The following is a 1,153,433-nucleotide window of genomic DNA, read 5'->3' as shown; positions in this document are numbered from 1 at the left end:
GACCTGTCTCTTACTGGATATTCAAGCAACTTCCCTCCAGTACAGGTGGAGGCACGATCCAGGGGGCAGTTCCTCCAGAGCTGGAGTCTGCCTTCTGCAGTTGTCACCACGAGGGCCCAGTGGGGAGAAGCCATGGCTACCCCATCTGGCCAAGAGTTGAATCTTCACTTGGGGAGCAGGTGGGTAAGAAGAACACCTTAAATGGAAAGCCACAGGACAGGACCTCCAGAGTCATTTCACATTATCAAGAAACTCAAAGAAGCATCCTGTCAACAGGAGTGAACTCACTCTGGGTTGCCCCCTGGAGGTCAGAGGATTTCTTATAACTCAGCTCCAAAGCACCTAGAACTGGAGGAAGATGTGTTGGATGTTTATCAGGAACAGACAGTGAGCCATTTAACAGTTTGGACATTCTTTTAGGTTTAGATTTTTTTTTCCCTTTTCCATTTTTAAAAATAGGCCTTTTATCATGTCATGCTCAATACCGAGTGGGAGCTGGCTCCGTTCTCTGGAGTCTCACTTTAAAACGTCTGGTATTTTGAATCTCAGGGCCCATTATTCATTTTCATTGGTTTTCCTCTGGCCGAGTTCTTACGATCCAGCTCTGACTGCCTTCATATTTCCCTCTCCTTCTTATAAAGCTCCTGAGGTCCTGGTAGGAGAGGCTCCTGTTTCCATGAGTGGGCATTTTCAGGCCTGTCTGAGGAGATTGATGGGTGGACATGGGTCCTGTGTCTTCCCAGGGTCCCTGAGGTCGCAGCCAGTAACTGCTTCACTGAGGAACTTCTGCGGGAGGTATTAAGTTTCCACAAGACTAAATGAGGGAAGAAAATGAGTTTCCTTAACTTGAACCTACCTTTAAAATCTCACAACCTGGATAGGTCATGGTTATTCATAATAGTCAGCTCCAAAGGTACATTTTAAAAGTTTTAAAATCTTGTCAGACGATCCCAGATAGAAAAGAAAGGAAATTACGTGGAATATTCTACAAGAGAACACAGCTATTTTATTTATAATATTTGGCTTGTGGCATGAGTTTTCAATGATAATTGTCTATACCGGCTACACAAAGCAAAATATTGGTAATGCTGTTAAATTTTTTTTAAAAAAATACACCATGGGAGTGTGAATTGAAATTCAAAGTGAAAATCACACACTAGAAAGATGAAAACTAACTGACCCAAAATTTAAGTGAATATTAGATTTAGTGTAGACCTATCAGCAATTAAAACAAAAGGAAATTTTAATCAGTTGTACATTTCTGAATATTTTAAACTTTTATTTTTAACTAATACATGAAGCATCAGTTTTACCTATTAACAGAGGACCATACCTGTACATATCCCTCAATATTTAAATCAAGTTAAATATATTTATCTCCTCAAATATTTACCATTTCTTTAGGGTGAAAACTCTCAAAATGCTTTTTTCTAGTTCTTTGAAATGTACAATACACTATTCTTTCTTTATAGACACCATACTATGCAATAGCACACCAGAACATTTTGCTCCTATCTAACTAGAACCTAATACTTCTCAATCAACCTTTCCTCATCTCTCATATTTGCTTCTATGGCCACTCTCTGGTAACCACTATTCTACTATCAACTTCAATGACATCAAACTTTTTAGATTCCACATATGAGTGAGACCACATGCTACTTGGCCTTCTGTGCCTGACTTATTTCACTTAGCATGATGACGTCTAGTTCCATGCATGTTATTGCAAATGAAAGGATTTTGTTCTTTTTTCATGGTTGAATAGTATTCAATTTTCTATAGGTTCCACATTGTTTTTATTTGTTCATCAGTTGAGGGACTTTTAAGTTGTTTCAATTTCTTGGTTTTTGTGAATAGTGCTGTGGTGAACATGAGGGTGGGGGGAGTTGATCCTCTTTGACATAATGATTTCATTTTCTTTTGCTATATACCCAGTGGTGGGATTGCTGGATCATAGAATAGTTCTAATTTTAATTTTTTGAGGAATCTCCATATAGTTCTCCATAATGGTTATATTAATTTATGCCGCAGTCCGGCTGCAGCAAAATAGCCGGGGGGGGGGGGGGGGTGACGAATAACTTGTGTACGTTGATACAGCAGGAATAGGAGCCATTTATTGTAGGACAACAGAGCTATTTATACATTTTGTACAGCTTATCTTAGATACATCAGTCAACCAATAATGAATCTCCACACTTAATGGCTCACTTTTGTTACTTTTCAAACCACTCCCTCTGGCATTTTGCCAGGCACCATCCAGACTTGTTTACGAACTCTAACATTCCCCTGGCAAAATACCAGGTGTTATTTTGACTTGTTTACAGACCTTAACAAATTTACATACCCATCAACATTAATTTTTTTCTACACCTCACCAGCCCTTGTTATCTTTTGTCTTTTTGAAGCTACTCATTCTCACTGGGATGAAGTAATATCCCATTGTGGTTTTGATTTGTATTTCCCTGATGATTAGTAATGTCGAGTATTTTTTAAAAGTACCTGTTGACCATTTGAATGTTTTATTGTGAGAAATGTCTCTTTCAGACATTTGCCCAGTTTTTAATCAGATTTTTTTATGAGTTTTTGCTATTGAGTTTTGTAGTTCCTTATATAGTCTGTGTATCAACCCCTTTTTTAAAGTATAGTTTGCAAATATTTTGTTCTAGTTCTGTAGATGGTCTTTTCATTCTGTTGATTGCTTCATTTGCTATACATAGGCTTTTTAGTTTTTTGCAATCCCATTTGTCTATTTTCACTTTGGATTTTTTTGTGCTTTGGGAGATTGTCCCCAAAAATATGTGCCCACACCAATGTCCTGAAGAATTTGCCCGATGTTCTCTTCTAGTGGTTTCATAATTCCAGGTCTTACATGTAAGTTTTCAATCAATCCATTTTGAGTTAATTTTTGTAACTGCTGAGAGGTAAAGGTGTAGCTTCATTTTTCTGTATATGGATATCCAATTTGCATAGTACATCTTTACTGGACTCATTGATTATTTTTAGTTGCTGTTTTCTTTGGTGTCACTTTTGTGATTTTCTATATATAAGATATGTTATCTGCAAACAGTGACAATTTGACCTTTCCTGTCCCCCTCCCCCAATTTAGATGTCCTCTTGCTTAATTAGTCTGGCTGGGACTTCCAGCTCTTTGGTGAATAAAAGTTATGAAAGTGGGTATCATTGTCCTGTTCTAAATCTTAGAAAGCTTTCAGGATTTTTCTCATTTCATATACTGTTAGCTGTTGGCTTATCATAGATGGCCCTTATGTTGAGGTACATTCCTTCTGTGCCTTGTTGTTCAGTGTTTTCATCATGAAGGATGCTAAATTTTATCAAATGCTTTTTCTCCATCAATGGAGACAACCTTCATTTTTGTCCTTCATGCTGCTGATATGGTGCATCATGTTCATTGATTAGCATATATTGAACCGTCCTTGCATTCCTGAGACGAATCCCACTTTATTAGGGTAAATAATATTTTTTATTGTGCTGTTGGATTCAGCTTGATAGGATTTTGTTAAGCACGTTTGCCTTTTTGCATTTGTGTTCATCAGGAAAGGCTTGCAGTTTTCTTTTTGTGGGTGTGGTCTTGTCTGGTTTGGATAGCAGGGTAATGCTGGCCTAAGAGAATGTGTTTGGAACAATTCCTTCTTCTTATATTTTCTGGAATAATTAACAAGAATTGGTATTAGTTCTTCTTTAAATATTTGATAGAATACAGGGAGGCCAGCTGGTCCTGGGATTTTCTTTGATGGAAATCTCTTTATCACTGATTTAACCATGTTCTTGTCATTTATCCATTTGGACTTTCTATTTCTTTGTGATTCAATCTTTGTAAGGTATATGTGTTTAGAAATTTTTCTATTTCTTCTAGATTATCAAATTCATTGGCATATAGTTGCTCATAATAATCTCTAATGGTCTTTTGCATTGTGTAGTATCAGTTGTAATGTTTCCTTTTTCATCTCCAATTTTTTAGTCTTCCTATCCTTTTCTTAGTCTAGTAAGAGTGTGTCAATTTTGCTTATCTTTTTGAAGATGTTATTTCTACTCTGATATTTATTATTTCTTTCCTTCTACTAATCTTTCATTTAGTTTGTTCTGGTTTTTCCAGTTCCTTGAGATGCAGCAGTAGGTTATTTATTTGAGTTATTTCTACTTTTGTGATGAGGGCATTAATTGCTATAACTTCCCTCTTAGAACCACTTTTGCTTTATCTCATAGGTTTTAATATGTTGTGTATAAATTTTCATTTGTCTTAAAACTTTTTAAATTTACTTCTTGATTTCCTCTTTGATTCATTGGTTGTTCAAAAGTCAGTTGTTTAATTTCCATGTATTTTTATATTGTAAAAACTTTTACTTATTATTGATTTCTAGCTTAATTGCTTTGTGCTCAGAAAAGATACCTAATGTGATTTCAATTTTTTAATTTATTGAAACTTATTTTGTGGCCTGTCATGTTAGTATCCTAAAGAACATTCCATGTACTGATGAGCAGCTGTGTGTGGAATGTTCTGTTGATATCTGTTAGGTCTATTTGGTCAAAGATACAATTTAACTTTGATGTTTCTTTATTGACTTTCTATCTGGATTATCAGTCCATTGCCAAAAGTGGGGTGTTATAGTGTCAAATTTTTATTGGATTGGAGTCTATCTCTCCCTTTAGGTCTATTAATACTTGTTTTATATAATCAGGTGCTCGAATTTTGGGTGCCTGTATATTTAGAATTATTATTTCCTCTTGCTGAATTTATCACTTTATCATCTTGTAATGACCTTCTTTGTCTCTTTTTCACTGCTTTAAAAGTCTATATTATCTGACATTAGTATGAAAACTCCCATTATTTTTTACCTTCCATTTTAATGAAATATTTGTTTCATCTCTTAGCTTTCAGACTATGTGTGTCCTTAGAGTGAAGTGGTTTTCTTGTAAGGAACAAATGGGTTTTGTTGTTGTTGTTGTTGTTGTTGTTGTTGTTTTAATCCAGTCCATAACTCTGTCATTTAATTAGATAATTTAATCCATTTACATTCAAGGTAATTATTGGTAGGTAAGATTACTACATCCATTATGTAATTCATTTTCTAGTTTTGTTGTAGTTTCTTTCTCCTTCTCTTATACTTTTTTAAATGGTTAAGTGAATTATTCTAATAGTATGTCTTGCTTGTGTTTTGGGTTTTTCTGTTATAGATTTTTGCTTTGTAGTTACGATGAGGCTTACAAAAAAAATCCTTTGATTATAACAAGCTACTTTGAAAGGATGACAAGTTAACGTGATCATAAAGGCATGAACAGAAAGAAGTGAACAAAAGAATAAGAGAAAGTATACTAAAAAGAAAACTCTCCAGTGATCTCCCATTCCTTCCTACATTTTGAATTTTTGATATTCCAGTTTACATCTTTCCCTCTATCACTTAACATTACAGTAGTTTTTATTTTGATTGTTTTGCTTCTTAGTGTTCCCACTAAAGATATGAATGGTTTATGCATCGCCCTTACAATATTAGCACATTCTGAATTAGTATACTTAGTCTTATCAGTAAGTTTTATGCCTTCCTATGTTTTCTTCTTACTCACTAATGTCTCTTTCAGTTTGAAGAACTTTTAATGGCATCTTTGTAGAACAGGTCTAGTGAAGATATATTCTCTAAGCTTTTGTTTGTCTGAGAAAGTCTTTATCACTCTTTTTTTTTATTTTTTTTATTGTTGGTCCTTCAAAACATTACATAGTTCTTAATACATCATATTTCACAGTTTGATTCAAGTGGGTTATGAACTCCCAATTTTACCCCGTATACAGATTGCTGTATCACATCAGTTACCCTTCCATTGATTGACATATTGCCTTTCCCGTGTCTGATGTATTCTACTGTCTGTCCTATTCTCTACTATCCCCCCTCCCCTCCCCTCCCCTTTTCTCTCTCTACCCCTTCTACTGTAAATCATTTCTTCCATTTGTATTATCTTGTCTTACCCCTCCTTTCCTCTTATATGTCATTTTGTATAACCCTGAGGATCGCCTTCCATTAAACAGGGATGAGAGGTGGGAGGGAAAGGGAGTGAGAAGGGAAATCGCATGGAAATGGAAGGCGATCCTCAGGGTCTTTATCACTCTTTTCATTTCTAAAGGATAGTTTAGAAATGGGTTGACTGGCCAAGCGTGGTGGTGCATGCCTGTAATCCCAGTGGCTCCAGAGACTGAGGCAAGGAGGATGACGAGTTCAAAGCCAGCCCCAGCAAAAGTGAGGTGCTAAGCAACTCAGTGAGACCCTGTCTCTAAATAAACTACAAAATACAGCTGGAGATGTGGCTCAGTGGCCCAGTGCCCAAGTTTAATCCCTGGTACCCCCGTAAAAAGAAATGGGTTGACTCTCTTTGGTTTTTTCCTTCAGAATTATGAAAATCTCATGCCTCTTTCTTCTGGCCTGTGAGGTTTCTGAGAAGTCTGCTGTCAAGTGAATTTGGCACCCTTTCCCATGCAACCTTGAGAATCTTTTTTTTTTTTTTTAACCTTTCACATGTGAATGCCTGATTATATCTTGGGATTGACTTGGTTGAGTTAAATGTGACCTTTGACCTTCCTATACTTGAATATTTATATTCTCCTCTACTTTGGGGAAGTTTGTTGTTGTTATTTCTTTGAAAAGGCTTTCTACTTCATTAATTCTCAAGTCCTTCTTAAATACTTGCTTTTTTAACACTATCCAAAAATTATTGTAAGTTTTCTTCATTTATTTTCATTCTTTTGCTCATTCAACTGTGTATTTTCAAATAGGCTATGTTGAGATAATTCTTTCATCTGGGTGATCTATCCTGCTATTGATACCTTCTATCACATTTCACTGAGTCTATTTTTCAGCTCAAAAATTTGTTCACTTTTTTTAAAATTGCTTCCATCTCTTTCTCTGTTAGAGTATTGAAATGTTTCTCTGTGTTTTCTTCAAACACACTGAGTTTTCTCAAAGCAGCTCTATTAAAAGTATTCTCTGTCTGATAGCTATCTTCCATACTGATAGCTGCCTGGTCAGTTTTTGACTTCTTATTTTGAGTATTAAGCAAGGTCATGGTTTTCCAAAAGTTGACAATGCTTATTAGCATGAGATATCATCTGAGCATTTAAGGATCAGGTTTTTATTTCAACCTTCCTAATCTGGCTTTGTTTATACTGGTCTTTCCAGAAATTCTAAGCAGATTCCCTCTTTTCCTTGTAGTAGCTTCCACTATTTCAGCACTAAATGGTGCCCAGGGTCCAGATTTACCAGAAATCTGTTGGTGGTATATTATCACTATTTTAGTAGTAGAGGGCAATCCAAGCCCAAGTTTGACCCAAATACACTGCTGATATAGTGCTCAGAAAGGAACAGGAGAATACCTAAAGAGAGCATCCTATATCCATAAGCCTCCCTCTGAGGCCAGGTTAGGCCCAGATACTGCATTCAGAGTTACCAGCCTATGGTCAGACACTGCAGATTCACCTGTAGCCATCATAACCATCAAGCTGTGTTGTACTCTGAGCCCATAGCCCACAAAGACCAGCGCAACACTAGGTGAGAACCAAAGTTCATGGTGCTATGGGTTGCCTATTTCTGAGGTGGATTATAGCCCAAGACCATTGCAACCAGCCATAGGCAATGCTAACACAGAAGTCTGAGAAACTGGGGCCACATGGCTCCCCCTGACACAAGAATAGTTACAGATGTTCCATTCCCATGCAGGCCTGAGGATGAGAGCCTCTGTGATCTGCCCAGTGTTAGGTTTCACCAGACTAGCACTAAGTTCCAGGACAAAATCTTATGCTTAATGCTCTGTCCTATTCCCAGAAAATGGGGTTTTGCACCACACTGTGCTGCATGAGGTTTAGAGCAGTATTGGTGTCGATAAACCCTTAGCCATATGGACTGATGCCACACTGGGTTATGACTGAGTCTCACAGCCATAGGACATGCTTGCTCAGTTTCAGGAGTAGACAGAGACCCATGTTGCAACTGGCAGTGATGCAGGCTGAAACATAAGTCTGTCCCAGTGGGGCACTGGTCTTTGCCTGGTGCCGGGGCAGTTCTAGAACCCCATTCGTGAGTACTGGTCTGGTGGTATCTCTTCTTCCTGAGATTAGAAGATGGGTGGTGGAGATAGTCATTTGGCCATCAAGGCTGATGTTAGGTTGAATTATACCTGAGTCTAACAGCCACAGAGGACCGTGGTCTTGGGAGAACAGCAGGGGTGGCCTAGATCCACTGCAAGGCTCAAACCAATGCAGCTCAGGTCTGTCCCTCTGGTGTCCAGGTCTCCACCTGATGCTGGAGCTGGACTGGACATTCTCTCTGTGAGCTCTGGCTGAAGAGCTTCTATTGGGTTCTTGGTCTCATCATAGCAAGCCTGACACAGGGATTAGAGACAATCCTCAGTGCTTACCTTTCCTATCCTTGCTCCACAGCAGGTGGCATCCTTCTTCCTGCTGTGCCACCTGTGGTTGGGGTATGGGTGGTGGAGGCCATCAGTGCCTGGGCTAATGCAGCTCTAGAGGTTCAGTCCACAGGTATTGTCCTGGTAGTCGAAGGCATGGGGCTTTGCCCAGCACTGGGTTTTGCCATGGCAGGCCTGGTACTGGGTTTCACGTCTAAAGCTTGGACTTAATTCTCTCTCTGTTTCCCAATCAGGAGGTACTGCTCCATTCTGGGCTTCTTGGAGTGGGGGAAGGGGTGATGCAAGCAACTTTCCTTCTTGGGTACATTTATATATAGTATAGTGTGTATATATATATACATACTAAAAGCAGACACTATGGTCTCTCAACTGATTTTCTTAGCTCTTGTGCCGGTAGTTTGATGTGAGAATAGCTGTCCAACTTGGTATGTCTGTGGGAAAAGATTGCCAGAGGATCTTAGCCACCATCTTGCTCCCCTGCCTCTAGAAAGCTCTGAATTTGATGACATCATCTGCCAGGGAAAGAGAATATTTTCACTTTGTTTTTCATGCAAAATTTCTTCATTGTTTTGTGTTTCTCCAAACACATACATAATAGAGATTTTGAGATATTCGGGGATTTCCTCTTATTTCTTACTATGCAAACACCAATATCATCCCAGGGGTATTTCCCGGTACCAGTGGAGTTCAACATGTTTGGATTTTCTGATTTTGATTAAAATACACATCTGAGAGGTTCATGAATCGAATGTGCTTCCTTCCCATCATTCCCAAATGCCTTAGTTGGCCATTACCCACACGCACAGTTATTTAATTACATCCAGAGGAGATGAGGCAAGCAGAGTGTAAAGTGATAGTTTTGAAGAATAAGGGTTCAAAGACTGCATCTGGCCAGGGAGTCATGTCCTAACACAGACCCCAAATTCCAAAGCACAGTCATCTAGCAATCTAAGAGTCAGCCTTCTCCAAGTATGGGCACTTCAATAGCATACCTGGAGAGGACACAAACCACTGTTCGTGCCTCCTTCATGCATCACTATCAAGCTTTCATGAATGACATACTTTGGGTCCTTCCCTAACTGTTTTTAATAGCTTTAAAACTCTGAGGCTGCTGATATGTGATTATGTAAGCAAATGTATTTTTTTTCAAGATATACATTTTCTCAGGTCTGAATAAATAGCATATATTCAGCCTTTAATTGACTTTCATCAGATATCATTCCTCCTCTCACTTAAAAACAATGTGGTATTTGTGCTTCTCAAACAAAGTTCTTTTTAAAGAAGAGAGATATATATGTATTCAAGGTACAGTAAGCTTTGGTGTCTTACCACTGATGGTTCTCTGCCAAGAATTCTTATTTCAAATATTTTCTGCCCCAACCTCACAAAGTTGTGTAAAGGAACAAAGTGGATATTATTCTTTAAATCTGAGTTTAATGAGAGTGGGAACAATTGAAGCGCATCTTAATTTCTAAACAGGATTCAGTTTATAACAGCCTTGCAAAAATCTGCAGGAAAAACGCAACACAAAAATAGACCCAGACAACAGCAGTGCATTTGTATGTATCTGCCGCTCCTCAACTCCTTTCTCTAGAGTGTCTATGTCATGAAGCAGTGAGTGTAGAATAGTCACCTCCGTGGTCTTGCATTTGCCCTTGATACACATTATTTATGTTCTACTTCTATTTTGGAACTGGCAAACATTTTCAAATAGTAAGACTCACGTGCCACCAACAGTGATGTACAATCAGACTGAATTGCTTTCTCCTGCATTAGTAAATTAGGGCAATCCCACCCAGTCCTACTTGCCTTTTGTACTGCACAATTTGTCTTCAAACTAATGGATCTTAACGCAGGTGATCAAAAGTTGTAGGGTTACTTCTCAATTCAATTAGCTAAATTATTTCTTACCATTTCAAATCATAGCCTAAGGCTCCATAAGGCAGCAATTTTTAAAAAATTTTAAAGTGAGGCCATTCATGCTCAGATATCAGAGCTATAGTAAAAAGAAGAAGAAAAAAATCTGTGCAAACTCTGGTAAGAGATCTAGTCCAAAAAAAAAAAGGACAAAAGGCAGGCGAATTGAAACTGTTGCCTGACTGCGATTTTTATAAGCCCTCTTCCCTCAGTCCCCAACTATTTCACTATTAACTTGTACTCACTCTTGAGTTTTTTTTTTTTTTTTTGGTGGTGTTGTTGTTTATATGTGTATGTGTATTTGTATCAGGGATTGAACCCAGTGGCTCTTAACCACTGAACCACATTTCCAGCCCAGTTTCCTCTCGGTTTTTAATAAGGCCCTGAGTTAGAGCAAACAATTTGGAGCAATATTTCTCAACAAACCTTTGTCAGAACACTATTCCTGCCAAAGCCTCTGGAAAAACGGGTTCCATGGTGTAATAAGTTTGGGAAATGTTGTATTTCACAAGGCTTATTAGCACATTAGAAGCTTCTAGAAGCCATACATAAACTTTCAATTCAACTAAGTTAATTTAGCGGACCCCGCCTTTTTCCCCAAATGGTGAGGCCACAGAATCTTATTCTAAACATGACTTTCTAATGGAACCAGTGTTCTGCCACGATTCAGATTGGAAAACTCCATTTTAATGTGCCCAGCTAGTGTTCTGCTTGCATTGTCTTTACCCTTAAACTGGACGACATATGTGAATAATCCATTTGTGCGGTGAGGCTGGGGGAGATGGCAGAAGGGATCTGGGCAGTGAGTCCCCGTCTCCTCACAACACAGAAAGGAGGTAGTGAAGGAAAAGCAGAATTGAGAGGTGGGTGATAAAACATAAAGGCTCTAAGACTCAATGCTACAAAGTCTGTGACCTGGAGAGGCTTGAAGATTGATGAGCAGAGTAGAAGATATGTGCAGCCTCCCCTAATTCCAAACCCAGACCAGAGTGGGAGACAGAGAGAAGCACAGCAGGGAAAGGGAGCAGAAAGACTCTTAACCCCACCCACTTCAAAACATTTGGAAAGGCAGACAAAATGAAAGCGTGATGTGAACAGCAGTGTCGCTGAAGCAGATCAAACAGTGTAAAACCAAATCGTGCATAAAAAGTTACTCAGGGGTCCCCAGCCATTTTGTAGAGCCCTCTGTGGACCAGTCACCCACTTGAATCTTTCTATGTCCAGACAGCTGCAAATTAAACCACCCGGAAGTCCCCTGCAATGGAATCTCTTAAGAATCCACCCAGAAAGAACCTCTAGATGGTCTGATACTTGACTGAAACCCATTCCCCCTCACTTCAAGCAAGGGGAGAGGGGTGGAGCAGACCTGGGCCAGGCAGTGTGCCTAACCCAGCGCTCTGCTCAATCTTCTCAAATCCAGACAGAGGCTGGATACTCTAATCAGCCTCTGCACAACACAGTTATAGATTTAGCAGATTCAAATGTATGATATGTCTGGAATAGGTAGAAAAAATAATTATTAAATTTAGTAAAATTGCTGTCAGTTTAAAAGAGGGCTAAAAGTGGGATAAAAGAAAGATTTGGCAAAAATAGAAAAAGAGACAGAAAGAGGAAGGACAGCAGAATAAAACAGACATTATTATTGCTGTATGTATATACGTGATTGCATGACCAATGTGATTCTGCAACCTGTACACTCAGAAAAATGAGAAATTATTCTCCATCTGATTTATTACAAGTTTATACCTGGATTTGAGGGACCATTGAGAATATTCATAGTTAAAATGTTTGATGAACTAAAAGAAGATGTAAAGAATGAAATTAGAGAGAAAATACAGGAAGTAAAAAGTCACTTCAGTAAAGAGATATTCTGAAAAAGAACCAAATAGAAATTCTAGAAATGAAAGTATCAATAAACCAAATTAAAAATTCAATGGAAAGCATTACCAACAGATTAGACCACTTTGAATAAACATTTTCAGACCATGAATACAAAGTATATAATCTTGAACATAAAGTTGACCATAAAGAAAAGATGTTAAAAGACCACAACCAGAATATTCAATAAATCAGAGATAACATCAAGAAACCAAATCTAAGAATCATGGGGGTAGATGAAGGATCTGAAATACAAACTGAATCTTTTCAATGAAATAATATTAGAAAATTTTTCCAACCTAAGGAATGAGATGGAAATTCAAATACCAGAGGTATATAGAACTCCAAATAGACAGTCAAAGCAGACCTACTCCAAGACACATTATAATGAAAATGCCGAATATAAAGTACAAGGATAGATATTTAAAAACTGCAACAGAAAAACAACTGGTCATATTTAGAGATAAACCATTTCAGATTTCAATTAATTTCTCAACCCAGACTCTAAGAGCCAAGAGAGTTTTGAATAATATATACCAAGCTCTAAAAGAAAAAGGATGCCAACCAAGATTACTATACCCAGCAAAATTATGTTTCAAATTGAATATGAAATAAAAAACCTTCCATGATAAACAGAAACTAAAAGAATTCATAACCAGAAAAACCTGAACTATAAAACATACTCAATGAAATATTTCATGAAGAAACAAAAAATAAAGATGAAAATGAGGATAGGGATGAATTAAACTAAAAAAATAGTCAATTAAAGGAAAATTAAGTCCAATTTATACATTAGAAATATATCAAAATGGCATAAAATAAAAAGAATCTCTTTATAATAACATTGAATGCAAATGGTCTACATTCTTCAGTCAAAAAAGTAGGCTGGCAGATTGGATAAAAAACAAGACCCAAAAATATGCTGTCTTCAAGAGACTCAACTCACAGACAAAGACATCCATTATTGAAAGTAATGAATAAGACATATCATGCAAATAGTATTCACAAACAAGTAGAGGTAGCAATGATCCTATCAGACAAATGTTAAAAGACCACAACCAGAATATTCAATAAATCAGAGATAACATAAAGAAAACAAATCTAAGAATCATGGGGGTAGATGAAGGATCTGAGATATTATTTAATCTTCAGGTGTTAAGAGTGGTTTCTGTTTTTTATCTTACCCTTGAAAGTGGATTTCAAGCCAAAATTAACCAGAAGAGACAAAAATGTCTCTTCATACTGTTTAAGGGAATCATACAACAAAATATAATGATTGTACATAATTATGCCCCAAACAATGATACATCAACATTACATAAAACAAACCTTGATCAATATTAAGAATTATAGACCACAATTCAATAATACTGGGTATTTTTAACACACCTCTCACTAATAAATAGATCATCCAGACATAAACTAAGTAAAGATTTTATAGAACTAAAAAATACAATTAATAATACCAAACTAACAGATATGTATAGAATATTTCATCATCAATGATGGACTTCACTTTCCTCCCAGTAGCACATGGAACATTTTCTAAAATAGACCATATTTTAAGTCACAAAGTAAATCTTAGCAAATACAAAAAGAAAGAGAAGAAAAAAAAGAAAGAGAAATAATACCTTGCATTCTGTCAGATCATAATAGAATGAAATTAGAAATCAATGGTAAGATAAAAAAGAGAAACCACTCTTAACACTTGGAGATTAAATAATACAGTTTTGAATGATGTATGGGTAACAGAAGAAATCAGGGAAGAAATTAAAAAAAAAAACTTCTCAGAAACAAATGAGAATAGAAATACAATGTATCAAAATCTCTGGGACAGTATGCAGGCAGTTCTATAGGAACATTTATAGCCCTTCCTAAAGAAATAGAAAGATAATAAATAAATCGTCTAACATTACAATTCAAGGACCAATGGAAAAAAAGAACAAAACAACATCAAATAAGTAGAAGACAGGAAATAATTAAAGTTAGGGTCAAAATCAATGAAACTGAGAATAAATTTAAAAAAAAAAACAGAGAAGAGCACAAAACAAAGAGTTCGTTTTTTGAAAGGATAACAAAATTGATAAACCTTTAGCCAAACTAACCAAAAGAAAGAGAGAGAACACTCAGGTTAACAAAATTAGAGATTAAAAAGGAAATATTACCACAGATACTACTACTGAAATTCAGAGGATCATCGGAAACTATTTTGAAAACTTAGATCCAATATGCTATAAAATCTTGGTATATTAACAAATTCCTAGAGACTTATGACCTACCCAAATTGAAACATAAGGATATAGAAAACTTAAATAGATCAAAATCAAGTAATGAAATTGAAGCAGCTCTCAAAAGCTAAAGAAAAGCCCATGACAAGATGTTTTCTCAGCTGAGTTGTACCAGACCTTTAAAGAAGGTCAATTGGAGAGAAATAAAAAAATAATTCCTCAAATTATTCCATGAAATAGAAATGGAGGGAACACTGACGAATTCATTCTCTGAAGCCTGTATCACCTTCATATCAAAACTAGACAAAGACACATCAAGGAAAGAAAATTTCAGGCCCATATCCTTGATGAACATAGATGCAAAAATTCTCAATAAAATGTTGGCAAAGTGCATATAAAAACACATTAAAAAGATAGTGCACCATGATCAAGTGGGTTTCATCCCAGAGATGCAAGGTTGGTTCAACATTCGGAAACCAATAAATGTAATTTACCACACACATAGAGTTAAGGACAAGAATCACACAATTAGCTCAGTAGATGAAGAAAAGCATTTGACAAAGCACAGCACTTATTCATGTTTAAAACACTAGAAAAACTAGGGATAGAAGGAACTTAGTTGAACCTTGTAAAGGCTATATATGACAAACCTAAGCCAAACATCATCTTAATGGAGAAAATTGAAAGCATTTCCTCTAAAGATAAGAACAAGACAATAATGCCCACGTTCACTACTCCTATTCTACATAGTCTTTAAAACTCTAGCCAGAGCAATCAGGCAAGAGAACAAAATTAAAGGGATATGAATAAGAAAAGAAAAGCTCAAATTATCTCTGTCCATTGACAACATGTTCCTATATTTAGAAGACCTAAAAAACTCTGCCAGAAGACTTCTATAGCTCATAAATGAATTCAGCAGAGTAGCAGCACACAAGATCAACATACAATATGCAATCATGTTCCTGTACTCCAATAAAGAATCTGGTTAAAAAGAAATTTGACAAAAACCTCAAAAAAAAAAAAAACCTTGGGAATAAATCTAACAAAAGAGGTGAAGGACCTCCACAATGAAAACTATAGAACAATAAAGAAATAAATTTAAGAAGACCTTAGAAGTTGGAAAGACCTTCCAAGTTCTTGGATAGGCAGAATATTAATATTTTCAAAATGGCCATACTACCAAAAGCATTATACAGATTCAATGCAATCCCCATTAAAATACCAATGACATTTTTCACAGAACTAGAAAAGACAGTTCTGAAATTCATTTGGAAAAATAAGAGGCTCAGAATAGCCAAAACAATCTTTAGTGAGAAAAGTAAAGCAGGAAGCATCTTAATACCAGACCTCAAATTATAATACAGAGCTAGAGTAACAAAAACAGCATGGTATTGGCACCAAAACAGGCATGAAAACAGATGGAATAAAATAGAAGACACATAGACAAACCCACATAAATACCGTTATCTCATAGAAGGCAAGATACCAAAAATATCCATTGGAAAAAAGATAGCATCTTCAACAAATGGTGCTGGGAAAACTGGAAATCCATATGTGGTAGTGAAATTTAACCCCTATCTCTCACCCTGCACCAAACCCAGCTCAAAGTGGATCACAGAGCTGGGAATCAGACCAGAGACCCTGTGCCTAATAGAGGAAAAAGCAGACCCAAATCTTCATCACACCAGATTAGGCCCTGACTTCCTTAACAAGATTCCTAAAGCTCAAGAAATAAAATCAAGAATTAATAAAATGTGATGGATTCAAACTGAAAAGCTTCTTCTCAGCAAAAGAAACAAATCAATGAGGTGAATAGAGAGCCTACATTTTGGGCGCAAATTTTTGCCACATCCACATCAGATAGAGCACTAATCTCCAGGATATATAAAGAAAAAAATTAACACTAAAAAAACAACCCAATCAATAAATGGGATAAGGAGGGGAACAGACACTTCTCAGAAGAAAATATACAATTGATCAACAAATATATGAAAAAATGTTCAACATCTCTAGTAATTACATAATTGCAAATTAAAACTACCCTAAGATTTTATCTCACTTCGGCCAGAATAGCAGTTACAGGAATACATACAACAATAAATGCGGGCGAGGATGTGAGGGGAAAGGCACACTCAGATATTGCTGCTAGGACTACAAATTGGTGCAACCACTATGGAAAGCAGTATGGAGATTCTTTAGAAAAGTTGGAATGGAACCACCATTTGACCCAGCTAGCCCACTCCTCAGTTTGTACCCAAAGGACTTAAAATCACCATACTATAGTGATGCAGCCACATCAATGTTCATATCAGCTCAATTCACAATAGCTAAACTGTGGAAGCAACCTGGATGCCCTTCAATAGACAAATAAAGAATATATATATATATATATATATATATATATATATATATATATAGAGAGAGAGAGAGAGAGAGAGAGAGAGAGAGAGAGAGAGCGCCTGGAGGCCCCCCGCTGTCTGTCAGGCCTATTGTGGACGTCCTGCAGTACAGCCAGAGGGACCTGGATACAGTGGTAAGCGCAACACAGGAAGAGAACCTGGAGCTGAAGAGCAGGTGTGAGGAACTCCGCGTAAGAACCTGGAGATGGGGAAAGTCAAAGTCATGGACGGGTTTGAAGGGCTTGTGTGCCAGGCTCAGAAACAGAAGGAGCTTGCTGAAGCCGAAATCCAGAAGGTTCTGAAAGAAAGAGACCAACTCACTATGGATCTGAACTCCATGGAAAAGTCTTTCTCTGACCTCTTCAAGCAGTTCGAGAAACAGAAGGAGGTACTTGAAGGTTACCGCAAGAATGAAGAGTCACTGAAGAAGTGCGTAGAGGATTACATAGTGAGGATGGAGAAAGAGGGCCAGAGGTACCAGGCACTGAAGGCCCATGGAGGAGAAGCTCAGGCTGGCAAACCAGGAGATCACCCAGGTCCGGAGCAAGGCCCAGGCGGAGGCCTTGGCCTACCAGGCGAGCCTGAGGAAGGCACAGATGCAGATCCACTCTCTGGAGAAGACTGTGGAGCAGAAGACTAAAGAAAACGATGAGCTGACCAGGATCTGTGATGACCTCATCTCTAAGATGGAAAAGATCTGATGAGGGCCATGGCCACACCTGCCTTTTCCTGTCTGTCTGTCCATCTGATTTGTCTTAGTTTTGTGTTCTTCTCTCTTAACCTCAACTTGGTTTCAAAATAGGTTGCTTTTAAAAGAAGACTAAAGTTTCCCTTAAGCTCAAAAAAAAAAAAATGGTGCTGGGAAAACTGGAAATCCATATCTAACAAAAGAGGTGAAGGACCTCCACAATGAAAACTATAGAACAATAAAGAAATAAATTTAAGAAGACCTTAGAAGTTGGAAAGACCTTCCAAGTTCTTGGATAGGCAGAATTAATATTATCAAAATGGCCATACTACCAAAAGCATTATACAGATTCAATGCAATCCCCATTAAAATACCAATGACATTTTTCACAGAACTAGAAAAGACATGTAGATAGATAGATAGATAGATAGATAGATAGATAGATAGATAGATAGATCCCCAACGGAATATTATTCAGCCACAAAAGAGAATGAAATTATGGCATTTGCCAGTAAATGGATGGAATTGGAGGCTATCATGATAAGTGAAATAAACCAGTTCCAAAAAGTCAAAGGTCAATTGTTTTCTTTGATATGTGGAAGCTAATCCAAAATAAGGGGGAGAGGGAGAATTTCATCAAAACAGAGGAAAGATCAGTGGAGTAGACCAAGAGGATTGAGAGGGAGGAAAGAGAAACAGGATAAGAGAAGAATAGTGGCATGAATCTGACCAAATATTCATATGTACATACATGAATAACCCCAGTGAATCTCAACATCAAGTATGTCCAGAAGACACTAATTAAAAATAAAATCTGTAAGTAAATTGTAGAAAGAACAGCAGTAGAGGGAGGGAGTGGGAGTGGGGAGAAGAAGTTCTGGGACTGAATTAGAACAAATTCCATTCCATGCTTTTGTGATTATGTCAAAATGTATCCTAATATTATATATAACTAAAAAGAACCAATAAAAATAATAATCTGGGCTGGGGTTGTGGCTCAGTGGTAGAGAGCTTGCCTAGCACATGGGAGCCACAGGATTTGATTCTCAGCACCACATATAAATAAATAAATAAAATAAAGGTCCATCAACATCTAAAATAAAAATAAAAATTTTATTTTTTTTTTTTTTTTTTTTTGTCTTCTTTTTTTTTTTTTTTTTTTTTTTTTTTTATTTTATTTTTTTTTATTGGTCGTTCATAACACTACATGGTTCTTAATACATCATATTACACGGTTTGATTCAAGTGGATTATGAACTCCCGCTTTTACCCCATATACAGATTGCTGTATCACACCAGTTTCCCTTCCATTAATTGACATATTGCCTTTCTAGTGTCTGATGTATTCTGCTGTCTGTCCTATTCTCTACTGTCCCCCCTCCCCTCCCCTCCCCTCCCCTCCCCTCCCCTTTTCTCTCTCTACCCCTTCTACTGTACATCCTTTCTTCCATTTGTATTATCTTGTCTTACCCCTCCTTTCCTCTTATATGACATTTTGTATAACCCTGAGGATCGCCTTCCATTTCCATGCAATTTCCCTTCTCACTCCCTTTCCCTCCCACCTCTTATCCCTGTTTAATGTAAATCTTCTTCTCAAGCTCTTCGTCCCTACCCTGTCCTTGTTTACTCCCCTTATATCAAAGGAGTCATTTGGTATTTGTTTTTTAAAGATTGACTAGCTTCACTTAGCATAATCTGCTCTAATGCCATCCATTTCCCTCCAAACTCTATGATTTTGTCATTTTTTAATGCAGAATAATACTCCATAGTATATAAATGCCACATTTTTTTAATCCATTCATCTATTGAAGGGCATCTAGGCTGGTTCCACAGTCTTGCTATCGTGAATTGAGCTGCTATGAACATCGATGTAGCAGTGTCCCTGTAGCATGCTCTTGTTAGGGCTTTAGGGAATAGACCGAGAAGGGGAATAGCTGGGTCGAATGGCGGTTCCATTCCCAGCTTTCCGAGAAATCTCCATACTGCTTTCCAAATTGGCTGCACCAATTTGCAGTCCCACCAGCAATGAACAAGAGTGCCCTTTTCCCCGCATCCTCTCCAGCACTTACTGTTGTTTGACTTCCTAATGGCTGCCAGTCTTACTGGAGTGAGATGGTATCTTAGGGTAGTTTTGATTTGCATTTCTCTGACTGCTAGTGATGGTGAGCATTTTTTCATGTACTTGTTGATTGATTGTATGTCCTCCTCTGAGAAGTGTCTGTTCAGGTCCTTGGCCCATTTATTGATTGGGTTATTTGTTATCTTATTGTCTAATTTTTTGAGTTCTTTGTATATTCTGGTAATTAGGGCTCTATCTGAAGTGTGTGGAGTAAAGATTTGTTCCCAGGATGTAGGCTCCCTGTTTATCTCTCTTATTGTTTCTTTTGCTGAGAAAAAACTTTTTAGTTTGAGTAAGTCCCATTTGTTGATTCTGTTTGTTAACTCTAGCGCTATGGGTGTCCTATTGAGGAATTTGGAGCCCGATCCCACAGCGTGCAGATCATAACCAACTTTTTCTTCTATCAGATGCCATGTCTCTGGTTTAATATCAAGCTCCTTGATCCATTTTGAGTTAACTTTTGTGCATGGCGAGAGATAGGGATTCAGATTCATTTTGGTGCAAATGCATTTCCAGTTTTCCCAGCACCATTTGTTGAAGATGCTATCCTTCCTCCATTGCATGCTTTTAGCCCCTTTATCAAAAATAAGATAGTTGTAGTTTTGTGGATTGGTTACTGTGTCCTCTATTCTGTACCATTGGTCCACCCGCCTGTTTTGGTACCAGTACCATGCTGTTTTAGTTACTATTGCTCTGTAGTATAGTTTGAAGTCTGGTATCGCTATACCGCCTGATTCACACTTCCTGCTTAGTATTGTTTTTGCTATTCTGGGTCTTTTATTATTCCATATGAATTTCCTGATTCTTTTATCGATTTCTACAAGATATGCTGTTGGGATTTTGATTGGCATTGCATTGAACTTATATAGGACTTTTGGTAATATCGCCATTTTGATGATGTTGGTTCTGCCTATCCATGAGCAGGGTATATTTTTCCATCTTCTAAGGTCTTCTTCTATGTCTTTCTTTAGGGTTCTGTAATTTTCATTGTATAAATCTTTTACCTCTTTTGTTAGGCTGATTCCCAAGTATTTTATTTTTTGGGGGGATATTGTGAATGGAGTAGTTGTCCTCATTTCCGTTTCAGAGGATTTGTCGCTGATATACAGGAATGCCTTGCCTAGCACATGGGAGCCACAGGATTTGATTCTCAGCACCACATATAAATAAATAAATAAAATAAAGGTCCATCAACATCTAAAATAAAAATAAAAATTTTAAAAAAATAATTCATTGTGTACTTGTAGTGAGAGCTATAATCTCTTAGAGTTTTGTGGAGGGTCTGAGTTTTATGTAAATCAACATCTTTTAGATGCTTAAACTGCTTGCTGATTTTGAGTTTAAACCATACATGCACTGTGACTTTCCACCCTGGTGCACAGAGTGACAGGTGTGTGGAGTACGTCCAGTTGACCTGTCATGGTAACTTGCACAGTTGCTCAATTCTTCCCAACTTGCAGGCTCACAGAGTCTCCACTTGACTAGTACTAAGGTAGCCAAATCAGATTGTTCAATATTGACTTCACTCTTTGGAATCTAGTTCCTCCACAGCCAAGACACATGTTTGATTACTTTAAGCCTCACAGATCAGATCTCCCTCTCCATAGTCAGTACACATGCTCAGAGTCCAACATTCCATCTAATCCTGGTGCCTCAGTGTCATAGATCCTCAGTTCCTGGGTTCAGATAGCTGCAAAGGATGCCTCCATCCTCAATGCGATTCAGCACGGACCTAGCAGAATGCAGCCTCTGCACCAAAATGCTAAGTTTTGCCAGAGCATATGGGATTATAAAAGCAAATGTGTATTATGCATAATATTATGTCACATTATCGGGCACATTTTTTTTAAAAGGCAACACCCACAGGTCTGAACAACTTCAATTTTATGCAAATTTCACAAGCACTAAAGCATGCTTACTTGTCACTTTTTCATCGAGTCAGCAGAGCGCCCCAGGGAGGAATGGGGTCTCACTTTGCAGAGCCGTTCATTGTTTGTGGATACCTTTGCAAACTCTCATCCCTTGCTAAAGGTTTTCTGGCTCTACCGAAGAAGAGTTCTTGGTTCACATTCTTCTTTTCTGACTGGCAGAAAGGAGCTTGTGTGAGCACAATGAGGCGACTCAATCCTCTTTGGGAATTCAATATGCTGTACCATGGATGCCCAACCCCGCACGATTTTTATAATCATAGCCATCATCTTTTTATTATGTCTTGGACTTGAGGAGGCCTGAAAGCAGATGTAACTCATGATGACCTGACTTCAATGGGAGAATGAACCAGGTGGCTAATTGTCTCTAAAACAAATACACTGATAATTAGCAGGAGAGCACAATGCAACAGAAGCCTAACCACCAACCTTTATTTAAGTTAAGCAAATGGGTGAGCAAATGATGCAGCTGCACCGCACTTTGACAAGTTAATAAGGGAGCCATACTTCATCTCGTCAGCCACACTAGCCAAAGCATGCCCTCAGGACTCAGTATCAATGATGCTAAAACTGTGGACTTGGGAAATTGTCAATGCTCACCGTGAAAACCCCTAGTCTGAGTACTTTGCGGTTTGAGGTGCTAGATTTTCTCATTCATGAAATGCTGGGGTCAAGGTCAAGACAGTAGCAGGTTGGCAAGATCTCACCCGTACACTCTGGAAGTGCTCATGATTGCAAGTCTCTAAAAATGGTAATGTGGTGACTGTCATGGCAAATTTCATTTTTCTAGAGTTTAGAATTATTCCACTTGGACTGCCTAATGTCTAGCTCAGAATTCAGCAAACCCTTTTCTGGAAAAAGCCAAATAGTAAATATTTCAGGTTTTGCGAGCCTTATAGTCTCTGTTGCAAGTACTGAAGTGTCATCTAATGCAAAAGCAGTCATAGACCGGATGGGAATAAGAGATTGCATTCCAATAAGGCTTTAAGGACACTAGAATTAAATTTCATATAATTTTCACATATAAAAATATTATTATTCTTTTGCTTTCTTTTCTTTTTTTAATTTTTAAAAATATTTTATTAATTTTTTAAAAAAATTTTATTAATTTTTAGTTTGGGGTGGACACAATATCTTTTATTTGTATGTGGTGCTGAGAATCGAACCCATTGCCTCATGCATACCAGGAGAGCGCACTACCACTTGAGCCAAATCCCTAGCCCCTGCTTTTTATTCAATGTTTTCTTACAAATGTAGGAAAGATTCTTGATTTGCAGGTCATACAAAAACAGGCTGGGTTTAACCCTTAGGCTGTAGTTTACTACTCACGGCCTAGATTAATTATTTGAGCTTGAATTTAGAATTCAAGGATAATATGGGTTATTCTCTCTGGTTTCCTGCTTATTTGTTTCTCTATTTTACAAGGGAATTTGGTTAATTCAGGAGCTAGAATCAAAGCCACAAGAAAGAGGTATTCAAATAAATTGATTCAATTCATACCATATTGAAATCTGCTCTCTAAATCATAGGTGATTTGTCAATAGGTGTTAAAATACACATATTCTTTGGCCCAAATACTTCACTTCCAGGAATTTATCCTAAGGAAATTATTAGGATTGTATTCAAAAACTGAACAACAATATCTAGTTTATTTATTACAGCATTATTTACAATAGCAAAAAAAAATATATATGTCCAGCAATAGAAACGTCAAATTGTGACATTGTCAATTTAATTAATGTCATTGTCATTAATTAAACAATTCGTGGTCATATTCTATAAAACAGATTATTATGTAGCCATTAAAAGTATGATGCATAAGACTATGTATTGTCATGGAAGGATGTTCAGGGGCTGAGGAAACAGTTAAATAACAAAAGAGTAAAGACAAAGTGATTCATTTTTTTTGTTTGTTTGTTTATAGAATTGCAGAAAATATTTAGGAGGAAAACTAAGGTGTTATTGTTCATCTCTGCAAGGTAAATTTGTGACCAGTTCTTAATTTCTTCTTTTGTGTTATATTTTCTAATTATTTTCATTCATTCGTTCACTCAACACATATTTATTAAGCAATCAGTATGTTCTAGGACCCAGTTTTTTTTTTTTTTTTTACATTGGAAATGGTATCCTTGGCCACTTTTAAAAATGTAAACATTTAAAAGAAGAAAAGACAATCTTCAGAAGTTAGTGTAAGAATGTACAAGCAGTTGGGGGTGAGTTGTGTGGAGGCCCAAATCATAGAAGAGACACTGCAGAAGATGAAGACCAGGGAGAATAAGGGCAGAGGCAACTGGGAACCAGGTTCTGAGATCTCTAAAGCTATTGGGTAGTAATTATCAGCAATGCAGCATCTGTCGCTCTATCATACTCTGCCACTCTGTCTTACCATTTTTCAAAACCAACTTTCACAACTATCTCCCACCCTATCAAGCAGCCAATGGACAAGTGCTAAAACAAGGATAAGATTTAGCTTAATAACCCAGGCCTTCTTTTTTTTTTTTTTTTTTTTTAAAAAGAAAGACATATTAGGTTGGGCGGGGGGCTCCTTATTCAATTCAGGTTTTCTTTTTTTTAAATTAGTGACTTAACATGTATCCTCATCCTTAACTAGTATCCTCATTATAGCAGAGTCTAGACTGCACTGAATGGTTTGGCCTAATTTCGACATATTTTTCAAGCACAGTATATTTTAAAACACTATGCACCTTAAAATACCAGAAGGGTGTTTTTAGAGAAATAGAAAAGCAAACATTTCCATGCTTTTTCCTATTGGCCCAATTGTTCTTGCTGGTTTCACTGAAATATTTAATCTTCTCGGGTGCTGAGTCTCAATACTGTTCCTCTGACGTTCACGCACATCAAGCACGTTTCTACGGCACTCGAGGTGATACCTGGTATGTGGTTCAGAAAAACCACAGGGATAAGAAGAATTTACAGGAATTATTTGGAGATAGAGACTTACAATCCCAAGACTACTGTGTGTTCTGCGTTATTTCAGCTATGAGAGTTCTTATGATTAAAACACTTGGATAATTAGAATAGAATTTATTATGGTGACAATTATACCCAAATATTCAAAGACATTGCTTTTGGGGAGCACTGGAGTGAATTCAGACAGTTTGATGTGGCTTCAGACACACAGGTGCTTTATTGAAAGCCATTGATACCAGGAGTAAAGTGATGGTCTTTCTACGAAGAGGAATTAGAAGTCCCAGAGAACTTGAAATCTTCTTACGTAGAATTGATATGGTATCCCACTTTGTTTCCTTTGCTGCATCCCCCAAGCACACAGAGTGTCTGTTTTATTTCCTGCATCTCTCTTTCTCTTCCCATTGATATTGGATAATTCTCTTCCAGCCTTCTAAAATAATAGTTCTGGTGTGTAGCTGGCCAGCAACCCAACATACAATCAAAACCATGCTGGCCAGATATGTGTCACTGCTTCTCAGCCATTGCTGATCCATCTGTCACTTTCCAAACACTGGGTTGGAAAAGCATCCAGTGAGCAGACAATGTCTACCAGGCTTGCATGCTTGTACACGTCACACACAGAGACACACACAAACACACTCACTTGCCCTGTATGGGATTCTGTGGACGTGTGCATTTTATCTAGAGTGTAAACCAGTATTTTTCAACAACAGGTTTGCCTCCATGTATAAAAGCTTGTGACTGTGGATTTTTATTTTTGTTTATTTGTTTTGTTTTTGGGGTTTTCTTTTGTTTTGTTTTGTTTACTTTTAAAATAAACTATTCCCTCCCTCAAGGAGGAATTTTAAAAATCTGCAGTGTTGTTATCATCACTGCCATTTTCCAAAAGATCCTCATCTGTAGCACAGAGAGAACCAAGTTGGGGCACAAATATTTGTATCTGCCTGTACAAACACTCAAAGGAGCAGCAATGGTTAGAAACAAAGAGAAACCTAGAAATAGGTATTTCAATTTTTTATATTACATATTATTTTCCCATTAATATATGAAAATCCTCCAGAGACTGGTTATGAGCTTGCATTGCTACTTTTATTTTTATCAATAATAATTGTGGGTTTTATTGGGCACTTCTTTTCCAGGGAGCTCTAAGTTTATGCAAAGCACTTTTCTTTTTCTCCTCACACCATCTTTGAGGCATAGCCAAGGGGTAGATCATTTTATCCCCATTGAAAAGATAAAAAAGAAATTCGTAGAGATGTCAGCACAAAGGAAAGTAAGTGTCCCTGGATTTGATTCAAGATTTTTCTCTTGCCCTCCTCCAACCAATTCTCTCCCCCAACATAGCCTCTCTGTCAAACAGAGTGATTTTTTTTTTTTAAAAGAAAGTCAGGCTATGTCTTTCCAGTGCTTGTGCTCTGGCCTATGAAATCTTCCTGGTTTGTCTGTCCCTGCAACCTTATCTCATGCCTCCTTCTTCTTAGTAGGCTCCACTGTCACTATCTGCCTAGGGTCAGGAACCCCAGAGACAAGAGTTCATGTGAGAGCCATGCATTAGGAAGGATTCTAGGGAAAATCAGTAGGAAAGTGAGGAAGTGGGACACAGAAGGAAAGGAAACTGAAAGATCAAGCAAAGTTTCAATTATATCATCTTTAACCCACTTCCACAGGTGAGATCTGAGGAGGTGCCTTCAGTCAGGGGCAAGGGAGCTGGAGAATTTACATCCCCAAGCACATCAATCATTGGCACATCGGGGTGTACGTTTCTGGAATTTCTAGCTCTCAGGACTTGCATGCAAATGAATTTTGGAAGTCTGATGTTATCCCTCCAATAAAGATAAACACATACTGCTACTGAGAGGGAAAGTATCCAGAAGGAAATAGATCTAAAAGGACAGGACAGAGAAGTGGCAGTGCCTGTGACACTGGGCTTCCATTCCTAAAACACTCCAAGGAGGAGTCTTGAGGTCCCATGAAATTCTGCACTCCTCTGAAACTCTTCCTCTAGCCCTTTGCAGGGATAGCCTTCTTGCCTTTAAAATAGTCTCTGCTCAATTTTCACCTTCTCTGCACTCCTATAAATGGAGGTGGAACTGTCTGTATAAAGGAAGCTCTCCTTCAACCTATTTCTCCAATGTCCTGTTATAATCCTTAGCTTTTCTCATGCCCAGCCTCCTGCTGCTAGAATGCAAGCTCTATGAGGGCAGGAATTCTGCTTTCTCTCCACTGTATCCTGAGCACACAGCCCAGCTTCTGAAGCTCAGGAGGTTTCACTCCATCAGTATTCATTGAAGAAATGACTAACTGGGAATCACGGTCTTCCTTTTCAGGAAAGAATTTCAAGTACTCCAATATAAATAGCAATTCATTTAAAGGTACTTGAAAGGAATAGAAACTATTCCCATAGTATGAAAAAATCAAAACCCCCCCCCCCTTAGTAATTTATTTACAAAGGTCAAAAAATTCAAGTATCATCAAAATTTAACAATAAGTTAAATATGAAAGTTTCTCTCTACCATGATTGGAAAAGTCAACGAATGGTAGAAATCAGAAAACTAAAAAAAGGATTTTTTTTTTTTTGGTGGGGGGCGGGAATGTTTCTATTTTAATAAACCAGATTGTTTCTAAATTGGGTATGGGAACTTCTTTCACACATAATGTTTATTTTAATATCACTCTTCCCCCCTAAAAATAAGATGTTTATCATGTGAGTTGAGCTAAGTCAAGTTTCTTGAGGTAGATAAATATAAAAACGGTCCCAATTATATTCCTCCTGTGTCCACGGGGAGTTTTCAGTGCCTTCTCACCACCTCTATCAGGAGGAATTATCAAATTCTCCATCTCTCGAATCTGGATTGCTTTTGCTGAGAGAACAACATCAAACTGATAATGTTCCAGTTCAGATCTTCTCAAGACCTTCTAGGTTTCCATGCTCTATTGGAGGAGACCCTACCTTTGCCATGTGAAGAATTCCAACTCCTGGGAAGGAAAGGGAAACACATGGAGCTAAGTTGCTTCATCCCAGCCCCTGGTCATCCTAGACCAGCCAGCCCCAGCCAACCTTCTAGCTAACCATGGGGGCACGAGGGAGCCCAGCTGAGGTCAGTGTCCAGCCCAGATCCGTGGATCTACTATGCAGAGGCATCGGTTATAAAGGATAATAATTGGTTGTTGGTTTTAACCAACTCATTTTGAGATATTTAGCTGATTAAAACATTTCCCCCCCAATCATGCTAGAGAACAAAGTTGGACATCAGTTTCATTATAGCTCTGTTTTCTGTATTCTATTGTTATTTCTATGGTGGTTTCCAAGTTGATTTTAGAAACAAGCCATCCAAGTAGAGGATCCAAGTAGAGGATAGGAAAGCCATCCAAGTAGAGGATAGGAAAGGTAGCAGAATACAACAGTTACTAATATGGCATTATGTAAAAATGGGGATGTGTAACCGATGTGATTCTGCAATCTTTGTAATGTTTTGAACAACCATTAAAAAAAAAAAGACAAAAAAAAGAAACAAGCCATCCCAAAATTATTTAGTTTAATTGATTAGCATTAAAAAAAATCTTAACAGCAAGCTCTTCAGAACAATAGCTCCTTCAAATATCCAAAAGTCTACTGAGGTTTTTTTAAAAAAAAAATGAAGAGTTTACTTTGGAAATAAATAAATAAATTAAAAAAAAAACCACACACATGCCAAAATAGAATAGAATTCTGTCTAGTCCCACTCCTATTAAACCAATCAACCATATTCACTAAGACTTACATATTTTCTTCTTAACTTATAATAATTAACTATGATTTAATAGTAAGAATAGCATTAAGTGAATCACTGTTCACTTCATTTTATTTTAAGCTACAGTTGTACATGGGATTTTGTTCTCATTGTTGCTTTTACCAGATCATCTGCTGTTTCATTGTCCTGTGCAAAGATAAAAATCTAGGCACCTGCCAAACCAAAAGGAAAAAAATGAGAGAAATAGGAATGGGGGCAAAGGAAGCTTTGTTCAATGGAACTGCTCATTGGCCTATATGAAAAAGAATAACAGATAAACAACCTGCCTCAAATTGAGGTGTATACAGAGGTATAGACCTTTACAGCATATTCAGTTGCCACAGTTACCATTTTGCAAAATGTAGTGATGAAATTTTGGCTGAATTTCTCATGGGGGTTCAATACATTTTTTTTAATTGACAACATTTTCCTCCAAATTTGGGTGTGATCATTTCAGTTCTAATTGTGCATTGTTTTAGGGAATGGCTCATTTTCTGATGTGTTTTTTACTATGTCAAAAGCTGACATAGTAAGCTTTTGTCTTTGTCTTCTCCTTCCAAGCATATATGCCTGTACATGTATTGTCAATTGATTTATAATTGAAGAAAGAATAGTTTTACTGCTGCATTAAGTAAACTAAGTAAAACCAAGAATGGTTTTATTGGAAATGCAGAGTTTACTTCTTTATGTTATATAGAATCCATTTCTTTACTTACCAAATTTTGGAGCTGTAATTTTTTAATATGCCCACTCCCATTCTGTCCAGCTCTATATTTGCTTACACCAATCAGTGTGTCCCATCTACTCTGTATGTTTTTAGGCTTATCAATGTATTGTATTGACTTAGCCACAGCAATTAATTCAGGAATGGGAGTGGGACCCACCACAGGCCAATCAGGGCTGAGAACATAACCTAACATATGAATGATGGAACATAAGCCAATCAGTACCAAGGACACTCCATTCCAACATTTGTTTCTTCACCATTAGGTGGAAAGGAAAGAGTACTTAGACCTTGGGACTGCCTAGACCTGACTTTAGACCATGCATGGAAACTTCCTTAGGATGGAAACAACTCTGAGTAAGATGTGCTAAGAAAGATGGAGATGGAGGGGGGAAAAGAAAAAAAAATGATTATAGACAAATCATTTGAGCCCAGGGTAAGACCTTATCTTAATCATTATTTGTGGATTGGCCAATTGAAGAATCAATAAGTTTTATTTTCTTATTCAGCCAGTTTGATTTGGATTTTACATGAAGTGTCATAATCAAAAAATAAAAATCTAACAAGAACTATTAAGCGTAAAATAAAGAACAGAACTATTAAAGGTAAGTTTTGGAAATTAATGAATATTTCCATATGAGATATCCAGGCAGGATGGATATAGCAGAAAAGACTTTCAAGCATCAAAGTTCAAAGGAGTTGTTTTCTATCTTTCTTTCTTTCTTTTTTCAACCACTGAGCCACATCCCCAGCCCTATTTTATATTTTATTTAGAGACAGGGTCTCACTGAGTTGCTTAGTGCCTCGCTTTGCTGAGGCTGACTTTGAACTCATGATCCTCCTGCCTCAGCCTCTCAAGCCACTACAGGAGGAGTCATTTTCTTTTAAGATTATTGTCAATCCTTTTGTTCCTAAGTAGTAAATCAAAATGCATAAAGGCCAGATTAACATTAGACCCCCAGCCCAACTCAATCTGATGGATGAGAAGGTCACAGACTCGGCAAATACAAAGATGAACTCAAGTCAAACACTGGGATTCCCTTGAAATGAATGGTATACACAAAAATATTGTCTCAGATTCCATTCCTTACTACAGGAATCTTGGTTTGTGGGATCCAATTGAGAAAACAGAAACAGCTCTAAACACCAAACTGAGAAGCCAAGCAGATGGCATGAAGCTGCAGACCCTGTGGGTCAGAGAGTCCAAGAACAAAGGTAATACTTCTGGAGGTGAGGAGTGAGGAGAAAGACCAGAATCACAGAGAGTCTGTCCAGTGGGATGCAGAGCCACAGAGGATGTTTCAGCATGGCTATCGATGTTGCACGAGATAGAGAAGGAACAGGAGAAACATTCTGGCTTCCCTCCCTTCCACCCTCTAGTCTCCTGTGAGGCTCTCCACAGGGACCCTAGAAAACACAGCCTGCAATTATCCACCCTTCTGTGATACAGAGCAGAAAGGAGAAGGTCAAGGAAGGAATGTGAGCCAAGAACAAGCAGAGATCTCAGTCCATACCGAGCAATGATCTCCTGCAAATGAAAGCACATCTGCCTTAGTTAGAACACACTCGTGAGGGACAAAATCTTAGAGTGTTCTTTGTCTCCATCCACAGTCATACTGAAGTCAGCATTTGAAACTGTAAAATTCCCTAAGGTATTAGTTAAACTTGATGTTTGTTTCATCGAATCCTGATGGTGATATATAATGGAAGTGTCTCAGACTTCCCAGATGCCCCCTTCTTCTTGAACCAGTGTTCCTTACCTCACTAGATGGCAACCCCATCCTACCAGGGCCACAGGCTAAAAATCCTGACTTCTTCTCTCTCCAGCACTCCAGATCACATCTGTGAGCAAAGCCTAACAGCTCTACTTTCAAAATGTATCTGGAAGCTGAATACACCTGTACTTGTGGTGCCCTTGCCCTCATCACAACCAATATGATCTTTACCTGGATCCCTGTATGTCCAACAGGTGTTCTGGTCTTCACCCTGTCTCTCCTCACTCTGTTCCCCAGAAACCAGGGTGACCCTTGCAAAATGTAAGTTTGTCCCTGCCACACCTCTGTTCAAACTTCCAATGACTCCTGAAAGTCTGGGGAAGTCTTTCAGGAACAAGACCACTTCAAGTCTAGCAAAGTTTTATTGGATAATTGCCCCCACTTTCATTATATCCATAAGATTAGGCTACAGTTTGCTATTAAAAAAGAAGTCTGGCCAAATGTACCTGCCATGGCATATACTACTATTGTAAGCCCTGTTCATAACACAGAGTACATATTTGGTACAATGTGTAAATAGATGGGTGGATGAATAGGTGGATATATCAAAAATATGAGATTAACACAGCTGATTAAGTGGTTTGAGCTGAACAATAGCATGTGTGTTCTTTGTTAGATGTAGCTAGCACTTTGAAAGTAATTCATATAAACTGTGTTTTAAGTTATTTATAAAGTGGAACAGTTATGTAACATATTTGTATAAATCAGCAACTTTGTAAGCATAGATAAAAACTACTATAAAGGGTGAGAATTAACCCCTATAATATAGATATTTGCAAACTAGAATTAATTATTGCCCAGAGCCAAACTTTTAATCAAGCTGACTTGAGCAAAATTGACCATTGAATGTACATCCCAGCCAACCATCTTCTTATGCATTGTTTGAGACCCAAATGGTTCATTCAGTGTATTTTAAAAAGTAATTATTCACATTAATTGCAATAATTGCAATAATTATTGCACTCTAGGTCAGACAACAGATAGAGTGGGAGTGATTCAAACACCTAAAATTGACATAGATGCTGGGCTTTTAGAATGCCAGGAGAAACCAATTTTTATCAAATAAGTACAGGTCATACACACACTGGAAGTACAGAGACAGAGGTGTGGGAGACTAACAAAGAAAACAAACGAAATCTAAGTTTGCTGATGCCTATAATCCCAGCGCTCCAGAGGCTAAGGAAGGAGGATGGTGAGTTCAAAGACAGCCTCAGCAATTTAGTGAGGTCCTGAGTAACTTAGCGAGACCCTGTGTCTAAATAAAAATATATTAGAAGGTCTGGGGATGTGGCTCGGTGGTTAAGCACCCCTGGGTTCAATCCCTGGTTAAAAAGGAAGAGAGAGAGGGCAGGAGGAGAGGGAGAGGGTAAAGATGAGGGAGAAGGAGAAGGAGAAGAAGGAGAAGGAGAGGGAGAAGGAGAGGGAGAAGGAGAGGGAGAGGGAGAAGGAGAGGGAGAGGGAGAGGGAGAGGGAGAGGGAGAGGGAGAGGGAGAGGGAGAGGGAGAGGGAGAAGGAAAGAAAGAAAGAAAGAAAGAAAGAAGGAAAGAAAGAAAGAAAGAAAGAAAGAAAGAAAGAAAGAAAGAAAGAAAGAAAGGAAGGAAGGAAGGAAGGAAGGAAGGAAGGAAGGAAGGAAGGAAAAGAAAAGAAAAGAAAAGAAAAGAAAAGAAATCTAACAGTTTAAGCTGGGTCTTAAAAGAGAAGACAGTAGTCCAAGTTCCTTCAGTGGTTCTCAGACTTCAAGTTGCCTCAGAATCTCCTGGAGAGCTTATTCAAACCCAGAGGGCTGGGCCCAGTCTCAGAGTTTCTGATTCTGGGATAGGGCCTGAGAATTTGCAATTCCAACAGGTGCCCAAGTTGATATTGATGCTCCAGGAACCATACTTTGAAATCTATTGAACTAGGTAATAGTGGAGACCAGGGACCAGGCAATAGCATGTGGGAAGGCCCTGTATGAAATTAAGGAATTCAAACAATGCCTTGTATTATTCATGGTACCAGCAAGAAATAATGATATGCTTCAACAGGGTAACTTTGGAGAATTTAATGAAGTGATTATTAATAAAGTCTTGGACAGGATTAAGGGAAGTGAATAAGGGGAGGGATAGTGAAGCATCAAGGATAGCAACAAAGGACACTTTACCACCCAAAAACTGAGGGTCATGCAAAGGGATCAGTAAGAGAAGGCAAAGAGGGAACTGGAGCCTAAGATAAAGCCACCTGATGGGAGCCCTGTCCCTTGGTAGCAAAACATAGATATTTCCAACCTACAGCTTGGCAAGGGAGAGAGCCAGGATTGATCTTCTTTGCCACCGTTCTTCTTCCTAATCTCACTTTAGTGCCAATCAAAAGCCAGAAAGCAAGGAAGCTCAGTTGATGTAGTCCCCAGAAGTCAGTATCCTGGGGCCCAGAGCAGGAGGGAAGAGCATGCAGAATGGATCTGGAAGGACAAAGAGAACACTTGTACTAACCATGGACCAGAAGACAGAGGGAATCAGAATAGCATGGAGATTTTGTAACAGTTTCCCAGTGCTGTGTAACAAATCACCACAAATTTAGTTTCTTAAAAATCACACACATTTATTATCTTACCATTCTATGGGCCAGGAGCCCAGGCATGGCTTAGCTGGGTCCCTGCTCCAGGGTCTCACCAGGCTGCAACCTAGGTGTTGGCCAGGCTGCATTCTCATCTGCAGGTTTGACTCGGGGAAAGTTCTGCTTCATTCAGATTGTCAGCAGAATGTGGTGTCTATTGTGATAGCAGGACCATAGCCCTCAGCTCCCAAAGGCTGCCTGTGTTTCCTTGACAGGTGTTCTTTCCATAGATAGTTCATGACATGTTGTCAGGCCAGGAAGAGAGCAAGAGGGACTTGAGAGCCAGAGCCATAGATAACACCAACATTAGCACCAGGGTGGCATCCCAAGCTCATAGCAGCATTTTTTTTTTTTTTTTTTTTTTTTTGCTAGAAGCCAGTCGTTGGTCCCCCACTACACACAGAGGAGGGATTAGACAGGGGTGTAATCAACAGAAGGTGAGCCCATTGGAAGTAACCTTAGCATTTGTCTGGCATACCATATAACAGTGAAGCGTATTGAGAATTTGAGATTTCATCCAAAGGCAATAATGAAAAACCATTCAAAAAAGATATTGAGTGGAGAATAAGCAGCAGAATTAAGTCTCCACACAGAGAACCAACAGAAAATGCAGGGGTCTATTTAAGGTCACAGAGTTAGTTAGGGGCTGAGCCACAGCTAGGGTCTTTGAGAATCACCATGTTCCAAAATACCGCAAGGTATTTTGTTCCACGATGCCATATTTCTTGCACATACAAGATGATTAACTGTCAAATTTAATAGCCCAGCATCAATGTGAAGGATAGAGATATAACAGAGAGACTATTTTGGTGAGCAAATATTTGGACTTGGTCTTACATAAAATCTAAAACAAATTCTGAGTTTAATTTTTTCCCTTTACAACGTTTACGTGTATGGGATAGTTCTTTAGAAAGAGTTATTCTCGGCAATTTAGCAAGACCCTCAGCAACATAGCAAGATCCTGTTTCAAAATGAAAAATAAAAAGGGTTTGGGGATGTCGATCAATGGTAGAGCACCCCTGGGTTCAATCCCCCATACCACTCAAAAAAGAAAAGAAAAGGAAAAAATATTTCAATGCAACAGATACTTCATTCAGAAAGAAGAACTTGGAATTTACTTACTTTTCACCTCAGTTGCTAGAATGTCTGGGTCTACAACATCTTTCATGCTGTGAGAAAAATGCAATTAGGTACAAAGTTTCTGGAGTGAAACAACAAATGTTTTTGCTGTATTTTAAGACTTGCAGTGTTCTGCTGGTGCACTAGAACCATTTTTTAAATTTTTAGGAATTTTAGAAACCAAGTTATTAAGCCATTGGCAGCTTGAAATCAACTATGGTCAGAATATTTACACTGCAAAAATTAGCAAGTGCTACAAATCAAACCTTTCCTTTTTCTTTAAGCTTATTGTTAAACTTTGCTAGTATATTACTGCCTTGAGAAATTCAAACTTTCAACCCTAACATCTCTACACTAAAATATAGTCAGAGAATCGCACAAATATTTACATATAAGCAAGTTCTCAGTAAAAAGGAAAAAAAAAAAAAACCAAGAAAGGTGGAAATAATATAAGTATCCAAAAAGAAGCACATTAAATGAACTCTTATGAGGCCACTAAAATCATATTTTTAAATATATTTGATGACATGAAAAAAAATTTCAGGATATAAAGAAATGTCAGAATATAAAACCCCATGCATATTATAAAAGGAATATTTGTGGTTAAGTAATTCGTATACAAAGAGAAAATTTAAAAACTAAATGGAGTCAGGTGTGGTAGTGCACGACTGTAATCCCAGATGCTGGGGAGGCCGAGGCAGGAGGATCGCAAGTTCAAAGCCAGTCTCAGCAAAAGCAAGGCACCAAGCAACTCAATGAGACCCTGTCTCCAAATAAAAATACAAAATAGGGGTGGGGATGTGGCTCAGTGGTCAAGTGCACCTTTATTCAATCTCTGGTACAAAAAAGGAAGGAAGGAAGGAAGGAAGGAAGGAAGGAAGGAAGGAAGGAAGGAAGGAAGGAAGGAAGGAAGGAAAAGAAAAAACTAAATGGTATTGGTGTTATCTTTGAATGATAACAGGTGGCTTTTATTTTCTTCATTATATCTTTGTGTATCTTCCAAATATTCCATAGTAAACATGCCATTTATAGCCAGGCAAAAGTATTTATATATTCTATAAAGAAGGAAATAAGAAAAATCAGAAGAAACTAGAAAGACACCCCCCCACCTGCTGTACCAAATTGACACTTAACAATCAGGGGCAGGCTACACACTTTCTACATCGCAGGCATAAGAAGATAGTTCCTCTGGGGTGGATTGGTTCTGTGCATTGTTAGTTCCCTGGACTGTTCAGGATATGGCCTGTTTTCAGAACAGTGGATAGATAGAATTGCACTTCTGAACCCAAATCCACAAAAGCAGTGAATTAAGCACCTAATTTAGTCTCCACTTAACATCTCTTTCCAGGCCTCTCCCTCAGGGAGGAACCTCATGTTTTCAAGCAGAGGGACTTTCACTGGGATGACACTCTGGCCCTTACCTCCCACTCCGGTCCACAGCAGCCATGACTTATCTGATCAGTTAAGGAGGCTTCTTGGGAACCAGCCTGACCAGAGGATACTGCCTTCTCGTGTGCTCTCTGCCATAGTGGACGGCCACTCCCCACTCCTGTATCATAGAGGATGCCTGCAGTTGACTAGCTGTGCCATTGACTGGAGGTAACTGCAGATCTCCCTGCTAAAAAGACAAACCCATTTGGCCCCAGATCTAACCCACAGGCTCCAATCAACTTTATTAGTAACCAGGGTCATCTGATTTCCCCTCTCCAGCATCTAACACATCACCCCAAATTTGGAAGGAAAAGTATTTCTATATACCCGTCAGTTTGCCGTGGCTGTTGTATTGTTTTGTTTTTACAGAATGGAAATGGTCAAAGATAACGGTCAGGTCTTATACTCCCATTTCCATATCACTAGCCCTCAGAAGTGCTGCTCAGAAAGTTAGGAGTAGAAGGCAGAGAAAGCTGGAAAACTGATACAGAATGGAATCTCTTTACCTGTGTCCTCTTCCTCTTATTTCTTACTGAATGCAGCAAGAGAGGGACCTTTCCTCAGGCAGATTTGGCCAATTCTCCCCATCCTTGGTTTAATGGATGGCACAGCATTTGTGGCTTAAATAATTTATAGTGATCCATGAGAACTAACACAAGGTGAAATGGGGTCTCATCTGAGAAAAATCCCTAGTAATGGCAGACAGGGGAGAGGTATGGTCATCAGCTCTTAATTACATTCTGTCTTCTCTTGGCTCTCTCTTGCCTTCTCTCTCTCTCTCTCTCTCTCTCTCTCTCTCTCTCTCTCTCTCTCTCCCTCTCCCTCTCCTTTAACACACATTTTAATAAAGTGAGCATTTTTAAACTGGGGCCATCTCTCAGTACTCAGTGTTAACTTTCCGTTGCCTTGGCTGGAGCCCCCTGACTCACTCCTGAATGGCATCACACCATTTCTTCCTTCCCATCAATTGGCACCAATTAGACACCTTCTAGGTAGAGAAATAATTTGCTTAACTGCATAAGAAAATGGCCACTTCAAGCCCTTTAAGAATTTTGGTTCTCAATTACCCAGCCTCACTTCTCCTGTGAAGCGATAATTAGAGTCTAGATGATAACTGGATTACCAAGGACATCTCTCCTGACAGTCGTTTAACACCTAATCAAGTGTTAAGGTCGTAAATTATGCATTTCTCAACAGCATTCAGACCCATTTGAAAACAATTTGAAACAGTTCAAGAGTTCCTAGATGGTCTTCAGTTTTCCAGGGCTGTGAAGGGTCCTGCTTAAAGGAATTACCCGCTTAGAAGAATTACCCGGTTAAAGGAATCACCCACTTAACAGACTCCAAGCGTAAGGCTCTCTCGGCTCTTTAATTGGCTACAGATCATTATTTTTTAAAACTGACAATTGAGTACCCTCCCACTACCTAAGAGAAACTGGAGTGTTTCTCACAGTGTCCAGGTGCCTCCCCAGGGAGCTCGAATAAAAAAATTCTAGAGAGAATTTGAAAGAGAGAAGAATGGGGGGTGGGAGGGGGTTAAAAAAAGAGACTTTGTTTTTCTAAAAACTTGTTCAAAACTCAAATCCAAAAGTTTGATATTGAGGATACAGACTGTGTTTCTTATTTCTGGTTCAAGGGGAGATGATATTTGTCAAGTACATAGGGATGGAGGATGTGGGGAAAGGATGAATGGGAGCGAGAGGATGCATGCCTTGTTCTGCTGCCATCGCTCTTCTGATGACATGGTCCCTCTTAGCACAGTTAAACCTCCACTATCACCACCTCCAGTCTCATGTCTGCAGCTCCACCAGTGACCTGAGCAAAAACCCATGTTCAAGAAAAAGCAGCAGTCACCATAGTCCTAAGAGTTTGCAATAAAACTTGCCTATTAATGAGTCTGTTGGTCCTTCTGCCTTCCCTTCTGGTCCTCCTGGGCAGGAGTGGGATGTTTTAATGGACTAGGCATCATACACATGTAGGATAACACATCGCTTACTCCCCTTTGATAACAACAGCCTCGGTTCTATCCACGTCTGAGAATCTGTTTACATGCTTCATCTTCTTGGAGGAAGAAATGATAAATTTGGAAGCATAGATTATATAATTGTACCAAGATGAAGCTCAATCTTCAGTTCAGCACAACTCAATTAGAATTTTTTTTTTGTAGTTGTAGATGGACAAAATGCCTTTATTTTATTTGTTTATTTTTACGTGGTGCTGAGGATTGAACCCAGTGCCTCACGCATGCTAGGCCAGCGCTCTGCCACTGAGCTACAGTCCCACAACTCAATTAGAATATTTTTACTGCTTAATTAGATCTAAAGAGACTTGCAGGGGAAAAAAATGAAAAGAAAAGGATCTGTCTTCTTGGAGAAATAGGCAAAGTCTGACACACATGACTTCCTCTCTCTTCTTCCCTACTTGCCTTTCAAAAATGTCCCACAATTCCAAGCAAAGATGACACTCTTCCATCCCTTCTGCTGGACTTCATTCATTGGAACCACCTGAGTTGTTTGTGGGGCAAATGCATTGAATCCCTGGAAAAGAAATATCTTTTATTTTAGTATCCTACTTAGGAAAAGAGAGAGAGAAAACACACACATGCACGCACACACACACACACACAATTGATGTATGATATATGGAAGACCGTTTTACCTGGGCCAATGTAAAAAGTCTCCTTGTCTAGCTTCCTAACTCAAAATATCCATCACCAGCACTCTCCTGATTAAGGTCCTGCCAGGGCAGCCAGTGACTGACTCAGTGAAATCCAAGCACCATTTAAAGACCTTCACAATGAAGCTCCTGCCACCTTTCCAACTTAGGCTCCATCTCCCCTCAAATAAACCTGCCGCTCCTTCCTCTGCTTACCTTCTGCTGACAGATCTGGCCATTGTATCTCCGTCCCTGTTCTCATGTTCCCTCTGCCTCTAGTCTCCCTTTCCTTCTCCTCACAAAATTCTTGGTCACCCCTCAAGAACGTGCTTAGTTTTCACCTCCTCCGAAGATCTTCCCTCTGCAACTAAAGAAAAAAGTTAAAAATTTAAAACAAAAAAAAAGAGTTGTCTAGCACTTAGATTCACCTCTCACTTTTCGGTTCCTTTTTGTCATAGTTTTGGATATATTTCCTTGGGGGATTAAAAGTTTCTGTATATAAGTATCTCTAGCATTTTGCCTGGAACAATGTGTATTTTCTAGAAAGATATTCTAGAAAGAATTTGGGTGGTTGTTTCTTTGTTTTGTTTTGTTTGTTTGTTTGTTTTTATTTTTAATGAGATTTTAAAACATGCTTCGGAAAACACTTACAGAGGCATTTTTATTTTGTTCAGACCCAAACTTTAAACAATGGACCTCATGGAAAACCACTGTGCTAAAATTCAGAGAAATTCAACACTTGGTCTTACTATCAATTTTCCTCTTCCATTAGTCTTTCACGTGGATTTGTGTACGTCTAGATATGTTTTCACTCGCACTCATGTTTGACAGGGGGTCTTTTGCTCTCTGTAATCCCCAGTGGTGTTACCTACACAAAAGGCTTCCCCTTTCCCTGGAGTGTTGACAGAAATAAATCACTTGCAAAGCAGGCGCAGGTGATAATGCCCTGAATTTTGAAAGGATTTCTTTTATCAGGATGCTAAAAAGTATATGATAAATCATGATCATTATAGTAGAGTAGTTAACAAAAAATCATTTGTTTCAAATAGGAGCAAGGTCCCAGCTGACATGCAAGTTAGCTATATGCAGAGCTGGGTGAGTAGATTCCTCACTTAGATTGATAACATTAGAATGGACAGGCAAAGTCAGGCACTGCGGCACGGGCCTGTAATCTCAGCAGCTCAGGAGGCTGAGGCAGGAGGATCGCAAGTTCAAAGCCAGCCTCAGCAACAGCAAGGTACTAAGCAATTCAGTGAGACCCTGCCTTAAATAAAATACAGAATAGGACTGGAGATGTGGCTCAGTGGCCAAGCAAGGGGCCCTGAGTTCAATCCTCAGTACCAAAAAAATAAAAAATAAAAAAAAAGAATGTCCAGGCAAAAGTTTACTCTCAAGGTCTGAGGTTTCCCCACAGACTCTGTCCTGCTTATTTGGAGGCAGGTTTTGCCTGACTCAGGGATGCTCTCCAACCACAATTTGGTCATCTCTATGAATGGCCAGTCACCTAGTTTACAGATGTCCTATGGACAGGCAGACTAAGCTCCCCTGGCCGACTTCCACCATGACCTCAGTTCCCCAGGCTGTAAGATTCTGTGGCATCTCAAAAGACCCTTTTTCTGTACGTCCTAAACGTTATCAAGTTGGGTAACAATATGAAGATATCATGACGCATCATGAACAAAGTGTGCCAAGAAATAGAGACATGAAGCAGTAGGGGCCTCATGGAAGGAGGGAAAGAGAATAGCCGATACTAAGGGCAAATCCAAGTATCTATCTAACAGCCACTGGTTATCACAGGAGGATTGTCGTTGGATATTAAGATCCTATTTTCTCAAGACTGAGACCCCGTTGGCTCCCTCAGCACCCCATGTTCCTGCTCTGGAGGTATAATCCTGTTTACCCACCTAGAAGGAATATCTCCCAGCCACCTCCTGGGAAGGGGATTGGAGATCTGGAAACTGAACAGAGTCTGCCCCATGGATGGTGTGTGTGCTATCTGAGTGGTAGATGATACCATTAAATAAGACTAAATCCCATAGAAAGACTCCCATAAGGCTCCATCTCCTTCAGAGCCATGTGAGGAGTCCAAGCTGTGTCAGGTTAGTGCTACAGGGTCTCTAACCCCTCTTCACACTTGCAAGTTTCCCTTTTGAACAGAGAGAGCAGACCTCCATCAGGCTACTATATATGCAACTAGATTTTGAACACCATTGTTTTTGAACATCTCTGATGCCACAGTTATTTCCTACTTGAAACAAGCACTATTTCCTATTCATTATCGTCCTATGAATTTCTTTTCAAAAAAAAACGTTTAACATGAAAAGAAAAGTAAAAATAAAGTAAATGATATTTCAGGCTTATACAGAACATGACAAAACCCAGAAAGGATGCCCAAAGGTTGGGAAACATCAGTACAAAGATCAGAATATGAAGTGATGAGACTAGACGAGTAAAATGCCCATTTCTGCTCCTTTTCCAGCCCTGTGATCAGAGCAAATGGCACAACTTCTCCGATCTGTTCTCTCATCTATAAAATCAAAGGGGATAAAGATAATATTGCCACACCAGACTTCAGGCCAGAGGTGCCAAGTAGAAAGGGTGAGGCTAAAAAAATACAGTGGCCTGGCACTCATCACAGAAAGTGGGCATGGCTAGAGCAGGCCAGGCATTTGCCAACTACAATATCTGTACTCTACACCATGAAAGGTACTCATGCATCTCCCCTGCCAAGGTTATAAAGGAAGCCAGTGAGAAGGAGAGGGGACACTCCAGGCTCACGTGTATCTAGACACCTCATAGATTGTGGCTAGGTGGGGCTGCCTAGCTGTGGCTGTGAGCATGGCCAGGTGACAACAACAATAAGGAGCCTGGGAGAAGGAGAGGCTGGGAGGGGTGCGATCCAAGGGGGGCTACTGTCGATAAACAGCAATGAGCACAAAATGTTGTCTCTTCTAGCTGTCTCCCCGACTGTTCCCTTTCTCTCTATGGTGCTCCTACCGGTTCTCCTCCCCCCTCCTCCCTTCCTTCTTTGCATAAATTCGCTGCCCACTTACACTATGTCCAGAGCTTTCCTAGGCGTGGGAATGAAATCTATGCATAAAATTTTGTTTCTGAGTTTTTCTTTCACAGGAAAGCTGTTTTCATGTGAAAACAGCCATAGGGACTTTTATCGATTTTTATTTAGAAGGAAGTTTGACAAGGCCAGCTCTGTCTCATCCGATTCCATGTGCATAATGAGACTAAACATCTTTAAAATTTGAGAGACGTGAAGGATTGCCTTAGGAGTGAAATCCCAATCAGACAGACCATAGACACACAACAGCATTTGAAAATGCTCAAAGTTGTTACCAATATTTCAAATGTAAGAGTTTTTTTTTTTTTTTAATGGATTTCCTGTTTCCAAAATTGGAAAATCTGGCAACCCGCATTGGTTGAGTCTGAGTAGAACAGGGTTCTGTTTCTAGTCAGTCCAGTCCTCACCCCTCCTTGTCATGCCCAGTACCGAAAGCAAGCACAGGTTGCCATGTGTTGTCTTTATCGCGTTTTACTGGAACAATGCTGGCCTTACACTTGACCCTGTGTGCCCATTAGCCTTACCTGCCAGACACCAGAGGCCCTGAGCATGCCCTCTGCAGACCAGATGCTCTCAGCACACTCACAGAGCAAAGGGCCTCCCAGACAGTGCTCATTGCTTTACTTTAAAACATGAGCCTGCACTCTTGTTTGCTGCTGGTAATGCTTGCCCACAGAGAAACAGGGGAGCCAAGTTCTCCTTCAACCCCAGTTTTCCAAACATGTTTGTCCTTTTTCCTGACTACAGGCATTAGCCTTTGCTAACATCATTATTACCTCTTCTCCCTACCTATCAAGTGCTTTATCTCCTGACCTAGTATTTGCCCACAAGGTAAACCTGCTGCCCTCCCAAGAGATAATAATACTTATCAGAATCTTCTGTCGAGTTCCTGGACCTTTAGGGATTGAATCGAACTTTCCACACACGAAGCCCTCCATTATCACCACTATTGTTGTCATTATTATTATTATTTGGGATTAGGCAGCCCTCTCAGAAGTCTTGCCAGCCACAGGCAGGTGCCATCTCAGAGTCTCACCTGGCTCTGTGTGGAGACTCAGGCCGGACGCACCTGGCTGTAGCACTCTGGTTCAGGCTGCTGCATCCTGGGCCTTTGCCAGAGCAGAAACCGGCCCTGAAACAGTCACTCCTCCTTTGTGCATGGACAGAAGCTGGGGCTCCAGGGTTGGGGTGAGCAGGAGGCCTTCCCCAAGGAACCCAGTCCTTGAACATGCTACTACTTTAGCATCTTCCACACCACACAAATGAAGGCTTCGGGTCCCCCTCCCATGACAAGAACCAAACAGAAGTTTCAAAAGTACTATAAGATTCACTTTGGCACCAATGTGTGTAAATTCTCCCTCCCTAATTAAATAATAATAATAATAATAATAATGAAAGCCGGGTTCAAGGAACATTCTAGTGGTTGATTTAAAGATGCTTTGAGAATTAACACGTTGAACCTGTCCTGACACCTCAGCAATGGGGACAGTCAGAAGTTCCTGGTAGTCCTTAGCTGTACAGATAGGAACCCCAAATTCAGTACAAGCCCAAGTCAGCTCCTTCCTCAGCCAAAACAAAGCCACACAATACAAGAGACCTTAGAGATAGAGGGATCTGGTATTGGGGCTGAGCTCTTGCCTAACATGTGGAAGGCACTAGGTTCAATCCTCAGCACCACATATAAATAAAATAAAGGTATTGTGTCCATCTATAACCAAAAAAAAAAACTTAAAAAAAGGGGGGGGGGAATCTGAAGCCCATTTGGAAAACATGCTACAGACTCAGGAGAGGCCTGTTGAAACTGAATTATAGAATTTTTCTGCTCTTTAAATACAGAAGGATAATAGGCCTTGGGGGGACTGAGGAAATGGGGCACACAGATATCCCAGGATGTTACTTCAGATCCCTTTCTAATCACAGCATTGCATTGTCCAATTTCCAAACCATGCCGAAGCTTAGACCAAAGCTCTCTGAATGACTTTGAGAACATGTGGTTACAAACCTGAGGCAGCAGTTCAGTGACTTGAGGGGTCGTCCATCCATCTCAACCCACACCTGTACAAGATGTCACCTGGAACTTGTACATGAATTAGCAGAAAAGATAAAGCAGGGCATAATTCATAACTAAATAACATTACATAATTAAAGAATGCATTCCCAATGCCTAGCAAGTTCAAGATACTCAGTAGGAGAAATCTGCAGATTGGAAGGTAGTTGAGATTGGGTTTAGAGTTGTGGTTGTTGTTGTGGTAGGGACTGAAATTGCAGGTGGCCTAGGGGCTGGCATAGGTGAAAAATTTGGAATTCTGTCATTTTCTTTTTTTAAAATTTTTAATTGATTTATAAAAACATAAATGACAGCAGAATGCATTACAATTCTTATTACACATATACAGCACCATTTTTCATATCTCTGGTTGTGTATAAAGTATGTTCACACCAATTTGTGTCTTCATACATGTACTTTGGATAATGATGTCCATCACATTCCACCATCCTTGCTAACCCCTGCCCCCTTCCTTCCCCTCCTATCCCTCTGTCCTATCCAGAGTTCATCTATTCCTCTCATGCTCCCCCTCCCTACCACACTATGAATCAGCCTCCTTATATCAGAGAAAACATTCAACATTTGTTTTTTTGGGATTGGTTAACTTCACTTAGCATTATCTTCTCTACCTGCTTCCGTTTACCTGCAAATGCCATGATTTTATTCTCTTTTATTGCTGAGTAGAAGAAAATGTAGGTCTTAATCTCCATCATGTGGGATTAGGCCCCAACTTCCTTAATAAGACTCGTATAGCGCGAGAATTAAAATCAAGAATAATAAATGGGATGGACTCAAACTAAAAAAATTTCTTCTCAGCAAAAGAAACAATCTGTGAGGTGAATAGCAAGCCTACATCTTGGGAGCAATTTTTTACCCCTCACACATTAGGTAGAGCACTAATCTCTAGTGTACATAAAGAACTCAAAAAGATAAGCACCAAAAAAATAAATAACCCAAACAATAAATGGGCCAAGGAACTGAACAGACACTTCTCAGAAGAGGATATACAATCAATCAACAAATATATGAAAAAATGTTCAACATTTCTAGCAATTAGAGAAATGTAAATCAAAACTATTCTAAGATATCATCTCACTTCAGTCAGAATGGCAGCTATTATGAAGACAAACAACAACAAGTGTTGGCGAGGATGTGGGGGGAAAGGTACACTCATACACTGCTAGTGGGATTGCAAACTGGTGCAGCCAATATGGAAAACAGTATGGAGCTTCCTTGAAAAACTGGGAATGGAACCACCATTTGACCCAGCTATCCCTCTCCTTGGTCTATACTCAAAGGACTTAAAAACAGCATACTAAGGGACATAGCCACATTCATGTTTACAGCAGCACAATTCACAATAGCTAAACTGTGGAACCAACCTAGATGCCCTTCAATAGATGAATAGATTTTTTAAAATGTGGCATATATACACAATGGGATATTATGGAATTCTGCCATTTTCTATCAAATTACATTCATGTGTTGAATGCCCAGCCACTGATGTCTAAGATGTACTTGACATTAACTCTCAAACTAGACTATGGATTTCTTTAAGGATTAAGTCCTACTCCTAAAGTTCCTTTACTTTGCACTGACCAACTCTGTAGTGTCTACACACAGAAAGTGCTTGGTACATCTTTAACTTCCCCAATTTGTTAACAATGCAACCTACAGTCAAAGTCCTCTCTGGTGATTTTGTGAATTAGAGAAAATGGAGGAGCCTTGGGACCCAGCACCCCAAGGACTCTCTGACTCCTCCAACTACCAAGGTCATATGTTTGATTTTAATCTACATGAGAAGTTGCCCTTTGTGCAAATCTGAAGGCCAGGGATTTCAAGTAAAATATGAAATATCTAGTAGGGCTGCCATCTTGGAAGCCCTCATTGTTCTTATACTTTAGGATCAAACTCATTGGGTATTGCAGCTAAAGAGCATGCCCAGTAAAAAGGCATCTCCCCACAGCTAGTGGAGGTGTTGTATGGAGTTTTTCCTATTTGTTGGATTAAGATAATAAGAAAACATAACTCTGAAAAGTTTAGCTATCCAAAATCCAGTCCCAATCTGTGCAATGTGTGCCTGACTGTGAGCACTCTGATGTCAACTTCTCCAAGGTGAAAAGACTCAAGCAATGTTGATTCCTACTCTTCCTTAATGCTGAAAGTCATCCCCAGTGCAAGGGAAAACTTCAGCCAATGTCCTTCAAAAACAACTGCAACTCTTCCCAGTACCAACTAGCATGAGAAAATGAGGAAGGGGACAGTGATGTTCTGGAAGATGAGATGCTTAATGGGTCTTTCCTGCTTCTAAGGTATTGTTTATGCCATTCAATTAAGCCATACAGGGTGCCCACAAGGTGTGTCCTGATACTTGGTGATAATTGCAGGGTGGCTGGAGGCCAGAACCTCAACCTCAGATAAGAGCCAAAATTATACAGCCAAGCACCTATTAATCAGGATTAACCTCCAAGGATGCCAGCTCAGGAATCCTCTTCATAAATAAGCATCTTCATGTACACTTTTAAAAGAAAACAAAACACTCATTTTCTCAGATAGAGTCAACTGGCCTGGTAGCTCCGGAAAAGATATTTTAGCCCAATCATAAAAAGAAACCAGCCAACACTCTAAAAGAAGTTAGGGTGGGTTGTATGAGGCACTGAAGCCTGTCTTTCCTATCTGAGTTTCGTTTTTCTCAGAAATCTCCGATAGGAAGCTGTCTCTGGGGAAAATAGAGGATGGAGGTTATTTGACAATATATTTAGGGCAACGAGATGCTTTTTTTTTTTTTAAAGTATCAATTACTTATTTCCAGAAAAGCAAAATATTTTCAGACACTATTAGATAATAAATTTTGTTTTCCATATCTCAAAATGTTCCATTCAATTCATTTGCTCCTTTTCTTACTTGCAGAGGATAGGGGGCTGGCTGAGGCCAGGAACAAGGAAAATCCCTCCCTTGAGAGATCTTCAGAGAGTGTAGCAACCTTGAACTTCAGAATGTCTGCCATCTGGAGGAACTTAAAATACAGGGGATGGGTCCCTGTCCCTCGCAAACATTGGGAAGATTTTCTCTGGTTTATAACTTATATGTCTGGCCCATTAGAGTGTTGGGGGAGAAGAGGCAGGCAGCAGGAAATTTTCAGGGGTTTGAAAGTCCCAAGTTTCTTCAGGATTTTAATTTGTTTCCCTGCGTTTTGGTAGCTAAATCGTTAATAATGAAATGAGTGCTTAAATATTTGGATCTTTTGGAGGTAAAAATCATCCTGAAAGGAATATCATTGACCTTTGGATAGGCAATTGGCAGCCTGTAGTTCAATACTTTGGGGATATTCTCTGAAATATATAGGCTGCTGCCTATAAAGACATTGCTTAGAGTTTGTTGTCATATAAAGGAAGCACCATGAATCAATTTGCAAATATAGAAACTGGCTAGTTCAAGAGAGTCTGTTCTTAGTTTCAAAGTACTTAGGTCATTGCCTTTTTTTTTTGAAAGAATACTCATAGATGATCATGAAGACAAAAATCTTACTTATAGAATGCACCTATAGCATAAAATGCAAAATATGCCCTCTAGTCATAGGGAGATATCTGTAAGTCCCCAAATATATAAGAACCTGCTTCATCAAAGTTATTCTTCCAACATATTTTCAGGTCTAACTTACATAAAACACATTTTTATGGACACCTGAATTTTATTTTAATCTTTCATCCAAAGTTTAAATGGATTCTTACTGAGCTCCGTGTTTTAAAATTATAACTCTTCATTTTGATCAGACTTTGTAGTATACATAAATTAGCAAACATACACAGCATCTTGCTGTTAAAGACAAGTTGTTTTAATGAAAACATAACCTGAAAATCAAGCAGTATTTTTTGGAGGGAAAAGACATTGGTTGAAACAGCACTGTCTTATTGACATTAAAAATAGTTGACATAACTCAGCAAGGATGCTGAAATTTAACTTTTGTATGTTTTTATTATACCCAGAGTATCAAAGATAACAGAATTTATTCATAGAATGGCAGTCATTGAATTCAGTTTTCTGGTACAATTTTCTTCCCATATAAACTCATAAAAAATGTGATGGGTGAACCATTAGGAATGCTTAAAGCAGCCCCTGATGTATGCCCACACAGAAAGAACAGATAGATTGCAAAATGTTTATGCCTTTTACATTTTTTACAGTATTAATAAGGAAACACTGTGATTACCAATCAGAAAAGACTCCAGAGTGCTGCTTGTAAAGTGTACCATTATAAAGATTTACATCTGTATCTGGGGAGTAATATGTAGCATTGATATTTTAAGGAGCTCAGTTCAAAAATCTCTTGATTCAATGAAACCTGAGAGAGTGAAATACCACCACCGCCCCCCGCAGTGTGTGCATTATGGTTACTTTATGATTTATATGGTTAAAAAAATAGACTTGGTCCCCCAAATATTCACCAAACACTTGAAGATGGATTGCAAAGTATCTATGCAGATTTTCAGCAAAATTGTCTATATCACAATTGGAAGTGAAGTGGTTGTGGGATTATCTGTTAAAGTCAAGTCCTGCAATGGCTCTCTAGGAGCCCAGGTCCCATTCCATGTTGAGTACATAGTGCATTAGCCCTCCGGAGGTCCCCAGCCCCATCAGTGCAAATCTATCTTTCACTCTCTGAGAGCATTTTCAGTCATCTAGAGACATCTAATAAATCCTTAGAAGGATCCTGAGGTGCTTCCACTATCACCTAATAGTTGGTATTTTGAGAGTAAATGGCCAGAAAGGACACATTTTCTAGTTTATAGCTGTAGCCTATATTCATTTTCCAAGTTTCCCAAGCAATGCCTATGCAGAGTTTTATAATCAGTTCCACCACCTCTCAATCCAATATGAAAGCTTAACACAGCAGCGTTCACCTGCCTTCAACCAGAACTTGTCTAAAATAATCTATGCCAGTCATGACACATTCTGCTGCAACTATCAGGGGTTAGAATTTTCTTTGTCTCACTTATTACAAAGTTCAGAAATAGAGAGGCCCAGGTTGGAACAGCAAAACAAAGAAAGCATCAGAACCCATTAACTCTACCTAATTATTTTCCACCATTCTTAATATGTAGCTGTCTTTTTGCTCATGGTAAGACAACTACTGTACCTATAAACATTATAGATGATCATATAGGAAGAAAAGAGACCTGGCAAGAGCCCAGAGCAAGACGCCCTCTCTGCCCAAGGGCATTACCTTTGGTATGGGATGGGAAGCTCCAAGGATGACCCATAGCCGCAAGGAAGTCTGGGAAATCAGGGTTTGCTTGTGTTTTTTAAACTAGATCTAATAAACCAAATAAAATCACGATTCTGCTAGGGAAAAAAAAAACAGAACAGATGTTAGGTAATGAACTAGTAGTATCAACCACAATATTCATATTGTAAACTGTTGGAAGATTTTTCTTTAATATCTTGAGTTGTGCTATCCATTACAGTGGCCACTAACCACATGTACCTATTCCAGTTAATTAAATTACATTATAAATTCAGCTTCCCAATCACATTAGCCACATTCAGTGCTCAATAACCACTTGTGCCAACCGGTTGCCATATTGGATGGTGGTGGTAAGTTGTCTTACCATTTCAGGAAACAAATTCCTGTCTTCTCAGTCCCACATGTTTTAGTTCAAGGCCATCTTCTTTGCCTTCATCTTCAATGGGGAAAAAAATAGCAAGTGAACACTATTTCTGTAAAAGTGCTTTAAGATTATTGCATCGCCTACTACACATACCCCTTATCTTAGTTGAGGTTCTTCCAAAAACTGAGGCGAAGAAAAGACTTGAGCATCAGAAGTTTATGTGGGAGGTATCCTACAATCACCAAAAAACATCCCAAACAAAAACAGGAGTCAAGGAATAGAGTGATACTTGGAAAGGGAAATTCTATAAATGTAGGTTATTGAGGTCACTGCTGCAGGCAGTGAGGGCTCAGATCCACTGGGATCTCGGAGAACACAAAATGCCTCCCCAGAACCATCTGTTCAAAGTCCAGAATGCTGGAGCAGGTGTCCACTGGCTCCCATACCCTGCTGGCTAAAGTTTGCCCCTGGGTGTTAGCTTGCTTCCCCTTCCTCTGTCTCTGGAAGAATGAGCTCCCACAGCTCTGAAGGAATCTCCCAGGCACAAAAGTGGGTAGATACCTGCCTGGAGCTCAGGAGGGCTCTATCAGGAGGTGCAGCCCTATTCATTAAAGCAAGTCTAATATCATGGCTGGGTCTAGGCGATGGCATGTGACACACCAAGATCTTCTGCCACACTCCTTCTGGCCTCTTTGTCTCCTTTTTAAGTTGATTTCTCTTTGTAAAGGACCGTGACACTGCACAGTCACAGTCAGTTGCAGATTATAGATTGGCCAACAGATATCTATGTGGCCATTGTTAGCATCATTATTGTTTCTAATATTCTCTCCACCATAAGAATTAAGACTTGAAATCATTAGTTTCAAAATAAAAAGAGGAAGCTACTGAATTGGTGTTTCTTACAAAATGCTTTTTTTTTTTTTTGTATCAGAGATTGAACCCAGGGGCACTGAACCACTGAACCATATCCCCAACGCTTTTAAAAACTATTTTATTTAGAGACAGGGTCTCCCTGAGTTACATTGGGCCCCACTAAGTTGCTGAGGCTGGCTTTGGACTCACAATCCTCCTGTCTCAGCTTCTGGAGCCACTGGAATTACAGGCATGCACCATTGTGCCCGGCTACAAAAACATTTTATATCAGTATATTTGGGGAATTGGAGTTTTCCATTAGAACAATGAATGCCTCTCTCATACCCAAACATTTGCCCCAATGTTACCTCACAGCAGACAGACAGCCCTGGTGGGCAATTTAAAAGATTACTGGCTGGACTGTCTTCAGAAATGTATCCCACCCACACAGCTACCTCAGCCCAGAAGTCTACCATTAGAGAGTTTGCACTCTGGCTTTGCATCCCAAGAATATTCTATTAAAATGAACTATTCCTAGAGTCAAAGGTATACACGAAGCCCATGTTTCATTGGTGGAACTGGTTTGACATTTGGCTTTACAATACAGCAGCTGAGAGAGAGCAATGAAGAGCTAAGTTTTTTGGGGGAGGAGGCTCGATCATGACCTGGTAGAAGATACAGAACTTCATTCGAAAGAGGCAGGCCACTTCTACTCTGCCACCTCCTCACCTCTACCTAAAGATAGGGGCGAAAGAAGGCAAAGGCAAAGTTTCACTTTTTTTTTTTTTTTTTTTTTGCTTTAAGCCAAGAAAGGCTTTGGGTAAAATTGTTTATTCACTCATTAAATATTTATTGAGCATCTGCTAAGTGCCTGCTCAGTACTAACTCCAGATACACAATGATCACCCAAACAGACATGGTCCAGGCCTCAGGGAGACTACAGTTCTAATGGGAACACACAAAAAAAAAAAAAATCAAGGAAATAAATACATACAAACTCTAATAAATGACATAAGAGAAAATAACATGGTCCTGTGTGACCTACTCTCTGAGGAAATGACACTCAAGAGGCCTGAGAAAGGAGGTGAGGGAGAAAAAGAACATTCTAGGGAAACGGGAGTATTATCAGCAGATCATTCATAGGTAGGAGGAGACCAGGTGTCAGTGTATAGTTAACATAATGAATTGGGAAAGAAAGACAGTGGCTAGGACATAGAGGGCCTTATAAAGCATTCATCCCTCTTATTTCACAATTCTAGAACAAAACGCCACATTCCAGTTCTTCCTTTGTATTTGGGTAATTCCCACGTACCTTCTCTTCTTAGCAATAATAACAACAACTAATATTATGTGAGTCACATCCTGTGTGACTCATCAAGGGCTTTTTACCCTCGCATTTACTATTGCTAATATTTAATATCAAGATAATAGCATATAAAGCAATGCTGAGAACTCATGGCAGATTATCTCGGTTAATTCCCATCACATTTTTACAGCAAGACCCATGACACACCTTTTTACAAGTGAGTAAAACAAAGTTGAAAGAGGTGAAGGGTCCACCCCAAGGTTGCACAGCTCATGACCTAGACATAACTGATCCTAAAATACATGCTCTAGTCCAGGAGTAGGCATGCTCTAGTCCAGGAGTAGGCAAACGACAGCAGAACACTAGATAGCCCCTACTTCTGGCAATCAAGTTTCTTGGAATACAACCTTTCTGCCCATTCCTTTTAGGTATTGTCTATATGTGTTTCCAGTTACCATGGTAAAGTTGGAGATTTGCAGCAGAGACCTGGTGGTCCACAAAGCTGTACATTTATAAAAACAAATGTTGTTGACCCCTTTAGACAAAATAGAGATTTTGTCAGTGATTCTTGGAATCTCCTAGAGGTAAAACCTCTGAAATCACAGGTATCCATGTTTACCTGTGGATTTTTTCTGAGGAACAGTTCTCAGATTCTCCAAAGAATTTATGATTTAATAAAATTAAGAGCTCAATTGGTCCAGAAGATATTTTAGAACAAGATTCTTCAAAAGGTGTGTGGACTCCATTGGCCAGGGGCATCACCCAGAAACTTGTTAGAAATTTATATTTCTAGTAAATTAGAAGTCCTAGGGCTGGGGTTGTGGCTCAGCAGTAGAGTGTTTGCCTAGCATGTGTGAGACACTGGGTTTGATCCTTAGCACTGCATAAAAATAAATAAAAATAAAAGTATTGTGTCCATCTACACATAAAATAAATTTAAAAAGTAAAGAAAAAAGAAAAAGAGAAGTCCTGGGGGTGGATCTGAACAAGCCCCGGGTGGTTATGAGACTCTCTCCAATCTGAGAACCTCTCAACTTGCAAAGTCAAAACTCACAAAGCCAAAGTCAAAATTGTTGAAGATCAACCCATCAGAACTCTCTAGTTTAACCATAATTTATTTCCCTTTATATAGAGGGGGGGAAACTGGCTTATTTAAACAGATACTTGAAGTTGTCATCTTAACCACTGCCTACAACCGACAACTGTGGCTTTTAAAACTGAACATCTAAGTTCATCTGAGATTCGAAATTAAAGGGCATTTCACATTTGGCTTCCTTGCCTTTCAACATTGGACTCTCGTTTAAGCTGTTCAGACTGATTGTTAATGGCCAACTAGGGTAAACCCCTCTGCAGACGCCACACTGTGAAAAACATACTAGAGACCACCATCTGGCCCGTTCTTTTTTAGTGACACAAGTGACAAAATGGTCAAACATAAAAATTCACTGCCTCGGAACTAGAATTTCCCTCCAATAAACGAGCTATCATGTGTCTGCCTAGCCCTGCCTGTCCACAAACACATTTTTGGTCCAGACCTGAGATGGCTGTCCCTCACAGCCCTCCTTCAGACCCTTCCTCAGGCTCTTCCCGCAACCATTTGTTCATTTCAGAGCCATGGTATTCTGTCCCTGGAATCATCATCACATGACAGGTGGACGTGAGACTGTAGTTGTTTTTAAGGTTGTGGTTTTAAATGAAAGTGTCATTACTTGAGGGGGGAGATTCTGCACATTCTCCATTTCTATCATTTTCTTCCAGGTCTGAGGACTGCCTGGTAAGAGTGGCTTTCTCCTCTCTGTTTGCAGGGAAGCCTCACCCTTGGTTTGGAGGATCTCATCCAGAGAGAGATGCAAGTTAATCAGCTGCCCAGTTCACCCATAACTTCCCAGCATTGTCTTCCAGCTCCGAGCCCCATGCAGGGTTTTTCATTGTCTACACCATTCCTGCAGCGATTCCAGAAGTTTCACATAAACCTATCCTACACCTGCATAATTTAATAATTATTATATCAATATTTAATTACCCTCCACCTGCATAATTTAAATCAATTTTTTTGCTTGTTTTCTCCATTTGGAGCTCAGGGTGTATGAAGCAGGTGTGCTGATGTCGAATGTGGCGTTTTCTGGAAGATTCCCTCTGTAGCATTAACGAGACCTCACTGCCTGGAAGCAAAAAGGAAACGTTGTGTTTGGGTAATTAGTGCAGGTAACCCTGGTCTGGGAAGGACCCTTCCAGTGGTTAAGTGGAATTTAGTCTGTACTTGCCCACAGCCAGCTGAAGAAAGTAGAGTGCTCTAATTACTTTCATTTTTCACTGGCTTCCTGTGTTTTATTTCGCTTGCTCCTACGGCACTGTTTTCTTCAGAAATCCACTAAAATCAGTATTTCTGAAGAAACTCCACAGTCACCAAAGTCCTGCTCATTTAAGGAATAACCACAACAACAAATAATGGCTGCAAATAGCGCCAGGTGCTGTTCAAAGTGCTTGACCCAGATTAACTCATGTGATCCTCAGAACAGCCCTGTGAGAATTCCAGCACCATCTCCATTAGACAGAGGAGAAAGCTACGGTTATCGGGGTTAGGTAACTTGCCCAAGGTTAGCTAGAAAACAGTAGAATGGGGATTTGAACCTGAGCAGCCTGGGCACAAACTTCGTGTTCTTAACCAACAGGCCTTATCACAATTGGGGTCCCCAGATTTAAGCTTGTCTAGAAGCTTACTAACTCCAAAAAAGACTTGCTAACTCCAAAAAAGACTCTCCTGTCCTCCTTAAGAATTTTTTTTTTTAAGCTATAAGCAACATCTTCCTTTGAACATAAACGTGAGCTCTCCCCTGGGTGGCATGAATCATCTGCAACAGGGAGTGAAGAGACAGCTAAACCCATCGTTTCTTGGTCCACTCTCCAAAAACCTACTAAATCAGAATTTCCATGGTGAAGACCAAAGAATAGGGGTGATTAACAAGCTTCAGGGTGATCTGGTGCCCATCAGGACTAGAATCGCCAATCAATCACCACCAACTGATTTAGAACCACTGATGGAAACTCAAAACCTTCTGAGTTTTGCTAGTCACCATGTGGCCCCATATCACCTGTGTGTCTTTGTGGTATTGACAATTTCTTTTCTGGGATTAAATCTGTCTTCTAGACAAGCTTAAATCCACAATGTTGGGACCCCCAATTGTGGTAAGAATTGAGGAATACCCCAAAAATGTTTCACCTCACCTAATCAAGCCACAGAATTCAGCATATCATGACTTGAGACCTCAGAAGATTTGCCCATTCCCTGAAGTATTCCTGGGAGGAACCTTGGGCCATTATGAGAGAGTTTAGAGTTGTAGGCTTTTGAAGTGGGACGGAAGAAAGGGCATCAGAAAGAAAGCAAGAGTCGCTGGGCGTGGTGGCGCACTTCTGTAATCCCAGTGCCTCAGAAGGCTGAAGCAGGAGGATGGAGAGTTCAAAGCCAGCCTTAGTAAAAGCAAGGTGCTAAGCAACTCAGTGAGATCCTGTCTCTATCTAAAATACAAAATAGTGCTGGGGGTGTGGCTCAGGGGTCAAGTGCCCCTGAGTTGAATCCCCAATTACCTCCCTCCAAAAAAAAAAAAACAAAGCAACAGTCAAAGACAGAGATGAGGGGACCACAAAAATATACGAGGCCCACTCTAACCATGACTGGCATGCCGTCCAGGATCCCTGTGGGTGACATCTCAAGCAGAAGCAGCTTTACATTTCTGGGAGACGCCAATTCCAGAAAATAATTTCCTCGTTTATGACAAGATGGAAAAACAAAAGCAGGTGTCCCCCGTATTTTTATACAAATTAGAATAAAATATGGATTATTCTGATCTGCGGACCCACCTCTAACATTTGAAGTGCCTCAAATTAGAGTGCAAATGAAGGCCCACATACCAAATGCCCGATTATTTAAAAGTTATAAATCAAGTGAACCACGCATTCAATCAAATATGTTTTATTTTCTTCCCTTGGCAAATATATCTGCATAATAACCTGGAAGAAACTTAGAATTCTCCAGATTCCCAGAGATTTGTTAGAATATGAAGATGGGGGAAGCATGGCCTCTGGATTCTGCCCCATGACTTATTTCTTCCTCCCCTGGAGAGGGAGGCAGCATGCACAGGTGTGGGCAATAGGCCTACAGGTCAAGTTCTGTCCACATTTAAAGCAAACAGCCATTTTGCTCACGGCCACCCCTCAGGCCTCAGGTGCACACATTAGTGAGACGGTTCGTCTTTGGAAGAGAAAACCAGGGAGATCCACTATGTCTTAGTGATGACTGTGGACTACTCAGGGGTGTATGGCCTCAGATTCTCCCTAAGGGTAGTCTAAAAGGCCGGTGATGGATTTTATATGGACACCACAAAATGGGCCCTACGGATCCTTATCCTGCAGGGAGGGGGAAGGCCAATTGAGGCCCTCAAGAGCAGCACTACTCACAGCATGGTGCACAGGCCAGCAGTACCAGCACCACATGGAAGACTGTTCAAAATGCAGCTCTACAGACCCCAGAACAGACCTCTGACTCAGACACTCAGGGAGTGGAGCCTAAGAATCTGAATTTTAGCAAGCCCTGTTTACTTCTGATGCATGTTAAAGTTGGAGACTCACCACTCTGATAAAGCACATGGCCCATGCCAGCAGCATGTCCCCTTCCCATTCTGTCCCGGGTCTAAGGACACGGCTTACATGCATTTTTTTTCCACCTTTCCTTTGGGCTCATGGTGCAGGTTCTGTGCACATCTTTCCTAGTTACCTTGACCCTGCTGAAAAATGATCTAAGTCCCTACCACAAGTCACTTTTAACACTTACCTCCAGCTGACCCCTGCCTCAGAGCTCTACCTATCTCTCTGTTGTCCGATGTCTAGTTATTTTGCTTCCACTTTTAAAATACAAGAATCTGCCTTCTTCATTCTCAGGTGCCTGTCCCAAGGCCTTGCAGACCACAATTCCATAAACACATCAACTGGAATCTCAGAAAGAAAAGAAAGGCATCTGGGAAGGAAAAGGGAAAGTAGGTTGAGTGAAATGAAAAGAACTTTCCCTTTTAATCCAGAATCCTGTTTTCCCTCCCCTAGCTCTGCTTATTCACATACGATAGGTTCCTGTCCTGTCTAGGCCATGTTTCACCAGGTTACCAGACCTCCCGAACCTGTTCCACCACTTTGTAAAAAGTAAGATGTGGTAAGTCTGAATTCAGATTGTATTATCTGAAAGCATTAGTTACAAAACAAGAACCCAGAGAAGCTGAGCTTTCTTCCTCAAGGCCAAGAATTGCAACTGTGTGCTAAGGACACAGAGCAGATGCATCCTTTTAGCATATTAAGGCAGGACAGGTCCACTTATTAGAGGAGTGGTTCCCTGGGGCACAGAAGCTGTGGCTGGGGGGTGGGGGGGGCAGGAAAAGATTCAGATTCTATGAGGCCTAAAGCTTATGCAATCTGAGAGAGCCTCATTAAGAAAAGAGTATCTTACTTTTATAAATTTTTATAAGATATCAATGTGAACACACATGAACCCATCGTGAGGGCCCTCCCAGGACTTGGAAGGGGTTGGAAACGTAAGCTTCGTGAGGCTCATGATATATCTATCTCTGTCCCTGTCTCCAGGCAAAGTTGGTAGATCTGAAATAGATAAATATGGTTTGGTGGTTAGGATTGGATCCCAACAAATGGAGTTCAAGGTGGCCTGTATCCTATTTTTTTTAAATCTTCTCTTTGGTCTTTCCTAAATGGAGCTTTCTCTTTTCTTTGTTCTAGAAAAGACTCCAGGAGGATAAATCCTCTTTCCTTCACCTGTTTCCAGTCAGATCACATGGCTGCACTCACTCATCACCTGCCTAAATACCCAGGGGCAGCACCCTCTCTTGGCTGCATCAGAATCAATTTGCCTCTTAGGATTCTGCTCAAACTTGTCCCCATGCCTGTGGTTACAGAAGGGGCCAAGAACCTCATGTTTTGCTCCCCTGCTGGCCAAGGACTCATTGAACCCCTAGGGCAAATCGCTGCAGGCTCAGAGTCTTGCTTTCTCACTCTCCAAAATGGGATGGCTTCGTGGGCTTTCCCGTACACCCCCTCCCCAGAAGCTAATAGGAGGTGAGAGATGAATGAGATCATGCTTTTGAAAGACTTGGCACTCTCCAGTGGAAATGCCCTGTTTAATACAAGAAAAATGTATTGCCAGGACTAAGAGTTCACTCCTTTTTTTTTTTTTTTTTTTTTAATAAAAGATTCTAGGAGCAATGCAGACTGAGGCTTGCGTGTGTGCTCGGCACTCCTGGCATGAGAGATGTTTATCTAAGGAGAACACGCTCAAGTGTGGTTAGAACAAGGGAAGGAATAAAAGGAAAGTGAGATCTTTATCAGGCTTACAGGGGAAAGAAAGGAGAAAGAGAGTGAGATCCCAATAAGAGAACAGAAAAACAAGGGTCAAGGTTTAAACTCAGTCGGTATTTTCAGAAATGTGCCTCCCTGCCCCCACATTGCCCCCTCTTTCTACTAATTCAAGCAGGGATTCATTCTGAAGTTCTCTGAAATCCACAGCTGGAAGACACGGAGTCTCAGGCAAACAGGTTCACTGTGAGACACCAGAGCCAGTTTCTGGCAGACTTGAGATTAGAACTCAGTCTCTAGTCGCCCCCTGGAGAGGTGTCCCTGTCACACTACCCTGATTCTCTTTGACAATCAGCCGTGGAGAAAAGCCTTCTGATATGCTAGGATATTAGTTTCAAGAATACCTAATGCTGATGTTATTGGACTTTTCAAGTGTGAGACCTTCAATGTCTACTCTCAATAAAATTTGTGTGTAATTAACAGCATTCCTCATACACAATAGGCCTAGCATTCTTCATAATAAAAGCTAGTAATTCATTGACCTACAGAATTTGGGGCTGTAGGAAAAAAAATATCATCCCTGCCCTCTAAGAGTTTGCAGTCTTATTTGAGGAAACAGAACCTAGACACATGGAAAGTTAATAAATAATACAGAGAAGGTTAAGAGTCAATAATGGTGGGTCCTTGGAGATGCTGGGGGAGTGTGAGAGGGGAGCCATCCTGGGGGCTGGAGGAGGTGGGGCTCATGCTAGACTTGAAGAGCTAGTGAATTCAGAGAGGAGAAATGAGAACCCCCAGGAAGCATACAGAAGGAAGTGGGCAAAGACCTAGAGACAGGACTTGCAGGTTACAGGGACAGTGAGTTCACCCATCTATCTAGATTAGAGAACTTATGTGCAGAAAATAGGATGCAAGGATTAAAAGAATGAGGTGAGGGGCATGTTGGAGAAGATGAAGTTAAATTTGAGCAAAAGGAGAAGAGAATTCATTCTAGAGCTGAAAGAGTTCATGGAGATTTGGGTAACACCATGATAAAAATATGAGAGTTATGCTAGTCATGGTGTGCGGTAAGGAGTCCAGGGTAACACAGCAGAGGAAGGAGATCAGAGAACTTCTCAGGTGTGGAGTGATCAAGAAGAGATTAAACCTCTTTGGTGTCATCCATGGAGGCTGAACTTCTCTTGATACAGTTGGGGAGAAAGAAACTTCAGATATGTCCCTAAGGCAGAAATAGTAGCACCTTCCTCCATCAGGAGTCACTCGTTGAAAAGTTAGGTGATAGCCAGATGGGAAGGATTGTTCTCCAAAATTCCCTTGGACAGTATCTGTGTCAAGGGAGAAGCTAAAATTGTCACAACAATGATGAAAAATGGGGAGGAGAGGGCTGGAGTCAGAATTAGCACCAAAGCCTGGCCCCAGCCTCCACCCTCCCCCAACTCCCCCAACACCAACTGCTGCCTCCAAGCAGAGCCAAGAGGAAATCCACAGCCACAAGTGGCTGTTTGTTTGAGCCTGTCTGGCAGTTCACCAGGGCCAGCCCTAGTCCTTGCACAACCACAATTGTCAGTTGAAAAGAGCAGGAAGGACACCTGGGGGCTCCGACCTTAAAATAAGATCTGTGAACCCTTGCAACAAAACCACCCCCTATGCAAGTTGACTGTTAATAGGTTTTTATTATTCTTGGCTTTGGGCTTCTACACCACTGCAGCTTGTGAAGCAAATACATGAGTGGAATGTGTCTTAAAGAAATGTTTTATCTTCATTAAAAACCATGGTGTGTGTGTGTGTGTGTGTGTGTGTGTGTGTGTGTGTACACACATGCACGTAAGTGTAAGGTGCCCACGACTTACACAGAAAGACTAAATAAAATGCCAAGTTGTAACTTGGCAGCTCAAGTTTAGTTTATTTGAACAAGCCAATACATTCTTTGCTTCTTTCCCTAAAATGTGGGTCTTTTCACCCACCAAACTTTTGCTTATTTAAGTGCCCCTCTCTGTAAGCAATCTCCTCTTCATCTGTTGAAATCTCCACCATTAAAATTCTTTGTCTGTGAGCCTCCTCCTCCAAAACTTCAGTCCACAAGACATGCTCCCGTAGTATGGTAAATAAGCCTCTATAATATCACTAAGTTCCTACTATGTGTCCAACACTTTGCCGGATATCAGAGGGTTCCTGCCCTCAAGGATTCCTAATCCATTAGAAGAAATAAATGCACAAACAGCCCAGTAAAATGGGGCCAGCAACTTAATGGGACATTAGCCTTGGTGCTTGCTACAGCCTTCACCTAGGAGGCAGTCTTAGACAGTAGGTTGGCACTATATGACCACATTGTTCCCCACCTTGTAGCTGATTGTCCAGTGAAGGACAACAAAGCTAAAATATAACCATTCAGCAAGTTGGTCAGCAGCTCATGAAGCAGTTGGGTCTAAAGAAGTAAACCTGTCCCAGGCTGAACCAATCAGATTCTTATTTGGGGGAATTTAAAAAAGAAAATATATCGATAATATGGCAGCCATCAGCAAGAGTAAAAGATGAAAAACTGTGAAGGAGGAGGAGGCAGGACAATAAGAAATGGGTCCAGGTGCACCAACAAGAATCTCAATAATAGTTCATATTTATTCAGTGCCTACTATGTGCCAGATGTAATTATTATTCTTGTTTTGTAATAGAGAAAATTGGGACACGGATGAAGTAATCTCACATTCCCCAGACCTCAAGCCCTCACACAGGCCATTCTGTCTAAAGTAGCTTTCCTCTCCCACCAGCTGACCCCTATTTATGACCTTTATAACTTTGTTGTTCAAAGTGGGGTCCATGAACCAGCAGCATCGGTATCCCCTGAGAGCTTGATAGAAAGGCGGGCTCTCAGGCTCCACCCCAGACCTGCTGGATCAGAATCTGCCTTCTAACAAGATTCCCAGAGGATCTGTTGCCACATTTAAGTTGAATAGATTTATATTATTTACATTACTTATGAAAGTCTATAATTATTTTATTATTAGTTTTTAATTTGTTATCTGTCTCTTTGAATGAGATTATAAAACACATGGTAAGCATTTTAAAAATATTAGTTGAGTTAATGAATGAGTGAGTTATTTTGCCTAAGTTTTCACAGTTAGTAAATAGTAGAGTCAAAATCACTATCCAGGACTCCAAAACCCAGTGGGTTGGAAGTACTCATTTTCCTGGCTAGAATACTCAACTCTGTCAGCTCTCAGCTGAAGCCCTCCATGGACATTGCCCTCAGCAGCTTCCCTCATCCTCACGTTCCTTCTCAGAGACAACCTGATAAGGGAATAGGGACATAGGAAGAGTCTGTTGCAGCGCCCAAGCTCCCTGTGCAATCAGCTGAGGTCTGTGCTACTCCATTGCAGCCCAGTTTCTCTCTCTGCCCAGTCCTGTGTCTTCTCCTCCCCCTCTGTAATTGATCCCAGAGCAGCTCCCTCAAAATTGTCTATATCCAAATCTTCATTTCAGAATATGTTCCTAGGAATCCCAGCCTGAGACCAAGTGACACATAGAAACAGTCAGGGTCCCATGGATAGTGGACCCCTCAGAAGAGATTACAGGACCAGAGAGCTGTCTTGAATCACTTCTAGATTCCATGAGGTCATTGTTTTCCCTTGGGAGTTCCATGATCCCTGTCACCCTGCAATTAATGCAGCCATGTCAGAGAAGTATGAAGCAGGGTCCTCAGAAGTTCCAAGGAAGTACAAATGATCTTAATGTAAGGCATAAGGCAAAAATTGGGTAAGTACTGCCTCCAATTAAAGAGTTTAAAGTCAGGCTGCAGGGTAATTTAAAAAACACCAGCACATAATATACATGTAACAAATACTTAACAGAGCAGAAGGCACCAGAAACAAATGTCTAAATATCAAAATTGAAATATAAATAAAAGAAAAAGGAATGTTTTCTCTTACTGAAGACATGAAGTAGCATTTGCATGTTAAGCATCAAGTGTACAACACACTCTATATAATCCAGTGTTGTAATCTCCGCATTGGAAAGGGTGCAAATTGTCCTCAAATAATATCCAAGAGGGCTTCTGGTGACTGAAGTATTTAAAGCACCTATAAATTGATCCCATTCAACAATCCCAAAGGCAGAGTTCCAGAGAGAAAGAAAACAGTTAAAAACAAGACTAAATCTCTCAACAGTGGTCCAATTTCAACCATCTGTCAATGGATGTGTTTATCCCATGGGTCCCTGGGATACACAGGATTTCTAGTTACACTCTTACCTATATTAACTAAACTTGGGAAAAAATACATAAATAACAGCTCTGGAGATATTAGGCATCAGGCAACAAAGGACAGAGATGCCTGAGAGGCCAAAATAAGTGAGGTGAATCCTACAATTGCCCCCAGTTGATTGCCTGGAGAAAATGCCTAGACTATATGTAATTCCAGGAGGATAAGGAACTTCAAGCTGAGCCCAGTGGTCTCCCTGAGTGGAGGGGGCAGAGCAGGGGGTCTAAGGAGCCTCTGCAATCAGTGTTCAAAGGCTAGGCCATCTGAAAGGAAAGCTGTACAAGGAGGTCTGCAGAGGGCCCCTTCATGTATTCTGCTGCATATCCAGTCACGAGAGGAAATGGTCCCTGGAACCTCAATAGCGGATCAAAAAATTACATAACAACTACATGCAGTGCAGATCTGGTCTCAACTAACCAAGCTTGAAAGACAGACTCAAGGACAGACCTGGTTCTCAGTAACTTAACCATGTCTCGGAACAAAGCTCAAAAATATAGGAGTTAAACTATCTGCCACCCAGCAAGGTAATAGTCATGATAGCTGGCATCAAATTAAAATCTACCAGCCATACAAAGAAGCAGGAAAATGCAACCTGGTCAATTGCAACTGCTCCAGAATGATGTAGATGATGGAGTTAGCAGACACAGAGATTAAATCCGATAGTATAACTATGCAAGAACTTTGAGGAAAGACTGAGCATGCTAAGCAGAGACATGGGAGATAGTTTTAAAAAGTCAAGCTTCTAGAATCAAAGCCTAAGAGACTGAGGCATGAAGTTTGCACTAAGAATCTTCAGAAGCCTTTCCATACTCTTCCCAGAGAAATGAAAAGCTCACAGCTGCTCCTCCCTTTCACTTTGCCTCCCTGAAGACAGAACTCGAAGGCTGCTATTTTGGCACTTTTCAGCAAAGGGGACCCTTCTGGTTCCTTACAAAGCCTGGAGCTCTGGACAGTACAAAGCAAGACCAGCCACCACAGAGGGGCAGTGGTTTCCTTCCTGAGATAAATGATGCCTTGCAGAGCAAGGAATGGCAGGCTCAGGGTCATGGATTCTGGTCCCTGCCCCCCAGCAACTGAGTGACTTGGGCAATATAGCAAACCTTTCCAAATAGAGTTTTTTACTCAGTAAAATAAGGATGATAATGACCATAATAACACTTGGTAAGATTGTTGTGACCACTCAATTTCGTTAAATAAGGAAATGCACTGGGCACGATGGTGCACGCCTGTAATCCCAGCAGCTCAGGAGGCTGAGGCAGGAGGATTGGAGTTCAAAGCCAGCCTCAGCAAAACCAAGGTGCTAAGCAAATCAGTGAGACCCTGTCTCTAAATAAAATACAAAATAGAGCTGGGGATGTGGCTCAGTGTTTCAGTGCCCCTGAGTTTAATCCCCATATCCCCCAAAAAAATAAAAATAAAAAAAAACAATGAGATGGACATCATTACCCTAAGTACATGTATGAAGACACGAATGGTGTGACTCTACTTTATGAACAACCATGAAAAATTGTGCTCTATATGTGTACTATGAATTGAAATGCATTCTTCTGTCCTGTATAACAAATTAGGATAAATAAATAATGTTTTTAAAAAATAAAGAAATGCACCTTGGTAAAGTCCAAGTATTTGTAGTTATTTTGCATTCCACAAAAGCTGAGAGATGCGTATCAGCATCTGTGGGCACATCCCATATTCTTCTTCCTCAACCCCCAGCTCCAACCCAAAAAACTCTTATCTTTATCTTTTTATGGACATGCTGCTAACATTCCTTGAGGTTTCTCAGTTAATAGGAAATACAAGCAATTAGGAAATTATTTGAACAACTAAGAATGGGAGACAAAAAAAGAAAACTTAAAAGCTTGCTAATCTAGTTCTCTATGTGTGTAACAACCACTCCAAACTTAATGCTCTAAGAAAACAACCAGTCTGTCATGCCCACTGATTCTGAGGGTTGGCAATTGGATAGTGCTCTGGGGACTAGCTTGTCACTGCTTCATCATGTCTGGAGGCCCAGCTGGGAAGGGTTGAACTGCTGTGGGCTGAAACTAACTGCAAGCTTCTTCTCTGACATGTATGCCCCTGTACTAAGGTGAACAGAAATCTAGGCTCAGTTGGGACTATCATCCAGCACTTATACAGGGCACTTTATTTGTGCTTAGGCTTTGCAAAGCATGGCAACTGGATTCTAGAGAAAGTGTCTAGAGAGGGATGTCCTAAGAAAGCCAGGTGAAAGGTATGGCCTTTTGCTCTGAGTGACAAGCCCACGGAGATTCAAGGGGAAGGGACATAGAAGCTCTCTTCTGGCCAGGTACAGTGGCCCACGCCTATAATCCTAGTGGCTAGAGAGGCTGAGGCAGAAGAATCGTGGGTTCAAAGCCAGCCTCAGCAACTTAGGGAGACCTAAGCAACTGAGACCCTGTCTCTAAATAAAATATTTTAAAAGGGCTGGGGATGTGGTTCAGTGAGTAAGCGCCCCTGGGTTCAACTCCCGTACCAAAAAAGAAGTTCTCTTCTGAAAGAAGTTCAAAATATTTGGGGTGGTGTTTTAAAAGTGCCACACCTGCTATCTAAATTCTTTACAGGAAAGAAGTAATATTGAGGCTCATTCAAGTTTCCAGGATAAATTATGGTTAATGGTATCACCTTCTCCTAAATTGTCCTGTCCTGGAGAAACATAACTTCAACAGTCCATCTCTCTAGATGATCACAGTCATCACTTACACTCACGGTTTGGCACTGTCACGGAATACTACCCGAATGCAGAGTGGTGGCCCGGCTTGTCAGAAGTAAAACATTCAAACCCTCCTGCAAAATCACCAACAGGATGGAATCAATTACAGAGTTGCCCTCTGAGCTTTCTTCAGATGTCCCTAAGACACCAAAAAAGAAAATGCTTTTTCCTGAAGCAAAATGAAAATCTAAAAAAAATAAATAAATAAAATTTAACTGACAACGTGTTTATATCAGAATCCCGAGTCTTCGGGAGCTACTCCAAAGAAAGCCAAAGTTAATAAAAGCATGCATCTAAGTGAAATAAGTAGAAACAGGCCTATTTCTGTGGGTATTAGGTTTGATGCTTTTCAAATTTTATGAAAAGAACAGCAAACCTGGTCTGAATTAGGACTCCAGTTCATGTGGGATAGTGTGGGGTGTGTTCAGTTGCAAATGTCCCCAAAAGAGTTAGAGCAAGAACTTGGGAAAGCTCTGCCCTCAGGAACATGCCAAAATTACCTCTAAAAGCAAATGGCTGGAGCTGCCCCAAGCTGGGAACCCAGGGTTGACCAGCACTGATCATTTGGTTAGGTATGAATAAAACTATATTTAGCGGTGAATAGAGTCATTTAGAGAGGAAGGTCGAGTCATTGAAAGTGGTAGCCCTTGTGAAAAGAAGAGACAGTACCAGGCCCCTGCCTGGTGAGAAACCACTACAGGATTGCCTCTTTTAAGAATCCTTGAGAGCTCTCAATGTTTTTTAAACATAAAATACACATGAGTACCAGGGACAAAGAGAAGTCCCAACATGTCATGGCTGGAAACACAGACACTGAGATGAATTGCATCTAGATTTGGATTTCTAACTGCTACTCACTGTGTAACTTTTAGCAACTACTTTGTCCCCCTGAAATCTACTATTTATAATAAGGGGGGAATAATATTAGTTCTCTCTTAGTGTTGTTAAGTAAAAACTTAACATAGTATGATTGATTAAAAATTCACTCTAAAGCCTGATCTTTATCATTTCATTTCCCTATATTAGCTATCAGTTTCATTCTATAGTCTGTGCATATTACAGGAAGTTTGAAAAGACTTTTAGAAAACACAAGTCATCTATAATCCTGACACCAAGAGCAATTTTGATTAACATTTTACATTATTCCAGTTAGCCTATCTGCAAGACACTTTCTCTGAGATCTCACTGGGGATATATATTTTTTTCTTTTATCGAGATAGAATCAGTATGTTCCATACAATTAAAATCCCTCCCAAATATCCCTTGGAATGGTTGCATAGTCTTCCATTTATATTCACATGACTCTTCTAACTGTGGCACAAAGATTTCTCCTGGGGGGGGGGAAGAATTCCATTCTTTGTGAGGGCTTATTGTGTGGTCTAGATGCTGAAGACCATGAATAGGAGAGCCAGATCTAAGGTACAAAAGCATCCAATAGCATAGCCCTAGGTCTGCCCATAGAAGGAACATGAGCTCAGCCACTAGTCCAGTTTTCTAGACTTCTAAGTGTGAATTTCTTCAAAATTTCCTCAAGACCCATGACTTTCACAAGAAAGCAACTTTAATTGTCTGATTTTCACATTATTCTTCAGGCACTATTTTTTTTTTTTTTTTGTACCAGGGATTGAACACAGTGGGCTTCAACCACTGAGCCACATCCCCAACCCTTTTTTTTTGTATTTTATTTAGAGATAGTATCTCACTGAATTGCTTAGGGCCTCCCTAAGTTGTTGATGCTGGCTTTGAACTAGTGGTCCTCCTGCCTCAGCCTTCTGAAGCCACTGAGATTACAGACATGTGCCATTGAGCCCAGATCTCTGCTACTTCTCAAGTGTGTCTTTTTAAAACATTGAAGAATGCATGGTGTTGTGGTTAAACATGGCCTTCCTGCCCATCCCAAACAAAGCTATTTTCTTCTCTTTCTTAAGTGTTCTGAGAAATCAGCAGCAATTAAGGGACATACATGAATGAAGCTGGAAAGCCACACAGATTTATTTCTGCTCACACAACATAGTCATTGGTTGGACTGGCTTCGCACTTAACGGTTTTAAAATCTTAATTTGTGCGTGTTTGTTTTAGTCATCCTTGCCTAAACATTTAATGCTCCGAAGAAGTGCTTCCTGTGTTTGTTATTAAAGCTTCTCATGCTCTGGTTTGGGGGTCTGTCTCCTTCCACAGGCCACCAAGACCAAACAGAAAATGCCTCGAAATGCAAACAGTCCCTGAATTATGATGCCTATTACTTTTTATTAGTAGTCAAAACGAAAAGAAGCAAGGAACAGTTCTATTTATGCAGAGCCGTCAGAACATAAATAATAATAAAATGCTAAAACTATAAAACTACTTATAGGATTATTAATTTAATTCTAAATAAAAAGTAGGTTTAGGTATCGTCTCCGTGATAGCAAATGTGGGTTGCACTTTGCTTTCATTAAATATTTATACCCAAAAAACATTTTGGTTTAGGAAATAAAGTAGTGATAAAAAATTACAGTCTTTGAATATTGAGCTTTGACTAGTCCCCTGCTGCCCTTTATTGTATGTTTCAGTAAAATACAGTACATCTTGCTGTTTTATTTCATTGTTTGTGGCCCGTGCAAAATCCTATCGTCCAGCTGCCCAGCATAAATGAACAACAAATCGCAAGAACCAGAGAGACACTTTAACTGATTAAACCGGGTCTGGAATTTTCCTTTTACTGCTAAATTATCATCTTATTGCAATTATTTTTACACATTGTGATAATTTTCACACATTGTGATAATTTCTGCAAAATTCTAGGGGAGATGCTCATCAGATAGCTGAGGCTCTCTGATTCCTTCTTCCGACCTCAGCAGAGTAAGGAGTTTAGTTTTCATGTTCTAGGGGGCTGCCTTTTTCTCCCTCAAATTATTTAAATCTTCGGATTAGTGGAGCTTAGATAATGGGTCTTTTTGTTTTTATTTTGCTCAAGGCTCATCACTTTCTCTCTTCTCGTAAAAGTTCTTTGCCTAAGGAACTGAATCATAAGTTGAAGGAGAGGAACATTATTTTGTCCCAGAACAAAAATGAAAGACAAAATAGAATCCAGACACAATTCACATTTCACCCATGGAGTGATTTTTGAGCTAGGGAAACAGGTTATGAGGGCATATGACAAATTGCAGAAAATATTAGCACAATCAGGTTTGTGTGACCAAAACTAAGACATGAAAATACACTTGCTACAATTAAAGACCTCCTTTAGAGATACCTGATAAAGCAGAATAAGCCAATTGAAGATGAGGGAAATAGAATGCTTCCTCCAAAATTGTAGACATGTCTTTATCAAAGTCAGGTATGTAGAGACACAGGAAAAGCAAAGCCACTGAGTATAGATGCATAAGTTGTACACTGCACAACTCCAAGGGAAGCCATTCACAAAGAGTACAATGTGGATGGTTCCTTAATTAAATCTCATTAATTTTGTGCCTTCTTTCCAGGAAGGTGTGATTGCAAAGAAGCTAGGACAAAATGTAGTTTTTTAGGGCCTAACATAAAAAAAAACATTGTTGCTGAGTCAAAGTAAAAAGATAGATCTGTATTAAGTCTACTGTGATGAATTTTATTGACTACACAAGCAAAAAATAATAAAATTTTTACATTGGAGGAGTCTACCTACACTTGAATTACAGGGAGAATTTTTAAGTTATATAAGAGAACAATTTTCAAATGCTTCAGGAACATTAATTACTAACAGAAAATGTAATGTCACATGTTGTCATTTTTCATACTTAAAAGTGAAAACTAACCAGAGCTCCCTCTGCCTGGTTACATTGTAGTAGCCGTTCTTGTACTTGAGAGTAATAAAATGACATTTTTCAAAAATTATTCTCCTCACCTTGTCTCCAATTTAGACTCACTATTTTTTTTTTTTAACCTCACATCTGACTTAATAAGGTTGAAATGCCTCTGGGGGAGGGGGAAGGGCCCACATATTTACAGCTCTGTCCTAATTCTAACCTGAATAACAGAAGAAGAAAAATAAATGTGCAAGTTTTGATTTGCAAATGCCATCTTTACTGAATTTGTCCAGTTCTTTTATTAAAAAAAAAAAAGAAAACAATCTAATCTTGTCACTTGCTACCTATAGGCAAATATTAAATCCCTCTGCATTATTAAATCTCAAGCCATGGACGTAGTTGTCCTATAGGCCCCAGAAGGACTTAGGACACCACTCTGCTCTCCTTTCCTTGAACAAACTTGCCTTGACTATCTATGGCTGACACCAATTGTTCAATAACTGCATTAGGAACCACCCAAGAAGTATTTCATAAGAGCAAAGCCACTCTGTTCACCATAATTGGGAGGCCAAAATCTTTCCTCATATCTCCTCACCCAGGCTTACTGGTGAGAACATCCTTGTACATACACAGCCAGGAAAAGCCAGTCCCCAACTTGTGTGCACACAAACAGGCACTCAGATATTTGATCTCTCAGCCTGCATTGAAGGTAAGAATTCCTCTGCAGCAGAGAGGAACCCCTCCACTGGCATATTTGTGGCATGGGAAATTGCTGGAATTCTCAGAGTGCTAAGGTGCAGGCAAATGATTAACACGTCTCCATAAATCACTGCCGATCTAAGATTTAAATACGGTACTAAAAATGGCTGGGACGCTTGGGTCTTCTATTTATAAATGCGGTCCTTCTTTTTCCTTTTGCTTCCCTCCCTCCCCCCACCCCCCTTTGGATCCAGAGAGAGAATTCCAAGCAGACTGAAAAACAATGGTAAATGTTTGCATTGCTGAAATTCACGCTGGTGCCATAAGTGGATTTAAGGCGGACTGGGCTCTATAAACAAAATAAAAAGATGGCATCCAAATGAAAATATGTAAAAAAGATACTGGGGGAAAAAATGCTTCAGAGAAGCAGTCTGGTTAGTTGTAAAATGACTTTAAATTAGGCTTTAAAAAGGATTGCTAAATCTTGACACATATATGAGCAGCTTATTATCATGCAATTGTGCAGTAGTTGCTTGATCTTGTTACTGATTCGTCACATATGAATAAATGATTAATTACCAGAAAGGCTAAAACAGAGTAGAGCTAGAGTGCCGAAGCTCACCCTGCAAGAGGGGCTTAAACACGTTTATTGCCCTTTAAGTGCATTTCATTAAGGCCAATTAAGGACTTTCATGTCTTATTAGAAAAATGAAGTAGATTTATGAGGTTTTCATAGGTTGTAAATGCTGGGGCTAGCAGATACAAAACCGAGCAGAAATGTGGTAGTTAAGAGCTAAGAAAATATATACAAATGCTCCCAGAAAGCAAATATTTAATGGCAGTAAAAAGCCAGTTCAACACGAACACTGGTGATCTTTAAATAAAAGAAAGGGCATAATTTTTATTTCCTCTCGTCTACTCACTATAAACTTGAGGATCTGTGCAGGAGGAAGGTTTGTCTCTGCAGTTCAGGAACCGACTTGAGGGTGGGGGAAAAAACAAAGCTAACCCTAAAATGGTCCTACAGCCACCGAGTGAGTCCCTTGTCAAAGATCGTACGTAGTGTACACCCATAAAAAAAAAAAATACCCTTTTAATTTCAGGAGGAGACACACATTCTCGCAAGAGAGGAAGCTGGAAAGTAAATCCAGCCTGACACAGTTGTTCATAAACAGAGCAAAATTCACTGGCGACAGGGAAGAGCCACGCGCCCAACTTCCCACTTTTCCCGTCCCGTCAGATGGTGTCAGAACATTAGCCCGACCAAATGGTTATTATTCACCCTGGATTTCATTGATTCGTATTCCAGGAAAATTATCATGACAGGTTAGCAAGCATTTTCTGTGGCCCTTTGGGAATGATTATCACCCTCTACACCATTCTAACCAGGGGGTTTATCTATTCATTCAACATTCAAACCACTCCTTTACACCCTGCCCCCCAACACACACACTTAATAATATTTCCTCCAGAAATCATGCAGCTTTGTCAAATGTGGAAACATGCATTTATGCAGTTTGGCAAAAAGCATACATATATACATATATATATTTTTTTACCTTCTACATCATCATGAGAAGCCGAAACTGTTTATCCTATGTCCCCTTGGATAAATAATTTAAAACCATATGAAACTTCAAGAAAATATCACCTAAAAATTACAGTCACAACTTTTTAAATTCAAGTCTCTCCTTCTTTAAAATATATATATATATATATATATATATATATATATATATATATATATATGCAAGTCAGTCTTCTTGTTTAAAAAAAATATTCAAGAGAAGTGCTATACAGCATGGGAAAGATGTCCAAAGCTCGCCAACAGTTTTGCAAGACACATATTACTTTAAAATGAACGCCTCATTTCTGCTTGTTGAAAACCTATTTACTGCCACAAAAAGACTGAACATAGAATTTCAGTAACTTCTGCAAGAGCACTGGCAAATTTTTCTGCTGAGCACCTTTAAAATGGTATTACTGGAAGGTCTAACAGTAGGAAATCAGATTAACTGTGCTGTTTCAGAAGAAAAGATGAAAAGGTGGTCGATGATATCTATGAAGGAAGAAGTGGGCAAAATCAGAGGTTAAGTCCTGCAGACACATCTCCGACCAAAGATAAAGACAAATTCACAAAACGGCAAACGAAATATTAATTTCAGTGTCCTTAGTGGCAACTCTATTTTGTTCTGTGAATTTGATTTTCCAAACAAATAATGGCCTGGACAGAGACCTAAAGCAACTAGCCATGTATCTGTTCAGACTCTGCAAAGAATTTTATTGAACCAAAATGTGATGAGCATCTGTCCTTAGTGATTTATTCCAAACAGCGGAGATGTTATAAAATGAACACATTGCATCTCCTGCTATAAAAGAGAAACAAAATGATCTTTTAGTTAATATCCAATCAAACTTCAAGACACCTTATGGAGCACCAGGATTTCATGGGATCATTTCATTCCGTGGCACCTTTTTCTAGAACGCTAAAATGGGATTACCTTAAGAATTTCTAAAATGCAGAGCTAAATGTGTATAACTGGTTTTGTGTTTTTCCAGATCAACAGATGCCACTTGGTTTTTATTTTTATTTTGTCAACCACAAATGCAGGCCCAGGTTTGGGTGCTAATTACCAGTAAGTTCTTATTAAAGAACCAAGAGTGCTTTTTCAGAAAGTTCAATACCAATTCAAGCCTCGGGGGTCACTGAGTTACAGATAGGAGTGGAACCTTTTCAAGTACAGGATTGGGTACATTTTGTCAGGCACAATAAACTATTTTGTGAGACTTGCTGTTAAAAAAGAAAAAGGAAAAAAAGCGGGGGGGGGGGTGTTAAAAGCCTCCAAGGACTTATAGCATACGAGTTTTGTTCCATAAAAGAATATTCAGATGAATCTCAAATAGATTAATGCCCACGGGATAAATACATGGACATTAAAATTACAACTTACACCCCAAATATTTCCACAATAATGCAGTTTGAGATTGTCATATTAAAATAATACAAGTTTTTTTTTCTAATCTAACCAATTCATTTTTAAGGAGGTCATTAAAAGTAGGGAATTAAATTTGCAAGTGATGAAATGGTAATTTCTGTTATACTCAGGGAAAAAAAGTCTCAAATTATTAGAGTTTAGAGAAAAATGATGTTTTAATATTAAGAAAAAGGCAGAGTTTCTATTGAGTAGTAGAGTTAAATCTGCTCAACACAGGGAGCGGAGATAAGATAAGAAAGGAGTTAGCATATTCAAGCAGAGCTGGACAATTGCAAACTCAACATGGACTTCTTTGTCCCTGAATTTTCAAGGTTGGTCATCCATAAATCTTAATTGTAATAAGCAAGCTGCCAAGTCCTGCCCTTTTCTTCAGGCTGTTCAAATTCTAATGGAATTCTATAGATGAAATCTCACTGGGTCTGAGCTCAGGGCAGGTAGAGCTTGGTGGTGCCACCCTGGGGTATTTGAGGAGGAGGGGCAACTTAAGGAAGTGGGTATAAATCTGATCAGTCCTTGTAACTCAGACTAGTTTTGAAACATCCTCCAGCTCTCTTTAAAGGCAAGGAGCAGATTTCACAGGTGCAAAGATGTGGGCTTGAAAGAAAAGATCAGAAACTACCAGCCTGCACGCTAGATTTCAAGGCTGAAATATACCTTGATAGGACAGTGTTTTTAAAACTAGTAAGGTGATATTGAAAAACCAGGAGGCTTTTACCAGATTTCTGGCTTCTTTTGAAAATATTCCCTACAGCAATAATTTTGGCTAGAATGGAGTACAAGCTCTTTCATTAGCACCCGATGCAACCTTCTTGTCCCTGATATCTTATTACTGCCTCATCTCACTTGCATGAGTCTACAACTATATTCTGGTGGGAGAAGTGGCCAAATTTAGTCTGAACCTTAGACCTATAGTCTCTTGGCCATTTTTTCATGTCGCTTAAAATCTTCATGCATCTCAGTTGAATGAGTTGTTTGTGGAACCACAAGGAAATAAGAAAAAGAGACGACTTATTTAGAGACTATGTAGCCTACTTGAAAGTTGATTATACAATAAAATTTTGAATATTGACTTATCACAATTTTAACCCATTTTTCTAGAAAACAGCAAACTATGACTCATGGATAAGCCAAATCCTGCCAGGGTCTGGTTTCATAAATAAAGTTTTATTGGGACATGGACACATTCATTTGTTTACATATTGCTTGTGGCTGCTTCACATTCCAACCCTGAAAGGTTCCATGTCACCTGCAAAGTGCATTTACTATTTACTAAATATTTACTATTGGGTCCTTTACAGAAAAAAGTGTACCAGGCCCTGCCTTATCATCTAGATTGAGAGATAGGCTCCCATTTCTAGAGCCCATGAATAATGTTAAAGCACCATACAATAACCTTTGCTCCTTTTGTGATTTGCATCTGCTAAGGCCACCTGCATGAGTCTACAACTGTATTCTGGTGGGAGGAGTGGGCAAATTTGGAAAGTATACATTTAATAGAATTATTTCTCCAGTACCTATCCACTGTGGGCTTGAAGTTTCCCTTGTTGGCCACCTCAGGAGATACCTATTTTGACAGTAATTTATGCACAGGCTATTGATCAGCTTAATTTTCTAAAATAATACATTTCAGGAAATAAACTTGAAGTCTCTCCTGCCTGCTACTTTACTGAGCAGACTTCTAATCATCATACCCTGTCTGGTTCCATCTCATATGTAATCCCAAGAGTCTCAAGAACACTATTTTGCCTCATTAGAAGCAATAAAGTCAGTAAATTTGAGGGTCAACCAATGACACATGTCTACAGATTGACGGGTAATGTTCTTCTTGCCCCAGCCTATAGAAAATCTTAACACTCACCAACATCTACTTAGATCTTATTTTATGTCATACAGTTAATGATGCAATTTGTCATCTAACACTTGCAATGACCCTAAGATATACGTACAGTCATCCTTCCACTTTACAGAGGAGCTAACTGAGGTTTAAAGACATGCAGGAATTTGCTCAAAGTCGTGAAGCTAAAAAACAGCAGGACTGAGACTGGAATTTAGATCCCTCTCACTTCAAAGACTTGATTTTTCATTGAGATATCATGAAGCTGGAGAGCTTGCCCTTGGAACACATCCCTTTCTCAGCTGTAGAAACTGAGTGTTAAATAGTCATTCATCTTGATGGGATGACAAACTTGGGGGATATTGGTCAAATTCCCAATAGGTCATTTAGACACTGTGTTGTGTAAAGCAAAGCACCTTCTATTTAGCTGTGATCCATCTTTTCCTTTGAACTATATCTGTATATCTAACAAATAATTGCCAGTCGGGGCAAATACCTACTGAAGATTCCAGAGTATAAAAGAATTATAACAAAGTGTGGTGGTGCACACCTGTCATCCCAGCAACTCCGGGATCAAAAGTTCAAGGTCAGCTTCAGCAACTTAGCAAGACCCTTAGCAACATAAGATATGATTCAGGTGTAGAGTGCACCTGGGTTCAATCCCTAGTACAAAAAATAAATAAATAAAAAAAGAAGAAGCCTCTCAAATGTACAAAGATATCCCAAAGGTGGGTAGTTCTTAATTGCATATTTATATTTAATATATATTATATATTTATATTAAATAATATATTACATAAAAATAATATATATTATATATTTATGTTAAATATAAATATACAATTAATTTGCATGTTCTAGTTGGTTTATTTTTCAAGTTGATTTTCATTTCTTAGCTATCCCTGAGTTTCCCCGTTTCATCTGGGCTATCTCTGAGGTCCATGAAAGGATGGTCGAAAGTATTGGCTGACCTCCTCCTACCCTCGTCTTCACCAGCGGCATGTGGTCCAACGTTCCTCACCCAGTGAGAACTCAACTCACCCTGAGTAGATATTCTATGTGACCGGAGGAACCTACCCTCTCTTTTTTAAGTCAAAAGGCTCTACATAAGATGTGAGGCAGAAAATCTAAGGAATTAAAAAAGAAAGAAGAGCCTCCTGGCATTTCTCATTGGTGGGGATTTTTTGTTTTGTTTTTGTTTGTTTAACTCAATTCAGAACATTTTTTCTAGCTAAGAGAAAAAAAAATAAAGATTTGCATTTGAAATACAAGCTTTTGTATTTGATTTTACATCTTCCTACCTGAAGAAGAATGTCCCCACTCCACCAGCTTTCTTACTAACAATGACTGGTAATTAGAGAGAAAACTCCCCCCGCCTTTCCGTGGTGAAGGCACAATATCTGAGCAGACACCCAGGGAGGAATGTGTCATAAGGCACATTCCTCATAATCAAGGATAATTCAAAAGGGAAACAGTGACCGAACATCCATGGGAGCCAACAGAAGCCTAATCCTGAGCCCAGCTCTGCAGACGGGGCACAGGCTGCTGCAAAGCCAGGGCAGATGCCAGGGAAGGGACCAGCCACAAACCGAACAGAAGTCCAGTCCAGAGCTTGGCATCTGGGTTCTTCAGCTGCCAGCCTTGCTTCGAGAGTGGCCACAGTGTTTGGCTCCTGTGCAGAAAACAACAGAGGATGAGGCTAAAGAGGTCCATGCTCCGTCCTGCCAGCAACAGGATGAGGCGGTGCCAAGAGGCTGCAGTGCCACACGGGTGCCAATGTGCCTTGGAACGGCTTTTATATTTTCTAAAGGGACAACAGAATTCCTGCAAAAAGAAAAGGCTGGATCCAATACTCAGAACCATTTCTCCCATTTCCCTTTTTTTTTTTTTTTAATAGCTATTCCTGCCGATAATCCATTTTTTTTAAACAAGGCTAACATGGCCAGGTCTTTTTCTGCTTCACTCCTTACATTTTGATAGCCTCACATCAAAATCAAACCAACAGTTTGTTTCATATGTGTTACTAAACTTGTATTTTTTTTTTTTACTTGCACATTATGATTGACCTTTATCCAGTTTCCAGAATAAATTACCAATAGGATGAGTGGAGTAGGGGATGGGAGCGCAGAGGGTCATGGGATGACCTGAGACAGCATCTTGGTCATGAGTTGAGTAGGCCTGGGGATTTTCAATATGTGTTCAAAGATCCAGTGTTGTATTTGTAAGGAAATCATGTCATTGTTCAACTAGGAAAACTGTGAGAAAATTGATGAGGTAAAATGATGTAATAAGATAAATGTACTATATTTAGATATCATGATTTCTTAAAACATCATAAATTAAGGGGTAGAGTCTCTTCATCCATTCACATTAGATGAAGGAAGAAGGAAATAAAGAGGCCAGTGGAAGACATAGAGACCCTTCGTTATTGAAGCTCCTCTTACCTAACCCAAATGAATGTTCAGATTTGTCAACCAGAAAAACTCAAGCATAGCATGTATTCAGTAAGAAAATACGTAGAGGTCTTGGCTCTGTCAATTCCTATCAGGACTTTAGAAGATGTGGGAGCTTGAGACTATTTTACATAAGGCTTTCACTATAAAAATAAAAGATGTTTTATTTGCTAATGTTATGAGGTCCTCATTTTCCTATTCAAACATCCAAATCAGCAGATATTAAGGTTAAGTATCTTCTTAATTATTCTTACATGACTGCCTCTGTTTTGATGCAATTCTCACATAATTCTTGGGGAATAAATAAAACTTCTCAGGGTAATGGTGAATATCTCCATATTCCTGTTTTAGTCATCTTTTTCTCCTCTGTGATCAAAATACCTGACAAGAACAACTTGGAGGAAAAAAAAAAGTTTATTAATTTGGGGCTCACGGTTTCAGAGGTCTTAGTTTATAGACAGCCGGCTCCATTGTACCAGAGGTGAGGCAGCATATCAGGGAGGAAGGGCCAGCAGAGGACAGCTGCTCAGCTCAAGGATGGACCAGGAAACAGGGAGAGATGGAGAGGGGAAAGAGTTACAGGGCAGCAGCACTCTTCCGGGGCACATCCCCAAATGACCCACCTCCTCCAGCCATGCCAGGCCTACTATGGTTACCAGCCATTCAGTCCATTCACACTGAGATAGATCAACTAGATAACAGCTCTCATCATCTAATCATTTCACTTCTGAGTATTCCTGCATTCACAGGAGATTTTGAGAGACACTTCATATCCAAGCCAATTTTCTACCATGGACCAAATACCACACTCCACTCAGGATTCCCATTTTACTATTTTCCTTCCCATCATGGTGCTTTTGCTTGATTTGTGGTCCCATCTTCTCTTGTTCTGAGGTTCAGCTTAAGTAAGTTATGAAACTTTTTCAACAAAGTTTCTTTTTCTCCAGTGGATCATGTGTGATCTCCACCACAGAGCTGGGCCTTGGATTGTACTGCCTGGTGATCTGTTAGTTCTCAAGTAAGCATTATTTGTACAGTCGTGGTCTCCTTGGAGGAAGGGGTCATCGTTGTCATGACCAATTTTCTTTTATCTTCCATAAGCTCAGGTTGGGCCCTTGATTACAGCTTCAAATTTCAGAAAAGATGACTTGCTATTCAAATTTAAATTTATCTCAATATAAATTTCGTCTAGAGGTGGGTAATAAGAAATAAAGCTTTGGACAAATTTTCTACCTCTGCCAAAAACTAATATTCTATGCTGTGTTAGTTTTATTTATGGGATGTCAGCTATGTATAAGAAGGCTAGGCTTCAAAAAAGAGTAGCCCTGTGTTCAAAGAAACTTACTCTAGGGCAAAGAGCACAGTAACTCTTGTGACTTGGTCCCATATGCTTACTATAAAGAAAAGGCACAACATCTCATTGGATTAGATACAATTACAGTCTCTGGAATCTCCCCCAAATATTACTTCATAGTTTACTCACAGAATTTTTAATTTTTTAGTGGCATACTAAATCTATTTAAACAGCATGTTTGAGGAAAAATGCTTTCAGATGGTTTTCTGAGGATTTTCCAGAGCCATAGCTCAGCTGAAAGTGTTACTTTGCTATCAAGAAAAAAGAAATAAGAATTCATCATTAAATGTTCATTTAATACCTGTGTGATCTGAGCTCTATACCTCTTAAATATTAAGGAGACTTTATGTTTTAATTTATCTTAATAACAGCATCATATTAAAAGCTGAAAGCAGTCTGCAAACTTAAGGAACAATTGGAACAAAGAGAATAAAAGGGAAAACCAATGGAAATTGGTTTATGGACTTTTAGCAAGACAACTGAAAGAAGATTGATTCAGAGATAATGCATCAATGTCATTTTATGTCAGATGTTGACAATGTCAAAAATAATTGTGTTTTGTTGCAATAATAAAATAAAATCCCTTATTTTCCTTGAAAAATGCATATGCCCCATAAAGCAAGCACTTCCAAAATGTGCCATTCTGCTTAGAAACAATATTTACTCTCCTGGTATAGGTTGAGTTCCTAGTATTCAAAAAGATGTTAAAAATCAGAGTTGAGGCCTTGGGGTGTGGCTCAGTGTAGAGAGCTTGCCTAGCATGTGTGAGGCTCTGAGTTCAATCCTCAGCACCACATAAAAATAAATAAATGAAATAAAACTATTGTTTATTAATAAATAAAATAGAGGTATTGTCCATCTCTAACTAAAAAAGAATTTTAAATCAGACTTGAATAGCCCATGTGGAGACTTTTCACTGAATAGTTCTCTCTCTTCTTCCATAACCCCAGTTGCTTCCTAATCCCAATCCTAACCCTAGCTCTAAGCCACATTTTACTAGTACAGACACTTATTTGACCACAATGAGAAGATGATTCTTTTTAGAGAGCACAGTTCATTCACTGCAAAGGTGTGGCCACTCCTCTTTTCTGCACTGTCTTGTTCAGGAACAAGGCATTGGTTTGAGGTGGCATCGTCACAGCCAAAATGGCAGCTGAAAGGACTAGAGGGAGAATCTCCTTCAATGTAGTCTAAACAGGACACTTGTATCTTCTTCACAAGTTCTCTCTTTTTTCATTCCAGTCCTTTGTAAGGGCCTTCCTAGTGACTGGAAATAAAATTCGTATATGTACTTTCACCAAGAAACAAAATGGGGATTTAATAAACAAAAAGTTTACTTGCTTTTCCAATTGGCCCAGTGTGGATCTTAGCTTTCTAAGTATCAAGGGAAATAAAGCTGTAGGCAAGACAAGGATATTCACACCTCTGCCAAAAATTAATATATTTTTTAATGGTAAATTAACATCAAAAGTTTTATACATATTAGTGATGGTCTGACCTCCAACTGTTCACAGTCATGTCCAATCCACACACACAGAAGGAGAAAATCTGTCTGCTGAGAATGTTCGATTTGTTCAATTCCCTGCCATGTCTTTTCAGCGGCTAATGCGGCTCCGTAAACAGATGATGATTTTGCAGGGAAAGGAAAACCAACAGGGATAAACTATGTTAAGTTTTTTGAGATGATAATTTGTCATTTAGGTATGCTTTACCATTATGTTTACTGAAGAACATATATGTGTATATAATTTTAAAGCAATAGCCCACTTGCACAAATAGAGAAGAGTTTTCAATTAAAAATTTCTGCTGTTTTGAAAGCTTGATGTCTGCCATATTCAAGAAGGAATCTTCGGACTCAACTGAACAAACATTCACTGAAGATTACTGCTATGTGCCAAGTTAGGGGGTGAGGTGCAAAAAAATGACACGGTTTGTTTGATAAATTCAGTAGAGAACCTAGAAACAGACCACCTAACTCAGGTCCCTACCCACAATATATAAGGCGCTTAGAAATCATCTTGAAACCTACCAAACTCTAAGTCCAGGCTAACTAGTCAAGGAGAAGCTGATCTTTTTCTGCTTGTTCTTTCTCTAGAAAATTCCTTGGATGGCAACAGAAATAGCAAAATGACTTCAGATGGGAAAAAGATGGAGGAATGAAACCATGTTAGTGGCCCATGACCATGGTAGGCCCAGAAAAGAACAGGAAGCACAGAAAATTAAACAAGTGACCACCTCCCCAGGGAGAATTAAAGAGATACAGAAGGGAGAGCCTCTTGATAATGGAGATGATGGCTGAGATAAGATCTCATGGAAGATCACATTGTATTCTCCGCTCTTCTGGCTTTGCATGAGAGCATTTCAAGCAAGACTTAGTATAAGTACAGCAAAGTCTATTTAGAGGGAAAAGAAGGGTGAAATGACAAGAGAGAGAGCCGGTCCTCTCAGACAGGAGGGTGATCACTCACTTCTTTGTGTCCCATTTTTTATTGAAGTAAGAAGGAAGATTTCTGGAGCATCCTACCCAAGCACTGCTCCTTAACTTGTGACTGACAGTAGGATTGTGATTTCTAAAGTCTCTACAGCACATGTTTTTACCTAAAGGCAACTCTCAGTCATCCTGGTTTATGTAAAGGTCACAAAAGTCCTCTGGGTCTGCTGGCCTGGATCTGGGTAACTTGTGTTCTTATCTGAAGAGGATTTTTCTCTTTTTTTTTTTTTTTTTGGACCTGCACTTTTCAACCTTGAGAGGGAGGAACAACCCTGAAAATAACAAACTCTTAAACTAAGAATTGCAATATACTAGTTATCTTTTTAAACCACTAGATCAGAATGGCCTTGCGTGAGCTGCTTCAAAGAAAGACATCTTGAGAGTTAGGCCGCAGGCTCCAACTACAGAATGAACCCTTCAAACCCCACATTCCCAGCACTTACATCTACCTGCTCCCAACACTCATTAGAATATTCCATTTCAGTCAGGTAGACTCTCAGCTGACACATTATTTGGTCTTGGAAATCGTGAACTTCTTCTCTTCTGAGCAGATTTTTATTATAAAATGTATGCATTAGGGAACTAATGTAATCACCATCTTTATTTACTATTATTATGGACATTTCAAAAATTAATCATTTTAAAGAGTGTATTAAACTTTCATCAGCAGGTGACAACTCCATCTTCCTAGTCGCTGATGTCATCACTAATGCCTCTCTTTCTCTTAATAGCCCACACTGATAGCAAATCTTATTGGCTCAACCTTCAAAATATTTCTAGATTCCAGCCACTTCTCACTTCCTCCCCTGCTAGCACCTAGCCTCAGCCACCATCACGTCTTGCCTGGGGTATTAAAACTGCCCCTGCATGGGCCCCTCTGCCTCTATCCTTGCTCTGTCTCTTGTTAACACAACATCTGGAGCAATCCTTTTAGAAATAAACTCAGATTTTCTCATCTCCTCTCAGAACTCCTCAGCAGCTACTATTTCACTCAGAGAAAAAAAAACCAAACTCCTCATAAAAGCCTTCCAGGCCCTATACTCTGGCCTTTAGGTCCTCCCTAAATTCATCTCCTCCCACCCTCCTCACTCCTCTCCCACCATTCTGACTTCTTAGGACCTGCGCATCTGCTGCTCCTGTGCCTGGAAAGTTCTTCAGTTCATTTTTGTTCTCATATCACTTTCTCCATAAGACCTACCCTGTCCTATTTAAAAGCGCACACTCTCCCTCCTACTTTTCTTTTTCTACTGCACATGACTTTCTAGCATGCTCTATTATTTACCTATGTGTTCTGCTTATTAACATCTAATGTCTTTCTACACCTTTAGAATGTGAACTCCACAAGGCCCGGCCTGCCACGTGTTCACTTCACTTATGTGAAGAGTCCTGAGCACCTAGAGCGGTGTCTGGATCATAGCAAGTATATAATAAATGTTGTTGTAATAAATTTTATAGAGAGAAAATACTTAAATCTAGGCTTTGGGCATATATAAATGAGTCATGCTCCTGTCCTCATGGAGTTAATATTATAGTGAAGGGAAGAGTGAATATTAACAAGTAAACTAATAACCAGGTACTTTCAGGTGACAATAAATGCTGAATAAAAACAGGGTGATGAGAGAAAATTTTAGACGGGATGGTCAAAAAAGTCTTCTCTGAAGAAGTGACAGTTGAGTTGAAATCTGAAGGATAATAAAAAACCAAGTAACGAATTCTTAGAAGAGAACATTTTAGGCAGAGGAGCTATCCCAAGAAAAGATCTAAGGCAAGTGTAGGATTAGCCTGTCAAAGAGCAGAAAGAACAAGGAGGCCGGTGAGTCAGTTGGAGGTAGAAGATGAGTTCAAAGAGGTAGGTGGGGCCGGATCCCATAGACTTCACAGGCCAAGGGAAAGAGTCAGAATCTTAGTCTTTGTAACATTATCTGATTGGTATAAAAACATTATCCTGGTTACTTTGTGGAGAACAGATGGAAGAAAGAAAAGAATTCAGAATCTATTGCAAGATGGGAAGATTTCACTTTTGGCAACATGATGGGTTACATATTTAGGGGAAAATATGATTCATCACAAAATACCTTCTGCTGGACAAATTGCAATCAACATGCCTTAAAATGCATTGATGAGCTCATGAGAAAATAAGGGGCAACCACAGAGACAAACAAACAAACAGGGAACTAGAACTAGAGTACTAACAAAGCTTAGAAATCAGGACAATTCTGCAATTCTGAGGAGAAACGTCAAGACATGAACCTAGAGATGTGGGAAGTAATTGGCACTTACAAAATGAAGGACTAGGCTTCAGGCCTGCACAATGCAGGTCAGGTCTGAGATCAGACCTTGACAGGTGATGGGACTCTCAATGAGGCCACTCATGCCATGAAAAGCTGAGGTTGAAAAGAGCCACTTGCCTTCCCCAAAAGGAGTCATCAGAAAAAACCCATCTGATCCAATTTTGGTTCTGAATATAAGAATAATTACAGTATAAATAATAGTCTCCTTGGAATTTGTTAGCAAACTACCTTGATGTCAGCCTGGGATTGAAATTTATATTAACTGCACCATTAAGAAATCCCAAACTAAGAACACAAAGTCAATACAATGACCTATACATTTAGAAATATTGAAGTAAAATTACAAAATGACAAGATAAAATATCCTAAAACCTGTCACAGAGAATGAAAACATCGTACAGGTCATTGCAATGTTCAGAATCATGGTAAAGATACTAATTAAATTTATACTTTAAGGAGTTGGATAATATTTAAAAAATGATCACTAACAAAAAAGAAATGAAATATAACTTCTAGGCTAGTAGAGAGGAAAATAACAGATTAAAATTTTTTTTGATTTAAGAAGAAAAGGGAAAAATCAAATGGGGGAAGGAAATAGTAAAAGTAGAATAAGAAAAAAATGACAATGAAAATTAACATTTTCACCATTTTTTTTAAAGAGAGAGAGAGAGAATATTTTTAAATATTGATTTATTTATTTTAGTTTTCTGTGGACACAACATCTTTATTTTATTTTTATGTGGTGCTGAGGATCGAACCCAGTGCCCCGCACATGCCAGGCAATTGCGCTACTGCTTGAGCCACATCCCCAGCCTGAGAATGAAAATTAAGATGAAAAAGATATTAGCAATAAATCAAAATATCATAAGTCAACTAGGATTTTTTCTTTTAAACTCAGTTCTATAGTATTCACAGAGATATAACTATATGCACCGAAATAAGAAAGTGAAAAATAGAAGTATGTAGAAAGATAACGGCATAAAAATGTGAACCAAAAGAAATAATTGCCATATTAACTTCAAATTATTCCTAAAAGCAAAAAGCATTATTCAGGATAAAAATTTATACCATATAGGTAGGTAGATAGAAAGATAGGTAGATAGATAGATAGATAGATAGATAGATAGATAGATAGATATACTAGAAAGGAAAAACAATTTAAAATTGGTGCTGCCAATTGAAATACCTTTAAAATATATAAAATTATGAGAAGAAATTAATAAATTCACCATTCTAGTGGGAGACTTAACAAATTTACCCTAGTAATTCAAAAGTCAAAATTAGTAAGGACATGGATTTTAATAACAAACTTAGCTTGATTTAAAAGACATATAACCTGCTCCAAGCAATTGGAAAATATACTATTATTTCAAATGCATAAAGCATTTACAGAAATTGATCAAGTATCAGGGCACAAAATATCAATGAAATTTTTAAAATGTGCATTATATATTCCATATGGACTCACTAAAGTACAACTTAGCTTGAAATAGAACAAAAGATAGTGTTTTTTTAAATTATGCCTTAACATTTAAAATGTACTTCTCTTCTAAACTCCTCAGAGACCAAAGAATAAATGAATAAACCATAAATTTAAAAATACAAGTCAAAATAATGAGGTACATTACCATCTTTTAAAGTTTATAATAAAAACGAAAAATGCTAAAATTTAAAGAGCAACCTGTCCAAATTAAAAGTTAAAAAAATAAAAATAGAATGTCTAGAATATCAATAATGTAGACAGAAGAAAAGTCATTAAAGTTAATTAACTAATTTTAGAAGAGGTAAAACAGCAAACAACAAAATAAGAGGATTTTTTAAAAATAGACAAATTTATGCTATTACTGATTAAAAAATGAGGAACAAATAAACAATATTACAAATGAAAATGTAGTTATAAATTTGGATAGAGAAAATAAAAAGATAATCAGGATACCCAGGACAATATGAAGCCAACAATTTCAAACAAACAAGATGAAAAAAAAACTCATTAAAAATGAACAACCTGATAAAACTTACTCAAGAAGAAATAGAGAACATGAAAAATCTTATTTACATTTTGAAACATTGTAGATAAAAATCTTTCTCCAAAAAAAATCATGAGGTTCAAATAACTTTAAAGTTAGATTGTTCAATCAGACATGAAAGCACACACCTGTAATCCCATTCCATAATAAAAAAAAAATGTTTTAAAGATAACATTTACGGATACAAGTATTAGAAAAAAACAGGGGTTAAACTATAAACCTGGAGCTAGAAAAAAATTCCTATTTATTGTATGCTATTTTAAAAATTTTGCTCACAAAAAAAATCTTTCACAATGAAAACAAAAAACATAAAACACCATAAAAGTAAAGACAAAATACAAATATCAAACTGGAAAAAAAGAATCTGTGACAGGTTGCAGGCAAAGGGCAAATCCCTACACAGCAAAGAGCCCCTAAACATTAGGACCAATAATCCAATAGAAAAGTTAAGTTAAAAAATATATACAGGTATCATAGAAATGAAAAGATCTTTAAACTTGCTTATAAAAAAAGAAATGCAAATTAAACTACTCTGAAATCCATTATCCACCTGTCCAGTTAGATAAAAGCCCAGATCATGGCAACTTGATCTGTGTAGCAAAGCTATGGGAAAATAGGCAGTCTACCATAAGGGTGGTAAGAATGCAAAAATGGTGGGAACCCAGGGAAGATAAAGTCAGCAATATTTAGCAAGATTTCTCATATATATATTTGATGCAGCAATGCCACTTATAGGACTATAACCCAAAGAGGCATTGGCAAAGTGAAAATAATGTAGGCAAAAAGATATTCACTGTGGTATTATTTTCAATAGCAAAAGCCTGGAAACAACCCAAATATCCATTATTGGGGCATAGTTGGATAAAATATGGTAAATCTACAAGTACAATTTAATGTAGCTATAAAAAGGATTAAGATTTAAGCTGTAAATAAAAAAAAAGAAAAGTCATCTTTCTTTTTTTTTTAATATTTATTTTGTAGTTTTCGGCGGACACAACATTTTGTTTGTTTGCAGTGCTGAGGATTGAACCCAGGCCCAATGCATGCCAGGCAAGAGCGCTACCGATTGAGCCACATCCCCAGCCCCAAAAAGTCATCTTTCAATATCAAGATGTAGTCATCTCCCAATTGACATTGCTAAACAATAGAAGCAACGTGCAAAAAACTATTTGTGGTTTATTATATGCTATTTTAAACATTTTTTTGGTTACTTTATGCTAACTATAATACCAGGTGCAAAAGAGAGTAAGGTACAAAATATTTTTATGCAGCTATGTATTTATATTTTTGAAAGGAAACAACAAAAAGACAAATTTAAAACTTTTTAAAGCTGGGTAGGGTGGTGTATTCCTGTAATCCCAGTGACTAGGGAGGCTAAGGCAGGAAGATCACAAGTTTAAGGTCAGCCTAAACAATTGAGCGAGACCCTGCCTCAAAAACAAAAACAGAAAGATGTAGGTCAGTGGTAGAGCACCCTGGGTTCAATTCCCATTACCAGAAAAAAAGGAAAATAAATAATAAAACTTTTACCTATGAGGGAGACAGTGGGCAAACAGGAGCAAGGAACAAATATTTTAAGGGTTTAATACACTGAAATTTTTAAGTTTATTTATTGCTCCAGCATACCCTAATCTTTTTTGATCAATATAACATATTTTGTTCATTTTAAAATTTTTAGTGATGAATAAGAATTCTTTATTTTGATACTGATCCTTTTCTGTTTTCTGTATGAGACAAATATCTCCTTCAGATTAGTAGGTTGGTTGTATTTTATTCTCATTGATATCATTAGATAACAGAAGTTCTTCATTTTAAAAATATTATTTTTTAGTTGTAGATGAACACACAGTATCTTTATTTATTTTTATGTGGTACTGGGGATAGAACCCATTACCTCACAAATGAAAGGCAAGTGCTTTACCACTGAGCTACAGCTCTAGCCCCAGAAGTTCTTCATTTTAATGGGGTCAAGTGAATTAGTCTTTGATTTATGACTCATTACTTTTCAGTGTTGCATAATATTCTATTGTGTGACAACCACAATAAATATCTACAATTGCCTGTTGGTAGCACCTGACTTTGTTTCTGGATCTTTGGTGCCACAATACATTGTGTTCATCAGCATTCTCACACAGTCCTCTGGGACTAAACACAAGGAAATAAAGAAATGCTCTTTAATTTATTAAAGATGTATTTCTGTTGCAGAGAAATAAATGCTTTTCATACATAATAGGAATTAAATTAGGATAAAGCTCAAGGAGTTAAAGGAACAATGCAAAAATTTGTAACTTTGAAGATGTATTTTAAATGGATGATGGAGTTCATAAAAATTATTAGGGTGTTTAGAATCCTTTGGATATATTTATGAGTGATATAAACATTTTGATATTTATTATGTCAGAAACAACATACTCTGTGACTAATGATAAAAATTTAGATAACTTAAAACTTTGCAATAAGGCATACAATTTAAACAAAATTCGAGATGTCATGGCTGAATCATCATTTATGTGCAGGTTCAACTTTTCAAAATAGGGCTAATTATTTTTTTCAAAATTGTTGTTCTGATTTGCCCTTCTTCCAACACTTTATGATAATTTGATTTATAAAAAGAGAGAGAAGATTCTTTATCAGACTTTTAAATCTTTGCCTGTTTTGTATCTAACACTATCTAATTAGGATATTGTTGTTTGCTTCCCTGTATCATATTAAACAGAATAGATTAAGATACGCTGGAGCAACAAATAAATCTCAAAATCTCAGTGGATTAAACTCCTCAAAGATTTACCTCTTGTTCCTGTATTGTCCACCATCAGGTCAAGGGAATCTTCGATGCAGCTGTTTTTTATGCAATCTGAGCTTTGTCCAGTAATCTGAGGTATTTCAGATCCAATGATCTAGGGAAAAGATAAGAGCTGAGAAGTCATGAACCAATTCTTAAATGGTCAGAGCCAATTGACCAGAAAAGCTCATATGATCCCACCTAATAATGAGGAGGTTGGGAGTTCAGGAGATCATATAGGTTTATAGTTCTTCCAAAGATAAGCAAAACAGACAAATCCTAATAGTAAATATACAAATAGACAAATTCTTAGCCAGACTAAGAAAAAGAGAGAGAAGACGCAAATAAAGTCAGAGTTGAAAAGGGAAATAATTGACACTACAGAAATACAAAGGATCATTAGAGATTATTATGAACAACACCAACAGATTTTATAAATCTAGAAGAAATGGACAAATTCCCCGACACATATACCTTATCAAGATTGAATCGTTAAGAAATTGAAAATGTGAACAGACCAATAACAGATATCAAGACTGAATGAATAACAAAAATTCTCACATCAAAGGAAAGTCCAGAACCAGATGGCTCTACTTCCGGATTCTACCCACCACTTAAAGAAGAACTACTACAAATTCTCCTTACATTATTCCATACCATAGAAGAGGAAGGAATTCTTCTGAACACATTCTATGATGTCAGCATTACCCTGCTATAAAAACCAGGCAAGGACCCCCCCCCCACCAAAAAAAGAAAACTATGAACCATTCCTCAATAAACAGATGTAAAAATCCTCGATGCCATGCTAGTAAGCTGAATCCAATAGTTGAATAGAAAATACTTTTCACAATGATAAAGTGAGACATCCCACTGATGCAAGGATGTCTCAACATCTGTAAATTGATCAACATGACATATCATGTTAACAGAATGAAGGACAAAAAACATAATCTTAATTGATGCAGAAAGCATTTCATAAAATTCACCATCCTTACAGGATAAAAAAAACACTGAACAGATTAGATATAGAAGGAACATATTCTGATATAATAAAGGTTCTTTGAAAGAAGCCAACAGCTAATGTTATGTTGAATGGGGGAAAGCTGAAAGTTTCTTTCTAAGATATGGAACAAGACAAAGAGGCCACTTTCACTACTTCCATTCAACACAGCACTGGAAACCTTAGCCAGAGTAGTTAGACAAGAAAAAAAAAGAAAAAATAGAGGGCGTCCAAAGTGGTGCGGAGGAAGAAGTCAAATTATCCGTATTTTCAGACGACAAGATCTTATATATAAATGCCACCAAAAAACCATTAGAACTAACACAAATTGTGCAAAGCTGCAGGAAACAAAAATCAACATATGAAAATCAGTAACATTACTATATGCCAATAGTTCAGTTAATCTGAACTAGAAATCAACAAAGTCATCCCATATACAATAGCTACAAGAAAAATTAAATACCTGAGTACATGTAACCAAAATATGAACGATTTATACAATGAAAACAATAAAACACTGACAAAAGAAATGGAAGAGAACTCAGGAAAAAAAGACATCTCATGCTCATGGATTGGAAGAATCGATGTTTTTGAAGTTCATACTATCAAAGCAATCAACAGATTCAATACATTTCTAATCAATATACCAATGATATTCTTCATAGACAAAAACAATCCTAAAATTTATATGGAACCACAAAATCTCTGAATAGTTAAAGTCATCAAGTTCTTTTTATTTCCCCGAACAAAAAATTAAAGTAAAAAATAAAGGCTGGGGATGTGGCTCAATCGGTAATGCACTCGCCTGGCATGCGCAGGGCGCTGGGTTCGATCCTTAGCACCACATAAAAATAAAATAAAGATGTTGTATCCACTGAAAAATAAATATTAAAATAAATAAATAAAATAAAATATAATCAGGATTCTTACACTACCTGACTTCAAAGTATACTCCAAAGCTATAGTAATCACAGGGGCATGGTATTGGCCTAGAAACAGACATACAGACCAATGAAACAGAAGTAAACTCACATCTATAGCTTACTTGTTTTGACAAAAGTGTTAAGAACTGGATAAAGAAACATCTTTTCAATAAATAGTACTAGGAAAATTGAATATCCTTTGCAAAAGGATGAAACTAGATCCCTATCTCTCACTAGTTAGAAAAATTAGCTCAAAATAGATCAAATACTTAAATATAATACCTGAAACTATGAAAGTCCTAGAGGAAAACATCGGGGAAAGACTTCAGGAGATTGGAATGCACTAGTGTTTTTTGAACAAGACCCACAAAGTGTAAGAAACAAAAGCAAAATAGACAAATGCGATTATATCAAACTGACAATCTTCTGAACTGCAAAAAAAAAAAAAAATGAAACAGAATGCAGAGACAATCTACAGATTAGGAGGAAATATTGGCCAACTAGACGTTAGACAAAGGAATAATGCCCAAGGAACTTCAAAAACTCTATAGCAAATAAACAACCCAATCTTAAAATGGGCAACAGATCTAAACATATTTCTTTTAAAAAATGACATAAAAATGGCAAACAGGTATATGAAAAAAAAAATGCTCAACATCACTTATCATCAGGGAAATGCAAACGAAACCACAGTGAGACCTGATTGCAGTAAGAATGGTTAATATCAAAAGGACAAAGATGATAAGTATTGGTGAGGATATGGAGAAAAGGGAACCCTGAAGACTGTTACAGGGAATATGTAATTAATACTGCCATAATGGAAAAAGTATGGAGGTTCCTCAAGAAAATGAAAAGAGAACTACCATAGGATCCAGTCATCTCGCTAGTGGGGATATAGCCAAAGCACATGAAATCAGTATGACAGAGAGACATCGGCACCCTCACATTCACTGCAGCTCTATTCACAAGAGCCAAGAAATGCCAACAACCTAAGTATCCATCAACTCACAAATGGATAAATAAAATGTGCTACAAATACATAATGCAGTCCTTTGGTTCTTTTTTATGACCATCCAGTCATAAAAAAGAACAAAATCCCATCTTTTGCAACAACATAGATTGAACTAGAGATTGTTATGTGAAGTGAAATAAGCCAGAGACAGACAAGTACCACATGATCTCACTCATATATTGAATCTAAAAGACTTGACCTCATATGAGTAGAACAGTGGTTACCAGAAACTGGAGGGAGTAGGAAACAGGGAGGAATGAAGGAAGGTTGATCAATGGTACTAAATCGTAGAAGTTCTGATGTACCTTTGCACAGGAGGGTGACTACAGATAAAAATAATGGACGGTGCGTTTTGAGATAGAGGTTTATCCTAATTTAACACTACACAACGAATACATGTATGAAAACATCACATGGTACCCCACTAATGGGAATAATTTTTATGTTTTTATGTATCCGTGAAAAGAAATTTAATTCTAAAAATGGTTTTAAAATAATATAAAAAGAAAGAACAGAAGAAGAGAGGGAAAGGCAGGGTAGGGGGCTGAAGGCAAGCTTCCTAAGAAAAGTTGAGTCATAAGGATTTCACTTATTTATTCCTAAATGTCACCCTGTTAAACACAGTTCCCCTGACAGTCCCTCAGCTTAACAGGGTCCTCAGCACTTAAGACATTTCTGATTTGGGGAGGCAGTAAGTAAAGAGGAGATAACTTAATACCTGCCACTCAACTCTGGGTGTGTTTTTGAAAGAATACGCTTCAAGGTTTGGTTGGTTTGTTCCTCAGGGGTCTTTCAGGTCTACCTGTTCAGCCTTTGCAGAGCCATGAATTCCTAATGGAGCATTTGGACACGCCCCCTACTCTACAACCCAATACTGGGAATGGAACCTATGGGTGCTTTTGAGACAGGCTCAGTTGCAGAGGTTGACCTTGGTAATTCCCCTGCCCAAATCACAGGGATTACAGTTGTGCCTGGGCCCCTATAATGTTTTCAAATGCATGAAATAAAAATACATATAGGATTACAAAGAAACCAGTTGCATGGAAATGCAGTCTTAACTCCAGGCCTCCCTGAGACAGGGCGGGCTAAGGTAATAAAACAAAACTGGGAAAGCAAAGCCCACTCTTCCAACTAGCCAGGGTACAGTGGTTTCATTAAAGATAAACCTCTTTGCCTCACCAACAGGAATAAACTTACTCAAGAAAACTTGATTTGAAAGTGAAGTGGCTGATTGTCTATTTCCTAATAAAGTACTGTAATCAAAAATACTCAGTGTTGTACTTCAACAGAGTGTTTCATTTATCAAATGTTTCCAGAACATCCAATCCATTTCTTAATTTCTGTTTACTCTTTCATCATCTCCCCCCACGCACCCCTGCTTTATTCCAATCTTTCATCTAAGTCTTCGATGTTGACAAAGGATTTGGTTTATCCTGCCTCGCTGCACAAGATTCCACCACCTCCCTATTAATGAAGCAAATAGCACTAGAAGGGGATCTAATGTAAGTAATTCTCCACGTGAACAGTAACTGTGGCATCGGGAGCGTCGTAGATTGCTTGATTGCATGCCTAATCACTGATGGTAATTCATCCACTGGGCTTGATTTCGGGGGCAATGCTTTTTGGCATGCCAGATCTGACACCCATCACGACTTAGCATCTTCACGGAAAGTATTAGACAGAGAACTATATTCACCCATGTGATGAAATGTGTTCCTGGCACCATCTCTCCAGTTGGTAGACACCCCAAGCACCGCGTTAGTAAAAGACAAGGATTTCAATATCTCCAGACCCAGGAGACAGAAATACATGGCTGTCTATTTTCTCATCTTGGTAATGATATATTTTTTTCCAAAAGCACTCCATCATCTACATATACCACATAGTAGAGTTTCAGACAATGCTATTGTATTCCTTGTATCGTTATATCCTTTCTGATCCTTAATATCAGTTCACATAAATATTAAAATGCATTACCCTTAGTCTGCTAGGTGAGGACTCGGTTAATCTTCTTTTTCTCTAATGTGTGCGCATGCGCATATGACATGCACCTTTTCCTAGCACCTCTCCCCACTTTACATCTCAGAGTAGAAAGAGGAATAAAAAATTAAAAAAATATTAGATACTGCCTTTTGACTTGACTGCTAACACAATAAAGCAACGTTGTAAACTGAATCATGGGAGTCTGCTGTTCTTATTGCTCTCTTTGCTGGTATTACTTCATGGATATTAGAACCCTTAGGGATATTGGAATATGAATAAAGATTTTTTTTTAAATCAGCTGGGTTTTTTTTCTTGGTTCTGTTTCTAAAAATAATGCAGTTTGCAAAAACAGAAGGTTTGGTTTATAACACAAACAAAATTGTTACATTCTGAATGGGTTGTAAGTACCTGATTCTTTGCCTTTTTACTCATCCCTGCAAAAAAAAAAAAAAAATTAAAAAAAATCTGCAAATCCATTTGCTAACCAGCTGTACCTCTGTGCGAAATAGATAACAACCTGTGCAAGCCAGGGTTTGCTGTGAATCGGTGCTGATAGGCCTGAATCTCATAGCTTTTTTTAAATGCTAATGACAAGAAACATTTCCGAAGCCAAAACGCTCTTGTAGATCTGTCTTCCTCTATTATGACTGATATTTGCTTGTAAGTACATAGAACACTTGTTCCCTGTCCCTTATCTGCGGTGCTGCAGCATGCTGACCTACATACCATTCAGCACAATATGATGCACAAACATCTTCTATATAATTTTTCATTTTCGACTTAAAAACAGTAGCGGCAAAATAGGATTGCTGCAAATCTAACAAAGAGATGGCATTATTTCCAAATAAAAATGTGCATTTTTTTCCCAAAGAATTTATTTGTCTAGCAGCATGAAGTTCATACATAGCAATGCCGGGGAAGGGTGTTGCATTGCGATTAGGAAGGAGAAGCTCAGGGAGAGAAACAAAACCCATCTTTTCTACTACCAGAGAATAATTCAACGAACTTATTTCTCACCACAATTAAAAGTTCAGCTTTTCTGAACCGTGTTTTTTTTTCCAGGGTCACCCAATGAGGCAGATAGAATAATGCCAAAATACGTACAATGATAACAAAGGAATAAAGGTAGAAAGTGACCCGGGTAGCTGTAGGGAAGGAAGAAATAATCTGTTCTCACACCTGCCATTATCACAACCCTCCAAACCACGCTCTCTTTTGAATTTCTTGCCACCACAGCTGCCACTCTGTAGGTCTTCTCCACCATTGATATGATACTTGGGTTACCAGCAAAACTGTTAATAGCTGCAGTTGAAACCTTAAGCTGGTGGTTATCTGATGACCTGGCCTTCTTAATGCTCTGCAGGACCATTGTAATTGCAAATACAGTCCAGCCACGGAAAAAGGGAGATTGTATTTCTAGGACAGGGCACAAAGGAGACTAGCAGAGATGCCTACGAGGTCAAAGGGCAAACAAGGTGACCCGCCAAATTGAAAACCCCTCATTAACTTGGAACACAGCTGAAAGTCTTTAAGTCACACTGCCTTCCCTTGCCCAGCAGAAGAGGTGGCTTTGGAATGCACCTAGGTTTAATTTTTAATGATCAGCTGTCTTTGTTTTCCAAGTTTGATGTGTCTAAAACAGTTGGAAAATCCCCAAGAAAGATAAAAATGGCTTGGGTTGTGGCCCAAAAGACCTTTCCTTGCACTTTAAGTCACTTATTTTGTTCCCTAATTATTTTGAGGAGTCTTAAGTTAAAAAAAAAAAAAGCTGCAACAATTCTTTGCCACCATTGTTGGATGTTAGAATAATAAGTTTTAAGCATGAATCATGTTTCTGAATTCTTATTTTATGGTTCTCTGCAAGTAGAACAACTCTTGACAAAGAGTTAGCAATTATTTAACTTTGACCAGATAGAAGCCTATTTTCCCAAAACCCAGATCAGAGATAAGACAAATTTTCACACTTTTTGCAGTTTTACAGTTATTCTTCCTAATTCTTGGCACCAAATTTATCCATCAGCTTCCAGATCGCGGCTTATTTGGGAGCAGTGTTAACCCAGCATTTTACAATTGCTATGTGATATGGTAAACAGAGAGTCTGGAGACTCAGGGTCTCGTCTCAACTCTACTGTGAGCTAACTGTGTGACTTTGAGCAAGTCACTTGACCTCTCTGAACCTGTTTATCTGGGCTTTAAAGTACTTAAATGATAAGAGCTCTTCTGGCTATAAAACTCTACAATTGGCTACAATTGGCTCCCCATATCCTTTCCACAAGGGACCACTTATTCACCGCTGTTGGCTCGTGTTAACTGCTAAATACCATGCAATAGTTTTTTAAGTGCTTATTTCAAATGATACTGAAAGCTCTTTGAAAACCTTGTCTTTCAGCATTACCACAGATATGCTTATGTGATAACCAGTTTCCACTTTGCTGTATACATCGCTAATGGCAACGTTACACTCCCACACGAGCTCCATAGGTCTAACTTATTAATGGTCTATGCTAATGCAATTTCCAGAAAGTATGTTGTTATTAAATTTTCTGGAATTTCAACACAGCAAAACAACATATAACTGCTTGATAAATTACTCTGAATAGATTTAGTAATTTGTGTAAGGGTGGCTCTCATTTATGTAAGAAGCCTAAATCCATTTAAAGTTAATTTCTAATTTTCTTATATTTATGTCATTCAGAAATACACTGCTGGTCCAGGAGCAATCTTTCCAAAACCCAAGTGAACTATTAATTTTGTTTGGGTTAAAGCATAAAATGTTAACAGCATACAGTATCCATAATTTGCCAGTTACTCAATTCCTTCCAAATGCAGTCTCTGCCTTTTTGTTTTTTCTTATTTGAGATTTTGTATAGCATCTCCGCTTTAAAAAAAAAATCTCAAATACAGGAGAAAAGATAGATGGCTTTATTAAGCCACAGTTCCTAGTAAATATCAAATCAACATTAAAATTTTCATAGACTAAGCAATCTGCATTTTATACTGCTTTTAAGGGCTTGGGTGAAAATATAATCGTCAAACACTCTAGGTCCCTTTCTTTGAGCTGCTATTTATAAAAGACACCCAAATGAAGGTTCTACTTCCTCATTGTCATCCTGATTTAAAAATAATTACCAGGTGGTTAGATTCAGTGTGATACTATGCTAGGCACTATAGGTAAGGCCATTTGTATAGTTATGATGGCTGCCCGGTAGAAGATGAAAAGATAACAGTAAGATGGATTCACCCACACAGAACACAGAGATTATGAAATATAAGCTTCAGGTAGAATTTCCACAAGGAATGCAGAAAAGCGGAGCATTTTAAATGCTATGCTCAGGTAACACCTTGTGCTTTAGGCTTCAGCTGACAGTTAATTAAATAGGCACACACCAAGGTACTGTACATCAAACACAGCAGTTTTGTAAGCAACCTAAAAAAAAAAAAATTGTCCACAAATACAAATGGATGTTTCTGTCAGGAGAAAATTTCTTCAAGAATTTCCAAAGTCCACAAATAAGTCAAACAGGAAATGAGATAACTGATTTCTATTGTGTTTTAACCAAATTCATGTATTAATTTACGTAACACGTATTGAGTTTGTCCTGTATGCCATATTCTCCTGAGTTCAACAGAATTCGTGAGAGAAATAAAATGTTTGAAAAAAAAAATCACACTGATTCTAAAGCACTTTCCCTCACAAAATTGGCACACTGTTGTTAATCAAATATTTCAAATCTGATTTTTTAAAATCAAAGAAAAATTAGAGATATTACCTTAACTATCTTTTCATGCTATCACTAGAACTATTTCAGAATTTTCTTCCAGGCATTCTTTTGTAGTTAAACAGAATATAGGATCCATTGCATTTAACTTTGAAGATGCCACTAATCTGGTAACTTTAGATTATCTGAAGATAGACGATCCAAATCATTGTCACGTTTAATCCCCAACTTGACATTGAGTTAGTGGAAAGGTAGCTGGGCAGGGCATGATTCAAGGAAGGCATGGCAAAAGGGATGCTGTCGCCTCAACTGCTAACGTGGTATTTCCACCTTCAATCTGGTGTCCTGGGTAGGGAGCTATCACACAAGACGTGATCTCCCTGTTCCCACAGGTATGCCTGGGAAGCTTCATCCTAGGGTCGTATCATCTATAAGTAGAGGAGCCATATATTCCCATTTGCTTGGGACATCACAGTTTACTCCTCTTGTTCTGGCATAGTATCAAGAGCTTCCATTTAGAAATGGACTTTCCTTTCAGAAAGGCCTGTTTAGGGATGGTTAATTACACAGGTCTAACCATAACACCATCTATGACACATACCCCCCAATCTCTGCATTAGAACAATTTTGAATCCTGAGACAGTACCAGAAATGGGCTTTTAAACTTACAAATTTTGCTGGAATTTATAATCTTCTACTTCCATGCAATGAACACTTAAAAAAAAAATTTATTTATTTCTATGTGGTGCTGAGGATCGAACCCAGTGCCTCACACATGTGAGGCAGGCACTGTACCACTGAGCTATAGCCCCAGCCCTTTTTTTCTTTTCTTTTCTGTTTTAAGTAACAGACTGAACTGGCCACTCTGTGTGATTCATGGACCCAGCCTGCCTGCATAAGACCTGTCAAACTCATACCTTCCCACCATTTGTACCCACTGAACTTTCTAAAAATGCCCAGGATCCAGCTGAGATCTGTTGGATTCTGCACATAAACAAAGAAGTTTCTGCTACAAACTTCTTCAGAACAGAAAATTTATCTTATTTCACTTTGGTGTCTCCCAATGCCTTTTGTACCCAGTCTTGTTTATAAGAACCACTCAACAAATGTTTGTTGAAAGGCATAGGACATCTGGTCAAAACACCTGGATGGTTGGCCTAATTCTTTACCTTTGATACAGCTATTTATCATGCTGTAGATCTAGAGAAGTCCAGAAAACAGACACACATCAGCAAGGCCATGTTGGTGGGGAGAACTGCACAGGTGCACATGGAAGTCAGCAGCAGCCACACGAAAGCCATTGCTTCCCCTATTGGTAACTTCTCAATCCGTCTTCATGTTCTTTTCTAAAGAAACTAGTTGGTTCCTTCTACAGACTAGATATTCTAAAGGTAGGAGGACCCAGGTCTTACCCTTCCAAATCATCCACCAAGATCTTCTGAACAAATAAAGTCAGGTTGACAGACAGAATCTTGCTAAAGGAAATGCACATCGGGCTCCATGAAAAGGCCATGACCATCATGGTGACCTGAGAATTGTGACCGGTGAAATAGGAGATAATGGCAGAGATGTGTCCACAAGTTATTAGCAAGAATGACAATGTTGAAATAAACTCTCCTAAGTTGTACCAAAGCATCTTGCCTCTGTTTTCACATTTCCAAATTTTAATTTGCAATTTTTCAAGTCACAACTTACTTTAACACACTTGCAATTTTTTTTTTTTCAGATCATCCAAGCAGACTAAATAAATGCTGTGGCTATACCTCATGAGATGACTCCTATGAGTCTGCCACATGGGGTGGTATCAAAACTGTCAATATAATTTTGCAATGTCTGGTAAAGAAAAGGTTGTCTGCAACATTTGTGTATCTTTGAAAAACAACCAGAAAACAAAACAGACTTCAAACTGGAAAGAAGGACTATGCAGAATGGGGCCCCGCGAGACACACTCTACAGCTACGCATGTTCCTTGGGAAGGCTCGAGTTTGGGAGCTTTCTCCTTTCACTGGCCAACATAAAAGTTGTTTCAAGCAACACATAGGAAACAAAGGAAGTCTTTCATTTACAAAAGAAAGTTTAATGGTGTCGAGTCTGCAGGAATTTTTATTTATGCTACACCTGGCATTATTTTTAACTATCCGTGGAATGGAGTTGCCTTTGCCAATACTCAAAAGGAAATAGTGTGTTTCTGCATCCAACATGTAAGCCCTTGTCATGTAGAGCTGAATCCCAGCTCCCATCAGTGATGTCGGTTCCTATGCGAGGACTCTGATGGAAAGAAGGTGTGCTTGCATTCTTTGTAGGGATGGATCTGCCCCACACCACCCCTGCCCCCCACCAGCTTCTTTTTTTTTAAGAATTTTTAATATTTATTTTTAGTTTTCGGCGGACACAACATCTTTGTATTGGTGCTGAGGATCGAACCCGGGCCGCACGCATGCCGGGCAAGCACGCTACCGCTTGAGCCACATCAGCAGCCCCTACCCCCCACCAGCTTCTACATGTAGAGGACAGTCCCCACGAGTTCTGCTCTGACCTACAATGATTACAAATCCCAGTGCTTCCCCACTTGGGGCAGAATAGCCTTTGAAACAGCCTTGCCAAGAGCAGATGGATAAAGCTGAGTTGAGGAAATCTATTCATTTATTGCATAGTTTTTCCTGGTCAGGACAAGATTTTGGAGTTTTAGTTGTTCAATCTCCAACTTAATCTAAAAGTATTATCTATCTTTCTTTCTCTTTTTCTTTCTTTTTAGTTGTTTATGTACTCTTATTTTATTCATTTTTTTATAGGAGGTGCTGAGAATCGAACCCAGTGCCTCGCACTTGCAAGGTAAGCGTTCTTCCACTGAGCCACAATCCCAGCCCCATAAACTCTTTGAAAATATTTTATTTAGAGACAGGGTCTCACTGAATAGCTTAGGACCTCACTAAGTTGCTGAGGCTGGCTTTGAACTTGCTGTCCTCCTGCCTCAGCCTCCTGAGCCACTGGGATTATAGGTGTGCACCACAGCACCCACCATCCTTTTCTCTTATTAACCAAAGAAAGTATGGTCTGTGCCTATCGTTGTCTCTTGTTCTGCACTAAAGAGAACAAGTCCCATCATGGAGTTGACTGGCTCAGCATAGAAGGACACATACTGGACTGGGAGTCCAGAAACTTGGTTCCAGGGCTAACTCTGTCACATCCTGGCTGCTGTGTTTCTTTGGGCATTATCACTTCATCACAACTTCTTCATTGACACAAGAATTTTGGCCAAACTAGTCCCAGTAATTCCAGTGATTGGGAAGGCTGAGGCAGGAGGATTGCAAGTTCAGGGCTAGCCTCAGCAATTTAGGAGGCCCTCAGCAACTCAGCAAGACTCTGTCTCAAAAAATAAAAAGGGCTGGGGATGTGGCTCAGTGGTTAAGTGCCCCGGGTTTGATCTCCAATACTGAATGAATATATATATATATATATATATATATATATATATGGTAAAATCTTCCTCAAATTCCCATTCCAATTCTAAAACGAGTCTCTGGTTCTCTAACAGGGGCCTAGCTTTACTATTGTGACCATTTATTTGGAGATGAAATTTTTTTTTTTCTGAGATTTAAAAACTGATCATTAAGGAAAAGAGAGTTTTGAGCTCTAAAACCTGCAGATCCTGACCATCAACCCCAGTAAATTAGTAGGGCCAATATTATATTCTCTCATGATCAGAAACATCCAGGTAGAAAGCCAAACCAATATTCAGGTCAAGTCTGACAAAGACTTTCAGTGGCAAATTCTGGGTTTAATTTGCTCTCAAAGAAAAGAAGAAGCTGCCAATAATCAACACTATAGCCTCCAATGTTTCAAAATTGGGGATAAGAATTAACCCCTATCCAATTTTAACTTAAGAAAAAAAATATATGAAATCTTAAGAAGGAATCACTTCTGATTAAATATACCATTACCAAAAAAAAAAAAAGTCCAGAATCTAATCATAATATTTGAGAACCCAAATAGTAAAAGCATATCTTTGTCTTGTGGATTTTTTAAACATTTAAAATTCAGCTTCATCTCCCATGCCAGCAAGCCTCTAATTTTAAAAGTTGAAATTACAAATTTGCCCCTCTTCCCTAAAATCCTAAACTCTCTCTCTCCTTCCACCCATCTTCCATTTTACCATAGAATGACAGCAAACTGCCTGGGTTTTCCAATTGCTGGGGCCCCCAACAGGTCAGCCAAGAGCAAAACAGAATTTACCACCGGGCACTAAATTGCCAGGGCGACCATAAAAGCTGGTTGCAGAGGGCAGTGAAGGAAGGAGTTCCCAGTTCCAGGAATCCTTCTCTACCCACAAAGAGGAAGCTTGCAGGGAGCAGCCCACACATCCACCTTGGAGTTAGTTACACATTAACTCATGCCCTGGGTCGTTCACTCCCAGTGGAGCCCAAGCAAATTTCGTAGGTAGTGTGGTCACCATCTGAGCATGTCCCAGCTTTTCTTTGTCACTGGAGCTGTGAGCGGTGTTCTGAGTTTTCACGCACCACACACTGAGTTGAAACCGGGAGGGGTTGGGACAAAAAAAAAAAAAAAAAAAAAGAGGTACACAGATGTATAGTTAGTTTTTATGTCCTGTAGGGATACCCTTGAAACATGTTAAAAAATGTCAGTCAAGACATCTGGTCAGCTGTCCTAATCCATATTGGGGTTTTTAGGCTACTGTTATGCCCCAATATGCTTTGAACATTGCCAATATGCTTTCTCCACAGAAGCAGCAGTGTGTCCCCTTTGGTTTCTCGGTTCATCCCCAGCACTAGCATTTATGGTGTCACGTATGGAGCAAAATGAAAAACCACATACTGTATCTCATGTGTCTGGCTAATGAAACGGGTCGGACAAACCTTGTGCAATCAGTGATGGGGGCCGATTGGCTGAGGTCGGGTCCATCTTGCAGACTGCAAAAGAATCAGCTGTCGCCAGTGCCATGCGGCAGATGGACAGTTTGCATCCGATTTCCACTCAGGCGCCAAGCCCTTTAGAAGCTTTGGCAGCCCGTGCACCATCAGGCAGCAGCCTTTGATGTCCTGCAGATGGCTGAGGCGGCCATCTTGCCTCTGCATCCTGAGAGGCCCACGTCTTACTCTCAGGCAGCGTTCACTCTGGCCTGGGCCCACGGTGGGCCTGAGAGGGGCCACTGCTCTAAGAGCATCGCCAGTGGCCAGAAGCTTCCGCCAGCTTCCACTTCTACATGGGCAGCAGCTAAAATGTTCTTTCTTTTAAAAAAAGAAACACACACACACACACACACACACACACACACACACACCCCTGAGGTAGGACCTTCTACCTTAGATTCAGATTTCTGGAGGTAAACATGTCTTCCTACCTTTTCCCAGGTCACTAGTCCAACCCCCTAGACAGTAATCTTTTTTTTTCCCCCCTAGAAAATGTGAGACTTTTTTGATAATGCCCAACCTTCTGCCTGCATCAATTTCTGTGTAGTCAGCAAGGAAGTCTAGATGTTTCTTTAAAACCAAAAAAAAAAAAAAAAAAAAAAAAAAAGAAGAAGAAGAAGAAGAAGAAAGAAACAAAGCTAAAACCTGGGCTGCTTCCTCCTACCCCTAGATGTCTAGAGGCAAATCGTGTCTGCTTTCTCCCTCCTGGGTGACCAGGTTAGCCCCCAGACCATCTTTAGACTCTTCTTCCCCCAACATGGCCACCCAAAGTGGCAGCAAGTGGTCATTTCAGAATAATCCGGATTGCAAATTGGAAGGTTTCAAATTTGGTGTCCCTTGTAAGACCCCCCTCGGAGCTCTGCTTCATCTGGGTTTGACTTGCCCGGAGCCCTAAAGCAGAACAAAGCATCGTCTTCATGGTGGTAAGACTAATCTCGGGCTGTGAATAGCCAGAGAAATCTGTAAAAAAGCTGAGCCTGGAGGCCTTCCAAATAGAGCCCTCGCACATTTGGTAGGCGCAGTTAGGAATTCTGACTGGCACGATTAGTTAGAAGTCATGTCACTGCAGCATTGAAGCAGGAGTGGGTCTCTCCCCACCCAGAAGATCCACCAAGAAACGACTACTTCACTGCACACCCCCTTGACAGAGTGGGGGCAGGCAGGGAGGAATTCAGAGCAAATGACTGACAAAAATTTAAAAAAAAAATCAACTCAGTGAAAATAAATTCAATAATGTGTGATTTCCAGCCACTCAAAAGTAATAGAAATATTTGGTAAAAATATATAGATATAAATTGCCGATTAATGCAAACTGGTTAAAGCCAGTAAATGGAAAAAAATAAAAAGTTAATTAGAGCTTTTTGAAGCTTTGTTATATATACATCATTTGCAGGTGCTACAAAAGTGAAAAATAACCATTATAATTACTAGTATTCAAAGATTCATATTTTTCCCGTGTAATTTATTTAGGATTATCAGTTTCCTTGTAGTTATACAAAAGGCCTGTCAAGGTGTTTCCCACGTGTTTGGCTCGTGTATGTTCCAAAAACAAGCCAAAATGCTGTTGTATTTCACCCAGTAAAGGGAAGCTACTGAGGGGGGAAAAACAAATAGGCCAAGTTTTACCTGGATCTCTATCTTGGTTAAATTATCTTACATATGTTTTAATTTTTTTCCTTGTTCTTTCTGTCTTTATCTTTCTCTCTCTCTCTCTTTGTTAAAATACATCTGTGTTTGTTGACTGCCCCAGATTATATCTAAGTGAGGAGTGGGTGTACCAGCACCTGGTATGGTATATGTAGCTTAACAATACATATCATTACATTATTTACAGCTCATTTTATGTTATTCAATAGTAAACTGCAAATTAACCCTTCAAGAACCAGCCAGGGAAAATGCTCCATTAGGCATGAGATATCCAATGAAGGATCCTTCCCCCAGCACAATTGTTAAGGGTACATCTATAACTGTATTCATAAACACGGAAGTGTGTTCATTACAGCAGGGATGCCCACCAGAGCCGGCTAATTCCTCTCTCAGGAAATCTGTTTCATAATGATATTCCTTACTACACCACACTTGTACTTGTGCTGATAACACAGGTTATAAAAGGGACTTCGGACGGGAGTCAATTAATGTACTGGCTCTTTAACCTCCTTTATTAGAGCACACTAGGCACCAAAGGGACTCACCGTTATGCTGCTGGCAACAGAAAGACCCAAGCGATGCCATTTCATGCCATCTCAGCCCTGTCTTTGGTTTGCGGCAATGCACATCATGATCTGACCTCGTTAGGCACTGATTCAGCTGTAGGCGGGGAACAGAGGTGAGCTGGAGAAAGTGGGTGCCCAGAGACAACCTTCCTGACACGGGAGAAATCATCAGCACCAAAGGCAACCTCAGGGCCCCTGGTACTTTTCACTGATCTTCAAGGCCCTCAAGTTCTACTGACTTGGGGGAACTGAAGCCCAGAGAGGCAAAACAACTAGCCTCAAGTCACCCAGCATGTTAGAAGCAGAACTAGAAATGAGGAATTCAGAGTTCCTGATTCCTAGAAGGGGGCCTCCACCCCATCTCCTGAAGCTTTTTCAATATGAAAGGCAATCATTAATCAGAAATGACTAAAGATTGGACCCACGGAAGATAAAGGTATAGAAATATATAAATAAATTTAAATAAGTGGGAAAGAAAGAATGGAATTTTAAACTGAATTGCAAGAGAGAAATTCAAAGTTTCAAACAAGCTCTTAGCTAATAAGAAAGCTGGCTTTTCTTTTTCTCCTCTAATTCTCATTAATAGGGAAATAATCGTATGGGTAGGACCAAAAGCTAACACGTTCTTAATAGTGTGCAGTTTTCTACAAAAAAAAAAAATACAATATAACTTGAGGTGAGAAAGAATCCTTTGCTTTTTCACTACCCAAACACTACTGTAACCTTTAAAGAACCCAACAATGTCTTGTTGCTGAATTAATCAGTCTCAAGATTATCAGCAATTTAGCTACATTTTGTTGGTAATTAGCTTGATAAATTAAGATCTGCAATAGAAAACATGACATCTTATTGTTCCTGAGGTTTTATGGGATTTTTCTAAAAAACAGCAGCTTTCTTTTAAAACATGCCTTTCTAGTGCAATGAGACAAACAACAAAACCCAAAGTTTGCCGAGTCTGGCTCGAGACACCGACAGCCGGCCCCAGATCCACCGGGCAAAATATCAAAGACTAGCCATTCATAATGTAAACTTCAAACGTGTGGTTTAAAATAATATTCAAATCCTAGGACTGTGGGCAGTGCCTTCTAGATAGTGAGGAACTATCATTTAATTCCTTCATGTTCTCTTTTCTTTTCTATAATCATGCCACAAATGGGCTGGTGGGGAAAAATTATGAAAAATGGTGAGACACAGGGAGACGTTTCTGTGTTTGCCCGAATGGCTCTGTGTGTGCAAAGAGTGCAAAAAATGGCAAATTAGAAGCCAAGCTCTTTTTCATCAAAACTGTCCACAAACAAGATGATTTCTTGGGCTAATTTCCATTCAGGGGCAGTGAAAGTTATTTGAAGTGACCAAAGCCATTTCAGAAGGGTAAGAAGCATAGAACCATGTCCATGGGGGTAGGAACTGCTTGCTCTCAGAGGTCTGAAATACTCCAGAAGCACTAGAGATACAGTCCCCTCCCTTTCACAATGAATGGAAATGAGAAAAGGTATCTTCCTCCGAAACATGCTAAAAATATAGCAATTACCCGATACAGATGTGGTGTTATAAACTCCTATTCCAACGCATTCTGTTTCAGCCATGATTTCCGTTGCAGAAAACTGTACTAATAGAAACATCCCTATTAATCTGAATTTGAGATATTTCATACAATGTATATTACCTTTCTGCTGCCTGCAACCTTCTGCCAGGTTTTTTTTTTTTTTCTCTCTCTTTTTAGGAGGTGCTTTGAGGGGACCATACCATGAGAACAATACACAGCTGCTGCTGTATAGAGATATCTAATTGTCAATATTGTGGAAATTCTACAGCTTATTACGTGCATTCAGTCTAATTCTGGGCAAATTGCCAGTCACTTCAGGGACAATCAAGTGAGCCACATTACACGTGGTACAGCATCACAGCTTTAAGATACCCGGCTGTTTTGCCTCTGGCCAGAGAATGTTTGTACCAGTGCTACCGAGTGAAGGGGGGTAACTACAAATAAAATAAAATTTGTATTTTTTCAAGTGGGCTGCATTTCAAGCCCAGATGTTAGTAATGAAAGATTCAATTTAAGGATTTAAATTACAAATAAATAAAGTATGAAACAGATGTGATTTTTAAGGAAGTTCAAATTATCCAGGAAGAAAAATATCTCTGTGCATGACAAAGTAATAGGGATTGTCTTGAAGAGTCTGTTGAAAACAATCTGCTAAGCGCAATTCACCCTTAGGACAGGATTGGTTTGGAATGGGAAGGACTGGTGGAGCTTGTCATTAAACAAAAATTGTGTTTAATAAAACTTTATAACCGTGATTAATCCTATGAGGCCCTAAAGGAGTTTGCAGTTTCTGATAAACACATTTTCCTTGTTTGCAATGGTAATGATATTTTGAAGTGAATGGAATAAGAACAAAAAAACTCTAAGGGTAGAAAAAGGAGGGTTTGGCAGGTACCACCTAGGCAGAAATGACAGGGACACGAAAGAACACGGACCACCCATTAGGACACAGCCTTGATGTGTGCTAGACATGTGTGCTAGAGATGGGTATAAATATTACTGAGAAAGCTATTGAGCAGGCAGTAATGGAGCACATCTTTATTTATACAGACAAGCTAATAAGGCTTTTTTTTTTTTTATTCTAAGCTGATCATTAGGTTTGCCTATCAAAAGGATGACAGTGATGTAAGACATGGTGTCTCATATTTGGAGACTATTCCATGAAAATGAAATCAGAAGGGACCGTTCAGAAGCTTCACTGTTCAATACAGTGACCATTAGTCATATGTAGCTATTTAAATTTAAATTTTAATTAATTAAAATCAAATAAAATTTGAAATTATATTTTCCATCATGTGAGTCCCATTTCAAGTTTTTAATAGCCACACGTGGCTAGTGGCTACCATATTGAACAGTGCATACAAGCATATTCCATCTCCACAGAAAGTTCATCGCCTGACACTGCTCTAAAAGCAACACGAGGAAGGTTAGATTTGGACATCAGGAGATAGGCCTGGTTCTTCTTTCTAGTCGTGGGCCTTGTGCCATGTGGTTTTCCCTTATCTTCCCAAGTGTTGTGTGCAGACACACGCCTCCAGACTCTGAAACTCAAACAAGGCTGACAAAAATAAACATTATAGTCAAAACCTTCAGAAGCCCCAAGGCAAAACCAACCTACAAGACTAGCTCTGTAGATCAGACCTCTCACCTGCTAGTCCACTATCCCCAACAGGTGACTGAGGACAAATCCCTCCAGAATCTCATGCTCCACGCCTCAGCATCATGTGGACACCATAGTACCAATAGCCAAACCACCAATAGCCAAACCTCAGCTAATCAAGGTCTACAAACTAAATCATTTTGGGGCAGCTTAGAGGTGGGGAAAACACAAAACTGCAAAGCAACAGTCCTTTAATAGGGGAACCAGCTTAGGAAAAAAAAAATCGTTCCTCTTTAGACATACAGACACTAACAATGGCACCACGCTGCGGTGGAAATCTTATCTCCTGGGCATCTCTCCTAGTGCCAGCTGAGCGCCACACAGACCCACCCTGGAAGAGCAGCACAGCTTCTCTGTGTGCAGGGCATCACCCGTGTGCCACATGAACTTTTCCTGACTCCTTGGAACTGCCAGCAGCCATTCCCCATGGATTCTGGCTGTGACAAAAGCGACACTGCCTCCCTGGCATCAGATGGAAAATGTCACTTTACGAAAACTCGAAAAGTCAACATCTCTCAAAAGTCAAAACCTTCGATGTGTGCGGGAGTCGTTATCGGAAAAACTTTCAGAGGGTCTTCAAATCCCAAGAGCGCTTTCCAAAGTAGACATTCTTCTCTGTGGTAAAATAGGTGTCTTTCTGTCGTTTCCCACGGAGGCTCCCCCTGATTCTCTGTTTATCAAAGGGTTTTTGTTTCACAAGTCACACAGGGTTCTCTCTTGAATATCCTAAAAGAATCCTAGGACATTGGAACCAGATGGGACTTTAGAGATGGTCTAGTCCCAGGCTTATAACGTGGAGACCACAAACAATTCAGGGAGCAGCAGGAAACAAGTCCGTCCTGCTGAACCTCAAACTGTACCTGGGCATTTTTCTGATAAGAAGGCCCAAAGCTAGTCTCAAATCATCGAAGACCAAAGAAAGTTAAGAACCACTGACCTAGCTCATTTCAAACATGAAAAATAAAGCCCGAAGAAATGAAACAAACTTCCAAAAACAAAACAACAACAACAACAAAAAATCACAGTAGCTCTTCTGTGATTCAAGTCAGACTAGAAACTCTTCTCCTGAATCACAATCCTCTGCAGTTTCCACCATAACAAGCTGCAGAGGGCATTTTCCTTCTTGTTTTTGGGAAATCCACATGTCAACTTGAATTTGAAATCCTTGAATTGTTTTAAGTCAAGAAAGCAGAAAAAAAAAAAAACACAAATGAGGATTTGGGATATGAAGGAAATATTGAGTTGTAAGTGTGTAATATTCTTTTTTACTGCTACACAAACTCAAGTAGCTACCTACATTCTTGGAGAATTCAATGCTATTTAGTAAAACTTAGCTTTTTGTTTTTCGCCAAATTTCATAACTGTTTTAGAAAGACGATCTCACCACTTGTTATCACCTAGACATGTGTTTGTTTCATTTTTAATTAAGCTCCTTTACTAGGTTCTGCTATATGTCTTGGATTTGGGATATAGGTAAGTACATGGAGTATTAGGAAATGTGTATGTTTTCACATAACTTGTTCACCAGCAATTTTTAAGAGGTCCAAGAAAAAAATTGTTTTTTAATTGAAGTTTTTAAGACATTTAATATGAATTTATTTTTTCCATATCACAATGGTTAAGAGCCCAGACTTAAAACAGATGGATTTGGATTTAATCTTAGCCTCACCCCTGCCCATTACACCAGCTCTATGACCTTCAACAAACCACTTCATCTCTCTGAACTTCAACTTTCTTATCAATGCCATGGAGCTAGTAATAGGAACTAACTCATAGAATTGTTATAAAACATGAAACTCAAGGACTTTGAGAAGCATGTGGCACAGAGACAGCGCTCCATAAGGGTCAGCTCATAATTAGAACAAATTTTAGTTTCCAAAGATGAGACATTTTAAAATACATAAGAAAACTAACAAATCCATTTCAGTGGATTGTGTGGGGCCTCCTCCAATCATGTATCTTAATCCTAGCCCTTGCAACCTGTGAATGTGATCTTATTTGTAAAAAGAGTCTTTGCAAATGTAAGAATCTTTCAATCAAATGATCCTGGATTATCTGAATGGCCCCTAAATCCAGTGAGAAATGTCCTCAGAGAGAAGAGACACACAGAGAAGAGATCCATGAAGGAAGATGAAAGGACCATGTAAAGACAGAGTCAGAGACTAGAATTATCCTGCCACAAGCCAAGGAAAACCTAGAGCCACCAAAAGCTCTAAGAGTCAAAAAAGGACCCTCCCCTATAACCTTCAGAGGAAGAGTAGACCAAGCCAGGAATGGTAGCACATGCCTGTAATCCCAGAGGCTCAGGAGGCTGAGGCAGGAGGATTGTGAGTCCAAAGCCAGCCTCAGCAAAAGTAAGGTGCTAAACAACTCAGTGAGACCCTGTCTCTAAATAAAATACAAAACAGGGCTGGGGATGTGGCTCAGTGGTTGAGTGCTCCTGAGTTCAATCCCCAGTACCCCACTCCACCACCCCCAAAAAGAGGGAGAGCAGACCAAAAACAATTTGATTTTGAACTTCTGGCCTCCAGTTCTGTAAACAAATAAGTTATTTTGTCATAAGCCACCAAGTTGGTGTTAATTTGTTACAGCAGCCACAAGAAACTAATACATTCACTGTGCCTGAAGTGAGATCATATATGTATTGGTAAACACTTACATAATCTATCACAATATAAAATTGGAATAATTTTTAATCAGGCCTCACAAATAATAAAATATTTGATCCATATTTAACAAAACTGACAAAAAGATAATCAAAGGACTTCAGTCTCCTTTGTTTATCCTGAATTTTAGGCCTACCTTTCTCTGTAATGTAGTCCACAGAAAAGATGGGATTACTTCAGAACTTACCCTCTTCTCTGCTCCCCTGGTTCCTGTTATTCTTCCTCAAAGAAAACAAACTTACATGAAGTGTCTCATTTGTTTTCACAACAAAGGGTCACCACTGTAGGGAGCCAAATCCAGCATGAGTCCACTAACCAAATTAAAGTGGCAAAATGAAGAAAGGGTACTCCAAGAGAGACACAAACAGATTAATTCCTACAAATGCAGTACTCTATTCCTCCTTTTGGGGGTTCAGAATAATCAAAGACTTGTGTGCAGAAGAAAAAAGTAAAAATATATATGTGTATAATAATTACATAGCAATTCTAATTCACTCTATTGCAAATAGGTTATTATTAATAATTTCCTTAGAAATATTTAAAAAGCTACAAAATTGCATTGCCCAATCAGTATTCAGCAATGTTGATCCAAATCTTTTTCAGCTGTTCTTCAACTAAGACCAAAATCATAAATTTCCTCTCAGATTCGTATACTCAGATAGAGTCTTTTCGGTGAAGATGGTCAAACCTGTTTTGTCAACTGCCCTAATGACTAAAGTGATCAGTATGGCCAATCCCATCAGATTCACCCAGATCCCCTTGATGGGCTCCATGTGCTCATTTCCCAGCTTCTGTATAATTCACTCCTGGGTTCTAATTACAACTGTCACCATCTCCAGAGGAGGACCACCATTTTGATACTGCTTCTCCCTACATGGTGCAGCTGGAAGCTTCTGGGAGTTTACGGCAGCTACTCCCCTTACCGTGGTCTCCCACCCAGTAGCCAACCACTGTTCATTGTCACAGAGCATCCTTCAGCTTGGGCCTGTCTTAATAATGCTGAACATCACACAACCACAAACTAATGTTCCTGAATCAGCATATCTACTCATTCCAGGATGGTCTTGGCTATTTATAAGCAATAGAAAGAAAGATGATAGGGAGACCAGCATTTGTCTTTGATAAAGCCAAATACTTTTCCTCCAGGAGTAAATTCCATTCTTGGAAACAGATAAAATCCCAGTGAGTAAGGCATTGGACTAAACCAAGCCCTGTCTTGGTCTTCAAAGGGCACAATTGTTTTGTTTTGTTTTTACTTTTTTAAGTTGTTCAGGACCTTTATGTTTATTTATTTATTTGTTTGTTTATTTGTTTATATGTGGTGCTGAGACTCTATCTCAGTGCCTCACACATGCTAGGCAAGCCTTCTACTACTGAGCCACTACCCCAGTCCCAAAGTGCACAAATTTTTTTTTAAAAAATGAATTCTCTTATGTAGCTTATAAGCTAACTTTGAGAAACATTCCAAAAGAAGCATTCAGAACATTCTGGATAATAAGAATAGCCCCCTGCCTTGGATGTTCTATTTGCTGAGTATTGGTTGAAAAATCTTATTCCTTAATTCCCAGACACATTTTGCAAAGGAGACATGATATGAATTTGCAGACCAAACATATGTGTCATTCTAAAGAAAAATAGATTTGATGAACTCTCTTTAAAAGTTTTCTTTTAGAATAGGGGGAGGAGGAGGAAGAAGAAGAAGAGGAGGAGGAGGAGGAGGAAAAAGGGAAGCACTGAAATTTCTCAGTCTTTGTTGTTTCTTGGTCAATAAGAACCATGTGGTTTTTAAATGAGGAAGGAAATTGCCAGTATAGCCAAAATAGTAAAAGTGTCAGATAAGAGGGAGATAAAGAGAAGAAAAACATTATTCTCTGAGGCAACAGCAGGCAAAGAGAATGAAGTAGATATCACAGAACTAGGCCAAGTCAGGAATCCAGGGTTCAAATTCTGAAATTGTGATCTATTAATTTATTCAAGTCACTTCTCTTCCCTGAGCTAATTTTTCTCACCATACAGTAGGCATACTAACATTCCTTCTCAGGGTCTTGAGGGTCAATTGGGATAATGTATGTAAGAATGTTTATGTGAACCGTAAGCACCAGGAAATAAATGTTAATTCTTTTCATTGATATTAAACAAAAATGAGCAACATTTGAGTCTTTGTGGTTGCTCCAGTCTCTCCATCAAAACCAGCACCTCCCTGACACAAAGAATCCCCCCTGCTGCTGTTCCCCTTCTCATGCTCTGCACGACATCTCTGCAGCATCCTCCATGGAGATTTCTTCTTCTCAAATGGTTCTTTGGGATTTTTCCATGCAGAATTGAGAAATTTAGGAAAAAGACAAAAGAAGCAAAAATAATCTGGGTGCAGTGGTGCACTCCAGTGTAATCCCAGCAGATCAGGAGGCTAAAGCAGGAGGGTCGCAAGTTCAAAGCCAGCCTCAGAAACTTAGAGAGGTCCTAAGCAACCCAGTGAAACCCTGTCTCTAAATAAAATATCAAAAGGGCTGTGTGGTTCAATGGTTAAGCGCCCCCAGGATCAATCCCCAGTACCCAAAAAAAAAAAAAGCAAGAAGAAAAGAAACAATGCTAAAAACAATTTCTGTAATAAAAAGCTGAAGAAGAAGGCGATGGGGGCGGAGGGAGGGAAGTACATGTGCCTTTTGGAGATGAGGAATTCCTCACTGATCCAAGGAGACAGACACTGAAATCAATGCAAAGTGTGAGAAGGTTGATTGGAAAAAGCTTCTGTGGACAGTTGTGTTTAGATCCTATGGCCAATTACCAAAACTCAAATAGAGAATTCCTTTCTTATTATTTTTAGGCTTTGAAAATATGATTCTCGAACAAATGTGGCTTGCAGACCCAGCCAGATGGAATCCTGGGTTTATAAGGGTTATAAAGTATAGCTGGCTGGACTGAGGAGTTTGAACTTACCGAGGTATAAGCATGATTTTTTAAAAATTTTCTAGTAACGTACCACCAACTGTGTTATGCCAAACCACCCGATTTTCTGTAGATCGGTGGATATCTGTAGTGATACCCCAGCCTAATTTCATAACTTTTCAGTCACTCTACAATTGAGTTAGAAAGAGATATTCCTTACTTTCATTCAATTCTTGGCCCAAACTATGGTTCCATTACATAAACACCTTTCTACTGGGGCTGTTCCTGGGATAGGTGCCAGATTTATCTCATGGTCCATATGTCCATGTGCCTCAGTGAGGCATTCAGAGGTCTTCACAAGCCCCACTAATAAGTGAGTCCATCTCTATTCTCCCTGCCATCCCCCCTAACTTGGTACCTTGGTATCTTCTACTGATGCCCTGCAGTTGCTCTGTAATGCATGAGTCTTTCTGCCCCATACATATGAGGTCCTCCAAACACCAAAAGCCTTTACTCTCCCCTGTCTTCTTTATTTCCAATTCTAGAACCCATAAGCATGATGATCCCTTCTCAGTCTCACCCAGAAATTAGGAACTTAAGGAAGCAACTCTCTCCTCCATTTTCCCGCCAGTTCCACCATGTGGCATCTCCCCTGTGTTTTCTCCCCACTCGGATGGCACTGGGGCACATCAGCACGTGTCCAACTCAGGAACAGGAGGCTCGTGTCCCTCTCTGTGTTTTAACTTCTTTTCAGCTTCTGAAAAGAAGACTAGGTAAGTCCTTGCCCACAGGAGAGGAAAGGTGGGTGTTTCATTTGTACTGCTACAACAAAAATTCTGTAGGCTGGGTCATTTACAGACAATAGAAATCTATTACTGGAATCGGTGAAGTTTAAGATCAAGGCTCCAGCAGGATTGGTGTTTGAGGATGGTTACTATTCTCTTCCAAAATAGCATCCTATTGCTCCAGCAAAGAGGAATGTTGCATCCTAACATGGCAGAAGGGACCCAAGGGCGAAAGGAGCTGAAATGAGTTCCCTCCAGCCCTTTAAGGAGGCATTCATCCATTTTTTAAGCCATAGCCCTCACGACAATCACTTCCCTAAAAGACCCACCTCTTAGTATCACCCCAGTGGGTATTAAATTTCAATATGAATTGTGGAGGGGACATAAACATTAAGCCATAGCAATGAGCTCTAACAAAGTGGGGTGGTTAGCATGAATGCTGAAGGAAGACCACCTGAGTTCAATCCCATTTTTACCATTTACTAGCAGGATGTGCGGGTGATTGTCTATTGCTCACCGCACTAAAGGCATCCTTCTATGGGGGTACCACAAAGTCAGGGCTAGTCATCTTTAAACTACATGTTTCCAACTTCTGAATTTTTTTGACACTCAGGCATCAACCTCAGCAGCCATGCAAGTGGCTCCATTTCACCCCTGTGATTTCAGTACCACTGGATTTGCCTTTTTTGGTATCACCTAAGGCTTTCTGCTTGCATGATTCTGTCTACCTAAAACTGAGAGCAACAAATAGTTGTGCCTCCCCCAGAGATATGAACAGCAGGTCCCCAAAACTCTCTTCCAAAAATTAACCACTTGGTCCAGCATTTCGGGAGGCTGAGGCAGGAGGATTGCAAGTTCAAAGCCAGCCTCAGCAAGAGTAAGGCACTGAGCAACTCAGTGAGACCCTGTCTCTAAATAAAATACAAAAAAGGGACGAGGATGTAGCTCAGTAGTTGAGTGTCCTTGAGTTCTATCCCCAGTACCAAAAAAAAATTTTTTTTTTTTAAATTAACCACTTGGCCTGAAGAGGTTTTCTCTCCAAGCTCCCAGCTACTGGTAATATTCCCTCTCTTTTCCCCCAGCAATTTTGGAGTCTCATCCTCAGAACATCTTAATTAGTAGGTCTTGGGTATGGCTTGAGCATCAGGATTTTTCAGCACACTTTTGTGCAGCCAAAGTGAAAACTCGTTGCAATGAGGCATTCGACAAATAATCAGAAAAGTTTTATGCAGATGCATCCACATCTTATCCTACTGGCTCTGTAAGCCCATCAGCACATTTGCAAAAATGTTGATCACAAGTAAGGTGGAAGCAAGGGTGGCTGTGTAATCAATCCTTGAAATCAGAAGGTAGCTATCAAAATTCCACCAGCACAGCACTAAGTTCAGTACAATGCAGGACACAAAGAAGTAGAAGATATGGTCCCTGGTCATTAGATCACTTTAATTTCGTAAGGGGAATCAAGGTTAATACTCATGAGAAAAAATTAAGGAACTATGCAGAGACAATAAGGGGATAATTGGCATAAAAACACAAAATGCAACAAGATAATTTGATTTAGAGTTAAAAACAGTTCTCTCTGCTCTTCAGACCTCTCTGCAACAGGTGAACACATCTGTCTCCACCTACAGGTCTCAAATTAGACTGCAGATACTCTGCAAACAATCACCAGGTTCATTTTTTACCTTGGGATTCTCAAGCCCACCCCTGAGTCAGGGGGACCCAGCCACCCATACTTCAACACACTCTCCAGGCAATGACACAGGTAGTTTTCAATAATACATAAGGCGGGGGGTGGGGGGGAGTCTTAAAAATTTACTCCAACCCATTTTTTCTTTAGCAAGCAGTACCCTGTAATCTGGGGTCCAGGCATTGTGGACTCATTTCATTATCCCACAGCTCCTTGCCTGAGCTCCTTGGGTCCTGGTCACAAACTATCATAATGACTTTAGCACAAAATTGCTCCTTCAGGATTGACCAAGAACACTGCATCAATCTGGGCCCTAATGTGTGCCCTCACTTGATTATTGCTGGCCCTGGATTCTACCACGCCTCCTTCAGGCCTCTTACCTGTCTACACTCAGCCTGGCCTGTGTGTACTAGTCTTGCCTCTGAAGCTCACAGCAAGTCTCCCTAGTGACATATGGGCTAATGTCATCTGAGCTGGCCTGAGAAGTGGGCTTTGTGTGTAACTTGCAATGAAGCTACCCCCCCCCCCCGGAAAACAAACCCTTTAGGCTTAGACTCATCAGTCTAGAGTTCTGAGATAAGAAGCTAAAGGCAGGAAGGTACCCTAAATCATAAAAATGACCAAGTTTTTATGCCTTCTCCCTGTTGGGAAGGAAAGTTCAAGTAGCTCACGGGCTTCATGCCATTCTAAATAACATCACACAGGTGTGGCCGTCAGTGCTTCACCAAACCTCTCATGAGTCTTACCTCTGTTGTAAGGGATGCTATGCAGCTATTAGGGAAACTGAGACTCCAAAGGTAAGTTTGGAAGATTTAAGACCCTCCAGAGCACTGTGGTCATCAACTAGCATCCATCTGTTTCCACACAGCCCTGCAGCAGGAATAAGAGTACCAAGCATGTGCAGGGCATTTTAATCATAGTATCCTTCTCCTACCTTCTCAATGCTTTCCTGCCAGCCACGTTGACGTCCCTGCTGTTCCTCTGATGCAGCAGGCACCTGCCCCTGCAGGACTGTTCCTGTTGCAGGTCTCCATGTTTGAGATGCTCTTCCACTAGCTATCTGCAAGGCTGGCTTCCTCCCTCCCTTCCTTCTTCCTTTCCCTCTTTCCTCTCTGTCAAGTCAAATATCATGTCTTCCCTGCTATCTTCCCCCCTCTGTAGTATGCATCACCATTTGGCACACTTACCTATGTTCCTTATTGCCTATCTCCTCCACAATGACCTATAAACTTCATGAGCACAGATTTTTGTCTATTTTGTTCACTGCACAAAGTAGGTAATCAATAACGTGTTGAATCGATTATATCCTCTAGGTCCTCAGTGTCCCTGCAAGGTAAGTGTCATTGTTTCACTTTAGAGACAAAGGAAACTAAGAAGAAGAGAGTTTAAGTAACTTCACCACACATCTAGAGATGTCAGACTAAGCAAATGAATTTACAGGATGCTCAACCAAATTTGAATATCAGATCAACAACAAAGAAAAATATTTAGTAATAATGATATCTGATGCAGTATTGGGGATATAACTTTTACTAAGAAAACTATTTTGTCATTTCCTTGAAACTCAAATTTAACTGGGCAATCTTATATTTGATCGGGCAGCCCTACTTAAACCACACTACAAGTAAGAGACAGAGCTGAGACTGTAATCCAGGTTTCTAGGATGCCAAAGCCCTGCCACAGTCTCTCATTCTGTAAAAAGAGGTCATTCAAGACAGGTCCGTGCATTGTCAAAAAAAAAAAAAAAAACACCAATGAAGAAATTGGCTTGACAGGCCTTGCCAAAAGTTTGGGTAGCAGTCTCTGATACACAGTACCATGCCATCAGAGGCGGGGGGAAAAGCCCACTTTTTCCTCCTAGGCTGTCAGTCTTATAGCTTTCATAGGCATTAAATTAATTTAAAAATCTAGAGCCTCTCAATAGAATTACAGTCCTCTAATTCAGTTGCCAGTTACTTATTCTGTATTAATAATCCCATTCTATGACCGGCCATTGGATATAGAGGAGTTGATCTCATAAAATTTTAAAGTAAACCTGTTTCATTCCCAGGAGGGCTCACTGTGACAGAACGTATTACAGAAGATTGACAAGAAAATATTTGGGTAGCCAGGACATTCTCTGGAGCAGCATAAGATATTTAAATGATTTATTGGAGTGAGTTGATACTTCTAAGAAAAGAATAGGCTGACATAAAGGAACTTTTTTTCTGTGAATAAGATATTCCTCAACCAATCATGTAGGGAAACTAACCAAATCTAATGGTGTTTAGCTTCATCATCCCTCATTTAGATTTTCATTAGTGAATATTTTTCCTCACCATTACCAGATAGCATCATTTCCTAAGGATGAAGCTTATTATAAACGTGAGGCCAAATCTTAGAAACAGCAGAGTTTAGATTTCATAATTTTTTTTTTTTTTTTTAGGAATTCCAGGGCCTCAGAGTTTCTGGGTCTTTCCTATGTAGAGTTGCTCTCACCAGCGTGTTTAATAAATCACCAAGCTCTGCACAGACCCAACTGAGCTAGAAATGATGCACAGAGGACCTTGGGAAGTCATTCTGCTAGTGAAGCAGAGGGTGGGGGACCCATAAGGCACCTCCTGTAGAATTAATCACATCTTGCTCTTTTTATGAGCCCAAGAATTAGTTCCACAGATGCTGGTTTACTGTGAAGACATTTGAGTTATTCCTCAAGGTAAATTGCAAGTTCAGAACCTCTTCTGAACTATATTTTATTAATTCTTAGAATATTCCCATAGCATATAGTAAATGCAGAAGCCTTCATTGTCTTCCTCAGTTTTACTCAAGTTCTAAAAGCACTTGTACACATGCACACACACACATACCACATGGTTATGCACAAAACCCAGACTGACCCATCGAAGCTCCCATCCCACTTGTTCAGAGATAAGCATGTGACCAGAGACAGACCAATCAGAGACTCTCCCTGAGATAATTCTAACTGAAGCTAGTGGGGAGATCTTTTATCTCTTATTTCTCAGAGCTGAAAGGGGATGAATGCAAAGCTAATGGAAACCATAATTTTTTGCCATGTGAAGATAGCTGACTGCCACCGGAGATAATGAAACCAAGCAAAGACAAGCTGGAGAGAGACAGAGAAAAAGAAAGAGAGAGAAAAAAAAAAAAACCTTCCAGAACTGTGCCTCCTGGTCTAGTCCCAGACTCTATAGCAGCCACCCCTACCCCAATCTCTTGCTTCAGACTATGAACTGACCCATATATCCCTCTAATACTAATACCTGGACCACGCTTCTCCTATAGCAGTGACTTTCAGATACTTTTACAATTCACTGCAAGAAATGCATTTTTACACTGCAAACTGGTCTATGTGTGTATGTATGAAACAAAAATTTCACATAATATTTGCCCTTATTAAGTGTGATGCACTCTTTTATTCTCTATTCTATTTCATTCCTTTAAATCCTGTTTGTGACCCACTAAATTGATTTCACATCTCACTAAACCGATTTCATAACCCACTAGTGGGTTAAGAATTGTAACTGTTTAAAAAATTGTACTATAGCCCTTTTCACAATATATTGCTAATTAAATAATCTTTCTCCCCACTATAAATTTCCCTTAGGTGAAACTCGAGAATATGTAGATTTACTTCTGTATTCATTTTGGCTGGGACATATGTAAATTCCAAGTTGTTACTACTAGGAGTGGTTAGAAAAGGAGAGAAATGAGAGATAGAGAAGAGGGAGAGTAGTAAAATCCAAGAGCAGGATTTTCCCATCAAACTATCAAAAAGATAAATTGAATATGTTTCTGTAGCACTGACTTGGTCTGACCTCACCTCCCGGGTCTATCCATTTCTACTCATGGGCCTAAATTTAACTTAGATATTATGTTAAAACAGATATTAAGTTAAAACACTTAGGTATTAAGTTTAAAAGGCACACAAGTTTAACATGTTGAAATCAACATTTTTGGTTTTCCCTCCTTCTCCTTCTCCTCTTCTCATCTTCTGAACTCCATCATGGAACAGAATATTCAGCCCAAAAGACCATTCTCCAAACCAAGTTCTGACTTCAAAACATATCTCATGCTAATTCACAACAAGGCGGCAGGGAGAGGGGGGTGCTAGGGAAGAACAGCGTTACCTTAGATTAGGTAGAAGGAGGTGATGGGAGGGGAGGGGAGGGATGTGGGGATAGGAAAGACAGTAGAATGAAACAGACATTATTACTGTATGTATATATGTGACAACAGGACCAATATGATTCTATAACATGTACACTCAGAAAAATGAGAAATTATATCCCATCTATGTATGAAAATGAATAAATGCATTCTACTGTCAGGTATAACTAATTAAAGCAAATAAAATAATTAGAAAAAAAACATATCTCTACTCTTACTGGCACTTCCACAGAGCACACCCACGTTGACCAGCATCGTCTCCCTCTGACTTCTATGGTAGACTCCTATGCTGATCCCAACTCCAGTTAGGCTCCTCCCATCTAGTCTTTAAGGAGCTTCCAGAGTAATCGTTTAAAAATCCAAATCAAAGTGTGTCACCCCCACCCCCACCTTGAATTCCTCTAAAGTCTTCCCCTTCACATTTGGAACAAAATCCAGCCATCTCACCACAGCCCTCTCCGGTGTCTTCCAAATGGCTTTCCTCAGTTCTTCTCCTCATCATGCTCCAACCTTCTTGCTCTCTCTGGAGTGAACCGCAGTCGTTCCTACCTCCCACATTTTACCTGTGCTGTTCCTTTCAGTTAGAACATCCTTTCCCCAGATCTTCCCCGTTGGCAAAGATCTTGGCTCAAATGTCCTGTCCCTCTGTGAAGCCATTCTGAGGGCCTAACCTAAAGAAGCCCCTTACCACTCAGAGTTCTCTTCCCCCTGTTTTATCATCCTTCATTGTATTTACCACCATCTTAAACTATGTATGTTTTGCTTATGGTCTGTCTTCCTCAGTAGAATGGAACTTCCATGAACATAGGCATTGACTGTAACTCCCTGAAGAGGTCATCCAATTTTGTTGTTGATCAACCAAGGCCAAGCTTATTGCTTATTACAGCAAAAGAGTCCAGGGTCTTGGCAAAGTCCCAGTAGCATCTCAGAAGGGAGAGGTGAGAACAGGATATTTTAAGACTTGGGGGTTCAACTTACAATAGGTATTTTTTTTTAATTCTAATTTGTTATAACCACAGATATTTTGACTAATTGGAATTGAATCAAGTTGGTGATAGAATAGTTTAGAATTAGTGGACACAATAGATGAAAGTATTGAAGTGAGCCTTGGGGAGTAAATAGTCATTCTACAATCTAGTCAAATATTGTTCCAAAAAGGTGTAACACTGCTCTGGTCAGATGTAGTTTACTAGCTTATTTTGAGGGGTAAGGCAGATTTTGAGATTTTCCAGAAACAAATTGACTTGAAAATTTACCTATCTAGAAAAAAAAAAATCTCGAATAACAAAGTCATACTAATGCAGTCTTAGTTGTTAATACTGTTAACTGTGTGACTATATAGGGTATCAAGTCTTAGCTGAGCCTTGTTTGTCTGAGCTAATAAAGTGCTTTGAGTCATTCCTGTCACATAGTGGGCCCTCAATTGACATTTGCTATTTCTCTGTAGTTGTTATTTCGAATACCTTAGTAGAAAGTGCCTGTCGGGCACACAATAAATGTTTGGTGAATTAGTTAATTAATTATTATAGTCAAAAGGACAGAAGGCAGCTAAATCAAACATGAGAGAGAGAACTTTGCTCTTAGTGTCCTACTGTCTCCCTACATGTTCTGACCTGGAGTCATTATGAGCAGGGATGATAAGAAGAATGTCAGATAAATCCTTCTCAACCAAAGCAAGCTGAGTGGATTAATGGAAAGCTCCCCAGCACTTTATGGAATATGAGGGGGCTGCATGAAGGAATCAAAAGTTAAAAATATAAAAAGGTGAACTGAAGATGTAGCTCAGTGTTAAAGCACTTATGTAGTTTGTGTGAGTCCTGGGTTTGATTCTCCAGTACCAAAAAAAGAAAACCACAACCTTTTAAAAAACAGTAATACAAAAAAGTCAAAAGTGCTCAACTTCATGGACTATGAGACAGCAGATAACTGGGCCCTTGGTTGTCTCTACCACAAAGCAAACAACTTTCTACATGTCTCATTAAAACTGCAGGACAGTGAGATCCTGGAAGTTTGCTATTAAGCAAGGATGGTGAATGGAAATTGATTTTGTCCTGATAATAATGTAAGATGTGTAAAATGTTATACATACTGTCAAAGTATAATTTTTATACTTGAAAACATGACTCTCATACAAATATAAAGTGAGTGCCTGTCAAAGATTTATTAACTCATTAATGAGGGAGGCAGTAAGGAAAATCTAGTTCAGAAAGCATTTTGAGGAACGGAGTATTTATAGGCATTTAAAGAGAAATGTTAGAATTATATTGCAAGGTTAGATACAAAACTGATTAATGTTCCACAGGGCAATAAAAGCCATAACCTTTGGAGTTATCTTTGCTACTGGACAGAAATTATTTGCATCTCTATTGTACAAGATCGACAAGTTAACGTGGAACGTCACAGAATTTGAGCTCTTAATTAATAGTAAATACCAAAGTCAAGCCAAGGTACATTTCCCAAGATAATTAATTGTCCCTCAGTGGCCTTGTTAAGCAATGACTTTGACACTGAAAGGACATACCATATTTCCAACCTTTGGAGAATTTTTTTTAAACAATACTCTTTTTAAATGTGTGCTCTCTTTTTTCTTTGGGAATGTACTGTGAGATGGTTTTATTGATCCTCTCTCTTTGATCCCATGCTCTGTAATTCCCATATGTTTGTCCACCACAAATTCTATCATGAGAGAGAAGGATTTTTTTTTTTTTTGCTTTGTTTTATTTTTGGTTTGGTTTCATTGTCATTTTTCATTTGGTGTTCTTTTCCAGAAGTGTCCCCCTTGAGACTGAAAAGGACTGCATGCTTATATGTGCTGGACTCCTTCCCCAGAGTGCCAGCTCCTCAAGGTTAAGCCCAGGTCAGTTCCTAAACCTCAATGTTTACTTTCTCGGCTACATATTTGAACTATCTAGAGATGCCTGCTGCATACTTGGAGCATGATAATCATACCTAAATAAGTACATGAATATAAATAATTTTTTAAAATGTTATTCATAAGCAGGAAAGAGTTTTGAACTAGAGACCTAGGTACAGACCATGGCAGTGACACAGCAAACCTGGTGTAGCCCCAGGGCTGCAGGAGAACACCATCATTCTAGAATGAACTGAAATCAGCCTGTGAGGAGCAGGCTTTATGGTAAGGCAAAGACTGCTCCAATTAGCTCTTAGCCCAGAAGACCCTTTCTTCTTCTACCTAAAATAACTGAGGTTTATAAAATCCAAACCACTAACTTACCAAAGGATCTGAAAGAGAGCGGCCCTGAAGAGTGGATCTCCCTAAGGTTTAGTTTTTTTATCATGAAAGAATTAGCCCAGTAACCGTGAGGAAGTAAAATTATTACAGACTCTATTAGTTTGTTCATCTTACTTTGCCAAGGCTTTTTAGAAGGATTGAAGTTGGCACCTGTATCATAAACCTAGCCCTGAGCATCCGGGTAGCCAATGCTAGAAAGAAAATTTTTACAGCTTACCCAAATCCCATTTACTAATACAAAAATTACCAGAAGAGGGAAATTTTCACTAGCATTAAATTTTATGAAGAATTTATTTTACAAACTCTTTTATAGGGACACTAGATATTACAGTGAAAGCCTTCAACACGAGTATTACAAAAGTTGAAATTACACTCTTTCTATTTCTATGATTTTAATATTACTGCTTGCTAAAAGCTAAGGCCATTCTATTATATAATGCTATATTCAGACATCTAGCATATGAGTGGTCGTACCATATACCTTAGAGAATCTACAGACACGAAATTAGCAAATCATTTGGTTTATCTACTTTAAACATTGATTTTTTTATCTGTACTTTGAGTAAAGAGGTGAATTCAAGACAGATATGTTTTTATGTCACTAATATTTTGTTTTCTCTGAGTGAGAAACACACTCTGCTTTGCCTCCTCCTACCCCACCTTTTTCTCATGGTGCCTGGGACATAATAGATGCCTAGTAACTATGTGACAAAGCACCAGTTCTTAGTAATAGAGTGGCCAGAGAACCATGGTGTAACAACTGGATAAGAGGAGTGTCGCTCTCCTTAGCCTGCAGCTGGTGTATCTAGGATATCAATGTAACTTCTCTTCTGGTTCAAACTTAGCACAATCATACAATGAAACTTCATCCAACTTGTAGCACTATAAGGAAGCTAACAGTTCAAAATCCACTTGCAGTCTATTCTTTAACTGGGGTTTAGTTCTTGCCTCCCCAGGTCCTCAACACCGAGGGCTTGAGACCCAACTCAGGGACCTGCGTGTGCTAGGAAAGTGCTCTGCCACTGAGCTAAATCCCCAATCCCAAAATCATTATTGTTGACTGTATCTGGGCGACCAGGGGATGCTCCTCAAGTACCTGTCACCCTCATTGGTGGAACAGGGAATGAGGGCTGACAGCACTGGGGTCCTCATGCAGGCACCCGGATGACACCAAGATCCAAGTGAAACACATGATCTACTGGATGGTTAAAACAGCAAGCACGGGCATCTCTCGTGCTTCACTAGTTGATCCATTTTTTACATGGTGCACAAGACTGAACCTCCAAAATATCACTTTGGGCACACTCTCCCTTTGTTCCAAAACATTCCACAAGGGGGAGATGCAAAACAAACAAAACAAGAGAGTTGGACCATAGGGCAATGAGGAGGATATCCTTTAGGGATCAGTCCTTGTGACTGCCTATGCCCAGGTGAAGTGTCCACCAAACCCCTGGACTGCAGATGGGTCAGAGCCCTTTGGGATTGGAATGGGGACTTTGAAAACACACACTCTGCTTTGCCTCCTCCTGCCCCACCTTTTTCTCAAACAATCTGGAGGGCAGAAAAGGAAGGGTCTTCCCAGAAGTGTAGCAGCATGATAAATGCACCAACAGCAAGACCACTTCTATTTGTAGAACAATTTATAGTATCATATATAATTACCTCTTGATTCTCACAGCAAATCTCAGATCTCATGGGTCAGAAGGCACTAATCAAAGCAGTGCTTCCAAAACTGTTTTGATGACAGACCACTTTATTTTTCTGTTTCTAATATATTGCAATCAATACTTTGGTAAAATAGCATCAGAATGAATTTTTAATTTTTATTTTTATGATAAAGACATACAAAATGTAAGCCCACATTTTCATTACTACATTCAACAGAGAAAAATATGCTCTTTTTTTTTTTTTTTTTTTAGTTTCTGAATGTTTACTGGCAGTTTCTAGACTTGTCACACATCAGTAACATTCAAGGACTGGCACTGGTCAGGGAACAATACTTTGAATAGCACTGGTCTAAAACAGTGTGCAGGAAACTCCCTTACAAAAGTTCCTCTTTTTCTCAAGATAAGAGACAAGCATCAGCAGATGTCTTTTACTGGCTTTGAAGAAACAGTCACTCTGTACAGAGGGCACAATGGCAAAGGATGGTGGGCAGTCTCTAGTCCCTCTACACTGCAGGGAACTCAATTCTTCTAACAACTACAGAGCTAGGAAGATGACTTTGAATCTCAGGTGGAATTTTATCCTTGGCCAACAGCCTGATTACGACCTAGGAGATCCCCAAAAAAAGAACTCAACCAAACAGTTCCCAAGCTTCCCACCCATATAAATTATTAAATAATAAATGCATTTGTAAGCTGCTAAAAAAAAAGAAGAAAAAAAACAAACTCCCTCCTCTCCCTTTCTCTCCTGGCACTTGGCTGGAAAACAAGTTTTACATGGAGAAAACATAAATTGCTTATTTGTCTATTGTGTGAGATTCATTGACAATCTCGTGTGTGTGTGTGTGTGTGTGTGTATGTGTGTGTGTGTGTGTGTGTGTGTGTGTGTGTGTGTAAAATCAAGAAAAGGTCAGTCTTGGGATATAGACACTTTTGTTTCTTGGGATATATTAACAGATAATTCCAACTACTGCATTATTGATCATCATAGAGAGTGTGAGCTTATATAAAATTTATTTAAAGCATCACCTGCTTAGGTCCAAGGCAAGTCCCAAAACAAAAGCAACACCCCCCACCCCACCCCCAGCCAATTCCAAAAGAGCTCTCACCCTCCAGTGCTCCCTCATATTTTGAATCTGAGGCACTGTGGTCATTTCCAACTTCATACCATCAACAAAAAAGATTTTATGTTACCATCTATAACAAACAGTTTAGCATGTTTTACTTCAGTAGGTAGAAGAACCAGGGCCTGCTTCCTAAACCGACAGTTATTTGTAACCCATATTTGAACAATTCTTTTTTTTTTTTTTTATATCATTTTTTTTTTATTGTTCGTTCATAACATTACATAGTTCTTAATACATCATATTACACGGTTTGATTCAAGTGGATTATGAACTCCCGCTTTTACCCCGTATACAAATTGCTGTATCACATCAGTTACCCTTCCATTGATTGACATATTGCCTTTCTAGTGTCTGATGTATTCTGCTGTCTGTCCTATTCTCTACTATCCCCCCTCCCCTCCCCTCCCCTCCCCTCCCCTTTTCTCTCTCTACCCCTTCTACTGTAAATCATGTCTTCCATTTGTATTCTCTTGACTTACCCCTCCTTACCTCTTATATGACATTTTGTATAACCCTGAGGATCGCCTTCCATTTCCATGCAATTTCCCTTCTCACTCCCTTTCCCTCCCACCTCTCATCCCTGTTTACTGTAAATATTCTTCTCAAGCTCTTCGTCCCTACCCTGTCCTTGTTTACACCCCTTATATCAAAGGAGTCATTTGGTATTTGTTTTTTAAAGATTGACTAGCTTCACTTAGCATAATCTGCTCTAATGCCATCCATTTCCCTCCAAATTCTATAATTTTGTCATTTTTTAATGCAGAGTAATACTCCATAGTGTATAAATGCCACATTTTTTTTATCCATTCATCTATTGAAGGGCATCTAGGCTGGTTCCACAGTCTTGCTATCGTGAATTGAGCTGCTATGAACATCGATGTAGCAGTGTCCCTGTAGCATGCTCTTGTTAGGGCTTTAGGGAATAGACCGAGAAGGGGAATAGCTGGGTCAAATGGTGGTTCCATTCCCAGCTTTCCGAGAAATCTCCATACTGCTTTCCAAATTGGCTGCACCAATTTGCAGTCCCACGAGCAATGAACAAGAGTGCCCTTTTCCCCGCATCCTCTCCAGCACTTATTGTTGTTTGACTTCCTAATGGCTGCCAGTCTTACTGGAGTGAGATGGTATCTTAGGGTAGTTTTGATTTGCATTTCTCTGACTGCTAGCGATGGTGAGCATTTTTTCATGTACTTGTTGATTGATTGTATGTCCTCCTCTGAGAAGTGTCTGTTCAGGTCCTTGGCCCATTTATTGATTGGGTTATTTGTTATCTTATTGTCTAATTTTTTGAGTTCTTTGTATATTCTGGTTATTAGGGCTCTATCTGAAGTGTGTGGAGTAAAGATTTGTTCCCAGGATGTAGGCTCCCTATTTATCTCTCTTATTGTTTCTTTTGCTGAGAAAAAACTTTTTAGTTTGAGTAAGTCCCATTTGTTGATTCTATTTGTTAACTCTAGCGCTATGGGTGTCCTATTGAGGAATTTGGAGCCCGATCCCACAGCGTGTAGATCATAACCAACTTTTTCTTCTATCAGATGCCGTGTCTCTGATTTAATATCAAGCTCCTTGATCCATTTTGAGTTAACTTTTGTGCACGGCGAGAGATAGGGATTCAGATTCATTTTGGTGCAAATGGATTTCCAGTTTTCCCAGCACCATTTGTTGAAGATGCTATCCTTCCTCCATTGCATGCTTTTAGCCCCTTTATCAAAAATAAGATAGTTGTAGTTTTGTGGATTAGTTACTGTGTCCTCTATTCTGTACCATTGGTCCACCCACCTGTTTTGGTACCAGTACCATGCTGTTTTTGTTACTATTGCTCTGTAGTATAGTTTGAAGTCTGGTATCGCTATACCGCCTGATTCACACTTCCTGCTTAGTATTGTTTTTGCTATTCTGGGTCTTTTATTATTCCATATGAATTTCATGATTCTTTTATCTATTTCTACAAGATATGCTGTTGGGATTTTGATTGGCATTGCATTGAACTTATAGAGAACTTTTGGTAATATCGCCATTTTGATGATGTTAGTTCTGCCTATCCATGAGCAGGGTATGTTTTTCCATCTTCTAAGGTCTTCTTCTATGTCTTTCTTTAGGGTTCTGTAATTTTCATTGTATAAATCTTTCACCTCTTTTGTTAGGTTGATTCCCAAGTATTTTATTTTTTGGGGGGATATTGTGAATGGAGTAGTTGTCCTCATTTCCGTTTCAGAGGATTTGTCGCTCATATACAGGAACGCCTTTGATTTATGCGTGTTGATCTTATATCCTGCCACTTTGCTGAATTCATTTATTAGCTCTAATAGCTTCTTTGTAGACCCTTTTGGGTCTGCTAGGTATAGAATCATATCATCTGCAAATAGTGATAATTTAAGTTCTTCTTTTCCTATTTTTATGCCTTTAATTTCTTTTGACTGTCTAATTGCTCTGGCCAGTGTTTCGAGGACTATGTTGAACAGAAGTGGTGAGAGAGGGCATCCCTGTCTTGTACCAGATCTTAGAGGGAATGCCTTCAATTTTTCTCCATTCAGAATGATGCTGGCCTGTGGCTTATCATAGATTGCTTTTACAATGTTGAGGTATGATCCTGTTATCCCTAATTTTTCTAGCGTTTTGAACATAAAGGGATGCTGTACTTTGTCGAATGCTTTTTCTGCATCTATTGAGATGATCATATGGTTCTTATTTTTAAGTCTATTGATGTGGTGAATAACATTTATTGATTTCCGTATATTAAACCAGCCTTGCATCCCAGGGATGAATCCTACTTGATCATGATGTATAATTTTTTTGATATGTATTTGAATCCGATTCGCCAGAATTTTATTGAGGATTTTTGCGTCAAGGTTCATTAGAGATATTGGTCTGTAGTTTTCCTTCTTTGATGTGTCTTTGTCTGGTTTCGGAATCAGGGTGATGTTGGCGTCGTAGAATGAATTTGGAAGTTCTCCCTCTTTTTCTATTTCCTGAAATAGCTTGAAAAGTATTGGTGTTAGTTCCTCTTTAAAGGTTTTGTAAAACTCTGCTGTATACCCATCCGGTCCTGGGCTTTTCTTAGTTGGTAGTCTTTTGATGGTTTCTTCTATTTCCTCTATTGTTATTGGTCTGTTTAGGTTGTCTATATCCTCCTGGCTCAATCTGGGCAGATCATAGGACTCAAGGAATTTATCTATGCCTTCAGTATCTTCTATTTTATTGGAGTATAAGGATTCAAAGTAATTTCTGATTATCTTCTGTATTTCTGAAGTGTCTGTTGTGATATTGCCTTTTTCATCCCGTATGCTAGTAATTTGGGTTCTCTCTCTTCTTCTCTTCGTTAGCATGGCTAAGGGTCTGTCAATTTTATTTATTTTTTCAAAGAACCAGCTTTTAGTTTTGTCAATTTTTTCAATTGTTTCTTTTGTTTCAATTTCATTAATTTCAGCTCTGATTTTAATTATTTCTTGCCTTCTACTTCTTTTGCTGTTGTTTTGCTCTTCTTTTTCTAGGATTTTGAGATGAAGTATGAGATCATTTATTTGTTGGTTTTTTCTTTTTTTGAGGAATGAACTCCAAGCAATGAATTTTCCTCTTAGAACTGCTTTCAATGTGTCCCATAGATTCCGATATGTTGTGTCTGTGTTTTCATTTAACTCTAGGAATTTTTTAATTTCCTCCTTGATGTCTTCTAAAACCCATTGATCACTCAGCAACCTATTGTTCATTCTCCAGGTGATGCTTGCTTTTTCCTTTCTTCTTTTATCATTGATTTTCAGTTTCATTCCATTATGATCAGATAAGATGCATGGTATTATCTCTACCCCTTTGTATTGTCTAAGAGTTGCCCTGTGACATAGTATATGGTCTATTTTTGAGAAGGTTCCATGTGCTGCTGAGAAAAAAGTGTAGCTACTTGATGTTGGGTGGTATAGTCTATATATGTCAATTAAGTCTAGGTTGTTAATTGTGTTATTGAGTTCTATAGTTTCCTTATTTAACTTTTGTTTGGAAGATCTGTCCAGTGGTGAGAGAGGTGTGTTGAAGTCTCCCATGATTATTGTATGTTGGTCTATTAGACTCTTGAACTTGAGAAGAGTTTGCTTGATGAATACAGCTGCACCATTATTTGGGGCATATATATTTATGATTGTTATGTCTTGTTGGTGTATGGTTCCCTTGAGCAGTATGAAGTGTCCTTCTATATCCCTTTTGATTAGCTTTGGCTTGAAATCTATTTTATTAGATATGAGTATGGACACTCCTGCTTGTTTCCGCGGTCCATATGAGTGATATGATTTTTCCCAACCTTTCACCTTCAGTCTATGTATATCTTTTCCTATCAAATGCGTCTCCTGTAGACAGCATATTGTTGGGTCTTGTTTTTTGATCCATTCTACTAGCCTGTGTCTCTTAATTGGTGAGTTTAAGCCATTAACATTTAGGGTTATTATTGAGATATGGTTTGTTCTTCTATCCATATTTGTTTATTGATGTTACTAAACCTGATTTGTTATCCTCTATGACTACTTTCCCCCCTTTACTGTCCTACCTCCCATTGTTGGTTTTCAATGTTGTTTTCCATTTCCTCTTCCTGTAATGTTTTGCCAAGGATTTTTTGAAGAGATGGTTTTCTAGCTGCGAATTCTTTTAACTTTTGTTTATTGTGGAAGGTTTTAATTTCATCTTCTAACCTGAAGCTTAATTTCGCCGGATACACGATTCTTGGTTGGAGCCCATTGTCTTTCAGTGTTTGAAATATGTTATTCCAGGATCTTCTAGCTTTCAGAGTCTGTGTTGAGAGATCAGCTGTTATCCTGATTGGTTTACCCCTAAATGTAATCTGCTTTCTTTCTCTTGCAGCTTTTAAAATTCTCTCCTTATTCTGTATGTTGGACATCTTCATTATAATGTGTCTAGGTGTGGATCTCTTATGATTTTGCACATTCGGCGTCCTGTAGGCTTCTAGGATTTGGGATTCTGTCTCAATCTTCAATTCTGGGAAGTTTTCTCGTATTATTTCACTGAATAGACTGTTTATTCCTTTGGAATGGAGCTCTGTGCCTTCCTGTATCCCAATGACTCTTAAATTTGGTCTTTTGATATTGTCCCATAATTCTTGGATGTTCTGCTCATGGTTTCTTAGCAGACTTGCTGAGCTGTCTATGTTCTTTTCCAGTTGAAATACTTTGTCTTCATTGTCTGATGTTCTCTCTTCTAAGTGATCTACTCTGCTGGTAGTATTCTCAATTGAGTTTTTAAGTTGGTTTATTGTTTCCTGCATTTCTAGAATTTCAATTTGTTTGTTTTTTATTACCTCTATCTCCCTGTGAAATTGATCTTTGACTTCCTGGATTTGTTTGTCAATGTGATCTTTCATTGTCTGATTTTGCTGTCTCATGTCTTCCTTGAGACTCCAGATCATCTGAAGCATATATATCCTGAACTCTTTATCTGATATTCCATCTGTTGCAGCTATTACCTCTTCTAAAGTTGAGTTGACCTGCATTGCTTGTGGTCCTTTCTTTCCTTGTCTTTTCATACTGCCCGCGTTTCTTTCTGCTTGGTGCAACTGTTGTGTTTTGAAATTTACCCCCTATTTATTTATGTTGCTCTTGTATACTTGAAAAGTCTCCCTTGCAGGTGCGGGCGGCGGCTGTGCCCCTACTCCAATTGGGGTGACGTGTCTATCACGCTGGCGGCTCTCTGGGCCTGTTCCGGGAGTGGAAGGCGGCTCTGCTCTGTCCCTATTCCAATTGGGGTGTCGTGACTACAATGCTGGCAGATCGCTGGGCCTCTTCCGGGCGTGGGCGGTGGGCTTGGCTGGTGGGATTCCACCTAATGGCAGTCCCTAACCTCCCTGCTTGCTAATTAATGGCTTCTCTGAGGCGCCACGCCTTCTGTAGCTGCGGGGCAGGCCGCGCGAATCAGTTGGCCTGGATCTCCGGGGTCCTGCTGCTGGCTGTTTTGATGCTACAAGCTGTTGGAGAGTGGTGGTGTATTCTTCAGCTTTCCCGGATGGTGGCCACTGACTGCCTGGATGGAGTGTCCGCTGTTTTGATGTTGCACTCTGAAGGAGAGTGGCGGTGTATCCTTCAGCATTCCCGGATGGTGGCCGCTGACTGCCTCGGTGGAGTGTCCGCTGTGGGGGATGGGACTGTACCGCTTTCTTCCCCTTCTGAGAACCCGAGCTCGGCCCAAGGGTCCGTGTGGGCTTGGCTGGTGGGATTCCACCTAATGGCCTTCCCTAACCTCCCTGCTTGCCAATTAATGGCTTCACTGAGGCGCCACGCCTTCTGTAGCCGCAGGGCAGGCCACGCGAATCAGTTGGCCTGGCTCTCCGGGCCCTGCTGCAGGCTGCTGGGATCCCTGGCACTCTATCACTTTGATTTTTTCTGCTTGCCCCTCCCCCAGCGCTGGCTAGCCAGGTTTCCTTTTGGCTGCTACTGGGAGGAGGGGTTGGAGGTCAGGTGTCTCTGGTTTCCCCCTAGCCTGTATGGAGGCTCAGCTTGATACTCCCTCTCCCGGCAAGCCTAGGAGAGATTTTATGCGAATTCCCGCTGTCTGGGGGGTGAGCTGAATGACACCGACCTGTTTTGATGTCGCACTCTGAAGGAGAGTGGCGGTGTATCCTTCAGCTTTCCCGGATGGTGGCCGCTGACTGGCTCGGCGGAGTGTCCGCTGTGGGGGATGGGACTGTACCGCTTCCTTCCCCTTCTGAGAACCCGTGCTCGGCCCAAGGGTCCGTGTGGGCTTGGCTGGTGGGATTCCACCTAATGGCCTTCCCTAACCTCCCTGCTTGCCAATTAATGGCTTCACTGAGGCGCCACGCCTTCTGTAGCCGCAGGGCAGGCCACGCGAATCAGTTGGCCTGGCTCTCCGGGCCCTGCTGCAGGCTGCTGGGATCTTGAACAATTCTTTATTCACCAAAATTGTTAAAGTGGTTTATATTCCTGGCTTCTGGACTCCTCCTATGCCTGGTCATAAATTCTATCTCCCCTCCTCAAAGCAACCTTGGATACTATGAGTTAAAGATAAGAGAATTGGAAGACCCAGAGACCCTGAATCAGCACTTAGAAGTGTCTCTCCCCAATCAGGAACACTCATTCTAGACATTGAGATTGAAATCTGTTATGGAAAATTCTGGAGAGGCTGTGGAGAGAAAGGAACAATTTTACACTGTTGGTGGAACAATCAATTAGTACTACCACTGCTAGGAAATCGGTATGGAGTTTCCACAAAAGACTAAGTATGGAACCACCATATATATGACCCAGCTATTCCACTCCTCAGTGTTTACCCTGAAGAACTAAAGTTAGCATACTACATTGATAAATGCATACCCATGTTTATTTATAGCAACACAATTCACAACAGCCAAACTATGGAACCAGCCTAGGTGTCCATCAATATATGAATAGATAAAGAAAATGTGGTCTATATATACAATGGAGTTTTATTCAGCCATAAAGAAAAATGAAATTATGTCATTAGGATAGAACTTGAGAATATTGTGTTAAGCAAAATAAGCCAAACTCAGAAGGTCAAGGGTCATATGTTTTCTCTCATATGTGGAAGCTAGAGAGGAAACAGGAGAAGAAACGTATGGCATGATACATGAAAACCAAAGGAAAATCAGTAGAAGAAAGGGACCAGGGGTGCAAGAAGGGAAGGGAGGAAGGCAGTGTTAGGGAGTAATGTTGACCAAATTATAGTATTATATTGCGTGCATATACTAATATTTAAAAACAAATTCCACTATTATATAAAAATATAATGCACCAATAAAAAATGTAGAGGAACAAAAAAAAATTTAAAGGTTAAAAAAATGTGATATGAGTTAGGACATTGAGTTTCGGGGTTTGCCTGTTATAGCTAGCAGCTAATGTTATTTTATCTACTAAAGTTATGGAACTACTCTACCTTCCTGATCAAGGATGTTACTTACTTTTCCCCATCATTGTGTAAGTTTGGCCAGTGAATCAGATCTTCTTCATGTATGAACTCTCCTCCGGATGCATTCTGTGGTCTCGCTCTATATCTCTATTCACTCATTCAAAAATTAAATATTAAGCTCCCACCATGTATCTTCACCGGGCACAAGTATAATATATCAGAGTCCCTGAAAAAGGATCTCAATAGGGACAATTCTTGCTTCAAATTTGAGTCTAGTCAGGTTTACAGTTATCATTATAAAACAGAATACACCTGCTGCCTCTCTACTGCCCGCCCCGTCCCTCTATTCTCCCTACCACTTAAGGATCTCTATATCCCTAAGCAACAAAGTAGAGAAGCTGTTTCGGGCTGCATGCTTTTGAAGAAAGAAAAAAAAAAAGAAAGAAAGAAAAAAGGTTTTCCTGCTCCTCCTCGGTTCAGATCCACGGTTTTACAGGGACTGCAATCAGGAAGGACACCATTGTCATGATGCTGGTAACAATAGAGTCATCGAGAAGGGAAATGGTTGGCCCTTCTAAAATTAGATATTTAGATTCTTTTATTATTTTTTTTAATGTGATACACCACGTAACCCCCTCCTCTCATTTCTCAAAAGCATTTCACTAAACACCAGAATTATTTTTTTAAGGCTTTTCAAAATCTGGTTTATTTCTCAACTCTCGTGTCATAGCACTGAGATAGGACTTGGTGGAGGGGAGCAAATGAGCCCAGGCTCTTACAATATATCTGAACATCTTAAATACGAAATTGACCTGTGCACCTTACTCAAGATCCAACCCCTGAGGAGGCCTGCTCTGCTTCTGTCAAGCTTCTTAGCTGGGTGTTTTGCAATCTTTGCAGAAAGTTACCGTCTCACATGAACCTTCCCACACAGCCCAGGCAGCTCCCTGGTGCACTATCAGATTTGTTTACTTGAAAAGGAAAGTTGGGATTTGCAAACCTATTTTGATTTGATTTTTTTTTGTAAGTTAAAAAAAATGAAGCTTAGATGAACATAACCCTATATATTTTATTCTTTCCTGCTCCTCAAATCCAACCTGTGGTCCTATTTCTCTAAGGAAAGATTCTTTTATGATCCCTTTGTCCCTCCCGTACTTCTCCCTTCTTCACTGTTTATAAAAACACTGCTGGGAAATTAAAACAAGAAATGCTATTTTCCAAAGAAACTAAAACATATCTGAGATTAGGCAAACAACGCTGTTTTAAATGATATTAGAAACTCAGAACCTAGTACAGAGCTTTGCAAACATTGTGCAAATGGTTAATTATGATGATGGAGATGGATAAATCCACCTAACCCGTCAGAAAAAATATGCAAACGAAAGAAAACCATCGGTTTACAGACCGCAGACCCAGCTCAGCGAGCAGTGCTCTGTGAATTCGGATTTGAGGAAACTTCAAATCACCCTTCATCTGCAGGATTTAGGCCCCCAAGGCTAGGAACATCTATTTTTCACATTGATTTGGGCTGGGACCCGGGGCTGACATCAGGTATCATTACCCCTGCTCCTCACCACACTCCCCTGCGCCTCTGCAACACTGTTATTTCTCCTATTAATATCTCATCAGCATCGGGCAGGTGCTTCCTGTAGGGAGGTTCTTCATTAACAAGTTGTCAGTGGGACAAAGAGGCAGATTCCCACTGCCGAAGAAAACTGGCATGAGACCCGGCAGGAGAAGGCAGAAGAGCATTCAGCAAAATGATTGCCCTTTCTATTGGGTCTGTTTTCCTCTCAAAACTTAAATTTGGACTCACCTATCTGACTTCCGAAAACTTTCCTGTAACTTCCTCCTTAAGCAAACATTTGTTCTCAAATTAAATCTATTTTTATGCTCAATGTAATATCTGAATCAGCAGTTTTTAAATACTCAATATATCTTTAAATGCCAACAGACAACAAGTATAGCAGGTGTTTAATTGTGGTTTAAAGATCCACATTGTTCACATTTTACAATCACAATTAAAATTAAGCAATAACACCAAAGGAGTTCCGGTATACAGCAATAATACTTACCCGTATAGTGAAATTGATAAGGATCCAGATATAATGATGCCCATTGTAGTAACCCTGTGGTGACTGATTGCTATTCTGCTGTTAGCAAACAACCAAGAAATACTTTATTTTTTCAGAATTATCAATTTGTTTCTAGGGTATGTGAACAATGGAAACCTTAAGGGAGAATGCAATAGTTAGTGAGGTATTAAAACAGTTATATAACTAATAAAAACACTAAATCAACTTAGATATGCAGCAGTGTGTCATTTCCATTTTAATAAAAAAGTACATTATTCTCTTCCCGAAATTACAAAATTTTATTTTTTTTTAACTCCGTGCCAACATATTTGGAAACTAAAAAAGTCATAAATCTACGGTTTCTGGAATTGTCATTTATGTGATTCTCTAGTCCTTAAAAAAGATAGAATAAAAACAGGCATTTTCATAAAACGATAGATTTGAAAAATTATTTGAATTCGCTGCTCGCAATTTTTTTTCTTTGGGAGGTTGTGGGGTGGGAGCACAGGGACTTATAAATAAAACACATTTGATTTTCATAGCATCCCTGTATGCTGAGCGTTAAGATCTCTGAATGTGCCTGCTCAGAAAGGCAGTGTGCGGGAGGGATGCTTTGTTGAGGGAAGCTCTCCATCCTTTGCTGTGCAGGCTGCATGGTAACAAAAGCCCAGGCAGAGGGTCAGACTCCTGTTCAATTAAATCCAGGCATGGGCCAGATGGGAGAGTGTTGGGAAATGGAGCCAAAGGGCTGCAGCAGGCTCTCATGTCTGTGGGCCTGAGCTGCCTTGGAACTTGTGTTTCCAAATCTGGGCAGAGCTACCCAGATCTTGCATCAAGAAATTGAGATGCACACATTTTTCTTCTCTTAATACATGGCAACGGGTTTATTGACAGAGGCCATGGGCTGGTTCCCAGGCCTCCTTGACAATTCTTACAGGTTTATCGCCTGGATTGCTAGTGAAAGTCCTCCCATGGGAAAGAGCCAAAAGTAACTCTTGAAAGACCTAGACCTAGAATTTTAGAACTGCTAGAATGAACATGAATAAAGAGTCAAGAGGAAGGTCAGAGCTAGATAAGACCTGTGAATTCATCCATGGAACTGAGTCTAATTCTTCCACCCAAATATCCCAGAACGTTAATGTCCCATGGAGAGATTTTAAATACCTACATGTATTGATGCTCTGCTCCAGGATAGTTGAAACCAACTTCCTGGAGACAGTACTTAGTCCCCTCTGGGTGATGCTGACATATGAATGCATACCACGAAGAAACTTGGAGGTGGGCTCCCTATTTGTCAAATTTGTGCACATTTTATAATTTGGTTCAATAAAACATTTTGCTTTATTAATGATATGGGTTGAGATGGGTTTCCTTCCCCACCAAATATTCAAGTAAAAAAAAAATCAATAAACCAGGATAAGACGCCACTCACCCTGTGGTTTACCTGATTCCTAAGGGTGTTATGAATGCCAGGGAAGCAAGAAACTAACTCGGTGTAAATGAAGAAACTGAGGCTAAGAGAAGTAAAGTCCCTTGGGACTTCTGCCTACACCCCACCATCTGCTCCTTTGTAGCATATGTAAAGGGCAACTTAATGATGAAATACTCTGGATTCTTTTCAAGGGAACATAAGGAAATATGAAATGGCTGGAAAGTCTGATAAGAGAATGCTACAGCAATGGCAACAGCCACCGCTTAGTAAGCCCCTGCTAAATATCAGAGATTTGCATATTCATGCATTCATTCATCAAATTTCATTGAATAATAGTATAGAAAAAAATGCTGATTGAGCCACCTGGGGGTGAAACAGATACCAACCAAGACATGATCCCTGATTTCTTAAAATACTATTACTGGGAGTGAACAACATTAATGAAAAATTGTACTAAGAAAAAAAATAATCAGGCCCAGTGATGAATGTTCTGAAGGGATTGTGGTTATAAGAAGCAACAAAGAAAGCTGATCTGTGCAATGGACTCAGGAAAGGAAGAGATACCTGATCTGAGAGCTTTGCAGGATGAATAGGAGTTTACCAAATGGTAGAAGAATCGAAAAAGAACATGTGCAGAAAGAAGAGCAGGTGCCAAAGTGCTGTGGTGAGAGAAGACCAAGTACTTTGGAAGAATTGAGAGAAAGAGTTCGAGTGACTGGAATACAGAGCCAGCGCAGCAAGAGCAGACCGAATAACAAGCAAAAGCCAGATATTTATTAGATCTAATCTTTATTCATCTTATAGGGAGGATGTTTGGTTCCCATTTTATAGATGAAAAACCAAGGCCTGGAGATTAAATAACATAACCCAAGATCATATCACTATTAAGTAGAAATCAAGCAGATCGGCTTCCCTAGGTTATCCCTCTTTATGCCCACTCACAAATACTCAGTGTGAACAGAGGAGCTTTAGAGTTTGTCTAGTTTTACCTCCACATAGGTCATGTGTCCCCTCTGCATTGCGCCAATGCATCATGCCCAGGGGCTTGGATTGTGAAGTCTACCAGTGCTGAATGGAGTGCAAGGGAAGATCATTCAACAAGAATGAATTGGCCTCTCAATGGCCAAATATAAAAGAGCAGCAAAACTAGAAGGGAAGGAAAAGAGGAACTATAGAACGGACAGGGCATCCCTAAAATATGCATAGAATTTTCATATTCTTATAAACAACTTTTAATTGCACCATGACGTTTTTATTTACACTTAACAGAAAACTCAACTCAAAATGGTTTTTGAGCAGCTGGGTGCAATGGCACGTGCCTGTTATCCCAGTGGCTCAGGAGGCTGAGGCAGGTCGATCGAAAGTTCAAAACCAGCCTCAGCAACTTAATGTGACCCTAGGTAACTTAACAAGACTCTGTCTTCAACATAAAAAAGTCAAAAGGGCTGGGGATGTGACTCATTTGTTAAGCTCCCCTGGGTTCAATTCCCAGTACCCTAAAAAAGAGTTTGAGCAATGAAGATATTTTATGTTTTCAAATAGCACAAGTTACCCAGGAGAATTAACTCCAGAGCTGGTTCATGCAGAAGCTCTGTGAAATTTCTGAAGACCATGTTTTTCTATTCCATCATCCTTAGCTGGTTTGCTTTGTCCTCAATGAGCTTCCATCAGGGTCATAAGAAAGACATTGCCACATTTAGGTGCCACATGCAGACAGGACAACAAAAACCAAAGGAGAAGGGGCTATTTCTTCCTTGTGTTTCTTTCTTTCTATCTTTCTTTCTTTTTTTTAAGAGCAAGGATACTTTTACTCATACATCTCTGCACCAGTAGACTTATCCTCAGATCCTGGTAGCTATAACTGGGTTGCATGCCCACCCAACCCCAATAACTGCCTATGGCAATGAGAAGACCACACTTGGCTTAAACTAATCAGGACTTACCACTGAGCCAGGGCCAATGTCCCCTGAATGGTGTTTATCTGAACACAGTTGGACTTCTGTCAGCAAGGATTTAGAGGGATTTATCTGAGGGAAGTAATCAATAGCATTGTTTCTCTCTTATTCAATTTGCTCAGAAAAAGTCTCACTTTCTGGGCAGCAGGAATTGAGCGGCATGAGTTTCATTGATGATGTTCCTGATAAGCTCAAAGTGGTGTAAATAAAGCAAAGAACAACTGATAGAAAGAAGACAGTCTAACTTTGTGTACTGATTTCTTCATGCTGGGAGGAAGAAAAGAGGACCATATCTTAGGCAAGCCCTAGTGACAACCGGGAAGAAGTTCTCAGACCTTTATGCACATCCCTGCCCTTCAGTGCCTGAGTCAATGTGCCCACCAAAGGGTCACCAGCCCTTCCAGGCTGGCCAGCCCTAAACCCAAGATTGGAATTTAGATTATGCTGAGCCCATTATCAATCAGCGGGATGAAAATCACAATGCAATTGTTTGGCACATCTCCCCCTGTTTCCATCTCAGGGGACCAGGGTAAGCTATAAACATTAATTAGGAAAGACCCGTGACAGTCCTGATAGGATGGCAGCACTGGAATCACATCTGCCCATTTCAATTAGCTCAGAGGACAAACAGGCAAACCACCTAGCATCTTTCCTGGGCTTGGTAATAAATGTCATTGAGACTCAACACGAGTGGGCAAACAGGACCAGCCTCCAACCTGTGGTCAGGGCTTTTTGGTAGCATTGCAAACCGTGTCTCTAGAAATGATATCCTTCTGCTCAAGATCCCTTCATAATTCCTAGAGAATAACTGCAAGTTTTTTTTCTATAAACATTTAATAAAAAGCTACAGTATAGTATGAAATAGAGGTTGAAAGTGAAGCTTTAGGAGTCCGTTGTGGGCTAGAATATCAGCTCTGCTACTTGCCAGCTGTGCGACCTACTTATATCTCCAAGTTCCCATTTTTTAATCTGTAAAATGTAAATGTTAATGGGGTTGTAAAAATTGAATGAGAAAATGACACAGAGTGTCTGACACATAGTAAGTACTCAATGGCCACCAGGTCTTAAGATAGAGTAGTCATGACAGATAATACCACATAGGCCATGTGGGAAGAAATAAATTCTCAGGAAACAAGGATCCAAGAGCCAGCAGACTATGGGATCACAGCGGTGAAAAGGGTCTCAGAGAAAATGTACAGCCCCTTCCTCATACTACACTCTAGGCAGAGCAGAATCTTCCAGCTCCATGGAAATTCAGAGAGGTTCACATCCCTAGAAAACTTATAAAGGTCCAATCCACAGTTACAATTTTGGAAATTAGTTCTTAAATCTCAAAATGTGACATATCTCACCAGACTCCATTCACACACCCAACACACAGTTATCTAGTACTTGCTGAGGACCAACAATGTAGAGAGGACTTTAAGACCCCATTCTCAGCATTCTACATATATAATTGCTTGTCTTGACGATGTTACAGACTACTGACCCCATTTTAAATGTGAGAAAACTATCCCAAAGGATCAATGTAGGTCAGAAACACAGGTGGTGAGTTTTAGAGATCAGATGTGAACCCTAGTCAGCCTTTGTATCAAAATGAAAAACACCAACGAGCACCTATCAGTGGATTAAACCTATATTCATCTATTCCCTGTGATCTGCAGATCAGTTCATGGCCATTCAATCTACATTGGGCTTGATTAAGAGTGACTTCACTTCAAATGTCCTTATCTTTATGGGAGCATCAGGCTCTCCTAGGCAAGCTATTCCATCTTGACTAAATAATAAAATTCTATCTGTGCAAGCACCTTTCAAATTTTCAGTCACATCATTTGTGCTAACTGACAAAACAGGCCAAAAAGCAGTTACATGGACAAATAGCTCAGATAGGGAGACTGTGCTCCATCACTCTTAGTTGAGGAACATCAAAGTCATGGAATAAAGAGACAAAGAATTGGTACATTCAGGCAATCCACTACAGTGTGACTTCAAAGCATGCATACCTTCTTCTAACACAGCAGCCTCCAAGAAAAATAAAGAAATACAATGTCCTGTACAGATTTAATAGAAATATAATCTCAGATGTCAGGAAAATATGGTGGAAGGAATCCAAAGAGTAAGGGAATATAAATTATAAAGAAATGTCTCCTGATTGAAAGCAAGGAGAGGAACAGGCAGGTAAAACCAGAAGTCAAGCAACAATTGGAATTGAAACTCTATGTGGTTTGCCTAACTTGGGCATTAGCTCGCTGAAGAGAAGAATGTTGTAACAGTTAAACAATTTCACCAAACTTCACCTTTGGGCAAAGCTAGGCGTAATAATTCACTGGTAGGACTTTAGCAGAGAGAGGTGGACAAAGAAAAACTGACAGAAGAGTGGCATCCAGTGGCCAGGGGTTCAGTTGCAAGGAGTCACAGCTGCAGGCACCCAGATACAGCCGTTGCTGGCTAACCACATGCCAGGGGAGCTTCAGTAGACCACAAGAAAGGGTGGAAACCAGCCTGGGGCCTGCAGAGGGAGAGAACTCAGCCAAAAGGGAAAGGAACCGATATTGCCATGTTCCTCCTGGAAAAACCCAGGGTCCTCCTGAGTCTGCCTCATTCCTGGTCCTCCCTTCTGATCAGTTCTACCAGGTTGTTAGTAGTTCTGTGCCAATAACTCTGAGAGAAGTCCAGGGCCTCCGTTGTTAGGTTGGAGAGACACACATCTAATTAATGTGACACAATTAAGGAATGACAAGAGCACTCTATAAAGAGTTGTGTGATACTGATGGAACTGCTTGCTGTGAGGCTTCAGAGTGGTGGTTCTCAAAGTAGAACAGCCCATCAGCATCCCCTGGGAACTTAGAAATGCAAATCCTCAGGCCTCACTCCAGACCTCTGGAATCAGAAACTCTGAGGATAGAGCCCAGCTGTCTGTTTCCACAAATCCTCCAGGTGATTCTGAGACCCACTGTTCCAGAAGTCACTGAGAACAGAGCGGTCCAGTGGGTCCCTAGAGGAAGTATGCCTTCAGCAGGGACTTCAGAAGGACTGGAGAATGGGAGAGGCCTGGTCCACTGTCCTCTCTGGAGGCAGAAAAGCAGGGAAGAAATTTCCTCAAGTCAGGATCAGGGAGAGGAGCTCCTGGAGGGAGGAAAGGCTAGATAGAAATAAGGTCAGCTAGGCTAGGAGCCTTGAAAATTAGGCACACACACACACACACACACACACACACACACACACAAAAAAATATCTGGACTGGTTACAATACAAGACTGGCAATTTTTACCCGGGAGAATGAAAAGAGCAAGGGGATAGGAGAAATAAGGGGAACAACAACTGCCCCAAATGTGTCTTCAAAAAAAAGTATGAAAGTGAGAGCCAGCTGTCCAATAAGCAGTTGAAACAACAGAGGTCAGATGATGGGAACCAAAAGGATCAAGGGTGCCATTTTGCTAAGCACCTAAGTACTTCCCTCAGCCCCTGGCCCCACCCCATGCTCTGTCCCAAGACACACCCAACCACAGTAGAAAAATATAGGTAAAAGGTCAAAGAAAATTAGGAAAGCAGTAATATGAAGCCTGGACTGAAAACATGAGAGACTTTCAGTTCTGGGGGAAGCTTCTAAACTCCCCTTTGAGAAACTGCTGGAAGTAGCCAAAGAGAAGAAATAATAAATTTTAAATTAAACCAAACCAAAAACTAGATTTATGGGTGTCGATAGATTAAATTCCTGTTCCCTGCCCAAACTCAAAAACAATTGAAAAATAGATACAAACGTCAGATAGACAGAAAAAAAAATCTACCTTATTAGTAACATAATATTCATATAATATACATAGAGTCATATATTCAACATTAAATTATGGAATAGAAGAGTGTGGTAGGATAGGGTATCAGAGAAGAATAGAGGGAAGAGAAAGAGGAAAGAGAGAGGAAGAGGAGAGTCTGAGATGCTCCTATCAAGATCTGTGATCACAGCAATCTCCTGTCTTCCCTTCTCTCCTCTTCCTGAACAGTTTGGACCTAGAGCCACTAGGATCAGGTTGGCAGGGCAAAGTAGGTTCCCACATTAGGGACAGGATTATTGGTTCACAGCAGGGTATTAGAGGCCAAGCAGAGTGAGTTAGTAATCATGTGCAAGTGCTGCCCAGCACAGGGGGTCAGAACCTACTGGGGGTGGGAAGGTAGCCTAATGTGCTGCCAGACCTCACAGAGAATGAAAAAAAGCAAGCACACAGAGAGTGGCTGTAATAGTCAGGGTTCTCTAGAGGAACAGAGTCAACAGGAAGTATCATTATAAAAAGTAGATTTATTAGGTTGGCCTAGCAACCACAATGGCCATCTGCAGGCTGGAGAGCTAGAAGAACCAGTAGCTGTGCTGTCCAAGAGGTCAAAGCCCCAGAACAAGAGGGATCAATGGTGCTAACCTAGTCTGAGACTGAAGGCTTCTGGAGCATCATTGAATCCACTGGGGAAGAGTGAAGAAGCGAGAGTCCAATATCCTCAGACAATCGCAGCAGCAATCAAAAACCCCGTTCAAGAAGAATGCACCTTGCATCTGCTGCTGCTTCCTTGTTCTTCCAACTTTTATTCCATAAAAATCTTAATCCTATTGGGCCGGGCTGCCCATGCCTGGAGAGGGTCTCTACTTCAGTTGGTTATCCCACATGCCAATCATCCCTAGACACACCCTCATTGACACAGCCAGAAGCCTCTTAATCATCAGACCTCTTAATTCAATCAAGTTGACAATTCAAACTAACCATTTTTGCCAAGCAGGAGAAGTCAGAGCCCAAGCAAGGTGAGGAGGGCATCACCAAGAAGGGTGTCCTGGTGCAAAGTGTCTGAGCCATGCTGGCAGAAGGGGAGAAGAGACAAACTGAAATGAGAGACAGAGCCCAAGTGGTCCCACATGGGGAAAGAGGTGGCATTAGAGTGGGAGATTGGTTATATACCAAAGATGCATAACTGAATCAAATCAAAGGGAAACATCACACAAGTCCAAAATGAGGAACAGTTCACATAATAACTCCCCCTCCATCTTCAAAAGTTTTAAGGTCAAGAGAGTTCAAGAAAGACTGCAAAACTGTAGGAGGCCAACCTTACACGTGACTGAGTTACACTCCCCAGCTGGGGGCTGAGGCTCTCAGTCACAGAAATGTGGCACCCTTTGTGGGTGCGAGGGTCAGTGTCTCGTGCCTGGGTGTGTCTTGCTACAGCCCCATGGGTGAAGCTATGCTCACGTGTTCCTTTGTGATATAACCCCTTGCCCTGTTTAGGATAGAATCTTCCATGGAAGTGCCTTGTGTGTGTCCCCTCCTCTTACTGTGCCCTTGGGTGTGGCCTACCCAGGTGTCAGTCAACCTGCTGACAGTGGACATCATGAAGACAGACTCAGCCCCCTGAAACCTGACCCCTCGCCTCATTTGAATAGCTTCTCCTCAATAAAAGGGGTCAGCGCGTGCTCTCACTCCCTCTCTCTTTCTGCGGACCCTTAAGGTCAGAGGAGCCGTCACAGCAACCCCAAAGAAAAAGGTATTTGTGTCTCTTGTGTGGTTATTTTGTGCAGCCCAGTTAGCTCAGTTTAACTAGAGTGACCCCTGAGCCTTTTAGTGGAGAGAACAGAAACCCGACACAAAATTATCCTAGTTTACAGGATACTTTACAAGACATGTCATTTAAATGCAGCTATATAAAGTACAAGAATCTGAACTAAATCATTTTGCAAAAAAAAAAAAAAGACATTATTGCCACAACTAATGAAACTTGGACAGAGTCTTGAGGATTAGCTGGTAGTAATATATTAGTATTAACTTTGGATGATTATATTGTGGTTAAGTTGGAAAATGTCCTTGCTAGTAGGTAAAACACTAAAATATCTGTTAGTGTTGGGGCATTAGGTGACTAACTTACTGTAATGAGTTTAAATTTTTTTAAAATGTCATTTGAAATTATACCTTCATTTTTTCTACCAGTTAGTAATTGTTTCAAAAAATTTAAATCCAACTATGTTGTACTAATATTAAGTAATGGTATTATATGTTTGGAATAGATTAAATAGCTTTGGATAAAGGAATTTTTATAGAAATCTCTAGGGTATAAAGCACTGTTTTCTTCATTTAAAAGGTTTACATTTTATTCAAGGACAAAGATAGTGAAGGAAGTCCACCAGCATATCTAACTACTTCCCCTTCACAGTTCTACTGCCCTCATGTGCAGATTGGATGATAAAATGGTATTATAGCTTTTAGTAAAAATATATAAATTATATAAATATATAATAAATATATAATATATAATTATATATATAATAAATATATAATTTATTTGCTACTTTAAATATTCTTGAGCAGCACTATCTAGTAGAACTTTCTGCAGTGATAGAAATATTCAATATTTCTTGTATCCAATATGGTAGCCACTAGCCACATATAGCTATTGAACTCTTGAAAAACAACTAGTGCAACTTAGCAACTGTTTTAGTCAGCTCTTCTGCCAATGTGACTAAAAGATCTGACCAGAACAATTTTAGGGAAAGAAAAGTTTATTTAAGGGCTCTTGGTTTCAGAGGTCTCAGTCCATAGATAGCAGGCTCCATTCCTCCAGGCTCAAGGTGAGACAGAACATCATGGTGGAAGGATGTGGCAGAAAGAAGCAGCTCACATAATGATCAGAGAGGGGAGAGAGAGAGAAAGAGAAAGAGAGAAAGAGAGAGAGAGAGAGAGAGAGAGAGAGAGAGAGAGAGAGATCTCCACTTGCCAAATATAAATATATACCCCAAAGCTATGCCCCTAATGCCCCACCTCCTCTAGCCAAACCCTACCTGCCTTCAGTTACCACTCAATTAATCCCATCAGGTGATTAATTCACTGATTAATCATAATTTATAGAATCCAGATGGTTAAGGCTCTTGTAGCCCAATCATTTCTTCTCTGAACTTTCTTGCATTATCTCACATGTAAGCTTTTGGGAGACATCTCACATACAAACCATAACAGCAACTGAATTTTTAATTTTAAGTGTAAACTAAGTAGTCATGTGAGGCTACAATACTGGACAGTTACAGTTGTAAATTACAAAGAAATCGTGAAAGTTTCCTAATTCCCATTTTAAGGTTAACGTATCCTTGACACCAAAACCTAATAATTTGAACCCAAAAAGTTTAGAAGCCAATCTCACTTATGATGTAAGTTTAAAAATCATAAATGTAATTTTAGTTTATAGAATCCAGATGGTTATTTTAAACACATACACACACACACAAAATGTGACTAACTTGAAATTATTCCATTTGCAGAAAAGTTTTTTAATGTGACCTATTACATTAATAAGAAAACAGAAAGCATATCTTGATAAATGCCAATAAGATATGTGATAAAGGGGCTAGGATTGTGGCTCAGTGGTAGAGTGCTTGCCTAACATGCTTGAGGTACTGGGTTCGATCCTTAGCACCACATAAAATGTAAAATAAAGATATTGTGTCCACCTAAAACTAAAAAATAATTATTAAAAAAAGATATGTGATAAAATTCAAGATTAATGCCTGATTTTAAAAAAAAAAAAAACTCTTAATAAATCAAAAATTTAAGACTTTTCCTATGTAGTACTATTAGCTATCAAAAATAAACCATAAGCCATTTATACCTAATGATGAAACACTAGAAGTGGCCCATTAAAGAACAAGAAAAACACAATTGTTCTGGCAGTGTTTGCCAATGTTATATAACAAGAAAATAAAATTATGTAGATATTAAAAAGGAGCAAATAAAATGATCATCATTTGCAGATTTTATTGATACTCAGGAAACCCAAGAAAATTGACCACTAGAAATAACATGAAACATCAGCATAATTTCCAAATAGGACAGATATAGAATTACCCATCTGTCACCAATCTGAGTCTTCAGAGCCTGAAAGATAAGGCCAGGCCTGTTTCATTTGTAGTTTTATTTTTAGCACCTAATAAAATCCCTAGAATATAGAAAATACAAGTATTTGTTGAATTAACTAGTTAATTTGTTGACTAAAAAATATCCACAAATTCTATTAGTTGAGCTTTATCATTTCCCCCAAATAACCAGTTTTCAAAATTTTTATCAATATATGCAGAAAAAAAAATTACAAAATTTAACACTATTCACAAATTTTAGTGAACTAGGAATAAAAGGAAAGCTTCCCAAAACTATAAAGGACATTTGTAAAAAACAAATTGGGTTAACATCAAACTTAATAAAACTGAATGCCTGGCTTTAAGTCCACAGGATATGTTATGTTCCTCCGCAAACTACCTGTTATCTATAGGAGAAATGCAGGCCCAAAAAGGCCAATAAGAAAAACACAACTTACCCTGAATGGGAACTTTTGTGACCCTTACACAGACCAAATCCCAGAACTCAGGGAAATGAGGATGATTCCTCTTAACTATAAAATCTGTAAGAACAGGTTCTAATTAAAACCAGTCAACATGGGCCAAAGTAACCTAGAGTTTTTGTGGCAATGGGAACTTGAGAGTCTAATTTCATCTTGCTGTTGGTCAAAAAAATGTAGACCTGGGTGGGATTTTCTGGAATCTTCCCCAGGAATCCCTAGTAAAACTGGAGGCCAGTGGAAGCAATGCTGCTCCTCTCCTCCTTGAGGGGACCCATTCTCTCCCTTGAGAGTGATCTCTTTTCCCTTTTGAGCAGCATGTCAGAAATCTTTTCTGGAGTGATTGCAAGAATTGGGGTGAAAAGGGCCTTCATGCTGCCTCAGTTTTGCAGAAAGCTTGTGTTCTATAACATCACTACACCTACTCAATATTGTCCTGAAAATCTGTGTAACCGATGTGATTCTGCAATCTGTATACGGGGTAAAAATGGGAGTTCATAACCCACTTGAATCAAATATATGAAATATGATATGTCAAGAACTATGTAATGTTTTGAACAACCAATAATAAACATTAAAAAAAAATCCTATCCAGGGCAATAAGGATAGAAACATAAACAAAAAACAAATTGGACAGGAAAGAAACGGTCCCATTTGCCAACAACATGATCATGTACAAAATGCCAAGAAACCTAATAAATTTTTTTTAAAGCTCCTAGAATTAATGTGAACTCAGGAGGATTAAGTTATGTAAGGTCAACATAAGAAAATTATACTTCTTTTTCTGTAAGCCTCAGCTTCCTCATCTGTAACAAAGGGAAAGTAATTGAATTTTCCCAAAGAGTTTACTATAAGAGATCCACAGTGATTGTGTGCAACCTGTTCAGCCGAGTTCCTTGCAAGTGTAAGTCAGTCCTTGGTGAAAGTAGTCACTTCACTCGTTAAGTATCGAAAGCTGATGTGAAGCTAGGCTTGGTGGTACACAACTGTAATCCCAGCACTTGGGAGGCTGAGGCAGGAGGATCATGAATTCAAAGCCAGCTTTAGCAACAGGAAGGCGCTAAGCAACTCGGTGAGACCTTGTCCCTAATAAAATACAATAGGGCTGGGGATGTGGCTCAGTGGTCGAGTGCCCCTAAATTCAATCCCGGGTACCCGCCTCCAGCTAAAAAAGAAAGCTGATGTGGATGCATATGAAGTTGATGTAAAAGAGAACTATGAATTTTATGAACTAAAATCATGGTATGAGGTCAGTGGATCTAGATGCCAAAAATAGCTAGCTAAGGCCAGCTTGGGACTAACTTCTGAAGTCTACAGAAAAAGGATCTATTAGATGTGTATCCAACCCCCAATTTGAGTTCTGTGTTTAGTTTTGAATGCCATGTCTCAACAGGTACATTGAGAAATCCAGCCACCTCTAAGAAGATATGAAGCAGAAGGATAACAGTTTGGAAAAGGGTGACAGCAGAGTTTCCATTGTAATCATGCCAGAGTCACATGACAGCAGTCCACAAATATGCAGAGGTCTGTCATGTGATATGGAGATAGATGTGCTCCAGGGGACAAATGAAAGACCAGAAGCTAGGAAGTATATATTTATTTAAACTTCATATTAGAAATAGCAATGAAAGTTTCTCTCAAATGGGGTTCTTATCTTGTGGAATACATAAGGCTTCAAATATGAGTCCCCTTTTTATAGATAAGAAAAACAAAGGCTAAAATTAAAGTCCTTGACCAAGATTTCATAGTTAGCCAATTCAGAATCATGATTTAGATCTTGGTATTTTGACTCTGCATGATGAGCTGCCATGGTTCTTTAGCAAGTCAGAAAGAGGCTAGGACTAGGGTCCACAGCCTTTGGCTTAGTAATTTGGTCAAGCAGGCTGGGCCTCAGGAGCGAGGCTGAAGCCTTTTGGCCACTATTTTGAAGTGATTCTGCTGGAGTTAGTCTACAGGGCTGAGTTGATGTACAAAAACGTGCAGAAATCTAACCATCCAGTCAGCTAGAGCTATCAGCTGAAAGTGGGGTAGGGTGACAGGGTGTGAGCAGATGCTATTGATGTTTTCTGCCGTGTGTTTGAAAACCCAGTATGAATACTGATGCCAAGAGCTTGTTGGTAGCTCTTAGAAACAAACAGAAGATGGAACAGCCATTTCCCCCTCCATTCAGGATACTGTTAGCCAAATACAGAATTTCAGTTCGGTTAAGAAATGAGTCCATCACACACTTGCTCCTATTGTTCAAATGTGGTTGTTGATGCTTCGGAGAGTGGACGCTCCCAAAAGGGTGACACTAACCACAACATATAGCACTCCAGGCATCCAGACCACATGTGTGAGGATCCTTGTCCTGACAGCCAGTGGATGGATTTTTAAATGATTATTTAATCTCTTGCAACAGAACCTCATTAGCTAACGGCCATTGTCACCTTCTATCCTGCCAGTGAATTGGGTTTTCAGTTCAGTAGAAGCTTAGAATTTTCCTACTCATGCGAGCAGATTAAAGTGCTCAACTAACTCAGGTGTAACCTATTTAATTCACCACCCAACTAATTACTGCAGATGCAGATAAACCAGGCTAACAGGAAAGAATCCACTTCCCAAAACAAAACAAAGAGCAAATAAGCATGTTTTTCAATACCCAGCAAAGGATGTGTCAGATGGCAGACATCTTAAAAAAGCAAACAAATGCTCCAATGACTCTGAAAATCAGTGAGTTTCAAGAGGAAGAAAAATTAAAGCGAGTTCTTTGTGTATGTGGGGTCTACTTGGTTCGACTTTGAATGCCATTTAACAACAGAAGTAGAATCAACTGTTTCAGTCATGTGAAATTCGAATTTAGCAGGTTCTCACACAATTTCACTTTAAATACTAAGGGTTTTTTTTTTTATTAGAACTGAATAAACTATGGAGACTGGAATTAAGGACATTGTTGTAAAGTGAACTCTCTGTTCTTCAAAGAGGTTAACTTTGAAATATGAACTTAATTGCAAGTCTTTTGCTCTAAAGAACATTAATTGGATGTATCTTATTGTGGTAAAAATTTATGTTTCAAAGGGAAATAACTAAAAAATATCAGATTTTTGTTTTGACAGGTCATTTTCTCAAAAGGCATATTCAGGAAATCAGTTATTTGAGCATATAGCTTGAAAAGAATAAAGAATTAATCTTAAACATCCTCTTAATTCATTTTTTTCATTTACAAAATTATGAACTAAATAAAAGTTTTTTTATATTAGCAGAAAATATATATTTACCTATGGAAGGAAACCTCCATACAATATTTTTCTAAGTGACTATTACATTATAATATCAAGTATTCAATACTCCTACTAACCCATTATCGTGAGATATTTTTGGAAATATTTCATGGCCTCATCATGCAATCATTGCAACCCACGTTGAGAAGTATGACCTAAGAGGATGAGCCTGGGCATTAGAGAAAAAAGTTCAAGTACTGGCACCCCATTCACTCTCTGTAACCTAAGTAAATCCCTCACTCTCAGGTACCCTCATCTAGAAACTGAACAGAAATTAGCCTTGACAAGCTAATTCCACAAAAATGACCAGAGTGTAGGAGCAAGACTTGCCATGAGAATCTTGATTCATTATCAGTAGCCCATTCCATCTGGATGTCTATGCAATGTGTAACAAAACACAAGGGCATGCTTGAAATTAGAATTTTGTGATGCTCACAAGAAGAAAGATGTTTAACTGAGTTTTCTTTTGTTTCTGTGGGGAGAACTATAGATTGCATCACACACAATGAACCAGTTGACCTTCAATTCTTCCCCTCCACCCCCCACCCCGTCCACACACCCCCGTCTGCCCCCCATCTGCCCCCCCCCCCCGTTCCTCCTCACCCCTGTCCCTCCCATCTGCCCCCCATCTGCTCCCCCACTCCATGCCCCCCCTCCCCCCTTGTCCCCCTCTCCCTCTCATAAAATCTATAAGTTTCCTACTCACAAAAGAGAGGAATAAATGTTTTAAAACTCTTTGGTACAAATTTACAGCCAGCTTGAAGAAGAAATCAACCATCAAAAATCTGTTGGCCTGGAACACAGATGCCATGAAAATTTTCCTGAGCAACCCTAACTCAGGACATTTCCTGAAATTTATTCTTCAGAACCAAATCCTAACAGGTTCATGAAGAAAAAGAAAAAAAAAATAGGCAATGGGCTGTACAGTTCAATATCTGGGAAATTTTACATACTTTATACTCCTTTTGGAAATTCTTAATTCCTCTTAGTTTAAAGGAACTTATATTTGCTGGAAATAACTGTTTAACTTTGAAATAACCTGGCATTTCACAAGCATGTGTGACCTTGTGTTCATAGTAGCTATTTTTAAAATCTCACCTTAGTATTCCTCTTAACACACCTGGGAAATTATTGTTCCATCGATTGGTGCCCAGTATCACACGGGCCACCTTTACGTAGACTTTAAAGAGATCAAATGAGAGATTCTAAGGGAAACATTTTTTTTCAAAGTTGTAGTCCTTATTCATTTTACCTATGTTGTGTTTTTGTGATGGTTCATAGCAATTTAAAAAAGGAAAGACAAGCAAAAAGAAAAGAAATCTATACCAAAATACGAAGACTCTTAACCATTGTATATGTTGGAATTTTTTCCATTACAAGCAATAGTGAAACCAGAGTTTCAACATGAAACCCTCAGTTCACTGCTTCTGCTGGCAGGTGGGGTCTGCACAAGCTGTGGCAGCTCTCAATGGCTGTATGCCCTCCAGTGTTGCAGCTGACCCCAGGAGCTCACCATCAATTTCTTCTTCCTTCAGTGTTCTTGTCTCATGAATTTGAAGAATGAAATTCATGAATCAGGATGAATAAATATGAGTAGGATTTAACAAATATTTTTTGAGTACCTAAAAAGTACTCAGGTTAAGTGATAGGGAGTGATATTTGCCAAATTATATTGTTATATTGTGTGCATGTAAGAATATGTAACAACAGATCCCTTATTAGATACAATTATAATGCACCAACAAAAATGCATAAAAAAGGGGGCTGGGGTGATGGCTCAGTGATAGAGCACTTGTCTTGCACATGTGAGGCACTGGGTTTGATCCTCAGCACCACATAAAAATAAATAAATAAAGGTATTGTGTTCATCTACAACTAAAATAAATGTTTTTTTTAAAAATGCATAAAAAAGAGGCACCAGGTATTATTCCATGTGCTAAACATATGTCAGTAGACAAAATACAAAAGTCCCTGCCCTCGTTTAGCTTACACTCCAGCACAATTTGCATTCAACTTTTAGGTCAACAATTTACTAGCTGCATAAACTCGAATTTTTGTCATCTGTAAGGAGATGACAACCCTTTCCTTAGAGGCATGCAGACATGGGATGAAATGTGGCATCTAGGACACAGCTGACAGGCACTAAAGGCTGTTGTTGTTGCTATTATTCCTGTTCATACAAATGTTTGAATATCCACAAAAGAAATAATGTGTTTGCAATAAAATAGTAAGTGTAAAATTAGATATAAGAAATTATAAATGGCCTGCATCGTGGCCCACCCCTGTAATCCCAGCAGTTCAGGAGGCTACAGTAGGAGGATTGCAAGTTTGAAGTCAGCATCAGCAATTTAGTGAGGCCCTAAGCAACTTAGCAAGACCCTGTCTCAAAATTTAAAAAATAAAATAAAAAGGGCTGGGGAAGTGGCTCGGTGGTTGAGCAACTCTGGGTTCAATTCCCAGTACCAAAAAGAGAAAAGAAAGAAAGGAATTCTCCCAGTAGAACAACAACAACAAAAAGCCATTATGTTTCCTTATATTAGCAAGAATCATTATCTGATGGTGACATCCACTCTTGAGGACAGTTCTCAAACCTGTACCCAGTCCCATCACTGTGCTCTGCAATTTCCAGATAATAAATACTGTGCTATTTTGGTTCTAAGTTGCTGTTCAAGAGTAAATTACCAGAGAACTCTAACTTCAAAAAAGGTATCTACTCAAAAAAAAAAAAAAAAAAAAAAAAAAAGGAGAAATGATATTCTAAGGAAACTGTTTTTCACGGCCGCATAACCCTAGCAATAGAGCAGTAATAGCGGTTAAATACTAGCCTAATCCTACAAGTGAACAGATTATTGAAAATTTCAAAGTGGCAGCTTTGATTTGAAGATTCACCTCATTGACTATCTAATTCATTCCTAATGACATAATCATTGGTGAACAGTAAACGCAATTCAGAGGGTCAGAGCTCTCCTATTAGTCATTAGCTTTTATATCCAGAGTGCTGTTTTACTACTGAGCCTCGTATTTTATTATTTAAAAGGAGAAGAAAGTATCCCTATTTCCAAGGTGATGATTATTAACGTGCTACCACAAACAGCACGTGGTTATTACAGCACAAATAGAGAGCCTTTTGAAACACTCACAAAATATATTTAAATTTGTATCACCCCAAAAAAATTCACAAATAAAACTCAGCTAGAGATAAATTAATTACCTTATTATGTTCCACAAGGAAAACAAGTGTTAGGTACCCTTCTGCATTGTTTGTGGTATGCAATCAATATTTTACTGTCTAACCATATTTAACTTTACGTGTATATCTAAATCTCTTTACTACTAGGAATTCTAATACAATACTCTAAGCATAACTCATGGCCATATTCAGGTGAATTAAAGATTCCCTGAAATACACCACACTAAGGAAGTCGTATTTCATCTGCATCTGTTTCCCTTATTCATTACCTAATCCTTCAACCCCCAATTCTCTCTACAGTTCTTTATTAATTTAAACAAAATATGTTCAATTTGGACTTTTCTAGTAAGGTATAAATCTGTACATTTACCCTATCACAGTCCATTAATAAATACCAAAATTTTTGATAGAATGTGTACTTATATCAAAATAAATTTCTAAAATCGTATATTATTAATTAAAGAATTGTTCTTGCTTTTACTAGACTCCTTTGAAAGGTTTGCCTGGAGCTCATATATTGATCTGCTTCCTATATTCTGAAGATAGATGAGACAGGACTCTAGTGTTCGGGTTTGCAATAGTTAACCTGAAAGCCTTTTAAAAATGTGCCTGAGAAATTGTTGAGTGGTAAATTCAAGACCTCTTTAACCATGGGGCGAGGAATCTCCATGCCTACTATGTGTGGGTTGCTTTTTTTTTTTTTTATGCTATCAATGCCTCTATATTTCAAGTCTCAGCAAAGGGGCTCATACTTAAGAAAGGATACTGATGAATGAAGGAAAACTACATAATGATGATAGATTTATTTCTGTATGTATACTAATGTAATGCATACTAGGGAAAAAATATGGTAAGGAACCCTAACTTTTGGGGGTTATCCTGAAATACTGGACTTGATTTATTTTGTTTTACAGTTCACAGGATTAAAGAGTAATCCTCACTTTATGTGACACCTAAGGTTTAAACTTAAAAAACATTTTCATCTCCATGTCCATATGACTACTATTCCCTTTCTCAAAATTTCAAAGTTGAATATTCTCTTAGAGCTTAATTCTCAGTAAACTCTAAAACCTGTACCAATTTTGGGCATTCTCAGGAGTCACTAACAAAGTCTCAGAGAAAATCAGTGAGTTAATATCCTTTGCTACATCCATCCAAACTATGCACAGAACTCCTCCCCATCTCATCTGGAGAGATGCCAAAGAAGTAAAAGGCAGTGTTTCCATCTAATGGAACCAAGTGGACTTGGTACCCCAATATAAATGCATCTATTAACCCAGACAGATTAGTAAAAACAAACAAGTTATTTGATAGGTAAGATATAATATTAATGATACTATTTTGTAACCCTCAGAAACAAGGACTGGTCCATTTATCAATGGGAAACTTTTTTTCAGGTTTTCACCAAAGGCATAACATTCTCAATCTACTGTTTTAAAAAACATTTTATATCAAGATGCTTTTATTGGAGAGGTTAGGGACAAATGCAGAAAATTGCCAGAGCAGGAAATCACTGCTTCTTTTTACCCATTTCTAAAAAAAAAAAAAAAATACAAGTACAGATTATGCAAAAAAAAAAAAGCCTTCAGGAATAATTCACCCTCAATCCAACTAAGGGAATATCAGATTTCATAATTGAAAAATAATTGTAACATGTGAAACTGAATTCTTCTGAAATATCAACTGTTGAAAGTTCTTAGAAGAGAAGTGACTTACCAGCACTATCTCATGCCATTGGAGATGAGTATTTGGCCCTTTATCTATTGTGTGTGTGTGTGTGCGCGTGCGTGCACACACACATATACAGCTGCATACTTGTGCACACGTGTGGTGTTGGGAGTCTAGCACATGCTAGGCAAGTGGTCTACCACTGAACCACACCCCCAGTCACATCTTCATCTTTTATTTATAGAAAGCAATTGTTTAGTCACTTTGGCAATGAAGATCATAAATAAGGGGAAATGCATGGGTTAAATTGAAGCCTTTCCTCATTCTCTTCCAAAAAGTCTCGAAAGCTGACCATATTCTATGGACTTCTCATACAAACCACAAATACCACCATAACTCTACTTTTTTCTTTAGGCTCCTACTCCATGTATAGCAGTATTTCCTAGTATTTCCTTACTGCCCAATATAATGGCAATTAACTTCATCCCTTTGTTCTGCCCTGTCTGGTTTCATCCCACCTTGCCATTAAGTAAGGCCCAGAGAATGCCTTTGAGAAGTCACAATGAACTCCCCAAAAATGTCCAGGTAAAATCAGATGCATCTCATTTTAATCATTTTCACAGGGCTCAATAAAATAATGTTACACCACTGACAAAATTATATCTCTGAGATACAACTTTGGTGCTCCATCCATATTCCCACAGATCTCTCAGGATTTTTCTTGAAGAAAAAATGTCCTCAAGCTACTAATACACATTTGTGTATTCTAATGGTTGGGAGGTTCAGGAGTAGGAAAGTCCAGCTCCTTGGTCAAAGGTTGTATAAAAGGTGCTTTTGTAAAGCAAGAATGAATTATCATAAAAAGGAACAGAGAGAAAGAGATTTGGGCTATTAAAAGTATGATTGCCAGGCTGGGTGCAGTGGGGCACACCTAATCCCAGTAACTTGGGAGGCTGAGGCAGGAGGATCACAACTGAGGTCAGTCTTGGCAATTCAGCTCAATCCTGTCTCAAAAAAATAAAAATGAATCGGAATGTAGATCAATGGTAAAGTGCTCCTGGTACCAAATGTTAGAATATGTATGACTGCCATAAAAACACTGAGAAAAATTACAAAGAAATGGAAAATACACAGAGAACTAATTGAAAAGTTCCACGAATGCAATATAAGAAGAAATTAAGAAAAGGGAGGAAAGAAAACAATTGGAGACAAATTTTCAGAGCTGAAAAGAGACAGAAGCCTTTGAGATTGAAAGCAATCACAAAGTACCTAATAGAATGATCTTAAGAAGACTCATCCCTAGTGATGACTTAATGAAATTTGAGATCATTGAGGATCCAAAAATGGTGTCCAAGAAACAACAGGTTACCTTCCCTACACAGGAAGAAGAATCACAAAGCCATCAGGCTTCGAATCTGCAACATTAGCTGCTAGAAAACAATGGGGTAATTCCTCAAAATTATGAGTAGAAACTATTTTTAACTTAGATTTTTATTTCATGCCAAAATAGTAAAGGAATGAATACATTTTTAGACCAAAAAAAAGTATCTCCATTAATCTTTTGTGTGTGTGTGTGTGTGAGAGAGAGAGAGAGAGAGAGAGAGAAAAGAAGGAAGGGAGGGAGGGAGGGAGAGAGGAAGGGAGGAAGGAAGGGAGGAAGAGGAAAGAAAAGAAAGACTAACTTAAGGGCTGTAAGTTGACTTTTTACCAAGAAACAAGGCATGAAATCCTAGAAATATTATTTCTTCTTTTTTTATTAATTTATTTTTTTATTAGTTACACATGACAGTACAATGATCTTGACATATCATACATTTGAATCAAATGGGGTATAATTTCTCATTTTTCTGAGTGTACAGGTTGCAGAATCACATTGGTTATACAGACAGGTATATACATACAGCAATACTAGTGTACTAAGGCAGGAATTCAATGAACACATATCCCAGCAGGACAACTATGTAATATAACTCAACACAGTAATTCCAGAATAGAACAGAAGGTCAGGAGGATCTAAGTAAAATATCTCCAAGAAGAGAGTATTTCCTATTGCATTCATTTCAAAACAAAGAAGCAGGCCGAGCTTAACAATTCAATTCAAACATAGATTTATTTTTTCATGATAGGGAGGGGGGAGGAACGTCAATTAGAAACTCCAAGAAAAAAAAAATGGTTGTATAAAGAAAAATGATTCAAATATAAAACAAGTGAAATATGGCACAATTTTGAGCAATTAAGCTAGGTGAGAACATTAAGATGGAAGGAAAATGTGAATGGTAGATATTCTGGTATTTCAACCAGTCACTGTCTTCAGGGCTGACTCGCTGACTCACCCACACCCTAGCTTCTGGAAATGTCAGATATTGGCCATTCACATCTTTGCTCTTGACTTCCATCTTGAGAACCCCCAGACTCCAGCAACTGTCTTGCCCAAGATCCTGTCTCCTGGAGGATTGTCTGAAGCCTCAGATGCAACCAACCCCAACCAGTACATCAACTTCTCCCTTCTCATACTGATTCTGCTTTTCTCACTTCGTTACAACATCTCCTTCCTCAATTCCTCTCCATCTTTCTTTTCTCACTTCTTTGTGAGTAAATCTCCCAAAAGCATTCCCCATGCAATTCTCCATCACAGACTCTGTTTTCAGGGAACCCAATTGAAGAGACATGTATAAGGGGCATTGAGCATTCAGAAAACTGCACTCAGTTCTCTCTCTGTTCCTGAGCTTAGGATTCATGCAGAGAGATAGGAAGAGAAGAAACTAAAAAACAGGTGTGGAGGCCAGGAAGTGAATAGATCTGAATACCCCAGGATGGAATCAACATACAAAGTAAGCAGTATGCTCCTCATCCAACCAGTAACCTCTCCAATCTCATGTCCAATTCCTAAAATGGGAAGGAAAAAAACAAAAAAACAAAACTCTGGCTTCTATGAGAAAAATGGAAATAGTGTTCATGAAAATGCTTTGTGATGAGATTCAAATGTAAATATTAATAGACTTCAGTCTGTGATTTCTGTGCATAGCAGCAGGCCTGGTAAAGTAGGCAGGTGGGGCTCTATTTACAACAAGAACTAAGAGAACTCCATTCTGTGGGCAAAGGAAATCAGGTACACAAGCCAGGCAAAGAACAGTGATTACTGGGAAAAGGGGTGGTTCTGAGTTAAGAACTGCCATGTGGATTTGTCCATCCTACCCTTATTTCCACCCCCCCACTCCCAGCCCCATAGACTTTGAGTTTATGATGCTGAGCATGAGAAATGGGGTGAGAAGGCAGAAGAATCAGGAAAGAAAATCTGTGAGTGAGAGAAGATCTGACTCTGTGGATGCTCTTTAAGTCAGTGGCACAATTAGCCCTGCTTTATGGTGTCACCCAAATTTGGGAAAGATGTTCTATCTACTTCTGCCAGGAATATAATGTGTCGCTGGCTCCCTGAGAAAACTCCAGAAGTGTGACACATAGCTTCCACCTAAGGAATTCCACAGAGCAACATTAGTGATGCTCAGCAAAAGAGGTGGAACCCATGGGGAACAGCTCCGCTATGGGCCCTGGAGGCAATGCACTATCAGAGAAGGAGGCCTAAACAGAAAGAAGCCAGATAGCTGGGTAAGAGAATGGGGGCTTAGGTTCTTCCCATCAGAAACCACATGGGACTCCAAAAGACAAGTACAGGACCTTTTTCCATAATTAGGAGGGTTTTAATCAGCTTTTTCACTACTGGGACTAAAAGACCCAACCAGAACAATTATAAAGGAAGAAAAGTTTATTTGAGGGCTCACAGCTTCAGAGGTCTCAGTCCACAGACAGCAGACTCCATTCCTTGGGGATCAAGGTGAGACAGAACATCATGGCAGAAGAATATGGTGGAGGGAAGAAGCTCACATGAAGATCAGAAGCAAAGGTAGAGACTCCATTCTCCAGATACAAATATATATCCAAAAGGCATAGCCCCAATACCCCACCTCCCCCAGCCCACCCTACCTACTTCCAGTTACCACTCAATTAATCCCATCAGGTATCAATTCACTGATTGTTTTAAGGCCCTCGCAACCTAATCATTTCCCCTCTGAACTCTCTCAAATTGTCTCACATGTGAGCTTTTGGGGAATACCTCACATACAAACCATAACAAGGGGTCTTGCAATTATAGACAAGATGTGAATAAAGAAATGTGTATGGTTACAATTAATGTCATACCACTTAACCAGGATTTATGGAACCTGGGGAAGTAAATAGTAATAACTATTATTGTTTACCAGATAATAGCAATCTTAATAAGAAAAGTGTCTTTGTTTCTCCTTCATCATTGCCTAGGCTAATTCCCTGTGAATTGATGCTGAATAAATGTTGACTAACTAAATGATTAAATAAATATATGACTCCTTCATTTCCTGAAATTTGAACATAAAAGATATTATGTTAATGGCACATCAGATTCATTATCCAAGGATGGCTAGTGAATAAAATGAAAGTCTAAAGATTCTGGAATGTTCCAAAAGCACTCACAACTTTTATGGGTATCGTCTGTATGTGTATCTAAAAACTCCTCTGGAATTGATAATATTTTCCATCTGCAACAGCTCCTTGGGGTGGCAAATGTCATATGTTACTATCCTCTGGGTAAGAAGCATTTCCTCTCCCTGGGCCTGCCTGTCGAAAACTCTAAAGAGTGTTATTTGTCATCAAGTGTGTCTTTCCACAAGGCATAAACTGGGTATTCACATTTGCTAATGATTCAGAGCATGCCCTGAGCTGTACTAAAACTTGAATCACTTTCTCCTGCTCAGCTGTAGTGAGTTACAGATAAGGTACTTTCTTCTAACTGACCTTGCTGATAACAATGTGCTTTGAACCCAGTCTTTAAGGATATAAATCACAATAAGTAAAATCTTACAGTCTAACCATATTCCCTCTGGAGTCAGAGGGCACATCAAATTATGTCTTTTATTGTAATTAAAGTCTTTGTCCCAAGTAGAACCTCTGCCAACTAGCTCTCGTCCATATTCTTTTGGCTAGACCCCAGGATTCCTTTGGGTTTGAGCCCCCTCTGTTTAAAAAAAAAAAAAAAAACAGGGTGATAAAGATTTGGAGGTTTTTGGGGGTTGTTTTGTTTTGTTTTGTTTTGTTTGTTTTTTGAGGGGGTGGGGGAAGTTTTAAAATAATCCTATGAACCAAGGATGTTTTTAAAATAAAACTTTGTACATCTTTTCTTTTTTTTAACTGAGAGAAATCTTATTCATTCCCTCCCTTTGCCACACCTTGGCAAGAATATTCTAACTGATTTTATCCAATAAACAGAGCTCAACCCATTTTTCTTATCAGATTTTTTTTTTTCCTCCAGCTAGATTTCCTTAAGTGTGGAACAATATTAGCGTCCTCAACTGTAACATGATCTATTTCTTTGGTCTTCAGTAGGCTGTTTATCATTTGCTTCTCTATTTCAGGTGGAATTAATCTTCTAAAAACAGATTACACTCTAAGATGTTTTACAGCTAAAAGCTCCATCAAGACTTTTTCACCACTTGTTAATGGAACAAAAAGCAGCCAGGTAACCGTGTTCCAGGTGCTGTAATAAATGCTTGCCACTACATTCGTTGAAGCCATCAATGTTGTTTCCCAGGCATCTAGGAAGCCTTTTTGTTTCATAAATCACTGAAATATTTCAAGACCTTTTGCATGAGCCAGAGATATTCTTAGAACGTTTAGCATCAATAACAATGAAAACCGGCATGACAACATCTTAGGCAATCTCTGTTGTGTGGGGAGTTCCAGCCTGCCTGTCACTGAGGGCCTACAACGTTTTACCACCTCTGCCCAACACAGGCACCACCACCACCACTACGGCCACTTATTACCTTTAGGGCTCATTTCTGCCTTTTGCTTTGACAAAGATGCTATCACTGGACTTGATGCCTAATGGAAATTTTAACTCTCAATCTAATTATACCCAATGGACATAAAACATAAATTAGTTGAACATATTATGTATTATGGGTCAATTCAATTTGGACTATTTGATGGTGGGAGATCCTACTCAGTGACAGCTTTTTATTGGCAAAAATGGTAAGTTCCTATCAAAAGGAAGTCATTTGGCCTTATTAAGACTCATTTCTCTTCTTCCAGTTGCTGGGGCCAAACCTCTTGGAATCATCCTTGATTTCCCTCTTGCACATCCCACATCCAACCATTAGCAAACCCTGACAGCCCTCGTTTAATATAACCAGAATTCAGCACCTCTCTCTACTTCAACAGCCAGATCCTACAGTCTCAAAGCTGGTCTCCCAGTTTTCTTCTTTCCTTCTCGATTATCTGTTCTCCACCCAAAAGGCCAAATGATGCTGTAGAAACATCACCGTATCACCTCACTCCTCTATCTCCAGCTCTTTAATGGTTTTCACCCCTCTAAAAGTCAAAGACCTTGTCATGGTCTAGAAAAACCCTGGCTGGCCTAGGTCCCTACAACCTTTCTGGCCTAATCTTCTTCTATCTTTTTCCTCATTTATTCTATTCTAACCACCCTGGCTTTCTTCCTACTCTTCAGATACTCCAGGCTTCCACCTCCTGTTCTTGCCTTAAGGTCTTTGCACTTACTATAATTTTTGTCTAGAATAAAGTTCCATAGGGTAGCCACATAGTGGTTCTCTCACTTTACATTTCTGCTCAAATGGCACCTGAGCTGACCTCATATAAAAAATGCATATTTACGGGACTGGGGTTGTAGCTCAGTGGTGGAGCGTTTGCCTCACACGTGTGAGGCACTGGGTTCAATCCTCAGCACCCCATAAAAACAATAAATAAAATAAAGGTATTTTGTCCATCTATAACTAAAAAAAAAAATTAAACACATATACTAGATCCAGTTTAAGTGTCTCCTCAGTTTCCATTCTGTCCTATCTGTCTTCAGGCATCAAGCACTTTACTTCCCAGATGCAGTAGCAATTAAAGCCCTGCAGTTCTTAGGATCAGGCCCTGGTAGTCACCATCATTTGCTCATCTCTTACCTTTGTTGGCTGAGTTGACTTTCCTGGCAGGGAAAGGGCCATCCCTCTTCACCCCAAAGTCTAGATCCACCCTAGGTGTATCTGAGAAGCTTCTGGCCCAGTAGCTATCCAGAGAGACCAGAAGTGGAAAACCCTGTTAGATGAACTTTGGCCAGTGAGAAACAAGAGATGGCAAGAAACCAATACAAATTGTTCTCCTTTCCTCCTCCAACACAGTTTTGAAGTACAAATTCCATATGGTCCCTCTGGAAATGTACTTAGTGACCAAGAATTATGGTTTGTTAAAGTTCTGGTTGCTAGCCTATGGTGTTGTGGGGAAGGGGTAGAAATTTTAGGATGTGGGATCTAGTGCAAGGAAGTTAGGCCATTGGGTCGTGTCCCTGAAAAAGATATTTGGGATCCCAGCCCGTCCCCCACCTCATCTCTTTGCTTCTGGGCCACACAGGGTGCAGTTTCCTGCATCCCACATTCCACACCAGGATGTACTACCTTGCCACAGACCCAAAGACAATGGAGCCAACTGAAAATGGACTGAATCCTCTGAAACCTTGAGCCAAAATAAATCTTTTCTCCTTTTCAGTTGTTTAGCACACAGTAATGGAAAACTAACACACCAAGCAAATGCCTGTTTTTTTTCGTAGGCTATGACCAGTTCAAAACTGTATCACCTTTTCTTTGCTTTCTTGATTTCCCTTCTTTATAGTCTTTATAAAGACTTTATACCTCTTTATAGTCTTGATAAAGTCTTTAGACTTCTTTATAGTCCCTTTTCCTTCCCTTTTGATGATCTGGAATTGCATCTTCCAAAATGTATTAGAATGTAAACTGTCTCTGGGCTCTGTGTTCTAGGGAATCTAATGCTTACACACACACACACACACACACACACACACACACACACACACAAATACTTCAAACCCTGATCCTACTTTCTCTTCTTTATCACTTATTATTTTTTGTAGCTGTATATAGGCAGAGTGCCTTTATTTTATTTGTTTATTTCTATGTGGTACTGAGGATCAAACCCAGTGCCTCACATATGCGAGACAAGCGCTTGACCACTAAGCTTTAGCCCCAGCCCTTATTTTAACCTTTTAAATTTAAATTTATCTTTAACTGATACATAAAAAAATGTACATGTTTATGTGTAAGACATGATGTTTTGATTCTGGCATCTACATTGTGTATTGTATCTTTGTGTCTATCACCAACCATAGAACATAAACCCCATAAACCAGTAATGATTTCTTTTGTTTGTTGCTGTTTCTCAATGCCTGGAAAACTTACCAACATGTATTAGGTCTTTAATAAATATATGTCTAGAAAAATGAATAAATGAGAAGTTTCTATGCAAATATAGAGTTAAATACCATTTATGGTTTGGATGTGAGGTATCCCCCAAAAGCTCATGTGTGAGACAATGCAAAAAGGTTTAGAGGAGAAATGATTGGGTTATTAGAGTCTTAACCCAATCATTGAATTAATCTCCTGATGGGATTGACTGGGAACTGAAGGTAGGTAGGGTGTGGCTGGAGGAGGTGGGTACCTGAGGATATGCCTTTGGGGCATATATTTTTTATTTGGTTAGTAGAGTCTCTCTCTCCCTCCTTTCTGATGATCATGTGAGCTACTTTCTTACCCCTATACTCTTCCACTATGATATTCTGCCTCACCTTGAACCCCAAGGAATGGAGCCTGCTGTCTATGGATTGAGACCTCTGAAGCTGTGAGTCCCCAAATAAACCTTTCCTCCTCTAAAATTGTTCTTGTCAGATCTTTTAGTCACAGCAGAGAAAAATCTAACTAAAACATAACCATTTTATGTTTGAAAAAGAAACACAGAAACTAGAGAAGCTTAGGTCTTCATGCATTACCTGTCTTTTGATATCCATGTTTCCACCTGGAATTTTTCCTGTTCTCACTCTCCTTAATTTAACCAAATTCATATCTCTTAACTCAAATTCAAAACCCAAACCTTCAACTCTTCTCAAAATCCCCTTCTCCTGGTTATGCTTACTAGGATATAACTATTTCTTACCATTCCAATCATTTTCCTCCAATTCCCCTAGACAGGACCCATACATACTGAGAATATATTTTATGCATTTTGTTCATTGTCATAGAATTACACAACATCCTAAAATAGGTTCAGGATGTCATTAGCCCTTATCCCACCACAGATGTTTTATAGCTACACACAGGAGGAATGGCATGTAGCTCAATAGTAGAGCACTTGCCTAATACTTGCAAGGTCCTGAGTTCAATCCACAGTACCGGAAAAAAAAATTAAAAAATAAAAATAAAAAACAAGATACAACAGGGATGTTCCTTCCCCTCATCCAAACTTGTTCTGCTAATCCTCTCATTAATACTAGTCACTGATTGCTGAACAAATACAATGTGCCTGGCACTGTGTTATGCATTTAATTCTCACAATCCTGAAAAGAGTAAAACCCTCTTAAGACCCATCCATACTAAAGTGCTTGGGACTCACCATATTCTCCTCAGAGTTATTTGCCTGGATGAAGCTGACTTCATCAATAGAAATGAATCACTCTGGCACAACTTCATGCATCAAGGAGCAAGAGATTCCATGGGGAAGGCAAGGCTACTTCCTTCCTCGTGCTCCTCAATTTACAGTCCTGCCCAAATCATTGATTCATGGCTTTATAAGTATCCTGGAATTGCTTCATGAGAATATGTTCTATCTCTGTGTAATTTAAAGCTCCTTGAAATCAGGCTGGTCTTTTATTTCTTGGATATTCCCGGAAAACTGATTGTTTCTTAACTTGATTCCAGGCTCCAATCTCTCTCCCCTCTAACCTGTCTGTACCTCTACAGACCTGGTCTCTCAGAGCAGTGGTATTCAAAGCAGGGATGCACGTGACCAAGAAAAGTGCAAGACGATTTCTTGGGGGTGAAGAAAAAGATGAAAGTTCAATTACATTTAATATATGGATTCATACTGGCATCAAAACTTGCTTTTAAGTAAGAAGGTCAATGGTGGCATCCAAACACAGAGATGGCAGGATCCCTTCACCTCCTCTTTTAGTCAGCTTTTTCATTGCTGCAACTAAAAGATCCAAACAGAACAATTTTAGAGGAGGAAAAGTTTTTTGGGGGGCTCACGGTTTCAGAGGTCTCAATCCATAAACAGCAGGCTCCATTCCTCCAGGCTCAAGATGAGGCTGAACATTATGGCAGAAGAGTGTGGCAGAGGGAAGCAGCTCACATGATGATCAGAGAGCAGAGAGAGACTCCACTGGCCAGGTACAAATATAAACCCCAAAGCCATACCCTCAATGCTCACTTCTTCCAGCCACACCCAATCTGCCTTCAGTTACCACTCAATTAATCCCTTTAGGTGATTAATTCACTGATTAGGCTAAGGCTCTGGTAACCCAATGATTTCCTCTCTGAACCTTCTTGCATTGTCTCACATGTAAGCTTATGGGGACACCTTACATTGAAACCTTAACACCTCTCTTGCACAGTCAGTGAATTGCAGTTTAGAATATCCAGGTAAAAGCGAAATTACAAACTGTAGAACTGAGTTTTAACTAAACTAACCCTGGCAAAGGGACTCCTGGCTTAAAGATTTCTGCAAAAAAAAAAAAAAAAAAAAAAAAAAACATTAATGCAAGATAATAGCAATTTTGCAAGCTCAAGTAAAAAAGAAAATGAACACCTTTGTCAGCAAATAAAGATTTTTTAACCAGTTTAAAACTCTTCCAAAGAAATTCAGTAGAATTTGAACCCATTTTCTTAAGATACCTAGAAAACACTCATGAAGTTTTGGAAAAACATCAATAATTGTGACTTTTATCTGATGAAAACTGGGCTGCCATATGTAGCATGCTACCTCTCAAGTATTTTTTAAATAAAAATAATGTGAATAAATACAATCTGTCCTTTCAAGGTGAAAGCAATATTTCAATAGTGAATAAGAAGGAAACGCATATGAGAGAAAGAGCATTTTGAAAAGATAACTTAAGAGATTTTCATTGTTATATGATTTAGATGCCAAAATAAGATAAGTGTGTCCATCATCTATTGAAATAGATTTTTTAAAAAATCTCATATCAGCACACTCCGTTTTTTAAAAAACAGGTTTAAAACTCTTCCAAAGGATTTTAGTGGAATTTGAACTCATTTTGATAACAATGAAAAATAGTAACAATGAAAAATAGTAACATTGCTTATTTGGTTTGCAAGAAATATTGATTGACATCAGAAAAGATGGAAATCTACAAGTCAATTTTTAACAAAAGACTTTCCATATGTAGAAGAGGGACCTCAAGGGAAGGAGAAGGGAACTGGGGATATGGGGGAGTGGGCAAGAAAAAGCAGAAGAGAAGATGAATATGATCAAGGCATGATACGTGCATATATATATATATATATATATATATATATATGTCAAAATGAAACCCATTAATTTGTAAAATTAATATAATAATTATAAATTATTAACACATAATATTAAACCATTTATTGATTAATTATATTAATAATTATAATTTGTAAAAATTCTAAAGATAATAATTACAATAATTATTATTCCTAAAAATAATGATAATAATTTTAAAATAAATAAATAAGTTTTAGAACCTTTCCATAATTAGTTCAGGTATCCAGTAAGAAAATTCTTCTATCTGGATCTCTATGTCTTTGTGGGATATATTTTTTTCAGTTGTGAAAGCCATTACACCAAAGTATTAAGAAACAAGTAGTTAAATGACTATATTACAAATTTTTAAACCAAAGTTTCCAAAATCAGTGAAGCATAGTCTAATGTAAAAATAATTTTAATGAGAACACAAAGAATTTTGTACTATTAATAATTAAAACAAAACAGTGATTGTTTATTTCATCATTAGCTCAGTCTTTGGGGGGTTATGATTGGTTTTATTTAGGTTTATGATACATGTAATATATTGACATGGTAGTTTATCTATAATTTGCAAATAAATGGATATATGTAGAGTGAGGGTGTGCATGAAAAATATTTTCGCTAATAGGATCATGCACACAAAACATTTTGGAAAGCCATGTGCCACAAGACTGCTAAACAGAGTGTATTCTGTGAACACACACCATCAGTGTGACATGTGGGATCCTTGGTTCTAGGGCTCCACCCCACACCTTGTAAATCAAATTATCTCAGAGAAGGGAACAGGCCTGATAGTTAGCTGCAGAACTGAAATAGACCAAGCTTGCCCACTTGGTCTATTTCACCCTATTGAAGATGTTACCTTGTCATGGAAAACCTGAATTCCCCTTGGACCTTTCACACACTTCTCTGCACATTGCATTTCTGTATAAACTCTGCTGCTTACTTAGTCATGGATAAAGTGTTCAGCATTAGAAAACAAATGATCAAAAATAAATAGCTCCTATATCTGAGGGCTTACCAGTGCCAGACTCTGTGCAAAGTGCTATATATGATTATTCTACTCAATCCTAACCAAAGTTTTAAGAATGTGGTGGGCATATTACTATTTGCCTCTTACCAGATGAGGAAACTAAGGCACAGAAAGGGCTAGAGTGGTAGAAGAAGATTAGAATTCAGGCTGGCTGACTACAGAGCCTGTAGGACTTGCTAATGACACAAGATAATAATACTCCAGAACCAGCTTTATATTAAATCCAAGTTACTAGCTCTCATACGCCCATGAAAAAGCACATGCATTAGAGTCCGTCTTGATGGCAATATAAAACTATGCTTTTACTCTGTATGCTCAGTTTAAATCTAGATCAAAGAAATCTAAATTACTCTTCATTTGGACTATAATCTTATATTCCAAAGCTTAAATGCTTATAAGAAAGCTTTATCTAATTTAAGATTACTAGCTCAAATATAAGCACACAGTTAATACTACTTTTCCTCTAAAGTAATCAGTACAAAGGGTTCTATTCTCCCATAGTAAAATGTCATAGAACTTGAGCTAGTAAGCAATCACTATCTTTTCTTTATAAGAAAAAAAGCCTTTAAAATATGTACCATAACCTCTGAAAAATACAATTATCCTCCCCAAGAAATGAGGCACATTTTTCTGACAAAAAAAAAGATGGGCAATTGATCTATAGTTCTTTCCTTTCTCAAAAAAATTATTGTATATTGTGTAATGATCATTATAATTAAAAATTAAGATGGCTTGCAATAATTCCACCATTATTTGATTCAAAATCTTTATAAAATATTGGCATTTTCCAACATTTATTTTTCCTGTCTATGTTCCATTTAAGGCCAAATTTTCAAACCCAGCTGCCAAATTACACATATAATTACTGCATTTGCGCACAAAAATGTGATAATTGCTTACACAATTTCAGAGGCCAGCTTGAGGCTCCTTTCCAAATTTGTTTTACATGTACAGTGCGGTGTATGTAGTTTTATATAAAAATGGGGGGAGTAGAATTCATGGTTCATCTGGGTGATGTGTGAGAATGGGTACAAAATAAAGTCTTTCCGTAAATGCTTGTCTCAATATTTTCTCCCAATAGACCTTTATCAAAGTCTTATAGAACAGCTCAAACTTCAGCTCATGTTGCAGTAACAGCCATGGAAAGGATCATACCTGGCCCAATGCCTTAAATAATATAGGTGGTGATCTTGTTGGTGGACAGGCTATGAGTCTTTCTCCTGTCCATGAACTGCTTCTGTCAACCTGGGTAAGAAAGGACAAATGTTACAGAAGGCCCACTATCATACATCAGCCAATGTGACACAAGCCTCGGTGGGGTAGAGTAGCTGAGCACTAGGTAGCTGGGAATTTACCTTTCCAACCTTGCCTGACAGTAGTAACACAATTTGGCAAATATCCACCATGGACATAGCTCACAATGGTATTCCTGATTAAAGGTTTGGTTCCCAAAAGAGACAAATAAACAGGAACTATCATTCACAGTAGTGACACAATCTAAGGTAATCTTATTTCTGCACAGTAAGGATAGAAAACTGTGGCCAGTTCCACATAAGCCAATACCTATTCTGTTCCTTAAAATCAAGGACTTTAGAGCCCATCTCTGATTGTGGCCAGATATTGGACTATGGAACTGACTAGAAGCAATTAGGTTAGAAGCCCATTAAATATTAAAGGAAGCTCTATTAAAGAATGTTCTGTGCATACAAGTGAAAACATGTCACTTAAACTAGGTTCTTAGGTGATATCACTCAACTAGATTAACCAATAACTAGCTCACCCAACCCGTGGACTTCCAACCACATGAACCAGTAAGTCTCCTTTTACACTTAAGACAATCTGAGTTTTGCTTTTTGTGAATTAATATACCATCTAGGGTATTTATAATAATAGGTATTTTGTTTTGTTTTATTATATATTGGGAATTAATAACTTGGGAAAGCTTTGATTTCTATAAAGTCTCCCAAGAACTTCGAGTTGGTACAAAGAATACTCGTCCCCATTCCAGCCATGGGTGCTTCTTGTGCTATAAAATCCAGCTCTAACTGACTTGGGAGGCTCTAAGGCAGCATGGACTAGTTGGAAGCATGAAGGATTTGGCCAAGCTCAATCCCCAGCTCTTTCACTAACTAGTTGGATAAGGTGACCATATAATGTATTGTCTAAATCAGGATATTTATGAGTCAAAGGAAGGTTATAAATACTCTTCCCAGGACAATTGTCATAAACTGTAACAGTGCCAGGAAAATCAGCATATATCTATAGTTGGATTGCTTTGGACACATCTTTGAGTGCTAGTTCACATATGAATAAAATGGAGCTTACAGGGCTTGTTTCAGTTGGTGAATTCAAGTAGATAGTCAATGCATAGCAAGACACATAATAGGAGCTCAGTGCAGGAAGCATTGGTTTTATGAAGGAAAGCCCTCTCACTTCTTTAATCTAAATGCTTCTATACTGATAATTCTTAGTAATACTTTCACATATTTAAATGATTTTTCTTTTAAATATAAATTAATTAAATTAAATAAATAAAAACAAGAAACTACTTAAAACCCACACATTTTAATAATCTATTAAAACAGCATGTGTATATGGTAGACCACCACCAACAGGCAATTTTCAAGGGTGAAGGAAATGTTTCTTTCTTCCCCATAAACTGCCTTCTTGATGTACGAATTCAGTTTGACATGACTGCAGCCATCTTGGGTTATAGCCAAGATTATGCCAAGTGACCCTGGTCAGGTTTTCCTACACAGATTACATAGGGGAAAAAAAAAAAACATTAGAGTGCTATGTGAAGATTTAAGACTGGACCTTAGCACCAGGACTGTGCCTGACTCTTTGATGTTAGCTTGAAATAAACCAGGTACATTCTAGCTCAAAGCATAAATGCGGTTTGCAGCATCTCCATCTCAGTATCTTTGTCCTAACCACTTTATAAGACCCCATCTTCTGACCAAAATCATGAGTCTCCAACTGGTCTTGCTGCCATTGGTTACCATATCCTGTCAGTAAGTCCCCAGTACATTGCATTCTATACATTCAGATCCACCTGCCTATATTCTTTAGTCTCACAGAACCTGGGAGCTGGTTCTGATGTACAGGGATATTTGGTGATACCTAAAATTCTCCAACTCTTGAAAGTAGTTGCCATTGACATTTCTATAGCACTTTAGAGTTTATTACAGCATAAATTTGAAATATCATGGACCATGCTCAGAGCAGTGACCTTTGAGCTGGAGGAAACTTCAGGTCATGCTGCCTTGAGTTCTTCTACTCCCCTCCCAACATGCCCAACCTTGAACTTGGTAGCCCTGTAGACCTCTCAGAAGATTTTGTCATTCTTATCACCAAACTCTCTCTTCCCAGCATGTGATTGGATCTTGTAATGTCAAAAGAATTCTTTCTCAGCCCTCACATTTGATCTTTACAACATAAGTTTGAAATCACATCAATACTATCAAGCACTTCTCTGGCACAGGAATATGGAACATCTATCAGTCAGGGTCCACTCAGGAGATAAAAATGCATTGCTAGGGTGTCCTTCACAGGAACAGACAGCAAAACTAGAAGAGGATGAAGCAAGTCCCTTTTTCATTCTCCAACCTTGCAGTCACCCTTTAGTCCCCTTAATTGGCAAAATATAACTGGGATCGGTCGCAAAGCAGAAATGTGGTTTGCAGAGTCTCCATCCCAGTACCAAAAGCAAAGGGCAGGTTTGGAGCTTAGAGATGATAATAACTGTCCCAGAGAAGTACATCTTTACTGTAGGGAGGAGGAACTCACAGTCCCACTCTTGGAGAGGATAAAAATAATCCAGTTCCTACAAGACATCTCTAATGCTTCCTACACCACCACCAATAAAAGTATTTTGAAAAATGTGATGTATCCATTTAAGGAAAGGTTCTATGAATATTATATCTTCTGGAAGACAGACTTAAATATGCAAGCCCTCTTGGCTGTGATATTAAGAGCTGACTTGCTGACATCCTAGCAGCCATATTTGTAGATAGTTACCTGCCAGAAACATCGTAGTATTTCTGTTTCTACAAAAAAAAAAAAAAATGTGAATATGCTTTTTCCTCAAGAAATATCTTAGGCATTGTGATTTTTCCCTCATGGTTATTTATAGAACCATCATTTGAATATCTCTATCTCCTCAGTGTGCTGAAGGAGAAAATATTGATTATGGGATATTCTGAAAATCATCTAGTGTGTATAAAGCTAATAAAAAGGCATACTGTGGTCATGGTAGAATTTTCAAAGAGGTAATGATCGTGGCTTCACGGTGCCTATGTGTTTGGCAGTTTTTCTTTTGTATAAAATGTCTATTCATTATATTACCCACATCTTTGTTGACTGAGTTTGCACAGATTTAGCGAAAGAATCTATATTCATGTCCCATTAAAAAATTTTTTTTTAGTTGTGGATGGACACAATGCCTTTATTTAGTATTTTTTATGTGATGCTGGAGATCAAACCCACGTGCCAGGTGAGCACTCTACCACAGAGCCACAACCCCAGCCCCCACAGCCCATTTGTGATAACCCTAATATATGTACAAGTCTTTCTGATGTCTTTCCTGAGGCCGGTAAATGCAGTGGTCAACCACAATCAGTGTTCAGAAACTTCCTTAAATTGCCAGGTTGAAAGATCAGCCTTAGGCCATTGCTTTAAACTCCAGTTAAAATGAGACCTAATGGATGCATACAACCTGACACATTTAGCTCTGAGAAACTTCTTCAGGATATGGGGATGCAGCAGACCAAAGAAGAAGGGTAACAACATCTTCCAAGGCCTGCAAATGACATTAGAGTTAGGAAAAAAATTAAAAACAAGGAGTCAAGATTATTTCTAGACCTCGGGGTCACTCTAAACCTCACCTCAAACAGGAGGTAAAATGTAATATTATGAATGCAACAAGTCATATCAATTCCATTCTGTTTCCTTTGTATGATTAGTTCAAAGACTAGAAACATAATAGTTCCTGAGAATTTAAAATTCCTATATCACATCTACTGTCCTAATGGCCCATGTTAAATGAAAAGGTCACAAAAGACGTCATAATTAAAAGCACAAACTCTGGGATAAATTGCGCAAATGCAAAATTGGGCACATCTTATTAAGTTGTATTATCTTGGGCTAGTTTCTTGCCCACCTAAGCCTCAGTTTCTCATTTATAAAATGAGGATAATAATATAACTGTTTAAAATTACCTGGCACAGATATAGTGTCAAAAGAACACAGTGGCTTCAGAATTATACAAGTGTATTTCTCGTGTAATAAGAAAGCAGCCCCCGCTGTGTGGTCCAGTGAGTGGAGCAATTCTGCTGCCTTCATTCATTCACAGGCTCAGATCATCAGCATCTTGTTATTTTACCCTCCCCAGGTCATTGTCCTCATCTGCTTTGTCAAAGCTGGGATGTGGAATGCTAGCTCACAAGAGTGAAAATACAGCACTGACCCAGAGAAAGGAGATTTTCTTTTAAAGAAATGATCTATAAAGGTACCTATCAGTTACACTCACATATGGACCCTAACATATACACATTTCAAAGGAATATAGGATCAAGCTGGAAGACCATATGCTTGCTTATTTGGGGGTGGTGGGTTTTAATGGGAAAGAAGAATCTACATCATAAGGTTGCTATGGAATAAATGAGGTGACGTGCTTAGAAGAACATCTGTCATTTATTGAGTGTTCTGAATGAAAAACTATGGTATAGCTAAATTATAAGCTCCCTTATTTTCAATGTTAGTCATTTAGACTTTGAAAGTATAAGGGAGCTTATAATTTAGCTATACCATAGTTTATCATTTAGAACACTCAATATATGACAGATATTCTTCTAAGCACATCACCTCATTTATTCCATAGTTAGTCATTGGACTTTCTTTGGCCAATGAAAATGTGCATGTCAGTGATGAATGCTCCTTCTGGTCCAAAGGATTAAAAGCCATTCAGCCTGTTTTGTTTGTTTGTTTTGTTTTGTTTTGTTTTGTTTTGTTTTGTTTTTCCCCTCAGTCATGGTAATCATGGAAAGCAATTGCCAGTCTGAATCCCCTGGTAAATACAGTGAGCAGAGACCTATGCCTACACCCTCAAAAACAAAACAAAACAAAACAAAAACCATGGGCATTTAATAGAGGCAAGAAGAAAGAAATAAACATCTGTTTTATTAAGCCATTGAGGCTTTGGGATTGTTTGTTATTGAAGCACAACCTAGCTTATCTTGTCTGATACATGAAAATTTCAGGACATTTGGCCAACAGGAATTTTAGGAGGCTCTTTCATGTTCTATGTTTGGAATTTCAATTAAAATCACTAAAAATAAACTTGAAATTGACTGACAAGTTTATGCATCCTTTAGCTCCTATTTGATCATAACTGATTATACTGAGACATCACAGATATTAATGATTATGCATGCTAGACAAACCAATCTACCTGGGTAGATTAGATATGAGGTGTCCCCCAAAAGCTCATATGTAAGACAATGTAAGAAAAGTACAGAATGAAATGATTATGAGATTTTTAACCTAATCAGTGCGTTAATCCACTGATATGGATTAACTGGGTGGTAACTGTAGGCAGGTGGGGAGTGGCTAGAAGAGGTGGGTTATAAGAGGCCCTTGAAGTTTATATTTTGTCCCCGATGAGTGGTGCTTTCTCTGCTTCCTGGTTGCCATGCCCCTAGCTGCTTTACTCCTCCACACCCTTCCACCATGATGTTCTGCCTCACCTCAGGCCCAGAGCAACGGAGTCAGCTGTCTATGAACTGAGACCTCTGAAACCATGAGCCCAAATAATTTTTCTTCCTCAAAATTGTTTTTATCACATTTTGGGGGTCATGATAGCAAAAGAAACTGACTAAAATACTGGGTTTGATATTACATTATAAAAACACATTCACTGATTGCTAAGATCTTCCTTCCATGTCTGCATCTGAGAGCAAAACTGACATTTGGAATGTTCTGATTCACCTCCCCTGAAATAGGAAGGGTTGCCATCTAGCCACAGCTGTGGAAATACCAATATCAAGGATGGGCCATGAATAAAAATGGAGATCCAGCAAAAGTTTTTACATTTCCTCCATTTAGGATTTCAGATGTATTGGCAAATCAGAATATCACATGGCTATAAAAGGTTGTATTCTCTTGTTAAAATCTAGAGAACCAGAAGTCTGAGTAGCTTATTAGGATAATAGACATAAAACAGCTGTAGCTATTACTTACAATCACTTACCATGTGAAATGACAGTACATTAACTGCTTTGCCCACATAATTCACCTAATCCTTACTTCAGACTTTTTGAAAGTAGGTATTTAGTAGTATTCCCGTTTTACAATAGAGGAAACAGAAGCTTAGAAAGTGACATGGATATTTATTCCACCTTTTACATGCTGGTGGGGTTATGTGAAATGCCTAAGGCTGGCAGTTCTTGAATGACATAACAGAATTTAAACTCAGGCAAGTGACTCCAAAGTCCATTTGTTTAACTGATAAGCTACACCTTCAATTCAGCATAACAACTATTAGAAGAACTGAGATGTACAAACATCCAAACACCTGCAGGAGCAAAGAAACAGTAAAGTACCTAGAGGAATCAAGGAAGGATTTGTTGAGTCTTGGATTGGTAGAAATTGGTCATAAGCAAAGGGGGAAGAACATTTGAATAAAAGGAAATTTATGTTTCTCCTGAAAAATTGACATTATTAATATTATATTCACTGTGACTCTTACAACTCACCATATTTCTACCTTTATATTGGCTTCCAGGGAATTCAGAGTCCCATGTATAACATCCCTTCAGCAACCATCTACAACCTAATGATAAAAGCACTTGTGTAGTAATCAAAACTTTATCAACATCCCATTTTCACTTTTCCTTTTGACCCAATAATTCAGTTTCTTTAGGTTTTTATTGTATTATTATTTTCTTAAAGATATTCTCAGATTCTTCTGGGAACATCAAGGTATATACATGTTATTAACAAGAAATACAATTTTTTTTATTTTTCTAAAATAAAATAACTCATTTCCTCAGAATCATTTTATAACAGTAAAGCAAAAATGTGAATAATTAAAGGATAGTATCTTCCGCCATGATAGAACTATGGATTCCTCAAACATAAAGAGTTCCACTACGGTGGGCTTGGTGGTGCACTCCTGTAATCTCAGTGGCTCAGGAGGATCACAAGTTCAAAGCCAGCCTCAGTAAATGTAAGGCACTAAGCAATTCAGTGAGACCCTGTCTCTAAATAAAATACAGACTAGGGCTGGGGATATGGCTGAGTGATCAAGTGCTCCTGAGTTCAATCCCCAGTAAACACCCCCCACCAAAGAAAAAGGAGTCCATCTATCTGGTTAGCAAAAATTCAAAAGTTTGATAACACCCTCTGATGGTAAGACTGGGGACAGAGGGACAGACAACGTCAAATAGAGCTAATAGGATTATAAGTTAATAAACTCTCATGGAAGACAATTTGACAATAGTTATCAAAAATTACAAAATCATAAAACCACGGATCCAATATGGTATCTACATACTGGTTTCCCAATGACCAACATACAATGCTATTCATTTCAGCCTCATTTCTAACAAAATAGATTGGAAATAAAATTAATGTCCATTAATAAAGGACTGGTCAAATGAATTATTTATTTCCACTCTCAAACATTTTTTAGATCTCTAAAATGCTCAGTCTATGGACACTGGGATCATGATGATTTGTGATTAAATTGACCCCAACAGAATCTATCAGCATCAGTGTCCATTCCACTTTACCACAATGCTTACTCACACTGCCAGGTCAGTTTTCTCCTACCTGTGAGGGTCATTGAGAGCAAATGGTTTGCTAGTAAACAAATATCTGCACTGTTTTCATTTATTCATTGAAATCATTCATACCTAATCTATCAAATCATCACAGCATTTACTTTGTGTCATGTTCTATGCCAGGCATATTTTAGGGCAGAGACGTAAAATGCATATATTTACAGACCACAGATATTCCTCACAGATAAGTGATGAGTCAGAAAATCCATGTTCCACATACAACCGTTAGGCATAAGAATCAGATGCAAGTCGAGCAAAGGCAGAGATTTAATTCAAACCTTCATTCCTTTCATGAGTTTAATGATGTAATTTGAGTGGAATTCAATCTGAACAGTTAGAAATTATGCAATTAATTACATTTGTCTTCTATTTCAATTACTAAGCGACCCAATGCCATTATTATAGCATTTGGAAGACATGACAATGGTGGTTGTCAAAAGCTAAGGTCTTAATGTTCTGCCAGCTCATGGGCCTCGTATAAATTCCACTGATATTAGGCAGGAGGTGACTAAATGGAATGTCCCCAGTCTACCACTCCCTGGGGGATGTTTGACAGTGTCACAGGAGAAGTGTCATTATGCTTTCCAAATGGAAACTATTTGAATTCAGTTTATACTCCAATCAGGAATGGTTTCCCCTGCACTGAAGATTGCTCTAATTGCGGAGAGTATAACCACCCAAAGCACTGTTTGTCCTAGGGACAGCAGCTAAGTTTCTCCAACATTCTGCTGTGTATGTGTACCATGTTTTCTTTACTCATTCATCTCTTAATGGGCACTTAGGCTGATTTCATATTTTAGCTATTGTGAACAGTGGGGTTTCAACAACATTTTAGTGGATTTAACACCTGAAATTCTGTCACTGATTTTTTTGATCAATTTTTATTTATTTCCTACTCTCAGGTACTGTGCTGGGTAATGGAACATAGAGGAGTGAACTAAACAAGCTCTGTCCTTGCCTTCAAGAATTCTGGAGTCTATAGAAGAGGAAGGGAAAGAAAGGGAGAGTGTTGGGGAATGAAATTGAGCAAATTATGTTGTGTCCATGTACAAAAAGTGTCACAATAAATTCTACTATTATGTATAATTTTAATGCACCAATAAAAACATTAAAAATGTTTTATATTTTTTTTAAAAAAAGAATCCTGGAGTGTAATAGTCTGAATCTTTCCCTGCCAGGTGCTCTCTCTATTCTGTGATATGCCTGTATCAGCTACACAAAAAGCCATCTGTTATTAGCCCTTATTGGTGCCTTACACCCTGTGCAGAGCTTCATAAATGTAGCTTGGAAGGCTCATATTAGACCAGATGCTAATGTTCTGTCCAGCTTCCAATATGTCAAACCATTTTACATAACACAATTGAAAATAATAATGACCGCTGCGATACTTTGTACCCTGTGATAAACCAAAAACGACAGGCTCCTAGTATTAGTTATCTATTGCTTCATAACAAATTACTCCCAAATTTGGAGGCGGATGGTGGCAGGTACTGGGGATTGAACTCAAGGGGCACTTGACCACTGAGCCACATCCCCAGCCCTATTTTGTATTTTATTTAGAGACAGGGTCTCACTGAGTTGTTCAGCACCTTGCTTTTGCTGAAGCTGGCTTTGAACTCCAATCCTCCTGCCTCAGCCTCCCAAACTGCTGGGATTACAGGCATGCACCTCCTCAGCCGGCAAACTTAGCATCTTAACTATAAACATTTTATTATCTCACGCAGTTTCCTGCTGGCTGTTGGAGGAGGTCTGTTTCTCACCACAGGGATCTTCCCTTAGGGGTGCTCGAGTGCCCCTATGACATGACATGACAGCTAACTTCCCCCTCGGGAAATGATCCACTTGCCAGCAAGGTAGAAGCTGCAATGTCTTCAATGACCTAATCTTAAAAGACACACACTATCTCTTCTGCCACATAGTATTCTTTAGAAGCAGTTCATAAAATTTGGCCCACAATCAAGTGAAGATGAAGTAGGCTTCACCTTTTGAAATGATGTTTTCAAAGAATTTTCAGATATATGCTTAAAACTATGATCATCTGGTACACTTCTAGGCCCCCAAAAAATAAATCTTGCATAATTTTGGTAAACCTAGAATTCTCTAACAAAAATAATTGTATCTCCAACTTTGGCTATGCTGGTGTCTAAAAGTGCATCGTGATATTTTGTGGATATGATAATCATATGAGCAAGTTGCTATTTTCACCATGGATAGATTAATGAGTTCTTGGGAACTGAGGATTTTGTAGTTTTTCATTTAAATACTGATTATCTTTTACATTGCCCAGTGAGTCCTTCTGAAGTCTGACCCCCTTGCACTCTTTGCAAGTGAACTTCTCTTTTTCTTTTCTAGATACCTCATCTTGAGCATTCCTTCGGCAATGTTCGGATAGGGCTTTCCACCCTCCAGTTCTTTCAGCCAGCCACACAGGAGGAAGTTGTACAGAAATGGGGAATGAGATGGCCCTCGCAAGATCACAGAGCAGCAGGAGTACACAAAGCACCATCTAGTTCAGAGACTCTTCTCCTTATCACCTCATTTATCTTAGCAAAGGGAAAGTGGGAATTGGAATCGGAACCCACAGCAGATTATTTATCATTCACTGGGCAAAATGTAATGAGAAAGCCTTCCAAGTTCTCATGACAAAGTTCTCAACAACTTTTGCTGACTTCAAAGTCAGGAAACTTTCCAAGAGTTACTATCTATTGTTATATATCCCCGGTAATTCTTCCCTGATTTTGGTAGTGGGGGGGGAGGGGACAACTAAGGATTAACAGATATGTGACATATATATTCATATGCATCTCTCCTCCTTTAATAGCTTCTCTACATTTGGGGGAATCCCAAATATGAGTCAATGGAGTCAGAATTCAAATTCCAAGCATCCTAGCAACTAAGCTGAGGCAAATGATCCAGATCCCCCTCAAGAGTCCACTCAACAGACACAACAGTCTTAGGTTCCAACCACGAAGTAGACAGGAGGAAAGAGGCTCTGCGTAGAGCTTCGATTTCTGCTGGTACGGTGGTGCTGGAAGCCTCTGTTTCTCAGTGATGGCAGCAACAGCAGGTGCTGAGTGTTTGCACAGTTGAGTGCCTGGCGCAGAAATGACGCCATGGAATGGCATCCGTGACAAAGAGCCAGGTCCCTCGATTGCTGGATGAAGCAGCAGCAGTGGAAGCAGTTTCCTTTTCTGGCCCTTCCTGCAGCACTGTTTTTGTCACTATTCAACACTGGTCCAGCAATCCTCACAGTTCCCCAGCAACTCAGTCACCTTTTGTAAGTCAACCTGCACTTGCTTGCAGCTAAGGATCCTAAAGAGCATGCTGAAGGTATCCTCTGGGTTCATCGCTGCCATTTTTCACAAGGGTTCTATCCTGCAATAAGGTAAGCACCCAGGCTGCATCAGAGCTGCTCACTTAATTTCCATAGGCCATTTACAAGACTGACTAAAGAACTCCAAATTCTCTGGGTCAATGTGACATCCTCTATAGCAACATCACAAATGGCACTTTCTAATACTTTAATAAGTCCTAAAACAATGCCCCAAAGCCTTGACTAAGAGCATGAAAGGAGTGGCCAGGTGCTTTTTCTTCCCCAAAAAGAAGACAAGCCCTACCTTCAGGGCCAGAATACACAAGCCTACAGTCCTACCAACAAAGAGAAGACTCTAAATGTTACGAGAGACAAAGTGGGTCTGCCAGCACATCCATGCAAGCAGATTTTCAAAATACTTATACACTGGTATAACTTGGGCACATTCCATTCATGCACACCAGCAGTTATAACCCCTACAGTCACTCACTCCATCTTACTTTATGTTTATGCTCTATTCCTCTCTAGATTGTAAACATTACAGACATATTTTAAAAGATATATTTAAAAAGGCAAGAATCATGTCCATTTTATGCACCTCTAATCCTTGACATAAAATCTGACATATTTAGACAATACATCACTGTTGAACATAAGAATAAATGATTCCTTTGTGTAGCATAATGTTTAATGATATACAAAATATCTTCACATCTCTTGTATTCTTTAATTCTCACAGCCCCTCTATGAGGTCAGTGTGATTTTGTTTTTTTTTCCTAATATGCGGAGCTCAAGTAGAGGCTCTGGCAAGGTTTAAGTCCAGCCTAAGTGACACTTAGTGACAGCCCAGCTCTTCTGATTCCCAGCCCCAATCTCTTTCCATTACCATCTCTGCATTTCATTTTAGTTCCCTTTTGGATTGCTTTTTCCACCCAAAAGTTCACTGAAGTAATCATCTAAATCCTTCCAGCTGCTGGCCTGGGCTCTCCCAACTAAACAGCTTTAGAATACAAGATGTTGTAGGAAGATAAGAGGATGCTCAACTGTAAAACATGTGTACAGGAGTCATGTGGATTTGTAATAGAAATCAGTATATTCTAAAACCAACTCTTTTCATGTCTAATTGCTATGGAGACTCAGAGTGTGTGTATTAATTAGGACACATTTTGTCTACAAGTAGTAGAAGTTTAATCAAACTAAAAATATTTTTGGAAGGACATGGAACAGTTCACATGATTCATAAAGCAATTGACCAACCAAGCACAGCTGAACAGGTAACTGGTCTCTTTCTGTGTCTGCTGCTTTCCGTGGACCATCCTATTCTCTGTTATTGTAAAATGCTTCCTCAGCACGGCGAGAAAGATGGCAATAAAACTTCCTGTGCTTTATATCTAAACTTTAAGACATTTCATAAACCCTCTTTTCCTTTGACCCAATGTGAAACAATTGGGAACAACTCAGAGTGATAGATTGAATTTGTTGGCTTCAGTACTTCTTACCATGGTCTGAAAGAGGGAGAGCATACTATTCCCCTTCCTCAAGTGACTCAGCCAGGTGGTTTATAGTGTTCAGTGAAATGCAGGTGAAAGTGAAGTTATATGATTTCCAAACCTAAACCTTAGGTACCAGCATATGTTACTACTTCTCCTCTTGCCCTTCTGCTATAGTTTTGAGAGATGCTGTCCCCAGTGTCTCTTCCTTCAGCCTGGACTCTGGGAAAAAATATGCGTAGAACAGAGACCACCGCCCCCCCCCCGCCCTCAGCCATCTTCAAAATTGTAGCACAAAGTGGAGCCACCCCCAACTGTCCCTCAGACCAACAATCGAGAACAATTGATGATTCTTTTAAGTCACCCAAGCTCTGGTATAGTATAATATGTGAAACTGTAAAAGCTAACTGATGAACCCCATTTTATTAATTGATCACCACCACACCAAAAATCTGTGACCAGAGTTGTGATCATGAAAGAAAACTCTTTCTTCTGCACAAATATTACATTTGAAAAAAGGAGGAAGAAATGGTTCTCAGAAGAAAGTCTTGGCAGGAGTCAAAAGGATGCTAGGCACAAAAGTCAGCCGGAATATACCAGAGTCCGGAATTCCCTAACTTCCATCTGTATTTTTATTATCTTATTCAATAAACACTTCACTCAATGAATTCTTTGTTTTTCTCACCTTGAACTCCTCTGTTACAATTTAATATGATGTTTTTCTGACTTGGCAATATTCAAAAAAGACCTCGAGAAAGAGGAAGACCACATGTTTCAAGCTAAGTGCTTATTACTGTGAGTAGGAAAATAGAAAACAAAATGAGATGGAGTTGGAGAGGACAGAGAGCAAAGAAACTGGGGTGAAACCATGAATCATAAGTAAACCCCTGATCTGGAGCGGTACCACAGATGGCTGGTCTAATCCTGGTCACCTTTGCTGCACCCTACACTGGTGGAGTACTTTGAGGAAGAATGTGGGAGACACCATTGTAAACTACACCAAGGGAAAGCAAGAAGAGGGGGGAGCCCAGAATAGCAGCTGTATTGGTATTTCTTTCCTTTCCCTGATGTCTTCATGTCTTTCCTTCCCTCTCACTCCACACATCACCACCAACAGAACCGAATGGAAATGACAAAACGGGTACTTGGAGGTTACATGCATTCTATCCCGGAGTTGCTGTCATAGCTGGCTCATTACACCAGAACTTTTCTATAACATATTACTAAATCATTTGTGGGATTGAATCCTCCATGTGAAGTGCACCACATGTCCTGTCAAAATAACTTCTTATAGCTGTGTAACAATTGTGGGTGGCCTGTGATCACCTTGTCAGAGTGTCTTTTACACCCAGAGCTCAATGCCAGATTCCACATTACTTGCTACCCGGCCCCTCCCGCCACATAACTTATGCTCCCTATATCTTTTTTTTTTTTTCCTTTTGCTGGCAGTTGCTAGCCAAATAGCAATTTGCAGTTATTTATGCAGCTTAAACCCTATTGTCAACATCCTTATCCTCAATACACAACCATTCCAGTGGTGTGAGTTGAGCTTTCTGGGAGGGAGATGGGCTGAGGTTAACAGAAGCAAGGCTTCCTGGGGTCTTCAGCCAAAGCACACATTGTTGCTGAGCTGCTTTTTCTCCTTCTCGCCTCTATTTGGGGGTGGATTTTCATTTGGAATTAAAAACAGATCACAGCTTGTTGTTTGTTTGCTATTGTCAGGTCAGACCCAGTACTCAGGGAGAGGGTGGTATCGCTGTGTGCATAGAATTTTCTTGGCAGTTTAATAGGGATGATGGAATTTGTCTGCGTTTGTATAGCACCTTCCCTCCCTCCCGGCCTCTCAAAGGCCTCCCAAAAGGGAACTTAATCCTCCCTGCAGCTGGAGAGGAAGTCAGGTGTGGTGTGGGACGTTGTGCCCCTCACAACCTCAAGCCCATTTTAGAGGGTATAGTTCAAGGAGAACGGAAAGCAGCATGGAACGACAGAGAGGAGTGCACGGACCACAGACGGAGCCTCTGTGCCATTCCTAAAACAAGAATCCCCCGTGGGGAGATAAACTTCAAAAAGATACTCCTTCCTCTGAGCTGACTTAGCCCCATGCCAAGTCACACAATTCCACAAGTGGAATAGAGACAGGATTTAAGTACCCACTTGTCCCATCAGACAGGGACTTTTAAACATGGCACAGTTGTACACCAAAGGAAGCAAACTAGATCAGAATCTCCATTCCACTGCTGACCAGTTGAGGAGACCATCGATGCCTTAATATCTAAGTCAACAATTACAGTTCAGAAACCTCTAACAGTCTTTGCAAACTTCACCTCGCTTCTTCAACAAGTATTTATGAAGCACTTATGTTCCAAGCGTAGTAGCCTGCATCTTCCCTTTGATAACAAAAATCGTAATAAATATCCAGAGTTGGAGTAGGCAGTCTGAAAAAGTACCCAGTGATTCTTACCTCCTGGTGGTAGTGCTAATGTGTAATCTCCTCTCCTTCATTGTGAATTGAGCCTAGTAACCAAAGAATTATAACACATTTTAACAGGTGGGATGGCAACATAAGTCGTGATATCACTTCAGTGAGCAGATCACAAAAGCCTGTGGCTTCCATCCTGCTAGTACCCTCTCCTACATTGCCATTTGCTCCCTTAGATGTGTGAATCTGCCATATTGTGAGAGACTCTATGGAGATGCCCACATGGCAAAGAACTAAGGGAAGCCTCCAGCCAATGGCTTGTGAGAAACTGAGACCTCAAACCAACAACTCATGAAGAATTAAATTCTGCCAACAACCACATGAGGAAACTGAAAGTATATCCTTCCCAGAGTAGCTTTGACTAACCCCTGTGAAAGACCCTGAGCCAGAAGGTTCAGCTAAGCCTCACCTGGATTCCTCAACTGCAGAATCTTGTGAAGTAATAAATGTATGTTACCACTCTTGGGGGTGATATGTTACGCAGTGCAAGGCTGTAATCACAAGGTTATCATCAAGGCATTGGCCAGGACTGCAGTCATCTCAAGGCTCATTTCTCTGAGAAGGGAGAGATCCACTTCCAAGTTCATGCACGGAGTTATGGAAAGAATTCATTTCTTCAAAGGTTGTTGAACCGAAGACGCAAATCCACAAGGATTCCACAATTCCACAATTCTGCCTTTCAGTCCTTTACCACATGGGCCTCTCTGTAGGCACAGCCCCGCAGCATGACAGCTGTCTTCGATAACAGTGAGCAAGTCAGAGAGCAAAGTGGTTGAGAAAGACAAAAGCCAGGGTGTTTTTGTAATCTAACCTCAAAAGTAATATCCCAACACTTTTTCTGTTTTCTATTGATTAGAAGCAAGTAACTAGATCCAGCCCATACAAAAGGGGAGGGGATTCCACAAAGACATGAATACCAGGAGGTGGGGATCCTCATCATCAGAAGCCATCTTAGAAGCTGCCTACCACATCTTTTCCATCAGTCCATCCCCCATCCATTCTCCAGGGCCTCATGAGGCCTCAGAGATTCTCTCTGCCCTATCCTCTATTTATTTGTTCATGGTCTTTACATCTCAAATCTGAATGCAGGAGAGTTTCTTGATGAGGGCTAGCATCTTTCTATCCTCCCAGCTGATACTCAGAACGCTAACTGATATTTCTAATCACATTGTATGGTATCGTATACCTATTTTAAAATGTCCACTTGCCCCCAAATTATTCTTCTACCACTCAAGACTTTTCTTAGTCTAACCCCACATATCTCTCCAGTAATACTTTCCTTCCCTCCCATGTCCAGCCAGATAAATATGAGAGCTAGTGGCCCTCTCCATGTTCTTGATACCTGGAATATTCTTCTCTATCTGGCATATTCTTCCCTTTCTCCCCGTGTATCAGAATTTTCCCCAAATTTCATGGCTCAGCGTAATACCTTTTTCCTTCTTAAAGCCTTAAAACTTATGACAGAATACCCTGGACATGGCTGGTCAAGGAATCTGTATGATAGTCTGGTTTGGTCACCATGGACCCAAGTGGTGGCTTCTTCCTCTTCCCAATTCTTGAACCACCCTTTACTCACTGAATCCCTGCTGACAGTTATCACAGAGCGCTATCAGGGTGCAGTCTCAATTAAAAACTAATATGTTACCCATACATATATATGGATAAAATATGTGAAACACATTAAAATTGAAGAGCCAAGCCGGGATGTCCAATTTGAGGAGGGTATAATCTCCCATTGACTGTGGTCACAGTATGTTCTAGAGCTGTTCTATCAACTTTCCCAGGATTTCATTTTTATTATTTCACCTTCAGTAACTCATCATCATGAGCTGAATGAAATTATTGTGATTTACATTCAGAAGCATGCAATTCTTTCTTCGACATTATTCCTTAGCTTCATTTATAATATAAGGAAAAAGAGAGCTCATCTTGAAGTTTAAAAAAGGGAGGAAGAGATATTCTAATGCTATCATGATTCCTTGAAATTAAAAAGAGGGATATAAGAATGGCCATAGATATACATATTTGTGTGGGTGAAGTGTTATGGCATCCAGTGAAGGTGCTGACGGTCTAAATATTCTCTGAGATACATATTACACCAGGGATACCCTAAGAATAAAATAAAAGCTTGAGAAAAGGGAAAATGTTTTTTGGTAAATTGAATTGGTACGTAATTAAGAAAATTTAGGAGAGTTAAAGTTTCACTCACATACTAACAGGAAACAAAAAATAACAATTATTGATCACCTACTAAGTACCTTACTGTCCAATCTATCATCACAAAAATACTCATTTTACAAAGGAAGGAGGGAAGGAAGGAAGGAATGGATTGAGGAAGAAAGAAAGGGGGGAGGGAGAGAGAGAAAAGGAAAGTCTATAGAGGTTATGTAATTTTCCCAAACGTCATACAACCAGTAGTTGATGAGACCAAGATTCCAACTCCACCCTGGCTGGTTCCAAATCCCATGCAGCATCGTATTCAGGGCATCATAGCTGGAGACATGGCTTCACTCAAGTTTAGGTGGTGTCATTCTACTATTTTGCATTGTTGGTTGTTACCAGAGATAAGGCAGCCTATTTCTTTCTCTCAGGTGTTTTAGCAGCTATGCCAACCCCACCTGTGCTTATAGGAAAATCATCCTTCTCTACATCTACAAATGAAATGAAGTACAGACTAACTAACTAAGAAAATTAACTATTAAAGAGAGATGCAGGTGGTAAAATTTGATGGCATCATCTTACCCAACACCAAGTATTTTGTGGTTGCATTCTTACTAGCCTTGGAAAAAGTCTTCAAATAGATCTTTTTTTTTTTTTTTTCATACACAGGGTATCTTCTGATCCTAAAAGATATCTCCTCTCTGGAGAGATATCAGCATGTTGTATATGTTTTTTTTTTTTAAAAAAAGGCTACCTCAAAATGCAAAGGCATATAAAGTACAGATTTATTTCAAAATTTGCAGACCTTGTCCCTAAGAAGTCTCAGGGTAACTAACTGCTTGATTAGTACTCTTTCTTAGGTTCTCAATAACCATCCAAAGAATGTCAAATGCCCGTGCCTAATTCAGGCAATATTTTTACATCAGCCAAGTTCACACCTCTCACAAATCTGTGCTTACAGAAGTTCAAAGATGCTGAAACTGGGCCAGTCAAGATCTGGAAATTGTGGACCAGAGAAATCTTGGAGCAGCCGATGAACAGAGGGGGGCAGCAGAGAGCTATTAGAGAGCTGCGCTAGTCAGGCAGCTTCCCAGGGGTCAGGTGGTTCTGGTCAGCTTGTGGACATTGGCAGGAAGCACCAGCCTCTAGATCAGTAACCCAGCTGAAGAATTAGCCCTGCTGAGATCCCTGACTAGAATGCACTGAGCACTCCATTTTCCTCACTTTGGCTAGAGATCTTTATAAACCTAATTCTGAGCATGTCAACCTTCTAAAGCCTAAAAATGGCACAATGGTGCCCCATTGCTTAAGCACTGGTTCCCAAATTTTAGTGTGCATCCACATCACTTGAAGTCCTATAAAACACCGGTCATTGGGTTTACCCTCCGAGTTTCTGGTAGATATTAGGTCTTTGAGGGGCCTGAAATTTTGCATTTTCTGACGAGTTCCCAAGTGATAATGATGTTGATGTTCCAGTTCCTACTGGTCCAGGAACCACACCTGGTGAACAACTAAATGAGCACATACTTGGGCTGCCCACCCAGCTCCTCTGCAGCCTCTCTTCTAACTACTTGCTACTATAGCATCCCTCACACCCCCATCTAGGTGACTCCACCTTGGAACTTTCTTCAGCTCTAAGGGAGCCATGAGCCATGTTTTCCCAACCTCCGGACTATTCTCATTTGCCCTGTCTGCTAATACTCTTCCTCCATCTCTTCACGTGGCTCATGCTTTCTTTTTTTTTAATATTTATTTTTTAGTTCTCGGTGGACACAACATCTTTGTTGGTATGTGGTGCTGAGGATCGAACCCGGGCCGCACGCATGCCAGGCAAGCGCGCTACCGCTTGAGCCACATCCCCAGCCCATCATGCTTTCTTATCTTTAGGTCCCAAGTAAGAATCTTCCTGCTGATGAACTATCATCATGCCCTGTATTTCATTTCCTACACTGTGTTGTAAATAACCTTGTGTGTTTATGTCTCAACTAATCTATCAGCCTTGTGAGCAGCAGCTCACAGCCACATACACTATGACAAACTCATGGTCACTGATCTCATCTGGATACATTTCTCTGATCGCCTCCCTCTTCTGTTCTCAATGACTATTTCTAACAATCTTTGCTTCCCTCAAATCTCTAACCTTTCCCGCCTCCTCTATCACACTCAACAGATGGCCTTGCCTACTCCTTCACAGAGAAAATAGAAGCCACCAGACAGAAATCTCTCAGCTTCCTGCCACTGAACCTACAAATCCAACAGCATCTGTACCCACCCATTCCCCTGACCTCCTGCTACAATAGAGGAGCTGCCTGCACATTCTAAGACTGTATAAAGCCCAGCACATGCTGAGGTTCTCCCTCCCCCTACCAAAAAAGAAAAAAATGAACCCACCGATCAACAATTGACATGCCCTCTTTATGTGTCTTCCTATTTCTGCCTCTCCCCTGATTTTCTCCATTTGATTTAAAAAATATTTTCAGCCAGGCATGGTGGTACATGCCTGTAATCCCAGCAGCTTGGGAAGCCGAGGCAGGAGGATCGCGAGTTCTAAGCCAGCCTCAGCAAAAGCAAGGCGCTTAGCAACTCAGTGAGACCCTGTCTCTAAATAAAATACAAAATAGGGCTGGGGATGTGTGGCTCAGTGGTCGAGCCTTGAATTCAATCCCTGGTACTAACAAAAAAAAAAAAATCAGGTCTTTTCTATAAGGAATTATCTTCCTTCCACCCAAAGTCACTCTATAACTCCTCTTATTCCTGTCTGTTGTTGCCTAGCCAAGCAAGTATTACTTCATGATTTCCCTTTCCTCGTTTCCCATTCACTCCACAAGCCACTCTTCCTCAAAAACTTCTCTCACAAGAGTCCTAATCACTTTTCTTTAACTAAATACCCTAGACACTTATCAGTTCCCACATGCTTGACCCAGGTGACCCCTTGACCTAAGTGACCACTTCCTCCAGCTTAAGGCTCTCTCTTCCCTTACCTTCTGGGACAACCAGCCTCATCTCCCCCTATCTGGTTGCTCTTCCTTTAATGCCTGGTCCTCATCTATCTGACTTGTAAATGCTGCTATTTCTGTGGGGTTCAATCTTAGACCATCTTGGCTAAAGTTGTACTGGATAACCTTGTCCTTTTCTGTCAGTTCATTTACTATACACACATCAAACACTCCCTAAAGAGGAAAGCTCTCCAGCCCTCTGCTCTCCAGATCCACATAACCAACTGCCCACTCTGGGGATTAATAATCTTCCTGCCAGATCTCTGTCTCCCTCCAATCTATTCCCTCTCCCTTTTCCAGAGGGATCTTAAAAAATGAAAAAGTCACTCTTGCTTACCCACCATGGCAATAATCTATCACTACAGGAATAAATTTTAATCTTGTCTTGCCTCCTCATCCACATTGGCCTTTCAGCTACTCTAAAACACCAAGCCTCTACCCAGCTCAAGGTCTTGTCTTAACACATGCTGTTCTTTCTCCTGGAATGTTTGCTCACCCCTTCTACGCCTGGCAAACCTCCAGGGACCACAGTCTGAGAAGCACTGCAGTATATAAAGGATTTTTTTGCAAGTTCTCTCAATCTTTAAAAATACATCAGACCCTTTCTCTGCAATCTGCTCTTTTATAATAAATAATAGAAAAGTCCTTCAAGAGAAAAAATTTTAAATGCAAACAAAATGGAGCAGAGTTAAAGTAGTGATTCTCCTCTTTGCTTCAACCCCACTTTGTACAGGTTGTGGTATGTACATCTCCTTTCAAAGAAATAAAAGTTTTTGCCTCTCATGAGATAATGTGTTACTGCTTATCCTGCTCATCTCTTAACAACTCTAAGATCAATGTTATTATCCCCAAGTTAGAAATGAAGAAACTGAGACCCTAAGAAGTTAAATCACTTATCTAAGATCATGAATGTAAAGAGTAGATGAGCCTCAACTCTAATTCAGGATGGGGGGGTCTCTAAATACTTTAACCTTTCTATTAATGGACCCTGCCTTTCATATTTCCATTTACCCTTTTGATTCTCCTAAATGTAAAATGTAACACAAAGTCATTTCTCCCACACTCGTATAGAAATGTCAACTGAAAAACAGATCTAAATCCATCTCTCCCAAAAATATGCTTTTAGTGTCTCTTCTGTTGTTTATTCCTTCTTTGAAGCTGGTTGCTATTCATTTTGGATGTATAATGAAAAAGCCTCAGGATAATAAAGGATCATTAGAATCTCTCTGAAAAGAAGATAGCACCCCAAAATGACCAGGGTATGGTTTGTCTTTCTTGGACCACCCAACAGGACTGAATTTTATCACCTTGCTGATGTGGTTGAAGAAGCCTTTTAAAATTCCACTGCAGTGCTGTGAGACCATACATCCCCCAGGATTAATCACAAATATTTTATAAAGATGAAGTTTCGTTATATCTTTGTTCTTTGTATCTTGGCTTTTGTTAGCGCATTTTAATTAGGATCTGGTATCTGCAATAAACAGTAAACATAAAGAGCTTTGCAAAAATGTATTAGACTGTTTGTTTTCACACTCTAATGCATATTTGCACAATTTTACCATGAAAAAAGGAAAACATGCTAAGCTCTTGGGCTCTATCCCAAATGTCCTGGAATAGAATCCGGAAATTACTAAAAATGCAACCAAACCTCATCATATTCCAGCAATTAACCTAAGAAACAAGGGTCCATTCTCTGTATGAAAAAAACATTTTTGAGGGGAGAAGTCTGTAGAGGAGAATGCTTCTCGATAACACATGTATCACACTCACCAAACCTGTTTTAAAATTTGGACTATTTCCCTTTCATGCTAAAAGAGCTTAATAAACAAATTAAGTTGGGCAATGTTTTATTTTCCTCTTTCTGCATGTTAAGAAAGCCTCTCCTACAAAATGAAGACTAGCAGGGCTGCTAAGCTTAAAACAAGGCAGAAAATAATCGCATATGGTCTCATTTTTTAAAAGTAGCTGGGGATTAATAATCTTCCTGCTAGATAGGGATACACTGAAATGAATTATTATTAAAAACAGTAGTGTTATGGAGAATACTGATGACAAAGGACAGTATGGGATTTTTATTTGAATATATATTGATCAAAAATCAACAAAAACTTTAAAAATCTCCAATGTGGCTCTTGTGTATGATCATTTTTAATACGACACCTTGATAGTATTCAGATGCAAAGCAGAATCATAAATGTGTGAGCAATCTGTAGACATAAAGTGATTTTTTCCTTCTATATCTATCCCTTAATATGTTTTCAAATAAAACACAGGATTAAGTAATTTATTTTGTTGCATGATTTATTTATGGACTGAAACACAGTAAACAACAGATAAAAGCAGTAGTCCCGGGCATCAACTTTAAAGATAAAAATCATTACATTTTATTAGAGGGAGATACATAAAAATGCCAATATGAGCTGTAAAGAAAAGAAAACTGTTAGCTTAGAGGTCCCAAGTCTAAGTTATACTTGGTGTTTTTGACTCTCCTTTGGGGGAATAATATGCCTGAATTTAATTAGAAATCTGTTTTTTTAAGATTAAAGTTGTGAAAAAGTTAAAAGGTTGAAATCACACAAAAATAAAAATGGTTCTGAGGATCTTAGGGAATTTGAAATGGTAAACTTAGATTTTATTTCCTGTCAACTGTTTGCAAGAGGATTAAGAGATGTACAGGAATTATTAGTTTTAGATAAAAGCCAGCATTTTATAAAGCAATTAATTTTTCATTAGTTTCACATAATTTTGGAAAAAAGTAGTTTTGTTCCAATAAAACTATTACATTCCAAGAGGTTACTCTAAAATATAGCCATTAACTTCACATTAATTTAACCAGATTTATAATAGGCTAAAACTAGAGGCAGGAAAGCAGTAATAGTTTTTTACAGAATATATTAGAATTAAAAGGAAAAAATTAAGATGAAATATAATTTTAAAAAACAGGTCATAAAACTTCTAAATTTCTAAGTATGGTTATGCATTTATTTAAAAGACATTTTCTCATAATGTTTCTTAATCTTACAAAATGAATAACATGAAGTCCACCTTAAGTTTTTGCATGGTGTAATCTTGGAAATATAGGAAATAGCTATTTTATTACAATAAACAAAATATACTTAAAAGGTTCAAAGCAGACTTATTAGCTCTGAAAACTTGATTCACAGAGCAATTAAACTATCCTTCCCAATGCTAAAACTACCTTCAATACATCCACAGAATGCATTACACCCAAATGGTCCATTCACTTCAATTTGGGGTCTTTAATCCTTACCAGAATGACAAAGAAATCCAGAATAAGGGATCTCAAAATTATGCCCAGAGAATATTTTTTGTTTATTCCACTTCCAAATATGCCCGATGAATACCACTCTCATCTCTACCACCATCAACTTGCTCCAGCCCTGAACTACCTCTCTCCAGCTCTCTGCAGTATTCTTCTACCAATTCTCTCAAACTCCATTCTTGTCCCACCCATCTCTACTCAGATGCTACTATGTGAACCAGAAGGACTTGTTTAAAACGTAAATCAAGTCATGTCACCCCTAAGCTGACATCTCTCATTGGTTTTATTTGCACCTCAAATAAAATCTAGCTCCTTATGTGGCCTACAGAATCATGACCTCTATTTCTCACCCGAGTTACACTTTGCCTTGAAATCTACTCAGCCCACGCCTGTGAGGTTCCTTCAGGCATTCTCCCACCCACAGTCAGGCATCAGGTAAGTGCTGAATTCCAGATCACCATCATTTTGGTTAAGACATTTGCCTCAAAGCATTCTGGACAAAACTTTCTGTCCTTCCAATTTTCATATTTGTTGATTGGTTTTGTTCATATCTTTTGTACTTTGGGTGAAGCCCATAGTTTTCTCCTTCAAATAAGATCCTGAATTCCCACCCCCAAACACCACATTGTTCTATACCTTGTCCGACTTAATGTACACCAGAATCCTCTACATGAGCACTGTTCAAAAGGGAGGTTTATTTGCCTAATTTATGTAGCACATAGGTTAGCATTAATCTCTTCTCTAATGATTACTTGTGAACCTATAATCTCCCAATAGGCCATGATCCTTTAGGGCAAGTAATGCACTTATTTAAATCACATTAAAGGAATGTTGAGGGCTTAGCAGATGTCATATATATGGGCTCAGTTCAGGACATAGTAGAACCTCATTATTAGCTAGCTCAGAGTGGGACATTAAAGTGGAACTAAGGAAACCAAACTAGGGGGACAAAAGGTCATTTGTTCATTCATTCATTCAATCACCACCTCATAAAAACTTCTCTATTCTAGGAACTATGCAATGAGAACAATTATTAAAACATAGCTTTTTTTTTTTTTTCCAAATTCTCAGCTCTACATCCTTATCTCTTTGTGTATGGTATATGTGCATGGGGTATACACAAGCACGTGCACACTGTTTGATTCTCTGCTCCAGTATCTTTACATTTTTTAAATGTTTATTTTTTAGGTTTAGATGGACACAACACAATGCCTTTATTTTTTAGGTGGTGCTGAGGATTGAACCCGAGTCCCACCTGTGCTAGGCGAGCACTCTACCGCTGAGCCACAATCACAGCCCCTACATTTTTTTTAATATTTATTTTTTAGTTATAAGTGGACACAATATATTTATTTTTTTATGTGTTGCTGAGGATTGAACCCAGGGCCTCACACATGCTAGGCGAGTGCTCTACCTCTGGGCCAGAATCCCAGGCCTCTTTATTTTTAAGAGAATAGTGGATCATTGTCTCTATAGAAAACCTAAGAGACACAATGGAAAACAATGAGAACTAATAATAAAATTCAATTAAGTGGTAGGCTACTGAGAAAATGTACAAAATTCAATTAATTTCTTACATAAAAACAATAATCAAGTAGAAATTATTCCCATTCATAGTACCAATGAAAAGTACAAAATAGCTAAGAATAAACCTATAAGTAATATGTATAAAGAAAACTCAAATTTTTTGAGGCACATAAAAGAAGTCTTACGTACTTTGAATGGAACACTGTGTTGTAATATCAGAAACCTCATTGTAGATGTATCAACTGACCTCACAATGATTCACAAATATTATGTAAGGCCAGTTAAATTTTTCTTTAAGTTTTTGGAATAAAATAAAATCACACTCATGTGAAAGTATAAAGAGAGAATAACATCCAAAAAAAGCATTGAAAAGAATAATTGTATTAGTTATTTATTGCTGTGTAACAAATTAGCCCAAAATTCAGCAGTTTAAAACAACACATTTTACAATTTCAGCTTCTGTGAATCAGGAATGCAAGCTTTAGGTTGACACTTCTGGCTTACATTCTCTCCCAAGGCTTCCGTCAAGGTCTCGGCTTGGGGCTGTGGTCTCATGTGAAGGCTTCACTGGGATAGGATCCACTTCCAGGCAAATATGCTTATTGTAAAGATTCAGTTCTTCCCAAGCTGTCAGACTTGGTTCTTTGGTGGCTGTTTCCTGTTCTTGCTTTCTGTTCCTGGTCACAGGAAGCTCTCCAAAGGTCAGCTCACAACATATTTCTCTCAAAGCAAGGAAACAAGAGAGAGAGAGAAGCCGCAATCTTCTTGTAAACTAGTCTCAGAAGTGATATACCATCACATTTTATTTTACCACATTTTATTCACTAGAGAGTCAGTAATCCAGCCCACACTTTAGGGAAAGAAATTACCCAAGGACATGAATTCCAAGAGGCAGGGATGATAGGAGGCCATTTGAGAGACTTTCTACCTCAAGAAGGAAGGAGAATGTGTTTATCAGCATCAGAATATACTGTGAGGTGAAAATAATTGAAAAGGCAGGTGTCTGATGGCAAAACATCCAAAACAAATAAAAGTACATGTAGGTAATTAATACATTAAAATAGTGATCTTAAAATCAATGGGGATGGATTAGTAATCAAATTATGCTGAGAATATTGTTTATCTTCCTGGTGGGAAATTCTACTGAATTCTTATCTCATTCCATGATCAAAATAAGGTCTAACTGTAAACAGTTAATTATATACATATGAGAAGGGATGTCATAGATCTTCAAGTCTATCAAGAACATTATATTTCATGTTTGTGTAGGTGTGTTCTTATGTGGGGTGGGGGAGAAAAAGATAGAGACAGACTGGGAACAGAACTCAGGGGTACTCTACCTCTGAGCTACATCCCCAGCCCTTTTAATTTTTCCTTCTTTGACAGGGTCTTACTAAGTTGCTGAGGCTGGCCTTGAGCTTGCAATACTCCTACCTCAGCCTCCCAGGCTTCTGGGATTACAGGCATGCACCATACACCCAGCAACATTTTATTTCTGAACATGAATGGGAGTAGATTAGGTATTTGCAGTCCAATAGTAAAACTTTTAGCTCATCACATACCAGGCATTGCTTTAAGTACTACATATATGTTAATTTACTTGAATTTCACAGCTATCTTATAAAGACACTTTCATTATTTCCTCATTTTTAAATAAGAAAACAAAGGCATAGGAACATACAACCTCATATTTTGAAGATTTATGCCTATTGTAGTAGTCATCTAATGCTATCCTACAAATAACCTTCAGAATTAGCAGGTTTAAACAACAATCACGTATCATCTAATACAGCTTATGAGAATCAGGAATCCAAAAGTAGCTTAGACATGTGGTTCTGCTTCATGTTGTCTCAAGATATTTCAACCAACATGTCAGCCACGGCTCCAGGCATCTGAAGGTGTGGTGGGGCTGGGGGTTTCACCACCACACTAGTTGATTCAGGTATTGGTGTAAAGTCTCCACTGGTTTCTTGCTGGCTGCTGCTATGAGGCCTCAGTTTCTCATCATGTGGATCCCTCTTTAGAGATTGAGTGGCCTCACAGTATAGTAGCTAGCAATCCCCAGAGTCAGAAGTTCAGGTCGGAGGGACCCAATGCCTTTTATGACGTAGCATTAGGAAGAACACTCCATCATTTCCAGAATATTCTACTCATTGAAAGCAAATCACAAAGGTAAGCCCATATTTAAGGGAACAAAAAATTGTGTACTTATTTTAAAACCACCCTACCCCTAGAAATCTGGCTCCAAATCTGTGGTCTTAACCATGGCATATACTGCCTCTTATACTACCCCTCATACCAGTTTCTGTGTGTGAAATATCTCTTAATTTAAAGGTTAAATATAAGAATCTAAACCATTAGATGAATCACAGGAAAATATTTTTAAATGATAGTATGGGTAAGTTCTTTCTAAACATAACACCAAAAGTAAAAAAGCAAAAGAGAAAAAACTGAAAAGTATGACTACATTAAGAAATAAAAATGTTGGAGCTGAGTGTGGTGGCAAACACCTGTAATCCTGGCAGCTTGGGAGGCTGAGGCAGGAGGATCATGAGTTCAAAGCCAGCTTTAGCCATTTAGCGAATCCCTAAGCAACTAAGTGAGACCCAGTTTCTGAATAAATTACAAAAAGGGCTGGGGATGTGGCTCAGGGGTTAAGTTCAATCCCCAGTACCACAAATAAGCAAGTAAGTAAATAAGTAAGTAAATACACATCAAATAATACCATCAGATCAGGTGCAGTGAGACTGTAATTCCAGCAGAGCAGCTTAGAAGGCTGAAGCAGGAGAATCACAAGTTCAAGGCCAGCCTCAGCAACTTAGTGAGGCCCTAAGCAACTTAGTGAGATTCTGTCTCAAAATGAAAAAATAAATAAATAAAATAAAATAAAATAAAAAGGTCTGGGGATGTAGATTAGAGGTCAATTGCCCTGAGTTAAATCTCCAGCATCTCCCACACCTCCCCCCAAAAAAATCATTAGCAAAGGTAAAATTCAAATGGAAAACTTGGGGGGAATACTTGCAGTGCCTATGACAGATGTAGAGTTCTTGCTTTCAACATCAGAGAGTGCCTTAAGATCACAAAGAAAAAGATAGATGTATTAATTTACCCAATTTTAATTTTTTTTAAATGGCAATTAAAAATGAAATCTGTATTTCTTTCAAGTTTGCAAAGATTGGAAAAAGTATAGTATCTTCAAGATCTGGAGGGGAAAGAACTTTCATATGTCCCATGGGCGTATAAGTTGGCACAAATTCTGCAAGGACATTTTCGATACAGACCCCCAAACCTAAAGAGATGCTGTCACATAGCAGCTTTACTTCTAGCAATTCGTCTTAAGAACTAATTGGACAAAGATGTATCTATAAAGATGCTCATCGCAGCATTTTTTTATGATACTCAAAAAATTCGAAACAACCTAAGTGTCCAAAAACTGAAGGTTTTGTTAAATAAATGATGGTGGAGCAGCGCATGATGGAATGTGATGCCATTAATGTTTCAGAGGTGTATTTACTGTCACAGAGGAAATTCATGAGGTTAAATGAATAAAAGGTATATTTAAAATGGCATAGATAACATTATCCAATTTTTTTTGAAAGAAAAAAAAACTGTAGACCATCTCTGCACAGAGCATATGTTAATAGTGTTAAAATGCTATGTGCAGCAAAATGTTAATAGTGTCATCTTTAGATGATACAATTTGGGGCAAGTTTTATTTCCTTCTTTCTTTTCATTTTATTTATTCCTGCTTTTAAAATAAGCCCAAGTCATAAATCCTACGTTCATCTCTTCGGTGACCCCTCAGTCTTTTTCCTTTCTCCCTTACTAAGTGAATAAAGATCATAGAGGCTGGAACCTGCTATCAACAGTTTGTACTCATTAATCCTCTCACCCCTAGCACAGCCTCTGTAATTTGCATAATAAAGAAATGAGTCTGAAATCCCCTGTCCAGGGATCTACAGCCACTTTAATGAATATACCAGTGTTCTGATTTTAATCTCGAAGAACATTCATTCAGCAGCACATCTAAAATGAAGATATGTCCACATTTAAGGACAGAGATCAAAAACTCCATGAGTCATGAGACCTTGTCTCATGCACCTAAAAAGCTCATGGAAGCTTTTGCCAGTGTAGTCTATCATTACTCAAAACTGCATCTATGTCATTTTCCGCTGTCATTTTCAAGATGGTTGAAATTTTAATTTTGAATATGAAAAATTCTTAGGCTGTATACACAAGCCTATAATTAACAGTTAATTATTCATATTGAAAGTTAGCCAGGGACAAATAGACAATCCATTTATTTCTCTATGTTCTAATGGATTAATGTTTTTAATTAAATTAGCCAAATTCTGGCAAAATTTCTATCAAGAAAAACAGAGTCCAAGAAAACAGGTAACCATTTTCTTTTAATATTAAAAAAGCAGCTCATCTTAATATCAATATTTTTTAAAAAGTCAAAACAACTATATAAATTATATAAAAATAATAAAATACATTTGAAAGGCAATGGCCAACATAAAATAATCACTTTTTAAAAATAGAGTATTCCTGCATTTAAAAAGGAAAAAAAAAAAGCATTGCAATGCATAACACTTAAAAGAAAGTGCTATGGTTTTGATATTGAATGTACCCAAAGGCCCATGTACTAAAAGTTTAGTCTCCAGTTTGGCCTATTGGGAAGTGGTGGTGGAAGACTTTAAGAGGTGAGGCTTAGTGAAAAGTCTAGGTCATTGAGGCCATGCCCTCAAAGAGATATTGGGACCCCAGCCTCTTCTTTTTTTCCCCCTCTCTTTTTGCTTCCTGGCCACCATGAGGTGAGCAGCTTTTTCCACCACATGCTCCCACCGCAGTACCACAGTCCACCATGATGGACTTCATAATACAAGAAAGCAAGAAAGCCAACTGATCATGGATTGAAAACCCAAAACTTAGCCAAAATAAACTTCTCATTTTTGTGTGTGGTACGATAAACTTTTCTTCTTTTTACGTGCATTGTCTCAATATTTTGTTATAGTAATGAAAAGATGACTACCACAAAAAGAAATTGTAAATTTTAATTGGTAAGAAAGGAGAAGTGATTTTTGTTTTCTTTTCTTTCTGATCTAATAAAAATCCCACAAATTACTTTACCCTCATGAGGTAGCACATGTCAGATCAAAGCAATAAAAATTTACACAGATTTTAGAACTTATTTGCTTGATTTATTCATTTGGGAGAATTTAGATAGGTGACTTACTAATATTTTCCTATATTACTATTGATTAGCTTTGGAAGAGAAGTATTAGATGAAAGGTATTCGTCCTTGTGGAACATTAAAGATTTCATCCTTTTAAAGTTATCAATTCCCACTGAGAACTAACTCCTTCAGTGGTACTAAATAAATAATAAGAATAAAGTTATAATTTCCAATGTCTGATTCAGCACCCGGCTTAATGAGTTTTAAGGTAATGTTAAGTGCTTTGAAATCTTCAGAGAGTAGAAAGGACAATACACTATATCACAACAAGTGTCCTATTACAGATTAAAATTACAAATCTGTATTTTATTTCAGTATTAGCACTTTGACATCTCTTGCTTTGCCTACTTATATTTGATTGGAATAACTAGGTTTAAGGAAATACACAGAAACAATCAAATATTCTGTAGGGCTCAGACATAGCTTGGAGGTGGTCTATCATTGATGTTTAATACAGGCTTACTGAATTGCATTGAATAATATAGAACTAGTATCTGAAAGAGGCTTGTATTAGGTAATAGAAATAAGTTAATCATCAGGAGACTGGGGTTCTCACTGGGCCCTCTTTTCACTATCTGTGAGGCCACTGGTAAGTCATGTACCCTATCTGGTCCTCAGTCCTCTTGCTCCTAAAATTATAGCTAATGAAACAATCTCTAGCTCTGATTTTCTTAGAGTATGTTAAAGTACATTAGACAATAAAAGCATGCTGAGAAAGACCTGTACCTAAAAAATGTCTAATTACAATGGCTTGTGCTATAATAGAGGGGTATGTCCTTAGAAATCCCAACCTATGGGCCCTCGGTCTATGAGAACTCCAAGCTCATACACTGAGAAAACCAACTTTTCTTCCCAGGGAAGATAAAACAATCACGTTTAAATATTAATTCATCTTAGCTAATGTCATAAAGTTGTTCACGGTGCTTTTAGAAGCATCGATTTAGTCCAGAGCCTCCCCTATCCTGAGCAAAGAAACTTATTCTTTTTTAAGTGAACTTACATGTCCTCAATTTCAGACTATACCTTAATCTCAAAAAAAAGTATGTGGGAAAACAAAATAAGCAAAAGGTTTCAGAAATGACTTAAGACTAGCAGCCCCTTCCCTTTTCAACAACATGGAGAATTCATTTAGCAAAACTGAAGTTGGAGATATTATTCAAATCCATTCTGATTTCATGCCCAGTAGGTTCTGCTCCCCTGAGATGAAAAATTTGAGGACCATTTCTTTGGGACTTGGTAACTGCACAAATCTTTGCCTCCCCTGAGGCATGAGTACACTTCCTCCTTCCTGAGGGTTGATGTGTAATTTATCATACATCCCTCTTATCCAGCCTGCCAAAAAGCTTAGACCCAAGTGGAAACTCAGTCACAGCAACCATGAGAACAATTACAGTTAGCATGTTTCCCTCCTCTCTTTTTATTTATCCTGTTCTTCGATTTTATTAATATTGTCGCTAAGTTGTTTTTTAATAAATCATAGCAAATTCCTTTGGAAAGAGGTGAAATACAAATAAATACAACTGGAAAATAAGCATAACATATAAAAATTACAGTCTATATCCAAAGAACAACATCCTTCACCTCTATTCAAGGATATTCAAATTAAAAGTGAAGTTATTTGGAAGTGAACAGCATGATATCAGCAAAATTTAGACAAGTAGTAATTTGTTTATTAGATGCTTCATCAAGTGTTTCAATCCATTTTGCTTTATTAATCTCTTAGGGAAAATTGAGACCTCTCTGAACACTTAGAATGCTCAATTAAATTAAATATTTTGTAAAAATACATGTTAGTAATTCTTAGGTGAGTATCTACCTTCAAAGTGGAACCAATTTTATTTTTGGAACTGGGAGCTCTGTGTTGTTACTTAAAGGGATGTTGGCTGCTGTATCCAACCAAAAATGTGTGAAGATTCAAATACAATGGAAGTTTACTTTTTGTTCGCCAAGTCTGAAAGAGTCTCTTCCTAGTTAGCAGGCCCATTGCCACTAGAGGGTATTTCAGGTGCCTGGGTTCCTTCCATCTTTGGCTTCACCATCCCTTAAGGCATCCAGCTACCAAAAAGAAAAAGAGAAAATAAAGCCCTTACCTGAAAATGATATATCACTCCCACACAGGTTCTATTACTAAGGACTAGTCTGATGGCCACGCCTAGAGGCAAAGAGAAGAGTGAGGGCCAGGAGGTTAGGAAGTTAGTGGGAGTTCGTGGCTGGATGTCCATTTTCCAACAATGATTCCACATAAGTCAAAGAAAAAAGGTGCTGAGAAAAGGCGGGTGAGCAGAACGAAGAAATAACAGAGTCAAGCAGCCTGAGATCCTCATGCAATACCTTCTCCTTCTATGCTGTGGAATCCATGGGACCCAGGTAAACTAGATATTCCAATTCAGACTCAATCTCATTTTCTTTGCATCAGGGAAGGCTCTCTGTTCAATATGTTACAAAATATGATACATACCTCCGATGAGACTTTTTTTTTTAGGAATAAATCTACAAATCAGAAGATTGCCTTTGTCAAGCCATAGATTCTGATGTTTATTCAGGAAATGTGGTTATCAGCTGGGTTCCGGGCCCAGCTTAGCCAATAAATAGCTGTGGTTTTAGATAACCCAGTTTACCTCTATGGCACTCAGACTCTTCATGGGAAAAAAATAAATAAAGACCCAAGGGACTGGACCAGATGGTTGCTAATATTCAACTAAGATCCAGTGGAAAAACTCAGCAATTTGACTGGCAATATAAAGCTAATTTAACCCGAATACATTTTTAACTTAATAAATTATATTCTGGCATCAACAGTAAACCAAGTTATTGTAATAAACACATTCGTTGATTGAATTTTAAGTAAGAAATGGCTTGTTCAATCCAAGTATTGCCTACAGTGGAGGGCTATCCTTTCCATATATCAGACTTCATTTAACCAAATGCCTAATTTGCTGCTGCAGAATGAGTTAAGAGTTTAAATAGGCCTTTACCTTTTTAGAACCGTGACATTGCATTTAATCGAATCACATGAAACTTCATATGCAGCTTCTTAACCTAGTTATCTGAAAGGAAAGTGCACCGAGGTTAATTAATCAAAATGTTGTGTGGTAAAAGTAAATACTAGTCTTCACCCAGTGGGTGTTTTTCTGGCCAGTTAGAATGCCATTCAGTAAACAACTGAATGCCCAGTTCAGTTAAGTGAATCGTAATGAGGTTACCCAAATGGTAACTTCCCCAGGGGCTGTCCTTAAGCAGTACCTGAGCCAGGAAGAGGGAAATGAGTCCCCTCCACCCAGTCTCCTAGCAGAACCACTTAGTAGAGTTTCTGCATGGGGGACTATCCCAGGCATCTCTCCAGAACTCCATCAGCACTCATAATGTCTCCCTGCAAGTAACTCATAAGAGAATTACCCAACACTGAAATCTCAGCTTGACCACTGAATAGCTAATTATCTGGATCTTGCTTAATTTCATTTCCAAAGCTCAATAAAGAAGTCTGATGTGGTTCCAGAAAATAAGATGGCAGCACAAATAAGGGAGAACTCCATTCTACCTATGCAGAGAGGAGTGGAGGAAGTTCAGAAAATGCTTCATAGACCAGGTGACAATAGAACAGGTTCTTCAAAGACAGGAAGGTCTAGGAAGTTGGCAAGGAGGGATAATCTTTCTAAAATGCATGGACTAGAGATATAAACCAGGACCAGGTCATTAAGGACTGAGCATAGAAGGCTAAAGAGTTTGACCTTCATCCTGTGGGGGACAGAGGATTCTAAGCATCAGAGTAACATAAATAAAACTTCACATTTTGCTAAGATTGTTATTCTGGCAACAATGTGGAAGAAAATGGCCAGAATGGAAACAGGGAATGGTCAGGAAAGAACCATGATGGTCATTACCATGCTTCCCACTATAACAAATTCTCAACGAGAAAACAGAATACCCCCACACCAATCCTTCAAAGGGTTCACAAGCAATGGTAAATTTCACACAAATGTTCCTAATCTGCACATGGAGGAGGCTTCTAGGCAGTAATGTTTGCCAAGATGTATTTACAAAATATGTAGAGCTAGGTGAGAATGCCTTCCTTTTTACTGATTACCTTCAATTTCACATTACCCGAAATAATCTTTTTGTCAGACGCACCTGATAATTTAGATAAGTGCTTCTCTGTCTATGGGTAAGGATAAGGTGTTCTGTACTTTCCCCAATCTGTAACAGACTTATTGAACAAAATAATAATGAATTATTGGGAAAATAAAGTGAAAAGGCAAATACAAGACCTTTTTCTCATTTTATTCAACAAACATCAAGCAACTCCATTGAACTGCCATCCAAGTTTCTGAACACTCACTGTTGATGGCCATCACAGCCCAGCAAGGTTGGCAGACTGAAACACATCTGGAACACATCCTCGTGCCATATCATGAGTAGCACTGTTCCAGAAGGATATAACAGAAAGCATGAGAGCACAGGAAAATAGACAACCTCTAAGGACGTCCCACACTCTCCTCATTCCTACCACTGAAAAAACTAAAATCACTAGGTAAAACTGGTCAGATCCAAGTTCTGTATCATGAAACATTTTTTTTAAACAAAGCAGCATTTCTATGAGATTTGGGTCATTGGATGTTTCCTTCCTACATCATTTTGCTTTCAGCAACCACTGAGACTCATATTTGGAAAAGTTAGCATTGATGAGCAATGCCCCAAAAAGAATATCATCAAACAAAGTGACTAAATTAATAATTTATAGACATATAAGGCATGTGGAATTAAAGTAGAAAAAAACCACGGAATCCAAATTAGAGAGTGCTCAATTAAATTAGGTTCCCCAACAGTGTTATAACTTCAGTTAAATCCAGTGGCACTACAGTGACGTAAACATCCCTAATGGGTAACTTGACTTGGAGCATATGTGGTATATTTGAAATACTTTATAAATTCTTAGGTGCATGCTTTCCTTAAACTTTATATGGTAGAAAGACTTCTTCCCAGGTTTCTCTTTAGAGTATAATTATAGGTATATATTGAGCATCTGTTACACCTCAGAGACTATCTCTTTAAATATATCCCTCAACAACCCTATAAAAGAAGCAATACATTTTCCTGTTTTGAAGATGAGAACATTGAGGTTCAGAGAGGGTATGGACATGTTTTACTGTATCCTGCCTGGATCATCAACTTTAATCAAGCTGGTCCAAAGACTGAAGATCACCTGGCTCAGGTTCTTTTTTCAACCTTGAATGGAAGAGAGATACACTAATCCTTGACCTTCACAGGGCAACTAAAACCCTAGCAAGGGACTGGGGTCTTAGCTTAGTGGTAGAGGACTTGCCTAGCACGTGTGAGGCATTGGATTTGATTCTCAGCACTGCATATGAATAAATAAAATAAAGGCCCATTAACAACAAAAAAAAATTTTTTTAAACACTAGCAAGAGCACAATACAAGACAGTCCTATTAGTGTACCTTTAGCCCTTTTAAAAACATTTCATTTTTCTGAATATGACTTATTTTATTTGAAATTATGAGAAAATTATTGTTTTCTCTCATGTGTGGATGCCAGAGGGGAAGAAAAGGGAAGCCATGAAAATAGAAGGGAGACCATTACATAGAAGGGGATGAGGGAGGGCAGAACAGAGGGTGGGGAGGTACTGGGGAGTGAAATTGATCGAATTACATTTTATGTGCATATGAATATTCCATAATCAAATCCACTATTCTGTATACATACTATGCATCAATAAAAAGCATAAACAAATAATACATTTTTAGAAAAATGTTTTATTTTGAAATAATTTTATACTGGAAAAAAAGTTGCAAAAATGGTACAGGGATTTGCATATACCCTTTACAGTTTTCTTACTTTTGACATCTTATAAAACCATGGTATCCCTATCAAAACCAGCAAGGGCTACAATACTATTTACTTATTTATTTATTTATTATATTTTTAGTTATTGATAGACCTTTATTTTATTTATTTATTTGCGATACTGAGAAACGAACCCAGTGCCTCACACATGCCAGGCAAGTGTGCTACTGCTGAGCCACAGCCACAGCCCTACAATACTATTTATTAAGCTGCAGATCTTGTTTAAATTTTGCCAGCTTTCCCATTAGTGTCATTTTTTTTCCTGTTCCAGAATCCAATCCAGGATCCCACATTTGCATTTAGTTTCCATGTCTCCTTAGGCCCCTCCAATTTGTGACAGGTCTTCAATTTGTATTTGTTAGATGTTTTCTCATGATTAGATCAAGGATATGGTTTGGAAGAAAAACACCACAGAGATGGTGTGCCCTTCTCATTAGGGGACATGTGTAGATAGCATGTCTTTCTCCTGGTGATACTAACATTGACTACTGGCTTAAGGTGCTGTCTGTGGGTTTCTCCACCATCAAGTTACTGAGTTTTTTTCTTCATAATAGTATTTATTTATAATAAATATTTACTATAGGGGGAGATGTTTGGAGCCTTCTAGCTCTGCCTTGGGATCTCATTAATTTTGGCATTTGGGACACTGCCTGAGGAGTTGGCACCTATGTAACTGCCCAGAAGAGGAGGGGCGTCAGTGTCATCAGAGAATGAACCTGCTCATCCAGGGGCCAAGGAAAGACAGCCTCTAGAGGCCCAGACGAGGAGCAGAAAGGAAAAGTGAGAATAGCTCAAATAGCTCATCTGAGAAGAAACCAAGCCCTGCAGGACCCAGAAAAGAGATGATGATGAGTGCAGCAGCGAGGGTCTCCGGGGCGGAGTAGTGTATGCCTGTAATCCCAACGGCTTCCGAGGCTGAGGCAGGAGGATGGAGAGTTCAAAAATAGCCTCAGCAATTTAGCAAGGACCTAAGCAACTCAGTGAGACCTTATCTCTAAATAAAATATTAAAAAGGGTTGGGGATATAGCTCAACTTTTAAACGCTCCAGGATTCAAACCCAAATATGGTGCAATATTCCCTCATTCCCCCACTTTCCCTCAAGCTTGGACAAGGCATGTGGCCCTCTAGCTAGAAACCACACTTTCCAGCCAGACATGGCCTGATGACCAAGTTCTTTACGTGACATGTAAGCACAAGGGGCTGGGCACACTTCATTAAGAGCAAGTTTCTTACTCTCCACGCTGTTTCCATTTTTGCCTATGACCCTAGAATTGTGATCCTTATATCACATTTGTACCCTTCTGACATTCTAGCTAATCTTCCTCAGAGGTGTTAGCAGAATGATGTTTTAAATGTATACAGGTACAATGAATTATAAAGGACACCAATCAAAGTGAAATACAATAATAAAAAATATTTTAAAAACAAACATATGCCAGTACTCTATGTACATTTTAATTAATATATTTCATAGGGAAATCTAGTAAGGGGTTTTAACAAAACATTTTTAAATTAGTAATGGATATAAACAGAATCTTGAGATAATAATTAATGTTGAGATAATAACTTTCATTGTTGAGAATATCATTATTTCTACTAACACTGCTGTGGTTTACTGCCTGTAATTGAAGGAAATGCTACCCAAGTTCATTGACATTCTGAACTCATGGACCCCATATTAAGAACCCATGACCTAGAAGATGTCAGAGCAACACAACAGGAGGATCTAAGACCCTGAATGACTCATAGAACAGAATCACCTGCCTGCCTTGCACTCCCACACTGTTGACCTCTGAAATGTTACTGAATAAAGAGAAAATTTCCATATTGTTGGAACCACTTTTTCTGTATAAGTCTCTTGGTTACCATAGCCAAACTGTATTCTAACTCAGTGGCTCTCAAACTTTTTGCTCTTAGGACTCCTTTATAATCTTGAAAATGATTGAGGACCTTAAAGAACTTTGGTGTAGGTAATGTGTATCAATATTTGCCCCATTATAATTTAAATTTGAGACATTTTTATTTTTTAATTCATTAAAAATAACAACAATAAAACTATTACATGTTAACATAAATAACATTTTATGAAAAATTGCTCTGTTTTCGGAAACAAAAAAAATTAGTGAGAAGAATAGGCATTGTTTTACATTTGTGAAAGTCTCTTTAGTGTCTGGTTTAATAGAGGACAGCTGGATTCCCAGATCTGCTTCTGCATTCAGTATGTTTTGCTATGTTCTTTTGGTGGGAGCATATGAAGAAAATCTAGCCTCACACAGATATGTAGCTGAAAAAGGGTAGAGTATTTTAATAGCCATTTTAGGTGATTTTGGATATTCTTTTTTATATTATACTAAAACTCAACATGTGGCAGTTAGCTGTAATGTAGACTATGAAACCATATCAATTAATTTTCAATACTAATGCTAACATTAAAATTCATTATTTTATCTTGGAGTCTGAATGGGCCTTTTATCCATGCACAATTTTGTACTGTTGTGAATTGGTCATTTTGAAAATCTTAGCTCACTAAGTTATGCAGAACTTTGAAATATTGACACATTTCATTATATAATGCAAGAAATTCATATTGGTTAATAGCACCATAGATCTCATTAAAAAGTTTCTAGTATTGGGAAACTGTCAATCTCATGGTGGATACAAGTCTTCCAAAATTATAATTTTCTCTTGAAAGCTCAAATGTTATCATTGGAAACAAATACTGTCAGTTTTGTCTTCCTTGAAGTGACAGGCTTGCTTTCTTCATTTTTGAGGAAATGTCTGCCAAGTGCTGTAGCCTGTCTATCAGTTGTTCTTTCAAGTAAAAATGGTTTTCCATGAAAAAGTGGCTAATTCAGTTCTCAGCTCAAACAATTGCACAAATAGTTTTTTAAAAATTTTTTTAGGCATTGATAGACATCTTATTTATTTATGTGTGGTGCTGAGAATGAAACCTAGTGCCTCACACATGCTAGACAAGCGCTCTACCACTGAGCTACAACCCCAGCCCACACAAATACTTTTTATTGAGACAACCACTGTACTTTGCTATGCAGCAGCAGAACCTTCTGTGCACTTCCTGTTTTGTCATCGTAACACTAAATGTACTCAAGATTGAAATTTAATTAATAATTCCTATTGCTTTATCAAGGACTTACAAATGAAACAAGCTTTCTGTTCCCCTTGTGTGTCATGGCCATGAAGAACACAAACACTACTAGTACTTAGGTATTCACTGCCTTGATTTGTGCTTTTACCTACTGTCATTTTTTGCACCATTTGTTGCAAATGTCAATACACGGGAAAGGACAAATGAAGTCATAGAGTTACACAGAAATAATCGTACCTGCGAAACACCTGAAAGATCCTCAGAGACACATAAGGGCCCAAGGGCCTCACTTTGAAAACCTCTGTCTACCCAATCCAACCCAACCCAACCCATAGGGCCTAAAGCAGGCAATCAACTGGTTGTTGAGACCACTCCAGTAAAAGGACCACGAAGTAACAAGAAATAAGACAGTGTGAGTGTGAAAGCCCTAAACCATGACCGCAGGGCTAGGTCAGTTCCTAACAGAGAAAGAAGCTTGATCCTACTGGCTGCCCCTCAGCAGATTGCCACCTGGGACTCACTAACCTCTCTGGCTTCTTGTGTCAAGGCCTCACCACACTGGTAACTGCTTTCAGGTTCATGGTGTGGAAAATTTGCCCTCATTTTTCTTATTGTTTTGTCCACATAACATTCCCATCATACCCCACTCCTTCCCAAACTGACTATACTTTCTGAAACTATTCTCCTTGCCAATTCCATCTGGGTGGTCTGCAATGGGATGGGTAAGATTATAGCATGTGAGGACACAGCATTTGTCCTCTTCAGAAGATCAGCAGCACATATTCGAGCAAAAGCCAGGCCATCCCTAGATACTGAGATTGCCAGCACCCTGATCTTGGACTTCCCAGCCTTCAGAACTGTGAGGAAGTAATTTTTGTTGCTCATAAATTACCCAGTCTTATTTTGTTAAGGCAGCAGAAACAGGCTAAGTCAATTCCCTGTGACCATCAAATGAGTTCTGCAGAGCAGCGTAGCACAATAAGTGGCACATGGTGAACACTTGGTAAACGGTGATCATGGTTCTTATTTCTTGTTCCTGGTATGTTCACACGGTGATACTCTGTAGAACCAAAGTCATGATTCTGGACCCTTGTCTGTATTGTTTCTTTTCCTCTGGATTTGGCTTTTGGCCTTGATTTGTCCAGGTATAGTATCTCATACACAAATAACTCCTCACCCCAGTTCAGGCTTTAAGGGACCTAGCTGATAGTTTCACCAGGAGTAATTCAAATGTCCAACCATAGTTGCTGACTCCATCAAGGGTTGAGATTACATTATAAGGTAATCTCATAATCTGATCATTTTTCCTCTGAAGAGTCTTATATTGCCTTACATGTGAGCTTTTGGGGGACACCTCATATCTAAACCATAACACCACCAAATCTTTATCTCTGGACTTTTTCACCAGACTCATGCATGGCATGAGTTGTTCTATAAGCACCTGGAAATGAAATGCTCCAAATGGAACTCCCTGTTCTTACCGTGCAAATTTATTTTTCCTCTTATGTTCAGTATTTCGATACATAACCATGTAAAAAAGAACTGTCATGGAAGTGGATCCTCCAGGCCCTATCAGGACTGTAGTTGACACTGCACCAGCCAGCATCTTGAGTGCAACCTATTTGAGACCCTGAGCCAGGGTCCCTTAGTACCTAACCCACAGAAACTGTGTGCTAATGAATGTTCATTGTTTTAAGCCATTAATTTTTTAGGGACTTTGCTATGTAGCAAGACACTGTGGCAGGCCCTGTGATAAGATGGTTAAGATGAGAAATAGAATCCCTGACTTCACTGGGATTGCAGGCAACCTATGCCCTAGTAATTTCCCCCCTTTCATCAAAACATTGGCATCTGATTCCAGTCTCCTCCTCCACACCAAATCTTGCATTGCCCCAAAATATCACTGAAGTGGGATCAGTCAATATTCCAGCCTCACACTTCTTTAACCTCCTTAATTCCTATGACCTATATCCTCTCTGTTTTATCAGCTTGTTCCTGTGATCATGCTGTGCTCTTGTCCTAATGCATACCTGGGTCACCTATAAAAATTTCAACTCGAATATACAACTTTTTTTTTAAACCACAATGACTGGTTTCTCCCATTTTGTTATTTCCCTATTATAACATTCTTAAAAGATCCAAATCTAAGGAGTCTCATTTTTCCCCTCAGTCTATCAATACCTTCCTGATTTTCTCTCTTTCTTTATGTAAGTTAGACCTTATAGTTCACCACCTCAACCATCTTTCACTCTCACCCTTCCTTTATGTCCCAGACTTGGATATTTCTCCCCCAATGCACATGGCTAAGAACACCTATCTGCCCCGCCCATCCTTCCAGCATTTGCCTCCATCCTCCAGAGATTGCCATACTTCTTCTCTCTTAGAGAAATCTCACCTATCACATTTGACAATCCCATCTGACTTTCTAACCCAGCAGCAACCGAATTAGGCTTTTATCTTAATATCTTGTTCACCTCGAAGACCTGAGCCTGCACGTCAGCTGCCCCTTTCTGGAACTACTACCCCAAGACTGGTAGTTAGCATTGTGATAGCAATGCAACTAGGAATCATATGCTAGCACACAAAAATAAGTGCAAAAATAATAATAATAAAAGTTTATGTTTTCATTTTGACTTCAGCCACCAGGAATCTCAAAATTAAATTTGTGTTTCAATTTAGTAACTGCCGAAACTCCTTATCCTTAATGTCTATAAAACTTTGCTCTTATTTTCCATTTATAGAAAGTCTTTTTTGGACTTTCCTCCTGGTATATTAATTTTCGATTGCTGCTGATCAAATTACCCCAAGCTTTGTAACTTAAAACAGCATACATTTATTTCTTCCATTTCTATGGGTCAGGAGTGTAAGCACAATTTAAATGGCTCTGATAGGGGTCTCACAAATTTTCAATGTAGGTATCAGCTGGATTGAGTTTCTGGAGCTTTTTGGAGCAGGGGGTCAAGCAGTTGTTGACAGAATTCAGTTCTGTGCAGTTGTAGAGCTGAGGACTCCACTTTCTTGCTGGCTGCCAACAAGGGGTGGATCTCAGTTCCATGGAGACCCCCATGGCTCCTTGCCATTTGCACCTCAAAATCTGGAAGCCACTTCTTCAAAGCCAGAAGGAGAGTCTCTCCAGTCTGCAAAGACAGAACCTAAGTTAATATAATGTGATTATGTTATCATTATTCTATCACTTTCGCCATACAATATAAACAAATCCGGAGAGTAACTATTCCATTATATTCACCGATTCTTCTTGTAGTCAAAGGGAGGGAATTATAATATGATATAATATACAATGAGGGGCAGAAATCTTGGGCCTACCTTAGAATTCTGCCAATTATGTATAACCTAAAGTTTTTTATTTATTATGTAAAAAATCTACGATTTATGAAAAAATGCATATTTTCATAAATGTATCAAATAATTTGGAGAACAAATTATATAGAAAATTAAGAGAACATCATACATCATAGAGTATATTTATTCTAAAAGCAGTCCACCCCAATTATTTTCTTCCCTGTCATCACATTATGCAATGTGACTTTGCTTCTCATGCTAAGGAGTCTCAGATGGTCTATGTCTTGCTTTGGCCCATAGAATGCATCTAAGTTAATAGTGCGAGAGTTCCTTGCTTAAGCCTGAAGAAAGCTTGTGTGTTTCTGTTCTCTTTGTCTTGGAGCCATACCATTGCCTTGGTAATGAACTCAAGTGTGCCTGCTAGAGTATGAGCAAAGATACTTGTGTGGTGCAAAGACATGCTACTAGGCCAATCAGCCCCCAGCTGACTCAGGCCCATGAATAAACCAAACCAAGTTCAGCAAAACCTGTTCCATGTCAGAAAAGCCTCTCTGTCAATCAATAAACTTATAAGAAATAATAGATGATCGTTGTTTTAAGCTATTAAAATTGGGGTGGGGTTGTTACATAGCAACTTCTAACTCATATAGGTAGGAAAGTGGAAGTAAAACAATGAATAGAGCAATAAAGAAAGGAACCAATAGCAAAACAAAAAATTCTGCTGTGCTGATCCAGACACAGCTGCTCTACTAGAGAAATGTGTAGCTTCTACTTTCTTTGCAGTTTTGCAGTACAGAATTACTTTAAACTAAATCCCAATGAAAGCAGTAATCAATTATGTCAAGAAGAAAACCAAAGTTTGATCTGTAAAATACTAACAGAATCTAACATTTTGGAAATAAATTACTGCGTCAGTCCTGTGGCAATATTATATCAAATTGCTTAAAGATAAATTGTACAATCAACTCTAGGGTCTCTGCGTGTACATTATCAAAGGCAAACATTTATTTCTCTGTTATTGACCCTCTTTCTATTCACCTTTTTTTCTCCTATATACTTCTCTACCACTTTTCTGTCTACGATCTGTCACAGTATGCTGAGAGAACAGAAATTTAGTGTATAACCCACTTATTCTGCATCAAACTAGTATCAGGTATTTGATCTAAACAAATTTCCAAGGCAGGTATCTTTGCTTTACAAAAAGAAATTGTAGGGCTGGGGTTGTGGCTCAGCGGTAGAGTGCTCGCCTAGCACATGCAAAGCCCTGGATTCAATCCTCAGCACCACATAAAAATAAATAAAATAAAGGTATTGTGTCCAACTGCAACTAAAAAAAATATTTTAAAAGAAAGAAAGAAATCGTAACCATTCTGGTGTAACTCTTCCTAAAAATATATTTCACCTTTTTGTTCCTTATGAGATAGTGTGTTATTTATCCCTTAAATACATGTTTATTGTACAAGGAGCTTTGACAGATGTTTAAAGGGTGTCAAGTTGAATCAAAGCTGGATTCCAACCTGAAGTGGCTTACAGGAGAAGGAGGTAGCAAGGATAAGTAAACATACAGAGTAGTAAGGATCATGAGAATAGCAAGGAAAAAGTCACATATGAATCTGAAGAAAACACTGAATTCACTTAGAGATATAAGAGATGGTAGACTAGGGCTGAATCTTGAAGATAAGAATTTTAGGTCTAGGAAGAAGCAGGGGAGTAGTAATCAAGAAGCAAGAGCTCAGTAATCAAGATTTGTAAGACTTGGATGCATTACTCTTAAAACTCAAAATTTTTGCAAAAATATCCTTGAAGAACAAGATGGCAAAATTTTAAATGAAGACTGGATCAGTAATGGTACCATTCTAAGCCATATTAAAGCCTGAGGCAAGATGGGGGAAAAAATCAGTAAGAGGCTATTTGGATTGTTGACTATGGGAGTCTGCTACCTGGGAAGTTCACCATTTCTTAAAAATTACAGTTTATTGTGAAAACAATAATGCTCTACTGCAAGGAATGATCATTTTTGTCATTGCTTGACTTTTCATAATCTTGTATGCCACACACACACCAGAAGAGGTAGATTACACATCTTTTGATGCCTAATAGGAACAAATATTGGCCTCAAACACTTTTTCTCCTAACCAGTTAGAATTTAGTGGAATCTGAATCCTGATACCAACCTTTGTAAATCAGAACGTTGGGCCAGAATCATACTGCTCTAATAATAACATTAATGTGTTTTTCTCTACAGCTCTCTCTAGGCAGCCTGAGGCATCCATCTGCCTTGGGGGGAATTAGGATTGTTAAATAGAAATGCAAAGAGGGAAAGCTATAATTTGGCCTCTGACTTGGAAAATAGGATTTTTAAATATGCAGCAAGACTTAAAAGCTGGATTTTGTCAAAGGAAAAGGGATTTCTAAATTCCTTTATCCTCCTTTTCAATTTATCCAGAGAGAAACAGACTCAGTCACAGAGCGTGTCCAACAGTGAAAGTTAATATCCACCCACCTTTGGCCAAGCACAGGGGGGAAGGATGCCCTAGGCAGAGAGGGCCTGATATATAGGAAGGGAAATGCCCAACACTTCCTGCTTCTGATATGAAGGGATTTAGGGAGGAGAAAAACAAAAGAAGAAGGAGATGAGCTCCTCTAGGGGCAAGTTGGAGAGTTGAAGGAAAAGATCAGAAAAGAGTTTCCCAGTCCAGGAGGGGCACTGCCTCACATGCTCCCCCAGGTCGAACTTCAGGGAGACAAGAAAGTCAAAAAAAAAACTGGGTGGGCAGAGTGAGAGACTGAGTTTAACTTTCCCTAGACCAAATATGTATGGAGAGAACCCCAAAGTTCTCGCATCCCATCAAGAGGAGAGGGAAAAGGTCACTGAGATGAGAGACTGAGGGGTTGACAAGTTCCATAGCAGAGACCATGTGGTAGACTGCCCAAGCCATGACACATAGACAGCGTGGTAGAGAATTGAAATGCCAATGTGAATCATGGTAAGGCCAAGTAAAGAGGTGTGCATATAATTACACTGATGGCACAATGCCGAGTCACATGTGGAAGACCCTCCAACTCAACCAAGCCAGGAAAGATAGGATTCTAAGTTACACCAGCTGCCATCCCTCAGTAACTTGTGTAATTCAGTGTATTCTCTTGGCCGACGTGGTAAGAGGGGACCATGTAGTCAAGGGAAAATGCTGCAAAGACCAGGAGAGCCAGAAGACATCACAAGGTGGACACTGTCAACGCTCTGCCCAGATTCCTTGGATCATTTTCCCAGGTTCTCTGTACACCAGTCTACCCCCCCACCTTCAAGTGTGCTTTTGCCTTCAATGCTTACACCTGAAACTACTTTGGAGATGTGCCTTCAATCTACTGGGGCAGCTTTAATCCATCTGCCACCTGGAGTTATAAGGGTCCCAGGAGTGGCCCTTAAGCAATGGGTGATAGGGAGTAAGTTGTGTGGAACATAAAGGAAAACACAATCTCTCACCTCAAGTCCTCAGTCAGATCTATTTGGGGGTAGTAGGACCACAGCATTTCCCTGCAGGGTCAGATTGAAGCTACCATTACCCCTGTCTTTGCCTAACACTGTTGCTAGCCTGCCTCCCTTTTTATTCTGTTACTGGTTCCTCCTGTTTGTTATTGTTGCTCTTGTTCTTTCTGGGCTTCTTGAGATGAATGCTTCATTCATTTATTTTTATTCTTTTCAATGCAATGACATTTAAGTCTATGAATTTTCCTCTGAGTGCAGTTATGATGTAACACTATGAGTTTTAATATAATGTTCACATAGTCATATGTTTCTAAATATTCTATAATACTGTCTTGAGTCCCTCTTTGAACTAAGAGGTAAATTGGAAGACTATCTTATAATGGCCAAGTGTTGAAATTTCTATTTGGCTAAGTATAAATTGATAGGAAAACAAATATCCACATAAAAACCTGTACATGAATGTTTGTAGCAGCATTACTCATAATAGTCCAAAAGTAGAAACAATACAACTATCCACCAACTGAAGAATGGATAAACATGATATATCCATAGAATGGGAAATCATTCAGCAATACAAAGGAATGAAATAGTGATACATGATACAACATGGATGAACCTTGAAAACAATAACCTAAGCAAAAGACACCTAGCAGAAATGATCACATATTTTATGATTCAATTTATATAAAATGTCAAGAATAGACAAATCCATAAATACAGAAAGTATATTAATAATTGCCAGAGCTGGAGGGAGGAGGGAGTGGGGGAGTGACTGGTAATAGTTATGGGATTTCTTCTGGGAATGATGAAAGTGTTATGAAATTATATAGAGGGGATTATACAATTCCCACTATATTATTCTATGACTATATAATTCTATGCTTATAATAAAAATTCCTGAATTTTACACTTTGACAGTGAAGTTTATACTAGATGAAATGTATCTCAATAAACTGTTAGTAAAAAACAAAAGATACTGTTGTAGCACCAAAGAGTTTTGAAATTGCTCCTCATATCTTTATGATTTGAATGAAGGAATAACCAGCAGGAAAAAGGTAGATTTTTTTAAAAAAGACATGTGTAGTTAAAAGTACACAAGTGATATGTGCAACTTGATGAATTTTCACATGATGAATGCACCAGTAAGCAACTAACTAGATCAAGATATAGACTTTTCCATTACCAGCACTCTAGAAGTCTCCTGAGAACTCCCTTCCAGGCACTGCCTGAGAAGATTTCTTTAAAGAAGTTTCCTCTCAAACACTATGAATAGAAGGATCCCTTCACCCTGCCCCCACCCCAAACCTCCAAAACCATTTTTGAAAGAGGAAGAGAAGGAAATTCACAAGGCCATGCTTTTACCCAAGAGAAGTATAATCAGAAGTTAAACTCTGAATATCTTCAAGGATTAAACTGAAAGGAGATGACTGGAACTGAAATTAGTGTGTGGACATTGTCACAGCTATCCTCAGTGCAGGGGGACCACAGGAAAGGTCAAAGCAGTTATAGTGAAATAAAGCAGCTACCAGTTCCCTGCATCTCTGATACCACGTGAGTTCAGGCAATCTCACCAGAGAGACACTCTGTATGAGTAAGGAACTCCGTGACTGCCAAATAGCCTTGCCCACTGAGGGGTGGTTATTCACCACCATCTTACACTGTACTCCCAGAGAAGCAATTGAACCTCTGCTAGCCTTTGAGTCTCCAACTATAAAGGAGGAAAATGCTGAATTGCATGTGGGTTTCACATCAATGGTAATCTTATTGTAACTGATATGAAGAACTTCCACTCTCACATCAGTAAAGGCAAATGGACATCCCTATACATAACCAGCACGCACATACTCTGGCCCTAGAGGGGCTGTGATGAAGTCCCCTGTCACAGGTTTCCAGAGGGCAGAGAAAGGGGTCAAGTTCCCCTGAGGCCATCAGTTGCTTAGGAATATCAAGATGATCTCTGAGGAGGTATATCCTATGTCTATGGAAGACTATGCTCAGCTGTCCCTTTGACAATAAACTAAACCCCCCATCCCATGAACAAAACTTGGACATTGTCAGCTACAAGCCTGCTTGAAAAATCTGATAATCAAGCCAGATGCAGTGGTGCACACCTGTGATCCCAGCTATCTGGGAGTGAGCCAGGAGGACTGCAAGTTTGAGCCCAATGTGGACAACATAGGAAGACTCCATCGCAAGAAAGAAAGAAAAGTTTAAAAAATTGTTAAAAATCTGATAATGGAAGATGCTACAGAGAAAGGGATAGATAGGGTACTGAGATGTTTTCTACAGTCTAGTATTCAGTCTTGACATTGTCAAATTTCATGGGACCGACCTCAATAGAAGGATGCAGTCAGAGCTCCCTTGCCTAGTAGTCAAGATCATTCCTTCTCTGGTTCTTAATTATCATTCCAAATCATTTCCCACCATTTCTGTTGGCTATCAGGTCATAGAATATTGCTTTTCTATTTCTCAAAAAGACCTCCTTGTTTTTACACCTGCTATTCTCTATTCCAGACTTTATATTGACTGTATACAAGAATTCCTATAAGAATAGGAACAACTTTTAAAAGTTAAAAGTCAGATTTGCTTAATAGCCAAGTGAATTGGATCTTGTTTTTTTTTTTTTATTAAATACAACTATAAAAGACAGTTTGAGGGACGAGTGAGGTATTTGAATATGGCCTGGATATTAGATGATAGTAGGGAAGTATTGTTAATGGTATTACACTCACATAGGATAACGTCCTTACTTTTAGGAAATGCACATGCATGAATTATTTATGATAGAATGCCTGATGTCTGTAACTCACTTCCAAATGGATCAGAAAAAAAATATAGGGACAAGATAAAGCAAATATAGGGAAGTATTAACAATAGTTGAGTCAGAACAATAGGTGCTTGGGTGTCCGTTGGGTTTTTCCAAACTCTTTTTATGTTTGAAAAGTTCTGTAATAAAATTTGAGGGGGTAGTGGAACTAAAGTAACTCCCTAGTATTATCCTAAACCAAATAGAAAGTAATAAGCAGATTTTTTTTTTCCAAAAGCAGTTTCCTCAGCGGCCGCACCCTGTAGCAGTGCAGGGCATTCTTGACTCATATGCAGCAGGATAATTTGTCAACTTATTGCTCAAGCTTGGTTTTCACTAATTTTTCTCTCCTTTGCTTCCCAGAACCAAAGAGGACCCAGGGGAGCTTGACTCAAAGTGCTAACCTTTGGGGAAAATGGCTTGTTGAATGTTTCTTAGAAATGTATTTCATCAAGTTACTGGTACATAAAATGACTTCTGTTGGAGTTCAAAACCTAAAAGTAGTGGAACTTTGGATGATTATGGCTTTACATCAAAAGTGGAGAACAGGAGTTGGGGTTGTGGCTCAGCGGTGGAGCACTCACCTGGCGTGTACAAGGCCCTGGGTTCGATCCTCAGCACCACATAAAAATAAATAAATAAAAATAAAGGCATTGTGTACAACTAAAAGAAATAAATATTTTTTAAAAAAGTGGAGAACAGAAGTACTGTCCAGTGAAATGCAGTTTTTGGATTGGAGAGAGGGTATTCCTGGTAGGATAGATGGTTTGAATGAATATGGGAAAGTCAGAATGGCCAACGTCCACTTGCACAGCAATGAATAGAATTCATTCATTCAGTCAACAACTATTTTTTGATACCCACTGTGAATAAAACAAGTGCCAAGAACTGAGGTTATAACAGAAAGCCACATAAACAACATCTGATGTCCTAGATCAGTCATTGCCAACCCTCAGGGCCATGGGCCAAATACAGCCTACCACTTATTTTTTAATAAAGTCTTATTAAAACACAGCTGCACTCATTCTTTTACATCTTGTTATGGCAGCTTTTGTTTATGGGAGGGTTGAGTCATTTCGAGCGTCTAAAATATTTATTATTTGATCCTTTGTAAAGAAAGTTGCTGACCCTTGCTCCAGAGCATAAAGCATTGTGGGGATCTTAGTTAAATAATCATAAATAAATTAAAAGAGCAATGTGAAAAAGAGATGCCTGCACTCCAATGTTTATTGTAGCCATAGTCACATCAGCCAGGATATAGAATTGAACTAAATGTTCATCAATGGACGAACGGATGAATGTGTGTGTGTGTGTGTGTGTGTGTTTATACATATGTATTGCACTTTCTTTATATGTGTGTGCATAATACTATGCAGTCATAAAAAATGATGAGATCCTTTTTTATTTGTAACCATATTTGTGGACCTGGAGGACATCATCATTAGTGAATAAGTCAGGCAAAGAAAGACAAGCACTCTATGTTCTCATTCATATGTGTAATCTAAAAACTTTATCTCATGCAAGGTGAGAGCAGAATGGTGGCTACCAGATACTGAAGAGAGTAGCAGGATAAAGAATGGAAGACATTGGTCAAAAGGTAAGCGCTACAGTTAGGAGGAATAAGTTCTGGTGTTCTATGGCTTAGTAGGGTGAATAAAGTTTACAGTAAGGCATAGTTTATCTCAAAATAGCTAGAAGAGAAGATTTTTTTTGCAGCAAATACTCTGTAAATGTTTATTATTATTGTTATTATTGCATATTGGAGTAACTTTTTTATTAGTGTATTGTAGTTATACATAGTTGTTGAATTCATTTTGACAAAATTATTTACGCATGGAATCTGATTTACTCCATTTCAGTCCCCATTACTCTCCACTTTCCCTCCCCTCCTCACTCCCCCCATTCTCCTTCCTATACTCTACTGATCTTCCTTTGGCTCCTTTATTTATTTATTTTTGATTGGTGCTTTCTGCATATACATAAAGGTGGAATTCCCTGTGGTAGATTTATGTGTGTGACTTTATTTGTGTGACTTTGTTAAAGTTATTCCTCATTTCCTCCTCTTTCCCATCTCTTTTCCCTCCCTTTCAATCTCCTTCTACTCCACTGATCCTCCCTTTATATCTTTAGGATATCTTATCTACCCTACTTTTCCCACTTTCTTTGCTCTGGTTTTGATGTATGACAGAAAACAATTGATCCTTGATTTTTTTTTCTGAGTCTAGTTTATTTCACTTAGCATGATATTCCCCATTTCTGTCCATTTAACAGTAAATGTCATAATTCCATTCTTCTTTATGGTTGAGTTAAACTCCATTTTGCACCTATCCCACATATTCTTAACCCATTCATCTACTGACAGGTATCTGAGCTGCTTCCATAGCTTGGCTATTGTAAATTGTGCTGCTATGAACATTGATGTGGCTGGATCACTACAGTATGCTAATTTTCGTTCTTTTAAATAAGTACCAAGGAATGGGATAGTTAGGTCAGATGGTGGTTCCATTCTTAGTTATTTTTGTAAGAACTATGAAAGAGAAATTAACAATGGATGAATGAGTGGTAAGGAAGAGAACCAATGTGCAGATTGTTCTGAGCTCCATTGAAAACTGCACTGTAGTATCTGGATACCTTACTAACTTTAAGTTATAATTACATTTCCCAACACTCTCCTCCCTCTATAATTTCAAGTTAGCAATGACCACAAGAGATATTTTGTGTGGAATTAGAAAGGCCCCAGAGTGTGTGGTGGACACTGGCAACTCATGTACATTGTCACTGATCTGCCAGGGGCAGCACCTGATTCCTAGCTCCCCCAGCTGCCACCAACATCTTCCATCAGCTTCTCTAAGTCCTGGCCCAGGGCAGTGTAGCTTCATGGCAAAGAGCACCAGCATCCCCCGCAGGTCACCCATAGCAGAGCCAAAGTTGGAACTGGTGAGATAGACACAGGTTCTTGTTTATTTTCATAGATTTCCAGTTGTCCATATCTGTTTCCTCTCCTCACTGCTGCTCTGGTTAACTATAACTAACTGCAGGCTCAACTCCATACTTAGAACATCAGTTTCCTGGCACATCAAATCCTACAGCTGCGTAAGGATGAACACCTTACTAAGTCACACACAGAGGTGGTTTCTCCCATGGATCCTGATAGACCATGCATCTTAAAGCCTTTTATGTGATGACACAGCACAGCTTTAATGTGTAAGGTTTTCTCTGCCATTTTAAGAAATGTTCTTCATTACAAAAGAAAGATATTCCCAAGTATATTTAATTTTTGGAAATTCACAGCTATGATTAGGAAATCATGCCCATCCACTATTGTGTGTGTGTGTGTGTGTGTGTATGCATATATGTGTGTGCGCGCATGTGAGTATTCTTTATGGTTGAGTCAAATATATATATTTGCTTAACTTTTCTCCTATGAGTCACAAAAATAGTTCCAGAAGAAATGTCTAAGGCCTCACAATGAGTCTAACCAAAAGCATAAAAAGTGTAATGAGGGGCTGGGGTTATGGCTCAGCGGTAGAGCATTCGCCTAGCGTGTGCAAGGTTCTGGGTTTGATCCTCGGCACCACATAAAAATAAAATAATAAATAAAAAATGTAATGAACTCCTGTTTCCTAGTCAGGTTTGTCTCTCACTGCAATCATAGTCCTCTAGATTTCTCTTTGGAATGCTGCCCCAACCCTGAATTTCCAGCCTTCAATTAGAAACAGAAGAAAGATGATTTGTACTTCTTTTCCAGAAAGCTCCTATTTTACTTCACTCTCTGGATGCCCAGTGTCTCCAGGTTGTTCCAGTTCCCTATCATCAACACCAGTGTCTCACACACTTTTTGTTTTTCCCAATAAAAGGTACAACGAGCATGGTTAACATGCCGCTTATTCACCAACTTGGCATACAATACCATCCTACCACCTTCACATTGGTACCTTGAAGTTTTCATCTGCCAAATTGGAAGAATCTAATTATTTCCAGTTATTTCCTGATATGGGCAAGGATTTATTCATATTCTGGGTAGAGTCCTGTGGGGTCTCTGATCACTTATTAATGGGGAATAAATCCAAGTACCTTATTAAGAAGTCTAATGAAATGATTTTGACCAAGATGTGGAGAACAGGAACACTCCAGACATGTTCAGTGAGATGGCATTCTGGGACCTCTATCTTGGGCAAGCACGAAGAGGAGAGGAGGGAGGTCGTCCACAGCTAGGGCTGTTGGGAACAAGCCAGCTCCAGACTCCAGTACTGGTATTTCAAAGAGAGTACTCTGAAGCTGAATCCCAGTTTTAAAAAGCCAGTCTTGGGCCCATGATGGTATTCAGGGAATCCAGCTGAGCAGGTAAAGATGCATTAATAGGTTGATGTCAATAAGACTCAGTCCGAGTCCTATCCATTGTTGAGTATGGTCTTCCAAAAAAATATCACTAAGTTCGATTCAGTTTGCTTTAGGAATAGTGCTGGCTCGACCCCGCAGACTGAAGGCCTTTAGTGTCTTCTGCTAAGTAGGCATACTGAAGGCAATACATGAGGCTACAGATAATGATTTTTCTGTGATGGTTTAGGCTATAGTTAGTTCTCTTGTGAAGGAGATCAATGTTCCAAAGCCAATCATTAGGGAAAGTACAGGTTCTCAGATAGGGAAGTAAAAATGTGAAGTTTTCTCTAACTTTTCTGCCACCAGACATTAAAGAGGGAAGGTTTGTGAGCATGTGATTCTGAGTGTTTTATGCTAAAATGAATGTTTTTTGTCACCTGGAGAAGGGCTAGAGGAAGCCTAGCTTAGAGGAAGTCTGCAAGTTCCAAAGAATAGGCCATGTTTCAGAGATCAGTTATCTGGTCTCATAGTTATCTTTGCTTGTCTTCTATTGTGATAACTGAATACCACAGACTAGGCAATTTAAATAAATAAAATAGGGGCTAGGGTTGTAGCTCAGCGGTAGAGCACTTGCCTAGCATGTATAAGGCACTGGGTTCGATCCTCAGCACCACATGAAAGTAAATAAATAAAACAAAGATATTATGTCCAACTACAACTAAAAAAAAACTGGAAAGTTTAAAATAAATAAATAATATTTATTGATTACAGTTCTGGAGACTGGGAGTTCAAGGGAAAGCTGCCTATGGTGAGAGCCATCTTGTTGGTAGGGACTCTCTGCAGAGTCCTGAGCCTTCCTAGGACATCGCATGGTGATACAAAGCAAGCTAACTGGAAATAATTCACTTTTATAACAAAGCCACTATCCTGCAAAAAGGCTTAGACCCTAGAGAAAAGGTTCAGGATTCTGGAAGTTGAATAAAGATGTGAAGCACAGTTGGGATTGTAGAATGTTTTATTTGAAGGAAGCAGCAGCCTTCTGAGTCCTTCCAATAAGCACTTTTAATATAGAGGCCAAACAAAGAAGGCACAGTGCCAATAGATTACATAAGTGAGCGCATGCACATGGACAGATATTTATAACCTTGAGTACATATGCTGAATTGGCATTCATGACCTTGACTATATACTAAAAAGTAGCAGGCTATAAGTCTCAGTGAGGGAGCCTAACTATAGTTGTCTTGGGCCTATCACACAGCCACTCCCATAAGAACTCTTTAATCCATGAACAGATTTATTCATTTATGAGGGCAGAGCTCTCATGACCTATCCCAAAAGGCTCACTTCTCAAATACCATTAACATAGGACTTTGAGGGTTAATTTTTCCAACACATGAAATTTGGAGAATACAATTGTATTTTTAGCATTTACTTTTACTATTTGTTCCCCAAGTCTTTCTTTTATCTGGAACAATAACTCTCAGCCCTGGTTTCACATTAGGATCACCTTCCTACCTTTTCCCTGAGCTGTAATAGTATTAATTTAATCAGCACATCTGAGGGTGGTGTCCAACTATGATATATTCACTATATATCTGTTTTAGTTAGCTTTTTCACCATCATGACCAACAGATTGGACAAGAATAATTTTAAAGGAGGAAAAGTTTATCTGGGGTTTGTAGTTTCAAAAGTCTTGGTCCATAGATGGCTGATTCTATTGCTCTGGGCTCAAGGTGAGGCAGAACATCATGGTGGAAGCTTGTGGCAGAGTAAAGCGGCTCAGGACATGGCCATGAGGAAACAGAGAGAAAAAAAGAGAAAGAGAGAGAGACACTCCCCTCACCACAGACAAAATGTATACCCTAAAGGCATGCCCCCAATGAACCACCTCCTCCAGTTATATCCTACCCATCTACAGTATTTACAGCTACCACCCAGTGGATTAATGTACTGATTAGGTTAAGGCTTTTCTAACCCAATCATTTCACCTCTAAACCTTCTTGCATTTTTTCACACATGAACTTTTGTGGACACTTTGCATTTAAACCATAATACTATCTACCTATCTATCTATCAATGTATGCAATATATACATATGTATGCATGTAAAATTAATAAATATGTAATCAGTATATATGTGATCTCCTAATTACCATTGTGTGGATACATGTGATCAAAATATATATGTTCATTAAATATAAATATGAATAGACTCAGTGTACATGTGTGTGATAAATATATGAGATTATATTTAATCAGTATATGACCATAGGTATTTATATAAACATATATATACATACATGTATATGTGTGTGTTCTCATTAACTCCACAAATATATAATTCTTTTTAAATTATATATTTTTTAAATTTTATCTGATCAAGAACCATGGTTTTAAATAAATTTTCTATAAAATATTCTGTACTATTTCAGTTTTGCTACTGAGACTATGTGAAACAAATACACAGTTTAAGATGGGCATGGCATGTGATGTACACACAGTTTTATTGAGGTGGAGTTCTTGTTCATTTATTTGTTTTGGGTACTGGGGATTGAACCCAGGGGCATTTTTCCATTGAGCCACAACCCCAGCCCTTTTTATGTTTTATTTTGAGACAGGGTCTCACTAAGTTGCTATTTTAGTCAGCTACTCCACCACTGTGACTAAAAGATCTGACCAGAAACACAGTAGAGGAGAAAAGTTTATTTGAGGGCTCATGGTTTCAGAGGTCTCAGTCAATTGACAGCTTTATTCCTCAGATTTCCAGGTAAGGCGGAACAACATGGTGGAAGAATGTGGCAGAGGGAAGCAGCTCACATGATAATCTGAAAGGAGAGAGAGGTCTCTACTTGCCTGATACAAATATATACCCCAAAGCCACACCTCCAATTCCCACTTCCTCCAGCCACACCTTACCACTTTAATTACCACTCAATTAATCTCTATTAGGGGATTAATTCACTGATTGGGTTAAGACTCTCACAACCCAATCATTTCTCCTCTGAACCTTCCTGCACTGTCTCACACATGAGATTTTGGGGACACCTCACATCCAAACCATAACAGTTGCCCAGGCTTACCTTGAACTCACCATCCTCCTGCATCAGCCAACTGAGTCACTGGAATTACAAGTGTGCACCACCACATCCAATTTGAAGTGGTTTTATTGAGACAATTAAATGAGGGTTTGGTGGATAAATATTTGAGAGTCCCCCCTTCCCAGATGAACATTTTCCCTTCATTGTTAGTTTTTGAACCTATCAATTAGTAGACAGAAATTTTCTTAAAATAACACTCCAGGAAAACAACTAAATTTGTCTTAGTAACCCTATGCTAATATATTTTTGAAAATTATTTCCACCTAGAGTTGTCAATATATTAGTGGAAATATATCTAAGGTTTGTTTTCCCGAAAAGCCAGAAATGCTATTTAGAGATCGGGGAGTAGGTACCTCTTCAAACCATGCCACCTAGATAGTTTGTGTAGTTATGTAAGACCAGCTCTATTCTTCTACATTTTCCCTCTGAAATAGGGGCTTATTTGTAAATTATTCATTCATAAGCAGCAATTCTCACTTTAAAAATTCATATTGGCTATAGTTCATGAAATGAAAGATTATGACATAGAGAGATTGATGCTTTGTTTCATTTTTAAAATCTTTGTGTGCTTCCAAGTATCTCCTGATATGAGCTGCTAGGAAAATAGTTAGGGATTTCCCTGTTGTCTTTGAAGACCTTTAACAAATAAAATATTTATTCAAGAACCCACTGAAACAAAAAGAAGCAAAAAATTTAGAGACAAGTAGTTCTAATGATTCATGATAAAAAAAATATATTTTAGCCAGATGTGGTGGTGCGTGCCTGTAATCCCAGTGGCTTGGGAGGCTGAGGCAGGAGGAATGCAAGTTCAAAGCCAGCATGAGCAACTCAGTGAAACCTTGTCTCTAAATGAAATATAAAAAGGGCTGGGGATGTGACTCAGTGGTTAAGCATCCCTGGGTTCAACCTGTGGTATCAAATAAATAAATAAATAAATGTGTAAGTGTGTGTGTGTGTGTGTGTGTGTGTGTGTGTGTGTGTGTTCAGTGCATATGTTTAAGATTCATAACAGCATGTTTTAATATACTTTACCTTGCTGTATGAAAAATCTTAAGAGTTGTATTTTATAGATGGAGTCCATAAATCAATTAGATTCTTTTAAAATTATATATTTTGGAAATATTTATCTGATCATAGCAATGGTGCTTTAAAACATTTTAAAAATCAACTTCTTTATTGATTTAAAGAAACATGAAAACTCTTACACTGTATACAAAAAGAAACACAGGAATGGATTTTTTTTTATTTATTTATTTTTTTTAAAGAGAGAGAGAGAGAGAGAGAGAGAGAGAATTTTCAATATTTATTTTTTTTTAGTTCTTGGCGTACACAACATCTTTGTTGGTATGTGGTGCTGGGGATCGAACCCGGGCCGCACGCATGCCAGGCGAGCGCGCTACCGCTTGAGCCACATCCCCAGCCCAGGAATGGATTTTTTTTAAAGCCTAAATTTAAGAACTCCAATTATAAATTTTTTTTTAAAGAGAGAGAGAGAGAGAGAATTTTTTAATATTTATTTTTTAGTTCTCGGCAGACACAACATCTTTGTTGGTATGTGGTGCTGAGGATCGAACCTGGGCCGCACGCATGCCAGGCCAGCGTGCTACCGCTTGAGCCACATCCCCAGCCCAATTATAAAATTCTTAGAAGAAAACAAAGGGGCAACTCGTCATGATTTCAGATTTAGCAATGGTTTCTTACATGTGACAACAAAAATACAGTGAGCAAAAGAAAAATTAGATAAACTGGACTTTGTTAAAATTAAAACTTCTGTGTTTCTTCAGGATACTATCAAGAAAGCAAAATGAGAGTCCTCAGAATGAGAGAAAATACTTGCAAATCACACATCTGACAAGGGTTTAACATCCAGAATATCTAATAACTCTAGTAACTTAATAAAAAGACCAATAATCCAGTTTGAATATGGGCAAAGAATTTGAACAGACATTTCTCCAAAGAAGATTTTAAAATGACCAATAAGCACATGAAAAGAGGCTCAATATCATTAGTTATCAGGAAAATTCAAATCAAAATGACAGCAAGATACTACTTTACACTTATTAGGATGGCAACAAATAAAAAAACCACAGACAACAGAAACTATCAAATGTTATCAAGAGTTCGAGAAATTGGACCCTTGAATATGGATAATGGAAATGTAAAATGTAGAGCCACTGTGGAAAACAAAAGACTAAACATGGAATTATCATGTGACCTAGCATTTCCATGCTTGCAGTTCAAAAGAACTAAAAACAAATTCAAACAGATCTTTGTGTGAAAGCATTCATTGTAGCATCATTCGAAATACCCAAAACATGGAAACAACCCAAGGGCCTATTGACAGACAAATGGGTAAACAAAAGTAGTATATCTATACAATAGAATATTATTCACCCATAATAAGGTATGAAATTATGCCACATGTTACAACATAAATGAAACTTGAAAAAAATTATGCTAAGTGAAATGAACCAGATGCAAAAGTAGATATTGTTTTATTCTACTTACCTGCAATCTCTAGAATAGGCAAGAGAGAGAGGGTTGAAAGAGCAAGTTTTTTCTTAGTGGGTTTAGAGTTTCTCTTCAGGCTGATGAAAAATTGGGGAAATAAGAAGTGGTGATTGTTGAACAACAATGTAAATGTAATTGCTACCACACATTTAACATAAAATTGGTAAAAATGGCAGGTTTTGTGCTTTTTTCTGAAAGGAATATATATTTTTTTAAAGATCCATGAAACCAACTCCTTCATTTACTATCTCTTCTCAAAATTCTGTCAGATAATGTCACAGAAATTAATGGGGGGAGGTCCTTTAGTTAAACACAATGAATTATTAACTAGAAAACAAGTACAGATGTTGTTAGAGTATAAATATTACCAACATGTGGCATTAGTTTCCTTGACACTCAGGAGAACACAGTGAATCCAGAGCCAGGCTTTATAAATCAGTGCTCTAGAAGAAAATGTATTAAGGAACTTACATGCACAGATTCTAGAAAAAAAAAAAGATTTCCTTTCCCTTCTGATTTAATTAAGATCCTCTTTAAGATAATCCTATTTTGTGTGAATTTATTAGAGTCAAGATTTGTTTTTTAAAAGAAAATAAATATTAAAGGTAATGTGATCTTTGAATAAAAAATCAACTTAATTTGTCCTTATAAGAACTGTTGTTTTAAAGGAAAATCACATAAATTCTTGCTCTTTCATGTTTCTGTATTATGAACCAGGTCATGAAAATACAGATTATTGCTGGGCACAATGGTGTATGCCTATAATTCCAGGGGTTTGCAAGGCTGAAGCAGGAGGATCACAAGTTCAAGGACAGCCTCAACAATTTAGTGAGGCCCTGTCTCAAAACAGAAGAAAGAGAAAGGGCTGGGAGTGTGGATCAGTTGGTAAAATATTACTGGATTAAATCCCCAGTACCCCAAACAATAAATAAATATTATTTAAATACTGCCAGTAGACTGGTAAAATTCTAAAACATAAGAATGCAGGTAACATTTTTTTTGAATCACTAGTCTTTCTTTATATTGAATATATATTTGAACATGTGAAAAAATATATTTAGGAGCCCATTAGAAATTCAGATGCAGAAATTCTTTTTATCTGATCTTGTAGGAGTAGATTAATATGGATAATATGAACAGAGAAAGATAAAAAGACATCATGTTGGATATTCAATAATCCATTACTCTAAGATAAAAGTTTTCTAATAGCCATTAAAAGGGAAATCAAAGAATATATAAATTTTAATTTAGCATAACATTGCATCACATCACAGCTTATGAGAGACTTCCACAGCATCTAGTAACAGATGGATTACTGGTCATTTACTAGGAATTTGAAAATGCCAAAAGTAAAGAAAATTACAAAGCCCCAAAGATTTTAAGTAGAAAGAAGTTAAATTCCTTATAATAAAAACCTTATGGAGAAATGTTATGAATTTAGGCACTACTGAATAAAACTGCAGTTAAGAAAGCCAATTATTTTTATAGGGAAAATAAATTTTTCTATGATAATTCAGATAAAGCTGATAAATGGTTAACTGCCTTAATAAAAGAGAAAGAGAAGGCTCAACATAACAGCAATTTATCCAAAACAAGGAGTAATGATTAGGAAAGAGATAAGGAATCTTTTTAAAGCATATTAGGAATGAATATAAATCTGAGAACCTGATAAGAGTGGTTTAGATTTAGAAAGTTTAGAGGAAAGGAATTGAAATCTAAATTTCTCTTAAATAAAAAAAAAATTTAAAGAGCAAATTGACATCAGCACATAGTATAATAGGAGTTTCCAATGTAGTCTTCTCATAGAAACTTCAATTTGAACAACTATCCACACAAAAAATAATACATTCACAATTAGTAAAGAATCCCAGTGAGAGACTATAGAACCTGGGTACAGCAGAGAAGTAAGAATGATGCATTGAAATGAGAAGAAAGAACAGTTTCACATTACCCATGTCACCCCTCCCCTAAGGCCACACAGCACAGTGTAGAGAAAGATACCCTCTGTGTGAGAGGAGAGTGAAGCCAGCACCAGACTTTGCTGCAAATGAAAGCAGCAGGACCTCCCCAGAGAATTCTGTCCCCAGGCCAGACCTGCAGCTCTAGATTCCAGGTCCACCCCAGCAACAACTCATTCTCAAAAGCCTCAGATTTCAAGACAATTTCAGCACCAAGCTAGCATGGCCCTAGCCTGCAGGTTCACCTCTGTAAGCCCTGACATCAAGCTTGCCTCAAATCCAGGCCGCACCCATATTCCAGGTCCCAGGCTGGTCCTCATGGACCCAGGCTCCAATGGAGCTAGGCTCCAGGACTACTTCATGGACTCAAAAGTCTAGAACTTCCCCTCAAAAAAAACCCTAGGTCAGACCACCCCTGTGAACACAGGATCAGCCTCATCCTCATGAACTCAGACCCAAAACTGGCTTCAGAGACAGGTCCTCCCCTATGGACTAAGACTTCAGTCCATACCAGTGGACTCTGGAACTAGGCCAGCTGCCATGGATCCAGGCCCTATCCATAGACCCAGGCATCTGGATGGTCTTTATGGAGCCAAGTCTGCCTTTCCACTAACTCGGGTATCAGGCCAACCTGAAAATTCCTGAAATGCTGATAGATCACACCAGATAACCCTCTCAGAATCTCTCCATGGATTGATTAATAATATTTTCCCCACCAAAGCTTGTCTATAAAGACTAGAAGAGATGCCTAATTCTTCAAATGGGCAGGCACCAATATAAGGACACAGGGTCATTAATAATCAGGCTAGGGCCACAGTAGCTTGGTACTGGGATTATCTTGAAACCTGAGGCTTTTGGGGATGGCTTGATGCTGGGGTGGACCTGGAATCTAGAGCTGCAGGTTCTGGCCTGGGGACAGAATTCTCTGGGGAAGTCCTGCTGCTTTCATTTGCATCAAAGTCTGGTGCTGGCTTCACTCTCTTCTCACACAGAGATTACCTCTCTCTACACTGTGCTGTGTGGCCTTAGGGGAAGGGTGACATGGGTAATGTGAAACTGTTCTTTCTTCCCTTTCAATGCATCATTCTTATTTCTCTGCTATACCCAGGTCCTGTAGTCACTTATGGGTTTCTTTACTTCTTGTGAATGTATTTTTTTTTTTTGTGTGTGTGTGTGTGTGTGTGTGTGGATAGTTGTGTAAATTGATGTTTTTGTGAGAAGACTATATTGGAAACTCCTATCATTCCATGTGCAGATGTTACTTTCATTTTTCAGCTTTAATTTATTTTAATTTAACAATCAGACATGACTAAAGGACAAAGTATCAGCAATCAACCCTAAAGAAATGAAGATCTACAACTTCCCTGACAAAAATTTAAAATAATAATTTTAAACAACCATTTAAAGTAATCATTTAACTATAAGAGAAAACAGACAACTAAATGAAATCATAAAAACAATGCATGACCAAATTTAGAAGTTCAACAGAGAGAGATAGAAACCATAATACACACACACATACACACACACACAAGTGAGAGAGAGTGAAAAAAAATGCTGGAACTAAAGAACAAAAAAATTCTACAGAGAACTTCAATGATCAGATTCAATCAATCAGGAAAAAAAATAAGTTCAAGGGCAAGTAATTTGAAATTACCCAATTAAAGGAAAAAAATGATAAAAGAATGAAGAAATCATATGGGACTTATTAGATACATCAACTGAAACAATTTTTGCATTGTGAAAGTCTAAGAAATAGTAGAGAAAGAAAGAGAGTCAGAAAATTTTTAAAAAAAGAAAAAGAAAAAGAAAGAAAGAAAAAGACTGAAAAATTCCATAATCAGAGACTCGTGAAGCCCAAAGAATCCCAGATACATTAAATATAAAGAGGACCTCACTTAGATTATGATAAACTCTCAAAAATGATAGTAGTGCAAATATGTGAACAGAATATAGTCTGATTAATAAAACAATAATTGGAGGGACTGACACTAGAAGAGAGGGATCTCAGGGCAGGTCTCAGAGGTCTACTAAAACAGTCTAAATGAAAAGTCATGAGTAAATCACTTGAGAAGTCACTGAGAAGATAGGCAAATAAGAACAGTTGTGGAAAATATTAAGAAGCAGGACAGGGGCTGAGGTGGTAGCTCAGTGGTAGAGCACTTGCCTAGCAGGTGAGAGGCACTGGGTTTGATCCTCAGTACCACATAATAAATAAATAAATTAATTAATTAAATAAAGGTATTGTGTCTATCTACAACTAAAAAAAATATATATTTTTTTAAAAAGAAAGTAGGACAGGTCTTGGCAACTGGCCAAGGAAAGATGCTACCTGAGTTATAGGGACAGGTGCTAAAAGGAAAACAAGACTACTAACTGAATCAGGAAAGGGAAGAAATAAAAGCAGATTTTATAGGAAAAGAACAGCTTGGTATATCTAAGTTTGAGTTTTCAAATAGAAAATCTTAGGGTAGAAGACCAGGAGAGAAGTTGGAAACACAGGTATTAACTTATAAATAGTCTTCAGAGAAGGTGTAGTAAAGTCAAGAAAGTTTACCACAGATAGGAAGTAAGGAAATAAGGGAAGAATGAACAGGGCAAAGGACATAAAAAGCACTGGCAAATAGAAAACACTGCTCTCTTGTTTCCTTGATCTGTCCTCATCAGTCAAATGAGGAATAACCATAGTACTTACATCATAGGGCAAAATAGGATGGCAAATGCAAAGAACTCTGAGTACTGCCTGGAACGTGGTGAGGATACAGTGACTGTTGTTGTCCTGGAGAATCAACAGAATGACTGTGAGCAGCTAAATAAATAATTGTACATTCATATGACAAGATATGATGCAGCTATTTAAAATTAGGTTTTTGAAGAATAGTGAAATGACTCAGGGAAATGCCTTTATTTTAATAATATGAGGCACATTTAAAAAAAAAAAAACATGGCAGGGCTGTGGTTGTAGCTCAGTGGTAGAGCACTTGCCTATCATGTATGAGGCACTGGATTTGATCCTCAGCATCACATAAAAATAAATAAAATTAAGATATTGTGTTCATCTACAGCTAAAAAAATGGCAATTTTACAAGGTAGAAATATGCATACACACCGAAATATTTGCAGTGAAAAAAAGTGTTCAAAGTGTTTTTCTCTAGATCACAAGCATAAAGAATGTGGATTCAACTTTTTTTCTTTATTCTCCGCTGCATTGTCTTTATTTTATAATATGCATATAGTTGGAAAGCCATTTCAAACAAGGAACATTTAACCAACAGCATTAAATAGTGGAACGTTTCAGTGGGGGGACATTGATCTTGGCAACTAGATGATCATGGATGACAGTCATAGTACAATAATGATGACGGGATCTACTTTTTAAAATGTTATAAAACAGTTCATACGTATGAAGATACTTAGAACTATAAAAGTGCCAATATGGTTGAAACACCTATGTATCCCTAGTAACATTTTCCTTCCCTGCAGGAGATAGAGATTATTCAGAATGCTTGTACTTAAGGCCACCTTTTGGAGAGATGTGTAAACAAGTGGTGAAAGAATGGAGGCTAGGACTCTGCGAAGCACTTCATGATTTAGTGATAGGGTGGAGGAGTACAGTAGGAAGATAGACTGAGAGGGAAGCTTCCAATTTAGAAAAGAGCAGAAGTGAGTGTGTTTCTGGAAGAAGTGAAGGAGGCTTAATTCTGGGAGAGATTAAAAATGCAAGAGATGGGAAGCTGTGACAAAGACAAGTCACTCTCAAAAGGCAGGAATGGTGGAAATAGGCACTTTGGGGTGAAGTTCAGCTACATCCCTGAATGATCCATTCCAGTCATTAAAGCCATTCCATTACTCAATTTAATGTGTTTATTTTCCTTGTCCTTTAGATATTCCTTCAGGGTAATATATATGTTACATTAGCATAAACCTTGTTTAAGCAGACAAATCCCATTGGAAATTTTACAAAAGAAAAAAATGGTTAAAACTCAACAGAAATTTGTAGAATATACAGAGAAAAGAATGCTGCTACAATCCCTTAAAGAATTGGACCTTGTAAAAGAGATTTCTTCATTTTTATTTCAAATAGTGCCACATGCGTAAATCAATTTATGGTTCCATTTTTACATTATTACTGAAAATGAATAAAAAGAGCTACTTGGCTGTTCAAAATGTCACTCTATTTTCCTCAACAAGATTATGCAATAATACTCAAAATTTTTACCAACAGAATGAGTTGGATTAGGGAATAAATTATTCATAGAGATGGGACTCGCTTCATAAAAGGTAGATTCTCGTGAAACAATGTGAGCAAGGTCTGAATATTATTAGTTGCGCCCCAAATATTTCATTCCCAGTTCTGATGATAGTGAAATATGCTGAACAAGTATTTGATAATCTTAAAATAGCTATTTGCCATGTATAACTAAAAAGAACGAATAAATTTTTTTAAATGGCTATTTACTTTTGAAAGATATAAAGTATCTGATTTTAAAAAACATTTACAATATTCGATTGGTATCCTTTCCTTATATACATCTTTGAAAGAATTTATTAAAATTAATCAGCATTCGCTTGAATTCTTATTTAAAGGCTAGGTTGGTCCAGGAAAGCCTCTCTGTAACTTTGTTTGCTGATGTTAAGTTGCTTTTGTACATGTTTTAGGCAAAATAATAATAAAGTATTATAAAATTAGGCATTATTTATCACTGAAAATTATTTGCAAGTGAAAATTATTTTTAATTTTCTTTCATCTAAAACCCATGAGCAGTAAGTATATTATGTTTTGTTTCTAAGAGAGATCCCATTATCACATAGACATATATTTGAGTCTAAATATTTTATGATCAAAAAAATAAGATTAAAGGGCTAGGGATGTAGCTCTGTGGTGGTCCAGCCTAGCATGCACAAGGCCCTGGATTTGATGCAAGCACTGGAAAAAAAATGTGTAAGAAAAATAAAGTCACAGAACAGGTCTCTAAAACTGTTTGCAAAATGTCCCATTTAATAAACAGCTAATATTATTGATATATAATTTTCATAGGACTGTGTATCATTAAAAATGAAGTAATACCCTCGTTCTCAAATTGGGAACATATATTAGTGTTTTTACCTATGAATAACATTTGTTCTTGGGTAAGTTATTTAACAGCAGAACTGTCACCCACACAGAATTCTTATCCATGCTATCTGTCATATATGAGTAGGTCCCAGAGTCCTGCTAGTAGATCATCACACCCATAGGAAAAAAACTTAGTTATCATTGGCATGAAGGACTGCGTAAATCTACACTGAAGGCCAGAAATCATTAAACTCTATTATTCTTAACCCATAGGATTACCTAAAAGATTAGAAAATATAGATTACTTTCACCAATCTCAGAATTTCTGGTTCCAGCATGTCTGGGGTAGGACCCAAGAATCTGCATTTCTAAGAAGTTCCCAGATGATGCTGATGTTGCTGGTGTGAGACCACACTTGGAGAACTACTGATGTGAACCATATATTTAAATATACACAGCTCTGGCCTGTATATGTAATGCCAAAAACATTCCTTCCTTCCATGACGTTGCCTTTTGATTATTTCTCACCTTTAATTGTAATCACTTTTCCTTTGAGTATCTTGTCTTCTTGGATATGTGTGTTTTGTTTATTTGTTTGTTTTGCTTCTTTTTTTTTTTTTTTTTTTTTTTTTTGCTTTGTTTTTTTTTTGGTACTGGAAATTGAACCCAGGGGCTCTTAACCAATGAGCTATATCCCCAATCCTTTTTATTTTTTGAGACAAGTTCTTGCTAAGTCGCTTAGGGCCTCGCTAAGTTTCTGAGGCTGCCCTTGAACTTGGATCCTCCTGTCTCAGCCTCCTGACTCACTGAGATTACAGGTGTGTGCCACTGTGACTGGCTTGGGTATGTTCTAATGTTCATCTCATCCAGGATCAACGACATCTTAGGGATGCCCTGAAGAACTTAACAATTTAAGGTAGGGTACCTGTTGTCTCATTCTCTTCTCTGCAATTGATCCAAGTCTCTGAATAAAGCCAAATGTGACCCAGCCTCTGAGCACAGGGTCATCCTGAATGGGGTAAGTTTGTCTCTCTCTCTCTTTTATAGGTAAAAATTCATGTTCATTGAATGTGAACTTAACAGCATTTCCCACAAGGGGATTCTTTTACTATCTTAATATGAAAGAAAATTGTGAGCCATTATTTAAACAAAAAGAATGACAGTGAAATCACAGATACAGTGAAATCAACGGGCTGGGCAAAACTTTTGTGAAATGTGATCTTCTTATCAATCAGTATCCTGAAGGAAACACAAATCATCCTAGGTATTTTACATAGAAATGAATTTAATATAGGAAACTAGATAGTTGCAAAATCACTGAAAAAGTTGTAGTATCTAGCACCAGGAAGCCTGACCTAGAAATCAGAAAGCCATTACTAGGACTGTCTCTCAGCACCCACAAATCTAGCGATCAGACACTAAAACACCACATCTGGCCTCCTCAACTCCCAAGTTGCAGCACTGGAAGAGACATCAAAGATCACCCACTACTAGTAAGTGGCTGAGTGCAGAGTAAAATCCAGTTCCACCATCCCTCACCTTCATACTCTTCCATAAAGCATGCAAAGTTGCCACTGAGCTCGGTATACTGTTCCTTTTAGGTTCTTTACTGTTATCCCTTCTTTTCTACCTGTACTTTTTTACCATGTTATCTCTTCAGGTCTCCCTCATCTTAAATTTAGATTCAAGCGAGACTCTAAGATATTTGCCCATCTCCTGCATCTCTCTCTTTCAATCCACTCCATATTCTGTGGCCCTCTTTATTCTCCTGAAAATACTTCACTACAGACAGCATCCCTTACTCGGATCACTCATATAGCTTGATGTTGTTGATAGACTAGAATTCAGCACCCTAGTCTGGCCCATAAACAGCCAACCCCCATTGTCTTATTCAATTTTTTTTGTCTTATATGAGAGAATTGGGAAACTCTTAAACACACACACACACACACACACACACAAACACAAGCACATACATATGTTGTATTTGGACACAATACCTTCCTTTTATTTATTTATTTTTATGTGGTGCTGAGGATCAAACCCAGAGCCCCACACGTGCTAGGAGAGGGCCCCACACGTGCCCACTGAACCACAACCCCAGCCTGACTGGGAGACTCTTAATGATAGGGTGTGTCTTTCAAATTACTAGGATGAACCCAGAATAAGAAGTGGTTGAGTTTTAAACTAAAAATATAATTTGGGACAGATTTAAGCTTCCGTTTGATCAAGAAAGTCTGCCAATCAAGGTATGTGCAAACTTGGATTAAGGTACAAATTATTCCAAATCTTTCTTAGCAGAGTCAAAAAAATGAATAATAACAAAAATTCCAACATTTTTTATGAAAAAGCCTAATTTTTCTTTCAAATCTCAATAACACTTTGGACTTTGAAGCCTATTATTTAACATCATGAAGACAATTTTCATCTACATGAGTTCAGGAATAACTATTTGGTAAAAATGTTGTTAAAAATAAATAACATGCAGGTATTAAGCATTCATTCTTTTTATTATCCTTCATTCTGCAAATATTTATTGAATATCTATAATGGGCCAGGTACTGGTCAAAGTGCTTTTCAGGTGTGGTGTTTTTCAAGAGTATTGTGAGAAAGCTGAGCATGGTGGCACATGCCTGTTATTCCAGTGACTCGGGAGGCTGAAGCAGGAGAATCTCAAGTTCTTGGTCAGCCTGGGGTAACTTAGTGAAAGCCTGTCTCAAAAAATAAAAAAAAATAAATAAAAAGGGGATGTAGCTCAGTGGTAAAATACCCCAGGGTTCAATCCCAGTATTACAAAAAAAAAAAAAAAAAAGCACAAGAATACAGTGCAAACCAAAATATATCAAGTCTTGACCTTATGGAGCTTACAAACTAGTGGAAGAGGCAAACAATAAATAAATGAGCATAAGTATAATTAGATAATTACAAACTGGGATGTGTGCCATGAAATTAAAGGATAAAGTGGCATGAGAAGGACCAGCAGGTGGAACCTAATTTAAATTGAGGCGGTCAGGGAAGACCTCTCTCAGGAAATACCATTAAAACTGAGGCATGAAGGAGATGAAATTAACTAATTGAAGAGTAAACAAAGAGTGTGACCAGTAAATGCTAATTATTTCTGCATCTGCACTGGGAATGCATGGTATTGCCTTTAGTTATAATTAGATGGAAATACAGAAGACAATACCAGAAATGCTGGCTGAAAGAGTTAATGATGGTTGGCCTGAAAATGAAGAATGGGAAAGACAGTGATGTTCTGGAGCTGGCCCACACTGGCTTGCAAAAGTTGGCAGTACACAGCTCTTCCCAAATGTGTATAGTGACATCATGGTGGTAGCTTGATTACAACATGCAAGTCAACATTCATTACAAATGGAGGCCGTTTTCTCCAGAAAGCTGCTTATTGAACATTGACCAGCATGCCACCATGCAGGAGCCTGTTATGCTATTTGATAGTTTGTTTTATGTCCTTTAATAAGGATAAAAATTTTAAAATAACATGAAAATTTAGACAATGAATTAGAACATGAAATCATTTCTAACTATAGGCAGTGGAGCAGTCAAGAAAACCAAAACAATGCTAAGTATTTCAAACAGAGAGTATTTCATACAGAGAATTGTTACACAGGAATTGGAAGGTTGAAAGTGGGATGCTGAATAATGTGGAGATTGAAAATGCCAGAAAAAAAAATATTACCATCAGAACTAAGAAAAAAATAGGAATAGATAGTGTTCCCAGAACCTAAAAGTTCTGCAAGGTTGTAAGACGGGGAAAGCCACATTCATGCAACTGAGGTGTATATCTCTGAGGTGGGGTGTAGAAAGGTGGGTACTGGAGGGTCAAGGAGACAGGGGAATACAATGGGGATAGTGTGACTGATGTTAGGGTAGCTGATGCAGGATGATTGTGGTGGGGCTGCTAATCCAACAGCATGGCCCTATATGCACTTCTAGGGGTGGCCACAGAGGGACTTTGGAAGTACCAAGCGATACCTGAAATAATAGTCATATCTGTCCTCTTCTGCTGGAGAGAGGCAAACCTGAGATAGAATCCAGGAGAGGACCCACTATCCTCTCTTCCTGCCTTTCAATCTCCCACCAATGCATCCTGGAATATCTCTGAGAGTGACCTTCATAAGGTCAAGACTTCATATATTTTGCAGTTTTGGAGTCCCAGGCCCAACACCACAGAGCAACAGCCTATGGGTAGTGGAGCTGAAAAAATAGGCTAATAGCTGGAAAAGTAAGTATATAAATTTTACAATTTATAACTGAAATTATATGGGAAAATAAGGACTTGTTCTCTAGGCATGATGATGCCAGCCTGTCATCCCAGCAGCTCAGGAGGCTGAGGCAGGAAGATCGTGAGTTCAAAGCCAGCCTCAACAACTTAGTAAGGCCCTCAGAAACTCAGTGAGACCCTGTCTCTAAATAATACACACACACACACACACACACACACACACACAAACACACACAAACACACACACATATGTGTATGTATATATATATATATATATATATATATAATTTTTTTAAAGGGCTGGGATGTGGCTCAGTGGTAAAGTGCTCCTGGGTTCAAGCCCTGGTGCTCAAAATAAATAAATAAATAAGGACTTGTTCATATGTGGTTCACAGGATAAAGTGATCAAGTATGTTTTTGCTGTCAGAATAGTAAGAAAAATCTCGTGAGACTGTTAGGGAAAAGGTTGGGAGACAATTCTCTATGGATCTCATGTAATTCTGTGTTTCTTATGAGCAGAGGCACTGGTAGCTTTTGTTATCCATTATTTTTTCAAGGATCTTTACATAACAAATAGCTCTGGAAGACCGAACTAGTGTCTCTCTCTGGAATAGATGAGAGGTTTATATGCTGTCCAATATAATAGATTCTTTTTTCTTACAGAACAAAATTTGAACAAGTTTGCTTGCATAAGGCATGAAGGGAAATATTATAAAAGATCAGAGTTTCCTAAGCTATAATTTCTTAGCTATAATGCAAACCCACTTTATGCAGTCATTTGAGGTCTTCAGCATCATTCTCATGGGACTTGGGGGGAAGCTACTCATGTTGCTGTTTTCTCATGAGTAATACAATCCTTTGTCTGACCCAGGAGTCTCATGTCTTCTGTCAACATCCATGTGGTAAGGGAACTTGTTTGCTTGCAAGGCAGAGGGGTTAATTTCAGATCTTTCACAGTTCTTGTGAAAGTATTCTATTCAATTCACCAGACATTTTTTGCTGTGAAACTACCACTTAACTTGCCTCTGTGGGTATGTCCAGTGTACACAAAGTAAGTTTTCTCAGCATTCAAGTAGTGTAAAAGGAAAGGGTTGTTATGTTAGTCAACTTGGGTCACTGTGATCTAAAATGCCCAAGAAGAACAACTTGAAGGAGGAAAAGTTTCTTTTGTGTTCACAGTTTCAGAGGTTCAGTCCATGGTCAGCCAACATCATTGCTGGAGGTCTTAGGTGAGGCAGAACATCATGGTGGAAGGGTGTGGCATCCAGGAATAAAAGAGAGAAGAGCCAGAAATAAGACATATAGTCCAAGATCACAACAGTGACCTACTTCCTCCTGCTATTCCCTACCTGTCTACAGTTACCACCCAGTAATAATTCAAATTATTAATCCATCAAATGGAATAACCCACCAGTGAGATCATAGCTCTCATCATTTTGCCTCTGAACATTTCTGCACTGTGAACATGAATTTATTGAGATCCACCTCATACCCAAACCATAGCAGTTGTGTTCTACCACCATCTTCACCACCACCACAACCACAATCACCACCACCATTCCCACTCTCTCACAAGAACTTGGCAGAGTAGAGAATGCTGAGGAAGTCAGCTACCATATGCCTTTCTCTGGTCAGTCTTCTAAAAATATAATCAGCAACTTTTCACCTGCCATAGTCTTTTTATGGCTTTTGACATTTGAGTTTATTTTGTTGTGTGTCTGGTGAGGTTTTTAGCAAGGGTAACTGCTAGAGGTCGTCAACCTGCTGTGTTTTAACAGAAGTGCCTGAACTTTCATTTTCTACCCAATGTGCTGATGTATATTTTATTGTTGTTGTTTCCATATATATTATTGAACTCTGAATTTCAGCCTTCTGCCTTGCAAAAGGATAGTTACCAGGATGTCATTTGAAGGGTGGAAATGGTGTCTTAACCTTCACCAATAAAACCTTTCTTGGAGAATTTTATTCTCCATGGGGTGTGGGAAATGCTTCAGCCTGTTTGCCATCATCAACACGGACATGAAAAAGAGTTTTAGGTCTCTTTATACAGAGAAAAAATGAGAAGTTTTTATTTGGGACTTTGAATGATGATTTGTGAGAGTCCTCTTGGATGAAAGGGTTGAAGCTGAGACCTGAAGAAACAACTGGAGTACTTCACAATTTTACATGGCTGACAGAAAGCTTTTCAGTGAGCTAAGGTGTGTCTCTACAAGTCTCTTCCTTTCCAGGAAATAAATAATGTATTGTACCCAGTAATCATCCCTAATCTATCCCTTGCAATGAAAAGAGAAAGCAGAACTTCTGTATCTTCTTCCCATTAAGCGAGATTAGTTTACCTTTCCACCAGCTTAAACAAAATAGCAATGCAATGGTCCTCCTAGGACTAACTAAATAAGAAAATAGTGCTCTAATCAATGTTACTGCTAGGCTTAATAGTTTTCTGATATTTGGTCTAAATTTTATTGCTATCAGTTGAGTATCTCTTTTTAAGCAATTTTATTTGCCTCTCAATTATGTGCATATGTTTCATATAATACATCTCCTTGTGGTAGAAGAATAAGGGGACCCTGAGAATGACATTGGTTATTTAGTTTTTCTTGTTAATACAATCAATGGTTTCTTTATGATCATTTTGTTAAACTAAGCATTTATTAGGGTTTTTTATTTTGTTTTCCATGAAGTCAGTGCTGTTGGCCTCTGATTCCCATGTTCAGAATTCTCCTCCCATCTGATGAGAAAGTTGATAACAGTGTCTTTTCATCAAGGTGCTTTTAAGGTAATTTTTATGTTTTTGTTTAACATGGCTCAAAGAGCAACCAAAAAAAAATCAAGATACAGATGCTGATTAAAACACATGGTTGTCTGCTTCCCTGAATGTTGGCCCAGTGCCTGGAAGGCTCATGCACCAGCAGGTGGGTAGGATTGTGGCTGATACACCTGACGTGAGAATGGACTGTAATGAAACCCAGGCTGCACTCCAGTAAAAATCCGGATCTTCATGTCTTTGACTAAATCACTTCAGATCAAGCCTCTATTATGAAAGAACTAACTAGTGATTTCGAAATTAAAATCATGAGGGACTTTAGTACATTATGCTGTTTCCGCATATTGTAGGAATTTTAGACTTGGAGAATGATATCATAAAGATGGGGCTGAAAGAAAAATCACTTTGGTAGATTGGTTGCAAAAAAAATGACTTGAAATTCTTTACCTCTTCTTTGCTACATCAGTTTTGTAGTAACTCTGGCTTGAACATGCACATTCACCCCATCACTTGGCCAGTGACCATCTGACCTGACATGCCACTGAGTCCAGTCTGGATCAGAGGAACTACCACACTATACCCAATCTAAATTGTTGATCTACTGATTGGTTTACTAAATAAATGCCAATTATTTTTATTTGTCTATTTTTTCAATGCTGAGGATCAAATATAAGGTCTTCTGCATGCTAGGCAAGTGCTCTACTCCACCCCTGCATGCTATTTTAAGCCACTGAGATTGGAGGCGGCACTACTGAGAATTAACATGTTATTAATAATTCTTATGGCCATTATTCAATCCAAAAAACATTCACTGAGTACCTTCTAGGCTCTTAGATAATGTAAGGATAGTCCTAAGCCTCAAAGTGTATATATACTAGTAAATAGGTCAGGCTTGTAACTAAACACTTTTAATGTAAAATAGTTCCAACTACAAGCACAAATATCACATTACAGAAACATTCCCCAGTTTAAATGATTACAAAAGAATACTTACAATGTGAAAATTTATTACAAGTAGATACACATACATGCATGTATATGTGTGTGTGTTACCTGCACATTATGAGACACTGAATCAGCGATACCTACTCAAACTACCATAGCAAAGTGAATGTTACTAATATGATGCCTAACGTTTATAATGTTCACAGAACTGCCCATTAGGGATGGACAGGAGGATTCCTTGTCATGTAGAGCCCCAGTCAGGAGGTCGCTTATCTTTCCAATGGGAAGGAAGCAAAATACTGTTTCTCTTGTCAGAGTTTATTCAAGATGGTAAATAACAAAGAGAAAAAGCACAAAAACAGCTGACCAGAGGATAGAGAAGGAGCTGAACAGAAAGGAAAGCTGAAGCATCTTCGTCTGGTACCTTACTACTCAAAGTGTGGTTCATGGACCAGCATCGTTGGCTTTGTTTGGGAACTCATTAGAAATGCTGATCTCAAACCCCATCCCAGTCATCCTGGATCAGAATCTTCCTTATAACAAGGATGGCAGGTAATTCCCATCCATATCAAAATTTGAGATGAAAGTTTGAGAAGCATAGGTCTAGTCAACATATTTCAAGTGAGCTTATCAAAGTCTGAAAGTACAGAACCAAGTGTAAGCCTCAGTCTTTTGTGGGGTGCATTTGAATACATAATAAAGAGAAAGTTGTTGTTAAAAGTAATAAAATAAAACTAATATGAACTTCTAAGAATCACTACAGCATCGAACAATAATCAAAGAGAACATTTTAAACAGTGTTTCAAATTGGGGGATGACACCTAAGAGGGGATTGTGCAATCAATTTAAATCTGTGGTTCTCATCACTGGCTGCACCTTAGAATTTCTAGGGTTGCTTTATAGCATCCCAATGCCCATGTTTTCTTTTTTTCCAACCAATTAAATCAGAGACTTTGATGGTGGGAAGGGACAGGAGCTGAAGGATAGACTCAGTTATCTATATTTTTAAAGCATTATAAGTGATTTTAATGTGTAGGTAATTTTGAGATTCAGAAGGTCATGACTAGTAATTATTTTCATAAATAAAGCAAATAGAAAGGAATAGGATAGAATATATCAGAGTGCACCATATGCTATCAGGATATTATTTTGTGAGATTTTTATTTATATACATCTATGTTAGAGAATTTTATAATGGGTAATACTATAAAGAATATTTTAAACTGTGGATCACTGCTAAGACAAATTAAAACTAACATTCTAAAGCCACTGTTGAACAAGCACCTAATCAAAGATGAGGGAAATAGTCACAAATGAAAGTCTTGTTATTTTTTTTTTAAAAAAAGGTTACATTCTAGCACAAATCCAAGCAAGACAAGAATAGTTTCGAATACACACAGAAAAAAAATATGTATCAATAGATCTAGAATAGCAGAAACCAGAAGAATCTGTATTGGATTGGATTAAAACAGATAATTCCTGTTTGTTCTATGTATTCAAGCACGGGTAAAGATGGAGGAAAATATACATCATGAACTTTCAGCAGTGAAGGATCAATCACTCTTAATCTTCTATGTCCATAAAATCCTGAGGTAGAAAACCTTTTTAGATGTTCTTAGAAAGCTATCTGAAATATGTGGGCACCATATATAAATTGCAGTGGAAGTTACTAGGCCAATCACAAATGGAACGCTCCTCCTGATGGTGGCTCTCAAGTTAGGGGTCCCTTTGGAAATCTGCTAATAGCAAAGGGACATGTTCACTACACATGGAAATTTTCAGTAAAATAAAAATGCCCCCTACACACACACACACTCACACACACACACTCTCACACACAGCCATTCAGGAACCACTTCTTCACAGTGCTGATCTCCAAATTAAGAGCCCCCAAAAGAATGTGGCTTTAAGAAAGCGTATTTCCTTGTGGGTTTGTACATGTTATTCAAGTATCCATTAGTTGGTGACAACTTGATATGCAGTGTTTTCATCTCACGGAATTAATAAAGCAGGGAACAAATTTAGTAAATGAAGATTTGCAGTAATCAAAGGTAAGGTCCCACTGGCCCAGTTCTAAGGTTCTGCTAGTGGTGCAATATGTACCAACTTGGCTGTGCTAGATGCAGCCTTTTGTTCTTGCTTTCTGTCCTCTTTGTCTCTCTGTTTTAATCTTTTCTTTAAAAAATCATGGTAAAATCTACATAACATAAAATGTACAATTCAGTAGTGTCAAGTACATTCATGCTGTGCAACCCAACTCCAGAACTCTTTAGTGTCAAAATCAGAACTGGACCTGTCAGACCTCAATTCCCTGGCCAGGCCCCCCCAACCCTTCCCTGGCAATTACCTTTCTACCTTCTCTCTCTATGAATCTGACTACTCAGGAACCTCATGTAAGTGCAATCTGTAGTATTTTTGTGACTGACTTATTTCATTTAGCATTTTGTCCTCAAGATCCATCCATGTTATATTTGCCAATTTTTCTTTCCTTTTTAAGATGGGTGTGTCTATATCATGTTTTGTTTTGTTTTATTTACTCATCTGTAGATGGACCCTTAAGTTGGTTACATCTTTTGGCTCTTGTGAATAATGCCACTGTTTTAATCTTTTTAAAGCTGGAATTCTTAAAAACTAACTAAATAAAAGCTCTTCTGAAACAACAACAACAACAAAAGTTTGCCCCAGAAAATAGTCAGAAGAAATTTTAACTTGGGAGTATTTAGTAACCTTAAAATTAAAGAAGACACTTTTTATTAGCCATTATCAAGGATGAAAATGCAAGCTGAAGAGTTTAACTTGCTGCACAATAATCGACAAGTGGAATGGTTTGTTCTTACAGACCAATAAAAAATCACTTTTTTTCTGATTATAAAAATAATATATGTTCACTGTAGAAAAATTGGAAACTAGCTGGGTGTGGTAGCACTCACCTGTAATCCCAGCTGCTCTGGAGGCTGAGGCAGGAGGATCATGAGTTCAAAATGTGCCTCAATAACTTAGCAAGATCCCAAGGAACTTAGCAACACCCTGTCTCAAAATAAAAAATAAAAAGGGCTGGTGATGTGGCTTAGTGGTTAAGTGCCCCTGGTTTCAGGCCTGAGTACAAAGAAAAAAAAATTGGAAACCAGAAAAGAATAATGTTGTTGAAATTGTCTGTCTCTAACCCATCACTCAGACATATCCACTGTAAAGATTTTGTTAGTTGTTTCCTAGATTTTCCTACTATGTTTTATATATATATATATATATATATATATATATATATATATATATATATTAAAATTTTATGCAGTATATAATCTATATAATTCTTTGTAATGTACACATAGTATTCCATTTCATAGATATATAATATCTAATTAATCATTTCCCTATGATTTGACATTTATTTCCAATTATTTGTTTATTATAATCCTCTGATGAATAACTTTCTACAAAATCTTTATCTATGTTGCCAATTACTTCTTCTGGATAGATAACTAGAAATAAAATTACTGAGTCCAAAAGTGTGAATTTTTATAAATTCCTTAATATACATCATTTGTAACCAATTTATAGTGTCTTTTAGCACATATTTACCAGCAATGAGTATTATCTTTGATTAATCTTTGCTTATTTGTGAGACAAAAAAGGGTATTTATATTTTGCTTTAATTTACATTTTCATAAGTTTAAGGATTCTTTATAATTCTTCTGTGAGTTGTTTCATTCCTATTTCTTATTTTTCCTACTGGAATATCAGTATTTCTTTTATTGCTTTGTAAGAGCTCTTTGTTGACTAAGTAGATAAACCCTTTGTTATTTTGTTGGAAATATGGTCCTGAATTTGCATTTGCCCTTATTTTTTTTAACTGTCCTGTTATCTAAATTTCAATTTTAATGGAATTGAATCCATTAATCTTTTGTGATTTCTTAAGCTGATTTTATGCTTAAAGTGCCCTTACCCAGGATTAATTAATTAATTAATTCTTCTAATCTTTTAATGTTTCTTTTTTCCTTTTAATTTTTTAATCTACCTAAAAGTTATTATAGTGCTCTGTGAAATGACAACCTAATTTAATCTCCCTACCTCACTCTCACTTTGCACTGACCATAGCTAAATTTAAATAATTTTTCCAAAAGGAACAAATGTTCAATTATGTTTTGGGAAACAGAATTATAGCATTTGTTACTTAGAATAATTTGGGCTATCATTTAATTTAATTATTAAGGAAATATAATTTTATTCATGATTCACTCAGAGCTTCTATCAGGAGTGAATTTTCATTTAATTTAATTTATTTACTTATTATTTATTCTAATTTGTTATATATGACAGCAAAATGCATTATAATTCATATTACAGGGGTTGTGGTTGTGGCTTAGCACATGCGAGGCCCTGGCTTCGATCCTCGGCACCACATAAAAATAAATAAAGATATTGTGTCCAACTAAAAAATAAATATAAAAAAATTCATATTACACATATAGAGCACAATTTTTAAAATTTTTTTAGTTGTCAGTGGACCTTTATTTATTTTTTAATTTATTGATACATGGTGTTGAGAATCGAACCCAGTGCCTCACACATGCTAGGCAAGCGCTCTGCCACTGAGTAACAACCCCAGCCCTAGAGCACAATTTTTCATATCTCTGGTTGTATATAAAGTATATTCACACCATTCATGTCTTCATACATGTACTTAGGGTAATGATATCCATCTCATTCCACCATCTTTTTTACCCCCATGAAATTTTTATTTTATTAAGTAAATTTTTCTGCCTCTACTAATGTTATAATGAATTCTTTTGGTTTCTCCTAATAACATCATACATATATACACATGCATATATAAATATACAATTTTCTAATATTATAGCACTTTTGCATTATGAGGCTAAATACAACTAAATCATGGCAGGTAATTGTTTTAATATAGCTTTAATATAATTTATTAGCATATTATATATGATTTTTATATTATGTCATAAGTAAAATTGTGTTTTGATATAGGTTTGGTATCAAAGTTATGTTTGTTTTATAAAATTGGATAGTTTATTTATTTATTATTTATTTGGTACCAGGGATTGAACTCGGGGCACTCGACCCTTGAGCCACATCCCCAGCCCTATTTTGTATTTTATTTAGAGACAGGGTCTCACTGAGTTGCTTAGTGCCTCACTATTCCTCAGCCTCCCAAACCACTGGGATTACAGGCATGCACCATAGTAGTTTTTTACATAAAACATTTCCATCTGATTTGATCCTATCAACACTAACATTTATTTATATTCTAGCTCTTTTCAAAGAAATATCTTATGAATTTCTCAATCCTTTTATTAATTAATCTTTGTTTTTATCTTAATTAAGTCCTTATTTCTATCCTTCCCAGCTTCTAGGGTTGAGTATTTTCTTTTTCTCTTTTAAGGGGGAGGGTGAGTTTTTTACAGTAAAGTATAATATATTTACACAAAAATGCATAAACATATATAGAAGGATCAAATGGCAATGATCAGAGTCAGTAAATTTATTCTGCTTCTTATGAAAAGAAAAATTAGTTAAATGTAACATTATTCCATAGTCACTTGAAAAGGTACCATTTCTGCTTCTGGAGCACAAATTCTGACATCATATTTACTAAATCATCCTTAATAATTATGGTATTCAAATTATCAACACTCTTGGATGTAAGTGGAAGACCACACTTGAATAGTCTTAGATCAAAGGAGGATTCATTGACCAGAATAAATAGAGTTCCTGATACGTGCAACCAAAAAATTTCTTAATTCTTAATGTATTCTTCATAATACATTTTAGGATAGTTTCTCAATTGTGTCATCTACATTACTGGTCTATTATTTTTGCTGTACCAAATACCACTCTTTATTCCTTTCTATGCAGATTTCAACTTGACTTTCATATATTTTGGGTTTTCCTACTACTTTTGCTCATTTCAATCAGTTTCTTTTCATAGTTATCTTTATGTCAGTCTTATCATATCTGTTCTGTTCACAAAGAAGCCATGTCCTTGGGCATATTTTCATGATTTCAAGCAGACATATTATAAAACTTTAATGTGTTTCTTAGAGACATTTTTCCAGAGCCATGATCTTTCTTTGAATATAAAAATGTAGTATTTCTTTTTCCATATGCTACAGTGTTGTTTCATACACCCCCAAGCTGAATTTTTTTTTTCTGTTTTCCTTTTGGAATTTGGAGAACTTATTGTTTGAGCCAGAGTTTGCCAACAGACAGGGTGAATTAAGTGTCATTGACTATTCTCAGATCTAAACCCAAACCCTAAGTCAATATACAAAATCTCTGATACAGTGCATATCAACCAGGGATAGAATTGTTACCAGAAGAATTTTAAAATGTGGGTAGAGAGAATAGGTTGTATAATACACAGGCAAGCTGAAAAATGTTCCTCCTGCCCCTGCAGAGATGACCATACTAATTCTTGCAACTTGTGATTATGTTAGTTTGTGATTATGTTACTTTGCTGTGGTCAAAGAAAGACATGATCACAAAAGAAGGATCAGAGAGATTTTGTAGGAGAATGACTCAAACTGCTGTTGTTGGCTTTGAGGAATGAGGAAGATGACCACAAGCCAATAAATGTGCTTGGCCTTTAAAATCTGGTATCAGCCTTTAGCTGACAACTAGCAAGAAAATGAAGACCTTGGTTCTACAACTGCAAGGACTTGGATTCTGCCCAAAATCCCAATGAGCAGGAGGCAGATTATGCCCTAGTGCCTCAACAAGGAAAGCAGATGCCAACACCTGGATTTTAATCTAGAAAAATATGTGCCCAGTTTTTGACCTACTTTACTACTTGTCTAAGTGGTCAAATCTGTGGTAAATTTATGGCATAGAAATTGAATACAAATTGTCCCAGTGACAGGTTATGGCAGTTATAATTTTCTAAACATGGACCAATACTGCCCTTGATAGTCTTCCCATTGAAAAATAGATTTGCCACTAACCTCAAGTCTAAGCATGCTTAGATCCACCTTTAGGCTAGAGTGATGCTGCATAATTTTCAGGTAGGGTCAGAAAAGGTCATGAAGCTTTTACCTTGTTGCCTGGAACACTTGTACTCAGAGCTCTGTAGCTGCCATGCTGTGATAGAGCAAAGTCACATGCTGAGGACCCATGTAGATGCACTGATGGACAGTTCCAGTCTTTGACTTCTCCTTGCCAAACTGCAAATATGTGACTGAAGGAGCATTTAGATGATTCTAGCCTCCAGAAATGGATTACCCCCAGCCTTTATGTTTTTCCAGCTGAGTCCCAGAAGGAGGCAAGAAGGGACAAATTATCTTTAACGTGTGCTGTCCAATTCCTGATCCATAAAATTTATGAGCAAAGCAAAATCATCGTTCTTCTATGCCAGAGTTCTTTGTTACCTACATTAATAACTGGAACACAAGGGTACTACCTGAATTAGATGCCCAAGGGCAAGTGAAGCTAACTGTCTCACACAAGAAAGAAGACTATTTTTCCTTCAAGGCTTAACAGTGCCCCCATCCAGAAATGTTGCCCTATAATAATAATATATATCTATTGGGATTTGGGGGTATAGTGGTAGATAGTGTGCTTGGCATACAGGAAGCTGGGGATTCAATTCCAGTATATATCTGATATTTATACATGTATATGTATATCTATACAGATATACAGCTGAATACATATAGACATATAGCTGTTTCTTCTGGTCTAATGTTGCATTTTCCTCTTGCTATCAACATTGATTTCCCTAAGCAGTTTGTAATTCTTTGAACGAAATCTATTCATCTAGCAGTTAGTCTTCCTCATTCCCTTCCCATCTCCCATTTTAGCACTTAGGAAACTAAGATTCCTAAAATTTAACTCATCTCTGTTGACTTACCACTCTTTCTGATGTGCTTCTGAATGTATCAAGAGATAGATATTAATGAGATTAGAGGGAGGAAAGACAAAGTGAGTGAAAGAACTTTAGCCCCTGTTGGGTCAGTTGCTGTGTTTATTATTTGAAAAGTACCTGCACACCGGAGTTCAAGATAGACAATGAGGATATAGCAAAATTTTCTTGAATTTTTTTTGAAGGGGGCAGGTACCAGGGATTGAACTCAGGGGCACTCAATCGCTGAGCCACAGCCTCTGTCCCATTTTGTATTTTGTTTAGAGACAGGGTCTCACTGAGTTTCTTAGTGCCTCATGGTTGCTGAGGCTGTCTTTGAACTTGTGATCCTCTTGTCTCAGCCTCCTGAGCTGCTGGGATTACAGGCGTGTGCCACCGCGCCCGGTTGGATTTTTTTAAAAAATATTTTTCTTTGTTGTATATGGACACAGTCCCTTTATTTCATTTGTTGATTTTTATGTAATGCTGAGGATTGAACCCAGTGTTTCACATGTGTTAGGCAAGTGCTCTACCACTAAGCTACAACCCCAGCCCTTTTCTTGGATTTTTATATCATCTGTTTTGCATTGTTTCAGCGGGAGAAACTCATGGAAGGTAGCTTAAGTATGTTTTCAGTCCATCATTAATAAGGCAGTTTGTGGAGAGCAGTGACAGAGAATGGGAGAGTGGTGTCTGCAATTGGGGTCTTGCTCACTCATGGCTGTGGCAAGCCTAGTGCCTAGGAATGTTCCTGTGCAGGATGCCTAGCTGCTGTGGCAATGGTCTGCATGAGAAGGCCCTGCACAAGAATCTTATCAGCTTTGACCTTGATTTCAGGCACATAGTTTCTGGAAATAGAGGAGCTCTCCTGCTAGACAGCCACAATGTTACACCAGCTCCACTACTTCTGAAGCTGCCTGCTTAACAATAACTTTAAACAATCAACTTTCTTGAGAGCTACACAAAGCTCCTACAATTGTGGAAAAGCTACATAAATGTTTCTAGCCCTATAACTTTCTGAGTACAAAGAATAAGGCTTGTATAGAATTTAACCTGATAATGAGACATATATAAATAAAGATTTCTGGTGTAGCTCTTTAGATAGATCTGCTTCTCCATCAGAGAGCAGCACTCCACCTGATCCCAGCTATTTTATCTTCCAAATCTGCATCTGTGAGTCTTTATTTTTCTAATCCCCCATATTCCCTTGCTGGAACCTGCTTGATTGGCCTTTCTGGCTGCAGCAGCAGTTAGTTAAAATTCCACCTTTAGTAACTTGTCTTTCTTCACTTAGGTTCACAGTTCCATATGCCAGTTTTTTCCTTTTCTGTATCCTTGTGTGCATTTTAATAGGAAGTCATAGACAGCCTCTCAGACATCTCTAGACTGCCCGGTTGTGACCCCAAATTGTAGATATGCTTTTAAAAGCTTTTGCCATAGGACTTTACCTTCAATATTTTAATACAAGATATGAAAGTTAAATTAGAGAATAGTTTGATATATGGAATTTAGCTCTACTCCAGTTTTTCAGGAATGCATCTGTTCATGTCTTAAGGCATACATAAATGAATTGATAATTTGATATCAGGGGGAGTTGGCTACATATGTGACACTTATTATGACACTACAGAATTTGGAAGGAATAGCATTATATTTGAAGGAATAGCATTATGTTCTCTAAGTATTTTTGATAGAATAGTGTTTCAACTTCTGGTGTTTCAATGTGCAAATTAAATGTTAAATTCAATTAATTAATTAATTAATTATCATGTACTATTTAATGCCCTACAAATAGCTGAATTGAGAGGCAAGCTGTAAGTAACTTCATATAAATCCATTTTAACTGTACAGGTAAACAATTATTAAATAATTGAAAACAGATGATAATTGGAGGATTTGATGAATTAAAAAGTAAACAGAGAAAAAAATGTCAGTTTGCCATGTCCTCAGGCCGACTCATTTATAAGGAAATGGGTTCCAACAAAGAGTCATAAATTAAAGAAAACTATTGAAATCTAAAACAAAAACACGAGAATAAAATATCAGTATTGTCCATAATAAATCTAAGGAAATAAGTAAATGTGTTTCTTTTTATTTGGATTACAACATTGCAGCCTTTTTAAATAGAAGAAAATTACTTTACCCAGGCACCTATTAAAACGTTCACTGTATTATGCTGTATATTACTTGAGGCTTTGTCCATAAGATAAAATTCCCCAAGTAATTTTTCTAACTGAGCTCATAACTCTTTCACCACCTTCATCTCTGAATATGCATGATTTCCCATTACTGTTTATAGTTAGGACTTCTTCTGTCTTTATAGTACATGGGTGCAAAAGCCTATGTTATATTTGCTGTGGGAACCATAATTTTTAAGGCCCCTGTGCTTGTAAAATCTTTACCTTTATTATATTACTATAAAGTAGATTTTATATTTTATAGAAGATTGCATATCAGAGTAGCACAGTGCTGCACCAATGCATGGCCTGCGTTTTGAGTTTCATGGTGTTGTGGCTTATTCTTTTAAAGCAGCAATCAAGGAGTTCCTTGATCAGCATCTTGACCAGCGTCTATGGTTGGTTATCTCTGCTTGCTATCTTTGCTTATTATTCCCTTTCGGCAGTCCCTTCATATATTGGAATTATTAACAATGTCCTCTGTCATGAGACTTCTCATTGTCTCCCACTAAATTCAGCAGAATATATTTCCACATCATATTGATATTGGTGGAGTGACTTGCTTAAGCCAACAGAATGTGGGCAAAAGTGACAGAGTGCCAATTTTGAGCCAAAGCCTTAGGAGACCAAATGTTTCTACTTGGTCATCTGTACTTCTGTCATCTGCTATGAGCAGATCACAAATGTGCCATGTGCAGTTGCTGGTCCCAAAATAAAGAATACATGTGGAACAAAACTGAACCCAACCCAAAGTCTGGAGTCCAGCCTAGCTTAATTTGGCCCAGCCAGGCCTAAGCAAGACCATGTGAACTACAGCCAACCTATAATTTCTGAATGAGAAAAATAAATGTTTGTTTTTGCAAGTCATTGGGATATTGGGTTTTTTGTTATGCAGCATTGTTGCAACAATAGCTAATTAATATCTTTCCCATTGTTAGTGTTTATGCATTTGTCTTCTTTTGTGCATGCTTAGTGTTTTTGGCTGAGTATTCCAATGGATGGAATCAACCAGAACATGCCAAGGACCAATTGAGACATTTTTGCTGTAAATTTTCCAGGGTATCAGACAGATGTTGCATACCTTTGATGTTCATATTTCAGTCACCTCTTTAAAGGATTTCTAGATGGGCATTCAGCTTAACAAAACTGGCTGGTGGTTTGGGGGGTTCAACTATTTCAGTTAACGAGTTGTAACATCCACTCATATTGAAAGGACTCTGTTGATGCCCTCTTCCTCTTATGTTTTGAAGCATTACACATTTGAATAAGCATCTAGTTATTCTCTTCAATCAGCATATGAATCTAATCAAGTTTCTTCATCCTAGTGGACTATGCATTCATATCTTATTTATAAATACTCATATCTGTGGCAGAAAGGCTCTAAGACAGCCCCCATTTATCCCTGCCTCTTGGTACATATGCCCTATGTAATAATCTCCTTTTAAGGTGGAAGGGACCAGTGACTTACTTCTATATTGTAATGGTGATTGGGATGTCACTTCCATAATTACATTATGTAATATATATTGTCTGTCTTTCTACAAATCTCTCTTTCTCACTCTGCTTTGATGAAGCAAGCTTCTGTGTGGTGAGGCTCAGGTGGTAAGAAACTGTGGGCAGCTTCCAGCCAAGAGACTGTAAGAAACTGAGGCCCTCAGTTCTGTAACTAGAAGAACTTCTGCTCTCAACCATGTGAGCCTGGAAACAAATCATTCCCCAATCAAGACCTGAGCTAGGCTCTAACCTCAGATGACAGCTTGATTGCAAACACAAGGAGAGATCCCAGGCAACGAACCTTGTTAAGCCTCGTGCAGACTTTTGACCTGCAGAAACTGTGAATTATAATTGTATGTTGTTGTTTTAAGCAGGTAAATGTGTGGTGATTTGTTACATTGCAATAGATAAATCACACACTGTTCAACAATTGAGTTGATGATTTCCACAGTGATACTTATTTATTTTATTTATTCCAAACATTTATTGACTACCTACCAGTGCAAAGCACTTCTTAAAACACTAAGTATTCAGAGGTAAATAAGACACATTGCTTGCCCTTTAGGAGCTCATGGTCTATGGGATGTTAGACATTAAAGTAGCTGCTCAAAACACAATGAGATGAACACTTTAATAGAGATATGAACTAAATGATATAATCCACATTGTTTACATATGCTTGTCTTAGCATATTTTAATCCTGTACCTGAAAAAGACTTAGGGGTCTCATATGGTATAAAGACACTATAAAATCAACATTAAAATTGTTTATTAAGGAACCATCTATACAGCTGATGAAGGAAAATTTAATTCAGTAGGAAATAATTGCAATCATAGAGAACAAAAATTTCAAGGAAATGATTTTACATACTTAATTGTGTTCATGAGTCCTATGTCCTTCCATAAAACTGTTGAAAACCAATGCTGATAATGTCCCTCCTAAGAGTTCTTTCTCCTTCTAGGGTAAAGCTTTGAGATATGGTACTTTTGGAACATAAGTGAAGACATTCCTTTTACTACCATTTAGGCATATTATTGGGTATATCATAATAAATGTTTGGGCAATACAGCAAAAATATCTTTGTTTTTTTGATGTTCAAAATCAAGTCCAGAATTTGCTATTTCAAGTGTCTAAACATTGATTTTTCAATCATTATTGTTATACGAAGAATAATTTGCTCTTCATGCAGATTTTCTTTTCTGATCAAGACTCCAAGATGATAATAATATCTATTTTTTAATTGAATGGTTACCATATGTTAAATGTGTTATAGGAGACTGTCTCATATAATGCTTACAACAACCTAACACCTTAGGGACTATTATTACCCCCATCTCACAGACAAATCTGAAACCACAAAGGATAAGTAATGTAAGTGCCTTAGTTCAGGTTTTATCATAAGCAAATAAAGACAGCTAGGATTGAACTCGGGCAATTCTACTACTGAGTCTGTGCATTTATCCTGCCTTTTAATGACTTCAAGAGCAACTGAGCATGTTTCCCTGGTGATAATTAAAAGCATGATGGCATGAAAAAAGGAGCTGGTAGTATCAAGGCATTTGGCATTCCTCAGGTATCTAAAATGTTGACATCATTTCTTTTAAGGACAAATGGATTTATGTTTCAAAAACTGATCTAGTTTCTCATGATATTTCCACATATTAGTTAACAGAATACAATGCCTCATATATTGTGTTAAGTAGGGTAAAGTTTAAAATTTTAGTGGCTTAAATAAAGCATAAGTTATTCCTCTCTAATTAAAGGTGTAATGGAGCAGTCTAGTTCCGGTAGGCAGTTTTCCACAGAGCAATCCAGAAATCCAGTTTCTTTCCATCTGGTTACTCTGTCAGGCTGTGCACATTGGGAGCTGGGTCACCACCATGTCTATTTCAGGGGGCAGGAATGGAGAAGGAGAGGTAGCATAGGGTGAGCAATTTTCTTTTATGCAAGCGATGCTGAAAATGTACACGTTGCTTTCTCTTATGCTCCATGGATGAAAATGGAGTTGCGTGGCCACACCCAGCCATGAGGGGAAATGGAAAATGTAGCCTCCAGATGGATGGCCGTGTGCCCAGCTAAAACTCAATTCCAATGGAAGAAGAGAAAAATAGATTTGGAAGGGAGGAGAAGCCAGCAGTCTATCACACATAGGTATGCAGACACTACATACAAATCAATTTCTGGTTTTAGTGTAATTTTTGGTAGACTTTCTAAATAATATCATTTTATTTTCCATGACTAGTATTTGTTAAAATGACTTTAAAGCCAAAAACCTAATGATTAATGTTGGAATGATTGAGTATTATTAATAGTCATTCTTCAATTACAGGATTGGTAAATAGTTACTTTATATTAGGTGAGATTGTTTTGAAATTATATATTAGAAGAAAGGTATATACATGCTCTGGGTATCTAGCAGAAGGAACATAGCAAACATATATTGTTTTTCCTGCCAAACACCTCTTCTCCATTTGCCAGATAACTGTGACTCTTATTTAGGAAACTGACTTTCTTCTATTCCTTAAGATTGGTGGTAAAGGGTGGGTAAACCTTACAAGTGCTTGCTGTGCTAAAAGTTAGCTTCTGAGGATTACTACCTTAAATAGTTTTCTCTGAATAAAACCAGACTCTGTATTTATTGCCTTGGAGGACCCCATTCCAGGACCACCAGTAACGTGGTATCTTCTTGTATCTTGTCAGCAAAGGGGTGATACGGTTCCCTCCTGCTGTTACTAATCTCTAAAAACCCCCATTGCTTCTTTGGGTCCATCACCTGTGTAACTCATTCCCTGTATTAAATTCCCTGTATAATAAACAAATGGTTTCTCTTGGTTAGACCTTGCTGATAATGTGGTCTACTCTCTTGGGTTTTACAGTTCCAACAACATACAAAGATTGACTAGCTGCCTTTTAATCCCATTTCTCAACTTTTTCAGAAAGAGAAGTTGATTGGCCTGGTTTGTTTCAAGTCCTTCATGGAAGATTAGGAGTGGGGAGAAAAAAGAGGTAATTAAGGATGATGGTTAATAGTTTTTATGACAAACTGGAAAAAAAGTTTCCAAAAGCATCTTCTACAAGAACACAGAATAGGGAATACCCTAAAAATGTAGTAATTTTATTATCATAATCACAATCTTTATTATAATCTTAATCAAATTTATAGTTAAAATAAGTTTTAAACAATCTTATTTTCTTAATGGTGAAAGGCTTTAGTTTGTTCTCTCTACCTGGGATTAGCTGCATTTTAATGGATGACTCTGGGAGATCTGAGTGGGCTAAATCCATGGGTGCCATAATGGATAGCAAAGGAGATGATCCTTGATCCCAGTCCCACACATAACCCATTCTTACCACAACCCTCTCGGTTCACACTGGCAATGCCATACTGCAGGATGTACATCTGATTATTATGTTAGTCCAGGCAACTGTGGTAATTCCAGGATCTGAAAATGGCTAAATTGTCTGAGCAAATCCAGTGGCATAGGGGAGAAAAGAGCTGGGAGAAGGGATATGGATGGTGGCCTAGCCTGGGTGAGGCAGGCTGTGTTCACTTAGGTAGAGTTCTAGAGGAAAGCCAGTCTTGTCAAGGGCTGTCCCCTCAGCTTTCACCTTTCCTAGAGAACATTTCATTTTTTTGTGTTTCACTTTGTGCCATACCCCAAGACAAAGAATACACTTAGATGTTGAAGCCGAGAATCAATGAGCACACAAATAGCTGTAAAAACAAGTGCAACAATTTTCATTTTTCTAAGAATGCTGATGTTGCTTCAAATTTAATTCTTCTACCTTAAGTACCTGAACTGTATTATAAGTAGCATAACTTGAGATGAATTTTATACAATATTTATATTTTATAGGATTACTAATTATCAGCTGTATTGTTTTGGTGTCTTTTTCCAAGATTAAATTGCTGGCCACCCTCTGCCTCATGGGGTGCTCTGTATCAACTGGGATCTAATAGACCCTTCAGTTTGTTTCTTGGGGAATAAGAAGTAGGAAGCCAGAGAGAAGATAGGTGTCTAGAGCTATTGTTGTGGTCAAAGGGTCACTGTAGTTGCACTCTATGAGGTCTAACTGGGCTTCCCAGTCTGAGAAGCACCAGGATAGAGGTAATGGGGGATGACTGGGCTGGTTCCCCACATCTCACTTTTTGCCTAATAAACTGATAAGGTAACCTGGGTGGGTGCTTGAGTGACTGACTTTTCCTTGTGACCTAGAACCGGCTCAATCCTTAGTAGTTCAGGAAAGAGGTGATGAGGATCTGGGGTGAGAAAAGTTTTGGAGGTCAGAGAAGAAAGTCCACTAGGTACACTATAGAACATTGGTTGTTTACCTTCATGATCATATGGTTGACAGAACTACAGCTGGCTGTTGCTGTCCAGTACCAAGATAATCATATCACTTATCATTAGTCTGGTGAAGACTGAAATTCAAACTAGTTTCTACAGAATGCAAGTAGATTTTGCACCATCAAAAATAAATAAATAAATAAATAAATTGGGGCTGTCTGTGCCTGTTTTTTCCTAAGCATACATCCCAACATTTCCTAGGGTTTTGTTGCTAGTCTCTTTTCTTGAACATCATCAGGTTAGTATCCACCAGTCTAATGATAACAATGACTAGTCTAGCCAGAACACCCAATTAGGAAGTTTAGACATTTTATTTATTAGCTCTGATTAAATCCAGCCAGAGGCTCTAACTTAACCTGCTTGGTTTTTGTAATGGAAAGAAAGGTGACAGAAAAAGAGGAAATCCCTATGTGAAGTGGAGCCTTTGTGTATGAAGGAAGGTCTCCCACACAGGCATCTTCCTCTCAAGGCAGCTAACTTTTGGAAATCTGAACTTTCTCTGCCTTAGTTTCCTTTTTCGGGAACTAACAGAATCAATTTCCTTTGGAGCTCTTTGTAAAGATAGCCTAATAAAAGATCATAAATCTTTTTTACTAGGTGAAGCATTTACCACTCTAATTAGCATTACCACTCAAAGGCTTTTCATATTGGGGAAATAAACACCAGGGTCCCACGTGCTCCAGCTGAAGGGAATCTTAAATCATGATTAACCAGAGGTCGAGGGCAACAAGGCAAGGGGTTAGACATTGATTGTTTTCAGGTGACCTGTCATCATTCCTTCAGGGAGATACTACTGGGCTGAAGATTCATTCAGTTCTAGGTTGTGAGGAAAAGATAAAACCTGAGTTTAGCACTGTGGGCTTGTAAAAAATAACTTTTATGACATTTATACTTCTATGGGTTTTATAACAAAGTAGGTTTCCACAGAGTGCTAGTGAGTCCGGCAGCTTTGGATAAATTTCAGAATGACAGACGACCTGGGTCACAGGACTACTCAGCTACAGAAAAACGTCAAATGGGAAGGTCCTTAACATGGGACAAGAAGATGTAAATTTTTCGGCAGGAGCGCCAAGTCTTAGGGGTCCCACGGGCTGACTTCTTTCCTCCTCAGTCCCAACCTATGAAGGTTCTGGTGGGTGCAAACTTGGAAAGAAGACACAGTTGCGGACTCAACCTCCAGCAGCTGGAAGGCGGGAGCGGAAGCGCCGCGCGCATGCGCCCTAGCAGCCGGCCACGGGAGGAGGGCCGGCCCCAGGCTCACTCCCCACCTACTCCGGCCTCTTGGGCCCCTGACACCTGGCCCCGAGAGCGAGCGCGTCCGGTGCTCGCGCAGGCGCCTGCGCACGAGCGTTCCGGGCGCGCGGGCCGCGGGGTTATTAGAGGTGGAGCGCGGGGAGGGCGCGCTACAGGAGACGGCCGCCGTTACGGCGCGAGCGTGGTCACGTGGCCGCTGGTCACCGCCGCCACCCCCTCCCGCCCTGTTCTCTTTCAGGTCGGGCCGGGCCCGGCAGGTTCCGCGAGCTCCCGGCAGACTAAGGGAGAGAGAGAGAGAAAGAGACAGAGAGAAAGAGGAGGGGAGGAGGAGGATTCAGGGAATAGGAGCTGGGGAACCCATCTGCGCCACAGGTAAAACAAAATAATGATGATGATGATAATCGTAAAAAAGCCCAAGCCCTCCGCCTTCTCCAGTGCAGCCCCTCACATGCAGTCGCTCCCGCCCCGGCTTCTCAGGACTGGTCCTGCCTCCCCTCGCGCCGCCGCCGTCTTGGGAAGGCCCCAGGCGGCTGCCGCCCGCCCCGCGTCTGTGCGCCTCCCGCAGGCAGCTGGGGGGCGGGCGGGGGCTCTCACGGCTCCGGGGCGGGCGGGGTGCTGCCTCCAGCCAGCCTGCCTTTCCTCCCGCGGGAGGTCGGGGGCTAGTCTGGAAGGCCAGCCTGCTAGAGGGCAGAGCTTGGTGGCTGCAGTAGGGCTTCCCTTCCTACTTGGTCATTTTCCTTGTTCATTTCAGCCCTGGGCGGCACGCTTCCTTCGCAGGCCGGAAGCGAAGTGGGCCCGGAGTCCTTCAGCCTTCTAAAATGCAGCTTTTAGAACAGAGAAACCTTGCCTTAACTTTTCCTTGGTTTGTTGTAATACGACCTCAGCTTATTCACCTGTAAGAACGTGCAAGTTTGAGGCCTATCCATTGGGACATGTGGAAAAACTTTGCGGAGGGTGAAAGTTGATTTTTTTTTTTTTTTCCCCTTCTGGCAACAGACTTCCCAAACAAGATTCTTTTCTTACACGTGACCTAAGGTTACGGTTAGTACTAGTTACTAAATAGTTGTAGTTCTGGGAATATGAACTGTTCCAAGTTTGCATCTCTCAGATGTTATCTTCCTTGTAGAATGACTTTCTGGACAGAGTTGTATTTATCAACTCTGAATTGTAGTAAATCCCGAAATTTTAACTTACGAGTGCTGTGAAATTTCTATCACTTTGTAGTAGTCTTCCTACATCAAAATGTAGTCCCCCCCCACCCCTCCAAACTGTACATTATTAGTGTTGGGCTATTGCACAAAATAAAAGCAGGAGTCATTAAACGTAGCGTTGCTGAAAAATCAGTGAACACCTTTGACAGTGTCAAATTTATAACCAATTCAGATTGGTTATTTGTTTTTGGACTTTTCAGATGTATTGGTGATTTTTTTCATACCAAATTTTTGAATTCACATGTAGTCGAACACTTAATTATCACAATGATCTGCAGCAGTGTCAGAACAGTACTCAAACCTGAATGTTCATAGGAATCACTTGGAGCTCTTGTTAAAAATGCAGATTCTAATTTAGTAGATCGTTGATGCAGCTTAATATTCTACATTTCAAAGGTAATGCTGGGGGAGACAACTATTCTTGAATACTAGGAATGTCTAAGAAATATAGTGATGTGGTATTTAAGTAAATAATCCACCCTGGGTGTAGACATGGCTTGGAAGAAGGGTCAGATGACAGGGTGAACTAAGAAAACTTGCTTAAGAAAATCCCTTTTGCAGAGTAAGCCAGGTCCGGATCCCAGGGGAGGAATTGAAGGAGTGCTAATGCCTATTCTGTGTGCTCAGGTGTTTGCTTCTTCTCTATAGAAGCTTGGTGTGCTGTCTGAAAACTTGGTCAGATATGAATAACTAAGTTTGGTCAGTGTATAGGCAAGGAATCATGTGTCTGATTTATTGCTGATATGAAAATTTCTTTTATTGGTAGAAGTAATTTCTGCTTTCTCTCAAATGCAGTAGTGTACTCAATTGGGGTAGTGTATTTCTGAGCTTTGGAAGCATATAATGTAAACAGTCATTGAGGGTATTGTAACTGGATTCAGATTTTTTTTCTAATTTTAATAATATAAAATAAAAAGTATAAGGTCACACAGATCCTTATATATTTTATGTATATAAAAATGGTTCATTTTTTTAATGGTGCTGGGATTGAACCCAGGGCCTTACACTTGCTAAGTACTTTGTAAGAACGTTATGAAAGTATAATAGCCACTACTTTTAGTCCCATAATATTTATCATCTTCATTCTAGTCATTACTTTGCCTTTGTTGCTTCACATTTTTAATATATGTAACGTACTTTTAAAGCACTTACTAAGTGCCAACCACTGCTCTAAGCACTTTGCATATTTTAACTCATTTAACACAACAACCTTTAAGGAAATGGAAACAGGGTAAAGTAGCATACCTAGGTTTACATTGCTAATATACAGCTGGGCTCTGTTTGACTTCAGAATCTTTGTTTCTAACAATCTTCTCTATGATGCCTTATTATTTAGTAAAGTAATGATATTGTTTTAAATTATTTTTCTAGTATTGTTGAGAATTATGAGCTTCACTTTCATTTTTTATTTTGTTATAAAATTTTTTTAGTTGTCAAGGGACCTTTATTTAGATGAGGTGCTGAGAATCAAACCCAGTGCCTGATACATGCTAGGCAAGCACTCTACCACTGAGCTCCTTCACTTTCATTTTAAAAGTAAAAGTTATCATTGTTTTATTTCCTGTTTTATCCCACCAAAAATGAAAATCATCAGTGCTTACAATCTTTTCTGAATAAGAAACTGAAATTTGTAAAGTTGTATTCTGCTTTTTCTTTGCTAATCAGTGTCAATTGGTTTTTACCTCATTGCTAAATGTAAAATATGTACTTCCTTTTGACTTTGCAAGTTTTTAATCCTTTATGCTCCTCCACACAGGCACACATACATGCAATTTATTCTATATTATTTATCCTAATATTTAGGTTTTAGTGGTTGACTGAGTTTCTTTGTATTAACATTTAGATACAGGGATTGACTTGGTCACTGGCTTTTTGGCCAGTAAGAACAATAAAAAGTAAGCAATGGTTAATACACACACACACACACACACACACACACACACACACACACACGGGAGGGGAAAAGGGGCTTAACCACTGAGCCAAATCCATGTTTTATTTTTTTGAGACCCCATCTTGCTAAGTTGCTTAGGCCCTCCCTAAGTTGCTGAGACTGGCTTTTAACTTGCAGTCCTCCTGCCTCAATCTCCTGAGTCGCTGGGATTACAGGTGTGTGCCACCATGCCCGGCTATTATTATATTTTAATACTGAAAAAGTAAGGACAACCTCAGAATGAAATATTATCTTTTAAGTCGAATAATTTGTACTTCATAAAAATGTTAACATACTATCCTTTCTTCAACTTCCTTGTTTTTACACCTGAGTTAAGGCATTTTGTTCAGCTTGGATAGATCACTAGGATAGCAGTGCCTACTGTGTGTGTATTGAACTTGAGAAATGTTAAGTTTTTTGATGGGTGTGGGATGGGAGGCAATGGGAGAGTAGGAAGAGAGGAACTGTGGGCTGCTTTTAGTAGCACCATTTTCTCTATTAATGGGGCAATTGTGAATTTGGGAAGGAAGTTAGTATAAACAAATCTCAGGTGTAAAATGCTTTCTCAAAAACACATTAAATGTTTAGGAAAATGTTTATCTTTCTACAGATGTCATACAAACATTTAAAAACAATGCCTGTGCAATGGTTTAGTAACATTAAACATTATACAAATTGAATAATAAAAAGAGGCTGAGAAGTAAGGTGGCAGCTTGGGAGGCCAAGGTAGGAGGAGCACCAAATTCAAAGCCAGTCCATCAGCAACTTAGCAGGATTAAAAAAAAAAAAAAAAAAAAAAAAAATTAAAAGGACTGTAATGTATATCAGTGGTTGAATGCTCCTGAATCCCACAAAGAAAACAAACTAATTGTTGGTCACAGTTGTCCAAATTCTTTCTTTGAAAATTAGAGTAGCTTTGTCCTTGCTGCACTGTCACTTGCTGGCTTTTTCATTTCTTACCCTGATGCTGTGCATGGCCATACCTGGTCTGCAGTACTTCCTGGACTTCACAGCTGAATGGCCACATCATTACTTGTAAACTCAAGGGAGCATTTGTTGCCTGTCTAAATAATGGAAGACTTCTAATTTATACTTTTAGTTATTAATTATGTAAATATTTTCACAATTTCTCTTGTTGTGTCTGTATTAATGCCATGCTATCCAGTTACTTAGCCTCACAGTGCCTCAATTTCTCATCTTTAAAATGGTCTTAATGATAGTAACTACCTCCCAGGATTGTTTGGAGAATTAAATGAATGAGTGTGTATGTATAATATTGTGTGCATGTATGAAATGCTTAATGCTATCATGTAAGTGCTAAATATTGTGGATCTTTAGTGTCATTGAGTATATCTACATAAGGCTATTTTTGAATAGAAAGTTTTGAATGGAAGTTGTACATTTTTAAAAAAAAATTTTACTTTTTAGTTGTAGTTGGACATAATACCTTTATTTATTTATTTTTTATGTGGTGCAGAGGATCGAATCAGGGTCTTGCACGTGTTAGGCCAGCGCTCTATCGCTGAGCTACAACCCCAGCCCCGGAAGGTGTACATTTATCTGAGATAAACCTGTATGGACCAGCCAAGAAAAAAGCTTATAATTTTTGGGTGAAAATACAAAATTGGTATATTTTTATTCTTTTGGGAATTTAAATATAAATATGGTTTGACAGGTCAGATCTTTAAAAAAAAAAAAAAGTTGTAGAAAAAGATGTTTTTGTCAGGCACAGTGGTACATGCCTGTAATCCTAGTGACTCAGGAGGCTGAGATGGGAGGATTGCAAATTCAAAGCCAGCCTCGGCAATTGAGACCCTGGCTCAAAATAGCTGGGGATATGGCTCAGTGGTTAAGTACTCCTGGGTTCAACCCTCAAATATCCCCCATCTCCTCAGAAAAAATGTCTTTGATATTAAAGAATTGAAGTATTCAAGTATAATGTGAAGCCTAGAACAGGATCACTTTTTTTTCCTATAACTTTTACCTATCTTACCCAGTTCTTCTGCTCCTTGAAATGATTCCTCTTTCTCTTCATCCTCCAGACCTGATCTGTAGGCCGTTATATGAAACCATGGTGGCATATGTGTCTCAGATGTAAAAAGATTTTTGGAATTCAGAAAGTTGGGATGGCTCGTATACTATCTGTCATGAAAACTGGTACATAGGAACAATCATCCCATAATTGTACACATGAATTTTCCTAAGAAATTCTATATATTTACATTAACTAGAATAACAAAGAATACAAAAAGCCTTACATTAGTTCAGACCAGTTTTTGGTTTTCAGAGTTTTTTTCAGTCTTTGGAAATAAGGGATCAGGTCTTTGTGTGTGTATGTGTGTGTGTGTGTGTGTGTGTGTGTATGCGTATGCGTGAGCGCGCTCATGCGTGTACACACAGATACACACACGTTTGTGTTTTAAAATTTTATGTATAAAACATAAAACATATGCCTCTATCCTCAACTAGCTCTTGGAGCATAGGGCTTGGTAAATAGTAGATGCTCATTAAATGTTCATTAGTTTGGGTGAAAAACATCTAATGACATCATTCAGCTATTGTTCAATGCTACAGTTTCTGTGGTTGACTCCGTGAGAATATTTAGTGGTTGCAGATTTATCATTTTTAACTCATCCAGAAAATTAACTCACTTTTACCCAGAAAAGGTAATTACTGGGTTACTTTTATGAAACAAAATCCTCCTAAAAGATTTGAAATAGGCATAATAGATAATTACAAGTTTCCGTGAATTTTTAAGAATCCTTGCTTTTAACTACATTGCTGGTATTGAAGCTTACTTTGGAAGAATGATTTAATTTGAATTTGGTTGAATTTAATTTCTATATGATAACTTATAGTGGGCTAGCCATTGTACTTTCTGTTAAGAAAAATTCTATCATGGGTGTACATATTAGGTCAAATAATCAGAGTGTGATAGTTAAAACTTTTTTCTTATTATAAAAAGTAATGTGGAAATTTTATGAAAATAAATTATAAAAATCTAGTCGTGTACTATATAATGATTCTGTTTATGACATGCCACACCACATGTACATTACAGTTCCATAACATAATGGACTGAAAAAATTGTATTGCTTAATGAATGGGGGCCATTGTAACATTATAGAGCAACATATAATGTGTTTATGATGATGCTACAGGCTTATCGAACTGCCAGTCTTATAGAAGTATAACATATAATTATGTGCAGTATAAAGTACTTGATGATAGCTGTTTGAGGTTTATGTATTATTATTGTAGAGTGTACATGTATTTACCAAAAACAAAACCAAAATTGGGGCATTATAAAGCTATATGCTTTGTTACTCCAGCAGCAGCTTCATACATCAATTTAACCCCTCTTTTTAGTATCAAGAAGCACATGGAGTGATTGACCTACCTGTATATCTAGGCTTGTGTAAGTAAGTACATTCTGATAGTCTCACAATAATTGTCCAATAACATATTTCTCAGAGTATTACTCTGCCTGAGCATGACTAGTAGATTGAGAGTGCCCCAGGAACAAGCATTCCTAGAGGCAGAAAGTGGAAACACCCTTATGGATAGGCTTGGAACTGACTGATCATTATTTCTGCTGTATTCTATTGGTTAAGAAGACAGACTTGGCCCCGATTCAAGGAGAGAATTAAGATCATCTCTTGATGGAGAAAATGACAAAGAACTTACATATATACACACATACACGTGTGTGTGTGTGTGTGTGTGTATATATATATATATTTTAAACTTTATTTTATTTATTTTTGTGTGGTACTGAGAATTGAACCCAGGGCCTTGCACATGCAAGGTGAGCGCTCTACTGTTGAGCCATAATCCTAGCCCCTGCAGCTATATGTAATCACACAGACCTAAAAAACAAAAACTACAAAAAGTTCTTGGATAAATTAATTCCTGTCTATAATTTTATCTGCCCAAGAATCATAACAATATATTAATAAAAAATCAAAGCAGGGCTGAGATTGCGGCTCAGTGGTAGAGTGCTTGCCTAGCATGTGTGAGGCACTGGATTTGATCCCCAGCACCATATAAAAATAAACAAAATACAGATATTAAAAAATGAAACTATGTTAAAAAAACCCAAAGCAATATAAGCAAAAATTTAAAAAAAGAACTCTCATCCTAGAACTGTATATTCTATTTTTTTGGCTATTATTCATATGGTTTTTTAATTTTTAAATTTTAATTGTGCTTTTTTTTTTTTTTAAAGAATTTAACCTTTATTTGTTTTTATGTGGTGCTGAGGATCAAACCCAGGGTCTCATGTGTGCTAGGCAAGTGCTCTACCACTGAGCTACAACCCCAACCCTGTGCTTCTAATTTGTAATCAGTGTTCTTTTAATTTTGTCTTTCATAAATTCTCATGCATTGATATTGCTACTTCAAATATATTTCTAGAATTGGGATTATTGTATTACAGGTTATGGATAATTTAGATTTTGATACTTACAGTCAAACTGCCTTATAGAAAGGTAATTTATACTATAGCTTTTAGTACAGGAGAGGACTCATTTGCCCATAACCTTGCTACCAGTTGGTATTAAATCATTATTTTTGGTCATTGTGGCAGCAAAGACTGATAAAATTCTTTTATTCTTATTTCTTTAATACCTAAACTTAAGTTTTGGGGATGTTCACTTTTTTTCCCTACTGATTTTCAAGAGTTCTTCATATATTGGAAATTTTAAAAAAGTCTTTGCTTATTATATATTATAAATATTTCTAACTTTATTTTAAAGTTTCTCTTATACTTTTTAAAATCCTTATGAATAGCTGTCACACTTTATTATGGTTTTTGGTGTTGGGATAATGTTGGAAAGATTTCTCTATCCCAAGATTATAAAACTTAACACTTGATCGATACCACTGCAATTGGGAAAATTTTTAGTTTCATGTTTTTACATGTAAATCTTTGACCCATCTGGAAATATTTGTGTGTGTGTGTGTGTGTGTGTGTGTGTGTGTGTGTACACACACAGGATGTAGAGATCCAAATTTATTCATTTCAAATTGTGAAAAAAGCATTGTTTATTGAACAGTTTGTATTTTTACCACAGATTTGAAACACTAATTTTATTATAAATGCTCAAATCTTCTTGGGTCTATTTTTGGAATTTTGGTGTTATTCCATTGAGCTGTCTCTTTACCAGCAGTAACAATTTCCTTTAGCTTTAAATGCATTATCATATCTGGGTAGAGCCAGACTTTACTCATTCTTTCTAATTTTTTTTTTGGGGGGGGCTGCTCTATATTTATTCTCCTGATTTCTGATAGTCTTTCTGGTTCTCTTTGGTTTTCCAAGTAGAAAATAGCTGTAAACATTGGTGGCTGATTACCCCTTCCTTTCTAGTATTTATACCTTTTATTTTGTTTGCTTATATAATTTTTTTTGGCTTACCACTTTCAGAATAGTTTTAATTAATAGTGATGGCAGCCAGGCCTCTTGTTTTGTGCCTGATTTTAATGGTAGGAAATGTTGTTTACTGTTATAAAATGCCTCTTTTGCCTTCTCTTGATAGAACATTTTTGTCTTGCTATCATGGCAAATTAATAGTTTTCTAGTTTCAAATTCTTATGTTCTGTAGTAAACCATGTTTGTAATATATTTTCTAATAAGGATTTTTACTTGTTATTACTTTCTTGTGGATGATTGTAGCCATATTTGTAAGTATAATTGGCATGCATTTTACCTATGTGTTCTAGGTTCTAGAGTTAGTATTATACTAGTTTCATCAAAGAACAGGGAAACTTTCTTTTTGCTGTGCTCTGAAACAATTTAAAGAATATGAATTGAAATTATTAGCCTATTTGACTAAAGCAGTTTCTTAGCTTTTTCTTTAGTTATTGTAATTTTCATTCCTTGGATCAATTTCAGTAATTCAGATTTTCTAGCAAAATAATTCATGTCATCTAGATTTGTTTAGTACAGTTTAATAAATATTGGGGTTATTTCTTTGTGTGTGATTCTTGGTATTTTGATTATTCCTTACAATTTTGTTTCTTGGCAGAAATAAAACTGAACTCAGTTCTTTGTCATCTTTTCCCACTCTGCCTAAGCTTCCAGTGGTTGCAAATATGGGATTTTTGTATAGTTTACATATTGCTAGGGAAGTAGTAGACCAGTAAATTCCATAGCAATTATACATGGCTCTATTAATTTCAGAACAGAATCTTATCCAGTTTTCTAAATAATTTTGTAATAGGATCTGTTAGGATTGGCAAGATTCTATCCTTGATAGTGAATCAAACTGGATAAAGATAGACTGTCCCTTGTAGTTTCATTTGTACAGATTTCTACAAAATGAAATTTAGGCTTGACCTATAGAATTGTGAAGCTTTTTTTTTTTTTTTTTTTCCGTTCCAGGGATTGAACCTAGGGATGCTTTACCATTGAGCTACATCCCCAAGTCGTCTTATTTTTTATTCTGAGAGTTTCACTCTTTGCTTAGGGCCCTCCTTAGTTGTTGAGGCTGCCTTTGAACTTGCCATTCTCTTGCCCCAGCAGGATCAGTCTCTGGGATTACAGGTGTGCACCACCAAACCTAGTCTGTGAAGCCTTTTGAAATTGCAGACAGAGTATGTGGTGAGCCAGGATATGTGGGCAGAAAAATTTTCTGAAAACAATTAGAAATGCTGGATAAAATGTTTTTCTTAAGAAATAACATGACAGAAATGGCCAAACAAAATCTGTGAAAGCAGGAATTCAGAACAGTAAGCAGCATATTAAAACATTTTCCCCTCAAGGGCAATTTTCCTTTGGATGTGAAGGTCTCACATGGCTTAGGAGATACAACTTAAAGCCCATTTTGGCCCAAAGAGAGAAGTCTAATAGGAAATTCCTATAACACTGGAACTCTCAAGAATTTATGCTCTTGCCCACAGGAGACTGCACCAACAGTTGCTTAGAACCTGAAAAAAATATTATTCATTCCTAAGTAGTTATAACCACAGGCCTTCCTTTCCTGGATTTGCACAAATTGTCAAAGCTTGAATTTAAAGCGGTAGTAGGTGCCTGGCAGAAGGAAATCAAAATCCTGAGGTTAAAAAGTTTTTATCATGGGCCACAGGAAATTCCTACAAATAACTTTCTAAAGACTTAGCTCATGATAAAATATATCCAGTTGCACAAGGAAAAAAGGAACCATGATTAAGAAGCAGCAGAAATACTATTAGAAATATATCCTCAAAACTTCAGATATTGTCATTATCACATTTTATAAAACAACTATGTTTAAAAAGATGAAAAATATCTTTAAGGAAGAAGCAACCTAATACATTTGAAAAGACCTGAATACTTCTAGAAATGAAAAATAAAACTTAATAATTGAAATGAAAAAAACTTGGTGTGGTTAAAAGCTTTAAAAAACAAGTAAGACTTAATAAACTAAATACAGGAGAGAAGACAATATCACAGACAAGGGAATGGGCCAAAGTAAGAGGTTAAGATATGTAAACTCATGCTGGAGTTGTGGCTCAGTGGTAGAGCACTTGCCTAGTGTATGTGAGGTACTGGGTTCAATACGCAGCAACACATTAAAAAAAAATAATAAAGGCATGTGTCCACCTACAACTAAAAAAAAATTGCAAATCTCTATTTTTAAAAAAAATGTGTCCTCTTTCATAGAAAACATAGTTTGAGAATTTAACAATACTTCATCAGTTTTTCAAGAGCAGAAGGGCAAAATAGTAGGAAAGGTAGAGGCAGTATTTGAAGAGATAATTGAGAATTTTTCAGAGCTGATGAAAATAGAAGAATGTAAATTTGAGAAACTTAGACTTGTAAGCAGAATAGCTTAAAGTAAATACAGACACTTCTTAGTAAAATGGAGAACACCAGAAGCAAAGACGGTGTTAAAAAGTTGTGGGAGAGCAACAGATTATGCTCAGAGTAGCTGAGCAGTTATACTGACAACTGACTGCTGAAGATTAGAAATGAAAGCCAGAAAACAGTGGAGTTATATTGCTGTGAAAAATTAGCCAACCTAGAATTCTATACACAACAAAAATGCCTATCAGGATTGATTGAAATAAGAATGGTTGCAGACAGAAGTGTAAAATAATATTCTCTGTAAAGAAAACACTTATATTAGAGTCATTATAAATCATTTATTATAAATAAAAATGAGAGTATAACTAAGCAGTTTTGAGTGTCACATAATTTTGTTCTTAGAAAATTGTTTTTTTTTTTTTTTGCATGAATCCAGGGCTGTGTGCATGCTGAGTAAATGCTCTACCACTGAGCCTCATCCTTAGTTGTGAATTTACTCTTGGTGAACAGATTGTTTGACAGTGCTTTTTGCAAATATATTACTCAACTTTTGGATTTTTGGTCAGCTTACAGATTATATATATATATAATTTTTTTTTTTTTGGTACCAGAGATTGAATCCAAGGGCACTTAATCACTGAGCTACATCCCCAGCCCATTTTTATTTTTTGAGACAGGGTCTCACATAGTTGCTTAGGGCCTTGCTAAGTTGCTGAGGCTGGCTTTGAACTCTTGATCCTCTTGCCCTTACCTCTTGAGCTGCTAGGATTATAGGCGTGTGCCACCATACCTGGCGTGTTCACAAATGTTTTGTGGTGATTAATTAATATCATTAAATCTTGCTATGTCAATGATGTAATTATTTTTATTCATCTTTGAAATATTAAAAGTCAAACCAAGAAGAACTTTTTAAAAATCATGCCCTAGTATTTGCATTCCTAGAAATGAATTTTTTCCTCCAAGTACCGAACACTTTGGGGGAAATAATAGTTGGTAATATGTTGTTAACCTATGAACAAGGTTTGTATAAGGGAGAGCATAAAATAGTGGGAAGAGCAAACACATGTTAAAGTTAGGTGGACCTGGACTGGTCTTGAGCAAATGTCTGTCTCCTTTCTCATACTTAGTTTTCTCATTAGTAAAATGGTAAATCTACCTTGCAGGTATATCATAGGGAGGAGGGGACATAGTTATGTTTATAAAAGCACTGCATATAGTCTTTGACTCTTAGGTTCCTAGTATATGGCAGCTTAAAAATTTTTCCTGAGTAAAATAGAATTTAATCTGGTAAGAATTTGAAATTGTTTATTATACAACTTACATAAAATATTGTTAATATATAATTATAATATATAATTATATAAATATAAATAAACTATATAGCATATGAATATAATATTTATATGATATATAATTATAAAATATATAATTTATATAAAATATATTTTATATAATTGATATTTTTTAACTATTGAAGAATTAAGAATACTGAATAATGATACATTTTTATTTGAAGGCAAGCTAATGTCAGAATATGGCTTTACCTGTTGATTTGGAGATTAGTTTTGGGTAAAGTAGGCTGCCCACAGTTTGGGCAGCTTCCCATTCTTCATGGTGTATAAGAGAGGCAGTTGCTAAGAAAGCAAGAAGCAATCAGTGACTTAACCTTTTTATGCATGTGTGTGTGTGTGTATATATGTTAAAAGCATTGCCAAGTGCAATGTGTACACATTTTTGAGGTTTAAGTCATGACAGTTGTTGTCAAGTTGAATTTTTTAGGAATTTCATCCAAAAGTGGTTATTGCATATGTACTTAAAGGTTTATACTTTAGTTTTCAGAAGTTAAATTCTTTAACCTCCAATAATTTAGAGAAATAGTCATCAGATCACTTCAATGAATTGGGCACTATGTGAATTGATAATACCAATTTCTGTAAAATGTTTCATAGACCCTTTTCTTGTTTATAGTGAAGATATAAAATTAGAAGGTTTATGATGTGGAATTATTTGTATATTTTGCACATTATTTTCTAGTTTTTCTTCACTCAATACCTATACATTTTCCCACAGTGAGTGATAACTTGTGGAAGCTACTAGCAGGTTACATTTTAAAACTGCATTCTAAAAACATAGTAAAATTATAAAAATAATGAAGACAATTCAGAGGTTATTTTTGGAAGATGTCATGTTTGGAATGTTGGTTCACAGAAATGTTATTGTAGCTTTTGAGTTTTTCAGGTTACAGAGACATTAAAATAAGGGGGGCCTTTCTTTCAGGAAGTTCTTATATCTTCAGTCAAATATTTTGGAAGTGATTTGGATAAAAATAGTGACAGCTTTGTCTAAGCACACATACACAAATGCTTCCTATTAAACATCTTAAATGTTTCTAATTCTCTTTATACACTTATGAAGCAGAACTTGAGCAGCAGCAAATTTTTGTACTATTATATCATGTGATATTAGTATTCATACAGTGCTGCTTTTGATCTTGGAGGTAATCCCTTGTAATCACAAAATTTAAAGAACATTAAGATTATACTTTCTAAATTGATATATTTTGCATTAGTAAAAATATCCAGGATTAGAAAAGACACTTAAAGATATTGTAGGTTTTTTCTTGTTTACATTTGGCTTTGTATTTCATATTTTGAGCTTTGGTTGTTTATATACCACAGGCTGGTAATTTCTTTTTAACTCATGTGCTATGTGTAACATTAGAGGTTTAATTTGAATGAACCTCTGTTTTATCTTTTATGTCCTCTAATCTTTTATATTTTGAAATGGTATTTTTCATCTTGTATGGAATCTCTAGGTATCAAAGTGAGTCCTCATAGGAGTAGAAATTACTGTTGTCAAGTAAAGATTATTCATCTATCTCTTGCATGCTCTAGTTTGACTTTTTTTGGAAAAGAAACAATTTTTAGGTGAAATTGTATCTCCACAGTCTGTAAATTGTTATAAAAACTTATAGGTTAAACAAAAGAAATCTAGATTTCTTTCCAGTTCAGTTAGTAATCCATTTTAAAATGTAACACTAAATAGACTTTTCTAATTAGTCATGATTATGTAGTTAAAATAATGATGCTAGTGGTTTTGCTAGGTTACTTTTATGATGCTTTGCTGAGAAAATATTCCACTTTTGACATAAGAAATAAGATGCTAGTTTTTCAGTGGGAAAAGCAAAGTATTCTCTCAGTGGCTTAGTGATGTAAATGACAGGGTAGAAGTCAGTAGAAAGCTTTTATATGAAACTATTGTCTTGAGTAATAATTATCCTTCATAAATCACTTAATGTAAGAAATTTAGGAATTATTGCCAAATTGAGATAATCAGTGAAATTTTAAAACAAATTGATTTTTAAAATTTTAGTATTTGAATATATCAAATTATTGTCAGTATTATAATGACTTTGTGGTTATGTGAGAAAATCTAAACTGTTCATTTGTTCTAAATATATGGAGTGAAATGAAAAGGACAGGTGAATAATTATTATAGCAGAATTTGACAGTCCTGTCTATTGGGGTTCATTTTTCTATTTTCACTTATTTTGTGTATGTTTACAAAATAGTATAAAATCAATGAGAAGTTATCAGGGATAGAGGAGGAGCATTGGAAGATTTATTAATTAGTACAATTTCTGTTAAAGATGATATAAATTCTGAATAATGGTAATGATGGTACATTGTAAATATACTTAATGCCACTGAATTATACAAAAAAATGATTAAATGGTACATTTTATTCATGTTTAAAGCAATAAAAAAGCAATAAAAATAATTCACTAATTCCCCAAAACTATAATTTCAGGGAATACCTCTGATGACATGGTAATGGGTAGGAGGAGAAAAAAAAGGAGGAGGAAGAACAGGCTAGATGTTACAAGCTTGTGGCTCCTATCGAACCATTGAGATTTTTAGGGGCTTGGGAGAGTTGATAAACTAGCTGTTCACATGTTTGGAGAGCACCTTTCCCCCCACCCGCCTCTCCTTATTAACTTTTTCCTCCTCCAATTTCATGTCATGTTAATGCTCATGACATGTTAATATTCCTTTTGAGTGGTTAGGTTCTAGAGCAGTGTTTTTCTAATTGTAGGCCAGTGATTTGTGAATAGTTTAGTGGGTTGCTATTAGCATTTTTAAAAAGTTAGAAAATGTAAAGTGCTTTGTGCCTAGTAATTGTGGTATTTATAGAAAGCTTGTTTTATATTACAACCCCATACACATGTATATGTGTATGGGGTTGTAATATAAAATTTTATTCTTTAGAGTTGGGCATTGATTTGAGTAATAGTGTGGAGGATATTGGTGGCAAATAATGTCCAGAAAGCATATATCAAAATTGCACAAAGATTTAGACAATGATTCAGCATTTCATCCTGTTTTCACACATGAGACAACTAAGCAGCACCTGACCTAGAAGATCTGATGAGTTCATTCTATCAACATATGATTTACAAAGTGAAGGGAGTAGGTAGGATGATGGGTTGGATATGCCAATCTCATATTTGAGTAACAGTATTCATGAACATATGTATTTACTTAGAAATTGTTGGAGGTAGGTCCTTAATCGTATCTGTTTATTTGCAGATGCTGAACGTAGTAGATGCTGTAAAGCTCTTTATACAAGTATTTGCTAAAAATGTGTGAACATTTGATAATATTAAAGATTACTTAAAATGTTAGCCTAGGGACTGTCTTGTTGCTTTAACTTTTTCTTAAAAAAATGAATTTACTGATTCAAAAATCACCTTCAAGGCATATCATTACAGAGAAAGCAAGGTATAGTAGTTAGTAGAATATAATCTAGGGGCTGGGGTTGTGGCTCAGTGGTAGAGTACTCACCTAGCATGTGTGAGGCACTGGGTTTGATCCTTAGCACCACATAAATAATAAACAAAATATAGGTATTGTGTCCATTTACAACTAAAAAAGAAATTCTTAAAAAAATGCAGATCGAGATACTACTGAACTAAATTGTAAGTTTAATGTTTTCTGATTATGTAGCTTGGAAAGATTTTGTAATCTTTTTGGGGTTTATTTTCTCATTGTGAAATTGTCTCTTAGGGTTTTGAGTAAAATGGTTTATGTAAGTTTCTAGAATTTTAGGAATACTTGTTATTAATGTCAGGCCCATCTTTCTTTATATCTCTTATTCTTCCAAAGTCTGTAATCTTAAATTGATTTTTTTTGCTTTAGTTTGGAGATCACTGGGAAAAATATATATATACACACACATATGTACATATACATACATATATATTTGTAGAGATCAATAATATATGTTCAGAGATTAAGAAATATTATAAAATAAAAACAAAGAATAGTGTTCTTTCCTCTAGATGTGTTTCATTTCCTGAAATTTGTCTGGGCAGTAAGTAAAATTTTATCAGTTTTGCTCTTCTAAAGGAATTTCAGATAATGAATACACGGAAGGGAAGAGTTGAAGTCCTATAATAAGTAGCTGTTAACATTTCTTTACAAATTGTGCATTTATTCCTTATGTTCAAGGTGATTCCTTTCAAGTTTACTACTTTATAATCTTAAAATATGAAATATGTTTGGATAAACATAGATCTTTTTAACTGATTAGTTGGATTTGTCTTTAAAAAAAAAAAAAGACTGAGTTTTGTGGATTTGAATGATAAGTCACTGACAGGAGGTCTTTAACATTTTTTCCCCTCCGAACAGATGTCTTGGCCTGCAGTGACTCCAAATTCCATAATCCTTCCAATTTCCCCCTCTACTAAATAAGTTTCAAAAAAGTGACATTTTTATTATAAGTGATTGACTTAATTCAGGCAAATATTGCAACTGACTAGACTTCATCCCAATAAGGATTACTTCGGTATGAATAAAATGTTAGATTCTTTATTTTTACTCTTAAGAATTTAATGCATGATGTTCTCTCCCTCTGTGTCTGTATTCTGAATAATGTTTTTGTGTAATAAGCTTTCTTCAGTTGAAACTTTTTATGCTGTACTTTTTATGTTGAAGTGTTACATTTTTGATATATTCTTTTTAAAATGGCATATGAAACCAGTCAAGACTCATGTAGGAAATAGTGACCACAGTAGGTCCTTCAACATCTAGTAAAGTAAACCAGAACTAGTTCCGTAGATAATGGAATTGCTCAGGAGCCAAATGGAGAACTGTGATATAACCTAGAAAATAACTACAGAAGAAAGCCTCCAGTGTCTCAAACCGAGAGGGAAGATGAGAATAGGTGGTGTTTCTAGACTATAAAAACCAGACTGTGCGGGGAAACCAGAACTTAATGGTTGCATGATGGGAGCTGGGCCATCAGAGGGGAACTGGAGTTATAGAGGACATAGCTTCTGTCAGGGATGTTACAGGAAGTAGAGAGAAAGGGAGAAAATTTGACTTCTCGTCTTTCAGTTACCCATCAGTGCTTCTCCATTGGTCAGATCCTTCTGGACAAATCTTTCCAGATCCCAAGATTGCTTGGGAAATACATTTGTATATTATACAGAGCAGCAGGGTAATTCTGGGGAATGGATCCGAAATGAGTTTAGTTGACTGGCTCAACAACTACATTGCTAGTGTGTAATATTCATCAATATGCCCATGAGTCTTTGCAGCACTAGCTCCTAAAAAGATTTTGGGAGCAGGGACAACTAAAATTTTTAAGCAATGTAATACCTTAAAAAGTAATACCTTAAAAAGTATTAAGATTAGCATTTCAGTTAGAGATAGGCACATGTTTTGTAGGAACTCAAGGGAGCTGCAGTTGGCCCAGTTTTTGTCATTTGTGGAACACTTTTAGCAGGTCAGAAAAGTTGAGCCAAGTTTTGAAAGATTGATCAGACCTGGTAAAGAAGGGACATTGCTGGGAGAAGGTATGAACAAGGACACAAAGCCTCAAAGAGTTTAAAGCATATATATAAAACTTGGATTGAATAGTTGTTGCTGGAGCATTGAGTTTGTGGCATCCAAGACCATAAAACAATTTTGGAAAGCCAGGCAGAGATCAGGTTAGTTTTATTTTTAAGTCGACAGGAAGCTACTTGAAAAGGTAGGAATGTGTTGATTTATTCTAGCTGAACGTAGCCATGGTATGGAAGATAAGTTGAGGAGTATGCTGTACTGCAGGTGAGAACTATGAAGAGGTTATTCTAGTAGTTTAGGTAGTAGAGATGTGATGGACATGAACACTCAAAGTTTTCTTCATTTTATGTCTTTAGTTATTCTTTTTTATTGAAGTGTTTCCCAGTGCCATGCTCCTCAGCTGGTGTCCCACTTTGATATGCCCTTTTATGTTACTTGAACATTCAGTGTATTTAAATAATACAAATAAAAGGTGGGAGAGTGCTATTTTGTTTTCAGATTGCACTTCCCTCCTTGGATATTTTGATACTCTTTGAAAAATCCTTGCTTATGGGACTAGAAATGGGAGTGAGTCATAGACCTGCTCTCTGGAATCAATAATAGGAATTGCTAATCATGATCTAGTGATTATCTAGAGTGTTGGAAGGGTTCTTTGCTCTCCTGAATCCTGGTAACTATTATGTCATTGAAGTATGATGAGATGTAGTAATTTTATAGGAACTTGAAAAAAAAATTTCCTGTATTCCCTCATGTAGCTTTTGATATTGAAGAGTGACAGATTTGCAGTGTGACATTTAAGTTTAGTAAATATCTTTTAAAATACCAAAATCCTGCATTTGAATAAGATCCACTTTACAAATTGATTTTAATGTATATTCACTAATTTATTCTGATAATACATGTGAGATAAGTGTTATAGTGTTATTTTCTTTTTTCTTAACACATTCAAGTCCAGGTTGTCTTACTGAAACTCCATAGTGAGATTTCTACAGTATTATAGATAAGTAAGACAGAATTTTTGTCCTCAAGAGTCTGTGATCTAATAGAGATTGACAGTATTAAGTCATAATACAAAGAAGCCTAAGAAGTTAAATAAGAAATATAAATGCTGTACTGAGGGAATTTAGAGGAATAAATTTATTATATGCTGTTTATTTTCTTTTCCACATAACACCTTCAAAATTGGCAAATATCTTAAAAATTTATTGGCATCTTATATTTGAGGAAAGTTAGTTTGGAAAATAACAAGAGCCTATAGGTCCTGGAGGGTGGATGACGAATTTTGTTAAGTGGGTAAAGTCTTAAGAAAAACTGTCCAGGTGTGAAAGACATGACATTCTAAAAGAATTGAGAGATTGACTTATAGGGCTCGAGGATAACTTACGAGTTGACATTAGGTATGTGAGTTGAATCCATTTCATGGGAGACTTTGAAGATCAGGCTGTAGAGAGGTGGAATTTTATTCTGTAGTGAAGGGGAAGCTAGTTAATTGATTTGAAATTTTATTTATAATGTAGTCATTTACACCTATAAAAAATTCTTCTACCTAGATGCCTTTCAGTAGATGAATGCTTAAAAAAGAAATGTGGCATATATACACAATGGAATTTTACTTAGCAATAAAAGAGAATAAAATCATGGTATTTGCAGGTAAATGGATTGCATTGGAGAAGATAATCCTAAGTGAAGTTAGCCAATTCCCAAACAAATGCTGAATGTTTTCTCTGATACAAGGAGGCTGATTCTTAGTGGGGTAGGGAGGGAGCTGGGGGGAAGAGGAACTCCAGCTAGGGCAGGGGGGTGGGAGGGAAAGAGAGGGGCAGGGGATTAGCAAGGATGATGGAATGTGCTAGACATCATTATCCAAAGTTCATGTATGAAGACACGAATTGGTGTCAACCCACTTTATATACAACCAGAGATATGAAAAATTGTGCTATATATGTGTAATAAGAATTGTAATGCATTCCGCTGTCATTTATTTTAAAAAATCAATAAAATTCTTCTGAACAATGCTTTCACTGCATCTGATAAGTTTTGTTGTTTTCTATTTTTTTGACTCATTGGTTATCTAAGACTAGTATTTAATTTTTACCTGTTTGTGCTTTATTTCTTTGTAGTTATAAGAAATGCCTATGTTTTTGGACTTTTTAAAAAAAAATTATTGAGACTTGCTTTGTGGTTAAATAGTCTTTTCTAGAATAGTCTTTCTGGAAAATGTTCTGTGTGCACCTGCGACAAATGTATATTTTTCTGTAACATGGCGTGTTCTATATATGTTAGATCTAGTTTGTATTGTTTTTCAAGTCTTTTTTTCTTACTGTTTTTTCATGATATTCAGTCTATTATTCTAAGGGGGCATGTTAATGTATTATGAAGTAACTACAGATACTTTGAGACAGGGTTTCACTGTGTTGCCTAGTCTTGTCCCCAATTTGTGGGGCAAAAGTGTTCCTCCCATCTTAGCCTCCCAAGTACTTGGCACTATAGTTGTATGCCTCCATACTTGGCTTCGCTATTGATACTTGAAATCATACTTGCTCCATTTTTGTTATTTGTTTTCTCTGAGTTATGCCTTTTTTGTTCCTTGTTTTTTCCCATTACTATTTTCATACTTGATTTTTGTAGTGAATCATTTTTATTCCCTTTCATTTCCTTTTGTGTAAGTTTTAATATATGCAAAATATTTTCTTTGTGGTTACCATAAAGATGACTATTAATATCCTAAATTTACAACAGCCAATTTCAAATTGATACCATCCTAACTGTAGAGGTAGATAAATCTTTGTACTTGTGTATCTCCATCCTCCCCCTCTTTATTTTGTTCTTATTACAAAATACATCTTTATGTATTATGTCCAGTAACAGATTTATCACTATTTTTATGTATTTGTTTTTAAAATCTATAGGAATAGAACAAGAAGGTTACAAACCAATATACAATAATAGTGGTCTTTATGTTTGCCCATATATTGACCTTCACTGGAATATTAATTTCTTTACAAGGCCTAGAGTTGCTTTCCAGTGCCTTTTCCCTTAGACTTATGGTCTCCCTTTAGTCCTACTTATAGGATAAATCTAACGCTAATGACTGTAAGGTTTTTTTTATCTGAAAAGGTCTTTCTTTGTCCCTAATTTTTTTGGAAGACAGTTTTGCCAGATATAGAGAATTTTTTTAAGTAATTTTTTTTTATTGATAGCTATATTAGGAGTATCCAGAGAAACAGACTCAGAAAAATATGGATGGAGAACATGCACATACACACACATGCACATACATACACACAGCACACCCACACCCACGCATGCACGCGCACACACATTTTTCTTTGGTGCTAGGTCCTATGCATGCTACAGAGATGCTGTACCACATAGCTGCACCCTCAGATGCCGGGTCTTATAAATAATTGGTTCACAAGATTATGGAAGCTGGGAAGTACCAAGATCTGCAGTTTTGTAGCTCCAGAATGAAGGCCTGAAAATCAGGAGAAACAATAGCTTAAGTTCTAGTATGAAAACTGGAAGACAGAAGAATATCCAACATTTCAGTTGAATCTGAAGGCAGGAAAAGACCAATGTCCTGATTTGGGGTAGTCAGAATGAGTTCTATCTTTCTCAATCCTTTTATTAGAGTCTTTGATTGAATGAAGCATTCCCACCATGCTTTACTTGGTCTGTCAATGCAAATGTAATCTAATCCTAAACATTCTGAGATAACACTTGAATACTATTTGACCAGGAGTTTGGACATCCCATGGCCCAACCAAGTGGACACATAACAATTAGCCAAGTTTTTTTTCTTTATGTGCTTGATCATAACATGCTACTGCTTCCTGGTCCCCATGGTTTCTGATGAGAGGCTGGTGTTAATCTTATTGAGGATCCTTTGTACACGATGAGTCACTTCTGTCTTGCTTTCCTAGGGCCTCTTTGTATTAACAGTTCTGTTATCATGCATCTCTGTGGATCTCTGAATTTATCTTACCTGGAGCTCATTGAGCTTCTTGAGTATGTCGATTTGTTTCTTTCATCAGCTTTGGGGCTGGGGCCTTTAAAATTATCAAAAAGTAGGTTTAGAGTTGCCTTTTTCTTCAGTATGTGCTTTGTTGTAAAACTTTGCTCTGTAGTTTTGGGAAAGTTGATTCTGATAGTTACTGTTACTTTGTTTCTGTGGGGAGGAGGAAGTTGGAGCTTTTAGCTTTACCATTTTGCTAACTTCCTGTTGTGTTTAGGATTTGCATTTCCTTGATGATTAATGATGCTGAACATCTTTTATATGCTTATTGGCCATTTGTATATTCTCTTGAGTATTTTTCTATTCAAATCCTTTACCTTGTTTTTATTTGAATTTTATTTTCTTTCCATTTATTGAATTTTAAGTTTTTTTTTTTATATGTAGGTAAAAATGCCATATACATGATTTGGACACATTTTGTCCCATTCTTTGGGAGATTCTTCTTACTTTGTTAAAGTGAAATTTTAAGTTTTCCTTGGAAAAACAGAAAAATTAAGAAAATCTGATACCTAGTTTATCTTTCTTTTGCTGCATGTGCTTTTGGTATCATTTCTAAAAACTAAGAGGTCAAACAGAGGAAAAATGAACAAGGGAAGAAAACTTGAGATGTCAGAAAAGAACCAGGAGAGGACTTCTCCAGATAAATCAAGAGGTTGAAGTTGGATTAATTGCATGATAGTTCTGCAAAGAGAATTTGAATAAGAATAGCAATAGGAAAAGCATAAAAGGTAGAATGTGAGAAATAGTCAGAAATGGCTTTTGGCATTAGAAATGGAGGGGGTTGTATGTAGCTTTTTAAAAAAATTTTTAATATTTATCTTTTAGTTATTGGCGGACACAACATCTTTGTTTGTATGTGGTGCTGAGAATCGAACCCGGGCTGCATGCATGCCAGCCCCTGTTGTATGTAGCTTTAGATAAACTGAAAACTATCAGAATGACTAGTGAGTACTGTAGTGAGTTGCATAATTATGGTTTGGTTTCTCAGTTGCACTTCATTACACTTTTCACTATAATTTTCTGGTTGCTTTAGATGTCTGCTAACGTTAGGCTCTTGTTTGAGAAGTGATATCTCTGGCCAAGGGTGAGCCATTGCAGATTTGTCAGTGGGACCCTTATATTATTACCATTACATAGCTGTTAGGATCTTGGGTTGACCTCTGTGCTAAATTGGGCTAAGCTGTGTTTCAGTAATTTAAAAAATGTTAGATGACAAAGATACAAGTTAGAGTTTACTAGGCTTTTCTTATGGAAAGATAGGTAAAAGATAGGTAAAAAACTGGGCCTGAGACAACCTATATAAGACAAGCCTATAGTTATGGAGAAGCAGAAGGGCCTGGGGTGTGGAAAGAAAAATGAATCCTATTACCAGTGAGGACCCTGACAGATTAGAATAGCCTTAATTTTTGGCAGCATTTGTAATTCCTATTCATCAGTTCTGTGTGATACCTTTATTTCTTTTTTTGTGTTTTTCATTTGGATAAGCAACTTTGTATGAGTTTCTGTTATTGGTACACAGAGAACCTCGTCTAAGACTGTGGCACATTGAAATAATGGTTTCACTGAGAGAAGTGAAATGAGTGCAGAGCCAGTTTCCTGAGATATTTATATAATTTTAACTATGATACTGGGTAGTGACATTAAAAACGGTGATGATTATTTTCCAAGTAGATTTGTGTGCTTGCATGTGATATAAATTTAATTGGGCATGTGCTTTACATGGTGGTTGTTGGTATTGGCTTCTTATTTCTATTATGTGTCTTTGTAAATAACAAAATGACAACTTGGCATTATTTGTAAAATGGAACATGCCCATAACCTATCACACAATTTTCCTTCTGGTTATTGAGAGAGACTCTTGGACATGTGTACCAGGTGATGTGTTCAGAATATTGTGTGGAAGTATTATTTGTAACAACAAAAACCTGAGAATACTTAAGTAACATCAGTAGGAGATAGGGTGAACAAGTTGTGGCATTTTTATACATTTGAAATATGTTATAGGCCATTGTACACGAATGACCTCCGGTCATGTGTCCACATTTTCTTAGAAATACTCTTAACATTTAGTGAAGAAATAGTATCACTTCACTGAAAAATACATCTAGTATGGTATTGTTTTAGATGGGCAACTTCAAGATAAATTAACAAGTATATTGTTAATATGTAAATATTGAGCAAAAAATTAAGATAAAGTAAGGTAGAGTTAAGAAAACATTCAGGATAGTGGTAATCTATGTGGATGAAGGGCAAAAGGTTAGATATGGGGAAGAATACTCCAGGATCTTGAAGATAGTGGTATTGTTCTTTCTCTTAGGTTCAGCGATGAGTTTTACCGTGTTTATCGTGTGTTTTATAACATCTTCTGTATCTTATTCTTCATGTTATCAAGTACTTCATAATATAAATTTAAAAAGGTTTATAAATATACTTGGTATAAAAGTGTCTTTTTAACATTAATGAAATTCTTAGGACAAAAACCTCAGCATTTCTAAAGCCGAGAGTCATTTATCTTTAAATTCAGTACTCTTTCCAGATTTCTTTTCATCTCATCCCACATTGTGAGGTCCAGAACCTCGCTGTTAATTTTGACTTCTTTATTCTCATATTAATTTAATAATGTTTAGTGCTAGAAATATTATAAAGTTTTTCATAACTATTGTCTAATAGAATAAATGATTAAAGGCAATCTTTACCCTGTTTTCCTTTCCTACAATACTAAGCCATCCAACAAATGGATTTTTTTTTTTCCTTACCCAGTTTAATCTTTTTGTAGGGTCTGTATCAGGATTTCAGGACCTGCATGCTTTTTTTTGTTTGTTTTCAGACTGACATTCCTGGGCTGTATTCTTCCTTCTCTTTAGTTCTTTCTTATTGATGCTGTATTAATCTTTCTAGGACACTGCTTTGATTAGTCTACACAACTCCTCAGAACGTCTAAGGATTCCTTATTATAGAATGTTGAGATACCTATTCTTTAGATTGGGTACCAGGCTTTGATAGTTTGGTTTTAATCAAGGGCCCATACTTATTGCTTTTTCCTTGAGGAGAGAGATAGGTTAACTCTCCTACTAGCCACCTTGTCCAGGGCTTGGCACTGTGATGAGAGGTGGGAAAGGGAAGTATGCCTGGATAGTCTTAATAATCATACTGTTGATGGTCTTCAGGCTTCCTCTAGCTTCAAATACATGTCTTTTTGTTTTTGAATTGCTATTGGAATACTCCTATATTTTGTGGCAGTGTGTGTGTGTGTGTGTGTGTGTGTGTGTGTGTGTGTGTATTTTAATTTCAATCAGGTCTTGTTTTTTTATCTTCTGGGTATTCTTCTGAGTTTCTGGCCTGCCTTGGTTTTCTAGTCTGGTTATAGTTGGATTCATTATCAGTTAAGTCATCAATCGTTTCATGTGCCATAGCCTTAGACAAGTTCTTTAGGTGCCAATAACAGAAACTCATACAAGATTGCTTATACAAAGTGAGGATCTATATTTAATAAACAGAATAGGCATCTTATAGGAACAGGAATTAAAATTGAGTTTTTCAGAGGACTGGAAATTAGGAACTACAAATTTTGGGTCTAATTTCTATGGATTTGGTATGGAATGGGGAAGGCAGAATGTATGGTTACTCCACCATTTTTATTCCATCTGAGTTCATTTATAGAGCCAGTTTGCTTATTAAATAGGTTCTTTGGATAGGGAGTTGGGAATAGGTATTTGCATTGTGAATGAATAGTTATATATGTCTAGTATATTTCTATATTTACAAACCAGCAATTAAAAGTATAATTTTCACCATAAGTGATGTCTGTCAAAATATTTCAAGTGAGTTATTTAAAAATCTTTGGCCTTGAAAGTTTTATTAGGAAATATAAATCAAATATAATGATTTTTGAAGCTTCCAGGCAAAATGAGTTTAAAAAGTTAGGAGTATTTCAGTATATTAATCGCATGCATGCTAAGGTAAAGGGGCCTAGAAGAAAAGGGAGAAGAATAATGTAGATATTTTTCTTTGTTGAAGTTTAAGGTTTTTATGTTTCTTAAAAAGTGGCATATGTTTACCACTTGTTCTTAACTAGTTCCAATGGCAGTCCTCCCTTTGGAAAATTAATGATTTGTTTTATTGGAAAAGCTTAAATCATCACACATTATCAAATTTTGGCAAGAGTCTTTGGAAACCCGAGATACTATATGCTGATGGGAATGTGAGTTGATAGAGCTATTTGGTCAGTATCCAGTAAAATGGAAAATATGCATATAACCCATCAATTTTATTTTTATATAAACTTCAAGCAGTGGTTTTCAGCAGGGGTGATCTTATCACCAGAGGACATTTGGCAATTCCTGGAGATATTTTTGGTTGTCAGGCCTGGGGATTATAATTGGCATCTAATTGGTGGAGGCTAGGTATTTTGCTAAATGTCCTAAAATTTATAGGACAGACCCTAACAATAGAGAATGATACACCCCAAAATATCTGTAGTGCCAAAGTTGAGAAACAGTGCTTTAGATAAACTTTTATATGGACAAAGACTTGTTTAAGAATATTTGTTAAAGTATTATAATAATGAAAAATAAGAAATAACCTAAATATTCATTAATGGGAAAATGGATAACTAAAATGCATATGCATGTATGTTCCAGTACAATTGTTAAGAGGAAGAAAGTATATTGATATCAATACATTTGAAAATTAATGTTGAATTAAAAGCAAGTACTTTTAGTATGATACCATTTGTCAACTGAAAAATATAAAAAACACAACTGCTATTTAGATATGTAAATTAGAAGATGGAAAATAGATTATGAAGACATATCAAAATCATGATAGTGGTTGCTAATAAGGAGGAGACAGTGATTTTGGGGATGGTACACAGCAGGCTTCAACTTTTTAAAAATATATGTAATGCAAATATGATTTCATATTTGTGTGAATTTAAATGTATAATTTGAACATTATGTTTTGGTGGGAATATGGATACTTATAATACTGCTATTTTTAAAAAAATATTTATTTTTTAGTTTTAGGTGGACACTATCTTTTTTTTTAAATGTGGTGCCGAGGATCTAACTCGGTGCTTCTCGCATGCCAGACGAGCGAGCTACCATTTGAGCCACATCCCGAGCCCCTGCTATTTTTTAATAGTTTAAAAAATTTCAGCCTGAAAGCTCATCCATGAATTTTCTATAGTACTTAGTATAGCATGTTACACGTGTGTATTTTTTTAATTTCTTCCCACATAGGAAGTTAATTTGGCTTTCTGTGAGAAGTATGAAGATTTTTGTTTATTTAACTTGTGTAAATATAAAGGAACTATATTGAATGGAATTAACCAGTAAATTTGTGCTAAATTCACATAGGTGAAAAACCATCATAAACTTTAAAAAAATGATTTGGTTTTTGGGTATTAGAATATATAGAAATAATTGAGTTTTCAGCAAGCACCTGAAGTATTTCTCCTGTTTAGCTATTTTGTTGCATTGATGTTTTTTGTTATAAAAAAATCTCATTGCAGTAGTTTAAAATCTTTTCAGTTAACTATCCAGGAAATTCAAGTGATTCTAGGAACTTATAAAATATACTTAAAATTCTTAACTTGGATTTTTCTGAATAAGTTACACTTCACTGTGAAAATTTTATAAATGATGTTGAAGAGAGGAAGTGGATTTAATGTCATAGCCAGTAGACTTTAAAATTTTTTTTAGAATAGAAAGATTAATTTTTATGAGATAAGATATCTTGACATTAAAATAAAGTGGAGAATAGTATATGACCTGTAATTTTTTCTAATAGTGATATAAAATTAGGTATCTCAAATACAGTGTAATTAAGTTATAATAACTAGTCATGATATCTTTGAATTTAATTATCTCAAATTAAGCAATAGATTAAAATTGCATTTGTAATTATATGGCAGTTGATAGTTTTTAAACAAAAAGCATTTACCAAAAATTATCCCAAAGTTTAGGAAACCCACTATTTAATTTTAAAAACTTTAAATAACCTTTAGTTAATGATTTTTATTTATCCTTGTTAAACAGAACTTAAATGCAAAAGTAATAACCTATATCTTTTTACATGTAAATGTCAATCCAATCAAAAGATGACTGAAAATTAATGACTTTTTAAAAAAGTCTTAAAATTTTAGATTAGGCCATTTTTAAAGAATTTGATACAAATTACAAGAATGCCATAATTATAAAATTTATAAAGATAATTTAAATTCAGAATATTTAATTTAAAATAATTTAAGTTCAAATATGTAATTATGAATGTTATGGCTTTAACTGTATAGAGTTTGAAATAAGTCACGTAACCTTTTAAGATAATTTTTATAATTAGGTGAGAATAAGGCATGAACTATTTCTACTTAATTTTCTTGCTAATATTTGCAACTTAATACTAGTTAGTCCTTAATTGCTGAAAAAGTTGTGTACAACATGGTTACCAAGTATTTCAAGGATTCACAGTTCAAGAAATGTTACTTAAAAAGTTTTAAAATGATATATCTAACTGTGGGGTGTCTGTGTGAGTGTGTGTGTGTTTGTATGTATGTTTAAAGTCAAGGTAGACTTGTTTCTTTGGATTCAATGTTTATGGACAAGAGCTTATTAACCTTAGAAACTTAACTATACTCACTTTCCTTCTAGTATAAAATATGGGATCTTTCAATGGAGGCATCAGATTCTGGTTTGAGCAAAAGGATGAGGCCCCTCTAGGTCATCTCATTTTAGAGCTAAATACATGAAGTGTGAATGCAGAGCATTATTTTCAGGTGTGAATCTTAGATATTCTAGAGTGGGGAAATGAATTAGCAATTATTTTAAGATAATATACTCAAAGTGGAAGAAAATTGATTACTATACAAAATTGGGCTTCTATTCCCAGACCCTTGTAGATAGGAGTTAGGTGCCTATTTGGGCACTTATGGCAAGAGAGCTTGTAGTTCTCTGACTTGGGATATTAGATTTCAGATATTGGTGATTGGGAGAGTGGGCTAGCTGCTAGCCTTTTTCTTCCCCCTGAAATTTTAAACCAGTGCAAATGTTATGATAAAGAATTTTGGGTTTGTGGCTTTTTTTTTTTTAAAGATGAAATTAAAAACAAATCTGTGTTGTTTGCTTTTACAATTTAAATGTTTTTGAAGTACATTGACTTTTAGTTTATCTCATTAAAAATTCGATTACTGAACTTTCATATTTTAAGTAGGGATCAGGGCGTGTAAGTGAAAACATCACAGTAGATGTTCTTATATATTTAGGTTTGTTTTTGAATGCCTGCCTTTTTCTTTCCACAGAAATGACTTGTAGTAGCTAAGAACACATACAAACATGATTATAACTTTGGTGTGGGCTTTCAAAGTTTAAAATTATTATAAAGCCAAATACTCTCCTATATGGAACATTGTATCTGGCTTAAACAATAACAATGTATATTCTTTTTTAATGTCACCATAAATTTCAAGTTTAAATCCAACTTCATTCTAAGCCACCAGAGTGTCTTATTATATGTTCAGGTTTTACCTTTGTATCAGTATAACTACAAAATATTTTGGAGAAGAATTCTTATGTAAGGTTCTTGTCCCTGGGCTTTTCAGAATGACTTTATGGATGACAATTTTTTGCCTCACTTTATACCAGATAGAAGTTATAATCCTTCAGCCAAGTTTTTTCCCTTTAAATTCATTTTCCATACCATTGAAAGTGGCACCATATGATTCTTATTAACCTCAGTAAGCAATTAAATGAAAAAAATCTTGCTAAACTGTTTGAATTTGGTGGTACTGAAATCAAATAGATTAATGCATCATATCATTTAGTTTATTTGCTGTGTATGCCTAATGATTGTCCTTTCAGTTTCCTGTGATGGGAGTGATGTGAAGAAACAGCGGGTGATTAGATTTTTTGGGTATCTTTTTCTCTGTTACATTCAATGTACATATCTTATACCTTTTTTAACATGTTTCTTCATTCTGTTTTTTTTTTTAATTGTAGTTGGATACAATATCTCTTATTTTTATGTGGTGCTGAGGATCAAACTCGGGGTCTTGCACATGCTAAGCAATCTCCCTGCCACTGAGCCACAACCCAGCCCTCATTCTCTAAATTTTTAAACCATTATTTTATCTATTCTGTAAAGCCATAATCCTATGGGGTTATTGCGATGCTTCAGTTAGATGTGTTAACATTGTAAAAAGTGACCAAACATTTACATTTATATAGGTATTAGTCATGACTCTTTCTTAGGAGATGTGGTGCCATAATTTTAAGTTTTTTTTTTTTTTCCCCTCTGAGTGGATTTGGATTTACATTTGATTTTTTCTGGAAGTCTGAGCAGGGTCTTTAAATGACTGCATGTAAAAGTAAAATAATATATTGTGCTTGGAGAGTTTGATGTGTAAAGTATGCTAAAGTATTATGTAACTCATTCATACTCTAGAGTATAGTTAATGGAAATTGGAATCCTGTTCATTCAGTATAACTGAAAATGAAAACATATTCAACCTCTGTTAATATGTGGTTGTAAATTTTTTCTGTTTCATAGGGTATTTTTAAATGTATAACCTTAACTTAATAAGCTACCCACAGTTTTGGCATTAGCGACAGGATATTTCCATTAGGACAGGAAACCTTTAGCTCTTGATATTTGAAATTTGTTCTCTAAATCTTGAAATTTGGTCTCTAAATAACTTTCTATACTAAGTTGTCTTCATTTTGCTCATCTAGAATCTATCCAGCCCATGTCCTTAGTTTAAAAAGAATGCTATTTTGGGACTGTGTTGTTGTAATTGTGCTAGGATGTAGCATCTAAACTGATGAAGTGTTACATACATTTTCTTTTTTTTTTTAAAGAGAGAATTTTAATATATATATATATATATATATTTTTTTTTTTTAGTTTTCGGCGGACACAACATCTTTGTTTGTATGTGGTGCTGAGGATCGAACCTAGGGCCTCACACATGCAAGGAAAGCACTCTGTCACTGAGCCACAACTCCAGCCCATGTTTTCATTATTATTTTTTTCTTATCTCTTTGGTCTGTCAGACTTCTTTTGTAGGCCATTACAATTTACTCCGTTTTGCTTTCTAATCTTGTTTCCCACTGTTCTTCCACTAGTGCTATTATGGTTTCTTAAGGGACATGTATTATAGCTATCAGTTTTACTTATTCAATCCTGTTTAAATGCTGTCTCTCTTTAATTCCCACTAGTCCTTCTAGTACTATTGACATTTTTGGGAGGCTGACCTGTTCATTGTAGGATGTTTGGCAGTATCCTTAGACTTTACATACTAGATGCAGATATTTCCCATTTGTGACAAGCAAAAGTTTCTCCAAATATTGCCACACGTCCCTTTGAAAGCACTGTCTTTCTTGATTGACAATCACTGTTCTAGCCATATGTGATTTTGGTCTTAGTTGAGGATTTTTACCTGACTGTTCCTGACTACTGTGACTTGTTACCTTGTGGATTTTCTGAATTATGTATTCTTGATTATGTATTTTATTGTTTTTGTGTGTAAATTTCTATTTTTGTATGCAGGTGTCTTATTTTCCAAGTTCTAAAGGACTGGGATGATGTATTTCACTTTTTTGTTTGCTATTTTGGTCAATTCCATGCACTTTAATAATCTTAAATATATTACTTTTTAATTTTTTTCTTACGGGGTGGCAATAGCATTAAGTTGAATTACACTAGAAAATGTGGAGAACTTTAAAGTGCTCTAAATTATGAAACTCTATTAATGGTAATTATGAAACTTTTAGAAAGCAATACTCTCATTACAATTTTGTAATTATCAGTAGTACTTGAAAAATTTAAAACAATGCAAGATAGTCATAAAAATATGAGAGATTTAATTTGTTAGGTATGTCCTTATACAAGCAACCAGAAATATATATGATAGGGCAAAAATTAAAAACAAATCAGAAATACAGAAAGTAGAAGGATTTGTAGAAGCATGAAGGACAAATGATTAGTTCCACAGAGTGAGAAGAGCAAAGCAGTCAATATGTCTGGGTAGATTGTTAGGAATGATGGAGTTAGCATCTGGTTAGAAATGATTTGTGCAAAGCTGACAGTTGTGATATGTAAATGTTGGTAAGCTGAATACAAGTTGGGCATTGAGAGGTTGACTTTTTACTGCCTGCTAGAAAAATGTGTATGATTTGCCCCAGGGGGGAAAGATAGAGCCCAGTTACAGATTCTTCACACCATTGTGTTTACAAATTGGCAAATTCTAAGTAATGAAATAAATTGAATCCTGAATTAAACTACTTTTATAGAGTACATGATGACTTTTGGATCTAGGTCAAAGCATATAGTTGTAAATATAGTATATATCTTTGTAGAAAAATTAAAGTAATGAAATGTGTGGAGAAAATAAATTTAGTTACGCTTCCAAAAGTCACAGTGAAACCACTATAATCATTTAGTTAATTCAGTTGTATTAAATTTTGTAAGATCGCAGTTTTTATCTACTAGCATATTGATGGATCTATATTTATAGATATATGCTAAGTCTGTATGTTAGTTGGAATTCCCACAGCATTGAACCCAGTGGTGCTTAATCACTGAGCCACATTCCTAGCCCTATTTATTTTGAGACGGAGTCTCACTGAGTTGCTTAGGGACTCACTTAAGTGGCTGAGGCTGGCTTTGAATTTGCAACTTTCCTGTCTTAGCCTCCTGAGCTGCTAGGATTACAGGCATGCATCTAGGTGCTGGGCCCCACAACCTTCTTGGAACATGAGGTCACTATATATAGAAACAGTATATGTCAGAGCAAAAAGATGGCAGAAACTTGGGCCATCAGTACTTGATACTTTCAGGTAAAATACAAAACAAAACACTGACAATTACATATTTTATGGCATTGGAATAATACATCCCTGTAAGTTTTTAATATTAAATATCTTGGATACTCACTTTGAGGACAGTTCATAAATGTAACTTGTAATCTTATATTAACTTTGCTGACAAAATTTTGATATGAAAATTAAAGTTTTTTAAAATAACTGTAGACATTATTTTAGTATTGCTTCTAAGATAGTTAATTACAAATAAGTGAGGAATACACATTTTAAAAAGACGTGTGCAGTTTCACGTTTATAGAAAATCGAGCAGAAAGTACAAAGAGTTTCCATATATCTGTTCTTCCATGGATACATTTTTTTCTAAGATATCTCAGTATATATAGTACTATATATATATAAAAAAAGACTCTACATCCTCAAACCAAATATGTATTATTTTGGAAAAACTGCTTTTCTGAAAAATGATTTTATTCAAATCCACAGTTTCCTGAGGGGCAGATGTATGAGCCACCACTTCTACCATTGTGGGTCAGATAAATCTTTGAGATGGGGAGATGTCTTGTATATTGTACAGCATCCCTTACTTGTAAGCATTAGATGTCAACAATACTTCCCAGTAGCAACATCCAAGAATGTTTCCAGACACTGCCAAATTTCCATTGGGGGACAAAATGGCCATTACTCTAACCAGTATACCATATACTATGTGGTAGAATTTCCTCCATTTTAAAATTGAGCCTAAATTTAAGGACTCTGTGGTTAAATGAACCTGCATACTGAGATCAAATCTTCCTTGCTACTTGGGCACTGTATGCAGTATACACAATCTTCCTGAGTTTTCATTTCCTTGACTGTAAAACGGGTAAAATATTAACCTAACTTGAAAGGTGATTGTGAGAGTCGTTAAAATGAGCTATATAAAACACATGGATTCGTTTTCTTCTCATCAAATATTGTATTACATTGTTTGAATTTATTCCCTTAAATGTGTCCAAAATCATCACAAAGTTCATACATCTATGGGAAAGACTGTAATAGTTTTTGAGAGCTTCTTCTGTTCATGGATTTCATGAATACTATACTTTGGATAGATGAACTTTAAGTATTTAATGTAGACTGATTAGGAGGTCAATAGTGTTTTAGACACCTTGTGATACCTTATATTGTAATTTTGTTCAGATTGTAGCAGTTAAGTGATCTTGTTGTGTTCTTTGAAGGACTTTGAGTTTTCCAAATTGAAGGTCGCTTTAGATGTCAACCAATCACTTTGTCCTTCTAACTTTTGGTGTTCACGTCTGAAATCCTGCCAGTTTTAACAGCTTGTATGTCAGCTCCTATAGAGAAAGTTGGACTCTGTGAGGTTGAACTTAGTCCACCAAGAAATCTGCTGTCATTTATTCTAAAAAATCAATAAAATAAAAAACAGATCCTAAATTTCTTCACATTTTAAAAAACAAAAACGGTCCAATTACTGTTATTGGACCATTATTGGAGTTATAAAACGTTATCCATTAACAAATGGAATACCATCTATAATAATTAAGATTAATTCTTTTTTAAAAATTTACTTTATTTTTTTATTTTTATATGGTGCTGAGGATTGAACCCAGTGCCTCACACGTGCTAGGCGAGTGCTCTACTGCTGAGCCAGAACCCCAGCCCCAAGATTAATTCTTACTCTCCCACTTCAGAGCATTTTTGATGCCTTAAAGATAGGAGAACCATCAGAAAGTCTGTTGGATTGTTATACTATAAATATCTCTTTGATAAAAGAAGTTTAAGTTAAGAATATTTCAGGTGTCCAGCTGTTTGAGGGGAAAATGTGTTAAAGATCTTACATGTAAAAAATAGGAGGATATATTATATTCATGTTAATAATTTATGAGAACTAATTCTGTGCAGTCTTTTAAAAATTGAAAATGTGTTCTTATATATATTAAGATGAGGATTTTACTAGTAGCATTGAAAAATATTTCTAACAAGGATTGATCTAGTATATGTACATTTGCTTATTTAAAACTATCAGAATCCAGAAAATCATTGTAGTTTTTATAGGTTGTGATTTGTTTGGATGGCTTATTGTTTAGGTTATTTTGCAGAATTATTTATTTGCTGATTTATTTATGTATTTCATTATTTATTTATTTGATTATTTAGTAAATTATTTATCTGATGAATTATTAATATATCTTCATGACATGCTTTAAATTATTTATAACTTAATTTTGAGTTTATTGCTTTTAGATGCTGCATTGTTACTGACTAGTTTTGATTTTTTTTTTTCTTTGTGGTTCTTGAAAAGTATTAGCTCTAAGGCAAAAGTATATTCATTGCAATGCTCATGGAGTTTTTGTTTCCTTTTTTTTTAACTATATGGTAGTGATAACATTTTAGTTATGTTTTGTTTAGCTTTAAATTTACCAATTTAGGGTTACTAGTAGGTGATTAAAATGTCAGTGTATTGTGTGCATGGTCATTGTAGATTCGGGGATTTATAATATAGCTTGTCATCTGTAAGCCGAGATTGAACTTGTAAACATCAGTCCACATTATCCTTTGTATCTCAAAAAGGGCAGGTCTGTATTTCTTACTTGCTTTAGGATAAATAATGGAGTCTTTATTTTATTTTAGTGGAAAATCTGTTTAGTTTACTAAAGTGTTTTTAGGAAAGTTCAGAGAAATGAAGTCCAACTTAGATTTGGACCCTTGAGGTGTAAATTTAACTGATAGTCTTTGTTGTTTAAATCTCCATTATATGTGTATTTGGAAAGTAGCATGTTTATATAGATTTTTATGTCAGTCATAATGACATTTCATATCATACTTCTTATGGACAGTTTCATATCATTTTAACGAATTAGATTGGACAGATTTTTATAAATGTGAGAGATAGTTTCTTTGACTTTAGTAATTCTTTTGTGAAGATTTTTTTAACCAAAGAATGTAATATTGTTTTTTTTTTTTTGACTCTTTCATGATATAGTGTAGTAATTAGGTCTTTCTTGTTGAATGGTTTAATGAATAGGTTAAGGTAGTCATTTGGGTAAAGAGTGCCATGTGTGCACTGTGGTCTTTATTTTGTATTTGCATGCAGTGAATTACCACGTACAGCTTTAACACTTCAGAGAGAAACTGCATTGTACATTTCAAGTTAAGATGGTTTTGAAATATAGCAAAAATGGCCTCTATAGACAGGTTTCACTATAGAATTGTAAATTATGCACACATGTATCCAAATTCCTATTTTGAAGTATTGAATATATAAATATTTAATTGGAACATTGCTTTAATATCTTCATATGCTTGCTTTAGAGGAAGTGTTTTCCTTTGATTTATATACATGAATTTGGAAATGTGTGTATCATACATATCTGTGACTTTTTGGGAGATGAACAACCAGATATTGTTAAATATGGAATTTTATTTTTCAATGTGCTTGTGTGTGTGTGTATTTATGTGTGTGTTAAGAAAAAGCTGCCTTCTCCAGTGGTGAATAAACCATTGTATACATGCATGCACATGTAACATTTTCTTCTGGACTTGTCTTTGAAAAAGAGACATTAATGTAGGCTATTGCAATCATAGTTAACATTATTGAGTTCTTGCATGTAGACACAGCACTGAGATCTTGGATTATTGATTTTCTTGGTGAGATAAGTATAATTTTCAGGATAAAAAATAGAGATGTGAAGTAACTTGCTCATTGTCATATTCCTGAGAGTTGGTGGTGGCTCTGGGATAGGACTTGTGCAGTCTGACTCAAGGCCTTTCTTCTAAACTTGTTGTAGTTTGGTATGTGTAGATTTCTTTTTAAATGTCGGAGAATGTAGATATTTCTGATAGATACATTTACTTTGTGTTATATTTAGTCATCTTTCTTAAACAGTAGGTAAGTACTTGAGCTTCTTGATTTTTCTTCCCGTAATCTTATGCTGTTGACCAAAACTTCATATAGAAGGAAAAAACTTGTGTTTCAGGGAGATCATGTTTGCCTGGTGGAGGACCAACACTTAGGTCTTTAGACTCCTATGCTCAGGACTCCAATAGATCCAATCGGATTTTCTTATAAAAATAATGCTGTTATCAGAGTCAAATAGACACATTCTGTTGAAAGAATGATGTGTTGGCTAATCAGCCTTTATAGAAATAATCCCAAATATGCTATTAATCCTAAAAACGGCATTAAAGCATTTTAACATGTACATTAAAGAACAAGAAAGTAACTAGCTGTAGTTTTAAATAGATCTAGTTATTTAAAAGTTCTGGGGACCCTTGGAGAGTAATAAAAGATGTGAATTTGGTGTGAAGCTAAGAGGAAAACATCTTTCAAACACTATTTGCTAATCTGAAGACCCGGAAGTCTCCATCCTAGGTCTTTAATAATATACAGAGTGCATTTAAAAACGAGATGAATTGAACAGTTATAGAGTGTGGGTGATGTTGGTATGAACCATAAGGCAGAGTACTGTTTAAATCACCCAAAGATTTTAAGTTAGATTTTTCATAAATACTAATGCTAATTGCAAAATCAACAAGATGATTTGGTAATATGAAATATTATAATAGCTAGGTCAACCCTACTGTATCTTATAAATCCACAATTTATATTTAATACATATCACACACATTGATAAACTTGGCAGTTTGAAAGCAAAATGGTGTACTATAATTTGTCATGATAGTAGGTTGTAAACTGGGACCTTCCTGGGCAGATTCAGACCTATGGTCACCCTAGTAATATCTCAGCTTTTTAAATTGAGTAATTCCTAATAGTTTTGTATAATATGTATTGAACAGGAATCTTAATTCACATGCAGAATCTTTAAGAATTTTTTAAATATTAAGTTCTGTTATGGTCAGTGTTTATTTTTTGTTAGCCAACCAAGGCATTTTGTGGTTATGACTTTTAATAAAGGCCAACTGATATTTCATAGCTTTTGAAAAAATGTTTTCAAGGTGAATTTTAAGGATCCCATGAATGGGATCAGAAAAATAAGTAGACCAAGTTGATAAACTTGCTTCCAGTTAGTACTATAGGGGCTTACTCTGATTTCTTTGATATTTTATAAATGAAAACTGTATAAGAAGAATACATAATGTGTTGAAAGAATTTATTATGTTCAAAAGGCAACCATGTAGGATGTGCAGGTTTTCAACTAACATTTGAAAAATAACTAATGCTAACTAATCAGTTTTGGGAGGAGACTGACATTGAGAACTGATATATCATTGACAATGTTTATGAAATGTTATTTTACATATCTAAAACATTTTCTTCATATAAACCATGCTGCTATGTTTAGACAGTATTAAAATAACCCAATTAAACCATAGCATGAATGAAGACTACCCTCCCACTCATATATATATATACATGCATATACACATTTATTATAGATGCATGGTTTGGTTCGTCTTCAAATTGATGTTTATACTGTATGTGAGTAAAACTTTTAGAAGTCTTCTAAAACTTCTTAAAGAGCAAAACGTTTAGAAGAATGCTTGCTTATAATTACTTCCTCTGGTATTACTTTATTACAGCTACTATTTCTCAAACTGCTAGTGCTATTTTCATTTAGTTATGCTGTGCTATGGTAAAAAGATCTTGAAGAAGGTCAAAAATTTGATTATCCTCCCAGATTAGATAGCTTTACTTTGTTCTTATTCATGAATTCCAGCTCATTCTCCTTTTTTTCTTTTACTACATGATATGGAAATAAATACTACAAAAGGTTGAAATATCTTTATTTTACTCTTGATTGCTAGTTTAGTTGGGTATGGAACTCTAGGTTGCAGATCATTCTTTCAGATACTGAAGACTTTGTTTTATAGTGCTCAGTGTTACTATTAGGAAGTCCATGTTGCTTCCTCCCCCTTTGTTTTGTTTTCCACTGTGGATCCCCAGGTTTTAGAATCTTTATGTCAGATTTTATTTTGATGAGTCTTGAAATGGGTTTTATTTCATTTTTACTGGATCTTCATTCTGAAAGCAAGTGTTCTTTGGTTTGGGAATATTGTCTTGAATTATTTCTTCCTGTTCTTCCCCACCCCCATCCCTTTCTTTTTCCTTCAGTTGGAGATTCACCACTGGGGTTGTGGAGGTGGAATATGTGAGATTCAGTCATTGCCTGACTTTGGGCTAAAAGTTTGCTTCTCTTTGTCTTTTACAGATTCTGTTACAAGTAACTTTCTTTGACAAGTTATTCATCTCTTTCCTCCAAATTTGTGATCTCTTTCCTCCTTTATGCCACCTCTATTTGTTTTGTTCATGTGAAAGAAAAATTATTAATTGTAGAATAGTTTTGAGAGGGAGAAGAAATAAGCCCATGTAGTCATTTTATACACTGTTATTCCTTACCTCTTTTCCTGGTTAACCCATCTTGCTGGATGCATCTCTTAAGCTTTTCCTGATTTTTTTTTTTTAAATAATCTTACTACACTTCCACATATTCTACACTTCCACATATTCTAGAGCACTTATACAACATTAAATTGTAGTTTATTGCTATAAGAACAGAAATTATCTTATTTTTATGAATTCCCCCCATAGTATTTATTAAATGAATTAAAAAATGCAAAAGTGAGGTAGATTAATAGATAGCAATAATATACATTAGTCAGAAGGCTTAAACTTATTTCTTAATTCTATTTTAATTAGTGTTTGATAGATAAACTTAACAGATTTATGTCTTTTAGTAAAATATTAATATTCTAGGTTAATCAAAAACATGTCTTTATAGGTAAGCCATATTCCATAGTAGTCATGAGAGTTGCAACATAAAGGAGTGCCATGGTTTGAAAGTATCCCACAAAGTTCATGTGTTAGAAATTTAATCCTCAATATAGGGCTGGGGTTGTGGCTCAGTGGTAGAGCACTCACTTAGCATGCATGAGGCACTGGGTTCGATCCTCAGCACCACATAAAAATAAAAAATATTGTGTCCACCTGAAACTAAAAAAAATCCTCTTTTTTTTTTAAAAAAAATTTAATCCCCAATATAATGGTGTTGGAAGGTCGGGCCAAATGATAGGTGTTTAGGTCATGAGGACTTTGCCCTCTTAGTTGGATTAATATATATATTGTGGAAATGGGTTCATTCCATAGGAATGGGTTTCTTATAAAACCAAATTCTATCTCTTGTCTTTCTGCATGCCACTATGGGAACTAAGAAGTAAGAATGTCCTCACCAATGGTGGTCCATGGATCTTGAACTTTCTAGGCTCCAGAACCATGAGCCAGATAAAGTTCTGTTACTGTGAATTGTCCAGACTCAGTATTCTGTTATAGATGTATAAAATAGAATGAGAGCCATTTTTCCTGTTGCATTTAATTAGAAATTACACTAGAAGATATGAATAAAATCAAGTAAGGAAAACTATTAGATGTTTTTATGAATTAAGGAGAGTACAATAAGATTATAGAAAAAGGAAAAGATCTTATCTTTCATCAACACAGCATTCCAATCATTCCAAATAGTGTTAAAAAAAAGTCTGACAAAATGTAATCTTTTCATTTTGTAAAAATTTGTTATGTTTGTAGATATAAGGAAAATATCTGAGATAAGCGCTAGATTTTATTAAAAGGTCTTTGTTGTCCTCTTGAGTTGAAGTTTCACCACCATGATAACACATAGTCTTTCTTTGAAGGTTTTCCTTTTATCAGGTTTTTTAGTTTTATTGATTTAAAACTTAATGGTAGGAAATATAATTGCTTTAAATTCAAACTATTGTATGTAAAGAATGGCAGGTAAAAGGTATATCTCAGACTTTATATAGTAAAAGATCTCAAAATTATATATAACATATGTATTTGGCAAATAGCCACATATTTTTGTTTAAATTAAGCATTCATACTTTTTCAGAGTAGTTTTAGTAATGAAATTAGATACTCTATTTTTTGTTCAAACTTATTTATTCTCCTCTATTGTGAGAGCAAGTTCTTCATATAGAGCTTGTTACTTTTTTAAATGTACCAGATTCACACTGGGTATTTATACTCATTTATAAATGGGGTTTATACTCATTTATTTGTCTTTCCTAGAATATTCACCTTATCTTCAGGCATGTTTTAGGGGTAATGTATATACAAATATAGTAAGCATTGAGAACTTGAAGTTACTTAACAGCTTAAAGTTTTTTTTTTTAATGTTTATTTCTCTTTAGCCATAGTTTTTCAATATCTTTAAGGCCTACTCATTCTTATGTTTTGGTTTGCTTGCTTATTTAAAATGTTCTTAAAATTGTATACAGTTAATTTAGGGGATACTCTAGTTTTGGGGATATTGCGTTTTTCACTTATTGATTCATATACATAATATGTTTTCATTAAATAATTCAAGTTTTGAAAAGTAGAGATTTTATTACCTAAAACGGGTAGTGATTTAAAATTTTATTTATATACTATTTTTTTTGCTCAGTGTTTTTTTCCTGTGTACTAATCTTTTTGTCCTTTACCCACATTTTTTTGTTTAAATTAAGCATTCATACTTTTTCAAAAGTAGTTTCAGTCATGAAATTAGATACTTATTTATTCTCCCCTGCTGTGAGAGCAAGTTCTTCATATAGAGCTTGTTACTTTTTTGAATATACCAAATTCACACTTATCTGTCTTCCCCAATTCCTCCATCTCCTTGTTTTGTACCATATTTCCTATTTTAGGTTACACTGAACCCAGTATACATAAAAAAAATTATGTAAAGCTCTAGTGTAAGAGGGTCTTAGAGAGGAAGAAAAGTATAATTATGTTATTGTGTAAACTTTTAAAATGTTGTCTAGCAAGCTACAACTGCTTAAACAGATGTGATTGCTTTATTGTTTCAAATTTATGCCAATCAGAGTTGATAGGATTTGATCACACTCTGGTAGATTTATGAGATAAATTATAATATTGCATGACATACTTCAGATAGAAAACATCAATATGAGTTGGATATCATTTCTTGTTTAAGATAACAAGCCCGTAATTCTTTAAATCAGATGGCTGCTACTTTTGAGAGAATATTTATCAGTTTTTGTGAAAATTAACAGCATCTTTGATATTTTCTTCATGGTGACAAAAAGTATATAGTAAACTTCTGTTCTCATATGCAGATGTAATTGTTAATCGAAAGCATCTTGTTTCTATGTAGCTATAGTTTAATATTGAAGTTTAATATTTTTCATGCAAAGAAAATAGAAAAAAACATACCCACTTAGAAAGCGACAGGTTCTCCCAAGGATGCTAGAGCCAAGGAATTGGGAATCGGGCTCTGGTTCCTGTTTGTTCTCACAGCAGATGATAGAACTATATTTAAAAGTCTCTGCTGAGAATGATTGTAACTTTGAGGATGTCATATAGTGGAAACTGTACTACTTCAACTTTGAAATACAGGTATGGGGTCTCCTGAGAACTTGATGTGAAATTGTTATCCAATCAAATAACTTGTGAAAAGAAGGTTAAGAGTTTTAAGTTTCTTACACTGGTAAATTTAATTTTTAGATTATGGGTACTAGGCAAACGAGTGATTTTTTTTTTTTTTTTTTTTAAAGGCGGTTCCTCATGTTTCAGGTATGGATATTGGAAACTCTTTTTAGGAGAAAATTGTTTAAATTGTAACAGGTTTTTTAAAAATTAGAAAGTATAGAGGATACAAAGAATAGGTAACATTGTATTTACCATGCAAGATTACTATGTTAACAAACGCTATATATTTTTAAAAAATATTTTGAAAGTCTTTCCCTTTCCAGAGATGATCACCATCCTGAAATCTGCTTATATTCTTTTGTTTTTATATTATCATTGCATTCTTATATCCATTATTCTTAGTTCATCTAATGTTTTATTAGTCTTTATGCCGTTCTTTTCCCCCTTTTAACTCAACATTATTCCTGACTTTGTTAATTTGCTACTGTTTGTACATCTGGTTTATTCATTTTCACAGTTCTATAATATTTCATAATCTGACAACCTAAATACTATAATTTATCTGTTCCTCTTTTGACAGACACTGAATGACCAGGATACGTTACACAGACTTCTTCCATAGATGTTTATGGGGCTCTGTAGGCCTAGTGTGTTGAACACATAGGACCAGGTGCCATCAACTCTCAATTGAGCACTGTATCAAAGTCCTGGCAAAAGTCGGCACCCTCAGGCAGTTTGGTGCCAGTAGATTGCTCTTTTCTTGTTGAACTTCTTCTGTCTTGAAAGCCATTCTACTGTTACCATTTGTGGTAGGAAAAAAGCCTGCAGACAACATTGTCAGGCTGCTCTTTTTTGTTTTAAAGGCTTCTGTTCTTCTCACCTCATTTAAAAACAAATAAATAAAATAAAAAGTAAAATCTTCATTTAAAAGTATTTTTGAAACAGATGCATTCAAAAAATGTTATCTAGGTTTCCATTTTTGCTTTATTTTAACCTGTGTTAGACTAGAACCTATGCTTTTTGATTTATTTTTCCATAGCAACACATGAGCCGGATGTTTATATAAATAAAACATAGTTTAGTTTTGCTTACTATGAACAATGATTTGTGCCAAGATAGTTATGTAATGCTGATATAATAATAAAACATTGTTGAAAATTATATTTTATGAATAGTTTGAAATTTAAAAGATTATTTGAAGATACTATAATCTCAATTACATTTCTTAGGTTTGAATTTATATATATTTTTTTAGTTCAACTCACTTTAGTGCATTTTGTATTTTGGAAGAAATCATGTACTTGGTAGAAGTCGTGTGTATCTGAAAATATACTTAAACACACACTTATAGTATCTCACATTCATACACACACACACACACTCTCCTGTCTCTTTCTTAAGATTTGGGTTTTGGTGTGCTCTCGAAAGAGAAACTGTCCATTTATGAAATTCTTTGTGTCTAACAGCTTGAAATTTCCTCCTAGAATGTCACATATTAGACTATTATTGTTATTAATCATTTTATTGAAAGTACTTCTTGAAATAAAAGATTAAATGAATTTGTAGGTCTGGACCATTTCTTGCATAAGTGTAATTTCAGAAAGCTGAAAAATGTTTACACTGTGTAATAAACAGATGCTGCTCTAACAATGCAATACATTATGTACCAAAAATGATTTCAGTTTTAATCATAGATGCTGATTTAATGAGACAAGACTAGCTCACATCAAAATGGATTTAGGGTGTGATTTTTGCTTTCTGTTTTTTCTCTACATAATTAATATACATACCTTTTAACAGTATCATTTGGGGGAGTATATCTGGTTTTCATACCTATTTTCTTTTTAGAATTCACAGGAGTTTAGTAATTGTGTCATAAACTCATTTAATATCAAGTCTGCTTTGCATGAAGAAAGCTCCTATACATTCAGGTTTTAAAGTTTCTACCTTTTTTGACAGGCAACAAGGAATATGTTCTGTAATTTGTAGGATAGTTTTATGGGCTATATTCATTCAATGAATGTGGCTTCCGTGAGACAGTGACACTTGGGGTTTAAAGTCTCCCTTTTTTAAAAAATATTTTTTAGTTTTAGGTGGACACAACATCTTTATTTTTATGTGGTGCTGAGAATCAAACCCAGTGCTTCATGCATGCTAGGCGAGTGCGCTACCACTTGAGCCACATCCCCAGCCCTAAAGTCTCTTTTGTGTACTGTGTTTAGGTTGCCCCTTTGGTTTGGTCTGCATGGAGGCACTAGAACCTTTACTTACCTATGAAAGAAATCTAGCTAGGCTCTATATTTCTTTCGTTTTCACTTAATTTATTCCACAAGCATCTTCAAACTCGACTATAGTTACTGACTGTGAACCCTTAACTTCTTCATCTGAATTGTATATCTTGATTGACAAATTTGCTTTTACATACGGTCAGATAATTCTGTATTTGCAAAAATATTCCTATTGTGGGTTTTATTCCACTGAACCTATCAGAGTTAAATGTAGTTTGGATGCATAGGGAAGAATTAATGATTGGAAGATAGAGAGTTGGTAAATTATTTATTCTGGCCCTGAGGAAGCTGAGAAGCTGAGTGAAAGACTAATAAATCATTTGTGGTAGTGCTGGTTGTCACTTCCAATTATTTTAGACGGTTTTGTGATAAACTGCAGCACCTGCTAGATATCCGCACACCCTCCCTTGATGCTGGTGGTGCAGCTTGTTTAGTCGATTATCAAAGGCAAGTTTGTGTAAAGTTTATTTAGGTTGGAAAGGAAATTACTCTTTTTAAGTCAATTTTGTTGCTTTTTTTCTCATTGTTTTGAGTGCTGTGAAAGGATTTCCATGACATGGCAGAGAATCTGGGAGATGTATACTATTATAGCCAGGAGAGACTATCTTTTGTTAAATTAAATACTTAAAGAATCAAGCTTTATTTTCAGACTAATTAAAAATGACTGTAATGGAGATAATTAGTATGCTAAAGTCAAATTATCTTTTTGGTACCATTTAATAGAGTCCACTGCTGCTGCTAGACCAGACGTTCTTCACTCTTTATAATTTTTTTCCCTAGTGTGGGGAATTAAACCCAGGGGTGCTTTACCACAGAGTGACTTCCCTAGCCCTTTTTCTTGTTTTCACTTGATTTGGGGTTTCGGTAAGTTGCTCATGCTGGTCTTGAATTTAGGATCCTCCTGCTTTAGCCTCTAAGTACCTGGAATTACAGATATGTGTGTCACCATGCCTGGCTCATTCTTTATTTTTGATGGCTGACCTTTGGAACCAATAGTCCTAGAAGGTATCTCTTTGCACTGGTCCTAACTCAGCTGCTGAGTTTCTTGACAAAGCAGAAAGGAATTGGAAAGAAAGTACAACCAGACTGGTCTGTGATTCTATTGGTCATAAAGCTAAAACTCCTTAGGAATTAAATTATGAGCACCATATAATGTGCCTGCTTTATACTTGGAATTAACTCTTCTGTTTCTGTCAGAGTTTAATTTGTGTACAAGCCCAGAACACGAGGTTTGTTTCTATACTTTCATAGTGACTTGTTTTCACAGAGACTCAGATTTTTAACATAAAAATGTGGGATAGTTGAAGACTTTTAAGATTATATACAGTGAGGGCTGAGGTGGTGGCTCAGCGGTAGAATGTTTGCCTGGCACATTCGAGGCTCTGGGATTGATCCACAGCACCACATATAAAATAATTAAAATAAAGGTAGTATGTCCAACTACAACTATTGGATTCCAGAGCTCATGTCCACTAGTTCTCTGGGAACAACTACTACTGCTACTCTTTGTAATAACAACTCTTTTTAGAGGCTAGCATGTACCTTACTATTGTAAGGACTTCACAAGTTTCAATTCATTTTAATACAAAAATCCAGTTTTATCCTCATTTTACAATGGAGCCTTATACAGTGATTTAGTTTTTTCTTTAGCATATGTCGTATTCAGCTTTTCTTGCTTCTGTGGCTAAAAGGATCCAACCAGAACAACTGTAGAGGAAAAAAGGTTTATTTAGGGGCTCATGGTTTCAGAGTTCTTAGTCCATAGAAGGCAGGTTCTAATCCTTGGGGCTCCAGGTAAGGCAGGACATCATGGCAGAAGAGTGTAGCAGAGGGAACCAGCTCACATGATGATCAGAAAGCAGAGAGAGAAACAGGCTCCACTCTCCAGATACAAAATATATACCCCATAGCTATGCCCTCAATGAACCACTTCCTCCAGCCACACCCCACCTGCCTCCAGTTACCACTCAGTTAATCTCATCAGATTGGTTCACTGGTAGGTTAAGGCTAAAACCCAATCATTTCTCCTCAATCTTCTTGCATTGTCTCACATGTGAACTTTTGGGGAGACACCTCACATCCAAACCATAACAGCATATATAGAAGGAAGGAAATGTAACTTTTAGTTAAATAGGTTTAGGAATTGCAACCTCAGTAGTTTAATAATTTATTTATTGAACATGTAATTTTTTATTTGGTACTCTGTTGTTTTAACCCCTTGACAATAAATAACATTTTGTCATGACAAAGAAATTGAATGTTAAAGAGGTCAGATTACTTGCTTAGGGTTTATGCAGTTTGGTGGTGGTGGAGTTGGATTTGAATCAAGGTCTAACTGCCTGCTCTGTTTAAGGGTTATAAACCCTGGTCCCAGTGAAACTTGATAAGCAACAGAAAGGGGATAAAAGTGGGTTAGTGGGAAGTTGAATAAGTGAAGAACTTTGCTGGAAGTGGTCTCAGAATTGAATTTAGTGTAGGGTTTTTTTTTTTTTTTTTTTTTTTTTTTTTTTTTTTTGGTGGTGCTGGGGATTGAACCCAGGGCTTTGTGCATGCAAGGCAGACACTCTACCAACTGAGCTATATTCCTAGCCCTTGTCTTGTTTTTGAATGAAGTTAAAAACCTAGATTTTTGTGTGGAATGTCCAGGTTTTTTGAATCTTTGCAATTTTTTCAGGGTGAATTATTTGCCCAATGGAGGTGACCTGTGGATGCCAGTTTGAAACATCTGCATATTGCCTTTCTTTAGGAGAGAATTTCAGACGATATGAAGCATACTATTTTTAGTCTTATTATAATTTATATATATGTTTATACATACATCACAAGAGATTTAGCTGAGCTTGTGTTTCAGGAGTCTACTAATTCAAGTATAGTCTATTGCATAGAACATAGGAATAAAACTAGAATTTTTATTGGTTCTTTTTTAGTTATACATAACATCAGGATTCATTTTGGCATAATTATAAAAGCAAGGATATGATTTGCTCTAATTCAGTCCCCAGTACTTTTCCCTCTGTTCCCTTTCTCCAGGAAGAGAGGGAAGAGCCTTATGGACATATATAAAGGTGAGATTTACTGTAATATATATGTACATAGGAAAGTTAGGTCAGATTCATTCCACTGTTCTTCGCTTATCCCATCTTCTGTATCTCAATCAATCCCCTCCTTCTACTACACTGATCTCAAACTAAAATTTTGAAAATTGAATCAGACATTAAGTTGTTTAAGTGTTCATTGAAACACTCACACTTCCAGTGTTGTACCTCTGATGAATCCTTGTATTTCCTCCTTTGCCTACTCATACACATTTTCTTTCCCTTAATCTCTGCATCCATGGGAAGTTTAAGCAATGTCCAGTTGTTTCAACTGAAATGTCTTTATTAGATTACAGGTAAGATGAAATCATTTGTAGGATGTTAAAAATATCAAAGTTCTATTGAATGGGGAACTGTTTTGAAATAAAAATAGTTATTTTATTAAATGCTTTCTTTTTACTTAACATACAAAATACAAATAAAATCTCTCTGGAGAGAACAAATAGTGACATTTCAAAAGTGTTTGAGGTGGGGAGAAGTTGATTAATCAGTTATAAAGGTTTTCTACAAACCTAGAGGAAAGATGTGACCTAATCATCTCATCATTCTAGAATTAACTTGGAATAGTTTTAATGTATTTTTAAATCCTGCCTTTCAATTTATGTCATCCCAAATCAGTCGTCCTTTGAAGAAAAAAAGGTGGGAGGTTTAATATATGATTAATTCTTTAGAGTATCCTTTAGATCCTTCATATGTTATCTGATGTATAAGTTCTTATTGACTTTTCTGTTAAAAGTTATAGATTTTTGGCCTGTAATATTTCATGTAATAGTATTCAGTTGGTCATTGTATACCTTTAAAAATAAATAGAAGAAACCCTTTTCTTTCTTGAATATGATTTTTTTTTTACAGAAGCACACGATTCTACCACACAGAAATAATCAGCAAATCCATCTTTCTTTGATTTACTTTTTCAGTTTGCTTACTATTTTATATTTCTTTTCTATGATAATATTGATAGTTTAGTGGATTTTTTTTTTTTGTGGATTTGTTTTGTTTGTTTGGGTGTTGTGGATTGAACTCCGGGACACTCAACCACTGAGCCACATCCCCAGCCCTATTTTGTATTTTTATCCAGAGACGGGGTCTCACTCGGTTGCTTAGTGCCTCGCTTTTGCTATGGTTGGCTTTGAACTCACAATTCTTCTGCCTCAGCCTCCCAAGCCACTGGGATTACAGGCTTGTGCTGCTATGCCTGGTTCTGCATTTTTTTAATTTTTTTTTTTTTTTTTTTTTTTTAGTTTTAGGTGGACACAAGATCTTTATTTTTTATTTTTATGTGGTGTTGAGGATCGAATCCAACACCCTGCCCATGCCAGGCGAGTGCGCTACCCCTTGAGCTACATCCCCAGCCTCTGCATTTGTTTTTAAAAGACAATATTTGATAGAGTTCAAGTATACATCTTCCACAAAGCTTCTCATTTACTAGCCATAGGTAAATTCTTCCTTTTCCTTACTTCCATTTAATTGTATCTCTATTATAATAGTTTGTTTCCACTTGTATACATCTTACCCTCAGCTTTTTGAGGGTAAGTATTCATTTTTGTCTTTGTAACATCCACTGACTGAGTGAATAAATCAAAGTCGATCTTAAATTCAGTTTGTTGTCCTCATCTACCACTTGAAATAACAAAATTGTTGAAATACATCAATTTTGATAATTTTAAGAAGTTAAATAAGGTTTTTGTGGAGATGTGTGGTTATACTACAAGGAATCATTGAAGGTTACAGTTTTTTCTTACATCTAAAGATGTACCTGGTCCCCTTCATCATACTTAAGTAACAAAGATTTGTAATGTTCAGATATGCTAAATTAATTTGGATGGTGAATTATGCTTAAATAAGTGTATACAACATTTCACTTTTAAGGTACTTCAAAATAAAAAGTGAATTATAGAAGGGTTTATAATTAGGTGGAGCCTGGAAAATCTGAAGTAGCAAAATTTGAGAAGTAGACTTATATTTAAAATGTAATTTAGAATGCTAATGGTGGATGGGTTCTGAGAAGTTATCTTCTAAAATCTCCTTTGTTAGTAAGAAACTGAAGTTTTAGGGATCAGCACTTGGAGCAAGGTCATAAGATAACAGTGCATCTAATTCCAATTACTGATGAGTGCTTGATATATATATATATATATATTTTAAATCAGTAAAATGACATGTAGGAATTTTGTACTCTACTTCAGGAAATTTATTACAACACAAAATTGCCATGAATATATGTATAAGAATAACAGAATTTTTATATTCCTTAAAAATTATACTGTGGAGAGAACTTAGACATAATACTTTTAAACACATGGTAACATCAAGAGCAATGAAACAGAATGGTTTCTACTTAAATTTGTTTCTAGAAACACTTTGTATAATTGGAAGGTATCTTTGGATAAGCTTTATGGAAACTTTTCAAGTTAGAAGATTTCAGCTGGTGTGACTAAAGGGTCACTTTTAAAAAACATCCCTCTATATTAAAATGAAATGTGTCCAATCTTTAAAGAAAAGATCTTGGAGTTTGCAGATGATCCTAAAATTGGAGCTAGGGGAAATAATGAGGAACAATGCAATCAGATTCAAAAAGATTTGGATTGTTTAGGTGATTGGGCCAGCAGATGGCAAATGCAGTTCAGTGTAGACAAATGTAAAATAATTATCTTAGGAACAAAGAACCAATCATACAGCACACTGATCAGGAAAAAATTTGTGAGTTATTGTAGGAAAACCATTGAAACAGTTAACCCGGTGCACAGCTGCAGCAAAAAAGGCAAGCAAGAAACCAAATTAGCAGACGGATAGAATATAAAGCAAGAGGCAATACTTATAGTGTATTAAGAAACTTGCTAGACCCCATCCGAATTACTCAGTCTAGTATCGGTTGATAGAACCACTGTAGGAAGAGTGAATTTTTGCCTTGTAAATAGACTAGAAATTGCACCAAACAAATCTAATAAATAATGTTAGAGTATGCACTAATTTTTAAGAACTTTCAGTTTGCAAACTTTCACAGACACGAGTAGTCACTGAATTAAAGATGCTACAATTTTGTCCACTACCAAAAATGGGCCTTAGTAGAGGATATTTCTGGTGACCACTGCCTAGGGCCTTACCAAACCCTCTTTCTTGTTAGATGGGAGGCTGCCTCTCACTTTTCCAGGCCAAGGAAGCCCAAATGCTGTCATGAGGTCCTTCTGAAGATTGAGCACTGCATTGTGGTAGCTAGAGGGAATGTGGACTTCTTGAGAGCTGCTGATGGTGTTCCTTCCTGGCCTGTGACCCTTGTTGTTGTAACTTAAGTTGCAGGCTTCCTTCCAAACTATGGAAGCAGGAATTTTTCTCTAATTTTATCATCACTTGTTCTTGACCAAGTTGACCAAGCCTGATTCTCCAGCCTTGTGTGTTTTTTTAAATTTTTTTGAACTATTCAGTGTCTAGCCAATAAATTCCCTTTTGATTTATATTAACCAGAATATGTGTCTGCTGTTTATAATCAAGAGACTTACCTGGCATAGTGGTGGTGGTCTGATATTTTAGTCTTGGCCCTTACATTGTCTGTCGTATAGTGTGTGTGTTTTGTGTAGAGTAATGTCTTAATATAAATAAGTTGAAAAGCAAGAAGAATTTGTACCAGTACTATCAACATTTATAATTATAAAATCTAACTTTATACATACAACTGAAGTGTCACTGTTTAAAAAAATCTCCTATGGTATCAAGCACGTTTGTGAGAAGAGTACTTAAATTTCTTTGTTATATATTTGATATCTCTTAACTTTTTCATTTGAAGGAAACAAATTCAAGTTGCATGATTTTCTTTGTCACTGAAGTAGTAGATAATAGAATTAGGAATACTGTCTCAAGGTTTGATTCCTTCATTATTTTTATATTAATTTTTTTTTATGTTGGATATTGAATGGAATTTTTGGAAAAACAATACTTGTGAATTAGTAATTGTGGATTATGCTTTAGGTTTGTGGTGAGTTGATTGGTTAATATGTAGAATTGATTTTTATCACACAAGCAGTGTTTTAAATAGTTTTCCATTTTCTATTTATCACTCATTATATTGACTCATTTGTATTGTTCATTATTCAGATGCTTGAAGCACAGTCACATGCAGAGTAAAGAGGAAAGGAAAAAAATTATTTTGGGGAGTAGCGTGCAGGCCCATTTCCTGGAAAGAATTTGAGACTCTGAGACCTTTTTATCTTTGTAAAAGTGATATAGAACTCTACCCTTAGATAGGTGTCCTTGAGCCTATTAACTCCTATGTCTGTAGGTTGCCAGACCTCTTATCCTGTCCTAAGACCTTCATGTATGGTGGCATTCATGGCATGTCCTGCTTTCCAAAATAGGTGTTCCAAGATTCAAATTTGATATTCTCTCCCATTCTGTCCTATGATGTATTATGCACATTGTTAGGGAAAACTGTAAGACTGAATTGTTTTCAACATCTGTACAAATACTTGATTGGCTTTTACTTTTTTTAGATATTATTCTAAGGAAGACAATACTTGTGAACATAAATTGTTCTTTCTATTTATTAATGGTACTTGAAATTTTAGTATGTCTTACTGAAGGTAAAAAGTGTGTAGCATTCAGGACAATGTCTTTGATCCTGTTGCACAGTTAGGGACAGCCCATATCACATGACTTTATGGTAAGGAAAATCAGTATATTTGGGAAATTAACTATTTTAAGTGTATGAGTGTTAAGGTCAGTTGAAGTCTTAAATTCTAAACTTTAGATTATTTTTCTTTGTAAAAACAGAATAAATACCTTATTTTTTGATACACGCTTCCATACACACACATAAAGAGTATGGGACACAGGGCTGAAATACTACGTGGAAAATTAAATTCTGCAGTTCATAAGTCAGACTGTTGACTAATATCTAAGTCTGCAAGGTAGCATGATGCTCCATTTAGGAGAAGACTTAAGACCTGGTAATCTAACTTCTTTGCTCTTCCAGGAGGAGGTTTTTACTTTCCTTGTCTACATGCAGGTTTACCTCTATGGCAATAGAGTTTGCAGTTAGCCTTTTCTGTTGGCATTTGCAGTTGAGTTTCCTGGCTGCTGCTGATGCCCTTAGTACCTCGTGTAGGAGGCTGCTACCCTTGGCTGTTTCTGGCCAATTCCTAGATAAAAGATGCAGGCTTTTTGTTAATCACACCTTCACTTTCATGTAGTGCATATGGGTAGAAATGAGGTCTGTGGCTAAGGCCTGCTTTTTTACCTGTTGTGGATATTCAGAGGCTATGTTTTCCTTGTCAAAAAACTTTATTTTAAATAATTTCAAAGACCAGTTTCTCTAGGTTGCTTAATTTTATCTTGAGATTTCCCTATGTTTAATTCTACGTTTCTGCCTGCTTCCTTTCCTCCCTCTATTCCTTCCTTCTCTTTTTTCTTAAAATTTTGGCTATTTTTTTAAATTTTTTAAAATTGTTGAAGGACCTTTATTTTATTCATTTTCATATGTGGTGCTGAGAATTAAACCCAATGTCTCTCACATTCTAGACAAAGTGCTCTATCTCTGAGCCACACCCCTAGCCCAATTTTGGCTATTCTTGCTGAAAGAAAACAATAATGTTAGAGAATTCTATGTAAAAATGCATTTTTGTCAGTTTATTCTAAAATTATTGGGTTGTTTACTAGTGAAGGATTAAATCTGTTTTAACAGTTTTAATATAAAAATGGGATCTTAAACATGTATTTTTTTAAATAGCATTTTATGGGCAGGAAAGATAAATATACATTTCTTTTTTTAGTTGTAAGGATGCACCATAATTTAAAAATTCCCTATTGAGGGAGTTAGAATTTTCACTATTATATATACAATACTGCATTCAAAATTACTTGTGATAATATTTGTATGCCCTCTTATTGTTTCCATAAGATAAATTCCAGAAGTGGATTTACTGGATAAAAGGGTAATTGGAAGTCCTTTGGTAATTGCCAAAAGCTACCAGTTTTCTTTCCCAGCAACAAATTTTGAGATTCCTGGATTTTTCACATCAATAGCAACATTAATACTTAAAAAGAAATATTTGTGCTAATTTTATAGGAGAAAAGTAGTATCATTTTAATGTACTATTTGTACTTATTTTATAATTTACCTTGTAATATTATTTACTTGTTATTCAGGTATTTTCCTCATGTTTATTTAAGTAATAAATTATATATTAAGAAACTTTTTCCTGGCATGCTGCCAGTGTTTTTTATAAGAATATTTTTATAAAATACTTAAATATATTTATCAAAATTTTAGAAATTTTATATTATTTGTATATTGGTCTTTAAACTATTGGACTTTTGTATTCTGTTTGGGGACTTATAGCCATTTTTAATTTCTGTATAATCAAACGAACTACATAAAAATTCATCTCTAGTATTTAAGATACAAAAACATTTTAGTTGGTCTAGGACTTTTAAATATTAGTTTAGGTACATATATTCTTACTGGCTTTGTAGACCACGATGTCCAAACAAACCTTATAATCATGAATATAGGAAAAGGGCCACTGGAACTGGTCCTGCTAACTGTGACAAGTGCCAGCTTCTGCATCTTTGAAGGTACTCATCTGGTACAGTGTTGTTCATTCACAGTGTTATGTCCATGAATAATAAGAAATAAAATTTAAGACACAACCCATATACAAAGAAAGGTGGAGTATCCCTTATCTGAAATGCTTGGGACCAGAAGTGTTTCAAGTTTGGAAGTTTTCTGGACTTTGGAATATTCACATAAGAAATATATTGAGGATAGAACTCAAATCAAAACACAAAATTTGTTTGTTTTATATACACTTTATACACAACTTAGAAGTGATTTTTATACAATTGTTTTTTTTTTGGTGGTTTTGTTTTTAAATTGTGCATCTGCCTCTACACTGCAACTTAGTACATGAGAACAGCTGTGAAATTTTACAATTCTGGATTATGTTGGTGCTCAAAAAGTTTTAACTTTTGGAAGATTTTGGATTTAGGATTTTAGAATTAGGGATGCTGATCTTCCACATGTGTATGTATTCTTGTATTCTTTTTGTGGGTTATACAATGGCAAGTCATTTTAAAAAATGTTATATTCAATTCACTGAAGTTGCTTTTATTTTTCACCAATGGTGTTAGTAGAGTTTGAGAAACATTGGCCTAGTGGATCTTTAATTGACCACTTCAGATGCCTTCTGGGGCTAACCTGATAATGATGTAAATACCTTACTACTTTAGCTAATCAGAAAGTCTGGGTTCTATCTAAAGGCATTCAAAATGAAACAAAACACCTTGTTAGGCCAACAAACACTTTCAGGTGAAATTCAGTGTTCTAACTGGGCCCAAGTCTTAGTCCAGAGACAGAAACAAACCCAAAGATGTATATTATTCCAAAGACTTGAAGATATATAAAACATAAGCTCATTACTATGTCAAATTGCTATAAAATGTTTTAAGCAGATAGTGCATGTCAGGCAGTGGAACTTTGAGGAATGTTAATTTTAGATGTGGATCTTTTAGTACTTTCCAGGTTCTCTCCTGCTCTTAAATCCTTTGGCTTTGCAACAATTTATAGCCATGAAAATTAGGAGATAAAATAGCCTTATCCAGTTTTTCTGTTTTGATAAGAAATGCCTGTGATAGGATCTAAGAGAAATGTGAAAGATTATTCTAGGTATCTGGGTTACTCTGTAGATAGATTAAAGGGAAAGTGAACTTTGTCCTTGATATGTCAAGGTAAGGTGATGATGTAGTATCCCAGCATCTGTTTCTAAGCAGATATGCTGATGAAAAGTCACATAGGAAAAGTTCAGTGTCATTGAAAAAATGCAATAGCATTTGGATACCTACTAAATCTTCTGCATCTGAGTATGCATACACAAAATTATGATCTTATTTTCTGGTCTTAGGGGCAAGACTATATGTACCTTCAAGAGAGATCGTGATATACAGCTATTAAGGCTTACTTTGGTGACTTGGGTAATTGTAATAGAACCATGGAGCCATTAGGCTCCAGATGGAACTTTAATCTGGCTTCTGATTGAGCGGAGTGTCTTTGCAGAGTCTCTGAGCATCTGTTAACGAAATATATATGACATTATTCAAGATTTGTACAAATTAACTCACCCTTGGGTTATAATTCAATTTTTCTTTATTGAGAAATGTACTGTAAACAGTTTTGTGCAATTAAGTAAAAGTAACCTAAACTCATTGTCTGTTAACTGGTCACATATTTTTGTGATTGAATTCCATGGATTAATGAATTTATGTACACTTTTAAAGATTGTAATTTATTTATAAAATATGAAGTGTTGTTTCCTAATTTGAAGTAGCTTTCATGAAGTTATCTACTTTAGAGAAACCATTTAAAAATAATTATGGTGGATCCATCTCTGAATGACAGAAACCCCCAAATAATTTACCTTATTCCAGAAGGAAGTTTATTTTTCTCTCATATTGCAAATTTTGTAAGTAGAGGAGACTCTAGGGCTTGATCTTTAAGCACGGTATGAACCAAATACTAACTTGGTTTATCTGTGTTTCCTATTTATACTCAGGCTAGTTTCCTTCTTGTTTTAGTGTGGTTATAATCGGCAGTTGGAACAACAAACATCCGTTAGTTTCAGCACAGAAATAGAAGTTTCATAATCACATACTAAAAGTTCTTTTCATTTGCCCTGTTTAGACCCCATGGTCACCTTTAGACCAGTAATAATCACTGTATGCTGTTTGGTTTAAATAAGTCTGGGTTTCTGAACCAGCCCTGGAGCTAGGATATGATCTGGGGAAGTCAGTGTCTCTGAATCACTGGGGAGGTAGGTAAGAATGGATGTTGCATCTACAATTACTGGAATCTCTACTGTAAACATTGAAAACTTTCTAATCCTTTCTATGATTTGAGGTTTTAGGTTCTTTCTCTTCAAATTTATTAATATTGCTTTTATTAATCTATTTATAGGAAACAGAAATTAAAATTGTACACTGGACAGTAATATTAGATACTTTGTAGTTCCTTTTGTTAGGTAGGAGATATAGGGTGTGGGGAAGGGATAAAAAGGGCAGACCACCACTTAGGGCCCTCAGTCACAACTCAAACTTCACTTGTCTGTCACTCTACCTGTGAAGGAAAACTGGACATCTTGCTGTTAAAGGGAGGAAGCTAGAAGACCACAAGGAAGGCCCTGAAGGGAAAGTCCCTGATCTTGGGCATGTGCTATAGTCAGAGGGACTGACCTAAAGTTAACTTGTTACTAGTTAGCATTGAGATTTACTCCCTCAGTGCATTTTCTGAGATGGGGCAGGGGACTGTAGAGAAGAAATTGTCAAATTCAGCTGTCAATCACGGTGACAGACTCAGATCTATCCAGGGGAAAAGGGGAAGAACTAGCACATCCCAATAAAACCAAGCTCCACTATGTAGACAGGGCCTTGAGCTTCTTCACAGCTCTGCCACTCTGCTTTCCCAGAGTGAACTTCATTTTCAGTACACCTTTGCTTTGCTTGCCAACCTCTTCCTTCGCTCAGATCCTTTTGGTGGGATGCCAAAAACCTGGACCTGAGACCCCCTAGGAACCCATGCCTTGGTAATACTTTGGCTTTTCTTATTATGTAGATCCTGGAAAAATTATAAACATTACCTGGTAGATGTGAAGTATAAGGAGATTGTACTGTTAAATAAATGTTAGTGACATTTTCTGAGGAAACGGTCATATATCACCACTACATTTTATTCCTTTCTCAGAAGAAAGCAAACAGTTCTGTGAACCTACAGTCCTCAGCAGGCTTCCTTTTCATGTATAGCTAAGCCTCTTTTTATTTTTTTCTTATAAATTGAAGTATAATTTACGTGCAGCAGAATGATTTATTTTTAATTTTTTAATTTTCTTTTTGTTTTAGTTGTAGATGGACACAATACCTTTATCTTTGTCGTGCTGAGGATCGAACCCAGTGCCTCACACATGCGAGACGAGTTTTTTTTATTATTGATCCAAACATTACAGAGCTCTTGATAAATCATCTTTCATACATTTGACTCCATTGGGTTTTGAACTCCCATTTCTACCCCAAATACAGATAGCAGAATCACATCTGTTACATACTCACATTTTTACATAATGGCATATTAGTGACTGTTGTATTCTGCTACCTTTCCTATCCCCTACTATCCCCCCTCCTCTCCCCTCCCACCTTCCCTCTCTGCCTCCTCTGCTGTTGTTCAATTGCGAGACGAGTTTTCCACAAACCCAGCCCTCAGTTAAGTTTTAATGACTGAGAATAAGGGTTGGAAATGAGTTATAAATCCATAGCAGAAAGTTCTTATCCTGAATCTAAGTTAGCAAATATTGAAAAAGTAGCCTGTAAGAGAAAAATTTTCAAGGAGTACTAGAGCAAATGTAAATTTTTGGGTATGTCTATCCCTGATAGTTTTTATATGTAGGTTTTCTTGGAAAGTTGCAAGGTGGTTTTTCTGCCAGTTTATCCCCTGTTCTTAAATTTCCTTTGCTCCTTCATATGTCAGATATGCAGTGTTGCAAATATTGGTAATTTGGAATTTGTGATAAATCGATGGAAGGTAGTTTTAAATCATCATTAAACATCTTGATAAATAGCCAGATAAACAAGAATTCTGATTACCTTTGTAAGGGTTAAGAAAACAAGGCATTCCTAGATGCTTTCTTTTCCCTTCTCCCTATATCTAACAGGTCTTATTGATTCTCCATGATCCCTGTCTCTAGAATCAGTTCTGCATATTTTGGTTTGGACTTCACTTATCTTTATATTGACTCCCTATCTCTGTACCAAGATATTCATATGATACACATTATTCTATACCTTGGCCTTTTCTCTTTGAAGTTTTTTTTCCACTTTCCAATCTATTTGAACCCATAGATTCACTCATTCTATTTTTAGAGCTTTGTAGTATTCCAAAGTAGGAATGCGTAGTGTATAATTAAAATCTTTTTCAATGGTAGAGCTTACTGTGTTGTTCTTGTTAAAGGGTCCCAACCCCTCCTCTCTAATAGCTGTTCTTGGTCATGGCATGGAATATATATACTTCCCAGGGATAAGTTGAGTCTGAGCCTGAATCTTGCATGAGCCTTTGAAAATCCTGTTCCCCAAGTTTTGATGTACCTTCCTGGTTGAGGGTTTCTTTGTGGCAGGAACTTAAGTGCTTCAGATATCAAAGTAGACAAAGATTATAAACTCTCTAATGGTCTGACTTCCTTTCTTCTAGTGATTTAATAATTTTCAGCAGCTTGCTTTTTCTTGGCTGGGAATCCTGTTTTTCTTGTGCTTTCACTTTTCTTCATTGACATGTTACATGTTTTTTTTTTTTTTTCCTTAAACTGTGTTTTAGTACCCTTCTCCTTTTGTTTTATTCATTGTGAAGCTTTATTCCATGAGATTTTTCCTGTTCTGGACTGCTGGGCTGTTTACTTAAGCGTGCTTGTAATTTCTTCTGAACTTAATTCCCTTGTACTAGATTTTTGAGTTGTTTGAGGATGCAGTGGCATTATGATTTGTGTTTTTTTTTTTTTTAGCTTATAGACAGTGTACATAGAACTACACATAGTAGGAAATCAAATATCCAACTAAATGGACTTTAGTGGAATAACTGTAGATATCTAATAATGTTTTTGTTTGCAAAAAATAATTGAAATTTTTATTAATAAATTGGAGTTTCAAAATGGCTTTATAGGAATTAATATTTTGAGAGTTTAAAATCTACCCAGAAGAACAGATGCAGAGAGTTGCAAAGTTTCTAAAGAGATGGAATCACCGGTGGGCTTGCAAATCTAGGCCATTTACCTGACTGTATCAATGAAGCTAAAGAAAGATTATGCCCATTGAGGGCAGGGAGTAGTCTGCTATCTTTGCTAAAGGAGAGGTTCAGATCTTGAAGTTGGTACTACTCAATTCAGACTTTACTAGAAGATTTTTAATATTATGTTTTTTAGTCTCTCTATATAGACATATTCAGGGAGTTGAAGGTGGATAGTCCAGATTTTCTTTGCAGATGGAATAGTGATCAAGAGGTAGATTTGAGCTGGGCATGGTGGGGTATGCTTATAATCCCAGCAGCTTCAGAGGCTGAGGCAGGAGGATCCAGAGTTCAAAGCCAGCAACTTAGTGAGACCTTAAGCATTTCACTGAGAGCCTGTCTCTAAATAAAATATAAGAAGGGCTTGGGGATGTGACTCAGTGGCCAATGGTTAAGCATAACTGGGTTCAATCCCCAAAAGAAAAAGGTAGATTTGAGCAGACATGATTCAAATTCTGGCCATGTTACTTGCTTGTTGTGTGTCCTCCTTTGGCAAGCTTCTATCAGAATTTAATTTTTGATCAGTGTGACTGAAGGTCAGACCTGGAGTCATTAAATCCTTGGGGTAATGACTACCTTCCCATGAAGAGCCGGCCATCCTGTCTCCCCTTAAGCCTATACCTCATTTCAGCAGCATTGTGGGCCCATGTGCTCAAACTATTCCCCCTATTTGAACATGTATTTCTATATGTATATATGTGTATGTTTGGTAACTAAATATTCAGTTCATTGATCTATGTTGGAAAAAATATCTGAAAACATATGAAATGCATTCAGCACACTACTAGCCTTCTATTTAAAAAGAAAAAATAGTATTTGATATATCCTAGAATGTGCTTCTGGGTCATCTTTATTTTTGTTTTACTGAGTTGTGTTTGAGGGGAGCATCTGAAGTTATTTTAGGTTTAAAAGATTGTGTGCAGCAGGAAGATTATTGTGGGCTCTGATAGGATTCTGAAAACAGGACTTTGTTTTAAGATTATAGGAAGAACTTTTGGTTTTAAGGCAATTTATCAGAACAAACCTTACCTTTACTTCCCAGCTACTGTTTGTTTCCATATTATTTTGGCTTGCGTTGTTACTTTCTTGCCGTAGCAACTAAAGCAGAAGGCCATTTTCTCCAGAGATTATTAATTGAAATTGTTTGAGGGGCACAAAGAATCTGAAGCAGCCTGTCCTTTTAAGCTAAGTGGTGAAGTTTGCTGATCAGAGCTTGAACTGGTTCCTACCCAAAGCCTGTCTCATTGTTGCTGGCATGGCATAGAAGAGGCTGGGTTCAAGGCAACATGTTTTAGAACGTGATTGTGACTGCCAGTTTCAGTAAAATAGACCATAGGGGCTGAGAAAATGGCTCCCTTCAAATCTGAATGCTGTTCCAGGGGAAGGATGTTGTGTGAATACAGGAATATGCTGTTTGATTTGCTGAATAATAACAGTGTCAGTTTCCTAGAGTTGCTGTTACAAAGTACCACAGACTGGTGGCTTAAACACAGAAATACATTATTTTATAATTCTGGGAGCTAGAAGTCTGAAATCAAAGTGTTAGTGGGCTTGATTCTTGGAGAGTGAGAACCTGTGGTCTTAAACCTTGATTATTTAAATGTCTTAGTCTTTTAAATAATGAGTTGATTTAATAAAGATGATGTCTTATCAGTATTCTATTTATATAGTTATTTACAGTATTTGGATGTCAGTTTGTTACATATGATTAATAAAATTGGAAAGTTTACAGAATTCATGTTGGTGGGTTTTGTTTTGAAAATTGATCCTTTTGGTTAGCATATACATTTTTAAGACAATTCAGTAGGATGAAATCTGTTTCATAATATCATGATAGCAGAGTTTTATGTCTAGTGACAATGATTAATTATATGTCAATCTCTTTTTAATCTTTGTTTTAATGTATCTAAAAGGTTACAGCTTTAAATTTGATTAAACTGGTTTTTCAGTGTTATTTTAGTCTGCTAAGATGTGTTTTCCTCATTTTAATGTTAAATATATTAGTAGCTTAAACTTATAGTTGTAGTAGTAACTTAAAGGAATTCTAAGTGTTTTAATTTTTCCTTTTGACTTTGCATTTTAATTTTGAAGTCTTCTTTTGAAAATTTCAATACTTGCTTAAATTCTACTTAACCTGATTTCTAAAATTTAATTACCCCTACATAACTGTTTAAGGAATCTACCACCTCATCACAAAATGAATGTATATATCTTAAGCAGATGCAAATTTTACAAATGAATTATTGCCATTAGAATAACCCGTCTACTTCTTACTCAATTTATTTTAACGTTTTCCTAATATATGTGTTCATGAAACAAATTAAAATTGCTTGCTTAGGCCTCATTTATTCCTCCCTTCTTTTTTTCCTTTTTATTTTGAAATAATTTTAGAGTCATGGAAATAGAACCTTTCACCCAGCTTCCATTGATGTTAACATCATATATAAACATAGTATAATTAAAAAAATTGTTATGGAACTATGAGCTAAATTAGATATTATTCATATTTTACCAGTTTTCCTACTGCTTCCTTTTTCCTTTTCCAAGATCCATTCTAAGAACTCACATTGCATTTAGTTGTCATTTTAGTCTTTGCCTGTGTGATAGTTCTTCAGTCTTGTTTTTTATGACTTTGAGACTTTAGAAGAATACTGGTTAGTTACATTGTAGAATATTTCTAAACATGGGCTTTTCTGATATTTTCTTGTGATCAAATAGGGATTATACATTATTGGGGAAGGATATTACAAAGGATATATCTGTGTACTCACAATATCAGATCAGTGGTCCACGGTGTCTTATTATTGGTCATATGATGACTTTTAAACATATTGTTGTTTTTGATACATTCATAATGTTGTGGAACTCAGCACTTCTCTTTAGTACCAAAATATTTTCATCAACCAAAAGAAAACTTGTGTTAATCACTGACCTCCCCATACTTGACCCAATCTATGTTTTTACTGTATGGTTTTGTTTATTTTGGATATTTCAAGTAAGTGTAATCATACAATAAGTGACCTTTGAATCTGGCTTCTTTCATGTTGAAATGCTTTTAAGGTTCACAGTTCAGCATATACCAGCACTTCTTTTCTTTTTATATATACATTTTTTTTTAGTTGTAGTTGATCACAATACCTTTATTTAATTTATTTATTTTTATGTGGTGCTAAGGATCAAACCCCAGGGCGCCTCGTATGTGCTAGGTGAGCGCTCTACCACTGAGACACAACCCCAGCCCAGCACTTCATTTCTTTTTATGACTGAATAACAGGTCATTGGGTGTATACACTAAGTTTTCCATTTATTCCTCTTGGATATCTGAGCTCTTTCTGTCTTTTGAATGGTGCTATTAGGAACATGTATGTTTATTTGTTAAATTGTGAGGTTCATATGGTAATTCTAATAAACTTTTGGGTTGATATTTAATTCTTCTGGTTTTCATTTTCATTTGAGTAAAGAGACTAATTTTGTTACAGAATGATTAGGGTACCACAAAACTCAGAGTAAAAAATATTCTTTGTAGATTTCAAATGTCAAAGTAAGTTATGTTTTAAAAGTTGAAAATATTTGTCATTTTGATGGAGCTGTTTTTTTCTGGACTTAAGTGTTGACAGACTGTACCTCCTTTTCCATTTATAATGATAACAAGATACAATGCTAGAGTACACCAATTTGTTGTCTTTTGCTCTATCAGTTGATGTTGTATTGCTTTGTCCTTATTTTGAACAGTTTATCTCCTAACATACAGGAAACTTACCAGTATAAGGAAAAATCTAAAATAAATACTGAATTATACTTGAAGGAAGCTTTTTATAATTTTAACTATTTTTTAAATTTAATATTTGAGATTCTTGATAGTTTTTAACCTTTCTCTATAATGATTTATTTCCACATGATAAGCTGATGTATTGATTTTTAAAAATGCTCTATACTTCTCCATGTAGCAGGTAGAGAAAGGAGAGGAAATAATTTTGTGAGAAACTTGTGATAATTATATGGCAAATGAGAATAGAAAGTCCTCTATTACGAAAAATAAGGACTATAAAGGGTATTTTTAAATCTGGTTTTTCTTGTGAGACTAGGAAGTTTTGTTCGTGGTCTTGTCTGTTCAGCAAATAGAAATTTGTGTTGGTTCTTAAACAGATTAAAATCAAGTCTCATGTTATTACAAAAAATTTAGTTTCTAATATGCCGAAAATTTGTTGCCCTAGGAAATCTCCTTTCCCCCATGAGTAAGAAGATCTTTGCAGGCCTGCTGTCCCTCTCATGGTTTTCATTCTCATTTTGGGGTTTTCATACAGAGTTCTTGGGATCTTGACCCTCTGGTTTGTTAAGAGTTTCAACTCTTTCATTTTTTTTTTGATACTGGGGATTGAACTAGGGCACTCGGCTACCGAGCTACATCCCCAGACCTATTTTGTATTTTTATTTAGAGACAGAGTCTTACTGAGTTGCTTGGCACCTCAGTTTTGCTGAGGCTGGCTTTGAACTTGTGATCCTTCTGCCTCAGCCTCCTGAGCCCCTGGGATTATAGACACGTGCCACCATGCTCAACTCTTGCATTTTTACCTGCTTGGGCTTTAAGTTCTGAAACAAAGCTTTTGGACTTTTTGTGACCTAACAGTAGATATTTGGTATTGACACTGATCCTGTACCCCGATGAACTCTACTGGAATGGGGAGGAAAATTTGGACTTCTTTGACAAGGAGTAAATGGACACAGTATTGGATAACAATTTGAAACTGAAGAACTTTATTTCTGCTAACAATCTGAAGAATCGAGCGTTACTGTGAGGACCTAGTCTAATACAGTTTTGATAATGTGACTTACATTAGATACTTCTGAAGAATAAATGGTAGTCTGTCTTAGACTAGTATCATTGCATTTCTAGTATGGCGACTTGGAAATCTCATTAACTTCTTGGAGTTCAGTGTTTGTTTGTTTTTTTTTTTTTTTTTTTCCTGTCTTTCTCACTGCTAAGTTCTTCTGGTGGTTAGTTATCTAACAGTTATCAGGGTCATTGTTTCAGACAGTTGCTGAGATTTTGGTAGCCAGGCTTACTGACAATTGAATATTGGACCTTGTATGCAAGATTTAGAATACATGTATATTCTTGAAAGCTTATTGATTGTAAAGCCATATATGTGTTATAAAAATTCTGTTTTTGGAAACTTGTTTTTCTTACTTTCCTTAAAGGTGGAAGTGTGACTCTTCTTGAGTGTTTAATTTTTAAATAAAAATATTATATTTTAAAGATACTGTTTAAGAACTCCTTTTTAAAAAAATATCTTTTTAGATGTTGATGGACCTTTTATTTACTTATTTATATATGGTGCTGAGATTTGAACCCAGTGCTTCACACATGCAAGGCAAGTGCTCAACCACTAAGCTACAACCCCCGCCTTCAGTGTGAATTTCTAAAAAGGAATAATGTTCCTTCAACAGCTTTAAATCGGGTGTAGGGAAGGTAGTTTTATAAATTCAAAGCCACTGTGTGAAAGGCCTGCATTGGAGGGATGGTACTAAATTAAAAAGGGGATGTATTTTGTGTGTGTTTAAGGTAATCTGTTTGGCTTATAGAATTTTCTCTTTTCCTTTTGGATTTTTTTCAAAATCATTGCTTTTTTATATTGTTATTTATGAAACTAAGTAAAAAAGATATTTTGATCATAAGCATATGTACATATATTCATCATCATTACTAGAATCCAGCTACTTTTCACCACCTCTTCTCCATTCCAAGCCACCATTGTTTCTCACCTGGGCTTTGTAGCATCATCTTAGCTGAGTTCTATTTGTACTAGCTTCCTTTCCCCATAGGTTTATTCTGTATAAAATATTAATTTTTTTAATGACACTGGTGTCCCATTTTTCATTTATTATTTCCTAAAAGCTTTCTTTGGGCATCAAGACATTCTATTGGACTCCTCTAAAACATCAGCTGCACTCACTCTCCTCATACCTGCTACTGGCACAGCACCTTACTGGTAGTCTTCTTGCACTTCTGGTCTCTTCCACCTCAGGGTCTTTGCACTTGTTCTTTCCTTTATATGGGAACCCTTCCCTCAGATATTGACAGGGCTTTCTTTCCCCCTCAATATCTTTAGGTCTCTCTCTTTTTAAATACCTTTATTTTGTTTTATTTATTTTTATGTGGTGCTGAGGATCAAACCCATGGCCTCGCATGTGCTGGACAAGCGCTCTACTGATGAGTTACAACCCCAGCCTTTTAGTTCTCTTTTTAAATGCCCCTTGTCAGAGAGGTTTTTTTTTGAGCATTTAATAATAATAATAATAAAAAATCATAACCTTGCTCCTTTTCCCACCCACATCCTCTTTTTTTCCCCTTATATTGCTTTACTTTTCACTAAGTACTTAATCTGAGTTAGTATATATTTCTGTTTGTCATCTGTTTACTTCTTTAAAATGTTTCATGAGGAACTTTGTTTTGTATGGTTGAACTCCTGAAATGTCTTGGCACATGATAATCACATACTGTTTGTTTTTTAATGAATAAATGGCTAAGGGGAAGAGAATTCTAGGAAGATGTGAAAAGTGTTGGTGTATTTGAGGTGGGGGTGGTTGTGGTCTTTCTCTCATGATAGTCTTAGAGGTCATGACACATAGTTAGGTCAGTCATGATAAAAAATTAGGATTTTTGTCCTAAGGGACTATGGATAGTACTAATTGTTTGAATCACTGAAAGGATGATTAACAATTTAGGAAGAGAGGAGCAATACTATAGACACATTGACTTGTCCACAGATAATGTGGTGATTACTTGAATTAGACCAGTGGTAGATAGAAAGATGCATGGATTAAAGAGATACACAACATTTAGGAAGCAGGCCTGTCTAATTGAATGTGGAATAAGAATGCTGCAGAAGAAATTGCCACAGCCAAATGGGCGGGTGGATGGGATGGTATTCAGAGATAAAGAGCAGGTTAGTTGGTTAGTTGGTATGGAAAATTGAGTCCAAAATGACTTTGAGGTATTGTTTTCTTTTTAGCGATATACTATGATTGGAATATGTTTCCCAGAGTGCATGTGTTGGGAAAATTAATCCCCAATGTAACAGTGTTGAGAAATGAGATGAGAGGTGATTGGGTCATGAGAGCTCTGCTTTTAAAATGGATTAATACTGTTGTTGGAAAAATGGGTTAGTTACTGTGGGAGTGGGTTCTGATAAGGGTGAATTTGACCCTCTCCCATCCTCTCTCCCTTTCATGTACAGACATGTTTTCTCTTACCCATGTTTTGACACAGCAAGAACGTGCTCAGCGGATGCTGGAACCATGTTCTTAGACTTTTCAACCTCCAGAACTGAGAACCAAATAAATTTCATTTGTTGGTAAATGACCCAATCTTTGTTATTCTGATGTAGCAATACAAAACAGTGTTGTTACAGCTATAACCAAGTAGTATATGCTGAACAGCTTAAAACAGGAGAAATTTATCCTATTAGTTTTAGATGGTAGAACCCTAAACTGGCATGTTGCTGAAAGCTCTACAGGAGAAGTCTAGCTTCTGTTTGCAGAACCTAGCTTGTGTTTGCCGGTAAACCTCGGTGTTCCTTGGTTTGTTAGTTACATGGTCTCCTTTTCCCTGTGTGTCTTCACATATTCTTCCTCTGAGTGTCTGTCCGGATTTCCTTTTTATGTTGGTTTTATGTCTTCGTGTTGAACTAAATCACATACTTTTCATTTGATTACCTCTGTAAAGACCATTTCCAAATAGTCATATTCTATGATCCTGGAATTTAGGGCTTCATCATATCTTTCATCCATGAATGACAAAAGTTTAAGGAAGAAGTAATAGGATTTGATGGTTTGAATTAATACAGAATTGGAGGTCAGGAGGTAGAAAGAACAAAGGTAAGTCTTGAATTTCCAAGCTGAACTAGGAAAATGCTGGCACGATTGGAAGGAACAGGAATGTAGAAGGGAAGGGGAAAGACAGTTTTGAGATAAGGTAAAGGTATAGAGGAGTAAGTTTTGTTGTAAGGATGCTCAATTTGGAATTATATATTACAGTTAAATGATTCATATTCTAGTTGGAATTCATGAAAGAGGTGTTTTATGTGAGAATCTTTGGGTTCTCTGAGACAGTGGAAAGCTAAGTCTAGAAAAGAAACTAAAGAGAAGAATATGTTGTTGAAATGTATGTCTTCATCCATTATGGAGGAAAAATGTTTTGTGAGAAGATCTGTCTCTTTACTCTGTCAGTTCAGTTCTAGTGATGTCTGGATAGTGGATTTAGTTGCCGAAGTAGCCGTTGCATGAACAGAAGTAGAGTTACCAGTTCCTGACAGCTGCGAGTCAGCCTCTGGGCATCTTGCTAAATTTTCAAATATAATTATACAGTAGACTTCCTTTAACAAATTCCGTGTTCCCATCTATAATTATAACTGCTTTTCTTGCCTGTAGTCTGTTCTTTGTCTTACTACTCTTTCCTATCTCCCCCTGCTGGTTAGAATTATCCTCTTGTCATTTGGGATCTGTGAAATAAGGAAGCTGTTCACTGTGGTTTTCCTTCTTAAGCATAGATTTATCATTGAATACTATTTCCCTTCTTTCTGCTGTACTAGAAAATACATTTCAATAATAAGCAATGTGTTAAAGCATAGTCTATTTTATATTAAAGTAATTTCTGCTTTTAAAGAATATGCAAATATATATTAGGCACATTGTAAACTTTTATGCAACTGTCAGGAAATGACCACCTCAACTTATCCAATGACCTCATGTCTTTAAGACTCTAAAAGAAAATCTTGCTTATGGCCATTCACATTAAATACTTCAATCTTACAATAAAGACAAAGAGTGTCAACCTAATATTATGTGAGAGAAGTCCTACTTCTTAATATATAAAGCTACCCAGAAAACAGTTATTTTAATAGGCAACCTAAATACATTACAGTTTATTCACAAATATATTTCAAACATCAGGAGCAAAACTTTTGTGACCTAATCAAGTGTTTTTTTGATTAATAAATTAAAAGATTTGCAATAAAAAATGAAGTTGTCATAAATTCTACAGCCACAATCCTGCAATAGTTTCCAGGCCTTATCATGACAGTAACTTATAAGATCAGAAATACGAGTAGAATTTCTTGTTTTCTCATCTATTTTTATCACCCACGTACCTTTTATGAAAATAACTCACTTTAAAAAATGACATGCTGTCCTTTACAAAAATATTGTAACTTTGGGATGATAAATTTTAAGAATATATTTCCATGTCATTTGGATTATATTCTAAGTCATTTTAATGTCTTTCTTAAGAAATAATTAAAATGTATACATTTCTGAATGTGCAGAAGAAAAATTGAACACTTACTCCACAGTGGAAGTAGTCAGAAGAAATTATTGCATATGTATTATTTCTCACTTGTTCATTAATAAATATTCTGAATATTTGTTTTGTCCCAGACTCTATTAGTTGCTAGTTGACTGGGGTTTCAGTTTGAAGAATGAGATTAGGTCACAAAAGTTTTGCTTCTGATGTTTGAAATATATTTGGGAATAAACTGTAGTGTATTTAGTTTGCCTATTAAAATAATTGTGTTTTCTGGGTAGCTTTAAATATTAAGAAGTAGGACTTCTCTCACATAATATTAGGTTGACACTCTTTGTCTTTATTGTAAGACTGAAGTATTTAATGTACAAAAAATAGTTTGATAAATAAGGTGTTTTCTTGAAACCTTTAGAAATAAACTTGAAGTCTTTTGGCATTGGATTGGTAGGCTTTCCTTTGTGGAAGAGTAAGTGAATAATTTAAGGTTATATTTCATGTTTGCAGGTCCTCATCCTGTCAGAAGAATAAGAGTCTTAAAAAGCAGAACTCTGAAATTGACTGTCCTCTAAGAGATTGCCCTTTCTATTATTAGTATAATTTTATGCTCCTGTGGCAAGGTTTGAGGGTGAGGAATGATATTAGATTTACAGGGGTAGAATATTTGCTTTCCTTGTTTTTGTTTCCTGAGGAATGCTTACCCCTTAGCCTCAAATGTGCTGTGGTATTAGCTGCTTTAAAATAGATTGCTTAAGACTCTTTATTTGGAAAACTTTAAATATGCATTGTAATGCATTACTTACAATAAAAAAAAAGTTGGGCTACGATTATATATAAAATGAAACATTACAGCTGCTGACAGATGTCATTAGCAACTTACTCAAACACAGATCCTTCAAAAATGAACTGCTAGACATCTGATTCAGGGACTTAAGTTATGATAGCTCAAGATAAAATACTGTTGTTCAGTACGTGTATTTTTTTGTTGTTGTCGGTGAACCTTAATTTATTTATAGGCAGTGCAGAGAATTGAACCCAGGGTCTCTCACATGCTAGGCAAGCACTGGACCACTGAGCTACAACCCCAGCCCCCACATGTATTGTTTCTTAGGCACTTTTTTTTGAACCTTTAATTATTTTTATGTGGTTCTGAGGATCAAACCCAGCGCCTCACATATGCTAGGCAAGTGCACTACCACTGAGCCACAACTCCAGCCCCTAGAAACTTTTTGAAAATGTTTGGATTTTGGTATTTGGTATAGTTTAAAAGACATTCTTCTTTATTCCAAGTAAGTTTTAAATGTAGGAAATAGAAAATCACCTTGATGCAAACATGACAGTTAAAATTGTTGCAGGCAAGATTCATCATTGGATGCGAAAAATGGGGTAAAAATTCAGAAAGAAATGGAATATTTACATGGTATATAAATGTTTCCCCAAGCTTTTTAGATATTTATAAAGAGAGAAGCAGTGACTTTAGAAAGCTTATAAGCACCAAGAGTCAAGGTTAGTATTACCTGTAATAAAAGACATATTAATATCTGATATAATGTAATACACTGAAAAGGGCACAGCATCACCTATGTGATCTTGCCAAAAATGTCAAACCTCAGTTTCATCATGAGAAAATGGATAGACCCCTATTGAGACACATTCTGTGAAGTAACTAATCAGTACTTTTAAAAAGTGCCAGGGTCATTAAAGAAAGTACTTGGCCACAGGTTTGAGCAGACTAAGGAGACATTACAGTAAAAGGTAACATGGCTTGAAAAAAAAAAAAAAAGTTGGTAGTGGTACAAATGATAATATAAGATTTGCAGTTATAGTGGAAAGCAAGGTTAACTTTGTGGTTTTAGTAAATCTGTAACAGTTAAATATGGTGTTAATATTAGAGGAACTAGTTGAGAAGGGTATGTGGGAATTATATAGTATATTACCATTCTCTTAGAAATATAAAATTTCAAAATAAAAAGTTAGGCCTTGTGGTTCTGGAAATCTAATGTTCTCACACTTTATCCTGTATTACTATGAAAGTGCTCTGCTATTAAAATGAAGTATGTGGTATCTTGTATGAAGTCCAGGATAGACTCCTCTTTCAGTAAAAAATTTCCCAGTATTTGTTGTTGACCACTGTTATCTTATTCCCCCAATTATCTTTTAGAGATACCCAAGTTTTATAATTTATATAGAGATGTTAATTGGCTTCTATTGTAGTTGGTACTCTAGCATATGGAAGAATTTAAAGATCATAGATGATGTTCCAATTAAAATGAGAAGATCTGTTACAGAATGATTTTACAAAAACAAGGCGATGTTGTCCCAAGATGTTTGATACAAATTATACAGTGTTCCTAAAGTTTGTCCTTTTTTCATATACACTATATTTCAGATGGGTTTTAGCTATTAAGGAATCTCTAGTTGCAAGTGAACCACAGAACCAACTTTATATTTTATTAAATAACAAGTCACCTGCCATTCATTTGAAGGTAAAACCACATGTAGCCTTTCTAAATCTCTGCAATGCCATTGTCCATATGTGGAAACCATTATTATACTTAAAAGTGAAGATATTTGTCTACAGTGGCAAGCACCACATCCAAACTAAGCTTATTGACATCAATAGTTCTCCTTAATTTTTGGAATAGTGCCTGGTGATAAATATTTTTTGAATGAATGATAAATACTGAAGACTATGTAAGCTGGATTTATATATGAAATGTAAAATTGCATTAAAATAATGCAAACTTAGAAAGGGTAAATTTGAGTAGCCTGTAAGTAACTCTTTGGAGAAGTGCCCCTGTACAGTTGGTTGGAATGAGGGGAAGGTTACCTTTTCCTCCCACGTTTAAGTGCTTAAGAAATAGTAAGTATTTAAGAATGCCCATGGGTAACTAAAATCACTAAAAATTTTTACTTAATATTTGCAGGTTTTTGTTTCTAAAGGAATCATTAATGCTGAGTAGAAGAAAGTATTTTTGATTTTACATGAGGAATGTAGGCTTTATATTAAAAGGTATTGTATAAGACACAAAAATTCATTTTGGTTTAAACTTGAAGCAGATTGGAACACTGAGATTTGTCTTAGCACTGCCAGTTACTAACTCTATGATCTTGAGCAACTCATTTGTTTTAATATCTTTTTCTCATCTATAAATTATTGGCAGTAAGAATTACTCTTTACTTTATGTGGTCTGTGAGGATAATGTCATAAACTTGACAATATATACTATCTCACATAGTGCTATTGATTAAACTGCATGTTGCTTCACTTCAAATCTGTTGTGAATAGTGCCTCCTGGAGGTCTGAGGAACACCATGCCTAGAATACAGTGGTCACCTTAAGGTACTTGGCTCTAATTAAATGAGAAAATACCTTTGAAAGAGTGTTGTGAGCCTAAGTACTGGGAAAATAGAAGTTTAAAAGGTTTTTAAGACTTGGTTAACAAAATTGATGTAGTTTGTGGGATTTTCACAAACCCCACATCTGTACATACTCATTCAGATCTTGGTCAATAATTAGTATTACCTGATTTTTAAAGGAATAAAAAAAGAAATATCATGTAATACTATGGGAAGTAACAGATTTGGGGCTTTTTCAAATCATTTCTTTTTATTCTTTTTGTGTAGGGGAAAAGCCATTAGTCTGCATTTATAATCAGGACTGGCTTCCTGTAAAATTATTTATTTTAACTTTTTATTTATAGATTTTGAAATTTACAATTCTAAATACAGCAATAGTAAGGCACTGCATTTTTGCAGGAAACAAAAAGCACAATTAACATAAAGTCAGAGCCAGCCGCAAATAAAATATTCCAGCAAACTGTGTAGGGAAGAAAAGATGCTCTGGGAAGCAGATGCCAAGAAATGTTATATAGGTGGCCTTGCTACATCAGAGAGAAGATGAGGAGGTGGAGAAAAGTAGGTAGCAACTAATACTGAAAGAGGGAGCACTTCCTAAGTGTCTGGCATTCTTCTGAGCACTTTTTGCAGATATAATTTAATCTTCCCAATTACATTTTAAGTTGGCACTCCTTTAACAGATTAAGTAGCTGAGGCTCAGGAGGTCAAATTTTCCTAAAACCCTGAAGCCAAGATCAAACACAGGATTTTGACTCTAGAACGCATATTCTTAACCACTGTGCAAACTGCCTCCATGAAGCCAATAGCCACCATCTACAGGTGCACAGAATGTGGTTTGTGGATTTTTTTTGTGAATACTTTTTGGGATTGTCTTGAATCAATGATATGATTTTGCATTCTTAAAAAGTAATGGGCAGTTGGGTGCAGTGGCACATGCCTGTAGTCCCAGCTGCTTGGGAGGCTGAGGCAAGAGGACCGCCAGTTCAAAGTCAACTTCAGGAACTTGGCTAGGCCCTAAGCAACTTGGCGAGACCCTGTCTCTAAATAAAATACAAAATAGGGCTGGGGATATGGCTAGATGGTCAAGTCCATCTGAGTTCAATCCCCAGTACCAAAAAAGTAATGGGCTAATTCACTGGACCCCTGGAGTCCTGAATAATAACCTATTCCAGAAAAACTTGGCTTTAAAGCACACTGTCTTCCTAGATGGATTTTTTTAAAACAATACATATTTGTGTGAAGTTTATTATTGCATATATGATGATTTTCATATACATGCTTCTGAAAATTTTTAATAAGGTAGTTGAGTAGATGAAAGGGTAAGGATGAAAAAGTATGGACATGGGATTGCATCATTGATTCTTAGGTCAGGGATTGATTCAAAATTTTAAAATTCCTGGCAGAATACTCTGGCTAACAGGAGTATTTTATTTAATAGAATCTCACTAGTATGGGCTTAATACCTAATTAATTGAATTAGCATTATTTCAAGTATAGAAATAGTAGAACTCTATTGTCCACCCCCCTCCCCCAGCTTGGCAAGGGAAACTTCCTCAGAAGGGTGTGCTGCCAAAGAAAGTCTGGTAAATAAGCATCCTATAGTTTGTTCTTTATGAAAATATTCTACCTAAGATATGCTCTTTCTGCTTGACAAAAGGATGTTGGATCAATGCTTTAAAGAAAGACTTATGATACCCCACCCCCCAGGTTGGAATGACAGAATCAAATGAGCACTAGTCTTTGATAACTAATAGCTGTTAATTTTTTTTCCAATGGGAAAATCTTACAGTGCCTAGTGATTAAATTGTTTTATTCTTAGGCATTGTTTTCTTGTCTTTTGCAGTGTTTTTTTTTTTTTTTTTTCCATAGCATTGTCCATCTCCAACCCAAGGCCTCACTTTAAGAGAGGTCCACTTTAAAGTGGAATTGATATATTTTGATATTTTTGGTGGAATAATTGGCTGAATTTGAGATTCCTATCATTAGTTCATTCTTTAAAAATATCTTTGCAGCAGGTTTTTAAATTTTTTTTTTTTAATGTTCTAGAGATTGAGCCCAGGGTACTATATCACTGAGCTATATCCCAACCCTTTTTACTTTTCATTTTGAGCAAGGTTCTCACTGAGTTACCCAGGCAGGCCTGGAGTTTGTGATTTTCCTCCCTCCCCAGTAGCTGGGATTAGAGGTGTATACCATTGCACCTGCATGGAGCAGTTTTGATAGTTACCTTAATCCCAATAAACCAATTCTGGCTTATTTTTTCTTGAATTGATTTTGTTTTAAACGATAGCTTGTCTACCTTATCTGCACCAAATGCCTCCTGATTTGATAACAAGTTTGGACTGTATGAAGTCCAAGGGGGTCAGGAGAGACTTGCCTATGGAAATGTCGAGTTTAATATTTATTATTATAATGGATGCAATCCTTATACCCTGGGCCCTCTCTGAAACTACATCACCTTTGCTTTTCTCTGTTGTGGTAAAGAAGAGTGTTGTGGTAAAGAAGAGAGCTGTTATCTAAACTGTGCTTTCAGCTGAGTGTAGAAGAAGATAAGTAGCTCATATGTATCCCTTTCTCTGATAGTTGTAGATATCAGGTCATGGTGTGCTTTCTTGCTTAGCCATAAGGTGGTTTCATAATTTCCTCAATTTAAGATTACCAGAAGTTTTAGTGTAAAACCTACTTGCCATTTCTGAAACAGAGTTTGTGATTATTACCAAGTGTTCTATACTGTTTTCCCTAATGTCTAAGATTTGATGTAGCCCATATCAAGAGATGGTACCTATCTTAGGTAGGTAAATGTGCCAATAGTTTGGCCTTCTTAATGTACCCAGATGCTCTTATCATGAAAAAATTATGATCCCTACTCCTTTTTTGGATATATTCTGATAGAAAACTTTACAACTCACCACAGTTCATTTTTTGACAAACCTCCTGTAAATTTATATTTAGAAAGTTAAAGTTTTCTTTGAGGGATGGGGAATACATTATATCTTTCACTGAGGTATAATTCACCTTTTCACATGTATGATTCTTTTTTTTTGGACTAATAAGTTGTACAGCCATCATGAATCAGTTGTAGAATATTTTCATCATTATGATCTCTTAAGCAAAATTAGATTAATTCATTCCCACCACCTACCCAAGGTGACCATTAATTTTTTTCTGTTCTTAACGTTGCCTTTTCATTTATATTTCATATAAATGAAATAGTACAATATTTGGTTTGTTTTGTGTGGCTTTTTTTTCTGAGCACAATGGATCTAGAATTAATTTTTTGTTGGTAAACATCATTATAGTTTTAGTACATTTTGTCAATGCATTCATCATTTGTCAGTTAATTCCATAGTTACTTAGGTTTTTTCCAATGTGGGGCTATTATGATTGAATCTATCAAGAATGTTTGTAATCAGGTCTTTGTAATATCTCTTCATTTCCTGTGGTTAAATACCTAGGAGTGGGATTTCTAGATCATTTGATTAAAAAGTCATGGTTCACTTTTTTAAGAAACTGCCAAATTGTCTTCCACACTGGCTGCATCATATTATATGCTGCATCCAGCAATGTATGAGGGTTCCTGTTATTCTACATTCTTGCTAACATTTGTTAATTTTTTTATTAGTATAGATATCCTTTCATAACTGAGATTTTTCTTCAGAGTTCTGTTTTGTGACTTAGTCATGTTGATACTGCTATAGTATCATTGTATAAGTAATTAGTAAAAATCCAATCATAATGTGAAAATGGCTCTCCAGAATTAAGATGTGTAAAATGAAATATTGTTACTATATATAGTTATTTGAAAATACTACTTCTAGTTATCTATACTATCACAAAAGGTACAAAAGTAAAGATGGTGAAATTTATACTTAACACCACTGCCTGCACTCTAATCTGATAGTTTCAAGTGGTTATGAGTCAGTCTTTTCCTAAGTCTTTCACACCTGCTTCCACAGAGAATAAGGATTTTAACTTTGAGAAATGGCCAGTAAAAATACAGTTATAGAAGCCAGTCACAAAATCCACATATTGTATTATTTCTTTTATATGAAGTGTTTAGTATAGGAAAATTTATAGATATAGAAGATAGATTAAAGGTTGCTAGGGCATGGGGACTTGTGATAATTTTAGGGGTGAGGTATTTAAATGTTCAAAAATTTATTGTGGTTATGCTTGAGCAACTATATAATGTAAATATCAAATTCTACACTTCAAATGGATGGTACTGTATTGTATTATATCTCAGTAGAGCTGTTAAAAACATGATCCATAAGCCTTTGTAGAAAATATCAGTAGTATAAAGTATTAAAAAAAAAAGTAAAAGGGGGCTAAAAAAATAAAAGGGGGCTAGGGCTGTAGCACTGGGTTCGATTCTCAGCACCACATAAAGATAAATAAGTAAAATAAAGGTATTGTGTCCATCTACAAGTAAAAATATTAAAAAAAGGTATTGCATATCCTAGATGTTCCTGTGTCAGCAATTATAGAGTATGGGGAATTATTCTGAGTGATAGCTTAATAATTTGTTAAATTAGTTTCCTAAAAATGAATTATGTAGGTTGTTTCCAATAAGCGATGTTGCTAGTAGGATCACTGTTCTTTTTTTTTGTGCAGTTAGCTTTTCAAGGTAAATTCTAAAAGTAAAATCATTTGTTAAAGATTAAATGCATTTATAGTTTTCAGTCATATTTCTTTTTAGTTTTTTTTTTGGTAGTAGGGATTGAACTCAAGTGTGCTTAACCACTGAACCACATCCCCAGCCCTTTTAATTTTTTTTTTTTTTTAAGACAGGGTTTCAATAGGTTGCTTACAGTTTTGCTAAATTGATGAGGCTACCTTCTCTGATCCTTCTGCCTCAGCCTCCCAAGCTGCTGGGATTACAGGTGTATGCCATCACAGCCAGCTTTCAATCATATTTCTAAATCGCCTTGCAATAAGATGCTCTAGTTTGTCCTTCCTGAGTGCTACATGATAACATTCAAATCACCAGACTCGGGCATCTGCTGGATATTGTCATATTTTGTACTGGGGATTTAACCCAGTTGTACTTTATCACTGAATTACATCCTCAGTCTTTTTTGTTTTTTGAGACAGGGTTTCACTAAGTTGGTAAGGATCTCACTAATTTGCATCAGCTAGCCTTGCACTTGCAAAATTCCTTTCTCAGCTGGGATTACAGATGTCTGCCACTTTGCCTGGCTCCCTATTGTCAGTGTTTTTGAACTTTGACAATTAGGGGAATATTAACTCATTTGTATTTCTTTGTGCAACTTGTCAAGTATCTTTCAGAATTTTGGTGGTTGTTTATGTAGTTTGTCCCCACCTCCAATAGGGTAATGATCTATTTTTAAAATTTTTGTATTAATATGTAGAAAGTGTTTTTGTAGAGAGTATTTACTTTTGGTGTAGTACATGGGGTATAGATAGTCTTTCAGTTTTTTTTAATATTTATTTTTGTAACCTTCATCATGTTATTCAACCTTTTAGTCTCTCCCTCAGTTCAAGGGGGATAAAAATAAAAAAAAGCATCTCATAGGGGAGTTACAACATTTCTTTCCTGCTTCATTAATTATCCCCTAATCACTTGATCTTTATCATAAGTACACACATAGTATTTTTTGCCATTTAAAAAAAAATCTGTTGTCTTTAACCCAGTTCTCTCTCCTTTTTGGTATTAAGATGTTCTCGGAGGAATTGACTCTCCTTGATATTTCTGATTGTTTTTGTGGTCTCTCTTAAGTTCACCACTGTAGGGGTAAAAGTCTCTACCACTACCCTGAATACACTCTTGTCATAGTCACCAGTGACTTCTACATTGTTAAATTTAATGGCCTTAATTTGATGTCCTCAAGTTCCATTCATTTTCCCAGAAATTATAGGATTCCATTCTTCTTTATGCTGAATAATACACTGTGTGTGTGTGTGTGTGTGTGTGTGTGTGTGTGATTTTTTTTTTAAAAATCCATTCATCTGTTAATGGGCAGCTAGGCTAATCCCATATTTTAGCTATGGTGAATAGTGCCATAGTGAACATGGGTATGCAGGTGACTCTTTGGTATGCTAGCTTTGTTTCTTTCAGATTTATATCCAGGAGAGGGATAACTGAATCATATGGTAGTTCTATTTTTAATTTTTTGAGAAACCTCCATACTATTTTCAGTATTGCCTGTATTAATTGAAATTCTTACCAACAGTGTACAAGGGTTCCTTTTTCTCTACATTCACAAGAGCAGTTATTATTATATTTTGATAATAGCCATTCAAATTGGGATGAGATGGAAATCTCAATGTAGTTTTGATTTGCCTTTCCCAGATGGCTAAGGATATTGAGCATGTTTTCATATATTAACTGTTTTCATTTATTTTGAGAAATGTCTGTCCATGTTATATGTTCATTTTAAAACTAGTTTACTATTTTCCTGAAGTCTTAGGTTTTTTTTTTTTTTTTTTTTTTTTTTGTGTGTGTGTGTGTGTGTGTGTGTATATTGCTGGGTATCAGACTCAGGGCCTCATACAAGCTGAACTGTACCCTCAATCTACAATTCTTTGTGTATTCTGGGTGTTAATCCTCTGTCAGATGGATAGCTGGCAAAGATTTTTCTCCCATTCTTTAGGTTTAGTCTTCATTCTGTTGATTGTTTCCTTTGCTGTTGCAGAAGCTTTTTAAGTTTGTGTAATACATTTGTCAATTCTTGCTTTGTTTCCTGTGTTTTTGGAGTCTTCTCTAGGAAATTGTTGCCTGCACATTGGTATTTTCTTGAAGTATTTCCCCTATTTTCCTCTAGAATTTTCAAGAGTTTTAGGATGTACCTTGAATGTACCCTGAGATCTTTGATCTAGGTTGAGTTGTCTTTTGTAAAGGGGGAGAGATAGGGGTTGAGTTTCAGTCCTCTGCATGTGGATATTCAGTTTTCCAGCACCATTTGAAGAGGCTGTCCTTTCTCCAGTGAATATTTTTGGCACCTTTATTGAGAATCAGTTGGCTGAAGATGTGTTTCTGGGTCCTGTGTTCTGTTTCATTAGTCTGTGTCTGTTTTTAATGCCAATACCATGAAGTTTTTGTTAATATGGTTCTGAAGTATGTGTTGAAATCGGGTATTATGATATTTCCCACTTCATTTTTTCTTGCTTAGGATTGTTTTGTCTATTCAAGGACTTTTATGCTTACATATGAATTCTAGGTTTTGTTTTTCTACTTTTATAAGGAATGTTATTGATATTTCAGCGGGGATTGCATTGAATCTGTAGATTGCTTTGGATTGTATGGACACTTTAACAATTTTCTCTCTCCCAATCCATGAACATGGGAGGTCGTTCTACCTTTTAGTATTTCTTCTTCAACTTCTTTAGGGTTTTATAATTTTGACTGTAGAGATCTTTTACATCCTTATTTAGGTTTATTCTTAGTTTTTTTTTTTGTGTGTGTGTGATTCCTGTATTATTTTCCTTATTTCTTTCTCAGTTCATTATTGGTGTATAGAAAAACTATTGGTTTTTGAGTGTTGTTTTTATATCCTCTTATTTTACTGAACTTGTTTATCAGTTCTATTAGTCTCTTGTTGGAGTCTGTTTTTCCATGTATAGAATCATATGTTCTACAAACAGGGATAATTTGACTTCGTCTTTTCCCATTTCCATACCTTTTATTTCTTCAATTGCTTAAACTTCTAGTACTATATTGAATGGGAGTGGTGGGAGTGAGAACCCTTTTCTTACTCCTGATTTCAAAGAAAATGCTTTCTGTTTTTCCCCATCAAGTATGATGTTGGCTATGGGTTTGTCATATATAGCCTTTATTATGTTGAGACATGGTCCTTTTGTGCCTGATTTATTATGGCTTTTATCATATGGGAATGTTGAATTTTACCAAATGCCTTTTCTGCATCTATCAAGGTGATTGTTTGATTTTTATCCTTGGTTCTATTTATGTGCTGTATTTTGTTTATTGAATTATGTATGTTGAACCATTCTTGCATCCCTGGAATGAAAACCCACTTGATCATGGTATACTGTCTTTTTAATGTGCTGTTGAATTCTATTTGATAGTATTTTGTTGTTTTTTTTTTTGGTATTAGGTTATAGTTTTCTTTTTTATGTGTGTATGTCATCTTTGTCAGGTTCTGGTAGCAGGGTAATACTGGCTTCATAGAATGAGTTTGGATGAGTTCTCTCTTTTCAGGTTTTTGGTACAGTTTGAGAAGCATTGATATTATTCTTTAAAAGCTTGGTAAAATTCAGAAGTGAAGACCTGGGATTTTTCTTTATTGGGAGATCATTTACTTAGTACTGATTAAGCCCCATTACTTGTTATTTATTGGTGTAGTTAGGTTTTCTGTATCCTTTTGGTTCAATTTTGGTAGGTCATATGAGTCTGGAAATTCATCCATTTCTTGTTGATTTTTTTCCAGCTTATTAGCATGCCATTTTTCAGCATATCCCTTCATGATCTTTTGAATTTCTGTGGTTTCAGTTATAAATTCTTCTTTTTCGTCTCGAATTTCAAGTCTTTAAATTGTTCTTTTAGTCCCTATTCCATTTATTTCGGCTTATTTCTTTCTGTGTACTGATTTTGGGGTTTCTTATTCTTGCTTTTCTAAGACCTTAAAATGCATTGTTATGTGAGATTAATTTTTTCATGTAGGCACTCATTGCTTTAAACTTTGCTTTTAGTATTGCTTTTGCTGTAGACCATAGGTTTTGTTATATTGTTTACATTTTCATTTGATTTGAGAAATTTTAAAAAAGTTTGATTTTTTTTTTTTTTTAATGACCCACCAATCGTTCAAAAGTGCGTTCTTCAATATCCATGTGTTTCTACATTTCTCTTGTTTTCTGGTTTCATTCCATTGTGATCAGAAAAGATGAAGGATGTCATTTCATTTGTTTCTTGACTTTAAGACTTGATGTGTGGGCTAACATATGGTGTATTGTAGAAAAAGTTTTCTACACTGAAGAAAAGAATGTATATTCTGCTTGCAGATATGGAATGGAATACTCACTGTATTTGGTTTGAAGTGTAATTTAATTTTTGTTTTTAATAGAAGATCTATCTTGGTGAGAGTGGGATATTGTTTACATTTTCATTTGATTTGAGAAATTGAAGTCTTTCACTGTTATTGTATTAGGACCTGTCTCTTTATGTTTAGTAGAGTGTGATTCACAAAATTGAATACTCTGATATTTAGTGCATATAAATTTGTAATCATATCTTTTTTAAAAAATATTTTTAGTTATAGATGGACACAATACTTTTAATTATTATTATTTTTTAATGTGGTGCTAAGGATTGAACCCAGCGCCCCGCGCATGCCAGGTGAGTACGTTACTGCCTGAGCCACATCCCCAGCCCTCATTATATCTTCTTAATGCAGTATTCTGTTTATCAATGTACAGTGACCTTCTTTGTCTCTCCTTGCAGTTTTTGTCTTTAATTAATTTTGTTGCGTGTAAATATAGCTACTCCTGCTTGCTTTGGAATATCATTGGCTTAGAATATAATGTTTCATGTTTTCCTTTTCAGTATGTGTATGTTTTTACAGGTAAGATGAGTTTCTTGTAACAGCATATGTTTTGGATCTTGTTTTAAAAATCCATTCTGCAGACCATTTCGTTTGTGGGTTTTTTTTTTGTTTTTTGTTTTTTGATGTACGGACTTGTTCCTGTCATTCTGTTGATTTTTCTTATTGTTTTAAATACTCTTATTTCCTCTTCTCTTAGGGGTTTGATAGTTTATTGTATTGATGATGGCTTGATTTTTTTTTCTATTTTTTGTGTAGTTGTACTTATTCTTTCTTGTGCTTTCATGATGGTAAATATCTTTCTATTCTGAGTGTAGTATTCATTTAAGCATCTTTTGTAATACTGATCTAGTGAACATGAATTCCTAAAGTTTATACCTATCTTTGAAGGTCTTTATTTTTTCTTTGTTTATGTATGATACCTTTGGTAGGTAATCATGGTTAATGTTTGTTGACATTTATTTTCCTTCAGGAATTGAAATACACCATGTCTACCTGGTCTGTACTGTTTCGCTTAAAAAATCTGATAGGTTAATAGGTTTTGCTTGGAAATGTGACTTGCTGGCATTTCTTTCTTGCAAATTTCAGGGTTTTTTTTTTTTTTTTTTTTTTGTCCTACATATTTTTTGACAGTTTAAATTATGGAGAGAATCTTTTGTAGACACATCTGTTTGTGGTTCTAAATGCCTTTTACTCTTGAATGTCCATATCTTTCCCAAGGTTTTGGATTTTTTTCTGCTATTATTTCATTGAATAAGTTATCTATACCCTTAATTTTTATTTCTTCTCCCTTTGGTGTACTTATGAGATGGATGTTTAATATTTTAATGCTGTCCCAGATATTTTGAATACTCTCTTCATTTTCTTTATGTAATATTTCAAAATAGCTGTCTTCAGGCTCTGATAGTCTTTCTTCCACTTGATCTCATTTGTTGTTGAGGTCTTCAACTGAATTTTTAAAGTCTGACTTACTGCACTTTTCATTTCCAAGATTTCTGTTTGGTTTTATTTGAGAATCTCTCTATTGAATTTCTTGTTCAGATACCATTTTGCGTATTTCATTCAGCTTTCTCTGTGTAATCTCTTAGATTGCATTGAGCTTCTTTAAAACTTATTATTTTAACATTTTTATCTGACATTTTATCCACTTCAATGTCTTTGGAATCTAGTCCTAGAGAGTTTAACTTTAGTAGTTGTCATATTACTTGTTTTTTTCCCTATTTCTGTGTTTCTAAGTTATATGCACATCTGTTTGGATGGGTGTTTGCTTTTATGTGATAACCTTCTTGGAAATTGGCTTTCTCCTAATGTGTGTTGGGGTACCAGTCTGTTATGTAATGTTGTTTATTTCCCACTAGACACCATAACGTAATCTCCTTGTAGCTTCTTTGGCTGTAATTCATTTTTTGGGGCGGGTACAGAACATACTGTATTGTGATTGGAGAGAACCACTGTTGTGGTAGGTCTTGGAAGTAGCAATGCAGGCAGATATGACATAGACAGCAGGGTATGTGGAGTGCATCCTCTCTGATTAGTCTGACAATAGGAGTGGTAGCCCCATCAGGGTCTCAGAGTTTCCACAGGCACTGTTGATACTGGCTTAAGTTACTTAAGAGTGATACTGATGTTGTTTGCTCTTGTCATGAGGAAGGGCTCTTGTTCTCTAATTGGATATTGCTGCAGATCCAGTTGCTTCATGGATAGTGGTGGGAACCAGGGAATCACAGTTCCTCCTCTGTAACACTCATCTGTAGTCTTCACAATAATGTATGATCTGACAATGTGTGTATATGAACTGTGTAGAGGCTCCACGTAGGTGCTGTATTAGCAATTATTTGTCCCTCTCTCTTCTCCTACTGTAAAGGTGACCGCTTGGTTGTGGGACCCACACCAGGTGCCACATAATTTATAGAATGACAGCTTTCATCATTCTTTTACTCTTTTCTCATCAACTTGTTCTTCAGTTTTTAGTGACCAGGTAACAGGTGAGTCCTGAAGTTGTAGTGTCAATATTTCTTCTGCTTTTCTTTACTGTCTTTAGACAGTTACATGTGAAAAAGATAATTAAGTCAGGCTTTTACTCTTCCTCCTTTACATTTTATTTTGTATAAGAAAATTAAGCAGTACATTTATTTTAGCATCTGTGATAGAAACAAATAATTTAACTAATACAGCTATCTTTTAATAAAGTGCTTGAATGTTTCATGTTTTTGAAATTTTTTACTGAGGAGATTGTTAAATCTCTTAATTGAAGAAAACATGTATTTTATGTGTATTTGAAAATCAAATAACTGTATTGTCTTCAACTTAAATTTATAATATGGAATTTTCCCCAAAGCACAGAATGTACTTTGTGTTAAAATGGATTAGCCTATTCCTTGGACAGTCTAAAAAGACTAATGTATGCTTTTTAAATACTATTATTTCAATAAGCCAAATGGATATTTGATACTTGCTAATTTTTAATGTACTTTTGTTCTTAATTTAATGATGAATCTAGAAGAGTTTAGATTTAGTAAGTGATCTATAACATAAAACCATTGCTACATACCTCTAACGTGAATTTCTTTCTAATCATTTCCAGTGCCAGTTTTACACTCCATTTGCCGTCAGTGAAAATGTGGGCGGCAGATACACCACGTACTTATCATCACCGGAGTTCACCATATCATACAGGAAAAGTACATTAGTATGCCTCACAGAAAATCTTAACACACATAAACAACCACTTAGCATTTTTAAGAACATATTCGACTTATTGATTAGCTTAAATATCTTTAGTTGAGTGAGACACCCATGTAGGTTGCATACATTCACTGGCTTTTCAGAACAAGTGCTGCTTATACTGATGAATGAGCCTTCTCTTTATATGTCAGACCTTATACAGTTTTCCCTTTTCCATTGGAATCCCTAAATTTTGACACAATTAAATTATTCTCGGGGTTCTTCAGATAAAGTGCACTCTGGAAAACAATTTTTAAAGCCTTGTTTGCATTTACTTATGTTTGGTGTTCTGAGTCTCTTTTCCTGAAGTTTATGGTGCTCTTCTTAGTGCCAGGCCCATGCTAGAGTTGGGGGAGGGAGCATGTCACTTTTCCTGATTTATCTCTATCTTCTTCTGTAGGTACTTTCCTTTTTATTTTGCTCAAATCAGATTTTCAAATGTATATTCTTTTTGTCACTGGAATAGTTTACTAAAACTAGGAAATATCAAAATAATGTTTAGTTTACATACATACTGACCTAACCTTGAGAAAGTGGTACTGAGAGGTAATATAGATAAGAAAATGAGGCAAGTAAATGTTTTCAATATACAGGATAAAAACATGTGAATTCAGTTTTTCTTTTAGTCCTTTATGAGCATTAACTTTGGATGCAGTCCAGAATCGGTATATTTTAAAAGAAAAATGTTCTAGCTACCTCTGAATAATATAGAGCTAGGAGCTTAAAAGTCTGATAGTTCCCCCCTCTCATTTGTATCCTAACAAATCCTAATCTCTTTGAAAAATCTTGGGGGGAACCCAACAACACAAAAACAAACCCACGAAACCAAAAACCCAATAATTTAAAGTTATGATTCCTTTAGACACTTAAGACCCTGCTTGTTTAACAACCTTAGGTAAAATTTTTTAAAGCGTGCTGCTCCTCTCTGGGCATTGTGTCTGTCTTAAGTCATTCCTTCTGGAATGCAACTATCTTAAGACAGTCATTCCTGTTTATTTAATTTTAATTAATTTCCACAAGTGTATTTGTGGAATTTGTTAAATAGTATAGCATATCCTTCAGTCTCTATTATCGGTTTAAGTTTTTTAATGATTACATCTTCATAGAGCACACTAAAATCTGTACCTCTAGTATCATGTTAACATTTCTCCTTTTCCTACCATTTCAGGGTATCTTGATTCTCCTCACAGTGAATGTCTGGAACCAAAGGCATCATCTTTTACCTAACCTGTTTTCACCAGCCTCTTTTCTATTATCCTTTAGGGTCTTCATCTGACAGGTAGGAATTTACTTTTTCCTTTTCCCTCACCCATTATATCTGATTTGTCAGTATATGATTTTAGCTTTTGCCATTGACAGTTCTGTACCATTTCCAAAAGCCTGCTCCTTTGACAACCCTGTTCCTGAAATACTTCAGAAATCTTTGTAAGATATCAAATATGTTCCATATATCGCTGTCAGTTTAATCTGCCTAAAAGCATTGCTTTTACCCCCTCACTCTCCTCTTTAGGAACTCTCAGTGGTCCCACTTTGTCCATAGATAAAAATTTGTAATATCCAACTTTGTATTTAAGGTTCTCACATAAATTTATCCTAATGTACTTCTGTTATGGTTTGGATATGGAATGTTTCCCAAAGGCTCGTATGTTGGAGGCTTTATCTCAATGCAGCAGTGTTCAGAGGTGGGGCTCTTGGGAAGTGATTGGATCATGAGGGCTCTGACCTCATCAGTGGATTAATTCATTCATAGATTTATAGAAGGTTGATGGGAATTTTAAGATGCAGACCTAGTTGGAAGGAGCAGGTTACTGGTAGCATACCCTGAAAGGATATATCTCAACTCGGCACCTCCCTACCTTGATTCCTGGCTGCTGTGAGGTGAACAGCTCTACTTCACCATGCCCTGTCTGCCATGATGCTCTGTTTTGCCAAAGGCTCACAGATTGAAATCAAGAGCCAAGATAAATCTTTGCTCCTTTGTTTTTCTTTCATATTTTGTCAGTGATGAAAAACTTACAACTGTGTAGGCTTCCCCCCCCTTTTTTAGTTTAAAAAAAGAAAAGAAAAACAAACCAAAAATTGTTCTCATTTTTGTCAAGATGGTCCCAATATACTGAGCACATTTCTGTATTTCTATATTCTTCCTCACTTACATCTTTTTTTGCTCCTTTTATTTCTTTTTTTTTTCCTCATCCATTGGTCATATACTTTTTATTTCTAACTCCTCTGAAATTTCTGAGTGGTGTGCACCACTATGAATTTTCTGAATTCCTGTTTCCTTTTTTTGTTACTCAGAAGGTACTTTATTATTTTTATTTTCACTTGAGTTGAGGTCCTGCACTGCTAACTAGATTTTAAGGGACAAGAGGAGGTACCATGTTATATTCCTTTGAATCTCTTTCAGGCTAAGTACAATTCATTACAAATGCTAACTCACTTTTTCCATAAATATTGATTGTCTGCACTCAGGCAGCGTTGATAAAGACCTAAGAGAGCTATGGACTCTGCTTTCATGAACTTTATATTCTGGAAGGGAGAGAGAGAGGTCCTATACCTACTTTCATTTACCTGTTTAGTGACAATTGAGGAACATTTTTTTAATTAACTTTTTTGATGAGCAAAACCCAGTAAATAACTTCCCTTTTTTTTTTGTGCTGTCATTGGAATATATAGTTTTTCTTGTTTTAAATAAATTTCAATAGGGTAAATTATTTTTAAAATTACAGTTTTTCAGTGGTCAAATTATTCTCTTCTCCTAAATATATGTAATACTGATATATTCTATGCTTAGATGAATTCAGTGGGAAAAATAATGGAATGATTAGTATATTCTTCACATTTACACAGTGGTAGTAAATGAATATTGTTTGTGTTATATAAATCTGTATGAAATAACTAAAAAATGATGACAGTATTTTAAAAGGAAGATTCCTTGAACTCAAATGATTAGCACTTCATTAATATACTAAAACTCTTTCATAGTAGAATAAGACTAAAAGTACATACATTATTAGATACTTTATTTTTTAAAATATTTTTTAGTAGTAGTTGGACACGGTACCTTTATTTTATTTTTATGTGGTGCTGAGGATTGAACCCAGGGCCTCGCATGTGCTAGACGAGTACTCTGCCAGTGAGCCACAATCCCAGCCCCAGATACCTTATTATTTTAGATTTAATATTTATTTTAGTAGCTAGAATAGCATCACATATTTCATAGGTACGATTTTTTTTGAGGTTGTTAGAACTATAGAAAGTTAATGTTAAAAGAAGGGCAAAGTATGCAGTAAAACTAAAAATTATTGTATTTGCAAATGTAAAATCATAATTTACATAAATGTTACAGTTAGGAACATTATGAATGTAAATATGCCTTCTCTATTCTCAGTCCTGTAATGCCATTCTTTGTCCAGTGGGAGATGAAGAGTGATGTTGAGACTGCTGTTTAACCTATTATAACAGCTTTAAAAAAATTAAATAGCATTGATGTAAATCTGAGAGGGAAAAGAGTATTTATCTCCATTAAATGACATGAAAAGCAATGGTAAGAATAACAGGCTGGTGGGTGTGCATTAAAGAGTGAAATCCCTAAATTCACATGCTAATTATAAGCACAAGGACAATTGCCTCCCACATACTTAAATGTTGTATATTTTCTTTAGTCAGAGTGTAATTTAGAGTTCCTGTCTTTCTGAATATGGCTTTTAGTTTTTCATTTCATCTTTGCATATATATTTACAAAAACACAATTGCTGGACCCTGGTTTTGATGCATATTGGTGGGATATTAACCCAAATGCTACAGAAATAATTCACATGATTGTTCCTGGATTATTGTTACTGTGTGCCTTACCTGCTTGCTTCCTTTTATTAAAAAAAGTTTAGTGGTAAAATTAAAATTATTTCAACATATTTGATCCCATTTTACTTGTTGTGGTGTACCAATGACTTTAAAGCTTAGATGGTGGAAAGATGCATTGGTGGTAGTATTAAGAGTATGTTTGTTTAGATTATTAGTTTTAAAAACTGATTTTGGTCATGGTCACTGTAGTTTTGTCATAAAAGTACTATATTATGCTTTATTTTACAGTTTTGACAATTTCAAGTATTTGAGAAAGTTTTCTGTGAAGCTTATATAGTGCCTTTTGATGCCAGTTTTGTAGTATGTTTTTTTGATTGTTAAAAGGTATGTAGTACAGATAACCTGTATGTAGAAGGTTTCTGGCTTTTACATTATAGAATATTAGGAAAAGCATAATAGTACTGAATTATTTTTAAAACTTTGTTTTTAGAAATAAAAATACAAGAACCCCACCCTTTTTTAATCTTGGCATTTTAAAATTCTTAGGTTTGTTTTTTTTATTTAGCTTTTAGTAACTTGTAATTTAAGATCACAGTTATTAGGTGTATTTCTGCATTTTATATATCGCTCCCAGATGCTACAGTATTAGTTTTTATCACTGCATATTTTATGAAATGTCAGCCTTCTGTTGGCTGTTCACACAGCATTGTTAGTGATCAAAGACACAACATAAAGAAGAGGAATCTAAACAGTTGGCTTATCTTTGTCCTTCATTGTGACAAAAATACTATAGCATTACTTCGTTATGAAAAGTCAAATATTGCCTTCATATACATGCAAAGAAATGTCTTTCTTAGTGAAATAAAATATTAAAATATTTAATGCAAGAAACCCAGTTAATAAGAAATAGTTTCTAATTTTACAAAGTTTTCCTTGATAAGGAATGAGGATGATGTATCATGTACAATATTTAATACTTTGCTAAATGACAGTGTGGTGCCAAAAAGCCACATAGTGTTTGACATCAAAAGAAGTTAGTTCAAACTCCTAATTTTGTTACACAAATACATTCTAGAAAAGTGGTTATTAGTTTTAGTGTATGCATTGTTGAGTTGTATGTGATCTAATTTATTAGTTTTTTTTCTTAAATTGGCTTACTTTTGTACTTTAAACCTTTATTGACTTAAAGGTCTGTGTTTATTTCAGTGATTTCATTATCAAGATAAAAGTATAGAATGGGAGAAAATTTTCAAAGCTTGAAAAGAAATCTGTAAGAATAAAAATCTTGAATGATTTTAATCAGCTGTTGTGTATGCCCAACACAGCAGTTGGTTCAGTCAATTTTATGTTTTGGGATGGTTTTATTAAAATGAGCTGCTGCTTTCAGTAAATCATTGAGAAAGATGCTGGCTTTATACATGTCCTTTGGCTTGGGGGCAGGGTTTACAATTGCAGCTTTGTAAGTCAGTAAAATTGCAGACAGTGCCCGAGTGTCATGAAAGTTTCTGTGTTGTCAGTGTTGTCAGTGTGGGCATTTGGAAATAAAAGTAGAATGAGAATTTAGACAAAAATCTGACTCATATAAATGTACTTTTATCATACTTACAGGAAACTTCCTTTTCTAATTAAAAAGTGTTAACAGATAATAGTGATTGAAGTACCTTTAATTTAACACAGTTTTATATTTTTTCAAATGATTGAAAGTTCTTTTTTTTTGATTGGCGAATTAGATCTCTGGCAAGCTTTTTGAAAGATAGTCTCTGGATGAGTTAGAGACCTCAACTTTTTGTCCTGATGTGTGCTATACTTCAGCTATCCAAAGTATCATCTGAAGATCAACATTACTGGTGTTGGGTGTACCTGAGAGCTTGCAAAAAAATAGAGAATATTGGGTTCAGTCCCACACCTTCCTGTATCAGAATCTGCATTTTATCAAAATTTCCAGATAATTTTTACAAACATTAAAATTTTTGAAGCACTGCCACGTGCTTCTCATTTGGACCTCTCATTTGCTTTTTGTGTATATGTTTTAATTGGTTTTTTTTGCTGATATTGGATTTGGTCCTTTATAGTTCGGATATTACAAGAAGCACTGGAAACTCCCACCAGAACTTTAGTAGCACCCAAGAGTAGGCAGGTATTTAATATAGAATTCATAGGCATTTTATCATTAAGCAATTGCAATTATAATAAAAAGTAGATACTGATTCTTTGTGGAAAGCTTCATGTTACCCTGGTACTGTTAAGCAGGTGTTTGCTTTTTTATTTCTCCTGCCAACACTAGTGTAGTAAGCATTTGCATAGTGTGTTCTATGTGTATTGTCCCTAGAAGATGCCCTAAAAAGCATCCCATAATAAAATAGGCTTGTAAAGTACTGAATACTTGGCTCTCCTGAGGGGAAATCACAGTATACATTGACATATTGAAAGATCTGAAAACCTGGTGTAACTTATTTCAAATTCAGTATTTTTGATATTTACTTGACCTTAGGATCTATAAAAATACAAAGCAAAAACAAACTTTATTGTTTATTTCTTTAGCATGGACATAAACTGGCTTCTCTTTAAATTTATTTTTATTTTTTATCAAAATAAGGTATGGGAACAAGTTTTGAAATTGTCACATGAAACATACTAATATTGTTAAGGGTGAAAGGTACCAGTACATTCATTAAAAGAAAAGAAAGTTACCAAATAAATAAGCTAACATTAATCTCAAAGCCCTAGAGAAAAAACAAATCAATACCAAAGACAATAGGTACAGGAAAAATAATTAAAATCAGAGCTGGTATCAATGAAATTGAAACAAAGTTTAAAAATAAATGAAACAGTATAACTTATTAGAACAAATAAAAAAGAATTTAAAATCAACGAAACAAAAAGTTGGTTCTTCGAAAAATAAACAAAATTGATAAACTCTTAGCCAAGCCAATGAAGAGACAAAGGGAAATAAATTCCAAGTACTAAATTTGTGATTAAAAAGAAAATAAAACCACAGGCACTATTGAAATAAAGAGGATAATCAGAAGTTATCTTGAAAATTTATATTCCAATAAAATGGAAAATCTTGAAGACATCAATAGATTTCTAGAGACATATAACCTACCCAAATTGAATCAGGAGGACAGAGAAAATTTAAACAGATCAATTTCAAGCAATGAAATTATACTACAAAAGTCTGCCAACAGGGACTGGGGCTGCAGCTCAGCGGCAGAGCACTTGCCTGACAAGTGTGAGGCACTGGGTTCGATCCTTAGCACCCACATAAAATAAATAGACATGCTGTCCATCTACAACTCCCCCCCCCCCCCAAAAAAAAAAAAAAGCCTGCCAACAAAGAAAAGCACAGGAGCAGATGGATTCTGAGCTGATTATTTTACCAGACCTATGATGAAGAACTAACACCAATCTTTTCAAATTATTCCATGAAACAGAAAAGGAGGGAACCTTTCCAAACTCACTCTGTGAAACTAGTATCACCTTGATACCAAAACCAAAGGCACATCAAGGAAGGAAAACTTCAGACTAATAATCCTGGTGAATATTAGATGAACATTGATGCAAAAAATCTTAATATCCTGGTAAATCATATACAAAAACATATTTAAAAGACAGTGCACTACAATCTAGTGGGGTTTATCCCAGGGATGCAAGCTTGGTTCAACATATGGAAATTGGTATAAACGAAATTCACCGCATCAGTAAATGTAAAGACAAAAATCCATGTAATCATCTCAACAGATGTAGAAAAAGCATTTGACATAATTAAGCATTCATTCATGTTCAAAACACTAGCACAACTAGGGATAGTAGGAACATACCTCAACATTGTAGACACTATATATGTTAAACCCAAGGCCAACATCATTCTAAACAAAGAAAAACTGAAAGCGTTCCCTCTAAAAAACTGGAACAAGACAGGGATGCCCTCTTTTATCACATCTATTCAACATGGTCATTGAAACTCTAGCCAAAGCAATTAGGCAAAAGAAAAGAGGTACAAATAGGAAAAGAGCTCAAACTATCCCTATTTACTGATATGATTGTACATTTAGAGACCCCCAAAAAAACTCCACCAGAAAACTTCTAGAACTGATAAGCAAATTCAGCAAAGTAGCAGGATATAAAATTCACACCCATAAATTAATTATGTTCCTATACACCAATGATGAATCATCTGAAAGAGAAATTAGGACAAGTATCCTATTCTCAGTAGCCAAAAAAAAAAAAAAAAAAAACCCCAAAAAAAAACCAAAAAACCAAAAACAAACCTCTACAGTTAAAACTGCAGAACACTAAAGAAATTGAAGGGGACCTTAGAAGATGGAAAGTTCTCCTATGTTCTTAGAGAGGCAGAATTAATATTGTCAAAATGGCTATACTACCAAAAGTGTTCTACAGATTTGATGCAATTCCTGTTAAAATGCCAATGATGTTCTTGATAGAAATAGAAAAAAGCAGCCATGAAATTCATTTGGAAAAATAAGAGGCTCAGAATAGCCAGAGAAATCATTAACAAGAAAAGTGAAGCAGGAGGCATCAAGATCTCAGGCCTTAAACTATACTACAGAGCTATTGTAACAAAAATGGCATGGTATTGGTACCAAAACAGACACGGAAGACCAATGGAACAGAAGATAGAGAAACCCACACACATATAGTTATCTGATACTTGACAAAGGTACCATAAACATATTCAACAAATAGTGCTGGGAAAACTGGAATCCATATGTAGCAGAATGAAATTTAAATCCAGTTTTTTACCCTGTACAAAACTCAAAGTGGATCAAGGACCTGGGCATAAGACCAGAGACCCTATGCCTATTAGAAGAAAATGTGGGTCCAACTTTCCCTCATATTGACCCAGGAACTGAATTCCTCAGTAAGACTCCTAAAGTGCAAGAAATAAAATTAAGAATAAATCAATGGGATGGTATCAAACTATAAAGCTTCTTCATGCCAAAGGAAATAATCCAGAATGTGAAGAGAGTCTACACAGTGGGAAAAAGTCTTTGCTACCTGCACCTCAGATAGAGCATTAATCTTCAGGATATATAAAAGAATTCAAAAACTTTAACACCAAAGAAACAACTCAGTGAATAAATGGGCAAAGGAACTAATCAGATGCTTCACAGAAGAAATAAAAGTGGTCAACAAATATATGAAAAAATGTTCAACATCAGTAGCAATTCGAGAAATGCAGATTAAAACTATACTGATATTCTGTCTCCAGTCAGAATGGCAATTTTCAAGAATGCAAGTAATGATAGATGTTAGTGAGGATGTGGGGGAAAAGGTACACTCTCACATTGCTGGTGGGACTGCAAATTGGTGCAACCATTATGGAAAGAAGTATGGAAATTCCTCAGAAAACTTAGCATGGAACCACCATTTGACCCACTTATCCCACTTGCCAGTATATAACCAAAGGCCTTAAAATTGGCATTCTACAGTAATACAGCCACATTGATATTTATAGCAGCTCAGTTCACAATAGCTAAGTTGTGGAACCAATTTAGGTGTCCTTCAATAGATGAATGAATAAAGAGAATGTGCTATATATACCCAATGGAATATTACTCAGCCATAAAAAACAATGACTTTAAGACTTTTACCAGTAAATGGATGGATCTGGAGACTATCAAGCTATGTGAAATAAGCCAGTTCCCCCCAAAACAAATGTTCTCTCTGATATGTGGATGGTTACACACAATAAGGGGGGTGGAGAGGGAAGAATTAAAGTATATTAGATTAGAGAAAGGGGAATCAAGGGAAGTAGGGGAGATGGGAATAGGGACCAGAGTAGAATAAATTGGACATAACTTTCCTTTGTTCATGTATGATCACACAACCAGTGAAACTCCACATTATGTACAACCACAGGAATGGGATCCTAAGTAGAATAAGTTATACTCCCTGTATGTATAATATGTCAAAATATACTCTAATGTATATCTAAAAACAAATTTAAAAAGGAAGCTTTGCATTCTGGTGTACAAGAAAAAAAATAATAGTATAGCCTTTGTGTGCTTATGGGATTAAATATGCAGATATTGTCGAGTTAGAAAGTATTTAAAGAAAGCACTATTAAACTGTTTTTAGTTAGATATGGTGGATAAATGGATGGAATAAACTGGGTGAGTTCCTAGTTTTCTGCAACGAGGAAGACCATGAGCAATAGAACAAGGTGCACATTTTAGTTGAATAAATGTTTCCTGAATCTCTGCTAGTGTAGGCTTTGTCATTGGCCTTTGGCAAAAAACAGTGAAAAATATATAGTTCTTTCCTTTAGTTGCTCATTGGGTTGAGTATACTATATATCTATAAATATATGAAAGCCAGAATCTAGAACACAGGATTTTCCTTGAGGATTTGTTGTACATAAAGTTGCCAGAATACCATATTCTGGAGTGCCACAGATGGGATATAGCTATAGAGATAGGGATCTCTGATTAGAGGAAATGGAGGAAAAAGTATTTATGTGAGAGAATTTCAAAAGGAAAGATTGAGAAGATAAATATTCTCAGAAATCTTATAGCTGAAAAAGAAGACTCATTAAAAATGCAGAATACTTAAAACTAGTGCTAGTCTCTGGAGTAAGACATATTGGGCTCACCTCCTGGTTGCTTCATCTTGCCAGGCCTCATGTGTTCTTCAACTGTAACATGGGAATTATAGCATAGGAAAAAACAGTAGATGTCTGGCTTAAAAAGAACCTTTTAATTAGAAGTAATTTAAAATTTATGGAAGAGTTGTAAGAATAAGAGTTACATAGACTTTGCCCAGATTTACCTACAGTTAACATTCTACTTTATTATTTGGCATTAGGTTACTTTGTCCTCCCTTCCTCCCTCTACATACACGTGCACACTTTTCCTAAAACATTTGAGCAGAGATTACATACATCATAGCCTTTTATTCCTAAAAATACTTCAGTGTGTATTTCCTAAGAATAAGGGTATTCTCTGATAAATATTGTTTCATGATTAAGAGTAAATTAAAACATTGATAACAGTACTTACATTTTAACTATCGCCTATATTTCAGTTTATTTTTTCAGGTGACCCCGTGATATTCTTCAGAACATTTCCCCCTTCACTTATCCTATCTAGGGTCTGTGTTTGTCATTTCTGTTTAGTCTTTAATATTTGGGATGGTTCTTACCCAACATTGACATTTTTCACTAACACAACCCTCTATTTTCTGAATGTCTACCTACCAACCTACTAGTCTTCATTTGGGAATGTCTGTTGTGTCCCTGTGATTAGATTTGGATTATGCACTCCAGCCACATAACTACATAAATGATGTCACATTGGGAGGCACAATGTTGATGTTAATTGTGACCACTGGGTCAGGGTGTTATTGATATCTAGTTACCATTTTTTTTTCTCTTGCAACTGATAAATAGCCTATGAGGAAATGCTTTAATACCATGCATATATGCCCCTCACCAAAATTTCCTTCTAGATTTAGCCTACAGTGATGGTTTTCGCCTAACCCAGTTTTCTCTTCAATGGTTGCAAACTGTATTTTCCATTTTCAGACGTCTTTTCACATTCATCAGTTTGCATGAGCATTTTATTGTAGATAAAAATGATTCTGATTGATTTACTTACTTAATATTTATCATTGATGTGAGCTCATTGCCCCTCTCCCTTGGTGTATAGGTCATTTCTGTACTTACTTTGGTGCCCTAATTGTCTAGGTTTGGTGAGGTGAAGTGAAACACTGTGAAGGACTGTCTATTTGTTTACTTTCTTTCTGGCAAAACAGTTTGTTGCAGGATTATTTTTTATTTATTCTCTCCCAGCTCTGGAAACATTCATTTTTCTGGAGAGCCCCGATTGTCTTTAAGGAGGGATGATGTTAGGAGATGAAGATCTTGGTATGAGTGTGCTTTTAGGTAATTTTTAGAGGACAGGGCTAGGAATTGCAGGCTGTGTGTTTGTGTATGTATGTGTGTGTGTACGTATGTACGTACATGTATACATCCATACTGAAAAACATGCATAGGCACATGAATATTTTAGGAATCAGTTTACACCAGTGTTTCTAATTCCAGTTCATCTCTATGGGATTATTTCTTGCCTTCTCCCTTTTCATATTTGTCCCTTCTTTCACAGTAAGAAGGTTGGCTTTCAAAAACATCAGTCCATATATTTATTTGCTCAACTCAATTATATATCTAAAATAGTTTTGGGATTGTCTGTTGTGTTCCCATGATTAGATTTAGATATCTAATCATGGAATTTGAAATTGGTGTATCATACCATTATTAAGAAACATCTCTACCAAAAATAGTTCAAGATTTGTTTGAAGTTCTTCCTCATTACCACATTCCATTCTATGGGTACAAATAATCAAATGCTGTACTCATATTACTTGGTTTAATTATTTCTTTCTTATCCCTTGAGTAAGGATATGGTATTAATTTGAAATGCAGTTGGGTTGCTTTAGTTTTTCACCTTTTGTGCCTTCATCTCACATCCTAGTTTCAGTTTTTCAATATGTAGAAAGTTATTTTTCTTGAACTTTTCTGTTCTACTTTAACTTCAGTATCAATTAGTCTTACTCCATAAAAGCTCATTAATTTTTTTTGTTTTCAAATTATATTTTTTAAATGTATTATATTACTTTTGATATGTCCTAGCCCAAAACAGGATACTTTTTTTCAGTTGCTCACCTTCCTTTGTGTCTTAAGAATGTTTGTTTTCCTTTATGTACGGTTTGAATATTTTTTTATTCCCAAGTATCTTATTTTTTCATTTATACTTTCAATCAGACTTATCCATTATATGCTATACTTCATTATTATTTGTGATCGGACTATTACTGATTTTTGTATGTTCATTTCCTATTCTACCTTGCTGAATTCTTTTGCTACTTAAATTTTATCACTGATTTTCTTGGATTTTTCAGGTATTCCATCAGCTCATCTGCATATAGTATTATTTCTTTCCTAGTTTCTTTTGCCAGTAATTTTTTTCTTCTAGTGGTTTTATTTCTTATAAGGTCTTATTTTTGATGTTTCTAATGCATTCTCTAATTCAGTTTCATCAAGGAGTATGTCCAGAATAAGGTAATATTAGGCATCATGGGCATTCTTGCCTTGTTTTTGAACTTGCTGGGAATGAGTAATGGTATACTGAGAGCTATCAATGGAAGAAGAGACAGCGGGAAACTGCTTGAGATAATGCAGTGTTCTAAGTGCTTCATGGGCATCACAGGTATTGTCATACATAATCATCTGGATTAATCTTTTCATTTTGAAGCCAAATTTATTGAAGGAGTTGTTTACATCAATTTTCACCTTCATTTCCTTACCTCCCAAACAAGCACCAATAATGTTACTTTTGAGGTGACAGATAATGTCACCATTGCTGAGTCTAATGAACTTTTTCTTATGTTCATTTTACTTTTACTCTTAATAACATTCAATATGGTAGACTATACCTTCTTCTAAGTATTTTTTCCAAAACTCATTATAATGTCTACAAAATTGCATTTTGTGCTTTTTCCTTCTTAGTCTTCTTCACTGGTTCTTGCTTCTTGCATTAATATGTTATAGGCTTCTTCTTTTCAAATTCTGGTCTGTCTTTTTAAGCTCCATATTTCTAAGCAAACCTGTGGCTAAAATTACCATCTATGTTAGTTTTTCTGAGTGATATCTCTAGTCTATACCTATATTCTGAGGTAAAAACCTACGTGTTCACCTGCCTGTTTGCTGTCAGTTTTTACTTAGAGGTGACTGAGTCACTTCACAACATGAATTCTAATCCCTAGATTTAAGCAAATAGTATCATAATATGTCCCATTGTATAAGGAGAAAATCTGAGTGTTTTTGTTTTTTTGTTTTTTGTTACCAGGGAGTGAACTCAGAGGCTCTTAACCACCAAGCTACATTCCTAGTCCCTTCTTTTTATTTTTTGAGATAGGATCTCACTCAGTTGCTGAGTCTGGCTTTGAACTAGCAATCCTCCTGCCTCATCCTCTCATGTCCCTGGGATTATAGGCACTCACTCAGCTGAAGTTCATTCTTGAAGTCCATTCTTGATTCTTCTTTATTTCACTTATCACCTTATCTACTTTATTATCAAGACAGCTCTACTAAGTTTTCTCTTCACTTTTTCCAGTTTTCTCTAGCTTGAAGGAAAGTCAGAATAATCATCACGAGTAGAGAATAGAGATGACTATTTAGTAGAAAATACAAACTAGAGACATACAGGTAAACTTAGTTGTAATATTACAACCATATTATTAAGGATATTTGTAAGAATAAGGGTGGCTGTTGGGTGTTAAAAGTGAGAAGATCAAATTGCTTTTATAGCACTTAGTAAGATTGAAAAAATGGGAAGAGACTGTAGATGGGAAACTAGTTAGGAAGCTAGCAGATAAATAGCAGCTTAGTTTTAAGAGGTATTAAGTGCTTAATATTAGGTAGGGTATGGTATTGGAGAATGTTTTAGTCAGCTTTTTACACTGCTGTGACCATTGTGGAGGAAGAAAGATTTATTTAGGGCTCACGATTTCAGAGGTCTTTGTCCATAAAAGGCCATCTCCATTCCCAAGGGCTTGAGTTGAGGCAGAATATCATGATGGAAAAGTGTGGCAGCTCAGATGGTAATCGGGAAGCAGAGAGAGACTCCACTCACCAGATACAAATATATACTCATAGCCACGCCCCAATTCCCACTTCCTCAAGCCGCACCCTACCACTTGAGTTACCACTCAGTTAATCCCTACCTGGGGATTAAATCACTGATTGGGTTAAGACTCTTACAACCCTATCATTTCTCCTCTGAACCTTCTTGCATTTTTTCATATGTGAGCTTTTCAGGGACACCTCACATCCAAACAATAACAGAGAATAAAGATAGAGAAATTTGAGATACACCATATTGTTGTTCAGTAGAATATAGAGTAGAAGGTTTTTGGGGAAATGTAATGAGTCCTGTATTTGATATATTGAGTATAATGTGTTGGTTTGGGCAATCTGATGTAGATATTTAGGGAATGATTGGAGATGGTGAATAGGTTTCTTCAGTGATGGTATCAGAGAGCATACTGATGTTCAGAGGAGCACTGAGAAGTCCCTTGAACCAACATACAACTCACTGGTGAATTCTGTTTGTGTATTATGTGTTTGTCAGTCATGATCTGGATCTTTGAATACAGGTTAGAGCTAGAGATATAAATTTGGGAAACTTTCACAATGGGAACTGATAGTTGGATGAGACTGTTAAATAAAACAACAGCCTCGACCAAAAAAAAAATTAGAATGGGGGTGGGTAACATAAGAAAGCAAGTACCCAGGGAGTGGGGTTGTGGCTCAGTAGTATAGCGCTTACCTAGCAAGTGTGAGGCATGGGGTTCGATCCTTAGCACCACATGAAATAAATAAATAAAGGTATTGCATCCATCTACTAAATGTTGATCATTGTAGTGCTAGTATTTTGCTAGATTTTGAAGAAGTTTATGAAATGAAAGTAAATGATGATTTAAAAAAATTAGGATTGTAAAGTGAATTAAAGATAGGAAATAAAAATATGCTCAGCTGCTTTTGACAATAAACTTTAGGAATCCTCTGGAATCATAGTAAAACCACTCCTGATTTTCAGATAACACTCAGATACAAGAAACAAAATACTGGTAAAACATGGTAAGAAGTCAGTGCAGAAATGTCACTGGAGGCTGTATAGCTGGACATGGAGCTGTCATAGGACTCTCATTTTTGCCACCAGCAAAGTGGTACTTTTAAGTTGGGCTATGGTTTCACTAAGAATAATGAACTGGGACCATTTTATTCTAATATCAGAAAAAAAATTATATATACTATTGATGTTATAGAGTATACCTCACCTGTTAGAATCTGGCCAAAATAGCAACTAATAGTATAGCATGATTGAATGACTGAATCAATTTGGTAAAAGAATTAAAAATGTGAAAATGTCACAGATCTTCTGAGAAGGGGTAGAGGAATGTTTTTCTCTTTTTATCAAAGCTTAGTGCTTAATGCATTGTGTAGTGTTGGTGCCTTTCAATAAAGACTTAACCCACTGAAGAAGACACAGAAATACAAAGAGATAATCATGGATTAGGAAAGTGAACATATGAAAACAAAATCAGAGACCTTTTTTGTGTATATCCAGTGAACTTTTTGAGTTTTTTCGTAAAATCTAATGAAATGTTCATAGATGCACTTGGATGTCCTACATAGATTGTTCTATATGAAAAACAACAATTTTGCCCCCTTCTGTTTCTTTCCTTTTTACTCAATGTTTTTTTCCTCCTCTGTCTTGATCTTTTAGTACAGTCTTGAGTATAGTGGGAATAATGGACATCTGCATTTTTATATATATATATATATATATATATATATATATATATTTTTTTTTTTTTTTTAAAGGAGCTTCTAATGTGATGTTTACTGTAGATTTTTTTGGACAGATACATTTTGTTCACTTCATCACATTTCCAGTTAATAATTGTTTTAGCATTTAATCTCGTGTGATGTTGAATGTTATCAAAATAATTTTTGATCTATTGAGATGATGCTATAGCTTGGCTCATAATGGCTCACCTACTATGCAGTATTAACAGATAATCCCCAATAAACAGAGGATTATAAAGTGAGATGACAGAGATGATTGTTAGCCTGTTTGCCAAGACCACTTATTTTTCTCCTTGATTACTGTAGGTCCTGTCTGGATTTTGTAGGCTATGAGAGAACTGTTGCTATCAAAGTGAGCAGAAATCAAGCTGAATAGAGGGTCTGGGAGGGGCCTGTCAAAATGGCAAATGTAATCTAGCTCTTTGTTTTGTCCTTTAAACTCACCTTGGTTTCTTTTCCTTCATAATCTCTGAAAACTGTAGGTTTCAAATAAAAACAAACATAGTTAGATACAGTTGTGTCAAGTTGTTAGATTGCTAATGTGGATTTACATAATGTAGAGTTGGAAGTAAAGATTGAAGAGAGACTGTAAGCCACTGGAGGTCATTATGTAAAGCTTTAAAGTAGATTTAATTTTATTCCATTTTTATTCAGTACCATATATGGAAATTAAAATTTTTTTTCGGTAGTGCACACTAGTTATTGAGAAAATATTTTAAATTGCAGTTTGTATTGATGGATGGTGATTACATCCATCTTAATGCTATTCTTTGAAATCTCCTGCCAATAATGAAGGTTTAAAACTTATTTTCTTCTGTAAGTAGTTACCTGACTTTTTAGATTATTTCTATGGGAAAATATCTGTATATTACTATCCAAAGAGGTATTCTGGAAAATAGCTGATTTTTGATCTAATAAGTTCTAGTAGCTTTTGCATAGTTAATCATTCTCTTCAGTAAAATTGAATTAACTTTTGAAGGGGAATTTGATTAAGCTACTTCTTTTTCAGTTTTCCTCTTTTTTATTATATTGCCCAGAATATCCAGAGCTGGAACTTTGTTTTATCTGAAACTATTGGTATCTGCCAGGATCGTTCTTTGGGAATGTAACATAGTTCACTAGGTTTTGGTTATTTGTGGTTATGGTTGTTTTTGTTCAATATGGAAATGACCTCTCTGTCAAAGTGTATGTTTTGATCTAAAGATTTTGAAAACCTGAACTGAACCCTAAAAAGATTTATGATAAATAGCCATATTACCTTTTTTTTCTTGAAGGACATTGTCATATTTAACTACACTAAACCTTTCTTAGGCTTATTTTTATTTCAATTATATATATCTCCATTAGTATAATAAAAATTTCCTTGTAAATTAATAATCACTACTCATAATTTTAATTATTAAAATACTGTACTGTCATCCTTTTATAATTGATTACAATATCCTTATGTTTCAGATATTGGGGATAACCAAAGGTTTGAGTGAAGAATAAAGTAAAAATGCCCCATGAGAGAACACTTTGGTAAAAATTAGACTCTTTTAAGGAGTCTCTGGTTGATATATTGGGAGGGAAAGAGGATCAGTATGATAGTGATGGCATGAGAGATCTGTTTTACTTCTGTTCTATTCAGTTTGGAAGAGGGAGATGAGTAAGATAAATGTACTAAAAATCAGAGAGCATGTTCATATGGTTTATCTTTTTTTTTTTCCCCAAGAGCATTCTACAGAAGATGCAATAATTTGGTCAGTTGTCTACATCTTAAATTAAAAGGTTCATTCAATATTATGAAAAAGTCTGATTTCTATGTTGCATTATTGGATGTTAAGTACAGGTGTTCGTCAGTGCACCCCCCACTAGGATCATAGGCAGGAAGATTGCAAGTTCAAAGCCAGTCCGAGCAACTTAGCTGAGTTCCTTAGGGCCTTGCTAGATCATGTCTCTAAATAAAATATTAAAAGGGGTGGGGATGGGGCTCAGTTGTTAAAAGCCCCCTGAGTTCAATCCCTGTTAACCCCCTCCTAAAAAGTCCCCCTCCCTCCTTTCTGCTTAGAAGCCTCATGAGATTTGTTGGATAGAATTGAGTTAATATAGGGCTGGGGATGTGGCTCAAGCAGTAGCATGCTCGCCTGGCATGTGTGCGGCCTGGGTTCCATCCTCAGCACCACATACAAACAAAGATGTTATGTCCGCCAAATACTAAAAAATAAATATTAAAAAAAAAGAATTGAGTTAATATATACATGACAATATTTACTGGTATGCTTCCCAAAATGAAGCATACTTTTCTCATCTTTAATTATGGAGGTTGATCAAATGAATCACATAGATATGGTGAACTTTGTTTTCCTGCATGATAAAATTTTCTAGTTGCTAAAAAGACTATCCTTTCCCTGGTTTAAAATATTTGTACCCAGTACACAAACTGTTCAGGATGTAATTTAACCTTTCTGGTATGATTAAAATGGTACTTTTAAGTTCTAAACGTCAGAATTGCTATAGAGCAGAATTCTAGTTGCTAAAAATTCCAGCTAAACTAGACATTTTTATTACATGTAGTTCAGCACATTCCTTATAATTGAGTTCTACTAAGACTTGACATCCTGAAAAAGTTCTGCAGTTTTCTGATGTGCATGGTCCTTAGGATGCTATAAATTTGCTGTGGGTATTTGAATTATGTGGTTTTTGTAAAAATATTTAATACTATATGACTAATACTTGTTAAGGTTAAAGAGCCTACCTCCTTTAGAAAGAAACCATGTTGATGAGTCACTTAATGCAAAGATAATCTGAGAGGGGATAATATTGTGGCTCAGTGATAGAGTGCTTCCCTAGCATGTGTGAGGCACCTGGTTAAATTCTCAGCACCACGTGTAAATGAATAAAATCAAGGTTCATTGACAAATGTTTTAAATGTTTTCTTTTTAAATTAAAAAAAATATTCACATATATACATATATATTTTAAGTAAAATTTAAAAAAAGATGACCTGAGATTGTTAATCATATGAAGCATGGGAAGGCTGACCCTGTTAAAAAAAAAAAAAATTGCTGGTCAACTGCTTTAAAAAATTTGTGCTTCAAAGAAAGGTCTTTGTTTAGGAAGACTAGCCTAGAAGAGAAATGTAGCAATCTAAAGATGGGTTTTGGGGATGTGATAGCCTGGCTCTAAGTGAATTCAAAATATGGCTTTCAGCCAATTGATAGTGACTAAAGTTACGTTAAGTGATTGGGTACCAAATCTTGGTTTTATTCAACTGGAAATATATTAATCTACTTAGGGTCAAAATAGAGTAATCATAGTCCAAAGAAAATATGTATAATACTTTTTTTTCCTGTATGTTTTCTTTTTTCAAAATCTAATTATTCATACATGACAGTAAAATGAGCTTTGACACATCATATATAAATGGAGTATAACTTCTCATTCTTCTGGTTGTACATGATGTAGAATCATACTGGTCCTGTAGTCATGTATGTACGTAGGGTAATAATGACCAATTCATTTTGCCATCCTTCCTATCCCTAAGCCCCTTCCACTCCCTTCACTCCCCCCTGCCTAATCCAAAGTAACTCTATTCTTCCCCAATTCTATTGTGAAGTAGCATCTGCATATCAGAGAAAATATTCAGTGTTTGGTTTTTTGGGATTGGCATATTTTGTTTAGCATGATATTCTCTAGCTCCATCCATTTACCAGTAAATGCCATTATTTCATTCTTCTTTAAGGCTGAGTAATACTGTGTGTGTGTGTGTGTGTGTGTGTGTGTGTGTGTGTGTGTGTTACATTTTCTTTATTCATCTATTGAAGGACACCTAGATCTGGTTCTATTATGAGTTGAGCTGCTGTAAGCATTGATGTGGCTGAATCACTACTTAAAATCAGTAGTATGCTGAATAGTAGTATGCTGAATCACTACTTAAAATCAGTAGTATGCTGATTTTAAGTGCTTTGTGTATAAACCGAGGAGTGGCATAGCTGGGTCAACTGGTGGTTCTGTTTTAAGTTTTCTGAAGAATCTCTATACTGCTTTCCAGAATGGTTGTACCAATTTGCAGTCCCACCAGCAATGTATGAGTATACCTTTTTTCCCCCACATCCTCACCAGCATTCATCATTACTTGTATTCTTGATAATTGCCATTCTAAATGGAGTGAGAAGAAATCTTAGAACTGAGTTTTAATTTGCATTTCTCAAATTGCTAGAGGTTGAATTTTTTCATATATTTGTTGATGGATTATATTTATTTGAAGTGTCTGTCCCATTCTTTAGCCCATTTATTGATTGGGTTATATTTATTTATTTTTTTGGTGTTAAGTTTTTTGAGTTCCTTATATATCCTAGAGATTAATGCTCAGATGCTCAGTCAGAGGTACATGTGGTAAAGATTTTCTCCCATTCTGTAGGCTCTCTCTTCACGTTATTGATTTTTTTTTCCTTTGCTGAGAAGAAGCTTTTCAATTTGAATCCATCCCATTTACTGATTCTTCATTTTACTACTTGCGCTTTAGGAGCCTTTTTAAGGAAGTCAGATCCTAACTGAAATGGTGAAGAGTTGGGCCTGATTTTTCTTCTATTAGGCTCAAGGTCTCTGTTCTAGTGCCTAAGTCTTTGATCCATTTTGAGTTGAGTTTTTGCATGGTGAAAGAGAGGGGTTTAATTTCATTTTGTTACATAAGGATTTCCAATTTTCCCAGAAGCGTTTGTTGAATAGGCTGTTTTTCTTCAGTGAATATTATTGGCACCTTTGTCTAGTATGAGATAGCTGTATTTATCTGGGTTTGTGTCTTCTTTTCTGTGCAATTGGTCTACATGTTTGTTTTGGTGCCAATACCATGCCTTTTTTGTTATTATGCTCTGTAGTATAGTTTAAGGTCTGGTATTGTGATGTTCCTGCTTAACTCTTCTTGGTAAGGATTGCTTTGGCTATTTTATTTTTCTAAATGAATTCCATGATTGCATTTTCTATTTCTATCAAGAATGTCATTGGGATTTTAATAGGAATGACATTAAATCTGTATAATGCTTTTGGTAGTATGGTCATTTTGATAATATTAATTCTGTCTTTCCAGGAGCATGGGAGGTCTTTCCTTCTTCTAAGGTTATCTTCAATTTCCTTCTTTAGTGTTCTGTAGTTTTCATTGCAGAGGACTTTCACCTGTTTTGTTAGATTGATTTCCCAAGTATTTTATTTTTTTGAGGCTATTGTGAATGAAGTTGTTTTCCTAATTTCTCTATCAGTGAATTTATCACTGATATATAGGAATGCGTTTGATTCATGGGTGTGAATTTTATATCCCAATACTTTGCTGAATTCATTTATTAATTCTAGAAGTTTTCTGATGGGACTTTTTGAATCTTCTGAATATAGAATCCTGTCATCTGCAAATAGGGATAGTTTGAGTGCCTTTTTTCCTATTCATAATCCTTTAATTTCTTCAAATTGCTATATGAACGTTTCAAGGATTTGTTTTATAGAAATGGTAAAAGAGGGCCTCTTTGTCTTGTTCTAGTTTTTAGAGGGAATGCTTTAGATTTTTCTCCATTTAGAATGATGTTGGCCTTGAGTTTAGATATATAGCTTTTACTATGTTGAAGTATGTTCCTACTACCCCTAGTTTTGCTAGTGCTTTGAACATGAAGGGGTGCTGTATTTTGTCAAATGCTTTTTCTGCATCTATTGAGATGGTTATCTGATTCTTGTGGTTAAGTCTGTTGATGTGATGAATTACATTTAGTGATTTCTGTATGTCTAACCAACCTTGCATCCCTGGGATGAACTCCACGAGAGTATGGTGCACTATCTTTTAAATATATTTTTGTATGTGATTTGTCTGGATTTTATTGAGAATTTTTGCATCTATGTTCATCAGGGATATTGGTCTTAAGTTTTTTTTCCTTGATGTGTCTTTTTCTGATTTTGGTATCAGGTGATATTAGGCTCATAGAATAAGTTTGGAAATGTTTGAAATATGTCTGCTCTTGCTTTTGATTGGTAGGCTTTTGATGGTATCTTCCATTTCATTGCTTTAAATTGATTTGTTTAAATGTTGTATGTCCTCCTGATTCTGTTTGGGTAGGTCATATGTCTCTAGAAATTTATTGACACCTTCAAAATTTTCTACTTTTTATTGTCTTATTGGAGTATAGATTTTCAAAATAGTTTCTAATTATCTTCTGTATTTCAGTAGTGCACATCATGATAGCTACTTTTTCCTCAAGTATTTAATCATGTGAATTTTCTGTTTCTCTTCATTAGTGTGGATAGGTGTTTATCAATTTTATTTTTTTCAAAGAACCAATTTTTGTTTTGTCAATGTTTTTAATTGTTCCTTTTGTTTTCAATTTCATGGATTTCAGCTTATATTTTAATTATTTGCTGTTTTCTGCTTTTGGTGTTGATTTGTTCCTCTTTTTCTAGGGCTTTGAGATGTAATGTTGGGTCATTTATTTGTTGACTTTTTTTCTTTTAAAGAATGACTTCAATGCAGTGAACTTTCCTGTTAGTATTGCCTTTATAGTATCCCGGAGATTTTGATTTGTTGTATTTCTATTCTCGTTTACCTCGAAGTATTTTTAAAATTTCATCCATGATTTCTTCTGCTATCCATTTATCATTCAATAGTATATTATTTGCCTCTAGGTATTAGATTAACTTCTATTTTTTATTTTATCATTGAATCCTAATTTCATTTCATTATGGTACAATAAAATGAAGGACATTCTATTTTTTTCTTATTTGCTAAGACTTGCTTTGTGGACTATTTTTGAGAAGGATTCCTGTGCTGCTGAAAAGAAAGTGTATTCCCTCATTGATGAATGGAATATTCTCTATATATCTGTTAAGTCTAAATTACTGATTGTATTATTTAGTTCTTCATATGTCATGGTAGTCATGATAGTTTTTGTTTGGGTGATCTGCCAAGTAGAGAGCTGTGTTAAAGTGGCTCAGGGGTTAAGTAAACCTGGGTTCAATCTCTAGTACTACCACCCCCCCCTCCAAAAAAACAAAACAAAACAAAAAATGTCTTTAGGTGTCCCTTTCCTAGCCTTCCATGTCCTAACAGCTGAATGTTTTATTTGGGCTTCCACCCTTGGAGAATAATAACCAGTTGCCTCAGAGCCTTTTTTGAATTTTCAGTATCACAAATGGAAAACGTTAAAAATTTAAAACAACATCATGATCCTTTGGTTTTAGAACCAAAAGGCTTGGCATACTATATTTCTCATTTTTGTGATTTTTCTCCTGTTTCATTTCACTAATTTATAATAGTTTAACATAGATTATTTGTTATAAGATTTTTGAATATTCTTAATTTAAACATTTGATACACTGAGACCATAGTAGTAATTTTTCTTGGAAACTTTAAATATGTTGAAAAATTTTTTTGAAGAATAAATTTAAAAAGTTATCCTGAGGGGCTGGGGGTGTGGCTCAAGCGGTAGCGCGCTCGCCTGGCATGCGTGCGGCCCGGGTTCAATCCTCAGCACCACATACAAAGATGTGTCTGCCAAAAACTAAAAAAAATAAATATTAAAATTCTTTTCTCTCTCTCTCAAAAAAAAAAAAATCCCGAGAACCAAAAATTACATTAGATATGTAAATTAATTCACGGCTGTTTTATTGAGTTATTAGACACTAGCAACAGTACATGTATGATACTCTTATTTATCTTATCAGAGTGTTTATTGGAAATCTACTAAAAAAGTAACCTAAATTGCAAATCTGAGAATTCAGTTGGATTGTTCATATTTAAAATCAGTACCAAAGTGAGACATTATTTGAATCATAAAACCACTTTTTGCGACTTTTTAAAGATTCAATTGGAGATTTTTCTAGGTTTGTAATACTGTTGTTTAGAACTAAGGAGACTTTAAAATAAAATCCTAAATACCTGTGAAATAAATGCTGACATCTGTTTTCCAAACTTCAGTCAGTGAATTCAAATTACTTTATGCTATAAAAGTTAGCAAAAATAAAATTTAGATAATACTCTTATTCCTTCTTTTATCCTCAACATACCTGTTTTAGGGATCAAGATACCGAAGGAAGATATTGGGAAAAGAGTATCTTGTTTTTCTCCAACTTAGTCTTTTTTGTCTCTCCCCTCTTTTTGTACCTTCCATGCCACAAAAATTAGAAATCTTGGGAATGTAATAAACTTACTTTTCTTCTGCATTCTGTGTAGGCACCACCATTTCTCTCATTCTTTTGCCTCTAAGTCCTATAGTTCTGTACCCACAATGCTAGTTTATTACTCTATCTCCCTTAGAGCTGTCTTTCTCACTAAGTACTTGGTAATTGATTCTAAACCATTTTTCTGTATTGCTGCTGATTAACAACATTATCCTGTTAAGATTTCCTTTATTTCTCTGTGAGAAAGAGATAACAGAGATATAAAAGTCAGTGAGATCAATAAAGGAACAGTAGTTTGGTAGTAAAATGAGTGGTGGAAAAATTATGAGCCACAAGCTAGGGGAAAAAAAAATCTAAATGATTGAGTCCTTTATTGAGCATACTCAACTCTTCTGCCTCTGTCTTTTTCTAGTTTTAATCAGTGTTGCCTTTCATTTTCTGAGAACCAAAGCTCCCTCAGAGTTTAAGACTAACCTGGGATGGTCCTTTTCTTTGGCTTTCCTCTAGTGCAACCAAATACAATTCGGACTTTTCCTTTTGAACAATTTGATCATGTAGATAGTATTTATTGCATAAAAGGTGACACCAGATGATATCACAAAATGGCATTGGATTTTCTTTTTAAGGAACTTTGAAACAAATGGGGTAATATAAGGAGTAGTTAATGAGATGCAGAAATAGAAGGCTAGAATTGAAAATGTAGAATATGAAACAGAATTATAGACAATGCTTGTCTTCTTATTATATTGTGAAAGATACCTGTTTTGAAAAGTCCCATGGCCTATTTATTTATTTATTTATTTTGGCCACAGGAAATGAACAAAGACTGAAATTAGCTTAAGGGATTCTTTTTTTTTTTAATCAGAGTTAGATTAATCTGCTGTTTTCTTAGTGAAAAATAATAGTTCCTGGAATTTTCTGACTTTCCATGGGTTCATTTTGACTGGTGTTCTTCAAGATTTCATTGAATCCTGTGTCTCTGGATTGACCCAGCCTCTTTTGGTTCATTTGAAAAGAATGATAGGAACAAATATATTTGTTTTTCTTAAGCTAAATTGAACTTGATATCTGCTTGATCCTATGTGGAACCAGTTTATTCAGTACAAAAACTGTATTTTTGGCATCAAGAGCAATATTGAATGTATAACATTGGAATTTCAAAAAATTCTCTTCTTGAATTTCATGTGCATTGGTTTCTGTTCTGCTTTGAGCTTAATGTAATCTGGGATCTAGTTTGATACCAACTATGGTTAGTGAAAAATAAGCACGAATATTTGGGAGAAAAATGTTCTATACTAATATGAGATGAAGAGTCATTTTGGTAAGTGAAGATAGATTCTATTAGGACGTCTTGAAAGCATTTCATTTAATAAAGCTAAAGGGACAGAGCCAGATCTCAAAAACAGTGATATAAATCTATCAAGGTTTATGAAGTTGAAGGAAATTCATGAGCAGAGTACATTATGGTCAGGTAAACTTAACTATGTTATACTAAGAATTCATTTTAAATCAATGTGGCTTGGTTAAGACCAAATGGACAGGAATCATATTGCTTGGGTTCAACTCCCAGTCATACCATTTGCTACCTATATGGAGTTAGTGTTAATTTCCTCCTTTTTTTTTTTTTTTTGGTGGCGAGGAGGAGGCATTGAATAAGATAACTTCATATTGTTAATAATGTTCATTTTTCAAGGAGACTTTATTATGTTTGACATTATTTCCTAACATGGTTCTGGCATGTATGTAAATGTCAAGGGGTAAAAAATCGCTTGAATATTTTCATTGATTTAGAAGAATACAGGGAGAACTATGTAAAAAACTAAATTTCAGTGAACTATATTCATCTTCATAGATAGGCCTTGAAAGAAAAATATTCATGTTGAAATTTCAAAATTAAAAAACTAGTAGTTATCCTTGGGGGAAAGTTGAGAGTTTTGTTGGAGTTAGAATCTCTATGCCACCAGAACAATGCTGATAGCCCTAACTTGGTGTGCCAGCAGATCAGATTATTGAGTGCAGTTTGTTCAACAGTACTCAGTATAGACAGTTTCATGGAAACGAGAAGACTGACACAAACGTTTTAAGTATGGGAAACATGTTCTGTCCTGAATGCTCCTTTGGTATCAGTGTATGTTAATGTCCATTAGTGTCATTAAGCAAGGTTAGATGTAAGCTCTTACTCCTTTTTGTCCTTTTTTGTTAGCTGTTATTGTATCCTTTTACATATAAATTTTGCAACAAAATTTTCCGTATTCATCATCGTTAAACAATTCCTATGTCTTCTACCAAAAATATCAGTAAATGACTTAATTTTTAACCAGAAGATTAAATTTTATATTAAGGAAAATCATGCAGTTATTTTTTTTGTATAGTTGAAACTTTTTATTTAGTCATCTCTTGTTTTTTACTGAAAAGACACATTGTGATAGTAATCATAAAATTTTAAATTAAGTTGGATATGATTTAATTAGGTTGAATAAAATATGTATGTTCAAAAATTTTAAAATTTTGTGCCTAAAGAATGGAAAGTGGTTATAGTTGGTAGATACATTCTGAGAAGGCTTGAAAAGTCATCTATTGTATCAAAATATTTGGAGGATCTTGATATAGGATTGGGGACTTCTGGGAAACTGAGGCACTGTGAAGTTCTCCCCAAATGTCAATTCTTGTGATCAAGTTGGAAAGACATTTCAGAGCTGTCACTCAAGAGTAACAGAGTTGAGTTTATTAGAAAGGATGGAAAAAGGGGGCACTCTAAGGAGAGAATGGGTCCTCTCAGAGGAGAAGGACAGCATGCCTCTCCTGGATTCCACATTGATTGATTGATTGATTTTACTGAAAAGACACATTGATAGTAATCATTAAAAAAATCTGAAAATTTTATATTAAGCTTCCCAGGGAAGCTTCCAAGAGTCCCACCCAGGTCCACCTCTTGACTTTTGACTGACAGCAGGATGACATCAGATTTTCAAGTTCCCACTTCCATGAGCACTGTAGGTCACTTTGGCCCATGATGACAAGTTCTAATCATAATCTCTTCTTATAGTTTATGGTTAGGGGGAATTATCCTTCTCTTCCTGAGTTCCAGCATCTAGTTTGTGAAAATCTCACAAAAGTCTTCCCCTTTAGGGTAACTTGGGTGCCTCTTATTGGAATTATTTTGTGTCTGCATTTCTCCTGTAGAGAAATGGTAGTTTGCTGAGGAATATAACATATCCTGTTACATCATTTTAGTGAGGGAGGGCTGCAGGTAAATTGCTTCTTGGAAAAGAAGCATGTAGGGGTCAGCATAGTGGACCCAGTTGGTAGAATTATTCCCTTAACTTTATGTTCCCACCATTCACATCTATTTGTCCTGCCAGTCTGATTCTGAATCACCACTTTGATAAGCTTCTTCAATGGTTTTTATACACACTAAAGGTTTTGAAGCACTGCTGAATTCTTCACTGGCAGTTTTTAGAATTTTGGCTTCTGTCTTTTCTCATGGATGTCCTTTTTTGCCACTTGGGAGAAGAGCAAAGGAGAACTGATTAGCTGTTCCCAATGACCTGCCTGCCATTCCACATACTGTTTAGTTTTCAAAGCTTTCATGGTCAGTGTTTGTTAGTTGAAGGACAATAAGATCAGTGAATAGCCTCTAAGTCTTCCCTCCATTGGCACCTCTCACCCCGTTGGTAGGAGGAACATGTGTTGGTATGGGGATGTCAGTTCAGATGTTTGACTTACATTTCCTAAAATGTCAGTAGGTTTTACTAAGAATTTCAGGTGAGGAAACATAGAGTACTTACGTGGTGTTCTGTGGTCAGGGTTGCAACTGAAATTGATCTATTTTTACAGTTCAAGACCCCTGATACTACATATACTAACTACCCTTTATTTTAGGTGGACATGCCATGGACCATGAGTACGGATAACCTGAGTTGGAAGCTTTATCATTTAGTGACTTACTAGTAACTTTACACTTCCCTAAACTTGACTGTCCTCATCTGAAAAGTGGATGTGATAATTAAGATTATTGTGAGGATTAATGACTTTTAATGCATATTTTTAGAGTACTAAATGCAATTCTATTTCAAAGTAAATAATTTCCGTAAATGATAACTATTATTAAGCAGTTCAAAATAAGACATAAAATACAAATATGCTGTGTGGATTAACCAATAATAGCCTAAATGAGTTTGTCAAGATATGAAATACTTCTCTATTCTGATATAGTGTAATAGCTACAAACTAGGAAGGCATTGGATTTTTGAAGATTTTTCTGATGGGAAAAGAATATAGGTTTTCATTTTTTATAAATGCTCATATTCTGGCAAATTCTAAATTTGATCCTAGCCCAGACATTTCTTATAACTGCAGACATTTAAATTGAAATGCCTATGAGACATCAGCAGCAGGTAAACTGTTTAACATACCTAAATCTAAATTTAAGCTCTTTCCCTCTGTGCCTTATCTTCTTTCAGAGTTCAGTACATCAGTGAAAGGAATTGCTAGCCATACTCATCCTCTACATAATCTAATCTCCCACCAAGATCAGCTGATTGTAATCACAGAAGTCTCTTCTGCCTTCTCTATCACCTTTGTTTAGGTTATTCTTATCTCACATCTGACTCTTCCCCTGCCACCTTTTGGCCCTCACTGTGAGTTAGCCAAATGTGGTATTTTTCAAAGAAGAGTTGATTGTCATAACTTATTTTAAGCCCTTTAGTGTCTTTGCTTTTTCTGCCTCATTTTGGTTCTCATGTGTTCCCTTTCCAGTTGCAACTGGTCTTTCTTGACATAAAATGTGCTGGTCTTACTTATTTTTTGGACCTTTGCACTTGCTGTGCCCTAGGTTGGAATACATCCTATAACACTAAGACCTCATCTTAAAACTGTTTCTTAGGCCTTTGCTGGTCCCTGAACTAGATCCTGTTTCCTGGTATAAAAATCTCACAGTTATGTATTTGCATAATTATATGCCGTTTCCCCAAGTAAAAATGTAAGCTCCTTGAAGGCTGACACAATTTTAGTGTTTACGAAGGCCCAGAATAGTCTTGACAGTAGATGACAAATAGCAAATGACTGACTAAAGTCTATAAATAAGCAATTAATATACAAAGTGATTAATTCTGGAGTAAAGTTCAGATAGAGCTACATTGTTGTCATCCTAAGCATTGTTATTTGAGAATACTTAAGTTGTGGTTGCATTGATTTGATCTGCCTTTAGTTTTACTTTTTCTATTAAAAGTGAATATAAGTAATATTTTGATTTAAGAGCTTTCCAGAACTTGGATTGAACTTTCATAAGCTTTAGACTAAAACTTTGTCCTTTTGTTGAATCTGCATTGTATTTGAGGTTTACAATTTAAAAAGGAGATGGTTGGTCACATACATCTTGATATTTACTATGTGGGATTTGTCAATTTATTTTAGTTGTTTGAGGCATAAACATTTAAAAATTGTACCACCCTGTCGAGACAAGAAATCATAGCTATTTTAATAAGTTTCTTAGTTCTTTGGAAAGCTAGAATTCAGTTAAGACAATATTAGAATTTTACTTTTATGTAGGTTTTTTGTTTGTTTTTGTTTCATTTGGGCCTTTATTTAGTACATGACTATTGCTGACAGATTGACATGTACTTGTGAAAACTCTAAGACTTCAGTGTTCTCTTGAAAATTAGTTTAGTACTGTTTACATTTTAAAATTAGTACTTTCAATAAACTTTTGGTTTCCATGTATTCTAAATTCTACCTAGGAGTACACAACTTCAGGGGGAAAAATGGGCACAGTCAGCAGAAAAAAGGTGGTCTGAGCATTTATGCGTTAAATATGCATGCTAATTAGGGAAAAAATTAGAAAAATATGAAAACAGATGTTACATAAATTATTGCAGTCCCAGGGCAGCAGTAACTTACATACTGACAATAATTTTTTATATGTGCATGTGTATATCTATTTCTAGATTTCTCAATATTTATGTCATTCCTAAGAGAATAACTAGAAAAAGAGCCAGTATAGTCTTCATGGAGAGCCTGGTAAATAGTTCTGCATATGAATTGCTGAGGAAGTGTAGTTGTTTGCTGTGGTCTTACTGAGTGTACAGGGGATCATATGTGTTTCCTAATTTTGCCTATAATGGCCTCTCTTTTTCTCCCATCTTGGTTTCCTTCTCTGTATATCAATTTGACATGATATATTCAATATATTTGGCATGATATATTCAATATATCATGTCAAAATAAGGTTAATTAATGACCCTAGCAGTGTAAGAAATGGAAAGTTGGCCCCTAATTGGTTTAAAGTATGTATTTAGAAATAAAATAAATTACAATTACTCTGGACATTGATTGTAGTGTCACTTTTTCTTTTGGTTACAGTCATACTTCTTGAGGTAAATAGCCATCATTCTTTAAATAATGGTAAGACAGTGGTATGACAATATATATTCAGTGTTACTTAAATGCACATTAATCATAAAACAGATAACATTAAAGTAGTCGAATGATATTTGAATACTTTCACTCTAAAGAGACAAAAATGGTCTGTTTTTACAAAGCAAAGATGAGAAAGACACATTTTATTTTAATGGTCAGAAATTTTTGGTTCAACCATAGAAGAAAAGTTATGTGAATATATTGCTGTGCAAAGATCCAGTGACAACATTAAGATATTCTCTGTATGTGTATTATAATTTAGAAGAGTATCATTTGAAACTTTTCATATAAGATTGAAAGTGTAAAATAAGGAAATGCTAAGCCAGGTGTTGGTGTGCACCTATAATCCCAGCTACTCAGAAGGCTGAGAGAGGAGTATCAAAAGTTCAGGGCTACCTGGGCAACTTTACTGAGACTGTCTCAAAAATAAAAAAAAATAAGAGCTAGGGCTATATCATGCCAAAATCATGTCAAAATAAGAAGAGCACCCCTGGATTCAATTTCCAGCACCAATTAATTATATAAATAAATAGGAAGTTCTGCATTTTTAAAAAAATATTTATTTTTTAGTTGTAGTTGAACAGAATACCTTATTCATTTTTATGTGGCACTGAGGATCAAACCTAGGACCTCGTGCGTGCTAGGCAAGTGCTCTACCGCTGAGCCACATCCTGAGCCCAGAAGTTCTGCATTTTAATATAATAAATTATTGCAAACAAGAATACAAACACAGATGAAACATGAATTATATTTAATAAAATAGAAATATCTAAAATGCCATAAGACAGTTTATGGAAATCCTTTTTCCAGTGGGTTACTTCTGTTATTTGGTTTAAGGAGCACATGATACTACAATGTGTTTGGTCTAATTAATTCCTTTCAACTCTCAGTAATTTTAAGGTCGATTTGCTATCATATTTTTTATTTGTCTGCCACTGACATTTTACATCATATTACCTGAAGGCTGCTATATTTTTGCACATATAGTGTGCCACCAATACTTCTTAACAGGTTGTTGAATGTTAAGAAACTAAGAATGAAATCTAGAAGTGGATGATAATGTTTAGTAATTTATTATATTAAGAGGTTTTTACTTAAATTGGATAGTCTATTTAAGAACTTTAGTTATTTTGAATTTTGTATAGAAATATGATTACATCATATGATTTATGGAAATACATTACTAAATGAAGTAATGTGTTTTTTCTTTTGCTCTAGGAAAAAGCTATGTAAATTAATTTTTCACTCACAAATAATATTCACTTGTCATCACAGATGTAATCATACTCTAATTTTATATTTTATTAATGCTTTGAAATCCATTTTTAATGGAATTTTTACATGTTTTCAAAATGTCAAATTTCCATTTTTTTATATCATTTTAAAATATATTATTTTACTGTATGTTAGAAGAGTAGATTCGTATGTCATTTCAGGAGAAAGTTAAATGAAGTTATAACAAGTGATTTGTTTTATAGTGAGGTCTGACTGTGTGTGTGTGTGTGTGTGTGTGTGTGTGTGTGAGAGAGTGAGAGAGAGAGAGAGAGAGAATGTCTTTTATTATTGGTATTATAAAATGATACTTTCCTCCTGGAGTTAAAATAGATAATGGAAAGTGATTAGTGAGTAGGGTAATGTTTGTCCTCCAGGAGCCTAAAATATTTTGACATGAATTTTTATTTGGCCTGCTATTTTGCATTGTTTGGTTTAGTTTAGGGTTCCCTACTGGAATAGGAACATTTTAGTTTGCTACTGGAATTGGAGTATTGAAGTTATTTTTATTTATTTATTTTTTTAGGTAGATGTTTTTCCAACAGTCAAGGGAGAAGTCAGTTGGTCTCTAGATCTTGATTCCTCTTCAATTCCTGTTTACCAGTCAAGACTTCTATTTGGTGAAATCTGTTGTATTGAGCTGGTGTCATCTTTGAACCATAACAAAAACATGCATTTTCAAGTATCAAACAGATTTGTGGATTAGTAAAGTTCTTCTGAAAGGTAAGCATCTATTTATTCATAATATACATTTAAACATTGAATACTGTGAATACCCTTTACCATAGTAATTGTATAGATTTTTTTGTCCATGAAATATGTGGGGGAAGCTTTAAGAAACATTTCTCACCAGCAGTCTTAGCAATTTTCAGGGCTATACTTTTTCTATCCATAGATATTTTTTCCCCAAATATTTTCATATCATTTAAGCCTCCACTTAATTTTTTTTAGAGGAATAGGAAATTAGGATAAATGTAGAGTTGAAAATGTCTCAGGTCATGTTCACAATTTTTTCCTACCACAGCCAATAATAAGAAAAATTTTACATTTGTAAGCCAGTTCCTATAGGTATAAATGAAACTGAAAAAAAGTTGAAGCAATTTTTATACTAATTACATAGGATGTACTTTGTGCTCTTGTTCTTTTATATTCTTTTATATTTCATGTAATACATGCTGAAGCCAATAACTAAATTTATTTTCCTATTTAATAATATGTCGAGTTTACAATTTCAAAAATCCTGCTTTAGATTACTCGTAAGTTTGTTCATGACTGACTTGTTTGGAAAGTAAGGGGAATGAGACAGTTTTTCTGCCTCAGCCAAGCTGCTTTTTCTTGTCTGTCTTCTCTTCACTGTCCCCATTCACTATAAGCTATCAAGTGACTTGATGGAAGGGTAACTATTGAGGAAGGCTAGAGCCCTTATTGGGGTTCGAGTGTAGGGGGGAGCACAGACACAAATAGTGATATCTCAGAATTTTAAAGGAGAATAAGTCTCTGGATACAATCAAGACTTTATGGTAAGGTACATATTTCTGTATTCTTTTCCTTTTATCTGCATTAATTGGATGTGTATTCTGATACCTTCAAATCATTCTTGGTCTGAAACATTGTTATCTTTGTAGATTCTGTGTATTATCATTGGATAACCCAGATCTTTTCCCCAATAGTCTCTTCTAAGTACTCATTCATGTTTTATCCTTTTAATAAATTGCATTTTTTTCTGATTATAAAAGTAATATTTTATGTTAAAAAATTTGGTAATTATTGAAATGTTATAAGTAAGATAAAAATTATCCCTAATCCTAATATACAGAGATGAACTAATGTAATACTTTGAAAATAAAATCTATTATTTTTACTTGAATTTAACAAAAGAAACTGAAATGAAGCCTAAATGATTAGTGAATTCCAAATAAATGTTTTTTCCCCAAACTCATAAATGTTAGTTTCCAAGAGTCTTTGAAAGAAAATTATGGAAATCTTCTAAGTACTTTGCAAATATGAGACTAGAAAAGGGTGAATTAAAAGCAAAATATCTTTTTATTTTAAGATAGTTTGTTTAAATTTATAAAATATAAAAATCAACCTTTAAAGTAATTAGTTACCTGGCATTTAATACATTCACAATATTTTACTACTTACTACCTCTATCTAGTTCTAAAAACATTTATATAATATCAAGGTAAAATACTCAATAAGCAGTTTCTCTTTATAAAGTCTGCCTTACCTAAACTTGTGGTATCTATTAGTCTGTATTCTGTCTCCATGGTTTAGCTTTACTTCATATTTCATATGAATGTAATCATATGTGGCATTTTGTGTTTGGCTTCTTTCACTTAGCATAATATTTTCCTTTTTTTTTATCCATGTTGTAGCACTTACTGGTACTGAATTATTTTTCTTAGCTGAATACTAATACTCCATTGTATGTATATACTTCAGTTTGTTTATTCAGTTTACCTTTCAACTATTGTGAGTTAGTGCTGCCATTAACATGTGTACACATGTACCTATTTGAATATCTGTCTCAGTTCTTTTGGGTATATACCTATGAGTAGAATTGCTCAGTCATATTTTAATATTGTGTATAACTTTTTGAGGAGTTATCAAGACTATTTTATATAGTGGCTGCACTATTTTATATTCACATTAACAATGTATGAGGGCTGCAGGTTCTCCATATTTTGTCAACACCTTTTTTCCCCGTTTTTTGATTGTTGGAATACCTTATGATAGTAATAAATGACTTTCATCTAAGAACATTATAGAGAAATGATTCTACTTTTATTATTTTATTATATGTAATTGTTATTTCTTACATAGTGATAGTTTTTCTCATACAGCAATTATGTATCAATCCAGAATATCACTTAGTTCTGTTTTTTCTTCAGAGCTAGCTGACCAGTGGACATTTTTTTTCCCCTCAGAATTGAAGATTTTTTTAACTTTTTTCATTGGCTTAAAATCATACTACATTATGCTTCACATTTGTACCATGGTTTGCCTTGCATATAGTTTTTGTTTGTTTTTATTAGACTTTTAAACTGCCATTATTTTCATTTATTGCTCACAAGAGAGAGATACTTCTATTTTTATTGATAGCATTTCACAGTTGTCTTTTCAGGCTCCTAAATCACAAAATGACATTTTGTTGGCTATACTGTTTTTTAAGAAATCTCGAGTTTCCTTGGCCTTTCAATGAAGTGCCATTCTCAGATTTCTTTTATTGTATTACTGGGTTAGTTATTGTTTCTTTTATCCCATTGCCATCCTCATTCTTAGATTCACTTGAATAAAATTTTAGAAAGGTTTAGTGGAAGATGAATTTTTTGAGTTGTGCATATTAGAAAATCTACTTATTTATTCTCTCAGTTGATTGATGATTTAGTTCAATATTTAAGCTTAAAATAATTTTCCTCAGAACATTGAGGGCTTTACTCCCAAAACTTTTCTGCTATCCTATTATTCCTAAGGAGAAATTTGAAATCAGTCTGAACCCCTTGAAGACTGTTACAGAATCTGTCACAGTGAAAACAAAATAGACAAAAATCCTTAACTTGATTAAGGTTATGTTTGAGGTCAGAGAGGTTGATAGGTAGCTAGATAAGTAAATGTGTAGTAGGTTAGATAGTGATTCTATGATGGAGAATAATACAAGAAGTGGGACCTAGGGAGTTTATAATATAGGGAGAGGGGTAGAGATTTTAAAGTAGCATGTACAGGGAAAGCCTCATTGAGAAGGGAACATTAAAGACCTGGAGAACATGAGGGAATGAGTGTCTAGGCATAGAGAATAAGATATACAAAGGCTGTGAGGCAAAAATATTGCTGAATTGTTCAAGGAAAGCCTAAAGGTCAGTTACTGCAGTTACTCTCTACTAATGGATATTAAATTAAGAAAGTAACTCGGAATTTATATCTTTTAAATGCCTGCATTTGGCGTTTATTCTGAATGAGATAGAGAGCTATTGGGGAGTTTCCTTAGTAGATTTGTAGTTTAAAAAAATTATTGATTGCCAGTTTGAGAACAGATTTTAAGGTAGCAAGGGCAGATGCAGAGACACCACGTAGAAGCGAGAGAAAATTGTCATTTGAACAACAGGGTTTGCTGATTTGTTGGATTTGAGTTATGAGAAAGCAATAAGTGGAGAATGAATTTATTGTTTTTGGTTTGAGTAACAGGAGAGAAACTTTCATTTAATGAAGAAGGGGAAGATTATAAAAGGAATATAGTTGGGAGAAGGTCAGAAGGTTGATTTTGAACATGGAAAATTGTATATTTGAGTGGAGAGGTTAAGGAGATGCTGACCTGGGTTCAGGGAGAGTTCAAAGTTCGGACAGGGTAAATGGGTAAGGGAGATGTTTTGGATGAAGGAAAAATTGTCAGTTGTAGATTGTATAAAAGTTAACTTTTAAATACAGTCTGGTAGATATAACTACTATGTCCTATAATTGGGGAACCTTAAGTAAAAGGATTAAGAGAGGGAGTGTGAAGGAGGTTAGGAATGGAAAACCCAGTGAGATGAGAGAAAAACTCCCATGTCTCTGAATATCTGAAAGGGGGATGTAAGCACTTCAAGGAAGGAGAAGTGATTATTTAATGGTAAATTCTACTGGTCAGTGAAGTTGGACTTGTGAATTCTGTTGAATTTTCTAATGGGGAGTTATTGGTGACTTTTAGCAGAACAGCTTCGTAGAGAACAAAAGGTGAAGGCATTCAGGTGACAGACGGAAGAGAAACACATATGGCAGATGAAGGGGAAAGTTAGGGTCAAGCTAGGCTTATTTTTAAGAGTGATTATGCAAAAACAAGTGGAAGATTATTAAAGTAATGTGTACAATGTTAGACTGCCTCATAAAGGAAATGGTTTATCCTTAAACAGGAGAAAGGATGATTTATCTTTAAAAGGAAGAAGGCAGAGAATATGGGCACAGATGCATTTTTAAAAAGCTTTTGGTCAAACTTCATGCTGTGTTTAGCTTGGGTGACATACAAGAAGCATCATGATTAGCTGCTTCTCATGTCTTTTAAGCTTATTCTGTAATTCTTACTTCTTAGTGATTTTTTTTTTAACTTTAGCCATATAAATTAGTGATTTCATTTCCAGTTTAGGATTTTTGTGGTTAAATGTTTCTGTTAATGGAATTAATGGAATTAAGACATACAGCAGGCATTTATGTATGACTTATCTCTTGATGTTTTTAAAGAATATCAAGTTTGTGAATATTTCCACAGAATGCTGGAGAATCACCAAGCTATGTTAAGATGGGATGCAGGGCCATCCTCTTCTCTTCTCTTCTCTTCTCTTCTCTTCTCTTCTCTTCTCTTCTCTTCTCTTCTCTTCTCTTCTCTTCTCTTCTCTTCTCTTCTCTCTTCTCAAGATGGGATGCAGGGCCATCAGCTTCCCTCACCTCCCCTCCCCTCCCCTCCCCTCCCCTCCCTCCTTTCTCTCCCTTTTTCTTTCTTTCTTTTCGAGAGAGAGAATTTTTTAGTATTTATTTTTCAGTTTTCAGTGGACACAACATCTTTATTTTTATGTGGTGCTGAGGATCGAACCCAGCGCCCTGCGCATGCCAGGCACATCCCCAGCCATCAGCTTCTTTCTTATACCAGTCTTAGGTAGGTCATTGTTCAAATGCACTTGGCAAAAAATGAAGTACTTCATGTCTTAGATTCCTTGAACTAGGTAAAATTGTAATTGTAAAAATCTACAAATGCAAAGGGTTTGTAGTGTTCATTACGATACATATTCCTCCTAGCTGCCTTAGCCCAGAAGCATAGTTAATAAACATGGGATAGGATAATGGCATCAGAAGTCTACTGGTATAATATGGAGTGGGCATATGCTTTTGAGTTGTAATAGTGTTATTCTTTTTACCCATTCTTGTCAAGCTCCCTGTACTCTTTAGTGATTCAGCTGCCCCTGTGGCTCTAGATACTGATTATGGTGTCCTGTGACATGATTCAAATTGCTTGTTCACTATGACCCATACTGTAGTACCTAAGTGAGAATAGTAGGTGGTATGGGATCAGTTAAAAGACCAAAAAAATTGAGGAGCCTGTGAAGAGTATTCCCCATAGCACTTCTAGTGACTCACTCATTCCTCTGATTTAAATGCCCCCTCCCCCACCCTGCCTCGTGTACTGGAGATTGAACCCTGGGGCAACCTACCATTGAGCTACTGTCCCAGCTGTCTTTTTTTGTTGTTGTTGCTGTTTTGTTTTATTTTCAATTTTTTTATTTTGAGACTGGGTTTCAATAGGTTGCCAAGGCTGACCTGGAACTTGGATTCCTCCTGCCTCAGCCTCCCTGAGTAGCTGAGATTTCCACAAGTATGCACCAAGATGCCCAGCAACAAATTTCAATTCTTTACAATTCCCCCTTTCCCTATAATCTGAAACAATGTCCTTTTTACTGAGCTGAAAGACATTGGAATGATATCTCCTATACATCTATATATTCACTTGTCTTCTGCGGCAAGTGAGAGTGTGTACTCAGTATCCTTTCAACTTTCTTAAGTACTCTGCTTTTAGAAAGAGGGCTCTTATGGAAGGAATAATAGAAATAAGATATCTTGTGCATCTAGTTTCCCTCTAAATGCAGGGTGTAGCTTATCAAATTGCCCTTTAAGCAACAATGAAAGATCTCTTTCAATTTCTTTAGGGATATATTTATATCATTGTGTAGCATGTGAAACATGTACTATTTGTGGAGAGGCTGCCTGGCATTTCATGGGCTAACTCTGAGAAGAGTCCTTAGGGAATTCTCTTTCACAAGTGAAAAGTTCACTTGTTAACCGCCAACTCTTTTAACCTCTTCTTACCTGATTCCCAGTTAAATACTTCATTATTTAACATCATCATTTGTCTCTCTTCCATGCACTTCACACACCTTTCTCCTATACATTGCAATTTTTTTTTATCTGTTTCTCCGTTTAACTTACTAGTCTAAATAAACCATCTGTGGTGACGTTTCCTTTATAAGTGCAAACTTGTTTGCAAAAATCTTAGTGCAGAAATACCAACTATGTTATTCTCATGCACTCGTGTTTCTCTGTAAGCTGTGTTTATCCTTGAACTTCCAATCTTTGTAAATTAAACAAGAGAAACTTGTCTCTATGGGGTTTTATACCAGTGGTGTGTTTTGAGCAATACACATAAGGATGACTCTTAACTATTTTTCATTTGAATTGAAAAATTTTGAGTGGAGAAGATGTTTGGAAATGTAGCAAAAAGGTAATGACTTGCTTTAAGTTCTATAATGTTTTTAGCTTTGAAATTATTTTAATATGAATTAATTTGATCCACAAATATTTATTAATTATTTACTCTATGGCAGATACTGAACTATCTGGAGATATACTTCTTAAATAATATATCCTTTTAGGATCTTTTACTTTTTAAATTAGGTAATGTGAGCATTTTTTTTCAAAGTTCACTGAGAAGCTTTTTAGGTTTTCACTGTATGTGTACTCTTTTGTGATAATAGAGAGCCAATCCTAAATAATAGTAAAATGTAGAAAATAGAGACTCTGGTTCATCTTCTCTTCCTCTCATTCACTCTTTCAAGGGCTTAATGAACAGTGAAATGAACCAACAACTTCCCTTTCTCTTCTTTGCAGTTATAGTTGTCTTCTGTGGTACTTAGCAGATCCGAAAGAAGCAGGAAAGTTGATGAATTGGATGGGAGAAGATATATAAACTTATAATGAGACAAATAGAAAAACAACCAGTTATAATTGAGAGGTGGCTGTTTCTTCTAAGTAAAATATATTCACCAAACATTTATATTTGTCATAGAAATTTGAAGTTTTACTTTAGAGTATTCCCAACTTTAGTATTCCTTTGTAGTCTATGAACAGCTGACCCATTTAAAGGAAATTTCTGTTAGTCTTTAATTTGTAATGATTTGACAGGAAAGTCACTAACATTGCATTTATTATTGAGACGGAATAAGGTTTCAGTTATTAAAAATATGTGCTCAAAGTTTTGTAAATGATATGAACAATAACTTTTCTTCAACTTAAGAGTTGCAGTGTATTCAGTATGCTACTGAATATGTGTTGAAGATATTTTGAAAGCCTAAATTATTTGAATATGTTTGAGACTTTTGTTCTTCTGTATTTATGTTGAAAACATTACATGTTTTTGGATCATTCATGTTATAGTCTTAGAAGTTTGGTGTTTTATACTTTCAGTTGTATGTACCCTTGATAAGGCATTTGTTATTAATATTGGAACTAAGTAGTTTTGCCCAAATTCCATTCAGCTGTTGCTGTCTAAAATAAAATATTTTCAAATAAGTAGCCATTTCATATGAGAAATCTATTGAAAGTGGTTTTCATCTGATAGTGTGTATTTTAATTTTTATAAATGAAACAGGAATTTAATTATTGATATAGCTAAGGAAGGTTTTCTGTTCACATTTAATAGTATGTAATTTGATATTATTTGGACAGGATCTTTCATAAACTAAAAAATATTTCTTACCCATTTTAAAACATGTTATATCTTACATGTTAATCTAATTTCTCACTGAAGTCACTAAAGAGAATTGTGTACCAGTAGGTTTCTAAAACTTTGACATTATTTTAATCTGATAACAAATGGGTTTAAGTTCATGTTCTTTCTGTTGTTGGCAACAAATCTAAACCTGTATATTTTGGATTTATGAGGATAAGTCCTGCTTTGGCAATCTTGTAGATTCTCAAGAGAATAGTTAAACAGTGATTAATCATTGTTTCTTCACTGAGTGTGCAGAAAAGAATGGAAAAGCTGCATTTCACACTTCTGAAGCAATTAATCCCCATGATCTTAGCCAGGTTTGTCTTGTAGATAAGTCGGGATACAAAACGGTACCTAATTTATCAATGTATGCATGCCATAAAGTATAAAACACACAATTTATTTCATATCATTTATAGTCAAATGTAAAAAAAAGAGTGACTTTGCCATATCCAAGAGTGTTTCCTACATTACCTTCATATAAACTAAGTACCAGAGATTACAATGGGATTCCTGTTTATTGTGCACATCTGGTGCAGTCACTATGCATTTTCTCATTCACTTGCTGGCATTTTAGTGATTGTGGCATAAATCACCTTGCTAATCAGAAACATAAGTGACGGGAAGTCATCTCCTTTTTTTGAACAATGGGAAAAAACATATGGCTTCTTAGACAGTACTTGGCTGTTATACTATTTATGTGGCATTATATTCGGTATTCAGAATTTCATATTAATTGCAGTAGTTTGGTTTAAGGCATCTAACACGTACAGTTTGTGGTCAAAATTTTCATTTTACACAACTTTCATAAAAAATAAAAAAGGTAACTTACAGGCCTTGTATTTTAAAAACTTAAAACTACTTTTGGGAAGAGTTTTGATGAAGATGAATTGAATAAAATTTATATTTTAAATGTCTAGATGTTTTTATATGCATTGAGTGATTTCAGACTAGTTTTTAATTATTCCTATTCCAAAACACCACACAAATCAGAAAAAATGTTATTGTCCTTAAAAGTGTTAGAATGTGATTGATAGCAGTTTTTCTAGAGCAGTGGTATTATTTTAAGAAGAGCTGCATTTTTAATGAATTGTTGTTTATAATTTGGAACTATTTCTGCATAGACTACAACTAAAACTAATGGATGAGTAAAGCTTTATAAAACTTAAGAAATTTATATGTGCAGGCTTTAAAGATTTAAAGATTGCCCTTATTGTAGACTGCTTGCTACAGGTTTTTTTTCTTTACTTTCAATAATTATTCAATTCTCAAATGGTAATTAATATAAGGGCCCTTTGTTATTGTTTGACTTTATAATATTTATCTGCTTTTCCTTTATTTATTTTAAGTGTGTAAATTTCAAATGAAAATTAATATTTTTTGGATAAATATGTCTTTCATTTTTTCCCCTCATTTCATGTGACTATTGATTAGTTAGGCTAATCAAGATGTAACAGATACAAAGTTTATTTGTTAAAATAATGCCTTCATTTGAAGTAGCCCTCTTGGGATGAATACATAATTCATCAATCAAAGTATTTTAGAATGCCTTTTTTTGAATTTTCTTGAGTAGAATTGATGTACAACTATTCAAAATGATACTTTGAATGGAGATAACATTCAATTTGTGGGTATGCATATGCTAGTAATTAAAAAAAAAATCAATCATATTAACTTAGATTGGAGACCATGTGTACCTTGTAGATAATTAGGCATTGAGAATAGAAATAGTTTTGAAAAAGTGCCCAAGTTTTAAATAAATAGCCTTATTTATTAATATTTTTAATAATCTTTTATGATATTGTCTGAAGGACCACCTGCAGTAGGAATTTACAAATTAAATAAAAACAACAAAAGGAGGGGTATTTTTTTCCTGTTATCATTGCTTGTTTTAAAATCACTACTATCCAGATTCTCTATTAAGGTATAATATGCTATTTTAAAAATTATAGTTATGACTGAATTGATGTCTTCTTTCTAGATTAAAGTTATCTAGTGCTTAAAATTGAGTGAAATCTATACCAGAGTTCTTTCTTGACTGTTTTTATTTTTTCTGTTAAAGTCTCTGTGTATCCTATCTTATTTTTTTTAAGGTTGGAGGTCTATTTCTTATGTGTCAACTTAAAAGTATTACAATTAAACATATAAATTTCTTTTTCTTCATGAAAATTTAATAGTTCCAGGAGAACATGGTGTTAAAATCCATAAAAGTGGTGATTGAAAGGATGGCAAAAGTATCAAAATGGCAAAAATGAAGGTTTAATTTTTCATAATTGAATATTTTGAACATCCTCAGAGATGATACTTTGAAGAAAAATTTCTTTTTCTTTTTTTTTTTTTTATAATTCTTACCTCACCCCTTGCTCTGTACCATTTTCAAGTCACTTGGACCTTAATTGTTCATGGCACTCTTAATGTTGGGTTTTGTTTTTTTTATTGTTTGAAACAGCATCTCTGGTAGAATTAATATGACGAAATTCTGAGATGTTACTTTCAGGCTTAGAATTTTTTTTTTAATATTTTTTTATTTTTTAGTTTTCGGCAGACACAACATCTTTGTTTGTATGTGGTGCTGAGGATCGAACCCAGGCCGCACGCACGCCAGGCGAGCGCGCTACCGCTTGAGCCACATCCCCAGCCCTGAAGAAAAATTTCTTAAAGTGCTTGATGGAAAATATATTAACCTAAATTATTTGCTTATTTATGACCATAAAGGCAGGCTGTCATTTCTTAAATGTATTTCAATTATTAATTGAAATTGAACATTCATCAATGTTAATATTCATTGCACACTTTGTTTAATTTTGATTTTTTTCCCCCCCTTGATTCTATTTCTCGTCTTTATGGTTACATTTTGTTGGTACACATTACTTTCCTAAGTAGGTTTGGAACTGAGTAGAATTGAGGAAAAGTTATTTTTCTTAAGTTCTAATGACATAAAGAATGAACCTTCTAGTTGTAGGAATAACATTAATGATAGTTCATTACTGCCCTGTAGGTGACAGTAGCCACTGAAACCAACAGTACAATGACCTTAACCTGCTCCCCCAGTCGGGAAGATTATTACCTACTGTCCATCTTTCCAGCTATCCTTTCCTCAGCTTGTCTTTGCCTGGAAATAGCTTTTGGAATACTGACTGAGGTGATGTGCCTACCACTGCTTGAAGTGCTATGATACAGACGGTATTTACACTGTTGGCCTAATCATACTGATATTCAGATAACAATGTTAGTTTGTGAAATATTTTCAAGAATGGGAGACTTCTATTTGTGAATGTGAATGTAGCAAAAAGCATATTGCATGTTTTGATATTTCTGGTTTCTGTTTTCATGTTTAAGCTGTTTTTGGTGGTAGGTTTTACCAGTGTGGTCTTCACCTGTGTTTACTCTGGGGTTCAGGCATACCTGGGATATGGAGACTAGCAGAATTGACCTGCACATAGTCTTTGATGCAAGGGCACATGAATTGTTTTTTTTCTAAGAAAAATAAAATACAAAGACCTAAATCTGGTGATATTTTTGTATGCTTTCCATGCTAAACAAAATTCCTGAGGCTTGCTGAGGACTCAGGTCTTTGGAAGGTCTAAACAGCATGAAGCTAAGATCCTGGCAAGAGTCCCTGGCTGCATTATAACATGGCTGAGAAACAGAAATGGGACTGGCTTCATTGCAGAATGGACCAAACATGTTGAATGGTCTTGCTTTAAGACAACCTGCTCTCTTTAAGAACTCTCTCACTCTGAGACAAGCCTTAATTTCTTCCTAGACAATGCTCCCATGACCTAATTACTTTGTACTATGTTTTATTTCTTAGAGTCTACCACCTGAACACTGCCACACTGGGGACCAAGCTTCCAGAACATGAACCTTTGGGGGACACTCTCCAACTATGTCACTGGGTCACACAGCTTTAGTTGTTAAAAGAACAGCATTTCTAAAATCAACCTGGGTTCTGTTTGTTTTCTGGTCCAGACCTCCCTCCATCAAGGGAGGTAGGTGGGTGGGCTGTAGGAAAAAAACAATCGGAACAAGACAGGAGGCAAATAGCATGGCTCTTGTAATCTGTGGAAGACTAGATGAAAGATACTTTTTTTTTTTTTTCCTGTCAGTTTATTGAGTAACATTTTGCACTTTCCACTTGCCTTCAGTGTTGTGAAAGATGTAGTCACCATGGTTGAGAGCAGTCCTATTTAACAAAGCAGCGGTTAGAGCAGAGAGGAAGTGGGCCTCAGTGGGAGTCAGAGTACTGAAAGAAGCTGCATTGGTGCCCTGTAGGTGACAGTAGCCATTGTAACCAACAGTATAAAACCCAGGAAACAGATTTCTGAATGGGGAGAACAGAAGAGGCTTTCTCATCTTACTTTGGAGGTAGCGGAATTATCAGACCTAAAATACCACATAGAGACACAAAGAGGGGGGATGAAATGACATATGTGCCATGGTAGGTGTTATGGTTTGGATCTGGAGTGTCCTCAAAGGCTCTTTTGTTGAGGACTTTGTCTCTAATTCAGTAGTGTTCAAAGATAGAGCTTTTGGAAGTGATTTGATCTAGAGGATTCTGACCTGTCAGTGGATTAATCTGTTTTATACCTCAGTGGACTACTAGGAGGTAGTAGAAGCTATAAGAGTGGGACCCCGTTGAAGATTGTGAGTCCTTGGGAGCTTGCCTTTGGGACTGTATTTTAACTCCAATACCCCCACCCCCCTTTGGCTGCCAAGAGCAGAACAGCTTTCCACTGCCATGCCCTTCCACCATAATGTTCTGCCTCATGTCAGGTCCAAAGCAATGGAGCCAGCCAACCTCAGGCTGAAACCTCTGAAAATATGAGCCAGAACAAAACTTTCTTCCTTTAAGTTGTTTTTCTTATAATTTTGTCACAGTATCTCAAAGCTGACTGACTTAATAGGTGACTGTTAGCTGACTGGTCTTGTTCTGAACATGTATGATGGACTTAAGGATGATTCCCAGAAAGGACAGCTTGTAGAGGTCTAGTATCCTGCTTCAGGGTGAAGGTGAGAAGCAGCAAGCACGGCTTATATTTGTTTTGTAAAATAATTATCAGTTTTACTGACATACTAAAGTAGCTCTTTTTTAAACTTTTTTCTTCAAAACACTTTTTGCTTATTACTTAACCAAACAGTTCTAGTGGCTAGAGAAACAAAGTAAGATATGATTCTTTATTTAAGCACCTTTAAGCTTATGGGGGAGTTGTTAAAAAAAATTAAACAGTTAAAGAGTCAGCATCTCATGTGAAGAATAAGGTGATAGAATCATGCAGGGCAGACAGTTGGTCCTAGAAGAAGGGCTTTTAAACCAATTTGGACTTAGACTTGAAAAATGGTTCCGAGATAACTTCCTAGAGTGGGTGAAGGCTGAGTGTGAAGAATGTTGAAGAAAAGCCAGTGCATATAGAAGAAAATATTGCCTGTACCAGCCCCAAAATAACTGTAAACCCAAAGTGTATTTGAAGAACGGCAAGTTGATAGATTTGCACCATGAGAAATACTGAGATCTGAGGCTCTTTCTGAAGAGTTTTGTGGATCATTCTAAGTGACTGCACTCTTTTTTCCTGGGAGGCAAAAGGAGAAGGGAAAGGAAGACATTTTATAGAAAGAGTTGCAGTATGCAGTGCTAGGCATTGTGCTCTATTGAATTTAAGCCAAGGAGAGATGTGATCAGATTTGGTTGTTAGAAGGAATAGTTAAGTGACATTTAGCCATCAGATTTGGAGCAAGAACTCAAGAGCCCAGGTACCAGTTAGGAGACAATTGCAGATCAGGAGAGAAATTGAGACACTGAATTAAGTTAGAATCAGAGTAAGGGAAAAGGAGGTAGATTTGGCCAAATCTAGTTGATTGCATATAAGAAGGTCAAGAAAGGAATGCAAGTATTAGACTCAAGTGACTGTTGATTGGTAGCACCATTCATTGAATGGAGAATACAAGAGCAACAGTTTGAAGGGGAAGAGGATGACTTGTGTTTAGGCATCTTATTGATTGAAGACTTTCAAGGGATAGTTGAATATATTGATCTCTCAAACCAGGGAGACCAGCTAGAGTAAGAGATGTATGTATGCTTGGAGTCATTAACATAAATATTGGCATGAACTTCTTTGTTTAGCATTTTCAAGCATTGTGTCAGGCATTGGCAAAACAAAGGTAAATAAATGTATTTGACAGGTAGAAGACTTCCCAGGGATTATATATAGAGGAGAGGTAAACTTGGACCAAAGGGACTACTATCAAACAGTGTAATGATAAAAAAGGAACTTGTTGAGGAGATGAAGGAGGGAAACAGTGATGGTGTCACTGAAGACAAAGTGAGAGATAAGGCGAGTGTATTGAATAGACGGGTTAGAAAAATGTGCTGGAAAACACTCATGAATTTGACATTTCTAACGTCTTTAATAAGCATTTGGCATGGAATGCTGTAAAACATATGTAAGCTCAAAGAGTAGTTGATGGATAAACAAATGAGATGAAACATTATAGATGACCTCTGAAAGGTACTATCTTACCATTGTCTCTGAAGAGCTGGTCAATGGAGGATGATGCAAGGCTGAAAGAGGTTTGTTCTTAATTTCGCAGAGACTTCATAGTTGATGAAAAAGGGCTAGGAGGAGGAGAGGTTGTGATATAGGAGAGAAAACAATTTAAAATAGTTAAATTTGGAGTAACGTATATGGAGTGATATAACAGATTTGGCTCAAGACTAATGAAGGAATGAATTTCCACAAGAGGTGGGCTAATTATTATTTTTTAAAATTGAGAATGCTAGAAATAGAAGTGTGACATGAAAGTTCGGGTCCTCCAGAAATAGTTTTTAAGATGTAATTAGAAGATTAAGAGCTTTAGTGTGGGAAAGTCTTCAGAAGTAAGAGAGGAACAGGACCAAGCAGGGAAAGCCTTTAGACTGTAATGCAGGCCTGGCACCTGTAAGAGAGGGGAAGGGAAGACAGAAGACTTTCCACTGAATACAGTGCAGCTTAGTAAAAGTCTCAGCTAGGCAGGTAATCAGGGAATGTTGGCCTTGAGAACAGACAACTTTGGCTATTAGAGATGTCCTATTTTGGGCAGCAGTGGCCTTCCTCTAGCTACCTTGTCATTAGATGAGCAAGTCTGGGGAGTGTGTGGCCCAAGCATGAAAACTACAATGGATCCTGAAGTTATAATGGCTGGAGATTGTCAGTTGACTGCAACTCTTCAGAGCAGTTTCTCCTTGAATGGTGTCTCCTAGGCTACCATAATGGATGTGGCTGTTTCAGTTCGGTGAGAGGGAGGAATTGCTGTTGTTTCATTAATTCCTATGATTTCAACAAATTGGATGTCCAGTCAGTGAGTGTTGGAAGGTTTTTGGGAAAGTACAGTTAATAAATACAGCAAGATAAGGCAGTGTGCTAGTAAGACATAAGTTAAAATCGTATCTCATAGGCTCTAGGATTGAAGGGAAAGAAAGTGAAAGTAGACAGGGAGTAAGAGACTGAAATGAAATGAGTTGACAAACTGGAAGTTCCAGTGAGTTTGAAAGTACTTGTGCTAAAAGTGAAGGAGTAAGAGAACATAAGGGTAGATGGAGTTAATGATGATAAAGTGATACAGCAATTCAAAAATTATAGCTGAACCCCAGGAAATACTGATATTTAGAAGTCCCTTCATGTAAAATGAGAAGAAAATTTTACCAGCAGAAAATGTGTTATATGTATACATTATAGAATCATGACAATAAATACCACAAAAATGTAAAAGGTATCATAATCTCTTGTTTTTTAGGTTTTTTTTTTTTGCAAAGTAGTTTCAGAGATATTATCAAATTTCTTGACAAAATCTATTTAGTCATCAGGAAGTGTAATTAAAAAAAAATGAGTTCTTTTCATTTTCTCTGATACCCTAAGGGATTTTTTTTTAATTTCTCAAAAAAATCAAGTGAGTTCCCATCAACTAGTGCATCTATTTTTGTCTCTAAAGGTTTCCTGATAGAAAAGGTAGAGAAATGGAGAAAAAATTTAAAGTCTACAAGGCTATATATTAATTGAACAGAAAGTAATTAAGGTAAGATAATAGCTGTAAACACAAACAGCTTTTCACATCTCTCTTTTTGGCAAAGGGAATTGGATTGTGACATATTTTAGGTAATTAAAATAAGATGGATTAGTGGAAGGGTGGACAAATAGATAGACATAATAAAACAATAAACTCAAATGTGATTGAAGATTCTGGGTGATACATGGGTATTCACTGTATAGTTTGTTCACTTTTTCTGTATATTTGAAAGTAATTGTAATGTTGAAAAATGGTATGGCATTTACAATTTTGAAATATATTGAAAATGATTGGTGAACAGATAGGTAAGTAATAAAATAAATGTAGTAAAATGTCATAAGATCCTAGGTAGTAGGCATATGGATGGTCACTGTAACATTCTTATAAATTTTTTGATAGTTTGAAAATTTTTAGAATGAATTATTAGAAAAAATAGTGTTATCAGATAGCGTTTGGGGGTAAGAAATTTGAGTTCCAGTTTTGTGACTTTGGGCAAGTTATATCATGGATTTTTATCTGTATAGTGGAGATAAAATGGGTTTGCAATTATTTTCAGTACTAGAAAAGGATACTTGTAAAGCAACTGGTATATGATAAGTATTTGTCAATGCTTCTGATGATAATATTGCAAACATAAACCTCAAATTGATAGATTGTATCTTGGATCCTGCTTATTATTTTTTTGAATTTTTTGAATATATGGGTCATTTAATTTATTTCATGAATTAGAGTAAAGACCCTAATAGTGAGATGAGGTCAAGACCCCTTCTTCAGTGCCTATATGTTTCAAGGTGGTTTAGTTTTGTAGAGCTTGGAATGGTAGAACCATTCTCAAATCAAGGATGGAACCTCTGATAGTATTGTATTTATCAAAAACACTTCATGTACCTTTTTTTTTTTTTTTTTTTGTATATTTTACAAAGTGCTGAAATTTCCCAAAGTGGTCTTACCGGTCTTATTTAGTAGTTCTTCTGAACATATGTATACTATATATCAGGATTTTATTACATCAGTGTTTTTGAAAATATAGTCAATAAAAAATCCTACTTGCTAAATATGTATTAATAAATTATACTTATGTATATATAAATATCAACTGTTTAATTTTCATTATTACTCAATGACATTCTTTTTTTGGACAGAAGTCAGTCATTCTTTGTTTTTTAAGAAGTAAACTCATTTTTCTGGTGTTCAAGCTTCAGCCTCAAGTGTGTTTATAAAGTACACTCTGCTTGTTTTTTATTTGCTCTGTTTCATATGCAGGGTGGATATAAATTACTGAACTTTTTATATTTATGTAAATTTATTTAAAATTAAATTCAAATTTACTACCATATGCCTTCAAAGACTAAACATAATATAGACTATTATAATCATTTATATAAATTGGTTTAAAAACCAGTTCAATATGTTTAATCAATATGTCATGAATATCTATATAGTTGTCATCCTAGTAAAGTCTATGACATGTACTTTTACAGCATACAGATTTTAAATAAAATTGAATAGACTTTTCTAGCCCACATTATGGAGGAACTTCTGTTATCATCCAGTTGACTGATTTAATATGAGAAGAATCGTGATGTTTGAATGTGAACCAGCCAGATTTTGTATATCCATCAAATATTTAGGACAGGGTTTTTATCTTCATGTAACATTTTACTGATTGTCCTCTATTTACAAATCATTATATGACATAGAATAAATGAAAATAGGGCTGGGGTTGTAGCTCAGTGGTAGAGCGTCTGCTTCACATACGGGAGGCACTGGGTTTGATCCTCACTACCACATAAAAAATAAGCAAATAAAGATATTGTGTCCATCTACAACCAAAAAAATTTTTTAAAATGTAAACTTTGTTTAAAAGAGAAAATAAATAGTAACTTCAAAGAGTTAATCAAAGAGTACCCTTTTATCTTTCTGTGGATGTTTGCTAGTCTGTGGCTGTAAATCTTTTTGAAACTTTAGGGTAATTACTAGGCATCTTTGAACCTATATGGTAAATTTTGTCAATTAATGATGAGTATTTTGCACACCAGCTTGTGGGTGTTGGGAGTGGGTCTGGGTTTTTTTAATTAGAGAACATCATTATGGGATCACAAATATACTAGGCATATGAAATGCTTTATAGAATGAGTAAAAATTTAAGCATGAGTAAAACTGTGGCAGTTTTAAGATAGAATAGATAAAAGGAAATGTTGGGAGAAAATAATGGCAATAATTTTGTCCTTGAGCGAAAACCTAAATGGAGTAATTAATTGCAGTATACTAAATAAATTTTCTATTGCCAAAACAGAAAAAAAAATCAAAACTCCTTTTTATTCTTAAGTACAGGTCTTATTATAATTTCAATTTTAATTAAGTTCTGGTAAAAAAAAAATTTCAAACACTGCATCTTTACTACAAATAAGTATTATGTATATGTCTTTGACCTTGACTGTTAAACAGTGTAATATACTACTTCTCCCTAGGTAATTATAAAAATTGTGTTTTTTTTTTTTTTTTTTTTTTTTTTTTTAGTAAAACCTAACGGTTAATCTACTTATTGTGTAACAAAAGAATTTGAAATATAAACAAACGTAGTTTTTATTATACCCCTTTGACAGTGTTCTCTTTTTGTAACTGAACTCTTATACTATCCACCTGCTATTATTAGTCTGTTAAGCTTTTAAGGAATTAGAATAGCTTATTTTTTAAAAAGTGATGTATATCTTTCTTAAGCAGTACCAGTTCAACTTTCTCTCTTATCTCCCTTATTCTGTTTACTAAAACTAAAATAGCAAATGAAAAAAGATATTTTTTATATTCTTAGAGAATTTATTTCATTAAACGGTTGCCTGTCATTTGTTCTGAAATCTTATGTCTTCTGCATTAAAAAATGAAGGAAAATTGATCATACCTTTCCTAGCCTTATATTTATATACACGACCAGGGTAACTCCACATCATGTACAACCACAAGAATGGGATCCTAAGTAGAATAAGTTATATTCTCTGTATGTGCATTTTGCCAAAATACATTCTGCTGTCTTGTATAAATAAAAAGAACAAATTAAAACATGAATAAAAAGTGTAGAAATAAGTTTCTGTTTAAGTGGTCATCTTTTGAAATCTTTCTAGAATGTTATTTTCAAGGCCTGTTATGTTCCATGAAGAGAAGAGTTAGAATGGAAAAGAGAATTGATAAACTCTCTTAAGTTACTATTTTAATGCAGTAAGTCAGAGTGTGTTTATTTGGTATAATCTGAGGAATTTATACCTCTTTTTTTTCTTTGAATATATTTTGCTCTTTTATATTTATACCTTATCATGTACTTATAGGGACTATTTTGTTTATTTAGACCAAATTCTATTTATCTTCAGAAAGCATTGAAATCTGAAGACTAATTTGTTTTCAATGTGTAGTATTAACTGCTGTGATGTATATACGTTTTATATTTATGCCTGGAAAGGGTTGCAGAGGGGTGCTTTAGAACCACCTTTTCAGCTCTAAATAGCTATTGTGTACATATGGTAAGGTACTGCTGCTTAACAATTAGTAACTGCTTTGATGAAACTAAATTACATGTTTAAGTTCCCATCAGGAAGTCGCTTCACATATCTGTATTAATGTATTCAAGGCTCGAGAAGGAAAGTTAATTTTCCAGCTTAAATATTTAATTCAAGCTTAAAATTTAGTCTGTAATTAGAGCTCCCAAATGGCAGGAACATGGAGTATTTGTCCATTTTAATTAGATTGTTGTTTACCTATTAATTATATATCATATCTTGTCATATAGTTTTGATGGTAACAGATGGTGCTAGGAGTTAGTAAGGGTTTCAACAAAATAAGATTCCACATGATTTATTAAGTTGCACTTTATTAGTGAGTGGTCTGCTTTAGTCAGATTATTCTCACAAAGAAGGAATGTGAAACATTTCACTAATTTTAGTAATTATTCTTTTGTGGACCCTTAAGAAATATTGATCATAAAAAAGTCTGCGATGAGTGATGTTTATTTAGAATCAAATGGATCACTTTAGGCTTATTTTTGAGTAGCATATATTGTCAAACTGGATAATTAGTATGAAGTTTAGTGCATTTTGCTAGGTTAATATAGAGAATCAGAGTTTTATTTATTAGTAAACTGTAGGCATAGAGAATGTTTTATATATAATTATGATTTGGAATAAAAAATAATAGAATGATGATTAAGTTGTTTATTTCAAAGATATTCTCTCTGACTTTTTAATCTGACAAGAAACAAAGTTCCTTATTTACCAAAATATCTATAGGCAATCTTTTGAGCCTAGTGAACTTGATCAACAGAATTTCCATATTCAGAAAGTAAATGTCAACTAAATAGAAAAGCTTTCTGACTTTGTTTATGGAAGATTTTATTAATTGTTTTGGTTACCAACTTCTGCAAATGAATAAATTTTACTTGTCCATACATGCATGGAAAGAGACTGATAAACAGAAGGGAGTAAGAAAGAGGGAAAGGAAGGCGGCTTTAAATTTTTTAGCCTTCATAGTTTATTAGAAATTTATTATAATCCACAATATGATCACCTTAAAAGTAAATTTATATTACTGATTCTTAGCTCCTAAGATTATTTTGAAATAATTGTCAGTTTCTAAGAATAAGAGTAAACAAAAGGTTTCATTGTTTCTGATTTTAAGATTTGCTCCACAGGGACACCTTAATCTTCAAAACAGTGGCCTTCTGTTCCCTATGTTACCTACAGTATACAGCTTTGCTTTTTCTTGTGTTTCATCTTTTTTTTTGTGTGTTTTAATTTGTCTCCGCTTGTATTAGGTTTTTGTTATAACCAATACCTGAGGTAATGTACTTGGAGAAAGGAATTATTTGGCTTCTGGTTTCACAGGTTCCAGTATATGATTGGTTGGTCTCATTGCTTCAGGTCTGTGGCAAAGCAGTATCATCACAGGAGTGTGTGCTGAAATAAACCACTCACCACACAGGTAGGAATCAGGGTACAAAAAGACAAAAGGATTGGGCTGGGGATGTGGCTCAAGCGGTAGCGCGCTCGCCTGGCATGCGTTCTGCCCGGGTTCGATCCTCAGCACCACATACAAAGAAAGATGTTGTGTCTGCCAAATACTAAAAAGTAAATATTAAAATTCTCTCTCTCTCTCACTCTCTCTTAAAAAAAAAAAAAAAAAAAAAAGAAAGGGCCAGAGCCAGGGTCTCTTAATCCTTTCAAGGGCAGGCTATCAAGGACCTCATAAAGTCACCACCACTTCTCAATAGTGTACCCTGGGAAGCAAGCCTTCACTACATGAACCTTAGGAGACTCTTAAGATTCTTGATTTATGTCAGTTTTCAGAAATATTTGTCTTTTGGTACCATAATTCTTTATAGTGGAATGGTATGTTAGCATACCAGTAGATTGATGTATAATACAGGACCCTTCATTTGTATGAATTGCTCATGTAAGTGAATATGAATATTCACTTAAGCTTATTTTACATGTTACTGATTTGAAATCTTATTACCTGTATTTACATTGTCTTTAGAACTGTTTCATTGTTCAGGGAAAAATAACTAAATGATTTTTTCCCCTCATACTGTAGGGGAAATTGTTACTTCAATGTGGCCTTAGTGTAATGTACTCTGCCCCCAGAATGTTGAATGACTAAAAGGTGATCTCAAATATTGTGCTGTAATGTTATGCTATAGGAGGGATGCTGCATTATATTTATACCAATTAACATGAATTTTAAAGGAAAGAAAGTATGTCTAGAATAGAAATAGCCTTAGTTTAAAAGTTTAAATTTTTAACATCTCTGCCCTTGGTGAAAATATGGGACTGTATTTTCTTTGGCAGAATTTATCAACTATAACATGCAGCATTTCCACAAAAAGAAGGAAAACTAAATTGAAGCATGTAAATTACTATAATTTGGAAAGTTATCCTTTGTAAGAAATGACAAGATGACTTCCTTTCTGTTTTTTTAAGTGTGTAAAATATATTATTCATTTATTGTCTGATGTCATTTTATCTGGGGCAGTAAATTTATATAAACATAAAAGGATAATTGGTGATTGTTAACAAAAACAACAAATGAAAATATAAATGAGGTCTTTGTTAGGACTGTGTTTCTCAATTCCTGGTCTACTATTTTATACCATGTGAGGACTCTTATTTGAGCAGCCAGCCATATAGTGTATTTAACTTTAACAAAGCAAATGATGATACTGATTTCTCTTTTTGTAATTAAGATGATCTTTCTTTCCTTCAAAATAAGTGTTTGAAACATTTTGGAAAATATGGTAGTTGATAATAAAATCTTATTACTTGATACTAACTGAACCAAGGTAACACATTAACTGATATTTCTTGTGGACTTTAAACACAGGATTCAAAAAAATGTGACTGAATGAAAAACTAATGGCATTTTGAGAATTCTTACTCAGTAGTGACCATTTGGGAATAGGTGATTGTCAGATTAAGCTTCTAGTCATCTACAGTTAAATGTTTTCAGACAGTATCTTAAAAAAAATTACATATTTCTTTAAGTCTGTAGTGTTTCAGACATATAAGTTTTCCTAAGAACAGGCCTTAGGATATCTTTCTGTCTTTCCTCAATTTCTCTTTTAAATGTTAATATGTAACCTCTTTCTAAACATACCATTTTGAAATCTGGATTCTTCCCTTGTTACTTTATATAGTGAATCTCTTTTTATAGCCTTATATCAGGCAGAATGTATTTTGATAATTCCAGTGGACATTTTCAGACCTTAAGTTTTAATTTATCTCCATTTTGAGATGTGTTTTTGCTCTTCTTGCTATAATGATGCCTCACATTCCTGGTTTTTCCATTTCTTGATTGATTGTATTTATATTCCTCAAAGTGGGTGCTTTTCTCTCTGTGCCTTCCTCTTGGCAGTCTTGTTTGTGTCCCCAATTTCAGTTTGATCCAGCTAGCCATTATTATGGCCTTCAGATCCATATATCTTATTTACTTGACATTTCTCTACTTGAAGTTCATATGGATTCCTTAAACTTGACAAGTTTAAAATTTATTATATTACTTTATTTGCTAGTAATTTGTTTCGTTTTCCCAATTTTAGTAAATAATCTTTCTGCCCACCTGTGTAACCAGAAACTTTTTCATAACCAATCCATTAACAAATATCCCTTTATCATGTTCTCATTTTTTTTTGTAGTTACAGATGTGTTTTGGACTTAGTTTTAATCTGTTGATCTCTTATACCTTAAAACAGTACTGTAAATTTATTGTTTTTCTATCTTACGGAACTATTCCCTTCATATCTTTTAAAAGTTTTTCGGTGTTCCTGGACAATCCACTGTTTATCAGTTTGTGTGATTCTGTGTTCTCATAGTTGCTTTGAAATATTTATTAGCATTGCATTAGATGTACCAATTACTTTGGCGAAAATCTTTATCTTCTCAATAGTAAATATTCCCATCTAGGAATATGTTGCGCATCTGGATTAAATCTAGTGCCATTTAAATCTTTTTTTCAAACAAGGCACATATCTTTTCCATCTAGGTTTTTCACAGTACACTGTTTGTTTTTTGAAATTGTGCTGGTTTATTTTCCTTATGTTTGTTTTTAGTTTGTCTAAGTGTTTAGCACAGTTTCTGACACGTAACACAATAAATACTGAATTTTGAGCAATTTTTAGTGTAGAAAATAATTTTTTAAAGTCATGCAATCTTATTCAGTTTATGATTTAAGTTTTTAAATTATTTTGGTTTTTTTGTAGGTAATATTAGCTGCAGATTATAGTTTTGTTGTCTTTTTAAAAGTTTATACTTTGTGTATGTTGTTAGGGATCAAACCCAGGAACTCTCATACACTAGGCAAGTACTCCATCACTGGTCTCATTTCTTTTACTTGACCTGTTTGTTTAAAATCTCTCCAGTGATGCCGAACTAATAGCGCTGGCATTGATACTCAATGTTTTTGACTGGTTTTGATGAGGGAAAAAATTCCATTGCCATTATAAATGCTACTTGTGTATAATTTTTTGCCTATCATAATAAATCCTCCGTTGAGGAATGGAAGTTGTATTTTTTGTCTTGGTTAGTTTATTAGGAATGACTGTTAAATCAGTTTTGCCACGTTTAATGAAATGTTTTTATAGTCTTTTATATTAGGACCATGCTAAAGTAAAATGAATTGGTATAGGTTTTTAAAAAATTATAAAATAGTCTAAACATAATAAGAATGATTAGTACCTTGTTAAAAAATTACCCATACTGTAATCTTGGCATGTGCCTTTGGTTGAGGGAAGGGTGTTCCTGGACAACCTGCAGTGTTAGAGGAAAATTCTTTGTATGTCTGATATCTTATAAGGCTGTTACTGTATTCAGATTCTTTGTAGCTTTGAATTGATTGTAGAAATTTTAAATAAAACTATCCTTTTTTTTTTTTTTGGTATCAGCATTATAGTTATACATAGTAGTTGGGTTGATCCTGACAAATTTATACAAGCATGGAATTTGATTTCAGTTGTTGCCCCCCTTGCCCCCCTCCCTCCCCCCCCATTGTCTTTCCTCTACTGATTTTCCTTTCTCACATCCATTTATTTATTTTTATTGTTGCTTTGTACTTAAGGGTAGAATTCCCTATAGGGGGTGGGTGTGGTGTGTGTGTGTGTGTGTGCTCCAACGTGTGTGCATGTGCACATAGTATGATTTTAAAAAAATTTCACATTTCCTCCCCTTTCATATCCCTCCTTTTAATCTCCTATTTACTATCTTCCCTATATATTTATGATGTCCAATCCTTCCCTCTTTCTTTTTTATTTTGCTGTAGCTTTCACACATGAAAGAAAACATTTGATCCTTGATTTTCTAAGATAGGCTTATCTCACTTGGCATGATGTTTTCTATTTCTGTTTACCAGCCTATGCCTTAATGCCATTCTTTTTCATGATTCAGTAAAACCCCATTGTGTGTGTATACCACAATGAATATTTTCATATTTTTTGGCATAAAGTTGTATATAATAACTCCCTAACTCCTGTGTTTAAAAAAAAAATCTTATTTTGGTTTGCTGTTATAAACTTTTGTTTCTAGTAGTATTTTTTTTATCCTTTTCCTTGAAATTTAGTCAGTTTTTATTGGACTTTTCAAAGAAGGAAATAATTAGCTTGTTTGCTTCCCCCTTTACTAATTTATTTGGCTTATTGTCATTATTTGTGTTTTAATTTTTTAATTATTTTTTTGTGGTGCTGGGATATTGGACCTGGGGCCTAGGGTATGCAGAAGACTTGCTGTACTGCTGATTTACATCCTTAACCCTTGGTTTATTTTGTTTTTATGATATTCTTAAGTAATAGTTCATTTATTTGTTAAATTTTCTTCATTTTACTTCTAACAATGTTAAATTATGACTTTTCCTTTTACTGTAGTTTTGCTATTTTTACATATATGTAAAAGGATGTGACATGTATAACATGTTGCTTTTATTTAATTTTCAACTTTTTCATTATCAAATTGAACTCAAATACAGGAAATTACTCAAACCAATAAGTGTTTATTATTATTATTATTATTACTATTACTATTCTTATTATAGATTAAGTATGCTTGTAAATGCCACTCAGGTCAAGAAATACAACTTTACTAGCCACTGCAGAAGTTCTTGCAGGTGCTCTGTGCTAATCACAGACCAGTTTTTCCCTCCACAGTAACCATTCTTTTGACTTTTATAGTAGTAATTCATTTCAGCTTAATGCTGTTATTACTCAAATGTACATCTCTAGACATTACAGTTTAGTGTTATTCTTTTTAAAAGCTATGTTTGCCTGTCAAGTCTTTTATCTGTGGTGCTTCCCTCCAGATTCCCTTTCCCCCCCTCCCCTCTTCTTCCCTCTGCTTTACTCCCCTTCCCTCCTGTTCCATCTACTGAAGAACTTGGGTTGTTTGACCTATAGAGTTTCCTGCAGTCAGGATTTTGTTGATATTATACTCATGGTGCAATTAAACATTTTCTTCTATGTTTTCTCCTAGTTGCTGGGTAAGTTAGAGTTTAGTTGGATTTAGACTTCATTCCTGGGGAAGACTAGAGGTGCTATTTGTGTCCTCATTAGGAGGTGCACACTGTCTTTTTCATTTCAAATGCTTATAGCCATCTTTGCTCCAAAGCCTGGAACCATTAGCATATGTTATACAGTGCTTTTGTTATATAAATTAGCTAGAAATGAGCTTTTCGTTTTTTTCAGTTTCTGATTAATGTGAGTTTTTTGGCATTAAACAACTGTAGATTTGTATTGTGGTCAGGGAATGTAGACTTCACATTTTTGTGATGCATTAGATTATTTTGGGGTTGTGACTGAATGGTAGAGCGCTTGCCTTGAATGTGTGAGGCACTGGGTTTGATCCTCAGCACCACATAAAAATAAACAAAATAAAAGTACTGTGTTCATATACAATTAAAAACAAATTAACAAATAAAAAATATTTTCTTTGTCTCATATAGTCAACTTTGCAAATGTCCCATTGGTATTTGTTAAAGATATTTATGTTCTTTTGCTTATTATTTAAGTTCTTATATAGCTACTAAATATTAGATCAAACTTACCACATTCTTCAAATGGTTCCTGTTCTTGTGTATCTTTACTGGATCAGTCAACTCTTAGGTTTGAAGGTGCAAACATCACTGATGGTGAGAAGGTCAAACAGATTTTTTGTTTTGCTTTTTGGGAACTATTCAGGTGAGAAATAACTCTTCAGAGTGGAACACTGAGAACAGCAGGAGATCCAAAAGTATTTTGAAAATAGATGTGGAAATATGAGAGTTGAAAGAGAAGTTTCTATTTTGTGATTAAGGGTACAGCGTGATTAAGTGTATGATTTAGAATAGGGATTGACAAAATCTGGTCCATGGGCTAAAACTGGCCTTCTGTCCATTTTTATATAGTTCACAAACCAAGAAGTATTGTATGTTTTTAAATGTTTAAAAAGATGAAAAGAGGAGTGCTATTTCTTGACATATGAATGTTACATAAAAATTCAAATTTGTTTCCATAAATGAAGTTTTATTGTAACAGCCATGCTCACTAGTTTTTAGTCGAGTTGAGTAGTTTGAACAGAGACTGTGTGGTCCACAAAGGCCAATATTCTTACTGTTGGACTTTTTGGAGAATAAATTTGCAAAACTATGCTGCAGATAACTTTATCTTCATCTTCCTCATTTCCATAACAAAACATTTCTTATGGAACTGGTTTTTTAAAACACCTCCATCTATATTGTATGAATGAAACCCTGCTCATGATTATTAATTTCTGACAACATTGAAATTCATTTTCCATGAATTCTTTTTAATTCATTTCTCATTTCTTTTTAGTCTTTTACATATAATTATTGAATGCTTTTAAAATAGAAGTAATTAATAAAATAGTTAATATTAACTACTTGATATTGACTGTGCTTGCTACATTAGAGTCTTTTTCTAAATACTATACAGAGTCTTGACCATTATTACTATTAAATTTTATGGTGATAATTTTATATTTGTACAGTCATGCTTGTGCTTTCCATAAAGATTCTCTTATTTCTGTCAACTCATATTGCAATTTCACTAAACAAATCGATTGTTAGTTCATGCTTAAAGTAAGTCCTCTTAGGTTTGGGGACAAGACTATGGTTTATTATAGATGGAATTTTAGAGGTGACTTTCTTTGCTTATAAAGTCATTTTTTTTAATGTTTCTAAAGGCTGTATAAAATTGAACAAATGAGTCTTGAAAAAAATTGAATTTGATAATATATATTATGTATATATAGAAAGTTAACAGAGTTTTAGTTATCAGTATGAGTGACTCTTTAATCCACAAAAGGGTAGATTTTGCATCATGGGAATATCCAGTTGTTGTTTTTTCCACAACATAGTTATGCTGGATAATCAGAAAGCCAAGACTGACCCATCCATACAAATTCAAAATAACCTGTGTGTTTGAGATGGGGCTATTTCTCTGTGTATCCTATCTTTCTTACTTAAGTTCCTGATATTTATAAAATGTTGCTTTTTAACATTTCAATTTCTTTCATCTTCATGTGATTATGTTCAAGTACAAAGAATGCTAGAAGGTGGAGCACTATCAGAAGTTGTCAAGAAAGCAAACAAAATATATTATTAGTTTTAATCTGGTAGCAGCAGAGCACATTGTTAAACATGATAACCAATAAAGGTATGATTCATAAGGAAAGCATAAGTTACACTAGTATAGAAAGATTTTTATGGAGAAAGTAGATGTGTGTTTTAATACCCAAATCCTATGTGTCCATTAGTATCCAGGACAAATCCCATCTGCGCCAAGTTTTACTTAGCACTCAAGTGTAGAAAACTGTTATGTGATGGGAGAGAATAAATAACCTATCAATTTTTCATTGCCGACTAACTACCTTTATTGGTTTTGTAGAATGTGTTTCCGAATATCCCATAACACAAGAATAATATAAGCACTGTTTTCTTTTGCCTTTTCCCCATCATTTAAGAGCATATTGTAGCTCCACCCCATGAGAGCCTCCACAATGATTACATTAGCCTTGAGTAGCCTGTAGAATTCTGATTAGTTTCCCAGATTACCCAAATATGATTCTTTACAAGATTCTTTTCAAAAGATTTTTCTGAGTTAGTTCCCTTTAAAAGAATGGATGAATACATAATGGATCTTGGGTAAGGATTATTTGTATTGACTATCAATTTCCTTACTGAGTCATCTTTCTTATTTTAATATTTGAGGTTATTTTATGAAATCTTTTCTCACCAAATAGACTATGATGATGTAAAGGAGGAATCCTGTCTTGTATGTCTTTGTAGTCGTTCCTTTATAAGACTTTCATTTTATGAAATGAAGTACAAATTTATAAAAATAGTACATTATACTAACAGCAGATGTTAAACCATTGCCTGCTAAGTGTTTAGGAAATACATGTTGATACTATTTTCTCCTTCCTTTAAATTCTATTCCATAAGTTCCCTATTGGATGAACATTTTGATGGTTTTTTGCATTTTGCTTTTATAATGTTATGAATAAACGGATGCAAGGCCTCAGTCCTTTAGCTAAAATCCATTGGGAGACTGGATGGTTTGAAAGTCAGAATTCTTTTATTTTTCCTACTTTAGTGGTGTAAATGTGATACATGTTTAAAAATTACCAGACAGTCCAGTGGATGCAGCATTTGGTAAGCTAATTGCTATTTCTGATGAAAAAAATGTGCAATTGTTGATTTTGTTGGCTAACTAAAGTCTACAAATACCTTTTTTTTTTTGTCAATTCAAGTCAAATTTTATATCCAAATGACTATATTTAAAGTTAGGATAGTGCTTTTGGTGTTGAGATTGTGAATTCATACACATATATGTGGGTAACATTTGGGGAATAATTAGCAGTGCAAATTTCTGGAACAAGAGAAGATTCATTCATGGTTCTTTCAAATATTGACAGATTGTCCTCCCTGATATTATACCATTTTCCACTCTTACCATTAGTTAATCTATGGAGGGAGAGTTGGTCTTACACAGTCTTACCACTAATATGTGCTGCTAGACTTTTGTATTTTGCTAGTGTACTATGTAAAAAAAAAAATGGACCTCATTTTAGTTTTAAGATTATAAGAATGCTAGTGATTATGGCTTTGGTTGAGGACTTTTTATATTGATAACCTCTTTACATTTACTATGAAGAATTCCTTGAATAGCAGCAGGGACACATGACACTATTCCCTCTCCCTTGTTACCCCTCTCTCTTGTTTCAAATATGGTGGCCTAGGGGCTGGGGTTGAGGCTCAAAGTAGTGCTCATTTTGCATGTGTGACACACTGGGTTTGATCCTCAGTACCACATAAAGAAATAAATAAAATAAAGGCATTGTGTCCATCTACAACTAAAAAAAAAAAAAAAAATGGTGGCCAAAGGTTATATGTGTACACAATCTGTTGATAGTAGGCTGTTACCATATAGTCAGTTTCATATTTGGCACAGAGTTTTATAATTTAAGTATATTTTCTGTGTCTCACACAGAATTTGGAGGTAGAACATTAGTAGTAACAAAAGCAGTGATAAATGGAAAAATTCCACATTGCATATTAGGACACACAGTTTCTCTAGTCCAAGAACTCTGGAGTTATCCAAGTTCTGCTTTCTGCCTTTGGGCTTCTGTATTAGCTGTTTTTTTTCTCACTGAAATAACCTTCTAGACTCCCATGACAGTTTTTTTTTTTTTTGCCACTCAACTCTGTTTAAAGTATTACCTCCTCAAACATGTGAATACCCAGTCTAAAATAGCCCCAATCTCTCCATTCCATCAACTTTTAAAATTTTCATCATAGCTATTAGCACCACCTTGTGTTTTAACAGTGTTTTATTGTTCATCTTCCACCATTGCATTTAAGCTCCATTTGATCAGGGCCTTGTGTCTTGTTTAGTGCTGTGTCCTAGGGCATGATACAGAGCTGGGCATGTGCTACTTTTTTAATAGTTACATTTAGAATGAAGGTCATTTTCTTTGATTTGCTTTTCTGCTTGTTCCTGTCTCTAGAATTCTCTTCCCTTTAGCCTTTCCTTGTTTAGCTCACAAAGTCCTGCTCATCCTTCAATGTACTGTTTGATGTAGGAAAGAAGATATGTACAGATTAATTTCATTAGAAACTATAGTGATTATTTTAATTTTCCTTAGAAAAATTCCAGAATTGTTGAATTCCAGTTTTGAAACTTGATTAAGATCAGGAGGGAGCTTTCTGCAGCCATGTTGCTTTCTTTTCTTTAAAAGAACTTGCTTCTTTGATTGCCATTACCTCCCCCCTTTAATATCATAGGTCCTTGTGTTATTGATTTGGAAGCATTTGTATTCAGTGTACTCAAATTTTACTTGTTGAGTAATAGTTTTTATATTAGAGACCATAAGTGGGGAAAAAGTAAGATAAAAATCACGAATCTATACTGCTCAGAAACAAAGCTTCTCATGCCATTGCTCAGGTGCTGCAGATGTTGAAGATAATATCAATACATACCATATGTGATAGAAAATAATAGGAGCAAGAGCAGTAAAGCTATATTTACGGAATCAGAAAAACCTCATATCTGAATTTCTTCTTGTTATAAGTTTAAACTAGACATTATGCCTCATTTTAATATGCAGTTATTTTTGGTGTTTATATGTTTTATGTTTTGATCACTGTTCAGTATTTAAACTCTTTCAAATGTGTAAAGATTAAATGTTTAATAAAAATTGCTTGTTGTTTTCAACATCTGTGTTCAGAGAACAATGGCCCACTGGAGTGCAGAAAGCTTGTAAAGTTTTCAAATGTATTGAGAATGACAGAAAGTTCAGTGAAGAGTTTGCTTCCCTCATTACAGAACTACTTCTGTGGCTGCGATTACACTAAGAGCATCTTTAATTGCTTTAAAATCTGAATGCATGATAAGAATGGATTAATTTGATTTTTCTGTTACTACAAGTAGCAGATGGTTTATGTCTTAGGAATGCTCATGTTGTAAAATGAGATCCCCAGCTCATCCGTGATTGGTCACTGTTAATGAAGCATGCTGTGCTGATTATTGATTTAGAAAATGAGGATGACATGAGTATTGTGCGTGTTGCTGTAATAAATTAAAGAGGAGTATTTTAATAGCCAGCAGACATACACCTTAAATAACATGAAATATTTGATTTTCTATTCAGGTGGTCTCTGCCCTGTCAAACTAATTTTATTGTTTATTAAAAAGATATACTTTTATAGTTTCAGCTAACAAGCAGATGGTCGTCTTTACTTATTTCTGTTTTGTATTGCTGTATGACCGATCAGATGCATGATAGGAACCCAAATTAGCTTGTTGTCTGCAAAGCAATGGTGTAGCCATGGGAGGAAATCTTTTGCTCTGTGTGCATGTGTATGTGCGTGTGTTAAGTTAAGTGCATGCTTAGAAATTGTGTTTGTGTATTCATACACATATAGGTCACTGTTTTCTTACTGTTTTACCCTCATTCGTTTTTGAAGTAAAGCTATATACTTAAGGTTCTTTTTAATAATTTAATTGTTTTTCAAACAGTTTTTAAAATGATATTTGGATGGGATATTGCTTGTTTGTTGTTTTTTGATAGTTTCATGTGAACAATGTTGTGAATTTATAGTCACACCTTATTTCAAGTACATTGTAAAAGTCAGGTTGATAGTTTACTGGTATTCAAAGCTTTTATATGTGGCATTTGGTGATGTTCAGATATGTAAGTACACTGTCTCTATGGCAAAACGCCATCTTGTGAATCATAGTGGGTAGGTTGCCACAAGTACTAGGTCTATGAATATTGAATTTTTTATATTATGATTTTGTTTTACTTCACTCTGAATTGTGGCCATGATATCTTAATTGTGGCCATGATATACACACTACAGATTAAAGCCTGACTTACCCTGCTGAAGAAGACAATTTGTATATTTTTTAAAAAGGATTTTGTATGTACAACTTGCATATTTAATTTGATTTTCTGTTTTGTAGATATGTTTCCAAGTTTATAGCATGCTTGTTTTTAGCAATTTTGTGTTAGTTTAGAGAGATTTAAAAGTTTAAAATAATTGTCAGTGGAATCCTAAAAGTAAACTTTCATTGCACCTAGCAATCAGCAAGATAATAGAGAAATTAGTATTCATAAATGACCTAATTTTATAGTGAACATCAGTTAACTTAAAATATATTCACAATAGTCAGTATTTTCCTAATATATACTTTAACATTTCCAGAGTCTCTAGAAGGGGAGAGACTTAGTGATTTAAGAGATTAGATTTTATAATGACATATCATTTACCTAATAAACAAAATATTTATGTATCGGTACTTATGAAGTCACTGTCTTTCATGTTAGAACTTTTTCTGGGGAAGCTTAGGAAAATGAGTAGTGGGTGAAAGTAAAATTAAAAGATAAATTGTCACATTAAAAAATACAATTTTGCAAAAGGATGTTAGAAGAACCATTTGTTATTAAAATGCTATTGAAATCTGAGTGGAGGCACAACCTGTTGCATATTTGTGGAATGAGTATATTGTATGATTTTTCCTTTGTAACTTGTTATAAAATTATATGATAAGCTATTTCCCTAATTACCTGTTAATGTCTCTATTTTCTCTCATTGTGTATATTGTGGGGAAATCCATTAAAATTAGCAAAGACTAGTTTTTAGTCCTTTATTTTAAAATGTCTTATGACTAGTCACAGAGAGTATTCATAGAACAGAAAAGTGATTACAAATGCCTTCCTCCCTCACAAATTAGTACAAATTGGGTATGGAAAAGAAATTACCACTTGATAATAATAAAAACTCCATTCTTTGAAGTAGTTTAAAGAATTAATAACCAAAGTTATATTGTTACTGTCCAAAGAAAGTTTCAGTAGAATGATTTAAAAGCATTCGGAGAGCCTTATTAGATTTCCCTATGAATTTATATTTCAATAGGCTGAGGTGATTATTTTAAATGTGTATTTTGTAACTTGACTGATATATGTACACACATGTACATATTCCCTTTTCATTATATTACCTTAGAAAAACCGCATCATTTTTCAGTGTAAATTGTTTTTATATTCAGAGCTTTAAAATCATAAGGTGACTTTTTTGTTATGTGAAGAGACAAAGTGATGACAACTTATTTTTCCTGCAGTGTTTGTTTAATGCATTTTCTTCCCTTACCAATAATACAAGGTGTCCAGAAATGTTCTTATGAAAAGCATCTTGTAAGCAAATGTTAGTTTGTACATAGATAATATTTTTATTAACACTTAATAATTACAAGATGCACAATGATTTTGTTTTTTTTTTTCTCTATTTTTAAATAATGTAGGCTTGTTGCTGAATAACTTTGGAAGTGTTTCAGACATAGAAATAAATGATTGCCACCAGGTACATTTGTTTTCTACCAGTGTGTGAAATTCTAATTCTCCAGGTTGGAATATGTCAAATACAGAATTCTATAACTAGATATTTTTATTTTTAGCCAAAAATAATAGGCTAAAAATAAAAATATCTAGTTATATAATTTTTTAATTCTGCCTTTTTAATTTTCTTTTTTTTGGGGGGTTGTACAATTTAAGAAGCAAAATAATTTAACAAGGATGTAAACTTGTGAACTGCATTCCTCACATTTTGTTCTTCTAAGCAGAGTGAGGAAATGGGAGAATTGTGGTTTTGTAGATATCACACTTATTACAGTAAACATTTATAGAATTATATCATGAAATCAGCTATCCTCATGTGCAGTGTGATCAGGTTGTTACTATGGTAACATTTCCATTTGTGAATTTTTGTGTAGTTAAAATATGTAGTCATCACATCAAATTACCATTGGCTTTTGCTTTCTCCCGTAAATAAATCACTGTGTTACCTGAATGCTATTGAGTGGCACCAGATATAGCACTTAACTACCACCCATACATTCTAAGCTAGGGATTCAAAAATTGGAAAATGGAAAAGAAAAAGGAACAGTTTACTAAACTACATTTTAAGAATGTCCTGATGTTGCTGGTAAAATTTTAAATGTTTTTTAAGAGGAGTAGGAATATTGCCAGTTATTCTCCGAGATGCTTTAATTTCTATAAATATATGATAATGAAATTGGTTTGGTATGGTAGCAGTAGGAGGTAAGGAGGGCTTTAATTTGTCAGCTAAATGGGTGCTAACTAACCAAAACAGAAGTAATGACCCTTCTGAGACTGAAAGGATTCATTTTGAGAACAGTACCTTTTAATTTTAACCTTACTAAATAAAAATTTATTTTGTTTCAAATTTATCCTGTCTTCAGATATTTAAAAGTTGCCCTCTTTATTTCACTTCTGATTATAAAAAACAGCCAATAATATCTTAGGCTAATTTGGATTAAAATAGCCTATAATGTTTCCTTGTATCAATTACTGTATTCTAGTAAAGATTCCTACTGTTTTTGTTTTGTTTTGCTTCCTAAAGCCCCCTGCTGCTGTTGATTACACCTAGATCTGCTACTGATTGGAACTGTTAAAAGGCAAAGATAGTGTGGTTGGCTGCTGAATCATTTAATTGTAGGATTAATAAAAGATGTTCTCTCTGGGACCTAATAGAAACAGTGACACTGGAATATTATGGATAAGGTGACCAAGAAATTTTATTTTGTACTTAAATAATATTTGAAGATGTGAAATATTGTAGAAGAATGCCAGCAGTCTGTTTATCATTCCTTAACCATGCAACTGGACCCTGTTGAAAGGAAAGGGAAAGGGAGGAGAAGTCTTAGAGAAAGTTTAACATTAACAATTGTTTAATTTCTATAGTATATGATAATGGTACCTAGCAGTTGAATACTGTTTTTTAATAAAGATGAAAAAATAATCATATTTACAAAAGTGTTAATTCAGTAGTTGAGAACTTGAATAATAAAAATGACAGGAAATTCAAGTTATGGGTAGTTTTATGAGGCATTTACAAATCAAGAATAATTGTTAATTGTTTTGCATACTATTTAAGAAATTGAGATTATTGGTCTTGTTGAATTTAATGAGAAATTGTTTGAGGGGTTATGGTTATCTCATCGCAAAGCCCCAGTTTTAAAACAAAATTTTAGGGCTGGGCTTATATAGGTGCTTTTAGTAGGTGGAAGGCCCTGGGTTTAATCCCTAGCACAAAAGCAAACTTGACTCATACAACTAAAAATACAAAATGTTGCTGGAAGAATAATTAAAGAATGCATAAATAAATAGAAACACATCCCATTATCACAAATTGGAAAAATTAAAGTCAGTACTACCCAAATCAATTTTAGTTCGATTTCCCTATGAAAATCTCAATGATGATTTTGCAGAAATAGAAAAGCCTATTCTAAAATTCATATGGATTCTTAAAGGACCCTGAATAGCCAAGCTAATCTTGACAATAAACAAGATAGAAGAGTCACACTTCCTCATTTCAAAACATATTTGAAAGCTATGATACATAATCAAAACATAAGGACAAACATAGACCAATGGACTTGATAGTCCAGAAATAAACTCTCACATAAAATTCTAGTGATTTTTGACAAGGATGTGGGGACCATTCAGTGGAGAAAGAGTCTCTTCAAGAATTTGGGTTGGAAAAATGGATATCCAAATACAAAGTAAAGCAGTTGAATCCTTAACCTAATACTATATGCAAAAATTATTTCCAAATGGACCATTAACCTAAATGTAAGATTTAAAGCTATAAACTGTTAGAATAAACACAGGATAGAAGATTCATGACATTATATTTGGCTTTGTTCTCGAGTATGATACGAAAGTCTTAGGCTGCAACAAGAAGACAAATAGGACTACTTGGAAATCCAAAAATTTTATTCATCAAAAAGAAACTGGGAAGATAGCTCACAAGATGGAGAAAATCTTTGAAAAATTATCTGATAAGGATTGATATTCATAGTACATACAAGACTCCTAATTTTCTCAAAGTATACAAATGGAAATAAACACATGAAGGCTTATCATCATTGATCTTTAGGGAAAGGTGAATCAAAACTTCACTGAGTTACCTCTCACACATTAGCTACTATCCAAAAAACTTTAAAAAAAAAAGATTAACAAGTTTTACAAGGTTGTGGAAAAGTTGGAACCCACCTTTGTGCACTTTTAGTGGGAATGTAAAATGGTACTGTTACAATGGAAAAGAGTATGATTCCTTAACAAAACCGAAAGTAGTATTTTCCTATGATGTCAGCGATTAGCCAGTTCTGTTGCTATAATAGAAGACTGGATATTGGGTGATTTATATTGAATAGAAGATTATTTTGGCTTATTGCTCTGGAGGCTAGAAAGTAGTTCAAACTCGGGCACTCACATATGGTGAGATGAAAGAAGAGATAAAACACAAGAGGTAGCTCTAGTCCAAAAAGGCAAAACCTCATTTTGGAGAGAGGGTATTAGTTTTTCTCGACCCGAACACCTCCCATTATACCCTACTTCCCAACCCTGCTACAGTGGCGGTCAAATTTCAGCCTGAGCTTTGGAAGGAATAAACCATATTCAAATCATGGCATGTAACAATTCCACTTCTGAGTATACAAGAAGATTGAAAATGGGGTCTCAAAGAGATAATTGTGTACACATGTTCATATCAGCATTTTTCACAATAGCTAAAATGTTGAAGAAAGCCCAAGTGTTCATTGATGGATAAATAGATAAGCAAAGCATAAATCCTTACAATGGAACATTATTCAACCTTAAAGAAAATTCTGACATGTGCTACAGCATGAATGAACATTGATTCATTAAATGAAGTAAGCCAATAAAATAAATTCTATATAATTCCACTGGTATATGGCACTCAGAGTATAGTAAAAATTCATACAGACATAAAGTGGAAGAAGGGTAATAGGGAATTGAGTACAGAGTTTGATTTACAGAATAAAAATAATAGGTGGATGGTGGTGATGTTTGCACAACATTATGGATGCATTTGGGTGCTACTGAGCTATATTGTTAGATAAAACATAGATTTTATGTCTTTTATTTTACCACAATAGAAAAAACAATTTTAACACGGTACAGTTATCTATTGGTATCCATAGGGAATTCATTCCAGGACTTTAGGTAGATACCAAAATGTGTATATTTTCAAATACCTTCTATGAAATGGTGTATTATTTTCATAAGATCGACAAACATCTTCCTTTATACTTTAGGTAATATTTAAACCCATCTAAATGTTATCTAAACAGTTTGTTATATTGTTTAGGGAATAATGACAAGAAAAAAAGGACTTTAATGTTTAATAAAGGTACAATGTTTTTCTTCTCAAATATCCTCTATTCATAGAGTAGAGTTTATGGATGCAGAACCCACTGATGGAGGGCCAGCAGTGTATACATACATTGCACCTTTGCAGATTTTATAGTTTTTATTACTTTTAACAGAAGTTTCTTGGAAAATATATAGTTTTTTGAAGATACAGCAGTGTTTTAGTGTTATTTTTAAAGAAAACATTTGTGATAAGCTAGAAAAATAAACAAAGAACATCACTTTGTGTTTCATGAGCAGTTTGTAAAGGTCTCCTTCGCAGTTTCAAATTGTAGTATGTCTGAGAAATTTCTTGAATTCATTGAAAATAGCATCGAAGATTGTCTCCGATAATCTGAAGTATATCTACATATAGTCATTAATTTAAAAATACACTTTTACATGTATACAAAGTTAACTCTGGAATGACTTTGATTTATTATGTTAATGGTTATGTGGACAACCCTTAAACATGGGAATTATTGAGATACAACTTAAATAGTTGTTTAAAAATTTATGACTTTTTTAAAGTAACCGCAATAATGTCTTCAATTTAAGCTATTTTAAGGTTTTTCATTTACACAGTATCATTGGTTTATTTTGTGTTAATCATCCGAAAATTTAAAATGAAGCAGTAGTGAGACAGTATTGGGTTTTTGGGGTGTGTTTTTAAAAACACTCTCTATCTACTGCCCCCCCCTTCAGTTTTTTTTACACCCTGTTAACTTAAAACTACTAAACAGATTTTTATTTTAATCTTTGGAACAAAAAATGTTCCCTTGGGCTGATACCAGTACTTAGGATGCCAAGTTACAGACCGGAGTCTATTTTTATAGGCCAGGATAGAAACCTCTGAAAACCAGAGTTTATAATGGAAACATTGACAGGCCCTTAACTATCACAGAACACATGGCACTGCTGAAATTGTAAGGTACAAGGCACATAATTTCACATTCAAGTGAACATTGAATTTTTTAGCTATTGTCAGATGCCTTTCAACCAGGATTTAATAAGCTATGATGATGCCATAGAAGTCCATAGTGAGCCTGCTCCATGCCCTCTGAATTTTTGTACCCAAGCACTCTGACACTGAGGAACAGTTGAATAAACTTGTTGGTTTTGGTTGGAGAGAAGTATGCAACCTTCTTTCTCTCCATATTTCATTTCTTACACAATCCTCTGAAAATCTTGCATGTTTTTGTGGATAAGTAACTACCCACATATTCTGGGCATTTTTATGAAGCAGGTAAGCTAAATAATTGCATCTTCATTTTAATGAAAGTCCTGAGCAAAGTTTAAATTTTTTTAACACAGGGAAATTTGATATTGAATACTTGGGTGATTTAAAAACTTGACATTTAATGGTTTATCTTTGAGAAATCCCATCTAGGTAAAAAATAGAAATAACCTTCAAAGACAACATTTTATTACTCAGCTTTAATTAATTAACAAAATTTGAAACAATAAGCTTGAACTACTTGAGCTTTGAATTACTATGCTTTGTTTTAGTTATATTTTAACTTAAGTAGTATTAGTACTCTATCATTCATTGATTGACCCTATAGCAAGGGTATTAATTTCTTTTTTTAAATTTTTATATGACAGCAGAATGCATTACAATTCTTATTACACATATAGAGCACAATTTTTCATATCTCTGGTTGTATACACAGTATTTTCACACCAATTCGTGTCTTCATACCTGTACTTTGGGTAATAATGATCATCACATTCCACCATCATTAATAACCCCATGCCCCCTCCCCTCCCCTCCTACCTCTGAGATGAATAGAGGGACTCTAGAGTATTCATTTCTTTAAAGAGAAGCAGGAACTTAGATTGTGTGAGTTGCCAATGTGGGAAAATGTTAAAATGATTTACAGTATGTAGTTAATTTGAATGTTCATAAGGGTTGGATTGTTGCACTTGTGACACATTGTCTCTTCTCTTTCTGCCTTTTCTTATTAAATGCTGGAGAGAAGCAGAGGTGTTATGTCAGATATGCTATCTCAGAAGCATTGTGAAGTGTTAGAGAAAATCCAGTATCTTGTGGGAAGATAATGAAGTGATAGTTTGTTGCTACAGATTTTGCAAGTACTGCCAAAAGGAATAGGTAAAAAGAAGATGTTAATTTGAATCTAAATCAGATTTTCTGTTCTGGTTTAAATGTTCTTATCCTTTGATTTATACACATATACATTTCATAAGATTTAGGTAGCAAAGGCATGAAATAATATCCTTTTATGTATCTGTTTTTTAATGAAAAAAATTTGGACCTTTTTCAGTAATTTAAAATTTTCGGCTCTGATTAAATTTGTCTTTATTTTTGGGTTAGAAACAATATTTTTGCATCCTGAATGATAGAAATTTCCAAATGCAAGCTATTTAATTATGTGTTATTGTACTAATTCTAGAATAGTACAACTATTGGATATTAATAGGAACCATATTTCTGTAGTCAAACAAGTGATTTTTTGGTTTCTTGGCTCCTTTTAGGGAGGAGAGACTACAATATGTTTATTGTCCCATCTGTCTCCCCTTGCTTTTGCTGTAGGAAACCCCATCACAGGTTTCAGGAAATAGTGTTGATCCTACTTATATAGGTTAAAGGGAAAATCACCTTATATTTTAGAAGGACCATTTTTTTTGAAGATTTAATATAAAGGAAAATGAGGACATGTAGACATTATATGTGTAGGTAGAGAAAGAAACAGGCAGACTTCCTAGGGAAACGGATTTGTCTGTTTTTGAATTATTCTAGAAACAAAAGTACAAAAATGTAAGCATAATACTACAGAGAAACCAAAATCCAGAAGGATTAATATCTCAATAAACTTAATGTTCATAGGTGAGCAGGCTGTTAAGCACTAAAGGCCTGTGGACATATCAAAATGTATTCCATGTTAGTAAATTTGTTCAATCTAATTTATCATCAGTAGTTTCTTACTAAAATGTTTTTCAGAAAGGGAAGTGGTTTTAATCATGGCAGAAGAGACTTGGATTCCCGCCCACCACCCCAAGACACTTGGATTTTGCTTTGTTCCTTAAAAATCAGAGATTGAGTTGGTTTCCCTATTGCTTCACCAGTTTATCATCCTCCCCTTCCAGTCTCCCTTGTTAGTAGTTGATATGCCAGACCCTGGGATAGAAGTTCTTTAACTTAAGTAGCTGTCAGTTAATCAGGAAACAATTTAAGATTTTGAATTTAATTAATGATATTGACTTTTCACTTAGGTTCCAGGCAGGTGTTTTTGCCTTCTTTATATGTCGGCATTAACAGGTCAAGTAAGCTAGTACTCAATCTTAAATGTTTTATCTCTTGATTGTAGAGAAAAACACATTTAGAAAAGGAATAAACTCCTGAATTAAAAACAAAATATATATACTCAAATTTTATATATATAAAATTTGAGAATGCTTAAGAACTTGGGAAATAATTGTGGGAATTTTTTTCCCCACTTATTTTCTAAAGAAATATATTTTGTGCCTAATTTTAATACATAACAGGAATGCCTTGGGGAAATGAGAGAATGAAGAGAGTTTAAGAGAAAGGGTTAATTCTTCCCAGATTTACTCCTTTTAAAATATTATATTTTCATCCTGTCACTTAAGTATGATCATGGTTACTGCTTCTGCCGAGAAATGAACTCTAGTTATTTTTCCTTTGCTGATGAATTCAGTTGTAAGTCTCCACTCCCTCCCTCATACCTCCCCCGTGGTTGGTATTTTAGTATCTTTGTACACTCATTCCTATCAAATTATGCTTTTTAGGATGGATCAATTTTTATCCATATTTAAAGCAAACTAGATTTGTTAAAAGTAGGAATGCATAATTTTTCGTCTGATTCATGCTCATTTGGGAAGCATCTTTGTGGCATTCTGACCTGCTGAGAATAATTCTGTTTAACTTTTCTCCCCCACAAATGATATTAAGTGTCATCTGTGTGCAAGTGTGGTGTTAGGCATATTCCTTGTACTCATAAATTGAGAGGTGGCAGTAAACCATATATATTTATACTTTTTTTATATGTAAACACCCTCTTTTTCCCTTTTTTCTTTCTACCCACCCTCTCCTCTCACCCACATAAATAGAATGATGGAAAGACAGGACCCACTACAAGTAATTTAACCAAAGTAATGGTTGGTGGGGGAGAGTAGTATCAAGAAAGGTTTCAAAAAAGAAGTGAAATTTTTATTTTGTTCTTCAAGAAGAATAGAAGACATTGCAGGCTGAGAACAAAACTTTTGTAAAAGCCCTGAAGACTCCTTTGTTGCAAATTACAAATAGTGTGGTTGGAGCCCAGGGACCCTGGTGAGAGAAGCCACACCTGTGGCCAAGGGCCACATAGGATCTTGTAGATTTCATTAGAAATTTAAACCCTTGAGTGGTAACTCATTGAAGAATTTTTCAGTATGGATATTCATATATTTCGATTCATTGTTTCAAAAATTAAATAACTATCTATAGTGATCTTTTTTTTGAAGAGATTGAAGGGACTAAGAGAAGAGTGCTGAGGCATCTTGTCATGTTTCAAGAGTGATCCAGATGATATTGACTTAAATTAAGGGATGTCCAAGAAGGATAGATATATGGATGAAAATGTCCAGTATATTTAAAAATTGGAGGCCAAAAGATATATAAGCTGATGATGGGGCAGCTCTTTGTGTCTAACATTTTGAACTAGCACTGTCTTATTTGAAGTTTAATGTATTATTAAATATTTTTCCCCTTGTTATCATAGAGGCTTGAGTAACTACTTGGCTTTTCCACAAAATATTGCAGTGCTTACTTACATCTTTTTCTGACTTTGGGTGCTTATTGATATGTATATTAAGAAGATGGAGGAAAAACAAGACTCTTTTCTTTACATGTTACTAGAGAAAAAAGACATGAAAGAAATTAGAAAGGTAGGTGTGAGCAAATCATAAAAGGTACTGAGAAGCTATGGGAGGACTTACACTTCAGTAGTTGTTATAGAACCATAGACATTATTATATTTAATAACCAAAATTGATTTTTGAGTAGTAGTAAGCTTTCTAAAGTAATAAGAAACAATGGATTTTTAGCCAAAATAATATAATTTTATCCAATTCTGCTTCCCAAGTGTATGAACTTAAGTCATTTTAATGGATTTGTAGTTTAAAGTTTTGAGGACTATATCATGATTTTCTCTGAAGCATCCTGATATGTAAAAAGACACTTTCTTCATGATTTGTTGGTTTCTTGAATGTCCAGAAATTCTACCGTGTAGCAAACTTAAATTTACATATTTTTAGAAAACGATGGGGTTACACTATATGTATTCTGTTACTTGCAGATTTCATATGCTGTGTACATTGTGGTCTATGTGCATTTAGATTTTTATGTTTACTTACTATTCCATTTTTAGATCACCATAATTTATAAAACCAATCCTTTATTGAACATTTAGATTGCCTATAGTTTTTTTTTTAACTATTATAGTCAACCTTTTTCTGCATAGATTTGGCTAGAAGTTACATCAGTGCGATAAATTCCTAGCAATAAAATTGCTGTATTCTCCTTCCCCCACTCTCACCCCACTATGTTACCCAGGCTGACCTACCTCAAACTTTCGGGTACCACCAGTCATCCTGACTTAGTTTACTGAGTACTGATGCCACAGGCATGTGCTACTGTACAGGGCCTTGCATTTTTAATTCTGATCATTATTATGCCTTGAAAATGTGTATGTCTGGGAGTTAATTATCTGGTTTTATGCACATTCTTTGTTATCTTCCTTTTTCGTTTTGCAAATGTGATGGAGAAAATTCTTGTTTTTGTTAACATTTCTTTATTAGTGAAGCTGCACATTATTTTATTGGTCTTATATATATTTGTCATATATTCATTATATAGCCTTTATATATCTATATCTATCAATCTGACTATATTTGTGTAGAATGTGTGCTTCTGTGAACTGTTTTCCCCGCCTCTATTTGTCCGCTTAACTCTTCCAGTTCTGCCTTACATGCTTTCTAAAAATGGGAAAGACACCCTGCTTTACCCTCTAGATAGATGGGATGATTTAATGAGGTGTAGGATATGTTAATATTTCTAAACCTTTTTTGTTTTATTTTTTAAATCATTGCTTCCCTAAACTGCCCTTTTAGAAAAAATTTCCTGAATCCTTCTCCCTCCCTCCCTCCCTCATGAAATTTTTATACTATGGATATATTATGTATCTGTTTTTTTTTTGTATTTTAATCTATTTGAGGGCCATAAACTATTGTATTATCCAAGATTCCCCACCCCTACTCCATGTACCAATTTTTGTCCCTTCAGGAACAATATAACACCCATTGAGAATGCAGGATATACGTGAAAGTTTTTGTAAACTGCAAAGTGCTATTTAGATGTAAAGCTTTATTGTTAATAATTTGCATTTCATATGATATGATATGACTGTTTTGCAGCTGCCTTTTTTTCACTGCAGATTTTCCAGTTGCTAACAGAGACATTTACTATTTTGTTGTCCATTTTGCTGCCTTTGGTACAATCTTTCTTCAGTTGACCTCTGATGAGCTCTCTGCCCATCTGTGCTTGTCAGAACTTTACTTTCTTCAAAGCCTGTGGTAGATACTCCCTTTCTCTGGGAAGTCTTTCTATTCCCCTGTGTTTATCCCTTGACCTCTTAAGAGTTAGCATTATAGCAAATGTCGCTCCTCTGCTGTGACATTATGCCTTTCATTGTGTAGTCTGTATATTTTCTATATTCCACCTTCCAAAAATTGTGTCAAGCCAGCTAGAATGTTGCCTCTGTCCTTCTCTCTATTTTCTAATGTTTCTCAATGCCATTGTACACAGTAAGAATCTAGGAAAAGTGTCTCAAAATAAACTTTAAAATAAGTAGCCAGTCTGACCTTGGGGCCAGGTGCTTAACTGGCTAGCTTGTTTCCACCCAGGTAAAGTGGAGGTAAAAGTTATCCATGGTTGATAGGATTGCTGAGAACATTAAATATGCTAATAGTCATTAAACCCAGAGTATAGCATTTAGCAAGCATTCAGTAAATTAGTAATCATCAATACTCTAAAAGGTTCTTAGCACAGAAACAAGCGATGATAGTTTATTCAATAGATTCCACTGACTTAATAATATTTTTTGAGCAAAATTTCACCAGAATTCTTTCTTGTTGAAGAATATAATCTAGCAGTCATTGCACCAGAATTTCAAAGGGAAAATTTGTTTTTCTTTAGATAATTTTCAGAATGTACCCTGGAATATAATTTGCTATAACTGTGGGGGCCATTTAAAGTGGGCATGACTGATAATTTAGTGTACATTTTACTTTTGATTTTTTAAAACTACATTTAAATCATTACATATCCTTTTCCTTTCTTTCTTTCTTTCTTTCTTTCTTTCTTTCTTTCTTTCTTTCTTTCTTTCTTTCTCTCTCTCTCTCTCTCTCTCTCTCTCTCTCTCTCTCTCTCTCTCTCTCTCTCTCTCTTTCTTCTTTCTTTATATTTCTCTGCTTTTAGTTGTCAATAAATCTTTTGTTTTATTTATTTATATGTGGTGCTGAGGATCGAAACCCAGGGCCTCACACATGCCAGGCAAGCACTCTACCACTGAGCCAGGACTCACCCACCTTGATTTATTTTTTTAAAAAAACCCTCTGTACTCTCAGATTTCTCTAGCTTTGGGTGGCACATTAAGCAATTCAAACTTTGGCTGTTGGACATAAGATTGATAGGTCCTTGACTACAACCCTTTTCAGACAAAGCTTCCTATCTTGAAGAATAGCTGGTCTTTCCAAGGGGACATTTGAATTTCTCTTGGAATGAAAGGTTATATCAATTTACTGACAAGAATAATGTACATTCAGGAGGCCAGCTCTGCTCAGTTGACCTCAGAGCCTGTGCTGCCACTGCCATGTCTTCTGGGGTTGTATGAGCAACCTGCAGTGCATGGTGGAGCAGCTTAAGCTGGAGGCTGACATGGAGAAAATCAGTCTCTTAGACAGCTTCAGCAGTAGTATTGCATGCAGAATGCCTACAAGTATCCTCTGCTGGTTGGTGCTCCAACTGGAAGCAACCCCTTCTGTGAGCCCAGATCCTGTCCTTTTACTCTGAAGACTGTAGTAAAGAAATTTGTTGAGGAATGCCTTCAAGCACAAAGTGATAATGACTGCCATGAAGTCTCAAGAAAACACTATTCTTTGGCCAAATGACTTTGAAATGTTTCAGAACTTTCCTGTGACCTGGCCTTATAGCCAAAATTCTACAAAAATTAATGATTTTCTACTCAAATAAGAAAACTGAATGAAGGAATAGTATTTTTTTTAAGTAATAATGGGTTGGTTCTTTCTCCTGGTGAAGTACTTTGTATTAAGATAAACAAAAACTTTAAATATACCAAAAATATACCTCTTAAATATGTGAGTTACTGGTGTTGCTATACCTAAAATAATAATGTATGTTTTATTTACTGGATGGTTACATTTTAGGAAGGAAAACACTTATTTATTTTAAAACTGGAATATTTATAATTTGTTCCTAAGAGTTTTATACTATAATAAATTTGTTCTTATATCATGAATTTCCAATTACTAAGTGAAGACAAGAAAGTATAAAATTGGGAATAATGGACTTAACTACTCAAATAATACCTTGATTTTTCAAATGAGAAGATTGTTTTATTTTTAACACTAAACATGGGAGATGTTTCTTAGTAAACTTATTTGGAAAGATTTCTGTTACAATGTATGTTAGGACACCTCCTGTATTGAGCAGATCTGATTTCTTTTTCAATTCCTTTAGTATTGTGGCACTTTAAAAAAGATGCATAATTTCTTGTCTTTAAAAACAGTGTTTAAAATGTGTATGACCTATGTACAGAACATTGCAGATGGTTCAAAACAAAGTAATAACCTAAACGAATTCTTCCTGTTACAAGTTTATTTTTGTTTAATTTCCTCATTTTTTTTTATTGGTGCATCATACTTGTATATATTAATGGGATTTGTTGTTACACATTTGTACATACACACAATTTGGCCAACTCACAAGTGTTTTACTTTGTGCTTTTGATTTAATGTGGGTTATTTTTAGGATACTTTGTGTTTATAATAATCTTTGAAGAGCTTAAAAATAAGTTCTGCTTAATTAAAAAAAAAGTATATCATTAAGTAAAAGACGGCTTAGTTGAAAATTAAGCAGTTGGGGGCTGGGGCTGTAGCTCAGTGGTAGAGCACTTGCCTTCCACTTGTGAGGCACTGGGTTCAATCCTCAGCACCACATAAAAATGAATAAAGATATTGTCTATCCTCACCTAAAAAAAAACTTAAATGCTCAGTAAATAAATGTGATGATAATTTTGTGTGTCATCTTTACTGAGCCTTAGGGTGCTAGTTATTTAGTCAAACATTATTCTGGGTATATCTATGAGTGTGTTCGATTTAGGCCTTCATCTGATTGGTTGAGACCTTGCAAATTACAGATTGCCCATGTAGATGGGCATGGTGGCACGTGCCTGTAATCCCAGCAACTCTGAAGGCTGAGGCAGGAGGATTATAGGTTGATGGTCAACCTGGGCACCATTGCACACTGCTGTCTCAAAATCTAAAACACCACCCCCCCAAAAAAAAAGAGCTAAGGATGTAGCTCAATGGTAAAGCACCCCTGAGTTTTATTTCCAGTATAGCAGGAGTGAGCCTCATCCAATCAGCTGAAGGCCTGAATTGAACAACAACAAAACATCTTTCCTACAACAATAATAATTTTGAAACATAATGCTTTGATTTTATCTATATCTGCTCTTTTTGTGTGATAACCTTTGAACTGTACCATTGAGTCTCCAGCCTGCCTTTCATCTCTGCATTTTGGACTTGCCAGTCTCTGTAACTGTGTGAACCAATTCTGTATAATAAATCTCTTGATACCAAGTATCTGTCTATTCATCTGTCAGTTATGTCTCTGTGGAGAATCTTGACTGATACAAAAGATGAAAGTATTTTGAAGAGTCATCAGGAAGATGCTAATGAAAACCACTATGAGATACCATTTTATACTGTTCCAACTGGGAAAAACTAAAATAGCTCATGCCACTAAGAGCTAGAGAAGATATGGAGAAATAGGGAGTCTCCCATAATGCTAAATAAATTGCTACAATCACTTTGTAGGGAGTGGGTTGTCAATATTTTATCAGAGATAAAGATGAGCAGACAGTATAAACAAGCCACCTTATGTCCGTATTAAAACTATGAGATGTTTTACCAGAATAAAATTATATTGAATATTGAATATTTTGAAATTTAGTTTTCTATGAACTTGATTTTCATGAATTTTTTTCACCTATTTGTATTATTCTATATCCCTAAAATATAGAATAATAGAAAAATTTTGTTTTCTTCTATTCATTGATATCTTGAAAATGCTTGTTTTTTTTTTTTTTAATATGTGCTATTTATTTCTTATTTGTGCTCTGTGTGTGTCCTGCCAGATGGGCTCCCAGTTGCTCCTTTACACAAAGACTTTTATAAGGTACTTAATAAAATTATTTTTGAAATGAGATCATGTAAATAAATCAAGAATTTTAGTTGCATTATTCTAATAGTAAAGAATATAGATTCATTTTAATTCTTTTTTTCGGTGCTAAGTCTCTTCTGCCAATACAATAACTCTCTAGAATAGTTGTCTAAGGAATAATACTTGTGTTCTAGGAACTGTTTGTAAATAATATTCCATGTTGTATTAAAAGACAATTTATTGGTTTCTCAAATATGAAGAAGACAGTATATCATACTAACATTTTATAATTAAAATTAAGTTTATTGCTTAATTTTATCACTTATTATCATATTTAAACAAATAGTGACCTTTCTCAGCAAAACCCTAGAACTTCATATTAATTGGACAGGGTCCTGTACTATACTAAAAATAAGTGACTGTCTTCATCTTTCACTTGATTTTTCTAGGTGGAGCTCCTATACATTTAATCTATTCTGTATTTATAGTTTAAAGTTACAGTTTTAAAATTAATTATCACTGTTCATTGATCCTGATTATTCCTATAATATGAGACAAAATCTCCTGTCCTTTTAATTTTTAAAACCTTCAGATGTCTACTTCTCTGTAATGTATAAGTAACACATTGGAATCACAAATGGTTGTGTCATCGTTCTCCAAATAACAAAGTTTGGTATGACATGTCATCTACTTTAAATTGTTTACTGAGATTTAGGCTTAGATGATCACAATTCTAAAAGTTATGTAAAGATTTAATTTAAATGAGTAGGGCAAGAATCATTGTACTATTTAATGTACTTTCTTTTAACATTTTTTAGGGTTTTTGGTGAAATTTAGGGGATAGTATGCTGCTCTCTTTTACCTAAATGTACCCAGGGAAATACAATGTTGGTAGTTAAATTTTCTGGGAGTCAGGATTTATGTAGCTCTTTTTTGTCCTTGTTTATATATTTATTCCCTTTTAATTGTATCCTCTTAAAAACATTCTTAGACCTGCATCTGTACTAATTTAGGTTTATAGAACTATTCAATTTTTGTATTTATTGATGTCTTGTAGAATTCTTTGGTAGTTTTGATAGAGCCCTTATGTTTTGTGACTTCAAGATATTCTGAAAGTCATATGTATTGTGTTCCATCTTTTATAATTAGCCCTTTGTTCAGTATCCTTCTCTCATTTTTCTGTTTTGTAATCTTTCTGTGTCATAAACATTAAAACTTTTTAAATTCTCATTTTGAGGGATTATGATGTTTGATTTAAAGCTGTACATATATATTCACAACTTTGTCAGTTTTCTTTCATGGATACCTAAATGGTTTTGGTGTTAGAAAATGTATGGAAGTAATAAGTACATAACTCTCTTTGGGAAAACGTAGACCTATTTACAGTCAACATGGATATCAAAGATTCTAAGAGAAACCTCCAACTCAGACCACTTCTTAGTAAAACTCAGGTCTTTTTTTTTTTTTTAAACTATTCTTTAGTTGTAGATGGACATAATACCTTTATGTATTTATCAGCGGTGCTAAGGATCGAACCCCGTGCCTCACACCTGCAAGCGAGTGTTCTACCACTGAGACCCAGCCCCAGCCCCAGCTCTCAGGTCATTTTAATTTTTTTTTTAAGATAGAATTTTTTTAATATTTATTTTTCAATTTTTTAAAATATTTTTTAAATATTTATTTTTATGTTGTGCTGAGGATCGAACCCAGCGCCCTGCACATGCCAGGCGAGCATGTTACCACTTGAGCCACATCCCCAGCCCCTCTCAGGTCATTTTTAATAACATCTTAATATTGTAAGTGACATTTTCCATTATCACTTATATATAGGTGTTGTGTATTTATATGCTGTTAAATTTGGTCAATTGGAGTTTTTCTTGTTACTATAAATAATGGTGGTCTTTCACTGTAATTGGAAGATTTGCACATTTGTACTGAGGTTTCTTTATTCTCATGTCCAAGTATATAGAAGCTTCTACCACATGAACAAATAACCTAGTCATTTTTGCAGATGCTAATCAACTAAAGTGGCCATTTTGAGAAGGAGTTTAATATGTCTTCTTTACATTATGCATTATTAAACTTTTTAAAAAAAGTTTCTACTCAGTTTGTCATAGCTTAGATTCTTGTACAGTAGTGTGTATATTTAACATTAATATAAGCATGAAAATCTTACATTCATATTATCTTATTCTTCATAATCACTGCTTTATGATATTCTCATCATTGGACAGTATGTATTCCTTTTATTTATTTTTGGAAGGTTAACTTTGTAAAGCGTGCATATTTAAGTCATAACATTTATTATCTTCTCAGGAATTTTTTTTTTTTAAGAGAGTGTGTGTGAGAGAGAGAATTTTTTATTTATTTTTTAGTTTATGGTGCACACAACATCTTTGTTTGTATGTGGTGCTGAGGATCGAACCCGGGCCGCATGCATGCCAAGCTAGATGCTACCACTTGAGCCACATCCCCAGCCCCCTCAGGAATTTCTTTACATTTAAATTTTTAAAGTTGAAACAAAAGGGCTTGTGACAGTTCTCACCCAATGTACAGGTATGAGATTAGTCTCAATAAATTAACAAAGTTCATTTTTTTTTTATTCTAAATGTGCCTGTGTTCTTCAGAGGTAAAAATAATAATCTCAGTATAAGGTGGTCTTTTTATTTGTTTCCAGATAACAGGGGCCTCTTTGGCTCTTGTATTTTTGTCAGGATGTTTTTTTTTTTTCCCCCCACATTTGATAGCCAGTGGTTTCATCTAAGAAGTTGGTTTCTTCCTTTATCTACTATATTTTTGCTGATTCTTTTCTCAAGGTAGGTGAATACAAGTTTCTGTAGGGCTGGGTCAGTACTGTAGTAATTATGATCTTTTCTAGTAGCAATCAGCAGCTCTGGAAAACAATTCTTTCCTGTTTTGGGGTAAGTTTTTGAGGATCTTGCCCTTTTAAAAGTTTTGATGTCCTCTAATCCCAGAGTTTCTGCAATGGGAAACCTATATATTTTCCCATGATTACTTATCTGTGTACTGGTAGGGTTTTCAGATGAAATAGATAATGCTCAGTTGAATTTAACTTTGAGATGAACAATGAAAACTTTTTAGAATGTCTCAATATTGTTTTTTTCCCTGAAATTTCAATTTAATTTGACATCTGTTTTTATTTTGTTATTTTTACTATGTGTGGTATCCCTCTTCCTCTTATTAAACATTGAGCACCCCGAGAGAAGGGGATCTGATTGTACCCAAATACTTCTATACTTGGTTTCCTGTTCCCATGGTAGTGAGGTTACTTTTTACTACTGAAAGAATGAACTGTTCAATCAGCTTTAATGTTTTTTTAATTTTAATATTTATTTTTTAATTGTTTGGCGGACACAACATCTTTGTATGTGGTGCTGAGGATCAAACCTGGGCCGCACGCATGCCAGGCAAGCGCACTATCACTTGAGCCACATCCCCAGCCCCAGCTTTAATGTTTTTTTATCTGAGAATTTATCAAGCAACTTTGTTGGGTTTGCCCTTTTCTGTGAATTGAATTCATTGAAAAAAAATCATGTTTCAATGAATAGTTGCAGATCTCAACTTTAATAAAAAACAATTTCATCTTCCTTTCTCATTCTCTTCGTCATTTCTCTTCCCCTTATCTTTCAGCCTCTTACTATAATTAGCTAGCATTAACAGCAAATGTTTGCTTTAGTTAAATTATTCAGAACATTTATTTTACTTGTCAAAGGTTAGATCAGGTTGTTGTTTGAACCGGTAATTAAATGCAGCCTAATATACTCTCATATTTATATGCACTATAAGCATGTTTCCTCATCATTCTGTATAATTTTATGATCTTCAAGGCTGACATTTCAAAGAATTTTGATTTTGTGGAAAAGAAATCTAGTTAATCTAGTTTGTCATCTAATGTGAGAATGTCCAGAATTTTGATTAAAGACGAATACTATATTTCAATATAACATGCTATATTGTAGTGATGATTTTCACCAAGTATTATATAAAATTAAGCTCACTGCCTGTTGGATTTGCATTGATATAAAGAGCAGTGCTATAGAATTTGGTCCTTATATGTCCTCAGTGTGTATTTGTTAATGAGTGTTTTAGGTCATATTTACGGTATAGCTTTTAAAAATATGATAGATAAATCATGTAGCCTGACCAGTGTAACCTAAAGTTTTGTTATCTGTTCTGACGGTGTACAAAAGGGTCTTTGAAATCATTTAAATTTGTGTGCTTCTGTAGAACAAGTATGTCTCAATTACTACTCATATGTTGGAATTACACTGAAGTATATCTTTTGGATTTTTATTGATTGATTGACTAGTATACTGGTAACTTGAAGAGTATAGGCGAATAAAAATATGTCCACTACCCTTAGGAAGAAGTACAGATTAGAAGAAAACCAATTGTTTTACTCAGCAATGGTTCATGTCAAGGTGTTAAGTATGAAAGTGGGCATCTGAAACAAAATTTGGGAAAGGAATTTGGGGAGAGGTGATTTTGCATTGAAATTTAAGGGCAAGTGGCAATTGAGTAATAAAAGTAGTGCCTGCCAGAGGAGTTACATGTATGAAAGTGCTGAGATTTATAGTTTGGTTTAGCTGAAGAAAGGTTAAATATAGAAAAGCAGCAGCAGAAATTCCGTCCTTTTTTAAATTTAAAATGTGCTCAGTTGTTTCCATTGCCGAATCTTGGGCATGTTCTATAAGCTGTGCCTTGAATCCTTTCTGCTGCTTGAACCTGATTGTCCACCAAGCTGAACCTGATTCCTTTTACATTTTGATTGGAAGTTTCCTGCACTGTCTTCTCTGAGCCCTTGCACATGATGTTTTCCCTACCCAGAGGGATATTCTCCTCTCTTCTTCTAGTGATTTCCTAATCTCTCTTTACAGTCTACACTACTTTTACTTAATTGAGATCCATATAACCTTAAACAAAATGTAGCTACTCATACATCTGCTGTCTTATGAAGAATTTTTTGTTTATTATTGTGAGAAAACCACAAGATGCTGCAGTTTTTGATATATGTTCCCATACATGATTTATTTATTCTTTGTGTCAGTCATAAGCAGTATATGAAATTAAAAAGTAGATATAATTTGTCTTACAGAGTGTCATCTTTTATCTAGAATTTAATTCATCTGAAGAAAAAATAATTGCAACAAAAGTAAAATCATCTTTCAAAACAAGAAAAGTAGAATTAGTTATAACATACCTTATTTATGTTTAGATGTGTGGATTTTTAATAAAATTGATTTAAAAGATTAGCCACACAAGATTGTCTACTTTATATCAAATCTGAACCAGATGTTATTCTGAAGGCCTTTCAAGCTTATCTTTCTTATTGAAATATTACCCTTTTTGTAAATGCATAAGGATACTTGGAAACTCCAGTGGTGGTTCCTTTTTCATGAACTTTATTTGATTCTTCATAATCACTGCTTTATGACATTTTCATCATTGGATACTATGTATTTCTTTTATTTATTTTTGGAAGTTTAACTTTATAAAGCATCCATATTTAAGTTATAACATTACCTTTTCAGGAATTTCTTTATTCTTCTTCCCTCCCTCCTTTCCTCCCTTCCTTCCTTCCTTTCTTTCTGCATTACAATTCATAATACACCATTATATCATAATTTATCATATCTCTGATTATATATAGGGTATGTTGACACCAAATTCACATCTTCATACTTTACATTTAAATTTTCAAAGTTGAAACAAAAAGGCTTGTGACAGTTCTAACCCGCTGTACAGGTATATCTACCAGCTAATCTCATTTCAGTCCAAATAAGAGTAAAGAGCACACATTGAGTAAAATGCACAGATTTCATGCACTCTTTTGTTTTCTTTGGTTTTAGTGTAAAACAGAGGGTTTTTTGGCTGAAGGGCAGTGTTAAAGATAACAGCTTTCTACCTTATGCAGGAAATAGTATGAATAAGCACAGGTAAGTGTAGGTGGCAAAGTATGCATGCTCAGACACACTCTCACACACAAGTGCACACACCTGCTCTGCAAGAGTGGCCTTAGAAATCTATTGGTCCTTAGGGAACTCAGGTTCTCCTTTTCTTCCTATGGTTCTGAGCATGTACTCCGAACAGCAGCACAGACCAGGTGTCTGCTGGACTCCTTAGCCTAGAGAGGACCCTATCTGGGACTAACTCTTTCCTCCTTTAATTATTATTTGACGATCTTACTCACCTAGTTTTTTAGTCTGTTTCATTTTACTTTTTGTGGTGCTGGAGATCATACCAGTGCCTTGTGCATGGTAGACAAATGCTCCACTACTGAGCTGCTATTTCCCAGCCTTCTATTCGGTTTCATGGGATCTATCTCCTCAAATATCAAGTCTAATTTATTTTAGAAATTTTATTTTGTGCTAATATATGTCCCTCACATACACCTAAGAACTTTTTAAAAGTTAATTTAAATTAGTATTTAACTCAGAGTTAGTTAAATTTCTTCTCATTGTGTTTTATTATGACTCTTTAAAACTTTATCCAGAATGCCATAATAAAAAAAAATAAGGTTACATTCCCTGGGTGATAACTTTGCTTTACCAGAATTTAGAGGAATTGTCCATAGTAAACAAAATAGAAACAAATGTGTAATATATTAGATATTGATAAATGTTTTAAGAAAAATAAAGCTGTTAAGGGGATTGGAGGGGTATAAAGTTGTATATCTGGGAGTGTGGTCCTCAGTGAACTCACAGACAAAGCAACTGTTGAGCCAGGACCTAAAAGCAATTGGGGTGAGAATCCTCTGGATATTTGTTTTTGGAAAGAAGAAAGGACAACCCTCGCCCCTCTTCCTTTGCTAAAAACTTGCTCAGCACATTTGAAGAACTATCAACAGACCTTGAAGACTGGAGGATTGGAGTGAAAAGTGGAGAGAGTTGTGGATCAAAGTTCAAAGCAGTAGCATGGAGCAAAATTGTATAGAGCTTTGTGGAAATTTTTTATTTTATTCTGAGAAGAGAAGCCATTAGCTTGTGAGCAAAAGAGAAATATGGATGGCAGCTGAGTTAAATTTTAAATGGATCAGTTAGGTAACTGTAGAAAGCATGGCTGGGAACAGGAAGCTTACTGAAGAGTTTTATATAGACCACAATGTGGGTGGCAATGACTTGGATGACTTGAGTGTGGTACACAGTGATCTGCTTCTGGAGTTTGTTTTGAGGTTGTAATGGACAAGATATGCCAATGGATTAGATAGGATCCAGGAAAAGCTGTTTATGCTGGCCTCAATTTGAGCAGATATCTGAATAATATGAAGGAGAAAGTATTCCCAGAGGAATAACAGGAGATGCAAAGACGTAAAGTGGCAATGAGCAGTATTTATATTTGAAGGGTAAGAAAAAACGATCCTATGGGTAGAGCATATTGAGGGAAAAGGGAGAGTAGAATCAAAGGGTTATTCATGGGCATGAATTTAGGGCTTCTTAAAGAGTTTGGACTTCATGCTAAAAGTGTTGGGAAACTATAATGGTAAAAAAAAAATCACATTGACTATTGTGTGGTAAGATTTAGGAAGCTGGTTTATTAGGCTGATTTCATGTAGAAGTTTTAGAAAATTTCAATGTAGTGATGATTCTAATATTATAGCAAGAATTATATATTGTAACATATATTATAACAAGAATGCCAGAGGTAGAGTCAAGCTAGGATTGGCTAATGCACTATAATTAATAGTCTACACCTTTGTAATTGAGAGAAAAGTCTCTTGAAGCCTCTCACATTGAGTGACTTGTCCCAGCCAAACTGACAAAAGGAACAAGATTGTTATGATTGACTTTATAACAACAGTGAAGAATAGAAGCAGGAAGACCAGTTGGGAGGGCATTAGAAGAATTCAGTGAGAGAGATGAAACTAGGACTCTAGTGTCAGGAGAGGTGTTTTTCCAGAAAGAAAACAAAAAACTTTTGAAAAAGTTTTTAAGAATTTTTTTTACTTAAGTCTTATATTACATACTTACTATGGACTGAATGTTGTCACCCCACACCCCCAGTTCATATGTTGAAAAAGCCCCAATATCTAATGTGAAGATGTTTGGAAGTGGGGCCTTTGGGAAATAATTAGGTCACTGGAGGAAAGCCTTCATTAATGAGATTAATCCCCTTATGGAAGGTATGGGGGAGAGAAATGACCTCTCTCTCCTCTATATAAGGACACAGCAAAAATATATCCATTTGTAAATGAGGAACTGAACCTACCCCCACTTTGAATTTGGATTTCTTAGTCTTCAGGTCTGTGAAAAACAAATAGCTTAAGCCACCCAGTCAATAGTATTTTTATTATAGCCGTTTTAACTGATCAAGTCTAACTTGAAACTTTCATGTATTCTGCCTAGTTTTCATTGTGTACATTATTAGTGTAGTATGTTAATTTTCAGTGGCCAGTTAACCCTAAACCTTTGTTCTAACAGCATAAAATTATAAGGATTAAGTACCTTTTTTAAAAAAAAATCATTATTCTTGTATGAAGAACTTTATTGTGTAGTCCTGTACCTGTTTATTAAACAGCACTTTATATTACAACTTTATGACTGGTAAAAATGAGTTGGGGTTTTAGGGTTTTACCAGTGGGTGATACTTAATATTGAATGACATGTATTAAGACAAATGCTGTTATATATGATTTATTTGGCATTGTAAATGCATTTATCTTGTGAGAAACAGAACCCCTGTTGTCAAATGAAGTATTCTGGAAAGGTTTGGAGTAAATAAATAATAAAACTACTTTGATATACAATCTAACAATATTAAATATTAAGACTTTCAAATGATTGATTTTAACAATTAATCTGTTTAAAGTCCAGTGTAACACTTTTGCATTAAAGATTGACAGAATTTAAAAATTGAACACTGTTCTTTTTTCTTTTTTCTTCTTCCTCCCTTCTTCCCTTGTAATTAAGACTTCAGAGAACATCATTAATTCCAACTGTCAACTGTACCTTTAGCTACTAACACTTAAAGGTGTTTTTTCCTAATTTTATAGATAATGTTAATTACCTCATCTCCTATTATAAAAATAGAGCTTCTATTAATAAAAACTTGCTTTTATAGCCAAGACGTCATATTTTAGGTTAAATATTCATCATAGTAAATACATGCTATCTGTAACACACATTTATGCTGTATCCCTTCCTTTTATAATCATATTCTGGAAGTAGCCTATTTAAGCTCTTTGATATGTTTTTATTATTGAAGAAATCTTTGTGTGAAATAATATTACTTTGTCATTTCAGTGTTTGACTTTTTAAGTTTACCATCAGTGAATTTAAATGAATGTAGTATGCTTATGAGCTTTTTTGAATATGGATGTCTTTAGAATGACACAACTCAGAATGCTAATTCAATACCTAAGTATTAGAAACAGTGAAATAATGGATATAAACTGAAATACACAAAACCTAGAGGTTCTGTTATAATCATTTTAAAAGAGAAAGTATTATTCAGTCTATCATTTTATCTGTACAGTGGTAATAATTTGAAGTTTTTGAGACGCTTATGCATGTGAAAGAAGTTTTAAAACGTTTTCATGTACTTTAAAACTGTCTTCCAAACTTCAGTGCTAAACTTCCACCATTTTGTTAATCAGTAGCACAGGACTTCCCTCTTTTTAGACAGATCAGTTTTACATTTAATGCTATAAGAATCAGATTTGTGAAACTAGTGCAGGTATCTTTAAGATTGTCCTTAGAAGGTAACTTAATTTAAGATGAGATGGAAATTTCCACCTAATTTGTCAGTTTCTGTGACCAGGATAGTACTAAAACCAGTTTTGAGTTTTCTGAATTTCAAATTAATGTAAACAGGGAAACTTGTTATTTATAAAAATTATAAGAAAGTAAAGACAGTCCCTTTTCCATAAAAATTGGGTATCATTTTTATCAAGAAGTCTAGACATAGCTGTGTAGCATTTGAGAGACCTGAAATGTATCTCTCATGGATTTGAGTAGTCATTTACAAAGAGGCCTACTTCTGGTCTTTCTGTGTTTTTTTTCTCTATGCAGAAACTAGATGGTAGAGATCATGTATAGAAGTGAAAGTTTGTAATACGAATTTAAGATGTAATGGATCATTAAAACTCAAAGTTTTTGTTAATTTTAGAGTGATTATTTTTAAAACTAAAGACAAAACTACCTTCATTTTTGTATGAATTGTTATCAAATATTTTCATATAGTGTGATAAAGGTATTGAATTTATATGTAAGAAATATCAAAATAAGTACAGAGACATATTTTCTTGTGGTATATTTATGAAAGAAACTGAGAATTTCTTAAGTATTTCACAATTTAAAGCCATGTTTTATTCTGATTTTTATAAGGTAATCAGCATAGCAATACCTGACACATTTGAGTATTTTTGTGTATTCTAAAATGCCAAAATATCCCTTTATATTAAAATAAAACAACAAAAAGTGCCAACTTTTTAATAAGTTACCTTTGAGTTAGATCATTATTTAAGATTATAATTAAAAGAAAACTAAGGATATTTTTCACACTTTTTCTCTTCCACAGATTGCTTGAAATAACTCATTATTAATAGTCATTAGGTTTACTTTTATTAGTTATAAAAGCATTTCAGTATCTCAGTCAAAACTATAGGCATAATAAATTTGGAGATAGTGGATTCCTGATTATATAGAATGATTATAGATTAATGTATTCCAGTTTGGGGGGTGGGGTTACCATATACTTGCCAAGTACTGAAGATTTATAATTATAACTAAATCCATTGAAACATTAGTGAGCTTAATTTCCTTTAAGTTGTTGAAAAGATCTTTAAGTATCTTGTAATACGTTGAATGAATATATAAACGTCATCCTATTGTAGTATATCTTAATTTAATAATAAAATATAAAAAGACATTTTTCTTTCTCTCTCTCTCTCTTAAAAAAAAGAGAGAGAGAGAATTTTTAATACTTATTTTTTTAGTTTTCGGTGGACACAACATCTTTGTTTGTATGTGGTGATGAGGATCGAACCCAGGCCGCACGCATGCCAGGTGAGCGCGCTACCGCTTGAGCCACATCCCCAGCCCCAAAAGACATTTTTCTTTGTTTTCAGGGACTGGGGCTTGAACCACAGCCCCTGCAAAGCAAGCACTCTACCTCTGAGCTGCAAGTCTTTTTTTTTTTTTTTTTAATTTGATATAAGGTCTTTCTGCTTTGTCCTAGCTGGCCTCAAACTTTTGTATTCCTCTTCCACTAGCCTTTCAAGTAGCTGAGATTACAGGCATTTGTCACTAAATGTGGTAACAATTTTTTTTAATCCCCCCCCCCCCCCCCGCCCCCAATGCCTCCTTGAGTAGGGGATCTTCTATGTTGCCTATACTGGTCTTAAACCCCTGAGCTCCAGAGAGCCTCCTGTCTCAGCTTCTGAATAGTTTGAACTATAGGCACATGCCACAACACCTGGCTTGTTGTTCCTTTTTAAAATAGACTTTGATATCAATTTGCTTGTCAGTTGTCTGTTATTTATAAAGTTTAAAATTCATACAAATCATTTTAGGTATGTGAAATCTATAATACAAAGAAATTTAGGTGACAAAGTTATAAAAACATGGTTTAGGATATTAAAGAAATTTTAAGGTAAATCTAACCTGTTAACTTGGAATAAGTCATTTAAAAATTTTTAATTTCATATTTTTAAGATGTAGCAACATGGAAGAGGATATGAATATTACATTAAAAAATAGTTGCCCAGATACAATTTCAGAATCTGTTTAATCTGTTCTGCACAGTATTTCTAAATTTGAATTATTTGCCACAATTACAAGTAAGGGGAGTTCACAGAAAATTCTGTATATCTATTTTGTCTTGAAAGAGCTGAAGCAGAATTAAGGGTGTTTCATTATTCACAGACTCATCATCTTACGCCTTGTTTTATACTTGGTCTGTGTGCCTCACTGACTTATTGAGATCCCCTTGTAGTATATGAGAAAAAATATAAGCTCTGGATCTAGACAGAATGTGTTCAAATTCTGGCTTCAGTACTTTCTAATTGTGTTACTCTAGACAAATTTAATTAGTTTTCTCTGAAACTAATTTGAAAACAAAGATAATGAAGACACATCATCACCAAGTTGTAAGAAAGATGAAATGATAAGTGTACATGAAGAATTTAGAGTGTTTTCACAACAGTATTCGTTGTTTGCAAATGTACACTGTAATTAATAATGCTTTTTGCCTGAATATAATAGGCATTTAAATTTGGTTAGCCTTATTGTTGTAGAAGACTTTCTTTTCATTAATTTGTTCAACAGGATTATCAGATTTTTTAATAACTTCTATATTATCTGATTATCTACTACAGGATAGCAAAATATAGATAATTTCCCAGAGTTCCTTTTATAGATGTGTATTGATTTGCATACATATGAAGCAAATAGTGACAACTATTTTAAATGTATGGATTTAGGGTTTTCTGGCTTTAGAAATTTTTTATTTTATCTCTACAATATAAGTTTTCTATTTTCCTTAAGCCTTTGATTCTGTTGTTTTAGCCACAATCCCAGGGCATAGGACTTGTTGACATCACACTGTGATTTGTGGGTGGGTGAGGAGTTGGAGGATTCTAATAAAAATGGAGGAAGTGAACAGGAAAGGTGTGTTTTACAAGGTGAGGTTTTTAGAGAAAAAGTGAATGGAACGAAGGAACATTTTGTATTGAGGAAAGTTGATCAAGGATTTGTGTATTCGTGAGTATCACTGAGACCTTTTCTCCATAGCTAAGGACTATATCTTATAAAATTAAGTATTCATTTTTTTGGACTTGCTTTTCCCATTTATTTTTTCTCATTTTTTTCTTTCATGTCTTCTCTGACATAGAAATTTAAAATATTATTTTACTTGCATTATTTTGGATAAAATTGATGAGCCTCCTTTAATTTTTGTTAGAATTCTGATTTGAAAAGTTAATTTGTACCCTATGGCTATAGAAAAATTACAAGAAGTTAACATGTGAGTTTTCCATTGTTGTGTCAAAGTACCTGTGAAATCAACTTAAAGGAGGTAAGGTTTATATTGGCTCACAGTTCTAGAGGTTTTGGTGCATAATTAGTTGGTTCAGTTGCTTTTGGGTGGGTAGAATATTATGGTAGGAGTTGCATGGGGAAGGGAGCAAATCTGCCTACCTTATGTCTACTGGGAGGTAAAGACAGAGAAGAAGGGGCCAGGGCCACTATAGCCTTCCAGGGCATGCCCTCCAATGACCTAACTTCCTTCAACTATAGCTGTTCTCAAGTTACTGCCCCTTTCCAATAGTGCCATCAGCTGGGGACCAAGCCTTTTACACATGAGCTTTCGGGGGGGTCATTTAGGATCTTAACCACAATAGTTAAGGTACCTTAGAAACTCGAGATATTTTTTTTTAATGTTTTCAATTTGGAATAATGTAGAACAAGAATATTTGGAATAAGAATTGAGGGGAAGCTCTGTCAAAATCATAAAATATATAGGTGGTTACTTATGTAATTGTGCCTTTGTAAGATAACACAAGAAATAAACCCATGATGGAGATACAGTCATATTTTGATGCATAAAAATGAAAAATGTATACTTGCTGTCACAAAATACCCTTATGTCATAACAACTTAAAGATGGACACCCTTTGAGAAAAATGTGTCATATGCCAGAGACTTAATATACTTAATATTTAAAGCATGTTTTCAAATCGTAACAATAAATAATTGTCAAAGAAACAGAAAATCTGTAGTAATCACATTGCATTTTCTTGATACTCAATGAATCTCTGTTGTGTCAGTTCAAAAAGATCCACACAAGCCTAAGGGAAATGAACTTTTTTATTATATTTAAATCTTGCTAAAGCACAACAATTTACCAAAAATCTTAATTTACAAATATATTTTACAATCCAGCAAGTATACTTACAGGACTGTATCTTAAGATAATGGTCATGGGTTTGACACAGAGATATTTACTATGAGGTTGTTCATGGTATTGAACAACTGAGAGCATCCTAATTGTTTACTAATAAGATATTGGTTGCATAAATTGTGATAGCTACATGATGGGATGCTAGGGATCCATTAGAAATGGTATTTTTATTGTACTGGGAAGGAAGACACTCATGATAAATCATTGTGTTTATCATGATGGATCACATTAAAAACATATGTGTTTTAAATATCTACAACAAAGACAAGAAAAGTATGTATGGTACATGGAAATTGTAACAATGCTGTTTCTAGCTAGTATAGTTGTATAAATGATTATCATTTGCTGAATTTTTTGTACTTTGAAGCTTTCTATTGTGAATGTATTGTTTTTGTAGTAAAAGATGCCATAAATGTAAAAACAGGGTTTGTTTTTTAACTTCCAGTTCAGCTGTTTGTGCAAAATTTTACTGAAAATGAATGTGATTCAACATTGAAATAAAGGATATAAGTGAAGTTCAAATTTTGGGAGAATGTGTTTAAATGGAAATTTTTTGCCACCTTTTTTTGCTTTTTTGCATAAGCCTACTAAGGTGTAGTAACAGTCCCTGGAGCCTGTGGAAAACTTGTTAATGTCTGTAATGCTCATTTAATCATTTCAGTCTTATATTTCTTCCTTGTCATAGGTGAAAGAAAGAAAAAAATATTTTTTGTTTATTTTTATTTCCTAGGAAGTTCCTTTTGGTGATACTGTCCAGTTTCTACAATGTATCATTCCTTATCTGACACTAGACATCCTCTGCAGCCAGAAGAACAAGAAGTCGGCATTGACCCCTTGTCCAGTTATTCAAACAAGTCTGGAGGTGAGTTTTGTATGCAATTGCTGTCTAGGAATGCTAGGAAACCTAGCATAGGGGTTCCAGTTAGCTTGGTCCTCCTTGTGGGTGCAGTTTTCACCAGGAAACTTCAAGAACTTTAAGAACTTTTCCCTGGATATTTACAGAACACTATTGACACTAATAAATGCTACAAAAAGTCTACTTTGAATTACAGACAGAAGCATTAGTCAAATGTTTAATACACTGTCATTTTCAGGGCGGGGCAGGAAAGAGAATAAACTATGATGTCAGCATACAAATACAGAGTCCTTTCTCAAACATATTTTAAAGGTATTGATTTTTACAGGGATTTTTCACTGCTTTAGCAAGTTTATTTCAGGATTAAAAAATAATTGCCTGAGTTTTTTTTTTTTTTTTTTGGTTTTTCTCTTCCTTTTGCAAATAATTGAAAATTTGACATACTTCTAAAGATCTATACTCAAATTATTCAGTTGTAAACTGTTAAAAAGTACAGTATAGTCAGTGTCTGCCCTATTAAAACCTAACAAATGTGTCTATGTCAAAAATCTTTCTTAGTGTTTACTCAATGATAGTAATAACATACTTAAAAGGAAGGAATGAATGTGTGAGAATTTTTGAAGCTTTATCCTTAGTTTTAGGTAGATCATTAAATATTTGATTAAACTCATTGACTCAGTGACTACTTGTAATTTTAAACTCATGAAATGTATATATCAGGTTTAAAAAAATTTAATGTTTTTTTTTTTTTTTACACAAATGGAGCACAACTTTTCATTCTCTGGTACATGCTGTAGAGTTGCAACATTCTGGCAATCATACCCGTTATATCAGGTTTTGAGGTCTATTTTAAAATATCTTAAATTAGTAAAAGTAATTAATATGTGTTTTATGCTTAAAATAAAATTGTTTTGTGTGTGTTCATATTAATGTCAAGGGCTGTCATTAGCTCGTGTTTTGAGAATTTGAAGAATTGGTTGACTACTAAATTGGCTATATCTTTAGAATGTAAGCCTTTTTATGGAGTTTATTATTATTTTTGTGTGTGTATATCTTTAATATCTGCATCATGCAAATGCCATTGATGTTTTGAATGAAAATAGTAGAATTTCAAAATGACTTTGATATTTTTATTTTCATATTTTCTTACATAAAGACTCAACAGCCTGATGTTTAAGAATTTGATAATATGAAAATGTGACCATTTTATTTTCAGTATTTTAATAGTAAGCATGAAAGCTTTCCCAGTAGTAAGGATGAAAGTAAGCATGAAAGCTTTTCAAGTGAGGATTTGTCTTAAATGTAATTAATACCTATAAGCAGTACTCACCATTAAATAAGTTAAATAAATTTGCTCATACTTCTATAAGTATTTTACATGTACATAAAATACTTCAATACAGTTTTCATACTATTTCTGGCTTTTATGCCTAGTGGAGAATATAGTTTTCTGTTTTTTAAGTGCATATTTTTCTCTAGTCTATTTCATTAAATATTAAAAAAAATTTAAATTAATTTTATCCTTTATTGTTTACAGAATGAGTAGTTACCTTTACTGAAAAGGCTTTTCATTTATATCCTAGCCTAACATTTCTATGACATACTGAGTTATTAGGAGTGAATTGATGTTTAAAAGTGCCATTAATTCATTTACCCCAAATGTTCATTAACAATGTAAATGTATGCTGATGTTCTATGAGACAAGGAAGTGACTAATGACTCTTCCAACTAACAACACTTAAAATGAATAGAAACTTTAGATAGCTAATCTTGAAGTAATCAAGACCCTCATTCAGCTTGGCATCTCTGTATGCTCTAAAACAGCTGTCAACTGTTAAAAATATATACAAAACACACATACACACATACACACACACATGCAGAAAGAGAGATATGGAAATATCTAGTTCTTCAAATCCATAAAGGCTACTAACCATAGTGGATTTTTTGCATTGTATATGTAAATATTTTATATAAAGTATCTATTTCATCTTCTTAGATTTACTTTTTGAAGAAAAACATATATTGATTTTAATAAGATTGTCATGTTTACTTGAAGAATCATCACCTTTCTAGTATGTTTGTTTATTTTAATTTGTCTTCCATGGGATTTTTTTCAAGTATTTTGAAGCCTTTTACACATTTCTGCTACAATCTTTAGGGAATTTGTGGCTACCAGATAACTTGTTTTCTAAGTAAACACTGGACTTCAGTCAGTGGTTTGCCTGCGTATGAGTCATGTATAATTGAAAAAAATTTGTTATATACACTATTAGTAAACAAAAGTCTTTATTTTCTTAGTTCTGAATTTTAACATTCATATGGAAAGAGTATAGGTGAATGTTTCTGAGAATTTATGAAGTGATTAGTAAAAATTACCAGGTAATGGGGTATGGGGAGGAGGGAGGGAAGGAGGGAGGGAGGGAGAGAACTGCGAATTACTGTTTATTTTCATGGCTAGTTGAGGAAAAAATGTAAGAGCAGAAGAAAGTACTATTTATACCTACATATAAATATTAGGGGGTATGTTCCAAGTGAATTAAATTTTTTCTTGGCATCCTTTTTCAAATAAGGAACAGCACAGAAAATATGATATTTTCTCTGTACCCTGTTAGAATTGGTTATATATATATAAATTGCTACCTTAAATGCTAAGATCTTTTTTTTTTTTTATTGGTCGTTCATAACATTACATAGTTCTTAATACATCATATTACACGGTTTGATTCAAGTGGATTATGAACTCCCGCTTTTACCCCATATACAAATTGCTGTATCACATCAGTTACCCTTCCATTGATTGACATATTGCCTTTCTAGTGTCTGATGTATTCTGCTGTCTGTCCTATTGTCTACTATCCCCCCTCCCCTCCCCTCCCTTCCCCTTTTCTCTCTCTACCCCTTCTACTGTAAATCATTTCTTCCATTAGTATTCTCTTGTCTTACCCCTCCTTTCCTCTTATATGACATTTTGTATAACCCTGAGGATCGCCTTCCATTTCCATGCAATTTCCCTTCTCACTCCCTTTCCCTCCCACCTCTCATCCCTGTTTACTGTAAATATTCTTCTCAAGCTCTTCGTCCCTACCCTGTCCTTGTTTACACCCCTTATATCAAAGGAGTCATTTGGTATTTGTTTTTTAAAGATTGACTAGCTTCACTTAGCATAATCTGCTCTAATGCCATCCATTTCCCTCCATTCTATGATTTTGTCATTTTTTAATGCAGAGTAATACTCCATAGTGTATAAATGCCACATTTTTTTTATCCATTCATCTATTGAAGGGCATCTAGGCTGGTTCCACAGTCTTGCTATCGTGAATTGAGCTGCTATGAACATCGATGTAGCAGTGTCCCTGTAGCATGCTCTTGTTAGGTCTTTAGGGAATAGACCGAGAAGGGGAATAGCTGGGTCAAATGGTGGTTCCATTCCCAGCTTTCCGAGAAATCTCCATACTGCTTTCCAAATTGGCTGCACCAATTTGCAGTCCCACCAGCAATGAACAAGAGTGCCCTTTTCCCCACATCCTCGCCAGCACTTATTGTTGTCTGACTTCCTAATGGCTGCCAGTCTTACTGGAGTGAGATGGTATCTTAGGGTAGTTTTGATTGGCATTTCTCTGACTGCTAGCGATGGTGAGCATTTTTTCATGTACTTGTTGATTAATTGTATGTCCTCCTCTGAGAAGTGTCTGTTCAGGTCCTTGGCCCATTTATTGATTGGGTTATTTGTTATCTTATTGTCTAATTTTTTGAGTTCTTTGTATATTCTGGTTATTAGGGCTCTATCTGAAGTGTGTGGAGTAAAGATTTGTTCCCAGGATGTAGGCTCCCTGTTTATCTCTCTTATTGTTTCTTTTGCTGAGAAAAAACTTTTTAGTTTGAGTAAGTCCCATTTGTTGATTCTATTTGTTAACTCTAGTGCTATGGGTGTCCTATTGAGGAATTTGGAGCCCGATCCCACAGCGTGTAGATCATAACCAACTTTTTCTTCTATCAGATGCCGTGTCTCTGATTTAATATCAAGCTCCTTGATCCATTTTGAGTTAACTTTTGTGCACGGCGAGAGATAGGGATTCAGATTCATTTTGGTGCAAATGGATTTCCAGTTTTCCCAGCACCATTTGTTGAAGATGCTATCCTTCCTCCATTGCATGCTTTTAGCCCCTTTATCAAATATAAGATAGTTGTAGTTTTGTGGATTGGTTACTGTGTCCTCTATTCTGTACCATTGGTCCACCCGCCTGTTTTGGTACCAGTACCATGCTGTTTTTGTTACTATTGCTCTATAGTATAGTTTGAAGTCTGGTATCGCTATACCGCCTGATTCACACTTCCTGCTTAGTATTGTTTTTGCTATTCTGGGTCTTTTATTATTCCATATGAATTTCATGATTCTTTTATCTATTTCTACAAGATATGCTGTTGGGATTTTGATTGGCATTGCATTGAACTTATAGAGAACTTTTGGTAATATCGCCATTTTGATGATGTTAGTTCTGCCTATCCATGAGCAGGGTATGTTTTTCCATCTTCTAAGGTCTTCTTCTATGTCTTTCTTTAGGGTTCTGTAATTTTCATTGTATAAATCTTTCACCTCTTTTGTTAGGTTGATTCCCAAGTATTTTATTTTTTTGGGGGATATTGTGAATGGAGTAGTTGTCCTCATTTCCGTTTCAGAGGATTTGTCGCTGATATACAGGAATGCCTTTGATTTATGCGTGTTGATCTTATATCCTGCCACTTTGCTGAATTCATTTATTAGTTCTAATAGCTTCTTTGTAGACCCTTTTGGGTCTGCTAGGTATAGAATCATATCATCTGCAAATAGTGATAATTTAAGTTCTTCTTTTCCTATTTTTATGCCTTTAATTTCTTTTGACTGTCTAATTGCTCTGGCCAGTGTTTCGAGGACTATGTTGAACAGAAGTGGTGAGAGAGGGCATCCCTGTCTTGTACCAGATCTTAGAGGGAATGCCTTCAATTTTTCTCCATTCAGAATGATGCTGGCCTGTGGCTTATCATAGATTGCTTTTACAATGTTGAGGTATGATCCTGTTATCCCTAATTTTTCTAGCGTTTTGAACATAAAGGGATGCTGTACTTTGTCGAATGCTTTTTCTGCATCTATTGAGATGATCATATGGTTCTTATTTTTAAGTCTATTGATGTGGTGAATAACATTTATTGATTTCCGTATATTAAATCAGCCTTGCATCCCAGGGATGAATCCTACTTGATCATGATGTATAATTTTTTTGATACGTATTTGAATCCGATTCGCCAGAATTTTATTGAGGATTTTTGCGTCAAGGTTCATTAGAGATATTCGTCTGTAGTTTTCCTTCTTTGATGTGTCTTTGTCTGGTTTCGGAATCAGGGTGATGTTGGCCTCGTAGAATGAATTTGGAAGTTCTCCCTCTTTTTCTATTTCCTGAAATAGCTTGAAAAGTATTGGTGTTAGTTCCTCTTTAAAGGTTTTGTAAAACTCTGCTGTATACCCATCCGGTCCTGGGCTTTTCTTAGTTGGTAGTCTTTTGATGGTTTCTTCTATTTCCTCTATTGTTATTGGTCTGTTTAGGTTGTCTATATCCTCCTGGCTCAATCTGGGCAGATCATAAGACTCAAGGAATTTATCTATGCCTTCACTATCTTCTATTTTATTGGAGTATAAGGATTCAAAGTAATTTCTGATTATCTTCTGTATTTCTGAAGTGTCTGCTGTGATATTGCCTTTTTCATCCCGTATGCTAGTAATTTGGGTTCTCTCTCTTCTTCTCTTTGTTAGCATGGCTAAGGGTCTGTCAATTTTATTTATTTTTTCAAAGAACCAGCTTTTAGTTTTGTCAATTTTTTCAATTGTTTCTTTTGTTTCAATTTCATTAATTTCAGCTCTGATTTTAATTATTTCTTGCCTTCTACTTCTTTTGCTGTTGTTTTGCTCCTCTTTTTCTAGGATTTTGAGATGAAGTATGAGATCATTTATTTGTTGGTTTTTTCTTTTTTTGAGGAATGAACTCCAAGCAATGAATTTTCCTCTTAGAACTGCTTTCGATGTGTCCCATAGATTCCGATATGTTGTGTCTGTGTTTTCATTTAACTCTAGGAATTTTTTAATTTTCTCCTTGATGTCTTCTAAAACCCATTGATCACTCAGCAACCTATTGTTCATTCTCCAGGTGATGCTTGATTTTTCCTTTCTTCTTTTATCATTGATTTTCAGTTTCATTCCATTATGATCAGATAAGATGCATGGTATTATCTCTACCCCTTTGTATTGTCTAAGAGTTGCCCTGTGACATAGTATATGGTCTATTTTTGAGAAGGTTCCATGTGCTGCTGAGAAAAAAGTGTAGCTACTTGATGTTGGGTGGTATAGTCTATATATGTCAATTAAGTCTAGGTTGTTAATTGTGTTATTGAGTTCTATAGTTTCCTTATTTAACTTTTGTTTGGAAGATCTGTCCAGTGGTGAGAGAGGTTTGTTGAAGTCTCCCATGATTATTGTATGTTGGTCTATTAGACTCTTGAACTTGAGAAGAGTTTGCTTGATGAACACAGCTGCACCATTATTTGGGGCATATATATTTATGATTGTTATGTCTTGTTGGTGTATGGTTCCCTTGAGCAGTATGAAGTGTCCTTCTATATCCCTTTTGATTAGCTTTGGCTTGAAATCTATTTTATTAGATATGAGTATGGACACTCCTGCTTGTTTCCGCGGTCCATATGAGTGATATGATTTTTCCCAGCTTTTCACCTTCAGTCTATGTATATCTTTTCCTATCAAATGCGTCTCCTGTAGACAGCATATTGTTGGGTCTTGTTTTTTGATCCATTCTACTAGCCTGTGTCTCTTAATTGGTGAGTTTAAGCCATTAACATTTAGGGTTATTATTGAGATATGGTTTGTTCTTCTATCCATATTTGTTTATTGATGTTACTAAACCTGATTTGTTATCCTCTTTGACTACTTTCCCCCCTTTACTGTCCTACCTCCCATTGTTGGTTTTCAATGTTGTTTTCCATTTCCTCTTCCTGTAATGTTTTGCCAAGGATTTTTTGAAGAGATGGTTTTCTAGCTGCGAATTCTTTTAACTTTTGTTTATTGTGGAAGGTTTTAATTTCATCTTCTAACCTGAAGCTTAATTTCGCCGGATACACGATTCTTGGTTGGAGCCCATTGTCTTTCAGTGTTTGAAATATGTTATTCCAGGATCTTCTAGCTTTCAGAGTCTGTGTTGAGAGATCAGCTGTTATCCTGATTGGTTTACCCCTAAATGTAATCTGCTTTCTTTCTCTTGCAGCTTTTAAAATTCTCTCCTTATTCTGTATGTTGGACATCTTCATTATAATGTGTCTAGGTGTGGATCTCTTATGATTTTGCACATTCGGCGTCCTGTAGGCTTCTAGGATTTGGGATTCTGGCTCAATCTTCAATTCTGGGAAGTTTTCTCGTATTATTTCACTGAATAGACTGTTTATTCCTTTGGAATGGAGCTCTGTGCCTTCCTGTATCCCAATGACTCTTAAATTTGGTCTTTTGATATTGTCCCATAATTCTTGGATGTTCTGCTCATGGTTTCTTAGCAGACTTGCTGAGCTGTCTATGTTCTTTTCCAGTTGAAATACTTTGTCTTCATTGTCTGATGTTCTCTCTTCTAAGTGATCTACTCTGCTGGTAGTATTCTCAATTGAGTTTTTAAGTTGGTTTATTGTTTCCTGCATTTCTAGAATTTCAATTTGTTTGTTTTTTTATTACCTCTATCTCCCTGTGAAATTGATCTTTTACTTCCTGGATTTGTTTGTCAATGTGATCTTTCATTGTCTGATTTTGCTGTCTCATGTCTTCCTTGAGACTCCAGATCATCTGAAGCATATATATCCTGAACTCTTTATCTGATATTCCATCTGTTGCAGCTATTACCTCTTCTAAAGTTGAGTTGACCTGCATTGCTTGTGGTCCTTTCTTTCCTTGTCTTTTCATACTGCTCGCGTTTCTTTCTGCTTGGTGCAACTGTTGTGTTTTGAAATTTACCCCCTATTTATTTATGTTGCTCTTGTATACTTGAAAAGTCTCCCTTGCAGGTGCGGGCGGCGGCTGTGCCCCTACTCCAATTGGGGTGACGTGTCTACCACGCTGGTGGCTCTCTGGGCCTGTTCCGGGCGTGGAAGGCGGCTCTGCTCTGTCCCTATTCCAATTGGGGTGTCGTGACTACAATGCTGGCAGGTCGCTGGGCCTGTTCCGGGCGTGGGCGGTGGGCTTGGCTGGCGGTATTCCACCTAATGGCAGTCCCTAACCTCCCTGCTTGCTAATTAATGGCTTCTCTGAGGCGCCACGCCTTCTGTAGCTGCGGGGCAGGCCGCGCGAATCAGTTGGCCTGGATCTCCGGGGTCCTGCTGCTGGCTGTTTTGATGTTGCAAGCTGTTGGAGAGTGGTGGTGTATTCTTCAGCTTTCCCGGATGGTGGCCGCTGACTGCCTGGATGGAGTGTCCGCTGTTTTGATGTTGCACTCTGAAGGAGAGTGGCGGTGTATCCTTCAGCTTTCCCGGATGGTGGCCGCTGACTGCCTCGGTGGAGTGTCCGCTGTGGGGGATGGGACTGTACCGCTTTCTTCCCCTTCTGAGATCCCGTGCTCAGCCCAAGGGTCCGTGTGGGCTTGGCTGGTGGGATTCCACCTAATGGCCTTCCCTAACCTCCCTGCTTGCTAATTAATGGCTTCACTGAGGCGCCACGCCTTCTGTGGCCGCAGGGCAGGCCACGCGAATCAGTTGGCCTGGATCTCCGGGGCCCTGCTGCAGGCTGCTGGGATCCCTGGCACTCTATCACTTTGATTTTTTCTGCTTGCCAAATGCTAAGATCTTTGATGATAGGTATCTGATCAGTTATTATTTCCCTATAATTCAAAGATTTTTTTTTAAAAAGGAAAATATTTGTTATATGTCATGATTGTTTTTGGCATGTGACTTTTAATCATTAATTAAATGGAAAAGTAATTTATTTTTAACTTAAAATATTAATATCAAGATTTAGTGCAGTTTAAACTATTTAAATAATATTATTGGAATAAATACTTGTTTTCCCAAGTTTATAAGTTGTTGGAATGTTCCTTATGAAAAAAGGACATTTTCCTTCATTAGATTCCTTTGAATATAGCCTTTGTTACATACTACCAAAATTTTTAACTTCAGTTCTAAATGCCACAGTACTCACCTTCTTACAGCTTGTATAATAATTACTTGACATCTTTGCCTTTTTTATAATCTGTCTCAAAGTTTCCTACCTTTATGTATAAAATATTTATTAACCTACTTTTAAAAATACAAGATATTCACAATTCTGCCACTCCATTTTTTGTCTCCTTTAAAATGTTGTCCTAAATTTACTTTTTTTTTTTCATTACAGTGCCATAGTTTTAGAACTAAAAGGGAATGTCCTGAATTTATTGATGAAGAAATTGGTAGTAATTAAAATATGTTGATATGGTAAAATGATGTTGTTATGTCATGGCCTTTAGTTTAAAATCTTTGTCCTTGGTACTCTTCTTGTACTCCATACTACACTCCACCCCACAATCCAGTAGTGCTGGATTTAGATTTGAGTGAAAGATGAATTTGTTCTGCCAAGGATAGATATCTGACCAAGGTACCTACCTGTCTGAGGCAGTTTTTATTTCTGTCCTGCTCTATCTAATTAGCTGGAGTCATTTTTAGGAAGGAGAAAAATTCTTTCAATTTCTTTACTGATTTACAGCTCTTTAGTAAGTATACCATTTTACTAAAGATGAAATCCATACTCAACTATGATGTGTATGGCTGTTTGTTTTCCTTTTCTTGCTCGGTTCAGATGTGATGAGCCAGTTCTAGGCTATGGGCCTCCTCTCATACCATTGTTCTTCCGCATTTTTCTTGTTTTCTTCATATTACTCCACAGAATATGTAATCTTACGTTAATTTGTTTTCTTGATTATTATTTTGTCTCAAATGTAGCCTTTATGAAGGCAGGAACCATGCTGGAATTGTTTGTATATCTAGCCCCGGCACATGAGCTTCATTGAATAATTTGTCGAATGAAGTTGTTGTTACTAGTTTGAGCAGTATATTAATCAATAATTGCTTAATATCTATATTCCATCTACTTTTCTCCTTTATTTTCTAAATTATAATGTATGAAATCTGTTTTATTGTCCCTGGTTATTCTAGTACTTGAATTTTTCTTAAAGTTTAAGAAGTCAGTGTACTCTCCTCTTTGGTCTTTTTGACCTCTCTTCCTTTCAAGTCCTTCTTAAAAATCACTTTTTTGGGCTGGGGATATAGCTCAGTTGGTAGAGTACTTGCCTTGCGTGCACAAGATACTGGGTTCAATCCTCAGCTCCATAATAATAATAACAATAATAAATAATAATAATCACTTTTCCATGTTTTCCTTTAATGATGTCATATATCTAAATTTCCACAAGGACAAGGTAGAGTTTTCTGCTTAGTAAATGTCAATTTATGACACCCTAATTAACCCACAGCAGTAATTACTTTGCAAAAGAAAGCTAAGGAAATAAATGATGACTTTTTCCAACTTTTTGGGTGTACAGAATATGTTTAGTATGCTTACATAAATTTAATATGTACTTTTACAGCTTTTTTTTTTTTTTTGGATGGTGCTGGGGATTGAACCCAGGGCTTTGTGCATGCCAAGCAAATGTTCTGCCACTGAGCTACACTCCCATCCCATACATAGCTCTTAATGAAATTTTTGTAAACATAATGCTACAAATTGTCCTATGGAGCAAATGTACTTTATTTTGCGAATGAAATACTGTAGAATCAACAGACTGTATGTGATGGCAGCTTTTAAGTTTACAATACTTTTTGTAAGGGTCCGGCGAACGTCAGAGGAAGAGACCACCAAGAGACCGACTCATGCAACAGCAAAAGGGGTTTATTGAAGATCCAGCATGCTGTGGCTCCACGCTCACTCAAGAAGGGAGAGCAGCCCAGAGCCCCGAGCAGGGGTTGAGCAGTGCTTAAGTACACTTTTTTAGGGAGGGCAGGGACTTTGCATACATCAGAGCAAATCATCATGAGGCACGGGAAAATCAAACAACAATTCCTGAACATGATTAGTACATTCATTGGCGGGAACAGGTCGGGCGGGAGTGATAGGTCAATCCTAAGGAGGGGATACATTTAAACTGATTGGTTTGGGCCCTGAATGCCTACGTGCCAAGCTGCACAGGGTCCTAGGTTATTAAACAACTAAATGGTCAGGGGGAATATCTACTGGGCAGTCCTGTGAATTGTCCTAACAGCTACAGGAATTTCAGGTTTTGAGTGTAGCATAGGAACTTAATAATACCTGGTCCTTTACATTTTTAACTCGGGCTTTGCAGCTTAGAAGCAGCTTTATAATGCCTGGTCCTTTACATTTTAATTCAGGCTTTGCAGCTTAGAAACTTTACCCTTTCATTTTAATGTGTTTTATTATTCAGTAAATACTTGAGTGCCTTCTGTGTCAGCCTAGGGAATGGTGTAATCATTCCATAACAGCATGTAGTGCAAGAAGAGTACCAAGATTTTTAAAAAGCCACTTGATGGTCTTGTAGCAAATGGCCTTTTGCAGGCTCCTGCAGAGGAGACTAAGAAGTAGTGATTGAGGAGCAGAAAGAAAACCAGGCGAGGCTGGAGTCATACAAGTCAAGGTGTCAGAAAAGAATGAGCAAAAACTTTCAGATGTTTGTTGAAAGTTAAGAAATAGAGGCATTCAATGGACTAAGTCATTGTGACTGTGATAAATGCAGTGGTTTTTGTAATCTTAAGATTCCATAGTCTAGTACTCTTTCATATAAATCAATCATTTTCTATTCTAAGCTGGCATGAGGAATAGATAAAGAAGGTATAATAATACTTGAAAAATTAAAAAAGGAAGAGGATTTCTGGGAGCTTGGAAGTCTGGAGGAGATGTAATGTAGAGCAAAGATGGAAGAGCATATAGAAAGGAAGAAGGATGTTATTTTTGGTAGAAAATGGGAAGGAAGAAGATGATAATGGTGTTTAGGTACTGTAAGTTCATCAGGTTGGCAGAGAATTCAATGAAGTATCACTGATACTTTAATCTATTTGGATAAGTTAGGACTACCTTATTTGCTGAGAGTGAATAACAGTTATGGAGCAGTTGAAGATTTGTGAAGAGGAAAAAAGATTAGAATGAGTTGATAAAGAAGGTAGAACCTTAGGCATCATTTTAACAGGTGATAATAGCTTATAAACTTGTGTGATTATGTCCAGATTTCAGTAGCTAGGATTTGGTGACAAAAGCAGGCAGGGATTTTATGTCAGATAACAGGTAGACAGTAGTTAAGAAAATCAGTGGTCGGGGCTGGGGATGTGGCTCAAGCGGTAGCATGCTCGCCTGGCATGCGTGCGGCCCGGGTTCGATCCTCAGCACCACATACAAAGATGTTGTGTCCACCGAAAACTAAAAAATAAATATTAAAAAATTCTCTCTGTCTCTCACTGTCTTTAAAAAAGAAAAAGAAAATCAGTGGTCGAAGATTTCATTGATGGATTGAGAATATAAGGAAGTATAAGGAAGTTTGCTCAAAAGAAGGGATTCTTAGGGGCTGGGGATGTGGCTCAAGCGATAGCACGCTCGCCTGGCATGCGTGCGGCCCGGGTTCGATCCTCAGCACCACATACAAACAAAGACGTTTTGTCCGCCAAATACTAAAAATAAATAAATAAATATTAAAAAAAAAAGAAGAAGGGATTCTTAGAAGGCAGAGTAGAAAATTTTAAGGGATAGAGTCAGGGGGAACGAAACAGTAGTGGTGATGGGAGTCCGACAGGGGACATGGAAGCAGTAGGGCTAAAGTTTTGCTTGATGACTAAGAGTCAGTGATGGTTAGAGAGTAGCAAGCTTTTCACAGTGATTTTTAATAATCTAAAATGTTGTATATTATATTTTATGCCTTGCTATTTAATGTTTGCTCACAATTTCCCCAAATTAGTAATATGGTCTCAAATCACTTCTTTTTATTATTATGTGTTAGATAAATACATGAATTCAGTGAAACATTGCTTAGTGTTAGTAAACTAGCTTAACATTATGTTGACTGTTTATAATACTTTAGATCTATATTAATCTGAATACGTCTTGGTTTGAATTTTATTTTCAATGAAAAACAATTCTCCCTAGATATTAAGGAAAAAGGCAGTGTGGTTAGATGAAAGTTGTTAGGATAGAAAGTCATCAAGGAAAATAGCTTTATTGAAGGTAAAGATTGTGATATAAATGGAAGAGTATTTAAATGTGGTAACAAGGATTTTAAAAGAGTGGATTATTTTAAAAGATCTGTTTAATTCCTAGTAACAAAACTAAAAATCAACCAAAAGAATAAGAAAACCAGGTATGTCAAGTGGAATGCCAATAAGAAGTGACATCAGAGAGTGATAAACATGCCATGCTATTTCCTCTAAATTAAAGTGCTCCAAAAAAAAAAAAAAGTTGAAAATGAGAGAATGAGAGACCTCAGTTGAAAGACCATGAATTGGAAATCTGCCAGTCATCCCCCAGAGATGTTAGTTTTATGTTTAAGCATAATAAAAAGTACAAGAAAAAAGAAAGTTTAAGAGCAGAGCAATTCCCCATGATTAAACATATTTTAGAAGAAATAGAACCTGTATTTAAAAAAAAAAATTGGAAAAATAATTAGGGGAAACATAGAAAAGCAGCATAATACAATTCTTATAGGTACAAGAACTTGCAAAGAAGCTCCAAAGTGAGTAGTGTTTAAAAACATTGTGTTTGATAAAGATATTATAAAGCGAAATATATAATTTTGTTATTGGAAGTGTATTTATCATATGTAGTTAGTGGTTAAGGTCTTTTCACGATACTACTAATTGACTTGAGTGGATGAAGGCAAAGATAGTAAACCAAAATGGAACTAAAAATTAACATTTAAAGGTAAGGGTCAAATATTGATAGCACTACGATAGCAAAGAATGTTCGACTTATTCTTTAATATTTGAATTGGCTGATTATATGTGGATTTTTAAGTTTGTTCTCAAAGTGAGTTGATATTTAGGAAGTTTGGCATTTTAATAACAATAGTGAAGTTCACTCTTGGTAAAAGTGTATTTTTTTAATAAAAAGGTCTTCCAGTCTGATTTTTTTTCATCAAGTTGTTCATTCCTCAGTAATTGGATCTGCTTTTTCGTTTTATTTCAAATATTTTGTTGGTGTGGCATTTCCTTTTGTTTCCTTGAGGAGAGAAGGGCTTCTTGGAAGTTGGATGTGACCAACCTTGCAAATACCTTGATATTATGTTTTTTTTTTTTAGGGTTCTGGGAGCAAAGGACATCTCCCTGCTTGTCAATGAACAGAAAAACAACCCTCAGCCATCCTCTCCTTGGGCAAAGATATTTTCCCTGCAATGCTTAGACAAGCAGAAAGGCGTATTGAACTCCCAAGCATGGAAGGTTGTGTGATGGTATCTTGTGGGTTAATCTAGGTGTCACTAGAACAAACAGAGCAGAAGATTCAGGTGAAGTGACCAATAATGGAGTTATTATCAAAGAATTATGTTAGTAGTTTTGTAGCTGATTCCGTAGTGGTGCCAGGAAAGACAGTAAATTGAGACTTTGGGAGTATTTAATGAAATAACCAGCTCTGAACTCACATAGTTAAGGAAAGTATATCAGAGTTTTCACCTGGCTTTTCACATGTTATAGCTTCTTTTCATTTATTTACATGTGAAAACAGATTCCCCTCTCCCCCATGGCTTAATAGTGAAAAGGATAATTAGTTCCTTTTAAGTATAATTCTCCACTTCTCCCATGCTTTTCCTGACTCCTTTCATAGTATGCACCAATTTTTACAACTGTATGTACATCAACTATTAGTTTTAAAGATATAGGCTTTCTTACTTTGATCTTACCCAGTGAGAGAGAAGGAATGGATATCAAAGGAAGATGAGGAGAATGCAAGAAAAAAAAATTAAACCTGACTTTAGGAAAACACTCTAAGACCATTCAGACATCTATTATGTCTACATCCACCCCACTGCCCAAATAGAAATTCCCAGATACCTTCAAAGTTCAAATCTTAAAATTATCTGCTACCTTGCTGTATCATGGTCAGCTATGTAATAAAATATCTAGGAGTATTTTTAAATATCTCTGATATATTTTGGTAAATTTCTCTCTGCATGTAGTTGGGAGTTTAAAAAAATGTTTTACTCTCATTGTATTGGGATATTGATGAATTTTTTTTGTAGGTGGAATCCAGAGCCCTTGTACTTCTCTTTCAGAGAGGTAAGAGAATTGATATTTTGAATTCCAATAACTTTTTTTTTTTTTGGGTGGTGGTGCTGGGGATTGAACCCATGGCCTGTGCATATGAGGCAAGCACTCTACCAACTGAGCTATATCCCCAGCCCAATAATCATTTTTAACACAGTAGTCAATTTACTGTGTGGAGTTTTTAATTTGTGTTATATTTGTGGGTGTTTACATCTACTTTAGTGTTTTATAGCAATTTAGGAAGTATACATGCTATTTATATAAGAAGGAGACGTGTTTTATTGTGGTATTCGTATTTATATTTGAATTATTTTCTTTAAGTATTTAAATGTAGGTTCCCCCCATTACTATTTACTTACATTGATGTTATTAAGTGATGTCTTTGCCAAAAACTTTGATAACCTCTTGGCCCTATTAATTTGTCATTTATCTAAAGTTCACATTTTTATTTTTCACTTGCATTCTATAGGTATTAAAAATAAGTTAGTTTGCTATCACTATACTTTTGCTGGAAGAAGGACTTTCTTGTCACTCAAATAGTGGTTTTGAAATCTTTTTCTCAAGAAATACTTGTATTGAGCCAGGCATGGTGGCACACACCTGTAATCCCAGCTGCTTGGGAGGCTGAGGCAGGATTTCGAGTTCAAAGCCAACCTCAGCAATGGCGAGATGCTGAGCAACTCAGTGAGACCCTGTCTCTAAATAAAATACAAATAGGAATGGGGATGTGGCTCAATGGTTGAGTACTCCTGAGTTGAGTCCTCAGTACCAAAACCAAAACAAAACTTGTATTGTTTTGGAATTCATACTATGTAAAATTTCCTGAGAAAGAGTCTCATTTGAAGAATATAGGAAAACACAAAGGAAAAGAAAAAATGTTAGTTTCAAGCTGTTGTATTTTCCTATTTTAGGAAACTCTTAAGTATTTTAAATAGAGGAAATAAAGATAATAATAATAATAATAATAATAAAAATTACAAAATTTAATTACATGATCATTTTATTATGTGCCCAGTACCAAGAATATAATTTACTTGAGTCTTTAGACAACTATCTGATGTTCTTTTGCTGACATATATTGTATTTCTCTAAATCCTGCCAAAATTTAAACTTTAATTTTAGTCAGAAAAACCCAACTAGCTTTGATTGAGATATATTGTGACAATTTATCTGAAGTCAGAATTGAGGCAGTTCATGAACCAACTAATCTTTTATATTATGGGATCAAAATAATTCTTGTATTTCACTTACTGCCTTCTTTCTTCTCCCAAATGTAGAGAGATTTTAACAGCAGTTGATTTCATAGGATTTTAGTTTAGGGAAAATTTTAATAGAATGTGAGTGATTTGACCAAGTTTAGAACACAATCATTAATCTGTATCTATAACTGAACTTATAAATAAATTTGTTTTATTGATCTGATTAATAGATTTTCAATCAGACATGCTTACAACAATGCTTAGGTGAGTGGAAATCAGAGAGGCACACATGTTTTTTCAAATAGAAAGGGCTGTGGGCCGCAGATCTGATATTCATTGATTTGTACAAAAATATTTATTGAGCACCTAGTATCTGGGGAGATAATTTTTTTCTTTTTAATTTACTTTTTTTACATGAGCTCTCTTATTATTATTATTATTTTTGCCTTACAATTCTTAATACACCTTTATGCCACAATTTGTCATATTTCTGTACACAAGATATGTTGACACCAAATTCACATCTTCATACATGTATTTTATATAACGATGAGGGTCTCCTTCCACCATCCATGCTATTCCCCTTCTCCCTCCCTTTCCCTCCCACTCTTCTTCCCTATCTAGAGGTAATCCTCTTCCCCTGCTCTTCTTCCCTATCCCATTTTGAGTCACCCCCCTTATAGCAGAGAAGACATTTGACATTTGTTTTTGGGGGATTGGCTAACTTCACTTAGCATAATCTGCTCTAATGCCATCCATTTCCCTGCAAATGCCACGATCTTATTATTTTTTAGTGCTGAGTAATATTCCATTGTGTATAAATGCCACATTTTAATCCATTCATCCATTGAAGGACATCTAGGTTGGTTCCACAGTCTAGCTATTGTGAATTGTGCTGCTATAAACATTGATGTGGCTGTGTCTGTAGTATGCTGTTTTTAGGTCTTTTGGGTATAGTCCGAGAAGAGGAATAGCTGGGTCAAATGGTGGTCCCATTCCCAGCTTTCCAAGGAATCTCCATACTGCTTTCCAAATTGGCTGTACCAATTTGCAGTCCCACCAGCAATGTGTGAGTGTACCTTTTTTCTGAATCCTCGCTAGCACTTGTTGTTGTTTGTTTTCATAATGGCTGCTACTCTTACTGGAGTGAGGTGATATCTTAGAGTAGTTTTAATTTGCATTTCTCTGATTGCTAGAAATGATGAGCATTTTTTCCTATATTTGATTGATTGATTGTATATCCTCTTCTGAGAAGTGTCTGTTCAGGTCCTTGGCCCATTTGTTGATTGGGTTATTTGTTTTTGGTTTTTTTTTTTTTTTTTTGGTGTTTAACTTTTTGAGTTCTTTGTATACCCTAGAGATTAGAGCTCTATCTGATGTGTGAGGGGTGAAAATTTGTTCCCAGGATGTAGGCTCCCTATTTATCTCACTTAGTATTTCTCTTGCTGAGAAAAAAACTTTTAGTTTGAATTCATCCCATTTGTTGATTCTTGATTTTAATTCTTGTGCTATAGACATCTTATTAAGGAAATTGGGGCCTAGCCCCACGTGATGGAGATTAGGGCCTACTTTTTCTTCTATTAGACATAGAGTCTCTGGTTTAATTCCTAGATCCTTGATCCATTTTGAGTTAGCTTTTGTGCATGGTGAGAGATAGGGATTCAATTTCATTTTGTTGCATATGGATTTTCAGTTTTCCCAGCACCATTTGTTGAAGATGCTACTCTTTCCTGGGGAGAGAATATTGAACAAGTAGACTGCTTGCTTTCCATGGATTTCACATTTAAGCATGAGAGAGAGATAGTAAAACGGTGAAAGAGTAAGTACAGAAATAAAAAATCAGTTATAAATACTAGACAAAGAGTTAAAATAGAGTGTAATCATCAAGTGACTGGGTGAGTGATGCAGATTCTCAGGAAAGACTTTTGAGAAAGCGATGCTCTGGCTAGATGTGAATGACAGACAAGGAGCAGCCAGGTGTGTAAAGATGCTGTTTGTGTGTATGGTGGGGGGATATATTTTAGTATATATCCTTTGACTTGACAGTAGGCATTTAATAAGAGTTGTAGTATCTTCAGAATTTGTTTTTATGTTGTGGTCCTACATATCAGTTGGTTTATGTTCTCTCATTCTTAACAGCAGTTTAATGAAGTACTTTTTACTTAACTACTTTTTACTTAACTTGAGATAAAAGGATGCCCTGAAATTTTCCATTTACCTAAAGCTCATTTGTTTCCATGTGGTCCATTTTTTACTATGCTACTCGTATTACGGTAGTGACAGTGTATGCATTCTAGTGACACCTTTTCTTTGACCCATTGAGTATGCACATGTGTGCACCCACACATATGAACATACATACATAGGAGTTTTATTTGGGGTGAGCAGGCCATGTAATCATTATTTTCCCTCTGCTGATGTAATGGAGAATTTGTTCCTTTAGGGCATATTAGAACAATGTGTTTAATGCTCTTCAATTTAATTTGCTAGTATCACAATTAATACAATTAGGGTCACTTGAAATGAAACTATTAACAAATTGACTAATTTACTTTAACAATGTCAATGTGTTCTCACAATTACATTTGCTTTAATTAGTGTACAAGCTATTATTTAATAGCATATTTCACATAGGAAAATGTAATACTCCATGTTTCTTTCTTTATAAAAGAAAGAAACTTTTAATGGATTCTGATTTTGTGGAAGAGCTGCTAGTTATAAACCGATGGGGGAGAAAGTAGAAAGTTAGACAGCAAAGCTTTCAAAAATGTAAAACATTTCTTGGTATTTACAAATACATATCATATTTATCATTGTGTAAGTAGTATTTGAAACTTTTAGTGGTAGTTAGAAAAAGGAGCATAGATCCTGAAAATTTTCAATTGTGTTCAGTTTTATCTTGTTTTGACTTAATACTGCAGTAATATTCCTACTTATTGCAGTAGTTATTCCTAATATTCCTAATATTAGATCATTTCTAATTGCTTGTCTTGATGGAGGTGTATGTAGTGATTGTAGACTATTTAAAAAATGTAGGAAGCAAAAGTAAATTGATTATCAAATGAGTTTTTGTTTTATCTTTTAATATGAGTATTCCTGACCTAAGAAGTACCTCTATTAGCCAGTGAAAACACTCCAGGACATAGTGAGAAAGTTTTTCCACTCCTGTGATCACTTTCACCCAGCCTGCTTTTGCTGTGATCAGAAACCTAGGAGGAATACATGATTACAGTGCTACTTGTATATGTGTAAAGTAAGCAGAAGTAGATGAATTGCCAACCAAGCCATGCTTAATAAAATCTGCTTTTCTTTTTAAACACAGAAAGAATTATTATCATGTAATGAAGTTGGTGATTTTGTGTGGAAGGGAAATGAATGCAATCCAGATAAGATAAAATTTAAAAATTGTAGATGGGCATGGTGATGCATGCCTGTAATCCCAGCAGTTTGGGAGGCTGAGGCAAGAGGATGGTGAGTTTAAAGCCAGTCTCAGTAAAAAGCTAGGCACTAAGTAACTCAGTGAGACCCAGTCTCTAAATAAAATACAAAATAGGGCTGGGGATGTGGCTCAGTGGTCCAGTGTCCCCAAGTTCAATCCCTGGTAGAAAAAAACAAAGTGAATCTTTGTGCCTAATTTGATTGATTTTAATAAGTTTCTGTTACTTTTATATTCTTTCCTTTTTAGGCATTGGTCATAAGTATTGGTCAATGACAAATAAAATTGCAAATAACAAAAAGCAGGCATAAGTAATTAGGCAATAAATATTTAAATGTTAACTGCAAGAAGTTTAATCTACAGACTTTATAAATTAGTTTTATCTTTCATTTCAGGAAGACTCAGGAATAAATTTACTTTTTCAACACTTGTGAATGTTTATGCAACAGTTCCACACTGTATTTATTGTTTATTCCAGATTCTAAGTTCGGTTTACCTAGTTGCACATTGATGAGTCAAGATATATTTATTACTGGAAGAACAATCTACTGAACAACTGCAGGAAATTAGGTAATTCTTTAAATAGCACTTTGATTTTAGCCTCAGTAAAGTACCACTTAGTTAGTTGTTATATGTACTACAATAAACATTCTCATTTGTTCCTTAATTGACTTTCATTGTACTTGATTTCAAAATTTCTCTTTAATTTAAAAATGATATATCTAATGACTTCTAAACACCATTGTTAGACTAATAGAATAAATTGAATCTGATTCTATAAATAACCCATCTTTAAAACATAAAATATATACAATAGAGACATTGATTCATTTTATTAAGAATGTCACATGTAAGAAGTTAATTGGCTTTCTTCCAAAACTGGCTTACGTAGTCTTTATTCTTAATGCTTTGTCTTGTGAGTTAGAAATCACCTAAATGTTCTTTTTTTTTTTTAAATAAAATGCCCTTAAAGTGCTTGATGCATTTTAGGACTGAGGATTGATTCAGTTCATGTCAGTGTTAACAGCATTTCAGAAATATCTTCCCTAGCCTATAGAGCAGCCCTTTTTTGCTGCATTAATTGAAGTTTAAAAGAAAGCTCATGAAGGCCTTAACATCTTGTTTTACACATTTGTTCAATCACTTTTCACTGTAACTAGACAAGATTTTCTCTTTGAAAAATCTAACATCCTCCTAGAATAGCTATCACAACATCAAAGGAGAACAAAATTGGAGAACTGACCTTAACTGACTTCAGAATAGAGAGCCTAGAAATAGATGCACACAGTCAATGTATTTTTTTTGTAGTTGTAGATGGACAGTATGCCTTTATTTTATTTATTTTTATGTCTAGTTAGTTGATTTTGAAAAAGATCAAAGACAATGTATTGGAGAAAGGATAAGCTTCAGAACAATTGGACGCTGGAACATTTGGGCATTCACATGCACATATGCTTATGCAAAAATGAAATTTAAAATAGAAAAGTTATGTCAATAGATTATAAATCTAAATGTAAACTGAAGAATGATAAACTCTTGAGAAGATGACATGAGAGAAAATGTTAGGAGACCATGGATTTGATGATAACTTTTGAGATTAGGAAAAAAAAATTCCCCAAAACATGGTGTGCATGAAAGAAACGAAAGGTAAGTTGGACTTCACTGACATTAAAACCTTTTTTTAACAAAGCTGTTATTAAGAGTATGAACAGACAAGTCGTAGAGTGGGAGAAAACATTTTTAGAACATATCTGATAAAATAATAATACGCAAATAATATAAAGGACTCCTAAAACTAAACCTTAAGAAAACAATATAGTTTAAAAATTGGGTAAAGATATGGAAAGAAGCCTCATTAATGTTATATAGATATAGATTGCAGATAAAGATACATATTTCTAGAAAATTGCAGATTAAAACAGTAAAGGGGCTGGGGTTGTGGCTCAGTGGTAGAGCGCTTGCCTAACATGTGTGAGGCCCTGGGTTCGATCCTCAGCACCACATACCATAAAGTTAAAAATCTATTGATAACTAAAAAATATTTTAAAAAAACCCCACTACACACCTATTAGAAATTCTAAGATTCAAAACATTGACAACACAAATGCAGGCAAGAATGTATTGCAACACCATTGTTGTGAGAATGCCATGTAACACCAATGTGTTGAGATTACCTCTTATTTTCTTAAACCAGTTTAGGCCGTTTGTATATTTCTAGGAATCTGTCCATTTCATCTACATGATCAAATTCCTTGGTTTTTGATTGCTCTAAACATTTTATATAATTCTTTTTATTTCTCTAAAGTCTGTAGTAAAGTCTTCATATTTATTGCTGATTTTAGTAATTTGATTTTTTTTCCTTATGTCTAGTTAAAGGTTTGTCAAATTCCTCATCTTTTTTTCCCTTATATTATTCTGTTTTATCTCTGCTGTAATCTTTTCCTTGATCTTTTTTCTGTCTACTCTGTAGATTGGATAATCTTAATTGATTAATGTTCAAATTTGTTGATTCCTCTTATACTCAAATTTGTTGTTGAACTCATCTAGAGAAATTTTATTTCAGCTATTATACTCCTGATTTTTTGGGTCTCTTTCTGTATCTTTTATTGGTATTTTCTATTTGTTGAGACTGTTCTACTTGTGTTGTTCAGTTCTTTGCCCATGGTTTTCTCTAGTTTGAACATATTTGTGACAGTTAATTTTATTGTCCTCCCCGACCCCCAATAAAACTAATGCCTGGGTTTCCTCAAGGCCATTTACTGTTCATTTTATTTTTTTCTATGCATTTTTGACTATGCGTTATTTCTTTATGTACTCCTTATTTATTCTTTTGAAAACTGTGTATTTTGAGGATTATAATGTGGCTCCCCTGGAAATCAGATTCTACTCTCTCCTCTGGGTTTGCTATTAATTTTGGTTTTTGAGTAATTGTTGTTTTAGCTACTTTTGTAATCTGGGTTTGCAAACTCTTTTTGTCAAGTGTGAACATTGTAGTCTGTTCTATTAGCTTACTGGTCATCTAATGCTTTGATAGAATTTTCATAAATGCCTGAAGCAAAAAAAAAAAAAAAAAAAAACTCCCTTCAGTAGCTCCTAGTTGAGGCAGGCACTCATTCACTGCTTAGACCAGACTTTTACAACACAGTTTTGACTTAACTTTCACTTCCTGTTTGCCTTGAGCCAGAGTTGTATGTTCATAGCTTTTTCAGGCCTTTTTTGGGCAGGAATCCAGCACAGGGTATGAGTGTGATGCTCACAATTCCTTGTTGACATGGAAGCTTTTAAAAGTCTTCATTTCCCAGCATTCTCCTTTCACAACCCCTTCCTTCCAAGGTGATTTCCTTTGTCTATTGCTTGTCTGATCCTTATTTCTAGTCCTAGTCTGCTGAGGTCAGTACTTTTTGGACTTGCAGTGCTTTCAGGAAACACCAGTAGGGAAGCTTCAGCTCTGAAAACACTCTGAGTTGGGCAAAACACATACACTGCATCACCGTCCTTTGATAATAAGATGTGTATAGCTGTCTCTGGCACCATGAGTATGAGCTGGCCTCATCATGCTGCCTTACACCCAGGGGTTGGAGAATGCTGTGGGGGCAAATTAAAATGTCACAGTGTGTGGTCACCTCAGAACAGCACCTTCTGTCTTTACTAATCTTTCCTATGTAAGTGTAGACTAGATCTTTAGAGTTCTACAGTAGTTGATTCTGATAGTTTTGACCAATTTATTAGTCATTTTAGTGGACAGCAGAACCTTGGAGTTCCCTGCTTTGTCATTTGGGTGTTACTCCTACTGATAAACTGATTTTTTAAGAAAAAGACTTTTAAAATTACACTTAAAAAACAAAAACAAAAACCTTGGGGCTAGTGTTGTGGCCCAGTGGTAGAGTGCCTGCCTAGCACGTACGAGGTGCTAGGTTTGATCCTCAGCACTGCATAAAAATAAATAAATAAAATAAAGGTATTGTGTCCATCTACAACCAATAAATAAATAAATAAATAAATAAAAAATAACTCTTACCTTTTGAAATAATTGAATATAAAGAGCAGAAAAACTGACAGTAACGTTTTCAGACATATGTATAGAGGTTTCCCAAGTCTCAGTACCTTAAAAACAAACAAAAATCAAACATACTTCTTCAGCACCAAAAGCACTTAGTAAATCCCAAATACATGTTTTTCTTTCCCTTCATTATTAAAAGGTGGTAAGGATAATATAACACTTTAATAAAATTGCTCAGTGTTGATGTTGTATTCTCTAATATAAATTTCATTTCTTAATGTTGATCACATTTCTGTTAAGTAATTTGGTATTATTCAAAGACACTTTAAAAATATAAGGGACTGAATATATTACTGTCTTTGATATTGTTAAGAAGATACAGATTTTGAGGTATGTCTTGGGGGCAATGGCTCCTTTTTTTTCTTCCTCATTTCTCATGGAAGTATACACACCTTATTCTTGGGCCCTGGAAGTTCACTGAAGAGAGGGCAGGTTTAGCCTAGCAGAGTTTTTATATCAGGTACAAGTTACCTCAGAGCGATTTTGATGATGGTCATTATTTAAACCCAGGGTTCAAAACTGTCAGTTTTCAAGTTTCTGATTATTTTATTCCTGAAGTTTTGTTTTTACCCACATCGTAGAAACTGTTTCGTTATTTTTTAATAAAATCTTAATCATAAGGTATCTTATGATGTTTATGATATCAGGAATGTGACCTGTTTTATTGTGAGAAACAATACTGCACATGATTTTGTGTTAAAGTAGTATTGCATGTCATTTTCTGTTCAATGTTTTTGAGGATAAACCATGAAATATTCACAATTTAGGAATGGATAGAAGACCCTTTGGTGGGATTCTTTGATTGCTTTATATCCAGTGAATGATGGTATAGATGAGATCTTAATGAAGCATTTTTTTAATCAGTTGTCTAGTGGTTTTCACAAGCTTTTGAAGATAAAATTATGATTTTTTCTTAACATATTTAGGCTCCTGTATTTAATATAGCTAATGTGATTTTATCTTAAAAATATTATTTTGTGGTAAAAACTAATCTATAGACTGCATTTTAGTCATTGAAGATTAAATCATTTATTGCGTTTGCCAGGCATGATATTTTAAGTTCTTTATAGACATTTCATTGATTGCATGTTAAAATTAGCATCATAAGTAACTTAGTAAGAAGAAAAAATAAATCTTGGTCTTGTTAATAAAATTCACACAACAATCCAGTAAATATTTGACATGTTTCTCTACCATCTACTTTTTTTTTATCCTTGGTACTAGGGATTGAACCCAAGGACACTTATCCACTGAGCCACATCCCGGGGGTGGAGGTGGGGCTCCCTCTTTTCTTTTTTTTTCCTTTTAGTTTTTATTTTTCTTTTGAGTTAGGGTCTTGCTAAGTTGTTCTATTTGAACTTGTGATCCTCCTGCTTCATCTTCCCAAACCCTGGGATTGCAGGCGTGTGCCACTCCACCCTGCTCTACCATCTACATTTAATGATTTGATAAATACTAACACTGCTAATACTTACACAATTGTATAACTTTTATAATTGTTTGCATATGCATCAAGACCTATTTTCACATTAAATTTTAAAACTTAATAAAGTTTGCTTATAACATGACAAAATCAAGCAGAAAGGTTGGTTGTGACTCCTTCATGTAAATGTAAAGTTTTGCTCCAGCCAGCAGTAACTGATTTGAGCCTTTTGATGTTATTGTCAAGGCAAATATAAGTAGGTTTCATTTAAACCTCCTATATAGTTTAATTTATAGAAGTGATTGGGATCGAAAATTTAGAGCCTACCAGGAATTTTTGGGAAAAGGACGGTGGAGGGGTTTGGGTTCTCTAAGGAATTCTATATAATTCATTTTTAAAAAGTATAATTACTATAAGGTATATCTAATTTTACAGATGCTGTTAAACCTTTCTGCAAAGACCAAGAGTTGCTATTCTATGAACATCTAGGCAAGGGACTAAGTTAGTTCAGATGCCAGGTTTGAGAGGAAGTGATGAAAATACCAAGCAGCATTTACAGACTTTGTAATTTCTTGCCATTTAAACACGAATGCACATACACACAGAGAGAGAGATTAGGTGTATATTTATGCACAATCTGGCCTTTTAACAAAGAAAAATAAGCCTATATTTAGGCTGCCACTGATACAAACAAAACAGCTGAGACTTTAATGAACACCATACTGAGGGCATGTAGGACATAAGGCGAATTAAGCAGGTTACACACTGCACATCTTCTGTTTAGTTATAGGAGATCTCCCCAATTCTGACAGTTAGTTGTTCTGACAAGGCAAGCAGATAGACAGAAACAGAAGGAGATCATTTGTATCAATTTGAGAAACAGAGCAAGTAATGAAACAAAATAGCCACACCAAATAGTCTTTTATTTTAAAATTCTTTTCTCTAGATAGATATAGGCTGTGAAACAAATGTTTCTTTTATTTTGTTTGCAAATAAAGACCATGCATTTTTTTTTTTTTTTTTAAGGAAAGACTTTCTGGACACTCAAACGAATTTTAATCTTGATAACTTGCCAGCTTTTTAAAAACACTGTATATAGAGTTTTCTTTCATGAAAAACCTTTACAAAGTATAGCAGTTCAGCTTTGAAAACTTGAATACATCAATAATGACAAAAAGCTCCAGAATGAGCCAACATTTGTTTTTTAAAATAATATTTCTTGATAAATTGCATACACAAAGTGTTGTAGGATTATTTTAATTTCTCAGTTGCTAATGAACATCTCTATTTACTGTTATAGATAAAATGTCTTATTATTAATCGCTTTATTTAAAAATGACTTTAAGAAGTTCTTTTAAAAATATGCATTAAAGATACCTATCACAGTGAATATTTAAATGTTGCCTTTGATGTATGTAACAAATATCCAAATATATTACTTATGTTTAGTTTTTGGATAATTTTCTTCAAAAGCAAGCCTTTTTCGGCTCTCAGGCAATGTGCTCTGAAGGTATGTAGTTAAGAATCATTTTCTTTCTTTCTTTTTTTCATTTTTTTTAGATGTTAATGAACCTTTATTTTATTCATTTATTTATATGTAGTGCTGAGAATCCAACACAGTGCCTCACACATGCTAGGCAAGTGCTCTGCCACTTGAGCTACAACCCCAGCCCAAGAAATGATTTTCTTTATATCCTAAGTTATAAATAAGATGAATTACTTGTCAAAAAAGGGAATATTGAAATATTTTAATGTCATAATATTTTGAAGGTCACAGTATATGTATTCTCATAATTATGAAAAATGACAGTGTTAATTTTTCTGAACAAACTGTTTTGTGAAAAATTTTAATTTTTAAATATTTTCGTATACATGCCATGCCTTATTTCCATAAGATTAGAGTCATAATTTGATTAGTCTCAAATTAGCTTTTCTTTTTTGATTTCTGGAAAAAATAATTTTTTTTCTAGTCTGCTTATGAAATACTGTTAAAAGTGTGTCATTAAACTCTTGCAATTTTAATATTACTTTCTGAATGGAGGCTGGGGTTGAAGCTCAGTGGTAGATCACTTGCTTAGCATGTATGTGGCACTGGGTTTGATCCCTGGCACCACATAAAAATAAAAACAAAGTCTGAAGATGTTTTCAAATGGTATGTACCAGCTCATTGACTAAAATGAGCAGTGTTGGCTGATTACATGTGTTACATACCAAATGATGATATTTTGTGCTGTTTAAAAGTAGTATGTTAGTTAATTTTGTTTGCATAACAAACCTTCCCTAAATTCAGTAATATAAAATATTAAGCACCTATTATGACCCCTGGTAAAGTGGGTAACCTGGGCAATTGTCTTACTATTGGCTGGGTTTGTTTATGTGTCTGGAGAATGGTTGACTGTTGAGTGAAGAGGTAGTGACTGAGCCACATTTCTCATCCTTCCCCAGGCCAGCCACCATGAATTTACATAATAGTATCAGTACTCTATGTGAGCAAACATAAGTTGCAGGTCTTCAACTTTGTATTGTCACATTGTCATATTTGCTCTATTTTTTGGACACAGCGAATATCAAAGATAGCCGGAGTCAAGAGCTAGAAAAATTGTATTTCTGGGTACTGGTAGTAAACAATCCTACAATAATTGTATGTCAAAAAGTCTATTTGTGCTCCGAGTGCTGAAGCCCAGGAGGAAAGGTGCTTATTCTGCTTTCGGTGGTGCAGGGCCTGGTTTCAGCTGTATGATGAAGTGTGGAAAACAGTCCCTGTTCCTGCCTGGCATACATAAAGAGCTTTAGGTGCTGCTGAGTCAGGGAAAACACCAGGTGTCTGTGTGTGTAGGGAACAGGGGCCATATAGTCTCTGAGGATGTGGCCATTATATTTCTCCCAGGAAGAGTGGGAACTCCTTAATGAGGCTCAAAGATACCTGTACCATGATGAAATGCTGCAGAACTTTGCACATTTATCCTCACTAGGTTGTTGTCATGGAGCTGTAGATGAGGAAGCTCCCTCTGAGCAAGGTGTATTTGTAGGAATATCCACTCAGAAGCCCTGTGAGATGTGCAGCTCACCTTTGGAAGACATTCTGTATCTGACTGAGTACAGTGGAACACATCCTGAGCATGAGTTTGGTAGAGCTTTACCAGCACCAATAGCAGCTGCTGAGAGCAAATCATTCCAGAAGTGAGCAGAGGCCTTTCTTTCTGAAGAGCATTGGAATTCACATAGCAGAGAGGACCTTCATAAACAGGGAGGATGGGAATGACTTTACTGCAGATTCATATCTTTTTCAGCAAAAATCCCTCACAATGTTTGGAAGCCACATGGGTATACACAGGATAAGGAGGCCATTCAAAGGGGACAAAATGATTATGGTTGCAGATTATGTGAGAAAGACTTTTGCCACTAATATGTTTTTTCAGCACCAAAAAATCAATACTGGGGAAAGGCCTTATTTTAGGTCCAATCCTAACTTATTAAATATCAGTGAAATCACACTGGAGAAAAGCCTTACAAGTGTAGTAGATGTGGGAAAGCCTTCAGTCTCAAATATAATGTTGTTGAGCAACAGAAAATTTCCTGGAGAAAGGCCTTATGAATGCACCTAATGTGGGAAAGCCTTCATTAGAAAGTTCTACCTTATTCTGCACCAGAAAATCTGCAATGAAGGATTCTTTATGAAAAGATCTGACCTCATGGAACACCAGAGAATTTCCAGGCTAAGGCCTTTTGAATACAATCATTGTAGGAAGGCTTTTTAAACACAGTTTTACCTTATTGGTCACCAGAAAATCCATACTGGAGAAAGGCCTTATGAGTACAGTGCAGTCAGTGTGGGAAATTCTTTGTTATATTCTACACTTAATAGGCATCAGAAAGTTCACACTGGAGAAAAGCCTTATTGTTGTATTGAATGTGGGAATTTTTTTTATGTTTTACTCCATACTTACTATTCATCAGAGAATACACACTGGAGAAAGGCCTTATGAGTGCAACAAATGTGGGAAATTCTTTATGAACAGCTCCCCACTTATTATTCATCAGAAAGTTCTCACCAGGGAAAAACTTTATGAATGCAGTGAATGTAGGAAATTCTTTAGGCACAACTAAAATCAAGTTAGACACCAGAGAAATCACATTGGAGAAAAGTCTGAGTGCACCAAATGTGGGAAAGGTTTTAGCTAAAATTCCCATCTCATTCAGCATCAATAAGTTCACACTAGACAAAGAAATTATGACTGCAGTAAATGTGGGAAATTCTTCATGGCCGGTTCCACACTTGTTAGTCATCAGAGAGTTCACCCTGGAGAAAAGCCTCATGAGTGCAGTGAATGTCTGAAAGTCTTTAGATACAACTTGAGCCTCATTAAACATAGGAGAATTCACTGGAGATAGCATTGAGTGCAGTGAATTTGGGAAGGTCTTAAACCAAAACTTCTACCTCATTCAGCACCAAAAAGTTCACAATCAGAAATATGCTCTGATTTATCATTGGGAACTATTTTTTTAAAAAAATATAAAATGCCAATAACAAAATTTATCATCATTACAGTGTTATTGTGTACAATTTAGTAAATGTTCACGTTGTGCTATGAATGTCTAGAAGTCTTTTCATCTTACAAGATGAAAACTACACCCTTTTAACAACTCATTTTCTAGTACACACAGCCCCTGACAATCACAACTCTGAACTTCATTAGTACTCTCTATAAGGAAAATTATTTTTATCTTATTTTGTACTTCACTTATGTCTTCAAAATGATTAGAATTCCCTTTTTAAAGCTGAATAAAATCCCATTATAGATTTATAACATGATTTTATGTGTATAACATCTGTACATTAAAAATGTCTACTTGTAGTAGCATTAAAAAGAATTAAATGCTTAGAAACATTTAACAAAAAAGACATTGAAAAGTATAGAAATTACTGTCAAACATTAAGACAGATTATAAATGAGTCATTTCATGTTCATGGATTAGAATTCTCTGTATTATTTCAATGACATTATCCCTTGTTGAAAGGAGATAGAAAACCACATGATATGTGTTCAGAATAGGATTAATTTGGCCATTAATACCATTAATTTGTTAGATACTAAACTAAAACATAAATAAACATGATAAATATTTTATAAGATTGGTTAAAAAGATGGCATGACTGGAGAACACAAGAGAGACAACTGAAAAAGACAATTGACTTCAAAATTTATGGAAAAAAACTAAAATTGCAAATACAAGGTGACTGGTGAAAAATATAGGTTTCCTGTATTTCCCAAATTACCAGCTTAAAAATATTTACAAAATGACTTACGTTATATTCTTTAGATAAGGTCTTTTATCAAGTTTAGTATAATTTCCAGCAAGTTTCTAGAAAGATCCTTTGAACTTGGAAAATAGTAAAATTCATTTAGAAATTATAAACTGGCTAAGATGATGATAGTATTGTGAACATTTTCATTAATACAGATTTGAAAACTTAAGGTGAAATGGATACGTTTCTATAAGGAAAAGAATTGTTAATATTGATTCAAGAAATCCCTTACATTTAAAGTAAAGTATTAAGTATTCAAAGACTGGAGTATGTGTACTGGTTTCTAGGTCACATTTTACTAATCAAAAACTACGATACATGAACCATTATGTAGGCATATACATATGTTTATAAAGATGTGTACATATACATATAACACACAATATATGGAAATAGTTTCTTTATGAGAAAAGTTTGTCATTTGACAAAGTGAGTTTTGTAAAGGACAAACAACTATATATAAAGTTAGAGCTGAGATAATATAAAAGAAGAAATAAGTCTGTGGTCTTTTAACAAAGAAAAACAATAGTAAGAAAATGTCACAGAATTGAAAAATAGGGAATTTATATTACATGGCTAATATAACCCTCATAGTTGTATCAAAGAACTTATGAGAAAGATAATTCTTGCCCATAAATATAGGTGCAAGGAACATTTTAGTAAACTGAATTCAGCATAAAAAGATGATATTTTATCAAGAATTTGTTTATTCTGGGAATACATGATTAGAAGAATGTTACTGTAATTCACCTTATTAACAAATAAACGGAAGATCATTTCGGTAGATGTAGGGGAAACAGCTAAAAAATTTATATAACTTTGTGATAAAATTACTGGCAACAAATGTGAATAGAAGATACCTGAGATTGTCCTTAATGTAAAAAAAGGGTATCTAGAAAAGAACTACAATAAAATCATCCTCAGTGGTTAAATCTTAAAATTGTTCTCTTTAGAATTAGATACAAGAAAAGAACATGTAGGTAGTTATTAGAATGAATATTTAGTTTACCTATATTTGCTATTACAAAGTCAATATGCAAGAAAAGTTGTACTTGCAAGAACACCAAAAATCAGAATTCAGCAAGACCTCAATATGTGCATAGAGCACACTGAGATCAAGAATGGAGTCTTTAGGTTTTTCCCCCAACTAATATATAGATTCAGAGTGCTTTTCAGTTAAAATACTTGAAGGTTTTTTTTTTTTTTTAATTTACTTTACAGGTTGATTAAAGTTTTTACATAAAAAAAGTTTATTAGTCTCTCCAGTGCTTTTTGATTTAAAATCTATTTTATATCAGTATGGCTATGATTAGAAAAAGATGAGGAAGGTCATTCTATAATTTTAAAGACATTGGTACAGTATGAGGACATATTTCTAAATATCAGTGCACCCAGTATCACACTACTGAAATATATAAATATTAATTACATAAAGGGAGGGAATGAAATAGAGTAATGGTGGAGGACTTTAACACCACACTTTCAGCAATGGACAAATCATCCAAACAAAATCAGCAAAGAAATGGCAGAGTTAGTTAAATTGTACTCTAGAACCAATGGACCTCACCAACATCTACAGAATATTCCGTCTAGAAAATACATTCTTCTGAATAGTATGAGGAACATTTTCCAGAATAGACCATATATGGTATAAGTCTCATTTTTTTTAAAAAAAAATGGAAATCGCATCAAGTATCTTTTCAAACCACAGTGCATTAAAATTAGAAAATAATACTAAGAAAACTTGGGAAATTATATGGATACATCAAAAGTAAACAGCTTAATCCTGAGCAACCAATGGATCAAAAAGGAAATTTAAAAATTCTTTGAAACATGAAAATAAACTATACCAAAACCTGTGAAATACAGCAAAAACAGTACGAGGAGGGAAGTTTATACCAAAAAATGCCTACCAAAAAGCCAAGGGTCTATGGGTATATCTCAGTGGTATAGTGTGTGCTTAGCAATTCTGAGACCCTGAGTTTTGTGCCCAGCACTTTCCAGAGGAAGGCAGACAGCTGTCAACAACCTTGTTGCTATATTTCAAGGACTAGAAAAACAAGAACAAGCCAAACTTCAAATTAGTAGAAGGAAAGAACCAGTAAATACCAAAGCAGAAATAAATGAAATAGTTAAAAAATACGAAAAGATCAATAAAAATTTTCTTTGAAAGTATAAATGAAATTGTCAATCCCTTAGCTCATCTAAGTAAAGGAAGACTAGTAATCAGATTTAAAGGGAAATGTTACAACTGAAACCACAGAAAGATGAAAGGATCCTTGGAGGTTTTCATGAACTACATGCCAGTATATTGAAGAAATTGTTAAGTTCCTGGACACAAACATCATAACAAGAGTGAATCATGAAGAAACAAAAAACTGAATAGATAAGTAACAATGAGATAAATCAATAACAACAAAAGTCTTCCCTCAAAGAAAACCTAGGGACCATATGGCTTCATAGCTGAGCTCTACCAGACATTTAAAGAAGAGCTAATACAAACTCTTTGAATTATTCGAAAAAAATACGAGAGGAGTCACTTGCCATTATGCACATCTGTAATCCCAGAGATTTGTGAGGCTGAAGCTGGAGGATTGCAAGTTCAAGGCTAGCCTTAGCAACTTAGCAAGAGTCTGTTTGAAAATGAAATTAATTAATAAAAAGGTCTGGGAATGTAGCTCAGTGTTAAAGCCCTTCTGGGTTTAATCCCCAATATTAAAAGAGAAAAAAAGAATTTTACCAAACTTTATATGAAGCTAGCATTATTACCCTGATACCAAAACCAGACAAGGAGGTAACAAAAAGAAAACTCTAATTCAGTATCCTTGATGAACATAGATGCAAAACTCCTTTGCTATTCAAATCGTAGCAAACTGAATCTAGCAATATTTTAGGTGGATTATTCACCAGGGTCAACTGGGATTCATCTGAGATATATGGACGATTCAATATGAAAATTAACAGAATGAAGTACAAAAGAACATGATCATCCCAGTAGATTAGGTTTTTGTGGATAGGGAGCAATTATGAGAAGAATGATCTAAAAATATTCCTTAAGGAGATAATGAAAACATTGAGAAACACTCCTCTACTAGATCTTAAAGTCAGGTAGTAAATGGCCTCTAATTTTATTCTTCCTTTTAAAAAAAAATTTGGCTACTCCAGTACCTTTGCCATTTCATATAAATATTAGAATTATTTTCTCTGTATCCTCAAAAATCCTGTTGGAATTTTAATAGGAAATGTGTTTCAATTTTTTTTTTTTTTTTTTTTTTTTTTTAGCAGAGCATTCTGGCTGTTTTGTAGATACTTTGTAGGTGGCAGTAGAAATGGGGAGAGCAGTTAGGAGGGAATACTGTCCTTAGGGGATAGGTAATGGGTTTAGATTAGGAGTAATGGTACTGAAAATGAAGAGAATTAAATAACTATGGAATATATTTTTATAGTGAGCCAAGAATACCTTTTGTGAACTATTTGCAGGATGGCAAGAAAACAGATATAATCGGAAAGAGTCCTGGACATCAGTATTGAGCAACTAACAAGAGAAGTGAAACTGTTTACTAGAATGTTTGATATAAATGTATAATTCTATAAAGTAAATAAATATAAAATTAGAATTGGAGCAGGGAAAAGAGATCTAGTTTGTTTTGTGGTAATATCTTGGATGTGTGATAGACATTTTTGAGGAGATGTTTACTGAACAGATACATATGTGAGTTTTGAATTCTGGGAATATGTAAAGCCTTGAGATATGGTTATGGTTGGCACTGGATTTAGGAACATTATGTAAATAGAGCAGGTAAGGCAGAACTGAACCCCAAGATGCAATATTTAGAGATTAGTTCATAAGGGTTTGTCCTTAGTATGAGAATTGAGAATTTAGTCAAATTTGGGAAAAAAAGGTTTAATTGTGGATAGGTGCTTGAATGTAGAAGCCTTAATCTTTTGACACTCTGTCAAAATATGTCTTCTGAAGATTGGAGTAGTTCTTTATATTTCCATACTTAACTATTTGTTACTATTTGTTTCTTTTAGCGTTCAGTTTTCTTTTTTCTTATGGACAGAAAATTGATTCCAGTTTTCAGATGTCAATATATCTTAATCCATACTTACTTCAGATACCTGTATAAGAAATTACATATTGTTCATTTTAAAAAAAATTAATAGGAAACAGGATATATTTCCCCATTTTGTCCACAGAAAAACAAAAGATATGACATTTCTCTGAGAAAAATAAACTAACATTATGATGAAGGCTTTTAGTTACAATATTATAACTCAAATCTGTCTTGATGAACAAGTATTAACTATTTTGTATTATCAAATGGTAAATCAAAAATAGCAAATTTTACAAAATGTGGGTATATGTGCATTTCACAGATTAACAGGTATTTTCTATTTTTCTCTACCATGTCAGTTTACCCATTGTTAAGTTACTTTAGCAGAAATCTTTACTTTTGTAAGTTACATTTCTGGCATAAAAATGAAGTTTAAAAAGTCATTATCTTACTAATTAGAGTAAATAAATAAGTAAAATTTTAAAAATGTTATCAGCTTCTCCCTTGTGGAACATTAGTACAATGTTTGTTCCAACATTATTATGATTTTTTATTTATGTACTTTTTAGTTATACATGACAGTAGAGTATAATTTGACATACGTATACAAAGATGGAATATGTCTTATTCTAATTAGGATCCTAATCTTGTGGTTGTACATGATGTAGAGATTCACTGTGGTATATTCATATATGTATTTAGGAAAGTTATGTCAGAACCATTCCACTGTTTTTCCTCAAGCATTACTCTAAATGGGTAAAAAGTGGACCTTTATTTATTTATTTTGTTTTTAGGAGAATGAAATAAAATATAAGAGGGAATTCGGCTAGAACATTTATTTTGTGTTAAAATAAGAAATAGAAAAACCTCGATGTCTGTCCATTAGCAGGCATTTCTATCTTATACATAAGCAAATTCTCATCAAATTTGGTTTGTTGACTTATGGCCAGAACATAAGTTTAGCTTAAGAGAGAAGAAAATGAAGTATGTGGATCTGCAGAGTCACTTCCAAATTTTACTTTTGGTAGACATATAAGAAAGGTTCAAACCTTCCATGCTACCTTTGGCAATTATTGTACCTAAGCTTCATTGTCTTTATTTTTGCATTTTAGAAATAAAGTCCAAATAAATACATAAAGAATTCTGCAGCATTCAGGGATTCTAGTTCTACAAGTTTGTGTATGAATTCATGTTGCCTTAGTGTGCTTAATTATTTTAATACTCAATCCAAAGCAAACATTTTTTGATGGTATATTAACATGAAGTTGCTCAAATAACTGTTTTTTTCCATTTTATTTCTTATTATTCAAATACACTTTCAAGATAGTGACCCTTAATGTTAACCAATGTGATGGTCTTCTTTTATTCTGTATTTTAATTGAAATAGTTTTTTTGTTCTTATTTTTCCACATTCTAGTTTTTTATCAAAAACATATGCAGTCTGAATTTTTTTTCGCTTTATTGTAGGGATTAAATAGCCCAGCTATGATGACTAAGTCGATGGATTATGATGCTCTGGTGACTCAGCCCACATATATTATGATATTAATATTTAGAATTTAATTTAGCTATCAGGCATCCAGTCCTAGCTCTCTTAAGGTTCTTGTTTTTCTAGAGATTATTTTTCCTCATATTTGAGTACCTTTCTCTATTTAACAAGCTCCTTTTAAGTTCTGGGAATACAGACAATAATCTCTACTCCAAAGAAGCTTACAATTTTAGGGAAGACTGATAATAAGCAAGATTAACATGATAAGGAAAATATGTTCTATGATGATAAGTACTGTGGAGAAAAGTAAAGCATGGAGGAAGGGTAGGAAGTGAACAAGCGGTCATGAACAATTTTAGTTAGAATAGGTGGAAAAGTTTGTATAGTAAAAATCTTTCATAAACTTCAATGTATTTTAAGAACATACAAGATTAGTATTGAATTTTAATTTCCAATTACATAATATGAGTATGGAAAACGATGTCCTGCAACTGACATCATCATTTATTGGTGTGTTCTGTTGGTCTGACTTACTTTAGTATATACTTTAAAGGGTGAATTTCTTGCTCCATGTGAAATTATTAATGTTCTAACCTCCTTCAGCAGCAAGTATGTACTTTGATTGCTTTTAATCTCTGTACTAGAAAGGAGGAAATCAACTTAATTTTATTAGCACATATAGATTCTAGTGCTCTAAAATACAATTAAAATCCCATGTATTGTGGCTATATGTACTGAATATCAATTTACTTATTCTTCGTTTTAAAAAATGCTTTTAATATAGTACTATTACTTGTCAACTTTCCTAGATCTTGCTAGAAAACAGGGAAAGCTAGATAGTTTCTTTCACAGTGTTTTGTACGTATAATTGTTTCTTTAAAATCTGTTTCTTTCACTTACTGCTTAGTCAAACTTTTTAAAAATTATTTTATCCTAAGAACAAAAGAAAATTGATAAGAATATCATTTTCTTATGCTCTTAGATTTTAATCCCACTATTAAAATACTTTCAAGTACATTTTAAGAGTATGATTCATTTTTACAATACAGGTCCACCGAAGAGAGAGTGACTACTGTGCTCCATTTATCTATATGCCCAGTATAACCTGTCTCTTAATACTTAATTTTCTGGGTTGTGATTCCATCCAGCTGTCATGTGAATGGCACCATCGCAGAGTAGAAAGCAGCAGTTCCAGGCATTGTGCATTCTCCTTTTGGCATGATGGTGCCTGTTGAATCCAGCATGGTGATCCCTTACAAGGGGACCCATATTTTACTAGCATGATCATACCCAAAATGTGCCATGTAGAGGAAACCATAGACCATTTCCCTTAGAGAAGTTTGTGTTGCAAAAATCAATTTTTAAAACATTCACGTTTTCCACAGTAGTGCAGAAGATGTTGTTTCAAGGCCTTTGTGATACTATTGCATGTGGTTTGTAATAATTTATCTAAGTCATTCTATTATTGTAAAGCTTATTACAATACCGATTTAGATTTATATTTAGAAACATAGGTACATTTCAGCATATTCAATTTCTATTTCTCATTAGCAAAAATCTTAGCCTATGCTATTTTAATACCAATGTTAAATTTTATTCTGCTATACTTTGCATATAATATTTTTACTTTTTTAAAAATTGGAAATAATGTGAAATAGTGATTTTTATGACTCATAAATGTTTTCTAAGGGAGAATATGATTGCACAAATAGTTGTCATTACCCAATTTTCTTATATTAGAAAGGCTTCCTGCCTCAAATAATATTTTGAGTCAGTTGAGGAAAAATAGCTTCGCTAGTCATGCTTTTGTAAGAAAACCTAAGAAAGTCACTAACTCTTTAATGAGAGGGAAAAACAAAATGACAGAAAAGGAACAAATAGGAGTGAATGAATGAACATGAATTTTAGTGTGAACTGAAAGAAGGTCTGCAAAGTTAGACTAAAGTGAAAGATTCTGAAGCTAAGGCTCACTCTACTGCATGAGGGACATAGCTCATTTTATAGCTATATTTCAGATTGCATGGATCAACAAATGAGATGATTAACTAAATTCTTTATTTAAAACATTTATTCTTTTGTTTAGTGTACTTCTTTCCCATGGACAATAAGTTATGTATCCTAATAAAAATTACAGAGCAAGTTGCATTTGGAAGATCAGGTCATTGTAACTCATTGACATTAGGCCACATAACTGAATAATGTCTTCCTTCAGTGAAATACATCAAATGAGATCAACAATTATGACTCATAAACATGCCTTGCAGGCATAAAACAGCAGGGAATTAGCATGTGAGGCTGATAAATATGCATGTAAATAAGCTCCCAAAGGAATAACATGGGTTTGATTGATAGGTTTAGAATTGGAACATATGTAAACCCCTTTATTCCTCATTCTGGTGTAGCTAAGTAAGGATGCGTTTTACTTGTTAAAAAGTTTCAATAACTTTGTAAATCTTAATGCCACATCTGTTTTTTTTTTTTCCTTGTGCATGTCACTTGTAAGATTAATTGAATTGTCTACAGGCTGGATGGCCTGCACATAAAGGAAATAGGAACATGTGAATGAGTGGCTGTGCATGTGGGGCTAGAAAGGTGGTAAGGATCTTTGGGAAATTTGTTTTTACATTGTAAAATGATGTACGATTATACGAATTTCTTTTGGAATGAAGATGTGACATAGCAGATGACTGATTCTCTAATTGTGTCCTCTGTCTATATTTTACTATTAATAATGCAATTTCTATTTCCTAAATTCTTATTGCACCTATGATAGGCCGTAATGAAAATGTATCATTTAAATAATATTTTTGTTTATTCTGGCTCTTCAAACTCAGTATTCATAAACTTTTATGAAAATGTATTAGGAAATGCACGTTCAAATGATATTCAGGTATCAGGGAGATTCTGGTTCTGTGTTCATGCCTCTCAGCTACCAAATGATTTGTGTAACTAATAATTCATTCCATTAGGTTCAAGTAATTTCAGGTAGATGGAAGAATATATGTGACTTTTGATTTCATGGTGCAAAGTCTTGAGTATGCTGTGGAAAGTCTAGAGACTCACTATTGGCATGGTGGGACCATTAGTGCTTGCTTCTGTAAGGGAAGCATTTTCCTGTCTCTTTAGTAATAAACTAGTGAATAAGAAGCAGCATTAACTTGATCCAATATGTTGCTTATCTGCAGTTTCACTTTTGGCTGTTTTAGTTATCCATGGTTAACTATGGTGTGAAAATAATAAGTGAAAAATTCCATGATAAACAATTTATAAATTTTAAATTGTGTGGATCTGAGCAGTGTGATGAAGCCTCAAGCTCCCTGGGACTTGGATCATCTCTATCAAGCATGTCCACTCTATATATGTTGCTGCCTGTTATTGACTTCATTGTCATCTTGGTTATCTGATTGTCAAAGATAACAGTGTTTGCAGTGTTTCTATTAGGGTAACTCTTATTTTGCTTAATAGTTGCCCAAAGCATAAAAGTAATGACACTCACACTTTGAATATGCCAAGGAGGAACTTCTACAAGTGAAAAGGTGACAGTGTTTGCAGTGTTTCTATTAGGGTAACTCTTATTTTGCTTAATAGTTGCCCAAAGCATAAAAGTAATGACACTCACACTTTGAATATGCCAAGGAGGAACTTCTACAAGTGAAAAGGTGAATGTTCTTGACTTAAAAAAATAAAATGTATGCTGAAATTGCCAAAATCTATGGTAAGGTTGAGTCTCCTGTCTGTGAAAATGTGAAGAAGGAAAAAGAAATCACAATTGTTGCTCTTCTTCCTCTACCTGTGAAAGTGATTACCATAGTGTTACAAGTGCTTAGTTAAGATGGAAAAGGCATTACAATTGTGGGTGGACAGTATGAATGGAAAAAGTATTGATAGATGGCAGTGTTTTGTGTCAGAAAGCATAGAGTTCATATAAAGATTCCAGTAATCAATCCCCTGACACAAGTAACATCAATCCATTTTTGCAAGTAAGAGATGGTCACACAGATTCAAGAATGGTTTTAGACTGAAAAACATAAAATCTACTGGACAAGCTGTGTCCTAGCAGACCCAAAAGGGTCTTCAAAGAAACTACTAGATCTAATAAAGGAATTCAGTAAAGTGGCAGGATATAAAATCAATACGCATAAATCAAAGGCATTCCTGTATATCAGCGACAAATCTTCTGAAATGGAAATGAGGACAACCACCCCATTCACAATATCCTCAAAAAAGATAAAATACTTGAGAATCAACCTAACAAAAGAGGTGAAAGACTTATACAATGAAAACTACAGAACCCTAAAGAGAGAAATAGAAGAAGATCTTAGAAGATGGAAAAATACACCCTGTTCATGGATAGGCAGAACTAACATCATCAAAATGGCGATATTACCAAAAGTTCTCTCTAGGTTTAATGCAATGCCAATCAAAATCCCAACGGCATTTCTTGTAGAAATAGATAAAGGAATCATGAAATTCATATGGAAAAATAAAAGACCCAGAATAGCAAAAACAATTCTAAGCAGGAAGTGTGAATCAGGCAGTATTGCGATACCAGACTTCAAACTATACTACAGAGCAATAGTAACAAAAACAGCATGGTACTGGTACCAAAACAGGTGGGTGGACCAATGGTACAGAATAGAGGAGATAGATCTGGATTCTCTGTAAAAACCTGTATCCATCATGGTGCAGGTCAGAATTATTGATCTCTGAATGTTAGGTTTTCTGAGGTCTGTAGCTATATGCCAGGTTCGTGGGATATATGAGTGGAAAATAGCAGATTTTTCTCTTCTAATGAGCTTACATTCTAACAGGCAGAAATAATGTAGTAAAGAATTAAAATAAATTGTGTCAAAAATTGATAATTGCTTTGGAAAGAAGAAACATATTTCAGTTGAAGGGGATTGATAGTACATGTATAAGTGGGGGAAGCTGCAAAATTAAATATCAGGGTAGATTTTACTAGAAGAAAAAACTGAGCCAGCAATTCAAGGAGATGAAAGAATGAGGCTTTTGAACATCAGGACAAGGACATTCCAAGCTGAGGAAATAACTAGTGCCAAATTCCTAGAGAAGAAGCTGCCAAACATGTTCTACAGGTCAAGTGAAGTGAGGCCACATAAGTTAATTGAATAGTTTTCTCCTTATTATTTTCTCAGTTGATCTTGGACTCCTTTGAGTGTACCTGAATGTCTGAACACTTGGTCTGGGTTGACCGAATTGGCATCTGCAGTGGTCTTGCTTCTGGGTACCTCTGACCTTTAGACTTTTTGATTATTCTTTCCTTTAAACCTTCTTCATTTGACACTTTGAAATTGTACTTTTTATCATTGTATTTTCTTTATTTTCAATCTCTACTTTTAGGTATTCTGATTAAGTTAGAGCCCAGGGTAGATTTATCTAAATATATAGGAAAGATCTATAAGACAGAGTAGATTCAGCTAAAGAGTGAAGAATTTAGATTTTGGAAATACTGATTATTGGGCAGATAGGTTTTTGAGATAAGATCTATAAAGTATATCTTTTAGTAACCAGCTGAGAGCAGTACTCCATTCCTCCTCCTTCCACTATCCCTCAAAGCATTTGGAAGTACATGATGTGTATGGATTTTTTTGGTTTTTTTTGGGGGGGCAGTTTGTCATGGTAACTAGGACATTCCATTGATATTTATTTGGTTAAGTATTAAATGCTCTGTTGCACACCTAGTAATTTCACATAATGAAGAACTATCTTGACCTACATTCACATAGTTACACCACTGAAATGCATTAAAGATACCACCAGAATGGTGTGAGTCAGCAAGAGAGAGTTCTGTACAACTTGGGAAGGCATTTTCCTGGAAGAGTGGTTTACTATGTCAACACAGGCAATAAAGCAAATTTCCTGCCTGCCTTCATGAGGCAGAAACACTGGCTTAGTTTCCATTACTTGCTGTTGTAGGGAAAAGAGGCTTCCAGATAAGGCTGTGCATTGTTTTTGGCTTAAATGGAGAAAGCTTCTAAAAAGATAATGAATTTATGTGGAATGAATGTTACAATGGTAATACATGTGAGTATGTCCAAAGGGGATGTTACAGGAAGGAAATTGGAGAAGGTAGGAGAGCAGTTCATAAGGACATTTGATTATTTGGTTTCAGAGTTTAGATTTGAGTTAGTAATGAGGTGGTGCAAAACACACAACCCTGCAATCCCTTGATCTGTATTTTACCATGATAGATACAATTATTTATATGAAGATTGTATTGGTGGTTATTTTTATCAATATTGAGAAAATGAAAGCAAATACTAACTTTCTAAGATTCGTAGAGGTAACACTGTCATGAGTTGTGAAGACAGTGAATAGAGTAGGGGCTTGCTTTGCAACTAAAGAGCCATGTAAGTAGCCTAAAGCATTGTGGACCATAAGGCGGCTCACTCAGTAATCTAGAAATCTTCCAAGTATTGGACTTTAGAGAAGCCCTTACCAAGTAAATACATAGGACATATTAACAAAATACATCGAAAATTTATGGAAAGGATACTTCCAGATAGATGAGTATTTGTAAAGAAAACATGAACAGTTATCTTAACTGAAAATGAATTTGAACTGTGCTTGCATTATTGCATTGGTATTGACATGTCAGAGACTAAGATATTCTGTTAGCTACATAGACTTCTAATTATACTGCTTTATCTTGTACTGCACTTGAATCAACTTATAGTAGAGTGCTATTTTCTGTGCTTTATTTGCAAGTTAACATTTTAGTAATTATCATAAATAGTTACCTTATTTGAATATTGTGGTTTATAATCCAACTGTTATGTGAATCAACCATAGTTCTGCCAAAACTTCTATTAGTCTGAATAACCTATTTCAGACTGCATTTGTTTCCATTTTTCTGATTGTTTCATTACTCAAAACATAGTGCTGCTTTAGTCAGAAGATTGGAGTTATACATGTGCTAGTATAATAATCTCTCACCATAATTATATTGAAGCTAATATTGTGTTATTACCAATATTTTTTCAGTCTATTTTTAAACCTGTTTAACCCTATGAGTTTTATATTCAATAACATTGAAAAGAATGAAATATTTAAACAGTTGAAAAATCAGAAAAGTTTACCTTTTGAGTCAAATTATAAATGTGTATAAATATATATAATGTAATAGAAATGATCACGGGAGCAAAAGTTCTGAGAGACCAACTACATAAAAAACTGACTATAGTGTAACTATATAGTTATGCTAACCTATGTAGAAAAAAAAAACTGTCATGGATAAGGAGGATTGTCTAGAAATGGTAAGGAGTAAATACTGGCAGTAACCATTTGAACATTAGCTACAGAAGGGGCAGATACTTTAGAAAGCCATAGTGTTCTCAGCATTATATCTCCAAGGATGTGGAAGGATGAATGTATCATGTTAGAATACTTAGAAGCCATTGAAATTAGTGTTTTCTAATGCTGCCTTTCTTTTGTATTTTCCATGTCAATTTAACTTCTCAACTTCTGAAGTGGTTTTTCTTATATATAGTGATGATGGAGTTTAGAGTCTCAAATGTTTCCTTTCACAAATTTTTTGGGGCCCCTTATACTACATTCATTAATTGGCATGTATACTTTAATTTCATTCATGTACAGAACTGGCTTGAACTACATTGAAAAAATCAACTTTTAGTACATTAATAGTAGAGTACTCAGCATCAGAATGCAGAAATACTTAACAAATCACATTCTATGAAAGCTTCCCTGTGTAATGTACTTTTGACATAAAATCAGTCTTCTGTTCCTCCATTTCTGCTTTGAGGTTAACGATGAAGAAGGTGCATGCTGAAGTTTTTTATCTTTACTGCAGTTGGAATGAAGTTGATGGTTTCATTTTCTGCTTGATATTTGGTGCAGTAACATACTTTACTAACAAATAGATGGTAGATGCAGTTCTTCGAACTAGCAAACAAAAAGTAGAAGCTCAGAAATAAGAGCTCCTAAATATACACATAGACAAATATAGAAATCCAAATATAGATATTAAGTACAACATAAATGAATCATAATCATTAAATCTTTATTAAACTATATGTATAGAAATATTCTAAATATTAGGCAGGAAAAAATAATGAAACAAAGAGTCACAAAAATGTGAAGCTTTCAGAAATATGAAAGGCATATTGCTGCTCATGTATTAGACCCTCTTAACATGTATGGTACTTGGAGTGGTTTAGCAGTTTTAGGTGATGTCATTTATTGATCTGAAAAACAGTCATATTATCTATAGAAGAAGTATTTGAGAATTTCAGGCTTCTTGCAGCCTCCAATAATATAGTCTTTATGATCCTCTAGCCTCTGGTAAAACATTGATTGTCAAGGCTACAGCCAAGAAAGCAAGTCATCAATTTATTAACCTTCAGCCTTATAAGTATTATACAGAATCTCAAAATTTGGCTGCTGCTGTTTCCTCCCTTGTCATAAAGCCACAACTTTCCATCCTCTGAGTAGATGAAATATATTCCTTCCTATGAAACTGCTCACATTCTAACTATGAAGTTACAGCTTTGGCTAAGCTCAGTTTATGAGTCTCTAGGATTATTTTGAATACTGACCACAACTGCCACATCATAGTAATGGGAGCTACTAAGTGTCCTTAGGACCTTGACTTGACTATAACAAGGATGATTCTTATAGTATTCCACATTTACCTGCTTGCTCTAAAATAGAGAGAAACAATACACTTGGTATTATTTCCTGAACTTTAGAAATCTTATTGAGGGTAGTTGGTGCCTACAACTGTATGTCCTAGTGTTGACCCTACATTTTCTCCTCATTTGCAAAGTTTCTGGTCTGATTCCTAGGTCATTGATCCATTTGTGTTGACTTTTGTTCAGGGTGAGAGATAGGGATCTAGTTTCATTCTTCTACATATGTATCTAGTGGTCTTAGTAGCACTTGTTAAAAAGGCTGCCTTCTCCAACATATGTTTTTGATGCCTTTGCCAAAGATCAGATGACTGTATCTGTCTCCAGTTCTGTTCCATCAGTCTGTTTGCCTGTTTTTATGCCAAGACCATGCAGTTTTTGTTATTATGAATCTGTAGTATAATTTGAAATTGGATTTTGTGTCCTTTATTACATATGATTTTTAGAACTTTTTTCCTAGTTCTGTGAAGAATGTCATTGGTGTTCTGATGAGAATTGAATTGAATCTGTAAATTGCTTTTGGTAATATGGCCATTTAAACAATATTAATTCTGCCAGTCTGTGAACATGATAGGTCATCTTATGGTGTCTTCAATTTCTTTCTTCATTGTTCTATAATTTTCACTGCAGGGTGTCTTTTACCTCCTCAGTTAGATTTATACATAGGTCTTTAATTTTTTGAGGTTGTTGTATACAATTTTTTTCTGATTCTTTCTCAAATTCATTGTTGGTGTTGAATATTTGATTTTCATAAACTGATTTTGAATCTTGGCACTTTGCTGAATTTATTTATTACCCGTAGAAGTCTTCTGGTGGAACTCTTTGGATCATCATCAGCAAAGGGAGATAATTTGACTTCTTTTCCTGTTTGTATTCTTTTTATTTCCACCTCCTTCCTACATGATCTGGCTAAAATATCAAGTACTAAGTTGAATAGGAGGGATGAGGGTGGACATTCTTTTGTTGTTCATGGTTTTAGAAGGAATACTTTGTATTTCCCCATTAAGTATGATATTGGCTTTGGGTTTATTGTAGGTAGCCTTTATGATGTTGAGACAAGTTTCTTCTATCCTTGTTTCTTCACTGTTGTTTTGAATGGATGCTGAATATTTTGAAGGCTTTCTCTGTGTCTAATGAGATAATTGTGATTTTTTTCCAGAATTCGTCATGTGGTGAATATAATTTATTACTTTTTGTATGTTAAACCATCCTTGCATCCCTGTAATGAAACCAATTAGGTCATGTTGTTAATTTAATTGGATTCTATTTCATATAAAATTTTTTGTATGTACATTTATTAGGGATATTGGTCTATAGTTTGCATTTCTTGACTTTTCATTGTCTGGTTTTTATATCAGGATGATACTGGTTTCATACAATGCATTTGGAAATGCACTACACCTTTCTATTTGGGGAAATAATTTGAGAAGCATTGGCATTAGTTCTTCTTTAGGGATCTGGTAGAATTCAGCTGAGAATCTGGTCCCTGGATTTCCTTTGTTGCAAGGTGTTATTTTATTTTATTTTATTATTTTTCTATTTCATCTAGACTTTTCCATTTATTGAAGTGTGTTTTCAAAAGAGTCCCCAATGATCTTCTGAAATTCCATGATGTCTGTGGTGATATCTCCTTTTTCATCTCTACTTTTATTAATTTAGATCTTTTCACTATTTTGGTTACTTTGACTAAGTGTTTATCAGTCTTTTTATTCTTTTAAAGAAACAACTTTTTGTTTCAGATAGTTCTATTATAATCATGTTTTTTCAAATTTTATTTTTAGGGGCTGGTGTTTTGGCTCAGTGGTAGAATGCTTCTTACCTCACATTTGTGAGGCACTGAGTTCAATCCTCAGCACTACATAAAAAATAAAGGTATTGTGTGCATCTACAACTAAAAAACAATATTAAACATATTTTAATGTATGCATTTTTAAATTGTAGTCACATACGATTTAATCAGCAAATGAATGATAGTCTAAAATAAATAATGGTTAGTTTATGTGCTAACATACACATTTTGTAGTTTCAGTTTTTCTTAGATATTATAAATTGTTACTCCAGTTAAGTTCAAATATGCATAACAAAATTCTCCTGTAGTATTTATAGTCATTTGATGCTACGTGGAGTATATATGAAACTTTTTTGTTCAAAATTTGTCTAACCAGAATTAGGTTTAGTCAGGTACCTAAACAAAACATGAAAAAAATTACACAACACAATATTAAGGTTCCTCAGAATTATCTGAAAGATTAAATTATGTTTCACAGACTTTTGTTTTTATTATAATTCTTTGGAAGCTGTGCATCATTACTCATGAGTTTCTGTATATAATTTCTTCAGCAGTGTTGCTCATAAGATCTTATTGGATAGTTTATTCATTGAATTATGCTCTGAATTGTGAGGTGAACATTGCAGGAGTATATTTTGGATAATTAAAAGCAAGTTATAGAATCATATTGGTCTTGCAGTCACATATATACATAAAGTAATAATGTCTGTTTCATTCTAATGTCTTTCATGTCCCCACATGCCCTCCCCTCCACTCCCTTTACTTCCTTCTTCCTAATCTATCATAATGCTATTTTTCTCTAGTGCCTCCCTGCCTTATTGTTAATTAGCATCCAAATATTAGAGAAAACATTTGGCCTTTGGTTTTTTGGGATTGGCTTATTTCACTTAGCATGATATTCTCCAACTTCATCCATTTACTGGCAAATACCATAATTTCACTCTTCTTTAGAGCTGAGTAATAGTCCATTAAGTATATATACCACATTTTCTTTGTCCATTTATCTACTGAAGGACACCTAGGTTGGTTCCACAATTTAGCTATTGTGAATTGAGCTGCTATAAATATTGACGTGGTTGCATTACTGTAGTATGCTGACTGAAAAATGAGAAATTATATCCCATATATGTATGATATATCAGAGTGCATAAATGCAACCTACTGTCATGTATAACTAATTAAAAAATAAAAATTAGTAAAAATTATACATGATTTTTATTATACATAAAATGTATGTTAAATATATTTATATAGCAAGAGTAAGTCACAGGAAAAGAATTCAAAAGAGATTGAACATACTGAAGAGTTTGAACACACTGAATTAGAAGAATATGTGAAAAGTTGAACAGTATAGAGTATAGATCTCTGCTATCCAATATGGTAGACACTAACCACATGGGGTACTGAATACTTGATACATGGCTGGTCCAAATTGAGATGTGGTATGAATGCAAAATGTATTTCAAAGATTCATTGTTAAAAATGATTACAAAATACTTTGTGAATAGTATTTATATTGATTATATGTTTAAATTATTTCCAAATATATTGAGTTGAATGATTAAAAAAAAAAAAAGCAAGTTATGGATGCTGGGTTGTAGCTCAGTGGTAGAGCATTTGCCTAGCATACATGAGACACTGGGTTCAATCCCTGGCACCACATACAAATAGACAAAGAAAATAAAGGTATTGTGTCCATCTACAATTTAAAAAAAATTAAAGTTATAAAAGATTGTGAAGATGATGTAAAAGGCAAATGCAAAATATAAGATATCAAAGTTAAAATCCCATTTTTAATAACTATCCTAACATTTATAAAGGTGTAATAAAGGGGTTTCTCATTATTTTTCTCTGCTTATTAAGCCATACATAATATATTCGTATATATATTTTGCTGTATTTTGCTTTCTTCCTGTCCTTTCCTGCTATTTTCTGGAAACTAAATAGGGTCAAATTTTCAAGGAATACTTCATTTTTACCCATAAAGCATTGTATTTTCAATCTACCTATTTATTACCAGTTAATAGTGATTCTTTTTCATTAATACAGGCCTGAGGCTCTCTTGAAATACATGTAACTATGGGATATTGATTAAGTGTTCTCTGTGGTATTGTTTTTTGGGGCTTGAAATATTTTCTGTAAGAAAGTATGATTGAAATATCAAATAGTTGGTATCTTACTCAAGTATTTCACTATGTTTTAAGATGTTAAGTTACAGACAGGGCTGGGGTTGTGGCTCAGTGATAGAGTGCTTGACTGGCATGCGTGAGGCATTGGGTTCAAGCCTTAGCACTACAGAAAATACAAATAAATAAAGTAAATGTACTGTGTCCATCTACAACTAAAGGAAAAAATATTTTAAAAAAGATGTTAAGGTACAATAGAAATTTAAACCTAACTACACATAAATGTAAATATTCAATATTATTCTCTGACCTAAACACAGGAAATTATTAGATGTTGGGCTAGCTTTTCTTGGTGAAGTTTTGTATGACTGGACATTAGGTGCTTAACTTTCAGAAAAGAAGATATCTGCTCCTGGTCCAGTATGTATAGAGTGTTTAGGTTTAGCAGGATCATTACTGAATGAGTGAGTTTAACTGAAAAGTCATGATGGTAAGCTCTGAAAACCATAATAGAGTTAAGTTTACATACTTGCGATGGCTTGTATTTTCTGATTAGAGATGTAAAGACCTGGAAAGAACATTAGTTCCAATCCTACAACAATTAAAAAATAAATTCTGATACTAAATTTATAACTTTTATTGAACTCCCTGAGGCCTAATGTTGCAATGAATTAACCCAGAATCTATTTTTTACTCATTTGTTTATTTTTTATTTTATTGGTTCTTTTTAGTTATATCTCACATTAGAATTCATTTTGATATAACAGCATGGAATATATCTTCTACTAAGTACTCCATTTTTATGGATGTACATGATGGTGGCACTCATTGATAGTGTATTCATATAAGTACATAGAAAATTTATTTTGGATTCATTCTGCTGTCTTTGCTTTTCCTATTCATTCCCTAATCTACTGAATGTTTATTCTTTCCCCTTTCCTCTTTATTATGGATTATTTATGAAATAAAACAATTGACCTTTGATTTTTTTTGAAAGTAGTTTATTTCGCTTAGCATGGTATTCTCCATTTTAACCCATTTACTGGTAAATGCCATAATTTTATTCTTCTGTATGGTTGAGTAATACTCTGAGTAATACTCTATTGTGCATATATACTACTTTTCTTTATCTGTTCATCTGTTGAAGGGCACTGAGGTTGGTTCCCTAGCTTGGCTATTGGGAATTGTGCTGCTGGAAACATTGATGTGGCTGTGTCCCTGTAGTATGCAGATATTAGTTAAGTCTTTATATAATGAGGAGTTGAGTCATGTGGTGATTTGAGTCTTATGGGATAGTTGAGTCATATGGTGGTTTCATTCCCTAATTTTTTTTTGAGGAGTATCTGTACTGCTTTTCAGATTGTTTGCACTAATTCACAGTTCCACCAATAGTATGAGTTCCACATCTTCGTCACAATATTTTGCCTACATCCTCACCAACATTTATTAATTTATATTATTATTATTAATTTATATTCTCTCTCTTTTTTTCTTTTTTCACTTTTTCTTAGTTATAGATGGATATAACATTTTATTTATTTTTATGTGGTGCTGAGGATTGAACCCAGTGTCTTACATGTCAAGCAATCTACCACTGAACCACAACCCCGGCTCTATTTGTATTCTTTGTAATTTCCATTCTGACTGGAGTGAGATGAAATCTCAGTGTAGTTTTGATTTGCATTTCCCTAATTGTCAGATAGTGAACATTTTTTTCATATTTTTTAACCATTTAGATTTCTTCTTAGAAGTGTCTTTACAGTTTCTTCATCCATTTATTGATTTTTTTTAGTGTTAAGTTTTTTGAACTATTCATATATAGTAGAAATAAGTGCTCTATTCATAGTGCAGGTGGCAAAGATTTTCTCCCATTCTGCAGGCTTTCGTCACATTCTCAGTTGTTTCCTTTGCTGAAAAGAAGCCTTTTAGTTTCATGTTATCCCATTTATTGAATATTGATTTTACTTTTTGCATTTCAGGAGTCTTATTAAGGAAGTCAAATTTCAGAGCCCATATGTTGAAGTGTTGGGACTACATTTCCTTGTAGCAGGTGCAGGGTTTCTAATCTAATTCCTAGGTCTTTGATTCACTTTGAGTTTTGTGCAGGATGAGAGATAGGAGTTAAACTTCATTCTACTAAATATGGATTTCCCCTGCCCTATTTGTATTCTTGATAATTGTCATTCCAGTTTTCCCATCACCATTTGTTGAAGAGGATATTTCTCCAATGTATGTTTTTGGCACCTTTGCCTAGTATGAGGTAACTGAATTTTGGGGGTTTGTCTCTGTGTCTTCTGTTCTGTTCCCATTGGTGGTCTTTTCTGTTTGGTGCCAATACCATGCTGTTTTTGTTACTATAGATCTGTAGTATAATTTAAGGTCTGGGATTGTAATGCCTCCTGCTTCGTATTTCTTGCTAAGGATTGCTTTGGCTGTTCTGGGCATCTTATTGTTGAGATGAATCCATGACTGAATTTTTTAATTCTATGAAGAATGTCTTTGAAATTTTGATGGGAATTGCATTGAATCTGTATAGTGTTTTGGGTAGTATGGCCATTTTGACAATATTAATTCTGCCTATCTAAGAATATGGGAGATCTTTCCATCTTCTTAGGTCTTCCTCAATTGTTTTCTTTAGAGTTCTGCAGTTTTTCTTGTAGAGGTCCTTCAACCCTTTTGTTTGGTTGATTCCCCAAGATTTTTTTTAAAGCTATTGTAAATGGGATTTTCCCTCCTAATTTCCCTTTTAGCTGCTTTGTTTTTGAAGTATAGGAATGTGATTGATTTCTGGGTGTCAATTTATATCCTGCTACTTAGTTGAATTTTGTTATAAGTTCTAGAAGTCTCCTAAATATAGAATCATGTCATGTGCAAACAGAGATAGTTTGAGCTCTTTTTGTATGTCTTTAAAATTCTTGCCTAATTGCTTTGGCTAGAATTTTAAGGACTGTGTTGAATAGAAGTGTTGGAAGTGAACATGACTGTGGTATTCCAGTTTTTAGAGGTAAAGCTTTAAGTTTATGTTTGTTTAGAATGATGTTGGCCTTGGATTTGTCATCTGTAGCTTTCACAATGTTTAGGTATGTTCCTTCTATCCCTATTTTTTCTAGTATTTTAAGCATGAGTTGATGCTATATTTTGTCAGATATTTTTTCTGCATCTATTGAGATAACCTTGTGATTCATGTCTTTCAAGTCTAATGATGTGATTAATTGTGTTTATTGATTACTGTATGCTGACTCAAACTTGCATCCCTGGAATGAAACCTACTTCATCATGGGGTACTATCTTTATAAATATGTTTTTGTATGTGGCTTGTCAATATTTTATGAAGAATTTTTGCCTCTGTGTTCATCAAGTATATTGTTTTGAAGTTGTCTTTATTTAATGTTTTTGTTTGGTTTTGGTATCATTGTGATAATAGCTTTATTATAGAATGTGTTTGGAAGATTTTTCTCTTCTATTTCATGGAATATTTTGAGATGAATTTCTATTAGTTCTTCTCTAAAGGTCTGGTAGAACTCCTCTGAGAATCCACTCAGTTGTGCGCTTTTCTTTGATGAGAGACTTTTGATGGTTGCTTCAATTTCCTTACTTTGAAATTTTTTCTGTTTAAATTATCTGTATCCTTCTGGTTCAATTTGGATAGGTCATATGTCTCTAGGAATTTTTCAACATCTTCAGGATTTTCTAGCCTATTGGTATATAAATTTTCAAAATATTTTCTGATTATCTTCTGTATTTCAGTATTGTCTATGGTGATACTTCCTTTTTTCTTACAGATTTTAACAATTTGAGTTTTTCCTCTCTTCATTTTGGTTAGCTTGGCTAAGGGTTTATCAATTTTGGTAATTCTTTCAATATACCAACTTTTTTTTCAATTTTTAAAAAAATCTCAATGTCATTGATTTCAGCTCTGATTTTTATTGTCTTCTGATTTTGGTGTTGGTATATTTTTCAAAGACCTTGAGATGTAATGTTTGATTATTTGGTATCTTTGTATTTTTTTAGTGAATTAGCTCAGTGCTGTGATCTTTTCTCTTAGAACTGCCTTCATAGTGTCCCAGAGATTTTAATATATTGTATCTCTATTCTCATTTGCTTCTAAATTATTTCTTAATTTCACTCCTGATTTCTTCTGCTATCCAGTCATATTCAGTAATAAATTACTTAGTCTCCAGGTGTTAGAGTAGTTTTTGTTTGTTATCATTAATTTCTAATTTTATTCCTATTATGATCTGATAGAATGCAGAGTATTTTCTGTATTTTTTGTATTTGATAAGAGTTGCTTTGTGGCCTATGATATGGTGTATTTTAGAAAATGTTCCATGTGCTGATGAGAAGAAAGTGTATTTAATCATTGACAGATGAAATATTCTCTGTATACCTGTTAAGTCTAAATTATTAATTGTATTTTTCTGTTCTATACCTTCTTAAATTTTTGTTTAGAAGATCTATCTTATCCATTGATGAAAGGGGCATGTTAAATTCACCATGACCTATTTGATTCTTGATATGGAGAAGGGTTTGTTTGATGTACATAGATGCTCTATTGTTTGGGGCATTAATATTTTGTTATTTTCTGTTGTTGTATGATTGTCTTAAGCAGTTTGAAGTGAACTTCTTTATTTCTTCTAATTAACTTTGGCTTGAAGTCTGTTTACCTGATATGAGAATAGACAATTCTGCTTGTTCCAGGAATGGTGGTGGGAGCCTGTAATCCCAGTGGATCAGGAGGCTGAGGTAAGAGGATTATAGCCTCAGCAATTTAGTGTGGCCCTAAGCAACTTAGTGAGACCCTGTTTCAAAATTAAAAACATATAAAAGTCATAAAAAAACTTCATATGCTTAGAAATTAGGAAACAACCTCAAGATAACACAAGTCAAAGAAGATATCACAATGGGAATTGGAAAAGACTTTGATTTGAATAATAATAAAAAATGTTATATACTAAAAAAAAAAAGAGAGAGAAAAACATATAAAAGGGCTCAGGATGTGGCTCAGTGATTAAGCACCCTTGGGTTCAATCCTGGGTAATGAGGAGCAAAAACCGATACCCCTGTTTTTTTAGGAGATACATATGAGTGATATTTTTTCCCATCTTATCACCTTTAGTCTTTGCATGTCTTTGCTTATGAGCTGAGTCACTTGGAGACAGCATATTGTTGGGTCTTGTTTTTTAATCCAGTTTGCCAGCCTATGTCTTTTGATTAACAAGTTTAGTCATTAACATACAGTGTTATTATTCAGAGATGATTTTCATTTACTGTCATTTTGATTTATTTTTAGTTTTTAAGTTGAATTAGATTTCACTTTGCTTGACTGTTATTCTAATTTGGTTTCTCCCTCTGCTGTTTCGTATTTTAATTTTTTCCTTATGAAATATTCTATTGTGTGTTTTGTAGTGTGGGCTTTCTACTTGTTAATTCTTTTAACTTTTGTTTATTGTGGAAGGATTTTATTTCATCTTCAATTCTGTAGCGTAATTTTGCAGGATATCTATTCTTTGTTGGTATCAATTTTCTTTCAGTGTTTAGTGTATATTATTCTATCATTCTAATACATTCCAGCTTTTAGGGTCTTGCTTGAAAAACTACCTGAGATCTGGATTGGTTTACTTCTAAGTTTGACCTGTGATTTTTTTTCTAGCAACTTTCAAAATCCTATCCTTATTTTGTTAGGTCTTTTCATAATGATGTGCCTTTGTTTGGGTCTGTTGTAATTTTTATACTTGGAGTGCTGTATGCCTGCATTTCATTTATCAGGTTTTGGAAGATTTTCTGATATCCTGTCAATGAAAAGATTATGCATTCCTTTAATGTATACTTCAGAGGCTTATCTATCCCTATGAATCTTAGATTTGTCCTTTTCATATTATCCCATATTTCTTGAAAATTTTGTTCTGGTCTCTTAACATCTTTTCTCCATAATCTATTTTATTTTTAACATCATATACTTTGCCTTTGTTGCCTAAACTCTTTCAAGTGATCTAGTCTATTGGTGATGGTTTCAATTGAATCTTTAATTTGGTTTAACAATTCCTTTATTTCAGATTGATTCTTCTTCAGGATCTCTATCTACTATTGAAGTGATCTTTCACCTCTTGTATTTTTCTCTCTGATATTACTCCTAATATCACTTTTACTTTGTAGATCAGTTTAACTGTGAACTTTCAAAATTCCCTGTCTTGACATTTCCTCCACTGTGGTGTTCCTGGAGTCTGTTGTTGAGGCATCATGGAGTTTTGGGGGATGGTTTGTTCTCTTTATTGTTTGTGTCTACCCATCTATCTGAATGGATCTGAAGCAACAGGTGTGTGTTTTTTTAAGTTGTAGATGGGCACAATATCTTTATTTTTATTTGGTACTGAGGATTGAACCCAGTACCTCACACATGTGAGGCAAGTGCTCTACCACTGAGCCACAACTCCAATTGCACAGCAGAGTTTTTATCCTATGAATTTATAGTGTTTATAGGAATCTTGATGAAAAATTAAGGAGTCATTTCTATTGCAGTGGGCAAAAATGTCAATGATAATATATGCTCACTGTCTGTACTCAACTTTCTTTCCATTTACATTTTTTCTTGAGATATGCACAGGACAAAAGAGTAGGGCCGTCCATTGTCAACTCCTTTCTTTTTTTGTGTTGCTCACCAAGATTCTAGTTGGAGTTCAAAAACGTCTGCTTTTCTTCTCGGTAGTAAGATGAAGTTTGGCATGGGAAACACTGTCGACTACTGTCCAGGGTGAAGCTGCAGCTGGATTCTGTGAGATGAGTTTGTGTAGATGGAGGTCTTGTATTTAGTGAGGTCCCACGTACTTTATTGCACAGCTAGTCATCTGAAGATATTAAATCAGTGTACCTTTAGAGCTCATCAGATGCCTAACTCTCCTGGGAGCATGTACCCCAGGAGTCTTCCCAGGCATCCACTAGTAACACAGGGGAGCCAGTCCCCTGTTGCTTCTATTACTTGCAAGTACCCCTCTTCATGGCTTCTCAGCATCTTTTCCCAGGGGCAGTCACATCTGCCAATTCAGTTTCCACTCCCACCACAGCTGGTCTTGTATCCTTCCTAGCTTCTTGGGGTTGGTCTACCATTCAAATTTCCAGTCTACTGCAATTGGTCCTGCGAGATACTGAACTGAAAGGGGGAAAGGAGTCAGATTCTCCCTGGCTTCCTCAACTTGTATTCCCCCAGAGCAATATACTCTCCATGACAAAATTTCTCTGGATTTTGCCAGACTCATACTAGGTCTTGTGGATGATATCTGCCTGTCCTCTGTATGGGAGCTGTTACTGTTTTCTTGGATCTGAGTTTTTGATTTCTGTGTTTGCTGGCCCTATGGTTGGCTCCAAATGGCTCCTGCCTTGGGTCTACCTGACTAATTGTTCATCACAGGGAATCATTTATGTACCAATTTATTGTGTCCAACAGCCTCTGGATCAGCCTAGGGCAGGGTGCCCCTCTGATCTGAAAGTTGTATTTCTCAATTTTTTCCATTTAGTTTTCCACAGTTCCACTGTGCTTGACAGCAGCCCAGTACTATTTTTGTCCCATTTTCTTGTTTAATATACCCCAAAATTTTAAGTCTCTAAGGTACTCTGGATGTCTTAGTATTGAGTGTTAGTGAAATCTCTCTTTTACACACCTCACAGAGAAGCAGTATTCCTGCTGGTTGGATGTTTGGTTGCTGAGCTATAAGAAAAGCTATTTCTTCTTGTTCTAACTCAATATTTAAGGAGAGATAGATATCTGGAGTTAGAGACATCGTGCAAGTATTAACTGGATAAAATAAAACAGGATACCTGTAGAAGAAAGGAGATGACTTTCTTGCATTGGTAGAACCTCAAATGTGTATTGATGCAAGAATATGAAGGCCTTCGAAGCCTCAAATGTAGGGGGAATGCATACTCTCTTACAGCTCCTTCCTCCCTCCCTCCCTCCCTCCCTCCCTCCCTCCCTCCCTTCCTTCCTTCCTTCCTATTCCCTATAGTGAGAAATTAGGGGAACAATATAGCAGCCTTAGCAAAAGAGATAATATACTTCCTATCAAGGCTTTCACTGCTTTTTTTCTTTTCAAACAAAGCCATTGTTGGTTAGGAGAGTTGCTGCAATTACCAGGTCACTTGTCAAACCCCTTTGCAGCTGGGAAATGAGAACAGGAAAAACGAGCACACACTCAGTCTTTGAGGAAGGAGCAGGACTATATACCAAGATCAGACTATGTCGGAGAGGGGAGAATGACCACTGAGAAGGCCAGAACACATGAGGCTCAGGGTCATAATGCTGACCTAAGATAATATGAATCAGATGATCAAAGAAAAACCTCCCCTATGGCTTATTCCTTTGTTGCCAACATAACAACTGTTTAGTAATAAGCACATTGCAAAAGAGACCTTCTCTGAGTACAAATGGAAAACTGAGTGTGGAGCTGTTATGAGGACAAAAAAGATATTTGACAGCTACCCACCCCAAAGAACAAGTGTCATTATATAATTTGAAGCCTGAGCTATACCTAGCTCACCTTTTTAATACATCAATTCAAATCTTGTGCTAAAGTCATATCAGAAGGAAATCTGTGTCAATTTCCAAGCAACAAAGAATACCTTTTATCATATACCTCATGATTATAATATACAAGAACTTCAACCAAAAGTTTCAAAGCACAGTAATCAAGAGACAATTAGAACTCGAAACAAACAGAATTGAATCAACTGAGGAACTGTTTCATAATGATTCCTAAATAAAATAAGTTCAATAAAGGGCTCTAATGTAAAAGCTGGCAACATAAAAAATGGCATGCTTAATTTCAGCAGGGAGGTGAATACTGTCTCTGAACCAAAGGGAAGTCCTTGAAATGGAAAACATAGTAAAGGAAATGGTAAATGCTAGCAATAAAAAGATTGTGGGAAGCCTTTGTTTGATCCTTGATTTCTTAGGGTTGAAGAGTCATAGTTTAGAAATACCTTTTGAATGTGAGGAATGTGGGAAATTCTTTAGGTATTCTTCTGTATCTTTGTCCACAGAGAGGAACACATACTGGGTTAGACCTTATATATCTAATAAACGTGAGCAGACCATCACTTGTCCAAATGAATTCATGATATTCCCTTACAAACTCTGTTCTGCCTGCTCTATCTCAATGAATGTACCAAACTGTACCTAGTTATGTAAGCTGGAAATTTAGAAATTATTATTGACATCTATTCATAACCCCTCATACCTGGTTAGACACCAGATTTATCTCCTAAATATCTGAACATCTTTCTTTCACTTTCCTTTCTTTTTTACCATTATTGCGTTAAAGCTCCTTTAATTCTTTTCATAGGTGGGATTTGTTTTTTATCATATTATATATAGAAAGCTCAGTGGGTTTTAATTAACTTTGGAGATATATTTTGGTAGACTATTTAAAATAGAAAGCATGTCTTTGGAGGAGGAATGAGGATTGGGGATAAAGAGTTTAAAGAGAGAGGATATCTCAAAGAGTTGGCAATCATCCTCCAGTGAACTGAGAGGCTTCCCCAACAGACAATATTAGCCATTTCATTATGAATGGTTTATTATTTTGAACAATAGCTAAGACCCAAAATATAGTGGCTTTAAAAAGAAGGAAGCATATTAACCTTACCTAACAGTCCTGAGTGCTGATGAAGCTACTCAAGATATCCTTTGTCTCTTCTCTGTTATTCCTCTACTATTTCCTACAGTTATGCTACCTTGTCTGGAATATGGGTGTAACTGGTCCTCAACTATGTCAATATAGAAAGTGAAAGTAAACATATGCAGCAGATTAACTATGATTTTTGAATCTAATAATAAAATATTGGGGCTTGTGTTTTTAGTATTTCTCTTTTCATTTTTATAGGAACATTTTAATTGTCTTACAAAAGTATTGGTCTGTGACTGGAAATTTTTAAAAAATTATCCTTCACCAAAGACCTTCCTAGTTTCCTATCCCTCCTCCTCTTCCTATGATTGTAAAGAACTTAAGAGTGTAAAAGCCATTTGTAGCCTATAGGCCAAAGAAAAAGAGATCATTGACCTGATTTAGCTGTTACTATTGACTGCTATTCTAGTCCATGGAAAAGAAACCTAATGGAAGGATTCAAGGATTTTGTTCGTTTGTTTTGAGTTTTTATTGTTTCTTTAAACTCATATATGCAGGGCTACTTGTAGTCACAAAGGACCTGTAAAATATAGTCTGTAGCTGGGTTGCCATATGCCCAGCATGAAGGAGGAAATAGATTTGGAGCCACAGTATTGTGAAATACTTAAGGTTCACAAAATACAGATGCTTATATTTAGGTATCCACTGTCAATCAAGTTAGTTCTTACATGGACAATGCTAGCCAGGACGTTCTAGGGTGAGTAAACAGCAGGAATATATTTTTATGCTTATGGAGTATGATATTTATCTGTCTTCTAAAAAATCAATTATTGGGGTTGGGGTTGTGGCTCAGTGGTAGAGCACTTGCCCAGCATATGTGAAGCACTGGGTTTGATTATCAGCACAGCATATAAATAAATGAATAAAATAAAGGTGCATCAACACCTTAAAAAATATTTAAAAAATAAAAAAATCAGTTATTGCATAAAATCCGATGGAGTCATTGAAAGTTGTTTTACAAAACAGTATTAAAACATATTTAATTCAAGTTATAAAATATATATCAAATATGTTAAAATGTTTGTAGAAATCTATCAGAATACTGGCAATAGTAGAATTATATCTGCCTTTTTATTTTTCACACAAATATTTGAAAATTTCTACAATGTTTCATAATTTTATCACTTTATATTTGTTTCATAATGTTGTTAATAACTTTTAATTAGTCAATTTTCTTTCTTTACCATAAACAGCTATGTACAGATTTATGCATGGATATTTTTACTATAGAGTTATTTAGAACAGCTAAATGTTTTAAGTAAAGGAAATATCCACTGATAGAAGATGGTTAATAATTATAGAATGTTCATCAATTACTATGTTAGGTAGCCATTTAAAATTTCATTACATTTTTTTAAATAATAAAAGAAATGCTTCTATGTATAATAATGAGGAAATGGAACACAAAAATTGTTTATATATATAATATATATATGAATGATACATGATTTATATTTTGTAAGAAAATAACAAAAGGGAAGTATTTTCCCCCTTGTAATTATATGATGAATTGTTTTTCCTGTCTCTTTTATTTTTCAGTGTAGTTTTTGTCTTAATAATTTATGTTAATTTGATGCAATTCTTAATAAAGTTCCACTGACATTCTTCATAGAAATAGGAAAAGCAATAGTGAAATTCATTTGGAAAAATAAGAAGCCCAGAATAGCCAAAGCAACCCTTAGTGAGAATAGTAAAGCAGGAGGCTTCACAGTACCAGACCTTAAATTACACCAGAGAGCTATAGTAACAAAAAAGGCATGGTATTATCACCAAAACAGACATGAAGACCAGTGGTACAGAATAGAAGACACAGAGACAAATGCACATGAATACAGTTATCTTATGCTAGACAAAGACAACATAAACATACATGGGAGAAAAGATGGCGTGTTCAACAAATGGTGCTGGCAAAACTGGAAATCCTTATATAGCAAAATTAAATTAAACCCCTCAATTCAGAGAGGATCAGGGATCCAGGCATTAGACCCTGCACATACTAGAAGAAAAAGTAGCCCTAAATCTATATTATGTCTGCTCAAGAACTGAATTTCTCAACCAGACTCCTAAAGCACAAAAACTAAAATAAAAAATCAACAAATAGGGTGTTATCAAACTACACCACTTCTTCACAGCAAAGGAAGCAATCAAGAACGTGAAGAGAGAGCCTAAAAAAGGACCAAATCTTTGCCATCTGCCCCTTAGAGCATTGATCTCCAGGATATATAAAGAACTCAAAACTTCACTAAAAAAACAAATAACCCAATCAATAAATGGGCAATGGAACTATCAGGCACTTCACAGAAGAAGAAATATGATCAGTTAACAAATATATGAAAAAATGTTCAACACCTCTAGCAATTAGAGAAATGCAAATTAAAACTACAATGAGAATTCTATCTCAACTTCAGTCAGAATGGCAATTATGAAGAATACAAGTAACAATAAATGTTGGCGAGGATGTAGGTTAAAAGGTACATTCATTTATTGTTGGTGTGACTGCAAATTGGTGCAACCACTCTGTAAAGCAGTAAGGAGATTTCTCAGAAAAATTAGAATGGAACCACCATTTGACCCAGTCATCTCACTCCTCAGCATATACTGAAAGGACTTAAAATCAGCATGCTACAGTGACATGGCCACATTAATGTTTATAAGCAGCTTAACTTATGATAGCTAAACTCTGGAACCAACCTACATGGGCAACCGAGGTGCCCTTCCACATAATGAATGGATAAAGAAACTGGTACATAGATAGAATGGAATTTTCTTCGACCATTCAGAAGAATGAAATTATGGCATTTGCTGGTTGGTAAATGGATGAAACTGGAGAATATGCTAACTGAAATAATCCAAAACCAAAAGCCAAATGTTATCCAAATGATATACAGTGGTAATTCACAATAACTGGAGGGTGGGGGGAAATAGAAATTCACTAAATTAGAGAAAGGGGAATGAGGGGAATGGTGGGGGTATATGAATAGGGAAAACGGTAGAATGAATTGAACATAACTTTCCTATGTTCATATATGAATTCATGATCAGTGTAACTTCACATTATGTACAACCCGAAGAATGGAAAGTTATAGTCCATGTATGTATGTCAAAATATACTGTTATGTGTATCTAAAAAGAACAAATTTTTAAAATAATAATTTATCATGTACATAGATATTTTTTCCTTTTTTTTATTATTTAGACATGAAGTATCCTCAACAAGCTCATCTATGAGACCATGCAAGAATTTTTAGAGGTGAAATGATTATGAGAGCCTTTATCTAAACAATTAATTAATACACTGATATTGATTAACCTGGCTGTAACATTAGGTAGGAGCAATGTGCCTCGAGGAGGAAGACACTGGGAGTGTGACTTTGGGTTATATACTTTGTCCCTGGTGAGTGTGCACATGCACACATACACACACACACACACACACACACACACACACACACACACACACACTCTTCCTCTTGTCTTTTAGAGCCCTAAAGTAGCTTTCTTTAAATTTTGTTTTTGTGTTTTACCCAGAATTTTTAATTATATTCAGTGGAAGAGATAGACTATAGCTGTGCTTCACTGAATATGGAGCTACAATTCCTATTACTAATGAACGATGTGCTATTTTATCCCTAACTTTTATTTATTTTTTGTAGTTTAGGGTCATTCTTATTCAAAAACCAACTTAATTTCTCACATGTATAGAGTGCTGTTTATTGAAATAAATAAAATTAATATCGTGTTTATTGTGTATGGGAATAATATATTAGAAACACAAATATTTTTCCCACCATAGAGATAATTTCACACTCTATCCTATTTAAAATATCCTAGACAGAAGAAAGCAGTTGTCTCACCCTTTGATTCAGCTGTGCTTTCCTCCTGCCCACTTCAATCTAGTCTTCATATAGCAGCCAGAATGGCTTTTTCTAAACATAAATTAGTTCATCATTTTAATATTTTCTGGTGGCTTTTCATTTTACTTAGAAAACCCAGTCTTCCTCCCTTATAAAACCTTGAATCTGTAACTATGCCTGTCTGGCAGCCCTCATCTACTCCTGTACCTCCATCCTTCAGACACCATGACTTTATTTTCTAAATGCCATCCTCTATTGTAAAACTTTTGCATGTTATGTCCTTTACCCTACACATTCAAATGACTTGTTTTCTTATCACTAGAATCGAAAATCAGATATTACTATTTGTGAATACCCTTCCTTAGATACTGAATGTCACATTATTATGCTATATTTTTATAACAGATAATTATCTGACTCTATCCTATTGTTTAGGAATTTATTTTCTTATGATTTTTTTCAACCTGTCCTTTCTCTTCATTCTGTTTTCTTCATTGTGGTACTTCCAATTCCTAGAACTGGCACTGTTTGCCAGGCATAGAGTGGAGAGTAAATATTCATTGAACAAAGGAATGAAATTTTAACAGTGGACCCTCCACCTTCTAAGAAGTATTTAAAAAAATTTTTTTTTTCTCTCTTTTCTCCTCTCCCTTCCCTTAAAAGTTAGGGAGACTGTATTATCTTTTCTTCCTCTAGTTAATTGCCCTTGAACACACCCTCTACAGGAAGGAGATGCCTGGTGAGGATCTGGGAAGTGAACATCTCCCAAATTAACAAGTGAATCTTAAACATGCCATCAGGGCTCCCAGAGCATACTTGGAATGTAACCCTTGAAGAGTTCCTTTAAAACCTCCTGTCCTTCCTGATGTAGAGAGTCACAGGCTTTAGGATAGGAGTCCCTGTGTTTCTCCTTTGCTAGCAAAGCAATAAACTTTCCTCGTCCTTTCTCTCAAAAAATCATATCCTCATTATTAAATTTGCATTGAGGATAAGGACCAAGAGCATTCGGTTGCAAATTGTGATTGAAATATTAGGGTTTTTAAAGTGGCTAATTCCCATACTGCACACAGTATGATAATCAGTATCAATATCCATAGCTGTTTTGTCATCAATACTTACTTAGTCTCTCTCAGTCTACTCCTGTCAATTATTTCACCCTGAAGTTCAAGTGGTCATTTAAAAACTGCAAATCTTTGGTAGTACTTTTGCTTAAAACCCCTCTGTCACAGACATCTTGTTCATCCTGAAATAAAGGCCAAGATTTTTAATAGACATTCACAGAATCTTGGCCCATACTGATCACTAGTGGAATTCTCTTTATGCTTTTTGTGGCAAGTGACCCCTTCTTCAAACTTGGATGTCAGGGATAAGTTTTGAGCTTTTGCTTATTGTAACACCAGCACTAGAATATTGTAAAGAATTCTAGAAAAGTTGTCACATGTTCCAGGTACATGACTAAAAGCTGGAAATAAAAAAAAGTATGTTAATTATGGCCCATATACAATTTGTTTACATAACTAATAATTTCCTGGTTTGGAGAAAGTGCTCAATAAATGATAACTACTTTGATATTTTTATACTCCACAAAGAATGTTTAGTTTTGTGCAGCTTGCCCATTTCCTAGCAGGTTTAACAGTGTAGCCATTATTTCTTACGTTTTCTATTTAGGTTAAAAGATCATCTCTTAATAATTATGAATTATCATAAAATGGAAAATACCAGCCAGTTTATGAAATTAAAATTCTTTCTTTGAAAACCATACCTTAATACAATAGTTTTTAAATGTGATTGCAAATATAATTTGCAAAATAAAACATTTTTGTATGAATCAAAATACTTCTGGAGTGTTCTTAAAGGAATTGATTTTTTTAAATTCTTATTTTGTATTTAAGGATTTTTGATTATTTTAATGTGATTTTTATTAGTAAACTTTTTTTAAGACTAAAGATATGTTTAAAAATACTTACTTTTTGTTGTTTATCTAAGCTTTAGAATTGTATTATTGAATTGCTTGTTATCCCTTTAAATAAATCTTTGGAGACCATCCTGGGCAACACAACGGAAACACCCTGTTCAAAACAAAGAAGCCAACAAAACACCCAAAAGAAGTTATTCACTGTGCTCCCATTTAAAAGACATAGATTGGATAAATTACCATGGTTCATGAATGGTAATTTATAACCTACAAATAGTTCCCAGTTGAATTTTCAAGCACCACATAAGGGAGATACCTAATATTAATTGTAAGGTAAGTACTTCAATTAATCAATGCCTTTACATTTTATGAAGTAAAATGATGTGCTGCTGAGCATGGATAAAACCCTGTGTTCTATCCCAGTACTGCATAAAAAATAAATTCTAACCCTACCATTAAATTACCTGTTCAGTAACTTAAAAGATGAATGCTCTTTGTGGAGTATAAAAAATATCAAAGTAGTTATCATTCATTGTGCACTTTACCCAAATGAAGAAATTATTAGTTATGTAGACAAACTGAATGTGGGTCATAATTTTGTGAGCTAATTGTGATCCAACAATTTCACCTCTTTATGTAATAAATGTGGATGATATGACTCAGATTACTTTTGTCTTGGAATTCTGTTTTCTTGATTGATGGTTGGTCTTTGGTATTTTTTGAGACAATAAGCTGCTTTAATTCCATCAAGGACCTAGAAGAGTGCCAGTCATAACAAAAATACACATTTCATTTGTGTGCCATTACATGTTAAATTAAATAACATAGTTCTACTTGTGTCTTTGAATTTAGTTCTTGTTTTTATTTAGTTACAGAATCATTAATGAATTCTTAGTTTGGTTTATTCTGTTATTCTGATGTATGTATAATGTTGTCAATCTTTTTCATTTTTATGAAAAAAATACCTGAGGTCAGATGCTTTATAAAGAAAAAAGGCTCAGTTTAGTTCAGTTTTGGAAAATGAAAAACTAAGACTGAGTGTCTACATTGACTAGGCCTGTAGTGACAGCATCAATGTAATGCAAGTATGAAAGGGAGACATCCTGTGCAACAGGAAGCCAGGGAATGGAAAGTTTGTGGTCTTGCACTTTTATAGCAAGCAACTCCTCTCATGAGAACTAACTTGGATCCCACAAGAGACCCTAGTCTGTTAATCCCTTCTGAGGCCTAACAATCTCCCACTACGTTCCACCTCTTAAGGATCCTATAACCTCTTAACATTGCCCCATTGATGACTAGGTTTCCAACACCTGGAACTTTAGGAGGGACAAGCAATTTCCAAATAATAAATCTTGTTGCATGTGTTAGTTTAAGTTCATTACTAGATTAACTTTATATACATTTTATAAATCCCAAGAAACATTTACATAAATTAAATATATTAAAGTTATTGATGGCTTTATTTTTCAAGCCTATGATTTTGTTTAAATTTATTGCCTCTCCCTTTTTCTTTATATCACATTTAATGTTTAGTGTGATCAATGTCAGGAAGGATGCAGAAATCTATGTACTGCATTTGTATAATTTATAATATATTTTGTTCAATTAAAATGTTTATTAGAAATAATGCTTTTTAATTAGTAAGAAAAAAGTTGCATTTTTTTTACTTTTTAAGTTATTGTTAGTATATTCTCTTTATAGAGAATAATCTTTTATTCTGTTGGAATTAACAATTTAATTGGTATATGTATAGTGTTAAAAATGATAGCTAAATTTTACTCAGGATTTACATTTTGCATGTAAGACACTAAGCACTTCATATATACTTTAAACTTATAACTATATGATATGTTAAAGAGTTATTGTCTATATTTTATAGATGAGGAAATTTGAGATATTGAGCATTTAAGTAATAGAATGAGTAGCATATATCAAAGTCCCTTTAGCCTTATCTGAATAGTGATGCTATTTTCATGACTCCCTTTTATAATTTCATTAAATGAATGTGACTGGTTAGTTTCAACAATTAAGTAAAACTTTCTCCCGGGGGAGGGGGGGGGAATTAGTTTAACCAAAGATCAGCAGCAAAATATTTATTCTTAAAAGCTGTGAGAAATAAAAAGTTAATTTGTTTTCAGAGTATAGTATTTACCCTTAATTGCATCCAATTGTAGCCATTTTAATTACAGCCCTTCCCTTTGCCCACCCCAGTTTTTAAATTGGCTAATTACATAGATGGTAACTTTGAACTCCACCATTCAGGGCAAGGGGAGCTCTGTGTTATGGATAAAAACAGACACACTGCTCAGGTGTTCTTGCTAGCCAGATTAGGTAGATGCCCTTCTGGCAGAAGGAAAGTTTGCCTTGCCCACTCATTTCTGAGCTTTGTTTGATTTCTTGTGGCATCTTGGTATTTCTAACAAAGCTAAAACCAATTTGTGTTTATATAGACCCCTGTCCCGTCCCCATAGCCCTTTATATGGCTGTTCATCAGTTTAGTCATCTGTCTCCAGATAAATTTTTGAATTATCCACTTTTCTTCTATTTCCTATGGTTCAGTGAAGATAATTAGTAGTATTTCAGTTCTTTAAAATATATCAACATTTATTTTAAGCCTGATATGTGTTCTGTTGTGGAGAATCTTCCATGTTTCGTGGAGACATTTGTGTCTTCTACTGTATAGAGTGTTCTGCATATGTGTCTTAGGTCTGATTTGGTTCATAATGTTTTTCAGTTCTTTTATCTCCTTTATTGTTCTGCCTATATGTCTTAATCATTATTGAAAATTGAATTTTGAAGTCTCCAATTTGTCTTTTGAATTCTATCAGTATTTGCTTCGTGTATCTAGTTGTTTGGTGAGTATATTTATAATTACTGTATCTTCTTGATGAACTAGCACTTTTGTCAACATTAAATTGTTTTCTTTGTCTTTTAATACAGGTCTTGACTTAGCTTCCATGTTGACCAATATTAGCTGAGTCATCTCATCTTTTTTGGCTTTTGGCTATTTTTGCATGGAATATGTGGGTTCTCTTTGTTTATTTGTGTCTTTGAATCTTAAGTGAGTCTTTCTTAGACCACATGTATGAGATTTTTTTTAAATCCAGTCTTCCCATGGTTGCCTTTTGATTGAAAAGTTTAATTCTCATAAATTTCATTACTGATAAGACAGAATTCTTCCTGCTATTTTACTATTTTATTTCCTGTAGGTTTTATTGATTTTTTCCCCTTTTGTTTCCTCCAGTACTACTTTTTTGTGTGTGCTTTTATGTTTTATAGTGATGATTTTGGTTTCCTATTGTCTAATTATTTTAGGCAAATTTTTTTTATTATCATACAGATTCCTTTAACATCATATATTTATACCAAGGTAGTTCAGATTGATACCAGCTTAATTTTGTAGTGTACAAAATATTTTCTTTTGTACAGCTCTGTTCTCATACTCTTATTTCCATTTTTCACAAATTGCATTTATTTATACATTGTTGACCAGTAACAGATTTAGAATTCCTCTTTTATGCATTTGTCTTTGAAATTTCATTTGAAATAAGAGGATTTATAAGCCTTAAAAGTACAATAACATTCCTTTTTTGTTTACTCTTTTCTAGAAATTTTTCTTTCCAAAGCAGTTAGTTATGTCTGTTGTCTTTGTAACCTAAAGAATAGCTCTTGAAAGACACCTTTAAATTTTCTTCTTAGGTGTATCTAGTATTGTTGAACTCTGCTTTTGTTTCTAGGAATATCTTAATTTTCCCCTCATTTTTGAAGAACTGTATAACAGGATAAAAAATCCTTCGTTGACAGGCTTTTTCTTCATCTCGCTGTCTTTTATCCTGTAGCCTTTCTGCTGAGAAATTGTTAATCTTGTCAAGAATACTTTGTACTGAGTGGTTACTGCTCTTTTGCTTTTTTCACAATTCTTTGCTTTTAATGAATCTTGATGAGTCTATTCTACTTGGAGTTCATCAAATTTAGGAAGTTGTTAGCCATTTTCATTTCAACTATTACTTTGGGGAAGGGTACCAGGGATTGAACTCCAGGGCACTCAACCCCTGAGTCACATCCTCAGCCTATTTTGTATTTAGAGAGTGTCTCACTGAGCTGCTTAGTGCCTGACTTTTTCTTAGGCTGGCTTGGAACTCATAATCTTCCTGAGCTGCTGGGACTACAGGCATGTGATGTGCACAGCATTTCAAATATTCTTTTACCCCTTTCTCTCTACCATTTCTGGGACTCATATCATTTATTGGTTGGTCTGTTTGTTATCACTCAAGTTTCGTAGTCTCTGATCAGTTTTTGTCTTGATTTTTTTTTCTGTTCCTCATACATAATTAGTTGTTCTATGTTCAAATCTGCCAACAATGTGATCTGTCTCCTAACCCCTTTTTTGACACCTCTTGTGAATGTTCATTTCAATTATTTTTTAACTCCAGAATTTGTTTTCCTTTCTAATTTCTGCTTCTTTATCTATGTTGTTATTTTATTCATATTGTTTTTCTTGTTTCTGTTCATTGCCTGTGTTTTTAAAAAATATTTATTTTGTACGTATAGGTGGACACAGTGTCTTTATTTTATATTTATGTGATGTGGAGGATCAAACCCAGCGCCCCACGCATGCTAGGCGAGGGCTGTACCTCTGAGCCACAACCCCAGCCCTGTGTTTTCTTTTTGAACATCCTTGAGATAGTTGTGTTCAAATTGTTGTCTTGTAAATTCCATTTCTAGAGTTCCCTGGGGATGATTTCAGTCAGGTTGTTTTGTTTCTCTGAATTGTTCATAGTCTTTTTTTCTTTGTATACCTTGTGGGGTTTTATTGAAAAGTTGATATTTGAATATTATAATTTGGTAACTTAGAAATCAGATTTTTTCCTTCCCCAGGTTTTGCTATTTTTGATATTTTAGAAGACTAATTGTTTAATGAATTTCCCAATCCTTGGGCAAATATTTATTTTGTGTCATATGCAGTCACTGAAGTCTTTGTTTCCTAGCTTATACTCAGATAAGATTTTGACAGAGATATCCTTAATGTCAGGGGTTATACAAAGTAACAAAGACAAACCCTAAATCTCTTCCTATCTTTGCAAATCAGCCCTTCAACATTTGGTCAAGCTTGCACTGATCCAGAGTTTTGACAAAGTTGGTTTGATGCTTACTTTTTATTTCTGTTGGAAGAATGAGTAACTGGAATTCCATAATCTGTCATTTTGCTTTTCTTCTTCTTGAATTTTATTTTATTCTGCTTCTTCTGGTTAAGAGTTCTATTAAGGATTTGATAGGAATAAAAATGTTTTCTTGGTGTTGGTTGTAGCTCAGTGATAGATTACTTTCCTGGCACATGTAAGGCACTGAGTTTGATGATCCGCACCACATCACAATAAATAACAAAATAAAACAAAGGTATGGTATACATCTACAACTTAAAAAATTTTTTCTTAAAGTTTTCTTAAAAATGGTCAACTTGAAAATTGTTTGTTTACAGTAGTTCCTATGTATTTCTGTTTTATATCTGAGTTTTCACTATTACAAAAGTAATTTGTATTATTTAGAATACTAAATATGGCCACTAAATCATTAGGATGCTATAATTAACAACAGAAGAAAGAAAATTATAAAAGTCACAAATTTCTGGTATTGACTTTAGCACTAATTCTTAGATCTCATGGGCATTCCTGTATTTTTAGCACAAATAATTAGCATAAGGAAGCTGATAATTACCCTGATATATGAAATGATGTAATAATCTTTAATGGCTCCTGTGTATATGGATGATAAGACACTATCCTTTGTCTTTACTATATCAACATGTGAATATACTTTATTTATAGATTTTTTTAAAAAATGTACCTTTTAAGGGGTTTTAAATTGAATGAAAACATTTCAGTAGTGTATTGTAATTCATTTAAAAGGCACAAATATTTCAAGTGCTTACTAAACCCATAGATTTGTTTTCATCTTGGTTTGAACCAAGTCATTCTCTCCCCAACCCCATTGCTACTAAATATCATACAACTGTGTTGTCGATTGAATAATAATTCAGAGACTAAGACTTTTTATATGTATGCCTTTCAGAATTCATACCTAGTGTGATGTGATACTTTCATTCAGTGTTTTCAGATGTAAATTGAAGGCACATTTGAGTAGGTGTGCTTATTCAGAGTGTTATTCTGCCTCTTTTTAACTTAACCTAGTTTAAAATCACTGGTTCTCCTTTCATGAAGCAGACAGATGTTTGTGCATAAAAAAGTACTACAGAAATCTATTATAAACCTACCTTCATTTAGCATGACTTCAACAATGCATAGATAGAACTGATTTAGCTAAACATAACTGCAGTTAAAGCTAAGAGTTCAGATTCCATTATACTTTTTTGAAATTTAAGTCACAATTGTACACTATAGATTTAATAAATTAGATACATATGCTACAAATTACTGTTGATAAATACTAGCCTTTTGTATCTTAATTTAATGCAAGTAACAGTATTTTTTTAAATCGGCCAACTTATTTTAGTAAGTGTGAATGTTACGCATTCATTTTGCGAAGTTTTGTGCTAATTAGTGAAATATTGATGTTATATCAATTTCAAACTTCAAATTTTGTTCACAAGTAATGCTGAGTTGTTTTTGTAGATATAGAATTATTGTACATTGTTATATAGTAACAGATCTAATGCATGTTATATATTGCATATAATTTATGTATATATTTAAAATGCATAAGTTAAATAAATATGTCCAAATTATTTTACTCATTAGTTTACAGTAGGTATTGAAATACCTTTAAAAACCAAATTGTATTATAAAAATTTACTCGATTGTTAAATTACTTTTCAAGCAAGTGCAAGAAAATCTATTATTGTAAAACACACTTAGGTATTTGTGCTTTCTGATCATTTAAAGGTCTTTGTGTAAGATTACTTTAATAACGTATTTATGTGTGTGTGTATGGCTGGAAAACAGCCTGTACATTCTTGTTGCTGTTATGGCTACCTGACAACTTAGTTCAGGAATTAGAATAGCAACTGAAAACATCATATCAAACTCTCTTGCACCCTCTGTTGTTATTTTTGGGAAACACTGCACATACATTCTTTTGGTTGTATTGTTATTACACTTATCTAAGTCCCTGATAAAATCAATAGTTTATTATACTTACCTCCAAACTAGATTCAACAGTAAAGGAAAATTTGTTTATAAGTCTTAATTTTTTTATGTTGCAGCCCCCTTTTTTCATATAATTTAAATGAAAAAGGAGTCTTGTCTGTTTCTTTGATTTCTCCTTGTTACCAGTTTTTAACTCCATGTTTCATACAAATGAAAGTCTTTACCTTATTTGTACAGTTTTCCAGAATTACAGATTCTGTCTGTTCTTTTGTAAACCTTTCAATAGTGAGTTTGCTTCCAAAAGAAGAGTCTGAAATCGTCCATACTAAAATTAAGAATTTATAACTGTACGGAACAGATGTTTTCATAAACATTTGCTATAATTAATTTCAACTAGAGGATTGAAGGAACAAAGCAGTTTTTCCCTCTTCAAAACTTTATTGCCTTTTTCCCATATAACAAACTCTGAAATCTTTTCTCTAATATTGTTAGTGAGTGAAATGACTGTGCTCCTTATTTGGTATGTTTTTGAGAACAAAAACTGCTTGTTTTTTTTTTAATTAGTGTCTTTTGTACCTGGAAAGTTACGTTTAATGTGGCATTTTATTTGATTTACAGTTATAAACTGAAAGAAACCTTTGTACTATCTTATGGTAATAAAACCTGTTTAAAAAAAAAGCTTCTTATTTGAATGATTTTATATGTGATCTGATAAATCAGCTTAAAGGAAAAATATTCTGTCAGTAGGATTTTATGTATTTAAATAATCTAAACCTTTAGTTTTAAGGAGAAAGAAAGCTCATATTTTAAGTGTATAATAAAGTTCTTATTCTGTTCTGGTATGGAACATTTCACAGGAAACGTCTGCAAGCTGTTAAATAACGTGTTAAAGGAAATTTTCATTTAGCAATGCAGACAAATTTTCTTTAAATCTTATTTATTATAATAGTAGTAAATTTCTAAAAGAATTACATATGTGAGTTTATCTTACACTTGTTTTCGAAGAATTAACAACAAATACACATCTTGACTAATCTTAAAACATATAAATTTTTGGATTATTTTCTCCTATAAATTATCATTTTTGAGTGATATGATCCACCTTAGCACATTTTCATTTAAAGAAAAAAATATCTGGAAATATATTTTGAAAAAAGAGTAGAATTAAAAGTTTAGTAAACAGGCTCAGTCCATTTCTGATCTTTTTGAACTATTTGGCATAGCAGCAAAATACCTTGAAAAAACCCAACATTCTTGACTAATCTGTCAAATATAAAATGTGTAAAAAAAAAAATAGGTAGCTGTCATTAAAATTACATTTCAGTTTTCAGTAACTATTTAATGAGCAGCATAATTATAGAAGTATGGTACCTTAAGTACTATACTCAATAATTAAAAATAATCTCTTTAAACTGAAAGCTCCATAATTACTATTTGACTTAACTAGGACCACTGTGATGATCTCCAGTGGCACCTAAGTTTGTTCAAAGTGAATTAAAAGTATAAATTAATATTGTATAAACCATGGAATTATTAACCTTTAAATATTCTAAAAACAAATATAACCTGATGTTTGAAAGCTATATTATAGGAATTAGGAATATGAAAGTTAATCAGATTCTAGTCTTTTAAATTAATTTTTAAGAACAAATGATGTGCTTAATTGTAGTATACTATGATTTTAGAAAAATCTATAAAGCATATGTTTTAAAAATTAAACTATTAAATTTTTGTCAATAAGAATGCATATTTTACATTGGAGCATTGCTAAGCTGCTTTTTCCCAAAAAAAAAAAAATTTAGTAAATTTATTTGTGTTCAGTAGTGTTTAAACTGACATGAATTTGTTCTAAATTTGATTTTATAAATATGCTGGTTTCTTAAGTGAAAATGTTTTTCTAAATGCTATAATTGACATACTTTTTGGTGATTTTTTTATGTTTTAAATGGCTAACTTTCTAAGTTCAACGATACTTTTGACATAAAAAGGCATATTATAAAGTTCATATTATAAATTTACTGATGACTACCTCTGAAGCTTTTGTTTTACCTCTCTGCTTAGAAAATTCCTAGATAGCAGCAAAATATGAACAAGAAAATCTTGTAGGCCTGCCCTCTGCTCACTCTCATTTTTGGCTTTACCAGTGGTCAGAATGGGTGACCTAGATACTAACAAAATAACAAAAGCATTGCCATTGCTTATAAACATTAGCTTAAAATGAAATGGTTTACAAGTTTTGATTTTGTCTGTGATTCATAAAATGAAATGAGCTATGCTTCATTTGTTCTTGTTAGCAATGACTTTGGTAGTATTACTAACCAAATCAAGAATGGTGATGTTTATATATGGCAATCAAATGAATTTTTTGCCTCAATGGCTCGAAATACAAAAGGTAATTGGAGAGGGATAAAGAAATATATGTTTTGTTGAGTATTATATATCATAGAGCTGTCACACAGTAGTTTTTCAGTTGAAATATTCAATTTTGTAATCTCCATTATTTCTGTTTTTAAATTTTTTTTCTAGGGGATTCAAATAAAAATGGAAGAAGAACAAGTTCTACCTTAGACTCTGAGGGGACTTTTCATTCATATAGGTAGGTGGTGAATACATGGATGCGTAGTTTTATAAGATAATTTATAATTTTATAGGATTATAACCTTAGAATAGGGAGGAACTAGTACTATCTGTGCTTTAAAAGTATTATTGACAAGTAAATAACATTGCAGTCTGTATCTTAGACAACAGAAAACATTCTGAATTCTTGAATAAATGAACATTGCTAATATCTGTTGTTATCCTATAGGAGAAAAATTGAAATGAATATAGAGTGTAGTTCTAAGCTTCATTATAATCCATTTTTAGTTATGTTTTTCTGGTATTTCTGTTATAGTACTAAAGGCTTTCGTTTGTTTAAATTTCTCGATAAAAGAGAATGTACTGCTCATGAGTGCCTAAGGGAGCTTAAAATGTAATTTGTGATTGAATTAAGTGCTGTTTGTTAATATCCTGTTTGGGATCTTTAGCAAACAGGACAGTTACATCTCAATTAGTTTTTTTAATCTTGTTTTTTAACTTTTTCTCCATAATTTGGTTTTACTGAAGTCAATCTTTATGAATTTTATTCCTTATAACAGAGAAACCCAGGAAAAAGAAAGATGAATGTTATATTCAGTAATATTTAAAAATCCATACACTAAACCAAAATGGTGTCATAACTTGATTGTTTTCTTTTAGGAAATAAAAGTACAGATTTATTATTAGTATATTTAAGCATTGTAGATGGCAGTGCACATTTTTGAAGAGATAACTTCAATTGAAATTAAGTGTCCTTATGATTAATTAGTTCTAATAATGTGTAACAACACTATAAAATATATTTTAAAAACCACTGTACTCTTGGAAACCCATTTGAATATTAAACTATCTCCTTTTCTATAATAAATATGGAATATATGCTTAGTTTATATTTTTGTTTTTATGCATATTATGATTCCTTAATTGGAACCATGTCATTTGTTTCTTAAGATTCCAGGCAGGCTTTTAACATTTAGAAAAGAGCCTTATTACATAGTAGGTATTTAATAATAATGTAGTGAATGAAAAGTTTTTACAATTTGTTTATGAATTCTAGAAATGAGATGATAATTGAAACACTTGACATCTTTATTTTATGCCAATTGGGGTCTGTACAAATAATCAGTCATTTAAGTGTCAGTGATACTAGATAAAGCTTATGTTCCCATAGTGTTCTAGAAGGGTATTATCACAGCAGTAAAGCTCATATGTTGTCATTATATTTTCACTGTACCCATCCTACCTTAAAACTATTGCAATTCTCCCAATCATTCTTTTAGTTTGAAAATTGACATATGAAATAATAGGTAGATTCCACTCTCTTAATATGTCACAACTATTCACAACCACCACCAAGAAAGCTAAATATAAAAAAAAATTAGTTAAGCAAGTATTAATGATTTGGCATGTAACTGGGGAATGTGAATATGATAATCATGGTAATGTTATTACGTGTAAATACAGTAAAAACAAAGGGGGGAAAGTAAATATTTTAAAGGAAGGAAGACTTCTCAACATGTTATACATTTTTTGGCTATTTATGTTCTACAATTACATTTGTAGTTTAATCACATTAAATAATGGACATAACATAATGGTAAAGTTTTAATGTGAAGATATAGCATTATCTTGTAGTTCCTTTTGTCCTCGAGTAGCTTGGGGATTACTGTATTTTAGTATTATTGAATGTTAACTTTATTTTGAAAATGAACTCTTAGTGCAACTTGGAACAATAAATGATGATGCTGTTAACTAAATATTTTTAATCAATGCCTGTCACTTGTAATGCCATGATATTAATGTATTATTATAATTAAAATGGCAAGATAAAAGCTTTGGTAGTACAGTATGTAAAAATGGGCTTTTAATAGTTAATAGGCCAGTGCTGCTATTAGATGGCATTATAGTATTTAAGGTATGAAATGAATATTTTTCTAGTCAGTAGGCAATAACTGTTTAATAAGCTTACTTGTGAATTTAACACTTGGGTTAAATGTACAATTCTTAGCACAGCTCTAGGGTATATTTTCATTGTAAGGTTAACTGACAAAACCTCAAAATAGTTTCTGAATCATATTAAAATAGTGTCACAATTGTCAAATTTACTTTGTAAATGAAAATTATTTTTCTGATATCATTGTAGTTCTTCAAACTATCTAGAAATAGGTTACCAGAAAAACATATTTTACAGCCCTGAAACATGTTTTGGTGTAACAGTCTACCTTTGTATTATTTAACCTGCCTCAGAATCATAACCTTCCTTTATAAACAACTTGGACTTTTATACTAGCACCAGCTCACTCAGGATATGTATCCTTGTATCTAGGATAAATACTAGTAGCTTTCGTCTCTCATCCATAAAAGAGGCAATATAATTTCTAATCTGCCTTAGTTTGCATAACTGTTTTAAAGACTGAGGTAAAATGTGTAAAACAAAGGTATTTGAAAATCGAAATGCAAAGCCATAGTAGTAATATTTGGGCCTCATGTGTACATTACATTGCCTCACTATTTACACCCTTTTATAACATGCACTGATGTTTTATTAACTTTGTCTTATTGGTCACTTAAGTCTGTTTTTCTTAACATTCGTGTTCTTGTAGTATTACGTTGTCAAGATTTGAGGGGTCATAGTCTCAGGATATTTGTTTTTAAAAATATCTGTACAGAATGTTTTGGTTGAAATCCTTTGAAGTGAGGATAATAAAATTCAGTTGATATAAGGAATTTAATAGGATAATGTCACATGGTAAATGCTGAATAAATATTAGTTGCTTTTATGTTCCAGTCAGTGTCATCATCATCACTGTCATCATCATTAACCTTTTGGTTTTGTAGCAAGTTTTATAGTTCTCTAATATAGAAACAGCAAAAGGAGGAGAGAAAAGAATTCTTACAGGAAAATAACTTGTCTTTTAGCAGAAAAGGAGCTTAAAGCTTGTGAATCAGATTAACCTGAGGCTCTGTGCCAGGCACAATATTCTTCATTACCTTCCTGCAGTGTATTTGTACACCTAGTAAAGGTGAAGGGAAGATATTTTACTAATGAATTCAAAGATGGATATCTAGAACTTTATTAACAAGTTAAGTTTTGAAATTTAAAATCAGTGGGTCCTAACTATAGCTTTATGTGCCTAAAGTTCATAGAGATTGTGTTTTTTTATTTGTTTGTTTTTTAAATAGGCTAGGAGGCTTTACTTTAGATTTGTATTTTCTCATGGTTTTACCTTATTGAGTCAGGTATGTTGGGTACAGCTGTATTTAACTCCTAAACCAGTATGATTAAATTATGGTGTTTGAGTGTTAGAGCTGATCTTGTTTTAAACGTTTAGGTTAAAAATCTGATTTATGTCTCCAACTAATTTGCAGATGATGATAAAGTGGAAAATTTGTAAGAATTAAGAAGACATTGGTTTTATGAATGATATCTTGTGCTTTTAAAAGACCAATGTTAATGTTTATGGTCAGACTATAGGCTTTCTTTATTTCTTACTTAACCATTAAAGTGGAGAGTCTGGCTTGCTGGGTGTGAAAGAAGAGCAGCAGTTTTCTGATTACTGGTTTGCAGTGGCCATTTAACTTAATGAATCCATCCAACACAGGGCTATATGGTAGAAGGAATATTCTTTCTCTTCCACCCCTCCTCCTCCCAAGGGCAGCTGACCTTCCTCTCGCCAAAAGAGGCAAGCCCCTTGCCAGCACATATGACTGTAGACTATTACATTAATCTGTTTAGCTGTAGTACCAGCTGCTTGCATGTTTTTAATTATCTTATTAGATGTTATAACAGTGACCTATGAAATAAATTGAAGGTGAACATTTTTAAACTTTTATTACTGTTTCTTAACATCTTTTTGATCAAATTATAACTTTTTACAAAAGTTCGTAGGAAATCTATGTAGTGCTTTTTTCCCAGATATAATGTCATGATTCCCAATATAGAAAATATCTTCATTTTTTGCTTTATTTGTTGATAAGAATTAGATTGTGTTTTTAGTCAAAAAATTCGTGGTAAATTTTCTTACTAGTCAATTTATAGAAAACTCAGACCAGTTATTTGCTTGGGAACTCAAAATATTGCTTAATTTTCACACATCATCTTGGCATTATATAAACTGCCTATGATAGAATGAAAATCATTGTGGCTTATTTTAAAATAAATTAGTACATTATACTTAACTCTTGATTTTCTAGATTCTTGTATATACAGTAGGAAATCATCTGGTTTACTCTATTTTTCTCAATTTAATTTCACATGGTACTATGTATGTGTGTATTTTCTCAAACTATCCTGTAAGGAAAATGTACTATCTTCTGTTTTTTGACAATTGGAAGACTTTCGGATAATAAATTGTAAATGCAAAGTTGACTTCAAGATACACACAGAATAACCAAAACTGATGATGATTCAATTACAAGTCATAGCCACTAAGCTAAAGATTATAAGAATTTAGTAAGGAATCATGGTGTTGAATTAAAAGTAAGTTGTATGTAAAAACGATTGCAGAAATACTAATGTGTGTCTTTTTAGTTAACAAATCCCTGAACTGGGACAGTGGTGTGACTTTGGCAATTAACATTTTTTGAAGGCTTGCCTACTTGTTTTGTTTTTTAGAAAAATATACATACTTCTTCAATCTTTCTTCTAAAGAGGTGCTATATTTTGTATTCCAAAAGGACATTTGTTGAAGAATATGGTGTATTCTGTAGCTCAATCAAATGGTGTTTTACGTTGGGAAAAGTGTTTTAAAACTTACAAGTAGGTTTAGCTTTTGCATCTAAAAGTTAAATCTTTTCCTGAACAAGGATATATACATTCATTTGAACATTCTTTAATCACTAAATCATATAATAGTTTTCTTTAAATCATTTTAAAAATAGGTGAAAAGGTTTATTACAAAGATATTTCTGTCCCTTGTTTACATGTAATCAGTACCTTCAGAGCATTTATTTTTACTTAATACCTTTTACATTTGTATGTAAGAAGTAATGTATCATTAAAATAAAAATGGAGAAATGGTTATAAATATTAAAGGAGAAATAACAGAGCGAAGGCGTACTTTGAATTAAAAATTTTAAATTCAGAAAATTCCTATTAATACTCCTAGAATGATATATTTTTGCTGATCTTGTTGTTTTTAAGAATCCAGACTTCCTAGCACACCTGAGTCCCTGGGTTTTAATCCCCAGCAACATGCTCACATGTGCATGCACACAACACACAGGTTCTCCCTCACATACAAAAATATTGGCTCACTAGAATCTATGTATTTGCTGAAAGTTATAGTAAAGAGACCAATCTGCATTATCCATCCCTGCTCCCCACCACCCAATCATCTTAAATTCTTAAGACCTTGTCATTTTAATTGCTTTTTCATCATTTCATAGCTTAGTAGTAAGTAGAAGAGGAGGAAAGAGGGCCTAGAATTAAGATTCTTTGCTGATTCTTTTCTGAATTTGTTGTATTGTTTATATTTTGTTGTGAATCTATATAATTATATGACAAACTATAAATTCTTAAGAATAAGTTTGTGATTTGGGGAATTGATTTAGAAAAAGAGCACAGATGTAAATAAGACATATCAATTAAAGTATATATCTTACACTCTACCACTTGTTGGCTGTATTAGCTTAGGCAAGATATTTAATCTTTCTGGTTCCTAATTACCTCATCTATAAAATTGTTAACAGCAGCTATAACATAGGATTGTAGGGAGCATACCTATGGAAAGTATGGAAACCTGGCCTAGTCATTTGAGACATAGTGGATAACAGTGTTTCTTCATCTTTCTTTCTCCAATTTCCTTTATATTTTTATCTACTCTTTCATTTGACAAAGTTGGCCTTTATACCAGAAAAGTTTTTAAAACTTTTTACATTTCTACAGTGACAATAAATGAGTACTTTAAGCATCAGATTTATCTATAGTTACTTACACATTACATAGGAAGAATTTTTATATAAACTGTTCTAATATTTAACCTCACAATCTCATTATCACATTTTCTTATTTCATATTTCCATATTTGTTCGATGCTCCACACCTTTACAATTAAGTGAATAATTTCAGAGAGCACTTTTGATTTTCCAGAAACCAAGGTGAAAATATTACCTTTTGTTTTTATCTCCCTAATGACGCCACCTTTGAAGAAAGTGGGGGAAAAATCACATTGTAATGATAAAGATATCTTCTTGAAATAATGTTATTTTTTTATGATAGTGGAACCATTCAGTATCTGTGCCTCTCTTTTTTATCACTAGCTTTCATTGCACTTTTTCAACATTTCTTTAAATAATTTTTTTGGTATTGTAATTCAGGAGAGCTAACTATCTTCAACCATTATGGAAGTCTTTATGGGGATGCACCTCATACAGACAGGCCCATAAGGGATACCTTTGATCCCTAAAGAGGAATAAAACTTAGATCCTGTCCTCTTCATCTAGCAAGGGAGACAAAACATGGAAACAACTAACATAGATACTGAGTAGTATCTATGAACACAGTTTTGAAGAACCTGGGAAAGACCAAATGTGGTTAACTAAAATTAAGGGGTGGTAGTAGGGTGGTGGATGATAGTTACAAGAAAGATTTGTTGCTAGACCTTCTAAAGGAACAGGAATTTTCAGGGAGGTGAACAATATGAACAAAACCAGTCTTCACTTTCTACTTTTTAGCAATGCATTCTTTTAGTTTCTTTTGCAGTATTAGAATGAGTAGATTTGGTTAAATTTAGTGCTGAGTCTAACATAGTTGATAGTGATGCAACTGAGATGAGTATGATATGCCCAGAAGTTTGAAGGAAATTAATAAAACAGGTATGGAATAAAAAATAGCCTGCGAGAATGAGAGAAAATCTGAAATTTTAAAGATGACCTAGTATCATGAAAACATAGTTATAATTTTAATTCCATGGTTATAGAGGTAGTATTCAGAGATGTAAAGTAGGTTTAGTCTGGTTGACATATTCTTAAAAAGAGTGTGAAGGATTGTGTTCCATTCTACTGTGCTCAGATTAGAAACTAATTCCACTGACAAGTCTTTCAACCCATCAGAAACAATATGGAATAGTAGAACATTCTTCTCTCATTCCAATTTTTTAAAAAGATAAACTTTTAGGTAAAGTCTTTTGAACACCATAGTTCTACTATATTAATCTAGACTTAGACTTTCTTTTTTGATTTTGTTTAGTTCACAGTAATAAGTTTACAGTCTTTAAGGTAACTTCTAAATTAAGTTTGCTTGTCACTTCCCCTACCTTACTGACCACATGTAGTCTAATACTCTCCTTTATATTCTGTATAGGCTGAGCATGGACCATTTTTTTTCATGTGAGATTTGAAAAAGGCTGGAAGGGAATAGAATAGATAAATACAAAGTAGTCTGGCATTTTAGCCCTTTTGTCATACTTTCTCCAATGCCTCCTGATGTACCCTAGAAAAGGAGTATGGTGTCCCACTTCTTTTAACCATAATATCTTTAAAAAGTTCTGTTCTAAAAATGGGAATTTTCTTTTGGTGCTAATTTTCAGTTTCATAGTAGCATTTCCTGTAACATGGGACCATCTCTTTGGTTCATTTAAAGATATCTGTGGTTATATAATTAAATTTCTGTGGCATTCATTTAGGGATATTTGAATTATTGTGTCTGTGGATAAAAATACCAAATATAAAATACCAAAAGACCTCTTTACTAGATTTGGGTTCTTATAGGTAAAAATTTCAAATAATAATAAATTTCAGCTATGGAGAATGTTTATGCTCAACACAGGACGTTTTATAAACAACATAATTTAAGCAATGAAAAAATGGAGCTAATGCTTTTTTTTTAATCAGTAATAAAAATTCTACTCCTTTGGTATTATAGCCTACATGGCAAATAAAGCAGGGATCCAAATTAGTTTTCTATACCCTCGATTCCTTGATGAAAACTTCTGTACCTCTTGTGCCTAGCAACAGATCTTTCGTGATAGATCAAGTGATTTTAGTATCTCCCGCAACTCTCTAACACAACAAGATCCAGTTCTTTGGTTATGTATTAACATATCAGTTTCTTAAAGGTCCATGTTCTAATAGTGTCAACCAACTAGAATAAAATCAGAAACTTAGAAATGAAAAGGCAATATTAGAATGACAAAAAGGTCAGTTCATTTATGAGTATTTAGTATGAGGAGAATCCTACCATTTCTTTTATTCTAATTAGTCTTATTTCTCAGCACACTTTTAATTGAAAAGATAAAAGATTATGAAATTGAAGTAGGCTTAAGTGCGAAGTTGAGTTTGTTGTCTTATTTTTAATGATAGTCTGAGGAAATGACAATTTAAAAGCTAATGTACACGGCTGGAGTTGTGGTTCAGTGGTGGAGTGCTTGCCTTGTATGTGTTAACACTGGGTTTAATAATACTCAGCTCTACATAAAAATAAATAAAATAAAGATATTGTGTCCATCTACATCTACAAGTATTTTCAAAACTAATGTACAGTAGAACCCCTTGATCTCTTTATTTTTTTACTTTCTAAGACTCCCCCCCACATTCATTCCTAAAACTGCAGATAGTACTGAACCCTATATGTAATGTCTTTTCCATCTTTACTAAGTACTTATTACACATTGTGGCCAGAATTTCTTCAGTTTGAGATACCACAGCAAACTATCCTGCATTTAATTTTTTAATTTTTCTTTCACAAATTCACAGATTAAAGATTCATTGTAGACCAATCTCAGCATATGATTTTTTCCCCATTTTCCCCTTTAATTAAAGGAAGCATTTTATAGTTTCTGGGCATATCCAGATTGCCAGAATTATTACTCTTTCGCTTTGTGGCTAATATTAGGTAAATTAAGTGTTTCTTGCACATAAGCATCTTGATACCAAGACATTTGTTTTGATAACGGAAGTAACTACTACATGACTTATGAGTGTGCAGCATATTCAGCATATTTGCTGGACAGAGGGATGACCCATATCTGGGGCACAATGGAGTAGGATTACCTGAGACAACATTACCTTACTCATAATGTTATACAATTTAAAACATGAATTTTTTTCAGAGTTTTCAATTTAACATTTTCAGACTGACAGTGGACTGGGATTATTGAAACCATGGAAAGCAAAATTACAAATGGTAAGAGGGATATATAACCTTAAATATGATAGCTTGGCCAAAATAGGCATGAGAGAAATGTCACTAAAAATAGAATGGGGAACTATAAAAACAATGTAGTTTGTTATTTAATATAAGTGGAAATGGCTTTGCATTTTTCAAATGTATACCACAGGTAGAAAACAGTTACTTTTAAGTCTTGGGAATATTTTGGTACTTTCAATATCACATGTGACATACATTTCGTCACACCAGGTAATTGAGGTATTATTGTTTTTAAGCATGGTTTTGAAAATAAATCACTTTTTTTGTTCTAAAAAAAAAAAGTTGAGTTCTTTATTCCCAAAACCCAAAGTCTGAAATACTCCAAAATCTGAAACTTGTTGGAGCAGTGATCACACCAAAAATTTCCGATTTTGCAGCATTTTGAATTTTTTTTTTCCAGGTTGAAGTACTTAACTGGTAAAGTCTACACAAATAGTCCAAAATCAAAAACAGCAGCAGCAACAAAAACAAACCCTCCAAAATCTGAGATCTGTTCTCAAGCATTTCAGTTATCAACCTACAATTGAAAGAGATTTTCTAATAGCATTTGGGTAGGGATGTTTCCTTACCTTTTCAGAGGTCTATATGAAATTGTTCCCACTAGTACATTAATCCAAATAAATTTAAAGTTTATCATTGGCTTTAAACTTAACTTAATTTTATCTCCTGACCCATGTATCTTTATTTTAAGTTATCGTTTCTTGGTTCTTTTAGCCAGTGTGTTACTGAGAATGGTTATATTTGACTTATGATATGAATCTTAGTTCTAGTTGTTTCCTGCATTGACCATTTTTAGTAACTACTAAAAGTTACACTGTCACATATAAAGATCTGTTTTCCTAACTTTCACATGTTTATATATGAGAAGAGGGAGGTGGAAGAGGCAGAAGGCAGAGGATTGTGATGGTGTCAGAAACACCCACAGGAAAGGCATTGAGACAAGAAAGATCAAGTATTTCATTTATATCCAATACTTCTTTTATTAGCACTATTTATTTAGAGTAATTATATACTGTGTTACAACATCTTTTATAGACTTACCTTGACTTATTTAACCACATGTATTAATTTTTAATGTTTGTTTTAATTCCCCAATTATACCATATATGAGCATGTGTCATTTCATCCCTTGAATCTTTATAGATATTGCCTTAACAATTGAATGCACATATGAGTGATATCCTTAAAATATTTTGAGCTTTGCTATTTCAAACAGGAACCATTGGCTACATAAGGCTATTTAAATTTAGACAAATTAATTAAAATATGTAGTTCTTTGTGCTAGCCATATTTCAATAGCTTAATAGCTAGCTATATATGATTCCTGCTTTACTATATCAATCAGATATAAAACATTTCTGGCACCTCATAAAGTTCTACTGGATGTTGCTGCTCTAGAGATTGTATTTTTGCTGAATCTTTTATTCATTTAACAATCAATTTTAATCTTTTCAAGAGAAAATACTTATTCTACCATACACATATTTCTATTTATATAATGCCCTATAAATCAACTCACTCTTGGAAAACGTGCTTGAAGAGAGAGGTTTGGGTTTTAATTAGTATATCAGATTTTACTAAATAAATGCCTATTTTTAAAATTCCTGGAAAATAATTTGTTATTGATTCTGAAGAGTTTTCTTTATTGTATTGTTTATATTCCAGATAGTGTAGCAAATTCCTTATAATGTTTTAAAAGTTAGGTATCAATCCATTTCCAATTGTCACAAATATCATGGTAAATGTGGGTTGGGATTGGGAAGAAGATAAAGAAGGTATGGTGGGAGAAGTCTCAAAAGAAGGGCATTTTTTCCCTACTTATTAATTACACAAGAAACACCACTAAACCAGGGAGTATAAGATTATTCCCTACAGACCATTTCATAGAGAGATTCTGATATAGGATCCTTTTCTCACCTCATTTCTAAATGCTGATTCTTGATTAATAATATAATGACCTTTATTATGAGTTTAATATTTTATAAATTTAAAAAGTTTTTATGAAATTAAAAAGCTTATGATACAGCTTTCCTTGATTCCTTTTCTGAAAGCATTGTTGAGTTTACCTGTTTTATATGATCTTCAATTTAGAGGCTCTTAAACACTGTATTTTGAAGAAAATAATATATTTCTTAAGAATATTATATCTAACCATCTTGAGCTGTTTCTAACTAAGTTCTTTGTGCAGTGTAGATATTAAGATGGAAGCTCAAGATTTCCCAATTCAAAATCTAATTCAAACCCAAATGAAAACATCATCTTAAATCCATTTTAGCAAACTTCCATGCAGTGAACTGTTCTTTGCCTTTGTTTCAGTGGAGCCTTACCATGTGAGAACATATTTTACTTAGATGTATGAAGAAATCCAAATTAAGCTTGTGGGTAATTGTGCATTCTGTTTTATATGTACTTATGTATGTATAAGTGATATGCCCGATGTTTCTTTATGAAGAGGAAAAAAAGCTTTAAATAAAAGTAAGTTTTTAAAAATTCCTGATACAGGAAGCAAAAAAGCCAGTACAGTTTCTAATTGCCTTTTAGAGACTCTGAGTTCCCTCATTACCTGTGATTTAAGCTAAAAATGAGGTAATTATAGATAACATCAGTGTTTATCTGGTTGATCTTGGCACCTGCAGTCCTAATGTTGTAGCTTACCCATATCTAGTGCCACACTTTACAGTCTGATGCTGACATACCTAATTTACACTGCTCATATTTTCATTGATTTTAAGCTAGATGTTCCTTGTTCCATTTGAATAGTATTTTCAAAATCATAGCTTTAAAATGATATCAGATGGAATACTGGAATTAAGGTACAGTCCTTTCACAGATGGAAATGTTTCACTAATATATTTCTGTATTGATTGGAAATATTCTAAAAGTCTGTCTCCTATTCCTTTGCATTTGATAAAACAAATGTGATCAAAATTCTTGTGGCAATTCTTGAAATATTGGCATGTATTTTAGGGTTACAATTATAATTGTATAAACCTTTTTGTATCAAGTTTAGCTGTTTTACCTTTTGTTTCCTCAACTTCACATATTCTACACATTTAATTGTGATCTAATTCTGCTTGTAAATAGTAATCTGCATCTTGCTCTGGCCGCTGCTGCTTGTTATTCTGTCATTTCTCTATTCAGATCTCAGTAAGGAGGTCAGGGTTGGCTGGCAGATCTTGTAATCTATATCTCTGAGGGATCCTTCTGCCAAATGCCCTCTCTCCATACCTCTCAGAAGTATGGAGAGAAGCGTGTTTCCTCTCCTCCTTTTTTTCTTCTACACTCTGTGACTTGGGCTTTCTCTTAGTGATCATCCTTGTTCAATCAGCAAATTCATTATCAGAAGCCAAAATAGCTCTCCTTCACCAAGTACTGGAGACCTTCATTCCTAAATTATGTTTAGTGTCTCAACTCTTTACCATTATTGTAGTTGTTTGGTTTCTTAAGTTACCCACATAGAGTTGTTATTCTGTATCTAAATGATGTCTAGAAATAGGATAGAAATTATCAAAGTATAGAATGTAATTTTCTATAGTGTATCAACATGTGGGACAATAATTAAGTTTTCTAGACCTAAATTAGTACATAGTTTTATAATTTATGCATCATTTAGGTTAAAAACTATTTAAACACATAAACTTAGAAGGTACTAACTAGTTTCTTATTAATTTTATGTGCAAATTTTAGGAAAATACTACATTAAAATATATAATTGGAAATATCTCTTATAATCATCAGCTGTATTCAGTGCATATTAAAATTGATTTACTTTTTTTTTAAAAAAAGTCCATATTGCAAGAGGCTTAAATGGCTAAATAAATTATATTAGAGGGAAAGCATCAATTGCCACTGCAAAAGTTGATCTCATTTTTGAGAATGATTGCTACACTCATGGCTGTTTTCCAGTCATAACATTTTTCTTCCTGAGGAGCACAAGCATAGGCTCAAAGAACTTCTCAACACAGTGCTTCTGAACTACTAATCCATTGACCCTGACATGAGAAATAAAATTTACCCATCCCTGCCCCTCCTTGATTAAATGCTGATTGTTGTCAGGGACACAGTACCTGCATGCAAGAGTAATTGCCACCAGATGGCACTAGTGTTGCTTTTAAAAAGGAGTCCTTAAAGGCCTTAAAGGTCTAATCACTTAGGCTTTTGTACACTAAGTGTATGTTTTTAACTGCTCTCTGTAGCAGTTATTGACTTATCTTCTCAGTCCAGCAGTTGAAAACTTATCTCTTGCCCTCAGACTTAATATTCAAAAACTTAAAATGGGCGGGGGGAGAAAACATTTCTACCCCAACTTACTGCCAAGAGGTCGTTTTGGGGTGCTTTAAAAAAATCTCATTTCTTTTTTGTCTTGAGAGTAATTTAATTTTTATGAGCCTTAGTTTCTTCATTCATAAAGTAGTAAAACCAAAACTCTAAGAGGGTTATTGTAGTGGTTAGAAGTGGTTTACCCAAAATATATCATAAGTTGACTTTTTAGCATTTTAATGACATCATCATCAGAAATATATATATATATATATACACACACACGTATAATTGTAATATACACTTATATATAATATATAAGACAAAGTGTAGCAACTATGTTTCCTTTATTTTTGCTAATTAAACTGAAAAATTCTGCCACCAAATCTTCACTATTCCCTGTTCTTTTCCCATTGTTTTCCTCCAGGTTTAGGAGCAAACCCATCATTCATATTTCTGATTGTAAAAGAAAGTTTCATTTTGATCCAGCTCCCCTTGAAGCACCTTTCAACACTTTGAGTCTTTCTAACCTCTCATAACTTAATTCTTGGGAGTAGAGTTTCATCACCTGTGGTGCTACAATTATTTTTATATCTTGAGTTTTAATTTTTAAGTCTAAAGATATTTCTTCTTTCATTTACTAGTAATGTGCTTTGTGTGAATCTTCATACAATTTTTTGCACGTCTATCTGTCCATGCACCTAGTTTAAGGTTTTAAATGTCTATAAGTGTTAAACACATAGTAGGAGCTTAATATTTTACTTACTTTGTATCAGTTTTGGATGAAACACTATTCCATTGAAGAGAAGGACAATTAATACATTATCTTGTGGACTTTGTGGGCCTGATTGTTAGGGCTCTTCTTCAGTTTTTGATGTTATGACTTAATTAGAGAACTCTTAAGTACCCATGAATAAATTTAAATGATTGTGAATTTTAGAGATAATATAAATTGATATATCTCAGTGTCCTTTTCCCTATACCAACACTGTAATCAAGTTACAGGGTCTTATTTAAGCTAACAAATAATTATATTTCATTACATAAGTAATATGTAACATGACCTTAAAAGCCTGTTTCATTTGACAAAATGGAGATAAATCTAGTGACCAGCTGTGCCTGTACTTTTACAATTTCTTGGTACCTGTGAATAGAAGCTGATTTTAAAAGAAGCTAGAAGAGTCATTGCTTTATATTTCTTTCTCTTACTTGGAATTATTGGTGTTTTCAGGCCATGGAAGTGCCTAGTTCCTTTTAGGTTCAGAATACATTTGAAATTTGTGGTGTTTTTTGTTTTAAGAAAGCACAAACTACTTACACAAGCATAAGATTTCTGAAATGTACTCTTAATGTTCTTAGTTACTTGTTGCTTATCTCATTTTGAATAAAAGTAAAAACTGGATTTAAAAAAAACAAACTTTAATAATAGGAGATGTGGGTGTGTGTGTATATATATATATGTGAAATTATAGAAAATATTTAAAACATCATAGATAATATAAATGGTTTAAAGTTTTTTAAAAAAACACAAAATTCAGTAAATAGTTTTTTGATCTGTGCATGATCAAGAATTCAGAAAACAACTGGACCAATCAACAAGAGAAAGCAATTTTAGATCTAAATTTTATATAAATTAAAAAGCCTTATTGTGTTGAAAATCAAGCCAACTGGGTTAAAATATATATGCCTGATAATGTCTTACATGTATGAAAAAGCTTCTCTCTTGGATCAACAATAAAGCATCTAAAATAAAATCAATATTATAATTATTCTAACAATTTTTTAAAATGATGTGTACTATGTACACTTCTGAGGGTGTTTCATGTGTTCTTTTAATCTTCATAATAATTCTTTGAGGGGGATGCTATTATTATTTCATTGGTAAAGAAACTAAGACACAATGAGGTTAAGTAAATTTTTTATGTGTGCTGACAATAAGTAGAGTGTAAATAGTTTACTATTTCTGACTACATGGCTGGCTTTTCCATCCCAGGATTGTGATTCTCATGCCCATGCTCTAAACTACTATCCTATTCTGCTTATCATGGGCAAAGTTTTAATAAATAAGAAACCAGATGACCCAAAAGTTTGAAAATGTTTCAGTTTCACTAATAACACAAATGCAAATTAATACTTTTTTTCATATTAATAGAGTAAGAAAAGACATTTTTTTGGAATGGAGATAGAGATGCCTTTCTTCTAGCATTGTATTGGAGCTTGTGCACCATTTGGCGTAGTTAGCTACAAGCCTCTATTGGAAGAAGAAATGGTGTAATGGGATCCGTTCTACAGGCTGGACGTTCTGATGGCAGTAGGGAATGTGGTATTGTTTTTGATCATTCTTGTGGAACTTTGTGGAGAAGGTGTGTCTGGCTTGTCATATTTTTTTTTTTTATTTATTTTTTAGTTCTCGGCAGACACAACATCTTTGTTGGTATGTGGTGCTGAGGATGGAACCCGGGCCTCACGCATGCCAGGCGAGCGCGCTACCGCTTGAGCCACATCCCCAGCCCTGGCTTGTCATATTTTTGAACTCTGGTTGTACAGGTAGTTGAGGTCATGGTGGTCAGCATAGTATGCAAGGCCATCCTTTCTCAAAAGGAGTAGGATCTAGTCAGTGACAACTGTGCACATAAACAACACTGACAGAGTGACAGAGTTTTAGTGACTTTCTTTTTAGGAAATCTCTCTTAACAGATTGCCCCCAGGGTTTCAGCTTTGATAATAAATTTTAAATTATAAGTTAATTTTATTGTGCAATCATGGAATTCAAGAGTAATTTCATGAAACTGATCTCAGTAGCCTCAACTGTTGACAAATGATTCTTAATGTTTAGTTTGGTGCAAGATGCTGGAAATATAGGTCTAATTCCTTTATTCAAACTCAGTAAATGGTTTGGGACAATTAATTTCCAATTGTTTCCCAGTAGAGCAGATTTACTTGTATATTAATGAGGCACAGGTGTTAGGCCCCTGGTGTCTGCATGCCTGGGAGGCATATTTCAGTTGTTTATCTACTCAGCCATAGGTACTGCAAGGTACTCAAGCTTGCCTTTAACAGTTTTTACAGTGAGGCTTCTTAATTTTTTGATGTTTTCTTCAAATTTGCCTGCACCTGGTAAAATTTTAAAACCGATCATGTAGAAAGAAGTTGCAGAGATTTCAATAGTAAATACCACCAACAGTTAAAGAAAGTAGTCTTCTATTATACTTAAATGCCCAGCTTAACATTAAGGAGAAAGCAGTTTATTCAAATAGATATTTCATGCGAGAAGCCAGTGTAATCAACAATACCTTTTTTAAAAGTCTATTTTCAGAGTAGATACATCTGTCAATGGCTCAAGCAGTCATGTATTGTTATTAATATTCTTTTTTTTTCTTGTTTAGTCACTGAATTGCACTACCAACATTTTAGATGGAATGGAATAGCCTCCATAGACATTATGAATTTCAGTAACTGGCATAATTATAGCTATCTACATATTCATTAAATCTACAGAAGAACTGTGTCCAAAAAGACAGCCATGCGTTCAGAAACAGAAACTAAATATATACATTTTAAAAGTTGCATTTCTTAGACTTATTTAAAATTATTTTTCTGTAGCATTCCTCTTGAAGCAGAAGAATTGTAACAAAAGGATTCCCATGCTTTGCTTTCTTTCATATAGGAAAGAATGGGAAGAACTATTTGTAAACAACAATTACTTGGCAACAATAAGGCAGAAAGGGATTAATGGGCAGCTGAGAAGCAGCAGGTTCCGAAGTATTTGCTGGAAGGTAAGAAGAAAATATTTATTTACAGTTTGTGGTTGCAATATATCAACACAGTACCTGATGCCCTGGAAGATTACCCATGCAGAGGATCGCTGAATTTTTCCAAGGGACTTCACTGCAGTTTTTTGGCCATCCGTGTTTATTTTTCATAGGACATTTACTAGTAAGCTTGAACCATGTTAGTCCTGAATAATTTTAAGGGAATCATTCAAAACAACTATCTTTTCATTTGTCTGTATGGTACAAATTTCAGAGCAACACCTTTGTATTGCTTAGAGGCTTTTGTAGAAATTCTTGAAGCTGGGCAGAAGTGGGGGAGGTGGATAATCTTCCTGTTTGTGTTGTATCAAGCACCCTCATTTGGTTACCCTCCCTTCTTTCTTCATAAGCAGATGGAAAAGATTTTTTCTGTTTCTTTTGCTAGAAACACAAACTGAAGGGCAGCAAGGAGAATTGGAAGGTAATTGGGTCATTCTCCTTCAGTGGAAAGGTCATTAGTTACCAAAAGTAGTAATCATAACTCACAGTTATCTTTTTAATTGCTTTGAAAAAGTGTTTCTTTTTGTTATCCAAAATGAATTAATTTAGGTTTAGATGTGACTTAAAAGTGATTTTTATCAAAAGTTTTTAGAGTTATCTACCTATATTAAGCATAATGAGTCTGTGCAAGCAAAGACAGTAAGAAACATGATATATTAGACAGTTTTAGATTTAATAATTTAGATTTAATAATTAAAATACATTTTTCTTCTGTTAGATGAAGGCAGTAAAGACAGGAGACCTGCTGCTAGAATATTTGTATACAAATATTTGTGCCTCACCCCCATTCCCTGTTGTTTAACTTTTAGTATCCTTTGTCTGCTAAAAATAAACCTAAGTCCAGATTTATTTTAATGTTGCATTAAACTAAATTAAATCAAATTTGTCTTTTTAAAAATGCTTATTTTCATAAGCCGATTGCCAATTGTAAATTACATTTTTGCTTTGAATGAGTTTGCTTCATAGACAATATTCTCCTTTCTCAGACTATTCTTACTGTTCTTCTCTGTTCTTTATCTGCTTTGCTTTAAAATAAACCTTAAATCTAAAAATTACTAATCAGAACTTGTACCTTGTAATATCTCCCTGCTAATATCTCCCTGCTACTTCCTATAAGATTAGAATATAGAATGGGAATTTTTTTCATTTTTAATATGAATCTGGAGGGAGGCTTGATTCTATTTTATGGTGCAGCTTCTGAGATCTTACTTTTGCTTTTGATTACTCAATTTTTAAATTTCTAACTAACTATATGTTTCTTAAATATCCACAAATATAAATTACTGGAAATTAAAGTAATGATATGAATATAAAATAGCATGAATGGAATATCGATTTTGATTTGCAGATTATTCTTTTGGCTTGGTTTCACATTGTATTTATGATTCTTACAATTTTTTTTCCCTTGACAGCTGTTTCTTTGTGTTATTCCTCAAGATAAAAGTCAATGGATAAGTAGAATTAAAGAGTTAAGAGCATGGTACAGCAACATTAAAGAAGTAGTAAGTAAATAGTAAATGTAATTAATGTAATTGTCTTTTATTTATAAAGTCCAGTAGCCTCTGATCTTTCTGTGTGTTTTCATTCTTTACCAGCATATCACAAACCCAAGGAAGGTTGTTGGCCAACAAGATTTGATGATCAACAATCCCCTTTCACAGGATGAAGGGGTAAAGTTCTCCTTTATTTATATCTCAACTATTTTTACCCATAAGAGTTTAAAAGTCACCATGATAACAGTGTATTTCATGACAAGCATTTTCTTTACTCCACATACTGTACTACCTAAAATCTGGTGGAAATAAATCTATGGTATATACATAAAATGTTAGAGGAAGTTCATGATTTACTTCAGTGGAATGGCACTATAGAGAAGTCCCAGCAGTCTATATGAAGGATAAAATAGAAGAGCATATGCTTAAGAACTGGACTATTCTATCAAGATGGGAGTGCAGAGAGGCTAGGAAAGTCTGCCTTCCTATACAGAGAAGTGTCCACTTAGCAGGACTAACTTCCAGGAAGGAGGAAGTATCTCTTTGTAGTAAATCTCTGAAGAAGTTTTCAAAAGACCAGGAAAAGGAATTAGGCTGACCTCTAGTATTCCAGTAAAAACCAAGAATGATCATTATTTTAAAGACATTTTATAACTTCTTCAATTATTGCTGCTCTCATTTCTGTCTAGTTAGGTAAGAATAGAAAAAAAAAATCCCATTCACTACATAATGTTAGCATTTGTTTTTCCTGATATATGTAGTTAGTCTTTGGTATTACACCATAAAATATTCCGTATTTTTAAAATTTTCTCTAAGTTCACATTTTAAACCTTGATAAAAGCCTATTAGATTATAAAACCTGGCTTTGTAGAAAACATTGCATATCTCTCTCAGTGCATTGGAAATTCAGGTCAGGTACAAGTTGGGACCAGTTGGCCTGTGGATATTGCTCTAATCCAAGTACTTTATTATTATTTATAGGGAGAGTAGTAGAATAGTGTACAGCAGTGAAAATGTTCATTCAATTTATAGAAATAAAGAATTTTTAAAACATGTAAAATAATATTAGACTGGAAAAATTGATGTTAGGATAAGGGTGTGTTTTTGAGATTGAACTAGATTTTAATAGAAAACCTGGGATTGGGGTAATTTTTATCTGAGAAACCTGAAATAAGAATTTGGAGAAGAAAAAATTTAATCACTTAAATTATTAAATTGAAGTCATAGAAGTCAAGCAAAAGTATGGGATTATTTTAATTAGGTTGTTCTCCTTGTTTCAGAGTCTTTGGAATAAATTTTTCCAAGACAAAGAACTACGATCAATGATTGAACAAGATGTCAGAAGAACGTACGTAAAACTATATTACTTTCAATAATTCAAATTGGTATTACCAGTTTTAGCAAAATGTAAATCCATAGAGGAGCCAAAATTGAATGCAGTATTTTACTTGAATGAAAAGCAAAGCCTTTGATCAAATTTTAATAGGGATTATTCCCTATGTTACTTTTTAAAAAATGTTTCTAACATTGATCTTAAAATTATAATTTTTTTTCAGATTTACATGACTTCAAATGAATTGTTGGTAATTGATACAACTGGTTAAATTATTTTAATATGGTTATATTATGTAGTGATTTATATTTGTATTATTTGCCTTTTGCATTATACATTCAAATCCCTTTCTTACCAAATTGCTTTTTAAATGACCACTATTCTTATCTATTTTACTTCTCTTTCTCTTGAAGCTATTGAGGTTTGCAAGCCTCTTAATTTACTTAGTATTTACAATGTGAAAGAGCAGTCTCTTGTTTACTACATAATAAATGTTCACAACTATTATATATTAGACCTTGTCTTTCTTAGTCATGTGGTGGGAAGTACATGGAATTTGTGACTTGGACCCTAGGGTGAGTTCTAGCTATCTTTGCTATACAATTGTAGGCAGATTATTTTCAACATATTTCCCCTCAGTTTCCTTTTCTGTAAAATGGGAATAGTCTTGTAATCATAAGACTTCTGTAGATTCATGAGTACAGGTTGAGTATCCCTTATCTGAAATGCTTGAGACCAACAGAGTTTCAGATTTCTGATTTTTTTCAGGTTTGAAGTAAATATTTGCATAGCATTTACTAATTGATCGCCACTCATCTGAAAATTGAAAATCCAGCATTCTCCAAAATCTGAAATTTCTTGAGCATCGTATTGTTATCCAAAAAATTTGGATCTTGAAACAATTTGGATTTTGGATTTTTAAATTAAGGATGCTCAACTGTTACATGTAGTAACAGCAGTAATTTATATAAATGTTCCCAAATAAAATCATTGGTATTTGGGATCAGCCAGGTATGTGAAGAGCTATAAGTATCTCTAATGGCTTAAGTCCTTCTGCAGTTTTGCCTGTGTACTCCACTGCTAGTTCAACTCCCACTAAATCTATTATAATGTCAAATTCTCTCTGGCTTTTTAAGATTCATCTTTTTCCTGTTCCCAAACACTGAATAACAAGATGACATGGACTGCCTTTAAGTTATACTACATATTGAATGGACAAAAGTTTCTATTTTAAAATTAAAATAATTTCATTTTAAAATGGAGGAATCATGGATTCACAATTCATCAAAACCATATCTAACTATGGGGTGCAGGATGAGAAATATGGGGTCATTTTGATGAGCTTGTGTTGTGAAGTTAACTTGGGAATCACCCATTTGTATAGTGAAATTACTGTCAAAGGTGTTAGGTAACAGTGCTTGATTTCTCTAGGAATTAAAGCACCCTTGTATTGACACACGAGGCATTATATTAATATTTGAATAAAACAAAGGAATTTCTTAATGAATCAAGAATTTGTATGATCAATGGCAATAAAACAGGCCTCAAAATGTGCAGTAAATATTGCTAACCAAGCAGTAGAGGTATCCCTTAAAAAGTGCCAAGCAGTTATATTAAAAAAATTGATAGCTTCAAATCTATCTGTCTACTGAGAAGGATTATAATTCATATCTCCACAGTTATGGAATGGAAATGGTGGGAGTGTGGCGTTTACGCAGCCACCCACTCAGAGGCCACAGGGACCAGATTAGTTAAGACAAGAGAGGGAGAAAATAAAAACCGGATAGTCAAACCAAATAGGAGCTTTTTCATCATTTTGGTTGGCTACTTTAAATATTTCTGCTTTGCTGTGTAAAAGAGTATTAGGTCTTTAAAGCCATATTCTTTTAACTATTTGCTTCATTTTCTGGGTATTTTTCTTGTTAAAGTACACACACACATAGACATACATATAGTACTAATTTTTTTAAAAAAATTATCTATACTACTATATCTTAATTAACATTGTAAGCTCAAAATTCAAGAAAGGCAACTAGGAGCACCTATAGTTCATAGTATAAATGAGCGAAATTCCATCTCCCCTCCACTTGAAGGCTTTGCCATGTCTCTTTCTACATTTAGAGGAGATTTCCATACCCTCTCTTAATATGGTGCCTATAAGGTAATTAGTTAGTGTCATTTAAAGCCTAATGAATTGCTTAATCACAAAACCTAAATAACTTGAATAATTTTACTACTTTGTACCTTTACAAGACATTCTGTGGTCTAAAGTCCATTCCCTCTGCCCCCATCCAGTCTGTAAAGCAACAAGAAAAAAGTACACAGCTCAGAAAAGGATACAGCATTACTTATTCACTAACATCTTTCCACTTCCAGTCTAGTCCATGTGCTTTAGACTCTTCTCAAAGCAAATGAATAATTGTGCTACTTGCCTAATCCAAAGGTGTCTATGACTCCCTGTGGACTGCAGAGAAAATGGATTTACACAGTTTCCCTGACACACACCCAGTGACCTTTTAGACTACTTCTTCTGGCATTACTTTGTGAACAAGTTTTGTACTTTGATTTTCCATGCTCTCCTCTGCTTGAGTGCTGTTTCCCTCTACTTCTCCCTGTTGGATTTCTGAGAGCTTGCCCTTTAAGGCCTAAGTTGATTAACACCATGTCTCTGAGTTTCTAGTCTTTTCAGTTTGATAGAATTTGTGCCTATTCTATGTTCTATATAATTTTCTTTAAACTTTTTAATGACATTATTTAATTGTTGGGTCTAACATTTACTTAGGTCCACTTGCCAGTGCATTCAGTATATTTATCTTAATAGCTCAGGGCACCAGGGACTGGAAATGCCAAGATAAATATTTATATACCCATAAGAAGTTTAAAGTATAATAGAGGAAGAGGGGGCACAGGGATAGTGCAGTATAGCTGGTGTCCTAGTAGCAGTACTATGTAGAAGAGCTCTGGGGTTAACCCAGGTCTTACTTTTCTACCTAATGACAAATCCCTGAAGGTTTTGGCCCTACTCTTATTTTTGTCTTAATGTATGTAGTCAAGTTGATGCTTAATAAATGATCTGTAGTTGTGAAACTTATCAATGACAATTGGTGTTGTTCAATTCTAGTTACACTAACATCTTTTCAGTCTTTAGAGACATAAGAACCCTTTAAAAATACTTCTGTGGTCAACTTTCTAGTTTAAACAAGAAAATTTGATCTTCTGAGCTGTGTTTTTTTCCATCATTATTGAATTTATTTGATCTGGATATATCACTGTATTAAATATTACCTTCCTCTTCAACTAATTTTAATATTCTTTTATGTCACTAACCCTGTTTTACCTCAAAGGACTTTTCATTTATTTCAGTTAATTGCTTCTTAACTAATGAAGTTGTTACTATTCCCATTTTTGTTACTGAAAAAAAAAAAAAACACTGATAATCAAAAGGTAACTCTAGGAGCTTCAAGTTTATAGCACTTCTAAATTAGAAACTACATTGTCCATTCTGGACAAATCTTGCCATATTTCAAAAGCTGTAGCATTAATACTGAGTTTTAGTATTATTTAAAATGAAGGGAAATAATGAGGTTAGGGTAAAATATCATTTTCATAGTAGATGCTAAAGAAGTGTTATTTGGTCTATCAAGGTCTATTCTAAAAATATAATACAGCATCTATACCATCATTTGCCAATTAACATATTTATAACTATTGCCAAATAGTCTCATCTTTAAATGTGTCCTTTCTCTCAAGTAAATGATTAGCATTCTTTAACTTGTCTTTATCCTTGTAACTTAACTTTGACTATACTTAAAAATTTATCTAATTGTCAAATGGATGTGCTAGTCATTTTCTTCAATTTTTAGTCTTTTGTATTTCTAGATAGTGTAAATATTTCCAGTAGATCATGTTTTCCTTGACTCTTCATGTTGTAGATTGTTTTTTTTTCTCTTACAAAAATGGAAACTCATTTTAATGCTTCTTTTTGTTCATAGTTTATATGTTGGTTAAGCTTCAAACATGATTTAAACAAACTTTGTGCTCACTTATCATTTGCTATTTTGTGTATTTATTAGTAATTGCTAAAATTATTTTTAAAGCAACAGATTTGTGCTATCCAGTTTGTTAGGCCCTAGGTATGTTGTCTATTTAAGCTTAAGATTAAATAAAATAAAATATTCAGTATTCATACACAGTAGTGACATTCAAGTGCTAAAAGCTGCTGTACTTGACAATACATGTATAGAATATTTCTATCATTACAGAATGTTCTGCTGAACAGCAACATACACATTTTTATATTTTATATAATATATGATGTGAGTATCTAAATTTTATTTTTTATTGATGCTGAACATTTAGATGTGGCATATACTAAATGTTTATTTTTATTTCCTTTCTTTCCCCTTGAGAAAAATCTATTCTTATAGTATATGTGTCTTACCTAAAGATTTTGGTAAAACGTAGTTTTTTTAATTTTTTTTAACTTGTAGATGGACACAATACTTTTATTTATTTTTATGTGGTGCTGAGGATTGAATCCAGTGCCTTACATGTGCCAGGTAAGCAGTCTACTGTTGAGCTACAACCCCAGCACCTAAAATGTAGTTCTTACCTTACATTGTAGTCTGCGGCTAATAACTAGGCCATTTCTGGAAAACAAACAAACCAGTATACAGAAGTGTTTTTACAGTCAATTTTTTAAAAATATTAATATAAATACCATCTCTCCCTCCTCTTCAATTCCCATTTTGGCAAAAAATACTGCTAGTACATTGGTCCATTGACTCTCTCACTTTACAGAGTTAAGATGTCCTAAATGTTGGTATCTTTTACACAGTTTCTTCCAAACCCATATTTTATTTAAATAAAAAGCTAATTCCTCAGGGAAGAGGATTTTTACAAGCAATTTTAGAGCAGAATTGATTTTGGTGTGTGTTAATGCAGACAATCTGCCCAGTGTTAAAATGTTAAGGAGAAAAAAAAAATACAAGCTGCCATATTCGTGTGATCACACCAAAATAGCAGCTTGTATTTATATTTTCAGTCTCCTTGAGGTGGACTGCAGGCACACATGAATGAGTGGATGTACTTGGTGTTGTGTTGTGATTTTATTTAATGCAGGCAACGTACATGCTTGTGCATGCACGACCAGCCCTCACATATGCACTTGTTCACAGCCGAGAAAGTGAAAACTACAACACAAGCCGCTCTCTAAGAGTTGTCGGCAACCTATGTGTGTGTTTCTTAAATATTAAAGAGGGGGAAAACAGATTTTCAGAAATACGAGAAGCAGTTCTGTCCAATGGCCTACAGTCCTTCCTCATTTCATATTTAAGATAAAAGCAAAAGAATTATGACTGTTGTATGTTTGTACACACACACACACACACACACACACACACATCTGGAAATATGTGTTTTCCCATACTGCTCTTGTGTTAAAGTATTTATTTCCTATTTGTTTCATATATGCATGCAAATTCTTAGCTTACATTCATTCTAATTTATGAGTTTTTAAAAACCATATACACACATATGTATATTTAGTATTTGAATGAAAATATCGGTTTATTTGCTAAAGAACATTTAGTTACAGTGTTTAGATTAGTACCCTGATGCTCTTAGTCTTTGGCATGTAGGAGCAGTAGTACATGGAGCATAGCACATGTAACCATAGCTGGTGACCTGCAAATTTTTTGCTTTTGAGATCCTCTTCATTTTAAATAAGCCAGGTGGTGGTGGTTGTTATTTTGTGGTGCTGAGGATTGAACCCAGGAACTTGTGCATGCAAGGCAAGCACTCTACCAACTGATCTTTATCCCCAGCCCAAGCCAGGTTATTTAAAGCAGCACTTATGGTTAAGTTCATATGATTATAAGTAGGTTAAAAAGTAAAGTCTGGTGAGTGAAATATTAAGAGGTGGAGACTGAGTACATAGGTTTCTGCCCTCTGGGTTCATATGTTTTACTGCAGTGTTTTTTCAGTTTGGGGAGTATTAACATTTGGGACCAGTGAATTCTTTGATATGAGAGGCTCTTATGTGCAGTGTAGGCCTGACCTCTTCCTGTTAGAGGTTCTCTGAGGCACACTTTTTAAATCTTTCTCAAAGCCTTTGTTTGACTGAAGGGCCCTGAGGCATTATCTCAGAGCTTCTGGAGATACTAATGAAGGGTTTTATAGTGTAACAAGATTAAAGGTTTCATCTTTCATGTTGTCTTTCTGTCTGTATCCTAGATTTGAGATTGTCCAAAAGCATTGTTTTAATATTAGCAACCATTTGATGACTGGAAAGACTGAGAATGAGAAAAACTTTTATTTTCAGATATAGCAAGTTTCAGCTAATTTATGCTTATTAGTTCTTCCTTTTGCTTTTCTTTCATTTTACTCTAAGTAACAAGAATAAACCTGGTGGTACCTTCAACACTCTACGTGAATATCTCCTTAGCTAGATCACCCAACTTGTTAGGTACATTTTCTGTTTTTCATAAAACCAGAGACTGCCATAGTGTCAGACTTTTCTCTACTATATAATAAGGGACCTTTTTCTTCCATTTCTCCTGTTTTCCTAATTTTCATTGAAACCCTCATTGGCGGCCCACTCCAGGACCTTACCTAACTGTCTGTTTTGTACCCTTTTGCCCTTCAGTGACAATCTCTTGAAGGTGCTTCTGGCTTCTATCCAAGTCCCATATACATCTCTACTATGTATTTTAGTTGTTTTGAATATTACCTGGATTTCAGATTTCAAGACCTCTATTAATTATCTTTTACTACATGAAAATCAACCAGAACAGTGGCTTAGAACAATAATCATTTATTTCATAGTTGCTGCAAATCAGTAGTTTGCAAGTAGCTTAGCTAGGAGTCTCTTATGAGAATTCAGTCAGGTTTCTCCTACTGCTGCAGACCATTGATGTCTTGATTAAGACTAGAGGATTCAGACTGATTCCTGTTCGTGTGTATCTATCTCTCCATGGGACTGCCAAAGTGTCCTTCTCCAGAGGAGGCTTTCTCCAGAACAAGGGATTCAAGAGAGAAAGGGAATCAGATAGAAATTGTGTGCTTTTCATGCTATATGTTAGCACAGAAGGGAGGTGTATCAAAAAATTTGCAAGTGTATTTTAAAACCACATTCTACCTATAGCTTCTCTGGTCTTCCCAGTGATCTTCTCCATTCTGACCAGCTGGAATGGGAGAAGTATACAGGAACCTGCCAGGAGTAAGGCAGAAGAGATTTGTTTTCACACATACTTTCCACTTTTATTCCATTTGATTAGCACTCAGTCATATGGCCACAACTAACTGAAAAGGAAGCTGGGAAACTAAATCTTATGTCTGAACCTGGAAAACACACAAACCATGCCTGGTTGAATAAAGAAACTGATGAAATTTTCCACACAGGAAGAAAAATAATTTGATGTGTCTGCTTTTATTCTATATCAAATTATTGTTCTTATGGTTTGGCTTAATTTTTCAGTTTTTTTAATAAAACAAACTATAGTAAGGTATTATAGTTACTTTGGTGTTTGATAGTATACTAGGGAGTTTTCATCAGCTCATTTTAAATTTTGGATGAGTGCTTGTTTTGTTTTTCTGGTTTTGAAATGCAGACATGGCATCAGTTATTGTTACTTCAAGTCTCTCTGTGCTTCTTTGTCCCACTGCATGATTATAAACCCTCACCAAGGGCTTCATTTTTTTCCCTTGGGGCATCTTATTGAATACTAGCATCTTCAGTAATTCATCTGGGCCCAATGCTTTGTCTGTTTTAATACTTCTAATTACCTAATTATGTACCATAATGCAGTGACAAAGCCCTTTATCATTTCACTCTTTTCTTAACCCTTTTCTTGCTTAGAAATATTCTTTCTTGCTCTTTGTTTTCTGTGAAACTCTCCATTACAGATAGCCCAAATATTTCCCTGGCTTCCCTTTATTTTCTGTATTATAAGACCATTAGCTGGATGTTTTTTCAATTAACTTCCAACAGGCATCTGAGTTCCTGAGTTGGGGGCTCTAAAGTTGGTGTTTAGTTGCTCTCTGTCCCACTCTTCCTCATTCTTTCTACCATACTCCAGTCATATGAGAAGATATCCAAAAGACAAGTAGATTAATCTATTTGTCATAAACTACTTTTGTGTGAGAACTAGTGGCCATTCCTATCATTAATAGATCTTAGTGTAATCAGATGTCCACAAGCATCTGTGAACCAAATGTAATGAAAATGAACAAGAATTTTTAAACTATGGTGAATTGTATTTCAGAATAGCTAAAACTTAATGAAAAGAATGTTTCTTTTTAAAAGTGTTTTAGATATTAAAGGAAGAAAAATAATTATAGTCTTACCATTTTATGACCTCTAATGAATTAATAAGTCTAGGCAATATTCATCAGTGGTTGCTAGCATCACATAGAAAGCTACTGTTAGATACCTCCTGATGGAAGCATATAGCACTAACTGCTCTGGTTATCTATCGCTACATTATTTACCAACTAAAACATTAAACAATAGCAGACTTTGTGTTGCTGAATATATAACTTGGACCAAGTTCAGCAGGAATGCTCATTGCTCTCCCCCATCTGGAGCAGCCTTAAACTCAGAAGCTCCAGTCATCTGGAGGCTGCTCATGACCATGACTGGCTGTTGAAGCTGACTTTGAATTTAGACCTCTGAAGCTGTGGCTGAAGCACTCCACTTATCCTTCCCACAAGCTATATGTGACAAGGCTTGGCTTCCTCACAACATGGTGGTTTGGTTCAGAGAGACAGCCAGATAAAACCTATGTCACAGCATCACTTTAGCTGTATTTAGTTTGTGAGAAACTGGTCACTAAGAAGGGAGGTTAGATTCCTCTACCTTCACAGGGAAGGAGAGTCAAAGAATTGGTGAACCTATTTTCAACCATCTTATCTCTCTATGAAGAATCTCTTTGAATTAAACCTGAATCTGATTAACTGTCTAGACTTAATCATCAACTTATAGGAAATACAGGGGAAGGGTGACACATTAAATACCCCAATGGAGATATGATAAATAAAAGTCAGAACATGGGAAGTTTCTACAGGTTAAAGTACCTGGTTTCTTTAATAAATTCATTGCAAGAAAAAGAAAAGGACAAATCTATCAAGTAAAGGAATTTTAAGTGACATTAATAAATTGCAGTGCATTGATAGATATTTCTCAGATCTTGAATAAAGTGTTAAAATGTCTTGGGAAATCACAGAAATTTGAACATTGGATGTTTGAGTTAATCTATTATTTTTGTTAGTGTTATAATACTGTGGTTTAAAAACTGTTTATCTTTTAGAAATAAACATAATATTATAGATATGGTGATGTTGTCTGGATTATCTTCAAAATAATGGAGTACTAGGGAGGTGATATATACACACATATATTGTTTTCATATATATATATATATATAAAATCAGTTTCATATAATCAGTTTATATATATATATAAACTGATTAGGTAGTAGGTAGATTCAGATTAATTATGCTCTTTTCTCTGTTTACATTGGAAGATTTTTAAAACCTATATTGAAAACACTACTGTCTAACACTTGGTTTAAGATAGAAAGCCAAGATTATACACAGTACTTTTATGATATCTCATTTTTCCATACAGCAGAATTTTTAATAGATTAAATAATTATATTTTAATACATTTGTGGTCCTAATTGTAATTCCTATCTCCTTAATGTTAAGCGATATGGAACATTTTCCATTTATCTGTTAACCATTATATCATCTTTTGATAAATGTCTTGTTCTTAACTGGATTATTTTCTTTCATAGAGATGTTAGAATTCCTTAAACATTTTGGATATTAATCCATTTTCAGATGTATGGCTTTCACATATTTTCTCCCACTCCACAGTGGGAGAAAATTCTCTTATTTCATTTGTTGAGCAGAGGTTTTAAGAAATTAAATTTTTTATTTTTTAAATTTTTATTTGTTCATTTAGTAAGCAACTACTGGGATTAGACTCAGGGCCTTGTGCATGCTAAGTGTGTACTCTACTACCAAGTTATACTCCCAACCTCAGAAGGGTTTTATTTTAATGTAATCCCCTATGACTATTTTTGCTTTTGTTGCTTGTGCTCCTTAGTTCAAAGTAAGAAAGTCAGTGTCCAGACCAATGTAGTTTTTCCCCTGTATTTTCCTTCTAGTAGTTTCACAGTTTCTGGTTTTATATTTAAGTCTAATTCATTTTTAGTTGATTTTTTTTTCCTATATGGTTGGTGTAAATAAGTTAAGGGTCCCAGTTAATTCTTCTGCATATGGATATTCAGTTTTTGCAACAACATTATTGAGGAGACTGTCATTTTCACATTGTGTATTCTTGGAACTTTAGTAAAAAATCAATTGACTGTAGATGAATTGGCTCATTTCTGTGCTTTCTACTCTGTTCCATTGGTTGATGTGTGTGTTTTTATGCCAGTGCCATGCTGCTTTAATTATCATTGTTTTGTATACAGTTTGAAGTCAGTATGATACATCCAGCTTTATTTTTTTGGCTCTTTGGGTTGTAATCCTTGATGATCTTTGCTATTTGGGTTATTTCATGTTTCCATAGGAATTTTAGTATTTTACTTTCTAAACATCATTGGGAATTTGATATGGATTTCATTGAGTCTGTGTAGTGCTTTGGGTGGTATGGGCATTTTAACAATGTTAAGTCCTCTGATCCAGGAACACAGGATATTTTTTATTTTTACCTTCTTCAGTTTCTTTCATAATGGTTTCATAGTTTTCAATTTATAAATCTTTTATCTCCTTATTATTTCTAAGTATTTTTGTTAACTAATATAAATCACATTGTTCTCTTGATTTTTTAAAATTCATTGTTAGCATAGAAAAGCACTACTGATTTTTGTGTGTTGATTTTATATTTTTTCTATGTCAGATTTATTCAATCAAATTCCCTATTATGTCTAAGAGAAACTCTGCAATTTCAAATGTTGATCAACAGAGTTAAAGCTGAAATAATCACGTTTTCCACCAAATATATATCTTAGATTTTTTTGTATAAATTTCTTGATGAAAAACTTACTTTCTCATTGTTTTTCTGTAATTTCAGAGTTTTACCCTCACCTGTTTCACATTTCCATTTTCATTTTCCAGGCAAATGCAAAAAATGACTTCTCTTGGACTTTCATTGTCTGATAACCACAAAATTTGTCTTCAATTCCTATGTAGTGTGAATTTTTCCCTTTTATTGTCCTGCTAATATTTTGGGCTGAAAGAATCATGAGCCTTTACAGTTTCAATTCTCATTTTTATGCTTTAACCTCATTTTTTCTGAAGTTACTGTTCTTTCTTTTTTGTATGAAATTGTAGTCATTGATGGTTTTTCAAAATCTTAGCAATTGTCTAATCCAGACTGGGTTAATATTCTTTGTTATTGTTGTTTCAAAAACAAATTCGCCTTTCAAATGAAATAGCTGGGTTAGCCTAATGTCAAAATTAATTATCCTGAATCAGCACAAACTGGCATGGGGTAAAAGGAAAGTCTAGAGGTCAAATGGGGAGGGGAGGCTATTCTGAAACTTGAAGTATATCATCCAAAACCAATTACTATTCCTAGAAATGTTACTAACTTTCTCTTCTTAGCTGATGCCTATAAATGCAGTGCCTTCTGTTTTGCACCTTGAAAATAGGACCATTGAGTACTTTTATGTAGGAAGTATGTTATTGTTAAACGTGTTCATCCACCTTCTGAGCCATGTTCTTCTGTGTCATTCTGAAGTCATGGATTTTACGTAAATTGATTTCTCTGACATTTCTAACTGGTAAGGGAAGGAGTTAGAAAGTACTGCTGTCTGCTGACTGCTCAGATGCATTGGCACAGGTATCGGTTTCTCTGTGGCAGTTTCATTGCTAATTAGTTTCTGAGTTTGGATAATCTCCCAGCTCTTTCAGCTAAACCTTCTCTGAATTTCAGTTCTTGTTCTAACTTCTGTACTAACATAGACTTTGATTTCTCTTTCAGTACTTTTGTCAATCTTTGTACCTTATGCCTATTTGATGCTATGGATTCTTCATCAGAATTTAGAGAACAAGTTGTAGCTTCTCTTAAAAAGAAGATCTTGAAATTTCATAAATTGGCACTTTTGCATTGTAGAGCATTGTAGATGTTGTACTTTGGCGTAGATGTGCTGTCTGCCTAATATGCATTTTCAGTTGATTGGGTGTTTGCTAAAAGTGGGCAATTTAAATTATCTACCTGTAATTTAATTCTTCTAGATTTTAAGTTTTTAATCTTGCAAGAGGTTTGTATGCATTTAAATGAAACCACGATTTGGTATACAATATAATTTATACATTTTTATATTTTAGATGTTGAACTCTTATTATATAGTTTGTGGATGTTTGTTACAGAGTAGCAGTTTGGTAATTTCTTCCATGTTCCATTCAGATTGCAATAGTGAAACGGTGTTTATTTGGGCCAGTGTGCATAGAAAGTTTGCAAATACTATGGAAGGAAAGGAACACACAAAATTATTAAGCCAGTTAATCCAAATCTTTGGTCATGAACCAGAGGGCTAACTTTCAGTCATTTAATGAGGAAGAAAGAGAGAAACTCCATATCTGAGAGGCATTATTCTGTTCTTAAAGAAGGCAGGAAACCATTATAATATGAAGGAAAAGGGGTATTATTGCTCTTTAAAAGACTCCATTGAGGATTATTTTTCTATTTCAGTAATTGCCACTTCTCTGTGTTCTACGTAGTCTTCCTGTTAATTTTCTAACATTGTCTCTTATTTTCTAGTTCTAGTATCACCCAATTCACTTTTCAGTTCCATTACTCAAAGACTAATTAATGATCTTTGTTCCTGAGTGGTTACAGCTTCTCAGGTGCTGTTCTTGGTGTTTTCACATGATCTCATCTCAATCTACAAGATCAATTTTCTCCCTACTTAGTAGATGAGGTAGTTAGGCAATTATTTGCTCAAGATTACATAACTAGAACTTATGGAGCATATTTGAATAAGGGCTTTTGTTATGTTTGTAAAGTTTTCATTTCCCTTCATTATAACATACTTAGCCTTCCTAGAAACTCTTCTCTTTCTGACTTATTTTTACTTAGTTAACCACAGACTCTTCTTTTTTTATTTCCCTATTCAAAAATGTAGTCACTGAATTTTAGTTTTAAATTCGGCATTGAAAGCTCTTCCCAGAAAGACATGTCCGATATTTTTTCCCCATGCTCTTTCTCCCTGCTGGTAGTAATTCATTCCTCCTGATTACTAGTTACAGTTTTGTCCTGCACCCTTGAAATCCCCACTGCCTTCTGTACCTTCATCACTTTCCTTCTGATTTACTTACTGATCCCACTGATCTTTCATGCCATTCCTCTCCCAAAAATTCTGTTCAGAATTCCCTGTTTATTCCAAGATGACATACCTTCAGTCTTCAACAGATAGTTGTGTATTGCATTGTTGTGTGTTTGCATTTGGGTTCTTCGAACTGTATATTCTTGGATTATAAACAACTATTTGAACTCCTTTTAAGAAGATTCTCTACCCTTTTTCTATTTTGCATTACTTCAAAGCACCTGATAGAGTTTTTGATCCAGAGAGCATTTAACTAGTGTATACTAACTTTTGTTCCAATTGAAATCTACATTTTAATCAGATGAAACTGATAATGTGGTCATATGTACTTGAAATTCTGAAATTTACAAAAAACAATGACAATGTATTTCTTGAAAAGGTACTGTCACAAACTCACATTCTAATTTTAAAAACCAAATGGGCTAAAACAAACCTATGTAGGCTATAATTATTTTTCAAAATTTGTATTCACACATGCAGTGACTTTTAATATGTGAAGAGTTTTGAAATGTTTAGATGTTGAAGGATGTCATTAACCCCTGGGATATAATCATTTTCCTTTTATTATTCCTTTTTTAATCCCACCAATGGTGTAAGTTGCAAGGCAAATACAGAGTTGTAAACCTGAAGCAGCCCTTAACACCTCTTTGAGATGAGAGTTTCAGGGTGATTCTTGAAATTGTGCTAGTCAGTTTCAATCCTGTGTTTTCTTTTTTCAGGTTTCCCGAAATGCAGTTTTTCCAACAAGAAAATGTGAGAAAGATTCTTACAGATGTTCTTTTCTGTTATGCTAGAGAAAACGAGCAGTTGCTTTATAAACAGGTAATGAAAATATCTTACAGGTGGCATCCGTTGACTCAAAATTTTCTATACACCTTGACAAGTGATAGAGCAATAATGCAACCTTTATTGTATACAGAGTTGTATCATAATGCTAAAGCAATCTAAGAGCTGCTTGTCAGCTGCATGGCAAGAAAAGTAAGCTCATTGAAGCACATATGCTTGTTTCTCATTATAAGACATTCTACCAAATTGTCTTCTATAAGATGTTCAATCTTTTCTCTCAACTTTTGATAGTTTGTTTATAAACAGCATCTTTGAAGCCAGTCTAGTAATAGAAGTTTTTCCAGTTGAATGTATAAATATTGTTCCTAAGTACAGCACTTATAAATATGTGATGTGGCATGTAAAAAATAAATAAATAAATAAATAAATGTACTATTAGTCTTTAAAACTTAACAGATATAGAGCTTCAGAATGGTTTTTTAAAATTTGTTCAAGTTGATTTATTTATGTTCCTGTTATTTGACTCTTTACTAAAGCAAACAAGATTATTTTTACTTTTATTGAAAAATGAATCATTTAATTATATCAAGATATCTAGGTTTCCTGTTAAAGTTTATTGTGTTCCAGTGAAGATACATATTTTTGAATATTTTTGCTTATTTTTCCAAATATACATTTACAGGCAATCCAGATGAAATTCATAAATCCAAAACAATCAAATTATAACTTACATCTAGTTGATGACTGCCAAACTTCAGTTTAATGTAACGGAAAACACCTGTGGTAAAAGCAATATACTTAACTCAAACTTACAAAGTTTAAGATAGTAAAGATTACCATTATAATAAATAACGTGTTTGTTATTGTATATACAGAACATCCAAGCGAATAATTTTATTCTTAATCTAGTACTGTCTTTATATTAATTCTTATGCTAGTAATGTCTTTTTATTAATTGCATGCTGACTGTGTCTCCTTAGAATGTATCATCATTTTCAGTGATAATCTGTTTCATTAAAACTGGATCTGGTTACTTTGAATAGTTCCTAAAAGCATTATAGTTATTTTAATGGAGAATAACATAGTTTAGTGCTTAAAAGCCTTGAGTTTAGACTCATATCCTGTTTATTTGAATAAAAATTTCCCCATGTGCTGGCTGCTCATCATCAGCAGTTCCCTTACTTCTAATCTTCACTTTTGTCATCTGTGAGAGGAGGACAATAATAGTATTTACTTTGGAGTTAAGAACATGGAGTGCTCTTTAAAAATTTCTGTCAGTAGTTATGGTCCTTATTGTTGTTGTTAGCATGTTTATAATTATGTTGGAGTTGTCACAGAACACGGAAGTACAAAAAAAAAGACAGGGAAATATTAAAACTACTTTTTTTTGCTTTTTTTGCATTTGGAAAGTATTTATTTATTTGACATGTAATAAGTATGAATATTTTTTGGGTACCAGGTAATGTTTAGTCTTCCTACTATAAAATAGAATACCAGAGCATAGCTCTCCTATTTAAATGGTACTTAGTGCCCACTGACCAACCTTTTTCTCTGTCCTTTTTACCCTACTACTCTCCCTAGCCTTTGGTTACCACCATTCGTTCTCAACTTCTATGAGACTAACTTTTTTGGTTCTACATAAGTAAGATTACGTGGTACTTATATTTCTGTACCTGAAATATTTCATTTAACATAGTGACTTTATTTCTATGTTGTTGCAATGACAGATTTTCATCATTTTAATAGCCAAATAGTATTCCACTTTGTATATGGACCTGACATTTTCTTTCTTCATTCATCCCTTAATGGACACTTAAATTGTTTCCATTTATTGTGATTAGTGCTGCAATGAACATGGAAGTGCTGATGTAGCTTTAATATACTGAGTTCATTTCTTTTGGATATATATCCAGCAGTGGGATCAGTGTATCATATGATAGATCCGTTTTTTTTTTTTAATGTTTATTTTTTACTTGTAGTTGGACACAATACCTATGTTTTATTTATTTATTTTTATGTAGTGTTAAGGATTGAACCTAAGGTCTCGCATGTGTGAGGTGAGCACTCTGCCCCTGAGCTACAACCCCAGCCCCTGATAGATTCATTTTTAATTGAGGAACCTCCACACAGTTTTCCATAATTGTTGTACTCATTTACATTTCTACCAAAAATATGTAAGGAGTTCCTTTCTTCACATTTTCTCCAAAATTTCTATAAAACTGGCTAGAGACTGGAGAATATTTCTGTGGTAATTGTACATGCTCAGGGTTCAATCTGCTGCACTTTAATCAATCTAATTCTGTGATATTACAAAAATCAACCAACAAATGAGTGGAACAACCTAGGAGCCAACTAGATATATTATATATGAGATTTCAATTAAGGAAAAGGAAACAGATTTGCTGTATTTAGCTTTCCATCTAGGACAAAAAAGTTTAGATTATACCTTTATTGAATAATAAGTTTTTGATAGAATATATAAATATAAAAACTAAAAGTATGTGAAAATAGTAGGAAAAGATTTAGAAAACTTTTATATAATCTCAGGGAAGGAAATGTCTTTGAAAGGTGGTAGGCTTTCCATGCAATTTCCCTTCTCTCTCCCTTTCCCTCCCACTAATTTGGAAGGAGACCCTCACTGTTACACAAAATTACATATAAGAGGTTGTGAGGGGAAAGGGGAAAAAAGAAACAAGGGAGAGAACTGAATTACAGCAGATGGGGTAGAGAGAGAAGATGGGAGGGGAGGCGAGGGGGGATAGTAGGGGATAGGAAAGGTAGCAGAATACAACAGTCACTAATATGGCATTATGTAAAAAATGTGGATGTGTAACTGATGTGATTCTGCAATCTGTATTTGGTAAAAATGGGAGTTCATAACCCACTTGAATCAAATGTATGAAAGATGATATGTCAAGAGCTTTGTAATGTTTTGAACAACCAAGAAAAATAAATAAAACCAAAAAAAAAGGAAGGTGGTAGGCTATCTAAAGTTAAGTACAAAGTCAAAAGGAGAAAAAATTAAAACAGAAAAGGACTCCCCCTCACCCCCCAAAAAAGAATGGGAATTGAAAAATAACAGAAGCCCTATTCAAAATGGCTTAATCCATAAGGGTATTGTTGACACACATTAGCCCAAAGTCCAAAGTCTTCAAGGCTTCAGAATTTTTCTGTTTTTCTGCTCTTATTGTGCTGGCTTTTGTTGTCAAACCTATTTCCTCATTGTTCTGGCTTCTCTTTCCAATTCAAAAATATCTCACAGTAATAGATGTATTGATAGTGTATCAAGTTAGGATTAAATTATCCCAGGTTACACATTTGTTTCCTGTTTTTCTTTAAAGAAAGAATAAAAGTAGATTAAGAAAATCTAATAAAATAGAAATAAGTTTCATGGATAAGGAAAAAAATACACAACATCACATTCCACCATTTGTGATATATGTAGACCACTACATTTGTGTGAAGACTACAGGAATATGGAGATCAAATTCTTGGTAACAGGTAAAGTCTATCAGTTACTGATTAAGAGAAAGTATTATTAGCTCACTCTTGGGTCTCACTTTAAAAGACTTAATTACTCAATGTACATGTTTAAAATCCTATAGATTCTTTACAGAGAAATAATACCTTGCTGTAGAAGGACTGAACATTTAGCCAGATCAAATTTAAGAAAAAACCTTGACTTTCATCACAAGCTGTTAAAGCTATTATTTTGTACTAGGTGACACCCCGTTTAACATCGACCATATTGTTAATAGTTATGGGATTTTATTGAATTAATGAGACTGTTATCATGTAGTAGAATGTCTTGCTGAGTTAATTGAAACTGCGGAGATTATATAAATGGTATTAATGAACTTTGACTGCCTGATGCCTCAGCTTTAATAAAGACTGCTTGGTGGGCTAAATGAACACAGGCAGATAAAAGAACAGGTTTAATTTTGTGAGCCTACGGGCTGTTGATGAAGAAAACTTTGTTACCTTTATTTTCAGCTAGCATTGAGTTTGAAGTGCAGTGACTGCTAACGAGCTAACAGGGATAAAGGCTTTAAGCAAGGAGAAATGCTGATAATGTAGATAGAAGTAGAACTTTGGGAACCAAAGTATACTGAGAATACATTTTTAATTGTGCTTTGTCAAATTTATAAAATGTTGAATTCATGATTATGCCTTTTGATTATCTATTCTTTTAAAGATATATATGTATATCTCTGTGTGTGTGTGTATGTATGTATATATATACACATACATACACACACAAAATAAAACACACTTGCCACGTGTAAATTTTTTATTTTTTCCAATGCTGGAGATTGAACTCAGATCCTTGCACATGCTGGCTAAGTGCTGAACCTCAGTGCTACTTTGCTAGCCCACTTGAAATTACTATTCAGGCTTTACTAGTCTAAATTGAGAACAAAATTAATAGTCTTCCAGTTATTTTTAGCCCCCTAATTTAGGTAAAATTCAAATCTGAACTTAAAAACATTGAATAATATTCAGAGGAGTCAGTCATTTTCATTTCGCCAAGGACTGCCTTTTTATTGATTTGAGCTATGGTTTGCTACTATTTTCTATTTTCATATTGTATTTTAGCTTTTTTAATGCATTGATACATTAAGTGATGGGTATTTCATTTGGTCAAAGTATAATGAACACCTTGTTCGTGCTGAACTTGTGGTGGGATCTAGGTTTATGTATATAGTCTTCCTCCAGTGTCCTTGGAGAAATGGTCCCAGGACCCTTCAATGGGTACCAAAATCCAGGAATGCTCATGTTCCTTATATAAAATGTTGTAGTATTTGCACACAACCTAACACACATCCTCCCATGTACTTTAAATCATCTCTAGATCACATATTGTTTCTTATACAATGTAAGAACCATGTAAATGGTTGTTAAACTGTGTAGTTTAAGGAATAATGAGAAGAAAGTCTATATGAATAATATAAATGTAGTGTGATTTTTTTTCCTATTTTTCTAATATTTTCTATCACCAGTTAGTTGAATTCACAGATGCAGGGCCCCTGGATACAGAGGGCCAACTGTATGTATTAATACATACACACATCTTTGAATACACACACAAACATACATCACTTCTTATTCTTTATAACTGTGCAGTCTTTTCTTTAGACTGCAAGCTCTATTAAGTTTAGAAACTGTCCCACTTTATTCACTTTGTTTCCATAGCACATGTAGGCATTTACTAGTTACTGGGATAAGTGAATGATGAATGATGAATGATAGTTGAACAACGGAGCATCTAGAGAGAGTACTGTCACAGAAACTAGAGGAAAGAGAACATCTTAAAAAGGCAGGAATATTCAATTATATAAAAGTAATTCCTCCTTAACCCAGCCACATCAGTTAGAAAACATACTGAAAGATCTATTTGAAGATTACCACCCAAAACAAAGAAAGATAGCTAGTAGTAAACCTATGAAATATGAAGTTTAATCATGAGTTTTATACAATTTTGAATTGGAAAATCTGGTGTTCTTAAAAATATCTCTTTCAAGTTAATTCTACACGTAATGTAAAAAAAAAAAAAATCTCAGTCTTTGTTTTAGCATTTTATGTGTCTAAGTGATACAATGAACCTGGAAGAAAAAGTGAAGTTAGAATTAGCAAGATAATGTTAACCAAAGAAAAGGTGGGGGGAGAAGAAAAACAAAGAAAACGGATGGACTCAAGTATTTTTGATAATACTACAGTTTTTTCAGGAGTATACAAGCCATTGAAATACAAGTTAAAAAAATATCCAGAAAAATTGTGAACTAACATTCAGATTAGGGTAAAGATGGCATTTTGGAAAGCATAGAGAAGATGGGCTGTTCAACTTATTGAATAGATTAAATTTATTGAAGATGTTAATTATTCAGTAAATTTTACTTCTTTTAAAGAAGTAAGTTATATTTTTTATGGCAGAAATTATACTAATATCAGGTGAGTGGAGAATTTACTGGGGTTGGGGGAAAACTATATTCTTACCTAATCTCAATATGAGGGAAGTCTTTTTAGGCATTAAAAAAAAAACGAAAAACACAACCCATGATGGATGATTTATTGTATTAACTACTAAAATGTATAACTTCAATATGACATAAGATATCAAAATTAAAAGACAAATGATAAACATGGGAAACATTTCTAACAAAATTGACAAGCATTAATAGGTCTAATTGGTAAAGAACTGTTACAAATCATTAGGGAAAAGGAAACAATAATTAGGACAAAATAATTAATTAAAAATGGTAGTAAAATGTTTAGTCTCACTGGCTTTCACATATATAATTACAACAAGTCTTGAAATTTCACACAATTTTTAAAAAAGAATGTAGTTGGTGACTTTAATATTGTGCAGTGAGGGAATTCTTTGTGGAGAGCTGTCTAATAGTATACATCAGGGATTTTAATAAATGTTTCTACCCAGAAATTGTACTTCTGAAAACTATATTCTAAGGAAAACATCAGAAATATGCTAAAATATTACCATAAGGCTATCCATTAAAGTTTGTAGTTTCTTTGTTTCCTCCTGCCTGACTTCATTCTTGTTTTGCTTTTCTGTAGTTTTCTACTTTGAATGCTATTACTTTGATTATTAAAATTATGACACATAAACTATGTGCAATGACACACATCTGTATCCCTGCTACTCAGGAGGTTGAGGCAGGAGAATCATAAGTTCAAGGCCAGCTTTGGCAACTTAGGGAGACCTGGCCTCAAAAACTAAAAAGGACCAGGGATGTAGTTCAGTGGTAGAGCAGCCCTAAGTTTAATCCCCAGTATTGCCAAAATTTGGGCACTTTCTTTTTGAAGTAATAATATAATTTCAAGAAAATTAACTCCTTATGATGACTTTTAAAGCCCAATTAGCTCACTTGATTTCATCTCTTGTCATCTACCATGTTCTTTGAGAGCACATTCATTCCAAGGTTTGTTAAAGGAATAAATGTTGACCAAGAAAGATTGAAGTGTCATGTGGTAATTTAAATGAAACATAAATTGTCAATGGATTATAAGTTATACTGTCAAAATATTCATTAAATAATTGTAATTCAAGACTACTGGCAAGTTAGAAATGAAATTCAATAAAATCTACTGTCATCTTTGATAACAACTGACTTCCTAAGACCAGCACAATACTAGTGACTGCACAGTTATCTGTGTGACTCTGTCATTCCTTCCAGGAAGCTACCTCTAATTCTAGCAAAGTTGTTCTCTCCTCTTTGCTCTCTTATATTTTACTTATTTTTCCTCTAAAGGTGATATTTTGTCTTGTCTTTTTATAGAAGAGCATCCTTGTTACTAAGCAAAAGGAAAGTAGAAATATGCTTCAATTAAGAGGCAGGAAGGACAATAATCTGTTTTAGCTTGCTAGAATATGGTATTTTGTGCTTAAAAAGGAATAATCTAAATGAACAAAGCTTGTCACTAATGCTTAATACCTTATGTCCCTAAGTAATGAACAAATAGTGGAATTTCAGAGTATCTTTTAAAAGACGGTTTAGTAACTAACACTATGCCTTTTTGTTTCTTTGCCTATTTGTGTAATTGTCAGTTGAACCTCCCATACAAGGGAAAATACTATGTTAGTGAACTCATTAAATAATTTGAAAATGACCCTAGTTTAAGTAGAAAAGAAACCTATAATAGTTTTCTGATTAAATATGTTGAAAATCATATTTGAAAAACTTTTTCTATCATACTTTCTAAAGTTTTGTTGTTGTTTTTAAATTTTCTATCACTTTTAGCTAGCTGACTTTAGCTCTTCCTAAGTCTACAGACATCCTAATTTTGAGCCATTATATAATGAAAACATTGGATGTAATTTTCTTAGGTCTACAGTTCTTAGTTGCCCTTCTTACTGCAGATCTTTACACTGTAGCTCATGATTATAATTTGCATAAATGAAATTCAAATTTATGAGTACAGATCTTGAAGCAACTGACAGGTGCAAGGTTGTCTACCATGCCAATTTATTGTTTGTCATGTTATTTTAAAAGAGAACTGCTATCCATGTTTTAAGGAAGAATAGGTACTGTGGTTGAATTGGGATCAAATTCTAAATGTAGGTAAAAATCTCATTTTGTACTTTGCATTTTTATGCTTTTCTGTATAATATGAAGATCTTTAACATTACTCAGCTTATACTGTCCACTGATGGCCTTTCACTATCCTCATTCATTTCTCTTGATCTTGTGTCTCAGGGTATGCACGAGCTATTAGCCCCCATAGTCTTCATCCTTCATTGTGACCACCAAGCTTTTCTACATGCCAGTGAGTCTGCACAGCCAAGGCAAGTTTTTAATGAGTTCCTTACTCATACTTACTATAGCCTTTACTTTTTTAGCTTCAAAATCTTTTAAATTAAAGGTACTTGTAAATTTTGTTAAGTTGTGAACATTTGTATTTTTATATGGCTAGTTGTAATTCCAGTTAATAGTTGTAATGCCAGGTTAGCTGTGGGGCAGATTTGCAGTTGTGTCTTTGAAAATTTTGGTATGTTTCAAAGGAAGACATATAAATGATGGGTCAAGAAAAAATGTTTGTTTTACTGACAAAAGTGCTAATGATTGATAATACTCATATGTATTCTGATGACTCATTTTTCACTGTGAACTGAATGATATCTTTATTACATACTTTCTCCTTACCAGCCTTGACTCAGCTTAATTCATAAATAAAAGAACAGTACTTTTAAGAATCTCAGTCTGTAAATAAATCAAATGGGTTCTCAGGTTGGTGAGAGAGACTACTTTGTATGTGTGTATGTGCTGGGGATTGAACTCAGTGGGGTGGTCCATCACTGAGCTACATTCCCAGCCCTTTTTTATTTCATGTTTTGAGACAAGGTTTCACTTTGTTGTTGAGGCTGGCCTTGAACTTGCCACCATCCTGCTTTAGCCTCCCAAGTAGCTGGGATTACAGGTGTGTGCTGCCATGCCCAGCTGCAGATGATGTTTGTAATTGGATTTAACTAAGGTAATTATTAAAATTCATTTTTTTAAAATAAGCTACCCCAACTGATGGGCCAGAAAAGCAACCAAGAAGCATTTTGGGAACAGAGAGCTGTATGATTGTAAGGCCTTGTCAGACAATCCATGAGCTAGCCCACCAATATGCAGGAGACAAAATACTGGCAGATAACATCTCATATATCTTAATTGTGTAATGTTTAATGTTCAGATGTAAGCTGTCCAATTTATTAAGAATATGTACAGCCCTGTGAATTAACTTTTGTCTACTATGTTATAAAATTAGCATTTTCAAATTTCCTCTAAATTTTTCTGATTTTATTGAGTTTATTGGATCTTGACAAGAGTAAGATATCTTAACTACCTTCACTTCAATTATTCTAAAATATCAGGTTGCAGTTTGTGTTGTAAACCAGTTTTCATGCCACTTTTATTTTTGAAAATGTGCACAGAGAATATAAAGGAAAGTAGAGATGATTGAATGTAGCTTTAAAATTAGTAGAACATGGTTCTTCAGTCTTTTGAATTCATTACTAAGTAAAGCAATACTGAAGTAAATTTGTAAAAGATGTTATCACTGATTAATTGATGTTCAAATAATATGGCCATTAAAAGAAAATAAATGAATGTCTTGATATTGCATATTGAATCAGTAACTATATGTTTTGTTTGGTTTTAGATGACAAGTGATATATCATAGAGTTATAAATTATTCTAGATCAAACATAGTCAAAGAAAATATTGTCACTTTCTGCATTTGTTGCTTAGAAAAATTAGATAGCTACTTTATTGTGGCACCAACAAGGCAGCTTATTTGTTTTTGATCTTTATAGAAAGAAAGGATTTTATTTGTTAATGGAGTTGCTCTTTTTATTAAAAAGGCTAATTTTTCTCATTTATTCATTATATGAGTGTTGTCTTATAAATGTCAAATAAGACAAACTCTGTATCCTCTTCAGTTATTGGAAAAAATGCACATTGTGATTGCTTGTATTACTTTTTAAAGCGAGGAAATGAAAACCCTCTTGAACCCCGAGTATCTGGAACATGATGCCTAGTAAGTATAAAAACTATTATTTTTCTTCTTTTATGCTATTATTACTTTATTGAGGATAAACCATAACATTTTATTTTTCTACTTTTAGTGCAATGTTCTCACAACTGATGGAAACTGCTGAGCCTTGGTTTTCCACTTTTGAGCATGATGGTCAAAAGGTAAATATTATAAGGGGTGTGGGTTATGGCTCAGTGGTTGAGTGCATGCTTATTATGTGTGAGGCACTGGGTTCAATTCTCAGCACTGCATATAAATAAATAAAAAAGTAAAGGTTCATCCACAACTAAAAAATGTGTGTATTTAAAAAAAAAAAAAAAGGTAAACATAATAGAACAGATCTTTTCAGTATATTTGAGTGAAGAAATGATTTCACTAACAACATATAGCAGGGAATAGTACATAATGTCATTTTTATTACAATATATAAAATATGAACATATATTAAAAAATGAACATACTTACAAAATAAGATTGGACCTGGGAATCTAAAACATACCCTTAATAAAATTGACAGACATACAAAGGCAATTTAAACATTTCATATATATAAAATAGAATCTCTCTCTACCTTATTTTATATAGCTTTGAGAGCTCAAAGTAAAAGAGTTTTCATTTACTGTTTTTTATGTTTGAATATCATGTCTCACACAAAAATGGGTTTCCATCTCATTCCATTTACATTCTGTAGCATCACATAAACTGGCCATAGATACTTTGTAGTGGCTATCACCACTTCTAGACAAACTTATCTTGTAAAACTTTGTCACAAGAGAAACTGGGCAAGGAAATATATGCAACAAATATTTTAGAAGGCATTTCCTGGCCAGTGTTTAATGAGCAAAATCATCTGAATGTCATCATATGGTTCCATATTTTAGCATTTGTCAAGAGATAATTATAGCAGTTTTTATTTCTTATTTAAACTCTCTTTGGTAAAGAAATTGAAGAATGATATTCTTTTCATATTGAAATAATATATGTCCCATTATTCCTATCTAGGGGAAAGAAACTCTGATGCCTCCCATCCCCTTTGCCCGGCCACAGGATTTAGGACCAACAGTTGCTATTGTTACTAAAGTCAATCAGATCCAGGATCATCTACTGAAGAAGCATGATATTGAGCTCTATATGCACTTGAACAGACTGGAAATTGCACCACAGATATATGGATTGTAAGTATTAAAGTTTTAGTTTTAGCTACAAATAATTATGATTTGTGGTAATTTCTATGTCTCAGATCCCTAGAAGTAGAAGCAAGAACTGTTCCATCTCTGTTTTATTTCATTTCCCCTCGTTCTTATGTGCTTTATGCCCATTACTTTCACGTATGGTGTATCATCTAATATTCTCACAAACCTTGTGAATTGAGTATCTCCCTATTCTTACAGATGAAGAAGCTAAGACTTAGTCTAACTTTACATAGTAAACAATGAAGTTATAATTCAGACCTAGGCAGGATTGACTACGTAATTTGCTACAGAGCCCTAGGCAAAAGAAGAATGTCAAAATGCTTTTGAGAAATAAGAATTTCAAGATGGATATAGTAGATCATTAAATGAAGCATTCTTAAGAAGTACAGGATTGTGCAGGTCATACACACACAAAGCTAATCCCTGAACCAAACAGTCCTATAAGATGTTCGTACTCTTTCCATTTTATCCTGTGGTCATCTTTTGCTCTACCTTCAGAAGTGATGTTAATAAAATAGATTTCCTTTTCATTGAACATAATGTATTAATTTTCTTTAGCCACATAACTTCATAACATACTATAGCAGAAGAATAGGGAACCACTTCAAAGAAAGGGTGTTTGTATTTTTTAAGTAGCTTGTAAAGTATATAGTTAAATTTGCAAATATGGTTTGGGGCTGTGGTTGTAGCTCAGTGTTTGAGTGCTTGCCTAGCATGCGTGAGGCGCTGGGTTTGATCCTTAGCACATAAAAATAAATAAAATAAATGCATAAAAATACAATAAGATTGTTTTTTAAAAAATAAGAGTGGTTTTAATAAATCTGAGTTATATGATGCTACAGACAAGAGTCCACTTTATTGAAATAATAGAACATTTATATGTAGTGCTGAGTAGTCTCTTGACAGTTATTTTTATAAAGTCTAACTCTCCAATAGTAGAATATCAAAAAATTAAGAAGATATTATTGAGATGTACATAATAGAGGTTTAATAAATATGGATTTTTTTATTTGTATTATAAAGAATCTCAAATGAGTCAAAAGTTTAGAATTAGAGGGGGCTGTTTGGGTTTTTTTTTTTTTTTAGCCCAGAGAAAAGAATTGGTGAGTTGTTAATATGTTGTCATGTTGCATGGAATCTTTCACTAAGAATAATTCTCAGCTGTTTTTCTTCTCTGGAAGCCATGAACTGTGATCGAAGAAGTCTTCTTTCCTGTTTTAATCATGCTCATATTTGTGTGTGTGTTAACCTCATCATTAAGAGCAGCATTCCCACTAGAAATGAGAAAGCTGTGTGTGACATAGGTGTTAGGCAACATTTTAGGCTATTAATGAGTTGCTACTTAAACATATAGGTCTAACGTAAAAAATGTATTAGCATATAGATCTAGCTTAATGCATTTTTGATCATGGACCTAAAACTGTATTTTGAAATAGCTAGTGACAAGGATTCAAATTCTATATTCCATTGTGCACTCAAAGAATTAACATATTCAAATATAAATCCCACTTGACATCCTCAAAATGCTGTTTGCTGCAATCTAAAAACTGGTCTTTAAATTGGGGAAAGAAATTGGTGATATACATGTTTCTCCTTTCTTTGAAATTCTTTCTAATTTCCTGCCTCTTTTCCTGTGCTAGTGCTTTATGTTGCAGTGGAGATGAAGTGGGCTTCAGGACAATAATTTATAACCAGGGTGTTCCACTTTCCTTCAGCAGACATTAATCTCCTTCAGTTTCCTCTTCAACATAATAATTCACAGAGCTTCTTCAACATCCTGAATAGTATTTTCCCAGTAAAATCCTGTGGTCCATGACATAATTTCTCTGAATTTTTTCAACATTATTAGCGATAATAACAATATAAAGGCTTGTAATAACCATAGCTTCCTCATTTATTCCATTATTTATAGACCCTTATCTATATTACCTTTAAATATTTATATAGAAGAGATCACTCATTGTTTGAATTTGATGAGTACTTCATTTTATAGTTCAAGAATTTCACTGATCCATTTCACTTATTAATTTGATTTTATTACTAATATTTGTGAGGTACATGAAAGGTCAAAGTGCTTGAATAATCTTATATCCCTGCATGCTCCCCTAAAATGTCCTTCCCACCTGTGTATGTTTATTGATGACTGTTAGTAACTTTGGGGTCAAAAAATAGTACAAAATAACAGTTGGAAACACAGACTTTGAAATGAAACACTCCTATTTAACCACTTTGAGCCTTTGTTTTTCATCTGTGGAGATTCAGAATAATGGTATTTACTTCATAATGTGCTATGAGAATAAAGGCATATACAAAAGGCTTAGTTCTCAGTATGTACTAAACATTCAATATATGTGTGAAAGTACCTTTTAAGCATTATCTGTCATTACCATTCCTTAATTAGGATATTATGTCTATGTAAATATGACATAGTGGGATTCATGCACCCTTCAAACTCTTAGACTTCTCTATACTTTCTTCACTAAAACATGTGAGTTCCCACTTACTAGAAATATGTAATAGGTGTCTTTTAGAGCTTTTTAAAGAGGTAGTACAGAAGTTGAGAGTAAACTTCTGGTAATGATCATAACAATTTGTACAATAATTTTATGTCCTTGAAATTAATAAATATTGTAGTTTTGCATCATGAAAATGAAGTGAGACTGTTTTGTTCTATTGTCTTATAGGTGTTATTACTGTAAACAATTGCTCATTCTACTGACTATTCCTGTTGGAAGAAAGTTGATTTAGTTTTACATTCAAAATCGGCACCGAAAATTCAATCTATGATCTGAGAAAAATAAAATAATCAGTTTTCAGTTAATAAAAACAGCTCATCTCAAGATGATACCATAATTTATATTGGGTCGTCTAAAATGTATTTTTGCTTGACAGTTCTTTTACAGAACTTTTATTTTCAAACAAAATAGTTTCCTATAAAATGTTTCAGCATTTTACAAAGAATAAAATTTCTCTTGATTTAATTCAAAATTAGAAAATAATTTGGTAAAACTGTCAATGATGAATGAGCCAATGCAAAATGTTACCAGTACCAATAAACTTTATAGAATGAGGAGTAAGTCATACATATGTTTATGATGGGATAATGGTGATACAAAGACACCAATATATTTGTGCACTTATCTAATTTTACTCAGTCCTTAGCAATTATATGATACAATAAAAATCATTTGTATCGTAATAGTTATAATTGTCATTAAGGAAATATGTAATTACTTCATTTTTAAAAATAATTTTTGTTAGAGAATATATTGTAAGTCTCCTTAAATGGGCAACATACGATATCTAAACATATCTGCAGCTTTAAGCAAATGAACTTACCAAAATTAATTAATGATTAGTGTAAAAATACTAATTCCACTGACACTGGCTAACACTCTTTTAAATTAACTTAATTCTAGTTCAATTGATGATATTTATCTTCAAACATAGGAAAAAAGTACCCATGAAATCCTGTGTTACCTAAAATCTTGCTTATTAATGCTGTTATTTATTATCTTCTGAATAGTTTTAATTTTGTTGTTGTTAGCCAATGATAAATCGAATTTCTATTTTAGGTTAAGCAGAATAAATCTGAAATTAAATGTTAAGCATAGTGATATTGTCAAATAATACATTCTAAAAGTAATTTGCACCATGTATGTCATTAATTTTATGAAAGATTACTCCTGCTGCACTTGGAATGCAGTTTCTTTTTTTTTTAATTCAAGAAATTAGCATCTGAGTTGGCTTTTGTTTGCCAATTATTGATTTGTATTTGACATTTTTTAAAATTAAGTGCCTGTCAATGCATAGTAATTTCCAAAGAAAAACATTGACCTATTTTTTATGACTTTCCAAGGTAATTTTAAGAGTTGTTTTTGTGGTATTTTTATTTTTATTGTGAAAATAAGGTCCTGTGATATCATCACTTGTGGGTTGTTTGTGCAAAAGCATCCAAAATATTTGCATAACAGTTCTATCATGTAAATCCCAAAGGCAGCACATTCATAGGAAGATTCAGTACTATTTGCACTAATACAATTACAATATTCTTTAATAATGAAACTAAAAATTGAAGTTTAAGTTAACAATTTTTGCTAGGCCTGAATGACTCTTTTATTATCACCTTTAAATATATTCAATCTGTAAACTTTTGACTGCTTTTACACTTTGGTATAAATAGAATACATAATAAGCATTTGTGGGGTATGTAATTAATGTCACTTTTGAGGAGGTCCTCATAACACACTTGGGCTTTGGCACTATGAAATTATGAGATCCTTACAACACTCAGGGGATAAATTCCATATCCCCCAAAGACTTATTATACATTCTCCATATCTGTTTTCTATTTTCTGGGTTAGCAGTTGTTTTGCCATGTGGTTTATAATAATTTAATTGGGTAAGATTGTTAGTTATTGATTAATTTGCTAAATTTTGCAATACAACTTAAAGTATACCATAGTATATGGGTTCCAGTACATATCACACTATAATTACATGTGAATACGAACTGCTTTTTTTACCCTATACTTTAAATATAAATATATGGCTACAATTATATAAATCTCAATCATCAGAAATCACTATAATTATTTATCTCAAAAATTCTATCATTCAGTAGTTTAAGTAAGTAGTTGCCTAGAGATAGTTAATAAATGAGAGGCTGCTTTTTTTCTTTTCCAGTGAGCTTTATATTACACATTAAACCTAAGAAAACAATATCAGGGATTCGATGAAAACAGTTTCTGATAGCTTGTTTTCATATACAACCTAACATTTCCCAACAATTACTTCTTTCAAGAAAGTTGGACTTTTTCTCTTTGTACATGAAAAAAAAAATCACAGATTAGAATTATAAGGAGGAATATTAAATATTTGAAATAATGACTGATACTTCACAATATTTATTGTTTCTCATGAACTAAACAATGTTCATTATATTTTACATCCTCACAACATACTCTAATTTTTTACCATTTTTAAAAATTCATTTGTTAAGTATGACAGCAGAATGCATTTCAATTCATAGTACACATAAAGAGCACAATTTTTATGTCTCTGGTTGTACACGAAGTAGTCACACTTTTTGTGTTTACATACATGTCCTGGGGATAATGATGTCCATCTCATTCCACCATCTGTCCTACCTGCCTGCTCTCTCCCTCCCCCTCCCTCCACTTTTCCCTATCTAAAGTTCCTCCATTCCTCCCATGCTCCTCCCTCCACCATCCCCATTATGGATCAGCATCCTCATATCAGAGAAAACATTCAGCTTTTGTTTTCTGGGATTGGCTTACTTCACTTCGCACTATATTCTCCAACTCCATCCATTTACCTGCAAATGCCATGATATTGTTCTCTTTTAATGCTGAGTAGTATTACATTGTGGGTGTGTGTGTGTGTGTGTATATATATATATATATATATATATATATATATATATATATACACACACACACACACACCACAGTTTCTTTATCCATTTATTCATCTACTGAAGGACATCTAGGTTGGTTCTACAATATAGCTATTGTGAATGGTGCTGCTATAAACATTGATGTGGCTGCGTTGCTATAGTATGCTTTTTTGAAGTCCTTTGGGTATAGACAGAGGAGTGGGATAGCTGGGTCAAATGGTGGTTCCATTCCAAGTTTTCCAAGGAATCTCAATACTGCTTTCCATATTTTGGTTGCACCAATTTGCAGTCCCACCAGCAGTATAGGAGTGTGCCTTTCTTCCCACATCCTCACCAGCACTTATTGTTGTTTGTATTCTTAATAGCTGCCATTCTGACTGGAGTGAGATGAAATCTTAAGAGTAGTTTTGATTTGCATTTCTCTAATTGCTAGAGATGTTGAACATTTTTTCATATATTTGTTGATTGATTATATATCATTTTCTGAGAAGTGTCTGTTCAATTCCTTGGCCCATTTATCGATTGGGTTATTTGTGGTTTGGGTGTTAAGATTTTTGAGTTCTTTATGTATCCTGGGGATTAGTGTTCTATCTGATGTGCATGTGGTGAAAATTTGCTCCCATTCTGAGGCTGTCTGTTCACCTCACTGATTGTTTCTTTTGCTGAGAGAAAGCTTTTTAGTTTGAATCCATCCCATTAATTGAGTCTTGTTTTTATTTCTTGTGCTATAGGAGTCTTACTAAGGAAGTCAGGGCCTAATCTGATATGATGAAGATTTGGGCCTACTGTTTCTTCTATTAGGTGCAGGGTCTCTGGTTTAATTCCTAGGTCATTGGACCACTTAGTGTTGAGTTTTGTGCATGATGAGAAATAGGGGCTTAATTTCATTTTGTTGCATTTGGATTTCCAGTTTTCCCAGCACCATTTGTGGAAGAGGCTATCCTTTCTCCATTGTATGTGTTTGGCACCTTTGTCTAATATGAGGTAACTGTATTTATGTGGGTTGGTCTCTGTGTCCTGTATTCTGTACCATTGGTGTACAAGTGCCATTGTTTTGGTGCCAATATTATGCCGTATTTGTTACTATTGCTCTGTAGTGTAGTTTATGGTCTAGTATAGAGTTGCCACCTGCTTCACTCTTCTTGCTAAGTATTGCTTTAGCTATTCTGGGTCCCTTGTTTTTCCAGATGAACTTCATGGCTGATTTTTCTATTTCTATGAGGAATGCCATTTGGATTTTGATTGGAATTGCATGAAATCTGTATAGTGCTTTTGGTAGTACGGTCATTTTGACAGTATTAATTCTGCCTATCCAAGAACAAGGGAATTCGTTCCATCTTCCAAGGTCTTCTTTAATTTCTGTTCTTTAGCTTTCTGTAATTTTCATTGTAGAGGTCTTTCACCTCTTTCATTAAGTTGATTCCCACGTATTTTATGTTTTATTTACTTATTTTTTAAGGCTATTGTAAAAGGGGAAGTTTTCCTAGTTTCTCTTTCAGAAGTATTGATGTACAGAAATGCCTTTGATGTACAGGTGTTGATTTTATGACCTGCTACTTTGCCAAATTCATTTATTAGTTCTAGGAGTCTTCTGGTGGAATTTTTTGGATCTTCTAAGTATAGAATCATATCATTGGCAAATAGTGATAATTTGAGTTCTTCTTTTCCTATCCATATCCCTTTAATTTCTTTTGTTTGTCTAATTGCACTGGCTAGAGTTTCAAGAACTATGTTAAATAGTAGTGGTGAAAGAGGGCATCCCTGTCTTGTTCCAGTTTTGAGGGAATGCTTTCAAGTTTTCTCCACGTAGAATGATGTTGCCTGGGGCTTAGCATAGATAGCTTTTACAATGTTGAGATATGTTCCTGTTATCCCTAGTTTTTCTAGTGTTTTGAACATGAAGAGGTGCTTTATTTTGTCAAATGCTTTTTCTGCATCTGTTGATCTGCATCTTCTTATCTTAAAGTCTATTGATGTGATGAATTACATTTATTGATTTCCATACGTTGAACCAACCTTTGCATCCCTGGGATGAACCCCAGTTGGTCGTGGGGCACTAGCTATTTGATATGTTTTTGTATTAGATTTGCCAGGATTTTATTAAGAATTTTTGCATCTATGTTCATTAGAGATATTGGTCTGAAATTTCTTTCTTTGATGTGCCTTTGCCTGGTTTTGGAATCAGAGTGATATTGACCTCGTAGAATGAGTTTGGAAGTGCTCCCTCTTTTTCTATTTCATGAAATAAACTGAAGAGTACTGGTATTAGTTCTTTAAAGATCTTGTAGAACTCGGCTGTGCATCCATCTGGTCCTGAGCTTTTTTTGGTTGGTTGGCTTCTTCTATTTCATCACTTGAAATTGATCTGTTTAAATTGTGTATATCATCCTGATTCAATTTGGGCAAATCATATGACTCTAGAAATTTGTAGATGCCTTTGATATTGTCTATTTTATTGGAGTACAAGTTTTCAATTTATAATTATCTTCTATATTTCTGTAGTGTCCTTCGTGATAATTTCTTTTTTATGGCATATGTTAGTAATTTGACCTTTCTCTCTCCTTCTCTTCATTAGGCTCAGGTTTTTATCAATTTTATTTGTTTTTCAAAGAACCAACTTTTTGTTTTGTCTATTGTTTCAGTTGTTTCTTCTGTATCACTTTCATGGATTTAAGCTCTGATTTTAGTTATTTTCTGTCTTCTCTACTGCTTTTGGTGTTGATCTGTTTTTCTTTTTTCTAGGCTTTGAGATGCAATGTTAGGTCATTTATTGGTTTTAAGGAATGAACTCCATGCAGTGAACTTTCTTCTTAGTACTGCCTTCATAGTGTCCCAGAGATTTTGATATGTTGTATCGGTGTCCTCATTCACATCTCAGAATTCTTTAATCTCCTCTGGATGTCTTTTTTGCAACCCATTGTTCATTCAATAGCATATTATTTAGTCTCCAGGTGTTGGAGTAGTTTTTATTTTTTATTTTATCATTGATTTCTAATTTCATTCCAATATGATCTGATAGAATGCAGGTTAGTATCTCTACTTTTTTATATTTGCTAAGAGTTGCTTTGTGGCACAATATATGGTCTATTTTAGAGAAGATTCCATGTGATGCTGCGAAGAAAGTGTATTTGCTCGTTGAGAGATGCATCATGCTGTACATTTCTGTTACAACTCAATATATATTTTATATATATATATGTGAATTAAATAAAATTGCTTAGTGTATTTGCTCATTGAGGGATGAATTATTCTATATATGTCAGTTAAGTCTAAGTTATTAATTGTATATTGAGTACTTTCTTTTTTTTTTTTTAGCTTTGTATGGAAAATCTATCCAGTGGTGAAAGAGGGGTGTTAAAGTCACCCAGAATTATTATGTTGTGCTCTATTTGACCTTTGAACTCGAGAAGAATTTGTTTGATGAATGTAGATGCTCCATTTTGGGGGCATATATATTTATAATTGTTAAGTCTTGTTGGTGTATGTTTCCCTTGAGCAGTATGTAGTGTCCTTCTTTATCCCTTTTGATTAACTTTCACTTAAAGTCTACTTTATTTGATATGAGAATGGAAACCCCTGCTTGCTTCCGTAGGCCATGTGAGTGGTATGATTTTTCCCAAACTTTGACCTTCAATTTGTGGATGTCTTTTCCTATGAGTTGAGTCTCTTGGAGGTAGCATTTTTTTTTAATCAGTCTGCCAGTCTGTCTTTTGATTGGTGAGGTTAGACCATGAACATTCACGTTTATTATTGAGACATGATTTGTATTCTCAGCCATTTTTGTTGATGTTTGGTATTTAACTTGGTTTCTCCTTTGATTAGTTTATTTTTTAGTGTAATACCTTCCTTTGCTGATTTTCATTGCTTTTCAATTCCTTATTATGGGATTTTTTGCCCAGGATGTTCTTGTAGTACAGGCTTTCTAGTTGTAAATTCTCTTAACTTTTGTTTATCATTGAAAGTTTTTATTTCAGCATCAAATCTAAAGCTTAATTTCCTGGATATAAGATTTTTGGTTGGCATCTATTTTCTTTCAGCACTTGGTATATGTTGTTTCATGATCTCCTGGCTTTGAGGTTCTGTGTTGAAAAATCTGCTGATCTATGTGATCTGATTCCTCTCTCTTGTAGTCTAAAGATTCTATACTTAATCTTTATGTTAGGCATTTTAGTTAAATGTACCTTGGTGTAGATCTGTTGTAATTTTGTATGTTTGGTGTCCTATAAGCCTATTGTGTTTGATTTTCCAATTCATTCTGCATGTTTGGGAAATTTTCTGATATTACCTCATTGAAGAGATTGTGCATTCCTTTGGTTTGAAACTCTGTGCCATCCTCTGTCCCAATAACTCTTCGATTTGGTCTTTTGATGTTATCCCATAATTCTTGGATGTTCTGCTGATGGGTTCTTGTCACCTTCAATCATATCAATTTTGTGTTCAACTTTATTTTCCAGATTGTATAATTTGTCTTCATTATCTGACTTTCTGTCTTCCAAGTGATCTAGACTGTTTGTGATGCTTTCTAGTGAGTTTTTTATTTGGTTTATTTTTTTCTTCATTTCAAGGATTTCTGATTTTTTTTTTTAGAATCTCTCTTTCTTGAATTAATCTTTTGCTACTATATATGCTTCCTTTTTCCTTTGTTGGTGTGATCAGTTGATGCATATATTTCCTCCCCTGTTTATTAGTGTCGTTAGTAGTTGTCTATATTTGCTCATTGGAGTGTTCCATTTTTGCCTGTATTTGCTCATTTAGGTCATTCTTCAATTCTCAAATCATTTTAACTTTGAATATTCTGAACTCCTTCTCTGACATTTTATCAACTGCACTGCCCTTGGGTTCTAGTATTGTAGTATCCTGGTTTGTTTGGGGTAGTCCCTTGAGTTTTCATGTTGTCTATGAGATTTCCTTTCTTGCATTTTGGATCTGATGTTTTACAGTTTTTACCCTATAATCTTGTAGTATCTGTGCAGATTCCTCTTATCTCACCTTGGTGTTGGGCTTCCAGACCCTTCCAGTATCCCAGGATGGATGCTGCTGCAACTATATTTGTTGGTGGCAGTAGCAGAAGGTAAGTTGGAGGATAGCAGTGGAGGTGCCCCAGGATGGATACAATGTCTTTCAGAGATGGGACTGAAAGGGTGGGCCTTACACTGGCTTTGAGATGCCTGCTCCAAGATGCAGCCGCTTCTAGGCCCTATCTCTTGTCCACGGTGGAGGTTAGTGCATGGGGCTATGAGGATGGTTTCAGTGACTCAAGATGGAAGTGGGTTAGACTTGGGCTCCCAGGTGGTGTGTGGGGGAGGGCAGATCCGGGCCTACCCTGCACCCTGGCTCCCATGCTGGTCAGCGAGATGGGTCTGAGCCAGGCCTGACCTCCAGCGGGGGTCTGCCAGTTGGTGGAGGCCATCCTTGGCCGAGCCTGAGCTTTCATGTGTGTCTGCCAATGGCAGGATAGACCCCGGTCTACCTTGAGCCCTGGCCCTGGTTCCTATGAAGGTCTGCAAGGCAGATCTCCATATTCTCATTTTTTAGATGAGGAAATGAAGGCTTACCATAGTTTGTTTATATTAAACAGCTGCTGAGGAGCTGAGTGGGGCTTTGAACTCATGCTTACATTCACATTCTATTTTGAGTAGGACTAAGTGTGGTAGAAAACTAAGGCAATTGAATGCACTGTGTGTTAGACTGGATCAAATTCAGCTTCATCAGATTAGCTTCAAAGACTAGGAAGGTAAATTAGAGGATTTTTGTTAACTAATCTGGTTTATGGTTTAGATTTGAAATGTACCCCCAAAAGCTCATATGTTGAATGAATACTTAGTTCCCAATAGAGCAGTGTTCAGAGTTAGGATTTGGGGAAGCAACTGGATCATGAGGGCTCTAACTTCATGAGGGGATTAATCCATTAGGGAGTCATAGCTGATGGACTCTTGGGAAATTGTGGAAACTGTAGAAGGTGGAACCTAGTTGGAGCAAATAGGACCTTGTGGGCATACCCTTGAGAATATCTTGTCCCCAGTCCCTTCCACATGCTTGCTCTCTGCTTCTCAGCTGCCATAATATGAGCAGCTTTGTTCTACTAAGCCTTTCCACCATGATGTACTGCCTTTTCTTGAATGTAAGCAATAGAACCAGCCAACCATGGACTGAATCTCTGAACCCCTGAGCTAAAATAAATTTTTCCTCCTTTAAATTGTATTTCTCAGGTATTTGTCACAGTGATATAAGCCGACTTAACATGCCTGTTAAGGAAGTAATAGAAAAATCAAGGTCACTGCAGAGCCTAAGGCCCCCAGATCTCAAAAAACTAGGATTAAGCTCAGAATATTCTATATAGAATGTGCCAACAGCACATGCATAGCTAAAATAATAAGCTATAGCTTTAAGCTTAAATCTTCCTGTCCAAGTCCAATGGTGGCCTCATAGAAGTCAGACTGCTGGATACAAAATAAGAAAAAGAGAAATATCTGTTATGTGAATCTTAACATTGACCTACTAAAAGAAAAAGCTTATTAGTAATCTGGCAAAAAGAGGATCTTTACTAATCAAAAGCCAAGTAGGAAAAGTTAGTCACATCTGTATAAATTTAGGTAAGGTACCATCCACATGCCTTCTAGGTAAATCATGGTTTTACCAATGAGAGGTAAATAAAAATTAATAATTGAGCAAGGGGAAAGCAAATGTAAGAGGACTGCTAAAAAGAAATAAAACTAGTTTAAAATAATTAAGTCTATATGAAGGAATGCAATTGTCAAAGAAGAGCTGAAAACTGAAGAGGAGTAAAAACTATTTTAAATATTGTTATATTAGATCTGTTGATCCTAGTAAGTAATTTAAAGTAAAAATGGTGTATAAAAGTTTATGTCATTCTGGTGGGTGCATTGGTGCACACCTGTAATCTCAGGGCTTGGGAGGCTGAGGCAGGAGGATTGCACGTTCAAGGCCAACCTCATCAACTCATTGAGACCCTTTTTCTAAATAAAATAGAAAAAAAAGGGCTGGTGATGTGGCTCAGTGGTTAAGTGCCCCAGAGTTTATTAATCCATTCTACCAAAAAAAAAAGTCTGTGTAATTCAGCAGTACACATGGAAGAATTCAGATATACTATGTTATTTCTAATCACTTTCATTGTTATTTGTAATCACTAAGTTTATGGTTTTAAAATTCCTTGTAAAATAGTATCAGTGCAATAGGATTGTGAACACTATATGAGAAAAATCATCCAGAGTATAATACATGGCACATTGTAAATACTCAATTATGTTTATTGTTAATAATTTTTAAGGTGCTTAGTGGAAAATGCCTTGCTTCCAATAGGAGTGGTGAAGTACTAGTATAAGAATAACAAAATAACAAGAATCCTTACAAACAGGGATAAAAGATGACAAACTCAATAGGTATAATACTATAAATAAATGTTTTAAGTTCACATAATAAAAGGCCGAGTGTCTAAACTTTATAGACAATATACTGCTTGAGACAGCTCAAGTAAATTACTTAGCTTGTTAAAAGGAACACAGAAGTGACAATAATAATATAAAAAATATACTTGAAAACAAAAGTATTGAAAGAAATTAATAAAACATTTAACCCTTTTTCTTAATATTTATTTTCTTAGTTGTAGTTCAACACAATACCTTTATTTCACTTATTTATTTTTTTATGTGGTGCTGAGGATCGAACCCAGGGTCTCACACGTGTGAGGCGAGCGATCTACCACTGAGCCACAATCCGAGCCCCAACATTTAACTCTTAACTGACGTAAAATTATTTTGGATTTTGGTGTGTAAGGTCCGTGATGGCAAGAAGTTTGTTTGTTTTGTTTATTAATGTATCTTAGATTATTCCCTAACAGAATCTGGCAGGTGGTAAGCATTAAGTAAATAATTTTTGCATAGAACAATGGATGGAAATGAAGTAAAAACAAATGAAAGATCACAAATCAATGCAAGGATATAGTGATTCAAAATATAGTGCACTGAAAATTTATTACTTTGAGGAATTCTGAGTTGTAAGAACAGAAAATAATTAATAGAAAACATGAGTGAATAACCTGTCTCCTCATGATCATAGATTTTCTATGATTGTTAGTAAAAGATAACTGAGAGAATAAATTTGAAATTTGACTGCTCCAAAATTTCAATTTAGTAAAATTCAGTGCAAATACAAACTAGTTTTAAAAAATCAACATATACAAAGAAAATATATAACAGAATGAACACCAAATTTTTTATTAGTTCTGATTATTTATACGTGACAGTAGAAAGCATTTTGACACATTATATATAATGGAGTATAATTTCTCATTCTTCTGATTGTACATGATGTAGAATTACACTGGTCATGTACTCATATATGATATTAGGTAATAATGTCCAATTCATCCTACTATCCTTCTTGCCCTCACCGCCCCACTTCACTCCCCTCAGTATAATCCAAAGTACCTCTATTCTTCCCTAGTCATGCCCCTTATTGTGAATTAGTGTCTGCATATCAGAGGAAACATTTGGCCTTTGGTTCTGTGGGATTCACTTACTTCACTTAGCATAACATTTTCCAGCTCTATCTATTTACCAGCAAATGTCATAATTTCATTCTTTTAAGGCTGAGTAATATTCCATCATGTATATGTACCACATTTTCTTCATATATTCATCTGTTGAAGGGCACTTAGGTTAATTTCATAAATCAGCTATCATGAGTTGAGCTGCTATAAACATTGATGTAGTCACTGTAGTATGCTGATTATAAGATCTTTGGGTATAAACCAAGGAGTGGGAAAGCTGAATCAAATGATAGTTCCATTCAGAGTTTTCTGAGGAATTTCCATACCAATTTCCATAATGATTGCACCAGTTTACATTCCCACCAGCAATGTATGAGTGTACCTTTCCCCTATGTCCTTGCCAATGTTTATTGTTGCTTGTATTCTTGTTAATTGCCATTCTGACTGGAGTGAAATAGAATTCTCAGTGTAGTTTTAATTTGCATTTCTCTAATTTCTAGAGATAGTATTTTGTCTTTTAAAAAATTTTATAGTTGTAGATGGACAGCATGCCTTTATTTGTTTAGTTTTTATGTGGTGCTAAGGATCAAACCCAGTGCCTCACACATGCTAGCCAAGTGCTCTGCTATTGAGCTACAGCCCTAGCTCTGTATATCTTCTTGTGTGAAGTGTCTGTTTAGTTCCTTAACCCATTTATTTATTGGGTCATCTGTTTTTTTGTTTTTGTTTTGTTTTTGTTGTTGGCACTAAGTTTTTTTTGAATTCTTTATATATCCTGGAGATTAATGCTGTATCTGAGGTGTGTGGGGCAAAGATTTTCTCCTATTCTTTGTAGGCTGTTTCTCCATGTTCTTGGTTGTTTCTTTTACTCAAAAGAAGCTTTTTAGTTTGAATCCATCCCATTTATTGATTCTTGATTTTACTTCTTGACTTTGGGAGTCATCTTAAGGAAGTCAGTTCCTAAGCCAACATGGTGAAGATTTCGGCCTACTTTTTCTTCTGTTAGACACAGAGTCTCTGTTCTTGTGCCTAAGTCTTTGATCCACTTTGAGTTGATTTTTGTGTAGGGTGAGACATGGGGTTTAATTTCATTTTGCTGCATATGAGTTAAAACCAAATTCTTATTCTTTTAATACAAAGAATCTCTTAAATTAGGAAAAAGCCACTAACCCATTAATAGAAATATAAAGTGAGCTGACAAATCATAGGGAATAATTAACAATGGACATTAAATATAGTGGGTAGCTGTTAAAATATTTAAAGAAATAACAAATTTTAAAAAATTATTTTCATTGAGATTAATAAGGATTAGATAAAAATTTTACTCACTGTTAATCAATTGTGGAGGCAATTGGAAAAGTGAGTCAGAACCTGATAAATTGACTTCTTTGATCCATGATTCCACTAAGAATTTAAATATCTTAAATGAAGGCTGTGAGAGAGATTTTTTCCAGGATTGTTAATGATATGAAATGAGAATTAATATATTTCCAATAATAGGGAATATAATAATAGAGGAAATAATATTAAAATGAAATAATTTAAAATATGACACCAAAATTATGAGCTAATTTGAAGACTAACCACATGAGAGAATGCTTATATTTTAAAAGATAAATCAGAATCAAAACTCACATATGCTGTATTTATTTTCATTCTTTCAGAAATATTTGCTTCATATAAAACTTAGACTAGAAATCATTTTAACATTGTTATCACCAAATATATCTTTTTAAATACTTTTTTTAAAATTTTCTCATTTGGAATGTATATTGATTTTATAAGGCCAAAAAATGTGAGGGCAAAATTACAATGTATGTAATTGCTATTAATGAATACATATGTTAACATTCAAAAAACTTAAACACTTTGAAGGCATTTTAAACACTGTCAGTAATATCTGGGGAATTAAGGAAAATGTAGGGATTGAAAGAATATTTAATATGAGGCGCTGTCTCTATTTCAACATCCACAATCAAATGTATTCACCTCAAATCTGACAATATTTTTGGATCTTTTTAAAAGTAGAATTTAATTCTTTTGAAATGGAAATCATTATTATGAAGAACTATCATATTTTCACCAATCAGTTGGGGAAAACAAAACTGCATTTTCCACCAGACTAGAGAAGAACTTTGAACAGAATATTTTTATTTCAATACTATCTTCTAATATTCTTTTGCTCAAAGTGGGTATTTGTGGACTGGATGGTATTACATTTAGTTATTAATGTTTCTTTATGAAACAACCATGCTTAATGAGTATGAATGAGCACATACATTGTTGCCTTATGTGATATAAGACCTTTGACAGCATATCATACAGCTTTGTTATTTGCCTGTCCAAAATCCTAGGATATTCTTGGAAGGTCACCTCTTTTAGCTAATCATGAGCTGCTTCAATCCCAAACGTAGCATCCATATGTAACAACTGAATATCTCAACTTGCTGGGAAATTTGATACAATCATAGATAACTTATTCAATGGCAGATCTCATTCACTTCTCTAGCATAACTCCCAGGGTAAAATAATAAATATTCCCATTCCTCCACAGCACGACAGAAGGAGAAAAGAAGTGAGCCTTGAAATAATGCAGGCTTATATTATGTCTTTGATATTTACTCTATTTCCTATTCAAGTTACTATAGATACTCAGGATAGCTTCTGTAGTGACTAATGTTTTCATATATATTATTGTGTTCACATATAAATATGTAAACTTAGTTTTGGACAGTGTAATATTGCTAGAATACTGTGCAGCTTGTGGGGGCATTAAGTTGGACATGATAATAGGAGTGGATTTGGCCATAAATAACAGAAATTTAACTAGCAGTGGCCTAAACAAATCAGATTTATTTTTCTTAAAGTAATAAGTCTAGAGTTAAGCAGCTGCTGACAGTGACTTGGTAGTATTAAGGCCTCTATATTTCTTATCCTTTCTTCATGTTTATGGCAAAATATTCTCAAGGTGGTGGTTATGGCTAGTGTGCTGTTCAGTTCTTTAGTAGATAGTTTAAGGCAGGAAATGTACGCAAGCAACTGGTGCAAACTATACCTGTCCTTTTGGATAAAGCATGGTAGAAACTCTGCCTGCAGCTCCCTCTAGCAGACATAGGCTCAAATTGCTTTAGTAGAATTCTGTCATGTCCAAACTTAACTGCAAAGAAGGGTAGGAAAGCAGGGAGTTATGGTTACTTTAGACCCATGCGCTCCCCGAGTCTGGGCACATTTTGTGGGTAGAGCACTGCATGTTAGACAACTGATAGTTTTTTTTACATGAAATTGAAGTTTTAGAGAAAACTCCCTAAAAGACATGATACCTAGCCTTTGTATTAAAATGTAAGTAAGAATAATAGAATAAAAAAGTGAAAGATACATGTCTATAAGTAGATACTTCATTGAATTTCAAGAGATGAAAACTCTAATATTTAAAATATAAATTAAATTGGATGGAAATAACAGCAGGTTGAACATTATGGTAGAAAAGATGAATGAACTTGAAGACACAATAGTAGAAACTATCATTGAATGCATGATAGGTACCTCAGCTTTTTAAAAAATTCCTGGGTACTTTTGATACACAGAGAAAATATCATTCTGTCATGTATATAGTTATAGACTTTATTGTGAAGTTTCTAAATAAAATGGTTTTAAATGAGTGATTTTTCAATATACTTTTGTAATGCTATAGCTTAAGAACTATAACTCATAAATCTGGAAATGCAATGTTTACTGTAGAACAGAATATCTTTGTTTGCTCCTTCCTAAAATTTTACCTATAGTTTGAAATTTCTTCTTAAATGACTTGTTCCACTGGTGTTTAAAAACCTAGCAAATATATTGGACTAATGAAAACAACCAAAAAACTGATGTTGGTATATTTAGGTAACATGTTTATAGTTTGAAATGTATCCAAATGTCTAGATTTTAAGTAGTGTTTTACAGTGAGCTATGAAATACTTCTAATGTATGTAACATATAAGAAAAAAATTTTATCATGAGTTTTCACCCCTGCAAATAAGACCTCATTTTAAAAATTATATATCATAAAACAGTTCATTTATTAAAAATCACTGTTTAGCACAGCATGATGGCACATGCCTGTAATGCCAGCAGCTCAGGAGGCTGAGGCAGTAGAATGGAGAGTTCAAAGCCAGCCTGCCTCAGCAACAGTGAGGCACTAAGCAACTCAATGAGACTCTGTCTCTAAATAAAATATAAAGTAGGTGCTGGACATGTGGCTCAGTGGTTAACACTCCGTGAGTTCAATCCCTGGTACCAAAAACAAACAAACAAACAAAAAAAACACTGTTTATTATATTCTCTAAATTTTCCTGCAAGTATGTGATTATATTCATGAGTTTAAAATTTATATATCTCAATAAGGTGATTGAAACATAAAATAATGCTAGATACCTGAGAAATGCTGATACACTGAAAACTGACAGGCCATAACATGATAGAAATATCCCTAAACTGAACATAATTCCAGATATATGTACAAAGGTATTAAAAGTTCTTTCAATTTTGTATCTTTAACAGAATAACACTTTAGCAATCCCAGTATTAAAATCACTAACCTGGGCCACTTCAGGTTATACCACCATTCTTTACAGAGAGCCTAGCAAAACTGTGAATTCCAAACCATTCTGTCTTTAACTGCTGCACATAAAACAAATATTGCTCTTCATTATACAAAATACATGTATGAAGATGTGAGGAAAAAAAGAATTGCATCACCTTAGATTGGGTAGAAAGAAGTGATGAGAAGCGTGGGAAAGGAAGGACAGTAGAATGAAATAGACATTATTATTGCTGTGTATATATACATGACTGGATGTCCAATGTAATTCTGCAACCTGTACATTCAGAATAATGAGAAATTATATCCCTTCTGATTCAAATGTATGATATGTCAAGGTCATTGTACTGTCATGTGTAACTAATTAAAACAAAAACAAACAACAACAAAAAACAAATATTGCCCCCAAATCTTACACAAAATACAAGGCTGAGAAAAAAATAAAATTTCAACAGAAATATATTATGTCAGTGTTGTCTTAAATCACAGTGGGACAAAGGAATATCATCTTTAACCTGCATGATTTGATAACATTATGATATAACTGACATTGTATTTGAGTCTATTAGCTATCAGTACATTTAGACTAGAAGGGAATTAACTTTTACTCTCGAATAAAAACTGGTTTCTAAAGCTTGGGGGAAATTTTTTTAGGACTCCCTAGGAAATAATAGTTAAGTGTAGGCAAAAATCCTAGAATTAATCAGGTTTTCATATTCAGTTTCTCTTACTCACTTCTCATCATTAGCTTTTTTATTTCATAAGTCTCTGTTTTTCTACTCTCTATCACCAAGTAGACCAGAGGCAAATTGAATATCTACTGTTAATTGCCCTAATAAGCTCTTTCCTTTTGCCATATGGTAATTAATGTGTGATATCATACTCCATGATTAAGTGTACTTTGTAATTACTCAAACCTTTGTCACTTATGCTAGTGATTACATTGTGTGTCCTTGATAAGTGTCTAGCCAGGCATGAGGTTCTGCCTTTATTTTTGGCATTCTGTTTAAAATGTATAAAACCATTTGAGAATCAGGAGTGCTTCAAATAAATGTCTGTAAGTTCAAGGTTTGTAGAAAAGTGTTCCCTGTCTAGTTTTTAATAAATTTTAGATCACTAATGTGTGTCTTGTATGAAAATTAGAAGTTATAGGTAGACATGGTGGCGCATTCCTGCAATCCCAATGACTAAGGAAGCTGAGGTGGGAGAATCACAAGTTTACAACCAGCATCAGCAACTTATCAAGGCCCTAAGCAATTTAGCAAGAACCTGTCTCAGTAAAATATAAAAAGGCTGGGGATGTGGCTCAGTGGTTAAGCACCCCTGGGTTCAATCCCCAGTCCAAAAAAAAAAAAAAAGTAATTTTTCCATGAGATGTGATCTCATCTGACCCGGAATCCTGCCTTTCGGCTAATAGTTCTTCCTTGACCTGATTGTTTGAAAATGATGAACTTGCTTAATGAAGGGAACCTCTCTTCCAAGCTCATAATTTCATAGGATGATATTTGATAAAAGGCTGATGAATTAAGACAATTTGTCATTTATTTCACTGTTAGAAAGGATGAAAGGCAAAAGTGCTTCAACCACAAATCTTTCTTTCACGAATCAGGGATACAGGTAAAACACTGGTAAAGGCATGTTGCCCTTTTTTTCCTCCTTTCTTCTCTTTTTGACCACTTTGGGTTCTTTGTCTTGTATTCATTTGTCCCCACAGATCACTCATTTTGGTCATTTATTTTATAGATCTGTCCAGAATAGCTGCAGAAAGACATATTTATTAGTAATATTTTAAAATAATAATATAGTTCTGTTTAGCATGTCTTCTAAAAACTTTTCATTGAAATTTGCTTTCTTAATAACAATACTTTATTTTCTGTACCTCAATTATTATTTGTTCTTATTATAACTTAAATAGTTTGTGGGGTTAAAAAAAACCTCATTTCTAAAAATGTTTAGTCTTTTATTGCAGTAAATATTGTAATACATGGAATTTGTTGGAGAAGAGATGTATGCCTTTTAAAAGAGCTTAGTTTATAAGCTGTGGTTGTTGCTCAGCAGTAGTGCGCTCACCTATCATGTGAGAGAGAGGCACTGGGTGGTTCGATCCTCAGCACCACATAAAAAGAAATAAAATAAAGGTATAAAAATATATTTTAAAAATAACTTAGTTTATAATATGTAATAATTTATATAAGCTCTAAGAGGCATAAAAGAGTAACAGTGACTGAGTATAACAAGTTATTGACTGAGATTCACACTTAATACTAATTAGGTTCAGCTTTTATTAAAGAGAACCTCTGATCTAATGGATTCAATGGATCTAAACAATTAAAAATTGTTTTAGTGAGAAAAGTGAACATTATGAACTATGTGAGAATTCAGCCAAGGTAGTTTACTCTAAAGAGAACAAGAGATCTAGGTTCCTCTAGCTGGGCCCTCCACTTGGAGAGAAGAGAAGAAGGGTCCAGAACTACAAATTTATTTTAATGGGTAGAATTTTATCTCATCATTGCTTGGTGTATGTTGTAGGTTTAGTTCATTTGAATTGCCAGTTGATAATTAATAGGGTTTTACTATTTTCAACAAGAAATATCCATAGAAATATATTTATATTGTTTATACCTGTTGTTTTGAAAATTCTTCATTCACTGCAACCCAGAATCTATTCTTGTGTTAGTAAACAGAACCATTAAGTCTAATTAAGAGTATGTCCTTTTTATGGTTATCACAGGAAGTTTCTACTTACAAAGCACTTAAAACAGTGCCTAACATATAGGAAACACTTTCTAAGTGTTTAGTAAAATAATGTGAGGTCACAAAATTCTGGTTAAACCTCATTGTTGTAACTAATAATAAAATTATAAAAAGTATCACTCCCTCAAATTGAAAACTCAGAAGTTGATTGTTTCTAGAGCTATCAGTACCTATATTACAAGTGCCTTTTGCTCTGGTTTAGCCCATCAATCAGTTACTGTCTTTCCTGTAGCTTCATCAGTTTCAAGCAGGAGGAGTGCCTCTCTCTACCTCTTAGTATGTCCAATTATAGTGCCAACTCAGGCTAGACTGCCTTCTTATGTTGTTTTTGTTCCTTTTCAACTTTTCACTCCTACTTTTTTCTTTTGTGAAAAATGCGGTTTTTAAACTATAATAAATGGGACGGGGGAGAGTGATCAGTTGTCTTTCTGTAGTGTGTTACTAGTGGTGGAGAGGGAGGGAGTACCTCCTTCCTGCACAGTGCTGCCTACAGTTAGGCTGAGAAGCTTTCTTCTGGCTTCTCTTCATCACCTTGGCTTTCTGCCTGTGTAGTCTTTTATTCTTTTCCACCCTCTTCTCACAGCTGCTTCCTTCCCTGCACCTTACCAATGCTCTCTGCTAGTTAAGACAGAGACAGGAAGAAAAAGAAAAGGAAGGAATGCAAAATGCAATATGGGCACAGTTTTTCAGTTTGATAGCAATGCATTTTAATCACTTAAATTATAGTCTATTCTTTTTTATCACACAACACTGACAGTCCCTCCTTTGTCCCTTTTTTAAAACTAGAGATCTATGGGGCTGGGGTTGTGGCTTGGCGAAAGAGCACTTACCTAGCACATGCAAGCCCCTGGATTCGATCCTTAGCACCACATAAAAATAAATAAATAAAACAAAGATATTGTGTCCAACTACAACTAAAAACTAAATATTAGAGAGGGAGGGGAGAGAGAGAAAGAGAGAGATCTATGAAGAAAGTTTTGACCAATTTGCCTGTACCAAGTCTCTAGTACCAACTCTATAGTAATAGGTGCTCTTGGGAGCTCTGACCTCCCAACTCTTCATTCTGGAAGAAAGTCCTAGACAATGGGAGACTCCACATCCAGGATTAGCACTTCAGAACTAGAGTGTGTCCCACAGCTACCTAGCTAATCCCAGCCAGCTTCTGACCCACATACATTTAGCATCTTTGCTTCTGGTTGCTGCTTACTTGTTCTAGTTGGTTAAAAGTTTGTCTCTTTACTTAGATGTTCTTAGATTTATAAATTGTTCCATTAATGGAATTTAAGTAAACTGTAATTTAAATAAACGCCATTTTTTTCTTAGTTTCTTCAGTTTATGCCTTTTACTTGAGTTATTAATTTTATGATAATGTTCTTCCAGTTTAAACACCTACTACTATCAAACATTATGCTTAGCATTAGGACCATTTGGGTATTTAAAGAATTATTAGTTAGAAAAGGAAACAGCTTCTCTCATTGATCACATAAGAACAAGTAGAAAGAATTGGGGCACATTAGATGAGTCAGTAAATGAAGAATCTTCTTTCAAGAGGATTTTTTAAATAGATGATTTATAATTGGGGGAGCATATGTTCACCCTGATTTTTCAGCAAAAGTTTCATAGTCCTCAACCATTAGAAATTTTATATCTAGAGTTCCTGATGAATGAGAAATTGGACTAGATGGTAAATAAAGTCCGTTGCAATTTTTAAGTTACACATCTATGAAAACATGACTAGTTTTTGTTACCATTAAAAAAATTTAATCAATAATTCTTTTAAACCAGTGTACTAGTGCTTTTAATATTGAAAGTAACTGTGGTCCTACCAAACCTATTCATTGATATATTTTGGATCTTCACTGGCCCCAAAAGCTCATGTGTTGAAGGCTTGGTCCCTAGTGTAGCTGTGTCAGAGGTGGACCTTTCGAAGATGATTATATCATGAGGGCTCTGACTTCATGAATGAATTAATCCATTTATGGACTCAGAGGTTAATTCACCAAGAGGTGAGCTCTCTTTGCTTCCTGTGCCTATGCTTTGCCACATGCTTCCTGTCATGATGTTCTGACTCACCACAAGCCCAGAAACAATGGAGGCAAATAACCATGGACTGAAACCATAAGCTAGAATAAACCTTTGATTCCTCTCAGGTATTTTATCACAGTGACAAAAAGTTGACAAATGCAATCACATTAGCAAGTTACACATTTGTTTTAGTGAATAATCATTACTCAAAATACTCCAGGAGCTAGGTGCAATAGTACATGCCTATAATCCCAGTGACTTGGAAGACTTGAGGTAGGAAGATTGCAAGTTCAAGGCCTGCCACAATAACTTAGACTTTAGCAACTTAGTGAGACCCTGTCTCAAATAAATAAAAACGATTGGAGATATAGCTCATTTTAAAGTACTCCTGGGTTCAAATTCCCAGTACAAACAAAAAAACACCAAACTGCAGGAGATCTCTTTCTGGAATCATCTTCATTACTATGATAGGAGCTATTAGAAACTTATTTCATAGCTGTATCATCAAATAATCAAAAACATTTTGAGTTCCAAATATCACATAACCCTATTTTTTATAATGTTCATCACCACATTTGACTCTAATTAGAAGTATTAGTTACTTGTATAAATAAAACTCACCTTAAAACATAACACTCTTGTTAGAAGTAAGTAAAGAAATATCATAACTTTCTAGTCACATGTTATATGTGTATTTCTAAATGGACTGTGATGAAAATTGAAATTAAATATCACATAGCAAAATCAAAATAATGCACTAAGTATTGCTTGATGATGAACATGATGTTCTTAAATATCACCTTAAAGTAAAATGTGGATTACCAAAAGAGGAAATCCAGTCTGATACGGCCATCTTTTTCTGCAAGATACTAATTTTGTGTTCACACAATCACATATGTAAATGAATTTTGCAAATTTTGTTTTTTACTTGAGCTATTTTCTAGTCTCCTGAGAGGTGGCGTTCATTCTTCGAAACATTTGGGAGCATATGAGAGTCTTGGGAGTGTCGTGAATATAATAATACATTTGAGGGTCTATGATACTGATATATTGGGTAATGAGATGTTATCACATCCATAAAAATAGCTACCTCCTTTTTAATATAAGTTAAAAGTTAGGAAATCTGGGAGACAATTTGGTAGAGTTCTGTGAAAACCTTGGCTTATAAGAAAAACTACTAAAGGAAAATGGTAAAAAGGAGTGAGATGATACCATCTCTTGGATTGTAAACCACAGTCCAGTTGGCCAGATTCATATTTTCAGCTATTGCCCAGCTGGTGAACAGTTCAAAACTATTTTAAGTCATGTGATCCCATTGTAGCCAATTGTGTGGTTTGGCAGACAACAAATAACTGCCACACAAATTGTGTGCATACTGCATTAGTCTCTGTGCATTCTCTGCTGCCCTGTATTTACAACAATACATCCACAGAGATGGATGGATAAATTATGTGTATAGGATCATACCTGTATATTTATATACACTAATTATATAGTTTGATTCCTTCTAGGAAACAGAATGATAGGAATAATCCAGTTAAAGCAGTTTCTATGAGGATTTTTTTTACTCCTTTTTTAACATTTCCTCTAGTTGTAAAAATTACAGTGATTACACATCATAAAGCCTATCTGTAATAAAACGCATCAGCTGGCCAAGGTTTTCATCGCTCACTCAATAATCCATTAATACAGCAACGCTGCCCAGGCATCTTTATAATACCAACTCGGAGGTAATTTTAATCAGCTAGACCAGCTGGTATTTAACAGCAGCTGCTGGAGACGCCACAAATATACTCAATAGCTGACATCTTTATTTGCAGTTTTTCAAGGGGAGAAGAGATTCTCCTGTGGTTACTTGTATTAAGCATTTAAAGGAAGGTATAAAGTATATAGGGGTTTGTACCTGAGAAGTGGAAGGGGATTAATGATGAAACATGTTGATAAATTCTGTTAGAAGTGGAGGATTATAAATGAAGAAATGCTGAAATATGAAATACATTGGCTTAGGGTGGACCTCAGATCTTCTTCCTGAATATATTTACACTAAACTTGAGTATCAATAGCAATAAAAATGTAGTCATCTGTGTAGCATCCTTATATCCCCTTACACTACATTTGTAGTATCCTTTTCTATATGAAGCTATGAAAAATAATTTGATTCTGTGAAACAGTAATCTGCTCATGTGTATGTGTTCTGTCTCAACTACTGCATGCCATATCCTTTTTTGTTTTGTTTTACGAATATATTTTGTTAATGTTCAATTTGGATATTTTATGTGAAGAGAGTCATCATCAATATGTGCTATCTAGTAGTAAATGTGGAATGCCATTTTGCCTTGGTGTGTATGAGCATGTGTTGGGGGAAACATGCAAAGGCAACACGAAGTTAACAGTCACAAACCCATTATAAATAAAAATTTAATTACACTTGGGGGAGCTTGGCTTACAAAGCTCAGAAATCCATAATGGGGGTGGCTGGTAATAAATGCCTGATCTGTTTTTTAAACTCTGTGGTTTCCAATCCTTTTCTTATAAAATACTTTGGCATCTACTCAGATTAGAAATTGTAACAGAGCTCTGATTTGTAAAACACATTCCTTTTTTTTTTTTTTTCCTCTTTGAATGAGAATTTGACTTTTGGATCTAGTAAGACTAAGAGAAATAGTTAGAAGATATGGTAAGAATAAAACAGGTCTTTCAAGATATTACCAAGTCCATATCTATAATGATGACTTTGCATACAGATAGCTGTGCATTGAAATGTGATGGTGATATAAATGTCTGATACTTTTATAAGCAAAAGTTAGGTAGTTTCTGTTTTCAGAAGATAATTTCTTGTATCAGTTTCTCTTAAGACTGATTTTGAAACTAAGCAGTAAATTGATTTTTTAACAGTAAACAAATGGATTTGTGGAGTTCGTATAGTTGCTGTAGAATTAGGTCTGTTGTTTCTGACTGTTGTAGAGCAATCATACCCCTTTCTTATACTAGTAGTTTTGACTGGGAAATGAAGCATTGCCAGTCTCTAAAAAAGCAAAATGTATTACATGTTCAAGTGTACAACTATACTAAGTTATCAGAGGTTAACCAACTCCATTGTAGTATCAATTCTCTTGCAGGTAACTTTATTTATCAGTGCCACTGATTTTCTTTTCCCAGAGACAACTAGTGATCTGTCTGTATTAGACTATGATTGAATACTTAAAATGAAAGTATAGTGACAAAGTGGATTACTGAGATAGCAATATGAATTTTAAAATTACTTAGCTAGCATTTTTTCTTGTTGTTATTTGTAATGAAAACAGCCTATTAAAGTTTGTTTAGTGTGTTTGACAACAGACAGTTTGATATATTGCTGGGCACAGCAGTAGGTTGGACTTGAGTGGTATTAGCTCTCAGTGTTTTGATTAATGGTAATTGTTTCCATGAAAAGGCATGTTTTACGTACAACTCATAGTTCTGGAAAACAGAAGTCAACTTGCAGGATCCATAATTACTGTTCTGAGTTAGCATATAAAAAGGGCAAGAAGAACCCTCTAGATTATACAGTATGGTTGCCCCCCCCAGCCCTGCTTTCTTTCTGCTTTGTATTGTACTTAGAGACTGTTCTTTATGTCAGAATATAAATCTTCTGTTATTTATCTTTTGTTCAATATTTGAAGGTGATTTATGACACATTTCTGCATCCCATAATTTGTTTGAATTCTGTACCAAGGTGAAATTTCACCTGTCTCTACAACTGACTATAAAAGAATCCAAAGCAATCTAGTGTGATATGGATTAAAGAAGAAAAAATATTTTTTCTTTTATTTTCTCATGTCTTCTCTTCTTTTGGTCTCCTGTTTGTTTTGTTTTGTCTTTGTGATATGGAAAACAATTAGGATTTTTTTAAAAAATAAATATTGGAGGTTTACCTTTTTAGAGCATTTTATATATAATTAATTAATAGGAAGCTAAGAGGAAATTAAAGATGTATTTTTATAAAAATACATTTAAAGGCTGAATTCTTGTCAGCTTAGAAGGTCAACCCCTGCTAACATCTTTCATTCTACACATAGGTCATGTTTTTACATGAAATACATATATATGTGCATATCTATCCACAAACTAATGATTTTTGTGTAATTTATTAAACTGTAGAAATCGATTTTAAATGAGCATTCTTAGCTTTAGCATGTGTAAAGAAAAGCCAGTTTTTTAGATTGGGTTCATGGAGGGGAGTATTTCATATACATTCTAGATTTTCCTTTGACATCTTTCTCTTTAGATATTAAGGGAAATGTTAAACTAAATAAATGTGAATGGGGTTGTTTTGTCCTGATTTGTTTTTAAGGAAAACAAAAAGACTTGGGAAGTTGGTGGAAGAAAGTGCAGTTACCATATTTAACAGTCCTTGTTTTAAGATGATAAAAAATTTTTGTAAGAAATTGGTATTACTAAGGGATTTGCTTTTGTTCCTCTTTTCCTTTTTCTCTAATAAAGAAAAGAACTGGTAATATAGTTAAACATACTCAGAATATTCTTAAAAATGACCTGAGTGGTAACTACACTTGTGACTCCGGGGTTGAGGATCAGTATTTGTAAAACAGCCCTTTCCTACTCATTTTTCCAAAAAGAAACAAATTTTGAATCTACTGGGTTTTGCCTAAGAAACTTTGTGTGGTGTTTTAAAAAGAATAATCCTTCCTGATAATAGCAGAATTTTAGGGGTATATAAGAGCTTTAGCATAAATATTAGCATTTGTCTTCTGTATAGCTATTCAATTAGCCATGTTCTCTAATACTTGGAGGGGGGGGTGAAATCGCTGAAGCAAAAACTTAAAATGTTACTGAATAATTTTATCTGAAAGTGAATGATCCTGTTTCATAGCAGCCTGGATTGAAGATATTTGTCAGGTTGTTTATTTCAAGCAAAATTAAAATTAATAAATGGTTGTATGATGCATACCTAAGCCTTTGACATAAAATAAATATAATTTTTAAAAATTTTACTCATAGTTAGCAACCATGTGTCATTGTGGCATCTTTTATTGAAAGGAACTTTATTTAAGTAGCATAAACTTGTTGGATGGGCTTCAATTAAATGATGATTTGTTAATGCAAATGTGTAGCGAATGACTGGTAGTACATCTGTCTCTTCATCCATAGGCCATTACTGTGCAATGTTAGCACATGATTGTAAAAAACGAGAAATCATTATATGCAGGTAGTACATATTCAATCAATTCTGACCTTATGTCTCTAGTGAAATGTTTTTAAAAAAGTATATAATGTAAATGACATTTAATCTGAATAACAAAAAAGTGGCTCCTTGACTCCTGGCTCAAGCTGTTAGGTGATAGTGTGGTTACTGCTATTTAGGATTGATGGTTATTGTGGCCCAGTGGGGAAAGGCCATCACTTTAATCCTTTGTCATTCCTCCCATTTACTCCTCCAACTCATATTTTAAGTCTTCTGGTTTTTTTTGTTGTTGTTTTGTTTTCTTTTCTTTTTATTATTTTGGAGAGTGGTTTATGGGACAGTGGTGAAAACTGGGTGGTGATGCCCACCAGTGTTAACATGTTAAATAGTGACAATAAGAAAAAAATTATACAATTAACTTCAGTTTCATAAGTGTCCAAGGAGCCATTTGTCAGTCTTTTAGTGAAATAAACTACTCTATCTTAATTCTCCACTCTTGCAGCAAATAAATAAAAATTATGAAACACTTGGCTCCAGTAAAATATAATTTATTTCATAGGGCATGACAGAACTTTTTACATATCTAAAATGAACATGTTATTTACAAATGACTTGTGATACTCATATAAACCATGGATCTGTGTGCTAACTGCTTTCATTATAGAGATACATTTTTTTTTTCTGATTGTTTAATCATTTAAACATATCATTACTCCTAAAGGGATGTGAGTTAAAGTGACTTCTCCTGGTGTGATTAACTCATGAGGCCAAAAAGAACCTCAGAAATGAGCTATTCTGCAGCTGAAGACATTAAGAATTTACTGTAAAGGACAAAACAATAATTTTCATTTGGGAACCTCTCAGCTCTCTGTTGATTATCTTCCTGCCTTCATTTATTTTTAGGAACCCCAATCCCTCCAAACTGTTTCATCATCACTATACACCAGTCATTCAAAACAATTCATTTGTATTTTGTACTAGGTAAAAAGTTGTGTAATCACCATACTGATTTAAAATGCACTGAAAATGTGAAGTATCATTCAAATGAAAGCCCAGATATATTTAAAAATAGTATTAGTTGTTTTAAGCAGAAGCAGCATACACAAATACTGTTTTTCAGAATAGCATAGACCAGCCAGGCGCAGTGGCACTCACATGTAATCTCAGCTACTTGAAAGGCTGAGGCTATAAGTTTAAGGTCAATTTTTGCAACTTAAGGAGATCCTATGTCAAAATACAAAATAAAAAGAACTGGGTATGTAGCTAAGGAATAAAGTGCCTCTGCATTCAATCTGTGCTGGTAGGGAGACTAGTGTAGACAACTGGTTGTCAAGTGTATCCCAAAACCACAGCATCAGCACCATCTGAAAGCTTGTTGGAAATCCTGCTGAATCAAACTGAGAAAGGGCAAGGACTATTTTCTAACAAACCCCAACTCATTCTGATGTAAAGTTACTGAACCAGTGAGATATATAGATAGAGTAATTGAGGCAAAACAAAATATTGTGGGACATTTATGAATCTCTGTATGTATGTATAGAATACAAAAGAAAGCAGACAGCTTGCAACTTGAAATAATTTCCATCAGATCCATTTCATCTAATATTCAGTTTCTCCTGATTGATTCACTGCTACTTTTTTTTACCTTTTTTAGTTTTTCAAAGCTATTCATGGAAAGAGGCATGTGAAAAGAGCAACTGGAAAATGACAACCAAGAGGAATTTTATGCAAGGTGAATTAGGGCCAGTAATAACTACAGACAATTTTGTATAAAAGGCATTCCTTAATTTTTTTTTTTGTTGCTCAAAGTGGGGTGCATAGATCAGCCTCTTTGCATTACCTGGAAGTGTGGTAGGAGTGTAGAATTCCAGATCTCAGTCCAAGTTAATAAACCGACAAAAGAATTCCCATTTTATCAAGATTGTCAGATTTGCAAGCACATTAAAATAGAAAGTTGCTTATTTAGTATGTCATTAGGCAAGGGATTTGGTCAAAAGTTGATGGTGAGTGCATCTATTTAATTAATGCCACCCTTTATATGGAGAAAAATTCAAGGAAACTGGATAGTTCCAAAGGGATTTTTCAACAAATGCACAGTGATCTTCCACTTATAAAAGAAAAAAAAATATTAGGGGCTGGGGAATGGGGACTGAACCCAGATGTACTTTACCACTGAGCTACATCCCCATCCATTTATTAGTTTATTATTATTTTTTATTATGTATATATTTTTATTCTAATTAGTTATACATGACAATAGAATACATTTTGACACATCATAAATAAATGAAGTATAACTTGTCATCTGATTGTACATGGTGTAGAATTATACAGGTCATATAATCATATAATAAACAATAGGGTAATAATGTGTAATTCATTCCACTATCATTCTTACGTCCATGCCCCCTCCCCACCCTTAAATCCCCTCTGTCTAGTCCAGATTTTCTCTGCCCCCCCCCATTGTGAATTAGAGAACTCATGAGAGAGAACTTTCAGCCTTTGGTTCTTCAAGATTGTCTTATTTTGCTTAGCATTTATTGGCAAAAGCCATAATTTGATTCTTCTTTAAGGCTGAGTAATATTGCATTGTGTATATATACCACAGTTTCTTTATCCATTCATCTATTGAAGGGTACCTAGGTTGGTTCCATAGTTTAGCTATCATGAGTTGAGCTTCTGTAAACATTGATGTGGCTACGTCACTGTAGTATGCCTATTTTAAGTCCTTTGGTTATAAACCTAGGAATGGGATGACTGGGTCAAATGGTAGTTCCATTCCAAGTTTTCTAAGGAACTGCTGTACTGCTTTCCATTGTGGAAATACCAAATTGTCTTAGCAATGTATGAGAGTATCTTTTCCCCCATATCCTTGTCAATATTTATTATTGTTTGTGTTAATGATTATTGCCATTCTGGCTGGTGTGAGTTAGAATTCTCAGCATAGTTTTAATTTGCATTTCTGTAATTGCTAGAGATGTTGAACATTTTTTTCATAATTGATGTTATATTTCTTCTGTGACATGTCTGTTCAGTTCCTTTGTCCATTTATTGATTGGATTATTGGGGGTTTTTTTTTGGTGTTATGTTTTTTGAGTTCTTTATATATCCTAGAGATTAGTGCTGAATCTGAGGTACATGTGGCAAAGATTTTCTCCCATTCTGTAGACTCCTTCTTCATGTTCCTAATTGTTTCCTTTGCTCAGAAGAAGCTTTTTAGTTTGAATTAATTCCATTTATTGATTCTTCATTTGACTTTTTGCACTTTAGGAGTCTTATTGAGGAAGTCAGTTCCTAAGCCAACAGGGTAAGGATTTGGGTCTACTTTTTCTTCTGTTAAGCACAGGATCTCTGTTCTTGTGCCCAAGTCTTTGATCCACTTTGAGTTGATTTTTGTGCAAGAGTGAGAAAGAGGAATTCTTTTCATTTTTCTACATATATATTCTCAATTTTCTCAGCACCACTTGTTGAAGAGGCTATCTTTTCTTCAGTTATGTTTTTGGAGCCTTAGGAATCATATGATCATCTCAGTAGATGCAGAGAAAGCATTTGACAAAACACAGTACTCCTTAATGTTCAAAACACTTGATAAACTAGGGATAGTAGGAAGATACATCAACATTGTAAAAGCTGCTATCCTAAACTCAAGGCCAACCTCATCCTAAATGGAGAAAAATTGAAAGTGTTCTCCCTAAGAACGGGAACAAGACAAGCGTACCTTCTTTCACCACTTTTCTTCAACATCATCCTTGAAACTGTAGCCAAAGCAATTAGAAGAAAGAAATTAAAGGGATACAAATAGGAAAAGAAGAACTCAAAACTACCACTATTTGCTGATGACATGATTCTATATTTAGATGATCCAAAAAATTCCACCAGAAAATAGCAGGATATAAAATTAACTCCCATAAATCAAATGTGTTCATATACATCAGTGATTAATCCACTAAAAGAGAAATGAGGAAAACTACCCCATTCGCAGTAGCCTAAAAAAAAAAAAAACCCTGGGAAATCAATCTAATAAAAGAGGGTAAAGATGTCTACAATGAAAACTACAGAACACTAAAGAAAGAAACTGACGAAGACCTTAGAAGATTAAAAAGATCTCCCTTGCTCTTAGATAGGCAGAACTAACATTTTTAAAATGGCCATACTACCAAAAGCTTTATACAGATTTAATGCAATTTCTATTAAAATCTCAATGACATTCTTCATAGAAAAAGCAATCATGAAATTCATTTGGGAAAGTAAGAGACCCAGAATTGCCAAAGCAATCCTTAGCAAAAAAAATTAAACCGGAGACATCACAATCCCAGACTTTAGATTATACTACAGAGCCATAGTAACAAAAATGGCATGATATTGGCACCAAAACAGATAAGTAGACCAGAGGTACAGGACTGAAGACACAGAGACAAATCCACTTAAATACAGTTATCTCATACTAGAGAGAGGTGCCATTTTTTTTTTTTAAGACATGGTTTCACTGTTTCTTAGGGCCACACTAAGTTGCTGAGACTAGCTATCATCTTACAGTCCTCCTGCTTTTCAGCCTTCTGAGCTTCTGGGATTACAGGCTTGTGCCACCATGCACCACCATGCCTAAAAAGAGAAATTATTTTATTGACTCAACTTGATTTTTGAATAAATTATGTAAATTTGAAACTTTTTTTTTTAAATTTTAAAATTTACTTTATCTCTCCCCAGAGAAAATGAAAGTTCTGAGAGGTTATAATAAAAATGTGAAGAGGGTTTCATCCTGGGGATAATTTTGGCTTAAATGAAAACTCAAATTCTGAGCTCTTACTTTTTTTGATTGTTAAAAACGTTGAGCCAAGTGTGGTTGCATACAGTTGCAGTTCCAGCAAACTCAGAAAACTGAGGCAGGAGGATTGCAAGTTCCAAGCCAGTTTCAGCAATGTAGCATGACCTCAGAAACTTAAAGAGACCCTGGGCCAAATACTATCCTCTTTGAAAATTATTCTACATAAATAAAGAACTTTTACACATATTTTGATCCAGAAATGTTTGTGAAATGTATAAAAGTATATCATATTTTAAAAGGTATTTTAATTTGTGGTAAAATTACATACACTGTCACTCTAGTACAGAAGTTAAAGTCCATGGAAAAATTAAAGTAGATATAAAATTAATGTATACTAATAGTGAATAGGTAGTAAGCATCTCTGTGTGCCTGTATGTATTATATATGTGACTTAATATGTATGGAGAAGGATAAAAGTATTCGGTAAATAATGTAACATCAGCTTATCTGTTGGGGATAATAGACAACAAATCTATTACCCTGACCCCCTCCATATGTTGAATTTAATTCTATTATACAGATGAAAGGTGAAAAACAAAAATATAAAAAGTCAAGAAAATGATGGCTCAGTCTGAATGTATTTGTGGATATGAGTAGCCCTATATAAGTGAGATTTCAAATAAATAAAACCATGAAAGAGAAGAACTATATATTTTACTAATTGAAAATGTTCAGGAAGAAGATCTTAGAAGATGGAAAAATATGCCCTGTTCATGGATAGGCAGAACTAACATCATCAAAATGGCGATATTACCAAAAGTTCTCTATAGGTTTAATGCAATGCCAGTCAAAATCCCAATGGCATTTCTTGTAGAAATAGAGAAAGCAATCATGAAATTCATGTGGAAAAATAAAAGACCCAGAATAGCAAAAACAACTCTAAGCAAGAAGTGTGAATCAGGCGGTATAGCGATACCAGACTTCAAACTATACTACAGAGCAATAGTAACAAAAACAGCATGGTACTGGTACCAAAACAGGCGGGTGGACCAATGGTACAGAATAGAGGACACAGAAACCAATCTACAAAATTACAACTATCTTATATTTGATAAAGGGGCTGAAAGCATGCAATGGAGGAAGGATAGCATCTTCAACAAATGGTGCTGGGAAAACTGGAAATCCATATGCAACAAAATGAAACTGAATCCCTTTCTCTCGCCATGCACAAAAGTTAACTCAAAATGGATCAAGGAGCTTGATATCAAATCAGAGACTCTGTGTCTGATAGAAGAAAAAGTTGGTTACGATCTACATACTGTGGGGTCGGGCTCCCGATTCCTCAATAGGACACCCATAGCACAAGAGTTAACATCTAGAATCAACAAATGGGACTTACTCAAACTAAAAAGTTTTTTCTCAGCAAAAGAAACAATAAGAGAGGTAAATAGGGAGCCTACATCCTGGGAACAAATCTTTACTCCTCACACTTCAGATAGAGCCCTAATATCCAGAATATACAAAGAACTCATAAAATTAAACAATGAGAAAACAAATAACCCAATCAACAAATGGGCCAAGGACCTGAACAAACACTTCTCAGAGGAGGACATACAAGCAATCAACAAGTACATGAAAAAATGCTTACCATCTCTAGCAGTCAGAGAAATGCAAATCAAAACCACCTTAAGATACCATCTCACTCCAGTAAGATTGGCAGCCATTATGAAGTCAAACAACAACAAGTGCTGGCGAGGATGTGGGGAAAAGGGTACACTTGTACATTGCTGGTGGGACTGCAAATTGGTTCAGCCAATTTGGAAAGCAGTATGGATATTTCTTGGAAAGCTGGGAATGGAACCACCATTTGACCCAGCTATTCCCCTTCTTGGTCTATTTCCTAAAGACCTCAAAAGAGCATACTACAGGGACACTGCTACATCCATGTTCATAGCAGCACAATTCACAATAGCTAGACTGTGGAACCAACCTAGATGCCCTTCAATAGAAAAATGGATAAAAAAAAAAGTGGCATTTATACACAATGGAGTATTACTCTGCATTAAAAAATGACAAAATCATGGCATTTGCAGGGAAATGGATGGCATTAAAGCAGATTATGCTAAGTGAAGCTAGCCAATCCTTAAAAAACAAATGCCAAATGTCTTCTTTGATATAAGGAGAGTAACTAAGAACAGAGTAGGGAGGAAGAGCATGAGAAGATTAACATTAAACAGGGATGAGAGGTGGGAGGGAAATGGAGAGAGGGGAAATTGCATGGAAATGGAAGGAGACCCTCATGGTTATACAAAATTACATACAAGAGGAAGTGAGGGGAAAGGGGAAAAAAAACAAGGGGGAGAAATGAATTACAGTAGATGGGGTAGAGAAAGAAGATGGGAGGGGAGGGGAGGGGGGAGAGTATAGAGGATAGGAAAGGCAGCAGAATAGAACAGACACTAGTATGGCAATATGTAAATCAGTGGATGTGTAACCAATGTGATTCTGCAATCTGTATACGGGGTAAAATGGGAGTTCATAACCCACTTGAATCAAAGTGTGAAATATGATATGTCAAGAACTATGTAATGTTTTGAACAACCAACAATAAAAAATTAAAAAAAAAAAAAGAAAATGTTCAGGGCTGCGGATGTGGCTCAAGCGGTAATGCACTCGCCTGGCATGTGCGGGGTGCTAGGTTCGATCCTCACCACCACATAAAAATAAAGATGTTGTGTCCACCAAAAACTAAAAAATAAATATTAAAAAAAATTCTCTCTCTCAAAAAAAAAAAATGTTCAATATATGGGGTAAACCACCATCAGTTGAAAGCCAGATAAACTAGGAAAAGTATTTGCAACTATATGCCAAAGGATTAATAACCTTAATATTTTGAAATTTATTACAACTAAATAGGAAAAGGATTAACAGCTTAATAGGAAAAAGGGCCAGTTCTACAGACATTTTAAGGTGTGTGTGTGTGTGTGTGCGCGCGCGCTAATAATTTGAAATTTAACTCTGTAATCAAAGTCAAGCTAATTAAACCAATAACCTGTTATATTTTCCTATTGGATTACTGAAGATGAAACCCAAATTATATAAATAATATAGCTCATGCTGGGAAGGTTTCACAGAAAAGATCAATTTGATAGTTTGTCTCAAAAATTCATAAAACCATGTATGCGTAACCTTTACCCTCCTTTTCATTACCTGTAATTTATTAAAAGGAAATAATATATGGAGTTTCAAAGATTATTTTTAGTAATATTGTTTGTTACTCTGAAAAGTTCTACAAATTTAAATGCCTAAAAATAGAGAAATAGACAATAGTATATACATATAAGGGAATACTATGCAGCCACTTTAATAACTCTTTAAAGGTCATTAATTGGAAGGGGCTGGCGTTGTGGCTCAGTGGTAGAGCAATTGCCTAACACGTGCAAGGAGCTGGGATTGATCCTCAGCACTGCATAAAAATAAATAAATAAAATAAAGGTATTGTGTTTAACTACTTCTAAAAATAATTTTAAAAAAGAAAATTAATTGGGAAGCCTAATCCAAAATTATTTCTGGGAAATGCTTATGCTTTTATTTTCTACCTTTTCTGCAATGAATACAGATTTTTATAAGAAAACATTTATCTGAGTGGTCAGCCTTGACATTAGCTAATATGTAAAAGAACAAATGAAACCAGTTAATTTAAGTATAGATTAAAATAAAGGTATTGTATACCTTTAATTTGCCACTATTATTACAGCCCCATGAATTCATCATCTTGCATAAAAGTTGGTCCTAGAAATAAAAGGCAGGGAATTCTGTAAGTGTTGTGTGTTTAGGAAGGTGGATATAGCTCTGAAGAATGATCATCAGCAAGTAGTTGAAACACAGAGATGGCTGAGTAAGGTTTAAACAAAGGCCCCCAAATCCATGGAAGAGGCAGAGCATTTCTAACACTGACTTTAAAGCACTGAAGAGAAGATGACACTGTAGTCTGCAATAGGGACAAACTAAAATGGTGATGACATATGTGGAAGTAGCCCATGATGAGTCTCCGCAGATAGGATTTTATGCCATGCTAAGGGTCGAGTACATGAACCACACAGGACAGGTTTAATCGTATTTTATTTTTAGAACAATTTGTCTGCCAGCATACTGGCCCTAAATGAGATGGCAGATACATTAGAAAGCTGAGAGAACATTTATTAGGAAATAAGGTCAGTGGCATTGGAGGTGGAAACGGGAGATAATTACAGAATCAGAGAATGCTGTCTTGGTCTTCATGGATGAGAGAGAGCAAAAGGAAGGACTTCAGGGCCAGGAGCCATTCTACTCCAAGACAGGAGAAGAAGAGAGAAGTTGGGTTTCTGTGTCAAATAAATTGCTTAAGTGTATTGCTGCTATTTGCTGCAGTTTTCAATTTGAATATTTGTTCTGAGGTTCCTTGTAATATTCTATTAATATCTCCCCCAAAACTTCTTTTCATTTAAATGTTGTAGTTTAAAAGTTTTGTTACATTTATATCATTTCTTGGAAGGCACATAGAACAGTGATTAAGAATAAGAGTTAAGGGGTTGGGGTTGTGGCTCAATGGCAGAGCACATGCCTAGCATGTGTAAACATGTGTGAGGCACTGGGTTCAATCCTTAGTACCACATATAAATAAATAAAAATAAAAGCCCATCAACAACTAAAAAATTTTAAAGGCTATAAGTTAAGTGGCTGCACTGGGATAGGCCTATAATCCCAGCTGATTGAGAGGCTGAGGCAGAAAGCTTCCAAGTTCAAGGCCAGCCTGGGCAATTGAGGGAGACCCTGTCTCAAACTAAAAAAGACCAGGGATGTGTGGGGATATACTTCAGTGGAAGAATGTCCCCCTAGGTTCAGTCCTCAGTACTTCAAAAGAAAATAAAGTGTGTGTATATATGTTTGTATATATTTATATATTTTGATTAATCCATCTACCTATCTATATATATTTATATGTATGTGTGTATGTATTGTATGTATGTCAGCCTACCTGAAAATGAAGGCTAACTCTACACTTCCACTGTGGAATCTCAGAAAAGTAATTTGCATCTCTAAATTCTAAGTTCTCATTTGCAAAATGAGGACAATCCCTTTTAAGAGTTTAGAATCAAATAAAGTGCTACATGCACAGCACTTGACATAAAATTACTCAAATGTTAGCCACTGTTATTTATTATAAAAAAATTGTAATAACTTAACACATAATTTTATATAAAAATATAATGTTATAATAGAATAATGCAGAAAATAATTACTTGCACTTTTCTCTAAAAGCAATTTCTGCAGTGTATTCATGATGCAAAATTAAGATATTTCTATAAATATTGATATGGCATTTTCAGAGTTGTAAATTACAAAAGCCAGTGTCTACATTTCAGTGTACCTACAAGGTAATCCAGTGGCTGCTGATTAAATTAGCAAATTAGCAAGGGAGTACCAGAGACATGGGTGACTGATAGAAGACGAAATATACTCCTATATACACAACTTACACAAATCAACATATATATTTTTATTTTATTTATTTATTCTAATTCGTTATATATGACAGCAGAATGCATTTCAATTCATAGTACACATAAAGAGCACAATTTTTATGTCTCTGGTTGTACACGAAGTAGTCACACTTTTTGTGTTTACATACATGTCCTGGGGATAATGATGTCCATCTCATTCCACCATCTGTCCTACCTGCCTGCTCTCTCCCTCCCCCTCCCTCCACTTTTCCCTATCTAAAGTTCCTCCATTCCTCCCATGCTCCTCCCTCCACCATCCCCATTATGGATCAGCATCCTCATATCAGAGAAAACATTCAGCTTTTGTTTTCTGGGATTGGCTTACTTCACTTCGCACTATATTCTCCAACTCCATCCATTTACCTGCAAATGCCATGATATTGTTCTCTTTTAATGCTGAGTAGTATTACATTGTGGGTGTGTGTGTGTGTGTGTATATATATATATATATATATATATATATATATATATATATACACACACACACACACACCACAGTTTCTTTATCCATTTATTCATCTACTGAAGGACATCTAGGTTGGTTCTACAATATAGCTATTGTGAATGGTGCTGCTATAAACATTGATGTGGCTGCGTTGCTATAGTATGCTTTTTTGAAGTCCTTTGGGTATAGACAGAGGAGTGGGATAGCTGGGTCAAATGGTGGTTCCATTCCAAGTTTTCCAAGGAATCTCAATACTGCTTTCCATATTTTGGTTGCACCAATTTGCAGTCCCACCAGCAGTATAGGAGTGTGCCTTTCTTCCCACATCCTCACCAGCACTTATTGTTGTTTGTATTCTTAATAGCTGCCATTCTGACTGGAGTGAGATGAAATCTTAAGAGTAGTTTTGATTTGCATTTCTCTAATTGCTAGAGATGTTGAACATTTTTTCATATATTTGTTGATTGATTATATATCATTTTCTGAGAAGTGTCTGTTCAATTCCTTGGCCCATTTATCGATTGGGTTATTTGTGGTTTGGGTGTTAAGATTTTTGAGTTCTTTATGTATCCTGGGGATTAGTGTTCTATCTGATGTGCATGTGGTGAAAATTTGCTCCCATTCTGAGGCTGTCTGTTCACCTCACTGATTGTTTCTTTTGCTGAGAGAAAGCTTTTTAGTTTGAATCCATCCCATTAATTGAGTCTTGTTTTTATTTCTTGTGCTATAGGAGTCTTACTAAGGAAGTCAGGGCCTAATCTGATATGATGAAGATTTGGGCCTACTGTTTCTTCTATTAGGTGCAGGGTCTCTGGTTTAATTCCTAGGTCATTGGACCACTTAGTGTTGAGTTTTGTGCATGATGAGAAATAGGGGCTTAATTTCATTTTGTTGCATTTGGATTTCCAGTTTTCCCAGCACCATTTGTGGAAGAGGCTATCCTTTCTCCATTGTATGTGTTTGGCACCTTTGTCTAATATGAGGTAACTGTATTTATGTGGGTTGGTCTCTGTGTCCTGTATTCTGTACCATTGGTGTACAAGTGCCATTGTTTTGGTGCCAATATTATGCCGTATTTGTTACTATTGCTCTGTAGTGTAGTTTATGGTCTAGTATAGAGTTGCCACCTGCTTCACTCTTCTTGCTAAGTATTGCTTTAGCTATTCTGGGTCCCTTGTTTTTCCAGATGAACTTCATGGCTGATTTTTCTATTTCTATGAGGAATGCCATTTGGATTTTGATTGGAATTGCATGAAATCTGTATAGTGCTTTTGGTAGTACGGTCATTTTGACAGTATTAATTCTGCCTATCCAAGAACAAGGGAATTCGTTCCATCTTCCAAGGTCTTCTTTAATTTCTGTTCTTTAGCTTTCTGTAATTTTCATTGTAGAGGTCTTTCACCTCTTTCATTAAGTTGATTCCCACGTATTTTATGTTTTATTTACTTATTTTTTAAGGCTATTGTAAAAGGGGAAGTTTTCCTAGTTTCTCTTTCAGAAGTATTGATGTACAGAAATGCCTTTGATGTACAGGTGTTGATTTTATGACCTGCTACTTTGCCAAATTCATTTATTAGTTCTAGGAGTCTTCTGGTGGAATTTTTTGGATCTTCTAAGTATAGAATCATATCATTGGCAAATAGTGATAATTTGAGTTCTTCTTTTCCTATCCATATCCCTTTAATTTCTTTTGTTTGTCTAATTGCACTGGCTAGAGTTTCAAGAACTATGTTAAATAGTAGTGGTGAAAGAGGGCATCCCTGTCTTGTTCCAGTTTTGAGGGAATGCTTTCAAGTTTTCTCCACGTAGAATGATGTTGCCTGGGGCTTAGCATAGATAGCTTTTACAATGTTGAGATATGTTCCTGTTATCCCTAGTTTTTCTAGTGTTTTGAACATGAAGAGGTGCTTTATTTTGTCAAATGCTTTTTCTGCATCTGTTGATCTGCATCTTCTTATCTTAAAGTCTATTGATGTGATGAATTACATTTATTGATTTCCATACGTTGAACCAACCTTTGCATCCCTGGGATGAACCCCAGTTGGTCGTGGGGCACTAGCTATTTGATATGTTTTTGTATTAGATTTGCCAGGATTTTATTAAGAATTTTTGCATCTATGTTCATTAGAGATATTGGTCTGAAATTTCTTTCTTTGATGTGCCTTTGCCTGGTTTTGGAATCAGAGTGATATTGACCTCGTAGAATGAGTTTGGAAGTGCTCCCTCTTTTTCTATTTCATGAAATAAACTGAAGAGTACTGGTATTAGTTCTTTAAAGATCTTGTAGAACTCGGCTGTGCATCCATCTGGTCCTGAGCTTTTTTTGGTTGGTTGGCTTCTTCTATTTCATCACTTGAAATTGATCTGTTTAAATTGTGTATATCATCCTGATTCAATTTGGGCAAATCATATGACTCTAGAAATTTGTAGATGCCTTTGATATTGTCTATTTTATTGGAGTACAAGTTTTCAATTTATAATTATCTTCTATATTTCTGTAGTGTCCTTCGTGATAATTTCTTTTTTATGGCATATGTTAGTAATTTGACCTTTCTCTCTCCTTCTCTTCATTAGGCTCAGGTTTTTATCAATTTTATTTGTTTTTCAAAGAACCAACTTTTTGTTTTGTCTATTGTTTCAGTTGTTTCTTCTGTATCACTTTCATGGATTTAAGCTCTGATTTTAGTTATTTTCTGTCTTCTCTACTGCTTTTGGTGTTGATCTGTTTTTCTTTTTTCTAGGCTTTGAGATGCAATGTTAGGTCATTTATTGGTTTTAAGGAATGAACTCCATGCAGTGAACTTTCTTCTTAGTACTGCCTTCATAGTGTCCCAGAGATTTTGATATGTTGTATCGGTGTCCTCATTCACATCTCAGAATTCTTTAATCTCCTCTGGATGTCTTTTTTGCAACCCATTGTTCATTCAATAGCATATTATTTAGTCTCCAGGTGTTGGAGTAGTTTTTATTTTTTATTTTATCATTGATTTCTAATTTCATTCCAATATGATCTGATAGAATGCAGGTTAGTATCTCTACTTTTTTATATTTGCTAAGAGTTGCTTTGTGGCACAATATATGGTCCATTTTAGAGAAGGTTCTATGTGCTGCTGAGAAGAAAGTGTATTTGCTCGTTGAGAGATGAATCATGCTATATATTTCTGTTATAACTCAATATATATTTTATATATATATATGTGTGTGTGTGTGTGTGTGTGTGTGTGTGTGTGTGTGTGTGTGAATTAAATAAAATTGTTTAATTCATCAGGCGGAAGTTGATTACCCCACCCCTGTTCCTTCAATGACTCCAAACTTCTTAATGGTGATATGTCTGTCTTTCAAATCCCACTACTCCAGTCTCTGACTGGACTTAAAATTCCCAGAGACCACACACATAAGTCCAGGATGTTGTGAAACTTGTTCTTGGTTTCCTAACATGAAAGAAGAGCCACTTTTGTAAAGTTTCAGTGACAGCTCTAGCCTATATCTTCTGTTTTGCTAGACATGTACTTTTTCCATATACTTAGACAAAATGGGGTATTGTTGTTATGGCCAGTGACATCTTAAATCTCACTGAGAGGCCCTGAGTAATATCTAGCCTCTCAGCCATGGCTACAGTCCAGCAATGCTGCTGCCATTTTTTCTGCGTATAGTGGCAGCTGGAATTAGATCGAGTTTGCTACTTTAGGGGTTTTAGAATCTTGGTTTTCTTAAGGTCCACCCAGTTTTCTCTTATGTATAAATCATATTATAGGAACATAGATGACTTTTTTGTTTGTTTCTTATTGTGAACTTCTTAAACTGAAAATTTGCAGTCAAACCTTGGGTTGCTTCCCTGGTCTTTTCATGTTTTGTCCCATTCTATAGATAGGACCCAAGCATGAAATGGAACTCCTCCTACTCCCCCCTTTTGTTGTCACACCCCTACACAATCACACATACATCACTTCTGTTGCTCTGGGCAGCCTTAAGGTTTGTAAATACACAGTAGGAACTGTTTACTCTTCTACCAACTTCTAAGAAAAACCTCTAGTAAATCTGCCTACTACAAGCAAGTTTTTCAAAGATTTATCTTTTAAAAATTAATTAGCTAATTATGCAAATGACTATATTTCTTACATTAATGTTTATTCAATTTTTTAAAATAAACTTATTTTTTCTTTATTAATGTTTTTAAATTTTCTACTGCAAGGCCCTTAATTCCTTACTCCCTGACTTATTTTAGGAATTGACCAACATCTTTACTGTTTGTTTTCCCTTAAAGGGATCTCTTCATTCATGCAAATTAACTCCTCAGTTCTCTTGGATATGTTAATTGCAGACATCACTTAAAAATTCTATTGGCAGTAAATTTTGGCTAAATGATATATCAGTGTGTACCCATATATCCTTTATAATGCCATATTTTCAGACTTCTGTATTTCACTATATAAAATCAGTTTCTCTGAATTACCATGACATCACTTGGGGCAACATAGGTGACCAGTTATTACTGGTCAAATTCTTTTCTTTAAGTACTTTGTTTTGATGCACAAATTACTAAGTGGTTTTTCAGAGAAAGCTTAGCTTGATGGGTCGTCACATAAGCTATTTGACATTTGTCCCCAGTCAGACCGGATGCCACATGAAAAATTTACTCAGGCAAGAGGCTCCTAGGAATAAACAGTTCTCTAGTGTTGCTCACAGGGGACTCGGCAAGGTGAGCGGAACTTCAACTTGTCACGGATGCACTGTTCTGACAAACATAAGTAGATGCTAATGGCTAAATCGTGACAGAATAAAGTCCCACAACCATATGGCTAATTGCCACAACAATATCTTCAGTGTTATTAATCAAGTTTTCATAGTGTGCCATGATAATTGGAATAATTAGAAACAGCATAGGCATTGCTTGTCTCCACCACACATCTTGCAGACAGGGACCTCAAACAACCACAATTGTACTTTCAGTATTGTGTTGTTTAATGCTGTCTTTTCCTCGAAAATAATGTGGTTGATTAATGAATTAACTGCTTGCCATCAGTATTGTGTATTAACTTCTTTAGGGGCACAAGTATCTAAATGAGACCACCAAAACTTCCATGTGTCTTTTTAAATAGTCAAGAATAGAAATTTTCCCATCTTGGATCTTATACTTTTAAAGATGAATTCATTGTACACTTATTTGGATGAGGGACATTCATTTTTGGTCATTTATTTCCCCTTTTAGCTAATTTACTTAAGAAAATAAGGAGTTAGAAAGCAGTTGAATAAATTGCAAAATGTAAGTATTTACATAATTTGTTTCAGGCAACTACTATATAGTAGTATTTCCACAATGCATTATTTTCAGCTTGTCTTTTAAGTATGGATGAAGTAAATGTTATCATCTTTAATATTAATCAAAACATATTTTTATATTGCTAATATTAAGGTACACTAACTTAGAGCCCACTCCCTCATCTTGACAGTAGAGCAGAAATCTCATGCTGGGACTGTGCTCTGATAAAGAGGGTTTTTTGCAATGCCTTGCTATCTGAGGAGATGACTGGACAAAATGTAGGATTGATGATGTCCAACACCTGGATGCTATGGAGCACTTAGACAAGTGAGGGAAATAGTTGCTGTAGATGTCTGTCATTAATTTTTAATATACTAGTAGTCATGGTTTTGAATTCCATAGCACATGAAATCTTGTTTGCCTTGCCTTTTTCTGTACTACTGTATTTCTTAAGTCATGCTATGGTTCTAAAGCTTTAGATTCCATAATGTCTTCATTTTAAAAAGTCTCCCCAAAATTACTCAAATAAAAATAACTTTAGAAACACTACTACTCCTAACCTTAGGATTTTCTAAGCCAGAAATTATTTCTTCAGTGACCCATGAATTCTACAAAATTTAAAATCACTGTGTCACCCAGTTACTGTGTTACTCAGTTTTTTTATTTAAATGAGTTCCTATTTTTTCCTCCTCCCCTTCCTCTCTGTGGATGGAGTGAGAGGCACAGTGTAGACATTCTATTAGGAAAATTGGAAGTTGGAGATAAGAAAGCAACAAAATCTGACTCTTTCCTTCATCAACTTAATTGGTAATTATTCACCCTGAATAAAATGATTTAGACTTTTACTTTCTCCTGTTTTCTTTTTATTCACTACAGGCTGGGATTGGGTAGGTTTTAGACTATTCTTTTTGTTACTAATTAACAATTACCAAAAAAATGGTGTAGAAATTTTAATGTCTAAAATGAGGCTTAGGTTATATGTAGATTTTATTTACTTATGTCCTGCTTTTTTAAAAAATGCAGTTGTCCTCTTTATTTAAACTTCAAGTATATTCTTTTTATCAGTCACTGTGCTTTTGACTGCAAGCTTTAGAAAATCTTGCTTCAAAATGTCTGAAGCATTAAAGAACTATTATTTCATATATCTGAAGTCTAAAGGGACTGCAACACAAGGGGTCAATTAAGAATTCCAATTTTTTTCATATCTCTACTGTGCTAACCTCATCATCAGTTTCTTCGTAAGGCTCGTTCATTCTCTAGTAATTATGGAGTTACTGACAAGTGATTTGGGAGCTATATGCTTCCTTGTTCTGACCAAACAGAGTGAATTAAAGATTTCACCAAGTACAAAATAAGAATTTATGTCAGTTTCATTGAGCCAAATTGCATGGTGCTCCTACCCCAGACCAAGAACAGTGTCCAACAAGACTATCTTCCACTGTTTTCCTTAGACTGATGGGAGTCTATCTTTAAGGCAGTGGTTCTCAAAATGTGGTCCCTAGACCAGCATTATCAGTATACCTTGGGAGTTTGTAGTAATGTCAGTTACTGGGTTCTACTCCAGACCCACTAATCAGAAACTTAGAATAGGACCCTGTCTTCTGTGTTCATAGAAATTCTCCATATAACTTTGGTGTGTGGTATGTTTGAGAACCATTGACCTCTAGAGTAAGGGATACCATTGACTTTTTGACTAATGGTGGGGAAATAACGCCTAGATGAATGAAATCTAGTTAGTTTAGGAAGGAATAAGGCCTGAATAGACTGTTGGTAGACAGTTAATCTCTCTATACTTTAAAATAATTGAATTTATTTTTTTCTTTTGCAAAATAATTATGATGCATTGCATATCACTGGCAATAAAATTCAAAACACACCAAGTTTCTCTCCTGTTAAGTAAAATGTGGCACACAGTGATGTTTGCCCACCTACTATTTATTCTCCTTTTCTTCCTTGCAAAATAATTGTTTTGAAGGGTGTTTTTGTTTTTTTTTTTTTTTTTTCATTTTCAACTTTGTAATAATATATCCAGTCTCTGGTGTGCACTGTGACACAATTCTGGACAAAAAATATTTAATTTTTTCTAAGAATTTATGACAAAGGTTTGCTTCTAAAATAGGCCACACTCTTTCCCTTTATCATTTTCTCTCTCATTGCTCTACTATGGCTGGAGATGTATCAGCCATTTTATAGTGATGAGTTAATGCCCAAGGGAATTGCAAAGAAGTTAGCCCTGGCTTCTTTAAGCTACAGAATCAAAGCCAGCAATCATATTCTTCATACGTCTTCACACAAGACCTTATAAACTTTATATTTTAAAATACTCTTTTTGTTTTTTGGGTTTTTTTACTTACTTGCAAACAAATGCAATCCTAATTAACATAGTGCAGTTGTTCTCCTAACTAAAGAAACACACAGCTTTCCTGTTGATAAGTTCTTTCCTCTATTTTCTAGACCTTATTTCTGCCCATTCGGGGGGAAAAAAAATCATTACAAAGCACTTGGCATAGTGGCTTACACACTTTTGTCTTGAGTGTTCCTTCTCCGTGTCTTACCAGCTATCATTGGCGTGTTATATTAACATGTATGAGCCATAGTTTCTTCCAGTGTAAAATCAAGAAGAATAATACTTCATTGGACTATTAAAGGTACTAAATGTGAGCCTTATGCCTTTGAAAAGTAGTGGCTATGTACTTTTCAAGTTTAGCAAAGATGAAGGTGATCTTATCTATAGATATTATGATTTCAGCAACATACAGGAATGAGGGTATATAAGACTAAGAAGGAACAGCATTAGCTTTATTTTGTTGTAATACTAACTTGGGCATTGTAAAACTCTTAGAAGCTCACAGTACCAAAGTAAGACCTCCAGCTATTATGAATATGCATTTTGTTTCTTGTATCCAGATAACACCTTAACTCTGTTTTTTGAGAGAATCCAGCACTTAATTTCTACAACATAATAGCTGCAGAATTTGATATTCTATAAAATTAAAGTTGGAATCTGTATAAACTTCTTAAAGTGCAGACCACTATTTAGATTCTTTTCTCTCTCTCTTTTTTTTTACTGGTTGTTCAAAACATTACAAAGCTCATGACATATCATCTTTCATACATTTGACTCAAGTGGGTTATGAACTCCCGTTTTTACCCCAAATACAAATTGCAGAATCACATCAGTTACACATTCACATTTTTACATAATGGCATATTAGTGACTGTTGTATTCTGCTACCTTTCCTATCCCCTACTGTTCCTCCTCCCCTCCCCTCCCATCTTCCCTCTCTACCTCATCTGCTGATTCTTAGCTATAGAGGGTAAGAACCATGCCTGTTTGTGTTCTGTAATATATCTAAAGTACTCAAATGTGTAGACAGACATTGGTGAATCTGATATTGATGGAAAGTAGAGCAGTTATCACCAAGGAATTTTTTGAGTTTTTTCAGTCTGGGTATTGTGACTGTTCTGGGAGGAGTCAGAGATGGGTCCTTCTCGCCATGGTCTAGAGTCTTTGCTTGCTTCGCTGCCTGGACCACCACCACAGAGACCTATTCAGGTGCAGGATGGGGCAGGGCCAAAATTCTTACCATTATGGAAATATTAACTCAAAGACCCCGCTTATAAAATATTCGTATTGTGATCCTCCACCCTTAAATAATAATTTGGTATTTTTTTGAATTTCTAATAAACAGCCATTTGATTCTTTCCTTTTTTGGTGGAGGTAGAACTTAATAAGAGATCCATGTCAGATAAAACAAAAATTTGCCAAGTTATATTTAGTAATACCAGTTCATTAAGAAATCAAGTTAATACTTACCAATATTGGGGCTGGGGATGTGGCTCAAGCGGTAGCGCGCTCGTCTGGCATGCGTGCAGCCCGGCTTCGATCCTCAGCACCACATACCAACAAAGATGTTGTGTCTGCTGAGAACTAAAAAATAAATATTAAAATCTCTCTCTCTCTCTCTCTCTCTCTCTCTCTCTCTCTCTCTCTCTCTCTCTCTCTCTCTCCCTCCCTCCCTCCCCCCCCCCTCACTCTCTCTTTAAAAAAAAATACTTACCAATATTAAATAAATACTTTTTAAGATGCTCTTATAGAAGTATTGGTTTTCTTATTTGGGGTTTAAATTTTTTTAAAGAGAGGATTTTTTAATATTTATTTTTAGTTTTCGGTGGACACAACATCTTTATTTATATGTGGTGCTGAGGATGGAACCCAGGCGGCACGCATGCCAGGCGGGCACACTACCGCTTGAGCCACATCCCCAGCCCTTAATACTTAGATTTTAACAGCTAGAACAAATAGAAATCTCTGTCATTTTGACTAAATTGTATAAATTGATTTATACATATTTTATACAAATACATAAATTAATTTTATACATATTTTAGCATTATTTCTAAATTACTGACTTATCATTGCATTATCTATAGGTTCTCCCCCCTCAGTTGAATGTAGTGTTTATTTTGAAATGTGCAAAGGCAGATCTCTTTGGAAGGGAAAAAACATTCTCAGCTCCAATTGCTTTATTCTAAATCCTTTGATCCAGTTCTGTGGAGACACAAAAACCATTTGTCCAGAGAATATATGAAAAGCTGACTGATTTACATCTCAGTATCTGGATTTAGCTAAGTCTTTTTCCCCCTTTAGCAGAATTTAGGATTGAACCCAGATCTTCATACATGCTAACAGGTATTCTATTACTGTGATACAACCCCAACTAAAATCTACTAGGTCTTCAAGTGAAAGACCAGATCCCACATTGCTGAGAAAGGTGTATTTTCTCTTGTCTGTAAGGTTATATTTAAGAGGAGATAGGCTTTCTTCAAAGAAATAGAAAGACTCTTCAGTTTTATGGATATGTAGTTCTAACAAGGTTTTATTCCTGACTCCCATTTTTCATACCTCTGCAAACTTGGGCAAGGTTTTGAGCTGCAACTGCTTCATCTATAAAATAGGGGCATATTTATCCCCCAAGATTGATATAAGTATGAAAGAACTTATATAAAGTATCCACATCAAGTGTCTTCAATTAATAATTGTTCTCTTGTGAATCATCACAGTTCAATATATACTCTAATTATTAATATCAATTTGAGTTTCTGAAGTAAATTTAGATGATAAGTAGAAAACATCCCTTTTATCATTCAAGTTGCTCCTAAAATCAGTATTTCTTCTAGAATAAATAGCATCTGTCTCTGCTCTCAGTTGCTCCTTGACCTCCTCACACAGCCTCACTGTCATGGTCCTTTGGAATCTTTGTATTTCCAGGAAATAAACTACCTCAGAAACCTCCAATGTAAGCCATGCTATTTCTTTGACTTGTCAAGCCACCTTACTCCTTTTATTATATTATCTCTAACCCCAGTCTTACTTCATCTCATTTACTCCACTGCTCTTTTTATTTAGTGTCATTAATTCCACTAATGTCCTGAATTCCCCCAGATTGTCCCTGCTCCTTCATTTTAATCATTCCCTTGCATTAATATTTGGTGACTTGGCCCCTTCTTCTTCTGTTTTTTTTTTTTCTAGTAAAACCCAAACCCTACTTATGCTTGGAAGTGATGAAAGAAAAATATAACTGTGGTTATGGAACTTGCTTTTTGTAGCATCAAGTGGACATCAGCATTTTCTAGCCATCTTACTATATTTTACACTTCTTAAATACCTAAAACATCTCTCCAAACAACTCCCCCCTCATGATTCTCTTGCCATTTGTTTCACTAAGAACATATAATAGAACTTCCCTACTCTTCCCCAAAGCAGATCTTAACAACTTCTTGCATCTCTTCCAACTCTTCTCCAACACTGACCTTTAATTTTCTGCTTAGATGTTGCATCCTGTCCTTTCATCCTCAAAAAATTTATTTTTACAGTTATATCCATTTCTCCCTACGTCACTAATTTCCCCTTCTCTACTCTTATTTTTTAATTATATAAAACATTTAATTTATTGGTCTTGGGGGGGGATTTGATAAATTGTGACTGTATTACAGTTGCGCCATTAAGCTTGTAACTTCATCAACATTAACTGGTTCATTTTCATGGTGCTGCTGAGAGTGTAGCTGTTTCTTCAGAGGTCCAAGGAGAGGCTCTTTTAAGAAGGGTGCAAGTTCCTTTAGTATTTCTAAAAAACTTTATTCACTGTACTGACTTATTTATCACTTAACAATGTTTATTTTAAGGTTAGTGGTAGCTGGTTTTGTTTTGGTTTTTATCTATAAAGTATTTTTTAAAAAACTGGTTATAGGAAATAAATTCTTGGACTTCTTTCCTCTTTGTTCTTGGCTGTTGTTTTTCATAACTTGCACAGCTGCTTAAATGCAGAAGACACCATCTGCACCTGATTGAACTATTCACAGCATATAAACACACCATAATCTCTCTCCTCTGAAGGAATAAGAAACAAACATTACAATACCCCAACCTGACCACACCCCCTCACTAGCTATTTTCTGTTTTTTTACTACCCTGAAGGGTGAAACTCTTACAAGAAATGTAGAAAAGCAGCACAGTGTTCACTTCTTCCAACTTCTTTAAAAGCAGTATTCTCAGTTTGTCACCTCCCAGTCTCAGCCCCACTTCATCTAACCACATTTATTTCATATCTATTTGATGGTCAGAGTCAGAAAGTCAGTGCAGACAAATGGGTAAGTTGACTATGGCCTGGCTTAGATGCGGAGAAGTAGTATTAGTCAGAAAACTTAAGACTGCAAGACTGCTAATTTTTGACTGAGGAAGGAAGAAGTCAGTTGAGATAGAAGAGTGTATAGTATTCAGATTTTTGCTTCGCCAGTGGAGGAGAATACAACAGGAGCAGGTTGGATGGGAGAGTAGTGCACCATTGAAAATGTTGAGTGTCATGCCAGGTGCTTTTGGGGTATCCACATGATGAATTCCAGTGATTGGACAACTATGTATATGAGTCTGAAAATTGTAGAAGAAATATGTGTTGTCAGAGGAGATTTATCAGATAGGAGAGTACTGTCTGAATACTGCTGAGTAGACATCGTTGAGAATGAGGGTGGGAAATGGCAGATTGACAGGTCTGAAGATAACAAAGAAAATCTGAAATAGACATTGTGAAGAAACTAATAATGAGCAGACTAAGACAGCTGAAGAGAATGCTAAATAGAGTCGAGGGTACCAGTTGAGATGTGGAGGAGTAACTTAATTTATACTTGTGCTAGGGTGATTAACCTGAGCAACCACTAGCTATCAACATATAGATGCTAGGTTTGGAGTTTTGTCACACAGATGGACAGTGAGTTAAGGTAATCGAGTCTTTCCCATAATGGACAATAGTCTCTGAATTAGACAGAGGAGAAAATTGGGACAGAAAGAAGGCCTGGTAGATGAAGAGGAAGTTGAGGTAAAGGGATCAGAGCTTGTAATGAAATCTGAAGGAATGGCAGTTAGGAGAGTGGCTGAAGTCAAGCTGTGGAGAACTATGGGGCTACCACACATTGTTCATAGCCCTGTTCCCAGTGCCACTGCATTGCTTCACAAGTGAAAGGTCTTACTGAGTTTGAGGAGAAGTAATTTGTATTTGAAATATCCTTCTGGTTTTCTAAGTTTCTCCTAAAACGATACATGTCTGTACCCATGACTAAGAATAAGGGAAATAAATGTTGTGTTTTATCAAAGATTGGGAATTGGGAAGGTAGGAAAATGAAGAGTGGTAGAATCCAAAGTACTTGTTCTCATCATGGAATAAATCTAAGATAAACATTGTGGTTCATCCCCTAAAAATTGAATTTACAATCACTTGGATGATGATGTTGATGATGAGTGTGAAAAATGTTCCATGAGGTCAAGGGTCTTCTTTATTGCTTGTTTGTGTTTCCACACTCAACAAATGGTTATTGATGAAAAATGAAACTTAGCACCCAAATGCCCATAAAATTAACTGAGAATCACTTACTTAGCAATTTTCAATTTTGTTACTCATCCTGTTAACAAATAGCTTTTTAATTTGCCCCTCATCATTGGAATTGCATAAGGCCTCTTCCTTCTTTATGCCCAGAATAGTACTGAAAAAAAGTGCACTTTTTTATATAAGCCTATCTAATGCTGATGGATGGCTTAGCAAAGACTTAGAACAATGATTTTTAAAGTTATCTCTACAAATGTTATAAAGGACCTATGTGAGGTATCTCCCATAATTAGTATACTTTAATTCTAGCAGCAGAAGCCTGTGCCGTCCCCCTGGTTCCACAGAAAAGATAACCTATCAGTGACATGGGGTGGTATTGAGGGAGTTTTTTCCATTCCCGTGTGGCAAGTCTATTGGGAAGCATTTCTTTAGTACCTGCCTCCAGATGCTGATTTCCCCTTTCCTCAGTGTTAGGCACTAAAAATTTCTTTGGTGAAATTGCTGTTAACTTGAACTTAATGATAATAAACATTTCATACCAATTTTTTGTACCAATGGCTGATGGACATAATATCAGTAATTGTGGAGTCACATACATAAATCCAGAGAATTTTATGAATTACATGTGGTGTTTCAAGATTTTTGAATTGGAGAACTTTATCAGTGTATCTTTCTTATTCTGGATCTCCACTTAAAAATTTTCAAAGATCTTTTCTCACACCATAGGAAATAGCTAATATTTTCAAAATTAATGCAAGTTAACATCTCAGCCCTGAAAAATTTTGAGGAGCAGTGTATCATAAAGAAAGGTGATTGTAATGCATTCCACTGTTATTGTGTATTTAAAATAAAGAAATAAATAAAATTCAAAAATCATTTAATATTTTTTTTTAAAAAAAAAGGTTGTACTATATTCCAAGTCAGGAGATTAAAAATGAGCCCAGGTTCTGCCACTGTCTTACTGATGACCTGATAAATAATTTATCTCACAATTTCTCATTTGTCCATTTGCCACTGATTGGCCAGATGATCCCAAATGAACAATCTATAGCAGGTTAAATCAGTAGGAAGAGAGCAGAACACACTGACTAGAGACCATGGAAATGGAAAATAAATCTTGTCAATAGTTGGAAAAAAAATAAATAAATTATCTCACCCAGATTATCTCTAGAGGGTGCTACAAAGACAAGACTAGAGGATTAATAAGTTGCATCCAACTCTAACATACCATGGTTTTTCACTGGATTTTATAATGACAGCTAAAAAGATTCACTCAATAAAGATGTGTTGAGCATACATTATATGCCAGCACTGTTGTAGGCACTGACTTTGCAGTAATGGAAAAACAACAACATAAAGAAAACCCCTCACCCTATGAAGCTTCTGTTACAATGGAGGAGATAGACATAGAAGCATAGATTAAATATTATGGAGAAAATTAGATGGATCTAAGGAGTACACGGGACCCAAGAGTTCTAATTTTTTAATTCAGTTATCAGAGAAGGTCTCACCAAGATGGTAATGATTGAGTAAATACCTAAAGTAGCTGTGGGATGTAAATATACATTTCTAAGGAAAAGGCCTCCAAACAAATGGCACTGCAAGTACAAAGAACTTATAGTAGGAGTACACTTGACATTCTGAAACCCAGTGGGACTAAAGCAAAGCAAGCAGGACAGCAGTGAGAAATGAGGTCAAAAGGTACAATCCGATCTTGAAATCCGTTCATTGTAAGGACATAGACCAGCTCTGAAATGAGAAGCCATTAGAGAAAGTTGAGCAGAGACATGACATCTGACTGACTCTTTGAAAGGACTACTCTGGAATCAGTGATGAGGATGGGCTACAGGAATACAAGGGTAGAAGCATGGAAATCAGTGAGGAAGCTAGTTCAATCATAATTGTTTCTCGGTAGTAAATTTCTATTAGCATCAGGCTTCATGAGCACAGAAATGTTTGTCTATTTTGATAACTACCATAATCTCATTATTTATATATTTTAGATCCTCAGATATTCTTTAATAAAATGAAAATTTAATTTTAAAAGTTAATTGGTTAATCAAAATAACATGAGGATGTTATCTATAAAATTGGTAAAAAGTGGTAAATTGCAAATATGTTCTGAAGGCACATCTCACAGGATTTGCTGATGGACTAAATATGAGGTATGAAAGAATGAGAAAACAGGCAGATCCTAAGGTTTTTGGAGCATCTGGAGTGTTGAGTTACTCCTTCCTAAGTAGGAAAAGAGTGAAAGCAGCAAGAGGTAGGCACTAGACATTTTGGGTTTGAGATGACTCCTTCAAACAAAGTACAGAGGTTCAGGTTCCAGAGAATATAGAACAGGCACATTTCACACTGAATCTCCAACTGAAGGTAGTCATAAAATTTTATCAGATGACTGAAATAAACATTAGAGGACTGTGGGAAATAAACAGTGGCATACACATTGGGTTATTTCAGCTTTTCTCTTATCAGAAATATTTTGAAAATACAAACAGTTTTTCCCCTGGGCTTTATATGGTGTTCTTTGTGAATGGTATCTCTTTATAGAAGATTATTGAGTCTTTCTGATTTTTCCTTACATGCTGCATTCCTAATGCTCTAGGAGATAAGTACAGTCACTGAGAATTTATCCATTCCATCATTTTCACTCACTTGGCTTTAATATTAATTTAGTTTTTTAAAAAATTATTTACCATGTTTATTTGTGATGGTTTAAGTTTTTGTGACGGACTTCGTAGATTATGTTTTGTTAGTCAAATTTTATTACAGTTTGACATACACATCCATTTGTATCACAGCCAATACATAGAAGTGTTCCTTCACGTTAAAAATTTCCCCCTGGCTATCACTCATCTATTCAATTGGTGTCTATAGCTTTGCCTTTTCCAGAGTATCATATAAATAGAGCAGTGTGGTTTGTAGCTTTTTAAGTCTGATTTCTTTCACTTAGCATAATGCATTCAAGCTTCATCATATTAGTAGCTCATTACTTTTTATTGCTGAGTAGTACTCTAACACTTGGGTATACCATTTTTTAAAAAATCTCCCTACCATTTGAAAGACATTCAGGTTTTTGTAGTTAGGGATAGTTATGAATAAAAACATAAATACTCACATGCAGGTGTTTTTGTAAACAAATTTCTTCTGGATAAATTCCAAGGAGACAGATTGCTGGACTGTTTGGTAAATATATTTTTTTAACTTTGTGAGAAACAATTAAAGGGTTTTCAGACTCCTTTCCAAAATGGCTAATACTGTTTTATATTATCATCAACAGTGTATGAGAGGTTCAGTTACTTTATAGCCTTGTCACCACTCTGTTCTGTCATTTTTAGAAGCCATTTTTAAGTCAGGCATGGTTGAGCCACCCACAGTCCCAGCTACTGGGAAGGTTAAGGTAAGAGGATCATTGCAGCCCAAGAGTTTGAGGCCAGCCTGAGCAACCTAGCAAGACTTGCCTCACCACAGGTGAGGGGGAAGCCATTCCAGTGAATTATATAATATCTCATTGTGGTTTTAATTTGCATTTCCCTAATAATTAATCATAATTCAGCATCTTTTCATATGTTATTCACTATTCATACCTCTTTTTTGGTGATGGGTCTGTTCACACATCTTGTCCATTGGATTAAATTGGGGTATTTGTTTATTATGATTGAGTTATGAGAGTTCTGTGTATATTGAAGAAATAAGTCCTTTTTCATGTTTTTTTTGTAAATATTTTCTCTCAATGTGTTGCTTGTGTTTTCATTTGCTTAACAGTGTCAAAGAGAAATTTTTAGCTTTGATAAAGTCTGACTTACCAGTTTTTTTACTAGAATTTTCTGTGTCCTAAGAAACCTTTGTATATATCAATATCACAAGGTTCTCTACTTATTTTCAGACATTTTATAATTATTGCCTTTAGGCCTATTAAAAATTGTAAGTAAAGTTTTGTATATAGTGTGAAATGTAGGTACAAGGTTAATCATTCTGTAGTGAATATACATTTATTCCAACATCCTTTGTGAAAAAAGATCATCCTTTCATGACTGAATTACCTTGACATCATTATCAAGAATCAGTTGGTCATATATATGTTGGTCTATTTCAAACTCTATTCTGTTTCCTTGATCTATATAATGGATTCCCTTAACTTTATAGTATTTCTGCATATCAGTAGTACGAATCCTACAGCTTTTTTTGGTTTGTGAAATTGTTTAGGTTTCCTAAGTCCTTTACTTTTCCATTGGTATTTTAGAATCGACCTATGACCTATTGCTTTTGCCAAAAATGTTGCTGTGATTTCGATTAAGATTGCATCAAAGCCATTAAGTCTATTTTTTAATCATAGGCATCTTTACGGTATTTTTCTAGGCAATTTAAAATGGTATATCTTTTAATATCTTTTAATTTATTTGAGTCTGTTCATCATTTTTGTTGTTTTCAGCATAAAAATATTTATTTCTTCTATTCATCCCTAAGTATTTTATGGCTTATTTGTTTTTTGATGCTACCATAAGATGCTATTTTTTGCTGAGTGTAGTCGAACACACCTGTAATCCCAGTGGCTCAGGAGGCTGAGGCAGGAGGATTGCAAGTTTGAGGTATTTTTTATTTTAATTTCTACTCATTTATTTCGGTATAATATATAATTGACTTTTGTATGTTGACCTTTCATCTTCTATCTTTTCTAAAGTCAGTGATTAATTTTAAGTAGTTTTTTTTAGATTGTTTGGGATTTTGTAGACAGTTATTTCATCTCTTTACCTTTCTTTCTTTCTTTCTTTCTTTCTTTCTTTCTTTCTTTCTTTCTTTCTGGTGTCAGTGATTATTATACATAATTGGTTGTAGATAGTCTCCTATTATTTTGTTAGGGATTTTTGTGCTTAATTTCATGGTGAATTTTGGTCTGCAGTTTTCTCATAGCTTCTTTGTTAGGTTTTGAGATCTTGATAATTATGGCTTCATTATATGATTTTCTGCATCTCATATTTTCAGAAAGAATATGGAAAATAAGGTTATCACTCATTTCTAAAATGTTTAATTGATAGTCAACTTTCTATTTCTTCACGTATTGTTATTTTTTATTATTGATTGCTGCACATTTGATGTTATAACTATTGGATTTCTTAATTCTCTAGGCTTCCTTTAAAGGAATATTGATTTAACTTTGGACAGTCTGTTTATTAAATTACTTTGGGATCGTTGAAACTTTTTTTGTTGTTTTTTAAGGATAAAGTAAAGCATATTTATTGGGGGTTAATTAGGATTTCTATCTAGGTAAACACAAATTCAAGTAGTCTTGAAAATATCTTTCCTCTTGATCTTTAGTATTTTTTTTCAAAATTTTTAAGGATATAATTTTAATGTAACTTCTATCCAAGGGCTGATTTAGCCTTACTATTAAGTACTAAGGCATGATGCTTAGGAGGTTTCTTTTGAAATCTCCATGCATACCATCCTCTCCTGAATCTGATTGGTCAAAACATAAATGTTTCTCAGCATTGTAAAATTTTGCAATTTTTTCCCATTCATAGTAATAATAATTCTTTTTCTGATAGTTTTTCTTAGCTTGGCCTCCTAGAGGCTTACCCTTCATGTGCACAGCAGTATTAGCTAGCACTTAGGAGATACCCTACACAGATTTCTGAAATGGTTCTCTGTAGAGTTTACTCTTTAAAGGTAATATGTCCTTCAGACTTTCCTTAGCTTCTGATCTCTGTCTTCTCATCTCAGCAAGGCCAATGCCTTCCTTGTACTCTGACTTCTCTTTCCTGCTCTGTAGTCTCAAAAGTGCTTACAGGTAGAAAGCCACTTATCATAGGTTTCTCAGTTGAGTTTTTGCTCTTTCCTCCTCGTGTCAGTGATAACAGTTCTGTGCTGCTTATCTTCTAATGTCTGAATGTTTCACATTTTGTGTTCAGTTTTTTTTTTATAGTGTTAACATATACAGTATCAGTTATTTCATCATGGCCCAGACGAGTCAGATTTGTTTAGTTGTTGTTGTTGTTGTTGTTGTTTTTAAAATAAAATTAAACCAACTGTATTCTATTGTGAAAAATTATCCCTTAAGCAAAGAAGATTGAAAAAAGTTGAAGATTTAAAAAAAAATCTTTGCACAGGCCTATCAGAAAAAGCCAGCAGAAATGAAGACATGTGTAATGATGTTCATATAAACAAAGTGAATTTAAAGCAAATAGTATTGAATGAGAGAAATGAGAAAATTTTATGGTCTAAAATGTTTACAATTCACAGTAAAGATCTTTCTTTAATCATTAATCATTGTATACACATGCTCTCAATAACAGCAGAGCTTATTGTTTAATAGCTAAAGGAAATATAAGGAGAATTACACAGAAATGAAATACTAGTAAGTGACTTATACATCTTCTAATTCATGGTAAACCAGGGAGACTCACTATAAAATAGAGTACTTAATTTATTCACACTACTAGGTTAGACATAGCTGATATATATTAACTCTTTGCACAATAAGGAGAATAGAATTAATGTCCACAAAATATTTATTTTTAAAATAGCTACAAAAGATAAACAAGCTTCAGTAATTTTTTGTAGTATTATAGTATTTAGTAAATCATGAAACTATCTTTTTTTTTGTACCAAAATGAATTCCACAAGTATCAATGATATACACAAAACCAGTTATTTTGTTTTTAAGTGGGGAATTCATAAACTCATAAACCATAAAGAAAATACAGTAAATTTAACATTACATTAAAATTTCTTTCTGCAAAAGGGACCTCCCTGTAGCTGAAAAGAGCCTGAAGGCATTAGGAGTCACTGAAACTTCCTTGGTCCATGGTAGCTCTCAGGCCCAAGATTGTATCTTTTTACATCCTCTTGAAAGTAGTGGTTCTGAAACTTGAGCTTATATCAGAATCACCTAAAGGGCTTGTTGAAATGCTGCTTGTTGGGCCCTGCCCAGAATTTCTTAGTAGATACAGGATAAGTGGATAAGTGAGGTTCAAGAATATGCATTTTGAACAGATTTCCAGATTATGCTGATGTCTAGAGACCATATTTTGAAAACCACTGTTTTATATGTTCCTAACCCTCCTTTTTTGTGTTCATGAGATTATTCAATACTATTTTTGCAAAAAAAAAAAAAATCCTACATTAAACTAAAGTGTTGAAGTGACATGAAATAAGCAGTTTTGTATCTTCCCAACATCTTACAAGAACAAAGACTTGTACAAGATAATTGTGTAATAAAGAAGGAAATAATCTAAATGTTTCCAAAATTAAAGAACTGCTAAATAATGACCTGAATACTCGAGGAATACTGTGTAACTATTAAAAACAAAGTATTTCTATATATGCTGATTTGGAATAATATCAATTTTAACAATCATATTGTTAAATATAAAAATGCTTGGCAAGATATACACCCATTTATGTTTTGCATATATGCATTAAAATGGCTCCATTATGAAAGCGTGTTGACTGCTCTTGGGAAAGTTGGTTTGTTGTCAGGGAAGGGATAAGAAGGAAAATTGCTTCATATTGTATGTCCTGTTGTACTTTAAAATTCATTTTTGACGTTTGCCAATAAGCAAGTACTCTAAACTAGAAGTAACCTCACCTAGTTTTCATTTTAATTCACAGGGAATGAAATAGTTAAGGAAGTGAGAAAGATGGTAGCTAGGAAGCCACCTCAGAGAGCAATGCTTAAGAGCTTGGGTCCTGGATTTAAAGCACTTTGACTCCAGGACTTAGCCACGGTAACTGGTAGCTAATATGGAAAGAAAATGTGTTGATGAAAATAAATTTTAAAGTCTTTTATGTTTTTGTTGCTTCATATTTGCACTGACTTATAAGAAGATTAATTTATGAACATGCATATTATGATGCCTTTAGTAAACTAAACTTCCCTGAATTTTCCTGTTCTCTCCGTTAGTCTAATATCCAATACTAGACCTCATAAATCTTTCTAAAATCAGCTGACCAAAAGTAGCAATTAATTTTTCTTTGTAAGTTTAAGGTCCTTTATAGTTTCCTTAATGAGTTTCCCTGAAAGGAAGCACTCTAAATCTTGTAGGGTCCTGTAGCTGTAATTACTACTGTATTGTAGCAGTGGCACTTATTAAATAGCGAAGTGTGGTTTGTCAAAATAATTCCTTCAGAAAACTCCATTTCTTCACTCAGAAATAATCGTTACCATGGACGACCTAGCAGTAGTAAATACTGTAAATTCTGAATCCTGTGACCCTCCACATTAATGTGAAGCATGCTTTTCCTTATACATATCTGAATTAGATACCTTTGGAATTAAAGAAAATTAAAGACAAGTGTAAAAGTCAGGAGAAAAATAGGTCTTTTACAATGTTCAGGAGTTACAGTATCATACTATAACAAGTAGTCAGCTTTTAAATGAGAGTGATTCAGGCTATGCCATGTTCCTCTGTCAATCCTGTAAACCTATCCCTGCCCTCCTTGTTTGACCTAGTAACTATGAAATAGGGTGGGGAGGTAGGTGATCAAAAAATCATCTCTGTATCTCTGAAATTAGCAGGAGTTTTTTCCTCAGATGCATATCTTCCACAGACCACTTGCAGTAATTCTGCTTTTAAAGAATTGAAGCTTATTTGATCAAATAAAGTAGTACTTTCAGAAATCAAAAGTCTTATAAATGCATGATATTTGGCACTGTCATCAGAAATTGTGATTGTTTTAAAACACTGAGTTGTAATATTCCATGCATAAGAAAGAATTTTCCTTGGTTAGTACATATTTGTCCTTTAAAAAAATAATAGACACACACACATAGTTGATTATAAAATTGTTTGGACACTAAACTTGGACACTAAACTTCAACTATCAGCCAGGGATAAAGTGGAGCCTCCAACTCCTCTTTAACACTTTTGTTTCCATTTAACTCCCACTTAGAGGGAGAACTACTTTGTGATGTTTGTGTTGGACTTCTAAATTTGTAAAGAAACCTATATTCCTTAAATAATGAATGCAGTGGAGTTGACTGCCCTTCATCTCTACTGGTGCCTTCCAGGTTTCCTGGTTTTTCTCTCTCCCCCTCCCTCCCTCCCTCCCTCCCTCTTTCTATCTCTCTCCCCTCTCCCTTCTCCTGCATCTCCTCTCTCTCCCCCCTTCTCCCCCCTCCCTTCCTCTATCCCACCTTCTGTCCCCCTCCTCTTTTCCCTCTACCACCCTCCTCTTTTCCCCTGCCTCAGTCCCTCCTCGCCACCCCATTCACTCTCTCTTTACCCCTTGTAAGTCACTTGGGCCCCATGCAGATATGTTCAGCTCTTTTTATTTTTTGCAGTGCTGGGAATTATATCCAGGACCTTGCACATACTAGGCAAGTACTCTACCACTGAGCTGTATCCCCAGCCCACATTCAGTTCTTGATTATCTGCATTAATGGATGGGAACTAGGGCATATATAATCCCAAATGGTGGATAATCCAAAAACCATTAATACTTGGCTTTGAAATGTATTCAGTAATGTCTTAAATTATTTTTACCTTCCTAATTATTTTTAGCTAATGCTGCCATTAGTTTGCATTCCCTGAACATACCCGGGTTCTTTGGAGGACTTAGTGGGGTGGGGGCATAGAAAAATGTCTGTAGGAAGGCAGATTGATAGGATTATTATTGAATTAAAATTTACTTTGGATAATTTCCATGTTACTGATTGAGAGTTGTCATTGTAACATCTAGTCTTGGCTTAACACAGTATTTGCCTATGATCAGGAAATATTTGTTAAATGAAAATTCTCATTGTTTTTCATACCATTCTTAATAATGGTCATATCAGAGGTAGCATAAGACAGGAGAGGAAGTCAGTGAAGAATGTTCACTTCATCCTACCACAAGCCACTTTAGCTCCAGCTCAGGAAAGATGAGCATTGCCAAGTCATGGTCATTTTCCAATATAGTGCTGATTTGCAGGCTGTTTAGATAACTGAGCCATACTGATCAGCCCCTCACAGACAAGGACTTAACCCAAGAACCCTTTAGAAATGAAGATATACTGTTCTTTCAAAATGCAAGGACTTGTATTTCTATTACTAGAATATAACTTTCCATGATAATGCAAATATCTAAATTAATATGTAGAGTGTATTTTCTCAAAATTCCCTGTAATAAACTCTCCATCATAGTAAATCTGTGTTTAAAATCATTGACTGGTAAATGTTAACATTTAAAATATATCATCATTTTTGTAACTTTGTTTTGAATTTCTTCATTTTTTATCTTGTGCTGGGAGTTATAAAAAAATCTGAACGGCCCATCATTGCTTTTGGGAGGCCTCCATTACCCCATAGCTATATCTGTTATCATTCATTAGCTTTATTTGAATTTACTAGTAAATTAGTCTTTGAAATGTCATACTTATAATAGCAGACATAGATCTAGAAAGAGGTTGGTGCATGTATAAAAACGTTCAAGGGTTATATATACAGCCTTAAAATATCATGGTCATCTTTATCCAACATCTTCATGAGCTTTTTGTTTCTCTACAAAAACAAGATACACAAGGCTATACTTTCTATTCAGACTATTTTTGCAAAGGGTGTATTACATTTGTTCTGACAAAACAGCTTCAAACACTTGCCAAGGAGAATAAATTACAGTAGGGATGGGTGATAATTATTAGGAACTTATTTTTGGAATAAGAAACCTTCCTTAATAAAGGGCTATGTATTGCCCTCTGAAAGGAACTGAGAATTTTCCTCAAAGTCAAAAATATACTTTTAGAAGTACAAGTACATATGCTTTGGGGGTTAAATTAGGTTTAACATGTCTTTCCTTAATGCCAAATCCAAGCTGGGTTCAACCCATAAATTACCAGGAACATTAAGAAAGTATATCTGAATTGTTTAAACACAAATCACTTGACATTTCTGATCTTCCTATTTTGTTTTAAGCAGAGTTTGATGGGCTTAAGGGATTCAAATCTTTCCAAGTCATGCAAATCCCAAATATTTTTAGAAGGACCTACTTGAAATAGTTGATAAAAACTTTATTAAGCGAGTCAAGCATCTTCTAGGAATGTACTGTGTAGTACCCTTCCAGGAATAAGATATGCAAAATTAGAACTAAGTTACTTTATTTGTCCTTCCATCTTTTTGTAAAGTTGCTCTCTAAAGTTAGAATTAAAGTTGAATTAAAGTTGTGACCTTAATTATAATAAATGCAATATTAAATTCTAATTTTGACTGTTCTCACAGAGTTAGTTTAAAGGAATACTCAGGATTAATTAGTTTGAAAACAGGAAAGACAAAGAAACCCAACATAAGAAGAGCCTAAATTTAGTCCGGGTGGTAGATGCTCAACCTCACAAAAACATTTTTGACTTGCTTTTGTTTTTTCCTGATAATAACAGCATTTGGATTCTGTGTTTATTCCATACCAGGCATTGATTATTTAAAATTCGTTAGCTCTGAAAAGAAGTGATCAGAAAGCAAAACCTAAAATTAATTTAATTGAGCAAAAATATAACACTGCTCTGTTGTGTTTGAACATGCTTACCAAGTGCTATCATTTCATGATCACAGGTTACTTGACATGCCCTTGTGAAGTTTGTTGAATTAAGTCAAATGTAGCTTTCCTACATTACTTGTTCTTGTAAGATAGATATATCAATATGACACTAAAGGGTCATTAAAAGAAAAGGTAAATGAAGATCAAGGATTTAAATTTCTTTCTCCTTATATAACCCACTACAGCCATGTTGGACCAAGGCTATTGAAACATAAATGGATCGTTTTTATAAACTGATTGTTAAAAATGGACTTCTCATGGTGTTTCTATGGCTCATTCACCACACAATAACACTATCAGTAGTTACTGATTCCTGAGAATAGCAGTTTAGTTACACAGAAATTTAAAATAGAGAATAACAGTATAGGTGCAAACATAAACTGCCCTGTCTTTGAGTGGCTTATTAGTAACTGTAATACTTCAGATAATCTTTTTTTGTTTGTACAGATTTTAATTACTAAGTAGGTCTGATAAAATAGGAATTATTGTGTTATCACAAGTGATAAAATATATGAGCATCGCAGTCTGCAAGTGTAATATACATAAAGCAAGATTAATAGTATCAAGCAATTAAACTGTAGCTATCTTTAAGGGAAAAAGAAAGGTTTAATGCTACCCTTAAGTGTAACTTCAGCTCTCACTAAATATTTTTAACTGCAATAAAAGCATGTTAATTGTAGAAGTGACTTTTTTATAAGACCTCATTTCTTAGAGTAAGTTTTCCTTTCTAAGAATACAAAAGCTTCCTGAAATAATTTCTATTTGTAACTCATTCCATAATAGGCTGAATTTTCCTTGGCTTTTAAGCTCAATGAAGTAAAGCCCAAAAATAGCACAGGAAATTTTTTGTGCTGTGAATATATATATGAACTAAATCCAGTTGAGATTTAAATGATTAAATTATTGATGTCATTGTTGGTCCCACAGCATTCTGTTAGTCATATGGTGGTTCTTAAATATTTTGAGAATTAGACCTTAGTTTGGGCATAAGAGCATATAAAATAGAGGAAAGAGTATTTTACTTTAAAATATCCTAGTATATACAAATTACAAATACTAATATAAAATAAAATAGTAGGCATCTAATAATAAATTATTTTTAATGTGTTTCTGGTTTTCCCCCTACTTCCTGAATTATTTTTGTGACACCATTAGGAAGATCAATGCCTGTGCTTCCAATTTAGCTACACCTTTGCTTCTCAGTAATGTGACAGGTGGCTTTACAGTGTATTTAACAGGACCTTAGTAAACAACAGATAGAGCACTTAGTGAAGTATATAGAGCTCTTTACAAAGAGCTTTGTAGATCTGCCCCCTTTCTCTTACTACTGCTATCTTCCCTCCCTCCCTCCATCCATCCATCCCTCCTTCTCTCTCTCTTTCCTCCACTCTCCTCCCTTCTCTTCCTCCCACTTCCCCTCCCCTCCCCGCTTCTTCCTCCCTCCCTCCCTCCCTTCCACCCCCCTCTCATGCAGATTTAGTTTTTGTCCCAGAATTATTTAGTCCTGTGGCAACTTAAAACTTTGAAGCAATGTGAAGCAATTACAAAGCAGCACATAACAGATTACACAAAATTACTAGAGACCTGCATTTTGTGTAGTTTTGAAAATATTAAACATATAAACTGTTGGACACAGATAAAAATCAGAAGTGTTGTATTCAGTGTAAATTACCAGCCTTTGCAGTTGCCCTCCTGACAGTACTGCAGTAGAATTTGCTGCATGCATGTATCTGTGGGCTTGTTTTTTGAAGCTAAGCTAATACAACTCTAACCAGCAGGAAGATTGCAAGAGAAGTTTGAGCAATAACTGGCATTTAGTTATAAAAATCATAGGTATAAAAATTATTTTTAAAAAATAAGCTACTTTGTTTATTTTGCTCTTGAAGCACTGTCTGTGATGAAACCAAAAAGGTTACTGCCTATAGGAAAATTACAGGCATTTGAGCTGTAAGGAAGACTGGGAAGGATAGCAACACTCAACTGTGGTTGTGTACCAACCTTCGTTTGTTTTATTTTTGTTGGAATTTTCTTTCATTTGTATCAATTGAATAATTTTGAGTAGCTTCATTCTAAATATTTTAGTCATTTAAGAATGCACTTATGTATGTCAGTTAAAAATTCTTTTCAGGAGTACTCAAAATGGTTTAATCCACATACTATTTTGCTTTGCCCATATCTATTTCCCCTGATATTCTTTGCTCTGGTTAATTCTTTGTAATTCAGAAGAACAACCCATTTAACTTAGAAATATTTTTCTTCTTTTTGGCATACTAAATATTAGCATTTGTAATTTAAAAGAATTAGAAGTGTGGGAGAAGTAATTTTTTTCTTAAGGCACACAAACACAAGCATATTTGACAAAATATATAAATTTTAACTTAGTCACTCATCATTTTAGCATGGAATATAATTTTAAAGATAAAGGAAAATGACAGAAGATGTAAGCATTTTTAAAAAAATGTCACCTGGGCATTTTCCCCCCTGAAAAATGCAGTAATTGATGTAGTTAAAAAAAATACAGTCTAATTATTCTGATTAATTTGGTAATAATAATTAATAAAACTTAAGTAGTTGATGTCATAGTTTTCAATAATTATGCTGGGATATATAGGGGTGGTTATATACTTTTTTCCCCACAACTTTAATTCCTCCTTAAATATAATACTCCCAGAGAAAAGTATTTAAATATTTTCTTTTTCCTCACTGTAACTTCACAGATGGTTATATTTGGTTTCAAATTTTACAAAGAAGTAATATTTCCTAGCTAAATTATGAGCAGTTTTTTCTATTCTCCATTACTTGATAGCACTAGCAACTTAGAACAATTAAGTCTTTGCTATGTGCCAGAATCACAAAATACTCACTGAAGTATTTAAGCAAAAGGCTTGTTAAGAAAAGTGTAGCAATATTATATAAAATTAGAAGTATAAATGGATAAAAGTATACCAAATTGAATTATTCCTATTTGTGTTGTAAGCATTAGATATAAATTGATTAATTAGCATTTGCTGAAAGTATAAAATGTCACTATTTATGTAATACAATTACACACAAAGTTACTATTACTGTTCATGTCTATTCTGTGATACTCATTTACCTGGCCATAGAAATCAACTTTAAAAGCTTCCCTAGAAAGAAAATATATCTATTCTAAAGCTAAATTATAAAGTAATTTATAATTACTAAAGTATAATTATATTTTCATTTAAAATAACTATATACAGTTTACCAAAAAAAAAAATATGTACAAGAGTACTAATTTTCCCCTACATATAATGTTAAATGAATATTTTAAATAAGAATACCATGCGAGAATGCAGTTTTATAGGTTTGGCTATATTAATTTGTTATCATATAAATGCTTGCAAAAGGTTAAGTTAACAAAAAAATTGTAAAGATTATGAAATTTGGGAAAATTGTATTTTTAATTCAGATCTTTACAAATGAGGTAACTACTAGACCACTACATATTCATTTTTTCTTTTTTCCTTTTGAGGATTTGTGGTTTTTATTAAATATGAAAAATTTCTACACTTTTTAAACATGTACACTTAGAGAAATAAAAGTTTAATCATCTTAGCCTAGTATAGAATTTTAAAATTAGTTTAAATGCCTAAAACTTATATTTTACTGTATTTTATATATGTTTGCTCAAAACTTAAATTTTGCTGTAATGTGTCTTTGACATATAATGTTTGCTCACTGTATTCAGTTAATAAATCAAATTTTTTCACAATTACATGAGAAAATGATAACTTGTTCATAATTCCTCTCAAAAGTACCATTTTCTAAATTTTTGTTTTGTTTCTCTACAGACGGTGGGTGCGGCTGCTGTTTGGCAGAGAGTTCCCTCTGCAGGACCTCCTGGTGGTCTGGGATGCCTTGTTTGCAGATGGCCTCAGCCTGAGTTTAGTGGACTATATCTTCATAGCCATGTTACTCTACATTCGAGATGCTTGTAAGTATTAGGACTTTGCTTGTATTCGACTAGGGAGCCCTGATTTTCAAAAGTGTTTTTTTGCCTTTAAAATATATTTTAAACTTTATTTTTCGATTTACATATACCTAAATTTTTATAGTAGATGATATAGCAATGATTCTATGGAAAATTGTAAGCATCTCTTTTATCAGTAGCCATTATGTTTTTGGAGATGTGGAGGATGATTTTTATCATGAAAGAATTGAAGTATTTTTTAGAACCATTTTTCTCAAGATACTCCTGCTTTAATCTTCTTGTTACACACATTTGTGAAATTCATATATAAAAGCCAGTATTTCAGATATGTGTAGAGCTCCACCTTCTGACATATAGTAGTATTCAACAATGTTTATCTGAAAGTTGGAGCTGTTTGTATAGTATCATCAACTTATTAATTTAAAAAAAAAAAAGAGTATTTGACTTCTTCCCAGTTAAATTTTATCAAAATTCATTCCCCAGTGTAGTGTCTAATGGTAGAGGCATTCCCATAACCTCAGATCTACCTAAGGCATCTTACCATAGCCAGAACGCCAGTGCCTACCCCCTTTCAATACTCTGATAATCCTTGTCATGAAGAAAATATCAGAGCATGTTTTAAATTTCAAAGTAATCCAAATTATTTTTCTTTTCAAAAATAATCACAGTTCACAAACAAGATTTATAAGCCAAAATTAGTAAAGATTGCACTAAGTACTGTTGTTGAATTAGGAAGTAAAAAACTATTGTTAAGATTAAGCAGCACTTTGTCAAAAGAACATATACCATTTGGAGTTGTTATTTATCATGACTGTTAACTTGCTATATAGCTTTCTTTATTTCTTAATAGAATACCAGTTGTGCCAGATGCTCTTGTTATGCCTCTGGTAACACTAATATTCTTTAAAATTTTTAGATTATACTTTTTTAATTCCCTCAAAATTACTTAAATTAAATAAGTGACAGGAACACCACATTTTATCCAAAAATTGAGCTTTTTCCTGTGCCTTCAAGGTCAAACAGTTTGGGCTTTGACAGACAAAGTGAGAATTCCTTCTTTTGGAGCTGGAGCTAATCATATAAGAACATGGAAATCACCATAGAAGACATCTGGAAAGTAGCTGAGGCTGTTTGGATAGATGTGGTGGATACTTGATTTTTGGGTATTGCATATTTAGCTCCCTTTGAAAGTTGTATGTTTTTAAAATTGTAAGTAATGAAAAACAAAAAGAATGAGAAAACTGTTAGAAAAAAAAAAAAAAAAACTCTTGGATCATATTTTCACAGAACTTTCCACATCAAACAACTTCTGAAATGTATTCTGATTTTCTGTAATCTTAGACAATTAACAGTTGGTCTCTTCATGACTCTGACACATTACACACACACACACACACACCTATATATTTGTAAATTGAATTTAATTGTCTCCTGAACTAAAATCTATTTTTTTAAATTTCATAAAACATGGCAAATTTGGGGCAGCTGAAGCCCTTATACATTTTTAATCTTTCTACTGATTGTTTTATAAAACATGGGCACACGTGGAAAAGTGCAGAAAAGAAGTTGCTTTTTCATATGAATATTTAGTCAAGCTTATTTTAATTTTGTGGCTAAATCCATATAATAGATGTTGTCTTTTAAAGATAGAGTGAATTTTTTTTTAGTTATTTATGGCTACTATTGTCTTGAAGAAGTTTTTCAAACTATTAGGGAATAATGACATAAACAATTTCAAATAGACACATCTGATATTGCAATTGAGAGGGAATGTAGTATGAAAATTTATGAAGAGACAGTGTGCCTCCTCTGGGCCAGCTGTGGGTGAGTAGAGAAAATGGTATATATACTGGTAAATCCAGTAAGGTGATCTGTGTTCAGGCTGAAGGAAGAGCATTCATAAGGGACTGGAAGTGAGAAGCCACTTTGTGAGTGTGGTGTTTGTGTTTGTGTTTCTACAAGCTCTTTGGGATTATTTGAGTAAAAGGAGTTAGTGAGATTATGAGACTAAAGATGTAAATAGGAGGAATCATGATAAAAGTCTTCAGCCTAAAATGAGTTATCAAAAGGTTCAAAGTAGAAGTATGATCACTTTTAGATCACTCTTGCAACAACATGGAAAATGAACTTGAAAAAGACAGAATAAGGTCAGATAAAAAGTTATAAGAATAGGGAAAAACAGTGAATGCAGAAATGTTAGGAGATAGGTAAGGGAGAATGGGAAATCTAGAGCAATCCCCTGCTTTAGAGGCTTCAGTGGCTGGGTCATTGGGGAGAAAATACAAGGATCCACAGGTTTTAGGAATATAAATGATTGAGTTTTGGTCATGCTGAGTTTGAGATGCCTATGAGAAACCATCGCCTGAAGATTTGGAAAATAATGTTCAATGTCATTATCAAGGCTACTGGTTGAGGTTTTCAAATAATTACAGCTGTTTGTCAGTCAAGATTATAATAATAGATGCTGTCAATCTCCTAAGAAGAGAGTGACCATATATCCTAGTTTGGGGTAATCTTGGTTTGCATCTGCTACCCCAGAGTAATAATTATTAAAAGTATCCTCCTTTACTCCCAAAGGCATCCCATTAGGATCATGAAACTTATATGCCATCCTAAGTAAATTGGGTACATAGAGAAAGAGAACGTGGACAAAGGTGGAACTTTGCCTTTAGCATCAGTATTTAAGGAGAACTGGAAGAGAAAGAGCAACAAGTATTTGTACTGCAGTAAAGTAAGGAAGGGAAAAGTCCACCCAGATTTGGCACTCTGAAGTGGCACTGGGTACGTTTTCCAGAGTGGAATGAATGAAGTGATAGAACAGAAGGTTCTGGACAACTGAGAAGTACATGATCTATTCTTCAGCTTTTTGTTGTTGTTTTAGATATGAATTATTTTTATTGTTTTTTTTAAATAAATGACAGTAGAATGCATTACAATTCTTATTACACATATACAGCACAATTTTTCATATCTATGGTTGTCTATAAAGTATGTTGACACCAATTCGTGTCTTCATACATCTACTTTGGATAATGATGTCTATCACATTCCACCATCCTTGGTAAGCCCCTGCCTGCTCCCTTTCCCTCCCAACCCTCTTCCCTATCTAGAGTTCATCTAAAATGATGACCAAGAAAGTAAGACTTTAGAGATGGTTTATACAGGGTGATCTTTAAAGAAGAGAAGAATTAGACATTAAAGATGCAGTAAGAAGACAATTCAGGAGCCAAGGAAGTTGTCCTTAGACTGAAAGAGTGCACTAGAGTTGGGGGTGCTGGTAGAGAGGTTTACTTCTCAACATAGAGTATCTCCTTCAAGAGTCAGTGTTTCCCTCTTTTTTTTTTAAATGTTTTATTTTAAAATTTTTTGTGATACTATGGATCAAACCCAGGTCCTGGTACATGCTAGACAAGTGCTCTACCACTGAGCTACATCCCCATCCCTTTGTATTTTGAGACAGAATCTGGCTATATTGCCCAGATTGGCCTCTAATTTATCATCCTCCTCATCCTCAGTAGGTGGGACCACCACACCTGGTTTTCTTCTCCTGTGGCATGGATGAGATCTATGAAAACAGAAATTACCTCTTTTGTTTTTAACTTTCTATTTGTTTATTTTTTCTTCTTTTACACCTGCCCCACCCTCCTCTATTCCCCAGTGAGAGACAGGATTTTGTCCATTTTGGTTTTCCTACTGTGCACTAACATCTATAACAGAGCCCAGTACATAGTTAACCTTCAGACAAATATTTTTTTAAATAAAATAATTTAAACAAGGGCCCAGAGGCAATAAAAGAGAATTGGAAGACTGACTATAGAACAGGAATGAAAAACTGGTGCAGATACATGAAGGAAATACTAGGCTGGATTCAGAAACGGACCAGTTTATATGTGGAGAAGACCAAAAATGGGGGAATCCCATGCCATCTGCTGGGAATGAGTTAGAGTAGGGCAAGGGCTTTGAGGGGACTGATTAAAAGGCATGGTAAATATGGCTGACAAGGACTAGGACGAGTAGCTGGTGAAGATCCTCCAGTGATGAGCAAAGGGCAGTGGCACTAGACCTCAAGGTTGTAGTTTTTCCAGCTGTACTGAGGAGTTAGAGTGAGGTAAAAAAAAAAATAAACTGTAATGTAGGTTTCAGGTTGGGTTTACTTTCAAATGAATTAGGCAGAACTGAGGAAAAGAAGGATAGAGGGTGTTGGGTACATTTTCAGACAGTACTTTAGGATGTATAAGAAGGGAAGCACAGTCAGGAGACCACTGAGAAGAAATGAAAGTATCAAGGAGTTGGAAACAGGGTAGAAGAGACGTGAAAGCATAAATATTGTGGTCACACAAAAGGACAGGAAATGGTTCTAGATGTGGTCAATATGGTTGAAGTGAGTGAAGGGTGAAGTAAGTCACTCAAGATCAAGGGATTTTGAGGAAGGTAAAATTTTTGTGCCACATATAAACTGGTCTATTTCTGAAACTATGGTTCTCCATGAACACTTCATCAAGAATCAAGATTTGAAAAGAAGATATAGAAAAAATTTTTAAAGAATCAGATACCAAAACCTCAAACAAATGCTGAAAGCATGACCAAGAAAACAACTCTTATTCAGTCATTTATTCAAAGAACCAACAGTTTAACCAGTACTTATTGAGTTCTTGCTATTTGCCAGCTATTGTAGTACATGGATGAAGTGATACATAGATGTGTGATGGATGTATAGAAGTATGGCATGAACTTCAGTGGAAGAAGGATTTTTATGGGAAGATAGGAAGCAAAGTTTGGAAGCAGCATTGGAGCAAGGTGATCCCCCACCTCACCTATAGAGGTTGCAGGGAAACCAGTGAGTACAGAAGAGCCAGGCTTCCATGGAAAGACTTTGTTCCTCTGAGGGAGGATCATGAGGGAGGGGAGCAGCAGGAGAAAAAGAGGATACAAAACAGGATTGGGTAAAGTATAGGAGAGGGCAGTGCTAATTAGATGAATTTACATTTTAGGCCATGGTCAAGAACCAAGGGAAAAGAAGAAAAGTTTTTAGCCTCATCATTAAAACAAACAAAAAACATCAGTTTCAAGGTTTTATTTCATGTCAGTATATTCTGACTCATGATGCCCAGCTATGACATCCAGAGTGGTATTCAGTTATACTCAGTATTTTCAGGATCATTCATTAAAATATTCTTCACTGATATTATGTGGCTAAGGGCACTGTGTGTTCTTTTGGAGCTCTTCATAACCCAGGGAATGTTTCACTTGAGGAAAGTGGAAGAGCCTACTTCAGTGATGGCATTCCTTGCTTCAGCCCCATACCTCCTAGGGATTCAATGGGTGGGCTTCAAAAATCTTTCATCATTCTGATGTTGTACAAAATGTTGTACATTTCTCTGGTGCAAGGGGCTATAGTTTCATCAGTTTTTCAAGTGAATATATATCACCAATAAAATGAAATACAGTTAAGCTAAAGTTCTAATTTTACATGCACAGATAATTAGACCTTTTATGGGTTGAATTGTATCCCCCAAATGATACATTGGAGTCCTAACTCCTAGTACTTCAGAATATTATCTAATTCCCAATAGATTATTGGGGATGTAATTAGTCAAGATGAAGTCCTATTGGAGGTAGAGCAGGCCTCTTAATCTAATATAACTGGTGTCCTTATAAGGAGGAGAAAGTTTGGATACAGGCATGCAAAGGAGGAAGATGTGAAAACAGACAGGGAGAAGAACAACTCATGAAGACAGAGGCAGAGATTGGAATGATATATCCGCAAGTCAAGGAATGGCAAGGATATTCAGTTGTTATAGAAGCCAGGAGAAAGGTATGGCATGGATTGTCCCTCAGGTCCCTGAGAAAGAACCAACCCTGCCATAACAGAAGCCAGAAGAGGCAGGGAAGGGTTTTCCCCTATAAGTTTCTGAGGGTGGATAGTCCTGTCAGTTTCTTGATTCCAGACTTTTATCCTCCAGAATGATGAGAAATAATGTGTTTTTTTTTTAAACACCCTGTTTTTAGTCAGTACTTAGCTGAATTCTGTGGATTAAAGTTATATACAAAAAAAAAATCAAGAATAAAGATATGTCAGTAATCATGACATAATCCTGAGCTGTTATCCTGTAAAAGTTTATGAACGTCTATCCTCTCATCACAGGATTTTTCAACCAGTTAGTCTAGACCGTAAGTCATTCCTGTGATTCCTTCCTTCCCTCTCCTCTCTTCATCTACCTAAATCAGGCCTAAGGTAAAGAACCTTTTTCCAAAACCTTTCCCCATGGTTCTAGCCCTCATTGATCTCTCACTTTTGTGGTCCTGCAAGGTTTCAGTTAATGTAGCACTCAATTTCACTCTATTCCACATGGTTTCTTAGTTACTGTGGTTGTTGGTCCTATCTTCTAAGCAGATTGCAAGCTTCCTTAGTACCAGAACCACTTGTTGTCATTCTTCCATGTCCCTCAGAGCATCTGAAGCTCTTTATCTGCCCAGATAATCTTGAAGTAGCATCAGGTCAAAAGTACTGTGGAGACTGGGGAGTGGATTTGTGAGAAGACAGGTGCCCATTCTAATTTATGGAATAACAACTCAAATAAATAATGATTTTTTTAAATGTTCTTTTGACATGACTTTTTGAAAACAATTGTTTACCTTTTAAATTAACTACCAACAATTTTTTATTTCAGTTGAAATCATTTTTTAAAATATTTTTTAGTTGTTGATAGACCTTTATTTTATTTATTCATATGCTGTGCTGAGAATCAAATCCAGTACCTCATACATGCTAGGCAAGCACACTTCCGATGAGCTACAACTCCAGCCCAATTTAAATTTTTAATTGATGTTTGACTAGTATCAAAATAAAACATTTTCTAATTTGTAATATAATACACCTTTGTCTTATAAACTGTATTAATAGCTAAAATGCTATAATCCATTTAACTGTCAATTTTCTTAATCACAAAGCACCTCTCAAATGTTTATTGTCTTTTTAAATTTTCTCTCTAAACATTTTGTGGCTGGAAAAGTTTCCTTCTTGGCATTTCTATCCACTTCTTACTTTGTTTCACTTTGTCAATTAAATTTTATTTTTTTATTTAATTAGTACATAATAATTGTACATATCTACAGGATACAATGTGATTTCATATCAAGTACTTGTGTTTCCCCTTCCTTTTCATGTCTTTGTGTTGGATGCCTTCAGGCTCCTCTCCCTGTCCTGATTTTTCAGCCAGCATAAACATGTTACTACATGTTACTGTGCTGTAGCTCCCTCTGTTTCTCTGTTTTCTGTAGGGGTCTTTAGTTGTTTCCTGCCCTGGCATGTTGTGGCACTTGTGTCCTCTTCCTGATTTATGTGTTGTTCCTTTTGATTTCATTTTGGATCTCTGCAACCTCTTCAGCCACTAGCTATCTGTAGGCCAGTGTTTCTGTCTGCCCTATCCCAGAATTTCTATTATCTATTTTATAATTAAGAGCATGTTTGACATTATACTGATGTCAGAATATAGTTTATTTAAACTGCAAGTTGAATTTCTCATTTCTAGAAAAGCCAGCCTCAGTAACTAAAAATAAAGACTCTCTTAAACCACATGGTAATGTGTCACCAAGTTTTACCAAAGCCCAAATTGGTGGTTTTATTTTTAAAGGAGGGTTTAAGCACTTACTGACTGCCAACTCTCTTTTCTCTAATGTAAAATATTGCCTGTTGGTTTTATGACCACATCAGATAAGGATATTAATATACCCTTTAAGTTACAAATGCCATTTACATTACTTTGTATTTTAGTTTAATAATCTTTTAAAATTTCCTTTACAAAGGCTGGTACTCCACTACTAGTTCATTGTCTTGGTTTTCTGTTTCTGTTTTTTTTTTTTTTAATAGCTTTTATGTTGAAAGAGAAGTTTTAGGTTCATGGCAAAATGGAGCAGAAAGTATAGCTCCCATATATTCTCTCCCATCACATACCACAGCCTCTTCCACTGTAAACATCCTATACCAGAATGACACATTTGTTAAAGTCCTTGAACCTGCATATCATTATCATCATTATCATTATCATCCCGGAACCTGCAAGTCTATAGTTTGCATTAGCATTCACTCTTGTGTTTGTGTCAATCATTGATGTAACAAAATACCACACACTACTTGTGAAATAAATTGTAGTTTATTTTGGCACATAGTCCTGGAGGTTCAAGTGGAAGATCAGGCAGCCCCATGGGTTTAGTCCTATAGTGATGTCAGCCCAATATGACTGGACATCATGGCAGGAGCACATAAGAGCAAATATCACATCATGAGCCAGGAATAAAAAAAAAGATGGGCTAGGTCCCATAAGCCTTTTTGAGAACACACACTCCAACACACACAAACTGACCTAAAGATCTGCCACCAAGACCCTACCTCCTCAAGGTCAACAGTTCCTCTACTGCCTTCATACCAGGTACCAAGCCTTTATATATGGAACTTTGGGTGACACTCAAATTACATTGAGAACATAGCAGTATTATATCTCTGTGGATCTGGACAAATGTCTAATGAAATGCATTTACCATTATAGTACGCAGAATAATTTCACTGCCCTAAAATTTCTGTGTGTGCTACGGATTAGTAAAAAGGAGAGAGAGAGAGAGACTAATCGGTAGCACATTAGTCTTTTCCAGAATGTCATATAGTTAAGATAATAGTGTATATCCTTTTCAGAATGCCTTTTTCATTTAGTAATGTGCATTTAAGTTTCCTTCATGTCTTCTTCTCATGGCTTGATAGCTTATTTATTTTTAGTGTTGAATAATACTCTGTTTGGATATACCACAGTGTCTTTATTCATTATCTACTACAGGACGTCTTGGAGTTCCCTACATAGAAGTAAGATCTTCACATCCCTGTTTGTCCTCACCACCCCTGCTATTGCAACCACTCAGTATCTTGCCTCCATTTGCTTCCCCATGTTGTTGGCTGACACTCCCACCAACCTCAGAGTCTTCCATTTTAGGAGCATAGCTTGAGGATGTGCCACTATTATCAGCCTAGTATTCTGTTGTAGTTAGTGCTGTGCTTCTCTTCTGCTGGAATATGAAAAAAAGAAAAGCGGAAACTGTGTCTTAATTCTTTTCATGTCATTAGAACTCAGTATTTGGAACAAAACAGGTGATCAGTGCATATTTGTTGAATGAGTGAGTACACAAATCTAACAATAGGAGGATATTGTCAATAATTTTTAAATTCCTTCAGAACTTGAACCATTTCTATTGACAATTGAAATTCCTAAGTAAGGCATTAGAACCCAGTGGGCACAATGACATAAAATATAACCATTTATGTCTGTATTCAGATTTAACTAATACCTGAGATGTGGTTTTCTTTTCTTGGATGAATAATTAAGAAAGGCAAATCTATGAATCAGGTTTACTATCCCTTTTCTAAATCTTAAAAGTCACCAAAGTTTTTCAGGTTTCATTTCCATGACATTTTACAAATATGGAAATAATAGAACTTGGGGCTTTGATTCTGACTATATCCCTATAATTATTACCTTAGTGTTAATAATTTGTGTTTAAAGATTTTGCTTTTACACTATATCATCTCATTTTATTTTCTCAATGGGTAAGGAGATAGAGAAGATAGAGAAAACTGAAGCTTGTTCATAACTGCTCCCAGTGGCACTCTTGGAGCTACATGCAGTCATTCTGATTTTCCTAGTACAGTGTTTATTATGGTTTAGATATTAGATGTCCCCCAAAAGCTTATGTGTAAGACAATGCAAGAATTTTCAGAGGTAAAATGATTAGGTTATAAGAGATTTAATCTAATCTGTGGATTGATCCACTGACATGGATTAAATGGTTGGTAACTATAGGTAGATAGGGTATGGCTGGAGGAGGTAGGGCACTGGAGGTGTGCCTTAGAGGTATATATATTTTCCCTGGTGAGCGTAGTGTATGCACACAAGCTCTCTACAAGCTGTCTCCCTCCCTCTAGGCCCACCCTCTGCTTCATTGTTGTTGTGTCCTAACTGCTTTCCTCTACAATGCCTCTCTTCCTTTGTGTAATGTCTCACCTTAGGTCTAGAGCCAGAGAGTCAGCTGACCATGAATTGAACCTCTGAAACCTTGCACCAAATTAACTTTTTCTTCTACTATGCTCTTTCCAGGTCATTTGGTCACAGTGACCAAAAAAAAAAAAACCTAACTAATACAGCATTCATTTTCCTGTGCTCAGTTCCTAGTCATTGGAAATTCTGCACTTGATCCTTCTTTGCTTCAGCCTTAAGTATAATATACAGCATCAGCAACACTGTACATTTAAAGATGTAATTTCTTGAGTAGTTTTCTTATTGTTTGATCTCTGATTAAACTATATTTCTGTATAAAGTGTATTAAGCTTGAGCAGTAAAAATAAAAAAATTTTAAAGTCTTTTTTGAACCAGGAGAATGTGCCACTCTGAATATGAATTGTCCTCTTTCCTGAAAATGAATTTTGAAATCCCATATTATTATATACTAAATCTACCAGAAAAATAAGGAATTACCCAATACTTATCCAAGCGTTTACTATGGGTGGGTCTTGGGTTTCAGTGTTTTAATGATTGGTGATGCTACAAGAGGCAAGTGTCACAAAGGCACAAAAGAGAGAAAACCCAGAAGGATAAAAATCCTACAAGGGTCTTAAATGCTAGAATAAAATCAGTTTTTGTGGAAGAAAAGACTGTTTCATACTTGGCACTAAGACTGAGCTGAATCGAAAGTTTTTGCTTTTAATAATGATTTATTTTCGGTTTTCCTCCACCTTGTTTTCTAGTCCATTTGAAATCCCATTTTTTATATTGTCATTTTATACTAGGAAAGTCAAAATAGTAAAGATCTTTAAATGGTTGAAGACATTTCTGGTGTTAATTCTGGTGCTTATTATTTTTTCCTGTGTGTAATAGCTCTCAAACTTTTTTTTTTTTAAATAAACAGAATTGAACTCAGAGGTGCTTTACCACTAAACTATGTTCTCAGTTCTTTTTATTTTGAAACAGGGTTTCATTGCTGAGGCTGACCTCAAATTTGTGATTCTTGTACCTCAGCCTCCCACTGGGATTACAGGCTTGCGCCACCATGCCCAGCTTCACAAATATCTTTTCAGATCCTGCAATAGTCTTTAAATGTGTTTGCATGCCAGATACCTTACAAAGTACTTACACATTGGCACTATTTTCAGTGAAGTATGATGAATTATGAGAAAGCCTAAAGGTTTCTTTTTTCATGAGCTAATTATTTTTAATCTGATTATCCTGTATGACGATTTATACCTAAATGTAAGAATCTATGCTTATTTCTAAATATTGGTTACATCTGAGGACCTCTTCTGTTTATTTGAACTTCTCTGTGGCTCAGAACATAGTTGGTGTTTAGAAGCCATCTGCATTGTGTGTGTCTTCACTTATGTGTGCAGATCATCTTCTTGTGACTCTTCTAGGAATGCAGCAAAGTATAAGATAGAGCAATGAAGGGCAAAGCTTTCAGTTACACAGACTTATGTTAATTCCTGTTCCTACCCCTTCAGAGCTCTATGGCCTTGGCCATGTTGTTTATCCACTCTGTACTCCCATGTCCTCATGTGTTATAGAGGGTTGATGATAATGGTTTTCCTCGAGGAGGTTGGTAGGACTTGTGAGATGTTTGTTACATAAATGGCAAGTCACCAGACATACTATATAGTTGCTTAGTAAGTGATAGCTAAATTAAAAGAAGTATGTATTTAGTGTCATGGTTTGTAGTAGTTGTTCTCAGTTTGTTTTGTTACTTTGAGAAAATATATCTCCATATAAAATTAAATAATTTGGAAAAATGTATTTGTAAATGTTATAAGTATAGTTAGCTGTGAGTTATAGATAAGTTATGGATTCATGTTGCTTTAAACTTTCTCAAAACAATCACATTCCCTATTTAGTTTTACTGATTGCACTATTTTTTCTGTTTTCACTGGGGAAAACTATATAAACCAACTCTCTCCAACTACATCACAGTAGTTGTGGGGCATTTAAAGTGGAGAAAGAGAAGTCAGCTCTGCTTCCATGTGGAGTAGCACTATTCATCAAATAAAAATTCGGTGAGTATGGAAATCTCGGTGTGGCATCTTGGTCACCCTTAGAGAAACCCTGCAGATAGAGAAAGCATTTCTGTCTTGTTGACCAAAAATGAATGGCAGAGATACAGACTTTCAGTAAACAAAGCGTTTATTCAGGAATAGCAAGGGATTGCAATTTGGCATATGCCTGGTATGGTAGACTGAAAGTACAGACAAGGGGGTAGGACAAAGGGAAGCTTTTAAAGGCAAAAGGAGAAGTCCATATAAGCCATTTTGAAATGAGGCTCATTGGTTATAAGGGACTTGTCCCAGGTAGTGACACTTGTTCTTTGGTGGTATTGACTGTTGCTTGAAGAGAGTCTTAATAGAAGTGACTTAACTGGAAAGTTCTGGTTAGGAAAGTCCTTTATGGCATTCCTGTTGCAGCATGCCCTCAAGAAGGCCCTTCTTTAATGGTCTCCCAGCTTCATTATTAGTTTGACAAGAGTGATTCCATGTTAGTACTGACAGCTTTCATAGTCCCTGTTTGATAAATGGGGGAAAATAAAGTTTGAGTGAAGATGAGCAGCTTGCCTAACACATTTAATAAGTAACTGGGGCCAACATTCTAATAGATCTTCTGATTCCAAATACAGTATATTTTCCCAGGTGCCTTCACCTTTGTTTTACCTTCCCTGCATCAACTCTTCAGAGTATGCTTCAGTACTTTGGTTTTAAAACATAAACTTCTCATTTCAAATGTAGGAAGACATTAAAACTCAGGATTTTTTAAACTTTTCACTTTTTTCCCCCTGCCGTATAACTACCCTTCTCTGATAGAATAAACATTGAATAAGGAATATTATTACAGACCAGTTTTTCATGTTCAACAAAAATGTACTATGAAGAAAAAAACTGAATTTTTATTCTGTCAGATCTGTGCTTTTTTATTTGTAAACCAACATATAATCCTTTTACCTACTCTAAATTGGGCTTAGTTATTCAAAAAAGGATTTGATAGTTAGCATATGTAATTGCAAGTTAGAGATGTTCTTTGTTATTCAACTTTTTGTTGCTGTGATGCAAATACCATAAACAACTTAATGGATGAAAAGTTTATTTTGGTTCATAGTTTTAGAGGTTTCAATCCAGGGTCAGTCAGCTCTGGCCTGAGGTGAAATAGAATATGAAGACAGAAGGATGCAGCAGGAGAAAGCTGTTCAGCCTCTGGAAGCTGGGAAGCAGAGAGAGGACAGGAAGTGGCCTGGAACATGATCAGCCTTTCTAGGTCACACCCTTCAGTGTCCAACATTCTCTAAATAATACCACCTCCCAGTAGTACATGCAGCCATCCATGGATGAATCCACTGAGAGGTCAGAGTCCTCATGATCCACCTACTTCCCCAAATCCCTACCTCTGTACATTGCTGTTTTGGCACCAAGCCATCAAGTACATGAGCCTTTGGGAAACATCCCAGATCCAAACCATAATACTATTACTGTTAAAATACAGATTTTCAGTAGTAAATTGAAGATAGTATTAATCTGAAGGCAGCGGACTCACTATTTGCTGTTATTCCTTAGTGCCAATGCCTAACGTAGTCTTTGAATATCTAGCATTTAATTGATGTTTTGAAAGTGTCCATTGCATGCAGTTATTGGATGGATGGAAAGATGGAATGAAGGGAGGGAGAGAAGGAGGACAAATATTAGTTCCTTCATTTGTTCTGCCAATAAAATATTAACACATTATTTTGCTTCCCTTATGTACTTTTTTTTTAAAGAGAGAGTGAGAGAGGAGAGAGAGAGAGAGAGAGAGAGAATTTTTTTTTAATATTTATTTTTTAGTTCTCGGCGAACACAACATCTTTGTTGGTATGTGGTGCTGAGGATCGAACCCGGGCCTCACGCATGCCAGGCAAGCGTGCTACCGCTTGAGCCACATCCCCAGCCCCCCTTATGTACTTTGAAACCTCTAATAACTTCAAAAGTTCTTAAACTTGCAATGAAATAGGATCATTATTCTGGTCCCTCCCAATTAAATGTTGTCTATATCAGGCTATTCTCGACATTGGTTTATATTGACGTTCTAGGTTATTTAAAACTACTACAAAAGAGTAATAATATAGACTTCACTGTTTACATTTGCATCTGTTTTGACATGATTTTCAAAGCAATGTCCTTTCAAAACAGAGTTTTGTATTATATAGAGTATAAACCCTGAAGTTAGACCTCTGTATTTTAGATCCTTCTCCAACAAGGAATCACTGTGTCCTTTAAGTGATTTAACCTTTACAAGTATCAGTTTTTTCATATGTCAAACATGGATTAATAACTGTACCTTTATATAAAGTTGTCATCACAATTAAATGCAAAGGAGTAAAGTTCTTAGTTTGGGTCCTGTTTGCAGAAGCCTTGAGTGATTCATTGTCATCTTAATAGTAAGTATTAGTAACAGCTGCTAATATTATACTTCTCCCCTTCTGTAATTTTGAGAGCAAAGACTTCTTTTTGTTTATTTCCACATCCTGTCTTAGCATAGGGCTTGTCATGAAGTTGGTACTCAACAAATAATTATTGAATTGCATGAAGTAGATAATTTTTAAAAATCAGGAGGTTGTTTTCCAGAATACTAAATTTAAGCTCACAGAAGGTAGCCAAACAGATTTTGAACAGGGTGCTTTAAGTCAGTCCCATTACTTATACCATTTTAGGCAACTTAATGAAAAATTCCAATGGGGCCCTAGGATTCAGACCCACATCTTTTGAGCACTGAGCTTTTAAAACCCTTTTTACAGAATTCTCTCTTCTCTCATGCAAAATAATTAGAATTCTTTGTTGGCCAGCTACTAATATATATTATCATTTTAGCATTTGAGAAAATAACTTATTGAGTTGTAAGATGTGTTGGTTTATCTAGGTTTATTTACTTATTAGTTCTCAAAGAGAACTGTACAAGAAAACATACTATTCTGCCCTCATTCTGTCTTTATTTAATTTTTGAGAAAAAAAGGACAAGTAACTGTAAATATGGAAAAGTGAACAAAAGAGTCTGAACAGATATAGATAGGGTAGATAAGTGAGTGCTATTCAAATGAAAACAGATGTATGAAATTATAAGCTGTCAGATCAGCGACAGAAATGAAGATGATAAAGTGGTTCCTTACATAGGTTCTAATTATTCATTTTGCCCAGTTCTGTCTCTTCTCCCCATAGCACTCATGGGACAGGAGAGGAAGAGGAAGCTATAGCAAGAAGTGGCTTTTCCAACAGCAGCAGAAAAAAGGAAACTAAGAATCAAGTATATTTCTGATTAGAAATAATTATTTTTTATTTGCATTTTTTTCTGTTGAATCAGTTATTTCCCTATGGAATATTTTTCAAGTGACAAGTTCATGAAAAAGATTCAGATACAACTACAGGAAGTAATTGTAAAGTTGTTCACAGTCAATGCTATATGGTGGCAGTCGATATGCCTCACAAACAAGTATAGCTAACGGGCCCAACTATGACAGCAGTGGCAGATAGATTACAAAGAAGCAAAGTAGTTTACATAGACCTGCCTGAAAAGATGTGTTTAATAATTGCACCTATAATTAGGTTGATTTGAAAAAAAATTAAATGACAGTCTGCAGAACACAATTAGACTCATCTATGAAGATTTTGTCACTTTTTTCTCCAATGAAATGCTCATAGATATTCTCTATAAATTTCATTTTACCTTCAGAAAAACAAAGAATTGGGAGATTACTTTTTTAATTTTAAATTTTATAATATTTACATAAGAGAGTAACTATAACTTATAAATTATCAAACATAATTATCAAGGCAAATATTGTTTTATGAGAATTTTTAACTGGTTCTTCCCCATTCATATGGTTCTTGTTACTAATTTCTAAGCAGAAAAGCAAAATTCATTCAAGCACAGTCCTATAAATGGTAGTAAGTATGCATGTTTCTAAGAATTTATATTGCAAACATACACACATAACTGTATCTAAAGCTTTTTTCTCCCAGCACCCCCTGAGGGTAAGCACTAGTGTATTAGATTGCTGCTAACAATGCAGTGTGTTGCTTCAAAGGCCATTTGATAAGGATATCTTCTCCTTACTTTTATCAAATCAGTTGAATTATTGGTTGGTTTTCTTGGCTCTAAGTTGTTATGTTTTATATTTTCAGTAATATAATATAAAATATCTCAATCAATATTGTATTTGAATTCTTCTTTTTCTTTTCTTTTTTTTTTCTTTTTTTTTTTTTTTAGTGATCTCTAGTAACTACCAGACCTGTCTTGGCCTTCTGATGCATTATCCACTCATCGGGGATGTGCACTCACTGATTCTTAAAGCTCTGTTTCTTAGAGACCCAAAGGTAAGTTTTCACAGTAGGATATGCACAATTTTAAGTTGGGTGAAAAATAGGCTTCTCTGAATATGTTTGATCAAAAATTTCCCATAACAGATGGTTTGCCTAGCAATCGAATTTGTCAAACAGTCATAGGCCAAAACTCACATACCTCAATAGCCAGTAATTCAGTGACAATGCAATTTAGAATCAGAGCACACATCTCTTGTATCTCCTAAAATTGTTTGGTCCTCCTGCCTTCCTCATCACTCAAGGAAGTAGTTGAGCAACTACCTCTCCTTGCAGCCACACTTCATTATCCTTGGTGCCCCTCATAGGGGATGACTTTTATTCAAATAGTACCTCTGGGGCCATATAAAAGTCGGAGAAGTAGATCTGTTAAAAGGACAAGGTCTGTAAGAATTAATGATATAATGAATCACTGAATTATTTCATGTTGTGAGTATGTATTTTTTACTCTGTGGACTAAGAGTAATCTAATAAAGATTTAAATAGACTTTAACACTGATTTCTCCATTTGAGCTTAAAGCAGTTCATCAAAATTTTCTTTACACTGCAGAGAAAATGTGTGCTCTTTTACAACTAATGTTATATTTCTTGAAAATAAGAACATTAAATGATCTAAAAAAATCTGTGAATCCTTACTACTTTGGAGCCAAACAAAAATATTGGATGCAGTATAAGAGAGAAAGCTTCAAATCCGAGTCTGAGAATGCCAGGTGCTGGATGGTAGTCCCAGCCTTTGGCTTTTTGGCAGCCCTCCCACCACTCATGTTGGCAATTGTCGAACTGTCTGTGAGTCAGTCAGTCTGTCTGTGCATTCCACTGCCAAAGCTCTGTCTGGTCCTTCAAATTTAATATAAATTTTGATTCTAAAGGATTTCTGCCCTTTCCTTGGTTGCTGACTTCAACCTGTGTATATTTCCCCAGTGTATTCTTTGACAGACAATTTTTTTTTCTTTATGCTAGTACGTTTTCTTTAGAAATATGAATTTTTTATATCATTTCTATTTCACCAAGAATTTCACTAAGCATCAGAAATCTATCATTTCTCTGAAACATAAGGAAGCATATTTTTTTCTGGTAAAACTTAAGAGTATGACTATGAAAATATAAAGTTCTTTGCTTATGTTTTTATGTACATATGTATATGTAAGTTGTGAGAGTATGTACTTTTTGTTTACAAAAAAAAACAAGATAATGAAATAGCTTTAAAAAAGAGGTTGCTGGTCAGTTCAGTATGAATTTTGATCTACAAACTTAAGTCCAATGCTTTTCCGTTCAGAATTAGAAATTCTTAGAGTGGAAGGAAAAAAAAAAGCTAAAAGCAGTTTTAATTCCCTACTTAACGAGATTTATTTGATTTAACTAAAGGAAGAAATGAATATGTTGTCAAAAATCTATAGGTCTTGGCAATTTTTTTCCTAGCTAAATATGATTGATCTTCTTAGGAATCTCTCATATAATTTCAGAATCTTTATGCCCAGTCCATCACTGTTGACTAATAGAATCTAAGTGCCCTTTCATATTAGTGTGATTTTTATGGAGTAATTTTATCTCAATAAATAGTGCCCAAATTATAATAGTTTAATGAATAAAATTCTACAGACATTAAAACTATAGGTTCGTTAGAGTTTGAGAGAAAAAATAATAGCATTATTATCTTAAAAAAAGGAATTTCCCACCAAGTAAAAACGTAGTCGAAATATTGGTGCAAAATATGAAGCCCTAAACTGATATTTCTGAGACATAAGAAATTGGACAGGGTGAGGGAGTCATAATAACAAGACTCATGAGAAGACAAGTTCATGGAATGATGATATCTACAGGAAAAGTAAAAAAGTTGTATATCTTCAAAGGATTTCTAGCCCATCAAAGTGGTAGTTATAGTCAAATGGTAGTGTAGTGTGAGTATAGACTCTTTGAAATGAGGAAATTTCAAATGAGAACTCCTGTCCTTGACACAGGTGTTAATGTAAGTCTGTAGCACTGTAGTGTTCTGCAAGGAACCTGAGTTAGGAATTGGGGATCTAGGTCAAGCCTTGGCTCAGCTTTTGACCATTCTCATTATTTTGGAAAACTCATGCTTGCTGAGCCATTATCTTTTTTGTAATATTTGGAGGTTGAGTGAAGTTGTCTACGATAACCCACTCTTCCAGAGCTTCTTTCTCTATAAAGAACTGACTTCAAATGAGCTAATACAATCCAATCCAGTGCTACAAAAGTGCAAGTGAAAAAAAAAGAAAAAGTTTGCCTATACTATAGAAATCTATAAGTACAATTTTCATTGTAATTGTTGTTAATGATAGTCATAAAAGAGGCCATTTATGCTAAGGAGAATAAAAGAGAGAGAAAGTTAATACTAAGACCCCTACCCATATCTTATAAAAAATCCTGATCCTGTTCCTACTCTTTGCCTCCTTAGGTTTCTATCATCCATCTTATCTTTTCCAAAAAATCATTTCCAGGTTCCTTTAGGATATTTCCTTCCCTTCAAGTTTGCACAGCACCTGTGTTTTATCTTTGTTCATATTTGTTCTACCAATCATTTCTCCTTAAGACACCTGCTCGGTTTTTAGCACTTAGCTTTGCATATCCTACATGTGCTGGGTATTAAGAAAATAACAATAGAATTGATTTCTGCTTCAGATACTGTGCTTCTTTCTAGTATACCACACTGACTTGAATCTAGGTAAACTTCACTCACCCCTGGCATATTTCTGGAACCCACATCCATAGTCCACAAAAGCCATAGCTTCCATATTTATCAAGATGGTGAATTAGCCCTACAATTTTAACTTAAAAGAGTATCAATAGTTTCTTAATTTCCTTTGTGTTAGAATTATCTGGAAATCTGTTATCACCTTCAGATATTGTGGGACAAGGAAGATATAGCAATGATATACCTCACTTAATTAATATACCTCACTTGGGTTATCACAATTTCAGAAGTATAAAGAGCCTAGACAGTCTAATGTTGTCTTCTCCTTTCATAGTTAAATAAGATAATCAGAGTGAAGCTCAGGAGAGTTATTAGGTCACAGAGTCAGCAATTGAACTCAGATCTTAGGCCATTTTTCTACACAAGAACTATAGTAGCTTTGTTGTGTTACAACTAGTGGTATCTTGCTTATCTATTTCTCATATAAAGTATTTGTGATAAACATTTATTTGTAGCTATAGTAAGTGAAACTTTTTGTATATAAAGTGGTCCAAGAACTATTTGAAATATGTACTTTATGACAACACTGGATGTCAAATGTCTATTTGTACCATTCTCTACCCTGCACGACATAAATACAGATTCTATACTTAGTTCTTCAGGCCACAATTCTAATTTTCACTTTCTTTTCTTTATCATATTAGAACTACTGAGCAGATTTCCAGAAACAATCAACTAAATGAAGTTAGAGGGATAGAAGGAGGACAGTCTGAAAAAATATGAAGTGATTAAAAAACATTGTTCTAGCTAGTTGTTCAAATTCAAAAAAAAAATTCTAAAGCCCAATTAGAAACAAAAGTCATAGAAAATGTGAACATATTGTGTTCCTTAAATAACCAGATGTTCTCTCCTTCCTGAAGGCAGTAAGGACTAGGAATAAAGGTTTAAAACTATTGTTTTAAGTTAACTGTGAATTTTGCAAATCTGTTTTTACCCTTTAGCAAATAAAATTCTAATACAGAAACAGAAGCAAAGTAATTTTCATTTTTTGGAGCTCTCTTTATTTGTATTGTGTGTTGAAGTGTTAACCTTACTACAAAGACTTATTACAAGTGAAATACAGTACTTGGATTACCATTCTAGATTATGCAGTAAGAATTTGACAACCAACATTTGTTTTGAAGATTAGAATATTTAGAAAAAAATATTTCTGCTAAGTTTTCAAGCATCCATTCTAGCAGTGACTGTTGCTGTTTATAGAAGAAAATTACTAGAAATGACAATTTCATAGTCATTCCTATACATAGAAACACATTATAGAAACATAATGTGCAATGTTCCTATACTTGACCAGTTTCTAATCTTGCTTGTGTTTGGAGTTGTATTAAATTTTTCTTTTTTAAGCTATAAAATGTCTGAAGTTTTTCAGATTTTATACGTTTTTACTCGTTTCATCCCCCAAATAACCCTGCTAATACATGCAACATTTTTGTCATTGTCTAATAACTTTGGTAAAATATCATATCAGAATTGAAAAGTAGCAAGTATTCAAACCTACTACCAGTGAGGTGACATTGTTAAGAGAATGTTTCTTTCTAGCTATTTTGTATAATCTTTTCTGATCTGAGCAATAAAGGACAAACTATCAAGACTGACTCTTTGAGGAGAATACACTGAATTCACTTACTTACTTTCCCTAACATTTCTATTTCTAGTATTTTTCCAATCAACTTTTCATCATGATTTCAGGTTATAGATAGATTGCTTTATTATTCCTGTTTATTCATCTTTCTTTTCTCCCAGAATGGAGTATATTTTTTTAAATGACATTCTTGGAGAATCATTTATTTTCATGTTTGTTATTGACATGAAGAAAGCTGATTTTTCTTTGTTTTTGAGCTGTATGGATGTCATTCTTTTGTGTCATAGAAAATCACAAAGTGATTGTTTATTATTTTTGATATTAGTTATTAGTGACTAAACAGGTATGTTTCCACATCCAACCAGAAATAGTCTTATTGACAATAGATTAGCACTTTTTAAAAATCTTAAATTTTATTTCTTAAAAAAATGGTGGCTATATAATAATGATCTTCAAGGAGTAATATAACAGTATTTATTAAGACAGTATTTGAGGTTTATTTATTGTCTTCAAACATTTTTTAATCTAGAATCATGTGTTTCTTAAAACATACTTACAGTTTCTTAGGGTCATTCAACAATTTTAAATTAGTTTTATGGCATTTAGAATTCATTAATTTATTTAACCAGTTCTTACTGTGTGTCTTCTGTGTACCAGGTACTGTTTAGATGGTGTTGATATACAGGTGAACGAAAAAAAGAGATATGGTCTTTATTATAATAAACAAATTAAAAAAATGATTTGACATGTTATATAGAATGCTAATAAAGTATCATTTTGGAAATAGCAAGTGGGGTTTGAATTTGGACTCCATGAAGACTTGATTTGTGTAGTTGGTTCAAAGTTTCTCTCTGAGGAGAAGGCATTTCCGGTGGAAACTAATGGAGGAAAAGGAACCAGCCAAGCAAAGGATAGAGGGGAACAATGAAGCAAAGTTTCCAAAGTTGAAATGAACTTGGGCTATTGGTGGAACTGAAAGAAGACCAGTACAATTGGAGTCATGAACCTGTCTGAGATAGGTTGGTGAGCCAGGAAAGGCAGATTATTACTTTGCATCATTACATGGTGATACAGAGTTAAACTCATTCTTAATAACCCATTCAGAAACTCTGAAAATTTTGCTGAATTCGTGTTTATTCCTGATGGTTAAAACATTCTCTTTTAAAGTACTCTTTCCCTCAGAGTTCTCAGAGGTCATCTTAAATAAGTTCTTCACTTGGCAAGCACACTCACTGATTCAGACCTCTATTAGCTATCACACAGGTTCCTTCAGTAACCTTATTTTTGACTTTAGGAGACCGTGGCCAGGAATCTGAACTCTCATTTTACTTTACTGAACATAGTTTACTTTATCTATTAAGAGACAATCTTGACTGTCTCTTATGAACATCAGTCTCAGACTCTTTTGCTTCCATTTTTGTCAACATCATGCTGTACTGTGTAATGACAAAAGAACCGATCAGGAGTCTTTCTCAACTACAGAAAGGAGAGCTCTCCTTGACCAAGGACTAGATCTCCAGCAGCTCTAGCTTAGTGTCTGCCACTTGAGGAAGCCTTAACTTCTGTGTTGATTGGGCAAGCCACTTTTCTTGAACTGTAGAATAAGGAAGCTGGACCAAATAAGTTCAGGATCCTCCTAGTTATATTTTAGCAAGATTTAGTTTAATTCAAAAGGTATCTTTTTCTAGTACTTTCTATAAGCAAATTCATGTGATGAGGACACTGTATCCTACCTATAAAAGTAAATAACAAGTTGTTATGAAAAAAGGAGTAAGAATATTTCAGGAAGAAGAGCTAATTCAGACTTAGAGAGCTTCCTAAGGGAAGAGAGATTCCTACAAGGCTTTGAAGAATTTTCTTTGGCCTTGTTACTCCAGCTTGAGAAAATAGGAAGCAGAGCTCTTGGGGATTGCTGAAGGACACAGCTAGGCAGGGCCTGGCAGTACCCTATCCAGATTCATTCAGTAACCCCCTCAGGGATTTAAAGAATTATTCTATCTCCCCTCAGTATCTCAAGTGTTTGCAAAAATTAATTATTGAAAGTTCATGAAATATGCAGGAAGTTTTACTAATATTTTACTTGGCATTATTTGTATAATGTTCCAATTTGTGTGTTATTATTCAACATCAATAAATGTTTCCTGTAGCAGTGAAAACTCAATGTTTAGAAAGTCAGTATAACAAAAAGGGTCTCATTTTAATGGTTGGTGTTTTGTTTTGTTTTTTAGATTTAGTGGCTATAAGTAGTTGCTCACAGTAACAATATTTGCTGGAAATAAGCATGTCATTGTTTAGCTTTTTAGTCACTCTGGGAAAGTTTAGTGGGTTTTTTGTTTGTTTGCTTGTTTGTTTTTTAATTCTGAGCAACTAAAGAGAGCTATGAAACTTTGTGGAAATTGTTGTCTGTATGTTTAAAGGAACAGGTTCCCTTACTGATAAACAACTCATTACAGTGGTGGTTATTTTTCCTCAAATAATTTTAAAAGACTTTAAAATGCATGGATTAATTCTTTTCTGATTAACAGTAAGGAAACCAAAAGCTACAAATTCATCTCCTGTTTTGTTTTGCTTTGTGTCCTCCCACCCTCCAATATATTAGAAGTAAGGAAAAATCTAGATGTTTAGGGAGAAATGTTTATTATAAAGAAAGTACTAAAGCTTTTTTAGCTATCAATCTTATGGATATGTATTCAGAAAGTCAGTATAAGCCTCATGTGAAAGTATTAAAGGTATTATAGGGAAATGATCATGATGTGTCCCTGAGGTCAAGGAATGAAGTAGCCTTTCAAGTGTGAGTGTGGTGTTCATATGCTAATGATGAATTTTCCAAGTGTCTCAATAAGTGTCTTAATTGGAAGAATTCTTTATTTACTTAGTTGTTTTACCTGGTTTTGAAGAGGTGCTTTATACTTCATTTCTTCACATTATTTCTTTCTCCAAAATGCAATTTTAATTAATTTAGCTAATTTTTTAAAGAGAGAGAAAGAGAATTTTTTAATATTTATTTTTCAGTTTTCGGTGGACACACATCTTTATTTTCTTTTTATGTGGTACTGAGGATAGAACCCAGCGCCCAGCGCATGCCAGGCGAGCGTGTTACCACTTGAGCCACATCCTCAGCCCAGCTAAATTTTTTTTAAAACTCCTATATTGATAGCATGTAAAATCTCTCAGATGTCTTGATTAAAGCATGTAAAGAAAGATGAAAGAATTTGTAGCAAGGGAAAGGAACATGTTTTCTTTTTTAGTTTTCACTCAGATCTGGGATTTTCATAGGGTTTGAAGCAAATACTAACCCTACAGACCCCCATTGCATCTATCTCTATAGTAAAAACTCTCCAAGAACACCTAAAATTTATGAAAACAGAATTTAACTCTGTCATTAATCTTCCATATGAAAAGATAAAACAAGATTTGAATCCTTTTTTAAAATATACAAATGCAGCTTCTTTCAATTAGATTTTTAAGAAGAGCTGATTAACATTAAAGAAGCTAGAAATTTTATTAAACCTTGGCAGAATTAGTTTTGAAATGAATACCATACTTTAGCAAGGCCACTAACTGTCTCCTCCTTCCACTCAGTTGTATGTCTCTTTACATACATGTATGTCTCACATTCACAAAATATTTAATGAAGATTTCTAAACATGAGAGAAACATAGCCAACCACATTATTGTTGGTAAAAAAAAATGTTTTAGGAAGAACAAAAATGCCATTATAAGCATCAAATATATCTTATTTCATTTCTCATTTTAAAATTCTGTTGTTTAGCTGGGCACAATGGTGTATGCCTATAATCCCAGCAACTTGAAAGACAGAGGTAGGTGGATTGCAAGGTCAAGGCCAGACTCAGGAATTTAGGAAGACCCTGTCTCAAAATTCAAAGGGCTGGGGATGTAGCTCAGTGAAAAAATGACTCTGGGTTAATTCACAGTACCAAAAAAAAAAAAAAAAAGGTTGTGCATATGTTATTTGTATAAAATAGATTATTACAAGTGGTACAGACAGGTGATTTTTAAATAAATGAATATACATTTATATCAAAGATGCAAGCCCCCCAAATTTTTAGTAGCAAAAGAATAATCATAAAAAGTTGAGAGACCCTCTGCTCTGATCAGTGGCTCCTGAAACTGATCCAGGTGATGCTAATGCTTAGCTAGAATAAGAATCCTAAGACTGGCCCCCTAGTACACACACAGCTGTTCCTTGGTCACAGCCATTACCAAGGCTAGCTAGGAAAGACCCAGAACTTACCCTCTCGTGTGATAAGGGAATTCACCTGAATTCCTCAGATAAAACAGGTCTTTTATGCCCTGGGATCTTGAGTTTTACTGAGAAGTCTACCTATGCCACCCCAGTTTTTTAACAGTGTTTTTGTAACCTGGATCCATTACATACTTCTTGGTTTTCTGATGCTAAAAATAAATATTTTTAGAAATTTAAAGGTACTTTAAACATTCTGTTTTAGGAATATTGTATATATTTTTTTAATTTCTTTCAGGTTGGTTAAGACTCTAGAGATCATGTAATTATGCTTTATTTTCTCCTGAGGCCTGATGAGAGTGAGGTGAAAAATTCAAAGGCAGAGCCAAGACCCATCCCCCTGGCTCCTGCTCCCATCTGGAGCTAATTGTCTTCTTCCTTGGCCTCCTTCTGATTCCTAGTGTATGGTGTTCTGATTACTCCTACACTCACCACTTCCCCTAATCTCAAATGGCCACAGAGAGTTGGGTAAGCTCTTTGGTTTTATGCAGGGAACATAATACAGTACACTTCAACTTGATTGTCCTACAGCCGGTTGTTTACTTCTGCTTCTTATTTGCTCATGGTTGAAATACTGAATTTGAAAATTGGTATCTTATCACCATAACCACTTTGCCAAGTCTGGCCTTGAGGTTCCTGAGGAGGACCACTCAGTAAGATTGATGGGGAAAACATAATTTTTATTCTCTAATAAAATTGTTCTTCGAGTTTTTTCTTTAACTATGTGGCTACAGGTGGTTGCCACCCATGTGTGAGGCAAGAAGACAAAAGTAATAAAATAAAAAATGAGAGGAAACCAGTCAAGAGAGCCAATTCAGAGGTTAAGAGCAATAGTGCAAACTGAAAGGGAAGAGGGGAATAATATGGATATATGCAAATTAGGTAACCCAAAGGGGAAAAAGTCACCTTGGACAACTTTTCTTCCAGAAGTTAAAATGTGTGTGTTTATTACAATGATTGTTCTGTTTTCTTGTTTTGGTGGATTAGTGAAGTTGACCAAATGCTATAGCAAATGAAAATATTTGGTTCCCATGGCTTAATGCAGTGGATGTTTAGTTTTTACACAAGTGACAATTTGTAATTTGGGGTGAAAGTCTTAGAGTAACACAATATTTTAGGCTTCTTCCTGCTGTTAACTTCAACCTCAGCTTTACAGGTTGCTCTGTACATGGACATCCCCAACTGGATGAGAAACTAGCATGAAGGATCATGCACGGGAAGGTTTTATGGTCAGGCCTGCAGGTGTCACGCACCACTCTCATTCACATTCCATAGGTCAGAACTCAATCTTATGGCTACACCTACCCAAACAAGCCTTTCAAATTGTAGTTAACTATGTGTTCAGAAAGAAGAGGAAGCAGGTTTGGTGAGATCCAGTGGCTATCCTTAAAAATGGAAATGTTTTGTCCCTTGATTGTTGCTCATCAAGAGAGATTTGTCAAAGGGAAAAGCTAAAATCACAGAGAAAACTTGTGACCTCTAGCCTCATGATCTGAAAAATCTGATTTTGTCAGTACTCTCCAAAAACTAAGCCATCATGAAGAGACAGACCACAGAGTGAACTTATAAAGTCAGTCTATCTTTGTTAGTCTTCAGTGGTGAAACAGCCACAAGATTGACATTCTCATTTCTCTATGACCACCCCATTTACTTCCTGGTGGCAGACTGCTGTGGTCTGAATGTTCATGTCCCCTCAATTCATATATTGAAATTCCTAACCCATAATGGATTATATTAGGAAGTAGAGCTTTTGGAAGATGGTAGTTAAGATTCATGCACTCATAAAAAACACCCCAGACAAGTAGCTCACCTTTTCTACCATGTGAGCAGGTATAGCAAGAAGATACCAAATAGGAATCAACTGTCCAGTGTCTTAATCTTAGAATATCCAGCCTTCAGAATTGTGAGAAGCAAATTTCTACTGTTTATAAGCCACCCCATTTATAGTATTTTATTATAGCATTCCAAACACACTAAGACACAGACCTACATTGGAGGCCACATCATTATCAAATCATTTACAGTAAGGGAAAGAACCTTGATTCATCTGACCAGTATGTTTACTGATGTATGTGAAAAACTCAAATCAGAATCACACATCATCTTGGAAAACTTGGTATCAAGTGGATGCTGATAGGCAGGCACATTTAGTAAAAGCAGACTGAAACCTTTACATAACTGCTTCACATAAAGGTAGTATGGAAAAGTTCCATCTGTTAGCCACTGAATTAGGCTCTGTCCCAGTGACTCTACTCGTATGTCTTACTCTTTGACTCTGCTTTTCTCTGCTTCCTTGGCAACTTTCTTTTGATGGCTCTCTCCTTTCTTTAGATACATATTAAATATATGAGGGATGTAGTCAAGTCTTGCTAATCTGGAAACCACTTGGTTTCTTGAGGAAGGCTTTGTATTTCTCTAGTACTGTAATTAATTTCATAGTTTGATTGTCCCACAGTTCTGGGCACACTTCATATTTATCCCCAATCATTAATAAAATTGATTTCTGAAGAGACAACTGGAAATAACTGTCCCCTCTCCCCCACTCACCTCTTGTAGGGATACCCACACTTCAACATATTTTTACTATTTGGTTGCTTCAGTAAATCAAGAAAAATTTCAATTTTCAGGTTTTTCTCTACATCCTATCACTGTCATTCCTTTTTTTTTTTGGGGGGGGGGGACAGTTCCTTCAAGTTTATCCTTTGTTGTGTTTATTGCAAATGTGTTGAGGAGATCTAAACTGATGAAGTTTAGACTCACGTTTCACAAAATTATCAGCCCTCAGCCTTTCCATCATCATGTTAGATATAGGAGCTGTTAGTGATTTGGTTCTTTCTGGTTTTTTATTCAGGTTCCCACTGCAGTGAAGTGCCTTATTTATCACTTCTCTATTTTTTTTCTACAACAACAGTGATAAAAATAGAGTATTTCAAAGCTATTCCATTAAAGAGGACATTGTCTGGTGCTTATGTGGTTTGAACTGTCTTTGAGGAAAAGTACCAACTGGGAAAATTTGAGAAAGGCAGTGAAATGACAGAAATAGTTGTAATTATCTTCATAAACATAGGAAAGAGATAAACCCTTTACCAACTAGTATCTGGAGAAACCCAGCCAGCTTGTTTTATAAAAAATTCTTATAAAGTGTACCTATTATATATCCCATTTATAAAATGACCCACTGACAAAAAAAATCAGCTATTAACTTGAGATAACTACTTAATACTTAATTGATAATATCTTACTTGAACTCTTATTTGAATGTCTTTTCATTTGAATCCTAGAGAGAAGCCAATTATAGAGGAAACAGGATTAGGAAAAAAAACCTAAAATTTCAGCTAATTTTGAATATTTAAGTATATATCTTTGATTAAACTAATAGGAGATGTCATTATCAAGAGGTAATAGTTTGGTGCCCCAAAGGATTTCATCATATTTCATGTGTATTTGTATATGTACACATTTTTATTGAAATTAATATAATATTCCAGCAGCCATTCTTTTGGTGTGGGAAAACACAAAGGTAAAATATAAATAATATGAGCATTTTGTTTTCGTCTTCACTTCTTTTGTTTCCTTCCTTCATTCTTCCTTTTTTTAAAAAAGGGCTTCTTAAAAGTATAAATGTAGGTGACAACTTCAAGGAATATTTAACAAAGATTGTCAACATGGCTTGGTAAATAATTAGCTGTGGACAGTGAACTATCAGTTGCATTTCTCAGGTATCCAACTATTGTCTGAGTTTGTGGGAAAATGTACAGGTGAGCAAGTTTGCCCATAGAAGAAGGATGTTGGGTAATGAGTTGATTTGAGAAAGTTATGGGATAACCAATTAGATATATCCAGAGGGCAACTGGGAATGTGTGTCTAGCACTCAAAGGAGGGATCTGGACCAGATATAGAGTTAGGAGTCTTAGAATATGAATTTTAGTTGTAATTTCTAGTGGCATTATATGTGTAGATTTGAGAGAAAATAAGAGACTTGTAATAGTCAAGGCAAAAATTAAGAGGAGGTCTGAATTCAGTGAGGTCATAAACTAAATGGAAAGTGCGCTCACCATATGAGTCTATTAAAGAGACAGGTAACAGAAATCTCTCAGAACAAGGCTTTACTTTTCCATGTCCTAGGCTTGGGATTCTGTCCAGAAGGAAGTCTGAACTGTTGATGCCAAAGACAGAGGTTGGTTTTTGTGTAGAGGTGGTAGTGTAGAGATGAATAGGGGGAGAATTGGACAAGAAGAATTGAAGATTGAGCATATATTTAGACTACCACAAAGAATCACTACCAGATCTGGAAGATTGTGTGTGTGTGCTTGCACTTGAATGTGTGTGTAATGCATTTAGTGCCATTTAAAGTTTCTAGGTGACCTTCAAGCATCAGCCTTGTGGCATCTGAACTCTCAGCTCTTCAAAGGCCTGTGAGAAAAGAGTCAGTCTTACAAGAAGTCCAAAGTTTGGCTAAACAAAGTATAACACTTTGGAGTCCTGGGGTATGTTGTGGGGGTTATGTGTGTGTGTGTGTGTGTGTGTACATTTACATGTTTCTTTTTAATGACTTGATTGAGATGTACTTTATACACTAATAAAATACTTTCATTTAAAACATACAATCCAATGGATTTTATTATATTCCCAAAGTTGTACAAGCATCAACATAATCTAATTTTAGAACACATTCTTTGCCCCCCTAAAAGAAACCATTTACCTATTAGCAATCATTGCTCACTCATCTGCCTCCAACTAAAATTCCTTCCTACCCCTCTACCCACAACCCCAGGTAACCACTGTCCTACTTTCTGTCTCTATAGATTTGACTAATCTGAATATATTGTGTAAATGAGATACAATATGGGATCTTTTGTGACTGACTTCTTCAGTTTAGCATAGTGTTTTTGAATATATGCATCTTGTAGCATGTCTCAGAACTTAATTCCTTTTCAATGCCAAATATCCCATTATAGATAAACCACATTTCATTTATCTACTATCAGTTGATAGACATTTGAATTGTTTCTGCTCTAGCTATCATGAATGGTTCTGCTATGAACATTTTCTGTGCAGGATTTTGAGTGGACATATATTTTCATTTCTCTGGAGTTCTTACCTAGGCACGGAATTGCTCTGTCATGTGGTAACTCTATATTTAACAATTTGAAGAACTGCCAAACTATTTCAAAGTAGATCCATATCTTACATTCTTACCAGCAATGTATGAGGGTGCCAATTTCTGCACATTCCTGCCAACCTTGGTTATATCTGTCTTTATGTACATGCGCGTGCACGCACACACACACACAGTTTCTGTGCATGAAACAGTATCTCATAGTAGTTTAGATTTCCATTTTCCTAATGACGAACAACGTTCCATATGTTTATTAACCATTTATAGATCTTTACTGAAGAAATCTGTTTTTCGGTTCTTTGCCCATTTTAATTTTTTTATTTATTATTAAGCTGTGTTCTTTGCACTGGGTATAAGATGTTTACTAGATACAAGATTTGCAGATATTTTCATCTTTGAGTTATCTTTTCAATTTCTTTTTTCTTTTTTTTTTTTTACTTATAGCTTTGTTTTTAATTAGTATATTTTGGATATATATAAAAGTGAATTCACTGTGTAATGTTCATATATGTTCATAGGAAAGTTTGGTCAGATTCATTCTGCTGTCCTTCCTTTCCCTGTCCCTACTCCCTCCCCCTCTACTCCTTTCTCTACTCTACTGATCCTCTTTTCTTTTTCTTTTTCTTTTTTTAGAGAGAGAGAGATAGAGAAGAAAGAGAGAATTTTTTAATATTTATTTTTCAGTTTTCGGGGGACACATCATCTTTATTTTTATGTGGTGCTGAGTATCGAACCCAGTGCCACGCACATGCCAGGCAAGTGCGTTACCACTTGAGCCACATCCCCAGCCCCATACTGATCCTCTTGTCTATATTCATGGAGTCTTCCACCATCTGCTTTTTTGTTTTCTTTGTTCTTATTTTCCTCTAGCTTCCACATATGACAGAAAATTTCAACCCTTGACTTTATGGGTCTGGTGTATTTCACTTAGCATGATATTCTCCATTTCAGTCCATTTTAACAGCAAATGCCATAATTTATTCTTCTTTATGAATGACTAACACTTCATTGTGTATATATACCATTTTTTCCTTAACCATTCATCTATTAACAGGCACATCTATTAACAGTTCCATAGTTTGGCTATTGTGAATTGTGTTTCTATAAACATGGATGTGCCTGTATCCGGATTGTATGCTGATTTTATCTCTTGTGGATGTATACCAAGGAATGGGATAGCTGGATCGTATGGTGGTTCCATTCCTAGCTTTTTGAGGGATCTCCGTATTACTTTCCAAACAGGCTGTATTAATTTACAGTCCTACCAACAATGCGTAAGTGTATCTTCTTCCTTACATTCTTACCAATGTATATTATTATTTGTGTTTTTGACATTTGCCTTTCTGACTGGAGTGAGATGAATTCTCAATTTACTTTTGATTTTCATTTCCCTGATTGCTAGAGATGTTGAACATTTTTTCATATATTTATTTGTTGTTTTTTGTTTCTGCTTTTCAGGAGTGTCTATATAATGATTTCGCCCATTTGTTAATTGGTTTATTTGTGGGGGGGGCTGTTGTTTTGTTTGGGGGGGTTGGTGTTAAGTTGGGGGTTTTTTGTTTGTTTGTTTGTTTTTTAGTTCTTTATATATTCTGGCTGTTAATCCCTTATCTGAGAAGCAAGTGGCAAAGATCTTCTCCAATTCTGTAGGCTCTCTCTTCATGCTCTTGTTTCCTTTGCTGTGCAGAAGGTTTTTAATTTGATATTGTCCCAGTTAGTGATTCTTGGTTTTATTTCTTGTGCTTTAGAATTTTTGTTAAAGAAGTCAGTGCTTGTGCCAATATGTTGGAGTGTTAAATTTACATTTTCTTCTAGCAGTGGTAGAGACTCTGGGATAATTCCTGTGAATTTGATCCACTTTGATTTTTTGTGGAGGATGAGATAGAGGCTGTAGTTTCATTCTTCCACATATAGATATCCAGTTTTCCCAGTGTCATTTGTTAAAAGGCTGTCTTTTTTCCAAGGTATGTTTTTAGCATCTTGGTCAAGTAACAGATGACTGTTATCTATGTGGATTTGTCTCTGTCTTTTCTGTTCCACAGGTCTGTGTGTCTATTTTAGTGCCAATGCCATGCTGGTTTTGTTACTATAGCTCTGTACTATCATGTGAGTTCCTGTGTTGTAGTGCCTCCAGCATTGCTGTTCTTGCTCAGGATTTATTTGTCTATTGTGGGTCTCTTATTTTTCCAAATGAATTGAAGGATAGTTCTTTCTAGATCTCTGAAGAATTTATTGGTATTTTAATTGGGATTGCATTGAATCTTTATAACACTTTTGTAGTATGACCCTTCTGATAATGTTAATTCTGCCCATCCACAAACATGAATAGTCTTCTAAAGTCTTCTTCAATAGTTATCTTCAGTATTCTGTAGGTTTCATTGGAGATGAGAGGTCTTTTACCTCCTTGGTTACATTTATTCCTAAGTTTTGTTTTGTTAGATTATTAGGATGGAATGCTTTTTCTAATTTCTTTTTCAGCAGATTTATTATTGTGGTATTGGAAAGCAATTGATTTGTGTGTGTTTATCTTGTATCCTGCTACTTTACTAAATTTGTGTATCAGTTCCAGAAGCCCCTGGTGGAGTATTTTGGGTCTTCCAAATATAGAAAAATGTCACCAGCAAACAGAGATAATTTGACTTGTTTGTTTGTTTGTTTCTGTTTGTACCTCTTTAATTTCCTTCTCTCACCAAATTTCTCTAGCTTGAGTTTCAACAACTATGTTGAATAGAAGTGGTGAGAGTGGACATCCTTGTTTTGTTCCTGATTTTTAGCGGAAATACTTTGTTTTCCTTCATTTGGTTATGATGTTGGCCTTGGGTTTCTCATGTATAGCCTTTAAAATGTTGGGGTAAGTTCCCTCTATTCCTAGTTTCTCTAGTATTTTAAACATGAATGGCTGTGGATTTTGTCAAATGCTTTTTGCTTCAGTTGAGACAATCATGCAATTCTTATCCTTAATCCTGTTTATGTGTCAAAGTACATTTTTTGATTTGCATATGTTAAACCACTCTTACATCCCTGGAATAAAACCCACTTGATAATGTTTCACTATCTTCTTAATGTGTTTTTGAATTTGACTTGCCAATATTTTAGAATTTTTTTCATCTATGTTCATCAAGGATATTGGTCTGAAGTTGGTGTTTTTGTTTTGTTTGGGTTTTTTTTTTGGGGGGGGGTTCTTTTTACTTATACATGACAGAAGAATCTATTTTGACATATTTTTACAAGCATGGACTAGATCTCTGAAATTTTCTTTATTTCTAAATTTGGTATCAGGGTAACACTGGCTTCATAGAATGAATTTGGTTAATGTTTCCTCCCTTTTTATGGATTAATTTGAGGAGGATTGACATTAGTTCTTTAAAGGTCTGTTACAACTTGGCTGAGAATCCATCAGGTCTTATTAGAAAGCTTTTAATAGCTTTTTCAGTTTCATTACTTGATATATACTGTGTACATTTTCTATATCCTCATGGTTCAATTTTGGGTAGGTCGTGTGTCTAGGAATTGTTAATATCTTCAAGATTTTCTAACCTTTTGGAGTATAAATTTTCAAAATACTTTTTAATGATCCACTGGATTTCAGTAGTGTCTATGGTTATATATCCTTTTTCACCTCTAATTTTGTAGTTTGTATTTTTGCTCGCTTCTCTTTTGGTTAGTTTGGCTAAGGATTTATCTATCTTTTTTATCCTTTCAAAGAACCAATTCTTTGTTTCAATTGTCCTTTGTATTGTTTTTCTTTTCATTCTCAATTTTATTAATTTGAGCTTTGTTTTAATTATTTTCTCTTTTCTACTGATTTTTGGTTTTAGTTCTTCTTTTTCCTCAGGTCTTAAGGTGTAACATTTAGATTATTTATTTGATATCATTTAAGTTTTTAATGGAGGAACTTGGTGCTATAAACTTTACCCTTAGACCTATCTTCATACTGTCCCAGAGATTTTGATGTTATATCTCTGTTCTCATTTGTTTCTGAGTATATTTTTATTTTTCCCCTGATTTCTTCTGTTATCCAATCCTCATTCAGAAGTGTATTACTTATTATGCAAGTGTTGGAATGAATGGTTTCAGTTTTTTGTCTTGTCATTGATTACTTATCTCTATTTTTTTATGTTTGCTAAAATTTGTTTCATGACCAAAAGTACAATCTGTTTTAGAGAATATTCTGTGTGCTACTGAGATGAAAGTAAATTCAGTTGTCCATGGATGAAATATTCTATAGATGTCTGTTAGGTCCATTTGATTAGTAGTATTTGTTAGTTTTAAAGAATCTGAGTTTTATGTCTAAATGACGTATATCTACCAGTGAGAGACGTATGTCAAAATCACCCAGTAGTATTGTATTGTGATCTGTTTGGTTCTTAATATTGAACAGTGTTTGTTTTATATACATAGATATGACATTGTTTGTGGTATAAATAATTAAAATCATTATGTCTTGTTTTTCCTTGTCTCTTCTGATTAATTTTGGCTTGAAGTCTACTTTATCTGATGAAAATAGTTACTCCTGCTGGCTTTCAGTTTCCATTTGCTTGGAATATCATTTCTTTTCCTTTCATCTTCAGTCTGGATGTCTTTGTCTATAAAGTGTTTGACACATGGTTGGGTCTTGTTTTTTAACAAGTCTGTCACTCTGTGTCTTTTGATGGAAATGTTTAGAAGGTTTATGTTCAGTGTTATTATAAAGAGATTATTTTTCATTTCCTGCCATTTTGATTTATTTCTAGAGCTTAATTCAGACTTGATTTTCCTTTGACTAGTCTACTATAATTCATCCCTATGCTGGTTTTCATTTGATTTTTTTCATTTCTTCTGTATGAAATATTTCATTGAGTGTGTTTTGTAATGCAGGCTTAGTGGTTATGAATTCTTTCAGATTCTGCTTATCATGGAAGGTCTTTAGTTTGTCTTCAACTGTGAAAGATAATTTTGCGATGTGTAGCAATCTTTGTTGGTACTCATTTTCTTTCATGGAATGGTATGTATTGTTCTAAGCCATTCTGGTTTTGGGGGTCTGGGTCAGTAAATCAGTTGAAATCCAATTGGTTTACCTCTAAATGTGACCTGCTATTTTTCTCTTGCAGCGTTTAAAATTCTATATTTATGTATTAGGCATTTTCATTATAATATGTCTTGGAGAAGATCTTTTTTCATTCTGTTTGGAATTCCATATGCCTCATTTACTTGTATTTTAATCTTCAAAAATTTGGAATTTTTTAAAAGATTTCATTGAAAATATGCATCCCTTTAGTTTTAGTTTTGGAGCCTTTATCTACACCAGTGATTCTTAAATTTGGTTTCTTGATTTCTTGGATATTTTGCTTATGGTCTTCTAACATCTTTTCTTTATAGTTGGCTTTATTTTCAAGATTATATACTTTGTCTTTGAGGCCTGAAAGTCTTATTTTTAAAGTTGTCTACTCTATGGATGATGCTTTGTATTGAATTTTAAATTATTTATTGAATCTTTCATTTCCAGAGTTTTCATTTGTTTCTTTTCCAAAATCTCTCTATTGAAATGATCTTTCACTTCCTGTATTTTCTTTCTAATTTCACTCTTTATATTTTATTTTAGCACATTGAACCTTTTAACTATGAACTTTCTAAATTCTTTCTCCAATATTCCTACACTGTGGTGTTAAGTCAGTTATTGAAGTGTTAGAGACTGTTTGGGGTAGTTACTGCTTATTTGTGTGCCCATCCATTGGGATGATTATTCCTGCTTCTTTTATGTAAGGGATTATTTCATGAGCGTTTTTCTTCTAGAATCCTGGCCGTGTGAATATCCAGGTATCTATACTTTCACTCAGTTTATGTCCTCTGCTATTCCCAGTATCACTCCACTTTGAGAGAATATACTGTACCCTATTTATAACAATCACTTCAGAGCAAAGCCATGTTTGACCTCATGAAAAACAAAAAACTTGTTAATCCTTCCCTCCATAGTACCTCTAATGAAGGTATAAACTTGTTAAAGTTCTGGAATTGGTTGAAAAATTAGTTATTAATAAAGTAAAATTGCTATAACATTATATAGGAACTGAAAGGGAGAAGAAATAACAAATGGACAAAAGAAGAGAGAAAAAAGAATAATAAACAGCAAAGTAAAAAGAAGAAAAAGATGGAGGGTAGGATTTGGGGCAGTATCAAGTAATGTAAGAGGGAAAGAGGAGTAAGAGGACCAAATTTAAACCTGAGCTAGGAAAAAAAAAGGATAGAATGATTATAATTAATTTTCTAAAACATTGTAAGAAATACAATCAAATAAGTTGGAAGTGCGATATTAGGTACTAGGGTAACAGCTATCAAATTAAAATGAAGACTAATATAGATATATAAGATAGGATATGATCAAAGTTGATGTTAGACCTATTTATAGTGAACCATGCCAAGGTGAACAAAATTCTTATTGAGTCTTAGTTTGGATTTCATCAGAATTTGGGATTTTTAGAAGATGTCCATCACTCTTTGACTTTGGTTTCCCTCCAGAGATATTGGGTCACAGGAACCACTCCCTAGATGCTATGGACCATCTACCAAGCCAGTTCTCAGTTGCCAGCCCAGAGGCTGACTGCTTGGAGGGTATGATGTTGTATCTATTGGCTGGATGCAAGGGTCTGTGTCACTGCTCTAATTGCTGTGCATCACCATGTACCCACTCCTCTCCACAGGGTCCTCTTCAAACTGGATTTGATCCTTAGCACCACATAAAGGACTTTAATTCCTTAAGTCAGTTTCTCAAACCATGATATTTAGGAATATTTCCTTTTGACTTTGAATAATGAAGGTTGGAGAATAAAGAAATAAAGATGATTGAGAACAACTCTTAAGTACACATAAATGGGTTTACAAATTTCTTTAAACCATTGTGGTAAGCCCCTGCCTGCTGCGTTGATGGCAGTGAAGGAAATAAAAAGGTAGAGTTGAGCACTACTGAAAGAGCTAACCAACTACCTAAAAGGAATGTTTTGAGGCCTAGTATTAGTAACAAAGAAATATTGTAGACCTAAGCTCCTACTTTCCATATATAAAAATAGCAAAGTGGGGGTGGTGGAGTGTATTACTCTGGCATCTTTCTGCATGCTAAATTCAAAAATGTAAATATATTAGAAAAAGGAAAAATTTTTATTTCTCTTTTGGTGTCTATTTATTGTGTGAAGCTAGAGTCGAGCATAACGCACAGGTGGTTTAAAACGCTTCTCTGCCATCTGAGATCTCGGCTTGCCAGGGTATAGATGGGGATGTCACTTTAGGGAATTGGGCTTATTCAGTATGTAAAATGAGGCTGGCATTGGTTCAGAGGTTTTGTCTGTGTCTTTACCCAATTAACCATGTTTTTGCTTCCTTTTTTTTTTAACTTCTAAATTTTCTTTTTTGAAGTTTTAATCTATATAGATACATAGATGAGAATTACCTAAATTTTTCTGCCAATTGCTCTAAGATTTTAACACTTGGTATTCATAACATAATGTATATTTTCTATCAAAATACATAGGAATTATTAGTTTATGCCAGAGATGATTTCAATCCTGGTACTAAAATAATATTCTACTTTACAATCAAATTACAAAGATTTATATTCTTTTTTTTTTGTTTTGATAAAGAATCTTTATTAACTTGGTGAGTACGTTATATTCACATCTTTTGGATTTTGTAACACTGTTTAAAGATATTACAGATTTTGGTTTTCTAAATCGGATGCTGATTTTATACTAAGTATTTAAAATTAACTCATAGTACAGGTTTAAAAAGAAAATAGTGACTTATGGCCCAATGTTATTATATGTAACTATTATACCAATGTACATTTTATGTAAACTGAATATTGTCCTCTATCACAAGTAATATAAGAAAACCAACTCTTGGATAAATAACAAAGAAGAAAATAAGATACAAAGTCTGGATTTGATAGTAATATCCAAACAGTACCACTTATTGGGGTGTGTGTATGTGTGTGTGTGTTTTAATCAGAAGAATTTTGTGAGCCTGTAGGATTTTGTTTTAATGTCTGCCTTTTTGATGCACTGTGTCACTGTATCTATATTTAATGAAGAGGGCAGTGTGTGTCAATAAGAGACAGAAATGGGGAGACCTTTGTGAACCCTCTAGCAATCAATGAATATCAGACCACCAATTTCTCCAGCTTTAATTACAGGCAAAAGAAAAGACAAAATTAGCATTTTAATATAGAAATATCTTAGGCTTTAGGAGAATTATGATAAATCTAATGTTGCCTAGTGAACCAAAGAGGAGATATTATAACAAACTGTCTCCTTAGGAATATTTGTTTAAATAAAGGCAACAATACTTCATCCTTATCTTTTTTGGATAATTATCACTATTTCAGGCTGTTCTTTGTTCCAGGTTTAAAATACCTTTAGTTTTTTTATTTTTTTAAGTAATTGGCAGTGTTTGTTTCCTATAAAACTATAAGAAGAGGAAAATTCTGTTTGCTTGGCACTAACAAGATAATTATTTTAGGGAGAGTTTTTCTCTCCAGCTCTAGTTCACTCATGCCATGGCATCTCTGCACTTGGACGCATTTGGGTTATCTCATTTCAGTTACAGCGTATTAAACTAACTCCTCTTCCATGGCTGAGGTTTGCCCACCTGTCTCCCCTAAAACACCTGCAACATATGTTTGCATAACCCTGTAATGCTTTGCCTTTCGGGTCCTAAGAAATTCCCCCAGAGCTTTTTGCTTATAAACAGCTGAGCAATTCGTTTTTCTAATGACGGTTGCTTTTCCCCCAGCTTAGAGGCAATAACATATTTACTAAAATAAGGGCCTCATTTTTCATCAAAGAGAAATATTCGACATATTTTTACAGTGCTGTTTCTCCTTTTTGAGCATTATTATTTCCCCTTTCTCATCTGGCATGCTATAAAAGTTAAGGACTGATAGCAAGATATTAGAGGAAAGAAAACTAAGTAATTTATTTGTCAGATATTTTCTTCGTGCTAAACACATTATACTGCAACTAAAAATAGTCTTTTAAGTACTCAAAGAACTTTGTCAGTTTAATTCAAAGTAAAATTAATGTCCAATAAATTATAAAATGATAATTTGGGCATATTTCAGGAAATCCCTGATTATTATAATCTCATAAGCTGGCAAATATTGCATTATTAGCATGGTATGATTGTATACATTTTTAAAAATTTGTAAATGTATGTGCTCCTAATTCAGAGAAATGTGACAGCCTTTCTCCCCATATATGAGATCCAGTGTGCGTGATATGTTTTCCTAAGTGTGTGTTTTTGTTTTGAAAATATAGATATAATATTTGGCAAATTTACAATTATCAGAAGTGTAAAACATCACTTTCTCTACCCTTTTAGTGTCCTGGATTTTAGGTTGTCAAATTTAAATCTGCTCTCAAGTCGAGGTCTGTTTGTCAGTGCTCACTGATATCAGTATGATTATACCTTCTTTTTCATGTGGTTTTATCAAGTGCCTGACACTGTGCTGTGCTCTTCGTTCTTATTCTGTCATTTAATCCTTGGTACAGTTTTGCAGATGATAAAACTAGACCTAAGAATGTAATTAACTCCTCACAGTCACTCAGCTGATAATAGGTGGAACAGGAGTCTCCTGATCCTTTGCACCAGGCACCCTGTCCCTCTAGAGCAGATGAGCATTGTTATGTCTACATTAGTGCTGTTGTTTTCAATATATAACATTCATATGACATCATCTCCTACTAGTCCATTAATACATGAAAATCACTATCACTGGAATTGCTTTTCCTCTCCTCTTTTTAGTTCCACATGTATGCATAAATAGCCAAGTCTTTGAACAGTCCTGTGCTGTTCAAAGAAGGATGAGTATTTCAGAGTCCTTTCTTCTGTGTGTTGATTTAAATGGAGATTATCTTCAAATGAGATACAGGAGTCGGGGGTTCAAGCTAGGAAGAACTGTTTGTAATGACCTTTTGGGTAAGTTTGATTTCACCAGTCTCAGAACAAGGAATATTGTTTTGGACAATCTTGTAGTTAATTTTACTTCTTACAGCATCCTGTAGTTAGTTTTTCTTAGTATGAATTAACACTTGAATATTTTTACAATACTATAACAAAGTGAGTTTGAACTTAAAATATTGAAATGTTGTTGCCCACAGGACTTTAAGATGCCTCTCCAAGATCCAGCCTGTTTATGCCAGGAGTGGGGTTTTGCAGCATTCTTCTTTTATTGTCATAAAATAAAATGCTGGAGAGAAGCCAAGATTGATGGCTAACTTCCATGCTCCCAGATACTCAGGTGGCTGAGGCAGGAAGACCACAAGTTCCAAGCCAGCCTCAGCAACTTAGTAAGGCCCTTTCTCAAAAACAATATTTTTAAAAAGGGCTGAAGATTTAACTCAGTGGTAGAGTGTTTGCTCAGCATGTTTGAAGCTCTAGGTTCAATCCCCAGTACCACAAATACTACTAAAAAAATAAAATACCAAAGAGAAAGCTTGTAACTTGTAACAACTTTAATGGAAAAGAGTTGAATGATTATTTGGGAAGTTACTAGATGAAGTCTATGTAGAAGACCTGTCTCAAGCCTATCATGTTTGGTCTAGGAAAGACACAGTAACCTTCAGTGGGGTCTGAAGTTATGATTTTTGCAATTGTATGTATGATAGTATAGACTTCCCATGTTGTATCATATAATTGCTATTCTTCTTAGACCAATACAAACCCAGTAAGCTAACCATTACCATTTTGTCATCTTTCTTCCAAAGGAAAATTTACCAAAACAAAAACATTCTTTAAAAACATGCATTGGGGAAAAAAAAGTACATTAGTTTAGAAGTGCTTATTTTGGTCAGAAATTCTGATTATGTGGAAATGGGTTTACAAAGACATGATATTAAAGATATGTGAATGTGTTCTGCACAATGAGAAATTACTACACCTGTGGGATCTGGTCTTCCTAACTTATACAATTTTTTGTATGTAGAACTCTAGTGACTCATATATTTTAGAGGAAATTTTCAGATATTTAAAAATTAGAAGAAACCTTAAATGTCTATAAAATTTTGAGAAAATCCTTTAAAATAAAAAAGTTAAGATCTCTTTACATATATATATATATATATATATATATATATATATATATAAACAGTCTCAGAACAAGGAATATTGTTATGTACAATCTTGTAGTTAATTGTACTTCTTACAGCATCCTGTAGTTAGTTATTCTTAGTGTGAATTAGCACTTGAATATTTTACACTACCATAACAAAATGAGTTTGAACTTAAAATACTGAAATGTTGTTGCCCATAGGACTTTAAAGGTAAAACTTTGTTCATGTAATCTCATTGCCCTAAGGAAATATTTTCATTTTGGTGCACATTCCCATTTGTCTATCCATTTACCTACATGTGTACATTTATACAAATATTCTTAACAATTATTTGAACTTATTAGTTTTAATTTTTTGTTCATATAAGAAAGTATTCCAAAATTTCTGGACTTTTTAAAACCTTATTCATAAAAGATAGCCATCAATTTTAAAAAATTGTAGGTAATCTGAAGAACCATCAGTGATGAATCTCAATGTTTAAAGTATTCACACCCTATTCATTGTTCATGTCCATGTGTTGACTTTTACAGCTGTGCATGGTTTATTGATACTTCAGCATTTAGCTCTGTGCTGACCAATACAGTAGCCACAAGCCACATGTGGCTTTCGATATTTGAAGTGTGTGTATAGTCCAAATTGAGATCCGCTGTAAGTGTAAAATACACGTTAGATTTCAAAGCCTTGTACAAACAAAAGAATGTAAAGTATCACATTAATAAATTTTATAGTGATTACATGTTAAAATGATAAAGTTTATTATATAACTAATGCTGCATTCAATTTCATCTGTTCCCTTTTTCTTTTTTTAGTGTGGTTGCTAAAAAAATTTAAATTACAGATGAAGTTTGCATTTTTAACATACATAATATTTCTGTTAAATAGTGCTTGTCTAGATTATCTATATGTATTTTTATGTTTTAGATATAACATTTTCTTCATATTTCATATGCTGTTTTCAGCATCATCTTTTGATTCTTTTTGTTGTTGTTTCCAGTACAGTGGTGCTTTACCTCTCTCCCTTTGCTACCAGTAGTCTCCTAGGAATTTAAATAGGTCTCAGTGAAAGCAATACTTGAGCTTTATACATATGTTCAAGTTAAATCATTTTTCCTAATAATGGCTTTAAGTGCTTAGGTGGATCAGCACATCCTGTCTTGAATTGCATGTTATTTCTTCATAAAGATGTTTTCAAAAGAACTACTCCATGCGATCCCTTCTTTCATTATTTTCTTGCAAAAAGTAGCATAATTCTTTACTAGTTTGTTGGACATTAGAGAACAAAAGCTTTTGAGATTAGTAAAAATAAAATGTGTTTCTAGGTACTGAGAATAAAGAGCAGAATTAGTCATGAGTGATAGTCCTCATAAGTTAATTTTTAAAATAAATCATGAATGTACTGTCAGTCTGCCAGGAGCTTTAACCTCTGTTTTATTTTCACATTATACTTGGGTCCAGGTTGTCATCAGCTACCATGAGGAAACCTATGAAATTCTTAGAGAGAAGTTGCACTGTTAGACTTAATAGTATGGTAGTCATGGAAGCATCAGTTATCTTCATCAAGGCAATTCAGATTTGATTATCATAGAACTGTGTTGAATACCAAACCAGTGGAGTAGTAGCTGGAGCTAAATCAAGGGATTGTCGTTTTTGTCAGATGATTAGGGCTGGCATGGAAGAGATATGAAAGGGTTGAGCTGTGTAAATATTCTCTTTTCAGCAGAAAAAGAAAAGGTCCATCATGGCCATTAAGATGCAGCTTGTTAGCTTGATGAATTTCAAACTATTTAACCTTAGCAATTACATCCCCCTCTTTTCCCCATGCCTACATACAAGTATATCAGTGCTTTTGGATTATGTCTCCAAGGATTAATATCTAAGTATATCAGTAATTTCAATGAATATAAAATACAGCCTTTCTGTGTCTAGATAGATCTCTCAAAGACAGATTATGCTGTGGTTCAAATACCCAATTACTACTTGAATTATATATTCAGGTAAACATTAGAACACTTTTTTCTAAGTTTTTAAAAAAATTTAAGGAAACTGTATGTGATTTTATATTTTAGAGATGATAGTATTTGTTTAAATTATGCTGTAAATATGTTGTTTTTGTAAAGTAGACATATTTAATTTTTATTTACCTGTAAGGGGCTTGGTACATTTAAATAATTAACACAATTAAGCAATAGCAACACATTTAAATAGGCACACCCAACCTAATGATTCAAGGACATTTCTATGGTGTTATAAATAATATTAAATGCCAGACAGGGCACTATTCTTGCTGCTTTTAAAATGTGCATTGGTCAATTTGCATCAGTCATTTTATTTTTGTCTTTTTATTATTTCCAGTACCTGGCATATTTTAGGCACTTATTAAACTCAAAAATAAGAAGAGATGACATAGAAATTGCCATCTTTAAAAGAATCCTTGAGTTTTGAAATAACTTATTTATTCTGGATGAAGAAGGACTCAGTGTGCCATCTAGTGGACATACTTAGCATTCTGGCCAACAAAAACTAATGATTTTTTTGCTCTTCCTCCACAATGAGCATTCTCAAGACTTTTAAACATAGTTTGTACTTGCGTTACTTCTCATAGTTTCTCAGTTTTTATATCATTTTATGTCATAATAAAAGTCATATTTGAAAATGATCAAAATCATTGAAAATAAATGGAAGAAGTAAATCTATTTGAACTATAAGACAGGCAAAAATAAAAATATGTCAAAAAATGTCAGTTTTAATCAGGAATAAGAGGAGTTATGGAAGAACTTAATTAAACAATAAAAGCAAAACTCAAGCACACTAATTATTAAACTTCATTATTATATGTATTTTTCTTAAGGAATGTAAAAATGATCATTTCTGTCCTTTTACATGTTAATGAATAATTTAAATAGCATTATACATTTTAATTTATTGCTTTTTTTCCCCTTTTAGAAAAATCCAAGACCAGTGACTTATCAATTCCATCCCAATCTAGATTATTACAAAGCACGGGGAGCAGACCTTATGAACAAAAGCCGGTAAGTCTCTTTCTCCTGATGACAGCTAAAAATTACAAACATAATCTCAGATGTCATCAGGAAATTTTACACATTTGCAGAAATTTATTTTCCAGACTTTAGCATATCAGTGGTTAATGTGCATAATGATTCTTTGTTAAATAAATTATGTAAGCTTATTTCAGGCATAAGAAAATGGTGTTTTTGTGACAGTAGTAAGATGAAAAATTAAATAAATATAAGAGTACTTTTTACAATTTGAAGTTAGGCAACTTCGTTTTTTGAACACTAATAAACCTGAATAAATTGTGCCTACTTGGTATAATCTCTTTCTAGATTCTTGCTGTTGATTGAAAAGAAGCTGTTGTATAATATATTTTTAAATTATTTCAGTAACAAAATTAAAATTGGGTTTCCCAACTGTCTTTAGAACTACCCAATAAGCTTATAAATGCATCTTGTATGTGCATTTGTGATTGCATACATAGAAATTTTAAGGGTCACTGTAGGAATAAAAAACATTAAAATCCTACTTTTTAAAGAAATTTACATTGGCATAAAGGGTTGATGAACAGTTTTGTTCTTTCATAATACTCTACTCAGATGTCTCAAGAGTTAACTTGTCAAACCAGAACCATTTCAAATTAGAAGATAATTTTGAAGTTTACTCTGAATGACTAAAATGTTAGTAATGATAAATGCTGTCAAGTTGTCCGAATTTTCTTCCTTAAACATTTTCTGTGTTTGCTAGCTTTTCTTCAGTAGACCAGCAGTCTAAGTTTACATTTATGGGGTGTGTATGCACAATGTGTTCTGCTATGTGGAGGGTTGAAATACCTGCCTCATAAGAACTCATAGTTCAAGGGCGAGACGTTTACAACAGAGTGGCTAAATATTATTGTAACAATAAAAGCAGTGTAATTTTAATATAAAATTACCCAGCCTTGATTGAAATCTGTCCCATATTTTGACACACTTCACAACCCATGAGACTTCTCTGAAGCTCTCTTCTGTTTATTTCATTTGAGTCTTGTTTCACAAATAAAAAAAAAACTGTTTCCTGTAGTAATTTGCTCATTTAATACAGCAAATTTTTATCGAGTGCCAGATTTTGATCATTTTAGGCATTGGAGATGCCTATAAACAAATCAGACACAAGTCCATACCTTCAGGAATCTTACAGTCTGTTCTCTTGTATTTTCCCTCCATTATGTCAAACATTTACCTTTCATATATTTAAAAGAAAATGTATTTTAGGTTCTTTTCTTATGTGAGATCTTCCTGGCTGGAGTCCCTTCTTGACCACTCTCTGCCAAATTAATTTGCACTGAACAAAGGAATCTCTGTTTACAGTAGATCATGTCACACCTCCAGGTGAACCCCTCCAAAGGTTTCCTATTGCCATTAATGATCCAGTCTTCAGGTGGCCCTTCCCAGTCTTCCTACATTATCTCCTAGTTTCCCTTTTCTTCTTTCCTGTGCCACAGCCTTATTGACCCTCTGTTTTTTGCGCTTTTTCGGGACCTTTGCACTTAACTCTTGCCTCTTGCTAGAACTGTTCTTTCACCCCCATCTTCTCATGCCTCTTCCGAAGTAGAGCTATATCCAAATATCTTCTCAAAGAGGCCACTACTATCCTGACCTCCCTGCCTGTCTTCTCTCCTATTCACTATCCTATTGCCCAGTTTTATTTTCTTCATAGCATTCATCACTAGCAGAAGTTACGTAATTCATTTGTGCTTCTAGCAGTGCCTAGTAGAGGGAATACACTGAGCAAATACTTACTGGATGTATTTTTTTTTTTAATTTTAACATCTTTTTCTCCTAGAGGAAATGGACTATACCTTTCCTTTCCCTCACTTCTTGGTTTTATTTTCTTCTGTTTAGCCTGCTCTCCCTGCATTTTTCTTTCACAAAATGTTGTTTCTTTTTTTATATATTTCCAAGTAAGCACATTTTCTCATTACCACGTTATTTGTATAAAGTTCATTTGATGGTTGGGAGAAAGGTTTTTCATCATATCTTTTGTAATTTTGAAGCTTAAAATTGAAATTGAGACAAATGAAATTAATTTGTGAAGTAGAAGACATCACAGATCAGTGAGCAAAAAAATAGAGTTAATAGATGGGAAAACTGGCAAATCTATCTGCTGGTTGGGGAATAGTCCTGGGCCTAACTTTGGCCTAGGTATTACTCAGCATTTAAAGAGAATAAAATTATGGCATTTGCAGGAAAATGGATGGAGTTGGAGAGTATCATGCTAAGCAAAGTAAGCCAATCCCCCCCTCAAAAAAAAGGCCAAGTGGTTCTCTCTGATAAGTGGATGCTGACCCATTGGGGGTGGGGAGGCAGGGAATGGATGAACTTTGGGCAAAGGGGAGGGAGAGGTGGGGCTTGGGGGGCAGGAAAGATGGTGGAATGAGATGGACATTATTACACTAGGTACATGTATGATTGCACATATGGTGTGACACTATTGTGTACAACTAGAGAAATGAAAAGTTGTGCTGAGGTTGTATACAATGAATCAAAATGCATTCTGCTATCATATATACCTAATTAAAACTAATTTCTCAAAACTGGCTAATCTTTGAAAAGTTGTCGATTTTTACCACAAACCAAAATAAATCCCAAAGTGCACTCAAGCCAACTTAGAAATAAAATACAAGTGCCTCAAAGGAACTGAACAGGCATTTCATTGAAGAAAAAATAAAATTAGTCAACAAATATATGAAAAATGTACAACATCTTTAGCAGTTAGAGAAATGCAAATTAAAACTCTGCCAATATTTAATCTCATTCTAGTCAGAATGGCAGTTATCAAGAATACAAGTAACAATAAATATTGTGGAGGATATGGGGAAAAGTTACACTCATACATTGCTGGTGAGACTGCAAATTGGTGCAACCACTCTGGAAAGCAGTATGGAGATTCCTCAAAAAACCTGAAATGGAGCCACCATTTGACCCAGTTATTCCACTCCTCAGCATATACCCAGAGGACTCAAAATCAGCATACTACAGTATCGCAGCCACATCAATGTTTATAGCAACTCAATTCGAAGTATCTAAGCTATGGAACCAACCTAGGTGCCCTTCAACAGATAATGGATAAAGAAAATGTATATATACACAGTAGAATATTACTCAGCCATAAAGTAGAATGAAATTATGGCATTTGCCAGTAAATGGATAGAACTGGAAACTATCATGCTAAATGAAATAAGCCAATCCCAAAAAACCAAAGGCTGAATGTTTTGTTCTCACTGATATACAGATGCTAACATAAAATAAGAAGTGGGGTAAGAATAGAACTTTATTGGATTAGACAAAGGAGAATGAAGAGAATGGAGAGGATGGGAATAGGAAAGACAGTAGAATGAATTGGACATAACTTTTCTATTTTTGTATAAGAATATTTGACCAGTGTAACTCCACATCATGTACAACCACAAGAATGGAAAATTATACTCCATATATGTATAATGTGTCAAAATACACTATCAAGTATATCTAAAAAGAATACAGTACTTTCACTGACAGTTACTTGGAGACTTTTTAACCTTAATAGTAATAAGGGAAATTATAAAGGAAATGACTGGGGGATTTTACTATACAACAAATATTTTTAAATACATGAAAAATAATCTGAACCAGATGAAAAATGGAAAATATTTGTAGTGGTTGTAACTGACAAAGTATAAAATCATGAATATAAGAAAAATATACACAATTCAGTAACAAACACAAGGTCCTGCATTAGTTTCCCTTCCATCTCATGCTGTGCTTTATTGGATCCTCCTTCTGTTCCTCTAAATAGGTAGAGGACCTCCTGCCCCAGGCCTCTTTTTCTCTCTACCTATACTCATTCCCTAGAGGACCTTACCCCAGTTCCTGACTTTATATTCTACTTGTGACTGAAGGCTCCTTAATTTATGTCTTCAGTTTAACCCTTCCCTTTCAACTCAAGACTCACATAGCCCACTACTTGTTTCTCTTGGATGTCCCAAGCTTTTGAGCTCAGAATGATAATTTAACACTCAAATCTTGTTCTAGTTTTGTCCTTAAATAACCATAAATTGCTGCTATAAAAAATTACACTGAAATTGTGACCAGTCTTCAGAAAGATCCATCTAATTTACTTAATACTTTATATTACTTTAATACTTTCTAGAGTGAACTCTTGATTTTACCCTCACACCCATAAACCTGTTATTCCCTCAGTGTTTCCTGTCACAGTAAATAGCACCACCCACTTGCCTTAGAATTGTCCTTGACTCCTTTTTCTCCAACATCACACATCAAATCCATCAGCAGATCTGCTTCATAATAAATCCTGAAAAATTATTTTTCTCTCTTTGCACTGTTACTCCAGAGTCATCATATCATTGCTCATCTCACTTCTAGTCTCCTTGCTAGTTTGCTGCTTCCTCTTATAGACCCTACAGCCAAATTGAGGTAAATGAGATTGTACCACTCCACTGCTCAGGGCCCTTTTATGACTTCCCAAAACACTGAGGAAAAAATCCCCAAAAAAAAGCCTTTATGAGGGCCTGCAAGACAGACCTTTGCTGCTGTAGCTTCCTGCTCTCTCTCCAACCTCATTTGCTACCACCACTCTCTTCAGTTGTTCTCTGGGCAAATGTGGCCGGGCATCAGAAGCTTTATACATGCTTTTTCATATCCAAGAATCCACATGGCGCAGTGGATTCCCTATTCAAATTCCATCTCTTCTGAGAGGCTCATTCTATTTTGCCTACAACACTAGACCCCTTCACTGTGTGTCCCTTGGTTTCACTTTGTTACTATTTGCATTTTTTGTTTTGCATAGAAATACTCATTTCTTAAGTGGTTTTAAACTTTTTATTGCTGTTGGGAAATTTTTGGTTTTTGCACTAGATATAAACTCCATGTTTGTTGACTATACTGAGTATAGCAGACATTCAGTGAAAGAATTGCACTCAGCAAATGTTTAAAAGGTGGTTCAAACTCATAATTAGTAAAAGAAATTAAAAATAAATGACAGTAGAGTGCCATTTTCACCTTTCATTGAAAATCAGTGAACCTGCACTGGTGAAAGTGCATGTGTCCCATTAGTCACCAGTCAAGAGAGTATAGATAGAGGCAGATTTGATCATCTTGCCAAACATTTCTTCCAGCTTTATATATAGGCCTTATAATTACCATATTATCCCCTTGCTTGCCGTGGTTTACTCCTTTATCTGAATGAAAAACCATTACCACTGTGCAACCTTTGGTAAAGTTCCTTTTTAACTATTTAAGGCCTAAGTTGTTTTTACCAGTTACCAGCGACACCTGGAGAGCTGGATCTGATACCTGCTACATCTATGGCAATGGACATCTATTTGTGTTGCATATCCAAATAAGGAACATGGATGCAAAGATGACATGTGATTTCATGGATAAGAATATCTCTAAAAATCAAGAAGCCTGATTTCTCTGCTTTACCATGGATTGCTATAATTAAGCCTTTAAAAGCATGTGCCTAGGTATTTTAGTGATACATTTTCCATTACGTGTGTGGATAATATTCACTGTGCTCTGATTTCACTGACTTGCATATTTCTTTTTTAAAATGGGAATTGACATTTTCATATTCATTCAACTTTTGAGCTCAGAATGACAATTTAACACTCAAATCTTGTTCTAGTTTTGTCCTTAAATAACCATAAATTACTGCTATAAAAAAGTACACTGAAATTGTGACCAGTCTTCAGAAAGACCCATCTAATTTCCTTAAGAATCTGTGACTACTAAAATGCCCAATTGAGTGGTCACTGAACAGAATTTTATATTTTTTAAAGACTGCATTCTCCTGCATTTAGTAGAATAGCATCTTCCTTATTCCAAACACTCATGGATTTTCTCTTTTGAAAATGACACAGATTTTCAAACTCTAACTTTTTTATTCTATGTACACTTGATGAAATAAACAGTAGCTATCAGTAGTGGCTGAAGAGCACCTGTCACTAGTATTATACAGGTAGTATAACTATAGGTCTTTTAACTTACCTGAGCAATTGCCTATCACAAAAATTAGGTGTTTCATTTGAGTAAATTAGGCCTTAGAGATGTAAGAAACTAATCTTGGCCCCCTTATCTCTTAACACACCAGATCAGCAATAGCACTCCTTATGCTAACCTACCCAGCATTCCTCTGCCCCCTGTCAATTCTAATTTCAGCAGGAATATCTTCTACAAAATGAGATCTAAGAGGAAGCCAGGTTCCAGAGACAGGATGTCCTAAATCCCTCAGCTAGAATCCTTGTCTCTTTGGAGTGATAGCATCTATTCTTACCCCAGCAATACCTAGAGGCTCTTAATTGTCCCATCTGTGCTAGGTATCAGGATCTGACTACACTCATGAATGTGCCTCCCTGGTCCTGCCTTATCAGAATGTCCTGAAAACCGGCAAGTTCCCAGGAAGCGTGAAGATTCTTCCAGTCCTTGTAGTCTTATAATAGAATAGGAGCTCCAGGAGAGCAGGGACCACCTTTTTTTACTAGTATTTTTCTAGTACTTGGCACAGAAAAAATAATTCAAGCATCTGGAAAAAATGAATGAGTGCTTTTGAGCTTCAATTATAGAGCAACTCATATGCCTGACAGTGTGACTTGTGTAAGTCTGAACATATTTGATATCAGGGTCTGGTCCTTAAAATATAGATCTTAAATATTCAATCTGATTTTTTGATATTTGCATATGTTTGTGTAATAATTACCATCCAAATCATACATCTGGAATGGACATTTATTTTGCCCCATACATTTCCTTCATATTCCCTGTGTTTAGCTTAGTACCTCACACTGTGTTGGAGTAAATAGATATTTTTACTTAACAACTAGATAAATAAATACTCTCTTGAATCCTCAAAGGTATTATAATATTCTGCAGTACAATTTCCATTTTCTGCAGTCATCAAAATTTTTAAATTAGGCTTTATTATACTTCCATAATGACTGCATTTTTCAAAGAAATTCTATTGCTAATTTATGATTAAAAAATAATATGCTAATGTTCACAAAGCATTGGAGTCCATGGTTTTCAGTATTAGTAATTAATGGACTAATCAGAATTTTAGGGGACACAGATGACTATATTATTTTGTGATATTTTTATGTTCAAATATCTAAGCATTTGTGCTACATATAAGCACATCTATACTGAAATGCTCTTCAATATTATAGCAAAGAGAATTGTTAATTCTTAATCAATTTAGGTAAATTCTAAAATTATCTCATGTCTAGTCTAGGGTAAATAGATCTTTTTTCTTAAAAAAATAGGTATAACTTGCACATAATATACAGATCTTAAACATTCAGTCTAATGAGCATTGATATTTATATATACCTATGTAACTACCATCCAAAATAATACATCTGAAATGAATCTCTCTTTTTTGGCTGCAAAATTACTTCATATCCATTTATAGACAATTCCAATCCTTCATCCTAAGGCAGCTACTTTCTGATTTCTATCATTATATGTTAGTTTTGCCTATTCTTGAGCTTCACTTAAATGGAACCATACAGGAGCTACTCTTTGGTGCCTGCTTTTTATTTTCCTCACTCTGCATAATGTTTTTGTACATATCCGTAGTTAATTCCTTTATTGCACATATCAGTAGTTAATTCCTTTAGAGTAATTAGTCAGTTTTCCATCCCTGTGACAAACTACCAGATAAAATCAATTTAAAGGAGAGATTTATTTTGGATCATAGTCTCAGTGATTTCAGTTCATGGTCACTTGGCTCTATTGTTTTGGGGCCTGAGGTGAGGCAGAACATCATGGCAGAGAGGACATGGTGGAACAAAGCTGTTTGCCTCATGGAAGCCAGGAAGCACAGAGAGAAAAAGGAAGGAGCTGGGAAAAAATATACCTTTTGAAGGCATGCTCCTAGAGACCAACTTCTTCTAACCACCTCCAACAGTTTTCACCATCTCCCAGTAGTACCACCAGATGGGGACCAAGCCTTCAGCACATGAGCCTTTGGGGGACATTTCAGATCTAAACTATAATAAGAGTGTTGAGTAGTATTCTAATATATTAATATGCTACTGTTTATCAGATCTCTTGAGAGATGTTGGGTTATTCTTGATTTGGAGTACTATGAATGAGGCTGCTGTGAACATTTCATGGAGATATTTTGATGTTCGGTTTTTTTTTTAAATTTATGACAGTGGAATACATTACAATTCTTATTACACATACAGAACACAATTTTTCATATCTCTGGTTTTATACAAAGTATATTCACACCAATTCGTGTCTTCATACATGTACTTTGGATAATAATGATCATCACATTCCACCTCATGCCCTCTCCCTTCCCCTCCAACCCCCCTGCCATATCTAGAATTCATCTATTCCTCCCATGCTCCTTCTCCCTATCCCACTATGAATCAGCCTCCTTATATCAAAGAAAACATTCAGCATTTGGTTTTTGCTAATCTCCATCATATGGGATTAGGCTCCAAGTTCCTTAATAAGACTCCTTTGGTGCAAGAATTAAAATCGAGAATCAATAAATGGGATGCACTTAAATTAAAAAGTTTCTTCTCAGCAAAAGAAACAATCTGTGAGGTGAGTAGAGAGCCTACATCTTGGGAGCAAATCTTTACACCTCATACATCAGATAGAGCACTAATCTCTAGGGTATATAAAGAACTCAAAAAGTTAAATGCCAAAAAAATCCAAATAACCCAATCAATAAATGGGCCAAGGACCTGAACAGTTATTCGTTTTTTATATATATTTTTAATTTCTCTTAGATTAAATTGCTATATTTTTGGATAGCTGTATTTTTGCCTTACAAGAAACTAGCAAACTGTTTTACAGAATAAATATACCTTTTTCCACTTACATCAGGAATGCATGAGGGTTTCAGTTACTCCAGTTATCTTTGCCAGCATTTGCTGTGGTCAGTCATCTTTATTTTGTCCATTCAATTTGGCATGAAATGGTATCTTGTTGTGGTTTAATTTGCATTTTCCTAGTTACTAAGGATGTTGATCATCTTTTTACAGCAAATTGATGATTTTTTTATATATTCTTTTATGAAGTTATCTGTTCAAACAGTGTGCCCATTTTAAAATGGGTTATCTTTTTCTTACAGAAATTCTATTTTTGGATAGAAATCTTTGTGAAATGTATGCATTACAGATATCATCCCTCCCCCCAGTGTAAAAGGTTTCCCTGTTCACTTCTTTGATCAATGGAAATTTTTTATTTTTTTGATAAAGTTTATTTCATGTTTCTTTCATTTCATGTTTCCTACCCCTAGCCTCCATTGTATGGATTCCCCAAGACCACAGTCAGGCTCAGTGATTTAGTAGAACTCAGAGAAGCTGTTATTTTCATGGTTATAGTAGATTACAGTGAAAAGATATAGATTAAAACCAGGAGAAAGAAGTTTGGAGTTTTGGAGAAACAAATACAAGCTTTCAATTTTACTGTTCCAGTGGAGTGATTAATTCTTCTAACAACCACCTATGATAGCATATGGAAAGTGCTGCCAGCTAAGAAAACTCACCCACCCTTTGGAGTCGCCCGTTTTTATTGGGGTGTCAATCATGTAGGCATGGAGTACTCAGGTAACTAACTCCATCCCTTCAGAGGTCAAATCAATATGAAGTGTGTCAAGGCCCAAGTGAACAAAAACAGATGCTCACCATAAATCCCAATGTTGGCAAAAAACATTTGTGTAGCCCAAGGACCAGGTATTCAAAGACACTCTTGTCAGGCAGGAAGCTTAGAAGTTATCTTCCAAGAATCAGTCAGAGGCTAGTCCCAAACCACTTTGGCATGTGTAGGATTTGGGCAGCGCAGATAATCCTTTATTACAAAAATTCCCATTTCCTTCTTGAAACTGTGTGGTTCTAGATTTGTGTTCAAATCTGTGATAAACCTCAAAATAATTTGTGTGTATGTGAAGTGAAGTAAGGGTGAGGTTCATCTTTTTACATATAGGTATCCAACTATTCCGTAACATTTGTTAAAAAAGTCTTTCCTTTCTCCATTGGATTCTTGTTTGAAATCCATCGGAGGTGTGTGGTTTGTGTGTGTGTGTGTGTGTGTGTGTGTGTGTGTGTGCGCGCGCGCGCACGTATCTCCATTTCTGAATTATTTATCCTTTGTCTAATAACAGACTGGCTTATTTATGTAGATTTTTAGCAAGTCTTTATTTTAGATAGGCTAAGTACTCCAACTGTGTTCTTTTTAATTATTTTGGCTATTCTAGATTATTTGCATTTCCAGATAAAATTTATAGTTAGCATTAATTTTTGTAAAAATTAATGTTTGGAATTTCATGATAAGAATTTTAATTATAATTACACTGAACATCTACAGATCAATTTGGAAAGAACTGATATCTTAACATGATTGAATTATCTAGGAAGATGGACTATCTCTTCATTTAGTTAGATCTTCTTCAACATCTAAGCAATATTTTATATTTGTCAGTCTAAAAGTTTTATAAATTTTATTTTTTAATTAAGAGAAAGTAAACTCTCCCATTTTTCTATACCTAATCTGTTCGTTCCTGTGTCTTCATTTTAAAAACATGACTTTTTTATGGATTCACCTTGTTTCTTTATATCTTATTGGCTTTTATACTCCTGCCTTAAAACCCTAACAGTTAATTATTGATGTATGTTTAACTACAACTGTTAATTTTTTTCTATTGTGAATATTTGTAGTGACTCCGAAAGTAGAAAAAGAGAAGTAAAAAGGGAAAATCTCCCTGCCCCCACAAAAGTAAATGCCTCAGAAGGTCCTCATTTCTGCTGTGTCCTAGGCCAAAGAATCCCTGACTCTGTGAAATCTCTGCTGGTTTGAACCATGGTTACTCATTGGAATGATTCTTACTTCTCAGGTACATCAGTCTAGAAGACAAATTCATTGAAATAGAAACCTCAATATTTATTCCTATAGTTGTCTTGAGAAGTTTACAAACCATAATTTAAATTGTGTTCAGATCCAATTAGGTAAGCTCCACAGTCTGACTTATATCCTCCCACTTATCACTGCCAATCTTTTTTTATTCCCAATAGGCACTACTCCTTTTGGTTTGTATCACATTGAGAAAATTGGTCCTGCCATACATAAAAGAATTGTAGTCTAACTGAAAGGAAAGTTTCCTTTGAAACTCAAACTAGTAAGGAATAAATGAGCTCTGTAATGTTTTGAACAATCAATTTTAAAAAATGAAAAAAAAAATAGCAAGTTAATTTTTATCATTTAGTGTTTTTTTAAAGAGAGAGAGAAAATTTTTTAATATTTATTTTTTAGTTTTCGGTGGATACAACATCTTTATTTTATTTTTATGTGGTACTGAGGATTGAACCCAGCACCCCACACATGCCAGGCGAGCGCGCTACAACTTGAGCCACATCCCCAGCCCTATCATTTAGTTTTAATAGAAGCCTATAAAATCTAGAGTTCTTTGAGATGTGGAGTGAATTCATTTTCTAAGATAACAAACCTCACATTATGGTAAGCAAATCAGAATTGGATATAGATTTCTTTGGTTGAGGTAAATTTATTGCACCCATCTTCAAAGTTACAGAATTAAGAAAATTAGAAAATAATTCATTTCATGGAGTCCAAAAACTTTAACTTATAGAATTTTTTAAAACTCTATAAGTTAAAAATTTAAAACTTCTATAAAGTTAAAGTTTAATAACATCAGCTTGGATGTTAGAATCATATTGAAATGTATAAAGAATATAAACTTAGAATCACCTGGAAAAGTATTAGGCTGCAATTCTGACAATTCTTACAAATTTCCAAACAGATTGTTATCTAGAAGAATGGAAGAAATAAATATGAGCCATTATCCATTCAAAGTAGATCAATGATGACAGAATGGGAATACATAGGAGTGCAAAGAGGATATCATTTCTGTCCCAAAATCAAGTTGTGTGTGTGTACTTTTTCCATGTATTCTACTCTTTTCACATAAGAAAATAACTTTAAAATAAATTGCTTTTATGGTAGAAAAAACTATAGGTAGAATGATATGGGAAAATAATAGAAATGGATAAGAAGAAGAATGATCCTGGAAGATAAAGGAGGGGGAGGGAAAGGAACAGAATAGAAACTGATAGTGCAAATAAAGAGACAAGGCAAGCAAGTAGGCCCTAAGTTTGGAGATAGGGTTTGGCCACATTCTTCAAGGTCCAAGACTTGTGTTATTTTGTCTTGCAGATCATAAACTCTTATATGGAGCTTTTACTCATGCCAGAACTAGAAGTCTGTGTGTCTGAAGGTGATTTCCCAATCTCTACTTATACAGTTTCAGGATTAGGACACTTGCTTTTTTAAATGGAACCAATTCCATCACTAGAATTTCTTATATCATTGCTTTGGAAGTCTCTTCTCTAACTTTTGTGACTTATATCGTTTTTCAAAGCCACACCCATATAGCAGCCCTTATAATATTGGAGGACCTGACCCCCAGTGTTCTCAGCCATTCCTCTTCCAACTTAATTTTCAACCTCTCTGCTATTCTCTCTTTTTAGACCTCACTTCTCCCAGAAGTTAACACATCATCAAAAGCTGACTGTCACAGCCATATCTTATCTTATACTCTGTGGGTACTCACCTAAGTATTAATGCAGCCCAAGAATCCTAATTTTCTTAATAATCACGATAGGTTTGTAATCTTGTCAGCCGAACCAAAATATTGATGTTTGAGAGTTATAATATCTTAAAATTTGGGCTCATGTTCAGTTTATGCTATCCCATTGTATATGTGATATGTAGGCATGGTGTCAACATAATTACATGAGCTTTTTATTGTCTTTGTTAATTTTTTTCTGCTAAATTTATATTTCATTCTAACCTTTATTTTAAATTTTGATTCTTTTATCTAATGCACTGGGGTTGTCTGCAGCCTTTAGTCTGAAATTAAATTAGCATCCAGGTGTGATGGCACATAGTCCTTTGTCCCTGCTACTTGAAAGATTGAGGTGGGAGAATCATGAGTTTAAGGCCTACTTGGGCAACATAGCAAGACACTGTCTTTAAGGGAAAAAAAAAAAGTTGATTACTACGTGTCCTACTTTTTCAAGCCACAAAATTGTGGGATTTTCTATCTTAAAGGCATCTAAAGTGTCATAAAAGTTCCCTTGTTTTAGGGATAAGAGAACTTAGGTCCTGACAGGATAAATAACTCTTCTATAGTTACACAACTTATTAACAGAAATTATGATCTAAAAATGAACTGGTGAACAAGTCTGTGAACCAAGTCTAAAACACATATCATTACCAAGAGCTTTTATTGAATTGTGGGGTTCAGTTGTTCAATGTAAACAAGCATGCATTTTTCTCCATTATATCCATATATACTGTGTTACCTTGACACAGTCTAACAGACCTTAAGCACTATCAGACAGGAAGTAAAGTAGCCTTGGAATGACTTGTTTCTAGTGAACTCTACTAGTCCCTTATAACAAACTACATTTATTTCCAAATAATTGATTAAAATATTTGTATTTAATATTTTCTAATTTGTGATTTTTACAATCATTTTGAAAAATTTGAATGTTTTCCAAATTCCATTCTTTTGACATGTCTTTTTACTTAATAAAACAAAATGAGTAATGTATTTAAACACAAACCTAACTAACCATTTGAAATTTTATGATGTGCCCGAATAATAATGTGTCAACCTATTAAGGAAACCAGGGAGAAAAACCTTTTATTTTAACACTAGATTATGGTGCAAATATGTAACTTTGAATGCTTTTATTGGAAAAAAGAGAAAATGAATAATGAATGAGGGAGTGAATGAATGAACGAACCAAGTCCTTGGAGAACACAAGGAAAAAAATAACAAGAAAAATATAAATTAGAATACTGAGAAAAAATAATTTAAAATAAGCTGAAAACTGATTATTTGACAAAAATACAGATAAGCACCTAACAAAATTGTATTACAGAAAGTGAAATAAATATTGGCTATATAATATATCTAAAAAATAAGTCTCTAAGTAGAAAGGAGATAAACCAGGATGATGTCAAGATTTGGATAGCAGAAGATAAGAGGTTGTGGCAAGATGGTAATTTTTTTTTAAGTTTCAGAGGTTTTAAAAGTTAAAACATGTCATGACTCTGGCATTTACAAAGATACTAGAGACCTGAGAGTCATGTGAGTTGAGTGAGGGTCAGAAAGCTACACTATATGAAACTAAGAGGGTAGTGAGAGGCTGGGAAGAGGAAGCCTCTTTTCATAGTATCATAGTGTTCCATTTTCGTAGATTCAGAAACTGAACAAAAAGAGCCCAACAATGAAGTTAATTTTGAGCTGGGGTATGGTACAGGTATTTTGAAGAGATTCTTGGGTCTTCAGAAAATGCCTCTGTTGCTATTGACTTGACCTGCTAAATGAGGTGGCGCCAAAACTAAGTTCTTGGTACAATTTTAAAACAATTGCTTCTATGTTGCGCTGTTTTTAATAACAGTAAGTAAACAATAGTAATGAAAGATCTGATTACACAGAATGACTCAACAGATTCAATACTTAATGTCTTGTTAACTCCAAGTTCCCCTGACTATTTGTACCACTGTATATTGCACTCTGTCTTTAATCCAGTCTAATCCCTATTATCCCATCAAATCATCAACAGCTGCATTAATTATCACATGATTTAATGGTACACATCACAGCCACAGTACTTGTTGGAAGTTGTTCAGTATTTTATGTGAAGAATACTTCTACTTGTATTTCAGATCTAAATTAGTTAACTTTGACATTAAAAACTTGCATGAAAAAAGAAACCATTGACAGCATACTTTCCCTAGAAGTACATAATTTTCAGTTTTTTTATATCTAGAAAATACAGAGTAACCTTTAATAGTCATTTTGAAAAGAAAACTGCTTCTGGAAGCTCTGGGTATTGGATAATGGGGAGAAGAGTTAAAAACAACAACAGAAAAATGTTCAAAAAAAGGAAAACGGCACTCATCTCCTTCTAAGAGCCATTCAGATGAAAAATTACTTGGTATGAGCTTGATCTATATGTTTTCCATGGTTATTAGTAGTAATGAAGATGCATTAACCATATTCTCTTGATAATGCTCTAGCTGTTTCTTAGTACTTTTATCAACATATAAATTTTACAACTGGCAATATGGGAATTTGACTAGTACATTTTTGTTTATAAAAAAGGGTAACAACATTATAACTTCTTCATATCTGTGAATTATGAATCTTGACTTGCAAACAAGTAAAACTGAAATGCAACAGAACTTCAGTATCATGAGAGCTCCTCTTTCTACTACCACTCACAAAAAATAGGAGTACATAATGCCAGGTGAATGCCTACTTAATCTAGAATGTATGTGTTCTTTTTATTTTGTTCATTCTTTTTTCTCAGGAAACATGTATTGAAAGCTTTCCCTGTTGCCAATCTGTAGTATCTGTAAATCGACAGTGGTCTACTTCATTAGGAAGCAACCAAAAACTGGAAAATAAGTGGTGCCTAAGCAATGTGTATCCTTATCTCTATAAGGAAGCATTATTTTTCATAGTTTTCAGAAGACCATTAAATAACTCAATTCTCTAAAGACGAAACGTGGTACAAAAAGAAACCATTTTAGTTTTCTGCAATTCACTGAGTTATAAATGAATAGTTTTTTTTTATTCAGAAAGCTGAATCCCAAGTTTTAAATTTGATTTCTCCTATCTCCAAAGTAGTGTAAGCCTCCGGTACCTAGCCCATAACATTAACTAATACCATTAGAGAAAACTTACAGTTCTCTTTGTTGTGAATATATGGATCCATTCAGATCCAGAGTGATATGTAGTCATGTTCATGTTATAGCTGACATATAAAAAAGTAGAATTACTATGTGTGTGCTGCCAGATATATCTAAGAGAAGGAAATGATAGTAAAATTCAACTTGAACTGAAATCACATGGATTGTTTTGCACTTTTATGAAAAGAAAACACTTTTCTATTAATGACTTGAGCAGTAAAAATATAAACTTTTGCTGAGCACAGTGGCACACATCTATAATCCAGCTACTTAGGAGGCAGAGGCAAGAGACTCTCAAGTTTCAGCAACTTGACCTGTCTCAAAAAATAGAAAGGGCTGGAGTTGGAGTTCAGTGGTAGAATGTCCTTGGTTCAATTCCTAGTACTGGGGTGGGGTATAGGAAGTGGAGGGCGTATTGTCATGAATTTGGGCTACTTCCTACAACTAAAATAATTTGTAATCATAACTAGTCTTCGAGAGTATTACTATGAGGCATACTGCAAGATCATGAATCAATGGGGAAGTAATTGTTCATTTAATAATTATTTGTTCAGTGCCTTCTATTTGGCCAGATAGTTATAACACAGATGCTGGCAAACCATAGGACCCAAGAAAGTAAGTTGGAGGAGAGTGGTTAGGAAGTTGATAGCTGCTGAGTGGTAGAGTAAAACAAGAATGAATCTTCAAATCTGCAATACAGAAGTCATTGGTGACCTTGAATGGTTTTAGGAAGGTAGCAAAGAGGCCACCACAAAAGCTTAATGGACCAAAGACTTCAGAAGTAGCATATGAAGATACCTTGAAAAAACATAATTAGAGAAAGAAATGGAATGGTAACTGGATAGGAATGGGGCATGAAAGGAGAAATTGTATACACCCATACACACTCACTATGTTGGCTTGCTAATGGAAATGATAGAGTAGAGAAGGGGAAATGATGGTACAGGACAGGAGGCTGTGGAGTAACAATATTAAAAGAGGAGAGGAGATGGAATTCAGCACAAATGGAGAAGTTGGTCATTGCAAAGAACAGAGACTTTTCTTCCTCTGTTACAGGAAAGATTTCAACCATGGGTAGATGCAGCTACCATTTAACAAACACTTAAAGCACCTACAGTGTTCTAGGCCGTGGCAATATAGAAGTATTAACAAATACAAAAATCTTTAATTGGGGGTTGAAGGAGGTAGACAAATGATAGCAAAATAAATACATAGTATGTCAGATAAGGAAAAGTGCTGTTAAGAAGTGAAGTTAGAGGATATGGAATGCTGGGGCAGGTGGGTAATTGCAGTTTTAAAGAACTAGATGCGTGGCATAACTTTTATGAATTTACTTCATGACACTCAGAAACATTTGTTTTTAAAATCAGATTAAATGTGGCCTATTACCCATGTGCCTAGATTTGTGGGATATCCACTCTTAGGCTTATTTCACAGGTGCCCCCTTTTGTAAGCACCCCAGAACATGCCAAGCCCTGCACCTCTCTTTTCTAGTGTGTAGTACAGGTTTCAAATATATACTTATTTATGTGATTTTTATTAATACATTTCTTTTCTACTAGACTAGAAGCTGTATCCTCAAAACCTAATAGTGTTGGCACATAATAAGCCCTATTTGTTGAGTGAGTAATGAATGAAAAGTAGTAAGATTGTTTGACATAAGCAATGTTTTTAAGAATCTCAGTATTTCATTATTCTATGATCACTTTAAGTTTTTACTTTATGTAGCTCATCTAGTAAATGGCCTTTTTCAAAGCATGGCAAGTTATGTTTTCATACCAACAGTATTGGTAAAATAAAGTCATCCTCTCATTTATATCACTTTGCTTCATTTTTCTTTTTTAGGACCAATGCCAAAGGTGCTCCCCTGAATATAAATAAAGTTTCTAATAGCCTGATTAATTTTGGAAGAAAGCTGATTTCCCCAGCAATGGCCCCAGGCAGTACAGGTGGTCCTGTACCTGGGAGTAACAGTGGCAACTCCTCCTCTGCTGCTTTCCCCACCAGGACCTCAGCAGAAGCCTTGAGGCATCATTTGCAACCACAGCAGCAGCAGCAGCAGCAGCAGCGGCTGATGAAATCCGAAAGCATGCCAGTGCAATTGAACAAAGGTAGGAAAAAAATTACTAGTAAATCCACAGAAAACACAGGGTAGCCTAGGTTTTCCTCACCAGCCTATGAGGAACCAACCTCCCAGAAGGAGAAAGTAATGCAAAACACTTATTTTTTAAAATCTGTTGCATTTGATCTTTTTCAAGCTGAAATATCAGATACTCTATTTTTCTTAATTGAGAACATTTTATCAGGTAATTTACTAAGATTTTTTTAAACTTGTATATCCTAGTATACTTGCATTTTTGGCCTGTGGATCCCCATAATATGTGATGGTATGAAATGTCACAAGACAGGACTTTAAATCAGTTGACTGTGTTCTCTGCAACTTTCTATAGTAATGCTGGCAAAGAGAGTAATGCTGTCTTTCAGAAGAGAGTCTGAAATGAGAAGGTCTAAAACCTTTTCCAGTCATAGCATTGATCAGTGCATTGCAATGGTTTGGAGGAAGCAGTCCACTCAGCTTCTTGCTTCTCATGCAGCTGCTTCACCTCTAAAGAATAAAAACTAGAATCTTAAGGGAAAAAAATATCTAAAAAAAAATCTCATGTAACCAAGATAAGCATTTGAATCCATGAACCAAATGTTAGCACCATGGGCTGTAAGAGCAGAGGAAAGCTGGGAGACCATCCAGCCCACAACTCCCATTTGATGAGTGAAGACTCTATGTGCTACTGGCTCTCAACTAAGCTTGCTTCTGTTTCAGGGCCTTTTCTCAGAGCTCCACCTGCCTCTTGCACTTTACTCCTAAGAGATCCCTTCAGGGTCTTTCTTGGGATCTTTATATTCTTGTTTTCTACTTATTTTTAAAGAGATATGTTAGGATCCTGTATTTGTAGCAGATTAGAAACAGCTACCTTTATTTTTAGTGGTGGAACTCTGCTAAAACTGTAATACAAAAATAGTGAAATCATGGCAGAAAATATACCAAAAAATTAATTCTAATACCTGAGAAAGTATAACAGTCTGGAGCCATCTAGTGTCAGAAAAAATGCCTTAACCCAAGCCCCATTCGTGTCATAAAAGGGATCCCAGGGCTACATCAGTGTTCAGCACTTAGTGTTGACAGTAAAAGGAGGAATATTGTCAGTACAAGACCTTTAATTTTGTTCTGTCTACTCTGTTTAAGATTACATTTGAAATTATTAAAAATTTTACATATTGGCATTTAAGTTGGAACACTAAAGTTAAATAGACTTTATTCCCCAGTGATGCAAATTAATGAATGTATTAATACTCACATATGGGCATGCTTATCTGTATTCATCCATGGCTTATACGATGTTATCTGTCTTTTCTATATGTCTTTGCCTATATGAAACATTAGACTTGATATAATTAGTATTTACACTTTTTGTTAGCACATTCAGTTTACCTTACATGAGATTATCTCATTTAAAATTGCACTGTTTTCTTTTAATGTAGAGCTGTCACACATGATTTAAAGAAAAGGGGACTTTGAATCATGTTATAGATGTATTTAATGCCAGGAGATGTGCCCACTTCCAGAATGGAAATGAATGTTATTTTATATATGGAAATGAATGTTATTTTGTATATTTCTTAATTGTACATTTTATTGTTCTAAACAAATATGATTTCAATATTGCTTTGATAACAAGCTTTAGTCAGTTGTAATTCTAACTGATGGCAGGCAAATGAGTCAGAGAATCTGTTAATGCTGTAGCTTAAATTTTCTGAGGAACCAAGCCAAATGATTATAGAAATATAAAGTTGTGTCTCTAAGGAAATGTCAAGTATTAATATCACCGTAAGTGAGAAAGGAAGTGCATGGAGATGGAACAATTGGTGAAAACTAATCCCCAGTTATGAAGAGAAAACAGAGCACTTAAATAAAGTATTTGGAACACGAGTATCACTGGGGCATTTTGTAACTGATCCCTGTCCTGAAAGAAACTGGCTTTATTTTAACTCTTCCATATTTTTACTTATGGTTCATTCTTCTCATGTCATTCTACCAAAAAAGCTTATCTGCCTTCATATTAAATACAAATAAGTATTCCTGCTAATTCTCCTCCCTGCATAAAGGTTTGAATAAAATAAAGGATAAAAAGACAGTTTATAGAAGTACAAAAGTGTACTTGGATGTTGCTCCTGACTTCACTCCTGGAGAACCTTAGACTACAATGGAAGCCCTCTGTTTCCTCATCCTGAAACAAGGTTTGGACTGATTCCTAGGTGTCCCCCAGCTCTAAAAATCTGTGGTTCTTTTAGTAAAAAAATGTATTTGTTAACTCTACAATGAAAAATACTTCAATATTAATTCTTTATGCTGATAAGTCCCACAAATATTCTTCTATGCTGTCTCTCTGACACATCTGCAAGTGTATCACCTGAAATCAGTGAACATAGTAGCCTTCCAGGAGGCTTGTGTTAGGGTATGATTTCTGACTTTCTAGAGCAAAGTTGTCTACTCAGTGCCCTTGAGAGAAGATAATTTAGTGTACTTTCCTGGAAATTTTGAAAATTGTTTTGAAAAATTATTGTTTATAAAGATGAAAATGGTTTTGTTTTTCATAAGTTAACAAATATTTGTGTTTATAGGGGGGACAGTTGTGTTTGTAATCCAAATTCACACATGTTGTTTGAAATGCATTATGTAATACATGTATGTGTTGTGATCGAATAGTGAGGAAGGAAGAGTTAGCACAGATGTTCTCCATAATTTTATTAATGATATTTATGTTAAAATGAGTTTTCAACCTCTACATATAGATCAATAGATGATCTAGAATTAGCCAACTAAATCTCCTCCAAGTATACAGAAAGCAGACCTACCATTGTTCAGTGAATTTAGAATTAACTATATTATGAAAATTCAGGACCTGACCATTTCCACTAGAAGCTGTTTGCCACAGTTTCAGGTATATTCTTTTTTAGAAATTTTATTTCAGTTATAGGGGAATGTAAATGTGTGTACTGTTAATTACTTGGTGATGATAATATAATTACAACCCAACAATTTCCAGATGAATTGACCATGTTATAAATCATAATTGCAGCAAGAAGCCAGTGACGCTGAGGGCATGTTACTTAATTCAAAATTTGATTTTTTTTTACCTACTGTATATATTTTATATAAAAGCTGAAGGAGAAGCAAGTCCATTAATCATAAATTATCATACATGGAAAATATATGCCTTTTTAAAAGTCTCTGTTGCTCATTAATCTCAAAATACCATAGGTGATGATATATCCAGAGGAGCATTCTGTTGACAGTGACTGTGCTCCTTATTGAACTTTGTTATCCAGGAAGGAAATCAAAGAACCACAGAGTCTTCCTTCTAAATATTAGTGAACCTTAGGTTCTTCACAGAATTTTCTGTTGGTGCTCCCTTTCCTTTCTTTTGTGTGTTCTTAAAATGCACTCTTTTTTTCTTTTCCTTCCTCTTTCCTTTGTCTGTATTTGTACTTGGTTTTTTGAATTTGAGCACTACTTTATTTTAAGCATTTACTACAGGTCCAATTTGTAAATGAAATCTTGCCTATAATTATATCAAGTGAAGGGTATGCAGTTCACAGATTTATTTTTAAACATTGACATTTGTAAGTACATGTGGCAACTCTTTTCATTACCTAATATGAAGTTAGAACTTATTTAGACTTTATCACTGAAGAAGTTGTTTTCAAGTTAAGTTAAAAATAAATTTTGTCTGATATAGAAAAAAATCAATTTCAAAAAAAAGGTCTGTGAATAAATGACATATAAACTTTCAGATTCAAAGTTTTTTAAAAAAAAAAAGAATGTATAAATAATCGCAATGAACTCTGCTTAGCAAAATCTTTTGATTGTGAAAGTTTCCTGTATTATAGTCTATTATAATAGACTTGTTCACTTTTCTTTTGGGAAATACAAACAAAAACTTATTAGGAAACACTCTTTTAAAAATTTGTTTCCTGTCGGGCATGGTGACACATGCCTGTAATTCCAACAATTTGGGAGCTAAGGCAGGAGGATCCAGAGTTCAAAGCCAGCCTCAGCAACTTAATGAGGCCTGAGCAATTCAGCGAGACCCTGTCTCTAAATAAAATATTTTTCTTAGAAAGGACCGGTGATGTGGCTCAATGGTTAAGTGCCCCTGGGTTCAATCCCTGGTACCAAAACAAAACAAAAAAATGTATTTCCTTAAACTGGGCATGGTTGGTGCACACCCTGATTCCAGGTACTCTGGAAGCTGATGCAGGAGGGTTCTGAATTCAGGACCTCTCTGGGCAACTTAGTTAAATCCTGTCTCAAGATAAAAATAAAAAACACTGGAATGAATCTCAGTGAAAAAGCACTCTTGGATTTAGTCCCTAGTACTATTTTTTCCTTGAAAATATTTTATATTAATTTTTCTAAGCTTGTGCTATATTTTTAGTAATTGATAAAATATTACAACATTGAGTATGAAAGAAAAGTTTCTTATTTCTTCTCTATGGAATCTAATTATTTTTTCTTATGAAATCCAGGCGATATAGTTACAGGAAGCGATGCTCAGGTTTCTGTTCCTGTCCAGACTCTAACTGACCTCCAAGGTACAGTTACCATAGCAACTTTTTGTGTGTGTCTGTCTGTCTCTGTCTCTCTCTCTCTCTTTCTCTCTCCCTCCCTTTCTCTATCTCTCTCTCTCCCTTCCTCCCCCTACACTATTATCATTCCCTACTCCAAAACTCAATTTTTCCTCTTGTCCACAGTTCGTTCATGTTTATCGGTCCACTATCATTGTTTAACCACTGAGTGGCACTGTTGTGTAGAACAAAAGTCCCCTTTCCTGTCCCATAGCTTGTTGATGTTGAAACAGACTCTGATGTGAGTTTTCTATTGAAGTGTACTCAAGCCTCTTTATTTGAAAAATATGATTCCATCTGTATGTTTTGGTTATTTTAACATTATACTTTGTAGAGAAGCTGATATCAAGGTGCTCTTATTGCTGCAAAGGTACTTGGTGACAGTATTTGACATACTAGTTTTGAGATGTTCTATGATTAGCCTGAGATACTTATATTTTACATAAAAGAATTACAACGTGTTTTTGTAAATGTTTTTAAGTATAGCCTTTATATAATGAATTGTATTAACACAAAATATGGTATGGCAAATTTTTTATATACACTACTTAGCCACAGTTTAACATAAAAAAAGAACATTTGCCATCATATCCATTTGTGCAATATGAAGAAAAAACAGTTGAAGAAATAAATGAAATTGGTAATCCCATTTTCAGCACTTCCTGTGAGATTTTAAAACATAAAAATATTTAAAGTTGCTGCATTAATCTTTTATTATGTAGTCTTGTAGATGAAATATGTCATAGAGAGGGTTTCTTTGTTAAGTGGATACCTATACTAACTAAAAGAATCTTCCCTTCAAATTCAGACTAAGATAATAGCAATACAGTATTAATAGTTTTATGTTTTGCTTAATTTAAAACATTCACATGAAATAGTCATGCTAATAGTATTAAAATACTGTTCTGGTAGTGATATGTCCTCATAATAGTCATTTTAATAAATTAACAGCAAAGAATGGATTGGGATTAAGAAATAATTGATGTATTGGCTTGGATTTAAAAAAAAACTATACTGTGGCAATAAAATAGTATGCTTTCACTTCTATATATAGTTCTCTGATTGACAGATAGTTTCTGGCTGTATTTTGGTAATTGAACCAGATGACCTTTAAGAGCTAGCTCAGGGATTCCATGAAGAGCTGTTGACTCTTCTTGGTGTCTGCTAAAGTGAATTTTTTTTATAATGTAAAATTTTTTATTTATATGACAGCAGAATGCATTACAAGTTTTATTACAAATATACAGCACTATTTTTGATATATCTTGGTGTATATATAGTATATTCACACCAATTCATGTCTTCATACATGTACTTTGGATAGTAATGTCCATCACATTCCACCATCATTAATTACTCCATGCCCCCTCCCTTCCCCTCAAACGCCTCTGCCCTATCTAGAGTTCATCTATTCTTCCCATGCTTCTGCTCCTATCCCATTATGAATCAACCTCCTTATATCGGAGAAAACATTCAGCATTTGGTTTTTTGGGATTGGCTATCTGCTACTAGGTTACTAGCATGGACAGTAGAAAAGAGAGATAATGTCCATATGATTTATCTTTAGCCTTGTCAATTATGGTTCTTGGGTAGATATTAAATTGATCATCTGATATGGAGAAAATTCACAGGAGTTAAATTCATTTCCTAAAATTAAATTCTGAACCCCCAAAGACAACTTTTTTATCACGTGTTTTATTATCCCACAGTTAATTGCTACAGAGAAGGTTTTTGGTTTCTCTACAAGATGTGGGCTTTGAAGTCAGTTTATACCTGTGGACAGAGGAAGCTGAGGGTTGGCTTGCTTATTCTGATTTCTGCTTCTATGCTATTGTTCATTTCATTTTTTCCTGCAGACCAGAGCCACATGAGCAATATTATGTTTTAAAAACAATATATTGAAGAAGAATGTTATATCATTTTGTTCAAATAACTTGTGTTATATAAGTAGAATCATTTCATGCATATATCCAACAAGTATTTTCTAAGTACCTACTACATGCCAAGCTCTGTTTTCATTAGCCCCTTGGCTTCCTACAGCTTCAACCAGCTGTCTTGGGCTATTACCTTTGCTTTAGATGACCCCTGTTAAGCCTACAGGCAAAAACCATCTCTTTTTTGCTGAATACCTTATTCAGAATCCCCTCTGCCTGCACACTCTGACAGAGATCATATCAGCATGATAGGGACAATTCCAGCTACTTTATGAGTCCCAAATAAAGAGTTCTCAGTCTGTGATGATGAGTGACAGAACTGAGTGAGGTGACACCCATCCTGATTTGGATGCATATTTCCTTATGCTCAATATACTTCCTGAAGAGTGCCAAAAAGTGAGAGGAAATAGAAACCAAAACAGTTTATGGCCCCAACAAAAATCAACTATCTATACTGAATAGCATCAATAATATTAGAAGTTGGAAAATTTCATCAGGAATGCCAAACCTGTTACATAGTCCCTTATGTGTAGAGTAGATACTTTTTTTACTATAATTTCAGGGAAATTTAGCCTAAATAATAGGCTTTCCCAAACTGTCTTTTTTCAAAGTAATAAAATAAATTTGAAGAAATAAGTATCAATACTTAACAGAGGTTCTTTGATTGTAGTCTTTTTTTTTTCTTTTTTTTTTTTTTTTTTTTTTTTGGCAGGGTGGGGGGTAGTTTACCAGGGATTGAACTCAGGGCACTTGACCACTGAGCCACATCTCTAGCCCTATTTTGTGTTTTACTAGAGACAGGGTCTCACTGAGTTGCTTAGTACCTTCCTAAATTGCTGAGGCTGGCTTTGAACTTTCGATCCTCTGGCCTCTGCCTCACAAGCCACTGGGATTACAAGCATGCACCATCACGCCTGGTCTGATTATAGTCTTAATGAAATTTGATATTGGGACCTTTGCCTTTTAATATACAATGGTTATTGGGTTATAATTTTTTAGGGAAAAAGTGTGAAGTGAGATTTCACAGTGTAGGTCAATAAGTAATTTTTAGAAAAGTATTGGAAAATTTCATTTTATATCCTGAAATGTAAGTTATAGTTTTACACACACACACACACACACACACACACACACACACGTGACCATGACAGAATTTGTTTGATACTTAACTACTTGGGGTTTTATTAAAATTAGTTTAAATTTCTTAAGTAATTACCATAGCAATGTTATGTTTTTAAAAATAATTTTGAATTTATACTTATATGTATGTATTTATGTTATGGGTGTGATGCACAGAGAGGTATCAATATTGTTCTTGTCACATTGTTTTTTAATACAAAAAACGGGGGAAGGGTTGGGGTTGTGGGTCAGTGGTAGAGCACTCACCTAGAGCGTGGGAGGCGCTGGGTTTGATCCTCAGCATCAGATAAAAATAACTAAATAAAATAAAAGTATTGTGTCCAACTACAACTAAAAAAATGTGGGAGGTCGGGGGGTCAGTCTCCCTCTTCAGGTAACCACTGTTGATATTCTTAAGGTAAAACTAAAAATGCATACAACATTAAGTAAGCCCAATTAATTGAAGATATTAAAGAAGGGGAAGGGCCCTCCACTTTCTCCTCTTTCTGCCAGCCCACTTCCCCAAGGGTAACCATTGCTAAGTTTCTTATGATTCCTTCCAGTGGGGGGCGGTGACTGAAATTGAGGAGTAACATGGGAGTCACATTAATTTGGTAAGAGCTCACTTGCCTGAATATGACTTCCTCTTTGATAAGATCTCACTTGCCTGAATATGACTTCCCCTTTGGAGTATCAAGATAAAATGTAATAGAAATGTTCCAATATAGATAATAAGCAGAAATTTGATAGGACAAGAAAAGGGAGGCCAAGTCAACAGGAATAGGACATAGTAAGACAAGAAAGAGACAGTTCTGTTCACAGGAGTGAAGCAAGAGAACAGCAACAGCAACAGCAACATTCCTTCTGGGGGACACTCTGCTAGCTACTCTGATAGGTATGACAAGTAATGGTCCTGAAGCAGAACGTATGGTTCCATTGTGTTTGGTATAATCACTTTAAGGCAGAGGAATGTGTTATATATAAAATGACTTCTAGGAAGCATGAATTAGCTAGAAAATGCATTTTTATGGAATATCTATTCCAAATACATGGAATAGTGAGTTGCTTTTGGACTGAGAACAAGGTCAGAATTTGGTCTGTACTTTCAAAAGTCCTCATTCCATTCTTTAATTTTAGATCATATTTGCCACAGCCCACTTGGCACTGTCCTTTCTAGGGTAGTGTAGCTTTGCCTAGATGGGTTTGAGTTTGAATCCTGGCTCCATCACTGCCTTGTCAAGCATCCTGGGAAGGTTGCTTAACCTCTTACTGGTAAAGAGGGAATAAGAGCAACTACTTAAGGTTTGTTGCGGGACCTTATTCCCAGCACTTATCCCATAATAAGGGTTCTAGGCTGCTACCTGCTTAGGTAGTAGGTGTAATGGTAGCACCATTATGTGTTTTATGTTTTCTCTGGTTTTGGGAATTAAATTATGAAGGAACCCAACCAACACCTCTGTCTTTTCTTAATTATTGTTTCTGATATTCTAAAAATACATGTTTGCTTATGAGTCCCCTTAATTTTAGAAAATATCCAAGGCAACTAAAATTTTTTTAAGATTTGTTAGATATAATTACTTACATCATTTTGGAAGAAAATGAAAAAAAAAGTTATAATAGTTCACAAAATTGAAACTTTTTCCAAGGGTAAACAAAATTTAAATGAATCTACCTGGAATTTTAGATTAACTCAGTACTTGAATTATAATGTCAAATATTGAGAGTATAGAGATTATGAGTAGAGTACGGTAGTCAAAGGAGTAATGAAGAGAATTTCCCAGAGCTGAAGGAAGATATTGGCATAGAGTTAAAAAAAAAAATCTGACAAGTAAGATAAAAGTTAAAAAGACCCTTCTCTAGGAGCTCCACAGAAAACTTATAGAACTTCAGGATGAGGAGAAGACTTAAGGTTTCCAGAGAGAACCAAAAAGAGTCTTGTTTCCAAGACAACATCAGATAGACATCAAATTTCTCTTCAGCAATGCTGAGGGCCTGGAGACATTTGAGTTTATTTCCAAAGTTTTGCAAGAAAATTGTCTTGAGCTAGAATCTTATTTTCAGCCAAACTAGCATTCAAACAGGAATATAAAGCAGACATCTTGGGGACCTGAAAGAATTCAGGTCTACCAACAAACCAAATTCCCACCTGCCCCCAGATGATTACTTTATACACATATCCCACCACTATAGATGTAAAATTGTTATTCTAACTCTTTAATTAATAAATAAATCAAAAACAAAAATTTCAAATGTTTTAGAAGTCAGTGGTAACAAGAAAACCAAAAACAAAAGTCCTGAAAGATTGAGATAAAATAATAGAGGAAATGCAATTTTTTGAAAATAAGAAAGACAGTGAAATAATTTTCAAAGTATATGATTCAGTAAAATAGAACAAGAACATCAAAATACATCTGATAAAAAAGTAAAGGGATGAGTAAGGATGAGAGATTTAACAACACTTAAAACATGTTACATCAATGAAACCAAAAGGTGATACTTTTTAAATTACAGTAACATTCAGTAAGTCTGATCAGAAATGAATGAGATAGCCAGGTGTGGTAGCATACTTTTAATCCCAACGATTTGGGAAGCTGAGGCAGAATGATTGCAAGTTTGAGGCCAGCCTGGGCAACTTAGACCTTGTCTCCAAAAAGAGAGAGAAATGTTAAAATATACAAAATCAGAATTATGATGTAATTAAAAATACAGAGGAAGGGTGTTTTATTATGAAAGTACTGCATACAACATAACAAGCTGAAAATCTGTACAGTTTTCTCTTGCTGACAAAAATTAACACAAATTTAGGTAATTTGGTAATAGATTCACTGTTTATTTAATAGAGATGTAGGTCAGAAGTCTGACAAAGGTCTCACCAGGCTAAAACCCAGGTATCAGAAGGCTCTAGAGGAGAATCTGTTCTCTGGTTTATTTGCAGTGTTGGCAGAATTCAATTTCTTCTAAGTATGCAACCCATTTCCTTGCTGACTGTCAACTGAGGACCATCTCCAGCTTCCAGAGGATGCCATGTTTCTTGGCTTGTGGCCCTTTTTCTCCATCTACAAAGCCAGTAATGCCAAGTCCGATTCTTTTCATGGTTGAGCTGTCTCCTGTTTCTTCTTCAGTACATCTCTTTGAGTTATTCTTCTGTCCTTATTCTCCCTTTTTATGGATTCATGGATTAAACTGACAATCATGATAACCCAAGATTTTCTCTCCATCTCAAGATCCTGAATCAGACCTGCAAAGACTCTTGCTGTACAAAGTTACATATTCAGAGGCTTTGAAAATTAAGGGCATAAGCATTATTCTGTCATGTACGTGGCTTTTTAAAGGAAGACATGATCCAGTAAAATTGACCCTGGAAAACCTTAACAGAGGAACAGACAGAAAAATCCAAAATAAGATCATCATTGTAATGCCTTTAAAAAGTCACTAATTTCAGGAAGTTTTGTAGATATCTTACCCAAACTTCACAAGAATAGATGAATTTAGTTAAAGTAACTTAGAAAAATAAGGAATTTTTTCCTTTTGTGAAAAAGTCATGTTCTTATGATTCAAAATGCTCTGGCTTCTTAGGTTTATCTTTTGTTCTGTGGACTTTTAAAAGTAATTTGGCATTCAGAGCTGAGCAAACTTTCCTGTTAGTTTAGCTCTATCTTCCACCACCTCTAGAGGCAGTAAAACCATTGGCTTAAGGAAGAGAGGAGCAATGAGAAATTTATAAAAGAAAAAAAAATAATTTATATAAAGTACCTAAATTTTATCTCAATATTCATCTTAGGGAAAGACTTGCCTTCTTAAGCAGGACTTTAAAAACAGAAGCCATGAGAGGAAACACACACGCACACGCACGCACGCACGCACGCACGCATGCACGCACTCATTTCCAAATTTTAGAAGGAAACTCCAAACTATTTTTGAAAAGTAAAATAAGCAGAGACAATTCACATAGGGCCTTGAAACAGTCTATAAGTAATTGTAAAGGGTACCCAGCCTCACTGGTTATCTGAAAACTTCAAGCTAGCACAGTAAAGTCCCCCCTCAATCCACTTAGCCAAATAAATAAGTAGATGAATAGATAATATATAATTATATATAATTATCATGTCATGTTATATTTACACATATACACACACACATACTCACATAAAATATCATATTCAGTCTGCAAAGATGATGGACATTAAGATTTCTTAGCTGGCTTATAATTTGTCAAAATCCTAGGAGATGACAATCCAGAATCATTTAAAATGCACATATACTTAGGTATAGCATTCACACTCATATAAACTTACCTTTTAGAAATAAGCAACTGCCTAAAGATGTACCTCTCTTGCCAAGTGTGGTGACACACATATGTATAATTCCAGCAACTCAGGAAAGTAAGGCAGGAGGATTGCAAGTTCAAGGCCAGCCTGGACATCTTAGTGAGACCCTGTCTTAAAATGAAACATAAAGAATGTTGGGGATACAGCTCAGTGGTAGAGTGCCCCTGGGTTCAATCCCCAGTATTGAAAACAGACAAATTAGGATAGTCACAGATAAATAAAAGCTTAGAGCATTCATTATTAGCAAATCTGCCATAGTGAAGGAAATCCTTCAACTAAAACAACAGGATGCTAGATGTAAATTAAAATTTGCATGAAGATAAAGAATATTAATAAAAGTAACTAGGTAATTATAAAAGACAATTTTAAAAGTTTTTTACTTATCTGATATTGTTAATATCACAACACTAACCAAATTAATAAATATTTATCATAATTCTTTTCAAAATCCCAGTACTTTGGGGGCAAAATAAAAAAAAACTCATCCTAAAATTCATAGGAAATGCAAAGCATCCCCCCAAACAATCTTGAAAAAGAACAGAGATCAAGAATTCCCATATCTTGATTTCAAAATTGATTATATAATTATAGTAATCCATATCGTGTGATACTAGCATAAATGTATATGTATATAGTATAGAAATAAATGTGTATTTTTTGTGGTAAACTGGTTTTCAGCCAGGGTTCTCAAACCATCCAAACTTCAATCTGTTTTTCAAATGGTGCTGGGGAAACTGGAAATGCACACATGAAAGAACAAAGTTCCAAATACCATATACAAAAATGGACTGTAGACTTAAACGTAAGAATTATAACTAGAACTAGAAGAAAACTTAGGAGTAAATCTTCATGATCTTGGACTAGGCAGTGGTATCTTAGGTGTAAACACAAGCAAGGAAAGAAAAAAAAGCAGGTAAATGGGATTTCATCCAATTGAAACTTAGGATTCAAAGGACAATATTAACAAAGTAAAAACGCACAGAATGGGAGAATTTTTTAAAATCACATATTTGATAAGGAACTTAAACCTCAGTGATAAAGACAAATACCTCAATTTCTAAAATGGATAAAAGATTGGAATAAATATTTCTCCAAAGAACATAAGCCAGTGTCTAATAAGCACATCATTAGTAATTGGGAAATTGCAAATCAAATCACAATGAGATACTATTTCACACCCACTGGGATGGCTAAATTAAAAAGACAACTGGTAATGAGTGTTGACAAAGATGTGAAAAAGTTAGAATCCTTATACAATGCTGATGAAAATATTAAAAGGTGTAGCCAGATTTTAAAGAGTTTGGCAGTTTCTCGTAGAGTTGCCATATTGATTTAGCAGTTTCACTCCTAGGTGTCTTCCTCGGAGAAGTGATAACATAGCTCCACACAAAAACTTACATACCAATGTTCATAGCAGTACTATGCATTATAGCCAAGAAACAGATATAAGCAGTCCATCAGCTGATTAATGAATAACCAAATATGGTGTATTATTTGGCAATAAAAAGGAAAGTGAAGTCCTGATACGTGCCATTACATGAGTGAACCTCGAAAATATATGTGGTCACAGAGGGCAATATATTATATTATTCAATTTTATGACATGTTCAGAAAAGGCAAAAAAGAGATAGGAAGTAGATTAATGGTTTCCAAGGATTATGGGAAGGGGGAATAATTGCTAATGAGCATGGAGTTTAATTTTGGGGTTATGAAATTGTTCTAAAATTAGTGGTAATGGTCATGCATCTCTATACTAAAAATTATTGAAATATACACTTTTTAAAATGCAGATGTAAATCTGTTATTTCTTAAAAGGTAGCTTTCATATTTAACCTATTTGCAGTGAGAATATGTTTGTGTGTTAGTGGTATAAATTATTAGGTGGTTCCTGAGAGCTTTTTGGGGGGGGGGGTGTCGGGGGGGTGCTGGGGATTGAACTCAGAGCTTTGTGCATTCAACCGAGCTATATCCCCAGCCCTCCTGACATACTTTTTATCTCGGTGTTCTCAGACCCTAGGCTGTAGAGATTATTGCAATGAACATGTAACACAGAGAAGTTAAGGCCTGTAGCCCTGGAAGTAGGTGGGAGACATGGAGTCAGAGTAAGGAAGGGAAAAAGTGAAGGCCATGGTAGAATTTTCATATTCTAGGCTCTGACATAAGAATAAAATGCTTCTAGACAATGGGCCCTGTTCTTCCCTGTCCTTTCCTAACCCCAAAGGTCCTCCACTATCTTTGAAGGCTCAGCTCTGGTATCACTTATTAACAGTTTTGATTCTTCAGGAAGCTGCCCCTGAGATGGAGTTAGGAGTACAAAGAGTGTAATTGGGAATAAGAAAAGAGGAGAAAACAGGACTGGGCAGAGGGAGTGTCAGTCTATAATGCAGACTTACCACATGTCTCCATCAACTGGATAGGGAAATCTGCAGCTAAGGTTTCCTACCAGAAGAATTCTGTGTTGGATGGAACTGGGTGGTCCTAGCTTCCAGTCACTAGCTAGGAGCCACACTGAGAAGAGCATGGATTTGGTTCAAAATCTGAAGTAGGTCCTAGACAACCTAACAGCTAGAGGCAGTCGGCTAACTGTATTTCTTGAGGCAGCAAGTGTTTCCTTAAAGGGGACATAGTAGCACTTCCAAGTCTGTCACCTCTCTGTGTGAAATGTGTCTTGACTCTCTCCTCTCAGCCAAGGGAGAGGCAGTTGCTCTCTCCTGAGAAAGAACATTCTTTCATCATTCCTGGTTTATCATTTGTCCCCTTGTCCCTAAATTCTGAACTCTTGGTAGATAGAAACTCAGTCTGAACCCCTAGTATCTAATACAGAGGAGGCTTCCATGGGCTCCTTGAGACCAGGTACAGAAAACTAGGAGTACATAATTATTTGCCACTTTCTGTCCCTTACTTTTAAACCTCCACATTCCCGAGGGGACCTGTTTTTGTTTTGTTTTGTTTTGTTTTTTTATCATGATGAATTTTATTTTTTTAATATATTTCATTTTTATTTTGTTTTTGTTTTAATTAGTTACACATGACAGTATGATGACCTTGACATATCATACATTTGAATCAGATGGGATATAATTTCTCATTTTTCTGAGTGTACAGGTTGCAGAATCATATTGGTCATGCAGTCACATATATACACACAGTAATAGTAATGTCTGTTTCATTCTACTATCCTTCCTATCCTCCCAACCCCTCCCCTCCCATCACTTCTCTCTACCTAATCTAAGGTAACGCTATTCTTTTTTTTTTCTTTCTTTCTTTCTCACATCTTTATGCATGTGTTTTGTATAATGATGAGGGTCTTCTTCCACCATCTATGTAATTCCCCTTCTCCCTCCCTTTATTTCCCACCCCTCTTCCCTATGCAAAGGTACTCTTCTTCCCCTGCCCTTCCTCCCTACCCCATTTTGAGTCACCCAAAGGGACCCATTTGGGGTTCTAACCCCTTTTTCTCTGTGCCCTTCACATCTGTTGAGGACCTCATGGCTTAAATACAGTCTATATGTCATATGCCAGACTTTCAAATTTATCTCACTAGCTCATCCTTCTCCCCTAAAAGCCAAATTCATTCCTTACTCATAAGGAATTTCTTACTCTTTATTTTGAATATATGATTAGGTATCATAGCTCAACAGGTCTACAACTGAACTACTGATTTTATTGCTAAAACCTTCCTCTTCCATTAATAAGTAGCAACTCTACTATACTTCTTGCTTAGATCAAAAATTTGAAGTTAAACTTGCCTCCTTTCTTCCTCTTGTACCCCTAACAAATCCAGTCAGTTTTGTCCCGAATCTGAACACTTCTTTCCACCAAGCTGTGATTAGTGTTGGTACCTGAAGTAGCAAAAATTGGTTTCCCTGATTTTTGCCTTTGTCTCCCTTTCCCTTGTCTCCCCAATTCTATTCTCAACACGTCAGCCAAAATGATTCTTTTAAAATATAAGTCAAGTCATGTCACTCCTCTCCTAAATCCTACAGTGATGTTCCATGGCTTCCATTCTCATAGTAAAAGTGGTTGCATTGTCCACAAATCCACACCTATTCTGATCCCCTACTTCCTCCCAACCCTTACCTCCTATCTATCCCTGTCACTCTTAGCTTTAGCCACACTGGCCACTTTGTTGTTCCTTGCACAAAGTTCTGCCTTGGGGCCTTTGCTGTTATTTCATATGTTATACAAAGCTGGTACTTGACTTTTCTTCAAGTTTCTGTCCAGATGTCGTTGTACCTCAATTCTTAGTGACACCTTCCTTGATTGACCATTCTATTTAAAATTGCATCACCTTCCTCTAGCACTCACATCTCCTTTGATTTGTTTCTGAGAGCACTTACTACCATATAAAATTATATCTGTTTTACTAATATATTTGACCATGTCCCCTCACTTAAAAAGTAAACTCTATAAGGGGTAAGATTTTTGAAAGTTGTAGTTTCTCCTCTATTCCAGTAGCCATTAAGCATCTGACACTTACTAGGCCTTCAGTTGCTAATGGGCTAGGTCATTAATAAGTTCCTTTAATGTCCTATGAGAGTATTCCCATTGTGAAATTATGGTGGCCTTCTACACCAACCCACAATCTCAGTGGGACATACTAGAGCCATTGTTCATGTCTGTGGGAGCTCTCTGGGTCCAGGTTCTCTCAGTGAAGAAAGGCATTGCAGGGGATCACAGACACATTTATACTAACAAGGGCACAATCTAGAAAGAGCTCCTATGAACCAGACTGTCCCATTTCCTGTAGTACATAACCAGTAGTCCATATATATGTTCTGCAATCAAGAAAAGGAAAAGAGTCTCTTCTAAAAAAAACTTTGGTGAAAATTGTGTATTTTTTTAATCTTACTAATGTACAGTATAATAGGTTCTGTTTCTATAGTTAAGGAATTATTCCATTAGTGAGGAGAAAATTAATTTAACCATTGATCTATAGTTTTTCAATTTTTAAGTTTTAAAAAATATTATATGCATGAGCTGTGTAGCACAGATTACATACAGGAAACTATACTGGTACTTCATTGTTTTAAAAATGGGTAGTTATGCCAGTCACAGTGGTCCACGCCTATAATCCCAGCAGCTCTGGAGGTTGAGACAGGAGGATCTCAAGTTCAAAGCCAGCCTCAGCAAAAGTGAGGTGCTAAACTATTCAGTGAGACACCCTGCCTCTAAATAAAATACAAAATAGGGCTAAGGGTGTGTCTCAGTGATCAAGTGCCCCTGAGTTCAATCCCCAGTACCAAAAAAGAAAAATTGGCAGTTACACTGATACATAAAAATGCCATTTGAAAATTCCACAGCATCTTTATGTTGAGTTTGTGGTGTCATAATTGACCATATATCAAAAGTGGTAGATTCAATAGTTTACTGAAAGAGTCGAGTTTCATTATTGCTACTTAATTTCTTTTACAGGGCAAAATTCTAAAAACATCAGTTCATCTCCAAGCATTGAGAGTTTGCCTGGAGGAAGAGAATTCACTGGCTCCCCACCTTCATCTGCTACTAAAAAAGATTCCTTTTTTAGCAACATCTCCCGGTCCCGCTCACACAGCAAAACTATGGGCAGAAAAGAATCTGTAAGTATTTAAAGACCCTTTATTTGGTTTTTATTCTTCATTTTCCTCTAGATTGCTGCATTTACAAAAGCTCCCCTGGTGCCCATTTTTATAAAGCTCTTATAACTTTCATGAACTAAAACAAATTATTTTATCAAAAGTATCTTAGTTTTAGTAGTATAATTTAGTAATATTTTAAGGCTATGTGCTTTATTAGCGGGGGGAAAAGTAGCATTATTAAAAATGAATTTAATCTTTCCCAAATCCCTGGACTATCCTTCTGTCCTCTGCAAAATGCATTTTTGTCAAAACCCATTTTTTTCCTGAAATTTAACAAATAACATTATATCAGAGATTATGACATTTGAAATAAACCAAGCTAATTTTTCCATTTTAAGTATTTCTTAAAAACTAAAAATAATTATCTTACCATTTGTTTTTAAAAAGCTATAAACTACATTTAAGTTATAGTGTTTTGATAGTTTCTCTGTAAGATCCATTGTATACATTTCCCAATAGGACATACCTAAAGCATATCAACTGCTTTAAAAATTTTGTTTTGTAGGCAGGGGCTGGGGCTCAGCGGTAGCACACCTGCCTGGCAAGTGTGAAGCACTTGGTTGGATTCTCAGCACCACATATTAATAAATAAAATAAAGTTTTATCAACAACTAAAAAATATTTTTAAAAAATCTGGTAGTATCTGAAATCTTTATAAAATAACTTTATAAAACTTTGTTTAACCACATTTTATGGCTAGTTCAACACCTGATATACTAATATGAACTCATATGCTCACTTTAAGATGAGACATTGTAATAGTAATACAGGATCTAGCTATAATGGGAACGGACCTAAATTTGGGGGAAAAATGAACTACAAAACCTTACAGGGATGATAATTCAAAGTATATAGAATAAATAATATGGTATCTATCTATGTGATTTTCAATGTCCTTGAGTAAGATAATCAGCTTCCTGGTATTTCAACTACTACATCTGCAAATTAAATAATATATAGTTATACATTACATAATGATGGGGCTGTTCTGAGAAATACATTATTAGGCCATTCTGTTGTTCTGTGAACATCATTGAATGTACTTATATCATCTAAATAGCTATGATATCACTGACATAATCCTATGGGATCACTGGGGTTCCTCATTGACCAAAACATCATTTTGCAGCACATGACTGTACTTTGCTCTCTGAAGGGAAGAGTTCACTGCATGCTGTCTTCAGATCCCTTTTATTTAGAAACTGTAATTCTATAATTTAAAAAACAGCACAATAGAACAGTTTTGTTTAAAGATGGCACCTTTAGTGTGACCAATTTAACTCTGCTCCCTTGTAAAACTCCAGCCTAAGGAAAATAAGGGTAAAGATTAACCCTGAAAGAATAAGAAAACAAAAGAAAAGACAGCAGAAAAAAAAAAAAGTTTGTTTAAAGCAGATAGTAGTTGGTAACCAAGTACTAAGTCAGTAAGTAAAACCCAAGAAGCAAGTGCATTTAGGTTGTGAAATCCTCCAGGAACTCAGGAACTGAGAATGAGGATGAAAAGAGAACTGAAGGGATGATAATTCATGGAAGTATTTAAAGAATCCAGTTTCTTTTCCCCACTTAAGTAGAAGACCAGAAGTTTCATTTCCAGAGAAGCATAAAACAGAGCATCAGGCACCTTCCACTATGAAACTACCCTACTGGAAAAGGGGTGATGAATATACTTGAGTCCTAAAGTTTGAGGATATCACGCCACCACCCACACACACATGCACACACAGGCTCCTCCTGTTGCTTCCCTGAGCACCAATATGCTCAACTCTTCAAGCAGGAGATTGGAAGAGTTTTCTTTAGGCACACACACAGATGTGGTGTGTACAAACTGTATGTTTACATGAGAAGAGGAGAGAGCAGGAAGGTGGTGGTCAGTAGAACTAAATCTCCTTCCATAGTGGGAAAACAGTGGAGAAAAATTAAAAAGTAACAATACAAACTAACAAAAAAAAAACCCAAACAAAAAAATTTGAAAGAGGTTGCTTCTGGGAACAGGAAGTGGAAGGTAGTGTTGTGGGAACTGTCTTTCATAACAGGCCCTGTAGAACCATTTGACTCTTCATTGTTACACAGGTGACTGAGATTTAAAATAATAACTAAAAATTACAACAAAAATAGAATGCATTGGCATAATAAATTAGAAGAGCTGTCTGTATGAAGAATCATGTATGTGAAGAGCCAGAATAAAGGAATAACAAATGAGAAAGGCATATGGAGACATGTTTCATTTGCATTCTATTATATTTTTGGTAGCATATGGATTAGTCTACAACATAAATTAATTACATCTCTTGATGGTGATATTTTAACATAAAACTGAGAAGTTGAACAAAAATAGAAATAGGGTAAGTCTAACTCCCTACATAGATGTGCTGTGAACCAAGAGACAGAATGGAAGTGATCATTCAAAATTTAATGTTTCCTAACCTGTGGGGAGAAAGTAGGCAGAAATTTTTAAGAGAAAGTTCATGGTTTTTTAAGTAATACAGTAGTTTTATTATTTTATGAAATAGCGTGTGGTAGTCAGTTCTCTTTGCCATCTCTTGCTAGGATTATACCTCCTTGTCCCCTGTGATCTGTCAAAGTCATGTGACTAGTTCTGTCCAGTGAATTGTGAGTGGAAGTGATACACATGTATTGCCACTGCAAAAGCCTCCACTACACAAATTTTCTCAAGCACAAAGAGCAGAGTCTTCCTGTCAGCCCAGGAAGTACATACATGAAATATGCATGAAATATGCTTTGATTGACGTAAGATTTGATTGATGGTTATCACAGCCTAACAGTGCATAGTTGGAAAATGCTCAGGCCCACAGCTGGCAATCATTCTCCCATGGGAGTGATGAGCTACTTAACTGACATAGGAGTAGTCTCAGTGTCACCAAGCCTGATTAGGTACCCACCATCCTTGCACCCACTTTGCTTTTATTTCCAGCTCAGTTTGGTGTGAAGAAGGGGTAGTGTCCTTGAAAAAGCTCAAGATCGTTTTTTATTAAGTCATTATCATCAGTTTTTCACACCAGCAACTGGTCAGAAATTGAAACAAGATACCTGGAATTAAACTATATGATGCTTTTCAGATTTCAAGATTCCATTAATCTTTTAAAGCAGTCTAGCATCAAGAGTGTTGATGTCAATTATCAAAAAGTTACAATAGCAGTTGAAAACTGGCATACAACCAAAGATAACCTAGTAATAGCTATCATCCCAAGTGTGGTGAAATCTGCTTATAAAGGTATTTTGAGAAATGATTTTCAAAATCAATACAGGTGCAACATATCCTGGATGAGCATCATGTTATGTCGAAGAACTTTTTCCCTCTTGGTATCGCCTGCATGTGTACCATGTAAAGCCCTTTTGTAATCTGCAGGCTATCTTCTTTAGATAAAGATACATCTGGCCATATGAGAGGGCCATATTTAACTAAAATTCTAAAGAGGTAACAGATTAACCCTTGTGCAGGTGTTTATAAAAGACATCATTAAACTTCTTTACTGAACTGTGAACAAAGTAGAAAGTTTTAAAAATTGGCCTCACTTCACTACCCATCATACCATGGTTTTGAAGATTGGTATTTATTCATGAAGTCAGTTTTCTTTTTGTCTTGAGGAAAAATGGAAAAATTTGATACTTTTAATATTTTATGCTTTATTTTACATGACAAGTGTCATCCAGTACTTAAGTTTCCTAGAAATGTGCTTTTTAGTTGGTCGTTTATGTATTAAATAAATTTTTAGTCATGTTCTGTGATTGTTGCTAAATTATTTTCTAATGGTATCTTTGCTATGGTTAAAAGATAGGGAAGATAATGAATATAAGGAAAACTCTAAAAGTGACTTATGTGAATAAATTCTAATATTTTTTAAAAAGGATTATATTTTTTTAGTTCCTGAAGAACTGCAAGACATTTTGCTATGTTTATGATAATTATATATCAATCTCCAAAAACCTGAAAATATCCATGATTCAGAATTCTCGAGAAAGGACAGAAAAATCAAAAGCTTCCTGAGCTAGATATCCCTACCTAAGACAGGATGCATAATGATAAACCCACCACCAAGGGTTCATAGTGCTTCTGAGGGGCTCACCCCTTGTGTTTATAACCCCTGCATTCACACCTCTTTGCCCCTTAGTAGTCTGAACATACACCATGGTCATACTAATAGGACTTAATCTTATAATATTCTTTGGTCTATTCTTTATCATGACAGAATAACAAAAAGTATCAGGTGAATGAAAAGAAAGTGGATTCTTATTTACCTATGGAAGTAGAGACAACTTGAACATTACCTAATCTACTTCTGGCCTTATTTTAGAAACTGTAATTTAAAACATTATATCTGTATAAGGAATATAAGATAAAATGCTTATAGTGAAACTGGAGAAGGGGGAGTTAAGTAATTAAACTAAATTTTTTTAAAAAACTCATTTACTGAAGAGACATGGTTATGAGCAGTAAAGATACACACACACCCTTTCTAGAGACAGTATTTGGGAAATCCTCATGAGGCTTATTTTCTCATCCCATGGGCAGAATTAAATTCCATGCCCACTCCTAAGCCAACCTCTGTTTAAGGGGAAAGGTTAAGAGAAACCCATGACTGTGTGTGTGAAAAGGCTGTAGGCAGATATGATAAGGCAGCCAACAACTTAGTAGGCAATTAACTGACAGAATAATCTATCTTATCCTCCCCTGAAACATTTGCTTTTTCAAAGAGCCAGTTTTGTTGTAATAAGTTATGTTTTAGCAGTGGATTTTCAGGCCACTTGAGTTAAATTGGTGGTTGGAAAAGAATGGAACAGAGTGCCTTTCCCAGGACACCAGAATTTTCCTAGTTACCTGATTTTCTTTCAAGTCAGTGATGTATATACTACCCAGGAACACATGGGAAGTTTCAATCACAGTGGATTTTTTTATGGACTTCTGGGTGGAATTGAATGCTGGCCTCTAGAATTTGTCTTGTTATATAGGATCTTTTAATACTTAAAGCTACATTGGTAATCTCTCATCATTTATTCAATAATGTTAATGATAACTGGATTAAAATACAGTATTGTTTGCAGCACATTCCCACTTACCAAGTTAACTGAAATGAACAGATATAAGTTCAGAAATCTGTTTTTCTAGCTGCTTTTAAATATCATGAGAGAAATTTTAATCTAATCCCAATTTATGATAGCTAGTCATTTAAACCTTGTGCATGGTCTGCTGATGAATCAGCTTAAGGTCAGGGAGGGTAGACCTTGTATCTTTGTGGGAGAGTTCCATCTCCATCTAGTCACCTCACCTAGCTCATGTAAAATAACATGAACAGCAAAGGGAACATCATCAAAAGCTCTCAGTTTTCCACAGTTTATAGCATGACATTTCAATTTAGCTTTTATAAACATTTTTTTACAACCAACCTTTTTGCTTCTTTATGCTTCAGTAAATTCATTTTAAACCAAAACCTCCGAGGAGCCCATGAAAGCAGAATCCCAGGCAGTGGAGTACTGCGCCTTCACTGTAATGCTTTTTGTAGGACAGTGCCCTTTGAAGCAAATGAGACACCCATCCTTCTCATGCTGGGCCTTCTTCCTCCATCATTTGTCTTCATCTTCATCATCTCCATAAAATGCAAAGATGCCAGATTGTACCCATGCTGAACACTGCCCAGGAGGCATAGCGGATGGCTTGGGGAGAACTTAAGTGAAGCAATTAGATATATTTACAATGCCTGGCCAGAAATTCCTGTGGTTTTGAATCATGCTGAATTAAATGTGTTATTGATAACATTTGTTTCCTCCAGTGACCTTTCTGAAAACTTCACATTATGTCTTCTTTCAATGCCACATTACCTTGGGGACAAGTTACTTGTGCCCTAAAATGCACATGTGTGTGGCCTAGAGGGAAATGAGAGCTTTGATTTAATCCTGTGCAGGTGGTGAAAATCAGCCAAGGCCATAGGCTAGATTGTGCCTTCTGTAATGCTGTCTCCCTGCTCCCACAATGGTATAACCACCCTCCCTACAATGTCTGCCTGCTTTCAGAACTTTAATTCCTAGCATCCCATCATTTATTCTTTTTTTTCCATTTTTTGTGTTTTATTTTTTTTATTGGTCGTTCATAACATTACATAGTTCTTAATACATCATATTACACGGTTTGATTCAAGTGGATTATGAACTCCCGCTTTTACCCCGTATACAGATTGCTGTATCACATCAGTTACCCTTCCATTGATTGACATATTGCCTTTCTAGTGTCTGATGTATTCTGCTGTCCTATTCTCTACTATCCCCCCTCCCTTCCCCTCCCCTTTTCTCTCTCTACCCCTTCTACTGTAAATCATTTCTTCCATTTGTATTATCTTGTCTTACCCCTCCTTTCCTCTTATATGACATTTTGTATAACCCTGAGGATCGCCTTCCATTTCCATGCAATTTCCCTTCTCACTCCCTTTCCCTCCCACCTCTCATCCCTGTTTAATGTAAATCTTCTTCTCAAGCTCTTCGTCCCTACCCTGTCCTTGTTTACCCATCATTTATTCTTTAAACCACCTATAATAGCTTTCTGAAGAGATTATAGTTTTAATCCAGAAGAACTCTAGGCCTGTCAAAGGACATCTAGACTTACTGAATAGTAAGGGAGGAGACGTGTATCAGCCTTCACTCTACCCCTGAAACTTTAAGACTAAGGAACTCCTTTAGGTTTCTTCCTCATAACTAAACTGAATCTTATGCCCAGAGAGTCAGTAGGAGGCTGGGCACCTTTACCAGAGCTTTCTCTCTTTCTCTGCTTTTATTTCTCCTTATTTCCTGTCCCAAGATCCATGTGATAGGAATTCATACACCTGGAAGTACTGCAGTCTGAGGGAAACCTCACACCTGATGCATGGGAGAAAGGGGCAGGTTATGGGGGCAAAACCCAGCCATGCTCTACTCACTGGGCAACATACCCTGTTCCAGGGGCCATATTTGCTTTTTTTTCCCTTCTGCACAAAGGAAATACTCCATAAGTCCTGCTATGAAAGGGAAAGATTTTCCCTAATTCCATGCTTTAGGCTAATGAATGCCTTAGGTTAGTGAAAAGGGAACTGCAGTTTGGAAAATTCATCACTTTTCTGTCTTGTGGCAGTGATGATGAAATAAATTTGGATACTAAGCAAGAAAGGAATCTTTAATCAGTCTGGCCATATTGGGAAGAGAGAGTGAGATCTAGCATTTCACCCCTGTCTTTGGAGTCCTTACAGGAGCTTTAGTTTTAAATAGAGGAAGATTGATGCAGGGAGTAATGCATAATTAACAATCCTGGTTAAACTGTCTCCTGGTTGAACGTTATTTTCCAGTCTGGTGTTGCAAGGTAGCTCCAGAGAGATCATCATTGCTCAAAGGAGCAATTTCTACCTGATGCTCGGGATGTCTGTGTCTTGGATATGTGGTCCTGGAAGGGCACGATGACTGGAGACTTCTAGGCAACACTGCAGATGTCTGATGTTATAAACGCTCACAGTCTAATGTCCTTACAAATCTGACCTCCGTCTGGAAGGGGATGAGTTGGAATAGGTTCATTTAGAGCTCATAATCTTTGAACTACCAATTTTTAGTCAACATTCCTTAAATGATTAACATGCCTATATGCAGAGCTGAACAAGGTTGTGACCCAAAGTTTTAGGTAGTAAAGGAGATAGATGGAAAATGAAGGCAGAGATGCCAAACTTCATCCTGTTTTTAGCTACCCATAGGGCATCTGCAGGCCTAAGAGTCACTGCTTTAGCAAAAGCAGCCTGAGATCCTGTTATAATGCCTCATTAATCCTTTACATAAACATGTCATTTGTTACAAATGCATCTAATTAATTTTCTTATAGTTGAGTTTGATTAGACTAGTGGATTTCACTAACATAAGCTTCACCTTGATATGGGGTGTTGGTCTGATTATAAAATGCAGTTCATCACAATTTTTTTAAATATATAGGGGAGGAAAAGAGTCTTTTTAGCCCTGACATTGTAGTATGACTAACAGATTTCTTTTTATTTATATATGACAGTGGAATGCATTACAATGGTTATTACACATATGGAGTATAATTTTTCATATCTCTGGTTGTATACAAAGTATATTCACACCAATTTGTGTCTTTATACATGTACTTTGGATAATAATGATCATCACATTCCACCATCATTTCTTCTTTCCCTTCTCCTCCAACACCTCTGCCCTATCTAGAGTTTCTCTATTCCTCCTATGCTCTTCTCCCTTTCTCACTATGAATCAGCCTCCTTATATCAAAAAAAAAAAAACATTCGGCACTTGTTTATTTGGGATTGGCTAACTTCTCTTAGCATTGTCTTTTCTAACTCCATCCATTTACCTGCAAATGCCATGATTTTATTCTCTCTCATTGCTGAGTAATATTCCACTGTGTATATATGCCACATTTTTTTTATCCATTCATCTATTGAAGGGCATCTAGGTTGGTTCCAAGTTTAGCTATTGTGAATTGTGCTGCTATAAACATTGATGTGGCTGTGTCCTGTAGTATGCTATTTTTAAGTCCTTTGAGTATAGACCAAGGAGAGGGATAGCTGGGTCAAATGATGCTTCCATTCCCAATTTTTGAAGAAATCTCCATACTGCTTTCCATATTGGCTGCACCAGTTTGCAGTCCTACCAGCAGTGTATGAGTGTACCTTTTTCCCCACATCCTTGCCAACACTTATTGTTAGGATGGTTTTGATTTGCATTTCTCTAATTGCTAGTGATGATGAACATTTTTTCATATATTTGTTGATTGATTGTATCTCATCATCTGAGAAGTGTCTGTTCAAGTCGTTGGCCCATTTATTGATTGGGTTACTTTTTGTTTTGTTTTTTTTTTTTTTTTTGGTGTTTAACTTTTTGAGTTTTTATATACCTGAGAGATTAGTGCTCTCTCTGATGTGTGAGGGTTAAAAATTTGCTCCCAAATGTAGGCACTCTATTCACCTCACAGATTGTTTCTTTTGCTGAGAAGAAACTTTATAGATTGAGTTCATCCCATTTATTATTCTTGATTTTAATTCTTGCACCAAAGGAGTCTTATTAAGGAAGTTGGGGCCTAATCCCACATGATGGAGATAAAAGCCTACTTTTTCTTTTATTAGACACAGCGTCTCTGGTTTTATTCCTAAATCTGATCCATTTTGAGTTGAGTTTTGTACACGGTGAGAGATAGGGGCTTAATTTCATTTTGTTGCATATGGATTTCCAGTTTTCCCAGTACCATTTGTTGAAGAAGCTATCTTTCCTCCAATGCATGGTTTTGATGCCTATGTCTTATATAAGATAATTGTAATTTTGTGGGTTATGCTCTGTGTCCTCTATTCTGTACAATTGGTCTACCAGTCTGTTTTGGTGCCAATACTATGCTGTTTTTGTTACTATTGCTCTGTATTATAGTTTAAGGTCTGGTATAGTGATGCCACCTGCTTCACTCTTCCTGCTAAGGGTCTCTTATTTTTCCAGATGAATTTCATGATTGCTTTTTTTCTGTCAATTTTTTCATTTGTTTCAATTTCATTCATTTCAGTTCCGATTTTAATTGTTTTCTGTCTTCTGCTGCTTCTGGTGTTGATTTGTTCTTCTTTTCCTAGGGCTTTGAGGTGTAATGTTAAGTCATTTTTTGTTGACTTTTTCTTGTTTTAAGGAATGAACTACATGCAATGAACTTTCCTCTTAGAATTGCTTTCATAGTGTCATAGAGATTTCCATATGTTGTATCTGTGTTCTCATTCACCTCTAAACACCTTTTAATCTCCTCCTTGATGTCTTCTGTAACCCATTGTTCATTCAGTAGCATATTATTTAGTCTCCAGGTGTTAGAGTGGATTTTATTTCTTATTTTACCATTGATTTCTAATTTCATCCCATTATGATCTTATAGAATGTAGGATAGTATCTCTACTTTTTTATATTTGGTAAGAGTTGCTTTGTGGTGCAGGTTCCATGTGCTACTGAGAAGAAAGTGTATTCTCTTGTTGAAGGATGTAATATTCTATATATGTCAGTTAAGTCTAAGTTATTCATTGTATTATTGAGTTCTATAGTTTCTTTATTCAGCTTTTGTTTGGAAGGTCTATCTAGTGATGAAAGAGGTGTGTTAAAGTCACCCACAATTATTGTGTTATGCTCTATTTGACTCTTGAACTTGAGTTTGTTTGATGATTGTAGATGCTCCATTGTTTGGGGCATATATATTTATAATTGTTAAGTTTTGTTGGTGTATGGTTCCCTTGAGCAGTATGTAGTGTCCATCTTTATCCTTTTTGATTGACTTTAGTTTGAAGTCTACTTTATTTGATATGAGGATGGAAACCCCTGCTTGCTTCCACAGCCAATGTGAGTGAAGTGATTTTTCCCAACCCTTCACCTTCAGTCTGTAGATGTCTTTTCCTATGAGATGAGTCTCTTGGAGGCTCCATATTGTTGGCTCTTTTTTTTTTTTTTTAAATGCAATCTGCTAGTCTATGTCTTTTGATTAGTGAGTTTAGGCCATTAACATTCAGGGTTACTATTGAGACATGATTTGTATTCCCAGACATTTTTGTTTATTTTTGGTCTTTAACATGACTTGGTTTCTCCTCTGATTAGATTTTCCTTTAGTGTAATATCTCCCTCTGCTGGTTTTCGTTATTGTTTTTCATTTCCTCTTCTTGGAATATTTTGCTGAGGATGTTCTGTAGTGCAGGTTTCTCGTTGTAAACTTTTTAAACTTCTGTTTATCATGGAAGGTTTTTATTTCATCATCATATATCTAAAGCTTAGTTTTTCTGGATATAAGATTCTTGGTTGGCATCCATTTTCTTTCAGAGCTTGGTATATGTTGTTCCACAATTTCCTGGCTTTGAGGGTCTGGGTTGAAAAATCTGCTGAAATACGAACTGGTCTCCCCCTATATGTGATCTGATTCCTCTCTCTTGTGGCTTTTAAGATTCTATCCTTATGTGTATGCTAGGCATTTTCATTTTAATGTGCCTTGGTATAGATCTGTTGTAATTTTGTACATTTGGTGTCCTGTAAGCCTCTTGTATTTGGTTTTCCAATTCGTTCTTCATGCTTGGGAAATTTTCTGATATTATCTCATTGAAGAGATTGTGCATTTCTTTGGTTTGAAACTCTGTGCCTTCCTCTATCCCAATAACTCTTACATTTGGTCTTTTGATGCTGTCCCATAATTCTTGTATGTTCTGTTCATGGTTTCTTACTGTCTTCACTGTGTGATCAACTTTGTTTTCCAAATTGTATACTCTGTCTTCATTATCTGACATTCTTTCTTCTAAGTGATATAGTCTGTTGGTTATGCTTTCTATTGAGTTTTTTATTTGATTTATTGTATCCTTCATTTCAAGGATTTCTGACTTTTTTTTTTTCATAGTCTCTCTCTAGAAATAATCTTTTGCTACCTGGATTTGTTCTCTTATCTCTTTTTTGGAGTGATCAATTTTTGTCTGTATTTGCTCATTTAGGACATTCTTTAACTCACAGATCATTTTAATTAAGAACCTCCTGAACTCCTCTGACATTTCATAAACTTCACTGTCCATAGGTTCTGTTATTATAGTATCCTGGTTTGTTTGGGGTACTTTCCTCCCCCCACCTTTTTTTTTTTCCCATGATGTCTATGTGTCTTCCTTTCTTGAAGTGTAGATCTGAGATACTACAGTTTCTTCTCTATATTCTTGTAGTACCATGCAGATTGTCTGTACCTCACCTTGATGTTGGGCTTCTAGACCCTGCTGGTGTCCCTCAGTGTATGCTACTGCATCTAAGGTTGATGGTGACAATAGCAGAGGTAACTCAAAATAATAGTTAAGGTGCCCCAAGATGGAAGCAATGTCTTACAGAGATGGGGCTGCAAGAGTGGGCCTCACACTGTTTTGGGGATGCCTGCTCTGAGATGCAGCTGCTTGTATTCCCTGTTATCAAAAAGTTAGAGGCTACTGAGTAGAGAAGGCTATGGCAATGACTGCCCAAGATGGAAGTGTCCCAAGATGGAAGGGGTTAGGTTTAGGCTCCCAGGCTAGAGAGTGGGGGGTGGTGGGGGTTTTGGACCTACCCTGGACCTGGGTCCTGCACAAGTCAGTGTGGAGAGATCTGGGCCCGGTCTGACTCCTGCGGTAGTCTGCTGGACCGAAGTGGCGATCCTGTGCCAGAGGTTAGGCACTGGCAGGTTTCTGCCTCACCGGTGGAGGGGTGGACCAGGGCCTACTGTGAGCCTGGGTCCCTTGCGGGCTGGTGTGGGATAACTAATAGATTTTTAACATCTTAAATATATGGGTCACCAAAAGATAAATCAAGTTTCCAAAGCATCCTTTTTATTTGAGATGATGTTTTCCCTCAGAATTCTTATCAGCTGTGGTATCTATAGCCTCTCATTCCAGTCAGAATGTCATTTTCCAAATTATTTTTGGTCAGTAAATAGGAATTTTAATATCAGTAACTCAAATTATGATGTTTGTAATAAGCCAAGAATAAATTGGCTTTATATTAAATTCCTAGAACGTTATAGGCTATATATGAAAATGAGAGAAGAGAATTCAAAAAAAAATGTTTTGACTTGAAAAGCAGTTGTAAAAAGGGAGGCTTCCTTCTCTCCCAACTACACCCATCATTCATTTATAGACCCAATACTAGACTCTTTAATTCCTGGCTTTTGTGGTCTTATTTCCCAGTTTTATGTCACCTTTAATATTCTTATTGTTCTGCTTTAATCTCCTTTCTTATTTTGCATCTGTGATGAACTCTTAAACATGGCCTGATCTCATTAAATAAACCAAATCCTTATCCCTGCTGTTGAAAGGGCCTTTCAGTACAGCATTTAGGATCACCTCCAGGTTATCATTCTTACCTCTTGAATTGCATCACCTTTGTATTCCTGGAAGCCATTCCAAAGGGAAGACAGTTAACATTTGCCTGCATCCTTCCCTCTGTGCCTTCAGATACTTCAAGAGTTCCCCTGACAAGGAAAGGTCTTGTAAAATATATCAGTAACCTGCCCATGTACTTATGTGTACCCACTACTGCAAGGTCCAAAAATTGAAGGAGGCCTTGAATACACAATAATACCCCATCAGTTTAGAGCAAGAAATGCTGCCAAATTGCTCACTTGTAGGACATTCTCAGTCTGGGTTCTAGGTGATCTCTTGGGTTTGAAGCACATTTGTGCACTCTGCATGCAACTCTAATTCAATCCTCATGATACCAAAATGAGTACTCCATAAAATATCAAGAAAAATGAAAAAGAATGAAATCAGGCTGGTTAGCACAATATGATGATTTATAATTATGGAAATGTTAAATTTAACCTAGACAACAAACTTTAATACAGTCCATTGTTGAAACTAATCTGTTTGCTGCCAAGGGTAAACACCTTTGATAAAGGGCTTTAGAACTGAGTTTGGGGGGTGAAGCTCACTAACAGTGCACTTGCCTAACATGCACAAGGTCTTGTAAAATAGATCAGTAATATCAGTAAAATATATTAGATTTTGCATCCCCATCTCTGCAAAAAAAAGAAAAATTATGTTTGAAGGTTAGGCAGACACATGATCGTATTTTCTCAAATGAATGAGCAGGCCTAATACTTTTGCTGGGAATTAGGATTTAAATTTCAATGCTGGACCTTGTATTTCACTCCAGAGAGATTGTTCTTATTTAGGATTCTTTAAGCTACATATAACAGGAATTCTGTTATATGATTCCAATAACAGGGAAAGTCATTAATATAAATAAATCCAAAGGGATTCTCATTTCTCACTGCACATTAGAATCACTTGGGGAATTTTAAAGCAATGCAGGCAACAGAAGAACTGAATCAGAATTTCAAGATGGGGCCCAGACATTATTAATTGTTCAGTTTCATCAGGTTATTTAAATGTGTTATTGAGATTTAAAACCGCTGATTTAGAAGCTCATCAATATCTTCAAGGAACCATGTTCTTGCTGTTTTTCTGCCCTGCTCTGCACAGATCAGGCCTTTCCCCAAGTTGTATACAAGACACCTACAACAACTGTAAGCACCATATACATTCACCAACATCCAGAGGAGAAAGGTCCCTTTTCTCCCTACGTCTTCCCTGGGCGTCCTCTTAAAATAGGGTTGCCAGGTAGAATACAAGATACCCAGTTACATTTCAGGTAAAAAGGTACTTTTAGTACCATGGAACATTTGAGACATACTTAACACTAAAAAATTATTGTTTATCTCAAATTTAAATGTATGTCCTATGTTTTTTATTCCTAAATATAGCAACCTTATATTAAAGACAAAAGATGTTTAAGAACCATTCAAAGTCTTTCCTTTGTCTCATTGGCCAAGATTCCTAAAACTATCGATGGAAGACTTAATGCTATTACCCTTAAATCCATCGAGCTCTAGCCCTTGCCCTACAGCTGTGGATTGGATGAGGTTCACCCCAAGAGGAGATATATGGCTGCAGGGCCTCTTTGGGATGGAAGACACAGGGAACATTACCATTAACTGCTAGAGAGCCAGAATTCATGTGGCCACTTTTGTTCAGGTAACTCTGAGAGCTACTATGGGTCTAGACTAAAGCTTGTCTGCAGTTACCTTTGTGGAAAAAATATAAATCTGGTTGTCAGGTATGTATTCATCTTGAGATGAACAGTCATCTTCAGAATAGTCAGTTTTAAGCATGGTTATAAAACCACAGGGCTCATGGGATTAGGGCACAACACTCAGTGAACATCATCAGTGGCACATGAAACAAGGTAAGAATTTAATAATAGCTTGTGAATTACTGTGAAGTGGTGGAAAGAGTTATTTTGAATCTGATGGATTGGGGTTGGGGTTCCAGCCCATAAGACCCATCATGAGCTAAGACAGCTGGCATATATCTAGGGTATGTGCCTGTAAGCATGTAGGAATTTTTTGTATTCCTGTGTTCAATTACATGCAGTTTTCTGTGGTCCCCTAGCATTTCTTAAGGATAAAATGGCACATAAAGCAAACATGAAGTTCAAGTTATCTCAGTTTTTCCTAATACATCATTCTCATTGTCCAAACTAGCATTGCAACAGAATTGACTATACTGAGTTGCATGCAGCTTCTGAATTTGGTATGTTGGAGGTGTGAGAATATAGAAATAGTGTATGTTGTATAATTGTTTGTCCTCATTTCAGTAAACAGTAGGCTCATGTTAATTAAGAATTTTAGAGGAAACCCATTTTATAATGGCCACATCCATCCAAGGTATTTGCTCACTGAGTATGTCTGCCTCCATTTCTCACTCCCCATCAGAATTCTGCAAGGTCCCTTTTCTCCCTAGAATAAACTCTTCAGTTTTGAAGTGTGGCCATAGGACCCTGGGTGATCTTTTCCTGTCAAGCCTCATTATCATCCTCCCTCTAGCTACTCCCAGCACTTCAGGAATATGCAGCTGATTAGTTCCCTCAAACCAAATGTGCTCTCATAGTTGTGTGTTGTTTTCCTCCACTGTCTCTCCTGATCCAAATGATTCTTGTGGCTACAAAACTCAAGGGTTCCTTCCAGTCTCAGCCCAACCACCTTCCCATCTCCCATCTGAAAGCTTTCAGTGCTGTCAGTAGGTAGTAGGGGCTCTAGATAGGCTGCAGATTCCAGATCCTTCCCAACCTAGAGAGACAGCATCTGGAGGTGGAGGGTGCTCTGCTTAACCTGCAAATGCTACAGATGCTACCCCTGCTGCCCCTGCTGCCCCTGCTTCCAGTGGCAGAGATTTCTTGTACTCACCCATGAAGCTCTTGCATGCTCTGGTCTCTCTCACTGGTGTTCATTGAACATTTAGGAATAAATAAGTAACGTTTCAAGTTTATGTGTTGTGCACATGTCCAGCTGTATCAGGCCTTACTCTGGTGTTCTCTAGGGCAAGTGGCATTTCCAACCATTTATAAAATCTGGAATTGTTGCTACTTAGTGAGAGATGGGGTTTCTATATATTAGTTTAAGGGATGAACTAAGAAAAGTATGATTGGCATGTGAATAAGCCAGATAATTCTCCTTCTCACCTGATTTTTTTTTCTTTCAAGAAGTCTCAGAATTGGTATTTATGTTAAAAATAAGAACTATTAAGGCTATTTCAGCACTTGTTTCCTATACCAAATTGTAAAGTACGTCTTAAACCTTGCTTGATTCTCCACTTGGATTTGCTGCAAGATATGTTTTTTTGTTTACCTTTATTATATTATGGGGGGATGTTATGGGGTTATTTAGTTCGGAGAACAATGGTACAAGTGTCACATGTCAACCTCACATAAATCAATTAGCTTGGCCAAGGCCCTACTATCAGGGTCTGGTATTGTGCAGACACCTACTTTTGGTGGCAGGAACAGCAAAGGAGAATTCACAAATGGTTTTGCTCAGCCAGCAACATATGAGAAACTTAACCAGAGGCCCTGGAGCTGGCTATGTGGGTTTCATCCAGTGGTCTGATTATGTGTGAGTGGTGAGGAGGAAAGGGCCTAGTGAATAGAGTCACATCTGTGCTAATTGGCTTATGGAGGATAGATACGTAGATCTATAAGCTTGATCAGGTCACCGAGTTATAAAAATACAACACAGATGACAACCTGACAGTCCAAAAGATTTCTCCACCATTGCCATTTAGACTCTGATATAAGGGTCTTCCTTGGAGAGCCCTTTTTTCCCAGATAAAATGTTCAAAAGACAGGAAATTGCCTTAACAACTGTGCTTAACATTTTCATACCTCTTAATTTTTATAGGACAAAGAATACCAAGATATACCATGTGCATATAATTATTTATTTTAAACCAGTTTTAGGGCTTTTACAAATAATAACATTTGTAATTATGTAAGTGAGGTGTGATTCTTTCATCATACTCATGTAAGATTGATCCTAGTTAAAGATTTAATTTCAATTTCTAGTATGTTTATTATAGGATTGTAAGTTTATTCAGTTTACTTTTGAATTTGTAGCCCATGATTCTATTTTCTGGCACTTATTTTGTCTTCTCTGTTTATTCTGTTTTTTTGTTAAGCAACTTTTGTAAAGGCAAAGTTAGATTAAAATAGCTCACAATGTTGAATGGCAAGGGATATAAAAGCATATGTTTTTAAAGCTAAAAGTTCTTACACTTTTTTTTTATAAAAATATCTTCAGAATCCAAGCATGGTGGTGTATGCCTGTAATCCCAAGGCTGAGGCAGGAGGATCACAAGTTCAAAGCCAGCTTCAGCAGTTTACCAAGTCCCTGAACAACTTAGCAAGATCCTATCTCAAAATAAAATAAATAAAAGGGCTAGGGATGTAGCTCAGTGTTAAAGTGCCTAAAAATCAAGAATGAATTTACCATAAATTATGGACATGCTGTACAATTTACTTTTCTTTGCATTCATGTTTGAGAAGCGTCTTTTATTCTCTGATACTTACAGCCTCTGTTTATCAAAAATTACAAAAGATATTTTGTATTTCACTTGTGTTTTATAATAATTTATAAGTACTTGTGCCTACAGTAGAGTAAGTTGAGGCCTAATGATCCAAGAATTAGCTCTGAATTGTGTTCTATGAACTAACTCTGTTGCATCCACAGAGATCTTGTTAGAAATGCAGAATCCCAGGCCTACCCAAGATCTACTAAAATAGACCCCGCATTTTAACACCCAGGCAATTTTTTTTAACACCCAGGCATATTAAAGATTGAAAAGAATTAGTCCAAGATCAATTGACTATCAAATCAGAAATGAGATTTTCTCATATAAAGCAAGCATGTTTTTGTAGATGACAGCTAAGTGCTGAGGGTTTATAGAGTACTTTCCTTGTGTTCTTTTCATTCTGAGAATTTAATATGCATTGGTTTCTTTAATCCTCCAAGGACATTGTAAGGTAAGTCTGTAATTACTGCCCATCTTACGGATGAGAGAACAGAGGCACAGAGAGACTATGTTAAGTTCTGTCTATAAAAAAAAAAAAAATGTCACTAGTCATAATTGGGCAGTAGGAAGTTTGTGCTTTATCAGGTAGAGCCAAAGAATAAAGTAAGTTAAGAAACTAGGATTTTCATTTTTTTTTTACTGTCTCAAGAAAAATTATGAGAGGCAGCTGAATAAAAAAGGAATTTTTTGTCAATTTTGTAAACCTAACATTCTATTTTTAAAATACTTAGAATCCATCTCTGTTGGGGGACTGGAGTCTATTTTCCCTCTTCTTTCATGCTACAGTCAACACAACAGACTTCTGTGTCCTCAAAAGGTGTGACAAGTCCTCTCCATTGGCAGGCAAGCCAGCAGTTCTGCAGCAGCACACACCAGCTGGGTGTTCTCCAGCTCAGTTCTGATACTATTTACCTGGGGACAGCATCAGATCCCACAGGTGAGGGCTCATTCCCCAAGGCTGCCCATCCCAGATGCCAGTTTTATATAGCTCATATTTCCTGAACCCCTCTCCTTGGTTTAATTAAGTTGGTCAAGCAGCCTGCTGAACTTATTTTCCTAATTTATTACAAAGGATGTTGTAAAGGACACAGATGAAGAGATGCAAAGAGCAAAGTATAGAAGAAAGGGCATGGAGCTCCTAGAGATCCTGCATGTGTTCATCTTCCTGGAAGCTCTCTGAATCCTGCCCTTTTGGGTTTGAGTGGAGATTTCATTGCATACCTAATGCTAATAGACTGGGAACCCCAGGAAAACCTGCAAGCTTCAGCATTCTTGTTGGCCCCTGTGCAGCAGAACTTTAGTGTTGCTGTGACCTGCACTGAAAAAGAGAAATTCTGATTTCCATGGCCTACCTTGGGGAGGGAGTTGCGAGCCGTAAACCATGTATGAAAAACCAAAATACATATATCAGAATATAAAAATATCCCCTGTGTTCAACCCATGGCAAGCATGTGATATGCATTAATTATTTTAACCTGCCAATACCTGGCTTCAAAAAGAGATTTGGAACTCTTTCACGTGTAAACCAATGAAGAGAATGTAGATTTGATTTATATAATTGGCCAACTCCAGGGATATGCCCTAAATCAGGTTGTAGTTTGATAGACAAATTTAGAAACCTTAGAGGTTTCTCCACATACTTCTCATTGTGGACCTGCCCTGCCATTTTTGTTGCACCATAGTAGAGAGGGAGTGAGAATGGTCACCATCCTCTGTGGCCAGCTGAAGCAACAGGATCAGAGAGGTGCTGGACTGGCAAAATCCTTAACCAGGCCTTACCTAACCACCCCAGTTTCTAAGGCAGGCACTTTTAACCTTTACCTGTTGTGAGGCAATATTCTTTTTGTATGATGTACATTTTAATTATACAAAGTAGTGAATTTCACATGGCATATTTCTACATGAAAATAACATACTTTGGTCATATGCACCCCTATAGCTCTCCCCTTGTCTCCCCTTCTTCTCTAATAGTCCCCCTCAACTTTTGGGGGTTTTTTTCTTCCTAGATTCCACAAGAGGGAAAACATGTGATGCTTAATCTTTTTGAGTCTGTTTTTTTTTTATTTTGTTTAACATTAGATCTCTACTTCCATCTATTTTCAGGCAGATAACATAATTTCAGTCTTCTTTATGGCTGAATAATACTCCACTGTGTATATATACCATGCTTTCTTTATCTATTGATCTATCAACAGGCACCCATTCCATGACTTAGCTCTCATGAATTATGAAGGAGACAGTACTCTTCAGTAGTTTGTTTTCAGTTTGCTGAAAGAAACTAAAAGAGTGAAAAGTCATAAAAGATACTGTTATATTTGGTTTTGGTGTCTTTGCTGTGGGCCAGCATGGGCAGGAAGGAGCAGCACGATTATTACAGCAGATCACAGGTGGAAAGAGAGCCTCAATGGCTGTGGCGAAAACCCATCCTCTTCAGACAATTCCAGTATCCCTGGCAGTGCTTGTCTCAGGGTGGACTCCACAGTGCTTCAGTGGTTGGGAAAAAAAAAAAAAAAAGAAGGAAGCCTACTAGAGTGAGTTCTGCTGTTTACCAGCTGCCTGACCATATATATGTTTGTGTGTGTGTGTGTGTATGGGTGTACATACATACATATATGTATATGTTTTATATATATATATTTTATATGCTTTCTATATTTTCGATGCATTTGTTATTTTGTTTGAAATGGGGTCTCGTTCTGTTGCCTGGGCTGGCCTTGAACTCCTAGTCTCAGTTGATCCTCCTACCTCAGCCTCCTGAACAGCTGGAACCAAAGACACTGCATCACCACACCCACTTACCTAGCCACATTAAAGGTGCTCTATTAATTAAAATAAGTTGAAATAAATGATCTCTAAAGGTATTTCCAACTTTGAAATGATGGTTTGACAGCATAAATTTCACATTTGAGCTTAGAATTTCAGTTCTAAATTCCTAAGGCCATTTTCATTCGTATTTAACATGTTTGTTTTCATCCTTATGAAAACGGGAACTTTTATTTGAAATTTTGGTAAGCATCTGTTTTTTAAGTACATTAAAGAATCACACTAGACAGCCTATAAAGAATAATGTCCGTTTACACCTGTGCTTCAGTTGTGTAGAAAGAATCCCTTTACCCAAAAAGTGTTACTTAAGGTTTACACATTGCACAAAACATTATAAATATTTACTTTTTTCACAAGTTACTTCACTTATGTTTTCTTGCTATTTAGTGTTGTTTAGAGAATAGAGTTGTTTAGAGTTTGACTTGGAGTTGATTTTGGTCATTTTAAAATATAAACATCTTTTTTTTCTGATTGATTATCACCTTTTACTTTAAAGTTTTTTCTCTATTATGTTATTTGCATACTAATTTGGTTTTTTATAAAATATCCAATTTCATTGTGGAAAATCCAGGGGGAGAAAAGCAAAAAAGAAGGGAAAAATACACCTGTAATCCTACCGTTTGACAAATAATCAGTAATTGATATTTTTTGTACACTTTTTTTTTTCAAAATCAGAATACTCTTTACTACTACTTTGCACCCTGTTTTCCCAATTAGTATATATTATTGTTAAATGTTCTACAAGAACATTTTTAAAGGTTACATAGCATTCTATTTATGGATTTACCACAGTTTACCCAAGTTACTCTTATTAGACACTTAGGATTTATATGGGGTCCATATGTGTGTGTGTGCTACCCTTGCATGCGTGATGAATATCCTAGGAGTTATGTTTTTACATGCATCTGTAATTCATTAGAATAACTTTCTAGTATTATATTCCTAATCTGACAACAAAAAAAAATTAACCTTTATAAAGTATTTACTGTGTGTAGTACTGTGCACAGCCTTTCAGCTGGAAAAGTTCATGTCATTCAATCCCCCAACAATCATATAAAGCAGAAACAATTATTATCACTATCTCATAGGCAAGCTTAAAGAGCTTTGCTGTCTGGTCTAGGTTGCAGAGATGGTAAATAGCAGGCCTGGTATACTGATTCTAGGGCATGTGATTCATGTAACAGCTTGTTCTTCAGCCCTGCTGTGCTGCTTTACACACCTATGCCACTTATTTTTATATTCCTTAAAAAGTCTTATTTGTGCTCCTCTTCCGTTTTTTGGATGGTGCCTTCCTCTGCCGTTACCATATGCTTCTGGCTTGGGTTTCATTCACTCCGTGTGTGTGTTTTGCCCTTGTGTACACCACAGCTTCCTCAGAACATCCGTGGCCTTCCTCCTTCTCCTCAAGACTTTCCATTTCCTTCACTTCCCACTTCTTGTTCACCCATCTGCTCAAGAAAGACTGGGTGTCTTTCCTGTCTTCTGGCTGCTATTCTTAGCCTGCTCCTGCCGCCTGTATCAATGTTGGTTCCCTCGTCTGCTTCTCCTGTGATCTGAGGACACTCACTTAAGAAGCTGAGCAGAACTGCACTCCAAAAGAGAAATTCTGATTTCTGTGTCCCCACCCTATCCATAGAGTTAGAATTAGCCTAGAGACAGAGACATTGCTACTGCAAGAATAATCATCTGTAAGCATGGTGTATGTGTTTACACACCAACCCCCACTGCATGTCAAACCCTGACCCCTAAAATGTAATCATCTGAAGGAAAAAATGCAGTAGGGAAGGGAGGCCTTTCTGCCAAACCTCAGCTCCTGCTGATCCGTGTGTGCCAGCTCAGCTCCATACTTGTCTTTGCCCACATACCACACTTTGCTGCCTATATTCTTTTATGTACCAGGCAGCTTCTTCCTACAATATCCTTTCTTATTATTTCTTCTAACATAAGTTCTCCTGTTATCAGAGTCCAAGGCCAGAGGCCTGACTCCAGGGGGCCCCAACCAATGAGGTCTAGCCGTTTGTCCCAAAAATCAACCAGAAAGAACATGGTGAAAAGTAGGAAAAGAACTTTAATCAGTATAGCTACTTTGGGAAGGCAAAGTGAGATCTAACATCCCAGCCCTATCTTCAGGTTGCTGATTGGAGCTTTAGTTTTAAATAGAGAAAAAACTGGAGTAAATTAGCAGTCTTGGTCAAACTGTGTTCTGGTTGATCATTGCCTCAGATCTGGTTCTTCAAGGTGGCTCCAGAGAGGTCCTTATTGCTTGAGGGGGCAATTTCCAATTTCTGCTCAAAATGTTTATCTGTCAGACCAGTGGCCCTGGAAAGGGACAGTTCAGTTTCCATGAGATGGTTACTCTTCATGGGGTGGTATGTCTGCCACCTGCTCCTCCTAGAAGGTGTAGAACAAGGGCTAAAGATTTCTAGGCACCACTCCAGGTGTCTGAAACACAATGCTGCAAATCTTGCCTCAAACTTAAACGGGGACAAGATAAGCTAAGTAAATTTAGGACTAAAAACCTTGTATTCCTAGACTGCAGACAAACTCTCCTGAAATTATTAACCTGCTTACATGCAGAGCTGAGTGGAGACCTGACCCAAAGTTTAAGGTAATAAAGGAGACAGAAAGTGAAGGCAGAGATGCCAAGCTTTATCCTGCTTTCACTTATCCCTCAGGCATCTGCAGACCTAACTGAAGAGTCACTGCTTTTAGCAAAGGCAACTACTCCTGTGATACTCTCCTTTAAGACCCCTCAAAAAGGTGGCCTCTTCCAGAAAAAATGTGCTCTTCATTTCCACATCTAGAATTGGAAGTTGTCTTCTCTTCCCAGACTTAAGAAGGGCCTTCTCTTCATCTCTTACATAGAATGGTCTTTTTTGTTTGTTTGTTCTAATTAGTATATATGTTAGTAGAATGTATTTTGACATATATATAAGGAGTATAACTTCTCACTTTTCTGGTTGTACATGATGTAGAATTGCATTGGTCATGTAATCACATATGCCTGTAGGACAGTAATGTCTGAGTCATTCAACTCTCTTTCCTCCCTTCTTGGCTTTATTTACAGACCATACCTTCCTCTAAACTTGTAGAAGTCAGAGTACCATGTCTCATTCATTATTGTATTTTCCACAAGGCCTAACACAATGCAAATGAATACATTTGTTGAATAAATTGATGAATAAGTGAACAAGTAATAAAATACAAAAACTTACTCTATTTTAACCAAAAAATAGCAGAAAGATGTTAAAGCATTTAATAAAATCAACATATACAATCTATATAATAAACAACTGAGTTGTATAATAATTTAAGAAGTATATGGCACATCATCTGTTTGGGAGGAAATGGTAGAAACACTACTTTTTAAAAGCAAATTTGAAAAGCCATTTCTTCCAATTATTTAGTCAAAATTAAAATCATTCTATAAACAACAAAACCGTAGAGCCAATTATACTGAATGATTTTGAAGGAAAACAATTTAGTACGAAATTTGAGGTTAGTACTCTCCATTACAATTCGTGAATCTCTGTTAAAGAAAACTGAGATATGTAGTCATTCATTGGGAGGCCCATGCTGAGATAAGAAAGAGTGTGTATACTGGGAAGTGGTAGGAGTAGTGGGCCATGTGACTTGGTTCTCAAATAGCTGTCTAAACCTTACCATACACTTCCAGAGAATATGACGGAGAAGCAGGCCATGTTTCATGGAAGAGATAAAAAACCTACCTCATAGGTTTGTTGTGAGGATTGAATGTATTAGAACATGCAAACCCAGTGCCTGGCCATTAAAATCACTACAGCAGGGCTGGGGGCCAGCTGTTCTCTCCATGGTACAGGAGCCCTCATGCTCTGATCCTTTCATACAGGGCTTCCAAGTTGGTGATGTTGCACAGCACAGTCTGCTTGTGGCCTGACTTCCTAAGTCTGTCGGTTTCTTGCCTCACATGTTAATTTGCTATTATTCAGAACCCAGACAGTACTTGCTCTTAAGCCCTTATTGATCTTCTGGACTAAACAATGTAAAAGGCTTCAAACCAGAAACCAATGTTTTCCAACAGTGAATCATAAAACTTTGTACTTAGTCCATTTCACTGTTTTAACCTAACTTTAAAAAAATTTACAGAATTATTTTATAGAGTGCTTCCTCTGTGCTAGACACTATATTCTCCTTTCACTTTCCTTCCAATCCTGCCAGATAGGAGTGAAGGGACCAAGAAACTAAGGAATTTAGCCAAAATTGTGCAGCTAATAATTGGCAAAAATTAAGATTGGAGCCAAGTATGTCTACTCAGAATTCCCTCATGCCCTACCACTCCCCTGCCTGAGATAGAAGCAGAACATGGGTGCAGAAGGAATATAATAAACATCTCTCAAGTCTCTTATTTACTCATAAGCAAGTAAAACTAGTACAACATTAACTAGTTGATTTCATAAAACCTCAAGGCAGTTAGCCAGACATTTATTTTTGATGACAGAGGATCAGCTTAACAGAAACAAATTACTAAAGTGTCCACCGTTAAGTATTAGTTGGAAGGAGTGTGGAGCCTAAGAAGTTAAGATAGAAAGGTAAACCTGTTTCCCAAGATTTTAGAAGCTTGATTCTTGGCTCTTTCTTTTATCTGTAATCATATAATATAGCCAAGAATAAATGACAAGCCACTCTTTTGCCTACAAAGTGGTTCCATTTCTATTAATAAAGTTTGAGTGATAGTGGAAGGACTGAGTAATGTTCTAAGATTAAGCAACGCCTAGAGGGATAACACTGGATTCCAAACTTCCAGAAGAGGTTCCTGGCTCCTCCACCTGCTTCAACCAGAGTAGCTGTCTTCTCTCAGCTATAATATCAGGCTTTTTGCATAAACTTTCCTTTGAAAAAGAAGATGTAAATGAATAAAAGACCCCTTTTTCTACCATATTCATATCAAGCCAAATATTTTGTCTATGTTTGAGTCATTTGGATTTTTAGGAGTGCAAGCTGCTCTTCATTTGCTGCCACCAGAGAGCTAAGCAAAAATGGAGACTTGGAAATTTATGTTTCTATATCCCCACGTCTTCCAAGTACCATGGGCTGTCTCAGGACTTCTATACACATGTGTAAATCCTGCATTGCCCAATTTAGAGGGCCCTGTTCTTGTCAAAGTCTTTATTACAATGGTGCTCCTGCTCAAGCAACAAAGTATTTTTAGGAAGAGGCCCCTGGAGCTACAGACTTCCTCTAGCTAGCCAGTGCCTCTCACAGCAGGCTTGGCCCATCTCCTCTAAAATGTGTCCTCTGAAATTCTTTCCTCCCCACTATGGAGAAGAAAGCCAACAAAACAGAATCGATCTCTTCAGGTAGGAATGACTCCTGGGAATTCCAGCTCCCAAGGGCTTTCTATCTTGAAAGAAATACTTGTGAAACCAAATTAAACTAATGCCTAGACTAAACAGAGTTCAGTCAGGAAGCATTGCATTCTTAGTGACCCTTCTCCACTCTGGGCTGTCAGCACCCAGTTGCTACTCACCAGATAAAAGGAGAAACTCAGGCTGCATCTGGGCCCTCTTTTAAAAGATTGCCAAACCCTATCCTTCATACAGTTCTAGACTCATCCAGTTGAGTTTGTATCTGTAACAAACAAAGGTGACTTATTCTGCAGAAAGGACAAGAGACTGGGATCAGGATTCCCAAAGTGATATTTCTTATTTCAGTGTAAGACCTTCATACACTCTCTCTCACCCTCCAGTAGTTTATATAACTTTATTTTTCCAACTACCAGTTGGTAAGATCCTTGGGAGCAAATCCCCTCTGATTTGCACATCTTCCAGAGCACTGAATTTTGGCCACAGCAAGGAGAGGGTTACTGAAGATCACATGTCTCGTTGATGGCAGGATCAGGAATAGAACTTAAATTTCTTCATGCCATGTCCCAATTTAGTGTCTTTCTATTCTACCACTGTTTCGATTATCTATTTCTGCATAATAAGCTGTTCCAAAATGTAGTACCTAAAAACAACACTACCCTTGCTTCTCATAGACCTGTTGGTCAGGAATTTGGACCAGGTTCTGGTAGGCCAATCATCTGTTCCATGTGATATTGACTGGGGCACTCACCTGCCTGGCTTTGGCTGGGTTGAGCTAAAAGGCCCAAAAAAACTTCATTCACAGTCTAGAGCCTTAGTGCTTCTCTTGTAGCCCCTTTCTCTCCAAGTAATCTCTTTTCTCTTTTGTATTCTCTTCTGAACTTCTTTACAGCATGGTAGCTATCTTCTCTAGGAAAAGCAGAAGTTATCAGTCCTCTTAAACTTGCCCAGAATTGGCACAGTTTGACTTCTTCTGCAGTCTCTTGATCAAGCAAAGTCACAAGACCAATCCCACATTCAAGGGGGAAAGGGTGTGAAGGGAGCTTCATACCACCTCCCAATGATGGAGCCTCCACACTCAGGGAAGGAATTGATGGTTACCTTCTGCCATTAGGTACAACCATAGTTAACCAGTAGACATAACCTTCTTTTTCTAATTCTCATAGTTCCTGATAGAACAGGGAAATTCAAGCCTATACAAAAACATTTTCTCTGTATGACCCAGCTGAAGAGTTAGGAGGGTGGTACTACCCACCCCATCCACAGTCCCCTTTGGCTGATCTGCTTCTGGTGGCATTTGTCCTTATTTAAGGACAGGAGGAGAGACTGCTGCACTTTGTAGAATATATAAAAAAACATGGTTAGTGCTTTCTTGCATAATCCTACAGTGGACAGTTCACACAAGGTTTTTTTTTGGGTTTTTTTGTTTTTTTGTTTTGGTTTTGTTTTTTTGGTTTTTTTTTGTTTTGTTTTGTTTTTTTTTTTTTTTTTTTTTTTTGAAGCTACTGTTAGGTCTGTTTTTTGTGTCAGGCATTTCAGTGCATACTCCTGAGGGCTGATTCTTCAGGCAGCAGTTAAAAACAGTACTTTTCAGTGCTGCATATGTATATTGTTAAAATGGAATACACCTACAAGTAACCTTTTCAACTATTAATTTCCATGTACAAATCAGATTAGTTTAAAAAAATATATACTGCCATGGATATTTTCTTCCGTTCTTATTAACAACACAAAGGATTTTTATGTGAAAGGACAAGCATCCAAGACTGGAAAATCAATTTTCTAGCCTGTTCCAGCCCTGGCAACATCCTTTCTTTGTATTCTAGATAACTTGGCTTAGAATATCCCAAATGATGAGGATTATACTCTGTTTCTGAGGAAAAACTCCCATAATCTTTAAATTTCCTTGGGAAATTTTTTGCATGTGTTATTTTTTCTTAAAAAAAAAAAAGACTATTCTTTTGTTACAGTTAAACTGTCCTTTACCACTTAGATAATTACTTGCCCCAGAATACTTCTTCCTAGAAACCAACAAATAAAATGCTCTTGTGTGGTGTCAAGAGAGGAAACAAGAACAGCTATTTATGGGTTGTTGGGGCAACTTTTCAAGTGCTTTGGGAAATTTCAAATTTTTAAGATTATCATTGTCTAGAAAATTATGAGATTCATCTTATAAAATGGAAATCTTGGTTTCCCAAATGTATGTGAGGAAAAAAATGGACTGTTTCTGTACCATCTGTATAGGAACTGTGGTTCAATGAAAATCTAAGTTACCCTCTTAATGTGTGTTGCTAAATATTTATTGAAGATATTTTGTGTACTTTTTTTACACAAAGATGTATGTGTAAACATTTGCACTTGGCACAAAACTAGAATCAATTAGGGATAGCCTAGATTTTTTTATTTTTCATTATTTCATGGATGCATTATTGTTATACATATTGATGGCCTAGATTTTTTAAAATCTCCATTTTGCAGTTTCTGATTTGATGATGGCAGTGGTGAGTTTTCATTTGCTCTTTTATTTTGTTCTGTGTTTGAAAGGAGATTGGGTCTCTTTAAAATGGTCCAGATCATTTAGAAAACCTTGGAGATTTTATTTGAATGTCTTTAAATTTCCATATCTCTACTCCTTTCATTTTAGGAAGAAGAATTAGAAGCCCAGATTTCCTTCCTTCAAGGGCAGTTGAATGACCTGGATGCCATGTGCAAATACTGTGCAAAGGTGATGGACACTCATCTTGGTGAGTGAACTGTTGGCCAAGGGAACAATGACAGTTGTAACAATAGTAGCTACTTGCATTACTATGTATTAGGTACTATATTAAGTTCTTGACATTGAATTTTTTCGTTTAATCCTTATAACAGCCCATAGTAGTACTGCTACTATCTACATTATACAGAAGCACCAAAAGTAAAGAAATGTCACAAGATTAAAGTGAAATGAAGATTTTGAAATGAAATCAAAATCAATATCAAGCAATATGACTGTAGATTTCAACTCTTTTTTTTCACATCTTTAGATTTCAACTCTTGACTTTGTCTATCTCAAACCAAAGTCAAATATTGAGGTTTCAAAATCAATCAGCTGTATTGCTGTGGTAGTCTGTCTGCTATAATCAATAACATCGTTTTGATGATGCCTCTTTTTTTTGTTTGTTATTTTTGTGGTACTGAGAATTGAACTCGGGCTTCGGGCATGCCAATTATAGCATTGAGCTACATTCCCAGACATTATTATTTTTATCTTGAAACAGGTATCACTAAGTTATCCAGGCTGGCCTTGAATTTGCCATCCTCCTGCCTCAGCCTCCAGGGTAGGCTAGGATTATAGGTGTGCACCTCTGAAGACTCAGCTGTTTGTTTGGTTTTTTAAATACAGGTTTTTTTACCACCTGCCATAAGAACAATAAGACCTTTTCTTCCTTCTCTCCGCTTATACTCCAAGAAATGTCCAAGTTTTAAGTTCAGTTTATGGGTTAGTCATACATATGTCACATTAGAAAGTCTTCAGGCACTACTTTAGCTCTCTAAATGTTCTGTGTTTTGTATTAGAAATGGTCTCTGCTGAATTGTGTTTATACTGCTTTGAAAATTCCTTGCTGCTTGCAAAAACTTTTGTCATGCCCATTATTATGATTTCTCAGTACACTGTGGGCATCCGTTTTTCTTCTCCCAGTGTAATGCATTCTCTAGTGTAATGCATCTATAGTTTGGCAACAAATTAGAAAGATAAGACATGTACTCTTATGAGCAGGCCATTGTGCATTTCATTTCATGGCAGTTCCAGGTACTATAAGAAATCAAGATGCATCCCTCCTCTGAGGAGAAACTAAAGAGAATCCAGCAAGACCTTTAATAGTGGTGGGATGCTGAAATTGACCTATCTTTGCTAGGGATGAACCCTCTGTCCTCAGACTCCATGAAGTAATCTCTATGCCCATTAGGTCATGAGTTCATTGCAAGTGACAAAAAATAGTTATCATTTCGGTGTAACCTTTTAAACCATATTTGTGTTAAGCAAGTAATAAACATACTCTTACAGGTTTGAAAAGGCACTGCTCTAAGTGGCTGGCTGGACCCTATTCTACCTTCAGCCTTATTTGAGCTCTATCAACCACTCCTTCAAGGATAGAGGGCCCAAGAGGTGAAAACAGGAAAAACCTAGTGGATGATTAACAGAGAAGAATCTCTAATCTCAGCAAGAAGTGATTCCTCTGTCACATGTGACTCCACTCCCTTCTGAATTGTTTATATAATGCTTAATGATCATTCTAAAAATTCATACAGAGCTACATTTATATAAGTCTCATATTCTTTAGTAGGACCACATTTTAAAATGCCTAAAAAAGAGGTAATTTTAAAGAGATAGTTTACATATAAATAATATATTTTATATCATCATTTGGGCTAAATGTAATTTTAATATTAAAGTGTGTGTGTTTTCTGCTTTTTTGGCTGTTTGAGTGAACTTTGCTTTACTTAATTTTGGTTTTCTGAAGTAGAAAAACAAAGAAATGATTGGGAGAAAGATTTACTGAAACTCGAGAAAATCCTGTTGTTTGGTGTACACAGCAGCTTTTAAAGCAGCTTTACTTAAGCTCAGAATTTTCAAGCAGCTTTTGCTCTGATTTTGGTCTTTCAGCACTAAAAGAGCAGGTTCTCATTGCCTGGGGAGGGGAAACACTTTAATTAAGAAAAGGCCATACCAGCTATAAATTTTCAATTAACCTTAAAACTAGGTTTGTTTTTGTGCGGATGTTTGAATCCCTTCAAATAGCTAACAATATCTTTTCCCCCATATGAATAGCATGGTTGCATTTTTAAAGTGGCATTGTGGGGTGCCAGAAAGAATTCCTGATCTTGATACCCACATATGCATTTCAGTTTATCTGTAAATGTAGTAATGATTTATTAAAGGATGCTTCTGTGTTGTGGGCAACTTTGATTCTAAAGAAAACTTTGATGGAAACAAGAAGATTGACTCAGGTAAGCTAATTTCAACAACTGAGATGTCCATCAGTAGGGATTGAATATAACAAAGTAATTCAATCGTTATAAAGATTAAAGTACTTTTTTATCATTAACATAAGGAGCTGTTCATGATAGATTAAGTCAAAAAAGCAGGTGGCCAAATAGAATATATTTGATATGAAAATAACTTAACAGCAGTTGACTAGATGAAAGGAAGCTTACAGGACATTCCTTGGAACCTAATCTTCTGTGCCTAGGAGAAATGTAAGACGTTCATGAAAATCTTTGGACAGCTTAAGTGCATGTAACCAGCACTCAGTATTTGAAGCATGCAGGAGGCAGTTGTAAAAATGGTAGAATGGTGTCTGAGGAGAGACAACCTCATGTGGGATCAGTCAGATCTAGGGTTACTCCAGGCTCTGTCAGTTAGCTCAGCCTGCTTACAAGTATGTCCTCATACATGAAATTGAGAAAAGAATATCTGTCTTGCTAGTTTATTGCCCAAATATATTTTTAGACCATAGCACAGGACATGGCCCATAGGGGATATTCCACAGGAATCAACTCTTTCCCCCAACTGACTCTTCACAAGGAAGAACCTGAGAGTCCTTCAGCCATAGAGCTGAGCAGTGACCCATCCAAGGCCTCACAACTAGTTAGTTGAAGAGCTTGGACCAGTACTATAGTTCTCAATACCCAACTGAACATTTCCTTAGCAAATGATTGTTTTTAAAGGCTGGAATTGAGATATGTTGCTCTAATATTAGGTGTGTGAGCAGTAGCTTAATCAGAACTTAATGATGCATCTGCACTTTGTCTTGAGGACTGCTGTGCTAGGCTACCAAGTTGGCTGTGAGAACTGTCTCAGAGATATTTCTCTGGATCCTTTGCTAATATTAATTAATTTTCTCTTAAGTTGTTCATCTCAAGAGAATTCCTTATCCTTTGTTTGTATCAGACATGCAATAAATATCTTAAAATGTCAAGTACTATTCAAGGCTGTTTTTGTAACTGATAGCAGAACAAATGTAAAGAAAAGCCACTCAGAAAAATTACATGATGGCATTTGTTCAAATGGCCTTCTGGCTGTTGGGGCAATACAGTTGACAGGTTAGTGGTATTTCCTCTTGATTCTGGAACCCAAAACTCAAAAAGAGTATTTGTTTTGTCAAAACTCTAATAAAATTATTTCTATATAATTGAAATAATCCAAAGATTAGAGACAGGAATTAAAAATGAGTTTTACTAAATCTAAACTTTTCCTGTCAACTTCAGAATACTTTTTTTAATGTGTTCATTTTTCTGTTGCCATAGTTACTCCCCTTCTTGTCATCCTGACAGTTGAGTTGAAAGCCATTGACAGTATTAACCTCTGCACTGAGCTCACACTATTTTTAGATTTGCTGAACTTCACACATAATTGCACGTGGGTGAGCAGCCTACACTAGTCTGATCCATGAGCAGCTGGGCCCAGCTACCAACTGTTTACAGTGAATATATAAGCAGCTCACCCTGCTGGGCTCCAAAGCCCACACCACCCCCTTCCCTGCTCCTGCTCTACATAGAGGTGTTTCCATTCAGTTGTTTGGTATTTAGACATTGGTTTCCAGCAGCTTCTTTTTTCATTGTTGGTTCATACATACAATAGAAGGATTAAATGCAGTGATTTAATTAAAGGAAATTAAATTTCCCATGCTTTCCTTGGGAGTACTGCAGCTCAGAGGACATTAGAACATCCTAGAGGCCATATCAGTTGCTCTTTATTTCACAGATGAGGAAACTAAGGCCAGGGAAAGATGACTGACCCATCTAGCTAGCAGGAAGAGTCCAACCCAAGCCCACTGATGCTTCTGCTGAGGCCACACTTGAATCAGTAATTGGATTTTAGATCCTCTCCTATTTTATTACACACATCTTTACTGATTTTGTACATGTCATAATATTGATGCAAGAATTACTAAAAGAGAGGAGGCCAGTTTTGAAAATTGGTTTATTTGCCTCTCTTTCAGAACTTTAAGTCTTATAGTTTTCAATGAATGTTTTTGGAAATGTTCAGTAAGGCAATTAACTAAATGACATTTGAAAAAGTGAGAAGGAAAACATGATCACCAGACAGCTCTTTGTCAATTACACTCTGATAAAAGCTTTTCATAATCATTTTAAGAATTCTAAACACTGCATTTAATTGTGGGTAGCAGAGTACTCTAGAAGAGAAAGACACACTCCTCCTGAGGATCTCATTAAACATGCTATCCTGATTCATTAGTTCTGATGTAGGGCCTGAACTTCTACATTTCTAATAGGCTCCCAGGTCACCTGATATTACTGCTCATGGTAGATGTTGAGAAGTAAGAAACAAGAGAACTTAAAATTATTTGGGCACAGTTCAGTTAACATATTCATAACCTTGTTAATATATTCATGACCCCACACTTCAGGCTTATATGCAACTAAACTCTGTAGGCAGAGGGCCCACTGCCTCCTCTGGCATTCCAATGCATGTAGCCTGCAATTCTTGGAAAGTCATAAGTTCATTTTCAACCTCTCTGAACTTGTTCTATCCTAATTGAAGTTTTCCCCCCATAAGACATGAAAATAGTTGGTCAACAATTTCCTTATACCAACCTAAAACCTACTTAGAAAAACTTGCCAAACTATACTCCTGCAGATAGATCCCTCCCTAGGTCAGGATGCCTCCACTCCAGTAACGGTGCCTCAATATACTGTTTTTGAAAAATGACAGAGACATTTTTCCACATGCTTTCCCATAGAAAGGATCCAAACTAAATATCATATACTTTCATTTAAAAAAAATAAAGTATCCAACTCATTCATTAAACTTACCTGTGTTCAGAGTGTATCAGCCTTTTTGTCCCGCACTCCACCTTCCAGAAGTGGTTATTACAAGCTGTCTTGCATGGTGACCACAGGGCCTCATTGTGGCTCCTTGGCATGGTAGCATTCCTACTCAGGAAGCATCCCCAACAGGAGCTGTCCTCACTGAGACTCCAGCCATTTTAGTGATGTCTTTATCCTTCCAGTTAGTAAAGAAGAGACTTCTCTGGTGGGTAGTGATCTTACTGGGTTTAATAACTAAATAGATTTTAAGAAGATATATGAAGTCTCTTTCCTCGGTTGACTTTAAGGGGGCAGCTATATCTTATATATTTGCCTAGTTTCACCACAGGATTTTCTCAAGTAATTTTCCTCTCTCAGTGCTGAGATTAGGGTCTTCAGTCATTCTAGCAGCAGGACACAAAATAGGATCCTTGATTGTATTTTCTGCACAATCTGCTTTTTACTTTTTTTAGAAATTTCTGAATGTGAAGTGTCCGACTCTTTCTGTGAAGTATCCGACTCTTTCTGTGAAGTATTTGACTCCTATTAGACCATCAGTGAATGTTATTTCTCCTCTCTTGCCCTTACCACTTGTCAGCTCAGGGTCTGTTTAACCATATTAATATCCCTTAATTTTGATCTGGGAAACATCTCACCTACATTGTTGATCAGAAAATGAGAATGGGCCTTCATGCTAGCAGAAAAGCCCATAGCTCACATTGCTCATGCCACCAATGTTCTATTTGATGACAAATAGATTGGGGGAAAAGTGATGTGAGGGAGTTTAAGCTAAACTTGAGTTCAGAATGTATGGAAGAAGGACTTCAGAGAGAACAGGAGAGAATATATACCTTTTCAGAAATACCTGTTGTGACATACAGCTTCACATGGAGCAAACCACAGTCCGCCCCAGAGCATCAGTGATCTTAGCAAACTGGCAAAGAGAGCTAGGGCTCTTCAGAACCAGGAGACATGAGCCTAGAATTTTCCTTGTAGAACGGTGCAATTTCTAGAAACTTCCATCATCAAATTCTGAGAGAGAGAGAGAGAGAGAGAGATGAAGTAGGGAGAGCCCCACAACTGGGTGCTTTCAGAGGGAAGACTAATAATAAGGAACCAGTGCCTGGACATGGTGAATTTTGAGGTGGACTTTGAAAAAAAAGGCAGGATGCAGTGTTATACAGAGGATGGGAGGACCTTCTAGAAAAGGGAAGGGCATTCACAGGGATGCACAGTATACATACCAAGTGTTGGAACTCTGTGATGAAATGGATGCCTACATCTTCTCCAAGTCCCAGTTTCTCTCAAAGTCTGGACAACTGTGGCATATACTCAATGCACAAAAATCCCTTTGCCAATGTGCAGTCAAAGCCAGCAGTGACCATTTGATTATCTCGTCTAAGCCCCACAATAACTCTGTAAAAGTTATTACTTCAATCTTAATGAAAGGATTAGTGATATGCAGGTCACAGTTCAGGTCTTCAAAGTTCAAGATGTTTGGTGCCATTGTCGGTGTTCGAAAAAGGGGTCTCTAGTAAAAATGATCATGTGGTCTGTTTTGCATGTAGGCGACTTCCTGTTGCTGGCTGGCCTCACTTAAGTCAGTTCACTTTGAAAAAATGGCACTACATCTAGGTCAGTTGAGTCAGTGGCCAAATCCTAGCTTCTACCTCTTCATATCTTTGGTCCCAACATCAGTTCCATTGTGATAGGGCTCAGAGTTTGAAAGATCTGAAATCTAGCCCTACCTCCATCATTTTTCTGTTGTGAGACTTCAAGATACAGAATTGGCACTTGTAGGTCTGTCTCCCTTTTCTGAAACGTGATGGTTCTCATCTGGAGGGTTGTTGAGATAGTCAGTGAGGCACGTAGCCATGAAGAAATGAAAGCAGCCAGGCTATGAGCTTCTGCAGCAGATAGGTGCTGGGCCAGCATTCAACCTGGGCTGTCTCATTTATTCTTCACAGCCCTCATGTGAGGAGGGCACTTGTAACTAGGCAGGCATGAGGAAGCTCAGTATCTTCCCAGTTTCACCCCCATCATTGGTGGATTTAAGTTCTGCTTTTGTCCACTTTCCACTACCCCTGAGAAGGCTTATGTTACCTTTTGCACCAGCCACTTAAAACATTTAGATGAAAACAAGTTTATTCTAGCATTGAAAACAGTAAAGTTTTTAAGAAATTGAAGAAGTAGTTTGTGTGCAATTTCTAAAACCCTTAGAGTTAGAAATCTATTTTTATGGTATTGACATTTCATTAAAAATGGATTGTTATGTGATGAGATTTCTGTAATTTCTACAGAAGTAGCTAGTTATGTGGCATTTTTCCCTTGGTTTCAGTGCCCCAACAATTATAAGATATAATACTTTAATATATATTGATAATGAAGAATGTAATCTTTCTTCTCCACATTATAACATATTCTGCCTTTTGCCATGAGGAAAATTACGCATTACATTGGAAATTTTAACATTTTCACATTTCTCCTTTAATATTTTAAGGCATGAAAAGACATTGTTACAGCTTAGATCTGGAAAGTCTCCCAAGAACTCATATGTTGAAGTCTTCATCCCAATGCAGAAATGTCCAGAAGTGGGGCTTTGAGGAAATAAATTGATCATGAGGGCTTTAACCTCATTAGTGGATTAATCCATTAAGTAGATTAATAATTTGAATGAACTATTGGAGGTCATGGAAACTTTAGGCAGATGGGGCACAATTGGAGGAGGCCAGTCCCAGGGGAACATGCCCTTAGGAACTATATCTTGTCCTTGGCCCTGTCTCTCTCACCCTCTCCCCTCTCTGCTTCCTGGCTGCCATGAGCGAGCAGCTTTCCTCAGACATACCCTTCTGCTTGGATGTTCTGCCTCACCTCAGGCCCAAAGGGAGACTACCAACTATAGACTGAAACCATGAGCCAAAATAAGCTTTTCCTCCTCTAAGTTGTTCTTGTCAGGTATTTTGATCATGGTGATGAAGAGCTGACACAGACATCATGGTGCTCTTCTGTTTTTACATGCAGGTTCAACTTACTTGAAACTGAATACTTGTTTACTAGGAGGTTTTATGTTAGTAGAATGTTCATAAGTGCTACCTTAATATATAATAGAAATGGCTAAGGAAAGGATTTACATGGTTAGTACTCTCAGCAAAATAAAAATTCTTGTATTCAAAATATTAGCAGCCTCTATAAAGGGGCTCTACTGTTTTAATTTGGATTTCTATAACCTGGATTTCTTAAAGTAAGCCTAGACAGCTTATTTGATTCAAACAAAGAGTTCATGCTTGAAACTAAATGAAGGTTTCATGTATATTTGGGTTTTCAGGGGGAAAGACAGGTCATGCTATCACTAAGATCCTAAAGGGAGATCCTTAACCTCATCAAAAAAAAATAAGTCTAAAGAATTTGGGAGTGATGGTTCACTACTGATAAAACTAAGGCCCTGTACCTTTTTCCCTCCCTGGTGCACCCATTCTGCATTGGATCCTGGCCAGCTACGCTGCACATTAGGACAGAGTCAGAATGATTCTTCCCTAGAATCTTCTGAAAGACCACGGCCCTCTTGCACTTCTACCCTCTAGAACTAAGAGAATACATTTCTGTTGTTTTAAGCCTCCCAGTGTGAGGTACTTTGTTCCAGAGCCTTAGGAAACTAATGCAGCTGCTAATAATATAAGCCTGAAAAAGTAAATAAATCAGGTTGCTTTGTTTTTGTTTGTCTGTTTGCCCCTCAAGTAATTAAGAAGCCCAGAGATTGGCAGTCCATGCAGGTATGGCAGCTCCATGAGTTACCCTAGGATCCTCCTCAAACTGTGATCTTCAACCAAATGCTTGGAAGGCAACTTTTGTAGCTCCTACAAGCATTTCTGGCAGGCAAACTGCAGGGGAAGTAAAAGTCCAAAAGGCCTGAGCTGAGTCAGTCAGTTGCCAGGAGCAGCTTTCCCAGAAACTCCACCCAGGAACTTCTCTACATTTCATTGGTCAGAGTTGTGTCACATGACCAACCTCAGCTGAAGGACAGGTGCCCAGTGCTGCCCTTTAAAATCAGTTGTACTGGTGCAAATGGAGTGGAGGGTGGAGTTGGGCCAGCCTTCTGACAACTCTACCACCTCCTCAGGCCTCCAGGCTCCCTGGCTGCTTGTGCTCTTGCCAAGAGAGCTTTACAACAAGGATCACTCAGACCTGCCATGAAAGACAAAAAGATTTCTATCATTTTATCTTCCCAACCTACCCCTATAAGTGTCACTATTGCCAATCTTGAGTATATGATTTGTGGGAGGTTCACAGCAAAACAGAGCATTCAAGAGAGGCTGGCTAGGACCTTCTGATTCATAGTCCCAGGCAATATGACCAGTATGGTCAGGCAATGTAACCAATAAGATTTTAGAAGGTCTCACGTAGATACTTCTATAATGAGATTGTAAATCTGTGTAAACTCAGGTGTACAAAATCTTGCCATAAAGTTCCATTCTCACCAATGGCAGTCCAAGGGCTTAAACTTGCCAGTTGAAGACAATTCAGTCTTTTACAAGTTAGGCGTTTCATCTAAGCCAGTGCCCACTGTTAATTTTTTCTTCTCCCTGCCACGATAGTGCCAGGGTTCTGGGCTCACATGTTTCCTTGGTGTTTAAGGAATGGCCTCTGAATGCCTAGAAGGTCTTTGCTGGCCTCTAAGGAGAGCTCTGTCCCTGCATATTTTGGGGCTCTATTAAAGCAAAAGTAGCCTTTTCAATCTTCTAAAAGGCCTGCAGAACTGTTCTTGTCAATTTTTTGCAGTTGGTTGCTGTTAATATCTTGTGGATTGTTTTGTTTTTTATTGAGAGAACAATTTGTTACAGGCTTTTAAGAAAACCAAAAACATTTGCTCTCTAATTATATCTATTATTTCATTCAACTTGCTTTCTTGTAGAGCAAGACTTTCTATTAGCCAAGAACTACAGTCAAGTTTTCCCAATAAATAAAAGCTGCTTTTCTCTGGAGTATGTAAGAGGACTTGTCAGTATGTTATAGATTCATTCTTACTGAAGATTCTAGTAAATTGTCAGGCTGGAAGCATGTTGATGGAATCAGTTTGCTTTGCCCCTTACTGGGAATATTTTTTGGAAATATTTAGAATACCAGTGGGTTTTTTTAATGTTTCTATTAGTGCATTACAATTATACGTAATAGTGGGATTCATTGTGACATATTCATATATGCACAAGATTTGTTCCAGTTCATTCTCTGGTACTTTCCTTTTCCCTTTACTTCTCCTTTCCCCTGCTCCTCCCTTCTTCTGTTCTTCCAGTCGTTCTTCTATTTATTTATATGTATTTTTTCCTTGGCTCATTGTAAAACTGGTACATTGTGGTACATTCATGCATGCACATAGCATAATTTAGTCTACTTTATGCCCTAGTTCCTCCCCTTTCCCTCTTTTCTCCCCTTCCTCGATCCCCTATCTCTACAGCTCGCTCGCTCTCCTGTTTTCATGAGGTTATCCCCACCAGTGTTTTTTAATTTTTTTTTCTCTCTGGCTCCTAAATATGAGGAAAAACATTCAACCCTTGAATCTGGCTTACTTCACTTAGAAGACTGTTCTAATAATCTTATAAGAATTTATAATAATTTTCAAATAGTGTCTTGAAATGTATGTTCCAAGAGTGTTCATTCTCTCATCCATTCAGTGAATTCTTATTGTGTACCTGTAATGCCTCAGGCATCATTTTGTGCTTGCCCTGAGCAAGCATGTCTTGGAAGTTCTGTCCTCTTGGGGGAGAAGGAAAACAAATAAGGCAGCACCTACAGGCAATGATGCCAGAGAGGACTAAATAGGTGGTGTGGCAGAACTAGACTGGGACTTGGGTCAACTTTGGTTTGCTCCGAGGATGCAGTGCCAAAGCAGAAAGTTGAACAATAAGAGGGGGCTAGTCTGCACAGACTTGGAGGCAGAGTCTTCAGTACAAGTGTGCTGGCTCTGCCTCTGGGCACTGAGCAAGCAAGAGTAATATATTAGCTATGGTGGCTGTAGGGATAGGCTGGAACCTAGGAGTTTCAAGTAGAGAATGGGACAGCATTGTTGAATAAGAGTATATCATGTAAGACTTTGTAACTGGGGCTGTTTTTTAAGGCCACAGGAAATACAAAAGCAGTATGAATGTGAATCTTAGTGTAGCGATTTTCAAATTGGTGTCCTTATTGGTCTCTTTATTACACTGTTTTAATTGTGCCTTCCAGCCCCCACCACATTCTCCTGTGCATTCCCAGAAGGAGGGGGCTTTCACTCAACCTACTGAGCTCCCCTAAGAATCCCACCTCATTAAGTCACAGTCTCTCAAAGGGCTGTGTGCATCCTTCAGGGGTGTGGAGCACCAGGGCCACTGCATGTGTGGGTAACTGGGTGTGATGCTGATTCTGAGGATCAGAAGCTGGCTGGATGTGTCCCTCAGGTCAGGTCTGGGAAAAAGTCTCTTCATGTGGCTCTGAACCTCCTAGAGGATGAAGAAACAGCTCCTGTGAAGATGCTGGCTGAAGGCGTGCTGACTTTGTAAGCATCGCCACCTAAGCACAGCCCCTAGTGCCATGAGTTTGTCCTCTTATTTTTGAAATGAAATGGCAACGAGGTTAATAAATCCTTAGAGACAATGTATTAATTTTAGTCACCTGGGGATAACTCCTCTTTAGTGAGAAAGGTAATACCAAGGAACTCCAGCAGCCTAGGAAACTAAAGCTAAAATGTTTCCTCTTAGAGACTGGATGAATGCTTCAGGCCGCTGGCCATGTAGTACATCAAGAAATGCCCTGGACTTTTAGGAAGTAAAGATAACAGCTGCCATTATCAGAGCACATTGATGGAACACTGGAGGGAAGGCTCCATACCAGGCTGTGCATGCAGGCCTAGTGCTGTCCTCTCTGCTCCCCACCTACAGTATGCAGAGCATCCCTGGTGGGAACAATTGCTCTGAAAGTTGGCAGAAAAACTCCCAGGCTTGTCTAAAGTTACAAGGTAGCAATATGTAAATTATACTCAAAGCATTAGTCATAAAATGTCATTCTTCTATTTTCAGTAAATATTCAAGATGTGATATTACAAGAAAATTTGGAAAAAGAAGATCAAATTCTGGTTTCCCTGGCAGGATTAAAACAGGTATTTGCAGTACTCTGATACTATTTGTGTCACACAGGCCACCCATTTGGTGCCTGCTCTGGGGAGAGCACCTTAGAATATGGAATGCCATGATATTAGAGCCAATATCTCCCTACCCCCAATATCCACCCCTTACTCCTTCTAGTGATTATGTCTGACAAGCTGGCAGCTCAGAGGTGGTTCACTGGAGCTAGGTGTGCAGGCAAATGGTGCTTCCTGCTTAGGATGTGACATACATATCTGACCCTGTGAGAATCTGACCATTAACACCACAAAATTTTCCTTGGTCATTGCTAAGTTTAAAGGGTTGATACAGTTGAATTTTTCCCCTATTTCTTTTAGTAAAACATTAACATTCATACTATAGTAGTCACCCCTTAACCTCCAGGGCAATACTGTGATCCCAGGGGATGTCTGAAACTATAGATGTGCTGCATGTAAGGTTCAGCACTATGTTTTCCTAAATTCAGAATACCTAGAATGAGATTTAATTTATAAAATAGGATAATTTATACTATAATCCCAGTAATTTGCAAGTGTTCTCTCAAAATATTTTATTTGCCCTTCTTGTGAGAAGAGACAGCACCTATGTGAATGAGTAGGCATGCTGGATACTGCTACATAAGGGTGACTTGAACACAGGTGCTCTAATACTGCGACAGCTGATGTGATAGGACCGTGCATGATTTTGCTGTACAGATGACTTACATTCTAGGTTGTTTGAAGGGGCAGCAAAAGACTTCACCACACTGCTCAGAACAGTCAACAATGTTTATTTTTCTAGAATTTTCCCTTTAATATTTTCTGACTCCTGTTGACCACAGGTAACTGAAGTCACAGATGAGGGGGCACTGCTGTATAAAAAGGTCAATGACAAGTCTAAACATAGGAGATGTAACCAGCACTCTAAATATAGACTCATTCATCTTTTTTATTTTATTCTTTGAAAATAGATCAAAGACATTCTAAAAGGTTCCCTGCGTTTCAACCAGAGCCAACTGGAAGCTGAAGAAAATGAGCAGATTACCATCGCAGATGACCACTACTGCTCCAGTGGCCAGGGCCAGAACCAACAAGTTCCTGGATCCACCAAGCAGGTACAATGCTGTTATGTGAATGGGCTGACATTGAGTAGAAATTTTTCAACGTTATGAATAAGAAAAACCCTACCAAAGTGTTTCAGATTACCACATGTGAAGTTTAAATAAGGCACCACACGTAGCCTGAGCCAGGGATGTTGTGTACTGTTGTGCAGGTTGTACACTCCAGAGGTGGTGCCATTAACAACGGTAATGATGAACTAGAGTTCTGCAGTGCTCAACCTGAAAAAACCCACATGTGGCAGCAAGAGCTGCTCTTATTCTGTGAGAATAGAAGACAGCTATCTTAATTGCCTCCATTCTGTTAGCACAGGAAGTACTATCCCTGCTTTCCTAACGCTTTCACTTGGCTAGAACTTGTTCTGCCAAAATTACTTCATCTGTCTTCATGGGGAAGAACTTCATTAAGACAAGAGTCAGCAAACTTTTTTTTGGAAAGGGCCAGACAGTAAAACATTAGGATTGGCCTACCACATATTCTAACAACCCTTTAAAAATGCATTCTGTGGATGAGGCCTGGAAGCCAGACGTGACAATAGTTTGCTGCTCTTGGGTCTCAGTATTATGTAGATTTGTTCTAACATAGAATCCAGTTAGAGAGGATCTTAGCACTTGCATGCTTTATCCCGCCTCTTCCTCCTTGCAATGAGAAGGCCCCCAGCTCACCAGGTATTGTTTTCAGATTCCCTGCCCGCATCAGTAAGCTCACTGTACTTTATTTCCCTCCTATACTTGAAATAACAGTTTAGATATCTCATCCTGAATGTAAGCAAAAGACTTATCTGAAACTGGCATCCAGAAGCTTAGGAGATATGCCTTAAGACAGAACTCTGCATAACCTTATAAAAGCTATTTGTCATGGAGCATTTCTAACTACTTAGTGCAGGTTTCAATTTGATTAGTTCCTTCAAAGTCTCCTTCCCTGCACAGCTCTTTTACTTTTCAAATAGAGCACAGACCCACCATTCATAATAGGAAATTTGGGGATTTTTGAGACAAGGTCTCAATGAACTGGCTATGATTATGGGAATGTACCACCATGCCAAACTTAACATATTATTTTTAGGTGGATGTGTAAAAATACTATAGACCCTCACCTCTCCCCCCCCCCCAAAAAAAAAAAACCTTTACAAACACCAATGAATTTACTAAATTTAAAATGTCTTTATTATATTAAACCAAGAACGGTCATTCCTGGTTCTGGTATTTATAAAGACCTGTAATGGACACAATGAGTTCCCCCGTTGGTAAATGCAGAGCCCAAAAGCATAAACAGGAGATAAGGAGAGTATCAGGGGTGACTCCCACAACAGAGGCTCTCCTAACAAAGGAAGCAAGGGAATTTTATTGTGGAGATTATGCCTATTCATACCAGAGAGACTTGTAGAGGCGGGCATATTCCTGTGCATGTGCAATTAGAGATCATACTTCTTCATAGAGTCCATGTTTAAATGGCAGGCAGGAACCCCTCCAGGGATGAGAATTTAGCATTATAAGGAACAAAGTTTACTTTGGCTGGTTTAAGCCAATTCCTTGTGGACTCAGTGGAAAGCCTTGTTGGGAGAGACACTCTGAAGGGTATTAGGAGCTGTCATTTTTGGACTCTCCTGCAAACACAGGTGCTGGACTTTAAAATTTCTGTGTAACAGCTAACAAAACTTCCCCACCCATATCTTTTACTCCTTGTTCATGAAGAGTTTGGAGAGGGAAATCATTTTGTTTAACACCTTCCTCCTGAGTTAGATGAGTGAACTTCACTTGATGTCAAAGGAAGGAACAAAATCAGTAAAACCATAGCTGAAGTATCCTGTGCAATTGTTTTACTGCAGCATTTTGAAGCATATCTGACATAAATAAGATCAGTAAAATGGACATTCCTAATTTGATTAGCCCAGAAAATACAGACTTAACACCCTGCAGGATCCAGGAAAGCAATTCTGAGAACCAGTCATTTATTCCTTGTGCTTCTGGGGATATTTGTTGAAGCCAGGATGCCTGTTTCACAGTGTTCTCAAGGTACGTTTCAAGAAAGTACCCATGCTCGTACAAACTCCTTTCTCAGATACAGTTCAAAGCTAAGGTAGTGCCTGGTAACCAGATTACTAAAGATTCTCTTCCTTTTTGCTATGTGGAGATGGCCCAGACATGATTAACACCCTGGAAAGAATATCTAATAAGTTTATGGGCTCCTACCTCCACCAGGGCAAGAAGATTCTACTGAATGTATACCAGAATCCATCTTCCTGGTTGTGTTAGTTTTTAGTACCTGAGGAGAGGAAAGATTTGTTTTGGTTCGTGATTTCAATCCAAGGTAGAGAAAAATTGCTCCCTTCAGCCATGTATATGCTCACTGGGGCTCCTTCAGATCCCCCACAAACAAGCAGGTATCCTGTCAGCATATGGGATTCCCAATCAATTGTTTAAACTGAGCTCTGAGTCCCAGGGCAAGGTCTCCAGAATTGGCTTCAACCAGGGTTATGTAACTGGTGGCCTTTGGTCAGTGTTCTGTTTGTTGGGAGCCAAGGTAAGAGTCTGGAGTTATTGAACAAACCTCTAGAGATTTATGTTAGGAGGTTGTGGACTCTGAGTGTTCCAGATATTGAGTCTCAGGTAGTCCATACAAAGGGAAAGGTTTCTGTTACTTCCTTGGCAGGCTCAATTCCAGGTATTCCCAGAAATCCAGAGCCTCATATTGTTGGCTTTCCCTTACAGAGAATCTAACTGAGCTGTTATTGGGGAATATATTAAATAATTCAGTGACTACAGCAGTATTGATGGGCTCAGGACAATTTATAGCCTCAGGGTATATGGCAGAACTCAAAACCAAGGGAGGATATGTGGAGTTTCGGGTGGTTACCCTTACTTGGTGCATTACTTTACTGTGTACTATGATGAAAGACCCATTAAAGTTAAGAACCATGGAAAAGTTGGTCACAGTTAAAACAGAGGAGTCAGGGTGGTCAAAAGGGTTTTGGGTAACATATCCAAGAGTCCATTAAATTCCTGCCTTATCCAGGGTTGGGGAGATTGTTTTTCTGCCCTTGTGTTCACATGGAAAGAACTATACACTGAAATCATAACAGTTAGTTTGCTGGGGTTCGGCAAAATGTAGCCAAGAACAGACAATTATGTCAATAATAACATGAAGGAAATCATGTATAGAGTGTCTGCCTAACTATTTTAGAAGACAAACTCTCCAACAAGTAGAAAGATCATTTGTTGTTAGGCTTTACTTATTTGTTTGATCTTGAGGGACATTTCCAGGATGCTCTTTAGTCTCGTGTGATGAATCCAGGGAATTACACCTTACAATTAAAGAGAAGAGTGAGTAGTGAATAAAATTAACACCCAGTAGAAGTTGTGTTCACTGGGTCTTCAGGGAATCCTGACTTATATCCAACCCCCTAATTCATAGGGATGGAAGTATATTTTGGTAAGAGGAAGATTGAGGTTTATCTATCTATGAAAGGTAGCCATCACCTGCCCCAAGTTCATTGTATCTTATTGCCAATTCTGGTTCCACATCAGAACCACTGGCTCCTGGAAAGGATTTCCATTCCACATCTCAAAGAGGCTGAGCTTCCCTTTGGGAATAGCTTCAGTGCAGGTCAAAGAAACAGCTTCCAGGAACTTTACTCGTTTTGGCGTTTTGGGGGGTTTTTTGTTAGTGGTGTTTTGGTACCAGGGATTGAACTCAGGGACACTCAACCACTGAGCCACATTCCTAGCCGTGTTTTGTATTTCATTTAGAGACAGGGTCTCATTGAGTTGCTTAACACCTCATTGTTGCTGAGGCTGACTTTGAACTCACAATCCTCCTGCCTCTGCCTCCCAAGCCACTGGGATTACAGGTGTACACCTGGCTTTTACTCAGTTTTCTTGCGATTGGTCCTTTCCATGCTATCTCCATTGTATTCCAAGCATCTGGGAAACACCAGCACTATCTTTGAAGGAAATCTATCCAGCTGTGACAGTGGGCCTATTTTTGCTTCAAGGTCATTTTCTAAATTTTGCTTTTTCTGTTACACAGGGGAAGGCTTCCATCTAAAATACACCTCGGACCTCCCAGGGTGGCTGGCATTGCAGGTCCTCTCCAGGCAGCATCCCTGGCTTGTACCATCTTAGCCAATGAGAATACAGGCAGCCTTGTTCTCATTTAAGTTTGGGGTCCTTGTTACTCCAGGTAGCCAGTCGTATAATCACCTACACCACCTTTATTAGCGACCTTGCTTGCCTGTCATCCACCCTCCTAAGCAGGAGACATTTTGAAGCTTGCTTTGTTTCCTCTGTATAAGGGGAGCTCTGTCTGGCAGTACTGTTGTTTTGCTTTCCCATGAGGGGATCCAGAGAGGTCAAACAACTCCTGGGTCCCAGAATCCAGCAGGATACAAAAGAAAATGTCTTTTAAATCTAGAACGATGTCCTTGAACATTAGCTAATAAGGTAAAGGGACTGGGAACGACAAGGGTGCATGTCTGCACAGCTTCACTAATTACCAGTCAGTCCTGCATAACCTGTGCTCTCCTTTCCTTGGTTTTTAACCAGCAGGATGGGAGAAATAGAGGGCAACCTGTGCGGGCTCTCTTTAAACCCTGTTTAACAAGAAGACTATCACCTGGTGCAGCCCCTTAACCTTGCCTCCACAACTGAGAGCCATGAAAAAAATCCTGCCTGAGTATTCAGCACAGGCTTGATTCTAGCCATGGCCAGAGGGGATTGTTTTACTCAGGCCAGCTGTTGGTTTGTTTAAGATAAACTTTACTGGTTTGGCTGATAGTTCTTCCCACTCATCCTTGCAGACCTAGGTTTGATTCGAGTCAGGACATTTTCAGGGACAGTTTTGGGTATTATTGGTGTTTTACAAAGCAGCGCTGTAAGCTCAATGCTAGGACTCTTGGGGACCTGTACTTCCATCCTATCTTGCTGAAGATGAGTTGTTGGCCCCAGTTTGGCTAACCAACCTCTTTCTCAAAGGGAAATGGGACACTCAGGAACACGCAGGAATGAGTGCTTTAAAACCTTGCAACCGCCCCACCTCACAGGCTCAAGAAACCCTTTTATGTGCCTTTTTTGGTAGCCAATCAAGGAGCTCTTTGACTTCATCAATCTTCATTTTCTGTGAGGGGAGGTAATAGCAGTTGGGTTTGTCCCCTACCCTCGTAAGACAGTTTGGGTATTCCCTCTTCAATATCCCTCCAATTTGCAAAATGCACACTACTTCAGTCCCAGCTTCGCTGGTGGACAGCGTGTCCCATGTTGGAGGAAAGGGAGACTTACCCACAGTGACTTCTTTCTTCCCTCAGGGTTACCTGGAGGGCACCTGTTAAAAGGGCAGCCTGCTTCTTCATCTTCTTCAGCCTTATTTGTTGTTGAAAACCTTGAAGGCAATATTCACAAGTTGAGGAGAGTTAGTTTCTGGACCCACATTCGATTTTGGGAGTTTTCTCCAGACATCAGGAATACCCTGAGATATGAAGTAGGTTCCAAGCACTGACTGGCTACTGTCCCCCCTCAGAAATCCATGGGATGTGTCTCTGAAGACATTCTTTCCACCCTCCGCATGAAAGCCTTTCATCTGGCCTCTGCTGAATTTCCCTCAATTTCTCTAATTAACTAGGCATCAGCCAGCTTCTGGCACCCCTAGTACTCCACTCTGACTCGCTCTGCAACTGTGTTGGGGTTAGGAGGGACTCCAGAACTGGCTGTCCAGCCCCCTAGCTTGCTGCTTACTGGCTTGCTTTCTTGCCTCTGCTAGCACAGCCAACTTTTCTTCTCCAGTTAGATTTGAATATCCACCCATAAGAGGTTGTGAAGATACCCCTTATGAGAGTGACAAACCTTCCTGGGTCAGCCTCAGACCTTGGCCATGTGCCTTCCAGTTATAAAGGCTAGTGATGAAAGGCACTTGTACATACATTAGAGGGAAGAACTCCATTTCCTGGTTTGTAATTGGTCCCATGTCCAATGTTGCCATCAGGAAGAGGTGGGTTTATAGGTTTGAGGATGAGCTAGGTGCAGAGGCCCTGGGAGAGTCCTCCAAACAAGGGGGTTGAGGCTCAGGAGGGTAGAGGACTATTCTCTTCTTAGTCAAAGAAGACTGATTAACTTATATTTCTTTTGGAGTCCCTGATTGTGGTATAAGGCCATAAAGCACTGTCCATAGGGAACTTCATACCACTTTTCTTTCCTCTTACAGATCTAGTTGCAAAATACTATTGCAATTTAGGAACCCATCCTCAAGACCTTTCTCCTGGCCACACAAGAGAAATGTATTGTGGCCAAAGACCATGTTTCTTAGTCACTGACAAATAACCAGACATCCATCAGTGATGGAAACACCCTCATGGGCTGTCTGAAATGGTTGTTCTGAATGCAGATCCCACAAATCTTTACCTGGAATAATTTTTTAACTTAGTCCACTGTCAAAGGATTTCAGAGCATTGAAACTGTAAAATTATAAAACTGGGAGCAGGTGTTTCAGGATATCAAAAAGCCATAGCTCCCTCTGGAGCTCTAGGATTTGATTTCTTTTTGCCTTGCTGTAGATCTTCCAAGGATTCTGTACTGAAGCTTTCTGTATTCAGGCATCCCCTACCAACCTCCCCTTCAGCCTGGACTGAGCTCTAGCTGACCTTTGTGTGAGCTTGCCTGACTAAGGGTCTCCTGAACTCTATTACTACAAATTTGTTAGCCAACTCAAGAGTCTGGCACTACTGACCAAGCTGGGGAGAACTTGCAAACAAAAGGTTCAGAGATGCTGAGTCAGCCAGGATGGCAGCAGGTAAGGAGAACACTGGGTGGATCCCAGAGCAGTAGCTCTCTAGCCAAAGGAAGTAGGGTATTTTACTGGGGAGACAGAAACCTGCACTTGTCATCACATGTGTACACACACAGACCATGCTTCTTCCTGTGTTGCACATTTAATATGGCAGGCAAGAACCCCTCAGGGTAGAGAATTTAGCAAGATTGTAATGGGCAAGGTTATATTAGGTCACCTCTAAAGAGGGACTGGGCAGTTTGGGCTAGTTCCTCATGGTCCTCTCCAAAGGGCAACAAAGAATTTGGAAGATGGTGACAGTCATCAGGGGAAGGTAGCAACTTCACCGTCGTAAGCACAGGTGCTGGACCCCACATGAATCCCCAAGATGAGCCAGCTGAGATATATGAGAGGAAGTGCCCTGCACCCTCGCTCTGGCAGGGCCTCACCTGGGTGCAGCATCCAAGAGATACTTCTCGTCTGCACCTGCTGCTGAGATGGCCCTTCCTGGACCTAAAGATACCCCAAGTGAAAGAGAAGAGCTTCTCTACCTAGTCCCCTTGTGGCCCCTTCCCTGTGATATTTAGCAGCTTATTAAGAACTAGTGCTCCTGAAAAGATTTGACCAGAGAAAGGAGAACAGGGAAGCATTCTCCTTAGACATAATTTTGACCAAGACAACAAAGTCATTCCATCTTTGGTACAGCCCATCACCAATCTAACATGTGAATGCATCACCAGAAAATATCTCAAGACCCTAACACTGCTCCCTGGCTCCTGGCCTCCTATAACTGAAAACTTGTAGGATCAGGAAGAGAGGCAAGAAAATCCTAGACACAAGCAAATCATGGGAAAAAAAAAAGTCCATGGGGCCTTCTGCAGCAAAGCACAAGGATCTGGAGAAGACGGATCAGGGGTCAGTTTTTTTTTCCAGGCAGGAAACCTTGACCCACCTTCTTCCTGCATGAGCCTGCACTGTAAGCTAAGAGTCATCTGTACTTTCCTTCTCAGGGCTTGTGAGTAGAGGCAGGGAATGCTGGCTATAGTCAGGAACATGCCATCTCAAGGGTAACGGGTAGGTACTATACAATTAGAAAAGTTCTTCAACCTGTTGGTCCTACCTATAACTGGCCAGGACCACAACACATGGTTCCCTATTCCCTTGATCCTTTTTATTTTATAGTGTGAAATCAGGATTAGGATAGAAGCCTATAGGATGTCTCCTAATGATGGAATGTTGCCTATCTGTGCTATACAAAATAGCAGCTCCTAGCCACATGTGGGCACTGAACTCCAAATGTCTATAACATTAAGATTAAAAACTTGGGCTTCACGAACCAGCTCCCAAGTAGGAACTTTGAAGGCTTGCTCTGCCAAGTTACTAAGTGTCCAGGGTACCTGCTGTAGTAAAGACCACTATGGAAAGCCATGAGGAATCCATCTTGGTGTTTAGATTTAAAAAAAAAAAAAAAAAAAAAAAAAAACTGGAAGTAATGCAATGGAGTGGAGGCCTTTAAGTTGCTTTGTGATATTGGCCAAGCCAAGGCCCCCTCTCTGAGGCTCCTTTCTTGATCTGTAATATTAAGGGCAGAAAGAAGGATTAAAAAAAAACACAATTAAAAGACTAGGGATTATCAAGGCCCTGTCAGACAACTTGCATTGTGTAAGCCAGTCTACAACCTGTATCTGGGACCTGGGAAGAAACAAGCCAAATAATCAGAAGAATGGGAAGAACCATCTTTACTTCCAAGGAAGGGCTTTGAAAAGTATCCCCCCTCTTCAAAGCCTTTCCACTGTCTCCACTGTAGGTGATCATGCTATCCCTGTAATAGCAGTACCACTTGAGAAGTAGGATGTACTGTACATGCTCTTTCATTTCCACCCTAAGACAAGCTCTACCAAATAGCATTCCAGCCAGAAACCCATTTTATAAGAATTCAAGGTTCTCGTGATGTACGCGCAGGACCCAGTCATACAAAGTGTCCGCTGTGAGAGTAGGAGGCTAGACCTGCGGCCTCGCGCTGATTCCCGTGGCCTTGGGTGCTTAGAGTAAGATGTATGCAGGAGGAATGCCACTCTAGGGCAGCAACGTTCTCGCCAATGCCCCATACACAGGATAGTAAATGGGGATGAGATTTGATGTCCTTCCCTCTAACTCAGGAAAAAGAACAGTCTTTATCAAACATTTCTATGCTAGTGTCATTTTCAATCATGTCCCTTTCTCCCATTATATCACAGGCTTCTTCTCTTTATAGGAATGGATGTGTTTGCAGAATGTCATTAGCCTGAGAGTTAGAAGTGGGGAACGGGAGGGCCTGCTGCGATTTTAAGGCAGATTGCTCAAGCTCCTGAGCTGACTGCCTCACAGGACGATGAGTGTCAGAGATGGGAGACCCCTGGCTCATTATCTAACCACTCGCCCCCTACATTACTGAGGAAGACATGAAATTTGAAAAGAGACCTGACAGTAAGTGCTGCTAACTCCAGGCTCTGCACAACTCAGGGTTGGCCTAGGCTGCAGCAATCAGGAGGCCCCGAGGGCACCTCCAGCCAAGGGGCTCCATGTATCTCTTTAGACCCTGCACTAATTTCCACCCATGCTGTGGGTGAGTAGGCAGGCGCTTTTTCTGCTAGCTAGCATTGGACAACCTTGGTCAAATTATAGCTTCGCTAACCCAAAACCTCTATCTGTGTTCATGGATTAGTTCAGCAATTATGAGTGGCTTTTTTTTTAATCTTAAGGAGGAAGATAATTGTAGACTAAAGTGATTCTCTGTACCTTTGGCATTTCACCTGGCACTTGCTTGCCATTCTTGGGTTTTCCTATTTATAGAACCTACCGCCATCGCCTCAGGAGTCACTGACATGCATACCCTCAAGGAGCTACCACTGAGGAATGTATGAGGAAAGAAGCAGCAGGTGGTAGTCAAGCCACTCCAAATGTGGCAGCTCCCATTAAGGAGCAGTCTTGGTAGGTTTGCATCTGCAAACATCACCTTGCTTCACTGTGACCCCATACACACACTTCGTCCTTATCAGCATTTCACAGATGAGAGAATTGAAGTTTAAGGAGGACCAAGAGATTTGCACTCAGGTCCCACATGATATGGTAGGGCTGCCCTGGATCCCAGGCAGCCTATCGAGGAGAAAGTTGGGTTTTTTTTTGTTTTTGAACCCAGGAAAGCCAGCACTCTGCTTCGGAGGCTCTGCAGCATGCTCATGACCCTGTATTGCTGCTAAGTGCCCAGGCTCCAGAGCAGAGAACCAGGGGCAAGGTAGCCTGGCTTTTCATGAAGGCCTGCTGCCCTGTTCTTGGCTAGTTTCTCTTTTCATCCACCTGTTCTCTATTTCACAGGCTTCTGCAGAAACTCCTGGGCTCACAGACAGAGGGGGCTCTGATGACTTCATCCTGGTTTCAAAAGAAGATGAGGGGGGCAGTGCCAAGGGGCACTTCTCAGGTCAGGCTCAGCCTCTTCGCACCCTCAAAAGCACATCTGGGAAAAGCCGGACCCTGGCCTGCTCTCCTCTGGTGTTCTCAGATCCCCTGATGGGCCCAGCCTCAGCATCCTCCAGCAACCCCAGCTCCAGCCCTGATGACGACAGCAGCAAGGACTCTGGCTTCACCATCGTGAGCCCCCTGGACATCTGACCACAGGGACCCAGTCTCCCCCTCAGGGGCCTCCCTAGGGGAGACCCCTCTGAAACCAGTGCTGCTTCCCCAGCATGCATTTGGCATTGGTACAGCCCATTGGAACCCTTTAGAAAGAAGCAAATACACCTATGTTCACAAAAATGCAGACAGGACTTTCTGGGCCCTTAACCTGACCCTACCCCAATTCTTGCTCTGAATTAGAGCCAGACTAAGTACCCAGAACCATACTCTGAGAAAAGACCAAGCCACAATCAGAACCACTTTTCCCCATCTTCTCCTCCCCAACTGAGAGTGCTGACAGTGCCATCAGTTACCTTTAGGTGAAGGTGGACAGTTTCCCTCCCTCAAAGCGTCAGCCACCGGGAAAGTAGTTGATATCGAGAGTGCTTTCTCTGTAGAAATCTGTCTCATATTACTTAGTTCCTACCTAGGGAAGCCATGTAGCAGAGCCAAGTGCAATAGAATGAACTAGAACAAGGGATTCCAGGACATGGAAAAACCCATTACTCAATTACTGACCTCTCAAAATTATGATTTCTAGAAACTGGGTCTAAAGTTAAAAGTTGTTTGGAGGTATGGTGTGATTTAAGATTCGTTAAAGAAGACATTTAAAATCCTCAGGCTAAATAGATTTTGGCCTTATAGTTCCTCCTTAAACAATTGTATTTCACTTTTTAGAATCTTTTACAGAAAACAAGGTCACTTTAAGCTATCTTTACTATACTGACTTCATAAGTTGCAAGAGTATTACTATCCTTGAATTGAAAAAAAAAAAAAAAAAAGTGACCCTGACTCTAAGGGTTATACATCTTTCAGTCAAAGTGTCTCTGGTTTCAGAGCTGTATTTTACTGAGAAGTAGAGGGGGAAAGCCTTGTTTATTCCTATCTAGAGTCAGAACCCCTTAGTGGCCTTATGGTAGCAGTGACAGGGAATTGGACCTGGAGTCCTTTCTCTAGGGAGCAGGGCTTCCTAGAGAACATTCCAGGTGCTGGGATGTTCCCTCCCTGGGAGGGAGGAAGGAATTGCAGGGCCTGTGCTCAGCTATAAACTCCTGTGTCCTGGGCACCACCACCAAGACCAGGTCTGACATACTGGTACTTTCCTGGGCTTCACAACAGATTGGAGACCACCTCCCTCAGCTGGCAGTTTAGGAACACACAGCATCACCTAAGCTGTTTCTCTCTGTAAACGAAAAGGACCCAAGAAGGACACCTCTCCCCTGCACCTGAGCAGGTACTCTGCCAGGGACAAGTAGGGACTGCAGATGGACATGGGACCTGTTTTGCTTCCCAGAGTAAAGAGCAGCCCTTGCGGGGAGGCCTGGCTCTCCTCAGCAGATGGTAGGGGCAGCGGCAGCCTTCATGGTAACTTTAAATGAAAAGTTAAGTCTAAAAGAAGACTCCATTTATGTCCCTCCCACTGATAACCATATATTTCTCTACAGACAAATGTGATAATGACATGATTTCCCACTCGATCTCTAAGAAAATGGTGATGACTCTCAAGTCAGCTACTGCAGAGGTGGTTCTAATTAGCTCTACAATTTGCTCTTAATTAACAGAAATCCCCTCTCACCAGCAATGTGAGGTTAATGACTGGTTTGGCCAGATGGTGGGGTGTCTTTCCTTCCATGACTGGGCAACTGCTCAACAGTTGCACCAGTTAGCTCCCTGGTACCTGAGTCTGGTCCTCTCAGCACCTCTGAGTAAACTGTTCTGGGGCACGTCCCTGTGGCGACACTTTGTAAGCTCTAGGTCTTTGTGCAGTGGGCAGCCTCATACCTGTGCAGGGGTCACTTTCTCAGAAAGGACTTGGGAAGGTGTCAGAAGTTCAGTTCTAGGAAGTACAGAATTGTCCTCTGCTCACTCCCACATCTCCTTTGCCCTGGGAAATAGAGGGATAGCTGTGTGTCACTGGCCACACAAGAGCCACTGCCACCCACCAAGCCAAGAAGGTTCCCTGCCATTGGCTGGGCATTTAATCATCACCAGAAACTCTCAGCCCTGTACATATGCTGAGGGAGGGTCCTCTCCATCCTGTACTTCTGTGCTGGTGCCACACGAGCACTCGGAGGTGCTGCCTCTGTGAGCCCACTCCCTTCTCAAAGGAAACGTAGGAGGGGAGCCTGTAATGCAGCACCAGCCTCAGACCCCACCCCACAGGTTCAGAGGTAGAGCAATGTAGGAGTAGTGTTTTTTTCTAAGTGACTCTTTTTTTAATTATTCTTTGGTGAATATCATTTGCATTTTTTATTAGTTACAGTGCTAAAGAATGTGTTCCTTTTTATTATTTTATCAGGTACTTACATTTATATATTTTTTTAATCTTGGACATATGAGACCTTTTTGTTTTTCTTTAACAATTGTGGTAATCCGTGGAATTCCTCGCATGTTGTGATTATTAGCAGTATATAATTTTATATACATTAAGCTTAGATTAATTCCCGCTGTCATCCACTTTTTTTATACATGTCCCCATGTGTTTCATGCATTCCTCTCTAATGAGAAATGAATTAAAATTATCTGTGCATTACAGACTAGAGGAAGAAAATCAGCTTACTTTGCCTTATATTGTATGTATGCCAAGGTCATATAACACTTTAAACATTCAGCTATACTCGATTATGAACTCCTGCTTATGTTCAGTGCCAACTGCAATCTGTAAAGAAGGACAGCACTGCAGAATGAATGTGCTCTGCCCTCTCACGTGTGACTGGGCTGACTCTAGGGCACTGTCCTTTGCAGCACTGAGGAAGCTGCCACGGAGCTGGGTGCCTGCCACTAGCAGGAACACTGCCTTTACTTTGTCAGAGATGCTGAGTAGACATAAAGCTCTGACAGTTATAGTTGATCCAAATTTATCAGGAGACAGCATGACAGGTTATCATTTTTGTTTTTTAAGAATCACCCGTACAGGTCATTCAGAACAAGAGAATGTATGAAGGACTTAAGTCTCCAGCTCGCTGAATGGCTATCCTGTGAGTGCAGGGCTGGTTCCATTGCTCCTCCCCAGCAGACACACGCCTGGCCCTGCCCTGTGTGTTCAGTGCAGGAGCAGCAGGGAGCCTTGGGGCAGGGAGAAGCGGCTGCAGGAACAGGGACAGCAACTGGCCAGCCAGGCTCCTCCTCACTGGCCAAATCACTTTGTTAGTGTTAACTTTCAGTAGCTTCTTCTAGTGGTAGTAGTTCATGTAAGCAGGCTGGAGACCACGTTGATATAAAAAGTTGTCATGATAACTTTTCTCACAGTGGCATAATTCACTTGATTTATAGAATTCCCAGTAGTGCCCTCTACAGCATACATACCATTTTTCTCATCCATCTTTATGCTGTAACTCATACTGATATAAGAAACGATTTATCCTTTTGGCAAAGTGATCCCACTCAATACGGTTATAATAAAAGACTAATGTGAAACTGACAGTGTAGCTTGACTTTTTCCAGGTGGGGTGAACACACATTGAGGTCAAGTGCAGGTATGGACATGGTCCAGCCCCCAGGCAGAGGTCACACAGCCTCAGCACTGTCTTGGTCTCACCTACCCCCTGGAGAAGACCCAGGACTCTCACTAGTTGCCATCCTCTCCAACTCTGGCAAGTTGCTTAACCTCCTGGGCCTCGGATTCCTTATCTACAAACTGAAAATTCTAGTAGTCACCCATTTCATGGGGTGATAAGGATCACAGGGGATAACTGATTTAAAGCATGTAGCACAGAGAAAAGCAGGACAGCTAAGGATGATTCTGGACAGGGTAGAGACCGACCCCTTCCATTGACAGCCATCCCTCCCCCACCCTCCAGAGGCCTGGCTACTCTTCAGACAATCCTCCTGCTTTGCCTGCTGATTCAAGAGGCCATTTGGGGGCCGCCCCAAAGGCCTACCACCCCTTCCCACTCCAACAGCACCAAGTTTGTCCTACTAGCCCAACATTCAGCACAGGGCAACGACACAGGAATGGTGCTGAGAGCATGCTTAAGGGTCAGCCAGGAAAGGTGGAGGCTGGGGGAGGAAACTTTGTAGAGCCAGGAAGCCAGTGGCTCCTAAGAATGGGTGCTTGGGCCCAGCCCCAGACTGCAGGACACTTTCCCTGCCTGTGTGCCACAGCTCCCTGCAGGCTCTGTGGAGGGTCTGGTCCACCTCTCAGAAGGCTCCTGCTAGTGAGGGTTACCCCAACTTCCTCAGGCCAGTGATAACCACATTTGCTCCCCGAATGGGACCTGGGGTGCCTTGCCCACGTTCCTCAAGACTGATGTGCTACAGTTCATCCTGCCCTCTCTGCACCCCCCTCTGGAGACTTGGCTGGAGTCCCAGGAAACTGCTGCTCCTGGTGTGAAATGAGAAAACCAATCACCCGGCACAGCTCTAGACAGAAAGCTGGGGGTCAGTTGTGAGTGCAGCTGCCCTAACCCCTGGTTGGGACTGACCGCCTGAGGCCAGTGCTGGTGTTTTCCCACAGCTCCCCTGCAAGGTTAAGCTCAGGTTGCTGGCTGCCTTCCCTCTGAGTCTTCTCTCAGGATCTGCTTCTGGGAAACTCAAACTAACATTCCTTCCCTCCTGAGACATGCCTGGCTCACCCCAGCAGGGTGGGGAAAACAGGAAGCAGCCAAGGTGTCAGGTTGGCTGAGCTTAGAATCCTGGCAGAAGAGGGGTTGCTTAGATGCTCCTTCCCTCCACTGTGGTCAGGAGACTGCACAGAGACTGCTCAAGTCCCATCTAAGGGCCAGGACAGCCCCTCTGTGTTCCAGAACCACCTAGTTGCCAACTCCCATAAATGAGCAGTACCCATGGCCAACAGTGCCCTGCTAGGAAGAGCTACTGACAGTTCCACCTTTATTTTGTAACTTATCTCTGCCACAGCCAGCATCCATAGCCTTTTGAGGATGTATATGTGCCATCAGAAACTTTTGCACTGAGAGCCACATCTGTTTGTGAGAAGAGATGCTAGTTCTCACAGGAAGGGAAAGGGCCCTGGACACAGTGACAGCTCCACAACCCAGAGGATCCACTCAACATCCATTATCTCACTCCTCAGAGTGTGAGGTTACATGAGTGTTCAGACACAAAATACCCCTCAAGTTGCCAGGAAAGGGTGGAAGAGACATGTTTCTATATAAGGAAAAAGCACTGGGGAGAAAAATCCCTTCCAGCCTGGAGGGAGTCCCAAGGCTTCAGGTGGAAGGGCTAGGCTAGCCCGAGTCAGCTGTTGCTCTATAGGGATGACAGGGACTCCCACTTAAAAAAAAAAAAAAAAAAAAAAACACAATAAATGCTACAAAGTAGTTAAAGTGTGGAATTATGACTGCCAAATAAGTTGCACTTGCCCACCAGCATCTGCTGTAATGGGGGCTGGCCCCCCATGGAGGACTTGATGAATCAAACCCCTGGTGACTCAGTGGAGTGCACTCATGGGCTGTAGTTCAGGAAGTAGCCTGGAAACCCTCCCATGTCTCTCAGACTCATAGAAATGAAGGGATATTGAACAAGGTATAACTGAACGGAGGATGGGGCTACAGGGTTGCCCCTCATAATGCTCCCAAGGGAGTCACAGCCAGCAAAGGCCATGATGTAAAGAGGAACTGTCAATGACATTCTTGGCCCTTAATGCAGGCAGTGCCACCTCCTGCCTCCTCAGCTTTGTCCCATTCATCTGTTCAAGCCAGCTGTTCAAGCTCCACATGCAGCCTCCCTGTCCTTGGTCCACCCTACAGCTTGGTCAGATCCCACCCCCATCCCACTGCAGAGGAGGCCTGGTCCCACTTGTCAGGTCTGGCCAGTAACCTTGTTCTTCTAATTATCCAGCTCAACTAACCTAAAAGCAGATCAGAAGATCAGACCAAGAGTTTTCTCTCAGCCCTCAGGAGAAAAGACTGCTCCTTGCTCCAGCCCCACTGGCCCTCCTGCCAAAGATGCACACAAACTCTTTCCTCCGCCCATGTGCCCTCTCACTGATCCTGTTGATACTTGGCAAGTAGCAAGCTCAGTGGCCACACTCCTCCCTAGTGAGGCTCCACCAGACACGTCCTGCCCATGGGACTGAGTTGTGGAGGTCCCAATATTATGTTTCATTTTGCAAGCACAGTAAACTATTCCATGCACTAATGCAACCATTCATTATGCTTTGGGTCAAGGTCTCAGGCAGGTAACAGGAGGATGATTGGCCCCCGGGTATCCTGCTCTGTGAGGCCTTGGAAGACTCAAAAACTGAGATGTAGTTTATTCACTTAGATATCTAAGCTGTGTATAGAGGGGGAGAAAAGAGCAGCACACACCTGAGTGCTAGGTGGAAGCAATTTGCACTTTTTATGACCTACCCCCAGAAGAAACATGGAATCAGTCCTTCCACATTCTATTCATTCAGGTAGTCCCAAGCTCACCCAGTTTCAAGGGAAGGGAGAACAAATTCCACTTCTTTATGGGAAGGGCAATGGCCCAGAAACACATACTAGACTGAAGTGCTGCTGGGGCCACTTCTGGCACTAACTGGGACTTCTCCAGGGTGGGCAGGAGGCAGCTTCAGTGGTCCTGAGATGGACTAAGGCTACTCTAGCCACAGTGCAGAGCTTACAGACTTCATCCAAACCTGAGCAGTAACTGCCCACTCCTCACCTCCAGGTAGCCTTCTGTAATGGTTTTAAAAAATAATCTGAAAACTTTTGACACCTTCCTCCTATCAAGAACCCCTGGAATCTCAGCTCTGAGACTCCTTAATCAGTAGAATAATATGGAGGAAGAAGTGATGCAATACCAATTTCCAGTACCCTGCCTCAAGAGACTGTCAGCTTTTACTCCCTGTCTCTTGGCTCCTGGCCACCAAGCTGCAAGGAAGCCCAATGCAGCTCTGTGGGCAGGCCTACATGAAAACAGCCAACAGACTACAACAACCTAGTGTACCACTTTGAAAGTGAATCCCTTTACCTCAACTGACACTGGGCAGAACAGAAAAAGCTGTACCCCCTGCAGCCTTCCCAAATTGCAGAATCACAAGCAAACATATGAGATGTTAAGCCATTAAGTTTTGGGTTGGATGGTTGTGCAGCAAGGTACAACTTTCCTAATAGCAGGATTCATCTCAAAATTCTCTCATTTGGGGACCATACATCTTTCCTGGCCCTTTCCTCCCTCTCCCTTTCCCTCGCTCGCTAATAAATATATTCATATCTAAGTCCATAGTTTACATGTCCCTTCTTGAAAAGAGGTCTGAATCTCTGTCACTCACTGTAAGGGTTCTGTCCTCTGGAGTTTCAGTCCAATGGGGAAGAAAGGCAGGGCCCAGAAAATGCACAGGTGCGAATTTTTAGATGGGAACTATTGTGGCAGAGGATAGCCAGGAAGCCCAGATAAAAATTAAATTCCTAGGCAGAGAGACAGTTTCTCAGCCTCCCTCAGGTGCCGAGCTGGGACACTGGAATATGGGCAGAGGCAGGGGTAGAGAGAAGATGAGACGATGACCCCAGGGGCCCAGGAGTGGAAGCCCTTTTTCTCCCCAGATTTCAAAGACCAGCCTTTCCTAAGCCTCTTTGTCATCTTTGCTTCCACTCTCAAACCTCATCCTAGGGAAGAGTCAGGCCAGCTTGGATCCAATCCCAGGGCTGATCACAAATTGAAGGAAGACAGAGCCCAGAGTGACCTGGCATCTGAAGAGATGTTAGCGTCCAGACATGTGGGCCCTGCTATCCTGCCTCACCCTACAGATGCCAGAGCACTGTCCAGCCACTCTCCCAATTAAGAGGGGACGCTGAGCAAGACAGTCATCTCTGGGAACCTCCATTTCCCCCATCTGTGAAATGAGGTGGGGAAAGGCTGACAGAAAAGAAGATCCAACTATATTGTTGTTTGCAAGAGATGCCCCTTAAAGGCAAAGACAGCCACAGGCTATAAGTGAAAGGGCAGAAATTAAAATACCATGCAAATGGAGCCCCAAAACAAGCAGGAGTAACTAGCCTCATATCTAACAAAGCAAATTTCAAATCAAAATAAATCAGAAGAGACAAAGATCACTTTATATTCATAAATGGAACAATCCAACAAGATACAATAGTTATGCCCCAAAAGGCAGGTGGAACTAATTATATAAGAGACTACCCAAATTGAAGCCTCAAATAGACTCCAGTACAATAATACTGGGTGATTTCAACACACCTCTCTCACATTAGATAGGTCATCCAGACGTAGACTTGGTAGAGATTCTTTGGATCTGAAAATATTATAAATCAAATGGACATAACAGATATGTATAGAGTATTTCCACCAACAACTGCTGAATACACTTTCTTCTCAGCCACTCATGGAAACTTCTCAAAAATAGATCATATTTTAGGGCACAAAGCAACTCTTAGTAAAAAACAAAGTATAATTTTTTGCATCTTATCAAATAATGGGATGAAATTAGAAATCAACACAATGAAACCCTACAGAAACTATATGATCACATGGAGATTAAATAATACACTTTTGAATTGTGAATGGGTGATAGAAGAAATCAAGGAAGAAATTTGAAACTCCTTAGAATAGCGATACACTATACCAGAACCTCTGGGACACTATGAAGGCAGGTCTAAGAGGAAAGTTTATAGCTGTGAGTGCCTACATAAAATCAGAAAGATCCCAAATAAACAACCTAATGATGCATCTCAATGCCCTTGAAAAGAACAAACCATCCCAGCAGGCACCTAATGAGGTACCAAGTGGTGTCTGGAATAATGTGAGATACATGGGCATGGAGTGATTCTACTTCGAGTTGGAACAGCAAAGGACGTGGGTGAATACACTAAGGAACTACACCTGGGAAGCTGACTCAGCAAAAAAAAAAAAAAAAATTGTGCAGAATTGGCCACCCCGCCCTATAATGGGATTTCTTGGGAGGCACCTGAGAACCACACCCACAGAAGTGATCAGCCAAAGTCTATCTCTAAGGGCAGACCAATCTAATGTCTCCAAAGAAGGTACTTTCAACCTAGCATAACTAGACCTGAGGCCCAAATAGATCCCAGCACCACCTGCCAGATTACCCCCTCACAGAATACACTGCAGAAGTGGTACCCTGGGAGTGCACGGATCTGGTATGAAGGTCAAACCACAAACTGGCTGTACATCTTAACCTAACCCGCTCCATGTTGGCAGAAAGGGAAACTGAGTCTTCTATAAAATAGCTTCAATCTTAGGCCACTCCATTGGGCAACTCTGCAATATAATAACAGAAAGATTAACATACCCTACCTCTTATTCTATCAATTTATTCAAGAATAATTGATAAGAAAGACAATTGAATGTAGACAATGACCACCCATTCTGGTCAAATATGTTGACCACTTATATCAGCAGAGAAGGTCCCTTCAGTCTACACCAAGATAACAGATTTTTTTTGACATATTTTTTTCCTTATTTCAAGGTGGGCGGGGGTGGACATTCTTGCTGTCCCAATTTTTTCAGGGAGATATCTATAGAGAGATATATAAATATAGATAGCATATATATGTGCTTATTGGCCTTGTGTTCTCTCATATTTAGCATTTTTTAATGTAGTTATCTGTTTCTAGCATTGTCTTGTGAGGGTTCAGGTTCATTGAACTGTACATTTTAGTTTGAACTGTACATTTTAGTTTGATCTTGTTTTATTTTCATGTATTTCTCTTATTTGTCTTTTTTATCTTCTCTTGCTATCAGCCTAATTCTATTGTTCTTTCTCCTTCTCTCCCAATACTATGCTTCTTCTATTTTTCCCCTCCCTCTGTATAAACATCACCTGCTACTGCACTTCTGCATTCTCTGTTCACTTTTGAAATTGCAAAGTGTTTTCTAACTTCCTAACACACCTCCTCCCCCACCCAATTAACTGTATATTTACCATCAGTCAGAACTAAATGGTTTATATAACCCTGCCCCCACCACTAATGGCTAATACAGTCCTTATGGCTGTGGATGATACAGCTGACACTGGCTACTTGCTTTAAATCCAGAGCTAGCTTGTGGTTATTGTTTTCACTGTTAATAATTGCTGAACCCACCATTCCTGTTTATTGATGGCACATAATATTGAAGATGTCATAGAAGGATCTGGGTATTTACTGTAATACTGTTTAGTGTTTATTATTTGCAACAGTTGTTACAATTGTTTATTTTCCCCCATTCTATGAGGTGTTGGGAACCTACTACAGGGACATGAGAAGTTCACAGTTTAGAGATTCTGCTGCAGAACTAAACATCCCTTCATATTACTCCTACCTAAAGGGAGGAGACAAAAAGCCCCAAACCACCAACAAGGAGGAACAACCAGAGAGGGAACTCAGGTCCCACCCCTCGGCATCTATTCATACATCAAAAACAGACAGAAGTCCCAGAACAAATAAGATAACTACATACAAAAGAACATGAACCAAACAAGAGGTAAAGGAATCCACTTCAATTGATGCACAAGACTAGGATCTCTGAAAACATGGGAAAACAGGCAAACAAATCTCTGCCACCCTATCCACAATCCCCCAACAGAGGAACCCACCGATAGTGAAGCAGACAAAATCCCAGAGAAAGATCATTTTTTTTAAACCCAATTATTATAATGTTCAATGAACTAAAAGAAGACCTAAGGAAGGAAATAAGAGCACAATTACAGGACATGAAAGACCATTTTAATAAAGAAATAGAATTAGTGAAAAGAAACCAAACAAAACTCCCAGAAATGAAAGATAATATCAATCAAATTACCAACTCACTTTAAGGCATCAATAACAGACTAGATGGTATAGAAAAAAGAACCTCATCCCTTGAAGACAGAACTTCAGGCATTGACAACAGGCTAAATGATTTTGAATACACAGAAGGTAGGGAAAGGAAAAATTATAGAACATGACTGAAATATATATGAACTCTCAGATAACCTTAAAAGACCAAACCTGAGAGTCATAGGGATAGAAGAGAACACAGAGATATAAACTAAAGGCATGAAGAACAATAGACAGTTACAGAAAACTTCTCCCATATCAGAAATGAGATAGATAGCCACATACAGGAGGCTTATAGGATCCCAAGTAGACCCAGCCAGATGAAAAGCTCACCAAGACATATCATAATCAAAATGCCTAACAAAGGAAACAATATTGAAAGCCACAAGAAAGAAATATCAGGTCACATGTAGAGACAAACCAATAAAGCTCACTTCTGGTTTCTCTACCCAGACCCTAAAATCAAGGAGGGCCTGGAATGATATATTCCTAACCCTAAAAGAAAGCAACTGTCGGCAAAGATTACTATGCCCAGCAGAATTCAAGTTTCAAATTTGAAGGGAAAATAAAAGTATTCCATGACAAGAATAAACAAAGAATTCATGAGCACCAAACCAGCACAAAGAAAACTCAAACTTCACAGAAAGAAACTAAAAAATAGTTCCCAAACAGAGGAAGTTCAACAGAAGAATAATATACTAAATGAGAATCAAGACAGAATAAAATAGAGCAAAAAAATGGCAAGAAACCACAAAAAATCCATATTAATACAGAATGTTAATGGTCTCAACTCCCCAATTAAAAGACACAAATTAGTAGAATGGATCAAAAAGACAAAATCCAACTACATGCTCTTTATAAGAGTCCATATTATGGGCAAAGATACCCACAGGTTGAAGGTAAAAGGATGGCAAAAAATATTCCAGGCACATGGTACAAGAAAACAGGCAGAAGTAGCTATTCTCCTATCTGACAAAGTTAATTTCAAGCCAAAGGAAAAAAAATCCAAAGTGACAAAGAAGGTCATTACATCCTAGTAAAGGTAATAATCCAAAAAGAAGATAAAACCATAGTAAACATGCCCCAAATGTCAATGCCCCAAATTACATGAAAACAAAATACTCCATGAAATTAAATCCCACATAATAATACTGGGGGATTTCAATATACCCTTATTAGCATAGAAAGGTTATCAAAATAAAAAAATTAACAAGGATATCTCCAACCTAAATACCACCATAAATCAGATGAACCTAATGGACATGTATTGAATAGCCCACCTCAAAATAGCTGAATTTACCTTCTCAGCTGTGCATGAAACTTTTCCAAAATACACCATATTCTAGGACACAAAGCAAATATTAGCAAATATTTTAAAAATTGGTATAATCCCATGTATCCTATCATCAGATCACAATGGAATGAAGCTAAAAATCAACAGCAAGAAAAACAGTAGAAACTACATAAACTTATGGAGATTGAACAATACTCCTAAATGAAAAACAGACCAGAGAAAAAAAATGAGAACAGAAGTCAAATTCCTAGAAATAAACAAAATCAAAACAAAGCATATCAAAATCTCTAGGACAGTATGAAAGCAGTTCCAAGAGGCAAATTTAGAGCACTGAGTGCCTACATTAAAAATTAGATACCAGGGGCTGGGGGTTGTGGCTCAGTGGTAGAGTGCTTGCCTAGCACACATGAGCACTGGGTTCCATCCCTAGCACCACATAAAAAATAAACAAAATAAAGGTATTATGTCCATCTATAACTAAAAATATTTTTTAAAAAATATTAGATCCCAAATAAGTTTATGCTAAATCTCAAGGCCTTTAGAAAAAGAATAATAAGCCCCCAAACCAGTAGAGGACAGGAAATAAGATCAGAGCTAAAAATCAAAGAAATTGAAAGTTAGAAAATACACAGGATCAATGTAATGAAGAGTTGGTTCTTCAAAGAGAAAGAAAACTGATAAATATTTACCCAAACTAACCAAAAGAAAGAGAAGAAGCAAATCAACAATATTAGGAATGAAAAAGGAGAGATTCACCCCTCTGAAATCCAAAGGATTATCAGACCCTATTTTTAAAAGTTATACTCCAATTAGCTAGAAAATCTTGAAGATTATGGACAACTCTGTAGTATAATTTCAGATCAGGTATTTTATGCCTCCTGTTTCACTTTTCTTGCTTAGTATTGCTTTGGCTATTCTGGGTCTTTTATTCTTTCAAATGAATTAAGAGTTGTTATTTCCAATTCTGTGAAGAATGTCGTTAGTATTTTGACGGGGATTGCACTGGATATGTATATTGCTTTTGGTAGTAGGGCCATTTTGACAATACTAATTCTGCCTTTCCAAGAACATGGAATTCATCTTCTAAGGACTTCAACTTCTTTCTTCAATGTTCTATCATTTTCATGTTAGAGTTCTTTTACTTCCTTGGTTAGATTAATTCCCAAGTATTTTATTTTCTGAGGTTATTGTGAATGGGATGGTTTTCCTGATTTCTTCCTCAACTGAATCACTGTTGGGAGTATAGGAAAGCTATTGATTTATGGGTGTTGATATTGTATCCTGCTACTTTGCTAAATTCATTTATAAGTTCTAGAAGTCTTCTGGTGGATTTTTTTCATCTTCTAGGTGAAAAACAGAGATAGTTTGACTTCTTTTCCTATTTTGTATCCCTTTGATTTCCTTTTCTTACTTGATTGCTCTGATATATGTTTCAGGCACTATATTAAATAGGAGTGGTGAGAGTGGACAGCCTGTCTTCTTCCTGAATTTAGTGGAAATGCTTTTAGCTTTTCTCCATTTAGTATGATGTTGGCTTTGGGTTTGTCATAAATGGCCTTTACAATGTTGGGGTGACTTCCTTTGATCTCTAGCTTCTCCAACGTTTTTTAACATGAATGGGTGCTAGATTTTAGCAAAGGCATTTTTTACATCTATTGAGATGATCATGTGATTTTTGTTCTTAATTCTGTGTAAGTAATGAATCACATTTATTGATTTGCATATGTTGAACCAAACTTCCATCCCTGGAATGAAACCCACTTGATCATTGGAATAGAAAACACAAGACAAAGCTACCAACCTATTGCCATCTGATATTTGACAAGGGTGCCAATAATATATTTTGGAGAAAAGACAGCCACTGTTTCAAATGATGCTGAGAAAACTGAATAGCTCTATGTATAAAAATAAAATTACACCCCTATTTTTCACCCTGCACAAAACTCAAAACAAAAATGGATAAAAGACTTAGGATCTAGACCAGAAACCTTACAAGTGCTTGAAGAAAACATAGGGTCAACACTCCATCACACAAGTGACAGCACAGACTTCCTTAACAAGACCCCCAAAGCACAAGAAACAAAACCAACAGTCAGTAAGTGAGACACCATTAAACTAAAAGCCTTCCGCACAGCTAAGGGAACAATTATGCACATGAAGAGAGAGCCCATAGAATAGGAGAAAACCTTGGCCAGCTACTTGTCTGATGGGGTTAACATCCAGAACATATAAAGATCACAAAAAAATTTAACACCAAAAAACAACCCAACCAATAAATGGGCAAAAAACCTAAACAGAAACCTTTCAATAGAACACAAAAGGCTAATAATAAACACATGAAAAAAATGTTCAAGATCTCTAGAAATAAGGGAAATGCAAATCAAAACTATACTAAGATTTCATCTCACTCCAGTCAGAATGGTAATGATCAAAAACACAAATAACAATAAATGCCGGCAAAGTTGTGAGGAGAAAGGAAAACCTATACATTGTTGGTGGGACTGCAGACTAGTACGATTACTCCAGAAAGCAATTTGGAGGTTCCTCAAAAAATTACTGATAGAACCACCACATGACCCAGCTATCCCACTCCTGGGCATTTCCCCCAAAGGACTAAAATTGGCATACTACAGCAACACAGCCACATCAGTGTTTTATGGCAGCACAATTCACAATATCTAAATTATGGAATCAACCCAGATGTCAATGGATGAATAGATTAAGAAACTGGGGTCTATATACACCATTAAAAAGAGCTAAATTATGGCATTTGCTGCTAATGGATGGAAATGGAGAATATCATGCAAAGTAAAATTAGCCAAACTCAGAAACACAAAGGTCAAATGGTTTTTTTCCTCATATGCAGAAGCTAGGGTAAAATAAAGAAAGTGGGAGGGAAGGTTAAGATTACATAAAGAACCAATCGAATATAAATTAATGGGTAAGTGAAAGGAAGTCTAGTAGGCTAGAGGAAGAAGTGGGGAGGATGAGAAGGAAAACAGGGGATCTTGAAAGAAATTGATTTCCATGCATCAATGAGTGTGTTGGGATGAAGCCAACCACTATGTAAAAATCCTAAAGCTCTAATATTTTTCAAACTTCCAAAACTCAGTAGAAGGAAAGAAATAATTGAGAGGAGAGCCAAAAATCAATGAACATGAGAGTAAACAATACAAGGATCAACGAAACAAAGAGTTGGTTCTTTAAAAAGAGAAACAAGATTGATAAGCCCTTAGCCAAACTTAAAAAAAAAAATAAGAAAGACGAAGAAAGGAGACCAAAATTAATAAAATTAGAGATGAGAATGGAGAAATTTCCACAGACATCACAGAAACCCAAAGGATCATTTGGGACTATTTCAAAAACTTAAACTACAATAAACTGGAAAATCTAGAAGAAATTAATACATTGTAGACAGATCTGACCTGCAGAAACTGGATCAAGACGACACAGCAAACCTTAACAGAACAGTAACTGGCAATGAGATGGAAAGCTTTTTATTACTGCTTCTAACAAAGATAAGCCCAGGTCAGATGAATTTTCAGCTGAATTTTACAAAAACCTTTCAAGAAGAATGCCAATAATTCTAGATTTTTTTCCATGAAACGTAAGGGGATGAAAGACTTCCAAAGTTATTCTATGAAACTAGTATCACCCACTCATACCAAAACCAGATGAGAACACATCAAGGAAAGAAAACTACAGACCAGTATCCTGTTGAACTTAGATACAAAAATATACAATAAATATCAGCAAATCATGTTCAACAACATACTAAGAAGATTGCACATCATGGCCAAGTTGGTTTTGTTCTAGATGCAAGGATGGCTTAACATATGCAAATCAATAAATTTAGTTCATCATGTAAGTAGAATTAAGGGCAAAAATCCCTTAAATCATCTCAATCGATGCAGAGAAGGCTTTTAAGAAAATCCACATCCATTCATGATAAAAACACTGAAGAAACTAGATACAGATGGAACCTACCTCAATATCATAAAGACTATGAAAACCCCAAATCCAAGCTCATAGTAAATGGGGAAAAAATTAAAGCATTTCCTTTAAAATCTGGAACAAGACAAGGATGTCCATGCTCTTACTCCTATTTAATACAGTGCTAGAAATTCTACTCAGAGCAATTAAGAGAAGGAAATAAAAGATTAAAAATTGGAAAGAAAGAAGTCATTTTATCACTGTTTGCAGATGATATGATCCTATACATAGAAGATTTAAAAAAAAAAAAAGCCTCCACCAAAAGACTGTTATAGCTAATACACAAATTAGAGTAGCAGGTCACAGGTCACAAAATCAGCATACAAAAATCAATAGCTTTCCTATACACCAAAAAATGTATCTGCTGAGAAAGAAATCAGGAAAACAAAGCCATTCACAATAGCCTCAAATAAATAAATAAAATTCCTAGGAATACATCTAACCAAGGAGATGAAAGACCTCTACAATGAAAATTATAGAACACTGAAGAAAGAAACTGAAGATTTCAGAAGATGGAAAGACCTCCCATGTTCAGAGATAGACAGAATTAATATTAAGCAATATACAGATTCAGTGCAATCTCCATCAAAAGACCAATGACATTCTTCACAGAACTAGAATTTTTAAAAAGTCCTAAAATTAATTTGAAACAAAAAAATACCTAGAATAGCCAAAGCAATTCTAAGCCATAAAAAAAGCAATGCTGCAGGCATCACAAAACCTGATTTCAAATTATACTACAGAGCTATAGTAATAAAAACTGCAAGGTACTGGCATAAAAACAGACACATAGGGCTAGAGCTGTGGCTTAGTGGTCAAGCACTTGCCTGGCACATGTGAGGCAATAGGTTTGATCCTCAGCACCCCATAAAGGTAAAGATAAACATATCATGTTCATTTAAACACACACACCAAAAAAAAAAAAAAAAAACCCAGACACATAGACCAATGGTACAGAAGACATGGACAAACCCACACATCTATAGTCATCTGATCCTTGACAAAGGTTCCAAAAGCATACATTGGAGAAATGCCTTTTTTAAAAGGAAAACTGGTTATTCATATGTAGAAGAATAAAACTAGACTCTAATCTCTCTCTCTGCATGAAAATTAACTCAAAAGGGATCAAAGACTTAGGAATTGGACCAGAGACCAACAATGTAGGGCCAACACTCTAGTATATAGGCACACAGGCAGCTACTTTCTTAATAAGATCCCTCATCTCAGGAAATAATGTCAAGAATTAATAAACAAGATGATATCAAAATGAAAAGCTTCCTCACAGCAAAGGAAACAATTAGAAATGTGAAGAGAGGACCTATAGAATGGAAGAGACTTTGACAGCTATTCTTTTGACAGAGGATTAATATACAGGATATATAGAGAGGTCAAAAAGCTTTATACCAAAAAAAAAATCAAATAACCCAATTAATAAGTGGGCAAGTAAATTAAACAGACACTTCTCAAAAGAAATACAAATGGTTAATAAATACATGAAAAAATGTTCAACATCATTAACAATTAGGGAAATACAAATCAAAACTACACCAAGATTACGAATTACACCATCAAGAATATGAAAAATAATAAATGCTGGAGAGGATATGGAGAAGAAGGAACTATCTGCTACAGTATTGATGGGATTGTAAATTAGTACAACCACTATGGAAATGTGTATGGAATTTCCTCAGAAGACCAGGCATATGACCCAGGTACACCACTCCTTAGCATTTAACCTAAAGAATTAAAGTCATCTCAGATACGTAGAGTGATACGTACATACCCAATTCACAACGGGCAAACTATGGAACCACCGTAGGTGTGCATCAATGGATGAATGAATAAAGAAAATGTGGTGTATATAAACACTGGAGTTTTATTCAACCAGAAAGAAAAAGGAAATTACATCATTTGCAGGAAAATGAACGGAACTCAGAAAGTCAAAGGTCATATGTTTTCTCTCATATGTGGAAGCTAGAGAGGAAAAGGGGGGGAAAGGGGGGGGGTAGCAGGGATTTCATGAAAATCAAGGGAGATCAGTAGAGGAAAGAGACCAGGGGGTGAGAAGTGGAGAGGGAAGGGGAAGCGCTGGGGAGTGATGGTGGCCAAATTATACTGCTATATTGTGTGCGTGTGCAGACATGTAACAACAAATCCCACCACTGTGTACAACTATAATACATCAATTTCAAAAGGGGGGGAGATGGGGGGAAGGGCTGGGCAAGCTCGACCATCTGCTGCAGTGTTGCGAGCGGGTCTGGTCTGTTAAATGCCAGGCATTGTGCCTGGCTGTCACCCACATTAACTCAAATGCCCAGTCAACCCAGGGAGCAGGCGATGGGGAAGGTTCAACAGTGCACTGATCTGGACAGAGTGAGAGCAGCCCAATGCCTGCCCCCTCAGGACTGCCCCCACCCACAGCAGCTGAGGAGCAGGACCCAGGTTCCTGGGAGTGGCAGGCTCTGCATGATCACAGCACCTATGGTTTCTAGCCACTGTGGCCAGCCACAGGTCCCAGACCCACTGTGTGGCTACACATGGAGGCACCTCTTGCAACGTGCATACAGGTGACTCACCCCATGCTGTGACAGTGGTGGGTGGCAAGGCTGCTACTGGGTTTCTCAGAATCCTGAGCCTCAGAGATTCAGAGAAAGTCCACTGGTCCGTGTGCAGCTAGAGATGTTAACCACAGAACTGGTGCAGGAAGCCAGGTGAGAGCTGGTTCAGTCAGGCAGAGATGGCCCTCTCTGCTCTGGGAAGGACAGGCCACAGGCAGGACGCAAATGTCAGACCATCCCCCCACATGGAGGAGGCTTAGGGAGGGGAGGCACAATGCGCTGGGAGGGCGTCCAGAACCCAGGTCAGCTCTGCTGGGTTCCCTGGGAACAAACCAGCCCTGGCTTCATGGCATCTCCCCTCCTGCTCACCCAGGAGCCATGGGTAGACACTCCCCACCCCAACACTGTTTCTCCATCTGAAAAATAAAGGGACTGAGAGGAGAACTGTTCTTTTTTTCAAACTTTTTTTTTTTTTTAACCACAACCCACAGTAGGAAGTAATCCCAGTGGCTTAGGAGGCTGAGGCAAGAGGATCAGGAGTTCAAAGTCAGCCCCAGCAACTTAGTAAGGCCCTAAACAACTCAAAAAGACCCTGTTTCTAAATAGAATATTTAAAAAAGGGCTGCGATGTATCTCAGTGGTTAAGCACCTCTGAGTTCAATGCCCAGCACCCCAAAAAAATATGATGTATACATAGGACAGGATTACTCTTGCTACTATATGATACATGAGTCCCTAAATGTCAGTGCCTTACAACAAATGCTCATTTCTCACGAATGTCCATGTGATGTTTGCTTGGTTTTCCTGGCTCCCCTCCACACAGTGATTCAGGGACCCAGCCAATGTGAGGCTCCATCATCCTCTAGGACTCAGAGGATGTCGGACTCAAACTAACCCAGAAGCAAAATGTCAAGTTCAATCTTATTCTACTGGTGACAACAAGTCCCCCAGGGGTCTGGGTATGGTCATCCTGGCAGGATGGCACCTCCCTATAGACAAAGGACCACAGATGTGGCCACTGGTCAATAGCCATACTACACCCTGAGCTCCAAACACACACACACACACACACACCCACCCCTGAAGTAGGTTCATGAGACTTCCTCATGCTACAGAGTTGCCTTGTGATTCTGATGCCTTCTACTGTTTTCCTCTGTTCTATCCTATTTTATTCTATTCTATTTTTGTAAGTGCTGATGTGACCCAATGAGTTAGTCTTATGACCCATCAATGCCTGTAGTTTAAAAATGCAGATGATTCTGTAAGGAAACGACCAGAATATTATACAACTGTAGAATGTACAGAGCTCAGTGGCCACACATCTTGAAGGAGACTTTCATCCAAGAAAAGAGTTGTCACTCAGAGGAAGAAGTGAACCAGTAAAGGTGAATTTTATCCCAAGAGAGATCAGGATGTGCCCTAATCCAGCCAAAGAAGGGAGGTGGAGTCAGAAGTCCAGAGGCAGAAGGCATCATAGAGGCCCAGAAAGGGAATTTCTGGGACACCTCAAACTACTGACTGACAGAAGTCAAAATGATTCAAATAGTAAGTTTAACAAATTGACTTGAAGAATCCCAGATTCCAGAGGTCTGGGGGTATAGCTCAGTGGTAAAAATCTTGCCTGACATACATGAAGCCCTAGGTTTAGTCCTCAGCACCATCAAAAACATTAAAAAAAAAAGAAAGAAAGAAAAATTCCACATTTCCTGATGCCAAGTAAACACAGCACCATTTTTCAAATTTATTTATTTATTTTGGTGCTGGGGAGTAAACCAAGGAGCACTCAACCTCGGAGCCACATCCCCAGCCCTTTTTATATTTCATTTTGAGACAGGGTCTTGCTAAGTTGCTTAGAGCCTCACTAAGTTGCTGAGGCTGGCCGTGAACTCAGGACCATCCTGCCTCAGCCTCCTGAGCTGCTGGGATTACAGGTATGTACCACCACACCTGGCTTCATTTTATTAATTTCAAGCCACACATCCCAGCTGCAAATGAGCCAGGGCTACTTATGTTTTATGTCTACACAGCAGGTAGAAACAAGTCTGGAATCAAACTTTCCCCAAGAGCCTGGCTCTGAAGTCACACATGTCCAGGTGTGATTCTTAGCAGACTGTCTTGGTCAAGTTTAATCTCTCTGAGCCTCAGTTCCCCTATCAGCTAACAGGAGTTGCAATACATCCCTGCAGGGGTCACAGTGAGGACGGAATAGGAGGCAGGTCTGTGACACATCAGAGATTCAGTCAACTTTCATGTGAGAAACCACTTTCCCCTAAGCAGCTGCAGTTTTCCTACCCTCCTCGATGTGGGTATGTGACAGGCCAGTTCTTAGTCACTTCCTGCCTCCATGCGCCCTCTGTTCCTTCCACCTGTATAAATCTCACCCCCACCACATTGCCAACCCCAGAGTCTGGGAGTTTGATTGACCTTCTGTGCACTAGGGACAGGTCCGCTGTTGAGGACTTGGCGCAGGGCCTCTGAGACTCTCCCACCCCGGGATTCCTCACCCACCCGATCACCATCTGCACCAGCAAACAGGCTCCTCTGGAGAGCTGAGGGCGTGGGAGCTGTATCTGTGAAGTGCAGCCTCTTTCAATGAAGTTATCTTCTATCAAGTGTCAATCTCTAAACCTCCTGTGACAATCAGGAGCTGTTCATTCTACTCCAGACAAAAACCACTTAATTAAACTCATTGGGGTCAGTGCTTGCTTTCCAAGTCTGACTCACTGCCCCAGTTTGCCCAAGCAGGAAAGTGTGGGCGCCCAGTTTGCCGTGCCTTAACACAGAGCTGGGAACCCCTTGTGTCTACTGGAGAGGATGTGGTTTTTGTAAGGAGAAAGTCCTGCTGGGGCACCTCAGATCCAGCCTCAGACCCAAGGCCATGAGGCCAGTCAGGTGCAGGTCGTGCCACCAGACAGGAGTGACGGAGGTCGAAGTCCTGCACCCCCAGTGAGCCTTCAGTTTCCTCATCTGCAAAATGGGATGACAAGCCCCTCTCCTTGGAGAGTCATAGAATCCAATGAGATGGTTGAGGAAAGAACTCTCCAGGTCAGTGTCCTGGGACCAGCAGCCGTGGGGGAGGGGGAAGGGGCACATTCTCAGTGGCCAGGGCAGCTTTGCCAGAGAGGGAAGCACGTATCTCAGATCCCTGCCAGCTGCAAAACCAAAACAAGCCCTACAGCCCCGCCCAAGGCAGGGTGGGACACCAGCCCTGAGGGGGAGAACGGCAGAGCTCTGATCCTTCGAGGAGCAAGGGAGGGAGCCAAAAGCAAGCCCAGGACTGCAGGTGGCCAAGGACGGTGTGGAGCCGATCTGGGATGAAATGTCTCCTCTGAGGACAGAGCCCATACTGTCCCACCTCCACGCTATCAACCTAAGGTGACTCAAACTGAGAGTGGGTACTCATTTTTATTCGGGGAGAGGTGTTGTTTTTTCATTAACTTCCATCTATATTTAGCATATTTCCCCAGCAGGGAGAGGCCTATGCAGCCAAGGTTTCTGGGCTGGGGCTGTGAGCGCTTTCCAGGGCTGAGCTCATCTGGTCATCACAACAACTCCGTGAGGTAGGAACTATTATTCCATTTTAGGGAAGAGACAACGGAGGCATGGAGGGGTGAAGTTACTGGTCTAGGGTCTCATGGTAAGTTGGCAGAGATAAGTTGTCAACCCCGGCTGGCTCCCTCCACCTTGGGACTTCCTGTCAGAGAGGCTGAAACAAGGGCAGCAGGAAAGGCCACCTCACTCCCTCCATGACCACAGTGGCCATGTCTCTACAAGGGGCCCAGCTTTCCACATGGGGAGTCCTGCTGGGGTTCTGGCATCCAAACCAGAGACCTGCCAGTTCTCCCAATACACAGCGAAAGGATCACATGAGAAATGCTCTGAAAGGAGGTTCTCTCTGAAGCCCCTCTCACAGGACCTCTTATGGCAACGCACCCACCACCCCTCATGACTGGCCCGAGAGGGCTGCCTCCACTCAGCCCCAGTTAGGTCGGTTATAAAATCAATATAAAATCAAAGCACATCAAGACTTAGTGGTGTCTCTCAAATACATGGAAACCCCCTGCAACCCTGACATCATCTGACACGATCCAAAGACAAACTTTTAAGGAAGGGATGGCAAACTTGCAATGAGACCTAATGTGATTTGTGAGGTTCACTCAGTCTTGAAATTTAGGTGATAGTTGTCAATCCTTAAAAAAAAAAAATCATTTGAAAATCAGGACTTCCAGTGGCTTAACTCCTGGGAAGCTTGGTCCCTGGGGTTAAGCCAGACACCAACATGGATGAGCCAGGGGACCTCAGGCTCCACTCCCAGGCTCTCAACCCACTGATACTGCCGATGACCAGTCCTGCTGTTGAAGTATAACATTAAAGAAGCACACCAAGGGCTAGGTTAGTGGCTCAGAGATAGAGCACTTGCCTAGCATGCATGAAGCACTGGGTTCGATCCTCAGCACCACATAAAATAAAAAATATTGTGTCCACCTGTATCTAAAAAATAAATATTAAAAAAAAAGAAGCATGCCAAGGCAAGCATATAAGGCAGAGTTTACTTAGAAGGGGTAGCAGACTTCTCCTGGGAGGGAGAAGAAGCCCATAGCTGGTATCCCGGTATCAGAAGAAGTGAGATGTTCTGCCCTTTTTATATGTCCTAGGCTTCCTTTGTTCTCCTGCTCTCTTACCCTTATTTCTCTTCTTCCTTGGGACATGGAGAGGCCCAAGAGATGCTCCTGTGGGATGGCCAAAAGCAGCTGATGGATGGAAGGGGGAAGGGCAGGATGGAGCAGCCCAGGACACATTAACATCTTTATAACTCCCTGCAGGGAGGGCAATTCCTGGGACAGGTGACTTTAGCAACAGGTCAGAAAAAGGGCAGGTTATCTTGCTAGGGTGCAGGAAGAGCTCTGAAGGAATTAACATTTCAAGGCCTCCATTCTCTAGATCTGACCCTAGCCTGTCTGCCTAATTATGGCTTCACCACCACCACTGCACTGAGCAGAGAAGCCATGTTGGCCAGGCCCATTCTAGGTTTCCTGGAGGCCTCCATTTACCTACATGCTATTTCTGCTCCTGTAGTTTAAAAAAAATATATACACACACACACACACACACACACACATATATATATGTATGTATATATACATATGTATATGTATATGTATGTAGTTGGACACAATACCTTTATTTTATTTATTTATTTTTATGTGGTGCTGAGGATAGAACCCAGCACCTCACACGTGCTAGGCAAGTGCTCTACTGCTGAGCCACAACCCCAGCCCCTCTGCTCCTGTATGTTTTCTTTCTTTTTTTTTTTTTTTAATTAATTGGCAGCCTATTTTTTTTAACTGAGTAAGAATTTAAAGATCTTGAGGACCACCCCTTCTGACCAGTGGACTACAGAGGGAGCTGAGATCCAGCCAGACCACCCACACCAGCCCACATGGGATCCAGGTTCTCAGTAAGCCCCGTCCAACCCTCCCCTGGCAGGGCAGACACCTGCAGAGCCTAGCCTCTGGTGCAGGACCGCCCCTTCCAACCAGCAGACTATCCCTGGAGGTCAACCCAGTGGCTCAGATCGATCCATTCCTGCTTGTGATGGTCCCAGGCACACAGCAGGCCTGGCCTACCCTGCCCCCAGGTGGAGGTGGGTGTCAGACACCCACCAGAGCCTAGCCTCTGGTGCAGGACCACCCCTTCCCATCAGTAGGTCCAGCCCAGCAACCCAGATCCACCCACTCCAACTTACACAAGAGGATGCAGCAGCATTCATTGAGAGTCACCAGCAGGGTCTGGAGGCCCAACATCAAGCTGAGGTATAGACAATCTGCACGTACTACAAGAATATAGGGAAGAAACTGTAATATCTCAGATCCACAACACAAGAAAGGAAGACGCATAGACAACATGAAAAAACAAGGGAGGAAAGTACCCAATTAAACCAGATCCCATGAACAGTGAATTTGATGAAATGTCAGAGAAGGAGTTCGGGAGGTTCATAATTAAAATGATCTGTGAGTTAAAGAATGAGCTAAGGGAGCAAACACAGGCAAAAACTGATCACTCCAACAATGAGATAAGAGAGCAAATACGGATAGCAAAAGATTACTTCAAGAGATAGACTCTGAAAAAAAATTAATGAAATGAAGGATAATAAATCAAATAAAAAACTCAATAGAAAGCATAACCAAGAGTCTAGATCACTTGGAAGAAAGAACCTCAGATAATGAAGACAAAGTATACAATCTGGAAAATAAAGCTGATCACACAATGAAAAAAGTTAGAAACCATAAACAGAAAATCCAAGAATTATGGACAGCATCAAAAGTCCAAATATAAGAGTTATTGGTATAGAGGAAGGCACAGAGTTTCAAACCACAGGAATGCACAATCTCTCCAATGAGATAATATCAGAAAATTTCCCAAGCATGAAGAACGAATTGGAAAACCAAATACATGAGGCTTACAGGACACCAAATTACAATAGATGTACACCAAGGCACATTAAAATGAAAATGCCTAGCATACAGAATAAGGATAGAATCTTAAAAGCCACAAGAGAGAGGAATCAGATCACATAGGGGGAGACCAGTTCGTATCTCAGATTTTTTAACCCAGACCCTCAAAGCCAGGAGATCGTGGAACAACATATACCAAGCTCTGAAAGAAAATAGATGCCAACCAAGAATCTTATATCCAGAAAAACTAAACTTTAGATATATGATGATGAAATAAAAACCTTTTCGATAAACAAAAGTTAAAAGAATTTACAAGTAGAAAGCCTGCATTACAGAACATCCTCAGCAAAATATTCCAAGAAGAGGAAATGAAAAACAATGATGAAAATCAGCAGAGAGAGAGATTACACTAAGGAAAATCTAATCAAAGGAGAAAGGAACTCACATTAAATATCAAAAATAAACAAAAATGGCTGGGAATACAAATCATGTCTCAATAGTAACCCTGAATGTTAATGGCATAAACTCACCAATCAAAAGACACAGACTAGCAGACTTGATCAAAAAAAAAAAAAAGGGACCCAACAATATGGAGCCTCCAAGAGACTCATCTCCTAGAAAAAGACATCCACAGACTGAAGGTGAAGGGTTGGGAAAAATCATTCCACTCACATGGACTATGGAAGAAAGCAGGGGTTTCCATCCTCATATCAAATAAGGTAGACTTAAAAAAAATCAATCAAAAAGGATAAAGACGAACATTACATACTGCTCAAGGGAACCATACACCAAAAACACTTAACAATTATAAATATATATGCCCCAAACAATGGAGCATCTACAATCAAACTCTTCTCAAGTTCAAGAGTCAAATAGAGGTGTGGGTGACTTTAACACACCTCTTTCCTCACTAGATAGACCTTCCAAACAAAAGCTGAATAAAGAAACTATAGAACTCAATAATACAATGAATAACTTAGACTTAACTGACATATATAGAATATTACATCCTTCAACAAGAGAATACACTTTCTTCTCAATAGCACATGGAACCTTCTCTAAAATAGACCATATACTATACCACAAAGAAACTCTTAGCAAATGTAAAAAAAGTAGAGATACTACCCTGTATTCTATCAGATCATAATGGAATGAAATTAGAAATCAATAATAAAATAAGAAATAAGATCTACTCCAACACCTGGAGACTAAATAAATGCTACTGAATGAACAATGGGTTACAGAAGACATCAAGGAGGAGATTAAAAGGTGTTTAGAGGTGAATGAGAACACAGATACAACATATCGAAATCTCTGGGACACTATGAAAGCAGTTTAAAGAGGACAGCTCATTGCATGGAGTTCATTCCTTAAAAGAATAAAAAGTCAACAAATAAATGACTTAACATTACATCTCAAAGCCCTAGACAAAGAACAACAAATCAACACCAAAAGCAATAGAAGACAGAAAATAATTAAAATCAGAGCTGAAATCAATGAAATTGAAGTAAACAATTGAAAAAATTGATAGAATAAAAAGTTGGTTCTTTGAAAAATTAAATAAAATTGACAAACCCTTAGCCATGCTAACGAAGAGAAGGAGAGAGAAAACTCAAATCACTAACATATGTGATGAAAAAAGAAATGTCACAACAGTCACTGCAGAAATAAAGATAATTAGAAATTATTTTGAAAACTTGTACTCCAATAAAATAGAAAATATCGAAGGCATCAACAAATCTCTAGAGTCATATAATTCGCCCAAATTGAATCAGGATGATATACACAATTTAAACAGATCAATTTCAAGTGACTAAATAGAAGACAAAATCAAAAGTCTACCAACCAAGAAAAGCCCAGGACCGGATGGATACACAGACGAGTTCTACAAGATGTTTAAAGAAGAACTAATATGAATACTGTGATTTATTTCATGAAATAGAAAAAGAGGAAGCACTTCCAAACTCATTCGACAAGGCCAATATCACTCTGATTCCAAAACCAGGCAAAGACATATCAAAAAAAGAAAATTTCAGATCAATATCTCTAATGAAGACAGATGCAAAAATTCTCAATAAAATTATGGCAAATCAAATACAAAAACATATCAAAAAGATTGTGCACCATGATCAAGTGGTATTCATCCCAAGGATGCAAGGTTGGTTCAACATACAAAAATATAAATGTAATTCATCACATCAATAGATTTATACATAAGAATCATTATCATCTCAATAGATGCAGAAAAAGCATTTGACAAAATACAGCACCCCTTTATGATCAAAACACTAGAAAAACTAGGGATAACAGGATCATATCTCAACATCATAAAGGTTATCTATGCTAAGCCCCAAGTCAACCGCATTCTAAATGGAGAAAAATTGAAGGCATTCACTCTAAAAACTGGAACAAGACAGGGATGCCCTCTTTCACCATTTCTAATTAACATAGTTCTTGAAACACTGGCCAGAGCAATTAGACAAAAGAAATCAAAGGGATACACATAGGAAAAGAAGAACTCAAATTGGCACTGTTTGCCGATGATAGGATTCTATACCTAGAAGACCCTAAAAGTTACACCAGAAAACTTCTAGAACTAGTAAGTGAATTCAGCAAAGTAGCAGGATATAAAATTGACACCCATAAATCAAAGGCATTTCTGTGTATCAGTGACAAATCCTCAGAAAGGGAAATGAGAAAAAACTACCCCATTTACAATAACCTCAAAAATAATACTTGGGAATCAACTTAACGAAAGAGGTGAAAGATCTATATAATTAAAATTACAGAACCATAAAGAAAGAAGTCAAAGAAGACCTTAGAAGATGAAAAGATCTACCTTGCTCTTAGATAGGCAGAATTAATATTATCAAAATGACCATACTTCCAAAAGCACTACGTAGATTAATGCAATTCTCATCAAAATCTCAATGACATTCCTCATAGAAATAGAAAAAGCAATCATGAAATTCATCTGGAAAAATAAGAGACCCAGAATAGCTAAAGCAATCCTTCGCAGGAAGAATGAAGCAGGTGGCATCACTGTACCAGACCTTAAACTATACTATAGAGCAATAGTAACAAAAACAGCATGGTATTGGCACCAAAACAGGCTAGTAGACCAATGGTACAGAATAGAGGACACAAAGACTAACCCACAAAATTACAATTATCTTTTGTTAGACAAAGTCACCAAAACATGCACTGGAGAAAAGATAGCATCTTCAACAAATGGTGCTGGGAAAACTGAAAATCCATATGCAACAAAATGAAACTAAACCCCTCTCTCTCACCATGCACAAAACTCAACTCAAAATGGATCAAGGACTGTTTATAAAATCAACACCCATGAATGTCCGTGGGTTCTGTTATTATAGTGTCCTGGTTTACTTGAGGCACTTTCCTCCCTTATTTTCTCATGTTGTCTGTGTGTCTTCCTATCTTGTGGTGTGGAGCTGAGCTACTACAGTTTCTTCATAGGAATAAAACCAGAGACCTTGTGTCTAACAAAAGTAAAAGTAGGCCTTAATCTCCATCATGTGGGATTAGGCCCCAACTTCCTTAATGAGGCTCCTGTGGCACAAGAATTAAATTCAAGAATCAATAAGTGAGATGGACTCAAACTAAAATTTTCTCCTCAGCAAAAGAAACAATCTGTTGAGGTGAACAGAGAGCCTACATCTTGGGAGCAAATCTTTACCCCTCACACATCAGATACAGCACTAATCTCAAGGGTATATAAAGAACTCAAAAAGCTAAGCACCAAAAAAACAAATAACCCAATCAATAAATAGGCCAAGGACCTGAACAAACACTTCTCAGTAGATGATGTACAATCAATAAATATATGAAAAAAATGTTCCTCATCACTAGCAATTAGAGAAATGCAAATCAAAACCACTCTGAGATTTCATCTCACTTCAGTCAGAATGGCAGCTATTATGAAGACAAACAACAATAAATGTTGGCGAGGATGTGGGGGAAAAGGTACACTCATACACTGCTGGTGGGACTGCAAATTGGTGCAGCCAATATGGAAAGCAGTATGGAGATTTCTTCAAAAATTGGGAATGGAAGCATCATTTGACCTAGCTATCCCTCTCCTTGGTCAATACTCAAAGGACTTAAAAATAGCATACTACAGGGACACAGCCACATCAATGTTTATAGCAGCACAATTCACAATAGCTAAACTGTGGAACCAACCTAGATGCCCTTCAATAGATGCATGGATAAAAAAAAAATGTGGCATATATACACAGTGGAATATTACTCAGCAATAAAAGAGAATAAAATCATGGCATCTGCAGGTAAATGGATGGAGTTAGAGAAGATAATGCTAAGTGAAGTTAGCCAATAACAAAAAACCAAATTATGAATGTTTTCTTTGATATAAGGAGGCTGATTCAGAGTGGGATAGGGAGAAGGAGCATGGGAGGAATAGACAAACTCTAGATAAGGCAGAGGGGTTGGAGGGGACGGTATGGGGCATAGGGTTAGAAATGATGGTGGAATGTGATGATCATTACTATCCAAAGTACATGTGTAAAGACACAAATTGGTGTGAATATACTTCATAGACAACCAGCGATATGAAAAATTGGGCTCTATATGTGTAATAACAATTTTAATGCATCCTACTGACATATAAAATTTAAAAAATAAATAAATAAATAAAGATCTTAAAAGTTTCAACTCAATGAGGTTTGACAGATATTTACATCTGTGTAGCCACAGAAATAAAGAATATTTCTATCACCCCCAAATTTCATTCATGTCCCCAGGTCACGTCCTCCCAGCACCTCACCTGAGGCAATCACTGATCTCTGTTCTGCATCAGGAGTCATGAAGAGAATTTCGCAGGTGTTATTTTGCCTGTCCTCTCCCTCCATGTCCCTTCTGTGAGACCAGCCCACCACTGCAGTCTGCAGCCCTTCCTTACGATGCTAATGGAAAGGTACTGCAAGCACCTATCTGGTTCTTCTCCATTCTCCTTTTGAGGGTACCTGGCAGGATTCGCAGCTGTGGTGAATAAAGCTGAGGGGTAAACCAGCCCCTCAGGGCATCTGCTGAGCTTTCTGCAGCCTCCCCTTCAGGGGTGGAAGAACCCTGACCCTCTCCCAGAGTTCAAAGATCCAGCTGCCCTGGTGAATCCAAGATGGCTGAATAAAGGTGCCCTGTGGGTGACTCTGCCAACGGAAAAATCCCAGGCGCCGAAGGAAAAACTATTTAGAGAAGATGGTGGAGGGAGAACACTGGAAATCAGCCAGGAAGGATGGGAACCCTAAATAGTATGAAGGGCCGAGATGGAAAGCCAACCTAGAGAAGAGAACAAAGCAAACTGCAACTTCGCCCAGCCTCCCTGGCGGGGAAGGGTGCAGGGATGGCATGCTGCCAGGAAAAGGTCAGCAGGAAACACCAAGAACCCCGGCACAGCCGCAGACCATCAGCCCCAACTGCAGAAGAGCTCCAGTCCTCACAGGCTTTAAGTCCAGTTTGAGGGACCAACTGCTATTAAAGCAGCTGCTTTGATCCAAAGAAGGAACACAATTTGGGCCTCCCTTAACCCCCAGAACCCAGCTGTCACCTTCAAGGCTGCAGGGGCTAGCAACCAGGCCACTGAGGACCCCAGAAGCCTTGGGCAAATGCACACCTCACAGGAAGAGGACAGACTCCCCAGCGTCCTGCAGCTCCAGGGAACTAGAAGATGAATTCAGTGAGATGCAAGAGAATACAGAGAGACAATACCAAGAAAGGAAGACAATTAAGGACATGAGTGAGAAAACCACCAAAGAGATAGTATTAAAAATAATAAGAACCACCAATCAAGGAATCCTGGAGCTAATAACTTCAATCAATGAAATAAAATATAACTGAAAGATTCCACCACAGACTAGAGCAAACAGAATAAATAAATTCTGAACTTGAGGACAGGTCTTTTGAATTAAATCAGTCAGATAAAAAAAGAAGAATTAGAAATAATGAAGAAAACCTACAAGACATGTGGCACACCATTAAGCAAACAAATTTTTTGCATAATGGAAATTTCAAAAGGAGGGAAAAAAAAAGAGAAAAGCACTGAAAATATATTTCATGAAAAAAATAGCTGTAAACTTCCCACACCTTCAAAAAGATATGGACATCCACCTACAAGAAGCTCAAAGGACTCCAACTAGACTCGACCAAAATAGACCTTCAAAGTATATTTTATCAGTATGTCAAAAGTATAAAGCAAAGAGAATTCTACAGAGAAGGGTCCAGATACGTGTAAGGAAATACCCAGATTTCTCAGAAGAAACCCTGCAGGCCAGAAGAAAATGGAATAATATATTTAATGTCCTGGAAGGGGGAAAAAAAAAAGACTGCCATCCAAAATATCTTACCCAGCAAAACTGCCCTTCACGAATTAATAATAAAGCATATACCAAATAAGTAGGAACTGAAGGAATTCATCCCCATCTGAACATCCCTACAAGAATTACTTAAGGGAGTCCTACACTAGAAACAAAATATTATAGCTACCATCATGAAAACACATACATATATAGAACTCACCAGGAATAACAGACAACAAACGTAGCATGACAAAAAATGACTGAATCACAAAGATAATAAAAGTAGTGGAAAGGACCAAAAAATATACATAACAGGAGAAAACAACAAAATTGCAGGAGTCAGTTCATACCTAGCAAAAATAATCATAATGCAAATGGATTAAATTCACCAATCAAAAGACATAGACTGGCTGAATGGATTAAAAAATCAAATGCAAATTATATGCTGTGTACACAAAACTCACTTCACTGGTAAAGATACACATAGATTGAAAGTAAAGGGTTGGAAAAAGATATACAATGCGAATGGAAACCAAAAGCAAGCAGAGGTAGTGATATATCAGATAAAACAGACCTTAAGTCAAAAACGGTTTTTAAAAAAAAGACAAAGACGTCATTATATATTGCTAAAAAGGTCAATCCTGCAAGAATATAGAACAATTGTAAACATGTGCACACAGCACAGTTGGGAATTTCAACACCCCCTTTTCCTCAAGGGACAGATCATCCAGACAGAAATTCAATAAAGAAATGTTTGTTTGAACCGTATTCTAGAGCAAATGGACCTAACACACATTGACAGAATATTTCATCTAACACATCTGATTACACATTCTTCTCATCAACACATGGAACATTTTCCAGGGTAGATAACATGTTGAGCAACAAATCAAGTCTCAATACATTTTTAAAAAATGAAATCATATTATATATCTTCTCAGAACACAATGGAATAAAACTGCCTAAGAATAGTGGAAAATATACAAATATATGGAAATTGAATAACATGTTCCTAAATAAGCAACAGATAACTGAAGAAATTAAAAGGGAAATTAAAAATTCTTGAAACAAATGAATGGTGACAACATGTCACCAGAAACAGGATTCAGAGGGAAATTTATGCCAGAAAATGCAAACATCAAAAAAAAAACAACATAAAAATGTTTTAAATAAGCAAACTAACAATGCACTTCAAAGACTTAGAAAAGAACTAAATCTAAAATTGGCAGAATAAAAATAAGAGTAGAAATAAAATCAAAGTTTTAAAAATACAAAAGATGAATGAAGCAAAGTGTTGATTTTTCTCAAAGGAAAAGTGACAACCAAGAAAAAGAGTGAAGATTCAGTGATTTCGGTGGCTAAGGCAAGAAGATTCCAAGTTCAAGGCCATCCTCCACAACTCAGTGAGACCCTAAGCAATTTGTCAAGACCACCTGTCTCAAAATTTAAAAAAAATAATGATAATAAAAAGGGCTGGGGATGTGGCTCAGTGGTTAAGCACCTGTGGGTTCAATCCCTGGTCCTCCAAAATTAAATAAATAAATAAATAAATAAAATCAGGTGAAAATGGAGACAACTAATAAGTACAAAGGATCATAAGAAACAAAGTAATTATATGCTAAAAAATGGAAAACCTAGAGGAAATGGATAAATTTATGAATACATACAACCTACTAAAATTGAACAAAAATGGAATATAAAACATGCACCTATCAATAATGAATATGATATTGAGGTAAAGACACTGAAGCAGTAATTAAAAGTCCCATCTTAAAAAAAAAGTCTGGAAACTGATAACTTTACTGCTGAATTTTACAAAACATTTAAAGAAAAACTAATTCCAATTCTTCCTAAACTAGTTCACAAAATTAAAATGGAATTTCATCAAACTCTTCTTACAAGGCCATTATTGCCCTGGTAACAAAACCAGACAAAGGTGCCAAAAAATCCAAAACAAAAAAACAAATAGCAGACCCACATGCTGTTGAACACAGATGTAAAAATTCTCAATAAAATACTAGCAAACTGAATCCAAAGTACATCAAAAAATATCATACCCCACCATCAAAGTGGGATTCATTGCAGGATGCAAGAATGATTCAACATACACAAATCAACAAATGGGACACCAACAGAATGAAGGTCAAAACCTAACATGAGCATCTCAATAGATGCAGAAGAAACAATCAGTAAAACTCAACATCCCTTATTTATAAAAAGCTCTCAGCAAATCAGATATAAAAGAAACATACCTCGAAAATATTAATCACGAAAAACTCACAGACAATATCATCCTGAATGAGGAAAAACTGAAAGCACTTCCTCTTAAGATCTGGAATAAGACCAGATGTCCACTTTCACTGCTAGTATTTAATTTGGAAGTCTTGGCAAGTGAAAGAGAAGACATCCAAATTGGAAAGAAGTTAACTTATCCCATATTCATGATCATAAGAATTGTGAAAATGACCAAACTACCCAAAGATTGGATACAAAATACCAATGACTTTATTCACACACAAAAAAAGAAATCTTAAAATTCAGATGGAACCACAGAAGACCCAGAATAGCTAAAGCAATTCTAAATAAAATAAGACTGGAGGCATCATAATATCAGACCTCATAACATGCCACAAGGTATAGTAACTAAAACAGCATGATACTGACATAAAAACAGACATAGACCAATGAAACAGAATCGAGAGCCCAGAAATTAATCCACACATGCTCAGGCAATGATTTTTGTCATGGTACCAAGAATGTCAGTTTCTTCAAGAAATGGTGGTGGCAAAATTGTACATACATATGCAGAAGAACGAAACCAGATTCCTTCCTCTAACCAGACACAGAAAACAACTTGAAATGAATCAAAGGCTTACACGGAAGACCTGAAAATTTGAAGCTACCAGAAGAAAACATAGGGGAAATGCTTTGGAATATTGGTATAAACAATGATTTTATTTTTAAATCAGACCCCAAGAACACACAAAGCAAAGTGAAAATGGACAGATGGGATTATATCAGACTAAGAAGGTCCTGCACAGCAAAGGAAGCAATCAACAGAGACAACCTGAAAGCCAATCACAGTGGCTCACGTCTGTAATCCCAACTACTTGAGAGGCCAATTTAGAGAAATCACAAGTTCGAGGCCAACCTCCATCAAAATTAAAAGATAATTTTAAAAGCAAAAACAGCCCAATCAATAAATGGGGGGGGGGGGAAGAACCAAACAGAAATTTCTCAAAAAAAAAAAAAAAGAAAGAAACACAATGACCAAGAAATTCATGAAAAATGTTCAACATCACCAGCACTCGAGGATATGCAAATCAAAATTATACTAAGATTTCATTTCACTCCAGTCAGAGTGGCAATTATCAAGAACACAAATAATAAATGCTGGCCAGGATGTGGGGGCAAAGGTATACTTATACATTGTGGGTGGGACTGCAATTTAGTATAACCACTATGGAAATGGAGTGTGGAGACTGCTTAAAAAACTAGGAGTGGAACCACTCCTCATATTTATCCAAAAGGTCTAAAATCAGCAAACTATAGTGATACAGCCACTTCAATGTTTATACCAGCATAATCACAGTAGTCAAATAATGGAATCAACTCAGATGCCCATCAATAGATGACAGGATCAAGAAAATGTGGTATATATAAACAAAGGAGTTTTACTCAGCCATAAAATAAAAAATAACAGCATTTGCCAGTAAATTAATGGAAATGGATAAAATCATGCTAAGTGAAATACACTAGACTCAGAAAATCAAAGTTAGAAAGTTTTCTCTCATATGTGAAAGCTAGAGCAAAATAAGGGAAAAAAGGCTTTGAGGGATATCATAAAAATATAGGAAAGATCAGTAGAGTAGATTTAGGAGGGAGGGAAGGAAAGGAGAAGATAATTGGAATGAATTTATGAAATCATGTTATGTTGGGCTGGGGATGTGGCTCAAGCGGTAGCGCGCTCGCCTGGCATGCGTGTGGCCCGGGTTCGATCCTCAGCACCACATACAAAGATGTTGTGTCCACCGAAAACTAAAAAAAATAAACATTAAAATTCTCTCTCTCTCTCTCTCTCTCTCTCTCTCTCTCTCTCTCTCAAAAAAAAAAAAATCATGTTATGTTCACATATAAGGATACCAAAGGGAATTTCACTTTTAAGAAGTGAAGAAAGAAAGTTAAATAAAGCAGGGAGATTTGGGGAGGGACCACTGGAGAGGAAGAATAGGGAGGGATGAGGCTTAAAATCAAATTCCTTGCATGTGTGATTTTGTCAAAATGAACCCAAGTACTATGTATAATTATGATGCTCTAATAAAAATGTAAGATAAAAAATCTGGGGATGTAGCTCAGTAATAGAGCATCCCCGAGTTCAATACCCAGTATGCTCCCTATTCCCCCACAAAGAGACTGAAGCAGGGGAGAAGATATTTACAAATCATTCACCTGACAAGGGATTAATACCCATAATAAGTAAGGAACTTGAATGCCAAAAAAAATCATCATCGTCTAAGTAAAAACCAGGCTACAGATCTGACCAGACACTTCTCTAAAGATATACAAATGGCCAACCAGTATGAAAAAAAAATTTTCAATATCACTAATCATGAGGGAAATGCCAATCAAAACCACTATGAGATATCATCTCTCCCCAGGTAGAATGGCTATCACCAGAAAGATTAAAAAAAGACAAAGTACACATGTCTCAATTTTTTTTTAAAAAAATCCAGCTGTTTTATGTGCTTTCCTTTTCTGTGGGGTCTCCCGGGGAAGGATTCGGAGTGGGGCTGAGGAGGGGAGCAGCCAGAGATGGGAAGATGCAGAGAAAGGGGGATTCTCCCACACTGTTGGAACAAATGTAATTAGCACAGCCATTATGGAAAACAGTATGGAGATTCCTTAAGAAACTAAAAACAGAACTATCATATGGTCCAGCAATCCCACTACTGGGCATACGCCTGAAGAAAAAAAAACCTTTATACCAAAGAGATACCTGCACTCCCGTGTTCACTGAGGCATTATTCACAATAGCCAAGATATGGAGCCAACCTAGGTGCCCATCAAGAGATGAATGGATAAAGGAAATGTGGTGCTTACACACAATAAAATATTATTCAGTCATATACAGGAATGAAATCCTGTCATTTGCAGAAACATGGATGGAACTGGAGGCCGTGATGTAAAGTGAAATAAGCCAGACAGGGAAAGACAAATAACATGTTTTCACTCATTGGTGAAACTAAAAGATGGATTTCAAAGAAGAATGGAGTGGAGCAGCAGTCACTAGAGCTTGGCCAGGGGGAATGGACAGAAGTTAGAAAAGCAAACAAAAACACAGGTGAAGGGGAGGGTCGTCCTGGCTTTCTAGGGCACAATACCATAACCATTGGTTGAAACCATCTATGATGTGTTCAAAATGACTAGAAGCATATGAAATTCCCAACACATAAAAATGACTAATGTTTGAAGAGATGGAAGAGCTTATCACTGCAATTTGACTTGCACATGATAGGCAGGTATTGAACTTTTGGTAACGTATCCCATACGGATGTTCAAAGGTGTCTCAATTTTTAAAAACAAACCCATCCATTTGATGGGCCCATCTTTTCTAGAGGCTCTCTGAGGGAAGGACTGCAAGAAGGGGTAGGAGGGGGAGACAGCCAGAGTGGGGAGCTCAGTGGAAGATCCCCTAAGGCACAGACCAACATGCAGACACATAGGCACACACACGGCCAGCCACTGGGTCACAGGGTCAGGTGGCAACCTCTTAGGTATGTGCAAGCTCGTGCAGGCTACAGTTCATGGTTGAGTCTGTCTTCTAGCTGCCCATCCTGCCTCTGACCTCCCTGCACCCCAGGCCAGAGCTGCCAGGCTTGTTTTCCAACCTAAGGCACTATTTTGCTCCTTTCACCCACTGCTCAGCACCCTTCACAGACCCTCTTAACCCCCAGTCTGAACTCGGCAGGCCAAGCTGCCACTCTACCTCACAGCCTCACTGCATGCTTGTGCTCACCCCAGTACCTTTGCGAGTGCTGGGCCTTCAGCAGGGAGAGCCAGGTATCATGAAGTAACTGGTTTCCCTCTGCTTTCATTGCTTTTGTGAGTACCCCAGGCAGGGTCAGATGGCAGAAAAGTCCTGGATTGGGCCCCGAGGCCAGACCTAACCCTGGCAAGGTGTTGTGAACTAGTTGAGAACAGAGCATGGTGGAGCCTGACAGGGTCCTCAGCCTCCTTTGGCTATGTGGGGCCCTCAGTCTCTGAGGCACCAGAGCTGCTTCCAAGTGGGCAGGTCAGTCCCCGTGCCACTGAATGCATAAGCAACCGTGAATGTCTTTGACCCCTTAGTTAGATTCCCAATAAGATCTCTCAGGTTGCTTTGTGGGCACTAGTCAGGGATTGAAATAAACTAGCAAAATGCCCCATACAGTATTTTCTTTATTAACTATTTGCACATAAATCCTAAATCTCTCTTGAAACTAAAATGCCCTGTGCTCCTCTTCTTCCCCCTTAGGTCCAACCCAGCCTGACAGCACAGATGCAGTGTTGCACAAGGACAGCCCCGTAATGGGGAGAGTGGCAGGGTGGGTGGTTGGGTGGCTGGAGCTCCCCAAGGGGCCCCCTGGGGTACATGAGACAGAGGGGTCTAGGACAGAATGGATGGCCAGATTCTTCCCCTAGAAGTACAGGGATGTCTCATCAGAACACAACCGGCCGGCCTTCCTAAGGAGCCCTGGCTCACCCATGACCCCATGCCAAGTTGTCTGGACTGGGCCAGAGAGACTGAGATCGGAAGAGAGAGAGAGAAAGAGAGACAGAAAGGGGAGAGAATAATACAGCGATTCAGACACTGAAACTGAGATAGTTAGGGACAGGGACAGAGCTATGTAGAGAGATACACAGCGATGAGAAAGACACAGCGAGAGTGAGTGACTCCTAACATCCACAGAGCAAAACAGAAAACTCCTTGGCAGCTAAACAGGGAAATCACTGGGCCTCCATGTCTGGCAAGCCTCTTGAACTGCTGGAAGGATTGAATGCACACAGCTCCTCGTGTGCCCATAACCTTCCCCTCAACCTCAGATCCTACCCCAGACACTGCTCAGAAGGGGCTTTGAGAAATTAAAGGCCCCAGAGTGGAAGCCGGAACAGACTCCCCAAGTAAGTGCACAGAGGGGGCAGCACTGGGAGGCCCCGTGAGGACACAGCACATGACTAAAAGCTGCCCACAGGCACGACGTCTCCAGAGAGGTGCCAAGATCCCACCCACTTCTCAGCACCCAGCAATCCCCACCCAGCAGCCCAGAGCCCTGGGCTCAACAATGCAGTGGAGAAAACAGGGCAGGATGGAGGTGGAGCTCACGAATCCATCAGGGGATGACTTGAGCTTCCGTCTCAACAGATCGCCACCTTCAAGAAGCCAGGAAAAGGGTGGCGCCGCAGGCTCAGACACACAGCACCAAAGACAGCAGGCACCACTTGAGGGTTAGAAATAACCCCCAGCCCCATGCCACAGAAGTCGCATGGCCAGCACCCGGCCCTTCCCTAAGCCTGGAACGAAGTGCTCTCCTTCCTGTCCCAGGCGGGCTGCTCTAGCTGCTGGTGTGTGGACAGGCACCCATGGTACAGGTCACTCAGGACCACGCAGGTGTATTTCCAGCTCCGTGGCCAGGGAGACATTGGGGGGGGCTGCCATGTAAATAGACTTACCAACAGCCAAGAAAAATAAATCACAGTTGCGGTGCCCTCTTCCCAAGGATAAAAATGCAAAAACTTAAAATGAGAAAATGCTGCACAATGATGTGGATGTATTTAATACAACTGTATACTTCAAAATGGTTAAAATTGTACATTTTAAGCCATGTATGTTTCTCCACAATAAGAATTCAAATATATTTTTTAAATGAGCTGTTCAATCAATGCCACCATAATCTTTCTGCTCGATTTCCTGAGTCGACTTCATGAAAAAGCACCCACTTCTAATAGGGTGCCAGATGGCTGGGCCACTCCCTCCAGGTGAGCAGGTCAGTAAATAGGCCCTTCCCTCCCCCAAAGGAACCAGCCAAATTCCTGGTCTCCCTCAGTGACCAGCTCTAGGTCCTCTGGCTGCCCAGACCCAGGGTCACAGAACATGCTAGTTGTTCGGCTCACAGACATCACCTCTCCAGGCAGAAGGGTGTTCCTTGCTGCACTGGGACACCTCTGCCTCAGGGCTTTCCCCTGCAGGAATGAGTGAATAGGGCCAGCAGACATGCTGGGTTACACCCAGCCTTGCAATCTCTGCTGAGGTGACAAGAGTGTTGGACACCAGCTGCTGGAGCTCCCCAGGGGATCAACTGCAGGTGCAAAGGCTTGCAAACACATCCTTCCCTTCCCTATCTTCCCCCTTCACTCCCTCTGAAGTTTCCAGGTCACTTTCTAAGTGAAACCTGGTCTCAGAGTCTGCTTATGGAGAAACCCAAGCCAAAGAGTCTCCAGAGGAGCTGGGACACTACTGGGGAGGAAAGAATGGACTGCTGCAGGCAAAACCCATCTGTGGGCACAGCCCTCCCCTCCCTGTCCCCATCCTGCCCTCAGATACAATCTCTGTGGTTCTCCTCAAGACTGGGAAAACAGTGGCCCAAGCCAACGTGGTCCTCGCCTCCCATTCTGTGCCCCAGGGTAAAAACACCACTGAAAGAATTCCTACTTTAAAAACCAGGAAGAGGGGCTGGGATTGCCTCAGCGGTAGAGCGCTCACTTAGGGAGGGATAGATCCTTCCAGGCCTTGGGTTTGATCCTCAGCACCACATAAAATAAATAAAAATAAAAGGTATTGTGTCCAACGACAATTAAAAAATAAACCAGGATGATGTTTCCTATGCCAAGATGTCAGCATTGCCTACAAGACAACAATAGACTTAAGCAGAATAATTAAAAATAAAAAAAGATTAGAGACAGAGACCTGCACAGCAGACAGGACCCTGGAAGGGGCGGCAGCTCCGCAAGACACTTCCTTGAGGAGGGTCTGCTGCTTGAGGGCCTGAGACTCTGTCCCAAGGAAACTTCCTAAGAACCCAATTCACAGGGAAAGCTAATTAAGGGATCCGTGGCTCTTGAAAAACAGAATTCCCTTTGTTTTTATGGAATTAAGGGAACTTTACCAAAAAAGGGGTTCCTGACCACTCACTCTACCCTCCTGGCTGCCGGCACCCAGCCTGCAAAAGCTGCAGGCACAACTGTCCTCTTGGTGGCAGAGCCCTGCCCTACTCTGCCTCAAGGTCTAGGGCCAGTTCTGATCTTGGCCACTGGCCTGGTTGACCACCATGTTTACTAAATTCTTTTCACCTGATAATCAAAGGGCCTGACTTGAACTGACTCCTGGCCAGCTCTCCTCCTGCCAGTGGATGTGGCCCAAATGACCATAGACCACGGTGTCTAATTTTACCTGAAGCTCCTCTGCGGCCCCATAAGTGGCCCATGGCATTCAGAAGACAGAGCCAGAAGTTTAAGATGGAAAGAGAGTCTCTGGCAAGTATCTGCTGTGCACCAGCAAACCACACGCCAACTCCTGGGGCTCCTCACAGGAGCCCCAATCTATGCACGGCTCGAGGGTTTCCTGAGAGTGGAGTGTGGGTCACCTGGGTAGGGCCGATTTGGTAATATCAAAGCCAGCCACCATGACTTACTGAGGCCCTGAAGAGGGCTCTATGGGGCTCGCTTGATTCCCATAACAACCCTATGATCTCCACTACAGAGGGAAAGTTATGACATAGCAAAGTGAAGTAACCTGTTCACCACCAATCAGCTAGAGCCTGAATAGAAACACCTGGGCCAGGAGCTCAGTACAGTTTGCACCCCGTGCTGTGTGGGCGTGGGGAGCACCTGCCTGCCAGCCCCAGGGTGGAGGTGGGGCTGCTTAGGCCTCAGATTAAGCACGCAGGGGACTTGCAGCCCCAGGGAGTTCTTGGCTTCCAATTTAGGGAGAACTCTCTGCTTTGGCTGAGCTCAGGTATTTCTGCAGGGCCCCTCACCTTGGGACTGCCTGTTACCTCCCGACTCAAAATTTTTATATACAAACAGATATGAAACATTGTGCTCTATATGTGTAATAAGAATTGTAATGCATTTCGCCATCATGTATTTAAAAAATAAAATTTTATAAAAAAGAAGAAAAAATATTTTTCCATCCTTCCCCAGCAACACACCACGGCCTCAGCCCCTGCATTAGCAGGCTCCCTGCATCCCAGTAAAACTAGGCCACTCTGTCCTTCAGACCATAATGAGGCACTGAGGAGAGCTCCGTCAAGCACGTAACAGGAGAGATGAAGCCTGACCAGCCGGAAAATTGGGGATAAGCACAGCGGCAGAGCCAACCAACAACCGGAAGGTTTCCCCTTTTGCAGTCAGGAGACTGGCCCCAGAGCCAGGACTCAGCAGTTCTCACGCCAGTACACAGTATAAGAGGGTCCTTTGTGTCCCTCAGATGCCACCCCACTCAAAGGGCTTTGTAAATGACAGCAGTCTAAGCCCCCTGCCCACCCACCGAAGGCCTGGATCATTTGGGGTCAAGCCCCCAGGCAGGCTCTGTAAGGCCCATTCTGGGACCTGTCCCTGATCCCAAAACAATGGCTTCTGCAAAACATCCCAAGTTCTTACTCAACAAACGCTGCACCTTTCATCTTGGTCTCCAAGATTTCATATTGAGTTAGAGGATGTCCTTGGGCATACAGTGGCAGAAGCTAATATTGCCATAGACCTGTACGTTATTATGGAACCTATCTTCCCCCCCACCCCACGGCAATTTAACTCAGTAACTCTAGCTACACACTGCAGGCCCAGGTGCCATATCTTGATCTCATCTAACCCCCCACCGGGGAGGTACATTAGTTAGGACTGAGTTCAGGTGGGACCCGCCCGTGTCAAATGGCAGTAGCTCAAACTACTGCTACTCCAAATTTATACTGCCGGGCTGGGGATGTGGCTCAAGCAGTAGCGAGCTCGCCTGGCATGCATGCGGCCCGGGTTCGATCCTCAGCACCACATACAAACAAAGATGTTGTGTCTGCCGAAAACTAAAAAATAAATATTAAAAAAATAAAAAATAAATAAAAAAGAGGCTATGTACTGGAAATTAGAATGTCTAATTCCATATCTTGTGAAATTATAAAAGTGTTTATTTAATATTCAGGCAAATGCAAGGTTAGGAATATAATGAATATCATCCAGTGAAGACGACTTAAAAATAAAGCAATTACCAAATTCATACTGCACAAGTTACCTATGGATCTTGATAAAATGCAGGTCTGGGGTGAGATTCAACGTTTCACATTTCTAACAAATTTCCAGATGGGACCAGCACTGCTGAGCAAGCACCACAGGCTTCAATGAGTAGTGGTTAATTTCTCTGCGAGGCAGATGATGTGCGAAGGAAAGCAGTCCCAGGCTGGTGTGTGGCTCTACTGTGCTCAATAGGTAGTGACTTCCTTATAGGACAGTGCAGCCGCTCAAGAACCAGCCATCACATCTCTATATTTCAGTGTGTTAGCATCGCACCACCGTAACAAATACCTGAGATAAATCAATGGAATCAGAGGAAAGACTTACTTTGACTCATAGTTTCAGGCTACGGTCACATGGTCCTGCTGCCTTCAAACCTGTGGAGAGGTCTACATCATGCAGGGAGTGAGCATTGGAGGAATCTGCTCACCTCTCAGTGGCTGGGAAGCAGAGAGGGAGACAGGAAGGGGCCAGGGTTCTAATAACTCCTTCAGGAGCACGCCCTCGCTGACCTAACTTCCTCTCAGCAGACCAGAACTCTTAAAGGTTCCACCACTTCGAATAGCGCCAACAGGCTGGTGACCAAACCTTTAACACAGGGGCCTTTTCGGGACATTTCAGATCAAAACCATAACATTCCAGCCCTGAACCCCAAAGCCTCATGCCCATTGCACAGTGCCAAATGCACTCAGTCCATCTCCAAGAGTCTTCAAAGTCTTAACAGTTCCAGCCTTGCTCAAAATTCCAAGTTCAAAGTCTCCTCTGAGACTCAAGACAAACTAAATTGTGAGCCCCTGCAAAAAATAAATAAATAAATAAATATTTTTTTTTTAAAAAAAGTTACATATTTCCAAGATACAGAGGCACAGGGTAAACATTCCCATTCCAGAAGAACAGGAAAATAGTAAGGAGGAATCAGACCAAAGCAAGACTGAAACCTAGCAACACAAAGGTTAAATCCTACAGCTTCAAGTGCAGGCATCAGGGTACACTATGGCATGATATGGGTGGGCTGCAAAGGACTTGGCAGCCACATCCCTATGACCTTGCTAGCTGTAGCCCACATGGCCTCTCTCCAGCTGGCCCTGCTGCTGCTGCCTGCAGCCTCCCTGTGCAGGTGTTTTGGGTCCCTGGGACCTCTAACTTTCTGGAGTCTTCATCACAGCTTCATGCATTGCCACACAGCATGGCCTCCCAGACTTTCCTTTGAAATGTTGGTAGTTGCTTCTATGACTCCATAACTTCCATTCTTTTTTTTATATTCATTTTTTAGTTGTAGTTGGATATAATACCTTTATTTTATTTTATTTTTTATGTGGTGCTGAGGATTGAACCCAGGGCCTCGCACGTGCTAGGCAAGCGCTCTACCACTCAGCCACAACCCCAGCCCTCATAACTCCCATTCTGCAAACCTGCAAAACCAGCATCAAGTAGTGGAGGCCAAGATCTGACTGGAACCACAGCTGCATCTGAATGTTTCAGGCGGAAATGGGTACCTTGAGGCTGACAGTTGCCTGGGTGACCCTCTGGGAGCTTGGGGGCTCTCTTCCCAAACAAATATCTTTGAAAGGAGTTTGCACAGTTTTACACTTTTACACTTTGAGCCTGCCACAGGTGGGGTCTTGCCAATTCCTGAGACGCCCTCCAGGCATCTTTTCTATTGTCCCAGTGCAAAGTTCTTGGCTTCTCCTTCTGGAGATTGAACCCAGAGCCTCATCCATGTTAGGCAATCACTCTACCACTGAACTATGTCCCCATCCTTTTTATTTATTTTCAAGACACTAAGTTGTTGAGCCTGGCTTCGAACTTGCAACCCTCTGATTCCTTCCATTGCTGTTGACCATGAAGTGACACAGCCAAGGGGGCAGCCCTTATCACAGTACCTGCGTAGTTTGGAAACCTCTAGAACTATACCCTCAATTCTCTTTGCCTCAACTTCACTGTCAAATGTCAGTCCACACCTGGACAGCCCTGGTGTGAAGTACAGTGCTTAATGAGACCTCTTTCCTTCCATTTGACAGTGACAGCAACAAGATCAAACCTTTGGGTCTCTTGCCAAAAGAGGTAAACACCACAAAACATGGTCAGAATTGACCCAAACACTGGGAGAAATGGAACAAGAGCTCAGCATGAGCCTGCTTGACATGGACCTGTAGAAAAATAGACCCAGTGTCATCTCACTTTGCAGGCCAAGGTATTTTGTCAGCAAGATGGAGAGAAATGCATTGGTACATTCTGGAACTTCAGTATTGATGGACAGCCATGCCTCTGTTTTAAAGTGATATACCTGAGGTGGACAGTGATTAATTCTAGAGCCGGAGGGCACAAGGAGAAGTGAGAGAATGACAGGGAATGGGTACAATATTTCAGAAAGATCTCCATGGGAGAGTGCTGCCACTCTTAGAGCACTGGGAGGAAATGCCAACAACAGCACCAACAGCCTCAGAGACCACCAGTCTCCATCTACCCTGGATATTTTATGATCATCTTGGTGGCCTTTATCAGCACAATCCTAATTGGCATATTCATCATGGTCCATAGGAAAACAGACACCATAGAAGAGGTTTCTCTGTGCAGCTCATCCACTTCCATCCTTTGTAAACTGGTCTCCCATCACTGTCAGCAGCTCTCAGCTAATTCTTCTGAACGGCACCTGTTGCTTCTTCATCAAAGCAAGTGAAAGCATTGATGATGCCATCTTCAAGATTTGTGTCATTTAAATTCCCACCAGACATGGACCCCAGAGCTCATTCATCATGGCCTTAAAGTCTGCATCAGTAGGATTATTCCCTAGGGAGACAAGCGTATCATGCAAATCTTTGTTCACAAAACCTTCTCTATTCTCATCAGTCATGTTAAAGGCCTCTTTGAACTCCTGAATCTGTGAATGATAAAATATGGCAATGACGTTTGATGCTGAACACTGAGGGACTCTTGGTGGTCTTGGTCTTCGTCTTCTTGCTCTACATGGATATGGTGACTTTGTACTTCTGGAGCCAGACACCTGAACGTAGTTGGCCCTGTGTGAGAAGACCAGAGACTTCCATGGGCAGTGGGGTGTGGAGAGCAATAATGGCACCAGCCCTTCCGGTCTGGATAAAGAGTGGAAGGCACTGGGCAGGGCATGGGGTGGTGCAGTGAGCACAGCTCAAAATAATGGATCCCGAGTGTGCATTGCCTCCACGCTGCCTGGGCTGAATGCCCGCAGCCCGGGTTTGGGTTGTCTCTTCCTTGCCTATTCTGATCTGCAGCCCTCCTGCAGCAGACTCCTCCCTCTATGCTCCTGACAGTGCTAATAGAAATAAATGTGAACCATGTGTAATTAAAAAATAAAAATAAAAACCTCGAAAATCTCCTTCCTTGGCCACACGCTTTTCCAACCTGTCTTTGATGTTCCCCCCTTTAGGGACCAATCTTCTTTGAACCTGGGCTAGTCTAGTGACTTGTTCTGAACAACAGAAGGCATGGGAAATAATGATGTACCATTCCAAGTGTAGACCAGAAGAGTCCCTGTATGCTGCTCTCTAGGGCCTGCCACTATCATGTGAACCTACTCAGTCTCGCCTCTCAGGGATGGGAGATGACAAGCAGCAACACTGAGTCAGCTCTTCATTCCAGACACACAGGCGAACCAGGAGAAATCAGAAGTGGCCTGCTGACCCAGCAGTTGACTGCAACTACCTAAGGGGACCATCCTAGAGTCGCTAATCCCCAGCCAATCTGCAGACTGGTGAGCTAAACAAATTCTTGGGTTTGGGAGTGATTTGTTAGGCAGCCATAGCTGAGCAGCACATCTCTTCCTGGGCTGGATCCTGAATCCCACCTTGCAGGGAAGTATAGGCACACTCCCAACCTGCAGCAGCTCTCCCCACACAGTTCTCCTCAAGTCTTATCTCACTTTTTAAGTCTCTCAATCATTTGGGATCTCTTCAGTGATTTTTTGAGAGGTCTGGTTCTCTGTCACCTAATTTGGACTTTTTCACTCTGGAAACTCAGTCATTATACATATAAAACTTCCAACTAAACACACTGTTACATTGAGAAATGTGTTTATTGGTTAAACTTTGCTTTTCACTGAAAGCAGGGACCATTTGCCTTAGCAGTGTCAATGCCTGATGCTTCTACCCCTGACTGTCATTTCAACTTGTGGATACAGTGTGCAGAGTGGCTTTAGTGAAACCAGAGTTTGAGAAGAAACTCTATTCTCTGCTTCTGTGGATGGGTGGGGCCTTTGCAAGCCTGCGTGATAGGGTCAGCAGCCAAGGGTTGCAGCCAGCAAAGCCAGACTCTTCTCCACTGCCATCAAGTGGTGTGGCAGCCTCCAGTGCTACAACAGATCCCAGCACCCAGACCCCACCACCAACTTCTTTCCAGGTTCTTGTCTCCAATAGGACAATGAAAGCCAAGAGTGAAAGGAGCAGGACTTATTCAAGTGTGAAGGATGGAAACCACTTTTGAGGGGCGAGAGGGAAGCTAATGGAAGTTGCTGCCAGAGTGTGCTAGTCTAGGAGTTCATATTGCACTGGGTCAATACTATTGGTCCAAATTTACGCTAGTCAGATGGAAAAGCACTAACACTATTGGTTAACCCTTCAGTCTGGACTTCCATTCAGGTCTGCCCCACATCAGCCGGATGGTAGATGCTCTGGGTTCCTGGCTACAGTGCTGTGTGGAGCAAGTGTTTCCACTGGATGGGACCCTGCCTGTGGTGCTCAGGCCCTCGCTGGCTTGGCAGGCTCTGCATGCTGCCTGCATTCCAGGCTCCCTGGGCCACCACTCCACAGCTCCAGGACAAGGGCTTGGCTTCATTAGGACACTGGACAAAGACACTCATGTGATGGCAGGAATAAGTTCTGTCCATTTTTAAAATGGTCACACTTAATATCTCAGGAATGGGCTGCATTTGTGATGCAGGAAGCTACTAAAACCCACATTTAACAGGAGAGAAATCTGGGGCATGATGAGCTGAATCAGCGTGGCTGAGGTCAGAGTGCAGCTCCCAGGGGTCCTGCCTCTTTTTCCTCTTACTTCACCCATGCCCTCTCCAGCCTTCAGGATCATGAATTTTGTGGACTTGTAACCTTTTAATAAAGTACAGACAATCAAAGATGTAGACAGGTGCTTGGCTTGGGGCTTTCCTTAAGTAATCCAGACCAACATTGGATTTCAAATCCCTCAAAGGCAACGACCAGGCATTCTCTTCAATAAACAGTAAATAAGCCAACTATAAAAGGAAAATTACTGTCCCATGGGGTTATACAGCCTATTTATTTGAATTTCAGTTATTGTTACAAGAATTTATGGTATATTTATCATCATGAAAAGCATTTATCTTCAGGCAACTGAAGCAATAAGAAAGGCATAGCATTTAATTTTACCCACAACATTTCCTTTAATCCAATCTGACACCACAAGAAAAAAAAAAAGAATCAGTTAGAATTTATTGGCTCAGGATAATTCCTAATTCTCAGATGGCAGCTGCCAGAAAAGCTAATTAATTCAGATTGACTGCTGGGCTTCATTTTTATTTGGATTTTTTAAAAAACGAATGAGGGTAACAGATCAATAGCATATGTGCAGCCTGGACTCAAATTCTAAGATGTTATCTGCCAGATGGGGTGTGTGTGTCCTCTTGGCCCAGAAAGAAGTTCTGTGAGAGGGGAGGTGCATTTGCAAGAGTCAAGGCCATCCGGGCTGAGTTCAAGAGCAGGGCAACTGGGCAAAGGTGAGTACTGAATTCAGACAGGTCTGATCTTGCTTGGTCACTTACTAACTGTGTGACTATGGGCATGTTAATCCAATGATTCTGAACTTCAGTTTCCTCATCTGTGAAATGGGCACAATACCACTGTGCACAGACAGACAAAGGGAAGCGAGATGCACAGTGTGTGATCATCTGTGTGCTCATCAGATGAAAGAACATTTCATACAACACACCTGCTACTCCAGATCTCCAGTGCTCAGCATTGCCTTTTAGAAAATCTTTATTCCTTCCTTCATTCATTTGCCTCATATCTACTGAACACCCATAACAGGTCAGGGTATCAAGAACTACAAGGGTGCACCAGTGGACGAGGGTAACTTCGTCCTGGCCATGGTGGGGTTTGAATTTTTACTGGAGGAGACAGTCAATAGAAAAGTAAACGCATCTTTGGAAGGCGCAAGGTAAGCCAGGGCGTTAGAGGGAGGGGTGGGAGCCTGTGGCCAGGGATCCTCAGGGGCATCAGGGTTGAGACTATATTGATGACAGGGAGGGCTGAGGAGCATTCCTGGCAGAGAAAGAGCCAGTGGACAGGCCCCAGGGGACACTGAATGTGGTGTGTAGCTGGAGCACATGAGGTAGGGAGATGGACCCAGGGCTGGAAGGGTGGACAGTGGCCAGATCCTGTGAGACCTTCTAATCAGAGGTCAGCAAATGTTTTCTACTAAGGGCCAGATGGCAAATGTTCAAGGGCTCTATGGGCTTTATGGTCTCCACCACAGCTCAAGTCTGCTTTTGACACACAGCAGACCTATACAAATTGCAAACATTGGACACGTCTGTGTTCCAATAAAACTTTACTGACAAAAACAGACAACAAGCGGGATTTGGCTCACAATCTGAGGTTGCCAGCCTTTGTTTTAGGTCTTGGCAGAGTTTGAAGTTTAGGTTGGGTACAATGGGTTCCATTAAATGGCTTTAAGCAAGGGTGACATGATTGCACCCATAGTTAGGACACTGATCTGGAGCTTTATACCAAAAATAAGCCAAATTAAAGCAGGGTCCCCACCTGCTCTGAACAGAATTACAGGAGTGATCAAATGCTCCTCTAGGGCAGCCAGTGAGAGGGATTCGAAGAAGCTGGAGGAGCGGGGAGCCAGAGACAGCAAAGAGGAAGAGAGGAAGAGCATGAAGAAAACACACTCCTTGCATGGAGTGAGGGTGGCCTTTGGGGGTCTACTTCTTTCTCTGAACATTATACCTGCACGATACCTATTTTGTGAGTCTAGGTATTTTATTTACTCTCATTTCTCTAAGGAAGCCTATTGTTTGACTGTATTACAATTTATTTCTGCATTCTGCTTTTGGCTATATAACTAGGAGTGGCTGGGGACCTACTAACGCCTGAAGGTTTAGTTAAGATGTCAGGACACAGAGCTGGTCCACCAGCCAGGCCCTGGGTCAACTTGATGGTTCAGGGTCTTTGGAGCCCTGAGTACTGTGGGTCCTAACAGATAAGAAGAATCAGGTGGCAAATGTGAGTTCCCCAGAAGTGCTGGTTCAACTCCCAACGCTTTCAAGCTGAGCTGATGTAGTTCAGAAAAATGAGTAGCAACAGACTAGACTGTGGCCAGGAAGTGTTGGTAGGTGGTGATGGTGGGAACAGTGGGGGAACTGGAGGAAGGTTTTTTCAGTGCTCAGTTTGTCCTCACAGGCTGAGGTCAGCAGATATACCCTAGAATGATCAGACCTATTGCTAGGATTAAGAAAACAGCCACTGCTCTGAACTCCCCTTGGGCCTGCGTCCTCCTACTACCAAGGCCTGGCCTGGAACTGCCTGCATGGCCACAGTTCCTTTGCCCCAGCCTCTAGTGCTCTGGCCACAGCAGGCCTGGACCTGGTGGGAGGAAGGGGCCCCTGATCCTTGAGCTCACACCCTAGCTGGCTGCAATGTGCCATCCGCCAGCCGCCCAAGGCTGGGACCGTCTAATGTCACTACAGTATCTATAGGGTGCTAGGCCAGTTGCTAATCATTTGGAATATCACATCTGCCATTTCTGTGCCTATTTTCTGGCTCAGACAGTTGGAGCAAGAGTTGCTTTGATGGCTGACTTTGATCCTTGATGAAAGAGCTACAGTGAACAAGAGTAATAATAAGCATAATAAGATAACAATAAGGAAAATAAGAGCTAACATCTCCTCAGCACTAACAATGTGCCAGGCTGGTTCTGAGCATGTCACACGTGTGAGCTCATGCCGCTCTCACAGCATCGCTCTGCGGTGGGCATGACAGTGATTTCTGTTTCCCAGGTAAAGAAACCAAGGTCCATCAAATTGCTCAAGTCTGCTCAGTCAGTCAGTGACTGAGGTGAGATTCAAACCCAGGCAATCTGATGTCAAAGTCTGGAAATCAGAAAAATAAATGTAGGCAGTGTTTCCTTGCACGCGTCCCTTGGTGTGGGAGTGACAGGGCAGATAACTTTGGGCAGTGGTGGGATAAAACACTTTCTTAACTGCCTATCTTGACTTAAAGTGTTCTTGTATTTATGTGTGCATGCATCATTCATTGAACAGCATTTATTAAATCTGAAAACTGTTTGAGGTGTCAGACTCTGCCAGGTCCAGACGACAACTTGGTTCTTGGTGAGTGGGAGTCAAATGAGAGCAGTTACTGTGAACATCATTAGCCACTGCCAGCTCCAGCTGAGCTGCAGGTACAGGAGGGAGCATAGCTCCACCTCACCCCCTTCTGGGTGTCTAGTCCACTCAATCTCTTCTGGGCATGTGGGTCTGGCACCTTGCAGGGGGCATGTCTACCCAGCAATATCGATGAGGAAAATAGCTGGAAATACAAACGGTGCCAGTAACATGTCTTTGATGGGGAGAGCCTCTGCTATTTCCTGTCCCTACACAGCCTCTGAAATGACACCTTTTATTCTTCATATATAACATCTTACAGGCTGTTTAAAGATATGTGTGAAAGTCACTCAAAACAATATTGGCCAATAACATTATAGAGAACACAGTGAAGTAAATGGTGAGAATTCACCAGAGGCTGTTTGTCGGCCCCAAATACTGAGGTTCCCGCAGCTCCACCCTGCTCTGCAGTGTTATTGTCAACTCCATTAGCTGTGGATGCCACATGTAGATGCTAACGACTCCCATTTTGTCCTTCCAGCCTTTACACTCCTCCAAGCTCATATGTCCAACTGCCTAGACAACTGCCCGACATCTCCATGTCCAACCTATCCAAAAAAGAACCCTCAATCTTTCAAAATGTGTTCATTGTTTAGTTTTCCATGTGTTATTTCTCATGCTAGGATCTTAACAGTTATCCCTTATTCCTCCTTCTTCTCACCCTACTCATTCAATTGCTCAGAAAGTTCTTACTGCCAGCTTCTGCCTTGAATGCACCCTCCTCTCTCCACCTCAACTGCAACCTTTGTAATGGAGGCCACCATCGCCTCCCGCCATGGATTATTGCAGCGGCACCCGACTGGCCTCCCTCTATAATGCTGACAACCTGCAACTCTTTTTCCTTGCATGGAGGGAAAAAAAAAGAATCTTATAACAAAGCTTGAATCATACCCTTAAAGCACTTTAATAGCTTCAATAGCTGCCCAATCATATTTAGACTAAAACTGAAAGCCCTTACCAAGAAATTTTGACCCACAAGGTCCCAAGTTATCTGTTCCCTGTTTTTCTCTCCAGAGACTCCTAGTGCTGCTATGGTCTTTGCTTATCTCCTCTCAGTTCCCAGCAGACAACTGAGCTCTCCCTGCCACCAAGCCTTTGCACCTGTTCTGTCCTCTGCCTGGATGCTCTTTCTACCACTCATCATGTGGATACATACACAGGCTGGCATGGAAAATCCCATAAATAAACTATGACTCATAAATGCATGCTTTTGATAGGATATTTGTTCTTTCTAATCAATAAACCAATGAAGATGTCATAGGGTCTCCATCAGTTCTGCAGTTATTACTGGGCAATTGTATGTGCCAGGCACTGTTCTAAGTGCTGGGGAAAGAGAACACTGGCTACCTCTTTTAAGGGGAACAGACAACAAACAGACAAGTTGTCCCTTGGTATCCAGGGGGAATTTTCCTGGACCTGCCAGGGACACCACAGTCAGCAGCTTAGTATATTTCTTCCACATAATGCATTATATCTAGGTCAGAGATATTGTAATGAGAAAAGTCCCCCCCAAACACTTAGGTGATGAAAACAGAAGGCTCTTGGCCAGGATAGAAGTAGAGTGCATGTGACAGACAGCCTTGGGGGCTGGACATACCCACTCCATCTATAAAGATCTGTTGTGTGATTACAGAGCTCAGCCCAGCTCAATTACAGAATTCAGTTTAACTAAATTGCCTAAGGCCTGTGGGAGCAAAGAGCCTCCCTGGCTGAGCAGGACAGGTATGTGGCCTTGTTTCCAGGTTACAAAACCATTTTTTTCTAGACCACTGTCCACGTGCATGCTGGGTAGGGACTAGTGGACGCCACCTCAAGGAGAAATCTGTCTGAATCCAAAAACTCCAGCCAAGTGTCTGGAAAGTACGTTTTCCAGAAAGAAAATGATGGAAGCTTTCAGAAATGGCAGGGCTGCGAGGACAGAGTGGAGAAGAGCTGTGACAGGGCTGGGTTAACCCTTATCTATTACTCTGGGGCAGTCAGGTGGCCTCTTCAGGCCTGACTCTCCTTATGCAGTAGCTATGGTTTCCAAACTCCTTTCTCATACATTCAGTTTTGAAAAACTACAGCATAACTTCCTTTAATTGTATGGTTCAAGGCTCTGACGAGAGGATATACCCATATCACCACCACCCTATGCAAGACATTGCACATTTCCACAGTCCCAGAAAGTCCCCCTTGGTCACACCCAACCTGATCTCACTCCCCAGCAGCAACCTGTTCTAGACCTTCCAATCAATCCAGTCCTTCAACATGTGCTTCTTGCTTCAGTTTCTTTTGTTCAACGCTTGTCAGGAGGACCCCTGGTGCTGTGTGTGCCAGTGCTGGGCAGTGGCCCAGGGTCCTAGTCAGTTCAGGCTGCTGTAACAAAGGGCCACACAAATCTATGTCTCACAGTTCTGGAGGAGGTCATTCTGAGATCAGGGTGCTAGTGTGGTCCTGGTGAGGGCCCTCTCCTAGGTGGCAGGCTGCTTACTCCATCTCAGCAGGTGAGAATGTTCTCCTTGTAAGGTGCCTCTTTTATAAGGGCACCAATCCTACCCATGAGAGCACCACCCTTGTGACCTAGTCACCTCCCGAAGACCCCACTCTCTAACACCATCTATCGGGTCTGAAAAATTTAACATATGAATTTGGGGAAACACAAACATCCAGATCATAGCATCCCCTATTTAAATATACCAAGCTTGTGTATCCTTTTACCTGTTGAAAGCCATTTGGGTTGTTTCCAGTCTGGGGCTATTATAAAGTTGCTGTGTACAAGTCTTAGCAAGGACATATATTTTCATTTTCCTTTGATGAATACCTAGGGGAACAAAATTTATTTTATGCAAAAACCTGATCTGTCAGAATTATAGTGGAGTAAGGTGGGGTCCTGGAAGAGCTGTGCCTTCTTATTTCTTTTACCTTTCCTATAACACCTAACTCCCTTTTGTGGAGACAAAGGGCGCCTGTACTGGTAGCTCCACACAGCCCTTCTGTAGTCAGCCTGAGGCCCCAGGGGACCATCATCTGTTTGCAAGTCTGGGGACATCTGGAGGAATCTTTTCCTGCCCACAAGAACCCATTTTCTGGTAAGGAAAAATCTAGGGTACATGAGCATTTACTAATGATTTGTCACAAGTTATGATGAACACGAGACATTACCAAAGTTTGTGGTAAGTTAACAGTGATTATAAATGTCATATACTTGCACTTACAAATACACTTGATTTTCCTGAAACTTCCTACTTTCCCAATGAAAATCATTTAGTACTGTAAATGCTTTTTACAGCTTACTGGTGAATTAATTTTTGTACTTATTTAGTATAATCAAGATAGTATCCACACCCTGTCATTCAAAGTATGGTCCTCAGGCAGTGGGGCTTTACTTGGGAGCTTAAAAATGCAGAATCCCAGGACCCATGTCATATGTACATTTTACTTCTTGATACTTTTTTCCTAAATATTTTTGTCCTCATTACTATCTTCACTTATCCACTGTATCCATATCTAGGATAATTTTCATACAGATTCATTTTTGAGAAAACTTGGCATGTTGCAGATAGAAAACAGTTTTATTCTGTTGGTTAAATATGCCAATAAAAATCCATCTATATATTTACTTTATGAAAGTGAATTTTTATGAGCATTTTCTGGCTGTATTTTATCTGTTCACACTGTCAGCCTTTTTCTGATATATTCAGAAGCTGGACTTAACTTTTCTCTGAATAAGATAAAATTCATGTTTTCTAGAGTTCTTTTAAAAGTAGATATAATTTATATGGCACAAAGAAATCTGTATATGCTAAGGGTGTAAGGATTCTTTTTATTTTTTTTAACCCCAAATCTCGACTTTCTGGCTTAAGTGATATACCAGATAATATGAGTTTTGCTTCATCCATATAATTTTCAGAAATAATATTCTTCTATTATAGTACTAAGAAAATTAAAACTCCTAAATGAAGATGTAACTATGGTATATTTAAACTGTGGGTGCTATGATCTGGATGTTTGTGTTCCCCCAAATTCATATGTTAAAATTCTTTTTTTAAAATTTTTTTTATTTTCTTTTTTTAATTTTTATTATTGGTTGTTCAAAACATTACATAGTTCTTGACATATCATATTTCATACATTTGATTCAAGTGGGTTATGAACTCCAATTTTTACCCCGTATACAGATTGCAGAATCACATCGGTTACACATCCACATTTTTACATAATGCCCTATTAGTAACTGTTGTATTCTGCTGCCTTTCCTATCCTCTACTATCCCCCTCCCCTCCCCTCCCATCTTCTCTCTTTACCCCATCTACTGTAATTCATTTCTCTCCCTTGTTTTTTTTTTTCCCCTTTCCCCTCACATCCTCTATATGTTAAAATTCTTACCACCAAAGGATAGTGGAAGGCATGAGCCAGAGTTAGATGGACAGTGGTGTTCATCCAGATCGCCCACCCTAGTTTTAGGAGGTGGGTCTTTGGGAAGTGATTAGATCACTACACACACACACACACACACACACACACACACACACGCACGCATGCACACAATCTTTCAGGAAAGTGAAGTTTGCCATACAATTCACCATTCCTCTATTGATCAGGTGCTGTGGGTTCAGAAAATCCAAAATGTTCTGTTTCTCATCCAGAATGAAAAACACCTAAGTGCGCACCTCACATATAACATTACATTGACCAACCATTTGAAGTTGCCAACCTGTAGATGAATACTTAGGGGAGCCTGTAGGTTGGCAATTTCAAATGGGTTGGTCAATGTACAATGTACATCAGAAATACAATTGCTCTTAGGCATAATCTCAAGAATTAAACGAAATGAAGAGATCAGAGCTGAATGAGAACTGATGCTGGAATTGGAAGTTCTAGAGTCTGGTCTTACACCTGACCTGGCTAATCCTGTGCCTTGAATTTAACTTGTCCTCCAAGTCTCTCCTGCCTCAGTTTCTACATTTTGACAAATACTGGGTTAGATCAACTCAATGATCTGAAATAATATTGTGCCACCAATTCATTTACTTAAGCCCAAGAGAGATACATTTAACCCTTCAATGTTCCTATAGAGATAGCAAAACCCAAGGCTTCTGAAGCCTCACTGAGCCCACCCAAATCTATATGACATAAATTTGACTTTTCCATTTAATCATCATTCGTATCAATTTTGCAAACTTTTCTGATTATAGAGAATGCCATCAACCAACAGGAGGTGAGAGAGGAAAAGACAGAAGGATCTGCACCTCATACACCCCCACTCCAGCCAGGGCTGTTCTATTCCTTCTACTTATCTCTACAGATTAAATGGAGAACTGGCAACAATGATTTTATATCAAAAGTAATTTTTTTGTCACTTCCTCCTTTTCTGAACCAACTTATATCATTCTTCCTTTGCAGAAAAGAGGAAAAGGACTTATAAATCCTATTTCTGCTAAGCTCTAGTTAGTAGGAGCTTTTTCATATTTTATCCAGTTTCTACAGCCTATTACATAATTAATAGAAATTTCAGAAAATAGATTTTAAAATTCTCTCTCTTAGAGTTCATCCACAGCCCTCAGAACAGAAGCCATTGTCTATCTTGATTTCAGTTTTAACTGGAATGTGTCTTCTACTTACTCTCTCCTGATGGTCTGTTACCATGCAGCTCTCCTGGGGTAAAGGTGCTTCTAGTTCTAAACCACCATGTTCCTTGACTTGAAGAACACAGACGATCTTCATGGATGTGCCTGCTGACATCAGCCAGCTGCTAATTAACTAGCTGTGTTCACTTGGCTAACACAGCCTCAGGGAGCTACTTCTGAAATTTCTGCTGACTTGCAATGGATTCTTCCTAGAGTTCGCCTTCATACTTGAGGAGAAAGACCCTCACAGTGAACAGTAATGAAATCACAATTCCTCAGACAAGTCTCTTCAATGTTTTCCTGGACAATCACTTGATGGAATGTATTTACATTTAGTATATTTCTATGTTTGGGTGTGTTCCTCCAGGAACTGCGAATTTAAGAATATCCCCCTTGCCCTTTGTGAGAAGGTGAACACATAGCACCACAAGAGCAGTGTGGTTTGTTAACTATCAGCATTATCACAGCTCACAAGTAGCCTGATGGTGGACAACTGCCTTAAACAGTAGGTCTGAAGACGGGGGCTGCTAATTGCTCACGGTGCCAAAGATAGGGTGTACCATGAGATCTGAGAAATTCCACATGACTGACTACTATGTGGTTTTTAAACAAAGTCTGAATTAGACTGTCTTCAGAAGTGACACTTCTTCTGCATTTGGCTGCAGGCCTCAGCACCTCTTATTATGTTCCCGTCTGTCTCACACATTGATCCCACCAGCATGGCTCCCAGAAGCACTCACATTTACATCTCTTGCCCATTCTCCCTCCTAGTCATCATCTATCCCACCATCACATTTCCCTTGGGATATTTCTAGTTTAAAACTCAATCTCAGTGACTCGTGAATCTTGTGACCCACTGCAATTTCCCCAAATGGCCACTCTGTTCAACATGGATGAATCAGGTCTGGCCCATCCTGGATGTGAACTGTTTGTTCTTCCTGTGTTCATTGCCCTAATTTACCTTTGTGGATACCAAATCTGTTGATTCATGTTCTTTTTTTAAACTAAAGTGTCCTTAAAAAATTCAACTCTGTCTTTCCAAGTTGCTAATGGCAGCATCCTGTTCAGGTTCTTCTGTAGAGTCAATAAATATTTGTCTGTCATATTAGCCATTAAAATAAGGTCAAATGCAGTTAACTCTGGTTAACCAGACCTGTGGAGGTAACAGAGGTATAAAGATTCCACAAATAACTTGCATGTAGCTTGTACTAGGGTCACTTGCCTAAATACACACACACACACACACACACACACACACACACACATTTTAGGACTAATAATACATGAGTGGCTACTTCTTGCTCAAATTGATTTCCTCTCTGGTCAGTCCTCCTGTCAGCACTCTAGAAATGGAGACCAAGGTAAGTCCACATACATTTAGCCATGAATTATCAACCACTGAAATGACTGCTTCGAGGGCCCGCGATCTATCCATGAATATCTCCTTCAGGCTGGAGCTGAACGACAGTCTTCTGAACTATGATCCTTGACAGCTCTGTGAGGCCTGGTGACCTCTTGCTATGAGCCTCCCCCTCCCACTGACACCCATGGCAAACATTACTAATCTGTCAATGCCTCAAAAACAGTAAGGAATAACTGGTAACACTTATCCAGACATACGTTTTCAGGGAGGGGTAACCGTTACTGATCTTTCAAAAGAGTTCATATGCCGTTAAATCTAAAAGCATTCAAGATTTCAGCTTGACTTCCAGGTCCTACTTGTGTTGCTACTGGACACATTCCATGTACTAAATCATTCCCTCGCTGCCAGTGGGGGTGGGGGAGGGCCCACGGGGCAGCCCACTTGTATGAAAACCCTTCCAGACAGGCAGATCAAGCAAGTAGCTCTTCATTCATAAAAATGGAGAGAGTACTATGACCTCTTAACTTTCCATGAAAAACAGTACAAAAGAGAAGGACCAAGACCACAACAGAAATAATATAAGGAGGAGACAGAACATTTTAAGAATACAAACAGAATCCTGATATCAATCATGAGACAAGAACAGGTTGCCATAAAAAAGAAGCAATCACCAGAAAATAAGAGCTCTTGAAAGGAAAAAAGGATTAAAGCAACATCACATGAATCAATATCACTGTGAGACAAAAAAGAGTCAAAAAACCTTCCGAAGACATGGCACAAAAGCACAAAGAGATAAGGAAAATGAAGGAAAGTTAAGAGATCCTTTGGATCAAACCAGGAGGTTTAACATCCCTGTAATAAGAAAAGGTTGGCAGAATTGGAAAGATTATAACGAAATAAACAGTTTAAAAAAAAAAAAGTGTGGAAGACACACAAGACATCGTGAAAAAAGGTTTCGGGGCTGGTAAGGTCAGTGGTAGGGTGCTTGCCTAGCATGTGCAAGGCCCTGGGTTGGATCTGCAGCTTCATTAAAAAAGTTAAATAAAATTCAAAACGGCCCATCAGTGATCAAGCAGGGCATTGCACACCACTGACAAGGTGAAGGCACTCAGACCTAAGTCCCTGGCCTGGATATCTGACACAGGCACAGACTGCACAGGTCCATCTGGAATCTCTGCTTAGTTATGTCCTAACACCACTCTATTTTTTTTCTTCCAAATAAAATAGAATATTTTTTTCTTCTCCTCAATATTTCCCTGTTGGTTAATGGCCCACCACTTACCTAAGTGCACAAGTGAAACTGAGGGGTCTTTAATTTCATGTTCTTTCCTGTAGCATCCAACTAAGACCCTCACCTGACCACTTCTCCCCATCTCTACTGCAACACCACCCCAAACCACAGCTGCTGTGGGCCAGGGTTAGAGCAATGGCCTCTGACTGGCCTCCCTGTTCCTGCCTTTTATGAATCCATTTTACACACCACAGCCAGAGGGCCCTTTGAACTTAAATCAGATCTTAGTACCCCCTGATTTAGAATAAGATCTGAGCCCCTTGTGAGCTCCCAGATGCTGTCTCCTGTTTGCCTCTGGGGTCTCAGCTCCTGCCCCTTCCGGCTTTGCTCCCTAACTCTTCTGCTACCCCGGCAAATTTCTGTCTCTAAACACTCAGAGTCCACTCCCACCTTGATCCTTTGGATCTCTCATTTGTCACCTCAGGGAGAACCCCCTCCCCGACCTCATCTGAAGGGTCTCCTCATCCTGCTCGAGATCATCATTATCTTCTTCCCCTGTTGCACAGACATCTCCCAACGTAGGCATCTCATCTATTCATTTGTCTACATTTTATTGTACCAAATATCCACAGGAGCAGGGATCTTACAGACCTATCTCCAGCCTCTAAGGTTCCTGGCAACCAATATCTATGGTAAATATTTGTTGAATGAATAAACTGCAATATTTTAGAACAGCAAAAGCAAAGAATGAATTCAAGAAGTTCTCAAGAAAACAAAGCAGATTACCTACAGAGGAATATGATCAAAGTTATCCATCTTCTCACAAACAATATTGGAACTAGAAGAAAATGTAGTGATACTTCACGGTTCCAAGAGAAAATAATGTTCATCCTAGAATTAGATGCCCAGCCAAACTTTCAATCAAATCCAAGAACAAAATCCAAAAGTTTTGAGCATGGAAGGGTTCAAACTCTGCTTTCTTACAAACACTCTCTGAAAGAATGATTCACAAATTTACAAAGAAAGAGGAGGAAAAGGAGAAGAAGAAACTAAGAGTGAAACAGTCAATCTGCATTGTAAGAAATAAAGCGAATCCCAGAATACAACCTGTGTAGCAAGCCTAGCAAGTAATTAGTCCAAATTAAAGCAAGAAAAATCAGAGGGCTCAGAAGAAAAACAGTCTTCAAAAGAAAATAAGCTGTAACAAATTACATAATTAAGAAATGGGTAAGGTTTCCTTCCTCAGGGAATGGCATGATATAATAAGAGTGATAATAATATATTACCTTCCCTTCTCCCTCCTCCCACTCCCAATTGTTTCTCCTAGTTTTTTAAGTTATATTCTCCTTTTAAAAATGTAAAACACATTTAATTGAGGTGTAATTTACATATGATAAAATGTACAGATTTCAAATGTGCTATTCAATGCATTTTCACAGATAGCTAGTACATTATCACCACAGCTGGTGTGCACGTGACCCATCTACCTTACGTTGGCATCATTCCAGAAAGTTCCCTTTGGGGTCAGCTCCCAGCTCAGCCACAACTGATGCCATTTCTATGACTGTGTCTTAATTTCCCAGTTCTAGAACTCCTCATAGAAGCAATCATACAGTAAGTACTCTCCAGCACCTGGATTTATTCACACAGTGTATTTTTAGTTACCCATGTTTGTTGCAGTTACTTTACTCTTTTTATAGTTGAACATATTATCAATATAACTCAATTTGTTTATCCGGGTTTTTTTTTTTGTTTTTTGTTTTACAGATGGCCATTTGGATAATTCAAAGGATTTTTTTTTTTTAATTTGAACATTATGGGCTGGGGTTGTGACTCAGCCGTAGAGCACTTGCCTAGCACGTGCCAGGCCCTGGGTTCGATCCGCTGCACCACATAAAAATAAATAAATAAAGATATTGTGTCCAACTAAAAAATAAATATTAAAAAAATTTTGAACATTATGCAGAGAGCTGCTGTGAATGTTCTTACACAAGTCTCATGCTGGACAGGAATTTTCATTTCTCATCAGGAAGCCTAGGATGAGAATTGTTAACTCACAGGTTAGATGTTAAGTTTAACTATGTTAAAAATTGTCCCACTCGTTTCCAAATTGATGGTGACATTTTTACATTCTAAGAGTTGATCCACGTTCTCAGCAACGCGAAGCAGTGTCAATTTCTTAAAATTTTATCCATTTTGTTGGGTGTGGAGTGGCATGTGTTGTGAATTTAGTTAGCATTTGATGCTCCGTGATGATCAGCAGCTTTCTATGTGTTTCTTGGCCACCATTATGTTTTATTTGTTAATTGGCCTTGTCCATGATTTTTATTATATTGGTTTGCTTTCTAACTATTGAGTTGTAAGGGATTTTATATATTCTGGAAATAAGTCAAATATGGTATTGCAAATATGTCTTCCCAGTCTATGACTTGACTTTCCATTTTCTTAGGTCTTTTGAAGAGTAGATGTTGTTTATACTAAAATCAAACTTATGAAATATTTGTATTTAATCATGCCAGTTACTTTCTATTTGTCCTGTCTATTCTTTTTTTTCTTTTTCCCTCTTTTCTTGCCTTCCATTCAGTATATTTTTTATTATTCATTTCACCTCCTGGTCAGCTTATCAGCTATAACTCTTTGTTTTGTTATTTTAGTGTTTTCCTAAGGCTAACAGTAAATATTAATTTATATCTACCTGCTTTTAAGTTATATGACACCATTTTACATATACCAACATGTACAGCCCAGAGGAAGAGACTTAGGATAATAGACCATTTCTTCCTTCTAAGGCTGAGTGGGTTGATCTCTTCCATGAAGTTTTTCATCTTCTATTGTTGTCATACTGCATGTTAAAAACCTCAAACTGCATTATTATTTTTGAAACAATCATCTTTTTTGGAGGGAGAAACCTGGATTCAACCCAGTGATGTTCTACCACTGAGCCACATCCCCTGCCATTTTTATTTTCTATTTTGGGACAGGGTCTCCCTCTCCCTAAGTTGCTAGGCTGGCCTTGAACTTGTGATATTCCTGCCTTGGTTGCTGGGATTAAAGGCATGCCTCATTACACCTTGCCCCCATTATCTTTTAAAGAAATTTAATCAATAAGAAAAAATTAAAAACATATTTATATTGCGGCATTTCCAGTACTCCTCATCTCTTTGTCACAGATCTATATTTTATCTGGCATCAGTTTTTAAAAAACTGTCTATGTCACGAGGGTCTGTTGCTAATGACTTGCTTTAACTTTTGTACATATTTTATATCTTTTATTTTGCCTGTGTTGAAAGATATTTTGGTTGTGTATAGTAATCTAGGGAGATTGTTCTTTTTAGTCATGCTTATTTTTGTTCTTCTGTATAAAATGTCTATCTTCAATTGCCTTTAAGTTTTTTTTTCCTTTATCATTGTGGGCTTGGGGCACTTTTTTTAGTTGTAGATAGACACATTATTTTTATGTGGTGCTGAGGATCAAACCCAGGGCCTTGCACATGCAAGACAAATGCTCTACCACTGAACTACAATCTCAGCCCTGAATTTTTAATTTGATTATTGATTCCTTCATTTTTTTTAAAAAAATAGTTTTTAGTTATAGTTGGAAACAATATCTTTATTTTGTTTACTTATTTTTATGTGATGCTGAGGATCGAATCCAGTGCCTCACATGTGAGAGACAAGCACTCTACCACCGAGCTACAATCCCAGCCCCATATTCCTTCATTTTGAGGATTTCCACTTGATTCATTTTCAGAATCTCTCTTTATTGTAGTGATCTTACATTTTCAGTGTTTTTTCTTTGATTTCACTCCTTATATTGTCTTTTAGCCCATAGAACACTTTAACTATGAATTTTCCTACACTGTGATGTCAATGAAGTCTGTTGTTGAAGTATTATGGGTTGTTTGAAATAATTTGTCCCCTTGCTTTTTCATAATGTTCATATGTCCATCTATTTATCAGTATCATTTTGAGTTCTTTTAAGTGAAGGACTATTTTGTGAGCTTCTTTCTCTTAAGACCCCGGGTTTGGGTGGATATTTAGGTTATGATATTTTAAAGCATTGTTTGACCTCTGCTGATCCCAATATCAGCTCTACTCAAAGAGACACCACTGAGCCCTATTTACTGTAATCACTTCTGAGGCAACCCTCATTCTATTTAACCTTGTTAAGAACAAAAACTTGTTGCAATTGTTCTCTGTGTTTCCTCAAATTCAAGTATAAATCTATAATAAAGTTCTGGAACAGGTCAAAAAGTAAGTTAGATTTAGCAAACTTAAGTGCATGCTAAAAATGAGGAAGGGAGGAAGATTAGACAAATGAGAGTAGAAAAAGAAGGGGGAGGGGAGAACAGATCTATAAACGGGTAATTTACACCAAGGTAGAAAGGAGAAATAGATGGATGGATTTTATTTAAGGTGGTAGTGGATAGTGCAAGAGGATGAGTTGGGGTGGGGGCAAGAGAAGCAGGTATAAACTAGAGTGAGGAACATAGGAAGATGGATTCCAATTAATGCTTTAAACTGTTAAATGAAATACATTCAAATGGGTTGGAGGTACAATGTTGGCTACTGTTGTACCAATTGTCATTCAAATTAAGGAGTTCCTTATATGATCAAAGTTGACATTAGAGGTGTGTATAGTGTACCAGGTCAAGGTGACAAATATTCTTATTCAATCTTGGTTTCGGTTTCATTGGGGTTTGGACATTTAGCAGCTGTCCATTAATCTTTGGCTGTGGGTCTCTAGTTGCTATGATCCTCTTACCAGTAGCTTCTATTTTGTCAGTTCTGGGGCCTGCAGCTGACAGCTCAGAGGGTACAGTGTTGTGAGTTGGCTGACTCTAATGTTGCACAAGTTCACTCTGAAGTGCCCATATTTGCTGTGGGTCAGTGGTTTATCTGTTCCTCTCTACTGGATCCTCTTCACAGTAGTGAAGATCTGGTAGCTACCTGTGTGTGCAGGAACACTGGTTGTGTACTTTCCACAGGTATGTTGCAGTAATATTCACCCTGATGCCTTTGCTCTCCAAGGTGCTATAGTGAAGGGTCTCTGGTAGTCACCTTGATTGTAGTTTCTACTGCCCCAGGTTGTGAATGGAGGGCACTGATTTCCTCTGCTTAATAACTGTAGTGCAAAGTTCCACAAGTATCTAAACAATAAGCCCTTTCACTTGCCACTTGTGTTCAAGGTTCAGTCTATGCACCTATTAAGGTTGGTATTAGCACCTTTCTCCTGTGTATAGCCTCTGGCAGTTTCCCTCTGCCTCTGTGTGTCACTGGATATTCAGGCAGCTCCCCCTGGTATCATGCTGTGATCCAGGGGACTATCCCTAGGCTTCCCATGATGCCTTCCCCCAGGACAGTGGTTGGGGCCTAGTGAATCCACTTTCTTTTGTTCAAGGCCAAAGCTGTCCACTGTGCCCTCTGAGTGGAGGGGGCGAGCAGGCAGCCTGTGCAGAGCTTCCTGCCCTTGCCTGGGTCACAGAGACTGAGTGGAGCTTGCTGGCTTTCCTGGCACCAGTTCCCTCCAGCCCCTTCATTCCCCTTGTTCATGGTGTAGTGTGGGGGAAGTTTTCGGTGGTTAACAGCTAGTAGTGGTCCTTCTAGAAGTTCTTTCTGGCTGGATTCTTAAGAGGTCCCACTGCAGGGGACTTCGCTCTGGTTTCATTTGCAGCCGTGCAGCCGTGGGAAGATGCCAGGCAGATTTAAGAGGGTGACAGGTCGGCTGTGGGCTCTACCCTGAGCCCCCGGCCCCCACCCCAGCTTTCTTTTCCTGGTTTGGTTTTCAGCTCTTTGTGGTGTTTTCAGGAGTCTTCTGTATTTTAAATTTTGTCTGTCTTTCCCACAGTTTTAAGAGGGTGAATTAACAGGCCACCACTGTCCCCGCCTCTCCCTCTCTGCCACCCCTTCCCCCATCTGCAGGTTGGGTCAGGGCACTCTGAGTTTGGTTTTCTCCTCTGGTAACCTACCTTCCAGTGTCCCCAGGTCTCAGACCATGTAATATGGTGTCTTAGGGCATTTATTTCATCACTCACCTTTCCATTCGACTTTCCTTTGCTGCCTCCTTTCTGAGCTGTGAGGTGACTAGGACACGCAGCCTAGCTCTCTTCCACCCTCTTCCCCACAAGCTCCGCTCCTTCTCCGCTGTCTTCTGTGGCTTCTGGTAGCCACATGCGGCCACCCACTTACTGAAACATGGCTAGTCTGAGGGAGGAGCTGGATTTTTTTTTTAAATTTCATTACATTTTTATTAACATAAAATTTAAATCCATGGCCCCATGTGATTAGCAGCCTTCATACTGGACAGAGCAGACACAGATGTTTTATTGTCGTGGAGAGTTCTGTAGGACAGCACTGGCCTGGGATGTGGGAGAGGATTATCCAAAGAATCAAAACTAGAGAAGATGGAGCATGGGGAGCTCTTGGCAGTGAATCTTGAGGAGATGGGGGAGGTCTGACTCTTCATCTCGTTTCCTCCTTGATGCCGCAAATATTTATTATCTATGTCAGGTCTTGTTGCATTTCCAGAATGCTCATACCTCCAGGGCATCTCAGTGCCCATGATGGGCTATTCTTAAAGGAATTTGACGATTTGGAGTTAAGGTTTTGTGTGAGACTTTAAAAAATATTTCTAAAGAGGAAATACTTGTTTTAACACATTCCAATAGAGAGTCAAATGTTGTCAAGTTGTTAATCCTGACTTTCTACCTAACACCTACAGGTTTGATGAAATAAAAAAATTATTCTAGTTGGTAAAACTGAATTGCTAGCCATTGCTTTTTGTGTTCTGCCCCTTAAGACTCTATGTTTTGACTGCTCGGGCCCTGGGAGAGTCACAGCTCTCCTTGACAGGTAGGTATAGAAGGTCAGAACTTCTCTGAGAAAGGAGGTGGCGTTTGTTGGTGGCACCTGAGCATCTGCATGAGATGGGCAACGTGAGGGCACCTGTACTTCTTAATTTACCTTTAAATCAATTTACCTTAAATTACCTATAATCTGAATTTTTTGGTAACAATGAACATGACTTTTTTTTTATAATTTAAGCTAATAAAAGGTAGATTAAATATAATCAAACTAAGTGGCACTATCCTTTTAGGAAAAGAAGAGCAATTCCCCTACAAGGCCTACCACGCCCTCCACACTACTTGCTTCCCACCCTCTCTCCCTTCCCTTCTCTGTGCTTCCGTCTCACTGAGCCTCTTGCAGGTGCCCAGGATGCTGCACCTGCCTGTGCCTGGGGCCTTGCAGGAGGCAGATTTCTCACTGTAAATTGCTTGACTTGCTCACACTCTTCTGACCTTTTCCTTTGGGCTGGGAGCAGGTAGGGAGGGTGCTTCTGCTCTCAGGTCTCACTCAGACGCTATCTTCTTAGGGAACTTTCTGTGGCAGCTTGTGTTTTCCAAAGATGGCCTTACCAATCTCTGCTCTCCTATGTCCTCTTCTGTGACATGACCTTGCCTCCGTCAAGAGAAGGAGTTGAGTTCTCCACCCCCTTGAACCTGGGCAGGACAACAGCACACGACAGAGACGACATGCTGAGGCTTTTGAGAAGAGCCTCAGTGAGCCTCAGGAAGACTAGAAGCTTCCGTGTGGGTCATCTGGAATGCTCACCCTTCAGACAGTCCTTTTTGCAACCCAGGGAGAAGTCCAAGCCACATGGAGAGACCATGTGCAATACTAGGTCCACAGCCCCAGCCAGGATCCCTGACCACAGCCCTGTGAGTGAGCCATCTGCCCTGTCTAGCCCAGCCAGATAGCTGAAGCCCCAGCTTTGACAGACCCCCAGAAAAGAGCTTTGAGGAAGGGTTGGGACAGTGGGTAGCTCAGTGGTACAGCACTTGCCTAGCATGTGGAGGCCCTGAGTTCTAATCCCCAGCACTGAAAAACCAACTAAACAAACAAAAACTCCACAAGGTGATCCTGGTCAGCACACAGAGTCATGGGAATTAATAAGTGACTATTTTAGGTTTGGGGGGGGGTTGAGTTACAGAGCAGTAGATGATCTACCTTCCCTAGAGAGGTGAGGTCCCCCATTAAACTCTGTTAGAGTCCCACTTTTCAGTAACAGTGAATAGCAGGAGGTGACCAGAGCCAGGCACTGTTACAAGCACTTCAACCAAGAACAACCACCATGTCATTCTGTCCTCACAAGAACCCTGAGAGGGAAAGAAGCATTTGAAAAATCCTTCTTCAATTACAGAAGCAAGCTGGGCTGAGCACACTCGCCTCCATGCTCAGCTAGCATGTGCTCCAGCAGCCTCTTGACAGCATCTCCCATGGCTTTTAATTGTACCTTTGTCTTTGTAATTATTTGGATGAATGTCTCTATTCCCATCCATACTGTGAGCTCCATTGGGGTTGGGACTATGTCTGTGTTTGTTGAGTGAATCCCTGGCGTTCAAAACAAGCTCACAAAATCAGAATGGATAAATCTCCTAAGGAGCTCACATTCATCACAAAAGAATAAATGCCAACTGCCTAACTGTTCTTTACAATACAGTGCCCAGCTTGTAGTTTAGAGGTGATATATGTATTTGTAATTCAAGTGAGTATAGCAGAGTGCTTGGGATATATAGCATCAGAGCAGGCAGATCTGGTTCAAATTCTGAGTTGAATATCACTTTAGTCAAGTTAAATGACCTCTCTAAAGTCTTCGTTTCTTCACCTATGATAATAGATAAATACCTTGCTAGTTGTTGAGGATGAAATGTGCATCAGTTAGATTTGCATCACTGTAACAAAATACCTGAGGTAATCAACTTTAAAAAAGGAGGAAAATTTGTTTTAGTTCACAGTTTTGGAGGTTTCAGTCCACAGCTGGTTGTCCCCGTTGCCTTTCAGCCTATGGGGAGGCAGTACATCATGACAGGAGAAACTGTTTACCTCACGGCATCCAGGCAGCAAAGAGAAGGTTCCTTAAAGTGTACGCCCCCCCCCCGCCCCGGCAATGACCTGATGACCATCCCCTGGGCCCCACCACCTTCCAAGTGTCAAACTGGGAGTAAGCCTTGGGGGGTGCATTTCAGGTCCAGATCACAGCAAAATGATATAGGCGAAGTGTTTTGAACACAGTCCTTGGCACACAGCCCCAATAAAGAGTCTCACTGTCAAACAAGCCATAGAAAATACTCCCAACTCACTCTGCTCATATTAAACATCAATCAAAACATGAGCAACTCCTGTACATGGCAGTAGATAGACCTATCCACTTTGTCTCCCTCACTCACTGAATGGGTAAAGCAGAGCTATGCTGTGGCCGTAGTAAACTTTGCATTATAAATGCAACTCTTGAGGGCTGGGGATGTGGCTCAAGCAGTAATGCACTCACCTGGCATGCGTGGGGCACTGGGTTCGATCCTCAGCACCACATAAAATAAAATAAAGATGTTGTGTCCACCGAAAACTGAAAAATAAATATTAAAAATTCTCTCTCTCTTTTAAATAAATAAACAAACAAAGAAGCACATAAATAAATAAATAAATGCAACTCTTGATTAAAGATTCTACTATCTCAATATACTGAATGAGGTCTCATAAGGAAGACTTCTTACAGAACCTTCGCATGCTAGATGGTTTTTTCCATTCAGGGCCAACAGCCTAACTCCATGCAGGTGAAGAAGGGCAGCTTACCTAGGGTATTTCTAACACACAACCCTTGAGGAACTCCACCCTGTGCCCTGGCCCCGGATCACACTGCCCTGAAGGAGGTTAACCATTTGGGTTTAGAAGACTTCTTTCCCACAATTCAGAAGCCACAGCTGCCAAAAGCAAAAAATAGACAACACCTGCTGTGGCTTACATCACTGAGAGGATAAATTTAATAAGCATGCGCAAAGGAGGCAGAATGTACTTAGTGCACTCACAGAGGCCTCAAGATTTGCTCTGTGGGCATGATAAAAACATGACTGTTGGAAACCTGACACTGGCTCGATATGTTGTCAATGGGACTTTTTATTTCCCAGGAAACTGACCAGGTGTTTGCCAGTTTCTGCACATTTTTGTCCAACTCTTCATTTTCCTGTGGCCTCAGTAGATTTACCAGTTGTTTCCACGCTACTTCTAATCACTCATCCCCCTAATTGGGAGTGATGCACAGTGTGTGTGTGTGTTTATGTATGTGTATGTATACAGTGTGAACAATGAACGCACTAGTCAAATGAAGAGGGAATCATTTTCATCTCCAGTACCTTATATGAGTGTTCCCCATTTAAGGACTGTAAATGATGGAAGTAAACTAGCATGTTACCCTTTTTCTCAACTGAGGAAACCCAGGAGCTGGGATCTCACCTTCACTTGATCAGCAGGGTTATTATAAAGCCTCCACAGGTTCAGTCCAGGGTGGGCCAGTCAGTCCTTTGCAAGAGAAAACTGTTTATGAAGGCCCATAAATCAGAACTGTGGCCTTGTCAGTTTGATCAATGCTTTCTGTTTCCATTTGAAAGAGGAAAGAGGAGCAGAACAGCTCAATTGGCCATGAATTCCTGCTCTGCTGATGTGGGTCCTCATCTTCACTGGCAGGTGGTGCAATCACTGGGGCAGGATCTAGACAAATGGGAGGTATACTGCAGCTTGGGGTGCCACTCTTATGCCACTGACTACTCATCATTGGGCTTTCTCCTCTGAAGAGACGGATCAAAACAAGGTTAACCTTTTAGCATGGAAAGGTGGAGCAAGCCCCAGACTAAATCCAGGACTCCTAAGAGAGTCTGTGACATCAGACAATGCATTTTATTTTTCTATCTACAACTTCTGCATCTGGAGAAGACTGAATGATCTCATCGACTCCTTTAGTTCTAAAGTCACTGATTCTCAACTTGTATAAACTACAACAAATTACATGTGCCTTGCTATCAATCAGCCCATGTATTAGATAATATCTGCCATCATCATAAATGTAGTCATTTTTTTCAATTTTACTATATTTTAAAGTCATTTTCTTATGATTTCTGGATTTTCTCTTTAAACTGAGTTCAAGGATTGCTACAAAAAATCAGTTATGTGTTATTTTATTTCTTATTCTATAAGTCTATTTTCTCTCCATTTTCCCCCTGAGCTCATTTCTAAGCCAAGAGTCTACATTGTTGGCTGGCAGTTTGCTGGTATGTGCAGGGAACTGCACTATTATCTAAGTAGTGGGTAGAATTAATTTTGTAACTAAGATTACATCTACAGAAGGGCCAGTGGAAATGGGCACCTTAGCTTAAGTACTCTATTAGAATGTACATGGCAGGAATTGAGCAAAGGAATTATTTTTTTTAAGAGGATGTTCAGGAGCCTGGGGAAAAGTATCTGAACTATACCTGCCTGGGTATCTCCTTAACCACGAGAAAACACAATACTGAGATACCCAGCTGGGAAAGAGATACAGGTACCAGGATCACATATCTGAATCACTGGACAGAAAAAAGGGGCCATTGAATATTTTTTGAGAACCTTTAGTCTTCCAGATTTGAAAGCAATTTTGGTTTGGGAGAAGCAGTAATTAGGTTTCTGTGAAAGTAGCATGAAGTCTCACTGGTTTGGGAAATAAAAGCCTGGATTAAAATCTCAGCTGGTGTAAAAGTACCCTTCAGAGGTGAAGGGGAAATAAGACTTTTTCAGAAAAACAAAAAACAAGGGGATTTGTCCCCTGCAGACTTGTAGGAAAGCTCTATTAGCTCCAGGTTCTGTAGCTGTGTTCAATTTACTATTTGCCTGATTTTGAGGTGTCCTTTACTAGGGGGTTAATCCAGGAGCCCTATAGGGACGGTTGTGGGGGTTTGGGTTCACTTTACAGTCAACTGCCTCTGCCCCCATGCTGTTGAAACCCTACTAAAAGCACAGTCAAGCCAGATAAGTAGCTTATTTTGAACACATAATGATCCATTCAACAACAAACTGGCCACTCAAGAGTAGACAATTTTGAACTAGAAATGTTAAAATTTCATTAAAAGCAGGTACTGCCGTTGGAGAAATATCATAAAACATCTCTTTAATGTGAACACTACTTCATACAAGGAGAAACTATTTACAATGTGTCACTTTCAGATTAGTTGCTTTTGCATCATTTGTTGACCATGTGCTGCCACAGCATATCCTCAGCCAGGGAGCTTCAGTCCAACTACACGTTCCAGGTCCTCGGTGGCTCTCCGGGGTTCCTGGGGATTCAGGGGACCTGCCCACTTACATTCTCCTCAGTAATTATGGCTCAGCAAGCATGCTACCCAAAGCATCTATAATCCAGAGACTCTGGCAACCACACATAAGTAAAAAGCAATAGATTAGATTTTTTTCACCAATAAATACTAATTTGACAATCCAATCCATTCTCATTTGAAGAAATTATTTTCACTTAGGAAAATTTTTCTTAAGAGAACTAGAGGGAACAATCTGTTCTTCACACTGGAACTGAATTAGGAGGTTTTTGTATACAAATATAGCATATTTGGGCCAGGGATATAATTTCTTGTTAAAGAGTTTATTTGCCTTCACACATAAGACTGCTACATACATTCACAGTTTTAATAGACTGTAATTAGCTATTCCAGTTGTGCTTTAAAATCCCAAATATTATTCTCGTTAGTGAGTGCAAAGCCAATGTCTCGTTTGACTATGATTGGTCCTAGAGTTATAAACTCCATAATGATTGACAGGCAGCTTCCTCATTCTCCAGTTTCATCATTTGCTTTTTCGTGTATGACTTCCAGGCTCCGGCGTGGTTTCTCAGTGTTCTCAGTGCCTGGTTTATTCAGTCCACATGAAACAGCAGCATAATGGATTTGTTTCAGGTTCTCCAAAGTCTCGTTCTTTGCATATTTCAAAAGATCTGCTTGTCCCTGTAATGAAACATGCAATTGAGTAGTATTAGATATGACACGACTTTTCTGCTAGACTTTACAATATAGATCTTCTGCTGAAAGAGGAGAATTTTGATTCCACAAGAGGACACATTTATTTCCTATTGGCACTGCATCCAAATAGGTCACTTTTAATACAAAACCAGGTCTTTCCACTGGGAAATCTGAACAGCTATTCCTGCCTATCCCAGTTAAAATCATATCTTTCATTGTTTGGCCAATCTTGTTTTTGTGTGCAGTATTGGAATTGAACCCAGGGCCTCTCAAATGCTAGGCTAGTGCTCTGCCACTGAGGTGCATTCCCAGCTGGTTGTTTTTCCATGTTGGCCTTGAATTTGTGATCCTCCTGTCTCAATCATTGGAGGAGCTAGGCTCAGAGGCATACCCCCACCCAGCCCCTTTTTTAAAAAGGCTTGTTTTTTGAAACACTTTATTCTGAAGTAAGTACCAATTCACAGAAGGATACAAAGCCAATAGAGAGAGGTCTTGCATTTCCTTCCCCAAATTCCCCCAAATGGTTACACTCCACATAAACTATAATAAAATATCAGCACCAGGACCCTGACATTGGTGCAATGAGCCCAAAGTTCCATGAGGCTCTATCACATGTGACCACTACTGCAACAGAGACAGAGGAGTAATTCACCACAAAGATATCCCTTGTACCATGACTTTACAGTCACATACCTCCCTTTCCCCTCCAGCCCCTCACTCCAACAGCCACTAATATGTGGAGTCTGGTCTTTGAGCCTAGGTAGCCTCTAAGAGTGCTAGCAGTGGTGAGCCCAAGGCAGGCCCTCCCTGCATCTGCTGAAAGAAGAACACAGAAAGGATTCTCATTCTGGATAAATGTCCTTAGCCCCATTTTAGTTTCTAATGAGGTCTGACCATTGACTCGACATGGATTTAGCCTGACATGAATACAGGTCAGAAAAAGGTGGACAGATGAGAAGCACAGTTGATGGGAGCCTGGAATGTGAGCTGACAATGGACCAACGCAGTCTGTCAGCCTTGTCACTTCAGCTAGGAGGCCACAGGATTCTTCAGGGGTGGGTGAGAGCTGTGCTGTGCATCTCAGGATACTTAGCAGCATCCCGGGTCTTTACTCACTAGGTAGCATGGCACACCCTCAACTGTGACAACTGAAAACATCTGAAGTCTTTGCTAGCTCTCTCCTGGTGGGAGGGTGCACTGGGGGAAGCCCTGGTTGAAAACCTCAGAGCTGAGGTATCAGCAAATGACTCTAAGGTCGCAGGGTGGAAGAGACGATGCGGTGCGGTGCAGTGCTCCTGTTGCAGATTCCACCCCTTTTACTTTGCTTTTTTGCTCTATTTTCCTTTCAAATTTGACCTGCCTTCCATTAACACTTCTTTCTACTCACACTATGGCCTTTCCATTTCTCTTACTCTCCTTGCTCATGGTTTTTCTTCCCCTTCTTAGGTTTTTGATTTATTCTCTTATTTTCTTTATAATTGCTCTATAGTTTGACATTTTCTTTGGCATAATTCTTTCTCTCTTCCTTTTTTTTTTTTCCCTTACTAACTGCCTCCCAAGTGCAGCTCCTTTGAAGTGTTCCTGTATAACCAGAGCTTGGGGCTGTTTACAGAGGGTGATGGTAAGGCCTTACCTTGGCAGGCAACTAGACTATAATCAAATTTCAGTTGCTGGTGACACCAAATTGCAACATGATTTTAAACCACCACGAGGCCCAAATCCACAGAGTGGTTTGTTGCTTACCACTTACCATTCATGACTTTCCTGATTTACACAGACCTTAAATTAGTGACTATGAATAGCTGTTCCAAGGCTTAGTCTCACTGAAGGAGCTTCATTTTTATTCATTCCTCCTTGTCACTGAACTCACATGTTGAGCATTTACTCAACATGAGACCTCTGTTGTTGTTGTTTATGAGACCTCTGTATTTAACACAGCAGCACATTGTATCAGGAATAAAGTTTCTTATTTGCTTTCACAAGCAAAATCGCTACATGCATTCATAGTTTTAGTAGATTGTAACTACATAATTCATTTGTGTTTTAAAAATTCTAAGTATTACTTTTTAAATTAATAAACTTTTATTTTTAGAGCAGCTTCCGGTTCACAGCAAAACAGAGCAGGAAGCACAGAGTTTTCACATACTACCCTCTCCCCACACACATACCTCCTGCAGCACTGACATCCCACGCCACAGTGGCGTGTGTGTTCTCATCAATGAACCCACAATGATGCATCAGTGTCAGCCAGTCTATTGTTTAAGTTAGGGTTCTTACGTGGTGCTATATAGATTTGCACAAATGTATGACGTTGTGCATCCACTATTATGGTAGCAGACAGAGTAGTTTTATTGCCCTAAAAATCCTTTACATTCTGCTGAGTGCTCCCTCCCACACCTCTTCAACCCAAACCCTTATCAACCACTGAATCTTTCTACTGTAATTTTTTTGCAGACTCTTCCACAATTGGAATCATATAGTTCTCAGTCTTTTCAGATTGGCTTCTTTCACTTGGCAAGGTGGACTTAAGGTTCCACCATGTCTTTTTTATAGTTTGATAGCTCATTTATTTTCAGTAAAGAATAATATTCCTTTGTCCAATGTACTACAGTTTATCCATTCACCTACTGACAGACATCTTTGTAACTTCCAAATTTGAGTAGTTATAAATAAAGTTGCAATTGAACATAAGTTTTTTTTTAACTTATTTGGGTAAATGTCAAGGGGTGCAATTGTTGCATCATATGGTAAGAATATGTTAAGTTTTTGAGAAACTGCCAAACTACCTTCTCAAGTGTCTACCATTTTATACACCAACTGGCCTTTGAGTGAGAGTCCCTGTGCCCCCACATTCTAGCCAATGTCTGCTGTGATCTGTGTTTTAGATTTTGGCCATTCTAATAGGTGTGTAGTGGTAACTCACTGTGTCTTAATTTGCAATTCTCTAATGACATTATTTTCATGTTTACTTTCATAACGTATCTTCTTTGGGGAGGGATCTGTTCAGGCTTTTGCCCATTTAAAAATATGATTGCTTATTTCCTTATTGTTAAGAAACTGAGAATTCATTTTTGAGAAACTGTATATTTTGGAAAGCTGTTCTTCATCAGATATGTCTTACAGATATCTTCTCCCAATCTGTGCCTTCTCTTCCCATTATCTTAACACTGTCTTTAGCAGAGAAGAAGTTTTTAGTTTTAATGAAGTCAAGTTCACCAATTCTTTCCTTCCTGGATTATTATTTTAGTGGTGCATCTAAAAAAGGAATTGCCATACCTTTATGTTATCTTCTAGTTCTATAATTTTCTGTTTTTCCTTTAGATCTATGATCCTGTTGAGTTAATTCTTGAGAAGGGTGTAAGATCTGTGCCTAGATTCAGCCTTTGGTGTGTGGATATCCAATTGTTCCAGCACCATTTGTTGACAAGATTGTTCTTTTCCTTCAATATTGTACAGGTTATTTGGGGTCTTTGGCCTCTACATATGAACTGGTTTGTCAGATCCATAAAATAATTCCCTGGGATTTTGACTGGATGCATAAATCAAGTTGGGAAGAACTACTATCTTAATAGTACTGAGTTTTTATAACATTTCTCCATTTATTTATTTCCTTTCTATCTTTTTTCAGAGTTCATTAGTTTTACTCGTGAAAGTCTTCACAACAGTGGTGAATGGTGAGAGGAGACATCCTTGCTTTGTTCTTGATCTTAGTGGGAAACTTTGAGTTTCTTACCATTAAGTATGATGCTAGCTTCACATTTTTGTAGACAATCCTTATCAACTTGAGGAAGTTCCCCTCTATTCCTAATTTTCTGAGAGTTTTCAACATGAACAGATGTTAGATTTGTCCCTTTCTTTTTTCTGTGTCTAGTTATGATCATGTTTTTTTTTCTTTAGTCTGTTGATGTGATGGGTTACACAAATCACTTTTTAAAAGTTGAGCCAACCTTGCATACCTGGGAAAAACCCCACCTGGTTTTGATATATGATTCTTTTTATACATTGTTGAATTACTATTGTTAATTTTTTGAGGATTTTTGTGTCTATGTTCCTGGGAGATATTGGCCTGCAATTTTCTTCTCTTATAATGTCTTTGGTTTTGGTATTAGGGTAATGCTGGCCTTGTAGAATCAGTTACAAAGTATTCACTCTGCCTTTATCTGCTGGAGGAGATGGTAGAGAATTCCATTCTTGTAGTCACTCGGATCAAAATGTCATCACTGACTCCTCTCTTTCTCTTCCATCCTCTACCCCACCTATCAGAAGTTCCTATATATGTCCCAGCCTTCAAAACATATATATTCAGGTTACCACCACTTCTTATCACCCTCACTGCCACCACCACAGTCAAAGGCACTATAATCTTTCCTTGGGTTTATGATGGTACCCTTCTGACTGGTCTTCCTTAACATAACAGCCGGAACGTTCCAATTGAAACATAGTCAGAACATACCTTTCCCTTTTCTTAAAACTCTTCAGTGGCTCAACAAGTAACTCAGAGTGAGTGTCAAAGTTCTTGCCCAGGGCCCATCCTCATTCCCTGCATCTCTTTGCCTTGTTCACTCAGCCTTCATTATACTGGCTCTTCAATGTACCTCAAACTTAGCAGGTCTTCTCCAGGTGGGCCTCAAGGTCTGTGCACTCACTGCTCCCTCTGATCAGAAGGCTCTTGTCTAAAAATGTACAAGGCTCATTCCCTTATCTCCTTTATGTCTTGACTTTGAAATCACCTTAAAGTGGTATCTACCTTGACACAATTCTATTTAAAATTAGAACTTCCGTCCTGTACCCATGGTTCTCCTTACCCTTTTCCTGCTTTGTTTTTTTACAACAAATAGTACCATCTGACATACTCTGTTGTTTTCTTCATTGTCTGTCTCTCTCATTAAACATGAGCTCCATGAGAGCAGGAATTTTTGTTTCCTGGAATGAATGTAATTAAAGTAAAATGTGAAAATCTCCTCTTGAATATCGATAGCTGCCACCCCACCATGTTTTGTCTTTCTCTTTCCTTCTTTGTATATATGTTATAAATAGATATTTTACTTTTTATATAAGTGGTATCAGGTAATCTACATTGTTCTTTGGTTTCCCTTTGTACTCACCAGAAGCCACGTCTTGGTAACTTACTATGTCAGCATATATAGATCTACCACATGATAGGTTATTTAAAACAAAAACTCCAGATGGTGTGGGATAATTAATGTGGCAACAACAGAGCTCTTTGGATGAATTTTATGTTTCCCAAACTCAGACAAGTTGTGATGGTATTTCCAACAGAACAGGTAGGCATTCAGCCATTATGCAAGTGACACCAAAGGACGCCACAAGCAACACATCCAGATCTGGGGAGCTGCTAAACTTGGTCCCTACCACTTTTATTCTATTCGTGTATCTAAAACTACCTGCCTGACATGTCTTGGAGTTAAGACATCGATCATGAGTGAAGGACAATTCTGAAGGCTGTGGTGGTGTTTGCGGTAGCAATGCTTACATGTCATTGCTTCAAAAGACTTCGAAAGAGCACAAGCTATTTAAAACACTGCCACCCACTGACACAGGGTGTCTAGTTTAGAAGAATCTTTCTACAAGCTGGCTTTGCAATGTTTTCAGTTGAAAAACCCAAACCTCATTCAGTTTCACACATTCTGTTCTGAATTTTGTAATTTATTTGATTTGGTTTTCATCTTGAAAGGGTTATAACAACCTTAGGTCAAAATATTTAAGGTTCTCACTTTTGGCCTAGAAAGTAATCTTTAAAATACATCTCTAAAGGCAGAAGCCGCACCACAGCAGCTCTTGCTGAGTTTAGCTGTGCCAATGGCTTACCTGGGATTGGATCAGAGGCCAGGAGCAGCCAGGAAATATACAATGGATGCCAAACCCCAGAGCTGGTGTCCCAGCTGTACTCAACACTTGGATAGTCACCAAACTTTCTGTGTGTTTATAAAAGATGTCCTAGTTTTTTTGTTTGCTTTTGTTTCTTTTTATTTCAGTTCTTTGAACCCAGGGCCTTGCACATGCTAGACAAGTGCTCTACCATACTGGGCTACATACATTTCAGCCCTTTACAAAAAATTTTGTTTTGCTACAGGTTCTCGCTAAGTTGCCCAGAATGGCATCAAGTAGCTGGGATTACAGGCATGTGTCACTGCATTTAGCTTTGGTTTTTAATATATTAAAAATATTTCAAAATACATCTGTTAGTGCTATATAGTTTTTGGAACCAAAATTAATAATTACATTCACTGCTTTTATCCAAATCTAGAGATAAAACAATAGGGATTAGATACTCCAGTTAATTTTTTCAAAGCCCCTTTGTCAAACTATTAGAGGAAAACAGAGCTGCCTTACTGTGGAGATGAGTGACCCAGCGAAGCTGTCCCTGACCTCTACAATTGGCCCTTGCAATGACCGCATGGCTTGGAGCTACAGAGAGCAAAGACAGCCATCTGCCATTCCCTGGGGGCCAGCAGACACTTTTTCCAAATTCCATGTAATGAGAGGGAGGAGAAAGAAGTGGACACTCATACCGTACATTTGGGAGTTTGAAGGAAGCAAAAAAGTATTCAGGTCTTTTTGTTTTGATGCAAACAGGACTATAAACCATCAGAGTCTACTTTTGACTTTTCCATATCTGGGGTCTACACTGACTTCTGAGTTGCCCTGGGCTTTGCCAAAGGTTCCAACCTAAGAAGCTTCACCTAGGCGAGAATGGACTATCTGTCTCCTTTCTGGCTTTCTTATCTACCTGGGAACACAGTAAGAAACACGGCAGATTGAAGCTGACTCTGGCGGACACTGGGGCTGCTCTAAGGTCTACCAGGAAGACAGACTGCCTTCCTGAGTGGGCCCATCCCAACCCACGACTCAGCCTTTCCTTGGCAACTGGATTTGCATGCATCTGATTTTCCCAACTAAATCATTTTACTTTATCTTTCTTGTAAGTCTCCAAGAGGCTGTGGGAACCCTCACACGATGGCAGGCAGGTCTAGGCTTCTTCTCCTGTCTCTCAGCAGAGTGTCTTTTGCAACTAAAACCAGAGAGCCCTGTGAGCCCGAACACACATTTCATGACAGGAAATGAAAGCCAGGTGGCCAGGAAGTTGTCATTTCTTCATTGGTTATCTGTCTAGTTAATGGCAAGCAGTCACAAACATGGCCTTTTAGTAAATATTTTGTGGTTAGTCACTTTCAGGTGATGGGAGATTCACATACAAAGGGAATATATTTTAACCATGTATTTCTTTTTTAAAAAAATCTTTATTTTTTAGTTGTAGGTGGACACATTATCTTTATTTCATTTTTATGTGGTGCTGAGGATTGAACCCAGGGCCTCACATGTGCTAGGCAAGCGCTCTACCACTGAGCCCCAACCCCAGCCCCAACCATGTATTTCGTAAGCATTTAAAAATCACAGGCCAAATGCTCAAACCTCCTTCAAGAGTGCTATGGTAAAAGCCATGGGGGCAGTTCACACATCAGTAGGGTATCAGGGATTAGAGGGAGGGATGAATAGGCAGAACACAGAGGATTTTTAGATTAGTGATAATACTTTGCATGATACTATAATGATGAACACAATAAAAACATCAAGTTGTACACCTTAAATACATACAATAAAAAATAAATTTTAAAAAATGGTGGCTAAGATTGCAGCTATGTGGTAGAATACTTGCCTAGCATGTGCAAGGGCCTGGGTTCAATCCCCTGCACCACAGAATGAATGAATAAGTAAATACATTAATTTAAAAAAGTACAGTGGATACATGTCATTATAGATTTGTTCAGTCCCATTCAATGTGCAACACCAAGAGTGAATCTTAACATAAACTATAGTCTTTGAGCAATGATGTGTCTATGCAGGTTCACTGACTGTAACAAATGGACCACTATGGTGGAGATTGCTAATAGGGAGGTGTGTGGGTGGGATATGGGAAGTCTCTGAACCTTTTTGTCAATTTTGCTGTGAACCTAAAATTGCTCTAGAAAAATTAAAGTCTTTTAAAAAAGGAATGCTGTGGAAATGATTTAGTACATTTCTTACAACCACAATTCAGATTGGCTCAGAAGGGCTATAAAAGTAATTACGGTCCTAAGTTTGAAACCACAGAGCCTACAATATGTTAAAATAAAATATGAAGGCACATACACCAGCAAAGCCTTCTGGGAGCATTGGTTACTATTTATTGAGTGACTGCTTTGCCAAACACTGTAATAAGCCACTTACAAAGATTCTCTCATGACAGTCTCTTAATTCTGAGAAGACACTACTACTATCCCTGTTTTATAATGAGAAAACTCAGTTTAAGGAGATTAGGGACCTTGCCTGAGGCAGAGTCTAAATAGCAAATTATATTGAAACACACAGAACCTTTTGTTTTCCTTTTGGATAAACTAAATGGTGAGACCTCCAACCACAGTGGGTTGAACCCCACATGTTGCATGCAAGCAAAGTAGGAACTCCACTGTATTTTTAAGGCACTCAGCATATCAACAAATTGTGTAGACAATTCAATCTTCCTGTGGTTAAATACAGAAACAGAAATACAGATGTCTGAATCAGATATGTTGAAGAGGAATGCGTGAACAAAAGCAGGGGGGGCCATGGGAGTCTTGGCTACAGATTGCAAATCGCCCCTTCTTATCCTTTGATGGCCCCCCTTCTGAGAGGCCTTTTGTGGCCAGCTAAGACCTAGCACATTAATCAGGATTAAGGAAGCCCTCCTAGCTTGGTCAGGCGTACTTCCTGCTGATGTCTTAATAAACCTTACACATGAAAAAAGATCCCCATCATCAGAATCACCTCAAGCTACAGCAACAGGACCCATGCTTTGCTACAGGACGTGTGAGAACTGCTGGAGTGCGTCATTATTTTTTTCTCTCCTGTGGCTTCCCCTTCTGTTCAGTAGGGCTGCAATGCAAGCTGCAAACTGGTCTCACCACAGCAGGGGTGCCTTCCTCTACCCTGCCTCCACCCCATGGGGTTCAGAACCCCTGGGGAGGATGAGGTGCTAGGTGAGAGTGGAAAGAACACACTGTAAACATGGCTCTTGGACCTTGAATTTTTTTCCTTAATCCAGAGATGCTTCAGTTGTACAATGCAGCAGTGGATCATGGGAGGATGGTGGGTCCATCTGAGGACTATCCTCAAGTTTGGATTCTCCCCATACACTTTGCCCACATCTGGGCTCTCATCACATCTACAGTCATCTCCCAATTTGCCAATAATTGTATGACTGTCAATAATTTTAAATTTCAAAAATAAGATTCAATTTAATTTAAATTTAGAAGGAATGCCATTCTCCTCAGAAATAAGTTTTGTTTTCTTCAACCAAGATGGAGAGTTGGGCCTGGAGAGAAGGGCAGGAAAGGATTTTGGTAGGTGTGGGGGGCTGTGGAGAATCCTGCTGCTTTTCCATGACTCTAGGAAACAATGCTCTGCAGCCCAGCCATAATTCAGCAGCATGTCCTCTAGACCACAAAGCTTTCTAAGTTTGGGCTCTGCATCCCTCCCTGCTACAGACCTGCTCATGGAGAGAGCTAAGGTTCACTCTGCAGCAGGAGGGGGCCTGGACTGGCACAGAGCTAGATGGTTGCTCTGGTGGCAGAGGTGGGATGGGGGTTTCAGGAGCAGTCACTGTAGTCTCCTGATAGCAGAAGTGAGCCACCACATAAGCACAGAAAGCAGGAGGTCAGAGAGGGACCAGGGTCAGAGGAGAGGAAGTGGAGAGGGATAGGAGGCTGGGGGATGAGCAGGACCAGGACTGTGAGACTCTGGACACATTAGGAACAACAGTGCACATGTAAGCACTTCCTTCGCATTATTACTCTTTTAAGCACACCTTATGCCTAATCAAATATGAGCTGAGTAATCACAAATTCCACATTAGAGGGATCCAAATGCTTGAGGTTTTTCTGTGTTTTAAATGGATCAGGAAAAGCGGCCTGCCTAATGGTGAGCACTACTGTAGTGTGTTTCCTGAACCATTCTGAGTTTTCACACACTAAATGGAGAGATGGCTTTCAGTCAATTATTGCTTTTCAGGAAAACTGGCAACACATGACATCACCAATAAATAAAATAACTAAGATATGAGTGTCAATAAGTCTAAAAAAAGAAAATGCAATCAGTCCACAGACCATAGTAGTGATTTTCAGAAAGGAAACAAATGCCAGTCTTCAAGGTAAAGACTACTCCTCAGGTAAAAATAAAAACCAAGCTCAATGTTGGGATCAACGCCATCTGGTTTATTGATTCATTTTTGGCAGAAGTCTTATGCTCCTGAAGAGAACAAATCTCAAATTACTTGCAGGATTTCCTTGTCAGTCTGGTTTCTGAGGGCAGAGTGGCACAGGATGGGGAGAGCTGGCTTGGCAGCCGATCATCTGGAGACATCTTGGGCTGCAATCCACTTACTTTAAGATGTGATACAGACGCTATGAAAGCCCACCCCAGATGAGATGCCAGTCATGTGGGTAAAGCCTAATTGATGTTCCAGGCCCAGCTGAGGTCCCAGCAGAATTATGCCCCAGGATAGAGCCAGCCAATACCACATGAAGCACCAACCATGTGGCTGAGCTAGTGAGCACACAGAATAATGGGAAAAAGAAGTAGAAATCATTTTATGCCACTAGTTTTGAAGTGGGTTGTTAAACAGCAGTAGGGAACTGAAATAGCCACTCAAGGTGGCCAGCTTCTGTGCTACAGGATGAGATCTTCCTGGACACAGTGTATGGAGGTAGCGGGAGAGCTCGATCCAAGGAGCCCTGATACAAGAGAAGACTTACACACCTTAGGACTGCTCAGTCTGGAGCTAAATGGTTGAGCTAAGCTAGGAAAGACAAATAGTTTGAGCACTTGAAATAAAAGCTTATATGGTATTGTCAGGGCCAGAACAAGGCAAGAAAAAGTTCCAAAATACTACCAATGGGCACAATGCATGGGCTGGCAGAAGGGAGAAGAACTGAGCAGAGGCACAGAGACAAGCAGGCAGAGCACTGGCCACAGAGACGCAGCTCTTCTGGGGCCACTGGGGTTCCAACAGCTTCCTAACTGCGTGAAGCTGGACTGTCGTTTCTGGTCTCAGAGTTCCTGAAGGCTCATGCCCTTCCTGGGCTGTATAAGCCTGCATCTCTCACCCCTCCTCAGTGAGTTAGTCTAAGTGAATTTTTGCTTCTGGTAACGAAGAGCAGGCCTGTGAAAATTGCACTCTTCTTAGGAGATCCTAGCATCTTAGGAATGAATGGCAGTCAGTGGGCCTGGCGAGCACCACCACCAGTATAGCCAGCATTTTAGCAAATGAAAAAATGAAAGTAGAGGAGCTCTGATAATGGTGGAGGGATGAAGATGCACTGGAGTTCCCATCCCACATTTCCAACAAAAGGAGCCCAAACAGCAAAATTAGCCAAAAACAAACTCAGGTAAAAAACTACCAAGGAGCAACCAAACTAAGAAAAGGGTATAACATAATTTAATAAACTTTTAAAACTCACAGTACCTACATTGTCAAGTCACTAGAGTCCACAAAATTCTCCCTAACACTCAACCCAACCAGAGGGATATGAACAGAGTAAGCGACCTTCTCTTTTCTTCTTCTATTTGCTGGAGTAGCAGAAGACATTATGGGCAGATGGTGGGAAGAAAGTGACACTGGAAAAGTTATGAATAGGGCTGACACAATTAAAAAACAGGACAAAATACAGAACACAATGGCTTTCAGAGAGCACAAGAGTGATGTCTGAGAGAAGGGTACCAAGAGTGCCATGAATGACAGGCACAGTGGCACACACCTATGATCCCAGTGGCTCAGGAGGCTGTGGCAGGAGGCTTCCATGTTCAAAGCCAGCCTCAGCAACTCATTAAGGCCCTAAGCAACTTAGTAACATCCTATCTCAAAATCAAATGTAAAAAGGGCTGGAGATATGCTCAGTGGTTAAGTGTCCTGGGTTCAATCCCCAGTACTAAAAACACAACAAAAAATAAGCAAACAAACAAAAACTCTGAAAAAGAGTGTCCCACACTCTGTGTGGTTTGCAGGTAATAATGTAGAAGGGTGTGGCCCAGAGCCCAACAGCCCCACAGGTTCAGAGGACAGAGCCTTCAATTCAGGAAGCCATAGTGGCTGGAGTTTGAAGCTCAGAGGAGGGAAGAGGAAGAAGTAGCTTTAGGCTGCCTATTACACATGTTCAAGAAGTCAGAGGATTTGATGAGCTCAAAGAGGAAAGATGCTTGAAATTTGATATAAAATACGTAAAATAGGATCAATAGCATACTGGGACTGGAGCTGTAGCTCAGTGGTAAAGCACTTGACTTGCATGTGTAAGGCACTGGGTTCGATCCTCAGTACCACATAAAAATAAAGATATTGTGTGTCTATTTAAAACTAAAAAAATAATAAAAAAACAGGATTAAAAAATAATAAAAACAGGATTAATGGCAATATTAGATAATATAGAAGACAGCAATATTAATTACTTGAAGACAGTATAACCGCCAACATTTTCTTTTAAACACAGAAAACACCTTAAAAACAAATGAATAAGCATCTATGTCTCATGGGACAATGCCAAGCAGTATATATGTATAGCTGGAGTAATCAAAGGAGGAAATAATGGCTGAAATTTTCCGAATTTATTTAAAGTTATAAATCCACATATCCAAGAATTTTTTTTTAAAAAGAGACAGTGAGAGAGAGAGAGAGAATTTTTTAATATATATATATTTTTTAGTTCTCCGCGGACACAACATCTTTGTTTGTATGTGGTGCTGAGGATCGAACCCGGGCTGCACGCATGCCAGGCAAGCGGACTACCGCTTGAGCCACATCCCCAGCCCCTATCCAAGAATTTTAACAAACTTCAAGTGTAAGAAACATAAATAAAACCACATCAAGACTCATCATAATTTTTTTAAACACACACATACACACAGATATTTAGCCTTCATACATTTGCTAGAATGGCTAAACCAATTATTTCAAGTGTTGACAAGGATCATCTAAGCAATCGGAACTCTCCACACACTGCTGAGGGGAATGCAAATAGGAAATGACTTTTTTTTTTTTAAAGTAGTTTGGCAGTTTCTTATGAAATCTGACATACATTTACCAAACAATCAAGCCGTTCCACTCGTAGATATTTCCCCAAGAAGAATAAGAACATATGTCCATATAAAAAATTGTATGTGAATGTTCTTTGCAGCTTTATTCACAATAGTTGAAAATTGGAAACAACCCAAATGTCCATCAACTGATTCATGTATAAACAAAGTGTATTGCATCCATAAAAATAGAATACTATTCATCAATAAAAAGGAATGGATTGTTGAAACATGTGGATGAATCTAAAAAGCATTATGCTAAATGAAAAAAGTCACGTAGTAAAAACTGCATCCTATATAATTCCATTTATATAACACTCTGGAACAGGTGAAAATATATATGGAGAAATCAGATCAGTGGTTACCAACACAAAGGATTTTATTACAAAGAGGCCCAAAGAAACTTTCGGAGGTGACAGAAATACTCTATCATAGTTGTGGTGGAGGCTACATATATATACATTATACATCATGGAATTATATGTTTACAACTGGAAAATTTTATTTTATGTAAATTATATCTTAATGAGGTTTGCAAAGAAGTAAAAAATACTGATTTTATGTTGAGGGCTGGATCAAACAAGCAAGTGGAAGTGTGTGTGGGTGGGTCACACTCCAGAAAAGGAACATCGATGCCATTGTAACTGTGACACAATGCAAAGATGTCATGGACTATGAGAGAGATAACAATTTAAAAAATGTCATCAACATGAAAAAAGATATGACTCAAACTCAGTCATACTCATCTCCATCCACACACCCATCCATGCACACATATGCTGCGCATGAAAATCTTCCTGGAATAAGGTCACTCATATTTAAAGAAGGTTCTAATTAGAGGGAGGATCTAAAGTCCTTTTAATGCTTTTATATTTTCTATACTAAAATAATTCTTTATAATAAATATGCATTTATAAAAACAAATCAATGCTTTTTATTTAATTAAAAAAATGACCAAAAGTAAGTATGCCAAGTTGTTAGTAGTGAATAATTCTGGATGTGATGACCCTGAATGATTTTATTTCTCCTTTGTTCACTTCTGTATCTTAAACAATTTTCCAAATAAAAAATAAAATAAAGCAAGATTAAAAAACAATAAGATGAATATCCTTAGACATATGAACTTTCTTACCAACAGTGTGCCTCCTCTTAGGGTGAGCAGAGTCCCTGGTATGTCTGGGACTGAAAGCCCTACATTCTGAGATGGTTGGATCCAGAATGTTCCCCAAAAGTTCATGTGTTGAGGGCTTGATCCCCAATGTAACAGTATTCAGAGGTGGGACCTTTGGGAAATGATTAGATCACAAAGGCACTAAACTCATCCATGTATTTACTGATGGATTCATAGCTGAATGGACTACCATAAGGTGCTGGACACTGTAGGAGGCAAGACCTAGTTGAAGGGAGGAGGTTCTTGGGAGAGTGACCTTGGTGACTATATGTTATCCTCAGCACCCCATGCTCTGCTTCCGGGGGCTGCCCTGAGGGCTGAAGTGTGCAGTTTTCCTCTACCACACCCTTCCACTACGATATTCTGCTTGCCTCATGTCCAAAGCAAGGAGTCAACTAAGCATGGACTGAAACATTTGAAACCATGAGCCAAAATGAATCTTTCCTCTGCTGTTTCTCTCAGGTATTTTGTCACAGTAACAAAAAGCTGACTAACACAGTCACTTTTCCTCCTTTGTGGTTCCAATGAATGGGGTGATGAATAAGTAAAGATTCTATAGCAATGGTACTCAATATTTTTTAGTGTGCCTAAGAATTCCCTGAGGAACTAGACAGGCAAGAAGATTCCTGGGTTCCACTCCTGGATATTCCGGTTCAGTAGGTGTGGGATGGGGCTCAGGAGAGTACATTTTTAAGTACCCCAGATAATGCCCATGCTCTGGCCTCACTGTGCCAGAGCTCCCTCAGCATGTCTTCCTGTTCTTCTCTTCCATATCTGGAGTTAACTCAAACCCTGCCTAGCCTCTGTACCACCAGGAGGCACCACTTGGTAGCCCCAAAGGGATGTTACCTCTCCAAGTTTACTGCAAAGAATAAATGGAGGAAGGAACTCAGGGCATTCTATTCCCTCCGGCCACAAAAATGCTGACAGCCCAACTCAGGGCAAACTCACACGTCAGACCCCATGAACACTTGTTCTTCTAAACAGAGTTTAAACTTTAGAAACAGATACAGGGAAAGCCTTTCCATCATACAGCAAGGACACATAGATTCCTCCAATTCTTTCCCATTCACCTAAAATCATTTAGTACCCCTCAAAATTGTCCCATGTCTCCCCTTTCTCCTCTAGAAGAACGTATAAGCATCTGGACCTCTCTGAGTTACTGGGTAATCATACTCCCATGACTGTCCTGGGCACAGGAAAGGAATGCATACACCTTTCCTTCTATGGATCTATCTACCGTCAGTTCATTCCAGCCAGCCTTCAGAGGGTGACAGAAAGTTTTCCCTTTATTGCTACGCAGCAAGCTCCCAAGGGACCTCACACTGCTGGTTCCCAGACCATACTGAGGAGCAAGGAAAGTTGGTCCTAGGCCTCTACTTGCCTATATAAAATAGAAGGAAAATGAGCATTTGTTCCTACCACAAGGCTTAAAGTGCTGTGCTATTTTTTCCTGAGGTTTGCAGGAAATGTGTGGTATACTCTCCACCCCTGAAAGGGGGTGAGTCAGCAAGTTGTAATGCCAAATCCCTTTTCATTGTAAATTCTTGTTTCTGCTGTTTACAGAACTGCAAACCATTGGAGTTAAATTCTAAGCAGAAGATCTTGATATATATGTATTTAAAAAGTACATGTGTAGGAAGGGAAGTGCTTGAAGAAGTCAAGAAAATGATTTTAATTATAAAATGAGTAGGGGTTTAACATGAGAAAATGCAAGCTCGCTAGCTTTGGAAGGGGGACCTTTTACACAATCAAATCAGAAAACTGTTGTCAGTGGCAGGAATGGATCTCTAAACTGGAGGAGTAGTGAGGAGACTAAAAGAGGCAGCTATGATAATGTCTTTACAGTCTCAAATTCAACTGAGCATAAAGTTTTGGAGGGTGAACGGCAGAAAGCAGTTTTACATTTACTTGTCCAAGATCCAGGATGAAATAACCGTCCTGTGTTGTGATTATTCGTATCCTCAAGCACTAAGAAGAACAGTAAGAACCCCTGGAATAAAAACTCAAAAATGTTTGAAGGTACATATACTATGTTATTTAAAAAATCATGTCACATTAAATCCAGCACAGAAAAAAAATACTGGAAGAATGTATGGCAGAAAACCAACACTAACTGTCTCTGGATGGTGGGATTATGTGCACCTTTGCTTATTGCCTTTGACATTTTCTAAAACAAAATGTATTGTTTTATAATAAAAATAACCCAAGCCAATTTTTAAAAGCAGCATACTGAGAGAAACATATGCAACTTCACCTTTAAAGGAAAACTTCTTTCAAATGGCAATTCCTTTATGTATTTCCTTAGATTATACGTTATCCAATCCTCTTATTGTTTTTCTTTGGGTTCATATTAACATTAGGGCTCTGATTACACTTTAAAGTGTGAAATGACAGTTGAATGACTAGAATCTTTAATTTTCCAATAAATCCTCTGTAATCAGTATTTTCTACTTCACATACACCAATGGGCATTTATGAACCTTAAAATGTTCCCAGGATAAAATGAAGTCTTTGTCTGTATACCAGAAGACCTGTGTGCTCCTTCTGAGCCCCAGTGACAAGCCACTGTGCCTATGAACTCTATAGGGGAAGAGTTGTCACTGTGATTTCTGTGCTGTGCTATAGAGCCTCAAAGGCTGATAATGCACAACAAAGGAAATGTTATCCTGAGAGAGAAAGGCAAGCAGAGAACAATTACAGCACTATTACCCTCAGATACAACTCTGTAGATACCTTTAAGATCGTGATATTCCAGGTAAAGCTCTCCACTGCTTTCTGTAGTTTCCGTTCCTTCAGACCCTCCTTGGTGCCTATGCTGTGTAAGTGCTCATGGAATTCCATGGCTGAAAGAAATAAAAAAAGACAAAGCATATTACTTCGCCATCCAGTTTGTGGTAATGAACCAGCAATATTCATTTTTTTAGGCAGAGCTAAAACAATTTCAATCACTAATGGAACTTAATAATCGTTCTCATGTAAGAATGTAGTAATAGGGAGGAAACACTGAAATGGTTCCAACAAAGTGGAAGGCATCTTAGAGTCAGTTCTGAAGGGCAGAAGGACACATGATTATTATTACAGGGTTGTAATTTAGAGAAGAGAGACATGGCTTCTGAGAGGAAGGTTGCCCAGGGAGAAGGAAGAAAAGCAGGGACTGGAACCCAGGTCTCTGAAATCTGAGAAGGTAGGTTTCAACTCTACTAAGAACATAATGCTGGCTACTGCAGATGCAAAGAATGCAAAGTCAGAAACTTCCCATCCCAGTGAGGGTCAATATGAGCTCAGATACCAAGCCTGTCGTAAAGGGGAGAGGTTGGGGAGAAGGATGTGAACTCTAAACTTTGAATTTAAATTATCAAACTTTAACCAGGATTTACCTGATCAAATGAATACTCCCCAGCGTTCTTTAAAATAATCAAAGAGGTTTCTCACTGCAATGATGAGGGGGGGGAGCAGTGGGGAGAGGGTATGATAGTCCTTCTACTTGTAGTCATTATAACTCAGACTTTTTTTTTTTTTGCATATTGCCTTATAGTCAATCCTCCCATCCTTGGCCAATAGAAACCCTTCAAACTGGTTCCCACACCCTACTGAAATCACCAATTAGCCTTTGATACCTTCCTTGCTTTCTGGCACAAGAAATTCCAGACTCACTCATCTAAAATACATTTCCCATCTCAGGCCTGGAGCTAGCTATTTCCCCAAAGAAACTATGCATGATGCATGTGTATGAGGGAGGGAGGAAGGGAGGGAGGGAGTGGGTGGAAAGGAGGGAGAAGGAGAAGAGAGGGAGAAAAGACACCTTCCTTTCCATAATCAGGGTGTTCAATGTTAACTGAGTTTTTATTGTTTTCTAAGGTCTTTTCACTAGACAGATCTAGGACACATATATTTTTTTAACAGAAAGAGCTTACTAAAAATTTAATTCAGAGTTTTAAAATAACATTTTAAATATTATGTTTATTTTTTTCCTCTAATGTAGAAAAAAAATCTTAATTCCTAGCCATACCAATGCAACTACTAATAATAAGACTGCCAGATACACTTAAAACTCTCAGCATTTTTCTGTACGTGCCCTTAGAGTATATCTTATTGAGAATGCATAGTAAAATTTTTGTGTTCCAAATTGGAATAATTCTTTAATCTATGTGGTTATATCATTAACAAAGTAACTCAGGTTCAATTAGGTCTTATGTGTGTGTGCACACATGAGCTTTTTTTGGTTGTAATTTGTTTTAGGATTAAGTCAAAACCTGACATAATTCACAGTTGAACTACATACATACACATCAAGATGTATTCAGATAAGTCCTGCTTCCTTCCTGATCTCTACCTTGATCCCTCCTCCTCTTGTATATTTTAAATTTATCTTCCTCTTGTACTGTTTCTCTGTGCAAGTGCAAGTAAATTTGTATACATATTCAGAATACTCCCTTTCTTATACAAAGCAGTACGCTGTGTACACTGTTCTGGATCTTGGCTTTTCTTGTCACATTATTGAACAATGGAGATCACTCGTGTCAGCATAGAGAGCCCTGGCTCATTCTTTATATACAGCTCCAGAGACCCCACTGTGTGGATGAGCTGGTGATTAGGTAGCCAGTCACCTACCAATTTGTTCCAAATCTTTTGCTGTTATATAATGTGGAACTGTTGTAGTTATTACAAGGCATTTTCTCTGTTCTTTTGATACTTTATTCTTTGCTTAAACATTCCCATTTCTAATTCCTTTTCTATGCAACACCATTTCAAAGCAACTCTACATGGTGACTGATAGCAACTTTACTCCTTAGAATCTTTAATCATCAAACAAAGGTCAATACATGTAGGATAAAGATAATAAACTGTATTTTCTATTTTCTTCTCTCTCTGATAGGAACTATGGTCCAACCTCCTGTTATGCTAATAAGGCATGAGAACCTCACTGGTTCCAAGAAAGAACAGTGATGAGTAAAGTTCACTCCATTGTCTAGGAGACTAGCACACTGACCAGCTCTCCTTTTCTCCAACTCCTCTTTTGCTAATGATGGTACCTGAAGACACCCCAACATGATTAACTAATCCTCCTGCATCCCAATGCAGGTGACCAGCTCAGATGGCGAGCTGCATCCCCTATGTCTAGTTCTTCCTTTCACTGGATATATTTGGCTTAACAGACTGAAGAAAAACAAAAAGCAAAAATGAAAACAATGACCAGCAATCTTCTCTAAAACTCATGGGTTTTGCTGGAGCATTGAACCACACACTCCCTCTCTCTCCCTCTCCCCCTCTTCACATGTGGGAGGCTCCCTAGACTGGACTGCAATGACTCACCCATCAGTTGGGACCCTAAAGATAAGGCACTAATATGCTGCCTCTTCTGTTAAATTTTAATACTGTTCTGGAAGAGATCTGCATTTCCAAATATGATCCTTAATACTCATAATGTTTATACTTCTGTCAGTCAGGAGGCACCATGGTCTCAAAGGCATGAGATGGTGGATGGAATCCGTGACTGGAATCCGTGACTGGAATCCAGGAAAGGGAAAAGACAGGAGGAGAGAAGCGGCGGGGGAGTAGCACTCTGTATACAAGAAGGCAGCAAACTCTGAGGACAGCATGTCACAGAGGAAAAGAAATTGGGAAGAGACATGTAAATGACATTAACATAGGAACATAGACTGTGAGTACCTGTCCAGATGTGGGCCATTCATGATACTTCCTTGCTATACATTCTAAAATTGGCACACAGGTGTAACAGAACAATAGCAGGGTTTTGTTCAACCACCAGGTATGTGTTTGGAAGCTTCATTCTGCCGGGGGCTGACAGCTTATGTTATCTTATATAACTCCTCCTTAGCCATAAGGTAATGAGCAGTGACAGGAGCTGCTACACTGGGCTGAACTCCAACTAGCGCATAAGAACCTACAGATAATATAAGCATGGGACAGTGGAGAATGCTGAGCTTAGACACTAGTGCATCCTAGATTTTAAGAAAGCAGCTTTAAGAAAATTCAGAAGACAGAAAGAACCAGGGCCAGAGGCAGTATAAGGACAAGCTGCCTTGAAAAAGATTGGAGACTTGAAGAAGAAACATGATTAAAATGATTTTTTGAAAAAGGATATGGATAAGGAAGAATGTGGAAATATATACACAAATGAGTATAGCTGCATGTATTCCTAAGTATCTAAAAAGCTCATATTTTACATGTCTATTAAAGAGTTGAAACAATTCCCCCTTACTTCACCCCTCTTAAAATATCTATAGTCCAATAAAATTTTCACAGGGAAGTACAGTATATTATTAAAGAAGATCTTTAATAATGGAGGGCCAAGGGTGTAGCTCAGTGATACAGAACTGAGTGATACAGATATACAAGGACCTGGGTTCATTCCCAGCCCTTAAAACAAAATTCAAAATTAAAAGGAGCATGAAAAAGTGATGAATTAAATACTGGAAAAATGTTATATAAAACCCAGAATTTTAAAAACTAAGACTATGTGTCCCATTGTTACTTATTTCCTTATTTGATTTTTCTGGCTAACACATCTTTAATCTTAGAGGTCGATCTTTGAAAATCTACTAGCTTGGATTTAGCTAATCCACGGATTGGAAGCATATACTGATTTTATTTTTTAAGCAAAGAAAAGGTTTCTCCCCTTGACCTATAGAGCAGGATCTTACCTTTATCTGTTAACAGTGACATGCAAAGTCCAGTGCAAGGACCAAGGACACACAACCAAGAAAAGCACAGGACAACAGCCAGGCACTTACATGTACTTTGTCAGGAATATGGAGACAGCCTACAGAACTTTCCAAGGAAATGGTGAGGAAGGATTTGAATCTTGGTTTGTCTGAGCCCAGTGCCCCAGGCTTTCCAACCACCAAACCTAAACAAAAGCATCTCAGTTCTTAATAGGAGCTGGTGATATGATTATGGTATAAAATAATTGTGCTATGAGGTGGAATGGTACAAGGGCCATTAGACAAGTGCTGGCCCAGTTCTTAGAGAACACAGGAGATACAGTGAGGTTTTTTGTATTTGAACTGAATTAGTCCATACATGTTAACAAGAGGAATCAATAATACATCTAAGACGAAAATTCATTATATCTTGGTACTAAATTACAAAAAAAAAATCTACTATAATAAGTCACAGGAGGCCTTCTGGGGTCTTTACATCAATACTAAATATAAAGACCTTGTCTGGGTTGGAGTTCAGTAACCTCCTCCCTGCGTTTCAAATTATTTACAGCAAAGAATGAACTCGACAAAACAAGGTCCTTATCTTATCAAGAAATTTAAAAGCAGAATTTCTTTTCCTTCAGTAATCCACATTATTTGTCTAAACAGTAGAGTAAATCTTAAAGTACCTGGCAAAAACAAGATGAATCAAAAAGTGTAGGAGTTCTTAAGTCATACAACCTACCTCCAAAGAAGCCTAATTGTTCTGCTACAAAATTCATTTTCCTTTAATTATAAGGATAAGAGATATGGGGACCAGGGTGGGGGTTAACCAGTGCTGGGCAGAACCCTGGGTGGGCCTGTTGCAGGTGTGAATCTGTAAAAGCAGACAAATAAGCACAGGGGAAGCTGCTACAATAATCCAGAGAATTTTCAGAGTGTCTGGCTGCATGTGTGGTAATGTGGTTGGAGGAGCTGCCAGAGGGTGATGGGGACAGGCTCTGCAGGGAAGTCAGGGAGACTCTAGAGTGCATCTCAAACCTCAGCGCACAGCAGGATCGCTGGAGGTACCCATTGAAAATGCAGGTTCTCTACTTCTTGGGGATTCTGGTTCAGGAGGTATCGGGAGGGCCCAGGCAGGAACATGTTTCACAAGTACTCCTGGAGGTTTCCTAGCAGAAAGGCTAGGGTCCACTCTGAGGAAAGCTAACTAAGAGTGAGGAGAGGGGACTGAGATACTGGAAGCCACGATGTTAACATTCTAAAACCCACAGCATGTGGGTGAAACACCAGTGACTTACCAGGATCAGACAGGCAAGACTGAAGATGTAGGAATTATGAGCTGGTCAACTCAGCCTGCACTGCAGAAGGAAGGGAGGGAGACAATCGAGGAGAAGGCCAGAAGGAAGGAGGGAGGAGAGGACACTACTGTTTTTCTTTCTAATGATTTCTGGTTTACATATACAGATATTTGTTTTCAAATTATCTTGCACAAGATTTTGTTCTGTTTTCTTGTTTCACTTTTATCTAAAAGGACTCTAACATGAAACTTAAGAAAAAAACTTTACTTCAAGAGGTAAAACTAAACTACAGTTGAAATTTCTTTGTCATGTGGAATTTTCAGAATACTTCTCTATTTCTGCAATTACTCATTCAATATCCATAATATTGATACAAAAGATCTCATCATTTTGGATGATAAGAGCAATTCTTGATTTTTTTTAAGCTTGGCAAAAACAGTGGCTTTTATTTACAATTACATGTATCAAGATTATAACAGAAAGACTAGGGAAACCGTCTGAACAAAAGCAATGATTTAATGGTAATGGCACTGACAGTCTCTGGAGAGAATCAAGCAATTATCCAGGAGCTGCAAAGTTGATTGCAATAGGTCTTCCAGTATGTTTTGTACCTTAGTGGCTTTCTCCTTTTTTTTTTTTTTGTCAACTACTCATCAGAAGTCATTCATATTTGTTGACTGGACTGGAGTACCAATGACAGTAAAATATGGAATTCTTGTTGTTTCGTCTTTACCCTGATTAGACTGAACAAATACAGTTTACATTGTTACACTGTTAACTCTAAAACAACAGAATAAAGTGGAACAATGCCATCTTCTTTGATATCATCCTTTGTCAGCTCCAGAGCTTGAGTTGGTTCACTTCTTTCTTCCTCTTCAAGGATAAAAATTGATGTAGGTGGATAAAATTTTTACATATTTCAGATCCTATTATTTGGCCCTTAAAATTTCATGGAATAAAGCTTAACAGATTGATTGAATGCCACACTAATAAGTAGCTGTTCACCATAGTCAACTTCCATGAAGGTCATGTCTTTTCATAAACAGTTGTCAAAATCATGTTCATTGCTTTCATTGAGACATTTCACAATCAGTCTTGTTAATAAAAGGCATTAAATCCATATAGCCTTTTGGAATATCTGTGTCCTCATTGCTTTCTGGGTCATTTTCTACGTGTTGCTTGATGTTTTCCTCTAATCCCACAGCATCTGCTCCTTGATATTGATCAATTCCTATTTTGATATATTGTTGGTGGCAGCTGTTCCCTGAAACTGATGTACATCTACTTCCAAGAAAACAGCCTGTGAATATTTACTACTCATAGAACTGAAAGCTGGGGGAATCCTCAAACATAGTCCACACCAATGACAATTTCTAGAGTATATCACCAACAGAAATGTTAATCTTAAGGCACCCTCTCATGGTGAACTTGACCACAGTGAGTCTGGAGCCTGCAGTGCTCAGCTCCAGCTATAAATCAGGTCACTCCCAACCATCTTCACTCTCACCATCCTCACAGAGAGCCTGGCAGGGGGAAAGGGGGGCCACAATGCCTCTGGCTTTGAAACTCCAATTCTTGATTCTTGAAGTAATAGTACTAATTGGCAGGCCACTAGCATTTACTGATCACACACTATGTGCAGGTCATTTGATTATATATTGTGCTGATTTCCATTCAAACACTTTCTTAAATATGAGAAACACTTCATAAAAAGCTACAGACTCTAGAAGCACAGGCAGCAAACTGGGAATGGAAACTAGTGCATATATTATTAGCATAACCCTTCCATAAAAACATCTTTAAAATTTTGTTTTGGAACATAATGGCTGAGTTTAGAGGCATTAGTAAAGATGGCTACAGCATTCAAATGATGACATGAAATTACATAACAATAACTTGGTTTTAAAATTCAATGCCAAAATAAACTCTAGGTATAATACCAAATTAGGATTTTTGTACTTAGGTAACATGCTATGTATGGAAGATTCTATAGTACAATGTAAAACTCTACATGATAAATTACAAATAGTGGATCATTTAAAATAACTTAATATTAGAATCAAAAAGTAATAAACAAGTTTAAATTTCTGAAAACCCACATCCTATGTTTTTACTTAAGTGATTAGACAGAAAATGAGAAATATATTAAATTCCTCTATGATAGAGCTGAATGCCCTTTATACCTACTGCAAAACTGTTAAATGACTATATTGGAAAGTTACATAACGAGTGAGACAGAATCCTTTATCACTCCCTGTGCTGGCCTTTGCTAGCCATGGTGTCCTGAGTGGAGCAGTAAGGATGCTGAGCTGTGATTAGGGAGGGCTCTCTGCTTAGCTCCTATCCTCAACAGACAAGCTGACAGCCAGAGCCTAGGATGCAGGCCCTGGAGCAACTGGCACAGCTCAATCACAGCCACTGGTGTTCCGTCCCTGATGCCAGAGCCTTGTGTTACTCTGTTCAGAAACAAAACCTGGCCCCTCTGGTGGCTCTTCCTCTAGTCAGCCTACAGAAGGTAGTTCTACCTCCTTCCTTCTTATTAACTACACTAGAAAACCCTGGCATGAAATCACTCCTTTGCACTTACACCAAGTAAATACCTGATTGTTTTGCATGTTCCAGGTTTGCTCATTATCAGTGGATGTTTTATAGGCCTGTCTATACTGCATCTATTTTAGAGTGACAGTCCCTGCCCTCAGGAAGGGGACTGTTGATTCAGATGGTTGCAGTGCACAGCAGCAGCCCTCACAAGCAGGCTCTTAATGATGCTTGCCAACTGGAGCCCCACAGATCTAAAAGGATGGGAAGATGCAGCACTACCCAAACCAGCTTCTCCTTCTCTGCAAGTCAGAAGGACAGAACAGAGCTGCTGTCTTTCCCTCAGCAGACACCTTAGAGGGCTATCATTTACTGATCACACACTATGTGCAGGTCACTTGATTATATGTTGTGCTGATTTCCATTCAAACACTTTCTTAAATATGAGAAATATAGGGTTCTGCTGCCACACACCAAGGTTTTCCATGGAGCCTCTGTTTCTTAGTCTGCAGCATTAGGGGCTGAAACTGAGAGCTTTCCAGCTCTAAAGCATAAGTAATTTTTATGCATGAATCACAGCTAAGAAAACCCTACACAGTTCTGAAAATAAATGGAATTTTATTGATCCTGAGAAAAATTACTTTTGTGATGATCCTCAGCAAAATCAAAATTTAGAAGTTTCTAAGATATGAGCTTAAGCCCAAAGAGTCCTGATGTCCTTACAGGATGTGGCTCTCAGCTTACATGGCCCAAGCACTGCCTGACAGACTTGTGGAAAGCTACCAGGCAGACGTGGGGAAAATAACAGGCAGCCTGGATCATGTGGATGCTGCCGTGGCTGAATAGTGACGCTGATAAGAATTCCCACTGTGAGAGCAATCTTCAGGTTCAGAGATAGAAACCAGGCCAGTAATGATGAGGGAATGAGACGTAGGGTATTCTCTCAGGAACAAGATCTATATCCCTGTTCGTTTCCAATATCTTCCAAATACTATGCCAGCACATTTTTGTCATAAATTTGTATATTTCAGAGTCATGTATACTTGTTCATTAACTTGCAGCTAATTGTTTAGTAAAATTATCATTTTTATTATAATTTTTATAAAATTTTATAAAAATTATAATTTTTCTTAGTCTATGTCCTATATACTAGTTTGATTTGAACTAGATGGCATTATAAAATTCTCAAACAAGACTTGGTCTCATCCAAGTTTTCTTAAAGGTAAAATGTAATATCTGGGGGCACCTGTTAAAGAGAAAGGGAAAAGAACTAAGATTCTATGATTCTTCAACTAAGAGGTAACACTTAATTTGGGCAAAGAAATTGAATTCTTTAAATGTTACTAAGCCTCAGCTGAAAACCAACAGTAACCAGGTAACTAGTCCACTGGCCAGTATGACACAATTACAATGTGATATATTATTTAACAGTCAAAATACATATTGTGTTTAAAAGTATCAACATTTGAAGATTGTCAACATATTACACAAATCCAATGAAGTATACAGAAATATGAGTCAATGCTTAGAAATCAGCAAATGATCTGTGTCTCACACATAGATCTGGCTGGGCCTAGGATGTTGCTCTTTTGAAGAAAGGTTGCCTTTGAGCCTTGGTTGTCTTGTGCCAAAGAATCTACAATTAGATTCCTCTGACTCCAAGACTCTTAGCTTCTGATCCTAAGGAAAAGCAGTGAACTATTTTTCTTCTGGGATGTTAACCAAGGAGAAAACTTGCTCAAATTCCTTGGTGGCAAATAACTTGAGAACCAAGGCATTAAACAGTAGATTGTCAAACAGCAGAGAAAGGACAATGGAAAACCTAAGGTCAGATGGTGTCTATAAGAGTTCAATTCCATTCTAGTCTCAAGGGAATGGAAGATACAAATCATGTGAGGAAGAACAAAGTCAGGCCTAGGTCTGTGGTGGGGATGGAACAAGTTATTTAACTTTTGATTTATACCTACAGTGTTAAATTTTAAGAACTGGTATGGCCACATGATGGTACATTATTGGATTTTTATGTAAAGAAATATCTTTGGAAAGTTAGCACCTCTTTCTTTGCTATTTCTTTAAAATCTAAACAGCCCAAATTTTTGACATGAAGATGTTTGTTTCACATAGTTTTCTAGTTACTATTACAGAGTACTTTGTAATTTAAATATTGGAAGGGTTTGGAGGAGACTAAAACTTAATGACAAAAAAGAATCATGTTTTATGAAAATTAATAGATGAGTTCAAAGTCTTCAAGATGATGTAATTAACTCAGAGCATTAGTGCAACTGCCTGTAACTATCCTCGAATGTGCAGAAGAGAAATTTCCAGGTCTATTAAGTTCTCTTGCTGCCTATCACAGATAACGAACTTAGATGAAATCTAATCAGCCCTAAGAATAAAAAGCACGATACATATAATAAAAAAATCAGAAGAAGAAGTTTTTGCTTTAAATGGGAGGTGGGGCCAAGGCAGAACTATGGCATCGCCTCCTCTTCCAACTGAAATGAATGCCATGCTTCCTTGCCAGACGTAAAGCAGATGACCTTTCAAACATTATGGTTGGGATTTTCTCAATCTAAGTGATATGAATCTAAAATACATCATGTTGCACATGGCTAAACTTTTAAAGAAGCAAATGTAATTAAGAAAAACACTCATGAGAGACATGCTAATCTTAATTGAGATAATGATTCGTTTTTCAGCTGAAAATTTGCTTTCCTAAAAAGCTCTTCTATTATAAATAACCAGTTGAAATACATCTGTGTGTGTGCTGAAAAATAAAAACTGAAAGCAAAAGGTAAACCTTTTAGATGGTGACAGAATAATTAGATATTTATAATTCTAATTTATTTCAAATTCCTTAAATTTGGTGTTGTGGGATATTTCCTAGAAGATGGAATTCTACATCACACAGGTTTATTTGGAAACTCATTCAAGAGGTCAATTCACCAACAGTATTAAAAGGACTGATCTAATATGGTCTGCACAAAGTATTGTGGTAGCATACTATCCAGAGAACAAAAGAGTGGATAATCTGGATCACTTTTTTCCAATTCTCACATAGTGCCTGTTTAAATAGCCTTTGTAAACACTCTGCCCCAGACTCCAGGGGTCTAGAGTGAGGGTACACTGCTGATGTGGGAGTGTTTCACGCTTGTTCTTGGGGAGATGTGGACAGCCTAGTTCAAACAGTTCCAGTTGGTAGTCTCTTTTTCTTGGCCTTCTTGCCAAATAATCTTGGCATTAAGGAAAGCCACATTATTTTTAAGATGGATTTTGAACTGTTAAATCCCATTCCACCCAAGACAGGATAGATAAACCAGGTCTCTTAAATATAGCCCTGAAACCCAGATGGATGACAAGATCTGTGTGATGCCAAGCCCAAAGCAGTACAATTTGTGAATGAATTACCCGAGGGAGGATTTTCTTTCCCTGCCAGCATTTCCATCTGGGTAAATCTAGGTGAGCTGAAGCTGCATCACTCTTGGTCCTTTGTGGGACCCGTCAAGCCATTCTCAACCCATGGCTGTGTGATTCCAGAGGGCAGAATCCCAGGAGGAATTGTGTTAGCAAGATCCTTATTTAATTTCATCCAGAAATATAATATAAAATCCCTCTTCAATAATGCACAGAGTGTTTTTTTTTTTAACAGAGTACTTGTCTAGCACACACAAAGCCCTGGGTTTGATCTCCTAGCATTGCAAACAGACAAACAGATTTTTTTTTTTGTATACCTGGAGTATTTTTGCTTGGATCACCACATACATCAATTCTTCCCTTCTTCCAGTTTGGCACAATCACCACAACACACAAGACCCTTATCTCTGTACCCTATACATGATTCTCTTTCTTTTTTACACCTCTTTTTATTTGAATTTTCAACAGATAATATACTCAGATGGTTCAACAAGTTAAAAAGTCTAAACTGGTATACAGGGCATTGTCTTTTCTTTCCCATTTTCCCAGGCCCCTAGATCTCCTCCTGCCAGGCACCCACTGTTATCCCAAGTTTTCTTCCAGAGAGTGATGTGCTCACAGCACACAGCTATTCTTCCCTCCCAGCTTTTAAAACAAATACTTACAAATAACACACAGTGTTTTCTTTTGCTTTGCTTTTGAAATTCATGTTTTTATACTTTTACTGATATGTGTATATATGAGTTATTCCTTATAGATGTATATACCTGCAGTGTGTGTGAACACATGTACACACATACTTCATTATTCTTTATCATGGTAGCACAATGTTCCCTCATAAGGGTATATCGTAAAATGTATTTAATCCCCTGTCGAACATTTAGGTTGTTCTCAGTGTTAACAAAGAAAACTGTACATGGTAAAGTATGTAATCATACCTGTAGAAAAAAACTCTTAAAAAAATGGAATTGCTGGCTTGAAGTATATATAATTTATAATTCTTATAACTATTGTCATTTGGCCTTTCTGAGGCATGGACCCAACTTACATGCATCCTCATGAGACAGTTATTGGTTTGCCCTGTATTCTCACTGAGACTTCATGAGTTGAATACAATGAAGTCTCCCATGGGAATGCTGAAGACTCTCATGCAGTTTGGATCTGACAGAGAAAAGTGGCATCTTCTTGCAATATCTCATTCACTCTACCCACGGAAGATACAAGTCTCATCCTGCCCTTCTGTCTACTGCCCCTCAATCACTTGTGCAAGTTCTTCTGCATTTCCCCAGCATCTAAACACGAGGGAGCCAGGACTCCTTATTCTCTACCTGAGAGATAACTCAATCTTCCAGCTTGAAAGAGCACCATTGTGCTAGGACTTCCAAATTTAAACCTCTAGTGTCAACCTCACCCCAGAAAGTTACACTTGGAAGTCAACAAGGCATCTAACTTGTCAAAAACAAACCTCTGCTCTTTCCCCTCAAATGTGTGCCATCCTCTTTCCCATCTCTATGAACAGTAGCTCCATCCCTCCAGGACAGCACAAACAATCCAGTCTTACTACGCCCCTCTTTCTCTCCTCCCCCTCCACTCCAACTCAGCAAAAAATCCTGTCAGCATGATCATCAGAATGTTGATTTGGTCATACAGTCTAACACACCAGTTTGTTCGTGTAATGTTCTGTTAAAAACCCTGGCCAGCTTCTCCAGCCTCATTTGCTTCTCCTGTACTGGCCACATGATGCTCCACGCAGCCAACGCTGCTGCCAGCATGGGCCTTACTGCCCTGCACATGATCTTCCCTCCATCTGGAGCCTGAGCTCACCTGCCTTGGCTCTTAGACAAACCACCTTCTCAACTCCACTCCAGCCTTGAATCTGGTTCAACTATCTGCCCCCAAACAGAGCACCCTCCTTAGTGTGGCTAGGGCTGTGGAAAAGGGCACACACTACTCCACTCACACTCTGGTGGCAGCAAGAAGCTCTTACACACCTCTCTTCAACACTCCACCCACAGTCCACTGAAAGCAGGGCCCATGTCTTCTTTGGTATCCCCAGCTTCTGATCTAAGGAGAGTAGGGACCTAACCAATGTCTGTTGACTAGATGCATGAACAGATAACAGCAGCATCCTGGATTAAGCTCAGCTCAACACACATTTTCTGAGTACCAGCCTCTGTTCTTGGTGCTTGGATGTTATTAACTGATTTCCTGCCTTTGAGGCTTGTGTTCTGGCTGGAAGAAGACAGATATCAATCTACCAGCATAGGTTAATTATATGTATGTTAAAAAAAGTAATGATTGCAGGCTGGGGTTGTGGCTCGGCAATAGAGAGCTCACCTAGCATGTGTGAGTCCCTGGGTTTGATCCTCAGCACCACATAAAAAGTAAATAAATAAATAAGATAAAGGTATTATGTCCAACTACAACCAAAAAAATAAATATTAAAAAAAATAATAATGGGGGGGGTCGTGATTCAGTTGCAGAGCGCTTGCCTCGCACATGTGAGGCACTGAGTTTGATCCTCAGCAACATATAACAATAAGTAAACAAAAATAAAGATATTATGTCCATGTATAACTAAAAAATATTTTTAAAAATAATGATTGTTATAGAAAAAGACAAAGTAGAGCAGGATAAGGGATTAGGTATGGTGAGATGATTTTAAGTTCTGAAGGAGAAGACCTTTGGTTCAGAATCAGTCTCATTCGTGTCCCAGGGCTTTCTGAATCTCCTGCCTGTCCTTTCTTCCTGACAGAACTCATTCCACAAGCAGTGCTTCCATCTGCATGATAGTTAGTTCAACCTGTTGGCCTGATATCTCCATTCCAAGCTTTACTTTAGGTCCTCTTGAAAATTCACCAGACATTTCTACATGACCACCCTCCTGTGATCTGCATACCACACCTAAAACAGACCTGGCCACCAACTCTTCCTGTGCCAACATTTCAGGCCTCCACAATCTCTCTCGGGAAATAGCAGTGGAACACAAACACAAAGGAAGAAAGCAAGTTGATCAGATTCCCCGAGGGGAATGATTTCATGGCCCTGCTGCCCCAAAACAGTTTCCTCAGTGTTCAAGACATTGACGGAGAGAACTCAAAGCAAGGAAGGGCTTTGTAACGAAATAAGTTTGGAACATACTGAACTAAACTGGAGGACATTTAGCATGCTGGTGTGCACTGAGACTCTCTAAAGGGTGTAATCTGTATTTTGATATTTAATGATGAAATCCTTTGCCCAAGAGAATGACAAATGTTCCTTGAATTAGATTTTGGGAAAGGTTGGCCTAGAAAATCAACCCCAAATACTTTAGCCTTGAATCAGAGGCTCGAATCATTAAGCCCAACTTGAATTCCAACCCTAGTTTCTACAATTTCCTGATCAAATATCTCCTTTTAGCCAGGACAATATATTTCAATATATTTCAGGACAATATATTTCACAATATATTTCATGACAGCACACCTTCATGATGAAGAATTCTAAGCTTTGCCTACCTAAAATGCCATGTCCTTCTGCTTAACATATATGAATCCTATATTTCCTCAAGCCCCAAGCTCAAAGCCTCTTCTCTGCCAACAAAACCTCAGGGAGAACTCCTTCCTTCATGCTTCATTTACACCTGTTATCTGTGCCATTCACTTCATGCTTCATTTACACCTGTTATCTGTGCCATTCACTCCTTTCATGTTCCATGATAGCAGAGAACCTTTCATCTTATTAAAAATATTGGATGAGTAATTAATACAACACCTTGTTATGGAACACAGTCCACAAATACATGACTGTGCTACTTCTTTACTATGTTAATGTGTTATCAACATGCCCTGCAATGAGTATAATGACTTATAACAAAAGAATAGAAGTTAAAGCTGTTTTAAATTCCTTGTTTTAAGAAGATCTATTTCTAAGTACGATTAAAACATTCTTAGAGTTCTTTTTTTCCCCTTTTACCTGATTCCTAATATATTGCCTTTTATAATCCCCTATGTATTTATATTAGATTATAGGATTTGCAGACTATAGCATTTGAAAGCAGAAAAGTTCTTTGAGATCATCTAGGCTAATTTATTTTCAATATTTGAGGATATCTATCAGGTTTTATATATTTTGAGCCTTCTAAACTTTCTAGTATTTGTATGGAAAAGGTGATTCATTTTGTCTGCGGACTTTACTTGAACTGTGGTTCTTTTCAGCTGTAATAGGAAATTATAATAAAAAGACAAGTAGCCAAAAAAGCAGTTTAAAAATGCAAGTTCTAGAGTTTAAAACAGCCTACATAGAGAGGGTCACTTCTGAACCTCCCCAACAGAGCAGTGAAACAATCCTGAGAGTTGCTATTTGAATGGAAAGAATACTTTCAGAGACTGTGGGTTTACAAAGGAAGAATGAAAGAAGATGTGACAAGAGAGTTCAGCTTTGGGATGTGATCACAGAAAAGGTTCCCCAGGAAGGTCAAGTGTTCCCCCAACTCCCTGCACATTCATTTGTAGCATAGGGGAAATTTCACTGGTCAAAGCTGCGTTACAAAGAAGAAGCTTGCTGTTCTAGAAAGATAATTTGGCTGTCACTCCAATCATGCAGCCAGCACCTGTCTGAGTCTGAGAGTCAACTCGGTCCCTTTGATGGCAGAGGAAAGAGACACAGGGTCAAAGCATGCATCAGAAAGGGGGACGGCTCTGCTCTACCCTGGAAAAAGTTTCTACGTTTCCAAATTTCCAAATTCTGGAGATTCATCCCCAAAGATTAAATATGGAGGGGGGATAATGCAAAGAAACTGCATTTTAAATAAACATCACTAGGACATTCTGATCACGCTCAGAAAGAATACTATTAGTATGAAAATCGAAGGAGTATCTTTTTGTTTGTGCTACTAGGGATGGAATTCCAGGCCTTGCATATGCTTAGGCAAGTGCTGCCACTGAGCTACAGCTACAGCTCTTAATTTGAGACAGGATCTTGTGAAATTGTCCAGGCTGGCCTCAAACTTATGATCTTCCTGCCTCAGCCTCCCAGGTAGCTGGGATTATAGGTGTGTGTCATTAGCAGTACTGGGATGGGTACAGGAGACAGAGGGTGGTGAGGTGGGACCATTTTTTTTTTTGCCCTGGATGAATTGTCACCTTTACTAAGATAATTTCTTCTGTGCTTCCTTATTAGCAATGAAGTTCCCTTTTGAAGGAAGAGAGAGGGAGACCACTGATGATCTTGCCACCTCTTGACATCCCATAGCTTCACTAATTACTAGTTAATTAGTAAGTGCCTAGAAAAGGAGCTGATGGGTCAGCATGCAATCTTTAGGAGGAGAGATGTTGTGAGATCCTTTACCTTATTTATATCTGAGGACACCTACTAGGTTCCCCTAAAGGGGCTGGGGAGTCTGATGTGGGTTCCTGGGGTCTCACCTTCAGAGGACTCACTCTTTACTTTCTAAGCTAAGAACTCTCCCCTCAGGTTCACATTGATGTGCTGCAGTTATGTGTTTTGTGATGCTGTACGTGATGACTTGTTCAACCCCCACCCCTCCCCAGGGCCTCACTCAGTTTGTTGGGAAAGTGCTCTACCGCTGAGCTATAGCCCCCATCACTTCCTAATCTTTTAAAGTAATTGTAATCAAACCATTACAAAATCGCTGCTTATGCTACTGATCTTAGTTTTCTGTATTTTAGAACCTATAGATCATCAGAAAATCACATGCCCCTTAGAAGAAGAAAAATGAGACAGAAAGGGGTCAAGTGATCAACCTAAAGTCACACAGCAACACATGGCAGAGAGGGCAGAAGAACCTGGGTCTCTGGCTTCCCAGGAAAGAAAGAAGCTTTTATTTCTGAATAACAGTGGAGAAACACTCTGACATAAACTAAAACAAAAGTTACAAGTCTCCTGGGTTTTCTTTTGCAAATCTTTTCAAAGAGAACACTTGTGAAGTACTTTCAGAATGAATCTCACAGAAGATTTTGTTTACTGTGCTGTGCTGGATAGTGATGTCAGTGAACCAAGTGATGATAGTGACAGGTTACTTATCTGGTAACCTCAGGTCCTAAGAGCACTCTAAGATCTGAGGCGTTTTCAAAATTAAAAAAAAAGAGAGAGAGAGAGAACAACAAAAAAGAAAGGGAAGAAAAAGAACAGAACAGAAGTGAACTGAAAAGATCTGAGCATCCAAACTCACATCAGGTAGGTCTGGCCTGATATTCTGCTCACTCTCTCCACATAGTACTGTTTCAGGTAAGACAAATCAATCAAGCCTGGTCATGGGGGAGATGTCAACTGAGCAGCTAACTAGATGCAGCAAATAGAAAGGAAAAAAAGGAACCACATACAAACAGTCAGAAATACAGTACTGATTGGCAGTAGGAAGTAATAGTTGAAGAAAAGGAGATGGGACTAAACTATTAACACAGGGACTGGAGGTGAACAGGCATAGCAAGCGGGTCTCAGAACTCAAAGGCCTCTCGGGGAAGCACTGCTCTAAGCTGCAGCCTCACCATAGATGTGTATGTCTCAAGATGACAAAACTTCAAATAATTTTTGGCAAACTGAACTTAAGAAAGCAGGGGTGGATAGGATCCATCATTAAAAGTTTTATATTAAACTGATAAAAATTAAGGGTAATTAAAACTTCCATTATCCAGAAAATTATCTTTTGTCCCACTTGGAAATGATGCAACCAGGGCCCTGAGAGAGAGAATCCCTTAGAGCTTTCAGGAAAAAAGCCATGTTCACAGAGGCCAGGGGCTGCGTTTTCTTTCATTTGGAACTTGATCCTCCCTGGTCATAGTCATCCAGAAACAGCAGAGCCAGTTCCCCTGTGAGAAGAAGGCCGGGCTCTCACCTGCAGCACAAGCACACACCTTGCTGTCTGGCTGTGCCCCTGAACCCTCTGCAGACCACAAGTCTCCAGGGCTTGTGGGTGTGGACCACATTTCCAGGAACCTCGGTTCCTGTGGCAGCTTCTGTCCCTTGTTTCCTTTCTCCTTTCTTCTTCTTCACTTTGGTTTCTATTTTGATCAGAATTATGCATGTGCACCGTTTAAAGAGCCAAATAATTGTCACAAATTCTCCCTCCTCAGAAGCAGTCACATTCCACCCCTTTAACTGATTTCATTTTCTCCTTCAGTGGGTATGTCTCTATTTGTAAGCAACAAGCTTAGGCTAAATTAGGTCTTTTCCAAGCATTACCTATTAAGTTCCCCACATGAAAGCTGAGAGTTTTGCTCTTTTAAATTTCACTGCTATCAGGACACATTGATCTAACTGCTTCCTAATCCAACTTTCAGATTGCTCTCTTATTATTCCTATCTTACCCTCAATTCCAGAAGTACCTGGCATGACCCTGTTCTAAGCAGGTTGATGGTTAGTCCCCTCAACACCTCCCTATCACTGCCAGCTTTCCTGACTCAGCAGCTCAGAGAATTATCACTTATTCAATCAACTATCACTCGCTCAGCTGTTCTTCAGCTTTCAGAGTTTTGCTGCTGCCATTGTTTTTGTCCTAACGGATTTGTGTCTTTTTTAAAAATTTGTTTAAATTAGTTAAACATGACAGTACAATGACTTTGATATATTATATATTTGAATCAGATGGGATATAATTTCTCATTTTTCTGAGTGTACAGGTTGCAGAATCATATTGGTCATGCAGTCACATATATATACACAGTAATAATAATGTGTGGATATATGTTTTGCTGCTGCCATTGTTTTTGTCCTTATGGATTTGTGTCTTTAAAAAAAACTTGTCATTTTAATGAGGTTTTAGAAGGAAGTGGAAATTAAACATGTGTTAATTCTTTAGTGTGTCATTGATTTCTTTCTATTCTCCTCTGGAGAACAATTTATTTTCCATTTAAAATCACCTGATAAAAATGCCCAGCTCAATGAAGCAAAGTGGCTTAGGTTTTCTTCCAGGTTGTCTTCTTATCCTTCAGGAAGCAGATCAATTTAGTGATGAGAGGAAAAAAAATTACAATTCAAAGAGGCTATGGTTTTGGCCATTAAGAGAGAAAAAAAAAGATACATATTAGAAAGTGGAAAAGATTTTTCCCTGAAAGAATTTGGCAAATCTTATTGTATTAAGTCTTTAAAAAAGAAACTTTTATGATCCCTCATCCTCTGCAGATTCCTGTTTGGCTCCTCTTCATGTGTTCCTTACCTGTTACCTACTTGGGAATGGCATGTGTGTGTGTGTGTGTGTGTGTGTGTGTGTGTGTGTGTGTTTATCTGGGTTATTAATTTATACATACTCATTATTGAATAGTTGTTATTTATTACTTATTCATCTTTCTCACAGGAAGTACAGAACTCTTTATCCCACATCACTCCTACAGGATGCAATATTTAATTAGTCTCCTTGTACTGGATCAATACTGTATTTCTGACTATTTGTACACGACTCCTTTGCTTCCTTTCTATTTGCTGCATCTAGTCTGGCACTGCTCACCTCTGACTTTTTTTTTGGTGGGAGTGGAGTACCAGGGATTGAACCCAGGAGTGCTTTACCACTGAGCTGCATCTCTAGTCCTTTTTCATATTGTATTTAGAGACAGGATCTCATCGAGTTGCTTAGGGCCTTGCTAAGTTGCTAAGATTGGCTTTGAACTTGAGCTCCTCCTACTCAGCCTTCCCAGCTGCTGGGATTACAGGCATGAGCCACCATGCCTGGCCTCACCTCTGACTCTTAAAAAATGCTCCCATATTCTTACCCCTGTCCTGAATCCCCTCTTTTGTACCCTTACCCCAAAGCTGGCATTCTATGGGGACTACTTCCTTGTCTACCTTCCCAGTGGAAAAATGCTCCTCTCTGTCTTAGAATTTCTCTAAATGTCACAACTTTATTATTACCTCAGAAGAAGAGAGGGGGGGGTCCTTCCCCTTCTTAAGGTCAAGGTTTCCATGGCTGTACTTCCTTCCTGTCCACCCCACTTCTTCCATTCTCAATCTGTCTTATCTTTTATCATTATTCTTAATCACTGAATCCTTCATATTCCTAGGAATATGGGTTTCTTATTAATATTTCCCTTCTACCCCCATTCCTCTGTGCACCAGCTTCATTTCTGAGAAGAATGTCCCAACTGTCCATCACTAAGTTGTTCCCACTGTTTTCTCTAGACGTCTCCTGGTAATCTATCTCTTAGGGCCTGCAGGTTCCTAGCATAGCCTGTCTGAAGGTCTTCCCTTGCTAAGTGCCTCTCCTGCCCCATTTTTTTCTTTTTCTTAACACTGGCATACATAAAAACTCCATTATATAGCCAGGAGTCTGAACCTGCCCAAACTTGGTACACTTTTTAGCATGTGATTTTGGGGTGGGTGTCTGACTCCTTAGTTCCATTTAATTCCTTAGATAAAGTTTTATCAAATAAGAATATAAATTTGTGTTTCAACATTAGGAATATTTCTAAAATTATCCTTTCTTGCAAGCACTTTGGTGACCTATATATTCCTTTGCAAAATGAAAATTCTGTAGGCAGAATAGCAATTATTTATCAAAAGTAAAATCTTGTGCAAATGTCTTTTGAGCTCAATACAAATATGACTAATGACCTTATGTCCTTAAATAACTGCAAACATAAGAAACAAAGACCAGGGGACTCTAAAATAGGTACTGGAGGTAATAGAAGGACTGTGAAGGCATTACAGAATAACTGTGAAACCAAAAGATAATCTTTACAAGTTCTAAAGATCTTTAAGCTGAGGGCAATTGGAACCACTACTTTGCCCCACCCACCCTGAAAAATCCCTACTAGACAAGACTCCAATAAGCAAATACATCCCTTACTGAAATCAAACAGAAGAACAATCTAAAGCCATATTATACTAGAAATAATCATATTTCACAAGCCCATGGAGTTTTAAAGGATTAACAGTGACCAATGAATTAATAAATCAGTTCTTTTTTTTCTGAAAAAAAGTTATTTTCAAAAAAACTCCACAAAGTTCACACTTCTCACACATGTGCTCAACAGAATTAAGCACTTAATACAAGTCAAATCATATTTAGTTAGTTAATATTCGAGCCACTACTCTGCACAGAATGTTGGAACAGATGTCATGGATAAAATACAGGGAGTAACTCAATATACAATCTTGGTGCCACAGGAAGTTATTATCCTATTTAGAAGATGGAACACATTAATAAAATACACAATAACTGACAAAGTTCTCTCAACTGAAGCAAATTATCTGAAGGATTGTACAGAATGACTTAGTAACATAAATCCAAGAATCATGAAGGTCTCCTGGAAGAATGAGGCAATTTAAAGAAGGAAAGTACTAGAGAGTGGCAGAGAGGATAGAGACAGAACTCTTACCAGAGGGGTGGCTTGTGGAAACGCAATGAAATAGGAGCACACATGGAATGGGAAGGCAGCAAGGCAGCCTAAAGGGGAGCGGGGCACAGCCCACCATTGCCTCCTTTCCTTCCTTACTGTGCTCACAGATCTCTTCCTCAACTATTGCCAATAGCCTTCCAATCAGGCTCTGTCTTTTAAATTTCTCTGTACACAGCTATTACATCCACTACCTTACAGCTCAGTGTCCCTCCTTGTTCTGCTCAAAAATCAATGGCTCCCCCATGCCTCACAAACCTGGCTGAGACTCCTGAGTTATACACAGTTAATAATATATAGACTGTTTACTTTTATATCTCCTGTTTGATTTGAAGGTTCTAGAAGGCAATAAAAAATACAAAGACCTTTTTCATATTTTTATATGCAGGAGCTACGAAGTACCTTATGCATATAGAAGCTCATACATTTATTCAATGAATGAACAGATGTCATAATTAATAAATTTTATATACTACTGGAAAGATGATAGACCAGTTGGTCAATGACCTTACATGTAAAATTAGGAGCTCAGGTGTGATGCCAGGGACCATGGTAGTGATATGATAAGAATGGTGTCTACAGCAACTGCTTTAGTTGCAGATTGTAGGGAAAATCATCTTGGGAAGAACTAAAAGTAGAAAGATCATTTTGCTAACAATATTCTGCTCACAAGATAAGAAAAACAAGATGAGGAGTTTGTAGTTTGTTGATTGGCCACTAACATGAATATTCCTTCAATAAACACCAAAAAAGAAAATCATTAACATATATCTTTTTCTTCAATTTATTTTAAACTTGTTCATTTCTGAAATAAGAGATAACTATTTTTTTCAGCCACGCAAATGTATAGTCTCTTGATTTTAAAGATAGCAACCAAAAAACCCTGGAAAGCAAGGACAGATCTCCTTATTTAATAGACTCACAAATATTCCTCATTTTAGAATCTTCCAAACTGGCATTCACTCAAAAGTGAAGAACTCTAAGCACCCTATTTTATGTGTTACTATTGAAATCTAGGGTACTTGATTTTTTTTTTTTTACTACAGCTAAAACTAACTAATTTGTGACAGTTCAGTTGGTTATTTTCCAATTTTACAAGGGTGCAAAAGTGATATGCATTCAGTAGGATCCATAGTTCAAAATTTGAATTTGAATATTTTCTTGGACTCATGGCACTGTACTCTCTTTTTAATCTGGGAAGCTGCAGACAATCCCAGCTCCCAGTCAGCCACACAATCCTGAGAGTCAAGAACCAATGCTCTCTAATGCACTGTATTGCTAAGCTATGATGTCAGGTACATTTTCTACTTGTGATAAGTTTATTGGGATGTTATCCCTTTTAAGCCAAGAGGCATCTGTAGATGGGTGTCTATATAAGCAGAATTTTATAACATGGACTAACATTTGGGTATTAAACTAATAATTTATCAGTACTTAAAAATATCAGTGCATTAAAAAGTTGTTAATTGGCACCCATTCTACTTCCTAAGAAGCATCGTTTCTCTGTTTAAACCTCACTATCCTGCTATGTATTAGAGAGTCACGGATGACTGGCAGGAGCTAGGTAACTGTGCAGCCCAGGTAACTCTGAAGACAAGATTAGTGCAGGGTTCTCAATCTTGGGTGCACATTAGAAATGCCTGGGCATTTTTAACATCTATCTAATGCCAGCTCACACCCCAGAACCAATGTTGATGTATTCTGAGCTCCCCCCAGGTTAGTTTTGTTATCCACGGTTGAGAACTAGTGAATTGGTATTTTCTTTAACCATGGAAAAATGATGTTCTTATCTGATTTTCTTGATAACGTATCAAAAAAGATAACATAGTTCTGGGGGAAGAACATGGTGCTATTAATTTTATTTTAAAGAGAAGAAACTTTCACTTACCTGCCTTCTGACAATGCACGATCTTTTCATACACAGAGTCTGCGTTTTCAATCAATGCCTTGAGGGACTGAATCATCTGTAAAGGAAACATCCAGACATGAGATCACACCTGAGGATGGCAACCAGGCATCCTCTGCACTCCTGCACAAGGCTCTTCCAATAATAGGCTGGGGTGATGATGCAAAACACCGTTTTATCTGACCTCTCATGACTCAAGTTCAAACTGTGGGTGAAAAGTGATAAAATCATGCTCCCTACATAACAACTTACACAAGGCTGTGGATAGGTTTATGTGCTACGTGTAATTAAACCAGTTTCAATGTGAAATCCTGTAAATAAAAATGTGTGCTCATATAATCTGAATTTCAAATCATATTTTTGGTCATCATTTCAACAAAATATTCAATTTAATTTTATAGAAAGTTCTAACACCTACACATTTCACCCATTTAGTCAAATCATCTTCATCTGAAAATTAGATTAAAACATATAATAAGGATTTACAAAATAGCATTTATGTGATGCCATTCATCACAAATGATAACTAAAAATCCCTGGCATTTTTAAATGTTCCTCTTAACATTCTTTTTTTTAAAAAAATAATAGTTTTGATGTCTTGTTCCAAATTACATGTGCTTGTTTTAAGAGCCAAACCTTGAAGAAAAGAAAGCATCAGGGCACATCTGACTAATGATTTTACTCAACAAAAAGCTAGGAAAAAGACTTGTATGAAGTAATCTTATTGGTTCTAAAATCACAATACAAAAACAAAGATGGCCAGATTCAACTCTCTGAGCTCAAATGGGTGCAATTATGACACTTGATTAGTATAGATTCTAATTTTCTGCATTTTAATTACAAATATTTTTCTTTATAATATTACTCACCTATTTTACACGACCATCCTATTTTAAATAACACTTACCCATTCTTTTACTTTCTGTCTTGTTTTTATTTATAGCTTTTATCACTAACTGCCAGAGTAATTATTTTATAGTAACTCAATCTATGTAGATTTATTTTATAATTTAAAGAACACCATTCTTATTAGTTACCCTTATTTAAACTGAAGTATAATCCAACATGCCTCTTAGTAGTGCAAAAGATTCTTTAAGCTAGTCAAACAGCATTTATCAAAAGCTTCCTCTATTCTAAAAAAAAACATAGTGAACATCAAAATTTAATATGTCTTCATTATTCAGGAAGGGCCTACTAGCGGCAGCCCCCAGGTATAAACTGGGATATAGTCCCTTTCAAGAATTCCATAGCCTAAGCTGGCTGTGATGGTGCACACCTGCAATCCCAGAGACTGGGGAGGCCAAGGCAGGAGGAAGTCAGTCTGGGCAACTTAGTGAGACCCTGCCTCAAATAAAAAATAAAAAAGGTTGGGGTTGTATCTCAGTGGTAGAGCACCCCTGGGTTCAATCCCCAGTAAAACACACACACACACACACACACACACACACACACACACACACAGTCCATAGCCTAGAGGTAAGGCTTGCACCTTGAAACTCAGTATTTTCACATTCATTCTTCAAGATCTGAATCATTCCTGTAAATTAAAATATTCTACTTTACAGCTTGACATATTGAATAGGCAGTGATAAAAATGAATAGTTAAAAACTCTATCATGCTGATATAAAGTCATTTGTGCCATTACAAATTTGCATACTGAAAAGGTTCATACCGTCATCAGTAACCTTTTTCAGCTTTGATGTCAAGCCAGATGGGAATTACAAAGAGGCAAGGACTTCTTCAAGCAAGGATGGTAGTTGTCATAGCTCAGTATCAATGAATTGGCCAGTCATGCCTCCATCATTCAATACAGTAAAAAGAAAAACAAATTAAAGCAAAAAAAAATGAATTGAGTCATGAAGAAAAAAAGAGTAGGACAGGAGCAATAGAAAAGCAATGGAGAAGAAAAAGGCAGCATCTAGCTCTCACACACGTAGATCATCTGCCAGGGAAGAGTGGGCAAAGCAAATCATGGAGGGGTGGGTAATAGCAACAGAAAGGGCATATATGAGTTCCGGTTATGATTCTGCTATTCATTAGTTTTATCATCCAGGACAACATTTAATCTTACAGAACCATAATTTCCTATTTGTAAAATGCACTTATTAAAGACATTACACCTCATAATGTGAGAATTAAATGAAAGGATGTGCGTGGAGTGACTGGCTCCAGGAAGACACTTGCACATGGTAGATGTCACAGTTGCCTCCCCATTTACCCAGGAGGCCTGGCAGAGCATGTTCTGGTAGCCCAAAATTAGCTGAATGAGCATGACTTCCTTTCATATGTTCACTGGCAATGTTTCCAACACTCATTACTAATTTTAGTTTTACTTGGAAAGCCTGCTGTGATGAAGCTCAGAGAAACAACAAATCACATTATTATTCTCAGAAGCATCTTCCGGAGGAAAGTATCACCAAAGGCTAAATAATTATGCACCTCTCAGCTGTAAAATATATGCAAGGCTTAAGAGAGACACATCCAGGGTGTGGACAGGGAAGTTTGTCCGCCTCCTGCACCTTGCAATACATGGAGGATCATTTGTTCTTGGAACAATCATTTACTGAGGCCCCTTAAGTGTGGGACTCTGAGCTAAGTGCTGAGGCTGAATGAAGAACGGTTGCTGATTCTGGAAGTATGGTAGACAAAGAAGACAGACGAACCCAGACGAACCCAAATTAGCTACAGCATCATGCAGCATTGCTACTGTAGCCAGTAAGCTCTTGAGGGTGTAAAGTTGAATATTCTTCAGCCACAGCCCTTTGGTGGGGTACTCTCAGTGTAATGGCATCCATGTTGATGCCCACCAAAGGATGTGTTCTCCTCTCCTAACAATGGGGATGACTATACTACCCACTCCCTTCTTAAGAGCAAGATAAAAAATATGTGGATGGTTAATACACCAGGGTGTAGAACACACAAAGTAAGAAGACATTTTCAGGTTTGGAAGTAAATAGGAACAGACATTAACAGACAATATTAGGAATTCCTGAGGGAACCAGATAGGAGAGGAGGTATACGGTAAACAACCAGCAAAACTTAGACAAGACAGGAAGAAAACACTTCCAGTCCTTAGCAGAGATGATTCACTTTGTCATACTTGTTATTAAATATTTGCACAATTTCCTTAGAAAGGAGTAACAGACAATTTATATCTTTTTATAGTTTTGGGGTACAGATTTATAAATTGGGTACCTATTTGTAATTAAATTAATGTTTGGTAGACAGTTTAGAGTTCTTGTTCATAGTATGAGCTCATTAATCCTCAATAACTTTTTTCAGTACTGAGATTTGAACCCAGGGGTTTGCTTTACCACCAAACTACATCCTCAGCCCTTTTTATTTTTTTTATTTTGAGACAGTCTCACTAAATTGTTGAGATTTGAGATTATTGAAACTTGAGATTCCCCTGCCTTAATCTTCCAAATTCCTGGGAATTCAGGTGTGCAAGTATGCCCAGCTACTAATTTTCAACCCTGCAGTATTAGTAAATTCCCCTAGGGTGTAAGAGACCCTCTTATTGAGGAAGCACTCTGGGCTGTGAGCTCCTGCAAGGGCACCAAGTCTAGAGTGCAGGGAGGGAAGGGTGAAGCAATGTGCCTTCCTTCCTGAGAGTTGGCTGATGTCTTCCTTTTATTCAGCTGACAATTACCACTAAAGGAAGAGAACATGGCACTGAGGGCACAGCAGGGGCAGCATGGGGCCAGCTGATCTAGTAGAGAGCACTTTCTGAGTCTGCTACTTTATAACAAGCATTATCCACATGAAGTGGGCATTTAAGATGTTAGTTTTACAGATGTGAACACTGAAAGTAAGTCACTTTCCTCAGGTCTCTGTAATTATAGGCAAAGAGACTGGAATTAATCATTGATGAAACTGGTATTCCATTTGACTTCAAAGCTTTGCTTTCTACACAATACCATAATAATTCTTGACACATGAGTAGCAACAGCACAGTAAGGAGGAAAGAGCATTTCAACCAGAAGGACACAAAAGGCAGAGGGTAATTTTGTAATGCAGATGGCAGTATCATCTCAACTACTGTCATTGGCTCTAAGTCGTTTTTTCCTTTTTTCTTAAAATAATTAGTTAAGCAGCATTGGGGACTGAACCCATAGCCTTCCTTGTACATACTAGGCAAGTGTCCTACCACTAAGCTACCCTCCCCAACCCTAGGTTTTTCAAGTAATATTTCTATATGCCACTTTGAGAGAATAAATTTTTTAAGAAAAATTCAGCAATAAATAAATTATTTGGCCCCTCTTAGCAATTCATTTTTATAAAAAAGAAAAATCATTGCTTTTAATGTGAACCTACTAGAATAAGCACCTCAGATTAGATGAAAGCAAAGGTGTAGGGAATAATATCAGGAGATGAGCCAAAGGAATAACAAAACAGCAAACGTGAGTTAATAAATGGCTTCATTTTGTTATCTCTGTGTATGCTACATTTGTGTGTCAACAGCATGCAAGGCCAAGCAGAGTGGCTATGTCAGATTATCTAGGTAAGTATCTTCCCCAAACTCAAGCACTATTAAAGCATTATTTGCATTAATTCAAGTGAATTATTTTTATCAATCCCCTTTAAGCACATAGGTACAAGTCTTGGCACAGCAATCAGACACCCTTGTGCCAACCAGAGGAATTCACCACAAGGGCACAATTGTTTATTCAGTACAAGATGCATTTATACAGTTGTTGCTAATGGATTTTACATTAGTGACCTGTTAGCAGTACCTCCTAAATTTCTGGAACTAATGTGTTAGGAAAAATCTCTGGTTTTAACATAGCCTAGAAACCCATTTCATAAATTTGATCAACTCTAATGCAAGGTTTTCATACAGGACTCAAGCAGATAAAAGGAAGTTTCAACTAAAAGCAAAATTAAAATTAAAATTTATATTTTATTAAGCTGGAAGAAAACCAAAGGCCTTTTATAAGAATGCTGCATTTCGAAAGTATCTCCCCATGTTAGCATAAGGTAAACTTCTCTGTCATAGACAGGGCTATGAGAAAAACTTTACTAATATGTTACTAGGTTTCTATACACAGCTTCTTTATTTTCTGGGGTTTTGTTTGTTTTGGTACCAGGGATTAAATTGAAGGGTGCTTAACCACTGAACCACTCCCTTTCACCCCTTTCTTTGAGACCGGGTCTTACTAGGTTGCTTACAGCCTCACTAAGTTGCTGAGGTTTGCTTCTAATTTGTGATTCTCCTGCCTCTGCCTCCCATATTTTCTGTTTTGAAACTTGCTTTATCAGCCAGGAAAATTTTGCTTTCAGAATAAGCAATTCTGTGGTTTTACATAAGGATCTTATATCTGATTTTAGACAATTCTTTTCATCTCAGGAACACAGATTCTGTTAATAATTATAAAAATAGTCTGCAAGTAATTTTCAGTTATTGTTGAAAGAAGTTTTAGTGGTAACATTTTTATGAGTTATAGATATTTTTTTTCCTTTATCTTGTGCTGACCTCAGTTTCAGATAGAAAATCCCCACCTTCTAACTCCTTCCTCTGCCTGCCCCTGTACTTAACACACAGATGTGCAGCTGCTTCTGTTGTAGCTATTTCTAATGAAGTTGCAAAGTTGAAGAGGTCCTAGATCAACTAGACAGCAGAATAGGTTCATTCTCTGCCATGGATTCCATGATTACCTGACATATAACAGGTAAGTATCTTCCCCAACTCAAGTAAATATCATCGTTTTCAAACATGCCAATGATGGAGTGTACCTGGCTCTCACCACTGAATGCCCCTCGACTGCCAAAGCCATCTTGGAGATCCATATTAGGACATGTGGCAGATGTGGCTTTAGGTACTGCCAAGCTCAAGAAAGACCTGAGCAGGACCAGAGCAGAACTTGCCTCAGGTCTCCAGGGATGAATAACAAAATAGCATGAGTTAAGGATGAGCTCTTCAGAAGACAGTAATTAATCAGAATTATCTGAATGGCAGCCTCTGCTGTAGTTCGAACATGTCCCCTCTGAAAATTTAGGTGTTGCCAATATGACAATATTTAAAGGTGGGGCCTTGAAGAGGTGATTTGGCCATGAGGTCTCCTGCCCTGTGGATGGGAAACAGCCCTTTATAAAAGGGGTTCACACAGTATTCAGGAAGCTTGCCCTTCTACCTTGTATGTCTGGATACAGCAAGATGCTGGCCACCAGATGCTGGCATTCGATCTTGGGCTTCCCAGCCTCCAGAACTGTGAGAAAATAATTTTCAGTTTTTATAAATAACTCTGTCTGGAGTGTTCTGTTACATCAGCACAAATGGACTAAGACAAGTTTTAAGGTTGGATGTCGCAGGTATTGTTTAGCTCATGCTGTGCAACCCTGGGAAGTGAATCAGTTCACTAATGCAGTGAATGAGGAAGTAAGAGAAGAGTTCCCTTGGGAATTTGTAAGCTTTGGTGTTTTTGTTCTGTGTTCTTGAAAGAAACATCTGTGTTAATAATAATTTTTCTTTTTAACACTGTATAATAATTTATCCCTGCGTGGGTGAAGAATTTTAGAATCAAATGGAGGAACACTGGGATCTGGGACTTCTAAACTAAAATTCAGAGGTAAAACTTTCTTTTAGTACAGCTCAAAGTATAGCAAAATATCACATTTGAACTAATGGGAGCAGCACCATTTATAAAGTTATTGTGAGAAAATACAACATAACTTAGTATTTGAACATAATATTAAAGAGTTGGGGTACAAAAGGCTTATTCCTGGGAGCCTCTTTGCAAATGAACCCAGCTCCCCTTTCTACCCCATACTGGTGGAGGATTGTGGTCACATCCAGCTGTACAGGGGAGAGCAGAGCAGAGTATGGATCCTACAGAAGGGTTGAGGTTTGCCATGTCACCAAGCACTGTGGTTATCATCCCTTCCAGCAGGCTCACTATGAAAACACTTTCTAAATAACCAATTGCTTCCAGAGCAAGGTGTCCTGGTTTTCTAGAGAAACTCTACCTTCCCAGTTTTCACTATTTAAATAATATAAAACTATAGGAAAAAACCTATATAAAATAAAATTACAGAGATAGCCTAAAGACTTGCCTGAACTGTTAACAAACTTTGAAAGGAGGATATCTGGGGACTGGGAACTGTGGCTCAGTGGTAGAGCGCTTGCCTAGCACATGTGAGGCCCTGGGTTTGATCCTCAGCACCACATTAAAAAAAAGTAAGTAAATAAAAATAAAAGTTAAAAAAAAAAGAAAGGAGGACAATTGGGTGCTACTACATACATGATCCTGTTGCAGACATGGCAGGATTTAAAACAGTGCAAAATTCATTCAGCTCTCTGGTGTTTCAATTCACATTAGAAGAAAAAAGGGAAATCTGACCAGAAAAGGAGCAGAGGGCTAGGCTGGACACTGTGGTGTTTGAGTTTCATCACAAACTACTGACAGTTTAAAGCAGAGGCGTGCTGTCATCAAAGCAGAATTTTAGAACCATGAGTGATCAGTATGAAAGAAGCAATGAGGGGCAGGAAACATGGAAGTGGGGGCAGGGAGTAGATAAGGCCACTGCTCTACAAGAGACACACTGGGAAAGAAAAGAAGTGAAGATATTGTGAAAGGAGAGAGTGACCTCAAGTTGATCTGTGGGCACAGAAAGGAGAGCTGAAGATGGTATAGAGGGAAAACTGCACTTCCCAGGGCCTTAAATGAGTCAGCTCATTAGGATGTAGACTTCCACCTTAGGTGAGATGAAGAAAGTCTTGTGAGATCCTCCAGTTCAACCAAAAATTGGGTATAACCTGGGTCTGGCATTTGGAAAATTGAGAATTTTCTGCACAGTGCTGGCAGCTGAGTTGAAAGAATATGTACATTACTGAGGGAAGACTTTTAAAGATAAATGAGCATCATGGTCATGCTCCAGAATCACTCAAATTAACAAGTAGACAGAGGAGCAAGGAGAGGTATGGGAATCATCAGAGGGAAGAAAGAGGAAGGATATTAAACATCCACAGATGTGTGAGGAGAGAGTTTCTAGAAGGAGAGGGAGTCCACAGTATCAAGAGCTCTGGATTTGATCGTTTGGTGATCTTGGGTATTTATGGAGAATATAATTGCAGTACTGATAGTTCTGCAATAGTGCTACTCATGCATTCCTAAAATTCATGGCAATATACAAAACTATGCAATAAAAAACATAGGGCTGGGGATGGGGCTATGGCTCAGTGGTAGAGCACTTGCCTAGCATGTGCAAGGCCCTGGGTTTAATCCTCAGCAACACATATAAATAAATAAAATAAAGGTATTGACAAATACAACTAAAAAGTAAATATTTAATTAAAAAAATAGGGCTTCTTAGGGGAAAAGGTCAAGGACACAACAGTAAAAGTTTTGAAGTAACACTTAAAAAAAGACAGGAATCAAAAGCAACATTACAGTTCTGCATGTTAAACAGCTAAAGAATGAAACATACTACAATAAATGTGGCACTTCACCTTGAAAAAGATCTGCAGGTTGCTTTTAGAAGTGGGCATTGACAGGGCTGTCGCTTATGAGTTACTGTGAAGTAGTAGAAGGGGTATTCTCTGAAATCTAATGGAAAGTTATTATACAAGATAGAGATGGATATAGCTCATACACTCAGTGAATCAAAGATGCTAGTAGACTTCTGAGGGGTGCAGTTTATGTACACTCAGTTCACCCCAGGCCATTTTCTGGTTACCTAGGGTTCTTATGGACAAAAGTGTGCACAAGCAAATAAGAAATTTGAGTTATGTTCCAACTATGCCCTGATGTATCAATTGCATTCTAACAAATTTCACATTTTCAAAACATGTGTTTATCCCAGCACTGATTGTAAAGGAAACAGCATTTTAAAAATCTTTCTGGATATTTTTAAACAAAATTCTCCTATGCAATTTTATTATAAAGTGAATTCTCAGTTTCTATCATATTCAACCAAAGCATGGTTTTAACTTTGCATAAGCCTGCCTCAACACTGTACTCAACTATTTTAACAATCATTCTTTGCCAGAGAATAGATGCCAAGTGCTACAGAAATCTGTGAATTAGGAGTTATGAGTGACCCAGGGTCTCCATTTGGAAAGCCAAGAATTCCTTACCTCTTCAATATGTTCTTAACATTTCATAAAGCTCATTTCAAAGGTAGGTGGTCCCCAAGGGTCAATGTGGCTCTCCTAATATACACTAAATTTCAGATAAACTCCTATAAAATAACAAGTCACATGGTATTAAGAGATTTTCACATTATAAAACACCTGCTATATCACAATCAGTGTCTCTATCACTTCCCATTCTAAATTAATATACAACTATATTAAAACACTGAGAAGGGGCTGTATTCTACAGATAAAACTTCAAGTGCAGTCTCTGAACTGAACTGCCGTTCATCTCACCCAAACCGTCATCTGGATTCAGCATAAAATTCACGAACACAAATAGTACCATGTAGTCAAAACAACCAACATATTTCCTAAGTTCCTACTCTCTATCAGTTGCTTTGGCATTCAGGGTACGCTGGATGGATGATTGCTTTTGCTTGTGGGTATTTCTTAAAGGCACTTCCAGATGCAGCCACTAGAAGTCCTTAGTAATACACATTTGCTAGGCAGGGAGAAGAGGAGAAAGGGGCAAAGATAAGGAAAAACAGCACAGAGGGAATTGGGCAAGAGGTGGGGGGTTGCACTTCTAGAGGAATAGATGGAGAAAAAAAGAAAAGAGAATCACAGAGACAGAGTATAGGGGTTAATCAATGACTAGACCAGGGTGAGTTATCTCAACAACTATATTTTAGATTAGATGAGAAATTTTTATTTTATGCAAGCAATTGAATAAACTGTAACATCAAAACCCAATTTTGATTTAAAAGGAATTCACTCCTATTTCTAGCCTAATTGAGAATTGGCATTACTGGAAGTCTCCATGTGGTCCCAGACATATTTAAATAGACCAGGGGCTGGCAAAGCTCCATTGTACAAAATAGCTTGAGGAAAATTGAAAAGGGCTCTGGAAAACCAGCAGCTCCAACTGTACCAAAAGATTAAGTTATGAAGTCCATTTATTAGACTTCAGATATTTATTCTACTATAAGTTGTTAGCAAATTTTTATAATTTCTGGATTTCGAATTTTAGTTTTGTTTTAATCAAAAACTTAAGTTAGAAATGTTATTTCATCTTATTTCAGGAAATAAACAATTTCAAAAAATGGAAAGAATTTTGGATTTGATCTTGTACTGTTTTTGGACCTATATAGTAAGATATTTATAGAAGGAAAACAAAAAATGTTGAGATTTCAGCAACAAAAACAGAACCTAAGCTACTATAAAAGGGAACTCCATTGCAATTATAAAACCACCTAGAAAAGCTATATAATTTCCACCAGTTCATGTAGTAGTTCATCATGCTATGCTTTTCTATATGGAGAGCATTTGTACAGTAAATTTTTGTGTCCTTAAAATATAATGATCCTCTATTCCTCTATTTTATGGTCAGTCTTATATGACCAGATGTCTTACCTGGGAAGAACTTGGTGTGCAACATATCATTTTTTATGTAATTACTGTGGAAAGCCTTGTCCCAATATTTGCACAAAGTAAATACTTTACAGCACATGGTAAATAGTTGTTAGCACATGCAGAATTGTTTTGCACCAGGGTTAACTCAAGGATGTACATGCACAAACATCATCTACCAGGCCCACAGGCATGACATACTAGACAACGCCTCTTATTTCCCTAAACCGTGCTTAAATGAAGTTCTCATACGGTCAAAGGTGGCAGGAAATTTAAGTGCACATTGTGCTCAAATATCCTCTATGGTCACAAGAGGAGGAAGGGATGAGGGTTAAGTGAAGGGCCTTAGCAATTTGGAAGGGACTTGCCACAGGGCTTGTGGATAGCCAGACATAGACCTGTGTGGATGCTAGGTCCACTGGCTTCTGCCTCTAGTACCTGCCTCGGAAGAGACAAAGGCAGGCCAGGTCCAATATGTCTTCCCCAGTCTTGGAAGGTTTTAAGATAGTTGAGAGGTTACATCTTACATGGAGAGAGGTGTCTCCAAAGAACTAGTCAGGAGGCTGGAGTTGTGGCTCAGTGGTAGAGCACTTGCCTAGCATGCATGGGGCACTGGGTTCGATTCTCAGCACCATATACAAATAAATAAAATAAAGGTCCATCACTAACTTAAAAAAAAAAATTTAAAAAAGAGCTAGCCAGAATGGTTCGCATCCTGGCCTGAACTACTCCTGCAGGAGAAAAAAGGGAACTTGAGCTGATTAAACCCAATTATTCAGAGAGCAAGCTACTTCCGGAGAGTGTTTAGGAACTTCTGGATGCTATATTAACTCTTTCAAGTCACTAAGGACCATTTAGAGTTCTGACATGCTCGTTTAAAACTGTTATTACTAAATTAATTAAATTTCAAAAGATACAATTTGAATTAAACATAGTACTACTGTTATTACTGCCTATTTATATCAAGTCTTTTCTCCAAGGGGATAAAGGTGATTTAGAAATTCCTAATTAACAGAAGGTAATTCAATCATAGTCTTATTGTAAAGTATCATTAGTTTCTCTCAGGTCTGTGATAACCAAATATAGATGTTAGTTAAGACAGAAAAGCAATTGGAGACTTCTCCGTAATGAAAAGCAATAACTTCTGGCACAGCAGAATGTCCACAGTATTGCTGGAGAAGAAGGGAGACTGGGCAGCTGATGGAGTACTTCCTGCACCATCTCAGGCATGCTTCCTAGTGTTGACCACACACGCACGTGGCCCAGGATCCTCCCCTCTGAATAGAAGATGACTGACCCAGCAAGGTGGAAGGGAAGACCTCCCTTCTGCTTTTTACTTTGGACCTTAAACCTGATTTTATGAGATGGAGTCACCATGTTCTCCACACAGCAAAACACATGCTGATTATTGACTGTTGCTCTGGAGTTTGGAGTGATGCTAACATAAGCATATATGTACAGGGCTTAAAGCTTCAAGGGCTACATGCTTCTAGCTTTTGAAACGGATAATGACTGCCATTTACTGAGCATTTTTTTTTATTATGTATGTTAACTTACATATCGTCTCACAAAACTTTGAGGGGGTGGCCCTATGCCCATTTTATAGATAAAGAAATGGACTTGCCCATGGCCTCTCTAGAGAAGGGTCTGTCTCATTATCAGGGCTCATATTCTCTGCTACTCGCCATAACCCACTGCCCTATAAAACAAAACAAACCACTTGTCTTCTTCCTAAGGTGCATGGAAGGTCCTCTTTCACCTTCTAATTTCTAGTAATACTATGTCCTTGTGTAAAAACAATCTGTGCAACATGCTGTTCACACCTAGTGTACACCTACCTAGGTGGTCTATGGATTCATTACTGTACTTATTAAGACGTGCCCTTTGCAAAATGTGTCAGGGTAGATCTTCTGTTGTCCTTGGGGCCAGCTCACAGTGGCAGGTGGGACAGGGGCAAGATGAGGATTTCATAATGTGGGGGCAGAGCTGGCAGATACTGAGGTGGGGAGGGGTCAAGGCTTCCTTCCCTCCCCAGAAGCACAGGAGCGTGGTATGCCTCACTCACCAGAGCCAGAGGGTGCTAGGGCTTGGGTGGTTCTGCCGTTGGGGGAAAGGGGCTCCCTGGTTTTCAAAGATGTCTCTGCGTGGCCCAATAGGAGCCCATGCCCACCTGAGATTTTCCTCCTGTCCTCTACTCCCAGTTCCCAGGCTAAAGTCATTGCACACCAGAGACTCTGACTATAAGCTATGTAACAATTCATTTATTAACATGCTTGGAAAACCATAAAATACAGCATACATTATGAGGGGTGGTTCTACCTCACAGTGGCTTCCTTGTCAGGCTGTTCTCCCACCCTGGCCAGGTAAGTAGGAGTCCTCACCTTTTCCTCCTCCTCTCCCTGCACTTCTCCAGCCTTCACTACTTCCTTTTAAGTATATGAGGGCTTTTAAGGGGAGAATTCACACAGACTCAGAATCCTCTAGCAAAGCTCAGGATGACTTCAAGAGTCTGAAGAAGGGGTACATGACGTGGGAGTGGGGACACTTGTGCCTGCTTTCCTCTCACGGGTTCCCTGGGCTGCCTCCTCTGCCTTTGGCTTCACATTCCTGGGGAGCATCTGGAGCTGCCCAAGCACCTCGGTCATCCTCATTTCTTGGAGCAGAGAGGGTGCCCCTCACTGCTGCACAATGTGAGCACTTCCATCTAATACTAAGACTGAAAGGTAGCTATTCCCCCTCCTGCCACCTCATCAGCCCCCAGACCCTCCCCTAAAAACCTTTTTGTGTGCATACAAATAAAAATTAAGAGTTTGGGGAAAACATAGGCACACATGCGACAGAGACAGAGGATAGGAAGTACACCTGATAATCTGTGTCCATGAGATCAAGGTCATTTTTATTCATTTATCAAAAAATATTTTTTGTGTCTGCCATGTCCACGCTTACTGTCGGTGCCGAGGACACAGGGGTAGATAGGATACACAGGTGCCCTGCCATTCTGGAGCTCAGATTAGGGTGAGGGAAGAGAAAGAAAAGCATAAACAAAAGCAGGGTGTGGGATCTCCAGGGGGCTTCAGAGCATCTTTCCCATTCCTCCCTGTGGGAGGCATAGATTGGTCTCTGCCTCCTCCAGCATTCTTTATAATCCGTTCCTCTACTAGACAGCACAGTGTGGTTAGCAAAGCCTGGATCTAATAATCTGAGAGAAAGCCCTACTGCCTGTCTGTAGGGCAGTGAAACCAAAGTAGGGGTTTTCAAAGGCGCTGCAGAGTTGTTTACCAACTCCACCCAATTCCCCTTTCTCCACCCCACCCTTCACCACCCCACCCCAAGAGATATTTCACTATTTAAACATAAAGCATTACTTAAACTCAATTCTCTGACCAACTCATTTTTAATGCCTATTGCCAAGCAGCAACACATGATTATACATATCGATAAATATGTGTGAAGCTACATTAGTTACAAGTTTTATTGGATTATCACATGAAACTTGGCTTGACTGTCACCATTTTCTACTGACATATCATGCTTATCTCGTGGATACTAAAAAAAACAAAACAGACATTAATTTCCACTGGCTTCCCTCTGGTTTCCACCTCCTGTTTTTGTAGGTTCCTGCTCACAATATTACTGCTTACTGCTTTTTCCAGGAGAGGATAATTAGGCTTTTAGGACACACTCCTCCCTCAACAATTACAATCACGTTTCTCCAGATCAAAATTCAAAATGCAGTGAATATATTAAAAAAGAAGAAAAGAAAGAAAAACCTTTACAATCATAATTTAATCTGGAAAAGGTGAACTTGGAAAACAATGTATCAAAATACCCTAAGGATTTTTTTCCAGATCCATCTTTTATTTGATGGGTTGGCAAACTTTATCTGTGAAACACCAGATAGGAAATATCGTAAGCTTTAGACATAGATTTCATTTCAGTTGTAATTACTCAATTCTGCCATCATAGAAAATTAGACTACTGAGAAAGCAGTCATCAATAATATTTGATAAATGTGGTTGTGCTTCAATAAAGTTTTGTTTATGGATGCTGAAATTTGAATTTTACATAATTTTTGTGTCTTTAAATATTTTTTTAATCACTTAAAAACGCACAAATCATTCTTAGTTTGCAGACCATGCAAAAGCAGGAATTCCCCAACTTCTGCTCTAAAATGTCACATGATACACATCATTTGATGATATTCAACTAAAAAGTACCCAAGATATAGTCTGATATGCTACATGCACATTTTAGAAAACAACTCGAAAAATCAAATGCAGTTAGAGTATGTGCATGTGTTTATTTATTTTTGTGGTACGTGAAATTGGCGCTGTACTACTGACCTACACTGTCAAACCTTTTCATTTTGAGACAGGGTCTAGCTAAGTTGCTGAGGGTCTCGCTAAGTTGCCCAGGTTGGCCTTGAACTTGCAGTCCTCCTGCCTCAGTTAGTACCTTTGAAGGATGAACATTTGTTATGTGTATGCAAAAGAAAAATTTGGTTATGGAGAATTCTAATATACAACAACAAAGAAGGGCTTAGTTTTAGGGAATCAACTAAAAATTACTGAGTGCCATTCTACTCACATTTAGCTAAACAGGAAAGTAGCCACTTACATTCACAAAGATAGAATTTATTTTGCTTTGGCACAGGTAACTGATTTAAAAGCTAAAATTATTTCATGCTATATAATGACATAAATTATGCTCTAATTTCATTTGACCTCTTTCCATTATAGAAATGTAATAATTAGAAAGAAAACTAGAAACATCCATACTGATTTAAAAGAAAATCCTTGAATTAAGGATTTCTATACAGTAGATGAAGGATTGCCTACATGAATCCTCCATATAAAAAATAGAAAACAGTTAGCCCTAAAGATTTGCTAATACTAATGTTTTAAACTTCTTAATATACTATTTTAAGCTAATTAGTAATTAAGCTTGTGGAGTTAAACTTAACTCTTAATACATCATATTGTCCACCCACTGAGTTTACTGAGTTTTGTTATGGGTCAGGATTTAAAAATGCCCTAATTAAGTTAGAAAAGACTTTAAAACCATTATTAAATGCTATTTTTATTCCTGATAAATTCATCTGGCAGTCAAACCAGCTTTCTGCTATTAAAGGTGACTACTACAGCAGTGGGAGTGGCAGTTATTTTTCAGTGATCTGGGGGAATACAAGTAAAAAGGGTGAGAAACAGGTGCCATCAAGACAGAGTACAGTGGTGGTTCCCACAGACCCCACTGGAGACCAGTGAAGGGAGTCACCAGCCAGGATGCTGCTTTGAGAAGGCTGGTGAGGGCGAGGGTAAGGGTGAGGGTGAGGGTGAGGGCGAGTCTTCACACTCAAGTGAAACTGAGAAACAAAGAACCCACAGGCAAGGCTCTATTTAATTTCTCTTATGAACTTGAGGTCAAATAACAGACACCCCTCAGAGGAGGACATACAATCAATCAACAAGTACATGAAAAAATGCTCACCATCTCTAGCAGTCAGAGAAATGCAAATCAAAACCACCCTAAGATACCATCTCACTCCAGTAAGATTGGCAGCCATTATGAAGTCAAACAACAATAAGTGTTGGAGAGGATGTGGGGAAAAGGATACTCTTGTACATTGCTGGTGGGACTGAAAATTGGTTTGGCCACTTTGGAAAGCAGTATGGAGATTCCTGGGAAAGCTGGGAATGGAACCACCAATTGACCCAGCTATTTCCCTTCTCGGACTATTCCCTGAAGACCTTAAAAGAGCGCACTACAGGGATACTGCCACATCAATGTTCATAGCAGCACAATTCACAATAGCAAGACTGTGGAATCAACCCAGATGCCCTTCAATGGATGAATGGATTAAAAAATGTGGCATCTATACACCATGGAGTATTACGCAGCACTAAAAAATGACAAAATCATGGAATTCACAGGGAAATGGATGGCACTAGAGCAGATTATGCTTAGTGAAGCTAGCCAATCCCTAAAAAACAAATACCAAATGTCTTCTTTGATATAATGAGAACAACTATGAACAGAGTAGGGAGGAAGAGCAGGAAGAAAAGATTAACATTAAACAGAGACATGAGATGGGAGGGAAAGGGAGAGAAAAGGGAAATTGCATGGAAATGGAGGGAGACCCTCATTGTTATACGAAATTACATATAAGAGGTTGTGAGGGGAATGGGAAAATAAACAAGGAGAGAAATGAATTACAGTAGATGGGGTAGAGAGAGAAGATGGGAGGGGAGGGGAGGGGGGATAGTAGAGGATAGGAAAGGTAGCAGAATACAACAGTTACTAGTATGGCATTATGTAAAAATGTGGATGTGTAACTGATATGATTCTGCAATCTGTGTTTAGGGTAAAAATGGGAATTCATAACTCACTTGAAGCTTATGTATGAAATATGATATGTCAAGAGCTTTGTAATATTTTGAACAACCAATAAAAAAAATTAAAAAAAATAAAAAGTACATGTCCATCATCCCGTACATAAATCTATGTACGACCACTAATGGTTTTTATAGAAGTATCTGATGTAACTTCAATCTTTCCAGCACTGCTGAACTTCTAAATGAAAAAGCACATGTAGCTCTAAACCACACAAGAAGAGGTGGCAATGGATTAGATCAATCCCCAATGAATGGACCTTATATTTGTGAAGTCAGGGTCTGATACAGAAAAATCTAAATAAATAAATAAATAAATAATATGATTTTTATGACTAAAACTTATGTGTTTCCTAAACTCTAACCTAAACATGGACAATGATGAGACAATGGAATAGTCAATGATTCATTCTTTTGGTGAATCTGACAAAAGACAAGTATTTCTAAAAAGTACCTGTATGTGTAATTCGTATTAGTTAATTGTAGACCACACTTTGAAGCCAGCACTGATAAAATAATCCTTCAGGCAAAATATCTCCATTAACTGGCTATAAAGCATCCTGAATTCTACGTGGTCCTCTGGTGCCAACTGTAGGTACCATGGGTCTCACCCCTCCCCACCTGGTTAGAAGTCAACCTATTAGGACAATTAAACAGCGAAGGTACACTTCATGGGTCCTGCCATTTAGTGTGGACCAGACAGTGCTTGGTGTTTTGAAGTGGAGCCCACTTGGGGAGCTCCAAGGTTTCTATCACAGGCCTCTGCAAGCTTTCAAACAAGCCAGCAAGTACTGGCACAACCACCTTTGTGCCAACAGCATAGGTAGGAGTATCAAAAAGGGACATGGCTCTCCTCTGGGTCTAAGGTAACAGGGAGCCAGGTAGCCCCCAAGCACAATGGAGAAACAGGCTGGATGATTCATGAGCTCTGAACTGCATGTTCTAGGCCAGCTAGTCTTCATTTTTATCACTCTGAAAGGATAGGGAACTCAGAAACACCATAAGTAAAGATACACAAATTACTGTACACTACAAGGCAATTAGGATCTTTGTTTCCTTGATCATTGCTTTTCTGTTTGAAAAAAATTTCCACAAAGAGGACAATCACAATTTACAAATCTGGATGCAGAGACAATACCATTTTGCAGACACTATAAGAATAATTACAAACTTTGAGATAGCACACAGATTCTGGATGCTGTAAAAATCTTTTTTTTTAAAAGGGTTGTATATTACTTGTAGTTTTTGATGTTTTTTTCTAATGGCAAATAAAAAAATTTTGTGTTGGAAAGATTCAATTGCTAGAAGAATATAGGCATGAGGCACACATTTTCAGTTAATCCTGTTATCACCAGCTTCTTTTTTTCCCCTTCTTGGCAATTATTAGGCTTTATACAAATTCTTCATCAATCCAAATGCACCAAAGGTCTGGTACTTTCCCCAGATGCTCTAAGAAAAATGTCACTTACCTGACAGCCACAGTCAGGTACTAAAAAGCAATTGGCTCTATTTCTCTCAATGATGATAATCTAATCCCAGTTGGCTTACATCTTGTCACCTTCACTTGGCACTCTTTCTTCTGGCTCCTCCCTGAAACACCCAGGCCTTCCTTTATATGACATTTCAAGGAGAATGTCTTTAGGGGAATTCAGAAGCTGAGCTGCAGGAAGAGGAAGGCTGCAAGGCAGGTGCTTCAGCAATCACCGAGGTTCAACGGCAATAGTGTAAAAAGGATATTTATTTTCATACAGGTTGGCATATTTTATAAAGCATGTTGTCCAGGGAGCTCTCCACTCATTCAAAGGATGAGTCTTGGAGCTTAGGTGACAAATGAGTAACTTACAAACACAAAGACATTTCTCAGTTTTAAAGATTCAACTAGATTTTTACTCACCCAGATTCCTACCAAAATTATAGCCTTAAAAGCCAGGATATATCAAGAAGAAACTATTTTCTTAGTTATCTCCACATATGAAGAAACAGCCCATAGATCATGGAGTTTTTGCCCCTAGGGTGAGGAGATTTCCCTTCTGCCCACAAAGGCAAGGCAAGGGGTGCACAACTTCCAGAGCAGAGGAGGGAAGGCGCAGTGGAAAGAAAGCTGGAAGCCCACCTCTCGCAGTGTGTGTGATGCAGAGGCCCTTAGCTCCACCACAAGGCCTGTCTCGTGCCAAGATGGGGGAGGAGGGGAAGAGAGGAAGACAGCCAGCTTTCCAGGGCAGGTTGACAAGGACACAAAAAGAAGACTCATGCAACCCCACCTTCTCCAGACAGCCACAGTAGAGCAACAGAAAAAGAAGAGGAAGACTGAGACTGCTTACTGCACCTGAGGAGCTGAGCCTGCAGTCCAAAGGGGCAATGTAAATTAATGCAGATCTAGCTTGCCAAACAGAACAGAAATTTAGAAATACCTACCTCCTAAGAGAGAGAAGATAGCTATGTTTTGTCTTTCACCTGGGTTGAGTGTAAAGTTTGAACTCAAACCATCACACAGGCAGAAGGTGATGAAGGGTGGTACCGAGTAAGGACCCCAGAGATGGGAAGACGGCAGCTTAGCATCTAGCAGAGACCAAGGGATCACTGAATAAACTGGGGTAAGGAAGCTCAAGGCCTCCTCACAGCTTTGAAAAACTGCCAGTGCATATGGCTGACCAAAAAGAAATATATGTATTACCCATAAAGTACAGGATTGCAAAGTCATATCAAGTCCTTTCCTGTAATGTCCTGGAGAGAGAAAAAAGAGAACTTAGCAAACAACTCTGGATGTGCCTTCAGACACTGCAGAAACAAACACAAGACACATCTGATAAAGAAGAGAAGTCAGAGTTGGTGGTGCTATTCCATGCCTATAATATCCCAGTGATTCAGGAGGCCAAGGCAGGAGGATCTGAAGTTCAAGGCCAGCCTGGGCAACAAGGCAAGACCCTCAGCAATTTAGCAAAACTGTCCCAAAATAAAAAAAATTAAAAAGTCTAGGGATATAACTCAGTGGTAAACCATCTCTGGGTTCAATCCCCACTATTGAGAGAAAGACAGAAAGAGAGAAAGAGAGACAGAAACAACAAAAATAGATTTTGAAGGAATTATACAAGAGCAAAATCTAATATTCACTGTGGAATTTGATAGGAAGCAATTTCTCTGCTTTTTCATTTAAAAAAAAAGACTACAGTACTTCAACAATATTAGTTTTATTAAAAATGTAGTAGTGTTCTTTTGCATAAAGCATAAGTTTAGGAAGAAATTCTCTGACTTTTCTTGAGTTTTAGGTTTCAAATAAATTCCATAGCTGTTTTCTATCAGATTCAGAGAAACAAAATGTTGGAAAATATGCCCCCTTAAAAGGCAATACAAAGGCTCTCTACAGAGAAATAAAACAGTGGAGACCTTATGGAATACATGGCCCCAAAACACTGCCCTGCAACTGTTCTCCAGGTAGCCTTGGTTCACATGAAATCTACCTAAGAAAATGTGCCAACAGCAGGCTCCCATTTCTTATTCACGATAATGGTTGGACAGCATCCAACTACTGGTTCCTAGTTTACTTAGACATTTCAAATCAGGCTAAGGGTGAGTCAGACAATACAGTGGCTTGCTTCACACAGGCTGACTATCCCTTATGCAAAATACCTGGAACCAGAAGTGTTTCAGATTTGGATCTAAAACAGAGGAGCTGTGAGTGTAGCTCAGTGGTGGAATACTTGCTTCATACATGCAAGGCCCCAAGTTCAATCACTACCACCACCAAAAAAAAAAAAAAAAAAGAATAGATTTCACTTATGAAACATCCCTAATCTGAAAATCTGAACTGTCTCCAAATCTGAAACTTTTTGAGCACTGACAGGATGGATTTTGGAGCATGCAGATATGGACTATGGATTATGGATGTTCAACTAGTACTATTGAGCATATCTTATCTGGGGACACCATCTGACAAACTGTGAATTTCATCAAGGTTTTCACTGATGTCCTCTTGGAGAGGTATCAAACTTATCTGTCAAAAACTACTACATGATGAAGTCTGTTTTTCAAGAGGACTGCCAGCCCCCCAAATTCTAGTCTTCCCCAGTTGTTCCTTACTTACATATCTGATGTATGTGTGCATGTGTATGAATACTTTTTTTTTTTATTGGTCGTTCATAACATTACATAGTTCTTAATACATCATATTACACGGTTTGATTCAAGTGGATTATGAACTCCCGCTTTTACCCCGTATACAAATTGCTGTATCACATCAGTTACCCTTCCATTGATTGACATATTGCCTTTCTAGTGTCTGATGGAATACTTTTAAAATATGTGTTCTTCAATGGTTTCCCAGAAGACATGTAAAGACAGAAAAACTGGATTGGAAACAATACCTTGTAATCACCATTGTGCAGCCTAGAAGCACCACCTTTAAAAAATTTCCAAACCTCCCTGCTAATGGTTACCCTGTGGCAGCCTGCTCCATCTGACCTGATGACAAAGTGATGCCATCATCACACTCTACCTTTTTAATGTTTCTTTCTTTTCCATTAGCAACTGAGACCATTCTGGAGTAGCTCAGCTGTATTGTTTTGATGATTCTAGAGAGAATTCTTTTGCAAACATTGACTGAATATCTCTAGTTAACAAATTGATCTATAGCCCTTGGATTTCTGATCTTCCTTCTACAGGATGTATTCTCTCATCCTCTCTCCATCCCTCCTTCCCTTGCTCTCCACCACTGCTCCCTCTCTTCCTCCCTCCATTTCTTAGCTTCCTTCTTTTTTTTTTTTAGCTCAATCTTATCCCAAAGCGTAATATTCTATCTGACCTTTTTTCCACAGTTATAAAAGTTGGTAAAGTTGACACCTCCAATTAAAAGAAGCTTTTAATGTCAAGTTTTGAGTCAGGAGAGTGATAAAAGGAGCCACAAAGGAGACGAGGATCAATAGTAACCTTATTGCAGATCATCTCTGGCTTGGTCCAGACCAACAGGCTCCATTAATTATGAAGTGTGATTTATCTCCTTACTGCATTAAGCAGTGGCTAGAAAAAGTACATGAAACCATACCACCAACACAAAACAGAATGTTCCTAATGCCACTTGCCTATTGCCAACATTTCTGTGTAAGAAACAGTCTTCATTTCACATATTTTATTTAAAGAACCTTGTTTTAGTTAAAAAATATTTAAAGTTATGTGTTAGAAGAGACTACTCAGCAACTTACACAAAAACAGAGTGCAAATTATATCCTCTTAGACAAAGCATCTTGTTCCTCCCTTAAAAAAAAAAAATTACCATTCTGTACTAAATAAATGGGTTCCTCAGAGTATGCTCTCTTAATTAAACCTGAAGGTAATTAAAACCAAGATTTTTGTTAAGTTGCAAGGAAATGATCAAAATAAATTAACTGCACATGGAAAGTAGAAACAAAGGAACAGTGGTGATAAGAATGAATTTGTGTAAAACCTCCAAACAGGTGGGGGCTGCCCAAGAGTCTGCCACAGTGTGTGAACCACCATACTGCCTGCAAGACAGCACTGGTTTTCATCATCTTTACTTTTTCTTGATTTTTCACTACCTACAACTTCATCTTCAATTCCATTACATTGATCAAAGCCTATTTCATATCATAGAAAAACTAACAAAATTTTAAAAGTTGCAAAAACTTTTAAAAAGAACCTTCTTTTAATGTAATGCTTCACAAAACCTTTATATTCCCAATGTTTTCTCTCTATAGAGCAAGAATGTTGACTCCTTGGTCCCCATGTGTTAGTATGGACCCCATAAAAATTTTATTAATTCAAGTCTAAAGCAGATGGTAAATCTGGATCTAATAAATAAAGATAGCTAGATCGATGACTTCTCACTGTCATCAACAAGAAAAGGTTGGTAAAAATAATTTCAGTTTCAAAAGATGGTGAACTGGATCTCTTATATTGATGGGGATAGGGGTGCATTTGAAACACAGTACTGATCCATCCTTAAGATAACTATACATTATACAGAGTATGCAGGTCCTGGTACACAGTAGGTACTCAGTAAATATGTGTTGTTGGATGAGTGCTCAGGACCTTGCATGTAATAAGAGTTTGTAAATAAGCGTAGATTTCACCAATGAAAGTGCAAATGTTTGGGCCAGGGTTGTAGCTCAGTAGTAGAGCACTTGCCTACATGTGAAGTACTGGGTTTGATCCTCCACACCATATAAAAATAAATACAGGAACTGTGTCCATCTACAACTAAAAATATACATATATTTAAAAAAGGAAAATGCAAGTATTACTTATTTTACATGCTTTGTTAAATAAAAAAATTCAATTTTTTACTATATTCCACTTTAGAAAAAACCAACATGATATCTTAACTAAACCAAATCAATTATTTAAGTAAAAAAAACACAACTCTCTGATCTGGTCATAATGTATGACATAATAATGTATATGGTATATTGCAATACTGATCAATAACTGGAAGTCATTCCCCATCTGTTGAAAATATTAAGTTTGAATAAAGGGAATCAAGGATCTTTTCCATTAAGAATCAGGGAGGGTAGACTGGAGGAGTCCAGATGACCTAGAAGAATAAGCTGAATCCTCATAGGTTTAGTCCCTAAGAAATGGGATGAGGTACTTAAGGACACCAGGACCATGGAGACAAGGAAGTGCCATTTAAAGGCCCAGTCTACCCAGTAAACCTCCACTAACATGAAGCTCTTTTCCACTCCATGGCAACATCATGGGGGACATCACAAATAGGGTAAAACCACAATCAGGGCTTTTGAAAGTCTGCCTATTGGTGGTAATCACAGGAGCCATTAGAACAATCTAGGGTCAATGGGTAGGTGACAACACAACTGACCATCGGAATAGGGATAGTTAAAAGTTTTAAAAGATTAATTTTCTTTCCTTTTCTTCTGAATAGGAATATTTTCAAGAGACAACAAGAGAATGATTAACAATTATTCTAGAACAACAGGTATATATGAACAAGACCCATCCTAGGAAAACTGGGATGTGCAACCACACTGTGTGCTTGGGTCTGCCTTTCTGGCCTCATTGCTGGCTTCCATAGTGCTCTCTGTTCATGATCTGCTTTCCCCCTTTTCAAAAAGAAACTGGCACATTTATGACACTCCATTTCATTAGCCAGAGTGTATAAATTGAGAAGCAATCTCAGTCTGGATGGCAGCAATACACACCTGCTCAGTACCGTCCTCAGCAGGACCAGCGTCAGCAGCACAGACACACAACCACACAGGCGCTCTGGACAGGGATTTCTCAACCCACTCTTACTTCTCATTTGAAGTCTTCAAATTATAAATGGGAAGTCAACAAAGAAATAAGATCTTTCTCCTAAGGTTAATTTTGGGCCAAGCTCAATATAACACTATAAAAATAAAGAGCTATATTTAAAGTTACAGACTGTCCACGACCACAATACATTTCCCATCAACGTTTTCCCTATTTTGGCTAGCTTTAACGAATTAATTGTCATGAAGTGAGAAACTATGAAGTCACTAAAAAAAGTCCACAAAATATTCTAAGAGTTATAATATTGCTGCAGCAATAATTTGAACTTAATTTTAAATATTTTATAACATAAGGAATTAAAAACAAAACAAATCTATAAACCATAGAGTATCAAGCAGCACAGCTATTTCAATTAAACATGAGAAAAGAATAGTCTCACAATTTAAAACTTTTAAACAAGCTTATTCCTTCTAGAATAACACAAATATAGTTAGATGCAAATAAGAATTATGTAATAAGTGTTGTCATCTACTAGTCCAGGAAGAGGAAGGGGCAGGAGACATTGAGCAATTCCTGTGCCAAATATAGTTGTGGGTGCTGTGGCAGTCTCTGTGTCCTTAAAGAGCTTTAAGGAGACCCTAAGAGTTCAGCCAGGCTTTCTTTCAACTCTACTCTGATCTACACTCAGCGCCAGTCAATCATGTCATCACCTACATGGTGACCCCCACTCTGCTGTCAGGAAGTCCCTGTCAAAAACCTTAAAGTGAAGAAACGTTACTATATGACTGTCACTGAAATGATCAATGAAGTAGGTCTATGATTTTTATTTGTGGCTCAAGCTAGAAAAGCATTTACAGAGTTGTGGTGTAGCTCAGTGCTAAAGTATTTGTTGAACATATGCAAAGCCCTCGGTTTGATCTCCAGCATCAATTTAAATAAATAAATAAATAAATAAAGGCACTCACTTATAAACATCAGCTACTTCTCTCTGGCATCTTCCCATAAAACCTGGAATCAGCAACTAACTACGTAGTCTAGCTCACAGCGTGGCAAATTACTTCAAATTTCTCCATTTTTATCTCTTTTTCCTATCTTTCCATTTTCCCTATTCCCAAGGAATCCCAGCATGAGCCTATTATGGCAATTCTGTCCTTCCTCCATTATTTTCTAGTGGACTGGCTGGCTCCCAGACAGAGGCTCATCTTTGTAGCCCTCTGGCACCCAGCATCACTCAAGGGTTATCAGACATACCTAACCCTAGTCTTCCTACTTTCTGCAGGGTGGGTGACTTTCCCTGTAGTTTGCCACAGTGTCCAGTGTTCAGTCCCTCACATCTCTTGTGTTTCCACGAAGTCTGAGCTAGAAATAGCAGAGGATATGAGCAGCCACTACAATGTGTGCCTTCTTCACAGGAACATGGGGAAATAGCTTTGAAATCACCTTTTTAGAAGGTAATAAACTAATAAATTGCTTAAAACAATTACATTCTTCTGGCTTGTACTTCCCGACTTACTCAAAGATTAAAGAAGCATTTCCCAAAATGTGTTCTTCAGAACTTTTGTTTTTGGAAACAGGAGTCAAGCCAACACGTGAAATAGGGAGTGCTCTATCCATGTCCACTGCCCTCTTGGAGCACAGTGTGCCAGGAAAGATAACTACCCATGTCCACTGCCCTCTTGGAGCACAGTGTGCCAGGAAAGATAAGGCTCTGAGAAATCCTATAAGAATGGTATCTGATCAGTTCTGTTCAGACCAGTATTTCCCTGAAGTACTTCATCATGGAACCCTCTCCCCATGTGGTATTTACTAACATCCTAAAGAACCAAGGTTCCTCAGAACAGTGTGGGAAATGCTGACCTGAAGTATTTTTTATTTTCCCTTTAATTTCATAAATCTCTCTAATCTACCACTTTCAGACAAATTTATGAAAACAGTCAAAAATGTTTTCAAAAAACATTTCAGTGTAGGTATATGATGCAATCCTGTTTGGTCCTTGAGCACTGTAAGCTACATCAGAGAAAGCCTAGTGCTCTGTGGCCTTAGCTCGGGCTTCTAGAGTGGAGGAGGTGACGGATGAGAATTTTACCCCCAACTACCCTGAATGGTAAAGGATGTCAAACTGGCCTATCTGGAAGGGGAGTGTCCTATGCTTAACCCTGACATGCTGACAAGACACTACCAGTACACACAGTGAGTTCTGATCACTTTAACTACATTGTGAGCCTGAAATAGGTGCTATTTACCCATTAAATTCTCTCAGAGAGTTATGATAAATCACAAAGGACAAAAACAGTGAAATGCAATTAAGAAAATACAAGACAGGGCTAGGGCTGGGGTTGGGGCTCAGTGGTAATGCACTTGCCTGGCATGTGTGAGGCACTGGGTTCGATTCTCAGCCTGCATATAAATAAATAAAAATAAAGATCTACCAACAACTAAAAAAAAATTTTTTTAAAAAGAAAATACAAGACAGACCTTAACTGCAAAAATGTAATATTCTAGGTGTCCTGAGGATACCTCATTAACATTAAGCTGATGACAAACACAGGTGTCTTAGAGCAGCTGCTTCAAGAAGGAAACCATCATGCGGTAGAATAATGAGATGCAGCATCTGCCCCTTCCGGTATTCCAAGAATTTATTTTTTAAATTAAATTTCTCATCTTCACTAGGTTGAGATATGAAAACAAAAGAAATCAATAGATGGTTACAAGGAGATAAAAATTCTTTACGACATATATGTAGAGAATAAGGCATCCTTTAGAAATCAATTCAGACATAGTTCTTGAGAAGCTAACTCACGTTTAATCCAACTGAAGCAAGTGAGCAAGTAATTCTCTGAATGAATCCTGCTTTCTAAAACAATAACAAAACATTAAACTGTTTCCAATACAGCAAGGCTAGGGGAGTTACTTCTCCGACACGGACAAACGAAGCATGAAATAAAAACGCACACTTCAGCAAGAGCTCCTCAGGACATATGGCATGTTGTCTAAAGACATCTCTGGCACCAGCCTACACGATGGGACAAACACCACTCACCATGTCATAAGTCGTTACAATCTTCTTCAGAACTTCTGGCACGATGCCCTGCAACTCCATCGTGGGATATGGCTCGCTGAGATTCAGGACCACCAGGGGGTTGTTATCAGGCCCCAGAAAGCGGGGAGACACCGCCAGCATGCACTGCATGAGATTGGCCACTGAGGACAGGCCACACAGCTCCTTGAAGGACACCACTGCATTCTGTCAAAGGGCAAGAAAGGAGGCACTTGGTAATTAATTAATTTCTCGTGGATATTATACTTGATATAACTGGTTATATTGGAACCTGGTATAAAAGTTATTGGCAATTTTATGACAGAATTGGTTAATAATTATTTATCCTTGAAAAAAATAACTATTTTCCAAAGTAAATAAGGTTACAGACATTTGTAATACTAATTTATCAAAAGTATTGAAAATGTAAATAAGTTGAATTCTTCCAAAGGTCAAAGCTTCTTTTCAGATCAAAGTTCACAGTAGTGCAATATTTATATGCAAGTATGAGCAAATAAAAAGAATGGCTTCTGCATATGGAAAAGGTAAAGCTTAAGAAAAAAATTCAAATCCAGTTTGAAACAAGTATCAAATACACCAGCCACCCAAAAAGGAAAGGAAAGAAATATCACCTGTTTATACCAAGGATCAAAATTTACAGGACCTTTGAAGAAGCTGCTCTTCACTGCAGGGTCTGCCCAGCAGGGGTCCTGGTTCCCCTTGCATCTCCACTGCAACTCCCCTGCCCTTCTCCACTGTAACCCTCACCCCACCCCACAAACCACTCCCCCACATGGCGGTACTGGGGATTGAACCTAGGAGCAGTCTACCTCTGAGCTACATTCCCAGTCCTTGTTTTTTTTTTTTTTTTTTCTTTTCCCTTTATTTTTAAACAGGGTCTCACTAAATTGCCCAGGCTGACCTCAAATTTGCAATCCTCCTGCCTTAGCTTTCCAAATAGCTGGGACTACGGGCGTAGACCATCACAACAGTGTCTCTCTTGTGTTCTAATCACCAGAGGCATCTCATTAAAATATGCATTAAAGAAAACCCTCAACACTGTAAAATGTCATGAGCTGGCATTCTTTGAGCATTTCCAAAGTCTAGGCTATACTGGGCATATGTATTACACATTACCTCATTTAATCCTCTCAACAAGCCATGTTATGGAGGAGGAAACAGACTCATGTTTTAAACTATAAGTAATTTCACTCAAAATCACTTTGATATGACTGAATAAAAATAAATCATTATTGTGATATATAGAGTCTGATCATTCCAGCATACCTCTCTGTTTTATTTTCTTCATAGCACTCACAGCATCTGCAGTTGTCCTATTTGTATATTCACGTACTTACTGTTTGTTTCCCCTTCCAACGCCCACCCCCAGCTACAGGACAAGTCCCTTGAGGGCAGGTGGTCTGGCTTCCGGTTCACTGCTACATGCTTGCAGCCAGACTGCCTGTGACAGCAGGCAACCATCAAATATCACCACCCACTGGGCTGTCGGATTCAGAGCAGATGCAGGCTCTGGAAAAGATGATGCTCTGGCTTTGGCAGGTCCCCAAGGGAATTCTGTGGCACATACACTCCAGCAGCCACCAGGCAAGGGACAGTGTGTCCTGCTTGGAGCTGAGGGTTTACCCAACACTTGTACCCTCAGTAGTGGGAAAGCCCTCCACATCTCAGTTATGCTTTTACCTTGAAAGAAAGAAAATATATGTCCCTATTACAGGAATGGCTTATTCTTCATGAAGAATCTGCAGAATTGGTAGATGGGAAAAGCATGTAGAAAGTACATTTTTTTGAACCAGAGTTTACTGCTGATGTCATTTTTATAACAGTCATTTAAAAATAAACAGATCAAGCAGAGCACCTATCACACATGGTACCAAACACACTGTGACTGGCTAGTGTCGATACCTCTGTAGGGGGGGTCTTTGCTGTCCACTTCTGCATCATTCACACAGAGGTTCAAACACATGGTTAGGCTTGTAGACATGCTTAATTAAATACACAGTTCCTAACTGATTGCTTTCAGCTATTATATATTTCAGAGGTCATTTGTACCTTCGACTTCAATAAATAGAGACACCACATGTTTTTTACTTAAACAATTAGCAAGACTCTAAAATCAAGAGACAGGTCAATATGCAAACACACTGACATCTTCCCAGCACTGCAGCACCACAAGAAAGGCCAGGAGCACAGCTCTTTTACTGTAATCCATATCCCTTTTTGTTTTGAGGGGTCATGTTTGTGTTACAATCAAGACATATAAGATTCCAATGCATACTATTAGAAAAAAACAGGAACTGTGAATTAGTCCTTAACAGGAACTGGGATGAGCAACGAAGCAACAAAACTAGATTATTCTAACCATTATTTTGAACAATTGTAGTTCTGGAAATTTGAATGATAAGAAATGAGACTAGAGGCAAACATTCTAATAACAATTGAAATTTACATATTATTTGAAATTAAATATACTCATTAAAAAGGAAAAGACCAATATGTTCCTAAGCTGTGGACATGCACTCAGCAGAACAACCATTGAGTGAACACTTGACCACGAGCACGTACCTGCATGTTCTCTCTCAGATCCGTGGCATCCCGAATGGGGGGCTGGGCATTCTTGAACACCTCATCCACAGTTTTAATCCACAACGTTCTCAGAGATGCATATTCCCTGGATTTCTTCCCTTTTCTCACAGAAAGGCCCCTTTTATGAGGCTTCCCTCCTCCTCTTCGGTTAGTGATGGCCACGTGCACAAACAAAGAAGCATGAGCAAGAACCTCTCCAGTCAAGGACTGTAGGGGGACATGGCGGTAGCCCGTCTGTAAACATTCAAAGGGAATTGTGTACTGACCAATAAATTCATCCCCAATGTAGTCATCATCCAGCACTACGAAGCGCACCATGGCCAGCTCAGGCAGGTTGATTTGAAATTCAAAGCTCTCATCAAAAATGGGCGCATCTCCATTCTGGTGCACTGTTTTTGTCCTTTGTTCTGCACAGTCGGCAGGGATCCCATGGATTTCCACATAGACATAAGGGTCCACCACATCACCTTTGGCACCTGATCCTTTGGGCTTTGGAAAGTTCTGCCCGCTGATGATTTTAATGTGAAGAAGTTGAGGGGAGACTCCCGGGACAGAGTCTTTCGTGTTGGCACTGAAGAAGGAAACCTCCTCCCGCATGATGGCCGGCCGAAGAACATAGCCACAGTTTCCATTCTGCCTGAACCAGCCAATATTCAAGTCCATCATCAGCCCCGGAGTCTGAAAGTTCATGGCTACGATTTGACAACCACATTTCCAAAAATCTTGAGGGTTCATGTTACTGGAGTCGATTCTCATGGGACTAGGAAAGACCCTAGCAAGAAAACGCTTGTTATAATTTACGAAGTCCCCTGGATTTTCATTGGCATATTTGCTGGCAAGCACTTCATTAAAGGAACAGACTTCCCAGTACTTCTGAACCTGAAATGACACCTGAAATTCCTTGAACTGAACTGACTTACAGATGCTGACCAGTTCAGACAGATCTTTGCAAAGCTGAAATCGCTTCACAGGCACATTGCTGGGTTGCTCCACGTTCTCCTTCCCTATCCTCTGAGACATTTCTGCTCCTTCATCTTCATCAGTAACGTCTCCTTCTACTCCAGAGCAATTTGAGGACAGCTTCTTGGCTTTGATTAGTATCTTCCCTTTCAGAACATCTGGGGATGGTAGATAAGATTCCTCGACATTGGGTGAAGTGGTATAGAGCTTGTCTCCCAAAATTTTCTTCATGTGTTGAACCATTACTTTCTGTTGTTTAATAGAACAGTGATTTTCTAAACACAAGATAAGAGGATACTCTGAAGCAAAGAATGCATACTTGTTAATAATATCAATGACACTGCGGAAGACTATCTGAGAGGTCATAGTGTGGCCGGTGTAAATTACGGGTTCATTATCTGGCCCATCCCATACATCTAATTCGACACTCCGGCAACCCATTTTAAGAGCCCGAATATATCCTGTGATGTCAGAGGGACCTCGGAACTGATCCTCTATTAAATATGTATTATGAGATGAGTTTATAAAGTAATGAGACAGAGGTTGCTTCATATCCTGACAGACCTTCTTATGTTCTGGATCAAAAATATAACAATCAGGTGACATTAGGTAATTAGTGAACCCGTCTATAGACAGCCAGCCCTTGTCCTGGCCCTCTTTGGATGGCTCATATTTGTGAATAATTTCAAGGCTTATTTCCTCATTTATATGTGCCACACCCTGTTCTGCTTCAAGAAACATCATAAGGTCCTTGGTATCAAGGAATTCTTTATTGCTTGAAAACTGAACTAAAAGGAAGTAAATTTCAGGTCTAGTACAAAGCTCATGAAAAACCTCAATAAATTCTTCCTTTGTGACTTCTGTGCCACCTTTGTCCTTTGATTTGTGCAACTCTTTGAACTTGAGCTCAATTTTGCTCGTTTTTAAACCAGGATTGAGGTTTCTGATACATTGCACAGCATTACACAGAGTTATATGTCCAAGGTTGTCTACATCAATTTCACTAAACATTTGTGAAACCCAAGAAGTCCTCATGTTGTCTTGGCTACTTTCCAACATATCGAGGGTATGTTTGCCATAAGAAATTAGGTACCGCAGTCCCGTGACCCAGATATTTGCAACATCTGCAGAGTTGGCAACCAAATCAAGTGATTCATAATTCTCTCCATATATGACTGAAAATGCACAATCTTCAGATATCTGGTCAGAAATGCCATTGCTACGGAATATGTCTGTATTTTTTCCTGTTCTCACTTCCTTGATGGATTTAATATCAATCTTCGCTTTCTCAGAATCCTTCTTCGATGGCTCCCACCTCAAGCTCTGCATGTCAGCATCCAGTAAAAAATACCTATGGTAAATTCTAGAGTTGGAGCGGACCTTTTTGAGTTCTGAACCTTCAACCATGGAATTGATGCAATCACTCGCACTGCTGATCTTCTTCTCAGTGGGCATGCTGCTGAACGACACAGTCTTCTTCCGCTCCCTTTTCTGTTTTGTACCATCCTGGGAGGGAAAAAAAAAAAAGTGGATTAGAATAACATAAACATGGGTGTCTGTGTTCAGGATTACTAATTAAAATTTAATATAAGGATTTCCTATTCTGAATCCTGTGGTGAAGGATACTCATTCACCTTTAAAGCTCAGAAGTAGCCTTGGAGTTTATAGCCCAATACCAACAGATAAGAAATCATTATCAAATAACTTCAGTTCATTCTTGCCAAGGAACACTATTTCAGTAACATACAATGAAATCTGTATATAGAACTGGCTACATAATTTTCAGGGCCTGGAGAGAAATGAAAATGTAGGAGTCATACTCGAAAATTATTAAGACTTTCTAGAAGATAACAGAAGAGCATTAAGTCAAGTACGGGGACCTTCTGAGTTTGGGGCTTGTACAACTGCACAGGTCCTGAAGCAACTCCATGAAGCAGGTCCTGAGAGGGGATACGTCTCCTTCATCAGTGTGTCCTAACAGCTTGTCGCCAGATCATCTACCTTAGAATTCTCTGGGTTATCTGACTTAATTGTCGATTCCTAAGCGATCTAGGATGTCAGGTCTATAGGGATGGTATCAGAAAGTGGCATTTTAGGCAGCACCTCACATCATGGGGATATACACTATTAAGTCTGAAAATCATTTCCTGGCCACTAGGGTTCAGTGAGATGTTTGGGCTATTTCTGGACTCTATAACAAATAACAAGAAAGTGCTAAGTATCAACTATTAAAATGTGTGTTCAATGGATATACACTGGAATTCCAGCAGAAATTCCTGACTCTCTGGAGTCTCATAATAGTCATGTTCCTAAATAGTTCAGATATATGGTTTTACCCTTGCAACTGTATTAGGCCTGAGAGGGAGATCTTTATTATATCTGGGGGGTACTTCTGAAATTCTGAAGTTGGGCTCATTAAAATTTACTAGTGTGTACCAGGCTGATGCTGAGAACAATATCATCTAAGTACTTCCAATATAAATAGGTTATTATCACTACCCAAGTGTAAAACTTCAAGTAGCATCTATTTCCAAACAACTTTGCACCACCAATAATGTACTCCTCAATTCTCCTGCATGAGTAAAGAGGTTCCCACCTTAAGGATTGGCATCTACATCTGTGTGCGTTTAAGACCTTCCCATATATATACCTTTCTTGTTTGAAAAAGAGTTGCTCAAATGACCTCAAAACATCTTTTGCGATTTTAACTTAAAACACAATATTGCCTCTCAGGTGGTATATGAAATCTGTAATGAGACAGAGGTCATAAATTTTCAGTAAGCCTTTGTATTAAGGAAAAAGGCTGGGGGTTGGGATTATATAACTTTCAAGGCAATAAAGAAAAAGGCATGCAAAATATTTTACAAAGGCAATTCTGATTTTCCTGTTCCGGATAGCATCTATTTTGAATAAAATCCTCCATATTTCATAAAACCATTATGCTACTTTCTATGTTTAAAATTTAAAACCACTTTTACTTTTTGACTACCTATACTTCCAAAAGCAATTTGCAGAAGATAATTAAACTTAAAACTTTAAATCATATGGGTATCATTTCCCTCAAAGTTTCAAAATGAACCACAGAGGCTTTTGTTATCTGAGTGCCAAGATAAAACATAAAAGCCACCAGGCAGAGTATTTCTTTATAACTGTATCCTCAGAACAATAAAGTGCAAAAGTGGTAAAAACTATGCTAATTGTATCTATAATATATATTGTATTATAGCTATTCCAAATCCCTAAAGCATAGATTGCATTCTGTCTATTCAAGTCAGCTGGCATGAAATTAAATTTGTAATCAGCCATGCATAAGGGCACAAAAATGTATAAATTCCCCATTTTTCAGAATGAAGGATATCTTTATGTCTAAGAAGACACATTTACCTTTAATAAAGGCAACACACTAACTTAGTAAGGAAATTTCATAATCTTTATAAATTATATCTCAAAGTGCCACTAGTAAAAAGAAGTCACAAAGATAAATGGAGGTGTTTATCACTGATCCATTAAAAAATCTAGTATTTTTTCAGCACTGTAATCCTTTATTCTGCCATCATACACACTGATTAATATTCTACTACCACTTTCTGATTCATTACAAATTCATAGGTCTTTTTGTTAATTAAGAGGAAAAAAGTTGAATAGCAATGTTGGCTAATACACACAACATACATACACTCACACACCCATGTCTGTGGGACAGGCAGCATGTTAAGGATAGGTAGTTCCTTTATGAACATTGCTTTTCTTTTCACAAACCAGCCCAGGCTTTGATTGGACTTCTGGTTACTGAAAGCAGACACACGCACCTGATGGCACCAAAGCACTGCTGATATATTGACCAGATACCTCCTGTCTCTTCCTCCCCCTCCATATGCTACTGGCTACAACAATGCTGTCCTCTCCACAGCACACCAAAGTTTGCATGAAGCAATCTGTTTCTCCCTCCCTTCTAGCAGCAAAGCCATTAGAAAACTCATATAGAAGAGTGTGCTTGCTTAGAGACCAACACAGAGGATAGCAGGTGCGAGCTTCACTCAGGTCACTGGATAGACCAGAATCTCTGGCTGGGAGTAACAGGTGGATATGACGACTAGAGAAGTAGGCCATCTGGTCCCCCATGGCAAAAAGAAAGGAAGGGAAGACAGAAGCACTTGTGTGGGAGGGACACAGAATCAGAGTTCGGGGGCAGGAGAACGGGTCCCAAACTGCCTAACATTTGGAATTTTTATCTCAGTCCTATTCATTTCAACTTGGCTTTCATTCTTTAGCCCAAAAGTGATCAGGCATCTGATCGTAATTCAAGTTAGTTTAAATTCAATTCTAAAATGTTCACAAACTACATGTGTGTGAATGCATTAATTACCTAGAACCAAAGGAAAAAGCACAGGTTTCTGCTGAGATGGAGGTGTCTCAAAATACTTTTTTCAAGGTTTAAGTTCTTTCTCAGAGATGGCTGTACATGGTGAGTTTGCACTCATCACCTAATGCTTCTGGATGATAAATACCACAAAATGGAAACCCAACCACGCAGGGCATCTTTGCTGCCCCACTGGTATCAAAAGAAAAAGTACACAAAAAAGGTCTGGACTAGAAGAAAACCAAACGCTGAAATTTTGTATTCCTTGATAAAGAATCATAGATTTTTACAACTGGAAAGAAGCTTAAAATGTTGCTTACATATTAACCAACACTTATTTACAATATAACAATATTGTGTCAGGAATGAATTTAGGTAAAATGATGTGCTAGAAAGAGGTCAAGGAAACTTTTCTGTATCACAGCAAATTCAGGATGAATAAAAAATATTTACCGAATTTATGTTGAGCACTAAAGTGGAAGCAGTCATATATAATGAAAAACATACAGATTTCTAACCAACTTATTGAACAGAAGTTTGTTGCTAAAAATAGGAGGTCATGTGGATATTTAAATAGCAGCAATTTCTTAAAACAGCCATGAATAATTTCATCAGTTCTCATTCTGAAATGAGGTAACAATAAGCGGGCCTCAGTTCTTCCACTGGCAACAAAGTACTTACCACTGATCCAAGTGATCTAGCTCACTCTGGAGAAGAAAGAGGCTGATATGCAGGATTGGAGTCCTGTCTACAGGCGTGCAGAGTTAATGCTCTGATGGAAGTAATTGCCTCTTGTGTCTTCTATACTTCAAAACTGTTTGTTTCCATTTTTGTATTTGATTATTCCTAAATAAACATGCAAAGATGGTGTACCAATAGCTAAATTCAAAACCCTTGCCAAATAGTGACTAAGTCTAGACACTGATTTAGGTATGCAGTGGGGGATATCAAAAGTGGGGTAGGATGAAAACAAAACAGCCCTTTGTCCTCTGGTTCCTTTGGAGGTTTTTTGTTCGTTTGTTTCATTTGAATAAAAAATAAAAACACTAAGATATAGGGTTTGTATGTTTATCAAGGGGGTCCAGAATTTAAAAGAGCTAATAAACACTGGATTAAAGAAATTTCTGTTACTTCTACAAAACAAAACCATTTAAAAAAAATCCCAAGAAAGAACTAGGTCTATTAAACAAGCACAGCAAGGCCTGACTTTTCTTTATCTCAATAACAATAACTCTGAATTGAAAGAATAAGTCATGCTGGGCATATCAGGGTTACCTTGCAGGGTTACCCTGAAAGATTTTCCATACATCTTTAAAACTTCGATGTGCTCTCCAAGATGAGCAGAGGGTAAGAGGAGTATCTGGAGCAAAAAAACAGTCACTCTGAAGGTCACTATATAAAATAAGATGAACCGAAGAAGAATAAAACAAGTTGAAGAAAAGCTAGGTCAAATGCAGCTTCTGGCCTACTGTGCTAAATGGGGAAAAGTAAAGCGCCACTTCTGGTCCTTTGTGCAAGTAATAGAAAGCTACTTGGCCTATGGATGCTTCTCCTCAGCCAGCCCTCCTCCTCTATGATGTTCTCTTCTGTATTCCAAAAGCTTACCAATGCCCAGGTTTGGTAAGGAGTCTATGAAGCTACAGATCTGCTCTTGGCTTGGAAATCGATAAGTGTAAAAGTCATGAAGTAGGGTTAAGTGCAGTTCAGGTTATGGCTTACGATACAGAAAGCCAAAAGAAAATGTCACTTACAAACTAACATGAAAAAGCCAGACAAACTAATATCATGATTTCTCTTGTTTCTGTCAGAGCTGTGGTCACAAGGCAACGAAGGGAAGTGAATTCCCAAAAATGATATGCCTGTTTAAAGAGAAACAGGACATAGAAACTGGTCGCCCATTAGAGGAAAACAATTAAAATTCTAAAGAGTTCCTAAGGCCAATTCCCACTGGTAGGCTTCTCCACACATAGACTTGAGAAAGAATGGAGGTGGAGCAGGAGGAGAGCCCCTCTCCTAGGTATAGGCATGCAGGAGGTGAGGGCTACTCCTGGGGTGCAGTGTAAAGTTGCCCATTTCTTCAACCCTTTTCTCATGAAGCGCAAGACATAGCCCCTGGGGAAAGGCCATCAGTCCTTTCTCCTAGAGCCACTAGGAAAAGGATGGAAGCAAAATCCATCTGCCTATAGAACCAGGAAAAGGTCCACTGTCCAAAGGGATATAGAAACTTCTTGGACTCTGGAGTTTGCACAAGGAAAGTAGAGCTCTGATAAGACTGGGGAGGGGCAAAAAACTATCTCCTGCCCAAACTCAATATTGGTACAGGCAGAGTTGTGCTGCTACATGGAACAGGGCAGGAAGGCAGAGATGGCCCAACCCTAAGGCCCAGGTGCATAGCACAGCCTAAGATTAAAACTAGTCCAGGAGACCAAAAACTCCCAGGACCTCAATGAAAGCCTAGCGCTGAGGAACAAGCTGTCTACCACTACAGAAAGAGTAAGAATATGGAAACAGACATCTCTCTGACACAGGCAATCACAGCTAAAAGCTGAGGGTAAAGCAAGAACACTGAGTAAGCCCTCCAGAACCCTAGCCCCCACCCAAAACACAGATTGACAACAGCCCACCAGTGGAGGAATTTGAAGCTAGGGGTGCAACTGAAGCTAACAGTGGCAATTCAAAATCCAAACCTAGCTCAATTACTAACCTGACTCAAATTCTCCAGCACTAATGACCTGACATGCCCATTTCTAAAAATAAATCTTATTTATCTCAGTCTTTATAAAACGTCATGTAGCATTCAATAAAAATTATAGAACACACAACAAAGTAAGAAAAAAAAACAATGTCAAGAGATAAAGCAATCAATAGAACCAGACTCAGAGGTTACTCAGAGGCTGGAACTATTAGATGAAGACTTGAAAACTATAATTAATGTGTTAAAGGACTAAGTGAAAAAAGTGGGCAATAATGCATGGTCAGATGGTGTATTTTCACAAAAACATGGAAATTATAAGAAATGATCCAATGGGAATGTTAATTTAAAAACTTGACAACATTAGAGATGATGAATTTCTTTCATGTACTAACAAGTAAACTAAATATAGCCAAGGAAAGAATCAGTGAATTTGAAGATAAGTCACTGAAATTATCCAGATTAAAACACAAAGAGACAAATTTTATCTATCTCAATCAATCAGAGCACCCAAGAATTTGACCAACATATGCAAAAATGAAGCCCCAGTAAGAAAAAGGCAGAGTAACAATAAGGCAGAAGAAATATTTGAAGAAGTAGTATTCTCAATTTTTCCAAAATTAGATCAAGCAGGATCACTCATGCACAGAACTAGATAAAGTCAAACTGCTGAAAATAAAATAAAAGGAGAAAAAGCTTTCAGGCAGCCAGAAAAAAAAGAAAATTTTATACATAGAAACACAAATAAGAGGGGCTGGGGTTGTAGCTCAGTGGTGGAGCACTTACTTGCCTCAAACATATGAGACACTGGGTTAAATACTCAGCACCACATAAAATAAATAAATTAATAAAAATAAAGGTATTGTATCCACCTACAACTAAAAATATTTTTTAAAATAAACACAAATAAGAATTATCATTCAGATGGACTACAAGTGATTCACTTATTTATACTGAACCACAGATTGTCTACTTGACCAGCAACTTGCAAATGTACTACATATTATAAATAGCTCTGTGGGAAAGCTATTCTCTTTTAAACCCCTGAAATTCCCTCTACTTTCAAAGACAAAGATGCTTCTAACCCAGTTATTAGTCTCTGAGGGGTCACAGATTGGTTTCAGAGGGTCCACACAATTGTGATCAGATTCTGAAGTGATCTGCACACCCATCCCTTTTCCTCCAAAATATGTAGGATTGTAAACTGATTATAAACTTTAGAAGACAAAGGAAAGTTTACCACTTCCTGGGGTTGTAGCTCAGTGGTGGAGCTACACATTAGAGTTAGACATTAGCATCAAGGCAAAGGATGTTTTACAGAGTTGTAATGGAAGTGTGAAGGCTATCCAAGAGAAATGAAAACTGGGAGGAAAGGAAAGCAAACTATATAACTTATAGATAAAAGTAGAATTTTATTAATAAAACAGAAAAATCAATACAGACACTGATAGCCATGAAATGTTTTTTGTTCATACCAAAGTAGAGCAAACTAGTTCATAAACTTAATAGTTCACGAATTATCCACAGAAATACTGTGGGCCACAAAACATAAGCTAGCACTGTATATTTGTCCTCTGTGCCTCAGTTTCCCCACATGTAAAATAGCCATCAAAATAATACCTGTCCTTCATATGTTATTTATAATACCTAATTTATATAGTTGTTATAATAATCAAATTAGTTCACATTGACAAGAACTTTGAATGTGCCTGGTATTCATCATCTCTGATGTTGTCGAGTTTTTAAAATAACATTCCCATTGGACAGATATTTCTTATTTTCCATCTTCATATGGAATAATACATCTAGTCATGTATTATTGTCCATTTTTTCAACTTAATTCTTTAACGCATTTAATAGCCTACATAGACCCTGTTAAATAAATAAGTTCATTTTGGGCTGACATTATTTCTTTGTGAAACAAACAAACAAACAAATACCATAATAAACATGTAACTGCAATACTCGAACCATTTAGGATTTGTCAAAGGTTAATTTATCTCCAAAGAAACCAAATGAATGGTGTTTAAACGAGGTCACTACTTAATGCAGCTCCAGAGCTTCTGAATACAACCAAATGGACTCGATGTCCAAGATATACAATGGGAAACTGTCAAAGACAGCCAGATGCCCTCTCAAAATAAAGCTTCAAGAGGCTGAATTTCCACATCTCTAGGGAACAAATAGGTAATCCACTCCTCAGAGTCTTGTATGAATTTTAAATCCCATCAATTTAATTAAAATTGCAATTAAAATCACTCATAAGTATCCACATGTACTATGAATTTGAAACACAGATCCTCATAACCCCCATGTTTTTTTGTCTAAAATATAACCAAACTATTTCAATCAAAATACTTTGTCATCAGACTTACTCAGATGATTCCTTTTACTTCATATTCCATGTCAATTCTAACTGCAGTGTAGATAAACCTATGATGTTCAAAATAATAACAAAGAAAACAAATTTCTTATTTCTGTAAAATCAAACTTTTGGGGTTAGGGTAAAGCTTCCAAATTGTATGATGTGATGAGTTACATTTGCCTTTAAAACAATGAGGTCTTTAATTATGAGATTAGAGGACTATAATTAAACAATACCACTTTTCATGACAACACTCTTTAGTTGAAACATTTTCACATCTACTGAAAAATTTATTCAAAGTAAATTTACAAAACCACAATCTACATCTGTGTCCAATGTAAACTGCAATAAAAATCAGTTGGTTTTATCCAGTAATGAAAAACTTAACAGTGAAAGCACTGAGCTCCAATAAATTAGACTACATTCCAGTGAAAATATTGATGCTAATGTATTCTAATTTATGACCCATAATAATGGTTATTTAAGTGGCCCAATTTTATGTGAAAACTATGGGTGTTTCTCAACAATGTAGATGGTAATTTCATATTCAGACACTATAGAACCTGCTGGCTTCCTTCACTATAGAACTATTATATACCTTTAATTGTTAATAACTTTCTAGTAAATTGTACTGAATTTTGAAAGGTACCCAAGTTGAATCACATAAAGTGACTATTAGGCCCACATTTAATCAATTCAAAGAGTAACTTCTTAATCACTATTTTTCTCCCCTAAACTGTACTGATTCTTCATGCTTTCAATATAGCTTTGGAAGAAGAGTATATTTTTCTCACTTTTTTTAATCCCTAAATATGGTATTGCTTGAGGTTTGAGGCAAAAAATACAGCAATCCAGGGGTAGTTAGGAGTCAGGAGGAAAGCATCATGGAGATCCATCCATCTGCAGATGCAGCTATTGCCTTGGGTCAGATCCACCCCAGTGAATAAAGAACAGTAGCTCTTCCAACCATAAATTTTAATAATTCCATATTTTTAAAATTTAAATTCTTAAGGAAAATTGCCCACTGGCAATTTATTATGAAAGCAATTTATTTTTTATATATTACAGGAAAAATTTATTTTTTCTATAGGGCAGAAGAAATATTTGAAGAAGTAGTATTCTCAATTTTTCTAATTGAGAAAATTTTTTAATTCAATTGTTTATATGCATGTGAAATTTGTGTATGTGGTGGTGGGGGGAATTAGATCAGAAAACCAAGAAAAATAAACAACATGAAAAGGAAACTCAGCTCTCTGTAACATAGTCTTTAAATCCCTCAGCCATTCATGAGCCCACACTAGTTCAACCCTTGATGTAGGTCTTCTCTAAATCGTACAGTAGTTATAGTCCTTACCCTATAATTAAACATTTAATGATAGTCTTAGTCAGTTCTCTAATTGTTTTATATGGTTTAGTCTTATCTCCTTAAGTAGAAAGTGAGCTTTCTAAGAGAATGGACCTTGTCTTACATACTAGAAGCCCTTGGCTGCACCAAGTTGGTAGTCAGAGCAGTAACTCCTTTCAATCAATTCATAATTTCAGTAAAGCCAAGGACTGCCTTGAAAATATTAGAAAGACAAAAATAAGTTAATTCTTTAGCTTAAAAAATGGCTGTTTAAGAGAAGTATATTTGTTTTTTTTAAAAAAAACACTAATAATTTTGTTCTTTCTTCAAATTAAAGAGGGTAGATTATACAATCTTTATATTAAAGTTCTCAATAAGAATTTTTTTAAAAAAATCTCTGTACAAGAGAGTTTGGGGATGCAAAATAGTATATAAAGTTGAAAGTGCAAAGTCAGGCCAATATTTTTTCAACTTTTACTATTAATTTTTTTCTATTACATTTATCAGAAAGTCAAATAATTATAGCTCTACAGCAATACTGGGCAATGTTCCAACTACTAGTTTTAGCTAGGAACAAAGTGTTCATTGGCTATCAAAGGGCTACATTGAAAAGAAATCATTAGGGGCTGGAGATGTGGCTCAGCGGTAGCGCGCTCGCCTGGCATGCGTGCGGCCCGGGTTCGATCCCCAGCACCACATACCAACAAAGATGTTGTGTCCGCCGAGAACTGAAAAATAAATATTAAAAAAAAATTCAAAAAAAAAAAGCTTTTAAAAAAAAAAAAAAGAAAAGAAATCATTAACAAAACTTATTTTTCAATAACATATCCTCTGTGCTTTGGTTTATAAATTGGATCTCTCCAAATTCCTCTGAAATCAAACTCACTTGGTCTTCCTGACTAGCTTCCTTATTTCGCTGGCCCATTCCCACCCATGGTTATCCTGTCTGAATCTTCTGGCCCAGGAATTTGTTATCATCCTGTACATACCTCGAGCTTATTCATTATAGTTGCTATGTACTTAGCAATCCCATAACATGAGTATGATAGTGACCTCTGTTAACACAGAGATGAGGGAACTGGGCCACACGTGTATGTTTAGAAGTTGGAAAACTGAACTAGAAGGGAGGGGCTAGTCGGGAAAGCACTGAGTCCAGGCCTATGAGGTATCAGACATGCCCACCGGAAGACCTGAGTCTCCTGTGCCTTGAGCAGCAACACCAACCATATCAGGTACTGTCAACTACTATCATTATTAATATTAACATAACAGTTGATATTTCTGTCAATTATTGGGTGTTCTCCATGTGCTAAACACTGAACTAAATGTTTTGTCTCTTTCTAATTCTCAGGACAACTCAGACGTAGGTGTGCTCACCTTCCTGTCACAGGTGAGGGGACCAAGGGTTTGAGAAGCAGAGTAACTAACCCAGACACTCACATAGCCAGCACCAAAGCTCTCCTCACTCTGTGGCATGGCTCACATGCTGCCTCCTGATGTCCAGGCTCCCAGAATCCCAAAGCCAGAGGTCATTACAGTACTTTGTGAAGAACCTGTTGTGGCATCTCATGCAATTCCTGTGTCCCCTGCCTGGCTTTCTAGACTTTTCTCAGAGGCTTGTATCTTTCCCATTTCTCCCTAAACACAAACCCTATTTATGAAATCTGTGAACTTTCCTTTCTCAACTAGGGCATATACTACTAAGAAGCAGATTTCACCTTTTAAAAAGTTATTTATTTGCTTATTAAATCCTTTGCTGAGCCTAATGCCACACTAGACATAGAGTTGTCCAATATATCATAAAAGCGGAAGATCATGCTTATAGATTTAAAAAAAAATAGTGTCTGATTTTAGTAATGCAACCTCTCTTTCAGAGTCCACAACTAAAACACTAAAAAAAGAGTGACTTAAAATACAAAACTTCAAATATTAGATTTCCAGTGTATTACATGAAGAATACTCATAGCAACTTTTTTAAAAAATATTTTTTAGTTGTTGATGTACCTTTATTTTTTATTTATTTTTATGTAGTGCTGAGGATCAAACCCAGTGCCTCACACATGCTAAGGCAAGTGCTCTGCCACTCAGCCACAACCCCAGCCCCTCATAGCAACTTTTAAAAATTTTAATTGTAGCAAACTAAATAACATAAAACATAGACAACATAAAATTTATAATATTAGCCACTTCTTAGTGAATAGTTTAGTGGTATTAAATATACAACAGAAAATTTATAATATTAGTCACTTTTTAGTGTATAGTTTAGTGGTATTAAGTATCAATGGTATCAATCCCCAGTTCTTTTTGAGACAGTGTCTTGCTAAGTTGCTAAGGGTCTTGCTAAGTTGCTGAGGCTGACCCTGACCCTGACTCTGAACCTGTGGTACTCTTGCCTCAGCTTCCTGGGTCACTGGGAGTATGGGCATGTACCATAACACCCAGTTTAAGTATATTCTTATGGTTGCTATTTGCATGGTATATCTTTTTCCATCCATTTACTTAAATTATTTGTATCTTTGAATTTAAAATGTAGAAAGCATATAGTTGGCTCTTTTTGTTTAAAGCCAGTCTTTCTCTGCCCTTGATAGGATTATTTAACCCATTCACCTTTAATGTTATTATTGATATAGTTGGGATTCATATCTGTTATTTTTCTTTTGTATATGTCTCATGCCTTTTTGTTCCTTTATCCTTCTTTCATGCTTTCTTTTACATTAATTTGGCGAGGTATGTTTGAAATTTGGCAGCACAGGGTTCTTTGGTGGTTCTGGGCAAAAGCAGTTTTGGGGTGATAGGTGAGAAGGCCTTAGGAGGGAGCTGGAGAGAGAAAGGGATAAAGGGATTGAGACAGTAGATATAGATCATTCTGTGAAAGAAGAACTTGGGAAATGAACTGTTAGTTAGAAGGAGCCTATCTTTGTTTAGGTTAGTGATAATGGAGCAGATTTCTATGCTGAAGGGATTTACCTCATAAAAAAAGGAAAATTAACAGTACAGAAGAGAGGGAATGTTGCTCTCTGAAGGAGCTAAGTCCTTGGGAAAAGACTCTTAAGTTGAACCCTGATGGAAAATGGAAAGGAAGAGGAAGTCAATTCTGACTGACTCTCTGGGGAATTGCAAATAAAGACATATGAGGTAGGAAAGAGGCTGCAATGTCTGAAGAAGCTCATGGAGTCTGGGGATAGGATGAAGGGAAGCAAGCAAGAAGAATCTGGATATGAGTCCTGGGTAACACCATATAGCGAGGCTACCCAGCCTCTGTGGGAGAGAAAGCACCTCTCAGAGAAAGGCCTCCGCAGCCTGGGAGCACATGTTCCTATCAGCAGACAGAACAAATACAAACGTGTATGAAACTGATAATCATGTGCATTTTTCCTATGTGGGCAAATACAACTTACCACCTGTTTTAAAAGGTCAACGAATGGAAAAAGCCTCATTCCTTTCACAACTTCAAAAATCTTCAGCTCACTTGTGTAGGTATTTATTTTGTTTCTACCTTTACAGTTTAATAAAATTGAGCTAAAGGCTATATGCTGTTCAAGTGTTGCACAGTTTGTCTGCCCTCCTGAAGGACTGCATGAACGCAAAGACTATCACTAGAAGAATCACCATTTAAAACACCAGAGATGTCTGTAAACTTTAAAAATAGTTTTTGTAGTCAGGCATGATGGCACATTCCTATAATCCCAGTAACTCAGAAGGCTGAGGCAGGAAGATCATAAGTCCAGGCCAGCCTCAGCAACTTAGCAAAGCTCTAAGCAACTGAATAAGATCCTGTCTCAAAATAAAAAATAAAAAGCACTGGGGGTGTTGCTCAGTGGTAAAGCACCCCTGGATCCAATTTTTACTATTACTCAAAGAAAACAAAAATCAAGTTTTTACATAGTTAAAATGCTCTCTAAATGTATTGTTGAAATTCTATTTTTTAACTATTGAAATATTTAAAAATCATAGTAAATTCCAAACCCACTGTTCTTCTACTTAGAAGTGTTATGTGCAAATAAAGTATTTCCTAACACAATTCCTCTGCTAAAGTGGCACAGACATGCCTTCACCATCTTTGCATCTATTTGGCTTAAACCATCAATATGTGCCTACTTTATGTCATGCCCACGGTAAGCCCCATTTTTTAAAAAATTAAAAGCCATACTTGGGTTAAGAGATCAATAAAAATGTCAATGGCCGCATGGCAGGAATCCAGGAGACTCCAGCAATTAAACTAGAGCATTTGCAAAATAGAGCAATGCCAATTTGGATTGTAAAAGGTCCACTTCTGCCATTTTTCTGAATCATCATATACCTTTTTAAAACCACAAGTCTCTTCCAAATTAATTAGCTCATCAAACTAAAATGAAAAGCAGTTTTAAAAACCAGCAAAATCTCATCATTAATGAATTTTAAATGGCATATGCTGCCAGTGACTAAAGCAATTCAACTTCTTCATTGAATCTTGTATCACAGTTTCTAGCCTTCCTGGCTACAAGTCCCAACTTTTGAGAGAAAACTACTTGTCACAAATGCACAATTAATGCCATGCAGCTGCAGCAAGTACAAAATTCATTCTAAATGCAACTTCCTGAACATGGATCATGCTTTAAATAATATAACAGAACACACTTTTAATAGGGTTTCTACACTATTTTGTACTGACTATAAAACCAAGAATCTTAAGATAATCCTACAAAGTACATACTGCTAACTTCAGTTTTAAAAGGTGGAAGTAAAAGGGCTTTGTTTTAATATGCTTCAGGAAGCTTGCGAAAGGAAATGAAATATAGGATTTATAAGGTATGTTTAGGTTTTGTATAAAGGTATTATAATGTAAGATTAAATGCCACACTTAATTATACTGTATTTTATTTCATTTAAGCTGCCCAGAATATTTTTTTTCCAAAAAAAGGACTAATTCTGAGTATACTTGCAAACTAATCACCAAAACCCCTTAATAAGTAGATTCCATGCTTATTCCAAGAATCAGGCTGCCCTTACCAACTACCAGTTCTAAATTGGGCTTTGACTCCTGAGTTTTGAAGCTGACCTTTCAGTCCATTATGCAACTCCACGCTGACTTGCTAAAGCCCAAGCTTCTTAAGAGACAGGATACTGGGAATGAAGCAGAAGGAAAAACACAAGGATACCAGAATTCTGCATCAGACAGATTATATTCTTCAAGGCAGAATGACATCTTAAGTGGCTGCTTATGAGAGTGAAAGAAGGTATTAATAAATATGCCATAACAACAGGGACTGTCCTGGGAAAACCAAAATGTATGGTCACCCTACTTAAAAGTGCCCTTATTAGTAATGTAAGTTTTTACTAAGTGTCAGGAAATTTATGTACAGGGGATGCAGGCAGGCAGGTCTAGTCTTTCAATCTGAAGACACTTCCAACTTGAAGGCCTCACCTTGTCCAATCTGGAAGCTCATCCTACCCAAACCACATTCCTATCTATACCTACTCATGAGGTAGAGCTTAGTCTTACTGCCTTGAACTGGGTGGACAAGGAGCTCTGTGTACCACTGAATAACCCAAATGCTTACAATTGCTTTTTGTTTACTTCCTGAGGCTGCTACAATTCTTTCTCTGCTACGCCCTTCCTGGGTATGGACCCTTAACCAAATCCCTAACCCGGTTGGCTAGAGTGGAGCTCTTACGTAGCTGCTGGCTAGAATTCCCTTTTGAGTGGCATGGATCTTTCAGGGATCACAGCACTACCACCTGCTTAGTTGTAGAGTCCTGCTACTGCATGATTCTCATGAGGCACAGCCCTGCAGGAACTGGCCAGGGCTCCTCACATACTTATTCAGATCTGCCATTCTCAGATCATGTCTCTCCCACAGTCTTCCTGAATATCTCACTGAAATTTTGCCTGCATATTCTACAAACAGAAAAAAGATACGTAAAATGGGGCTTGTGATCTGCTGGATGTGATAACAGAGGCATGTGTGAGCACTGTGAAAGACAGGCCGTGGGAAGGAAGCCCTTCTCAAAGAGGACATAGTTGACAGGAGGCTATAGGAGACTGGGTGTGAGTTCTTGGTGCTAAAACAAAAAAGTGAGGTGCCATGCAGGCTAAAGAAGCTGGTGGCTGACCTTAACAGTCACTGATCAGTTTTTTCTGGGGATCAAAACATGTCCATTACCACCCTGCCCTGTTCATATGCATATGTATTGTAGATCTCACTTTGGAAGTCAACATATAAGTGTATTATACATATATATGATGTCATTACTGCTATGTCACTATTGACAAGCTAGGACTCTCCAATTATCCCAAGGTCACTTCAAAATACAATGCTCCAAGTTCAGAAATCCTTTGCAGGATTTCTAAGTCTGTGGCTTATGGCATTTTAAAAATGCATCTAAAAATTAGATTAGCAAAAAAGTTTATTTTTTAAATCGAATTTCATGCATCTTCCCTCCTCTTTGCAATCCAAATGTGATGTAAAATTCACTCAGGTTTATTGGAAATTATAATGGCAACACAGAAATCACATTTTGTCCTCGGGAAAGAGCTGGAGTTTTAGCTGAACCATGTTTTATTCCAATTATAAATTTGTTTTTAAAGTAATTTAGTTGTGCTTTTGAAAGCATTACTGTAGAGCAGTTTTTAATTGAATAAGACTATAATTTGAGACCAAGTGCTTTTAAAAATAAGCTAGGACTAGGAATGTGAGCAAAGCAACCCTCTGCAAGGCCTATCTCAGCTCTCTCTGGGTAATCTTCACACTTATAGCCCACTTCCATCCAACAAAATTGGAAGGTTCCTTGATTTAGAAAACGTAATGGATTTCTTTATGAATTAATTTTTCTTTATGAATTAATTAAGGAAAAAGAAAATTCCAAAGAGAATTAAGGGTAGAAAATAAAATCTATGATCAAGAAAATCTAATTGCTCACAATACTCAGAAAGACAAGTAGGATATGTCACATTACTACGCATTTGAAGCCACATGGAAACTACTGTCTCCCTAACTGTAGTTGGTCTCCTAGGACAGGGAGGTGGGCCAACCTTTGTTGAATTACTTCCATATACATGCTTTATGAATATTATCTCTCTGTGTCCTCAACTCTGGGAAACAGGACCTATCGCCCCCATTTCTGAGATTAAATAGGTCTTCCAGGCAGATTGGTTCCTCCCTATACACACTCTCTCTGCTCTGTAGAAGGGGAACCCTTGCACAGGACTTTCTCAGATCCCAAGTCTACTGAATGCCCACTTAGGGACACCCACAAGGGTCTGGCAGTGGACTGAGAGCTGGGCATGGGGAATGGCGATGCCTGGTGATTCTCTCTGACCTCTCTCTTCAGAGGAGGCAAGAGGGTCTCCAGTAGAGGCCCTCTGGGCTCTGGTACCACCATTTGCTCCTTGTCTCTCTGCCTTGAGGTAGGGATAGTTTTCTACTGTTGACAACTTCTGGTGGCTTCAGTAATCCTTTTTGGCCTCTTTGTTCTTCTACCATCTGTATAATTCCCTTGATTAAATTAAATGTTTTAAGCATCGTTTTTCTAGTTGGACCTCTGAGAGATCAGCGCTAAGTTGTAGCTGCTAAGTGCAAAGGCAAGTCTTGAAGGTGGCTCTGCCTTGCCCCTTCCCCAGCCTGGCCCTGTCCTCTCTGCCAGCCAGATCTGAAATCTTCTTCAGATCCTCCCTTACTGGCTGTGTGGCCTTGGTAAGGTCAATAAACCTCTCAAAATCTCAGCTGCTATTTTTATAAAATGTGGAAAGTAACTACTTGCCTTTCCTTTATGGGGTTTGGTTAGACACAAAGGAGATAATAAATGTGAAAGCACCTGGAGAGGCTGACTCAACAGACATTTACAAGCCCTCGGTCTTATTTACTAGAATTACACTGAGCAGTGAAAAAGTAGTTTACCTGAAATTAACCCTCAAGCTAATATTATGGATCTAAATGGTAAAAATTATGCAGAGCTGCCTGTTAAAGAATTCACTATGAGTTTACACTTGGTTCTCTTATAACAAAAGGGAAGTCAGGGATGTCTCTGAAGCTTTTGCTTATTTGCCCATCACTGCAGAGGCTATGCCGAGTGAACGCAGGAAGCACCTCGGTAAAAAAACCAGGCTGTCGGCTCAGCTCTGGCAACGAATAAGCAGCCCAGAAACATAGTCCACCATCACAGTCCTGTTTCCTAGGATCTCTGTAGAAATTAAACAAGATAATGTAGAAATGCCTACTCAAGGTCTTGATGCCCTCGAGAAATGTCAAGTGTAATTAACGTGGCCTGTGTTATTACCCTCATCATCGTTCCCATCCTCTCCTCTAATGTGTTTTGCCCGGGTTTGATCAGAGCCATCTCTTCTGTCTACATCATTCCCTGCAGAGTGACGATCTCAGATCTGCTTCTCTGACCCCTTTCTGTGCACTTCAAGCAATCATCCTTACACAGGGATGGCTCTCCTCTCCCTCTGGCCTCTTTCCTTTTTTGTTATTTCTAGCTTGTCTGAGCACCTGGGAACCATGGTTTCAGCACCTCTACTTTTTTTTGGTCATAGTGTGAAAGAAGAAAACTGTTTTGTCTAGCCACATATTTACATAATAATGGGTTAATTAAAGGGCTAATAAGAAATCCTATGCTCTGACTTCATATCCTGCTATATTCTGATTACTATTGCTTATTGTGAATAAAACACATATATGTGGGGAAAATACATAATTACCTTTGGGCAGATGGATACTTTCCCTTTGACGCAGCATGGGAAAGGAAGCAGAGACACCCCTGGAGATCAGTTGTGAATAAAAGTATAATGCCATGTATGTAATTTTAAATTTTCCAGTAACCACATTTTTTAAAAAATACAAAGGAAAAGGTGAAATAAACTTCAATAATTTATTTTATTTAGCTCAAAACATACCAAATATTATCAATTCAACATGTAATCAGCATAAAAAAGCTGAGATATTTTGCTTTCTTTCGTCATAGTGTATGAAATACAGCATAATTTACATTTATACCATATCTCAATTTGGACTAAGCACATTTCATTGCTCAATAACCACGGGGGAGTAATGGATAACATAACAGATAGTGTATATCTAGATGATAAGCTCCTTAAGGGCAAGAACTTGTCACATTTTAATTCCAAATTCCCCCATGATGTTTTTAGTGTGGTGCTTTTTGCCCAAGGCAGGCACTCAGCAAATATTCGTCAAACTCATGGATGAAAGCTAGAAAGACGGGCTACTGCTCATAAATGTAAACAAGTTCAATACACATTTTTTAAAGAAATAACATTTTTGTGACTTTTACACCTTAAAAATCACAAATGGACTTCACTGCTAAAATTCTCACACTAAAATCAACCCCAAAGATACATTATATATTCAGAAAACAAAGTTAACCATCCTCCAAAAGAGAAAGAGAGAGAAGTTAAAAAAAAAAGGGACCCCAAATTCAGTTGTAATAAATGATCACAACAAATCATCAACTACTATTTAAATTACCTCATATTTCTGAGATTATGTAAGAAGCTATAATGCATGCTAGGCCACAGACAACTTGAAAAGGAATTAAAAACTAATATTACAATCAGGTAATTTATGAAAATGATGAATGTCTCTTTTTCTCAGTATTACTAAAAGCATATTTTGCTTCAAATTTTAAAGGCTTAATATATGCAAATTATATTTTGTTTTTACCTAGTTGATACAAATCAGCTTGCTCAGTCAGGAAAACCACTTAAAAATAATTTGTAGTTCCAAAGGCCACAAAATTACACTGTTTATAGAACTACAGTACAGACACAGCCAAAGGAGAGGTGGTAGCTTCTTTCAACCCAGGGTACAGAAATCATAAATGTCAAGTTCCTCTTGACAACCAAGTTTGCTGGCCACTGAAAGACTCAGACGGTAGCCATTCATCAGGGATGCGTCTTCATAAAACTCAAGAGGCAATCCATTCCCCTCAAGAAAAGGAAATGGCTGCCCTCAACTAAAGCTGTATAAAATTGCAAAATACTTAGTGTATCTTCACAAATTGTGAAAGGGACTTCTAAGGAAAAGTCAAGGAGCACTAAAGGCACTTACTTGGAAGTGAACTTTCTCTGTGGGGAAAACAAAAAAGCTTTCTCCATCACCATCACAGGATTGGGTTTTGTTAGTTCTAAATATACCTTGACCAAAGGATTAAAAAGGCACATGTCTTTGAAATGTGTCTGGCTCCCCTGCTGAAGCTCCTGTCTACGAGGAGGAGGAAACTGAAGTTCAATCAGATACAACCTAGTGAGGAAGAGACTCTCCATGGCAGTAGTTTTGCCTTTTTATCTTTAGTGAAAAATCCTCTTTTAACTAAAACTTGATTTCTTCAACCTAGTAGAACTTCTGTCAGATCTCAGACCTGACAAATCTATGGTCCTATGGTTACTAATAGAATACCGGTGTTCAGTTAGTCCTATTACATTTTCGTCATCAAAATCCTTGCAAAACATACAACTAATAGCTTCATTTACTTGGCCAAGAACAGTCAGAGTACATTACTTTCTATATTATTACATTTACTCTAATTTTCAATTAAAAAGAAAGTTGTTTGTGCTGCCCTTTACATGAAGATAAATAGTGCTTTTTGAAATCTCCATAATGGTGTCTTTTGAACATGTAAACTTTGGGGGAATATAGATAAACCAGATTTTATCTTATTACTTTTTCAATGTTATTCTAAATATTTTTTAGAATCACTTGACTTTTCTCTGGAGGCAGCATTTGTCTCTCTAGTAATTTAAAAAAATTATTGACATATTTTAAGTTTTATTTTGTATCAGTTTTTCACATGTTGTCCAATTCTAAACACAGATCTTTAAGCTGCTATCTAGCTACTTTGAGAAGAGCCTGTGTTAATAAATGTCACATTTTTCAGTAATTCAACAATGTCGTAAAGATGACAAATTTCATATGCTGACAACCTGACACTTGCTGAAATAATTAGTTTTCTACCTTAACTTGTGATTTTCATTCACTTGGTAAATATTTATTGACTAGCTTGCTATGTGCCAGACGTTGAAGGGCCCTGAGGTTACCAAGCAGAACTCAGCAGGGCTTTCCAGCGCTCACAGTGCCGCCTGTCTATGATTCAACAAATGTGGGAGGACAAAGATGACAATTTCAAAGACCCGAGTCAAATTCTAACTCTGCCCTCAAGTAGCAGATGACCCATGGCTACTAGATTTGTCCTGCTGTCTTCCATTTCCTCATCTACTACACAAATATAATAATTTATTCTACACAGTTGCTATGAAGAGTCAAATGAAATAATGAAGACAAAAGGAAAAAAATATCTGTCACTCAAGACTCATAAACGTCAGTCTCCTTCCTCTTAAAAATACATAGCTTTCTGTATACTGAATGTCTGTTCTATTTCTAAAACAGATACGTTAACTGTAAATCTGAAACCTGTTGGGTTTATCAATATTCAGGAGTTACAGTAATAAAGGTTACTGAGGGACCACAAATACCCTCACTCTTCATTCTGAGCTTCTCTGACAGGGACACTTTCGGGGTCAACTATCAGGTTATCATTTGTTCTTCCTCCATTAGAGCTTTAACAACAACATATCTACTATCCTCAAAACAGGGAACAGTGGAGATGAAGAACTCCTGAGGTTCTTTCATCTATGGATCACATTAGAGGAAGAACTGTAGGATCAGGAGGGAACTAGAATAGTAAACAACTAGAGCATGTGAGGCCCAGGGTTGAGTGAACCACAGGAATTACCATGTCTGAATCCCATATCTACTTCCAAATGCAGATATGATCTACCTTCTACAAAGAAATCCAATACTCAGGAGCCTAAGAAAGCTACTGACAAAGACGTAAGTAGCCCAACATCATTAACAGTGGTCAAGTACACTGTTAATTTCAGACAGCTAAGACAGCCAACTCTTTGTTTTCTATTTTAGCATTAAGTTTTTAGCTGTTGGTTTTATTCAAATCAATAAACAGTTATCAAACACTGAGAGCCAGGTACTACGGAAGTATTAAAAGTCTTACTGTGGAGTGGAGATGGCAGAAAGTTTACAAGATTAGAAGCAAAGGCAGAAGCATGCTCAGGGAGCTGTAGGTACTCAAGAGTGGAACCATCATTCCCAGCCTGAAGGTCCAGAGAAGCCCTCCCCAAAATCCTGAGCCTAGAAAGAGTTAAAATATGCAATTACCCCACCCTCTAATAAAGAGAAGTAATAGGAGGAATTCCATGAAAAGTTCTCTGTGCAAAGCATGTATCCGGAAATCAGGGTGTTGACCTTCTTGTACTTGTACTTCATGAAAAGTTAACCCTAGTTTCTTTCAAGTAATCAATCTATCCTTGAAATTTTTAGGAATGGGTCTGATTCCTAAGTAATAACCTTTATTTTCTATTGGTGACTTCCTTCACTGATTATGAATTATCATTACTCTCATTTTCTAACTCATGGAACTCAGAAGCCAAGGAGATTAATCAAAGAAGGTAAACTCTGGAAAGATTCACATGGAAACAAAAAAAGCTAACACTCCTGCTGACACTGAAAGACATAAAACCAAGGAACTAGGTAAATGATTAATTATTTAATAAAATCTTATTTTCCCCAAATTCCAGAATTTTACAACCAATTACAAGTCTCCCACGCAGAATCACTAAGTGGAAAAGATGAAATCTTGAAAATAGCTACTGGAAAGTTATTTTTATTCTTGGAATTACTAGGCCCTTATTTCTTCCTTAAATATAACAGAATTTTAAAAAAAAACAAATTAGCTCTGTTTATATAATTCCTCATTTTTACTAAAAACAAGTATCAGTATCTGTCAGTGGGGGCTTATTATTTAAGCTTTGTATATTAGAAAAGAAATATCTTCCACACATTCAAGAACCAAAAGACATCATAACACGGCTTCTGGCAGAACAATAGAACGATCCCATTTCCTGTCTTACTATAAAGAACAGTCTACCTAAATGGTTGAAAATAAATAGGTTTCATATTTTAACTGTCTTCACAATATACAGAAAAATGTAGTTTGCTACTGACCCACAATGAAGTACAAAATCATTACATTTGAAAATGTGACTGCAAAATGCACTGAAACCTTAGGCACGTTCCACATTAATTAAGGAACAAGAATTTGCTCCAGTGATATCTTGTGTTTCAGTATATCTTTTGGATGAAGTATAAAGGGCCTTTTCAATGAGAACTTCTGTGTCCCTATTCAAATCCTCTGGGTTTGCAATGCTCGGTATTAGGTTTGTAAAAGACTTAGTGTTGACAATTCTTGCCACCTCACACGGTTGAAGCAGTTCTAAAGAACTACTGCTCTTATCCCATGTGGGCTACTTGTCCCCACAACACTTAGCTCTACTTTGAACATGACCACAAATGATATACTTTCAGACTTAGTTATTTTATAAATCCAAAGGACAATGGATTAGAGACTGGATGAATCAAGGCAAATCAAACACTGAAAAAAAATTTAAAAAACTATCCTCTAGCAACAGTTCCATTAGATATATGTTCACCTAGAAGGTATTATATTGTAGTGAACTCAGCTGTGTGGGAGAGGTACGACACAGCTGAGTGTTTTTTCCCCAAAAATGTTCTTTAAAAATATATACTTTATATTGTCTTTAGTATAAAAAATTTAAGATAAAAATAGACTATTGACATGGAAAAACAATCCAAAGGAAAAGCCCATTTATGGTAGATTAACCAATTATTATTTACATATAATACAGAAATAGATGGAGGAAGACAAAGTTATATAGACATAAAAATACACTTGTTAGTCAAATACAAAAGAAGAAATTTCACTTCTATAAGCCCCTAAGAATATGGCTTTCTTTTCTATTTTTTCCTTTTCTTTTTTTTATATTTTAGTTGTAACTGGACACAATATCTTTTTTTTATTTTTATGTGATGCTGAGGATCAAACCCAGGACCTCGCCGCACATGCTAGGTGAGCGCTCTACCGCTGAGCCACAATCTCAGCCCCTATTTTTTTTCTTTTAATAAGAAAATATACAGTTGTAGAACAGCTGAGTAAAGGACAAAAGAAAGTTTGGAATGGAGCAGGAGCACTCACTGATGTGAAGGAAAGAGTCACATTCCCTATGCCTTAGAACAGGAGAAAGGGAGAGCACAATGGCTAGACACCAAATGCTAAATGAAATCAGGCAGACCCAGGCAACCCATCCTAGTCTATTTCTAGGATGATGCTTACCTCTCAGTTCAAAATGGTTGAACAACCTTCTACCCAGAAGAGTACATTCCTGTCTTGGCTCTGAGCCACATTTCTGGGTTTTTATAAGTTTCTGCACTGATGATAATAAACATCATCCCTCCACCCAAACACAAAGACACCCCACAGCAAGAAAAGGAGACAAAAATAGCAAGCCCTGTGGCCACTGGCTTAGAAGCTCTCCTGAAATTCTCAGGACAATAAACCACAGTTCCTAAAAACTTGCAAAAGCCTAAATAAAGTGGTAAAATGAAAAAGAGGATGGAGGATGAATGAAACAAAAAACAACGGAGAATGGGTTTAAATTTACGGTTTGGGGAAAGAGCTATGTGGTGTATTAGCTTCAACTGGATAGATATTTATGAACTGCTTCCCAGGTGCTGTAAACTTTTCTAATGACTCTGGGTTTTTGGACATACAGCATATGCGTTCTCAGATTCAGATATTCCTCTGCACCATTTCCGTAAAGATGAAACTATTCACCAGAAAACATATTTTTAGAAATGTGTGTCCTACCTATTCACAAAGAATCTCAAGTTGCCTATGGTTACAGCATCAAAGAGGATACTTCAAGAAGAAGTAAACAGAGTATCTAGAAGAAGATTTGGGGCAAGGTGTCATCACACACCTGAGGTTAATAAACTGCTATAGTTAGACCCTGAATTTTGTGACAGAAAAACCACAAACAGCAATACACAGGGTTACATTTCTTTTACTGCCCAGCAAAATTAAGCAAGCAAAAGTCCTTGAAGAGACTTTCAGAACCTAAATTCAAGATGCATTTTTTTAAACATGGTTCTGCTATAAAGAACACTGTAAAATCAAAAGGATGACAATAACTTTTTTCTTAGGAAAAGAAACCTTAAAGATGTGAAAGTTAGTAAATAAGTTAATCTTCTAGAACAGTCATTGACCATGCTGCAAATAAAACAAATCTTTCAGAAGATGCTTCCACAGACACACAAATGAAGATAGAACAATTACAACTGATTCCAATATCCACACTCATAGAAAACTTTATTACTATTTTTAACTCCAATTAAAGCCTTACTAAGATTAAACTCACTCATTCCTCTGAGACACTGAAAATGAAGTCACAATTTTTGTTATAAGATTACTGTTGGCTTTCTTTTTCTAATTCCTCAATATCAAACACTTATTTGAGATTTTTAAAATGAATTAAAAACAAACTGATGTAAATTCACTTCAGTTAAGATGGATAAAATAAACTAGGGAAAACGTCTTTCCTTAATTTTTGCAATTGATCAACATATTTCAGTATTATAAAATTTAATTAACACATTTCCAGTAAATACAAATCATGACAATTGTAACCAAGAGTTGACAAGTTTAACTTTTCAAAGTTCGTATTAAACCAGATTTCAAATGTGCATTCTCTGCTTCAGATTACCTCTGCACCACTTCTGTCAGAAAACATATTTTTAGAAACTATTAACCAGAAAACATATTTTTAGAAATGCGTGCTCTACTTGCTCACCAAGAATCTGAAGCGGCCTATGGTTACAGCATCAAAGAGGATGCTTGAAAATGAAGAAAATAGAGTATCTAAAAGTTCATGTATGCAAATACCCTGGGGGGAGAGGGAAACATACCCTTGAAAATTGAAAGAAAGAGGATTTCACGCCTTAGATTTAGTTAAGGCTTTTAATCAGAAAATAAACGTGGCCTAAAGTGTATAAGAAATATCATCAGTTGATTTTGAAATATCAAATTTAGAAATTCCTATTTGGGCTTACAGTAGTCCAGAGGCTTATCATCTCATAGTCAAAAAAAAAAAACAACAATAACAAAACAAACCTCTGGTGCTGTGAATGAGTAAACATTCCCAAAACAAGACTTCATCATTCTTTAGAGTTATTTTTTCGTGAACAATTATCCTCGTTTGGCAAGTATCTGTGCATCAGCCAAAAGTTCTAAAAGAACAAGGGCTGACTAAAGAAAATTACATATGAGTTTTCCTATGCTTTGGCAAGAGGCAAGATCTGCTTTCCTCACTGCCAACAAAACTTCCTAATGTGAAAAGAGTCATTTTCAATAAGTCTCCATCATTTAAATTTGTTGCTAGGATTCCAAGCTTGTTGCATTGACACAATGTCCTCTGGCATCTGAGCATGTCAATGCCTCTATGGCCAGAAAACTAATGAGCTTGTAAGAATGTCCTTACATCATTACATCCCCAAGAACATTGTGGCAGCCAGTACCTCTCCAATTAGAACATTCTTTTCCCTTTTAATGGGGAAACAGAGTCTAGACTCAAAATCAATAAATTGCAAAAACATAAAAAATTAAAATATAAAAGGCAGGGTCCAAACCATCCCCTTTTCTACTTTCCATTATATCTTTCCTACTTCTTTCCTTCTCTGATAGGACTAGGAGTTCCAAAGTGGCAACTCACTGACATAGAACTGTGAGTAACAGGAAAAATGATTTGCTATCATGGGCCACTAGATCAAAAAACACTTTAATCAATTTGTGAGTATCTAAAAAAATGGTTCCCAAAGGTAAAGACATCACAAATAATTTTTCATCTGTCTTGTAGTCATTTGTTTTAAACCATTAAAGGCCTGTTTTTTTAAAAAAAAATTGTTCTCTTTTATCAACAAATGAAAAGTTGGGTCATCATTTCTTCTATCCTCTAACTGCATTTTAAATATAAAGCAAAAAGCAGAGTTTGATGTAGTCCCCAAACTGGATAATCAGATCAAAATAATAAAGTACTAGCTGAACACATTCCTAATGTATGTTTGCCTTTGTTTTAATGTGTCTCCCCAAAATTCAATTATTGAAACTCACTCCCAATGTGATCACTGTATAAGGAGGGGCCTTTGGGAGGTAACTGGTGCCTTTATAAAGGAGGCTGAGGGAGATTCTTCCACCATTTTAGCATACAGCAAGGGACATATCATCTATGAATGAGAAAGTAGCCCTCACCAGACACCAAATCTGCAGATGCCTTGACCTTGGACTTCCCAGCCTCTAGAACTATGAGAAATAGATTTATTTTATTTATATGCCACCCAGTTTATGATACCTTGTTCAAGCAGTTTAGATGAAGTAAGAAATATATCAAAGGTAATACAGAGACCACTGGAAACATCAACAAGTTGCAATTCATCAAGCCCTGCAAAGTGCCAAGTACTGATCAGGGACACAATCTGTAATGAAACACAATCTGCCCTCCATTAACTTATAGATGTTATAAGAAATACAAAGTGGTGTATCCTGAGACATTTATGGAGCACTGTGAGAGTCTGAATGAGTTAAAATGAAGGGAACTGGTATAAAGGGACATTTCTGGTAAAAGGAACAAACATCCTGAGCATGGGGCAACCATGAAGGGCAGCCAGTTTGAATTTGGCGTGGCCTGAGTGCAGGCTATGGGCCCTCCTCTAGCAAGAGCTAACACTAGAAAGGTAAACTAAGGCAAATAACAGGACCTATGAATGCTATCCAGGGAGTAAGTGCTTACATGACCATGTCCTATGACACGGTATGAAATCATTGCCCTTTAATCAGGGGAAAAAGCAACTACAAAAATCATTTGGATGTGAAACTAACTACCTCAATAAATATATATTCAATGGCTATCCAATACTTAGATAGCACGGGGACTTGTGTGAACTTGAAAGACTATTTTTTTTAATTAATAATGTCTATTATATACAACTTCGTGGGGCTACCAAGATGAACACACATGAATTCTATCTACCCTTAAGGTTTTTCCATCTAGATAGATGGGCCCCAACCAAGGACCAAGAATCTGGGTCCCTATTTGGTATCAATTATGGCAGTCTTTTCAAAAAAGGGAAATCTAGCATAAGTCAACCACCCAAATGCCACCCTAGTGTAGCAGACTCAAAGTTCAAGAAATAGCTAAAGACTGAAGTAAGAAAGCCCCACAAAAAAGAGAATATTCTCCTCTCCCCAGCTCCCCAAAGAGGGTAGGAAGAAAAGCTCCCTTTGTGACCTTCCTTCCTTTAACAGATGACAAAGCTCCAAGGGCATTGTTGAGATGGTTAATTTTGTGTGTCAATTTGACTAGATCATTGTATACAGCTGTTTGGTAAAACACTAGTCTAGAAGTTGATATGAAGGTATTTTTAGGTATGATTAATATTTATAATAAATTCACTTTAAGCAAAGCAGATTAGCCTGTACAATGTGCGTGGGCTTCATCCAGTCAGTTGAAGACCTTGAGAACCTAGACTGCATTTCTTGAAGAAGGAATTCTGTCTCCAGATAAAAACACATAAAATCTGCCTGAGTTTCTGGACTTTGGATTTCAGACTGAAACACTGACTCTTAATGAATTTCTAGTCTGCTTCCATCTTGCCCTATGTATCTTGGACATGCTAGCACTCACAACCTCTTGAGCTAATTCATTGAAAATTTCTCTCTGGGTTGGGGTTGTGGCTCAGTGGTAGAGTACTTGGTTAACACGTGTGAGGCACTCGGTTCGATTCTCAGCACCACATATAAGTAAATAAATGAAATAAAGGTACATCAACAACTAAACAAAAATTAAAATAAACTTCTTTCTCTGTTTACACATGCATACCCCCTTGGTTTGGTTTCTCTAGCACACTATAATACAATTGTGATCTGGACTGTGATCTCTTCATCCTCCTTTCTCTCAATAGGTGCTTGAGAACTATATATCTTGTCCCCTTGCCCATTTCCTTCTCAGTTGTAATCACCTGGATGGTTAGGGTTCAACTCTCCCTTTCCTCTTCTACCAATTTATTCTAAAACAAGTCTGGACACACAGTCAGGTACTGTCACAGAGTCTACCCCTAGGATCCCAATCACATAAGATGGCTCCAAGGTAAGCCAGGGCTCCTGTGAGACTGGCAGGAGCTTTCCTGCCAGAAGGTGGACTCTGGAAGAGGTCTGTCTCCCAAGGAGAGGACACAACACCCAGTGTGATTCTTCACCCCAAACAGTCAGTAGAGTTTGGTCCAGAAGCTTCCTTTTCCTGATCCAGTCATTCTGAACTTCTCCAGAGTTCAGCTGAGAGTACCCCACCCCCACCCTCAGCCACTTGCAAACACCTCCAGTATCTTCCTGTGTCTCAGCCTCACATGGCCTAGAAGCCCTACATGGGCCTCTCAGACCCTTCTGCCAGTTTGAATAGTCAAGAAAACCATATCATCTGGACCCTGTAATTCAGAAGCCTGGTCCTTCAGGGGAGTCTAAAACTATTCTAATGAAAGCTCTTAATGAGCTGCTGTCATATTCCATACTAGAGCTTGCAAAGTTGCTGAACCCACAACCTAAAAGAGCCAATGGCCTGAAACCTGACTGATTCTGGGCTTCACTGAATATGCCATCAGTAAGTGAATGGGAACATAATTCATATTTATTTATGGAAGGCCTATCATCTACCTCTGCCTCAGTGAAATCTGAGGCTTGAGGGAAAAACACATTTTATTATTTGAGACCTTTCAGTCTTAGAGCCCAGGGTAGAATTCTCTATGCCTCACTGCTCTGACTATATAAGTCAGATGTGGAGCAAGTACCCTTTGCTCTACTTTAGTGGGTCACCTCACATTAAAAACCTATGATTGGGGAAAAGGGATAGCAGCAGAAGTGGACCCAGATGGATGCAGGAGCCTTTGGAGAAATTCCAAGTGCCTAAGCTATTGACTTAAGCCCTTTCCCTCTGTATACACTTAAGAGTCTCATGAGGGCAATTTTCAAGACTATTCAATAAGCATCTATTATGCAAAGTGAGACATAACTGCATTTCCAAAGGTATTAAATCTTAGTGCTACTGAGCAAAAAATTCAGGCTTAGACTTCACTTAGCAAATGATATACAGCACAGAAAAGACAACCAAGATCCAAAATAGAAATGGCAGAAAGAGGTACTAAGTGCTATGGGGACTCAGGCAGAAAGGATCATGTTCCTCTGGGAGACATCAGTTCAGAGCTCTCCAGAGCACATGACAAGTACATGTGCATCTATACATGTGCATCCAGGTGCCTCCTTGACATTTCTTCTTGGTGATCTCAAAGACACCACTACTTCAGGAGGCAGCAAAATGGATAGCAGTGAAAGTGTTGCTTTATATTAGTGAGATCCATTTACCAGTAGCCCAGAAACATTTTTGAGTTACCCACCCTTCTTCTCCTGATGTTGCTTCCTAAAGCTCACTCAAACCCATCCACATCCATATCCCTGAGCTCCTCCAATAGCCTCCTAGCCTGCCAAGTCACCCAGCCAGGTCCTCTAATCTTTTTGCCACTACAGTCTGATTTTGATGTCTGCCTACTTACAACTCTTTCATGTTCTCCCTTTCCTTTCCAGATAGAACACTCCTTAGGATGGCCCACAAGGCACTACAAGGACAGGACTCTACCTCCCAAGTCCCAACTCATGTCCCACCTAACTCTCCCCACCACTACTCTATCTCTTACTCCCCAAGCTCTATCATCTACTGAGCCTTTGTCTACATGGTTCCAGTTACCTGGAAGGCCTTTCCATCCTCCTCTCACTTTGCTGAGTTTAACTCCTACTTAGTCTTCAGATTCCAGACCAATAATCCCTATCTGGATATCCCAGTAAGGTCTAATTCTCCTATTATATGTTTTCTCAATACCATATACCTGTCCTATCACTTATCATTTTTGCAGTTTTACACTTACTTTTCTCATTACATAATGAATGACTGTCTCTCTAGAAGCTCTATAAGAACATGATCACAACACTTTCATTTTGCCAATATCTAGCACAGGCTAGGATATCTGGCAGACCCTAAATAAAAAATTGCTGAGCGAAAAGTTAAGTGCCCAAGGTCATAATAGAACAGTGAAGCAGTGCAGTGTCGGCTGAGTTGAAAATCTCTCACTCTCTTGGTGATTCTTTCTGATCACACTGTGGTGAGTTTCTGAGCATTTTTAGAAATAAGAGTCATTTTTTCCCACTTTACTGTCTTAAACATAATTTTAAAGTACTTACCAGATATAGAAATTTCTAGACATTTATGTAGTTAAAAATCATTGGCTAAACTTGGGTAATCTTGAGTTTTAAAACTTTTTCATCCTTTATTTCAAATACTTAAAATCAATAACAATGTAGAGCACAGTGCTAGATCTCAGAAAAATAAAAATGAGCAATACTTTTTTGCCCCTGTTCAATAGTTAATACTGCTCAGTGGGCTTTTGAGTCTGGCACCTAGGCTCAAATTCCTGACCCAGGAGTAGTGTGACATTTAAAAGCATGCAGGGGCGGGGGCTGCTCAAACTTCTCAAGCCTCAGTTAGCTCACTGGTAGAATGGGGACAATAACAGAAGCACTAAGTCATAGGTTATCTGAACACTTGATAATCTGTGTGTAAACCTTTTGAGCACTTTTATGAGTGCCTGCTGGAGACAAAGAGTTAAATAAGACTGCTTCTTCTCTGCTTTCAAAGGATTCAGTCATAAGGGCAGGAAAATATCTAGTAAACATAATTGTAACATAAAGTAGTAAATAGAACCTCAAGTATGTATAGGTTGCTGGTGAAGGCCCAGGAAATGCAATTCTATTATCTGATTTTATTATCCACTTATTAATTATAATATTAGTAATTTATATAAAATTTTCTCTCAAATGCTTTAAGAAGTTATTTTTTACATCTTCATGAATATGACAGCCTGCTACTTTTTTCAAAGTTTCATAAGATATATTGTTTCAAACAGATCCTTGTGTGAGTGTGTGAGTATGTGAGTGTGTGAGAGTGTGTGTGTAAAAGAGAGAGAAAAGAGAAGAGAGAGAGATCCATGTTCAACTCATGTAATTAATGCAGACAAAAATATTTAGGTTTATCAATGCACTATCACTATACACCTTCAAAAGCACCAAATAATTAAAACTTAAATAATAACCCCTCAAATTAATATTATTTAAAATTTCTAATAGTCAAAATCTTTCAATAAACATTAGAACAATCAATTACACTCTAAACTATTCCTTACTGCTTTCATGGGTGAAAAAATATCTTAGCCACACCTACCCAATTTAACCTTCTTCCAAGAGAAGCTATTTTTTCATCCTTGTGATTATGATAACCTGTTTTTTTAAATTTTAAAACATACTGCTTCAAATATTTATATGTGTGTATATGTGGGGGTGTGCGCATACACACATATACACACATATTCTTGACTTCTTACTACTATGTCCAGTTATCTTTAGGAATAAGGAGAATGAGATTTAAAGCTTTCAGGCATTTTTTCCTAAATCCTTTATTCACTACAGCTTTTTGGCTTAGAAGAACTGTAGAAATTTTTTCTCATATCAGGTGCTCTTAGTTTTATTTTTCAAAGCAATTTTAATTGCTTTTGCTCCCTTCACACTTGAATTTCACTGCATCACATTCTTACAATATTAAGTTATAGGATGCTATCAGTAGCAGGCAATGCCACTGGGCAGGAAAAGGATTATGAAAATACCAATGAGGATAGCCCATCCTTTAATTCTCTTCACTAATTATAGTTAGGTTATTAAAAACAATTGACTTTGAGTTATTAATACTGAAGAACTATTATAGCATAAAAATCAAACATGGAAAGGCCTTGGGAAAAGAATAAAACCAAGATTCTAGATAAGGCTTCTAATTGCAATGACAATCCAGAGAACCTTGCAGTAGGATCAGGGAGCATGTGGAGCAGCTAAATTCAGCCATTACTCAAGGACAGAGATGCTTCATATTGATGAGACCTTAACTGTGTATCTGTGCTAGCTTAGCACTCCATTTCAAGACTAAATCAACTGACCATAACCTTTCAAACTCATTCTCTTTTAAAATAGCCTCTTCTCTAATATCCTGTCCTCTTCATCTCTTCAACCAGCCCTCTACTCCCTATACCTCAACTGGCACAAGAGGAGAATGTCTACTTATCCCCATAGGCAGTGCTTCCCTCATCTGCCCCTGGCTGCCATGCTTCCTGAGCTTCCCCCATAGCCTGTGTGGATCTTGGAGCATTCCTAACTGCCATTCACCTTGCTCATCAGACCCAGATTCCTCCTGGCAGGAGCTAAGACACTGAGCATGCCAAAGCACTTCCAAAGTGACAGGGCTCACCTCTGTGAGTAAACCCCTTCTGCACATAGGATCCCTCCTGTCCTGTTTATATCCATGGGTGCGGTCTCAGGTCTCCCCTGTCACCGCCTTTGCCCTCTTTGGGTAATAGATGACTTTGCTCCCTGCATTCCTAGAAGGTCAAGAATCTACAAATTCCCAAATGGGTGTTTTGCATACTCTTTCTTATTCTTCTCCATCTCCTTCCCTACCCCACCATCCTCAGCCTCCCCCAATGACCTTTTCTCGTGTTTCACCTAGAAAACAGAATGCATCAGATGAGAATGCCTCCTCAGCTCTTGGTTCTCCTTTCCCAGTTGCATTCTGGTTGGAAATGCTATTCTTCTCTGATCCAAGGCTAATGCCCCTTCCTGTTCTGGACCCCATTCCCTTCACAACAGAATTCAAAGAGACATCACTCTGCCAGATACCCTTCACCCCAATATTCATCATATCCCCTACTATAAGAGCTCCCTTCAGCATCAAATGCCCTCCTGTTCTTTCCATCTTCAAACAAAACAACATAAAACCAAAAGGTTTTCCTCCACATCATGTCCTACTTATTTCAACTTCATATTAACTTGACTCCACCAATACACTAAGTTCTTTGGAGGCCAGGGACTGTGTCTTATTCTTTCTTGTATCTCATTGCCTAGCACAGCCTTACAAATATGCTCACTAAGTAAGTGATTAATGAATAAATGAGTGGGGTATAGGGAAATGTGCAGCAGAAAAGCCTTTGGATTTGATATGAGAACACAAGCTTCTAGTCCCAGCTTCAACATTTGCTAGCCGTTGAAATGATCCATCCCTAACTTTCTGTTGGTGTCAGTTGTGAAAAGGGCTATCTCCAAGACACTTCCTAGCATTAATATTCTGGCACAAAATAATATTAAGCTGTAGATGTTGCTGCACTCCTCAGGCTAACCTTCCTTCCAATATCTACAACTTATCATTTCCACTGAAACAAGGGGATGTACATTTTAGTAGCATAAATTTCATTTAGAAAACATTTTCTTTTTTTTAATAATCCAAGAATGCTTGGCCCTGACATATGCTATTAGAAGAAACTTTTGGTGTGTGGTTGAATACAGATGATTCTACTAAAATTTTATTTCCCTTTTATCAACTTGCTAAGTATTCAAACTGTGATGCCCCCAAATTAATGATCATTAACTAGGTGGGGCACAGTAGTGATAGTCAGGTAAGTATGCAGGGACAGGACCATGATGGAAAAGGTGATATCTGCTGCTAATGGGAGCTCTGCAAAGGAGAAGATGCCAATAAAGAAGAAGATGGGCATAAGGGCAGATCTACGATGAATGCCTACAATTAGACAGCAGAAGGAAAAGTAACCAGCTGGGAAGAACTGGCTACAAGGCTAGGAAGAGAATTAGGGTGGATAGTGTGAGAAACCAAGAAGAAAAAACAATTTTTCATGAATAACACAGTCAGCAACATAAATGCAATATTAATGCTGCTGAAAGGCCAGAGCAAGAAAGGATTAGTTTAATAGATTGGTGGAAAGGAAAATGGTTTGAAAAGTTTAAACAGCAGGCATTGGCTGCTTGTTCAACATGATCAGCAGTAAAAAGAAGGAAAAGACCACATCAATGTTTATACTAGCATGATTCACAACAGCTAAGCTATGGCACCAACCTACGTGCCCTTCAACAGATTAATGGATAAAGAAAATGTGATTTATATACACAATGGAATATTACTTAGCCATAAAGAAGAATGACTTTATGACATTTGTTGGTAAATGGATGGAACTGGAGACTATCATGTAAGTGAAATAAACCAATCCCCAAAAACCAAAGGTCAAATGTTCTCTCTCATATATGGATGCTAACTCACAACAAGTGTGGGCAGGGGGCAAGACGGGAATAGAAGTTAATATATTAGACAAAGGGGAATGAGGGGAAGGGACCGAGTTAGGAATAGGACAGACAGTGAAATGAATCTGACATAACATTCCTATGTACATGAATACACAACAGTGAATCTCCACATCATGTATGTCCACAAGACTGGGATCCTAATTAGAATAAGATAGGGATCCTAATCAGAATAAGATATATTCCATGTTTGTATATAAATATGTCAAAATAAACTTTATTGTCATGTATAACTAAAAAGAACACATAAAAATAAAAAATAAAATGTAGAAAAAAGAAGCAAAAGAGAATAGGAGCCAAGAGACACTTTACAATAGGGAATAATTCTGAATTCAAAGGAAATGACCAAAAGTCCTGGAGAGAGAAAGGTGGAAGCAAGGGTGTGGAGGGTAAGAAGATGGTACAAAGCACAGGAGCAGGGACTAGTTCTGGGGCAGGGTTGAGAAGCTGGGGGATACACACCAAGCCAAAGACAGTCAGGGGGTCCATAAGGCTGAATGCAGCAGGACTCTAAGTTCTGGAAGTGGAAGACAGAGTAGAAAGAAACCTAATCCCAATGAAACAGGGAGTGAGCTATGGAAAGGTGTCCAGCATCACAGAATTGAGTTTCACAGGGCCACAGCTAAAGGGAACCAGCAGCCTCACGTGGCAGTTTCACTGCCCCTGACTCAGGTATACATTCTGAGCAGTCCATTAAACAAATACACACCACAAACAAAGTATCAGCAGAGATCTGAGAGGTGTGGAGCAATGTAACACAGATGCTTACACTGAGTTGCGAAGTGATTGAAAAGTAGAAACCTTGAAGCTGTTCACACTGATTTTATTTTTTTTATATCAAAGAGTTTGGCATCTCTGTTTCAGATCAGTAGTTATATATTGTTTTCTTCTTTCTGATCTTTGTATCATGAATGTAGATTAATCATTCAAAACATTGCTTATTTCAATTATAAGCTAATGATCCTAAAGAAGACAGTGGCTTTAACCTATTTACCAAGTTTTAGGGAATACACTGCAAATGGAATTTTTTGCTTACACTTTTAATTTACTTTATTACAGTCTTATTTGCACATTTACTATACACAAAGTACACTTCCAGATTACAGAAACAAAAAAAAAAAAACACTGAATACGTAAGCTGAATTGATATGACATTTCTACAAACACTGTTAACAAATTTAGTTTCATAATTATATATAATTAATGGTTTATTTCTCATCCTTTTCTTAGCCTGGCTTTTAGTTAAAGTTTATGGCTATGTATTTAAAGACGGGATTAAAAGAACTGCTCCAGAGTCGTAAATACCACTAAGCAAAAATCTTAGTTTAATATGCATGAATAGGTATCTTAAAGTTCAATAGCACATTACACAAAAATGAGGTATCAACTCAAAATTTAAATACTTGTTCTGGATCTCTTTCACCATATGATACTTATGACCCATCATAAATGACAAATGATCCTGAACGTATCTCTATATCTACTATAAAAGATACAATGGTGCAAACATTACAAATTTTATTATGTTCCACAGGAAATCAAATGGGATTTTTTTTAAAGTTCACACCAAAGTTACTAATTTTCCCCATCTAATTTCTTTTTCAGACAAGTTAAACATCCACTTTTGGAATAAATTTCAGTAAAATCAACAATAATTCACTGCAGTCAGAAATGACTAAATTCTAAATATTTGACTTCTAGCAAATTAATTATCATGCTACCATCCATTCAAAATAACATTAATGTCTTTTTTTTTTTTTTTTTTTTTTTTTTGGTACCAGGGATTGAACATCCCCAGCCCTTTTCTGTATTTTATTTAGAAACAGGTTCTCACTGAGTTGCTTAGGGCCTCCCTAAATTGCTAAGTCCTGCTTTGAACTTGCGATTCTCCTGCCTCAGCCTCCTGAGCTGCTGGGATTTTAGGCATTCACCACCTTGCCCATCAACATTAATATCTTATACCTATGAAAAAAAGAATTTTAGAGAACTACTTTCTCAGGGGCAACGATCCTAACTATTTTACATTCTTATTACACAGCTATGCATATTAATACACACAGAAAGAAAATGCATAGTGTCCGATTACAATGATATGATTATAATTTTATTTTTATTAAAATGTGTTTGAAGTAATTCATGTTTACTATAAAAATTTTAATAATAATAATAATATACAAAGTGAAGTCACCTATGTCTTGCCCTTTGCTCACGGGTAGGTGCAGTTAACTATTTCTTTTATATATTTCTCAATGCATCGTCTAAGAATGTATGAGTGTAGATGCATTCCATTATTTTACAAAGATAAGATCATACTATACACAGTATTTCGCAACTTTCTTTATTAACTTAATAATCTATCTTGAACAGTTTTTAATGTTCTTACTCATAAAATCCCCCTTTATTTTTAAGACTTTTTTTTCAATATAATGCAATTTATTTGACCAATTCCAATACTGGAGGATATTAAGATTATTTTTTCTCCAATTTTTCCCTATTATAAACAAGACCCAGTGAAACCTTATGTACTTTCATAGGGTCAATGTATAGCAAAGAACTTCCTGGGTCAAAGAATATACTCAAAACTTTAACATGTCTGGCTAAACTATCCTCAATCAACTGCCCAATACTACTGCTGACAGCCACAGGAATACCTATTTCCCCTCTTACACTCTCCAACACAAAATATATCAGTCCTTGTTCTTTTTGACCATATGATATAATTTTAATCTGATTAAATCCACTATGATCATTTAAAGCAATTCTGCCTTTATAATTAGATATTCCAATATTAAATGTTAGGCACTCACATGATTTTCAGTTCTCTACAAATATGACAAAGTAAATTATTTGGCAAAAGATGCTCCCAAAGACATAAATTTTATTGTAAAATAAACCATTAATGTAAAAATTTAGAAAAAAAAATATACAAATATATATACTCTTTATATATAAGCCAAATACAAAAAAATAGAAATAATTTTATACACAAATATGAAGATTACAATAAAATAATTTATACTATCACTCAAGAGATAATTTAAACTTTTATTACCTGCATTTACATAATATACATTAATTGCTTTTCTCAAATATAATATACCATATTCAATTTTATATCTTGTTCTATCAAATAAAGATAATGGAAATAGTTTTCCTCAAAATATTATTCTTTTAAAAACATGATTTTTATTTAACAGTTTTTATTTAGGTGAGATTTACTTCTGACTTTTCATTATTACAAATAATGTAGAAAAGCATCATTATATTTGTGAGTATTTCCTTGGGTCAAATAAATTCCTCAAAGTTTGGAACAGGAAGAGTTAAACAGGTTATTCACTTTAAAATAATGAGCAATGTGTTCGTAATACCAAGTCCTTAGGTTTCTATAATCTGTTCCATACAGCCCCTTATATACATAGGTAACTTCTCATTTTCTTAGAACATAACATGTACATGGTCTCATTAGATGAGAGCATCTGAATAATAATTTAGCAAGCTTTAGTTTTTTGTATATTCACAAATGATGATCTTGTACCAGGCCACTGAGGAGTACCTACAAACATTCCCAAAACAGAAAACATACTCGCCAAATTCTCTGATAGATATGAACAACTGAAAGAATTCTACACATGCAGAAATTTGGAAAACACTTACAAAAATCATTTGGGTTAAAGGAAAAATCAAAGTCGAAATCACCAACAGCTTACAAATGAATAAGTATACTATATGCTAAAACCTATGTGCTACTGGAAAAGTAGTACTCAAGAAAATTTACATGCTTACAGATCTGTTAAGAAGATAAAATGAAAAGTGTCCTACAGTTTCAATTCCAAAAACTATAAAAGGGGAAAAATAAACAAATAGAACAGAAAAGTTAAGAAAGAAAAAAGACAGTAAAATTGATCTATAAAAACAAAGTCTGGTAATTTGCAAAGACAAATAAAGCCAATATACCTATGACAAAATACCTTTCAAAAAGATAATAAGATTAGTTTTTAAGTTCATGTTCTATAAAATAATTTTAATATGACTGAAATAATAAACAAAATAGAGATTTTTCCCAGGAATATACAATTGCCAAAATTAGCTTAAGAAAAAGAAAGCCACTGATATAGATGGTCTAGAAAATATCAAAAAAGTAGTCAAATACCTATTCCTTTAAAAGGCATCACACTCAGGCCATTTTAGGTGAATTATATCCAACTTTCCAAGAACAGGTAAGTTTTGTAATATGAACAATTCAGAAACATAAGAAAAAAACCAGAATGACATTCAATTTATTTCATGAGTCTAGCATAGGGTTTCTCAAACTTAGCATTCCTGACATTCTAGATAGAATCATTATCTAGGGGTGGAGGAGAGGTCATCCTGTGTATTGTATGGTTTAGCATAATCCTGATATTTAAACCAGAAAATTACAAAACACAAAAAGAACACCATGATAATTTATACCTATGAATAAAGAATCAAAAGGACTAAATAAAATATTGGCTAATTGATATATCAAGAATAATCAGAAATTATTCCGGAATTGTAATGGAAACTTTATGAGAGAAAATTCTATAAGGGCAATTGAAACATGAAAAAAATGGAAGGAGAAAAACTATATCATTGTATTAACTAACCATCACAGAGAAAAGGATGTGATAAAATGTAAAGTATGTTCATGTCAAGACTCTTTAACAAACTAGAAATACAAGTTTTCCTTAATCGGAAAAAGTGGGTCTAGAAGAAACAACTGGCAAACTTTTTATTTAATAATGCAAGACTAGAAGCTTCTCAGTTGAAGAAAAAGATTTGTATGGACAAAGTAGTATCTCAAGAAAAAAAGCAATATAAAATACACATATTAGTAAGAAAGATACAAGACTATCTTCACAGATTTTTTTAAACTGTCTACATGAAGAGCCAACGGAAACAACTGGCAAACCATTAGATCTACAAGGATGTCAGCAAGGTCTTATATATATTAGCAATAATCAACTAGAAAAAAATAAATAAATAAAGTTGTGGGTTATCGATACAGAGCTCACCTAGCACATGTGAGGCACTGGGTTTGATCCTCAGCACCACATAAAAATAAATAAATAAAATAAAGGTATTGTCTTATCTACAACTAATAAAAAATTTAAGAAATAACAATTTTAAAAGCCTGATATACAATTCTCTTATGGAAAAAAAAACATAAAACTTTACTGAAAGACATCAAGTCTTGTTCCTAAGCAGAATGATTCAATATAATAAAGATATTATTTTTCCCCATGTTAATTTATAAATTTAGGATAATCCCTGACAAATCTACAAATTTTCAAGGAATCTTAGAAACTAATACAAAAAATTAAAGCAAATGAAGATAAGAGAGTTCAGGCAGTTTCAAATAGAACAAAGTCTTGCCCTACAAAATAACAACAACTACAAAAAATGTGAAGATGCCCTAATTAAGACAGCATAATACCGGTGCAGGGCTAGATGTCCAGATTGATAGAACAGAACACAAACTCCAAGAACCATCCATTGAATATAAGGGAATTCAAATTATAATCAAGGTGCATCCCAAAGGACGGGAAGAGGATTACCTCCTCAACAAAATAACAGGCTGTCCATTTGCAAAAAATTAAAAAATACAACATAATTAAATCTCTTCTTCACATCATATACTCACAAAATATTCCAGAGTAATTAAAGACCTAAACCTAAAATAACACACTGACTGCATAATTAGTGTGGCCCAGAAAAAAATGAAAATTCAAGACTTTCAAGAGAGCATTGGCAGGGCTGGGGAGGTGGCTCAAGCAGTAACGCACTCACCTGGCATGCGCAGGGCGCTGGGTTCGATCCTCCGCACCACATAAAAATAAAATAAAGATGTTGTGTCTGCCGAAAACTAAAAAATAAATATTAAAAAATTCTCTCTCTCTCTCTCTCAAAAAAAAAAAAAAAACAAGAGAAAGAGCAATGGCAGAGAATTAAAGTGGAGAGAAGGATGGTGGAGTTGCTGAGCACGAGAAAAGACAAATTTGACTACACTTAAGTTTAAAACTTCTGCCTGACAAAAGATACCATGAACAAAGCTAAAGATAAGCCACTGAGGAAGGAGACCTCTACAACCCATATGAGGCAGAAGATTAACATTCCAAATACATAAAGAATGCCCATCAATCAATAAGAAATAGATGACCTAATATTTAAAAGTGAGTTAAGGGATATGTAAGGATACCTTGCAGAAGAGGAAGTTACAGTGCTGTTAAACATGAAAAAATCTCTTCAGCCTCATGAGTCTCATGCAAATACAAATGCAAACTAGAACTTGTGGGTTTGTTTGGGTTTTTTTTTTATTGTTTCTGTGGTGCTCAGGATCAAACCCAGGTCCTCATGTGCATTAAGTAAGTGTCTGCCACTGAGCTCCCATCCCAAGAGATATTTTTTAACCGCAGAAAAGTTGGTGACATCCAGTAATGGTGATGTGTAGCGAAACTGCTGGTGGGAGGACACAGTGGGACTTTCAAGGGGACAGCCTGGCAGTATGAAAGCACATGTTCTACCCAACAATTCTTTCCCTTGCTTTTCTATCCCAAAGCTTTCTACATGCATGTCTGCAAGCAATCACGTGCTAGGTTTCTACTGCCTAATTGCTCATAATAGCAAATAATACAAGAAAAGCTAGGTGGCCTTCAAGAAAGGAACAGTTAAATCAATGATGAAACATACAAATTCTTTGCAATATGTGCATATAATAAATGCTCTGCAAGAGTTACAAAGAATCGTGTAGAACTCTACATATACAGACATGAAAAGCTCTCCCAGATATATTTTTAAGGGAAAAAATTAAATTGTAGAAAAATAAGGTAAACTATTATTATCTAAGATTTTCTTTGAGAAACCACACATCCAAACTACATATTTCTACAAGAACATAGGTGTTAGAAAAAGAGACTTCAGGGGCTAGGACAACACCCACCAAACAGTAGGGTCCTCTCCAGAAAGAAATAGGATTAAGTGATGGTCAAAGACAATTTTAGATGAATCCATAAAGTGTGGATTTTTTACATTAACATATTCATAAGATATTAATAGAATTAAAAATGCCATTTAAAGTATGTAAGCATGAGCATTGCCTATCCTGAAGATGGGTGCTGTGCTAATGCACTCCATCTGGAGAGCACCACTTTCAATTGTCTTATGCCAACAACGATCTTTGCATCTCAGAAGAAAGAAGCTCAAGTACTCTCTAGAGACCTCCAGGGCAGAAATTTTGTGAAATATGCTTATTTCTCATTTCTCCTTCATACAAGCAGAATTAATTATTAAGTGACCAACACCACAAATCCTCCCAATACTTGTATTGCTTGGATGCTCTTTCATGGTTTACGGCAAACTATGGTAATACAGTTGACTTGGATACCAGTTGGCAAGTTCATCTCTAAGTTGAATAGCAGAAATATTTTAGATATGTTCGTGAAACATAGTAGAGTTTTTCAAAAAGTCATTCAGTATACTTAGTACATTCAAACTGTGAGATTTGCTCCCTGGTATATAAATAGAATGATATTTTCAAGTTCATGGGATAGAGAATTTGTTCCCTATCATTTTCTCACCTGAATAAAAGTTTTAAAGAGATGTTCACAATTTTACTCAGTTAATAATAAACTCACTCACTCACTAGATGTTATATCTCTCTCACTGAAAATGCTACATATCTCTAAAATCTCTTCCATTCCATTCCTGAAACCAGTGAGTGAATACTAACTCTTTAAAAAAAAAATAACAGCTTTTCTGAGATGTAATTCACACATCACACAATTCAACTATTAAGGTATACAATTAAATGACTTTCAGTATATTTACAGAGTTCCATAATCATCACCAAATTCAATTTTAGTATTTTTATCACCCTAAAAATAAACCTCACGTCCATTAGCAAGCATATCCCATGCCCCCAAACACCCACTCCAGCCCTAGGCAACAACAATCTACTTTCTGTCTCCGTAGGGTTGTCCTGTTCTATATTCATACCAACGGGATCATAAACATATGGCCTTTTTGTATTTGGCTTCTTTTGTTTGGCATGAAATTTTCAAGGTTCATTCCCAACACATCATGTATCAGTACTTCATTTCTTTTTATTGTCAAAAAATATTCCACAATATGGATGTACATATTTATTTATTCAGTCATTAGTTTATGGATATTGGGGTTGTTTTTACTTTTAGACTATTAAGAACAATCTTATTAAAAACATTCCTGAAAGGTGCTGGGTTTGTGACTCAGTAGTAGAGTACTGGCCTAGCATGTGTGAGGCACTAGGTTCAATCCTCAGCACCACATAAAAATAAGTAAAATAAAATAAAGGTATTATGTCCATCTAAAACAGAACAAAACAAAAAATTCCTAAAGAAGTCAAAATGCCTTCTAAGAAAAACTAAGCACTTCTATGTAAACGTCTGATAGTTAATCTAGAAAGTAGAACAATTAAAGTATATGTTTTTCTTTATTCATCCCTAACAAATAATCCTTAATGAGTCAAATGATCCATTTTATAAAAACAATAAAAAAGAAACATTTATGGATATCATACTAACCCAAATTAACTTCCAAATTAATCTTATCTTAAATGCTGAATTATAAGAAATGAATTTTTGTAACTTGACAAATATCTTGGCCAGAAATTAAGTTTTTTATTAGAATTTCTGAAATGTAGTAGGGGAAGGAGGACAAAACTCTTGCCAAACTCTGGGTATATTAGTCAGCTTCTTGTCACTGTAACAAAATACCAGAGAATAACAACTTGAAGGAGGAAATTTTTATTTTGGCTCATAATTTCAGAGGTTCCAGTCCACAGCCAACTGGATCCACTGCTTTTAGGCTTGTGGTAAAGTGGAAACATCATGGCAGAAGGGCATGGAGGAAGAAAGCTGCTCACCTCATGGCAGCAAAAAAACAAAGGGGGAAAAGAGCCACAGTCAAGATATTCCCTTTCAAGTTATGCTCCAGGATCTACTTCCTCCAATTAGATCCCAGCCTCCTGAAGTTTCCACCACCTCCCTGTGGCATCACCAGCTGGAGACCAAGCTTTCAATACTCTGGAGTATCCTCTGGGGGATAGTCCAGAGCCAAACTATAATACTAGGGTAATTATGAACATTTTGGTGGCAAAGATAGTTTGCAATCTGACTTAGAGTGAATTCTCATAAGTTATTTGAAATACTAAAATACTTGGAGATAAAACTATTTAAAAAGCAGAGAATTTTCTGTTTCTAAATACTTCTACCCCATGAATATAATGAAATGCCCTCCCAAAGTGTACAGTACCAGACAGATAATAGGATGTGTTCATCTAGAGGATTTGCAGATGGGTCCTTCTGACAGTTTCAGTACAAATCTTAATTCCTTTAGCACCATTTCCTGAGTATGGTTCCAAAGTCATAAGCAGCACCTCTTCTCCTAAGGAGCTCACATCTTATATGGTCCCATCTCACAAATGAGAGAGCTTAGGAACATCTTCATTTATTGCTATTTTAGCAATGTAGGTTGAGCTCCCCCACAAAATAATGATGATTTATAAGAATAAACCTTTAATCTTATATTCATTCATTTGCTCTTTTTATGTGAGAAAATCAATATAAAAGAAAGGCTCTACTTAATTATTATCCAACCAAAAGGCAGATGGAAAAGAACTATTAATAATTTTAAGTGCTATTATAAGAAATTTGAAGTAAAATTGTTTATGATAGGACTAAAAACTTAAGAACTTTCTGATCAGAGTAACTATGGAATCAAAGGGAAGAAGTCACACTGTATTTCACTACAGGCAAGTAAACTATATAGCCATAACAAGGGAAATAATCTAAAACAATGATAAGAAAACAGCCTACCATTACATTTTATTCCAAATGTTTCCTTGTCTCAAATTTATTCTCTCATAAAAACTATAATGTGAATAGTCCTTATAATCTAAGACTAATCTATATAAACCCATTTAATACCTAACTGAAATGATGTATACAGCCAACTTAAAAGGATAGGAAAATCACTGTTAAAATACTGCTAATTTAATCAAACAGAAAACAATTTAAATTCAATTAAAAAATAATTTCTAAAACTTTTATTTTGATCCTCTTACTCCATCTAGTTCATGAAGAACAACAATGTTAACTGAAGGAGAATGAAGACTAGAAATGGTCCTGAATGAAGACTAGAAATGGGGGAATCCTGAAGGGCCCAGGAGAGGACCTAGGTGCTATGCCTTCTTTCCTGCTTCTCTTTCCCTCTACCTCAACCCCTTCCCTTTCTTCTATTCAAACCTCTCCAGGTGTCCATAATCCATCTAAATCTTTCTAGTTCCACAAAGGCCACCTCAGTCTGAAGGGATCCTAACTTAGACAAGAAGCCTGCTGCTCTTACATGTTCTACTGTTTCTCTAGCAACTAACATTTACAGACTAGCACTGCTTCCTCCCTTGTTAGTAACAACTATCTGTGGGACATCAAAGGGACTGATGTGAGGGTAAAAGAAAGAAAAGGAATGAAACTCTTATGAGATAACTAGTGAGGAGCTCTAAGAGCAAGGGAAGAAGGTTGCAGGAGAGAGTGCGTTGACCATCAGTGAATCTGCAGGGGGTGGAGAGATGAGATGAGTGGTACTAGGTCAGAAAGGCTTCCACTCCATTCATAAAATGTAACTATAAGCTCAAGGTCTACAGATTTGCTGTGGACAGAAAAAGAAAGAGGAACAGGATGGATATATGAATGTTGCTAATGTTAATAGCTATAACATATTCATTTATGAGCATCTTCTATAGACAGGATACCTTTGGAGAGAAGGGAGATGAGAAATTTTTTGGTTCAAGGAATTTATAGCCTATGGGGGGAGAGTCAACACACAAACTGTAGTAAATTCAGAATGCATTAAGAACCACAAGAAATGTGGTGCTATAGGAGCACAAAGGGAGAGTGTGAGAATGGAAGGGAGCCAAAAGAACATTAGCTCATTCAGAAATATTTATGGAGTGCCTGATATGTGCCAAGCAATGTTCCAGGTGTTGTGGATATGATGAATAAATCAGACAAAAACTTCAACTTAAAATACAAATGAAATACACGGCATGTAAGATGATAAAAGTGACATGGCTCCCTGGCTGCTAAGCCATGCAGCAGCCTATTGGCCCCAGTTGAGAAGCAGCAGCAGAGTGGTGGAGCAGCAGAATGGTAGCCCAGTGGGTTGGAGAGAAGACAGCAAACACGTCCCGCAGCTGCGTGGAACCTGCCATGTAGGCCTGGTGGGCCTGATGCACTGCAAGCCAAGATGCACTGGCCTGTCACCCTTTGGTAACCAGGCCTGGGCACAGTGCGGAGGCCTTCTATGGAAGCCCACTCCACCCAGTGCTACAGCCTAGAACTTGCAAACAGGGCCATCATACTCCCTCAACTTGTTGTTCCTGCCACAGAAAGCAATGACATAGAATTAACACTGATTATATGCACAGACATCTGTATTAGACTGCTTTTTTAGAATAATAATAATAATAATTTTAGAATAATCTTTTAAAATGTTATACATATTATGTGTAAAAGCAAAAGTCTAGATGAATATACACTAAAAAGGACAGACAGTATAATTTTCACTTCTTAATACTTTTCTGTGTTGTCTGATTTTTTTATAGTAAATATGCATTGTTTGTAAAGCCTGAAAAATAATTTATCCAACGAAGTAAGTGGTGTTTTAAAGCTATTTCCTTTATAACTTGCTGTTCAAACTCCTCTCACGGGTAGGGCTCTCAGAATTGGCTGGCATTCCAGCTTTCTTGGAGTTCTTGCAGGTGGCTGTGGTTATACCCCAAGCAACTCTCACAAAGCCAATGTCAGAGAAAGGGTTTAGGGCTGGTTCAAAAGATAACTGTTCTCACAGTTAACAATACATGGAGACTCAGAGAAGCAACTTTTCACAAATAAAGTGTCTGACCTCAGGAAGTGCAAGAATATTATTCAGTTAGTATTTTTAAAATCATATCTGTTGGGCTGAGGTTGTGACTCAGTGGTAGCGAGCTTGCCTAGCATGTGTGAGACACTGGGTTCCATCCTCAGCACCACATAAAAAATAAACAAATAAAATAAAATAAAGGTATAAAAAAACCACATCTGTCAAGATTGTCATTTGTGTCAACGTGTCAGGATTATAAGTAAAGCACAATAATGTTTGAAAGAAGGAGGCAGCTAAGGACATGAAAGAGCAGAGAAAATGCTCAAGGGCAAGCCATCAAAAAACAGTTGCAGCATCATATTTAATCCTTATTAATTCAATCTGGCTGGACAGCAAGCCATTATTAAGCTTGTTTTCTATGCTACATCCTACAAGGATGAAGATAAGTAAGGCGTGGCCCTGTTAGGACCACTATCATTTTCTAATGTGTGTTCTATAACACTAAAACAAACTCTTTTTCCCTTTATTAAGTGCAGGTGCCCAAATGAAGTAAAAAATGGTTAATAACTTATCTTTGTCCTTACAAGTTTCACTTACAATTGTTTCTTTTATTTTTTGCTTTTGGGGAAATGGAGGAAAGAATGGGATGAAGCAAGGAAGAAGAAAAACACAGAGAAAAAGATGGCAGAAATACGAGTGCAAGCAATACAAACACTGAGAACAAATATTATACTTGTAAATGAGAATGGAATGACTCAGAATAGAAAAGCAGCAAAGGTAATAAAGTCGCACCTGGCTCTTTGCCAAGACAACAAGGAAGGCAACAGGAAACATGGGGCCACCATGAAGGATCATCCTGACCTCCAACTTCATTTGTGCTTCAGTTCTGAAAATGACATCAGTGACCCTGGAGGGAAGGATGTACTCCTTTCTTCAGGGTTGTTTTCAGATCTGCCAGCAGGAAAATGTAAGGGAAAGATGGTCTGGAACCTTCCCCCTGCTGCCCTTTCCTTCCTCTGCTATACTGGCTGCAGAAAAGCCATTGACACAGTCTGGTATGGCAGGAACTCAGTCTCCAAAGAAATAAGAGGGTCGGTTTTCTCCACAAATAGTTACCAGCTCACATATGTTTGAACAGAAGAGGGTAATGGAACCTCCTCAGCAGGTTCTTGCTTGAGATTTCCTGTACAGACTCAGTTGCACCCCAGGACAAGGAGACTTCAGACCAGGGGAGGGGAATTAGTAACTCAATGAGACTCAGAGGAGCAACTTCCAACACACTTACCTGTGTCATCCTAGGAATTCACAAACTCCTCAATTTCCTCTCACCTTTGCTCTTCCAGATAAAGCACATTCTATTTAACAAGTTTTTAACTAACTACACACTTGGCTAAACACAAAGGCTAAAAAATATATAGACAGTCCTTGCTTTTAAGGAGCTTATAATCTGTAAGTAAACATAAACAGAGAAGGGCAAATCTGAATTTTCCAAACTTTGTGACCCTGAATAAAGTGTAGAGTTTATTCAGGAACCCAAATACATTTATACACACACACATGCAAAATAGCATTTTTTCTTCTAGTCTGTTCAGTTCAGTTTCGTTGGATTTTTTTTTTTTAAACATGGATCACAAGCTGGGGTTGTGCCTCAGCAGTAGAGCACTCACCCAGTACATGCGAGGCCCTGGGTTCGATCCTCCGTACCACATAAAAATAAATAAATAAAATAAAGGTACTGTGTCTAACTACAACTAAAAAATAAATTTTAAAAATACTCAAAATTACAGACTGAAAAATAGACATGGTGCCATGGGAGAAGAGAGGGACCCTGAAGCTGCCCAGATTCAGAGAGTGCCTTTTGGAGATGAAGTCTGGGCTGAGAGGAATAAAAGTGAGCCAAGTGAAGAAAGAAGAAAAGATGTTCCAGGCCCAGCAAAAGCATGCAGTGTGCTCAGCAGATCCACTGGGATGGGATACTTCCAGAGCTGACCTATGATGCAGGGGCGCTGAAAAACAGAGTCATGAGTAGAGATGATCCAGAAGAGGGGTCCTGAGTGTCACAAAGAGGTGCTGTGGCCGGCACTATAGGGGCAAGGTCTGGGGGAGGAGCCTGGCACTTGGCTAAAGAATTTATCACAGAGAATCACCTGATCTACCTTTTCCTGAAACCACTCTAGATATGTGGTAGCTAAAATGAAGGAAGGCAAAAAAAAGGAAGGAAAAAAGATTAGGTAAGAGGCTAATGCAACAGTAGAATTGAGAGGTGATGATTTTTTTTTTTTTTAAAGAGAGAGTGAGAGAGGAGAGAGAGAGAGAATTTTTAATATTTATTTTTTAGTTCTCGGCGGACACAACATCTTTGTTGGTATGTGGTGCTGAGGATCGAACCCGGGCCGCATGCACGCTAGGTGAGCGCGCTACCGCTTGAGCCACATCCCCAGCCCCGTGATGATATTTTTAACATGTCATAAGTAAAGGGGACAGGGGGATCCCAGTGGTATGTCAGCAGGCAAGAGAGATAAATTTGAGAGCCCCAAGCACACAGAAGGTAGTTAAAACTGTGAATACGGATGGAAAAGTGGTGAGAAAAACATGAGGCAAAAGACTGAACCCATGGGAGCTCCCTCCTCTCAGGAGCAAGAAAGGACAAGGATGTTGGAAAGAGACAGAAAGCCACTGACAGGGTGAGAAGCAAACTTACAGAGTATAGATGTGAAAGCCAAGGGTCTTCAGCATGGCCAGGCCCGCAAGCCTTCAAAATCAAAAGCAGGCCTGGAGGCAGGGACCACAAGAACATCGTTGGAGGAGGAGCAGCAGCCATCCCTCCTAAAGCATTTCTTGTAAGCTGGTGCCATGCTAAGTGCATTATATATTATATTATGTATGTTACATATTTTATCACATTTGATCTTTATAACAAATGAAGTGATTTCATCCTATTTTATAATGTGAGGCTTACAGAATAACTTACCTGATGTAACTCAATTAGTTTTGTAGCAGAACCAAGATTCAAGTCTCATCAATCTCATGTCAAGGCCAATTTTAAATGAACCCAATTTTACAACACAGAACTTAGTTGTGGCCTTTGCAAAAGCAAGCACAATATGACATCGTTGTGGGGACACAGGAAGAGTGATGGTAAGAAGAAGGGTGGGGGAAGAATTGACCTTTTCTTCAATAAAAATGACAAGAAGGAAACTAAACTGAGAGAGAGGACTGCTTTCGGATGTGAGCAGCAAATACTTTCAGAAGCTGAGTTAAAAGGGACAATGCAGATGGGCAAGGGCCAGATCTCAGATGGAGCTTCTGGTCTACTGAATGGACATCTCAGCCACTGCGGTTCAGGGGAAGGAAGGAGGGTGCTGCCTAGGTATTTTGCAAAAGATAGTAATCCAGTCATTTCCGGTCTTCCTGTCACTTAACAAATCCTTTTCTTATCTTCTGTGGTCTCCTCCAAACCATATTCATTTAGGATTTTGAATGCAAATGTGGCTTTTCATTTGTTTGTTTATAGGATAATCTTTTTCTTGTAGATTTGAAGACATCAGGTACCACTCAAAACCTACTTCTAGGTTATTCCCTCTGCTTCCCCAAGCCCCCCAGAATGGGAATAGTTTCTTTGTTTCTTCTCCTTCCATACTGTCCTGGAAGCAAACACTTTGTTGAAGTTTTCTGAATGTGTTAATTTGCAGGAAAACAAATGGAGTGAAAATAACAAGAAGTATCACTCCAATGAAAGCTGTCTCCAATATTCTGAGTCATGTGAAAAGAATGAGACTTGGACTTTTGGGCATTCAGAGGCTCTACAACTCTATTATCATTTTTGTTGTGCTGAGGTCTACTCCATATTTATTGATTTTATTCCAGAAAAAATTTACTTTTTGATTGTTTTGCCTAGTTTTAATACTCTGCATGCAGCATTTGATAGTTTCCTCATTTATTTATGTATTTGTGTTCTGTCTTGTTTACCAACGTCTGCCAAGCAGAAGAGACCTCCACAAGTAACTGAGGAATAAAAATGTTCTCTTTGGATCTGCCCACCATGAAGACCACCTCTTTTGAAGCAGAACAATGTAATCATGAAATCTGGCCAAGTGTTAGAAGCAGGACTCAAACTCACAACACTGGCCTCATTAGTTTCATGTACCAATAAATTCAACCAACAGACTTTTCTAAAATAAGCATTTAAGGAAAAAATTCCACAGGCTAAAGATTTATATATGTTTCTAAATCAGCACAGACATAGAAGCTCTAGAAGACTAAACACTACTGGTTTGGATCCATTCAAATCCCAACAACTGTTAGACTCTTGCCTTAGCAAAAAATACGACAAGCAAGTGTGAGAGATCACCCATTCACCCTCAGCTACCTACAGTGGAATTATACTCCCAACATACCCACAGGTATTTGTGGGCCTCAGTTGATTTTAGGAAGCTACAACATAAATGTAGCTAGAAATGTATATATTTAGGCAAAGACAAGATAAGATGATTCAGGGAAACCATACAGCTAGTGGGTAAATTTCAAAAATTATAAATGGAACTAATATCCTCCCATAAACACTTGTATATTTTTTCCTCATGTTTCTGAATTATTTTGCTCTAATTTTTGGAATGACAGTGTTTGTTTCCAGAACAAACATGGACACAATAAACAGAATAGAACAAATATGAAAGCTGTAAACTGAATGGGAATCCTTGATTTAAAGAACTCAAGTGTGCCTGGGTGGGACACCACAAAAGGAGAAAGGGGTCAGGGAGAAGAAGCCCAAAAGACATTTCATTGCTCCAGGCATTTCCAAGAAGGAATCCAGCTATGACAAATCCCAGTATGCTGAGACAATGCTTCTAAATGCTACTTTGCACTATATGTACAACCAAAAAATGGGTTACTAATTCCCGGTTTCGTTGGGAAATGTATTCAAACAAACTTCAATCAAAATCTGTTAGAAAAAAAATTCTTAATAAACGATCATCACAAGTGGATTGCTTTTTCAAGCTGTGGCTTTGGCTTCCCCTCCCACAGGCTGGTCCACTCCTGCTACAAGTTGGACAGAGGGTAAGGAGAGCTGAGGCTTCTTGTATTTCTTTCCAAATGCTTTTTCTGTTTCTATAATACCTTCTCTTCCCTCTGTACACAGTGATTATTGAAATGATCACTGGAAGTTGACTATAAATCTAAGTTCTAATTATTATTTTATAGTCCTTTAAAAATGAATTAAAGCACAGAAACAGTTCATCTTAATCTAATTATCCAAAAGCTTTGTAAAATCATCAAAACTTTTAAAAAAAAACAGATCCAAACATGATTAACTGCTTGTCCTGTATAAGCAAGGCAATGTTTTTGGCAGAAGATTTATATTTCACTCCAGTTAATTAGTAAAAGTACATTTAACAATGAATTAACATTGCATTATGTTGTATTATATTGGCAGTTTTGTGCTTGAAAGTAGTACTAAAAATTATGTAAGACAAGTACATTTGAATATGGAACATCAAATTACACCTCAATTACTACCTTTCAAACCAACTTCTCATAAGTAATTTCTATTATATTATTTAAAAATTCAATTTAAAACCATAACCTGTTATCCAAAATTAATGCAAGTACAACATCCACTGCTAAAGACTGTCTGGGACATGGCTGTTTCCGTTTCTGTTTGATCTGTACTGTCAGTGTTAATGAAAGGAGGCATCTTTTAAAAAGAGCAACAGTGAACCATATGCAAGAAAAACACACACCACTAATTTCTAGTCAAGTGTATAACTTGTAGTCATTAAAACATGCAGTCAAGCAAGGGTTTAGTTACAGGCTTTGGTTTATTTTCCAGATTTTCCACGGCAGGTGGGTGTTTCGTCTGAATTGGTCAACTGTCCATAGAAAGCCACAGCCAGCAAATCTTGTGAGGCCAGCACAGTTGAGAAGGGCAGATGAACATCTTAGGAAGGAAGCTTCCTGTCCTTTGGTTAATGCCATTAGCAGGGCAAACAGCTAAACGTAATGACCATAACCGATCCACCACAGAAGTACCATGTGATTCCTGCCCTTCACCTGGTATGAATTGAGAACACTATTTCTAGAAAATCACCTCCCAGACTCTCAGCATGTCCTTAGGTCTCAGTACACTGGTTTCATTTTCAATATAACAAATTTGGTTAGTGACTTTGAGTGCTATGAAATTTAATTGAAGTTTAGTTAAAGTGTTCCCTCTAGCAGCCTATTCTTACCTTGAAGACTACTATCTGACTTGAGAGTAGACCATATATTTAAAAGTCAAACATAACTTCTGAGCTGACCAATCTTACCTCCTCTGCATTGATCATATCAGTGGTTGCCCTCAAGGGGACATCTGGCAATATCTGGGGGCATTTTTTAATTGCCTGGGCTGGGGTGAAGATTCACTGCATCTGGTGGGTAGAGACCGGTAATGTAATGTCACGAAACATCCTATAATAACAAAGGTCAGACCCACACCACTAAGAATTATTCAGCCCAAAATGTCAATGATGCTGAGGCTAAAAACTCTTGGGCCATAAAGATAAGATTTAAGGGTTAATACTCACACCTGGACAACATCAGAAAACCCATGCCACTTAAGAAAAAAAAATGACTACCAACATTCATATTTTCCTGATCTCTGTATGCCAAGAGTAGGCAATTACAGCCTTGCTTTTTGAAAAAAAATAGCCCAGTGAGAAAAATGTATTTACAAAGTCATATATTCACTTTCATGGTTAGCCCACAGCCTTAAAAAATAAACCTATGCCCCCCTGAAAATACAACTTTTTGTTCTTTCAGGAGTGAAATTACACTTCAACTTTCCAAACATTCAAGTTAAAAGATAAACATTTAACACATCATGATTGCTTGTTTGCTTTTCTTTCTTTTCACCTATTTTTTTAACTAGCTGGCAAAAACACAGAACAAATGAACCACAGAGTTTATCAAACAGATACACATGGCATTCTGGGTGGCCTGAAAGCCACCCAACCCCACCTCACTCTTGCAAACAGCGTTTACTAGGAACCAAGGTCTCACTCAGAGCCAATGGTACATGCTAAATGTGGACAACACAGCCCCTCTGAGCCAAGCTCATAAAAACAGTCCTATCATTAGGCTTCAATCTCTAAAATTTCTCATAAACAGGCAAAACAGGGCAATGCTTTCTCTCAGGAAAACCCAATCAAGCTCTATGATTTAAAAAATAAATAAATAAACTTCCACTATGTACCTAAAATTTTTCTAAATGTTTATCTTGCTGTCAAATGATAAATGTCAGTGAGTGTGGCATTTTATTTCCTAAGATTCCTTAAGTCATTGTGAGGCTTTGGGTCAAGACTCTACCATCTTTGGTCTTGTTCTGATTGGTACCACCAATGGTCATCTTGTATGTTCTGTGTAGAAAAGAATCTTCCAAAAGGACCAAGATTATAGCTACCATGGACCTGAAAAGTTATTTCAATGTTAATTATATTTCAAAGCAGAAGGATAATCTCGAACTTTAAGTTGCAACCACATAAACCATTGGCAATGTTTTATGACCTAGATTTTCTCATAAACTCCAGATTTCAAACATTCTATTCTTTTGACTATGCTTAACTATTAATGCCTCCAAAATCCTAATATTTTTACATTTAATTTCAAAGACTGTCTCCTTCACACAAATTGCATAAAACTCATTATACTAAGTTGTCCTGATTTGGGGTTCACAAAAAATATATACTTTTTACCTTTTTTAAAACTATTGAAAACGAAAAAAAGGTACATTTCATAAAACATACTTTGTATTTTTAAAAAGTCTAAAAAATTAAAGATTTAAAGGTTAAAAATGGAAATAAATGTGAATACTTATATAAATCCCAAAATTTATACAACTTGGAGTTGAGAAAGAACTTTCTTGACTCTAAAGGCAAAAATCCTGAGAAAAAATTTTAATACATTAAAAAAAAACTTGGGCTGGGGATGTGGCTCAAGCGGTAGCGCGCTCGCCTGGCATGCGTGCGGCCCGGGTTCGATCCTCAGCACCACATACCAACAAAGATGTTGTGTCCGCCGAGAACTAAAAAATAAATATTAAAAATTCTCTCTCTCTCTCTCTCTCTCTCTCTCTCTCTCTCTCTCTCCTCTCTCACTCTCTCTTTAAAAAAAAAACTCTCTGATCAATAAAATAACATAAGCAAAAGTAAGCACAAGTCAGATGTTGTGACACACACCTGTAATCCCACTTACTCCAGAAGGTGAGGCAGAAGGATTGCAAGTTCAAGGCCAGCCTCAGCAACTTACGGAGACTGTCTCAAAATAAAAAAGTGTAAAAATAAAAAGGGCTGGGGATACAATTCAGTGTTATAGTATTCCTAAGTTTAACAAAAAAAGTAAGCAAAATAACAAGCTAGAGAAATGCTCCAACAAAAAGAAAAAACAAAGGACTAAACAATTAGAAATCAAGAAAACAAAACATCTCAAAAGAAAAATAAGCAACAAAAAATCCTAGAAATATACAATTCATAGAAATATAGTCAATAAACATGAAGAACTTCAACCAAACCAGAATATACAGAAATGCAAATTAAAACATCAAAAGAGATGTATTTTCTGCGTATCAAATTAGTGTCAATTCATAGCAATAATAGTAAGCTTGAAGCAGAGTCCTAATTGCTAGTAGACATGTAAAAGTGATACATTAGCCTTTCTGGAGGCATTTTGATTACATTATTAAAAAATTTCAAAAATCTATTTCCTTTGACTCAGCAATTTCATTCTAGCATTTATCCAAAAGAAATAATGTAGAGGTTCATAAAGATGCATGAATAATCCACTGCTTATATGGTTTTGTTAAAGCTGAGCAATGAGAGGGCTGTCTCTTTGCCTCTACACTCGAATCTCACAACCACTACACCCTGATGAGTCTGCGGCCTCAAGGGCTCTTCAACTCCTACTTCTCCACCCTCATTATCATTATCAGTGCAGGTCACAATCACTTCTCACCTGGATTACCGAAATAGTTTCCTAAATAATGTCATATCCCTTTATAGTTCATTTTCCACCTGGCAGGGTGAAATTTTAAAAACAGAAGTCAGATAACTTCATATCCCTGGTAAAAAAAAAAAAAAAAAACCTCTAACAGCCTCCCACAGCTTTAAATTTAAACTTCTTAATGCTTGGGGAGAGGTATGGCTATCCTGACCCTTAATAACTTTGCAAGCCTCATCTCCCCAGCCCACACAGACACACTTGAAGATCCTCAAATAGGCCGCACTGGTCTCTGGTGCACTGCTATTCCCTATCCTAGAACATGGCTTCTTACACTATTCCACCCTTTCCTACCTACCCTCCTCAAAACACATTCTTTGGTGCTCAGCTTAGTAGGCTCTCCCTGAGGTCAGCCTTTCTAGGGAGATGTGGCAGCTAGGTACCTATTGTCCACTGCACATTGCACTTATCCAAAACTCACAGCACTGACCCACGCTATATTAGAATGAGGCGTTTAGCTGTGAGTCATTAGTTTATAGGCATCTCAGGTCAGCTTTCTCACTGGTGGTCTTCTCAGAGGACATAAAATTCTTAGTAAGCCCAATAGCCAGCTCCTTCCCTTGTTCTTACACAGAGTCCTCCTGTGTCTGCACCACCAATCACACTTCCTTTACACATGACATGTCCAACTATCCTGTACCACAGAACATTTGGGGGGGCAGTTGCCTGATGTATTGAAGTTATTCATTTTATAGACAGTTTTAATGATTCTTTGATCTTTGTTGGTTCTCCTTTAAGTCTTTTTTTCTTAATTTTTTTTAGCTGTAGATGGACACAATATCTTTATTTTATTTGTTCATTTTTACGTGTTAGAGGGGATCCAACCCAGGGCCTCACACATATTAGGCAAGCGCTCTACCACTGAGCCACAACCTCATCCCCTCCTTTAAGTCTTATGGATGTGATTTTTCTTTGTTTTAGAAGCAGAGATCCTACATAGCTCTCTTTGTTCTTTTATCTTGGGCAAATTATATATCCTATCAACAGAGCATATTATAGGTCTACTTTCACAAATTAAGAAGGGAATTATAAAAATAGTTCCTTTAGTCTAGCACTTTTAGTAATAATCAAAGATAGAAAGCAATCTAAATCTTCCTCAAGAGGAAACTAGTTAAATAAATCATACAAACATACAGTGGAGTACTGTGCTGCCCTAAGAATAAGAAACTCAGTTATGTGCTGTCTTAGAAAGCATCAGGAAGTAATGTAAGGTTAAAAAAAGAAAGTGAAGTGCTGGACAATTATTATGATATGCTGTCATGGGTATAAAAAGCAGGCACAAGTTGGGTGTGGTGGCAGACACCTGTAATCCCAATGGCTCAGGAGGCTGAGGCAGGAGGATCGCTTCCAATTCAAAGCCAGTATCAGCAACTTAGCAAGGCACTTAGCAACTCAGTGAGACCCAGTCTCTAAATAAAATATTTTTAAAAAGAGCTGGGGATGTGGCTCAGTGGTTAAGCATCCCTAGGTTCAATCCCCAATACCTACCCCTCCCCTCCAAAAAAAAAAAAGCAGGCCTATGCATATATGTCCTGGCTTATGCATTGACCCTGTCTTGTGGGGAGGGAAGCTAGGTGGCTGGTGTTAGAATGAAGAGGAAAACATCTCCTTGTATAATCAAAACAAGAGGGTACAGATTAAAAAAAATGCTAAAAAGAGATCAAACAAAAGATAATACTGGTTACTTAACGGCTCCTTTTCTATTCCACATATCTTTTTCCAATTTCAAGTCATTTAAATTTAGCCAATACTTTTGATTACATATGTGCCAGACATGGATCTATGTACCAACTGGGTTCTTACTTTCAAGATCTCATCATCTAGCAGAAAAACCAGACCTGAAAACAAAAAATTACCAAACAATTTCATGACTTGTAGAGCAAAAAAGTAAATGACAATCTAGAGGAAGTGGTTAATTCATCTTCTTGGGCTGGGGATGGCTGCATTTACAGAGGAACCAGTAAAGACTGACCACCCTAAACGGCCATCTCAGAAAATGAAGTAACCCCGTGGCCACTGGAGGTAAGCTAACAAGGAGATAAAGATGGTTCCCAGGTTTCTTGGGAGGCCATAAAGAAGAAAAAGAATTCAGGAGAAAATCATGAATGGCATTTGGAACACACTGAATCTCAGGCACCTGTAGAAGAGTTCCTTCCAGAAGGCCCAAGAAAATAAGTGACTTGGGTTTAGGAGAGATGACAGGGTCCACAGATTTGAGTAGTCCCCAAGGAAGTTCACCGAAATATCTCTTGTTTACTACTCTTGGTTCAATTTCTTAGAAAGGAACAGAAGCTGAAGAAGGCTGTATCAAAGGAAAAAAAAATTAGTGAATTGTGGTAAAGCCCCAGGAGTTTAAGAAAACACTGCACTACAGCTCTTTTATTTGTAGCAAAGTTCTGATCAAAACACAGAGATATGATCAGCAAAGGTCCTATTCATACATTTGTGGGACTGTAGATCTACAGATAGAATAAATAACAATTAGGAGACTCTCAAACACAGCTGTTCCCAATATTAGATCTTCCCCGCAGTAGTCAAGGGAGGGCCATTGTTTTCTCTCAGCCACAAGTATTTATGTTGTTGGAGCATTCCCTCAAATTCGGGTGTTCTTCCATCCACTCATGAAATCTTGCCTGTCTTCAAGATGAGGGGAACAAAAATAGGAACCCAAGTTCCTCAAGTTAATGGAGAAATAATCAAAAGCATATTCTCACCCACATTAAATATTTTTTTGGACTAAAAGAAAAGGAAATAAACTAGGAACATTTACTGTAGAAGAGTTCTCTTCGAGGTCCCAAGACAGAAGACACACCAAGGCAAATTTTGGCCAGACAAATGACATTCTAAATTGTCACATGACTCTTCTGCATCCCTGGGCAAGTCACTTCCCACAGTATTTTGTGGTGTGTGTGTGTGTGTGTGTGTGTGTGTGTGTGTGTCTCGAGAGGTTCTGCCTTCTGCCGAGTCCCTGAGAGCCTGAGGAGGTGACATGCCGTACTTAATCGAAGGAAAAGTCCATTATGCCCAAGGAGCTCAGGTTACTTGTCAGCCGCACACAGTATCAACACATCAGCGGTCTGCCCATGCTCTTTTTTAAATTCATGCAGACAGCCTTCCTAGTTTAGACAGTGCCTATATTGGGGAAGAGAGAGCATTCTTCAAGTTTCAGAAGGACTCTGCTTCCCCAGACCTCCAGTATTTTAGGATGGTGGAAATACCTCCTGGTCAGTAAAGGAGATTGGGAAAGAGGAAGGGTATGTTATCATTGGTCAGAAAAACAATCTATCGATGGTTAGCAGAGAAGGAGGAAATGCTGGCATATACATCTATGTACACAGAAATCAAAATAAGAGACAATGGCTGTAGTTCAATACAGTTAGGTTTGAGGGCTTTTTTTTTTTAATGTTAAGAATGACTGTAGAGTGAGTCTGAATTCCAAAGTGACTCATGAGGTATTTCATAACTTTATGAAGATGCTCTGATTCTTGCCTGTCTTCTCAGGAGACTCTTCTCTTTCCTTGTCTTTCAAGGATTTGAAAACTCATTATTTTTATAGAGAATGTCAGAATGGTTCACTAAACCCTGACTTTGAGGAACCTACAAATCTCAATTCCAGCAGTCTGTACACGCTCTAAGGCAAGTTCTTAGTTCAAAGGAGTTTCTTCCCTAGTACCCGACTCTGATCGCCGCCTGCCTGCCTCTCCAAGTGCCTTGTTTTCCTAGGCATCTCTGTCTCTTTGCTCTTATGAGCTTATGCTTCACCATTTCCATCTCTCTTGGCTTCTGACCCTTGGCACTCTTGCCTAAGTCTCTCCTGCTGTTTCCCTTTAAACCTGTACTCAAACTCCAACTCTCTCCAGCAACAGTCCTCCCAATCCCATTCACAACTGAGAAAATTTCTAAACTCACAGGCTCTACTGCTGCACCTCCTACTCACTCCTTGAACCATCCTTCCACTGAAAGTAGTTTCTGCCAAGGTTATCCACACCTTCCACTAAGTGTTTCTGAGTCCTTGTTTTATTTGGTAATAATAACATCACCCAATATTTATCAAGCACTCTTTCTATGCCAAGCACAGGACTCCATACTTTCATACTTTAGCTAGGCTTCACAAGTTGAAGAAGTAGATCCTCCAATTTTATAAATTCTCCCCTTTCATAAATCTGGCCTTTGAGAAATAAGGTAACTTGTGGCCAATGCCACACAGCCTGTGAGCTAGGCATGCAGGGTCTGAACACACCTGCAGCTCTGAAGCCCAAGCCCTCAACCACTACAGCTTGCAGCTTCCTTTCTGCAGCATCACACTGCACCCTTCACCTGGCGCTATCTCCTTCTAGGTCTGCTCTTCCTCAGTGTATCCATAAATACTGATATTCCTACAGCTGCATCCTTGGCTTCTCATCCCTGCGATGCTCTCATCCAGTCCCTTCCTCAATTATTATGCAATATAACACAAAATTGGCCCCTTATGCCAGTCTGTCACCTACACTTGATTACCTCCAACAGGTGCCTCCACTTCAACATGTCCAACACAGATTCAGCTCCTTAACCTAATTCAAGCTAAGTGTTCTTCCTGAGTGCTCTCTCAGCATCCAGGAGTGCCTCCCTCCTAGCACTAACCACACTGTTACCAGGTCTTTGCCTATCCTGTCAACTGTCATTGTCTTCTCAGTGCTTAATGCAGGAGCTAGTGATATGAGGTAGGTGCTTCCTTGGCAATTATAAAATTAGGTAGTGCAGCCTCTGGCTGATCACATAACATCCTTAGATCTCCATTTCCCCATTTGGAAAATGATGGAGCTGAAAAAGGGGAATGGAAAGGTATCCACCCTGCAAGCTGCCCTTTAAAAGAGGAACTGTGGTCAAATAAGTTGGGATGTGCGGCATATTCTCCCCTTGGCAATTCATAACAGGTAGTACATTACAAGTTCTGACAACATGTTGTTTAGATAAGGGTTTCCCAAACTTACTTGAACACAAAATCTTCTCTTCCTTGGGGACCCCAGACTCCCTTCAGTGTGAGTGGTGTTCCAAGGGGTGCACACTTTGACAAACATTTGAGCAGTGGTTCTCATGGTGTATATGGGGAAGAGGCTACTGATGTCTAATGAGGAGAGGCCAGAGATATTGCTCAATATTCTAACAAAGCTCACACAACAAAGAATGATCAACTCAAAATATCAAGGGTGCCTAGGTTGAGAAACCCTGTGCCAGACCAAGCTTTATTATCAGAATCCCTTACAGCTTTAAAACTTCAGATACCACCAAGTCATAAAAATTGTAACAAGATAATCCAGATGTAGACAATGGAACATTCTGTAAAGGTAAAATTTCTAAGCTGATTCTAAGCTGCAAAAGTCTGAGTTAAAGTGTAAAAGACTGGGCATTGTAAAGCTTCTAAATGGCAAGGCCTGGGCTAAAAAGTAAAGACTAGGTATTGCTAAAATTCTTCTGCTACCCCCCGGAACCTTTAATCTCTGTAAGTTGTTAGGACAATGCTGGAACTGCCCAGTAAATATCTCCATTGATTCCCTGGTTGTTTAATAGCTAAGGGCTCCAGGTAGCATGGCACGTAAGCATCTAGGCTCCAAAACCAATCAGTATAAATTTGTACCCCGCTTAGGAATGACCAATCACCCCTGCCCACCCTGTTCCCGCCAATGAATGTACTAATCCCGTCTCAGAGTTGTTGTTCAATTTTCCCGCGCCTCATGATGATTTGTTCTGATGTATGCAAAGCCCCCCGCCCTCTCCAAAAAGTGTACTTAAGCTCTGTTTGACCTCTGCTCTGGGCTGCTCTCCCTTCTTTAGTGAGCACGGAGCCCCAGCGCGCTGGAATGGATTCCCAATAAACCCCCTTGCCAATTGCATGAAGTCAGTCTCTTGTGTGGTCTCTTTCTCCGACGCTTCGCCGGACCCCTTTTACAATTCTATTTAGAACAAAGACAGAGCAAGGAGGATGCACTCTTTTTACTCTAATAAAAAATGTTTGATCATAATGTTTACTAATATTCAGAGCTATTTTCATTTTTGTCTTCAGTTATTTATTTCATATGCTTAAATTTTGCATTTTGTTGTCAATATTTTATTTGATATATATTTGTAGCACTATAGCATATGAAAAATACAACTAGAAAATTTTCACTTTATTTGGTCACTAGCCATAAAAAAAAAAGCAAACAAAATTAAAAGGAAATGTGACAGTTGACACCATATTGTGCAATCAAATGTTTTGCAAACATTCTGTGAGGAGTTCACCCAGTTCTTCCTTAAATAATAATTTATAAGAAGTGCTAAGAGGAATAATGATTTTTTAAACATTTCATTTTAACTTAAAAAATTGTTCAAAATTTCATTTGCCTTGGGGAAGAAGAAAAGGAAAAAATGATTTAATTTAACACTTATTAAGGATATAATGAATAACTACCAAACAATAATTTCAAGTTGATTTTATAGCTACCCTATTATTTCTCCACCTTAAAAAAGTTTTTTATTGTAAATGACTTTGCTAAGTTAAAAATATGATTGATATGTTAAAGCAAAATAATTGCTATATTAAAATGAGTTTCATTTCTAAGTAGTATCACTGTACTTTAAAACATTATTCATTTTTCCAAAGAAAATTCTTGCAGTTAAAAAATGACATAAAAGGGCTGAGGATGTGGCTCAAGCAGTAAGCATGCTCTCCTGGCATGCGTGTGGCCTGCGTTCGATCTTCGGCACCACATACAAGCAAAGATGTTGTGTCCGCCGAAAACTAAAAATAAAATGTTAAAATTCTCTCTCTTTCTCTCTCTCTCTAAAAGGAAAAAAAATAAAATGTGAAACATCACATTGGATCTAATGTAAAATATTTTTAAAAATGACATAAAAGTAATAATAATGATAATAATAGTTAAAACTTATTGAGCACTTGGAAGTGCCAGATGCGTGTTTTTCCTACATGATCTCATTCCCATACTTACAAGAACACTTGGAAGTAGGCATTATTATCCATTTTATAGAGGAAGAAGCTAAGGTTTTTCAAGAAAGGCAATTATTCCTCGAAGTCACAATGCTAGGAAGTGGCAGAGCCAGCTGTTGAATCTGCCTACTTACAAAGTATCTGATTATGAATGACAGGTCTCTTTTTGTTTGTATAAGAACAAATTAAAGCTGATTAAGCAGAAACGCCAGCTATCATGAAGAATCAGCAGGTAATACAAAGAAGCCCTGGGGAGAATGATCAAAAGAAAATACTTTTTTTTTACTATTTTCATGCAGACATTTTCCCTGAAAATTGTAGCATTTAAAATAGATCATTTATACAAGTGTGAACTTACAAGTCCCACTCCTTTGCTTTGTGAACTAGAAACAGTCACCTTCTAAGCAGAATAAACTGCTTTAGAAAACTGTCTGGCTGTTTAGAGCTACCACATAACCCATCAACACTTTCAGGAATTGTGTAGAATGAAAACACATATCCATACAAAAACTTAGGCACAAATGTTTGTAGTAGCTTTGCTTGTAATACCCAAAAGAATGAAAATAACATGCATGTTCATTAACTGATGAATGAATAGACTGTGGTATACCCTACAATGGAATATTATTCAGCCACAAAAAGATTAAAGTACAACATAGATAGACCTTTAATACAGTAAGAAGAGTGAATGAAGTCAGTTCAAAGTCAGTGAAAGAAGACCATACATTGTAAAACTCCATTTATATGAAATGTTCAGAACATGCAAATTTAGAGATAAAATGTATTAGTGGTTGTCAGGGGTTTGAAGTGACTGCTAATGAGCAAGATGCTTCTTTTTAAAGAGATGAAAATGTTCTGGAATTATATAGTGTTGATGGTTGTACAACTGTGAATATAATAAAAAATAGTGAATTGTGCTCTTTAAAAGGTAAATTTTATGGTATGTGAATAATACCTCAATTAAAAAATCATGTTGGACAGTTGCATTAAAGAAAATGAACAATAAAGCACATGTTTATAACTTGAGTTGGCTAATATATATATATGTCAATAGGATTCTGGAATTTTAAGTGGATATTTTGGTTAGACATATTGACTTGAGTCATTTCAAATCTAATAAAAAACCAAATCAAATAACAACAAAAAACTCCTCTTTGTATTCTATAGATTTACACATAAATGAAGTAAAGTGAGTAAAATTTTAAGTTCTGACCTAGAGGCATATGTTAATACCGCCCCCCCCCAAAAAAAATACTTGCTTCAGGCATATCACAGTTACTCCCAATCAATGACTTATACTAAACAATGCGGGTAAACTGCCTTTCACCCTGCTTCTGGAAACAGCAGCAACCTTTACAGAGTTGAGGGTGAAATCTATTGTTCTCATTTTGGGGGCCAATAACCCTGAACTGACACAAACAGGTTGACTATAGGTTGTAGAGCAATTTAACATGCTAGAGCTGAGCACATACCCAGGAAAGACCTGAAATAACTTTAAACTTTCATCTCTGGCTGACTTTCAGGCTCTTCATCAACAGGAAATAAAGACTAAGACAGATTGTCAACTGCCTGGCTAAGTGTTAAATCATATACACACACACACACACAATCTAACTGGAAAGATGGTGTTTTTGCTTTTATTTCCCCATCTATTTATGGAAATCACTATCTGATTGCTAAGGAAGAGGCTTCAATGGCCTTATATGACAAGACAATACAGACTCACAAAACAGCCCAGCTAAGTCATAAGACAAACAAAAAGCAATGCACAGAAAAAAACTCTGGTGAGGAGAGAGAGCTGGTTTACAGAGTTGCTATAGTAAATTAAAAGTGTCCAGTTTTCAACAAAAGATTATGTGGCATGTAATGAAACAAGAATGTATGACTCATGCTCAGGAGAAAAGACAATAAGAGCTACACCTAAGGAAGCCAAAACATTAGACTTACTAAACAAAGACTTCAAATTAACTTGTTTATATATGCTCAAAGGAAATCATGTACAAATAACTAAAGAATAACATGTCAAAAATGATGCCACATCAAATAGAGAATATCAATAAATAGATAAAAGTGATTTTTTTAAAAAAGGAGCCAAACAGAAATTCTGAGTTAAAAAGTATAATAACTGAAATGAAAATTTCACTAGAGGGCTCAACAGCAGATTTGAACATGCAGAAGAATCAGAATATCTGAAGATAGGTCAGTTGAGATTATCCAGTCTGTGAAGCAGAAAGAAAAAGGAATGAAGAAAATTGAACAAAGTCTAAGAAATTTGTGGGTCACCAACATAGAATCTAATAGAATAGAATGACTTGTGAATAAAAGTCCAGTGAGCTGTGGTGAGATTAACAGAACATATGCTACGTATCCTCAAGATGAAAGGGGGAAGTGGTAGGCAGAAATTCAGGCCTTCATCTGAGCAGCCTGGCCTTTAAGATTCTGCTCTTTTGCTCCTTTTATAGCCATGCGCTACTGCCTCCCTGGTCTTTCCCACTCTTTACTGCCAGATCATCTGACATGACACTCTCCTGCCCAACTCCACCCTCAAATCAAGGGGTGGTGATCAGCCACTGTTGTGGACCAAGGTCTCTGCCTTATCTCTCTAGTAGCATACAAAAGGCTGAGAATCCTATTGTGGATGTTGTAGTCTTTTATGCCCTGTCTTATGGAGAAGTCCAACATAAATCACATTTTAATCACTGGTCGGTGGAATAGGGAGAGGTGAGCTAATTTTGATATTTGAAATGTTTTCTAACAATTAATAATCTTTTAAATTCATCCTTAAAAATAAGTTTGCTATAATTTCAATATTTATTATAGAAGAGATATTGTTTTCTTTAATGAGTTTTCACTTTTATAATGAGTACCAGTAGGAAAATCAGGGATGTCTAGACTAATTTTTGCCTCCAGAAGCTTTTTGCTTTGTCCAAAGTATTAACAGAAGCTTTGATGTAAGGCAAGTGGAACAGAGCTGTCCTTTATTGAACCCTATACTTTGATTACTCCTCTTTGAGGAAATGACTTTTTCTCCTAAAACACAGCATTTTCATTTTAATTATGATGGACTAGCAAAGGATTTTGTGCTCATTTACAGATACATTACTTACCCAATGCCAATTATGTTTGGTATATCGACATAAGCACACCTAACAGGATATGTTTAATAGGCACCTATTATCATCATTTCTGAGTCCTCCTTTTTAAAAATTTTTTTAGTTGTTAATGGACATTTATTTATTTATATGTGCTGAGAATCAAACCCAGTGTTTCACACATGCCTGGCAAGCACTCTACCACTGAGCCACAAGCTGAGCCCCTGAGCTCTTTTTTAAAAACTATAAACAAATATGTGGATAGGTCCCCTCGAAAGCAACTGATAGTATAATAATGAGATCTTGGAAATAATTTATTTTAATAAAGAAAGCAATCTTTCATGAGAGTTAAAGGATATAATGCTTTATCAAAGAAGGTTCCTTCTAGTTAAAAAGCATGAAGAGATTTCAGATCTTTAAAGTTACCATTTTTAGAGCTTTATAGAATTTCAGAATTGTTTTAAAGCTTTGAGGGACATCACATGCTTAAAATAGGCTCTGCTGAACATTTATATTACAAACTCTCAATCACAGGGCTGAAATCTGAATACTAAAATTCTTCCTGAATAAATTTTAACATTAAAAAAACTGTAGGGCCAAATTTCTTGAGCAGTAAAGATTCTGCTTCATAGGAATTTGTTTTAAAAGTTCATAACCATTAAAAAGTTTAAATTTTCTTCCTACCCTGACAGAGATTAAAAATAGCTTTTGTGGTATCACATTCTTTTTAAATAGTTGCATGCAACATTTTTCTTCTTTCCTGTCTTTTGTTGTTGTTCTGCTAAAAATATGCCTAACTCAACCAATCTATTAAAATCAAAGCATCTTCAACATTCTTTTCCCCTCAACTTCCAGTTTTTTGGATGAAATTCCTCCACACAATTATCTTAATACTTCCTGTGTCCTTACTTAGAGAATAGTTCTACTTGGACCCTTCATAATCAAATTCTTCCTTGATATTTATCTTATTAAAAGAAATGGGGCAGCAGCAAAGATGCTAAAGTGATTTAACCTATCTTTAAAAAGTATCTTGCATTTGTATATGAAAATGAAGAGGAAATATTCTGGACATTTAAAACTTTGCTTTCTCAAAGACTGCCATAATTCTATTTCACAATTTTCTAAGACATAGGCAGCACAGCACATCTCCTGTTTTTCTCTTCCTCATCCTGACCCAGCCTTTGAGGAATGCTGAAAGCCTAGTGAAATAGGATCCACTATAGGAATATCCGGATGTTGCTTTCCTCAAAAGATTCTTCCCAGCTCAAGTGTTCAGTGATTTTACCCTTTACTAGATGTTCTATTAGCTTGCCAAGAATGGGTGTGAGATTCACCAACTCACAGTTCTCCAAGTGCCTGGTGCACAATTAAGCAAGTAAGTCACTAATGTATCATCATTCCCCTGACCCCTTGCTCACTATATTTGAGATAAATTTATAAATATAGATAGAGACAGATACCTTAGATGGAGAAGGCAGATGAATAAATTAAAACCAAACAATCTACTTGTCGCTGGTTATTTAAAAGATTCTCTTCAAAGTCAAATTTAATCTGGAATAAACCATTTTAAAAGATGTAACTAAGAATGTCTGGCCAGTCTCTTCCTCTACCTAGCATAGAGCAAGTATTTGTTGCTATAAATACACAGTTAAGAAGCAGTCCTTGCCCCTTGCCCTTTGGGACAACTTCCTATGTGGGATAGGCCCACAAATTAAGCATGTAACATCTAAAGATGTTTTAAAGGACTGAGACTTGTAGAGCACTTGCCTAGTATACATAAGGGCCTGGGTTAATCCCTAGCACCAAAGGAAAAATAGGATTATTATTATTTTTTTTTTGAGAGAGAGAGAGAGAGAATTTTTTAATATTTATTTTTTTAGTTTTCGGTGGACACAACTTCCTTATTTTATTTTTTTTATGTGGTGCTGAGGATCGAACCCAGCACCCCGTGCATGCCAGGCGAGCACACTACCGCTTCAGTCACATCCCCAGCTCCATAAATAGGATTATTTTAAGTGAAAATATTAAACACCTTTTTAAAAATGGCCTTGATCTATTCTGTTTATCTGAATAAAATTCCTAATTCAAACTTTAATTAAAGGTAAAATGTAATGTCAGCCACCACACACAAGTTCTTCCAAAGGTCAAAGACAAATAAAAACTATAAATGTGGGATTACCAAAACAAATGTTTAAATTGTGGTTGGTGCTCAAGAATTACTACGCAAAATATTTAATTGTATTCTCAGTAGTGATTATTTTACACACACACACACACACACACACACACACACAAATACAAACATATTTGAGAAAATGGATGGCTTCCTATTAAATGAGAAGATAATCTGTTTTTAAAATAAATAAAAACAACACACAAGCTTTTCCCTTCCTGCATCCTGTGGCATGCCCTCCCTAGAGGCCAGCCCTCTCTACCTCCTCCACAGCCAAGCCAGGATGCAGCAGCCTCTCCTGGGGCTCAAAGCATTTGCTCTCTTGCTCTTTCTCATTCACTTTCTCTTCCTCACTAGTTTTCAACTTTTTGATGATTTTCCAGTTATTTAGGTTCTCAATTAATCTAGCATCTTATCATAGCAAGCAAAAAATAACACATTTATGAAGAATAAACTTAGCAGTTAATATAATGCTAATGCATTATCATATCATCTACAAAATAAGAAAAACATATCAAGCTTAGCACTTTATATAATACATGCAGCATTAAAAAGTTAAATGATATTATAAAGCCACTCAATCAATAAGAATAGCCTCACTGTCTTCTAACCAACAGGCCTCTCCAAAATCTAGAATCCATAATCCAGTGATTTAAGTTATCACATTCATAGGCTACCTGTGGAAGACATCTACAGATGATAAAGTAACTAAACCATAAATGGCATTATTAACAAAAGATTATGAACAAATTATTTCAATTAATTTAAAAACTACATAGGATCTCTGCCTAATTTTTACGTGTCCTCAGAGGCAGTGGCAGGGGGCGGGGGGTGGGTAGAGAATTGGGCTGACAAGGGTATATTCTGGTGACTAAGTTCTAGACAAATGTATATCTATGGTGCAAATATGGGCATTCACTATTTTATAATTTGCTTGAATTTTAACTGCTTTACTAATTATGGCCCCACAGCTTCCAGAAAAGACTATTCCAAAGTCCATAGTCACAGAACTGTTTTGATAACAGTTCTCATGTGCACTATTTCCTAAGGCAACTTTCTTTTCCTTTTTTCTTTTTTTTTTTGGGGGGGGGGTACCCAGGGATTGAACTCAGAGGCACTCGACTCTGAGTCACATCCCTAGCCTTATTTTGCACTTTTTTTTTAGAGACAGGGTCTCACTGAGTTGCTTAGTGCCTGGTTTTTGCTGAGGCTGGCTTTGAACTCATGGTCCTCCTGCCTCAGTCTTCCGGGAACTGGGATTACTGCTCCCCTCAAGATTTTCTTGTTCTGAGGAAAGCACTTTCAGGAAAAAAGATTCCCTTCAACCAGACTCCAGAAAAGGTCAGTCATAAAAGTACACATTTCTTGTAAGGCAGCTATGAACTGTGAAATTAATACCCTGAAGGAAGGCAAAATATTGAAGGGCTAAATATACAACTGTAAAACTTCAGAAAAATAGAAAAAGCAATGAAACAAGCAACAAAAAAAACATGAAATAATAGGGACAAAGAAAATAATAAAGACAAAACCAGAAATTGATGAAACTGAAATGGACTACAATACAGCAATACAGATTGTCAACAAAGTCACAAGTGGGTTCTTTAAAAAGCTTGTGAAACTGATATACCTCTGGCACACCTAATTGAGAAACAAATACAAATAAACAATACCAGTAATGAAAATAGGGACATAACTACATATGCAGTGGATTGAAAATAAGCAAGAAAATATGATGAACATTACACCAATAAATTGGAAACTTGGGCAAAATGGACAAATTCCTAGAATCTTATAACCAAACACTATAAAAAAATAATGCAGTGCCTAGACTTCAAGCTAGCTATAAGTATTCAAAGGTACTGCTCAGAAAAACATAACAAATGTCGAAACCTTAATTGCACTGTTTCCTATTAAATTTTTATTTAGTGATTCAAATTTTGGTTTCAAAGAAATAAATTTAGGTTTTGGATTCAAATGAATAAACCTAGCAAATTTAAATAAAAAATTTCTAAAGTATTATCATTTGTAAATGCTCTAAATTTAATATATCTGTCAATGTCTTTTTAAATGACTTACTTCATCCAGAATTTTCCTAAGGTATTTCTGTTTAACTTTTGGGGTTAGTTAATACCAGTTTATATATGTTGCCAAGTATAAAGTGATGAGGACTTATAAACACTCTGAGACTTAACTAAATGACCCTTGTACTCATATATTTAATATTAACTTTGAGCTGCCATAGAATTGCTTTATTTCAGTGCAAAGCAAGTGCAAAGAGCAACACAGTGAATGATATAACTAGGAAAGATTTCAACCCCATACTTTAAAGATGAGGAAACTGAGACAGCCAGGCAAAGTAATTTACCCAGCTTGTGATATGGGCTTAGTCTTTTTCCTCCAGTACAGAAAGTTATGATAACTCTGTAGCCTCTGGAACACAATTCTGCCCAATTACCGTCACCATTAAGGTAAAACAATGTTTATGCTCAAACCCAACATGCATCTCCCTGTGGCATACTATTTAGTATACAAACAGCATTTAGAATCAGCACAGGTGTTAAGAGATAAGGAGAGTTTTCATACATTACCTAAAGAGATTATTTTCCTATCTAATTCTTGGGTCTTTCTACTATTTTCTAAAATTAACTGTGTTTTCATATGTAAAGAGAGATCTATCACAAAACAGAAAAAGAAGGGAATTGTTTTACCACTGATACTCAAAATTGAATTTTGTGATTAATAAAGTCTTCTCTGTCATCAATATATAATTTTTCAACAACAAACTACTAAAATGATAAGATTTTCATTCAACACAAAAAAATTTCTATTGTTTCAGCATTTCTATCCTTTCATTTTCCTGGCTGAATGCCTTGTCGATTGTAAAGTTCATGGTGACAATCTGTTCGTCCTTATACTCACCTGACACAATCTTATAGTCTTATTTTAGTTTTTCAGATTAAGGGTATGAACCAAGACTATGCTAAACAGTCCTCCTTTGATTCACACAGTTATAAAAAGTCGTATGTCAGATAGTAACACACACAGGTGAAGAGGAGAATATTTAGGCACTTACCCCAATTTTTTCTACCTAATGCTATATTTTCAAATAATTAGACATTTGAGTGATCCATATAAGAAAATGGAAATTTGGCATTATGGAATCAAAATATCAATGTCTGAAGTTTTCGTTTTGCACAAGTTTCCAAGATGGCTACCATAATATCTCCCATCCTGCATGATCTTCATTGTGAACTTTCCTCTCCGTCATCTAGAAGTAGGGTCCCATTCCCCTCTCCGTGAATCTGGGCTGGGCAGTGATTCACTTGTAACTAAAAGAATTAGTGGAAGTGACTCAGTGTGACTTCTAAGGCTAGATCAGAAGAAGCCATGAAACTTCTACCTGGGAGACCTTCAAATACCTTGGACTGTCATGTTGGAGAGGGCTCAGGTAGGCACTCTGGTTGACAGTCCCAGATGAACCCAATCTTCCCATTAACCCCTGCAAGGGTGCCTAATATGTGAAAAACAAAACCAGCTTGGAAGTGGACCCTCCAGCCTAAGCCCCAGGTGTCTAAGACACCCCAGTCATTTGGATCTTATCAGTTGAGACCCCAGACACAAGGGAGCAGAGACAAGCCATCTCTGACATACTGTCCAAACTGCCAACCTACAGAATCCATAGTCACTGTTTGATGTAGCTAAGTTCAAAGTTACATGGTTTGTAAATAACCAGAAGAGCATGTTTTGTCCCAAAACAAAAACAAATTGCTAAGACTACATTACCACTGAGCCTAGGAAAATCACTAATTCTTATATTTATTCGCTAGGTAGACAGACCTGGCTCTCATTAAAAAGATCCATTCACTGGTACACAGAGGATGCATGTCCTTACAAAATGGGACCGTGTCCTGTGCACGTCCAGGTTGTAAAAGATAGAAAAGGGCTAAGTACCAGGAAAAGGTTGGGCCATGGAAGGAAGAGCCTTTTATAGCACAGCTATCTTATTCTCCAGCTACTGCCAGGCAACCTACTGAGGAAACTATGAGTCTCCAAGGGGCTCGTAAGACAAAGAACAGGCCAGAGGAAAAGGGAAGATAAAGAACATACAAGTTTTTCCTTTGCTCTCTGATGACAAATGATAATGTATGACCAAAAAAGAGAGAGAGAGAGAAAGAGAAAGAGAAAGACAAAGCCTAAGATATAATTTATCTTTTAGCCTGAATACCAAACAGGAAAAGTCAAGTATTTTAACTATCTTTATCTTTTCTCCTTCAAAATTTTGTTGATAACACATGTATATTAAAGTCTTTTAAATGCTTGATGTCAAAATTATTCCAAATATTCGTAATCAGCTATTTAGATTTTTCCTCTAAATAAAAGAGATTATCAATATAGTTTCACAAAGCACATTCATTTGATGCCACAAAACCACTGCTTTCTTAGGTGAATGGTATGAGCTAACTTCTTTTAGGCTATTTTCTTCAGCATACAAGATGCTCTTGGTGGTAAGTTATTACTGGAATTTGGGCAGTAACAAATTTGAATGCCAAGCTCCAGAATATATTTTTCCATCATAAATAATTTAAGGATGGACTGAAGAGGGATTAGTGGGGTGGAGGGAGTGGAAGGGTAGTGCTGAGGACTGAACTGGAATGGGTTGTATTCTGTGCTTTTGTGGTTATGTCAGGGCATATCCTGGTGTTAAACATACTAAAAAGAATACATTTTCAAAAAAATAAATAAATAATTTAAGGAGAAACTACTTTATACCCAACCATTTCTTCCCGACAGGCCATTTTCTTATTTTCCTTCTTCCAGGCTGAAGAAGAGACCTTCTCAACAGATGTGGGGAGTAAGTGGTTCACTACTGAAACTCATTAGCTTCACCAAGTTTCTCACCCAACAAGGGGTATTAAATTTTCTTGACCAAAAGATGTAAGGAATTCCTAGTATAAAAGCAAAAGTTTTTGTTATTCATAGTGTAAGAGGCTGAATAATCTTATATTCCACATTCCCTTCATCCCTTCTCTAATGTGACTGTTCTCTAGTATGGCAGGTTTACTGAGTCAATCGTACTTCTCTTAATCCTATTAAAGGAAGCTGTCATCTGCAAAAAGGAAAAAAAACCTTTTAGTCCCATCAAAACACAAAATGCTTGTTCAACATTACAGGCTCTTACTAAATATGCTTTGATTTAACTAATTAAAAATAATGGAACCATTAGCAGACTATTTTAGATGTTCATGAATTGTTTCCTCAGTTGCGAGCAAGTTGGCCCTCGACTTTATTCATTATGTCTATTAGGCATTCCAAGCTTATGAGACATAAGCTGAATGGGCAGTCCCTCCTTCCTCTCACCTTTCCTCCCAACTCACCTCTCTCTCACTTACAAAGCTTTGAGTAAGCAGGTGGGTGGGTATAGTAGGGGCATCATCCTTTTCCTTACATAAAACCTGATCTGACCCAGCTAATTTCAAAATAAACTCTTTAGAAATAATGAGTTTTTCACAGTTTGATAAATTTGGGAGGAAAAATTGAATAAACTAAATTAATGAGAATGAATTTCCTAGTTACAAGAGATGAAAGACTGTTTGAATAAAAAGAGGAAAAAGTCATAAAACTAAAAGAAATACTAGGGCAGCAAAGAATTCTACCTATACAACAAGAGAATAGATCTAAACGGCAGGAAAGTAACTGCTTCTAGAACCAAGAGAACCCAAGAATTATGGAACATCAATAACCTAAACAGGAAGTACACACTGAAAAAATTGTCAGATTCTAACAGTAAATGTCTCCTGAGAATCTAATTCAAATTACTAATATTAATGATGGATTAATATAAGGAATGCATCCTTTGAAAATTCATCTTTCTCCTAAAAAATATTAGTTTAAGAAAATTTAATTGAAAAAGTTGTTCCCTAATTCCTTCCTCTGCTCACTATTATATGTATTTCTCCACATATAAAATTTACTTTATTATCCACATGAAAGTTTACCTTAATTTTTTCTCTACTTTCTCTCCAACTCATACTAAAACAATATCTCATAAGTAATAGCATATCCCAAAAGTTCTGCATTAAACAAAATAAGGAATATGGTAAATATTGGCTAAATACAAGTAAGTTGGCCCTGGACGTTTGCATTTTTACAGTCACAAAATTAGAAACATTATGACAATACATACTATATTTACTAAAATTTCATAGTATCACAGGAATCTGGAAATTCATATATCATAGATTTGAGAAAACATTTTAAAAAGAAAAACACTATGGTAGATGTAATATACTACAACAGTCCCTGAATTTCAATAATTTGAAATAAAGGTTTTCCTATATTTTTTTTAAAACAGGAACAAATGTCCAGGCAGATCTTTCTTTCACAAAATCATGAATCTCTAAATCCAGCACCTCAAGTACTCTATTCAAAATGATTAGCACCATACTGTCATAAAAACAATGGCTACATGAAAGTTGTTTTTAATACACATACACAATTATATTTATATATAAACAAATATATTTATATCCTTTTAAGTAATTGAATTTCATTTCCCTTTCTCAGAACAAGGTCACTTTAATTTCATAAAATCTTTGACCAAACTTAAACTTTGTTTTCCTTACAGCCAAATATAAAATGATATTATTTGAAAAGAACATATCAGACAATAGTCAAACCTTATAATATTATTTGCTTACTAATCATAATGGAATCCTAGCATAATCTGATAATATGATTAAGAAAAATTTTACATTACAGCCCATACCAGGAAGTGACATCTACCTCTAAAATGAAGATATTTGTAAGCTCATAGAACAGTGTTTCTAGCTAAAGACTTTGACAAGCAAAATTCCAGTCAATGGGTGAGAAATGCGGCCTGAGAAGGGCTAGGCTTACTGAAAAAACAGGAAAGAAAAGCCATTTCTAGAACAGTGTGCCTGATACAAGAATAAAGACGTAAAGGACCCCCAGCCTCATGGCCCAGTTTCACCAGGATAGGGAAGGGGTTGGTGAGAAACAAAGAGGATCCTGGTGGATCACAGAGCACAGAAAGAGAATGTTCTGGAAACCAGGATGAAGATCAAGGCTTCAGCCTCAGAGCAAAGGGCATCACAGAACTGTTGCGTGAGGAATTTTACAAAGTAGTACTGTTGGAGTACCAATCTGGAAACTGTAGAAAAAGATTTGGGGGAAAAGGAGAGGAATTGAAAGAAGGGAAGTTAATTCCTGTAATGATCCAAGCATATGGTGTTGACAGGATCCTGGTACCAGCATTAGAAAGAATAGGACAGATGTGGGGAACCATGAGAATAGTCAGCTGGTAGAAGGAAGCCATCTTCCAGCACCAACGCCTGGAGAAGCATTTGTTTAAACTGGTAAAGCTAGTCTTGTTTGGTCTGGTTTGATTAAGGGGTGAGTTACTTATAGATCTAACTAGGATTCACCTCACAATCAACAATAATTCAACAGTGCATTAATATTTTTATTTATTTTTAAATTTTTCTTTGTGGTGCTGGGGATCGAACCCAAGGCTTCTCACATGCTAGACAAGTGCTCTACCACTGAGCTATGCGCCCAACCCCTGGGTTAACATTTTTAAAAGCAAAGAAAGCAGAAAAACCCTGTGGAGAGAGCACCTGGTCTCACAGTCAAGAGCCCACAAATCTATTTTTGGCTTTTTGAACAATGTTGCTCATCACCTTGTACAACAGAATAGGTCTCAGTTCCCTTCAAAGAAAAATGGTAAAGCAAACTGATACAACCTGTGAAGTGTTACACAGAGAGAAACAAACTCCAATCTGTGAAATAAAAGTACTTGAGTGTAAAACCACTATACAAATGTGAAACCACTAACAAGTAATATTTTCTAAATGATACCAGATGGCCCTTCAGTTTTACCCAACTGGGTGCATTTTTTGATGAGGATGCAGATGTCCAAACACATCAATACCAAAATTCATCACTTTAAATCCTTACATATCTGTTTTTTGCTTCTTGGGTTAAAGATCAATCAATCACAGTCTTGATACAATTTTGAAACACTACATGGCTACTTTTAAGAACTGACATCTAGGGTGTTTCCATAAATTCAAATACAGATCAAATATTTTAAAACAAAAATAATTTATTGTTGCGCTAAAAAGCAAGGCAACCATATACTATTTACAAACACAAAGGAATGAAAAAAAATAAAGTCATTTACATTTTGCATAAAAACTTATCACAAGGAATACCTAACAGTTACTGGAGAAAGTTTAGGTTTCCTTCTGTCCAGGTTGCAACTGCATGAACTTCAGGAGTCAAGTACCTACAATCTACAAAAGTGAAGCTCTAGGTGTTTAGCTAATTGGAGAAGGAGGTTCCTAACTTCCTTTCTTAAAGACTGGGTGTTGAAAATAAACCATAGTCTAATACATAATTCAATTTAAAATTAAAATTCAGAACTTTGGAGACAAACTAAGTAAATTCTAAAAATACTTTGTAATATTATTTTTCTGTACCTTAGTTCCCAATGGTCTTCCTACTTTCCCATTATTATTATGACATTAAAATAAAATAATTATCCATGTAAATTTTTTAAAAATATACTAATGTAAAATAATAGTGAAGACTTTGGCAGCTGATAAATCTTCATTCAAATCTGCATTCAAGATCTGTGCCCATTACTAATTTAATAATGGGGATAATACCTCTATCACATTGTCAGACTGTAGATATATTTTGAAAATAGAGCCAAAAGTATTTTTGATAAGATTTATGTGGTATATGAGATAAAGAGAAGAGTTAAGAATGACTACAAGGCCTGAACAATTAGAAGGATGACATCAAACTAAGATAGGGAAGGCCACAGATGGAGCAAGCTGGGATGGGTAAAAGGAGGTGTATTTGAGACATGATAATTGAAGAGATCTAGTGGGAGTTGGATATACATGCCTGCAGCATAGAAGACAATTGGCGTGGAGATATAAATTTGGGACTGGTTGGCCTACAGATGGCACTTAAAGCCATGAGAAAGGATGAAGGGAATGGACAGATAGTAAAGAACAGATAGAAAGCCAGGATCATTCCAATATGCCAAGATCAAGGACAAAAAGATGAATCAGCAAAGTGGAATAACAGTGAGACAAGAGGGAAAGTGGAAGAGGAGGGAGCTCCAGAAGCCAAGTGAGATGAAAAATGAGCAGCCATCTTGAACATGACGGATGGATACACTGACTGGTGGCTGCAAGTACGTGGGCTATTAGTGACCTCAACAAAAGCAGCCCTTGTAAACACTAGAGTGAGAACTTGAAAAGAGTGGGTTTAAAAATAAATAAGAGGGGCTTGGGCTGAGGCTTAGTGGTAGAGTGCTTGCCTCACATGTGTGAGGCACTGGGTTCAATCCTCAGCACCACATAAAAATAAATAAATCAAGAACTGTGTTCATCTACAACTAAAAAAAATATTTAAAATAAATAAATAGGAGCAAACAAATGGAGACAGAGAACATGGACAACTCTTCAAGTTGTTTTTGCTACAAAAGGAGGGCAAGACATTGGGGTGGCAAGAAAAAATGACATCAAGAGAACATGAAAGACATGTCACAATGTTCAATGCTGATGGGAACAATCCAGTTACAGAATGAAAACTGGTGCTTCAGGGGAGACTGAGAAAGACTCTATACGAATGAGGAGTAGGCAAGAGGAGATGAGATCTGCCTGAATGGAAAGACTGGCTTTGGATAGGACCCTAGCTAGTTCATCTGGGTTAACAGGAGGAAGGGAGGATCTGTATGTACATGTTAATAAATAGGTAGATATTATAGTGGGCCAAGGTCAGTAACAATAATGTCAGATCATTTCTATTGTTTCTTAGGGATGGGAAGGGAAGATCTCTTAAAGAGGAAAGAAACCACCCTGAACTTTAAATTTCCTAAATATTTAACAAATATAGGCCATTTTAACCAAAAAAGACAGAATTATTTTTGAAACAACCATGCCTTTTAGTAGGAATGGGAACTCCAGAGCAATATTAAATCTATTACCAAATATAAAGGGAGTTAGAGAATACAAAAGAAGAACATTTGAGTTGTAATGTGGAAATTTCAACTCCAGAAAACACAAAGGCTCCTAATTTTCTTAGGACATATTAAATCAATGATCCTGAAAGATATTTAGTAAGAAAACATTACTAGTAAGAATACAAATAATGGTATCTTTTTCCATTGGTGTGCCAAAGCATGTGCACAGAAGTCCTCTGGAGGAACAATATAATTATTATTCCCTTTAAAGAGATGAGGAAACTACAAGAAAGTATGTAACTTGCAAAAAAAAAAAAAAAAAAGTAAGTGGCAGGGCTAGAATTCCCTATCAAGAAGAAATAAAAACCTGTATGTTGAGAAAGTTATCACTCAAGAATTCAGTCCAAGAGCATCAACAAATTATAATAATTATTTAAATGTATTAGGAAAAAACACTGAAATGCTGATCTCTTTTTAAAAATATTTTTAGCTGTAGATGGACATAATAACTTTATTTTATTGATTAATTTTTTTATATGGTACAAAAGATCAAACCCAGTGCTCACACAGACTAAGCAGTCCTCTACCACTGAGCCACAACCCCAGCCCTGAAATCCTGATCTCTTGACTTAGCACAATATCTCTACTTTTATACCAAGTACAGCAAGTGAATAGCATAAGCACCCATAGTTTCTTGCTGGGACAAAGTGATAATCATAGTTTCCCTCTGGAATGCCATCATATATTAACATTACTTTTATAATAAAAGGAAAAGTAAAAAGAAGGCTGAAGACTACTTTGTTCAAATATCTACTTAAGATTCCAAAATACTTCTCATAGTTTACCATAATTTTCTAAATTAGACATTATCAAAAATAGATGTAAGTTGATAGACAATATAGTTCATGTAGTCTCTGCTGCATTGCTTTTTAATCAAATTTATCTTTATTTGAATAAATAAGCTACTTTCCAACTCTGCATTAAAAATGTATAATAAATCACAAGCTGGGGTACAGCCTTAATCCCCAGCATCTCCACTCTGAGGCTCCCTTTAAGATAGTCAGCAAACATGTTATGCTATGCCATTCTAGGGTCTCTGCCCATGTTGTTCCCTTGCCTGGAAGTTCTCCATCCACTTCCCTCAAGTAGTGAATGCAGCAGATCCCCTCTCCAAATCCTCCAATGCCAAAGGGTTGGCTGCTAACAGCTCACAACTACCCCAGGGATGTTATGCCCTGCTGTCCACAGGCAATGACTGACTGACATGGAGTTATATATAATAAAAGACACTTAAGACACAGTAACTAATTAAATTATGTAGAACCTTATCTGGATCCTGAATAAAACAGTAATCTGGTTAAAGCTATGACTTTTAAAGATAAGTGAGATAATATCTTAATACTGACTGGATATTTGACATTTAGGATATTAGTATTAATCTAGGCATAATAATGATATTGTCATTTGCATAAGTGGTTTATGGATAAATTGATGCCTGGGATTTGCTTTAAAATAACATCAGATAGGAATAAGAAGTTACAGGTACAGAGGATGCAACACTAGCCATGAGAGAACAATTATTACAGCAAGGTGATGGGTACAAAAGGGTCACTATACCATTCTTTCTATTTGTGTCTATTTTTTTCCCCATAATAAAACATTTCAAGAGTGAGAGAAAAGAAACAAAAAAAGAGGAGTCAACCAATCTAGACTTTTTTTTTAATACAGTGAAAAAATAAGTAGCCATCATTTTAGACTACCACAAAGAATAGGGGAAAACAGAAAATATACTGGGTATAATTATTAGTAAAATCTATAATCTCAAAATGTCCTTCCATGGGACAAAGTTTAGATTAAATATATAAGTAAGAAGGAGGATGATAAGGAGCTGAAAACTAAATTAATGTGGTCAAACTCCTGTTCAGATAAGAGCTTGAAAAAATAATTTATCTGAGTTACTAAGGAAAGGAAACAGGATTCAGAAGTTAAGAATGATCTCTTCAACTCGCAACCAATGGGGGAACCACTTTCCTAGTCACCACTGGCCTTCCCCAAGTCTGCAACCACATGGCTGTGTTTTGGATTGGGTGGAGCAGAGAGTAAATAAACACAGTTTCTATTCTTAGCATGCTTTTCCCGGCCACTATGAAATTTCCTAGTCACAAATTATGGCCTGTTACCTTTTAAAATAGATTTTTTTACTCAAAGAATTCATAGAAAACATCTTAGAATTAGAAAGAGACTTTTGTAAGTTATTACATAAAGCTAATTTATTTTATAAAATAACTTTAATGTAAAATATTACATATTCACAAAACTGAATTAGAAAGAAGGCTTAAAATAGTTTCCATTGTAAATTACTCAAACTTTGTAGAATAATCATTACTGATGTTAATACAATAAAATTTTAATTTTAAAAACTCAAATTTGATTAAAATTTTGATGAATGTGTTGGCATACATTAACAATAAAATAAATCTAAATTGAAGACACAAGTTACATATTAACTAATGCAAAGCTCTCTCTTCAGAATTAAAATTCACAATATGCAGAATAACTTCTCTCAACTTTGTATTAAAAATAATACATTAGAAGTGAAAAGAACATATTAATTTGTATATACCATGTCTTCCTCATATACTATAGAAAGAAAAATCAGAAAATGGTCTGTACACAGCAGGGCCTATGGCCCTGTTGGGCACAGCAAGCACAATGTCAAACTGAGGTTTATGGTATTTTTAAGTGTACTTGAAAATGTTTTAATTTCTTTCACATGAGAAGAAAAAAGATCTTTAGATCAAATAAAATGTTTTAATATGTAATATTAATTACATTTATCTTTTAAATATAACTTTTTTTTAATGGAAGAATGGATTCACAAACAGAAAATGGCCTATGCCAGTGAAAGTCATCCCAACTACATATAAAGCCCTTTCTATCCCAGAAGCTTCTCTAGGTCAATCCACATTACCCTTGGCAAAGCCAAATATGGCTAGTGGTGCCTAGACTGGAGCAAGGAGAGTTATGGGCACCTGCAGCAACTGCTCCTCCATGTCTATGGCCCCTCTCCCATCCTGACTTCCTCCAATCTCCCCAAAGACATGGGTGCAAAATTAAAAGGCTTCCTACATGCTGTACATCTTCTGAGGAGGCTTAAACAAAAAGCTGGAGCTGCTGCAACTGCAGATTTTTTCTCTGAATCAATTATTTGGTTCCTTGATTGGTTTCAGATCCCTCTGAAATTCAGATGAAAACTTTTCAGAAATATGCACATACCCACAAAATCGTGCATATGATTAATTTCTTTTTTGCACACAATTTCACAGTTGAAAATTCATTTCCTTTACATAGAAGATTTTAAAATTTTTATAAATAATTAAATGGCTGCTCCTCAAAAAATAAATCAAAATTGTGTAGATAAAACAGAAAGTACACTTTACATGAAAAGAAAAATTTCATTAGAAGCCTGCTACTTTGGTTTGATACAGAGGTTGAAACTGGGACCCAGTCTTTGACTTCTAGTTTTGGTTTTAATGATAAAAAGGAGGCACATAATACCAAGTGAAGCATCAGAGACCACTCTGCCAGGCCAGGAATGGCAGGGGTGGAGCAGTCTAAAAATTCCCCAACCTCTTCTGGTTACATTCACTTGCGTCACCCGTCCCCCATACCCATGCATCCTTGGGGCCCTCTGTGGCAAGCTGGCACCACCAATGCTGTCTATGTCACGAAGGAAAGGATTCAGTCTGCATTTCAATGGGAGGTTGTCAGAACCAAAATAACCTTCAAAAACATTCTGTAGTTTTCCCTGGAGTCTATGGCTTCTGGTTACAAAGAGGCTTCCAGGGCTGTACCACTCCTGACTCAGGCTAGCATATGCACTTGGTTGTCTGCTTCCAGTCTGTGCTTCCAGGATGACAGCTGGGCTAAAACATCCCTGGTTTTTCAGCAGCATTCATAGTGGTGATGTAAAGCCTTGAATTATAAGACTTCATTCAAAGGACCAGAAAGCCAACAAATCAGCTGACCCTTCAGCAAGCTCTTCCCTGTGAAAAGTTTTCCCTTTTTAAAAGCACAGGTAAGTCATTCTCTCACGCCCCACCCACCCCCCACAGCCCACATATCCACCCACACACCTGTTCTCCTAAAAACCACTAAACCTCAGTGTTTACAAAATGAATTTGTCTTCTTCTTCTTCTGATTCTTTTCCTAAGACCTCTGGAAAGATTAAGGAGTGAAATTCACATCTGTGACTTTGGCTAAATTGACAACTATGCCATTAGTAAGTGCATCCACCAATTTTCATGATTACTGGCCAGCAGGCTTAACAAAACTGAGCAGAGACATAGAATGTTACAAGTTCCCAGGACACATGGGACTTATCTCACCAAAACAGCAAAGCCACATTATTGGTCTCACATCCAGGTATTCCCTCCTTCACAAGTTCTTACCATCACAGTTCTATTGCTCAAAGGTGTCCGTGGACACTATGCTTTCCAAAAAGAGATTACAAAAGACATTCTTTGAAGGTCCCCACATGCACATAACAGATGAAACCACCAGGAGGTTATAATTAAGGATACCAACAGACTTTCGAAGGTGCAAGCTGAAGGGGTCTGTCCTGCCAAAAACCTGCTGAAGAATATCAGAAACGTCAGCAATCTTGAGTAAATGGTGCCATGTTAATGATTTACTTCCAGTCTTTTCTTCTATATTCAGTTACAAAATCAGGCTGATCATTTCCCAGAAATAAAGTTTTACAGTGTCTCTCCCACTGGGTGGGGCTTCTCCCACTTGGCCATGTGACACACAACCTGGAGGAGCCTTCAGAACTCTGTCCTCTCACATGTGAGCATCCATCCACAGACATGGTGGAACTCTTACTGACTCCACACTTTCACTGGCAAGATCCCTGCTATAAAATCAGCACTGGGGTTTTGTGTCTCATCATATTCAGTAATGAAAGTAAAATTGAAGGTCAGAGGCTCTGATGGACTTTGCTTTCTTAGCATTTTTCCAATATAAGAAAAGACTGATATCTATATAATCATATGGTAGGACAGACCTGCTAAGTGCTTATCAAAGGAGAACTAAACCAGCCCATAACATGATGTCCATAACCTTAATGGCAATTTCTAGACCATGCATAGTGTTATTGTAGCATGCCTAATACCTATTGAAAAACAGCTTACTAACATCTCTGACATAAAAAAAAATGATTTTTATGGAAATAAATTTCAAAGTGACAAGAAAAAACTTAATGGTAAAAAAATGTAATTCATAGATCCTAGGACAAGAAGTGCTACCTCAGATTAAAGATGATCAAATTTAAAACTGAAATCTTAAAAGAAAATAAATTCATGGGAATTTTCCTTTTCAAAATGCTCTAAACTTGTTCCTCTTTGGCATGCAAATATGTTCATTCCCAACTTGTAACTCCTTTCCTATAAGAAACAAATGTTTCTGAGCTAGAGCCCAATTAAACCTGGCTTTGTAATTTTAAGTGAACCAATGCATGGCAAATGATGATAAGAGACTCTCAAAGATTAATGGAGATTAATGGTAAAGGCAGATCGGCCCCTACATATCTGTATGATTTCTTCCAAACTATTTTAGACTGAATATTAGAAAGTTATACTTAAGCATTACATTGTTTTAGTTCAATTCAGCTCATGTTCTTGCTATAAAAATCATGTACTTGTTTAATTTTATTAGCAATATATCAGTCAGCTTCCATCATTATAACAACTACCTGAGATAATTAACTTAAGGTTTATTTTGCTCACAGTTTTAGAGGCTGCATTCCAAGATCAGGAGGACTCACTGCTTTAGGCCTCTGGTGGCATGCTGGATAACAATAGCAGGGAACACTTAGGGGAACAAATTGCTTACTTCATGGCCAGGAAGCAAATAAAGAAAAAGGAAGGGCCTTATCCTTTTCAAAAGCACACCCCAATGAGCTAAAGACCTCCCAATAGGCCCCAGCTCCTAATAGCACTACCCTGAATACCAAAGCTTTAACACCTTTGGAGGACATTCAACATCCAAACTATAGCAAGCAGCATACACCAGAACTGATCATTTCTCTTAACTGCAGCGATGGTGATATAGCTCAGTTGGTAGAGTGCTTGCCTTGCATGCCCAAGGCCCTAGATTCGATCCCCAGCCCACCAAAATAATAATAATAATAATAATAATAATAAGAAGAAGAAGAAGAAGAAGAAGAAGAAGAAGTCAAAGCTTTTTATTTTCTTGTGAAAAAATGAGCTTGCTATAATTTCTTGAGTTTGTCAACTCCTTTCAGACAATAAATACTCCCAGTTTTACCCACACTAATTCAAAGGCCATTAAAAAAAGGGAATGGATGGCGGTGCCATCTACCAAAATAAATAACTCCTGAAAAGAACTAGATAGGAGGATGGGAAGAAGAAAAGAAAGAGAAAACTAGATTTGGATATGATGCAGTGAGGTGTTTGGGTGAATTGTTAGAGGGACAATTGTACTTTGAACTTGGAGGGAAAAATCTAAGCTGGACACATCAACTTGGGAATCATTACTGTATCCATGGTTAACTGCAACCTGGGCAACTGAAAGGTGGTCTTGGGCCACTAACTGTGCGGCAAAAGGAGCCCTGATGATCTTCACACGTGGGAGAGGGTAAAGAAGAGAGTAAAAGAAAAGGAGATCACAGTTTTTCTTTCAAGATACAGCTGCAGGGCTGGGTTGTGGCTCAGCAGTGGAGCGCTTGCCTAGCACCAATGAGGCACTGGGTTCAATCCTCAGCACCACATTAAAAAAATAAAAATAAAAATAAGGTATTGAGTCCATCTACAACTAAAAAATTAAAAAATAAATAAATAAAAGTATTGTGTCCATCCATAACTAAAAAAAATAATTTAAAAAAAGATACAGCTGCAAATGAGGAGAAGAGAGAGAGAAGGAACTGAGGAGGGTATAGGGAAGGTTACTGTTATCTTTCCTGTTTTTATCAACGTGCGTGTGTTTACATATTGGTGAGGGAGACACAGGAATGGATGGAAATGTGACAAATGCAAGAGAGAGGGGATGAGATCTGGAGCGCAGGAAGAGGAGGAAGGAGAGACAGTTCCCCCTGGTAACCAGAGGGAGGCCCAAAGTGCAGGTCTCAATACAAAAGCTGAAGGGCTTTTGTAAAGAACAAGAGGGAAAACCACATGCTAAAGATGGTTAGGAGGCAGTGACAGGATGGACATCCATATACTTCCTTCCAACAGTCACTCACTTGTATAGGGACTGCCCAAGTCAGGGACGCAATTGTGAACTATGGAGTGGACTCTTTCTCTCTGTGAAGCTCCCTGAAGAGGACAGCCTGTGACCTTGGCCTAAGAGGCACTGGCTCCACCCTAGGTCATGAGGCCATGTGAAAAGAACTGCCTCAGCAGTTTTATTTATTACTCTTAAAAGTCTTTAGTCACTGAGGAGCAGCACTTTCCACATGACTCTCAAGACACCTGGTGGTTTCCAGGATGGCCCAGCTATATATTGCTGCATTCTTTGAACAAACAGGTCTGACTTGCCAAATAAATTTGTATATAAATAAATTTTTTTAACTTCAAGGACACACAGATGTCCTGCCTTACTGGAATAAGCAATGGAGCAGTTAATTTTTCTATGTAATAATGGGCCAGTGACACATAACCAAGGCGTGAAACTTGTCTTTCAAGGCAGAAAAACAACTGTTTGGTTTTTTTCAAAGGACCAAACAGTTCATATCTCAAATGGATGCTGCCTCAAGATTTCCTTTTGATGACCCTGGGTTTCTATTTTTGTGTCTTGTTAATGCAGCAGGTGAGGAATAAAAGTGCCACCTTCCCCAGTGGATGGATAAGATGTGAGAAGAGATCTGAATGGCAAGGAGGGGACCCAGGTCCAAGCTCAACACTGCTAACATCTTGTGTGCCTATGTGCAATTTTGGACACACAAGCCTCAACTTTTTCACCTATAAAGTGAAGGTTACCAATGCTGTCTACCACACAGGATCATTGTGAGAGTACAGTGAGTTGATGTTAAAAGTGGCTTGTAGAGATGAAAGAAGTATGCATGTTGAAGGTGTATTTAGCACACAAATGAACTTTGCCAGATTATTTTTTTGTTATGAAGCATTGTTACCACTATTTTACATTTTCACAACATCTTGCTTCAGAATAGGATAACTGCCTTAATGAAATAAGCAGAGAATACATACAGCATTACTTCAACATACAAACAGTGAGGTATAAGAGTTTAACTGATATTCTTAAAAGTCAAAGTACATGCTAGATATAAAGTTTAGATCATCTTTCCTCTCAATTTTATATTTTTTATGAAAAAAGCTGGATAATTTGTAGGGCTGGGGATGTGGCTCAAGCAGTAGCGCGCTCGCCTGGCATGCGTGCGGCCCGGGTTCGATCCTCAGCACAACGTACAAAGATGTTGTGTCCGCCGAAAACTAAAAAATAAATGTTAAAAAAAAGGCTGGATAATTTGTAATTTCATCAACTAAAATTTTCATTGACTGTTCAACTCTACTGAAAATACTAAACATACAGAAATAACTGGGTTTAAATTATTCTCATTCCCAAAACATACCTCCTGAATTTGTCTCTGAATTTGTATTTCTGTCCAAAAAAGAAAATGGAGATTATTTTCTTTAGTATCACAGTCACTGCTACTTCAGTAACAAGATCTTCGAAGACTCTGAGATGAAGACGTCAGTGAGTCTCTCCTAGTAGTGACTAAAACAATTGTGCCAACCCACCAGTTCTCAGTGCTGAAAGCTGATAAAAATGATGGACTAGGGGAGGATACACAACCTAGGGCTAAGTGCTTCCATTTGAAATAGCAAGTAAACTTAAGCCAGGGTGAACAAAAATATCAAAATTAAACACAATACTCAAGTAAGGTGAGCCAAAGAGTATTAAAAAACAATTTAAAATTATGGATGATAAGAGATGGGAAAAAATTAAATATGAATTTTACAATAGGATAGAGTTTTTGAAGGGAGACAGGTAGTTTAATAACTTTATTAGGAACAGCAGAGATCTTTCTCACACAAAGAACTGAATCAACAATAAAATTGAAGAAACTAAATCATTGAGACAAACAGATCCTTCCAAGATCTATATGGGTTTTACTTAACACATCAGTCATGCAAAAAGTATTTGCCCAGGTACTCAAAAGACACAAAAACATCTTGGAGACAAGAATTTGTGTACTTTTTATAGAAAAAGGACAACACAGAGTCCTCCTGACACATTTAACCTTTGTATAAGCAAGGCACGGTCCTTTTCAGAGCCCAAGGCTCTCCACTTGCAGCTCCTGGACTCCAGGCCAGCTCCCCAGCCACCAGAATTGGCTTTCTGGTCCTGGTTTGAACCTCTGCATAAGAATTCAGAGTTCAGCTTCCCTAACAACTTAATGTTCCTTTGTTGTTTTTAAATACAACCCCAAAGGTCTGCTCTGTTCTGATGCAGCAGAAAAGCTAAAGGTTAGACTGCCCGTCCTCTCTGCATATGAAAACAGCCATGTGTGAAGGTGGATGTTTAATTGTTCTTCTTACTCTTGAGATGTTCCATTCTAGCTAAGTCTCCTGTCCATCCATATGCCAGGCTTACCTGCCTGCTACTGTTTCCACAATGGCCACAGATCTGTGGCATGCCTCAGAGCCCAACTTCAATCCCTCACTAGGTTAGACTCATGGCATGAAGGGCAACTCCTCAGCAGTGGAAGAGGCAGAGTAGCTCAGAGCTTACTGTACCTTTCCTTTTCCCTCTCGTTTATCCACCTTCCTGAAAGCATAGCCTCCTGAAAATTGTGCCCTTGTGTGTACAAGGGAACTTCGGGCCTGAACGTATTACACCCCTTCCACAGCTGGGTGTAATCTCCTCAATTTAGCTATACAATGATATGATTTTTGATGGGTAGCCCAGTATTTGTTATTGTTGTTTAAAAAAATTTTTTTAGCTGTAGATAGACACAACACCTTTATTTTATTTATTTGTTTTTCATGTGGTGCTGAGAATCGAACACAGTGCCTCACACATGCTAAGGAGCACTCTACCACTGAGCCACAACCCCAGCCCTGGAAGCAATGTTTTAGAGTATATAATTTATGGATCCAGTGGCCCCAGATATTCCCAGGAGCGACAGGCCTGAGAGATACCCTGGGGATGGAGCTTTCTAAGGATTGAGAGAATTCTAAATCATCGTTCTCCTTGTTTTTACCTTGCTGTATGGCAACCAGTGAGATGAGAACAGCAACATATATGCCCCTGTGATCACTTGTCATGGACTCCTCAGGGAGGAGCCAGCAGAGTACCTGCTATGGATCCTATTTCTCTCACTTTGTTGCACTTTCTTGCTTCCAGGCCCCTCACAGGAGCACTCACAAATCACAGCTATTCTTTAATTTTATTGGCTGCAAAGCAGCAGCATAAAAATTTCAATTGTCACATGTTTGTAGTTTTAGTTACATGTTGAGTATTTGACTTTAAGACAAATGGCCTGTTTAACAATTTAAAAATATTCTCAAATAGCTTCAACAAAGACAGGTAAGAAGACCTGGCTAAAGATGCTGGAGGAAAGAAAACCTGACTCTTCACCTAGCAAATATTACTGAGTTCTGAATTTTCACAAAAAGCTTGTAGACTTCCTCCTAAGGAATGTTAAACCTCCTTGCTACTATGCCTCCTATTTAGATATAAATAAATACAACTTCCTATTAAACGTGTATATTTTAAAAAGCAGGTCATGGTCAAGATCCAGACAGCTTAAGAACACCTTTGCAGCTGCCAAACTGTGGGTGCTCCTGCAGCCACTAGACAGGAGTCCCCCAAAACTCAGCATTCCCACTAAGACACTTTTCTTCATTGGTATCTTCTCAAGACAAGGGAGAAACATAAAAGCTTCTATGCTAGAAGATTCATTCATGTTAATTTGGAAGAGAAAAAAGAATGACCTAAGAGAATAAATAGGAATAATGATAATCTCCAAAGTGAACAGTCAAATACTCACCATGTAACTAAAGCTACAAACATGTGACAATTGAAATTTTTATGCTGCTGCTTTGCAGCCAATAAAAAATGTTATGGATGCTCTGGGAATCCAATGTTTATTCTTCTGGACCACAAGGATCTATGTTGCAAGAGAGAAATGCTCCAGCATTTAGAAAGTACACACTTACCCCACAGGTCATGACACCAAACCAGCCTGTCAGACAGCATGCAAAGGGACTGTAGCATCCCTAGACTGGTTCTCTATCTCCCAGTATAAATCTTCCTTACTAAGAGATGCCTCTTTGGCAAATGCAGATGTACAATCTTCTCTGAGTAAACAGCATTTTTATTACACGTAAAATGTGCCATGTAAGTGCAAGATGAGATGGTAAGGAAATGGAAGAACTTATTTCTGTAACGTTGCAATATTCAATCACATCTCTCTAGAAATAGTGCTTGTGCCTCTGTCCAAGTAGTTCTTTCTGCACACTCTTCCTCCTAGGGAGGTTCTTCCTCCATGCCATTGAATACAAAGGGTATACACATGGATTTCCAGCAAGTTTCCCCTCTCTTCCTTCTCGCTCAGGGTTCAAGCAGGTTTTCTCATACACAAGCAGGGGACAGATAGTTAGTGACCCTGTGGCTGAGACCTGCAGCTCCTCTTCTATAGAAATTCTGCAGCAAAAGCACCTTTCACCAAGGAAAGTAGTATTTTACAGTAGCAAACAGTAAAATGCATGTCCCCAAATAGTGCTGTGGAAATAATTGGTAAGTATTTGAATTTGATTGAAGTTAAATAATCAAATTAAATAAGCTGACTTAAACAATGAATTGTTTAGCAAAATATGACATTTGTCCAGAAAAGTCCTAAGTGTACAGTTTGATGGATTTTTATGAATTAAACTCAAGTTTGGAATCACCACCCAAATCTAGAAACCAAACAATATTGGCATTCAAAAAGGCCCTTTGGATTCCACTCTCAATCATCACCTCAAATATAACTACTCTCACTTCTATTACCTCAAATCAATTTGTCTGCTGTTGAAATTTATATAGTGGAGTAAAAAAACTATATCCTTTTGTATCCAGTTTCTTTCCTTCAACATTATGCTTGAGGGACTCAGTGGTGCATAGAAAAATCATTTGTCTTTCTTTCTTTCTGGCCTTTTCTTTTTTTCTATAGTATTCCTTTGTGTAATATGTTATTTTATAAGCTGGGCATTTGGTTGCTATTTCCAATTTGGGGCCATTACAGTTAATGCTGCTAAAGTACTCACACATGGCAGTACACATCTGTAATAACTTCTGTTGGGCATACACCTAATAGGAAAGACAGGATAGAATGGACACAAGGACAGTCAAATAAACAGTGGTGGCAAAACTGACCCATAACGTATCCGAATCCAGTCACTTGATTTATAACAAAGGGCCAATGTAGTGCAGTGGAGGGAAGATAATATTTTCAAATAAATAGTGTTGAAGTAATTAATTTAATATTTATGTTGAAAGGATATCTGGACCCCTATCTCACACAAAGCATAAAAATAAAAACCAGATATACTGTAGATATAAATGTGAACAGCAAAGCACTAAAGGCTCTAGAAGTTAATAAATGAATACATTCATGATCTTAAGTAGAGATTTCTTAAACAGGACACAAAATAATAACCATAGGGGAAATATTGATAAACTGGACTTCACTAAAATTAAAAATTGTTACTCACTGAAAGATGCCCTTTAAGACAATGGAAAGGCAAGTATCATGCCAGCAGAAGATATTTTCATATCTATACCACACAAAAGGCATATCCAGAAGATGTAAAGAAGTGATACAAGGAAATTTTTTAAAAACCCAATTTTTTAAATGAGCAAAAAGACTTGAACAAGCATTTTTATGAAAGAGAACATCCAAAGGGCCCAGAAACACATGAAGAGGTGCTCAACATCACTAGTCATCAGGGAAACTCAGCTTAAAAGCCACAATAAGGAACAATTAATCACACAGCCATCACAACGGTTACAATAAAAACAAAACAAAGCAAAACAATAAAACCACTGACAATACCAAATATGTACATTCAGAGCAATTAGAATTCACATAACTTGGTGGGTATATAAATTGGTTTAACTAGTTAGGAAAATTGCTTAATCATATCTACTAAAGCTGAACATACACAAATCCTATGACATAGCAGTTCTATTTCTAATAGTATTTTTAATGTATAGAACATTATTCATGAAGATACACAAAAACTAGAGAAAGCAGTGAAAGAATATACAAACATTTTTCAACAAACCACAAAATACTCCCAAGATAAACACATCCTTAAAACTGGCATTTCATCAGGGATTCTATTGGCTCAAATATGAAAACATCTGAATGATTCTATTGGCATTTTAAATATAAACTGCTAGCATGGATTGATAGGAATGAAAATCAAAGCAACTCACTTTATTTTTCTTCAAGAATAAACACTAAACTGCACAACAATTTGAAAAATTACATCTACTATGCCCACAGGATACCAGAGTTTAGAAGAAGATGGGGGGGAAAAAAGGCAGCAGAAAACCATATGGGGAGAGTCATAGGGCTTGTACTTCTAATGGTAGCTGCAAACGAGGTCACTTATCCCTCTGTGGCCACACTAATTGGTCAAAATCAACAGAGGCTTCATCAGCAATGCTAAGAAAAAAGAAAAACAGCCTACCCCTTCCTGGGCATTTTCAATTCATAAAGCTGACACCTGCTACCTATCAATCTCTCACCAGATAGACAGGGCTCATGCCAATCTACCACTACATTATTTGGTTAGCTCTTGATCTCTACTACTTATAAACAAAGTTTTCAGAGTATATGCATGCACAAAGTAGCATGTGTACACATGCAGCTATCTATAGCAAAAAATAAATCCACAAAAATAGCTATCTGTAAGACCACATCTTGTTCTATTAATACACACATACTGCAGTATTACATAACAATTTTTTCCAATTCTGTTATGCTAATATGCAAATAAATGAATTCAACCATAGCTAGGAGCTAAATGTACTAATCAGGATGGCCTTGTGTATCTCTAACTACAAAAGAATTTTACATGATTTCTCTCCATTTTTCAAATCCCATGAATCTGCATTATTAATCACTTTTAAACTCAGCTGCTTAATTTCTGGGATGTTAACGCTTGCAATTTCCAACTCCAAAAAGATACATGAATACTAACTCCACAGTAATATGCTATATTATATTATTCTATAATTATTAGACAATTCCAAAACAATAAGATAGATGCCATTAGAAGAAATCTACCTGAAAAAAGTAAAATGTTGCTCACTACTACTTTCTTTACCTTCTACAACCCTAAAATGTATATAACTATAAATCAACTTTATGTTAATAAAGAAACAAAATGAAAAATGAGACCCTAAAAAGGGTTTATAATCTATCAAAGGAGAATGGAAAGAAAAAAGTCAAAGTCCTGATTTGTGGAGCAGACAGAAACCTGGGGCATGGCTGACAAGACCATGGCTATGGCTTCATATTATTAGGTTCATGTTGGTTTCACCCCAAGATTCAGCCACAAGAAGCCAAATTCATCTAATTAGAAATTAGTCTTCTAGTTTAGGATTGGTAGAAATTTCTAAGATTAAGGAGCCAGAATGGCTTGGGCAAAGAGGAGAAAAAAACAAATAAAGTCAAAAATACATTTCAGAAGCTGAAATAGAAGAGAGTGGTAGACCAATAAAAAACATGGGCTTTCAAGACAGACAGATTTTGTCCAAATATTGGCTTTGCCTCTTAGAAGCTCTGTGACCTTGCTTGGAAATTCTCAAAACTTGTGGAATGGGTTTCCAGTCTGTACAAGGAATGATAATGTCTCCTTGCAGGTTCTGGTGAGAGGTGACTGAAACAATAAGTACAAAATATTTCTGCGTGTCTCTTCTTCACCCCATCCTTGCATTGCAACAAAGGGCAGAATTTCAAATAGCATATGACAAAATGTGCTAAGGGATTAGAGATGTCACTTCAGCCACTCTCTGTATCAGCACTCTGGATTCCTTTTTCTTTTTTATTATTAATTCTACAGCACTAACAATTAATACCCTTTGGCAATCCAATGTTAGTGACAATAAAAGTTTAGGTAATTTAGTTCCTTAAAAATTAAAAAACAAAACTCAGCAAAACCTATACCTGTCACTTAAAGAAACTGAATACCAGCAAAGAGATTAAGTGTTGTAAAAAACAATAACACTTTCTTGCCATACTCTTCAATTTTGATATATAAAACACAAATCAAAAGAAATTTTCAAAGGTCCACTTTTATTTTAGGAGCACAAAATGGGCAAACCACTTAACACCTTGTAGAACAATAATTCTAGAACCAAACAAACTCCTGGATTCAACTTTAAATAAAGTTATTTCCTTTCCTTTGATTGTTTTCAAAATTACTCATATGAAATAAATTTTTCCTTTGAAGTACAGAGCCCAGAGAGTTTTATATCCCAAACAAAATCAGTTGGAGTTGAGTCTAAATAATATCTTCATCAACCTCATTAAATGAGTTAGCATTCATTTCTACTTATTCATTCATTCACCCACTTATTCAACAAATGCATATTTAAAAATATGCCTTCCACAAGACATTAAACATAGATGTTTTCATAAACTCAAGGTGAATAAAGATGCAGTTGTCTATGAGGCAAAGGAAAACAGGGCAGCAGAAAGATAAAGGAGTTATGGCTGGAAGACAGAAAAATAAACACTTTATTTTAATTGAGAGGTGATTAACCAAGGAAGACCTTAAACATGGCTAGAAGGGGAAAAAAAAGCATTCCAAGTTTAGAAGAAAGAGCTAGGAATATAAAGGCTAAGTTTCAGCATAGAAAACAGTCTCATGGGGATCCAGCATGGGTAGTAATAGAGATTGTAAAAAGAAGATTATAGTGACTATATTATTTATCATTCAAACTGGGGCACCTTTGAGAATGAAAGGAAGCACTATTAATAATTTTGTCATGACCAGAGATGTAAATCTGAATTTTCCTGGTCAAATCACTACTCTCTGGTCATATAGTTGGGGCTATTTACATATGTGTGCCATTGTATTTAAGTATCAGATTCAAAAATGCACCTCAACAAATCATCCTTGAGATCATCTATGGAATATATCTGGGAAATGTCTCTGAGCACATTCTGCATATTTCAAAAGATGAAACTTCCAAATGGGAGTAAGAGTGCTAGTGATCTCCAACTCAAATGAAACTAAGAGAGTCTGCTCTTCTCAGGATGCTCTCTAAAGAGAAGCTAAAGATCAGAAAAATATATTAAATAATGCTTGTTGGGTGGTGATTACATGTCACACACTGATCACACATTGTCTTATTTAATCTTAACAATACTATGAGATGGGGTTTTAGTCTACCATTTTAGAGTTGGGTAACTAGACACACAATCTTCAGTATCTTGACCAAGGCTACACAGAAAGGATGAAGGGGAGCCAGAATCTAATTCAAGCAGCTAACTCCAAACCCTCTGTTCTTCCCTCCACTATTCTGCCTCCTGAACAATGCAGACATGCAACATGTGGCCTGGTTATAGTCCTCCACCGCAGGGACAGCCAAGCCAAGATAATTAGCTAGAATATGCTTTACTTAACTGACCCTACCATGTGAACAAGCATTAGTGGCCAGAGAGAACCCAGCTGCCTGTCCTGCTCTGCCATTCTGGAATGCACAGGTGCCAAGTATCCTGCCAGCAGGCTGAACCATTCTCACCACTGTCAATGAATTATTCAGACATGAAGAAAATAAGTATGACTAAAACTTATTTGGTGACTCTGTCTTGAGTTTACATCATGACTGACACCTTTATGCCAAGCACAACCCACCTGGTTCAGCATTATATTATTAACAGAAAAAAGTTGGCAAGGGCTTGCACACAGTTTCAGATCCAGTGGCCCACTAGTAAAAATATTTGAATCCCACTAATGAAGAACAAAAAGGAATCTAAACTAACCTAAAGGTCTAATAAATGAGTAAATAGTGGCATACCAAAATTAGTATTAATAAGGAATAGAGCAACTATTTTTGGACAGTATGTAAAAAGTCTGAAGAGAAACTATGAAACTATGAACATTCATTTTTCACTTATATCTGCATTTAGGCTGTAAACAACATGCCCTGTTTTGTTGAATACTGAGGCAAGTACAACTTACACATAAAAAAAGAAAAAAATAATCTAGTTTAGGCCCCTTGCAGAACACATAAAACTATAAAAGGAAGTGAACTGCTTCTGGCAGAGAACATTCTAAGAAAATAACTAAAGTAGCCAATATCAGCAATTAATAAAACAAACAATTTCCTGTCAGCTGTCTTTATGGATTTGGTGAAAAACAATGCAAATAAAATGCAAACCTTTTGGGGGAGAAGTTGGAAAAGAGAGAAGGGAAAAGCAAAAGGGGGCAGATTATTTTGCATATGAAAATTAATATACTGTGATCATTTTTGAAAACTGAACTCTTGAGTTGTGACAAAAGCTTTTTGAGTGGTTTTAAAACAAGCAACCATGCCCTGATCTTTCAACAGTTATCTTATGTGGTCTGAAATGCATCAGTACAAAGTCAAGTGGACAGGTGCCAATCAGCCATTAGATTTTTCTGATCTAAATGATCCATTAGGATCTGCCTATCTATCCAGAAAAATTCACTTTGTGATCCAGCTACTTGTTGTTTAAGATTTATAACATGCCCACAAACAACTGCCTGTTTCTCCCATTCAAAAGAATTTAAGTCTAATGCACATATTTTTAAGATTCAATTTAAAAAATGGTCATGGAAGGCTTGATATCTGTGCAGAACTAGTAAACACAGGCAAGTTTTGTATGCAAACAGTGTACTTAATCCATGGGCTAATATAATACACATACATAAGTCTTCATTATTTCTTTGTGTATAATAGATGGGAAAAGTCTGCTTGTTTCTGTGTTGGGGAACCCCAGCATCAAGACATATGTATGTATGTTGGTAAAAAGATTGTAGGAGTGTTTCTTCTTCACAACGTGATACTATGATAATGGCAATAATGATATTAAGAAAAGCAAGAGCTGCCACCTTGAACAAGGTCAAACCTTTGGCTCTGTGAAGGTGGATGGCCTCAGCAGCAACAACAAGTGACAAAACAGCTGCCTGGCTATATTATCTGTCAACTTCTTCTGCCAGCAGAAAGAGATTATTTTCCCCTCTCCAAAGGCCTGTACATTTAAAGGAGAAAACCAAATAGGATATTCCAAACCACCAGTGCTCCCTCACTTAACATAGAAAATTTAAACAGCAAGTGCAACGTGGAGGGCATTGGAGCACAGTCTATTCAAGGGAGGATTGGCAATCAGCTCCAGCACCTTAGATGTGTGGTTAACCTCCCTGAACTCTGGTTTCTTCTAGCCTCTGTGGTTGGTGCAGGACCAACTCAGAGAATTATGGTAAGCACTTTTCACATGTTTTACATGTAGTGAGTATTTAATAAATGGTCACTAGCATTACTGCATCTAAATACCCAAATAATGCAATGGCTGCATTTCCTATGTAGTGAAAAAGACAAGTTCAATTGTTGCCATTGCCTGGTGATATGGGAGGGGAAGACTAAAAAGAGACCTTGGGGAGGGGTTTAGGTGGTGAAACTGCTCTGTATTTTTATTGTGGTGTGGGGATTAGGTGATTTTATGTGTTTCTAGAAGCTCACAGAACTTGACACCATGAGCTGAGTGTGGTGGCGCACACCTGTAATTCCAGCAGCTCCAGAGGCTGAGGAGAGAGGATCTTAAATTCAAAGTCGGACTCAGGTTAATGAGACCCTGTCTCAAAATAAAAACTGTTTAAAAAAGGGCTGAGGATGTGGTTCAGTGGTAAAGCGACCCTGAGTTCAATCCGTATTACCAAGAAAAAAAAAAAAGAACATTAAAAATTGACAACACAAATCTTACTGTATGTAATGATACCATGTTTTTAAAAGGATCACCCAAAATATTTAATTAGTTCTGATTAAAATAAAACACCCAAACTAACATTTCAACTTCATTTTTTCCTGAAGTTAAAAAGAAATCTAAGCCCTAAAATGCTACTTCGTATTTTTAGATCAAGTTCTCTAATTAAAGGATAGAGCTATTTGTAAAAAATGGATGCCATCTGAACAATTAACCAAATTAACTGTCTCAAAATAAAGCATAGATTGTATTGAATAGTGTGATGAAGTGAATTATGGAAAGAGAAAATGAAAGTGATGTTTGCGTTTACTAGATTACTTAAGATGCCAAACGTAATGGCTTCTTCCCTAAAAATCCAGTAATGGGCCTTTGTAAGTCATCTTAAAAGTCTATTGTTACTTTCAATAAGCTAAAGAAATGTTTTTTAAAAGTCTGATGATGATTTCCATGACTTATTTATCATCTCAAGCTATTTGTGAAAGGTTCTACAAGGCTGCTCACTCTGAATTTTCATCAACACTGTTACCATAACTAAAGAGCTGTTTTAGTATAGCTCTGCGCATCTATCTTGGCAGAAAATGGAGTTTTACAACAATTTCTTACTCAATGCCATATTTACAAAACAGATGGAGAACCAAAGAAATTATTTTAAATGAGAAATATAATTCTGGTCAGCCTAAAGTGTATTTCTGCATATGTCCTATGCGTTAGCAATAATCCCCTTTCTTTGCCTACTGTTTATTACATTTAGGCTCTGATTTAGGAATCCACAGCTAATGAAGATGGAAGCTAGCTAGCAAAGGAGCATGAGCCAGATGTTTCAACTCATACAACCCCCGAAATACCAGCCTCTGTTCTTTTGCTCCCTGCTATTCCCTTGTCCCCAATTACCACCTTGCTTACTAATCTACTCCCACCTCTACTCATAAACCACCTGACTGCATTCACTCCTTAAAATCCTTTAGAAAAAACACAAGGAAACCAAGGAAAGATGTCATTATTGCTTTTTTAACATGGTTTTTATTCAAGTTTTTGTTATTTCTTAACAAAAGTGAAATATAATTTCTGCCACTCAAGTGACAAAAGTATCTGTGCAGTATTCACTTTGTGAAATATGTTAAAAAGACTTTCATATTCCATTAAGGTATTGTTGTGATGTTGTATGCTATGTCTTTAGAAAATACCACACTAAATTCCTAAAATCTTGATACTTCAAGACACTAATTCAAGGAGAAACATACCAACTAGTAACCTATTTGAACACAGTATTCTCTTTCTTATATTCTAAACTCAAATCAACTTTCAACATTACTTTTGTAATTTTCAAGTGGCTAAGAAAATGCAAGTTGAAAAGAAAGATGAGAAAAGGTGTCTATCAAGTCATCTTAGGAGGTACAAGATAAAGAACCATATACAAGACTGGTATATCCAAAAACCACCTGTTTCAGAAATTAATGAAACTTAGGAGGGAAAAAAACACATGTATTTCCTTATTATTCCTCCATTCAAACAGTCAGCAATTTATTGAGCATCTATTATGTTCCTGGCACTGTGTATCCAGACACATGATGGTGAACAAGAAGCCAACTGCCTTCATTAGAAAGAAGAAAAATGAAAAATACCTTTGCAAATTTCAGAACTCAATATAAGTATCAATATAACTATCATTTTCAAAGCCAGTGATTTCTGAACAATTAATCATTTCCCCCCAAGTGTTTCTACAGCTTTAATGAAGAAATTATATCTACTGACAAGTTCTCAATTCCACATATCACAAATATTGACAAATCATCCTTCTTCCTTATCTCCCATGAGTGTAAAATTAAAACAGATGCTGCTGTCATTCATCAAGTTATAGTCTTGTGGTTTTTTAATATTTTTTTAGTTGTTGATGGACCTTATTTTATTCATTTATTTATATGTGGTGCCAAGAATCGAACTCAGTACCTCACACATGCAAGGCAAGAGCTCTACCACTGAGGCACAACCCAGCCCCTCATTAAGTTATATTCTGAATCCCACTACAGACACTAATAAACTGATTTTAAGTGCAAAAGCAGGCCAGCAAAACAATAGAGGGAGAGGCTGCTAAAATTTTCACCTCAAATTTCCTTAACACCACAATGCAAAATCACCACAAATATTTGATAAGGAAAAAAAAAGAATTGTCATGTATCTGTCAATAGGTTTGATTTTCTTGTACAGTTGAAAGCAACTTTCATGGAAACAAACTACATAGTAAAAGAAAATACAGGTCACTAAAAGCTACATATGCAGCAAAAAGACATGGTATTTTAAATTTTTTAGTTTAAAGGTGAGCTGCAGGTAGTTAGCACACTTGATCTTTAAGCCCTTCAACTGTGCCCTTACCCAGACATAAACTGTACAAACATGACAAAGCGAAATGCAGTTTCACAACTGCCTCTTACATAGAGTAGCAAGGTGGTATATTTCACTAGAAGATTACTGCAGAAGTTGATAACACCACTGGACATTTTTAGAGCACTTGAAGATTTCTGTAGGAATTTCAAACACCACCAGTCCAACTCTCTTCACTAGGGCACATTCTAACCTCTCTCCCACGGGTTATCAGCCACAGGAAGGGTGGGTGCAACCCTGTCAATGTGCCTTGCTGCTCACTGTCCTGATAACCCCTTGATTTTGAGAAAGAAAGCAACATTCTCATATTTGCTCCAAACTTGAGCAAGCCTACTGGGCTAGTCTTGCCTAAGACTCTGCTCTTCTTAGCTCATCAACTATTTTTTTTTCTACTTTAGTTCATGTCATGAGACTCACTTTTACATTGCAGACTAAAATGTAATACCAGAAGGAAACCACCAACAAACTCCTAATATTACTTCTTGAGTTTAAACCCACAATGCAATTGTTGGCTTTCTTCTGCTAAATAAAAGTGTGCAAAAGCTATCAAAACCAAGCAAACTGTCCAAAAGAACTTCCACAGATCTGGAGGCCTGCCTACTGCAGCGAGGAAAAGATTAAATCGCGCGGAACTGTAATCTCTCAGAGCTTTAGAGCCTAAGAAAGCGGAAATCTGCATTTATGTTCAGAAACCTACTCCATTTCTCCCTGTGATTATGTGAGGGGAGATTTTGCACTCTCCAAGTATAACCATTGGCAAGAGGCAACTAACTGTAATATAGATCAGAAGAAGCCTATTAAACAGTCTCTTGTGCATTGGCTAGAATTTTTAAGAAGATGATTTCACACAATCCCTGTCTTTAAAATATAATAGCAATCTTACAGGGAGTCTGTCACCAGCCTAGGCTTCCACTGAAAAGCATGCCCTGCCCAGGCAGGTACAAGGCCCTCATTCCAAGCCAATCCTGGGAGAGGTGACAGCCCCAAGTTGCGCTGGGGATGTATGAGCACAGCTCCCCCGCACATTCGGGATCACCTCTCCATTCTTTCCAAATGCCATCTGCATCCAATCCCTGTTCAACCACTCCAAACACCCGTGCATCATGATTCCTGTTAGCAGTGGGCTCTCCTTCAATCCCCTTCCTCCACCACTCCCGCCCGAGGAGAAGGGAGAGACAGACCCCAAAGAAGGCTGCGGGTGGGCAATGAGCGCCCTTCTCCCACCTACCTTGATGATGCTGCTCCGGCGGGGCAGGCCGCCCTGCTTGCTCTCCCGGGTGTGGGGACAGGCAGCCGGGCTGGGGGTCGGGGCGAGAGCGACGCCGCGGGGTCCCCTGGCAGGGCTGGCCCGGGCTTCCTCTCCGGACACGCCGAGGCTGCAGTCTCCGTTGGAAACCCCGCCGCTGTCATAGCGCGCCCGCCCGTGGCCGAGGAGACCTCCACCGCCGCCACCGCCTTCCCCTGCTCCGGCTTTCAGGGCGCCCTTGGCGCCGAGGGCCGGGCCCGGGGAGGTGGGCAGGGCCCCGCCGGCGGCGCCCCCCCGGCCGCACTCCGCCATGGGCGCCCCGCGACCCGCCTGCACAAAGCCGCGTCCCCGCGTCCTCGCGTCCCCGCCGCCGCCTCGGGCCGCCGCGCGCGGCCCCTCCTCCTCGCCTCCTCCCGCCGCCGCCGCCGCCGCCGCTGCCGCCGCCGCCTCGGCCGCTTCTTCCGCTTTTCTTTTCTTTCTTTTTTCTTTTTTTTTCCTTTTCTTTCTTTCTTTTTTTCTGCCTTTTCTTTTATCTTTTAATGTAGATGAGCTGTTTGTTTCGAGCTCGCCTCACGCACGGTTCAAGTCGTGGCGGCAGAATTATCGGGAGATTCCTGCAGGGGAGAGGCGAGAGAGAGACACAAGTCAGCTCGGGCGGCGGCGGAGCCCCGGCTCCCGGCACCTGGGGAAGGAAAACACGCCCCGACACACGCGGCGCTGCGGGCGCCAAAAATAACCCGCGCGGGCCGGGCGCCCACCCTGGGGCAGCGCGGCGCCCACCTCAGCGGCTCGGGGCGCTCACCCCGAGGTTACCCGGCGTCCACGTCAGGGGTTCGGGGCGCTCTACCTCGGGGCACCCACCAGGAGATGGAGCACCCACCACGAGGGGCAAGGGCGCCCACCCCGGGGACCCAGGGACTCTGGGACCCGCCTCCGGCGCGGGGCTAGGGGACTCCAGCGGGCTCCTCGACGCTCTCTGGCCATGCGGAGGCGTCTCTTGAGGGTCTCGCGGCCCGGGGTGGGCGGCGGAGACCCCAGGGGCTCTCCAGCCCCGACTCCCCAGAGGCTGCCGCGTGCGGAGCACCGTCGCGTCCCCTCAGGGTCCCCGCAGAGGCCCGCCGCACTGGGGGGGGGGGAGCGCACCGCGGGCCAGGGCGGCCGGGCGGCAACAGTAGCGGTGCGACCCGGTGGGCAGCTCCTGGAAGGGGTGGCCCAGGCCCACCCACCCCTTCTCAAGGCTGTCTCCTCCCCAGCTTGGCACTGCCCCCTACAGGCCGCGAGTTCTTTTCCCTGCCGCCCCCTGACCCACCGCGAGCTGCCTGGGCTCGTCTCGAGGTCGCCGCCGTCGCGGCTGCTGTCGCCACGGCCAGTCATCCGGCCAGGAGTACCTCGCGGCCGAGCGGACGGCAGCCGCGGGTCGTGGATACCCCCACCCCCCGCCGCTGCAACTGCCAATCACCCGCCCGAAGTCCGGAGGGGCAACCACAGCGCAGGCGGAGAGCAAAAGTCCTGGGGCTCAGGGACTCAGGGACTCGGCCACTGTGCGCACACGAACTCGTGTCTTCCCACCCAACTCGGGAAAAAGCCAACCGGACTCTCCCCCTTGGGCTTCCCCAGTGGATCAGACCCTTTTCACATACTGAAATCGATTCTTTTCGGTTCCCTTGGGCTCCGGAACTGTGAATTGATTCAACTGGTTGAAAGGATGCTGGCGTCGGGGTGAACAGTGGAATGGCTGGCAGGATTTGAGGGGCAGAAGACATCGCAGAGCCTATTCCCTGCCGTCTGAGTCACCCCACAGAGGTTTATCACTGTCATCCTTTCCTCCAAAGTCTTTCCTGATCTTGCCCCTGGGGATGCCTGCTGGTTTAGCATTCCTGGAGTCTCATCCTAAATCAGGCTCCATGTTTGGGACAGGATACTAGTAGCATCTCTACAATGGTCTCTTTTCTCTCTGGTCCCCCCTACCCACACCTGAAGCAGAAGGGCTTTAAAAAACAATGATCCTGTTGCTGGAAGGTGCAAATAACCTCCCCTGAACCTCCATCCCTGGAGCCAGACAGCCTGAACTCCACAACTTGGTACCTGAGGCCCCTCTAGCCTGGCCCCACGTACCTCTCCAGGCTCCCGGGCTCCAGTCTTCTGCCCTTCTCTAGTACCCAAGCTCTTCCCACTAGTGTGTGTCCTTTTCCCGGAATATCCTCCCCGGGAGAGTAGAGCGCGAGGGAGAAAGAGCCATGGGGGGAGGGCTTGAACTTAAAGACCTTGCCTTTATTAGCATGGTGTTGTATCAAACTGCCAAAAAGCCTCTGAGGAAATGGCTTTACATACATATACATATCTCCCTTATCCTAGAAGCAACCTCAAATACCTTCCTGTTATTCTTGGGACTGTTTTAATTCTTCTGATCTTCTGGATTCATGTTTTTCTAACTCATCAGACAAGCTTTTATACATCTCTTGCCAACCTGGGCCTACACACTAACAGAAATATTTTCACATCGATAGACAACAATGTTTGAATATTTTATTCAGCCCCATCCCTTTTCATTATTCTAGTTTTGTTTCAAAATATTTTTTTTCTGTCTAGTGATAGTTTTACAGAAAAATACATTCAAATAATTCAAATCCGGTTCTTAATTTGCTTGATAAAATTTGTAGTCATAATGGCCTGTAAGTATGTTGTAAGGGAGGAAAGGAAAAACACTGGGCCTTTATTTTTGAAGTTCTCTAATTGTGATATTTTGAATAATCACCCTAAGAGACCCCTCCCCTTTCTGTGGTAATACCTAGTCATCTCTGAATTTACCAATCACCAGTAAAATGCGATGACAGCCATAGGTCCTGCAATTCTTATCATGAGCATCCTGGGCTGAGAAGGGATGTATTGAGGAAAAAACACCCAGGGTGTTTTTTATGGAACCACCATCTAATTCCCCAGTGCCCTCCAAAATAAGCACCTATCCATCTCACTCTAGAACTCCCAACAGGTCAAACCAGAGAGACTTCGTTGAAATGGATTTGGCATTTAAATTAAAATGTTTCCCAAAGCATCTTGGCAGACCTGTAACTAATGATGCCAGAAGCCCAAGGCCTGTGCCAGGTTTCTTTTTATCCCCCTAAGTGCTTGTCTCCCACAAGCCTCTGGTCACACGCCTGCTGGTGTGCTAGCTGTACTTTTTCCATCACACAGACATCCAAACCATAGGTACCATTTCTCTGAAATGGTGATAGGAAGCAGCATGTTCCTCTGACTTGTGCAATTCTTGGCTCCCAACTGGCTTTTTAATAAGCTAAACTCAGATTTTTTTTTTTTCACTGCAAACAGCATAGTAAGCAATTGTTTGTCCTCCTTCCTGCTTGATTTTCTGCAGTTACTAAGTGATTGCTTTTCATTTCTTCTATTTGGTGAGCAATGTTATTAAAGTAATGGTAAATATTCTGCCAAAATTCTTGCTAAAGTGTTTTCATGGCATTATAAAATTCATAGAAGTTAGACAAGGAGTCAAAATATAGTAGTTCCTCAGCAAATGCTGTTTAATGGTTCCTTCAGACTAATTTCCAGAGCAGGCCAATAAAAGATACTCAAGAGATTGATAAAATGTTCATTCTGGATAACTCCATGGTACCAATTTATTGTATCCATATACTAATGGTTGGGTTCTGATGGTTGTTCATAATGTTTAAAGTTAATAGATACCTTTACAATCTCACTATATCATATCAACAGTACACTGCTTTATCTCTTTTAGGCTTTCTTCATATTTAAATCCATCTCAGCTTCTAATCATTGTTGTTACCCTTCACCAAACAGTCTTCCATTTGTTTGCATCATAATTTGATGCCTAGAATTTGTACAACTCAAGCTCCATGGTCCATAATAACCTTCTTTCAGTCTCCCAAAATAACATTTATGCTGTTTACCAACTTCTTGCTGTCATTTATACCCTTGCAAGTTATGAATTCGTATCTAGTTTCCAGTTCACAGGCTCTAATATTACAACTTTCCAAATTTTTCTGAGTCACTGAGCACTTGGCCTTCAGATTATTTTCTCCCTCTGTGTATTATGACAATTTTCATTTCCCAAACCTCAATCTCATCTGATTTCCTGTATTTTTTAAAGGTCCAGTTCAACTTCTGAGCCTTCATATTTGACTGCACCCCATATGCTTAATGTGAGAGCTAAGTAGAGCAGAAAGTTAGAAAATCAAAAATGCTTTAAGGAAACAGCAGATTATATCAATGTGTTGTTCCTACTGTCTACCCATTTGCTTCCTGACTTAATCCAGGATATTGATCTTAATCTATTATGCTCTACATCTTAGATTATGTTTGCTTTATCATGATCCTTAACAACAAGAAATTATGTACTGATCACCATTCTTCCTGGGTACTAATGTGGCAAGTTAGTTATGCCAAAAGTTTTCATTTCCATATCCTTAATCTCCTTTGGTTGTAAAGGTCCTTCACCCATTTTTCTTGGATCTATCTTCTACAAGTATATATGACTGCCAAGAAGCTAGGCACTCAGAGAATTACATTGATGCTTTCCAGCTAGTGAGAAACCACTTCATGAATTCATTAAATTTTCTCAGTGGCTATTGAATTAGATAGCACTTTGAGGGAATCTATTAATTACTGGGGATTCAATAAAATTATTTTGTCAGCAAAAGTAACAATATGAGACTAATATGATTTGCTCTAAAATAACTGTTATTTATCACACCACTTTTGTAAATTCTGTCTCATGTATTTATAGTATTATTTTATTTCCAGAGTCATTGGTCATTGTAAGCTCAAATGCCTGAGAGCCAGGTAATAAATGAAACTGGAGGAATTTGTTTCATAATAACATTGTAACTTATAGTTTTTCAACAGTGATATAGTTTGCATGTCAAATACAGAGGAAAACTCTTCCTGATTCATCTTTGGTTTTCTAATTTTCATAGGTTTTGGTACAAGAAATATTTCACTTTCTTCTTAATTTCAGGAAAGATGCAGGAACATACTGATAAGTACAACTGACACTAAGCCATGTGAGGCAGCAATACAAAGTGGTAGGGAATCAGGTAAGCTGGTGAGGAATCTTATACTGCCATGAGTGAATCCTGGCACAATCCTGCCAAGATCGTTATATTTCTCCAAAGAAGGCAGAAGTCTAGAATACAAACCTTACAATTTTTGTTACCTCATTCTCTTAAGAGAAGAACATCCACAAACTAAGATCATCATGTATCATCTTTATAAGGTTCAAAAAAAAAAAGAGTCCTATTTTCCCTGTCCTATCTCAAACTGAATGATAAGCAAAGTTAAGAAAATGCCTTCTAAATCTTGCAATTTTTTTGGATCTTGTTATCAACCTGGTTTTTAAGGGTAGATTTATTCCATTCATTTTAGATGTCAAATATCTAATGACATATCATTTCACACATCTGATATGTGATGTATCATCGCTCACAACCCACTTCCCTTCATCTACCCATCCCATAATCCTAACCCCACAACGATTTCATTTCTGAAATTTAAAACTCAAAAATCTATTGTCCAGCCAGAAAGCGCCATTTCATCAGTCCTACTCCCTCTCGTCCCTCAAATCTGCCAATCTTAGCATGGGTCTGTACCTCCTCTACCCTATCCCACTCTCTCAGTCCATCAGCTTTGTTGTACACATTTTTTTCCCTAACCAACCTGGGTCTCATAACCAAGACTTTTAATCACATCCTTATACCAGTATCCTGGTCTTTCTCATCTTTGTCCTGCAGTGCCCACCTTGCCAATCTAAAGCTTTGCATACATCCAACCATGACTTTGTCTGTACATGCCCCCAGTTTCCCACTTTGCTACAGAAAAAAAAAATCATATTGTCAGGTTATAGTACAGTATACAATTTCTGTCTTCAGTGGGTCTTTCATGATGTTAGGCAATATTTTGCCCTTTGCTAGTTGGCACCAATCTTCATTCTCCAAACTATTACTCTCCTGACTGTCCCACTGGTCCTCCATCTCAACAACTGTCCTAGGATTCTACTTTACACAGACAATAAGCTGCCTGAAGAAATAAACTGCTTTAACTTTTCCCCATTCTGCTGCACTCTGTTGTCTGTCCACCTCTCTTTCTGTCCACCTCAGCTAAGACTAAACTCAAATCAGAACCACTTGTGTATGCCTTGGATGATTATTGGATTCTTCTGTTCTAATGTGGTCCTTTGGGACCAAAGTATTTTTACCCTCTTGTTGGTAGAAGGTGAAGTGGGGTCTTCCCTGAGGGAGTGGCCAGTCCCAGTGTCAGCCACACAAGGACAACAATCTTTTCTTCTCAAGTTATACACAATCAGGGTTTGGGGAGGCAGCCTGGGACTACCTTCTCTTGGATCTGCTGTCTCAAGGCAGAAAGAAAAATAGGTAGGCCAAGATAATGAACTCAGTAGTGGGTGCTTGCCTAACACCAAGGCCCCAGGTTCAATTCCTAGAACTGAAAAAAAAAAAAAAGAAAGAAAGAAAAAAAAAAAAAAAAAAAACCAATGTTCTTCAAACAGTGAGAGAAGAAATGGTGCTCCAAAACAATGAGGCGATTAGGGCCTCCAGGAGCCAGGACAAGAGGAAGTTGCCTTCATCAGAAATCCCCTTAGGCTGAGCCTGTGGACTCTGAGGTTGGAGACATTGTGTGGCCAGTTTAAAGCTGCTCTGTATGGTGCAACTCCTCGCCCCGCCCCCCACCCCCATCCGTCCCAGCTGTTACTAAAAAAGAGTTAGGCATTATGGTTCCCCTCCTCTATACATTGCTCCACTCCCACTCCCACTGTCTTGTCACACCTTGCTTGGACTTCTGCAATTGCCTAACCCTGTGAGTCTCTGTCCTCTCCTAGCTTTCATCTCTTTCTCAAACCATCATCGGAATTGTCCTGGAGTATCACTGCCAACCTAAAATCTAAGAGTCCCATTTCTTGACATTGTTGTCTTAAAGAGACGCATGAGGCTCTTCATAACCTGGCCCCCAGCTTCATTTCTAGCAACATCTCCTGTGTAGATATGCTTCCTACATGCTGGTCACACTGACCTGCTTCCCTCAAAAGGCTGGGCACACTTACCCCCCTTTTCCTTTTTCTTTTCTGTGTATGGTGTTTGCTGGATGTCAAATTCCTTTTCTCTCTCTCCTTCTAATGGAGAGGAATCCTTCAAGAAAGCACAGAAGTTTCCTCCTTTGATAATATGTTCACAGTGCCAAAAAAAAAAAAAAAACATAATTTATTACTCCTATAGGCTTTCAAAGCACTTAGTACATACCTCTACAATGGCCCTCATTAAAATATATTGCAATTATTTATTTACGAGTCTTTTCCCCATATGAACTTGAACTCAACATAGTATAACTTAAAGTCTTCTCTCCATACTAAATGAGCTTATCAGACTTTGACACCACATAGAATTTATCTTCAAACTCTGCACCAGCCCAGAACCTGATATATCACAGATTCTCAATAAACTTGTAGATTTTAATAAATCAAGCAGTTTTAAAATCCATCTTTGTTCCTCATGTATTTATATAAGCCTTTCTTATTTTAAAAGGCCTTCTTTCTTGGACATGCTGAGTACATTTTTTTCTGTACCGTTTGACATTTCCTTTCTGCTTTTTTCATATTATCTGATACAAATAAATTCATTCATGTAGCTACAATCTGTGAAATACACACACACACACATACACACACACACACACACGCACACACACTTGCAAAAAGACTGAATTTGATGCTGTCAAGGAAGGCGACTGGGCATTTGGGGTAGTAGGAAGCCTTACTTTCCATTATGTGTACATTACAGTTCCAATTTTAAAGTGGTTAAAAATAGTAAATTAAGGGAGCAGTCCCAGCTTTGCCATGGGTCAGTAAAAATTATGACCTAGCTCGGAGAGGTAGGATGTAGCAAAACCCTTCCAGATCAAAAAAAAGTTGCCTCTCCAGCTTGGCACATTGCCCAACTCCTTTCTTAATTAGTTAGAAATTCCCACCTTTAACAATACACAACACAAGAGAGGACAAAATCTCCAGAAGGCTGCTGTTAAAATGTACAAATTACCTGGCAAAAGGAAATTTCCCTAGACAGCTCCCACTTATGCACATTAGCAAAAAATTAGCCAAATGTCACCTTGTCCTTTTTGGCAGAGACATATGGAGTTCTCATGAGAGAGAAAAGAAAAAAAAAGACAGGTTAATCTTCTTACCCAGAAGGTGGTAGGAAAAGGCTCAAGACACTGCCCTCTTCTTACTAAAGTCGGGGTAGGGAACATAGAGGTTTGCTGCAAATGAGGAAGAATGGGAGTCACATGTGTGGGATTTATAATCTGGTTTTACATCTGCCTGGGCACGGATAATCATCTAAGAGAGGACTTGGGAAGGCAGCAGGACTTTAGTGAATCTAGACCTTGGAGGAAGTGATGAAGATGACTTGCCAAACAGGGGTCAGAAGGTCATTCTGGGAATGCTGGACAGCACAAGCTAAGACATATCCAAGTTCTTCTCTTCACGCCAGTCCCTGTGCAAATGTTTCTTGTATTATTGAACTTTGTTAAGATTCCATATGGAGAGAGCCTTAAGATAATCTTTTAGGAAAGTATGATTAGCCAAGCACTGTGATGGATGCCTGTAATCCCAGCTATTTGGGAGGCTGAAAAAGGAGGATAGCAACTCTCAGGCAAAAATAAAAAAATAAAAATGGCTGGATATGTAGCTCAGTGGTAGAGGACCCCTGGGTTCAACCTCTAGTGCCAAAAAAAAAGTATGATTATTTAAATTGAGGATATTAAGTTGTACTGGAGAAAGCACAAGAATAAGAGGAAATGGATGAGATTCAGCCACAGGGCTTTTAGGCTCCACAGAGAGGAAATCTTTTTCTTGTTCTGCCATCAGGTACTGGTATCCTTTATCAACTGCCCTTGGAATTTCCTTTCCAAAAGAACCTTTAGAATAGGGTAGGCAATTATCTACCAGGATGGTCTGGGCAGTTCCAGCTTGAAGGCCAAAGGTCAAAATGAGTAACTCCCTTTTATCTACTAGTTCTGGGCATTGAATCAATGTTTAAAAACTTCTTTTTAAGTCAAATTAGACTTTTTCGCCCAAGTTTTTTTTGGTTTTGTTTGTTTGTTTGTTTTTCAGTGTTGAAGACTGAACCCAGAGACTTGGGAATGCATTGCACTCTACCACTGAGCTGCATCTCCAGCCTCCTGCCTAATCTTTATCTTAGTGGACTTACTACTTGGCGGGCCATCATGAAATGTTTTAGCCCTCTTTCAAACATGCATTTTTCAGCCAGGTGATCAATTAGTTGTCTATCATTTCTGTCTTGAATCAAATATCTTTGTCATGCTGAATTTCTGTAGTTTGAGTTTAAGCGTAATTTCACATCATTGTTTCATTTCTCCTACCTCTTAAATTCCTTTTTTTGTTGAGAGCCACAGCAGAGTCAGAAAGACGCCTGGCATATGGCCAGAGGGAATGGTTGAAAGGTGATGTCAGCGAACCATTGAGATGATGATTTGAGTTAAGCTGTATATAATTGCTGTGATGCTGGATTGATTGAGTTGTATGTGGACCCTGCTCTGGGAATAGGGCGGCTCCAGGAATCTGTCTCCCTTGCCACTACTTTGGAGTTCCCGGTGGAGTTCTCGAGAGGGTTCCGGGAGATTGGGCGCGCGGAGCCGGGTGGAATGTTCCCGAGTAGTGTGTGTGCAGTGCCGGTGAGAGTTGGGGAATAGAGTTTCTGTTTGAACCTACAAAGCTTTGTGGCGGCTCGGTTATTTGTGCCCAGCCAGACTGCGACACTTTTTCATCACTGAGTTAGAGATCTCAGAGTATCCTCTGCTCTGGGAGGATTCTCCATGTGGTAAATTATAAAATGATCTTTTTCCTAATATGGTAACATTTGATGCTGTATGTTTGCTGTGTTTGTAATTTTCAGGGGCAATTAAAGTGTCTGGTAGAGTATATGCTAATGTGATTAGAGCACTTGGAATAATTTTAAATCACCCTCAATCTTCAGTACCGATAAAAGGTACCTTTGGGTTTTAACTCTATGCTGTGTCCCAAACTAAGTTGTTGTTATTTTACCACCTACTCTATGGTGTCAAACTCAGCTTTATTGTCACCATGAACACTTTGTACATGGAACCATCTCTCTGTTCTATTATCTATCCATCTGTTTCTCTACAAAGACCTTATTGGCCTACGCTGACATTCCAGCCATAAAAATGATCCCAACCATCCCTGCTATGTCCCTCTTTCCCTTTTAAACACTGAGCTTAATTCAAAAGCCCTTTTCTCTGCAGTTGTGTATAAACATTTCAATCCAACAGCCTACTGTTCTCACTTTTACTTGTAGAGGAATTTGAACCTTCTGTCTAATTGGGGGTATTAGGAAGCAGCCTCGCTATGTGACTCAGCCCCCAGACCTGAGATTCTTTGGCTGGAGTGGGGATCAGAACACATAGCATTTGGTCACTGCTTGATATAAAACAAATCCTTTAAAACTTGGAGATTTCATTTTCCTCTTTAGTCACACAGAGATAAAAAATGGTGACTGGCTTCCTGATCTTGCTATCGGGTGGATGTCAGAGTGACCATTTGCAAGCCTTAAGGAATGATATGAATACTGATAGAAAAGGTAACAACTTAAACTCATCAATGATTTCCCCAAAAGATCCACAAGGTATCTCTGACACACACAGAAAGTCTAAGCCTCATCTATATATAAATGTCGTCCCTGCTCACTGGTTCTCTGAAAGGTGTGTTTGGGGTGCAATAAATATTTCATGATAAAAATTTCCATGTACTCAAATTCCAAAGCCCCAGTCAATGGCCCCCTTATTTCCATTTTGAATATAACAAAATGTGTGCTCGGTCATGGAATATGGATATTTTTTGGAGCACACAAGCTACATTCCCTTTGCAGTGCAATTAACAACTGATTCTTGTATATTATATTGACTTAGGGATTGTTTGTACACCCACTCACTTATCAGCACACAACGTGTTATAAAAACTTTTTTATCTTTCTAAATACAATCTGATAATCCTGAAGAGAAAGAGACATAAAATATTGAGAATATAAGAACCTAAATTGTGATCTCATCAAGAAAGAAAGAAGCTAGCATAGCAACCACAGACTGCCTTGGGGAAAAACCCATTCACCAATCCAGAAAGGTGGGCAAGTTATGGGGCTCATATGTAGGGAAGAACGTTATTCCTAAGTATCAAAATAAAAGAAAGCATTAGCAACTCACAATAGCTAAACTATGGAACCAACCTAGGTGTCCTTCAACAGATGAATGGATAAAGAAAATGCGGTATATATACACGATGGAATATTACTCAGCCTTAACAAAGAATGAAATTATGGCTTTTGTCAATAAATGGATGGAGCTGGAGGATATCATGCTAAGCGAAATAAGCCAATCCAAAAAACCAAAGGCCAAATGTTTTTTCCGTAAGGGGTGGGAGAGCTAGGGAAGATGAGTTACTTTGGATTAAGTAGAGGGGAGTGAAGAAGGGAGTGGAGGGATATGGGGGTATGAAGAATAGTAGAAAGAATCTGACATTATTACCCTACCTGTGTATATGACTACATGACAGGTGTGATTCGACATTATGTACAACCAGAAGAATGAGTATAAACTCCATTTATGTAGGATGCGTCAAAATGCATTCTACTGTCATGTATAACTAATTAGAACAAATTTAAAAAGTGGAAAATTCTAGTAATTAAAGAAAGAAAGTATTAGTAGAATTAAAACTTTCCTGTGTGGCAAGCTCAAGGGTCCTACTTATTTCTGTCATTGAGTAGAACAGTCGGGAGGAACAAAATATTTATTAGTTTGTTTCCCTGGGAAAGTCTATATAATTCCAGGCCTCAGAATGAAGCATGCAAGTGTTGTAGGGTAAGAAGGGCACCTGAGAGTGGCCTCACATCCCTATCCAGGCCTGAACACAGGCCCTTCAGTACGAGCATACAGGAACTCTGGGGTAGACCTGCTTTGAAATTCAAGCTTTAGGGACTTATTTCACCAATATTCTATTTCTAGAATCTGGAGGTGGGATTCCTTTGAGTGTCATTTTAGCCTTCAGCAGCAGCTATACTGGAAAAGAGGAGTTCAACTTGAGGACATAGGAATGAAGCAAAGGGATTTAGGGTCCTTAGGTGATAACCAAGCACACTCATCTCCTTCTGGGCCAATTGCCACCCTAATATAAAGTGGCTAAGTGAGTGACAGGGAATACCATGGTAAGACCGGGAGGAAGGGCAGATTACTCACATTTGTGTCCATTTTACAAGACGAGGCACTAAGGCACAGCCAAAATTATGGAACTCATTTTGGGCCAAGTGTGGCTTTAAAATCCATTTACCTAACTACCATGTAATACTGAGAGAAGGAAAAGCCAGGACACCTCCTTGAGAATACAATCCAACAGAATGCATACACATCTGTCTCTCTTTTATTTCCAGCAACTTGAATCATGGTCAGTCATCTGGTCCAATGTTCCTCTCCACAGGCACAAAGGCTGGGAGAATGCTACCCAGCTACTGTCTTCTCATTTTCATTCCTGAGACCACTGTATAAAAAGATACCACTTCAGAGGTTCAAATAACACCACCTTCTTGATGTAGCCCCACCATCTTGAGGTTAATCATGTATCTCAGTGGAAAACTAGGGAGCACTTATTATGCACCAGGTTCTCTCTTATACCTCAACCTCACTTGAGCCCAACAAAAACTGTCTTACAGAACTACTTCTATCTTTTCCATTTTTAGAAGGGTGAAGTGACTTGCCTGAGATGAAGCCACAATTGAGAGACAAAGACAAGTCATCAAGGGTGTTCCTGTATGTTTTGGCCCCACTGCCCTGTGGCAGCCCTATTCTCCAGAGTATATTGAGAAGAGTTAGCTACCTTCTTTGCTCCTCAAGAGAAGGGCTGTGATTGAAGGAAAGCGAGTTTTTGTACCTCCAGGATGATGGGAGGGTGTGCAGAGAGGAGTATGGGAGAAAGGGAGACTAGGAACAAAACTGACTTTTCTGTTCTTGCTCCTGCTATAGACAAAATCCCTGGTGGGGCTTGAGCTGGGTCCCATCTGTTGGACACCTGCCCTCAACCTCTTCTGGAAGTCATAAAGGAACACTTGACATGAAGTGAAGGAGACACAAGAAGAGGACTATTTGCAGCAATTTCACTCTAGGGGTGGGGGTGTGGGAGGAGAGCTAACCAGAGAACTTTCTTGAAGCTGCCAGGCTGGAAGAGAATCTCATTTAGATGATGGAATGACTTATCTGGAAAAATCCAACAAATCACCCCCAATTGGCTTCTGATTAAAAAAAGAAAGAAAGAAAGAGTCCAGTGAAGTCTCAGAATATAAGGAACAATTAGGACCAGTATAGACTCTGTGGGGGCTCTTTGCAAAATGAAAATGCTGGCCTCTTGTTTAGAAATTATTAGGAATTTTAAGACAGTAACAGCATAGCACTAATCAAGTTCTGAGGACAGGAGCCTGTGCAACTGTGTGGGTCACAATGCCCTTGAAGCCATCCCTCCAACAAGGCATATACAGAAGCTGGCCAAGAAACTCATAGAAATAATTATAGTTGTAGATCTCAGGTATATGACAAAATCTGTAAACAAATAAGAGAGAAATTATATAACTTAAAAAATATAAGGAATAAAATAGAACAATCGACATGAAAAGTATGGAATTATCCGGCAGGGGATTATAAAGATTCTTTTTAGTTACACAAATTAATCATATACAGGGACAGAAAATTGTACTTGAGTTAATTCAAGAAACAATAGCATGAAATCTATTAAACCATATTCTCACACCACAACCTAACAATACAATTATAATTAAATGGTGAAAAGAGAATTTTTACAGAAAAACAACATGAAAATAAAAATTCAAAATCCCATATTAATTTACATAAAGGAAATACGTGTTAACAAAAAATTATTTTTTGGTGGGGGGAGTTGCAGGAATTGAACTCAGGGGCACTCAACCACTGAGCCACATCCTCAGCCCTATTTTGTATTTTCTTTAGAGACAGGACCTCACTGAATTGCTTAGTGCCTCGATTTTTTTCTTTTTCTTTTTTCTTGCTTTCTTTCTTTCTTTTTTTTTTTTTTTTTTTTGTGGTGCTGGGGATTGCATACCTTACTTTTGCTGAGGCTAGCTTTGAACTTGAGATCCTCCTGCCTCAGCCTCCCGCGCTGATGAAAAAATATTTTTAAATAGCATGAGATACTGGTAGAAGTGTACTAAGAAGGAAATTTATCTCTCTCAATATATATTAATAAGAAAATGAGAATAGAAGCATCATGAATTAATCATTTACCTAAAGAAACTTCAAATGGAGGTAATGATCCAAAACAAAGAAGAAAAAAGAAAATATAGCAACTTTAAAAATAAAGGAGGAGGGGCTGGGGTTGTGGCTCAGTCAGTGGTAGAGCACTCGCCTCGCACCTAGGAGACCCTGGGTTCAATCCTCAGCACCACATAAAAATCAATAAGTGAAATAAAGATATTGTGTCTAACTACAACTAAAAAATAAATATTTTTAAAAAATAAAAGAGGAATAATAGAAATAAAACAATATAACAGAAGTTTGATTTCAACAAAATGAGCAAAATTGATAAACTATTGGCCAAATGATAAAGAAAAATTACAACTTAATATAATCAGTGAAAAGACAAACTGGCATACATTTCATCGAGTGTTAAAGAGCATTGTTCTTAGCTCTCAGTGTATAGCTAATTAATAATCATATTTATCTGGTTTATCACAATATACAATGGAAAGTATATACTCAAAAATAGAAAACATTATACTTTCTGACACACAAATAAGAAAAGTTAGGAATTATGACCCTGAGGCATTAACTGGAGACCTTCCTAAGCTTTTAAAAAACAAATAACTCCGCGTATTATTTAAGTTGCTCCTAAAATAGTTTTTTAAAGTGTAGTATGTTTCCTTTGGGAACCATATTTTCAAAGTAAATTTGTTGAGTTTCAAACTTGTCAGGACTAGGAAATCCCATTAACGAAACAAAGATGTAAAACCTTAAAATTTTAGCAAACAAAATGTAATAGGTTAAAAATTATCCAATTTGGAAAAAGAAGAATTTATTTGAGAAATATAAGGTTGATATTATTTTATTAACCAATGCATAGTAATCAATTATAAGAAATAAACAAAACACGCAAAGATATTTTACCAGCAAAAGCTACATACAAATTCTAGCACAATATATTCAAAAGGGAAGAGAAATTATACACAAACATGGAAGAATAAAATTTTTTACGATCCCCAGCATCTCTCGCTCGCGCTCTCTCTCTCTCTCTCTCTCTCTCTCTCTCTCTCACACACACACACACACACACACAAATAATCTAGAAAATCGAAATAAGCAAATCACAAAGTACCAAAGATAATTCATAAAAACATCAAAGGACTTGAGAGACACAAACTTCAATGGCATTCCTTTATACTGATAACATGCCAAGAGAAAATACAAAGAGTTCCCGTTAAGACAATGAGAAAAGGTTAATGACTCAGAATAGATTGATTTTAAAAAATTATAAAGCCAGATGGAAAAGTAAAGGAATATATATTAAATAAAGCAGAAAGCAGGCATTTGGAAAGTCTAAAATTAGAAAATATAACAATATTTCTAAATTAATAAAAATATTTAATGCACTATGAAATCAAGTTCCCATAACATAATAAAACAATTTGATGCACATCATCAGAATACATAAGAAATCAATTTATTTATAAATATGATTATATTTCTGTTATATTTCAAGTATCTTTTAAATCATTAATTATCAAAAGCACAGGAATTAGGTTTGAACAATTAGGAAAAATATCAATTCAATAGAAAACTCAGAAACAAATTCAGGACAATAGATTAGTCCTGCCCCAAAGAGATATAATATAAGCAATAGATATAATTTAAAATTTTCCAGCAGTTACATTTTTAAAAGTACAAAAAGATAGGTGAAATTTATTTTAGTAGTGTTTTATTTAATCCATTGAATCAAAAATATCATTTCAACATGTAATCAGCATAAAAAATATCAGTAATATATTTTACATTCCTTTGTTCATACTAATCTGCAAAATTCAATTTGTATGTCATACAACTGCACATATTAGTGCAGTACACCCACTTTTCACAAGGCTATTGACTACCATACTAAACAACACAACATAGATAATGATAGTATTGAACAAAATTGCTTATTTGTTTACATATGGAAATATATATACACAAATAAGTATAAATGACTCCAAGAAAAAACTGAGCACAAGTATTATCATTGTAGTATTATGTACATTATCAAAACATTGAAAACATCCAAACTGTACTAAGTAAAGACCAAACTAAGAAAAAAATGTAAAATCAACAAGATAAATTTTGTAACACCTCTAGCAATACTGTCAACACACACACACACACACACACACACTGAAAATGGCATGAATTGAAATAAAAGCCAAACAATGTGTAAAATTCTTCATAACTAAATGAAAAAGCATGTTTGTGTGATTACAAAGAAAAAAACTAAGTGTGAAGAATAAAATACTAATATTGTATAATACTATAATGTGATATCATTATATATTATATTTTATAAGTATGTGCATATTAATAGTAAAATACTATGAATATACTAATGCATAGAATACTATTACATTAATGTTTCAAAGCAGTTTTACTTTAATCATTTTTTACTGGATTTAAGATTTCTCTTCTTAAAAAAAGATACTTCTGTTTATGAAGAAAGGAAAGGAAATGCTAAGATATTTCAACATGACCACAACAGTTACCAAAGTTTGGTTATACAGTGCAATTGCACCATGAGTTTGACTTAGGGAAATTCAGCTAGGTTTACTACTTTCTTTGATGTAATTCAAAATGCTGCCAAATAATGTTTTGTCTTTCTCACTTGGGGTTCCTGGAGAAATAAAGTCCCAATTCACTAAGGCATCCACTTGTAGGCTGTAATGTATTAACTTCTCTCCTTGGCATCTGGAATTTGTTAGCTATATGCCATCCTTGGGAAAATTGAGAAAACAGTCACCCCAATCATTTTTTTTGTGTTCCTTGGTGCAGAAGAGGAATCCTGGTAAATGTACTAGAAATCATTGACTTGTACATTTAAAATGGATGAATTTTAGCGTGCATAAATCTTATCCAGTGAAGCTGTTTTTTAAGAAAACATTTAACTTTAGGAAGAGCAAGTGGTTTCCTTTAAAAAAAAAAATAACAGACACCAGGACTGTAGAACATTGTTGTCTAATAGAACTTCCTGCAGCAATGGAAATGTCTTAAATCTGCACTGTGTAATACAGGAGACAGTGGCTATTTGACACTGGTTGGCTGTTTGTCACATGAAGTTTGCCTAATGTGACTGAGGAGCTGACTTTTTTTGTTTCATTAGCTTTGATTAAATTTAAAGAGCCTTGTGTGGCCAGTGGTTACTATATAGGACAGTGTGGATACCTAGAATTTAAGAGCTGCACCTACACACAACCAAGAATAAACTGACCTCCTAGAACATTTTTTTCAGGAAAACGTTGGCCATAGCAGAATCCTAAAAACACTGACTTCACCAATGGCAAATTCTGAAACCCCTGCTTTTCCTCAGAAGTCATGATTCCAGCTGGATTCATTCTTTGTCCCTTTCCCCATCAAGAGCCATGATAGAGTTTAAGCTCGGCTTCATATTCCAGTTTGGGTAACACTTCCTTAATAGATGAGGAAACTGGGATCCAAAAATAATTTAATTTGGGGGCATTTCCCCCCCATAGATTTAATGCCCAAACCCTAAGAGTTTCTCAAAGGCAATAGAAATATTTCAGATAAAATAAACAAACAAATAAAACATTGACTTAAAAATAAGAAAAAATAAAAGCAAAATCAATGATAATTTTCATAGCAAATTTGTTTTTAAAATACTCTTAATTTTTAGCAGAAAAGAAGTTAGAATTACTGGGTTGTATTTACTATAGTTAAGATAATTAGATAATAACACACACAAATATATCTTTCTTGGGACTGGTTTTTGGAAATGTATATTATCTGACACTTTTTGCCATATATATGTTTTGTAAGACTCAACACTGGCATATTCTAGGCATTGCTTGAATGGTGCCCTGATGAGGAGGAAAAATTTGTGCTTCATTTTCTTCCCTTTGTCTGAAAATATATACATATGTTAAATGTCTTCTTACAACCCTCCAGGTCATCTTTACCAGCTGAGATTGACTTACTTCATAGGTAAGTGGTTTGTGCTATAATAATCACACTACTAACAAGGATAGAAGTTATGTTGATTTAAGTAAGTTTGATGTACTCTAAAATCAATCACTGTATACTTGCTTCTCAGGAGGTTATAAAAATTCATATTCATTGTATGTCATTATATTTCTTCATTTTTTAATATTTATTTTTTAGTTGGATACAATATCTTTATTCATTTATTTTTATGTGGTGCTGAGGATCGAACCCAGGACCTCGCATGCGCTACGAAAGCACTCTACCGCTGAGCCACAACCCCAGCCCCTCTTTGTTCATTTTTAATTATTTAAAAATTTCTTTTACATTTGTAGGTGGACAGCATGCCTATTTTTGTTTAGTTGCTAAGAATTGAATCCAGTGCCTCACACATGCTAGGCAAGAACTCTGTCACTGAGCTACAGCCCTGGCCCTATATTTCTTCAACTTTAATATTACATAAATTTGACCATTTGCCAACATTAATATGCTCCATGCATCCACCATTCCTCTAGATTTTTTTTACCTGATTCATATTTTGTTACAGATACAACTACTAGAGGAGCTTTGAATATATAGGCCCAGAGTATTCTATGTGGCTGTACAATTTATTGCCCAGATCTGTCAGTGGAGACTTGTTGACTAAGCCATGGCACCATTTCAATATCAAATGTTCTTTCTCCATATTTTGTCACACTTTCTGATTTTTATTAATTATTCAAAGCACATACAGTGCTTAATATGTTTTCTAAGTAGTAAACATACATTAATTTATATAACTCCCACCAAAACTCTGTGACTTAGACACTGTTACTGTCATCCTCATTTTACAGATGAGGAAACTGAGGCACAAAGAGGTTGAGTAACTTGTTCAAGATCACAGAGCTAGTCAGAAGCAGAGCCCAGAGAAGGTCCACTCAGCCATTATGCTATACTGTTACCCACAGTCCAGTGTACAAGAGTCCAACTAGCCTGTTTCAGTGTACTATAGGTCTGAGGTCACATCTGGGTGTAAGAGAGTGCATGGGTGAGAACCCTGTGGTCTTAGAATCTGCACACCAGAAGACTAGTGGGCCCACAGGCTGTGAGAGATTTTCTGGATGAGCAGCAATTCTGTTGTCCTCTGTAAAGTGTTTTTCTCCAGCTGTGGGCCATCAGCTACCAGTATTGCAGAGCTCAGCGTGCTCTATCCTCTCACCAACAGGCCAGTTGTAGACCCAATACATACTTTTGGTAAAACTCAATCAGTTATGTCTTTGCCCCCCAACATTCTTTTTCTCCTTCTAAATATTGTCACATTTGAGGACTTTAAGAGGATAAAGGTTGTCAGAAGAGGAGATGATACATGAACATCAGAATAATTCTGCTTATGACAATGAACGGACCAGGGCACCATCCACCCCTGGAGGCTTTCCCAGGAAGATTAATCATCCTTTGAAATCAAAAGGAAACAAACCAAGGACAAAGAACAGTAAATCAAGTCCCAAATCATCACATATGCTGAAAGTTCAGCCTTGGATCTTAACATCAAACAGTATTCAACATTTTGAAAAATATATGAACACTGGAGGTAGGGAGGTGGGGGCGATAACAGCATCACTCATGAAAAGGAGTTCATTCATATCAAGCTCAAATAAAATAGAAGTACCTACTGCAAAGAAGCTGAATGAAGAAATATTTAGCAAAGCTGTTAATAGCCAAGGATCCTTCATGCTCTTTTCTACAAAGTTCTGTCAAAAATTGAGTGGTGAATTCTCATTTTTTTACAGTCATTCCCTTGGACTGAGACCCTGGAAAAGAGACTTTGAGGTGGAGATCGACGGGTAGGAGGTTTATTGAGAGTGTTCTTGGTATCAACAATTGTAATAAGGAAAAGAGCAAGATTCGACAAAGGGAGAAGTCCTGCTCTGATGTAGTCACAGGAGAGACCTGTGTCAGCCCTGGGAAGGGCTCAGGAGCTGAGCTGGCTCTTCAGAGTTGTACCAAGTTGAGGCAAGCAATGGAGCCAGGTTTTATACACCTCCATTGACCAGTTATTAGATGATGCCCAGAAAGAGGGAATGCCCTGGGTGAGGTGGCTCTTCCAATTCTGAAAAGGGCTGAGGGCATCACAGGCTGTTCTTAATGTAACTCTAAAAATATAGGATTTGGATTATTTAGTCCCTCCCTATAATAAGAAACATACTGAGGTTATAAGCTAAATTTTGCCTCTTATATGCAATTTAGGATAAGTTTCTTACTCTAACACAAAAAACCTTGTTTTCTTCCAGCAGCTTAAAAGTAGGGTTCCAGCCGGGCACAGTGGCGCATGCCTGTAATCCCAATGGTTTGGAAGGCTGAGACAGGAGAATCTTGAGTTCAAAGCCAGCCTCAGCAATGGTGAGACGCTAAGCAACTCAGTGATAACCCTGTCTCTAAATAAAATATACAATAGGACTGGGGATGTGGCTTAGTGGCTGAATGCCCCTGAGTTGAGTCCCCAGTACTCCCCAAAAGAGTAGGGTTCCCCTGAAAGGGTTATGGCCATTCTTTCCATTACTATATGTATACCAAGATCACTGTTTCAAATGCGATGTCTCAAATGGGAAAAAGTTTCCTTTGAAAGATTTCAGAGGGCAAAGGGCGGGGAGTTGTGCTCACTTTTCCAATTCCAGTGCTAGAACCACAGTTGATGTTCAGGAATGTTCAGGAATAAGTGCTTAACTGAGGAATTAAAATAGCATAATTCACTGGCTTAAAACATGGAACTCAAACTGGGGTGTCCGAAAAATTCCTTAACTCATTTATAATGAGAGGCAAAAATGTTATACTCAGTGGGGGGAAATCTGGGAATGGGGAGAAGGAATACACAAAATAATGAAATTTAGAGACTTCCAAATCCCCCTTGGAATGTACAAATTATAAGACATAAAATCCAGCCTTTTCATAGGCCTCATGAATATTTTCATTGACCTTTTCATCATGATAGATTTTTAAAATCCACCAAAAGAGTTGAAATATCAACAAACCATCCAGTATATTTTCATGCATGTTCTAACCTAGAATGAGTCAGCCCAACCTTGTTTTCTACTTGCTAAAGACCATTGTTGACCTATTCAAAGGTTATTGTAACCCTCGGTGTCCAATATGCATTTTCACTAGGGTAGAAAGAGAGAGAGAGAGAGAGAGAGAGAGAGAGAGAGAGAGAGAGAGAGAGAGAGAGAGAGAAAGAGACAGAGAGAGAGAGAGAGGTATTAAAGTATTTTTCAACGAATTAGAACATGTTGAGAAAGCTCAGTGATTCTAGTTAACTCGATTGTTCAGAGGATACTAGTTAACTAGATTGTTCAAATTGTCTTCTGGTTTATCTAAAGAAGCCAGTTGGGAACCTGAGGATAAAGCAGTAACTCACTACCTTACTAAAAAAATAGAAAACTAGATAATATCCCTTCAACACTAAAACATTAATAAAGTCCAAAGTACAGAATTACTCATTCCCCACTTCTGACTCACGCACATTTTCAGAAATAATCCTTCTTTAAATGTTGCTGCACTGGGAAATGTGCAGAGCAAAGTTGTTTTGGCATAAGTTCACTCTTGTTTTTGTTGAGTTATGAACCATGTTTAGTTTCATGCTTTTCGAGATTTTACATTTTGAGTGATATATTTGCACACATACCATCCCTCTGTACATTAGAAATAGACCTGCTATGACAGCTCCTATGATTTAAAAAGTTTCTATATAGCTAAACACAGAAACGCAGAACATTTTTTACAGTAAATATATGACTCTCCACTAGGAAAATACTGAATGCTATTGAAGTAAAATAAATTTCATATAATATATATTATTATGCCTTAGGGAAAAGCAATATAAATGTTTGCATACCGTTAATTTTACCTTTAAAATGAAAAGGAAATACAGATGTATAAATGTTGTGATTTGGGGACATAAGTTCCCAACACCAGTACAAGAAAAAACAAAACAAAACAAAACAACAACAACAAAGAAACTGTCTCCATGGATCCAACCAAAAGCATCCATTTCAGGGAAACATTTTCAAACTGAACTTGTTGCTAGGATTACTCCCTGCTCTGACGTTCAATGAAAACTTAAGGTAGTTTCATTCCTCTGGACCCTTAACTATATCTTATCTTGTGTTTTTTGGACTTTGGAATCAGTTAGTCTTGGTCTTGATGATGACCAAGATAGATATGAATCCTGTCTTGGTGATCAGATCTTACTCAAAGGGCTGTTGTAAGGATTAATTAATGAATATAAGTAGAGCATTTATCATAGGTCAGGCACCTGTTAAGAGTTCTAAAACCAACAGCTATTATTAAGATTTGACAGTTGTATGTTTTATATATATGATGAAGCATTCAGTTAGATGTGAAATGTTATGGATGTCCACAACTTATTTTTTTGAGATGCTGGGGATCAAATCCAGAGTCTCTTCCATGCTAGGCAAATGCTCTATTACCGAGTTATTATGAAGTAAAAGTGAAACAAATTCAGTAGAAACCCCACTTTGCATTTTTGATTTTGATATTTTCCCATGTTAGTGATATGCAGTATATTTTCTCATGATTCTGAGCAGGGGCAGCAAGCCACCAATGCAGTCTTAAGGGTAAATAACCAATATTCTGTAGTGCACTCTGTTGCTAAACTATGATGATCAGTAGGTTAGGTAGATTAAATGCTTTTTTGACTCATGGTATTTTCAAATCAAAATGGAACCTTTCCTGATGAATCCATCATAACTTGAAAAACTATAAATAGAACCATCACAAGTTAGGAAACATGTATATTTCTGTAGCAATTTCTAGAATTAAAAACTATAAGTAGTAGCAACATTTAAGTCTGTTAAAATCCATTTAATCTAACAGTGACAGCGGAAGTCAGTCTTTCTGAAGGCTTTCTATAGTATGTAGTTCCTGTTTCCTATGTCCTCCCAAAGGATAAATCATGAAAATTATTAAGTAGAGTGCACTCAGGATATGACCTAAGTACCCAATAACCTCTCAGCCTAATGTGGTACACATCATTCAGTGATTCATATGATATGTACTGTAAAAAAGGAAGGTACAGACCCCAGATGACTGTGAATGATACTGTGTAATATATATAATCTGAGTAAATTGATGGTTGCTTTCTGCAAATTTTAGAATCAGTTTGAAGGCCTATCTTCCCATAATTATAATAGTCTTTCTGACAAACGCTTTCATGCTGAGTACTGAACCTGACACAATAATATCTAAGACATCTAAAAAATTGGAAGGCACTGAGCTCAAGAAGACCCCAATTAAATGCTTGTATTTTATCTTCATGGAGTTCTTCTGGGACAAAACTCTACAAAAAATACTCAGAAAGCAGTTTCATTGATTTATTAACTACATAATTTTCGCATCTTGCTAAAAATCAACAAGGTTGATTTTTTTTTTCAAAGTTAACATGGCCCTAGGATATAATCAGTAGGGGTTAATCAGAGCTGGATGGAATTTAATCAGCTTGTTTACAGACTACTATATCCAGCTCTGCACCAAAGTAAACATATCCTTTATTTTTTTTTAAAGCACACGTTTTAAAGTGTAAATCTACACTTTTAATGTGTAATTAAAAGGTGGTATCATTTGTGTACTCAAAGTAAAATCTCTACTTCTGGCATTCTTAACACTTTCTTCCATATGTTTTTTAAAAGAATATATTTTCATCACCTTTTCCCAGTGAGCTTCATCATTATCTTTGTTCCATTATTGATTCTATGATTCTACTACAGCTATGATTCGATGGATGGCATGAAAATTAGAATCTGTAGTTTTTGTTTTTATGACTTTTCCCACTGATGACTCTTTTGTGACTTTCCTCAATAATGTCTGCCAACAGATAAAAGGATAAATCTATAAGGGAAATGTTATGGAGGTTGACTGACCATTTTTTGCTATTCAAGTAGCTGTCATTCTGTGAAAAAAAAGAACATTTTAATGGGAATTCAGACCCTAAAATTATAATGTCAGATTATAAAGTCAAATACTCAGCTGCATATTAACAAAAAGGGAGAGAAATAAATAGATATATTTATGATAAAAACCCACTTTATTAAATACATAAAGGGTTATATTATGAAGTGTCTAAGTGTTTAATTTCTTTTTTTCTCTCTCTGTAATACCAGCGGCTTGGGAGACTAAGGCAGGAGGATCACAAGTTCAAAGCCAACCTCAGCAACATAGAAAGGCTCTAAAGATTTAGCAAGACCCTGACTCAAAATAAAAAATAAAAAAGGGCCAGGGCTGTGGTTCAGTGGTTAAGTGCCCCTGGATTCAATACCTGGTACCAACAAACAAAAAATGAACCAAAAAAAGAAACAAAACAACTTTTCTCTCTCTCAAATACTCCAGACTCATCTCTCTTAGCAAAATGCTTTATTTGCTGAACTCTATCCTCCCCTCTGTTTTCCTTACAAACTTCTCTTAATATCTATATCTTTATACATCTTCTCTATTCTTTATATATCGATATAACTTCTTTATGTGTCAATATATCTACTATATATTATATATAATTATACATTCTAAGTCTATATTAGGTATATTATATTACTACATAAGAGAGAGAGAGAGAGAGTGTGTGTGTGTGTGTGTGTGTGTGTGTGTGTGTATATATATATATATATATATATATATATATATATGGTATGTATTTACATATATATTTATTTACAAAGAAAAAGCAATTTCCAGTAACTGGATTATGCAATTGTGGAGGCTGGAAAGTTGAAAATCAGTAGGGCAAGCCAGCAGCCTTATTTCTACTTCAAGAATACCTCAGATTTACTCTTAAATTTAAATGAGGGCTAGGTTATAGCTCAGTGGTAGAGTGCTTACCTGCAATGTCTGAGGCACTGGGTTTGATTCTCAGCACTGCATATTAATAAAATAAAGGTCCACAGACAACTAAAAATATGTATGAAGACTATCCAGATTATCAAGGAAATTCTCCTTTACTTAATGTCAACTGATTGCACATCTATGAAACACCTCAGGGAAAGACCTCAATTAGCATTTCATTAAATAACTAGGTACTATAGCTAGCCAAGTTAACATAAAACTAAACATTACATCAACCAATTATTGAGATTTCCCTCAAAGGTCACCAACAATGTCCAGGCTGCTAAATCCAGAGTCTCTTTATTGGAGTTCATCCTCTATTATACTTCATAGAGTTCACTACCTTTCCTTCTAGAAAACCCCTCACTAGAACACAGGCTGTCCTTTTCCTAATAAATGCCCATTCCGGTTTCCAGTCCATCTCATTAAATAAAACATGATATTACTTAAGAATAATTTTAATGTTATGAGATGTTAATTATTTCAAAAGTGACAATATGTGGATAAAGTGGATGTTAAATCTGTATTAACCAGGACCCTAGGGAACTTAAAAATCTTGGTTTACATCTGTATTTTATGGCTGGGAAAATAACCAATTAGAACATTCTATGTCACTACCACTGATAATATTAAAGTCTTTATTTAAAAAAAATGTGACTTCCAAACATTATCATTTTACTGATATTTTTATGAAAAGGAAAAGAAGAAAAAGGGATGATAGAATAGGAAAAACAAAGAATGTTCCAGACAAAGATCTTAACCCTTAACCATTATTTTATCTGGATTCTGAACCCAAGTTATTCAGTAAATGGTGCTGCAACAATTGAATATTCACATGAAAAAGAACAAAATTGGATCCTCATCCCACATACAAAAATTCACCCAAAATGAGTCAATCTAAATGTAAGAACAAAACTATAACACTATTAGAATAAAACACAGAAGTAAATCTTTGTGACCTTCAATTAGGTAACATTTCCTTAGTTATAATATCAAAAGCACAAGGGACAACAGAGAAAACAGGTAAATGGAACCTCACTGAAATTAAGAAACTTTTGTACTAAAGGACATCATGAAGAAAATGAAAAGATAATCAACGGAATGAGAGAAAATATGTCCAAATGGTATGTCTCATAAGGCACTTGTATCCAGAATTTATAAAGAACCCTCACAACTCAATCTTAAAAAGACAAATAACCCGATTTAAAAATAGGAAAGGGGTTTGAATAGGAAGTTTTCCAAAGACTACATACAAAATTCCAAAAAGCATATGAAAACATATTTAATATTACTATTCACTGGGAAAATCAAAAATCACAGTTAGGTATCACCTCATACCCACCAGGATGATTAAAATGAAAAGACAATAACATGTGCTGGGAAGAATGTGGAAAAATGGTCAACTGACGAATGGATGAATGAAATGTAGTATTCACCTGTAGTGGAACATTATTAAGGAATTTAAAAGGAATGAAGTATTGATATACACCACAGCATGGATGAACCTTGAAAACATTATGCTAAGTGAAAGATGCTAGACATGAAGGGCCACATATTGTATGATTCCATTTATATGAAAGGTCCAGAATAGGAAAATCTTAGAGATAGGAAGTAGATTTGGTGGCTTCAGGGGTTGTGGGGAAAGAGGAGTGGGAAGTGACTGCCAATGGATATGGGCTTTTTTGGGGGGGTAATGAAAAGGTTCTGCACTTAGTGCTAATAACTGTATGAAGATGAATACACAAAACCCACTGAATTGTAAGTTCTAAAAGGATGAATGTATGAATGTAAGCTATGTCTCAATAAAACTGTTATAAAAAAATAAAACTAAATCAATGCATCTTACTCTAATTTTTGTTCTTGTGATGATACTATCCTTTTGATTGTTACATCTGCATATTAAATGAAAATTGATACTCTTGGAAAATTACTGAAATTTGTCAAATTAAAATACAAAGAAAATATTAATTTCTCTGTATAGGTAAATGACTAATTGTAGGTTTGTAAGGTATAGTAATGGAGTTTTCCCTTTCAAAATGAACTGTTTTATAATGGAGTGCTATTCCTTTACATAATTGAAACATAGAGTTTCATATTGCATATTTTGCATATTTTCTTTTCCTGGCATCCTATACTCAAAAAGAAATCACCGCCTAATACCAGGTAGAACTTATGTTATTAAAGCAGAAGATTCTGCGAGTTAAAGAGGAAACTTATTTCTTTGAAATGAACTTAAGTTTAAAGCAATTGAATTGTCCGCAGGATTCCAACTCTCTATCAGATTTTCTCAGTGTTTCTCAAGCTATTTTTCATTATCACCCTCTAAGAAAACTTTTTAGAGAGACTTTTTTTTCCTAATCACCCTCCTTACCCAAGACATTTTAACCCTACTGATATACTATAGATCTGTTTATATATATATAGTATATATTTAATCGATCAAACAAGGTAAGATCTTTTTTGCCTCAAACTAATTTTCATTCCCTTTTAGATAATATCACCCCTATTGAAATGTATGGTCTAATTTTAAATTGTATGTATGTATTTGACTGTATATATTTTATTTTCCTTACCATAAACAGGATTGAGAATTCTTTCAGTCACTTAAATTTGACAGCTGCAAATTTAAAGTAGGTAAATTTTAATTTGTATAAATTTAATGTGATCATTTGTGAAGAACTATATCTAAATTAGGTGTGCTAAGTATAGATGAAATATTAGGTGCTTTCAAAATTATTTTTTTGAGAATATCACTGATACTAGAATTTGCTTACGATGTATACAACTAATTTTTGGGGAAGCAATATGCAAAACTACATCAAGAATGCTTTACAAGTTTTCTAAAAATACATATGTGAATATAAACAACTGGAAAATATTCATTAAAGTGTCAATTGGTGTCGAGTGGCAAAGAGGGAAGGTGATTTTCAGTTTCAACTTTACGTGCCTATAGTTTTCCAAGTTCTATAATGAGTTTGTTTCACTGTTATAGTTAGGAATAAATGATTACCCACAAAATATTTATGGAAATTAAATCATATCAAGGAAAAGATATAATGACATCTTCTTTAAAATGCTTTAAGTATGTATGTATCCTTTGGGGGAATTTTGTTTTTGTTTTTGTTGATATGCCATAAATTAAGGTGCACTATTTCCTGACCTTGGTCTTGTAGGAGTTTCAATGCTTCCTCAGCAAAAGTATAAATCCTTAATAAATGACAAATTGACCATGACTTAGGCTTTCAGCAATTATCCTTCTATAGAACTAACTCTAATGTATTTCAAGGTTAGAGGAGCGATTCAGCAAGCAAATGTTTGCTGATGAGTTTGTAAAGAAAGTGAATCCAGCAGATGAGTAAAAGACATTGTGCACTTCATTTCAACAGAGCATATTTAAGTAATAAATCAGACTTGAAAATAGCAACGTTTGGGGCTACTGAAAGAAAGATACTTTATATATCACTTGAATACAGTTTTCAGAATCTTTTATTTGATGTTCACAACAACTCTGTGTGTCATTAATAGCTTTTCTATTATTTAGGATGAGTACAAAGGAAGCAAGTGAAAGAACCTCAAGTTTTGGGTTCTTTCTTTGTTTGGATCATTCTTCCTTAATGAATGAAATCAGTATTTTAAGCAAGAGCAAAGAAATTGAAACAATTAACTGTGACAACCTCATCAAACAGGGGTTGCTACAGAGCAGTGTTCAAACGTACCCCCACTCTCTCCTGCACTCTTGTGGTTCCCTTTAGTCCTAGAAAGGGCTAGTCGGTGGTTCTGGTGCAGGTCTACTGGTTGGGTTCATGAGGAAGGCTCCATGCAGACTATTATTACCAGTGTGGGCTCTGCCTCTAGGCATGATGAGGTCCTTCCTCCAGGACTCTCAGGAATGGGAAAAGGAGCAGTGAGGTGAAGGGCAAGGAGATGGAGCCACTGGGTTTTAGGAGGCCACTCTAAGACAGGGCTCAGGGAGTAGGTATCTGTTGTGAAATCTCCCATGCAAACATTGAAGAGCATCACAGGATGCAGAACTTGGAAGGGTGTGTGCTACGACATATACAACTTCACTATTATCTTTTTGGTCAACTCCAGTCACAACATCAGGCTTGAATACATTCAAGACATAAGTCAAAGCACCAAAACAATCCCATCCTATGTTTTCTTGTTGACTTGGCTAAATGCATACCTAAAGTTTTTTTAAAAATAGCTTAATTTTAAAATATATATTCTGTGTTGGTTCCCAAAGATGTATTATTCAATAAAAAATCTCCAGAATCAATTTGTAAGCCTATAAGTACATACCATAAAACAAGTAAAATGTGAGTTATAGCTATTGTCCTCCTCACAGAGAAGCAAATCTCACAAATATTCACGATCAGCCTATTAAATTGAAGATGAGTCATCTCCAAGATTTTCACTTCAATTTCCTTTCATTAGTAAAGTAACAGATCTTGATTTAGTTTTTTGATGTTGATATAAATTTAGTTTGAATAACTATAAGAATATACCAGTGCTTAAATATATCAGTGATTAACTACACTGATTATGCCATACATTATCCATCAATAGATTTTTTTTTTACAAAGGTGTTAAGATAATTCAACAGAGAAAGGACATGAATAAGGGTTGGGGGACTGGTTGCCTACCAGGTGCAAGGCCCTGATTTAGATCCCCAGCATTGTCAAATAAATGAATAATAAAAGGAGCTGTGGGGGCTGGGGATATGGCTCAAGCAGTAGCACATGAATCTTCTATCCCAATTATGTGAAGAACTCTTATAATCTAATAAGAAGCAGCAACCCAATGGGTAAAAACTGAGGAAAAGATTAGAAAAGCCATTTTTTTTAAAAAAAAAAGTTATACAAATGGCCAAAGGGATCAAAATTAAAGGATATTAACGTTATTGGTTATCAAGGAAATGCAAATTAAAACCACAATCATATCATTCACATATTCACTGGATTCTATAAAACTAAAAAGAATGACAATACCAAGTGTTAGGATATGGAGAAACTGGAACTCTTATATGTTGCCAATAGGTATATAATCACTCTGGGCCAGTAATTTGGTAGTTTCTTATAAAGTTAAACGTCTACCTAGCCTATGACTCAGCAACTGTCCTTCAAGGTGTTTATCTAGAGACCTAAAAACATATATCCACAAAAAGAAAATATATGCGAATGTAAACAGCAGCTTTATTAATAGCCTTGACCTAGAAGCAGCCCAGATAAATGTTCATTTAAGCAAACTGTGGTATCTTCATACAAGGAAATAATACTCATCGATTTAAAAAAAAAAAAAGAGTAAAATACTGACACCATCACATGAATAAATCTCAAAACCATTATGCTGAATGACACAAAACAGTACATATTATGTAATTCCATTTATATAAAGTTCTAAAATCTGTGAAATTTACCTAAGAGAGAGATCAGAATGGCAGTTGCCTAGGGTGGGGATGAGGAGAAAAATGGCACGTGTGCCTGAGTGCCAAGATATAGGATGGAACAACATTGGGTGATGACAATATTCAACATCAGGATTGCGGCAGTGACACATAGGTATGTACTTGTTAGAACTCATCCAATGATACACCTTAAATCTATGCATTTTATAGTAATAAAATTAATTAATCACAAATTTTAAAATACTTACGTGCTTTCTTTTTAAAAAAATTTTTTTTTAGTTATACATAGGCACAATATCTTTAGTTTGCTTATTTCTTTTTATGTGGTGTGAGGATCGAACCCAGGGTCTCACATGTGCGAGGCGAGCACTCTACCACTGAGCCACAACCCCAGCCCAATACTTATGTGCTTTCTAAAAACAAAAACTGAGTTGCAACAAGAATATTTCCTTTGCATTGTAACACACCCCATCCTGAGAGTACTGTTGTCTGTGGTTGTGAAAAGAGTTGATAGGATCCTATGAAATAATAGTGGGCACGCATGGTATTCAAGAGAAGGGACAAACAACTGGGCAAGATTCTACAAATGGCATCCTATGGATGAAACCTGTGAAGTTGGAGGAGTCCGAGTCTACCAGCAGAAGGCCCTGTTAGGCTGGATCAGTGCCAGCCTAAAACAGTAAGAATCTAAATTCTCCATTTCATCAGCAAGGAAGAAGGGAGAGGAGAGGCATTTCTAAAGAAGAACCTCAAGTTAGGGTCTTCATATGCTTAGACTGGATTGAGTTTTACAAGTCTGCAAAAGAGTGGGAATCCTGTTACATCTATGCTGAAGGTAACCTTGGCCTGCTTTCAATAGCTCTTACAAACTCAGAGCAGGCAAATGAAAATTAATTTACTGGAAGGAGGAAAAAAGCATAGGAGAGTTTTTGGTAATGCAGATCTGAAGCCTGGTTCACAGTAGGCCAGGAGCAGCTTGCCAACCTTGGCCGCTAGTCCATTTTTTTCATTCCTAAGACAGGAAATTACGTGAGGCCTCAAACATGCTCCCCTACAACTCTATGACTGAATGCAGCTGTTCTGATAGAATTTCCTGTACCGGGCTCAGTATGTCAGAATTTGTGCATTGCCTACATATAGTTGTTAGCACCTACTCTGTGCAAGGTGCTCTCAGGTCTGTGTTCAGCTTTCTGTGTGAGCAGGGGTGAAAATAGAGTATGTACTGGCCTGAGCTGACACTACAAATGTGGTTCCCTTTCACCTCTGGCTCAGTTCCTCAAGCTCTACTTGTTGCCTAGGTCAGTTCTCTTATCTCCTCCTCAGACCCAGGACTCCTTTCACTCCCAACTCTACACTGTACCTCAGAAATAAAGTCCTATTCTGACCTCTCCCTTTCTTCTGAGCTCTTCTTTCTCTGCCTTCTTCCTGGGCTAATAGCTGTCAGAGATGTGTTTTCTCATAAAAAAAAGAAAGACAGAAAAGGGAGGAGAGGAGAGGAAAGGAAAGAAATACAATAAAACATGAAGACACAGAACTTTCTTACTTCCCAAAGTGAGAAATGCTTATATTTCAATGCTTGACAGAGGAAGTATGGTTGCAAATGTTATCAACACTAAACCAGGTTAATTTTCCATTCAAGGAGAAAAGTAAGCAACTTGCACGAAAGAAGGCAAATTGCAGGGCCCTATTATTTAGCACGTTTGAAATGAAAGCCAATACTGCTATTGAAGTGTGGCTGACTGAGCTTTCTCTTCCTCTTGTTAAAGCCCGCCCATAGGTTGCCTAGCAACCAAATTACATTGCTGAGAACACTCCCCAGCAATAACCAACCCTGAATTTTAATTTCTGTGCGGATGTTTAAGGTGGACTAAATAAATAAATAAATGCAATCATCCTGAACCAATATTCATTTTAACTGGTAAGCTGCATATGTAGACTATAGGGTGGTGAATGGAGTGATATTAAAAAATTGATAAAGCCTTTCTCTTTTCTGGATTTTTTTTTTTGGTGAGTGTGTGTGTGTGTGTGTGTGTGTGTGTGTGTGTGTGTACTGGGGATTGAACCCAGGGTGCTTTACCACTGTTTTCCACTGAGCCACATCCTCAGCCCTTTATTTTTATATTTTATTTTGAGAGAAGGCCTCACTAAGTTGCTGAGGCTGGCTTTGAATTTGCAATCTTCCTGTCTCAGCCTCCCAAGCCACTGGGATTAAAGGCATGCTCCACCATGCCTGGCAAAACACTTTAAAAATATGAAAAATTTGGGTAGGTTTGTGGAAAAAAATAATAAAATTATTGCATAATTGTAAGAATGAAAGGCAAATTTAATACCTTTCTCCCAAATTTAAAACCCTAAAATCTATACTAATCTAAAGAGTAAAATGTTAAATTTTTTTAATCAGTCCTTCATTGGAATGGCTTTTCAAAAATAAGAATGAACACTAAATGTGGTGCATAGAAAGACATATTGAACCCTAGCATTACCCTTGCCTCTCACATGTAGTAGAAATAATATTTTACATGCATAGTAGAAAGGGGCAGGTCAAGCTTGAGTTTTCATATCAATGTGCAGTTGCTATTTTATGTTTTGAATGAAACAGTTTGAACCAAACATGCTATAAGTAACTTCTACAGTCCCTATGGTCTCTTATTCACACCTTCTTAAAGTGTGACTTCATGATTTAAGTGTTCCTAATTCACCTTGGACAAGCAATGATCAGTTTTACCATTTCTGAAAATCATCCTTGTAGTCCATCCTGAAGAGGAAAGAAAAATGTGGCATGATTCTTTTCATTTCAATATGTGGTAAGATTTTTTTTTTTCCTGAAAATGGAAATCTTTACCTGGAAACACTCTTTTATATGCTTATAAATAAAGCAAAGGCTTGGGTTCTATTCCTGGCTCCCTCACTTAACTGTGGAACCATGTAGTGTCTGCTCTTATTTCCTCATCAGTAAAAGGGCATACCACTAATAGTCATCTCATGGGCAGCTGGGGTGTCTAAGATTTCCTAGTACAGGTTGTCATATGGTAAGTACTCATTTCAGCCATTCTTGACCGGATTGTAGGATTGTATAGAATTACCATTGTGAAAGGCTGTGAAAGGCTGCCTGGATTCCCTTTCAGAAATGAAGGGGTTATTCTCCCAGCTACTGAAAATGCTGTCCCATGATGGCAACCATGAGCCCTCTTTAAGACTGCCTTGCCCAAAATTAAGCATTTTTCTAGGAGCAGCCAGAAATCAATGAGTGGCCCATCTAGAGGTATAGATATCCAGTCCCTTTGCCTAAGACACTTGGGAGGCCATCCCAGCACTCAAGTTTGCCCATGAAGTTGGTCAAGGTCTTCTCTGGGTCCACAACACAGCTCAGCCTCTCCCTTTGTCTTACCCTGCTTCCTTATCTTCCCATTGGCAGATGCTAATTCCAAAGGCACTCTAATAAGCATCCTACATGCCAATCTGCATCTCAGAGTATGTTTTCAGGGTGGGCCACAACAATGAGCCATGACAAATATAGTTAAGAGTATTTTAGTGAAAAGAGGATACCAAACTCAACACACAGGATTTTCTCTTAACTATAACAAATTATATCTGTGTGAGTACGTATAACTGAAAAACTGAAAAGTACACCAAAATTAACAATGTTATTTCCCAAGTGGTAAGAGTAGAGATGATTTTTTTTCTTTGTGCTTTTTAATATTTCCAACTTTCTGTGTATGTGTGTGTGTGGGGGGGGATGGGTCTTCTAAGAGTTAAGCCCCATTCTCTACTTCTCCCAAATAGAACAATTTTCAGAGTCTCATAATTGAGAGTGGGTCAACCTATAATACTGCCCACCACCATAGCAGCTCACTCTCATGTTTCCAATGGCTGTGAACTGTAGTCCTCAAGCTTTCACTAAAGCTTCCTTCTTTCAAACACAAGTTTACTCAAGTACTCACAGCAACAAGTCTATAAGAGGTCACTTGGAAAACACTTGAGAGTTAGGATTCTGAAATATCACAGAGCCCTCACTTTCAGTTTTGATGATGTGATTTGAAGGTGAGACATAGCGCCTGACTTTGATCTGGTTGGAAACATGAGTAAATTTTTGTCACCATAAACAAGTGCAGTAGGAATCCAGAACTTGGTGAATGCTTACAGGCTGGAGTAATCAAGAAGGGCTTCATAGAAGAAATGGGTCTTGACTATCTTAAAGAATAAGTGAAGGCTGTTTCTTTAAGATGAGGGATATAGATAAAGCACAGAAAAAAAACCAGTATTGTGTCTTTTAGTACAATAAACTAAGGATACACTTAGAAAATGAGAAAGTAAGTTTGAATCAACATGGCGGAGAATGTTTCTGCAGCAAAAATCAAGCAGTGGGGTTCAGACTTCCTCTTCATGCCAAAGGGGGTGCCTGACAGTTCTGGACAAGCAGAATTTGATCTATTAAATCTTTTTTTTTCCTGCCCATGATGCATGAGGTGAGGCACAGAAGAGAGAACTAGGCAGGAGCACTCAGGGAAAAAGTTGCAGCCCTCGATTCTGAGTGCCATGGCCCAACCTGGGGTACTTTCTGGCAGTAGTTGAGATGCTGAACTTGAGCACAATGACACAGGTTTTCTGATGCTTATGAAACTGGTTACATCATGTACAAAGACTGCATCATTCCCTCCTGAAAATTTTTCTTTAATACTGTTATATGCACAGCACATGCTCTGCTACTGAGCTACATCTCCAAATCCTCAGACGCTCCACTGACAACCCACTCTTAAAGGGTAAAAGAGGCAGGAACAAGTAAGGGGTAAGTCAGAAACCTGAGCGCGTGATTATATCTGGGGCTTAGCCCTTCCCTGGCTTCTGCCTCCTCAAGCAAACAAATGTTTAACAATTCTGCCCAGCATGACCTGGAATAACCCCCAAACATCCTTGATTTTATGGCACCCAAGAAGGTGGAGAAAGTGACTGCCATAAAGTCATGTGTGGGGTTTTGCAATCCCTGTATAGTTGAGTTTCTTAGATTAGAACCAACTGGCAGCTATTTATGGCTTACTACCTGCCAGGTAGTTTGCATGTATCTTATTTAATCCTCAGTACTCTGTGAGGTAGGTATTTGCACCTATATTTTTCAGGCAACTGCATTTTATAGGCATTCATTTCTCTTCATAATAATGAAAGATTTTCTTGGGATTTTTTATTGGAAAACAAAATGATGGGTTTAGATAATAGAGTTGAATTTACAGTTAATTGTAGAACAGCCATTAAATAACTGGGTACTTTTTCCAAGCATGGCACTGAGCAAGGGGGTTTGGGGAAGAAAACAAAACCTGTCAAATGCAATCACTGATTCCAAATTCCTTGCTCTGGGGTTATATGGATCCCAGGGAACAACATTAGATAGCAGTTCAAGGAGGTGTGGGAAATGACTTGGTCAAGTTACATTGAGGAGGCACCTACCAAATTCCAAATCCATGGATATTTCCTGAACATGCCAAATGTTCAAAGTTGATAAGCCATTCTAGTCTATATTTCTGCCACTCCTGGTCAGCTCAAACCTATTGAATTTCTCTTTTTATTGATTCTCTTTCCAATTTTTCTCTCATAGACCTTATTTAGGTATTTTCAACCTCTTGCTTGAATTTTTCCCATATCCTCTGGGCTGGTACCCCTCCAAAGAGCCTGATTCATCTAGTTCGGCTTTTACCTGCCATATTCATCTTGGAAAAACACTACTCATGTGATGGTGCTACTGTGTTCCCATTCCTTCTATTGCCCCCACTGTCTATAGGATAAAGTCTAATCATCTTAGATTGTCATTCAAGTTCTTCCAAAAATTTTACCTCAGCCCTATGTCCAATCTGACTGACTAATAATATTTTTAGATCATCTAGAGTTCCCCCTTTCCTGTTTCAGTATGCTAGACCCATTTCTGTCTCCTTGAAGCAGTACACTGTTCCTTTCCTGCCATGTCGAAGTCAAGCATCACCTCCTTCATGAAACTCACTCTAAGTCTCACAGTATTTCATTGGATTTTCTCACACACTTTCTGCACTTAGCATCTCTTCTATTCAACAGCAGACAATTTGGGATCAGTGATTGCATCTAACAGACTTGGCTTTTCTCCCCTAGGTTTAGTGCTTTACATAGAGTAATGATTTGTTATTTAATAGCTGTTGAGCAAAAAAACTATGGAGTCAAACTTTATTGTCTAAAAGTAACACAAAATTCCCATTTACATGTCCTAATTTTTTAATTCAATTCTGCAACATCCTCATTGCGTGAGTTCTGGGTTTTGCTATCTCTGGGTATCATTTATGATCTGCGACTCCAAAAGTCAGAAACTCACATTATAAGTAGGTACTACTCTATAGAATGTTCTATATACCTGTGCTGTCTAATTTGTGACACCTAGCCACCAATGGCCTTTGAACACTTGAACTATGTCCACTTCAATTGAGTTTTTAATTTAATTTTCATTAATTTAAATAGTAACGTGTAAATAGTGAAAAACGTATTCAGCAGTGCAGGTCCAAGTATTCACTGATAAAAGAGGATAGATAATACCAGCCCCAGAGCTTTTCAATAAACTCTAAGCCTTAAATAATCCACAATGGTATTGATTAGTGATGTCATGAAGTTCCCCAACTTCCTCACCCACATAGCACAGTTTCCGTCAGGTTTCCCTACTGTCTATCTGTTGACAAAACATTCCTATTTTTTTTTTATGTCCCATCTAAGATTCCAGAAGCCCAGCTCAGGTGATCTCACAGGGAAGCAGAATAAAATCCCCCCACATAGCACTACCTAATAATTAGAGGTCTTGGGAAAACTGGCTCCAACTTAAGGGTCCCAATTGACATGTCTTGCTAAGTCCACTCTTTCTGTCCTTACATGTGTTTTCCTATTTTAGCTTCAAAAATCCTTTTATAAAAAAGAATAAAATGACCTGTCATTATGTATGTTAATGAAGGGCAGGTATGACAAAGAGAGCCACGTTCACTTATAAGCCCTACCTTAGGTAAATATTTTCATCCTTACCAAATGATGCCAGATAACATGTGATTAAGTTGGCTAATATCAATGTCAGCCCTTAAGAGAAATAACAGATAAGATTTATCAAATGTTTACAGTTGGCAGAAGCAATTTATATGTATCACGTAATGTATACAACAATCTTTTGAGGCGGATAACTGTATTATTTTTCACCCTTATTTTACAATGAGGAGACTGAGGCATAGAGAGGTCATAGGATGTGCCCCGGTTAAATAGCTAGAGTCAAGGTTTATACCAAGGCATTCTAACACAAGAGAGGTAGGATTCATACCTTAGACTTTCCAGCTCTAATGTTTACACTCTAAACCACTCAGCTATTTTCCAGAAGAACCTAAGGCATTTAGATTCATGCATTTATTTCAAAGTGAGTATCTAAGGAGCATTACCTGCTAATGTGTATCAGGAACTAAGCCTGTGGTGGGATAAAAAGGCAGCAACCTCCCTTGTGGGGCTGCAGACTTGGACTTGGAAAGGCAGTAACGCTGACTGGTCACCAGTCACTGTTTGCTCTGAGGATCTTTACCTCTACATGTCAGGAAAAGATCACCAGGGAAACAAGCCCATTAAACACCACTAAGAATACAATCAGGCGAGTGATTGAAATATATTTCTGAAAATATCAGGTTTAGGACTGAGTTTTTAAAAATGAAGTAAATCTCTAATAGAATAGAGAGGCAAACTCTGGGCAATTTCAAGGCTATCCAGCAAAATTCCAACTTCCTCAAGATTTAGCCTCTCCCCAAATGCCCCCTAGGATGTGACCTTTCTTTGGATTATCCTTTCTTACTTGTTTCCTTGGATAGCTCCCTGTTAGAAATTACAGAGGACTGGGCTTACTTGAAGCATGGACCTCGGGCCAGCAGTCTCAGCATCACCTGGGACCTTGTTAAAAACGCAGACTCCCAGGCCCCCACCTAGACTTGCTGAACCAGAACTTGCAGGTTAACAAGACCCTCGAGTGATTCTTGGGCCCATTACATTCTGGAGAGGGCTCCGGTGAGACACAGCTCAAACACTGTCACTTCCTTCAGCCCCGGACTTAGTAAGATGCCTCTACAGGGAGCGGCCACGGTGCCTTGGTCTTCAGCCCACCATGGCATCCCCACGCTAAAATGTGTTTGTCGGTTCTCTGACACCTTCCTGGGAGCTGGGAGGAGAGCAGTAGTGTCTTATTTCTCCCGGTTTCTCCAGTACCTCTAACAATGCTGTCCGGATTGTCAGTAGCAAGTGGCTCTGAAGAATGGGGAAATACTCTCTGAAAGTTAACATCGCGTTGCCAGGAGCCCATCTGGAAGCATGTTCTTGGCATTTCTCCCTCCCAGCTGCTAGGGCCACACCCTGGACGCAAGAATGACTTCTATGAATGCACTAACTTCAGCCTTCCCGCTGAGCCAGGGTTGGAGGTTTACAGAGCCTTCTGCTTTTAGCCATCTAGTCACAGAACCCAGAGGAAAGCCCCAACAAACAAGGGCGGGTCTCTGCAGCTTGGCACATCCTCCTCCACAAAAGCTGGGTGCTTCCTGTGAGGCCCCGCCCTGGGCCAGCAAGCCACACTACAGGGGGTCCCCACCCACCCACCTCCCACTTGCACTTTCCCTGGGTTGTGTGGATTTCTGCTGGAACCAAGGACATGCCCTGCACTGGGAGAGCTTCAGAATCGCAGGCTAAACTGATACCCAGCCCACCTCAAAGTTAAACTTCAGTTTGGTCCCCACAGCTCCTGCAAACGTCAGAGCTGCGGTCCTTCATTTAGCTTCCCCTGCTGACTTGGGGACCACCTGTGTTCTCAGAGAACACGCATCAGGGGCTGGACCCCCTAACAGCGACTTTCTTTTGTCAAAGCATTTTCGGTGGCTGCATGGTGTTGGGTCATGCCCCAGGTTTTGCCAACCTAGCTGGGATATATTTTTTTTCGGCTTGTAAGACAGGCGACCACAGCGGCTGCCAGAGGCGTCACGTGGCTCCCTCCCTCACTGTGGTGGGGAGGGAAGACCCGCCTCTCCTTTCCCTCGCACTGTTGGGCTTTGCCTTTTCCCTTTCCTGCCTAATTTACTGAGCTGTCAGATCTAAAGGGACAGTAAAGAATAAAGAGGAAATTGCCTACCTACAAAAAGAATTACCACAACAAATTGCTTTTTTTTTTCTTTTAGAAGCACCTTATTTCGTATGCAGTATTTCTACAGATTAATTGCAGAAAATTGGGGAAATACAGAAAAACGTAAATTATTCACAATATAAAGAAAATGCCACAATATCGAGAGAACCACTCTTAACATTTGGCAAATTTCTCAAGAAACATCATATATCCACAATCCTAGAATAATATGGATTTCCATAGAATGTGACTAGGGATTGGCTGCCATCCACCTTCCACCCCCACTTCTACTTCAGGAACCTTATAATTGTACAAAAATACATTTTATGCACTTGGGAGTTTTGATCCCTACTCATAGCATTATGAGAAGGTTTACCGTACTCATATAATTGAACTAAAATTATACGTGATTTTGTAATAGTTTCTTTTTTGGCTTAAATGAATATCAAGAGTATTCTCAGTTCACATTATTTTTTCAATTTTTAATTTGTCAAATGTGATTAAATGATATGGTAAGTAAAACTGTTGGAAGCTAGAAGATTACTAATCTGTCATAATAAGTTTAAAATGAAATAATATATATGCAAAGCATTTAGCTCAGGGCCCGGCATACAGTAAACTCTTCATAAATGCTAGATATGACCCTAGATTATTACTAAAATCTCATTTTAATGTCTGCATGATTCTTCATTCTAGGTAGTATATTTAACCACCTTTTTATTGTATTGAGCTGAATTAGAAATATTCTAGCCCTTCCTATTAAAAAATAGCACTATCATGGCTTCTTGACTATAACCTTCTGTTTGTTCTTTTAAAAAATATTATTTGCTTAAAATGGATGACTCCACTAGTGAATAAGAACATTTTAAAAGCTTTTTGTTATATATTGACAAATAACTTCCCAGTAATTGTACCAAATTTCCTCTACCAGTCACAAATGGAATTACTCATCTTTCTGTATACTCATCAGTAGTAAATTCTCTTGTTTTTAAATCTGTAAACTTGATAGGTTAAAAATTAGATTTTATTGCCCTTTAAATTTACATTTAAAAAAATTACTAATGAATAAAATTATTTTTATATTAATTAACCAAATTGTATTTGATTCTTCCATAAATTATCTCTTTATGATCTTACAACAAAATATATTTTATTAACCAAATACTCTAATGTTTTAGGTTTTCTTTGTGGTGTTTCTCATTTCAAAACCCATTAGAACACAATCACTTCCTACTCACAGCTAGAAAAGGGGACAATGAGACTTTTGGCTTTCTATAAAAGATGTCTTTAAATTTAATCTCATAAATAATTAATATTTGGCAAATGCCCACTACATATACCTGTACAGTGGGTCCTAACCACAGATTCTGTCCAGGATGGGTGGGTTATAGCAGAGTCTGCACACTGAAAGTAATCTACAGCCAACCTTATCTGTACTCAGACCAAAATGAACATCTGAATTCATGCCAGACAAACAGAAACTCAGGACCCAGAGGTAATACATCCAGCTCTCCCTGCTGACATGTGGTCATAGAGTAAGTAGCAGAGCTTGGATTCAAATTTGTGTCTATGGGTCCCAGAGTGGATGCTCTCAGCTACCAGATGACACAACTTCCCTTAAAAGCAGGATCCCCAAATGCTAGAATATCAAAGTTTATGTTCTGAGGGCCTTTTGTGAGCGAGGCACCTTATTCATTTTTATCCTCCAAGTAAAGTATCTATCTAGAGGGAAGGAGCCCCATTTCTCTGTGAATTCTACAAGGGAAGGATAAAGGGATCCCTGGGACATCATCTGTCTGCATCCTTCGCTTCCAAGAGAAAAACTGATGTCAGGAATCATCTTGCTTGCCAGGGAGACCCTTATTCCTCCCATGACTCAATTTCCTCTCCTAAAAGAAAGAAAAGGGCATCAACCTCTCTCAGGAAGATGGCAAGGATGCTGGGCTTTACTGGACCTTAGGCAAGGAAAATGTGGACTATCAGATGCCGAGGAATGTTTTATAGAGTTTGGACAGCATCTGCCATTCACACAATGACTACTGATTAATTATGATCGAAATTATTGTGAAAGTAATGTGCAGCACAAAGAAGAATCCCTGAAAATCTTGCCAAGAGTTCTGAATATCAATCCCAGTGAAGTTTTAACGACCAAAACAGACTTTCTCCCCCACTAGTCTCTCAGTCCCTACAAGTGCTGGGTCATTCAATAGTACTACTCATAATCCATGATTTAAAAAAATTGACTTGATCTCTATTTCCCTCTGAAATATTTATTTAACTTATTCATGGTGTGATTTCCTTTAGGGCTAGCCGAATTTCTGGGAGGTATAGGTCCACCGTGCCATATTATTTCATATGATTGATTTACTATATCTCTATTCCAATACTTGGAGAGCTATTAAAATATTCATCCCTCTGAGCTACAGAAAATGGTTTTCTGGTTCATGTTCTGCAAAAAGTACTCAATGCTCTTTGTCAGAGAAGGATTGAGATACACACACTTCTGTCTCTGAATCCTAAACAGGGTGGGGAGACAAGTGTGTCATGACAGACCCTGATGACTCAGACAGCGCCGTTTTTCATTTTCAGTTGTGCTAAACTCGGGAACCAATTTGACTGGATGAGGTGTCCAAAATAGTTAACCAGGTTTGCTTCTGCAGAATAGGCTGAAGTTAAACTTCTTTTGCTTGAATTAAGCAAATGCTGGCAGTGTTATCAGGACCCTGCTGTGGCCAGATGGCAGTTGCCACACCTTGCCAGTTACCAATCAGCATTCAACAGTTGGGCCTGCCCAAGCAACAACTGTCCTTGACCTGGCTTCTGATCATCTGTTGCCTATAAATAGAAGCTGGGTGTCATGAAAAAAGAGCAAAGTACTTGATAGAGCAATTCAGGAAATCTATCTGAGAGCAACACAAGCAGCTTAATGTACTGAGCTGGTTTCAGGATTGAGAATGGAAAAATAAAAATAATAAGAGATCATGCCAACCTGGGGGTACCCACAGCAAGAAGCAATGGGTGTTTTTATGAAAGGAAGGTTAGAATATTTCCCAATGATATATATAGTAGTGTAAAAATACAAAGTATCAAAATTTAAAGTCTGCTGGGTTTGACAGATAACAACTATCATTTTACTTAAAAAAAAATAGGAGAGCATAACCAAAATCTAGTGTCATGCTTTTATTATATATATATAAGAAAAAGTGGGGCTGGGACCAAGTCTCAGTGTTAGAGAGCCTGCCTCGCACATGTGAGGCACTGGGTTCGATCCTCAGCACCACATAAAAAATAAATAAATAAAGATATTGTGAAAATTAAATGCTAATAACCCATTATTCTGCTTCATGCAATGTATTTTAACCCATTATCAGGTTTCATATTAGAGGTAAAAACTGATATAGATGAGTATTTTGTTCACTTATGTATGGTCTGAGTAAAAAAAAAAAAATAAGACATATTGGGAAGAGAATCTCCAATGTGTCATGTGACTAAATGTCCACACTGTCCAAAGACAAAGGACAGAGGAGAGAAAGATGCAGAAAATTACATTTTTAGCAACAAAACTGAATTTACCTTAGATCTGCTGGATGGAACCACATCTGGGAACCACACATTCTGGAAGAAAAAAAAAATACAATCAATCCAGCAAAAGAGAGAGGAGCAATGAGGTAGAATTAAAAGGAAATAGCTGAGTTTGAAGATCCAGAGAGCTTGAAGTTAAACCTCCCTGTCATTACATGGGGCTGTACTTTCAAAGGCTGAAGCACAGATACAGGCAGGCCCAAAAGCCTCCTCTCTGTCCCTTTTTGCCCAGGACAGCTGGGGATGTCTTTCATTGCCGACAACTGGGGTGGGGGAGTGCATGGACAGAACCAGCAACTGTGGGCTTGGCGGGACTCAAGGGCGGGCTGGCCAGGGCAAACCTGACATTTCAGGGTTCTCCCTCATCTTCAGGGGATTTAATCTCTGTGCTCAGAGGACCTTCTTTCAAGGTCAAAAACTGTTCTCAGTGTGCCTTGTGTGGTCTGAGTAGGGTCGAAAGATTGGAAGCCACTGTGGATTCAGTGAGGCTTTGAAATATAATTTGTATTTTGTTCTTCATTTTACCATCTACATAGATTTGGTTATGAATCATATAAAATCTGTGAAATCTGTGAAAGAACTGTAATAAGTTATTTTTTCAGTCTACAGATGGATTGGAGGTCCCCCGACCATTCTAAAGCACATGCAGAACATTTGGTCATATGATCTTGCTCCAAAGTTGATATATTGATTAGACTGTTATGCCTCTAGGATGTTGAAAGTTTGAAGTCACTTCAGTGATGGCCATTTTTCTTAATGTAGAGACACTGATTGCTTTTGTCAATATGTGTCTCTATGGTGGAATATAATGAAGAATTAGTTTATCTGGGTGGGTTTTTTGGGGGGGAATGATTGCTTTTAATTATTCAATCAAACTAACCGCAATCCAAATTTTTTCCTTTCCATCACATAGGTCTTCCTTTTCTAGAAGGTTCTATTACATATTAGCTCTAGGTCACTGTTCCCTCACTGAGAATCTGAGAAAACCAATAATATCTCAGTGATGAAGGTATTTCTCTCACAATCTGGTACTTGAAAAGCAAACCAAGAAAGTGTAATAAACAGTAACTGGCAGAATTTTCAGTTTCAGAAGAATTCCTGTAATTGTGCAAAGGTGTCTCAGAAGGTAGACTTGTAAAGTTCTGGGGACTGCAGTTCCCACATACTGGGGTGGGCCTTCTGGTAAGGCTGATTTTCCACAATTCAGATTCTCTGAGGAGAGCCTACCTGAATTCATGGCCAAACAGTGTTTTGCTTTGAAACCCATTTGAATTAGTAGTAGAAACTGATAGTCTTATCAAAGAGAATTATAAAAAAAAAACAAACTAGCATTGGAAAGAAATTTGAAGAAGTCCACAGGAAACTGTACACACCAACAAATAGAAACTTGAGTTTTCAGAGTGCAGGACCTATACTGACAATATCATTCTTCGGTTGTTTTCCTTGAAAGAATTAATGGTATAATATCCAGGTATAGCCTAATGTCTAAAATGGAGAAACACTGTTTTTTTAAAACTGACTCAGACCAGCCTTCTTGAGCATGATCCATACTTAACGTCACACACATACTTTATTGATGGGTTAATGACTTCCCTGGAACTACCATTCAAGGACCCACGACCTTTGTGGTTTATCAACCCAGGGCCACCAGTGGTATATGGCATCTGATTTTCTCATTATGAGGTCCATCTCCATTTTCCACTCATTCCCAGACACTTTGAACTTGCCTAAAATAGTGACCAGGGCCTTGGAATTTACCAAGGATGAAGTGACCAATGAGGGCAACCAAGTGGCTTTGCCAACCTTGATATTTCTCTTGTTTTCCTCTGCAAGCTGAGGGCAGACAAAAATGAGTATGCTTGAAAGGAAGAATTTCATAGGTAGAAAGGAGGGCATGTCAGTCAGGGTTGACCAGAGAAATGGAGCCAGTAGGAGAGATTTACTAAGACCCTTATCGCAAAGGACTGATTTTTGTAATTGTGGGCCTGGGCCTAAGATTTGTGACAGGTTGTCTGAAAGGGCAGGCTGGACTCTGAGGTAGGAGCTGGAGCTATAATCCAGAGGCAGGATTTGTTCTTCAGAGAAACCTCAGCTCTGCTCTTGAAGCTTTCCAACTGATTGAATCAGGCCCATCCATGTCATCCAGGAAAATCTTCTTATTCAAGTCAGCTGATGAAAGACTTTAACCACATCTACAAAATACCTTTGTAGAGAGACCTAGGTGTTGGTTGAATAATTTGGGACTGTAGCCTGGTCAAGTCAACATATAAAACTATCATAGAGAGACAGTGGTCTGCAGTCCTGAGGAAGATGCACGCTTTCCCTAGCTCTTCTTATGCAGTGTCAGGCACAAAGGTGACAAAAATAAATATTTGTTGAGTGAATGAATGGGAGAAGAAGATCATGACAAGGATGTAAGGGTCAGGGGTACAGGACTTGAGTCCATCCTTGAGGGGAGTGGGAGGCAGGGCAGTAGGCCAAATCACACTGGCCACAGGACCCAGGCAGTACCCTAGGAGTATAGGTAATTGTCGGGTTTGCAGTTGGGACCTGTCATTTCCACCAATGTTATCTGAGCAAAGGAAGTAAACTTTTCACCAAGGTTGTCATGGAAGGGGGGAAATTCATGAAGCATGATCATGCACATGGAAAAAGGTAGACATTCTTCAGTCTATGGGAAGTCAGGGCAAGAGGAAGTATATGAGAAGGAGCCGCCAAAGTTGTCTGCGACTTCCTCTGCCAGGAACTTCTCTTCTGCCCCTCCACATCCTTTCCAGAACAGAAAGACCGAGGCCGTAGAAATAGCAGCTGCAAACCCTCACCTGTGTGAGGCAGGGCTGGTGGGAATCCCGGCTCTCCCACTCATCCCATTAACTATAAGACTTGGGCAAAGGAGCTTCCTTCCACCATCCTTACTTTCCTGACCTGTACCTGGCTGCAGTAATATCCAACTCTCTGGATCATGGAAGGACTATCGTGTGTGTGGAGTGCTGTAGTGGACTTCTCTGGAAGCTAATGAAGCTTAGGCTTCATGTCTCCTCCCTTGTACAGGCAACTTCCATGGCTCAGAGTATCCTGCAGGGACAGGATAGAAAATAATAGCCAAACCACAAAGTGTCACTACAGCCTGGGGGACCCTCTGTACCTTGAGGATAGACCTGGGACTACCAGCATGACATCCTTACCTAACTGACTCCAGAGGCCACTTACCCCTTAGGATCTAACTGAGTGAGTAGCTTGGGGAAGGGGTGGGGCCGGTGTGGGAGGCATATAATTTTTCAAAGTATTAACTACTATTGGGATTCAAAAGCCTTATACAGTACTTGAATCAGCACATGATAAATAGCAAATGCAAAGATTAAGGTAGGACTCTATACATACCCTCGGGCTGAATTATGTCCTGACTGGGTATTCATTTTCGTACTAAAATCAGCTGTTTTTACTAATGTTCTAATTATGTTCTTTTAATCAAGATATAATGGGTAAAAATAGTGGATTTGATAGCTTAGTGCTAAAAATAAAACATGATCTTGATTATTCTAACCATCTTTCTCTGCATTTTATTTCTAGATTCTACAGACTAGTTTCTGGCCAGCAAGAAAGTGAGAATGGAGTTGAGTGGGCAGAATAAAGAGATGAAATGTACAAATCAAGCCAGGAACATTTACAGCGGAGCTCAGCCAATGCACATCTCTTCCAAACAGCTGCCAACCCCTTTTCCCAGCTGAATGAAGACTTCACATTTTTGCCTCCAATTACGGGAAAAAAATTATGGGAGAAGGTCCAGCCCCATTTATTAGAACTTGACTGCAGTGCCTCCATTATCAGGAGGGCCTTGGGTCCAACCACACTGACGGCCTTCTGGAAATTATGAAATGTGCCACTCTGCTGCTCTCATGATTCCAACTGCTATGGGAATATTTGAAAAACCATAAACTGTCTCGTCCTATAAGAAGGAGACAACGGCAAGGAAAATTAAACATGAGGGGCAATGGTCAATTTTCAGCTTTCATTATCCAAACCGGTCTAACGCTGTGGGGTATGCTGCAGAGGTCTGTACTTGGGAAAATGGAAAGAATCATACTGAGTAATTCAACAAAGATTTTGTTTCTCACTCTAAAGTCTTACATAGGAGAGGCGTCCTGTTCGATATCGTAGCTCTGCCATCTGGAACTGCCTTCAAGAACACCTCATCAAGAAAACAGAAGGATGCAGGATACACTCCAGGTAGTAACTGTCCTGGTCCTTGTTTCTGCTCTCTTCACATTGGTCAACAGCAATCAAATGACCACAAGTTATTGCAAGGGAGGCCGGGAATGTAGAGGAAGACACAGATGTTGGTGGTTTTCTATTGTCTTCACCACCCATAGAAACACCAAGATGAAGATGATTGAAGATAATTGTTCATTTGCTGAGTCATTCAACAAATGTGCGTTGAGGGAGTATTTTGTGTCAGACTCTGTTCTAAACACCAGAAATGTCACAGAGAACACATGGACATGGCTTTGACCACCGTGACGTTTCCAGTCTAAGGAGGGGAGGTGATGACTGAACACATACTTGTGCCATTATCATGTGGAGCATGACATTGAAAGCAAGGCAGTTTTATGTCCCCTGAGTGGGGGTCATTTGTCCACTTCTCCAGGAAATTCTGCTCTTCAATGGTTTGTGCAATGTTCAAACCATGGATTCCATTTCCTGAATTCTAAAAGGGCAACTAAAGTACAGCACATAGAAACAGAGGCATCTCATCTGCTGTGTACCAAAGGGCATCCTCCCCAACACACTGCCACTTCCATTGTCCTCCATTCCTCTGGCAACCAGAATGAGCATGTCATCTTCTCAGAAAGCCGTGGTGACCCTCCATTTCACTTAGTAAACATCTAGTCCTTATCATGATAGAGACTTTATCTGAGCTGGTCCCTGCCTGCCGCTTAGACTTCTTGTTGCCCTCTCTCCACTGTCTTTCTGATACCTGGGCCTCCGTGCTGTTGTCCAAATCACTGAGCCCACGACTGCCATGGGGCCTTTGCACTTGCTATTTTCTCTTTCTGAACTCTCTTTCTCCAGACCTCCACAGGGTTTTGTGTCAGACTTCCTCTTCCCAAAGGTCTCAGCTATAAATATCACCCTATTAAAGAGGCCTTCAGGACATCACCCCTTTGAATTATATCCCATCTGATTCAAATGTATGATATGTCAAGATCATTGCACTGTCATGTGTAACTAATTAAAACAAATAAAAAAGAATTTTTATGTTACACTATTAATAAAAAGCTTTTGAAACTAAGCTCAAAAAAAAAAAAGAAAGAAAAAGCCCTCTCCCCTTTATCCTGTCCTCCTCCTTCTCTTCCTACAATCTGCTGATACTTTCTGCAAATTTTGATCCTTAGACTTTTCCTCCCTCTCTCCCTGTCTTCTTTCCTTTTTAAACTCTCTTTCTTCCCTTAAGAATTTGTTGTATAGTATACATACCATGTAACTCACTCACTTAAAATACATAATTCATTGGTTGGTTAAAAACATAGAGAGTTGGGGCTGGGTTGTGGCTCAGCGGTAGAGTGCTTGTCTAGCACGTGCAAGGCCCTGGGTTCGATCCTCAGCACCACATAAAAATAAAATAAAGGTATTGTGTCCATCTACTACTAAAATAAAATATTTTAAAAAATCTGGTGGAAAAATATATAGAGTTGTGAAACCATCACCACAATCAACTATAGAACTTTTTCATCACCTGAAAGGGGAATTCCATCCCCTGTAGCTCTCACTCTCAAATCTACTCCAGCCCTAAGCTCAGCTCTGAGTAACTACTATGTATTTACTTATTCTGAATGTTTCATTTATATGATATGTGGTCTTTTCTGACTTGCTTTTTTCACTTGGCATTATGTTTTAAAGGTCCATCATTCTAGCATGTATCAATAGTTCATTCCTTTTTATGTCCTCTTAACTTTTCATTGTATGGATATACCACATTTAAATATTCACCAATTAATGGACCCTTGCACTGGTTCTATATCTGGGTTATTGTGAATAATACTTCTGTGAATATTTAAGTTTTTGTGTGGACATGTTTTCACCTTTCTTGGGCATATACCTAGGAGTAGAATTGCTGGGTCAAATGATAACTCATTTGAGTTTATTCATTTGAGGAACATGCAAAGTATTTTCCAAAATGATTGCATCTTTTTATAGTTCCACCAGTAAAGAATGATGTTTGTAATTTTATTTTTGCAATATCAACGCTTGTTATTATCCGACTTTTTTATTTTAGATGGGTGAAAAATGGTATATCCTGATGGGTGTGAAAAGGTACGTCATGGTTTTGATTGTCATTTCCATGATGGTTAGTGATATTGAATCTCTTTTGACATACTTATTTGTATATCTTTTTTTTTTTTGAGAAATGCCTATTTAGATCCTTTGCCCTAATCAAGCTATTTGTCTTCTTCTAATTCAGTTGTAAGAGTTCTTTATGTATGGGTGCTCCTTGACTTATGATACAGTTATGTCCCAATAAACCCAATAAGTTAGAAATATTATAGCCTAAAAAAGATCGAAATTCATATTTTGAAGAACTGAATATGTAGCACTTTTGCACCATCACAAAGTCCAAAAATTGTAAGAACCACTTATATTCTAGATAGAAGGCCTTTATTACATATAAGATTTATCCCCCGCTTTTTTGTTTTTCAGAATTAGATGAACCCTGGAGTGCTCTACCACTGAGCTACATTCTCTACCTTTTTAATGTTTTATTTGGATACATGTTCTTGCTAAGTTGCTCAGGTTGGCTTTGAACTTGCAATCCTCCTGCCTCAACCTCCCAAGCCACCGGGATTACATGTGTGTACCACCTTTTCATTTTCTTGATGGTATGTATATTTCAAAACCAAAAGTTTTGAAGTACAAATGTATTTGTATATGTATGTATGTATGTGTTTGTGAGCATCTTTTGTTGCTTATTTCATTTTCCTGCTCCTGGTCACTCTTGACATTTCTTTCCACACACTTTCTTCATAGCCTTTACCACTACTGATCCTACTGCCATCTATTTATAACTACCCTCACTATTACATAAATTTCCAAGGGGCTGGGCTTTCTCTATTCTGTTCACTGTGTTCTCAGGTTCTAGAACAGAGCCTGGGACAGAGTAGGTGTTCCATAAACACTTGGGTTCTCTGTTAGCTTTCAGGATGAACCCTCCAAAGGGACTTTTTTCTGATCATGTTTTCAATACCCAGTCCTTCTGGAGTTGAGGCCAGAGCTGAGTGGGAGCAGTTCAGAGCACCCAGGGCCACTAGGATGCACACATTTTCAGGAGTCAATATGAGGCATTGCAAAATAAACACACAACTGCAAAACTTTGCATTTCTTACTGCTCACAGCAAATCAACTTGTACCTCAGGATCCCAAGATAGGAGTCTACAGTATCTCTTTCTCTTTCTCTATCCTTAGTGACAGCACCATTTCCTACCACCTGACAAACTAGAGCAGAGGGACCTCTTGTGGCCATAAAGCAATGGCAGGAGTGAAAGGGCCTTTTGAATATTGCACTATGACAACAGCTCCAGGTTGAGGACTCATTCAAGAGTTGCTACAGTCACCGAGTTGGACAGATTCCACCCGCACAATGACCTGTCCATATGTCACCCCACCCTCGCTCCTTCCAACAATCAAATAAAAAAAAATCCAGTGCTAAAAAAAAATCAAATGCTATTATGTTTAAAATACCAGGTACAAATTCTGTGATTAAGAGAAGAGACTTGACTCATTTAGTGCCTAACATGTGCCAAGTACGGTTCATTCATCTACTCTTCCAGCAATTCTCAGAGGCAGGTAGTATTTTACAGATGAGGAAGCTGAGGCTAGAAATGTTATGAGCAAGGCTCTCAAGTTCCCATAGCTGGTCTGCAGAGCCTACATCTGGACTTTATCATCTAATTCCAGAGTCTAGGTTACCATTGCAATTTATTTTCTATGCCATTAAAGTTTATAATGAATATTCTACCTAGTCTAAAAACTCATAGTATGCAACTATATCTACTGCCGGATAGAAAAGTTTCAATCAAACAAATATCTCACTTTACGGGCTGCTGAGAATTTAGCCACAGGGCATACTTGTATGTAAGCCAAGATATACATATCAAGTGTGTTCTTTTTTAAAATATCTTTTATGACACCAAAATCTCAGTATATCTTAAGTATCCATTAATAGTTGTTTAAGTAAATTATGGTCTATTAATAAAAATGGAATACTTAACAGCTACTAGAAAGAAGAAGCAAGATTGGCCTGTGGTGATGTGGAAACTTTGGGAGATATAGAAAAATAATAAATAACGTGCATATAATTGTGTTAAAGGTTATAGAGGAATATAACTGTAGTTAATATTGGGGTTAAGATGAGGAACTAGATATAACAATGTGGATATACTTAACACTACTTAATTGTACTCTAAAATTGGTTAAAATGGTAAATTTTATGCTATATGAATTTTACTATAATGACCAACAAAATGAGGAGGAAGAGATAATTAAGTTCTCATTTCTCACCTTCCTCCGTTTTTTGACATCTGTACATATTACCTTTATTTTCTAAATAATTCAATAAAAATAAAATAAATGCATAAAAGAAAGTTATGAGCAGTCAAAGGGCATTAAAATCTCTTACCATCTGCATCTAGCTGTGTTGGTTACTGTCCTATTCCAAGAGTTCTAAGAGTCAACAACACTTAAATTTATGAACAATTTCAAGTGACTACATGGTTATCTGAAAGTTCCTAAGTAAATAACCCAGCTTCCAAAAAACTCCATGTCCTATCTGGGAAAGAGTTTTACTGAATGTGGCCTGTTGTAAAAACATCAGGTTCAGCACCCACCTGACCTATTTGCTTGGAATTTCTTTCAGATTATCTTGTTTTGAAGAACAGGTAGTTCCTCTTTCATTTCAGATTGTCCTCCTGAGAACACATTATTCCAGTGTCCTCTCTCTTCTTGATCAAGCAATTTCTTCATAACCTTTCATGATTTTTTTTTGTTTTGTCTCTGCTTATGGTTTCAAAATGTGAGCCAGAATATAAAAATGCAAAGAGAGCATGCCAAACATTATCATTTATATGTGTCAAGGTCAAAGAGAAAAAAAAAAAAACTAGGCAAGAATCTAACAGAGAAACATTTATTCATTTTACTTTGATCATCCCTGTCTTTATAGGAAAATATTCACTGAGCCCGAGTCCCTAAGATTTTATCCTGACCTCACAGGTTTTAAGAACCCACGAATAAAGAAATCACAACTTCTGGAAGAGACTTTGGAGGTATCTGATTTCTAACCCTTGAGGGGGTCAAACATAGATAAACAGTGACAGTAGCCAGGTGGGGAATGGAAAACTGGGGGTAACATGCCTGTCATGATTTGAATCTAGAATGACCCCCCCCCCAGTGTTGAAAGCATAGTCCCCAATACAGTAAGGTTCAGAGGTAAGCTTTTAGCCAATGATTTGGTCATGGAGATTCTGACCTCATCAGTGGATTTTCAGGAGAATGGACTTGTGGGAGGTAGGACCTGATAAGAGGAAGTTAGAGGATATAGGTCACTGGGAGCATGCCCTGAACGGGGTTGCCTTCTCCCAAACACTTTCCCACCCTCTCTTTCTCTGCTTTTTGGCTGCCATGAGCTGAGCAGCTTTTCTCTGGCATGCCCTTCCACCATGATGTTTCTGTCTTGAAGCCAACCAACCATAGTCTGAATCCTCTGAATCCATGAGCCAAAATAAATCTTTCCTTCTCTAAGTTGTCCTTTTCAGATATTTTGGTCATAGCAACGAAAAGCTGACGAACTCTATGCCCCCCGTCTGAAGACAGTAGCTGCCTCTCCTTTCAGCCCATGGTTGCTTATAGGACCCGCTTCCAATTTTTCAAGAGAAGCTGGAGATCTACATTTGTATGTAAATGCATCCAATTTTTAAATGTTGGCAATTAATTCAAAAAATCTGAAAGCACTGTGGGGGCCAAACAAAACATGTCTCTTGGCTGAACTGAGATGTGGCCTCGAATGGAATCCAACTCTCTTGATTTTTACAGAAGAGGCAGCCAAGGCCCAGAGGGAAGTGGAATTACTCTAATAGGGTCCCAGGCTGGTTTGGAGCAGGAACTGGGAACAAATACAGTTCACCTTCCAGTCTTGTCTTCTTTCCCCAGCTTGATATAACATATCTAATAAAGCAATAGGCTAATTTTAGACAAGCCCGAGATGAGTCTCCCATCCCCACTCATGCATGTCAGTAAGCCTTCAACCTGATGAACGGGACTCAACAACAAATAGAAGACCCAGCTGACAAACTACACCCACCCTCCACTTAATCCTGGCTAGAGCCAAGCTCTCAACCTATTTTGGATGGATATGGGAAAGAAAAGGAAAGGTTGGAAGTTTTACTCTGAAACAGTCCGTGGGAGGAATGGGAAAGTCTGTACTTTCCGGTAGAAAAAAAAAAATGTCTTAAGCCACTAATTATAAATGTGGCATTGCTTGAGAAGATCTTTTACTTAGCTTCCCAGAAAGCAGATATAGGGTGTCCATCCTCTGCTCCACGGCTGCTTTACAGGGTGGAACTTTGGCAAGAATTTGTGTTTCTCATGTTGTGAGAGAAATGAACTAATGAACTAAATGGCTAAGAGCATGTGCTCTGGAGCCAGATGGCCTGGGTTCAAACCTACTCTCTGGAATTTACCACTGTGTGATCTTAGACAAAGCATGGGACTTTCACTGTGCCTCTGTATCCTCATTTGTAAAATGGAAACAATGTTCACACCTCTATTAGGAGACGCCTAAGTATCTAGGAAGCACCATGTGTGTCTGCTGTGCCTTGAAATCCCCTGGGGAGCTTTCCAAAAATACTGATTCTTGGGTCCCTCCCTCAGAGATTCAGCTGGTCTGGTGTGCATCCGGGTCATGGGAGGTCTTCGAATCTCCCAGGTGATTCCAATGTGCAGCTAAAGGCTTATTCAACAAATGATGGTTTTCCAAATCACTGGTTTTTAAAGGAACTAAAATGCTCTCTTCTTCATCCAAGCACACATTTTTTTTAATTTATTTTTTTTAGTATAGATGTACACAACACAATGCCTTTATTTTTATGTGGTGCTGAGGATCGAACCCGGGTTCTGCCCGTGCTAGGGGAGCCCTCTACCTCTGAGCCACAATCCCAGCCCACATTTTTTAACCTCATACAAAATTCCCTAAGTGATCATCTTCCAGAAACATTCATTGTGGAGGGCCACGAAGGTCCCAAGCAAATCTGCAAAGGTGGTAAAAGGCTTCTGTGAATCTCCCCTGTTTCCGCTGCATTCTTCTTACACTTCAGCCCCTAGCTTTGAGATATTCAGGTGGCCCCTAGAGGTTCTGATTCAGCAGGGTGATTAAAGATAAATGGCAAGAACTCTCTTAAGGTGATGAGGCATTTGCAAAGCCAAATAATCTTTAGTCAACCGAATTAGCCTGTGGCAGTGTGACTGTGCAGGAGTGCCTCTTGGAGATTTGGGGGGGCATGTCATCTCCATCTCCCTGACCCTTGCCAATTCCAAGACCCAGGACAATAGGAGAACAGGGGCTGCTAACATGGCTCCCCACCATCAAAAGTACCTCTGAAATCATCTCATCTAAGACACTGAGAGAATGAGTATCAAAGATTGCTGATCGAGTGAGTTGTTATCAACTGAGTGTGTTACATCCTACAAATGCAACACAGTCAGTATGCTCTCAAATTAAACTAGAATCATTTGGACTTCACTGTATCACAGGAGGCTTGCTTGTTGGTTAACTGTCTCTGTGTCTCTGTTGAGGATTAGAAACTTTAATGCCCTTGGAGCAAGAGTAGCATGTGGCAGCCATCCAGGGACAGGTGAGGCTTTTGCCTCGTAGAAGGTTTGCCCTGAAATGGGAAATTTGTAGGTAAGGTTTTTTTAAACCAACTGCAACTTTGAGGAGGGGAATGGCAGCATCTGTGATGTGAAAGCACAGATTTCCCATGTTACTTCGTTAGTGTCTCTGGTATGTTTTCATTAGCCTCCATGTTTCCCCTGGGCTTGGTATCTTAGCAAGCACTCTGCTGAACACATCTGTTCTCAAGGTAGAGTTTGAATTCCCAAGGCCTTCTTGGTGATTCTGGAATTTGCCACTAGAAAAAGGAGGAAGTTAGTTGGCTAAAGGTAGATTCATTTTTTGCACATTTCCACCTGAGGCATCAAGAATGTCCCTGTACTCCAGTCACAGGGCTGTGGGGCTGGTCCTGAGAAACTCATGCCACCAGCCACCACTGTTTTCTTGGCTTGTCAAGATGTCTGGCAATGATTCCTCTGACCTGAGGTATCTATACTGTTCAAACTCACAGCAGCAGAGATTACAATGAAAGTGGTTGGAACCACAGGTGGGGGGAAATGGGGAGCTGTCATTCGGTGGATGTAAAGTTTCAGATCTACTGTACAATAGGGCTAATAATTAACAATACCGTATTCACTAACTGGTTAGATCTCACATTAAGTGTTCTTACTACACACACACACCAATAAAAATAAAAGGACAAAAGGGACAACTGTGGGAGGTGCTGGATATGTTTATTGCTTTGATCATGATGATGGTATCACAGATATTTGCATCTGTCCATACTCATCAAGCCATACCCATGAAATATATGCAGTTCTTCAGTAAAGCTGTTAAAGATACTTCTGGCATTGCAGGAAAAGTAACAACAACAACAATAATAGTAGCAAATACCTGCACAGTGCTAACAACCCTAAGCCCTTTCCATAAATTAATAGGTGCGATTCTCACAACCAACCATAAGTAGCCTAATTTTTCAAATGAGGAAACTTAGACCACAGGAAGGTTAAGTGACATGTCAAAGTCACACAGCTAGAAATTGGCACATCTTGGAATTGGACGGCCAGCCCAAACCCCACTGTACGGTTTTCCCAAATAGTGCCTAGCTTACTTGACTAGTGCCTAGTCAAGGATTTTGTTTCTACTTCACCTCAAAAGCATCAACCTCTGCACCTCCTTCTCAGCTCCTCAAGTCAGAAAATGTAAACTGCTTCTCAGAAGATGCCTCAATTACTTGAATCTCATATCACCCTCTCTACCCACAGCTCTTTTTTTCTCCTGTGTTTCAGAGAATAAGGATTTTCCCATCCCAAGATGAACTTTAGGTCACCCCTTCCATCATCTGTTCTGGACCTGGATTCCTGTGTAATCTCGGGCAGGTGATTCAGCCTCTCTGTGCCGTCTGTAACTTGGGGATAATCAGAGAACCCACCCAGTGGCATTGCTATGAAGATTAAATACATGAATCCAAGCAGGTGCCCAGAGCAGTACCAGGCACACCATTAGCGCTCTCAGTGGCACTGTTTTGCTTTTTTATCTTCTCTGTTTAATTCATATTTCATCAGTCCCCATGCCTTTCCCACTTTCTTCTTTGATCTCAGTGATCAGGTCGTGCTCCAATTCCAAATCCCGCAGTGTCTCCCCACGGTCTATCCAATCAGATGGTAATGCCTTTGCTTGGTATGCAAGGCCTGTCCTTTCTTGGTCTGGAATGCTTTCTCCCTCCTTCCTTTCCTGGCAAATTTCTATGCTTCCTTCAAGGCCCATGTTCCAAGATGCCACCAATAAGAAGCCTTCCATGACTGGCCCCCCTCAGAAGACCCTGATTCCTTAAGGGACCATGGCTCTACCACTCTCCATCACTTCTCAAGCACAAACTTCTGTCATGTGCTTGTTTTCTTGTCCAGCATGCACTACTTTTCTTTTTCTTCCCCTGTTAGTATTTCTGTAGCCAGATTGTAGTGTTTACTAGTTGCTAAGCATTGAGGTACATGCATCTTTTCAGGCAATCCCCAGGAAAACGGTGGGAGTTGTTTATCCACAATTTACAGATGACACTCAGGGAGCTTCACAAGTTACCTACAGTCATACAGCTAGTAAATGGCAGGGCCCAAAGTTGAAGCCAGATCTGGTTGATGGCAGAGCTCATACCTTGACCACCATTCTTCATAATTTGACTATCTTTGTACCTTCCCCCCAAAGCTAATACCAAAAAATAAATAAATAAATATAAGTGTGATGAGGAACACTTCAACAGGTACTTAGGAATAATAACAATGACAATAATGATAATAATAAGATAGGAGCTAACTTGAGTACTTACTACGTGCCAGGCACCTTTTCAAGCACATTGCTTCTATTAACCCATGCAATTCTCCTGACCATTTGAAGTAGGTACAATTATTATCTCCAATTATAAATGAGGAAACAGGCACAGAATAGCTAAGCAACTTTTCCAAGGTCCCATGCTGTAAGTGGCAAAGGTGGGGTGCAAACCCCCCAAGAAGACTGGCCCCCAGAGGCTATGCTCATAACTGCAATGCTGCCTCCCAGAACATCTATTTTTAATGACTTTAAGTGTGTGTGTGTGGGGGGGGAGGGGGGCGGATACAGAAAAAGAGCCACATCATTGAAGATGAGAATTTTAAAATAAATTTGTACTTGTAGATATCCTTAAACCCAATGACAGGAACTGAACCGTGACACTCAGCCACATATCCTACTCTGAGGACAGGCAGGTCTGAAGATAAGGGCAACACTCACAGAGAATGTAGAATAGAGCACCAGAAACCCAGGCAGAGCACTTCACTGTCCAGCCCCCCTGCATCTTTCCCGGTCAGTGCCACAGACTCATTCAAGTAGCCCTGGGACCTTGGCTGCCCTAGTGTGACCTCCTCAGGGGGAAATTCAGAAGGGCCTGCTGGCTCCCAGGCCTGCTGCCCAGCTTGGGCTGCGTGTCAGGAACACCAGTGCTGAGTGCTATGGTGAACTCTGGGAGCACAGCCAGTGTGTCCACGTTGACAAACTCCCATGCAACTTCTAGGCACCCACCCAAGGTAGGTACAGTTAAGGGGACCACTCTGCAGGAGTTAGCTAAACATTTCTCTGGGCTTCACTCAGGAATAGAGCAAAGGTGCAAATGGAAGGGCATGGAAGAATAAACAGAGGTCCTCACTTTCCTATTCCCATGCGTTTTCTGGACTCCTTATCTTGGACAAATACTCATAGTTCTAGTTCTCTCGCTGATTTGCATGAAAACTGCTTGCTTCACTGATACTGAAGCATCTTGTTCTTTCCTTATCAGAACATTTATTCTCCTTCACTTTAATTGCTCTTAATGCGCATTTACTGACAGAACTCCCTGTGAAAAATAATCATGCCTACTTGCTTATCCTCGAATGCCAAAAGCTTACTACCATGCCTTGCAAATATTCAAATATCTGTTGAGTACATGAATGAGTAAGTAAATGAAGAAGGAATGTCAACTGAGTTAGTCAACAGACCAGATCACTGATGTCCCGTTTTCCTCCCTGAAATTCTTGGCCCTTCTACTGGTTAGGTGGGACTTGTTCTGTCCAATGAGCCATAAATGCAAGTAACATCATTTCTGGTGTGAGATATTAATTGTTGGTGTAAGACCTGCAAAGATTTCTTTTCCTCTTCCAGAGTGACTGACAATTTCCAGATGGCAAATTCTTTTCCAAACTACATCCTGTGTTAGACATATTAGTGAAGAACAGACCTTTGTTGTTAAACACCACCTAGGTTTGGGGGTTTGTTATTGCAGCAAAACCTAGCCTATCCTGACTAACAGGCATTCAGTAGAGAATATGTATTTTTCATGGGCCTATAGAACAGAAGAGCCCCCCAAAAGCTGTTCTCTTACTCCATAGAAATTTCTACAATTATGGAAACATAATAAAGAATTTTATAACAAAAGCTGCTAATTCATTATATTTAAAAAATCTTTTAAACTTTGACAAAATATTTAATAATGGTTTGTCTTTGTACATGTCTTTGCCTGCCACTGTGATAGGTAAGGCTAGTCATCAAAGACAAGGCCACAAGATCACTCACAGACTATGTACTCTGCCTTTTTGCTTTAAAGTGTAAATACAAGATTGATATTATCCTTATTAAATGCCATCTGAAATACAGATATGTTTTTATTAGCTTTGGGGAAAAGAGACAATTCAATCTTAATGTAACATTTAGAAACCGAGTTGAACATTCCAAGTTGCCAAATTGCATTCCTCCAGTCTATGATTTTAAAAATGTATCTTAATGATGAAGCATTCATTCAGGCTGCTGTATATCAGTCCTCTGCAGGAGGGGACTATCTCTTGGATCCCAAGACCTAATTGTCATGTAAAATTACAGTCTCTCCCCACTCACCAGCCTTGGCTATACTGGAGATCTATTTGTGATGAATAAGAAGGTCAGCAGAAGTGGCTAACTCTATAGAAGAACTCTGGCTAGAAAGAGCATTCATGAATATCGTTATTACCTCATTCATTATGTGCTACTTAAGGGCCCAGGATATCCTGCTATTATACTGGTATATACAAAGACATTCTTGTGGAAGCAAACTATCAATTATTGAGGGTGCATTATGGCCAGGTTAGTACTAGGTTTTATGTACAGGATCTCAATTCTGAGAGACAGGGATTATCAGAGCCATTTTTGTAGCTGAGGAAAATTGAAATGCAGAAAGCATAAGGAAGTTGGTATCCAGACCTAGCTGAACTTGATCCCAAATTTCACATTTTCTCCCTCTGAATTTTTTATACAATGTTTGGGATATGTGTCATGCTCATAGCTCTTTAGACAAAGCCAGAAGAAAATAAAAGTATGGCAATTTTGCCCTAAGCAGAAAGGTTGAGGAAGGAGAATGAGCGCTGAATTAGGAGGCAGAAAGTTTGGGTTCCAATTCAGTGTCACAGGACACAGAGGAAAGCTTCAATCTCTCTTGCCTCAGTTCTTTCATTTGTAAGAGGAAATGGTTCACTGGCTGCGGTGGCACATGCCTGTATTCCCAGTGGCTCAGGGGGCTGAGGCAGGAGTATCTCCAGTTCAAAGTCAGCCTCAGCAAAAGCAAGGTGCTAAGCAACTCAGTGAGACCCTGTCTCTAAATAAAATACAAAAGTAGGGCTGGGAATGTGGCTCAGTGGTTGAGTGCCCCTGAGTTCAATCCCTGGTAACAAGAAAGAAAAGAGGAAATGGTTCAATGAAGACATTGCTACAGTCTCTAGCAGTCCAGTATTTTTACTGCACTAGTTACCCAGCCATACAGATTACTATCCTCAACCTCCCTGGGAAATCACTCCCACAGTTAGATTTTGTTTTGTTGCTGCTTCTCTTAAATTAATAAGGCTTAAGTTCAGTGTATTGATGTGCTTTTGTCAGAACCAATCTAAAGCAAGTTTATGGCTTCACTAGGGAAATGGTTCAATTAATGTATTTTGCCTTTCTTTTATTTTTTTTTTTGTTAGTGAACTTTTCATTTTATTTTTTTGGGGGGGGAATAGTTTCAGATTTAAGGAAAACTTGTGAGGAAAGCATGGAGAGTCCTCACATACTCCACAGCCAGATCCTTCTATTATTAGCATCTTATATTACAGTGTTACATTTGTCACAACAGATGAAGTGATGAGGATGCATGATTATTAACTAAACTCTACACTTTATTTTTATCCCCTTTGTTTTTACCTGTGCCCTTTTTATGTCCTAGGATCTCATCTGAGATACCAATTACATTTAGTAGTCATGTTTTATTAGGCCCTTCTAAGCTGTGAAGTTTCTCAGATTTTTCTTTGTTTTTTGATGGTGGTGGCAATTTTGAGGAGTACTGATTAGATATTTTGTAGACTGTTCATAGGTTCAGATTTATATGATGTGTTTTTCTCCTGGATGGACTGTGATTATCACTTTGGGGGGTAGGAAGATCACAGGGTACATCCTTCATCACATCACATCAAAGGTGCATATGATCAACATGACTTACACTATCGAAATTAACCTTGATTCTGTGGCTGAGGTGATATTTCTTTGGAAAGTTGTATTTGTTCCCCTTTCCATACTTTACTTTTTGAAAGAAAGTCACTATGTGCAGCCAGCCCTTTAAAGATGGGAGTTATCCTCCACTTCCTTGATAGTGGAGCGTTCATTTTTGTAAATTACAACCAAGCAGGTAATTTTTGCTCAGGAATAGATTCCCACTCAAAACCTTATTGCTCCAAAATGAACTGAGCCAAGATACTTGCTTGCTATACCCAGTCTTTCAAAGGGGGCATTCCCTAATAAAGAGGGCAAATTTTTCTATAAAATAGTATAAATAAAGCCTCTTGCATGTAATCAGGCTTAGTGAGGGATTATTCCTATTTCTATTTACACAAGGTCTTGTTTATTGCTTGTTTATTCATTCTTACTCTTACCTACAAATCTAATGCAGTTAAATATTACAAATCAAGAGCTCTGAGAATTCAGTAAGGAAAAAAGTACAATTCATCTTTTCAAATGAACATAAGAGATGGAAAATAAGTTCACAATAAAAACACAAATGGGGGATGGGGCTGTGGCTCAGTGGTAGAGTGCTTGCTTGGCATGCTTGAGGCACTGGGTTTGATCCTCTGCACCACATAAAAATAAGCAAATAAATTAAAGGTATTGTATCCATCTACAAGTAAAAAAATATTTTAAAAACCCACAAATGGGTAATATACATACATGCATATATGCTCAAGTCTAAAGTAGTTACTTCTGAGGTAGATATGGAGGTGAAGAAATTACAGGGTACATAGTAAATTGCATAGTAAACAAAGAATTTTTGCAATTGTTTTTTGAAAAAGCAGTAAACTGTTCTTAAAGGAATAAATATATATCTATTAAAATATATGTGGTATGATTTCCAATCCAATACTGGCTATAAAACCTGAAACCTACCTTAGACTCTCTTTACTTAACAGTTTCTTGCAGTGAGAGATAACCTACAGGCTTTGAGAACAGATGGCTGGTATTGTGATACATGATGTGACTATTTATTTGCATCTCTTAATTGGGAATTTAGCATTCAAGGTCACCCCACCTTCTCTGTTTATAATTAGAAATCACAGATACCATTTTTCTTTGCTTGGTTTCTGAGATTTGGCAATTAAGATGATGACACAGAAAAATCATTGTTCACAGGCAATTTTAGTTCTACTTGGCTCTCACATGAAAAAACTAGTCATGTGCATAATTTTTCAGGAAGCATTATTATTATGCTGCATGCTTTCACTTTGGTTATTAAATAAATATATGTAGACAACTGCTAGATGAAGGAATTGTTCCACTTAAGACCATTTTGACAGTCTAAAGGAGTCACAATAAAACTATCATCTCTTCATAACTCACATGAAATAGATGAGAAAATTAAGAAGAGCTGGATCCAAAATTTAACTGCAAAGTAACTTTATGTTCCTGAAAAGATGATCCTTAAATGAAGATGGTGATATTTTAGAGTGTTCAAATAAGAGACAAATAATGTGATATTAAAATTCAGCATATCACTGGTGAGTAATCAGCACATAACAGAAGCTGACGTGTGCTACTAAAGCGCTGTAAGAGAGGGAAGTGTGCGGTGTTGCCAGCCGGGCAAGGGCAACACCATTCCTGCTTTCTCCCCAGAGAAAGAACCTCAGATAAACACAGATGGGAGCCAGAGAAATCAATGCCCACTTATTTCAAGGTATGATTTTATGTGCTGAAAAGATGCTCACAGAAGTGCTCTACATTTGTTTGTCTGACAAAGGCTACCACCCCGGTCACCTTCTTGACCTGGAAGGGAGTGAATTAGTTTTGATGGTTATTGTTCTGGGCCTCTGAATAACTTCTAGTCAGCTGTTCACTGATTAGCTGAAGGAAATAAGTTCACACACATAATGAAACCTCTTCTATCATCACGTTTTTATTTAACTGTCAGGGGTGAGCAGCCAAAATAACTTGAGAAGCTACTGAGAACATGAAGCAAGTGCATTATTGAGGCTTAAGGCAGGCGTGGGATTTAAGCCATCTTGGATCTCTCTAGACCTTCTGAGGCATTCCTTTAGGAAATCCTACTGGAAAAAATGGTTGGGGGGTTTGGGTTTTCTGGACATAGTACAGACTCCATTTGAAACTTAAATCTCTTGGATGTTATTTTTGAACAAAAATTTTCTCTTACGATTTCGCTCAGAAAGACTTGAAATGAAGGAAAGGAGCCTTAAAATTATGTTACCAATTCCAAAACTTCAAATAACATTGGAATATTTTTAATAGAGCTTTGCAAAGCAACATGACCCAATTTGGTTACAATCTTTCTTTCCACTACAGTAGACTGCCAGGCTTAAAAACAATTAGGGTAGTCATAGGGAGGGTGGATTTTTTTTTTTTTAACCTAGAGCAGACTAAATACAAAGTAAAATTCTGTAAAAATCCTCAACATCCAACCCTTTATAATCACTGAAGTTCTGATTCATTGTCAGAATCTAGTCTCAGAATTCTCTTTAATTGTTGGGCATTTTCCTCAGATGCATACTCATAATCAAATGTTCGACTGATTCATTTTCCAATTTTCTTGCACCAATTTCTGTCAGAAAATAGTTTCAATGTCCCACTAGGCTGATGGGATTTCTATTGATATACACAACAATGTAGAAAATACTGTTGCATTTGGGAATCAAAAGGAGCCACAGAAATTGTATGCAGGAACATCACACAGCCTATCAGCTGTCTCAGGTGTCTGGCTTCCAGGAAATCTGGCCAAGGACATTTTGATTAATGTATACATTTGATAGGCACCTGACATCAATTATAGTCCATATCAATTCTCTTCCAAACTACCACCATCATGACCACTACTGAGATTAACTGTCCAAATAAATATCTTTCATGTTATAATCAAACAGAGACTAGTGAGGCAAAGAAAGAAACTAGTAAGTAAAATAGAAATGGTCCCTGACTTATTACAGTTCGACTTACATTTTTTTTTACAACACCATGGTGAGAAAATGATATGCATTCAGAAACTGTACTTTGAAATTTGAATTTTGATCTTTTCCCCAGGTAGTGACATTCAGTATGATATTTGGAGACTGGGCAGTGGCAGTGAGCCATAGCTCCCAGTCCTCTACTCCATTATGAAAGAAATGACTGATACTCCACTGTGTCCTGTGTAGTTAAGCTATAATGTTCAGGGTGAGGTATATTAAATGTATTTTAAATTTATGGTATTTTCTACTTATAATGGGTTTATTAGGATGTAAATACATTGTAAGTAGAGGAGTATCTATAATTCAATCAGAAGATGCTTCCCAAACCTCAGTTATTTGCATATCACTCTAGAGATCTTTTTTTATATCCTAGGACCATGGTACAAGTTAAAAACATATAAAATTACCAATATTTGAGCCCAATTTATAAAAACAGAAATTTCATACGACTCAATTTAATGTTATTTACTTAATTTTTCTTTAAGTTGACTAACCTTAAAACGTTAAATTCAATCCAACAACTGTGCTTCTTGATGTTTACTGAAAGGAACTGAAAAAAGTTATGCCCACTCAAAGCCCTACACACTGATGTTTATAGCAACTATATTTATAATTTACAAGGCTTGGAAGCAAACAGAATGTCATTCAGTAGGTAAATGGATAAACTGTGCATCCAGACAATGGAATATTACTCATCTCTAAAAAGAAATGAGTTATCAAGCCATGAAAAGTCATGGAGAAAAGGAAACGTAAATGCACATTACTAAGTGAAAGAAATCAATCTGAAAAGAATATCTATATCTATATCTATATCTATAAGAATATATATATAGATATATATATCAGTATATATAATATATATATATATTATATATACTGAGATTAACTGTCCAAACAAATATCTGTCCAAATAAATATGTAGAAAATACTGTTGCATTTGGGAATCAAAAGAATATATATATATATATATATATATATATATATATATATATATAATATTCTGTATGATAACAACTATATGGCAGTGTGAAAAAGCAAAACAATGGAAGCAATGAAAAGATAAGTTGTTTCCAGAGATTAGTAAGAAAAGATAGATGCATAAAGACTTTTTGGGCAGTGAATCTACTCTATGATACTATAATGGCATAATACCAATTACACAATTATACCTTTGTCCAAACCTACATATAATGTACACCAACAGCAAACCCTAATGTAAACTCTGTTCTTTGAGTGATAATGATGTTCTAATGTAGGTTTGTCAATTGCAGTAAGTGTACCACCCTGGTGGGAGCTGTTGATAGGCAGGGAGGTTATACATGTGTGGGGATAGTATATGGGAATAATGTATGTGGGAAGTATATGGGAAATCCCTATATCTTCCTCTCAAGTTTGCTGAAAACCAAAAACTGCTCTAAAAAAATAAAATCTATTTTTAAAAACCCTGAAAACTTAAATTAATTCTAAGTGCTTTAACCCTTAAGCATTCCGTAGTAGAAAGTCTCCAGATATGGTCACCATCAATTCCTTCCCTCCCTGAACATTTATACTCTTTATCTCATCAAGAGATAAAGAGTCCCTTTCTTCTTTCCTTGATTTAAGGCTGTTCTGTGACTTTCATTGAACAATACAATGGGCAGGGACGAAGCAGTGACAGTTCTGAGCCCAGCCATTAAGAGACCCGGCAACTTCCACCTGGGTCTCTGCAGAGAAGCCAGTCACTATATAAGAAATCTGACTACCTGAGGCCACCATGCTGTGAGGAAGCCTAGAAGCTAGTGACATGAGGAGGTCACTTCGGGGTAACTGTGCAACTTAGCAGACAGGGAGAACCACAGCCCCAAACATATGACTCCATTTGAACAATCTCAGTCAGCTCTCAGCAATTTAAGTCATCTCAGCTGAGGTCCTAGACACTGTCAGCAGATCAGCCACCTTTGCTGTGATCTATCAAGATTCATGGCCTACAAAACTAATCACCAAAATTAAGAAGCATTGCTTTAAATCACTACATTTGAGAATAGATAACTGCAGTACTCCACTTGAGGAGAGCTGCCTGGTGTTTAAGACCACAGAGCAAGTGCCAGACGGCTCCAGATCCGGCTCCAGATCCCAGCGTGGCTACTTACCAACTCAGAGTTTGGATAAATTATGACTGTGGTAGACTGCTACATTGTGACCCCCAGTGAACTGCATTTCCTCCTTTCACACCCTTGTGCAATCCCTCCCACACTGACCTGGCTTGACCAGATGACTTGCTTTGACCAATGAGACATTAGTATGTGTGATGCAAACAGAGCCTTAACACACACTTGCACAATGAAAAATTTCCTCTTGGAATGCTTGCTTGCCCATGGACCCCTGAGTCATCATGTGAAGAAGTCCAGCTGCCTGGATGAGAACATTCATCCCACAGGAGTGACAGATTCCCAGCTAGTCCCAGCTGTTCTAGCCCTCTGCTCAGGTGCCAGAAAAGTGAGTGAAGAAGAGCAGAAGGACTCTGCTGAGCCCAGCCCAGATCATGAATCAAAATAAATAATAAATCATTGTTGTTTAAAGCCATCAAGTTTTGGCACGGCTTCCTATGCAACAATAAATATCTAAAATGGAAATACTATCCATTTTGAAATCATAAATGTGATAAAATGTTTTTCCTAGCACACATGAAAATTTTTATACAATCCGTGTAAAATTATTTTCTAGGCCACCAAATAATCCACTTGTCAGACTTTGAGAAACACTGATTTAACAGGACAGCATTAGCAATGATAATGAGCGGAATAGTGATCAATAACTGACTAAACTACACTTTTCAGGACTCTGGGCTAAATGCTTTATATGCATGACCTGATTTAATCCTCCCAACAACCCTACTAGGTATGTTCTTTTTATCATTCCCATTTTATAGATGAGGAAAGTGAAGCTCAGAAAAGTAATTTGTCAGAGGTCATATGAGGTACACCTTTGCTTACTGCTTACTCTTACAACTTTTTTCTTTCCTTTCTTTTTTTTTTTTTTTAAATGAAATAGGAATGTCCCTTGATCTGGAAGCAAAGGAAGGAAATATTTTCTACGTATAAATATCTATCTTTGTTTGCCGATATCTTTGCCTATATTCTATTCAGGGTCTACTTCAGGGTCATGGCTACTATATTTGACCAGAGGTTTGGTCTAGAGACAGGTTCCTCACCCTCCCACCAACTCCCCACCTCCACCCCAGCTGGGGGCTATCAGGACCAGCACATAATCCTCATCAGAGCCACTAACAGTAGTGAGTGGACACTTACTGTTCATCCTTGTGCCAAGTGCGGGAGTGGGAATGGAACACTGAGAAGAGATTTAGAGTAACTGTAATATCTGACGCCAACCCTCGAGGAATTTATATATTTATTTATCTCTAGATGAGACAAAACAGTATAAGTATACAGAGAGGGAAGGAATTGATGGTGACCATATCTGGAGACTTTCTACTACAGTATGCTTAAGGGTTAAAACACTTAGAGCTGATTTAAGGTTTCAGGTTTTTTTTTTTTAATAATTTATATATTTGTTAAGGAGACTAGACTAGTTCACATTCAAAATAGTCACTAAACAAAGTAAGGCCACTTAAAATTATATTGTAAATTATATCAGACAGATATGCTACAGAAGTTGGGGAGAAAGGACAAAATCAGGGAGAGGCTGAATGGAAACGACAATCCTTGCAGGCCTCAGAAGTGAGCACAGGTTTTGCAAAATTAAAACCTGAGAAAGGAGGGAACTCTAGATAACAAAAATACCCCAGGAAAAGATGTGATGATGAGAGTGATCACAGAACAGAGAAAAAGATTTGGGATGGAGAGTAAGTTTGGATCCATAGACTAGACACACTGAATGGACAGAGTCTGTATATGGGATTTGCCTTGTGTCCCTAGCCCAGGACCTGGAACGCTGTTGAGTACTAACTGAATAAATGTGTGTCAGGCATGAAGCGGAGGATCCTTTCCATGGAGTATTGGTGGGTGGGAGGTTAGAATAGACAGAGGAAGAAGGAGAGCAAAAAAATATATACTTCCAAGGACTACGTGAGTGATGGAATCAGAGGCTACACCCAGAGCCTTTCATGAGGGTCCTGGGGGGACAGGGAGGTACAAGGAGTCCAGGCAGATTAAAGGCCTGAAAGAGAATACCCTACTAGCCTGGGACCAGGGTTTTCCCGCTGTGTCTCAGAAGGTATCTTAAGACTGGGCAGCCCCATCCACCTACTGAGGGACATTGGAAGCTCCATGGCAGCTTCCTTCATACTCCTAGGATAGAGCTCAGTCCTCTCCCTTCAGAAACTGCCCTTAGTTTCACAATGACCCATTTCTTGCCACCAGCAAAAAACGTCTCCTTTCGACCCCTCCCCGCTTCTTCTCCCAATCACTGTTCCTGAATCCTAGCAGTAGGAAGGAGGCCCCTAGTTACCTCCAGGGAACTGAACACTCACTGCGCTCTGGAGGTCTCTAAAGTCTCCAGCCCTTGGGATCTGTGTATCTTCAGTCTTTCCACCTGGCAAAGCCATATACCACACTCAAAGCCACTAGGCTGCTATCCATGGGGCACACAGAGTCAGCAAAATCCAAACAGTCCTCTTGATTTCCTGGCCATGGGAACGCAGCTAAGCACTGGCACAACGTTCTCACCCTCTCTTTGTTCTTCAGGGAACAGTGAGCTTTAGTTTGAGGTTACCGCAAAGGAAAAACAATCTGATGTGTGATAAGCTTCTGTGGCCTCTGGCAGAACAAGAAGGGCCTATCAGACCCGGACTCCAATCAGACAGAGCCGGGCCTCCCTCCTAGCTTAGGCTAAACTGCCACCCTCAATTTTGGTGAAAAGAAACCAAGTGAAACTCCAGCCCCAGGCTGAAACCTGGGAAACCTTCTAGGAGAATTATAAATAAGCAAAGAAAGTCATTCTTGGGGATCTGCAGAATTAGAAAAGCAATTTTATAAGTGTATACATTTCCAACAGCACCTGGGCAAAAAACAGCTCAATTTGAAATATTCATTTGCATTAGAATAGTCATGAATATTCAAAAGTCAGCCAGTATTTCAAAACCATTATCTATTCCTGGCACTTTCATCCTCCCTTGAAAAGCAGATCATGGGTTTTCAAGAAAGGTGGGCTTGGCTAGTCTTTGCAATGCCATGCTTGGCGGGAAAGGGGATGATTATTTTCTGTTTCTTAATACTAAAATAATAATAATAAAAAAACCCTCAGCTGGTATTGAATCTTTGCTTTTTGTTCTGATCAGGATAAAGATCATGCCAAAACCTCCAAACTGGCTGAGGGAATGCACTTTTCATACTGCTGGGCTGAGCTTTCTGTTGAGAATCCTGGACATCTTTTCTGACATGCAGGCTTCTTAAAGGGAAATCCCTGCCAGAGTCATGATCCCCACTGCATTCAGGTTTAGGATTTGGGAGAACTCCTGACATAGTACTCAGACTCTCTGAGTTACTTTGGCCAAGCCACTCATCTTTAGCACCTTTGTATTTATTGAATATTTACACATTTTGCATCTTCACTGGTCAAATAGATTCCTGTGTATCCATCTTTCCTCTCTGTTTTTGCCTCAGTTTTACAAAACTAAAGAAGATGGTAAAGCACAAGTGAAAGTGCTTTGCACTCCTAGGAAGGAAAGCTGGAGTTATGGCCAAGTCGGAAGCTATATATCCAAGCTTTCATCAGCAGAAAGCAATACAATTTTAGGATTATCTCAAACAGTTTTAATGCAAAGAAAAAAATGCCATTTAAAAAATAACAACAAAAAAAGGAGACTCACCAGTCTACCATTTGCTGAGATGATTGGCAGCTATTTCTATCTTCATTTGCTCAAATTTCATTTCCCCAACTTTCTTCTTTACATCCCAAACTGATCAACGGTTCAATACCCAGGTTTAATGTGGGTTATGGGAGAAGGAGATGCAGGAATTTGAACTGGCACAGAGTTAGTAAGGGATTCATCCCATTGCCCCCACAACATTCCAGTTGAAGTTCTACTGTCGTCTAAGCTCTGTCTAAATTGTTCAATTTATGTGACAAAGTCTTGATGGTATCTCTTTAAGGCTGTCAGAGGAGCCAATGCAATGTCAATTCCGCAGTGAAGTCATGGTTACAAAAGTGCCTTTAGTGAAAAATGACAATGTGGGAAGTCTTACCTGTTCTCTTGCAATTATTTCCGTATTCAATTTGCAAGATAAAAGATGAGTGCCTCTCCACCCACCCCACACCTCTTCAGGCTGTGCTCTCTATTTATTCATAGGCATCCTCAGAGTTGGCCTCAAATCACAACAAAGAGTCCTTGGATGTGGGTGCTGAGGGGGACTTTAAAGATTTTCTAGCCTAGTTACATTAGAGGATCTGTGTACCCAAAAGATACAACTATTCGAAATGAATATTTTTGTTAAGCAGGCATTTAAAGAAACAAAACAAAGTACACATTGCTATTGTAAGACTAAAAGGGATCTGAATCAAAGGAAAAGGTCTGGAGATGGGATGAATCAAGGTGGGGGCTTTGTGTACTGTCCCAAGGACTGATAGATAATAAACATCTTGGCTTCTGTGTTCCTCTGTGGGACAATTCTGCATAATTATGTATTCTGCATAATCCCAATAGAAGTCTGCAGTGAAAATGCCTTCCTGCTGACCACAGCAGACCCTGGATTAGCTCTCTTCCCCTCCTCTCTCCTTCAGATTGCTTCCAGAGATCACCTCCTAAATAAACTACTTGCACCCAATTCCTTGTCTCAGGGTCTGCTTTTGATAATGGAGAAGTTGACAGATGAAAAAGACATTACCCTTAGAGGAGCAGTTCTCCACCAGGGGTGATTTTTGTCCCCTAAAGGACATTTGACAAAATCTAGAGACATTTTTTTTTTTTTTTTGGTCACAGTTGGTGCTACCGGCATGTAATGGGTAGAGGCCAAGGATGCTACTAAATATCCTAATATTTATAAATATTAGGATGATAAAGAATTACCAGGCCCCAAATGTCAGTTGTGTCAGCATGGGAGATCTTGCCTTGGAGTACCTGCTCCATATGTCTCATGTCATCAGCTCAACTCATTACTTAAAGAAATTGTAGAAAGGTCTACTTTTGGATGAGCTCTTGGAGAGAAGCCACCGAGGCCATCTCAGTTCCTGTCTGTTGTAATAACAGAGGAGTTATTTTCTGGGATGTGGTGATGATGTGGCCCCTGCAGCTAGTGGTGATACAGAAGGGAACATTCAATTGGCATTCAGTTAGAGCAGTGTAGAGCATGACTGGTAATGTCAGGGATATCACAAAGGCCCTACAGGCCTTTGGGGTGGTGATTCTCTGTTATTCCTATTGAGGTGCTAACTTCTCTTTTAACTACTGAAGTGCAATTGAACATGTGCATATTATATGCTAAAATTATGTTGGGATTAAGTGTACTATTTTACGCTAAACTTATCTAACGCCCAAAATAGTGTCCAGACATGCTAGGGAAACATGATATAAAGGCCCTGATTTTCCAGATGAAGAAATCAAGGCTCAAGTTAAGGAAGCAGTACTTCATCACGTAACTCACTGGGTGCCAAATGAGGACTGGAACACAGCTATCTGAGCTCTCCTTGTTAGGCCTTCATCCAGGGGCAGAGGGGAACATATGGGAGAGCCCAGTACTGGGTGGATTATATAAACCCAGCAGATGGCTAGCACTGAAGCCAGCAGTTTCTCAAAATTCCCACATCCTAAGAAGTGTCAGCTTATAATGGGGAACATGCCCATCTTCTCTTGTACCTTCAAAAGGGTAACCATAACAATTCAATGCACATAAACGCATGCCCTATATTCCGTATCCTGAAAAATACAGGAAAATCAACATTAAGAACTTTTAAAATTCCAGATGAAAATCAAGACAAAAAAGTGAAGTTTCTACTAACAATCTTGAGGGATTCTGTATCTGATTTCTTAAGAAAGTGTCCTAAGTACCTAGAGAAAACAGTGAAGAACTAACAAAAGCTCTTTAAAGAATCACACAATTTTACATCTAAAAAAAAAAATCCTAAATATAATCTCATCCAACAGTCTTGGTACATGGATGAGGAAACCAAGGCACAAGAAAGGCAATGAACATGTGCAAAACATGTGCGAAACATTCCTTGCCTATTACTGGGGAACACTCCTCTGAAGCCAATTTCTAATATGGTTCTCATTTTTAAAATGACAGTCATCAATTATCAGTGCAGTTCTAAGCTAGCGTGTTTATGTGCAATCTAAGAGGCAAAGAAGAAAAGGTGGAATGCATGCTTCTTTTCCTACCTCTGTTAATTTTTTAAATCATTTTTTGGTTTATTTTAAGTGTGGTGATATACAAGCAGGACTTTGGAATCAGACAAACAAAGTCAAGTTGCCGACCTGCCACCTGCTAGCCATGTGACTTTGGTCATGTTATTTCACCTCTAGGTGCCTCGATTTACTCAACTATGTGATAGGATCTATCTCATAAGGTTTTTGGGAAGATCAAGTGAGATATACACACAAAGTCATATGCTAAGTGCCCACAGAAAGAGAGATTGTTAATTGTAATTGTGTTGCTTTTTTTTTTAACCAGCAGTACACTAAAGACCTTGATTATGACTGGTTAATTTAGGGAAGAAAAGAAAAAAAAGCAGAACTAGGTTCTGTTCCTGAACACTAATGGACCACGGCCATTTATTAAGGTTTGAATTAATTAATTAAATATTATTATTTTGTTATTGTTGAAAGGGAAAAGTTTTATATATTTCAAGATGTAAAAGAGAAGTTTAAAGGAAATGTATGTTTATTATAATATATTGAAAATATATAATCTTTTGAAAAGCATCAGGTCAGTCAGAAAAATGAAAACCTAAGACCTTGATTATGTCTGTTTGGCCTGTCTATTGCAGCATTTAAAAAAACACTCCCAAACCTTGGTGGCTCTGAACAAGAAAAGTGTATTACTTCCTCTGAATGTGAGGAGTTCTTCTGTGGTCTTATGAGGGCTTACTTACAGAAAAACTAGACCTGGTGGAGACAGCCAGCTTGCTGGGCCTTAATCTCTATGTGGTCCTTCTTCTGGGCTTCTTTATAACACAGTGGCCATAGGGCAGTGTCCCAGATGAGCGGAGGCAGAAGCTGCCTAAGCCTCTTGAGTGCACACATCACTACCACCACTTCTTTCCATGGGTCAAAACAAGTCGTAGCGCTCACCCAGTTTTAAAAGGGTATCGATTTCTACCTCCGGATAGAAGAGCTACAAAGTCCCATGCATCCTGATATCAGATAAATTTGATGTGATCTATCTCAGTATCTTTCAACTTGCTTTATGTTCATCTTCTTGGCCTGTACTTTCCAATCTTCCAGTTGTACTTCACAAATCTTCCAATCATTTTATGAGTGTAAACAACTTAGCCATACAGCCAGAGACTGCTGGAGAATCATGAATAAGTCAACAAAGAGCTGGCACCCAAAGTCAAGCAGACTCTCAAATCTAGAGACAAGTTCAGGAAGAATCATTTTTCAAAAGAGAAGCCAATCAAAGCCCAAAGGTCATGATTGGGGCCATCTTTTTTCCCTAAAATAATTAATCTGAACACGAAGCTTTGGAGTTTTCTTACAATGATCTCAGTCCTGAAGCCAGGTTGTCTCAATCCTGGCATGTGGCAGCCATATTATATGCCACTTAGATCTCCCTGGAGAGTGAACCTATTGGGATGATGGCATTTAGCTAACAACTTCACCCGTCGCACGCTCAGAATTCATTAGTGCTCTCCCTGAGGCCAGGGTCTCTGGCTGCCCCACTCAACGACTGAGTGTGGTAGAAATACCGGAGTCCACATTTCTGTTCTGAAGCTCCCCATAGGCTTGCCGAGATTTTTTTCAGAGCTTCACTTTTCACATGTTATTTAAGAAAATTATCTTCCCTAAAGGTCAGAAACAAAATATTAATCTATATTTTTTACTATAATGTTAAAGTCTTATAATAAAGATTTTTACTCATTTAGAATTATTCCCCAGAGTATGGTGTGAGGTAGGAATCTAGTTTCTTTTTTATCCATAAGGGGAAATCCGCATTTAATTCCGCATATCATAGGGTCCCTTTCCTTCCCACTGCCAAGCCACCACTATCATTGATCAAAGCTCCGTAGGTACCAGAGGTCTTTTTGAGTCCTTTGCTCTATTCCATTGATCAGCTACTCACTGTCGTACTAGAACCACACTGTCTTAATGATAATAGCTTCATAGTAAGTCATGTTGTCTATAAGTCTCCCCTTCTCCTTCCCCTTCTTCAGAAATTCTTTGGGAAAAACAAAACAACCCCTCACCCCTGCTGATGTTTTGTCTGGAATCGCACTGAATCTATCAATCAACCTGGGAGATTTAAATTTCCTTTTTTTCCCCCTCTTTCTTTCTTATCCTGTGATTAAATGACTGGCTGCCCGTTGTTCTGCATCTAAGATGAGGGGGAATCAGTGATTCCTTATACAGATCTTCTACTGATTTTCTGTTTCCAGCCCTTTCTTCTTCCCAGATTTTCTGATTCTCAGTCTCAAGACTCTGAATCAGTACCAGAGATTAGTTCTCTTGGCTGTACGTTAGAGGTAATTTTTATTTTCTCATTTGTATCTTTTACATTTCCTATGATGAATATGCATTATTATTGCAAGGAAACACACAACAAACAAATTGGTCACCTCATTCCCTTGGTACCAACTTTAAGTTCAGCAGTCAACTTCTTTAATAACCTCTGACCCAACAGGATCAGCATGCACATGGAAGACTGAGAATCAATCAAATGCACTTGCCTGTTGCACCTCCGCAACAGAATCTTTCTCAACACAGCCCCCCTGGGTGGCCACTGCTAATTTATCAAAGTTGTGAGAGAAAATCTTTTTGCCTTCCAGGACAAGATGATGATTCATTCTTCCTTCTAGATCTATATTCTATGAATAATTCTGAGGAAGACAGTCCAAGGTTTTGGAAAGAGCACCGCTTACAGAGCCAGATGCCACAGTGTGCCCGTCTGGCTCTGCCAACCACTGCTAGAGGATTTTTTTTTTCTTGAGACAAGCATCTCCCTCATCCTTGAGCTTATCCTAAAATCAGGAATTTGGCCTAAGTACTGTCTGAGGCTCTTAGCTCCTGAAGCACCTGATGTGATTCTAAATTGCATTTTCCCTGCCACACGTTTGTCAAGGTGAGGAAAATAATAGTGCTAATGCCATCTCTCAAAGACCTTCCTTGTATTAAGCATTGTGCTAAGAACTTTATATCTCTTATTATTCCACTTGCTGCTCACAATATCTCACGATGATGTTATTCTCTATATTTTACAGGTGAGGAAGCTAAGGATTAGAGGGAAAGTAGCTTGACTGAGGCCATCCAGCAAGTCAATGGATGCAGGTTTGAACCCAAATATGACTATAGCAAATGTTGCCTATACTCTGCCCCCATCTCCTGCTATGGTTTAGATTTGGTTTGAGTGTCTCCTCCAAAGGTTCATGTGGTGGTGTTGAGATGGAGCCTAGTAAAAGATCATGGAGGCACCCCCTTCAGAAGGAATTAATACTGATCTCATGGAACATGTTAATTTTTGCAACAGGGAGTTATTATAAAGTGAGTCCACTCCATGTTCTTGGTCCCTTCTGTATGTGGTTGTTTCCTTTTCTGCTTCTCCACCATGTTGTGATGCAGCTCCCGGAGACTTTCATCAGAGACTTTCATCAGGGACTACTTGATCTTAGAATTTTGCTTTTAAAACTGAGTTAAATACACCTCTTTTCTTTATGAAGTACCAAGCATCAGGTATTCTTTTTACAGCAACACAAAATGGACAAAGACACATCATTGACACTCCTTGTTCTAATGTAGTCTACTGAATGCATCAGTCACTCTCCACTTGGGGGCTTCTTCTCACCCCAGTGGAACAGGTCAGAAGTTCCAGAAGTGGGGAGGAGTTAATGCCCCTGGAAGCAGCTCTCTCTAATGATAGAGGGGAATTAGAGGATACATACTCCAACTCCCTCACCCTCTTGGTTGGGATGACTCTGAGTATGTTTTTCCCCTTCCGTCTTCCTTCCTCTCTCCCCTACCTTTATCACCTGAGATCACCTTCCCTCCAAAATCCTTGTATCTAGATTCTTGTCTCAGAACCTTTTTTTCTGATAATTAATCAAAGACAGCCCTGCGCCATGAAAACTAGACAGGAGTGCTCCAGAAAAAACACACTTAAAATCCATTTCTTCAGGTCCTAGTGAGTTCTCTATAAGTGTGAAGTACACAAACCAATTATCTCAAGTTCTGTGCCCCTTAAGAGAGGAGAGTTTGGGGCACTTAGGGTTTGTAGAGTGTCAAGACTCCAAGTTTCTGATTTTGCCTTCAGCCATTTCTCCACTTTGTGCCCACAGTTAGTGTGGAGCATCTGGAGGCCTAGTTCTTTGTGAACAGAAAGCTCTGTGATTCTGACTCTGGGGTTTCAGATCTTACAGTTGAGAGAATCCAGCACGACTGGCTGGTCCACATTAAGGTTGGAATGCATCACTTTCTGCAGCTGACAACTTTACATAAGGGACACTGGCAGGCAGGAAAAGGTGAGAGCATAGTACCAAACAAGGAAGTAAGATGGATAGAGATAAAAGGATTGTGCAGTCAGTCGCAGATGAAATGTTAATTATAATGCATGCTGTTGGAGAAAAGATGGAATGTAAGTCCCACAAAGTATACTATGCTATGCTCAGGGTTAAATATGAAGCCATTGTGATGATTTTTCTAAGAACCATCAGATTTAATTATAGCTCTGAGAATTTTTTTTCATCTACATAATACTTTTACACATTGAGTAGTCTCCTTTTAGAATCAATATCCTTGTTTTTAGTGGTAGAGACATTACTAAGTGTCACTTCCTCCAGTCCTGCTTTGGTGCTGGTTGTTTGTTGGATCAGCTATAATAATTCTTTTTTATTTTTTATTTAAGGAATTTGCAAAGCGGAAATGATCCCTCGTAGAACTTGAAAACAATGCAAAGAAAGCACCCTGTGTGATTTTTCTCCTGTGAAGTTCTCCATGACTCTCTGCCTGCCATCAAGCTTGGGCTTCAATGTTAAATTTTCCATCTGCTTTGGCTGCAGGTAATTTGGAGACACTGACGTCATCACACCATCTGTTCAGTAAAACCACAGCAATGCTTTCCTCCTGAGTTGTTTATGCCTTGACAGATACTTTGGGCTATTTCAACGTACTCTGGACAGAGACTGAATTGTGTTCCAAACAGTCCTTTAGCATTGCATCAAAGGGTAAAGACTGAAGTTAATTCTGTTTTGTAATTATTTTAAAAATCCAAGTATAAATAGAGTTATTAAAACTGGTGGTTAATCTCAAGACAAAAAGTAAAAAGCAGATAGTTTGCACATGAGTGGTCGTACAAAACAATTTTTTCATCCTGAAAATTTCTGAAAGACTCAGTTTTCCCAATCTGATCATTCCAGCTGTTTCCAGGGCCTGCATGAAGAAAACACTAAATACATTTCATAGGGTGAATGACCAGTATTTCCTTTTTTGAAGGCACTCTTGAAGATAAGCCATGTATATACTTCCCAGACAGCTGTCTTCCTGTTCCCAGGAAGAACAAGGAGTGAACTTTTACTCCCTCATTGAGGGGAACTCTAGAGGGCTGCGAGCTTGGAAGTTTTTTATCAACTGAAAACCCACGGAGACCCCTTTTCTTTTTTGGAGAGTCAGAGATGCCTCTAGAATGGAGTGGTTATTGCTTTTGAATTCCTAACATTGATAGCAAATGTTAAACAAAAAGCAAAACAGACTTGAACTCAGAGCTCCTTTTAATGCAAATCATGAAGAGTGATCTATTTCTTGAAATAGATCTTAGGAGAGAAAACCTGCAGCTGGGAGTGGTAGCACACATTTGTAATCCCAGCAACTCAGGGGGATGAGGCAAGAGAATCACAAGTTCTGGGCCAGCCTCAGCAATTTAGCAAGGCTCTAAGCAATTTAGCAAGGTCCTAAGCAATTTAGTAAGATCCTTTCTCAAATTAAAAAGGGCTAGGGATGTGGCTCAATGGTAAAGTGCCTCTGGGTTCAATCCCTGGAGCAAAGAGAGAGAGAGAGAGAGAGAGAGAGAGAGAGAGAGAGAGAGAGAGAGAGAGAGAGAGACAACTTATAATCAACAAGAGTGGCCATGATGTCCCATGGTGATTCTGAATTGTGGTGCTTTCTGTGTGCTATGTTATACATGTATTCCGAGATTCTCTTTGCTTTTCCTGGATGTTTATTTCAGTTTCTGTATTTTAGAAAAACTCATTTCATCATTTCATCCTTACCCCTTCCTCCTCGTCCAACGTCTCTTTCCACATTAATTCATGCCTAAGTTCTATTGAAGTCACCTTCAACAAACAGTTCCGAAATCCCCCAAATTTGATTGTCTTTAGTAGCATTATTTTATATCAAGTTACCTTTATCTCTTTATCTAGAGATAACTGGTCTTTATATCCACTCTTGCCCCCTCTAATTTGTTTCCCACAAATTACAATGTAAATTTGGTCAGATTACCTTCATTGTCAAAGACCTTCAGAAATATACCATTGTGTTTAGAGTGACAATTATGATCCTTAACAAGCTCTACAAAATCCAGGCTAGTGCACACCTGTAATTCCAGGGACTTGAGAGGCCGAGGCAGGAGGATTCCAAGTTCAAGGTCAGTTTCAGCAACTCAGCAAGACCTTGTCTCAAAATAAAAATAAAAATAAAAAGGGTTTAGGTTAGTGGTGGAATACCCCCAAATTAAATCCTCAAGACCTCTAAATAACAACAATAATAATAATCCCTCCAAATCTCCACAGGGTTTTCCAGTTAGGTCTTCTTGCTTCACATTCCTTCCTTCTCTGTACTTCAGAAAGCATGACTTGGAAAAATTCTTCCAACAGGCTGGTTTTCTCATGCTACGGGTCCTTCTTGCGTGATGTTTACTCTTCTTGGTCACTTTCCCCCAGTTAATGCCTTCCCACTTTTCAGATCTCAACTTTCTTTGAAGTTTCTCATTAAACTGATCATTGGTTTATAGAACAAGCCTGGTTCCCCCCAACTACCTTGTATGCACAAATGTAAAATTTGGACATTTACTTGTATGTTTGGCAGATATTGCATGCTGTTCACTATTATTCACTCTCGCTTTCTTTATTAATAACAGAATCCCAGTTTATAACAGGGCATATGATTTATAAGCCTCTCTTACAGCTAGGTGTGCATGTGTCAAGGACAAGGCCAATTTTATCTTAGTAGCAATGGAGGTAAATCACGGGTTTTTATTTGTCTGTGGTGATATAATGTATTTGATAAATATCAAATTGATTACTATGAGCAAGATGAAAGCCTTGCAGTCAGTTCTTGCAAATGATTTTTTTGTGAGCATAAGTGACATCTCGTGCTTCTGTGTTAAGTTTTATTTAACACAGAATTAATTATTACTGTGATACCCTCTGCAGTGTTCGTTCCCTCTTTCTTGGTAACACTAATGTTCCTGACAGTGGCTGCTTCAACAACGTGGGTTCCCAGAGTTAAGATGACACATATCAAGAGTCATCAGATAACACCAAATAGACATGGAGTGTTAGTGAAAAGTCAATCTTAATTCCTGAAGTCACAGAGCATAGGGGATGTGGAATACTGTAGCATATCTTAGCCTATCTTGACGGATATATCAATTGTTGTCCACTTTGGCAGTGTGTTAGGCAGGGGTCCAAGATAAATCCACAACTGGGATAGAATAAGACATTTTGAGGTCTATAAAACTTAGACTAAGCTAAAGTTTTAAAGTGTTATCCTTTAAGTTATTAATTAAAATCACTCCATTTTCTTGACAAGTTGTAGATGTTAACTTCTAGAAATGTTAGTAGAACCTGCATTTACCATATAACTGATTACTAAAGAGCAATTTTAAAAACAGTATTGTATAAAGTTGTACATTTCTTTCTTTGCCATATTGACTCTGAGTCTTCTGAACAATGTGATTTATGTAACATTTGTCACATACTCTTGACATGCCAATCAATGTGTTGAATGTGAGCATGCAAATAGCCATAACATGAAGACCTTGCCTTTTGGGTGCTTATGGTCTAAAAGTGAAGATAGGCACATACGCAAATAAACAAATTAACTGCTGTGACTCAGTTTTCTTGTCACTAAATGGGTAGAATTACAGAACTTATCTTGAGTTGCTATAAGGGTTGAATGTAAAGGAGGAACATAGGACATTCTTAAAATATGCTAGACAGCTAAACAAACACAGAGTATTATGGGCTATTATGAAGGAATTTATAAAGTGTCACAGTGGGCACCAGTAAGGGAAGAATTAATGGGAAGGTGGCAAGGGGAGCATGTGTTACACGTCCCATAAGTCCTCCTGACACTGTGGTGGGTGTTTTCTATGCAGGCTGACAGCCTCCTTCCCCAGTCCCTGAGCCTTTCTTCTTTCATGCCTGAGGAAGAGCTTTCTGTGGCACCAGTGTGGGTCTTGCTTAGCCTGGAAGTGCAGGGACTTCACCATCAGCAGAAGAAACCCTCAACCAATGAGGGGTAGGGTTTGCAGATAAATTCCTAATTTCCCTGTCCAACAATTTCATGGGATATTCTACATGGTGCCTCAGAGGCCCCCAACAGGATAGAGCCTCAGTTGCCCACAGCCTAATTTGCACACAATACTGGTTGCTGTCCTCACCCAGCTCTCTTTCTTCATTCCTTCACTTGTTCCAAATAAACCATCTGTGCCCAAGGCCTTGCCACAAGTTTTGCTTCTTAAAACACTGTGGTGAGGAAAGAAAAGTGGGAAGAAAGAAGCTACAGAAAAGAAGTGATGTTGGAGCTAGGATTTGAAAGACCTTGGGAATTCACCAGGTGGGGAAATGGACAGGGCTTGACAAGGATGCAAAGGAGGAGAGGTGTGGAGGCTTGAGGGACATGAGCCTGGAACATGCCAGAGCTCTGGAGCATGGGGTTTACAGGGACAGCAGCAGCCAAGGCACTGAGAGGTCATCTAAGGGCAGCTCAAGTACAGCCTTGCATGAAGAGATGAAAAATGTTCCTTTGTTGCATAATCAAATCTATTCAAGTACCCTAAAGCCTCTTATAAAAAACATGCTCCCTTTGTCCTGCTTCTCATTTGAGTCAGAGAGAGGCACTAAAGAGAACATACTTGATCCCAGGACTCCAGAGGTGCCTAGTCTCTCTTGGGGATTCAGCAAGCCAGACACATTGAGTCACAAAGTTTTTGGCCTTTTGGACAAGCATTATCTTCTGCATTATCACCAGAAACAAAAGATATGCTTATTTAGTGCAGGTTAAACTCTGGTGCTTAATACCTTAGCTGAAGTTGCAGTTTTCATCTGAGTCCTTAGGTGGATGATTTTTGTGCCGGGTGCTCCCAGGGAACTGGTGCCCTCCAGCAGGGGGTACTGGATGATACCCTTCTCTACTCTTGAGGTGTTACGGAGTTCTAAAACAGTAAACTGTTCATTAATCCTGTTTCCATATTATTCAAGTTCTTCTGCTTTCTCTGTCTTCCTTGAAGCCGATCATGTTTTTACTATTATTTCCATTAAGCAATTGGATTTGAGAATTATAAAACTGTATCCCTGTTGCAACTTCTGTCAATGCCACATTCCCTTGGTCTTGCCACGGCAGCATACAACTGCCCAACTTACAACTACCTAAAGGCTTTCTTGGGTGGATTGCCCAAACCTAGGATGCTATAAATGTCAAGGAATGACTGTTTATTCCCTATAACAGCCATCAGCCAATGACTGGGAGTTGAAGGTAAACAGGCCAGTTCTTTATTCAGGTGGGAGGACTCTGAGGTGCATGTGCCACACTGACCTCTAGCTCTGCCAGCAAAGAAGACTGGCTTCATACTGTACCTCTGATCAGTATTCCCTTCCCTGACCCAGTTCCCCATCCCCCTATCAATACCTTCTGGGATAATCACCCAAATAAACTTCTTGCACTCAACTCCTGGTCTTAGGCTTTCTGGGAAAACCTGATTTAGACTACAATCACTAGTCAGTCTTTCTATTTTAGTGTCAACTCTGCCAATGTTTTGTTTTGTGAGAATGAAAATTAGTAGGTTTTCAAAAAATCATTCTGATGTTTAATTGGTTATTTTTGAACTCCTCCCACTACCTCAGGAACCAGAGTTACCAATGTAATAATGCACGGTGTAGGTGGACTTGGATGAGGAGGGCAGAGTTATTGCAGGATACACTAGGAAGAGAGTCCCTAAAAATGGAAAGACAGATTGCAATGATTTGTATATGGTTTGTTCCCCAAGGATCCATGTGTTAAAGACTTGGTCCCCAGTGTGGAGGTTGAAACCTTGAACAAGAGGAGGTGGGAACAAGTGGAAAATCCTTAGGTCATCCTTAGATCTGCCATCAGAAGGGAACACTAGTTTCTTAGAGTGAGTTCTTACAAGAACTTACTATGAAAGCCTGAGCCTGGCCTGAGTTGCCTTAACCAGCTTCCTGTTTGGGATGTGATCCTGTACTCACATGTGTACTACTGACATTGCTGTTCCTTGTGACGGGACACGGCTGAGAGGGCCCTCACCAGAACTGAGCTGATGCCAGCACCATGCCCTGGAACCTCCAAAACTGTAAGTTACATGAACCTCTTTTCTTTATCAAGTTAGGCTTCCTTATGGGTTTCATTATAACAATGCAAAGCTGACTGATAGACAGGTGTAAGAAGAATTTTAGGTCATTGGCTAGCTAAAAATAAACTTCAATGGCAGAAAGGAAAGTGAAAGACAAAGATAAATAAAAATGAATTTGTGCTGAGAAAAGACCTGTCTCCTGCTTTTCTCTTTTCTAGAAATAAAGAAATGTTCGTGGCCTTTCTTTGCTAACACCACCTCATCTTTGTTTGGAGTGACAACATGCTGGGCCACAGGTGACGAAATTTAATTGGTTTAAGTCAACTGTAACAATCTTGTTTCCATTCCTACTAAGACCTGCCATTTGGGCTCCGGTTGTGGCTCAGTGGTAGAGCGCTTGTCTCCCATGCGTGACGCACTGGGTTCAATCCTCAGCACCACATAAATAAAATTTAAAGGTTTTGTGACTAGTCCTAGCTAGTGAGATATATGAAAAAAAGCTCACAGGGTTCTTGGGAATACTTTACTTTCCTGACAAAAAAGGCTATCACTGTGGCATTTTGGTGGGGGTGAGGGGGGAGTGTTAAATGCAATTGTGAAACCTGAAACTACAGCAGATACTTTATGATCATAAGACAACATGCTAAGAATGGTGGAGCAGGAAGATAGTCTGTCAACAATAAGCATAAGTTTGGGTGGGCTTCTGATACATGAAACATTTGTTATAGAGAAAAATAAACTTCTGTTTGTTTAAGCAACTCACACTGGAGTTTTCTGTTACTAAAGCACTCCTAAAAATATTACCTACCAAGTTAAATATCCAAGTTCTTTTAAAAATGTTACTATATGTGATTTTTGTGGCAGTGAAAACTAGTCAGAGGAATCATCAGATCAATAAAATTTTGGTTAACTGGAAATAGTTTTGAGATGATCCATACTTCAAGGTTTAGTTTAAGGTTTAAGGTTTTTAAGCTGTAGAAACTATGGAATGGTAATGAGCGAATTCATTAATTATGCTGCTTATGTGATCAGTACTCAATTTGGTTGCTAGAAATAGTCAATCTTCTGAGCATACTCAATGATATATATATACATGTATGGCATAATTTGAGTGTCCCAAGTATATTCATATGTTTATATATAATACATACATACTTATTCCCAGTGTAGTATACATAAAAAATACATACATACACACACACACACACACACACACACACACACACACATATATATATATATATGTAAAATCCCCTCCTTCATTCCTAGATAGTATATAGAGTATTGTGCACCTTGTTTTATTTTATCATTTAAGAATACAGAAGTTGCCACGTATCAATTCAGAGAGAGTTTCCTAGAACTTTGGTTTTAAAAGCTGCATGATTCAATCACTCTCCTATAGAAGAAGGTTTTGTACTAAATTGTGCCCCCACTTCCCATGGATATATTGAAGCCCTAAGCTTCAAAACCTAACTTTGGGACTGTATGTGAGAATATTGCCTTTGTAGAGGTAATTAAAGTTAAATGAGGTCATAAGGGTGAGGCTCAATTTGATATGATTGGTGTCCTTACAAGAAGAGGGAAAGCTATGCAAGGACACAACAAGAAGAAGGTTGTTACAAGCCAAAGAGAGAAAGCTTGGGAGAAACTAACCCTGCCAACACCTCCATCTTGAATTTCTAGCCTCCAGAAGTATGAGAAACAAATTTCTGTTGTTTAAGCCACACAGTCTGTCGTATTTGACAGACTAATATGATGGATATTTAGGTTGTTTCCAATATTTTAATATTATAAATAGTGTCATAATGAATAATCTTGTAAACATGTTTCAGATTTTTAGAGATGTATTCTTAGGACAAATGCCTAAAGTGAGATTTTGGGGTCAAAGGCTAAGTGCACAGGTACGGTGTGATGATTTTATTATACATTGACAAATTCCCCTCCAAATTCCAAAGTTGATGTGACCACTTGGCAGTACCAACAATGATGTATTCCAGTGCCTAATTCCATCACAGTCTCCTCAATAAGCTGTGTCGTTAAAACTTTTATGTTTTACTAATTTAAGACATGAGTCAGTATTTCAGTATGGTTTTAGTTTATATTTCTTTTAAGATGAGTGAAGTCGAGCATCTTTTCAAAATTTCAGGGCCACTGGTGAGTCTTTTTCTGTGAACTATGTGCATGTTATTTAACTATTTTTCTATTAAATTTTGTGTTAGTCAGTTTTTTTATTACTCTCACCAAAATACCTGACCAGAACAACATAGAGAAGTAAAAGTGTATTTTGGCTCATGATTTCAGAAGTTCAGTTCAGGGTCAGCTGACTTATTGCTCTGGGCCCAAGATGAGGCAGAATATCATGGTGGAAGGGCATGGAGGAGGAAAGCTGCTCAGCTCCTGGCAGCTGGAAAGCAGAGAGAGCCCAAGATGCCAGGAACAAAAATATAAACCCTACATGCATGTCCCCAGTTACCTATTTTCTTGAACCATACCCTGCTTGCCTACAATTACCACCCAGTTAGTCCATTCAAATTATTAATCCATCGGATTCATTTAATGATTAAGTTATAGTTCTCTTAATCTGATTATTCCATTCATAAACACTCCTGAATTAATTCAGGAACTTTGGCAGGAAACCTCTTATCCAAACCATTGCAAATTTCTATGTATAATTCATTTTATTGTTTGAAGAGCTCTTCATACACATGTATTTATATAGATAAATGGATAGATATTCTCTTTTTTCAAATATTTTTTAGTTGTTGATGGACTTTTATTTTAATCATGTATTTATATATGATGCTGAGAATTGAACCCAGTGCCTCACATACTACCACTGAGCCACCATCCCAGCCCTAGATATTCTCTTTATCTCCTCTCTGTCACAAATATTTCTACTCATTTTTCACTCACCTTTTTACTTTATTGCAAACATTTTTACTTTGAAACCATTTTAAATATTCTAGAATAACAGAATTAATTCATACCCTTTATGCCGATTTGCCCACTGTTGAGTTTGTCACATTTTCTTTCTTTCTTTGCACATCTTAGAGTTAATTTACGAATATTGAATCCCTCCAACTAAAATATTTCTATACGAAATTCCTAAAATATTAAAACAACAGAAATTTTTAAATTTAAATACTACTGCTTAATCTACAGACTTATTCAAATTTTTAAATTATCCTAATACTATATTTTACAGATTATTTTTCTGCCCTAGAGCTCAATCTAAGATTATGCATTGCATTTAGTTTTGATGTCTCTTTAGTACATTTTCTCAGCCTTTTGTTGTTTTTCATGACATTGAAATTTTTGAAAAGCACAAGCCTTTTATTTTGCATCGTGTCCTTAATTGTAGTTTTGACTGATATTTCCTCAAGGTTAGACACAGATTGTTCATTTGTAGCAAGAATATTACAAAGAGATGTTATGTCTTTCCTGGTACAGCACAGCAAGAGGCATATGATGATGACCCACTTTTGGTGATGCTGATTTTTATCACCCGATTCAAGAGGCAACTACCACGTTTCTCTCCTTCCAATGATTATTTTCCCTTTATGATTTATAAGTAATTTGTGGGGTGATACGTTGAGATCATGTAAACATCCTCTTTCTTGTCAAATATTTACATACAAATTTTAACATTCACAAATGACTCTTCTTTGAACTAATACCATAGTATTTAAAAATGCTGTCCAAAATAATCTAATTCCATTATTTCTTCTATAGTTAGTACTTATTATTATGCTGTTAGAGAGAGTATGTACCTATCTTTATCCCTGTATCTATCTACCTGTCTCTTTGTTTAAAGTCCATACAGATTCCTGGATTCCTATTTTATTTAAAGAAAGACTCTTGAGTCCTCAATTCTCAATGAATAATTTGCTTCAAATCTGATTCTTGGACTGTGGAAAAGAGGAAGGTGACACAAAATATTCATTTATTTTGCATTGGGGTGGCAGAAGAACATGTCAGGGATGAGGCTCGTGGACCCAACAATGGGTATCAGCCCTATAGGAAAGTGTTGCTCATGTTTAGATTTGATGTATACCAAGCATTTTTAATTTCCAAGAACTCTCCCTTATTCCTTGATTGCCTTTTCTTTTTGTAAATGTACTCATTGTTTGAAATAGGAGCTGTTTTTAAATGTTTGCTACTTCTCCGTGGTCCATTTTTCTTTCTCTTCCTTTTGCTCCCTCTTTCATGAGCAAATGTTTTGGTTTTTTTTTTTTTTTTTTGCAAATGCCTGAGCATTCTTGGTTGTCCATTCACCTTAGAACATGAAGGAACATGCAGACTAATGCAAATGGTTGATGATTTTCTTTTTGGTTTGACCAGTCTTTTTTCCTGAGAGGCTTCTCCCTGAATGTGAGTACCTGGTTATCTCCAGGTACTGACCATGTGTGCTGATGACAACTTTGCTTTAGGATATAAGACTGGACACCTAACCCTCACCTTTGAAAATTAGGAGGGCTGTGCATTGAGATTCCAGACCTCGATTTGGAAGTGCTAGCTCTCTCTCCAAGCAGCTCTTGTGATACCTCAGGCTCACAGAGCTACCAAATTTTGCCTAAAGATGAGCCCATCACTTCCAATTTGCCTGCAGCTCCATGGGTGGGCAAGGAGAACATTTATGCATGTGAGTGGCAGTGGCAGGGAGGAGATTGGCAGGCACAGCTTTGCCACAGGCAGTCTTCCAATGAACACTTCCTCCACAGTTTACCATCCCACCTCCCACACTAGTTCTCTCTACCTGGCGGTTTCAGACTTCTAGTATTCCTCAGCTCCTGTGGGAGACAGGCTCCAGGCTGAGCGGCAGCCTTCATTCTGGCAGTGGTGGGCCCCTCCATCTGTTTACCTGTCAGCGTGTTCCCCTTCACTGTCTAACATCCAGACGTTCATTAATAACTCACATGTGATGATAAATCTGCTCCCACTCTCCACGCCGTTGGGGGCTTATTTCCTCTGGAACTTCTGTCATAATTTCAGTAGAATTTGGAGACAGAATGGGGAGACAAATGATTGTTGTTTCCTTATCTTTGCCTAGATATTGGCACTTTTGTAATATGGTATAGTGTCAAGGGGAATTGAGGGTGGGTGGAGACCAGAGTTCTTGCTCTGAGTTCGTCACTGTCTACATGCCCTTGTTCTTATACTCCTTTTCCCTCAATGGTTCCTTAGAGCTCAAACATTCTGAATTTTTTTAAGGAACATATCCCTATCCAGATGACACCCATCAGCTGGATTCTGAGGCTCATCCCTGACATTTCCTCCTGCCATCCCAAAACATGATAAATGAACATTTGTATCACCTTCCTCTTTCCCACAGTCCAAGAACCAGGAAGCAAATTAGAAGCAAATTCATTGAGAATTGAAGGCTCAGACATCTCAAAATCATATAAAACTCTTTACTCCCTACTTTAAAATCCTCTGCTACAACGATAGACTTTTCCTTAAGAACTCTCTTTCCTGGAAACAAGGAGATAGTAAGAAGGGTATAAGTGAAATGATTTGGGCATGGAAAGTAGCATAAGCAAAGCTATCTAATATTGCCACAGTGATGAGAAGGTATTCATTCATCCAAAGAGAAGCTATTGGGAGCCCAAGGATGTTCAAAACATAGGCTTTGACCTCCAGGAATCTTCAGTTTTTCAATCAGATTTTCAACCCTCAAGCCAAATTGGAAAGGAGCAGTCAAGTGTTTGCTGTTCTAGATAAATGTGACGACACATGAAATTTCACTTGGTGGAGATGATAGCCTAGAGGGGTGCAGTCTGTTATTGCCAAAAAACTGCCAAAGACTGGAATGGAAGATGTGAGTCTCATCAAAGAGTCATTGAAGCACATGGCATAGAGATGAGCCAGCTCACAGGGAAGGAAGTGTGTCAAGATGGTGTGCCAAGGTGATACAGGAAGAATAGAGGTATGGAGTGAAAACCAGCATCTCAGCTCACCCTGCACCATTTGCCCATCTAGAAGAACCTTGCTAAAGTTAGCCAAAGATGGCATAAATCTTATGCAGAATAATTATTTGATGATAGCTATTTTAGTCAGATTTTTTACTGCTGTTACATATGAAAAACAATTTTAATGGTAGAAAGTTTATTGGGGGATTCCAGTTGCAGAGGTCTCAGTCCAAAGAAGGCCAGCTCCATTGCTCTGGACCTGAGATGAAACAGAACATCATGACAGAAGGGTAGAGGAAGAAAGCAGCTCAGGTCATGAGAATCAAGAAGCAGAGAGAGACTAAACTAGTCTTACCAGGGATAAAATACATATCCCAAAGTCACACCCCCAGTAAACCACCTTCTCCAGCAACATCCTATGTGTCTCAGTTAACACCCAGTTAATCCCTATCCCTTTCAGTGAATTAATGCACTGATTAGGTCAAAGCTCTCATAACCCAATCATTTCACCTCCAAACTTTGTTGGATTGTCTCACACATGAGCTTTTGGGGGGACATCTAATATTTAAAATACAACAACAGTTCTGTTGATTATAATGGTGGCTACAATTTTAGGTATGGTTTACTCAGGCCAGTTTTACTCAGGCCAGATATCTCTTGATGCATAACCAACTACTCCAATATCTGGCAACCTAAAAGACAGCAACAACAACAACAACAACAACAACAACAAAACCATTTTACTGTCTCTTAGGGACAGAAACTTGACTGCGACTTAGCTGGTCAGTCCTCTTATCTCATGTGACTTAATTGAGATTGCATGATATCCTCAGTGGTGGTATTCATTTTGTGCATGTGTTGGTCTGGAATGTCTAAAACACATTCGCTATTATGTGTGGATGGATGGAAGCTGATATCCAGTTGGGACTAGCAACCTGAATGCCCACATGTGATCATTCCAGCATGGCAGTCTCAAAGTAATCAGACATCTTACAAGGAGGTTCAGGACTCCAAGAGAAAGTATTCCAAGAGATGGCAGAAATGAAAGCTGCCGTGCCTTTAGGCCTGAGCAAGAAAAGTGTTGTAGCACCACTTCCCCTGTATCATATATAGTCAAAGAGCTATCCCTACTCAAGAGAAAGGGAAATAGACCCCACTTCTTGTTAGAAGTAATGTCAATGAATTTATGGCCATCTTAAACAACCACAGCATTAGGGAGACTAGAGGATAGAATGCCACAGTAACCTCACAAGGTTACTATGATAGGGTTCTCCAAAGAGGACATGTATGGGAGGGGAATTGACTCACATGATTATTAAGGCTGAGAAGTCCCAGGACACACTGTCTGCTAGCTGGAGACTTAAGGGTACCAGTAGTATGGTTTAGTCCAAATCTAAAGGCGTTAGAACCCTGCAAGGGTTATGGGGTTGAGGAGGTCCTCTGGTATGGGTTTTGAGATCTAAAGGCCAAAGACTTTAGAGTTCTGATGTCCAAAAATAGGAAGAGAGACACCAGTTCAAGTTTTGCTTTGTTTTTGTTTAAACTAGGCTCCTAATCAATAGGGTGGTGCCCACCCACAATAAGGGTGGACCTTCCTACTTAGTCCAATTAGATTCATGTGTTGATCTATACTCCCAAGTAATGCTTTACCAGTTCTTTTGGAATTCCTTAATCTAGTTAGGTTGACCCCTGGAATTAACTATCATAGCATTCAACCTTCCTATTGTCCCAGGATTGAGCAGTTTCCAAGGACATTCAGAGATAAAACTGGGTCAACCCATTCCAGGCAAACTGGGTCAGTTGGTCATCCTACCTACTCAGCTGCATTCTTGATTCACTTTGACAGACACAAAGCTTCTTCCCAATTTTTATCTTTGGTGTCTTCTTGTGGGAGATGTCTGTTTATGTGGGTCAAGGAAAGAGCTCAGGGAACATCTTTTAGAGACTGAAGTTGGCAAATATAGGTACTTGGAAGTAAGGAGAAGAAAATTCAATATGACAGAAAAGAGAAATTAGGAAAAGAAGTGCTTTATGCTATCTTTCCTACATGTCACTGTGAGAGCTTATTTTCATTTTCACGTGGCTTGCTTTGTGTTTGGTCTTACCCTGAACCCTCTTTAGTCAAGTGTCCAGAGTTAGATGGATACCTCAGTGTGGCATAAGATCAGAAAGCACAGGTTCAAATTCCTACTCTGCCACACCAATTAGTAATGTGACTTTAAGCAGATCTCTAATAAATGTTTTTGAGTCCTAGTTATCTCATCTCAAAAGCAAGGATAATCTTTACCGGCTTGTCCCCTTCAAATGATATATATGCACATCAAATGAGAAATCATACAGGTATTCAACATATTTATGAATGACTTAGATATTCCCTAATGGCATAACAGAATTTTGGGGCCACATGCAGCTTTGGAAGGACTGCTAATAAACCAAGTAATGTATAATATTCAAAATGACGTAACAGGCTGAAATGATGATATGAATTTAATGAGATAAACTTTAACAGAGAAGATGAAAAATTTTGAACTTTAATTAAAAAAGAAAGAAATAAAAACCAACTCAAGTACAGAATGAAGAGCATGGATTAACAGAAACACATGTGAAAGGATTTTGGAGGTTTAGTTGACAATAGACTGAGTATGACTCAACACTGTCACATTATTACCAGAAATTAGAGCCAAAGAATCCTGGGTTGATTGAAGGGTGTCCAGAACTGCATCAAGAAAGTTCTCATCATCTCTTAATCCAAAGTGGAGGAGTCCCATCTGGAGTATGAGTTTATCTAAGGATTTCAACAATTTAAAGAAGTTAAAAATGAACTAAAGTCTTCTCAGAGAAGAATGTATAAGATGGAATGAGAACATAAACTTGGGATCGTTAACCTAAAGGACCCCAAATCGCTGGATGACTAGATGGTTTGCTTTAAATACACTGGAAGTCAAGATTGATTCTATGTGGGTCTAAGTACAGAGAATTAAGACCAAGGTATAGGACCCACAAGAAACAGATTTTACTTACTACCAAGGAATAATGACTCCTACAGAACTAGATCCAAATCATGGGGTTTTCATTGGAGCTGGGAATGAAATAAGCGCTCTTAAAAAATACAATGCTAGAAGGATATGTCAGACTATATTTTCTAAATTTAGCCATGCCAATATATAACTCATTGCATATGCTTTTACAATGCAATATTAGCGCTCATCCATTCAGGGGTGAAGTCTTTATTCTCTCTCCTGAATGTGGGCAGATCTTTATAACTGTCTTGACCGGTAGAGAAAAAAATGATTCTATGTGACTCCTAAGTATAGGTTATTAAAAGTATACATTGTCTGCCGAGCTCTCTCAGAACCCTCACCCTCAGTCCCCGTGCTGTGAATAAGCTAAGCAGACACATGGAAAGGCTTCATGTACACGTTCTAGATACAGTCCCAGCTGTTTAAGTCTTCCCAGGCAACAGTCAGCATTAACTACTAGAAATGTGAGAAAATGAACCTTTTCCCATTTCTCAGCCATCAAAAGTTTATAGCCAAGGCCCAAAGAGTTATGGAACAGAGACTAATCAATCTTCCTATTCCCTGTCTGGATTTCTGACTACAGTACCTGTGAGCATAATAATGATTGTTTTATACTTTGAATTAATTTGGTATAGCAAACCAAAGTAACAAGAAAAGAGGGTCTTACCCAAATACTAATAAGGCCTCCCTACCCAGGAGGAAAGGGAGCAAGTCTGAGTAATGGGTAGAGATGGAAGGATGGGGTGTCAAGAGATGGGCAAGGATACTGGGAGAGTAAAGAAAGGATAAAGGTATAGAATGAATGGGATCAGAAGATTTAGAAACAAATCTAATTATTTGATATTTATAGGCCCACAATGAGTGAACATTTACTCTAAAAAAGAGCTTGCTCTGGGCTGCAGTTGTGGCTCAGAGGTAGAACGCTCTCCTAGCATGAATAAGGCATGAGGATGGTCCTCAGCACCTCATAAAAAAACAATAAAGATATTTTAAAAAAGCTTGGTCTGTCTTAGAGTAAGAAGTAGTTCCAGATCAGTAAGATAGAGGAGGCTCTCTTGGAAGGAAGTGGGAGGGTTGAAGCATATGGTGTAAGAAAGATCTGGACATAAGATGGTGGCTGGACTAAATAGTGACCTTTCATGTTTCTTTAGATTCTGAAATTCTATTAAGAACTTCTTATGAAGTCATAAAACACTGTACAGATGGCATATATTATTATTAGTGTATGCCTTGTGGGCCTAAACATAAGAAGCTTTGTTTTAGTGAGCTTTCTATGACTGTGACAAAATACCTAAGATAATAAACTTCTGAGATGGAAGGTTTTCTGGTTCATGGTTTCAGAGGTCTCATCCATGGTTGCTTGGCTCTATTGTCTATGGGCCTACGGTAGCACATTATATCATGATGAGAGTGGTAGAACAAACACGATGACAACCAGCAGCAAAAAGAGCCAGGAAGGGGCTGGGGTACCAATATCCCATTCAAAGGCATGCCTGCAATTATTTAACTCCACTACTTACAAGTTCCAACACCTCCCAATAGTGTCACATGTAGGTCACCAAGTGTTTGGGAAACATTCAAAATCCAAACTTTTACAAGCTTAATGAAAATCTGTGGATACCTGAAAGTCAAGACAAGAAAAAAGCTAGGTTACTATGATATGGTTAGTGAAAGAAAATAGATCCCCTAGTATTTGTGGTAAGATAAATTCCTACTACTCCATCCATACTTAGGACCTTTAGCCACATGTTAGATTTGAGGCCTCAAGGAATAAGTTTCTAAAACTGATAAGAATGGATGATAAGCAAGACAGAAGTCCACTTGGAAAGCAGATAATACTCAGTCTAGTGTTTAGTCATAGGAAAGAGCCAACCACAACTCATGGAGCTCTAGCTATGGAACAGATGATGCATTCTTAGAGAAAAGATGTAAAGACAACCAGCTCAAAGTTCTTGCCCTATACGCTCCAAATAGTTTCTTTTATCTATTGATACATTTATCATGATATCTTTTCATTATTTGTTCAGTTGGACTGACTTTTAGCTTCTAAAGAGTATGAATCTGATATCTTCTTATCCCCAGCAGTTAACATGATATTTGAAAGACAACAGTTTGCTGGACTGGTTAGACAGAAGGAATAACTGGCTGTCTGGCTAAAAGAATATATGGATGGATGGATAGATAATTGATGGATGAATGAATGACAGTTCTTCTTGAATCCTTGAAAGGTTGTCAAGCCTATCATGCAAGTGCGAACTTACTATTCTGATACACTGAAAATTTGGCATAGGAAACATTCTTATGGTCCTGAAACTACAAAAGCTTAAACCTTTGGCTATCTCCTAGTGGTTATATAGCTAAAAGACTCTGTTTTCTTTTGAGTTCTTCAAATAACAGACTCTAAGACAAAGAGTTGGGTGTCAATACCATATTTAAGAGGAAATCCCAGAAGCACTGTAAGGCGGAGGACAATAAATGCAGGCAAGGGAAGGAAACCAATCAAAGGTTCATTAATGACTTTACTGCTGTGGGAATCTGGGGCTCAATCCCTGTGTGAATCTCTGGGAATAGTATAGAAGACATCTCAGAGTTTGCTCCCCCAAGGGGCAAGGGAGCTGGGGTATTTATCTACTAACTTCCATCTCTCATGGGGTGAGGCATAGCTCCTGAGAAGGCTGACTCCCAGCACTTCTCATCTTCCCCACAGGCAGGCAAGGGAAGTGCATGTGGCCAAAGATCAGAAGAGAAGTACTTGGGGCAAGAAACCATCCACCCACATATAAGGTGAGTGCTGAGGGGTTAAATGAAGGGAACTGCTAGGAGTTCTGTCCCATTTAGGCCCTAAACCCTGCTCTCATGGCTTGGGGACAGAGAAGATTAGGCTAGACCACTGAGTGCTAGACCACTCTGGCCTTGGTTTGAGGGGGATTTCCTGATGACAGGGAGGTTGAGGTCAATCCTGTGTCATATTCACTGTTTGATCTCTTTGGGTTCTATGGAAGGTACACAGTTTTTCTGTGTTGTTATTTCTCATACTTTATCCTGTCTTCTTCCTATCCGTACCCATAGTGTGCTTACGCCTTAGTTAATTCTTCATCTCATGTATTGTTGTAATTTTCTTTCATCAGAACGTTGTTCATTAAGATCCTTTTGCTTTTGCAAGGTTCCTTACCTTCTGCCTCACTCTTCCACAAGTCATAGCATTGAAGAGGCCTGGGAAGCTCTGACAGTGGTAGAGAAACTGAAGCTCGGGCTCTAGAAACATCTTACGTAAGATCACCAAGCAAACAAGAGCAAGATTAAAACAGCAAGCATCAGAATTCAAAGCTCTAGGCTCCCAGTCCAGAGGTTGACAAACTACTTGCCCTTAGGTCAAATCCAGTCCACTTACATTAAATAAAGTTTCATTAGGACATTCATTTATATATTACATATGGCTTCTTTCATGCTACAACAGCAGAGTTAAGTAGTTGCAATAGACATATGTGGCCCAAAAAGCCAAAATGTTTATTATTTAGCCCTTGACAGAAAGAAAATGCTTGCTCTGTTCTAGGCCACTGATTTTTCTATCATCCCCTAATACCTACGAATCTCACATTCAGCCTCATTTCGTTTTCACAGCAATCCATAAAAGTATGCAGTTTTTCTCATTTTATTGACAAGAAAAATAAGGTCTAGAAAGATTAAATGACATAGCCAAGATCACTCACCTTGTTAAGAGGCAGAGGAAGACTGAAACCTATATCTTCTGATCTTAACACTAGTGTTTTTCCTACCCAGCCTAACTAGGAGGGAACCCTCAGGTTTCATCAGATCTGTCCTTACTTATTTCCTGAATACCCATGCACCCAAGCAAGAGCCTCCCTGGATGGATGGAGTGAGTCATCTTAGGTGTATATCTCTCATGTTTTTCTTGTTGTTTCAACTCAATATACAGCTCTAGTACAAGGTAATATGCAAGAATCCAAGACCAAAGCTGCACTTTTAAAAAATATATTTATTTTTTAGTGGTAGTTGGACACCATATTTTTATTTATTTATTTATTTATTTATTCTCATGTGGTGCTAAGGATTGAACCCAGGGCCTCACATGTGCTAGGCAAACGCTCTACTGCTGAGCCACAACGCTAGTCCAAAGCCGCACATTTTGATGATGTAGGTGATTATTTTTTTATTTTTAACCAACTGTAGTTTATTGAGGTAGAAATGTTAAGTCTTCCACGTGCAGAAAACTGGGAAAATTTGATTGTAATTCATTTCGTTGGAACTAGGTCTCATTGGTTAAAGAAATAGTCCAGAAGGATTCCTTCTACCCATGTGTGGCCATTCCAAGCCACAGCAGTTGGTCTGAAATAGTCTAATGGGGCCACATAGACAGCTGTCTGACCAATGAATCAAGAGGGAAAAGAAGAATTATGGAAATTATACACATGCTTCCCAGGAAGTATGTGAGCAGGTCATTACTACTGGAGAATTATTGTTATATTAAAAAATTTGTTGTCCCATCATAATTCATTTGTTGTCAGTTCTACTCACTTACCTATTCAAATAATAAATTTAAATTATCCTCTAATGAAAAAAGGAATTCTGGATCTTAACGCACTTTGGGGTTAAAACTGACAAACTAATTTCTAGGGTTTTACTGTGTCCCCTTCAAAATTCAGGTGTTTGAAATCGTGATGGTGTTAAGAGGTTGGGACTTTAAGAGGTGATCAGGCTTCGAATGGGATTAAAGTCCTGTACAAGAGGCTTCATGTGATACGAGGTCCCTTGCTTTTCCACCTGCCATGTCAGGATAGAGTTCTTTCCCTCTGGAAGATAAAGTTGTTACACGACAACCAAATATGTAAGTTTCTTGAACATCTCAGCCTCCAGAACTGGAAGAAATAAATTTCTGTTCTTTATAAATTACCCATCTGTGGTGATCTATTATGGAAGCACAAAATGGACAAAGACACTAACCAGAAGCCATCACACCACAGACAACTTACTAAATGAATCTGGCAACCCCCAAACTGGTCTATATCCTGCTCCATAAGATATGTCCACTGTTTCTTCCATCCTGCTGGGGCTCATCTCCCAGGCTCATGCCTGCCCTTAGTTTAAACTTCATTTAGTCAAGTCCCTCTTTCAGTGGACTCATGGCTTTCTGTATAGCTTGAGCAGTCTGAGGTGTATGTCTCTCATGTTTTGTTTTGTTTTTTTGCCTTCAACTCGGATAGTTTTAGGACAAGATAAATTATGAGAATCTAGGGCCACACCTGGCTATGGCAGCAATATCAAATTCCTACAATCTTTTCTAAGTGCTTTCACTCAATTTCCCTAAAATGCACAACTTACATGTTTTTCTCATATCGTAACCAACAACGTGCAGCCCAGCACCAGTCTGCCCTGTGAGTGGCATGGGAAGATCCCCCTTCTGTATTTTCCAAGGTGCGCTGGTTTCCTTTTGCGTGCTCCGTACTGTGTTCCTCTTCTACCTTCTCAGTATGGACCCTGATTACTTCCTTATTTCTAGGGTGAAGCAGGATTGAGCCTTCATTGTAGTATTGTTAGGGAGGTTTGGGCTTTCTTGATAAACTCTGCTTACAGAAAATGCTGGCTGCCTGCTTTACCTAATTGCCCCAGAATGATACACCATGCTAGGTGCTCTTTCTGCTACTCAGAGCACTCCACCTGCGTTTGAGTGGCATCTGCCTCTTAGCCAGAGCAAAGGGATGGACTGTTTAACATCTATGTGACAGGAAGTGTCACTTCCTCATTGGGAGGCAAGCTGAAAATAGATTTCCCCACTGCATAGAAGCAGTGTAGCCATGACACTACCTGTATCCTGTCATTACCCTGGGAACTACTTCTCACTGCTCTCCCCCGCCCCCAGATGCAGCCCTATTTGATTGATTGATTGCATTCCTACTTGATCACATCATACTGAATATCAAGTAGCCAGAACATTTATTGATTGACAGCTACTTTGCCTGAAAAGTCTAGTTGTCCCCATTGATTCCCTTAATGCTACTAAGAATAGGTACAGGCATTTTTTTTTAAACTAGAAGAGATGGTGCATATTTTAAACCACACCAATTCCATCTGAAGTGTTAATTGCTGAAATACAGTGTGAAGCAGCATTTTTAAATGGATAAAATTTTAACCTTTACTCCTAATTTGTGTTTATACTCTGATGACTAAATCTTTCTAGAAGACAAATAATTTGGGAAACTGTTTAGGAATACAACTGGCTTCAGTTCAAATTAAAGTTTGTCACATTATTTTGTCTCTACACCCTTTTATATCCAACTTTTAGTTCCACAGCTAGTTAATTCTTCTCTTTTGTTTTTTTTGGTACCAGGATTGAACTCAGGGGCACTCGACCACTGAGCCTCATCCCCAGCCCTATTTGGCATTTTATTTAGAGACAGGGTCTCACTGAATTGCTTAGGGCCTTGCTAAGTTGCTAAGGCTGTCTTTGAACTTGCAATTCTCCTGTCTCAGCCTCCTGAGCCACTGGGATTACAGGTGTGAGCCACTACGCCTGGCTTAATTCTCCTCTTTCAAAGGCAAGAGGTGCCAACCTTGAGAGAGGCGCTGAGGCACTATGGGAAGGGAAAGAGTTTCCAGCTTTGGAAAATACATAACAGGTAAATGTTATCATAAATACTTGGAAAGTAAAATGTCCATTTTCAATTATAGGGAATTTTAAAAAAAATTTAAATACTAAACTTTTTAAAGATGTAAGACATTAAATTGGAATCTTGAACAAATGCCAAAAGAATAGTGTAGTTTGCCTGTGACACATATAATCAGTCCATGGAGGTTTCATATCCCAGGAAAACCAAGACTTGCAGTTTTCAAAACATCCTAAATCAAATCCCTAAATCCCAACATTCTGTAAGTTTCTGGGCAATCACCAGAGTTCAGAGTATTCCAAAGATTGTCTTCCTTCTTCCTGACCTCCCTCCTTCACGTTGACTCTGGCAGCTTATATTTAAAAATCAGGACATTAGATATAATGCTGTTTTTTTTTCTCTGATATTTCTTCAAAACCAATTGTTGAACTCAAACATGACTGTCACTCATAGTCCCAACAGGTGACTGAGACTTTAAAAAAAGTTATTTTTTTCTTTCAATAAAAGCACAATAATTTCTGAATAAAATAAATCCTCTATCAATCCAGGAGCACCATCATTTGAATTTTTTGGTGTATCATTTTTCTGGGGAAAGGAACAATTGAAAAGAAAATCAACGAATGTTAAGCACATTTTTTAAAGCAACTTTCTGCGCTTATCCCAGAGTTAGACTGATCCTGCATGATTTCTTTCTTATTAAGTGCCTGTGGTTAAGTGCTGATTGACAGTTCTAAGGTTGCCCATCAGGCATAAGATGGTGACCATCAAAGGAAGAGTAAATATTATTTGATGAACTTCCCTTAGACCAAAACATTTCAGAAAGATTTTTTTTATTGATTGTTCAAAACATTATCAGAAAGATTTTGAAAAGGAGTTGAAACCTTCATTTTTAACTAATTAAAGAAATCAAAGTCCAGATTCTTTGAGTACTCTGGTTAAACTATTATTTCATCTGTAAAATGAAAGTATTCCATTAGAAATTTATTCACTGATCTTATAAAGATTTAGGAAGTATCTAACTTGTTCCAAATGCAACATACCATACTGGGAAAATAGCCAGGAACAAAACAAAATTCTTACATTCACAGTCTCATAGGTTAGGGGGAGACAGATACAAAGCAAATCATAACATAAATAATTTGTAATTGCAATTGTGACAGGTGCTACAAAGAAGAAGTATGAGATCACACACACACACACACACACACACACACACACACAATTTAATGGGGTAAGCAGGTCTACTCTAGTATTCCTAAATCCCAGAAATAAGCATGTGTGCAAAGACACTGAGGTGGGATGGAGCCCTGTCTTTTGGAGAAAATTAGAGTGGAAAAACAGAGATAAAACAACCTAAGTTAGTAATCAGAGATGAGGCCAGAGACCAGGTAGTGACTGGATCAGTCAGAATCCTGTTGAGCATAGCAGTGAGTTCATATTTTATCCAAATAGCAATGAGAAACTGTGACTGAGACAATTTGCCCCCCAGTATGGGTTCTATCCTTTTTCCTTTAGCAGAAGAACTCCCGATTCTAGACAGGCACATGGCTGCCCCAGATAGAAACTACATTTTCCAGACTATCATGACCAATGAGTAGAACTGATGGAAACAAAATACAGGAGGTGTCTTTGAAGAAGAGGGTATGTTCTTCCCTTTTCCATCTGGCCACTTTGGACCATGAGGTGGAAGCCACACAGCAGCACTACCAGATGAAAGAAGCCCGAGTGCCTGTCATTGTAGGGAAAGCACATGGTCTCCTGCGAGGAGACCATAGGGTATCTTCAACATGAGGGAAAATTATATGAATTATACTGCTATAACTTACATAGCATTTATACTTTTATTTTATGCTTTCTGTCATTCTCCACTAAGCCTATTCTTAATTGATATTAAGCTCATTTCTTTAAATAGTTTAAAGAAATCTCTTTCATAAAGATTATGACGTCTTAAACCCACAATTTTTTATGTTTTTTTTATAGCATGCCTGAATATTTAAGAAACAAATCCAGAGCAAAATTTGCTTGCTGATTCACTCATTTTTAAAAAATTTATTCACTTAATTTTTCAGCAACTGCTATTTGTGAAGTATTTGTCTTGGCTGTTGTAGGAGACAAAACTCACCAACATTTTGATGCCTGCCTGCCCTATGTAAAAGGGCTTATATTTAGAAACACAGGAAGAAGCCACTAGTAAAATGGAGGTGATCAGTGAAGACAGCTAAGGAAATTCTGATGTACAAGACATTCATGGGAATAACAAACTTATAATGCATTGAGTGTAAGAGAGCTGATACAGCCTAAGCCCGTATAATGCTTCCACTCTGGTTCAGAAGCTAGCTAAACTAATACCCTAAGATACAAAGTTATAGCACAGCAGGAAACTTTGAAGAAAGCTTTTATTTGTTCCATTCAATAATTAATAGGACTCTGCTGAGCTAAGCAGACCACTCAGGCAAAGTAAATAGGCAAAGATCATTTCCTCCTCTGAAATCAGGGATTAACAAAGAAAACTCAGCCAAATGCTGGGCTTCAAACACCTGCTGATGAATTCTGCTTTATCACTGTTACTGCCAAAGCTAGTCCCCAATTGAGAGTTTACCATAGGTGCTAAGGTCTTATTGAAGGATTCATGATACAGATTGACAGGAGAAAAATCCGCTCCTAGGTTAGAAGGACAGTCAAAGAGCCAATCGCCTCTGCAAACAATCCTTACCACCATTTATGAGCACTCAGCAGCTGAAGAGGAAGCACACACAGGATAGGGTGCTGTGAAGTTTGGGTGAGCAGTGGTAATGGGAGGGAAGGGCTATTTTTGAGCACCTGTGTGCCAAGGATTGCACGAGGAAACAGAAATGCCCATTTAATAATTGTAATATTTCTGTGAGATTTTAATGTTATCTCTTTTTTCACAAGTAAAGAAACAGAAGCTGAGGAAGATATGATTTGCCCAGTTGTGGGACAAATGCACTTAGACTGACATCCAAATGTATACTGTTCATTGAGTCAGGCTACCTGAAGTTTGGTGAGAGATTGTGTCTTTATCTATAAATTGGAGGTAAGGGGCCTTAGCAGATGGTCTCCAAGGGCATTTTCCTCCTAAGCCAAGCTATTGTTTTCCAACCATCAGTCACAAGCTGTTTCCAAGGGTGCCTTTCAGTTCTACTAATAGAACACTCTTTCCTTTGTACTAAATTTTCAGATTTAGTGCTATAAACCAATTGCATCTATAGCTATTCTTCATGTGATTTGAAAACACCTTAAAATATGTGGAAACTGGCACTCTTGAACATTACGGTGCAAACTTCTATGAAGAAAAAAAATGAAATAAAAAAAAGTGACTGTGTCAACACTTTAAAAATTCAGTGGTTCTACTTGATGATGGGCTATTTCTCATGTAAAAGTGCAGAAGTGGGCAGTTAGGCTAGTGTGTAGGCAGCTCTGCTTCACGAAGTTCTTAGAGACCTAGAATTCTCCCATCATTGCTCAATTATCCCTATGATGTGACTTTCATACAACATAGGGACTATCACTTCAGAATAATATTTACATCTCAGACATTACAAAAATAGAAAAACAAGGAGAAATAAGTGTATTCTAGCAGTCTTTTAAGGGACAATGTCACAAATGCCACATTGTATTAGTACTTACATCTTATTGGCCAGAATTGATCACAGGGTCATGTGTTCCTGCAACACAGAATATAAAATGTCTTCTTTATTCTGTGAAGTCATATATTCAGCTAAAAGCCTGAAGCTCTACTATGAAGGAAGAAGTAGATAACAGATATTGGTAATAACTAGCATTTTCTGCCAGTATAAGTAAATAAGGCACAGAGGAATTTGTATGTTATTAAACTATGTGCAAAGAAAAGGACATATATTATGCACATAAAATGTCCTCAGAAACACTCAAGAGACACGAATGATGTGAATATACTCTTTATACAACCAGAGATATGAAAAAATATGCTCTATGTATAATATGAATTGTAATGCATTCTGCTGTCATATATAACAAATTAGAATAAAAAAATTAAATTACAAATAAAAACCACTCAAGAAACTGACAGTAGCTACAAAGTTCTGGAGAATGAAAGTAAGGGATTTAATATTCCTTATAACATTTAATATTTAACTTTCCTTATAACATTTCAGTATTGTTTAAGTTCTCATTGTGAGTTCATATTGCTCTTTGATTTGAAAATTAAAATTTAGAAATTGATAAAAAAAAGTGTATCAAGAACTTAGGAATATAGACAAATATTAAGAAAATTATTTTGGGAAATGTACAGCAGGAAGTTACTAATTTTTCTTTTCTTTCGTCTGTAATGATTTCTATTTCTGAACACAAGTACAGCTTCAAAAGTAAAGAAGAGGGGCAGGGGTTGTAGCTCCGTGGCAGAGTGCTTGCCTCACACATGTGAGGTACTGCGTTTGATCCTCAACACCACATAAAAAGAAGCAAACAAAATGAAGATATTGTGTCCATCTAAAACTTAAAAATGAAATTTTTTTAAAGTAAAGAAGAATCAAAGTGGAATAAAATCAATTTTTGTATTTAACCTAGTAGTAAAGGTTCTAGCTAATATAAGAAAAAGAAGTTAAAAAATAAGGATAGAACGAACGTGACAAAACAAAATAGTCACTCATTATTCACAATTGATATGATGTCTATATGGTCAAATCCAGACAATCTACAAGAAAATATGAGTTGAAGAGCTGAACAAGTTTGCTGCATAAGAAAATCAATATTAAAAAGTCAAATGAATTTTTATGCATTAGTAAAATTAGAACATGTTGTTTTAAAGAGACAGCTTTTTAAATTCATAATAAACATGACGTACCTAGAGATAAATCTACTAAAGATGTGAAAGGCCAGATGGAAAGAATTACACAACTTCTGTGAAGTGTACTTAAAAGGACAAAAATAAGAGAGAATTTATTATGCCATGTTGATGTGTCAGAAAATTCAATGTGATAAAGATGTAAATTCTCCCCTAATTAATCTGCAGAGTCAATGTAATTTTAACAAAAATTACAACAAGCTTTTGTTTTATCTTAACAATCTGTATTTTTAAATTTATGTGGAATACTGAAGGGTCAGTGCATTAGATTTTTCTTGCTATAACCAAAATAACTGACAATAATGACTTAAAGGAAGAAAGTTTTATTTGAGGCACATGGTTTCAGAAGTTTCAGTCTATGGTCTGCTGAATCCATTGCTCTGGGCCCAAGGTGAGGCAGAGCATCATGGCAGAAGGGTATGAGAGAAGAAAGCTGCTTAGCTGATGGCAGCCAGGAAGGAGAGAGAGAGAGAGAGAGAGAGAGAGAGAGAGAGAGAGAAAAGATAAGATATAGTTCACAGAGCATTCTCCAAGTGACCTACTTCCTCCAATCATACCTTACCTGCCCACAGTTTCTATTTCCTCCCTGGAGTCCATTCAAATTATTAATCCATCAAATGAAATAATCCACTGATGAGGTTAGAGCCCTCAAGAAGTAATCACTTCCCAAAAGCCTCACCTCTGGACATTGCTGCATTGGAGACCAAGCCTTCAACATAGAAGCTTTTGGAAGATATTCCAGATCCAAACCACTGAAGTCAAGATTAAAACTACACTGAGATTTTACTTCATTCCAAGCAGAATGCAACAATCAAGAACACAAATAACAATAAATGTTGGCAAGGACATGGGGAAAAGGGTACACTCATACATTGCTGGTGGGACTTCAAATTGGTGCAACCATTATGGAAAGCAATGTGGAGATTCCTCAAAAAACTAGGAATGGAACCACCATTTGACCTGGTTATACCACTCTATATACATCCAAAGGAGTTACAAATTAGCATACTACAGTGATGCAGCCACATCAATGTTTATAGCAGCTCAACTCACAATAGCTAAGCTATGGAACCAACCTAGGTGCCCTTCAACAGATGAATGGATAAAGAAAATGTGAATATATATACACAATGGAATGTTATTCAGCCATAAAAAAGAATGACTATAACATTTTCTAGTAAATGGATGGAACTGGAGATTATCAAGTTAAGTGAAATAAGCCAATCTCAAAACCAAAGGTCTAATATTCTCTCTGATGTGTGGATGCTAACACACAACAAGGGAGAGGGAAAGAATTGAAGTTCATTGGATTAGACAAAAGGGAATGAAAAGAATGGAGGGGGTAAAGAACATGGAATGAATCTGACATAACTTTCCTATGTACAAATATGAATACATCACAACGAATTTCCACATTATGTACAACCACAAGACTGGAATCCCAATTAGAATAAGATATACTCCATATTGGTGTAAATATGTCAAAATATATTCTACTGTCATGTATATCTAAAAAGAACAAATTAAAAATAAAGAATAGCCAATATAGTCCCAAAAAAGGAGAACAAAATGGTGGATTGCCTTTCCAGATATATCAATCCATACTGTAAAAATACAATTATTAAAACTGTGTGATATTGACAAAATAACAGGCAAAAAGTCCAATAGACTAGAACAGAGAACCTAGAAACAGAGTTGCACATATGCAGAAGCTAGATATGTGATCCTATTTGCAAAACTGACCAGTGGGGAAAGATTGGAATTTCCTCTTGTTGTGGCACTGTTAGTCATCTACTCTACACCATACATACTTCCTCATACCACACATCAAAATTAATTCTAGTCCAGGCAAATGTTTAAATATGACAGGCAATTTTGGATTGTAGATTTTTAAACTTGAAGTAAGGAAAGAATTTCCTGAAGCTACAAAGAGTCCCCAAATCATATAATCTAGGACTATAGACTCAATTACATTAAAATTATAAATTTTTGTTCATCAAAAGATACAATAGCCAGGTGTGGTGACTATAATCCCAGTGGCTTGGGAGACTGAGGCAGGAGGATCATAAGTTTGAAGTTAGACTCAGCAACTTAGTAAGGCCCTAAGAAACTCAGTGGGACCCTATCTCTAAGTAAAATACAAAGGGATGGGGATACTCAGTATGAAAAAAAGGTACAATAAAGAGAATAAAAAGAGAGGCCAGTATTCAGAGATCTTGAAATATATACAAGTGACAAAGTATCAGTATTCATATTATAAAGAGAATATCTACAAATAAATAAGAAGATAAACAACAGAGAAATAGACTAAACACTTAGGCACTTCAGAGAAGAAAAATAAAACATAGGCATATTATATATCATAAACATGTGAAAAGATGTTCAATCTCAGTAACCAGGGAAAGGTAAATTAAAATCATATTGAGATACAATTTCATTGCTATAAATTAGCAAAGATTAAGAGTTCTGATATTATCTAATGTTGGAGAGATGGTAGAGTAGCAGAAATTCTAACACTGTTAGAGGAATATGGACTGGTACAACTATGTTGGAAGATTAATTAGCATTATCTAGTGGAATTAAACTTTATGTTTCTTATGACCCAGAAATTCCACTTCTATTTATGCCCTTGAGAAATTCTTGAATTTGTGAATCTGTATAGAAAAATAGTCACAGCTGCCTTGTATATGACAGCAAAAAATTTGAAAATGACCTTAATGTCTTCAATAAGGAAAGAAATAAATTGTGCCATAATCACACAATAGAATATTTGCAAAAGTGAATATAAATTACAGGTACATAATTCAACATACATGAACCCTAAAGTGTTAAATTTAGTGAAATATGTATCTTCTAAGGATGTACACTTATATACATTATTCTGACATAAAGAATTTCAATGTGAGTTCAAAATATGTAAAATAAATAAATTATTTAAAATTATAAATACCTTTGTTCAATAATCATAAAAGAAGGCAAACATGCACATGAAAAGATTCTCAACATCAGTTGTCATCAGGGAAATGTAAATCAAAACCACAGTGAGATACTACATCATATACACTAGGACAGCTGTAATTAAAAAGACAGAAAATAAAAAATGTTGATAAGGAAATCAGGAAACTGGAAACTTCACATACTTTTGGTGGGACTTTACAATGGTGCATTAACTTTGGAAAACAATCTGAAAAATTGGGAAACACTTTGGAAGACAGATACCCAAAGGTTAAATATAGTTACCATATGACCCAGCAAATCTAAGTATTAAAAAACACTAAGAAAACTGAAAATATAAGTGCACACAAAACTTTACATGAATGTTCATAATAACATTATTCATAAAATTCAAAAAGCAAACACAGTCTAAATATTCATCAAGAGATGAATGGATAAATAAAACGTGGCATATCTGTAAAACTGAGATATTATTCAGCAATTAAAAATAATGAAGAATTCATACAGGATGTAATACCAAGGAGCCTTGAAAACAAGTTGAGTGAAAGAAAATGGACACAAAAGACCACATAGTCTATAATTCAGGGCTTCTTTGGAGGATAAGGAAAATATCCTAAAATTGAGATGATTTCTCAACTCAGTGACTGTTCTATAACCCACTGAACTGTATACCTTCAGTGGTATCACTGCATATAAATTTAACTCAACAAAATTGTTTAAAAAACAAGAGAAGAAAATAAGGACAAGTAAGTATGAGTAAAAAACTCAGGATAATGGTTACCTTTGAGAGGGAGAGAAAGGAATGGAATCAAAAAGAACATTCCATAGAAAGACAGTTTTTGTTAAACTAAGTGATGGCATATGAATATGAATGCTATATCCTAATTCTATATGAATGCTATATCCTAATTCTTCATGCCATGGACATTTAAATTATTAATGACCAAGAAGTATCATGAAAAAGTTTAACCTCTCTAATAACATTAATAAGACAACAATCACAGTGCTATCATCAAACTTAAGAAATTACTAAGGATTGGCATCTGCATGGTGAGACACACACTGTTCGACACTGAGGGGGTGTGTGCATGGTAGAACATTTCTGGAGGACAATTTGTATCATGAACCTTAAAATATGCATACTTTTGGCCCAGTATTTCCACTTGTTGGAGTATATTTATAGCTCTTCCCTGCCTCAGGAGTCTGGGCTGACTCTGTGACTTTGGCCAACAGACTGAAGCGGGACTTCCAGGCTTAGGTCTTAAGAGAATTGCCTCGTAGTTTCCATTCTCTAGCTCCTGAAAGTGAGCCACTAAACCATAAAGAAGCTGAGGCTACACAAAGGGAGGCCACTAGTAGAGGAGAGATTGCTCAGCTGTACCTCACGGAGCAGAATTTTCCAGCTGAATCTAGCCAACCAACAGAAGAGTGAGAAATCAATCATTGTTGTTTGAAGTCACGACATTTGAGTTAGTTTGTAATGCAGCAAAAGAACTCCAAATATATCCTAAAAAATAATAAAAGATATGAACGAATACAAGGCGATTCACATAAGTATTAATTGCAATAGTAAAAAAAAAAGTGGAATTTATCTAAATGCTGTATTGAAATTCTGTTGTTTCTTCAGCTACTGAAACGCCCTCCCCCCTCTCTGTAACAGAATCCAAAATTTCCCTCACGAAACCTCCCTCCTCATTCTCAGTCATGTGGTTCCAATGAGGTTCCCCCTACACTGGCAGTGGGCATGTGACTCAGACCTGGTACCAGATCCCCCTGGGATTGGTTCAGGATGGGCCATGACTCATGAACCAATGTGGTCACAAGCACAGTGAATTCCAGACACTTGTAGGAGTTCCCAGGGAAATGTTCTTTTATTCTTTTGAGACTATTTACAGAGTGACCAAAGTTGAGAGTTACTAAGAGAATTAGGAATTAAGTAAATACCACTGGAAGTGGAGCTGAGAAATGGAGAGAATGAGCTCTTGGTGACATTTTTGAGGCCCCAGATCAAGCTAAACTTAGACTTTAGGGTTATTTGCATCAACATGATTCTTTTTTTGCCTTAAGTCAGCTGATCTGGGTTTCAGTATATTGCTACCATGATTCCTAACTAATACAGGAAAAGTTTGTTTGCAACAGAAAATAACTTCAGAAAAGAGTGAAAGTAAAGGAAGCAGAACATCTTATGGACTTCTTGAGAACTAGGAAGTTAATAGCCTGCAAATCTCTCTATTTCTCATAGTCTTATTTCTTTCTAGTGTCTGTTCAGGTCCTTGGCCCATTTGTTGATTGGGTTATTTGTTATCTTATTGTCTAATTTTTTGAGTTCTTTGTATACTCTGGATATTAGGGCTCTATCTGAAGTGTGAGGAGTAAAAATTTGTTCCCATGATGTAGGCTCCCTATTTACCTCTCTTATTGTTTCTCTTGCTGAGAAAAAACTTTTCAGTTTAAGTAAGTCCCATTTATTGATTCTTGTTATTAACTCTTGTGCTATGGGTGTCCTATTAAGGAATTTGGAACCCGACCCCACAATATGTAGATTGGAGCCAACTTTTTCTTCTATCAGACGCAGAGTCTCTGATTTGATATCAAGCTCCTTGATCCACTTTGAGTTAACTTTTGTGCATGGCGAGAGGAGGGGATTCAGTTTCATTTTGTTGCATATGGATTTCCAGTTTTCCCAGCACCATTTGTTGAAGATGCTATCCTTCCTCCATTGCATGCTTTTAGCTCCTTTATCAAATATAAGATAGTTGTAGCTTTGTGGATTAGTCTCTGTGTCCTCTAAATGCTCACCATCTCTAGCAGTCAGAGAAATGCAAATCAAAACCACCCTAAGATACCATCTCACTCCAGTAAGATTGGCAGCCATTATGAAGTCAAACAACAACAAGTGCTGGCGAGGATGTGGGGAAAAGGGTACTCTTGTACATTGCTGGTGGGACTGCAAACTGGTGCGGCCAATTTGGAAAGCAGTATGGAGATTCCTGGGAAAGCTGGGAATGGAACCACCATTTGACCCAGCTATTGCCCTTTTCAGACTATTCCCTGAAGACCTTAAAAGAGCGTACTACAGGGATACTGCCACATCGATGTTCATAGCAGCACAATTCACAATTGCTAGACTGTGGAACCAACCCAGATGCCCTTCAATAGATGAATGGATAAAAAAATGTGGCATTTATACACCATGGAATATTACGCAGCACTAAAAAATGACAAAATCATGGAATTTGCAGGGAAATGGATGGCACTAGAGCAGATTATGCTTAGTGAAGCTAGCCAATCCCTAAAAAACAAATACTAAATGTCTTCTTTGATATAATGAGAACAACTAAGAACAGAACAGGGAGGAAGAGCAGGAGGAAAAGATTAACATTAAACAGATACACTAGGTGGGAGGGAAAGGGAGAGAAAAGGGAAATTGCATGGTAATGGAGGGAGACCCTCATTGTTATACAAAATTACACATAAGAGGTTGTGAGGGGAACGGGAAAATAAACAAGGAGAGAAATGAAATACAGTAGATGGGGTAGAGAGAGAAGATGGGAGGGGAGGGGAGGGGGGATAGTAGAGGATAGGAAAGGTAGCAGAATACAACAGTTACTAATAGGGCATTATGTAAAAATGTGGACATGTAACAGATGTGATTCTGCAATCTGTATTTGGGGTAAAAATGGGAGTTCATAACCAACTTGAATCTAATGTATGAAACATGATATGTCAAGAGCTTTGTAATGTTTTGAACAACCAATAAAAAAATAAAAGCAATGATCTTAAAGTTGCTCTAAAGGTTCCTTTTTCTAGGGATATGAACTGGAGAGGTTCTTGAAAGAAAGATGTGGACACAAGTAAATTATATGCATCTCTAGAATACTACAAAGTCACAAAGGAGTGAATAACCAATGGTTGATGTACTATGGAATATTATGTTGCATATTTTCAAAAAGTGCCTAATATCCTTTAACAGCTGATGATCAGCAGTTGGATTTCCACATACAAAAGAATGACACTGGACCATTACTTTACTCTACACACAAAAAGTAACTCAAAATGGATCAAAAACATAATATAAGGAAAAAAACTATAAAACTCTTAGAAGAAAACTTAGGTATAAATCTCCTTTAGATTTGGCAAAAATTGTTCAAACTTGACAACAAAAGGATAAGCAAAATAATAAAAAATAAATTAGGCTTCATAAAAATTAAAAACTTTGTGAATCATAGAAAGGGAGACAACATTAGAAAATTATATACATGATAATGTCTTAATATCCACAATATTAAATGAACTTCTTCAACTCAACAACAAAAAGAAAAACAATCCAATTTTTTAAAATGGGCAAAGGATCTGAGATTTCTTTAAGAAGATATATAAATGGAAAAAAAACATGTAAAAAGACACTCAGCTTCATTAGTGATTAGGGAAATGTGAATCAAACCCACAAAGAGACACCACCTCACCTATACCAGAAAGATTATACAATTTTTAAAAGGGCAGTCACAAGTGTTGGTGAGAATGTGGAGAACCTAGAAGCCTCCTACATCACTAGTAGGAATGTAAAATGGTGCATTTGCTATCAAAAACAACTTGGCAATTCTTCAATAAGTTAAACATAGAATTACCACATGACCCAGAAACTCTGCTTCTAGGTATATACCCCCAAAGAGTAGAAACAGGGACTGAAAGAAGTACACACACACACACAGGTTCATGGCAGCACTATTTACAATAGCTAAAAGGTGTAAAGAGTCCAAATATCCATCTACTAAACAAAATGGAACATCTATAAAAGAGAATATTATCAGCCTTGTAATAAATGATGAGCTTTGAAAATATTATGCTACATGAAAGAATCCAGTTACAAAAGTCCATATATTATACAATTCAATCCATATGGAACATCCATGATTAGGCAAAACCATGGAGACAGAAATCAGATTAGTGGTTGCTGGGGAAAAGAGAGAAGGTTGACTAATGACTGCTTAATGGGTGCAGGGATTCTTTTATAAGTGATTGAAAATATTCTGCAAATAGGTGGTGGTGCTGGTTGCATAACATTCTGAATATACTAAATGCTTTTGAGTTATACACTTTAAAATGGCAAATTTTATATTATAGATATTTTAGCACAAAGTTTTAGTATCAGCAAAATAGAAACTTTAAAAAATATGTCTTAATTGTAGATAGACCCAATACCTTTATTTATTTATTTTTATGTGGTGCTGAGGTTCAAGCCCAGTGCCTCACACATACTAGGCAAAGGTTCTACTACTGAGAAACAACCCTAGTTCCAAAAGACACATTTTAAAATATTTTTTAGTTATAGATGGATGCAATATCTTTATTTTGTTTATTCATTTTTATGTGGTGCTGAAAATCGAACCCAGCGCCTCACATGTGCAAGGCAAGCACTCTGCCACTGAGCCACAACCCCAGCCCTACGAACGTTTTTAATGTAAAAAAAATTAAGTGATATTGGCCAAATTATATTGTTATATTATGTGCATGTACAAATATGTAACAAAAAATCCCATGAATATGTACAACTATAATGTGCCAATAAAAATGTGAAAAAATAAAAATGAATAACTACAATTTTAGTTTAAGTGTAAATAGAATGAAATCAAAGGAAATAAAATATTAACAGATATAATCATTTTTAGGTCATGAGATTTGGGTGATTTAAATTTTCTTCTTTATACCATTTTATGTTTTCCAAACTTCCCATTATGACTGTATTACGTTTGTGACAAAAAATCAAAAAATATTCTAGGTAAATTAATACAAAGTCACTGTTGGAAGCATTACTAGTGCTCACCAATGTCAGGTTGTCTTCTTCTTCTTCAGCACATATGTACTTCCCAGACCCTCTGCAATTAGGTGGGGCCATGTGACTAGTTATGAACAATGGATAGTCAGTAGAAAACATGTGTGTCTCTATATTGGTTATTGCTGTGCATCAGAGTATCCAAAACAGTGGCTTAAAACAACAGCAATCATTATTCAGCTCATATATACAATATGGGCTAGGTTGAACAGAGACACCTAAACTCTATTCCATCTTTTACCTGAAATGGCCTTCAGGCTGTGGGGAGGGGTAGAGTCATCTAGTTCTCTCTTTCCTGTCTGGCCATCGTCTCTTGGTCTGTAGGCAGGAACACCAGCTGGAGTTATTAGCTAGAACAACTATGCCTCACCTTTCCACCTGACATTGATGAGGGTACCAGGAGAGCCAGACAAAAGCTGTATCTCCTTCTGTGACCTAACCTTTAAAGTCACATAACATTCTTTCCTGGCATGCGTGTGGCCCGGGTTCGATCCTCCAGCACCACATACAAACAAAGATGTTGTGTCCGCCAATAACAAATAAATAAATAAATATTTAAAAAAAAATAACATTCTTTCTCAAATCCATCTTAAATTCAAGAAACAGGAGTATGACGGACAACTCTCTATCTGAAGGAGAATCAACGTCACAGTGCAGAAAGAAAATGTAGGATGGACCATTTTTGCAAAATAAAATCTTCCATTAGCAAGGTTCCATCATTCAGTCCCCTATATAGCTTTTGAAAAATGTTCCAGCCCTTTCTCCTCCTATTCAGTGATCATGGAAACCACATTTGAGATGATAGAACTACCAGAAGGAAGTAGACTGGATTCCTGAATCATCAAGCAGAAGATGGCATGAAAGCCCAGGAATGGTGCCAGGTGCCCAGCATTATGGGTGAAAAGATTGTTTTTTAGCAAAATACAAATTCATAGTCCTCTTTCTAATCATGCAAGGTGGCTAATAAAAGTGAATGTGGAGCTGTTGCTCTATCACTTTTAGTAATGCTTTTAGTAACACTCTTAACCTTTCCTGAATTACTTCCTAATCATATAAGTATTTATGCCACATTTTTATTATTCTGAACCATTTTTATGAAAGAGTAGAAAATGCTACCCAATTTCTCTGTCTCTCTCTGTCTCTCTGTCTCTCTCTCTCTCTCTCTCTCTCTCTCTCTCTCTCTCTCACACACACACACACACACACACTGACCACACAAGCTTAAACACAGAATGGAAAATTACATATTCAATAGCTTCTGGTGGATACCATCAATATTGTAATTTTTTAAGTTCTTTTTTTAAAGAGAGAGAGAGAGAAAAGAGAGAGAGAGAGAGAGAGAGAGAGAGAGAGAGAGAGAGAGAGAGAGAGAGAGAGAGAGAGAGAGAGAGAATTTTAATATTTATTTTTTAGTTTTTCGGCGAACACAACAGCTTTGTTTGTATGTGGTGCTGAGGATCGAACCTGGGCCGCACGCATGCCAGGCGAGCGCGCTACCGCTTGAGCCACATCCCCAGCCCTTGTAAAAATTTTTTATAAAGTCTACCATGAGGTGAGTTGAGGAGTTCAAGTTCTATTATTGAAGAAAATTAATTAATCACAAATTAGGATATAAATTCTTCTGCTAAGAGAAAACCTTGGTAAAACATATGTAATGCTCGTTAAGTAAGACATTTTTTACCTTTATTTTTAAAGCACATTGTTAGCATATGTGAAAAAAAAACCCAAGAGGATATATTTGCTCAAAACTACACAACATTGCATAAAATCATGAGTAGTTTATTAAAGGAAGTGTAGGGATGCCTGGGAAGTATCTTTAATAGTTGAGAATGGTGCTGCAGTAAAGGGATATTACAAGGGAAAGAATACTGACCCATGAATGTTGGGTAGTTGACTAGTTGGAGTCAATATAACATTTCTACTCAATTTTTCTCCCTTGAGAGGACAGGGAAGATGGGACATAGTCATTGTGTCAAAGCAAAGGGCCCAAGAGGAAGCAAGTGCTCTGCCCTCTACATGGTCCAGTTTCAACCTGGAAAGATCTAACAAACCAAAAAAAAAAAAAAAAAAAAAAGAAAAGAAAGAAAGAAAAAGAAAAATATAATTGTTAGAAACATGACAAACCTGTCCAAAATATGTAATATCATTTATGGAAATTATGAAATATAAGTCACAGTCTGTGAGAGCATAAAAATTACAAATTACAAATGTATCTGCAGGGAAAAAATTAAAACAAAAAAATGTCTGAGTGTCATCTCATGGAAAAATCTATGGTAACCATGTTCCAACCACCTCCTGCCACTCCAAACATTTTAATCACTCTGTGCAAGTGGCCTCACAGGGCCTCATGCTAGACATAGGAGTTCAAGGGCTCCTGGTTGTGCTAAGATATGTGGGATCTAAGAATGTGTTCTACTGATTGCATCTGACAGAGTTTTCACCTCTGCAAAATTGAGGAAATTATTTGGAGACAGGATATCAAATGTTATTGGGTCAAAAATAAGGTGGGAGGCAAACCATAAGCTCAAGCACATGAGGGTCCCAGAGGAGCCAGTAATAAAGGAAATTGAGAAAGGTCGTAGGTGAACCTGGTCTGGAAGTATTCTCTGAACTGCAGAGCACCCCAAAAGTTTCTTTTGCACTCAAGTCCTTGTGTGGAAGCAGACAATTTCTTATTACATTTGTTCTTAGTCTAGTGTAAGATGATAATGATTAAGGATGCACAGTCTAGAGAAACACTGTACACAGAATATTCTAAAAGACAAACTAAATATGTATTAAAACTAACACACAAGGATTTTGGTGTAAAAAAAAAACTATACGTGCTTATAAGTAACATAACTTCAAATGTTATCCCCCTACCATCAAGACATTTCTCCAAAGAAGTTATACAAATGGTCAAAAGGCACACACAAAAATGCAATATCACTACTCATCAGAGAAACGCAAGTTGAAAACACAAGAAGATACCACTTTGCTTCCACCAGGCTGGCTACTATTTAAAAAACAAAACAACAACATCAACAAAATGTATCAACAAGAATGGGGGGAAACTGGAACCTTTGTGCATTGTTGATGTGAATGGAATATGGTGCAGCAGTCATAGAGTTATTTTTCTTCAGTACCCTTCATCCTCAGGGGAGAAAGGTCAACCATGCATACACAAGAGGTCTATTCTTAGAATCGGTTTATGTCATCATGGAAGAACGGTGGTTCTCAAATGGAGATAATCTTGTTCCTCAAGTGACATCTGGAAATATCTAGAGATATTTTTGTCACATCTGGTGGTACAGGTGGAGCAGTAGTATTACTGTCATAAAGTGAGTAAAGGTTAGGAAACTGCTAAACATCCTACAAGGCACAAGGCAGTCTCCTGTCCCTTTCCAACAAATAATTCAGGGATTCAAGAATAATTCAAAAATTTCAAGAATGATAAGATTGAAACCTCTATAGTAGAATACATGATCTATAAATCTACACCAAAACAACTTTAAAAATTCTCTAGAAATAGGCACTATGATAAAATGAACAGCAAGAATTGTGGAATTAGACTTTATATCTAACACTGGATTAAGAGAGCCCTGGTCCCAAAAGCAATTAGTTAAGAATGGAAAAATACATTATTTAGTTGGAAGAAAATGTCAACATGCTGATAAGAAAGTATATTGGCTTGGTCTAGTCCTTGTTAAAGTCCTACAAGTTAATTTCCATGATGCCGGTATGGGCTTTTCCACTAACTAAACAGCTATGTTATTGAGAAGTCGCTAAAAATATCAAAGGACCAATTTCCCCAGATGGATCACTAGTTTTCAAACATCTCCAAGTGGCTCTGGAGGTATCAGAGATTTTCTGGTGAGGAGTATTCAGGAAAGAATCCCCCTGCCTCCTTCTAATCTGCTGAACCAAATCACTTATGTTTAATTTACTTGACTCAAAATGGATTAAAATATAAGCACTACCATTCAGAAGTATTAAATTATGCATAAGCAATGCTCCTTTGTTTACACAACTGATCTCATTGTCCTCTCAGGCATTCTTTCCAGTGGATGGGAAGAAACACTTTAAATTCTAAACTTAATGATTAAAATTATGACAGTATATTTCTGCTTGAAATTGTCTCTTCCAGGTTAACTTAACCTAAAATTTTTGACCTGTTGGGTTTTTTTTTTTTTTTTGTGGGTGTTGTTGATAAACAGCAGAAAACCTTTTTCTCCCCCAAATGATATAGAACCCAAATGTAGGCATAATGGGAGTCATTTAAAAAATAATAAACCACGAGCCAAATAGTCAGATTCAAGGATCCAATTGGCTGTTTCTCTCCTCTCCAAGACAGTCTATAAGAAGAGGAAAATTACATGGTCACTGCGATAAGGAAAGCAAGAGGGTCTATGTGCAGGTCTTTGTGTTGAACTCTGGGAATGATGTGCTTCCTTATCTCTACTGATCACTCAATGACTATCCTCAGTTAGGACATTTGTGATCTTCTGTTTAACTCGATTAATTTTTGCTTATTCCATTTCTTAATAAGTGCTTAAAGATTTCCACACTGCTTGTATGAGTACCCTAATATGCCCCTTTTCTTCTGTCCTCTTGTTTTGCCCATTCTCTTACAAAACATCCTAACCTCCTTCATTCTTGTTTCAACATAATTTTCTTTAGTAGGGCCCTTAGCCTAGAAGCTGTAACTTGGTTCAGGAGGAACCTAAGCTTGGCTCAGAATGAGGATCCACGCCAACACTTTTATTTTAACTATATCGTTGGTAGGGACCCTACAGGCTAACAGATGTAGCTCAAATCAGTCAGAAACCAAACATGGCCCTGAGTCAGGATTCACCCCAACATGCTCCCTTATGTCCATTTAGTTATGATAGCTAACAATAGCCAAGTGATTGTATATTTCATTTCCTCTCTGTTATTTTGAATTTTCTTATGAATTCAGTGAGACAACTCCCTGGGGGTTGGGGCCATTATTTTTAAATTCCACTGGAAACTTTTACTTACAGTAACTTACCAGAGGACATCTACAGTTCCATACCACAGGTAATGCTGTAGCCATTCAGAAATCAAAAAATCATTAAGACCTGCCCTTTCATCCTCTTCTTTCCCAACCACATGTGTCAATAAGTCAGGTTTGATCTAGCAAATCCCATTTCGGGATAAGTAAAGGCCACTAAAAGATTAGAGAGTGCAATATCCACAGGGCTGTCTTCACTTCTGATACCAACTGCAGGTGCGGTGGGTGAGGGGGGGTGGTCTCCAAAACCACCTTCGAGTTTCATAATTAGCTAGATTCACGGAACTCACTAGAAGTATTATGTTGATTGTCAGGGTTTATTGTAGTAAAAGGATATAAATTCAAATCAGTTAAAGCAAGAGACACAGACAAGGTCTTAGAGGGTTCCAAAAATACAGCTTTTGTTGTCCTCTTCCTGTGGAGTGGCAGTGTCCCAGCACTGGTGTCTAACAATATACTTGTAGTATTGCCAATCAGGAAAGTTCACCTAAGCTTCAGTGTTCATAGTTTGTATTAGGTTTACATTACATATCCATGACTGATGGCTTACATGACTGAGCTCAATCTCTAGGCTGACCAAACCATATGCCCCAAAGTCCCCTCCCAAATCACACAGTCTTTCTAATATGGCCAGCCTTCATCTAACTCACATTGGTGAGTCTAGTGGAGTCTAGTGTGATCAGCCTCATCCTAAGATCTAGTGTGGCCAGGTGACATGCTAAACAAGGACACTTCTATCATGTATAAAGCAGATTACTAAACTGAAGGCAAAGGCTAGCTCTCTTTTTGGGCAAGGCCATATTCTTTTTTATGTAATTTTTTAAATTTATATATGACAGCAGAATGCATTACAATTCTTATTACATATATAGAGCACAATTTTTCATATCTCTGGTTGTATACACAGTATATTCACACCAATTTGAGTCTTCATACATGTATTTTGGATAGTAATGATCATCATATTCCACCATCATTAATTACCCCATGCCCCCTCCCTTACCCTCCAACCCTATCTAGAGTTCATCTATTCCTCCCAAGCTCCTGCTCCCTATCCCCTTGTACTACACATACATGTACTTCACACCATATAAAAGTATCAATTCAAAGTAGATGATAGACCTAAACTTAAGAGCTAAAACTGGAAGGCTCTTAGAATGAAACATAGGTATAAATGTTTATGACCTTGCATTAAGAAAAAATCCAAAACAAATAAGTAGGGCTTAACCAAAATTATAAATGTTTGTGTCTTACAGGATATCATTAAAAAAGTCAAAAGACAACCTACAGAATGGGAAACAATATTAGTATTTATCTACAGAATATACAACAATAACAACAAAGACAGAATAATGCAAAGACAAATAACCCAATTTTAAAATTGGCAAAGGATTTGGATGGGCACTTCTCCAAGGAAGACATACAAATACTCAGTAAGTTCACAAAAAGATATTCAACATCATTAGTCAGTAGAAAAACACAAAATCAAAACCACAATTGGTCAGGTGCAGTGGTTGACGCCTATAATCCCAGGGGCTCAGGATGCTGAGGCAGGAGGATTGCGGGTTCAAAGCCAGCCTCAGCAACTCAGTGAGGCCCTAAGCAATTCAGTGAGACCCTCTGTGAAAAAAAATGCAAAATAGGACTGGGGGTGTGACTCTGAATTCAATCCGTGGTATCTGACACCCCGGCCCCAAATCTACAAGGGACTTCCAGTGGGGTGAGCACAGGGTTGAGACACGCTGGCTTTCTGGGGTGGCGATGGTGGCAAGTTGACCACACTCCGGGTTTCGCTTCAACAACATTAATTTAGACCAACTTAAAGAACTTGTATCCTTTAAAAACGTTAAAGATTTCCTCAGTGGCTCCAGAGCAAACTATCAGTATGGCAGCAGAATCAACAGAGGGTAGGATCTAGTCTGGAATTCCTTTCTACTTACAGTGCCTCACCCTCTGGCCAGTGATTTCATTGTTCTGGAGGCACTTGGTGGAGAATTGATGGGTTATATTATGGGTAACGCAAAAGGCTCAGGAGCCAGGGAAGAATGTCATGAGCATGTCACAGCTCTGTTTGTTGCCCCTGAATTTTGACACCTTGGTTTGACTACTAAACTTGTGGAGTTATTAGAGGAGATTTCTAAAAGAAAGGGTGGATTTTTCTTTGTTGATCTGTTTGTAAGAGTGTTTAACCAAGTTGCAGTCAACATGCACAAGCAACTGGGCTATAGTGTGTATAGGACGGTCATAGAGTATGTCAGCCAGCAACTGAGAGCCTAATGAGGATGCTTATGATATGAGGAAGGACACCGAGAAAAAATCCATTGTACCATTACCTCATCCTGTGAGGCCTGAATACATTGAATAACCATAGGCAGTGGTTCTTAGGCAGTTGTTCCAAATAGAACTATGGACAATATTATTTTCACTGGGCGATCTTGGAGCAATATTAGGAGGAAAGTAATCATTAAGGTCTTAAAGACATTAAGAAAATACAGATTAAACATATTTTCAATCTCATTGTTTCCATTTAGCAATATCATATGTCTTAAAGCTGTTTGCTCTAATAAAATTCAATGAAGAAGGCATCTAGGTCAGAAGGAAATTTTCCACTATTATGGCTCATAATGTCCACTGTATGCCAGGAAAAGACTTGCTCCAATCTCCTAAATTCTGTGCCTGAGAACCACAGCTGCATATATGTGTATTTTTTAAAAATTTTGTATTCAACTGTTAATTGAAGCTTTAAAAGCATATATGAAATGTATAAATCTAAGATGTATAATAAAATACATGTTGACTAAAAAAGAAAAAAAACACCCACAATGAATTGTCACTTCAGCTCCACTTGGATGGCTAAAATAAAGACAACAGATAGTCAGATAGTAATGAGTGTTGATAAGAATGTGAAGCAACAAGGACCCTTAGACATTACTAGTGCAAATATAAAATGCTATAGATGCTGTGAAAATAGTTTGGCAATTTCTCAAAAGGTTAAACATAGAGTTCCCACATGTCACAACAATTTGACTCTTAGGGACATACCCAAAAGAATTAAAAACCTAAGTCCAAACAACAGCCTATGTACATTTGCTATACCTAGATTAACAGTGTTCTTTATTATTATTATTATTATTTAAGAGAGAGAGAGAGAATTTTTTAATATTTATTTTTTAGTTTTCAGTGGACACAAGATCTTTATTTTATTTTTATGTGGTGCTGGGGATCGAACCCAGTGCCCCGCGCATACCAGGCGAGTGCGCTACAGCTTGAGCCACATTCCCAGCCCGAACAGTATTCTTTAAGATGGTCAAAAAGTGGAATGAACCCAAACGTCCATCAACAGATACACAAATGAAATGAACAAAATATGGTACTGTTTATCCATAAAATAGAATAGTATTCTGTAGTAAAAAAATGAAATACTTATAAATACTAATTATCTGATTGAACCTACAAAACATTATCCTAAATAAAAGAAACCAGAAAAAATTTTACATATTGTATGATTTAATTTATGTTAAATATTAAAAATAAACACATCTATAGAAACAGAGGGTAAATTAGTGTTTACCAGGCAGAAGAGAGTATATAGTAACCACTATGTGGCTGTGGAGATTCTTTTATTGCTGATTAAAATGTTCTGAAATTACATAGTGACATGGTTGCCCAAGTTTTTGAATATACTGAAAACCATGGAATTATAAACTTTAAAAGAATGAATTTCATGATATATAGATTAACATCAGTAAGACTATTTTTTTAAATGCCCATAACGAATTTTTTTAAAAAAAATTGCATCTTTATTGGTTTCTTAAACACAAAATTAACATTTGCTCATTGTAAAATATCATACTTTCAGGAGTTTATAACACACACAAAAAAGGATTATAATAACAAACTGAATTTGGGGCACATGCCTACAAGGTTATTTCTCTGAATATTAAAATTTTACAAAAAAAATATATCTTAAACACACTTTTTTTGCAACTTGTTTTTTTTTTTTTTCTCTTAACATATATCAAGGCCACCCTTTTGGGTTAGTCAAGATAACTCTACCTCTTTCTTAAATGCTCTTTGGCAATAAACTGTATAAATATAAGATAATCTATTATATCTTTGTGGTGTACATTGGAGTTGTTTCTAGTTTCCTTATTGAAAACAATGCTTCAGGGCTGGGATGTAGCTCAGCGGCAAAGTGTCTGCTTTGCATTCACAAAGCTCTGGGTTCAACCCCCAGTTCCAAAAAAAAAAAAAAAAAAAAAAAAAAGAAGAAGAAGAAAGAAAACAATGCTTCAGTGAGCACTCTTCATATGTCATTTTGATTAAAACTTTCCATAGAATTAAAGTCATGGCAAACAGTATAAATGGTTTTTTTCAAGTACTGCTGTGGATAGCTACTGTTCTGACCTGCCTATTTCACTTCCTCGTCTTTTAAAATATTTCATTTTTCTTGGGAGAATTTCCGCTCCCTATTTCATGGAGTTCGAATAGGGCTGCAAATCAGAGTGCCCTGTTACTCTGGCCATAATAATCAGTCCAATAGGAGAGCCTGTGACTCACAGAGAATAATCAGATCTCTTCTCTGAGATATTATATTTGGATCCTGAGAAAGAGGAGCTCTTCTTATGCTTGAGGATAGTTCTTGGAGCCAATAGGAACCTGGACCTCTGTAGCTAAACTATCCATGTCCAACCACCTGCAGAGACCCATTTACAGCCAGGAAAAAAAAATAAGTGAAAATGAAACCACAGAGAAAACCAGATATGGTAAAAATTAGCTAATGACATCATTCAAGTCACTGGATCCAAAGCAATATCCACCCCTGGACTTTCCAGTTATATAACAAATTCTCTTTCTTTAGAGTTGGGTTTTTCTCTTTCTAGCAATGGAAAACCTTACAAGTCTACACATTAATCAACATCATGTTATATCTGATGTCAGAGCCAGGTTTCCAACTGAAGAGCTGGATGAGGCAGCTTCCTAGTTGGTGTTATAAGAGAAAGGCCCCAGGTGCTCACATACACATATCCACACAATCCACACAGCTCCTAAGCACCTACTGTTTAGCTAGACTGGTTCCCTGGTTTCCTAGCAACCAAGCTCCCTTCCCTTTTCTCACACACTCACACCTTTTGTGACATCTTTTTTTTCAAGGTTGCCCTTAATGTGTATGTTTGGGAGGTAGAAAAGAAGAAGGCAAGGGAAAAAAAACAATGTAATTTACTCCAAGATTTAATACCATGCTCCAGAGGTTGCCTGGCTTACAGATTCAGCAAGTTCATTGGCAGACCAAAAATAGCAAGTTTTTTTTTTTTTTTTTTTTTTGTGTGTGTGTGTGTATGTGTGTAAAATTCTTGCTGGTTTACACCTAATTATTGTTGTAAAAATGATAGTATCAATATTAATCATCTTGTTTTAGTAAAAAAATGACTTGAGACAACATGACTTAAACAGGAAAAATTTGTTTTCTTACAGTTATTTTTCTCATAGTTCTTCTCAACTAGAAGTCCAAAATCAAGGTTTTTACCCATTTGGTTGCTGGTGAGGCCTGTGCTCCTGACTTGCAGATGGTCACCTTCTTAGTATTCACATAATCTTTCCCTTGTGTGTGTTAATGTGGGAGATGTTGTAAACTGGGATTACTTTCTCCTCTTATAAGGCCACTAATTCCATCAAGAGAGCCCTACCTCGTGACCTAGTCTAACCCTATCTACCTCCCCAACTCCCTATCTCCACATAATATCACATTGGGCATCACAGTGGGGATGTGAATTTTGGGGGGAGACCTCTAGTTCACAACAGTTCCTTAATGCTACTGAAGTATTTTTCATATTTGTAATCCACACTTTATTTGCAAAAGCTATGTGATAGGATAGATTACATTGATTATATTTTACATAATCAACAAGATAAGGGGGACAGAGGGTAAAGCTCATTGGTAGAGCACCTGCCTAGCATGAATGAGACCCTTGGTTCAATCCCTAGCACTGAAAAGGAAGAAAGGAAGAGGGAAGAAGAGAAAGAGGAGGAAAATCGAGTTAAGGGAGTTGTCCATACCATTAGAAGGCCAGATCATGGTACAGAGTTCCTCCCTCTTGTGGACTAATTTAATTTACATTGTCTACTGATCCTAGATGTTTTTAGTATTTCTCGTAGTCACATGCAATGCTATGTTAGGCAAAGCAGAGCTTGAATTGAGAGATATGCATGCTATTTTTTTGTTATTGTTGTTGTTGGCAGTACAGAAGACTTGTTCCTTCTGTCTCGGTTTTAATAGCAGATTATATTGAAACCAATCAATAAACAGGTAACTGCTGTAGCAAATATAGCTACATGGGTGTGTGACTACAAGGGAAGAATAGCAGACTGGAATGTCAAAACTAATTGTATTCTCATTCTGTGACATTGGCTATCCTGGCACCTCTATCTAGCCAATGGCTCACCACAGAGTCTCAGTCGCCCTTGATCTCAGACTCTTTCACTCACCCACCACAACAATCTATCTCCAAGAGTCTACTTCCAAAATAGGGGTGGAATCTTTGCCATCTCTTCATCTGCAATGACCACAAACTCTTGTGACTGTATTCTAGTTGTCTTCTCTACTTTTTTCCTATCTGGGGTTGCCAAATAAAAAATATAGGATACCCAGTTAAAATTGGATTTTCAGATAAACAATAAATATTTTTATTGGCTTATTTTAGTTATGCATGACAATAGAATTCATTTTGAGATAATTATAAAAGCATGGAATATATTTTATTCTAATTCAGTCCCCAGTAATTCCCCTTTCCCTCCTTTCTTCCCACCTCCTGTTCCCTTCTCTCTTTTTTACTGATATTTCTGCTATTTACTTTTAGGTTTTTTTTAAAATACTGTCTTCTGGATGTACATAATGGTGAGATTCACTGTGGTATATTCATATATGTACCCAGGAATATTAGGTCAGATTCATTCCACTGTCTTTCCCTATCCCATTCTCCTCTCTTCCTTCATTCCCCTTTGTTTCCTCTGATCTTTCTTCTAGTATTTTTTTTTCATCCCCCTCCTTATTTTGGATTAGCTTCCACATATCAAAGAAAACATTTGACCTTTGACTTTGGGGAACTGGCTTATTTCACTTAATAATAGTTTCCAGTTCCCTTCATTTACTAGCAAATGCCATAAAATCATTCTTCTTTATGGCTCCATTGTGTATATAAAGCACATTTTCTTTATCCACTCATCTGTTGAAAGGCACCTATATTGGCTTCGTGGCTTAGCTATTGTGAAGTGTGCTTCTGTAAATGTTGATGTGGCTGCATCACTGTGTATGTTGACTTTAAATCATTTGGATATGTACCAATGAGTGGGATAACTGGGTCAAGTGGTGGTTTCATTCCTAGCTTTTTGAGGAATCTCCATTCGGCTTTCCAGAGTGATTGCTCCAATTTGCATTCCCACCAACAATATATTAGTGTACCTTTTTCCCATATCCTTGCCAACATTTATTTTTACTTGTATTCTTGATAATTGCCATTCTGAAGAATGAGATAAAATCTCAGTGTAGTTTTAATTTGCGTTTCTCTAATTGCTAGAGATGTTGAGCAGTTTTTAAAATATATTTGTTGACCTTTATTCATACTTCTTATTTTGAGAAATGTCTCTTTAGTTTCTTTGCCCATTTATTGATTGGGTTATTTTATTTTTTCATGTTAAATTTTTTGAGTTCTTTGTATATACTGGGTATTAATACCTTATCTGAGGAGCAAGTGACAAAGATTTTTCTCCCAAGCTGTAGGCTCTCTTCTCACGTTATTGTTTCTTTTGCTGAGAAGAAGCTTTTAAATTTGATGCCATTCCATTTATTGATTTTTAATTTTATTTCTTGCACTTTAGGAGTCTTATTAAAGAATTCAGTTCCTGAACTGATATATTGGAGTGTTGAGTTGACATTTCCTTCTATCAGGTGCAGGGTTTCTGGTTTAATTTCTAGGTCTTGATCAACTTTGAGTTGAGTTCTGTGCAGGGTGAAAAATAGAGGTTAAATTTCACTCTATTACATATGGATTTACAGTATTCCCAGCAGCATTTGTTAAAAAGGCTATCTTTTCTCCAAAGTATGTTTTTGGCACCCTTGTCTATTATGATACTGTATTTATGTGGGTTTGTCCATAGTCTTCATGCCTATTTTAGTGCCAATACCATGCTGGGTTTTTTTTCTTTTTTTAAACTATATCTCTGTACTATAATTTAAAGTCTGGTATTGTGATACCTTCTGCTTTTTTTTCCCTCACTAAGGATTGCTTTGACTATTCTGGGTCTCTTATTTTTTTTCCAGATTTTTTTTGTTGTTGTTTGTTTAGTAGAGATGTAAAGTACTAGCTCACAGGTTCTTATAAGAGCATTCCTGAGATTAATGACATCCATCACCTTAGTACTCCAACTTCTCCAGACTAAAGTAGACCATGAAGAGTCTCACTCACTCTTGTTCCTTGGCCCTTTCTCACCTCTTGACTTGGCCAATTCCTCAAATTTTTCATTTCCCTTGAAGTAATGGTCATTCACAGTTTTGTATCCCTGGTTCAAAAGTTCATGATCTAGCTGGGCTCTGAGGTATGTGCCACTTCTGCTCTTGCTCACTCCTCAATAAGTTCATTTGCCAGAAAGAGGATACTTTGTACACCCACCTTCTAGAACTTGCTATAGAAGGCCAAATCCTCAGACTCTACACAGTTGAAGTTCTGTCCAAGTCTGGGGCTTCCTTAACACTTGGCCCTCAGAGTTCAGGAAAAGCTGGGCATTATGAGAGAAGATAGTATCAGATTGACACCCTTTTGGGGGACTTTTGAACATTTGACAAATTTTCATACCAGAGCATGATTTTTTCTAAAGTTCAGACTTAGTTTCACTGAGGGTCAATTCAGGGGGTCAGGGCCTCAGGATAAGACTTCTAGCTGTCTTATTTTCTTCCTATTCCCTGGTAACCCCACTACTTCCTTCAAGGGTTTCTATAGGCAAAGTTGCTTTTCCTGTTGATTGAACTCTAGAGCATCAACGACGCATACTGGTACCAAATCCAGCGCATACAGGGACTATCGTCATGATGCCACTTCTCCAGGAGATCTGCAGCTGAGGCCCAGACTGGCTTCCTTCCCCAGCCCACTTGGGACACACTGGACTGGAAAGGGGGAAATTGCTAGGACCAGGAGAAAGGGAGCTCAGTGATTGTAATGAAAGCAATAAATGCCTCTTCATGCAATCATTGGGGTACTCAGGGGTGACCATGGGGATAAGGTTGTCCTTTGGATACATAGAAGATGAAGAAGAAGAAGCCTCAAGGCTAAGAGGTAAAACTTCTGGGAATAGGTAGGTCCCACTTTTTGATGCCCCCAAATTTAGCCCTTCAGCCCTACTTTCTCAGCCTTGGGAGACTCTGGGATGGGAAAACAGGATGGGGAAGCTAATCCCATGCAGAATTTTCTGCCCTGGAGAGGAAGGAGCTAGGGGCTTGAAAACAAAGATGGAAGTGAAGAGGGGAGTTCAACTAGACATATTGCTTATTCCTTCTCCCTTAGTCCAGAGCGACAAGAGTAAGGGGGACATGATATGGGGGCTGGTGGCAGAAGTGGGAGCCTCAAAACTTAATTAGCTGACCCAGTGGCAGTGCCAGTTTTGAGAAGGGTAAGGTCCTGTCCCCCACACTGCTTCTGGGACCTAGAAGTCACCCAGCAAGGTGGGCTCTGGAGAGGAGCCTAGTCTCTGTCCCTAGGGTACTTGATTCAGAGGTTCCAGCTGTCGGGGCTGGCTCTGGGACAACCTCAGCCCACAGTGATGCTGAAGCCACCATGGAATCTGTTGTGCTGAAGTGGCACCCCCTTTCTCCACAGAAAAGCCCTCTTCACCATGGCTGATTTTAGGACTGTCAGCAAAAGAGTCTGCAAAAAAGTCCGATGTAGATAAACTTCCTATTTTCATGTCGCCCTGTTCTACTTGGCCACTGGCCAGGAAGATACCAGCACTCCAGGTGCTGGACACCCCCTTACTAGTTTTTCACAAATATATCCAGTATAGTACTTTGTAGAAATGTGCAAACAAGGCCACTGGCCTTGAGCTGGGGCTTCACAGAGATGTCTACATTTTTAAGATAAGTTACAAATGGGCTCCATGGTAACAGCTGGCAGGGGGAGGAAAGAAAGGGGAGAAGAAGCTCTCCCCTTCTCAGGTGTTGTCCTTGAAGAGTTAATTTGCCCAGAATAGTGAAAGAAAAGCTGCTTTTATGTGAACTTCTGCAGACTGTGAACTTCTGAGGCCCTCCCCTTACACACTGGGTATAAAACTCTGAAACTCCCTGAACTCGAGGTTCAGAGGATTGATTGATTACAGCAAAAGCTGTGTGCCCTCTGAACCTGGCTGCAGCCAAATAAAACTGTTTCCTGCTATCTTAGGTGCCTTGCCTCGTTTGTCCCTACAACAGTGCCAGTGATTAAGGAAGGCTCCAAGGGCGAGGGTGATGGGCAGCATGGGCATCTTCTTCTCCAGTATGGCACCCACACACCAGTTACTATCCACCAAGCCTCTAAATACCATATTGGCCTGGGGCAGAGTCAGGTGGTAACCAAAGGAGAAGGTTGTGTCTTGTAGCCTTGTGTTTGCCTCAAACTCCACTCCAACTTGGATCTGTTCATTTGCCCTATGGTAATAGCTGGATGAGCCCTGCCAGATCCCACGTTCAATGTAGCTACCCAGTGTACAGCTGAGTACTTCCCAGCTGGAGTCGAGATGGCCCCCTCCTCACCTGGCTGCCCATGATAAACCAGCGCTCCTCCCAGCACCAGTCGATGAGTGAGGCTCTGCAGGAAGTGAGCAACCATGGTCACTGATCCCCCAATCAGGTCAGGATTTCCTAGGGTCAGAGTGGCTGTGTAGTCATCCCTCCGATACTTGCCGTCAAACTGCCATCTCAGGAACTTGACCTGTTGTGTCTGGAAGGCAGTCTTAGCTCAGAGCCACTCTGCCAACAGAAGTAGGACCTGGGCATTGAGACTTTCACTGCTGTCCATATCCCCTACCACAGTGGGGAACACCTCTGTGGGGCTGAGCTGCCAAACCCCTGCATCGGCTGCATGGAGGTGATAGCCAGGCAAGCCCAGGGCACTCATGTGCACAGTGTGAGCCACCTGGAAATGGCTGCTCAGAACCTTGTTGACAAGGAGCTTCACTCCCTCTATCTGTGCTGGGAATACGTCTTTGCATAGCTGGTGCAGCACATCAAAACTCCCAGAGTGGAGTAGAGGTTCCTCTTGGCAGGGGCTACAGCAGGCAAAGTCCCCATCAGTGCCAGGCCCAATGTATTACCCATTTTGGCCCAGAGGACAGGGAAGGGCTATGGTTAGCCTGGGAATGGACTCTGGCTTCCTCTATCCACCATGAGTCCCACTACCCATCATCAGGCTCCCCAGTCTCAGAAATTTCCACATGATCAAATGCTAAACCATCTCAGACCATTCTGCTGTCCCTTTCCCCCAGGCACACCACGGTCCTCTTGATGGGGTCAGCCATCTTGATTACTCTCTGGGTCTCTTAGTTTTACAAATGAATTTCAAGATTGTTTTTTCTATTTCTGTGAAGAGCATCACTGGAATATTGATGGGAACTGCAATGAATCTGTTTAAAGTATATGTCCCATACAATGTTAGGGATGTGCTTATTCATTGTTAATTTTAATCTCAAATTTAACTGGGCATCCTGTTTATTGATTTTTTTCAAGGCTTTCAACAAATAACTTTATTACTATCACAAAAAAACCCACAAATGACAATAATGCTATATTCTAGGTGATTTTCTCAGCATTTTCTTCTAACTCAATAAATCTCTTCTTTTTCTCTAATTTCTAGAAGAGACTTGTTTTTTTTAAATTTTTTTATTTGTTTTAATTATACATGACAGTAGGATACATTTATGCACTTTGATATATCATACATAGATGGGATATAATTTCTCACCTTTCTGAGTGTACATGTTGCAGAATCATATTGATCATGTAGTTACATAATGTATGTTTCCTATCCCCACATCCCCTCCCCTCCCATCACTTCCTTCTACCTAGTCTAAGGTAATGCTATTCTTCTCTAGTGCCCCCCCACCTTATTGTGAATTAGCATCAGCATATTAGAGAAAACATTTGGCCTTTGGTTTTGTGGGATTGGCTTATTTAGCCTAGCATCATATTCTCCAACTCCAACAATTTACTGGAAAATGCCATAATTTCACTCTTCTTTAAAGCTGTGTAATATTCCATTTAGTATATATACCACATTTTCTTTATCCATTCATCTATTGAGGAACACTATGTTAGTTCCATAGTCTAGCTATTGTGAATTGAGCAATGTATGAGTGTACCTTTTCCACCACATCCTCACTAACATTTATTATTGCCTGTATTCTTGATGATGGCCATTCTGAAGGGAGAGAAATGAAATCTTAGAGTGGTTTTAATTTGCATTTCTCTAATTGCCAGAGATGTTGAACACTTTTTCATAAATTTGTTGATCAGTTGTATTTCTTCTTTTGTGAAATGTCTGTTTGGTTCCTTAGCTCATTTATTGATTGGTTATTTGTTTTTTGGGTGTTAAGTTTTTTAGTTCTTTATATGTCCTAGAGATTAATGCTTTATCAGAGGTGCATGTGGTAAAGATTTTCTCCCAATTTGTAGGCTCTCTCTTCATGATATTAATTGTTTTCTTTGCTGAGAAGAAGCTTTTTAATATTAATACATCTCATTTATTCTTGACTTTACTTTTTGCACTATAGGAGTCTTGTTAAGGAAGTCAGATCCTAGGCTTACATGGTGAAGATTTGGACCTATTTTTTCTTCTATTAGGCACAGGGTCACTGTTCTAGTGCCTAAGTCTATGATCCAATTTGAGTTGATTTTTGTGCAGGGTTAGAGATATAGGTTTAATTTCATTTTGCTTTCATATGGATTTCCAGTTTTACCAGCACCATTTGTTGAAGAGGCTATCTTTTTTCCAATGAATGTTTTTGGCGCCTTTGTCTAGTATGAGAGAACCATATTTATGTGGGTTTGTCTCTGTCCTCTAGTCTATACCATTGGTCTACAAGTCTATTTTGTTGCCAATATCATGCCATTTTTGTTACTATAGCTCTGTAGTATAGTTTAAGTTGTGGTATTCTGATGCCTCCTGCTTCTCTTTTCTTGCTAAGGATTGCTTTAGCTATTCCGGGTCTTTTATTTTTCCAAATAAATTTCATGATTGCTTTTTCTGTTTCTATGAAGAATGTCATTGGGATTTTAATAGGGATTGCATTAAATCTGTATAACGCTTTTGGTAGTATGGCCATTTTGACAATGTTAATTCTGCCTGTCCAAGAGCATGGGACATCTTTCCATCTTCTGAGGTTTTCTTCAATTTCTTTCTTTGGTGTTCTGTAGTTTTCAATGTAGAGGTCTTTCACCTCTTTTGTTAGATTGATTCCCAGGTTGTTTTTTTTTTTTTTTTTGAGGCTATTGTGAATGGAGTAGTTTTTCTAATTTCTCTTTTAGTGGATTCATCACTGATGTATAGGAATGCATTTGATTGATGGATGTTGATTTTATATCTTTCTACTTTGCTGAAATCATTTATTAGTTCTAGAAGTTTTCTGGTGGAATTTTTTGGATTTTTTAGGTATAGAATCATGTCATCAGCAAATAGTGATAGTTTGAGTTCTTCTTTACTTATTTGTATCCCTTTAATTTCTTTCTTTTGTCTAACTGCTCTGGCTAGAGTTTCAAGGATAATAGAAGTGGTGAAAGAGGACATCCTAGTCTTATTCCAGTTTTTAGCAGAAATGCTTTCAATTTTTCTCCATTTAGAATGATGCTGGCCTTGGGTTTAACATACAATGTTGAGGTATGTTTCTACTATCCCTAGTTTTTCTAGTGTTTTGAACATGAAGGTGTGCTGTGTTTTGTCAAATGCTTTTTCTGCATCTATTGAGATGATCATATGGTTCTTATTTTTAAGTCTATTAATATGATGAATTACATTTTTTTATTTCTTTATGTTGAACCAACCCTGCAAACACTTGATTGTGGTGCATATATTTTTAATGTGTTTTTGTATGCAATTTGCCAGAATTTTATTGAGAATTTTTGCATCTATGTTCATCAGGAATATTGTTCTGAAGTTTTCTTTCCTTGATGTGTCTTAGTCTGGTTTTGGTATCAGGGTAATATTAGCTTCATAGAATGAGTTTGAAAGGGTTCCCTCCTTTTCTATTTCATCGAATACTTTGAGAAGTATTGGTGTTAATTCTTCCTTGAAAGTCTTGTAGAACTCGGCTGAGAATCCATCTGGTCTTGGGCTTTTCTTGGTTGGTAGACTTTTGATGGTGTTTTCTATTTTATTGCTTGAAATTGATCTGTTTAAATCATGTATAACCTCCTCATTCAATTTGGGTAGGACATATGTCTCTAGAAATTTGTTGATGTCTTCAATATTTTCTATTTTATTAGAGTATAAATTTTCAAAATAGTTTCTAATTATTTTCTGTATTTCAGACATGTCCATTATGATATTTCCTTCTTCATTTTGTGTTTTATTAATTTGAGTTTTCTCTTTGTTAGCATGGCCAGGGATTTATCTATTTTATTTATTTTTTCAAAGAACCAACTTTTTGTTTTGTCAATTTTTTCAATTATTTCTTTTGTTTCAATTTCATTGATTTCAGCTCTGATTTAAATTATTTTCTGCCTTCTACTGCTTTTAGTGTTGATTTGTCCTTCTTTTTCTAGGGCTTTGAGATGTAGTATTAGGTTGTTTATTTGTTGACTTTATTGTTTTAATAAATGCACTCAATGCAATAAACTGTCCTCTAGTACTGCCTTCATTGTGTCCCAGAGATTTTTATGTTTGTTGTTTCAGTGTTCTCATTTACCTCTAAGAATTTTTTATTTCATCCTTGATTTCTGCTACTATCTATTCAATTCATTCAATTGATCATTCAATTGTGTATTATTTAGTTTCCATTTGTTACAGTTGCTTCTATTTTTTATTTTATCATTGATTTCTAATTTTATTCCATTGTGGTCTGATATAATGCAGGGTATTATCTCTATTGTTTTGTATTTACTAAGAGTTGCTGTGTGGCATAAGATATGGTCTATTTTATTTTATTAACCCACTGATTAGTTATGACATGCCTCTTACCACTCTTGACAAAATATGGAATTTCAATTCCTTAATGTAGTTTATAAACCCTTGACATGCTTATCTCTCTGTTCCCACATGTGCATCTGTCACCCAATCACATATTAAACCATCTACTGTATTATCATATTGAGGATTCCAAGTTCTCTGACAGCATAATGTCCTTTCTTATTACTGAGCATTGTAGGTGTTACTAGAACACCTTCCTAACTCACTCTCATGAGCTTAGAAAACACATTTTTATAGGTGTCATCTCAAAACTCTGGTAGGATTAGATTTTCCATCCCCCACCTCCACAATAGTGCTCATCTCCGTACTGTAGTTGTGATTTCATTTTATTCTTCACTTTTTGCAAGATAAATTCATGATGGAGAGAATAGATGTGTTATTAGAACTTTTCATATACATTGTGAGATTTTGCTCAGAGGCAGAAGAAAAGAAGTGGAAACATTAGAAATACGAGACATGAAATCCTTAGAACTGGATGAGTGATATTAAATGTAGGGATGAAGAAGAAATGAGAGGAGGCCAGATTTGGGGTCATGTCAGCTGGTACATGGTAGTACTTTTACCTGTCTTTCTCATTTGATTGTAAGCTCCCCGGGGCAGAGAAGCTGATTTTACTTCTTATCCACAAATATGTGCCTGTCACATACATTTCTGATGAATAAATAAACTATACTATTTTGGAAGAGCATTAGACCATATTTTAAAGTTCTACATTTTTTTGAGGGTTATACCATTGATGAGCAGGTATGGAGCAATTTTATATTTTTCTCCTGAAAACATAATATTGTGTATTATTCTTTTTCTCAATAACAATATATTAACTTTATATTGCACGTCCACAGTGAGCACAGAATTCATGCCTGCTCATCATCTAATTTCATAATGTAATTTCTCCATCATTGGCTTGGACATAAATCCTGCTTTGTTACAGGTATTGCTATAAATGCTTTTCATTTGAAAGGTTAAAAAAAAAAGATATGGTCTATTTTAGAGAAGGAGCCATGTGCTACTGAGCAGAAAGTATATTTGCTCGTTGATGGATGCAATATTCTATATATGTCTGTTAAGTCTAAATTATTGATTGTATTATTTAGTTCTATAGTTTCTTTATTTAGTTTTTGTTTGGAAGATCTGACCAATAGTGAGAGAGATGTGTTAAAGTCACCCAGTATTATTGTATTGTGGTCTATTTGACTCTTGAAATTGAGAAGGGTTTGTTTGATGTACATAGATGCTCCATTGTTTGGGGCATAAATATTTATAATTGTTATGTCCTGCTTATATATATTCTCCTTGAGAAGTATGAAATGTCCTTCTTTCTCTCTTCTGATTAACTTTGGTTTGATGTCTACTCTATCTGAAATGAGATTGGAAACCCCTGCTTGTTTACACAATCCATAAGAGTAATAAGTTTTTTCCCATCCTTTCACTTTCAGCCTGTGGATGTCTTTGCCCATGAGCTGAGTCTCTTGAAGAGAGCATATTGTTGGGTCTTGCTTTTTAATCCAATCTACCAGTCTATGTCTTTTGACTGATGAGTTTAGGTTATTAACATTCAAGGTTATTATTGAGATATGATTTGTATTCCCTGTCATTTTGATTTATTTGATTTGTCTTAGTTTCTCATTTGGTTGAATGTCCCTTTAGTATAGATCCTTACTTTCCTAGTTTTCACTTTTTTTTTCATTTCATCCTCATGGAATATTTTGTTGAGAATGCTCTGTAGTGTAGCCTTTCTAGTTGTAAATTTTTTAAAATTTTGTTTATCATGGAATGTTTCATCTTCAAACCTGAAACTTAATTTTGCTGGATAAAAAATTCTTTGTTGGTATCCATTTTCTTTCAGAGTCTGAAATATATTATTCCACGACCTCCTAGCTTTGAGGGTCTGGGTTGAGAAATCAGTTGAGATCCAAATTGGTTTCTCCCTATACATAATTTGATCTTTTTCTCTCACAGATTTTAAGATTTTATCTTTATTCTCTGTGTTAGTCATTCTCATTATAATGTGTCTTAATGTAATTTTGTACATCTGCTGTAATTTTGTACATTTGGGGTCCTATAAACCTCTTATATTTGATTTTCATTCCATTCTTTAGGTTTGGGAAATTTTCTGCTATTGTATCATTGAAAAGATCATGCATTCCTTTGGTTTGTATCTCTGCTCCTTCATCTATTCCAATAAGTTTTAAATTTGGTCTTTTCATGTTATCCCATAATTCTTAGATGTTCTGTTCATGGTTTCTTACCATCTTCTCCACATGTTCAACTCTACTTTCAAAACTACATATTTTGTCTTCATTGTCTGAGGTTCTGTATTCCAAGTGGTCTATCTGTTGGTGATACTTTCTATTGAATTTATAATTTGGTTTACTGATCCTTCATTTTGAGGATTTCTGCTTTTTTTTCATAATCCTAACTCTTTATTGAAGTGGTCTTTCACTTCCTGTATTTTTTCTTTGATTTCACTCCTTATACTAGCCTTTCTTCACATATCAATTTAACTACATACAATCTGAACTTCTTCTTGGACATTTCTTCTACTGTGTTATCAGTGGCTTCTATTGTTGAAGCATCTTGTTTTGTTTAGGGAGTTTTATTCCCTTGTTTTTTCATGTTGTTAGTTTGTTTTCCTATCTGAAAATATGGATCTAAGACAGATAAATTCTACCTGTAGACTTCTAGTGTCCCTGTAGGTTTCCAGTGCTTGGCCTGTACTGGTGAGATCAATATCAACAGCACCCAATGAATACAACATATAGCCTTAAACCTAATAACTCCCACTAAGGCATCTACTGCTTTCTCACATTTAACCAAAATGATGAGTTTAATAACTATCTATAGTACAAACAGAATATTTGTTAAAACGATTTACAACTTCCAATGGTGGATGAGATAACAGAGGTAGTGTAGTATGCAGTATTTGTGAGGGAGGAAGAGAGAAGCTAGAAGCAAAAATTCACAGGAAGAGTGGAAGAGGATCCGACAGAGGTTGGCTGTTGGTTGGAGAAAAGTTGGAAAGAAAATCCAAGAAAATAGACAAGAGAGAGGAAGAATACAAAGAGAAAAAATCAAAGACATAAGAATACAACAAAAATTCAAAACACCATTCATATATCATTGTCCTCCACACACTGATGCATAAACAACACCCTGTTCCAAATATGGTAGAGAGATTAGTATATCAAAAAATAAAATAAAATAAATCTTGCTGGAAAGTTGAGCTTTCTCTGTCAGTGTTCAACAATTTCTCATTCCTGTCTCTAACATCTCTTGCCATCACCAAACCCAGATCAGCCCTCGCAAACCCAGTTTCTATCCCACCGATCTGGGCTTCAGATACCTTAGGCTCCACCAGGCTGTAGTCCCAAGATCTCAATTCTGCTCCTACTTGTAGAGACCACTAGGGATACACTCATGCAAAGGAGCAATCCTGAGATGCAGCAGCAAGACAAGGGCCACCAGCACTCTCAGCAGGAACATCCCCAAGCTCCTCCAAACTTGCAGGCACCCCAATAATGAATCTGCAGGTCCCAGCTGCAGTCCTCAGACAGAGGCTCTTCTGGTGGTAAACCTGCTGGCACCCAGGTCCCAGGCCCTGGCTAGTGTTCCAAAATGGGTGCAGCCATGTGCACCCAAATCTGGAATCTCCTCCGAAGCAGTCCTCTAGATGTGGTGGCTGCAGTAGTGGCAGTGGTTGTTGGCAGCAGGCAGCGGGTCAGCGGTAGCAGATGCAACTGCAGCTGTGGGGGCAGCATCACCAGGCAATCTCCGGGGGGTCAGCAGCAGTGTCAGCTGCATCCAGGGCAGCAGTTTCTTCTGTGACAGCAGCACCCAGAAAGAAGACCTCCAGGCGATCTCAGGCTGGCAGCTGCGGAATCAGAGGCAGCAGCAATCTGATTTCTTTATTGTTTATTTATTAACTGATTTTTTTTTCTAATGCTGGAAATTCTATCTCTTGTCTTCCTCCAGTTCTCACAGCTAGCATAGTGTTTTTGAGAATGCAAAGCTGATCACTTCATTCTCCAGCCTAAACTGTTCAATATTATGCAATGGCATAATTCAGGAAAAAAACAACTTTTAACATCAAATCCTGCTGGATCTAATCCAGAAGGTTAAGCTGGTTGGTTTCTGGAGTCGTACTCTCTCACTCAAAGGAGACTTCCTAACATCCTGTGTCTAAACAGAGTCTATTACCCCTCATTACACTCTTTACTTGCTGGGTGTAGATCCTGCACTGGTATAATATTCCTGACTTCTTGCCCCCACCCTTGTGGAGAAGCAACCACTCCTCCTATTGGTGATTGGAGAAGGAACTAAGAATGCTTGCCTGGTCCTTCCCACCTGAAGAAGTTGATGGTCAGTAATTTTCTACACTACAAACCAAGCTGATGGCACAGGCTAGCCCCTGTGGCCTGGGGGTTGTGGGGAGAGGAGTGTTAAGACCAATTAATGAGTGGCACGTTAACAAGATCAGCTGGCCAAACCTAAGCCATATTCTTATCAATAATGAAGGTGATATTATATCACTTTCTCCCTGACCACTGTGCCTCTTAGCTGTTTCTAAACCAAGGTAGGAGTTGGGATAGGGAGAACCATTTAAAGGTTAACCATTAACCCCTAAACTCTCAGTAGCATTCACTACAGCTTATATTTATATGTTTATTTGGGTTTGTTTGACTGATTTTTAAAAATCATGTCTTTTATTCACTCTTGTATTCTCAATGCCCACCGTAGTGCTAAGCAAAGATTTCTGTCTTTCCAATATCAGAATGATTGACAGATAAGTAAATAAATAGATAGGACTTTGTTGTCTATCACAGTGCTGCCACCCACATCACTCTGAGCCTCAATACAGCCTAGAAGTGGGTTGGTCACTGAAACTTAACTCTGATACCTGGGTGTTAGTTGTTTGGAGCTCTGTATTGAGAAGCATGCCCATGTTCATTGTAAAGTTGCACCATGATCAATGAGTCATATCTGCCCTGTATGCCAGGGTGAGCATGAAGGGCAGTTTGCATAGATTTATCCTCCTTGGCTTAGAAACATCTGGGGGCCATCTTGTTCCCCTCAGGATGTACCCTCTTGGAACAATGCCCATCTGGATGGGATTTGAGCTGCTGTTCTCTTCTGATACTGGTTTGAATATTTGGTCATCTTCCACTGGGCTCATCCTGCAGCTGAGTGACACCTGAAAAGCACATTTGCTTCTGGCTTTCTCCCTTATCCATTGGGTCAAGTGGAGGCCCAGTAGAAAGCACTCCATGACCTATGAGAGATTATTTCACAGCCTATCAACCTGGCTATTGTGGAAAGAAACAGGGCACAGATGGCATTAGCTGAGGCAAACCCAAAACAAAGATATCTCAAGAGAAAGGCAATCTGGATAAATTCAAAGACTTTCTCCTAAAACTGGAGTTCTGCCTAAGGGATATCTCCTGAGTGTGACTCCCAACATGAAAGAAAAGTGGTGGCTCATGTGGCTAATGTGGTCCACGTCCAACAATCCAGGTTAAGGTTCTTTCTCTGTTTTGTTTTCTTTTGTGTTTATTTTTGGTTTTGAAGGGAGTGTGTCCTTTTGCATTTGGGTCCTCAGGACACATTTATATGCATCTCCATCCTTTAAATGAAGTCTGTCTCCAGTGCACTATCTTCTGTAGCCACTTAGGCAGTCTCATCCCTTCTCTCAACACAGCTCACTCCCACATTTCTCTGAGGTTTGCATCACCAGCCCTTTTAGTTTCTGATATAAACTCTATATTCCTGTACATTTCTGACCCTGGTTATCATGTGTCCCAGTCTGGGATTCCTTCCTCTAGGTCAGTGGTTCTCAGCCATGGGTGCATGTTAGAATCACTTGGAGAGTTTTTAAAACTCTCATGCTCAGGCAGCATCCAGATCAATTAAATCAGAATATCTGGAAATGCAGCCTGAACATCAGTATTTTTTAAAATTTTTCTCCCAATAATTCTAACATATGGGCAAAGATGAGAACAGTTCCCGCATGGACATTTACAAATCACCCATTTGGGGATTTGAACTATATATGGTAAGAGAAAATTCCACTGATCACTAGACATCTAGAGATTCATAAAGTCGGATGGATGAGGGACCTCAAAGGCCCCCAGGATAGGACAAAGGAGCTGCAGGATGTTCCACAGAAACTGGAGGTAGAGGAAGATTCTGTCATCAAACAAGCCTGGAGAATACTCATTCTATTCACTCTTCCAGAGATTTGCAATGCAAATTCACCTGAAGCAGTCTGAGAAATGTAGCCAGGAAAAAGGAGACAGTAGTAATCCATTTAACTTGACCCCTAGGTTTCCTAAATTTATCTAAGAACACCTATTAACACCTCAGGGAAGCCACTTGTAAAGCACTCTTAGTCTAACCTTTTGTGTTTGACCAAGATGTAGAGGGGTTAAATGGTTTAAACTCCTAATATTGACACAGACCACCCTGTGATGAATATTTACATTGGTAAGAATTGGATTCTGTTTTCCTTTAAATATCGAGTACTTCCTCCCCATCTCTCGTGCATTCCTTAATATAAGACAGAATAATTAAAGTTCAACAATACTAAAGTGACAGGGCTAGGGATGTGGCTCAGGCGGTAGCGCGCCCGTCTGGCATGCGTGCGGCCCGGGTTCGATCCTCAGCACCACATACCAACAAAGATGTTGTGTCTGCCGAGAACTAGAAAATAAATATTAAAAAAAAAAATACTAAAGTGACAGTGTTAGGAACCACTACTGGTTGAATATTAATCAGATATTTAAATAAAGTACTTTAAGTGTTATAATTTATTTATTAATTCAACAAACATTGATTGAAGGCCCCCAGGAGTAGAAGAATCATATGCACATTTAACAGGAGTAAGTACAACTATGGAATAACAACAATAGGAACAGCTGAGCCTTCCAAGGCACTTATCACGGGCCAGACATATGAGCTTTAGCTGTATTTACTCACTTAATTCTCACATAACCTCTGTGAGGTTGGTGCCATTATTAGCCCCTTTTCACAATGAGAACTTGAGCCCAGAGGTTATGTTGTAAACTGGGTATAGCTCAGTGGTAGAGCACTTGCCTAGCATGTGTGTGGGCTCTGGGTTCAATCTCCAGTACAGCTAAAAAAAGAAAAAAAAAATGGGGAGGGGAAAGAGGTTGTTGCCCAAGGTTAAGGTCACAACACTAGCTAATTAGTGATGGAGCAGGCTTTCAAATTAAGTCTGTTTCCAGCGCACAAGCTCTGAACTGCTTCTCTATCATATGCTCCATGCACATGAGCAACTATTTAAACAGCAAGGTCATTTCTACTCACCAGTTTATTTCATGAGTTTGGGATTGGGGTTCCATGTGCCTCTCATAATAAATTATCTTGGTGCACTGAATGTGATCCTATTGCTCATGACAGCCCCCAAACACAGGCTAGGTAGTTTACCTGCTGAAGTAGTGATCCAGTCCAATGTTGTGGCAAAATGACTGTGACCTCTAAAGAAGGGTGGGGTGCTAGCATAGTGGCCTTCCACAGGGCAAAATCCTAAGGAAATATTCAAGAACAACTTTAACTGCATGCACTGCTCACCTTAAATCCTGGATTTAACTGAATTCATATTGAAAATATGCACAGTGCCAAGTAATAGCCATATACACCTGTTCATTGCACTTGGATTCACTGGCACTGCTAGTGACCCCCATCTTCCTTGCTAATAAAACTCTAGTTTTCTTCAGGGCAACCACCATGAAAAAAAATTTATTCTGCCACCATAGTTGAATCATTATTGATCTCTGACAATTATATATACTGTATATAATTACATATGTAATAAAATAAATATGTATATAATTGTATATACTAAAATTGTCCAAGATCAATAATTATACAGATATGTATAATATATAACTGTATCGATTTACAGACGGAAGCCTGAAGGATGTGTCTCACTGTATTCTCTTGACCTGACTTAAACATTTTACTAAGAGGGTTTATTTTGCCAGGCAATAGAAACTTCGTCTCAATTCAGGTAGGTGTCTTCCTGCTTTTCCCTGAAGGTGTGTCTGAGGGGCACTGGGGAAAGTGAACTTTATTAAACCAAGACTTCAACAATAAGCTCCATCGTTTTTCCATACAAACACCTGTGGAGATGTATTTATTCTGTCTGGGCCCCTTATTCCTAACTATGGGATCTTCTGGTCCCATCCCTCTTGATGACTTCCAGGAATTTCTTGGATACATAGGAAGCCATTTGCAGTTCTCATGCCACATAGGGCCACAGGAAAAAAAAAATGAGGAGCTATCTAAAGCTCCTACTTCTGTGCCCTCTCTTGGATGTGCTGTTCAGTACCGTATATAGTTGTTTAAATTAATTAAAAATTTTAATATAATTATTTTTCTTAGTTGTGGATGGACACAACACCCCTACCTCATTAATTTATTTTTATGTGGTGCTGAGAATAGAACCCAGTGCCCTACACATGCCAGGCAAGCACTCTACCGCTGAGCCCAAACCCCAGCCCAAATTAATTAAAATTTTTAAAAATTAAAAATTTAGTTTCTCATTCACACTGAGCTACGTGCTCAGTAGCCACATGTGGCTGGTGGCCACCGTATGAGATGGCAAAGGTATGGCACATTTCTGCCACACTGTAGACAGCATAACTCTAGCCTGTGTAAGTAGGGGTGTGTGCTGCTTGTAGGCCCTTTTGCATCGTTGGGGACTCCATAGGCCCTATCTGCTTAGACTCACCACAGAGCCACTTCTCAGGACCTTGCCACACCTCAGCATTCTGACCCATGCAAAAAACTCCAAGTAGGGGTTCTGACCCCAGTTCCCCCAGGTCTTGGCAGAGGGGGAACAAGTCACAAGCCTGACCTGGACCAATTAGGATTGTTCTTCTACCTCCTCTTCATCTCTCTTCACACTTACTGGCTGACCCAGGCATCCTTGGCTGATTCTGACAGTGAGAGGTCTTGCTGGTTTTCAACATGTGTTCTTCCAAACTTATGGCCTCTGTCAGGACTCTCCAGTGGGGGGGCCTAAACTTTTGACTCTCAAAATCCAAGAGAACCCAGAAGCTCAGGAGGCTGAGGCAGGAGGATCATGAGTTCAAAACCAGCCTCAGCAAAAGGCAAGGTGCTAAGCAACTCAGTGAGACCCTGTCTCTAAATAAAATATAAAATAGGGCTGGGGACATGGCTCGGTGGTCGAGGGACCCTGAGTTCAATCCCTGGTATCAGCCCCCACCCCCCAAAAAAAAAGAAAAGAAAAAAGAAATCCAGGAGAAGACTCCTTTTTCCTCTGCAGTTTCTACTCTCTCCCTAAGGCAGAAAAAAGCCTTAATAATAGTAACAAATTTTACCCTGTCACATAATCATACAAAGAAATATATAATTTTGAACTGGATAATTCAAAGAGAAAATACAGCATGGGGATCTGATCCCGTTTCGGGGAAGGCTTCAGGGAAGACTGTCTCCTCTACCTTTGAAATTCGACTAGAATCTGGTCACTTCCCCATTCCCTCCGGCCACCTCTCCATCCTCCCTAGCATCATTCCTTGTCTGGACACGTTCCATGGGTTCCCCGCTGGTTCCCAGCTTCCACTCTTGTCTGTTATCCTCACAGCAGCCAGAAGCATCCTCAAAAGCTCAAGTCAAATCATGCTGCTCACCTGCTCAGACCCCTCCAGAGGACCCCCTTCTCACTTGGAGGGAAATCCTTACCGCAGCCTGTGAGGCCCTCTGTGGTGAACAGCCCCTGCCCCACTGCCTCTCAGACCCCATCTCCCTCACCCACTACCCCCACTGCTCAGCCTGCTCCGACCACACTGGAGACCTCAGTCTTCCTGGCACCAGCCAAGAGCACTCCTGCTTCCAGGGCCTTTGCACCTGCTGTTCCCTCTGACCAGAATACTCTGCCCTGAGAGCAGCTTGGCCTACTGTCTCCTTTCTTTCCAGTCTCTTCTCAAATGTCCCCTTACTACAGAACCCTTCCCTGCCCATACATTTAAAGTATCCATCCCACCTCCGCTTTGGCTTCGCCCTCCTTTCTCTGCTTTATTTCTTGTCTTAGCACAGGAAATGTGGTGTGCTACGTATTTTTGCATTAGTTTATTTTACATCTCCCTCACTAGAATATCAATTCATTAAAGGAGGAACTTCATTCACTCAGATTTCCTGGGATGCAAAGTTTACATATAAATGAATGAGGTGACCCTGAGCTGAGAACTAGAGGGTGTGGAGGAGGAGGAGTGCCTTGAGGGTGGGGGGACTGTTTCAGGAGGAAGACAATGTAGGTGCAAAGGCCCTGAGGTAGAAAGAAGCATGAATGAATTCAGACATCTCTGTGCTAAGAATACAAGGAGACAGGGAAATGGCATGCTGTGAAGTTCATGGGAGGCAGCTACAAAGTTATAAAAACCTAAAGGTAATAGTCAGGAACAATAGATCTATGAAGGATATTAAAATAGGTGGGTGATAAAATCAACTACTTTTTGAAAGCTCATTCTGAATGTGCTGGGGCAGGAGCAAAGGAGGAGCATTAGAAAAATCATGGAGTAATTCTGTAATGTCCAAGGGGAAAAGATGGTGGCTGAGAACATCTGATTCCCATTACCAACATATTGTTTAAGTATAACTTTCTAGGAAGACATCCATTCCATAAGCATCCCTACATTTAAAAACATAAGACAAATGTCTGCATAGGTATCAGATATTATAGTCATTTTGATAACAGTGCAATTACATTTTATGAATAAAAAGGATGTCTAACAGACTCAAATAAACTACTAAGTAAGGCGAATATAGTATTATTCATGTGAATATATAAATATTCATAAAAGTCACTACGCCTTGGGCAACCTCTGTCTGGGGATGAATTTTCTTGATTTGCACCTTTGATCTGCCAGCTAAAATTTCTATTCATTCTGACTTTTAAAATCTACTTGAAGATAACACATTCATTATCCATAAAACAGCCCTTACATTTCTCTATAATTGTGCATCATATGACCAGACTATCTTCCTAGTTACATCTGTCAATTAGATGGCCATTAAACCATCTCCTGAGCTTTTTCAGATTAAAAAAAAAAGTTATTAACTTGAAAAGGATATCCATTTTCAAAAGCAAATATTCTTTTTGGCTATCAAGAGAAATTCTATAACAGTGACTTTTTCTAGAATAATTTTTCTTAAGGGTATGAAATATTAAGACTACATCATGAGTAAAATTTGTTATTTTAATAAAAAGATTTGCAAAACAAGAAATACGAGAAGAAAGTAAGGGTTGTTTCTGCAAAGTAGTCGTGGGGCATGGAGGGGTAGAGTAGAGCTCAGGTAGAGTGCTTGCCTGGCATGTGTGAGGCCTTGGGGTCCATCCCTAGCACTGCAAAAACAACAATAAGAGCTGCAATTACCTGCAAAATCCACTACTCCTCCTATTTCAGGTTCTTAGTTAATTACTTATGTCCATCTTTTTCATCACACTGCCCCCAATGCCTTACACAGTAGAGTCACCATGCAAGCATGTGTCCTGCTTGATCAGTCAACCCTATTAGCCTGCTACCTAAGTTCTCACCTCCAGTCTCTGCTCTTAGCAAGCCATTCTGCACACTGTGGTGAACCCACCCTGCTAAAGTCCCACGTCATTATTATGCTCTCATACCTTCTATGAAGGAGGTTTAGTGCAGTGGTTAAATGCAGGGACACAGTCACATCAGTGTTTATAGAAGCATAATTCACAATAGCTAAACTGTGGAGCCAACCTAGATGCCCTTCAGTGGATGAATGGATTAAAAATTGTGGCATATATACACAATGGAATTTTACTCAGCAATAAAAGAGAATAAAATCATGGCATTTGCAGGTAAATGGGGGGGGGCGCGTTGGAGAAGTTAGTGCTAAGTAAAGTTAGCCAATCCCCCCAAAAAACAAATGCTGAATGTTTTCTCTGATATAAGGAGGCTGACTCATAGTGGAGTAGGGATGGGGAGCATGGGAGGAATAGATGAATTCTAGATAGGGTAGGTGGGAGGGAAAAAGAGGGGGTAGGGAATTAGCAAGGATGGTGGAATGTGATGGACATCATTATCCAAAATACATGTATGAAGACACGGATTGGGTGTCAACCTACTTTATATACAGAGATATGAAAAATTGTGGTATATATGTGTAATAAGAAGTGTAATGCAAAATAAAACAAGTACATGTATAAAGGCATGAATTGGCATGGACATACTTTATATACAAAGATATGAAAAATTGTGCTCTATGTGTGTAATAAGAATTGTAATGCTCTTTGTAATAAGAATTGTAATACCTCTGTCGTGTATTTAAAAAATAAAATCAATTAATTAAATTTAAAAAGTGGGAATTTTGGAGTCAGACTGCTTGAAGTCAAATCCTGGCTTCCACCTGAATAGTTGTATGATGCCTGGCAACTTCCTGGACCTTGCTTAGTACCATTTCTTTCACTGGTAAAAGGTAATATTGCCACCTATAGAACAGACTTCCTGTGAGAAGAAAATCAAATAAAGCCTACAGGGCACTCATGAAAAGTTTTTGACACGCAGTAGTTAATAAATGTCACAAATTATTAATATTATTCACGTCAGAACCAAGTTGTAGCTCCTTCGAAGCTGGAGTTACCCCAGGCATTATCAGTGAGCATTTTCAATTTTTCTTCTTCTGTTCTACCCCTTCTCATACCCTTTGAACCATGGGCTAAGGGTGGCGGGCCTGCTTCTCTGTCTTCAGTTGTCTTCCTTCTGGGGTTTGCTCACAAGTTTTTGCCCCACTTCGATGTCCCCTTACTGTTCTGTGTTTACACTGTTTCCATCCTTTGTTTCCACAAAGCCTTCCCTGACAGGATCAGCCCCCAGCGGTCTTACCTATAGCTCTTAGCAATCCTCTCCCAGAGTCCCCAGCTAAGCAAATATTCTCAAGAAACAAGTCTTATTTTCTTCTTATAGTTTTTTGTTTATTTCTTTTGGCTTGGTTTTTAGTTTTAAACTTTAAACAATTGAACCCAGCTCATAGCACATTGCTCCGTGGAAGATCCCTTATTTTATCTTATTATGTTTTTATTTATTTTATTTTTTTAAAAAATCTCCTTTTAATAATACAAATGGAAGAAATGATTTACAGTAGAAGGGGTAGAGAGAGAAAAGGGGAGGGGAGGAGAGGGGAGGGGAGGGGGGATAGTAGAGAATAGGACAGACATCAGAATACATCAGACACTAGAAAGGCAATATGTCAATCAATGGAAGGGAAACTGATGTGATACAGCAATTTGTATACGGGGTAAAAGGGGGAGTTCATAATCCACGTGAATCAAACCGTGTAATATGATGTATTAAGAACTATGTAATGTTATGAACGACCAATAAAAAAAAAAAAAAAATCTCTTTTTAAACCACCATTTGACCCAGCTATCCCACTCTTCAGGCTTTACCCAAAGGATTTAGAATCAGCATAGTAGAGTAATGCAGCCACATCAATTCACAATATCTAAATTGTGGAACCAACCTAGATGTCCTTCAATAGATGAATGGAAAGAAACTGTGGTCTATATACACACTGGAATATTACTCAGCATTAAAAGAGAATAAAATTATTGCATTTGCATGTAAATGGATGGAATTGGAGAATATCATACTAAGTGAAGTAAGCCAATCCCAAAAAACCAAAGGCCGAATGTTCTCTCTGATGATGATGATGATGGTGATGATCCATAATGGTGGGGCATGGGAAAAATGGAGGAACTTTGATTGGGCAAAGGGAGGGGGCATGGGGGCAGGAAAGATATTGAAATTAGATGAACTTCATTACCTTAGGTACATGTATGTATGACTGCACATATAGAGCCACTCTACATCATGTACAACCCGAGAAATGAAAAGTTGTGCTTCATTTGTATAATGAATCGAAATGCATTCAGCTGTCATATATACCTAATTAGAACAAACAAACAAATAAATCTCCCTTTTCCAGTGTTCATCCATAATTATACCCTATATTTCATCCTGCTTGTTACTTTCCCCCCTCAACTTTGTTTTTTAGATCTACCCATAGCCAGGTATAGTAGCGCACACCAGTAATCCCAGCTACTAGGAGGCTGAGGGAGGGGGATCACAAGTCCAAGGCCAGCCTGGGTAACTTTGTGAGATTCTGTCTCAAAATAAAAAGGGCTAGGGGTATGGATCAGTGGTAGGGTGCTTGCCTAGCATGCACAAGGCCCTAGGTTCAAGCTCCAGAACAAACAAACAAACAAACCCCACAAACAAAACAAAACAAAAACCAGAAAAACCCTACCCATATTGATGTATGGATATATGAGTCCAGTTTATTTCTTGTAATAACTGAAAATAGTATTTAATTCTTTTCTCTTGGACTGCATTTTATTCCTCCATTCTCTCACTTAAGGGCATTACAAATTGTTTTGAGTTTTTTTTTTTTTTTAAGAGAGAGAGAGAGAGAGAGAGAGAATTTTAATACTTATTTTTTAGTTTTCGGCGGACACAACATCTTTGTTGGTATGTGGTGCTGAGGATCGAACCCGGGCCGCACGCATGCCAGGCGAGCGCGCTACCGCTTGAGCCACATCCCAGCCCTTGAGTTTTTGTTGTTGTTGTTATGGACTACTACAGGACAAAACTGCCTAGTTTTCTATTTGTGCACCTGTTCTTTCCTTTATTCAACATATTTATCGGGTGCCTTTCCTATGCTAAATATGACTAGGTGCTAGAAATACATCATGACCCAAAATAGACAAAACCCCTTTACTTGCTTTCATGGGGAGAGAAAACAAACTATAAATATTTAATGCTAAGTTACAAGTGCAAAAGAAGAAAATAAGTCAAGGTAACAGAGCGAAGAGGAGTGAGGAATTCTACTTCAGATTCAGGGGTCAGGAAAGGCCCTCTCCAAGAATATGGTAACTTTTGAGTAGAGACTTGAATGAAGTGAGAGAGTGGGCCATGTGGATATCTGGAAGAGGAGCACTCTAGGCAGAGGGAACAGTAAGTACCAAGGCCCTGAGCAGGGAACTGCAAGACAGGTTCCAGGAATAGCGGTGGGTGGGGCTAAAGTGGAGAGGGTGAGAGGTGGCAGGAGGGGAGCTTGTGGGAGATGAGATCCCAGGAGTAGGCAGAAACCTAACCAGGTAGGCTCTCTTACACCACCATGTAAAGACTTTGTCTTTGTCTTACATTCTGAGTAAAGTGGGAAGGATTCTGAGGAAAATAATAATAAAATCTCACTCAGTTTTTGTTCGTTTTAGTTTTGGTACTGGAGATTGAACCCAGGGCTTTAGATCCACGGAGCTACAACCCCAGCTTGACTTATTATTATTATTTTTTAAAAAGATCCCTCTGGAAGCAAAGTACTTAAGACTGTAGGAGGGTAAGGAGGAAAAAGGGAGGGTCTAGCTATTGAAGGCCTTTGCAGTGTTGCTAGGCAGGGATGATGGTGCTTGGACATGGTGGAGGTGATAAGAAGGAGGAATTCTATAGCATATTTTGGAGGTAAAACCAATGAAATGGAGCTGGGGTTATAGCTTACTTGGTAGAGTGCTTGCCTCACATGCACAAGGCCCTGGGTTCAGTCTCTGCACCACCACCAAAAAAAAAAAAATAGGGCTGGGGATATGACTCAGTGATTGAGTGACCCTGAGTTCAATCCCTGGTATCCTTCCAAAAATAAGTAAATAAATAAATAATGAGATTTGCAGGTGGATTAGTTGTGGGGTGTGTGAGGAAGTATCAAGGGTGACTCTAAGAGTTCTGACTTGAGCAGCTAGAAAGGTGGAGTCATACCATTTACTAAGAAAAAGAAGAAGGTGAGGTGAAACAGGTTTTAAGGTATATAATTTCTAAAGAAAAAGGGAACAGAAAAATATCATGTCCTTGAATGCCCCCTTTCTGTTCCCCAAAACCTAACCAAGTTGAGAGCAAGCCTGGGGAGACTAATTCAGAGGCATATTACCTTGAAGGACACCAGTTCTGTCTTATGCACACTTGAAACTAGGGCAAAATAGCATTATGTGTAGAAAGGTACTTTCTTACACATACACCAAGAAAGTTGCTCCTCAGGATTCTGTTCAAATAAGCAAACTAAGCAAGCTAATGCTGATGATGTCACTACTTTTGCAGTCTAACCTATAAAACCTGTTTGAGTGGGTATGGGCATGAAACTGAAAGCACTATGGGTAGATATGTGTCACTCATTCAGCAGGTCATCACTGGACAAAACAATGTGAGTTAGAAGAGGCACTGCTTAGCAAAGCACCTTGAGGAACAGAGGTGCAATTTGCTGTCCTGTCGCCACTGAACTCTTCTTGAAGCAGTCATTGATCTTCCTGAAGCAGTCATTGATCTCAATCTATCAGTTGTCTGTTAATTTTATGGCATTAGAAATCTTTAATTTTAGTGTCATTAACTACATCAATTGTTTCATTTATGATTTGAACTCTTTGGCATTTTTAAAAATCCTTCTTTACTATGTCCTAAAGTATTTTATATTTTTCTTCTAATAAATGTATATCTTTGTCACTTATATTTAGGTTTTCAATCCATCTAAAGTTTTTTTTTAATATATAGAACAAGGCAAGGATTGGATCGTAGTTTTCCTTTTCCCCATATAATTAACGAGTTTTCTCTAGAAAATCAGTTTTCTCTATTTTTTTAAAAATTTCTGTCAATGAATCCATCTTTCCCCACCAGGTTACGATACCACATATATATACCAATCATCAATGTACATATGGGTCTATTTCTAGATCCTATCCATCTGGTATCCGTTCAGTTATTCAATCTATTCTTTATGGTGGCAATTATATTTTCACATCTAGTACTTTCAGCTGGCTCTCAAACCACTATTCATGTTTCATATTTACAATGCATTACTTAGATTAAGATTCCTGTTTAGCTCTGTCAAGAGATCTACTTCCTCTGCTGCATACTATTCTGTTTGTAGTTATTTATCCATAGCATTTGTTTTATTTAAATTGCCCTAAGATTTTTGACTATGGGCTCATCTTCAGTCTTGATACCATCAATCACCTCTGCTTGTGAGGAAGCAGCAAAAGTCATGACAACCTAGGTAGGTGTGGGGAATGAGTGAGATACATCTCATAGCTGTGTGTTCTTTCAGTTGATGGCCAAACTTGTTAACACCCCCATTTTCCTCTGTGTACCCTGCAGAATACTGATCCTCCTTCATTTCAAGTGCCAATATCCTCCTGGGACACGCCCACCACTGACTCACAGTGGCAGTTCCCATCCCTGCCAAAGTCTCTATTTTTCTTTCATTTCTAACTCCCCTCTACTCCAACCCAAGTCTTCTTTTCGCCAAACAAAACACTCCGAAGTTTCTGCAATCATTGCCCACGACGTGATTTTCCAACTCCAGATGGCTCACCAAGGAGCACATTTTAATTCATAATTGTCCTTCTAAAGATGTGATGCTAATTTGACCAGGTAAATATTAAGGTTGTAAAGATTCTAGTTCCTTTATTTAAGCCAGGAAGTTCTCATTGCAGGATTTTAATTGTTCACTTTCAGAGAATGAATCATAAGATGTAAGAAAATTATCTTCACATGGGAGAATGAGATTGTCAGAGTCACATAATGGACAGTGAAGAAAGAAATGACAGAAACAGGATGATCAAAAGAACCATATTAAACAGTCTGCTTAGATATGTGTATCATCATTAGTCACACCGGAGACAGAAACTTCTCAAGAAGACGTAAGAGAAGACAATGAAATGGAAAAAGAGCAAAGAGTATGTGTATATGAATGGGGAAATGGAAGATTTAGCAGTTTCAGATAATCAAGGAAGAATGAAATACTGACATGTGAAATCTGAAAAAAGTTGGAAACATTCATGACATTCCCCATTCATTTCTGAAGGACTCATGGAAATGGGAAAAGAATGGATTATGTTTTTAAAGTGAATGAAATTCACAATATAAATTGTGCAAATATTGCTGCCCAGTCTTTGCTTTCCAAAAATTACTTTTAAAAAACCATGCAATAGGAACATTTGCATGTGGAACTATCTACAGAAATGTCTGCAACTTAATCAGAGAGTGTTCTTGGCAGATAAAACCAACCAGTTTTGAAATTTAAGAATATGTTCATTCTCAAGAACAGAATGAAAGTTTTTATTAAGAAGTGGAAAAAATTTTACTGTTAGCTAATTCATGCTAATCCTTTTGTTGGATTCAAGTCTCAAAGGTGTGGGGGCTTATAAATGTTTGTGGAATGAAAAAAAAGCAAAATGAATAAATAAGTGAAAGCTAAGCTGAAAAGAAAGAAAGAAAAGAGGAGGAAAGAAGGAAAGTATCAGAATTTAGGACATCCATGCCTTGTGAATCTCATCAGTGATGTATGTCCCTGTTGAACTGTGTGGTAAGGACAATTTACAAGTAAGAACTTACAGACTCTATCCTTCCTCTAGCATTCTACTTTAGGGAATTCATTAAAAAGTCAAGATTTGCAAATATGTCAGATTTATAACGATGAGGACAACAACATCTCTGCTCCTTGTTTTTTAAAATTTTTATTTTTATTTTTTATTTGTTGATAGACCTTTATCTTTTTAATTTATATGTGATACTGAGAATCAAACCCAGTGCCTCAAACATGCTAGGCAAGTGTGCTACTGCTGAGCTCCATCCCCAGCCTCATGCTCCTTTGTGTGTGTGTATGTGTGAGTGTGTCTACATACATGTACTTAGGGTAATGCTGTCCATCTCATTCCACTGACTTTCCTATCCCCATGCCTTCTCCCTTCTCCTCCCTCCCCTTTGCTCTATCTAAAGTTCCTCCATTCCTCCCATGCTCCTC

General features: G+C 36.9%; 2 protein-coding genes and 5 pseudogenes across 6 annotated transcripts; 4 read left to right on the top strand and 3 right to left on the bottom strand.

Annotated features, from left to right (window-relative positions):
• The first annotated feature begins 16,911 nt into the window (after window positions 1-16,911).
• Window positions 16,912-17,563, top strand: LOC144253625 (transforming acidic coiled-coil-containing protein 3-like; annotated as a pseudogene).
• A 241,512-nt stretch (window positions 17,564-259,075) lies between these two features.
• On the top strand, window positions 259,076-760,812 carry Tbc1d5 (TBC1 domain family member 5). 5 transcript variants are annotated; one of them, XM_077796236.1, is made up of 25 exons: window positions 259,076-259,237; window positions 344,133-344,243; window positions 375,508-375,704; window positions 386,489-386,632; window positions 438,416-438,547; window positions 512,471-512,540; window positions 529,597-529,705; window positions 531,154-531,243; window positions 531,337-531,411; window positions 532,515-532,582; window positions 546,627-546,729; window positions 554,907-554,995; window positions 556,681-556,731; window positions 556,820-556,889; window positions 557,731-557,903; window positions 625,609-625,751; window positions 642,053-642,159; window positions 669,862-669,947; window positions 687,558-687,823; window positions 692,298-692,363; window positions 705,193-705,356; window positions 733,613-733,712; window positions 745,827-745,906; window positions 746,860-747,003; window positions 757,118-760,812. In XM_077796236.1, the coding sequence occupies exons 5-25, from the start codon at window positions 438,451-438,453 to the stop codon at window positions 757,409-757,411; spliced, it is 2,445 nt and encodes an 814-aa protein (XP_077652362.1). In that variant the 5' UTR covers window positions 259,076-259,237; window positions 344,133-344,243; window positions 375,508-375,704; window positions 386,489-386,632; window positions 438,416-438,450; the 3' UTR covers window positions 757,412-760,812. The 5 variants fall into 5 exon arrangements, with proteins under 5 accessions (XP_077652362.1, XP_077652361.1, XP_077652363.1 ...); XM_077796235.1 differs by lacking the exon at window positions 386,489-386,632; XM_077796237.1 differs by lacking the exons at window positions 344,133-344,243; window positions 386,489-386,632.
• On the top strand, window positions 482,605-483,504 carry LOC144253603 (outer mitochondrial transmembrane helix translocase-like; annotated as a pseudogene).
• A 68,253-nt stretch (window positions 760,813-829,065) lies between the features above and the next one.
• Window positions 829,066-1,002,675, bottom strand: Plcl2 (phospholipase C like 2). The gene is made up of 6 exons (XM_026388537.2): window positions 1,002,318-1,002,675; window positions 899,602-902,088; window positions 897,022-897,225; window positions 869,867-869,942; window positions 846,466-846,575; window positions 829,066-829,442 (listed from the first exon to the last, which is right to left on the bottom strand). The coding sequence occupies exons 1-6, from the start codon at window positions 1,002,645-1,002,647 to the stop codon at window positions 829,269-829,271; spliced, it is 3,381 nt and encodes a 1,126-aa protein (XP_026244322.1). The 5' UTR covers window positions 1,002,648-1,002,675; the 3' UTR covers window positions 829,066-829,268.
• Window positions 852,352-853,208, bottom strand: LOC113182594 (thioredoxin-like protein 1; annotated as a pseudogene).
• A 118,491-nt stretch (window positions 1,002,676-1,121,166) lies between the features above and the next one.
• Window positions 1,121,167-1,121,752, top strand: LOC113182617 (N-alpha-acetyltransferase 20-like; annotated as a pseudogene).
• Window positions 1,121,753-1,129,184: 7,432 nt separating this feature from the next.
• LOC113182662 (mitochondrial import receptor subunit TOM40B-like) lies at window positions 1,129,185-1,130,725 on the bottom strand (annotated as a pseudogene).
• Between the last annotated feature and the right edge of the window lie 22,708 nt (window positions 1,130,726-1,153,433).

This window comes from Urocitellus parryii, chromosome 3 (genome assembly GCF_045843805.1).
Source record: "Urocitellus parryii isolate mUroPar1 chromosome 3, mUroPar1.hap1, whole genome shotgun sequence".
Taxonomy (NCBI): Eukaryota; Metazoa; Chordata; class Mammalia; order Rodentia; family Sciuridae; genus Urocitellus; species Urocitellus parryii.
The sequence above is the reverse complement of the archived record's forward strand: the minus strand, read 5'-3'. Positions and strand labels throughout refer to the sequence as shown.

Bases quoted from the DNA above. Each gene is read 5' to 3' on its own strand.
- Tbc1d5 (XM_077796237.1), top strand. From the start codon at position 438,451: ATGTATCATTCCTTATCTGACACTAGACATCCTCTGCAGCCAGAAGAA. The intron at 546,730-554,906 runs GTAATGAAAATA...CTTGTGTCTCAG, and splicing joins AGCAGTTGCTTTATAAACAG to GGTATGCACGAGCTATTAGC. The intron at 556,732-556,819 runs GTAAGTATAAAA...TTCTACTTTTAG, and splicing joins TATCTGGAACATGATGCCTA to TGCAATGTTCTCACAACTGA.
- Plcl2 (XM_026388537.2), bottom strand. From the start codon at position 1,002,647: ATGGCGGAGTGCGGCCGGGGGGGCGCCGCCGGCGGGGCCCTGCCCACC. The intron at 897,226-899,601 runs GTACGTGCTCGT...GCCCTTTGACAG, and splicing joins ATCTGAGAGAGAACATGCAG to AATGCAGTGGTGTCCTTCAA. The intron at 829,443-846,465 runs GTATCTACAGAG...GTTTCATTACAG, and splicing joins GGAATATCACGATCTTAAAG to GGACAAGCAGATCTTTTGAA.